Source organism: Urocitellus parryii, chromosome 5 (assembly GCF_045843805.1).
Source record: "Urocitellus parryii isolate mUroPar1 chromosome 5, mUroPar1.hap1, whole genome shotgun sequence".
Lineage (NCBI taxonomy): Eukaryota > Metazoa > Chordata > Mammalia > Rodentia > Sciuridae > Urocitellus > Urocitellus parryii.
In genome coordinates, this window is record NC_135535.1 from 143,181,453 (window position 1) to 144,334,885 (window position 1,153,433).

The window sequence follows — 1,153,433 nt, forward strand, 5'->3', positions numbered from 1 at the left end:
GGGTAATTTTTTCCTCATACTTCTACTTTCATATGGTTATATTCATTTATTTTTTTGTTTTATTCCATTTAAATCCCTCTATCTTTGATGGTTTTATTTATTTGTTTATTTCCTTTATAACAGATGAAAGATTATCATGATTTCAATTTTCATACTGCACCAAAAAAAAAAAATACATTCAGGGAGTACACATCTCCTCCCTCCATTCCTCTACCCTTTATATACCATTCTCATCTATGTTTTGTAGGTAACCAACCTCAGTTTTTATTGCTTTATTCTTCCAGCACTTATTTTTTGCTTAAATAAGCAGGCACTTGATTTTTTAAATTTTTATTTTTCTTATTTTTTAATAAAAGTAGAATATGGATAAATCATCAAAATTTTCTTTTTTTCACTTAATAATACAACATAGCAATTATTCCACATAAGTTTGTAGGGATATGCTTCATTTATATCTGCCTAGTATCCTAATTTTATATTTACCACAATTTATTCCTTAAGTATAGAAATTTAGGTTGTTTCTAATATTTTGCAGTTACATTTAAGGCATGTACATTTTCATAATGTCAATTGTGAGGATTGGGGGCAAAGTTTTAGAAGTAAAATTACAGTCAAAAAACAAGAACATGATACATTTTCTTTTGTCTTCCTTTACAGAGATCTTGTTGTTCCTCTTTAGAAGTAGTGCCAGTTATTCTGCCCAATCTATGCCATATAATAAAGGTTCAGTGCTTATTTGTTGAATTAATACAATTCTTCAATTTTGGGCAAATAAATATGAATCCTGAGATAAAATCTTGGAATGGAGAATTTGTTGTGTGAGAAGCTGATGAGAGAGAAATGTGACATGAACATTACAGAAATAGCCCAGAGGAGGAAAAGTTCTTAAGGTGACTGGACCGAGCTACCAAAGGCAAGTGAGTCTATAAACAAGTTCTGTGCAGAAAAAGAAAATGGGGACGAGGAAGTCACATTTCCATTAGAGCCCATGTAAGTGGAATCAGTAGCAAAGATCTTCAGATCTAAAATTCCACACACAAAATCATCCACCCAACTAAAATGCTTGAAGAAGTTGAACCTAGATATACCATCCAAAAAAAAAAAAAAAGATAATAAAACGCCATGTCACTGAAACTCCCCATTCCAAGCCCAAGAACCCAGCCAAGTTAAGGGAACAATAAGAGAAGGGTTGCACTGAAATGCCAGATAAATACTCTCTTGAAGGACACTCTTTCTTTCTCATGTGTTCTGTAAATAAGGCAAGGTGTATCTATAGGAACTGTTTTTTTTGCATGCACATCCGGACAGATTCTCCTTGAAATGTGGTCAAACAAGGAACAAAGCAGACTAAGCAAAGTTATGATGTCACTGCTTCAGTCCCTTTTCAAGTCCTCTTTCCGTGGTGATGGTCACAGAATTGAGGGCACTGTGAACAGGATATGTGCCACTTGTCCATGATGCTATTTGATGAAGCACCCTGTCACCACTGGTCCTTCCCTGTAAACAGTTTTTAATAAATCTTATGTCTTGCATACTGTCTGTGGGTGTTTTCTTTAGTCTCTGGGCAATTTATCTCACTGCCTTAGCAAGACTCTACTATGGTCCCAACACCAGACTTTAAGAACAGAGAAGCAGCTTGCATCAATTTCTGCCAATTAAGTTGACCAAAAAAAAAAAAAAAAAGAAGAAGAAGAAGAAGAAGAAGAAGAAGAAGAAGAAGAAGAAGAAGAAGAAGAACATTGTGCTTGTTTGAGTAGATTTTGTGCCTCTTTTCTAAGGAAAATAATTAAAGCAGTATGAAAACTAATCTTAAAATTAAGTAAGTCTATTTGCCTCTTTCTCAAAAAAGTCAACAGAATTGTAATGCTTCCATGAACTCACATGATAGCAGTGTGTGAATTACACAAAACTGTCTCCAGCTTTAAAAAAATCTGTTACAAGCTTCTCCTTTTCATCACTTTTCATACTTAGTTCAGATTCAGAAAAAAAATGTGAATAATGCATGAGCTCAACGTTTCTTCTATTATGCTGAATAATACCACAGTGAAGCTGCTCTTATTTTGGCAACTACAAATTGCTAAGAAGTTTCTTTTTGACCTTGAACTATTTCTTTTTAATAAGATTTCCCTCTTTTTACAGTATTTTATTCTTTAATTTGATTTAACAGCTAAGTCTATTATGAAATAATGCACCAATTAGAATAAATCTATTTTTAGATTAACTCAAAGGGTGGAAACTCAAATCGGAAGTTATTAATTAAGGAAAAGAAATTGGTACATCACAGATGGAAGTAGGATTACTGCTGGGTACTCCTCAAATTATTACTATAATAAAAGACATTTTTAAAAAAAACTTTTTTATCATTTATAATTGATGTGCGAAGAATCATACATTATTTAAAGTATACAAGTTGAGGAGTCTAAACTTATACAAACACCTATCATACACTGCCAAAGTCAACATAATAAATATATCCAGTACTTTAAACACTTCTTATGGGCCTTCATGGTTGTTTTTAGATTTTATTATTTGTGAAGAGCTTTTATAAGATGAGGTCTAGCCTCTTCATAACTTGTGAAGGCCTTGCAGAGGTATTGACCAAAAGGGCTATTATGCACAACAGATCCCTCGAATTTTTCACCTAACAGAGCTTAAACTCTGTATCTAGTGAAAAACAACTCCCTATTTTCCCCACCCCCAGGTCTGTTAACCTCTATTATATTCTCTGCATCTATGAATTTGATTACTACAAATATGTGGAAATAGGCAGTAACTGATCTCCTGGATAGGCATATTTCCCTTAGCATAATGTATTCAAGATTCATAAATAATGTTACAAATAACAGAGTATATTCTTATAAGCTTACATTTTATTCCCTATGTACAAATGTACACATATATAATGTGTATAAACATATACATATATATTTTTTAAAATTCATTCCATACTAATTGAAATTTGTGTTATTTCTATAAATCTTGGCTATTGTAACTAATGTTGCAATACATGTGGGATAACAGATATCTTGAAATCTTGATATCAATCATTTTAGATGTGTATCCAATTGTAATTGCTGGATAATATGATAGCTCTATTTTTAATATTTAAGTTATCTCTATACTGTTTTCTTTATAGCTACTGCACCACTTAATATAAGTGTGTAAGGATTCCATATTCTGCATCATTGTTTACTGTTGTTCTCTTTTCTTTTGTTGGTTAGAGCCATCCTAAAAGATGTATATTAGTCAAAGTTGTCTATAAATAAGAGAGAGAGAGAGAGAGAGAGAGAGAGAGAGAGAGAGAGAGAGAGAAATGCCATTGGCTTTTATAACAAGGTATTTTGGTTTATAAACAACAGAAATTTTCTATTCACAAATTTGTGGCTAAGATCAAGGTACTAAGAGTTTGGGTGCCTGGTGGCAACCTAATCTTTGCTACAAAGGTGGAGCTTTACACTGTTTCTTCACATAGCAAGAGGAGAAGAGGTTTCCCTGCAGTCTGTCTTACAAAAACCCTAAACCTACTATGAGGGCAGAGGCCTCAAGACCTAATCATTTATTGAAGGTTTCACATTAGAGATTTAAATCAACACATGAATTAATACAAAATGGATTAAAGTCTTAAATATAAGACTTAAAAATATAAAGCTACTAGGAATGAGCTTCTTGACAATGACCTCTTAGATATGACACCCAAATCACATACAACAAAAGCTAAAATAAGCAAGTGAGTCTACATTAAACTCAGAGCCTTCTGTGCATGAAGGAAACAATAAATGAAATGAAAAGAAAGCTTATAGAACAAGAGGAAATATTTGCAAATTATCTGATGAGTGGATTTTCAAACTATGTGAGGAAATACTATAAGTAAATAGAAAACAAAATGTTTTTAAAATGGACAAAAGACTTAAAAAAACATGTTTCTAAAGAGCATTTTCAAATGGTCAACAGCTACAAGAAAAATGTTCAAACTCATTAATGATAATTAAAATGCAAATCAGAACTACAAAGTTTGTCTCTTTTTAAGGCCAACATCTGAAGTAATGTATTGTGAAATCATAAGTGCTTTATTTTCAAATACTTTAATTTATTAATATTCTCTACTCATAATTCCATAATTTTTATTTGAAGTCTTTTTATACACATATTTATTGGTTCACTTAAGTTATATATGACAGAAGAATCCATTGTGATATAATAATACAAGCATGGAATATACCTTATATAATATATCTAATTGTAGTTAGAGTACAATTATTATAGATGTACGTGGTGGGATTCACTGTGTTATTTTCATATATGTACATGGAAAAACTATGCCAGATTCATTCCACTGTTCTTCATTTTCTTATGGCCTCTTCCCTTTCCTCCATTCCCTATTGTCTAACTTACTGCCCTTTTTATCTTCACTATCCTTATTGTGGTTTGGCTTCCACCTATCAGAGACATTTGACCTTTGGTTTCTTGGAATTGGCTTGCTTCCCTTAGCATGATAGTTTCTGGATCCATCTATTTGTTGGTAAATGTCATAAAGTCATTCCTCTTTATGGCTAAGTAATAATCCATTGTGTAGATAATACCACATTTTCTTTATCCATTCATCTATTGAAGGGCACCTAGACTGGTTCCATAGCTTAGCTATTGTGAATTGAGCTGCTATAAATATTGATGTGACTATGTCACTGTGCCCAATCAAAAATGGGCACAGGAACTGAACAGGCAGTTCACAGAAGAAATGCAAATGATCAACAAATATTTGAAAAAATTGTTCAACAACTCTAGCAGTTAGAGAAATGTCAATTAAAAGTACACTGAGATTCCATCTCAGTTCAGTGAAATGGAAACTATCACGAATACAAGTAACAATAAATGTTAGTGAGAATATGGGGCAAAGGGTACACTCATACATTACTGGTGAGCCTGCAAATTGGTGCAACCACTCTGAAAAGCAGTATGGAGATTACTCAGAAAGATTAGACTGGAACCACCATTTTATCCAGTTATCACACTCCTCGTTATATATCCAAGGAAGTTAAAATCTTTGCAATCTTTTCATAATAACATGTCACATGTACTATCACTCATTTCATTCTTTTACATTCATAGTTATTTCAGCTTGTGCTATCTGCTTTAAATGTATAATCTAATCTGTCCTTTTAAAACCCCTCACATCATTGCTATCATTATCTATATTTTGCAGATGTGGAAATTGAGAAACAGAGATGCTTAGTGGCCACCTCATGATGACAAAGCTAAAAGGTGGCAGAACTGAAATTTCAATGTGACACATGTGTCCATATTTGATACCTGTATAGATTTTCATCATACCTTCTAATTTGATAATGATATTGAACCATTTTTTTCATTTTTCTCTTTTTCTTATTAAGTAAGACTAAGACTCCACACCAAACTAAGCAAATTCTCTCAACTTGCCATGCAGAAATTAAATAACATCTAAGAGCTAGAATTAAATTACATCTAAGAGCTAGAAGGAGCATTCTTATTATAATGATCATTACTAAAATACCAGATTAAGAAAATTCTTATGTATAAATCTTTCTTTGTATCCCATTTTTAAAATATGACACATTTCATAAGTTTATATTTTTTGAGTTCCTAGTGCACATCAAAGAGTGAGATATTCATTATAAAGTATGCCATGTTGTCATAACTGCGTCAAAAATTCACATATATGTGTTAGGCTGCCTGCTTAATGATAACACTGGATACCCTGCAGTCACTTCTGATTGTGCATATGCATACAGGAGGCTTCCCTCATTTCTGAATAGAACATCAACAATTGTCTCAGGGCACTGCCTGGGGTAGGGCTTGAGTCTTTCCTTTCCTCTGTCCTCTACATAAAATTTATTGTTAACTCCTGTCAATTTAACTCTTTAAAATGTGTCTTAAATCCAAGTACTTCTCTTCATCTTTACCGCCCCATCTTAATCCATATTGCATTATCTGTGCTTTTCTTCATTATCAGTTTCTCTTCTTCTAATCTTGACTCCTTTGTCTCAAGGTAGTCTAAGAAGTTCTTCAAAAAATCTTTATCAGATCATATCTATTTCTTGTTTTCATGTCTTTCATTTTTCTTAAATTGAGCCCTACAGTCTTTACCCAAACTCCAGTCTAACTCTCCAATCGTATTTCCCATGACTCTTGGCTTCTGTCCTTTCCCCAACCCAAAATATCCATCTGTTATTTACTTAAATAGTTCAAGATGTTTCTCAGAATGGTACTTTTTATTTTTATCATTATTTTTTAAAAAATTATTTATTTATTTGTTCTAATTTGTTATACATGAAAGCAGAATGCATTTCAATTCATAGTATACAGTGGAGCACAATTTTTCATTTCTCTGCACACAAAGTACAGTCACATCATTCCTGTCTTCATACATGTACCTAGGATAATGATGTCCATCTCATTCCACCATCATTCCTACCTTCAAGCTTCCTCCTTTCCTCTTCCTCCCCTTTTCTCTATTCAAAGTTCCTCCATTCCTCAGCACAGGAACTTTTTATTTGCTATTATTTGGATGTGAAGAAATTTGACTCACAATCTTTTCAACATAGAAGATCTTTTCTTATTCATTCAAACATCACTTCCTCAGAAGCCCTTCCATTATGATGTGTAAACTATCTCCTTTATTTAATCTCTGTGAGATGATACTCACACTATATCCTCATACAAATATGGTCAATTTGCTTTCTGGCTATCACCATAAACTAAAATGAAAGTTATAAAAGAGAAGTTATTACAGCTTCATTTTTGGATTAATAAAATGAAGTCTCAGAACATTATAAAATATTTCCATGTGTTATAAATCTAGTAAATGAAAGAGTGTTGTGGTTCATAAATATCTCTAGAGAATGAAAGTCTCTAATTATTTCATCATGTGTTCTGCTTCAACTTATTCTGTTCCTATGAGAAAGGAGCTGATATACTGTTCCAACATCTCTAAACTGAGCTTATACTTGGTCTGTCAGTCAGATATGGAGGTAGGGACATTCTGCCAATATGGCTTATATTACTTGAGTGTCATTTGGAGTCTGTAGTAAGGCTTAGATTTCACCACCTCTCTTCCAGGAAAAAGTTCTAGAATAGCCAGTTTGTTTCTAGATCATTTTCTGGACTTCTGGGACCTGCAGATAACACTGATAAATCTACTTGTCACAATAATGAGTCACTTTCTTAGTGTAGTGTAAATTAGGGGGAAAGTGTTCTTTGGCTATATCTCTGGAGAAACAATTTCTAGAGAATAGACAATATATCATTTCAGGTTATAATATATTTTAACACTAAAAATACCATAGTATTTGGCTAGCTATGGAATTTCATTTATTCCTACTCTTAACATTTCTATGTCTAATTTTAAACTTCTTGGATAGTTTCTGTAGAAATATTTAAAAAATTATATACATACAGTTATCTCTTAGTATCTGGGAGCCTACTCAGACACTCAAATGTGTGGGTATTCAAGTCCCTTATATAGAATGAGCTATACCTACATAAAACCTACATGATGCTCCTATGTACTTTGATAATCTATACCATCTTCTTATATACTTCAAATCATACCCAGATTAGTTTTAATACTTAATATATTGAAAATTCTATACAAACATTTGTTATGTCGTAGTGTTTTAGAAATAGTGACAAGAAAAAATCATCTGTACATGTTCAGTATCCTTTTTAAACAATTTTTGTTCTACAGTTGGTTGAATCATTAGATGCAGACATTTTTCAATTTCCAGAGAGATATATAGAAAGGCCTCTCAGGAGTCCTAGAATTATTCTCCATTCTGTTGACTCATGGTTTTCTAATCTTGGACAAGTAATAACTAATGTAGGAATGAAGTCCATAAGTTATAAAAGTGGCAGATGAAACATGACTCTTTCACTAATATGCTTTTTCCAGCCATGGCACTGACCCTCCTGAATTGGATAAGACTTCTGTCTGCTCTGACCCTTTGTGTAGTATTGTAATTAAACTTACTGTAAAACATGTTGCATTGTATTAAAATTCCCTATCTCCACTGTATTACACAATAGCTGCTTAGATTCTTGAATGCAAAGGTGTTTCTTTTAAACAATTTAATTCAATTTGACCACTTTAAATATCTGGCACCAGTTGTTCATCATTTGTTAATGAATGGATGAACACTTTCTCACTCTTTGATTCTGACAAATATACATTTGGCAAATAGTCAAATAGTCAGCAAATGTTAATGAATTCAGGTTTCATATAAAAAAGTGTGAAGTGTTGTTGTTTGCAATTACCTGGGCAGACATGATCTCACTGCACTGAGTCTAAATGACAAGGATCGTTTTACCAGATATATGCTAGCTAGTGGCTCATGATAGCCTCCAGTTGCTTATCTCAGAATAGTAAGAACAATTTTATATCTCATGTCTTATGCAAAAGACTAAATATAAGGATGACAAAGAGATCCAGCTTCTTAATCTAGTCATTTTTCTCTTTTACCCAGTAAAAGAGAATCCCAGTCAAGTTTTAGAAGGGCAAGATGTTTTCTCATCATTAAAAGTAGGACTCTGAAAAAAACTTTCTTAATGAGTAAAATCACATGATACAACATCCAATCAGCCAGGCTTAGAAAAGTGTAATATCAAAATAATAATCATATTTGACATTTTAAAATCTATTCCTTAAGAAACTAAATCTGGAAGGTCTGATATTCTGAATGAGAGTAAGTATTAAACAGAAGTGATAGCCCTTCATTTTATAAAGAAACTAATATATTAAAATTGAACAATGAAATTTTATAAATCAAAAGTGTTTCATCACCTCAGCTACAGAAAGAACCATGTAGGTCTTTAGGGAAAAAAAGTCACAGCATCAAAATGACTAAGCTACTCACTGGCAAAAAGGCAATGGCAATTTCTCTTTTTCTTTTACACATCTAAGAGAGAATAGCAAAATATACACTGGAATTTATTTACATATAAATGATTTAAAAAAGGGGTTTTTGAGATATGCTTGTAAAATGATGCTGTTGAAACTTGATGTCTTTTATCCCTGGGAAATGTAAATTTAAACGATAAATTGTGGATCTAAAAAGCAACTATATGTAATGGAAAAAAAAAAAAAAAAAAACATGGGTAGCTGAAGTTCATCTATGAGCCCAGATTATTGATGAGTTTCATCACAACTATGGAGAGAACCCAATATTTGGGAGAGAGGATTGGAGGGTCTCTCTCTCTCTAATTTAAATCTCATTGTTCAATGTAGCACTTGCATATTATGTAGGCACTAAGCACACTGGCCTTATGCCTGCTGCTGGCCTGAGAGGAAGTGTCTGGTGGGAAGCTGGAAGAGCATTTGCATTACCTGCTCATTACCTTCTTCTCCAACAGTAAAGAAATATAGCTAAATTTTGTTTAGTATGACATAATGCTCTTGGTGTTCTGTGTTAATTTTTGTATGTGTATAATTCATATTAAAGGGAAGCCTCATTGCTTCCTATATTTAGACAAGGAAAGCATAATGTTGAAATATCAATATTCAACAGCCCAATTAGTGGCAGAACTACTATTCAAACTCTTGACTAGACAAATCTAGGTGTAAAAATACCACTGTGTATGCACAAGATATTCATATGGCCATAAATCTCAATAGATAACAATCGATGTTGGGTACTTCTCTGACCTCATCAGTAGCAAAATTTAGTGAGGATACCTAAGTAAACCCAGAATTAACTTTCATCTCTTTTAAAATTCACAAATAAAATGAATCATCCAAACATATAAAGAAACTGGAAATTGTTTTTAAAAAAAGTACCACAAAATTAATTATCATGCCTTTGTTTCTTTTCCATGTGCACAAAAAGCACAAATCCTGTCATGCAGATAAAATTATAAATTAACTTAATTGTAATTAATCAGGACTTTATTAATATCCTGAGTTTGTTTCCAAAGTGGGACCAGTATAACTATGAAATGAATTTGAAAAAGTATATTAATGGATACATTTTTTTCTTTTCTAAAGTATCCTCTATGGAACCATATAAGTCTGCTACAGAAGTGAATACTGTCTGAAGCACAGTATAGTATTCAAGGATGCCTTCAGCAATATCCTAGTCAGTCTTAATAATGTTAAAGACTTTCAAGCTCTAAAATAATTTCTGTTTAATTACTCTTCTACAATCATAGGGCATAAAAGTGTTGCCACATCACAAGTACATGAATTTAATTTCAGTATCACCATCAAGGTTTATTTAAAGGACTTTGTACACTGGAACAGTGTCCTTATGTTGTTTATTAGAATACCTTACATTTGAACTGATTAATATCACCCCCGCCAACACACACATTTTTACTTTGTATTATCCCTTTACTATTTCTCTTAAGTTTATTCATAGTTTTCAAATGTGTTGACATTAGTGGCTATTGAAAACACTAATTATGGATAGAATATTTTTCTGTATTTAATTTTCTTTTTTACTGCTTTAATTTAACCAATGATAACTCTTTCATATTATGAAGATAAACTAGGCAATTTGGTCCAGGAGTACTTGGTTTGCATTACTGTGAATATTTTTCTTATTCTAAATTTATACCAACTGTTTCATTTCTTGATTTTATCATCATAGGATGGTGCTCACTTATTACACTATAAATCTCTAAAGACCCGTCTCTTTCCATACTCCATCATGGTTAGAAGCACAAACTCTTTCCATGTCATTTCTGAACATATATGAGGTAATAGAAAAAAAAATATTTCATACGGATTTCATGTTGAATTTCAAATGACCTCACCAGGTAAACTAGATAAACTTTATAATACCACATAATCATGTAGTGTCTAACTACTTCTGAAAATGCCACTACCAGGTGGGGGTGATTTACAACCATGTCCTAACTTTAATGATATTAGGAATAATGGTGGATGTTAGTGCTGTGAGTCTCTGAGTCCACCAATCTACAGTTCTTCTACTTCCCTCACCATGCAGACTATAAATATGATTTGCCCAGTCATGGTCCAGTGGGTTTACCACTACTTCCACTCAATAGATCATACAAAATAAAGGCAAGATATGTTTTCTATACTTTTCTAGGTTTAACATGGACATTTTTAGCTCAGAGACATCAGAATAAGATTGCCTGCCTTTAACTAACTTGAGAACTTGACCTTCCTAGACTTCAGTTTTTTTATTTGAACAATGTACATAATAACGTTATATAATTAATAGTATGTCTGTGATGGTTAAAATTAATAACAAATCTAAAAAAATGTGTATTTTCAGATAGGAGATAAGAACTCAGTATATGAAGCACATGGCTATATTTCTTCCCTTTAAAATAATGTTATCAAACCATATGTGTTCTAAGATGGATTTTGACTTCTTGAATTCCTTCATACATACTTATTGATAACTCACTGGAATGACACAATCACAGATGGTATTGACAAAAATCTCTATTTTACACAACCTTATACTTTTCAAAAGTCTTATTTACATAGTAGCAAGTATTTTGTTTAATAGAAAGGTACAACCTGAATTAAAACAGAAAAAAATAAGTAAGTTATATGTTTGGAAATGAATTTGCATAATTTTTACTTATCAAAGTTTATCTAGAATTCCAGGGTTATGATTATTTGTCTATTTAATTATTTACTATGATAGTTAAAATGACTGCAACCCATGAACAGTTTAAAATTACTAACTGGACAAGAGTCAAGAATTCTATTTTTCAGATTTTCAGATCCGTCATTAACTAGCTGGTGATTTTGTGTGAATTATAAAGCTCATTTATTCTTTAATAGTAATATGGAATTATTTTACTAGATGTGCACTAGCTTAAATGAACTGATGGGACTGGAAGATTCTATTATCAAGTCAGAATAAATAATTTGCAAATTTCAGGTCAAAAGTCATCATATGCTATCAAGACCAAATAAAGAAACTTGGAATTCCTTCAGAACCATGCAAGCAATTAAAATGAAGACAATATAACAACAGTCTCTAATGAAGATAACAAATGAGAATTACCAGTTAGTATTATAGATATAGGAAAAATTATTTTAATTGATAATTGATCAGAGGAAATAAAACCTATGAAAAAGGCCAGCATTTCCTTATCTCTAACTTATTGTTGCCACAAAATCACAAAGCAATTTTCCAAATCTTTTGATGTTCAGATGCCAAGAGATATTCCATGAGATTCTAGAAAGTAATATTTTATTTGAAATCTTCCAAATTTTATATTTTAGACAAGTTTATTTTAATATTATTTCAGATCATGACATTGAATTCTACTTGCAAAACATCTTTTCATCTGCTCAAATTGAGTTTTCCTTTTGATGCTTAAATTCTTCTATAGTAACAATAAGAATTGACAATAATATGCTTAGTATTGTCTTAGTTAACTATTCATTTTTAGAAAGACTTGATAGAATATTATTGATTGAATTATAAAAATACTATCAATAACTGTTTCATATGTACATTTATTTACTTCTCAAAAAACAATGAAAAACATAATCAGCTTATTCTTACAACTATCAAAGAAAATTGTAACAATCCTACCTGTACAAAAATTCTTACATCATTTCCTGTTTTAGCTATTTTACCAAGAGTTGTATTTTCTTTATATTTATGGCTGAAAATGCTAAATTAATAGAATTTCTCTATATTTTTAGGAGCATTTAGGAACCAGCTAAACATTGTAGTAGTTAAAATATGACTAACTAGCCCCATGCCATGAATAATGGGTAGCTTCTAACCACACCACTATAGCAAATAAATACCTCTTTGCTTCTGCTATCACTTTATCAATCTCTAAATATACATCAAAAAAATTCTCATTTATCTTTTGGGGAAATATATGGTTAGATATGCAAATTAAATATTGCAACTATCATATTAATGTCAATGTCCAATTCACTTTTGAATTTTTTTCATTCCACTGAACACAACAATGAAATATCCTCACATTTTTATGTCCAATAAAAATGCTCAAGTCTCAGTCTCAAATAATATGATGAATATATTCTAAAAGGTGAAAAGCTCTTTGTGAAGAGGCTTTGTCTTATAATCTTATGTCTTTAAGTTTATGTGACGAGCTTGTGTCTTATGAGCTTATGTTTTCTTAATGTTTTATTCATTTAATTTGCAATTCTAGTCATAGTCTTGAACAATAATCTAAAATATTATTTTACATTTTTTTATGAGCCCAAAATATTTGTTGCAACAATAAGGATTATACAAAAAATACATTTAACTCCTTAGAAATTTGAGACAGATCACATTTACCTTAAGAAAGATCACAGAGAGGCTGGGTTTGTGGCTCAGTGGTAGAGCACTTGCCTGGCATGCCTGAGGCACTGGGTTTGATATCTAGCACCCACCACGTTAAAAAAAAAAAAAAAAAAAACTAAGCAAAATAAAGGTAGTGTGTCCATCTACAACTAAAAATACTTAAAAAAGTAAAGATCCCAGAGTTTTGAAATCCCAGGTATAAAACTTAGATTAATGCTGAAGTATATCAAAGTCAAGTTCTCTTATTGCTCTAAATTAATGTCAGTCCATGTTTAAGCAAAAGGTTCGGTGATCAATTTGACAACAACCAATTATGTCATTGTCAAGTCTCAATGCTAGTTCCGTCCTAATGGATTTCATTTTATTCTATTTGTATTTTTGTACTTCCTTATACTCTGCATATTTTTAATTTATAGGATGAAATCTATGATTCTCTAAGAGTTCTAGGCTCTATTATCTGATTTACAAATAAGTCATTATGTAAGAGTCTCCAAGGACACAGGGATGCCTGTTTCTTGTCAGGTGGTGAGGTAATGTTGCCCTGCATGAGTCACACAGCAGCCTTCCCAGCCCTAGCAATGCATCAACTGTATCTCCCTTCCATGTCTGGGTTATGGGTCTTAAGGAGGCCATTCAGGGGCATATGGTTTCCCCCACATCTCTGAGTTATTTATCACTCTGACTTCACATCAAAAAGTTTTTCTCATTTATCTATGAGGAAAATACATGGTATGTGAGATTCTCCTGTGAGTAATTTCTAAAAGATTTTAAAATCCTATTTTGGCTCATGGTACAGGGATGAGACAGTGACAAGGATTTGAGGAACTCCTCCTCAGTTTTCTGAAGGACAGGTTGTGAAAGGAAAGATATGAACTTTCCTCTATAACTCCCAAGGACACATTTGTATTGGGAGTGCATTTTAATCTGAAAAACAAAATGAAACAATATTTATTAGTTTACTAGTAGAAATCCCTAGTCTTCTTACCAACTTCCCATTTGAACTGTGGTTCTGGAATCCAGTGCCTCAGGGCCTTCATATTTTTCTTTTTATTCATTATTTGGTTAATAAAATTTGTTATTTTCTATCGTATTTTTCCTGCCAAACTACAACTCAGAAAGAACTTTTTATCTCTTTTCCCTTCTCCTGCTTCTATCCTACTAAATATTTTAGGGTAAAGTTGCATGATTTTAATTACTGGCTTTCTTTAAGTGTGTGATATTTTGACCCTTGTTTATTTAAGACATTTTTGTTTTTCTCATACCCCTGGACAGCTGGGCCCAGTAATTTCAAGTGTCCCAAATTCCTAAACCATTATCCCTTTTTTCTAAAACTTGCCGCACTTTTCTTATTTTGGTTTTGAAGAACATTCTGAGCTATATCTCCTCTGCATTTTCTAGCTGTTATAATGAAAGTTTACTATGTACAATAATAGACTAAACCAAGTAAATGAGCTTTGCATTTTCTCTGTATACTTCTGCAAGTCCACTGGTTACCATAGGTCTTTCTTGAGATTTACTCTGAAGTTAACTTCTTCATTCTTTGCTTTGAATACTGGGTTCTGTTCATTCTATCTACTTCCATCTTGTTGCCCAGTGTTATGTCTCTGTCTACCCCTGTAGATGCCTGCTTCCTCTTAGATTTTCATCTATTATAGGCATCACTGTTTAGTATAATGATCCCACATAATGAGTCATAGGGCCATAGAACTTTCACTTGTGTGCCAATCTGAACATTTCATTGAGTTTCCTCATTTCAAAAATCAAAAGAAACGTAAAATAAAAAGGGCTTTGTTTTCATGAATGTTCTATTGCTGGGCAGCAAGTTTCAAAAAAAAAAAAAAAACCCAGCAGTTTAAAATAACACAAATCTATCATCCACAGTTTCTGTTGTTCAAGTCTGTAGAAGTTAGCAAGGTCCTCAGTTCAAGGGCACATCAGGTTAAAAATAAGGTGTCTACCAGGGCTTCGGGTTCTTCTGACACTTGGAGTCCTCACTGGCTGTAAGCAGAATTCAGTTCCTTGTGGTAGAGTTCCTCGTTTTCTTGTTTACTGTCAAGTGCGAGCCATTCTTAGCTTCTGAATATGCCCGTGATTGCAGGACATAGCACTTTGCTTCTTCAAGGACAGCAGAATTCATCACACTTTGAATTCCATCTCCTCTAATGGTTCACTTAATGGGGCCAAGTCTCCTCTTTGATTTACTTTAATTCTTCTACTAAGGAATGTTAAATACATCTGAAAAAAACATTTTCCATAAAATAGTGTAATCACAAAAGTTATATTACAACTTATTTACTAGTCCTGTTCACACATAAGGAAAGAGTTTACATGCAGTGTGAATGATGGAGGGTGGAAATGATGGGGGGTTTGTTTTAAAACTCTGCCTACTGTAGATATGTAATTCACAATATTATATATTGCACTTCACATAAAATCAGTATTGGTCCCTATGTTCTAGGTCCAATAGTCAAAGAACCAAAAACACACTAAACATAGAATTGTTTTTTGAATTTTATGATATAGGTCTTGATCTGATTAAATCTGTTTTCTTAAAAACAGATGTTTTTGTGCATACTATTCAGATTTAAGTAAAGCTAAGTTTTTGTTACCTGTTGTAATAAAAGATCACTTGAGTAGCTAAAGTAGATGTGCAGAAAGGCAATTATTGACTACAACTGAGGAATTTTCTTTGAGAAGTAGTAAGCACACTGAAAGATGAAAAGTTAAATTTTGTCTTGCTTATGATTACTGAGTGCTTCCTTTGTTTATTTGCAGTTTAATGGCTCTCTTGAAATGCTTTTGGTCAAAAGAAGAAGGCAAATCCATATGATTCATCTGGCCTTCTTGTACTTGTAAATGTAAATTCAAAGGTTCTGGATTTTGAGCTGGACTCCACATTTTTTTTTTCTTGTTCTTTACAGCAGGATAGCTGTAGGTCACAACTGAGTGCTTGCAGGCCACCTTTTGGGCTATGTAATACATTTTATTGATGTATTGTTACTTTCAAATAACTTCTCTTATTTTTATGTTCCAAACAACAAGTGCTGTGATCTACAGACAGGTCTACAGTGGCCTCATCAGTCACACACTGTCCTTGACATCTTCAGAGGGAAATTCACAGAGAAAACAGGTATCTGTCACATGCTATTTCATCCCATGCACTTAGTAAGTTAGGCTTTTCATAATTGGTGATACAAATGACAAGCTGAGCTAATGCTAATGAATTCCTATTCCAAATAGCACAACCATGATTTTCTCTTTGTATTAAGTACTGAACAGGTGGTGTTTTCTAATCATTTGTGTTCAGTTTTATGTTCCATTCCTCTGCTGTCAGGAGCAACAAAGATCAGAGAAATATGCTGTAGCTTGTGCAGTTAAATGATGATGAATAGAACAAGGTTCTCCATACCCTGATCAAAGAAATATTTAATTTGGAATCCATGGCAACAGAAGTGTTTGACATGGGGCTGAGCCCTGATCTCTGTCATCAGAAGTAGTTCAACATGATCTAGCAATCCTTCAGGTTGGTTCTTGTCACTATTGAGAAATGATGCATTGGAGCTAAGAAGTAGAAGTGACAGGTCATTATCTCCAGTTAATGGAACAAAGTTCTTCTCCAGCCATTGGAAATTAAACTTCTAAAAGTGGGATAAATGTTTGTCCTCTGTGTTCATCATCTCATGTTAACCATTCTCAAAACCTTTATTTCCTTATATTAACTGTCTTTTAAAATATTTATCTTCCTCACTAGACTATAGGTTTTTTGAGGGTCATGCTACTTCCACCTGTTTTTCTTTCATCCTGTCTTTTCTTTGTAGCTGGTAGCAGTTCAGCAAATATGTTTTTTTTAATAGAACACACTCAAACATAAACACCAACACTCTCAAATTTTGCTAAAAATTTCCAAAGCTGCAAATCCATACATGATAATATGCTCTGTCATTTCAGTAATTTTTAATGTCTGCCTTTATGATGAGCAGGTCAATAAATTTTAAGATGCCCTGTTATAACTATAATTTTATGTACATTAAATTAATAAAGTAAAGCCGATGACCTTTTGCTGGAACAGCTTTTACTAGTAATAATTTCACTATTCCCTAGAGCTGAACTGATAGATAAATAAAAATGATTTCCTCGTTGTACTGTAGCCACTTCATCCTCCAGTGCTCTTGTTTGGAGGCAAGATTCACCATTTCAGCAATAAATCTAAGAGTATGTACATAACTGTGTTACAATCAGATTGAGACATTAGGTCAATTAGGTAGCAACTGGAAATCCATTCATGATGCACGAAGAGGATTATTTATATAACAGCAGTTTCCTTAAATAAAATTAATATATTCCAGCAACTTGTGTGATATATCAGTCACAATATTAACAGTTAATTGAGACCATGTTTTATTCATGGATATTTCTGACTTATTGCCCATTCTTTGGCAGAGTTATAAACTCATGGATAAGAAAGAACAGTGGACTTCATAGGGAAGAATACCAAAAAAAAAAAAGAAAATCCTCAAAGGCTGAAACATGGTGGCGCATGCCTGTAATACCGGCAGCTTGAAATGCTGAGGCAGGAGAATAGTGAGTTCAAAGCCATCCTTAGCAATTTAGTGTGGCACTAAACAGCTCAGCAAAACCCTGCTCAGATAAAATATAAAAAAGGGTTGGGGATGTGGCTCAGTGGCTAAGCACCCTGGGTTCAATCCTTGGTACCAAAGTGGGGACAGGGAATTCTCAGAGCTCTGAGATGAGATTCTGGAGGAGAACTTGCCAGGTTGTTGAGACAGCAGATAGATGGACTCACTGTGTTTTTTTACCCTATCTGCTGAATCAAAAGTTATCATTTTAGTCCTTAAAGCTCAATAATTTGCCTATTTAGGGAAGTTAAGGAAACACTTTGTTTTCTAAAAATACATGAAAAATCTAAAATGTAAACAAAATGTTAAACTAGAATTCTCTACATGTGTGCTAGTTTATAAGAGAAATCAGTCACCCAAGTATTGATTATACTATATAATAGGCTCTTATGCAAATTAGAGATTATGAAAGAAGAAAGACATCTTTTCTCTCAATGACATGAAAACTTCTATAAGAAAATAGACTGATAATAGCATACATACACAATTCAATATGTGGAAATGAAGTTCAAAAGTTGAGAGGACCTAAATAAGTAACGTGAGTCAGAAGGAACAAGAAAAGACTTTTTAAGAATCCAAGGGCACAAACACACAATGAGAGAAGAAAGGAATCAAAACTGAACCCATTTTGAAAGTCAGGGACAACATGATGGACGATGTTCACTGAGACACTGGCTGGCAGGAGCCCAAGGGCCATTTGAAGGGATAAGGTGACATGAGATTAGTGAACTCTATATGCTGAGGAGGGCTTGACGGAGTCATGTGGTTTTGTAGAAGAGGTACTTTATGTTCTTGAGCAGGTAAGCAAAACATAAAGGCAAGTCCTCAAGATTTTAATAGTAACAGCTAACACTTATTAAAGGTTTATTTTCTAAAATAAATACATGTCTTAAATCACTCCTCATGGCATACCTGTAAGGCAGGAAGGCAGATGCTCTCAGTTCTATTATTAGCACCACTTTATAGGAGAAAAAAGATGCAGATAGTACTTTTGTAACTTCTGAAAAGACCCAAGGTAATAAATGTTACAGTAGCAATTCTAACACAAATATTCTACTACACACTCCATAACAATTGCCATAGCACGGTGAACTTCAATGTAGTTACTCTAGAAGTTGGCATAATCTTGAAAGGAACAGGTCAAGTCTCATTAAAATGAAAGTACCCTAAACCTCAAGACAATTTATTTTCTGTAAAAATAGCCTTCTGAGAAAAAATAAATAAAAATAACTAAAATCTCCTCTTACAGCTTATTGTACCACCATTTCCACCATTATATTGCTGCTGTTTTCTGTGATGGTAGAGAACTATTCATCATATTTAGATCTTGCTAGACTGAAAATACATGAAGTGTGGTCTAGGCAACAGAAGAAAAAAATGCAAGGTGCATGTGCCAGCTAGAAATTCTCCTCAATGTAGTAGCATATATTCTGTCCCCAGACACAGACATATATAACCTGAAACTAGAAATGACAATAAAATATTGCATGCAAAGGGTTGGACATGAGTAACAAAGAGAAGAAAAAGTTCAATGGCTAAGTTTTCTGTAAAGTGTTTTTCACGTCCTAAGTTGAGAACTAAAAGACTAATTAGGTACTGCTAGCCCTACAAATTTTTGAGGAGACAATTAGTTTACTTTAGTCCCTTCTCTGCCATGCCCAACATTTTATTTCAAAGGGAACCACATATTATTTGCCTGATGTATTTAGTCATGTATTTCTCCCTTTCAAGAACCAATAGCAACAACATTTTTAAATGATGTGTTCTTATTTTGAAGATACAATTTTGCTTTTCACTTTGATTTTTTATAACTTTCAAAATAAGACTTTGCTTGCTCTAATCCTGTTTTATGATATAGTGCCTTGATAAAGTATGCCCGCCCCTGCTTCTCCTACTTTATTGGAATAGCTCAAGCAGTATTTTGATTTTTGCATTTTCCATTAATTGTTAATTTCCATTAATTTTTCTTGGTTTTTGATTTGCAAGTCTACAGCTTTTTCTAAATTTCTACACACTATCAGTCTCCAAACTTTTTATTCTATGTTGCTTTTCCTATGCAATTAAATGTGATTAAAGAGGTAACATTTTAATTAATGTAAATGTTTATTATATAACTACCACAGACCTCTTGATACTTACAGGTATACACTATGTCATGAAAACAGTATAGTTACCAGGGGAAAATGTACTCAGTAGAAAAAATGTAGAATTTCAGAGACATGCACAGGGACCCATATGCAGAAGGGCCCCACATGGGGCTAAGTTCTCTGCTGTTGCCAGCTGGAAATTTTTAATGCATTTTGACTGAAGGCTCCAACATTTTCATTTGCAATAAATCCTGCAAATGTTATAGCTGATACTAATAGAACAATAGACTCTTAAACATATGAGAAAGACACTGTAACAGAATATTCTAGAAACAGTTTTTAAAAAGTAGGGTAACAACACTTAACCTAAAACTGATGAAGAAAAGGGTCATGGGGGTAATGCTTAAGCAGAAATATGAGGAGTTAGTGAGAGTTATCAAGTGAATTTGGCAAGAAAGGACATGAGGATGATAGAAATAATTGCATTGTAAACATACAGAAAAGAAATAGGAAGATAGAATTTTCTTTTCCTAGATTTTCATTTCATCATGCAGTATAGAGTCTCTAGTAGGATATTTCATATTACATTAGAATCAATGTCCAAGTCTAGGAAAATATGCTAATTACATGAACATCCTAATTAAGTGATCAGTAATGAATGACAGGTTCCTCTTTATATTCATGGAGTTGAATCAGCCTATTCATAGCAAGCACCCAGTTTACCACATCCAATCTGTATATTGCAGAACTGAAGAAAGAGACAGTTGTTAGCTTGGTGGAGAGTACACCGTTCTTGTTACTATACTTCTCACTGGCAATAGGGAGGGAAAAGTGCCTCTCCAGAATCCTACCCCTAAGGATCACATATCATTGTTTTTTCAAGGTGGATAAATACTAAGTAGCAGATCCAATGAACTTCCACTGCTCCTGAATTTGTTCCTATATTACCCAACCCAAACTATAGGTGAATCTTTAGAAATTCCAGTGTGAATAGAAGGGGCAAAAATAGAAGAGTCAGGGATTTTGTTGTTGTTGTTGTTGTTATTGTTATTTGCATGATAAGAAGTGTTGGTATATTGTTGTTCAAGAGAAATAGCTAATCCTAAATCATCTTTCCAGTTCATTTTCTCATCCCTCACTCCCCACTAAGAACCATGCCTCCATGGAGAGAAGAAACTCCAATGTAAAGAAGTTATGGGGTACATAGTACAGGAGTTGATGGATGAAGAAAAAGATTAAGAGTCAGAGCTGGGTCTGAATGGGCTTTTTCCTTAAGACAGGGCTTAATGGGGCATATCCCAGAGATACTGAAAGACTCACACAATAACTCTATGACAGTTCCAGCATTTGAACTCCTGCCATGCAGTTAATGGTATCTAAAGAACAGTAACAGCAAAGAGAAGATTATAATAGCAATAAACTAAATTATGCAACTCTTACTTCTACTGAACTTCAAAATATCAGAAAAATTCTTAAATGGGCTTGGGGAGGAGGTATTCAGATCCAAACCACCCTGTCCCCTTAGACATGAGTAAGCAGGGTAAATGCACAGTCCCTAACCAGTGGACACTCTAAGCAGTCTATGCTCTCACTTAAATCTTTTCTTGATTAACAGAGGAAAGGATTGAGAGAAGTGAAATTGAGCTCAAATTTGACATCTTGTATCAATAAAAAGTAACCTAACGTTTCAGTAATTTGCACAAAATATGTTTAAGGAATAAAAAAGTGGTTCACAAAAGTGTGCTTGAAAAGATACAGATTGTTAGCCACTAAAAATAGGAAGATTTTTTAAAGACATCACAATGAAAAAAAAATTGGTTTTATTTAAACTATTCTAGGTTTAAAATGTGCATGCTCAGTGAACTCAGAAGTAAATTATAAACTAGGATAAATATGTTTAATATATCACAGACCCATAGACTTAAGGTAATGCTTTGTCTGAGTCTCTATAGCAATCCAGTGGGAAGATAACATTTTATTTTTTAATAGTGGTTCAAGGTACACTAGATATACTATGAAAAAGGAAGCATATCAATACCAACCTAACACTATGCCCCCGAAAGTAGGTATGAATCATACAGTCAAGTTAAGAATAAAATAAGTAGATTTCATCTAAAGTTTTCAGATTTAATCTAAATATTCCTCAGATAAAATTTTTGTAGAATATATGCACTAACTGGAGTTAGAAAAAAATATTTTGAACATAACAATGAAATCCACTATGCAAAAATACAAGTTAGACTAGTTTATATATAAGAATATCTTTTATCAATACATATATATAATAAAGAACTTATATTTAGAATATGTAAAGAATTTCTACAAACCAATAAAAGGCAGGTAATCCAATGGAAAAATGAAGGAAATATGTCAACAGTCACTTCACAAAATACAATAGTCAATTAACTAATTAACTAATTTAAAAGCCAATCATTACCTTTAGTTCTGAGGGAAATATAAATTAAAATCAGTGCAATTTCAGCTTATAACTGTCAGAATGGCTAAAGATTATTATACTTCCGTGTAATGTTAATGATTCGGAGTAATTGGAACTCAACTTCACTTTTGGTGAGGTGGTATATTACTTTAACTGCTTTGGGAAAATGATAACTTTAGAAAACAATCAATATAGGAATACTTTAGAAAACAGTAAACATAGTAATATCCTACACCATACAACTAGCACATAATTATCTACTCTTATAGTCAAGTACCAAAAGAGGTGCTAGCAATGTTCACAACACCATCATTTGTAATAGCAATAGAAACAATGCATGTATATTGTCAACCAATAAATTAGTTGTGGTGTAGTCGTATAATGGATAATATGAAGCAAGGAGAATTAGTGAATTATCACTATATTCCAAAACCTGAATGAGCTCAGAAACATAATGTTTTGAAAGCAAAATTATTTTAACAAATAATACATTTATTGTTTATTTTATATATTTTTATAAATAATATTGTTATCTAATGTGTTTATTTCTACTTCCAAAAGAGAAAAGCAGAAAACAATTAAAATATTTAACCAAAGAGTAATCAATATAAGGGTTTATCCATGCAGAGGAGTATTATGCAGTATTTAAATGATAATATAATACAGAGTCAACCCACTGGCTAAATCTATTCTGATACCAGTTTGTGTAAATCAAATCTTATTGAAACACAGCCACATTTATTCATTTACGTATTGTATATGGCTTCTTTTGCTATACAATGGAAATGTAGTGGAGACCAAAGGGTCCACAAAACCTGAAATATTTACCATCTGGCACTTTACAGAAAAAATTACTTTCCCCCGGTATAGAAGAATAATTAATAATGTAGAAAATGTTATGTATTAATTAAACTTCCAAAATTACATCCAGAATAGTTCTTGCTTTATATACTAGATAAAAATTACTAGTAAAATGTTGAGTTTTTCATTAAGAATAAAACCTGAAAGTATGGATTGTTACTGTGGAGATAAAGTGTAAACTTCAAGAACCATGGAGATAAAAATCTAAACTTTTTTCAATAAATAGTAAATTCCCAGAAGTATTGTATTTTCATAAATAACAATTTCAAAGAAATCCACTAGTAGAATCAAAGGGTCATACATGTAGGAAGTTTGACTTGAGATAAATGTTAAAATGTTTAAAATTATGTGGCAAATTTAGCATTCCTTAAAGATATAAGCCAATGTTCTATTTATAGCCTGGAAAGTAGGAGAATTTAAAATCCACGTCAGTCAAGTACCCATCCTTTGCTCTTATACTCCTATATTACTTCTGAACCAGCTTACCATCAAAACTGGCTTGAATGCCTCAGAAGTCTAGGGAATCATTCTTCCTAAGGCAAATATGTCTTTGGACATATAATTTATGGGAAGTTTTTCCTACTACTGCGGGAAACATGTGTCTTGGTTCTCCTTGTTAGGTAAAGAAAAACCACCAAGTTATCCATTCTATGGCATCCTGTGCTCTGTGCTTTACTATTCCTCATAGCAAAGAAACTCTAGGAGGTTGCCTTTGGTCTTGAGCCCACTGTGACAACTAACCTTGAATTTAAACTTTGAGACATTTATTCCAAACAATATCACTATAAGTTTTATATATAAAAATGTTAATTTCTTTTTGTATCATATACAAAACTATTTTATGATAGTAATTTTATCACTATCATTCACGATTACTTAATTTTTAAAAAATACTTGAGACTCACAGTTCAAAATGATTTGGGCCTTTCTTGCTTTGGAAACCACTTCTCATATCACTATATGAATGATCATTCTGGGGAATATTCTGAAGAGTGTTATAAATCCACAGTTTACACAGATATAACATAGGCACTTGAAAAATATTTTTTTATATAGGATAATCCAATCACTCAACCTATTTCATCACTTGCACAGTTACATATTGATTTAATCAACATATGAATAAGCCTGGTAGTTTAATCAATCAACATAATTCATTGATTTTGTTATGATTTTGAATAATGGGGATATAGATGTGAACAAAAAGACAAAATCCCTGTCCTAGTATATGTTACATTCTAGTATTAGAAAACAGAATGTAAGCCCATAAAAATTATAAAATGATTTAAAAATGAAATTTCAAATATTAATCAAATTTGTACAGAAAATAAAAATAATTTAATGAAATAAAGAATTATGTGTTTGCATACTCAGGGAAGATCCTTCTATAGATGAGACATTTAAATGAGAAGAGAGGGTTTCAGACTTGCAATGCCTCAAGGTAGAGATTTCCCTCAAGAGATCAAAGTATGTCAGCCAAGACCAAAAACCCTGAGGCAGGAATACATTTAACTCATCCAAAGGAGAATCAGAAAGAAGCCAGTATGTTTGGTGATTGTCAGTCACCACATATTATGATGTTAGTAGAGAAAAGGAAGATGCCATTCTAAGTGCAAGGAGAAGACCCTGGGAAAGGAGAGGGATGTGAGTGACCCGAATTCACTAGATACCTTCCGAAATCATTTGCTTCTGTACTTTTAGAGTAATTTGTATGCTCTAGGGATGAAACAGACTCTGTAACGCTTCCCCATGAATACATTTGTGCAAAAAAAAAGGAAAAAGAAGAAAACAAAGAGAAATAGATTATAAAGTTCCTACAAATAAAAGCAGGAAGACTAGTTGTAGGATTTCTATGGTGGTCTGAGCAGAAGTAGTTGGTTTTACATGGATTATGGGAGAAGCTGTGGAGACTGACAAGTGGTCTGATTGAGGATACAGTTTAGAAACAATACATTTTATGTAAAATAAGAGTAGATGAAGGAAGCTTAGAATCAAGGATGACTTTGTAGGCTCAAGTTTCTGGGAGAATGATGATGCCGCTAACTACAATGGCAAAGCTGAGGGAGGTAACAAATGAGCATGCAGGTGGGTGGTGGACTGGCAAAGATAGTTTCTTTTGTTGCATGTAACGTTTCAAATAAACATTATTCATTTAAATAGAGACAAATACTAATGAAATATTTTGGAAAACCAATGGATTATAAAATTAACTTAGTGATAAGTGACCAGAATTTAGAATTTTTAAAGAAATAGGATAGAGTAGAATAGAAAAGATAAGTATTGCCACATGTGATAAATAGTAATTTTGTGCTATAAAGGGTTTTTTTGTTGTTTTAGTTATGAATTCATAGCTATCAGTAAATTGTGTCTTGGTGTAAGTAGTTTTCTTATTCTTATCAGAAAATCTGAAAACTATTGACCTTAAAATATATGAAAATAGTAAAGGAAAAAAAGAAGTCAAATGTGAAATGGTGAGATCTATTACCATTGAAAGGTGAGTTGAGAAGGAGAAATTAGCTGCACATGAGGCAAGGGGTAAACCAAGAGTTTTGAGCTCAGTTTGTGGTATCTATTGTTTGGCACTAAGACAAACTATCTAATATGACCAAAACCATCAAATATTGGTCAGTTCTCCACTCAAATCAAAATACAAGAAAATAGAATAATGGAAGAATAAATTAGCATGATATGAAAATGCTGACTTTTCCCTTACCCCTGCCTCTTGTGATACTAGAGTATCACCATCAATTTTAGGCCTGTTTAGGATGTTTCAAGTTTAGGAAGGAAGCCCAAAGATCACTTTGATATGAAATATTGTAGTGTCAAGGACACATGATTGTATTTTGTGTGAAGAACCAAGTGTAGGAAATTAGTAAAGACACTACTATATTTATATTCCTGTAGCAAATGAAATGTTCTAATGAGAGCAAACTGAAGAATTTAGAGTTTACATGGGAACTATCAGATCTTTAGGGACACATTGTTAGTCTCCTGTGGAACTTGGTAATAATGATATCCATAACCTATGGATAACTGTTTGAAGACTCCTACAGTTTTGTCATTATTATATTGGTGGGGAATTCTCCTGCTATTATATCCTAATTGTTATGGTTTGGATCTAAAGTGCTCTCCAAAAGTCTCATGTGTTAAAGTCTTGGTTCCCAAGGTAGCAATGACCAGAGATGGGGCTTTGAAGAAGTGATTGGATCATGAGGGCATTAATGTTATCAGTGGATTAATTCATCAACAAATTAATAATCTGAGTGAACTAATGGCAAGTGATAGAAATTATAGGAGGTGGAACCTACTTGAATGGAGTGTCCTTGGGGGCATGCCCTTAGGGACTATCACTAGTCCCAAGTCCCTTCATCTTTCTCTGCTTTCTGGCTTCCATAAAGTGAACTACAGTTCCATACCAAAATGAAACTGTAAGCCAAGATAAATCCTCTGCTAAGTTGTTAATGTCAGGTATTTTAGTCAAATGGTAAAAAGCTGATGAGTACACTACTACAGATTATAGTTGTTGGTTTTCATATATGGTTACCCAGTTGGGTTTTTATGGGTCATTTAAATTGGAGGCATCTATATGTCCCTTAAAGAACAGTGGGTTTTCCATTTCTGGGGAAGGAATTTTCTGAAGCTACTTGCCCTTCTTGATCTTTAAAAAGTAAAGAAATTTAGTTAATTTTGAAGTGATATCTATGTCAGAATCTAATAAATATGTAATTAGTTTAGAATATTGTCACTGAAATTCCAAGGTCTTTCTGAATAAATTCTTGATTATTTCAAGAGAATTTTCTTCAATGCCAATTTGATGAATAAATTCTAAATAGTCAGATTCTAAATCAAATCTCTGTGATAATTCATCTAGTTAATGCTCAAATTATCAATTAACTGCTCTTGTTTGAACAGGTTAATTAGGGTTTAGATTTTCTTGTAAACTTAAAAACTGCAACTTGTATCCAAAGGCTTCAAATCAGTCACACTTTTTCCCCAGTGATTCAACTTTCCAATAGTAGTCTAAAAATTTGATAAAAGAAAATCACATCTTTCTTTGTAAATAATAATGGCAATATGAAGGAAGGCATGATAGGAATAACAGATGCCCTGTTGTTCCTCGTTCAATATTTAAACATATTGGAATGTGAATTCCTTAATTCACACCACTAATAATTGCATTTTGTTTGCATATACCAATTCGTTCTATGCTTAGCATAGAAGTATTTATTAGAACATTATTTGATGAATAATTAAATAAATAACTGACTTAAAATGAAATTGTAAGGTATCTACATACAACAACTGCAATTGTTAATTTAATGTGGAAATTTTAAAGGGATGCTGTTATAGTGTGGATATGAGATGTCCCCGAAAGCTCACATGTGACACAGTGCAAGGAGATTCAGAGGAGAAATGATTGGGTTGTTAGATTCTTAACCCAATCAATGTGTGATCTTCTGATAGAGATTAACTGACTGGATAACTAAAGAGATAGGATGTGGCTGAAGAAGGTGGAAACTGGGGTGTGGCTTGGGGTATATATTTGTTTCTGACAAGTAGACTCTCTCTGTGCTTTCTGATCATGATGTGAGCTGCTTCCCTCTGCCACACTCTTCTGCCATGATGTTCAGCCCCAACTCAAGCCCAGACCAATGGAGCCAGCCTTCTATGGACTGAGAGATCTGAAACCTTGAGTCCTCAAGTAAACTTTTCCTTCCCTAAAATTGTTCTGGTCAGATCCTGTAGTAACAGCAGTGGAAAAAGCTGACTAAAACAGATGCCCAAATACTCAACCATTATTTCTGAGTGCCTATAAGGGAATTTCTAGAAGAGAGTAGCACTAAAATTGTCATTCTGTATAAAAATGATCCACCTTCAGCAGTTGGACAGGCATCATCCAATCATTTTATGGCCCAAACAAAACAAAAAGTAAAAGAAAGGATAATTTTTTTCTTCTTCTTGAACTTGGGCATTAGCTCCTGTTTTCAAACTCAAACTGAATTATACCACCAGGTTTCCTGAGTCCCCATCTTGAAGTTAGAAAAACATGAGAATGCTAAGCCACCATGATCCCATGAGCCAATTTTCATCATACATTTTCTTTTATATATTCATATATATCTTAGTTGTTCTTTTCTTAGTACAATCCCTTTCCTTATTGAACTGTAAATTTAAAATGAAAATATTCAATGCTACCTTTGATTGCTAAAAGAATATAAATTTCAATTACTTCGTCTATATCATGAAGGCAAAAATAATACATGTTTTACAATGCTCTTATTGTAATAAGCAGAATAAAATACATTTTCAACTTTAAATTCAAATATCTATAGATTTATTATTCAGTATTAAGTGTATAAGCATGATCAAAACCATACTATATGGTTTGAACATTTTATCTCTTCACCTTCAGGAAAAAACACTTAACCTTTAGAAATGCTAGAGCCTTATAATCTACACAGATTAAGAAACTGAATTTTTTTTCCTATGCTCTTATAACTGGTATGAGGAAATAACTGGAATTCAGACCTAAGTTTTCTAATTTTATGCCACATCATCATCCTGTATAGTTGAATTAATCAAATTAGCTTCTTTTGTGGTTACAAAATGCATATCAGGAAGCAATTTGGAATGGGAGTATGATAGATGTGGAAGGCATCCTTTAATTCATTCAACGACTATTGTGTCTATTATATAAAATATTCTCTTTAGTTGCTGAAGGTAAACATTAAACAAAAGAATATTCTTAAACTCATGGTTATTTCTTTGGATTAAGGCAGATAGCTATTTAGATCTGTCAGCTAGGCTCGTGCATATATATGTAGGGTAAGGGTGCAGAAGAGGTTCTATGATAAACAGGATTGGTCAGGAAAGACTTTGTAAAGCTGGGAAAATTTCACTCACAGCTGAATAATGTACAGAAGTCAGCTGACACAACAGGTCTCTTAATTCAGGTATCAGAGGAGCGGCAATGAGGGGATGAAAAAAAAGACACACAAAAATAGAGAAAAAACTGGCACTGGGTGGATCACTAAACCCTGGTAGGGAGATAGTGACCCAGAACCTCCTTAGCATGTTTATTTTATAGGCTTTAACATCAAAAGGATTTATTGTGAGAATTTTTTTTCAAAGGAAACAGAAACAAGGTTGAATACCAGTGGCCCAATTAAAATTATCAGCCTGCGCACCTAATTCTCATCCCCAGCAGCTGGCATCTGAACTTGTGGTCAAGAACTGATAATTCCGTAGCAGGCAAGGGAACCTTCTTTTGAACAGGGTGTCACTATAGCAACTGAGCAATCAATCAGCACCCTTGTGCTGTTGAAATTTCCCAGAAGAGGCATCACTTCTGTCTCTGGACAACTCAAGGACAATAATTCAGTCATTGCTCCTGACAGTCAGCGGGGTCTACCACTGACTGAGGGAAAGGCTGAAAGACAAACACATCTGATGTACTTGAGAGGTAACAGGAAGTCAATTTTATGGGACTCACTGAGCTTGTAGGCGTGAACTAAATAAACAAGGTGAAATCACATAGGATCCTGCATACCCCTAAAAGGAACTTACTATATTACTGAGGAGTAAAAAGAACATGCTTTATAGGATTGTTCATTTAAACATTTTTTTTACTAAAATAAACTTTTTTCTTCATTTGATTCACAAGTTAAAGTGCAAATGTGTCCATAATAACTAGTAATTATTAAACTCTTACCATGTGCTTGGCTCTGGCCTAAGTATTTTACACTGACTATATAGTATAATTCTTTAAAATTATATTGTGACATAAATAATATATTTATCCTCTGAAGATTTCCTTCAATTTCCTTTAAACTTACATGAGTGGTAAATGATAAAAGGAGGATTTCAAACTTGGATTCTCTTTCAATCTCCAGCTTTGACCACTACTCCAAAACTAAGCATACTGATTATTAGCATATAAAATATCTCATGTGTCAATTGACAAAAGCAAAACTGTCCTCTCTTCATATCCAAAGGGTATTGGTTTCAAGAACTCCTGAAGATGCCAAAATCTAAGGGTACTCAAGTCCATTATATAAAATGAGGTAGTATTTGTATATATCCTACAAATATCCTCCATATAAATTAAAATGATGTATAGGTTACTTATAATATCTAATACAATGTAAGTACTATATAAATAATTATTGTATTTTTAAAGAAATAATGACAAGAAAAATCATGTATGCTGTCATGAGATGAAGAATAATATATAAATTGTCTTTGTTTCTGCTGAACTGTGAAATTTTTAATAACTTAATAAGGCACTGATTGAAGTTGCAGAAGATGTAGCAACTTCATAGATAAAGATTTGGCATTTTAAGTGAAGTTCTGCCCAGAATTTATCTCTCTGTTAGTCTAGCCTGGCCCACATAAATTTTTCTCCAGAGATAGCATCAAGTCACAATCAAGCAGTGATTATTTTCACTTGGTTGCTCATAGACAAAATGAGCACTGAAGTATGATCACCTGGTGGGGTGAGGGTGCTGAATCAGGAGAACTGGCCCACATTCACCCTGACACACCATGAGCACAGCAAACCAAGCATAACAGGGACACTTAGCTCATGGCTTTCTTTAGGAAAAAAGCTCACCGTGCAAAACAGAACATACATAAAAGACAATATAAGCACTCAAACAAATACTTGCAAATGAATAAATTTCAAATGACCTACTATAAACTATGGAAGGTAACTGGTGAGAATAGTCAGAGAGTAAAGAAATAATTTTGACTTTTTAAAATTTTTTTTTAGTTATAGATGGACACAATACCTTTATTTTTTTTCTGTGGTGCTGAGGATCGAACCCAGGGCCGCGTATGTGTTAGGCGAGGGCTCTACCACCGAGCCATAACCCCAGCCCCTAATTTTGACTTTTTGAATGAGTGGCAACCTTCAAAAGCCCTGTATGTGGTCAATTTTAATGTTGACTTTCTTTTCTGATGCTAATACCCCCAAAAAAGTTAATCTATAATATATAATTGTTCTGAGTACATTGACCATAAGTTACTTCTCTGCATGAATGTTCAACTTCATGAATTAAATATATTCTTGAATAAGAGATTTGTACAACTATTCAATGAGCTTAATGAGCACATGGGCCCTGAGGACCTTAGATAACAACCAGCAGCATTGATTGGAACTTGAATTAACTGCCTTTTGCCAAGAGCACAGCATCTCTTCAATGGTCCTTTTGGCAGGCTGCCTCTAAAGCAACCAATACTCACCCCCTGCCATCTTTTGGCCAGTAGTGCACATATATTCTTTTTTTTTAATATTGCACCTTTCTTCTCTAAAAGATTCTGTCAGAGAAAATTGATAATGAAGGCTAATAAATAATACTTGAATCTGAAAAACAAATATTGCATTACAAAGACATTGTATTGCTTTTTAAAATCTTGACAGTATTAAATGTCAGAGATTTTTTTTTAAATAGATAATAGGGAAGCTCTGCAAAGGAGCTCTCAAATTCTATTCTCATATCACACATTCATAAAAGCACATGGATATTCTATTATATCTAATGAAATCAAGATCATTAGTTATACATTGATAGTCACCTTTCTGGCAATCTAAAACAATTTTATTCCAAATGAGTATCCCCTGTATCATCGAAGGAATAAATTCTGCATTGATCAAACTGTGTCCACACATCCATGTAAATTTGTACACTAGTCCAATCAAATTTTATTTCAAAGATCCATTAACTGTTGTACATATTGTACAAGAAATGTGTTAATGCGTTTGCTAGCAAACTGAAATTATTTTTGAAAATTATGGCCCATTTTCTCTCGATTAATGTATTCATTTCATGGGACTGCCATAACAAATTACTGCAAACTATGTTGCTTAACACTACAGAAATTTATTTTCCCTTTTATGGAGGCTAGCAGCCAAAAATCAACATGTCAGCAGGGTTGGTTCCTTCTAGAAATATAAGATATCCATCTCTCTCTCCTAGTTTCTGGTGCCAGTTAGCATCTTTGGTGTCTGGAGACTTTAGTTATATAATTCGAATCTTTCTACTGTCATATTCCTGCATTTCTTCTTTTCTCTCTGTGTCTTTTCCTCTTCTCAGAACACTTGTCATAGATTGTAGGGTCAATCTATCTAATCAAGAATTATTTCATCTTGAGATCTTTAATTATACCGGCAAAGAACCTTCCTCCAAATAAGGTCATTCTCACTGGTAAGAACTGGGAGTTAGGATTCAGACATACCTTTTAGGAATCTACAATTCAATGCACTTCAGTTAACAAAGTACTATCAACATAACTCATATACTAGCTCTAGATAATTTTCTTTTAATGTTCTTTAGAGGAAGATTAGGGGAAAAAATAATTTACCTTGAAGGCTAAGGGATAAACAACAGAGTTTGCTCCCCACCAATGGGTTAAAACTACTAATTGTTCCAATTGGGATAAAAGTACTTTTCAAGGAGTGTCAAATTTATTTAGACATGTCCTGCAAAAAATAGCTCTGTGATGTTCTGTGATTTTTTTTTAACATATAGGTGTCTAAATCCACTGTGTAAACTTTTTGTTGCTGTACAAAAGCACGTCTCAAGAGACATTTAGTCAGCCAGATTTGTTTTTTTAAGAGCACTGGTATATGAATAAGAAAAAACAATATGGGTATGCCCATATCATCAGAATAATTTCAACATTATCAACAGTAAAGTAAAAAGCAAGACAAGAAGAACAATTTGAAATGAGAGACAAGCAAGATATAAAAACGGAAAAAAAGTGATCAATGGTCTCCAGTAATCAGAAAATTTAACAGAGAAGAAAAATAATATCAAACAAAATGCAACTTTGTATTAGAAGCTCCTTGCATTGAATTTTGCTTTTGCTCCTCTTTGAATCCACCTGGTCTCATCTCTTATGCTATCTACCTCTGGCAACTAGCTTACATTGGTTTAAATCAGTTTGGAGCTAGTGTAACCTGCTTCCTGCCCAGAGCTCTCTTTGATGTTCTGGCTGGTGTGTACCTCTGGGAAATCTGTCAACAGTCACTAAACAACAAGCTGGAATTGCTAGATAGTTAATGTCCCAAGAGTAGTACTTGACTAATAGGGAACAGAAATTAATTGATAAACTTTTCTCCCTTTCTTCCATTAAGCAGATACTTCTGAGATACATTTTACAAACTATCCGGGAGTGTCCTTTCAGATTAATAACAGATTAACTATAGCTTTGGAAATCTATTGCCAGATGGCTTAAAAACACATCTGTATATTGTTCATTTCACTTTCCTGGTCTCATCTTTTTTCCTGGCATCAAATTCCCAAACCAATTTCTTAAGAATAAACTTTTGTCCCAGGTTTTGTTTCTAGGGAAACCCAGTCTAAGCCTCATTTGTCTTTCTATCTGGCTTGTGAAAAGAGCTTCCATTATTTTAAAATCTATGAGTAATGTATTAAAATAAACCTAGATTTTAAAAAAATAATTACTCTTCTTATGTATTCAGATAAACTTAAATGATGAAGTTGCTGTCTACCTTAATTTTGGTCCTGAATATTTGATAAAAAGGGACTGTCTTGTGTTGTCAAACTCAAGTTGAAATAATGAAAGTTACATATTTTTCATTAAAGTACTTCCTCACTTTTTTTAACCAATTTGATATTGTTTAATTAGTTATATTTTACTTTGGAGAGTTATTTTTTTATTCTTGGATGACAGGAAAAAGAAATAAGATGGACAAAATGATAAAATGGGACAATCTATAACATAGTGATTTAATAAATATTTTGTAGCAGGTATTGTGCCTGAATTGAGAATGCAGTGAGCATGACACAGCATCTGGCCTCCAGCAACAGTACTGTTCAGCAGAAAGCCAGGTGAACAAGACTCTAGGAACATGGGAAGAGCAACTAAACCATACTTGGGAGTATGATTCATTCTTTGAAGCCATAGCCTCCACACTGGTAGGTAGAATTCTGATGGAATTAATACTCTTTAAAATAATTGAAACGATAAACTAAATATTTATCTTCTTAATAGCTTTTAATATAATCAGAGGTAAGATAATAAACCTGGGCATTTAATTGTATTAAATTAAAATTCTCAGGCATGGGGTTTTAGAAAGATCATTGTCAGATTTCTTATTGAAATCATACCCCAGTAGGAGAGATAAGGTTTGGCATGTTTAATTCTTGGTGAGTTGATTTTTGTCTAATTCTTTTTTCCTTTTTGCGCGTTTAATTGCTTTTTTTGATAACTTCCAACAGTTTGTTTCAAGAAGGATTATACTTGGTGAAGATTGTCACCACAGAACTAAAAAATACTTTAATTTGTATCCCTTTATTTATTAATAGTCTCTTTTTCCATTTTTCAACTTTTTGACTTGAAATAATCATATTACTTTTACAATGTAGTGATGTTACTGTAGAAAATTTAATTTCTATAATAATTGAGTGTAACCTTCCCTTATGAGCTTGATATAAATTTTGCTACTCATATTTAAAATAATTACTTTAATATGACTTTTTTTCCCTAATCAAATTGAAATTTATACTTGAACACTTCCATTGGTATTCTTGTGACCTCATAATTCCAAAGGGACTCATATTTTATTAAATGAGTCTATGCATGTCCATTGAATGAAGGCAGATAATTAAATACTTAGAACTTCCCTTAGCCATGAAGGAAAAAGAAAAGCCTATTTGGTTATTAACATTCTTTCATCTCTTAAACCTCATTTAATTTTCCTTAAGTATATTGGGTCTCAGTGGCAGAAACTACGTTTCTGCCTTGACTTACCACTGATCGACTTCTTCTCTGTTTTTGATATAAACTAGACATCCAGCTTTCTCTCTCTGTCTTTCTTCCTTTTCCTCTACCTCCAAATTTTCCTCACTCTCTCCCAGCTTATTTGCCCAAAAGCAGGAAATCAAATCAGATTTTTTGATGTATTGTCCACCTAGCAAGATCTGAAGTAAGACGTGCAAGTTTAGCCTCAAGCCTTTGCCAGGTTCAATGTCTGTTTTCCATAGACAAATCTTTATTGACATTTAATAGGCAGCTTTTTATCTTTCTTACCTTCAGTTTGTTTCGTATTTCAATAACATTCTTTATTTGACAGAACTCTGGAGAGGATGATAGGTAAGTAGTCCTTGTTTTTTTGTTTTTGTTTGTTTTTACTTTTAAAATCTTTTCTTATTAATTAATTTGTATTTATTTATATTTCACAGCAGAATGCATTACAATTCCTATTATACATGTAGAATTCAATATGATTAAAGAAGTAGACTCACTAATTAGGGAAAGGTGACCTATGACAATAAATCAAAAAATATTTAATGCCTCTGTGTCTACCCCTGTGCTAGGCATAGTGGAGTTAACAAAATTACTATGACAGTTGAAAAGCTGAGGTTTGTGATCTCGTTAGAAAAAAATCAAGGCATATACCTGAGGCACAACAAGAACACATGCAGGTTAAAGCTTAGAAGGGGTTAGTGGGATTTCTTTGGGGCCTCTAAAAAATGATCTGAATAAGTAAGAAGATAATCATTTTGGGGACTTTCTCTTAAAATGCAAATGGACTTTCTCCTTCAAAAGGAAGTTTAATTGATTTTAAAATATTAACTATGTAAGATAAGATCACAAAAAAAGAACTACAGAAAATAACATTGACTTTTTCCATTGGTTAGCATTTAATTGACTCCTTAGGGAAAATATCTTAACGTCCAGAAATCTATTTTACTCTCCTTGCATGCATCAGATATCTCCAATTAAATGCCATTAATTAATCATGAACTAGTTAAAAATTAGTTTGTTCTAGGAATGTAATATAGAACGTTTTTTTGAGAGTGTTTCATTCTTCAATATTTGTAAGAAATTTACAGATAGGAAAGTCTTATTATCTAATGTTTTCTCTAGTGAAAAGCAGATATAAAATTACAACCTAATTTTCTGGGTCAGTGCATGACATTATATGTCTGTCTCAAGCAGCTCAGTTATTTATATGAAGGAAATAAATGTTTCCTTCATCTCATAAATAATCATCATCTCAGATCAAGTGGGAGAAAGAGTCCTATTACACCTGTGTTATAAGAAATAATGTCATAACTAAAAGTAGGTTATGTGAGTCCCACTTGAATTAACACAAAGTTGGGCCAAACACATTACTTTCCAGTTGGTCAAGTTGCTTCATTTGGAGAGCATTTTGGGGCACAGAGGGATAGAAAAAAAAAAAAGAAAGACAAATACCATTCTTTTCAAGGACAAATTGGCTTTTCCAAATGTTTCCATGCAAAAGAAGATGTTTCTCATTATTTCTCTTACTAAGTAACATTTTTCTAGAATTCTGGAAATTATCCCTTTCAGACAGTAGTTCTCAGCATTGGCTTCACATTAGAATCACATGGAGAGATTTTTAAACTAAATAACCATGCTGCACCCTGGAGTAATGAATTCAGAATCTCTGCATAAGGACCAAGATACTAGCACTTTGTAAAGCTCCTGGATGAGTCCAATGCACATCCAGATTTGAAAACTAGTCCTATGAGAATACAAGCACTCCCTCAATTATGTTATTTATAACAGGAATTCTAATGCTATCTCCAAAGGAGTTTTAAAAAGATTCTTTAGCATTTTATTCTTAAAATAGCACACATTTTATACACGCAGGGTAACCTTTGGGGGGGAAATATCCCCATCTCTCTTAAACATAAATTTAAAAGGAGCCATCTTTTCTTAATCTGAGACTGACATTTTCCATACTTTGTTAAGCAAAGCTACCTCACCTGACATTCCATATATTCTGAAGATGATGCTTCTTCTAGTTTCAACCAGAGTAGAGGTTAGTTTTCCTGCTCCTAAAGGGAGGACTTTCAAAAGTGTTAATATGCTAATGTGCTTCACAAAATGGGCTTCAGTGTGAGATATACCCTCACCAAGGTGTCCTTAACTACTTGCTCAGCATGCCTAATCTTCTGATTATAGGTCTTTGACCTCCCTTTTCTTTGAGCATTTACTTTAGAAAACTTAAAATTGTCAATTCTGCCTCTTCTCACTTGGTATATATGTAAATCTATTTCTAGTCTATGTTCAGTTTCACAGCTCTGGAAAATATTGTTTTGTTTTGCTTTTTTCTCAAGGGCCTCGGAACCTTGTTTTGAAATGAAAGCATTAAAGATGTAGTACCGTTATTTAATAATATCTGTAGGAAGGTAGGAAACTAACTTTTATGGACACCAATTAGTAAACACACATGACCCAATCACTAACACAAACATCTGCAGATTCAGGAATACTTCCTTCCCATTGACCTATCTCTCTCTGTCCCTTCTTCAACATCCCCAATACTTTCCCACTGGCTTACATCAACATTTAAGATTCTCCCGCTTTTTATCTCAGCAGAGTTTAGTTCATTTTTTTTCTGCAAGAGTCTTAAATAAAGTCTTCATTGTCTATTCAATTTTGGTGCAAGTTTAACTTTGATAGTTTACATTCATACTTACCTAGTCTATCACTTACTAGTATGGATACCCAAGGGCACAGTGTTTCAACTTTTAAATATACTTGAGTTAAAAAAAAAAATGACACTATCCATGACCTCACTGGATATTCTAAAAAATAAGTTACATCACCTAATGCTGTTAGTGATTTAGTTTAGGTCATGCACTCTTCAAAAACCAAGGCATGTTAGGGCAACAAGATATATTCCCAAAGTAAAATTTGTGTGTAACTCCCAGAAGAAGAAAAATGAAGCATGGGCAGATAAAAACAACATATAATGCTAGTGATTATTGATGTTGTTAGTAGTTTTATTATTTTTACTACTGCTGCTACCAATAGCAATTATGTCCCCAAGCTGAATAAGAATGCTTCTACTCTTCTTCACAAGGATAAGTTAATCACCCAGCTATATGTCCCATATACATGATAGATTTAACTATAGATGACATTTAGGCTATTTAAGGCTCTGATACATGGCAGCAACTAGTTTCAGAGTGACTAAAATTCCTGTTGACGTTCTGTCTCTAAGTTACTTGGTAATATATGAGAGGCAGTCTTATGCACATGTCAGAATCCCTCTGTTCCAACATTGGTTTAATCACTCACTATCCATGTATGCTTAGAGAGGATATTTAAATATTCTTTGTCTCAAAGTCTTCATCTGTGATGAATGATATGGGTATAATCTATTTTGTGTATTAATTATACGTATATTGCTTTAGTGGCTTTGATTCTGTCTTTTCAGTGATCCTGCACATTTTCTAAGAGGGCTCTACATAGAACCATGTTCAACAGCAAACCTGTCTAGTATTTGTAATATAAATTATTCAAGAAAATCAGTTACAGATAAATGTTTTTTGATTATCATGATTACTTTTATCTTAGTTTATAAAAATCATATTATTCTATATATTTGTGGAGAACTGGTTTCTGTATCTCAAAAATCTGGCATGCTGGTCATTTCTTCTATTTCTTTCAGTATACTTCATCTTTTTGATCCTTATTTCCTATGGCTTTCATTAAAGTCACTCAAGTATTTTATGATTACTGAAGTATTTATGGTGGTTCCTTTCAATTTGAGAGTTTGTGCATGTAGTCAAGTGATGAAATAAGCTTACCACCAAGTTGACCATAAACAAATAGATCAAATATTGTTTATTCAAACTGAACATGATAGTTTGCTTATCAAAGTTTACACTGAAGATTGTAGTAGGCCACTTATTTTTAATTTAATAATTATTTGTTCTGTGCATATCGTGTGCCTAGAACTATGCAAAAACACCCATATCATTTTACAGATGAAGACTTTGAGACAAAGAATATTAAAATATCCTCTCTAAGCATACATGGATAGTGAGTGTGATTAAGCCAATGTTGGAACAGAGTGATCCTGACATGTGCAAAAGGCTGCCTCTCATGTATTACCAAGCAACTTGGAGATAGTTGTTATAATCCTGGTTTTTGCAGAATAATGAGGTACAGAGTAAAGAAGAGAAATTTTTTAGGGAATTAATTTTAATTTTAATCAATGATATAGGGATCTGCCTTAGAGTCCAATGAAATTATTTAAAGAAAGTCTTAGCCTGGGCTTGGTGGTACACACATGTAGTCCTAATTACCAGGGAGGTTTGAGACACAAGGATTACAAGTTTAAGGCCAGTGTTGGCAAATTTATGAAACCCTATCTCAAAATAAAATAAAAAAGGGAATTGGAGATGGAGCTCAGTGGTAGAGTACCACTGGGTTCAATCAACAGTACTATACACACATAACCACCACACACAGAAGGCCTTAAACTTATTAAATATAGCACAATGTTTTCTTTGAGGAATTTATATTTAAATTCCAGATCTAGAAAATTATTATTTACACACACACACACACACACACACACACACACACAGGTACACACACACAGGTACATACACACACACCTCATATACACATTGGTATGTTTCATTGATTTTAAATTCAAATGTACCTTGGATTAAGTTTCCATGTCCTTTCAAATATTATAGGTTTTGTGTATCTATTGATTATCTCATAACAAAACAAAGAAAGCCTACCTGAGACATGAATCATTTCAAGACATCTTATTACTGAGTAACAAAAGAGTATAGGCAAGATGTATAATTCATTCTAGAAAGGAGACAATCTAAGAAATGCTGATGACTGCAGACTTTTGGTGGTGGGAAATCAGCTGGATTTTTTTCTTTAATTTTATTATTAAAATTTGTTGTAATTATTTATACATGACAGTATAATATATTTTGACACACATTATACACAAATGGAGCATAACTTCTCAATCTCTGGCTATACATAGTACAGAATCACACTGGCCCTGTAATCATATATGTATATAGGATAATTATGTCTGTCTCATTTAACCATCGTTTCCACCCTGTACCCCCTCCCTTCCCCTCACTCCCCTCTTGCCCAATGGAAAGTTCTACATTCTTACCTACCCTACTCTCATTGTGGATCAGAATCCACTTATCAGATAAAACATTTGGCCTTTGGTTTTTTGGGTTTGGCTTATTTTGCTTAGCATGATATTCTCCATCTCTATCCATTTACCTGCAAATGCCATAATTTCATTCTTTTATTTTTTTTTATTTTTTTTTTATTGTTGGTCGTTCAAAACATTACATAGTTCCTCATACATCATATTTCACAGTTTGATTCAAATGAGTTATGAACTCCCAATTTTATCCCGTATACAGATTGCTGTATCACATCAGTTACCCTTCCATTGATTGACATATTGCCTTTCTAGTGTCTGATGTATTCTGCTGTCTATATTATTCTCTACTATCCCCCCTCCCCTCCCCTCCCCTCCCCTTTTCTCTCTCTACCCCTTCTACTGTAAATCACTTCTTCCATTTGAATTATCTTGTCTTACCCCTCCTTTCCTCTTATATGTCATTTTGTATAACCCTGAGGATCGCCTTCCATTTCCATGCGATTCCCCTTCTCGTTTCCTTTCCCTCCCACCTCTCAACCCTGTTAATGAAAATCTTCGTCTCAAGCTCGTCGTCCCTACCCTGTCCTTGTTTCCTCCCCTTATATCAGAGGAGTCATTTGGTATTTGTTTTTTAAAGATTGACTAGCTTCACTTAGCATAATCTGCTCTAATGCCATCCATTTCCCTCCAAATTCTATGATTTTGTCATTTTTAAATGCAGAGTAATACTCCATTGTGTATAAATGCCACATTTTTTTAATCCATTCATCTATTGAAGGGCATCTAGGCTGATTCCACAATCTTGCTATCGTGAATTGTGCTGCTATGAACATCGATGTAGCAGTGTCCCTGTAGCATGCTCTTATTAGGTCTTTAGGGAATAGACCGAGAAGGGGAATAGCTGGGTCAAATGGTGGTTCCATTCCCAGCTTTCCAAGAAATCTCCATACTGCTTTCCAAATTGGCTGCACCAATTTGCAGTCCCACCAGCAATGAACAAGAGTGCCCTTTTCCCCACATCCTCTCCAGCACTTATTGTTGTTTGACTTCCTAATAGCTGCCAATCTTACTGGAGTGAGATGGTATCTTAGGGTAGTTTTGATTTGCATTTCTCTGACTGCTAGCGATGGTGAGCATTTTTTCATGTACTTATTGATTGATTGTATGTCCTCTTCTGAGAAGTGTCTGTTCAGGTCCTTTGCCCATTTATTGATTGGGTTACTTGTTGTCTTATTGTCTAATTTTTTGAGTTCTTTATATATTCTGGTTATTAGGGCTCTATCTGAAGTGTGTGGAGTAAAGATTTGTTCCCAGGATGTAGGCTCCCTGTTTATCTCTCTTATTGTTTCTTTTGCTGAGAAAAAACTTTTTAGTTTGAGTAAGTCCCATTTGTTGATTCTAGTTGTTAACTCTTGCGCTGTGGGTGTCCTATTGAGGAATTTGGAGCCTGCTCCCACAGTATGTAGATCATAACCAACTTTTTCTTCTATCAGATGCCGTGTCTCTGATTTAATATCAAGCTCCTTGATCCACTTTGAGTTAACTTTTGTGCAAGGCGAGAGATAGGGATTCAGATTCATTTTGATGCAAATGGATTTCCAGTTTTCCCAGCACCATTTGTTGAAGATGCTATCCTTCCTCCATTGCATGTTTTTAGCCCCTTTATCAAATATAAGATAGTTGTAGTTTTGTGGATTGGTTACTGTGTCCTCTATTCTGTACCATTGGTCCACCCGCCTGTTTTGGTACCAGTACCATGCTGTTTTCGTTACTATTGCTCTGTAGTATAGTTTGAAGTCTGGTATCGCTATACCGCCTGATTCACACTTCCTGCTTAGTATTGTTTTTGCTATTCTGGGTCTTTTATTATTCCATATGAATTTCATGATTCTTTTATCTATTTCTACAAGAAATGCAGCTGGGATTTTGATTGGCATTGCATTGAACTTATAGAGAACTTTTGGTAATATCGCCATTTTGATGATGTTGGATCTGCCTATCCATGAGCAGGGTATATTTTTCCATCTTCTAAGGTCTTCTTCTATGTCTTTCTTTAGGGTTTTGTAATTTTCATTGTATAAATCTTTCACCTCTTTTGTTAGGTTGATTCCCAAGTATTTTATTTTTTGGGGGGATATTGTGAATGGAGTAGTTGTCCTCATTTCCGTTTCAGAGGATTTGTCGCTGATATACAGGAATGCCTTTGATTTATGCGTGTTGATCTTATATCCTGCCACTTTGCTGAATTCATTTATTAGCTCTAATAGCTTCTCTGTAGACCCTTTTGGGTCTGCTGGGTATAGAATCATATCATCGGCAAATAGTGATAATTTAAGTTCTTCTTTTCCAATTTTTATCCCTTTAATTTCTTTCGTCTGTCTAATTGCTCTGGCTAGTGTTTCGAGGACTATGTTGAACAGAAGTGGTGAGAGAGGGCATCCCTGTCTTGTACCAGATCTTAGAGGGAATGCCTTCAATTTTTCTCCATTCAGAATGATGCTGGCCTGTGGCTTATCATATATTGCTTTTACAATGTTGAGGTATGATCCTGTTATCCCTAATTTTTCTAGAGTTTTGAACATAAAGGGATGCTGTACTTTGTCGAATGCTTTTTCTGCGTCTATCGAGACTATCATATGGTTCTTATTTTTTAGTCTATTGATGTGGTGGATAACATTTATTGATTTCCGTATATTGAACCAGCCTTGCATCCCATGGATGAATCCTACTTGATCATGGTGTATAATTTTTTTGATATGTATTTGAATCCGGTTCGCCAGAATTTTATTGAGGATTTTTGCGTCAAGGTTCATTAGAGATATTGGTCTGTAGTTTTCTTTCTTTGAAGTGTCTTTGTCTGGTTTCGGAATCAGGGTGATGTTGGCCTCGTAGAATGAATTTGGAAGTTCTCCCTCTTTTTCTATTTCCTGAAATAGCTTGAAAAGTATTGGTGTTAGTTCCTCTTTAAAGGTTTTGTAAAACTCTGCTGTATACCCATCCGGTCCTGGGCTTTTCTTAGTTGGTAGTCTTTTGATGGTTTCTTCTATTTCTTCTATTGTTATTGGTCTGTTTAGGTTGTCTATATCCTCCTGGTTCAATCTGGGCAGATCGTAAGACTTAAGGAATTTATCTATGCCTTCACTATCTTCTATTTTATTGGAGTATAAGGCTTCAAAATAGTCTCTGATTATCTTCTGTATTTCTGAAGTGTCTGTTGTGATATTGCCTTTTTCATCCCGTATGCTAGTAATCTGGGTTCTCTCTCTTCTTCTCTTCGTTAGCATGGCTAAGGGTCTGTCAATTTTATTTATTTTTTCAAAGAACCAGCTTTTAGTTTTGTCAATTTTTTCAATTGTTTCTTTTGTTTCAATTTCATTAATTTCAGCTCTGATTTTAATTATTTCTTGCCTTCTACTTCTTTTGCTGTTGTTTTGCTCCTCTTTTTCTAGGATTTTGAGATGAAGTATGAGATCATTTATTTGTTGGTTTTTTCTTTTTTTGAGGAATGAACTCCAAGCAATGAATTTTCCTCTTAGGACTGCTTTCAATGTGTCCCATAGATTCCGATATGTTGTGTCCGTGTTTTCATTTAACTCTAGGAATTTTTTAATTTCCTCCTTGATGTCTTCAATAACCCATATGTCATTCAGCAACCTGTTGTTCATTCTCCAAGTGATGCTTGATTTTTCCTTTCTTCTTTTATCATTGATTTTCAGTTTCATTCCATTATGATCAGATAAGATGCATGGTATTATCTCTACCCCTTTATATTGTCTAAGAGTTGCCCTGTGACATAATATATGGTCTATTTTTGAGAAGGTTCCATGTGCTGCTGAAAAAAAAGTGTAACTACTTGATGTTGGGTGGTAAAGTCTATATATGTCAATTAAGTCTAGGTTATTAATTGTGTTGTTGAGTTCTATAGTTTCCTTGTTTAACTTTTGTTTGGAAGATCTGTCCAGTGGTGAGAGAGGTGTGTTGAAGTCTCCCATGATGATTGTATGGTGGTCTATCAGACTCTTGAACTTGAGAAGAGTTTGCTTGATGAACACCGCTGCACCATTATTTGGGGCATATATATTTATGATTGTTATGTCTTGTTGGTTTATGGTTCCCTTGAGCAGTATGAAGTGTCCTTCTTTATCCCTTTTGATTAGCTTTGGCTTGAAATCTATTTTATTAGATATGAGTATGGACACGCCTGCTTGTTTCCGCTGTCCATATGAGTGGTATGATTTTTCCCAACCTTTCACCTTCAGTCTATGGATATCTTTTTCTATCAGATGCGTCTCCTGTAGACAGCATATTGTTGGGTCTTGTTTTGTGATCCATTCTACTAGCCTGTGTCTCTTAATTGGTGAGTTTAAGCCATTGACATTTAGGGTTATTATTGAGATATGGTTTGTACTTCTATCCATATTTGTTTGTTGATGTTACTAAACCTGATTTGTTATCCTCTTTGACTACTTTCCCCCCTTTACTGTCCTACCTCCCATTGTTGGTTTTCAATGTTATTTTCCATTTCCTCTTCCTGCAATGTTTTGCCAAGGATTTTTTGAAGAGATGGTTTTCTAGCTGCGAATTCTTTTAACTTTTGTTTATCATGGAAGGTTTTAATTTCATCTTCTAACCTGAAGCTTAATTTTGCTGGATACACGATTCTTGGTTGGAACCCATTTTCTTTCAGTGTTTGAAATATGTTATTCCAGGATCTTCTAGCTTTCAGAGTCTGTGTTGAGAGATCAGCTGTTATCCTGATTGGTTTACCCCTAAATGTAATCTGCTTCCTTTCCCTTGTAGCTTTTAAAATTCTTTCCTTATTCTGTATGTTGGACATCTTCACTATAATGTGTCTAGGTGTGGATCTCTTATGGTTTTGTACATTCGGCGTCCTGTAGGCTTCTAGGATTTGGGATTCTGTCTCATTCTTCAAGTCTGGGAAGTTTTCTCGTATTATTTCATTGAATAGGCTGTGTATTCCTCTGGTTTGGAGCTCTGTGCCTTCCTGTATCCCAATGACTCTTAAATTTGGTCTTTTGATATTGTCCCATATTTCTTGGATGCTCTGTTCATGGTTTCTTAGCAGACTTGCTGAGCTGTCTATGTTCTTTTCCAGTTGAAATACTTTGTCTTCATTGTCTGATGTTCTCTCTTCTAAGTGATCTACTCTGCTGGTAGTATTCTCAATTGAGTTTTTAAGTTGGTTTATTTTTTCCTGCATTTCTAGTATTTCTATTTGTTTGTTTTTTATTTCCTCTATCTCCCTGTGAAATTGATCTTTTACTTCCTGGATTTGTTTGTCAATGTGATCTTTCATTATCTGATTTTGCTGTCTCATGTCTTCCTTGAGACTCCAGATCATCTGAAGCATGTATATCCTGATCTCTCTATCTGACATTCCATCTGTTGCAGCTATTACCTCTTCTAAAGTTGAGTTGACCTGCATTGCCTGTGGTCCTTTCTTTCCTTGTCTTTTCATACTGCTGGCGTTTCTTTCTGCTTGGTGAAACTGTTGTGTTTTGAAATTTTCCCTCTATTTATTTATATTGCTCTTGTATAGTTGAATAATCACCCTTGCAGGGCATGTAGTGGCTGTGATCCTCCTCCAATTGGTGTGATCCGTCTACCACGCTGGCAGGCCCTAGGTCTGCTCTGCTGGTCGGTCAAAGGTCCGCCTACCCAGCAGGCACGAGGGGCACCTCTATCACTCCGCAGGTTGCTGGGCCTAACCTCCCAATGGGTCGAAGGTTCGCCTAGCTTGCAGGGGGCTGCTCCCGGAGCGAGAGCTAGGCCTCCCGGGGGAGCCTGGATGGTGGAGGCCGACTGCCGGTTCAGGCGGGGCGGGCCAAGCCGCACTGGGTGCCGGCGGCTTGCAAACGCGGCTGGTATCAGCAGGACTTAACTCCTGCACCCGCTGCGGGGGCACCTTTATCGCCGAGTAGCTGCGGTCGCGTGGTTGGGACCCGGGCGGGTGGGGCCGCTTCTCCCAGGGCGAGAGCTGGGCCTCCCGGGGGAGCCCGGATGGCGGAGGACTGCCGGTTCAGGCGGGGCGGGCCAAGCCGCTCCGGGATCCCGCGGGTTGCAAAGGTGGCTGGCGTCTGCAGGACTTAACTTCTGCACCCGCTGCCGGTTCGGGCGGGGCGGGCCAAGCCGCTCAGGGATCCCGCTGGTTGCAAAGGCGGTTGGCGTCTGCAGGACTTAACTTCTGCACCCGCCACGTGGGCACCTTTATTGTCGAGTAGCTGTGGCTGCCTGGTTAGGAACCGGGCGGGTGGGGCCGCTTTTCCCTGGGCAAGAGCTAGGCCTCCCGGGGGAGCCCGTATGGTGGAGGACTGCCGGTTCAGGCGGGGCGGGCCAAGCCGCTCAGGGATCCCGCGGGTTGCAAAGGCGGTTGGCATCTGCAGGACTTAACTTCTGCACCCGCCGCCGGTTCCGGCGGGGCGGGCCAAGCCGCTCAGGGATCCCGCGGGTTGCAAAGGTGGCTGGCGTCTGCAGGACTTAACTTCTGCACCCGCCACGAGGGCACCTTTATCACCAAGTAGCTGAGGCCACCTGGTTAGAAACCGGGCGGGTGGGGCCGCTTCTCCCAGGGCGAGAGCTAGGCCTCCCGGGGGAGCCCGTATGGCGGAGGACTGCCGGTTCGGGCGGGGCGGGCCAAGCAGCTCAGGGATCCCGCGGGTTGCAAAGGCGGTTGGCGTCTGCGGGACTTAACTTCTGCACCCGCCGCCGGTTCGGGCGGGGCGGGCCAAGCCGCTCAGGGTTCCCGCGGGTTGCAAAGGTGGCTGGCGTCTGCAGGACTTAACTTCTGCACCCGCCACGTGGGCACCTTTATTGCTGAGTAGCTGTGGCTACCTGGTTAGGAACCGGGTGGGTGGGGCCGCTTTTCCCAGGGCGAGAGCTAGGCCTCCCGGGGGAGCCCGTATGGCGGATGACTGCCGGTTCGGGCGGGGCGGGCCAAGCCACTCAGGGTTCCCGGGGGTTGCAAAGGTGGCTGGCGTCTGCAGGACTTAACTTCTGCACCCGCCACGTGGGCACCTTTATCGCTGAGTAGCTGTGGCCGCCTGTTTAGGAAGCGGGCGGGTGGGGCCGCTTCTCCCAGGGCGAGAGCTAGGCCTCCAGGGGGAGCCGCCTGCCGGAGCGGCTGATGGTTGGGGGACTAGACCTCTGTGCCCGCGTGGCCTTCCAAGATCCACTTCTCTGGGGCAACCTGTCACTTCGAGTAAACCTACCAGTTCACGGCAGCTCTCCTCTTAAGGAAGTTATGCTAGAAGTTCCTCCGTAGCTAGGCTGCAGCTGTTTCGATGAGTCTTTCATATCCCGTTAAAGTGGAGACGTTGGAGTCGCTGCTTCCTCGCTGGCCGCCATGTTGGATCCGCAGTCAATTTCATTCTTTTTTAATGATGAGTAATATTCCATTGTATATACATACCACCTTTTCTTTATCCACTCATGTTTTGAAGGACATCTTCATTGTTTCCATAGTTTAGCTATTGTGAATTGAGCTGCTATAAACACTGATGAAGCTGTGTCACTGTAGTATGCTGATTTTATGTTCTTTGAATACAAACTGAGTAGTGGAATAACTGGATCAAATAGTGGTTCCATAACAAGTTTTCTGAGGACTCTCCATACTGCTTTCCAGAGTGATTGCATAATTTTCAGTCCCACCAGCAATAATAAATGTTGCCAAGAATGTGGAGAAAAAGGTACACTCAACTAGATTTTGATTACTAGGCAAATGATAGAAAAGTTTCCAAGTAGGAGTTATAGATAGAGTAATTGATTTGCATTGAAATCAGCTATAGATAGGATATAGTTTGTAAGGGTTACCAATGTTAACAATTACATTACAAACTTAATAGACCTAGTAATAAATATCAATTTCTGCTTGAATATTTTATGTAAAACTTAATGAATACTTAATCTGTTCTGAAATCATCATTATACAATTTTGTCCCATGTTACAATAAAAATAAAAATCATTGTTGCAGAGAGACCTCATGTGGAAAATGAACAGGAAATGGACTTTCTCAACAGTACGTTCATAGTCCTCTTTTTGGAGAACACATTAAAAATTGATATACAAAAGGGGGGACTATTCATGAGGAATGGCGAGTACTTGTTGAAATAGTATAATTAATTGAATAAATATTGATGAGAGTGGCTGTTTGTACAACTGGGAATACCAGAGCTTCAGACACATTTTAATGTAAAGCTATAATTCATTATTTTATTCAGTTGAATAATTATCTGTATTACTTGGGGATTTTAAGGGAAACTGTCAGTTAAGTATTAGAGCAATTATATTATTTTTATAATAATCAACCTATTTACTATTCTTCTTCCAACACCACAAATCTAGTAATCAAGCAAAATTATCACTTCCACAGTGACATCTATTGGCTTTTTGTAATATAAAAATATGATCTCACTTCAATTGCACTAATTGATTTTGCACTTAATGATCTTCTTAAGAAAACTACAACATAAATACCACAGGTTACATTAACATATTTCCTTGTCTAATTTATTTCTCTGTGTGTATAGAAATAGATATAGGCAGATAAAGATATTAAACTCATCCAGATGTCCATCATGAGATGAAATAAACTGTTGTATTTTCATATAATAAAATGCAACTGAGCAATAAAGAAAGAATACAATATTGATAGACAAATATAAGTTGTATGGAACTCAATACAATTATGAAGTATAAATAAAATTAGAAAAAAAAACATTATATAAATTCTAGAAATACAAACCAATCTATAAAACTTTGTGATAGGTTGTCTATTGAAGTGTGGAAAGCAGAGATTACCAAGGGGCATAAGAAAACTTTGGGGTAAAACACAAGTGTAAATTATTGTTATGTGGATACTTGTTGTGAAAATTTTACATATGCATATGTAAATATACATATGTATGTATAAAATTTATCAAACTGCATAGCCTAAAGATAAAAATGTCCAAACTCATAAATAATATTCATGGAGTAGAGATAAAGTAAATAAACTCACTCTTTATAAAGAAAAGGTAAATTAAGCTGACTGAAATCAAATCTTGTCTTACTTCTTTACTTGAATAGGTGTCCAAGTCCATTCTTAAAGTCGACTCCCAGCCTTAGAGAGGCACTATCCCTTAATTCTTAGAGTTATCTCTTTGTTCCACAAGTGATTCTTCAAATGACAGAATGTTCGTCATATTAAACTTCTCCTGTAATTTATTTCTGGATGGAAATTAACCTGGCAAACATAATTAACATTTATGTGATATTAATTAGCTCTGCAGAGATTATGTGCTCGTTTTAAAAAAACTTGCTTAAAAACACTGAGTTGCTTTAGATGTTAAAATCAAAAAGATCCTAGCAGGAGATTCATTTGTTTAACATGGGTTTGTGAAACTGGATATCATCTCTTCCTTTGAACTTATTTCCCATCTGTGTTTAACAACTTAGAATTCAAAATATTCTTGTGGGGGTTGGGGGTGCAGAGAATGTAATCAACAGTGACCATATCCAAACTAGAATTATATTTAGTAACAGAAGAATTATAATATAGAGGATCTATAAACATAAATATAAATACATCTGAAAAACTATGATTATTATAATGAATACACATGTATATAGCTTTTAAAATGTGAAATAATGATTTTTGTTTGTTTCTTTGTTTATCTCTCCATTAGAGTCACAACATAATTTTTCAGTGAATTAGATTTTGGAAGTTCAGAAAAATTTTTAGGAAATTTTAATTTTAGGAAATTTTATTTTTTTTCCTGTAAAAGAATTTATCAACAACTCATGGATTGACATATCAGTAAGAACTAAGCCCAAGCACTTAGGAAAACATAAAAGTATTTTTGAAAAATTATTCTAATAAAAGGTAACAGGAGCAAAAGAATCAAATTTAAGAATTATCTGGCAATAAATCTTTTGGCAATAATTCAATATTTGTGAAAAATTGTTAGATATCTTCAGTCACTATACTAATGATGATTCAAATGGATAGTAATTTATTTAATTTGGCCAAATTGAAAAGTACTACCTTCTAGGGAAAAAAAAAACTTCTTCAGGAGTATGCATAAAATTAGCTATTACAATTACAATTATTTGTTTGTGGGATGTGCCCACTGATCTGTGAAAAACTGAATTAGAATTTTTGAATTAATAGATTTTACTAAAATCATATTTTGCAATATTATGGAACAAACTCTGAATAAAATAACACTCTACTATGCTCCCACCAAAGATGTATGTCATTTCCTTAAATATAGTTGATGGTGTTTTTTCCTTTCCATTTTTATTATGCTATAATTAAAACATATTAAAATTCACCTTTGGTTGATAGTTCAATAGGTTTTGACAAATGCATATAACCTGATAACCACCCACTGCAGTCAAGAATCAGAAGTGTTGCATCACTCTCCGAACTCCCTGGACCTTTGTCAATCATTGTTACAAGTGTTAGCAGCCAATAGGTATGGAACCTGTGAGTGGCTCTGAAACCATGCAATTAGGATAATAAGTAGTTTCTGAAATATTTCTGGACAAGTACAGAGAACAATTTTTCCAGCCAAAGACTACTTTTAAGCCTCAGTCTTAGCTCTGACTCTCCCTGGTACATTTCTGAACTTTATCATCACCTCTTCTCCCAAATGCCCCCAAAGTGGAGAGAGTTACTACAACAGGCCTCTTCTCAACACAGCCCAGTCTTTTCAACTAACCTAAGATGGTGCTGAGAATGCAACTGCTCTTTCTGAAGGGGCACTCATTTTCCATACTGATAACAGCATTGATTGGATGGGTATTCTGATTTTATGAGTAGAGGGAGAAAAACAGTACAGGAGACTCAATTTTCCATTTTTGCTCTTCTAACTTGCTATTGAATCCAGAGTCTTTCTTTGTTCTCTGTAGCCCTCTGTGTCTAAATGGAAATAAAAGGGTCTCAGAAGTATGGGTCACACAATAATCACAATAGTGTTAAGAAAAAGTTCCCTAGGTTCAGCAAATACCCTTAGCAGTTTATATGCCTAATTATTTCTCCTAATAACTCTGCCAAGAGGGAACTATTGTTTTTATATCAAATACAAAGATATAAAAACAAAACAAAATAGAAACAAATTACTTGCTAAATTTTACACAAGTGAAAAGTGGGAACCAGTTTTTGAACCCAGGTTTACTCTAAAACCATTTACCTTAACTACAACTCTGTGCTGCTGTACTTGAAAATATACTGAGATGTACCTCAGAGATGACAACAAGGAGATTTCAATGCCATCTAAGAAATATATTAAAGCAATCAAATTATATTAGTCACAATATACCAAGATGAACTTTTACTCCAGCACTTGGAGATGAGACATATTCCTGAAGTTAGTACAGGAGCTGGGTTACCATTTCAGTCACTTTGTCCATTAGATCCAGATTCAAGTTTTTTTTATAATATATGCATTGTTTCATACATACTCAGAGATCCTTATAGAATTGCCAAATTGTGCTTTTGAGTCAAATAACATTGTTTAGATTTCACTTCCCAGTTGTAAGGCCACAGGGAAGTTCCATAACTGCACAGAACACCCTCCCACACACGCAATTATTGAAGGGAATAATAAAATGCATTCAGTTACATTACATTGAAAGTTCAGTGATAATTGTGATAGCAATAAACAGGGGCCAAAGTCCCTTACTTCCACAAGTGAAATCCAGAATTTTTAAAATGTAATTTTTAGAAAGACACATTTGTTATAAAAATTGGACATAGGGTGATGCATTTTGTTTTGTTTTGTTTTTGGTACCAGGGATTGAACCCACAGGCACTTAACCACTGAGCCACATCTTTTTTGTTTTGTTTAATAACCACTGAGCCACATCTTTTTTGTTTTGTGGGTGATGCATTTTGATGCTATATAAAATAGATGAAATTCAGATATGTTGGTCAAGTAAGTCTTCTCTGATACATATATAAATATATAATTTTTTCTTTTTCTATGAACAGCTATATAATTTCTATATAAATAGTAATGCTCTCTACAGAAACATTAATGTATTTAGTTATAGAGTTCTGCCCCATATTCTGCATTAAATGCATTTTATGCAATATTATATGTAATGTATTACATGTACTTATAGGGTAATTTCATTACTTTTGTCTTTTCAGTCTTTTGTCCTTTAAGCAGAAATGAAAAGGAGAGCAGTCCAGTCACAGCAGGTCATCTTGGTACATGTGAATTTAGACTAGTCTCTGTAAAATGGGGTAGAGCTCCCAACTCTTCCCAGGCAGTGGTACTCTTCAGACAAAGATACCAAAAAGCAGGAAACCAAGACAATGTAGAGATGCAATTTCATTTTTTGGGCAGGGGTACCAGAGATTGAACTCAGGGGCACTCAATCACTGAGCCACATCCCTAGCTCTGTTTTGTATTTTACTGAGATGCAGGGTCTCACTGAGTAGCTTAGCACCTCAATGTTTCTGAAGCTAACTTTGAACTGGAGATCTTCCTGTTTCAGCCTTCCAGCCGCTGGGATTACAGGCATGCACCACTGTGCCTGGCAGCTTCAAGTAATCTTACTAACATCAATTTGAAATGAAATGGTGAGAAATATGAGCAGAATTCAGAAATTCCACATAAATTCTTTCTGATCTTTACAGATTCCTCTAAATTCTAATTTTACTTGTGATAATTCCTCAGTGAATTTTTTAAAATTAAAACCAGTGTATTCCACTCAGAAATTATTACTATTTTTATTTTTAATCAGATGACATGATCTATGGAATCAAGACATTTTTCTGCCTTTGAGAAACATTGCCAAATTAATATACTAAAAATAAATCAACTAAAAATTTGAACTGTATTAGATTTCTGCTTGTATTTTTTTATTTGTAGTACAATTATTCAATATTATTAATTTTACAGAGTAATGGGTTATACTGGGACATCTCCACAGAAGTACATATCATGCTTTTACTGTACCCACCTTCCTGTTTCCTTCTCTTGCCCTTTCCTCTCCACTCTCCCTGATGCCCCATTTCCCTTCCCTAAGATTCATCTTATCATAGTTTTCAATGAATTTTCACAAAATGAATTTTTTAAATTATAGAGAAAAATTTGTAATTGATAAAAATTTATATACTTAATCATTTTTAATTGGGAAAATAATGCTTCAATTATTTATGCTGTATTGCTAGTGGATCACAGCTGTTCAACTCATAGAATAACAATATTCAAGAAATAAAAAGTGATAAAAGTATTAATTTGGAGGATAGCACAGCTATGAATATCACAAATAAGGCCATTATGTATACTTTACAGTACAATCTAACCACGAGAACGGTTCCATATCCTAAATATAGATTATGATGAAAATTTAGTGCAAATCAGTTAAATGATTAAAATTAGACCTGAAAAAACATCAAAGAGACACAATATCCTGGTAAAAGTGTGTTGCACCTGTGGAAGGAAGGAATCCTGCAAATCAGTGAAACCTAACCCAGTGTTCTCATCTGGACATCTTATTTATTTATTTATTCGTTTGTTTACTTATTTATTTGTTTATTTATTTATAGTTGTAAATAGACACAATACCTCCATTTTAAATTTTATTTTTATGTGGTGCTGAGGATCGAACCCAGTACCTCACACATGCATGGCAAGTGCTCTACAGCTGAGCCACAGCCCTAGCTCCTCATCTGGACATTTTAAAAGAGCTGTACATAATGTGTTCAGAAAACAGTACTTATAGTTCTCAGGTATAGTCCAGAAATCTATAAAAGGGTAGATTTTCAAGTGTACATTAAAAATACTTATGTAATTTAAATTACTAATTCTGAGCAATACTTTTCCTTAGGATACAATTTTATTAATATTTAAAAATGATAATTTGGAAGACAGAAATTAATAATACAGTAGCCTAGTTTATCTGTCTTAACATGAATTGAGTTTTGAAAGTTATTTTGGAAGAAATTTTCATTAATTTAATGTTAATTTGTGATTTGTATCATTTTCTTTGTCTATACACTTTTTACATTTTCTTTGGTAAATGAATACTTATAAGTATTTTAACCACTATTTTCAATGTTTTATTTTGAAAAGCAAAATTGCAAGCTTGTGTGTGTTTGTTATTTATTTTTCAACAGCTTGTTTTTTAAGCCTCCATGAAAATTTTTATGTTTACCAATTGAGAGTTTTTTCTGACATCTGTTACTTAATTAGGCGGTCTATTTCTTTTTTATATTTGTACATAATTTGAAATTAACTTCCACTTGTGGTAATTTACTCAGTAACATATTTTACACTAATTCCTGCATGGAAAGTAGTGCAATAAATCTCAAGTCCAACTACCTGTGCACACCTTATGCATGGACTGATCCTCTGAGGTTTCAAGAAGTCCAGTGCTTGAGGCAGATATGTAGATTACCTGGATGGAAACCAGAAGTTCTTTAATCAGAACATCAAGCTTGAGAACAGAAAAAAAAAAAAAAAGCAGAGAGAGAGGAAAGCTCATCTTTTGCATTAAAAAATATAAGCAAATTTCTTACCCAAGAGGATCACTTGAAACACACTTTTAAATCTAATATTGATTGAACAGAAAGTATTTACTTTTATAGCAAAAAATACATTTTTATGGCAAGTCCTAACCAAAGTAGAATGTCAGATTTTCTCAGAAACCCTACCATGCTATATGCTGAATTTTTAATCTTGCAGAGATGCCAATGACATTACACAAATCATATTTTTACCTTTCCCTAAAAGGTGCTCTGAGCAATTCATTAGTTATTACTTCATGTATTTTTAAGATCTTTTTTAAATGGTTCATTTTAAAGCATGCCTCTCTTTACTGAAACGTAATAAATGATTCTTCTTTTAATAGAACTCACTAAGTTTGTATATTTTTATTGGTACCTGTGGTATGAGTTTGCTATTAGTACAGTAAGCAAATTTTCTTTGTCCTTTTTTTAATTTAAAAAAACCTCAATGGTTTAATATAATAAGAAACATTACAATCTGAATGTAAAAATTGAAAAATCACTTTTAAGAACAAATGTCTATTTTTAAGTTTTGAGATTCTTACATTTTAGGAATAATTTTCTTAAAGTAAAAGAAGCATTTATTCCAAAGTGGTTAGTATTATTTTTAATGGTCTCCACAAATATCCCCAGTAAGACAAATTACTGTCTTGATTTTTTTTCCTCCATGAGTCTATCAGCAATGTGAGTATGAGTCATTACTTATTTTTGAAGTTATACATAAAAATGGGATATTAACTTTGTAGTCAGAACAAGGCCAGTTAAAATGGAAAGTTTAAATAATTATGATGATTCAAGTTTCAAAAGCACACTATATGTATATAGTGTACATTTTGTACAGTTTCTGGAACCAGAAATATGATTATAATTTGCTTTAACAATTATCCAAAATTAATAGCATTAAAATTGACTTTTATTGGATACTTACAGTGAGTGGTCAAGTGCCTTTAGAAAATCATATATAATTTTATAGACCTCTTAAAAGAACCCACAGAGAAGAAGAGCATGTTTTCAACATTCAGCAGATTAAATAATGCCACAAACAAACAAACAAAATCTTTAAGCTCTTAAATTTCCTATGTGCCTTGCCCCAAAATATGTAGGTAGAGAGTAGCTAATTAAGGACTAGAGCTAAGATTGAATTCCATAGAGAAATCTCTTAGATATCCCTAAATAGTTAAGTGTTTGTGTTACCATACATTGTTTTTTTTTTTTAAAAGTTGGATGTGATAACTATTCCACAAAGCAACATCATGTATAACTTTTATTTTAGATTCAGTTCACTCCAGTGTCCTTCCTTCTTGAACTTCATAGAAATATGCTAGATGCAACTGTAATATGACTAAGATTATCTTTGTAAGTCACAAAAAGGGAATTTTTTTTAAAAATCAAGACAGTACATATAATGATCTATTTGTGAGACACTGATGAAGGCTAGCATCACTTGGGGGCCATTTTAAATTATATCTTTTAGTCAACTTAATCAAATATTTTAAAAAATTTACTAAGTTTACAATGCCTCATTTTATGTAATTGCTTGTATTCATTTATTAGGAAACCAAAAACTTCTCTCATAGCATAATTCCATCTGAAAGTTTTGTACTAAAATATAATTTTGTAAAATGTGATCATAAGTCAGGTAAAATATTGAACAATGTGCATGGTGCAATGTACATCATTGACCTACAATCAGTTTTATCAAAAACCTATTAACAATGGTGTATCTGAAATAACAATATTCTTTGAGTCCTCCTAGTTATTCCTGTGGTGGCATGTGTGGACTGGTAGAACTGGAAGTGTCTGTGGGAATATACTCCTGCAGGGGGATCTTTGCCCCGACACTTTTTCAGGACCAAAGGAGTTCAATGTCAAGGGAGCACTATTGCACAACATTTATTACTCAGTCAGAAGAGTTTCATATCAACTTTGTTCATGTTATTGGAGGAGCCCTCTCCCTCTTCTGTCTTCTGTGATCTGAGTCCAGCAAAACTAGGTCATGTCAAGAGCAACAGAAAAAAAAAAAAAAAAGAACTACCCCCTGCTTGTCAGGTTGTCTCACTTTATGTAAAAGAAATTCTTTACAAAACATGTTTTCTTTAAATAGTAAATTATTTAAATTCTCTTACAATAATATCACATTTTTCTTCTGACATTTGTTTTAAATATTAGTACTTCAAGAAGAGTTTGGCCCATCATAGTATGAAAAGTATGGATTTGAAACTACACCAAGATACCATTTCTCACAATCATATCACAAAAACCTATCAATGTTGGGCAGTATACCCAGATTTGAAAATCTCCCACACTGCTGGTAGTTTTATTAAATGATACAACCATTATGAAAGGACTTTGGTAATTTCTAGAAAAATTACTTATTCATTTTCCATTCATTTCAGCAATCCTGCTTCTAGCAATCCATTTAAAAAATATACTAGTAGGTATAAAAAAAGAATATAAAACAAGATATTCTGCAGAAGTAAAGAATGAAAAACTGGAGGAAAAGGTCATTCAAAGTGGATTGCTTGAATATAATATAGTATCTTTACACAATGGAGTAAAAAGTCATAAGTAATACCTCTGTATACTCCTCATGAAACATATAAACTGCTTTTAAGTGTATTAAAATGGAAAAAAATAAAGGCATTGAAAATCCATTTTTTTTCAAGTATACACGGTAAGGGAGACAATAGTTAGGAATAGAAAATAATGTAGAATCCTTTGAGTAAATCTTGGCTTGCATACTTGAATTTGATACCATATAAATATGTTACAAAATTATGGTACAAAAATTAATAAAAAGACTTCTAGAAAATTTGAAATAAAATAGAATAGATTAATTCACCTATGCAATAAATTGTTGGCTTGACAATATTGAGAAGAATTTTTTCAAGGGAATTGAAAACAACGTAAATTAACTTATTTGTCTAGTGTGTGCAGGACAGTTCTTTGGGTAGACTTGGACCAATCATTCCCTACTTCCAAGTTTTCTATATATGGCTCTCAGAATAAGCATAGCCGTGCTGGGAGTATTGAGAAAGCGAGAGCTGCCTGAAGCAGTCCTGGCCTTGTTCCTGCCCCTGTTAGGGAACATTATAAAGAAACTGCCTGGAACAGCCAGGGTTTTCTTCCCTGTCCCCATTGGTTACAGTGGGGCTGGGCTGTATTTCAGGATTTCTCTCCTGTGCTACAAGTGGGGCATGTATGCATAATCAAGAGCCCATCAGCTGGGCAACTGAATCTTCTCAAAATGGAGTCTAGGCTTCTTTTGTTCCTTCTGACTCTCTGTGAGTAATAAGCTCACTTCATATAACTTGTTTATGTGAATATTCTCTATCTTGCTGGACTAAGCCCATTGTTAAAATTAGCAATTGGTGGGAGTGATTTTGGACTCCCATTGGTGGTTGACAAAGTGATGATCTTTGCTATGCTCCATGAAATGGGAGTCCTCCCTCTGGATTAATAATTAGTGGGCATGCTTCACAGTGGGATAAACTATAAAAACAGCCAGAGTTCATAAATAAATAAATAAATCAGAGAAAAAAAATAAAGAGGACAGAGAAGGCAAAAAGGAAGATAATAAGCAACTCAGTGAGATCCTGTTTCTAAATAAAATACAAAATAGGGCTTGGGATGTAGTTCAGTAGCTGAATGCCCCTAAGTTCAATTCAAAGTACACCCCCAAAAAGAGAGACAGAGAGAGAGAAAGAGAGAGAAGAGAGAGAGAGAGGAGAAGAAAAAGGAGGAAAGGATTTAACAACTCTTTATTATTCATGTTGTTATCATTTTATAATTTTTATTATTATGTCTATTTTTATATGAAATGTGTTGGTACTCATATTAATGTAGTTATGAATCAATATTTCAATGTAAGAAAAAATTTAAAAAGGGAGGCTATAAGGGTACGATTCCTCAAATATGATTGTCAATCTTGAAGTATACATAAAGGAAACAAAAAGCAAGGATCCCAGCATACGAAAGTACCTGCAAAGAGAGAAAGCTGAACAAGATTTTATTCAAGTGCTAGAAAACAGGTTGTTTAATTGCTGCTAAGTTAGAGCAATCTGATAAATGCCTCAAATTTACTTTGAAACTCCAGATGAACAACTCACCAGGAATAAGCATCAAAGTCCAGAGTTAAAGAATATGTACTAAAACTAAGAGAAAAATACAAAGTGATAAGACAGGAGCCAATCGAAATGATTTTTCTGTGCTTGGAGTCTCACCTGAGAAGACTTGAGAGCTGAAGGAAACTCAGAATTAGAATTAGAATTAATTAAAATCATCTTTACCCATAGTCCTAGAAATTGACACCGAATTATTGATGAGGCCTGCAATGGGGCTTTTGGTGAGAACACTTACCTGAGGCTCTTCGATATGACTTGTACTTTTTAAGAGCAGAGAATGTCTCAGAGCTATTGGATTACTTACATAATGTCTGATGACTTAAATTATTCTAATAAATAAGATGGAAGCTGACTTGAATTTATGAACTACCAGCAACAAGATTCAAAAGTGAATATCACAGAAAGAAAGTTTGAAGTGTAAACATTTTATTTTTATGACCAAGTTTCTCAGAAGTCAACCATTATCAAATCTGTCATTTTGTATTGGGTAAAAACAAGTAAAACACCCATACTCATAGAAAATATAGGCCACATACTGAGAAGAATCAAGAAATTTAAGGACATTCTAAATTCCAGAAAAGAAACCTCTAGAATTCTCCAGTGGCCCAATACTAATTTTATTATGTACTAAAAACCAACCAAACAACCAAATAATCAACCCAAGATTCTGGTGTCTTTTCAAAATATTTTCTACAATATCCATTATTACAATAAAAATAAGTACACACTTAAGAAAACTAAAATGTGAAGCCATAGTCATGATGAAAAAAAAGATTTTTGGCATTAATATAAACAAATTTTAAATATGAAAATATTTAAGCAACTATAGAACAAAATAGATATATTGAACCAAAAAAAATGAGACAGATTAGGACTTAAATGAAAACCCTAAATGAAGAAAAAAAAATGGAATAAAATTAGAATCGAAAAATATAATATCTGATGTCAAATTTTATCTATTTATGTACAAAATAAATTATACTATACAATGAAAAGATTAGTTGACTTTTAGATACTACAATAAAAAATATTCAAATTGAAGCCCAAGGGGAATAAAAACTTATAAAAGATAGTATCATATGGTCTAAAATATATGAACTTGGTATTCCATAAGATGAGAAGAGAGACAGAATGAGCCAAAAAATTGTAAATAAATGTCTATCACAAATTTTAAAAGTTTGATTCAAATATCAATTTAGAAATTCAAGTACCAACAGAAAATTGAAATAAAATAATTTCTACTTTTAAAAACCACATATCACCATTTCAGAGATAAGGTGCCAAAAACCAAAGATAAAGACTATATTTTAAAAGCATGCTCATACAATGCATGTCAATCATTGATCATACATTCTCACATTCCTATCACCTTTGCTTGAAAATCTGGAACAAATTATTCATGCAATTATCAATATTTTTCTCAATTCTAATAACATGGGAGCATGAACACTAGATCTAAATTGGTGTTAGAGTTTAAAAACAGTAATGATATAAAATTTCATAACAGACTTACTTAAACAAAAATCTCTTCAATTGTCACATAATTTCATATTTCATACTGCCCTGAATGATTTGTCATGATAATTTTCAGTTGGATTTACCCTAAACCCAGGGTTAATGAGACAATTGAGACAAGGAGAAATTGTACTCTTGCATCAGTGGGATTGTTTACAGTAACAGGATCTCCTGGTTCTTGTATATCATGCTCAGTGTTAACAAAGCCTGATCTTATCTAAAGAAAAGAGAGTTTGGAGATTTGGGACTATTTTTTCTTCTAATAGGTGCAGTATCTAGGCCCAAGTCTCCATTATATCGAATTAGGTCCTTACTTCCTTAATGAAGCTCCTATAGTGAAAGAATTAAAATCAAGAATTAATAAATGGGATGGATTCAAACTAAAAAGCTTCTTCTCAGAAAAAGAAACAATCAGTGAGGTGAATAGAGAGCCTACATCTTGGGAGCAATTTTTTTTCAACTCACACATCAGATAGAGCACAAATCTGTAGTATATAAAGAACTCAAAAAGCTAAACACAAAAAAACAAATAGCCCAATAAATAACTGGACCAAGGCATTGAACAGACACCTTTCAGAAGATGATATACAATCAATCAATAAATATATGAAAAAATGTTTAACATCTCTAGCAATTAGAGAAATGCAAATCAAAACCACTCTAATATCTCATCTCACTCCAGTCAGAATGGCAGCTATTAAGAACACAAACAGGGCTGGGGACATAGCTCAGTTGGTAGAGTGCTTGCTTTGCATGCACAAGCCCAGGGTTCAATCTGCAGCACCACAAAAAAAAAAAAAAAAAAAAAAAAAAAAAAAGAACACAAACAATAATAAGTGTTGGCAAGGATTTGAGAAAAAAGGCACACTCATACATTGCTGGTGGGACTCCAAATTGGTGCAGTAAATACGTAAAGCAGTATGGAGAATCCTTGGAAAACTGGGAATGGAACCACCATTTGACCATGCTATTTCACTCCTCAGTCTATACCCAAAGGACTTAAAAGCAGCATACTACAGGGACACAGCCACATCAATGTTTATAGCAGCACAATTCACAATAGCTAAACTGTGGAACCAACCTAGATGCCCTTCAAAAAATGAATGGATAAAGAAAATGTGGCATATATACAAAATGGAATATTACTTAGCATTAAAGGAGAATAAAATCATATCATTTGCAGGTAAATTGGTGGAGTTGGAGACTATAATACTAAGTGAAATAAGCCAATCCCCAAAACCAAATGCTGAAGCAGTATGGAGAATCCATATCAGAATATTTTCTCTGATATAAGGAGGTTGATTCAGAGTGGGGTAGGGAAGAAGAGCATGGGAGGATTAGATGAACTCTAGATAGGGCAAAGAGGTTGGAGGGGAAGGGAAGGTACATAATTACCCTAAATATATGTATGAAGACACAAATGGTATGAGTATACTTTATATACAACCAGAGATGTGAAAAATTTTGCTCTGTATATGTAATATAAATTGTAATGCATTCTGGTGTCATATGTAACAAATTAGAATAAAAAAGAAAGAAAAAAAAGAAAGAGAGTCTGGGTAAGTGAGAACTTAAACAATATTTATGCTTCCAGCTTTGTGGTCCAGGACTTAAGCTGACTGCTCAAATTTGACCCCATATTATTTTCCCTGGGTTGTAGCAGTGCTACATTATTTTCCAATGTCATTCTCACAGAAGCATTTCCCTTACAGCTGCTTCTATACATCCTAAAATCATACAAGACTAAATACTCAAAATTTTAACAGTCTAATTCATATAACTATCCTGGAAATAAATATTATGGACTTTCTCAATAGCAAATTCTATTTGTCCCTGTGTAATTTTGGATTACAATAGTAAGTACCTACTCCAATTATGCTAAGAGACACATTTTAATTTGGAAGTCAATGACAAAAATGTGCAATAAAATTGGTCCTGAATCTAGGAAGGTATAGTGATGCAAGTCAGATGTAAGCTTACATAAGCTCAAATCATTTAAAAAAAAAAAAAAACAACTGAAAGACCATAGAACATGTTCATATAAGGGTTCAATGAAGGTAAAGTAATTAAAGTAACAGATCAGGACAACATAAGGACAGAAGATATGATCTCAATGATGCTGATCCCCCAGGATTTATGTTGAAACTTAACCCCCAGTGCAACAGTACAGATGCTTCATCACTTCAATGAGTTCACATTCTGAAAAACCCCTGTAAGTGAATAAAATATCATATGTCAAAATGCATCTGTAAACTCATCTTACAGTCAAACACTAAAAGAAACCATGATAAATCCAGCTACTACTCAACTTGTGATGGTCTTATGTTCCAATAAATATACCATAAAGTAGAAAATTCCCCAAACAATCCATTAACTTGGAGATTATTTGTATTAAGGGATATGTTCTTTGGGAGGTGATTAAGCCAGGAGGGTACTGTACTGATGAATGGGATTAACACACTTAAAAGGTGCTTGAGTTTAAATGAAGCATTCTTGCCCTTTTGCTTTCTACCAGGTTTCTACCATGCTCTCCTCCAAAGGATGCAACAACAGGAAACTCTCATGGAAACAGAGCAGCCGTCACCAGACACCAATCTTGCTGGCTTTTTGATCTTGAACTTTGCAGCCTCTAAAATCATTAGAAGTGATTTTTTAGAGACTAGAGACAAATACAGAGCTGTTTCAGCCAGATAACTTTATAATACATACAATTGCTTCTTTATTTCATTCTAAAACAGTATTATGTCTTTCATCTTTTTTTCTTTAATTACTCTCTTTCTCAGCACTGACTGCCCAATAATGTTGCCCACTCTAACTAAATGACTAACTGCTCTAGTGGCCATTATCAACATAGGCTTCTCCATTTTGGAAGCCCCATGTGAGGGACACTTATCCTTTACTGAGAGCAATTGATTGCTTCCAGTAGCGTTAAGTATCCATGGACAGTTTATTTAGCTGTTGGCGAATATATCTGAATCCTACTGTAAAATTACAGTTCAGAGAAGTTCTGAAAATGTGCAGACTCCCCTCAAAATTTCCATTACCAGATTAATAGTTCAAAATAGTTGTTTACAAACTGTTTTGAGGGGGCCATGAACAAAACTTGGTGTGAAAAAAAAATGAAAGTGCTGAATGCTAGAGCTTTGGCATAATTTACTCCAAATTTCAGCCAGAGAACACTTCCATTTTTAAACTGTTTCAAACTGCTAAGAAAAAACGAAAGAATTTTGAAACAAAGGTTAAATTGTATGGCTTAAAGTTTATCTGCATCTATGATTCCTTTTCAGCAATATATAAACTCTTGACAGAATAAAGCAAATTTAAAAGTCATATATACTATTTAATAGAAATCTCTTATTTTGGGTTTATAAATCAAATCCTTAAATTATTCCGAGAATACTGGCATCACTGTATATCTGCAGTTTGTCCATATAGACAAACACATTACATCTCATACATAGTCAATAAAATATAACTGCTTTACTTTATTATTAAATGCACATATTTAGGTTTTTTCTCAATGAAATAAAAATTTAAAAAAATAACAAAAGGTGTTATTTATTGAGACCAACTCTCATTTTTAAAAAGGGAAAATGTTATTGTTGAACTCATCCCCAACTTTTTCTCATTAGGAAAAGGTGGCCATTTCAGGATCCCAAGACTTTATTCTTTTAAATAGTTAAAAAGAAAATATGTACAATAAGTCAAATAAAATTAAAGGAATAAGTCTGCATGGAATTCCAAAGAAAATAATTTGATTTCCTAATACAGCCCAGTCATAATGGGGGTAAAATAGGATAAATGAAAGGAAAAAAAGATAAAAATATGACTTGAGTAAATGGGAGAACATTTATAATACTCTTCCCTTTCCTTTGCCTGATTAAATTCCCAGGGTCCTACTGATTTAAATTTAAAAGCAGATAAATTAACCAACATGTCAGAAGTCTAGATAATGATTCTTTTGGGGGAGAGATGGTATAGTAATGGGAGGATGAAGAGGGATGAATTCAGAGATATTTGCAATCCTCTTTTTTTTATTTTTTTAGTCATAACCTTGATGTGTTCACTTTATGATAATAATCTTTCCATTTCTTTGTATAAATGCTATTCCCCCCAAAAAAAAAGTTTGATTAAAAAAATATCAAAAGTTGAATGGAGAGGGGCAGAAGTTTTTATGAAATCCAGGGAGAGAAGAATGCTAGGAAGCAGGGAGCTATCAGTACCTGGACTGACACCCAGAGTCTTCACTGTTGCATTCAAAAGATATTATGTAGTCACCAATTCCGCAAAATACCCTGAGGGAATGTGTGAATAAATGTCAAATGCCCCCGGGGGAAAAAAATAGTGAAATGATGTTTTGTGGCTTCAGATGTGAATGAGGGAATAATTAGACTTTGGAGGCCAAAACAATTTCTAAAGCTTGTCTATGAATAAAGAGAGTGAAATAATAAATTTTTTGGATGCAAGCACTGAGCAGGGAATTCAATGAGGTTCTTTAAAGTTTAATTGTTGGTGTAAATGAATTATGGCTGGTCATTCATTTAGTAACTACCATGCTCCTGATAATTCATGCATGAATGAATCTCACCCTTGACAAAGGAGCAAAGCATCTCACTTTTTTTACTCTTCAAATTTTGAAGAAACTGATCATATTATCTCATTTTTAAAAATGAAAGAAGCAGACTGAGCCTGACAGAATTTATGTAGCTATTCAAAGCTACGGCTTGGAGAAACAAGGGCCTCATATAAAACTTGGCTCACAAGGCATCATCAAAAATAATTGTTAAGTTATGTATAAAAACAATGAGCACAGAAAAAGAGAAAGAGAAACAAAAGAAAGAAACAATGTCTCCTTCCGATGAAGTTCAAATTCTTTTCTATGCCATACTTATGGCATACTTAGAGGTTCTTTGCTAGGGAAAGAAATACCTTGAAATTACAAATACCTATATTAAAGTAAATTTTAAAAATATTATAAAATAGCATTGCTATTATAAATGTTATGGGTGCCCACAAATATGCTAATATATAGTACAGGAGTAGAATTCTCTTTTCCTTGTGTACAGTTTTCTTTGTAATATCACTTAATCTACAGACTATAGCTCCCACCATAAGCTTCAATTACTACACACAAGACTGATTTGATTCTCTCAGCCTGAATCCCACAGTAGAACAACAGGAGTTTAGATTTATAATGAGATAAACAGGTTTGTGAAGAGATAGAAGCTGGGATTATGACAGCTCAGCTCTACTCATTAAATATTATAACGAGCATATGCTGTCTGTGTCTAACAAAGAAAGTAGATAAGAAATAATCATTTTCAGTGCCTATGTATTATTTTATCCTCTTTCATCTTCTATAATTCGTAAAGCTACTTGATAGCATTTTGGAGCTTATAGTCTTAAAATTATAACTGTTGTATAATTTAATTGCAAATAACTGGGCCATCTCATTTAAATTCTCATTACTTTGACATTTTCTAAACTTGTGGAGTCCTCTGAGATTATCTCAGTTTTCCATAAAATTATCAGACATAGTTTGATGCCATTGTAAAAGTTTGAAAATTATTACCTTTGAGACTCTCTTTGTTGTTCAATAAAATCACTGGTGCTGAAAACCGCCAGCTGTCCATTTTGTTTTTGTTTCTTTAACATTTTTGACATACATTTTGACACTATAACCCAGAGCCACAGAATTGTCTGATCCTTGTACTGAACATTTCTCTGAAAGAAACAAAAAAAAAAAAAAAAAGAAGAAGAAAGGAAATAAAAAATGAAAAAAAAAATGTAGTGGGGAATGCATGGTACTTAAATGGTTAATAAAGTTAATTTAAACTAAGGTTTGTTGTTTGATCATTGTTTCCTCTCAGATGTACTCACATTCTCATAATTAACTCAGTGATCATCTCTTTAGAGCAAAGTGGTTCCAATATGTCAACAAGAGGAGAAGTAGACTTGGTATAAGTAGAAGCAAGACCACTCTATTCTCAGCTTCTGTTTCTTGAAATCCAGTTCCAAATACTTTTTTTAAAATTACCTAAGTGTTTTGATATCAGCAGATATGCAATCTAGTCCTTCTTTTATCTGACATATAGAGACTAACTTGCAGGTTTATTCTTTCACTTAAATGTGTCTAACATTGCCAGTGGCTATGGTTCTGTATTGAACATTCTCATGTTAATTACATTTGTCTGCATCTGACCTGAAACAGATGATGGTAAACAGAAGTCCTTGCCAAGAATGAACAGAAACTGTTAAACACCACGGAAGTACTTTTTAATGGTTCTTGAATATTAAAAATAAATTAAGGTGGCCTGGCTTGTTGATTTCAAATAAACTTTGAGTTGGGCCCCCAAGATGGCTATCACATTTTGAAGCATGGGTACCTCCTGCCAAGCACATTTCATTCATTGAAGGGATTGTTATTCTCCTTTGGAAGTTTTAAGAATTATGTGCTGCTTATTAAATAAAGTGTTGAGATTTCCTATTAATGGCTACATTCTGGGCCTGAAATACAAAGTATCCAGACAGATATAAAACCATGATTTCAATTCTGCAAAAAATCTGAAATTATTAAATTTCAACCATATATTTCATAAGATCAGTATAATTTTGGTAAACTAGATAAGAGGATAGGGATAAACAAATTTAAAGATTATTCTTTTGTGAATATAGAGACAAAATAAGACTGGCCAACATCAAGTGTATATTTAAATAGATGTACATATTCACATATGTTGTATATTTTATTCATGTATCTACATACAAACATAAACAAATATATTAAATAAGTTTGGCCCTCTAGTTGTATTCCTTTCTCATTGCTTTTTTAATGTTTTGCATTAAAATTAGGACATTGCAGAATCCCCATCGTATTAGAAGCTGATAAAATTGAACAGAATCTCAGATTCCATATTCCTTGTCAAGTTTAGTGCCACTTTCCATAGCAAACTGTACAGTATCTATTTTTAATAACACTCCTCCATTGAGATGAGCTCTAACCTGAGGCATTATCTTTTTTGTTTTGTTTTGTTTTATTGGAGGAACAGTGATGATTGATTAAAGTTATGAGGCATCTGAGACCCTTCATTTGTTTCTTTTGGACTCCTTTGGGCTAATATAGATTAGAGTTGAGCTTTCCTCAAATATGCACTGCCAGTATATAATGGAAACATTTCCACTGAATGTATAGCTCAAAGTAAGAAGATATATAGCCACTTCAAAATAACCATATTCACATGCTACAATGTAAGTTGAAATATTAGAACAGAGCAAGCCAAATTTAAAATGAGCCCATGTGTTAGTCAGCTTTACATCTCTGTGACAAAATACCTGAGAAAATCAAGGTATAAGTAAGAAAGATTTATTTTGACTTACTGTCTTAGAGATTTTAGTCTATATTTTCTTGGCCTTGTTGTTTTGCACCCCTGATGGCCCAGGACATCCTGGCAAGAGTGAATGGCAGAGGAAGAAAGCCAACAATGAAAGGAAAGGCTCAGGAACCCAATTTTTATTCACTCCAAAGACATACTTTTAATGGCCTAACTTCCTCTAACTAGTTACTACCTCTTAAATGTTCCAACACCTCCCAATTTTGCCACAGACTGGCAGCCAAATGTCTAACATATGGGTTTTTGGAGCACTTTTAAGATACATTTAAGATAACAATTTAGAAAATACACTAATATAATAATTATTATTAATAATAATAAAATTAGCAGTATGATATAAAAAAAGAAAGTATAAAAAAGAAACAAGAAGAAAGATTACAAACAATGGCTGATTTTTAAAGACATGATGGATGAGGAAAATTGAAGTTTGGAAAGTTGCCAAATACAAGAGAAGACTAAGACATTTTCTAGAAAAAAAGAAGAAACAAAGGAATAAGAAAGTTTTCTAGCTAGGCATGGGGGAAAATGCCTGTAATCCCAGGGGTTCAGGAGGTTGAGGAAGGAGGATCACAAGTTCAAAGGTAGCCTCAGTAGCTCAGTGAGGTCCTAATCAAATTCCTGAGATGTTATCTTTAAGTAAAAAATAAAAAGGGGGCTGGGGATGTGACTCAGTGGTTAAGTGGTCCTGAAGTTCAATCCCATATACCATAAAAAAAAGTTTTCTAAATGCTAAAACATAGAAAATAGACAAGTAAAAACAGAAGGGCTAAAAATCTAGAATAATAGGATCTTAGAAAGAAACAAAGGTCAATAGGAGGAAATGTTTATTGAAACAATAGAAAGAAAACTCCCTGAATTAAAATAAATGAGATTAAAATATCAACTTAAATAAATTAATACATTGTAATTATTTGCATGAGAAAAAAGAATACATATTATTAAATATGATTATTTTTCAATGGCATCATTGGGTACAAATAAAAATGGACTAAAATTATATTCATGCAGTCTAGAAGTAGGAGAATTCCTGAATTGGTTACTTTAGCCTCAGTTTAGCACATTCAAAGCCCTAATTTTCTGCTCTGTGCTCCTTACAAATAGTGGCTTGTCTTTGGGGGCTGTTTTCTCTCATAATGTCAAATGATGATTAAAGTTCAAGAAAGCTAAAGTTCAGAGAAAGGTAAGAACAGAGTGGATCTTCCTTCATTATGAGAAAAAGGTTAGAATTTAATAGTCCAATTTTTTCTTCAGATATGAGGACCTAATAATAATATACTCACATGTACAAGAGTTCAGAAAATTTACCACACAAATCCCCATTAAAGCAGTTTTGGAGAAAGTACCTAAATAAAAAGGAGAGGCAAATGCAGAATTTATATATGTGTCATCTACATATATAAATAAAGTTGATCAAAACCTTGGTAAAATCTGCCATAAAAAGCACCTCAGACTTATTGGGAAAACATATAACAGCATAGCACCCCAGAGAAAAACCCCAGCAACCCTCTTTCTCCTCTTTGTTTCTTTAACTGGAGCAAAACTTTCCCGCCGGCGCCAATGTTCAAACCCTACTGGTGGGAAGCCTTAGCCCCAATTAGAATTAACTTCTTGGGCTCCAGAACTGACATATGGAGGAGCTTGCCAATAAACGGGCGACCTCTCTTAGACCTATATAAACACACAGCCTTTGGTAATAAAGTGGAACCTCTTTGGCTGGGGATGTGGCTCAAGTGTAGCGTGCTCGCCTGGCATGCATGTGGCCCGGGTTCGATCCTCAGCACCACATACCAACAAAGATGTTGTGTCCGCTGATAACTAAAAAAAAAAAAAAAAAAAAAAAGTGGAACCTCTTTGGTGATCTGTGTCTTGTGGTGAGGTGTCTTCCAGTCTTACAGTGGTGCTGAAACCCAGGAGACAGTGTGCTCGACAAACCGAGCCCAGTCTCTGCAACCGCCATCACCAATGACACATTTAGCCCTTGTCTGTTTTTATGGGCGCGGGCTTCCTGCACTCACCACTGATTGGTCTAGGTAAGGTTCCCCCTCCCCGGCTCGCCAACTCCCTTCAGGTTAGCAGCTGGAGAATAGACTGTGATCCTCCTGCACTTTCCTGACGCCCAGTAGGGAGGAGGGAATGCACTCCACTTAGTGGGTCTTAGTGGACCCTATGGCGACCCTCTTCCCTTTGGGGAGTGAGGCTTCTGTTACTGCTGTTGACCGGTGACGAGTTCTTGCTTCCCCAATGTTGAAGAATAACACCAAAGAAGCACGCCGAGGCAAGGTCAGAGTAGAAATTAGAAGTTTATTAAAGGACAGCAGAAAAGACTTCTCCCGGAGGAAGAAGGGGACCCAAGAGGTGGAATCCGTGGAAGGGCTGTTGTCTCCCCTTTTTATAGTTCTTTCAGTGATGGAATGTAGGTGGGAAGGCCTGAGGGGTGGGACACAGGTGGGCCAAAGAAGTCTGAGCAGGAAGGACTTCATTAACACTTTTTTGGGATGGGCTATCTCCAAATCTGCTGGGGGCTGTTTATTAATACTTCTTTGAGGTGGACTTTGGCCTAGGGCCTCTTCGGGACTTCATTAACATTCCATGAGTTGTCCTGTGTTTTCCCTGAGTCATTCTCAGCATGGCCTCCATTTTAGATTTCACTCGATATTAGACCCGACTTACCTAACTACACTGACTACCTAATTTTAAATCTGGCTTCACTTCTAGGTTTACACAAGAGAGGCTCCCTGGTCTCTTCCTCCCCCCGCCAGAGCTGTGTTCAGCCCAGAGCTGAACTTCTGCTGGGGCTCTGTCTTTCTTTCCTTGACTTTCTCTCGTTCCGGTGGAAAAATTTTCCTGACGTCAGGTGGCTCTCGGCCTGGACCTTACAGGGTCACACAGACTGCACTTTGTTGGTGACGACCGAGCTGTGTCCTCTGTGCCTACTCGCAGTGGAATGGTCACTTCGGGGATGCCCACGTGACCCTCCGTCTGCTCTTCGCTTCCAGGAAGCTCCTGTGGCCCTGGTTAATTCTTTTTCTCTCTCTTCTGTCCCTTCCTCCACTCTCTAACTATGGGTGCCTCCCCGTCTATACCAGAAACCTCACCACTCAAGTGTCTCCTTAAGAATTTAGCTACTCTCTCTCTCTCCCCAGACCTCAAGCCCAGAATTTTTATTAGATTCTGTACCCAAGATTGGCCCACATATCCGCTAGATAATGACAATCATTGGCCTCCAGAAGGCTCTTTAGATCCAAATTTGCTCCAGGACCTTTTAACTATCGCTGGTGCCTGAAAGGGTAGAAAGAGTTCCCAGGCCTCCCTGTCCTGCCTTCTGTTCTCTGTTCCCAACTTTCCCCTCCATGCCCTGTCTGTGCACTTCCCCCTCCTTTTCCTCCCATCCACATCCCCTCCCTTCCGCCACCGATGACCGCTGACTATGGCTCCGTCTGCGCACTTCTAGTCTGCCTGGCCACCAGACACTTGCGCTGGTGCTCCACCTTCCCAGTGCGTCAGTGCGTCGATCGAAACAGGCTCTTAGTGTGCCCTCAGTGGCTTGGAGAGGCCTCGGGATCCCACCTCAGCCGGGGGGCGAGCCACCGTCCTTCACCTTCCTTGAGCCACAGCAGCTTTCGCGCAAGCCCCCAACTCACGCACCCCTCCCTTTGCCGCCTGGTTCCAATGGGCAGGCAGAATGGGTCCCACCTGGCTGCAATGGGTGGGATCTCCAGATCCCTTCAAGCCTCTCCCCCTCCCCCGACTCTGCTCACTTCTTCTACTGATAAGCCCTTCCCCCTGCCACTCAAGCCTCTCGTCTCCTGTCAGTGCCTCACTGATCCCTCTTATCAGATAACTCACAGTTTCTTTGTTCTGTCAGGGAAGTAGCTGGTGCTGAAGGGATAGTACAAGTGCACGTCCCATAACTGAACATAAATGGGACTATAGGCAAGCAGTTTCTAATAAGGTACTTAACTTTGATAAACTGAAGGACATTACCCAGAACCCTGATAAAAATCCATTCTTATTTCTCAACCACCTTACAGAGGCCCTAACCAAATACATTAAGCTAGATCTTGAGTCTCCCATCAGGGCTACAGTGTTGCAACCCATTTCATTACTCAATCAGCTCATGATATTAGAAAAAGCTCAAATGAGCTGAGAAGGACTATCAGACCCGTCTGAGATCTGGTGAAAATGGCTTTTAAAGCAGGCTCCATTGCAGAAAAGAAGGTAACACCCCAAACTCAGGCCTTGACAGCAGCCCTGAGGCCTACATCTCCAGCAAAATTTCAGAGGGGAACCAGCATTCCTCTCCACCAGAGGCTTGCCTCAAATATGGATGCGAAGGTCACTGGGCTCGCCAATGCCCAAACCCATGGCCTCCTTCTAGGCCATGCCCCACCTGTAAGCATAAAGGACTTTGGAAGATTGATTGCGCCTGGCTGGCCCTTCCTCGTTGCCTCTACATAGGGGGTATGACCAGTCAGTCAGTTCCCTCTCCTGAACTTTTGGGGTTTGCAGAAGACTGAAGAAGCCCAGATTCAAAGACCCCCTCAGCCCTCTCCGAGCCCAGGGTAATGCTCCAGGCAACGGGTAAGTCCATAACCTTCCTTGTGGACACAGGGGCTACCTATTCTGTCTTGCCTGCCCATTCTAGGCCTCTGTTTCCTTCCCAGGTCTCAATAATGGTGATTGATAACAAACCCTTCTCCCCAAACAGAACTGTAAAGCTGGCCTTTGCCCTGGAGGGACACCCATTCACTCACTATTCTGGTCATTCCATCCTGTCAGTTCCTCTTCTAGGCAGAGATGTTCTCCAATTATTAGGAGCCACCCTCCAATTACACCCCAAGAATGCTACCACCCATCTCTTTTGGCCTTTAACTCTTACCCTCTCTAATGACCTGACAGTACCTACTGTGCCATTGCCCCCTGATCCCTAGGTCTGAGACATCTCCATGCTGGTTATTGCCTCCCACCACAAGCCAGTCCATACCCAGCTGAAACACCAAACTAAACTTCCTTGTGTTCCCAATTTCCTATCTCCAAAATCCATAGGGAGGGATTTAAGCCCATTATACACTGGTTGCTGGCCCAGGGACTCCTTATTCCTAATGACTCCCCCTGCAACACCCCCATACTACCTGTGCGCAAACCCTCCGGAGCCTATCACTTAGTCCAGGAACTCTGCCTAATTAATGAGGCAGGTATTCCTATCCACTCGGTTTCCAACCCTCATGCTTTTTTTCCTCATATCCCCCTTTGACCATTCACTTTACTGTCCTGGATCTTAAAGCTGGCTTCTTTACAGTGCCTCTGCATCCTGACTCTTATTACCTCTTTGCCTTCACCTGGGAAGACCTTACATTCTTTAGGTTTCAACAGCTGACATGGACAGGCCTACCCCAAGTGGTAGGGACAGTCCCTACCACTTTGGTCAGGCCTTGACACAGGATTTAACTGTTTGTAATTTGGGGATAGCACTCTCTTACAGTTGGATAGATAAAACTGCTGACACCATCGGAAACTGCTGACACTGTGGCCTCCATCCTCACTGAGCAGATCATTCCTAGGTTCAAACTTCCTGCCTCCATCCAGTCAGACAATGGTCCAGCCTTCACTTCTCAGATTGTTTAACTAGTTTCCAAAGGCCTTAACAGCACTTGGAGGCCCCACATCCCCCACTAACCCCAATCCTTGGGTAAGGTTGAGAGGCCTAATGGCATTCTCAAGGATCTTCTCACTAAACTTGCTTGAACTCAGACTGTCCTGGCCCAATCTTTTACCATTGGCCCTCACCCAAATTCGGGCAACCCCTAGAGCCCCCTCAGGCCTTAGCCCCTTTGAGCTGTTCTGTGGACGCCTTTCTTAATCAACTAAAACTTTCCTGTCACTCCTCCTTGTGTCCCACCTGCCCTATCTCATGCTTCTATACAAACTCCTAAGAGAACATGCACAGTGGTGTCTTCCTGCACCATCTGTTACTTCTGTTCCAGCACAATCAGGAATTAAATCGGACCCTCTTCAACCGGGTGATGCAGTCTTACTTCGAGAGTTACATTCTCAGTCGTTGAAAACCTCACCAAACAGGACCCCATACAGTCATATTTCCACCATGCTGGGACCCACCAAACTCAAAGTTTCTCACCAACCCTCTCCTATTACTAATCATTAATCTCTCTCAAGCTTCTTTCCCAACCCACAGATGGTGCCTCTATATCCAAGCGACATGGCAACAGGATGGCACCATCCGCTTTCAGTCTATGGGCCAAGGCAATTGGCCTTTCACTGACTAATCAGGCCCTTAATGTTACTGGATTCAACTGGGCCACCTCATCCCACTTATGTTCAGCAATGCTATGCTTCAACAGGAATCCTGTTGAAGTCATATCACCAGGAGGCCGCCCCACCTGCTGATGACAAGACTACCCCAGAGGAGCCTTAAGAGTCACCTCCTAGACCTCCCCTTTACTCCTGCTCTCCACATCCTAACTATCCTCTAAAGCTTCGCCTGTCTCGTGTAACTGCCCATACTCCACCATGATACTTGGAAATTCAAAGTCAGAGAGACATATGTCCAAGGCATATGTAATGAGACATATATCCTCGTTAAACTTGCCTAGTATCTTCAGTCGATTTCGCCCCTACGGGATGTAATGCATCTATCTTCCTTCCCCTCTCCTACCAGAATTCTGAACTTTTAAAAATAGCCACTAGGCCTTACCTTTGCTTCTTATATGATCAGACGGAGGATTACTGCAAATGGTGGCCCGAAACCTATGGGGGATGCCCCTACTGGTCATGTAACGTTCATAACCCACATGCATGCATCAGGAATTACTGCGTTGGAAATTTCAGACTGATCTTGGGGGGCTATCAATGTGCTATCACTGACCCTAACCATTCACGCTGGACTTCTGGGGTAAATGCTTCCTTCTACAGTGATATATCCTCTCCCACCCCCTGTGGCTCCATCTCCATCTCCCGAGAGCTTCAACCCTCCCAGCCCTCAGTAGCTATAATCTCTAATGACATAAAGCATTCCGAACAGCAGTTGTTAGACTCCATACAGGATTCATATGAGCCTAATGTCGGGAGTCCACCACAGAATTCATAGCTACGACTACTTACTGAAACTGTAACCTTCTTAAATCTAACCCTCCCTGCCATCACAGCAATTGATTGCTGCTTATGAGCCTCTCTGACTCGACTTTGCTTGCAGTGGTTGCCTTGAATTTCTCTGCTTCTGACCTCTCAAATTTCTCCACTCCATCTGCCTGCCGTTCTCTCCGAACCCTTTCACCCAACGCTCCATTATGGGCGCCCGAGGAGTCTAACCATACTGTGATTCCCTGGCGCTGCCTCCTGGGCTTGGGTGTCTCCCAGTCAAAGTTTTGCCACTCTAACATCACCTTTAACTTCACCCTCTATGGACCACCTGGCTCATCCTTCTGGTGTAATGCTTCTCTCATCACTATCTTATTCACCAACACCTCTACCCCATGTATACTGGTGACGCTTGTCCCACTATTGACTCTCTATACCCCAGCTGGAGTGCAGGCCCTCTTGTCTCCCCCAGTGCAGAATCAGCAGGCTGCTTCCCTTCCAATACTGGTGGGTCTCTCACTGGCTGTATCTGCGGGAGCAGGAATTTCTGGTGGAGCTCTAGGACACTCCTTGTGGGCTGTACAGGACTTAAGTTCTAAACTTGAAGAAGCGCTCACTTCTACGGCAGAATCTCTAGCATCTTTACAAAAGCAGGTCACATCCTTGGCTCAAGTTACTATTCAAAATCGATGAGCTATAGACTTACTCAAAGCGGAAAAAGGTGGAACCTGTCTTTTCTTGAGGGAAGAATGCTGTTACTACATCAAGGAATCAGGCCTTGTGGAAACTAATGTAGTCAAGCTCACCGACTTGGCTACCTCTTTGAAAAATCCACCAAACCAAAACCCATTTGCCACCTTCTTTTTAGCCCACTTCCAGTTTAGGGCCCAAATGTCTTCTTTTCCTGATGTGTCTGTTCCTGCCCTGTCTGCTTCTCTTCCTACAGATCTCTAACCAATTTTTCAACAAGGCTCTGCTTAGGTACTACCGGCCTCTGACCAATGAACCCCCAACATCTTCAAGAGAACAGCTCACTCATTGCTGAAACTCACTACCAGGCGAGATGGAATGCAAAGGACATCGGGCAATGGGAGACAACGAGCCCGGAGAACCTCTTAATCTGCCATCCTGGATTCTTGAGCCTTTATGTCCTTTTAAGCCTCCTCATGGCCCTTGGCCTCTTCTCTGTCAGTCCCCCGACATGGAACTTCTGCCAAAAACTGACATTTGCTTTAATTTTTATGTTCATCCTGTTTTTGTTCACTCTGATCTTCTTCAGGTGCTGGTGATGCCATGTCAAGGCAACGCTTCCAGTATTTCCTGGAGTCTCTGTTACAGGACCAGTGGCTGATACCAACAATCTCCTCCATCCAGGACTGGTTCAATGCCATGGACGACTTGTGGTTTCAGGGAACTTTCATAGACTTCACCCCTATGGAAGTAGCTGTCTATAGCCACTGGGTTTTATTTCTGGTTGCCATGATATCCCCAGACCTGCTCCCGAAACATTCCTCCACTTCCCCTTCTAGGCCCTATGCCGTCCCTGCACAGCTGGAAGCAGCCAGATCTGACCAATGATGCCCCAATTCCTAAGAAAACAAAAAGGGAAGAATGTTGGGAAAACATATAACGGCAGCAGCACCCCAGAGGAAAACCCCAGCATGGCATCTAACGACCCTCTTTCTCCTCTTTGTTTCTTTCACTGGCGAGAAACGTTCCTGCCAGCGCCAATGTTCAAACCCTGCTGGTGGGAAGCCTTAGCCCCAATTAGAATTAACTTCTTGGGCTCCGGAACTGACATATGGAAGAGCTTGCCAATAAACAGGAGACCTGTTATCTACCTCAGCCCTGCGACCTCTCCTTAGACCTATATAAACACACAGCCTTTGGTAATAAAGCGGAAACCTCTTTGGTGATCTGTGTCATGTGGTGCGGTGTCTTCCAGTCTTGCTAGACTCAAGAACCTAAAACTAAACAAAGCAGCCTGAGTCTTGTGTATACCCTGGTTCCTGTGTAATGTCCATGAATTAGAGAATATGATAGTGAAAAACACTTTATATATTATTCCACATGGTACAGGCACACCAATTGATGCACTGATTGTTTATCAATGGGCTATGTCTTCTTTTACTTCCTTGATAGGATTATCCTTCTGAGGTTACATATTATAAATCTTCTGATACTTAACCATACCAATGCAAACCCAAACACACTACACTGCAAAAATGAATTCAAAGCATTTATTCTATATATAACTATCCCTAGGCATACTGATATAACTGCTATATGATGTTTGATTGTTTTAAATTGAAATGTAAGACTGACTTTAAGGAAATTGGAAGCCTCTAGATTAGTTTGGTTCATTTTATTCTATGATCCTCTATTACATGGTACTACTTAATGAAAAATCTGATGTCACATTTTACAAGTTATATGCCAAAGTCACACTCTAATTACAATTTGCATTTTTCATTTTACTTGAGGTTAAAATGTTTTTTTTTCCTACTAACTAATTCTACTTGTCCTAAGTCTAGTGCCCAGTCCTAAGTTTAAAAGATGAAGGTGGTTCCCAGGTTCAACATCATGCCTTGTAGGCAATTACCCACCTGTAAGTAATATCAGTCACACTTATGTGGACACACATACCAATTGGAATTTATGATTATGTCATATTAGGATGTGCCTATCTAAAATTTATAGTCTATCTCTGTCAATAAGATTTAGCAAATTTAGTGAACAATAACTATTCTTCTGACATTTTTCTAGATGTTGAAAGGATAGAGATAACATAGCAGTTAATAAAACCTATTTTTGAAGTGGCTCATGATCTAAAGAAGCTACATAGATGAACACAAAATATATGTGATATCATTATTGTAACTATGTCTATTTTCTTTGATATATTCTCAAAAAAATCTAATCTTTCTTAGAAAGGATAATAGGTCTTATTCATTACTGTATCCATTGCTGTATCTACTTGACAGATGGTATATATTCAATAATATATATTTGATAATAAGTGAAGTAATAAATGATGATTATAAAGTGCTATGAATGTGCAGCTATAGAGATACTCCTGATAGAATTAGTGAAAAAAAATCTGACATAGGAAATGAGGTTTATACTAGAACTGGGAACATAGCCAAAAATTTGCTAGGTTGTAAGACAAAAATGAAAGCAGACTGCTTTAAATTTGAAAAATGGCCAAGTGAAAAGGTATGTCACATGCCTTATATGCACAAATGTGTAAAACACATATATATGTTTATACATAACAAAATCATTTTTTTCAAATACAGCATGTTTCAGTATCATAATCACTAATTTCATTGGGAAATGCTCTTATAGTTCTTCTTCTCATGATTTGGCTTCTTCTTAGTTGGATCCTATGCAGGCACATTCAAGAGTTTCTTAAAGAGTAAATGTGCACCCTCATATAATGAATGACCTGCCAGCTTGTTTCAACAAAATCTGGCATCATTACACACCTGACTACAAAGGATGATGTTCTTGAATAAGAACTGTGATGCTTTCCCCCCAGGCACTTTAAATGTGAACTTTAATCTAACCATTTTATTTTAAATTTAATAGTGAGGCATCATAAAGAAAATCACTTGCCAGCATGAAACCTGCTCTTTACCTCTAGTGAAAAGAATTTGTCTTATGAATACAGGCATAATTATTATTTCTTGGATGCAAATATGAAGACTTTTTTTCCTACAGAATGGAATTTCAACTGATGAATTTGGTAATGGGAATAGGAACTAGCAGGTATTTACTTATTTGTACAAATTTGAATTACATTACAATGATGATGCTAATGTGATTTAAACATATTTATTCTCAACATGGCCTTAAATCTCTAAATAATTAAGCCTATTTAATCAACAGAACCTGTAGTTTCATTAGACACTGTTTAACTCATTCTTCGTGATTATTACGATTTGTTGCAAATGCTGTGAAAGAAAGGGAGAGGCAAATTTCTAAAGTCAAACTGGATCATGTATCTCTTCTACTCTCATACACTGCTATTTTCTTAAAAGGATTTTTTTTCTTTTTAAAAATTTATTTATTTATTTATTTATTTTTGCTTTACAATTCTTAATACACCATTATACCATAATTTATCATATCTCTGATTATATACAAGGTATGTTGACACCAAATCCACATCTTCATATATGTATTTTGTACAAAATAAAAGGATTTTAATATATGCTCAAAGATGTTGGTTGTCTCTTTCATTTAAGGACAATTTCTACATCTTATTTGCTTTGGAAGCAATACAATCTTGCAAAGAGTTCATTTTAAACTAGAAGATGGAATTAAACTAAGAGGGTCTGGTCTAAATATTAAAGAATTCCCTCAAGCTTCATTTTCTTTTCTTAGAACATCATTAAAGATAGCTTTTGTTACTCCATAATGTAATCTAATATAATATTACTTATAAGACAGAGCAAAAGACTAATTTAGGAATCAGAGCATAGCTTAAGTGTGTTTTTAGATTAACCAATTCATTTTCATAAAATTTAGGGATTAAATAAAATAGTACTAAAATTAGATTAGATTTGAGGTGGGCAAGGTGGTGTACACCTGTAATCCCAATGGCTCAGGAGGCTGAGACAGGAGGATCTCAGAGTTCAAAGCCAGCCTCAGCACAGTGAAGAGCTAAGCAATGCAGTGAGACTCTGTCTCTAAATAAAATACAAAATAGGACTGGAGATGTGACTCAGTGGTCAAGTGCCTCTGAATTCAATCCCTGGTACAAAAAAAATTAGATTAGATTTGGACTGAATGGAAAATAATAACAAAACTATGAACAGACTCCTGTGCCTTGAAGGAAATTTATAGTTGAAATTGGCATATTTTTACATAAGTCTTAAAAACATCTGATATGCACATCTATCTCAAAAACTTCTAAAACAACAGCACATTAAAATAGAAATAATTGGAATGAAGAAATAATAAAAACAAGTTCATAAATTATTTTTTTAAATTTTTTTTATTGATTGTTCAAAACATTACAGAGCTCATGATATATCATCTTTCATACATTTGACTCAATTTGGTTTTGAACTCCCTTTTTTACCCCAAATACAGATTGCAGAATCACATCTGTTACATACTCACATTTTTACATGATGGCATATTAGTGACTGTTATATTCAGCTACCTTTCCTATCCCCTACTAACCCCACTCCCCTCCCCTCCCCTCCCATCTTCCCTCTCTACCTCCTCTGCTGTTGTTCAATTCTCTCCCTTTTTCCCCCCTCCCCCTGGCCCCTCATAACCTCTTATAATTTTGTGTATCATTGAAGGTCTCCTACCATTTCCATACGGCCACAGCAATGATTATAGCGGCACAATTGACAATAGCTAGACTGTGGAACCAACCTAGATGCCCTTCAATAGATGAATGGATAAAAAAAAATGTGGCATCTATACACAATGGAGTATTATGCAGCACTAAGAAATGACAAAATCATTGAATTTGCAGGGAAATGGATGGCATTAGAGCAGATTATGCTAAGTGAAGTTAGCCAAGCCCTAAAAACAAATGCCAAATGTCTTCTTTGTTATAAAGAGAGCCACTAAGAACAGAACAGGAAGGAAGAGCATGAGGAAAAGAATGGAAAGCATAAATTATTAAAATAGAAAAAAATAAAACTAGTGTCATCAATTGATTCTTTAATTAAAACCTGGTAAGTGCAATTGGAAAAAAAAAAGGACAGTGCATTTGAAGAAGCAATTGATATAAGCAATAAAAAGAATATTAGAGTTTCTGAAACATTAAAATAACAAAGAAAATAATGAAAATTTCGGTCAGTAAATTTGTAAATTAGAAGAAACAAAATAGTTTGTTATGTAATAAAAATAATTAGAACCTGATGTCATCTCTGAGGATATGTGCACTGTCATAAGAAACACTGCTATGTGTCATTTCTTTGCTTCCAAGTGACAGGAGATGAAATGGCCTTGAAGAATGGTCAGCAGAAGTTCAGCAAACCTGAACAAAAGTGGTAATGAGAACTTATTGTGAAAACATATTATTAGACTGTAGAAGAAAGGAATGCCTTGGACTGTTGTCTTGGAACGTTTATTACAACAATTTCATGCAGTTGCATGGAAGAGAGAAAGTAGGTCTGGATGAACTGATGGATCTGACCAAGGAGATTTCTGGGGAAAATATGCCAACTTATTTCTTATGTAACATAGGATATAAATTAACCATGAGCCAAATAATAAATCATCTTTCCAATAGAATGCAGAGTGAATATAAAGGTGACAGGGCTTTCTGTATTTAATTACAAAACTATTATTCATGCTGTGTCTTTCCAGATGGCAAATGACTCTGGCAAACATAAATTTGAGAGTATTACCAATGTAGAATGGCCTCAGGCTGAAGAATGTAAATTGCCACTTATGGAAAAGAGGACTTGAGTCAAAGGATAGATCAAGAATGGGAGAACAAGCTCCCAGACAATAAGAGTGCTCTTTATTCAAGGAAAATTAATGAAGAAAGGACATTATCTATCTGGATTTGTGATTATCTGTGGACAGTGATTACAAGCTGCTTCTTGTCCAACCCTTTTTGCATGGGACTTCTACTGCAGCTCTGGTATTTCTGCTTCCTCATTACACAGGGAGTATGAAGGACATACAATTTGTCCTTTATTTAACAGATCTTTTGATAGAAAGAAACTGAACTTGAAAAAGTAACATAGAAAAACAATACCAGAGGAAACTCAATTAAACTTAGCTCTGATTTAGATAAAGAGATCCTGGACCTCTGACTTGAAATTAGTACAATGGGTTGAGATTGTTTTAAAGAATCTTTGGATGGAGTGAATGCAGTTTTCATGTTGAAAGACTAGTGATAATTTATGGACAAGAGGCAGAAGGTGAAGTACAAAATTTAAAAATGTTATGAAACTCTTTGATTCTTTCCTATTAAAAAATCTCAGTAAGTTGACATCATAATTTTAAAGTATGCAAATAAGATTATCTGTACTTCTGCAAGTAGGTATAAAAGCAAAGAAAAAAACCAAACTAATGAGCTTGCCCAATGTAACACTCTAGGAGATATTGACCACCAAGAGGCTGTTTTGAGGTAAGCTAGCTAAAGACAAAAAGAAAGGCAACATGCTGACCAGCTGGACCACAGGCTCCGCTGATCCCAGCCAAAACTCTGAGTATGTTTATGAAGAAACTCCAAATGATCCCCACTCCTTCCCATCCAGTTAGCACTCGATTCACAAAACATCTATATTAAGATTTAATGTTTTAAATCTTAAATAATTGTTTTCCTTTTTAAAAAAGTTAAATAAATTTTTGCCACATGAAAGTGAATAAAATTTTATTTATAGAAACTGTCATTTTTCATCTATCTATATCTATCTATCTATCATCTATATAGCTATCTAGTTGTATTTTAAAATTTTCTTCTCTCTTTATATTTTCTTGGTTAAAACTACCTAATTTAAAATTTTTCAATAGGTATTGAAATCTACTATTTAATCTTTTAAATAGTAGATTAGGTCCCAATTTTTTCTTATGCCTTTTATAGAATAAAAATGTAAAATATTTTTCCATATCTTGCTGTGGGATGATTCCTTCAACCAGTGTCCTTTTTTATCTCTTCTGATTAATTTTGGTTTGGAGTCCAATTAGTTTGATATAAGAATAGCTGTCCTTGTTTGTTTTTGTTTACTATTTTCATGATATATCTTTTACCCTCCTTTCATTTTTCAGTCTGTGAATGTCTGTATTTGTGATTCTTTTGCAAATGACATGTTGTTAGGTCTTGTTTTTTAATCCAATTTGCCAATCTGTGTCTTTTATTGAAGAGTTTAGACTATTAATATTCAACATTATATATATTATTATTGTTTCTATTGTTATGGTTTATTTTAATGCTTAATTCAGACTTAATTCTCCTTTAATTGGCCATTCTTCTAGTGAAATTCAACCCTATGCTGGTTTTCTTTTTTATTTTTCTTCATGAAATTTCACTGATCATATTTTATAGTGCAGATTGTGTAGTTAGGAATTCTTTTATTCTTATCATGAAAGGTTTTTTTTTTCCATCTTCAATTCTGAATGAAAATTTTGCTGGGACATTCCATGTTCTTGGATAGGCAGAACTAATATCGTCAAAATGGCAACACTACCAAAGCATTAGAAAGATTCAATGCAATCCCCATCAAAATACCAAAGACATTCTTCACAGAATTAGGAATATCAGTTCCCAAATACATTTAAGAATAAGAGACCCAGAATAGTCAAAATAACTCTAAGCAAAAGGGGCAATGCTGGAAGTATCACAATATCAGACCTCAAATTATACTAGAGAGATATTGTAAGAAAAACAGAATGGTACTGATAGTAGAACAGAATTGAAAGCCAACTGAATAGAATAAAAGACACAGAGACAAACTCACATAAATATAGTTATCTGATACTAGACAAAGGTGCCAAAAATATACATTAGAGAAGATATTTTTAACAAATGGTGTTGGAAAACTGGATATCTATGTGTGAAAGAATGAAGTTGATCCCTATTTCTTCTCTGCATAAAAGTCACTTCACAGGGGATCAAAAACCAAAGAATTACATCAGCAACTCTGGAACTTCTAGAAAAAAAATGTAGGCCCAACTGTCCAACATGTTGGAGGAAACAGCTTTCTTAAATGCGACTCTTAAATCATGAGAAATAAACCCAAAAGTTAACAAAAGGGATGACATCAAATTAAAAAGCTTCTGCATAGCAAAGAAAATGACTAAGAGTGTGAAGAGAAGGACTATACAAAGGGAGAAGGTCTTTGCCACCTGCTTCTCAGACAGGGCATTAATATAAGAATGTATAAAGAGCTCAAAAATCTTAACACCAAGAAAAGAAACACAACAAATAACCTAATGAACAAATGTTTAAACAGGCTAAACAGACACTTCTCCAAAGAAGAAATACAAATGGACAACAAATATATGAAAAAATGTTCAACATCTCTAGCAATCAGGGAAATGGCAAAGCAAAACTCTGTTGGGATTTCATCTTCCTTTACTCAGAATGACAGTTACCAAGACTACAAATAATAACAAGTGTTGGCAAAGATATGGAGGAAAAGGTACACTTCTACATTGTTGGTGAGAGTGCAAGTTAGTACAACCCCTCAGGAAAACAGTGTGGAGTTTCCTTAAAGAACTAGGAAGGGAACCACCATATGACCTAGCTATTGCCCTGCTCAGTATATAACCAAAAGATGTAAAATAAGCATATTTTGGAAATGCAGCACATCAATGTTTATAGTAGCATAATTCATAATAGCAAAGCTAAGGAACCAACGTAGGTGTCCTTTAAAAGACAAATGAATAAAGAAAATGTGGTATATATTCACAATGGAATATTAGTCATAAAGAGGAATGGAATTATGGCATTTATGGCATTTGACGGTAAATGAACAGAACTGAGACAAACATAAGTGAAGTCAACATGACCCAAAAAGTCAATAGTCAAAGGTTTTCTGTGATATGCAAAAGCTAGTCCAAAGTATGGGGGGAAAAGGTAAATAAAAGATAAGAGGGGTATGCCATCATAATACCATAAAGATCAGTGGAATAGAAGAGGATTGGGGAGGAAGGAAGGAGGACATAGAGAGGAATGACTCTGACTTAACTTTCCTATGTACATTAGTTAATATACCATGGTGAATCTCACAATTATGTATCCAAAAGAAAATAATTGAAAAAAAAATATATATATGTAAATAGCAGAAAGATCAGTAGAATAAAGAGATTAGGGGTGGGAGTGGGAGGAGGAGAGGGAAAGGGGAAATACTGGGGACTGAATTAGAGCAAATTGCAGTCCATGTTTTTATAATATGTCAAAATGAACCCAAATGTTACCTGTAACTTTAAAAAATCAATTATAGAAAACCTTTTGTCTCTTCTTCTCCAATTCCATCTATTGAGAAAGGAAACTTTAATTGCGATAGAAGTGTGCCGCAAAGAAAGTATACTGAAAAATTCAAGTTTCATCTCTGTACTTGACATGATTTGCTCTGAACATTTAACATTTGATTGGTATTTAACATTGAAGGAGGACAGGCTTGCACCCTTGGTCTTCATTTAATAAGCTTTGCTTTGCAGAGGTTTTTATGAAAAATGTATAATAGTAATGGTGTAGTATGTTTCTTGTCCACAGGTTTTATAAAAAATGCTTTTTTTTCTATGTGAAATATACTTTAACATACCTAGATGGAATCACTATTAACCTCTAAATCACACCCTGAAGTGAAGTAGTTTATATTATTTTATTTTATCTGCAAACTTATGCAGTTGATTTCCAGAGAATAGAAATGTAACATGAAAAATACAAAAATCTTCATCAAAATACTTTTTTTTAATTGAGTAATGAATGTGTCAGTCATTTATTTAACTTTTTTTTCAGATTCCTTTGCATATGCAAGGTGAATATGACATAATTTATTCCCTGGGAGAGATCAAGGAGACGGACGTATAAACAAATAATCATAATATAATGTGATAAGGTCTATTTCCTCAGGTCAGAGAAGGCTTCCCACTAGTGGTGACACTTTGAAGAATTAGTAGGAGATATAGAAAAGGGGTACTTTCCTGCAAGGTAGAAACGTAAACAAGCACACTTATCAAACCTCTCGCACACAGTGCTGTTCTTTGGAGATGGAGAGCCTAACATAAAAATGAAGGTCAGAGAAGAGCAGGACACATAGAGACTAGTGTCAACAGCAGAAATAGAAAGAAAAAAACAGGAATCAGGAATCTCCAGAAATCGTATTCAACTTAACCAAGAAACAATGTGGAGGAATATCTCATGGTGTATTACAGAGCAGTGAGAAATGCTCACAGAGAAAATTATTGATAGTAAAAACAAAATAAAAACCTCAACATAGATGTCCCAGCAACAGGCATGATAAAGTTGCATTGCCTGCCTTTCTGTCACTATACCTGTGGGTAACTATGGGCATTCTTAAAGAAGAGAAGAAAGAGAAACTTATAAAAATTTCAGTTTTTAAAATTCTCTCAATGTGTAATAGAGAGTCTTGTATATAATCAACCAACAAATACTTTCTATTGTTCATTCAATTTGTTGGTGATATTAGCTTCACTATGCAGCTTGAAATAAAAACAAATCAAGCTCAGCTTGCCTTTCAGTCCATAGGAGACATAGAAGCTCCAAACTTGTCAGAAGTTCTAATAGCTACTATTTTTCCTTTCCTGGACTTGTTCCTGCCAGTTTATATGTGAATGCATAATCTAACATTGTGAATCCCAGTTGCCTCAATGCAATTCGTAAAACTGCTTCACTGAAGAATTACATGCTGATTGCTGTAATCCTACCGACAATGTGTGAAAAGATACATCTAACAAGTCTCCTAATGATGTATACATGCCCAAATATAATAGGAATAGAAACAAAAGTAGGCGATTGCCTTAGTGACATTTCACAAGGTCATCTTGGGTAAAATTAGACTTAGGTCGTCTTTTTCCCAGTCTAGATGAAGTCAGGGGGGACCCACACCAGAAATCAATGAGGATCTCCATTGTTGAGCCAGAGGCACTCAGTTCTGGCATCTGCATCAGACATACCAACTACAAGGCACTGAGGTGCCCCACACTATGGGTTGGAAGAGTAGGACTGTCATAAGATTTTAATTCATTAATATTAAGGAAGAAAACACGTGAGTAAAAAAAATATTAAAAATAATTAAAGAAAAACAAAAAAAAAACCTGGTACAAACCTTACTCATCTGAAAGTTCAAAAAGTTTACAATTATTATTACTATTTTAAAAATGATTAATGGCAATCTAAAGTATTATTTTTAACTGATGAAAGCATGTGCATCAATTCACACACATATAGAAATTTATTGAAGCAGGTACAAAAAAAATAATTTCACACAAATTCTATTATTAGTAAATCTAAAATTTCATTTTTCATAGTGTCTGCAGTCAGTACAAAAATTTGGAACCCACCAATGACCAAGGAATATAGGTCTGGGGTATATGTGATAATCAATCCCTAGCTGATAGCCCATCCACAGTGCAGGAATTGAACTAATAACACAGAAGACTTGAAATACATATTCTCCTAAGGACTAATGTATACGTGAATTTTCCTCTGAGAATACTCCTTCCTCATGCTGATCCAGTACCACGTTTCTGTATTAACAAAACGATTAAATTCATTCTGCAGTCAGAACATGTGTTTCCAAATTCTTGCTTCACCTGTCAGTAAATGTGACATTGAGTGAGAAACCTGACCTTGTGTGCATCTCTTTATCTCACATTTGTAAAGTAGAAATAATAAATTTCCTGTGTGTGGCGTAAGGATTGCATGATTTAATTTATAGTGACTGATAACTTGCATGTCCAATAAGTGATAGCTATTGTTGTTTGTGGTAATTCAGCTTAATGAACAACCCTAGCCACAAATAATCTTGAAGTAGTAGAACCTTAGGGGTCAGAAAGAAAACGAAAGGCCGGACCTGTAACATTCACTTTGAAGTAATAAAAAAGAACCAATAAAAGGTAGTACTTTTCTAGAATGCCCAGGAAGATAGAACACTCTATGAATACACTTATTATCACTAGCGCCACATACTACTGAGTGGAAAAAGAATAAATGAAAGGAGCCATCAGAAGAAGAAAATCATGAAACAGGCAATGTACTATAATAGAAATTGGTAGATACATATTTTGCTTAAAGAAATAAATATGCTTTTGTCCCTGTATTCTATTCAACTTGCAGTCTCCAGGAAGCCACCGGAAGAGCCATCCTATCACCAAAGAGAGGCAATTACCCTGATGAGTACCACTCTCAGAAGTCCACCTTTTCTCTGCTAAACACTTCACTGAATACTCTCCAGGAGACCAGAAGGTTTTAGAGCTATAGTATTTATGATTACAAATGAGCTACCCTCAGCTGTGAATCTATTCTTGCCACCACAATGAAGTATATGGCTCAGAGGTTAGTGAGATTCTCTGTGTGAGAGATAGATCATTCAAAAGTCAATTGCTTATTTTTAAGAAAATATATGTTCAATGGAATTGTTCCCAGCTAAGAAGGCCCGGCACTTCATCAAGCACCCAGCATATAGTTCCCACTTCAGCTATAAATCTATCTATCTGTACCAACTAAGTGATAGATCCTGGTTGATAAATAAGCATGTTATTCAAGTTGAGAAGATTTTGGAGTATGATTGGTGAAGATGAAAACTAGTCAGATAAAAAGATATGAAAGAGAACATAAGCAGAATATCAACTCCTTAAAATTACACAATAAGACCAAAAAAACAGGGCAAAAGGAATTTTTGAACATATTATTGAAAAAGTTCTTTGTCACACCAACTCAATATTAAAATTTTTACATTTTTTTGGAAAGTTATATATATATATATTCACACATAAATATATATAAGTACATATTTTTAACTGAAAGAATCCAACTCAGGGCATCACACATGCTAGGCAAGTACTTGACCACTGAGTAGCATGCCCACCCCTTTCTATTTTGTTTTGAAATAGGGTGTGGCTAAGCTGCCTAAATTGGCCTTGAATTTGGGAATCTCTTGCCTCAACCTCCTGACTAATCGGGAATATAGGTGTGTATTATAGGAGAGGCCACCATACCCCACTAATATATATATATATATATATATATATATATATATATATATATATATATATTTGAGAGAACATTTCTTTTAAAAAATAGAGAATCAATTACTGAAGTTGTTAGAGGCATTTATGTGAAATGTTTGTTTAGAGTATCTCAGTCCAGGGAATTACCGAATATGTAAGATCAAATAATTTATTTGGAAAGAGACTCAGAATATAAAAACAAAGATCAAATATAGCAAAGCTCAGACAGAAGACAATACTGGAAGTCCACTCCAAGGGAATCAGAAATCCCAATTTGAATATCAGAGTCAAGTCAGAAGAGTTTCCTAGCTCTATACTGCTCTTTACCTGATTTCAGAAATTTGTTTACAAAAATCCAGTAATGTGTACACATCAAATTTGCTTTGTAAAATCAGAGCTATAAACCACATTTTTTTAAATGTGAATTCCTCCCTTATGTGCTTTGGATTCCATTCTCTGAGTTCCTATAACACAATGAAATATACCTGATTACTTTATAACCAGCAGCACCTCTAGATTTGCCAGCCCGTAGAAAAGGCAGAATATCTAATCATTTCTTTTCAACCCTATCATAAATGTTGCACTTCTATAAATGTGTAGTCACTATTTTAGTCAAGATGGAGCTTTCAAATGAAAGAATATCATCATGTACCCTCATCTATCTTTTTAATAACTTAACTTGAGGACTTTACATGTGTAAACTTTGAGATCAGAAATGCCCTTAGACATAGGCAAAGTGAGAAGTTTGCTTTTAAATGCTTTCTTCAAAATGTCCTTCCTCTTCCAGCATCTAGGTTTAGTAAAATCTTTCTACAAAGAAAGTCAGAGTCTGAACCAGAATCCCCAGGAAACTCTCAGATCTACATGGGGTTCAACAGAGGGCCCAAGAAGCTCTGGAATGGATAACCAGTGCAGGTCTTCCCCAAGGGCCAGCTTATTCCTTTTGAAGAATCTTATGACATTGGGTAGATAGTAGAGTGACTGACAGGCTTATGTAGGTGGTTAAGATCATTTAGAGATCCAGAATCCCACAATAAATATATTCCTGAAACACTTCCACAAACCTCAGGGAAGGCTCTGTTTGATATAACCTAGATGGAAGGCGTTTTAAAAATAAAGTTACTAAACCAAGGTGCTGAGAAATTAAATATGCCTCCTAAAGTCATACAGCAAAGTCCCTGGTCCCTAGACAACAATTGATATTCTTTTCACTAGCTCACATTGAATCATTAGTACTTCTTTCACTCTTACAGAAAACTGAAGTGACAAGTGGTGACGTCTGTGGAGAAGAAATATGAATCTAATTTTTAAAACTAAAATAATGTTTAATACACAACAATATTAGTTTGATTGTGGGATGGTGGAAATCTTTTGGAACAAAGAGCAAAGAAAGGGAGAAAGTAATCTGTTTAAATATTATGTCTCTTAAATAGCATGGTAAAAGAGACCATAAGAAAATGTAAAAATGTCCTGTGTTATGGTTTGGATATAAGGTTTCCCCCAAAAGCTCATGTGAGACAATGCAAGAAGGTTCATAGGAGAAATGATTGGACTGTGAGTCTTAACCCAATCAGTGAACTAATTCTTATGGGATTAACTGAATGGAAACTAGAGACAGCTGGGGTTGGACTGGAGGCAATAGTTAATTGTGGGCATGCCTATAGGGGTATATATTTTGCATCTGCAGCTGGAGTGTCTCTCTACCCCCCCTCTCCCCCTTTCTCCCCTCCTTCCCCCCTTCCCCTCCTCCCCTTCCTCTTCTTGATCACCAGGACCTGAGCTGCTTTCTTCCACCACCCTCTCCCACTATGATGTTCAGCCTCACTTTGAGCCCAGAGGAATGGAGCCAGCCTTCTCTGGACTAAGACCTCTGAAACTGTGAGACCTCAAATGAATTTTTCCTCCCCTACCATTGTGCTGGTCAGATTCTTTAGTCAGAGCAGTGAAAAAGCTGACTAAAACACACTGTAACTTGAAATAATATTTACAACACAAACCACAAAGATCTAACATTCTTCACATACAAATACAAAAATAATTTTAAAAATAATGAGAAATATAACATAAAAATGGGCAAAATCTATAAGCAGGACAGTCATGGAGTAAGTCAGGCAATTTGCCAGTGAAGATATGATAAAATATTCAATGTCACTAATAAACAGAGAAGTATGAAATAAAACCACAAGATACTATCATTTTCACCCATCACACTGACAAAAGCTTTGAAAGTTGGATAATATAAAATTTTGGAAGGTGTGGGGAATTAGAATTCTTAGACACTATTGATTGGGAGAGGAGTAATGGACTTAGCAAATAAATCAGTCATGTGAATATAAAAATAAATGCATAATTATTTCTACTTTGCTCTGGAAAATAAATCAATCTTTCCAACAACAAGAAAAAGTCATTTACTATTGCAAATACACACACACATACACACACACACATATATATTAATATATATATAACTAAAAACACTATATACATTAGCATCAATTCATAGCATAGCACTTTTCTAGTTTTATTGTTCCTTTTGCTAGTATGTGAACATTATTATCATTTTATTTAAACTGCTTTGACTTTTTGTGCCAAATATGAATTTGTTTTAAATTATTTATATTTTTTGTATGTTATTTCTTGATATTTATCTGTCCCTGATGGTATATGTTGCACTTTTCAAATTAGTCATGCTAGATGTTTCATTAAAATCCAGGTTGTTCTCTCTTCCAGATCATTATTTAGAATATTAGATATGTTCATTTCCAAAATGGTGCTCCCTGGGGCACCTATTAACACCTTTGTTCTGTGAAAATTAAATTATAATGAATAAAATTACAAACAAAAAGCCCTGTTATCATTTTTTTTTTAATTTGGGAGAACAATGACCAAGATAAAAAATCTAGATAATTCCATTTGTTCAACACAGTTAACAAATAAATTACATATATAGAATTATATGTTTGAATTATATAATATACAACACATGTTATGTGCTTATTATATATAATTTATATATTACATAACATGTACATTACATATTACATTCATTTATGTGTGTGTATATATATATATACATAATTTATATATTACATAACATGTACATTACATATTACATTCATTTATGTGTGTTTATATATATATATAAAGTATTTTTATATAAAAAGTATTTTAATATATAAAGTATTTTTATATATAAAACATAAAAGGGCTGTAGGAAAGAGTATTTCCAAAGCAAGTCTTATATTTAAACTACTGTATCATGTGTTCAGTTAGTTCAATTTTATTAAAATGGTATCTTTTTAATATTTAAGATTTTTTTCTGATTATCAAAAACAATGCCAACTATTACAGAAATATTAAAAAGTAATAAATAAATAAATAGCAAATAAAAATGAAACTACCAGAAGTATAAGTAGAATTAAATTCTTATAAATAAATAAATACTGTTTGGATGAAAAACCAATTGGCAGGAATACTATACTATTGTTTACTCTTGCAACACAGTTCAAACAGCAAATACAATATTCAACTACAAATATATTAGAATCAAGTTAGGCCTCATGCTGGTGCCATGCTATCACTATTACTAAGTATAGCAGGTAATCAGAATAAGGAAGAATTGAGGAGTCAAATGTAAAAAAAAAAATAACAACTATCACAGCAGACATAACATATAATACAATAGCACACAAGTCATGTTTTTACAAAATATATGGTAGATACTACCCCTAACACTGAAACAGAGCATCCAAGGAAGACTTTCTCTCCCTGTCACATTGAATAAGGCATGACATTCACTCTGTAATTGACAGAGAAGACGCTATGATGTTGTCCTAATTATATTACTATAAATCTGCCATCTGAAACTTGCTGTCAATCCTAAAAAGCTATTCACAGGGATGTGCCTCATGGGCAGAACTGTGGTATAAAATTATCTTAGGGAAGAAGGGAAATCTGAGGCCTTGGCTGGTCTTTTTTTGGTACAGGGATTAAACTCAGGGTCACTTGATCACTCACTGGGCCATATCCCAGCCCTATTTTATACTTTATTTAGAGACAGGGTCTCATTGAGTTGCTTAATGCCTTGCTCTTGCTGAGGCTGGCTTTGAACTCATGACCCTCTTGCCTCAGCCTCCAGAGGCCTTAGGATTACAGGCATGTGCCATCATGCCCGCTTGACTGCTCTTTCCTGAGCTCATTTTACAGGGTTGGGTTGAGTTATGTTCAGTAACTTTGGTAGATTTCTCTTCTCAACAATCTTTCCTTATGACTGATATGTTCTTGGTCGAATTAAAAAAAAATCACAAAAGAACTAAATAGAAAATAATTTTAAACAGCAATGTGAAACGGAATACGTCTTCTCAAAAGAAGACACACAAATGGCCAATAGGTATATAAAAAGGCATTCAATATCACTAACCAGAAGGAAAATGAAAATCAAGACCCCAATGAGATTCTACCTCATTCTATTAAGAGTTTTTATTACTCCACTAAGAATCTTATTATCAAAAAAGAGAAAAAATAATGAGTTTTAGAAAGGCTCTGAAGGAAAGAGACCCCTTGCATACTATTAGGGGGGATTTGTTACTTTTATGGTAAAAAGTATTGAGGCTCCTCAAAAATCTAAAAATAAAACTATCCTGTGTTAGTTTTGCTGTGGCTGTGACCAAAATACCTGACAATTAACAACCACTTAGAGGAAGAAAAATTTATTGGGCTCCCAGTTTCAGAGGTTCAGTCATGGTTGGTCAGTTCCATAGCCGTGGGCCTGAGTGAGGTAGAGCATCATAGCAGAAGGGCCACAGCAGAAAAAGGATGCTCACCTCATGACAGAAGGGTAGCAGAGAGAGAGAGAGAAGGTGCCATCAATAAAATATAAACTCCAAAGGCATGCCTCCCATGAACTACTACTTCCCTTTCTGCCTAACCTGTCTACAGTTACCAATGAACACAGTAGGCACTTCAAATTATTATTATTATTATTATTATTATTATCATCATCATCATCATCATCATCATTATTTGGTACCAGGATTGAACTCAGGGGCACTCAATCACTGAGCCCCTTCCCAGCCCTTTTTTGTATTATATTTAGAGACAGGGTCTCACTGAGTTGCTTAACACCTCGCTATGGCTGAGGTTGGCTTTGAAATCTCCATCCTCCTGTCTCTGTCTTCTGAGCTGCTGGGATTACAGGCATGTGCCACTCCTGCCTGGAACAAATTATTAATTCATAAAATAAATGAATCCACCAATTAGGGTTACAACTCTCATCATATAACCATTTAACCCCTGAACATTCCATCATTGTCTCACACATGAACTTTCAGGGTACACTTCATAGCCAAAATATAACATATCCTATGATACAGAAATCTCATTAATGGTTATGTAGGAAATGAAATTTGTATGTCTAAGACACGTCTGCATTGTTATGTTCACTGTTAAACTATTTGCAATAGCCAAGAAATGAAAACAACTTAAGTGTCCTTCAACTGATGAATGGATAAAGAACATGTGGTTTTGGGATACTAGTTAGACATTAAAAATAATAAAATTTTGTCATTTCTGACATCATAGATGAAACTGTTATGTTTCATCATTATGAAAAATAAAATAAGGCAGGCATAGAAAGACACCACCTTGCCTCACTCATCTGATATCTAAATAGATTAATTTCATAGAAGTTGAGAGTAGAATGATGGTTACCAAAGGCTTGTGACAGTAGGGAGAAAGGAAGTATGGGGACAAGTTGATGAATGAGTACTAATTTACATTGATTAATTTATTATTGTTAATGAAATAATGATTTTGTTGAACAATTGACTATAGATATAACAGTGTGTTATTTGTTTAAAAAAGAAGAAAGGATTTCCAATGTTTTCAACATAAAGAGATGACAAATGTTTGAGGAAATAGATATGCTTAACCTAGTTTAAAGATTGCACAAAACAATGAATGCATCTATGAAAACATCATATGGTATCCCATAAATATATAAACGTTTTATTTATAAGCTAAAAAATAAATTTAAGAACAAAAGGAAAATTTTTTTTAAAATCACAAGACTATGCCAATCTGTTAGGCATGCTAATGAATCTGACAGAAGCTAGAACTAATACTTAAGTGAGCTACTATCAATCAGGTGAATTCCAAGTATCATGCTGAGGGCTATCCCCAGTTTTGTCTATAATCATGCCCCCTGCCAGCATCCTAGGCTCAGCTGATTGTGAACAAGTCCCACACAGGATCAGGAGGTCCAATTAGTTAGCCAAGAGGTATCATAAGGCCAAGCCATTATCGCATATACAAAGGAATTCAGACTGACCTGCAGATCTTTGGATTGTCAACGATTGTGTTAGTCAGCTTTTACAGTGCTATAATTTTCTGATGAGAATTTTAGAAAAGGAAATCGTTGGAACTCATGGTTTCAGAGGTCTCAGTCCATATGGCCCACACAGTTGCTCTGGGCTACAGGGGAAGTAGAACATCATGGCAGCAGGTTGTAGTAGAGGAAATCAGCTGGGAACATGGTAGTAGAAAGCAGAACTCTCTCTACAAGAACAAAATATATACCCCAAAGATATGCTCCCAATGACCCACCTCATCTAGCTACACCCTACCTGCCTACAGTTACCACCCAGTTAATCCCTATAAGTGGATTAATGTATTTTTTTTTAAATCTCTCCTAACCGAATTATTTTAACTTTAAACTTTCTTGCATTGTCTTACACATAAACTTATAGCAGGAAACATCACACCTAAACTAACAACAAAAATTGAAGGGTTAATAGGTAGTCCCAAAAGAAAAATTGTCCCAAAAGAAAAAAATTATTTGGTGTCCTACACTCTTCCGCAGAAACTCACAACCTAAAAGGACATGAGTAACTCAGTTTTGTTATAAAATTTGATTTGTATTTCCATTACAATTGTTTGGTGATAGAAAGTATCACCAAGAAGTGGTGGATTGATTCATATATAATTTAAGGAATAGCAGAATAAAATTTAGGACCAGCCATGTTCATGTGCATTTTTTTCTATTTTTAGGACAAATGGACAGGATAAAAATCCAGCAACAGGCCAGATTGCCCAATGTAGTTGCAGTTTGATTTAGGCAATGTTGTCCCTATCAGCCCCATTTAACTTTTGGGGTCTGATCCCAAATACTAGGGTTGTTACTCTCCCTCTGCATCATGAAATCAGTGTGTTTCATTTTAGTATGAATACCTTTACATTTTTTCTAGCAATCTATTTTCACCCAGACTTTTTCATACAGAAATCAGGAATAAGAGCAACAAAGGCATTTTTAAGCCATATGTTGAATTATAAATAACACACTTCTTTTAGTCATGATCCCACCCAAAATATATGAAACCAAACTGGCCCAAGTTTACTTTCAGAGAAAAAGCAGAAACACAAAATTCAGGAACTGACAGAATTAAGAGACATCCTAGAGGGGAAAAAGAAAAAAAATGGAATCCTATCATATGCAAGAACATAGATGGAATTGGAGGTCATTTTTATTAAGTGAAATAAGATAGACACAGAAGGACAAATACTAGATGTTCTTATTGCAGAACCATTAAGTCAATCTCTTAGAAGAACCCAATGTAATAGTGGTTTCTAGAGAATAGGAAAGGCAACAGGAGGGATATGGAAAGGTAAATAAGGGACACCCAGTGATAAGGACTCCAGCTAAAAGTAGAGTTGAGGAATTGGTTCTGAGTTTTCTGTAGAATAAGAAGGTGATTGTGGGTCAAAACAATCTCTGATATATTTCAAAATCACTAAAAAAAGGAAGAGTATGAAATTCACAGCACATAAAAATGATTAATGTTTGGAGGGACAGAAATGCTTATTGCCTTGATTTGATTACTACATATTGTATACACTTATCAAATTATCATAACTGCATCCCATAAAGATGTACAGATATTATGTGTCGCAGTAAAAATATGAGAAAAAATATTTAAAAATTCCAAGAATTATCTAGAAAAATTCTAAAATTTAAATAGATTTAAAATAGCCTCCCAAGTTTGTTATGTTCATTACTAGGAAAGTAGCAAAAAGAAGGTGAACTTTTTAGGAGACAGCTACAATTAGTGATCAAAATTAAGGTATGTGAGTCAGAAAAAGGTAAAAGAAATAGAACTAGAAATATTTTTAGACTGGCTTTTGAGAATTCCATTCTAATGCTCATCAATTCCAGACATCTGAGAGTGACAGGAAGCAAGATTGCTAACAGAGTCCTCCACTATTAGGCCATTGTCAGAGAGCTTTTGTCAGAAAAGGTGAAAGATATTCAGACTGTGAATGATTTAGAAAAACAAACAAACATGAAGTGGATTGGTTTCAAGGAGCACAAAGTTTATGTCTTATGGAATAGACTAAATCAGGCTGGAACAGTGACACTATATACTGAAATTGTCAAGAGAGTCCCCATCTGTAGTCACAAGAGAGGATTCAAATATGACTAGTTAATTGGTAAAGGTCAGTGTCATGGAATGCCCCCTTTTTGGCAAGAGAAATAGAGCAACTTTGAGCTTCAGTCATCCAGCCATGGGTTCTATCAGGATACAATCTCAACAGAAAATGAAACTACACTTCCAGTATTTTATATTAGTCAGCCTAAAAACCTGACCAATTCTGTAATTGTTTCCATAACTTGTAGCCCTACATATGGATGTCTTTCATTTTCTAGTCTATAATTTTCCTGCTCAAGAGTCAGTAAAAATGTAACAAGTCCTGCCTTGGGGAATATTGACCAAATGTATGAGAATGATCTTGAGTTCTAACCATTGAACTACATAACCACATTAATTTGCAGTTCTGCATAGCCTGCATTGATATTGAGCAGCTGCAGCAGCCCCAGAGACACTATCAGAACTTAGCATAATGTCAGTGGATCATGCCCACACATTTAGGGGAATCTCAGTGAATTCAGGACCTCACTGAGCCAAGAAATTTGTTTTTCGATGAGGGAGAGGAGGATAATGTTTTTATCAAGGAGGTAATTGCAATACCTTTGTGTAAAAACAAGAAGATAATAAATCATATCAGGCAAATGTGCCATTTTTTTCACTTGTTTAGCAAGGACTATAGGACCCTTTCTTTGCCAGTCCCTAGGTCTGAGTGGGAATATCAGTCCAGGAAGTCACAAGCCTTCACAGAGAGGTATTCAGTTACAAAAAGAAAAGAAAAAAAAAAGGAAGGAAGTGAGAGGATAAAAGAAGAGACAAAGGAAAAGGGGAAGAGCAAGGGAAGGGAATGGGAAATGGAAGGGGGAAGAGAAGGAAGGGAAGATACAGTTGAAACATGAGCCAGGCAAGTGGTACTGTTTTACTGTTAATTAGCCTGGAAATTCCACCAGTACAGCCATCAAGTGCTTCATTAAAGATATTCTTTTCTTTTCTTTTTTTTGTCCTGGGATTCTCACTTGTTTTTTTAGACCATATGAAAAAGAACAGGGATTACCACTCTATAAGGAAATTGAACTAAAATTCTGATTAATTATATAATTGTTTTCATAACTTGTAGCCCTACATAGGGATGTCTTTCCTTTTCTAGTCTATAGTCTTCCTGCATAAGAGTCAGTAAAGATGTAACAAGTCCTGCCTTGGGGAGTATTGACCAAATGTGTGAGAATGATCTTGAGTTATTGAACAAAAGTATCTCCTGATTCTTTGTGGTATTTACAGCAAAATTGTGTAAGAGACCATTAATATCAATTCTTTATTCCTACACAATAACCTATTGAGCTGGGTGAGAGATTCCCATCTACACATCTGTTGGATTTTACATTTTTTTTCCCAAACTGAGGACACTTGTGACACTTGTGACAAGGAGCTAGACTAGCTGCAGAGATACTGTGCTTTCCCCTGGCTTAGTTCGGCAAATATGTATGGGCAGGCACTAGGGGACCGGGGTTGGGGGCAGCCTGAGAAGAGGCTAGGAGCTTGAGAGTCTTTTAGTTTGATTTGTCCCTGGGTGTGTAACTTTTCCCTGATGTTCCAACCCTTTCAAATGTCCTACCTCAGAAGTCTCCTCTGTAACCCTTCCTCTAGATATAAGACTAACTCTTTTGCAGTCTGCATTGCTGCCCCTGTGCCCTTGGTGGCTGTCTGGGTACACAGAAGCTGTGGATATTTCAGATTTTGTCAAATGCAAAGATGAAAGTGAAGGGTGCTTTGATCATTGCATTATCAATTTAATACCACCGAGATATTTATGATCCTGGCCTTCAGGTGTCTTTGGCTAACATGAAAGCTGCTCTGTGCAGCACTCCAGGCGTGAGAAACTTCAATTCTCAGTGAAAACACGACTAGCAAATTCTAACGTGAAGCCCTTTCTAACTATTAGAAATTATTATTTCTCTACTAAAGTTTCAGCCCCAAATCTCCCAGATGTTCTCATCCCTTATCTTCGCTGAGAGGCTGTTGTCTAGTCTTGTGGGAAGAACTCTGCCTGGATATTAAGATGAAGATACTTCTAGAGAGCTGGGTAATCTGTGTCTTAGAAGTTGTTGAATGTTACATGATTTGAATTAAATCTTAGAAGGGATGATAAAACACAGAAAACTACGTTAGATGATAAGCAAAACTATTTCAGATGATACTGTATTTCAAAAGTTATTCTGAGTGAATTAGAGGTTTTTTTAAGAGAGAAAAAGACTAAAATCAAAAATCCTCATTAAGCTCCATTGGAATGGTTTTGAACAGTTATTTTCAGGACATTGGCCAGGGATATAGCTATGCAAACATGGAAAAAACATTTCTTTATGGAGCAAATGTGAAGAAAGATAAACAGGACAAGATGCCTATTATTGGCATAGGGAAGAAAAGAAAGCAGGGGAAACTAGGAAATGAATGAGAAGCAATGTGCTTGATAGGATCAGGGGTGAATTAATAAAATAATTTCTCTTTACAATATGCAGAATTTGAAGCTTCTAGACAACTTAAGATGATATGTCAATAGGCAGAATAAATGCTTAATTTGTCTGCCATTAAAGTGAGTGAGTTTTTGAATGAAATTAATAATTATGCATAGTTATTAATAACAATTGGCATTAAACTCGGACTATTCTGGACCATTCAATAAACATTGAAACCCCTGTACTGGGTAATATACAAGAGCTGATCTCAGAAAAGAGATTAGAGTTGAAATTTTGAATTACAGGAATCAATGTAAAAACATCTCAGAAAAATGTGTGACTATATATTTTTGTGTTGTATTCCTCTTTAATTATAGCAATTGATATACTGCTTCCCAGTTTGCAAAGAACTATTTTGTTCCTCTCCGACGGATAGACAGCTGAAGTAAGCCAGAGGAAGGTCCTACTCTACACTGGTGAAATATATCTAATTGGTCTCTTTTCCTTCCAAAGAGTTAATACAGTAAATTCCCTGAAGATATTTCATGTTCCATGTAGAACTATAACCCAAATATCAAATGCAGTGTTTAACTCTTAAGAGCAATCAATATATACGGAATAAATGGACAAATGAAATTTTCACTGTGAAAGACCCATCATTTTGGAGGCTATCAGGATGCAAATTGTCTATGTGAATCCCAAGAAAACATGTTGTGTCATGTGATTATATCTTTGAATCCATTTTCTGAGATGGGCACTTCTTTGAAGTAGGAAGAAAATGAGTTGGTGAACAAAAGCAGGAATAAACTTGAAATTAGATTGTGTCGTGATATCAGAGAAAATTTAAAAAATTTAAAACATGTATAAGGACCCTTAGAACATTTTAAGACAACAATCCAGTATTTGCAAGTCCTTCAATCTGTTTTATGGAAGCAAATATAATGAAGAACTTATCCTTGACCCTAAGATTCCTATTGCACAAATGTAAAAAAGAAGAAGTGTCTTTACTTTTCTATAGCTCATTTAAACCTTTATCAAACTCCACTATCCAGATGCTCAGAGAGAGAAAAAACTTTCTAATTAACAATATATCAGTGTTTTCTGGTTTAAACAGCCTACCTTTAAATTTATTAATTAAATTTTTAAAATTCTTTTTAGTTATACATGACAGTAGACTGTATTTTGACATATTATACATGGAGTATAACTTCCCATTCTCATGTTTGTACATGATGAGTTACACTCATCACATATTCATGTGTGAACACAGGAAAGTTATGTCCAATTCATTCTACTACTTACTCTACCTTTTCATAAACAATCTTAGATATTCGGCTTTCTTTTTCCCTCCGCTTCCAGTCCAAGATACTGTCTGAAAAACTGTAGAGCTGCTCAAGGAAGCTGCTAATCATTACATGGAAGCAGGATCTTGAATGCAAGTATAGGTATTGCTGCTTTCTGGGTCCTTGCTTGCATCTGATGATATTTCCCTCTGTCCTCTGTTTATAGTTCTGCTTCTGCCTATGGACATGTTATGTTAAAGTCTTCAAATAGTAAATGTGACCTGTTCTCTGGTCTAGATTGTGTGGCTTTCTCTGCTAACTCAGGTCACCTCTTCTTCTCCCACACTTACATATTTATTGGAAGTCCCACTGCAAATTTGTCTTCTACCCTATTCCTCCTTGTAACACTTGAACCTTGCCATACTAACCTACTCAAGCCCTAAAGGCTGTGCTCTGCACCTTCTCAACTTTTCTGTGTCATTGCATAGAATTCTTGAGTACATGTGAATCTCTTCTCTATAGTGTGCAGTTGCAGGAGCTAACCTTGGGCCTCAGACAGTCTTACAGCTGCTGATTTCACTTTGATGAGTCTGGCCATGCAAACATAAAGCATCCAGAAACGGTCTCCAAATTCTCAAACAAGGACTAGGAAAAGCTCTTGTGTTCTAACTTGCTTCACCATTCAGAGACACATCGACAGGGGTGGGCAATAAGAGGCTGTATCAAATTGCAGTTGATACATGTCACTACCTTCTCCTTTTCAAAATCCAGCCACAGGTGGAGTAAGCATGTTTCTTTTTCTCTCTTCCTCCCCAGAAGGGACTTATTCCTTCGCTTACCTTTCGTTTTTGTTGTTGTTGTTTGTTTGTTTATTTTTGTTTTTTGCAGTGTGGGGAGGGTATCAAGAATTGAACTCAGGAGCGCTCAAACACTGAGCCACATCTCCAGCCCTATTTTGTATTATATTTAGAGGCAAAATCTCACTGAGTTGCTTAGCACCTCGCCATTGCTGAGGTTGGCTTTGAACTTGTGATCCTCCTGTCTTAGCCTCTCGAGCCAGTGAGATTACAGTTGTGCATAAATGTACCTGGTTAGTTTATCCTTCTTAAAATGATTTTTCCCTCTACACACTTCCTTTTATTTCATTTATATAGTGTGCATAATATGCAGGATGGCTCTAAACACTTAACAGAAATGATCTAATTTAATCCTCACAACAAACCACAAGATAAATACTATTATTATCCTCACATATAAAAGGTTTAGCTAGTAGTGGCACAGCCAGGATTTGGGCCCATGTGGTCAAGCTTAAATTGAAGTTTAATCACAAGGCTGAACTTCTTTCTGTTAGTTGGTAAGGTGGAATGACAAAAAAAAAATGTGAATTATGTATAAATGGTTCATTACTTTAATATGTTAAAAATATTATTCAACATCCTAACATCCTTTGTTATTAAGGTATTAAAATGAATGAGAGGGTCTGAGAAGACTGTATAAGTCCAGAGTATGATGAGAAATGAAATAGAGAAAAAAGACGAAGGATAATGTTGCTGATTCAAACAGGAAAAAATAAATAAATTCAGTGAATAACATTGAAAAGTGGTCTCTGACTTTAACAAAAGAAAGGTCCAGTAGTATATTCATTAGAACACTGAAGTTTGAAAAGTTAGAATCTATGCCTTCTTATGTTTTCTCCCCTGTGTTGCTTATAACCTTTTTCTTATGAATTCTCTCTTCCATTTTACACATAAAATCTCCTAAGTGATCTCTCCTATTCAGATTTTTAAAGTGATTGCCCAGGCTGTATATATGATATAGTCATGGTCTAATCTACAGAAATAGATTCATGATTGAGTTCTTACCTAACATTAGACCTATATTTCTATTTCCTGACTTTACTGCATTTTATGAAAATGTGAAATTACAATGAGTAATTTTTAGAACAGAATTTAATTCTCTTACATTTATGGCCTTTACACAAAGTTATCTTTTTACTTGACTGGCATCTTCACCTGGGGACTCCTCTTGGCCTCTCCTCTTCCCTAATTATACGAAAAATCTTGTCTTTTTGACCACTGACTATTATCCTTCAGTGATCTGTCCTCTATAAAGACTTTCTTGACTTACAGATTAATTTCTGCTGCACTTTTTTGGGGAAATAAAAGCAGGTTCTATTAATAATTTCACACAAACAGTGAGTTCACACTGGCTTGTGAGATTCAGTTACTAAATTTTAAAGTTTTGGAAGCTGGTTGTTAAGCCATTTACTTGAAATTGACCACAATGTTATATCATACAAATATACAAACATAGCACATCATTTTCTTTTCTTTTTCCTTTTTTTTTTTTTTTTGGAGAGCTAACTATTGTTATTCAGACATGAATATAAAACACTAGTATGCTAGGTAAAGCATTAGGCAAGCATCTAAGATGATGTCATGTTTTTCAACTTTTTACCTATCTTATAGGAAACTGTTTTATTGGACTGAAAAATGTTTCCGAGTACCTAGAATTTCAAGGGGGGAAAACACCCCAATCAAATCTGCATTCTGAAGAATTAAGTTTGTGCTTATGTACTCCATCATCAACAAACCTCACAGTATAGAGCTGTGAAAATTGCAGACCTTTACAACTTGGTTGTTGATTAATGATTTAATTAAAGTAGGATTAATATAAATCTATTGGCAAGAAAGAATGCTACTGAAAGTTGGAAATATTCTGGCAATCTACCCTTCTAGCAGTCACTGTAGAAGGTGATAATAATAGAGTGACAGTCACCAACTTCAACACTTGAAGATCTTCTGGAGGAAAGGCTGATGTTTGCAAGCTCTGCAAGAATAAATTGAGAAGCAAAGGAATAATTTTAATGACTACAATGTATCATATGGTGTGCTTTTTTAATGTGACTCAGGAAAAAATTCTCTCAGATCTTGGCAACATACAAAGTTAAATTCTCTTAAGTAATTTCTTTTTTTAACTTTATATACTCTATGAATGTTGGACCCAATCCTATTTCATTTTTTGATCTGACAGAAGAGAGATCAGAGCTTTATTTGTGTCCTAAATAACTAATGTATGGAAGGATGTACACATAAGTCTGGGTGCTAATCTAAGCCCTCTGTTTACATTTCTCCCATCTTCATTTCTCTTTCATCACACTCTTTTAACCTGATTTCTCCTCCTGTGGACTATGTATTTTAGTAGCATTTTGTTTTGTAATGGGTTACAAATAAATAACACAGACAGGAAATGGCACCAACTTGGTTTTTTAATACAGTTGCACATGGAAATCTTGATTGTTTCAAAGGAATACCATGTTCATCATTTCAGTTTCTGCTAAGAAAAGTTCTAGGACACTTATATTAAAACTAATTTTTGTAGTTATGAAAATTGAAACAGTGTTTGAAATCTCATCAGTGTAATCTAGAAACAAAGGAATTATAAAGCTAAGATTTATTCTCAAGTTTCCACTACAGTTACAAACATTAGGAAAGGAATGAATAATGACCTAGTGATGACTTAGAACCCAAATTATTTCAGCCCTGAATATTTCAGCCCTCGTCAAAATTCTTAGCAAGAATATGGTATTAACTGAATGATCCTATTTAGATACTCATTTCTAGTCTACACTTATTACTCACCAGGTAACTTATGAGAATTATATCCCATTACATGTATTGGTATAAGTAAATCTTTAAAATAATTTAAAAAGGCACTTAGTATGCTTATCTTACTTTTAAAACTCATACTTTTATGGCACCTGGAATATATAATTTTAGGTTCTTCTAACTCAAAAAATTAAAACCTGTCTTAATTTTATATTAATTTATTTATGTAAATGTATATATACCTCTGAAAACAATGCACTATCTTATGTGGGAATAGTATGAATAAAATATGTTAGTATTTACATTATGAATAAAATATGTTAGTATTTACATTATGAATAAAATATGTATTATATGTAAAAACAATATTTTGAGATTAATGCACTATTATATTGATGAATTTAATATATTACTAAAGTAATATAAATGTATGTAGACTTTGGTTTTTATCATTCATTTAAGCCTGCCAAAATTCTCCTTTTTTCCACTCTCATTATACTATAACTGCTATTTTTGTAAGATTAGAGAATTCTGAATTCCTTGTAGGATATGGCAAGGCAAAGAAATCTTACAGGGAATAAAAAGTAAATGGGTTAAAGTCAAAAAGAGTCATGAAGATTTGACATTTCCAAAACTTCTGAATGGGCTCATTTATGCAAATAATGCTGTTGCAATTAGGAAGAAAGAACAGCTCAACATCGGCTAGAGTTTGATAAATATCTTGTCTCTTTCATACCAAACCTCAAAAAAATCTTTGTTAATTTGATACATTATCACCATCATCATCATCATCATCATCATCATCATCATTATTTTTCAGTTCCAGGGACCGAACCCAGGGGTGCCTAAACCACTGAGCCATATCCAAGCCCTTTTTATTTTTATTTTGAGAGATACAGCATCACTACTTTGCATAGGGCTTTACTAAGTTGCTGTGACTATATTTGAACTTACAATCCTCCTTCTCCATCCTCCTGAGCAGCTGGCAGTACAGGCACATACCACCACAACTTTAAAGGTATATTTAAGGTGTTTAAGTTGAAATGTGTCATATCTGATGACAGGTGTCAAAGCATTCTGCTGGATCACAGATACAAAGTCCCCAAACAGTCCTCCTTGTAGCCTACCTTCTCACAGTGCTTTTTAGCAGTGCTTTTCTTATTTTAAATTGATCAGAGGCATAATGAAGAAGGAGGAGGAGGAGGAGGAGGAGGAGGAGGAGGAGGAGGAGGAGGAGGAGGAGGAGGAGGAGGGCAGGGGAAGGGGAATGGGGAAGGGGAGAAGGTAGAAGAGAGGGAGGAGAGGGAGGAGGAGGAAAAAACTATAGGTTCCTTTTATTTCTCTTTAAAGGCATATACCTTTATTAGTCCCATAGAAGAAAAATAATATTTTCTTATAACTTAAATTATCTACTATGTGAATTGGTTAATGAAATCTACATTAGCCATTTAAGTAAAATATAAAAATGTGGGCAAATCTGTGAAAGACAATTCACGGTAAATTTATAACCTTTTCTTTTAATATACCATCAAAGAGCCAGCAAATACATGCTTAGATTAAATATCTGTTTTATTTCTTTGCCTTGGAGATGTCTATATTGCCATTTTCCAATGAGATGAATGTTAAAATGTTTGACACAATAGGACATATTATAAAATGGTAGGGTGAGAACTCATTCACTCTATTTAATAAAATATTTTTGTTAAATTTATTCAAGGAGGTGTGCTGGCATTGGAAATATATGGATAAATAAAATTCTGTTCTACAATAGGTAGAACAAAAGGGTAAAATGGCAAAAATTCTCTTTGTTTAAAATGGTTTAAGATTATTTATTTTAAAAGACAATTGAAATTGTTGTGTCATTAGCAGTATTGGGAAGATAGAAGATAGAGCTGCATGTATCCAGGAAAAGGAGCTCACATTTCAGACAGATATATATATATATATATATATATATATATATATATATATATATATATATATATATCTTCACAGCTTCTTAATACAGTTATGCTCTCATTTGGCATTTCTGTGAACATAATTGACTGAATGTATGCAGTGTTTACTTGATTATAAAATGTTTCTATGAATAAATAGGGTGTTAGAAAGCACATTCTCACTCTTTCTAGAACTTGGGTGGCTTAAGTACATGAGTGAAATGGAAAAAGAATAGAATAGTTAGGAGCTTTAAAATATACTTCTAAACATCATAAGGTAAGAATATCCAGAGAAGGGTTTTCTTTTTATTGTGAAACTGAAACACAAAACAATGGTTACTGATTTTATCCATCTGACACAATAATGAGGAATCATTTTTTTCAAATGCAAATTTATTTTTGAAACATTTTGTGTAATGCATTTTTAACTTAAACTTTCTAATCCATATTCTTTATGTAATAACATAATATTTGTTAAGGAAGAACCGGTGTTTAGATAAAGAAATTGAGGAAGCAGTGGGTAGGCTAATAATTTTTCAAACTATAGACAATGTTCAATTCTTTCATACATGTGCTTAACTTACCATAAACTTAAAATTGGTTATAATGAAAAAAAGTACCAATCCAAAACGAAAGATTGTGATTATAAAGATCAAGGCCAATTAATGAAAAAACACAATTAAAAGGTAAAACAAATTCACATATCATTTGAAAATAGGGAGAAACTATCAATAAAAATAGAGGTCCTCAATACTATTTTGAACCTATCCCTCAGCCTTATCGCTGTGTTATTTGCAGGCACCTATAGGCATCTGCCCTGAGAATAGATTATTAGCACTTTCTGCCTATTTTACTAGTTAATTGAAGTGGTACATAAGACCCACTTATGGTATAAAGTGCAGACATTGAATGAAGAAGAACAAGAGAAAAAGCAAGAATTATGAAATAACAGAAAAAAGTATCTTCCTTCAAGAATCAATATTCAATTATTTCTGACTCTACAATACATAAATATTATTAACAGTTCTTTAATAGTAACTACCATGACCATCTGGAAGAACCTACTTATGGTAAGTAACATGTTTTAACATCCCTGTTACAATTTGGTTTAATAACATGAGCAACACATAACATAAAATTCAAGGCAAACTTTTTTCATGTATTCAACAAAGATGCTTTTGGCCAACCTATAGTTGCAATTCTATGACAGCTGTCAGGGATATTAATTAATAGAAAAGATAAGTCTAGAAACAAGGTCAACAAATATGACTTGATGGTCATTGTGTGACAAATGACTGTGTCACCTTGATCAGATATACTCCTTCTTCCTCACCTATTCTTTAATGCCCATAAGACCTCCTGAAATCAATGGTTTTAGCAATATTGTTCTTATATCAGTCTACTCTCATCAGTGATGATCTGCTATTTCTTTTGCATTATTGAAAGCTGGGCTGATTAAAACTAAAATGAATTCCTATGCCCTTCTAGGAAAAATAACCATAAATTTCCTTATAAATATTTACATAGAAAGGTCATTTATATGAATTATTCTTAAGATTAAACATACTTGATAATTTCCCCTGTGTTCCACAATTTTAATCCTGAGTCAAGGATTTATAAAATAGTGAGAGTTTTATCAAAGTAACTATTCAAATGGTCCAGATTTATTTAGTTAGTATTAATTTTGCTGCCCTCCATCCATTCCCCAAAATATACTGACCAAATATTTTATTTGGTTGATCTGTGTAAATACTGCTTATTTTTGCATTATCTCCAGTAAGGTATAGATTAACTTCATGATCAATTTTACTAAAACGATCATTTCAAAAGTGCTGAAATATTTATGATTAAATAGCATATAATATTTGCCTATTTCCTTGTAAAAAGTATGCCAGAAAATACAATGGCATCTCATTTGTCAGGATATTAGTCTTCTGCCAACATCATATTTCCAGAACAATGTCCAGATTCCAACAGTGATCAAAGAATGCTTCTGAGAATCACACAGCTTTTGCCCAAATCTACATACCTTATCCCTATATCAGACTTAATAAATTTTTAAATAACAGTAAACAAGAATAAAGCACAATATCTCCCACCAGTATATTAGAAATTGCAACTAGAAGAAAATTTTTGAGAAAGGAATAGCAACAAGTTAAATTTTATAGCCAAAATTTGAAGGAAAAAATATGTAAAGCTATATGGAGAGAATATTTGGAATACTGGTTCAGATGACCTTGGAACAGAAAACAAAAAATACTAAGTTATATTCAGTGATCTGATTGGGCTCATAGGGAGACAAGATATGCTTAATCTAACTTCTACATAAACTATTTTATAGTAAAAACAATTGTTTTGGTGATTGAACAAGTAAGCCCTGGAGTTCAATAGTACAGATCATTGGTTCACAAAATTCAATGTGCATTCAAATCACCTTAGGATCTTGTGAAAATGTGGATTCTTGTTTGAGAGGCCTGGGGTGAGGGCATGATTCTATATTTCTAACAAGCTTCTATTAATGTTTATAGTTTTTTCTAACAAGGGTGTAAAAATGCATTGATTTCCAATTAAATTAAATAAATATTACTGTATTTGTCTTCAAATACTTTTGAAAATCTGAAATGAAAGCATACTAGTAATATATGTTGGCACATTTATGTAATACACTTTGGAAATAAGGAAATTGTATTTTAAAGTGTGAAAAATGTAAGAGGGGTATAAATAATAATGTATTATTCAATCCTTCAACCATATACTAAGCATGCATGAAGTAATGTAAATGAAATCTGTGCAAAATTTGAGGTGAGCTATATCTCTATCATACTAAGTCATAGTCAATAGAATTCTGAATTCTCTTAAACTATATTATTTCATCTTTCTACATCTGGAGGGTATGCAACACACAAGGCAAGTTTTTCTAAAAGAATAATTTATTGTAGTTTCTATTAATGGTAAAACTCTGTGCTTTGTTCAGTGGTGAAAAATGAACAACTGTTCTTTGATTAAAAAAAAAATGCCCAGGCAATAATTTTCTGGCTCTGAACTACAGGCACATAAATATGTGCATCAAAATAGTCTATAAATAAACCAGAGCTGGGAGAAGTTAAATATAATAATGCATTTGAAGTTATGGATTTATAGCCTTTGTAGGCATTTCACATATTATATAAATTTGCAACTCTGCCAAATTCTTTTCTGCTGGGTTCATAAAATATTCATGTCCAGTGACATTAATGTGAGACTTTTCTGGCCTTACCATGACTTCCACACTGAAATTGTGGTTCTAGATGCAATATTGCCTATTTGACCTTTGCCACTTCTCAGTAAGCTTTTACTGAGGGTGAGAGACTGTTTTGTTGCTCCAATTATTTAATTTCCAGTAGCTAAACCAAATGATCTCAAAGTATAATATGGATAATGTATTTTTAGGGGGAACCAAGTAAAATTGTAAATTAAATTTTTAAAAAAAGACATGACCTGAAGTGTTCCATGTTTCTTCAAAGGTGTATATGTGTGTGTGTCTGTGTGTGTGCGTGTGTGTGTGTGTAAAAATCTGTAAAACTTTAAAATGGATAATAAGAAAAGTAAACCCATGATTCAGAATAATTTACAGGTGATTTTCACCTTTACTACTTTCATTTAAAAAATAAAAATGGGATAATATAGACAACAATTGTACAAACCTGTTACCTATAAAAATCCTCTAATATTTTCCCCATTTGCCTATAGAAAATAAAATTATATGTACTGAAAAATGTGTTGTGAAATTATAAATGAAGCACAATTTGTGTTAATTAACAAAATATGATTACTTAGTAAATTATGTGTTTATTAAAATGAAAAATAATTCAAAAGCCAACAAAATAGCTAAATGTTTGAATGATGTGTTTTTAGTGAATCGATTCTGTCCAAAAAGATTTTCTGGGAAAAACAATTAATTGATACAAATGTGAGTGCAAATCTGTCTGTTTTTTTTTTTTTAATTTTAAAGCATATTGTTCAAAGTTTTAGCTTGTGTGCATGATATAAATCCCATACATTGTTTTCTCAGTGACAATAAAAAGCACAGTTCATTAAAAACTGAAGTAAAAATTAAAATAACTTTTAAAAAATCAGTCACAGTTTTGTCATTGGTATATGGAGGTTGTTCCAGGGACCCATCCAAAGCTCTTCATCATCTGACTGTGTGTGGTCACTATGGAATTCCAAAGTCTCCTTGATGTTTTTATTGTCAACCATGGACTCCTGTTCCACTGTGCTTTTCAGCCTGTTCCCCAATGACTTTGCTGCTGTACTGTCAGTTACCACAGGGCAAGGGGCAAAGGTAACCAGCGTTGGTCTTTTGTTCATTTTCTCAGTAGAAAATGGCCCTCTGGACAATGTGTTCAGAGGTACACTCTCCTCATGTGTCACTGCCAACTTCTCTAATTTCTTAAAGTGCCTCCCCTGACGGACAGGGGAGGTAACTTTCAAGTTATCAGCGAGGCAGGCACGGCGGGTTCTCACCACAGAACCATTCTGTGCAATATATATATTGCCATTGATATTACTGTGGATCTTAGCATTGTGAAGCCGGTTTCTCTGACATTCCGGAGCACTGTCTTCTCCAGTTGAACTAGTTTCATATTCTCGATCAACAACTAACTTGATCATTCTCTTTCTTGCCCACTGACAAAATAAAAGGAAAAAAAAGTGTTAGTCATTATCAAAGGAGTGAAAGAGACAAAGAACACAATGCCTGTGAAACTTTAAAAAGTGTTATGTAGAAAGTTATCAAATGTAAATAAGTCAAGAGGGGTACAAGGAAGCAACTCTTTATTCACGTCAGTTTAGTTTCACAAATTCTTGATTGGCTTCACAACATGATATATTTGAATAAAGTGTTGCTGAGCTAGGAAGCAGACATTCCAGGAAACACATGCTCTTAGATCAAATTACTATTCTACATGAAAAGAAAACTGTATTATTTATATTTAACTTAGGAACTAATCCATTGTTTTGTAGTTGCCTGACTATTCAGGAAAGTTAAATTGGAAGCATTGAACAGCAGTAGATTATTCCATTCATGTTAAAGTTTCTATTCCCCATATTTGAAAAATGGTTTTTAAATCCAAAGTTGCTAATTTATTCAATGCCTGCTAATTTATTTAATGCCGTTAGCCAAAATTTTGTATGTTTAATGCATTCATTCACTTGAAATGTCCTGGTTTTCTGGGTCATTCCATTCAGATCTTTGTTAACTTAGAAAATATATTCCCAGATTGCATAATTTATTTAGTATTAGTACACAAGTTATTCAATAGTACATAAAACTGAAAGCCAATTATTCTAAACTTTCCTTTGGCAAGCAACGGAAACACAATCGAAATTTTCACCAATTATTTGTCTCTTTCCAATTAACATTAGAAAGGGCAAAGGGCAAAGGTTGAACTGTTCTATATCATTTTCTCAAAGAAGCCTTATTACATTTTTGGACTAGGTGAACTCTCAATACTTGGCACTGAGTCAGTCTATTTCAAAATTATTATGTTTACTTGCTCAGATAAAAAATATTATGACTCCTACAATATGGTTTTAAACAACCCAGTTCAGAATAATGATATTAACATTCGATTTTTCATATGTTATCTTATTTAACTTCTAACATTTGAAAATGGCAGCTACAAACCATCTCTCCATGTAGCTATTTGATCCATTCCAACAGATTATGTATCAATCTATTCTTATCTCTATATAAAATTCATTCCAATAGAGAGGTGTCACTGATAACACCTAATGTCATATTGCATAATAAAAATCCTGCTGAAAAAATAGTAAGCATTGACTAGCTAATTACATGTGTTCCTATTTACTAGTATAGGAAATCTTAGTGGGTTTTAATCTAATATAGTCTAATATACCAATTTCTTTGGATATCATGTATCGCTTTTCTGGCAAGCTTCTGATCTTAAGTCAGATCAAAATCCTGGTCAATTAACTGCCCTTAAAGAGTCGTTTCAGAGAACACACAGAAGGCACTGCACGCAAGAGCACTCATCACTGCAAAAGTCCCACCTACTGTTCTCTCTTCTAAAGGGCTGTGTTGTAACCTTCAGAGTTTGCTCCTGGAGACTTCCTTCGGTTTGCCTTTTTGCTTCTGTCATAGGCTGGCACCTGAAAGCCCCAGGGACCTCCGGACTGACTTTCACTACTACTGCTACTACTACTACTACTGCCTAATTCTGACTCCTCTTCACTCTCTATGCCTCCTTCCACAGAAGCTAATTCTGCACTTCCCTCCTCAGGGACATCCTGAGCGTCAAGGTCTGCAGATTCTTCCACAGGGGCCAGGTCACTTTCTCCTCCTAGGTGTTCCTCCTCCTCTTCTACAGTGGGTTCTTCTTGCTCTTTGGGCTGCTCCTCTCTTCTACCTTTGACTTCCTTGACTTCCTCCACGACAGGCTTCCTTCTTGCAAGCACAATGTTTCTTCTAGCTTTTTCTCCTTCTGACTCTGTGGATTCGGATTCTTCTGATTCTTCAGTGGAACTCTCCTCCTCCTCAGAGGGCGTCTCAGACTCAGATTCTTCTTCTGTGGTCTCGGATTCACTGAACTCAGATTCTTCTTCACTGTACTCAGTGTAATCGCTGGAGGATTCCTCCTCTGATTCTACGGTGCTTTCTGTTGCTTCATCTTGGTCTAGAGTTAGTTTCAGATAATCTTTATCCTCTTCCTCCATGCGTCTTGGCCACTCTTCACCCTCAAGGTCAACGACGCCTCTTTTATCAGCTAGTCCTCTAACTTTCTTAAAGATCATGGGGAATATCCTGGCCCTCTTCCATGTTGTGTATGTGGGCTCTGCTGCAGGTGGCTTTTCAATAGTTACTACCACTTCCTCCTCCTCCTCACTAGGCTCTCTAATTTCAACTTTTGGTTTTGTAATTTTCTTTGGCTTTTCCTGAAAATTGTGAGAATGCAATTGAAATGTCAGTGTGAGAATAGCTATGGTATGATCTTGTTCCATGTCATGTATAAAGTAGTAGGAAAGAATATGCAGGGAGATAACTTCACCCAAGCAAAATTTCAGAAAGCATCACAAAATTCTCTACCATGTATAGATAGAGGTAGATTAAGTGAGTATAAACTGTTTTACTTTTGGCTATCTAGGAAAATCTAGTGATATGTCATTTTTTTAATTCAAAGTTTTTTTTGCATTTAGATCTAGAAAGAAATAGCCACTAGCTCTTTCCTTTCTATCTCTAGATTTTGGCAGTAGCTTCTTGTGTCTTCCTTTAGCTAAAGATATAAAGAGTCTTTTAAAGTCATGAAAATACATTAGTTTATCTAAAAGTTTACATAAAAATTGGCTATTTTCTTAAATTTTGAACAGGTTAGGCCTACTGGGCCATTCATTTGTTATTATTGAGGGGGAGAGGATAAATCTGCCAAATTAATAGTGTAGGCAAAGAATTTGATAAAATTGGTTCATACTAATTTATGCATGATTACATAATTTCCTCAGATATGTAGGTAGAAATAATTTATCCTTTTCCAATGATTGAAAGATGGAGACTATTTTTCATGATTTTTAGATATGTTAGGCAGTGTAGGTACAAAAGTAGCCATTGTGTTGTATATTTTTAAACATATTTGATTATATATTAAGTTCATGGAGCAATATTTACAATTTTAGGAAACAAAATTATTGTAGCTTTTTCCAGATATTTAACACTTTATAGAAGGAAACAGATTAAACTATTAAAATTAATTCCCTCCATAGATAAGGCAATAAAATGACCAGCAATGTTAAATTTCTGTGGAAAACAATTGGTAAATGAATAGGATTTTTTAAAGGTAGAAATAGTCTCTATACTGGTAGACAAATAGAATTTAAAATGTTGTTCTTCAATATTATCCCACATAATGGAATTATGGTAATTTACCTCTTCCTCCTCATATTCCTCCTCAGCTTCACCAACCACCTCACCATATTCCTCCTGTCCAGCAGGTGGTAACAATCGACGTCGACTTCCATATTGAGGCATTTCATACCTGTAAAAGAAACTAAAAACCTAAGTATTTTTTTCCTGTGGTATATGTATAATCTACCATGAATGATCTCTGTTTTCTTCTTTTTCTTCACCATTCAGTCTACAGATATTATATAGCATCTATTAGGCTCCTTTTAAATTAGCTACAAAACTATAGGGTAAGAACTACTACCTGATGACCAAAGATTTTTGCCATAATGATACCCTGGAATAACAATAAAGAGAGTTGAGTTATTTTAGATATAAGTTTTGAGAGAATAGAATGAGAACAAAAGGCATAATGCTCCTTAATGAAGTGAATAATGTAAGACACAAAATATGTTCCTTCTGAAAGTACAATAGCTGATTCAGAACATAAAGTCTACATATTTACACTGAAGGTTTTTTCAAACATGGTTGACAATGGCTATACATTCTTCTGTTGCATTCCTTTAAGCAGTGAAGTGTACATGTGGAGAAATAACCTTTGAAATACTTGTTCTTGGATTCTTAAGTATGTTTTCCACCTTCTAATCATTTTTGATCAAAACTTTACCTAGACTGGTTTAAAAAATGTTAAGCATATCACATGAAGATAAAGGTGAATTTGGGAATTGAGCAAATATGTTTGACTTTTATTTCACATTTAAATAAATATAAATAATTTTAATACATTTCTAAAATTACAATATATGCCAAATAGAAAAATGCTTAAAACTTGATTGAAATTAAAGGTAAATACATTACTCATTTTTCAAACATAAAACTAATGAAATGACTTTGAAATAATAAATGCTAGCAAAAAAATCAATAAATGGCTTCCTATTATTTATAAATACTATATAAGATTCTGAATAAAAAAATCTGAAGATGTACCCATGCTCATAACTGTAATAATCTTGTCCATATTCCTGGCCAGGATCAATTCCAGACTCCATGGATAACTCCTATTGTTCAAAAAGAGAAATTGCATTTGAAAACAAATTCTTATCACAGTTCAGCTCGAAGTAAGATTTCCACACCTAGAATTTGATGATTCTGAAAATATTCCTGCCAAAATAACTATAATTAAAAGTGTTATTTAAACACATTCCTTTTTTGTTTGTTTTCTGGCCACAAGTACTCACAAAAAATAAGATTGTATAATTAGATTTTACTTAAAGGAAGAGGAAGTAACTTTTTCCTAATTAAAAATCTCAATATTTTCAAATGAGTATATTCACTTATTCCTGAATGACTTTTAAAATTACAAAAAGACAGTTAAACTTAATTGTATCTTCAATTACATTATTAATAGCCTTTGGAATTGACAAAAATTATAACATTATCTGTAGCATGTTTTCATCTTTCCACCAATGGTTTTCTACTATTCTCCCATTTATTTAAACTCTTTATGTAAAATTTTTTGATAATAATAATTTATACACTAATAAGAATCTGAGTTACTGTGTGATGTCTCCCAAGGATGTTTACATTTTAAGGCACTTAATGCTACTTCTGGATTTAAGACTTTTTAAAAAGTATTGTTTTACTTTGAGACAGGGTCTTGCTAAGTTGTCCAAGTAGGCCTCACTTTGACCTCCTCTTGTCTCAGCTTCCTGAATGGGAAGCTAGAATTGCAGGTATGCATTATTACACCTGGCGAAGGCCTTCTTTAAATGAAGGGATCCTGTCAACATTTCTACTTCTAAACTCCAGATTATACTGATTTTTTTCAACTATGTTCTTATAAAAATATTTTTCCTGAGGAATATATATTAGAATAATTTTCAACAACAATTAAATGTTAAATGTAATTTCCTTATATTTGCTTTTTAAATTCTGTTTTGACATGTTAAGAAATGACTAATCAAATTAAATTTGCAATAGAATAAGAGGATGAAAAAGCATAGCTATCTACAGGAAAATGGGTTGATATTTATGTAAGATTATATGCTATTCCTAAGAATTAATTTCCTTAATCCAAGTGTACTAATGAGATGGGAAAAAAATTGCCCTTCTCTGATACCACAATTACATCAATTAGGAAGTGTGGAAATTAATAGCCTGCAAGATAAGTATAGATAATGACTTTTATTTTTGCTAAGATTGGCCAAACTGATTTAAAAATATTGAATTATTTGCCATCAACCCTTAGAGAATGCCACCAAAAATATGGGTTTTTATTTTCTCTTGAAAAGCAGAAAGAGGGCAGCACAAATACCATGTTTCTACATGTCAAAGATCTAGATGGTATTATGGTAACCATATTCTCTCTTGGTTACTACACCATGCCCAACCATATTATTCAACCACACTATGCTACAACTATACTCATTATCATCTTAAATCTGCCACCTGCCTTTGTTTTGCATCTAATAAACTGCATTCTCTGGTTCCTATAGTTATTTAAAGTTTGTGACTCTTCTGCTCTACTAATAATCTACATAACAACTTTACAGTTTACAAATACTTTGAGCCAAATGCAGAGATATTCAATTATGATGTTAAAACTAGATCAGTTTGCCCATCAAAATTACAGAAATTACAAATAATAATAATAAGCAATACTATGTGTTGGGAGGAACATGGGATAACTGGGACCTTTATACAATTCTAGAGAGATGATAAATTGGTAAAATCCTCAGGAAAATGTCAATAATAGTAAAATATATGTATCCATCTTTCAAATAAATTCAATTTATAATTATATACCCAAGAGTATTATGTACACTTGTGCACCAAAATGCATTATTCATGACAGCAAAAAAATCAGAACCAATGCAAAAGCCCATGAGCTAAATGCACCACAATACAGGTGAATCTCTCAAACAGAATGATCAGCAAAAGAAGTCACATACACATAAAAAACACTGTATTATTCAGCTTGTATGTTCAAAAACAGACTAAGGTGTGTGCTACAAGCCAGTTGAGTGATTAGGAGAAGGGAAATCAGTATCTGGATGTCAACATAAAGGAGCTTCTAGAGATCTGGTAAAATGTGTTTGGGCATTCTTTATATGTAACCATATGAAAGGATTTGCACTTCTTTGTAGCTACAGGATTTATTTCAACAACAATAGCAACAAAAATAAGAAGCAGGAAATGGGATTGGATTAAGAAAGAACAGTAAGAAATTAAAACAAAGTAATAGTGTAGATTTAAGTTGTTCAAACTAAAAAATTGAAAAAAGATAATGATAACACAATGGTAAACTTACATTTTTGAGTCATCTAACAATGTAATACTTTCATTCTTTTAAAATGCACTAAGACTCAGAATCAATACATTTATACTTCTTGACCAATATGTCTTTAATGTAATATACATAGATTAAGACTTTCAAGTGGTTTTAAAGTAGAATTTTAATAAATTCTGATAATAATATATGGACATGTTCTTTTTTCCTAGAGAGAGAGTAAGGCTAGTTCTCCCTAACTACATTATATATCCAGCATCAATTACTTTGAAAGTGTAATAAAGCAGAGACAGGACTGGCATAGGTGCCCAGGAAACTCAGCAAGAGAGTCTTGACTCAGTCAGTCACTCTGCAGTGACTTAGCTGGAAAAAGAGGATAGAAATTAACAGAAAAGAGTGACTTGAACTATGCCTTTTGAATGCTTATGCAGCTCATGAATGAAGAGTAGAGAAACATCACTTCAAAAAAAGAAACCGAGGACTGTGCGCTGTGGTGCACTCTATTAACACCAGTGAGTCAGAAGGCTGAGGTAGGAGGATCCCAAGTACAAGCATAGACTGGGTAACTTAGCAAGACCCTGTCTTAAAATAAAAATTACAAAATACTAAAGAAGTAGTAGATGTAATAGCATTATCATGCCACTGGGTTTAATCCCTAGTACTGCAAAAACAAAAAGAAGGGGGAGGGGAAGTGAAGGGAAAGAGAGAGAGGAAAAGAGAGGAAATTAAGAAACTGGGGAAGGACCTAGTGACTGGTAAGACCCCTGAATTGACCTAAAAATTCAATGGAATGTTCCTCCTCTTTATGTACCATGCAGTCTCTTTTAGCATCTCTTTAGTTGGGAAATACTGAATTTTAGAAAATCATGCAAAATAATGTACTAAAAAATGATTTTATGGGTAGATCAAACATTTAATTTTATTTTAAAAATTAATATTTGTTGCTGATCAGAGAATATAAAGTTTATTTGGATCTTATTATTATAAACATCTATGTAAACCAAAACAACTATTATAACTATCATTTATTGAATTTCATCCTGCTACATTCCAATTGCTTAACTAGATATCAATATATTGGACATTACTACCAACATTTTTTAGAATATGAAATTGATGTTCAGGAGGATGCATATCTTGCAGGGCTTTTACAGTTAATAATTGGTGTTTAGACTTTAACCTTGAGTTTACTAATTCTATATTCTGGAAATTCTTCTCTTCATGTAAATTTTTGTTAAAAATCTTTAAAACCTGGATATCCCTGCCACCCAATCTCCAGATTATGATGACTAAATTCTAAGCAAGAAATGCCTCTCTTTAGAAAAGGTAGGATTCTGTTCTAAAGGAAAAGGACTAAAATGTTTATAAATGTAGCTTATAAAAAACTAAATTTATCACAAAGAAAAGTATTTTAAAAAAAGCACTACATTATTTTTAATTATGGCAATATATAGGCTGTTATACATAAATAATATGAATTTATTATATAAACTTGAAAATTTTTTTCACATTTCAGAAAAAAAAAAATATCACAGACACTGTGCAATACACATGTGCCCAAAGACAGTATTTTGAATCAGGACAGATGTTAGCATTCTTTCTTTAGGTTTTGCCTAATTTAGGTCTGACTTCAAGCATGGATCTGTTGAATCTCTATATACTTAGGTAAATACTGATCAGATACATGAATTGCTTCATTCAATGATGGCTTATTTTTAATTTTTTTTCAGTTTTTTTATAAACCTTTATTTATTTATATGTGCTGCTGACACTCAACCCCAGTGCCTCACTCATGCTAGGCAAGTATACTATCACTGAGCCCCAGCCCCAGCCAGATGGCTTATTTTTAATACAATATTATTTGCCTAATTTCTAGAGAATGATATTACACATATGGAATTTGAGTTATCAAATATGTTTAGCATTTCTCTGGAAATGAGTTTTTCTTTCTCTTGTAAAATTATACCATACTGGCAGCCACCCACTCTGTCTACATGTAAGATGAACATAAAAGTACTAAAGTCACATAAATATATTGTGAAGGTTTAATAAGGTTGAAAAGAAAATGAAAATTGATACCTCTGGTTTAAGAAGAGAAGGCCTCAGCAGTTGTTGTTGCTGCCAAAGGAAATTAAAAGAAAAAGATTTAGAAAATAATTCAGATGGGAAAAGTAGGTTATGGTTGAGAAGAGAGGGGAAAAAAAGGCTACAGCTTAAAACTGGTTACTTTGGGATTATGGCTCATTATTTATGTGACAGCTATCAAAAACATTAAATAATATTTTGGCTAATTCTCTATATTGGAACACTAAGTAATAAAGGATTCATTTGTTTAATTTCATAATTGTTTTAATTAACACCAAATTTAATAACCGTAACAAAAAAAATCTAGAAAGATTTTTTAAGTTTCAAAGCACAAAGAACTGTTTATGCTTCTAAGAGCACTTTAAGCATGATATAATTATTTTTAACAAGTTTATATTTGTTTTAAATTGTCCCTCTTTTTTTCTCTCCAGTCATATTAAATATAATCAGATTCATTGGGAAGAACAGTAGAACACATAGAATGATACAGTTGTAGTGTATTTGAGATCATATTCAAGACATGATACCCATTCCTTCTACTTTTTATCAAAAGTCAATGGTGTTTTTATACAAAGTCTTTTGTGAATAGGGAAATCATTCACAAATGGTTAGTTTCATGATGATTTAGACTTTAACAGGATGAGACCAAGACATAAAGTTTAAATTTAGGATTATCAACTCTTAGGGGCTTAATAATTATATCACACATCTTAAAGAAAGCACTGGAAAGGTGAGTAGAAGATTCTGGGAGATAATTCCATGAATGAAACATCTGTTGAACATGCACAATAAAGTAAATATTTAATTGAAGATTGGACATCTTATAATACAACTGTTAGTGAGTTAGTCTAGTTATGGTACTCATTTAAAGGTGAGGGAAGTTTTAGTTTGAGATGCTATAATCATGCCTGACACCTGAAATTCATACAGGCATTCAACTTGATTTCTATATAATATAGGATTTATGCATCCTAAAGTATAAGCCATTTAGGTCATATACTTATTTCTCTTGACCAAGAAGCTATATGTTAAATTTAACTGGGTTCTCAATAACTTCATTGTTAACATTAATTATAATATAGGGAGCCAAATGCTATTGATGAAAGTGCCAGGTATGTTCTCTGTAGACTGAGTCACAGTAATGCAGTAGAAAACTTAAATGTAGTAACAATCAGAATTTAAAATAAATAAGTCAAAGTCCATTCCAATATAGTGATAAGAAAAAGTTTTAGATTGGTATAAGACCAAACATTAAGCAATCCCATAATTTCTAAATTAGATTATAATATTAGAAAGATGAATTTAAGGGAGTATGACAATACTGAGCAATTGTAATTCAGGACAAATAAATTTATCCTTGAAAATGTAAGCAATTGATCTTTGTTTATCCATTGAACCATAGTCTTAAAACCTCAAAGAAGAGAAGCAACATTTATAAAAGAAAAGAAGTAGAACAGTTTATTTGCATGCTTTGGTTGAATTGAAGAAGAATAATCTTGCTTCAAAACAATGTATATTAGTCCTGCCTATTACACAAATAATCTCCCAGGAATCTTGATATAATACCATAAATCCCTTACCTCTGGTGCATAACCTCTCCTGAAAGGCAGAAATAAAGAAAGAAGAATTAAACACCCAGATTTTCAGATTAAATTATAGATAAGGGCCATTTAAAAGAATCTGAGTAAAATAGATAACTTTTACTAAACACTGCCTAAGTGGGAAATATATTTTGTGGCATGAACAAGAAAGGAAGACCAAAGTTTCATGCCTGAATTACTAAAAGCAGTTATCACCCCAAGCCCTCATTTTGTATGTACAACAACTATTTTATCTAAAAACTATTTTATCTAAATAGTGTATAGCAACACACATTTTTGACTCCGTTGTGATCAATTGGGATAATAATAATCCAATGTATCTCTGTTCTATATGAGCCTTGATCTATATAAAAAATATTCAGTGGGAGAAAGATGTGTTTTTTATATATGAAGAATATAGTGGGCACAAGATGAAAAATTATCTCCATAACTAGAGTTTCATCTTCCAAATGATGGCAAGGTATATATATTTGTATATGTCAACTTAGTTGTAAGAATAATGAATTCAAAATATTGACTACATTTTAAGGGTCAATTATATCATTACAATAAAGTCAAAATGTTAAATATAATAGCCAAATATTCACTAGTGCATAAATCTTAATAAAGTTCATGGACCACAAATTGGTGTAGTATTTGACCATACTTGAGAAAGAAAAAAGGGCACAGCATATTCAATGTGAATGTAAGTAATTATAAGAAATTTATATTTATTATAAATTGAATGATTAACCTAAATTATTAAATTGATGCTGTTGAACATACTATATGAAGTTAACATACTACTATAGTGAAGATTTATTAGGAATTCCAACCACACAACCTTTGTAAAATATTTTTTAAAAACTCCAAGGTCGTCATCAGATTAAAGTCTATTTATCTGAAAGCATCTTAAGTTTTTAACACACTGTTTGCTGAAACTGTTGGTGATAAAGTTAAGTTAATATATTATAAATACTACTTTTTTAAAGAGTTCTATAGTAAATTTTATAGAGTGCCTATATGTTTCTGCTAATATTTGTGGGAATGATCATCCTTCTAATGCTTTTAAAAATTTAGACATTTTCAACTTCCTTTCAATTTCTTTTAGAGAAAAATTAGAGAAAACTCATAGTCTGGTTTTAATAATAATAAATGAGCCATGAGAATCACACAAAAATACAAAAAAACCTAAACTTTATTTTCTACATATGTCAATTTCTATTCATTATCAATGTTTTCCATGAATAATGGACATAAAAAAATACTGTTTTCATTAATCTTTTTGTTGCCTTTCAGGTAGTTATTTATATGGCTTGGTTTAGCTCAAAGGAAGAAATAAAAGTGTTACAAAATAGAGTCAATGTTTATAATTCCCTGTATGTTTTCAAACCATGACTATTGATAGTTATAAAATCAGTAATATAATATTGATGCATTTTAATTTTAGCATATATTCAATGATATGTATTTTAAATAAGATATCTAATAGCTCCTTATATGATAATTGGACCTCAACAAATATACATAAAAATATTCCCTTTTTAGAGACTGGTTGTCAGGTTGTAGAAATTAGGTTATTGAGCTTGTATACTCAAATAATATTTATAGGTCTCATATTACAGAAGATATTTTAACTGATGTTTATGAGGAACTCAGAGAACTCCAAATGCAATGTGTCAATGAAATACTATTAAATATAAAACAGAATGAATGTTTCATTTGAAAACTATAAAATATTAAAGAATTTAGATTACACAAATATTAAAATATTATAGAAAAAGGCAATATAACAATTTAATAATGCTTAGGTCCTTACACAAAAATATTATTTGAATTTGTTATAATATTTTGTTGGTCACTAGTTAGAAATTTCAATATCAAGGAATTCTAAGTTTCACAAAAAGTTATATAAATTAGCTTAAAAATACACACACTCACATTAAATGCTCACATAATTGTGAAAAATACCTTGTCAGAGTCCGCCAACTAGCACAAGTTCTCATGCATATGACCAGCTGCCAACAAAAACTCCAACTGAAGTTTTTCAGTGAAAGAGAGAAAAAAATCAGGTTCAAGAACCCCAAGCAAGAAATTACTCTTGTTTCAGATGAAAAGAATCTGAAGCAGATGAGCTAATGAAAATAATTAAACTTAGATTTTTTTAAAAAATATAACCTTGTTAATTAGTAATGCCAGATCAAATTCTCAAAGAAATGTCAGATAATATCAGGGCTGAACAAATCTTTAAGATGGCAAAATGTAGGCCCCTCAAACTATGTGAATATATTTAATTAACTATCAAGCTTAACTTGAATGGAAGTTTCTGTTATTTCAAAGAAATAAGAGAATCTATGATAACAATCATAGATTATTTGAAATATTTCTGCTGTTTCTTGGAACATACATATAGAGCTAATTTACAAATGTACCTTTCTCTGGGCAGACATATCTTCTAAAATATTAAAATTCCAGAAATAAAAAAATAATTGTACTTCCATTCAAAAATAGGGATTTCCACTAGATGAAATTCATTCCACATGTTTTATGGGCAAAACAAAGCAATTACTTGATGGTCACATCCTATACATTATATACACATATACAGACATGCATATATATCATTGTATATAATAATATGTATATGCATGTATAAATATGAAATTGGGCTAAAATATGCTCAGTGAAGAATTTAGGAATATTTTCCTTAGTTTAACTAATATTTAGAAATTTAACAAGAATAGAGCTCTAAGATATTAACAACTAATTTATTTCCATAGTATAAATTTTTATCTTCTTGCTGAAAACAAGGAGCAAAAGGCCTAGATAAAACTGGTGATAGTTCACCAAATATAATACCACTTGATTTTGTATTTAAATTTAATATTATTTCATTTATTAAACTGGACATAAATATTTTCTTTGAAGGAGAATCTTTAAAATTATAATTAAAGAGATGATATAATAATGTGACAGAGCAAAATTAAATAGCACTTTAAACACTTGTGGGAACAATGAAATGTCTTACAAAAGTCAACATCTCAAGATTTATTTGCATTATAAAGAAAAGAAGGGAATGCACAATGAGAAATAAATAAGACAGCAATTGAAAAAAGTAAAAGATTTATCAAATTTATGAACATACTAGTAAGACAAAAGCAAGCCAGAGTAAAGGATGTTGTTAAAAGAAAACAGATGACTACATATTATAGCACCTGGGGTTTATTTTGAAACAACTAAGCCTGTTATCCCCTACAGTTATGAGTACATAGCATATTACTTTGGAAGTATTTCTTCCTAGCAAATACATAGGCTTCAAGAGAACAAAACAAAAAAAGAAAAACAGAATATATGGTATGACTTTTAGCTTATTTTTAATAGGCTATCTTTTCCTGGAACATTCATATGAAACAATGATCAAAAAGTAAAATGAAAGCATCAACATAATAAACAATCCTTTTTGTGAGGTTGGGTATCTAACTTTCTTGCCCGTATCTCCCCATCAAAAACAGATTAAAATTACTTACTTTTCAAATAAATGTAGGACAAATAATGCTACTTTGTAGTTAAGAAAATTAAGGTAAATCTACTACATGAGTTAGTAGTGATGAAGTTAATAATCTTTTAAATTAAAACTATGGAAAAAACAGCATTGCATTGAGTTTGGGGTAAAACAGTAGAATCTTCTTTGATGTTCAAATTTGATGTTCAGCTTGAAGTTATGATCAACAAAAGATTCACAGTTAAAATAGGAAAATCAACATTACAGTGCAGTAGATTGACTGTGCGATTGTTTTTCAATTCCCTCCACGGTATTGTTTGAATTCTCCTGGTTTTGTTCAGATGTGATTCCCATATTTGTTATCTCTGAAGTGCAAGAAGTTTGAAGTTTTGAGATGTTTGTGGGTGGACGGTTCTTTTGTATTTGACTGTACATGTTAGCTATTGATTTTTCAAGTTCTGCTAAGTTTTTAATATGTTTGAGGATGCCTTTTGGTTCTTTTTGAGGGTCTGTCTTACACACTGATTTTGATGTGGATAGGTGCATTGTAGCAGCTTTGATTTCCTTGGCAGGAGTTATATATGTAGTGCATTTAATATCTGGTATACAAACACCCTCTGTGGATAGAGCTGAAGCTGAAGGAGGCCGTGGGCATGGAAGAGGAGGAGGTGGTGGAGGTAGAGGAGGAAAGGGGGGTAGAGAAAAAGAAGCAGGGGAAAAAACAGTAGGAACAGAACGAGGAAGAGGTGGAAGAGGAGGAGGATTACAAGGAGGAGGAGGAGGAGGAGGAGGAGGAAAGGAAAAAGAAAAGGGAGTTAGGACAAGAGAAGGAGCAGGGGGAGGAGGAGGAGGAAGAGGAGGAGGAGAAGGAGGGGAAGGAGACAAGACAGAGATGTTACATGGATGGGGAAGATTTTCAAAAACGTTCCTTTTAGTTTCAATATCCAACATACACGGGGGTGTCTGTCTCTTAAAGACTGAAGAATTTGAAACGCAAGAGCTTGCAGGAGAAAGTTCCAAAGAGCATTCAGTAGGAGAAGTGATAACATCAGACTCTGATTTGAGTTCCACACTTCTTGAAATAGTTGGCAAAGTGGAGAAAGAGAGGTGAGACCAAGAAGAAGAAAATGAAGAGTCTGAAGCTAGAGATTTCAATTGTTCTGTTTCTTTCATAGCCAGTGGTTCACCTTGCCTTATTTCTTCTCTCTTGGTCAGATATGTATCTTCAGTTGTAAACAATGGATTACTACTACCATTTTTGTAGGAGTAGGTTCCATTGCTTTTATTTTCAGCTTTTTGCCAGGTGTTCTGCCATTGCATGAGATCTATGGTTTCTGCTCTGTTTGGAACCTTCCTCATCAGTCTCCTAGGTAAGCTGACTGGCTGGTTCCACATCCTCTCAATCTTTTCTCTTGGGCCCCTCAGGGACTGACTCTTGACTTGTGTTTCCACTAAAAATGGGTCTTCAAAATCTGTTCTCAAGGAAATGTCTGAATGTGTTGATATTGGACCTATCTTTTCCTTATAAAGGGGGTTATAAGTACTTAAGCCGTCCTTATCAGATAGAAATGTGAATTTTCTTGGAGACTTCTGTTGGTTGTTTTTAAGTGATCCATCTACATGAGCTGGCTTGTGAGCCTCAATGGTATTGGAAGAAAAGGGCATCACAACTTGCTGATTTGTCCTGTCTTCTGAGAGTGAGTTATTTCCCCTGCTTTGTTGAAAATGGTAGAGAAGGAAAAGACTTGAAAGAAAAGAAGATAATGAAATGTAAGGAAACAATCTGTGACAGCTTTCATGAGAAAGATGTTTTTATGGTTCTCATTACTACTTCAAAATATAAAATGCCAAACAACACTAATTTACTGAAGCAAAACATTACTTTCAAATTCCTATTCTCAAAAAGACAAGGCAGTAAAATCTTGAGAGTTGGGAGTAGCATAAAAAAAAATTATTAAAAAAGATGTCAGTCTCTAGACTGCTTTTTTTCCCCCAACCCAGTTAGTTTGATACAGCAAAGTATCCAGCTCTTCACATAACAGTTCACTCATGGATAAATCACAATGCTCCAAATTAAAGACAAGCAACTTGGCCTTTGATTCTGTATCCTTGTCCTTGTTGAGGATGCTCAGAGCTGACAGTTATGCATAAAAGATCCTTGGCTGTATCTGAATCAGTATATCTCCACTATCCTTCATCTCGATAATTCTGGCCTAGAGCTAAAAGTACTCTGATTTGTGAGAAATTTTGCAAAAGAATACAGAAAGGGATATTTTATTTTTCAGATTATGAGAATAAACAGTCCACAAACACAGAGGGAGACTTCTCACAAAATTCAAAATCACATTTGAATTTATGCTATGATCCTGAAGAGAGATGATTTTCTTGTTTAAATTTTAACTTAATTTTAAAACATTATAAATAATGCCAATTGGCTGAGGAGCTGCTGGTATTTCCTTCATTTAATTTTTAGAAAAGACTTCCCTTATTGAGAATATTTACGTTAAAATTATATGGCTTTAATGTCATTGAAGATTTGCTCCTCTGTAAATGGTGAATCATAGGTAACTTTGAGATATAAACAAATTTGGAAAAGCCAAAGAACACAAATTAAGTGCCTTTATTGAAAGCTTGGGGACCTTCCTCCAGAAAGTTTGGGTAGTAGAGTTTAAATTTGTCTCTAATTAGGGTTTACTCTCCAGTGCAAACAGAATACCAAATTTATTTTAGTAATTGTTTAATATTTACATTCCATTAAAAATGGAAATAAAAGGGGGGATATTTTGAATAAGAACTAAATAGCCACATTGAAAAATCAAGGTAATAGTTTAGGCAATAAAATGATGTATAAAGCTAAAGTTGTTAACATGTCATGTGGCAAAAATACACAAGTTCTAAAAAGAATGCTACGTGATGGACCTAGAGTTTCAGCCCCATCTGAGTGATTCAGAAAGTTCTGACAATTTGGAATAATCTGGCAGCCAACACTTTTATGTTTTCTGATATTGGAGAGACATTTTTAAAGTATGTAAAAATTCATTTAACTGCACATTACTTGGTCATTGCTTTTGTGGACAACTGGTCTTGATTTGCTCTCTCTTGGACAAAATGATCTAAATAATGATATCACATAATTTATAATTTAAGGGAATCTATAAATATTTTTGTATTCAATTAAAAACAAAGATAGCTTGAAAGCCAGGCTTGTCACTGCAAATACTGGTTTTAAGCTCAGGCATTTCAAGACACCAAAAGTAAATTGGATGTGGAAGATAACGTTTTCCTTTTAAAAGAAAATGATTCTGTGGTAAAAGATGAAGATCACTGTAGTTATAGTAAAATACCATTTAATCTATTCTATCACATCTATTTTCTAATGCCCTTGTATTAGAATGATATTATTTACTTACTTATGCCTATGTATCCACAGGTGAGAAAGAGAAAACATGTGATAGAAAAAAGAAAGTTTTAACTATAGTTAATTTGAGATGATTATAAAAATACTAACAGGAATTTCTTTAAACATTTAATACTTATATTCAAGAAAAAAATTCATGAGTTTTTAAATATTTTCTGTGTGTTTATTAAGAATGATATTTAATAATGTCCTAAATAAAATCACATGGTATATATTTGGATGTTTTATCACAAAAATATATCCAGCAATGTATGTATTATATATATATATATATATATATATATATATATATATATATATAATGGCCTGTATGAAACATGAATAATTATTATCCTAAAATAGAAATTTTAAATGAGACTACAAATTGCTATGCCTTAACTCTAACAAATAGATTAATGCACACTAATTTTTAAAGAAGATACATTTTGTTTGGGAGAAAGTGAAGTACCATGATGACTATTATAGAACAAATTTTAAACTATGTGAAGTTATTGATTACTTATTGAAGACATTTACAAAATGAGTTGATATTTTTTATTTTTTAAAATGATTTCAAATAATTCACTTGGAGCCAGTTTATTTTATAGTACCCTATCATTAGAATTCCTATTAAAGTTTTGAATAGATATGTTAAACGTTTCCTAAAGATAATTAAATACAAAGAACTTAAAATATTTTAACACATATAACTACAAAATATTTTACTAAATCTATTATAATTTTTCTAGTAAAAGTAGTTCACAAATGTGGCTTCTTGGAAATCACCATTTTGAAACTACTTTGAATTCAGATGCCTGTCTTTGTTAAAATTCTCACATACCATTCATTCTTATCATATAGAAACACACTTAACTTTACACATGCTGCTTTTTTTTTCTTTCTAAAGTTGTTGCTGGCAGAGGTGGTTAAAGAGATTGAAGAGAATCAAATAATATTGGCTCAATTCCTACATTCACCAGTAGTTCAAAAAAAGACCCTCATTTTCAACTTATGAAAAACAGTGAAAACATGTATTTGAAGCAAATACCTCATATTGTATTATTATTTTAGAGATAGAATGTCACATATTAAACACAATTTTAAATTTGGTTTTAGTCAAAATAGCATTAATAACAATTTTAACATTACTGAAACTAGACAGAATCTAGTATAAAATTATAATATAGCAAACAAATAATAATACCTCTGCTTAAACCATTTTTCTAATTAACAGGTGAATTTCATTATTTTTAAGGCTTGCTTTACTCCTACTAGTAAATGCTACAAATATAGAGATATGTTTCAGTCCCTCTACTTAACCAAATTCTAGTTAATAAAAGGGTTTCTGAATTTAATTTAGCTGTATGCAAACATTTATAAATATGCTTGGTAGTTTTATAGAACATTACAAAGAATTACTCTTGAATCTTAAAAATATAAACAAGTTAAACATAACCAAAAAAATCAGATTATATGAATACAATCATTTGACAGATACAGCTTTTAAGTCTTTTAACACTAAGTTGTCTTTTTTAAAGATATGACTTAATACTGTTTGGAGATTCTAAGTAGTATAGGAGAAATATTGAGCAACCATAGCAATCTATCTGTATTTCACCACACATTGTCATAGTTTCTGCCAAAGTTTTTGCAAAAAGGTGAGATGTGACTATTATGTGAAACTTTTAAGAAAGATTGTGCCAATATTACTCATAAAATCAATATTACTAAACAATGTTTGTTGCAAGATTAGGAATCCCAGAATACTCTTGAATTTATGTTAATGTGGACTGGTGACCATTCTACAGTTACTCAATGAAATAGAAGTAAGAATAATATAATGAAAAGTATTTTCTGTATGTAGTTGGACATTTAATACGTGGATTCATTTTATGCAGATCTTAAGATCTTATATAATGGCACCAAATAGTGTCCTATAAAAGGCTATGATTTTAAACTATAGAATTTAGTTTCAATTACAAATTGGGGGTTGGATTTGATCCCAAATAAGGAATGACTGTTTCAGGATTGTTTAATTTTTCATCTCATGTGTAAAAACTTTTTCCCCAGATTTTTTTAGAGGATGATGTCTGTATGACCATGGCATCAGAGAGAGTCCATATAATTTTAATGTCCTAGGAATACATATATAATTGTTTTCTCAAGTACTACTTTTCTCTTAGATTTTTTTTTCTTTTGCTATTACTTTTAAACTTTGGTTCTGAACTTTTTTTTTCTGTTTATATATAAAAATCAAATAAACGGTCCAATAGACTGAAAATGCATTTCTTCATCTGGTTAGAATTAAACACACCACATCGTATCCAACAAAACCCATTTACTTCTCAAAGTTTCTGAAAGGCTACTTACATTGCGCTGTCTCCAAGTTCTTCATAGAGATGTGCCCCTGGAGGCGGTGGGGGTGGCGGAGGCGCTGCCATTGGAGCGGGCGCTGGTGCTACTGGCTTTGCTGCAGGTAGTGCAGACTGAATTCGTGCTGTCTTGGTGCATTCAGCTTGCCGTCTTGGGTAAAGTAAGATTGTTTTGTAAAATTCTTTTTAGAAATCATATGCTTTTTAGCAAGCTATCTTAATAATGATGTTCAGTTATCAGAGGAGCCCACTTATAATATTTTACATAATTATTTGAACTCATAGAATGATACTGTGACAGAAGCATCCTCATATATATCACTGACTTATACTTGTCCTTCAGTTCTTTAAAATATTTGCTCCTTGAAGAAGGGGGAAAATTAATAGGAGTACTTGCAAGATAAATTAAGTAATAATTTTAAAGTTACAGCTAAAGGAAATAAGTTGTAGTATTGTATGATTGCATAGTAGGGTGACTATAGATAACACTAATGCAGTGTATATTTTGAAAAAGTAGAAAAAAAGGATTTTTAATGTTTTTACACAAATAAACTATATGTATTTGAAGATACAGATAAGCTTACCCTGAATTCAACATTACACAATATATGTATATATAAAAACAATAAATGGAACTCCATCAATATGTACAATTTTATATGTCCATTAAAACTTTAAAAATAATTTTATAACTGTATTGCATAATTAAAAGTTTAATGGATATCTTCATTAAATGGGGCATATAAAAGATAGTTTTTCCTTTATTTTTCATCTATTTTGAGAAAAGTTATTTAAAAACTGTTCAAATACTTTTGACATTACTTCACAGAGGCTATGAGGTGTGCACATACAGAAGGGAGATTTGGTTAGATGTTGTATTTTTTTTTTATTCTTAGGAATACTTGTGATTCTTGTGTTAGAGATGGATCACTGTTTTTTTATTATTATGGGCACATATTGCTAAAGGGTACAAATGATTAGAACACTTTATTTCATATTTACTTCAGTTATATCCAATTCTAAAATCAGCTCAATTCCATATACATCAAACCAAAGAGTGCACAACTATTATAAATGCCAGTCAAATAATTAGAACATAGTTTTGAACAGGATGACCATTTGATCAACATGAGAAAAGTTATTTAAAAACTGTTCAAATACTTTTGACATTACTTCACAGAGGCTATGAGGTGTGCACATACAGAAGGGAGATTTGGTTAGATGTTGTATTTTTTTTTATTCTTAGGAATACTTGTGATTCTTGTGTTAGAGATGGATCACTGTTTTTTTATTATTATGGGCACATATTGCTAAAGGGTACAAATGATTAGAACACTTTATTTCATATTTACTTCAGTTATATCCAATTCTAAAATCAGCTCAATTCCATATACATCAAACCAAAGAGTGCACAACTATTATAAATGCCAGTCAAATAATTAGAACATAGTTTTGAACAGGATGACCATTTGATCAACATGATATATGGTTTCTATTTTTCTGTTACATAAAATCATGTGCAAAATATCCATAATTATACTTACACTTTAAACCTGTTTAGGAAAGCAATGAGTAAGAAAAAAGAGAAAACTACATTAGAGATATTGTGCTCATAATATTTTAACATATAACTTATTCTAAATCATGAATAATTTACTGGTTAAACTCATAGTGACCATTAATGATATAGTAGGGAGACTAAGGATTTCAATTCAAAAAGTGAAAGTGGGAAGCACTTCATTATTACCATTATAGTTATAAAAGGGGCTAAAACATTCATTACAGGAAAATAAATAAATGAGCTAAATGGAATGGGAAAAACTGAATTAAAACACAGTGACGTGAATTTCAATTCTAACAGAAATGAAAAATTGAAGATGATCTGGTCTTTCTAATTGACTTGTTGGTTCACTCAGCTTGAAGAAAATTAAAGGAATGAAGTGAGTCTTACAGGAAGCACTGATTACACTCTTGGCCTTACTTTGAAGCTGAAATTGGAAGGTAGAACTGCAGAGCATCAAATTCATTACAATTTTCATCATATTTGCTTTGTTCTTTTTTATACCTAGCAAATTTCAAAGACACATCATAATATAAAAGAATAGCTAGCCATTTTAATCTTATTTACAGGCAAAATTTGAAGGTACAAACATTAGGTCTTTACATGTTAGAATTTTTCTTTGATATATGAGCAGAGAAAAACTCGTTTTGTGTGATTCTGTTAATCTACAAAAAAAAGTAATAACTGAAATAAATGTGTACTCAAAAGAAAATTAAATAATCATCTATAAAACATTTAAGTATAAGCATCTTAATTTTTTTAATTTCAGACTGCTGATAATATCACATGAATGCTTCAGTTTTGATCACTGCATTGCATGTCAAATATAAGAACTTTTCTCAGTAATTTTCTTTCCTATCAGGATATAAAATTGCTCCTTGGGGAAAAAGATGGATGAAAAAGGACAACTAATGATACAGAATAAACTTGAAAATTAATATTGGATTAGTGGATTAATAATCTAAAATAATTTCCCCAGTATCATTTGTTCAGATTTAGTATATTGATTGACATATTAAGGAAACATTAAGCTCCAATATATCAACCTAAATATTATGTTGGCAACTTCACATTGTTTTTGTGATGAAAATATTCCTCTAATATCTTCATGTAGATCATAATTTTCCAACTTCAGGTTGAAATCACCTTACCATACTCAATTCAGAAGGAAGTTTTCAGTGTTTGAGAGTTTACTTTTTCAGTAAACATTTTACATAATTAATAACAGCTCTACTACTATTTCTTACTACTTGTTACATCAAGTAATTTATATAATTCATGATTTCTGTTATTTATTTTCTCTTTGTAGCACCCTCAGAGTTACCTAACTTCTTGACCAGCTTTCTATTTTTTTTCAGTAGAGATATATTTAAAATGTGTATGCATCAGTCACAAAGTTTCTGATACCTAATATCAAATCAAGGATATTGCTAGTGTGCCTTAACTATATACATTTAAATAGTAATAATTACTTGATTATTTTGAAGGGTCAAATAACTTTTTAAGCACAGATATTATAAATGGAAGAGTTTCACTGTAGGAAATGGAAAATTAAGGCTCTACTCAGTCAAAACATGTTACCAGTTATTATAAGACAGCTTAGATCAAGGAAGGAAGAAACCACATGGAGAATTACATGTGATATGCTATGATTTTATTATGATTTTGTTAACACTATCATCATCTGCATGGAGGTAAATTTAGCCATATGGATGAAAACCTATTATGGCAATATGTGAGGTTTCATACCTTTGTTTGGAACTTTGTAAAATGGGTATATGGATATAAGATTATATTGTTATATTCTCTCGGATACTTATGAGCTTCTCTCAGGAGGGATTTAATCCAAAGAATGAATAAAACCACAGGAAATAAGCTAATCATCCTACTGAATGAGATTATATTAGGAGCACAGGGACCTTGAGCTGTACATGAGAAGCTTGTGGAAAACTTGTAATGTTTTCCTTTTGAGGAAGGTGATTTGGTTCAAAAAAGATAAAGCAATCCCAGGATGGTTGAATTACCAATATTTTTCAACTACAAAGCCACATTACAAGAGATGATTTTCTATAGGTCTTCAAAGAACAATCCATGTTTAGTGTCCTTGAATACTTACTGTCTGTAGCTGACTAAGACCACCAAGATGGCAGGAATACAGCAGAGGATGATGATGAAGGCCAGAGCCAACAAAGCCCCTTCTGTGTATCCTAAACTTTCTCCTCGCTTTTTAATGCTGGTCACTGCCTCTGGAGTCCGGATCTGCAGAATGCGCCCTCCTTCCCCATAATATGGTTGAAAATCTTTATTGATATCAAGCAGCTTGCCATCCAAAAATCTTTATGATTAGATAAATAGTAAAATTAATGACACTAGAAAAGAAAGGGCCATTTTAAAATGAAATAATACTATAAAATATTTTATTATCTTTAATTTTAAAACAAACTGAGAGTGTTATGAATAATAAAGGTATTACACTGTGGAGGAGAATCAAGAAATGGAATAATTATCACTTAATGTATAAGAAGAATCAGCAATAAAGAAGAGTTAAGTATATATCTGTATAAATCAATGCTGTTAATGATAATGTCCCTTACTTTTAATATCACTAAACCTCCAACATCAAAATAATTGACATCATTAAGGTATTCAGATGGAGTATAATATAATATTCCAAAGTAGACAGCACTGTTTAAAATTATATTCATTCATTTTCTCTTGTGTCTTCAAGATGATCTTGAAGACACACAATACTGATGGACTACAGCCCAGATTCTGACACCATTATGGAAATAAGTCTGAGACTCCATCCTAAATCTTGAGATTCACAATAAATGTTTTCTGCCACATCATCTTAAATGCCAACATTCTCAAACCTCAAAGTGAAACAATGTTTTATAGGAAGAACATGAACAAATATTTTTCTGCCTGGGAAAAAAGATTAAATCAATGATACAGGTAGAAATTATTGTAGTCAGGAAGACAAGAAATAGTGGCCAAGTTAATCCAATTATTCTTGAAAATCTTTCCTCTAAATAACACTATGTTAACTATAGATATTACACTGTCGAGGAGAATCAGGGAATAATTATCACTTAATCTTATTATTTGTCTATATATTTTATACTGTGATTAGTAGGCAATATATTTTTTCAAAATTCCTGGGTAACTTCTTTACAGTCTTTTATAAATGTTAAAATCAGTACACTTATATTCTTAATACTACAGAACCAAAGATGTTTAGTTATTCTTAATTCTTTAGGATTTTTTATTTAAAGTCCAATGTTTTAATATTAAAAATTGGAAAAAATGAAATACTTCAAGAAAAAGAAAATTACACAAGCCTCTGTGATGCAAAGCAACTATACTCACTGCTAAGATTTAGGTATACTAAAAAATCATTTTTTAATTAAAAATGTTGTTATAACATTTTGATTATAAAGCATAAAAGAGTAAAAATATTTTAAAATTGTGTTTACTAATACAAAGTTACCATCCTTAAGTTGAAAACCATGGAAAACATAAAGACTTGTGAAAAAAAGCTTTAAATGGCTCTAAATTTTATCAACAAAATATAAAATGGTAGTTACCAAAGGCTAGGGAGAGCAGAAAGGTGAGAAAATGAGGAAAGGTTGACCACTGAGCCATACCCCTATCCTTATTTAGAGACAGAGTCTCAATGAGTTGCTTAGCATCTTGTTTTTGCTCAGACTGGCTGTGAACTCTTGATCCTCCTGCCTCCGCCTCCCAAGAGGCTGGGATTATAGGAGTGTCCCCTGGCATCAGGCACAAGTAAAATATTCTAATTATCTCTTGCATAGTAGGATGACCATAAATATTATGGACTTTATATTTCAAAAAGCTTGAAGAAAGGATTCTGAATATTTTCACTATAAGGAAATGATATGTTTAAGAAAATAGGTACGTTTAACTTGATTTAAGCAACATACCGTACATTATAGGAAAACATCCACAATTCCCCAGAACACACATAATTTTCTCTTGTATCAAATTTAAAAATAGCCAAATGTCATGTTTTTGCACTTTTACAGTGTATTTATGCCTTTTTGAAACTATTTGTTCTAATTTTCAGCCCGACCATGAAAATTTTAAATTTATTTAAAACCCCGTTCAGAACTTTCATATATGAAAACAAGATGCTTGGTATCAGATGAATTCCGATAGCTAGTTTATTAGTCTTCCAGTTTAAGAAACCTAATGGCCCAGATAATTCAATTTTGGTTTTAAAGCTACATACTTTCTTAACTTAAATTTTCATACTGCAATATAATACAATTAGGATGCCTTTTAAAAACATATCTGGTATTTATAGATGAAAAATAAACCTTTTATAACAATTTTCCTAGGTGATTTTTACCTGTAGAACAATATAGTAAAGTTTTAATCATTTTGTTTGATATTTTTATCAGATAAAGAAATATATTCTCAATGAAGTATAGATTAAGAATTGAATCACAAGAAATATATTTTTTAAAACTGGGAAAGATCAGAACCAGAAGATGATCATTACTTGCAGGGATAATCTGCCCCTTTCAAATGGAATTGATTTGACAGATCTCAATTTATTGGACTCTTGTTCAAACCATGTAAGAATTCTTATTCATACAGGTGTTCCCCTTTGAACTGTTATCTAGACTACTGATCTACTTTTTGTACATTTAGAGCAGCTTGACTAGTTAAATATTTTTGAGTCAAAACATTTTTTTTTCTTACAACATGGTGAATTTTGTTTTATTGCTCTTTGGAATTTTATCAGGCAAATGAGATGTATTTTATAAAGCCATAAAAGAAAATGAGAAAAAAATAAGCTAATATTTTGATAAACTAGTATGTGTATATTCGTTGTAAGATTAAAGCAACAGAAACCCACAAATAAAGAGGCATTTTTACTCCCTCTGAAACTCTTTTCCATGGATGTATACAAGAGAGATTAGGAACGAGATAAGAGACAAGAGAAAAATTTCATTCACGGTGCAAGAACAGGAAAGAAAGAATCCGTTAAAGCTGTGGCATGGGCAGAAACACGAGGCCATTTCCCAGAAATGATCTCCTACGCGTAAACCATCCCCTTCTCTAGAGTTCAGGTGAAGGTGTATGTTTTACTTTTGCGTAAACCAAAATTGACTATACCTAAAAGAGGAACAGTAGGTCCCCTGGGCCTAGTATCCTTTGAAATAGTACAAAGTAGAGGTTTCATGCTGGTTGGGGAAATACAAAGGACTCACACTTAGCAAAAAAAAAAAAAAAAAAAAAAAAAAAAAAAAAAAAAAAACCTTATCCAACGCAATGTGTGGCTGTCATAAGATGGAGAGGGCAAAATCTGAAAAACACCAGCCCAATGTCTGAACACAGCTACATAAGGATTAGCTAGATTAGTCTTCCAATATAAGAAATAATGGCCCAGCTAATTCAATTTTGGTTTTGAAAGTACATATATTCTTAACTTAAATTTTCATACTGCAACATAAGGCAATGGGGATGTCTTTTCTGAAACCTATCTGGTTTTTATAGATGATAATCAAAGGAACCCCCATCCCACACCCATCCTTGGATTAAGATTGGAACCAAGCCACATGGAAGAGCAGCATAATACTACTAGAGAGAAAAGAGGAAGGGGAGGACTCTCTCCATGGCAGAGGGCTGCAGGGACCATTAGCAGGGAAGGGTTGAGGAAGGAGTATGAGAACACCCCAGCACTTTAGTCTCTATTCTAAGAATGTGTCAACCACATTCCACCAGGAGAAAATGTGAACTTTGTAACACACTGAAAGTAATGACTGTTCCAAAATATAACTCCTGAATAGATTTACTCAACAGAAAAGGGGATGTGTGCATGTACTGACATACACTCCCCATTAGTTCTTACTGTTTTACATATCTGGTAGTCAACCAAATAAAACACAAATAGACTATAAAAGAAAAGAAGCATACTAGTCAAGTAAGAAAGAAAATAAGAGAACCAGACACAGATAACCTAGATATTGGATACCAGAAAGGAACTTGGATACTACTCTGAAGAATACACAATAGAATTCAGGAGAAAGTGGAAAGCATATGTGAACATGGAGAGATTCTGTACAATGTTGGAAACTATGAAAAATAATCTAATGGGAATGCTAAAGATTTCTATTTAAAACAACATTAAGATGAAGAATTTCTTTAATGAACTCATCAACAGGCTTACATAGATGAATCCATAACTTAAAAATAGGGCAAGAAAAAGTATCTAAACTAAAACACGAAGATAACAGTGGGAGGGGAGGAGCACCAGAATAGAGATCCAAACACCATAAGGAAAACTGGATTCTGATTGCAGTCCCAGAAAGGGAATAAAGAGGAAATGGGGCTTAACCACTATGTGAAGATCCTCAGTATTACTAGCAACATTTATTGAAAACTGTTCTTTCCCCAAGTCTAAATTATTGTCGTCTTTGTCAGGCAGGTGGGTGTAAAGGTGTAGACCTATTTCTGACTGTGTTCTGCTCATTGGTCTATGTGTGTTTTGATGGCAGTAGCATGTTTTACAGTATATTTTGAAGCCAGGTAGTGTACTGAGTTTGTTCATTTTGCTTAACATTACTTTGGCTATTCAGGTCTTTTCTGTTTCCATATGAAATTGGACTCTTTTTTTCCCCCATATCTCTGTGAAGAAGGCTATCACTATTCTGAAACGGATTGTACTCAATCCGCAGGTTGGGGTATTGTAAAGATTTCCACAATACTCATTCTTATCTAAGAGGAGTATTTCAAAAATGGTTCTAGACTGGGCAAATATAATACACAAAAAGTAGATGATGGTTATTTGAGTCCAGTTTGGAGAAATCAGAAATAACAAATAATTTTAATAAATTTTCCTTTTATGTGATAAAATGTTCTCAAATTGATTATGGTAATGGTTGCACAACTCTGAACACTAAGAACTACTGGATTAAACACCACGTTAAGTGGGTAATTACATGGAATTGCATCTCAAAAATGGTTTAAAAGGTAAGTATTTGAAGAGAAAATTTTGAGGAATATTCTAGAAAGAAAAACAATAAAAATACCAAAAATAAAGAAACAAACAAAAATGTGGGTACAATAAGTTCAAAACAAGATAAAAGTGATATATATTTATTACAGAGAATTAATCAACTCACATATCCACAAATACACAAAAATCAAAATACCAATAGACTTGCCAAGCAATATAAATCATTTATATGTCATTAAGAATCATTCCAGTCATCTCCATGTCTGTAAAGTGTTTTATTTTTTATGTTTGATTAACTTAAAGCCATTTTATAATATTAAGGTTAACTTACTAAAGTAATTATTATTGTTGATTTTATTATTATTTGTTTCTAATCATATGACCTGAGAATTCCAACATCTTCAGTTACTTAGATTTAAGGATAAAGAAAAATTGAAAGAATAACCCTATATCCACTGCCCTGGAGATTTGATAACAATTTAACACTCTGGAATACTTGTCCAGTGTTAAAAACTAAATTTTCAGTAACTTTTATTATTAATCATTATTAATGATGATACGTGTACATTAGCAGCCTTGGAAATCTTGTGTGTATAAAATTTTATTGTAAAGTATTTCAAGGAACAATTAAAATGTTAAATGAGACCAGTATTTCTCAGATAGTGGTTCAAGATAAAAACTGGTAAGGCTAAATTTTAATAATTTGTGGCAACTCTACCCTCTTCTCAGCATAAACTATGTTTTTAAAATTCATCAGTATTCTCTACTGTTTTTTCCAAATATTGTATCCCTAACATGTTTGACAGTATAATTCAAATTATAATTCCTATTATTTTTCTTTTTAAAACCAGGTATATGTCCCCAAAAAATAGTCTTTTTACACTTAGGAAAATAATTCTAAACTCAATCTATTATCAAATTTTAAGATAAAACAAGTTTACATAGAAAACACAGAAAAAGGATGAACATTTTTAAAAGAAAAATTCTAATATTTACAACAGAAAGACTTTCTGTAATTTAGCCCCACATAAATTTTTAAAATAATAAAATGCACAAAATTGGCTTTGTAGGTCTAAATGTTACTTCATTTGGAGAGTGATTATATAGCCTGAGGGAGTTACCACTTCAGTCATCTCTATTTCCAAACAGTGGTAAGTGTACTGACTTGCATTAAAATCTCTTAAAATAAATTGTTAAATAACAAACTTAATAACAATGGCTTTTTAAAATTACATTGATATCAAATCATTATGTTCTTGCTAAAATAGAAGCAAAGAATTGTTGTTGATGAACAGACTTAAAACTAAACTAAATTGAGAGTGTATGGATTTTAGTAAAAATGAATAAGTAGGTACTTTCTAAATAAACAAACGTATGTAGACATATATGATACGTGTAAATTTGAACATGAACATGTTTCTAAGCTGGTTGGTATGTATAGACAAATTTAAATTCTGAAACCATGACTTTGGGAATAAATTTTGTGTAAGTATGCGTAAATACACAAATAAATATTTTGAATATATGCATATGACCTCATATTCAACATATATTTTAAATTAAAAATGTTTAAATTGAATTATAGTCCAAGAATCTGTTAGACACTAGATGTCACTAGAGTAAAGCAGAAAAAGATAGTTTTTTTTTTTTGTTTGTTTGTTTTTTAAGATTCGACTGCTAGAATAAAATCCAACGGAAAATATGCAGCAGCATTTTATTAGATTCTGATCTCCATTTTTTAAGGATATTTAACTCAAATATTCAAGTTCACTCTAAGGTTACACTGGGATGAAATACACATAGGTATAGTCTTAAATGGGTGTGATTTTTACCTCTGTTCTCCACCCCTAAATCAAGGCGGGGAAAATATGTACTATAGACATGATTTTTGAGTTGTTGACTCAACAGACTTCTTAGAAAGCTAGATTTCGTCTTAACAGTCAAGTCTACTGAATTGTTGCAGGGAAACTGCTGCTTTAGGAATCTGTATTTTCCTCTCAAACAGGCACGGTCTTAAAGTAAGAGTGAGGCCCTAACATGAAGGGAATGTGCGCTGTCTGTCTGTCTGTCTCTCTCTCTCTCTTTTCTTTTTCTTTCTTCTTCTTTTTTTCTTCTTTTCTGTATTTTGAGGATCAACCCCATTACCTAACACTCTAGGCAAGCACTCTACCATTGAGTTTATGTACCCAGTCCTAAAGTGACCTCAAAGAGTTATTTCTTGCATATAACAGATTCTTTGTTACCCATATATTCTGAAGTCACTGTAGCTCATACTTGGACTTGAAAACTTAGTGGTGAGGAACCTAGATTTTCTCTGTGATTTATTACTTGCACTTCACTTGCAACAACATTTTGGTGTGTTTTAAACTTTAAGTACTTATAATTAAATTACAATTATCCAGGGTGCTATCATAACCAGAATGATGATGAAAAATGATAATAAAATATACTTACTTAAAAAGTTCATTTCTGTCAATGGCTCTGTTGGTTTGGGGATCAATTGCATAGACAGTCAGGTCACATTTGCTGTAATCTTCTAAAGAAAAGGCATCCCCATGCCGGCGAGCACCAATGGATTCTACCACCACCTTGGCACCAGGAATTTGATCCTGAACATAGCGATCCAAAATCCTATAAATCAAACAAAGTAAAAACATGACATTACGATGGGTTTACTAGGGGAAAAAAAAATCACCCTCAACTTGAAATGACATTTGGGAAATAAAAAATGATGGCAGCCTGGTTTTTGCTAATGTTTACTGAACATGAACCCTTGAAGGAAAGAACAACAACAAAATAAAAGACTTTTTTTTCAGCATTTAACTCCCAGTAATGCTGGAAGTCAAATAAGGTAGAAAAAGGTCATCAACCACGTCCTATTTAAGTCTAGATTTTTGAATTTATGATACCATTTAAGCTTTTATGTGGCCCATGGGAAAGGCCAATATGTTGTACAAATAAAGCTGTCTATGCTTTAAAGGAGCCAAGGGGGTCTTTGGACTCTTGACCTCACATAGTCAATGTCATAAATTACACCTCCCACCTATGTCTGAAATACCTGGAAGAGCTACCTGCTAAGGTATAGGATTAGAATACCTGATTTTTTTTAAGGGTACAAAGATCCTGAGGGCATTATAGCAATGAGAAAATGTTGACATATTTTGCGTGGTAAGTTTACAAGATTAAGATAAAAATATGTCATGCAAATATCAGAAGCTATTTAGGTGAACACAGTCAGCTAAGAAATATACCATGTCATATCAGAATAATGATAGAAAAAGCAGATATAATATTAACTAATGGGTGATTTTCTGAAAATTGCAATTCTTCCAATCGTATAACTTGATTTTAATTGAAAATACAATTTACTACCCTATAAGTATTTGTTTTCTATTTTTCTACATATGGCAATTTCTTGTAGATTAATATTGGAATGACATTAATTATTTATGAACATTTCAATGTTCAGTGTTTAACTATATGTGACAAATATGTTTACATTGCCTTTACATTCAGTGCTCCTGGTGGAGTCCAACTGTGAAATATTTTCTTGGGTAGATGACATATTCTAAAATCCTCTAACACATCTGGAAATAACTTTTGCTTAAGATATCAAATTGACCTACTTTCTGCTCTGTTAAAAATAAATTGCCTTAAGAGTTTGGCATGTGCTTGGCTTGCCCTTATTACAAGAACAATCAGGATATTAAACTTTGGAGGAAATGGCTATGTGATTGTATGCCAGGGGACGCTGCCAATGGTAGTGAAATGCTCTGTCCATTTGTTTTCACATTTTATAAATGAGTTCAGTTGAAGGTTGTTCGTTCTCCTTTTCTCTCATCATCCCACACTCATGGCTTCTTCATCTTACAGAATTGTTTCTGATGAGATTCTTGTGAAGAATAAAGATGCAAACAGTAGTAACATAGCACTGAAGAGCACAAAGCTTGGATTCAGTTTTCACCCTTTACACATCAATGACATCATCTTAGACAAATAATTGTAAGCTCTTAAAGTCTCAGTTTCCTTAAATACAAAATGAAAACATCATTCCTTATATAAAGTTTTGTGTGCATTCAGTGAACTAAAGATTTTACAAAAATCTTTAAACATTTTTTTCCAGATAGCAAGGGTTTCACAAATTATAATTATTGATATTATGATTGTAGCTAAAAATTTGGTTCTAGTATTTGCATTAACAGGTTTATTCCTTGAATCTAATTAAAAATATTTAATTAATTTTTAAAACTATTAGTAAAGCATATTACTGGTACAACTGAATCACAAAAAAAATCAAACAAATGTGAGTACATGATTTAAAAAAATGTAGAATGTGGGCTAGCTGTCCCATTCTTTTAGTTTAACAATTTATATCTTCTGCAGATCCTTTTGGCATTATTTGATATCATTGGAGGAAATTCCTCATGTATGTATGGATTAACTGTATGCTGTGCTACAATGAAGAAACATTTCTGGTAAGTCTGTATATTCAACCGTGTTTCAGTGCAATACTGCAGAATCACATTAAGAAAAAATTAGATGTAGAATGAAAAATTGCTGTACTGATTCCTTTAAGATTTCAGAGAATTATAAGTCAATGAAGTCTAAAATAAATGATAACATTTAAAACATGCAATAATGCCTTCTTCCTGAACATTATTTTCTTGGAACTTTTGGGATGAAATATATCTTATGATAAAAAGAATGTATCCTAATTCAAATTCTTTCTAAAGTTTTTTCTTATGGAAACCTGAATTTAATACTTTTTTTTTTTTGTACCAGGGATTGAACTCAGAGGCACTCAACCAAAGAGCCACATCGCCAGCCCTATTTTGTATTTTATTTAGACACAGGGTCTCACTGAGTTGCTAAGTGCCTTGCTATTGTTGAGACTGGCCTTGAATTTGTGATCCTCCTGACTCAGCCTCCCCAGCTCCTGGGATTACAGGTGTGTGCCACAGATCCAACGTAATACTTTTTTATAAAAGCACATTTTGTAAAATCCTATCTTCAACCTACTATCGATATGTATTTATTAAGCATTTTCTACATCTATCTTCATTACATATATTGCATATATATAATTTCATTATGTATGCATGCATTTATTTCACATATACATACATATCTATGTGGATATGTATATATAAATATATGTAAACATATTTAAAGAGAGATAATTTGAAATGATCTCTATCTAATCTATAATATTTATATCTTCAGAAACAAATCAAAAGAGATGTCTATGAAGATGTTTACACAATGTTAATAATGCTTAGGTTAAGGTAGTATAACTTAAACATTTGTGATTTTTCTTATTATTTAGTTTGAATTACTTAGAGTACACATAATAAAAACAATATAGTCATAATTTTAAAAAAATCTTTTAATTCTCCATCTTCTCTCCTTCAATTTCTTTAGGAAAAAATATCCACATGTAAGTCTATATGTTCAGAAATAAAAAAAATTAAAACAATTAAGCTGGGTATACAGTTATATAACAAAATTACAGGAAAACTCAGGTAAGAGTTAAGTGGGAAGATTTTATTTATTTATTTATACATTCATTCAATATATTGTATGTATATATCACATTATTTTACCCACTCATCTTTCTGTGGATGCATTTGTTGATCCTATAATGAGGTTATTGTGAATAAAACTGCAATGAACGTGGGCATGTAGATATTTTTTCAACATCCTGATTTCAGCTCTTTTAGATATATACCTAGAAGTGAGGTGCTAGATCATATGGTAATTATATTTTCTTATTTGGGGGAACCTCCATTCTGTTTTCCACTGTGCTTACATGGCCTGATATTTCAGTGTGTAATTGGTCCATTTTCTCCACAACCTTACCAAAACGTTTCTTTTTTCTCTTATGGTAACATCCATCCTAATAGTTGTAAGGTGATATCTTATTGTGGTTTTGGTTTGTATTCTCACGATAATTAGACATGTTGAGCACTTTTCACATACCTGTTGTCCATTTGCATGTATTCTTTTGAGAAATGTCTAGTCAAGTCCTATGGCCATTTTTGGCAGGGGTAAGGGGATGTTGCCCTATACAAAAAGTAACTAAATATGAATTTAAATAATTGAATATAAGGTCTGAAACCACAAAATCTAGAAAAACACATAGAAGTAAATGTCTTGACCTTGGTTTTAGGGATGCTTTCTTTAGTATGATAACAAAGTCACAGGCAACAAAACCACAAATATCTAAATGGGAATAATACAAGCTATAAAACTTATGTAGCACAAAAGAAAACTCAGCAAAACAAGAAGGTCACCACCACAGTGAGAGAAAATATTTGCAATCCAAATATCTGAAAAGGGACAATTTCCAAAATACATAGAAAGTTCTTATATATCTTTTCTCTTCCTTATCATTGATTTTGCATGATAATTATTTTTGGAAGTATCCCTTAGTTTTATAAAGCTTAATTCAAAGGAACCTAGACTATTTGGGGGGGTTGGGATTGGGGATGGGGCCTATATTTTATAATTTTATAATTACTGAGTAATTTATTATCTGACTCAAAAACACACATATTTTTTGTATCTATAAAAGAATAGTGTTTCCTGGACACAAAGCAAGGAATATAAATTACTCATGGCATTTTCAGGTAAATGGATGGAGTTAGAAAAGATAATGTTAAATGAAGTTAGCCAGTCCCCAAAAAACAAATGCTGAATGTTTTCTCTGATATAAGGAGGCTGATTCATAGTGGGGTAGGGAGAGGGAGCATGGGACAAATAGATGAACTCTAGATAGGGCAGAGGGGTGGGGGGGAGGGAGAGGTCATGGGGTTAGAAATGATGGTGGAATGTGATGGACATTATTATCCACAATACGTATATGAAGACATGAATTAGTGTGAATATACTTTGTATAGAACCAGAGATATGAAAAATCTCTTGTGCTCTATGTATGTAATAAGAATTGTAATCCATTCTGTTGTCATATATAAAATTAAAAAATTAATTTAAAAAATAGCATGCTTATTAATTACATTTCCTGTAAAATACCAAACTTGGATTCAGGCAAAATTTCCTCTTAGAGCTAACTAGTGAATTTTACCTGTGCCTTGTGTTCCTTGAAAACAGTGATAATTAGGAGTCCTCCTACCCTTCTTTGTTCAGAGAAACCACTGCAAAGAATTCAGCCTTCTTACCATGACTTATATAAGACTCAGGGTGGTCCCTGGTTTATTTATAAGAAAGCCAAACACATTTCAATTCTGTATTTTATGAATGATTAGGTGAATTGTTTTATCACTAATGATTGATAAAATCAAATCAATTTTTTCGTTAGCCAAACTTTTTAAAAACTTGGTGACTCAGTAGATTTAATGGGTTAAATTTTCTCTTTCCTTGATCCCCTTAGGCTGACCCTCAACCCCCACTTACCCTGATCCCCCCATTACACCAACACCTCATACAACCTCTTCTTTAGTTCCCTGATAAAATAGGCTGATGTCTGGGTAACACATTCTCTAATATATACTTTATTGTATGGTCATCTTACTTTCCCCACACCCAATTCTTTCTAGCCTCATTTACTCCTCCCTGTAAAAGAAAATCCCTTTCTCCCTTAGCTTTGAGATATTTGCAGACCTCTTGGTCAGAGAATTCACCATTACAACAGTCCTCCTTCCACTAGCACATTCTTTCACCCTTCCTACAATAATCCTTTGGAATACCATCTCTTCTTGCTTAAATCCAAATTTGTCTTTATTTGACATATAATGCAATTATAGAAATTATTACTCCAATTTTCTCTTTATTCTTCCTATATAAGTCTGTGTATCAACAACTAAGACATGTGAAATGCAATGGAGTTTTAGCAAACTCAGTGTGAAGCAAAAAATGTTTATTATTCCCTTTTCTGTCCCAATGTGTTATGGACTTCATGTTTGCATCCGTCTAAACTTTACATGTGAAGGTCCTAATCTCCCACTGTGGCTGTATTTGGATATGAGCTCTCCAGAAAAACAATAAGGTTAAATGAGGTCCTAAGGGTGGAGCCTTGATCTAATGTCTTTAGAAGAAGAGACACTAGGAAGCTCCCTTCTCCCTCCAAAGGAGTACTCAATGAGAGTACTCAACCAAAAGGGAGAGCCCTCACCAGGCATTCACCTTACTGCACCTTGATATTGGACTTCCACAGATCTCTAGAACTGTGAGAAAATAAATATCTGCTGTTAAAGACACCTAGTCTGTAACATTGTCATGGCAGTCTGAGCAGACTAAGATGCAGTGTGAGCCAGCCAAGAGGTCCCCAAATCTCTGATTGTATTTGTCAAATTTCTTTCAGTTAATTTGTGTGAAATCTGGTCAACACTACTTAATTATAATTAAAAACTGTTCAAGCAAACTGTAAAATAATAAGTAATGTCTAAACCATTTCCTTTGCTGCCACTAAAAATAGCAGTAACAAACAAGCCCTAACCAATTGAAGATTTTTGCTCCCTGTTAATGAAATGCCATCCTGTGTACTGGGACTCATGGGAAGATAGAGTCACAGGCTGCTTGAATCAGTTATTTCTATCACACACACAAAAATATGCATAAGACTGTGTTATCTATGACATAGGAATTGCATATAATATTCATTAAAGCCAAAAAGAAGACATTATTTCTTGTCTGACTGGCATTTATTTTCTTTCCCTGAAAACAGTCTGATTTTGATTTGAGAAATTAACCTTGTCTCCAACAGTCACACCTTGCAAGACATAAATCAGGAATCTTGTAGTCCCCTAGTTCCAGGTCAAAACAGACTACATGTGACCAAACCATGTCACTCATTCTTTCAAAGTTGGTTTTAGAATCAAAGAGAAAGAGTTTTATATAATTGAAATTTGTCCTTGTAAGATATGTCTTCACCAGGTGGACACTGCCTATAAACTATTCTTAGAGTTCTTGCTTCTCTAGCCTTTAGAGTTGCCCTTGTTATTAAACATTTTCCACTTCTTTCAATTCTCTTAGTGAATTGAACTACCAACAGTCTTCCAATACATGTCATTTTGTTAAAGTGAGTCTGAATTTATTGTACATTGGAACTAACATTATGCATTTTAAAATATAGCAATACCAAAGCACAAATTATTTTTTAATTGTTTCATGGCAGTAATATGTGTATGTTTGTCCTGGTCTCTAGTTCAATCTGTCTTTGTGATTCTAATGATCACACATTTTGCCTTATGCTTAAAGATGCAATGATTACTACATAATTTGATAGAAAATTGTTTATTTGATTTGCCTTGCATCAAAACTGCCCAAACGTGGAAGCTACAAATAATACTTCAGTAGGTGAATGACAAATAAACTGTGGAGCATCCAGTCAGTAGAATATTATTAAGTGCTAAAAGGAATGAGTAATCCATCACTAAAAATGTGGAGCAATCTAAACAATTACTAAGTGAAAGAAGCAAACTTGAGAAGGCTCCATACTGCATATTTCCAACTAATTTTCCCTCAGTATCCATGGGGGATTGGTTCCAGGATGCCTGTGAACTTCAAAACCTCTGAATGTTCTATAATGCTGTAGAAAATGACCTACTCTTTCCACACAGCTTATCAATACCTTCCTATATACTTTGAAATATATCTAGATTGTTTATGATATATAATATAAGGTAAAGCCCATGTAAATATTTATTTTGCTACATTGTTTAGGGAGTAAACAAGAAGAAAGTCTATACTTATCCAGTAAAGAATAGTTTGGTTTTAGTTTTGATCTGCTATTGGTTGGACCCACCAAATACAAAGAGAAAATTATGTGCATCTTACAAAAGACAAAACTAAGAATAAATTAAAAAGTTGAGTACTTGCTAGGGATTGTGTTGAAGAAGGATGAATAGATAGAGCACAGAGAATTTTTAAGGTAGTGAAAATACTGTGTGATATTTTAAGGGGGCATATGTCATTATACATTGTATAAATCCAGATAACATAGAGTACCAAGTAAGAACCTAATTTAAACTATGACACTTGAATGATTATGTGTTATACAGGTTCAACTGTCACAAATGTACTGCTGTGATGGGAAGATGTTGATAATAAAGAAGGGTATGCATGTGTGGGGCATGAGACATAGGGGAAATTTCTGTATTTTCCTCTTAATTTTATTATGAATGAAAAATTGCTCTAAAACAAGAAAAAACTCTTTAAAAATTCAGTAAAAATGATCTACTGATATTAGAAAATAATAATGTACCAAAAACATTAGATATTCAAAGTCTGGACAAGATAATTTGGAAAATTGTATGTAATAAAATGTTCTAGGCAATGGGAGCTTTGAAATGGAAGAAAAGAGCATTTATTATTCGAAAAAGTTTTTGAAGAAGAAGTCTTCCATTGCACAATGGGTAGAATACATTTAATGAAATGAATTCCATGTGAAAGAAAGAGCATGTTGGAAATATCACTCTTAAAAATATGTTTGGAACAGCCAGGCACAGTTGTGCATGCCTGTAATCCCAGAGACTTGGGAGGCCGAGACGGGAGCACTGCAAGTTCAAGGCTAGACTTGACAACTTGGTGAGACTCTGTCTCGAAATTTAAAAAAAAAAAAAAAAGGAGTTTGTACATACCTCAGTGGTTTAACACCCATGGGTTCAACCCCTAATACCCATCCCCCCAAAAAATTTGGATATGTGAAAAACAGTTGGGTGTGGAAAATCCCTAGAAATAAAAAAGTTCAAATCAGGAACAATGTCATTTAGCCTTATTCATTATTTATGATATATATATATATATATATATATATATATATATATATATATATATATCTATCTATCATATATAAAATATGATACCCACTTTTTATAAGGTACTGGTCTATGTGGTAGGAATGTAGCAATGAACAATAGCAAAATTATCTTGACTTCAAAAAATTTTGTGTAAGCTTTGCCAGTTGTTTGATACCATGAATTATCCAGTGTGGGGTACACAGGACTTTTTTTCTTAGTTCTACTGCTTTTCTTTTATGCACATACAGGAAGAGACTATGGTATATATACTTTTAAAATAAGTGAATTTGTTCAATATAGTAAAAATTCAACAATATTACCTTTTCATCAGCAGGCACAGAGAAATACAGTAGTGTGGACTGTGTAGACTACTACTTATCTAGGTTATTTAAGTATTATGTAGATTCAGGTAGAAACAAAATAAATGACAACATAACCATTATATTTACTATAAAAGAATAAATTAAAGGTGGCTGACCACCAAAATAATTGCCCTGAATTTACATTGTTGATAGCAACTTATCTTTTTAAAACACAAATACTATAGTCAAATATATTACAGAATAGTGTCCAAGTATGGCAAACTTCCTCAGAACAAAAGAACTAGCTTTACTTGATCTCCTAAGAAGTGAAAAACTAGCAAAATAATTAGAATAATTGCAATAATTATTGAATAAAAATCAAATTTTAATTTAGAGTTTCATCATTACACTATGATTTAAAAGATCTACAACATACACAGAACATTTATATAATTATATACTATTTAGAAGCATTTTAAAACTGAAAACTTCTAAGGAACTATGTCAGTATAGATAATATAAGCTTTATTATGGGAACATATTTAGTGTGCTACCATATTCTAAATCATATAAAATATAAAAGTTTAAGCAGCTTTTTAGAATAAACTTTGAAAAACATGTTAACTTTTTTCCTAAGAAAATTCCTTTATTTAAAATCAGAACTAAGGTTTTGAATAAAAACTGGCTCTCTTGTTCTTGAACCAAGTTATTTTAGGTACCTATCCCTGAATTTAAATTTACAGCATCAACTTAATCAGTTTCATATATACATGCATCTTCAATTGGATTCAGCCATATATTGCATTATACAAAACTAAAGTGTAAGGTCTTAATTGAAATAATTGCATAGCTGAGACAGATATTTACTTATGGTTGATTTAACTTTCATTTTTTACCCTAAAATTATTATAACATCCATATTCTAAATTACCCATCAGTACTAATGAAAAATAAAGTGAAAGTATCATTTTCATGAGAATTTATGACCTTGCATGGTCAGCTCACTCTAAAGAAAAACAGGTTAAATTTTAAATCAGATTTACCTCCTGAGAAGTAATGCAGCAAAGAGAACTCAGTTTACTGCTGGTCTATAGATACACATTCAAATTAACTTCCACTCTTATCTATCTGCGTGTTTCTAGAAATTACACAATCTCTCAGTTTTAGGGCATACCTCTGCAGAATGGGAACACTACCCACACATAACTTAAAGAGTGTGTAGAAGGAGCTAATTAGAAAACACCTACTAAATACACATAACCCAACAAATAAAGGGCTATGTTACATTTGTGTTAGCTATAGGAATTTTTAAGGTTCCATGATTGTAAACTCTAATGCTTAGACTTTTGCGGAAGTAAATGGTTTATATTTTAGTAGCACTATCTATCTCCACTCCAGGAACTTGTCAATATTTTTCAAAAGCCTTCCTAAAAGAATCAAGTCACTGGGGACTGCTGGAGGAATACACAATACAGGTTTTACTGTATTCCTAACTTCTTTGCTACGTTATTATAAACCTATAGGGACTTTCCTCAGATTATAACCCAATTACTACTACCCATAGTCCTTAGCATTTGGTTCATTACATTCTATGGTCACCTCTCTACCCTAACCCATACGATAACAATATTTTCTCTTAATTTGAAATCAGACTCAGAAATAATTCTGATTTTCTACCAAAAATGGTAATGTTTTGTTACCTTTGCAAATCATTCTATTCTTTTCTTTGTGTGTGTTTGTTTGCTTGTGTCTTTCACTTTTGTCTAGATAAGGTGAAAGGCAAGTTTGTGACCAATTTGATTAGGCCTGCTTGTTTTAATTTCCTTCTTTTATGTTTGCTTTATTTTTGTGAACTCATTTTCAATGTATTTTATCTTGTTTTACTGCTTGAATCATTGTAAGCCACTTAAATTCTCTTTGGAATTAGGTAGAATATTAAGTAGAATTAAATTTAGCCTCAGATACATGAGACATAAATGAAAACAACTAAAATACATTCATCAAATTAACAATACAAATAAAATTTTCTTATATAAACATGTGGTTGAATTTATTTCTCACATTATAAAACAGCAGCAGTGTCTGAGGTAAATTGCGAATAAATTGGAGAAAGTTAAAAGAAGAATCATAGACATGATTAAGAAAATAGAGGATAAGCACCTTGAGGAACAGCTCAGTGGTAGACCACTCTCTCAGCATGTGTGAGGCCCTGGGTTCAATTTCCAGCACCTCAAAAAGAGGGAGGGGGGTGATACGATTGAATTTTGCTGAGTGGAGTGGCTACCCTAGTAAAAGATATATTTATTTATGTTACACTGTATCTTGATTGAATTGTAAACTAATGAGATGTTCTATTGGGCAAACTTATGGATTATAAAAACAATATAATGCTGTATTACTCATTTCATTTAAAACATGGAGAAAGAGAGAAAATGAGAGAGAGAGAGAAAGAGAGTTTCAAAAGAATTAAAGGCCCCACTGTGTTTTTTGGAAATCTCTATAAAACAACTGTTATTTTAAATGTTGTAATAAAACAATATACAAGAATGCCCTATTTTCATATTATGATTTCCAATTATTTTCTGTTTGGTGAGAGACAAAGCTCTGCAAACTAACCTGAACTGAATGATGTGATATATAAAGACCATAAACAGATAAATGTTAGTTAAGTTTACCCACTCTATATCTTTCTGCTTCTCTCCATAATTTCCAGATTTTTTATTAAAGACAAGTACAGTAGAGAGCTAGAATAGGTCTTTTTTCATTGTTTTATGATTGAATTTTTCTTACAGAATATTAATAACCACTTCCCCTCAAGTCACAGAAAAAAAATATTTCTGTGTAATTTCTTTTGTCAATTAGTAAGATAATTTCTAAATTCTTTTAAAATATCAATTGCAAATCCACAGTTAAATTGAAAATATCAGAGTCAACATATTTACACCTTTAAGTGTTATTTATGTTATTTATTTTTCTCAATCTATCTCAATCTAGCCTTCAATCTTACTGTTTTCTTAAAATATTCTCTTTACTATTTGTTAATTTTTATATGCTAATAACTATTTTTACAGGGCAAATGTGGATAATGCAAGAATATCTTCATTTTACTTAAAACTAAAAAAATAATGTTTTAATTGGATCTTCTATTAAAATATTATTTATATTCTATAATATAAATATATTCAACATAGTAAAATTCTCCTTATCTTTTACTGAAAATAATAGCAATTGTTCAAACATTTTAATTTTTGTTAGAATTAAAGACAAAAACAGAGGGTTCTTGATATAATTATAGGAAATATTTTGTTCATTTATTTTTTAATTTTTTAACTGTTACTGTGTCCAAAGTTTGAATAAAAAATGAAAAATATAGAGTAGAAATAATAGTAATGCTGACAGAATATACCATCTATGTATGCTAGTGAAGCCTCATCCTTTATTTTAATCTATTACATTTTTATGTTATTTTAAAAGCTTGGGAAACAGCACAAATATGATTTTAATTTTTTCCATTATCATATCTTCAGATAGGAAATATTAGTTGAGAAAATTGATTTATTATTCTTCTATACTTTATTTCTCCCAACATAAACCGGTATGGTTTTAATTATAAGCACTCAAAAATTTGTTAATTAATGGACAACGACTATTTTGGACATCAAAATAAGAAACTATCTGAAACAAATAGGACAACCTACAAGACTCTTTACTAAATAAACATACAAAGGAATCTTTGGAAAACTATTTAATGAGTCATTTGCTTTGGTTACTTCACTTATAGGAAAATATGACAAACTTGGAAAATGCAAGTGACGCAAAATAAAAAAGAATTTGTCTTAATGTATATAAAATGTAATATTTATTAATTATTATTATAACTTTCAGCCATTTTAACAGATGACTAATCTTTAACATAAATAATTTATTTATGTTAAATTAAAAACTTAACTCTCAAAAACAACTACTAGAAGTGAAATGTACAGAACATCCTTCTTGAAGCCTCCTTTCATTGATGCTGTTGGTTCAATACTAAAGGATCATGAACAATTAAGATACTTTCATATGATACTGAATACTAAGTAGACATTAAATCTGTACAATTTTTTACATCTCAAAGATTTAAGCATTAAAGATACTACTGCAGGGCTGGGGATATAGCTCAGTGGTAGAGTACTTGATTAGCATATGTGAGGGCTAGATTTAATTCCCAGTACCACCCTAAAAAAATACTACTGCAATGTGCATGATTATTTATATAAAAACATATTTTTAAAATATAATTGGATAGTGGGCTATCTTTTTGTCTAAAAATAATTAGTGTTTCTTATAATGAATTAAAAGTCTTTCTTCTTGCAAGAAGAGATTACTTTTCCTTCTCTACCAAAATAAAACTAAAAGCTAAATATTTCAGAAAAATAAAAAATCAATTACCTTTGTGCTGAAGAATTACCACCGGTTTAGCTAAAATCAAATTGCATTCATCTTTAAAAAAAAGAATAGAGAATTTTATCTTGTATATTAAAATACAGGATTTCATTATATATTAGAATTTGTGTTCTATTTTTATGATTGGCTTTAACATATTTATAACTATTTCATTCCTATTTCAGAAAATATTATTTTTTCACAAATTGTACTATCAAAATGGCTATATTCCATTATTTGATAAAAATTAGGCCATTTCTAGATCAATAGAATAAAAGGAAGGGAACAGGGGGAATAAAAAGGGGAGAGAAAGATGAAATACTGGAAACTGAATTAGAGCAAATATTTCATGCTTGTATAATTATATCAAAGTGAGCCCTAATATTATGCATAAATAAAAAGAACCAATAAAACATAACAAGCAAATAAATAAAAAGTAAATAGTACAGAAAAAGAGGAAAGGAAAAATAATGGTAGAATTGTTATAAAAAATAAAATATAAGCATTCCAATATATTATGCTTAAAATCCTTCAATAAAAATATGATTGAATACTAGAAAAAGTTAGACCATTTGTAATAATTCTCTACTGATCATTTCTTTCAATTATCTTTGTGATAAGTTAACTTAGAGAAAATTTGCATGTTGCTGGTAACTTACTTAGAAAACACAGCTTATAAGACAAGTTATACAACTAAAGAAACCCTTAAGGTGCTGTGGTTACCATATTGGACATACAAGGACTCTCCATATTAAGCTGAATTTGAAGTCTTCCAAGTGACCTATGAGGTTCTATATAACTTATTTTCTACTTTATTATTTGTATTTTGGTTTGCTAAACATACTCTACCTGAGTTTTTATATCTGCAGTTCCCTCTTTCTTTGTGGTTATTTGAATCTAATTGCATAGTCATATGACTTTCTTCCTTAGTTTATTCAGTTATCTGTTCAGATTTAATCTTATCAAATAGGCTTTCCTTAACTACCCTCCTTAAAGTAGTATAACCTACCTGCCACAATTTTATATTTGCAAGTTATATTTACTTGTGTTTGTTGGAATTGAAGTACCTAACATCATATTATATATTAGCTTATTAATAATGCTATTTTATTCACTGTTTCCTTGCAAGAGAAAATAAACTCCATGTAATCTTTGTTTTCTGGTTTATCTGAGTGCTTACAACTCGTAACTAACTTTTTAATGAGTAAATCACTAGCTTTATGTTATGGATATTAGCACACTTAAAGAGGTCAATTATTATCCATGATTTCTTAGCTAATCATTAGTGGGGTGTAGCTTAAGCATAACTCCTTCTAACTCAAACAGAATTTAACCTTTCTCTTCAAGACCAAGTCTTTATTATACTGATTTAAGAAAATGTAAGTAATGAAATTTATCATTTACTGTTTCATGGATTTGCTTGTCAAAAGACATCTGAATTCTTATCCTAGAAATATGTGTTTTGGCTAGATTTCCAAAGTATGTTTTGTAACTTTAATTCCAGGAACTATAAATTGATTACACAGACACATTTCAGGTGCTCTATAAATATTTCATGGAAATGAGGCTCTTGCACATTAAATCAATAACTACTTCAATAAAGTCCTACTAAAATTGAATTTTCATATTGTATTTAGAAAGTAAGAGAAGCACTGGAGCAACTCTGAGACATAAATTACTGCTTCCAATTTGTATAGTATTTCCAAAATATTTTTTATATAATCTTGGGATTTAAGTTTTAGAACCCAAATCATTATTAATTATTATTAATTTTATTAATTTGGGATTTATAGTGAAGAAGAAGAAGAAATGAAGAAGTCAAGAAATAAAAATACATTTTAGTTTCTTTTCTGTATGCTTATTTTTAAGTATTTGTTGATGTTAAATTGTTCCTACTCTTATCCTCCCAGCTGTTGCCCCTATGCCTTAATCTCAAGAACGTTTAAGTAAGAAAAACACAAAGTTCCAAACAGATAAGTTCTAAGATCAACTTGAGACACTGCATTGTGTAAGGCTATCTATAGGAAGACTAGGATAACATACTTACACTGAAATTTGTTGAATGCATTAATCTAATTAAAAATAGATGTTTCACCAGGCATTGTGGTAATCCCAGTGACTTAAAAGCTGAGGCAAGATGATTGCAAATTCAATGTCAATCTCAGCAATTTAGTGAAATCCTGTCTCAAAATAAGAGATAAAAAAGGCTGAGGAGGGCTGGGATCGTGGCTCAGTGGTAGAGCACTCCCTAGCATGGACCGGACCCGGGTTCGATCCTCAGCACCACATAAAAATAAAAAGGCGGGCTCAGCGACCCGTTGGAAAGGTAGTTAGGTATCCCCATTGGGAGTGGGGGCTGTGTAGAACTGCGACCCACCGGCCTAGAGGTCTGCCAGCACGGTAGACTTGTCACACCAATTGGAGTGGGGGCCCAGCTGAGCCGCCACCCACATCCAGATCAGGACCAACGATCTCAGGGCGTGGTAGTTATGTTACCACAATTGGAGTGGGGGCAGAGCAAAGCCACCACCCGTGCCCGCAGCGGGGGCAGACCTGCGACCGATCAGCGGGGTAGACAGACCACCATAATTAGAGGAGGAGCACAGCCAATACCCGCCCTGCAAGGGAGACTTCCCAACTATACAAGAGCAACATAAATAAATAGGGGGTAAATGTCAAAAACACAACAGTGGCACCAAGCAAAAAGAAACGCCAGCAGTATGAAAAGACAAGGAAAGAAAGGACCACAAGCAATGCAGGTCAACTCAACTTTAGAAGAGGTAATAGCTGCAACAGATGGAATGTCAGATAAAGACATCAGGATTTATATGCTTCAGATGATCTGGAGTCTCAAGGAAGACATGAGACAGCAAAATCAGACAATGAAAGATCACATTGACAAACAAATCCAGGAAGTAAAAGATCAATTTCACAGGGAGATAGAGGTAATAAAAAACAAACAAATAGAAATTCTAGAAATGCAGGAAACTATAAACCAACTTAAAAACTCAATTGAGAATACTACCAGCAGAGTAGATCACTTAGAAGAGAGAACATCAGACAATGAAGACAAAGTATTTCAACTGGAAAAGAACATAGACAGCGCAGCAAGTCTGCTAAGAAACCATGAGCAGAACATCCAAGAATTATGGGATAATATCAAAAGACCAAATTTAAGAGTCATTGGGATACAGGAAGGCACAGAGCTCCAAACCAAAGGAATAAAAAGTCTATTCAGTGAAATAATACGAGAAAACTTCCCAGACTTGAAGAATGAGACAGAATCCCAAATCCTAGAAGCCTACAGGACGCCGAATGTGTAAAATCATAAGAGATCCACACCTAGACACATTATAATGAAAATGTCCAACATACAGAATAAGGAGAGAATTTTAAAAGCTACAAGGGAAAGGAAGCAGATTACATTTAGGGGTAAACCAATCAGGATAACAGCTGATCTCTCAACACAGACTCTGAAAGCTAGAAGATCCTGGAATAACATATTTCAAACACTGAAAGAAAATGGGTTCCAACCAAGAATCGTGTATCCGGCGAAATTAAGCTTCAGATTAGAAGATGAAATTAAAACCTTCCACGATAAACAAAAGTTAAAAGAATTCGCAGCTAGAAAACCATCTCTTCAAAAAATCCTTGGCAAAACATTACAGGAAGAGGAAATGGAAAATAACATTGAAAACCAACAATGGGAGATAGGACAGTAAAGGGGGGAAAGTAGTCAAAGAGGATAACAAATCAGAGTTAGTAACATCAATAAACAAATATGGATAGAAGAACAAACCATATCTCAATAATAACCCTAAATGTTAATGGCTTAAACTCACCAATTAAGAGACACAGGCTAGTAGAATGGATCACAAAACAAGACCCAACAATATGCTGTCTACAGGAGACGCATCTGATAGGAAAAGATATTCATAGACTGAAGGTGAAAGGCTGGGAAAAATCATACCACTCATATGGACTGCGGAAACAAGCAGGAGTGTCCATACTCATATCTAATAAAATAGATTTCAAGCCAAAGTTAATCAAAAGGGACAAAGAAGGACACTTCATACTCCTCAAGGGAACCATACACCAACAAGACATAACAATCATAAATATATATGCCCCAAATAATGGTGCAGCTGTGTTCATCAAGCAAACTCTTCTCAAGTTCAAGAGTCTAATAGACCACCATACAATAATCATGGGAGACTTCAACACACCTCTCTCACCACTGGACAGATCTTCCAAACAAAAGTTAAATAAGGAAACTATAGATCTCAATAACACAATTAACAACCTAGACTTAATTGACATATATAGACTATACAACCCAACATCAAGTAGTTACACTTTTTTATCAGCAGCACATGGAACCTTCTCAAAAATAGACCATATATTATGTCACAGGGCAACTCTTAGACAATATAAAGGGGTAGAGATAATACCATGCATCTTATCTGATCATAATGGAATGAAACTGAAAATCAATGATAAAAGAAGGAAGGAAAAATCAAGCATCACTTGGAGAATGAACAATAGGTTGCTGAGTGATCAATGGGTTTTAGAAGACATTAAGGAGGAAATTAAAAACTTCCTGGAGTTAAATGAAAACACAGACACAACATATCGGAATCTATGGGACACATTGAAAGCAGTTCTAAGAGGAAAATTCATTGCTTGGAGTTCATTCCTCAAAAAAAGAAAAAACCAACAAATAAATGATCTCATACTTCATCTCAAAATCCTAGAAAAAGAAGAGCAAAACAACAGCAAAAGAAGTAGAAGGCAAGAAATAATTAAAATCAGAGCTGAAATTAATGAAATTGAAACAAAAGAAACAATTGAAAAAATTGACAAAACTAAAAGCTGGTTCTTTGAAAAAATAAATAAAATTGACAGACCCTTAGCCATGCTAACGAAGAGAAGAAGAGAGAGAACCCAAATTACTAGCATACGGGATGAAAAAGGCAATATCACAACAGACACTTCAGAAATACAGAAGATAATCAGAAATTATTTTGAATCCTTATACTCCAATAAAATAGAAGATAGTGAAGGCATAGATAAATTCCTTAAGTCTTATGATCTGCCCAGATTGAGTCAGGAGGATATTGACAACCTAAACAGACCAATAACAATAGAGGAAATAGAAGAAACCATCAAAAGACTACCAACTAAGAAAAGCCCAGGACCGGATGGGTATACAGCAGAGTTTTACAAAACCTTTAAAGAGGAACTAACACCAATACTTTTCAAGCTATTTCAGGAAATAGAAAAAGAGGGAGAACTTCCAAATTCATTCTACGAGGCCAACATCACCCTGATTCCGAAACCAGACAAAGACACTTCAAAGAAAGAAAACTACAGACCAATTTCTCTAATGAACCTTGACGCAAAAATCCTCAATAAAATTCTGGCGAATCGGATTCAAATACATATCAAAAAAATTATACACCATGATCAAGTATGATTCATCCCTGGGATGCAAGGCTGGTTCAATATACGGAAATCAATAAATGTTATTCACCACATCAATAGACTTAAAAATAAAAACCATATGATCATCTCGATAGATGCAGAAAAAGCATTCGACAAAGTACAGCATCCCTTTATGTTCAAAACTCTAGAAAAATTAGGGATAACAGGATCATACCTCAACATTGTAAAAGCAATCTATGATAAGCCACAGGCCAGCATCATTCTGAATGGAGAAAAATTGAAGGCATTCCCTCTAAGATCTGGTACAAGACAGGGATGCCCTCTCTCACCACTTCTGTTCAACATAGTCCTCGAAACACTGGCCAGAGCAATTAGACAGACGAAAGAAATTAAAGGCATAAAAATAGGAAAAGAAGAACTTAAATTATCACTATTTGCAGATGATATGATTCTATACCTAGCAGATCCAAAAGGGTCTACAAAGAAGCTATTAGAGCTAATAAATGAATTCAGCAAAGTGGCCGGATATAAGATCAACACGCATAAATCAAAGGCATTCCTGTATATCAGCGACAAATCCTCTGAAACGGAAATGAGGAAAACTACTCCGTTCACAATATCCCCCCCAAAAATAAAATACTTGGGAATCAACCTAACAAAAGAGGTGAAAGATTTATACAATGAAAATTACAGAACACTAAAGAAAGATATAGAAGAAGACCTTAGAAGATGGAAAAATATACCCTGCTCATGGATAGGCAGAACTAACATCATCAAAATGGCGATATTACCAAAAGTTCTCTATAAGTTCAATGCAATGCCAATCAAAATCCCAACAGCATTTCTTGTAGAAATAGATAAAAGAATCATGAAATTCATATGGAATAATAAAAGACCCAGAATAGCAAAAACAATGCTAAGCAGGAAGTGTGAATCAGGCGGTATAGCGATACCAGACTTCAAACTATACTACAGAGCAATAGTTACAAAAACAGCATGGTTCTGGTACCAAAACAGGCGGGTGGACCAATGGTACAGAATAGAGGACACAGTAACCAATCCACAAAACTACAACTATCTTATATTTGATAAAGGGGCTAAAAGCATGCAATGGAGGAAGGATAGCATCTTCAACAAATGGTGCTGGGAAAACTGGAAATCCATTTGCATCAAAAAGAAGCTGAATCCCTATCTCTCGCCATGCACAAAAGTTAACTCAAAATGGATCAAGGAGCTTGATATTAAATCAGAGACACGGCATCTGATAGAAAAAAAAGTTGGTTATGATCTACATACTGTGGGATCGGGCCCCAAATTCCTCAATAGGACACCCACAGCGCAAGAGTTAACAACTAGAATCAACAAATGGGACTTACTCAAACTAAAAAGTTTCTTCTCAGCAAAAGAAACAATAAGAGAGATAAACAGGGAGCCTACATCCTGGGAACAAATCTTTACTCCACACACTTCAGATAGAGCCCTAATAACCAGAATATACAAAGAACTCAGAAAATTAGACAATAAGATTACAAATAACCCAATCAATAAATGGGCCAAGGACCTGAACAGACACTTCTCAGAGGAGGACATGCAATCAATCAATAAGTACATGAAAAAATGCTCACCATCTCTAGCAGTCAGAGAAATGCAAATCAAAACTACCCTAAGATACCATCTCACTCCAGTAAGACTGGCAGCCATTAGGAAGTCAAACAACAATAAGTGCTGGAGAGGATGTGGGGGGAAAAGGGCACTCTTGTTCATTGCTGGTGGGACTGCAAAATGGTGCAGCCAATTTGGAAAGCAGTATGGAGATTTCTTGGAAAGCTGGGAATGGAACCACCATTTGATCCAGCTATTCCCCTTCTCGGTCTATTCCCTAAAGACCTAATAAGAGCATGCTACAGGGACACTGCTACATCGATGTTCATAGCAGCACAATTCACGATAGCAAGATTGTGGAATCAGCCTAGATGCCCTTCAATAGATGAATGGATAAAAAAAATGTGGCATTTATACACAATGGAGTATTACTCTGCATTAAAAAATGACAAAATCATAGAATTTGGAGGGAAATGGATGGCATTAGAGCAGATTATGCTAAGTGAAGCTAGTCAATCTTTAAAAAACAAATACCAAATGACCCCTTTGATATAAGGGGAGTAAACAAGGACAGGGTAGGGACGAAGAGCTTGAGAAGAAGATGTACATTAAACAGGGATGAGAGGTGGGAGGGAAAGGGAGTGAGAAGGGAAATCGCATGGAAATGGAAGGCGATCCTCAGGATTATACATAAGGACATATAAGAGGAAAGGAGGGGTAAGACAAGATAATACAAATCGAAGAAATGATTTACAGTAGAAGGGGTAGAGAGAGAAAAGGGGAGGGGAGGGGAGGGGAGGGGGGATAGTAGAGAATAGGACAGACAGCAGAATACATCAGACACTAGAAAGGCAATTTGTCAATCAATGGAAGGGTAACTGATGTGATTCAGCAATCTGTATACGGGGTATAATTGGGAGTTCATAACCCACTTGAATCAAATTGTGAAATATGATGTATTAAGAACTATGTAATGTTTTGAACGACCAACAATAAAAAAAAATAAAATATTTAAAATAAAATAGAAAAAAAAATAAAATAAAAAGGCATTGTGTTGTGTCCATCTACACCAAAAAATAAATATCAAAAAAACAAATATATTTTAAAAAGGCTGAGGATATAGCTCAGTGGTAAAGAATTCCTGGGTTCAAGCCCCAGTACAAAAACAATAACTAAAAAAAAAAAAAAGATGTTTTATTACCAATGGGATTTGACCAGTTGTTTAAGCATGACATAACAAAAATGATTTTAAAATTTATTGAAACAATTTAAGCCCATTTGGGGAAATGTGGAACTAATCATTATCACCATTATAGCAGCCAAGATTTACTCTAAGCATTCTAGTTTCCAGGTGCTATGCTGTTAGCTATCAAACTATAGTAGTCTTGTTTGCAAAAACTTTTTCATCACAAAGTGGATATAAGGTTATTAAGTTTTCCTTTCATCAAGTTTCCTGATTCATCATAATTTTAGACTTTCCAAGGAAACTTTGGATTATGTTTTGGCCTTAAATATGGGTCTACCTAAAGGAAAAAAAAATAAAAGTGATAATCTCATGGAATTCAAAATGTCCACTTCATTTATAACAGGAATGTCTCATGGGAAATACAGAAAGTGGCTTTGATGATGAAATGACTTGTCATCTATGAATGTCCACAGGGAATGAACATGTTAATTAGTCTGGTCACTGGAACAATAAATTTTTATATTTAATTAAACTAATTGGCACTCTGTGGTCTACATGGTTTATGTTTATATTTTATTACTCTTTAGTACTGATAGGATGAACATGTAGGGATTCACACTGCTTAATCAGGTCTAAAAGTTATACTGTTTTCATCAACTAAGGTAACTTTCAAAAAAGTGGTCAATATATTCTTTCTTGAGAAAAATCTAAAATCTGGGGCTAGGGTTGTGGCTCAGCGATACAATGCTTACCTAGTACATGCAGGGCACTGGGTTTGATCCTCAGCACCACATTAAATAAATAAATAAATAAATAAATAAAGGTATTGTGTCCAACTACAACTAAAAAACAATAACAAAAATATTTTTTAAATCTACAAAGAGGAATCAGGAATGGAAAGGACCATCCCTTTAACAATCGGTGATAGAAAAACTGAGTATCTACATATAAAAGAATATACCATATATAAAAACTAACTTTAAATAGATCAAAGACCTACAAGTAAGACCTAAAGCTATAAAACCCCAGTAAAGAATATATAAGTATAGTTACATACTATTACATTTGGTAATGATTTGTTGAATGGGATACCAATACCATAGTCCACAAAAGCAACAACAGACAAATGGGATGACATCAAATTTAAAATCTTGTGTTTATTATAGGACCCAACCAACAGAGCAAAAAGGTAACCTATAGAACCACACAAAAAGCTGCAAATCCGATGTCTGGTGAGAAGTTTATATCAGAATATATGAAGAATTTCCTTCCCCAGCTTAACTACAAAAAATTCGAATAACTCCTGTGAAAATAGTCAAACAACTCAGACATTGCTTCAAAGATTACATACAAACAGCTAATTGCATATAAAACTAAGCTCAATTTTATTACTCACCAGAAAAATTCAAATGCAAACACAACAATGTATGACCTTGAACCCTTTACAATGGTTACTATCAACAAAATTAAGAGAAAAAGAGATATCTTTGATAGGAATGCGAAGTAGTACAAAGCTTTGTGTACTTTTGGTGTAAAAAAATGATACAAATATTATAGAAAAGTATTATGTTCTTTAAAAATATTAATGAAGTAGAACTCCGATATATTCCAAAAATTTCACCTGTGAGCATATATACAGAAACATGAAATCAAGGTCTATACAAGATATTTGTACACCTATGTTCATAGAAGCAGTATTCAAAATACCCATGAAGTAGAAGGAACCCAAATGTTTTTCAAGGGATGAATGGATAAACAAAATATAGTAGGCACATACAATAGAATAAAATTTAGCCTTAAAATAGGACTAGAACTGGTGACATAATACACCATGGATGAATACTGATGCTATTACATTAAGTGAAATAAGCCAATTACAAAAGGAGAGATTGTATTATTCTATTTACATGATATATTTAAAGTCATGAAATTTATATATTCAGAAAGTAAAATGGTGGGATAACGGGAGAGGGAGATATGTTACTTAATGTATATAGAATTTCAGTTCCACAAGATAAAAACATCCTGGAAATATGTTTAAGAGCAATGTATAAAAATTTAACAATAAAAAGTTATAAATTTAAAAATCGCTAAAATGATAAAATTTATTATGTGAAATTTTAGCACAATGAGAAAAGGAATGAAGCAAATATGTGTCTTTTTGTTTAACATACTGGAAAAGGATATTTAATACTTTCAAGATTATTAAAAGAGAGCTGTGGGTGTACCTCAGTGCAGAGTACTTGCTTAGTGTGTGCAAAGTCCTGGGTTTCATCACCAGTATTAAAAAAAATTATCAAAAGATAGATGTCTTTATTCCAGTTTTCAAGATAAGAAAGTATAGCCAGAAGTATTAACTATCTTGCCCATTTACAATAGAATCTCATATGTACTTTTGAATTCATAAACTGTTATTCATTATAGAGTTAAGTTCTTTTTTAAAAATGTTCAAAAACATGATATCATTCTATGTAAAGTTGAACTGTCCTTTATATAAAATCCTCTTTATGTAAAAAATTTAACATTCATTGTATATTCATAATATTCATTGTAAAGGTATATAATTTAGTTCTCAACAATCTTATAGGCTTTATTAGTTCTTATTGACCAAAGGTGAAACTTAGGTCTGAAACAATCAGTTGTTATAGTCTGTGTTACAAACCAGTCATATGAAGTTCAAGCTCCTTTTGCAATCATACATTTATCTGAAGTTGTAAAACAATTTTTTCTTCTTCATATGATCACATCCACCATATCCAATAAGGTCATCATGTCTTCCAAATCTCTACAAAACTGTACTTTTGTTTTGGATTTTCTATTTCAGTTTAATTAAATATAAAGAAAAGGCATCATGATTTTTTGTGCACAAGACACTCATTGAACAGAAGTATCAAGTTCCTAATATATAACTACAGTTAGAGCAATAAAAATAAATTTCCTATCTACATAAAGATTATATTCTAGTGGGAAAATGACATATTTGCCAAAATATTAGATAATGCTTTGAAGAGAAATAAAACAGAATAAAGGGTTAGAGTTTAAAAAGGGTACCATATGAAAGCGCAGAACACACACACACACAAATACAAGATATGATAACAAATAAATACAAGATATGATAATTACAAAATATGTTAGGATAGTTTAGAATGAAATAGTGAAGACATTTTAATACTGTGTGATAGTATAAAATTAGAGAATAGCAGCCTAATAAATAAAGGCAACTATAACTGAGTCAACAACATATTTGACCATGTAATATCCAATGTTAACAAAGAATAAGAACCTGCTACATGTTTTATATAACTAAGAAGACATATTATTCAAAATTAGTTTTAATATGGTTTTATAGAATAATCTCTAGAAACTGAGACATACTATTTTAAAACTAACATTTTCTGGACTAGCTGGATTGCTAACATAATACATTTTATTTTTTATATAATCTAGGACTGCAAATGAAGCATACATTAAACTATGGATGTAATTGCCAAAATATTAGCAATTTGCAGTCTTTTGAAGTTTTGTTGCTGTATCAATAAAAGCATTCAGAATAATAAAATCTTCTCAAACCTTTTATTGATCCTTGAAGGTAGTATCAAAATATTTACATATTTCCAATGAAGCTATATAGAGAAAATAGGAATCTAACTTATCATGAAGAAACTCTTTTAAAAGATAGCTTTAATCTGAATATCATAATGATTAAAATGACTTAATAAAATTAAAATTAGTCATATGAAAATAAATATATAAGTAAACAAAATCCATTACTCTGTAAGATCTTCAATCTTTTTTTCCACTAAAGTAGGTGGCACATTGGAAACAATGACTTGCATATCCAGCTGATTGACCACAGAGACCTGAAAAACAGAAGAAAAATAACTCATTTATTTTTACTCAAAAATTCAACACAATCTATAGAGAGAATAATTTTATATTGCCATCTACTTTTTATATAAGCTCCAACTTCTTGCAAACAATTAAAAACATTTCTAACCATTTTTTAGTCTAATACATCAGGTCTGAAGACTGTATACTAAGCCAGGGATCTGTTGGCTTATCACCTATGCACAACAGTTAACATGGGCAGTGTGACCTCTGTACCTCTAACTCATTATATAACTATCTGGACCCAGATACCTAAGTTTTACTTAAACAGATCAGTCCTGATTCTTTATTTACAAAAATCACGTAACTTCATTCGAAAAATTGATTTTCACAGTTTTTAATGTAACTTTTTCTTTTCTTATTGGTCCTGGATAAAAAGAACAAAGTTATGTAGAAACCTTTTCAAATTACTTTTGAGTATTAGCAGAAAAACACATGAAAAATCTCTAGATGTACATATATAAAACTTATGAAATTCTTTCTTTCCTTCTCTCTCTCTCTCTCTCTCTCTCTCTCTCTCTCTCTCTTAATATTAAACCATGAAAAGTCAGAAAAAAATCTAGTGAAAAAGAAATATCCTGGAAAAATAACAATCATAAGACATTATTTAAACAAGAAATATCTTCACCAGAACCTCCTGAACCTCCTGAACCTCCCATCATATCCTATAACTGCCCTCTCACCTGGACTCAGAAGTTCTGAACTAGTGGCCTCAGGAATGAAGAGCTATCCCAGTGTATTTGAGCGGAAGTACTTCCAACTACTTAGTGGGAGGAAGTTCAGGAGTGATAACATGGTAGTTATTGACAGGCAAAGCAATGAAGAGCATAAGCAGTATATTGAAGGGATGACAGGGATAATCATTCTTTATTTCCTTTAATAGAGGTTAACATCACTATCCGTCCTGTTGGATGTGTCTCTATAGATCTGTCCCTATATCCAAGAAACATGTTTTTCCCTATCAGCATTTGGGCCCTGCATAAAATGCATGCAAGGCATATTTGGTAAATGCATATTTGATAATATGTAATAAGCACTGGTTAACTGTTCACTCAGCTATTTCTGTTTTCCTAGTGGTATCATTGTAAAAATAGATTTCCCAGACTCCCAGATTGGTTATTACAGACATGATCAAGTTCTTGCTAATGTAAAGACAGGAAGGGAAAGAATTAATCATATTAGACTTCTTTTATCTGTGAAATCCACCCCCAATCTACATCAGGATGAAGAAGCCATAAAGAAGGGGAGAAATACAAAAGTCTCTGAACTTTTTTGAATAACTCTAAAGGACACTAGTCAAACATGTATACTCTCTTGTTATGTCATGTGAGAGAAAAAGAAAATTTGTTTTGTTAAAGTACTAAAATTTTGGACTTTTTATTATATATTTACCCCATCAGCTCAAATATCTAAGTTCTATTACCACAGTTATTGGTAGAATCTTAATAATTTTAGAGCAATAAAAATTAGACTGTTAGTTTTATGTGGGTGCAAAGAAGCTATAGACTTTCTGTGCTTGTGTTATGCTATTGAGCAGCAGATTTATAAATAAATATTTAGAATTCAATCAATTTATATAGTAGGGAAGCAAAATTTGGCATTGCAGATATAAGTAACTATCATTGGCCTTTTAAGGACTGTCAATGTTTTTGCTGCATTCCGGAGAAATAACTTATTCAAAAAGATTTTAAATTTATTAGTGAGCTTTGGAACTAAAGTCTGATTGAATAAATGTAAAAAGTAAGTAATATTTTAGGTCCTCAGAAATATGTACAGATTTTTATAATTCTTCAAAAATATTCTTAGATCTTGACAAATTCTGAGATGATTTGTATTCTTAGGATATAAGAGGAATATAATGAATGTGGTGGCACACTCCTATAATCCCAGAGATTCAGGGAGCCTGAGGCAAGAGGATCACAAGTTCAAGACCAACCTCAAAAACTTAGACTCTATCTGAAAAAAAAATAAATAAAGAGCACTTGGGGCCTTAGTGGTTAAGCACCCCTGGCTTCTATCACCAGAACCAAAAAAAGAAAAGAAAGAAAGAAATGAAAAAGTATATATGTCTATTTCTGTTAAATTAATAAAAGTCAGGCTACATTTAACTACAAATATATTGTCTTAGATTACCTCTAAAATTGTTCCTTTCCCATAATAACAATATGAAGATATTTCAGAAATTCAAAAGGTTTAATTACACCATAATTTTATATTTTTATGCTTTTTTTGTGTGGTGCTGGGGATTTAGCCTAGGACCTTGTTCATACTAAGCATGTGCTCCACCTCTGAACTATTAAAAAACCCTATACCATAATTGTAAAAATAGCCTACAAATTTCCTTAATTCAACTCTATAGGTTGGTTATAAGTGAAACTTTTCAAAATATAGATTTATATCATTGTAGGTATTGCTTTTGTAATAGGTTAAAATGACTAGGCACAATAAAAAAGAAAATTTATATTTTTGAATCACAGAGTTCTAAAACAGAGGTTTCTAATTTACATATTTTATTTCTAAGCCCTATTATTTCTTCCTCATGAACATACTATCTTTTTATTTCCCTTTCTTGATCCCATAAAAATTAGAGATTGCCATCTAATACAAATACAACACAACTCATAAACAACTGATATATATAGTACTTTCATTTTTATGGTATCCACATTGACAGATAAAAATTGGCAAAATTATTTCAATAATGCTTTTAACCCAATATTTTAAACTTTAATGTTATCCGAATATATATTCAATATAAAACATCTTATTAAGGAAATATTTTACATTTTTTTCATCTTAAGTCTTTGCAATCCAGTGTGCATTAGATACTTAAAGCACATCCGATGGTGACCAGGTGAATTTCCAGTGATCAGTAGCTACATTTGACTGAAAGCTAGTGTGTTGGACAATCCATTTACAGATACATGCATCACTTCCTGCTTGAACTGGTCATTGTTCCTTTTAAATGAACTCTGCTATACACTCACTTTTCATGAAATGAAAGTAATGGTTTTAAAGCCTTTTCAGATCATCATGTATTTTCTTCTTTGATATTACATTAAAACTCAAGTGATAATTTCTGCAAGGTTAGGTTTGATGTAAAATCTAAAACCACATTTAGAAACATTTTTAGTAACACTGAAGATTCATTTATCTTTATTGCAATTTGAATTTATCTTTTACCCATGAATGAGTTTTCAATGTCTTTTTCAATCATGTGGAAAATTTTAGTTCAGATTTTTGTCAGAGTTTTCAAATGGGACACACTTTGTTATATAATATCAAGAAAAGAAATATTATTTACTATGATCATTGATCTCATAAGTTAATCTTTAAGTAAAGAGAAGCTGTCATTTCTTAGTGGCAGATATAAGCTTTCCAATATCCAATTTGTGCTGAAAATCTTCAATGTTTTCATTAGCAGGAAATACTATCATTTGTTTTCTCAAAATGATGTGATTACAGCACTTACCTTTGTGTAAATATCTACCAAATAGGTTTAAATAGACATATTTTGTCTTTAAGTTAAGGAATTCATGGGAATAAAGCATAGGGAATTAAAAAAAAACTATGAAAGGAAGCAAAGTGTTTTGAATCAGTAAGTCGATTTAGTGGTAGAGTGCTAGTTTTAGCTTTATGAAATAGAATCCTACTCCATTAAATAACAATGAGGATGCAGATAATATACTGGACTATTGGGAACAGATTTTCTAGAATATTGAGAGTGAACACTTCAAGAAATACAGAGTGAATGCTGGAAAATAAAAGTTCATTTAAAATGAAACTAATCATACTACTGTGTTTCTTTTTGGCAGATAAAATCAGCATGGGAAGAGGTATGGAGAAAGTAGAGAGTTGGAATTAACTAGAGTCACAACTTTGCTAAATGCATATATCAGTAAAGGTGGTGTGATTGGCTTTCAACTTCACTGGATTAACAGATGTTTAGATAATTGGTAAAGTGTTACTTCTAAGAGCTTCTGTGAGGATGTTTCTGGAGAAGACTGGAGTGTGGGGTAGTGAACTGAGTGGGTGAGCTGTGCTTTCACTGAAGACTGCACCACACAGTTGGTGGTTGCTCCATAGGTAACAATGTAACCAAGAAAGAAAACATCCTCTCTTTCCTTTTGGCTTTTCCTTTCTAAGTGGTCATATTTTGTCTTCTCCTTGGATATACACTCCAGGGCCTCTGACTTCTGGGAGCTCTAAGCCATCAGTCTTAAATTGCTAGCTACGTCATCAGGCTTCCCAGTTGTCAGGCTTCTGGCTTCTTAGACTGAACCATTCTACCAAGATTCCCTGGTTCTTCAGTTTTCAGATGGATGTTTTGCAATTTTTCAGCCTTATAACTGAACCAGTCTAGTAAATCCACCAATTCTGTTTTTCTGGAGAACCATAAATAATATAGGGAAAAAAGGAAGCTAAATTTTTATAATAACATGTTTATTATAATTGAAAATATGCCATAAAGCTGATAAGCAAGAAAGGAGAACATTAGGAGGTCTCAATAAAAACATGATGGACAGAAAATATATTGTCAGCTAACTGAAATGAAGGTCCTAGTGGTGACAAAGAGTGATAAATTTAGTTAGACACATTCAGCATTATAGTCAAAGAGTAAGAGGTTTGAAATGGAAATAATGGAGGTACTGGCAAAGATAATGGCTCTGAATGGTTGAAATGGGGGAGGGGAGTCATGGGAAAGAAGGCATTCAAGGAATGTGAATTTTGATCACTGAAAAAATCATCATTGCATATAATGAATGATGTTAAAAAATTAAGTCCAGAGAGTTAGCGGAGATAGTGAACAGTAATTCAGGAGCTAAAGTTATATATATGATGGATTATCCATCATATATATGAGAGGTCACAGGGAGTAGTGAGTGACAGATGATGAGAATGAAGACTGGACTCTTAGGAGGAAGGTAGGGTTTAGAAGTGATGAGATTGTACACAGAAGATCCTACTCTACCAGTGGGCAATATGAAGACTGTGACAGACAAAAATGAAAAAGAATCAAACAAAAGCCACCACTAATAAAGCAGCAGTAAAAATGGTGCCATCTCAGGGGAGAACTAGATTCGTACTAAACAAGAAGCCTTCTTCTAAGTTTAATAACCTTCTTTTATCCCAATCTTACTAAAACTTTCCAGTGGCTGCCCACTGTATTTAGGGAAAAGTACCAACATTTTTCATGTGGCTTAAGTCTTTTCTGTGGACCACTTATTTTCATCTCTAGCCTTATTAATTATTCCTGTTCCTTCTCACATTCTTCTCTGCTGAGTAAATAAATTTCTGTGACTTTTCCAAACATGTCATCTTTTCTTTCCCCTTGGTTTTGGCACATATTGTGTCTTGTGCATAGAAGTCATTCCTTTTATATCTTACTTTTTTGAACTATAGGATTATGTAATTTTGCTGAGATGGCTTTCCTGATGCTCTTAGTTTGTGTCAGAATATAATAATATATGATATGCATTATATATATATATATATATATATATATATATATATAATGATTTATTTGAATTTTTCCTTGTAAATATATTTTAGCATATGCTAAAATTTTCATATATTATTTATAAAGTATAAATTTTTAAAAAACATAAATTTCACATTATTTATATATAAATCACATATATACTCTATTTATTTATATATTTTTTTGTATTTATCATATTTTGACTATACTTTGTGTAGTGATCTTATTATTTAGTCTTTAAGGTACCCATTGTGCATAACTGAAAAAACAGAATAAGAAATGGCATTCTTTTATAACATTTATAGATCTTAATTTGATCAAAATTCTATATCAACCTTAGTCTAAACTTCTTGGTTGAGATTGTCCTTTCTTCATCCAGTTATAGTTTTACAGTTACAAAGGAGAGTGTAGCTGGGGGACAATTGGGGCCTTCATACCCACCAGAATCATGGCAATTGGTCCTCACCATTATCTAAGAAGACAAACCTGATCATTTATGACTGCATGCATATGATGGTTAAGTTTGTCCAGATAGCTTAATGAAGAGAACTGTGAGAAATTGAGATTTATTATGACAAGAAGAATAATATACAAACTATGCCTTACTCCATCTTTATGTGACAAATATATTCAAGAATAATTCTAATTTTTATTAGATTTATCATAGAAAAGTCCAAATAACCCACACTTCCAACTCAGTAGCAATTGCACAGGATATGTAAATTAGTTTTAAATATATTCAATAAAAACTAGTATAAAACTATTTTTGGAAATGATCTACCACTGAAGTTGTACACAGATCAAAAGAAAGTCAGAAGAACAATATTACTGATTACAAATTGCTACAAAACATTTTTTGTTGTTTTCTAAATTACAAAAGGCTAGTTGTTAAAAATGTGGATGAAAATTAATGATATTTATGTTTTAGAAACCTGTTTTAAATTATTCCTAAAAATATTCTGAGCTGAAAATACAATCCCCTGATTACTATCGCATGCAATTTCTTTCTTTATTTCTTTTTTGGTGTCAGGGATTGAACCCAGGAGCACTTAATCACTGAGCCACCTTTCCCAATCATTTTTATATCTTATTTTGAGATAAGGTCCACATTGCTTAGGGCCTTGCTAAGTTTCTGAGATCATCCTGGCTCACCCTCCTAAGTTCATGGGATTAAAGGAATGCACCACTTGCCCAGCTGTGTGTAATTTATATATCTGAAGTTTTCTCTACTTACAAGTACATCAGCTTTTCCACTCAATCCCTTCCCATAGTTGTCAGTTGCAATAACTTGAAATTTGAAGTAAGATCTTCTCATATTATGGAAGAGCATAGCAGTCTTGATGAGTCCTGTGTATGTTTCCACCACAAACCCTTCTTTTCCCTCTTTAATTGGTGGTATTATGAGTCTGTATGCCATAGCACTGTAATTACCAGTATCTTTATCAGTAGCCTAGGAGAGAGGAAAAAAATAAGATTATAAATTGACAAGAAAAACTAATCTTTACTGAAGGGACTATTTATGTTTTTAAGGTTGTTGTAATAATACAATAAAGTTGTCCAAAAATTCTTTTTTTTCTGAATATCATGATGTGTATTTATGTACTTTGCATCCATGGTGTTGAATGGTTATTATGAGAATGATTACTGAAATGTGAATACAAAGTACATAGACAATGGAGGAAGAAATAAGTTAATTTTTTAACTGATATGCCTGATAAGTTTAACTCTGAGTTGTGATTCATAATTTGTTGAAGGGTGGGACTGGCTGGTTACCTGAAGATTGTCTTCATGTATTGGGAATACTATATGAGTTTTTAAAAATCTAGCATAGAGCCAGAAGGGGATCAACTTAAAAGACTGCACAAAATATTAAAATGACAGAAAGGTAAATCAAAGTTAGAGTTTTTAACAAATAAATTTAGAAATGTGTAAAATGATCTCATTGAATTTATGCTATAACCATAAATACAGAAGGTATTACTAATCTAATTTCTTTCTTAATCATTTTGTATCCTGATTTACCAGGTTTTGTTATTGGTGGCAGGTGACTTAAAAAAATCTGTTTAAATTTCTTATCATTTATAATTTAAAAGGATTTTAATCATTTGCTTAGATTTTTTTTCTATTTCTTTAAAAATATAGCTGTGACCATAATATATAAGGTTGGTTCTGTGGCTTCTAATTAATGAAAATTTTTCAGAATGTCATTTTCGAAGTTATTTAAAAGTGAAATGTTTGAAAAAATTGTGGCTAGGAGAGTCTTCAAAAACTTACATCATAAGCCTATATATAAAATACTCATGATACTAGATATGTAAGTTGTGTGTTTTCACTTATAATCATCATTATCTTCTATTCTATAGCTAGTCTTATTTTTATTAATTCTATTATTATTACATATCATAATCTGAAGAAGGTACTGCTTTAATTATATAAATTAGTATTGACCAAATGAACTCTGGTAAATAGAAATGTTCTAAATCTACCCCATGACAGTAGATACTAGCAATGTATGACTACAGCATTCTTGAAATGAACCTAAGTGGCTAAGCAACTGAAAGTTTAATTCGATATAATTTTAATTAAATTTCAATAGCCAAGGAATATATAATAAGTGGTAATGTTGGGATATGAATAATGAAAAATAATAATAGCAAATAATAGCAAAAGTTCCTTAAAATACAGCATGAGTTTGACTTAACTCTCAAATTTTGTACACACACATATTTGGATCATTTAAAATATTTCAGCATTTAAAATATTTCAGGATAATCCTATTTACCTGTTAGACAAGATAACAAACTAAGCAACTCAAATATTTCATTCCGTATCAAATATCTTATGAATTTTCTAGAGAGTTAACATTCTCAGCTTTAGAAGAGGGCTCAGATTACTGGCTTATCTCTTTGTGTTCTGTGTGGTTTGCATCATAGCAGAGTTATTTTGGCCTTGGAGTAATGGTTATTAGATTTCCAATCAGTTCACCTTCTCACTTAAAGGGAACTAAAAAGAGCATAGAGAAAAAAAATTGCTAGTTTTTCTTTTTATGCCTTGACCTGTAAGTTGTTTTTGTTTTCAATTTAACTATATAATAAGAAATAAAATCATATTCCCAACTAAAATTAAAGTCTGATTCTAAATCAAGTCGTCCAAGACATTTCCTATACTAATGAGCAAATTTATTACTAATGCCAAAGCAGTTAAAAATTTAGTGGAATATTAACCTTTTAACCTCTGATTAACATAGGAATTATCCCTAGAGCAAACTATTGATAATGTAAATTCTGAGGTATAAAAGCATACCAAAAATTCTGCAAGTTGTGAGTGTACAGCTCAATAGAGTTTTACAAAATATGCATCTGTCCAGCATCTGCATCAGGAGATTGAACATCACCAATGTTCAGTATGTGCTCTGAACCATTCCAGGCCTATCCACCTCCCTTTGGTAAACTGCAAGTCTTTCCTTGGGTCATTGACTAGTTATGCATATTTTTAAAATTTATATTAATGGAACCATAGAATATGCTCTGTTTGATGTTCAAATTCTTTTTTAAAATTTTGTGAGATTCTAAGACATTTTATTTTAAAATAAATGCTGCATAACAATGAAATCACATTTAGAAAAGAAAAGATGGTCACCATAAAATCATGGTGATTGTTTGGCACATTAGGCTACTATATACAGTTCCTACTGATTAACTTCCAGTTTCAATAAACAGATTCGCTTTGATAATATCCCTAATTCATTAAATTTTGATAACTATACTATAGCCATATTTCATCTTAAAAGATTAAAGTGCTTTTTATAACATGCCTTTCTGAAAAAATAATCATTTAATGTAAAAGTTTATATGCAGAATTAGTCATTTTAGTTCAGAAAAATCTAGGAATTTTTAAAATAACTTTTCATAGTATATTTGGAGCAATTAGTAAAAAATGAGACAAAATTTTCAAAATCATGTTTATTAGCCTTTTTAATATATATATATATATATATATATATATATATATATATATATATATCTGCACTATATAGTGCAGCAATAACCTCACTGTAAGTTCTATTTCTTTAAATGGGCATGATACTGGAATATCCATTATTTACTTCCTGAAGATAATTGTTGAGAATAACTTCCAGGATCATTTCTCCTCTCTCTTTCAAGTTTTCATTTTTAAATACCAGTAAGGAAGATGAATCATGGAAATTTCAATGCATGCTCTTCTTATGAGCATTTGAGGGCATTTTCAAGTTTGAGTCAACTCAAATTATAATAAATACATGATTTAGGATCTCAACATCTAACTCTGATAGGAATGTATAGATTATAATTATAAAAAGTTAACAAGATATTCTTTTCATGAAGTAATGACAAGGTGTATGTTAAATACACAATTATCCACATCAAAAATATCAATAAAAAAATTTAGAACACAATTTTAAATTTGGGTTAGGATGTAAAACCTCAGTGAGAGTTTTAGTGTGTATTGTATCAATGTACTTCCTACTTCAATTAAGTTTAAACTAATTTTGTTTGTTTACTTTTGCATTGTGTTTTGGAGTGACATGGGCTTCAAAGTCATATGTAACTTTGAAACAGTTTCTAGTTTCCTTAACTATAAAATGTAAAGAATAATGCTCAAGAAATAACATTTTAATATGTGTGTATCTTTGTTCTCTATTTATCTCTTTCTCTCTCTACATATATAGTATATATGAAGTTATGTCCAAGTAAAGTATTACTAATAATATAAATTTTGATCATATTAGCCAAAAGATTTAATATTTTTCCACATCATGATGTTTTCCCATGAATAAAGAAATTTAATCCTCAACCATTTTAGATTTATTTATGTAGACATATAATCATAAGATTTTTAACTCCCTTAACCACATAACATACTAATCATTTTTTACTTAGAGAGCTTAAAGTCTATACAGTTTTTTTTTATAATCTTATTTTTTTTCTTTTCCAGCTCTCCTTTATTGTTTCTATATCACTTTTGAATCAAAATTGAAAAATCTCTTCCTCAAATAAAATCCAAACATTTATGTAAAATGTACACTCTCCAACCTTGTTATTGTATGAGTGTATTGGTATCTAGCTCTCAGTTTCTCCCTTCCACTTCCAATTCTTATTTCTTTAATAACCTTAGTGTTCATATTGATAACACATCTAGCAAATCATCTTCCAATCTGAGTAATCCTTTCAATTTCATAGTAATTGTGATCTTGTGCCTCATGCTGAAATTGTTTGTAGGGAAATATGCCATCTCTGGACACTTAAACACCAAGGTATAAATTTTTGACCCCACAAATTCCACGATCATGTTCAATTCAGCCTTCTTTATTGTCACTACATTTTCAGTCCCACATCTTTGCATCCATTGCATGAGAGTTCATGAAGTTCCTTTCTGCTCCATCCTAGAAGTTATAGCTGGTTAAACAGTTATCATAATTTTATCCTTCCACAAAACCAGGACCTTTATTCTCTTAGATCAATCTTATATCAATTTATTCTTAGTGACTGAAGAGTGAAAAGATTAAATAATCAGGCAGACTACTAGAGTTGCTGTAGCTCCAAAAAATCTGAAGTGAACTGTGCCTTTCTTCTATTTAGAAAATCTTTGCTATATCTATATGTGGTAACTCTCCCTTCCACCCCTGCCCAATCCTAAAATTCACTCTTTTCTTTTTTTGGTACTGGAGGTTGAACCCAGGGACACTTAGTACTGAGTCACATCCCAGCTCCTTTTATTAATTTTTTTTAATACAAGATCCTGCTGAGTTGATGAGCCTGGCCTTAAACTTGCAATCTTCCTGCCACAGGCTCTGTAGTCACTATGATTACAGGGTTGCACCAGGATAGTTGGCCCTTTTCTTTAATTTTTCTTTCAGTCTCCTCTGGAGATGAGGAAGTTCTAATTTACATAAAAATTGAGGATATTAAGTGTGAAATTTCTTGAATTCTTATCATTTAACTAAAAAACCCTACATCTGTACTTACTCCCACTGCTTTCTTCAAATCCCAAAGAAAGAGCTGACACTCCTCTCCTGCTAAAGGCACTTAGGCCTTGATCTGACTCACTCCTAACATGTGATGCTCTATTTATCTTTGTCCTTTTAACATTTTACTCAGAAGACTATAAAAACACATGATGCCTTTTCTCATTAAAACAAAATGAAACTACTCTGTACCCTTTTCTGATGATATCCCTACAACTTTCATATCTATTTTTCACTGTTCAGTTTCTCAGAAAATCTCTCTACAATCACTATCTCCAATTCCTTTACTCAATGATCATTTTTTTTTAAAAAAAAGCAGCCAGATCTCTGCCTCTCCCCACTACTGAAGGCAGTCCTTGAATCTGGCCCAGTCTCAGATCAACCAGTCTTGTGCTGTTTTACAGTATGTGTATAACATTGCTGCTGCTGTTTCTGTTAACATTCATTGAAAATTTAATTTGCCAACTATCATGTAAAAACTGTACATGCATTATATCATTATCTATTGCATCCTTTCATTTGAGTAGGTTCTATTGTAACTATTTTACAGGTGGAAGCACATTAAGATTAGTAAATTGCTCATAATCACCCAAATGGCTTATAGCTTCCTTGGGTAGGTCTCACTGTAAGCTACCACATTTGTCAGACTAAATACCAAGAATAAAAGTTCAGTGAAAATAGTATCAAATGCTTAATAAACTATTCTAAGAATTCTTCCTAGATTAAATAAGGAGATGATAAGAAAACAGTAAATATGCAGATCAAAAACCAAGTGCTTTAGATTGAATGCTTATGTTCCCCCAAAATTCATATGTTGGATTCTCATCCCAATATAATGTAAAAGGGGTCTACTGTGTGCTTTGAATATAGCCCTTGCTGCTCTGCTACTGCAATTTATTTTTAAAATGGACTTGTTTCTTTCTCTTCATCTCTCTTGAATCCTTCCTAATCTTTTCCCCTCCCTAATCTCAGGGGAAATGTAATTACCTTTCTTCCCCATCCTAGACCAAGTTATCTGTCCTTGAGTACACACCCACCAAAGGAACAAAGTAATCCAGTCTTTGGGGATGGTACCAGAAGATCTCGAAAATGACTTCAAATTAACAACTGAACTACAATGCCAACAGAGAACACATGGAATTTAGCCTTTGAATCACCTCTTTAAAAGCCTCCTGTTCCTGCTAATGGGCAGAATCACAGCTTCAGGGAAAGGAGGCCCCTGTGTTTCTCCTTTGCTAGCAAGCAATAAACTTTCTTTTTCCTTCTTCTCAAAACTGTGTCCTTGTTATTAGATTGGTATTTAGGACAAGGATAGAGCTTTCACCAACAATGTTGTTTAGTGGTTGGCTCTTTTGGAGGTGCTTAGGATATGAGTGAAGAGCTCACATGAATGGTATTAGTGGCCTTATAATTAGGTCCCATAGAGTTTCTTACCTACTTTTTCCATGCAATGACAAAGCAGAAAGACTACCCTATGAATGAAGGAATACAGTAATCTTAATATTGATGGTGGCTTTTACTTGATTTTTTTTTTTTTTTTTTTTTTTTTTTTTTTTTTTTGTGAATTGGATGAACTAGAAGTTGTGTAAGAGGGGTCCGGCGGAGCGTCGGAGGGAGAGACCATACAAGAGACTTACTCCATGCAATTGGCAAAAGGGGATTTATTGGGGATCCATTCCAGGGCGCTGGGACTCTGTGCTCACTCAAGAAGGGAGAGCAGCCCAGAGCCCAGAGCAAAGGTCAAGCAGAGCTTAAGTACACTTTTTGGGGAGGGCGGGAGTCTTTGCATACATCAGAACAAATCATCATGAGGCGCAGGGAAATTGAACAACAACTCTGAGATGTGATTGGCACAATCATTGGCGGGCGAGGGTGATTGGTCATTTGTAAGCGGGTTACACAAACTGATTGGTTCGGGCCCTGTGAGGAACTGCACAGGGCCCTAGGCTAAATGGCCAGTAGGGCGTTGTTTTAACTATCTCAGGAATCTGGGTGTAACAGAGGAACTTAATACCTAATCTTTTACATTCAAGCTTTCCAGCTTAGAAACTTTACCCTTTCAGTTGATGAACTAGAACTAGTTTTGAGGAGGACCAAGATGTAATAGTGGAAATGAATCAAATAAGATTCACTACCCAGAAAACTAAATTCTCAATATAAGGGTGAAAGAGAAATTCATCTCTTTTCCTAACTACTGCTGCTATCATCACCAAACAATTGCAAAGATAGTGGTCTGGCTGAAATCGTTACATTGTGTACAGTGCGAACAAAATTTGCTTGAGATTTCACTATTTGAGTCTAAAGCCTTTAATCATAATGATGAATTTGCCTAACACAGGAAAAAAAAATCATAATATTCTGAGTTTTAAAGTCCAAAGTGTTGGTAAAGATGGCGCCCAGACTGCTTCTCTTCCGGGAGCTCAGGTCCATGACGCACTGAATGGCGTGAGAACCTTCACCTCCAATCCCTGTGAATGGTGCTAACTTTGAACTCCAATCCCTGAAGTGGCTCAACTCTAGGCAAATGAGGAAGTAACAGCCCAGCCCCCTCGCCTTGCTCCTCCTCATCCTCTGTTCAGCCCATACATATCAACACCCTGTTCATGTTCCCTCTCTTACTCTTGCTCTCTTACTCTCTTGCTCTCCCTCTCTCTCTCTCCCCCTCTCCTCTCTCTCTTCCCCCCTCCTCCCTCTCTCCCCCTCCCTCCCTCCGTGTCTCTCTCTCTCTCTCTCTCTCTCTCTCTCTCTCTCTCTCTCTCTCTCTCCCCCCCCCCTTCTCTTCTGCAACTGACCTCTATGGTCCTGCTAATAAAATCTCAGAGAGGTAAATGGTTGTTCTGGTTTGTTGAGTTTACGGAGCTTTTCCATCATCCTTTACACAAAGTTTCCTTTACACAAAGTTTCTGTGTACTATCTGCTTTAGTCAGCTTTTTTGTTGCTCTGAAGAAAAAAACCTGAGAATAACTATTTTCGAGGAAGAAAAGTTTATTTGGGGCTCATGATTTCAGAGCCTTTAGTCCATAGATGGCTAACTCCATTGCTCTGGGCCAGAGATGAGATAGAACATCATGGCAGAAGAGTGTGGTGGAAGAAAGTGCATCAGGACAAGGCTATCAATAAGTAGAGAGAAAGATTGCCCTCACCAAGGATGAAATATATACCCTGAAGGCACACCTCCATTAACTTATCTCCTCTAGATATATCCTATGTGCCTTTTGTTGGGACCCAGTAAATCCCTAGTAGGGGATTAATGAACTGATTAAGTTAAGGCTCTCATAACCCAATCATCTCACCTCTAAACTTTCTTGCACTGTCTCACACATGAGCTTTTGGGGGATGGCTCATATATAAATGATAGCACTATCTGAATGAATGAACAAACCATACTCAGAATTTAAGAAAAATGATCTTTGAATGACAATAGCCCAGTCACTAATAGTAGAAGTACTTTAAAAATAAACATGTAGACATAGATTATGAAGTAAATAAATTTAATGTTTCAGTAAATTTAATAAACATTTTAAAAACATGAATAAATAAAGAGGAAATAGTTGAGAAGCTAGAAGTGTCTTTTAGAAATTAAAAATAATGTATTTTGAGTTAAAAATTCATAAATTGGGATTATTAGCAGATTAGGAAGAGCTGACTAAGGAATTAGAGAACTGAAACATAGAGCAAAGGAATTATCCAGAGCCCCCAAAATGAAAACTCATTTAAAGTTTTTTAGATATGGAATTGAAGTGAGAAAGTTTGGCAAAACATCTGATCATAATGTCAAAAATAGAAGAAAACAAACAGAATTTTCCAGGACTAGATTAAAAACAGCTATCTACAGATTTAAGAATGTAATAACCTTCAGGTAGGACAAACAACTCGCACCTAGAAACTATATAACATATAGAAAGTGTAGAACATCGTATACCACAACCTAGCCCCAAAGTGAAGTTTCCAAGGGTCTTAGAAGTAGATTGATATGTTGACTTTTCCACAGCAACATTTAAGGAAGATGATATGAAAAAAAAATCTTCAACCTTCAGAGGGAAAATAACTATATATTTAGAATTCTAATGAAAATGACTTTAAAGAACAAGGGTAAAATGAACACATTTTCACACATTTAAAGAGTTTGCTATGAAAAGAATCACATGGAAAGGTCTAAATTTTTTATCTGAAATGAAAGGAATGTGATTCCTGATGGAAGAGTTAAGATTTAGAAAAAAATTGTAAAAGCTAAGGAAGTGGTATATCTGTGTAAACATGGTCTCTATAGTACAATAATTATGCTATTGTGTGTGGTCAAAAAATAAAATATTCAAATGCAATAATGGGTAAATGGGAAAGTGAGTAACTAGAGTTAAATGTTCTAACACTCGTAAAAATACTCAGGATAACAGGGACTTTAATATTATTAGGAACAACATTTATGTTAATATTTCTAAGTACCCCTTATTTACTGGGAATAGAGTGTAAAGTCTTGAAACATACAAGGGAAACATGGAGTAAGAAAAAAGATGCAAAATAATATTTTAAAGAGGAGAGAAAAAGAGATATAGGACAAATGATAAAAGAAAATCAAAATAAAATGATAGGGCATAAGATCTACTTATTATGTCTATATTTACAAAAAATGTATCAATCCTCCCGTTAACAACCAGGATAATCATACCTCATAGTCTATACTCTACAGTAAAATACTATCCCTAAAAAAGAAAAGATATTAGATATATAAAGCAAAATTCATTTATATCTTAATTTAGGATTAATTAATTTTCAGGAAAATTTCACCTCTCTGACTCTCAGAGAGAAAATAAAAATGTTACCTAAAATGACATCAGTGAATAAACTTAGGCATGAATAGAGCAAACAGCCATATTTTTTAAAAAAGTTATAGACCATTATGAATATAACCACATTGCTTTATTAAAATTGGGGAAAATTTATAGAGATAGTCTAGTAAAAGCATAGATAAATAAATATAATAAATCGCTTCTATCATTTTTTTAGATAGTGATAAAGGAGCAATTAACAAGCTTGGCTAAATTCATGCTTAAAAATTAAAACTGACTCATCAGGAAAATCAGATGAATCAAATGTACTAAAGAATCAATGCTATTTTATTTATTATATCAGTTTCTTTATAATAAAATAATTAATACTGGGCTCATTAATATCTGGGAGAGGTGATCCCAGAATATTTGATTCACTGACTTTTATGAGTTCCTCCTGGTTAATAAAATCAGGAAAGTTATGTCTATAGTTGTTTAAAAAGAATAAAAACCAAAAGTGAATATTATAATTGTATGTGCTGTAATTATATTTTTAAATGAAAACATATATACAGGCAACCACTTATGAGTTGCTAAGAACTCATCTGGAAATTTTAATGCATACAGGTGCCAAACATTAAGAGGAAATCACCGAATAATTGCCTCTATCATATAGAGGAGTAGGTGAGACCATTAATTTTTTAACAGCCTAAGTAACTGTTCTCCTCTGTTGCCTAAATGAATACTAAGGATGAAGAAATATTAGTGAAATAATTAGTGATGTCCTAAGAACTTCCAAATCCATTAAAACCCAATAATTCTAATGTTAGCTTCTCAATTAGACCCATTTTTAACAGCACTGAAGTTTCACTTTTCTTCAGATAGAATGAAAATGTTTTAGAATGTAGGGGCAAAAATGTTCAGACCTCAGACTTCCACCAACTAATGTCTGTACATCAAGCTGCGTTTGCAAGGAGCAAAAAGAAAAGAGCTCTTTGGCTTCTAAGAGCTACTTTAGCTTTACACTCATTTTTTGAAATCACAAAGATACTTTCATTTTAAAGCCTTTAATGATAATATGCCTAGTCTATGAAAAAAATATGAGTAAGGAAATATCAAGTAGATTTATCTATTTATAAGGTTACTCAAGATTTCTGCTAAAACAAAAGAAGAGATGAAATCAAATAAAAAACTCCAGTGTTTGATTTTGCTTAAGAATGTCAGGAAGGTTACCCCCCATGCAATATTCATACTTCTTAATTTCAGTATATCCATTTACAATTTGTAGAATTAAGTAAAAGTCTAGTATAATTCTGAGGTATTCTAAAAAGTAAAATACAAGTCAGAGTAGAAACAAAGGGATGTACAATTTGAATTACAGATTCTTACAGGGCTATTTATTTATGGAGTTTATCAAAATTTAAACACTGATGCCAAAAATCACAGGACAACATGTGTTTGAAGATTAAAAAAACTGAGCTAAAGAAAAGCAAAATATTTGTTCTTTTAAAATATATGCATACTGCAGTACTCTATATTATATAGGCAGTGGTAGTCTAAAATAGGTAAGACCTGCATTTTAAAGTTTTCTTTTCCTTCCTTGTATAGTATTTTGGAGAATAAATATTAGCTAATTAATTATGGTTTTTGGTTTTCTTCATTATAGCTAATATGAAGACTAATTGTAAATTCCTCCAAGATGCTTTCCAATGTAATCTAAAATCTCTTTTAAATCTAATTTTCAGTCATATCAAAATATAAATTGTGCTGCATTCAATGGATATATTAACAAAAGAAATCACACGTTGAGCCCTCTGTGAGACAGGAGACTAGTTTGAATGTAAATTTTGAATTACAAAATGTCTATTTTTATTGAAAGCTTTGTCTTTCAACTCTGTAGGCAAACTGTACTATTTGCCATAAATTCATAGTTATACATCCATCTTCGGCATCCAAAGCAAGTTAAATAATATACTCATTATTTTCAATTTTCTGCTTTGTAGTTACATTAAGTTCAATCATTGTAAACCAAATTCAGTTTCTCCCCTATCCTGCAATGTCCTCTTCTGTCTACCATAATTGCTCCTCTTTCTATATTTTCTTTACCTGGGAAGAGGATCACCCTCTCAGGATGGAACTGAACTAAAAATTTCAGCATTCTCTTCATTTGTTTAATCCCACCTCATCAGCAAACGTTCAGCCTTTTAACTCTACAGTATCTCTCACTTCTGTTAACTTTCTGCCAAGTTTACACTGCCCAATTCTAGTTCTTCCTGTGTTTCACTAGCAATAGCTTAAAAAAATTGAGAGCTCCAACCTTCTAGAAAATTAATGCTAAGACAATCTCAGGCCAGTATACTATTTCAAATTCTTGCCCTACATTTACTGTATACATATTTCTCCAAAACTACATGATTTATTATACTTTTTCTAACAATGTATTTTCTTTTAAATTTCCAATCCTTGAACACATAGTTTCTTCTACCTTTATAATGAAATATCCCTTGTGTACTAGGCCAAAAGATGTTTGCTCCTGGATATAATATGGAGTAAACACACACACACACACATACACACAAAGAAAATATATACAGTGTTGAATAAAGCAATCAAACCTCAGCTCCAATAACCACTTGAAGGTTTTACTAAAGGCTGCTCCAATTTTCATGTTTCAAGTGGTATATTTTTGGTACATAATTTTTACTACAACATTTTCCATAACATTTTATAATTATGTCTTTATTATACATCAGATTTTTTTCTTTTCATGTTTTTGTCTCTAGTATTTTGTCCAGTAAATGGTTAAATATTAATTGACTTAAATGTCTATAGATGAAAATCAAAGTGTTTTAAATATTAATATTGAAATTTGACAGATGTGTGCTCATTTCTATGAATTACTCGTCATATAAATTTGGGTAAATAACTCTCCAGGGCTTATTTCCTCATCTGTAAAATGGGGAAAGTATTGCAAGCAGGATCAATCAGGTGGCAGTGTGCACTCAGATGTTATAATGCTGAAACAAGTCATCTCAATTAAGATTCGTTATTGTGTTTACTGTGGCATTGATATCTCCATGAAGACTTTATTTCCGGTCACTTAGTATACATTGAAAAACACAGACCACTATTTAGTTTGTGCAGTTGGCTGAAAATTTTTGGACAGTACAAGTTTCTGCTTCATTGTTGTATCTCATCAGTCTCACTGGTTAAAAGATTTCAAACAAAAGGTAATTAGGAAATGATTATTGAATGAGTAAATAAGCTAATAAGAAAATATATTTATCAATGTAGTCTTAATGAATGACATATTATTTAGCAGCAGTAAAGCAAAAGTACCTACATAGGAAAACTTTACTGTGCTATTAATTGCAATATGATGCTGATTCATCAGGCATCAAATTTCTAATTTTGAAAAGTTTTATCAAGAAACTACTGCAATATTTAGAAATGCAAATCAAATAAATGTTTTTTTTGTTACATATAATACAGACTTCACAGTTCACATTTTAAAATAGATATCATAGATTTAACCCAACAGCCCAGAAATCACAAGGATTACTTTAGTATATTAAACAATATAATCATTTGACTTAAGGATAAAATTATTTAATATTTTAAGAACACAAAATTTGTTAAGCAAGTTTGAAACTGAGTTTTTTTTTTATTTTAATTATTCGTAATTTTTTCGTTTTGCATTTTTTCTATCACCATTTTTCTTGACTGATAGGAAAAGCTATTTAAAATTTAAAATTTAAATTTAAAGTAGACTATCTGATATGTTTCAAAAATAAAGATATCTTTTAAACATTAACTCTTTTTAAAGATTAGTTTTATTTTCACTTTCTATCTTTAGATTATGTAATAGTACATTTGCAATTGTTGCAATTGCTTCACAGAATTTGAGTGTTTTTTTTTTATTTTAAATACACATAGTACAAATACATCAGTTATATTTTAAAGCACAGCTAACAATATAAGGAAGCGTAATTTTCATTACTATGAAATATTTTGAAATATGAATAGTGCATAAGAAGTCCATTTATTCTTTAGCTACAGATATGAGAAAAATCAAGGGGAATTGACAGTAGGGAATTTGATATTAAATTTGAATGTTGAATCTTCTATAAATTTTCTGAAAATATTTTATTTCCTCTCTAATAAAAAATTAACAAACACAAACAAAAAGTTTTATTACATAAGAAAAATCTTTATTATAGATTTATAGCTATTAGAGAAAAAGAGTTTGTCAAGACAAATATCTACTTTGAAAAATCAGTGTCGAACTTTCAAAAAACTACTGAGTATAAATTACTATAATAAAACTAACAATAACCAAAGAAATGTCTTTAGTACAGTTAAAATGGTACTAATCATAATGAAGCCTGCATTTACAAACTCAAATGGAGTTATTTATATATGGGGACAATAAAATCTCTCTCCTTATTTATATAGATTGCATTATTTTAATATAAGCCACACATTTATCAAAAACAGTGACTCTCCATAATAAACTTCATTTGAATTGGTGGTATTTTAGAGCTTTTGCTTAAATTGGTGGTATTCTGGAGCTTTTGCTTTCTGTATACAAATTGTGTGTGTGTGTGTGTGTGTGTGTGTAAATATACATACATATATGTGCATATATATTTATTTTTCTGTTTTATAACATAATGTATCTTATATGTTTGAAAACAAATTAATACGATTGCTAAGAAGAAGCAGCTATAATAATAAACTAAAATCACTGTGAAATTGTATTTTGTTTTTTTTTTCTTTTTTGGTTTTCTTTGAGTATTTTATTATAGCAATGAAATGATATTAACACAGATACTCTGTGCTATTAAATAGTCCAGTGGCAATTAAAATATGGGTTCCCAAATTTCCTAGGCAAAAACTTTATGGAAGCCTTTTTTCATAAACAATGAAATACATAACATCTCTGAAATTTAAGAACAACTTAAATTCAATAAGAAAATTTTGTACACAATGCCTGATACTTCTTTCAGTTCAGTTTTGCTGGATAAGTATTTGCTGATCCACCACTATGTTCTTGGAATGTAAAACATTGTGATTTTATGATTATCGTTAGTAACATTTTGTTCAGTGTGAAAACACTACCTGAAATTCTAGAAATTCTTAGCAACATATAATACACTGATAAAAGTTTCTTAGCTTAGGCATCAGAACATCATTGGGTATGACCAAAAATATGTATGCAAATAAATGAAGCAAACTTAAAAAATATAAGTAAGACAGATTTTTTACTTTTAATTTTTTTTGTACTAGGGAGTGAATCTAGGAGTACTTAACCACTGAACACATTCCTAACCCTTTTTCATATTTTATTTAGAGACAAGAGTTGTGCTTAATTGCTTAGGTGCTCTCTAAGTTGCTAAGGCGGGGTTTGAACTCACGATCCTCCTGCTTCAGCCTCCCCAACTGCTGGGATTACAGGCATGCACGACTTATCTTTTGATGTTCACATGTTATTAACTCTATTTTGTCAAATTATTGGACATCCATAACTTTTTTTAATCTTTGGAAAAATAATTAATGAAATATTTATGTTCGTAAGCATAATATTTCTAAAACGTGGATAATAGAGCACTTTTTCTAGATATTATATTTCTTTAAGGTATAAAATATTTTTATGTGAATTGTATTCATAAAGTACACTGGAAGCTAAACAAAATATATAAGAGGAAAATTACAGGGATATAATCAAAATGAGCTTAAAATAGTGTGGCAGCACCCATGATCAAGGGCTACAGGGATTTATCTGAAAAGCATTAAATCACAAACAACTTAGTATAAAGCAGAGTAATGAATGTTAAAATTAAATATTTGTATTCCCACTTGGTGGCTTGTAAGAAATATGGTCACTTCATGTGAAACATCAATGGAATTGTAACTATCTACTAATAGCAAAATTATATGAATAGCTGTTTTCTTTCCTTTTTAAATAATCCTAAATCATGTACATCTAATTCTTTTTGTTCTACATTACTTGTGAAGATGAAATGTTGTAAAATTTTAAATAACCAACACTATTTTACAATGTATCTAACACGTAGCCTTTTATTATTTCCTGAGTAATACCATAAAATGCAATGACCTAAGGTATACTATAAACTCTACAATTTTGTCAATGCAGAGACATTGTTAACATATGATATTTGGGCTTTTATACGTCTTTGATGCACCTACATATATATACATAGCATGCATATGTGTACATGTGTTCTTTTTGTAATCCAGAATCAGACATCCTGAATACTTTGCAGCCTACTATTTTTGGTCATTAACAAACTGTTAAGAATTTCACTTCAACACTTTTCTAAGTCAACCATCACACAACAGAAAGAGTAGTACAAAAATATTATAATCAAGAAAAATAATTTTTTAAAAGCATAACTTTCTGTCATCTTATTGGAATTTTTGTTAAATCTTTTGGTTATTGTTGTTACACTTGTGGGGAGGGCTGCTACTCAATAGATCTTATTGATGGAGTCCCTCTGATATATAGGAAATCCTGACGCAGAATCAGGGCCTCTGTGAATTTTTTGCCCCAGGTTCTCTGCAAACACATGTTGCATGAAGTCCAAAAGAGATATATTTTTCAATGGACACAAAAAAACAAACAGTTGTAAAACCAACCTAGAGAATGTGAAAATTACTATAGTTTGGAAGATAATTTCTACATTACATTAAAAATAAAATGGGTACATTTTAAAAAAAGTTTCAATGTTTTGATTTGGGTCAAAAGAAGCATTGGTTAACTTGTTTTCAACCTAATTGTCTGACCAATGTGCTCTAATTCAAACAATTCTTTAGTCTAATCTTCAGGGCCTGGCATTGACAACAACTAAGGTGACCGAATGCAGGTTGAACATCAGTGATGAAAAGCAGTTAGGGACAGAAGATTCTATGTGAGGAAGATCTGGGAAAACATAAGAAATCTGAGAGTATACTTAGTGGCCTCTACTGGTCTAAATACTTCTTAATAGGGCATCATTTAATTTTTTAACTCCATAGCCATTCTTCATGATGCCATTTCTGAACCACTCAGTAAACCCATACTGCTGATGAGCAGAATATATAATTCTGACTCCAGGGTTCATCCATGGTTTGCTAATAAACTAATTGTATTGACAGGAGTGTGTGGTGGGCTAAAGATTATTACCAAGTTCTTGTTTCAGAGAGAGAAGACATCTGCACTAAATTGATAGATTCCATTAAAAACTGCAATCTAATATTGCTCAATTTCCATTACCACATAGATATTATCAGAGTCCAGGAGGAATTAAAACAAAAAAATAGATTCATCCCTACATGTCTTTTTTAAACACAAAACAGAACACAAACACTGGCAGGAAATGGACCTGCTTATATCCCTATGAGTAATGCTGCTTACATTGAATGGCATATGGAAAGAAAATTCAATGTTTTAATTTCATTTAATGCTAATCAGGCTTCTATCAATATGAGATACAGATTTTCATTGTGTTCTTTTTTCTTTTCTCATTAGATATACCTCATTTTCATGGTTATAATCATAGCATTACATACCATTAATATGCTCAGGGTGTGCCAGAAAAGATTATGTCATGCCATGATTCATTAATGCCAGAGAAAGGACTATTTCATTTCTCATTTTTTAATAGATAATTCATTTTATAATCATGAAAGTCTATTTTCTGATGTTCAGAACTTTCTATTAATACTTTCACTTTGAAAATGGGCAGTTTGGACCATATCTATATATGAGGGAAGATTGAAGAAATCTCGATAAACATTCCTAAATTGGTGGATTTTTCTAGTCTAGGATTATTTTTATATGGATTTAGCTCCTTTCTCATTAAAAAAGTATTTAATAAATTTTAATGTCTTTTTAATTTTTTAATTTTACTTCAAAGAACTTTAACATATTTTTCCACTTATCAGATAAACATTAATTACTATAAAATAATCTTCCTAAATTTTATGGTATTCTATGGTATGATGTGAACAGAGCCAAAAATCTCTAATGTGCCCTTATTTTAAACATTCTTTTTAAAACTCTTCTATGAAAAACGTGGTATATATACACAATGGAATATTATTCAGCATTAAAAGAGAATAAAACCATGGCATTTGCAGGTAAATGGATGGAGCTAGAGAGTGTCATGCTAAGTGAAATTAGCCAATCCCAAAAAACCAAATGCTGAATGATTTCTCTGATTTAAGGATTCGAATTCATATATGCTTGGGGGGGTGGATTGGGTTGGGAGGATTAAATGAACTCTAGAAAGGGCAAAGGGGAAAAGGGGAGGGAGAGGAAGAGAGGGGCATAGGGGTAGGAAGGGCAATTTAATGCAATGGTCATCATTACCCTAAGTACATGTATGAAGACATGAAGGATGTGACTCTATTTGGTGTACAACCAGAGATATGAAAAATTGTGCTCTATGTGTGTAATGTGAATTGTAATGCATTCTGTTGTCATATATAACAAATTAAATTTTTTTTTAATTTTAAAAATTTAATAAATGAAAAACTCTTCTTTGCTATATTAATAAAAATCTACCTGAAGATGAAGAGTTTTCCCAGCTATTCTGTTCAATTTTATTTTAGAACTTTATACCTAATTCATATGGAAATAATTTTTGTACTTAAATTTACCATGGCTTCCTAAATGAAAACTATTAGGCTATGGATAACTATTAAAAAAATCTATACATAAATACTTTATAACATATAGTTAAGATAATAATGCTAGTCATTTGAAACATGTAAATCTTATAAATTCAAATTTCATCACTGTTCATATAAAAGGAGCAAACATTTATAGAAAATATAAAACATTTGGAAATGTTGTATTGATTCTCCCTTAATGAATGTTATTTTAGTGAAAATAGTACATTAACGTGCATCTCAAAGATAAAGCCACCTAATCATGACACACTGGATAAAAATGTTTTATGTTAATTTTCAGATTATAATTATTCATTGTTATCCCTTTAAGATAAAAAAAAAATTAACAGTCCATGTGGATGCTTACAGAGAACTCTAGAAAGATAGGCCCACTATTTGTTTTCAAGGACAATGATAAAGTACCTGAGCATTTAATAGAATTGTGTTTTCAATAACTTTTATGCTCTGTGCATGCTAAATTTAGAATATAAGATTAGTATTATAGGTAAAAAGAACTGCTTTGATATAATAGTTATTAATGACTGTGAATATTAATTGAGAGGCTTCAGGCAGCCAGGCTCTATGCTCAGAATATACATTTTTTTCCTTTTATATTCACAAGAACTTCTTTAGATAACATCATGATCACTTTGCAGACCTGATGCTTACAAAAATGAATAAACTTTCAAAGTTTATAAAACCTATTCATGTTAAAAGGATAAAAGTCCAAATTGTCTCCCTATTTAGGCTTGCAGGGAAGTTATGGACTTGAATATCAAAACATTTTTTATGTTCTTTATGTTTTTAATTCATCTACCTTGTTTTTCATGATTTTGTGGTTTAGCATATTCTTAATAGTTGATTAAACTTTAATCAAAATTGACATAAATTTAAAAAGTTTCCTTATTAATCCCTACCATGACTTCATATCTTGGAGTAAAAACTAATTTTTATTGCAGGCCCACTGGTGTGCCTTTATTCTGTCACCTCTGACCTAAGACACAGTCATCCCATACTCTGATCTTATCTCTAAGCCATAATTCTAAACCCACAAAGACACCTCCTCTATAGAGATTGTTTTAGTAGAACCTGGTCTGGCCCTTTTCACATGCTATTTATCCCTCCAGTGGGTGTGTTCCCAACTCAGCCAGGGCTCCCTGGATCTGGAAAGCACACTGTTTATCCTTCCCTAACACATGATCTCAGCTAAATGCATAAATCCTCCCACTCACCTATTCCCAGATTCACAGTTCCCTTTCCTTGGGTCTTCCCACCCAGTTTGAATTCTTCATCAATATGCTACACCATAAAATATCGTAAGGCCTCTGTCTATGCTCATGCATCTTGCAATAATTTATGGGTCTGTTTCTGACCTGTGGACATCATTAAATAATTTTCAAGTCTACATGTTTACAATCCTGGATTCTGAACCCAAGAACTGGAGTAAATCTATATCTTTTTTTCATACTGACTCTCCTTCCCCCTGGCAGCCCTCATCTTCTAGATCCAATCTACTTTCTAATTATAGGCATCTATCAACCACTGCCACAAATTATAGTGCTTTATTGTCCTAACACTTGCTTTCTTGCTAGAAATCACAAAAGATACTGTGGCTTAATTTCTCCAAGAATTAAAATTGGATATCCTTAATATTAACTAAACAAAGGACAATAATTAAAAGGAAATGGGGTAAACCATGCATATTAAAAAAAGTCTCCTGCTTTATAAAATTCTATTGTTATATCTTCTATAAAGCTGTATTTTAAATCACTAAAAAGTTGAATAATCTTGTTTTTGTCTTTTCTGAATGTTAAACCTTTTACACAATTTTAATTTTTTATTTAAATTTTAAAATTGTGTCTCTGGAGCCTGACTCATCTTTGTTCCCACTATACTGTATTATTATCCTATCAGAGGACCCCAAATTTCTTCTCAGAATTCCTTTGGGTTTATAGACGAAAGTTAAAAAGAGAACACAGGATCTTCAAAAATCAAAAGAGAAATCAAATTCAAGAGAGAGAGAGAGAGAGAGAGAGGGAGAGAGAAAGTCAACACTCCTAATTTCAGATATGCTGAAATCTGAAATAGGCATTCAGAATTTACTATATAAGAGTTGAAGAAAATAAAAGAATAAATATTAAAAACCCATTCTTTTCTCTACCCCAAACTGAATTCAACCCACCCCTTGTAGTTTTTTCTTATGAAACAAAAACATTTAGCTGGATTACATAAATTCAGACAGAAATTGATCTGACTATTCAATATTGTTCAGCATCTTTCTCTCCAATTGGATCTGTTTATTCAGTTAGATTCTAACATACGTATTTAACCTGCGAAAATTGATCAGTTGATTTTAGCTTTATATGATAATGAACATATAGGACCAAAATAAGCCAACACAATCCTATAGCCAAAAATAAAAGCAGGAGACATATACTATCAGATATTTTAAAAGCATCCAGATAATATAAGGTAAGTATAGACAAATTGATCAATGAAACAGAACAAAATGTCCACAAACAAGCCTCCATCCATGCTCATCTGATTCAAAACTCAGGGAACCAATGAGTACAGTGGAAAAAAGATGGTCTCTGCAGTAAATGTAGCTGGGCCCATTCAATATTGAAATGGAAAACTTGTTTAAACACTTGATGCTCCTACCTCCCTTCAAGCCCCCAAAGAATCTCCATATGGATTATAAATCTAAAGATAAAAGATGAAATAAAATGCTAAGAAATAAGCATAGGGAAATATATTCATATTTGTCTGTTAGTCAAAGCATTTTTAAACAGGACACAATATTGTCCAACATGAAGAAAAAAACTCTTATCCATTTTTCTTTATGAAAAAATTGAGTGAAAATACAAGCTCATATGCTGGGAGAAGATATATGCAATACATCTATGAGGCAAAGATCTCCAATTCAGAGTTTATAAAGAAGTCTAACAATGTAATGAGAAAACTAAACAACAGCCATTCCAAGAAAAATCTGGAATGAGACCGAAATGAGCATTGTATATAGAAGATACAAATACTGGCAAAATATATGAAGAGGCATTAGACCTTATTAGCTGCTAGGAGTTGGTAAAAGAAACCACTAAATGTTCATTGGAATGGTTAAAACCAAAAATAAAATACCAAATTTTTGAATAACTGGAACATTCAGATATTGCTAAGGGAGTATAAACTGGTATAAGATTTTGGAAAACTATTTGACATTATCTCTTATGTCTTAACATATGCATACCCTCTTACCAAAAATTTTTACTCTAAGTATTTACCCAACATAAATTAACGTGCATGCATGTGTGTGTGTGTGTGTGTGTGTGTATTTCTTAAAAGACATGTACCAATATGGTTCAGTGGTACAGCACATACCTAGTATGCATGAGGTACTGATTTCAATTCTTAGTACCACATATAAATAAATAAAAAGTCCATCAACAATTAAAAAAAACATTAAAAAGACATGTACCAATAGATTCATAGAAACAATATTTATAATATCAAAACTCCTAAACCAACCTAAATGACAGCAGTACCTAGGATACATTAACTGTAATAAATATTTGTACAGTGACATCCTAGAGAGCAATGAAAATAAATTAATATTGTTACATGTAATCACATGGATGGATCTCACAAACAAATGAATAAAATCTCATAGAAACAAGGCAATCAAATAAAATCAGACAAAAATACACATTTTCTAAGTCCAAACAGAAAAAAAAATAATCTAAGGTGCTAGGAGGCAGAATAATTGTTATCTGTGGGTGGGGGTAGACACAAGGCACAGGAACTGATTCTGCTGCTTCTTTGAGTACTGGTTATGCTGGGGTGTTTACTATGAAGATTTACTGAATTGTGCATGTAGTTATTGTGCAAATCTATATATGCACATTATTTCCTAATATAAAGTTTATATCAAAATATTTTCTTTGAAATTGGCCTACAGCATGTTTTGGGGTCTGTGAACCTTATATAGTAGTAAAGGTTTCAAATTACTATAAACCTTATTAACTTTTGACTTTTTTTTTTTAGATTACTGGGATCCTGAAAGACCATGTATGTCTAGAAGGGGAAAAAATCTGGGAATAAAATGATACACCACAAAATATAGAAATATGTTTACCAAAACTAGTGTAGCCACCACATAAAATTTCAATATCTATTTGATGGGAATTCTAGTTTAGATTTTATTATTACTCTTCATAAGATTGCAATTTTGTGAATCCAGTCTTTTTTTGCCCATTTAAAAAAATTGTAAAAGGCGTGCAAGTTTCAGCTCTACAGTGACTAATGAACTAACGAATGCAAATTATATTATCTTTATGTATAAAATCTCTTCCCAGGCCTGCCGAATTTCACTAGATAAATTAATTAGAACTGCTATGGAAAATCATTATTCCTTAGAACTTATTTGGAACTAAATTTTCTTCAAAACACATTTTAAGGAACTTTTATACTCTACCCATTTTATTGGAGATATTAATAGATGATTCAAATTAAGACATATTTAGAGAAGTATGAATGAAAACTTATAGTCAAAGCTCAATTTTCTAATGTTTACTAAGATTGGTGTTATAGGTCACCTGTGCAGGGTCAGTATGACACAAAGTTAAATGGAGGTTTGAAAAATAATTAGAGATTTTCATACAAAAGAAATACTTCATCAGAATCACACATAGAATTGTGTCTTATAGTGAAGTCTTCAGGTTCAGAAAAAATCTGAGATTTTAAAAGGGGAGAATAAAGTGTTGAAATTCCTGATGGATCTGTGTGAGATGATGGAGGATGTGGTTCTTGAAACATAAGCTAGGAGAGCACACAATTATCATTGCACTGTAACATAAAATCTCCTAAGAGAAAGCCAAGTTTAATTCAAAAAATAACATCCCACCCCCTTCCCCTGGGTTGTTACACATTTAATCATCTGAACAATATGCAGACATTGAATAAATTTCTCATCTCACCCATGTGCACTCAGAAACAGACAAGCTGCCCATGAGGCGGGGAAGCTAATTGACTTGGCTGTTCACTGGATGAACTCCTTTCTCTTCACATATCATGTTCAGTGGCTGAAGAGGCATAAAAGGCTTTCAAACTCTCTACTTTTTAGAAATTTTCCAGTTATAAGAGCTACTTTTCCTCTACTTTCAAATATCCAAGCTTTCTTCATTTTTCAGACAAGCATAGACTGGGAAAATTAGTTTCATTTCTATGTGAGAGAATGAAAACAAAGGCCATTCTGAGTTAAACTACTTTCAAACCAACATGCACAAATTAGGTTTCTGTGAAATGAATGATGATATTAGATTTCCCTTCTGTGGACAATAAGATGATTGACTTGTGTAGAGAGGAGTGAGAGAGCAAAAAAAAAAAGAGTAAAATACACATGCAGAAATATTTTATTGTGGACTTCTTTTCTGTCCACAATGTTAACAGACTTGGTTCTGTCCTCTTGTATTAAAAGCAACATAGCTATAATGTTTTACTTGTTCAGACCATTAAGGAAAAATGCTGTGCATGAGAAAGTGGTGATGGTTTTTCATGGTTCTTATCTTGTACATAGGCAAAATACAGACTTAGAATGCCTGAACTACCAAAAGCAATGCAATATTTAAGTTATATAGCAGGAATAAGTTAAAGTGATCTGTTGTACAACATAATGACTAATGAGAACAATGTTCTTTTAAAGAATACAGTGGAGAAAAAGAATAAATTTTAGTAAATGAACTGTTCATGTAAACTCATAGTATTCTGAAATAAGTAAGATTTATTTTGTTTCTAAAATAAATAAGGTTTACCACGATCCACATAGAGAGAAAGATGATAGAAAATAAAGGAAGAATGTTCAAAGGAAAGCAAAGTGAAATTCAGTATGCTATCACTGGCATTGCACTCATCTTCTAAAACCAGTACCAAGTATTTTCTTTGGAGAATTTAGTACATAAACCAACAGAAATATTATCAACTACAATATGGTCTATGGCCATGTTTTAGTCAGCTTTTTCACTACCGTGATTTGAAGACCCGACCATAACAACTGTAGAGGAAGAAAAGCTTATTTTGGGGCTCAAGATTTCAGAGGTCACAGTCCATAGACAGCAGGCTCTGTTCCTCAGGGATTGAGTTGAGGCAGAAATCATGACTGAAGAGTGCAGTGAGGGGAAGCATCTCACATGATGATGAGAGAGAGAGAGAGAGAGAAAGAGAGAGAGAGAGAGAGAGAGAGAGAGCGAAGAGAGAGATCTCCACTTGCCAAATACAAATACACACCCCAAAGCTACACCCCAAATTCTCCACCTCTTCCATACACACCTTACCTGCCTTCAATTACCACTCAATTAATCCCATCGGGAGATTATTCCACTGATTGGGTTAAGGCTCTCATAACTCAATTATTTTGCCTCTAAACTTTCTTGCATTGTCTCACATATGAGTTTTTGGGAACATCTCATATCCAAACCATAACATTCCATCCTGGTCCCCAAAAGCTTGTGAAGCTTGTGACCATCTTACAATGCAAAGTACATTTGGTTCATTTCCAAAATTTCCCATAGTCTCAACAGTTAGAGGATTGCCCAAATTTCAACTATAAAGTCTCCTCTGAGACTCAGGGCAAGCCCATATCTTGAGTTCTTGTAAAAATCAAAACCTATTTACAAATATCCAGTATATAATGGAATAGAGTAAACATTTCCATTCACAAAAATAGGGTGATAGAAAAAAAGGGATGGGACTTTCTTTCATAAAGACAAAAATATTAGCAAATCTAAATTCCTCATTTTTAATAAGAAGTGAAATACCAGGAAGGTCAAGGGCAATGTTACTCTTTGTGCTGTAATTTTGCTTCAAAACATTTTATGTAAAGTATATTTTGCTAACTCAAAAACCAGTAATTTATCAAAAGGAGTGACTTTAAGTAAAAATGAATGAACAAATAAAAAATCATAAACAAAAGTCAGTTTGAAGGGAGAAGCATAACACCTCCCTAAATGAAATCTGAATTGTAGTAGGGAAAACAGGCACAAAGACAAGTGATGACAAAATAATGTGTTTTTAACTGCTACACCACACACACAGTAATTCAATCACAAGGTAATAGTCAAGAAAGCAAGGTACCATTAGTTACCTATACACATTCACTTTGTTGAAAGTACCAACCGTGAAAAGTCAGATGCTATGGCAAAATGTGAAGGGATACAACCTTAAGATCTCTTTAGGAAACACCTCTCTCTCTTGAAACAATGGGAGGGGTTTGAATATTTCCTTGCTTCTTCAAACATGACAAAAGTGAATTGCAATTAGTATTTTGTGAGACCCTTATTTCAGACTGGCACTGTTTATAATATATTTTGTGCATAACTAGGGAAAAAATTAGAAATCGTTTTAAAATAACCCAATAACCCACTAGCTTACAGTGACATGATCCACAAGTACTGAGAAACCCATGCTGATGAACATTTCAGAATTAAGTGTAATGGTTGTCTTAGGGCACTTGGCATTTTAATGATAAATCGCGTACAAACAAGCAAACAATCAGAAAGAACTAAAGACTTTAATGGATACCTGGTCTTAAAGCAATGTTAGTGAGAGAAGACATCTGCAGTCTAGTGGAGTGGAATATAACGCCTCAAAGAGAGAAAGGAGCAGACACAGAACATAATTCAAGTGATTGGCTGCAGATCCTGGCTTCTCTACTGACCAGCTGTCAAATTTAGGAAGGTGACTTACTATTCCTGTGATGCAGTGTTCACATCTGTAAGTTGAGGAGAAGCTACTTGGGGGAACACACACTAACACTTACAAAGGTACAGGGAATGCTCTCCATCAGACCCAGGTGAAAAGGCACAGAGCAGGAAACCACAAGCTCTCAGAAGCCTCTGTCTAGATAGAGTGTACCAAATGTCTGCATTGCCACCCTTTAACTTCTCTATACCCTTTGCCACTGAGAAGATTTGCATCTTCTGACCATCAATGTGATTTTTTTCCTATCAACAGTGTCATTCTGCTAAAATCCCTCATCACCATTTTCTGCTTATTTAGAAAATAAAATAAACAGTTGGAATGTGAAAACTGCTTTTTCAACATACTTTCTTCTACTCTATAAATTCCTTAAATCTGACATCTTTAATAATTCACAAATGCATTGTTCAAGATCTTTTTGGTTTGAATGGACATGAAATCCACACTGTAATTCATTCTTTTCTGACACTGAGTTTTTCATATTTGTGATTTATAGACAAAGGGATTCTTACTACTTTAGCTTCTAGAAAATATCTTCATAATTGAGATTTTTTAAATTAATCTTCATGATTATTTATCTTTTTCTGTATTTGTGTCATATGAAGATATTGCTAAAGTTTAAACAATCTGCACAAGTAAAAAATTATTTATTTGAAAAGATATTTTTACAATCAGATCTTACTTGTTATCTCTTGTGGTTTAGATATGAGGTGTAGGACAATGAAGATTCTGAAATGACTGGGTTATGAGAACCTTAACCTAATCAGTGCATTAATCCACTTGAATGGATTAACTGGGTGGTAACCCTAGGCAAGTAGGTTGTAGCTGGAGGAGACAACAGGTCACTGGCGGCATGCCTTTTGGGTATACATTTTGTCCCTGGTGAGTGGAGCTCTCTCTGCTTTCTTGTTGCCATGTCCTGATCTGATTTTCTTCTTTTGCTGTGATATTCTGCCTCACCTTCAGTCCAAAACAGTGAAGAACTTTGGCACTAACTTTTTGGTCATCTACGGATGGAGAACTTTGAAACTGTGAGCCACAAATCAACTTTTATTCCTCTAAGATTGTTTTTGTCAGGTCTTTTGGTCATAATAGTAAAAAATCTGACAAAATATTATCTTAATAGAAGGTCACAATTAATAAAGCTTACCTTAACTTTAAAACCAATCAGTAGGCTTGCTAATTACCTTTTAATTTTTTTTGAAGAAAATTAACATGACCTGTTACTATGTGCCAAGATTCTACTTCTCAATTCTCCTGGGAAGCAATATAATGTATAAGTTACAATAAACTAGCTTGAACTAAGGTTGATATAATTTTGAATTCTGACAACTGGAGATTGGTTGAGGGATATTAGAAAATTTATTAAATTTAACTTATCTTCCTTTTTTCCCCTAAATGATACAATAAGGAATAATTGCACCTCACTCCTAGGTAGACATTTTTATTTATTTTAATTGTTGTATTTCAATAAATTTCATTTTATTTATTGCTTGCTTTATCTTACTTATGTATTAAAATGAATTTTATGAATAAAATAAGTAAATAGCTTTTCACAACTATCAGAAAAATAATCAAGGCGAATAAATTGTTATTATTATATACAGAATAGTTATTGTTATTATATACAGAATAGTCAACCATTAATACACAAAATAAAAGTTAATGGTCAAAGCCCTAGCTTAATCATCCCTATTTTGCACAGAAAATAATGACCAATATTTGAAAATATGATTGATTATTGACTGTACAGTAGCATTTTTGAAATTTTTTCTATATCTAGATGTTGCTTCTTTAATTTTTTTTTTCTTTTTGGTACTGGGGATGGAACTCAGGGGCACTTAATCATTCCCAGCCCTCTCTTTTTGAACAAACAAGATCCTGTAGATTCTTGTGTGTGTTCTCTGCTAACTCAGAAGGGGCAGTAGACCCCCACAATGAGCATCACTGGCAGCTATTGCATCTAGTACTGATACTACTGAGGGGGTACATCAGTACAAAATGTTCAGAAACACAGTTACAGAATCAGGAGAAATAAGTTGACTAATACACACTTTTACTTCTGCATCTTAATGTAAGTTCTGCATTCATATCAAATAAAAGGGAATGGATTCTAATTAAGAATAATAGCTTTAAAAAGAATTGTTTTCATATTCTATCAATAAAGGTGATATCTCCTGTCCTTAGGTTATACTTTTCAGTGTAGAAAAATATGTATAACACATTAACACTTTAGCCATTTAGGTGTTCAATTCTGTATCATTAAGCATCTCCTCATATTGCAGACATCATTACCATTCAAATACAGAACTTTTTTTATTCTTTACAAACTGTGATCCTGTAACTACTGGACAGTAGATCCTTATTTTCTCCCTTCCTGACTTATATTCCCTGGCAGCCACCACTGTATTTTCTGACTCTGACTTTTACTATGCTAAGAACCACGTGTAAGTGGAATCTTAATAATGTCTGTCCTCTGTGTCTAGGCTACTTCACCTAGCATAATGTCTTCAGTGTTTATCTACCACTTAGCACATGTCGAATTTACTTTCTTTGAGGCTGAATAATATTCACTTGTATATATAGACTACATGTGGCTATTTATTCATCCATAGATAAACAAAATAACTGTTTCCACTTTTTAGCATCTTAGCTTTTTTTGGGGGGGGGGTGTTGGGGGTCAGGGAGCACTGCTTGGGATTGAACACAGGGCCTCAGTTGTGCCAGGAAAGCACTTTACCACTGAGCTACATACCAGACCACACACTTTAGCTTTTTGAATAACACTTTTATGAACATGTATATACAAATGCCTGCCTTAGTCCTTGCTTTTTATTATTCCATTTATTTGTTAAGGGTATACTTTTAACTGATGTTGACTTCTTGAATTAAAGACTAAAGAATTAAACCATCATAGATGTCAACCTTTCAGGATTGGTCCTTTCATTCTGTGTCTTTCTAACACGATCCAAGAATTATTTGAAAATGACATGAGCATTCAAATGGTTGAGCCCAAAACTGATACTTCATGTTGGTATAAAGTGTCTTTGTCTGAAAACTCCAGAGACCTCCCTTATTGTTCAAAAGTTGTTCAAAGACAAGTCACCTCTCCATGCCCAAGCTCATCATTTACAAGGAAAATAGAATAAGAATCAAAACTGCCTCAAACTGGCCAATTTTCTAAAAATAAGTTTTACCTCCTCTGAAACATATGATCCCCAAGGATAATAGATAGAAGCATAAAATTGGATTTCTCTTAAATAAAAGGGAGGAGAAACAGTCAACTAAGTGTGTCTACCACACTCTAACAACATAAAACCAGGACACTTCACCTAAATTATCCTGATGTTACCAATATTCTAAAACTTACCTTGCCTTAAATTCCAGGTGAAGATCCTATTTTTCACTCACTGTGGTATGAACCTCAACTAAACAACATGAGGTACTTTATCCATTCATATTTAATTATTGCATATGTGCTTTTCCTTTTTCTTTTCCTTTTTTTTTGTGAGGAAAGGGCTCTTGTTTACTAACTCTGCAAGGGCAGAGGCACATTCTGTTTTGTTTGCCTCCATATTTTCAGCACACAGTAGGCTATAGTACGTTTTCTTAAAAAAATTCTAATAAGTCTTTTAACATATTGGATTTGCTCCCTTGAAAGCACTTATATTGGAAAATTCATTTAAATGTGTTAACTTTCCTATAGCCTATGTTGAAAAAAAGTCCTAAGCCCACTATCAATATTGTAAGTTAGTGTAGCTTCCTTCATTGATATTTCAAAGCCTCACTTAACTTTGTCATTCCTATTCTATGCAGTGTTTCCTCTTCCTTTTCTTACACATGGCATATTTTCTTTTAATTTAACTTTTATCATTCTGAATTTTATGGCAGGCTAAAAAATTAGCTTCCATTCATGGTGGAAGAAATCTAATATTACTGTACTAGTTCAAAGCAAATGGTATAAAAAAGCCTCTCTCACAATTCTGGGCTACTTCCACATTTTCAAATCATCTTTCCTTCAAGAACCACAACATAGCTGGCCTTGATTCCATGCTATTTTCAATAACATATTTTACCAAAGTATGAATTAGAAGAACTGCTTAATTCACATTCACCCTGATTGAATTCTGGAGAAGATTTCAGACTTTGAGCTGAAAGGCAGCAATGGAAAATGATATTGATCATGAAAGACTTTTTACTCCCTTCCCCTCTAAATCTCTTGCCTCCTGTTCTTGTTTCACAAAAATGCTCTGCACCTGGCTTCTATTTTGGTTCTTTGTTTCCTCTTGTGTTTCTCTGTGTTTCCTCTGTCCTCCTTACATAAGCTTCACTTTGAGAAAATTTAACCTCCTTTCAGAGCTGGTCTTACTTTCAAGAAAACTTTTTTGTCCTTTCGGTGTTGAACCATTTCTTTCCTTGGAATCCAGAGTGCAATCTGAGCTCTTCTAACTAAATTATTTCATCACAATCTCTCACATTAATTTGTCTCCTTCACCACCACATCCCAATTCCTTTGAAGCAGATGCCATCACTGCTATGGTTTGGATATTTTATTTCCTAAATTTTCATAAACTGGAAGCCTGGTTTCAATGTATTCGTTTAGACCATGGTGGATTCTTAGGAGATGGGGCCTATTGAAAGGTGATTACATCATGAGGGCACCGGCCTAAAAAAGGATTAATGCTTTGTTTTTGATTTTGCAGGAGTAGATCAGGTCTGGATTAAGTCCCATAAGAATGGGTTGTCAACCTTTCCTGGCTGTTTCTCTTATTTCTGCTGTCTTGCATACATGTACCATTTTGAAAGGTAGTCAAAAGGCCCTTGTCACAAGATGAGTAAATGAGGCCACCCATTCTTGGGCTTTCAGCCTCCCAAACTGTGTGCTAAATAAACCTCTTTTCATTATAAAAATTCCCATTCTCAGGTATGTTGTTATAATATCACAAAATGCAGTAATGCTACCACCTGGTAATTTTTCTTAATATAGCCATCTACCACACAATTTAATGGAATATCTTAGCACTTCAATTATTGTTTTCCTTTTCTCTACCACAGTATTCTTCCATTAGCATAAGTGGTGATGTAAAAATACACTGGAACCTTCTAATCACAGTACCAGTTGACAATTGAGCATTGTCTTTTTATCATTCTTTTTCATTACATGGCTCCTTGTGCTTTGCATTTTCCAAGTATACCTACTACCTCATAGAGCAATTTCTCTTCTTTCTGATCTCTAAGTGTCAAATTTCCAGGGTGTAGTCTTTGGATTTTAATGTTAAACAGCATTTTCTAGATGATTGCATCTCAGTCCACAATTTCTTTCTTAACTCTAGATCAGCAACAGGCAATACTCTTGTCAAAATCTTTGCTTTCATATGGAAAAAGCTTTATAAACATAAAGTCTACTCAAAAGAACTCTTGATTTCTGTCATTACAATACCTGAGGGAAGGACAAAGGACTTCTTTAGAACAAAAGGTAAGTTATTCTTTTTATTTATTTATTTATTTATTTATTTATTTATTTATTTATTTTGGTACTGGGGATTGAACTGTGCCAAAGCCTTGTGCATGTGAAGCAAGCACTCTACCAACTGATCCACATCCTCAGCCAAAACTGACTCATTCTTGATTTTCCCTGGGTACTATGTAGAACCTGTTAGCAAATCCTTGTTCTTTTGACTTCCTTCTCAACATCTCCACAGCTCCCACTCATGGTTAAATCCATGCTAATGCTTTATCTGGGCTAGTAATGCATTGGGATCAACTTTTACTTCTCTCTAAAAGCACTGGTGTTTTTTTTTGTGTTTGTTTTGTTTTGTTTTGTTTTGTTTTTTGTTTTTTACAAACTCCCAACCTCAAGGTACCAAGGATAATCCCTTTACATCGGATTAAGTCATAACATTGTTCCAAGTTACTCAAAGACTTTCTTTCCAACATAAACAGAAAAGAAATCCCATCTTCTAGCCCCAAGGAATATATCGCATCTCCACCCAGCCTTTCTCAGTTTTATGGTCTCTTAAGCCCCTACTGGCTTTAGGGGTTTTACATTGGAATTCAGTTCCTTCTCTCAGGTTCCACAAATCTTGCTCTTATCCTTTACTCACATCATCATTTAAGTCCCCCCCCCCTCCCGCAGAGAGCTCTTTTTAAACTTTCTAGCTGAAAACAGCACCATTCTCAAATTTTGATCTTGTTTTAGAATTTATCACTACATGACTTTATATTAAATAGTTCCCGATTTTACTCATCTATTTGTATCTTACACAGTTTATTTGCATTGCTCAGGGAGAAGCGTTTTTTTACTGTTCTTAAATCTAACCTCTAGAATAGTGTTTAGCACACTTTAAACATTCAAAAATATTTGTTAACAAAATAATTGAACCAAATTAATTAATCATTCATTGGAATAAAACAAAAAAAGATAAGAATTGGCTACAGAAGGTTGTTATTCTAATTTATAAGTTGGACATAATGTCCCTTGGGCCGAGCACGGGTTCTCAGAAGGGGAAGGAAGCGGTACAGTCCCATCCCCCACAGCGGACACTCCGCCGAGCCAGTCAGCGGCCACCATCCGGGAAAGCTGAAGGATACACCGCCACTCTCCTTCAGAGTGCAACATCAAAACAGCGGACACTCCATCCAGGCAGTCAGTGGCCACCATCCGGGAAAGCTGAAGAATACACCACCACTCTCCAACAGCTTGTAACATCAAAACAGCCAGCAGCAGGACCCCGGAGATCCAGGCCAACTGATTCGCGCGGCCTGCCCCGCAGCTACAGAAGGCGTGGCGCCTCAGAGAAGCCATTAATTAGCAAGCAGGGAGGTTAGGGACTGCCATTAGGTGGAATCCCACCAGCCAAGCCCACCGCCCACGCCCGGAAGAGGCCCAGCGATCTGCCAGCATTGTAGTCACGACACCCCAATTGTAATAGGGACAGAGCAGAGCCGCCTTCCACTCCCGGAACAGGCCCAGAGAGCCGCCAGCGTGATAGACACGTCACCCCAATTGGAGTAGGGGCACAGCCGCCGCCTGCACCTGCAAGGGAGACTTTTCAAGTATACAAGAGCAACATAAATAAATAGGGGGTAAATTTCAAAACACAACAGTTGCACCAAGCAGAAAGAAACGCGGGCAGTATGAAAAGACAAGGAAAGAAAGGACCACAAGCAATGCAGGTCAACTCAACTTTAGAAGAGGTAATAGCTGCAACAGATGGAATATCAGATAAAGAGTTCAGGATATATATGCTTCAGATGATCTGGAGTCTCAAGGAAGACATGAGACAGCAAAATCAGACAATGAAAGATCACATTGACAAACAAATCCAGGAAGTCAAAGATCAATTTCACAGGGAGATAGAGGTAATAAAAAACAAACAAATTGAAATTCTAGAAATGCAGGAAACAATAAACCAACTTAAAAACTCAATTGAGAATACTACCAGCAGAGTAGATCACTTAGAAGAGAGAACATCAGACAATGAAGACAAAGTATTTCAACTGGAAAAGAACATAGACAGCTCAGCAAGTCTGCTAAGAAACCATGAGCAGAACATCCAAGAATTATGGGACAATATCAAAAGACCAAATTTAAGAGTCATTGGGATACAGGAAGGCACAGAGCTCCATTCCAAAGGAATAAACAGTCTATTCAGTGAAATAATACGAGAAAACTTCCCAGAATTGAAGATTGAGACAGAATCCCAAATCCTAGAAGCCTACAGGACGCCGAATGTGCAAAATCATAAGAGATCCACACCTAGACACATTATAATGAAGATGTCCAACATACAGAATAAGGAGAGAATTTTAAAAGCTGCAAGAGAAAGAAAGCAGATTACATTTAGGGGTAAACCAATCAGGATAACAGCTGATCTCTCAACACAGACTCTGAAAGCTAGAAGATCCTGGAATAACATATTTCAAACACTGAAAGACAATGGGCTCCAACCAAGAATCGTGTATCCGGCGAAATTAAGCTTCAGGTTAGAAGATGAAATTAAAACCTTCCACAATAAACAAAAGTTAAAAGAATTCGCAGCTAGAAAACCATCTCTTCAAAAAATCCTTGGCAAAACATTACAGGAAGAGGAAATGGAAAACAACATTGAAAACCAACAATGGGAGGTAGGACAGTAAAGGGGGGAAAGTAGTCATAGAGGATAACAAATCAGGTTTAGTAACATCAATAAACAAATATGGATAGAAGAACAAACCATATCTCAATAATAACCCTAAATGTTAATGGCTTAAACTCACCAATTAAGAGACACAGGCTAGTAGAATGGATCAAAAAACAAGACCCAACAATATGCTGTCTACAGGAGACGCATTTGATAGGAAAAGATATACATAGACTGAAGGTGAAAGGTTGGGAAAAATCATATCACTCATATGGACCGCGGAAACAAGCAGGAGTGTCCATACTCATATCTAATAAAATAGATTTCAAGCCAAAGCTAATCAAAAGGGATATAGAAGGACACTTCATACTGCTCATGGGAACCATACACCAACAAGACATAACAATCATAAATATATATGCCCCAAATAATGGTGCAGCTGTATTCATCAAGCAAACTCTTCTCAAGTTCAAGAGTCTAATAGACCAACATACAATAATCATGGGAGACTTCAACACACCTCTCTCACCACTGGACAGATCTTCCAAACAAAAGTTAAATAAGGAAACTATAGAACTCAATAACACAATTAACAACCTAGACTTAATTGACATATATAGACTATACCACCCAACATCAAGTAGCTACACTTTTTTCTCAGCAGCACATGGAACCTTCTCAAAAATAGACCATATACTATGTCACAGGGCAACTCTTAGACAATACAAAGGGGTAGAGATAATACCATGCATCTTATCTGATCATAATGGAATGAAACTGAAAATCAATGATAAAAGAAGAAAGGAAAAAGCAAGCATCACCTGGAGAATGAACAATAGGTTGCTGAGTGATCAATGGGTTTTAGAAGACATCAAGGAGGAAATTAAAAAATTCCTAGAGTTAAATGAAAACACAGACACAACATATCGGAATCTATGGGACACATTGAAAGCAGTTCTAAGAGGAAAATTCATTGCTTGGAGTTCATTCCTCAAAAAAAGAAAAAACCAACAAATATATGATCTCATACTTCATCTCAAAATCCTAGAAAAAGAAGAGCAAAACAACAGCAAAAGAAGTAGAAGGCAAGAAATAATTAAAATCAGAGCTGAAATTAATGAAATTGAAACAAAAGAAACAATTGAAAAAATTGACAAAACTAAAAGCTGGTTCTTTGAAAAAATAAATAAAATTGACAGACCCTTAGCCATGCTAACGAAGAGAAGAAGAGAGAGAACCCAAATTACTAGCATACGGGATGAAAAAGGCAATATCACAACAGACACTTCAGAAATACAGAAGATAATCAGAAATTACTTTGAATCCTTATACTCCAATAAAATAGAAGATAGTGAAGGCATAGATAAATTCCTTGAGTCCTATGATCTGCCCAGATTGAGCCAGGAGGATATAGACAACCTAAACAGACCAATAACAATAGAGGAAATAGAAGAAACCATCAAAAGACTACCAACTAAGAAAAGCCCAGGACCGGATGGGTATACAGCAGAGTTTTACAAAACCTTTAAAGAGGAACTAACACCAATACTTTTCAAGCTATTTCAGGAAATAGAAAAAGAGGGAGAACTTCCAAATTCATTCTACGACGCCAACATCACCCTGATTCCGAAACCAGACAAAGACACATCAAAGAAGGAAAACTACAGACCAATATCTCTAATGAACCTTGACGCAAAAATCCTCAATAAAATTCTGGCGAATCGGATTCAAATACATATCAAAAAAATTATACATCATGATCAAGTAGGATTCATCCCTGGGATGCAAGGCTGGTTTAATATACGGAAATCAATAAATGTTATTCACCACATCAATAGACTTAAAAATAAGAACCATATGATCATCTCAATAGATGCAGAAAAAGCATTCGACAAAGTACAGCATCCCTTTATGTTCAAAACGCTAGAAAAACTAGGGATAACAGGATCATACCTCAACATTGTAAAAGCAATCTATGATAAGCCACAGGCCAGCATCATTCTGAATGGAGAAAAATTGAAGGCATTCCCTCTAAGATCTGGTACAAGACAGGGATGCCCTCTCTCACCACTTCTGTTCAACATAGTCCTCGAAACACTGGCCAGAGCAATTAGACAGTCAAAAGAAATTAAAGGCATAAAAATAGGAAAAGAAGAACTTAAATTATCACTATTTGCAGATGATATGATTCTATACCTAGCAGACCCAAAAGGGTCTACAAAGAAGCTATTAGAGCTAATAAATGAATTCAGCAAAGTGGCAGGATATAAGATCAACACGCATAAATCAAAGGCGTTCCTGTATATGAGCGACAAATCCTCTGAAACGGAAATGAGGACAACTACTCCATTCACAATATCCCCCCAAAAAATAAAATACTTGGGAATCAACCTAACAAAGGAGGTGAAAGATTTATACAATGAAAATTACAGAACCCTAAAGAAAGACATAGAAGAAGACCTTAGAAGATGGAAAAACATACCCTGCTCATGGATAGGCAGAACTAACATCATCAAAATGGCGATATTACCAAAAGTTCTCTATAAGTTCAATGCAATGCCAATCAAAATCCCAACAGCATATCTTGTAGAAATAGATAAAAGAATCATGAAATTCATATGGAATAATAAAAGACCCAGAATAGCAAAAACAATACTAAGCAGGAAGTGTGAATCAGGCGGTATAGCGATACCAGACTTCAAGCTATACTACAGAGCAATAGTAACAAAAACAGCATGGTACTGGTACCAAAACAGGCGGGTGGACCAATGGTACAGAATAGAGGACACAGTAACTAATCCACAAAACTACAACTATCTTATTTTTGATAAAGGGGCTAAACGCATGCAATAGAGGAAGGATAGCATCTTCAACAAATGGTGCTGGGAAAACTGGAAATCCATTTGCACCAAAATGAATCTGAATCCCTATCTCTCGCCGTGCACAAAAGTTAACTCAAAATGGATCAAGGAGCTTGATATTAAATCAGAGACACGGCATCTGATAGAAGAAAAAGTTGGTTATGATCTACACGCTGTGGGATCGGGCTCCAAATTCCTCAATAGGACACCCATAGCGCTAGAGTTAACAAATAGAATCAACAAATGGGACTTACTCAAACTAAAAAGTTTTTTCTCAGCAAAAGAAACAATAAGAGAGATAAATAGGGAGCCTACATCCTGGGAACAAATCTTTACTCCACACACTTCAGATAGAGCCCTAATAACCAGAATATACAAAGAACTCAAAAAATTAGACAATAAGATAACAAATAACCCAATCAATAAATGGGCCAAGGACCTGAACAGACACTTCTCAGAGGAGGACATACAATCAATCAATAAGTACATGAAAAAATGCTCACCATCGCTAGCAGTCAGAGAAATGCAAATCAAAACTACCCTAAGATACCATCTCACTCCAGTAAGACTGGCAGCCATTAGGAAGTCAAACAACAATAAGTGCTGGAGAGGATGCGGGGAAAAGGGCACTCTTGTTCATTGCTGGTGGGACTGCAAATTGGTGCAGCCAATTTGGAAAGCAGTATGGAGATTTCTTGGAAAGCTGGGAATGGAACCACCATTTGACCCAGCTATTCCCCTTCTCGGTCTATTCCCTAAAGCCCTAACAAGAGCATGCTACAGGGACACTGCTACATCGATGTTCATAGCAGCTCAATTCACGATAGCAAGACTGTGGAACCAGCCTAGATGCCCTTCAATAGATGAATGGATAAAAAAAATGTGGCATTTATACACTATGGAGTATTACTCTGCATTAAAAAATGACAAAATTATAGAATTTGGAGGGAAATGGATGGCATTAGAGCAGATTATGCTAAGTGAAGCTAGTCAATCTTTAAAAAACAAATACCAAATGACTCCTTTGATATAAGGGGTGTAAACAAGGACAGGGTAGGGACGAAGAGCTTGAGAAGAATATTTACAGTAAACAGGGATGAGAGGTGGGAGGGAAAGGGAGTGAGAAGGGAAATTGCATGGAAATGGAAGGCGATCCTCAGGGTTATACAAAATGTCATATAAGAGGTAAGGAGGGGTAAGTCAAGAGAATACAAATGGAAGACATGATTTACAGTAGAAGGGGTAGAGAGAGAAAAGGGGAGGGGAGGGGAGGGGAGGGGAGGGGGGATAGTAGACAATAGGACAGACAGCAGAATACATCAGACACTAGAAAGGCAATATGTCAATCAATGGAAGGGTAACTGATGTGATACAGCAATTTGTATACGGGGTAAAAGCGGGAGTTCATAATCCACTTGAATCAAACCGTGTAATATGATGTATTAAGAACTATGTAATGTTATGAACGACCAATAAAAAAAAAAAAAAAAAAAAAAAAAAAAAAAAAAAGAAATCATCACCAACAGATTAGACTACTTGGATGACAGAACCTCAAGCAATGAAGACAAAATATATAATCTTGAGTTGACCACAGAAAGAAGATGTTAAGAAACCATGAAAAAAACTTCCAAGAATTGTGGGATAACATGAAAAGATCAAATTTAAGATTTATCAGGATAGATGAAAGCACAGAGATATAAACCAAAGGAATGGACAGTCTTTTCAATGAAATAATGTCAGAAAATTTTCCAAACCTAAAGAATGAAATGGAAAATCAAATACAAGAGGCTTACATGACCCCAAATGTGCAAAATTATAACAGACCCACACCAAGGCACATTCTAATGAAAATGCCTAACATATAGAAGAAGGATAGAATTTTAAAGGCTGCAAAAGAAAAACATCAGATTATATACAGGGGGAAACTATTTGGATCTCACTGATTTCTCAACCCAGACTCCCAAAGCTAGGAGATCCTGGAATAACATATACCAAGCTCTGAAAGAAAATGGATGCCAACAAAGAATCCTATATCCAGCAAAATTAAACTTAATGTTTGAAGATGAAATAAAAACTTTCCACGAGAAATAACAGTCCCAATAATTTGCAACTAGAAAGCCTGTACTACAGAACATCCTCAACAAAATATTCCATGAAGATTAACTGAAAAAAAAAGTGAAAACCAACAAAGGGAGGAACTACACTAAAGGAATAGTCAATCAAAGGAGAAACTAATTCAAATTAAAAACTAGAAATAAGATCAAATGACTGGGAATATAAATCTTACATCAATAACCTTGAATATTAATGGCCTAAACTCATCAATGAAAAGACAGAGAGACTGGAAGATTGGATTCAAAAACAAGACCCAATAACATGCTGTCTTCAAGAGATTCACATCATAGGCAAAGATATTCACAGAACAGAGGTGAAAGGATGGGAAAAACTTATCACAATGCATGGATCATGTAAACAGGCAGGGATTTCTATCCTCATATCAGATAAAGTGGACTTTAAGCCAACATTAATCAAAAGAGATGAAGAAAGCCATTTCATACTGCTTGAGGGAATTATACATCAATAAGACATATCAATCATAAATATTTATGTCCCAAACAATGGAGCATCTACATACATCAAATAAACTATTCTCAATTTTAAGAATCAAATAGAACACAATAATAATGGGTAACTTTAACATGCCTCTGTCACCACGAGACAGATCCTCCAAACAAAAACTAAATGAAGAAGCTATAGAAGTAAAAAATACAATTGATAATTCAGACTTAATAAACATATATAGAATATTTCATCCATCAATGACTACACTTTCTTCTCAACAGCACACGGATCCTTCTCCAATATAGACTATGTTATGTAAGCTATCACATATGTTGGCATACAATTGTACTATTACCTTAATATATTTTTAATATCTGTAAAAAAAAAAAAAAAAAAAAAAAAAAAAAAAAAAAGTTGGACATAATGTGATGGACAAATAGGTGAAACGATTTTAGTTAAAACTGAGGATTCAGATCAGGTACCAGTATTGGCATTGTAGAAGAACTATTTTACGAGCACAACACACATCTTTTTTGCTTGGTTGACATTTCTTTTTCTTTATGAGGATGTTTGATATGTGATACAATTACTTGTAAAAAGAACTATATTCATCGTGTTCCTAGTAGTAGGGAAAAAAGTAAACTATAGATACACAAAAGCTAAATTTACCAGGGATATTTAGGTTTTGTGTTGGTGTATTTTTAGCAATGAAAATGACTATTAAGATACCCCCCCAAAAAAATAAAAACTGTAATTGAGAATAAAAATGAATAGACTTTAAATTTGTTCCCCAATGAAATGCAATGTTTTAACATACATTTTTTGGTAATGAAACTATTGCAACTATTTGTGTTGTCAAACTTTTAAATTATCCTTAAACATTTTGATAAAATTAGAGAAGTATTAAATATCATCAACTTTAGTCTTAAATATTATATTTAAAAATTCTAAATAGGTTAGGCATAATTTTTGAAATAGGAAGATTTTTTTAAATTTCAGTTAAGTATTGACATGAGTAATGTTATTTTCTACATTAATTTAACAAACATTTACATTTCAAAAAATTATTGTAGAACAAAATTATCGAACATTTTAAAAATATTATTTCTTCAAGTGGAAATCAGTGATTTTGTACTTGCCACTTGAAATTATATTTTGAGAATCTGAAGTTATCCTGAATTAAAACTATGAAGGGCATAAAAACATACTAAGAAAACAAACTTTTTAATGTTATTTATCATAAAAAATAAAATAATTTTTCTCACTTATTAGTGAAAATAAAAAGGAAATTGCTTATATAGTCACCTCATATAAATAATCTGTGCCTTACTTTGAATAATTAAACTCATATATCTGCAATCTTCAGGCTTTTGTTCATGCAATTTGAATAAGTACATAATTAATGCAAACCACATGGATATAGTTCATCTGCAGAACGGGAACCCTTTGCTTTCACTTCAGTGCTGTGTCTTAGTATATTGTTTCATACCTTTACTCTGAGCACAGAAGCAAACATTCTTGCATCTTCAGATACTCCTCCAATGTAGAATCTTTTCTGAAACACTGGGGGATGATTATTTTCATCCTGAATCTCAATGTATACTTTAGCTATATTACCTGGGAGACAAGAAATAAAACATTTTTATTAATAGTTATTCATTAGAAAAACAAGTGCATAGAAATAAACACTTATACTTACAATAAAAATCATTCCTAAATGGATGCCCAATTCCCCAAATCCACAGGATATCAATAATGACGCTTTTGTTATAATAATGTAAAATTTCCACTATTTCTTTTGGTTACAATGTCTTTATTTTAATTGATATAATGAATGCTAAAGTACTGTGCACTAAAGTACTGTGTGCGCTGCTATTTTTCCTTTTTTTCTTTTTTGGACTGGGGATTGAACTCAAGGGTAATTTACCACTAATCTACATCACCAGCCTTTTTGTTTTTGTTTTTGTTTTAATTAGTTAAACATGATAGTAGAATGCACTTTGATACATCATATATAATGGAGTATAATTTCTCATTCTTGTGGTTGTGCCTGATGTAGAATCACACTGGTCATATAGTTATATATGTACATAGGGTAAGAATGTCTGATTCACTCTGCTATCCTTCCAAATTTTTTAATTAATTAAATTAAAAAAAAATGAGACGGTGTTCCCTAAGATGATAAGGGCCTTACTTATTAACTTGCTGAAGCTGACCTTGAACTTGCCATTGGCCTGTCTGAGACTATGAGTCACTAGGATTACAGTGTGCAAACGTGCCTGGATTCAATGGTTCAAGTTCACAAACACTTCATACACATTACCAATTACATTAAAGCGGCAGATATATATAAACTCCTTCTGAAATAATAGACATTTCCATAAATCATGTATATCATATATTATTCTTATTTATAAAACTAGCAATAATAATCACCTCGTTTAAAACTACAATATAAGTTTTTTTTTTTTTTATTTGATACTGGGGATTGAACCAGGGTGCTTACCACTGAGACACATCCCCAGCCCTTTTTTATATTTTATTTAGAGACAGGGCCTCACTAAGTTGCTGAGGCTGGCTTTAATCTCCCAATCTTTTTGCCTCAGCTTACCTAAGGTGTTTGATTACAAGCATGTGCCATCACACCCAGCTTATTTTAAAAGTTAGAGACAATTGGGTGAATTGCTTACTGCTATAAAAGGAAAATAAGTTTTATCATGTAATAAGGACTGTTTGCATTAGAAGCTAACATTCAGTGAAAAAATGTAACTTAAAATATAATTATCATATGATTCATAAGTGCTACATTTTGCCATTTAAATCATATAAAGTATACCATAAAGAACACATTTCCTCTCAACTGTTAGAAACAGCCCCACATTATCCCATTAGTGAGAAAATGGCATCGGTCACTAGTCCAAAGGTGATGTTTCTGATACAAAAAGGATTCCAGTGTGTAAAAACAATGCCCAAGCCAGATAAAATGGAAAATAAATATTTATCAATTCTGCAAAAGTAGACTAAAATAAGCATTCCAATATGATGCCTAAGGAAACTATTCTGATGCATTTTAATTATGATCAAATATATGGCAATTGATCTACAAACTATTTATTAGAAATACCTATTTTTAATATTTTATCCTGTAATAAATGCCCTGTCTTAAGCTTTCAGTAATGAATACCAGCTAGTAGCATAGCCATACATAATGGCATACTGGATATCTGAATTGATTGAATAATTAATGAGGAACCTGTCTTAATAACAAAAAAGAAAGAAAGAGCTATTTTTTTCATTACTTTTTTTTAAATAATACAAACCCTAAGCTTTTGCCCATATCCTGTTGCTCCTCTTTTCATTTCCCTCTGCTTCATTTCTTTCTCACAATCCTTGAACTGAAAAAGCTAGAATAAAGAGGAGAAATTTGCTAGGTCGACAAAGAAGGGAAGTAAAGTTTGTGGCTGATTATGCTTCTCTGTTCTTCAGTTCTAGAGTCCTGGCTTGCCCTTCAGTTAGCTACCATCAATCATAGTTTATCCAAAATAAAATCCAATTTTATCTTATCAACATATCATTTTTACCACTAGAATCAAAGAAGTTAACAGCTACAAATTTAATATTTAAAGAAAGGGAGGAATCCTAAACTATATCACTTTTCTGATAACACATTTTTTCTCTGTCATTCACAAATACATAAAATTAAATCTGCTGTGCCTTTTTGGAATTCTGCATAAGATAGAGGTCTCAAAATCTAAACTAATTAAGGGTGTCATTATTCTTCATTAGATGGGTAATTTAAAATGCAAAAAATCACCAGCATGGTACCATATGATTGTAATCCCCAAGGTGTGGGAGGCTGAGGCAGGAGGATCACAAGTTCAAAGCCAGCTTTGGCAATTTTGGGAGGCCCTAGTAATTTAGCGAGACTCTGTCTAAAAATAAAATGTAAAAAGGGCTGGGGTTTTTACTCAGTGGTTGAGCACCCCAGTGTGCTTACGGTAGTGTTTAAGCCCTGGTACCAAAAAAAAATTAGAAAAAAAAAAGGAAAAGTTTACAAACTCAAATTTTATATATCTGCCTCATAAACAAGTAAATATGTTCTTTTTTAATATTTGTTTTTTAATTGTATTTGTACACAATACCTTTATTCACTTATTTATTTTTATGGAGTGCTGAGGATCGAACCAAGGGTCCCACATGTGCATGGCAAGAGCTCTACCTCTGAGCCACAACCCCGGCCCTTAAATATGCTCTTAATAAATATTTCTTGTGTCATTTTTATCACAACCCCTTAGATTCCCATGTATGCAAGTCTTTTGGTGCTTTGTGTGTGTGATTATACATCACCTGCTTCCCTTGTCATCTTTTTCCAATGTGTTCTGCATTCTGACATCACAGTGACTTTACTAAATACAAGTATGACTCTTTAAATCAAATCAAGTATTAAAATTAACAGTCATTCATTTTTTCATTCTATTAATTGATTATTTATTCAATATATCTTTTGAGGGACTGTCTTACATGAGCCACTCTAGATATTACTATGTGGAACAAGAAATAAAAGTTATGATTTTTTTAAATTAAAAACATAAAAAATCCATATCAAAAAGTTAGCATGAAACAGAAGGCTCTTAAAATTCTTACATGGTTATCTGGTTCTATTTGTATTACCCTCTGAACATTTTTACCACTGACAGATAATGTGAGCAATGCTGTGGATATGACTGTGTATGTACATGCACATCCTCCTTCTTCCCCTATGTAGAGATCACCACAAACCTTCCACAAACCACAGTGTGAGCCATTTCTAAGATCCAATAGAGTCTTGAAATCTCTCTGAAATTTTTGAGTTTGAAGGAATAGGGAGCAGGACAGTTTATGTCAATATTCCCCTGCCTTCTCCCAAAGAAATTGAAAAATAAAGAAGGAGAATTTGCTTGTCTTTAGATAGGTAGTAAGTATTTGAGTATGCTTTTCCATCTAAAACCACAAGGATTAACATTTCACTGAGACAATTGCAAAACTTTCTAAATATTTACAAAACTTGGTGTTAAAAATATAGTGATAAAATGGGACTAAGGAATGAAAATCTGCATCCAAACCATATAAAAAAATAGTGGGTAATTTGACTGAAATTAAATTAGTCACATTTAAAAATGGACTAAGGAAGTGTTTTCATATGCCCATAGTTGAAAACATCCCTCACCTTCACCTCATAAAAGCATAAAATATTTAGAAATAGTATGAATGCAATCTGAGAAATTTTATTTCCATATAATTGAATGCTTCTGATACTTGTAAAGCTAACTAGATTTTTACTAGCACAGAAAGAGGTGACTGTGCTCTGATCCACATGTTGGAATTATATATGTTAAGTACATCTAAATTATGTTTCATTCACATGTTGAAATATTACAAAATCATTAAAATAATGTTTTTGAAGAATATTCAATGACAGAAAAATATTTTGGATACAATACCAAGTATAAAGAGTAAGGCCATGATTTTAAACAAAGCACATATTATTAAAATTTGTACATATGTGTGTGAATGCATAGCAATAACTGGGAAACATGGAATTTTTTAAATAGTAAAAATGTACAATTATATATCATCTTAATTTTCTTCATTATACATTTTCTCTAATTTTATTCTTATTACTTTTCTCAATAAGGAAAAAATAATGTAAAGTTGGAAAACTGGAAGTGTAAAGAAAACAAAAGTTATAAAACAATGCATGCAAAAAATTAAAAATATATATATTTAAATAGACTTCATTGGGTTCTTTCTACACTTTTCTAAAATGTCACCATTGTTATCTGAATAGTCTGGGAATACCTACTATATATCTTTATTTTTTCTGAATCAAGAAGCCTGGCTGAAAGCATACATTTTTCCCCCCTGAAATAAATAAGAATTTGCATTCTACTTTGCTTATTTGTAAGAAGACATTTTCTAAGGTACATGTTATTTACTTGTGAAGATTTAACCACAAAACAATGACTAAATAGATAAGTGATTGTGCAAAAGATAACCTAATTATCTGTATATCTTCACTTAGTTCATTAGTCATGTGGCATACAAAGTATTAAATAATTGTATTTTTGCAGAAATTTTAGAAGCAATTTAAAGTGAAGTAATTTAATTATAACTATTTAATGCCATTATCCCCACTTAATGTAGTTTTTGAAAAATATTTAATGAATACTTATCAACTAGGGGTTCATATTTCTTGTAATAGGCCATTCAATCCAAATATTTTGCTGAATCCACTGAACACAATTTTTGAAGCAACAAAGCTTTGTAAATTTTGAAAGCTCAGGTAATCAGCTACTTGTATTTTGGGGGACCAGTCAGTAAAAATAGAAATTAAAACTTTCATTATGATAGAAAGTAAAAATCTAGCACTGTAACTTTTAAATAATAGCCCACTCTTCACACAATTCTCCATATCACCCACCCAAGCTTTCTAGTTAAACACAAGTGAGTCTAAATATTTTTTTTTGAAATGGTAGAGTAGTTTTGTGGTTCTTGTGTGTGTGTTCATGTGTATGGGTATTTTTTATTTATTTGTTTGTTTTCTTTTTTTTTTCTGGCTATTAACATCACTTTCTGCTTTATTTTGGATGTAGATTTCTATTTTCCCTCCAGAATTACTATTATCTTCACACTTCATGGGATATAAGTGGGACTGTAAATTACTGTATGGAAAAAAATTACAAAATTGAGTCACTGGCCTGGTTCAAGTGTACTCTCCAGTTGACCTCCAGCCAAGAGGAAATAATTCAACCTTGGTCATGAAGATTCCCTTCCCTTCAAAGTTTCCACTCTTGAGCTGACTGCCACTTGCTTGTCTTTGACTCCAGCTGTCTTGGTAGAACTGCCTCAAAAAAAATGTCTATTTGGGATTCTAATATTGCTGAATTTTCCCGGTCTTTGTCCTGCCTTAGATCCTATTCAGGTTTTGTTTTGATAACGCAAGCTAAGGAGTGTTCTGGTAAATTCTTCTTGGTATGAAAGTGGGTTAGGTTGTTTCCAACTAAATATCCACTCCAAGAGCCATCAGGAATGACCATACCTGGGAAAGTAGTTCATATCTATGTACAGAAAAGGGTTGGAATTTCCCTCCCAAGTTACTGAAAAACTTAGATGACGGAAATTTCCATTCTGTGTTGCAGCATTTAATCTAGTACTAAATTTTAGTATATTTCTCATTAATACCATGCATAATTGCATTTATCTTGACCACTATTTTGGGGAAAAATATTTGTAATTTTGAATACATAAAATTTGATTATCAATCAAGAAAGTGGAACCCAAATCTAAAGAGCCCAAAAGATAACTTGATTAGTCTCCTAACATTTCACAACCTACAACCATTGGGTATTCACAGAATTCAGAGCAATTATAATAGCTCTTTAAGTGCTTCCTGTGTTCCCATAAGTACTTTGTAAACATTATCACACTTAAAATTCTCAGTTTATGATATATAGACATATTTAGTCTAATAGAAAAGTTACAAATTCTAAAATTTACAAAAATTGAGAAAGATAATAGCTGGAAAAATCAGGAAAATTTCAGGCTTATATAATAGTAAAGTCAGAAATGTTAAACAATTAGTTGAATACAACTTTTTCAGCATCTGCATTTTTTCAGTTGCTGTATTAAGGTAATTTTTAACAGTAACAACTTACTTGTTAAGTTATCTGAGTTATAAAAGTTTTGGTAAAACTGATTTTTAATGATAAAGTCTCTTTACTGCCATCTATATTTAGTATTTATGCACTATCATCTAACATAAACAAAATTGAGTCCCTGGCCTGGTTCAGGCTCCTAACATTTTTATGCATTTTAATAAAGCATAAAACTTAAACACAACAATCTTTGCCTAGGAATCTTGATGGTAAGAATATGCTGTAAATAAAGAACTGAGCACAGCTTACAGAATGGAAAGTGACAGCATTTAAAATAATGATTTTCTTTGAACTGCTTGTCTGTAATTATTTTTTTAAGATATTACATAGGGGACTAATTAGGTACAAGATACGACTAGGGATAAAAACATGAACAAGATTGATTAATTGAGCTTACAAAAGTTACTAGGAATAGAAAAATAAGTTAGATTTGAAAGGATTGACTACTAGATTTGTTTTCTGAATAATGATTAAAAAGAATGACAAGATACATTTATGCTTCTTATCTTTGAATCATAAAATTCTCATTTTCTGCCTTTGTATTGACATAATTTGTGAACTAAATTCAAATACATGTTTCATAAAAATGTAAACATTAATAAAATCAGAAAAGTTTTAAAAATCAAATTAAATTTTAATTTTTTGTCTTTTATGAAGATAAAATCAGGAAATTCTTTATCTAGGCATATTCGTTTCCCTGTTTTCTTGAACTTATCAGCCTTTAAAAAGAAAAAAAATAATAATTGGCATTAACTGTTGTCACTGAGACCCAACTAAGTACCATCCAAAATACTTTCCTTTGTCCTTATATTTTTTGAATATCTGGAATATCTGATGTTCTAGTCATTTTCTGACTTTCTTACTTTTTAAATATTTAGGGATTGAACCCAGAGACTTCGGCATGCAGGTGATTTACCACTAAATTATATCCCCAGTCCCTTTTATTCTTTATTTGATTCTGAAAGAGGGTCTTGCAAAATTCCTGAGCGGCCTTGAACTTTGATCCTCTGCAAAGCCTCCAGAGTAAATGGGATTACACGTGTGTCGTGTGTGCCACTATGGCCTGGTTTCCATTCTCCAGGGATTGAACTCAGGGGCACTGGACCACTGAACCACATCCCCAGCCCTATTTTGTATTTTATTTAGAGACAGGATCTCACTGAGTTTCTCAGTGCCTTGCTTTTGCTGAGGCTGGCTTGAAACTCAAGATCCTCCTGCCTCAGCCTCCCCTGTCTTTGGGATTATAGGAGTGCACCACCATGCTTAGCTCTCTGCCTTTTTTGATCCCCTCCTCTACTGTGGCTGACAGGCCATCATTATACAAATTTTACTTTTCTCCACTGAGCTCTTCAATGACTATTTAGTCATTCAATCTAGTGAGACAAAGCCAGATGGCTCTGGGAACTTGATATTTTTCAACAGTCTATAAGTAAGTCTTTGAATCTGAGTTAACTTAGTGATTGCAAACAGCACTTCATGATTGGCTTCTGCTTTAAGATCATTCATTTACTTGACCAAAAAGATCCCACTGTTAGAAGCACAGTCAGTTTTCCTCTTATTCTTTTTTCCAGATTCCTTCTAAATATGTAAAAGAAGAGTATTTTTTTGTGTGTGTGTCCTGGCTTTGAGCCCTTTTAGGGAAAAAGGGGTGGTAACCAGGGATTGAATTTAAGTGCATAAGTGCTGAGCCACATCTCCAGCCCTTTTGTTAATATTTTATTTTGGTACAGGATCTCACTAAATTCGTTGGGGCTTCACTAAATTTTGAGACTGGTTTCAATCTCGTGATCCTCCTGCCTCAGCTTTCTGACCTGGGATTACAGGTGTGCTCCATCAGGCCTGGAGGTTTTAATCCTTCTTATGGTGTGTTCAGTAGGTCTGTGGAAACTCAATTATTCTCTCTGTGGATTTTAGGTCATATCTTCCAAGATTAAAAGTATAAAAAAGTTCAGATCTAACCTATTCTTTTAGTTTTCATTTTCTCTCTTTCCAAGATATAGCACATGCTGCACTAATTTTTTCATGTTACTGAGAAAAAATATAAAACTAAAATATAAAATGAATGTATCCATTCATTCTCTGTACCAGTATTTCAAATATTTGTAAAGCAACAAAAAAGCAAACGAACAAAAACAGAGGGCACATTTTATTTAGACTTACATTTTCTATTTCTAAATATCTTAATTCAGTTTATGGAAAGAACACAAAAATTATTATTTTAAACAAACATCTATATTGAGTATCATCAAGTAGTTTAAAGATCGTATTTTAAGAATATACTTTATGATGTCTTTTACTCATTTACTTCCCAATTTCTCTTCTTTACTAATTTTTTGTTATATCTATGATACTCACTATTCTCTAGATATCAGAAAAATTCTCTCCCCCAAGGTTTTACTTCTAATAGTCTCCCTAAATTCTTTCTTTCTGCTTCCACCTATCCTAATCAGAATGGAACAACTTATACAAAACCAGTTATTATTTCAAGTTTCCCTCTCCTATCTCAATCAAGAAACTATTTAGTCTACCATGGAAATTCTATGGAAATTCTTCAGTCTCAAATCCTCCATGTCTGTGTCTCTCATATATTAGTTGATCACATGCTTCTTCATGATGCTATATATTTTTCTACTCAAGTATCATAGTATCTCCACTAAAATATGGACTCCTTAAGACAAAGATCTCATTATGTAGATAGTTGAGATAGTACTATGCGTATCAAAAGCTGAACATTTATTAGTAAATTTAACATTCTTCATGACCTGTATGACATGAAAACAATACTTCAGGGGCCACGTGATGGGAAACAAAAATCATATTAGATATGTCCCCCAAATAAAAGTCATGTCTCTTGTATAAATCATTCTGATTGTACATAATTGAAATCAAGGACATTAGTCTTAGTAGAGTAATAAAAATTAGATGACCCCAAAAGCCTTCACCAATCCATGTAATATAACCTAAGATAATGGCAGGAAACCTCATTTTAGGATCAAAAATGCTGAGTCTCAGTCACTCTTGGTGTACATATATTTGCTACTTTTTTCCTGCAATGCCCTACATTTGGTTATTTGACTTTGTAGTTAGGATTTAATTATCACTTCATATGTTTCACTCATTAAATGCCTGTAAATCATATACAATTCATAGTTCACAAGAGGAACTATAAAATTATGATGCTATTAATTATTCCAGGGGGGAAATTATATAAGTTTTGTCCAGTTATTCATAACAAGATATGATTAGATGTAATATGAGCTTTCATATAAATAATAAATGTCAAAAAGATAAGTTTGAAGATCTGCAGGTATGGCTCAGTAGTAGACTATATGCCTAACATATGTGAGGCCCTGTGTTTAATCTCCATCAGCAAAACCAAAACCAAAATGTAAAGCTCAGGAGAGAAATAAATCATTGAGAGCATTTTTTGACAGAAAATATTATCACATGGAATTAATGTCATTTACTAGACAAATTCTGTATTGTGTAGTCAACTGTCCCCTGAAATGTAACTTCTCTTCCATAATGATATTTATATGACCCTCTCTTTTAGGATTCATCTCAAATGTTATCTTTTCTGATCATCCATAGAGCACCTGGGATTCTATGATGAAAACTGGGATAATATAAAATTGAATAATATCACATCCTTGCCTTTGAGAAGAAATCACAGGCGAGATGTATTTTTTCTCGTGTATTTTTTTTTCCCAAGTTACAAAAATTGGATGACTTAAACTGAGTCTTGTAGAATAATTGGGAGTGGAACAGGAAAACAATGAAGGACATTTTCAAAAGAAAGAACAATGCAAGGAAAGACATTAAGGTATAGTAATTCCTTGAAATTAAGTGAAAATAAATCAATATGCAAATTGAGAAAAGTAGTGACCTAGAAGATGTCTAGCAGTATTGAAAGATCCACTAAAGTTGAGACAATGAATCTTCTGAAGATTCATTTCTATTTACATTCCTTTTAAAAATAACTTTTCTTGTACTTCGTTCTCATTATTTAAACATAATGCTGAAATTTAGTTTTGTTTAGATAATGGGAATTTTTTTATTTTTCCTGGAAACAAAGAATCAGTGAGTTCAGCTACTTATTACTACTGCTCAAAATAAAACATTAAGAGAAAGATTTGACTATCCATTTTCCATAATGAGTCAAATAAGTAAAAACAAATATAATAACTACATGCAATATTTAGCAAATTATTAAAAAAAAGAGTTCTTCTTACTTTGCAGTTGAGACAAAATCATGATTAAGTAACAATAGACAAAATGTCCAGTGCTAGAACCCATAAACAATAATAAAGAATTAAGGTGATTTAGCATAAAATTCTGCTAAATTCTCCTGTTATTTTCTATGGGTAAAATTTATTTTATGCATGTGTTGTTCACATAGTTGCTTCAATTTTCTGTGTCTATAAATGACAATATTTAAATGACATATATGATTTAACAGATTTCAGTCCTGTGCTAGTTTCTTGTGCATTAAATAGGGTTTAGTTTGTTTCTATTGAAGTAGGAGTTCTTTGTGAAGCAAGAGATATAGAGTTTCCATTGTGTGGTTCTAGAGCCTCATGATGAATAAAATGATTGCTACTTTAAAAGCAGCATATAAGTTTGCAAAAATATTTCATATTCAATAAATGATCTTGACTTTGAAACTCATTTTAAATTTGGACTAAAGTAGCTTAGGAGAAATTTTAAATTATTGGCCTGGGGTTATAGACAGTGTTAGAGCACTTGCTTGCCTAACAGACACAAGACCCCAGGTTCCATCTCCAGCACTGCAAATGGAAAAAAAAAATAAAGTGTGAAATTTAAGTTCTTAACTATACATTACTTCTATTAATTAGAAAAATATCCTCAAGAAGGAAACAAATTACATCTTCTGATTTTAGAGCTGGGCATAACTAAAGGCATAATTAAAGAGAAATGTTTTATGTACTTCTAACCTCTTATATACTTTAATTTTTACAGAAGCAATATAAAATGCTTTTTTCATGAAACATGATTTTCTTTATATCATATATGCAGAAATATACAATCATAATTTGTCATCTAGTTTAAAAAGGTTGATCAAACATTATTGCTATTGTTTTACAGACCAATTTGGGAGTCAACAAAATAGCATTGTCTCAATGTACTTCGTTTTATAAATGTATTAATAAAATCTTAACCATTTTTAAATCACATTTCTAAGAAAATTTATTCTTGACAATGTAGTGCTTTGGGGGTAAATATTTTTATGCCATGAGTATTCTGAAGTAAATCTTTGTTTCATTAAAATATAATTTTTTCAAATCTATGTTAAATATGATGCATTGAATGTTTGATACAAAAATACGATGACATTAAATTAATCTTTATAAACTGGTTTCCAAGTTTTAAAGTAATAAATTATCAATGAAGTTTCCAGAACTGTGGCCATGCAACTATACCACAAATATAAGGCATGCATCATTCCTGGGAATTTAGGATGAAAAATATATAATGTGACATACTTCAATATTGTTAGTCATATTATATGAAAAATGTTTTTGCAAGTCAGTCAATAACAAGTAAAGAGTCATTAGCATTATTTGTCATAGGCCTTCTGTTTGAAAACAGAAAAGTCAAGTAAATGAAATGTATTACAAGCTTGTACCCTAAAGCTAAAACCATAAAATGAAATCAATGGCATTTGAGTTGTTTTTTATCACCAGTTTAAGCTTTATCTTAATTGTTCTGTCATTTATTCTCAATTGAAAGTCTACTTATTGAATCAAAACACAATGACATATTTATAAGAAGCTTTGCTTTTCTCTTTCACATTTAAAGATAATTATACTTTTACTATGAAACAAAAATTGCTTCTTCAGTTGTGGAATTATATAAATCAATCTAAGTCATAAAGTTGCATTGATTGCATTTTTAGTACATAAAAATTAAAAGCATAGAGGTAGCTTTGTGGTAGAAAAAAAAAATACTGATGTAAGTTTCTATAGAGATTCTCCTCAATTCAGGATCCTTTTTGAGACAAATAACATTTTACTTTGTGAACTCAGTAGACATTGAGGTGGTCTGGAGAGATAAAGCATGTGAACAAAAACAAAATGAATCACATAATTTTGAAGTAATATATTAGAAAGAACAATGCATGTATGTCTATCTTTCCCTGGTAAACTGAAGATAATCATTTAATTGAAATTAGTGGTCATTAAGGCAGCCAAAAAAGTAAATGTGGATACCTGTCAATTGAGACTAAAAAGGAAATAAGAAAGATTAAAACTGGGAACAGGACCAGAGAGTTCATAATGAAGACAAAAGAATGAACACTTTATTTCAGGCTTTATTGGATGCAGAGAGATCCCCAAAGGACTTCAGAGTAGTCCTTACAATATCAAGGACTGTGAGCTTCGAAGCACATTATCTTGTTTGAAACAGTGGACTGACTCTATCTGTAGAAATGACTACCTAAATGACTGTAACAAAAAGGCTACAGATCCAGGTTGATGAGGTGGAGTAGGCAGAGCTGATGTTCAATTAGCAAAGTCAGATATGATATGGATTGCATGATGATACAGTTGCTGCATATTTGCATAACATTAGTCTGATACTAAAACCCTTCACAATCTAGGCTTAATTTTTCAGACTTATTCATAAATTGGACATATCTTCCTGTTTCCTCTTTTTGAATCTCCCTCCTCCTGAGTTCATTGGCAGCTTGGATTTTTTTTTTCCAACCACTCAGACAAGCCATTATCTGACCTCGAAATTGAGGAGGAAGTGTAAGTAAGGTTTACAGAGAAGTTTCTACTTAAATTTTGCAGTTATGAAATGTTTAAATACTCCTGGTCAGCCCTGTGTTTAAAAACAATGTTGTCAAAGGGGGTGCTTTCAGAATCAATGGGCTCCTGCCCCAACTTAATTTTGGCAGTGTAATTCCAGCTTGACATTTTAGGATGAATTCAGAGTTGGTCTCTAGTTTTTGCCTCTAGCAACATTATCACACATTCAGGTGATCCTACTTAACAGGATCTAAGAAAACTAGCATTCACATGTGTCCCAAATCTGGACCTTGGATCATATTTACAGGTTGTCTGTCTACACATTTCTAGGAGTACGACTTATTTAGATGTGGCTGCAATTCCGCTTGACAACAGTCATCATAAAATTATTGCTTCATCTTTTTCCCTCTAGGTTTACCTGGTAGGTCTCAAACATGAATTCATGTTGCCCTGCAAACATAGACAGTGTTTTTACTGTAATATGCAACATTAAACTTCAAATGGAAATGTATATAATATTCCACAATTCTTCTTTTAGGGGGAATGAGTGTGTTGTAGAAAAGAATTTAAGTACAATTTTCCCTCCAAAGAAATATGTCACAGGGTAATTTCTGGATTTCCATTTACTGAGAGACTGACAAGGAGGAGGCTCAGCACGTTTATTATGTAGGTTTAAACATCAAAAGGATTTATTGTGGGAATGCTTCTTCAAGATAAACAAAACCAAAGTGGGTAAAACAGTCCCATTAGGGCTTATCAACTTGCAGCCATAACTCTTTACTTCTGGGCAGCTGGTTTTTGAATCCAAGGCTATTGAACTTATAAATTTTGTAGCTAGCACAGAATCTCCTATGAGCAGGGCATCACCATCAACTGGGCAGTTTTTGATGGGCAGCTTCACACTGAGAAAAAGGGGGGGTGTTGCCTCTGTCTTTGGGCAATTTAAAGTAATGATTCATTCACCATTCCCAGCACAGAATCAATGTACACAGGATCAAAGCACTGGAGGCATGGTTTTCAGGCATATATTTTATATCTGGCAAATAGAGTGTCTATCTATTTTTCATCATGCATCAATACATTCGTGCATTTACATCTTTATTATATTATGTACTACTTCCAAACATGATTAATGATAATGATGAAGCTAGCAGTAAAGAAAGGTAACATATACAGAAGCCCTGGATGAAAAGCCTAAAGCAAGTGAGGGAAAATTTGATTCGCAAACTAGCCCAAGCCCCCTTCAGTAAATGAGGTTTTACAGGAGCACAGACCCACCCTCTATTTTCATGTTGCTTCTCCCCATTTTTAAGCTACAACAGAAATGAGTATTATAGTTGCAAAGAGATGATATGGTCATAAACCAAAAATATGTTATCTCAGGGGTCCTACTTGGAACATGATAGAGAATCAACCCAAATTTTGAAAACCAGTAAATAAGCAAAAAAATTCTGTCTTTCCTATGGGAACTGGACATTAAGTTAACCAAATATTTGAGAAAGAAAAATTTCTCTTTAAAGCAGTATTTTGACTAGTGTATACTGAATAACTGAAATGAAGTAATCAATTGTCTAGGAATGACTATAAGTCACAAAAAGATAACCAAAGAGACTTAATGTCTAAGAAGTAAAAACTATGATTTATTTATTAAAAAAAAGAAAAAGTACCTAGATCAGTCCAGCCTCCAAGTCTAAATACAGATTTACTGAAATAAAGAAGGCAGAGAAAAATATGAAACAATTTCTTCACAATGTAGTCATCAAAATCCAGTTTCCAGAAATCTATTTTCTTAAACAAATAAATATAAGGGATAATAAAAGAAGATCTAAAAGCCTCCACCAGAAGACTGCTAGAATGAATAAATAAATTCAGCAAAGTAGCAGGTTAAAAAAATCAACATACAAAAATCAGTAGTTTTCCTGTACAATAATAGTGAATCTTCCAAGAAAAAAAAATTCAGGAAAATAGTCATATTAAAAATAGCCTTAAAAATAAAGAAAGTGCCTAGGAATAAGTAGAACCAAGAAGACGAATACCTCTGCAATGAAAACTACAGAACACTGAAAAGGAAAGTGAAGAAGACATAAGAAGATGGAAAAACCTCCCATGTTTATGGTCAGGAAGAAATAATATTGCTACAATATCCATATTATCAAAGGCAATATACAGATTCAATGTAATTTACCATCAAAATGCCAATGATAATCTTCACAGACCTAGAAAAAATAGTTCTAAAATTCATTTAGAAATATAAAAGATCCAGAAAAGCCACAGAAATTTTAAGCCAAAAGAGCAATTCTGGAGGCATCACAATACCTGACTTTAAATTATCCTACAGATCTTCTCCTTAACAAAGGAAACAAAAACATACTTTGGATAAAAGACAGTCTGTTTTCCAAATAGTGCTTGGAAAACTGGTTACCCATATGTAGAAGATAAGACTAGATCCTTGCCTACAAAAACATCAACTCAGAATAGATCAAACACCTGGGAATTAGACCAGAAATTCTGCAACCAGAACAATACATGCATACCTATGTTTATAGCAGCACAATTTACAATAGTCAAATTATAAAATAAGTATAGGTATTCATCAACAGATGAATGAAAAAAGAAATTGCTGATATGTACAAACAATGGAGATTGTTTTTTCAGCCATAAAGCAGAATGAAATTATGTCATTTGTAAGAAAATAGATATAACTTGAGAAAATTATGTTTAGCAAAATCAATCAACCTAAAACCTCCAAAATAATCCAACCTCAGAAACTTCAGGGTTGATTATTTTCCTTCATGTGGAAGACAGAAAAAAAGCAAAAAAGAGGTGGTGGTGAGAAATCTCAAAATCAAATGGAGGTTAGTAGAGAAATAAGGGAAAAAGGGAAGGCCAGGGAGGGAAAGCAAGGAAATACTAGAGAATGATACTGGTCAAATTAGATTATTATATCATGTGTATGTATGATATGTAATAACAAGTCCCACCATTATGTATAATTATAATATACAAATAAAATATTTTAAAACTGTATCCTAAAGAAAAATCAAGGAAAATGAAATATCAGTAGCAGTGATGAAGCCTACAGATTAAATGAGACATAAGAGATCTATTGATAGGTCATAATGAGTAGACCATTTTTGAATTTTGTTGAAAATAAATTATTAATATGAATACTGACTACATACATGTTGGCATTGGAAATTTTTTGCTAATTTTGATGAAGTTATCATAAAATTATTAAAATTAAGTTTTAACAGTTCTCATCTTTGAAAGACATATATCAAAATATTTAGAGTGTAATGTTGTATCTCTGAGCAGTTTCAGAATAATGCAGTAGGGAGAAGTTTGGAATGGATGTAGAACTATTTCTCAGCACATGTTAACCTTGAGATGGGTAATTGATACATGAAGATTCATTGTAATTGTCTCTGTAATATGTATATATATGCTTGAAATGTTTCATACTTTGATCCCCTGCACTGAAAACACACATTTCATACTGAAAGGTTAAGATGTTTTAAATATTCCTAGCCTTGAATTTATTAAAGGAGCTTTAAATTTTTCTATTTAAATTATTAATTTTTATTTAAATATTAAATTCAGTTAGAGTACAGTTGTAAAATTTACTTTGAAAATTATGTTGTTATGATAAAGAATTTACACTATAATACTTTTTTAATGAATAAAACTTCTTACTTTTATTGCCTTTGTTCATATGATATATGGTAGAGCTAAAGACCACAGGGTAGCTAATTCTGAAGCAAAGAAGAACCTTCAGACAACTAATTAATTAACCTCAATTTACATAATGCTTAGTATTTGCATAGCTAATGGGCTAGGGATTGATTGCAAGCCATTAACAGTTATTAGTAAATGAAACTATGTTTGAAAAATATGAGTTCGTATTTCAAGTTTTAGGGGCAAAAGTCAGTTATGAGATGTTAACAAAATTCAGAGCATCAGGCATTAAACAAACTAACATTTAGCTTTATAGATTTCATGCATTTCTGAAAGGATAATTCTGAATGTGCTAATTGATCTCACCTCTATGCATACAGAGGCACATACAAATATACATGTGTATGTTAGGTAAACTTTCATTAGCCTTACAATTATATTTAAATTACAGTAATGGGAGCTAGTTTTGTTATATTTAACTCTAAGAACTTCCTATATCTCTATTCCTAAAAATCACAGGTCTTTCTCAAGAAATGCCACATTCTACAACCTAAATATTCAACAAAATTTTTTCTAAAGCTTTTCAACTATTTCAAAGAAACATTACAAAATTTTCAACTAATCTTTTCCATTTATTTGTATGTGCAATATTATATAATTTAGAGCTACCCTATCATTTTGTCAACTTGTTTAAACAATTCAATTTACAAGCTGAAGCATCCTCTGTATTTATATTAAAAAAATACTGCAGTTTAATGATTTTAAAGCTTAAAAAATGTGGTCTGTTATTTTGAAGGAATTTAATTCTGCCAGTATGCATTCTGACTGAAAACAGTTTGAATCCTTTAATTTCAAAGACACATTGTATATAAGCTGTTTATTTTTCAAATGATCAGATAGTACTTTCACAAGCAACTATACAGTTCCCTCCACTTGTTCAATAAATAAGGTTTATAATAAATAAGAAGAATTACCTTTATCCAATTATTTGCAACATCTTTTAAATTTTTTGTCAGTGCCTTTCACAAATGGACTTTCACTTGGTTTACTGTGTGGGTCAACTATATTTCACTGAAATGTTGAGAAAAGATTTTAGCTTCACAAAGCAGTGTTAAACTCCAACTCTTCATTTACTGTCATTTTTTTTTAAGTTCCACTGAAACTTTCTTGTGTTTGCAAGATGGGGTTATAATTTTTTCATTTTATAGAGATGGGTGTGGGTTAAATATGATGTTACATGTAATTCGTGATTATTGTTAGTCACCGATTTAAAAATGTTTTTCCCTTTGCTTTAAGGAAATAAGTAAGTACAAGAAGCCACCTGGTGGGGCTGGGGTTGTGGCTCAGTCATGGAGCTCTTCCCTAGTATGTGTGAGGCACTGGGTTCGATTCGATTCTTAGCACCACATGTAAGTAAATAAAAGAAAGGTTCATTGACAACTAAAAAATATTAAAAAAAGAAGCCATATGGTTCAGGCAATGTCTAGTAAATACACATCCATTATAGTTTATGTTTTATATGCTTATCCAGGGTCTCTCCAATAAATTAAGAAAAAGGTTTATTATTTAATATATATTGATAATAATGGTATTTTAACAATATCACATACATAGTTTGACAACAGTATTTTACTGCCTTGACATTTCAAGAGTATGAAACCTCTCACAGAACTGCCATATACCAGCTATTAAAATGAATGATAATCATTTCCAGGTATTAATGATACTCCTTTGTTCTCCACTGAGAAATTTATTTACATATATATTTAACTAGAATATCAGCAGAAATACTATAAAATTCTTGACAAGCTCTTAAGTAATATAACTCACTTTTTGAAGGAACTCGGAGATTGGCGAGGACCACTTCCAGGGAATCGGCTTGGACGCGAAGCACATAACTTGTTCTTGTTTCGTAATCCAGGGGGGCATTCACATAGATGACACCTGTGATGTTATTGATTCCAAACTTACCTAGAATTTAAAATACAGTTACTAGTCATTTCCTTCGCATTTGCAAGGGAATAATTCTCTTTAAAAGTTAGTCTGGTTTCAAAAACACTTAATTGTAGCAATTATAAAGTGTAAAGTATGAAAGTGATAAGGCACCAGCTTTGGAAACTATATTCCAGCCCTGGAAATAATAGACATCAGTATTTCCCCAAATGATACCTTGAAATTATAATTAATTATGTGTGTTGTTTTGAGATTCTTCTGGATATCAATGCTTCTGTGGTCTTTATGCTTGAAAAGTGGTATATAATACGCTACTCACCACCACAGGTTCAGATGGTCTTCTACAATAGTAAAACATTTTAGATACATCTTTTAAAAAAAACCATTTAATTTTGCTTCACTAAATATTTTCTGGTTTTCCTAATAACTATACTTTCAATAATTTAATGGATCTTACTCTATGGATTAGTGGTCTGCTAAGAACCTCTTAAAGAACAAATGGGTTATTTAATATGTAGGTTATACTTTCAAATTACTTATGATTCTAATTATCTTAAATATTTTCATCTGATTTCTATATTTTAGAAATTTGTATATATGCAAATATATAAATATATTTTTTAAAGTGAAAAACACAGAACATTTTTCAGTTTATAATGCTGCACCTTTTGGATTCTCCACATCCTTTCCTCACTTTTCTCCGTATCATTTATGACCGTCTAAAATATTACATATTTATACATTTGATAATTTTTATTATCCATCACCTCTCATTGGACTGTTAAATCCTATGAGTGTAGGGATCTATTCTGTTTACTGTTCTATCCCTAGAGGCTGAAAGAAAATTAGTCCATAATAGATGTATAATAAATATTTGTTGAATGAAATAACAAATGAATTAAATGTAAAACAGTAACTGCGAGGGATAGATGATAATAAATAGAATCATATTGCTATCTTCAAGGAAAAAGAAAAACAGATGGAAGTAGAGAGGAAAAGTGTTGTAACCAATTGAAGGACTACAGCTTTAGTTAGATGCTGGAAGTCCAATCAATAAATGTAAAAATAAATAAATAGGAAGCTCATTTTTTATCTAGGTGGGAGGCATAATGGCATCATATTAGCAAAAAAAAAAAAAAGAAATGCAATGAGGAAAGTAAGATGTTGAGCACTGGCTGCAGGGGCAACAGTGTCTAGTAATAGTGAGTCACTGGCAATTTCATTGGTTTCTTGTGAAAACACAAGCTAAAAATCAACTCACCTTCTTCATTTCCTGAAACAATGGAGTACACAATACTTTGATTGATGGCTGCAGCAGAAATTACACCAACTGTGGTCCCCCTGGCTGCAAGTTCACTTACTGGAGGAGGTCTGTAAATTTAGAGATAGCAATTTATTTATTTTAAGTTTATTTTTTAAAGTCACTTTAGGTTCACAGAAAAATTGAGGGGAACTTAAAAGATTCCCCCCATATACCTTCTGCTCCTACATGTACATAGCCTCCTCCATTAACCTCATCCCATGTTACAGTGCTACTTTTGAGACAGTTGATGAAACTGGATTACATGTCATATCCACCTCAAATCAATAGTTTACTTTATGTTTTAATTTTGGTGTTACATATTCTGTGGTTTGGACAAGTGTTTAATGAACAATATTCACCATTATAGTATCATACAAAGAATTTTTACTGCCCTAAATACTCTTGGCACTTCACCTATTTGTTCAGTCCCTAACAAACACTTATCTTTTTTTGTAGGTCCAGTTTTGCCTTCTCCAGAAATGTTATAGAGAAATGGACTCAAAGTATAGAGACTTTACAATTGAAATCATACTATACAGCCACTATTCAGATTCATAATATGCACTTAGCCTTCTTCTTCATCTTTTCATGGCTTGCTACCTCATTTATTTTACAGCTGAATAATATTATATGAACTAGAAGCACTGAAGTTTATTTCCATATATGAAGAAGCCTTTGTTGCTTACATGTTTTGACAATTGAGAATAAAGGTGTTATAAATATCAGTTTACAGGGTTTGTATGGCCATAAATTTTCAACCTCTTTGGGTAAACACAGAAGAGTATGACTTCTGGATCATATGGTAAGATTTGGTTTAGTTTTAAAGAAACTGACCAAGTAGATATACAGATTTTTGTTCTTTTCATTAATGAGAGTTACTGTTGCTCCTTATTCTTACCAACATTTGTTGTTGTCAGTGTTCAAGATTATGGCCATTCTAAGAGATGTGTAGGAGTATCTATTTGGAATGATAAGAGTTTTGATTTTAATAATAGAGTGTGTGTAATATTATACATGTGCAAGTTTATTTGAGTAATACCACTATCTGGTGCTTCAGAGAAAATACCATATTAAAACTTCAAATCTAAAAATGATGTTCAAAATTATGCAAATGATCCTGGTTAGAATACCTTATAATATATATTATTTTAATTAAAATAAAACATAATATTATTCTATTATCTGCCATATTACATACAAAATTATTTTCAATTTCCAAAGTAACTTCTGGACTGAAACCAATAGTTACATGCATTTGCTAACTCAAATTTTTGAAATAAAATGTTGCTCTTGTGTTCATATTTGAGCATATGGGCTTCATATTTTTTTTTCTTATCCTAATCCTGATCTACTATATTTTTTAACTATATCAAAGTATTTGAATGGATAGCATAACAAAATTCACATTTCCTTTTAATTCACTTATTTTGCTTAACTGTAGACATATTATTTCTCTAGTAATTTGGTATCTATATGACTTCAAAAATATTCATTAATACCTTATTTAATTTTCAAAATATGATTTTATAAATTGGTTATCATAAGTAGGCTATCATAACTATCTTCATAAATTTATACCAAGCAATCATTCTCTATAATTCACAATAATTTAATGTCATCCATTTTTGATAGATTTAAAAAAGGTTTACGTATAGGTCCTAAGCAACATTTCTTCATCTTTTTTCTATTCCAGTTACTATAACCCATCTGATTTCTGTAAGATTAACCTCTGGCCTCAATCTTTTTTCAATATGACAGTGGAATGCATTACAATTCTTATTACACATATAAAGCACAATATTTCATATCTCTGGTTGTATACAGTATATTCACACCAATTCATGTCTTTATACCTCTACTTTGGAAAATAATGATCATCACATTCCACCATCATTAATAACCCCATGCCCCTCCCTTCCCTTCCAACCCATCTGCCCTATGTAGAGTTCCTCTATTTCTCCCATTTCTCCCTATCCCACTATGAATTAGCCTCCTTATGTCAAAGAAAACATTAGACATTGTTTTTTTGGGATTGGCTAACTTCACTTAGCATTATCTCTCTAACTGCATCCATTTAACTGCAAATGCTATGATTTTATTCTGTTTTATTGCTGAGTAATATTCCATTGTGTATATATACAACATTTTTTTTTTCTATCCATTTATCTTTTGAAGGGCATCTAGGTTGGTCCCACAGTTTAGCTATTGTGAATTGTGCTGCTATAAACATTGACTAATAGTGGGATAGGGAATGGGAGCATGGGAGGAATAGAGTAACTCATAGATAGGCAGAGGGGTTGGAGGGGGAGGGAGGGGGTATGAGGTTATTAAAGATGGTGGAATGTGATGATAATTACTATCTAAAGTACATGTATGAAGACACGAATTGTTGTGAATATACTATGCATACAACCATAGATATTAAAAATTGTGCTCTATATATGTAATAAGAATTGTAATGCATTATGCTGTCATATATATATTAAATTTTTTATATAAATAAAGAAATTGGATGTAAGAAAACTTTTTGAAATCAGATGGGTTATAGTCATAGATTGGAAAATTTTTGAAAAACTGAATTTCTTTCTTGAGGAAGTAGATATTACTTGCCTATTTTGTTAGTGAGATGAGCTAAGTTTGATACATTTTATAGTTAACCTCTTTTTTAGTCTTAATAATATATATACAAATATTTATATATATATAAGATGACTGCTAATAATCTTTTATCTTTAACATAAAATTTCCATCTCATTTTCAAATATTAAAAATAATATTTTGTGTTCATTTTTTTATACTAACTTCAAAATGAGGATGCAAATATTATCATGGGGTAAAGAAACTGGCATAATTTAGAAGGCATTTAAATCCTATGCATACCACTAAGAGCATTTAAATTTCTATTTGTTAGTGAATGTTTAAAACAGATTTACTTCTAGACAAAATATCTTCTCATTAACCTTTGTCTTAATTGTTGCAGCACACTTCTTTTTATGAGAATAAAAACATACTATAAAAACGCAATTTTCTCCTAGCTAGAATTAAATGAACCTCTCTGATAATGAACATTAGATTGCAAAATCTCAATTCTTTTCTATTTATTGCCAGGAAGACCTATTTTATTATTGTTTTATGCCCTGGAAAGTATCACTTACATTATTGGGCAAATTACATACTCTACTTGGAGTCACATATAATTTGAATGTAAAACGAAGGAGTTGGTGTAAATCAGGGCTATAAGGTCAGATGAACAGAGAAGGTAGAATCAAAATCAAATGAAATAATGTGGGCTGGGTATAAATGAATAGGGAGAATGAAACTAAGGAATGGGACACTGCATAAGTACTATGCAATAATTGAAGCCCAGTGTGATCTTTCCAACTGACAAAGGATATTTAAGTATTTTATATGAATTTTATGAACTATCAAATTTTGGCAATTAATGGACATTTACTTTTTAAAGCATCATGGAACAAAATTTGTTTAAAGGCTGGTAGGTTTTTTTTTTTTTTAAATAAATGTATCTACTAACACGTTTTCAGTTCTTCCATTTTTTTTTAATGATAGAATGTGATTTATCATTCTTTCTTTTCTTTCCAGTGAGTATGATCAAAATCTATTGTTTAATTTCAGAAGAAATAATTATGGCCAAATAAGGAGTTTCTCAGAAGACTTAAAAAACAAATATTTCACTATTAATTCATATCCCTGTAATACATTCATTTATAGCATGTGATGTATCAGCAGCCCTCTTCTAATTTAACTGTTTTTTTAATTTTAATTCATTATATATGACAGCAAAATGCATTACAATTCATATTACACATATAGAACACAATTTTTCATATCTTTGGTTGTACACAAAGTAGAGTCACACCATTCATCTCTGCATATATGTACTTAAAGTGATGTCCATCTCATTCCACTGTCTTTTCCTGCCCCCATATCCTCTCTTTTCCCCTCCCTCTGGGAGGATTAGATGAATTCTAATTTAACTTTTTAATGCTTGACTCAAAATGAAAAGTTACTGGGTCTCTGAAATTCAAGAATACCAATTTTCAAAACTAAATTTATTATTGGTAAGACTCACAAAAAGTACACAAAATTAAAGAAGCACTCGAAACAGGGTTCATATGTACTCACTGAATTGGAATAAGATTTAGTTTAGGGAATGTTTTGTCTTTTATTTATATAAGATTAAAACATCACAAAAAATAAAATAAAAAAATAAAAAATCATAAAAAATAATTTTTAATTGTGAAAAATAAGAGAACTATACAGCCAAAGATTCAATATATCAAGTAAATGGTATACCAAAGTAAACTGTATGTCTTTAACAGATATGGACATCCAATACTAGAAAGGCCAATGGTTTCAGGCCTTCAGGAAAGACCTTCATTATAAGGTCTTTCATAAAAACATGCTCTAAATTGGGTGTGATGGCCATGTGCTCTGGAATATCTCGAAGAGAAACATTTCTAACTCCCTAATGGCAACTCTGAATTTTATTGGCTATTTTAAACCAAGTTGACATTTTTTCACAAAAATTCTGAAATCATCTTAATTAATTCTTACAGACAAGCTTAAATAATATTTTTATTATAAAACAAACTATGATAGAAACTAATTTTAAATTTGGTTATCTTGTTCATAATTCTATTTGCATTGTATCGGACTCCCTAAATTTCTATGTAAAACAGCCATATTTTTTTTTTAATTAATAGGCATTATTTTTGTTTTTGTTATTGAGAAAAATATTAGATAATGATAGTTTCATAATGCCTAGCATTTAACTATTTATAGATCCTTCCAGAAAACCTTGATTACTACTGAATTATTTTTTATTTCCTTCTTATTATCATTTATATTTTAAATGACAATTAAAAGCACAGGTATTTATATTGTACAGCATTTGAAATATATACATTGTGTAGTGACCAAATTAAATTAGTTAATATAGGGATAATTTCACATATTTACTTCTGGTGAGAATACTTAAAATCTACTCTAAATAATTTTCAAGCATATAATGCCTTATCATAAACTATAAGTCACCATATTGTACAAAGGATCTCTTTATCTTACTTCTCCTAAGTAAAATGTTGTATCTCTTGACTAAAATCACTGAATCCTCCCTCACCATCCAGTCCTTGATAACAACCATTCCTTTATGATCTTATGAGTTCAACATTTTTTAGGTTCCACTTATAAATGAAATTATGTCTTATTTCTTTCCATGTCTGTACTATTTCATCTAATATAACATATTCCAGGTTTATCTTTGTTGCAAATGGCAGGGTTTCTGTATATTTTAGGGCTGAACAACATTCCACTGTACATGCCAAGTTTGATTTCTCCATTCATCCATTAATGGGAACTTAGGTTGATTCATTTCTTGGCTACTGTGAATTATGCTCCAATGAAAAGGGTGTGAAGATATCCCTCAACTAACAGTCCAAGTATAAAATGGACAAAGGACTTGAATAAATATTCTAAGACAAAATATAAATGGTATGTGACAAATATACAATAAATAATTGTAGAAAAAAGTACTTACTAACATGAACTTGGCAAAGACACGCAAATTAAAACAGCAATGAACCACCACCTCCTACCCATTAGCATAGCTATTAACAAACAATGCTTCATATAAGTTGTTCCACATGGATGTGTTCTGTCTTACCAGGGTCATTCAGCCCAGGATGCAATGGAGAGAAGTCAAGGGACAACTAGGGTGGCATAGTGATGCTCTTTGCTGTCCTCCACGCATGGAAGTCCTCCCTTGGGATTAGTTATTAATGAACCTGCCACAGACTAACCTAAAAATCTACTATTTTTTCTCTGTTTTTTTTTTTTGTGTGTGTGTGTGTTGACTTTATTTTTTAAATACATGATAGTGGAATGGGTTACAATTCTTATTACATATATAGAGCACAATTTTTCATATCTCTGTATATAAAGTATGTTCACATCAATTCATGTCTTTATACATGTAGTTTGGATAATGATGTCTATCACATTCCACCATCATTGATAACCCCCAGCCCCCTCCTTTCCCCTCTCACCTGTCTGCCCTATCTAGAGTTCTTCTATTCCTCCCATGCTCCCACTTCCTATGCCATTATGCGTCAGTCACCTTATATAAGAGAAAACATTCAGCATTTGTTTTTTGGGGATTGGTAACTTCACTTAGCATTATTTTCTCCAAAGCCATCCACTTACCTGCAAATGGATGGCTTTTTATTCTCTTATTGCTGAGTAATATTCCATTGTGTATATACCACATATATCCATTCATCTACTGAGGGGAATCTAGGTTGGTCCTATAGTTTAGCTATTGTGAATTGTGTTGCTATAAATATTGATGTGGCTGTGTCCCTGTAGTATGCTGTTTTTAAGTCCTTTGGGTATAGACTGAGGACAGGGACAGCTGGGTCAAATGGTGGTTCCATTCCCAGTCCAAGAAATCTCCATACTGCTTTCCATATTGTCTGTAATACTTTATATTAGACAAAGGCGACATAAACATTCATTGGAGAAAAGATAGCCTCTTCAACAAATGGTGCTGAGAAAACTGGAAATCCATATGCAACAAAATAAAATTAAACCCCTATTTCTCATCATGCACTAAACTCAACTCAAAGTGGATCAAGGACCTAGGAATTAAACCAGAGACTCTGCATCTAATAGAACAAAAAGTAGGCCCTAATCTTCATCAAGTGGGATTAGGCCCCAACTTCCTTAATAAGACTCCTATAGCACAAGAATTAAAACAAAGAATCAATAAATGGAATGGACACAAACTAAAAAGTTTCTTCTCAGCAAAAGAAACAATCTGTGAGGTGAATAGAGAGCCTACATCTTGGGAGCAAATTTTTACCCCTCACACATCAGAGTACTAATCTCTAGGGTATATAAAGAACTCAAAAAGCTAAGCACCAAAAAAACAAATATCCCAATGAATAAATGGGCCAAGGACATTAACAGACAATTCTTAGAAGCGGATATACAATCAATTAACAAATATATGAAAAAATGTTCATCATCTCTTGCAATTAGAGAAATGCAAATCAAAACTACTCTAAGATATCATCTCACTCCAGTAAGAATGGCAGCTATTATGAAGACAAACAATAATAAATGTTGGTGAGGATGTGGGGGGAAAGGCACACTCATACATTGCTGGTGGGAACTGCAAATTGGTGTAGCCAATATGGAAAATCTACTATTTTTCAGACTACTCCTTCTCTTTTTCTGAACCTCTTGCAATGTCTGTTCACTGTCACTATATTCTTGCATATTCCAGGATGCCATGCAGTTGGAATCACACAGTCTCTTCAGACTAACTTCTTTCCTTATCAATGTTTACATAAATTTTCTCCATGTTTTTATGACATGATATCTCATTTTGCTGTATTGCTGAATAATATTATGTTGTATGTATACATCACAAAGAGCTAGATTTTAGTAAGAAAATTGACCAAAATTAATCAAAACCTCTTGTTTTAAAATACATCTTTGTCACTAAATGCATGAACCATAAAAACTGCTTTATAATTTTTAAGCAAAATATTTCAATTTTCTTTTGAAGACATAAATCGCTCACACTTGTTTAACATTTTAAATTATTACTGAAAACACAGATTTAAAAAAATCTCTTTCAATTAAATACACTTAACTATATCTGTCATCTAATGACTATACTAAAGTAACACAATTTACATTGTCCAAATGTTAGACCCAGATTTACAGTATAAACATAGATAAAACAATTATTATACAATTTAGAGCCTACTTTTATTATTGTGCTCAAGGAGTAAAAATAAAAGTAAATGTTATACACGTTTCATAAAGTTCCTAATTATTTTAAATGCCATGCAGTTTAAGATAGAAAAGTGTTTGTAAATAGATACTATAAAATTTCACTGGGATTCAATCTGGCTCTATTGCTTTCTTTCTACAAAGAGACAAATCTAATTTATTTTGACATGCTTAAATTCAATATATTTGCAAATCAGTACCAATTAAGAAACTGTTTTTGTATCTACTATGAGGGAATTTAATGAAAATGAGAAAAAAATAAACACCCACTGGAACTCTTATTATTTGTAACCTTGGAGTAATTGCATCAGGGTGATCTAAATTCAATATATCTAACTAAAAAAAAAAGTTTTAAAAAGTGATAAATTGGGAGGCTGAGACCAGCTTTATCAGAATTTCTATGATGAATTGTAGATTAGAAAATTAATAAAAACCAAGTGTTTATATGCTGTTTTTTTACATTTTTCCCTAAGTGTGTTCACTATTAAGAGTTTTACTTTTATTCAGATCCATAAAGCATCCTCTTTTTAAAGACATGACATCAGAAATCTAAATAATTTCTTAAACCATTCTAAAAGTAAAACTCTTATCTGTGGGGGTCTGTATCTATGTTTTACTTTATTACTATTCTCATTTCTTGAGTTATTTGAATCCATCATAGTCAATGTCTCTCAAACTGTCAGAATGTGCTGAAGAAATATCTTGAAATTTTCAAAATGTAACACTAAAAATGATCTGATTTCAGAGGCCCATTAGGTCAGGCTCGGGAATATGATCTGCAACAAGTGGCTAGATGGTAAAGAGAGTAGGGGGTTTGAAAATCACACTGGTAAAGAAAAATGGGCTTCCTTTCTCTATCTTTTCCTCCTTCCTATGTCCTCTCTAACTTCCAACTCTCTGAGTGGCTTGCTTTAGTCTTTAAGCTTACAGCCATGGATGATCTTCCAAAACCTAGAGCTAACCAGATAGTGCTGCTTCTGATTCTCATAGATTGCAGTTCTGCCATTGATTAGCTTTATGACCTAATTGCTTGGCTTCTCTTATTTTACTTCTTTTTCTGTTAAGTGGAGACAATACTTATTTCAGAAGTTTGCTGATTGTACTAAAGGACATTATATGTACAAAAAGAAAATTTTTCCTTATGCTGATCACAAATTATGGCTATTAACATCATTATTTTATAATTTCTGCTTCTGGAAGAGTAGCTTGAAGATAAAATTATATGTGTACGTTTTTCTTCTAAACAGTAGGAACATACAAAAGATGAAGTGACTATTTTAATGAGCTAATACTGTAAAATATGTCTTATGCACTGTGATTTTCCCTTTATAGATCTCAGCATACATCAATTGTACATACAAGACAAAGATAATATTTTCCTTTTCTATTTTTATAGTTTTAAATCCATAGATAATTTTTGGCTTCATTCATATACAACTACCATGGGATGATTCTGATAACTATAGTGGGCATTGAAAGTTAAAAACAATAAAAATAAATCACCAAAATCCAATAGTTTTACTCACATAAGCTTACACTTTCATTCATAAATTCTTTACTGAACACATGCTGTGTCCCTATGATGGATCAGACAATGCAGATACAAAGACCTGAGAGAGGAAGTGGGCCCTAGGTCCAGGGAGGTTAGAGCCTTGCCAACAAACCAGTTACAAAAACTCTCGAGGTAAAATTTAGTAAGTGCATTAATATCAGACTCCTAATGAGAAAGATTATATGTTAAGTTCCTAAAGATCTACAAATCTAGCTGTAAATAGAATTAGGGGGCTACAACTTTTGAGGGAATGAGTAGGCCAAGGATGTTCATAACTGAATGACTGATCTACCTACTAAAACAGGCTATGTTGTGGGTCTCTATATACCTAGTGGTGAACTCTGAGAAAACAATTTTGTACTTTAGTTAATTTAATTATATAGTGGGAGCTCTTTTCTCTTTTATGGATGAATTTGTATAGTTGGTCTTTTCTAAAGACAGTTAATACATTTTCAAACCAGTCACTTAATGTTTTTATTTATTAATTTAATAAAGTTTATGCTTCTAGATAAGAAACATAAAAATCATCAATCACTATGGGATCTTAAAGTATATTAGTGTAATCATACAAATAATATTACAATATAAAAATAAATCTAGATTTAGCATCTGATATTTCTATTCATTCTGCATAAATTACTGAATGTACTTCCTCAAAAAACACAATAGTTGGGCTGGGGATGTGGCTCAAGTGGTAGCGTGCTCGCCTGGCATGTGTGGCGCATTGGGTTTGATCCTCAGCACCAAATAAAAATAAAATAAAGATGTTGTGTCCACTGAAAACTAAAAAATAAATATTAAAAGGTTCTCTCTCTCTCTCTCTCTTTAAAAAAAAACACAATAGTCATTTAAGAGTCATGAGAATTTTTGAAAAATTAGAAAAAAATGTTATTTCCTAAATTGTTCATAGCCTAGGAAGATTGTGAATGTTTACAATTATGCCATTTAGGAAAAAATATATATATAATATAATCAGTATATATTATATAATATAATATATATAATATAATCAGTACTCAGTACCTTAAAGTAGACAAATTCATCACTACTTGAGGAAGTTGAGGTACTAAATTTTCTTCTATATTGTTATTAATGAAGTTACAATTAACATATGATGCTTAGATGTAAATTTTAGTATAATTAAGGTAACTATAAACAAATTTCTTCCCTTTTATAATCACTTGCTTTTTAAGCCAATAACAATTATGCCATGAAAGTAATAATTTTCAACATTTCTTTAAATTATTAAAATAATAAAATAACTTCAAGCTTAATTAAAATAAAGAATATGCTCTAATACATACCTGTGCACAGATTTTTGTTTTTGAAATTTTGCTACTAAATAATACATCTATATCATCTCACTTTGTTCTTTCATCCACACTGTGTTCATATTTGTTAAATTTAAAAAACATATTCAAAAATCCTGAGGAATTCGCTTTAACAAACAAGAAATCTTCCCAACAAATATGCTAATTTGTAATTTTGAAATTTTTAGGTTCCAAGTGTCCATTTACTAAAAAACAGATTCATTATTCTTAGTAGGTCTGATTAATAACTCGTTTTTTTTTCTTTTCCTGCCAACTACTTAGTGTACTGAGAAATTAAAATAAAGAAATAAGTTAACAATCTGAAACTTCCTCATCCCTGAAATTCATTTTAATTGCAAATACAGATATTATAAAATTAGAAATATGTACCAAAACTTGAATAGATTTTTTAAGCCCCATCATTTTTATGTCATCATTCTTAGTATACCATTTACTTCCACAGAAATTTAACACATTTTAATTTCCTGATATATTTATTCAGGTTAGAAGGTATTGGCATGGTATGTGAATTAAAAATACAAAGTTTTCTTTGCTGTTTCTCCCGTTCAGAACTGCAGTTTGTTTTTCCTTTCCTTGTATCTAATCCCTGCCATGAACTTGTCCAACAAAACAAGATGATAGTGACATTGTTGCTCTCATGAAAATAAGACCTTGTAACTTTCTTTTGCATGTTGTATAGGTGCTCTGAGATTGCATGTGAAGAATATGAGAACAGTCTTTTTTTTTATTATAAAAAAAAAATAAAAACACGTTGGGGAAAGCTCAACTCCTCTAGTTGACCTAGCATAAGGAGAGTGCCCAGCTGAGATTAGACCTTGCAACACACAGGAGTATCAAAATACATAAATTGTTTTTGTCTTGAGTCACTAAGTTTTGATATAGATAACAGAAATTGTTTCCTGAGAGTGGACTGTTTCCATAGCAAAATATGAAAATATATGGCCCTAGTTGTGAACTGGCTGGCAGGCAGTGGCTGGAAATGAGCAGTGAGGCTGGAGAAAGGGAGAACCATCTGTTAGAGGAAGCTGTAAAGTTGATGAGAAAATAGTTGATCAGGGCTAGAAAATGACAATTCTTGCTTAGTAGTTGTGAACCAACTGGCAAAATTGTCACAGTAACTTGGAGGAGATTGCCTTATGAACTAGTGAATTTGGGGATGTTCTTAAGGGAGTTTCTAAAAGGGTCTACCGATTCCTTCTAGTGAATTTTTTTTCTTTGGTACCAGAAATTGAGCCTAGGGGTACTTAACCACTCAGCAACACTCCCTTCCCCTATTTATGTTTTATTTTGAGATGAGATCTCCCTTAGTCTCTTAGGGCCTCAGTAAGTTGCTGAGGTTGGCTTTGAACTTGTGATCCTCCTGCCCCAGCCTCCCTAGCCACTGGAATTACAGGCGTGCACCACTGCGCCTGAACCTTCTAGTGACTTTTGATGATATATATTAAAAAGGAGAGGGGAGACAAGAACAGTATGTTATGGTTCTGCTGTTCCATCATTGTGGTTTATGTAAATATGTTGTGTAGTTCACAGATATTTGAATCAAGAGGAATAGCACCCAAAGAACCTTGCCCACATTTAGACTTGACTTAAATGTGATATGATTCTGAATTCAAGACTGATTTTTTTAATGGAATAAAACTATTGGAGATCCTAAAGGCCCAAATGTTTGTTTTTCTGTATATTTATTTGTTTGATTATTTTTTTTGGTACCTGGGATTGAACCAAGGGGTGCTTTTCCAATGAACCACATCCCTCGCCCTTGTTTTAAAAAAAAAAATCTAGAGACAGTGTCTTGCTAAGTTTCTCAGGGCCTTGGTAACATGATGAGGCTGGCTTTGAACTCACAATACTCTTGCAAATGTTTCCCTAGTAGCTAGGATTACAGGCATGTGCCAAGAAGCCCAGCTGTTGCTTTGCATATGGCGGAAATGTAAATAACTGAGGACAGAAGATAGACTGTGGTGAATATTTTGAACAATACAATATACACATGCATCAAAAGATCACATAGTATCCTGTAAGTAAGTATGTTTAATTTTTTATGCCAGTTAAAAACATTGTTACAAATATTTCTGTTCATCCTATCAGGAAGGAGAATTTACTTTGCTTCTATTTGAATTTAGGGTGGTCCTGTGTGTTGCTTTGATCAAAATAATTTGGGGTATGTGTGTGGTGGGAGTTTTAGACTGGGGGAAGATTGTGTGACTTTCAGCCTTAAACTCTGAGCCCCAAGGCTTCCACTCAGTCCTGAGTAGCAGGTAAAATCACCCAGTCTACCTTTCTTATGCGTGGAAGATTAAGAGTACAGAGAGAAAGCCAGTCACTTTCTCAAATCGGAACCACCATCCCATCCACAAGCTAAGTATATAGGGACCAAGATAATTTTTAATGTTTTCTCAGCTCCATTACAATTTAAGCAGGTTTCTTCAGCCCCTTTGAGAGGTAAACATTAAAAAAAATAAGTTCTTTCCAGGTTTATAATTGAGCAATGGCTTTGTCAGTAAGCTGTAGGTCATCCCTTTGGTTTCTCTGGAAGTGTAGGGAAATAACTCTGATGGATTCCTTGCTCTAAGTAGAAAAATCACCTACAATCATGAAGGTAGGAGGTCATTTGCCTTTCCTTTGGGGTAAGAAAATTAGCAAAGGTGGATGGCCTCCTTTCTGCTCTTAATACTCCCTAGTCATTTGTTTCAGCTGAGTTAAGTTCAGAATAGCTTTGGTCTCTCTCTCTCTCTAATTGGAATGACCTTTAGTAAATTCTTCCTTGAGGTTTAAATCCGCACCAGGAATACTCAGCCAACTCAGCCATCTCATGAAATTCTAAAAAATAGAAATTTATTGTTTTACATCATTGGGTTTAGAAGGTAATTTATACGGCAATAAGTAACTGATACACATACAGAAAAAGAAATCTCCATTGAATAAGACACAATTCCCAAACATCAAGTCAGTAGGTCACCAAGCAGTTACAAGTTACCTGTCATGAGTCCAGTACTGTATTTAGAGACACCAATGACCATATGGTTCTGTTTATCGATGCTAGTCCTTGCCCATCACTCTAGACAGAGTGTTTACTCTCCAAATGCCTTGCTTTGGCTGATAAATCATAGAATGTTAACTATCCTAGACCATATGGATATAGTAAGAATACTAGTGCTCTCCCTTAAGAAATATACAATCCATTAGGTGAGAGAAAGCATATACATAATCAGAATTCTGTTTTTAATCATTCATTGTTTGACATTAGCATAGTAATTTCTGCTTTCTCTGCAATTGCTTGCATGTCTTCTCCTATCATTCTTTCAATGCGTGTGATTTTTGTTTCAATGTATTGTCTAATAATATAGAAAGAAAATTTTAAAAGATATAAAATGCAGTATTAGAAGATTAATTAAATGGCATTGCAGTTTAAAATTGAGGAGATCGGAGATGAAGAACTTCACCATTGTAAACTGATGATAAAAATGTCATGAGCTGGGCATGGTGGTGCACACCTGTAATCCCAGCAGCTCAGGAGGCTGAGTCAGAAGGATCAGGAGTTCAAAATCAGCCTCAGCAAAATCAAGGTGCTAAGCAAGTCAGTGAGACCCTATCTCTAAATAAAACACAAAAGGCCTGGGAATGTGGCTGAGTGCTTGAGTGCCCCTGAGTTCAATCCCTAGTACCCCCACTCCTCTAAAAAAATCATGATTGTGAATCAACATTTAATATATATGAAAATCTGCTTTTTATACAAACCATGGAAGTGCAGAGTGACCTTCCTTAAAGAGCCTCTGCATATGCATTTTAACTGTTCACACCATTCAGTGTTTCCAAATTTCTCTGTGTCAGTGAACAAAGTCCTCTGAATGGCTCATAAGTACCTTCTACAATCTGGCTTTAACTACTCCTCTAAACTCATTGCCTTAGGACTCTAACTAGTGTGCTATTTTGCCTCAAAAATATGTCTGCATTAATTAGCAATAAAATAAAATCAATGCACCTTATAATGTGTTTCACTTAAAACAAAATATCCATAGATATAATGTAATGAAAGAAGAATGAAATCCTTACAACTATTTATATTAAAACACCAGTCCTAATTTTAAAATGGATTTAAAATGAATTGTTGAAAATTTGCATCCTTTGTTGCTGGAAGACTTACTTTATTCTGAAACATGAGCAAATGTGAAACCATGCACAACCTTGAATTTGTGACGGAAAATTCAATTCCTCGTGGATACTGAGAAAGCCTAATGAAAGCTACAATGAGGATTGTACAGTCATTTTTTGAATAAAGAGGCAACATCTATTATGTTTGTAGAAAGAATTCAACAATGCCATGAAAATACAGGAAAGATCATCTTCAGGTAAAGTCAGCTCTCATATTGGACAATAGTGCTGAATTAAAATAGAGAACAACTTTAGTAATCAAGTGATGGTCTCTGCAAATAAACTTATTTTATTTTATATTAATAATTTGCAGGTAGCTTTCTTTTCTCTTTTACAGTCTTTGCAATCACGATCAATGATTCTATGTACATATTGTCTTAGTTGGTTAAAAATTTTAAAATTCCTATGTCCAAATTTGTCATTTAATAAAAATTAATATAAATTTTATAAAAAATATAAATGTTACAATGTTTCTCAATGTAAGGTAGTTTTAATTCTTTTGAATATTGAGATGATAACTAGAACTGCTTGATTATATTTTCTTGGTGATTGTGATTACACTGTTTTTATTTTTCATACTATATTATGTAAAAATTTACCATACTATATTATACCTCTGGATTACAAATTATACTTTCCTCTGGAATGCCACAGAGGGAGGTATACTATTAATTCTTTTAAAAATCTATTCTAATTTTATTTTTTGGTATAAGGGTTCTAAAGTCTAATTTTAAATATAAATTGCATACCATATTGAATTGTCATTACAAAATTAATTCATATTATTACAAAATTAATTCATATTAATCAACAATATACAAATTTTGGTTTAACTGCAGTATGGAAATTGAAATATTTTTAAAGGGTTTTTGATTTTGGAAAATGTCAAGATGTACATATGTATCATATTCTTGCTTTGGATTTGATGTATTAAATTTGAATACTAGAAATTGAAAAACAACCCAGTATTTTCTCTAGGGTTAGCAAAATATCAACTTGTTCAATAAGTTATCCAGAATGCCTCAGGAATATTTGACCTTTCTCCTATTTATATGTACAATAAAACTTTTGAACTTTTGTATTTACGGAAATTATATTTTTAGATACACGAATCTTGAAAAATGAATATAAATATGACCTTAAATGTAAGAAACGATTAATGATAAAGGCTGCTACATTCTCATTTTGAGTGGATGTCAAAGATATGACTATATAGGTGGCATTTTTTTTTCTTTTTTTGGAATATTTGTAAATGATATCTTTGATTAATTTTTGGATAAATTGTGTAATTGTGGGATAGGATATTGCATTTCCTACCCCAAATCAATATTCACATCTAGACTTCATGATGTATTTCAGACATGTTGACCTTTCCATGATATTTGCTTCTGAAGCTGATGACAAGTAAATTCCAGTGTGTATAAGACTTAGTCTATCATCCCAAGATGAAGGTCAAATGCCGTTCTTCAGAATGCTAACACATTTGACCTACAGGAGTCAATCTATTCTGAGGTAATATTATTTGTTTAACTATTATTAAAATTTTATGTATCTGTATACATTAAAGGAGAGATTTATTAAATAATTTACTCTTAATCATATAACTATTTCCCAGAAGATCCCAAGGGATAAAAGATTGGAGTCTCTCATCAAATACAGACATTTGTTGGCAATGAGTATATGCCTTGTAGATGTTCATCTGCAGGGAGCACAGTTGACCAATATCTTAGTTGCTGTGCTTTGAAATGTGTTGCTGTGTTTGGATAAAACACATATTTGCTATGGGACACTAGCAATTAATAATAGAAAATATAGATGGTAAGACAGGTTCCTTCCTAGAAGAGAAGTAATTATCTGATATTTTTCTATTGCTTGAAGATCACCTTACTGTCTTGTGAAACCACACTTAAATGACACAGTAGTCACTTCAATTACACAGTAGTCAAGGGTGTTTGTGCCTAGTATTTCCTCCTTCTTGGGTTCACAGTATATTCTGGTCTTAAGGTTTTCCTGGTCTTATCTTTCTTCTTTCTCAATTTTCTCAAATGGAGTATCTCCCTAAAGAAATTACTACTTGTCAAATCTCATATTAAAATAACATAGGACATTAAGGAAATTAATACAAGAATTATTTATTTTTCTGTAAAATAATATACATTCTAAAATGAGAAAGAAATTTAATGAACATTAATGTAGAAATTTAACATATATTATAATATCTTTATATATTTATATGTTAAAATAAACATGAATAAATTGATAAATAATGCATATTTATTCATGTATATGTTATAGAATAATGACAGAGATGACTAGGTTTACAAAGTTCTCTTTCTTAAGCCCAGTCCTTGTCAAGATAATTGCTAATAAATGGTTGGAGAGTATTATTTTCCACACTCTCTTAAGGGTTTTACTTAGTTTCAGTCAAATACTTGAAAGAAGAAGTGAATGCTAAAATTTTGGAAGCTCAGAGAAGATGCATAAAGAATACTTCAAAAGAATAAATATAGTAATAGTAATATCAATGTAGGGAACAATTTCCCAGCATCCACATTCATTAGAAGATTGAAAGGAACAAGCTCCTCACAACTGTAAGATAAACAAAAACAACAACAACAAAAAAGGAGCCCAGTCAACTTTGTGTCAAGACTATTTTCTAAATCAAATAGTAAATTATTAGGTCCACCAAAAAATCTACATGATCTGTTCCATCCATTATGTGATATGAGTTTGAAAACAGAATAAGATTAATCTATTTTTCTCAATTTTAAAGGAAAGCCAAATTGTGAAAAATGGTTTAAACAAAGATATAAGGGTAGGGCTGGGGATTTAGTTCAGTTGGTAGAGTGTTTGCCTTACATGCACAAGGCCATGGGTTCATTTTCCAGCACCACAAACAACAACAACAAAAAAGAAACAAGGGTAAATATTTTAAAAACTTCTTCATTATTTTAATGTTAACTCATACCTCTTGACATAGGAGTTATTGCTTGAACTTAATTACTGAAAACATCGAAAAAAGAAAGAAAGAGGAAGAAAGATTTAAGCTGGAGGTGATGTTGAGAAGGACAAAGACAGAGATGTTTGAACAACACAGAATATAAAATGCCATTAACTCTTTAAGACATTTGTTTCAGGCAACAGTAGGAGAGGAAAAATGAAGAGTGATGACATAGGATATAAAAACTTGAAGACAATAATATTATTGGCATGTCCTTGTTTGTCCAAATGAGATACTGAGCTGAGTGAAGTGTCACATGCCTGTAATCCCAGCAGTTTAGGAGACTGTAGAAGGAGGTTCTTGAGTTCAAAGCCAGCCTCAGAAAAAGGAAGGGACTAAGCAACTCAGTGAGACTCTGTCTCTAAATAGGCTGTGGGTCAGTGGTTAAGTGCCCTCGAGTTCAATCCCTGGTATCCCCCCCAACACACACACACACACACACACACACACACACACACATACATAAAAAAGGTAAGATATTAAAGAAGCATAGTTTAAAATATGGATGTCACAAATGACAGGATTTTGTTTTGGTTTATAGGTGAGAGTTATTCCATTGTGTATATGTATCGTACTTTCTTTACTCATCAGTTGAGGGGCATTAAGGTTATTTCCATTCCTTGGCTATTGTACTACAGTGAACATGGGAGGGCAGAGATCTTCAACACACCATTTCTATTTCCTAAGTTTGGATGAACTGGAGATCATTATGTTGAGTGACATAACCAGGCACAGGAAGACAAGTTCCAGGTACCTCACTTATATGTGGAATCTTAAAAGCTGATTTCATAGATGCTGCTTTTAATCAGGTGTTTTTTTTTTTTTTTTCATTGCTGTGCCCAAAAGACCTAAGCAGAACAATTTCAGAGGAGGAAAAGTTTGTTTGGGGCTCACAGTTTCAGAAGTCCCAGGCCATAGATGGCCAATTCCACTGCTCTGTGGGATAAGGCAGAGGGTTAAGGAAGAAGGGCACAACAGAGGAGGAAAGCAGTTTGGGATGTGGCACCAGGAAGCAGAGAGAGCTAACTCTGCTCTCCAGGAACAAAATATATACTCCAAAGGCATTTTCCCAATGACCCATCTGCTCCCACCACAACCTACCTTCCTACCTGCCAACAGTTATCACCCAGTTAATCTCTATCAGCATATTAATGCACTGATTAGGTTACATTGTCTTGCATTGTCTCACACATGAGCTTTGGTGGGGGGAGGGTAGAATGATAGTTACCAGAAGTTGGGAAGATTAGGCAGAATGAAGAAATAAATTGATGAATAGGAAATAAGTAACAGATAGGATAAAAAGTCCTGGTGCACTATTGTCCAGTAGATTGACTATTAATACCAGTGGCGTGTACAATAGGTAGCAATATTTTACTGTACATTTCACAAAGCCAAAAAATGGTTTTGAAAGCTTTTATCATGAATAAGTGCTAAATGCTCTTGAAAATAAATGTTTAATCACTTTCCCTTTTCCTTAATGATGGAAGAAGAATTAGTTTAATTATGTAGCATAGAACAACATTTCTCTGGCCTATTATACTTAAGTGTGGACCTGTGTCTGAAATTTCAAAAGAAATGTGAGCACAAATAAAATGTACAATTCCCAACTTTGTTGAAGAAATTTCTGGATGTGAGCATCTGCCTGTCCCCATATTTCTGCTGACTAAAATCGCAATGATTGACATTATTTTTTAAAGAATGTAAGAGATGATAATCCCTGAGTTGGTGTTGCATGACTGCATGGAGGACTGCATATTTCAACTGCTGCCAATACCAAGTGTTAACCTTGCACTTTACTGGGAAAAAAAAAAAATGCATGCTTTTGATTTAAAGAATCTAGCCACTAGAATTTACAAGTTTCCTTTTACAGTGGTCTAACCTAATGTTACAGTTTGGATAGAAGTTATCCCCCAAAAGCTCCTGTGTACAGGAATACAGAAGTATTCAGAGGTAAAATGATTTGATTATATGAGAACTATAAGCAAATCAGATCAATCTATTTTGAATGGACTATCTGGAATGTAACTGTAGGCAGGTGGGGCATGGCTGGAGTTGCTAGGTCACCTGGGGTGTGCCCTAGAAGAGTGTACCTTGCCTGTGGCCCCTTCTTCTACCTCTCTCTGCTTCCTGTCCACCTTGAGTGGAGCAGTGCTCTTCCAACATGACCTTCTCTGACGAAGTTCTGCCTGATTTTAGCCCAAAAGCAATGAAGTCAGGTGACAATGGACTGAACTTTTGAAACAGTGAGCCAACATAAACTTTTCCTCCTCTGAATTGTTCTCATCAGGTATTTTGGTTACAGTGATAAAAACCTAGTAACACACCTACCCTAACTAAATGAGGATAATTTGATTATCCTGAAATACAATGATTTGATTGGCTCTTCCAATATAAATAAGATCACAGGGTCATTGTGGGAGGTATGTATCAAGAATTCAGCTCAAAATTCTAAGATAATATAAAAATATTTTTTCTAAGGAATTTAAACATCAATACTGGAATGAAGATGTTTCTAAGATATGAAACCCTGAAGACATTATATAATTAAAAATTTTATAGAAATAAGTACCTATATTCCTCTTGTGTGAATCGTGGGATTTCTCCAGGATGTAAGACAAGAATTTTCACTGTGGCACTGCTGGACATCACGGGCTCACCATCATCAAAAGCAACAACCACCAACTTAAAAAAATAAAATTCATGTTAAAAACTATAAACATACAATGATACACATATGATTTTAGTGATTGGGCTGCCTGCTTCTAGGAGAGAAAACTGACCCTTATCTTATGGCCATGAGATACTAGGTACTACATGGAATATGCTACATTTTCATTTTGATTTTTCACAATAATATGTCCAGGTAGATGTTATTTTTATTTGTCTGAAAAAACAATCACAAAGAAATTACTAACTCTATAGGTAAAAAAGTAGCTATCAGGAAAACAGGCATACAATACTCTCTCTCTTTAATTATAAAATCTTTTTTTTCCATTCCTCTGCTGTGTATGGTAAAAGCATGTGCTTTTATAGCACCACCACAACCATTTAAAAAGTGTTAAATTCAGTCACATCAATGGCAAAAAGCTAATTAGCTTGCTTATAAAAAGAAATTAATTTTTCCAGTGAATTAGTTGTCTGCAAGTTTACAGGGCAAAATATTTTACTCTAGAGAATAAAATTGGAAATCTTTATAGTTTAACTCACTTGCTATACAATACTATAAATAAAATCTATAAAACCAAGTTTATACAGTATTGCAGAAATTGTTCAAATAATATGAATTAGATGAAATCATTAGTTTTGTGAATGTGATAACTATATGTTATTTATTAATGCAATACTTTTATAATTGAGTATTTACTTCAATAACCTATACTGCACCAAGAAGAACTTTAATGCTTATCTTAAGACATCTTAAACAATTTCCTACTTATGTTTCCCTGGCATACATATCTCCCTGGAAGCTGCAAGTTACTAAAGTAATTCTACCTAGGTCACAGAAGACCATAACCAAGGATTATCATGAGAACCACAATTTGCTTTCTGAGTTAATACTAGTTTAAAAACAGAGCAATTATTTCAAACAATGATTAAATGATATGAGACAGGGTGCTCATAGATACTCAGATGAGTAACTGAAAAAGTCTTTTATTAGTATAGCTTTAAAGACTATATTCTAAGTGTTATTATCCTCAGTAACTATTAAAAATTGAAATTCCCAAACATTTAAGGAATTCATTACTTATGATAATAGAAAATACATTGCTCAATATTTTCTTGACATGTAGAAACAGGCATTATTTGTTGATTATGTTATAAAAATGTGAAAAAGAAAAGAGGTAATTATATGTTCTATTTCATGAGTATTTCAAGAAGCATAAAATAGAACAAAACCCAAAGAGCTCTAGCAGACATGCAAAGATTAAAAACAATAATATAAAGAGTGAAGTGATCCTATGAAAATGGGTGTTCTTCTAAATGATGGAGAATGTAAAGTGAAGGTAGTTTTCTTTTCAAATTTTCCAGATGCATAAGTTATCAACAATACATGAATTTGATTTAACACTTCTGTTTATGGGTACTTATCTTAAAGAAAAAAGTTAGCAAGTGGTGAATGATTGTCACATAAGTAGTTTCTAAACAGCAGATTTTATTGTTAGAAAATTATTCATAGCAGCCTAATTATCCAAAAACACAGTATTAGATTTAAAAAAACATAATGTCATTGAGCTAAAAAGCAGCATGAACAATATAATTGTTATTTTAAAACATAGCTGTGTATTTGCATTTGTATAGAAAATCATTGTAAGGACAGAGATCAAAATGATAATATCTGCTTACCTCCCAAAAGTAAAATGTCAAGTGATCGTTTTTATTTTTATTTGTTCCCCCCGCCCCCGCTAAGTTTCTATGAGAAAAAAAAAATGTTTTTGATTGAAAAAAAAACAACTAAATTTTTTTTTGGAAAAATATTGATATCTGCTAAGCCAGACTCTTAATCAAAAGTTAAATGTCACATACACAACGTGAAGAATATGACACACTGACCTTAAAAATTGTTGTTGGTTCTTCATTAAGATTGACTCGAGTTATTACTCTTCCAGAATCTTCCTCTACATCAAAAATACTGGCAGGGTAAGGAAACTGCAAATCATCTACTCTGTATCTCACACGACTTGCAGGTAACCCCTGAAATGAAATTACATATTATTCATTTATTGTGTTAAATGAAAACACAGGATAGTGATAAAGTTAAACTGATTTCCAAAATGAATGGCCTTGTAGAAATGAAGAATTATATTTTATGATTTCATACTTTCAGGGATAAAATGTAGCAGAATCATTATTTCTTTAGGATAACTCAATCTGAATCCATGAAGTGTCTTTACTATAGGCTACTTCAGAAGGATTTATAACACAGAAAAACATTAATGGCTGCCTCCAGCATCTTTTCTCCCACATTTATTGTAAGAATCACATTTCTCTCCCCAAATACCCAGTGTCTTCCTAATATTTTAACTTCTGAGACAACCATGTTATTTTTAATCATATATATTTTCAATTATAGGTATTGGAAATTTGTGATACTCAGAGAAAGGTGAAGTGTGGAGAACTGTGTTGAAGTGGAGGAATACGCATTGCAGGGAAAGAAACCAAACTGATTTACCATCTACTCTGTGCTAATTTTCATGATAAATATTTACATAAGTCAGACTAAATCTTGCAACAGTCCATTAAGATAACGTTAATAAGGAATATGACAGTAATAATAGAAAAATAAATGATAGCTAACATTTGTTGAGTTTTAGATGTGCAAAGCCCATCTAAAAGATGTCCTCTACCACCCGTTCTATAGCCAATGAACTTGAGGCTTCGGAGTTGATAAAGATCACAACTTTGTCCCTGATATGAGCCAAGATAAACTAAAGACCAAACCATGCCAAACCAAAACAAAATAAAACATATTTTTTAATGAAAGAAAGTAACATTTGATCAATTTTAAAATGGTATCAAAATAGTCATAATAGGGAACACTCAATATTGTGTTTGATGTCCTTACTTCAATTAGGGCTTAGATCTTTTTTAAAATTTTGAATTATATAGGTTGATAATGGGTTGAACATTATCATCTTTCCAGTGCTTATGGCTTGGAAATCTCTTAAATACTAGAAGTGAGGTAAACAACTCAGGCACCAAATGAGCATGTGGTAGAGTTTGACTTCAGACTCAGACAGAAGGGAACCATTAAGTTCCTTAGGAAGATAGACAATAAAAAAAAATAGGGGGCTGGGTATGGCAGCACATGCTTGTAATGGCAGTAGCTCAGGAGGCTGAAGCAGGAGAACTATGAGTTCAAATTCAGCCTCAGCAACAGCGAGGCACTAAGCAACTCAGTGAGACCCTGTCTCTAAATAAAATACAAAATAAGGCTGGAGATGTGGCTCACTGGCCCCTGAGTTCAATCCCTGGTACCCATCCCCCCCCCCACACACAAAAAAACTGAAAAAGTGGACTTGGCATTATGCTCATATAGAAGAAATAGGATATTACCCTCACAGGCCAATTGGACTTAATGACACTTTAGTATAAAGATGGTTTTGAGAATATTATTATTTATATTACTGATCTTCTTTGTGGCTATATTTAAAATCAAAATTGTTAGTAATTTATGGCCTAAAGAATAGGATACATATAGGATACATATTTTAGCTTAAGGACTTATATAATTCTCCAATTATTACTTGTTCATTCACATACTATACAGCGCAATTGATCACAATCTCCTTGGACACATACTTTAGTTTTTTAATTCTTCTGCATTCTATCTGAGTGTTCTGTTTCAAACCTTTTATTTTCTCCATTTTTTAAGTTTTTCTAATTAGTTATATATGAAAGTAGAATGCATTTTGACAACATCATACATAAATGGAGTATAACTTCTCTTTCTTCTGGTTGTACATGATGCAAGATCACACTGGTCATGTAGTCATATATGCACATAAGATATTAGTGTTCCATTTATTCTACTATTCTTCCTACCTTCATACCCTTTCCACTCCCTTCATTCCCCTCTGCCTTAACCAAAGTACCTCTATTCTTCCCTAGCCACCCGCCCCCCTCCACCCATTGTGAATTAGCATCCACATATCTAAGAAAACATTAGACCTTTGGTTTTTTGGGGATTGGCTTATTTCTCTCAGCATATTATCCAGCTCTGTCCATTTACCTGGAAATGTCATAATTTCATTCTTCTTTAAGACTGAGTAATATTCCATTGGGTATATATACCACATTTTCTTTTCCAAGGTTCTGTCACTATCATTTCTATTTTCTACCTCTACCCTAAGCCTCTAGCATGTCTCTCAGTCCCATGACTTTAAATATTTTCTGTTTACTAACAGTTCCCAAATTTTATTTTTCTGGATAAATTTTCAACCTTTAAGAGACATACTAGTGCATAGAATTGTCAACTATATGGTCCATGTTTAAGTGTGACATAACCAAACCAGAATCCTCATTTCCTTTTCCAAATTTGTTCCTCCTATGCTGTAGGGAAATAGTCCTACCTTTAACCAAATTGTATCATCTTAAAGCTTAGAAATGATCTCTGATCCCTCTCATCCTCCATGACCAAAGCATTGCCATGTCTTTTTCAGATGCATGTATTCCCATCTTCTCTAGTTACCTGTTCCCTATAGTAGTCTGTTCATTGGCTCTCTGCTACCACTGTACTGATATTATCTTTCATTTTTTTTAAACTTTAATGTTTTCTTGCAAAGAAAATTCACATATAAACCATTCTATTTCACTGTAATGATGGGTTATAAAACACTTAATTTTGCAAGAGAACTTGAAAGCCAAATGCAAAAAATCAACATAAACCTATTAATGGGTATGTGATATAAAAATAAACTGTAACATCAGTAACCTAATTCTGAAAAGATATATAAACATACCAAATTTTTTTAATAAACTGAAGCTAGTTTGTTGTTGTCAGTGTAAAATATAGTGTACACTTTAAGTGATCTTTATAAAGTCTCAATATAAATGACAAAATAAATATCCATACACTACATTAAGGGAAGTAGGAGAGGAAACAAAGCAAGTCACTATCAAAATCAATGAATAACAAATTAAACCATTAAGTGGGAAAAACAGCTATATGAAATAAAGTAGGAGTAGTGAGTTCTTCACTTTTACAATATATTTGATTAAAAATGCATTATTATAAAAAACAATCAATACAAAAAGCTTGACTAACAGAATTAAATCTTAAAAAAAATACAACTGTGTGTAATCTACAGGGGACTCTAAATCTAAGGACACAAACAGACTAAAAGTAAAAGGATATGAGTGTTATACACCAAAATGGCAAAATTATTGCATGCAGGACATAGATTAGAGCAAAAATTTATATGGAATAAAATAGATTTTAAATAAAAAACAACTTTGAAAATGGGGCAAAGTGGAATATTATATAAAAATAAAAGGGACATTTCCTTAGGATACGGCAATAAGAGTAGATACACTTGCAACTCACATCATACTTCCCAAATATAGAAAGAAAAGATTAAGAGAATTAAATGAAGAAATAGAAAGCAACACTGTAATACTAGGAGACGCCAATCCCCCCTTATTCTAAAGAAAAATAAGATCAAACAAAATGGTAATCACAAAACAGAAAACTTTGAAAAATATTTGAAGCCAATTAGACTTATATACTCAATTTTCTCAATAGCAATACTGAATAGTATTGACTGAAGGAATAAAACAAAGGCTAATGAACATTAAAATATTTAAATTATTTTGTAAACATAGAATAAAATTTGAAGTCAGAGTGGAAGGGGATGTTCAAAAATCCATAAACATGTGGTGCTTGATTGAATACTCTTAAACATGGTCTTGTTCAAGAATTTAAAGATAAAATTAAAAGGTGTTTGTATACCTTGAAGCTATCTGGAGGCTCCATGTAATATCTTTCAAACTTCCAATCTTATTTTTCTCAGAATTATAATAATCTTATTCTAGAAATTGTATGGAATCTCAACATTGTAAGAATACCTCAAAATATTCAAAATATAAACAAAATTGAAAGAATACTGTTTCCTGACTATTAGAAGCCATAGTATTCAGTTATTAATACTGACATCAAGTTAGACAAAGAGGCATATGGAATTCTGAGAGAGTGTGGTAATAAGCTCTCACATATGTGGCAAATTAAGAAATATTTGCACACCAATATTTGTTATGATATTATTCAACAGAGCCATCATGGAAGCAAACAAAACGTCCATTGTGATGAGTGGATGGAGCAATTTGGAATACAGAAACTAGAATTTTTTAAAGTAATAAAACTTAAGACATTTTGCAAAATGTATAATGACAAATCTTAGACATTATGTTAACTGAAATAAGTCACTAACAAAAGGACAAATACTGTAGAATTCTACTAATATAAGATATGTAAACTTAAAAAAAACCTTCTGAACAGAAAAGTGAATAGTGTTGATGGTGGGAAAGACAGAATTGAGCTCTATATCTTTCAATAACATGAATCATCTCATGAGTTCTGCTTAAAGCCCTCCAAAGCTCTTTAATCACTCATACACAAAATGGCTTAACTTCTTATTATGCACTATCAAATTCTCAGAACATCTTGTTTCTGCTTATCTATTTAACTTTACTTGCTTGCTCATTTCTTGTTCATACATTGTTCCTGCTTCCTCATCTTTTCCTGCTGCACATTTCCAAGATTTTCAGCGACTCAAATTATTCTTCTCTTCTTCAGGTACTCCATAGCACCTGCTTCTAAGCTATTTTTCTCCTGCAACACTACTTGAAATTTTAGTATGCATGTCATCTGTTTACTTTATTCTTTGTCTCCTATGTAATTATACAAGCTTCATAAGGTTAGGAGCTCTATTCGATGATCTTGAATGGTACTTGAACCCTGTAGACACCCAAGGAGCATTTGACTGAACACATGAATTACTGAATGAATTCCCATGTATCAAGTATGCCCAGAAACTCTTAATAAAGTATTTACATATTTCAAGATTTTGAAAATGCAGAATGTTGGGGAATTCTTGATATAATTTTAAGGAACTGTCAGCTCTGAGATAATATTTGTATACGGACCCCAAATTTTACTTAGTGATAGGTGGAGAGTTCAGCCACTGAGGAAATATAGAAAAATAAACATTTATTAAAAAAAAAAACTTTCCCTAGGTACAACAATGTTTCTGTAATAATCATTCAGATGCCAATCATAGGAAGGAAACTTTGCTTGTATTTTAATAACAATATAGACTAGATTTGTAAGCTATCAATTGAAATGCTTTGCTACATACCAGAGTATGTGCATTACATGCATTCCCATATTTATACTTAAAAAGAAATCCAGGAGTTCTCATGAACACCTACATTTTACAAAAAAAAAAAAAAAAAGAAATCAAATCAAAGTTTTAAGAATTAATTCATTTCCTGAAATTTCCCTAGCTAGAAAATGAGAAAGTTGTTACATAATCAGTCTTCCTTCATACTAAAATACAGGTCCTTATGTGTTAAATCAGCTTACTATTTATCTATGCAATAGTTCTTAAGTGAGAACAAAAAGGCAATATGATTGAGAAAATTTATTTGGGAAAGATGCTTTAGAATTTAATGCCCTAGTAAACCTCGCCTTAGTACATTGTCCAAGATGTTATACAGCACATACTCCGTCTCACCTTTAGATGAGGAGGCAAAGTTGAAAGAGAAAAATTATGGCATAAATTGTTTTAAGAACAATTTTTCAGAGTTTCTGTTATCAGTACTTATTCAGACTGCAGTCACTAACATTACTTTTAACAATCACAAATTGACCATCAAGATATTTAAAATGTTATTTATATTTAGTATGTTGTATTTAATAAAGCCAAGGTATTTGTGAAACATTTGGAATTATGCTTTAATTGATAAAATAAAAGAAAAAATGTGCTAGAATTATGGAATATTCTTTCTCCAATGCCTAAAGTATTTGCTGTTAAGAAAATCCTAGAACCAACCTCTATAGCATTTTGAAATTACGATAAATTGCATGTATACATACCTGAACATTAAGTCACATGTTAGCTCTATCAACAAATTTTTCTTCTCTGATTTTAGTTATTTTGTAGATTATCAGCACATTATCAAGGTATAGCTCTTTCAGTATATTTTTGGCTTATAAGACACATTTTAACAACATCCTCTATAACTCATCAAATCACCACACTTCATTTTATATCACACACTATGATACAAAACTCAGCATCTAAAATGATTGCTTCAAGCATATTCAAAAGTTTATTTTTTCTTTTCACTCTCCCTCCCTTACTGCTATCTGCTCTCTCATTCTTTCCTTTGTATTTTTCTTCCCTCACTTCCTTCCTTCCTTTTATTCTGGTTATAGGCTTTTTTTTTTTCAAAAAAGTCACCTTAATAGTTATATTACTAGGCTATATAATAGGTAAAGGTAATTATCTTTGGGAAATAGTTTTAATTAACATTCCTAACATTGTCTCTGGACATGTACAACATGAATCAGGTCGAAACTTTGTTTTTTTGAAAGTCAAAAATATTATGATTTTATTTTTTTTAAATGTCATTTTGAAACCTAGAATTCCAAGCACACTTAACAAACAAGATCATTATAAACCTGATCATGTAAAATTAACATTAGCATTTTTTAAACTTCTTCTAATACTTAATTCCAATTAAAATTGTAATAGACATGATCTAAGCATTATAATGTACAAAACCCTCAATAATTATATCTTCAAAGCTAAAATAAAATGGTCCACTGAGTTTATCTATTACATATTTTAATATTTATGATATATGTGATATAAGTGGTCAAATTATCATTTAGATAAATGTTAATTTAACAAATAGTTGTTTTAATTTTAAACTGTACTAAGAACAGAGACACCCATATTTATTTCTATATATTTCCTATTATTTATATGTCTTCTAGTTGAATACATGTAATAGTTAATGATGTTTGTTTTTTAAAATGAACTAAAATATAAAAATACTTAAATTGAGATAAAATACATAATTACCATTTTCTACTTCTCTTATGATACTAGAGTTAGTATGTTACATAGATCTCTCTTAGAGATTTTCTACCAAAAGAAAAAGTTATCAATGTATTTTTAAAAAATTAAATCTTGTTAATATGGCAATAGATTCTTCCTCTATAGCATTTTGAAATTGTGATAAAATTATTCTACTCCTAACACTAAAATCAGCCCATAGGAATTTATTTCTTGGGGAGTACTGGGGATTAAAATCAGGGGCACTAAACCACTGAGCCACTTCCCTAGCCCTATTTTGCATTTTTTTTTAAATTTAGACACAGGGTCTCACTGAGTTGCTTAGTGCCTGGGTTTTGCTCAGGGTGGATTTGAACTTGAGATCCTCCTGCCTCAGCCTCCTGAGCTGCTGGGATTATAATCATGCACTACCTTGCCTGGTAGCCCAAAGGCACTTTGATAAAGTTATTACTAACTGAAATAAGACCATGGTTTGATTTATAAGTGACAAGTAAATGACTTTTACTGCTTTTTTCTGATGAACCAAATTTATTAGTTTTTATTTAGGTCCAGAAGCAATCTTGAGGTAGACTACAGAATTCAGGTTAAATTTTTAAAGATTTAACAAAAGTAAAACTCATGATCATTTAAGAAGCCCACTGTGCCATTTAAGGACTTTGGCACTAAGGAGACTCTTCTTGGTATCTGAATACTTTACTTGCTTGTAACCAGATCTCTCCCTAAGCAGACACAGAAAACAGTTGTCATTTCTTCAGAGCACTGCAACTTTGCATAGCTATGAATACCAGTCTTTGCCTCTGAGTCCTGCTTTATTAGGATAGCTATTTCCATCTATTTCTGTACCACCCAAGGCATACTTTTCTAGTCTTTGTATCTTTTCTTCATACCCTTTTAACTTACAGTTGTTTTGAAAAATACATTCAAAATCTGGATTCAAGAAAATAAAACAGAGTATTTAATAATTCTATGTCACCATCAATGAAACAAGCAATTAGATATCAATTTTATTCTTTACATTATGGAATCCATTTACATTTTTTTTCTTTAATTAATTGGCCTAATTATAACACCTCTTTCTTGCCATGGTATTTTAATATCATGAGATACAATTTAGTAGCCATTTCAGAGAATGCAAAACTTCAAATGAAGACTAAAAAATATAGTTTGATTCAACTTTATTTATGGGAAGTTAATAGGCAATCTCATAATCTCTATATATCATCATATAAAAAGGTATTATTGAAGCCACAAAGGAATTTTATTTTATTGGCATATCAATCATGAAGAACAATTATCAAAATTAAAAAAACACAGAAAGAATTGACCAAAATATAAACATCAATTTAATAGAAAAGCGGTTAAAATTGTGTGCAAGGATTCTCATTTCAGAACACCATGTTGACTAAAATGGAGTTCCTTATGATTCTGCAGCCTGGATTCTTTTGAAGGCTACTTGCAGTAAATTACTTCTTTAATTTCTATGGAAGGTGAAGAAATGTGAGAAGAGTAGCAGAACAGGTTTTTGAAGCTTACATGACAGCTATTTCTATAACTCTAAATAAACCTATCTAATGGAGTAAATGTTCCCTCAAATAGTCATGTTTTTAAAAGACTGATGGAATGCTGGTACAGCAATCTTTCTTAGTGTCAACTTCCATTTACCAAAACATTCTTTGACATTTTCCTGAAATTTTCAAATAAATGATACACTGTCTTTGGAACAATATATTTTCCTAAATAAAATGTTCAAAATAGAACCATGGTATTAGTGGAAGCTTAATCATTCAAGAAAGACACTATAGATACAACAATTGAAATTAATCACTGTTTACAACAGATCCCAAAGCACAATTTGTTTACCATTATATAAAACATAATTATAGTTTAAAACTAGTAAAAAAACTAAATAATATCATCTATTTCATGTGGAGTATACTTTTAAGATAGAAAGCTAGAACTGTATAAAACATTAGTAACTGAATTTATAAATTATTTACTTTCTACCACTTATTATGCAGCTTGTATATTCATCATATATAAAATTAATTAACTAATTAATTTGTTAATCAATTTAACCCATTTACTGACAAAAAAATGGCTGTGATGTGGGAGTACAGAAATGAAAAAGCTAGTAGAGAAGTGCTCCGGAATAATGTTTGCCAAATTATATTGCTATATTATGTCCATGTACTACTGTGTAACAACAAATCCCACCATTATGTATAATAATAATGCACCAATGAAAATGTGGAAATAAAAAAACTCATAGCTAAACGAGAGACAAAATTAATCTCATATCCCCTCCTTCCTGATTTTTTTAGCAATAATTTACCCATGTTGTCATTATAAAATATCAAGCTCTTTCTTGCCTCAGATCTTTTCCATTTGCTTTTGTCTCTGTATTCAATACTCCTGAATCATTAGTACCATCTAACATTCAGTTCTTAGTTGACACCTGTTCTGCATATACCCATCCATAATCCACTCTGAGTTAATACCTTTTATATTTTCTTTATACTATATATCCTCATATGAATTCATGTTATAGATTTACTTGTTCATGGTTTTTCATTTCATTATATCTGTCCATAGATAATTTATCCTTGTAAATTCACATTCATCTCTCAAGAAAGCAGATGTGACAGACAGGCTCTTATAGGCATCACATCTGGTCATGTTACAGAGAGAAACACAATTAGCAACAACATTTCTGATGCAAGTCATGAGGAATAAGCATGTGGTGCTAATGAAGTTCATAGAGGTTGAGTTCACATCTTAGGATTTATAGTCAATTAGATCCTACATAACCCTGTGCAGACACTCACACGTCCTGAAAGGTATTGACTTCTTTTTGATTCATAGAGATTTCAACAATAGTGAAGTAATAATGTATACAATAGAGTATACATGGATTTTGATCTGATTAATTATTTCGCTATTAAAATCATTTCATGTCAAGAATTTTGGAGATTTTTTCTTAAACTCAGTGGTGATGAAAACATACATGTAATAGTATGAAGTGGCATAAATTAAAATATAATTTTATAATCATTATATTAATTTAAACAAAAACTTACTAATTTTTGGCATGAACTTTGTTAAAATGTGTGCATGTATTTTATTTGTGGAATTTCAAAGTCTTACTAGCATATTTTCATGAAAAAATCTATTCTCAGTATTATAGTTCTATGGATGACACCAGAATTCATTCATGAGTCCAATGATTGATATTTTAAAGTTTAAAATTAAGGATACTATAGGCATTTCACTAAATCAGAGGCCAAGTTAAGCATGTTTGTCATTACCTTAGAAATGAGAAAGAAGAGGAAACATTAACATCTTTGTACTGCAGACTAGCTAAACACTTTCATTATTCAGTAAGCACAGGAACAACCCAGGGAAATCAGTCTTATAAATCGTATATGGAAATGAAGTTTGAAGAGGACAAGTAACTGCTGTATGGTACCCTGTTTCCTAGTTAAAAACAAGGGGCAACAGTGACATTCCTCAATAGGTGGGAGAGACTTTGGAGGTGTCTGACAAGGCATAATGATTCTCAGGAAGGATATGATTTATATGCCTCTTGATAAAGCAATAACTGTGTTTGTTTATGTATTGTGATTTTACTTCTGAGTATGATTTGAGATATTATGTGATTTATTTGTATACTAAAATGTGAAAGAGTTTATGATATCTTTGTGATTTCCTTTCATCAGCTAAACTTGACGCGTTTAACTTAATATGTACTAGTGCAAACATACTTCTAGAATGGCCTTTTATTTAGTATATGCAGAGTGATATGTGATATGGTAAACCAGGATATTGGGGATGTGATAAAAAATGTATGATGATGGTGCTAATATTAGGTTTACAAAATCAAAAAGTGACATAGTTCACAGGAATAATAAATGTAAGAGAAAATTATAAATTTGTATCAAGAGAATACAAACTTAAAATTTAATTGTTTTGTTATTTAGCATGTTTTTTACTTTCCATTTCCACTTATATTGTGTTAAACATGGTGTGTTTTGACTTAATGATGGTGAGAATATCATTAATTACTATAGAAGGTAATTTCAGACCTATTTGAAAGATGTTGCAAACTAGCAAACATAGGAAATTCATTTAGAGTCAAATGCACCAAAATAATTAAGTTCTTAATATCACCTGGTATCTTGACTGAACCAGTTTTCTTTTTTTTTTTTTAAATATTTATTTATTTATTTGTTATTGGCGGACACAACATCTTTGTTTGTATGTGGTGCTGGAGGATCGAACCCGGGCCGCACGCATGCCAGACGAGCGCGCTACCGCTTGAGCCACATCCCCAGCCCCTGAACCAGTTTTCTTAAATACATAATTATCAAAAAATTATTTACTCAGACCCACATAATTTTCTTCATATTAATGGTAATCTTATTACAGCAGGGAATATTAAAACGTGTTATTATCATTAAAACACAAACATTAAGTAATTTCTTCTCAAGTACACAAAGATTCTTCTCCCTGACATGGTTACTAAATTTCTTTCTTCCCACATCTTTGAAAGTAACTTTGATTTATTTTGTAACTGTGTCATTCGCACGAAATCTTCCAAGTCTGATTTGGCACCAGAAATTACTTTAAAGTGGTTTGTATTTTTTTGACATTCATAATGACTCTGTCATTTTCTATTGGCTCTAGCAGGATGCTAATGAATCCTTCAAAGAGACCAGGAAGAACTGTACTGTCTAACTCTCCAAGTAGCCATTGAGAAGATCTGCTGTATGGTACCCTGTTTCCTAGTTAAACACAAGGGGCAACAATAGTGACAAGTAGCCATTGAGAAGAACTGTGCTTTTCTGTCCACCCCTTCTCCTTCCCATGTGTGACACTGGAGGATATAATATTTTGGTAACTTGTGAGTCAGAACTCCTATTTATGAGTTCTGTGTGCCAGATGTCACTCAATATGTGCACAAGGTCAGTGTCTATAGACATGGCAGCAACATAGCTGTTAAAGAAACCAAGAAACATTTGTTTTAGGATTATTTGCCTATAAATTTATGAGGAAATGCATTTTTAAAAGATAAACTTAAATGTGCAAGACATCAAATAATATAATTCTCTAAAACCTCATTTAGATATGTTTCTTACTTCACAAAGATAAAAGGGACACATATTCGACCTTCTCTTACAAACCAACTCACATAATAAAAGGAATTTTAAAATAGGGTGAACTTGCCCAGAGTTAGGAATCAGTGATCATGTGCCTGCTGCTTTAAAATCCTCCCATTTTTTTCTCAGAATAGGAGGACAAGAATTCTAAACACTATCATTGTGATCCACAAGACTCCACAGGATCCAACCCAAGTTTACAACTCTTACACCCTGAAAAAAAGGTGTTCTTTTGTTTATTGCAATTTACTGGTCTCCCTTCAATTTTAGGACCTAATTCTCCATCTTGCCACTTTGAGTTTGCACATCTCTGAACTGTAACTTAGACTCATTTCCTCCAGAAACTTCCTTGAGACTCAAAACAAAATCAGGCTCTCTTTTATCTGGTTATAAGGCACCCCAAACATTTTTTTTTTATTAGAACTTCTTAGGGTTGTCATATTAAACTTGACACACTTCTTATTAACTTGCAAATTTTTTAGTTTGAAATTCTGAAGCTAAGATTCATAATGGTTTTAATTTAGCCCAGTATCTGTTAAGGAATAAATATTCTTCAAATAATATTGAATGTACTCCCATGTATTAAATATTGAGGATTTTCCTTTCTCTTCAGACATAAGGTACAGCTGTTTGAGTTAAATGTAATCTATAGGTTTTGCAACTCTCTTATTGAAGGATCTATAAGATGACTTTATTTACCAATTTCCATATCTCCTCTTATTCTCATACCTCTGACCTATCTCCCTTTTCCACTAAAGGGAATCACTGTGATGCAATTAAAGTGTATCTTTTATATAGGCTTTTGATGAATTGTATTAAAGTTCAGCCAGTGTCCACTCCCCTTTCTCCCACTTTATGTTCCATTGATTTAGGACTAGGCATGTGGCTTGTTCAGGTCCATGGAGAATGAAGGACAGGACCAGAGGATTTACATGGGATCATGTGGTCAGACAAGATTTCTTATGATTCTGTACTTTGCCATGTGATAGAGCAGGCCTGGCTAGAAATGAGTCCCTAAAAGAGAAGATAAAGGGGATAGATGTGAACCCAACCTGCCTCCTGATACCAAGTTTAGCGAACCCCCTAGGTGCTTTACAACCCATAAATAAAAATATCAGTCTATGTTACTGTGAATCAGAGATATTGGTGTTGTTGAACTAAGCAGTATTTTAGTAGAAAAACCTGGGATAATATTGGGTGCATTAAAAAAAACTAAACTTTGTGTAATGGTTTTGCTCTTCTCAGCATTTTTACTGAGTACCTGGTTCTTGCATTTGGACCTTTGTTGTGTTCATCAAATCCTGCTGTGTTAGCAGGTTATAGACTATGTCATCCTAAATAATGTCCACAGCTGTATGGTGTTCTCTCCGATGTGTTATCCCTTAATAGAACAGAAAATGTTCCTGACAAAAATTCTCTTGAATGTTTAGTTTTCTTTCAGTATGCACTAAAGGCAGCTGTGGTGTTGGGGAGAGAACAGGGGAGAAGGGCTCTGTGTTATCACAGTGGGCGAGAGAGCTAGTTAAGAACCCTAGCATATAACTATGGGCAAATAGGGACCTCAACACAGAATACTCAGCCCTGCTACTTATACTTCAAAAACACACTGAGAAGAGATCAAGCAAGGGAAAATACTTGTTGTCATGGTGATGGTTCAGAAGCCCAGCGACTTCCTCATGCCCACAAACCTTGTACCCCACCCCCAGCTCTTGCTGAGGTTAACCAATCACTAATATTTACAGGCTTTTCAAGAATTCAGAGGTAAACACAAAGAGAAGGATCACAAACAATAGATATATTTGACAGATCACAAAAAATAGAAGACAGCTTTCCGGGACACATAGCAGAGAAATATCAGAATAAATATAAAAATGACTATGTGGTAGGTAACAAAGGCTCCGCATAAATGAGATAATTTAATTATTGTGGTAAGAACATGTAACATGAGATCTACCCTGTAAAAAAAGTTAAGTGTGCAAAATTTTGTAATAATTCATTGTTAACTATAAGCAAAATGTTGTCTGTCAGATCTCTAGAATAAGAGCAAAACTCCACCCCTAAATGATTCAACTAAAAATGGGCAAAGGATTTGCATAGATGGTTTCTCAAGTTGTACAAATGTTCAATAGATATATGAAAATATGCTCAACATCATAGTAATCATTAGCGAAATGAAAATCAACAACAATGAGTTATAACACCTATTAGGATGGTCAATATATAAAAAATGATAACTATTAGCAAGGATATGGAAAACTTGGTATACTAGTATACCATTAGTGAACATAAAATAGTGCTACCACTATGGGATATAGTATGGAGGTTACTTAAAAAATTAAAACTTGAACTACCATTTAATACAACACAGTAATTTCAACCTTTATGAATCCATATAAAGCATCAATTTCTAAAAACAATAAATAGGTGGGGGGATTGGAAAGCCAGTGGAATAGAGGAGGGGGAACAGTTTGGGGATAAGGGAAAGGTGGGAAGAGGTGCTTCGCACTGAAATGAAGCAAATTATGTTCCACACATGTGTGATTAGTCAGAATGAACCCCACTATTTTGTATAGTTATAAAGCACTAAAAAGCAAAAAAACAAATAAAACCACTATTTGATACAGCAATGCTGTTTTTGGTAATTTATTCAAAAGATTTTAAGTTGCATCTGAAAGAGATGTTTGGACTGCCATGTAAACTGAAGTATTATCCACAATACCTAAGATGTAGATCACCCTAAAAGCACATATCATGGATGAGTAAAGAAAATGTCTCATGTCTCTCTCTCTCTCTCTCTCTCTCTCACACACACACACACACACACACACACACACACACACACACATTTAATCCTTAAATAAGAAGGAAATCGTGCCATCTGCAATAACATGGATGAACCTGGAGAGCATTATACTGAGTTAAACAAACTATCTTGGAAGGAAAAATACTGCCAAATTCTACTTATACAAGGACTACACAAGAGAATTAGAGAAGTAGAGAATAGAATATGAGCTGGTAGGGACTATGAGAGAGAGAAACTAGAAGCTGCTATTCATGACATGTATATTTCAATTGTGTGTGTGTGTGTTTTTTTCCACTTTCTAAATGCAAGAACTGAAGAGCCAGGTGACTAAGTAAATTGCCTAAGTTAGTTGGTGCGGGTTTTTGGAGTTGACACCAGATTGTCTAGCTCCAAAACCCATACTCTTGAAGCCACTTAAAACTTTCTTGAGATGATTGGTGAATATTTAAGTTTATATCTAAGGGGTTATCATATATCAGGTGTAATTAACATAGAAAATAAGATCTAATTATATGTTAATATTAAATGTAATTTAAAGAAGAGAATCTTGCAATTATATAAATGCAAAATATCTAAAAGTCAAGAAAAATTAATTTGGTTTCAATCTCTATAATGTTACATAACAGAAAAGAGTGTAATATATTATGTATGGTTGTAAAGTACAAAAATTTGTATCCAAGACACTCACATTGTGTCAATTTGAATGTTATATGTGAAAGCAAAATAAAGTTTCCAATATACAATAGTCACAAATAACATCTCCTCAACAAAATAAAAAACAGATGTGACTAAAGCAAGAGATGGAACAAAATGGAGTACACATGCTTTCTTGCCCAGCTTCTCCACCCTTTTAGTCTTGGTCCTTTAAATGAAGCCAGATCATCCTGGCATTAAATTAAAACAACTGTGGCAAGCAGGTATCTACCTCAAGTCCTCCTTGTGACCTTGCTTACCTTTGCAAAAGAGATTATTTCTTTATGTAGCAATTTGCTTCCAGTTTTCTCTCACAGTTAGTTATCATATATTCCTTGGTTTGGGAAACCCGTTAATTCTGGGTAAGAGACAGTCTCTCTACCAGTCCTGCACAGGGGTTCCTGGACAGATCTGTTAGTATTTTTCGCTAGCTATGTTCTGACTTAGATTTCTATTACTCTATAAATACATGCATTTAGATATGCTGAAGTCAATTCAAATTTAATTTGTTCCAAAATTGATGTCATTTATTTCTTCTTAAATTAGGTTCTTGTTCTATATATATTATTTCTGTCAACTGTTGTTCATAACCGTCTTTATTGCTTCATATAAAAATTCTTGATTCACTTAAAAAAAAAACTTTCTTTTTTAGTTGTAGATGGACACAATACCTTTGTTTTGTTTCTTTTTATTTTTATGTTGTGCTAAGGATAGAACCCAGTGCCTCACATGTGCTAGGTAAGTGCTCCACCACTGAGCTACAAGCCCAGGCCTTTGATTCACTTTTGATTTTACTTATGTCTATACTTTTCAACCTTACTTCAAATAGGTATCAATTCTCACACCTGAATGGCTTTGAAGTATTTCCACCTTCTCCATTTTATAGCCAGCTTTCTTTTTTTCAGATGTAGTAAAGGTAAAAGTTGCCAACTTGCTCCTAACTTTATTTATTACTTCATCCAATTAAACCTGCCTATCACAGGAAATAGTTTTTCCAATATTAGCATTGATTGTCATTGATATGTTTAAAAGTCTTTAGTAGTCTTCATTTTCTACAATAAAGTGGGTCTTGCACATTTTATGTCTATTAATTAATTTCTAAAGACAGTGCTAATATATTCTGTTAAACCACTAACATTTTTTGAATTAGATCTATTTCAAATCATATTACACAAACACATGAACATATGATGAATATTTTTGAATCTGCAATTTTTGGATACATTTCCTTTGTCAATTTCTTCTATCCTTAGTCAACTGAATCCACTATATTTTTGTAAATAGAAAAACAACTGTTCAGAGCAGGCTCAGAATGAATGAGAACATATTTTTTTCTCCATTCTCTGAATAACTTCATATTATCTCTCATAAACATTTTCATGGATTTTTCTCTTTCTCTATCTGGTCATATCATTATATCAGTCCAGCTCATAATAAATGTATTTTAACTCATTTATTTATTTATTCATTAACTATTACAAAGTGTCTAGATTGTTCTGGGCCCATGTTTGATTGTAAGTCTACAGCCTAAACACAGCATAACTCCAAAAACCAGAAGAACTGTAGATAACAGTAGGTGCAAGGGTTACCAAAGGTTTATTTTAAAGTGTGTTAAGACCTAGAATCCAAACTAGAAAAAACAAGATACCTTTTCAGTGAGGTCAGTTTCCATTTCTTCTGACAAGAATTTTTAACTAGATCACATCAGTTAATCCAAAAAAGAGAACTATGAGTGAGCTCCAAAAAACTTTATTTCACTCAATTACCAATGGAAACTTGAGTTGCATTGTAACCCTCACTAATCCCATGAAATTTATTCCCATTGGAAAAAAAATGAAAATTCTTAATATGTCATGAGTTACAGAGCAGTGCTCTTGCAAAATTCAAAATGAGCAAACTTCATATACATTTCAATTTATAATAAAAGAAAAATGCACCTTTAACCTTGGTAAGTATGGCAGTTTCTAAATGAGAATAATAATATTTATATCTGAAACAGTTAATTCTCATATTGATTTTCAGTAATATTAACCATGTAATTAATATATGTAGCAATGTAGCAATATATGTTTTGTGGCATGAATTACATAATATAATTATAATGCTATAGAACATGATATATGCTACACAAGGGAAACAAATGACAGATCCTTAAAGTGCATAGATGAGCTTTTTCTAGACACTAACCAAGCTTACATTTTCTCATAAAACCTTCCCTTTTGTACCCATTTACACTTTCAAATCTAATTATAAGCCATTGTCATTTTAAAGATCAAGCCCTAACTGTTTCATGGTGTACTTTCTTTCTAAGTAAGTATTTGAGACCACAGAGACTCAGGTCTGGGGCTATATCATCTCAGTTTTCACAAGCTGACATTCACTGTGAAAACAGTTCCTGATTATTTCCTTGTTTAGCTTTGATGTGAAGGAAAAGAACCACTGAGCTGTGTACATTTCCTTCTCATGTTCCAGGGTCAGTAATCATAGTTAGTAGATGTTGGTCTTAAAACCAGAAGATCTGGTACATTACTAGCAATAACCTGAATCCATACAGCATAACAACACTAGCTGGTCGATGGTGAGTGATGAAAAGTAGGTCAGTTAAGACACCAAAGGAAAACGATGCAGACAAGCCATACTATTGAGAAATGGCAGTGCAGTTTTACAACATTTTGGACCCTGGATAACATCCACTATTTCCCACAAAGCAAGCAAGCAGCAAATTATGGATAAAGATGATTATTGCTTTTCTTGAGCTGTTGTACTCTCTGCCAATAAGTTTTGACAGGATGACTATTTGAAGGGTTAAGCATTCTTGAGATGACTATAATTAACCGGCATTCACTGATGACATCATGACACTTTGATAAAACATAGGTATGCATCATAGAACAAAAACTGGCTATCTTTTTTTCTCTTGGCAAAACTATTCTTGAATGATTGGGATGGGTGTTAAAGACACCTGTGAAAACACATTGCAAATAATTCCTCATGTAGCTTGTCTGAACTCAGAAAGGCTAAGTGTCAGTAACTCAAAAGGTGGAAAGAAAATATCTCACACTTGGAGTTATTTTTTTCTTTATAAACACATATTTTTAAATAGTGATAATACTCATATTTGGGAATGATTTTAAATGCAATTACTATTGAGAACTAACATGATCTATTTTTATGGCATATACATATACTTCATAAGTCAATATCAAAGCCTGAAAAAAGAAGTCCAAAATTCTACATAATTTTTACAATATGATATTATATAAGTAAGAAATTTCAAAGCTTGCTAATATTAAACATGTTTCAATTACTGTCTTACTTAAACAAGAGTCTTAAAATTTATTAAAATGCTTCTATGGAAAGAACAGTCTAACAATGAGAAATACAGTCTTTGTGGTTTTCCTATAGTTCATTTCTGGTTTGTTTGTTTGTTTGTTTGTTTGTTTGTTTTTCTTTTCTTTTCTTTTATTGGTACTAGAGATTAAACCCAAGGATGCTTTATCGCCATGTTCCACCTCCAGTCATTTTTATTTATTTATTTTATTTTTGGATAGAAAAAAGTAAAAGATCTTCCCAATGTTTAGAAATATAGGTGTGCATCACTGCCTGGCCTGTAGTTCCCTCCTTGAAAATGATCGAAAAATGAACTTCATTTTTTTTGAGTATGTCTACATACTCAAAAAAAGACAATAAACTTCAGGGATTTTACCCTGTCCAATAAATGGAACTCTTATGTGGTAAAAGTTTGACCTGAAGTTTCAGAAAGAATTTTAAGAAATTCAAATGGAAATTTCACTTGCAACTCTGTTTTATGATAGTTTAAAGTAAGAAATCTTTTTAAAAATAACTTTATTTTATTATTTTTTTTATGTGGTGCTGAGGATCAAATCCAGATCACATGTGCTAGGCAAGTTCTGTACCACTGAGCCACAACCCCAAGCCTTAAGTGACAACTCACATCTCAAGTGAATTAATGTCCACCCTCTCAAAAAAGCAAGCAAGAAAAAGGAACTCCTAACAGCTTTAGTTCAGTGGGGGAAACAGATCCCTGGAATATTTTGTTTTTCTTCATCTAGATCACTTTTGTTTTGTACAAGATGCATTTTAAAAGGCTTAATTTATATTTAGCAGTAATGCTCTCTCTAACTTTGAGACCATACCTAGTTTTTCCATCTGATACTTCAAAGGGTTTTGTTGTTGCTATTACCTAGTTTTAAATGGGTGGTTCTCATTTTGTTCACAAGAAACAGGAGGCTTTGAAAAAGATGTGGTCAACCTCTAGAAATGAAAATTATTATTTCTGAAGCATTGTGATATCTTAAAATACTTCTTCTGTCTTCCTGCCACAAACATAAAATGAAAAGCATAAAAGTCAATCATAATATTTTTGAAATTATGTAATACATTAGTTATCTTCTGAAAATGTTTTTGGATTTGAATTTTTATTTCAGATTGGTGGGGGTGAAGGCAAATTGTGACTATACCAATTCAAGGGATCCAATTTGCAGAAGTGATTTAAAACCTCAATTTTGAATAATACTTACACTGAAAGATTGTTATTGTTTCAGGGATCTGAACTAAATCTGAGAAATGTATTCTTTGTAAGAAGTACGCTCAATATTCTGATAGAATGACTTGTATCCACCTTTTATCTATTGAAAAGTCAACATCAGATATTAAGTGTAAAGTCTGCCACAGTACTTGGAATGCAAGGATAAACTCTTTCCAGCTTCTTTGACACTGATGGATGTGATCTTGATGGCAAGCCAGGTACAAAAGTAACATGCACCAAAAGGAAAGTAAGGGTTTGTCATCTTTTCTGACTTTGAGATCTGTCCCAAACAGGTGTGTTCTAACTCTATGCCTCCTACTTAATGGTCTGCTATAAAACATTTGAACAATTAAATAGATGAAAAAATTAATTGTTATTTCTATGCTTTCCAGTATTGATAAAATGTTCCAGGTCATCCTAAACTTGGCTTTGTTTTATTCTCAAAACATCTTAGTTTGGCCACTTTAGGGCTGAAAATTAAATGACATTTAATATAAAAAAAAAACCTCACATGGAATCACCCATCAATAGTGCTACTAATTTTAATTCCAACTTAAACTTCAAATTAATAGTAAGTTTTCAGAAATGAACATGTTAAAATAACATGTTTACTTATACTTACTTTGTAATAATCTGTTATATTTTCTATTTGTAGTTCTGTCTTTCCTGCAAGATTGTCAGTTTCTTGAGAACAAAAACTGGTTAGCACAGTGACAAGTATATGGTTCAAAATATGTGTCAAAAGGAACTGAATGCATTTCACTAATTTTTTAAAGTATTCTGCATCGATGACAGTTTGCTTTAAAAGCAGATTAAACACCAATTTCCCATTCACCATCTCTATTGGTGTGTTCAAGACTATGAATTTGTGCCTATCATATTTCTCTAGATGTGATAAATCAGTTTCAAAGACATTTTAGCATTATCTAGCAAAGGAACTTCTGAGTTAAAGGTCATTGCTTTCATGTTAACATTATTTTTCAAGGCCTTATAGTCACAATAGACTTTATAGGGCTTGTCACAATTGAAGATGAAAAATATTATGACTGCCATTCACCTTTTATTAAATAGAAAGCACTACAGAAACACTCTTTATATTAGCAATAGAAAACAAGGTTATAAGTCGTTTCAATAATTCAGGTTTTCAAATATTTTCTTTCCAAATATGGTTAATTTGTTACGTATATTTTTAGAATCAGTTAGACATTAACTTATAGCATGAGCTAACTCAAAGGAAAAATTTAAATCTTCACCATTCTGCTCTTATGAGAACATAAAATATTTATAAAGTACCCTAGGTGTTTATAGAAATCATTCTTATGCAGGCATTATTAATACTTTTATCTTAACCGCCATAAAGAAATGTAATTGAAGAAAATTTATATCACATCTGCTAATAATTCTAATAATATTTTAGTTGAACACCTTCAGTCTTGAATGATAATTTAAAATATCTTAAAAGAGGTAAAGTTCTATATGATAAAAGAATCTATTAAACATGTTCCAAAAGCAATATTGAGATTTTAGCTTACCAAAACAAACACATTCAATATAAGTTTTTGTGTTATACATTGATTTAGAATTTTTTTAACAGAATAGTCATGTAAATATAAATGAAAAAAAATGAGTCTAAAATCTATTCATACTAAACTAAGCATGCACTGTTCTAAATAAAGGATCCAAATGACAGTGATTTCAAATACAGGCAATTCTTTTCACATATATTTTTATTAGTGCTAGACAAATAGAAATATAATTAATTTTAAAAGTTTACAAAAAACTCATATTCCTAATTGTCTATATTCAGTAATAATCATTTGAAATATGGTCTGAAACCATGGATGCAATAAATAAGAGGATATAAATGAATGAAAATGAAGCTCTGTTGGACTGTGTTTGCTGTATTGGGAACCAGATCACTCATGGGTGTTAAGAATTTTCCTCCTAGAGCTCAGAGAATTCATTGATATCTTCTACTTACAGGAGGGTCTCCATCTTCAGCATAAACTGTAGTGATAGGTGTACCCTTGACTGCATCTGGAGCCACCATCCCTTTGTAGATTCGTTTACTAAATACAGGAGGATAATCATTCATATCCTGGAAAACAAAATTAAGAGTTTAGTGCTTCAGTGGATATTGGGTTAGGGGCACAGTGACTAGATTGACTCCAGCTCTTCATATCACATACCTCATTGGCCACTGTCAACCTTCTATCCTCTCAATTCCATTACTCTTTTAAGACTGATACCCCAGAAAAAATAGCCAGAGTTCCTTTGCAATATTAATGTGTGTGATACCCATTGAAGGCCATTCCACTGGAGTAAACAGTCTGTCACCCCCCAAAAATACATCTTTTAGAGGCTAAAATATGCTTGAAATTTTCTTTAAGATACTTTTCAAAATAGGATGTAATGTTTTAATCTTGGATAACAAGACAAAATCTAATTTCTTATAAAGTAACATCCTATGAGACAGTACAAGTAAAAGTGGTTTCTTAGTTTGTTTTGTTGTCGATTTAAAAAAAAATTCTTTATATGTTTCTGTAGCAACTGTTAATTATTTTATATACTTATTGTAATGTTATAATTATAGCATTTCACAAACTGTGAAATATCTTTTGATTCCCCTTATTTCATTCCTATAAATAGAAAATGATATAAAGAAGGTTTTTCCTGTAGCACACTCCAATAATGGCATTTAAAATTACATATACTTACAGAAAGAAAACTGTTTATTAAACATTTTCATAACAATATATATATATATATATAATTTTATTTTCTCAATTTGGTAACATATGGGCCATATTATTCATGTAACATTCTTCATTCAAATATTTATCAAGAGCTTCACACTTTTATAAGCCAGTCCTTGGGATGCTGTGGTAACTCAAGAAAAACTGTCCCTGTATTTGTATCACTTAACTGACATTTGACAGGTAAACACAATGATCCACAGATTAGGTTAGTGACTTTGCCTGAATTAATCTATTCATACATCAGAGCTAAAATAAATAATCAACTCCTGTAAATGGAGCCTGACCATTTTTTTCAGGACCACTTTATCATTTAGAGAGAATTAAATATCATTTTTTTTCTCAATAAATAATGTTTACTAACATGAGTGGTTTATTTTTTAATACTTATTATGCATGTAGTCTTTTGGGTATTTTAGGTCAAACAAATTTAGCCACAAAGCTAAAATTATTAATTACCTATTCTTCCTTTCATTTGTTTGCTATTAAATTAAAAAATAGACACTCTACATTCTACATAGTCTTTGATATGTGTCCAGACACAAAGGTTTTACTGTATAATATAAATTGGAAACAGAAAAAAATAACCAACTGTAAACTTCTTTTTGTGCAAAAAGGTCAAGATAATTATCTCTTACAATCAAACAAGAGATTCCTTTTATGCTCACAACAGAGTCAACTTCTGAGTTGTGAATATGAATAAGCCTGAAGATACTAATAAGAAAGAGATCTTGAATGGTAAGCAAACCTGAAAAATAATAGATATCATTTCCTTTTGACGTGTGGTATTCACAACCTCTTCTATGAAAAAGAAGACTTCCTTTATAAATTATGAAGTATAGAATCTGGGAAAGTAAATGAGCTTAGGAAGCACTGGTTCTCTATAATGAGGATCATATAATGTATTGATCTTGAGTAATACAAGCAGGGGGTAAATATGTAAAATATTTACATTTACATGTTTTTCTTCTTTTTCTAGAGTGCCAATTGATTTAATGAATATATCTTTTAATTAAGGGGTTGGTAATCCTTTTGCACCCCTCAACAATAATTTTTGAAGGTCAGAAAAGAAGGAACCCAACACTGCAAATTTTTCTACCTCAATTTCTAAAGCTCAATAAGCTCAATATGTTACAGTGAATTTTCTTCTTTATCACCCTCCCCCCAAGGAAATTTAAATTTTTAATGTTACAAGGTACTTTTTGTGAAATTTGATTCTTAAAGGGGAAAAGGTGCCATTTCAATTATATCAATACAGTTGTTTAAAATGTGCAGTACAGTGGCCTCCCCCGCTGGCCCACAGGGAAGTATTCACTAGCTTTACCTTCAAACTGAAAGCACTGTGAAAATTTTTACAATCTGTCGTCATAAACTTATTATACATAAACCAAAAGTTGTAAATTATGAAAAAGATTGGATTCCCTTCCCTTTATTTTGCCTGCCATTGAAAGAATGAAGAATAAATCAATACAGTTATATTGTAGCAATATTTCTTTTTATGGCACATTGTACATATTTTGGGGTTCTAATCTTTTATTGTGGCTAAGATGTGCAGGAGTTGCCCATAGTTCTTCCACAATGCATTATTTCAGATAAGAAAATTTATTGAAATGCATTGCCAACTAACATAATCAATAGTTCATTATGTTTATGCTTCAGGGACATCTAATGAAAAAAATATACATAAATCTGCTCCTGTACAAATGTTCTATTATGCAGTAAATTAAGGATGCACCCAACTCCACAAAACCATGCTCTTTTTTGTACCCCATTATTCCACTAGAGGGCAGTATTGACAAAAGGAAACATTTCTTCAATCCTATAGTTAATGTACCATTCAAACACATAAAAGTTTGCTTCCTATGATTATATTTGTTGATTTTAACAAAAATTAGTTTTTATGTTTCAAAAGAGTATTCTGAATGTCACCATGCTTCTCAACTAGAGTAATACCAAGCTTCTCTTTAAAAAATATTTTACCACTAAATTTTGTATTTTTTTCCCAATATTCCCAGCGAATAAAGCTGTATCTGAAGGTATAGTTAGCTTCCAGGAAGAAAATATGAAGTTTGTTTATTTATTTTCTAAATTAAAGTCTAAAATAATCACAGAAACTATTTTCACTTTGGTAGACCACAAAGTAGATTTAAGAAATCATTTTAAGAGCAGGCTAGGAAAACAGGAACTAGCTGGTAGGTTTGCAAATTACAGACAAGTTTGAAGTTTTACAAAAACAATTAGAGAGAGAGATGATAAAAATTTTGATTTTCTGAAGCCATGGATAAAAATGGTTCTGCATGAGAGACAGTTTCTTAATAGAAAAGTACTAACTTTTATAGCTTGATCATATTTTTATTTTACTTTCATTTTTAGGTGTCAGGAATTGAAACCAGGGTCACTTAACCACTGAACCACATCCCTCACTCTTTTTATTTTTATTTTGAGACAGGGTCTTGCTAAATTGCTTAGGGCCTCACTAAGTTGCTGAGATTGGTTTTGAACTTGTGATCCTTCTGCCTCAGCCTCCCAAGTCACTAGGATTACAGGTGTGCCCCACCATGCCTGGCTTTATCATCTTTTAAAAATCTGTAAAATTGCAGCAAATGCCAGCCTCATTTTCTGAACTGTGATGTATATCTAGGGGAGACACAAAGCTATAAAAGTTTCTCTTGCTTTTGTACTGCTGTTCAGTGTCAGCATTACCTGTGCTGGACTGTTGGCTGTCTGTCTTTCAAAACCTGAGCAGCTAATGAAGTTGATATGTATTCTTCTTAGGCAGGCTATGCAACTGATTCCTCTGTGACCAGTATTGTTGTCCGCTACCACATATTAGCTATTTGCTGTCTCATGTATAATCCAACTTCTGCTCTTGCTTTTACCCTTTTGGTTTCTTCATTTATCTTCTTATCTTTTTTCACTTCTATCTCTTTCTTTGTGCTCTCACACATACTCTTAGAAAAAGTTGCACCTCTAGACAGAAAAGTCTTTTTCTGCTTTGCATAGGGCTTAGATATAAATCAACACCTTCTCTCACATTTTACTTTTTTTAAAAAAATCAAACTTTACATTGGACGTTTCTTTCTTACTTGACTAAATTTGTTTTTAAGTGCACTTTCTAATTTTTGAGTTTAGAGTTATGAATTCTTGGGGGTAGTATATCTGAAATGTAGATGTAATTGAAGTTACATGTTGCTAAAAGCAGAAAAGAATATATAATCTCTCTTTAACACAAATACTGAGGAAGTTTCCACTGTGTATTAGGCAGTGTGTAAAAGTTTGAGATATAGTTGCAATCAAGAAACACAAGGTGCCTCCTGGTATTGACCTTTCAGTTTAGTGTGGAAAGCAAAACCTAAACAAATGAGTGTGATGAACATTATGAAATAGGTAGTACAAGGATATGAAGGGAATATATAGCAAATAATTCAACTAAATTTAGCATAAGATGCATCCCAAGACACTTGAGCAATGGTGCAAGTTGCTCATGTACTGTGATTAGGTAGAATAATCCTTCAAGATGGATAGCCAAACAACACTGCATTGATTTAAAATAGACCTTCATTCCACTTGTAGTCCTCCTGTTTGGAACCAGGACACGGGGAACAGGATTTGATAAAATTTTGTACATTTTTTTCCAAGTAATGATATGATTGCCAGTTGGGAAAATATGTGCTTATTTTGAGCATTACCTTCAAGCAATTTCTATGTAAAAATATGAGACCATTTCAGACCTTCTCAAATGGGCATAATAGTTGTGAATGTGTGTTTCTGTGTGTAGTTTGTTTTTGTTTTATTCCAGGCATTTTCTAGGCTTGTAAATTGTATCATATCGATAAATGCGTCTAAAAGTTTGTTCAAAATACATATTGGCAATTTTTGTTTTCAGTACTGGGGATTGAACTCAGGGTTTTCCACGTGCAAAGCAAGCAATCTACCACTGAGTTAAACTCTCAGGCCTTTTTTATTTTATTTTGAGACAGGGTCTTGCTGAGTCATTCAGGTTAGTCACAAACTTGTGATCCTCCTACCAAATGTCTGCTATTATTGGCCTATGCTGGCACCCAGGCCTGTTTGTATTGTTTTTATTATTGTTGTTGTTGCTGCTATTATTATTATTACTATTATTATTCCCGCTTTAAATATATAGAAATTGAAGACTAGAGACCACAGGTTGCTTATGCTTATCCAACCCACAAGGGATAGGGACCTGGCTGAATTCTGGTTAGTAGGGCATAATTCTGGTATCTGGAAGTGAGGAAAAGATGTAATGGAAAAATTACCAGAAAAATGTATGTAAGATAACTTGAATAGGATTTTAATTTAAAAACACACATATAACTCATATAATATCTATTTCCAAAGGAGTCTTTAAAAAGTTTTAAAGCATTCCTCCAACTAGTTACTATACTTTTATCTTGACAAACTGCTTTGCATGAAACAATCATTTTTCCATGGAATTCCATTTTATAATGGAATTATAATTGTTAGTGGTATAGAAAATCACATTTTCTTTTCTTGGGATCCATAATTCACACCAGCATATTTACCATTTTGAAGATACTAATATGGAGGCCTACAGTGTAGAATTTTTTTTTACCTTCAGAAAGCCTAATATTTCCTAAAGTTATTTGTCTATTTTTTATATGACACATTCATTACCATTTTGTAGGACTACTGCTCTCTAAATATATCCTGAGAGTCATGGATCTAATACATGTAGGGCATAATTCATCATTATTTGGAATATGGTATGACTAGTAAATCAAAGTTTTCAGATAACATATTGAAGATTCCAACACATTAAGAGTGTAGCCTGGTGTGCAGCAGTCAGTTCACAGGGGCAGAGGGAGCATCTAGCTGCAGCATTGATGAGACTTGGCCATGACAACAGAGCCTACTGGGAATTGGTGACAGTGCCAGGCAGCAACTGCTATCAATGAGTCTTATCAGTATCCATTGCCCCTGGTCCCTGGGAAGGCAGTAAAACTCTGGAGACTTGTGGCAATAGCAAGTTTGGAATCATGAGCCTTGACATCTGTAGAGAATGTGATAATCAGTGAAAGTTAAAAGAACTTTGTCATGTATAGGAGGAAGGCACTTTCTTAAGACTCCCAGAAGCCTGCAGGTGACATTTAGGAAGCCATAAAAGAGACCCATAGATACAAGAATTGTTAAGGTTTATGAGATGCTATTTTTTTGATCTCTGGTCATGCACATTTTTATTTGTTTCCTCTAGTTTATTTCTTTAAAGGCAATATGTTACATCTTAGAACTAAAATTCTAGAATGGTAGAGCAGGAAGATGTCTTAAGAAAACTGATTCAGTCCCAAGACATTCCTTAAACTTGTTGGTGAATATATTACAAAGAACACATGGCTAAGAACCTGATCATGTAGAATAAAACAGAAGATATATCTGAAGGCCATAGACTAAAAAAATATTGTACTCATGTCAAACAACCCAAGAGAACAATGAATAAGTTTTTAATAATAATGACCAATGTACTGGATCATATTCTACCAGTTAGTACATTGTAATCATCTTTTATTCAAATTCTTCCTTATAGAGAAGGGAAGTATGGATGCTGTAAATCTTGAAACGTTTAGATGTTTTGTAGTATCTGAGTTATATATTACTTCCTCTTCTCTCAAGCTGTGCTGTTTGGACCACATCCAATCCAGGACTGTACCAGCGCTGTGGCAAATGGAGGATCAGTGGCACTCTGACTGTCTCTTGGGATTTCGTGGGTTAGTAAATTCCACCTTGGTAATGACATCCAGTTTCTCCCTGGAAAAGCTACCCACATTCTTGTATGCTACAGGCTACAAACATTACTCTTCTTTCTGGAGGAAGAAATCCCTTTGAAAGATGAAAATGCTAACTTTATCTTCCAAGATCCACTGCATTTGACAACCTCAGGCCTTGTATATCATTTTAGTCAGCTTTTTTGCTGCTATGACTAAAAGACATGACAAGAACAAGTTTAGGGGGAAAACATCCATTCAGGGGCTCACAGTTTCACAGTTCTTGGCCCATAGACAGGGCTCTATTCCTTGGGGCTGAAGGTCAGGTATAACATCAAGGTGGAAAAGTGTGGCAAATGAAGGCAGTTCATATGATGATCAGAAAGCAGAGAAGGAGATCTATACTTGCCAGATAAAAAATATATACCCCAAAGACACACCTCCAATAACCCACCTCTGCCAGCCACACCCTACTTGCCTTCAGTTACCAATCAGTTAATCCCTACCAGGGGATTAATGCACTGATGTTTTAAGCTCTCATAAGCCAATAATCTCACCTCTAAGCATTCTTTCATTGTCTCAAAGTGAATTTTGGGAAGAATCTCACATTCACACCAAAACATGTATGGTATTTCATTTCTGAACCTTTTACTCATCCCTGCCTACAATCACACCTGCATACTATGAGACAGACAAACTCAACCAAGGTGAATGCAATCTTCTTTCACACAACCTCCATTCTCTTTCTCTGTCCTACTCCTATGCAACCATTCTATTCATCTAGGTAATTTATTTTTCTCCCACAAGTCCTTTACTTCCCTTTTAATACTCTCTAGTGTCAAATATACACATATATGTATATATAATATATACACATATATTTACATATTACATTGTTCTGATTTGTGTTTAGTTCTCAGTTTTCCATAGAACAAACCTTTGTATTTTTATATTATGTTACAACTCAGATGTTGAGAACTAATTTATGTGACAACTTCTTCTATAAGGCCAGATTTCACATTGGATGTTACTTTTTAAATTTTTTAGAATTGTGCTTTTATATTCCAGAAATTTTCCTGTATTATCTAATTTGTAATCATCCCCAATTCTGTTGGTATTGACATTCAATAAAAACATACTAAAAGAAAGGCCTAATAATGTTCTACAAAAACTTAGCAACAAAATATGTATTATTTATATGATCAACACTGATTTTCTTTTATATCCTTGAAACTAGACACTAAGAAAACTTTTTTGTAGATTTTTGTGACAAACTTATTTTATTTTTACCGTGCAAATATTCCCCCCATATCTCTTCAATTTTCTCCCAAATATCTCTCTCTAATTTTAAATGTTTGATGAGCTACACGTTAAACACCTGATCTTTTCTTTTTCTTTTTCTTTTCTTCCTCTTCTTTACAAAAGAAATCATGTCTCTGCTCAAAGAGAGATCTTCAGGATGCTTTCCCCATGGTGACTGTTTTGGGTAAAAATATCTCTTTAGAAAATACCATGCCAATTATGTTATCAGCAAAACAGCCTTTTACAATGGTGACAGGACAGACCAATAGCAGAAAATTTACAAGCTTGGGGAAAATCTACGTTTGTGGAAAAATGAGTCTGTGCTTCATTTTTATCTTAAAAACAAATAATGATAACATTTTTATGGGATTCATTGGTATATAACAGAATTTTAAATTTCTGTTTGTTATACCTGACCTTTAGTTATTAGAGAAAAGGTAAGCAACTTTCAATCTGTTATTGGGAAAACTTTCTGAAAACTTTATTTTGCTTAAGTCATTTGGAAAGAAACAAAAATATTATCTTAAACATGCATAGAATTAAATAGATTGTTTTGTTTAAAAGTACAATAAATAAAAATTATCTTTACATGAATTAAGCATCCTGATGATGGGAATAGTTCAATTTCTCTAACATGAAACAACTGACACTATAAAAATCAGACTAGCATTCTACCCTGAAGACATGAGCCCCCTGTGAGTCACTCCTTCACAGAGGCTGAAGTAAGCCTCCAGTGATAGCCTTATGTTAAAATAAAGTGAGGGAGGAGGGTCTGGAAACCTGAAGAAATTAAGAGGCTTGAATTCCAGAGAGAACAAGGCTTATATAATGAATATCTTATCTTTGTAGGTGATATATTTGGATCCAGTTTATTCCATTGATTTTTTTCCATCAAAAACTAATAATAATAATCCAAACAAATGAATGCAAACTGAATTCAGAGTAGCCAACTCAGAATCCAGGAATGTTTACAATTAGCCATTATCAAACATTGTTCTGAGACAGAAGACAAGGCCATTTGAATTTCCTTCTAGGGAGAAACCAAAGGGCAGTAAACACTAACTTTTCTTTTCTTTGCTCCATACCATTAATAAGTAAATATTTTGTCTACTCTTGGTTTTTTAATTGTCCAATTCTACCAAACCATTTTGGTAGACAAGGATGATTTAGAGTGAGAGAGCCTTTGTTTTTTTTCACCTGATTCAGAAGTTGTTTTGGTATCACTGATCTGTTTACATCACTCTTCGTTTTTTTGTTTGTTTGTTTGTTTTGTTTTGTTTTCCCATCTGTTTGCCTATCATGATGAATTCATCACCATGGTTAGCATCATTTCCCTAGATATTTTTTTTGTAAGCAGATTTCTAGATTCTATCACACAACAGTGTGACAAAATAGCATTTCAAAATACAAATTGATCCCCTCCCCACTCTAGGTTCCCTATGATTTTTGGTGTTCCTTGGTTCTTTTGAAAGTTCCTAGAGCGGGGAAAAATCATCATATAGCAAAAAAGGTGCAAAAAGAAAAGCAGACAGTCCAAGGAAAGATTTTGATATTTTGAATTCCCTTTTTCCAAAGAAAACTTGGTTCTAAGTAAAATTTTAACTCTCTGAAATTGATGTTTCCTACTCCTTAAATAGATACAGTGTAAGTAGATACAAAGAGGAAGAAATAAGTATAATACTGTGAACTCCTGAGAAAAAGGAAATCCAGATCCTAAGGAAACTCTCCAGACAGCTTAAGGGTATGTAAGAATGGAGGTGGCTTATGGTGTCCTTTCTAGATTATTTTAGAAGTGGCAGCAATAATTCTAGGAAGAAATGGTGTCAGTGTACATGCCAGCAGATGAGCCTAGGTAAAGTGAAAAGAGGAAAGAGCTAATCCTTGTATCCCACTCTATTATTTCAGAATAATCCTGAAATCATCTAAAAAAAAAAGAAAAAGAAAAAGAAGTTCAAACATGCAGATGTTATGGTCAAGGACATTAACCCACAGGAGTGATGCACTTGTTATAATTCTGTATTGATAAAACCTTCTATGCTTTCATATCCATATTTTATTAAGTAAACTCATTGCATGTCTTCTTTTTAAAAAATCAATTCTAAAAAGCCCAAGAAGGCAATGACTTCTTATTTCATCATATATAAATTTATAGTGCCCTAAAAAATGAGAATTATAGAAAAGTTGCCATTGACTGATTACCTTAGAACCAAGATACATATGCTCTTCTACTGGAATTGCCCTTCAAGAACTGTAGTCATCCTGAGAAACTAACTTTCTCTTATTGTAGGAAAAAATGTATTTGCACATTTCTAGAGCTAGTAAGAAGTAATGAATACAAAATCCCTAGTAATGTATCATAATTAAACCCTACTAAACAGATCACCTTAAAAACTTTATGGACTGTAACTGTAGATACCAAAATAGAACAAATTAAAACCTCAATTCCATCTGACTCTGAAGCTTTCTTTATCCCAGACTCTTGAATTTCCGAATAATAGTGTAATTAGTTCTGGGACCTAAGAACACTTAAATATCCAGACTCTATTTTTTTCACTTTTTACTTTATTTTTTAATGAAAAAAATCTGAAGTAAGTTAATATTCATGGTGCTGTGGAATTTGAACTGAACTGTTTTCTAATTAGATTAGAATTCGTCTAAAGTGATACTACTAATACAGACTCAGAAACTAGTCTTTTAATGCATATTGAGTACCTCTTTCAAATTTATCTTTCAAAGGTTAAAAAAACATGGCAATTTATCAAGTCTTCATAAATACTTTACATAAAAAATATAGCCTATATGCTTGGTTGGCAACATTATGGTTACTATGGTTTACTGACCAAAATATAATAGGTATCATATAAGAATTAGTAGTTACATGTAGAGAGAAAGTAGGCCACTAGAAGTCTCCACAATCCTTACCTTTATAATCACTGTGACAGTAGCAATACCAGGAGGCATTGTTCCATAAATATCAAAGGCCTCCACCAGAAAAGTGATACTTGCTTCCTGGTCTTGAAATGCCTCATAATCCAAACTCCTCAAAAGGGACAGCTCTCCTGTAAATGGATGTAGTGCAAAAAAGTGCTTCACTTCAGGGCTTCTTATCCGATATGACACATTTGCTCCAAGGTCAACATCTTTGGCCTGTAACAAGTTAAGTAAAAGAATGTTTTGTTTTGTTTAATCAGTGGTATTGCCAAAATAGAGGCAAGCAGAATTGATGATAGTCATGTGTCAGTGTCTGGGACAGCAAGAGTTTAATGATGACCAAAAGACATGTCTGCAAAGGCAGGTAATTTGTTAAGTAATTTATCAGGGAAAGGAAGAGGTAGAGTTGGGACAGGGAGAGAGAGGGAAAAGAAGAGTTAGAGTTGGAGAGAGAGAGAGAGAGAGAGAGAGAGAGAGAGAGAGAGAGCGCACTATCTATGGGATTTTACTGTTGATTTTAAGACTATATCTACTTTATTTGGAAGACCACTTGTTAAATGAATCATAGCAAAGTAAAGAAATAAATCATGTCATAAATCATTGTTTTCTGCTGGTTTAATAATCATGAAACTATTATAAATAAAAGTAATTATTGGGTAACTTTCATAAACATAATAGAACACTCACTGTAAGAAAATGAAGGACATAAAAGGAGAAATTTGTTCTCACTGAAATCTTATAATACATTCCTGAAGATCATTCCTTTATAACTTCTTTCCTCTAACCAGTCTCTAGTGGATAGTTATTAGGTACAATGTACTATGGAAAAAGCCAAGATGAATCAACCCCAAAATCCTGCACTCTAGGTTATGGCCTCAAAGAAGAAATAATTATACAAGTACACAAATAGAAGGAAAAAAAAAACAATGTTATCTGAAAAGCACTCAGAATTGGAATTTAGATGAAAAGATAGGATTTTTGTTGAAGTGGGACAGCTATTTCATTCAGTAGAATAGAGTGGGAAAAGCACCTAAGTTAGAGGAAATAAAACAGCAAGAACAAAAATCGGGATAGTTCGAGTTTGTTGAATGTACATTTGTTAATGAAAGTACCTTCTTTTAAGTTTCAGTCTTGTTTTCCTCTAATTACTGGCATCACAACTATAAAGTCATTGTCAAAGCACAGATATTTCCGTGTCATATTCCTGCCTACAATTCTCAATATTCATTTCAATTTGCATTAACCACTTTGTTATTTAAAGTTAGATTACTGTGACAAAGTACCTGAGAAAATCAATTTATAAAGGGGGAAAAGTTATTTTTACTCATATGGTTTCTGTCCTGGGTCACATTTCTATTACTTTGGGCCTATGGCAGCACAGTACATTATGGTGGTAACTCCTGACAGAAGAGACCTATTTGCCTCATGGCAGCCAGGAAGCAAAGTGAGATAGAGAGGGTATGGTTTCTCAGTATCCCCTTTAAGGGCACATCCTCAGTAACCTCACTTTCTCCCCCTAGGCTTCACCTCCTAAAGATTCCACATTTTCCCAACAGTGCTATAAGTTAAGGACCAAACTTAAGATATATGGGCCTTATGAGGGCATTCAACATCCAAGTTATGGGAGCGCCAATCCCCTTAACATGATGAGATAGACCACAACATTTTCTAGTTCTTTAGCCCCTCAAACTTCACCCTGTCCTCCAGGATTTTGAGAAGATTTTTTTCCCATCACCTTAAATAATCTTTTTTTCTCTCTTTGTTTAGAGACTCTGACTTGCTCCTGAGTTAACAATTTAGAAATAACTTTCATGAGAAAACGTTCTTTTGATGCTCAAGTTTCGGAGTTCCACCTCTGATTTTGTCAGCCACTGGTCTTAAGAATCACTATTTTAATTACCAATCTACTTGTCTTTTTAGTAAACCAGACTGAAAATATCAGAAAAGCAGGAACTCTGTCTTGTTAACTTATTCTTGTATTCTTGATGTCTTCAAGAGAAATTGGCATACAATTAGACACTGAAGATATGTGCTTGTTGAATGAAAGGATGGTTGAATAGATGCATAGAGGATAAAATAGAGAGATAATGGTTTTCTATCTGTTCAGTATGTGCCTTAATTAGATTCCTTAATGTTTATTGAATAGTAAAATCTTTGTTGAGTTGAATTATGGAAGAAATACAGATTCTTGAAAAGCATTCTATCAAAATTCAAGTTATTCTTAGCAGGAGGAATGAATGATTACAGTATTTCAAAATGCACTACATAGATCTCCTATATAAATTAACTGGTTGCTAAAAATGCATATTAATGGGTCAATCTTACCTACTGAACCAAAATGTTCAGTTTCTGGGAATGTTACAGTGAAGGTCTTAAAAGAGATTTGGATACAGAGATGAAATTTTAAAAAAGTAAGTTAGAGCTTTAGAAGATGCTTGTTGAACATGTAAAGTGAAAAAGAACGTACAGTATGATGGATGTAACAATATCTGCAAAATACAGGAGAAGCACACAGGTATATCTGTGTATACATATATGTACATACCTGCACACATGCATATTTGTCCTAGGACAAAGATTACTGTGAAAAATTCACACAACAATTGAATATTGAATATTTAAGTAATAATATTTTTTTCTTCATGTTTTCCAGTGTTACACAAATATACAGCTTAACTTTGTAAATTAAAAAAAAATCTGGTAGAAAGTATATTTTTTCTTACAAATTTGCCTTTTTTCCCATTAATTCTGCGGGATCTCCCAATGAGAGGTTGTCACAGAAAATGCAAAATATAATATTTGATATATACTTGTAATATAATTCCTTCATTTTTATGTGAAACTAAAATGTAAGTGGGTTAATTGTATTTTTGCTGCTGCTGATTTTGGATACATCATCCTAATTGCAAATCTAAGAATTCAGAATTAATCAAACTAACGCTTCTTCCATATACCTCTATTTTAAGAAAGGTGGTCCCAGCTGGCAGATTCTCTTCCACAACAACAGTGTATGTTGAATTGGTGAACACTGGACTATTGTCATCAATATCCAAAACCTTGATGGCCAGTGTTAGAGTCGAATGACGAGGGTGTACTGCTCCATCAGTTGCCACCACGACAAGTTCATAGTAGTCCCTGACTTCTCTGTTAAGCTTCACTGCTGTGTAAATGCTCCCATTGGATGTGATGCGGAAAAGATTATTGAAGTTACCCAAACTGTAGTGCACTTGGCCATTTATTCCAGCATCAGGGTCTGTTGCCTAAAAGAAATCAAAAACAAAGAATTCACACAGTAGCTTCTGGTATGTTACTGACATATTATGACATTTTCCTAATCAGATATTCTTTTTATCTCAAATGAGAAAATTTAAAAGATAATGAAGATGAAATGCACAGTCCAAAACATGAAAAGGAATATACATAATTTAGTTAGCATACTCATTCAAAATGAGCATAACTTACACATTGATAACATCATTAGCATTACAATAAGATATTATGACAGAAAATACATATTATAAAAATACTGAATGTTTCATGTATTATTTTTAATAGATTTTGAATGCCAAAGTAGGACAAAAATATATTTTTTAATTAAAACAATTTCCTGCGTAATAACTTAAGTGTCTATGTGTTTGCATTCAAATTCTTTTTATATTCATTTTCATATTTAAATATGTTTTAGCACTATGTGTTTTTAACCTCATTTAATTCTCCTGATGTTTTTAGTGAGTAAATATTGGTCCCATTTTGTAAATGGAAAAATGTGGCTTATGGAATTTAATTGTATTGCCTAGGGTAACACAAGAAATAAATACTTCAGTGTCCCAGTTCTTAGTACAATGTCTCATATATAAAACTACTTAATAAATACTTGTGAAATTAATGAATTTATGTTAAATGAATGTATGGAACTGAGATTTGAAACTAAATGCATTCAAAACCCAAGTGAGAATAAAAATCCAGTAATTGTAAAGTATAAATGCAAGGGGCTACTTTAATATTAGAATATAAATATTCATAATAATAGAGAACAGTTGGAACTATGATAAACCTGGTGAAAATATTTAAGTCCTGAAAGGTATGTTGTATCAAAACAATGAGTAAATTTTAGGTAAATATTCTAAAAGAATATTATGAAAATTAGTCTAATTAATATTATGAAAATTAGTCTAATTCAATAAATTGTTTTCTAAACAATGACTTTGCACTATCAAATACTTAACATTTTGTTTTAAACAATTCTTTGCTATTGTTCTTCAAAAAACACTTGATACATCTAGGAAGAGGTGAAATGTTACAGTTGTACTCAAAGCTATCAGCAAGGAAAGGAGGGAAAACAAGATGCTTGAGTGCTTTCTACATCAAGGACACAATAGTCAGGTGATGAAGGCAGATCCTGGGATATGGTACAATTCACTTTAAAATGTTTTCTAAATTTTTTTTATTATTAGTTATACATAATTAATAAGTAGAATGTATTTTGACATATTATATATATATGAAGTATAACTTCTTATTTTTCTGGTTGAACATGATATAGAATTACATTGGCTGAGTAAATCATATATGCACATAAGATAGTAATGTCCAATTTTTTAGCAGTACACATGCAGTTCCACTTTAAGCTTTATAAACAATGGAGAGGGATGCATAGTTTTGTCAAATCTTGAGTCTGGTTTGAATTGATAAGTCCAATATGTGAAACATGTTTTTAACTGTGCTTCTTCTACAGGTCACAATACCGGACATTTCAACAGTGTTTGTCCCTTAGACTCATCAAAACAAAAGTGCCCTTGGGAGATCACCCTCTCTTGAGGCTTAATCCTGAAAAAAAGACAGCAGAAGAATTATAGTACTGCCTGAGGAGGAAAGAAATACTATGAAAGAAGAGAAGAGTGTCTATAGATGCATTTTCTTCTTTTTTTTTTTTAAGAGAGAGAGAGAGAGAGAGAGAGAGAGAGAGAGAGAGAGAAGAGAGAGAGAAAGAGAGAGAGAGAGAGAGAATTTCAATGTTTCTTTTAGTTTTCGGCAGACACAACATCTTTGTTTGTATGTGGTGCTGAGGATCGAACCCGGGCTGCACGCATGCCAGGCGAGCGCGCTACCTCTTGAGCCACAGCCTCACATTTTCTTCAATTTGTACATTTTGTCTAAACTTTGTCACAAAAATTATTGACAAATTAGTCAAGTTGACCATCTTTGCGGAAAAAACAAACAAACAAACAAACAAAAACAGTGTGTACCACTCCCAAAATAAAACTGTGAATTTTATTTTATTTTTCAAAATAACTGAAGATAAATAAATGCTTTAGTAATATAAGTAGGTTTTACTTCATTACTCTAACAATCTTGCAATTTTCAGTAATTTTTCTGTCTCTGAGACACTTTAGGTCACAAAATCAGTCATTTATGCAATCAGTAATTTAAAATGACATTTGCTTGAGTTATTTTTATTCATCCACATAATTGAAGGTTTATTGATAAAATATTTCAATTTAACTACTATGGCTGATGTGTGTGTATGTGTGTGTGACTGTGTGAGTGGGTGTATATTTGGAGGGGAGAGTGTTGTGTATGTGTTCCTCTATAAATATCCAGCTGATATCTCCATTAGGACTCCCAAATATAACTATACAAATTTTACTTGACTTACTATAGCATTACATCCTGATCAACCTATTGTATATTGAAAATATTGTAAGTAAAAATTCATTTAATACATCTAACCTACTGAACTTCATAGCTTAGCAACACAGTACACAGTAGAGCATTGATTATTTACACTCAAGAAAGCTTGACTAAGTGAGAGCTGTTCCTCTCTTGATGCTGCCCAGCATCTTGAAAGAGTATTATACAACATATTGGTAGCTTTGGAAGAGATCAAAATTAAAATTTTGATGGACAGTTTTTATCGAAGAATATGAATTGCTTTTGCACTATGGCCAAATTGGAAAAAAATAAAAAAGACAAATTGAACCATTATACATCAAGGGACTGCCTATATTGGTTTACTTTTCTTTTTTTTCCCCTGTATTGGTTTTCTAGTCTGTATCAGGTACTGTAACAAATTACCAGCTTATCAGCTTCTGCAAAACAAGTTCATTATTTTAAAGGTCTGCAGGTAAGTTAAATATGGGTCTCACCTGGTTAAAATCAAAGTATAAGAAAGACTATGTTCTATGGAGTCTCTAAGGGAAAACTAATATCCTTACTCACTCAAGTTGTGGACAGAACTCAATTGCTTGAGGTTGTAGGACTGAAATCCCCACTGTTTTAGTGGTTGACATGTGAGGACCAATCCCATCCTTCTAGCTGCCATTCACATCCTGTGACTCCTGGCACACTGCCTCATCTATAAGAGCAGCAGTGGTGGCCAATTCCTCTGGAATTTTTTGAATTGCTCTTCTTCCATCTCATTTCTGACTCGTTCTTCAGTCACCCTATTGCACTTACTGGGCTTACATGATTCAGTAGGCTTACCTTGACAATCCAGGGTAATGTTATCATCTCAAAGTCCTTAGTTTTAATCACACTCGTTGCAAATATATAGCAATCTATACTTTCTGATAAGATGATTTGTTGAGAGAAAATATTCAAACAGATAATTGGTAGGAAGACTGAAAATAAATGTTAGATGGGTCATCCTCACAACAGGCTTTTAAAAATCATTTTTAAATCTCTTAAATTAGCTCAAGTGTAAGTAATATGTCAAGTACACACACACACACACACACACACACACACACAGGAAGACTGAGCAGATCTACTACCACTGAATTTACTGGACATCTGGTCTTCATGACAGGAAGTATATATGATTCTTATAGAACAAAAGACTATATATTCTGCAGGAATTTACTGTAAAAATTGTAAGATTACTCAAATATACAACTAATGAAGACAAATGGTCTAAAATGTTCGCAAAATGCAAAGTTATTCCCCTGTCGTTTTTTTTTTTAATCTCTTGATTAATTGAAGAGTAAAAAATAAGTATAAGTAAAGTGGCATGGGCTACCTAAGCAAGTTTTTTTCACTTACTTGCCATTATATATGAGTATATAGATGTTAGATGAGATAACAAACACAGAATCCCTTATTATCAGCAGCACTGTCAAGAACTTTGCATCCATGTTTAATATCTAGCCAAGCAGCTCGGCATGGGATGCTATAATGAAACCATTTATCTTCTTAGAAATCAATTAAAAGTTAATTAAAATTGTTAATAAGAAAAATCACACATGTCTTCTCCCTTTGTACTACATCAAAGGAATAAACACTATAGCTGCAACTTTATAATTGTCTGTCCATGGTTAACACATTTTTGTAATATCTACCTTACTATGAGGCTTGATTTGTGGCTACTTATTTGTAAATGCATATTGCTGGTAAATTGGCTGATAGTCTGTTGACAAATACAGACTTTAAAAAATAAAAATAAAGACCTCACTAGACAAAACTTTGAATATTTTCCAGGAAAAAAATTGTCAGATCTTAAACAGTAAGGTTAAAAAGTTAGATATATCAAAAACAACCAATTATTTAAGAATGAAATAAAATGAAGTGATTATATGAGACCATTTATTAAGCAAAAGTTTTCTGAACAACTTATGTGCACCAATTTGTTCTCTTGCTGTTTGAAATGGAACAAGATATGATATTGATTAAGCATTGAATTCATCCCCTTTCTTGCTCATTATTACTTTATAGTGATCTACTATACAATTGTTCCTAGAAGAAGAAGGAGGAGGAGGAGGAGGAGGAGGAGGAGGAGGAGGAGGAGGAGGAGGAGGAAATGGAACCTCAACTCTGGAATTCCTATACTGTGGATTCCAAATCCTGTAGAAATCTAGTAGCATGTCTATATCAGTGAGATGAATTGGGATAAAACCCCAAAGGAGAGCCAGATGCTTGTTCCTCTTCTATTAAGAGGTACCTGGGTAGATAATGTGTTCTGTTTGTCAATGTTTAATTTCACTTTAAAATACATTTGTACTGGGGCTGCAGTTGTAACTCAGTGGTAGAGCACTTGCCTAGCATATGTGAGGCACTGGGTTTGTTCCTCAGCACCAGATAAAAATAAATACATAAAATAAAGGTATTGTGTCCTTTTACAACTAAAACATATAAATATTTTTGCATTATTCAGATTATTAGAGAAAAATATTTCTCTTTATTTTAACACAATTTAACTAAAAGACTTATGTAGACAAAAGGAAAATATTAAACTATTAAAAAGTTGTGAACTCTTCTGCACCTCTTAATGAATCCAAGGTGAGTTTGAGCAGGAGCTTCCTCTTCTTTGTGCTTCTCCTTGACAGTAAAGTAAATTAAGAGGCCATGAACTCCCATTCCCTTCTTACCTCCAAGTGGGAACCATAAAAGACATTGAGTGGAAAGGTCAGGTGAAGTTTGGTAGTGATTTTTGACATTATTAAGGGAAACATATTTCTTAAATTTATTATCTGCCAACATCAAAAAATATGAAATAGTTGTTGACTTTAGTTCTTTAAAGAAGTGAATTTATTCAAGCATGGTGTAAAAGGAGAGTAGCAACTAAATGACACAAAATGAGGGTAAGGTTTTCCTCTGTCCACACAAATGTTTCATATTTAATATTGAAGAATGGCAAGTAGACTTATAGACCAAAAGGTAACAAGTTTACTTGAGTTCAAATCACCAAAACATAAGGAAGTAAATAGGTTTCCTCAAACATTTGAGTGCTCCAATAGTGATTCCCTAGGACACCAGAATATAGATGTACAAACTAGTGATTTCTTAAGGGTTTAAGTTCTGATTTTGAAGCACATGTCCTTCCCATACTGCCTCAATGGCCTTGAGAGAGTCAATCTCTGTAAACTTTCATCCTTCATCTGAAAAAAATATGGTGGTAATGAGTACTTATGTATCTTCTAAGAGGACTACATATTAACAACATACTTGTGTCATATTAAGCTACTCATAAAAAATGGTATCCATGTTTGCCAGGCATGGTGGTTCATGCATGTAATCCCAATGATTTGAAAGGCTGATTCAGGAGAATTACAAGTTCAAGGCCAGCCTTAGCAACTTAGTAAGACACTCAGCAAATGAGTGAGAGCTGTCTCAAAACAAAAAATAAAAAAAGACTTGGAATGTAGCCCAACATCCTTGGATTCAATTCCCAGTATAGCAAACAAACAAACAACAACAACAAAAAGAAAAAAAAACTACCCATCTTTATGTTATTGTGGTTTTCAATATCTACTTGGAATGTATTTTAAAAAGATAAATTCTATCCTTCATTTCTGAAAGAATATTTTTGGTGGAACAAATTAGCCTGTTTTTATTAGTTTATTTAGACATTTTTGTTTCCTCTGAGTCATTTTTAATCTTGTATAGAAAATTTCTTTAATTCTATTAATATTATTATTGTCAAGATTTTCTGAGAATATTGGTGTATGTCAATTTAAAAAACTCATATGTGAAAGTTCTGTGTCTACACAGTATTTTCAGTGTAAAAAACAAAAACATAAGAAAACTCATGATTTAATTATAAAGAATAAAAAGAGAAAATTACTTTAGTTATTACAAGAAAGATAAATATTAAAAATTCATGTATTATTAGATCAGATACATGATAGAGACATTTCAATAAAAAAGTTTATTTGATGATTTTATAGATATTGCCATACTGAGGAATATTTGCTATCTGCTCTGAGAAAAAAACAAGACCTGAAAAATGCATTCCATTTGAAAGTAGAAGAAAAGAGATAACTTTAAGTTGCATTTTAAAGTTATTTCATCAAGGTTTGGGAAACAAATGTACCTGTCAGTGGGTGAGTATTTATGGTATTGTCATAAATTGTGAGGTTCTTAAAATCATTACAATTATAACTGAATAAAGCATTAGTGTTATTTAACAGCAGACATTCCCTTGCTTGTTGTCACTACTGCAAGCTGTCTTTCCAAATCTGAAAAAATAAATTCTGCTACAGAAATCAGTAAATAGTATTTCCACACATAAAAGTTTTGTCAGCTGCCCATATTTTTCTCCAAAGCTATGTCTTTTTAGTGTTCTTAAATTCTTTCTATTCTACCATGGAGAAACTGCAATTAAACTGTCTCTAAGCGCTTAGATATTTCTCTGGATTATGTTCCTGGTTCCACCTCTCTGAGATACTATCCTTCCACCCAGGTTCACTGTCATCCTGTATTTATTTGACTCTATGACATGGTGTAATTGCCTGGTTATCTGCTTGTCTCCTACACTATACTTCAAGCAACTTGAGGACAAGAAAACTGCACTTTTTAACATTGACTTTCTAATATCAAATCTTCAGAGATGTTCAATGAATTTTTGTTTAATAAATGTTTAATGAATGATTTATTTTCGCTTTATTCAAATTTGCAGATTTTACCAGTATCCAAAAAATTACTTAGTATTTATTATGTAATAAATTGCACTTTATCCTACATGATCTTGTTGTGGCCTCTCTCTATGCATTTATATTCCACAAATAACTCGCTGACATAAACTGTTTCACTTTTTTTCTTAAATATGTCAGTTTTCAAGCAACTCCTAATCTCAGTGGTTTAAAATCATCAATGTTTATTTATTGTCTCTGCAGAATATATCATGCATTCCTTGCTGCTCTGATCCATGTCTGCCTCACTTGAGAAAGGAGGTTAAGGGTTCAGCTCTTATAGGAACATGTCACTCATGTGACAAATGAAAAATAAGCCACAACACTTAATGCTTCTGCTTGGTAGTGGAACAGATCACCTATATTTCTAGTTCATTGATCAAGGCAAATCACATGACAAGGCTGATGTGGTAGAGAAGTATCATCTCAGAGTCAGACAGCAACAAGTCATAAACAACAGTATAAACTACCATACTCACCTCCCTTGATATTCACCATGTCCTTTCCCATCTTCCCTTAATAGGCTTCTTTGTAACCTAGACTGAATCTTTCAAAACTGGCTCCAGTTCCTTGAATCTGGGAAGTCTTTTCTTTTTATTCAACCTCTGATCCTTTTTGTACTTATCACAAACAACCTTTTACTGCTATTTATATATGTTGGACAATGTATAAGGTTTTTGTCACTGTGACCAAAATACCTGACACAAACTACTTCAGAGAAGAAAAAGTTTACATTGGGTCATGATTTTAGATGTTTAGTCCATGAACAGCCAACTTTATTGCTGGAGCCTAAGGTGATGCCGAACTTCATGGCAGAAGGGCATGGTAAAAGAAAACTTCATCTCATGAGAGCAAGGAAGCAGAGAGTGAGAGGATCCAGAGACTAAAGAATTATAATTTCCAAGGCATTGCTCCATTCTTGTCCCACCCACCTCCAGTTATTACCCAGTTAGTCTAGTCAATTTACTAACCCATCAAATGGATTAATTCACTGACGAGGTAACAGCTCTCATAAGGCTAAAGTGTAATCACTTCACCTCTGAACATTCTTGCATTAACCCAGGAGCTTGTGGGGGACATCTCATATCCAAACAAAAATAGACAACTAAATATTAGCTCTAAAAAGCCACTGCTTATCCATCTATTACATAATGGGAAGTGCCATTAGAGAAAAGAATCTGTAAGTAGTTTAGTGTGGTTTGGAAAATGGGAAGTTGGAGCAAGAATGAAAATATGAAAAATAAGTAAAAGACACAGTAAGAAAATGGAAATAAACTGTCTTCTCAAAAGTGGGTGATATTTAACACATATAAACTGAGGATGTCATAATAAACAAGCACCTTTAAATTGTTACAAGATAACCTGTATATCTCATAATAATAGAATGTAGGTTAACCTCCAATAATTAAAAAGTAAGTATTACAAAAAAGCCATGAAATATTGTAGTAAAAGTCCTTACCTGTTCTTGTGTCAAATAATGACAAACATTCTGAGATTATTACTTTGATGTTTCAGAGAAAGGGCTATCTGGTTCATATTCACGCCACAAACAAGCAAAAAAATGTTAATTAAATATCTTTACATTGTTCTGCAGTAGTTCTTTTTTCTCTCAATTATTTTTAACAATGCTGGTAGAAGAAATGAAGACTTTTTTCTGTGATTTTTGTATTTTCTGTTTCTTGGCATTTGATCATTCTGCACTGTTAGTTTAATGTGTGTTTTCCATTTTGTATGATGGTGGAAACTCAGAGGTTGAAATTTTAATTTGTCTTCACACTTTTTTTTACTTCCATTTCTTCAACTTGAGTCTCATCTTTTTCTTATGGGCAAACATGCTGTAATCTCTAAATCTAAGTACATTTTGCCAAACTAACCAGGCTGTCTTGTGTTTGCTTTGTTCTACCATAAAGTTCTTGTATCACTTCGTAAGATGTGTATTCTTTAGCCCAAGTGTTATCTAAGAAGCCTCAGAGTAAGGAAAAAGTATTATCTCTGTGTTCCTGAAGCTTACTGTCCATTTCTTTACCAAATGCCTTAATACTATCTTCTGTAATTTTTTACAACCTCCATGACATTGAATTTTTAATGGCCAGGTGGCTTATTTATGTATCTTTTCTTTTGTTTGCATTGATATATAGTAATTACACAATATTTTCTGTAAAAATTTCTTCTAAAACTGTTTCCATTTAACAATAACCTATCAATTTTCTCTCAACCACCCAATCACATGCAGAAATGAAGAATGTCATTTACTATTGGCTGTTTTTTCTTAAAAGTTGTTATTTATTTCCATGTATCAGAAAAAAATTAAAATGATTATATACATTTCCATTTTAGATGAAAATTAAGTGAAAAAAATATCAACAGTTATATTTTCTTCAATTTTGTATCTGTTATTATTCTATTATTTTATTATATTTCATTCGTCAACTAGAATCCTTTAAGATGATCTATTTCTTGTTTGTTTTACAATAAATATAGCACATATGCCTACTTCTTATGGAATTAACAAAACTGTAGTTTAATTTTTTAAAACTCCTTTCTAGAGTTTTACCTTATTAACAATAATAATGTTGAACTTTATTAATAATAAAGTTGAACTCTAGAAAGGAGTTCATTATTAATCTTTTTCATTATTAATATCTCTCTCTCTCTCTCTCTCTCTCTCTCTCTCTCTCTCTCTCTCGGCAGTGCTAGGGCTTGAACTCAAGGCCTCAAACATCCTTAATGAGTATTTTTAAAGTTTTTAAATTTGTAAACAAACTCCCAAGAAATTTCATTAACACAGGTATATTGTACTTCTCTGTATGGACATATACATATCTGCCTTTTGTACATAAGAGGAGTAAGAGTTTTTCAGCTATGAAGAAATAACTTTTACCATTTGGTAAATGATATGTTACTGATGAGAATGCAAGCACTAATTAAGAGAGGTTCCTAACACACTGTTCATAAACATCATCACATAAACATTGTTCCTTCAGTACTCCTTATAGTGGCATCACTTTATGAAATATTGACCATATCGCTAGACAAGGTAACTCAGAACATATCCGGAATTATGTTCAATACTCACCACTCTTTCATAATGATGTAAGAGGAAAATACTGTCACTATGGATTGCACTTTATGTGCTAGCACGCTTGGCCTAGGCATTTCTATTTATTTATATTGCTTTTTCTGACACAAATGAGTTTGACACTTATGTTTCACTTTAAAGCAAATATTTTAAATAGTTTACTCTATACTTATATCTGATATAATATTGTCCTTATTAGATGTCTCTGAGATCCTATATACTGTTTAGGTTTTAATTTTATTTTTGTGCAGTGTTCTTTGGTATAAAATATAAACATGTCCATGAATTTCCTAGAGAGCCAACAATCATCTATGTCCCACTTCTTGTCTCCTGTTTCTCACAGAGGTTTTTTGTTTCTCTGCTTTTTAAAAATATCACATTGCTTTAAAAATACTAATAAGAAAAATAATAGCTTGTGACTGTTTTAGAAAAAAATCATAACTGGAAACTTGAAATAATGTGACAGCCAGGCTGGATTCTTTGTGAAATTCTCCATAACTTAATTTCCTTAAGAATATTTATGTATTAGATTAATAAATATGTGTTTAAGACATGAGATATAAATATCATTAGCCATTTAATTAGTGAGAGAAAAAAGTTTCATAATTCCTGAATACTATCAATAATCTTTTTATTAGATATATGCTCACATTCTTTCCCAAATGACAACCATAAAATTAAAATGGCTTGCTAAATTTTATACATAAACTTATCTTCACCTACCTGGATAAAACTTCTGAGCCAGAGCAGGATATAGATTAGGATCCCTTAGTTTTATGTTACCATCACTCATTCCTTGAGCAAAGCCTAAACTATGGTAATCTTCAGCTGTGTTCCAATACCTTCATCTGGAATGTTGCCAAACAGGTGTTATGGTTTAGATAGGAGGTGTCCCAAAAAGCTTATTAAAGCCGGAGCCTAATCAGTGGGTTAATCCCCTGGTAGGGATTAACTGGGTGGTAACTATAGGCAGGCAGCATGTGGCTGGAGGAGGGAAGTCATTGGGGGAGTGACTTTGGGTACATAATTTATCCATGGTGAAGGGAGTTGTTTTCTGACTCCTGGTAATGTCCTTCGCTGCTTTCCTCAAACATACCTTTCTGCCATGATGTTCTGCGTCACTTAACTTCCCCAGGAATGTAGTTCACCATTTATAGACTGAGACTTCTGAAATCCTGAGCTCCCAAATAAACTTTTCTTTCTCTACCTTGTTCTTTTCAGGTCTTTCAGTCGGTCACAGAGGCGAAAAAGCTGACTGAAACAATGGGCTTATTTAAAACTGTGTGTTCTACATTCACAACTTTGCCAACAATTGACTGAGGTAAAGAAGGATCACATTTTCTACTATCTTCTTTAACCTATCCATTGGCATTAGGGAAACAAATAATTGGAAGAAATGATTAATCTTTCCTTATTATTCCCCAGTACTGCATTCAAAGGTAGAGGAAAAGAGCTAGGATGTATGAAATTTAAATGTACTTTTTGAATCAGAAATCACAATTCAGTTCTGTTATGCTCCTCCTTTTCTAGTCACCTTCCTTCCAACATATCTTCCTCTAAGCGACTTTATTGTGCAAAAATCATAACTGATTTATGATATATATATTATATATACATATATATACTAATATGTGTATACTAATATATGTGTTACTAACATATATATATATATATATAATTATATATATAATTTTTTAAGTTGTAGGATTATACAGACTCAGATATTTGATCAACATCCTGAAGCTTTTCTGTTAACTGAGAAATAAACCATGCTAAAAATTTTAAAAAATGGAGGAAAAATTCAACTGGAAATACATTTTGTTTTATTTTCAGCATCTAGTCAATAAGAAGAACATTTTAATGTCCACTGGGCAAATAAAAATCTTCCCTGAGCATAATGAGATTCAGTCTATGAAATGGTATGTTTATGGAACATTATTGCTCCAATGGAAGAGTCTAGTCAGTAGGATTGAATGATATAGAAGAACTGAAGTCTGGAATAAAAGCAAAAGATAGAAATGGTGAGATTGTTTAAAGTGCATTACTCTGAGAAACTGAAACTCTATAATCTGTCTACCAAGAATCTTTGCAGATAATAAAGAAGAAAGTTATTGACTTATTTCAAACTTAAAGTCTGAAGAATCTAAATGGAGATCCAAGCCACCACCCAACATGACAAGTGTGAGCCACTTTGATTTGGACTGCCCAGAGGAGACATTCCTCCTGCTACTTTCATAAAGACTGATTGCTTTTGACAGAAATCTGTCTGTGCAGACTTAGATGAGTATGATCCCGAGGAGTCATAAAACCATTAGAAAAGAATGTGGGCTCAGAGGAGCTGCTCATAAAAATGTTCAGATAGAAGGAAGAAGACAGTGAAAAAGAGGATATATTTGCTACATATCCACGTTGTGAATTATGACACACATAGGGAATATTTCCAGTCCTGGGTTTCAGAAATCCCAATGAAGTAATCTTTCTGAGATATCATAAACTAAATAGTGAGAAAACAGGTCAAAGAAATATTGCCTGTTTCATTTATTTATTTTGCAGACTGCACTTAGATTTAAAAAAAAAAGCCTCCCATTTTTATTCTTGTATAACTTGTAGAAAAGGCTGTATTTTTGTTTTCAGGCTGGGAACTCTGAGAAGTAGTGAGACAGAAATTAATTGCAAGTGCTTCATTGGCATGTGATTTGAAATCAATACCTATGGAAGGCCAAGAGAGCTTGATGGGAGAGGAAAATGTCTGACTGCTACACAGGACCAAATGCAGATTTCCACCAAAGGAGTTCTAGAATTTAAATTGCAGGACAGAATTGATCAAATGGGATCAAAATTGTCAGACATGTAATTTTGAGTGTCTGTCAGAATGTGGACTACACAAATAAGGATATGATCCTGAGCAAGGAAGCCTGGTGACCTGAGGTAATCTTAAAATGGCTGGCAGCTGAAGGACATCTGCCTACATCACTCCCTCAAGCTGAGATACTGAGCTGAGCTCTCCAAGTGGAACCTGGGTGGTGCATATCATCTCAGTCTTCATCATAGGTCTGCATCTGCAGTTCCTTTCCATTAGATTATATACTACTTATTTAACAAAAGATAGCAAATTCTATACATGCAAATGCACACAGAATCATTAAAATATCAATTATTCATTGTTTTCCAATGAAATGACCAGGCTTCTTAGGAGCCCCAAAGTTACAAACATCTAGGACTTGAATTATTTTAGTCATATTAATATTGATCTGTTTCCTTCTTTCTATCCAGAACGATGCCTCATATTTTCTTGAGGTTTTTTTTTTTTCCCATTTGAGAATACAATCCTAGATAAGGAGAGCTTTACATATTTTTGTCTTTCAGCTCTTATAAACCCCCAGCAAGATAGCTATTATTTTCTAAATTTTGCAGGCAGTGATATTATAGAAAAGCTAAGAAGCTCATACAGATCCCTAGAAATATCAAATAAGAGAACATCGATTCAGAGTTAGGACACTAATATGCTATCTATATGTGACCTTTGTGTAGGGAGGGAGGCTGTTTAACTGGAAGAGTGTTGTGACATATTCTGGCTGCATGATAGGTGAAAGCCCAAAGATAAACAAACAAAAAAATGAATAGAAATGATTTAAAATTCACTCTGAAATGGTTTACTTTGCTTAATTATGGAAATTAGCGGTCAAATCACAGAAATAAACACTTTGAAGATTATTATTACATAGCAACTCAGAATTCACATGTATTTATTTGAAAAGTAAAAAGCTAAATTATAGAAAATTAACAGTGTTTCCCTCATGTTTGCTCTTATTCTTGTGGCAAGCTAGTCTAAAATGATGTGGTAGTAGAAAGAAAAATCATGAAATCATGGGAAATACAGTGTGTAATGTACCCAGGCCTCTGAATTTCACTATTCACTATGAAACATGGAGGTAATCATTTCAAAATAAATTCATGAACCATCCAACATCTGTACCTATCATCTCCATTCTCCAGCTACTGAAATTGTGTAGAATTTTTATCAAAGAATTCCATTCTCTTACCATCCACAGGTAATACTCCTAGAACTATATTGCCTAAGTCATGAGCAATAAAAATTGTCACAGTGCTCTTTATTCTCAATATATGAACTGTAATTTCAGTCATTGATTTTGCCAGCATGTCTTAAGCATGGAATATTTTCCAGGTGCCATGATGAGTGCTAGGAATTAGAAGCATAAAATACATTCCCTCAAATATTCACCTAATTGTTCTAAAATGTCATAATTATTTACTTAAAAAAAGGAAACTAAATATGACAAATGGTGTCAATCTTTGCTAAATTTGGTTGCTAAATGACTTCTGTAAATAAAGTTGAATGTAGAGGGCAGATGCTCATGTAGTGCTACATGCCAATTAGACATAATTATGTGTATGTGTATATATACATAGTAACTGATATTTCTTAGTGCCATCTAGTTTAAAAGCTGCTTTTATGTACATTATCTCATTTAATTATCACATCAAAACTGTAAGAAAGTTGTTATGATCACTTTCATTTTACTGATGAGAAAATTGGTATTATAAGAATTTAAATAAATTGATCAGTCTGTATAGTTAGTAACTAGCAGAACTACAACTACAATCAGAACAAGTAATCTTTATGGTGGAAAAATCTGGGTTCCATCAATGCAGATAAATTTTGAATAGGCTTTTGAATCTCATATATATTGAAACAGGAAGGAAATCTATTTAAAGAAGCCTTGAAGTAGAGGTACACACTTAATATCATATATGGTTGAAATCAGAAAATCTGTGCCTAACACACCAAGTTTAAAAAAAAAAAAAGAAATCATGTACTTAAATATATTTGTGAAGGAACAAGCACTGAAAGGATAACAGTATTTCTTTATTCTTTTTGCCTTTCCACAAAGTATGTTATAAAAAATAACATTTTCTCAATGGAGCGCTTGCATAAAACCTGGTTGTGAGAATACCACCAAATGAAACTAAATAAATAAAATTAAACTTAATACAGATATATAAATATATCTACATATCATTTAAAGGTTGAGAGTTAAAATGAATTAATTTCTGTCCTTATCCAATCCCACAACACATTGCACATGACAGCATATCAGTATTTGTGTAATAATTGACATTTATACCTCTGGTATCTATTGAAAGTTCCAAAGGGCAGAAAATGTGGCTTATATAGAACTAGGTTTGTCTCTCCACAAATATCAACTTAATTTTTTGAATAGTGTTATTTTCCCACTTTCATATTAGAAAGGATGTGCCAATGCACAAAAATACGAAGTACATATGTGATGAACTTGATCTGCTTCAGTTCCACAAGGTTTCATTCATTCATTTACTTATTTTCTTTGTGTTGATTTTGATCTGGACAGAATTTAAAGCTAGGGATGCAATGAAAACCAAGAGCAATGTACTCTTAAGTCTCATACCATTTGAAATATAGTGGGAAAAGTAGATATTACATAGTGGTTGCTTTTAAAAAATTACTACAGCAATAACCTCAAGTAATCAGGTAAAGATGCATTGCACAATAAGGGTATACAAGAGGGCTTCTAACCTGCCCTTCCTGAAGTTATCTTCTAATGAGGAAGACAACTATTAAAAACCAAAGAAGTCACACAAACAAACCTGAGTTTTAGTGAGTATTGTGGAAAAAAATAAGTTAGTGAAATGTGCTAGTATATAAATAGATATGTTTTGTGCAGTATTGTGAGGCCCAGAAGAGATAGCATTCTACTGGCATCCATCTATCATTAAATGGTAGCAATTAGTGAGGTCAGGAAGTTTGGAATCCCCATGTTGACTTCTGTTACTTATACTAAGTACAAGTCATTAGGAATTCTGTACTTTTTTTTTAAGCTATAACATTTATAAATCTGAGAAGTCACAATATATATAGTGTATCTTGATTTCAGGAAAATTACTGAGATAAGTTTTCACTAAATTTTAGTGGTTACAATAGAAAAAGTGTTTCCTGGATAATGATTTAGAGTCAACACTGACTGAAGAATCATCCTCAAGTTGAGTGGCAGGCTTGGAGATGTGGATAGCTAGGATAGACTCTTAAAGGGATTAGTCAGATATTTTTATTATAGTTTGAAGGATATGATTTCAAAATATAAAAAAAAATGAAGGTTAACAAAATGGTTCATATTATGATGAAACTGAGATATAAATAAGTCTTAACACAACTCTTCAGTATATAAAATTCAAGTATATAAAATGCTACTACTGCCACCACTATCACACTGGCTACTGGACATCTTATTATGCTTGGAGGATTATGAATTCCATTTAAGCCTTAGGGAACTCTATGAATTAAACTACTGTTGCCATTTCATAGATGAGGAGACTGAATTTTATGTGGATCAGATAATTTGCCCAAAAACAGATTTACTAAGTTTTATACCTAAAATTTGAATGAAGATGATCTCATGCTAACTCAGTGCTCTTATCCAGAATTTTGAGTTACTTCTGATTAAGGCAAATACAATCCTTTAAGATTTAGCAGCTTCATGCAACTGATTCTGTCACTTGCCAGTTATGTGGTCATGAGGAAGTAATTCACTTTTTAGAGCCTGCTATTGTAGAGATAATATTATTATTAAGTATATCAGATTTTGTGAGTATTGAGAAGACTGGCATATAGAAAACACTTGGAACAGGATACAGTAATGACCAACATATATTAGTTAATACTACTAACAGCACTTTTAGATTTTTATAATAAATATCTTCCTACATTGATAGCCAGGACTAAATGTCCACAGACTTGTGTGGATCTAGATAATTCCTAAAAATTTAGGTCTCAGTCATTCATTGTCATTTATTCATTTTTAACAGTTCATAACAGGGTCCTGATATTCTTCTATACTCATCCACTCTTATTTCAAAGGTGACAATAAGTCAAACATAGGGAAAAATCAAATTATGAAAGGCTTGATGCCAAGACTCCAAAATATTTTCTCTAATATTGTTATCTACAACATTGCTTTAAAATAAAAATTGAAAGTACCCAATGATCCACACTGTTTGTGGAAGATTTTATACAATTCTGAATATCCCTTGAGCTCATGGGATCTATGATTTTTAATTGTGGGGCAATCAAAGAGAAAATTATATAAGCAAAGCTGCTTGGAAAGTCAGCTAAATTTATGTAAGAGAGAGAGATTTTGTTGAGCTATGTTAGTTCATTAAATGTTTTTTTCTATGAATAATGTTATTTCAATACACTAATATTGATTTTTACTTTCTCCAGGACTTAGACTACCTGCAATTTTCAATGAGGCCATAAAACTTATTGTAAAATTTCTAGTTATGTGTATTTCTGTCTAATACATGTCCTATCCATCACAGGATGGTACAGTCAAATAATCCAGAATTTCAGAGAGAAAGTTAGCTTTGTCTTGTTTAGGAATTTATTTTAAAATGATAAAGGAGAGTCTCCTCTTTTTAATCTTATTGCCCTCTTATTATATCTGTTTTTCCTTTCTTCCTTCACTCTCAACCTTCCTCTCACCTCTGTGTCTTCTCTTATTCAATCAGCATTAAATTTTTTACTACTTAAAAGTCTTGTAAGACAGCGGTGAGTACAATGGAGTTTGATGAAGGGCTCCATTAACTGAAAGTGAAGCAATATACAAATAACAATGTTTGTGGTGATTTTATTTTACTGTTCAATGTTTAATTTTTATATCTACAATGAAATGGTCAGAAGTACCTGGTGTTGATAGATTTCTCCAAACATCTTTTTAGTAATTCCATGGTTCTGCAGCTTTCCCTTTATTTCATCATTTTTTCCTATTGATTATGTTTCTTTTATATCCCATGCAATGTTCACTGTGTAACTAAATAATAAAGAAAGTCAAAGAAAGAAAAATGTATGATACTCTCATGCGTAGTTCTAGCTACAAAAGTAATAACCAGGTGGTAAACAATCACCACAGATTCTGAGCTTTCACAAAGAAAGGCTAAATTCAGCATTGAAGGAACATAAATTTGAGGCACAGTGGAGTACAAAATATAGCAATGTTTCTTTAATATTTTGGGACTGATGGCTAATTCAAGGTTGCTATAGGACTTCAATTATTTTTAAATGAATTTAATCAGCTTAATTGCTTCAATCTATTTTTAAATTATTATATCAGCAATATTCAAACTTTTTTTTTCTTACCTAGCTCCTTTGGTTCACCTTACAGTACCATCATTTAAATGAACCCTGGTAATTATTTGGTCAATTTGTTTATACGTGCTTAAACATGTTAAGCTTTTTAAAAAATAAACTTTATTAGATATCAAAACCAGGTTGGAGATCCCATGTAAATGATTATAATTTTTTTTCTTTCCAAACATACTAAATTGGTGGGAAAATATATATAAGCAAAATTAGGTATTCATTTTTATGTATGAATATGATCAATGCAATACCTTATTATGATTCTTAGGTACAAAAATAGTATTATTGAAATGTAATTTCATATAATCTGGAAAGGACATAGTCAGATATATAGAAAACAGCATAATATGATAACTCATTCAAAAATTCTTACTGAGAAATGGAATATTGGATATATTCCTGTATATGGTTTAAGTTAAAAGGCCACTAAATTTGGAAGTAAGTTTGAGTACTTCTTAAATATGCTGAGTTTTCGTTCTTAGGCTCCTAATTATTGAAATTAAATGATTATTTATGAGAAATTACTTGTATGGCATATTACATCTTTAAGATTTTATAATTTTATGATTTATTTTAGTTTCTGTATTTATATTATTCTAACCTAATGATGATGGAGTCCTGATAGGAGATTTTATGTATGAAATATACATAGAAATCAATTATACAGCTAAAATTTCTAAAAATTTTATATATATAATCATATTTATATATTATTACATATAATATAGTGTATATGCATATAAAATATGCTATTATGAATGGAATTACTAAAATATGTCTTAATTACCTAGGAAAATCATTAAAGGATTTTTCTCTGAAGTAATCACAGTAAAATATGGTTAAAAAGTGTATCATAAAAAACAGAAATAAAAGTAAATTAAATTTAGTGATCTTATACATACTTTTTGACTTATAGGTGTAGCCATTTATATTTCTTAAAGATGAAAGTTTTAACCTTTAGTAATTTTTTCTTTATTTCCCAAGAATGAGATTAGAAGGTTTTCAATAAAGGCAGTACACTGTGATATAATATAATTGGCTTTAAGAGTAGCAACAACCAAGTTCAAGTAATAGCTTAAAACCAAGTTCAAGTATTAGCTTAATCAAAAAATAGATGTGTAATACTGGGAAAATCATATAAACTTTTCTCAATCCCTTATGTAAAACAGGACAATAATATTGGTGTTACTTCTCCTGCTATACTGTAAGAAAAATGTGCTAATATTCACTTATTAATCTGCATTAATATTTTAAAGATTTTTGCCGATCATTATGCATGGTGCAAATAGATGATGGGTGTAGTAGAAATATAAGTATTTTTACAGTACAAATATTAATTAATTTGCAAAAGTATACCTTAAAATATGTAGAATCCTTAGTTTATATAACTAATGGAAGGGATGTAAAATTATACCCAACATTCAAAAACATATTTTCATGAAAAAAATACTAAACTATCATACAGTTTAAAGAAAAGCTACTTTTTCCTATTTTGAGGCAAGAAAAAGAGGTAAGTGACAGAGAAGAGTCAAAAAGATGGGTTGAGAAAAGGTTTTGTGATATAATTGAGAGGAGAATGAAAAATCTTTAGTGGTAGGATGCACAACAGAATTTGAAGAGGACAGTGGAACAGTGGGAAGCTGTGTACCCTGTCGGTCCCCATCTTTTTCTCCTTTGACTAATATTGTGGACACATTCATGAACTGTTTATATAAATAATGGTAGTGGAAATCAAAAAGGAATGGTTGAGGTTGCATCACTTTGTCTAATTCTCCACTTTATCTCTGTCATTGAAAATTCATCTCTTCCGTTTGCGAGTGACTTGAAGTAGTTTCTATGAGAGAAGACAGTATATATATATATATTTCCCTGCAACATTGATGCTGGGTTTTACCATGCACTTGCTTAGAAAAAGAAATCAGAAGGCAAGGAATGGAAATAGAGACTTTATACATACATGCATATTAGGTATGGACTTTTGTCTTCCTGTCCTTCAAAAAGAAAACACGTTCTGGCACCAAACACAAATTACACTGATTTGAACACTACATGCTGTATACACATATTAAATTATCATACTGTATTTATAATTAAAATAATAAATAATTTACAATAGGTGAAAGAAACCAGGCTCTGCAATAATCGCTGGTGCAAAAGGAATGAGACTTTTCGAGCATTCCTGAAGCAAAGCCACATCCTTGAGTCACACATATCTGAGTGGAATTGGAATGAGCCAAACATCAATGACCCCTTATTATATCCAAAAACTAAAGAGTGAGAAAAAAAGAATATTGATTATTATGTGCTACTAAGTTTGGATGTTGTGGTTTCACAGTGGTATTGCAGCATCTAGTGATTACTATAGGGATTAATCAGTGATGAGGATCTCTAAGGAGGAACTTAGAGATAAAAAATAAATTCACCCAACAGACCAAATGAAAGCAGAAATTTTGGGTCCCAATCAATCATTTTTATATATCAAGAAATCCTAGAATGCCAAAAGTTGAACAATTATATTTTTAAAAAAGCATATTTATATAGAACATTATCTGTGGAAAATAAACCATTTGTTTAAAAAAAAAAGAAAAGGAAGCAAATTTGTGCTTTGTCTTTTCTCAGGGTAAGTCCAGAATTGTCAAAGCGGCGTTTTTTTTTTTGTTTTTTTTTAAATAGATTAACATAGTGAACCAGAAACTTCCCTAGCAAAATGATCAATGGATCATTTTTATAATGCAGAGACTAAAAGTTTAATAGAAGGAATGAAAGAAAGGTATTATGAATCTCTTCAATTACAAATAATCTAGGTAAATTGGAATGTCATAGAGGCCCTGAAAAAGATACTAACTTCTCCAGTAAGGACCTCTGAAAGTTTTCCTGAAGGCTTAACTTCTTGTTGAGAGAGAGAGATATAAAGAGAGAGACTGATAAAGTCACTGGCCCACCAATAATAGAGATCACCTAATGTCACAAAGTAAGTTTAGAGGTTAACTAGCAATAGTAGCAAGGAAGTTCTGAGACAGATTCAAATATTGGTTAAAGAACTTCTGGAAATTCATTCATAGTCCTGACACATCTCCCATGTCAACTGAGTGCAACTGAGTGCTGACAGAGAAAGAGAGCTGGGAAGGGCACATCTGATTCAAAGCACCTTAAAATCTTATAGACTGGAAAATTCACCTTCTATTTATTTCTAGAGGAGAATAGCATCACAGCTGGAGATTTTGCAATAACTTTACTTAAAATAGATGCTATGTGAAATGATGCACACCTTCCATGCATACTCCTTTCCATTGTCTCTGGATAAATAACATAGGTCAAGCTGCAGCATGGTCTAACTGTCCTTGCTATGGAAAGAATGGAATTACTAACCCACAATGGGATATGGCTAACAAATTCTGGCAGAACCTAAAGAACATACCTGAAAGTGGATCTTGATTATGCTGGAAGAAATTAGAAGGAATCAAATTCAGGCCTTAATGTAAGAGAGTTTATTGATATGGAAGTACTTTCTCATGATTGTGGCAATGACAGCTAGAGCTTATCCTAAGGCTCTGCTGGGCCATTATCTGGTAAGCTTATGAAAAACAATGACATGCAACAAGCTGGGAGCAGGCATCGGAAATGTCTTGACAGAACTGAAGGGATCAACAGTTCAGCAAAGTGAACATGTTAGTGTGACTTTATAATACAAGACTTGAGAAACCATCAGCTAACTGTTCCCCAGAAGCATCAGGAAACAGGCTCTTCTTTGAAACAATACAGAATGATGGAACAAGAGGTGCACTGGCAACATCAAGAAGTTCAGTCATGTCTACACTCTCTAGGGCAGGAAGGAGTATTATGCATGCTGTTTTGTCAATGTTCTGTCCATGTTAATCATAGAGTATTGGTTTCTGGAATTGGAATCCAGGTGGAAGTACTCAAGTAACAGAAGCAAAATAAATAAAATATATCACAAGACAATGATAACTTTCTAAAATTCTGGATTATTTAACTATACCATCTTCTGATTAATAGGATATGTATTTGAGAGAAATTCATATATCTATAATTTTATGGCCTCAATGAAAACTGCAGGTAGCCTAAGACTTGGAGAGAATAAAAATCTACATTGACTTATTACAGGAAGCAGTGGCCATTACATAGTGATATGTTCTTGATAAGGAAAACAGATATAAATGATAATTATGGCCTCAAGAAAAGCAACTCTGCTCTTAACATTATCCTGATAGACTCTTTGGGGAAGAGATACTTCCTGTCCTTGCAAATTTGGACTCTGCTGCAAACAGAAGTTCTGGCAGGAGTGATGCTTTACTAAGGGGACAAAGTAAGAATCCCACTAAATCTACATTTATGGTTGATTGTTGGATATTCAGGTCAATCAATCACAGACCCAGAAAGGAGCCACAGGTTCAGAAAGGATACAGAAAAATGTTGATACAAACTAAAAATAACTTGTAGAAAGGGTGAGAACATATTCTATCACATAACAAGTCTTAATGTAAAATCAGTGTAATTAAAATAGTATGCTAAATAGAGTAGTAATTCAATAAAACAGATGGAGAACACAAACAATTCTTTCACATTTAGATGGGCTGTGTAATTAATGTAAATGTGGGTCACTACTTGCTCTTGCATACAGTTCTTGACACAGTTCATATGAAAAACAATTTGGCAATACAAATAAAATTAGATCTACACATATTCATAACATAGAAACTCAGTCACATGCTTATGAAAACAAATAACCCATAAGTATTCACAACTGCCTTGCAGGTAGCATTCTCAAACTGCAGACCACTCAAATACTTATCAGTGGAGTATAAAAATGAATTATGGCATAGTCATGTGCAATAATAGCATGAATTAATAAACAGGCAGATATTTGGATAAATCATAAAAAGATAAAGATGAATGAAAGATGTCAGATACTAAAACACACATAAGTTTTCATTATTTTTATATACATTTCACAAAACAGACACAACTAAACTATATTGTTTATTGATGCTTATTTGGGTTGTAAATCCATGAAAGAAAACAAGGAAGTAGCATAACAATTAACTACAGTGGAGCAGAGTGAGTGTGTCTGAGAAGCAGGCTAGTTCTCCTGAAGAAGCATCATGTACCCACACATACTCTTTTCACATTCATGTTTGTATTTTAATAATTATAATGCTGTGATTTATGCTTATATCACCTTCTGTGTATTACATATTGTTCTTAACACTTACAAGATAGGAGCTGGTCTTAACAGAAGCCTTCAGAAATAATTGAACTCCTTCTTATTAAACCAAAGATTGCTTCCCAATGTTTTTCCCCAGTTAGGCAGTAAAGTCAATGCAAATAATTGTGGTGAGCTACTGCATTTGTAGAGAAGAAAACTGAATACAACTAAGGTGAATAGGCCATAAATTTTCATAAGTCTATAAAACAGAAGTGCAATTTGTATAAAGTGTGTTCTCATAAATATGTAATGTTGCATAAAAATATACAGAGGCACGAATGGAAGAGGACAATGTGAGGTAAAAACAGGTTGATATTTCTTCTTCAACAAATGTTAAATAATTTAAGTAGAGTATGTATTTAAAATAGAAAATACAATTTCAAATAATGAGCAAACAGATTGTTAGTAGGTGTTTTACACTTTTCTTCTACATAATCTTTATACTTGGGAAAATCATTATTATGGCCCTGTCCAAGGATGAACAAATAGATATATTATTTTGTTCTCTACCAACTCTAAATTTTATTTTTTTTTTGCATTAACACTTTCTTTAAATCAATGCTATATATATACATATATATATTATACATGCTTAGTTCTAGAAATAGATATATATCCAATATTAAAACTTCTACTGTATTTGTCATGGAACTTATTTACTTATGGGTGCACTTGTGCAGTATGTCAATTATGTGCATTTAGATGTTGACACACTACTTCCACAAAGTTTATGAATTGTCAGTATGAAACTTTGCTTTTAGATAAGTTTAGTCCATTAAAGATAATTTAAGTTAGCTTCCTTTCAAGAGTGAAACACTAGGATACATAATGAGGTTTCTAAGATCCATATAGAAGAGTTCTGCTTTTAAGAAGTTTGAAACAAATAGATAACATGAATATAACTTAGTACCATCAAAAAATGTGCACAGTATAAAATGTGGTACTATGGGTAAGGGAAAGTTTTATGGAAGAGATTATGTATGACTAGGATTTTCAAGGATAAGTTATCTAAAAAAAAATAGGCAGAAAGAAGAAATTAAAACAGGGGCATGAACAAAGACCTGGGGAGAGCTTTGAGGACCAATATTACTTGAGTGGTAAATCTGTTTAGGTACAAGTTTGGATGACTGGAGATAATGTTCTCGAAGCAATAGTGGGTGGCGAAAGATGTGTCTTGTGTACTGAATGAGGAAAAGGGCAGTCTTCTGGAGATAAACAGTTTGTTAAAGACATCATGCCAGCACTTATATTGAAGATACTCACGAGGAATCAAGACTTGTATCATGATAATCACCCAAGAGCCATAGCAACTGTTCAAGAAAAATAATAAGAGCCTGATGGAGGGTATTATGAGAAAGAAGGGGAGAAGGGGAGAATGATTGGTAACACGTAAAGTGATCAATATTGGTGATTGACTATTTACGGAGGTAAAGGAAGAAAGAGGAAACTCAGATAGTTCCAGTGCACCTGGCTTGGGGGATGATTAATTGAGATGCAGAATTGAGGAGGAGGAAGCCTTCCTGGGGAGGGTGAAAATAAGAGTTCAGTCTTAAACCTGTTGAAATAGAGATGCCTGTAGGGTATTCAAGTGGATTTATTTTACAGGTAAATGTCTCTGTGAGATTGTAGCTTAAAGAAGCAGAGGGGCTTAAGGTACAGATGTGGGAAATATCAGCATCTCAATGTAATCATATCTGTGGGATTTAACATGAGTAGGACTTCCCAGAGGAATGCACAGAGTCACAAGGGCAATCCAGAAGATACTTCCAAAAGCCAAAATTTATGGAGCAAATAGATAAATGAAGGCAGAAACTATCAGACACATTTAAACATAAAGACCAGAATTAAGCACAGATTTGAAATGGATCACTCTATTTGAAATGGATCACAAGAAGGAGAGTGATCCATTTTAAATAGAGCAATGAAACTATTTAGATGAAAATAATGTTTCACACTAAAGAGGCCATTAGTGATCTTGAGTTTAGGGATGGGTGTTATTTATTGTATGTCTAGAACTACACAACTATGACTATACATACATACACACATACACAAATAGTTGGTATTATTGCTAAAATTGGTGACAGAGAGGCTATAAATAATTATTGCAAAAATACACTAACTAAATTTTTAAACCTATTTATAAACTGATAATATATAAAAGATGAAACTTCACAAATTATCAATGTCCATTTAAAAATATTTTCAGGCAGCAGTATTAAAACAGACACCACCAATTTTTCAAATTGTGTGGGTTTTTTTCTTTACCCAGCTGAGTTTCTGTGTTTGCATTATATTGTTTGACTTGACAAGAGAGCCCATAAAATTCCCCACTTGTGGCCCACTTAAAAAAGAAGTATTATAGTTTTAGGCACTGTTGCATGTCATGCTGAGCTACAAAATATAAAGAAAATGCCATAAAGCTGTCCACCTTCATTTCATTTTTAGAACCCCACACAGGGAGACAACAATTATATTAATCAGAGACAGACTGTTGAGGTTTAGATTTATTTTGTTTAATACTGAATTGTATAGCTGAAGGAAACATCAATTTCTTTTTTAAATGACACCATCACTGCCCTTCTAAACACTGCAGATTACTAATGATTTTAAAATTGCCTTAAGGGTTTAGAATGGGATCACTACTACTACATCACAGCTAAGATTTAGCGTGCAGATCTCACACTGGGAATGCATTTGCTTTTCAGGTTAAATAAATTCAGCGTCTTTTATTTGAGAACTGGGAGAATATTTTGTTGATTCAGGGCTCACTGTTTGTAACCTATGGCTAAAAGAAGTCAATTTAACATGAGAATTGCTACAAGTCTTTAATGGGAAGTTTGTTGGGAAGTGCCTTACTCTATACTTCATACCATGCTAAGAACCTTATTTAAACATACTTGTTCCCAAGTAGGCCTTCTCTGATGCATTTGTGCATGCACTTATGCCCAAGATTATTTTGAAAAACAGAGATGAAGTTAGTACTTATTCTGAAGAATTCCGGCACTTAAGAAATTTCTCCATGAAATGCTACTATGAAGCCCAGACACATTTTGTATGAGCTCAAACCTTCCTCCTTCCACTCCCCTCCCCAATCCTCCACTGTGCCTATCCACACAAAGAAATGCACCTGAAGCTCCTAGAGCGGAACATGTGCTCAAGCAAAGGCAATCTCATTCTCCTTTATGTTCAATGTTACCTACATGACATGTGTGTATTAATCCTTCCAGTCACTACAGGAAATTCTGTTATCTAAATTCAAAATTCTATTCTACGTCAATTTGTTGATAAAGAAGTCCAGTCCCAGAGAGGCTGCATTACTTATTCACAAAACAATAATCATTTTGATAACTTAATCCTACTCAGTATGATTCCAGAGCTTGAGATTTAACCTGTTGATCAAGGTCTATGTATTATAGGGCTGGATCTGGAGTCACAAAACAACATGATTTAGTGCAAGGATGAATCAAAACAACAGTATTTTCATCAAAAGTATAAGGAATAATAAGGGGCAGGAGGTAAAATGAGAAGTCTGGTGAATCTAACAGGGGAAGAGTGCTTTCTTTAGAGTCTATCCATCTGAACGCTCAATGGCCCATCACAGAGGTTTCACCATACTCTGCTGTACATTTCACAGAGCAGAAAATATTGGGTCCTTTTAGCAGAGCTCCAAGGGACCTAAGGTCCAGGTTGTAGATTTAACAGCCTATGACTTCACAGAAATATTTAGGGTCTTTTGCTGCTATCTGTTGACTGAGGGATGTGGGGTCATCAAAGTGCTACTGTAGCTAGTATCTAGTATCACCTATTATCTGGGACCATTTCTGAATATAAACCATGGGCTTGCTTGTGATCCAGTCAGGACATGCATACCCTATCTCCTGTGAGATACTGTGAAGGATCCAAAACAAAATAGCAAAATGACAGATTCTGTTATCTATCACTATTTCACTAGGACCCATTGATGCAAATTGTTTAAATCTTCCATTATTGTTGGCTGTTGACTGAGTATCTTCTAAATGCCTCTTCATTTTCATTGTATCTTATATCTTCTCATTTTGCCTGATATCTTAATTTTCTTTTACTTTTTTCCAAACCTAAAATATTACTAATAGGTCAAAAGGAATTGGGATAATGGGATGATTTTCCCATCAATCCTGACCTGGCCACCTCAGTTCAATGTAACAGCTCTGAGTTCTTCTAGGAAATGATTTATATTACCCATTTGACATTTAAAACAATATATTATTACTGTGTTTATTAGGTTGATTCTGCTCACATCATTTCCCACTTACTCTCCTGCTACCACAAGTACTTTGACAATATTAATAAGATTTTCGATTCTGAAGCTGTTATATTATACCTTGTGAGTAGTAAGATCTATATTTGTTGGTTTGGATTCTATTTTTACCTATGCTGAACAACACTTTTTTTGCTACATATAATCTATAAATATTGCTTCAGAAGTACTTCTTGTTAATATGGTTGTAGTAATAACTATGACACTACCTTTAAAAAAGTAGATAAAAAGTTCCTTCAGCTTTTGAATACAAATATTAGATTATTCATATTAACATATCATTAGAACATAAACACAAACCAATAACTCAAATTCAGTAGAGTAATTAACCATACGTAACTTGGCTTTAAGTGGGTCTTAATAGTTTTTGTTGACAATTAAAATTAAATTTTATAAGTGTAGCATGAGTCATTTAGCAAAATTAATGTATTATATAATTATCATTAGATAGCAACAGGAGACCATTATGATGCATCAAAATTCCATTCCAAGAACATTACAACTTCTCCAAAACTGCAGAATCAGTTGGATGTAGGCTGCTTTGCATATTTTTCTCTTCCTTTGAACTTTTGAAATCATTTTAGTTTTATGAAAACACATTTTTGCCTAAAGAACAGGACAACTATACTGTATTAAATTATGAGTGTTTACATTCATATTTCAAGTTTTAAAACTAAAATAAATTACAGAAGCTATTTCTCATCAAATTGAAAAACAAGGCAAGAAGGAGAAATTTTCAGGAACAAAGAATCACCAGGAAAAGTGGCAGAAACAAGAAAAATGAAAATTAAACTAGAAATAATAATTGTATACTTCATATGGTTTTACCTCAATTCCAAGTATTAAGAAAATAAGAAAGTCAATTTTCACAAATTATTTCAATACCTGTAGTTGATATATACAATTAAAAGAATTTGTTCTCAAAATATGATATTGTAGAATAAAAACCACAATGTAATTTAATCACCAGTATGATTAGTTCAGGACTCATATGCATGTACTTTTACCCTTTCGAAATTTAGGATCTTCCACTATAAACTATTCAGAAAACTGATGTTGTCATACCTCAGATTCTTCATGGGAACCCCAGCATCTTCTATAATGTGGCTTAGGGAAATATTTATGATAAGGCATGTCTTATGATATGGTTTGCTTTCATTGCTCTTGCCTTTACTTACACAATTACCTTTGCCTTGATAGTAACTGACCCCTCCCAACTTCACTCTTACCAGTATTCATCCTTTATGAACAAATTTCAGAATTTATCACTTTCTATGATTTCTGCATATGTACCAAATGAAGAATTTATCACTTTAGAGCCAGGATTCCTGACTCAGGCCTAATTCCTGCAGCTGGGGAGGCTGAGGCAGGAGGATTGTGAGTTCAAAGCTAGCCATGCAATTTAGTAAGGCCCTAAACAATTTAACAAGACCCTGTCTCTAAACAAAATATAATAAAAGGGCTGGGGATGTGGCTCAGTATTAAGCATCCCTGAGTTCAATACCCAGCACCAAAAATAAGAAAGAAAAAAAAAGTAAAGAATGTGTCACCTTCTTAGTTTGGTATGGGAGAAATTTTCAAGTGTCCAATGCTATCCTCAGAACATTTGAATACTCTAGCCAACTTTCACCTGCTAGCATCTGTAGCCTAACATACCTCAGAATTTGCCTCCTTCTATCAGTATTATGTCAGTATTTACCTACTTACTGGTGATGAAGAAAGGCAAAAACATTGCCACTTCACCCCAAGCATCTGCAGCCATGCACTCTCATGATTTAGTGTATGAATTTTCCATTTCCATCACTAGTCAGGATAAATAATTCTTATGTACAAGTTTATACCTTTTCTTATATACCCTTTGATACCAAACTCTAGTTCTTCTAGTAATAACTGATTTAAAGGTAATCCCTTTATTGGACGCTGCTCCTTTTCCTTTTATTGCATGTCTCCCTTATCTCTCCTTTAGTGCTATCTGAATTTCTAAAAAAGATTATATACACCTGAATCTTTTGTCTCTATTTTTTTTTCCTGTGGTAAGACATTTGACATCAGAGATATGGCAAGGGAAGTGGATCCTTCTGATGGGTTTGTGGAGTTAAATCCTTCCAGGGCCAGGAAACCAAAAGAACCACCAGGAGATTGTAATGTCACAATGACCCAGATTCTCCCCTGCGGTGAATTAGGGTGGCATACAAATGAAGAGGATGTATGCTTTATACAATCTCTACAGGCTTTGATAATGACAAAGATAATGATAATGACTGTGGAGTTCCTAGTTTTTATATGATAAGGGATAGAATCAAACTAGACAAAATCCCAAAACACAAGAAAGTCTAAAGAAAAATTTCTCCTTTGCTATTGCAGAAGACTGGATATAAAACCAGGTCTGAATTATAGAAATGGCTTACTTCAAAGCACCAATAATCCTGTTCAAAAGTCAGGGCATGAACAGGGAATAAGCAGGACCCTGAAAGCTGGAATTTAGACAACCAGGTGGCTCACATTTTCCTACAGGAGGATTCTTTTCTCCAATAATGGTTTGGTTTAGATGAATGCCCTCCAAAGGTTCATGTGGTAAAGGATTGGTCCTGAGAGTGGCACTATTGAGAGGTGGCAAAACTTTAAAGAGGCTCTAATAGGAAAAAACTACACTTAATGTAGGAACTCAGCCCCTTCCTCTCTCTCTATTCCTGGCACAAGATGCATATAGTTTGCTCCACTAAAAAATCTCTTCAAAATATGCTCTTCATGAAAATTTTATTTTGGAATCATGGCTTAGAGGCTCAGTCCATAGTCAGCTGATTCCATTGCTCTGAGATGGAGGTAAGGCAAAATATCATGGTGGAAGGCCATGGAGGAAGAAATCTGATCAGCTTAGGCTGTCCAGGAAACAGACAGAAAGCAAAAGGCTCCATGGACAATATAAGCCAAGGTGCATAAGTCATACCCTTAGTGATTTTCTTCCTTTAGTTACACCCCACCACCTATAGTTACCACCTAGTGGTCCATTCAAATCAATCCATCCAATGGATCAATACACACTTGAGGTTACAAATCTCATAGTCTAATGATTGTCATCTCTAACCATTGCTACATTGGACATCACATTTCCAACACAAAGTTCTCAGGGGCCCTTCATATCTAAATTATATTTCCTGGAGAACAGCCTAGAAGTGAGTCTTGAGAGTGCTGGCCAAAGAACATGTATGAAATACAGGACCTTTAATCAATACTAAATATTTGTTTACATGCTCAAGTCAATTCACATGTAAATTTATGTATTTTATGCTTTGAATATTTCTATCTGAACCTAATTATACAGTTCTCTAAAAATATCTTATGTCCAAAAAATAGAAATATATTAAATAAGAATAATCTTACATTAGTCAATGTTAAATTACACAACAATCATAAAATGCAATCTACATGCTTAATAAGTTAAATCTAGATGAATAGGATAAGATTTAAAAAAAAAAAAAAACTTGTAGAGTATCCAGCAAAGTCATTTAACAGATTACATTACCTTCATCTCTTTTCCAAAATTAAAGTGTAAGAAACCATGCATTTTTTTAGAAACACATTTAAGATATATACATAATTATTCCACTTACCCTTACTTGACCCACAAAGGCATTGACTTCCTCCTCCACCACAGATAAGTTTCTAGGCAGATATGGATCAAACACTGGAGCATTGTCATTGACATCTGTCACTACCACGTTTACTGTGGCAGTTGAGGTCTTAAGGGAAAAAAAAAAAAGATGATTGAAAGTGAGAGGAGCTATTTTTATTTTACATTGAGCTAAGTTGCCATCCCAGCATTTCTCTATTTGAAAAGCGTCTGATTCCTATTCCTAGTCAGGAAGCAGCAGCCTCAGCCTGAAGTTTTCAGACATCTCAAAACCTGATGGAAAAAGCAAATGATGATATTAAAGGGCAAACGTCTTGAAAATGTCAAGTATTTCCTGGAGGCTTACTTTTCAGGAAATGATTTTACCTTTATCTTGTTCACATTTTATGAGTGGCAAGTATATATACACATATGTAGCTCTTTATCCCTGAAAGTACCATTCCTATGGTTTTAATCACATAATTTTCACTGTTTAAAAATAAAACCTAAGACATTACAAAATAAAGTGATATACAAGGAGATGTTCTCAAGCATGCTAATACTATCACTATATATCACCTTAGTTATTGTCATGATTTATATCTAAATCAAGAATTTGAGTACCATGTACTGTTGTGGAATTATTTCTCTATAATCATATAGCCTATGGGAAGGTGAGGATTAGTATGTGCTACCTAGTTTAAAGGTAAATGTTTCACCTTACAACCACAAAATATTATGTTGGTCAATGACTTGGGCACAATCAAGTTTACTTTGTCATGTGTGGCTTGAGCTGGAAACTGCTGTCTAATCAAATCCTGAGTTCAGCACTTGGCCTCTACCTATCTCTACCACAGTGTGGGATAGTTCACAGAAGGCTAAGGACAAAGTCTAAATTAAAAAGTCAAAAGTCCATTATGCTGCAGTATAAAATATTTAATAACATATAAACAAAATGTAGGGAGAAAAAGCAGGTAAAACAGTCATCAGAGATTTGTTCATCTTTTGTTTAAAAACTACAGACACAATTTCTACCAATCTGTAACTGATCTAAAGCTAGACTAAAAAGCTGAGTATAGATAAAACAACTAAAGGTGAATGAATTTGAAGAGGATTTGTAGTATCCATGGGCTGAGGAGTCAAAAACTGGATTTTCTTGCTGCCAAGAAGAGTGGTAATGATAAATATTTGATGCTTTTTGTCAAGATCATGAAGTTCTGATGCATGATGATTATATGATGATTATATCAGGCTTCAGTGAGACTTATACCTCTCTGAATAGACTAAGCTGAGCTGTCTCTATTTTAACAGAAACCAAAGAAAGACCTCTTTTTAGCAACATGGTTTATTCTAAACCTCTATATTTATAACATATAAAATGTTCAGCAGTTATTAAAAAATCACCGGGCATAGCAGGGAAGTATTGGGTATTAGTAATGGATTATTTCTTTATCTTGTATGTCCATGGGCATATCCATTAAAAATTCATATAGCTACTCTTTATGATTTATACATATTTAAAATTCAATAAAAATTTTATTTAAAGACACATATAAAGATGGTCAGAACAGCATTATAAATACAAAATCTGGAAACCACCCAAAATTCCATCAATAATCAATGTTTATATAGTAAGTTTTATTCAAGCAATGTCATAATCCACGGTAGTAAGAATGAATAAACTACTTCGAGTAATCATTTGAATAAATTTTATGAAAATAAAGTGAAATGAAAAAAGTCAGAGAAGACTGAATATAAACTATATACTCCATTTAAATTATATAATTCCATTTATATAAATTTCAAAACCAGGTAAAATCTCTACATGGTGTAAGAAGTCAAGACAGGGGTCTTTGGGGAAGAAGATAGAATAAGGACTAGTATAATCAAAAGTCTGGGCTTCTGGAGTTCTGATTAATTTCTGTTTCTTAGAATAAGTAGCAGATACATAGGTGTGCTCAATATGTGAATTTATAAATCTGTACAATTATCATTTGCAGGTTCTTCATTTAAGACATGCACACATACAAACATACACATGTGTTGTGAATATATGTGTAAATAAGTTAAAATGTTTATGACTAGATGAATTGCAGATATTTTATTGTCCCCCTCTAACATTTATATTTTTCCCAAGAAAGCTACATGACTTTTATAACAAAACATATTTTAACAAATATTATTTCTTTAAAAGTTAGGTTAGAGTTGAAACCAGGGTAAGAAATGTGTGTTGTACAGTTGAAGTGGTTTCCAGTTTGCCGGGAGGTGAACAAGACATTAAAACTCTGAGAATCACCTTAGCAGTTTGCTGGCTTTTTTTCAAACTACCTGATCTTCCTATAGGGCAGACTATCTGTACTTCCCAATCAATCTAATCTACCCTGTTCTCATCCTATTCTTTTAGAGTCTCATTCTTGATACTAAAAAGCTGTATGTTTTCAGATTGTTCTCTATCCTCCTTCAAAGACTGTGTCCTGTAGTTGGGTAATGTACAAGAGGACTAGATCACTACGAAAACTGAAAAATTAAGTAACAACATCATGAAATTTGGGGCCAATAGGGTCTGATATTTATGGACATTTTGGCACATCTCTCCATGAGTTAAGAATTTTACTGATAATGTAAAAAAATAAATGTATGCATTCTAGAAATGTAAAGTCATAAACATAAATATACTTACAGCTTATATATTTATTGAAAAGTCTGAAGATAGCACTTGCATTAGATTTACTTGGGTAATCAATTTAAACCAAATACTATTTCTTGGCTGTTCTTTAGAACTATTGACTCTATTTTTGAATCTATAAAAATTATTATAGATTGGTTAACTGTAAAACATGGGATATGAATTTTTGTAGATTGGGTCCTAAAGATGGTAACAATGTGCTTCAATATGGTTCCAAGTGGTATAGCATATTAAGGCCCTTTATTAAGGATAGATTTTTTAGATTTTTAAAATAAGATATTAGTAAATTAACATAGACCATTTAAATTAATGATTTAAAGATAATGTCAGTTAACTCATTTTCACAATTTTAAAAATCAATTTATATTATGCTAATTAAATTTTAAAAATACCAAGCTAATAAACCAAATTAATAATTAATTAATAATTAATTCTACCAAGAGAATATCCTTACTGATCATTTTCTCAAATGTTTTGTGAACTTATAATTCTACTAGCTGAAAATATATGTAATTGAGTATTAAACACCAAAATTGATCACTTTTGTGTTTTAAATCATAGACATATCCTCAGAATATACATTCTGTGCTCAACCAAGTCATTTAGATATTTCTGTTGTAGCAGAAAATTTGAATATACACTTATCTTCATAAACTAGTATGGTTATGAAATAAAGACACAGATTAGCATTATTGGTTTAGAATAGCATGTCTTACATAAAGTCATAATAAAAGAAAACAATGTATATTCATCTACATTAAAGTATCTTCTCAAATCATAAGAATTTATTTTAATTAAAAATATTTTATAATTGTCCTATCTTTTATACCATATACTTAATGTAACCTACAATTTTTTAAATTATTAGAAACTAGTTTAAAAGTACAAGATACTTAAGATGTTTAAAATGTATTCATTCTGATTCCTAAGAGAAATTATGATACTTTTCTATTCATATGGATCTAAATGATAATACAATGAATAGAAATACTTATAAGTTCACAATAGAGAACGAAATGATGTACCTGCCTTTTATTTTATTTATTTTTTTGTCAGTGTTGAAGTGTATCCAGAGACACATTTATACAAATGCTTTTTTTTTTTATTTTTGTATAAATCAGTAATATTCAAAATTCAAAAGATCACATCAATTAGATTATAAATTGTGTATGATTATATTAATTGACTAGAGAAGCCTTTAGATTCCATAATATATAGTTATTCTTTTTATGAATAAATTTTAGAGCTCTTTGGAGAGTTTTATAAAATAATTATGGTGTATACATTTTCACACAGAGTGAACACACAAAAACACAGAAATGTATGTGCATATCTGAATACCAAAGCCAAAAACATAATGTTGCCAATGTAAAATTACTGATATAAAAGAATTCATATTTAATTTAGACAATGTCACCCATGTTAGCATTACCAAATGTTGATAAAATTATTCTATTTTGAGTAATGTAATTTATATAATATTTTAAGCCCAATAAAGCAATGACCGGGCCACTTATTTAAGTGAATTTATTATATGCACCCAAAATGAAAATTTCTCTATCTCAATTACTTTATTTAGGAATCTCAGTGGTTTGCCTGTTCCTATATGGAACAGAAAAGCTGCTCCAAGGACCAGGTGAATCCACTGAAAAGACTGCACACTGGAGAAATGCTGATCTGTGGGAAGTTTAAAGTGCTAGGATGGGGCTAGCCCTTCTCTAGGAACATTGTCTTTCTTAACTTCTACCCTGTCTATAAAACACAGAGTTTGAACTTTGTTTTTAGGATCTCTTCCATTCCTAACATTTCACAATTATAAAATTTAAAAAATAATAATGTTGTTTAGTCCAAATTTAACAAATATACACAAAAGTGTTACATCTAACCCATAGAGATAATTAAAGAGGTGAAGACATCATTAGTAATTGATCATTTTGGCAAAAAGTTCCTTTCAAAGCAATAGAGCACATTCTTTTTTCAAAAAAGTATATATAAATTTTGTTTCTTCATACAAATGATGTCATCCTAAAATGAAAGTTATGCCTCAGATAATTTTTTCATCTGTGTAAACAAATAAATATAAAATAAATAAACCAGCTTCTATCAAAAAGGTCATAATAAATGTATATATATAAAAAATATTCCTTCATTTTATTTATAAAGTTGTATAGAAATTCTTAGTGTTTTCTTCATCTATGTATTAATCAGAAATTTTAAGGTAATCAATTTTAGCAGTAGGTTTATTTGTCTCTGAAAGTTATTTATACATTTATGAATGAAAGATACATTTTGCTGCTATTTAAGTTGAGTTCATGACTGAAAAAAAATTATCATACATTTTAAAAGTACATTCTGATTTATTTTATTTAGTATAATGTTTTCTAGGTCCATCCCTATTGTTACAAACAGAATTTCTTACTCTTTTAATGTCAGTAGTATTACATTATTATACATACATACATACCTACATTAAATACATGTGCCACATTTTCTTTATCTATTTATCAGCAGATGGACCCTTACGTTGTCAGCTATTGTGAATAATGCTACAATGAATGAACACAAGAGGGCAGATGTCTCTTTGACAGATTGATTTCAGACCCTTTAGATAGCTACCCAGAAACAGAATTGCTGAATTATAATGTCATTCTAATTTTAGGCTTATGAGGAACTACCATACTGTTTTCCATTTAGTTTTACTAATTTACATTCCCACCAACAATGTACCAGTGTTTCTTTTTCTTCACATTCTCACCAACACTCATTATTACTCATCTTTTGGATAACAGTCATTCTAATAAGTGTAAGGTAGTATTATAGTGTTTTCCCTGATGATATGTAATGCAGAATGAACATTTTCTTTTGCATCACGATGCTAAAAGAGTCCAACTTAGAGAACAAGAATACAATTGTGTTTGTAGGAGCTAGAGGAGGTTGTGAATGAGGAAAAGGCATATGATGATTTAACACTACAATGTTTCAGTTAGACCGGAGGAAAAAAGGTTCAGTGATCTATAGCACAGAATGGTGTTAATATGGCATGATATGGAAGATGAAAAGGAGCAAAGCTTGAAGATGACATGTTTTCTGGTATTTAACTTCTCAGGAAATGACATGCAAGAAAAAAAAAACAACTTAGTTTTCTAAGTTATTATTTCTCATTCCTTCAGTTGATTAGTCACCAAGTTCTGTGAATTCTAGCTTGCAAATAGGTACAGTGTTATGCTATTCTGTAGCAATGAAAACAATAAAATTTTCATGTCCCTGAGTAAATGGTTAGAAGTGGAATCACTAATTTTATAAATAGTAAATGTTTAACTCTGTAAGAAAATAAGAACTGTTTATTTTCAATAATTTAGTGAACTATTTTTAACACTCTTTCCTTTTAGCTTAATGGTCATTTAAGGATAGAGTATAATATTACAAATACAAAAACAATTTTGCAGTTTATGACAGAAAGGAAAAGAGAAGGTGTTTTCATATGTCATCACAAAAAGATCTTTTTCATTTTATATTTTAGCTTTTTGATTTTTATATCTATCTGTTAATATTTGTTAAATATCTCATGGGCAGAAAATGCTTTCTCCACATTTCATGAGCAACTGAAAGCATAATCATTTATTTTGTCCAGTTTACATTAGATGACTTAAATTCAATTGTTTAAATGTATGTATTCTCAGAAATTATCTGAGCGGAGACATATGATCTCTGGGAATCAAACCAGAAGTATTTCCATTCATTTTTGAAGAAAGTAGAGAACAGTATTAGAGAAATGGCAACACTTTGCCTATGAGGCATTTACAATTCATCTCTGTCTTAAAAAAGAAACATGTAGTTTCTCATTTCAAAGGTGCAATTGCTTGTTTGATGGTATCCCACAAATTCCAAAGACAGATAAGCACATTATTTGTAGAAGTCTCCCCAACTATTGTTATAAAAGTGTTTTTCTTAAATTCTGTACTCTAGTAATTCATATATTTTAATGGTCAGTACTTAGGCTTATAATTGTTATATCATTTTGCTGTATCATAATTTTTTATTAATAATATGTGATGTTTGATGTCCTTTGTCCTTTATAAAAGTTTTGGACTTAACCTTCTATTTCTATGGACAGTCCTTTTTTCTTCTCTCCAATTTCAAGCTATTTGTCTTTGGATCTAAAATGAATCTCTATTAGAAAGCTTGTAGTTAGATTATATATTTTTATCCATTTTTGTCTCTTAATTAAATATTATCCATTTATATTTAAAGGAATACTGATAAGGTAAACTTCTCTCATTTTTTTATTTGTTTGCCTCATAATAGGCTTTTGGTTTATCACTCTCTTACATACTATCTTCTGTTTGTGTTTTTATTGATATTTTATAGTGAAAGGTTTAAATTATTTTTTGCCTATTATTACAATTATTTTATTTGTGATAGCCACTGGGATTATATTTAACATCATAAAGTTAAAATATGCTAATATGAATTTGCATCCTCTTCTATAACATACAAAAATTATTCTCCTTTAACAATTTCACACTCACCCATCATTCATTGGTATCATAAAAAATGTCATAGTTGCACACGATCTCCAAAAACATAAATTAATAATTTTTTACTCATTAATCTCTTAAATTATGCAATAGGTAAAATGTGGGCTAAAACTAGTTACCATAATTCTGTATTTCAGATGAACATTATAATTGTTACTCTTTTAAATTATATAATAAAAAGTAAGAGTTTATGCTGTTACAACAATATTAGCTGATATAATTTCCCATGTATTTAACTTCATTGACCTGTTTTATTTAGGTATATGGTTTCAAGTTACTGTGTAGTGTATTTTATTTCCAGTCTGAGATAATCCTTTTGGCATTTCTTAAAGGGAAAGTCCATTGGTAACAAACTTTTTCATATTTTATATTAGATTATCTTAATTTTTCTGTCACTTTTGGAGGACAGTTTTACCAGATACAGAATTTAAACTCTGTCCCATCCTGCCCAGCTCGATCATCCATTGCTTTCAGGCTTCCAGAGTCTCTGATGAGAGATATCTGTTTATACTTTAATTGAGAAACTCTTGTATATAATCAGTTAACTCTATCTTGGTGCATTCAAAGTCCCCTTTTGTCTGTGGCTTTCCATACATAATTTGATTATAATCTATCTTGGATCGGTGTCTTTGAGTTCATCTACTTAGAGACTCCTGAGTTTCTTCAGTGATTATATTCATGTTTTTCATTAAAAATTAAAATATTTCCAGCCATTTTTTTAATATTCTCTGTCCTTTCTAATTTTTCTTATACTTCTGGAACTTCCACAGTGCATATGGTTATCAGCTTGAGGTTGACCTACATATTCCTTGCATTCTGTTCACTTATCTTAAATATTTTTCTTTTCTTCCTGTACTTCAGACTTAATAATTTCTTTGGCCTCCTTTATATTTGCTGATTCATTCTTTGCCTCTTCAAATTTGCCTGTGAATTTCTGCAAAGATTTTTTTTCATTTCAGCCTTCAGAATTTCTTCTGAAAATTCTTTTTTAAATTTGTTTTAAAATTCTTTTTTAAATCTTTTTAGGTTTTCTATTTATATTTCCATTTTATTCAAATATTTTTTTTAACTTTCTCCACATCCTCCTTTCTTTTCACATCCCTCTTTCTTTTCACATCACATTATGTAGTAGATCCATCAGGTCTTTTTTCAGGAACAGTTTTGGTTGGGATTCTGTTCAATTTTTTTTTCCCTTTGTATAGGCCATGCTTTTCTATTTTGGTATGTTTCACAATTTTCTTGTTGAAAATTGGATGTTGGAATATCATTATATGAAAATTCTAAAATCAGATTATTTTCCTTCCCCAGGGTTTCTTGTAGTCTTTTGGTTTTGTTTGTTTCTTTTTATTGTTGTAGATTATTTCTTCACTGAGGTTCAGTCTGTAAAGTATTATGACTTCAGCTCTTCTCAGAATTAATCTACTTATCTATGTACTTATTTATTTTCTTATGGTATTTAGCGGTTTCACAGGATGTCCCCAAACTTGGATTCCTCCCACTTCAGTCTCCCAAGTAGCTGGGATTAATTATCTCAGTTATTTTCTGAACCTACTCTTTCTGGAACCTGGGTGTGTGTGGTATCTTTTTAATTTCTCCCATACACATGGTTGCCTTTCTAGTATTCAATAGTTGGCTCCCAAAAGGGGAAAACGAAAAATAAAAGGAGAGAGGCAGGAGCATTTTAAATTACCTGGAAGTCACTTCAGGTAGAGGAGGGTCTTGTAATCATACAGAGAGGTATAACCATAATGGCCAGACCTCCCTGTTGTACCTCTATGATCAGAGCACATATCTCCAGTATTTGTGAGAGAGAGCTTTTCTTATTCACTCTGACTCTTCAAACAGTGTGAAGACTGTTTCTGAAGCATGTGGATAGCTGTCTACCATGGGGCTGAGGGTCGGGAATGGGTGGCTGCTACTGTGCTAAGAGCTGGAATTGACGAGAATTAAGTGCAACTCACCTGGAATATGCAAGCCATCAGTAGATCTCACAGTTCCAAATGGTTATGTTTAATAGGTTCTCTCAGTGCAGTTATTGTCTAGATGAGGAGAAAGATTTCTTGTTCTTTCTACTCTCCATTATTTTCCCAGAATCCTCTCTTCAATTTCTTTTTTTTCTTTTGGTACAGGAATTGAACCCAGGGGCATTTAACCTCTGAGCAACATCCCCAGCCCTCTTTTTTTTAATATTTTATTTTGAGGCAGGGTCTTGTGAATTACTTAGAGCCTTGCTAAATTGCTGAGGCTGACTTTGAACTTGTGATCCTCCTGCCTCAACCTCCTGGGCCATTAGGATTACAGGCATGCACCACAGTGTGAGGCTCTACAATTTCTGTTTATTTAAAAAAATGCTGAATTGATTATGGTATCATTGCCTGAATTTCTTGTTATTCATGGGCACATTCCTAAAAGTTAATTCTAATACTTATTGATAAAGTATATTCATAAACACATAGCAACATTTATGCAAATTTTCATAAAATGCTTTTTTAGCTTAGGTTAGTTGGACTTTGTTTAGTTTAGAATTAAAGAATATTACATGATGATTTTAAAAAGATAAAGTAAATATTTATTTTTAAGAAAGGTATATTCATGTGGGAACTTTCCTACAAGATATTACTCTAAATAGATTAGGTAACTTGTAATAATTTAAAAAACTAACATACATAAATAAATGTTCAAGCAAAGTATGTTTCAGCAAAACTGAAAATATTTTAAGAAGAACTGTGAAGTTCCCATAAGGAATTTGACAACTTCAAAAATTTGCAATAATTTCAAATAAATAAAAGTATTTATAAAAATGTAAAAAACATGATTTTATCTGTACTTATTTGTGATAGCTAAAGATGTTTAAATATTTATAATATTAAATTATAAAATTATATTTAACTAATAGTTTTTTTCCAACTATTTTTAACAAAGTAAATTTATTAAAGGGGAAAATGTGAGAATGTCAAATCAAATTTTGAAAAAAAAAATTCATAAGGACCTAAAATACAGTGTGTTTTCTTCTCCATTCTAGGGTGAGTGGGGAGAGGTGACTTTTTATGAAAAAAAGAAACAAACAAAACTTCCAAATTTACCCTGAAAAATTTGTTCATGCAAATCTCTGGTATCATTTTGTTTAAAATCCAATGATTTATGGTCTGTGTTCATTAAAACTTTATCTTAAAATTCATGATTATAAAGGTTAGAAGGATTATTTTGCTATAACTCTATGAAGCATACAGTTTAAATTCTTAGTTTAAAAATGCTATCATGAGAATATTATTTTATAATTACTTCTACTTCAGGAACCTATTAAACATGTTCACTTAATAATATGACCCTAAAATTTTATATAAGTGATTAAATCACCTGAAGAAACTTTTTTCTTTGAAATCTACATTTCCTTCTCTGAAATATTCTCAATAATTGTTTTAAGTAAACAAATATTTTTCAAAAAGAATAAAGTTTTAAAGCTAAAATTCTTTGCTTTATGATCATAATTGTTATCAATATTGAGAAATTGTAATGGTCATAAGATTGAGAGATTGGAGGCCTAGAAATGCTAGAATATTTGGCCAAGAAGAATTGAAATATACAAATAAATCAATTTAAAATTCCCTAAAGAGAATGAAATCATTAATTTTAAACCAGTATTTATTTTGTTTTTGAGTGAGCAATTTCATAATTAGTAGATTGTGACTATACCAGACATTGATATATATATATATATATATATTCTAATTCCTATGTTTCTTCTTGTCTAAATTTTATTACTAAGACAAGACTTAAAGTGTCCTAGATAACATATTGCCACTAATTTCTCATTTACTATGTGACATATCTTAAAACTTTGTGTTATCCTTCATTTTTTCATGTAATGGTTGACCTGAATGTTCTTTCTTTACTTCACTTCCTCTAAGTATACTCTATTCCCTATTCAGTACTAAATAATGCCTTGCCATTTTTTTTTCTTTTTTTAATTAATTATTTATATATGACAGCAGAATGCCTTATAATTCTTATTATACACATAGAGCACAATTTTTTATATCTCTGATTGTATATAAGAATATTCACACCAATTCGTGTCTTCATACATGTACTTTGAATAATAATGATCATCACATTCCATCATCATTTCTAACCCCATGCTCGCTCCCTTCTCCTCTCACCCTTCTGCCCTATCTAGAGTTTGTCTATTCCTCCCATGCTCCCTCTTCCTATCCTACTATGAATCATCTTCTTATATCAGAGAAAACATTCAGCATTTGTTTTTTTGGGATTGCCTAACTTCACTTAGCATTATCTTCTCTAACTCCATCTGTTTACCTGCAAATGGCATGATTTTATTCTTTTATTGCTGAGTAATATTCCATTGTGTATATATGCCACATTTTTTTTATCGATTCATCTACTGAAGAGTATCTAGGTTGGTTCCACAGTTTAGCTATCGTGAATTGTGAGGCTATAAACATTGATGTGGCTGTGTCCCTGTAGTATGCTATTTTTATGTACTTTGGGTATAGACCAAGGAGAGGAATAGCTGGGTCAAATGGTGGTTCCATTCCTAGTTTTCCAAGAAATCTCCATACTGCTTTTTCATATTGGCTACATCAATTTGCAGTCCCACCAGCAATGTATGAGTGTACCTTTTTCCCCACATCCTCTCCAACATTTATTGTTGTTTTTTTCTTCATAATGGCTGCCATTCTGACAGGACTGAGTTGAAATCTTAGAGTGGTTTTGATTTGCATTTCTCTAATTGCTAGTGATGATGAACACTTTTTCATATATTTGTTGATTGATTGTATATCATCTTCTGAGAAGTGTCTGTTAAAGGTCCTGGGCCCATTTATTCATTGGGTTATTTTTTTTTTTTTTTTGGTGTTTACCTTTTTGAGTTCTTTATATACCCTAGAGATTAGTGTGCTATCTGATGTGTGAAGGGTAAAGATTTGCTCCCAAGATATAGGCTCTCTATTCACCTCACAAACTGTTTCTTTTGCTGAGAAGAAATATTTTAGTTTGAGTCCATCCCATTTATTGATTCTTGGTTTTAATTCTTTTGCCAAAGGAGTCTTATTAAGGAAGTTGGGGCCTAATCCCACATGATGAAATTAGGGCCTACTTTTTCTTCTATTAGACACAGGGTCTCTGGTTGTATTCCTAAATCCTTGTTCCATTTTGAGTTGAGTTTTCTGTATGGTGAGAGATAGGGGTTTAATTTCATGTTGTAGCATATGGATTTCCAGTTTTCCCATCACCGTTTGTTGAAGAGGCTATTTTTTCTCCAATGCAGGCTTTTGACACCTTTGTTAGTCTCTGTGTCCTGCATTCTGTACCACTGGTATACCAGTCTGTTTTGGTGCCAATACCATGCTGCTTTTCTTTTTAACTATTGCTCTTTAGTATAGTTTAAGGTCTGTTATAGTGATGTCACCTGCTTCACTCTTCCTGCTAAGGATTGCATTAGCTCTTCTGGGTCTCTTATTTTTCCAGATAAATTTTATGACTACTTTTTCTCAATATCTCTAATAAACATAGATACAAAAAATTCTCAATAAAATTCTGGCAAATAGAATACAAAAACATATCAAAAAGATTGTATACCATGATCAAGTGGGATTCATCCCAAGGATGCAAGGTTGCTTCAACATATGGAAATCAATGAACGTAATTCATCACAGCGATAGACTTAAAGATAAGAATCATACGATCATCTCAATAGATGCTGAAAAAGCACTTGACAAAATACAACACCCTTTATGTTCAATACACTAGAAAAAATAGGTATAACAGAAACATATCTCAACATCATAAAGGCTACCTGTGTTAAGCCCCAGGCCAACATCATTCTAAATGGAGAAAAATTGATGGCATTCCCTCTAAAAACTGGGCTAGACAAGGATGCCCTCTTTCACAACTTCTATTTAACATAGTTCTTAAAACACTGGCTATAGTCATTAGACGAAAGAAATTAAAGGGATATACATAGGGAAAATAAAGAACTCAAATTGGCACTATTTGCTGATGATATGATTCTAAACCTAGAAGACCCTAAAAGTTCCACCAGAAAACTTCTAGAACTAGTAAATGAATTCAGCAAAGTGGCAGGATATAAAAATCAACACCCATAAATCAAAGGCATTTCTGCATATCAGTGACAAATCCTCAGAAAGGGAAACCAGGAAAACTACCCCATTTACAATAGCCTCAAAAAAATTACATAAAATATTCCTTATCCTTTTTCTTAGAATTATCCCTCTCTGCTAGAGATCAGCCAAGTTTTCCCTTAAACTTTCATTATAAGTCAAGTTCTTCCCTTCCAGAGACTCTCACTGAGTTTTCTACCTGCATATAATACAGACACTCTATAAAAATCAAGGACATGGCATTTATAGAAATTAATCTTAGGTTTTTATTTTCTTCCAATTTTCTATTATCTACAGCAGTTCTATTATTCCCACTATTTCCTAAAACTGGTCTGTATTTTCTATTTTCTGAAAAATATTGTACCTAACCTCTGAAAATGTCAATTAGTTTGTTATTAGAGATTGTAATTTCCAAACTCAATAAATAATTCCTATTTTTCTCACTTTTAATTAAGATTATAAAACTATCCAAGTATCAAATTTGTATGTTTTTATCATGGTAATATTTCTTACAAATACTCAAGTAAATGTGAGAAGTGCATTCTATTATGCCCCAGCCAAGGAATCATACAAATCCAAGAAGTCATTTCAAGTAAACTGGAGATATGCTGCTATTTCAGTTGTGTGAGCCTTGCTTATTCATTTATATTGGTTTTGAATTATTTCCAGACATCCGTAATGACTTGGCTTATAATTACTTGGCTAAAGAAAATTAAAAAAAAAAAAAAAACAAGCTCATGGTATAAATATGGTGGTGAAGAGCAATTACAATGATGGGAATAGTGTAATGCTTAGAAATCAGTATATGGTATTTGGGAACAGGACCTTCAAAGAACATAGATAAGTGATTTTAAAACATTCCAGTGGACTGGGGATGCATCCCAGTGGTAGAGCACATTCCCAGCATGAGCAAGTTCCTTGATTCAATCACCAGCAAAAACCAATACAGATTTTTATATCCAGAGGAAAGAATTTATGGGGCCCATTAAGCCACTGTGACCTTCATGAATTACTTAGGATTCAGACTGATATTAACAAATGCCTATGAAATCAATCAAATCAATTTTCTTAGAGCTTAACCATATTTTTTCAAAAAATCCATCTCCCAGTTCTCTCTGCAGAACTGATGTTAAGGGACAAAGGTTTCAACATGGAAGAACTATGAGAACACATCTTACAGTGCTGTTCCAGTGATAGACACAATATTTGTTAGTATAAAGGAGATTTCATTTTTCATGTAAGTTGGGGGAAGAATAATGATCACAAGTATCTGTTCTTCCAGGTCAAAGGTTGCAATACCAGAACACGTTTAGAGTATACATGCACTTCTGTTAATTTTAAGATGCTCTAGGTTAAAAAAAAAAGAGTATTAATTCATGAAGGTCACACATATTTTTTTTATTGTAATATGGCAAGACTCTAAATTTCTTTAAAACTATTTTGAAAGACCTTTCCCGCCTAGCATACTTACCCCATCTGGCCTGCCATCTGAAGCTGTGACAATCAGAATGTAGCGATCTGTGCTTTCCCTGTCCAGTGCTTTCCCTAAGGTGAGAATCCCTGTGCTAGTGGCAGAGAAAACAGAAAGACACAGAAAAATATTATGTCACATTGTGTCTTCTTACTACAATGAACCACTTTTCACCATTTCTCCCCCCTCTTGGTAATCATGGTTTGAGTATTTAAGATGTATAATACTAGGATTCATGTTGAAAATTGAAAAAAGGTTTTTAAGGCTGTCAAGTTTCTTAGAAACAATGATAAATTGCAAAATGAATAAGATAAATGAGCTGATTCTCTAGCTCCTAGGGAGAAAATATCAAATAAAGCTAAACTATGCTTAATTCATTCCTGGAAGAAAGATACATATCTTACTTGTGATTATTTCAAAAGTAAAACACTCCATTACTCCTTAGAAGTCTCACAATTCTTTGAGTCAAGAAATGCTTTCTTATAAATAATCTATATAACCTTTCATTCATTGTCACAGATATGTGCTCATTGTGGAATCGCAAAATACTTGAATTTATCTTGACAAATTCTATGGATAAAAGTACATTTTCTCCTTCCTAATTTAAAAATAATGCAAGCTCTTTGTAGGAAACCAGAATAAAAAATTAAAAATTGAGATGTTATTGTTATTTTTTTTAATATTTCTATCATTTTCTTGCTTGACCACATTTAAATACATAATTATTTCCAAAAATAGAATCAGACTGTATATTTTACATTCTTTCTAGTAGAATGTAATTAGTAAATCATTGTCTCATTTTATAATATAAATAAAACTCTTCTGTTGATGTCACAATTTTATTACTTTTACTTTTTAAAATTACGATTCTTAACTTATAAATAATGAAATATGTGCAGCATTTAGTAAATACTTATGTTTTTAAAAAATTTAATACCATTTCTTACTTTTTCTCTGTGCAGAATAAATGCTGTCAAATATTTAATGCTGATTTTTAATGTAATTTCTTAAAAGAGTTTGGTCACTTGCATTGCTTTCTGTAACAAGTTCAGCATGAGTTTCCTAGATTTTACAATCTGATACTTCGCATGACATTTTCATGAATCCCTAACAAGCATCTACTGAAGAAGTTTATTTTAATGTAATAAAACACTAAAATATTTATAAAGTATAAAAGCATAGTTTGTTCCTGATTGATAAAAATGCTTCATTTTAGCATGAGTGATATTAATGTACTAGTAAAATTTCAACAATTCATATCACATGTGGTAAGTGAGTTACAGATAATGAGTCAAAATCAGAGCTTTAGTAACTCCACTTACTTTGTTGTTCTTGAAATGGACTTAAAATAATTCTCAACATATGACTATGAAAAACTGACTTTGCTTCCTGTACATTTAAAAAAATACTTTGTCAAAATAATTGAAAACCAATTCCCAGAGTATGTTCATAAAAATGAGGTTTGTATCAAGTTCTACACTGCAGATAGTTGAGATAATCTCATTCCACAATGGCATTCAAAGAGAAAACAAAGACAATTATTGCTTTTGAGACTTAGTCACATATAACTTAAGAAAGAGGAAATCTGAAAAACATGCAATAGTGTAATGAAAGAAAGAAAACTAGGTTATTGTTATAAGGTCTTTATATCCCTATATTTCTCCTTCTATTAAATTAGAAAACAATTAGACATTTATATAGTGTTCCTATTTAGGACTCTCTGTTTTTACCAAATAGCTAATTTTTCATGGTCTGGTGATTACAATAGAGATAGTTATTTCTTAAGATGATGTCTGCCTCCTTCTGACCCATAATTACATGGAGTTGAAGGGGTGAATGGGACATTTGGGAGATGGAGAAAAAGAAAATATAGGTAGTGTTTTTTTGGTATTCATTTCTGCAAGACTAGTTTATGGGTACAAAGGAGCATCCTTTTTGGAAATTTCAGAAATACCTGGCAAGGGAGAGTCTTACTAAGAACTGGATGGAGGTGGGCCAGGACACATCAGGTTGCTTTTAGGGAAATAACAATTTTTGCAAGTTCATATATTAACAATACTGGTGGTTCTACTCCTGAGTATATACTCCCCAAACCCTAAAACCATGTACTTAAACACATGTATATATGTTCATAACAGCAGCATTCACAATAACCCAAACATATCAAAATAGCCCAAATGTGCATTAATTTACAAATGAATAAACTGTTATTTATACATACAATGGAATATTAGGCAAAAAGGAAAAGCAGTTAAGAACTGAGGCACTCTGCTAAATCAAAGAATCTTGGAAACATTAGATGAAGTGAAAGGGGCTGACAGGTTTGGTCACAAATTCAATTATTCCATTCTATCACTCCTCCGTTTCCAGCCCCATTCTCAGACAAGCCATTGTTTACATTTTGCCTACACACTTTTGCCTATCCTGGACATTCCATATGAAAGAAATCATATAACACATTCTGTTTTGTAATTAACTTATTTTACTTAGCATTATGTTTTCATGGTTCATCCATGTTATAGCATATTTTACTAATCAATTTTCTTTTATCAATGAATAATATTCCATTGTGTGGATATATGACATTTTGTTAATCTGTTTATCTGTAGATGGACATCTGAGTTTCGGGTACTTTTGTCAATATAAATAATTGTTATGAACATTCTGATTCGTAGTTTAATTTAACTGTATGACTTATCTTGAGTACATGTGAGTAGAACTACTGGGTCATGTGGTACCTCCCATTTTTAACATTTGGAGAAAATGCTGAACTTTTCCAAAGTGCACATTTTACAGTCCCATCAGAAATATATGAGGATTCCAGTGTCTCCACATTTTTACCCATTCTGATACTATCTTTGCTTTTCATTCTAAAGTATGTGCAAAGTGGGTTATCTTACAAATTTTTAATTTTAATTTCCATAATGACTAACAACTATGAGCATATTTCTATTTGCTTATTACCCCTACATATATATTTTGCAGAAAACTGTAATCAAATTGTCTCCCATTTTTAATTGAATTTTTACTCTTTTTATTTTTGAGTTATAATAGTTCTTTATGTGTTCGTGATACTTATCATCATAAAGTAATGTATATGATTCTTATATACATTATTTAAAGTTTGTGATGTGTTTGGGTTGTCTTTGACTTCATGATGTTGCCACTTGAAAAAAAAAAGTAAATAGATGAAATGCAATATGTCATCTCAGAAATCATTTATTTCTATTGTCTAATACCTAAAAATTATGGCTAATTCATATAATGAAGATTTCTTTCTGTATCTTCTTGTAGGAGCTAGTATTTTAATCTCTTATATTTAGGCCTGAAATTCACTTTCAGTTAATTATTGTGGATGATGTGAGGCAGAGATCTAACTTCATTCCTTGGCGTGTTGTCCCAGCTTCATTAGTTGAAGATAATTCTTTTCTGATTGGATCAACTTTGGTCCTGTTTTGTCAACCACGTGGACCTAAATGTTAAGGATGCTATATGAATCCTTAAGTCTATCCCAGCTATCTATATGTCTGTTTTCATGTTTCCTTTATGATTCCCTTTGAAATAGTTTTCTTTATTTAATATTAATCATAAAATGTAGCTAATTTATGATTTTGATGTTCCTGTGGGGAAACTTCAAATGGTTAGGACTTTACATTTTTAAAATAGAAACTTATTCATCTTTGGAATCTAAAGTCTAAAAAATACTGTTATTGTCTTCAGTTTCCACAGCATTACTACTTTTTGGTCATAAAATCTTATTCCATGTAAGACTGCAGTTGTTCCTCAAAAGACCTAGGAACTCACACATGGCTTTTTTGATTTGGCCTTATGTACTGAGTGTTCTAGACACCGAAGTAGTAGCTAGATAATTTTTCAAGTTTTTCTTCTTAAAATCATGGGTTAAGTTTGCAGTTCCAGTCTTCCAGTAAGTAAAACACACTCACAAACAAAATGCCAGAGAGGTATCAAGCTCAATTCTTTAACAAACATATAATAAGTCAGAGCACCACCCTGATATTGCAGAAGGGAAGCAAATGATCTCTCTGGAACTCAAAATAGCTTCCTTCTTTCAATGTCACATTGCTCCCAGTTTTCCCAATATTTATGATGATAAATATCTCTGATGTTTTCAAAGTGTTAAATAAAATGATGCTTATCTAAACCTTATCTACATTAATCAGAAATTAAAGAATGAACTCATGTTTCAATTTAAGTGTGTGTGACACAACTTATGAGATTCCCTTTGAATTATCAGTTTAGTGCTAAGTTACTCTTTGTAGAAATGTCCTTGTCATTATGACTAGTTGATGGCTTTAAAGGCATCTAATTAATCCCAGGTTATGCCTGTAAATGGAAATTTCCACCTCAGTGGATTTTACTTAGTAAAAATTTTTAAAATAAATAAATAGTCTCCTGAGCAAGATATCTGAGTTCAGAAATATCCTCCCAGCTCTCATTAACATTCATAGAAAAAAAAGTAAAATAATACTACAAACAGCTGAAAGCATTTGATTAGAAGTCTGTTTTTTTGGTTACAGTACAATATTTAACACTAAACAAAAAAAGATTCAAGTTATAAATCATTTCATTTTGAACTCACGTTTCTGAAAGATTAAAAACTCGCTGAGGATCGCCATTCTCAATAGCATATGTTATTGAGTCTCCCTCTCGATCAGTTGCCTTCAGAAAAAAAAATAATTCAATTATCAACTTATTTATAGAAGATTGAAGCTAACTGCACAAAATATCCATTAGTAATTTTAAAAATAAAGATTAAAGCATAGACTAATAACAAGATGTAGAATAAAGAATTTTATATTTGATCCCAGTATTTCTAAAAGTACACACTATTATAATTCAGGAAAATGCAGTAATGATTTTCTTAAAGTTTATGTATGTAATTCAATTTAACTAATTTATTTTATTTTATAGTCTATCTCTACAATTTTTGTTTAGAGAAGAGAGAGAGAGAGAGAGAGAGACAGAGAGAGACAGAGACAGAGAGAGACAGAGACAGAGAGAGAATTTTAATATTTATTTTTTTAGTTTTCAGCAGACATCTGAAAAAAAACATCTTTGTTTGTATGTGGTGCTGAGGATTGAACCCGGGCCGCATGCATGCCCGGTGAGTGTGCTACTGCTTGAGCTACATCCCCAGCCCTATCTCTACAATTTAAACAAGTATATTAAATGACATGTGAAGATTATAGTGTTAAAATATTTAAGCAATTTTTTTTCTGCTCAAAGTATATCAAGAAAATATTTAAACTGGTAAAACTTGGGTTAAGAATCCTGAATCAGGAATCAGAGAGTCTGATTTCAAAATTAAGTTCCACTTAGGAATTTTAGGATTGTCTCCCAATTGCAACTAGGAGGTCTATAACAATAATAATGTTAATAGATTTTTGAGGGGTTTCATTGAAAAAAAAAAATATATATATATATATATATATATATATATATATATATATGTACACAAACATACAAATATCAAGGCCTACAGACTAACATCTGGCACCTTGTAAACTTTCAATAAACATTGGCTTTTATTTTCTTCTTTTCCTTACTTAAGTTAAAGAAGATAAAACCTATAGCTTTTATCTTGATGTTGAATTTTGTATTTCCACAGCCAAAATATAAACAAACATCCAATTCTGTAGCAATAGAGTTTAGGGTTTGGCCTTCTAAAGCATTCAATAATTTCTTTTTCAAATAAGCCATTGAAGTCACCTTATGCAGTCATGGATGAAGGTAATCTGGATGATATATGAGGGATATGGAAGGGATTTGTCTGAGCATGTCCCTAGGGGGAGGAGAAATATTCAATAAATTCTAGATGAATTTTACATATATGTTATTGACCAGGTGGAGATATCACCTCTCCCCTGAAAGACATTTCCCTGAAGTTGGCAGGAAATTAGACAGGTTGCTGTGGGGAATTCTTTCAAATCGTTTCGTTTCTGCCCCTAACCAGCTTGAAAATGCAAAGCAGAATAACAGATAAACAAGAATTGTTGCTTTCCTTGCTTCATCATCTTGGTAAAGAGCTGCAACTCCATCCTCCTATTTTCTCAGGTTTCCTATTCTCAACCTGAATGCTCCCTCTTATCGTCCAGTTGAACTCATCAGCAAATTCCCTTGGCTCTGTCTAAAATATGTGAATATGGTTGTATCTGAAATTCTTCCCTAATGCCATCCTCCTTGTGGGCTGTAGTAACAGCCACTCTACTAGCAGCCCAGTTTCCCTTTTCCCTTGTACCCTAACTATGCTCAGTTTTTAATCAAGCAAATAAAAAGTAAAAAAAATAATTATTTCTTGGTATAATTAATTTTTTTTCCAAATGCTATTGCATCCTTGTAGACACACACACGACAATTTTTTAAAAAATTTTACTCAGTGGAACTGATAGTAAATTCTTACTATTTCTCTCTTCTTTTCTACTCTTAGCAAAAAAGATAAAGTAGAACTACAAATAATGATACTCAGCCAGATTATTTAAAAAACACTGGACTATGCTATGTCTAGAGACTGTATTTATCACTAAAAAGTTTACACTGAATATTTTTTGTTACTTTTCCCTTTTACACATATTTAGTTGTTCTGTTACAGTTGTTCTTTTTTGCTTGTTAGTGTATAGATATTTTTTCCCTTGAAGAAAAAATTATCATCTTACTTTATATGAAAGTCAGAAGAAACACATTCTGAAACAAGATAGTTTTGTGTACAAAATTACAAGTCCAGATTTATGTTGAATCTTTTAAAGTATAAGATCTATTTAAATAAGAAACTTTTGTAGAATAAAAGTACTGTGAATTTTATATAATTTGTATGTGTGTGTGTGCGTGTGTGTTTATGTCCTTATTTTGTGCTGTTAATGGATTTCAATCCCTGAGGTAAAGTGAAGTGCTTTTTTCAGTTTACCATTAAAGTATCTCAGGCTATTAAGAGTGCATCAACATTATGCATTCTTCATTATTTTTTAAACCTTACAATATAAATGGTCAATTTGTACTATTATTATTATTATTATTATTATTATTATTATTATTTGAACAGGGGATTGAATCTAGAACACTTTAATACTAAGTTACATCCTCAGTTCTTTTATTTTTTTATTTTGAGACAGGTTCTCACTAAGTTTATGAGGGTCTCATTAAATTACAGAGATAGCTTTGAACTTGTTATCTTCCTGTTTCAGTCTCCCAAGTATTTGGGATTACAGGCATGCAGAACTACACCCATCTATTTTTTAATTATCTTAATGTTTCTGTCAGTGCATTATAATTTTTACATACTAGTGAAGTTCACTTTGGCATATTCATGCATGCATGGAATATAATTTGTTCCATTCTAATTTCCAACACTTCTACTTTTCCTTCTCTCCTTCTTCCACTTGTTCCTTTTCTTTTCCTTTACTGATCTTCCTACTATTTATTTATTGTTTATGCATGCTTCATTCTTAAATAAAGTTGGGCCCCTAAAAAACATTTAAAAACCCAGGATTTAGAATAAGATTCTTATTTGATGATTTTCTTCCTTTGACTCTGTCAGCAAGTCCTTTATTTTTATTTCAGGGTCTGAAACAAATGATAAAGTAATTAAGAAGAATACATAATTTCTCTTTCAAAAACCTGAAAAGGAGTGGTAGGATATACATCCGAGTTTGAAATCTATTATGTACATTAGGTGTTGTGTAAACAACATATATCAGTATTTGCTAATATCTGAAGGGGAGAAAAAATTCTTAAAAGGAATAATTGGAAGAGGCCACAGAAGCAATGATGCTTAAAGTACTAAAATTTGATTACTTGCACATACGTACCCCAAATATATTTTTCCAAATATTTCAAAATATTTTATTCAAGCTAACCAGCCATCTCAGAATAAATGCATACTATATACCAAACTATATTAAAATTTTACATGCCTTATCTCATTTGAGCCTCATGGTAACTTCATTGGTAAATAGAAAATGCAGAAGTCTTCAATTACCTCATGATTTCTGCCACCATTTCTTTATAGTTTCTGTAATTTATTTATTTGGATAAAACAGCTTTTGTTAAAACTACAAATAGTAGTAACTGTTTCATCTTCCTTAGTGTAAACACATTTCCTATCTCTACTTTGCTGAGTGAAGTCAAATCTGAGCCCCTTCTTCAAGAACTGAAAAGAGAATAAAAGCACTTGTGTTCTCTGGGCTTATCAGGGAATTTACTGGAGGCTCTGGAGCCAGCTACCCAGGTTCCAGACCTGGTTATACCACCTATTTTTAGGTCAAGTGCCTAACTACAAATGAGTAAAATAACAGTAATATCAGGCAGTATGCAGTCATTACTTCAACAAATATTTGTGAGTATCATCCTGTGTAAAACACTGGGACTTCAGCAATGAAGGGCACATATGAAAAGTCTACCCTAGTGCAGCTCACACTGTAGTGGTGGAGAACATTGAATTAACAAATGAAAAATATAGATCCTTATGTGCTGTTAAAATATACAATGATTCCGGAAGAACATATAATGGAGGGCAGGGCGATGATTTCTCTTTTATATAAAAGTGATCGGAGCAGGTCTATTGAAAATGTGAACTTTTGTTGATCTTTGAAGTAGCTGAGAGAGAAAGTGATAAGGAAAAGAATAGGCAGAGGACCTATCAAGGGCAAAGGCCATGCATCGGGAAAAACTACCTGTGAGTCTGAGGAATTGCACGGCTGGGATGGCTGCAGAATACACCTACTTGATTTTATTTGTCCATTAGCCTCAGGTTAAAGAAGGAGAAATGTTTACTGTGAATCCTTAGAAAGTACTGATAGAGAGCAGGAACATGGGAGGAATAGAGGAACTCTAGATAGGGCAGAGGGGTTGGAGGGGAAGGGAGGGGGCATTGGGTAACTAATGATGGTGGAATGTGATGATCATTACTATCCAATGTACATGTATGAAGACAAGAATTGGTGTGAGTATACTATGTACACAACCAGAGATTTAAAAATTTTGCTCTATATATGTAATAAGAAGTGTAATGCATTCTGTTGTCATATATAAATTAAGAAATTACATTAAAAAAGAGTACTGGAATTTGGCCTTTGGTTTACTGATATATGTTTAAGAACATGATTAGGATAAGTTAGATCTTTCTTTCATTATTGCTTGAAGGTTGAAAAATAACTTTAAAAAGCAAAGCACCTTCTCTTTCTAGTCAACTCCATAAGATCATGTAACGAATGTATCTGAATTTGAGTCACCAATTTATCAGAGGAATCAATAGGGACACAAAAGTCGTTATTTAAATAAGCAAATTTCTTAGATACTTAAAGAAATTTTCAAAGGGAGCAAATCTCTAAACTAATTTTCTGTCCATGTTAAAGACAAACACAATCATCAAATGCCATCTGGTAGAGTGGACTGTATGCACACAGAATGATCCTAAACATTTCATAGGATATTAAGAGAAAGTACTAGCCCTCAGGGATTCCAAAATAGATGAAAACAAACAGATTCAGATTATTTTTCTTTTCTCACTTAGGCAAACAAGTTCTGTTTTATGTCAATAAATTACTAACAATCAAGAACTGAGGCTTTCAATTCAGGACAGTGTTTCCAAAATCATGTGGATGCCCACCTGGTGCTAAACTGTTGGCTCTTTAATAAAATAATAGTATTTATGAATACATATCAGTATGAATTAATATATATTTTCCATTTATGTAAAGTTGTATTATTTTTCATTTATAATTCAATCAAAATTTCTTTTCCCAATAAGGTTAAGTAAAACAGTTTATTTAATATTCAAAAATAGTAAATAATAAGATATGTAATGTGAAAATATGAGACTTGGAAATGCAGCTAAATAGATGGATAAAACGTAAGAATGCTTCAAAATATCAGAATGTTCAGCACTGAGAAAGGCCATTACTCTCAAACACCTCTTTTCCTTTCATATTTGTATTGATTTATGATCTTTTGCTTAGGAGGTCAAATCAAATGCTTTAAGCTAGGAAAACATAGCAGAGTTTCTGCTCACTGTATATGAAATGAAGTTTTAAAAATAAGTATATGTTTAGTTAGAAATGAATGCTGGTTAAAAGTGAATATACATTTACTTGTTCCATCCAGAGAGAGTTCTATAAATTAGGAAATTTTAAAAGGAAAAGTATCTAGATTTTGACCAGATTTGGCAGAATCCATGAAAGGTTAAGTCTCAAAAATTTTTGTCGTACAAAATTGGTAATATAGGAACACCAAGGAATTTAACAAACTCTAAAATGGACCTGCAATTCTAATTTTGTATATGACTCCAGTAAGTTTCAACAAAATAAAATGTAAAAGTACTAGAAATATTTAAAATAACCTATTTGAATGCTAATCGTTCAAATATTTATCTCATAATATATCACAAACATTACATATCTCATCTCCATCCTCAAAATAAATTTATCCATCAAGAATTACAATCTTGCCTTTATAGATTATAAAATCTTAAAAGTTAAAGGAGTTACCAAAGTTTGCAAACTACTAAATATAGAAGCATAGTCCAAATGCTATGCTCTCTGGGGCTCATTTTCTATCTTTAGCACAGACCCCTATATCCTAAACTCCTGTCAATTATTATTTTGTTTAACAAAAACCAAGCTCTTCATGAAAACATAGGTCTGCTATAATTCTTTTAAGTCTTAAGGAAATTGGAATCCAAGAGCACCTGCAAAAGTTCATTTGGCATAAACAAGCAGAATTTATCACAGAGATCTCAAGGAGGCAAAGATGGTTCAACATTCACAAATTAATAAATGTAATATATCACAGCAATAGAATACATGACAAAATTATATCATCATCTAAAAAATGCACAGAAACTATTTGATGAAATTCAGCATCCTTTATGGTAAAATTCCTTAACAAATTAGGTACCAAAGGAAAGCACCTCAACATAACCAATATGACACAAACCTACAACCAATATCATACCATATGTGGTAAACTGAAAGCATTTCTTATAAGATCTGGAACAAGACAGTTGTGTACACTTTTATCACTCTTTTAAACATATAACTAGAAGACTTAACCAGAGCAATTTGCAAGATACAGAAATAAAAGGGATACAAATAGGAAAGTAGGAAGTCAAATTATTCTAGCTTCAATATAATATGATTTTATATAGAGAAAACTAAAGATTACAACAAAAATTATTACAGCTGATTAAAAACTAAATAAAGTTGTAGTACACAAAGTCTACATACACATATCAGTAGCATTTTACATTCTAGCAATGGACTAGCAAGAAAGAAATGAAAAAAGTAGTCCCATTCATAATGGTAACAAAACAAAACAAAAACCCCAAACAACAATGACAACAAAAACCTAGAAATAAATTCACTCAGCAGACAGAGGACCTTTATAATGAAAATTTTAAAAAAACTGATGATATTGAGAAGACAAATAAAATGAAAGACCTCTCTTTGCAGATTGCAAAGTGAAAATGATTATATGTCCTTGCTGCCCAAAGTGATTTACAGATCAATGCGATTGCCATCAAAATAGTTAGACATTTTACTCAGAAATAGAAATGATAATCCTAAAATTGATGTGGAAGCACAAAAGAATCCAAAGAGTCAAAGTAAAGTGAAACAAAAAGAACAAAGCTGGAGGCAATATAATACCTGATTTGAGACATTTTAGAGGGACATAGTAACTAAAACAGCCTAATATTGGCATGAAAAACAACACAGTGACCAGTGGAACAGCATAGAGAGGTTAGAAATAAACACATAGTTCTCTAGTCAACTGTTCCTCGGTAACAGCATCGAAAATACTGAAGAAACATTGAAAAAACATGAAGAAGCCCTCTTCAAAAATTGTTACTGGAAAAACCAAATTTCCAGTCCACTCAAAGTGGATCCAAAACCAAAATATAAGATTGGAAACTATGAAAATACTAGTGAAAATTACAGGGTAAATATTTTATAACACTGGAAGGGGAAACAATTTTTTTTGTTTCTCCCCCCCCATAAAACCTCAAAAGAATATACAACAAAAGTAAAAATAGACAATTGTGATTATATCAAACCAAAAAGCTTTTCACAGCAAAAGAAATAATCAGCAGAGTAGAAGATGATCTACGGAATAGAAGAAAATATTTCAAGAACTATTCATTTGATAAAATATTCATTTCCAGAATGTACAGGATCTCAAAAAACTCAAAAATAGCTCCTTCACAATCGAATTGCTTTAGTGAGCTTTTTTGTGCCAGTGACTAAAGGACTGACCAGAACAACTGTAAAGGAGGAAATATTTATTTAAAGGCTCACAGTTTCAGAGGTCTTAGTCCATAGAAGGCTGGCTCTGTTCATAGAGGCTCAAGGTGAGGTAGAATATCAGTGGAGAAGAGTATGGTGGAGGGATGCAGCTCATATGATGACCAGAAAGCAGAAAGAGATAGATCTCCACTTGCCATATACAAATATATACCCTAAAGCTACGCCCCAATTCCCATCTCCTCCAGCCACACCCTACCACTTCAGTTACCAGTCAATCCCTATCAGGGCATTAATTCACTGATTGGGTTATGACTCTTATAACCCAATTATTTCTCCTCTGAACCTTCTTGCATTTTCTCACACATGAGCTTTTGGGAGATACTTCACATCCAAACCCTAACAAAATTTAAAATGTGCAAATAATCTGAATAGATAGTTTTCAAAATAGCAAGCATATGTACAATAAATATATGAAAAAATGGTGAACATCACTAGTCATCAAGGAAATGAAAAACCAATCTCCAGTAGATAGCAACTCACTACAGTCAGAATGTCTATTATTGCAGGAGTAAAAATAGCAAATGCTGGCAAAGATTTGGAGAAAAGGTTACTCATATATTACTTGTCAAAATGTAAATTAGTACAGCTATTTTGGAGAACACTATGGAAGTTGTTTAGAAAATTAAATATAGGTCAAAATATGTTCCAGCTATTCCAGCTCTTAGTATAAATTCAAAGAAAAAATATATCATCATATCAAATCAATACCTGCATTCCCATGTTTATTATAGTACCATTCACAATAGTCAAGATATGAAAAAAACTCAGTACTCATCTGTGGATGAATAGATATAGAAACCATGATCCATACACACAATAGAACATTATTAAGTCTTAAAAATCTTTGTGGTAAAATGGACAGAACTTGAGGACATTATGCTAAGTAAAATAATTTTTACATAGAAGGCAACTTCATATGTTCTCTCTTAGATATGAAAGTTAAAATTTTGGTCTCAAAGTAGGAGAAAGTGGAGTAATAATTATTAGAGGGAGGGGGGATAGAGGGAGGTTGGATAATAAGTACCAAACACAGTTAAATAGGACGAATAGGTACTAGTGTTCCCCAGCACAGTTAGGTGACTACACATCACAAAAGCCTACTATGTATTTATGAAGAATTAGAAGAGTTTAAAGTTTCCAAAAAAGTCACAATAAGCAGTGTAAATGCTACTTGCTCTGCTTTGAGCAATATACATTTTACACATGTATTGAATTACCAGAAACTACCCCATAAATATGTACAATTATTACATGCCAATTAAAGAGAAAAATACCAAAGATAATTTTGCCATGAAAGAAACATAATACATATTTGTAATTTGGTTCTTGCAAAGTAATAAATCACAATAATTATGTTATAATTGGGAAATAAATTAGAAAAATTTGAAAAATGAAAAAGAAATGTATTTGGGGAATATAAGAACTCTTACTTTTCATTTAAAAACAGCAGTATTCACATTCCATGAAAGAAAGGTACAGGACATATGGATTTCCCCCCTGAATTTCAAGATTCACAGAATAAATGTAAAATTCTCAGTCTTTCTCACTTCTGCAGGTTATGAAAGACCTATCTTGGCACTTCTTGTGATGGGAAGGGCAAACTTAATGCACTGAATGAAGTAAAATATCGCAGATGCAGATTTGTTTGCATTTTAATCAACTGTATTTACACTTAAAAAAGTGCTTTGTTTTGTATCATATCCATTCCATTTGGGTATTACTTTCAAATTTGAAGCAGAAGAGATTGTGTGTGCATATAAATTCTCTTCTACAGTTGAAGGAATCAGAACTTTTTTAGATAAATGGTTAAATCCAAGGCTGCGATAAGAAAAAATAAACATAAAACAAAATGAATCTGAAAAATCTTGTTAAACCAGAGAACAGCAGAGAGCTCAAAGAATGCAGGGAATGTGTTTAGAAGATAAAGAAAAATACTCAAATGGACCAATCCAGAACAATTCTGGGACAATTTAAACACCAAAAAAATTAATGATGTTAATAGTACATCATTGAACACATTTACTAAAAAATTAGACCTGTAAATCTTAGCAATGGGATGGTTTTAGAAGGCAAAGTCTTTGAAAGTTGCCTTAGATAAGGGCATTAGAGTGGAGCCCTGCTGTGGCATTAGTGACCTTAAAGGAAGGGGACCAAACCAGATGGCTTCCTTTCTTGCCTGAGCATGCAGCAAGGTGAGCCCTTGCTGGAACTGACCACTCTGGAAATCGGATCTCAGATACCTCAGACTTAAGTACTCTGAGAAATAACATTTGTTGTTTAAACCACATGTCTACATTTGAAATAGCATTTTGTTTAGATATTTTGTTGAATGTTACAGTATTTTTTTTGTAGCACCCTGAGCTGATTGAGATAAATGACTTGTAATTCTTTGAAGAAAACTGAAATCTGTGCCTTCAGATTGATATCAGTAAAAACAATGAATAAATACATGAGGGAGAAACAAATGTTTATTTTTTTTTCCCTCTACAGTAAAATACCTACCAATAAATGTAGAAGAAATCATGGTGTTATAAAAATCATCATTTGGCTATGCTCATATTAAATCAGTCAAGAAACATTAATAGATGTTAAAAATTAATGGGCAAAATCATTAAGAAAAGAATATTTGCAGTTTCAAAGTATGTCATGATAGTACTTTGAAAATTAACTTTGATTAAGGTGTCAATAATAGCATTAATTGTAATGGAATAAACTAAATTTCTCTACTGCCACATAAGATGCAATAAGTGAAATATAGCTTATCATCAGTTCATAGTCATTCTTACTGAATGACTAATTGTGAGTTTTCAGTAAGAATGGAAATTGGACTTAAATCTTCATAAGTAACAGGGTCACAGAGTAAAGGTAGCATTGTTTCAGACTGAGGAGACTGAAGAAATATAGCAAGTAAATGTAGCATGCAATCCTGGCTTTGATCATCTGGCTGTCAAAGATACTATGAGAGAAACTGGTGAAAGTTCAATGCAATCAGAAGGTTAGATTGAAGTAATGTATCAAAGTTATTTCCTGATTTTAATGGCTAAGTTGTACTTCAATGGGAGACTGCTTTTTAAAAGAATTATAAATTGAAGGATTTGGTGGTCATGGTAACTTATTCTCAAAGATTTTAAATAATTCTGATATCTTTTCTGGAAGTTTTATGGTGTTACACAGGAAAAATTAACATAGAAAAATATCATGCATACTTATGACAATGGTAAAACCTCTTATATGTAAATTGTGTGTATGTGTAGATTACACATAAATATATAAAGATATACATCAATACATATGTATCTCATATTGATTGTATGTGGCCCTGAAAGAAAAAACATGGAAAGACATTTACCAGGAAGTAAATATGGGTCATCTTGAGAAGTAAAGCTGGGGAATTATCTAGGGTAAGCAGACAAGGAGACAGGGAGTGAAACAAAAATGGAAAATAAAAAATAAAACTGTAGGGCTAGGATGTGGCTTGGAGATTGGGAGCTTGCTAATCATGTATGAATACCTGGGTTTAATCCTCAGCACAAGAGAAAGGGAGAAAGAGAGAGAGAGAGAGAGGGGGGAAGGAACCTGCATACTAAAGAAATAATCTGCACGATTATATTTATTAATGTATGAATATTCATTTTAATAATATAACTAAACAAGGAAAAAAGAGCACAACATCTCAGTCTTTTTAGCCTGATACTTTTGGCATTAATCTTTGAATTTTCTATCTTGATTCACAAAGGCAGCTTGTAATTCCAAATCACTTAACACAGGATGGTTAAATTAGGACAATCAAGTTTTGCTGCCCTTTTTAACTATTTGTTTACAAGTCAGAATGAACTATCTTTTATAGATAATTATGTTATACAGTGGAGTCAAACCTTTATTTCTATAGGAATTTTCTTCCATCTCTAAAATTTAAAGTTCCTGAATCGGAAGCTTTAAAGAAATAATCTTTGCTCTTTTGTGTAAGGCACCGTGTGAGTAGAAGGTAGAAAAAAAAAAGAGATGAAAAAGATATCTTTTTTCCCTATTTTCTTTTAAACTACTATTGAATTTTGTGACTCTCCATTTTAATAAAGAATTCAAAATGAGAACAAAAAACATATCATTGAATTCTTCAGTTTTCTTAAGTAACTCTTCTAATGCAAATATCCCCTGTTTATTTTTTTTTAATCTAAAATAAATTGTTTTCTCAGCTGCAAATCAACCAATTCCTGCCAGTCAGCAGTGAAACACCATAGGCGCTCCTCAAGATCAATTGGGTCTCCTGTTGTTTTTGCTAGAAAATGGACACAGATTAGCTGTTGGTTGAGTGTACCTCAGTAACACAGTTTTGTTCTTTTCTATTTATCAAAATCTCAGGGAAACAATGGCATTTGCATAATTTACCTTTAATGAACAAGAAGTGGCAGTATGGGAAGCAATACACAGCTTTAAGACATGAAATCAACTTGAGGTTTATTTTAAAAAACCAACACAGTGAGAATCTTTTATTGCCAAGTTACTAAAGGTAGTATTGATGACTGCTATGGACATATCAGCAGCTATCAGACAGTTGCCTGAACAAACATTTCACATTCAATTCACAATTCAAATTAGTCCTTTTTTTCATTTTACTTTAGAAAGAACACAATCTTCTAATTCTGCTCAATAAAGAGGAAGCCAACAAACAAGACACACCACAACTTCAGAAGTCAAGCAGGTTTACAGATTGTAAGCTTTTCTTTAAATTATACAATACTCTTCTGGCAGGAAGCAAATGAAAGCTCTTACTTTCACTTGTAGTCATAAATTGTTTGAAGATCATTTAAGTCTTTTTATTGATACATATTAATTAAACAGAAAGGTGGGGTTCATTTTGGCATATTTATGCATACATAAACACATAATCTGATCAATTTCACTCCCAATTCCTCCTTCATCCTTTCTTACTCCTTTTTCCTAACCCCCTCTTCTAACCTACTAGACTCATGTAAAAAAAAAAATCATTTTGTAGCAGGGAAATAAGGATCAGGACACAGATCTGGAAGTAACAGTGGCACCTCAGCCCAGAGAGATAATTTCCATAGTCTGAGCCCCAAGCACCTCAGGGCTTTTAGTTAACATAAGAAAATTTGGGGAACAGCAAGGGAAGGGAGTTTGTGAAATTCTATTGGAGGGTCCATTCTACATTCTTTATATGGATATAAGCTTGTCAACAGCCTGGGGTCTATTAGCTTATATAGCTTAGGGACTTTTATTGCACTAAACCTTTAGGGGGATAGTTCTGTTCTGTTATATTGTCTCCTGCTTCTGCTACTGCAGTTTTCTGTTATAGGTACCTGTTAGCTGCTGCAAGCTTCCATGGTTAAATGTCAGTAAGCAGAGCTGCTATATGTCAGCATGCAAAACCATAGCCTGTCAGCTCTTAAACAACTAAAGTTTCCATTTTGTTCTACCACAATTCACAGGAAGGAATGAATAAAACGTTTCCTTAAAGATGGATTCAAAGAGATCAAGAAAAATCTGGTGGATATGGTGGTGCATGCCTGTAAACCCAGCAGCTTAGGATGCTGAGCCAAAAGGATCACAAGTTTGAGGCCAGCCTCAAAAACTTAGCAAGGCCCTAAGTGACTTAATGAGACTGTCTCAAAAAAAAAAAATTAAAAAGTTTGGGATGTGACTTAATTGCCCTGTGTTCAATTTCTAGTACCCACTCCCAACCCAAGTAAAAAGGAAAAATCTGTTGAATACCATCTAGAAAACTGAAAAGAATCACATCTTTTAATATGGACAAAAATTTTTAAACAGCAATAAATAGGGAATAAAAGTCTATTTGAAGTGTCTCATGTCCATACTCCAGAATATGGCTTTATTGCTATTTGCAACCCACCATGAGTTTCCTATAAAATTTTATTAAAGATGAAGATGTTGTAATCCATCTTATTGCTCTAGTGATCACACTCCTTTATCCCAGATTTATCAATGTTGAACTGGAGCAGTTCCTTGCTGTGGGAAATGTCCTGTGTAGGATGTTTAGTGCATCTGTGGCCTTTCTCACTGGTTTTCAGTAGGCTTTATTCCCTTTTTGTGACAAACAAAAATTACAATAGATTTTGCTAGATGTTTCCAGGGGGCCAGAATTGCCCCTGGCTAAAATCCATTGCTTTAAATCAATTTCAAAATTCATTATCTGGCACCTAATCCTATTAAAAACAACAACAACTATATCTATCTATATCTATCTATCTATCTATATAGATAGATAGATATAGATAGATATAGATATATAGTTATATATAATATATAATTATTATATGTAGATATACATTGTTATTATATATATGTATATAAAATACACAAAGTTCTTGAAATTGACTCTTGCCTCTGAGCTATATATTCTCTGTAGTCGGAGTTATTGTAACCAACTATTTTATACTTATTTAAAAATACATTCACTGCTTTCTATAGCTCTCCCTGCTCTGTTGAATTGGTTTTCTAAGTCAATAGAGACAAAAATTCTCTTTAATATCTAATGCATCATTTCCCAAGACTTTCAAAATATTCCCATTACAGGCCACAAATCCTTACATTGCAGAATACTTCAGGTGAAAAAAAAAACTTTCATTTAAAATGAAATGAGTATTTACAGTTAATCTAAACTCAGGATAAGGAAGAATATAAAACCTAGGGTTACAGTTCAGCACAGTTCAGGAAGTCTCTTGTAAGTCTAGAACCTGTAGAAGGAGGGCACCCGTACTTATTAAGTACCAGGCTGAATTTTTCTTTAATCCCTGGAGAAAAGTTTGTGTTTCACAATTTAAAAATAATTTAAGCTTGCTGGGAAGCAGAACAAAACTGAAAATCTTTCCTCACACTCCAAACCCTGATGTCACAGGTTTTACTCGTGATTTTAGCATATTTTGTGCTGCTCGAAGCAGATTTAGGGTTTGCCACTTGCCAGGGAGAGAAATAATTTCAGGGAAATTAGGTTCTTGTAATAGCTAAGAGCTGGTCATGCTCTGGGATTTCTCCAAATTCAAATTCAAACATTTTAGTAATCATAATGTGTTTGTATAAGAATGTACAGATGGAGTGAACTTTACAGTTGGGGAGATACATTTTATTATATTTCTTGTGTAGAGTCAGAAACTGAACTGCTAAGGATGTTTTGCTTGCTCCAGATCAAACAATAATAAATTCAGCAGGCTTAAGCATTCATTTCGAGTCTTCTCACTTTTCAACCACCTCATTCTTTTCTGAGGCCGCAAACGTGCATGCCCATTGGCCCCACTTTGATAGTCTCTGCATCTTAGAAAGTATACATGTGCTTTGAGGAATCTCTATGTGCTGTGGAGAAAGGCTGCCAGAGACTCTTCCCTGATTCACATGCATTCAGAGGCACACTTTGTCAGAGGGAGAGTCCTAGTTTCCCATCAATATCCTCACATATTACTTCACCAAAGGACAGCAATACATTGTAAAGGCATTCAATTACTGGAACATCAAAAACGTCTCTAGAGAAAAATCTTAAATCTTAAAATTGTTCTTTTACTTCTAATTAGACTCAAGAATTTTTTAATTATTGATTTGGACTTTCCAGGGAGTATTTATTATATTTCATTACTTAAGTATATATCTTTCAGAAAACTCTGTGTTCTCTCATTTTCTTTATTTCACCTTGAAGCTGCTCAAGCCCAAATAGCTCATTTCAGAGGTAATCAGGAACAAGATGGTTGATATCATCTTTAGGTCCTTACTTTCAAGTCTTTTTCAGAGTCTACATAGAGCTAAGCATAAGAGTAGGGAAAAAAAAGCCAGAGACTGATGGCATGTTTGAAAGTTAGTTTCAGTTTTCCTTGAAATCAGATCAACCTGACAGTCAACAGATCTTTACTGAGTACATAGTACATGGTTCCAGAATTGCTCTAGTTACTAAAGATGCACTAGCAAATGAAATAGAGACTCTGATTGGAGACAGAAAACAGGAAAAACAGATAAAAGTAAAAGGAGTGTTGCAAAATATTGAAATTGTGGAAATATCCTGGGAACAAACAGATTTGTTGATCAATTAGAAATGAGAGAGAGCCATGGGAAAGAAAAACTCATAAATGACTTGAAAGGCTCCAGTCAGAGAATCTGGAAAGGGGAATTTTCCATTTACTGAATAGGAGGAAATGCCTGAGGACCACTTGTTTTCTTGGGAGAGGGAAAGTGAGCATCAGTGGTAAATATAGGCTAGGTTAATTTTGAGATGCCAAGATAATATTATGAGGCTCATTCTATTATCCTTTTTCAAGAAATGAGGAATGATTTCTTTATATATTGAAAATGTTGCATACTGAGAGACTTCAACTGTCATTTGTATCCAGAGACTGTCTCATTGGAAGAAAATCATCTTGCCCAAGGTCAAAGCACTTTGTGAATCAACCTGCAACTAATGAATCAATGATGCAAGATATATAAAGGACCTGCCTCCTTGTCCTAACCTTATAACTCTGAAGAGTAATCTCAACCATAGAGTTTTACTGGGTTCAGTTAAGGAATTAACTGGGAATACACTGAAGTTCAACTTCTCCCTAAATCAGACCTTCCTTCCTTCTCCCTTCCATAGAAAATGATTCCAAAACTACTCTGTCATGGCTTTGTAGTTTTTTGACCAAAAAAAAAAAAAAAAAACAATAAGAACAAATGAGAGGAGAAACAATATATTTAGGGCTCCCAGTTTCAGAGGTGTCAATCCATAGATGACCAACATAATTGCTCTGGGTTCGAGGTGAGAGAGAATTTTATGGTGGAAGGGCATGGTGGAGGATCACTGCCCCACTCACAGAAGCCAGGAAGCAGTGAGAGTGAGGGCAAAGGAGTCACAGGAAGATTAACCCTACCAAGGCACACATACTGTGATTCACCTCCTTTAATACACCTCACCTGACGAGAGTTGCTACCCTATTAGTCCATTTGAACTAGGATAAGCTCACTAAATTACAGCTCTCACAATTTAATTATTTCACCTCCAAGCATTCCTACATTGACACAGGGGCTTTAGGGGGACACCTCATATGGAAACCAAAACATACCCCTAATAAACATCCTTCAAAGGAACCTTATCTTAAGGCCTGCTTTCCTTAACCCAACCCAAAACCTGTGGTTTCTTAACATCCACAGGGAATTACTAAGCTTACAATTGGACATGAATCTAACGTTTTAGGATGAGAACTAAACTGGAAATACAGATTGTAAGTCATGGATATATAACAATTTGAACCCATTAAATAAGGGTAAATAAATTTAGGAGTGAACTTAAGTGAGAAAGAAGAGGTTACAAAATTGAGAGTAGGGGCTTGTCAACTTGTAAAAGTCAAAAGAACTATCAAAAAAGACTGTTCTAGGGAATCAAGAGAGAATGTGGGAAAATCCCAAAGAAATTGTGATATTCTGAAAGTTAACTAAATAAAATTTTCTCACATCTTGCTTATGGAAAGAGTAAGAAGAAGAATTACCTTAGCAATAATGAATGGGCATTCAGATCACAAAGGGAATAATTCTGGTAAATAAATGTATCTGAGAACCTGGTTACATTAGGGTCAAGAGATAATATTAGGAGGGAGAATCACCAACACTTCTCTAAAATACTATGAAGAATAAATTTAAGAAGATACCACATCGAAAAGAAGCACGAAATTGTGTAAGTGGCTAGGTGGGTTCATGAGATCAAGGAAGATTTTGCCATTGGTCTGCATTAATTGCAAGCTATCATAGCATATTTAAATGCATATGTAAATAAAAAAGAAATTCTTGTGAAGCAAAAGGAAAATGACACTTCTTGAGAAGTAGGCTTGAATAGACAACTGTAGACATGGATAGAATCCAGCAGAGTGTGATCAGGGTCAGCGCTAAGAACCCAGAATTACCCGATGCCACATTTTCCAATTTACCCTGGTCCTCACAAATTAGGTTGCCAGTCTGAGTGTTAATGTTGTCCAGTGTCATTCCACAAATTGGGTATTATAGATCATGATGAGATAAGAAATTACAGTCATGTTTAGAAACAGTGATTTGATAGTGATTTATTATCTGCTGACTCTGATAGCAAAAAAAGAGGTGCTTCATTTTTATATCTTTTTACCCATTTTCCTAGCAATTCAAATAAATGTATCCTTTATCAGAGAGGCTTTGAGAAGCACTGATCTAGTATGCAAATGAAGGGGACAATTTAAATTGGAAAACAATGCTGATTTTTAATTACAGAAGTAAAAGCAAAACACATACAAAACAGGTGCAGAAATTGAGAAATGTAGTGGTGTGAGCATGTAAAAGTATTTACTTAAGTGTGGGAAGAAAATACACAGAAGGAGAAATGCTAAATACAGGTTTTATCTTTTTCCCCCATTTTGAAAATTTTCAAAATGAATGTGAGAACTTGGCTTGCTTCTATACCTCATTTTCTAAGCCACCAGTCCTTTCTGGATGAAAAATAAAATGATCTTCACCTACTTCCTGTGTGCCTCACCTACTTCTTCTTAAAGTATAAATCAGAAACAGAAATGAAGCCTAACTCAATTAAAAGCAATCATATAAGTCATAGCCAGAATCCCTTTTGTGCAAAGTTTAAATATTGTTTAACATCTTTATGTTTTACTTATAGAAAGAAGGATCAAGAACAAATTATTTGGACATAATTATTATTTTTAATTTTTTTAAAGTTGGATACAATATCTTTACTTTGTTTACTATATTCATTTTTTATGTGGTGCTGAGGATTGAACCCAATGCCTCACACATGTGAGGCAAGCGCTGTATCACTGAGCTATAACCCCAGCCCCTGGACATAATTATTTAAATGGACCAAACCTAGGATTTGCTTTTCCTTTCCTAATCTCCCTGACACCTCATGCCTATAAGCACATTGTTGTCTATGGAAGATTTAGGTAGCACTAAATTATTCTTTGGGAAGAGGAAGATACATATATGAATAGAAAATATACCAAAATAGGTTTCCTCACTGTTGATGGCTTTATATGCCCAGAGATGAAAAAGTATCCTTAGATAATACACATGCCATAGTGTCAAGGGGATCAAAAATTTTTGGAAACTTGAATTTACCTTAATATATGCTTTAAAGGAGAAATACAGATCATTATGAATGTGGTAAATTTTTTGCAAGAAGTGCATGCTTCTCATTTTGAGTTGCTCTCTGTAGCCCTCATCATCTTCCTCATATCTATCTATCCACCAATTCAGCTCACATACAAAATATAAATTGTTTACAGTTAGGTAACCAATGTCAGTGTTCAATGTATTTGGCTGTGTCATGTACACACATGACATTATCCTTTAAAAAAGACAACATTAATGATAAAAGTACCATTTGAAATCTATTGCAAAGAAAGATGAAAAAATGAACTTTCCCACATGTAAGCTTGAAAAATAGAGTAAAATGCATGAAACTTCTATTCTATTTCTCTCACTTATCATAATCAGGAGGGTAATCTACTAAACAGGATAAATCCTACATAATGTAATTAAAAGGAAAATGGCCATTTTTTAGTACAACCTGCAATATTCAGCTATACAATACATTAAGAAAAACAGAATGCTCAAAGGAAAACTGTTTTGATTAGAGAAGAGCAAATCCCCAAATAAAGTATCCGAAGTGATCCTCGTAATATAAATGACATTGTAAATTCTGTAGTGCGAGGGCTGTGATTCATGTGCACTGTGCCTGCACCAGCTGCAAAACACTCATGAATCATAAACTCCTGTATCATCTTCAGGGCAAAAATTCATCCTATTTTATAACAAATATTCATAAAAAAAGTGAAGAAAAATAAAGAGTTGAAAGAAACCCTAAAACTTCTATAACACTTCAAAGATGTTAGAAAAACAAATTAGCACCTAGGACAGGACCTGTGAATACAAAGGGGCACACTATAAGACAGTTTGCATTTAATTCAAACTTTTTGGAAAGGGATCAATTTTGTAGTGAGATCAAGGCAGCAGAAATTTTTCTTCAGAACCAAAAAATAATAATTCCTTGAGGCATATAGGTTAAATTACAACTTTTTGAAAATATTTAAAACATGAGATAAATAAATTAAGATGAAAAGAAAATGCATACTGCAAACTAACAAAATATTTTACACTTATACCAAGGCAATGCATGCTTATTCCCTCTGGTAACAAAGGGTGACAACATTCAACTTCTTGGTCTGTTTCTCACTGTTTTCTATTTTCTCCTGCTATTTGTCTCTGAGCCATTTTACCTGCAATTGCTGTTTCTAACAAGGAGAAACCAGAAAAAGGAAAAAGGATCAAACTGTCAGAGTCATTCAGCTTACACATAGATGGAACCACAACCGTAAAGCAGTGGCTAAACTAATTTTTCTTCTGTCAACTGGACATCATCTGTATAATATTTTTCTTCACTGTGGTAAAGAATCATGAATCAAAGAGAAGACACTAAAATCAAGGATGATTAAGCAGATGCTAGAAAGAAAAATAATGACTAGCTGTCTCAAAAGATCTACTCTAATATTGAAGGGATTGTCAGCTAGTCCAAGTAAAGCTTAAGGGACTAGGCAAACCTCAGTCATTAGGAAAGGCAGTTAGCACAGAGACAGTAGGATCAGACAGCTTGCTTTGAAATCCAACCTCTGCAACTGGCTTCTCTTTGACATTGGAAATGCTGCTTCATGCCTTTCCTGGAGTATTAATCCACTCTTTGGTGTATATCCAAAGGATTTAAAAATCATCATACAACAGTGACAGAGCCACATCAATGTCTGTAGCAGCACAATTTCCAATAGCTAAGCTATGGAGCCAACCTAGGTGCCTTTCAACAGATGAATGGATAAAGAAAATGTGTTATATGCACACAGCTGATTATTAGTCATAAAGAATGACTTTATGACATTTGTTGGTAAATGGATGAATCTGGAGACTGTATGATAATTGAAATAAGCTAATCCCCAAAGCCAAGGTCAAATGTTTTCTCTGGTATATGGAAGCTAACCCACAATCAGGGATTGCGAGAGGGGAAGTATAGAAGTTCATCAGATTAGACAAAGGGGAATGTGGAAAGGAAAGACAGTGGAATGAATCTGACATAACTTTCCTATGTTCATGTATGAATATACTTTAGTGAACCTTACCATCATGTTCATCCACAAGAAACTGATTTAAAAAACAGTATGGGCAAATGGCAAAAAGATTAATAGAGGGAAGAGAATAGAGGGTGGGGAAAGGGGAGGGGAAAGAGGGTATTTGGGATTGAACTAGACCAAGATATATCCCATGCTTTTATAATTATGTCAAAATAGATTCTACTGTCATATATAACTGAAAAGAACCAATTAAAATAAAGTTAAGTACCAACTAAATGCTCAGTGTAGTTTCTAGGTAATAGTAGTTGTCAAACAAAATTAGATTTTGATATTGTCATTGATTTCTAGCCATGTGCATCTTTAGCTTCCAAAGTGTCATTTTGTTCTCTAATTACAAGTGATCATTCCTTTTCAGTGGAGGACTTAGAAATCATAAAGGAAATGAACTACTCTTTGGAATATATGTATTCACTCATATTCTTTAACATTTAAATAGCATACCCATTATTCAAAGTACCTAGCATTTTTGGCCCCACTTTTAAAATTTCAACCTTGTATGATAACAACAAAAAAGGTTGCATTTTCCTCTTTGAAAATAAAAAAACAATATTTTCCATTAATAAATCTCTTTTTTTCACTTTTCATTTTAATCCCTATAAAGTTTACATATTATCTTATATAATATCTTCCCTGAACCAAAGACAACAACCTGCCTGTATTTCCTATGCTTTTAAAATTCAGACTTCTCTTACATATCAAGGGATGTTGGCTCCTACAATTTTTTAATAAAAATTTGCTAAATATATAACCTTGGTAACTAATTTTGCTTTTGTTTTTAGATAGCTGATGTGAGACCCATATTCAACACAGTTTAATGATATCTTCATTCAATTTAATATAATACATTAATGCCAAGTTTCAAGCATTACAAGCTTTTATATTTTCTTCTGTTAGAGATGGCCTTGTATTTTATATAAACATAATAGACATTTTTGTTATTAATTTTAAGTACTGCACAATGGTACAGTGAAGAGGTCATTAAATTTTTTCTATAAAACATTTGAGGTAAACATTTTGGGCTTTGAGCTATATACACGGAGTCTACATAGTATTCTTTAGTTTTTATTGTTTCATTTCATATTTTGTTTATGTAAATGTTTTTATTAAACTTCTAATATATAAAAAATAAATAAAATGCTTAGCTTTTCAACTACTTTGCCTGTGAACAGAGGTTGTCATTCTGTGCTATATTTCATCTGTTCTTTGTTTTAATTTTACATCAACACTAATATATGTAATATATTGTTTTAATGGCCTCTTAGATTCAGAAATAAACCTATCAGTAAATGTAAATAGAGAAGTAGCAGCAAAAAAAAAAAAAAAAGTAAAAGCCACAAGAAGAACATTATACATCAAGGAATAATTGCCAGCTCTTATTTTCCTTCTACTCCCAATCCTGAAGGAACATATTGGGTGCATAGAGTACGCTACTTTTACTCTCTGAGACCACTTGAGCTCACTCCTACCTGGATTTTTAGGGAGTATTGTATTGAGAAAAGGGAATTTCTTGAGGAAAGAGCTGAGAATTTAATATTTCCATCAACTGTGCTTTATCTAGGTTATAATCTTTATCCTATTTTACAACCTGTAATAAAGGAAAAGAGTCAATTTGTGTTTGTGTTAAGTGCTTGTTTTTGAGATAACTGATATAAATCATATTATTTCTTTAGTATATTTTACCATTATTTAAAATCATAAAATTAGCTGCTGGAAACAGATAAAATGCAATAGAAAATACTTTCCAAAAATGGGCTGAAGAATAAGATTTATTATTTTTCTACATTCTAGCCATAAATAATAGCATGTAGTGGGCAGATTCATGATTTTGGAGTCAATGAAAAAACAAAACTAGGTAACAAACTTTGGTGTTTCTTAGTTTCTTCATGTTCTAGATCAATAAAGATAAAATCTGTCTGCTTATTAAAGTCAGAGTTATGACAAAATGAAACAATGTATTATACATATATTAAAGGTCATAACTTTGTTTGTTAGCATGCTAATGTGGCCGGCTTTCGGTAATATATCACATCTTATAAGTGAAAACTTGGAAATAGAATAAAATAAATATGCTCAAGACATAAGTATGATAGAGAAAATAAAGCATTTGAACTAAGAAAACTTGTTGAAAACTCTGACTGATCAAATTCTACTAAATCAATTGAATTTTCTAAATTTATAATTTTGTTTGTTATTAGAATATTTTCCTAGATAGAAGAAGCTCCATCATACTGAAGGAAAATGAAAATAAATAAAAAAAAAACAACTGGAATGAATATATGATAGATATGCACTGTAATAAATAAACATTTAAGTTATAAATCACTGAGATTTTGAGTTTGGGTGTATGTCAATAATAAAACCTAGGTCTCCTTAGGAAATAATAAGTAAAGAATTTAAGGTAAGGAACTTAGTGTCTGATTCAGTGTTAAGTACCACAATAAGGGGCTAGCTATTTATATTTTGAGGAGGATAATGACAACATGGAGAATTTTATGTTAAGAAAAGAGGATTATGCTAATGATGCTTGGATGGAGGGAAGAAAATGAAAACTATATGTAGAAGTAATTGGGAGGGAAACAATTGTTCTTGTTAGGAATGTAAGTGACATGTATTTGAATATAACACAAAATATTCCTTGGTAGAATTGCCTTATCTTTATTGTGATTAAAATAGATAAAAAAATCCAGAAGAGGAAGGAATCTGGTATCATTAACACATTTTATTGATTTAATATTTTAATAAATTAGGTCCATATCTGGAAAATTCCTTAAGCAACTCAAGAATGGATTTGTTGCATTGGCCAATTCCTGTGACATAAAAAAATGCCCACCATGGCAAAAGTCAAGCTAAGCGTTGAAAAGAGATGAACAAAACTATCTTCCATGGCTTTGGGGCTCTGGCACAACAATGTATCAGGTTTCACTGTCTGTTCCAAATTATATATACTTGTGCTTATGAGCAATATTTGAAAATCTCTGGAAGAAAAAAAAAATCTTATCTAGCACTAGCCATGGTCAGTGTAAGGTCCTTGCTTAGCATCAGGACAGCCATCTTAAGTGGCATCTTTAAGTGACAGCTGCCATTTTAAAAAATAATAATTTTGCTTTCTTGGCCAATGGCTTTCTGAGAAAGGCTCATCATTCCCTTGTAAAAACCCAACCCTTCACTGCCCACATTAGGACATGCCCAAGGGCGTATCACCATTCCCTCATACCAATCTCACCCTTAACCATGCATTAGGACCCACCTGGATCTAATCCCTGAGCCTGCCCCATAAAAGTTCCAAACCCCAAGCCTGTTTTGCCTCTCTCTGTCTATGGAAAGATGGCCTTTATTTGTCATCTCTGATAAATAAACTCTGGTGTGTATCTCTGCCTGATCTCTGTCTTTCATTTCTTACTCACCTGTCTCCCCGGTTCCTGGCTTTCCTTTCATGGGTGCCAAAGCCCAGAATCGGGTTCCTTGGAGTTCCTGTTCCCCTCTTTGAGAGTCACTGAACATCCCTGGGCCCTGATCTGAATTCTATCATGGGACCAGCCCTTCATTCTGCCAAATGCCCTTTCTGTACCCACCACTGGATATTCTAGGTAAGACCCCTGTCTCTGGTGGAGCTAAATGACCTATAAGTCCTGGGAAGTGACCATTGAATGTCTAGCACTCCCAGGGTTATTGTGTGGACAAAGGCACCCCCAGACACAGCTTTCACTGCTATGGCTGACCCCTACTGTCAACTGGGTCGATAGGTGATCTTTTATTTGGGTCTAGGTTTTGAAAAAAATCACAGAGGATGGTTGGGAGTTGTTCCAGGTGAGACCTCTTGGCCTTGGGTTAATCACCACAGCTTTTGCCCCTAGGTAGACCTGGCCAGGTGCCCAAGTGCCTCTATGGGCCCTGCCCCTGACACTTACCCAGCAGTGGTGATGACCCCCTAAGCATAACCATCTCCCGACTGGATGATAGTGGAGACTGGAGGATGCCCCACCTCTAAACTCACCTCCTGCATCTCATCATGGGTGGCTCCTCATCCATGCCCTCCCACAGTCCTCTAGGCTGCCTCCTCATTAACCTAGGATCTCTCTCTCTCACCCCAGACCTAAACCCCCCAAAACTTATTCATTTGTGCAATCAGACTCTGCCCTCAATATCCTTTGAACTCTAAATGGCCACTTCATGGCATTCTATATTCCAATATTATCAGGGATGTTTTCAACTATTGTGAGCATTGTGGAAAATGGAAAGAGATATATTATGTTCAGGCTTTCTCCTCTCTACATTCTAAGCCCTCTCTCTACAACTCTTGCTCTCCTGCACAAGTCCTTTTAGATCTCACCTCTTCTAGGCCTGCTTAGAAAGGGACATAAGATCCTACCCAGGACTCCTCCTCCTTCAACCCAACTGATGAGTCCCCACCATACCACAATTCTCTTTTTGATGAAGGCACCACAGCAACTGTTGCCTATGCCCCTCTATCCTTCTCTCCTCCTGCTACACGCTCATGAGCTGCTACTGCCCAACCCACATCTCTGTGTCCTCTAAGCAAGATGGCTGGGGTAGATGGTGTAATCTGGGTTCATGTGTCTTTCTCTTTATGAGATCTTTCACAGATAGAAAAGCGGCTTGGGTCCTATACTTCAAGCCCCACCATAAATATCAAAGAGTTTTAATATCTGACACAATCATATGGTTTGACCTTCCATGATGTCCATGTGATCCTGTCTAACACCCTCCTGCCCAAGGAGTACAGCCGAGTGTGGGAGCAAGCTAGAAATTATGCTTATGAGATACATCAGAACTCCCTGCCCATCCGATTGGCACTGAAGCAGTTCCTGATCAGAATCCCAACTGGGATTATAAATCGCCTGGAGGAGTCACTAGTAGAAACCAATTCATTGCTTGCCTCATGGCAGGACTTAAAAAGGCAGCCCATAAGGCTATCAATTATGAAAAGCTCCAGGAAGTCATTTCAAGTTAAAAATGAAAACCCTTCAGCATTTTTAGATTACCTCACCAAGGCTTTATTGCAATATACTTATCTGGACCCTGAGATTCCAGATGGGAGACAACTACTAAAGACCTACTTTTTCTCCCAGAGTTTCCTGATATTAAGGCCAAACTAAGGTGCCTTGAGAGGGGGACCCTAATTCCCCAAGCTGAGGTTCTGGGAGTGGTCGTTAAGGTTGTATAATGGGAGAGACGAGAAGGCCCATAAGCAGAAATATCAGATGCTCGCTGAATCCATCTTTTTGGCCTCCACATCTGTCTCTGGTTCCACTGGCCCATGGAAGGATCCCTCAGAACCACCTGGACCCTGTTTTAAATGTGGTCACATGGGCTCACACATGTCCCAAGCCTCAAAAGCCTCCGGGCCCTTGTCCTAAATGCCATTAGGAAGCACACTGGACCATGGACTGATCCTGAGCCCATAGCAGCTCCCGGCAATCCATTCCTTCTGGTTCCCCTTTCCAACTCTCAGGACTGGCTGCAGAGGACTGAGGAAGCCCAAATCCCCATGACCTGGCCACTACCATCACACTGCCAGAACCCAGGGTAACTCTGCATCATTTAGGTAGGCCTGTCTCCTTCCTCCTAGATACCAAGGCTATATATTCAGTCCTCAAGGAGTTCTGGGGGCCTACTACCAACCCTTACAGACACCTAGCCTTGTTCGCACTTTTGGCTCTCTAGTTTTCACCCACTCCTTTCTGGTCATTCCTCAGCGCCTTGTTCCCTTTATGGGAAGGAACATCCTCACCAAGTTGGGAGCCATGTTTTCCTTCTCCCCTCATTGATGCTTCCACCCAGATTCTCCTGCTACTCCCATGATCTTCACCCTTACCTGAGGACCATCCCCTATTCCATCTGCCAGCACCTTCCCATTACCCCCTTCCAAGGTGGACCCTACTGTCTGGGATGTTTCTAGTCCTTCTATCACCTCACACCAGGAGCCCATTCATATTCGTCTCAAAACCTCCCTCCATTTTCTGGCCCAATCACAAGACTGCTCTCCCTCCTTGCTGCTGCTGTCCCTCTCTTTTGGCAGGAAGCCTGGTCAGGCTCCTGACGGTAAACCTGCTTCTTATCCAGCTGTGTGTGTGATTAGTCCCTCGCCACTTTTCTTTCAGGGATGTCAGTGACTGGTTCACATTTTCCCATTAGCTTTGCTCTTCACTCTGGGATTAGCTCAGCTTTGGCATCCTGGTGTGAGGGCCCAGGACAATTACCACACACCTTCTTCCTTTCACCAAGTGATCTTCTTCCTCATTCACACTCTGGTCTCATTTGCGTAAGTGACTTTGCCCATCCCCTCACCTCCTCCTCATAAGTTTACTCCCTAGAGGCAGCAGTGAAAGTTAACTTAGATCTTGGGCCAGCACCAAGAGTTTTGCTTGACTTTACCATTTCTTCCCCTTGGAAAGTTCACTCTAGGGTTGGTTCTCAGCTCATCAGCAGAGCTCACAAAGGCTCTGGCCAGGCAACCAAGGCTCTCTACAGGAAAAGCCTGGGAATAGGGAAGTAGCAGGTGACACCCTTCTCTGGGTCCCAGACTCTAGCTCACCACAGGGAACTCCCAAATTCCATCTGACTCACCTCTCAGCTGCTTCCTCATCCACTTAGTCCCACTCGGTTTGGCTCCTGGTCTAAAGGCCCATTGACCAATTGAATATTCCAATATTTCTAACTTTTGTGAGCACTCAGGAAAATGGAAGAAAATCCCTTATGTTCAGGCTTTCTCTTTTCTTCATTCTAAGCCTTCTCTTTGCTCTTCTTGCTCCCCTGCCCAGCTTCTACATGCCACTCAAGTTCTGGATTCCTCCAGAGACCCTAGTTCTACACAAACAAGGGACCCAGAACTCCCTTACATTGCAAAGCACTGGCCAAGGCCACACTGAAGCAAACATTGAAATACAAAGGATAGATTCAGCAGGCTTCATAAGAGGTCTAAGGAAGAAAAGGAAAAAAAAATATAGCAATTTAACTTTTCCCTTGGCTCCAACACAGAAGAATGACTGCCAAACTTTTTCTCTATGTATCCATGATCTCACAAGCCCATTTTACCTTTTATGTAGCTGAAAAGCAGGAATTTGCTCTAGGGATCCTCAGACACATGCTGGGGCCGACCTTTGCCCCTGAGGCTTATCTATTGATGGGTCTTGACCCTACTGTTTGGGAATAAGTTGGGGATAAGCCCTTTTCCTAAGAATATTCGCAGCAGCCTTTCATTAACAAGTCAAGGAAACTCACCTTTGGGCCCAACTCACCATCCTGGCTCCCCAGCACCTAAAGGAACTCCTCACCTACAAGAGCTTACATTCTTTACCCCACTGTCACCTTTTATATCTACAGGTTTCCCTGGTAGAAGACCCCAGTCTTAGTTTCCACACATGCTCACCTTTAAATCCTGCTTTTCTCTTCCTGCTCCTTAGGACCCTTCCACCTCTTCTCTTCTTACCCATTCATGCATTGAAACTCTGGAGGAGCTTCTTCCACATCCTTCCCACATACAGGAAGGCCCCTGGCTCCAGGCAACATACACATAGTTCACAGATGACTCCTCCTTCCTTCAGGAGAGAGTTGGTCAGGCAGAGTATGCTACAGTCTCTCTAACCTTGGTTGTGGAAGCAGCTCCCCTTCCCAATAATACTTTCAATCATCAGGCTGAACTTGTTGCCCTCATCAGAGCCTTGACTTTGGCAAAGGGAGTCTCCCTCAATGTCTACACTGTCTCTAAATATACTTTCCACCTACTTCTCTCCCACTCTGCTATTTGGAAGGAGTACAGATTCCGTACCACCAAGGGAACTTCAATTACTAATGCCCTCTTTATCTCTGATCTCCTTCAGTCCTCAGAGCGTTCCACTGTCATTGGAACTGAAGGATGACAGCTAAGTAACCCCCTTCTCTAGTTGGCACTTCCTTTCCTGTCCTCTCTCTTTGTTCTAGGCATTTTGCTAATGCTTGCCCCCATGTCACTAGTTTTATTCATGACCAGATTCAAAGGCTCTCTAATCAAACAGTGAACCAGCTTCTGTTTCAGGACTTCCAACCCCTCACCAAAATTGGGTCATCCAGAGCCAGCATCACTAGCACCTCCTGGCCACCACCATTGCCTCAGTGACACCCTGAATCCCTAACAAGGGTCCAGACGCCATTCCTTTGTAGCAGGAAGAAGCTACGGAAGATTAATCTACACCCTGTCCCTTAAGGGGCTCAATAACAAACAAAACAGGGGGAAAGTAAAGTCCTTGCTTAGCATATGGACAGCCATCTTAAGTGACAGCTGCCATTTTAAGAAAAATTTTGCTTTCCAGGCCAAGAGTGTTTCTGAGAAAGGCTCACCACTCCCTCATACCAACCCAACCCTTCACTGCCCACATTAGGATTGCCTAGCTCTAATCCTTGAGCCTGCCCCATAAAAGTCCCAAACCCCAAGCCTGTTTTAACTCTCTCCGCCTATGGAGAGATGGCCTTTATTTGTCAGCTTTGACAAATAAACTCTCCTGTGTATCTCTGCCTAGTCTCCATCTTTCATTTCTTGCTCACCCCTCTCCCGGTTCCTCACTTTCCTTTCAGTCAGTATGAGAGGTCTGAGAGGCCAGAGGTTTGTTTAGTATTTTCCTGTATTGAATGCCATCAGTTCAGTAATCACCAACACAATATTAACACTGCAGCCTGCCAAACAACTTTTGGACAGAAGAAAAGGAAGGTTCTTAAAAATCAGGTGGGGAGAGAAACAGGGACCGTTATCTGAAAATAAATCACTTTGATCTCAGTCAAAACAAGATTATTTGGGAGCCAGTCCACTGCTGTCTTTCTGAACTGAGCAATGAGTCAGCAAATGTGGTACCACATGTGAGAAGCTGATGAGGGTAGATGGGGGAAAGGCAGTCAGAGAACCTCTAACACATCCCCTTATTGGAAGTCTTTGGAAGAGTAATTTGATGGAAGCTTTTCAAATTTTAGGTCACTCGTTTAAATTCAGTCTCAGTTGATCAGGAACAAAGGTGGGTGGTTGGTGGCCTATGAAAAATACCTTGATGGTGTCACCCTCATTCTTTCTAATAGTGACTGCCAGGGCAATTGGCACCCTTTTTTTTGCTTCCACCAGCAGCACAAAGTGTGAATAGAAATGTCATTGTAAGTATTTTTTCAGCCTTTGTGCCTAAGAAATCTGAGATATGAAAAGGCCAATTCCTTTTCATCTTTAACTCACAGCTAGCATTATTCTCCTATAATATGCTTCCTAGATCTTTCTGGGATTTATTGAATAAAACCTAGGCCACCTTATGAGAAAAATTATGGCTTACCTCATAGAAAGTTAAATTATATAAAGGAACATTGTTATAGAGGATTTAAAGATAAAACATGTAATTTCTGACAAGAAGCTTACAAATCGAAGATTTATTTTATTTTCCTTTTTGTTTCAATAAATGAATCCTCATGAATATAAAGAAACAAATTTTCATTATTTTATTACATTCATGTTTCTTAATATTAGGTTTTCCAATTCTATATCATTGTAATAATTTGACTAGCTGCTTTTTCTATCCTGAAGAAGTGGTATTTTTTTTCCTTTATGCAATTTCATTTCCCTTATGTTCTAATAGTAAGTAGACAATAAAATCAAACTCTTTCTAATCACCTGCAGAATAAAAACAAAATAAATATTTGAGGAGAGCTACAGAGAAGTACCTGGAAAAGCCAACCAAATTGTGACAGCCATGGGTAACCAGAGAGATATAATGGAAAGAGACCTGTTTTAGAAGTGTGGAAAATTCAGTTCACTGATCTTAAGCATCAATTATTTTTTATAAAGTTCACTTTCCACATCTGGAATATAGGCTGGTGTTTTTTTTTTTTTAATTTTCACATTATTTTCAATACTATGGAATAATTCTATAAAATTATTAATTAATCAGGATTGGAGTAAGAACATAACAGTATTCAAATGGATTTGTGCATGATGTAACTGTACTTATGTGACTTCCTAGACTGATGCTAGAACTTTTCTGCTTCTATTCGTATTAAAATCTCTCCTAATCTTAAGGGCCAGCTCCCTAAATTTTCATATTTAAAAATTCTTCTATTTCCATGTAACTCAAGGAAAAGATAAACTCTGTCCTCTGAATACCCATAGGTAAAACAATAGTCATGCTATGGTTCTATGATTGTTGTAGCAAGTGATAGTTATTGACACCATATGTAGCACAAACTGGAGCTGCATATTCAGTCAATGATACACCCTTAACTGGTCAAATGTGCTTTGGTCAGGAATATATAAATAGTAAAAACCAAGATATCATCTTGCACGTAACTCATATGCCCATGATTCTGAGCTGGAAATAGAAACATTAGCTAAATATATACTTCTTATCTAAATGAATACACCAAGGCACATAATTATAAGACTAGCCTGCAACCATAGAATAGAATTTGCTTTAGAGTCAGAATGCCTATCATCAACCTTTGAGTCTAAGGTTATTTCCCTATACAACACAGTAGCAAAAATAAATCCAGCTGGGTAAGGGCACCCAAGACAGAAAATAATAGTCAGCTGCAAACTCTTTAGTTGCAAAGTATAAAATATTCAAGTGCATGTTTCCAATCCCTTCATTTTCTCCTGTAATGATTACAGCTAATCCCTGCCAGCCAAATGTTAGTTCTTCATTGTGGCAATCAATAGAATAGATTAGCTGTGCAAACCCTGCATCCATATTATGCTTGCTTTCCTTTCCAGATGGAATTTTCATTCTCTAGAATACAAGCAGGCATGCAACCCACCCTCTCAACCCCTAAAGAACAAATATAAACTCATTAGTCTCCAGCTTGTCACTTTAGAAGGTGTGTGTGTATATGTGTGTATGTGTGTGTGTGTGTGTGATGTCAAACATACCTGTAGATTTAATAAAACAGCACCAATCCTCATGGCTTCACTGATTTCAAGGCTGTACATCAGCTGTGGAAAGCGGGGAGGGCTTTGATTATTTGGAGGAAGCACTTCAATGTACACTGTGCAGATGGAGTGCCTGCAGAAAATGAGAAGTGAACAAGATGTTTAAAAAGCTACATAGCATTTAAAGATAAACTGAACCTTTTATCATTTTTTGGGTTTTATAGGCCAAAAGCTTTTCAAACTTTATAGAAAATAGTAAAATCAGCTTGAAAGGATAGAAAAATAAAAGCTTCCTCTGGAACATAACACTTCTACAAAATTATCTTACTAAAAAGGAAAGGAATTATTTCTGTATATTTTTAACTTAGGTAAAAGTACAAATTAAAAAGTAATAGCTATACAACAAAGCTAATAAATTAACATGGATGACTTTTGACTTTATTTTTTAATGCTTTTTTAATAGCAAAAAATATTCTATAAACATCTGGTAATAGGAGCTGTCCTTTGAGCTCTCTTCCTATTAAACCAGCAGAGGAAGTATTGATTAAAATACCACACAAAAGCAAATTATGGACTGTTTTGTTAGTTCTGTAGCTGACACGAGTGACTTAATGTAAGTATATGTAGAGTCAAGAACATAAATTAATTCTTACATAAATCAGTTGAAAACAAAACTAAATGGGTTTTACTGTCTTTGTTTAAAGAGTATAATATGAAAAAACTAAAAGATGAGATTTAATTAATGCCTTTCTTGACCCATAATTTTCTTGAAGAATAAGAAAATACTTTGTTATTACAAACATAAAAGAAATAACACTGACAGAAATGTTTTTGACATCTTAAACTCTTTTTTTTCCATAATAAAAACTGAAGAAGCAAAGTTTATAAAGAAACACTGGCAAAAATATATAATTTATAAAATTTTATAAATTACAAAAAGGTCGTCCTCCATCTTGAAATACATATGCATCTTGTGTAAACATACAAACATGGCCTGAAATGTATGCTTTAAACATTATTTTAACAAAATCATGATTTTTAGTTTAAAACATATTAATTATAGTTTCTATTTGTGGCTGAAATGTTCTTGTTTTCTTAAAGTCTTTAATAAGTGTTTCAATTGAAAGACATGATCACCAAACACATTTTTCTCAGATTAAGTATGCCATCCTACTTTTTGAAAAGCTTTTCACTGAAACACAGATCATGAGCACTGAGATTTAGTTTTATATCTTGTCACTTTGTAATATCCTGGAATCTAAGTTGTTTCTGAGCAGATCCTCAGTAGACACATAGCCATAGGATATTAGGCATCACTGAAAAGCTACATGACTTCAGAGAATTTCATTCTTGCATTTATTGTTGCAAAGGAAGTTTATTTCAAATTTTAGACTCTTGTATTCAATTATGATACCTCTATTCATTATTGCATCTGAGTTAACACTTTACTATTAAAATTTCCTAATAAAATTTTACTTTTTTCATATATGAATGTATGAGATAATAAAAATAATTTATTTATATGTACTAATATATAAAATAATTAAAATTGTTAATAATAAGATTAGCCTTTAGGTTCAGAGTGTTTAAAATAGGTTAAAATAAATGAAATGTTGCTTATAAACTTTAATTCATATGAAAATAAAATAATAGAAATTTACAAAATCTATTATACTTTACAGAAACTCCCAATTCTCATATTGTGAGAACAATGGGATTTAATTTGGAGGTAGAATTCATATCCTTCTAGATGGTGAATGGAACCCAACAGCCACACCAAGAGGTACATTCTCCTGGATATTTTTACCCTTGAGAATCTTGGCTTGTTTTAGTGTACTATTTATCAAGTCATTCAGTAATTTTATGTCTCTTCCTTTTTCCTGACTGTGTCTTCTCTATACATATGTTCTGTAACATTGGACTTATTATTCTCTATGCATACTATGTTTTACATAACTAGTGTTGATAACTTTAGGCAAGTGATATTGAGGCCAGGATTTGTGCTCAGACATTTTCAGATTACACTTTTGGTGCTGCCACTGTGTGATCTTGGGCAGAACACAGACCAGCTTTTGTCCAATGTTATTGTTACCTTCATCTACACTTAGTTGTTTGCTTCACCTTCCACTTTCTAAAATAATTTATGCTATATTTACTAATTATGTTATTTTCCTTCTTGGACTTTGATCTTAGAGTTTTGGAAAAATTTCATTTCAAGGTTACTATCATCTTGAACATCCTGTCACTTCCCTTCCACATGTTTAAATAAACACTATCTTGAGAGTTATTGCTTTTTAAAATGATATCTTCTTTTTATTACTGATGTCAACAGAGTGTCAGAGTTAGCTTTTCTAAATTGAAAACCAACAGTATTTACAAGAAAATGATAACATTCATGTTGTAATAAATAGTAGTATTTCAACAGCATCATTTAAACACATAAATGATACACTAAGTAAATAATATTTTATGTATTTCATGTTTACATTTTATTTCCAGTTCTAAATACATAAAACTGAACATTTATATAACCAAATTTTATTTTGTATAAAGCTGGTTTGATGTATATAAATCTCTGTTTCCAAAACCGAAAACCATTATACTCTATTCTTTCATGTTTGGTATTAAAGGTCAAAGAAGAACAAAAGAGGTAATGCATTTCTCAAATAATCTTATGATTTTAAAGACTTTACATCATCAAATTTGGGCAGATAGTTTTATAAAGGTCATTTAAAAATCAGAAATAATAAGTCACTGAATTAAGTTTATAAAGTTAATTAGCAAAAACAGATAAACCAAAAAAGCAAGATTTTAACATTCAGACTTTGCTTGCCCTTTTTCCTTTCATCTCAAAAGAACAAATTTAGGAAATACACTGGAGAATTTTTACTCATCTGATGTGTGTGAATATAAGACATTCTTGGTTTTTAATAAACCATCATGTTTATGTCACATGATGACATAAATTATTTCAAGTCTTGGGTTCAGACTATGAAATCACAATTTTTACTTATTTATACCAGGCATGAAACATCATCAAAAGCAACTATTTTCAAAAAATATTTTAATTGTCAATAGATCTTTTAATTAATTAATTAATTTATTTATTTATTTATATGTGGTGCTGAGGATTGACCCCATGGCCTCACACATGCCAGGCAAGAGCTCCACCATTGAGCCACAACTCCAGCCCCAAACATAACTCTTTTAAGAATAAAATAAATAAAATAAAACATGAATAATGGGGAGGTATAAGGATGGAACTACGTTGCTTTAACTTTGGAAATGGTACAAATTAAAGTCAAACTTTTGCCATATTACAATAATAATCAGTAATGAGAGAATGTTGCTGGCATTTAGAGGATTGTACGATATATGCTATTTTCTATACAATTTTCTATTAAATATGTCAACATGTGTTATGTCTATTTGTAACTCTACATTTCAACCATGTTGTTTCTATGACAAAGTTTACAGGTGTTTATATTGCGTTCCTCAATAGACTTAAAGAAATTACTGTAGTTTTTCCTTTCTCACAAACATGGTCCTAGAAAAGCTATACTTATAGTTCAGTGCTCATTGATTCTGTTCTACTATTTTGAAAGTACAAATAGCAATCCACAGTAGATCTCAGATTTAAAACCAACATAAGAGGTCAAAGATAAACTCTTAAGGAAAATTAAGGGGCAGAATTTTAAAATGTAAAATGTATTTACCTGTAAAAACAGTAGGGCATTACAGACAGGAAAAATATGTGCAAATTCACAGAGAAATAAACTAGAAAACTATAAGTTTTATAAAACTAAAAATATGGTTATACATGGAACAGCAGTTGCAGTTATGATTGGAGATTGCAAATACTGTTAAATCAAACTTCATCTTGGCAATGGGGAATGGTTGACAAATTTTAAGAAGGTCAATGATATGATCAAATGTGTCAAACCATTCCTGTTCCCACAGCATTGCTTTCCTGTGTCTCCAATATCTTGCTCTTTTTTTCCCCTAGATGGATATTCTATTACTACCCCTTTACGTGTGAGTCTGACATTCTCTTCTGCCATCTTCTGAGTGCCAGGAGGGCAGAGGTCTCATGTTACCTCTATTTCCAGTGCCTACCCAAGAGACTAGGACTTGTGCAAACCAAGTAAATTTTTGTTAAAATAAATCAGTATTTATGTATCATGTCTTTATTAATGTTAAATATAACACATAAAGTTATTTAAAGACTATATATTCACAATGGAAAATTATTCAATTGGAGAATAGATTATTTATATATAGTTATTTATATATAGCCTTGGACTCCAAGAATTAAGTGGGGAAAATGATTCATTCTCTATCAAACAATCATTTTACAATAAATATTAGAAGCTGTTTAGGAGCAGGGCCTTTTATTTTTTCTTACATATTCATAAATACCTAGCAGTCGTGAACTTAATACCAGAACTTAATAAATATTTATTCAATTTAACTGGATTATATACTAAGAAGGTGAGTTAGAGACACGATTAGTGTTAATAATACCCCAGAATGTTTTATGACTTCTGTTAGCTTTTACCTTTTGTCTCTACTCATCTTCTCATCAAAGCCTAAAACAAATGAGCACCAAAAAAGTCAATTATAGACTATTTCTTCTCTCACTTTGAATCTTTAGATCCTTTACCAAACTGAAATAACAGACACATAAACAGTAAATTCATCTTGGATATTTTGAGACTCAATGTTATTTAAATTTCTAAATTGAAGTTACCAATCTGAAAGAAAACTAATATGGAAATTTCCTCAAATTTTGAACACTGCTACTATTGTTTTTGATGCTTTTATTTAATTACATTTAGCTAATACTGTGGCTGTCTGGGTCAATCTATGAAGTATATCATAACCTATATTTTTATGTTCATAATTTAAAAATTTAAAAATAGCATCTTCTTCATAAAGCAAACAAAAAGCAAAACCTCACAACACAGTTCATTCATCAACTCAATTTGAAGGATTCATTTCCCTCCAGAGAAACTGCAAGTGTCATTATCCTGCAGTGCACAGGACATTATCCCAGCAAGTGAAATGAAGGTATATGGATTTTACTCTCTGCAGCTCCCACCTGACGTTTGACCACATGCTATATGGTGATTCTTTAGTATCCAACCCATTTTCTTAAAAAAGAAAAAGAGAGGTTAGGTCAACTATGCCTGGTATCAATGAAAAGACATAGCAATTAGATTCTGAAGGAAGCCCTTTGTTTCCCAGAGAGGAATACAATTTTGCTCAGGTACAATCTACTCTTGTACTGATCAATGCAGGTAACAGCTTATTCAGGCAAAGAGGTGATCACAACTTGCAAATAGGAACTGAGCAAGCTGAGGACTATGAAATCTCATTCATTAAATACAGTTGTCCCCCTTATCTGTGGTTTTTTGCTTTCTGTTTTTTTCAGTTGCTCACAGACAACCACAGTCCAAAAATTTTACATGGTAATTCTAGACATAAACAATTCCTAAGATTTAAATCGCAAGCCATTCCGAATAGCATGATGAACTCTTATATCATCCCTTTCCATTGTTTGTGTGACATTAGTCATGCCTTTGTCCAGCATATCCACAGAGTATATGCTCCCTACCCATCAGTTGTTCAGTTGCCATCTCAGTTATCACATGGACATTTGGAACTGCAATGATCGTGTTGAAATAACCTGTATTTTTAAAAAATATCTTTATTTTGTTTACTTACTTTTAAGTGGTTCTGAGGATTGAACCCAGTGCCATACACATGCGAGACCAGCCCTCTACTGCTGAGCCACAACCCCAGCCCAAAATAACCCCTATTTTGATTGATAATGGCCCCAAAGTGTAAGAGTACTGATGCTGAAAATTTTATTTCAGTGTGATATTTTTCTATTTTATTATTTATTATTATTCATATTATTGTTGATATTTTATGTGTTTAAATTACTAATTAAATTTTCTTATAATACATTTTGTATTATAAAAATATGTAATTATGCATATAGTGGAAGGAAAACATAGCATATATAGGATTTGGCACAACCTGAGGTTTCAGGAAGTCACTAGGGAGTTTTGAAACATAATCTTCACAAAAGAGGCCACCTACTCTATTCAAAAAAATATTAATTTAAAACTTTTCATTTAGCCACATGCAGTGGTGTATGTCCCAGTGATGCAAGAGGCTGAAGAAGAAGGATCTCAAGTTTGAGGCCAGCTTAAGCAACTTCCCGAGACTTCTGCATCACAGTAAGACACCTGAATTATTATTATATTATTATTATTCCAAAATAAATAAAATAAAAGGTACTGGGGATGTAGCTCAGTGGTAAAGCACCGCTGAGTTCAACTCCCAATTACAAAACAAACAAAAACATAGTAATCAGTCATAGTAATCATAACATATTGGAATATACAGCTCAGATCAGAAACATTTGACACAGCACTGTGTTTGATGGAGAAAAATTAGAATTTAAAATAAATTGATGAATATGAAAGGACTTTATTGAAGCTTCAAGTAAAATAAAGGTAAACTTGTTCTTTTTATTAGAATTACTTTGTTGCTAATAACCAATTGTAGTATCTTTTCTCTAAAATAATAACCACAGAGTTTATGGATATAGAAGAGAGGGGGAGGAGAAAGTTTTTTAATCCAACATATCTCAGTTCAAGTTCTAGTTCTATTACTTGCTTATTACAGAGCTAGAGGTTGCTAGATGGAGTGTTTAGTAAAGTAAATTATCCTATTTCAATCTCAGATTTCTAGATTCAAAAATAAATATAATTATACAAACATTCACAATGTTATTAAAATTAGAAATTATGTATGTAAAATGATAGCATGTTTAGCCTTACTGCATGCTCAGTGTTATTAATAATCTTTAATTCCTCTTAGAATAACTTATCTTCAATTAAGCTATTATTTGAAATTGATTCAAATTTCATTTTACACTTATTTTAAATTCCATAACTATTCACTATATAAAAATATTACACTTTTTCTTTTAAGAAATAGCATTTAATCATTTTATCATTTTAGGCATCTATACCTATTTGCTTTTCTGGTATATTAACAATGGCTACATCCAAAATGAGTGTGCCCAAAATTGAACTCATGTCCTTAAATCATGTGTGCTATTTTGACAATACCATTGCCAAGTCACCTTAATCAAACACCTGAGGCTTATTTATATTTATGACAATTTCATCTCCGTTCTTGCTAGATGTTTGGGGTAAGTATCAGAAACTTTTTTTCTAAAATCTTCCAATGGTGGTTTTGTATATAAATTCTATGCCTACAGTCCCCTTCAAAACTGTCAATCAGGACAGAAGTGAAGTCTTATATGATGATAGCTCATGAAAAATAAATGAATAATGAAATAGAATAGACCCGAATCCAAATACATAAGGAATATATGTTACAATTATGATATAATCAATGAAACTACAAGTTAGTGAAGAAATGAACTATTCGATATATTGTGTTGGGACAACAGGATAATTGACTGAAAAATTTGGCAGCATCAATACATCTACTGAAAACTAGAATAATTCCCAAATGCAACAAAGGCTTGAAAGCAATTATACCTACAGTAACAACTGTAACCCCCAAAAGCAATATTAGAAAATATAGATTAATTGTAAGCTGGGCTTAACATACCAATAGAAAAACAAACAAAATTTTATGAATCCAGAATTCATAGCAAATGTAATAGAGTTGGCAGTTAAACATTGGAAATATACTCACATGGATAAAAATAGATACTATATATTACCTATTGAATAGGGACAATATGAATAACAAATGTTTAAAAATAAATGCTTAATAACAACTAGAGAAATTGTATAGAATATCATTTTTAGACTTTGTTGTTAAAATTTTAGACTATAAGTTTTATAGCTGGCAACATGGCAGTTATCAAGAAAATTTAAAATTTCCACTGGGAATTTATTTATATACTTGTACATATTCATTAAAGTGATATATGTTCAATTTATTTACTTCTCTATTATCAGTATAAAAGAATGAAACAAAAAATCCATGGAAAGTTGCCTTCTTAAACAGAATCACATACATCTGAAAAAATATAAATAGCTGTGAAAAAATTTGAGGAATTTATCCAGAATTCATATGAAAACACAAACCAAAAACTGACAAATTGTGAAAGATTAATAATCCAGCAAAGTGTAAGATTATATTCATATTCATTAATATTTTTTGAAATGTCTATTGAAAATTTGGAAATAATTCATTATTAAGAGGTATCTCAAGTGGGGAACTAAAAGAATATAGTTGTAGTAGTAAAATTTTAAACTTCTGTGTGTGTGTGTGTGTGTGTGTGTGTGTGCATGTCTGTAGTATGTAATATATATGTAATATATATATATTTACATTTATATTTTACGTATAAATTTTAATAATCACTCACTGAGAGGTGGTTTCAAAATCATGACAATAATGTGCTTCTGACTATCTGTGAAGCTCTTTGAAGAAAAGAGTCTTTCACTGTCAGCAACCTTGTTTTTGAGTAATAAATTGGAAACATGCCTCTGATATCTTCCAGTTCTTCTTTAGAGCAGAGACCTTCCTCCTTCATCTGTGAGATCATAGTTAATAATTCTGTGGTTTAATATTAATTTTAATGTCCTCTTCCCAAAATTTAACCAATAAGAATACGCAGTTCCTGAGAATGCTCTGATATTTTCTGTTCTAATTTAGATGTTTACAGGATAAAAGAATATTTGCCGAGCCTCTTAAATTTAATTATAGGGTTAAACAGGAGCAGCAAAAAGACCGCATTGGCTCTAATATAAATTACCTTCTCTCTGCAGGAGGAGCATTATCCGATGCTTGGACCGTGAGCGCATAAGTCCTCCCGACTATCAATTCCACCCCCGGAGCGATGGTGATAAGCCCTGTTGTTTTATTGATGATGAAGTCTCCCTGAGCCCCAACCAGGATCTCATATGTGATCTCCCCATTTGACCCTTCATCTGCGTCGACTGCAGTGAGCTGGAATTGAAAATCACAACATAAATCCTCTTGGGATTCAACTTTTCACCATTGTGTTATTTTTTTCCTCCCCCAAACCACAAGGAGCTTGTTTTCAAAGACAAAATATAAGTGAAGAAACTTTTCTTGGCATATATGCTCTTGTTTTGTTGATTTGAGGCTCCTGTGTTCTATTAGGATACTGAAAAAAATTGCAAAAATACTGAAAAAAACAGTTGCAAAAAGGTTTTCTTCTTTTTTAAGAGTGATGAGAGAAAACCTTTGAATCTTGAAGACTATTTTTATGTTAAATAAATAAAACAAAGGAAATTCCTAACATAAAATCCAATATCCTGTAGAAAATTTAATATTTTTTCTCACTTCCTGTTGTTGATACATAAATACATATTTCTGAATTCTGAGATCAGGGGAAAAATAGGCAAAGTGCTCTTTATTACTGCATCTTTCCTTTTGCTCTCACTTTTTTCCATCATAATGTATTCCTGCCCTATAATCTTGCTGACACTGATGTGTGAAAGACTGATAAGGTTACCGGAATTGCAGTATAGAAAATAAACTAGTGTTTCTTTAATTGCAGAAAATAAAAGTTAATGCAACTCCAGATATAATTTTTGAGTAAATAAAAATATTCAGACCCCCTGAATTGATATTGTATAAGCATCTAAACACAGGTAGAGCTAATATCCACCTATTTAAAGTCATTTTGAGGCAAAGAGTATCTAATAAAACAGTATATTTGGGTTACTATATGAAAAGAAAATAACTTTTATTAATCCTATAAAACAACGTTAAAGAATAATGATTATTATAGACAAGGATCCTTGATTTCCTGATACATATATACAAACTAAAGAAAGAAAAAGAATAGAAATGGATTCTAGTGGGAAGTATTATAATATGCATTGTACAAACATTCACAGAACTTTATGTTTTCTTCATACCAAAATTTGCATGAGGAGGAAAATAGATGAGATTTAAACATGGAAGAAGACAAAATGTTTCTATTTCTATTTCTGTTTTCTATAAGGAAAACATACACAACTTTAATACATAGTAGAAACCTTTTCCTTATTTAATTACATTTTCTCATGTGACTCTAATCCCATGTTTTACTTCTATAATGTCAGGAGCTTTTTATAGCTCACAGACTCCATTGGGAATCTGACTAGTACTCTGGGGCACACTGCTTTCTTGATACCCTGTGAATGTCCACATGTACCTTGAAACTTCACTTCTATTTCACTTCATAGTAATGAATGGCCCATTTGAAGGTTCAGTTTTAATATTCCCCATAAATGTAAACAAAGTTTTTCTTATACAACACCCCATGAGGATTACATGGATAGGTGGGATATGATCTATTTCTGAATTTACTGCAGTTGCATTTAGCCTGATATTGTACACAGAAATATCAATAACAAAAATACTTGGAAGATAAAAGGAAATTTGAGAAACTGGCATTAATACAGCTAAATCGTGTGGCTGGATACTTTAGGGTAGACAGATGTGGCTGCCAGAAGGAAAGACATTTCATTAAATGATTCTGTGATGTACATGAGAATGACAGACATAGACCTTAAGGCAAAAAAGAAGGAAACTATTCAGAGAAACAGCTAAAATGAATGATGTATATTTATGAAGCACTGTTCAAGTCAGATAAATTCGTTCTCTTTTGTGTGTGGATAAAGTTAGATAATTAGAGGGTGGGGGTAGGAGAGGAGATATCAATTTTGATTATAGTAAATCACTTAAGCAAAATGTCTCAGGAAATCTTAATTAAAATTTAGCTCAAATTGGATTCAATATTAACATTCTTCCTGGGACTTAAATTGGCTAAAGGAATTTAATGATAAATGGCAACACATCAAGTTAAGGAGAGGTGTTGAGGAGTGTGCTTCAGGGACATGGGTATCATGGCTGGTCTTATTTAACATTTTCATAAATGAGGTTGGAAGGGAAGATAAGCTGGATGATAATTAAATTGAGAAAGACACCCATCTGGGAGGTTCTGTAAATACTGCACAAAGCTGTGAAGCACAGGCAAGAGAAATACCCCTAAAATTGCAGAGCCAGTCAACCACAGATAAGGTATCATATTCAGGGAAAACGACTAGCTCCTCAGAAACTATTAGCATGTGGAAAGATTAGGAAAAAAAAAACAATGAATTCTATTTTTAGGTTAGTTAAATAGCTTTATACTATTTTCAGTCTCTTACCGCTAAATAATAAAATATGGGTTAAGAATCAACATACTTTTGAAGAAATCAATGATAGTCCAAGGTTGGAAAAGAGAGCTGAGACTCTGACTTTGAACACCTGACTAATAATAATGTATTTCATGCAAGCCAAGGCACTTCTTTAGTCCTCAATATTACTAAGCAGTAGACTTTTCCTTCTGTATTCTATCGTATGTTGGTAGATAGAGCTTTAGATGCTAGTTTTGCAGCTAAACTATGGTGAGGGTTTAATTCAGCTGCAATTCAATAGCTGACCAATGCCAGTTTCCACTGCTCCTCTTGTCTTCATGTAACTAAATCAAAGGTTCTCATGAAATAAAACAGTGCCAGCAAACAGGAAGAATATAATTGATGACATGGTTTTCATTTATTCCAGAAGCTAAGTTTCTTGATATATATATATGAATCAAAATTTAATTTCAAATGCTAATTTAACTTGAAATTATGTCACTTCAACCACAAAAATACAATTGTAGAAAAAGAATTTAAAGATTGTTTATTCTTCTTATTTTGCTTTATGACTGTTTCTGTAGGGAACATTATGATTTGAGATCTTGGTATTCGGTGCCATGTGATCACTTATATGTCAAACCATCTGTTATAATTTTGATTTGGGATCCCGCGCAAAAAACCCATGGTCCAAAAGCTTGGTCCCCAGTGCAGCAAGGTTCACAGGAGGCGCTTTCAGCAATGATAGGATGATGAGGGCTTTGATCTCACTGATGAATTAATCTATTGATAGCAGAATGGACTACTAGGATGTGGGACCTAGTTTGAGTAAGTAGGTCAATTCAGGTATGTCTTGAAAAGGTATATCTTCCCCCTTACACCTCTCTCTCTCTCTCTCTCTCTCTCTCTCTCTCTCTCTCTCTCTCTCTCTCTCTCTCCTTCCTGGAAGCCATGAGCTGAGGAGAGCTCTCCTCAGCCATGTTCTTCCACCATGATGTTTCTGCCTCGGAGACAATCTGCCATGGACAGAATCCTCTAAAACTTTGAGTCAAAGAAAACTTTTCTTCCTCTAAGTTGTTCTTGTGGGGTATTATCAAAGCTGACTAACATGCCCTCTTTGATCAATGTATGATTATTCATACAATGGGCAAAGATCTTAATATGAAGATAGTGGTGTGGCTTTTGTGTAAAAATCATAATGATGCCTGTTGTCCCAGTAGTTTGGGAGGCTGGTGCAGGAGGATTGCAAGTTCAAAGCCAGTCTCAGCAAAAGTGAGAGGCTAAGCAACTCAGTGAGACTCTGTCTCCATATAAAAGGCAAAATAGGGTTGGGGATGTGCCTCAGTGGTCGAATGCCTCTAAGTTCAATCCCTGGTAGCCCCCCAAATTATAATGAATCATTAAATGAGTGATAATAAAGTAATTAAACATTTCTCTATACCATTTTCTCTGTTTGACTTCTGAATTAAAGAATTATCTATATTTTAAAATCGAGCACTTTTAAAAATACATTTTTAAAACATTTTTTAAAAATCTCTAATTATTCAGGTTGAATATTTGAATCAAAAAGACAGGGGGAAAAACAGCGCCACTTGAGTAGTATTTGACATATTTAGAATAAGATAGGACCATGAATGCTCAAGTTTGATTCTTTTCACAAAGATGTTAAATGTGCAAGATGCACTTTGAATTGATGTTATGCTATAACTTGTAAATCTCAGTTGTAAAAAGCCTGAAAAATATTGCAATCTTTCCAAAGAAAAGTGTTATAGAAGTAAACTACTGAGACCACTTGTTATTAATGCCAGATAACATAATTCTTGGAAAAATATGTAGGAAAACATTTGTTTAAAAATAATTAATGATCATGTACAGTGTTCCCAGGCAACACAGTAGGAGTGAAGTGTAAGCTAAAATTGGTAAATTATACTGGGCTCTGTGGTTTTTTGCAACTTACTGCCAGATGAGAGAGATTTTTCAATAATAAACAAAGAAATCCATATTGACATGTTATGACAAGTGCAATTAAAAAATGAGCCCAAGGAACATTGAGTGGGTGATAGGATAAGCATGAAAGCCTTTCTGGCATAGGTTACAGTTAAGATAGAATTTGGAAAATGAGAATATGACTGAAGAAAATAGATTAAGAGCATTTTATGGGAAAAGGAAGGGCATATGTGAATGAAATACAGCCCTGTGCTATATAACGGCGTCTTGAACAACAACAGATTGCACAGACAGCAGTGCCTTCATGAGATTATAATGGAGCTGAGAAATTCCCATCACCTAGTGAAGTTGTAGGCATTGTAACTTTAAAATGCAATGCATTACTCATATGTTGGGGGCAGTGCTTGTGTAAACAACACTCTGCACTGCCCGCAGTATAAAAGTATAGCATACATGATTGTGCTCAGTTCCTAACACTTGAAAATAGTAATGAGTAACTGTTACTGGATTATGTTTATTTTACATGCTACACTTGTCATCATTGTTTTAGAGTATACTTCATCTACTTATAAAAACATTTACTATAAAACAGTTCATCATGATATGCCAGCAGCAGTAGCTTCAAATGACTTGTTTATGTTGTCTCTGAATGCCACATTGAGTAATGGACCTTTATATCTCAGTTTGCATATGTATGTATGTGTTTGCACAGTGATGAAATCATCAAATGAAGCATTTCTCAAAAAAACATATCCCTGATGTTAAGCAACACAAGGTTCTGCTAAAACATTCTCAGGGATGCCAAACACGATGAACTAGAAAAAGACGAGCACGCAATGAAGTTGCTGAGCTCAGTTGAGACAAGCTGATTAAGAGTTTTTGCTGGTTGTGCTAAGAGAGTTTAGAACACTACAGCAGAGCTAAAAAAAAAAAAGAAAGAATTAACTTATATTTGATACTTACTATGTATGGTTGTCTGTGTTGTTTCCTTTTGTGTTTTTTTTTTCTGTGTGTGCATGTGTGTGAGTCTGTGTTGTGTGTATATTTATGGAGGGCAGGGAAACCTGGGGAGGTTAGTAAAATTTTAGAAAAAAAGGATGTAAGAGAAAAAATTAAAAGTAGAGATCAATTATCATTTTATTGTATTTATCTATCTATCTACTTATATATTTATTTATTTTGAGATAGGGTCTCACTAAGTTGCTTAGGGCCTCAGTAAATTGCTGAAGCTAGCTTTGAACTTTCAATTCTCCTGACTCAGCCTCCTGAACCACTAGGATTACAGGCATGCATCACTGCACCCAGCTGGGTCAGTTATTTTTAATGGTTCTTATATATGATGAAAATTATGGTTAAATTCTGCTGGTATCCAAAATATGAACCACAACATTTCATACCTGATTTAGATGACAAACTGGATGTGGAGACAGAAAAGTTTTCGTCAACAGCATAAATAATAAAATCAAACATTAAAGAATAGAAGCCATATTGTTTTCTGTGGTAAAAATAGGCTACTTTCACATCACAGGTTTCTGCTGGTATGAGATTTTCTGATTTATATAGAAACACATTTTGAACTTTTAATGACAAAACCTCTTTGGTTATAGAAACCTCATACTCTAAATATTTGTTGACTAAGTTGGGTAGTCTGTTAGAATCTAAGCATAAGACAGTCAAAGGAATTTATTTTTGTTCTAACTTCAAGTGCATTTCACCTAGAGAATTTAAGGGGAGTGATAGAGAGCTGGAGTAGGGGTTTTCTGAAGGCATAGTCATTGAGGAAGCACTGTTTGTTCTTCTCAGAATCTCAGATCTTGTCTGGATTTTTTTGATTTGATTTTCTACCACAGAAGGGGGAAAAAAAAAGATTGCACTGTTTGCACAATTCACTTCTATCTGCTTCCAAGTATGTCATGGTGATTCCTATTATTTTGTATTTTACATTTACTAAGGCAGATTTTTCTGGATATTTATTTATTTATTTATTTGTCTGGTCTATTTGTAAAAGTATAAGAAAAAAAGAATTCTTCAAGTTTCGTGTAACAGGTTGCAGAATTGCCTTTACATTAAAAAAATTGTGACATTTAAATTTTCTTAAACAGTAGTTACTTTATTTTAATTCAACAAAGAATTAGTATACCAACATGCTATTTATTATGATTTTATTAGATGTATATTTTATTACTTAATATAAAATTTAGTCATAAAATGAAAACACTAACATAGTAGTTATGCAAAAACTCTATAACTTATAAATGAAACACAAAAGGACTAAGTTAGAATGAGAAAAAACAAACAGTATTTTTGCTCCAATTAATATAGTATATTTATTTTTTGCTTTTTTGTTTTCATCTACTTCATCATAGGATAGTCTAATTTCAAAATTCATAATTCTGTTCCTTCTTTTATACTACATATCTGGACCCACCACTACAACCTCACTAACATCCATTTTTTACAGTGGCAAAGAGAAGCATATTGGAGACAGAACTTTGGCAATGATGATTGGGTATATCACATAAAAATTAGTTAAAATCACTGGCTGTTAAAATTGAGAAAATTTTATCTCTGATAAAGGATTTGTGTTTATAATCTATAAAAAACCCTTTAAAGTCAATACTAAGAAAACAATACAACTTGTTTAAAATAGGCAAAGGATTTGAACAGATATTTACTAGACGACTAATAAGCTCATGAAAATGTTTTAATGTCATTAGTCATTAGGAAAATGCACATTAAAAACATGAGATACTACTAAGCACCAGCTATGGTAGATTTAATATGGAAAGTGAAAATACTAAGTGCCAATGAGTCTATTATTAAAAATTAAAATGGCTTAATGGCAGTAAAAAGTAATCTGGTAGTTTCTTTAAAAAAACTTAAGCATATGACAGGGTTGAAATTCAGTGGTAGAGCACTCGCCTGGCACACACAAGACCTGGGTTTGATGCTTAGCACTTGATGAGAGAGAGAGAGAGAGAGAGAGAGAGAGAGAGAGAGAGAGAGAGAGAGAGAGAGAACACCCTTAAGCAAATATGCTTACAATAAAACCTAGTAAGTCTCCTTCTAGGTATTTATATATACCCATAGGAAAAAAATATATGATCATTACATGATGTATACATGTCAAATTATCACACAGTTTCTTGTAAATATAATTAAAACAATATTTTTTTTAAATTTGTCTATAAAGAGATTTGAACAGAATATTCTTAGCCATATTATTCATACTCTCCCAAACTAGAAACAACTAAATATCTATCAATTGATGAACAGATAACCAAATGTATATTTTTATATAGTGGAATATTATTTCATAATTCAAAGAAACAGAAATGTAGGATTGATTCATGATGGTGCAGTATGTAGATTAGCCATATAAACATTATGGTATGTAAAAAAAATGAGAGAAAAAAAGAAAACTACATGTAATATGTATGATGATTTTTATCTTAGATATTCCCCAAAGGCACATATGCTAAATACTTGGCCACCAGCTATGGTGCTGTTGGGAAATGGGTGAACCTTCACTAGGTAGTGTCTAGTGAAAGAAAGGAAAGTCACTGGGGTGTGCCCTTATGGGGGCTATTGGTGTCTTAGCCCACTGCCTCTCTATTTTTGCTTCTTGTTTGCCACAAGGTGAGCAGAGAGCTCTCTGCCACATGCTGTCCACTATGATGTTATGCCTCATCTCAAGCCCAAAGGCAACAAAGCCAAGTGAACATAGACTGAAACCTCTGAAACTTGGGACCAAAATAAATCTTTCTACTTTTTAAAGTTTATTTTTCTTAGAAATTTGGCACAAGGCAGAAAGCTGAGTAATATAATATGATTTCATATTTTTAAATTTGTAGACAAGAAAAAGTTTTATCAGTGAAATGACTGCCTAGAACTGTAGAGAGAGTATTGAATGCAAGTGGGCATGAACAAACATTTGCAATGATGAAATGAAATGTACAGACCTATGTTGTAATTGTTGTACAACTGCCTAAATTTAGTAAAATAATTCATAGAAGAATACATGTATATTAGCACATAAAAATTATTAACTCAGGAAGGCTCTCAAAAATTACAAAGATAATTTTATCCACACATATGATTACTTTTATTCATCTGTGTCATTATGCCCTTTTTTTGGCATTAATAGGATGTCCTTCGGGCTAATTGTTCATGTTATTTCATTATTTGATTCATTTTTCTCCTTTATTCCTCCTTTTGTAGGCACTTTCCAAACTTTAGTTCAAGGAATATTTGTTTAAGTCTTTGTCTTTTAAACTTTTATAGTTTCCTCTACTCTCTCGATTCTAGGAATTGACAATCAACTTCACACCACTTCTTACCAAATTTTGAAACCTAGATCTTTTTCCTGGGAATGGAAAAGGGAAAAGCCTGGCAAAAAAGAAACAGCAGTACCATAGGTGGAAAAGAGATTAGAATCAACAATCATAACTTTAAAGACTGAATCAGTGTTAAGAATAGTGATAAGTAAATAAGCAGTGCGGAAAATGTAGACTATGGAATAGATAACACATAAACAAGGACTTCAAGAAAATATGATGATATTTTCCTGCGAGAAAATGTTGTAGACCAAAGTATAACTCTCCTAGATGCTCTTTTCAGATGTAGCACCGAGTCATGGTCAATGCTGGAAAAGTGCCCAGATTTGACTTTTCTATAAATGAAGGTACAAGATATACCTGAGAGTTATATTGAGATCATTTATTACCAATATGTCCCTTGATGAGTGCCAGAATACTAGGTTTACATGTACCACATGGATCTTTTTTGCTTGTTTTGTTTATTATTGCATTTGAAGCCTTAAGAGAAATCCTAGCTTGACCTAAGCAGATATATTCTGTGGCAGCAGCTATAGCTTAAATATGCATAATATGTTTCAGAATGACATCACTTAAACATTGTCACTGGTGTCCCGGCACTATAGCTCTTTTAATTCACCAGATGTGGTGGAGGGTGGGATTGAATAGAAACAAATATTAAGAAAATTGAAACCAGGCCCAAGAATGTGCATAAGGAAGTACATCATGATCCCATATCTCAGATGATTTGCTCCTGAAAATTCACCAGGGACATTTATGGGAAGCTCTTGGAACATTCAGGATGAACTTCACCCAGAATTTGAATACACCCAAACTACAAGTTTCTAAGAGACACAATAGTTCTGTGCACACAAAGCCTACTTAAAGTACTTTCATACCATGTGTACTTGGTGATGTACGTGGCCTGCACATCAACTCTGGAAATTAAGAGCTGAGAGGAATCTGGAGGCTTGTGAACTGGAGTTGGTTTGCTCGACCCACTTGTTAACCCAAATAAACAATGTAGGGAGTAATCTTCTTCAGTAAGCTGGCATTACTCAGGAATGACTGATGTAATCTGATGCATTTAAAAGTTTACAGTTTGTTCTACTGGAGAATCAAGTCAGGGAGGAATAGTGTGGAAACAGGCCAGTCTAAATTATAGCAGGATATAATTTTTAAGTATGGTTGCTATCAGTGTTCTCTCACAGGCATAGTTTTATTAATTAGAAAACAAAATTATTTGTCTGAGCATATAGCTCAGTGGTAGAATGCTTGCATAGGCTGTGTGAGGTTCTGAGTTCAATCTCTAGTAATACACAAGAAAAGCAAGTAAAAGAAAACAAACTTATCTTCTCCATGGTACCTCTGGTAAGGTTTGGACAGATTAAAGATGCTCAATGAGTTTCCTCATAAGAAACAACTGGTTGGTATAATGGAATAATACTCCAAAGTTTTTGCTAGTAAACATTTTTACCTGATAAACAGTTGCTAATAACTACTCTGGTAATGGAAAATGTACAGTACATGTGAAAAAGCAGATTTGCTGGGAAAGTTGAGAAAACAACATGGTAATATTAAGTGAAGTATTTGGTGGTAATCCAATTCTCTGCCTCAACTCTATGTGGTAATGAAGAATTTTCAAATTTACTTATGCATTTAGATCAAAATAAAATTTGAGTAGATTGATCTCTAAGAGAGAAAAGTTATTTGGGAAGGCAACCTAAAGCTCTTAAACAAGATCATATCTCTGGAGACAGACTTACCAGCAAAATAATTTAATTTACATTCAAAATACTTATATACACAGTTGAATGTCTCTATCAATGCTTATTAAAAAGTTAAAGTAAGTACTTTAGTTATATTTTAATATAAATACTTCACTTAATATTACCATGTTGTTTTTCTCAACCATTTGTCTCTTATGAGGAAACTCATTGAGCATCTTTAATCTGTCCAAACCTTACCAGAGGTACTATGGAGAAGATAAGTTTGTTTTCTTTTACTTGCTTTGCTTGTGTAATACTGGAGATTGAACTCAGAACCTCACACAGCTTAGGCAAGCATCTGACCACTACGCTACATGCTCAGACAAATAATTTTGTTTTCTAATTAATAAAACTATGCCTGTGAGAGAACCCTTTGAACTCTAGATAGGGCAAAGGGGAGAGAGGGGAAGAAAGGGAGCATGTGGGTAGGAAAGATGGTGGAATAAGATGGACATCATTACTCTAAGTACATGTATGAAGATACCAATTGTGTGACTCTACTTTGTGTACAACCAGAGAAATGAAAATTGTGCTCTATATGTGTAACATGAATTGTAATGCATTCTTCTGTCATATATAACAAATTAAAATTTTTGAAAAATAAGTAAAATAAGACAAAGGAAATAAACAATTTTCAAATGCTAAAGGAATAATAAAAGAAAATTTAGGACAAATTATGATTAATCTGATTTGTTTAGGGAATTTAATTTCCTACTGGATGAAATATACTCTGGGGATTGTCAGTGTTTTAGTAACTCTATTATATGTACTAGATAGAAAAAATATATAGCAAAGAGGTGAGACATTCTGAATTCATATTGTTTAAAGGACATAAAAAGAGATATTCAGAGGTCACAAGATTTTCACTATGTTATTGCTATAAAATTATTCATTGCTTGTACTGTATCCTTGCTTATGGATGAATAAACTTGAAGCTGGATAAGCCCTTTCAAGGACCTCAAGGGTGATAGTCATGCTGAACCAAATACAAGTCTTGCTGGTTAAGCAAATTGAACATTGGAGATTTATTTATTTCAATATTTATTTTCTCTGGAGTTAATGTAAACAACTGATTCTTTAAAATGTATAATAGACTATTGATTAATTCTCTTCTGTTCAGCATATCATAGAATAACTCAGGATGATGGGTGCCTTTGTAGAGTTGGTAGTTGTCAAATTTTTTTCTCAAATGTATAAATAAGAAAGAGTTACAGATACTAGTAACAATAACATCATAATAAATTTCTTATGAACCATCAGAAATGTTTTCACTGAAGATGGATCTGTAAACTAGATGTTCCTCTTCCTCAAAGAAAGCCAAGAATGAAACAAGAAATCTTTAAATATTTCCTAATATTCTGTGAGAATTTTGGAGGACATCTTTGGCAACTTCAGAATCATTTTGTAGAAATACATTCATTCTCATTACTTACACTCTGAAATTGGAAATGGGGACTTAAGTACTCCAATGCTATTGCACTCTGTGATGTTCAACTTCCACTCTCATTATGTCAGTTTATGATTTCCTCAAAATTAGCTTTCATCAATCCCTACCTTATGAGCTTTAATCCATCAATTTTAGGACCTGGTTCTAAATATTTCTCAAGAAATCTCATGTTAATTACAACAGCCAAAGCTATACTACTTTGTAATGAGGGATATTCCTTAAATTAACCGATAAACAAGCTGATTTATGAATAAAGACTTTAATTTGTTCCAGATTTTGAACTCTGAAAAATGCAGAAGGAAAGATACAAATAGAATAATTTCTATCAAACAGGTGCTCTGGGAAAGGTGACAGGAAAGAAAAGAATCTGTAACATAATGGCTATTATACAGGAGCAAGGAGGTATTATACACATATAGGAAAACTTCAAAACGAGGGATTTCAAGGATAAATCAACATGTATTTGACTTAGTAAAAGGAAAGTAAATCTTACATGACTCAGATCCCCCTCTCTCCAATGGCAATCAAATGCATATCCTTAATGTCTCATGAAATCACCATTCTTTTGTCCTTATTATTCCAACCTAATGAAAGCATATATGCTTCACCCTCCTGAGTACTAAATGCCCTGTCAAGAACTCAAGTCCTAACAGACAATCTTTTCCCAATCACTTTTAAATGAACTCAAATAATAGTCTTAGTTTTTTCTATCAAGTTTTACAATTAATAATGGTTTGTCCAAAGACAAACCTAGGAAAGAAAACCTCAGGCAAATATCCCTAAAGATAATGTACTGGAGAGAAAAAATACATAGGAAAGGGGTAACACATTCTTATTTCATATGATTTCAAGGACATAAAATATTGATAAATCACATTCAAAAACACATTAAGAAAGCAATGTACCATGGGGCTGGGGTTGTGGCTCAGAGGTAGAGAGCTCCCCTACCATGCGTGAGGCACTGAGTTTGATCCTCAGCACCACATAAAAATAAAATAATAAAGATATTATGTCCACTTATAACTAAAAAGTAAATATTTTTTAAAAAAGTAATGTATCATGAATCAACAAATGCAATTTACCACATAAAACATAGTTAACAACAATACTCAAATGATTATCTGAAAATAATGCAGAAAACTATTTGAAAACCTTCACTATCCACTCATGTTTACAACACTAGAGAAACAAGGGATAGAAGGAAGTTACCTCAACATTGTAAAGTTATATTAAACAAACCCAATACCAACATCATTCTGAATTGGGGGAGAAATCATTTTCTCTAAAAACAGGAAACAAAAGAGATGCTTATTTTCACCATTCCTATTCCATATAGTCCTTGAAACTCTAGCCAGAGCAATAAGGCAAGAGGAGAAAAAGGAATACAAAATGGGAAAGTAGAGCTCATATTATCTTTGCTTGCTAACAACCTGATCCTATATTTAGAAGAACAAAAAACTCCACAAAAGGTTTCTAGAGCTCATAGATTAATTCAGTAAAATACAGGATACAGGTCAATAATAATAAATCAATTGCATTCTTATACTCCAAGGATGAATCTGCTGAAAAATAAATTAGGAAAACTAACCTATTTACAATAACCTCAAAAAATACTTGGAAATAAATCTAACAAAGCAGGTAAAAGATGTATTCAAAACCAAATAAACAACAACAACAAAAACAAACTATGAAACACTGAAGAAAGAAATTGTGAACCCCTTAGAAGAACTACCTGCCATGTACTTGGATAGGTATGAATATTTCAAAATGACCATACTACCAAAGCATTAGAAAGCATTAGAAAGGTTTAATGCAGTCTTCATCTAAATACCAATGACATTCCTCACAGAACTGGAGAAAAAAAAAACTGTTCTACAATTAATTTGGAAAAATAAGCCAAAGAACACTGAGCAAGAAGTACAATGTTGTAGGCAAAACAATACTGGATTTGAAATTATACTACAGAGCTATAGTAACAAAGCAAAAAACAAATAAGCAAACAAACAAAACATGGTATTGGCACCAAAACCAACATGAAGACCAATGGAATAGAATAGAAAAAATCCACCTAGATACAGTCATCTGATAGTTAACAAAGAGGCCACAAATATACATTGGAGTGAAGACAGCCTTAAACAAATAATGTTGGTCAAACTAGATATTCACATGTAGAAGAATTAAACTTGATCCCTTTCTCTCACTCTGCACAAAAGGTGATTTAAAGTAGACAAATAATTTAGGTATTAGACTAGAAAATCTGCAACAACTAGAAGAAAATGTAGGCCCAACACCTTAGCATGTTTGTACAGGCACCTATTTCCTTAACAAGATTTCCAAAACACAAGAAATAAAATCAAGAATCAAAATGTGGACAGCATCAAATTAAAAAGCTTCTGCACAGCAAAAGAAACAAGAGCATGAAGAGAGAGCCTACAGAATGAAAGATTTTTGTCACCTGCTTCTCAGAGAGGGGATCAATATCCAGAATACATAAAGAACTCAAGAAACTTAACAATAAATAAATAAATAAATAAATAAATAAATAACCAACCTACTAAATAAATGGGCAAAACACTAAATGGGCATTTCTTAAAAAAAAAAAAAAAGAAATACAAGTGTCCAAAAAATAAATGAAAAAAATATTAAATCTCTCCAGCAATCAGCAAAATGCATATTAAAACTACAATGAGATTTAATTTCACCCCATTCAGAATAACAATTATCAAGAATACAAATAATAATAAATGCTGGTGAGGATGTGGGGAAATGTTATATATTTTTGGTTGGACTGCAAATTGGTGTAACCATTCTAGAAAGTAGTACGGATATGTCTCAAAAAGCCAGGAATGGAACCAACATAAGATCCAGCTATCTCACTCCTCTGTATATATCCATAAGATCTAATATCAGCGTACTATAGTGACATAGCCACATCGATGTTTATAAGAGAACAATTCATAAGAGAGATGTTGTGGAATCATCCCAGATGCCCGTCAACATTTGAATGAATGAAGAAAAAAGTGATATATACACAATGAAGTTTTACTAAATCATGAAGAATATTGAAATTATGGCATTTGCTGGTACGCAGATGGAACTGGAGAACATCATACTGAATGAAAAAAAGCTTGACACAGAAAGTAAAAAGTCAAATGTTTTCTCTCATATGTGGAAACTATACAAAAATAAGAAAAAAAGGGGATGAGGTGGATCTCATGAAAATAGATGAGAGATCATTGGAGTAGAAGAATTTGATTGAGGGGAAGGAAGAAGGGACAGGAAAAGGCAAGAATGGTGAAATGAAACTGACCAAACTGTTCTATGTATCTATATAAATATCATACAGTAATCTCACTTTTATACATGTCTATAACATATTAATTTTAAAAAATATATAAATAAAGAGAAGAAAGCCCAGGAGAGTGGAGGAAAGGTAATAGGGAAGAGAGCAGGGGAGTGAAAGAGGAAACAATAAGGACTGAATTGGAGCAAATTATATTCCATATACGTATGATTATGTCAAAATGAATCCCAATATTATGTTTATAATGCACTAATAAAAATATTTCAAAAAATATCTGATTATTCATCAAAAATAAGGATTATGTTTTATAGAATATATCAAATTCCTTATGTGATAGGACTATATTTTATTCAACCCATGTATTTTTCAGAGCACTTAGTTTAGTACAAATTACATTAAAATCCATTTACATTAAATTATAATTTGGCTGAAAATTCATCCATAATATCTCTTGGTAATATGCATTTATATTTGAACATGGTGGTAGTTTTTTTTTTGTCCTTTGTGAAACTGAATGAGCAAGTATATTTTGCATCTAAAATTGCCCACTGCTTTATTGGAATGCTACTGTTTTTTTTTTCTCTAAAATCCTTTCTATTTGAAATATATCCATATCCAACTACTTTTCTTTTGCACAAGTGACTGTAATTTGACATTGGAGCAGAAATTACTACAAAAGGAAATGAAAGGAAAAGATAGCTTGTTTCTTATTTTTTAAATAACAGCCAAAAAATGATAAGTTTGGTGAGATGTTTAGTTTTGTTATTATAGGATGTAAAGGAAAAAAGTCAACATAGTGTTTTTTTAATTTCTTCTAGAGTAGTACCAAATTTCAATTCAATTATCTAGTAAAGCAATAATATCTAGAACTGTAATAATGAGAATACTGTTGAAATTTTAAAATGTCCAAGTTAATATGATTGAAAAAAATGTGTACAAACAAACAAAAACTTCATGAAAATTCAAGCAATTAGGCATTAATGTTTGAAATTTGGCCATGGAAAACTACTATGACAACCTAAAAGTATGCTAGATGATATAAAGGTAGATATTTTTAATTGCATTTATAAATACATTTTCTTTGAAAATAGGTATTTCTAAATATATAAGGGGTATGATATATGAAAATAATATAAAAGACAAATAGTCTCTTTTCCCTCTCTTTCAGTAGTATAGATTCATAATGCAGGTGTTTGTAATCACTATATTGATTTTCATAAATATTTTCACCAATTTTAACAAATGGGAAAGTTCAGTCTGTTAAGGTCTTAGGAGATCCATAGATTTTAAATATTTTATGTTATGAGTAATATTTATTATTTATGGAAAAACTAAAATATTATATATTATATATCTTATTTTTATTATTGCTATTATTATCATGTTACCTTTCTTTGATAATACTCTGGACCTAATACTCTAGAACAGAAATTAAATTTTAGTAGTTTTCTTACACTCTATGATTTGACACAGCTCCCATTATTTTAGATCCCACATACAATAAAGTACTGTAGAATAAACATGTTAATTATTAAAATTTACCTCTATAAAAGCATAGCTGATTGACTTCTCATGAAATGTTTTCACATTGTTTAGTTTCTAAAGTTTCCAAATGGGAAAGGTCTACTGGATAATCAATTTAGGAAGTACAATGTTCTAGAGATCTATATATCTGAAGTTTGATTAAGTTTTTAAAATGCATTAATCTGAAATGTATGCAATTTCCCATTACTCAAATAGAAATCCCAAACTGGAGAACATCCCTAACTGGAGAACATTTATTTTACCTATATCCTTGAATTCCTTCATCCTTTGGTTCATTGAAAAGATATTTATTAAAAACATCTTTGTTCCCAGCATTGTGCAAGATGTTGTGTGTACAATAGTGATGAAAAAAGACAGAAAGTAAAGAAAGAAATTGTCCTAGTGTTTACTTCAACAGAGCCTATAATTTGATGGAGTAAGGATTTTAAAAGTATAATTTAAAAGTTTATAATATGCTATGAAGGAAAAATCAGAATATTCTGAGATGATAAGAGGGTATAAGTTAGAAAGAGCAGTTATGGAAGACTTTCTTGAGGAAGTGACATTTAAACTGAAGCTATAGAGGAAAAGCAGATTAATAGTCATAGTGGGAGCATGAGAATGAGCAAGAAGAAACAAATGATAGAATTTAAATGTGGATACTATCCAGAGAACGGGCCATGCAGGACACAGACAACAGGCTTAATTCCAATAGCAGTCACAGGAGAGTGCATGAGAATTATTTTATGTAATCTTAAATTTAAAATAGCCCTCTTAGTACTAAATGAAGAAGGGAGACAAAAATAAGATGTAAAGAAAGATATTGCAGAGGTATATGTAAAAGTTGGTGGTAACAATAGGAACAGAAAACAGGTAAAAGAGGAAAAATTGGGAGGATTCCATAATAGTTTGGGAGACAGGAATAAACGGGAATGTGTCAAGAATAACAGTTTTACAGTTTGAGTGACTAAATGGAAGATGTTCCTTTTATTAGAGGGGGAACACCATTCATTTGAACAAAATATGGATGTAAGAATATTTCAAATACAATTGAAGTCTGTAGCATGAATGAATAACCTGTATAATTAAAAATTATGCTTTTGTTTATTTTTTATTTTAGTGCAAAAAGGCCAAGATATGAAATTATATGTATATTAGTAAAAACAAATGGTTTAACCTATCAAAAATAAAGTTATGTACAATATATAAAATTATGTAAAAATATATCTACATTTTTGTTGATAAAAAAACAAATTTGCTCTTTTAGTCCACCTAGTGTTTGCAAAAATAATAAACTCTACTAAGATATCAAATAAATATTTCTATCAAATTTTAAATATAACACACACACACATCAGAGGGGAAAAATCATTTTCTTAAATAAATTGACAAAGTTTATTAAATGGTTATATAGGCTTGTCTAATCTTCTTTAGAATTATGGAAATCAAAAAAAAATAATAACCTTAATATATGCTTTAAAATGCTATGATCATGTCTTCTCCACAAAAAAACTAAGTAAAATATGTGACACAAGGAGATTTCACAGATATGGTAGCAAGGAATATTGGCAATCATGAATATTTCACATAGTTAATGAGAATGGTATAATAATAATGAGGTGACATATAAAAGATGTCGTATGCAATGTGAACATGTATAGTAGTTTTTATAACATAGTAATTTAATATTTACAACACTCTTGTGAGATTCAGAAAAGACATGGTAACCCATAAATATATACAATATTGGGTTGTATGCCTAAGGTAAATAATACATTTAAATTTTAAATGAAGAGAAGATTAAACTGTCCAAAGTCATGTTAACAGAGAACAGACAGGCATGAGTGGTGAGAAAATGAACTGAAGGGACTAATTCTATGAAATGGGCCCACTGTGATGATTCCAACATGCTTTATTTTTTACGGCATCTGATAGAAGAAAAAGATGGCTACGACCTACATGCTGTGGGGTCAGGCTCCAAATTCCTCAATAGGACACCCATAGCACAAGAGTTAACATCTAGAATCAACAAATGGGACTTACTTAAACTAAAAAGTTTTTTCTCAGCAAAAGAAACAATAAGAGAGGTAAATAGGGAGCCTACATCATGGGAACAAATCTTTACTCCTCACACTTCAGATAGAGCCCTAATATCCAGAATATATAAAGAACTCAGAAAATTAGACAATAAGATAACAAATAACCCAATCAACAAATGGGCCAAGGACTTAAATAGACACTTCTCAGAGGAGGACATACAATCAATCAATAAGTACATGAAAAAATGCTCACCATCTCTAGCAGTCAGAGAAATGCAAATCAAAACCACCCTAAGATACCATCTCACTCCAGTAAGATTGGCAGCCATTATGAAGTCGAACAACAATAAGTGCTGGCGAGGTTGTGGGGAAAAGGGTACACTTGTACATTGTTGGTGGGACTGCAAATTGGTGCAGCCAATTTGGAAAGCAGTATGGAGATTTCTTGGAAAGCTGGGAATGGAACCACCATTTGACCCAGCCATTCCCCTTCTCAGTCTATTCCCTAAAGACCTAAAAAGAGCATGCTACAGGGACACTGCTACATCGATGTTCATAGCAGCACAATTCACAATAGCAAGACTGTGGAATCAACCTAGATGCCTTTCAATAGACGAATGGATAAAAAAAATGTGGCATTTATACACAATGGAGTATTACTCTGCAGTAAAAAATGACAAAATCATAGAATTTGGTGGGAAATGGATGGCATTAGAGCAGATTATGCTAAGCGAAGCTAGCCAAGCCCTAAAAAACAAATGCCAAATGTCTCCTTTGATATAAGGAGAGTAACTAAGAACAGACTAGGGAAGAAGAGCACGAGAAGAAGACCAACATTAAACAAGGATGAGAGGTGGGAGGGAAAGGGAGAGAGAAGGGAAATTGCATGGAAATGGAAGGAGACCCTCAGGGTTATATAAAATTACATACAAGAGGAAGTGAGGGGAAAGGGAAAAACAGTACAAGGGGGAGGAATGAATTACAGTAGTGGGGGTAGAGAGAGAAGAGGGGAGGGGAGGGGAGGGGAGGGGGGATAGTAGAGGATAGGAAAGGCAGCAGAATACAACAGACATGAGTTTATCAATATGTAAAGCAATGAAGTGTAACTGATGTGATTCTGCAAGCTGTATACGGGGTAAAATGGGAGCTCATAACCCGCTTGAATCAAAATGTGAAATATGATATATCAAGAACTATGTAATGTTTTGAACAACCAACATTAAAAAATAAATTAAAAAAACAAACAAAAAAAAAAACAGTAATTTATCTGTGGCCTGGCTTCAGTTGACATGATTTTTTATATTCCTTAGTAAGTCACCTGTTATCTGCAGGAGAAATGCATGCATGAAATAATTCCAATAAGTATACAAGTTACCATGAAATGGAAATTTTGAGACCCTTTCACAGACCACTTAGCAGCTCAGGGAAATAAGGATAATTCCCTCTTGAATACAAAGTTTGTACAGATTCCAATTAGAATTGGTTACCATGGGCCAGAGTCACCTAAAGTGATCATGGCAATAGGAACTTGAAAGTCTAATATCATCCTGCTGTCAGTCAAAAGTCAAGAGGTTGACCTGGGTGAGAATCTCAGTAAAACTGAAAGACAAAAGAGGCATGCTGTCTCTCTCCTGTCTGAGAGCCCTGCTCCCCCCCCCCCACTTAAGACTGTCCCCTTTTCTTCATCCCATCCTGTGGGAGGCCATCATGCTATGTGACCAGCATTTTCCTTTCTTGATTGGTCAGGTTCTGTCAGTCACTTCTAGTGCTCTGGCCACATCAAAGTGGTCCTAGATGGCTGCCCCGATCTTGGAAGTAGCAAAATGTCACAAAATGTGTCTTCATGTGTAGGCGTATCTTCTTGCAGCCCCATGGGTCCAGCTATGCTCACCTGTTCCTTTGTTCCTTTGTGATGTAACCCCTTGCCCTGTTTGGGATAGAATGTTCCATGGAAATGCCCTTTGTGTGTTCCCTTCTCTTGCTCTGCCCTTGGGTGTGGCCTTCCTAGATGTCAGTCAACTTGCAGACAGCAGACATCAGGAAGCTAGACTCAGCCCCTTAAAACCTGACCCCTTGCCTTATTGGAATGGCTTCTCCTCAATAAAAGGGGTCAGCACTTGCTCCCTTGCTTGCTCTCTCTTTCTGCAGACCCTTAAGGTCAGAAGAGCCTTCACAGGACCCCCCAAAGAAAAAGGTATCTTTGTCTCTTATGTGGTTATTTTGCTCAGCCCAGTTCCCCTGAAGTAACCCTAAGTGTTTTTGTCACAGGGAATGGGACACCATCACTTCTAATAAATTCAGGTCTGTTACTCTGAGTGACGTGTCTGAAATCTTTCTAAAATGATCATAAGAAGTAGGATTGAAAGGGAAGCCCCTCCCTTGCCTCAGTTTTCTAGAAGGCCCCAGCCCTATAACAATGTAAGAGTGCAAAGGACAGCGGGGGACACAATGAGCAAGTCTGGTTCTTAATTCTATTTTCTTAGATTAAATTCAACATAAGTTTCAACATTTATAAACTCTGGAAATCTGAATCAATTATCATCATATACATTCAAGTTTTTCTAAAAAACTAGATTGTGAAAAAAAAATTTCAAAGTATTTCTAGCTCTAATAATCCATGATCCATGATAAATCATAATTAAGGACATATATCAAATATCTATAATTTAAAATATTTATCCATAATAAAAGCAGGAAGATGTACCTTGCCTGAAGATGTGAAATTAGAGATCATTGTAATAAAGAGCCATGTGAGACAATACTTTATGACAGAGCAAATTCTGTCTGAAATAAAAGAGAACACATATCTAGAATGCGGTTCTGTCTAAACTGAAGCTGCTTTGAGGGAATTAAATTAAATTGATATTAGGCAGATCCCTACTATATACAATTTTGCAATTTTATATACTATATACCATTTTATATATTATATACTATTTTGCAAACTACTGGCAATTAGAAGCCTTTAAGAATTCCTGTCCTAAAGAACTTATAGGTCGGTAGAGAACATCATGGTAAATGATATAAGCCAAACTCAGAAAATCAAAGGTCAAATGTTTTCTTTCATTTACACAAGCTAGATTAAAATGAGGAGGAAAGAGAAGAGGGTGGGGTGGAATCCCATGAAAATAGAAAAGAGATTATTGGAGTAGAAGAAAGGAATTGAGGAAGAGGGAGAAGAGACAAAAAATGGAAGAATTGCACAATGAAACTGATCAAATTACCCCATGTCCATATATGAATATACCACAACATGTATAAACTCTGGAAATCTGAATCAATTATCATCATATACATTCAAGTAGTTTGGCCATTTAATTTGGTAACAAGCTGCCAAACTATATTCAAAAGTGTTTGTATCAGGGCTAGGGATTTAGCTCAGTTGGTAGAGTGCTTAGGTCATATGCATAAGGCCCTAGGTTCAATCCCCAGCACCAGGAAAATAAGAAGACTTTATGTATATCTATAGTAAACTAATTTTAAAAAAACTACATATAAAGAGAAGAAAAAAACAGTAGAGAAAGGAGAAAGGAGGTAGGGAAGGGAGGACAGAAAAGGGAAGTAATGGGGACTGATTGGAACGAATTATATTCTGTGCCTGCAAAGTTAGGTCAAAATGAATTTTCCAAAATTATGTAAAACTGTATTGCACAAATTAAAAAAAAAAGATTTATTGTACTATAAGGTAAATGGGTATGTGAAAGTTAACAATTTAATAAAACATATGAGAGATATAGTTGGAAGAAATAACAGTAAAACTTTAATAATACATTAAAACATGAGCAAGATGTCAATAGTTATACAAAATGAAAGATATTCCATTATAAAACAAAACAAAACTCTATATGCTCTTAAATTCAATAACATGGAGAAGTACAGAAGGAGTTGGAAAAAATGTTTGACTATTCTTGGCTGATGTTCTTGGATGTTATGTGTGGAATTTGAACCATACATTTATCAGAGTTTCCAGAAGGATGGGGATCTGCTCTGGTTTAGTTTCAGAATAATCATTTGGAGTAATGCAATGTAGAATACTGTGAAATAAACTTACTGTCTATCAGAGTACCATTAAAATTTATGACAGTCATGGACTTAGAAAAAAATTATGATATATATGCAAAATGGCACAAATACTTTTATTTTCCTGGTGCTGGGGATTGAACCCAGGGCCTTATGCATATGAGGTAAGCACTCTACCAACTGAGCTAAATCCCTAGCCCTGATACAAACACTTTTGAATATAGTTTGCAGCTTGTTACCAAATTAAATGGCCAAACTACCAAAAGTGCTATACTGTTCAATGAAAATTTCTATTAAATTTCCAATGACTTTTTTCACAGAAATAGAAAAATCAGTTATGAAATTCATTTGGAAAAGTAAGAGACCCAAAATAGTTAAAGCAATCTTTAATGAGAAAGCAAAGTAGAAAACATCACACTACTAGACCTCAAATTATACTATAGGGCTGTGATAACAAAACAGAATGGTACTGGCATCAAAATAAGCATGAAGATCATTGGAACAGAATAGAAGAAGCAGATACAAACCCACATAGATACAAGTTATCTGAAACTAGACAAAGTTGCCGAAAATGTTGGAGAAAAATTGCCTTTTAACAAATGGTGCTGGGAAAACTCAAAATCCATATGTAATAGATTGAAATTTAACTCCATGACTCACCCTGCAGAAAACTCAACTCACAGTAGACCAAAGACCTAGAAATTAGATCAGAAACCCTGCAACTACTAGAAGAAATTGTAGGCCCAACACTCCAACATATTAGCTCAGGAACTGCCTTTCTTACAAGACTCTAAAGTACAAGACATAAAATTAGAAATAAATAAATGAATGGCACCAAAATAAAAAACTTCTTCACAGCAAAGGAAACAATTAGGAGCATGAAGAAGGAGCCTAAAGAATGGAAGAAAAATCTTTGCACCTGTCTCTCAGATTGGATGTTAATATCTAGGATATATAAAGGACTCAAACAACTTAACATCAAAAAATGATTCAACTAATAAATGAGCAAAGGAAATAAACAATTCTCAAAAGAAGAAATGCAAAGGATCAACAAATATATGAAAAGTGTTCAACATATCTAGCAATTAAAAAAATGCAAATTATAACGACATTGAGATTTCATCTCACTCCAGTCAGAATGACAATTATCAAGAATATCAGTAAAAATAGATATTGGTGAGAATGTGGGAGGAAGGGTACACTGATACATTGTTTGTGGGACTGCAAATTGGTGCAACTACTCTGGAAAACAGTATGACGTGTCCTCAGAAAAACTAGAACTAAACCCACCATATGACCTGGTATATATCCAAAGAATTTGAAATCAGCATACAACAGTGATACATCAATGTTTATAATAGCTCAATTCACAATAGCTCTTCTATGGAGTCAATATAGGTGTCCTTCAACAGATGAATGGACAAAGAAATTGTGGTACATATGCAAAATGGATTATTACTCAGATATCAGGAAGAATGACTTTAGGACATTTGCCAGTAAATTAATGGATTGGAGACTATCATGCTAAATGAAATAAGTCAATCCCCCCCCAAAACAATGGTCAAATATTTTCTCTGATATGTGGAGGCTAACCCACAATAAAGTGGGGGGAGATAAGAGAAGTTTTTTGGATAAGACAAAGGGGAATGAAGGGAAGGGAGAAGGAATGGGATAGGGAACAATAGTAGAATGAATTGGACCTAACATTCCTGTATATATGTATATGCATATAGCACAGTGAATCTCACCATTATGTACAACCACAAGACATTAATTTTTTAATATTTATTTTTTTAATTTTAGGTGGACACAATATCTTTATTTTATTTTTATGTGGTGCTGAGAACCCAACCCAGTGCCTCATGCATTATAGGAGAGCATGCTACCACTTGAGCCACAACCTCAGCCTAACATTAATTTTTTAAAAAGTATAATTAAATAGAAAGATGAGTAGAGTAGATGGAAGGGAATAGAACGTGAGAGGAAAGGAGGGAAAGAGAGACCCTGGAGACTGAATTAGAACAAATTATAATCCATGCTTTTATAATTATATCAAAATAAATTTTATTATCATGTAAAACCAAAAAGAACCAATAAAAAATTAGAAATAAACACTAAATAAACATGGTCTTAGCATACATTTCAGAAATCCTACTCCATGTTATTTACAGAAGGGAATTGATAATATTACTGCTTAAAAACTGCATAAGACATTTATAGTAGGTTTATTGATAATTGATAAAAAAGTGAAAGTTACAAAGATATTCTTCAGTAAGAGAAGGAATAGACATTCTGTGATATTATTAAGATAATGTATTTCATTCACCATTAAAATAAATAGGTTATCAAGCCATGAAAAGACATGGAGAAAGCTTTAATGCATATTATAAAGTGAAAGAAGTCAATCTGGAAAGGGTACCTGCTGTATCTTGTTCTGAAAAAGGCAAAACCATACAGACAGTAAAAAAAAATCAGTTGTTGTCAAGAAGTGGTGGGGGAGGACTGAAAATGGAAAGCACAGAATTTTTAGGGCAGTGCAACTACTTTGTATGATACTATAATGTTATATGCACATTAGGATGCATTAGTAAAAACATAGAAACTGCAAAATACCCAGAGTAAATACTAATCTAAACTGCAGAATTCGAAAGATTAAAAAATATCAGTGTAAGCTCATCAGTTGTGTCAAATGAACCACTCTGGTAGAGGGTGTGGATAACAGGGGAGGCAGGGAATGTATCAGAAAACTCTCTACCTTCCATAACTTTTGTTGTGAACTCAAAGTTTCTCTAAAAATAAAGTCCTTTATAAATAAAATAAAAGAAAATGATGACAGATATATTTTGAAGTAGAATCGCACGATGGATCAGGTGGGAAGAAAAGGTATTTCTCTCTCTATATATATATATAGTAGCAGACAGGTAGAATGGGAGTCTAAGATTTAATGCACAACATGAGTACTATAACTAGTGTAATACTGCCTTAGGGTTAAAAGAAGATAGAAATTTCATAATCTGAAAAATAATAAGAAGGTATGCAGTAGGTGAAGGATGCAAATACAACTACATCTCCTAAGGACTAGAGGGGTGCTTCATAATATAATCACCTCCAAAGAAGGCCAGAAAGATAATGGATTAGTTAACTTCTCTTGGGTATATACAGTGTGAAGTGCTTGTCAAAACTCTGCATGGTCAAGTTCAACAGACTTCTGTGATGTCAGCTCAATGCTCAGGACAGGGTTACCAGAGGGAATGTCACTTTGAGTGACATGGGTATATACAGAGGTACTACATGAAAATTTTGGAGTAGAGGAAAGAGAGAGCTAGAAGCAGATTTTAAAGGAATATTAACATTCAAAGCATGAGAATTGAACAACAACAATAACATGGCTCAGCCTGCAGAGGTGTAGCTTGAGAACTAAGGGAGTTTTCGATAAATTTGAGAATCCACATAAGTTTCAAATAGATTAATGAATGAGAAATGCCTTTGAGTTTGATACATACAGAATAGACAAACATTATATATGATTTTATATGACATTAGTGGTGTGATATGAGTGAAATCCAGATTAGATAGATAGACACAGACAGAAGAGACAGACAACAAAGAGACAACTACAGATATGTTGGCACTGGGATTGATTGACAAATTTAGATAATTTTGTTATTGAGGTGAAGAATCAGTGATAGTTTCATTCCAGAGCTTCATCTGTGAGAAATGTTTATACAAAGGCTAATAATCCAGTTACAGTTTCAGATATGGGAGTAAAGGTGCTGCTTTAAGATAATGTTTATCTTAGTTTCAATTCCTCACATATAAAAATCAGAATCACTTTGGTCCTTTTCACAATAATCGAGCATAAGAGATATACAAAAACTCAGTGGTATAATTTATAGCTTATAGTTTTCAACAAGGACCTGGTAACATGTTTGTGACAAATCTATCCACTTCCTATGGACAATAACAGTTTTTTTGTAGTAAGAAAATAGTGGACTACAGGAATTTAGTGTGCACTCACATCAGGCCAAAATAATCTCATGCATATGTTGAGAATGACATTACAATAATTAAAACATGTTATCCAACCCTCTTTTTTTTGTAGAGTGCTCATTATCACCCTCGTTTCTAATATTTTCACTCTTTTGGATTTTAAGATTACTAACCAAAAAGAAAACTAATTGATCTTCTTTGGGGTCAGTGAGGTTAATGAGCAGAAGGGAGTGTAGCATAGCAACCAATGTCATGACCCTAAAAGGGCTTTTGCCAATCACAGTTCTAAACCATTGTGCTTTGTTTTAATTTTTTCTCTCAATGGGAAATCCATTTCATTTTATTTCTGGGCTCCTGCAGGATGATTGATAGCCAAACATTCATTTACCTCATACCAGGAATAACATTAAAAATACTAATTATAAAGTTTAATTTCTTGACTTTTAAATATTTTTTTTTAAATGCAGGCAGACAGAAACAAACAACAATTTATATCTGCATAATTCAGGAAAATGTATAAAATGTAAATCTTTAAATGCAAAGCAAGATCTGTTTTATAAAGTAATCCATAAGGGAAATTAACTTTTGTAGCCTTCAAATATCAGAAAAAAGCTTTTGATCCCTTAAGGCAAACGTTTTTGAGATACAGTTCCACCACATAATTATGATCGTTTTCTTAGTTACATTTTCTAGTTCCCTGCTGGCTGTTTTTCTATATAAACTTAGTTTTATTTCCAATTATATCATTATAGAGAAGAGTATCAGGTTTAATTAAATAAGAACACGAAAATAATTGTCATTCCTTTATTTGTATAGACTATAATTTGGCTACCTAAGGTAGATTATCTCATAAAGAAAAATGTAATTCTCTTAGTCCATCAATTAACTACAAATAAAGCCCAGTGCATTTATAAATTCTCACTCATTCATATTTTCTTTCACTTATTTCTTGATTGTATGTTGGCCTTCCTTTCTTTCATTTTCAAATAAAGATTTATTAATCATTCATTATATAAATCATTTGATATGTGAGAGGATTATGGATATAGTTTCTATTGACATAAAAATGAATTAATTACAATCCTGCCCTTAAAATAAATGTGTAAAACAGTTAAATTATTTCAAATCAAATACAAACAAGTCAAATAGCTGTTTATAATAATGACTTCATTCTACTTTAGAGTCCATGTAGACATATATATGTATATTTACTTGAAAAGTGAGCATCAATTTAAAGTCATTTTAGCTAAATTAAGCCACATAAGTCTGAAATTCATTTTTATTTCTTTCTAATTTTTTTTTGTTTTAGATGGACAGAATGCCCTTATTTTATTTTATTATTATTATTTTTTAATGTGGTGCTGAGGATTGAACCCAGCACCTCAATGCATACTAGGCAAGTGCTCTGCCACTAAGCTACAGCCCCAGCCCTCATTTTTATTTCTTAAGTGATTTCTTAATACAGTGGGCAATGATCGTGGAAATAACTGCTTTGTGCATATCCTTACATCATATGGGTACTTACCTGTATGACACTGTCTCCCGCTCTCATGTCTGTGTATACATAGACATCATAGGATATTTCTGGGAAGGTTGGAGTATTGTCATTTGCATCCATCACTCGAATATTGACAATAACTGGCTCGCTTTCTTGTACTCCATCAAATGCTGTTATCTTTAGAGGAAGAAAAATACACTTAATGGAGAACTCATGCAAGTATAAATAGTACAGAATCCACTCTTACAACTTAATGAGTTTTTAATAAGTGATTTACAATTTTAAAAGGGTGCTAAGATGTTTTGTTGATGAAAGGAAGTAATAAAAATATATACGCATATATTCAAGTGTTTTAATGTACTAAAAAGAAATTATTAAGGATCCTGTTCTACTTTTAACACATTCCACTGCAAGCACATTTTAAATAAGGGGATATGCATAATATCTTGGAGCCTTAAAGTGAACCAATAACATTACTGATTCCTTAGAGCTAAATAGAAAATAATCCTTAAAAATTAATTGGAAATATTCTTCATGTTTAGGTATTTTAAATATAATATTGTGTAATATTACAATATAATACCTACTTTTTTACTGGAGCATTTTAATTATACAGAACAATGAGTTTCTCTGCAGCATATCTGTACATGAAAATAACATAGTTGGCTCATATCCCTGCCCCCATTCTTCCTCCTTGCTCTCCCTCTTACTCCTCCACCCTTCCCTCTTATCTAATAGTCTCTACTATTTTCATATTGTCTTTTTTTCCCGTTAGATACAATAGTTACTTTCTTAGTTAACCTGTTTTTATCAGACAAGAAAATTTGGTACATTAGATATGTTACATTATATTCTAGAGATTCACAAAATGATAATTTTAAAAGGCTCATTAACATTTGTTACTAGTGATAATTACATTATTAAAAATTTGAAAACTCAATAATTGTTAATGTGTTATTGGATTAATTTAGTTTCTCTGATAGTGTCTTTTTCAAGGACCTACTGTATATTTATTTCTTTCATTTGTACTGTGGTGGGGTAGTGGTTGCAGAACACTTTGGTAACAGAAAACAAGTTTGGAAAGACTGTAAGCATGATGGAAAAAGGAATTCAAAATATAATATACCAAAAATTTTAAAAATTGATCCATTGTTAATAACTATAGTATATATATATTAGTGTTCTATAAATGTGTAATAAAGGGGTTCTCCTTGATTTTTCTCCACTTAAAATAATTGAGAGTGCGTGACAATCAAAATCAATTCTATAAGTATCAGACATCCATTCTTGTGAGAATGGCTTCTGGAATCAACTATGTGTCTAATAAGGTTTAGACACATAACTAATTGTTAAATAAGATTTTCTAGAAGTTCCAGTCTTTTGATGTGTAGGCCTGTCCAGAAAGAAATCCCAAGTTCAATAACTTGCATCTGTTATCTGTTCATCTTTTCTTACACTTTTTTGAAGGATCTGACATAGTTTTTAGATCTGTATTTATCTCTTAACCTTATTATACTAGTCCGTGTGTGTGTGTGTGTGTGTGTGTGTGTTTCTACTTCATAATAAATATGTGCAATCACAACTTTAATAATATTCACTCCCAAACCTTGATTAATCAACCCCAACCCATGATTTCTCCATGCTATTGACATTTGGGCTGGATAGTTTTTGGTAAGGGGTGTTCGGTGTGTCAGAAGATTTTCAGAGCCATATTTTTGTATCTACCCATTAGAGGCCAGTAGCACTCCCTTCCGTTGTGACAACCAGAAATGCCTCCATATGTTACAAAACATTCTCTGAATGTAAAAAAAAATATCCTCAGTTGAGAATTACTAGCCTAACCCTATGACAAAATTGAAAATACCACAAAAAGTTTATGACAGGATTATTTGGTGAATTCTAGTTTATATTATTAATTTTTAGTGTATGGTGAAGACTGAAGAAGTGTTTTCCTTTTGTGGGGAAAATATTAATGTAGCTACACAAATTTACATACTGAAAAAGGTGAGATACATATGAAGAATTTTTTGCAATTGATATTTTCTTCAACATTACCTGAAATATTGAGGTTTTCTCTTCAAATCATAGACCCTGTCAATTTTAACCAGACATCTCTTTCCATTTCAAACTGACAGAAGACATTTACATGCATATATATGAAATTTTTTACCGAAAATGTGTAAGTTTGCTGTTCTTCCCTGTCCACTGGTTGCAGCAGGGTGAGGTAGCGAGTGACACCAGTCTGCGTGACAGTGAAGACTGATGTGTAATCATTCAGAAAAAGGTGAAGCTCTGGGTCTTTTGTCTTAAAAAAAAAAAGTTCATTGTTGAAAAGTTGATTACATAATGTGGCTATTAGTTTAATTACCTAAAAATTAATTTTTAATGTTTGTTACAAAAATATATGTACAAATGTATTAAGATTTACTAAGAAAAAAAGAGATGTTAGTAGATATTTACTCATGAATAATCTAAGGTGGTCAAAAAAATGGTGACCTGTAGTGTGAAATGCAGAATATTTTAAAATATGTACTAGAAGACTGGAGACGTAGCGGAGAGGTACAGAGGTTGCCTAGCATGCACAGGAACAAAAGTTCAAGCCCTCGTATTGAAAAACTATTTTGTAAAAGAAAAATATTGCTGTAATTAATATCAAAAAAACAAGGAAAAGAATAAAAAGAATAGAAAGCAATCCAATTGAATATATTCTTACTTACTACTTAATATCAATATTTTCCATAACTATATTGGATCCAAGAAATAAGAAATAAATGTAAGAAAAGGAAATTGGAGCCCAGAAGTTTAGTTATAAGATTTTACAGTTACTTCATTTGTAGTAATAAACTGCTCATATCTTGTTCAAGGTTTAATGTAAAATAGCAATAAAATCAGTTATGTATTATTCATTATCCATAAATATCATGCTTTCTCCTAATTTTACTATTGCAAAGGTTTTTCAAAGGGAAATATAACACTTATTTTAATTAAAATATTTCAGATTATTTTTTTAAAAAAATATGAATTTAACACAGGTATCTATTAAGAGAGCCTGGAAAAAGTGATAATGCATATTGATGTTCAAGCATATTCAAAGGTTCAAGAATAAGAGATAATTAACTTGGCACAGAAAATTCTTCACAATTTTATTGCCAACACTGAATGATAATTATTCTCTGCAATTCAGAGAAAAAAACAGATATAAAACAAGGACACTTGGATTGGTATATGTGTAGTGGGAAGGGAAAGCAGTTGGGGCAAACAAAAGGTGAATATTGAGAGAGTGCAATATGAGGAAGACTATGAAAAATAAAAATATATAATACAGGGAGCTAAGGTATCTTTATGGATATGATACCTTTTAAAATACTATGAATAGTATGATGTGAAACACAGTTTCATAAGAAAGAACTTTTTTTCTAAGTCTAGTATCAAGGACATAGGACAGAGCAGAAAGTAACGGATTGTTAAAAAAATGTTCGTTTGGAAATAAAACCAGGATTCACATTTTTAAATTTTCTATGTGAAAAAAGAAAGTTGTAAAACCCATTAATACAATTAAAAGTGGGCACACTTTAAACCACAGTATACTTTAACTTGTAAAAAATTTCAAAACTGAAATCTGTATTTCTTTAAAAAATTTAAAATGAATAATTTCATTTGAACATGAAGTTATGCATTCATAATATCTCATTTTGTGGTAATTTCTGTGTTCATGATTTTGATTTAAGATTTATCTCCAAATAATGCAAAAATTAATGCTAAAGGTAATAGCTTCCATTGGTCTGCATATTACAAAGTAGTCACATACATTAAAATACAATGGGCAAGTGATCTTACAATCTGATATTTTCAAACAGGTATTTCAGACATTTGCATTTTAATGTCATGAGATCAATTTAACATATGGATAGAAAGTGGGTTATTTTCAATAATCAAATATGATACTCAATTTTTAAAATAGAATTATTTATTTATAAAAGTAACATTTTGAACCACATTCTAGAAGATTCTCATTATTTTGTTACACTTTACTGTCAGGATGAAATTCATTTATTACTTCAAAGATGATCAAAAATATTAGCATTCATCAATATCAAAATAAATAGCATGTATTTTTTCTCAATTTTCTTAACGTCACAACAATGCATCTAATACACTTCATATTACTAATAACTTTAAGGTACAGTAATATGTAGTAGCAAGTTTTGCTATGTGGCTTGTTTACTATTTCTTTTTTTCTTTTTGTACAAATCCTTTAATATTTCTTTATTTACTTAATAGTTTAGTTATCTTTTAATTTCTTTTCTTCCATTCAACTGTAGCCCTTACCAAATTAGCTAGATATATTCCTTCCTATACTCATGAGCTTTTTAAACATTTTAATGTGTCAGGTGTTATAATATTATAATACTTCACTGAGTTGTAAGCAACTGTGTGTATGTGTGTGGCTATAGTCTATTGCAGTATGTCACAAAGGGAATCATTTTGTTTTATCAATTATCTGAAAATCCTAAGATTTCATTGTCAAATGTTTCTATTTAAAATGATACACAAATTTGATAATCTATAAAGTGTCTCATATTGCATAACAAAGATATTAAATCTTTTGATAATTTATTTCTCAACTTCTTGACTTCTCTTATAGTAACTAGCAAGACACCAATAAATACATCCTCTAAGATTACAGATTGTTATTTCTTAAAAAAGAGATAATGTAATATATAAAATTAGAAGTATACATGACCTTTCATAAATCATTTTAATTTATTTTACACAGTTAATCTATGATTGAAATAGAACTCTTTGATATTTATATTTACTTAAAATAGTAGATTTTATATGTATGTATGTATGTGTACATACATACACACATAGATGTATATATCATACACAGATGCTATTGGTGAGTATCTTGATGTTTAAGTACAAAAACTTAAGACATATTTGGAAATTTTCAGCAAAATATAATTCAAAGTTTAATATTTTAGCTTGATTTTTTAAAATAATACCACTTTCAAGAGTGATATGAGTGTTTAAGAAAGTATATTATGTTTTTATGCATTTTGTGAAAATTTTATGTAATATTAATATCAATCTTCAGTGTTCATGCATTGACATCAACAAAACTATTGTTTTGATTGACAGTATTTACAGCGGTTTTGCTGATCTTGACAAGTTCAGTAATGTAAAAAATTTAGTAAGGAACAATGTATATATGAAGTCAAATATCCTTCTTTCAAACCCTTTATAACTTTAAATCTTTCTTTGACAAACTGCATCATAATATTCAGTTTGTATTTCATTAACATATTAGAACTTTATATTCCTATAATAAATGTGCTAAGTTCAGTCAACATTTCTATTTATATAACACATTTCAATTCATAGTTTTAAGTTTCATAAACTAGGATACAAGTAGAAAAATAATGATAGAGAATACATATTTTGTAGTAGTTGTGTCTGTTGGATTATTTAAAATGAATGGTAGTATTCTAAATCAATATATAAACAGATAATTGATTAAAATCATTTTCTTCTGTGACATAAGGAAATATTTACTATAGAATATGCATTTGGTATATACTAAAAGCATGACTTATTACTACATTGACTTATATATTATTATTTGAGAGTAAAATAAATTCTGACACACACTCAAAATGACATAAAAATGAATATAAATTTAAATACATGTATAAAACCATAGTAAACAAATACATGAATGTAAAATAAGCAAAGGTATCCCATTATTTAGAATTCAAATATGACATTAGTGAATTTTAAACCAATTTAGAGTACATAAGGGTATCAAGACACTTCATCACACACACAAGAATATATGCATGTTTTTACATGTGCACATAAAACTTCTTCACATATGTACATATGTGCATATGTATGTATACTTACCTAGGTACATGCATATATAGGTATGACAAAGCATAACAGGAAATGACAAAAAATTTCATCTAATATGAAATTTTAATTAATTAACAAGTAGTTGCTGAGGTACCTAGTTCCGAAAAGTTCAATTTAAAATTTAGTCTTTTAGAAAGAATGCTGTAATGAATTATTAATGTCTGTAATAGACAAAATAAATAAATAATCTTTATCAAAATTCACAATGAAATTACAAACTACAAAATTTCATTGTGAACTACAAATTTTCATGGTATAATAATCAATAATCAATAATATGATGTAAATGTACTTAAACTTTCATAAAGCTTTTTTTAGATATCTTTATAAATGATAGTGAAGTTATACTAGAAAAAAGAAAAAAACACAAAGAAATGAACCACAGCAATGAACAGTCACAAAATCAGCGCCTAATACCTACAGGAACTCCACCAGGTGGAACCTATATACAAATTAGACATGAAAAAAATGTAAATGTAAATAATTACAATTACAACATGATACATAAAATGTACACTAGTAAGAGAGAAAAATCAATTTTTCCAATCTCTAAATTAACAACTTTTCTCAAAATACATGTAACATTTTTCTTATTATTGTGACATACATATTATGTAACAATGATATTTATTATAAGTATTTATTTAAAGTACCTAATATCTTTAAGAATATATTGAGTTTATTTCTAAGTAAGATATCTGTGTCTTGAAACACTAACACTTTATGGAAATTAACTTACATAAATGGATGAATGGTAAGTAAACAATTCTCTTTTTACCAGTCAAATGGGTGATCTCTACACTATTATTTTCTAAATGGAATTCAATAATCAGTTTTTAGTTGTTCTGACATTATAAACATGGCAGTCTCAGATCTCCTTTTTACACACCTTGTACATTACCTAGTACTAGTTTGAAACTATAATGTGGTCAGAGTCCTTTAAAAATCATAAATGTAAGTGATTCATAAATATTGTGCAAATAAATATAAATCTGTATATGTCTATATGCATTTATACAAAAAAAACACTGGCATAAGTATTTTTTTTCTGTACTTTGCTCTTTTCAGTTTTACTATGACTCTTAGGATTCTTTCTAAGACAAAATCTCCACTGTGAAGAACATCATAACTCTTCAATCCCTAACAACATTTCTTAAACCTTTGTGCTCATTTTCTAATTAATTGAAGAAAGAAGTCCAACTTGATTTTTGGACCTATTAATTCAAATTTGTCACTCCTTAGTATCTGCCCTGTTAGAGCTATTCTTAAAATAATTCATGGGAGCCTAGCCCTGCAGTGACCAATTCTGTTTTTACATTTGAGCTTAATTTACAATTTTATTGGTGATACTGGTCTAAGGTGACATGTCTCTTTATTCTTAAACAGTTTATCCCTGTGCTGACTATTTTCACTAATTCTAGCTTTCATTAATGTCAAGATTTCACCATGAAGCAAATTTTTTATTGTAAAGAAAAACCACCTTGAAATATTCTTGTTAATGCAGATTTTTAAAGATCCTAGCAATGAACTCATATATGTCATAAAAATAATGAATGTTTGGTCAGCAAAAAGAGATGATGCAGAAGAATGTAAATTCATCTTCAAACACATTAGTGACTATTTCACAGATTTATTCTATGCTCTGGTAAATTGAAATTTTAAAGAAAATAAGTGAGTTCCAAGTAGGTTGGTTTCATAGCAATATAAGGAAGAACTGTCTCAGAATTGAATTGGCTAACCATGGAATGGGCCATATTCCAAATTATGGAATTAACTAACTTAATATCATTATAATTTTTGAATCATATATTAGATATTATCATTTCTTCAATCATGTCTGAATTTATCATTAAATTGAAGAACTATTAAAATCTATCAAGTGCTGAGATCTGGTAGTGTTCAGGATACATATGTTATTAACATATAGGACATTTTCCCAAGAAATTTAAACTCCATGAGGGAGAAAGACCCACATTACAAAGTTGGATGAGTCATAGAGAGATGTACTGTGAGAGTGTTTGCAATGCAACTTGGGCAATGAATGCCCTGAAAGATTGTTGTGTAAGGAAATGCCTAAGCTGAATTATAAAATCATACATTAAATATAAGCTATCCATGCTGCTCTGGATAAAAGAAGATGAAAGTTTTCAAAACATAAAAATATGTAACAAAATTAGGTAAAACATAGCTTGGTGAATGCAGGGAACTACAAGTGATTGATAAATGTAGTGAGTAAAGCAGAAATGTCAGAAATTGAGGATGAAGAAATGTTCAGGATAGCAAATATAGAATGTTTTGTACCTGAACTAGAAGCTTTTTCTGTAAGGAAATATGTGTCATGAAGGTATATTTGAGGAAAACTCTGGTATAGATTTTCTGTCAAGTCCACACATAAAATGACTCTCACTAAGGCAGTAAAGTACTCTGATTTGTCCAACCTGGACCACTTTCCACTCATGCAGATAGGGTCAGTTCCACAAAACCAGAAGACAACGATGGAGGAGTGGTCATGTCAATAGCCACTACCAGACTTGAGTCCATCAGTTGTCCCCAAATGTGTTTTCTTTAAGAGAGTACCAACAGATGGCATAAACTCCCCCTAATCACACTCTTGGTCCACTGTCATGATTTTCATTTTCACTCTGTAACAGCATTATTTTTTCCCTATCAGTAATTATGTAAAACAGTTTTTAATTTATATTAATACAAAAGATTGCCCTGGTGACTTAGCAAACCCCAAGTGAAACATTTCCTGTTCTATTGTATACTGAACTGCTGCAAACTGAAAAAGAACAGTTGATGAATTCAAACACAGTTTTAAAAAACATCTTTAGTATGGAATTAAATCATTATAATGATTTTAAATATCCTGTATTCTATAGTTTATGTAGCCATATCTTTGTAACATTTTTATTAAAACAACATAAATATAAGAATAAGTATTAACAAAACAAAAGGAAAAAATGCATATTTCACTTACATCTTCTATGTCTTTGTCCAGAGCTACAATTCTTAGAGGAGTGGTTAAATCTATATTGTCAGAAATGGTTGCTCCCACTGGGGCAGATTCAAGGATGTAGCCTTGATAGCTTGGCATTGTGAAATAGGGGCTCTGGTTGTTCTCGTCCAGTATTTCAATGTGTAAACTGGCAAAGGCAGGGAGGGGATGGCCATTGTCTTGCTCAGCCTTAAGTAAAAACCAAAACATTTAAAAAATTGTGTTAGGATACCCTTCTTGTGTGACGTTTTTCTTGCTGTACATATGGATTTTTTTTAAACTAGTATCATTACAAAAAAAAAGAAATACATTAAAGATCCATTATAGATCCTCTATTTTCAAATCCAGAATAAATATATATATATATATATTTTAAAAATACTGCAATTAATTATTATAATTATTATCACATAAAGAGTGATGACTGTTTAAACACAGGTTCACAGAACATAAGAAGAAGGCATTTGAGTGACTTGCTGATGAAATATTTAAATAAAAGGGAAAAAAGACTATAACCTTAACAAAATACCACACCTATTTTTGTCTTTTCCAAGTCTTCTTGTTTCACACTCTAGTCAGAATGTTTCTGTAACCTCAAAATTCAGCTATTGAAACCTTAACACCCAAGGTAAAAACATCAATAGTTGGAGGTTTTAGGAAGTGATAATAGCAGAATCTTCATTAATGAAATTGTTGCCCTCAATAAAGAGGTGCCAGAAAACTCCTCTTTTCTCCTACCATGTGAGACACAGCAAGAAGGCCCTTTGTGAAGAATGGGAAGTCACCAAACATCAAATCTGCCAGTGCCTTGATCTTTGCAGCCTCCAGAACTGTGAGAAATAACTGTCCATCTTTTACAAGCCTCACAGGTTATATAATTTTGTTATACCAGCCACAACAGACTAAGATGAGCCCCAATTTATAATTTTATGTGAAATTAATAGATTAAAGATATATTTATTACCAACTGAAAGTTCTTAAAAGCATCCTATAAAGAGATAATTTCATCATAATATTTTAATAGCTATAAAATTTCAAATATTATTACCAGAATTAAGTCATTCAATTATACCTAAGAAAATTATATTAATGTGTATGTATAAGTTTGCTTTCTTTTTAAATTTAAGAAATTGACAAAAATTTCATTTCTAATAATTTTTCTTAGGAAGTCTCTATATGACCATTCTTTGAATGAGGAATCATCAAACCTAGACTCTGCTTTTCTGAAAAGGTGTGTTTTACTACGTAGGAATCTAAATGTTTGTTATGATCCCCTGGGTTCCCATATCTGCAAGCTGAATTGCAGCCTCCTCAAAAAAGGCTCCCTGCCTCAATTCTCTGCTTACCAATTGGAAAATTCAGGGCACTTTTCAAACACCAGCTTGCTGTGCAACCTCTGGATCGATTTAAGTTTAGGATGTTTTTCTGATCTATGGGTTTTTACATGACACACATTCTGTTGTTTCTCTATTTATGTTATCCCTCACAGCTGCATTGAACTAGTGCTGTTGCCACTACTACTGACACTACCATAGAGCCTTGGCTCCACTGTAGTTTCCTGTCCTTTGTTTGGTGCACCAGATTTCTGAGTCTGTAAGAGACTTGAATCCACAAAGCAACTAGAAATGTAGACTTTCTATAATCTGCCCTCTTGAATCTCTGATTACCTTATTTTTAACACATCTTCCAACTGGAATTCCTAATGCACTTTGCTATTTTATATCACTTAGGAACTTCTAAAACATCACAAATATTTTTATTATATTTGTCACTTATTGTTAGTCCTTACACTAGAATAAAACCTTCAAGAAATAAAAAATGTGCTACTATTTGCTAACGTTAGTTTGCTGAGCTTATAACAGTACTTATATAGAGTAGACCTGAGTCTTGAATACTGAGTGAAGAATTCACTTTGCATACGGAAATAACATTACTTCAGTAAAAACAATGCTGTAATGGTAAAGTGGATTACACAGAGTGGTGTTTGTCCTTCAGGCTATATCCAATGAATTTCATGACTTCAGTTAGATCTCTAATATTCTTGAGCCACACATTAAGTCACAATAAGCAACAACTTATAAGACATATTGTTAAATATGTGACTACTATATAACATAATGTATTCAAGATATTTATAAACACATCTTGCAAGAAAATCTCCTACTTAAATACTATTAGTATTATTACTGCTATTTAAATATAGTTTAGAAAAAAATTCTTCAGTTGATACATATGAAAAAACTGAACAGCAATTTTTAAGTTAACAATTTTAGTTTCCACCTTTTTTGGGTGGGAGGGGTATACCAGGGATTGAACTCAGGGGCACTCGACCACTGAGCTACATTCCCATCCTATATGGTATTATTTTTCTTAAGAGACAGTGTCCCACTGAGTTGCTTAGCACCTCACTATTACTGAGGCTACTTTTGATCTCCAGATCCTCCTGCTTCAGCCTCCCAAGGCATGTGCCACACACCTGTATCTACATTATCTTTAATTACACATAATTGATGGATTTCACATGCCAAGAAATACTTCATGTCATTGAATTTAAAATGAAAATAAGTATTATATTAATAAAACAGCAGATTGAGAGAGATACAGAAATAATTATTTAATCTTCACAAGAATACTAACATGTACTGGAAGAAAAAAAAGTTATTTATAGAATTTTCACTAAAAGTAGATGTTAAAAAAGTTCTGAGTCATCGTACATTGGTGTTGCTGCTGTCCTTCAACATAAGCTATAAAGCTACTGTGTGATTGAAATTCTTTTTTTCTCCTGTGTTCCCTTCCTGGACACCACACCCCCTTGCTTAAATCTCATGCAGTAAAGCTTTCAATTTACAAAGAATGCAATGTTTCAAACCTTCTTCTCCTAACACAGTATAGGCTGCATGTTTCCAATCATAGAAAGCTGACTAAAAAACTGGCAAGTTCATCAAGCTATCAATGGTTTATGCATATCTCTTCATCTTTTTTATTTCCAACTTAAAATTCAACTCTCAAACAACAGAGTGTTTGCTTTCATGAATTTAACTGGATTGTTGAATTATACTTTAACTCTTTCGTTCTTATTAGAAGTAAATTACATTTGTTGAACATTTTAATTTATCAGAATAGATTGTTAAAATGTACTTAAATTTTCAACCAACTTATTTATTAACTGTATAACCAACTTATTTATTAACTGAATAACTTTAAAATAGGCAGACATTTAGAAAAGTTTGCCTTGAGGTTCAAATATGGATTACTGCTACTTTTACTTTGAAATAAAATGTTTATAATCATCCTCCCAAATTTCCATGTACAAATATAATACATTTTTGTTGAGTTGTTACACAAGTAGAAAGTGTATGATAACTCCTATGTTGACCATAGTAATAAAAAAGTGGATATGTAGAGGACTTTAAATTTAAGATTAAAAACATGAAACTTTAATCCAATTATAAAATGTCCCCTTCAAAGGAAAGGACAATTCTCTGCTGTTAGAATCCTGTAGTAGGATTTCTTGATTTGTTGGGTGAACAGGAGTGGGTAGAGCAAGCATATGGGATGTTTGTAGGGTGTTTTCATTTTTTAAAATCTGGATCCTGATTACATGATAATTTTACTTTGTGAAAACTCATCAACATGTACATTTTTTCTATGTTCAGTAGGATTTAAATTAAAAATGTTGCAATAAAATTCTTTTCACAAAAAGGGCATATAGTCCATCCATCCCTCTTTCACCATAGTAGATTAGTCTATGGTAATACAAGTCTGAATGGTATGGTGTAGTTAAATAAAATCTGCTATAGGATATGACTTGAAAAATATTATTAAAATTTAGCATTGCTAGGCTCAGTGGTGCACATTTGTAATCCCAAGTGACTTAGGAGGCTAAGGTAGGAGGATCATAAGTTCAGAAGAGTCTCAGCAATTTAGTGAGATCCTGCTCAAAATTTTAAAAAATAAAATAAAAAGGGCTGCCTCTAGATGTAGCAAAGTGGTAGAGTGCTCCAAGGTACAATCTGCAGTACCACAAATACAATGACAACAACAACAAAATTCTTAGCATTAGAGAGGCTTATCTTTTACATGTGTATTGATTATAATCAGATTCCCTAAATAACTCAGTTTTTTTGGGCATTTTTCCTCTTTTTTTTCCACACTATCATGTCCAAAATCCAGCTTTAAAACCATTTGCAATAATTATTAAAGAATATTCTTGTAAACTCAATCCATATACCTGATATGTCTTGTTGCTTACTTGTTTAATTATTATTTTAATTATATTTTGTCTTCCCAACTCCTCAAATTCAATATGTAGTTTACTCTCAAACTATATATTATATCCTGAAAACACATGGAAATCTTTTTTTATTAGTTGCTCATAACCATACAATGATCTTGACATATCATACATTTGAATCATATGGGGTATATTTCTCACTTTTCCAAGTGTACAGGTTGCAGAATCATATTGGTTATACAGCCACGTATATGCATACAGCAATACTAGTGTCTATTTTATTCTGCTGCCCTTCCTATCCCCCCTTACTCTCCCCTCCCCTCCCATCACCTCTCTCTACCCAATCTAATGTGACATATTTCTTTTTTTTTCCCTCACATCATCATACATGTATTTTGTATAATGATGAGGATTGATGTGCTGCATGGAACCCTTAATTCTGCCTTTCAAAAACAAGCACATCACATCATCCACTCATCAGTCTTGGATGTTTCAGTTGGATCTGGCAATTTAGCTTATCTTACCTGGAATGCAGGTTGCTGTTACACTAAAAAGTTCCCCAGAGTGAGCTAATTATTCTTGCATTTCTTATGCAAGTGGTTATCACTTTTTACTCTAAGCCTTAAATTTCAATTTGGACTTGAAGGTTTGAAGTAGAGTGGAAGACCTCCATTTATGTAATGAAATTATCTATAGAGTTCTATCTTGCTCCCTAAAGTTCAACAGTGGCTTTGGAGCCAAAGCTCTAATACTGGCCAAAGGTTACACTTTCTTTTTTCTAAATTCATGCTTAGGGAGAGATGGCTTCTACTTCCTTGATCAAAGTTCACATTAATATGCGTTACTAATGGATAATTTTAAATATATTCCATTGTTTCTTGCCTCCTTGTAAATTATACTGACTTAAAAGCTCTATATCATCCTCTATTTAAACTTTAATACTCTAAAAATTGAAGTTTACATAAAGAGTTTGACAGTATCTTATGAAAAATACTTTAAAACTTACAAAGCCATATGATAATTTGTCAAATAAAATACAAAGAATTATTCTGTATGTAATACAATTTGTTTGTTTGCAAGATCATAAATGCAGTAGAAGACCACTTTCCTAATAGAAAATAGTACATTTTCTGTTTGATCAAAAGGAAAAGATATGTATACTAGACAGATTAGGGGAGGCCTTATTAAATGACAACAAAATAAAACTAAGACATTTCCCAGTTAGGGAATATTTTTAATAAAATGAAATATATTTTGTCTTCACTTAAATTAGAATATGCCCATTTGGTTTATAATGTTATATAATGAAAAAAGAAATCTTCAAAGCTCTTGTATACCTTTGAATAATAAAAATCTCTCTTTGTTTAAAGATGGAGATATAAACTGAAACTAGAATGAGTATAGCCATGTCCAATGATTCACAGAAGAAAAACTGTCTCTCTGGGGAAGACCACAGCTTCAAAAAACTTCCATTAATCACAGGTATGTATATCATCCTGTTTGGCTAGTTTTTAAAAAATGAGAATTATCTTAGTTATACCTAGTCATCCCAACCAGAGACAAAATTATGATAATAATGATATAATGCTATTCTCTTCTAACTAAGCTATGTTCCCTTTATTTCTCTCTGCCCTTTTCCTCCCCATCCAGCAAAGCAGCCCCGTCCTATTTTGCGTTTTGATACTATTTCCACAGTTTTCTCTCAACCAAAAAGAATCTCACCAAAATGCTTTCTGTGAATTGAGCAACTGAAATTATCCATTATATATTATCTGAATTTAAAAAAATAGTCATCAACGTAAAAAATTTAAGATCTCCAAATGGATTGTTTTTCAGAGCCCATAAGGCACTGAGGAGAAGGTTAATATTTTTCCTATATGTACCAGACTGTTCTCGAGAAATAAAATAACCAACAGTCCTATTTAGTCCACAGATTTCCCAATATTATTTTTATATTTCTATGCAATAACCCAGAAGTTCGTGAAAAAAAAATATTTTTCCTATATGTACCAGACTGTTCTCGAGAAATAAAATAACCAACAGTCCTATTTAGTCCACAGATTTCCCAATATTATTTTTATATTTCTATGCAATAACCCAGAAGTTCGTGAAAAAAAAAAGTTTTCTTGGGAAAAATTGTGTAGGATGGCTGAGGGAATTTATATGTGGGAGCAGGTGTGGAGTGTTGAGATACAGCAAGGATTGCTCAGGAAGCAGCTTTATTTGAACATTTTACAATATGTGATCTTGCTGTGGTACTCCTGTAATGACCTTTGCAGACAAGAGGACCTTGCCAAAATCTAGGTACTGCAACTGGAAAAATTGCCTTTTTTTCTTCCAAGTAGTTGGAGTTTACCTGCAAAGAAGCCAAGTAAAATATCACCTCTGTGTCTTGTCAGCTTGCACACTTGGAAAGCCAGTGTATTCATCTACTATATTCGACTTCTGTTCTAACTAACCCTGCAGAATAGATAATTGTATGAGACATGAGGTCTCCATACAGTTTTTTTCTTGTTATTAATTCCCATAATTGGCATAACAATAATTAACTTTGCCTTAATATTTATAATTTTTAGAAATTTTTCAGGAGGAAATAAAATGACGCAGTACTATTGCTGAAGAAACAAAAATAAGGTTTTATGTGGTAATCTACTACAATAAAAAAAATTAAAACAAAAATTTTAAAATTTGAATATTTACCACTGTATGAAATTGGTCAAGAAGTTTTAGAATATGCATTACTTATCCATGAAAAGACTGCTATTTTATTACTAATAGCAATATTGCCTGAAATTTGTATGGGATGATTTTCTCTAAAATGTAAAAAGGATCTTCACTTTTGCTCACCTTGGGGACCTTGCTATTGGAAAAACGATATGAAATTATTCTTTACTAACCTGCTTAACTAAGATTAGGTATGCAATAGAATAAATGTGTCCCCAGAATTCATGTCTTGAAACCTCATCCCTGATAAAATGTTATTAAGAGATGGTGGCTTTGTGAGGTTGATTAGGTTGAGGGTCAAAGATTTATGAATGGGATTAATGGCCTTATAAAAACCTCTTTAGATGGCTCCCTTGCACTTTTTCTTCTATATAAGGATACAAGAGTTTGGCACCTGCAACCCAGAAGAGGCACCTCACCACAACCCAATCTTGCTGATCACAAATCACCTGATCTCATTTTTCCTACCACCAGAACAGTGTGAAACAAGTTTCTGCTGAGTATAAATCAGTGTACACCATTTTGTTATAGTTGATCACACTGACTGACAGATGAGAACATGTTGTATGTGTATTTCATTCTTTCAAGAATCTATACGACTAAGAGTACATGGCCAGAATATATCCAGAGATCTGAAGGTGTGTCATTCATAGCATTTGCCTTGCTTCCTGTGGCTGGTCAAAAGCAGCCCTGATTGTGTGTGTGTTGGGGGTGAGGGGGCCTGAACCCTAGGTCACTGATGGCTTCTATTCCATCTCTCCCAAAGGGAGAATTTGTGGTCTTCTGTTCTCCTCTTTTGTGTTTATGTAAATAAACTTATAATGCACACATCATAGAGGAAAACAAAACACAGTAACTTGTATTTCACATTCAATGAGTTTTGGTAGTTCCTTCATTTCCAAAGGAGATTTCATCATTTTTATTTGAAGAAGTGATGCCTGATAATCTGTGACTCCACATTCTGTCTGAATCTGACACCTGTGATCTTTTAACATGACAAAAATCTCTGGTGGAGATTCATGCAGGTGGCAAAATGTAAAGTGACATGAAGGCAATATGCAGCAGCCTGATATATTTTCATTATTATTGGTTCATTGATACTCTATTGGTGATGTGGGAACATGGTTCACATACTAGGAAAAGAAGCTAAGGCTTGAGAGATGATTTGTGTGGGAGGAAAAACTAAAGACCATAAAAACAGAGACCACACATCTAATAAAGGGAATAGTAGGCCCAAATCTTCATCATATTGGATTAGGCCCCAATTTCCTTAACACGATTCTTAAAGTGCAAGAAATAAAATCAAGAATTAATAATGGGATGGATTCAAACTAAAAACCTTCTTCTCAGCAAAATAAGCAATCAACGAAGTGAATAGAGAGCCTACCTACATTTTGGGAGCGAATTATTGCCAAAAGCACATCAGATAGTGCACTAACCTCCAGGATATATAAAGAACCCCCAAAACACCAAAGAAACAAACAACCTAATTAATAAATGGGATAAGGAGCTGAACAGATACTTCTCAGAAGAAGATATATCATCGATCAACAAATATATGAAAAAATATTCAACATGTCTAGTAATTAGAGAAATGTAAATCAAAAGTACCCTAAGATTTTATCTCACACCAGTCAGAATGGCAGCTATTATGCATACAAACAACAATAAGTGTTGGCAAGGATGTAAAGGAAGAGGCACACTCATACATTGCTGGTGGGACTGCAAATTGGTGCAACCATTATGGAAAACATTATGGAGATTCCTCATAAAACTTGGAATAGAACCACCAATTGACCCAGCTATCCCACTCCTTGGTTTATACCCAAAAGGACTTAAAATCAGTATGTTACAGTGAAGGGATGTCTAGAGTACTAATATATTGACAATAATGCCTTTAAGATACTGCACTTTTAAAAATGAAAGTGTATTTTTGTGATTTGTTTTAGCTCCACACACGAACTAAATTCACCTAGTATATAAAATATGCTTTCATATTCTACTTTATAGGATTTTTTAAACTCTGTGAATATAGTGATCATATATCTTATCATCCAAATTGGAACAACTCTTTGAATGAAACACGTGCTACAGACATTAATTCAAGGACAAAAGGCACAAACATGAACTATTCTGGGCAACCCAATGCATGCTTCACAGAATGTGTTCCTTTTCTAAATATCCTTAAACAAATGTAATTATTTGAAGTTTAAGATAGAATTTTGAAATAGAATAACCTTCTCTCTTTCAGTTGGACATGTTTCAATGCTTTAATGTGCTCAAGTTTGTGAACTACTCCATTTTCTCTTTCCAGCTTCACCTTTACATTTTTACTTGTCAGTATACTGATTAAATCAGTGGCAGAAATAGAAAAAAATGAGGATGATAAATCTCTAATTTGTGTCCCTCACCAGCTGTTAAATGCTCACATGTTTTTTTAAAGCACAATTCTTCAAAGTCTAAGAGAAGATACTTCATTTCTTTTATTTTTCTTAGCTTCCAAAACAGAAATTGGGATCTAGTCCAACAAAATCTTTCACAGCCAAGAAAAATGAGGCATTATTAAAATAAAAAAGGGGAAATGTTCAAAGGCATACTACAGGGAAGTGCCAGACTGTAGAGTTTCAATGGATTCCTGAACAATGCCACAAAACTCAGCTATTATTCAAGCAGGAGGCACATTATTATTCTTACAGATTGATACCTTTGCTTATTATCCCCTTGATTGCACACAAAACACAGCAATTTGAGTCTAATAACGTCTGTAAAAACTTCTATTAAAATATAAAATGGTATTAAAACATAAAGGAATTATCTATGACCAGTTCTAATTGATTTTTTTTTCCTATAATTGATGGGCTAAGTTATACAGTACTCAGGACAGCTGACTTTGATTTCTGATTTCAAATGCACCAGTTTGTTTTGTCAAGTTTCTTAACTTCCACAGAGAGCAGCACCACAATACTCCAGGTAGATGACAGTAGATCATGGGTACATGTTTCTTAGTTTTATATAGTTCCATGATAATTAAAATCATCAATGAAAGTTTAATCACATGTGTAGCCAATTTATATAAGTGGTAAAAGTAGTGTTTCTTGGTTGAATGACTCCTACTGCCTTACTGAGTGAAATCCAAGGAAACTGTATCCATCCATAAGATTCTCTCCATGGTCTGAAACTACAGCTCATTTCTATGTTAACTGCTTGTAGCCAGCTATGTTTGCCTCCAAGCTTTTACTTTTGTTTTCCTTAGGTTCAGACACATTTCCCACTTTCACTCATTGGCCAAACTTTTTCAATCTAGCAATATTTAGCATGGGGTAATATTCAGAAATTTTTTTTCTGGGTCCACAGATTAACTTAAATGTATTTTTTTCTGTGCTCTGTTATTTTTATTTATGTGACTTCTTATTAGCACTAGACATTTTATTTTTGATTTACCTGTGTCTGGAATGTAAGTTCTTCCAGGCAAGGAATTACTTAATAAACAGTTTCCAGCTCGTATACTAAAATGGGTGCAAAGGATATATCACCTAATTTGAATTAAAATTAAATGTCCGTATACAAAATATTTTGCAGTTAGATGTATGGATAGTTAAACCATATAGCCATTTCTAAGAAACAATAATTCTGTACTATGAAAAGAAAATTCTTGTAACTTAGGTAAAACTAAATTTGAATCTCATTTTTACCTGATCAGTCATGTAATCCTGAGCTTTAGTTTCCCTACCTGAGCTTTAGTTTCCACAGTTTGTATAAATGAACATACAATTAAAACTATGGCAACAATCCAATGAAAAGTGTACAGAGATAAGTATGTATAACATGTATGCTCCATAAATTTCTATATTTTACTTCCTTTTTCTTTAATTATTTTAAATTTAAATAAAGAAGAAAAATATTTACTTTCTTAGGAGCAAAAAGTAAAGGGGAGCCTTTTGGTAGCTAATTATTTTGTATGCATAAATATACAAATTCACACGATATAAACTAGAGTTACTCTGTGTCTTTGCTGCTAGCCATTCATTCACTACAGTTCCCTTCTCTCAGTCCCCATCTCTGTTTGGCAAATCCCTACTCTTCCTTCAATGCTCAATTTAAATCTCACCGTCTCAATGAAGTCCATGGAAATCAATTGGAAAATCATCCAGGTTTCTACAGTACCTCTTTTCTGATTTCATGTCACATATTATTGAATCAAAATTGTAGTGCAAATTACCCTAGCTTTCAAACATATTTCAATCTAGGATGAGCTTTCAACATAAAGAGTAAAATGGAGCATCTATTAAAAGAATCTGTTGTTGAGCAAGACATTTCATTCTTATATAAGGATTAAAATGCAACATTAAAATATTATTAAAATAAAAATACAAATCAAGTACATTTTAGGTATACTCATTGATTATTCTTTTGTAGTCCAAAGTTAATTCCTTTTAGTAAAAAAATGTTGCAAGACATAATAAATTATATTATGTAGAAATATGTATATATTTAACTAAAAATTTTATTATATATTAAAATATTAAGTATTTTATTATATAGAATTATAAAGTTGCTTTAGAGAAAAGCAGTATAGTATATTAAAAATGTACCTAATGTTCTTTTTTAATCAAAAAGTTGGTTAGTTGCTATTCACATTCATTTTAATATTTAAAACATAAAAGTGCCTACATTAGCCTCTGCTTTTCTTTGATTAGCATTTCATAAATACAAGGAAATTAGACATTAGTTTAATTTACCTTAATAACCAAATCAAATTTCTGATGAAAGTCTCTGTTTACAGGCTCCAGCAGACTAAGTTCTGCAGTCCTAGGATGCATATGGAAAAACCGTGGGTAATCCTCAGGAGTCCCTGGAAAACATTGACATTTCAGCACATAACTGAGAACAAAAAGTAATATGTGTATCTGCTTTGTCTATTTTCCTTCATTAACTGAGCAACAGAATTACAATTTCATTAGTAATTTAAGTTTCAAAATTATGCAGTCTAGGGAAAGCAGACACAAATGTGGTATATAATTAATTAGTTTATGAGTAAGAAAATGGAAAATATTTGTTTGAATGATTTTCCAATTTTTTTTATTAAGAGAGCTCTTTAATTAATTTGGAACCTCATCACATGAAAAGAGATATTAAGTAGAAGAAAAGCAAATTTTGGATTATAAGATTACATTTTAATGGTGCATAAATCTTAATTATAGCCTGCCTGGTCTCTCTACATATCTGGTAATAAATAATGACTAGTAATTTAAACCAAATATCATAATGCCTGGAAACTAATATGAACATGCTCTGTTTCATCTCAGTATTTTTTTTTTACAAATAAGTATTTAGTTTATTATGTGAACCACATAATTTAGAATGTAGGTTTTGATGATACTTTTAATGACTAGGGTGAATATTTCTTAAACATTGATATTTTAGTAGAGTTGAAATACCCTTCTTGCAGAAATTCCCTTCAACTGTATATCTTACACTGTGTAAATACAACATTTTTTTGTTCTAAAGTAAAGAAAATGTTAAAGTCAAATCTTGGATGTCAAATGTAGAAGTCAAATCAAATTATACTGATGATTACTTAAACAGCCAATCATAATCACCCCATAAACCATTTCCATATTACTGATAAGAATTTATGTAAGTAATCATCAATAACTCTGTAATTTCTATTTTATAGACAAGGATATGGGGAAATTGAGAGTATAATAAATTGTCCACATTAAAGAGTTACACTTATATTTCTGTATTCATATCCAAATGTATGATTATTAAACTACTCCTCTGTTTAGACAAAAGAAAGAAAGAAAGAAAGAAAGAAAGAAAGAAAGAAAGAAAGAAAGAAAGAAAGAAAGAAAGAAAGAAAAGAAAGAAAGAAAGAAAGAAAGAAAGAAAGAAAGAAAGAAAGAAAGAAAGAAGGAAGGAAAGAAAGAAAGAAAGAAAGAAAAGAAAAGAAAAAATTCCCTGGACATTATATGAGAAAATAGAAAAAAAAATCACTAAAACTGACTTGAAAGTCCAGAAATAGTAAAATATAGAAGAAATTTACTGTATGATACAGGATTACCTCTCCTAGTAGGAGAGTCATACAAAAAATGATAGGATGTACTCAATTATTCACAGAATTTATTAGAATAAATCCAAAATGGAGAAAATATTCATGTATAATCAATAATAAAATAACATATAATATAAGCACTAATAATAGGTAAAAAAATATGGATACATTTTACTCTAATTTAAGAGTAGGCAAATCTTTGCTACTATGGTTCAAAGTCAGGAAGCAATAAGAGAAAAGAGAAATTAAATTATACTACAAAATTTCATGGCAAGAAAAATAACCAATATAAAGTCATGTGACAAACTGGGAAAAAGATTCCAGTTTACATCAGAGACTAACGTTTATATCCCTGATATATACAAATTTATCACTTAGACAAGAACAGAAACTAACAATGCATTAAAAATAATTGGCATTTAAGTATGCACAAAAATTCAAAGGAGAAAAACAAATGATTTTTTGTTATATTTAAAGATACTTTTCTCTATACTTAAAAAGATAAATACAAATTAAAACTACACTAAGGTTCCATTTCTCACTTGTCACATTAGCAATAGTCCTACTTGAATATTATACTCGACTGGTGAGCCTGCAAGAAAATAGGTAGTTTTAGAGAGCTGTGGTGTTATCACAAAAGTGCTGCCACACCTAAGAAGGAGAACTAGAAATAATGTATAAAATCATATTGTTTACTTTCTTTCTTTTATTTTTTTAATTTGGCAGTGCTGGAGATAGAACCCAGGACCTCACATTTGATAAAGGCTCAACAACTGAGTCATGAGTCCCCAGCTCAATGTTTATTTTCTCACTCACACATCCTACTTCTTTACATTTTTGGATTATAATAAAAGATAAATACCCAACTAAACTTACATCAGTAGTGCTCTGAATGAATAAATGGTGATACATCTTTTAATGGATGAGAATTCAAATGTAAAAATGAATAGTGAATATCTTTACCTACTACTGTATTACCAATATATTAAGTGAAAAGGGCATTTGGGAAAAAATAACTTGTATTTTTCTGATTTTTTTAAAGAAAGAACACACACTTAAAAATATATAGTATATATAAAATTCAAAGATAAATCATAACACTATAAATTGTTAACATATAGGAGAGAGGGAGGGAGAGAATAAGGCATAGATATTGAAACTAGACTTCATTAACTATATTAACCATTTTTTAAAAAACTTGGATCCATGTAAATATTACATATTATTATGAAACAAATTAAATTTTAAAACATCTCAAACTTTAAAATATAAAATAAAAAATCAATCTGTGTTTTCAGTTGGTGGCATAAGTACAAATAGAAAAGAACTACCCAAATAACTTTAAAAGATACTAACTTACTGGCATCATCACTGTAAAATAGTTTAAGAGTATGAGAAATTACAAAAAAAATTACACTGTCTACCGTAATAATTTTGTAGATGGTAGTGTTGATATTCTTATGCTAAGATTATTGTGAGAGTATTTTATAATAAATTAAATGAGTAATTATGTGGAATTTTAATTCTAGCATTCTCAGCTTTGAAAACTAGTGTTAACAGTGAGATCTAAATACACAATTAAAGAAAGTAAATAAAAATGCCTAGGGGATGGGGTTGTAGCTCAGTGGTAGAGTACTAGTCTCACACATGTGAGGCACTAGGTTCGATCCTCAGCACCATATAATAAACAAATAAATAACATAAATAACATAAAAAAAACAAAACAAATAAATAAATAAATAAATTGTCCATCTACAATTAAATTATTTTTTAAAATGCCTACAGTTACATACTGGATTGACAGTAAGTTTAAACTCACATTTTAGTTCTTAAGGAATATAACACATATTCCATAGCATGGAACCCAAAACAAAGAACTAAAAACAATGGCCAACTTAGAAACCATGAACTTCCCAGTGCTTTATGGTTTTGAAACAGTATTTTGAAATACCACCAAAAATAATTAAGGTTTTTGTAAAAGATCATTGATTCCATATCCAAGGGAGGAAATCAAGATCAATGTGAAGCACCTTCTTGTACCAGGTAGCAAGAAAGATATCAAAGAAAACTGGGTTTATGTCAAAAGATTTCAAGAGTCAATAAGTAAGGGTTTTCTCTGGCTAAGGATGGGACAAATTGAGCAACAATATGGGTAATGTCCATAATGATTTGAAAGAAATATTTAACTTTGTAAGTTCATAATTTTGAAAAGAAAAACACTTTGTTGATCATCGATGGATGACACTTAGAAAGCATTTTGAAACCTACAAAATAAGAAACAATATTCATTTTCTGCTTTTTCCAGCAAATCATTGACTGTCTTTGTAAACAAATAATTGATGAACTTGTTATTTATGAAATTATTCCAGCTAGTAATGAAAGAAATGATAAAATTAGCATAAAGATTTTATAGATCCTCAGAAATAGATGGATTAAATAATTGAACATTAGCTGTTGCTACAAAACAGTGACAACCAGATATTTTTGACTGCTGATAGGAAAGTTAATTCAATATTATTTGTTTGGGATTGGATTTTGCTTATCCTCCAAAATTATATGTGAAACTTGAATCACTTGACTGTATGTAAAGAAGTAACCTTTGAGGTGATTCAGGTTAAAAGAGGTCATATGAATGAGTCCTAAATCCATTGGCTTATGAGAAGGGGAAGACATGAGGTCATATGAGTGAGTCCTTAATCAACTGGCTTATGAGAAGGTGAAGACACAAAGACACATTGGAGTGTGCACAGGTGCTTGATCTCACACACACACACACACACACACACACACACACTCTCTCTCTCTCTCTCTCTCTCTCTGTGTGTGTAAGAGTACAAAGAAAAACCGGCCAACTGAGGACATGGCAAGAAAATGGCCATTTACAAGTCAGGAGAATAACCCTCACCAGAAACCAATCATGGAGACACCATGACCTTGAGCTTCTAAGCCTCCAAAACTGTGAGAAAAGTTTGCATTGTTTGAGGTATGTAGTCTGTGCTGCTTTGTAATGCCAACCAAAAAGACTTGCACACCAAATGTGGAATAGTTTTGAGGGACACACACACAAACACACAAAAAAGAAATCTTTAGTAGTGATTTATAGGAAATACAAAGGATGGGGCAATATGTAAAATTATACCAAGGAGAGCACAATGCACACTGCTGAAAAATTCCATAAAATAAATAACTTGATTTTTCTAATAAATACAACATAAGGAAAAAAAATAATGGAAAGAGAACCAGCACAGATTTTAAAGTGGCTTAAGAAAAATATCAATCACTATATGTGAACATTATACAAATTCCCTGCCAACCCCCATTCTAAAAGAAAAAAAAAGGAACTGTTAAAATTATAACATTTGTGAGAAAAGCACAGTAACAAACAAAAGGATATTATATGATATTTTTAAAAGGTTGTTCAATATTTTAGATATAATATGATTTTGCAACACTGTTTTAAGTGGTTTTATTTTATAGACACATATAGTAAATATTTTGGGGTTGGAATATTACATTGAGATTTTCAAACTGACATGAGGGGACAGGTGAATAAGAATATAGATATATATTCTTATATATAATATAGATATATATTCTTATAATATAGAACAAAAATTTCACCATGTGAAATTTACTATTTCTTGAACTAAGAGGTATAAATGGTTATTTTATTTTAATATTTTCTCTAACTCTTTCTCTCTCTTTTTATTTTTTTTTTTACTTATTTCTAATCAAAGTTTTTTTTTAAGGCAATAAATTTTAGAGTTGGCTTTGGTTGTATCTTATCACAGCTCTTATCACAGCAGAATGTAGCATTGCATAGAAAAAGATGAGACCAACACACTACACCTAAATGAATAACAGCAGCTGCTCTGGGAAAAAAAGGTGTTTAACTTCAAGGGAGTGATACTTACTAGCAGGTAACTCCAAAGTTACTGTAGAGAAAACATTGTAATCTCTTTATTTATTAATGTTCTTCTTCATATAAAAGTCAAAACAGCCCTATGGGGAAGATATTATTTGATCTCTGAAGAAACTAACACTTAATTTAGGCAAAATGTTATGAATTGTCATAGCTAGTAAATGACTGAGCCAGGATTCAATTTTAAGGTATCTATTCTGGAGTCCAAACTGTTTGCTATTATGCTATATAGTCTAGGTCCAATGAATTTCACACTGGCCCTGTGTGTGTAGAACGTTGATATTAAGACATCATTATAGAATATTAACTTAGCAAAAGTATAAATAGTAATTGAAAAAATACATCTCCTAGGGCACAGACTAAGGGCTAATACAGTTTAATTTCCTATATTCCTTCAAAATATCATACTTTAAAAAATGAAAATAAGCTGTTCCATAGAATTGACTTTGATAGCACAAATTTAGGTGTAAAATTGAGAATTGTATCTTCCACCCTCAAAATTATACATAGTATAGCAAATTTCAGGATTGTAACTCATATAGTCAACAGAATTACTGGGTTTCAAAACCCTTATTGTTATGTATTCTAAGAAAATCTTATATTTTCAATCAAAGATAAATGGATAAAAATAGCAATCTAAAGCTCTTAGTGAAAAATTTACAATTTGGGATATTTTATATTATCTATGGGTTTGAGATGTAATTGTTAAACAATAAAATTCACATATATAAAAAGTATAATTTTGTGTTGGTCAAGAATCATCACTGCAATTAAGATAATGTACCTATCTAACATTGCCCAAGATTTTTCCTGACTCTACTCTTTCTCATCTCCATATCCAAATGCACCACCCTCATGCAAATACTGATCATTTTCTGCCAGTACAGATGAATTTGTACTTCTAGAAATCTATTGAATAATTTGTAAGTATTTAGTATACTTTTGAGAGGTAAGGGCTGGCATCCTTTACTTGCCCTGATGATTTTGTGATCCATGTTTTCTTGTATATCAATAGTTTATTTTTTATCTTAGTATTATTTTATCATTTTGTTATACAAAATTTATCTATTTATATGTTGATGTGTATTTGAACTTTGTGTCTAATTACAAATTGGGTATATTAATTTATTTGTCTCAAGATAAATATCTAGGAGTGGAATGGCTAAGTCATATGATAGGTGTGTGTCTAAGCATTTTATTAACTTTTCTGGGGGTTACAGTCCTATAAATTTACATATATATTTCCACAACACAACACAACAACAATACATAAATTTTCTCTGATTTCCTTTGTGTTCAAATATTTTATTTTCCGGGATCAGCAGTGGAAGAGAGTTCTAGTTCCTCCATCTATACTTGAAATGTTCAGACTTTTAAGTGTTAGCCATTCCAGGTTATATATTGATATTCACTTTACCTTTAGTTAGCTTTTCTTAAAGGCAAAAGAGGTAGAGTAACTTTACACACACGTATTTGTGATTTACTATTTTCTATGATAAAGCATTTGCTAAAACTTTTGTCCAATTTATAATTAAATTACCTCATTCTTATTAAATTGTTTTTACATATTCCCAGTAGAAGTCCTTCATTAGGCTCATGGTTTGTAAATATACGCTCTTTTCTGTCACTTGTCTTTTCAATTAGTCATCCATGTCTTTTGAAGAACAAATGAATTTATATTTTGATAACATCAAATTTTTAAATTTTTTTATTTGTCTACTTTTGCAATATTTAAGAAATTGTTGCCAGTCCTAAGGTCACTTAAATTCTGAGAAGGTTTATAGTTTAGCTCTTATATTTAAGAATAGAAAGGCTTTCAAGTTACTTTTTATACATTGTTTGAAGTATAGTTTAAGGTTAATTGGGTTATATATGATTATTCAATTGTTCCAGCATCATTGGTTGCAAATATTAATTTTTCCTCTATTGAATTATTTTGTGTCTTTTATTATTTTTCAAATCTTCTCTTATTATTTTCTAAGATGTTTATATATGCATCCTTTATGGGCATAGTACATCTGACCCTATAGGCACAGCTTATTAAAGTGGAGGTTAATAACCTAAAATAGTAATTATTTGTTCCTGTTTCAACAATTTTCACTTAGAAAAAAAAATCATAAGACAGACATGGCAGCTGAACCACTATAATAGCAAACACCTGTAGTAAAGTCCTTTAATTCCTCTTGTTGAAATTCATCCTTCTGCGATATGTTAAAAGATTGCCTTGGATTCTGGCAGAAACTAAAGCTCTTTTAAAAAATTGACTTTACTGTCAAGACAAAATCAAGTTCACTTGTCTAATTAACAAAGTCATATCCAAGAGAGCATAGATTTTAATATTTGATGTATGGGAACATGAGCATGAAACTGTTGCAGAGGGGCACTTAAGCAATACTGTGTGAAATGTTTCTCTTTCTCCTCTAAGAATATCAATTTTCATATATAGCACTTAACTAGCAATGTGATGCACATATAAATCTAAGAATCCGTCTACCAGTTGCCATGGAGACATATGGAAATATGTGATTATTCTCTAAATTTTAAATATGTTCATATGTAGGGAATAATAATTAGTCAAATGTCACTAATGAATACACCCACGATTTCCTTTGCTGGAATAAAAGCAATCATAATATGTAACTTATCTCCATATTATCTTTTATGAAAACATATTAGTGATTCCTGAATGCTGAGTATCTGGCAGAAGCTAAGGTATTAGTATATAAAATCATGTTCCAAAAACAAAAGTCTAACTTCAAATTCTCATTATATTCACTTAATTTATGTCATTTGGAAAAATGAGGCAAAACTTAATTTATCAAAAATGTTATTATCCCCAAATATCTCCACAATTCTGTGTTTTCTCCACATGAACCTTCATTACTTAATCTTGGAGTCATATTGAGAATATGTCATTTCTCTGATATTCAATGCATATGCCACTTCTTTCAGATAACTAAAACTATATTGATAATTTTAATATTATTTTTCTCCAGGCTTTAAAATCACAGTTCTTTTTGTATTAACTTATTGATATGTGCAAGTCCATATGCCCAACATAACTTCTAATTTCTTGCTAATCTATTTCATTAGTCAACATTCTAGAGAATGGAAATGCATGAGGGAAATGTAACTCAGGAACTATGTGCAAGGTGATGCAGCATTTGAATGACCAGCACATAGAGAAGTCCCTTGTGTACTTTGTAATACCAGGGGAAAACACACACACACACACACACACACTCACACAAATACACACACACGCACACCACACACACACACCAACACACAAATGTAATAAGCTATAACAAGCAGAAAACACTCTGAGTTTTCTCTGCTAATTGTAGTATCTGAAAGATACAGTAGGAAAAGTTTAGTGTCTTCGAACATTTTTTTCCTTTGATCAATTTGATATAAGCATTGAAATCCATATCTTCCTTCTGACTTTTCCAATATTAGTATTCTGTACATTAGACCATAATCATGATAATTAAAACTGAAAATACTTCATGAAGGTTTATAAAACATCTTGAGGATAAAAAAAAAATTTTATTTATTCATTTTTATGTGGTGCTGAGGATAGAACCCAGTGCCTCACACATGCGAGGCAAGGGCTCTACCACTGAACTACAACCCCAGTCCAATAAAATAATTTTGAATAATGGATTTGCCCTATATAGAATTATTAGCTGACATATTTTTTTCTTTCAGCACTTTGAATGTACTACCTTATTGCAGTCTGGCATCCATGCTAATGAGAAACCCTGCTGATCTTATTGAGGATGAATTGTTATGAAAAATTGTTCTTTTTTTTAAATGGCTTTCAAGATTGTTTTGAGGGTTGGGGTCATAGCTCAGTGGTAGAGCCCTTGCCTAGCATATGCAAGGTCCTGCCTTTGATTCCCAGTGCTACAAATAAAAAAATAAATAAATAATTGAAAAATAAAGATTTCTCCTTGTGTGACTTGACATTTTCATTAGGATGTACCTATGCATTTGGTTACAATCCCTTTCAATATACCCTAATTTAAGTTTATACAGCTTCTAGGATGTGTAGATAAACATTATTCCCAAATCCATGAAGTTTTGGGCCATTATTTATCCATACATTCTTTCTCTCTACTCTTTACAAAACTCTTACTTTCCATATTTGTTATAACAAATGCTGTCCCACAAGCTTCTGAGGTTACTTTCAGTTTTCTTCATTCTTTTTTCTTTCTGCTTCTTAGATTTCATAATGTCAGTTGATCTTTCCTCACATTTCCTGGTTGTTTCTTCTTACTACTTAGGTTTGCTACTTAGTGTCTCTAGTGAAACATTTATTTCAGAAATAATTTTTATTTTATTTAGTTCCTTTTAATAATTAAATTTATTTTTGCCATTTCCTCTTTGACAAGACATTGTTCTCATGCTTTTATTTAGTTATTTGCACAATGTGTAGTAGTTGGTGGTGTTATTATCATCAGAAAGAAAAGTAAAGCATATTTAGCTAAAAGTAAAGTTATTTAGCTCTCTTCTTGCATTTAAAATCAGAGATTGAAATTTTTGTCTAATGAGTTCAGAGTCTGGCTTCATCAAGAACATATTCCATTGATATTTCTTTTTCTGTATTGGCCATTGTATTATTTTTTTTTCTGGTTTTATAATTTTGTTTATACTTAGACTTTACAAATAGTATTCTGTAACAACTCTAGAAATCATATTAATACTCCACAGAGTTTACTAATTTAAGTTTACTATAGTTGTGCTTATTTTAATTCTGATATTTTCATATTAACATTCTAAAGTCTATATTCTTGGGATATATGACTATTGAAGTTAGACAATAATTATTACTTTAAAAATATTATTGGTACAGTAATTATTATTTTAATTGTTAAAAATAATATCTTTTACACAAATGGAGCAAATGAATTTCTTAAATTTTGCTCAGGAGCTCTTTATGCATGTTGGATCACATGTTTATTTTTCCTCAAGTTTTCCATATGAAACCCCATTTTAACATTTACATATTACTTTTTTTGGAGTCTCGAGGTTGGCCAGAAATGATAGAATGTAGAGCCTTTTCAAGAGTATGATTCTTGTTATTATTTTTCTGAATTCCCAGAAATGTGCTGAATCCTTTAAAAATCCCCTATGGACACAATTCTTTACCTTTTCCTACAAAGTTTTTTTTGTTTTGTTTTAATTAGTTACACATGACAGTACAATGACCTTGACATATCATACATTTGAATCAGATGGGATATAATATCTCATTTTTCTGAGTATACAGGTTGCAGAATCACATTGGTCATGCATTCACATATATACACACAGTAATAATAATGTACAAAGCTTTTTGATTGGTCTATTGTTTCCCTTAACTACGATCTATCATTTTAGGCAGCCACAAAAATAAAACACTTTTCTGTAATTGTTTTTGGTAAATACCCCTCTGGGAGAAGGCATTTTTCCCTGGGTGATCTAAAACAAGCTTCCAGTGAACCAACAGATAATTTTCATTGTATAAATCTTTCACCTCTTTTGTTAGGTTGATTTCCAAGTATTTTATTTATTTTTTTTTTTTGAGGATATTGTGAATGGGGTGGTTGTCCTCTCCTGCTGAAATGCCTTCTTCTGCGCTGGTCGCCAGGCAGCAGTGGCCCGGACCTCCGAGCAGGGTGGCCGAGATTCACCCGTCCGGGGAAAGCTGTCACCTCAAATAATCCCAAATTCCCTAGCTAGGTCTCACTTCAGCGGAATTTTGCTGGGAGTTTCTCAGCAGGTAGAATCCGAACGTTCGGATGTGTCTCTCTGTCTGCATGGCTGAGGAGGTACTGAAAGCACTGCCTCCCCGCCTGCCGCCAAGTTGAGTCTCCGAAAGGAAATAACTTTAGCTTACAATTTCAGAGGTTTAAGTCCAAGGTTGGATGACCCCAGGTTTAGGCCCCTAATGAGGATAGTAGATGATAGTGTTGCCTGTCCAAGTCAGAGCTAGTGCTCAGATCTTGATCCAGGAAGCAGAAAGAGGAAGAAATTGGTGGCAACAGTAACTTTGAAGGACATGCTAATGGCCTAGGAACAACCCTATGAAGTTTTTAGGAGTCCACAGAACCTCCAAAACTACAACACAAGGGACCAAGTCTATACGTAGGGATGTTTGTAGAACATTCATTCAAATGGTAGTGAGCAGTAAATTTTCAGAGATCTTTACTTGACTATTTATGCTGAATATATATGAAATATATCCTTAAATGACTAAAAATTATCATCCAATATCATAACCATAGTGACTTTAATGTATAGTACTGAGTAAAACAATAGTGAGGAATTTTCTTAAATTTATAATTTGATGTTTTTGAAATCATAAGTACCCAAAGAAAACCAGTCCAGCCCATCTAAATTTATGATTGCTTTATGGAAATTTATAGTTCATTCAGAAAAGGTGTATTTATCATTAGAGTTTGTTTTGTTTTGTTTTTTGTAAAATTTCTTCCTGCAGTATATATTCCAATCATCCTAATAGTTAGGCTGGATAAGGCCATTGATTGGGTGTCAATCAGAGTTTCACTTACCCCTTTATAAATTCACCTTATTAGGAGAAAAATTTTTTAAGACCCAATTTTTAAAGCAAGGAGTAATTATAAATTATTATTCTAATATCTGTCACTTTGATTAGCCCTACGAATCACATCCCTGCATTGTTTATTTTGCACAAAATGTCATTAAACACACCATAGGAAATAACAAATCAAGGTGGCAAAGTTGACTTAGATTGCAGTGATCAATTTCAGTGGTAATAATTCCACCATTGATTTTAATGGTAGTAAGGCCAGCAATTATTCTTACATGACCTTATCAGATGTCAACATCTGTATCTTCACATCTAGTATACAGAAACTATCTATAAGGTCTTGCCATGAGGAAGATATATGCTCACAATAATTTGAAAGGACTTAAGAAAAATCAAGGGTTTTGACATACTAAATGAAAGTAGACCTAAGGAAATACTCTTTGATCATGTAAGTGTTTTTTGTTTGTGTGCTTCTATTCATGAGTTTGATGTGATTTAGGCAATATGCTTTACTTTTCTTTCTGATGATAATAACACCACCAACTAATACAAATTGAGCATTAACTTTTTTCTCTATTGTGTATTGTGCTCTATCGTGTATTTCTATGTGTTTTGTATATCGAACTGCCTTACTTCATAGACTGGATGCTGATTTTCTGAAACACAAAACAAATGTAATTTTTTAAACTGAAAAAAATCTTTGAATGCCATTCAATGATACTCCACTTTAAATAGAATTGTTCTCTTAGTCTATTTGTAAAATTTGTCCTTTGTCTTTTGCATATGCTAAATAATTTACCTAGATATATTTTTTTTCCATTTTCAACTGGAAACCAAAATTTTCCTGCTGAAATGACTTTTCCAAAACAATCCTTTTAGAAATGTTCAATGCTACCTTCTCATGAAACCACAGGATATGTGGTTCAAATTATATTTATATTACCATGAGGCAATGTGTTTTAATTTACTTTTTGACATCTTCCTATCCTCAAATTCCTCCTCTTCCTAACCTAGAACATTTTATCTCTCATCTCTGAGTGTACTGCATTTAGCATATTGATCACTATATTACCAAGCCTTCAATTAATGAAATAAACATTATTTCCTGTTATCTATATAAAAACCTCTATAAACTTAAAAGAGTTTTACATTCATAAGAAATAAATACTAAAAGCTTTTAACAGAATTACTTGAATTTATTTACAAATAGAATTTTTAAGCACAACATGGTACAATAGTATAGAATCTGTCTAAATTCTACTGGTCGTTGTGCATGAACATAAGCACACATGCTGTGAGTCCAGGGGACAATAAAATTTAAAGGGAGTATTGAACTCCACTGAAGTTATTTTCCAAGCACAATTTAAAAGCAGGCCTTCTTAAGAGATGTGTGGTTCATCTTTAATGCATCTTTCCCTCTAAAACCTAAAAACCATGTAAATCAGCAACATGCATAGTTTATCAAAAGCAGTTTAAGAATAGCATAATCAAATTATCATTATATATATATATATATATATATATATATATATATATATATATATATATATTGAATTAGGACACCTTTTGTGGAATCTTTCCAAGAAAAATTGTCAAGCATATAATGCATTGTGAACCCTTAGGCTACTCATGATCTTTTTCCTTCTCCCATATGTCTCCAAAATTGACATTATTTAATTCAGTTATATTTTATCAGAATCCTGTATAGTGTCCAACCAATGGCAAGATATAAGTAGAACAAAAAATGTTTTCCTTTGATTTTCAAAAAATTTTCCTAAAGAACGCTTTATGAGATGTGATGGATAAAACTACTAATGTGTTAATTACTTATTTTGCTCTATTTGTAAAAGTATTTTAAATTGTTTTATATATTTTGCTAAAACTATGAAGAAGAAAGACTTTATATTATTACATCTAAATTTTTATATATAAATGCGACAGTCAATTTCAATATAAGAAACTTTATCATTAAAAGGATTTTCTTTGGTTTGAAAGTATTTCATCATAATTCTACAGTGATTACTGATAATATAAAACTTTAGAAATACGCACCAACAAGGATGGAATAGAGGATGCCGGGCCTATCTGATGGTGGCTGAATATTCCGGTCCTGATCAATGGCTTGGATTGGTGGAGTAACAACAATGGGGTTCAGTTCTTCCTAGAAAAAAATTCAGAAATTAGTTCAGCTGCATTCTAATACTTTCAAAAGAATTGACATTGATATATCTTAGTCTGGCCACCTATAGAGCATCTGATCTAGTAGTTAAAATAAATGTTAGGACTCATGGTTTTAGACCTTACAATACTTAACTTTGAATGTGAAGAGGAAGCAAGGTGCCTGAAAATTAAAAATGAAAAGACATAGTAATCTGTACATAGAATTTGATATGGGGAAAATGAGGAAAGATGATTATAATACATCCTTAAATTTTCTAGAGGTTGTGTTTTTTAAGATGAAGGCTATAAAATGTTCTGATATGAAGTTTTTCTTTCTGCTTTAGAAAATACTTGAAATGTTTATATTGTCTCCATCCTAAATATTTCTTTACATTTTTATATAAATTACATTAATTTGATAAACTTCAAAAATATGCATTAATTAGTTCAGCTGCATTCTAATAGTTTCAAAAGACTGACATTGATAGGTATCAAAGTCACATTATTTGAGTTTTATATTATTAAAATTAGTTAATAGCAGGTATAGACATCAAAGTAGATTTTAGACCAATGGTACAGAATAGATTACACAAAGATAAACCCACATAGAAACATTTACCTCATTCTAGACAAAGGTACCAAAAATATATATTGGAGAGAAGATTTTCTCTTCAACAAATGGTGCTGGGAAAACTGGAAATCCATATGCAGCAAAATAAAACTAATTCCCTATCTCTCACCATGCACAAAACTCAACTCAAAGTGTATCAAGGACCTAGAAATTAGACAAGAGAGCCTACATCTACTAGAAGAAAAAGTAGGCCCAAATCTTCATCATGTTGGATCAGGCCCTCAACTTCCTTAATAAGACTCATAAAGTGCAAGAAATAAAATCAAGGATCAATGAGTGGAATGGATTCAAACTAAAAAGCTTGTTCTCAGCAAAAGAGAGAGCCTACGTTTTGGGAGATATAAAACCAATCAACAAACATAAAAATATATGAAAAAAATGTTCAACATCTCTAGTAATTAGAGAAATGCAAAACTACTCTAAGATTTCATCTCATTCTGGTCAGAATGGCAGTTATCAATATAAGCAACAATAAGTGTTGGTGAGTATATAGAGAAAAAGTAACTTATACATTGGTGGTAGGACTGCAAATTGGTGCAACCAGTATGGAAATCAGTATGGAGAGTCCTGCTGGGAATGGAACCAATATTTGACCCAGCTATCCCACTCCTCTGTCTATACCCTAAGGACTTAAAAATTCACTATTGCTAAACTGTGGAAGCAATCTAGATGCACTTCAATAGATGAATGGATAAAGAAACTGTAGTACATATACACAATGGAATATTACTCAACATTAAAATAGAATAAAATTATGGCATTTGCAGATGGAGTTGGAAAATATCATGCTAAGCAATGTAAGCCAATCCCAAAAAACCAAAGCCTGGATATTCTCTCTGAAAAGTGGATGTTGACACATAATGACGGAGTGGGCAGTGGCATGGGGAGAATGGAGAATCTTTCATAGGGCAAAGGGGAGGGAGGGAAGGGGAGGGGATATGGGGGTAGGAAGATGGTGGAATAAGATAAATATCATTACCTAGATATGTATATGACTGCACATGTGGTGCGACTTTACATCATGTACAACAAGAGCAATGAAAAGTTGTGCTCCATTTGTGGACAACGAATTGAAATGCATTCTGCTATCATGTATAATTAGAACAAATTTAAAAATAAATAAAAAACAATGAAAAAATAGTTATATATTATGTAGTTATAAGTGCTTAATCTATAATGGTCTTCAAAATTTATAATAGATATTTTAAGCTGGTGTTTCCCAATTTGATGTCCAGTGGTATTTTATTTTGCTATCAACACTTGTAAAAAGTTTTTCCTATTGGAAAAGAACCAGATAAGCAATATATATATACTTTGTCAGCCATAAGTTTATGTTGCAGTCTCTCATCTCCTCCATTATGGCATAAGAGCCACAAGTAGACATAAATGTTTCAATAAAACTTTATTTTAAAAAGGAAGTAAGTGACACATAATTTACTAACTCCTATATGAATAATCTGTATGCTGGAAAAAAATGAAGAATGAAAAAGCAATAATATATATGTTGGATAAATGAAAATATTTTTGTACAGATCAATTTGGGAATCATGGTAATAAATAAAGTGTTAAAAAGTTGATCTACAGCAAGGAAGAGCTTCTCAGAGACTTAAGTATGCTAATTTGTGTAATGACTCCCTAAAGACATGGCATTGTGTGTACAATTGCTAGAAACATTTATTAACATCTCTTTGAACTAATATCTTTAGAACATATTTTGGGAAACACCACTTTAAATTTTTGCAACCCTGGGCCCCAATATGTAAGTGGTAATTCTAAAGGGAAATAAAAATCTCTCTTAGTATCTGACAACTTCACATTCTGAGGAAATACTTCAATGATATTTCATATTATTTCTTTTCAAGTGAATGTATTTTTATCAGCCAAAGTCAATTTATAGTTAAACTCCTTTATTCCCGGTTCAGCTAATGAAATATATGGCATCTTTTCAAAAGTGTGGCACTACTCAGACCCTGAGAAAGGATTTCAATTCTGAGTATTTTCTGTAGTCCTAATCTGCTTCCTATGGTCAGAGAAATATACCCAGAAATCCCAAATAGTTTCTGACTATTTGAAATACCTAAGTTTCCTATTTGCAATTTTAAAAAGTAAAATGTGAGGTTTTCTATAGAGTGGTAAGTGTGAAAAAAAAATCTACAATATTGAGGTGTCCCATCTGACCATCTTTGCTCTCCTTGTTTCTGTAGAGCTGCCAAGTTACTAATCCATGAAAGTTTTAGTTTTGATAATTAGCCATGTAAATTAAAATCCTCTCCAAATAACATCTACAGTTGATGAAATAAGCAGTGGAGCTTTAATTGTCTTACTTAAAGTTAAATAAACAAAAGGAAAACCAAAAATAACAGCAAAGTCAAGAGGGAAGGAAAGGAGAAGTGTTAATTACATTTCTCAACTATATTGTTTCTTGTTAATAAATGTCATATGGTAAGAAGTGAAGAAAGAAAAAGAAAAAAATACAACATGTCTAATTATATTAATAATCATCAGAAGTAAAAATTGGAAATAGCAAAGTATGAATATATTTGGATACTAGGTCTGGAAGTGAGAGTAGATGGGAGGAAGATATTTTACCTAAAATCATTAAGTATTGTTTGATTATGTCATTAACATGGCTGCACTATTTTTAATTTTATAAATAAATGAATAAATTTACAGTAAGGAAAATAAAGAAATTTTCTAGGTAAATTTTTCTATATTTCTGGAAATTTGGGAGAAATAATGTTTTAAAATAACTTATTATGATTCATAGTTTGCCTTAACTTACAGGAACTAGCAACTTACCCTAATAGATTTTTTTCCTCTGTTACCATTAATAAGTTTGTTAAAAAAATGAGGTTTAAAGATGAAAAAAATGCATTCTCAAACATAAATAATGTCCAAGATTACCTCCCAAATGAGTGGTGATCATTGAATCCTGAGAATTTTTACAATTACTAATATATACATTAAGATATACTGAAAATTGTGTATTGTTTAAGATGAAGCTGAAGAATTGACAGTAAATGAGCAAATTATTCAGCTTAAGTATTTTTAAGAAGAACAATGTAAACCCTGCCCCCAAAAGAATTGAGAAAAAAAATAGAGTGAAAAAATAATAAAATTGAGAGGAAAACAGAATATTCAGAAATGTCTTCAATTTCCTAAAACTATAATATCCTTATAATAAAAAATACCTTTTCTCCAAGTTACTTTTGAGGCAGAATCTCTAGGACACTGAGCTTAGAATATCAATCTATATCATTGGGTCAAGAATAGAGTGTAGATAGTGGTATATTGGCTTGCTTAGAAATAATACAAATTCTCTGCTTCTTTTCCAGTCTGCTAAATCAGAAACTTTAGGTGTTGAGTTTTAACAATTGTACCAGATGTTTTGATACAAGCTAAAATTTAGAACCTCTGGTTTAGCGTAGGAGAACCCCAGCTTCTGTACACATAGGTGCACAATTGCATATCCTTGCAGTTCTTGGGAGAGGGAGCAGGGAGAAAGAGGTGTCACAAGGTGATAGTGGGATTCAGAAAGAGATCTGCCTGTCCTATAGGAAAACTTCAGCTTGAATAACTGAAATTTAGATCATTATAACCCTCTGGAAGAAAAAAAAAGCAGAAAGAGACATATTTTTTAAACAATAGAGAAAATAATTTTGAATTTATTTTATAATTATCAATTGATATCCTTTAGGTATTCTTTTTTCATATTCCTTTCACCTTTGGTTCAGAGAGAGGCAGAATGTTGTCAGATTTTGGAACCAGCCACCTCTGATTTCAAATTCTAGTTCCCTTACTTTACTAGCTGTAAAATATGAGCATGTTAACCTCTCTTAATTTCTGTCATCTATAAAATTGGAAATATAATCATTGGGTCTCTTTCATTAGACTAGTGCATGGGTTAAATAAGTTCAATTATGTAAAACACTTAGAAATACTTTACTTGCTTCCCTTTTATTTTCTAAATTCTGTCCTGTGAAGTGAACAGAATTCTTCTTGCTGGCAAATGCAATTCATGCAATCAGAGAATTTGGCCAATAGTTGATTGAATGCATTTGTGTCAATTTATATTCTAATGAATTATTCAAGGTGGTAAGAGATCACCATTCTCTAATAAGTTTCAGAGTACCCACAACCAAGGAGAGTGTTACTACTACTGCCAGAAAAATTTTCAGAGCTCTTGGGTAAAGGCAATCGTTTCAGAGATTTGTTTCCTCTGAAGAACAGATTCTTTGCAAATAGATAGTAATTACTGTTGTTTATTCTTCTCCTGTCCTCCTCATTTATTTCAGCTTCTGATTTTACTGTCTAGATTATAGAGGAAGTATATGTTAAAGAGGTTAAAAAATCCACCCATAGATTGAATGCACTTCAGTATAATTTACGGAGAGGATCAAAATGTTCCTCTATTATGATATAATAGCTATAACCACTACTTTACCAAACCCTTGTTAGCAGAAAGTATATTTAGTTTTATAAACATCACACTAGTGCCTCACAGATTTCAACAAATTTTCATAATCAGGTTGAATTCCAGAAAATACCTAAAAAGGCCACTCAAACCCTGGAAGCCTCTGTCGTACTTTGCCTCAGAAGTGAAGCTGCTTTATAGCCTCATTTGTCTTTGAGCAGTCCTGTCTCTTGAATTCTATGTGGGCTGATAGGTTGTTGGGAGTACATAGGAGAGCAGATTTGTATTTCACTGTTTAAACCATTCAGAATTACATTCCCTGATCTTATCTTTACATGGATTAGGTCCACATAAAGAGATTCATAATGTGAATGTAAGAATAGAAACTAATAGCAATGAAATGATTATCACCTGTAAAATTACTGTATAATTCAATGATTATAGAGCTCATTATTATTAGCTGGGCATGGTGGCACATGCTTGTAATCTCAGCAGCTCAGGGGACAGGCAGAAGGTCCGCAAGTGCAAAGGCAGTCTCAGCAATTTAGAGAGGTGCTAAGCAACTCAGTGAAATGCCATCTCTAAATAAAATACAAGAATGGGCTGGGGATGCATCTCAGTGGTTACCTGGTTACGTGCCCCTGAGTTTAATCCCGGGTACCAAAAATAAAAAAAAGATCAATATTATCCCATTGGTAGTACATATTTCATGTTCATGAGTCTGTCTGGAGAGAGAGAGGTCTTGTTTTTGAATTGGTCTAAAACAATGTGCTCATGAACAATTATTGTATTCTACTGAGAAGACAAAGTTTTGAGGTGAATGTGGTTTCACTACTTCTCACACAACCTCATTACCAGATTGAAAAAAATTCCAGTCCAAATTTTATCATATAAACAATAGAGAAAATAATCTTAGCAAGTAATCACAAAAAAAGTATTCTGAAAACTTTTCTGCAGGTTTAAGAAAATTTCTACTCTCTTTACTCATAGGTGTTCAAGCTATTCCCTTTTATAAAACGTATATTTAAAGGTAACATGGAGATTCCAGATTGAATACTTGGACCATTTTAACTTGTATCAGGTAGACAGAAGTAATGATCCACAGAACTCTGCCATATCACTCATATCATATCATTTCTATGTTAAAAGGCCACATAACTCATTTGATTTTTAATTCTGTTTTATGCCAATCTTTTTTATTTAGGCAATCTTTATGTATTAAATATTTTTTTCCATTTTACTTATGTTAATTAATATCTATCACTGTACAAGTCTATAGGTCTATATATTTTGAAAATGAGAACCCATATTTGATATAAGACTCATTATTAAAGCCTTTGGTACTGGTTGAGATACCGATAAAAGAAACCCTGTATAAATGCTAAAAATGTCTTTCATCTTTACATTGAAAAAAATTCTTTTGAGTAAAATATACCTAAGAGTATACTGAACTTGCCAAAATATGTTAAAATCAATGACAAAATAATAACAATCTAATCCCCAAAACATTATTCAAATCCCTAAGGAAGAATATATTTGGATACATCTCTGAAAATGAAGCTAAACTCCTATTATCACACATTTCTATTGCATAATAATCTTACTTGACTATTATTTCCAATTATTAGAATTTTTAGTATTATGTGTTTGAAATATCAAGCCTATTTTTGTAATATTAGGCATATAATTTTATTATTATCTTGATGTTCGCTCTGTATTTAGTATGTGAAAAGAGGATATATGCAAAATATAAAAAATGCCAGGCCATAAGTTTTCTAACACTGACAAAAATAATTTAAAATTTCAGTAAATTTTATAGTTTAATATCAAAATGATTGAAAATATTATTTATTATTAAATTGATTTTATTGATTTTATGTTCTTTATATTTATGTAGACATTTCTCTTTAAATATCCACTCAAACTTAATATTTAATTTATATTTTAAATTGTTATAGAGTCCCATTAACAAAAGATTTAAAGTGCTTGTAAGAAATATCAGTGGATAGTATTATTCTCATCTAACATTATTTTACAAGTATACTGTTTTCTAGAAGTTTTTGAAAGCACTCACTCAGATTCTTGCTTGTTTCTATGTATTAACAAACAATAGAAAAGAATAACAAATCAAATATATTCTTAATCATTCAAATACACTTAAAATATTTCCTTAAGAGGCCAATCATTTCTGCTTTTATTTGCTTAGTTTTGCCTTTTTAAGTTGCAGAAATATCATATTAGCTGGAAAAGTTCTCAGAAATTTCAGACCTTCTCCAAACTGTGAATATTTCAAAAGGGTAACTAATTAAGGTGAGTGGTATGGGAACTTTAAAGTTTATATGGCACATAAAAACGATGTCTGGGTCATATTAAAGTCTTCAAAACAGTCTTGCTATTTACCATTCCTATAAGAGGATGGAAAAGTCCACAGGTGGAATACTCACATAGCAATGATTCATGAAAATACCATTAGATCCTATCTACTAATTTGAATGTTATATATTAAAGAGAAAACTCAATAAGTTAACAAAAAGCACCATCATTTTATTATTTTCATAGCTAACTTTATGACCCTTCAATATTATACTCTTTTTTATTCCATTGTGCATACACAGTTTTTAGATATATATTAAGCTTTCTATACTGTGACTGAATATATTTTCAAAATATGTATTTGAATATCCTTTCAACTGAGTATTTGAACACTTTTGCTGATACTGCCCACGTTTTCAAACTGCTTATTTGAATCTCTCTTTGCTTCTTAAATCAGAAAACTCTGGAGTAAGTTTCTCCTATATCTTGGATCTTCAAATAAATCCCAGAAGGGTAAGAAAATACTTAGCTATGAGTTAACCCCCTTGTTACTTCTTAGGATTTATCCTAGGAATAAAAACCTACAGGAAAAACTGCAAGCCTATGGACTTGTTTTACACTATCCAAGCAACATAGACTCAAAGCAATATTGCAATCAGAGACACTGGATTCAGCTACAGAAATTAGTTTCAAAAACCCTCAAATTTAAGGGCTTGCGTCTATTTGATAGATATTTGCAAAGAGGGTATATAGAGCATAAAAATATTCCTTATAGCCCTTTTTTGGTATTCTTAACCATTTCTTTAAGAGGTTCTTCTGTTCTAGTCCTCACATTGCCTCAAACCTGAGATATTCTTGTTCTTTGCCTTCCATTCATTAACACATTGCTTACTGGAAATCTTCAAGTCAGGACACTGTAAGTCAGTAGTACATAAGAAACTAAGTGGGTAGAATGGCTCTATTATGAAGAGGAAGAGACAATCTTGGGAGAACTTTGTTTACAATTTTAGTCTCATCACACTTGCATGAGTATTTCAATTACAAAAATGATATGATGCCCACTGTGTACCTCCATGTGTCATCATGATGACTTCAATTCATCATCAAATCATAATTAAAATTCAGAACTTCTCTCTCAGTCTCTCTAGTTTAGAGGTATGTACATACAATATAATATAATATATAATTAATAAATATTATATTATACAATATGTAGTATATAATGTACATTTTATTATAAGATATAATGATATTTAATATCATATAGCATAATATATGTATATATTCTCAATGTATAACAAATTTATAACAAAGCAGTCTTTTTTATTGATTTCATTTTGGAGAAAACAAAGTCTAAAGTTATCAGATGCAGTATGACTTAGTGGGAGAAGAAGCATGTTTTTACATCAGTGAAGCCGAGTAATGTGCACACTATTTTCCCAAGTGATTTTATTAGTTTATGTTCCCACTGAGTATATATGTGATAAACATGAATGTGCAAGTCAGTAGGAGAAATACTGAATTTTTTTTCATAAAGACTGATTAAATATTGCTTAACAACTTCTTTTGTTTGGTGAGGGATTGAACTCAGGGACACTCAACCACTGAGCCTTATCCCCAACCCTATTTTGTAGTTAATTTAAAGACAGGGTCTCACTGAGTTGCTTAGATGGTTGCTTTTGCTGAGGCTGGCTTTGAACTCGCAATTTTTCTGTCTCAGCCTCCCACAGCCGCTGGGATTACAGGCATGTAATTAGCCAACCACACTTGGCTAATTAACAACTTTTATGATAAAATTATATTAGATATTGACTCCATACTTTATGTAAAATAAATCTTAGTGGATCAAAAATAAAAATAAGAGAAAATCACAAATGGGTTAGACAATAACATAAGTGAAAATGAGGAAATGGTTTATTAAAAAATGCAAGTATTTTCATATCAAATAAATCATCAGTGATCACAAACAAATCTGGTAATTAGAACATTTAAAGGCCTAGGAGAAAAATGGTCTGAAAAATTTATAATAGAAAATAAGTAGGTTAAATTCTGGGGGAAAAATAATGATATCTGTTAAGAGGTTAGAAAGTACTTGTAGCTTTGAAAGTACTTAATGATTGTACTCTGAGTTGTTTATCTTACATAAATATTCAGAAATGTTGCTAAGAGAAATATTCACAAGCAAATATATTGTATAATACACAATTTACTTTATAAGCAAACTTTTTATGAAAGTTCAATAATATGATACCTTAATAAATTATTAGTTTCCATTCTGTTTTTACATTTCTATTTCATTCATGTAATCACTACTGAGATTAAAAAATAGAATATAGTCTCAGTAGCCCATTTTAAAATATTCTATGCCAAATACTACTCTTCCTTCCATCTTAGAGATGACATGACTTCTCATATCACAGATGTCATACTTGTTTTGAATTTTATGTAAATTGAAGTATAGAGTATATCTTCTAGGGCTTTTTTATTCTTATTTCTCGCAAGATATGCTTGCATCTGAGATCCATGCACATTGTTAAGTAGAATACACTTGTTTTAATGATTGTAGACTATACAACTAATATCCCAACGTTTTAAAATTATTTTTTAAAAGAAATGATAGATTTTAAATTATTTCTACTACATGCTGATATGAATAATGCTGATATAAGCATTTGTGACTGTCTTATACATATTCACATGCTTCTGTAAACATTAAGAATAAAGTTGGAGAATGTGCTGGATTGCTGCCAATTTTTTAAAGTGGTTTCATAGGTTAAAATATTAGATAGGGTGGGAGAATTTGAATTAATTCAAACATTTGCCACAGTTTGTAATTTTATTCTCTTTTAAAATGTTAGCAATTCCGGTAGGTGTGAATTTTTATCTCAATTTGTATGTTCTTGATGACAAATGAAATTAAACAACTATTTATGATATTGGACATTTCTGAAGCATTGATTTATGTGTTTTGGGTATTTTTCATTGAATTATGTATCTTTTTCTCCATGTTTCATAATAGTTCTCTGTTTGATGGAATGTAAGGCTTTTGTCAACTTAAGAATTTATAAGTTTCATATCCCTTATGGCTTATGTTTGACCCCTATTAGTATTGTCATATAGAAGAAAATTCCTAATTTACCTTATTTTAATAAAGTCCTATCTTTCTTTTTCTCTTTTCTTTTCATTTATACTTGGCTATATCCTCTCTCTCTCTCTCTCTCTCTCTCTCTCTCTCTCTATATATATATATATATATATATATATATATAATATATATATATATATATATATATATATAATACCCTCTGAGGTATATAGCTCATAAATTTTCTAAACTATTTATTTTAATAAAATAATTTTCTCATCCACTTCAGAATTTTTCACATATTCTTGTTTTTCCTGTTTTAGTTGCTTTGAATATAACTTTCTTGAGGGCAGGGTTAAGTCCTATTTGTTTTTGTATCTATGGCATTGGATAACACATGTAGCACATAGGAATTCAAAACTGTGAATAAAGGGATTGCCAGTTTTCGATTTATTTAGAGAATTCTTAAGGTTTATGACCCTAGCCTGGCTCACGGGGCTTCTGCAGGACATCCATGTACAAATATTGATGGCTTTTGAGACTCTCCTTATAATGTTGAGATATTTAAGCTATCAAGTTGCTACACTTAACAAGAGGCAAAAATAATGAGGCCAGGAATGTGGATTAAAAGAGATAAGAACTTACAAGCTTCCCTGAGAAGGACTTCTCAGGTAGTGTAAGTAGTCTTACAAACATATCTATTACTGCTATTAAATTTTAAGCCAAGTGTTAGATATAAAACCTACAAAATAAATTATTTAGTGATTACACATAAATATAATTTAAGATAATGTGCCAGAGAATTAAATATTTATATAAAGTCTACATTTCCTTTTATTAAAAGGAAGCTTCAGTCACATTTTCTGTAGACTCAGATGCATTGCACTTTTAGAATCAATTTATTCCCCATATTTTCATTATAAATGTTTCAGTGACATTTCTTAATTATTGATATCTAGATAAGCTACATAAATGTATTAAGAAAATGTTGTTTGCAAAAATATCTATAAATTGTTCAAGCAGGATAAAATAAATTCTATATGAGTTTTATATGAAGGAGCTAATGGTAAGAAGTATGGCATCTTAAAGTTATGTACCAGAAGTCAAATTACAAAATGTTTTGTAATGATATTTATCAATAAACAGTCATAGAAACTCCATTAGAAAATTTACAAGTTTAAATATCATGGGTGAAATTGTGCAAAATACCAAATATCAGAGATATTTAAGCATGAACAGATTGAATAAAATAAATTTTTATCCAGGTGTTAAAGGCAATATTGGTGTAGATTAAATATTGGTATAGATTTTTTATGTGTTTGTTTCTGATAAGGGCTGGATAGGGGAGTAAAAGAGAAATAGGCAGATAGATCAATAGATTAATTAATAGTCCTATAAGGCTATTTTGAGGGGAGTTGTTAAAATGCCTTAAAACAGTACAGCTTTTCATATACTAGCCAATGGAAAACATCTATAGGCAAATAGGAAAAAAAAATTATTTTCTTTCTGAATAAAGAAAGCATTATCTAGATTATCTTGTAAGAAGGAGTAGTAAGTAGGCATGTAGGCCCACATGCTCGGGCGCGCACACACACACATATTGTTCAACAGCTCAGCAATTTAGTATTCAGAAATTGAACTCAGTTTCACTTTACCACTGAGCCACATCCCAGCCCTTTTTATTTTTTGTATATTGAGACATGGACTCTCTAAGTTGCTCAGGACCTTGCTAAATTGCTGAGGCTGGCCTTGAACTTATGATTCCCTTGTCTCAGCCTCCTGTACCACCATGCCAGCTATGAGGTAGTGTCTCCCTGTGTTTTTCATTTGTCTTTATCTACCTATTTACCAATATATTTCACTGCATTACATTGTGGTTGATTATTTTTGTCTTATATGTAACATCATGATTCCAAGCAAATAAATATGATTTGAAACCACAATTTCCAATAATGTACAACATTCACAAATGTTATCAATAATTAGTTTTCAGAGTTAGATATTTGTTTCTTATATTACTTTGGCAACATAAATGATATATTCATTACTGTTCAATGTCATTAGTTATAATCTTAGATGTGCAGTTTCTTATTGAGGAATAAGAATGTGTTGAACTCCTCAGCACAAATTGCCAGATGGCTTTCCAAATAGATTTCAATGATTTATTTCTTTCTCAGTATTGTATGAGTGGTTATAATTGCATCTACTTATCAATATTGACAATGATATATATCTAGAATATTGCTAAATAAGTATAAAGCTTAATTTTAAATTTTCTTCCTAGCATGATTTATTTGATAGATTTATTTCTGTTTCTTCTGTTTATTTACTTAGTTTATATTCTTTTTAATTCTGGCATCTAAAAATTTTATTTCCATGGCAAATATTTCTAGACTTGTAAATACATTGTTTATTGTTTGCCTTTTGGTGTTATTTTCACTTTTATGTATGCAAATGTACCTTCTTTTAGATTTGTTTACCTAGTTTTTCACCTCTGAATTTTATATTTATGTAATATTTTAAATTTATTATTAGAGTGTATAAGGAAAATTGAATAGTAAAGATTTATTTTCCATCAATTTATATTTTCAATTTACTTTTTCAAAAGAAGTAAAACCAGTTTGAAAATCTCTGCTTTCTCCCTTTGTCTTAAATGGGAATCTACTAAACTTCATTCTTTAAAAATTTAATGATGGCTTGCTTCTATTCCATTGTATCATTTAAAAAATCTTAGCTTGATTATAATCCCTTAAAATAAAAAGATTTTTTTTTCTGTCATATGAGAGCAATAAAGTTTAGGACTCTGTATGTGTGTGTTTGTGTGTGTGTGTGTGTGTGTGTGTGTGTGTTTAGGAAAACGAAGTATTGGAATTTTGACTTACAATGTGGAATTGGAAATCTAAACATAAAATTAATGGACATAAGGACAATGGAATGTCAAGCAGAAATGATCATCTAATTGCACTTATTAATATCTCTAATTTGTTATACATCTGATCCCCAAGGATGTATATACAGACACACACACACACACATACACACACACATACACACACACACACACACACACACACACACACATACATGGATATACCACAACTGCTTCCATTATTAATAACATTTGAGAATTGGAAACCAGATTATAATTTTTATACTGTATCTTTACTTTAAGCATTGTTTCAGATTCCCATATTCAATGACAATACATTTATATTAATGCATTGGTTTGTATTTATATTGTTTCCATTGGTTTTAATGCTCCCATACAGTTGTTACAATACTTGAATTATTTATTTGTCTTCAACAGTCAACTAGTATATTACCTTGAATAATGTAATAAAATATAATAAAATGAGTAATAAAATAAGTTCTATCTATGCAAATTTTAATTATTTCAGTCTTAAGTATAATTTTGACCAAATTTTGGGTTCTCTAAGCATAAATTTTTCTTTGGAATCACTAAAATTTCTATGTAATATTTGATTTTGTTGATTTTAGTCCAACTATCCAGTTTAAATTTGTTTTTGTCTTCAAATAAACACAGTGTACCAGGCATTGTAAGTTGTGATCTCTTTGACTTTAGTTTATCTCATACTTTGCACACCTTCCATTTGCAATTGCATGTTATTTATAAATCTCATTTTTTCTATGCCATCTTTTTTTAAAACTTATTTTATTTGTTCATTTTAGATATACATGACAGTAGAGTACATTTTGACATATTATACAAACATGAAGTATGAATTATTCTAATTAGGATCCCAGAATTGTGGGTGTACACAATGGTGAGATTCACTGTGCTATATTTATATATGTACACAGGAACATGTTAGGTACATTCCACTGTCTTTCCTAAACCTATCTCCCTTCATTCCCCTTTGTCTAATCCACTGAATTTCTATTCTAGTCCCCCCTCTTTTGTGTTAGCATCCAGATATCAGAGAGAATATTCAACCTTTGGTTTTTTAGGGATTGGTTTATTTCATTTAGTATGATAGTCACCAAAGCCACCCATTTATTGGCAAAATGCATAAAGTCATTTTTTTAATGACTGAGCAATACTCAGTTATGTATGTACCATATTTTCTTTATCCATTAAGCTGTTGAAGTGCACATAGATTGGCTCCCTAGCTTAGTTAGTGTGAATTGAGCTGCTATAAACATTGATGTGGCTCTGTCATTATAGTATGCTGATTTTAAGTCCTTTGGGTATATACTGAAGAGAGGGATAACTGAGTCAAATGGTGATTTCATTCCTAAGTTTTAAAGGAATCTCTACACGCTCTCCAGAGTGATTGCAGCAATTTGCATTTTCACCAAAAGTATATGAGTGTACCTTGTCCCCTGTGTAGATATTTATTGTTAGTTATATTCTTGATAGTTGCCATTCTGAGGTGAAATCTCACTGTAGTTGAAACTGGAATTTCTGTAATTGCTAGAGATGCTAAACATTTCTTCAAATATTTGTTGATGATTCGTATTACTTCTTTTGAGAAGTGTTTGTTTAGTTCTTTGCCTATTTATCTTTCTTTTGATATAAGTTTTTTGAGTTCTTTGTTTATTCTGGAAATGAATGCCCTATCTACAATGCAAGTGGCAAAGATTTTTTTTTCCATTCTGTAGACTCTCTCTTTATGCTTTTGATGGATGCCTTTGCTATGAAGAAACTTTTTAGTTTGATGCCATTCCAATCATTAATTCTTGATTTTGCTTCTTGTGCTATAGGAGTCTTGTCAGAAATCAGTTTCTGAGTTAATATGTTGGAGTGTTGGGCTTATATTTTCTTCTAGTATGTGCAAGGTTTCTGGTCTAAATCCTAAGTCTTTGATACACTTTGAGTTTTGTGCAGGGTGAGAGCTAGAGGTTAAATTTCATTTTACTGCATAATGGATTTCCAATTTTTCTAGCACCATTTGTAGAAGAGGCTATCTTTTCTCCAATGTATATTTTGGGTGCCTTTGCCTAGTATGAGATAACTATATTTATGTGGTTTTCTCTCTTTGTCTTATATCCTATTCAATTAGTCCTCATAACTGTTCTGGTACCAATACCATACTGTTTTTGTTTCTATATCTCTGCAGTATAATTTTAGCTTTGGTATTGTGATGCCTCCTACTTTGCTTTTCTCAATAATAATTGTTTTGGTTATGCTGAATCTCTTATTTTTTCAAATAAGTTTCATGATTGTCTTTACTATTTCTATGAAAAATATAGTTAGAATTTTAATGCAAATTGCATTAAATCTGTATAAAGTTCTTAAAAAAATTATGGCAAATTCCATACATAAACACATCAAAAAGATATTGCACCATGATCAAGTGGGTGTCACCCCAGAATGCAAGCTTGGTTCAACATACAGAAATCAATAAATGCAATTAATCATGTAAATAGACTGAATGACACAAACCCCATGGTTATCTCAATAGACACAGAAATTCAGCATTAATTTATAATTAAAACACTAGAAAAATAGGGATAGAAGGACCATACCTCAACATTGTAAAAGCTACTTATGAAAAACCGAAGGCCCACACCATTCCAAAGGGAGAAAAAAATGAAAGCATTCCCTCTAAAAACAGGGACAAGACAAGGATGCCTATAACTTTTATTTAATAGTCCTAACCAGAGCAATTTGGCAAAAGAAAGAAATTAAAGAGATATGAAGAGAAAAAGAAGAGCTCAAACGTTCTGTTTGCCAATGATATGATCCTATATTTAGAAGACCCAAAATATTCCACCATAAAACTTCTAAAATTCATAAATTCAGCCAGTAGCAGGACACAAAACTAACACCAATAAATCAATTTAATTCTTACACTGCAAATATGAATCAGCTGAAAGAGAAATTAAGAAACCAATTCCATTCATAATAGCATCAAAGAAATCAATATTTTGGAATCAATCTCACAAAAAGAAGTGAAGGGCCACTTCAATGAAAACTACAGAACATGAATGAAAGAAATTGAGGAAGACCTTACAAAATGGAAAGACCTCTTATATTCTTGGATAAGCAGAATTAATATTATCAAAATGGCCTTTGATTTTCAAAATATCATAAAAATATTATCAAATATTATCAAAATGCCACCTACCATTTATATATATATATATATATATATATATATATATACACATACACATATATATGTATATATATACATACACACATATATATATGTATATATGTATATATATATGAGCAGAAACGTGACAAAAGAGTGACTAGATATAGCTATGTTTTCACTTATGAACAAGATTAGCACATTGTGGGAAAGTCTTCACCTCTAATTTTGCCACATTGAAGAATAATTCACGTCAATTAAATCACAGAGCTTTTCTCAAGATTAAATGTAACTGTTTAGAGGGTCTTGCTGAGCCATCCAACAAATATTAGTTTATAAATTTCTTATAATTTTATTAATTGGTAAATTTAATTTTGTTCTGGAACATAACTACACGAAAGAGTATGAGCATTATTATTTCCTTCAAGGATAGTGATTTACTTGCTGTTTTACATATTGTAGACACATGATCACCATTAAACAAATTAGAAAACCAAGTATTGGGCTATTGAATAAATTCTGAGCATAAAATAATCACAGCATGATACAACTAGAAGATAAGAAAATCCAAAAGAATGGGGTATCTAAAAAATACGTTTTGTTGGAGATTGGGTTTACTGTGAAAAAAATGAATTTTAGATTCATACCTCAGAAAGGGAGAAAATTATAATGAATAAATAATAGAAAATAAGTTAATCTAATCTTGTGTTTAATATTAACTTTTGATATTAATTAGACACTCACTGTGTCTGAGAATATCAAAGTTACTGCATTTTTCTTATAATTTTTGAATATATATTATAATACCAAATACATAGTATACTTTACTATAAAGATACTCAAACATCACTACAAATAGTAATAAAAACAAAATTGGCTCTAAAATCCACTGCCTGATGATATTGTTGTTGTTTCATAAGAATGAGATTATTGATAATTCTGTGGCAGTACTAACCATATTTTTATAGACTTCTTTTGTTTTATAATAATCACTTCACCAAATACACTCTTATTGTATGAAGTAATGACTTCTCACAGTGGCATCTTCTGAAGTTAGGGACAAATACAAACTATGTTATATGGCAGCCTTTAATTTTTTAAATTTCTTCCCCCATCTTCAAATTCTGCTAAAGATGGTAATCGTGAATTTGGAGTTCTATAGGAAATTCAATATCAATCAAAAAATATTCAAAATTGCATGATTCTAAGTGGATGAATATGTTTGCAGATTTTTTCTTATGTGCTTTTAAATACTGAGTAATAAATTAGAGGATTATTTATACATTTGGATATATTTCTTGATATAAGCCAGGACCAAATTAAACTTTCTAAAGAACTTTAAAAAATGTTTTATTAATACAAACATAAATAGTAATTAGTTGGTTTTTCTTATCTTCCAAATATGGACAAATGAAGAAGAGACATTAGTGATTAGTGGTTTGTTTTTACACATGAAATTTAAACTTTAATAATTTTTTTAAATCATTATCATTTTTCTATTATTAAAATGTGCATGCATTAGTGTATGCTATAACTTTAATTATATAAATTAATTTTCTCTTTAATAACTGGTTTGAAGCACATTATTTAGTGTTCTTTAACTTGGATTTTCAATATCAAATTCCATATTTTAAATTAATAAACCAAATAGATATTCAATAACAGAGGAAGAAATGTTAATGTCACTTTCTAGTTACATTTAGTCTGATGTATTGAAATTTGAACATAGCAACCATTTGTGCATCATCACTATGAATAATATAATAACAGTGATAATATCCTTTGCAGAAAGATTCCTGAAATTAACAAAATTTGAGGTACAAATAAGCCTTTTGCATTTCTAGTTTCATTATTTGTATTATATCCCAGACAATAAAAAGACTCAACCTATCATATTGGATGATGATTTGGTACACAAAGTAACTTAAACTTTTTATGTGTCTCTTGTTATTGAAAGCTGGGTGATGAAGGAGAAGTATCCCCTTGTTACCCAACAGACCTACTGTTTCACCCTAAGGTTTCTCTACATTTAAAAAGCAAGAATAAGAATTTGAGGAGATCATGTAAGCCTCCCTTTGACAAGTAGAACATTTATAAAACAACACTAAAATGAAAATGCACACCAGGATACCCTGGCAAGATAAAGTTTGAAAGCTTTGCAGATCTCACATAACCTGAATTTCCAGAGGATACAAGGGTAGCAAAAATAAAGGCCATTTTTTGATAGAAAAACTTGGTGGGATTATGTCTGCCTCACTGAACAGAATAAAACATTTGGAAAAGCATATGAAATAACTTCATATAGCATGGCTCCCCATGCACTCCTACCCAACTCCCATAGCTGGCTTTGGACTCACAAGCATAATAGCAACTTCCCTCAAACTAAACTGTTTGCAACATTTAAATTCCCCAGATTACTGAAGAATCCTAGGAGATCTGACTTTTTTCTGGAGAAGGGCAAACTGAAACACTTGGTTTCATGTTTGAAAGAATTATTTTGTTTTCAGACTTCCAGTTTGTCCTTGCAACAGAGGCTACTACTTTAAACCACAACAGGGGAGCTGTTGGTAACTTTGGATGCTGATGCCTTCAGGGCACTGATAGATGCTTCTTAAATCTTTTCCAAATCACATTCTTGATATTTGCCAACAGGGTCTCTGGATGCATGCACTAAACTTCTCAATTTTTCTTTAGAATTTAATGATAATAGTTTTTCTTTTCTCCTGCCTGCATTGGTACCAATTATGCCTTCCACATTAAATGTACTTATTTCTCACTATATTGACATTTTTCAAGTATAGGTGCCATTATGTTTGCATGAGAAACATTTGTTTAAAACATCCTAACTTTTAGGCTTGACTCCTGAAACAAAAACAATCATATTACCTGAGGACAGCTTTAGGTAATTTGTATTTTGTACAAAAACCTTGAGAAAATTTTATATACAATAAAGATTTATACAAATTATTTTATACACTTTAACCCTTTCTGATAGTCTCTGGAACTTTCTGACTTTTATTTCTCAAGTTTATTTATTTTTCCAAACTTCTTGAAAAGAGAGGAGATGACAGTGTTAGGAAGGGTATAGTCTGTGCATAACACTTTTCTTGTAAACTTGTTGAGACAGCATTATATATTGTATTTGAATTTACACTATATTGGGTAACTCTCTCAACTTTAGAATTTCTTCATTTGTTCTTTGAATTCTTATTATTTAAAAAACAATATTGTGCTTTTTATGAACTATTTCTAAAATACAAAAAAAATTGAATAACTAGGCACCCCACTTATAGACTTCTATTGCAAAGTTTATATCAAGAAAAATCAAATGATAGCAAATCAGTTAATCTAGTAGAAAGTTATCAAACATACAACATTCATGGACCCCAAAATTTCAATGAATGGATACATTATATTTCATATGAATTCAGTTAATGGTGAACAGTCACAGCAACAATTGGATTAGTAATTAAATATGGGAGAAAGTGGAGTTTCAAATGGAAGAGTTTAAGCTTTCTCAGAGTAACCTAAAAAAGAACAAGAACAATAGGATTTTCAGCTTTATTTATTTAGAAAATATTTGAGACAGGGTTTCTTAATCAATTAATCAACAACCACTTATTGAAAGGAAGTGAAAAGACAGCAAGTAGAATAACATTGGATATTCTACTTATATCTGTTCTATAGGTTTAATCTTCACAGACCATTGTTATGAAACCTGCCCAAAGCCTTGAATAGCAAGTAGTAAGTTTTAAATCAGAATCTGACTTTCAACCTTGCACTTTTTGGGTCCTCTGTCTTTCCATCCGTGTGGGTGAGGCTTCAGTTTCCTGTCCTACCTGAATGCACCTCCCATGCTGTTTCTCATTTCCTGCATTCTGGCATCTCTAATTTTTTGTTTGTTTGGTTTGGTTTGGTTGTTGTTGTTGTTGTTTTTTAATTTGTCTGCCAATTTATTTCTAAAGGATTTTGCATTTGCTATTTTTCTAATCCTTCCTTCTCCTAAGAAAGATCTCAACACAAATGCCTGTTCCTCAGAGATGATTTCCCTGGCCAGTGTAACCCACACAACCCCTTCACTTATAGTACTTCCTATACGTTGTCCTCTTCATGGCTGTTATCAGTGTCTGATGTTCTTATTTATTGAAATTTTCATTTTACTTCTCCTCATACTGCAATGTAATTTCTCTTAAGGCAGAGAATCACAATCTAGCATTTAAACACTGTTCTGTTTTGCAATTAAAAAATCTCTCTCTCTCTCTCTCTCTCTCTCACACACACACACACACACACACACACACACACATTCTAGATATATTGATGCTGAATTGGAAATAGAAGTATAGTATGCATGTATCTATAACAAATGGTTTGATTCCTTTTAAGGTTATTTTCCTAGTTGGGCTTAAAATATATAATTATAAAACAAGATTATTGAATGTATAATAGAACTTATAATTTATAACAATGCATAATATGTGGAACTAACTTTCTACAGAATTATACAGAGTCAGAGGGTTGAGTGATCAGGGAGACCAGAGTAATATACATATATTAGAGATTTCTACAGGGTTTTTCTCTCATGTATTTTATTTCATTTGACACTTAAGGAACAGTGTAAAGTAACGACCTCCCTCTTTTTTTTAAATAGGTTAAATTATATCTCAATGCACAATTTCAATACTAGGAGAAGGCTTCCTAAAGGAAAAAGGATTTGTGAAAAATGCTACTCTCTTTTGAAGTTTTTATTGTAGAAATATGAAACAATTTAATTGGGAAAAATAGGCCAAGTGAAAAGATTAAAAAATCTGCAAGAGTGAATACTGTTATAATATTTATCTTACTAAAAGCATCATAGATAAACTTGTTAAAATAATAAAATTGTATGAATTTATGTCAGGTGGAAAGTGCATGTATATAATTCCAGAATATTCTAGCAATTCAATGGCACTAAAGAAAAGCTGTCAGACAAATGCATTTAGCCCTGATTTAAAAATAAAATCATATGATGTAAACAGTTATTTTTAAACAATATACTTGCCCAACTGACTCCATGTGGGAATAAACGCTTATAAACACATTTTATATGTGCTGGTAATTTAAAAAAATGCAGGATACAACTGTTACATGCATAATCCTCTGAGTGAGGACTGGCCCTGTACACTTTAAACTGACTCATAAAGTAATACATGTTCATTATTGACAGCCTAGAAATTAAAATTATCTCAAATACCTCATAAGTAAAGGGAAGATGATAAATTAGTAAATTTAGTCTCTCAGTGATTCTCCTCCCTTTTTGGAACATTCTCTATGCACTGATTTTTACCCAGTGTTCCAGAGTCATTTCTGCTGGTGATGAAAAACTGGAGATACAGCAAATACTGTAGAGTCAAGGGTAAGTCGAAGGTCAAAGAGTGAATTAGATTGATGTCTGGTTGTTCTTTACAAACAGAAAGTATTTATTTTGCTGACAGAATAGAAAAATATGGACAGGTAAGGAAAGGAGGACGTTATTTTTCTACAGAACAGCTTCATGAAGAGATAAATGTATAAGAACAAGGAACTGCACAGTGAAGATTATTTTAGAAATAACCCAATTAAACTATGAACCCAAATATTTGCTGAATCTTTCTACTGGAAAGGATCACATGCTTGTTTCAACTAGAGGAAAATTCCAACCTTATCTTAATATAAATTTCTTGATAGAGGGCAAGAAAAATTAATTATGACACTGGTTTAAGGGCAGATCCTACCGTACCTGAAGCTAAGTCCTCCCTGAGCTGTCTATATAAAAACAAACATTTGGTATAAGATGAAAAGCACAAATATCTCTTTCAATTGAAACATTAATTTCAGTGCTTACCTGTTTTCTAACAAATAAACAAATAAGATATTGTGATAAAAATACATAAATGCAATGCAATAACCAGCATGACTAACGTCCTAACACTCAAAGGAAAAATATTTTATAATAATGTAACCCTATTTCTCAAAAAATCTTATTTAACAAAAATACTAATGGACAAAAATTTTTATGATATAGCTGAAAATATAAAATCTTGACATAAAACATAATATACCTCTTCATTTTCCATTTAGTAGTTTTCTTATCTCATTAAGAAATAAGAAATCTGTGCTCTCTTATATGAAAAAATTAAAATTACATTTATCCCTTTATCATCTATCCTTTAAAACATTTTAGTCACTTTCAATCTTATAAAATGTGTGCATTATAGAAAAGCTTCAGGAAAAATTATAGAACTTTTGCATTTGAGGAGACAGTGACCTAGAATCACTTTAAAAGTAATGTTCACCATCATGGAATATTACAGGAGACCTCAAAGTTTCACTTTTAGAAAATAACAGATTGCATGATATTTAACAGGCCTAGACTAAAGAGGTAACAGACTTGGAAAGAAAATTGCTTTCAACACTGGTCCTCTTGCCAATATATTGAATTCCATTATTAGCAAACACCAACTTGCCCCTGTCATAAGTTGCCTTAGGTCTAGCTGGAACTGTATCCTGAGAGCTCTAAGTGGATTCACAATCAGAATGCATGTTTGTGGTGGGAGAGATGAGAATACATTATCATAATTGAAAATACAAGAAAGTAAAAAATCAACATAAGGTGCAATGAATGTAACTAGATCAACAATCCCAAAGGTATTAAGTAAAGTCAAATGAGCCCCTTTTTTTGTGTGTGCCACAGATTGAACCTCTGGGTGCTTAACCATTGAAGTACATCCCCAGTACATGAGAGGAAGATAAAGAGGAGATTAAAAAAACAGGAGCCAAGCTGAAGGAAAGTAACACAGAACAGTCATTGAGTAAAATTCATCCACACATTATTATAATTCTTCTGATTATTTTCATTAATGTGATGTGCCAACACATACCAAAGTGAAACAGACCAAGGGGCATTGCTATGGATCTCTCTCTCTCTCTCTCTCTCTCTCTCTCTCTCTCTCTCTCTCTCTCTCTGTGTTTCCTATAACTTACAGAAATCTATAAGGCACAGACTCAATTTTGACTAATAAACTAATTTTATTCTGTTCCAGTTTTGTAAATTCTACCACTTTCTAGAATTCCTGGTCTGAGGCAGTTGAATTCATGACAAATTAGCCTTAGGCAATTTCATAAGAGTGATCCAAAAACAAAAATGGAAGTGATTATTTCAAGTTGAAAGATAAATGACTTTAATGTAAACTAAAATAAAAATTTTCCTAAAAATTGTAAGAATCTAGATAGATTTTCTTAGTATTTTCAGGAGTGTTGCTACTACATTCAAATCAATAGAAGCAAGGAAGTTTACATACAGGAAAGACAAAGCCACCAATTTTGATATATTTGGGGGAATAATTACTAATCTAATGACATTAGAGATTTTTTGTTAAGGGCAAAATAAAATTATAATCATTTAAATTTTTTTTGAAAAGTAAAATAATTTTATAAAATACAATCAACATGAGATTGACATAACTTGACATGTTGAAAATTATTAGATTTTTCACTATTCTGACTAGGAAATTTATGCACATGTTCATTTTTAGGAAAGACAGTAGAGAAAAGTCTATAAAATTTTTTTAAATAGTGTTTAAGTGGGATATACTCAAGAATTACCAAATTACACTCATTGCACTCATTAATACTTTTGGACTTATAAATAACATATCATTGTCAAAACTTACTCTTTTGCTTGATATTTTAAAATATTATTTTCATTTTATCAACTTAGCAAATTCACATGAAAATATTCTTACCAATGTTCTTACTGAGCATGTCCATAATGATTCCTTGTTTTACATACAGATTTGGGTTTCTCTGTTTAGGATGATGTTTGTTGGGTTTTTTGTTTTATTTTGTTTTGTTTAAATCAATATGAGCTATTTTGTATCATTAAACACATTGTTGCTTAGTGACATTTTGTTCTTGCATGATTTATTTTTTCTCTTGTGTTTATTTAAATTTTGGGAAAAATCACCATATATTATAGTATATACATATATTAGTATTATACATAAATACTGAGGCTTAATTAAGTCTTCATTTTATAAATGACAATTGGTTCCTCACAAGAACCAAGTAGATATTAAAGGCAAAAGTAAATAATGATGTGAAAACCAGCAGTGCCTCTGAAGCAGGAATCCAAACAATCTGTATATTCCCAGGCAAAAATCCCATAGCCCTCTGAAAATCTATCTAAAATTAATGCACACTTGATATGTGCCGGACACTGTTATGGGTCAGTGTGACAGAACATGCATATGGCATGATTCTTGCTCCAAAGCTCCTGATAGTCTACTAGAGGATCCCTCAACCGTTGCTTTTTCCACTCCGATTGAACTTCCTACCAATACATCGACCGGTGATATATTTATGATCCAGACTTTAAAAGAGACTTCTGCTGCTGCATCTACTTTCTCATATATTTGTATGTCATTTTTAGTAGAGTACAATGATTGGGCATAATCAGTTTTCTTTATGGGGTTTTAGGACAATACTTAGGGCAGGTATTTCAGTCAGCCAGAGCCTATTTAAGCACTGATGGCTATATGGATCCTAGTTCACCCTCTGATTCTTTGGGGATATTTCAATATCTTAGGTGATCTATTTTCCATCTGTATGGTGACATATTCACACTTCCCTTATTCTGAACAACAGATTTTCTGAAATTATTGAACATTGTGATAGCTGTGGAATGCTGTATTTTACTGCATAATTATCACAGATTTTATGCCTTTTTTGCCCCCAAATGGGATATGACCATTATGTGAAGCTCTTTTTTAAAAAATGTGCCAGTATCACTTAAAAACTATTTTTTACCAAACTGTCATTGGTGCAAGAATAGGATGCATGGAATACTCACAAATATACATTAATGCAGTTGCAATGATTATGCAGTGAAATTTATTGTGTTCTATCACCTGAATGTTTGTATCCTTCCCAAATTCATATGTTGAAATACTAATCCTCAAGGCAATAATGTTAGGAGGTGGCGCTTTTGGGAAATGATTAGGTCATGAAGGCTCTGTAAGGACATAAGAGAAAAAGGCACCCTTCTGTGAACCAAGAGGATGGCACACACCTCTGCTTTTTTCTTTTTCTTTTCTTTTTGTGGGGCTGGGGTTTGAACCCAGGGCCTTGTGCTTGCAAGGCAAGCACTTTACCAATTTAGTCATATCCCTAGCCCTCTCTAGAGGTTTTTACAGTTAGCTTTTGTATTGCTTCAGAACTTATTTTATTCATGAACATAATTTTTTCTTGAGTACTGAAATTATTGTGGTCTTAGGCACATAGAGATGAAAATATTATAAAACATTTAGAAGCTATTTAAATTAGAGAGAAACATAAAATATAAAATTTTAGAAGGAAATATAAATGACTGCATAAGAAATGTAAAGTCTGTGAGATGTTCTTGGAAGGATAATTACTATATATTTAAAAGATTTTAAATTACATAAAAATTTAAACATTGGGAAAAAATCATTAATGGAATAAAAAAATAAACAAAAGAACATGGAAAAATATTTTTTCATTTATCAGAATAAAAGCAGATACTTATAATAATATAAATTAATAATAAATTTTCAAATACATAAGAAAAAAGTAAATAATTCATCGTTAAAATAGAAACATATATAAATAGACAAATCAAAGTTAAGTAAATACATATGGCATATGATATGGAAAAAAAATTTTTCAGGCTTATTGGACTTTTGGTTATAATGAATGAATTTAAAGTAAGTGTATTGGCTTTATACCAATAGAATTGTTGGAATTGCTGAGTAATTTTTTTAAAAGAAAAATAAGATTCATCTTATGAATATTAATACAACTATTCTATCATTAAAAAACACAGATACATTCATTAAATTGTTTGTTTTTTATCATATGCATACATGTTGAGTGCCCCTTATCTGAAATGCTGGGAACCAGAAGTATTTCAGATTTGAGATTTGTTTTATTTGGGAATGTTTGCATATTCATAGTGTATTATCTTGATGATGTGATCCAAATCTAAATAAATCATTCATTTATATGTAATATATGAATAATACACATAACCTGAGGGTATATATATATATATATATATATATATATATACACACACACACACATATATATATATGTATATTTAATTTAATATATATAATATATTTAAGTGCATCTAAATTTTGACTGCAGTTCATCAGATGAGCTCAGGTATGGAATTTTCCACTATGGCATCATATCAATCCTCAGAAAGCTTCAGATTTCGGAGAATTTTGGATTTTAGATTTCATTCTAAAATACAAAAAAAAACCCAAAATACGAAATATTTCTGGTTCCAAATATTTTAAATAGGGGACACTCAAATAATATTAAGAACTGAATGTCAGAGTTTGTATCAAACAATGTTTGAGGAAGAAATGGGGAAGCAGAAAACAAAAGGAAAAATATGTACTTAAAAGTTTTTCATGAATAAAGCAGCAGGTAAGATTATGTGAGAAATTTGCTAATGCTTATTACATGGGAAATGACCTAGTAATATTTTTCAGAAGTACAGAAATTAAAAATATTGATAAGTATTAGGATTTCAAGAATTTTATTTATGGTAAAACATACAATTAACAGCAAGAAATATCATGACATTGAAATACTTTGCATGCAAGATCAATTATTTAAGTTGTCTAAGTTAAAGTCATTTAACAAATGGATCAAAGTCATTTACCTACTCACCTCTTTATGGGGCTTAGGAATCCATATGCCAAAGATAACCAAATATCTCTTACCCTTTCCATTACCAAAAACCTTTGGGTGAAACAGGAGCTGAAGAAAAGGTCTTCTCTTGTTTTATAGACAAGAGAGAAAGGTAGATACTTTGAATAATTAGGGCATTAGAAACAGACTGAGACTTTTTTATGCTGATTAGAATGTATACAGAATGCCATTCAACCTGTCAGGCTGTTGGATACTTATCTGAGAACAATTTCTACATTCGTCCTGTTAGGATTTTGGATGTTGAACTCAGAGCAAGACGTACTCAACTGAGGCACAAGCTAGGTGAGACCTACTGAGCCATTTCTGTCACTGTTGCCAATTGCTAAAAATCAAAGAAGATTAATGCTACTAGGGAATTTATGGTTTTCCTGTCTTCTCTTTTCATTGCACCAGAAAACAACCCTGTATTTGTTCATGTTTACTGCCCAAAGAGGTCAACATTCAAATATTTTTTGTTCTTTATAATAGATGCTTATTTCTCATTCAAAGGTTAATATCTCACTTAGTATTCCAGGCTAATGGAATCTTTCCCATTTTCCATGCATGACCTCCATGGCTATCCCAAGCATAGTACAATATTTTATAGGAGATTGATCATGAGACAGAGAACTTAGTTCCTAGTAACTTGGTTCCTAACTTACTCATTGAATAATCATTTGTTGAAATCTAGCATACTAATCACCAAGCTACATATTGGGACACGTGAAAAATCATTTAAAACATGTCAGATACTTATCCATAATGTCTTTTTGAGTGAAAGGATTAAGAAATCTACTAATTACAAGTGTAAACATGAATAATATTTCAAGAAAACACAAAAGAGAAAATAAGACAATTTTGTCCAGTGTTGAGAAACACTTTATTAATTTAAGATATTCTTTGATGGATAGAATTTTTCAAAGTCTATCAGAGGAAGAATGTCTATGACTAATTTGAAAAAGCATTTCCTCATGTAACTTGCAAATCTGATACTTTCATCTCTTCTCTGCCTTGGAAATAATATAACACCTCATATTTTCTTTATTTCCAAAGATCCTTAAGATATCCTGCATAAAGTTTTACTGTCTCTCAGTAATTTTTCTGCTACCAGCAACTGTTGCCACATCCTCTCAATATCATAATCATGAAAAAGTGAGCAACTGGAAATTTAATTTGTAGAATATGTAGGAAACATATTCAATTACTACAAATTGTTGTTAAGTAGCATATGTTCAGCTTTCAGTGAAGGTGACAAAAATGAGGATTAATGAGAAACTGAAAGAAAACAAACCAGTAAAAGTTAAGAAGCAATATTATTAAAGAGCACGTGTTTTCAAATGTACTAAAGCAACCAAACTTTTCCTCAAATTGATAGGTAGTGAGGTATATCAAACAACATTGTAAAGAACAATGAATACAATTTAATGAATCAGTGTGAAAAGAGAATAACACAAGATATTATAGCAATAAAATCCTAGGCATTGAAAGTTTAAAAGAATACCAAGAAGAAATGAGATAGGTATTTGATCATGGTGTTTACTAAATGGCTTTTGCTATATCTGACAAGATTTACTGAAATGTCTCCAACAGAATAACTGGGTTGAGAGCCAAATGAAATGCATTATGAAATATGATTCTTCACTTAGTATGCAGGTATAATCTTATGTGCAATTCAGGCAAAAGTTAGGAATTCAATTTGAATGTTCCATTTGTTACAACTTGATGATTGTGATTAAAGAACCATAAAAATTTTCTCTTTGACATTTCATTTTTCCTTCACAAAAGTAAACTATAGCAATTTGCTCTTTGTTCCTCTTCACTATGATGTCACCTATGGATTTGAATTTCTCTTCATTAAGGATGATAAACTGTTTCTAGAGAAACTCTTCATCCATAAATATTTTAAACATTCAAAACATTTTACAGACATTTTTAAATGATGCACATGGTAAATACTAATGATTATTATTATGCTAAAAATATGCCAGTGATGCTACAATATGCCACCTGAAGTGAATCATTGCACATTTTATTTTGGAAGTTCTTATTGTGAACAGCTTTAACATATAGTACTATGTGTTTCAGTACATTACAGAAGTAAATAAGAATTAGTAATATTTATCAGTAAATTCCATGAAATAAATTTTTATTTTTTCAAGAAACTCAGGCATTTAGTTCATTGACAGATAACTGATTTTAATTTGATCTTCTATTATAACTGCAGGCATAATCTGTATTTAATATAAAATTTAGAATAGTTTATACTTCAATCACGTTAATAAGCAATGCTTGTATAACAAAATATGAGACATTGATAATATTACCATCTCCTTACCACAAACATATTTTGTGCCTTTCCATAGACATAAGATTTTGTTTCATGTAAGTACTTTTTAAGGTTTGGATATGAGGTGTCCCCAAAAAATTCATGTGTGATACAGTGCAAGAATGTTTAAAGGACAATGATTGGGTAATGAGAGCCTTAACACAATCATTGAATTAATCCCCTGACAAGATTAACTGAGTGGTAAGTAAAGGTGGGTAGGGTGTGGCTGAAGAAGGTGGATCACTGAGGGCTTGACTTTGGGGTATATATTTTGTATCTGGCGAGTGGAGTCTCTCTGCCTGATCATCATGTGAGACACTTCCCTTCACCACATTCTTCTACCAAGATGTTCAGCCTCATCTCAAGCTCCAAGTAATGGAGTCTGCTGTCTGTGGACTCAGACCTCTGAAACCTTGAACCCTCACATAAACTTTTCCTCCTCTAAAGTTGTTCTTGTCAGCTCTTTTAGTCATAGCAGAGAAAAAGCTTACTGAAACAGTGTTGGACTTAGCAAATGTTATTTAGTAGTTAATTAAATTTGCACACTTAACCAATAGAGGGTGTATACAAGATATTATTGAGTAAAATGAATTGATTTCCATACTATTTATTCATATATGATGTAAGAGTTCAAACATCTATAGTGTTTACATCCCCAGAGCTTAATTATAAGGGGCAGCTGAAGGAGATTATGTTGAGATATATGTATGTGTATATGTATATATATATATATATATATATATATATATATATATATATATAAACATACGACTATATTTTAAACTATATTTTAGACTATTCTGGGGCCACAGACCACTAGAAATAACAATCTTTTGCTCTGGTAAGTTACCATCATATAATCTGCTTATCATCCTTACATCCAGATTGTACCATTCTTATTTCTATATAATAAAGAAAACATGCTAGTGGACCTCCTACACAGTAGCAAAGAAATATGCATCATCATTTAAAATCATGCCTGCTGTTGTTCATGGCATTTAAAGAACCAGAGACACCAAGGATACAATTTTAATTTTGTTTACAGCTATCCACAGATATACACTCTATTTTTAGTGCACTTAGATTCAATTTGGTAGCCTGTTATTTGATTAGTTATAAAGCTATCAAATCATTCAGGACTCACACTGTTTCAACAACAACAGTGAAAATATTATTTCATCCATGTTTATATGCAGCACTTTGTGTTCTAAATTAATATTATGGCAATTGATACTGAAATTACAATAATCTCTATCAGATATGGCAAATCAACATCAACAGAAGAGGAAGAAAGTGAGAGAATATTTTGTGAAGAGTGATTAGGTTTTGATAATTAATTATCATTCAAAGGGATATTATCAAGTAAAATCTGTAGATCTATAGAGAAAGTGGAATCTAAAATTAAAATATAATAATGGAGTAGATGAAGCCAGTTTTTAAAAGTGTGATGTTTTCTAAAACAGTACACATAGCTAATTCTTATTGTTTTGCTGTCTAAACCATACTAAGCTCTTCCCTTGACTGCCTTACCATGACGGGAATTTCTGCACTCCAGGAGAGTACCTGTCAATTTCAATTTATATGCTATTCATGATATCATACTTAATAAAGCAGTACATACAGTCAGATGTAAAGTCACTGAGCACTTTTAATTTTTAAAAAAGCATTAACAAAAGTATTCATGAAAATTACTTTTTGAGAATATTAGCCAGAAAAAAATAAATTGTACTACATGAGGAAAAAATCTTGACTAGTAAATTATTTATTAAAGTTTGTTAAATTAGTAAATTTAGCAATACACTTGCAGACTAAAAATATCTTTTTATACTGACCATGTTTTCTGTCCCAAATGTAAGACAGAAGCCAATAAGAGAAAACTAGATAATGTTTGTGAATTTAAATAGATATTCACATTCACTTTACAGTTCAAACAGTTCATTGGAAACCATACTATTCTTATAATTTAATTACAGTGAAAATAATATTTAGAAAAGTTGAATATAGCAAAAATTGAAATTATGTAAGAAATATAAACACATAAAGTAAGTGGACATAATAATTTAGAGGAAGAAATAGTTGAAAGAAAAGATAATATGGTTAAAAAAAGGAGAGAATTCTCTAAGAACTTTTGTTCAATAGACAAACTTTTAGCCAGATTGATGATCAAGAAAACATAAAGCAAAGACAAATACATTTGGACACAATATGATGATGATGAGGGTCAAAACTATTGGAGTATCTAAGATTTAATAAAATAACAGAAAATTATTTTTTTAAAGAGAGAGTGAGAGAGGAAGAGAGAGAAAGAGAGAGAGAGAATTTTAATATTTTATTTTTTAGTTATTGGCAGACACAACATCTTTGTATGTGGTGCTGAGAATCGAACCCGGGCCGCACACATGCCAGGCGAGCGCGCTACCGCTTGAGCCACATCCCCAGCCCCAACAGAAAATTATTTTAATCAGAAATTCTGGTGCTGAAATAAATATAATGAACGCAATTTTAAAACAGAGAGAGCATGAACAGCAGAATCGACTATGCAATGTAAAGAGTCTGTCAACCTGAAGACAGGTTATTGAAAATATATTGTCAGAATAGAAATAATACAAAAAGAATATAAATAAATGAAGAAAATTTACTGAGTTATGTGACAGCAGAAGAAGAGCAAATTTTCAAGTGGTAGGAATAAACGAAGAGGAAACTAAAGACAATGGGGTAGAAGTTATATTTTTAAAAAATAGACACTTCCCAAACCTGGAGAACAATGCAAATATCCAAAAACAGAAAGGCCATGGGTCTCTAATCAGATTCCATACAACAAAATTACTTTTAGACATATTGTAACTATACTTTCAAAAATCAAAGACAAATAGAGGCTCTTGAAAGCAATAAGAGAAAAGTAGCAAATAAATAATCAGTTATAAGGGAGTGCCACTAGCATCAGATTTCTCAGTAGAAACCTTACAGGCAAGAACAGAATGAAATGTTATATTCAAGTGCTAACAGGAAAAATATAAACCAATACAATCCGTCCAAGCAAGATTATTGTGCCTAGTAAAGCTGTCCTTCAAAAATAGAGACAGACTTTCCCAGACAAATAAAAGTTGAAGGATTCATCACCAATAGACCTGTTTAATAGGAAATACTAAAGGGAGGTCTCCTCTGTGAAGGAAAAGATGCCGATGAATAACATGAAAACATTGGAATGTAGAAAACTCAACTGGTAAATGACAGAACACAGTTAAACACACTCTCTAACAATGTAATGTTGGTGTGTAAAGTATTTATATATTTAGTATGAAGGTTAAATGTCCCACCTGGGAAAACTTGGCAAAAGAAAGAAATAGAAACTATACAAGTTAGAAAGGAAAAATAAAACTATTCATGTTTGCAGGTGATATGATCTCATATATAGAATAAGCTAAAGCCTCCAACAAAAATGTCAGAACTCATGAATGAATCTGGGAAAGTTGCAGGATTCAAAATCAATATGCAAACATCCATAGGCTATCTATGTACTACCAGTCAACTTTCTGAAAAAGACACAGAAAATACCATCAATAATGCCTACAATAAAATGAAATAGTTTAGTAAATTTAACTTGGGAGGTGAAAGATCTCTATACTCAAAACTATAAAATATTGACAAAATGAATTGAATAACACAAAAATAAATAAAAGATAGCCCCTTTCATAGGTTGGAAATATTAATAGTGTTAAGATGTCATCTTACCCAAAGTGATCTACAAATTCAATGACATTCTTCACAGAAATAGTAGAAAATAAATAAGCATCTCTAAAATTCCTTTGGAACCAGAAATGTCCCTAAACAGTAAAAGCAATCTTGAGCAGGAAAAGCAAAATTAGAGGCATCACACTACCTGGCTTCAAAGTATACTACAAAATTTCCGTAAATAAAGCACTCTGGTACTGGCATAAATACAGTTAGAGCAATGAAGTGGGATAGAAAACCCAGAGATGAATGCACACATTTACAAGTTTACAGCCAACTGATTTTTGGCAAAGGAGTAAGGAGTACCAAATAGGAAAAGAATAGTTTCTTCAGTAAATGGTGTTGTGCAAACTGAAAATCCACATGCAGAAGAATGAAAATAGGTCCTTAGTTCATTCTATATAATAAGGTCAACCCAGGAAGGATTAAAGACTAAAATATAATACCTAAATCTATGAAACTAGTAGAAGAAAACACAGGGTAAAATCTCTATCACAGTAGTCTCAGTGAAGCATCTTGGGATAATGACTTCAAAAGTATAGGCAACAAATAAAAAATAAACAAATTGCATGAAACTAAATAGCTTCTATAGCAAAGGAAATAACAGAGTGAAGATACAACCTAGCAGAGAGAAGAAACTATTTAAAATTACATATCAGAATAGGAGTTAATAGCCAAAACATATTTTAAAAAAAACTTCAAACATCAGTGGAGAAAACAGTGGACACAGTTAATTGGAGATGCTCATTAGACATTCAACTGGGAATATGCAGAATTGGATATGTAGGTCTTTGGGTCAGGGGAGAGTTTCAATAAAAGATAAATATTAATATTTCTCAGCATATAGATATGAAATGAAGATGATATAAAGATAAAATAATAACAAAAGATAATGTTAGCTTCTCAAGAGTAAGTCCATGGTGTAAATATTTTTTGTCCTACAACAGTGTAGACTTGTCTCCATTATTATTACACTATTCAAAATACAATTTTAAAAGGAGAGGTTTAACAAACTACACCTCTTAAACGTGTAGTAACTGGCCTGATTTCAAAATAATTTTTGGTAATTTTCTAGTCAGTGAACCCTGCCATCATCCCTAGAAGTATAACTTTATTTTATTTTATCCACGGACTTTAATAATATTAAAGCATTTCAGACTTAGCACCTATAGTGTGATAAATATTAAAACAACCTTATCACAGTTTAACATATGGGAAGGGGAAAATTAGCTATTCTCTCTCCTATATCATTATTAACACAAGGGTGAATTAGCAGCCTGAGAATCTGTGGTCCTTAAAAGTCTAGGGAAAAAAATGGAGTGACATAACTTGATTATTAGAGAGATACTAGAGACATCTTCATCCTCGGCACCTCTGAAGAGGTATTTGGATGAAGGGAAGTTGAGATTATTTTGTCAATTACAGCACTATATTTTGGGAATGAATATTCAAGTACTTTCTTCTCTCTATATAGCCTATGGAGTCTCATGACATGCAGTGTATACATTTTAGAACTAATTAAATTCCATGAATGTGTCTTTCCTAATATCATTCTATTTGGTCGGCACACGCCAAGATCTGTTTCCTATTTCTGCAAAATCTGTACTTTAATTCTTCCTAATTTGAGACGTCCTTCAACCTACTTCATCCTTCATTTTCTGCACTTATTTGTTATACCTCCAGAATTCTCCATTTATGTATTATATACATAGTGTATGATTTTGTACCTGCTTCTAAGCTTTCTCATTTATATACTTGCTATCATCTCATTGCTAATGACTATATAGTGCATGACAAAGTGAACAAAAAATGAGTATTAGAAATATTAACATTAAGTAGAAAGAATAAATATAAATAACATAAGTAGATAAATATTGATACATTTGGGCATTCTAGGTGAAAAATATGTTCTTTGGGTAAAATCACAATTGCATCTTTAAATTGTACAATATGTTCTGCTGGTAAAATGGTTTCCTATTTACATGATGAAAATAAATATATTGATATTCATATGGCTCCAAAGTCTAAAAATGTTCAAATATAATGAAAGCATTTCTCATATTTCCCAATAAAACACAAAATACACAGTTATGTTATGTATAAATAATTTAAAAAGTGGAAATTCTCACTTTTCAAAAAAAATGGTGCTAGTTTTGAGAAGGCTCTACGGTGGAAAAGGGTATGGGAAGGGTATCAGTTTAATATAATAAGAAAACTACTTTACTTTGTGTCAACACTCTATTAATTTGACATCCAAATATGAGAGAAGATAGGTCTCATTCCTCATAACTCTTTCCAGATACCACATTTTTAAAAACGGAATGTGGTACTGACTGCCCTCTCAAATCTCATTCACTTTGCCATTACAATTAGCAGCAGTTTCTTTTAATTATCTCTGCCCTTCTTAGAGCAGTCTTAGATATATAAAAATTAATTACCTGGAACTTCTTTATAATTTTAACCTTTTTATGCCTCAGTTGTTTACAGTGACATTTATTTAAAACACTTATCAGATGACTGCATATAGTAGATATTTGATTTATCAGGAAAGGTGGGAAGAAAAATAAATATTGGACATTTAGCTTTCTAGAGTACTCTGAGACTTTCTAGGAAGTGATTAACCCATCAAAACTTGTTTTGATGTTGGTAAAAGGCATGTCCCATTAAAATGATGCAAATATAAGATCAATGTTGTCATTAAGCCATCACATTAGATATTTCATATTTACTCTGAAAATGTGTTCAAATTTCTCATTCCCTTACCTTTTAATTATCATAAGGAATTTTACACATTAGAGTCAGCTAACTCAAAATAAGGAAATCAAGGTCACCGGATCTATTATAAACCTGCTACCTATTTCCTTCTAAATATCTTTGCATTTTTGAAATGAATGAAGACTGCCCATTTATGGTGATATTGTTTTTGTTGTTGTTGTTGCTTTGTTGTTATTTGTTTTGGTTTTGGTTTGGTTTGGAAATTGATCAGCAAACATTCCAGCTTTCTTTCCTCTTACAGCAGCTCAGTGGAAGAAAAGGCCCTTTTTAAGTCAGGCCTCTAACCACAAATGGGTACCTCTACCTTAAAAGACGTCCTCTACACCATTTTTAGAACCCCCACCAGGCTCTGATATCTGACAGTGACCTCAGTTCTTCACTTTGATCCTTAAACTTCTTTCATTGTTAATTTTTGGAATGATTATTACTTTGGGGTCTATGATAATGCCATTTTCTACTCCACTTTTTGCTTTTAGCTCATAATATACTGTCTTGCTTTGAAATTTTAATCTCACTAGCCATATATATGTCCTGCCTCTCTAAGAAGTCCTTGTTCTTTTCCCTCCTTCATTGTGAATTCCTATATATTTGTATTTTCTAGTCCTCAGCTCTATGATTGTAGATGTTCCTGCTGATCTTGCATACCAGCATTTTAAATCACATAATTGTCCTGTCTCTCAACTCGGCTGGTCTATAGATACAACAAACACAAAATTAACCACGGCAGGTAAAGGAAATTCTGTGTCTATAAAACCATAGTGTTTGCCTAACTGAATGTTAATACAACCCAAAAATTTGCATAAAACTTAAAAAAACTATTAAAATTGTACCTTTGCTTACAACAAGAGCTATTGATTTTCTAGCTCTAAAAAACATTATGCAAATTTTTACCTTATTAATATTCCCTGAAATTTGACTTGAAATCGATGAGATGAAGGAACACAGTCTTATTTTTAATTAGGCAGAGGAATGTTCAACCTGCTTAAATGAACTATTCCCAATTTGAGAAAGGGGTTTTAAATTTCCTGCACTTGCACCAGGTTTGTAACCTTTAAGGAAATTGGCTATAACATCTACTTGTGTTCACCATGATATAAAAAGTTAGAAAATAAAAATTTTTGAAAAGCCCACAGTTAACAAATTACATACCGACTCTTTGCTCCATATGTTTTACGAGAAACATAGAAAAGGTTTTATGGATAAGTCAACAATTCTACTTACTTCCCATTTTGGGCAAAGTTCATTAAATGAAAACATCATCATTAATATTATTAGCAGTCTTAAAAATCTTACGTGCTCTTTGTCCCTACCCTGTCCTTGTTTACTCCCCTTATATCAAAGGAGTCATTTGGTATTTGTTTTTTAAAGATTGACTGGCTTCACTTAGCATAATCTGCTCTAATGCCATCCATTTCCCTCCAAATTCTATGATTTTGTCATTTTTTACTGCAGAATAATACTCCATTGTGTATAAATGCCACATTTTTTTTATCCACTCATCTATTGAAGGGCATCTAGGCTGATTCCACAGAAGAAGATGTACATTAAACAGGGATGAGAGGTGGGTGGGAAAGGGAGTGAGAAGGGAAATTGCATGGAAATAGAAGGCAATCCTCAGGGTTATACAAAATGACATATAAGAGGAAAGGAGGGGTAAGACAAGATAATACAAAGGGAAGAAATGATTTACAGTAGAAGGGGTAGAGAGAGAAAAGGGGAGGGGAGGGGAGGGGAGGGGGGATAGTAGAGAATAGGACAGACAGCAGAATACATCAGACACGAGAAAGGCAATATGTCTATCAATGGAAGGGTAACTGATGTGATACAGCAATCTGTATACGGGGTAAAATTGGGAGTTCATAACCCACCTGAATCAAACTGTGAAATATGATGTATTAAGAACTATGTAATGTTTTGAACGACCAACAATAAAAAAAAATAAAAAATAAAAATAAAAAAAAAAGAAAATAAAAAAATATTTCAATAAAAAAAAAATCTTAAGTGCTATTTTAGAGTAAAATTATCTTTGGAATCTTCTCCAAAATGAACTTTGTATGATCAATAGTGGTAGAATTCCTAAGTAAATGTGTTCAGGGTACACCATGCAGATAGATTCTACTGTTAGGAAAAATGGAATTTTTAATTTTGTAATTGATTTCCCAATTTCTTCTGTTTAGTATTTTTAAGTCGTATTTAAAGTTGTCAAGATAACTATATACCAGGATGGATAATTTTGGTAATATCATCTATAAATGAGACTAATAAATTTGGAAATAAGGTACTTTATACTAAACTGTAATTCTTGCTATGCCAGCATAACATAAATATTATGTAATTGCATATAAAAATGAGGTCCTTAATTTAAAGTCTATTACAGGTATTAAAGAAACAAGACATCCAATAACTCATTAAATATATATCTTCCACCAAGGTAATAAAAGAAATAACACTTGCATACGTCAGTACCAAGAGATCTTAATTCAGTTCTTTAAAGATGTTGGGAACACAATCTTAAATTGAAGTTTAATTACTGGAGCCTATGTAGCAATTGATTTTGTGTACATGCAGAGTGCTTTCTAACATTTGATACTGAAAAATCTCTGTTAATAAAATTTTAATAAAATTCTTGCATAGCCAGGCATAATGATGCACAGCTGAGGCAAGAGGACTGCAAGTTCCAATTCTGACTCACCAACTTATGAAGCAAATTAGTGAGACCCTGTCTCCAATAAAAAATAAGAATGGCTGGGATGTGTCTCAATAGTTGAGTACCTGGGATTCAATCTCCAGTACCAAAAAGGAAAACAAAAACTCTTTCATTTACTTAATCTATCAATGGTGGAAATGACCTATGTAGTTTTTTGGGACTACAGCAGTCATTCTCAGTTTGATTTCAGCATCACTTGTAAATTTGCACATTTTCAGGGTATACCCAGATCAAAGGAATCAGAAATTCTTTAACCCCATTACTGAAGTTTTAACAAGTTTGTGTAATTCTGATGCATATAAAAGTTTTTAAATCCCTGAAAGAGAGAAATATTGAGAGAGGGTGGTGGGGGAATAAGGAGAAAGAGGAGGTGGCAGAGGAGGAGGAGGGGTAGGGGAGGAGAAGAGAGAGAGAGAGAAAGAGAGAAAGAGAGAGAGAGAGAGACAGAGAGACAGAGAGACAGAGAGACAGAGAGACACTGATAACTTCTTTATCATACCATACACTGGAGCAGAAATAGCTAGAACTTTAAAGTAGGCTTAGAAATTTAAAGATTAATAATATCCAAGATATGCACATAAAGAAAAGGAACACAAAAGTTTAAAAAGTGTCTTTTTACTTTCACTTATATATTATTCAAAAGGTACATTTAATCTTGTAATCCTTTTCTAATACCAAGTAAAGCTAAACAAATTTTAAAATGCATTCTTTGGTCGTTTTAATTTTTTTAGTTGTAGAAAGACACATGACTTTATTTTATTTATTATTTTTATGTGGTGCTGAGGATGAAACCCCCATGCCTCACATGTGCCAGGCAAGCGCCCTACCACTGAGTAACAACCCCAGCACCTCTTCTTTAGTCTTGCATGTTCATGGGATTTAAACTAACCTAGACATGGCTCAATTTACAATTCAGGTGATGAGTTTATATTTGAAGTCAAAATAAATAATTCGTTAGACTTGTGTTAAATTATAGAGTATGGGATCCTACTAAAATGATTTCGAAAGTTTAAATCACTGTTGACCATAGGTAGTCCCAAATATCTATATTGTGGATTAAAATATTAATAATATTTGGGAATTTTATCAAGTTGTACCATGCTTGAGCTCATAATTTTTGTAAATTACCAGTAGTCAATGCCTTTGGGAAGATAATGTGAAAAAGGTTTACAAATAAAATTAGAAAGAAAAATTTTATGATAATTTCAAAATGGATAAGAGGAAAAATCCACTGGATAAAGTTAGAAGAGGTAGCCAACACTAAAAGGCACGAAATAGAGTCATCACCTGAATCAGCGCAAAAAGCTAGCAATATCAGAATTCTACAGGTAATATACATGCTTCAGTCTCTTCCTGCAGAAACTGAAGGAAGAGAAATAGGATAATATTTATCTAGTATTTTAGAAGACTGCAAGTCTATTCCATTATTACACGATGATATTTCAGCAAATTTGGATTCTACAGTATTCTCATTTTATTTAAAAAGGAATAAGAGAAAGAGCATTTCTTACCCCTATTTCACCTTCAATTTTCTCATCCATTCTTCTTTTATGATCCTTAGAAAATAACTAAACCGAACTTACAGTCATTAACAAGGAGAATTTAGTCATACTTTCTATTTAAATAATGCCATCACCTGTCACATTGTATAAAAATTACAGGTACTGGTACTATTATAAAAATGAACTCAGTATCAGTAAGAGGCAAGTCTTACCAGAGCACAAGAATTTCCAGTCTATTTTCTGGGAAATGGCTATATGTGTTGATATTTCTCCATAACAATAAATGCAAACATTTATTTTGTTTTTAATAGTCATTCTCATGTCAAAATGTTGACTAGCGAAAAATAAAGAAAGGAAAAATAGTAACAATCAAAAAAATCGTATGTACTCTACTTCCTGGAGTATTTTAAAATAAAACTAGGAATCTAGCATTTTGGATGAAATAAAATAGATGAAATGACTTGCCTCACTTGATGTTTTAGACCTGAGGAGGGCTGGGAGGTTATATGGATTAAGTGAAGAAATGCCAACATTTAAATTACAATAAAGATTTTAGATGATTTTTAATAAGATGGATTAAAGTCAACAAGAAAGTAAGACCAGTAACCCCAAAGCTTACAGGAATGGGATATTTGTTAAATCATTAGTTTTCCTTCTTAATCAGGGAAGAAAATTTTAAAATATTATTTCAAAGTAGCTACCACTTAAGTGTAATTACATTTATAAATAGCAGAGTCTAGTTGTTTAATTTTTTTAAAAAACATGTATTTATACTCAAGGCATTATTCTGGTGACAAAAGTCCTGTGGCACATAATATGGGTTTTCTACAGCATATCATAAATATATTAATAAAGTGCTATTTTAAAAATCCTAGCAGGAATGAAAAAAATATGAGGAATTAATTAGCTTATCTCAGAGATACTTCTTTGATACACAAGTCATTCATTTTTTATAAAGGTTGAAGTCTTCACGGGAAAAGTAATAATGATTTTTCAGATGTAGTGTAGACTCCTCTGGGTGGGCTGGATTTTCTGTCCTTATAGAGTTTCCCACTTTGGTCAAATTGGCCGCAATAAATTCCTGGTACACAGTTACACCTCTAATAGTAGGTTTCCTCATTCCACCCTAGACATTTCATTCTATTATATCTTTCTGCCATGAAAGAGAGAGTATGTAATTAATCTAGAGGAGAGCTTCTAGCAGACCCAGTTCCCTGCTTCAGGGGTAAGATGGCCTCTTTACCATCTCTACACTATAGTCTACTCAACAGGCTGAAAAACCAAACAAAAGGATTGATTCATCATATTCATCAACAGAATATGAATAAGGTACAGTTTTATGTTGATTATGACAGTATTGTATGAAAGAAAGTGTTCCCAATACATTTTATTTAATACAATTTTAAAGGTTAATATTTTTCAGCTAATTTTATTTAATAAATACTTGCTAAGAACCTATTGGTCATGCCTGTTTGGACTTCATTTGACAGTAAATTATCTATAATTAAAGTATCTTTTGGTTCCTAGATCCATACTTTTTTTTTGTTTGTTTTTAATGCTTTAGCAATAGTCAGGTTCTAAACACTAAACAAAGCAAATTTAGTTGCCATCTTTCAAAATACCACATTTCAATAGCATCTGTAAACTGATAGGATGAACACGATAAAAACATGAGCAGTGTAAATATTTTATACGAGAAATTTGCACTTCTATCTGAAAAATGTGAGTTTTCTTGATATTTTAGATGTGAACTTCTGATTATCATCATATGTTCAAATTCCTTTTGCTACACTTAGATAACAGTTGTCTTTGCATCATCATGTAGATGGTATATGAGAAGAGTAAACACAAATAATAGGGTAAGGTATGACATAGATCAATATGTTAAACATTAAATATTTTACTTAATTTATTCACAAGACCTCTAATACTTGCTAAACCTTTATTCATTGTACATTTTCAAAATTATATTATACTTTTCTTTCAATTTGCTGACATCTTAAACTGTTATTGTCAAGTTTTATGAATTATACATCCACCAATGTATAATGGAGGAAAACAGTTTAGAAAATTGTCACCAAAACATGAGTTTTGCATTCAAAAACAACAATCAGTCTTCCCACTGACCATTAATCAGGGATTTTATGACATGCATCAATTTTACTGTTTTTTTATTTGCTTCATTTGTAGTAAAGATATTATATTAAAAATATTAAAGTTCTGCATGGAGTAGCATATTTCTTGAAAAAAACATATTAAAATGTCATTTTTTTCTGCATACCTGAATTTCAGAACCTAATTTTTATGGTTGTTAATTTCTGATTTCAGCCTAGGTGAGTATTAATGTTTTTTTTCTTCTCAAGAATTATTGATAATTTCAGGAATTCAATATAGCCTCTGCATAAACTTTTTCAATTAAATTCATTTTTGCCTATTTTTCTTGCTCTGGAGCTAGTCAAGACATGGCTACTTAAAGGGTGCGAGAGAGTTGTATAGGTATTCCCTCTGTTGATCTAGTCATGTGATTCTGACAAGTTGCATATACTAATTTCTGTCATTGGTTTAATTAAGAGATATTAACTCTATCTGAATATAAATGTTAAATTAATAGAAATTTGAGATTCAGTTCTCTTTAAGATAATTGAACTTCTCTCTGTATTCATAGTTGTAGTGACATATATACCATCTACTCTGGTTAGAAATGGATTCTGGACAATAGATAAAATATCTAGGATTTTAAAAGTCTGTAGGACTCAATATCGTTATATATACTTCTCCAAATTATGTAGGGAACCATATACTCAGGATCACTATTTTTGAGTAGTTTGTGATAATGATGGGAGAAGAAAAAAAGAGGGAGGAAGGAGAGACAGAAAAGAGAAAGAAAGAATAGAGAAAGAGGAGGAAAGGAAAAGAGAAGAGAGGAAAAGATAGATGGATATCCTTGTACCAGTTCATAGAAGGTAAGGTTTACTGTCATTATAATGTAAAGGTATTGACAGCACTGATAACAAATGAAGCAGATGAAATTGGCCTATCCTAATATTTTCTGGTTTAGAGGCTATTACACTTTCTCAAAATATCTTTTTATTTATAATTTATTAAGAAGAAATAATCAAAATAGCAAAATTCATAAATCCAATAGATTAAAGGTACCAAATATTAGTATGCAATTGATGATTTTAGTACATGACAAAGTACATACTTGTCCTAATTCAAAGATGATTACCTAAAAGATATAACACACACACACACACACACACACACACACACACACACACAAATCCTCCACCAAAATTTTTTGTATAGCAAGACTATAACTCATCAAAATTATGTCTCAATACCTCTAGATGAAATTATTTTGACAGATTTAAAATACAAAATCCTATTTGTGTTAGTGGCATTTTGGAATGACACAGTTTCAAGATACTCACTAAAACACATTTAGATGAAATGAGATGATATCTGAGACAAGCTTCAAATTGTTATGGAGAGAAGGATAAGAAGAGATAGAGTTGAGTCATGTTGCCCATAAATTGAAAACTGCTGAGCCTGAGTAATGAGTTTGTAGGTGTTCATGATACTCTTGTCTCTGTATTTGTAGATACTTAAGCATTCCTATATTAATTTTTTTTCAAAATATAAATTCTGTAGGCCATATCTTAGACATACTGAGTCGCAATCCCCAGGGGTTGAAACTCAATTCTCAGGTCATATCCAAAACAAGGAATTAGAGAGTTTGAAGAAGGCTCAGATGCTTCAACATGCTTATTACATAAGTCTTACATTTCTTGTAAAGTGATTATCAATCATATCCAGAATACAAGTCTTCTATCATTCTTCTACATAAAACACAATAACTCTTTAGGGCTTCCTTTGGGATATATGTAAAATAATGTTCTCTATTAGGTTGGTTTCCTGGAAAACAGACTCAGATTTGCCTATAGGAAGCTTATAGGGGGAATAAATTCATACAGAAGCAAAGGAAGTAGGACTGGACAGAGGAAGGAATTGAAAAGATACAGTTCAGACAGACAAGCCAAACCACAAAAGATACGAAAGGGTAACTTGCAGAATGTGCATATTTGAAGGCAAGATGACCAGGCCTTTCTATACTCTCCCAGCCCATTTGAGAATCGCAGAAATAGGTTGCAAGATTAGAAGAGTTTCCCTAAGAAGATCAATTTTTCAGAGGGACCTGAGTAACCTCCATCACCCAGTTACACCCTAGGCACAGAGGGACAGAGTTATTTGGGAAAATGGGTTGCCTCAGTCCTGAAGAGATTCACTCAGGTGATACATTATATTATCACTTTCTCTAACAGAAATGATAGACTTTCACTAGACTTTCTTTCTGGTACTTTTTCCTTATATGCCCCTTTCAAATTTTCACAGAACTGTTGGAATGATATTTAAAATGGTCACATTGTGTTTTTTTTACTTTTTCAAAGCTAAATGAATTAAATACTATTACTCTTTGTAGTAAAATATAAAACTTTTTAAAAAAATTTCCTGTAAAATCAACACAGCATTCCTGTATTCATATTTTTAGCTGTTCGGATAATGATAATAAAAATGAATTTTCAAAGATTTCACTCTTTTTTAATTTCAAGTTTTTAACACATGAAAAGAAATCCCTACTCATCCACTTCCTAGAAATGTGTTTGGTCCCTTTACTTATAGATAATAAAATCAGGTTGATAACTTATGCTAGATCCTGAGATATGAGTCAACATACAGAGAAAATGCGCATATATAAAGCATGTATGAGACACTTCCCTTTTGTTACTATAGATTCTGAATTCCAACTGTACTGTATTCTGATGCTGATGACCCTTTAATATGCACATGTGTGCTAGTAGTTGACTCTTCCTCTGATCTCAGGTCTCTTTTGCAGAATTTTACAACTTTCCTTCACAATGCTTTCTCCTCACTTTTAAAAGTTAAAATGAAGAGGAAAGAAAGAAAGAAAGGAGGTGGAAGAGAAAGAAAATCCAGAAGTATTCCCTGCTTACTTTTTTAGCTCAATTCAATCTGGGAATAAGAAAAAAAAGGTTTATTCAATAATGTGTTATTTCTATGTACTTAAAGCTAGCTTCTTCCATTGTTATCTTTAAGCTTTAAGAATTGGAACAGTCCTTGACTCAAAGTGGCTCCCACCATACAGCAGATAGAGGAGCATAGTACAATGCTAGTACCAGAGAACTACTGAGAAGGTAAGATTACTGTCATCATTCCAGGCTGGATCTCTTTGTATATTATTTTCTCAAAGAAAAATGCCTTTATATTTCTAAAGAATGAAAAAAAAACATGTAAAACAGATGTTTATATGTTTTGAGGGGATTTCCTTAATTAACATCATTTCCAAGAAAATCTGTTCCATATGCCAAACAACTAATTAATGGACAACTTTTGGAGCACAATTATTTTGAAAGTAGGTGATGGTCTTTCCTCTTTTGTCTTCCATATGCATACATACCTAAATTGCTCTGCAGATTCCAATACATGGAAATATATAGCTGTTTTACAGTGGCAATAATTAGAACTCAACCTAGAGAAACACAACTCAAGGTCATATCACACATGCTTCATAGATGAGATATTTTGAAATGTATAAAAGAAAGCATATTTTTATAGCCAAATGTGAGTTACCAATCTGGTATGTACTGTCCTTAAATACTGTGTAGCATAAAAGTGCTTCTGAACATAGAAAATATTTATAACCTAAGTATATATGATTCAATCAGTTCTTTATTTGTGACACTTTTTATCAAAGCAAACAGACTGAGAAACGAGCCTTCTGAGTAGATTGTAGTGTTTTAAATAACTCTTGAACCCAGTGCATACATGCCATGTTGATAAATGCAAAGTGTTTTATAGGACCCTCAAATCACGTTAAGGAGACACTTTCTGGCAGAGATATACCTAAATCATTTACATTTTCTCCTTTTCCTCTTGTATGAAAATGTCACCTTAAGAGTAATATTTTTAGGAATAAGTGTTTTTTTCATTTCATATGTCTTCAGATAAATTGTCTGCCAAGGGTTTAATGATTGGGAATTTAAAGTTCCTTGGGTGTTTATTACAACTTTGATGTTATTCATATAAATATTTATAGTACCTATAGTAATTATTCTTTGATTATCTTGACATGGCAGATTTTCTCAATTTCATTAGGATGAAAATAGCTGTCTTGCATATTATTTATTGCCCTATATCATTGTTTCATCTTAAATAATCAACTTACCACAAACTCACTGCAAGCTCAAGGAAATCTCAATGAAATGACAACAGGGCTGATTTAATTTTTATTCACCTTTAAAAACTAATAAAACATTTCAATTATTCTATATGATTTTTTTCATTATTTTTTTAAAGAAGGTTAGGAAGGGTTGTTAGGAAAATGAGAACGTGATATTATATTCTGAACCCCAGATTTGATTGTTGAGAATAAACCAACCATTAGAAGGACTCAGAAGAGTTTTACAGTAGAATGAACAGGAAAGGCTTTGATGATGAGCAAACTTGGAAGGTCCTTTAAAAAAGGGTAAAAGTTAAAGCATAAAAGCACCAGATGTACAAGAATTAAATCATGTGTATCATGGCAAGCCATATTTAGGTGTTGGGACTTTATTCTTAACATAATTGGAAACTACTGGAGTATTTTAACCAGGAAGAGTAACTTGAACTGATTTATGCTTTTAAACTATCACTCTGTCTGCTGTGTGAAAAATGGGCTATGAAAAGGAAAAGTAGAATACAGAACAAGAGGTGCCAGTGGCTTCTATATAATATTCCCTCTAAAGATTTTAAAGGCATCACGAACTTCCATAATTGAAAGTAAACAAGTCAAGTTGCTTCATCCATTTTCTATTTGTTTCCCATCTTCCTGAGATATTTTTGAGAATATATTAGTAAACAAAGTGCAAAGCAGAAGGATTACTAGGCTGACTGCAAATCAAATTTAGAACTATCATAGAAGAGAAATAAAATAATTTAAAAAATAAAGCTTTACCAGCAAACCAACTCTAGATATTATGGTTTCTAAAAGATGAGGCTGTACATGAAATAATCTTGCAAGCTCTACTTATCACTTTCTCTAGTATTATTTCTGTAATTGCTTTTCTGATTATACCTCTGTGTTCAAAACCATCTTCTGGCCACACAAAAGCATCAACATAGTTAAAACTATTTAAATGAATTATATGTCCTTCATTATTCATTTTAATCAAGAACTAAGCAAAGGCATATATGTAACTTAAGTTTGATTTTGCTAACAAGAAATATCAGTTAAAATATATATCTGCTATCAAAGATTAAATTTTATATAGATTTTTTTACACAGTGGGATGTTTTTTTTTTCAAGTAACACTTTACACAGAATCACAAAATATAAAATAGGAAAATAAATTAAGATGCATTCATAAAAGTCATAGTATGCAGCTAGTCTAAAATGTAAGATATATATGCATTGAGAAGGAAAATTTTCACTATTTAAAATGAATACATCCTTTTTGAGCATCCTATATCTGAAGCATTGTTCTAAGATATTGTGATAAAACAACAAGTGACACAGGCAAATTTCCTGTTTGTGGTGTTTATATTCCTGAGTAGGTAGACAGGCATTAATCAATTAACAAAATGAATGTGCAAGAAACTTCCACACAGCCAAGTAACATGCAGAAAATAAAACTAACTCATATATTACCTAATTACCAGGAAAAGCTGGCAACTATTGATTGTAGGACCACAGGGAAGTCCTCTATAAGAAGGTGACATTTTAATTGAAACATAAGCACTTGAAGGGTCCAGGAAGAGGAAAATAACCAAAGTGAATACTCCAGAATAAAAGCATCCAAGGACTCACATCTTCAGTTAAAATGCTGTTGCATATTAAAGGACAGAAAGAAGGCCAGGGAGTAGGTAGGGGAGGGGAAAGGGATGAGGGTAGTAATACAGGACTGTGTTGGACCTTATTGATTCTGATAAAGGTAGATACTTAAATATGGTTATTAAATAAAACATGACAATAATGTTGGACCAGGAAGTGACATGATCTGATATCTATGGTGCAACACCATTCTGACTCCATTTCAGGCAGATCTGTTAGACAGCTAGAGCAGGACTGAAGAATTTGTGATGTTTGATTAAACATTTGCCTTAGATGTTTGAGTTTTCAGTTGCTTATCATTCATTTCCTATTAACAGTATCTCAGATTTTTAGAAAACTACCTTTTCCCAGAAAAGGACAGGGGGAGAATTTGTATTAAGAAATTAATTCATGTGATTGTAGGGTCTAGCAAGTCCAAATAGGGGGACCTAGAGAAGAACTGATGTCACAGTTGAAGTCCTCAGGTGATCTTCTGGCAGAACACCCTCTCTTTGGACAAAGGTCAGGCTTTTCTCTTGAAATCTTCACCTGATTTGATGGGGTCCACTCACATTAGAGAGTGTAACCTGCTATACTCAGATTTCACCAATTTCAGTGTTAATCTCATCTAAAAATATGTTCACAGCACCATTCACAAGTAGTTGACCAAACACCCAAGTATTTTGTTCTAATCATATTAATGAATAATCAACACTGATTCCATCTCCTCTAGTCAAAGAGTGAGCATGTGATTCAAAATAGGTCAATCAGATGCCCTCTTCCCCAATTCACATTTCTATCCAAAGACAAAAAGATACATCCCCTTGGTTACATACAGATCCCATGATCTTCCTCCAGTACCCAAAAGAACATAGTTGTGGCTTGTACTTTCCAATCTTAACCTCCCAATCTCTTTAAAGTTGTCAGTAGTAAATTTTATGACACTACAGTGAACTCCTAATACTTCATTTTTACATAATCCCGAGTCATTTGTTTTATTTGAAAATTTAAAAATAAAATTTTAAAAAATGTCACTATTTCAGGCATGCTTCAGATATTTCAAAAGACATGTATCAAATTAATAATGGTTATCCAGCAGACTGGGCTTTAAGGATTAAGCGTTTCCAATTTTAATATGTATAATTTAAAAAAAATATATTCGTATAATATACAATTAGTACCCAGTCCTTTCAAAATTCAAGTAAATCATAAAAAACTTTTGAGGATTATAGGTGGGGAATATAGCAGAATTTCAATGTTATAGGGAGTGGAAGTCCTACTTCTACCTGCAGCAGAAGCCCTGAGGCAATTCTGCAATATGGGGCTCTCTGTGGGACAATTTGCAAAACTAAACCAAAAACACTTTTATACTTATTTTTAAAAGAATAAAGGATATTTATCATGCTTTCCAGACAACATTTAAAATGTGATTCATTGATATTTTTGGCTCACAATATTATCTTGTGTCATTTTCTATCAAATGCTGCCTATCTTCAAAATGATAACACAGTGCATAGTTAATTCAGCACAAGCAGTGCCAAATCAGTTTGTTTAAAAATATTAATACTGTTCTTCTGTAAAAAGGTATTGCATTCTTTGAAAAGGCCAAAATCATGCTGAACGAATAAGGAATAATACAGCCAGAAAAAAACAACCAGTATTAGTATTGAGTGGTTTCAATACTGTCCCAGGGAGGAAGAGGTTAGGCTATAATGCCCACTGTTTCCAAATCATTCAGAGCCAAATTGGTAAGAAAATAGCTTATACCCAAAGCTAGCTATGAGGGAAGGTAGAAGAAATCTTTTGTTTCAAATGTTCCATCTTTGAAATCCCTGAAGGTGAGCAGAACTTGTAAAGAAGAGGCAGGGCAGAAGAGGTGAGGCAGAGAAGTGAGACAAGAACAAACTCAGTCATCCTTGCTAGACAGGCCTGGGCAGTGTTCATTCTTGCTCTCTGGTTTCTTGGCATCCCTCTGACATGCCACGGAGGCAGCCCCTTGCTTACTCTCAGCTTGAGGTACTTGTTCCCACCTCAGGGCAGGGGCAATTCAGTCTGTTTCAGCATCAACACACACACACACACACACACACACACACACACTCAGTTTTGAAACGGTAATTTCAATTAAGTATCCTAGATACTTTGAAAGTAAATTTGAATGAAGTACACCTTCTCATATGTCACAATAAACACCCAACAAGATGATGATGATACTTGTACATCAACAACAATAACAACTAGTACTATTGAACTAGGAAGTAGTTACATTACAAAAACCTTTTATAGTACTTATGGAAAGTGTATATATTCAGAGCATTGATCAATATTCCCAAGGACACACATAATTTCAAATAAGACCGAGTTCTTACAAATTATCCTATATTTTGATAGAAAATGCCTTTGTAAAATATTTTCACATAGTTTGATAAGTCATCAGAAAGTTTTAGGATATAAGGTTAAGAAAAAAATTAAAACATTATCATGATTTAATTGACTTATCTTTCCCCATTATGTGTGTTTCATAGAAAAGCACAGTCCAAATGTTCACGTAAAATAATACTTTGAGTTACACTTCAAGGGAAAAAAAAAGTAGACCGATTTTGCTATTCAGGAGAGTGGTTACTTTGTTTCTTCAACTGATCTTAAAAAAAAAAAAACTGAATTTTTCCTATTGTTTATCATGCCTTAACTATGCATGAAAGTTGCAAATATCTTCACAGTATTTAAAAATGGAGATGGGATATAGTTGAATTGTTCAAATATATTTTGACAAATGATGAAAAGAACAAAAGATTCTCTGCTCTCATATAATTTCATGAACACCACTGTCAGAATTACAATGCAGTTTGACACTCTAGACAATACATGCTGAACTCTAGTTCTTTTTTGTTGTTGCTGCAACTGTTTAGCTATTGTTTCCCCAACTTGAATCTGAAGTTTCTTTGATCATTTGTTTCTGACTAATGTGTATTTGTGACTGCTGGGGCAAAGAAAAAATTACGGCCATGCCATATGTTGATTGTAGATGTTATTATTTATCATTTGTCCCTTCCATGTATTTTAGCAAACAATCCTTTTATTAAAAGAAGGCTGTGGGTGTTTGGGGAGCTGCCAATTTTATCTTTCTTAATTTTATCCTTCTTCGCTTATGACTTCACTGACCCCAATAGAGCTCCACAGGAAACATTTTGAAAATAACTGACCAAAAGACTGAGAATTTAACATTTGGAATATTGTTGAAAAGAAAAGCAGACATTATGAACAATGTTCCAGGACAACAATGATGAACTAACTATCTATGGAAACAGGGAAATATACTTCCTACATAAGACTACCTGTTAGACCCTCGATTAGACAATGACCAGGTGTGGTAGTTAGTGCTATCATATTCTGAGTTGAAAACACTTAAAATAATTGCATGTATAAGTATATACATACTCTTTGAAAATTCCTGTTTATGAAAAATACCCTCTTATTTCAAGTGAAAAGACAAGAGAGATGGGTATATATAGTTATGTTCACTGTTTTGGTATACAATATGTATTTGTTATAATTTAATTGAATTTATTCATTTTAAAATTTAATGAACATCTACTATGCGAAGTCAGTGGGGTTTCAATATAGAGCAAATAGGAACTTAAATAACAGTGAAATAGAAATTTATTCTAGTGAAAGAGAAACAGGTAAATGACTGATACACTGAAGACTTCAACATTTGTCATAGGAATATGTGGGTTGCATGGAAAAAAAAAACTCTTAATTTTGAGGACCTATCAATTTAGGTTAATCCAAAGGAATCCTGAAGAATACATATTGTTTTAACACATGAAACAATGTAGAGAGAAAGACAGGTAATTCTCAGAAGTTCAGGGTCATATGCAAATTATTCTGACTAGATAAGTCACACCATATAAGTTAGAAGAGATGAAACTGGAAAAAGACAGACACAATGTTACTTTGAATGAAATGCTACAAGTTTGGGGATTTATTCAATACAAAATAGAAAATATCAAAGTTTTTTTTAAAAATTTTAAACAACAAAATATCAGACCAGAACTGTAGCTCATAAACATTAACTTGCTTTGTGAGAGTGGTCAGCAGAGACTGGAGGCTGGTAGTTGAGAATGTGTCTTTAAATGGGCATTTTGGCATTGGAAGTAGAAGAGTTTCAAGCATATTTGAGTAACATTGAAAACATAATGCAGAGATTGTCTCTGAACATTTACTTAGATAAAAATGGGGGTTATTAAATTCTCCATTCAAATCAACATTGGCCTATAGGTGGGTAACATGTCACTGTGTATATTGGAATTAGTTAGAAATGATAAAAAGGAATCTCTGTGAAAAATCAGGAAAAAAATGTCCAGAAAATGTAAGAAATGTAATTGTGGGACTTAGGAGATATTTCAAGTCAGACAACATTCCTACAACCTATGAATAATCATTCTTATTTGAGGAAAAATGATTCATTAATGTAGGTTTGCTCAATTCAATCTTAGTAAACCCATACTGGGGGTGGGGAATTACATAAGAGGGAAGTTTGGAAAATCCCTAAAATTTAAGAATAAAAGGGGAAAAAAGCAAGCAGGAAGATTCAGTTAAAAAAAAAATAAAAGTAAACTCAAATAAACTCAGGGTCATTGGGAGAAGAAGAAAAATAAAAATCAAGTAACATAAAAACCAAGAGAGGGGAGTTTCCAGATAGTAACACATTTAATTAGCATATAAGCCAAGATGAACTTTTAAATGCTGTAGGTCACTGCAGTTGTCACCACTCTTCTAATAACTGAGACAGCTTTCCTGGAGGGACAAAGCACCATAAATAAAGCAGAAGAACCATCTTTGACAGAGATATGAAAATTAGACCTCTTTATGACTCTACTGGAGGTATTTGTGCCTAGAAATTATTGGGATCCAAGGCTTTAAACAGAGGAAGGGAAAAAGATGTCTATGTCTGGTGGGCAACTAATATTTAAATGGTGAAAAATACAATGTGTAATAATTCACATAAACAGTAAACAACTAATAAGCCAATATGTCATCGTGTGTGTTCATTCATTCATTCATCTATTTATTTCTTGGTAGTGGGGATTGAACCCAGGGATGAGCCACATTCCCAGCAATGTGCTCCTTTTTAAATTTTGAAAGAGGTCTCACTAAGTTGCTTAGGCCTTTGCTCAGTTTCTGAGGCTAGCTCTGGACTTGCAATCCTGCTGCCTCAGTCTCCTGAGTTTTTGCGATTACTGGCATATACCACCCTGCCCAGCTTCAATGGTGTTTCAGTGGTGTTTTGTTTGGTTTTTGCTGCATAATAGGGATAAATTATGCAGCAAAAAACAAACAAAAAACAGCCAACCAACAAACACCCAAATTTATACTACCATTCAATTCCAAAGAAGTGTGTAAGTATTTACCATGTCTTGTTTTTGCTTCCTTAGAAAACACAGAAAATGGAGCCATGAATTCTGTACTCTACATTCTTCAGCTTATTTATTTATTTATTTATTTATTCATTCTAGTAAAACTTAAATTTTATAGGCATATAAACAAATTTCAAAGAGTCAGAAATTAGAATAAATTACATAATAATATTTTTTGGCAAGATTGTATTTTATTCTTATTGGGCAATAAGAATCTCTGTGTTACCAATTCTAAATAGGCTACTAAATTAGCACAGAGTTTAGCAAATGTTGGAGCCCAGTAGATATTTATCAAACTAACAATAAATAACCAGAAGGGAACTACCCATTTTTTAGTACCTTTGGGATACCAGATTTATATATTGATATTCTTAGTAAATTATTAACCTACGTGTCTATGAAGACATTACTTTTCACTGGAGGCAGTTTTCTGTAGTAGAAAAAAAATGTAATCTATATTTATAAAATAAGTTTATCATTGAACATGTTTATAAAATTATAATATAAAACAGATATTTTGCTTTAATTATATCCTAGTTCATGAATTAAACACTAAACTAGACTATATTTTTAAAGGTGTTTTTCTAAGCTGATGAATTCTACATGTATTATAGTGGGATTAAGAATACCACTGAGGTAATTGGTGGAAATTTTCGCATCAACATAGAAGGTGAGCAGGTGTCAAAGCTTTCAAAATTTGAAGAATTAGTTCGAGAAAAGATCAGCAAGTATGTAATTAGAGTCAACATGTCCTGTTTAGCTGACGTAAATGGTTAGTTTTCTCACTTTGAATAGCAAGATCTTACTTACTGAAATATCCTTAAATTTAATCAGCCCACATAAAGGCAAATAGAAAAGAAGAAAATTAAAAAAATTCTGAAAGTATACTACAAACACAGCAATCTGAATGTGAAATTCAAAAACTAAGTTCAGTTTGTACCTTTACTGATTCATAATGGATTCAAAACAAAGATCTAGAGGAGTCCATGACAACATGATGGCAGCACTAGGGCTGATTTCATTTTTCAAAGATTGCCACAATAAAATTTCCTTCTCATATGTACTTAGTGTTACGTAACCTGGATGCTCCCTCCATAGGGAAAAGGAATGTTTCTACCCCTTGAACCTGGCAGAGGTTTGACTCTAGCAGAAGTGACACTGCAAATTCCAAAGCTAGTTTGTAAGAAGTTCTACCTATTTGTATTAGGAAGCTTGTTTTCTGAACCCACTATCTCACTGTGTTAGCAAGCCACACAAACAACCTCTAAGAGGCTCGTGCCACAGACCTCACTGGGCCCAAGTAGCCAGAATCAGCTCCTTAACCATGATAAGAGGTTATCAAGTCTCCAAAATACTTGTCAGCATCCTGAAAGTGGTGCCCACCTCTCAGTTAGGGGGGCTCTGATGGAGCAAAGATATTCCTTCAACTCCTGCCCTAACTTGCAGCTTTATGAAAACATTAAATGATTATATTTTGAAGCATTAAGGTCTGGTCGATAACTATGCTGCAATTGATAATCACAGTTATGTGTCTAGTTTAACAAGTAAACACACTGTTTCTTCCTATATGGCAATAAAAAATACTCCTTAACGCATAAATCTTCACCATATCTATGTAAATGTGTAAAGCTAAAATTTTCTTTGTAAAATTCAAATTCTTTTTGTTTCACCGGATGTTAAGGAAAGACTTACTCTGTTAAAAATGATGACAAAGTATGAAAATTGATCATTCTGGAACTCAGGATGACATTGATTTCAAAAAACATGATTTAAAAGGCTAATCAGGATACTTGTTTGTGAAACCATTTATTAATCATGGCTTGAAAACCTCTTTTTCAGGGGAGGGGTGTACCAGGGATTGAACTCAGGAACACTCAAACACTGAGCCACATCTCCAGCCCTATTTTGTATTTTATTTAGAGACAGGGTCTCAATGAGTTGCTTAGAGCTTCCCTGTTGCTGAGTCTGGCTTGGAACTCATGATTTTCCTGCCTCAGCCTCCCGAGATGCTGGAATTAAAGGTATGCACCACCATGCCCATGGAAACCTCTTTTTCTAATCCACATAAGTTCACCATGTCCAGGATCCTTTATGCTTCTAGTTTAAACACCATTTTCCAAGAGATTCAGGGCATAAGGTATTTCTTTTTCTTCTTCTTTTAGTTGTAGATTGTCACAATATCTTTATTTTTCTGTGGTGTTAATATCGAACCCAGGGCCTCACACGTGTGAGGCAAGCATTCTACTACTGAATTACAATCCCAGCCCCATAAGGTATTTCTTGACTGGGCACCATCATTACTTTGATGTTAGAAATGTTAATTCTTGCTATTGAAATGGCTTCGTCAACTAAAGACTTAATAGTTTTTGTCATTGACTATTATTTGTCAACTGAAGACTGAGTAATATTTATTATTGGCTAGCTCTCCCTTGGGTACTGATACACAATATGAATATTAAAGTGCAACAATAGAGAGGATAAATCAAAGGCATTTAGTGTCCAATCTACAGAAGGAAGCTCCCACATAACTCAGCTGCAAGAATCAGAATAAGGCTATTATCTAGTTTAGAGATAGGACTCAAATGTATATTAATTTTATTTAGTCTTTTTAAATCTGATTTAAATTATATATTATATGTATATGCATATATACTGTATATATGTCCAATATACATATGCCATATATGTATATTGGACATATAATGTATGTTGGACATATATACAGTATATATGTATATATTTAGTTATTAGCTATATGATCATGGGAAGTTACATAAACTCTACTTTCAAGAACTCATCTTTAAAATGAACTTAATGGTGGGCAAATCTGCAAAAGATCCTAGTATATAGTCAACCAGTTAGTATTTGTGCAGAGTTTAGCACATTTAATGTCAAACTCAATATCTGTATCACTGTTATTCATTATTATCATTTATATTACTATCCCAAATCCCATAAGAATGAGAAAATGCTCTGTCAGTAATCTGGAATAGAGAGGAAAGAAAGCTCCGTGACACTTTATAAAATTAATTCAGTATATTCCATTTCTCATGCAGCAACATCAATCCTTCTTTACTTTCTTCAGTGCACTAAGTACTGTTAAGCAGTCATCTGACTAATTCACTGAATTTAATTACTGTGATTATACTACATCCTCTTTCTTGGGGTCTCATTGGTACACTAGCTACATAAATTACCTCAGAAACATAAATTAATATTAAAATATATTTTTTACCCTTTCCATTAAGCCACACAAAATTTAACATTTACTATCCTTAATAATTGTTTTCTTACTTAGATTCAACAAAATAAATCACAATGTATAAATTTAGGTAATATGCATGCATTTGTTCAGACAAGTTCTGATTAGCAGCTTTGTCTTCAAAATTATTTCAGCTAGCTGAAAATTTTGCCTTACATTGTGATGATGTTTTCTCCAAGTTTTTAAATTTTTGTCAAGTCAATTTCACCAGTGATCACTTATGCTATTAGGTACAAAATGATTTTTAGATATTTAAGATCTATGAATCAAGCCTACAGATATAACATGGGACAAGGACTTGTGAATTGAATAAAGTGCTATAATGTTTATTGTACATTCTCCTGTTCTATTCTTCAAAATCTCAAATGTAAAGAGGATACCAAAAACTTCAGCTTTCTTATATGTTGAGAAAAAAATTCCCGATGTAAATTTTCACATTGGGAATTATGTTGCAAAGCCACAGAGCTGAATATTTCCCAGTGCAGTAGCAAAAGCATTAGTCAAGTAGTTGATTGCCAGGAATTTGACTTTTCTGAAACAGAATAAGAATATACATACACATAATATATATACTGATATATTCCAACTTTAGAGCAGAATTGCTATTTTAGTCTCAACATGGTATCTGTTTGTCTTATAATTCATTTTTTTCTCATATATGTACATTTATCAACTGTGGTCTGAATTCCAAATTGACTGAGATTCATAGCTCTCTTAGCATTTTTTTAAATTCAGAATTGAGTGCAGAAAATATGCATTCAGGATTTACTTTTTTGCTTTCTTAAATTATGTCTTTAAGTGGTAGATACTTGTATTCAGAATTTCTCATCTCTTACTTTAAATGCTCAAGCATAATCTCCAACAACATTTCTGAACTCTTATAAGCTAGAAGGGCATCCTGTTGGCCTGTGTCCTGTGATTTAGGACTGCACATTTAAATGTGAATTTAAGGAAATGCTGGAGTTGCTTCTTGGAATTTCCCAGAATATGTTGGCAACGAGCTCTGCTGTGATTTATGCACAGAAAAAAATAAAACTATCAATGTCAGAGGGCTTGCTGCTCCATGATATACTTTCTACCTTGTAAATGGTGTAATTATGCATTGTGACAAAAATTTACCCATATTGTCTGAAAATAGTTTTAGACATAAATATTTTTAAATACTTGTCTATTTTGTTATTATCAATCAATATATGTGAAAAATGCTTCAATAGCATTCCACTGCATTTAGAGAGATGGAAATGAAGGGAAATGAGTAAGAGTTTGTTTACCGGAGTTCTCAGCTCAGGTATGGCAGCTTGATAGGTGAGTGGTCGGCAATCTCGAGTGTTTGGCACAAGGACACAAGGAAGAAACATGGGACCTAAATCATCTCCATCCAGGATATCCACGGTGAGTGTGGTGGTGGTGGTCCGCCTTTCATTCAGATTTTGTGCACGGTCCTGTGAGAGGGAAAATAAACAAATGAGTAGCTTAAAAGTATTGGGGATAATGTGACTTGTTAAATTTCCTTTTCCTTTTGCTTAAAGGATTGATAAGCAACTTGTTTAAACCAACAGTTTGAAGTGGTGAAGTTGAGATGTAAACTGAAATCCAGTTATCTTCAAATCAACTGTCTCCAAAAGCTTGCTATAGTAGCTAAACTTTCATAGGTCCAGTCTTTTCACAGCATTAGGAGGGTAATAATATAATATTGTGATGAGTTCATTGTGTCCTTGGGAATTTGCTTCATTGAGTCCCTTTTGAAAATAAAAAGAAATCTCATTTAGAGTTGTATAATTCATTGGGAAAGCTGATCTGGAAATGAAAGGAAACTTTCCATTATCCAAGTTGAATAAGAAGGAAGAAGGAAGGAGGTGATCATCAAGATCCATAGGTGTGGAGTGTGGTTACTTTTAAATACTTTAAATAATTTTGAAGCAGTTTTAGATTTAGGAAAATATTGATAAGATAGTATAAAGAGTTCCCATAATGTGCAAGCTGGCACATGTCTGTAATCTCAGCAACTCAGCAATTTGGGAGGCTGAGGCAGGAGTTCAAAGGCAGCCTCAGCAATGGCAAGGTGCTAAGCAACTCAGTGAGAACCTGTCTCCATATAAAATACAAAATAGATCTGGAGATGTTGCTCAGTGAGTGGTTAAGTGCCCCTGAGTTCAATCCCTGGTACCAAACACACACACACACACACACACACACACACACACACACACACACACACACAAGAGTTCCCATGTACCGCAAGCCCAGTTTTCCCTATTCTTAATACTTTGCATTAATATGGTACATTTGTTACAATCAAAGAGACAATAGTGATACTGACCAAAATAACCTGAGAGTTTCCCTCAAGCAGGCCAAACTTCATAAGGACTTCTTCCTTCCTCTGGGCCCCTTATCTCCACCCACCCAAGTCCTGACAGAATCTACATAGCCTTGGGCTCCTTTCTCCCTCTTCTTAGAGTATTCACCTTAGATAGCTTATGATTGTAAATTTCTTTGCTCCTTTGAGATTAAAAAAAAAAAAACCTTTATAAACTTCTTGTCAGTTTTATAACCCAGACCTGTCTTTTTCAATGACCTGGGAGTCATGCCTTGGGAATGTAATAGTCAAGAAAGATAGGACTCCTTCCTACTGAGTCTCTGTGGGAAGGTGGGTGCCTCACTTTAAAGGAGGCTTGCTCCAAGTTCCAAAACTTATGCCCTGCCATAAATATAAGAGAGTTTACTTTTCCTTTGAAAAGGCCAAGTAGTAAATATTGATGAACTGTGGTTCTCTACCTTCTCTCCCATCCTCTCACACACAAACTCAATTTTGCTCCTAATTACTCACAAGCCCTTCCTCTGGTTGCTTTTTCTTATCAAGATAGCCCAGAACAGAGTATCCCTTACCCATTTAATTTGTCCAGTGCAATTTTTCTTTGATCATACACTGTTAATAACTGACATGTGATTTTTTTTTAGTGTCTATTAATTCTTTCTGCTCCAATATTCCAACTAGGATGACTTTTACATTTAGTCATAATGTCTCTTTAGGTTCCTTTTGCCATTGACAATTTCTCAGACTTCTTATTTTTTAACAATTTTGATTATGTTATTATCGGAAGTACATAGAGGCAGTGGTGGTATAATATTGAGGATGTATCAAATGCCACTGAATTGTTCACTTCAATTGGTTAATGTATCTTATGTTAATTTACCTCAATTAAGTTTCAAAAGTTGATTAGACTGACTTATTTTACTTTGCTTCAAAATCATCTTTCTGTTACCAGATATTAATATAAGCCTACTTTCTTAACTTTAGATATACTACATTCCAGTCATCTTTCTCAACTTGGTTGATCCAGAAGAGTTTTAGAGAAGTGATTGAAGGCAAATCAGAGAAAGCAAAAATCTCTGTTGGAGGAATTTTACAAGTGCTATCATACTGTAAAGTAGTAACCTTCTGATTCTAGTATTCTTTTATGTTTTTATTTTTTATTTTTTGTAGTTGTAGATGGACAGAATGCCTTTACATTATTTGTTTATTTTTATGTGGTGCTGAGGATCGAACCTAGTGCCTCATGCATGCTAGGCAAGTGCTCTACCACTGAGCTATAGTCCCAGCCTTCTTTTAGGTTTTGATCAATTATAAGATGGATTATGATCAAATCACAGCAAAAATAAATGTTTACATTTTCAAAATATTTAGATGCATTCAAACCACAGGGTTGATAAAATGATTGTTTTAAAAACAAGTCATTTTGAAATTCAACAGAAAAATTCCTGTGAGCTTTCTTTATCTTGGAGAGCAATAGTGTCATGAATCCCCTCTCCCTGGGTTCCTATGGTCATAAAGAAAAATACAGAGAAGATAATTCCTACCTACATAAACTAATATCACAATGATTTTTTTTCATTTGTATGTTCCCCTAGAATCCCACCTGTTATTCCCAATCCATTATGCTACATACATAACTCTGCTTTATTAGCTGTTTTGAAGAGCCATTTCATTTGTTTGCTATCAGCAGCTGGTCTGTTGAAAGTATAGCAAAAATAGCTATAACGAAGTAAATACTATTCTAAATTGGGAATGGTACAAATAAAATATAATTATTGGCATAAACATCCGATATGATGTTTATTGCTTGTGTTTTTACTCATTGCAATGTATCGATGCAGTGTATGTAAAAGCTACCAAGAAATTTCCTTCTGTCCATTTTTTCATGTTCCCTTTTCATTTCTCATTCTCTTTCCTTTGTTAAAAAAATCTCTTAAAATAAGATAATATTTTATTAACTTAGAAAAGTGATTGTAATTGGTCAGCAATGATATCTCTTTATAACTTTTTTCACAGTTCAACTGCTGTATGAAATAAATTATGTTCCCCCCAAATTCATATAATGTAGCTTTAATCCCCAGTGCAGTTATATAAGTAGATTATTTAAGGTTAAGTGCTATCATAAGGATGGGTCCCTTATATTATAGGAGTAGTATGATAATAAGAGCTCTACCAGCCTGCACCATGGGAGCACAGGAAAAGGAATGAGGCACACTGAGAGAAGATGGACATCTACCAGCCAAGAAGACAGTTCTCCCCAGAAACAAATCCTACCAGACTTTGTCTGTGGTTTCTGGACTCCAAACTGGTGAGAAGATTTCTGTTGAATAAGACAACCAGTCTATGGTATTTTATTATGGCAAAACAAGCAGACTAATATAACTACTTAATGTAGATTTTCTGAAAATGTGCTGTTATTTCCTATATCATTTATATATTTCCTAACACTGAACATTTAGTAACACAAAAGCCTTAATTACCTTCCTTAAGAATGAGTCACTATTTCTTTTAAAGTTATTACTTTAGATAAATGTAAGGAATTGGAGGTTACACAAATAATAATCCAGCAGGAAAGCTGACATATGGGATTTTAAAAGTATAACCATATCTTCAATACAGAATCAAGAAAACAATGAGGACTGTTCAGTGGAGTGTAGGATTTGACAGAACTGGAGCATTCTGTCATTGTCTTACAGAGAGGAATGTTGTACTGAATGCTTAGCATCTTCATGCAAGTCTTTCAATATTCTAGCTCCATACGATGGCAATACAATGCACAACTTTTCAAAAGCATACCGCAACATAAGGACTCACATATCAAAGATACCACATTGATTTTGAATAAATTGTTTACTGAATAGGTTGAAATTTTCATCAATACATTACATGGAAGAACTAACGTTTCATAAAACAGGGTTCATGCCTAGTAACACTTAAATAAAAGTCACTACTTTTATAAATGGCTCAGATATACCTAATTTATTGTTCTAACACTCTCTTTTTAAAACATAATTTTATAAAATTACAAATATTTAAATTGTAATAATATTAAAGCAAAGAAACACGTTTAATTTTAGATGGTGAGACTTTAAGTCCTCCTTCCCAAATGAAAGTGTTTCTTATAAAATAGTTTAATTTCTAACTATTCCTTGATCAAAATTGGGACAAATGTCAGTTTATAATATTTGTTTGTTTGGTTTTTGCCTGTTCTATATTTACATTAAGTAAAATTTGGTTGTGGTAAATGGGGCCAAGAAAGATTTAGACTCTAACAACATGTAAAATCATATGAAATCTGAAGCCTGGTTTTAAAATGACTTTGGGACAGACATGCTTATTTTTTGGTTTATTTTTGAGGAAATGTCACAGAATCCTTGGAAGAGATTTCTAGAATTTAAATATGCAGTATTAGTTTGTAGTTTAACAAATGGCTAGCAGCACCTAACAGACTCATTCATAGATACATATATTAAATACTATTTCATTACCTTATCAGGTATTTGCAGTAGAGAAAGAAAAATATATGCAACATAATTAGAGTTGCCTTGAGTATTTTGACCCTAAGTCTGTTACCTAAGACCACAGAGCTATTTGTCTTGCTTCTGCTCACCGGTGATAGATGCAATATTACTGACTGAAAATTTAAAAATTAATCCTGGTAACTTCATTCTGTTTCTTTATTTTAAAAAAGAATAATAGCAACCAAATTATCTTAGTCTACTTAATTTTAGAAGTGGGCCTTTTTTATTGAAGGTTTTTTTGCTTGTTTGTTTGAAGTGTTTACCTGATTTTTCTTCAATTGTTTGCATGCCAGTACATGGAATAGTATGTTTTATAGACTCATGTGCTCATGTATCTTTATTATTCTAATAATCTATGAATATTTGTTCCTTAAGCCATAAATCACATTCCACCCATTTTACTTCCATACTTTAGAAAAAAACTGGTAGAGTTAAAAAATAATGGTTTAAAATTAATACTTATTCCACAAATTGATAGAGAGCAGAAGTGAGGGAAGGTCAGGGTGAGAGTATTTTGAAAAGATTTTTACATAGGTTGAAATCTGAAAGTATTAATTTTGTGTGTGTGTGTATCCAATAAAAATGTAGATATTTTTACATACACATATACTTCTGACTTCCATCCCCTGAAATTTTTGTGGAGCTTCTGAGGTAGAATCCAGGAATCTACATACTGAATATGGCTCCACGTTGATATTGATGTGGTTGTTTGGTAAATCATACTTTGGGAAATATTTCAGTTTGGGCTAAAAAGCAAATTATTGGCATGCAGTTCATACATTAGAGGGAGATTTAGATGAAAAAGAATAGTCAGTGGAAGCAACACCTCCAATTCTATTCCATCACTTTCCCCAAGTTGAATAATATAAATTCCACCAAGGGCAGTGTTGCCCTGTTGAGAAAGTTTATCATGCCAAGCACTCTAAGAACATTGAATGCATTGTTTACTTCATAAGTTCATAGAAAAAAGATAAGAAATTAAATACTCACATTAGCTTGGATGATGACGAAGTATCGAGTCTTGTCTTCATAATTGAGTCTCTTCCTTAACACTACATTTCCAGTCAACATAAGGGGAATTTCAAAGGTGTCATTGGATGTCTGCAAATATTAAGCACACAAGGTTCAGATCAGTTGAATATATGATGAAACAAGATAGTTTATATTGTGAATTAGTCCTCTTGAAAGGTAGATGGTTTGCTTATTATCTGAGAATTCAATGTGAGTATAAACCTTATACTGAATATTCTTATAATTTCTCAAAATATTTTATTTTGATCAAAAGGTTTCACCAGAGATAATGATAACTGTAATGCAGTACACTTGTCATAGTTTTTCATATATTATTAAGGTTATTCATCCATGGCTCTGGAATAGTCCTGAGTCAAAGTCCAGAAACCTGAAAATCTTCCCTGTTATCTTTTGACCTGTTGTTTTAACATCAAAGAGTTCAGATTTTGCAATTTGTTATTTCTATTTAATTTCACTGTTTTTACATTTGTGAAAATGTCATTTTCCAAGAATTTTCTGACATTAAATACAATATGATCATGAAACATATAATTTAAAGGTTATTTTTTTCAAGGCTCATAATTTAACACATTAGTTAAGCTCGCTAACCTCATTGCTTCCTGGTAACATGCAAGTCATAAGGACAATCTTTAAAGTGCCTTCCAGATAACATGCAGGTCATAAGGACAATCTTTGAAGTGTCTCCTCTTACAAGTATCCCTCAGTTTAAGTGTATTCACTCCTTAAGAGGACAATTTACAAGATTAGTGTCTTCCCATAGACCTTAAATGACTTCTGTACTTTATTGTAATTGTGAAAAATGATAAAATAATGTTTGCAAATTCTATTCTGAAATCTTCTGTCTTCCAATTTCAATTAAGTCTTTGATATGATGTTGATTTTTTTCATATATATTTTTGTGTATTTTCTATTTCCCTTCACAGATTCTTCAGGAGCCTCAGTCCATGACACAGAGATACTTACCTTTCTATCTCTATCAAAACAACTTGAGGGATATTTTCAAAATTTTGTTGTTGTTCTTAACAATTTTCATTAAAAATATGAAGAACTATTACAAACAACTATGTTAATGATAATAACAAGTAACTTTATTGATAATAACAAGTAATGTTATTGCTCTTCTGAGAATTTTTAATCTTATTTCTTATTAGCTAAAGCTATATTTTACATAAATCTGATATTTTCATGTTTTAATTGTTTCATAAATACTTTGAAAAATAAAGGGACAATATGTGCTTCATCATCAGCACTACTTTTTAAATGTTGGCAAGCCTATGTACTAAAATTAAATAATTTCTTGATTAAACAAGTATTTTGGAGTTTCCATTCTTTCTCTAAAACTTATAGATTAATAATTAAATAAATCAATAGAAGAAAATGTACAAAAAAGAGAAGCATAATGTAGATAAAAGTTTAGGAGTTGGGCAAGCATAATGTAGATAAAGATTTAGGAGCTGGGTATGGTGGCACACGCATATGATCCCAGAAGCTCAGGATGCTGAGGCAGGGGGATCTGAAGTTCAAAGTCAGCCTCAGCAAAAGTGAGGCACTAAGCAACTTAGTGAGACCCTATTTTTAAATAAAACACAAAAAAGGGCTGGGGATGTTACTTAGTGGTCAAGTGCCCCTGAGGTCAATCCCGGGTACTGAAAAAAAAAAAAAAAAAGATTTAGAAAACTTTCTCTAGTAAAATGAATATTGGTTAAGATCAACTCTAATTAAATGCCCTATTTTAGTGGAATTCCAAAGCTTAACATAAAAAGTAAAAAGAAAGCAAGATTTTATAGAAAAATCATTGTTTGTTTGCTTTATTTTTAATTATTATAGTATAGGGCCATGGGGAAATGGGACAGTTCACTCAAAATTTATAATAAATAACATATATGTATTGTTCAGATACATCTCTGTTCCCCCTTATTCAGAAATTCACAGTAGTCTACATTTCTATCAGACTTACTGCATGATTCTGATGCAGGCAGTTAAGATTTTACTTTGAAAAAGTAGAGTAGGAATGTGTCTGCATTTTGCCTTTCTGCTATTTATGGCTCTTTCCTTTCATAATTAGAGCTTTGATCCACAATGAAGAAGAGCATGAGAATAGCCATATCCATTTGCTTCAATGATTTGTGAAGCAAAGCCATTGCCCTCTTTCTGATAGTTTTGGACATTCTGTAAGACACAAACTTGGCACCCTTTTCTTTAGGTGATGGAAATTTAAATGTTGACCTCTACCTACACCATCTTAACAAAAGAAATCCAATTATGGCTCAATCTTTTGACATCCACTGGCTCTAAACACCTGGCCTCCATTAAGAAAGGTCCACTCACAATTTCCAAGTGGTTCAGTGACCTGACAACTGTCAGAGAAGGGGCAATCCTCCATTTAGTAAAGTGAGGGTATGAGACAGGTTGAACAGTTTTATGACTATCCAAAGGACGGAAACTAAGGTAGAAGGCAGGTGTAACTCCCACACCACACACTTATGCACCCACAAAGGACGGAGGTAGAGGGAATATTGACACTGTTTCCCGCAAGATGATTTAAATCTCCCATAAACTTCTTTATTAATATGTGTGAAGGCGAGTTAGTAATAGTTTAGATAAAAAGTTGTTTCTCTGAGGGTCCTGCTAGCAGTTATTATGCCCTTAGAGATATGTTATTATGCCCTTGGAGATATGTTCACTTTGAGTAAGACTGATTTTCCCTTAACTTAGGATAAATAGCATCAATTTTTTCCTAACATTCTCTATTCGACCCTTAGCTTGTGTCTTATTAAGCCAGGCCCCCATGGCATCAGTTAATGATCAGTCTATAGGCTGGTTGTCATTGATAGGCCATTTCCCCTAATCTAATTACTGACAGAAAAAAACAGATGACTAAGCAAGAATACATTATCCTTATTTCCCAAACAGACTGTGATTTGTACAGGAAGCATAGACTCTGCCCATACTACCAGTCTGATAATATTTTACTGTTTAATACAAAGTTATCCCAAACAAATATATTTGCATTTTACCTTGTTCTAACCTATTTCCCATCAAACTGTATTTAGAAGTGCTTAATTGAGTGTACAAGTATTTATATTGCAAAGTTAAAAGGTTACAGATATGTACTGAAAAGACCTAGTTTCCACGTTTTACAAATATATGACTTTTAGATGACTTAAACAAGAAAAAAAACGAGAATATTAAACATGATAGGGATTTGAGACAGTCATGATATAATATACCAGGTATGATATTCTTGAAGTATAACATATTTCTCCTATTTAGCTGCCTAGAGACTATTTTTGCTTAGCTTGGAATATTTTAATAAGATCTGAAATTCGACATTGACTTAAATACAGAAACTACTAAAGGATGGTAATTTGTTAAAAACCTTTTACACTTGAACTGTGCTTTTAGCTTCCTGACTCAGGAAATTCAAATGTATTACATGCTTACATGTTAAAAAATAAATTGTGGTTTATTTTTTCTCAATTCCTTCAAAGCTATAGGGAGTCAAGTGTACTATACAAGAGGGCAATCTACTCAGGAGGCATTGATAAAAGATATTATCACTCTCTGAAACACTGTTCTACTACCTCCAAAACAGAAGCTGTGTATGCGCACTATTACCTTGGTGCTTTTCTGATAGCAGTGGTTCATAATAGAAAAGGTATGTTGTAGCCTTAGTTTACTGGAGTCTGTGACACAGGATCTGTCATCCCTTTCCTCTTATCACTTTAGATCAAAATACTTAAAGTGGAGAATAAAAATAATTCCAGTTTTATATTTAAAAAGATTAAGAGAGGGCTGGGGATGTGGCTCAAGCGGTAGCGCTCTCGCCTGGCATGCGTGCGGCCCGGGTTCAATCCTCAGCACCACAAAGATGTTGTGTCTGCCGAGAACTAAAAAATAAATATTAAAAAAAAATTCTCTCTCTCTCTCTCTCTCTCTCTCTCTCTCCTCTCTCAGTCTCTCTTTAAAAAAAAAGATTAAGAGAACTAATACAATAATACTTATAGAAAGTTTTTTCAATCTTGCTAACAATGGAATTTAAAATATCAGAATGATACCTCTTATATATTTGCATTTTCTCATTTAATATATAATATAGACATAAAAATGCAAGATTTGTGGAGCATATGATAAATTCAAAAGAGTATTTTTTTTCTTTTCTTTCTTTTTTTGTAAACAATTAAATTAGTCAATGTATTCATTATGGTGAAGGCATCAAAAACAATATTTTACAACAATTGTGATGAGTATAGTATAAATGTCAAAGACATTAAAGGCCCCTAATTTAAATGTTGGTAGCTCTCTTCGCCCAGCAAATATCCTGTAGTACCATGTTCTAACAAATAATCCAAATGTTCCTTAATGAACAATGGGTGACAGAATGAGAAAATGCACTTATAAAGAATAATGTCTCTTCTTCCCTTGGATAAGAAAGAACTATAATTTTTTTGTTCTGCCAAACTTTATTCAGGTTTTTAAATTTTTTTTCAAGCCCATCCATATACTTCCTTATAAAATCCAATGTTAGCAAATAACCTTGCTAACTCAGTTGGGCAAGAATCCCCTCAGTCTAGATATCTGATCACCCTCCATATCTGATATTTGATCAGGTACCCAATTTTCCATCATCCTCCAGGTGATGTGTGATCACTTCTGCCTGGCTCTAGCAAAAATCCTGGTAAGTGTGTCTAACTTTCCCCCCTTCCCCTGATAATCTCTCCCAGAAAAACTTATTACATGGATCACCACTCTGTTCCTTGCCTACAAATTCCCACTTGCTCATGTCTTATTTGGAGTTGAGTTCAATCTCTCTCCACTGTAAGATCTGGTTGCAGTGATTCTATATCTATTGCAATTTTCCTGAATTAAGTTTTTTTCATCATGCTTTAACAGGACATTGAGTAATTGTTTTCTTTAACAAATGTTTAAAGGATTTTATAATGAGACAGTTACTAACATTTTTTTTCTAAATAAATCAGCTAAGAAAGAATAGGTTATGCTACAGAAACAAAGGTCCTTATTTTCATTTCTTACCTAATCCACATATTTACACATCTAGCACTTCAGCAGATAGACTTTGTTTCTTGACATTCAGAATTCAGGCTAATAGATGGCTTAACTTGTAACAGTGGTCCACTTCACCTTTTGAATATGAGCTCTGAATATATGCTCTGAGGCTTTTTTTAAAGATGTGTTCTTTTCCCTGTCTCCTTCTCCAGCTTCCTAATCCTGGGGCTGGGAACAGTATTACTTTGAGTTATCTGTGCTCCACAGAAAGGAGATGTCTGCCAGGGGATCTAGAAAGTGAATATCTCCCAAATTAACAAGTGAATGCTAACACACTATCAGGGGACCCTGGGACCCCCTGTCAGGGCACAGGTGGAAGGTAGCCTTTGAAGAGCTCCTTTAAAATGCCCCTGTTCCTCCTGATGGGGAGAATCACAGCCTTTGGGACAGGAGTCCCCTGTTTTTTCTCCTTTGCTAGTAAAGCAATAAAACAACATTTTCCTTTTTTCTCAAAATTCTGTCCTCATTATTAAATTGGCATTAATTGGCATTGGGGACAAGGACAGAGCTTTCAGTTACAACCTTAATTTGTTTTTCTCTAATTCCTATAGTAGTGGGAGGAGATATGACTTGTACTTTGGTTGTCTGAGCTCACATTTTATTAGTCAAGGCAAGTAATTTCCTCCAAGCAAGAAAAGTACATTCTTGGCATATCTCCAAAGAAAGAAAAATCAGGAGTTTTTGGTAAATAGCACAAGTGCTTTTGCTTCAAATTGGGTCAGTCAGTTCAGCAGCACTTTATACCCAAATTTGTTCTTTCTTTATTTTAAGAAATCATTTGAATTTCAATAAAAAGAAAGACAAAAGAAAAGAAAAGCTCAAGTTTAGCTATTCTTATTTTATTCAGGGATTAAATAAAAGAACTTTGTTGTGGTGAAGAATTTGCAACATTTGGCTAGATTTGAAATTTTATGATTTTGAATAATAAAAATGCCTCCTCTTTCCTTACATCACATTTTCTACTAAATTGTCTATCCTGTCATAAAGAAAAAAATAGGTAGGATAAGAAAGACCCTAATAATTACCTTTTTCTAATACCAGAATAGAACCTTCATGCTTTCTAGTTTGTAGTTTAAAAATAAAAAAGTCAAAAATGTTTTTTCAAAGTAGATTCTGTTTACATGTTATGCAAAAAAATGAAAATAACATTTGCATTATACTATATGTGACAATCATATCTGACTCCTGATAAGCAATTCACACCTTTGCATGATATCTTCCTCTTAAGTGTGGGCAAGATCTCTGACTTGCTTCTAGTCTTTAGAATATAGCATAGGAGATGACTTGTCAGTCTCATGATTACATTGTGTTAGATGAAGTTCTGTCTTGTAATTAGACTTGCTCTAGATACTTTCCTTGCAGACTTGAAGCACTAGCAGTTATGCAGGCACAGACCCTATGGCAAGCCTGTAATAGTCCATACCAGCCTTCAGTAAAGAGGAGCAAGAAGGTGAGGACCTGTGTTGTACAGCCATGAATAAATTCTGACAGCAAACTGAGTTTCCTTGGAAATGGATTTTTCTCTAGTTGAGCCTCACTATGAGTATTAATCTTACCAGCACCTTGATTATAATCTTATGAGAGCCTAAGAAGAAGGCACAGCTAAGCTATTGAACCACAGAAACTATAAGGAAATAAATATGTTGTTTTAAATTATTGAATTTTTGATAATTTGTTATATAGCAAACCAATACATCATACTGTTCCCTAGGACTCATCTGAAGGATTCATGGTGACACACAGTACTCATTATTGATAGCTATAACCTTTGATGAATCTCCAACTTAACAATTCTGTAGTGATACTGTATTTTCCCTTCTCTGATACTTTATACAATGAACACATTGGCATGAGTGTACCCTCCCATATTCTTGTGATAGGGGACAGACAGAAGTGAGCTGTGGGAACACAAAGTTAGGGAATAATTCTATACAAGAGGCCCACTGTGCTTACACCACATGCTTTCTTTTCCAAGAAGCAATATACCTGCAACCATGGCTGGCTTAAGTGGACAGGCTATATGACATTCCTCAGCAAACTGCCTATTATCTGCAGAAGCAATGCAGGCCCAAACTAATGTCAACAAGAAAAATCCCCGTTAACCTAAAGGGAGAGACTTTTGTGACTTCACAGACCAGATCCTGAAACTCAGGGAGATAAGAACAATTCCTCTTAACCATAAAAATTTTAAGAATTTATTGTTAAGAATCCAATTAGAACCAGTCAGCATGGGCCAAAGTGACCCAGAGCTGTCATGGCAGTGGGGACTTGAAAATCTGATGTCATTCTGTTATCAGTCAAAAGTTAAGAGATGAACCTGGGCGGGACTCTCTGGAAACTTCTCTAGGACTCCAGATAAAACTGGAGAGCAGGAGAGGCACACTGTCCTTTTCCTTCTCTGAGAGTGTCCCCTTTCCCTTTTCTTATCCCTTCAGTAAACTCATGCCGCTACTTTGAGCAACATGTCTGAAATCTTCCTGACTTGACTGTAAAATTGAGCTTTAAAGCAGGACGAGGGACATCTTCACACTGTCTCAATGTCCCAAAAGGCTCCAGCCCTGTTACACTTGTATTGAAAAGCATTATCTCCTACATTAGTCTTTTTTTTTTTAATAAAAAGATTAATAGACATGTTGGGATCTAATACTTTCTTTAATTTTGCCTTTACTATAGAGAATACAGACTAAAATAGACTTGAAATTTCAGTGTTTGTGGTTATGCAGTAGTAGGTATGCTAAATCAGCTCACAGCATATCACTGCAGATCCAGTTATAGGTGGAATGGATGCATGTTCCCTTTTGTTATTCAGATTTGGAAATGCTACTATCATTGTTGCTATTGTGCTATTTAGGAAAGCCAAAATAGTTCAAAGGCAAAAATGAGTAAAAACACTAGGTTTTCTAAAAATATATTGAAGAGAGAAACTCATTGGGAATTAATCATTCTACTCCTATATAACTAACTCCTACTTGACCAAATAATTCAACAAAAAGCACAAGTATACAGAATATAAAAATCAATCAACCACTCAAAACAAAACAAAACAGAACAAAAAGCTAGTATCTTCAGAGAGAAAACCAAAGCAGATATTTTTTGAAGGAAGTAGATACTTGAAAAAAGAGATGACATGAGTTAAGTTTCCTGTTTTATGGCAGTTACCCAGAGAGAAGGCCAAGTTCAGAACCATGTTGAGACACATAAAAGTCTGATAGGAAGCCTGAAGTCTTATGGACTGAAGCATCAGGTGATGCACCAAGGTTGACTATAATTGAGTAGGGAAATACTGGAAAGGAGAAAGCTAGCAAAGGATAGAATAAAATTCCATTGATAAGCTATGTCACAATCTCTAGCTGTTCTCTAAACTATAGCTTCGAAGGGCAGATTACAAGCAGATCAACTATAAAAAACATAATACTTGCTGAATGAAGATTTGAGCTGCACTCAAGTAAAAGAGCTTCCAGTTTGAGTTCAACCAAGTTGTCCCTTAATGAACACAAATGAAATACAAAAATAAACAAACAACATTGAAATAATCACAATCCTCAGAGAAACTAAATAGATTCAACTATTTCTCCACTGCATAACATTCACAATATCCATGACAGAGTCCCCAAACAAGTCAGTGTGATGAAGAAGAAAATGTATTCCATTTTCAAGAGGGAGACAAGACAATACTACAAAACCCAGACAAGGGTATTCAAGCAATTATTATAACTCTACCTGTGTAAAAAAATATGCAAAAATGATATACACTATAAATTTAAAAAAAAGAAAATCTTATAGCTTGTGAAGAAATGAAGATTCTAAGAATGTGGAAAATTTAGAACAAAAGAACACAATATCTTAAATTTAAAAACAAAAAAATAAAAAGACCATTGCATATATTTGACAACAGGATGGAGATGGCAGACAAGGTGTGACTTTGAAAACAGATCAATAGAAAACATCCAGTTTGTAGAAAAAAGATTAAAAATATATTGAAAATAATTAAACAGAGCCCTGGGAAGCTGTGAAACAATATCAAAATATCTACCTTTCCTGTAATTAGAGTCTTAGAGGTAAAGCAGTCAGGGGGAAGGGAGAAAGAGGGAAAAGGGCATAAAAATATTACACAAAAATGATTGATAATTAATTTATAAAAAATAGAGATTAAAAACTTAAGTAAGTCTGAAACCCTCTTCCAAAAAATAATTATTAAAAAAGTACACCTTAGCATGCAAAAGTCAAGTTGCTAAGCACACACAATTAAATGAAAAAATTAAAAGTAGAAAAAAATGATGCATTATGTACAGGAAATATTAAATTTCCACTGAACTCTCATTAGAAGCACTGATTAAAATGATGGTAAAATTTAATTAATGTTTTGCATTGTTATGTGACAGGAGGCGCATTTGCGACTATCTACAAGGATGAAGCAGATAATATGAGGGAAGCAACTGGGGTATGGGTGTATACATATATATTGGCTCAGTGATAGGTGCCGAAAGCCACGTGCCAATGTCTCGGCTTGGCACTTGGCTTTCGGCATTTGGTGGCCCGTACGGGGAACGAACCCGCAACCTTGGCGTTATCAGCACCAAGTTGCCGATGTCTTGGGGGGCACCAGAATCAGGAGGCACCACACAGCTTTGTATGTTCAAACAGCAATTCTTTATTCCCGATCTCACACCAGCCTCCACACACGTTCAGGGGCAATTCCAATATGTCCGATCCCAAATCCTACTCCACGAGGCTTTTTCCAAATCCCATTTTAATCTCACGAGAACTCAACGAGAACAAGCAACAAGAACACCCTAATCCCAGCAGCAAAAATCTTCAACCTCAACTTCCCTAAAACTGCTATTGTCACGCCCTAAACCCAAGGATGGAGATACTTCCTGCAGGAATACACCCTAATCCTGGATCCACCCTGGTGATTGAGCAGGGTCACCTTTCTCAAACACACAAGCAAGGTCGCAGCAAATTTCCAAGGCAAGTCCATTTAACATGGGGTACACTGGCAAGGATTACGATGCGTCATACCTACTTGGTAATGGCCCTCAGCAGATAGGAGTGATGGAAGTTCAACAATGGCAGCTTACTCTGTTATTGGAAATCAAGGGCAGTGTCAACATGTTTGTGTTTCTCAAAGGAAGGAAACAAGCCACCCTTGAATGTAAATTTCATGATGTTTAGATATTGACTTCAAGAATAGTTTACAGTATTTTGTGCCCAAACAAAACAATTGTGAGATGAATGAAACAGAGGGTAGGTAATATGTGACTTTAAGTAATGAACAACAAAGCATCAGATGAAAGAAAATGACCAGAATTTTAAATAAGACAGACTGATCTACACTTTCTACCATTTATCATACAGTATGAGACTACTTTAAAAGAAATTATATCAGTGCTTACCAAAGCCAGAGATGATCACATTCAGGTTAAATAGTTTGTTCATTATACATGCACTTTTGCTTTTTATATTAAGAAGTTAGGAGAGCATTATTCTAGTTTTTTTTCAAGGACGGAGTATAGGGATTGAACTCAGGGAAACTCAACCACTGAACCAAATCCTCAACCCTGTTTTGTGTTTTATTTAGAGACAGGGTCTCACTGAATTGCTTAGCATCTTGATTTTGCAGAGGCTGGCTTTGAACTCCCAATCCCCCTGCCTCAGCCTCCTGAGCTGCTGAGATTACAGGCGAGTACCACCATCCCCAGCCATTATGCAACTTTTAATATAAAGAAAATTACTATAGATTTATGAGAATATGAAATATAAAAATAATAAGTGTTTCTCTTGCAGATATTAGAAGAAAAAAGTCTGGTACTGAATTTACAGTAAATATCTAGGACAGCTGAAGGTTGTCTAAAAATGTGCCTTGATTAATGCTTTCTCCTCCAATAGAACCCACGTGAAATGTTTCCATGATGTCTTACTCTTTTGTAGCATGGAAGTAAGACCATGCCCAGAGAACTTTATTTATTCGACAGTACTGGTAGCTTGCTAAAATTTATTTTTTCTTTCTTGTAATTTTAAAACTGCATGAGGCTGATTGGTTATCTATTCTGTAGGTAGTAAAAGATACATAATTTTGTTTGATTTCAAGCCCGGAGATTCCTGAAAGGGGGAAGCATTCAGAAGAAACTACTGCACAGCTAAAAAGGAATTTCAGCTTCACAAAACTAGAAGACAGTTTCTAAGTTTTTTTTTTTTTTTTTTTTTAGTTTAAACTATAACTTAAGCTTTAAATATTTTTTTTTCAATGCAAAAAAACATTTCCCTCCAATACATGGAATGACCATTCTATGACCATTCTATATTTTCTGGCTTCATTTTCATATAGCTTAAGGAATAAGAATTAAGGAATGACCATCATATAATGTAAGCTGGAAAAAATGGCACACATGGGCACTATTAATTATAAAAGAAGAAAATCTGAAGAGTAAACAAGATGAATGGTTCAGACAGAAGGTGCAATCACTGTCTTTTGTACTGTTAATGGAAAAGTGTTTCTCTTGCCCTCTGCTCCTCTGCTGTTTCTGCAGCCCTTTCCACTCCATTTCTTGTATAACCCTTCATACTTAAGGTTCTCTGTCGAATTCTCATCACATCCCCAGATCTTGGTTTCCTTTCAAACATGCTGAGAAGTTCCCTTTAAGGGAAACAAAATCTCTGAAACCTGCCCTTTGCCTTACTATGCCCATCCCACACCCCTTTTATTTCATTCTTATTTTCAAATGTTTTGAGAATTTTTAACAACAATACTACATCTATTTCAATTCAGTAGAGGAAGAGTGGAGTGCATTCTCCTCTAAAATTGGGCTTTGAGACTTAGAAATGGCGGTGTAATACCAGGCAAATCACTTCACCTGTGAGCCTGGTTGTTTCTCCAAAGCAATGGAGAAAAGTTGCTACTACAACTTGCTTTTGAGAATACAAGAAGATGCATTTGTGTTTTACCTTATTCTGACAATAAATTTGTGAGGTAGACATGTTTGGTGAGTTATTAAACTCTACCTGCTCAACAGTGTTTTTGTTCATTGATGTGTGCTGTGTGTGTTTAGTTAAACCTTATGAAAAAACATAAAGGGTAAAAAAATAATGTTAACCTCAAAACATTTTATATTCCTAGTAGTAAACAAAAGAAAGAAACATGAAATAGCAAACCACTTAGGAAGTGGTTTTAACTCTGCTTTGGGGAATTCGTGATAATCTGAGAAGATGCCATAGGAAGAGGAAAGACAGAGGGCAGGCAAGACTTCCAGCTATAGTCTCATTTGAAGATTTTACATTTTGTCTAGTTTTGCTTAATATGTCATTTGAGTAAGTGATTCCATGACCTAAAAAACAATATAAATCCCAAAACAAGAAAGATCTATAGCTAGAGACTTTGTTTTCTGCTCTGAGATTTCACTGTTGGCTGGACTAGGATTTTAAGGTCTTCTCAAAACTGACAATGTATCTGGTGTGTGTTTGTGGTTTGTGGTGGCAAACCACAAACACTTGCAAACCTAACATAGGAGTTTTTATCTATTGTCATTAATTTTCAAATTGCATAAAGCCTATGCATCACATTGGTTATACCATATGCAATGGTTTGTTTAGAATGCTTAGACTGATCATGAGTCTACAAATATAAAATACATTTAGTAAAGATGGTGGCATATTATGCCTATGAATGCATTTTGCTCTTATGTTCAGTTACTGCCAAAGATAAAATACAACAAAAATATTGGAACTAAGTCAATTTTTATATTAATAATAGTTAATTTAAGTGGTTCTATTAACTAATAGAAAAATAGAACAAATATCAACTGGGATAAAAGTTAATTTTATTCCTTATAGTGAAATCTCATCATGCATGGCTGTTTACATACCGGATCTTCTGGATTGTATTGAATAACATATTCTATCTGTCCATTTGGGCCATCATCTATGTCAGTAGCTCCATTGTCTCCTGAAAATCCTGTAAATACCGTGGTGCCAACTGGAGTGAGCTGAAAGGAAAAGAAAGGAAAAACTCAATTCTCATTTCGCCAGTTGAACATCTAGTATATAGCACAAAAACCAGCCTTTAGTTACACAAAGGAAGAGAATAGACATCTGCCTACAACCACAGAAATAAAATATTTTTAAAAAACACACTTGCAAACCTAACATAGGAGTTCTTACAATGTCCGAAATTTCCAAATTCCTGATCCTTCCTTCAGGTAAAGAAATAGAAGGATTCAGAATAAAGCACATTTGGCCCAATTTATACCCGTTAGCATCTTAATACCTGTGGAGAAAATGCATCTGTTTTTTCTTGAAAAACCTTGAAGCATTAAGTTATCTACATGATAGAATTTCAATCGTACAAGTGAGTTTCTTTATTTTAGTTTCAAAGGCCTTTTCAGAGACAGCCCAAAATCCAGGTTAAGTATATGCACATGGCAAGTTTGGGGAAGATAAATTGTAATAATGACTGCCCTTTTAGAAGAAGAAGCTATGAATTTCTTCTGGGCTTCTAATATTGGTTGTATAAGAAACAATTTTATGACAGGAGTTGGAGACAGTCACATCTTTTTATCTATTTTTTTAATTAAAAGAATAACAGTAAAACAATGTATTTTTGGCATGTAAAACCATGTAAGGCATTTGGCCTATTAATGTGGAGATCCTAGACTCTCCACAGAACATCACTGTTATTTTCTCTTACAAATTGTCTTTATACAAATTGTCTTTGTACAATATATTTTTGTCAATTCTCCTTTCCCATTCCTCATGTTTTAGCTCATTAATTACTCGTTAAGTATGTTTTAACTTAGTTTGATATCACTTACTACAATACCATTCCTAATATAGCCTTTGCCACTGAGTAAAATTATAGTGACCTTTTTTTTTGTTTGTTTGTTTATGCATTTTACACTTCTGTATACATTATGCTGTCCCAGTTGATGAACACATTTTAGCAATAAACATAAGCTCTGTACTTCTACAGCGCAGAGACCTAAATTTTTTAGGTTTGTTGTGTTAATTATTGAATGGGATTCCCTCATGGAAAAATACTTTAAGAAGGAAAAAAGAGATCATCTAATTTACTAACATTTTTTAGGGGTTATAAATTCAAATGTCTACAGAGATCAATCAGGGGATGAAAATGTGGAAAGAAAGTCTGATGGGAAAAGTGAACAAATTCCCTGTCTAATTTGATAGCTGCTACTCAGCCCTACAAAATTCTTACCATAATGGAATATGGAGCTAAAATTACTAGGTCATCTAAAATTCTAATTTTATAGGAAAATTATTGATTCTCAAGTTGGCGCTAGATTTTATAAAATTAAACTATGAATGGACCAAACACATTTTTATTGGTCTAATAACTACACTAGTCTGTAAATTTTTATTTATAAAAACAACATAACTATGATTAAAGAACTAAACCATAACTATAAGGAAATAGGATATTTATAATGTTATTCTAAGTTAACTAAATGGCTTCCAAATTGTCATTTTTATTTATTTTTAAATGCATAAAATGTCAGAAAAGATACCATTCTCTTTTATAAAAAAATTACTCATTCTTATGTAGCTATGCTTTTAGGATTTTTTGCTTCTATTTATTTGACAAATGAAAATTCTGTGAGTATGTATACACACACACACATACACACATATATATGCATATATACGTACTTATGTACAACATATTTTAAAATGTGTATGCATTGTGTATTGTTTAAACAACGCTAATTAACATATCTATACTTCAAATACTTTTCATCATTTTGTGGTGACAACAATTAAAACCTGTTGATCAGCAATTTTTAAAAATCTATTAAACTGTAGTCAGTCACTATGTTGTACAGCAGACCTCTTAAACTTATTTCTTCTCCTTACTTAACTGGAATTTTGTATCATAGTCATCATTATACTCAATGTCTATGAATTCAATTTTTTAGATTCCACACATGAGTGCTATTTCTCTTTCCATGCCTGAATTATTTCACATCACATAATATCTCCCAGGTTCATCCAGATTTTTAAAATTATGAAAATTAAAATGATTGCTACCAGATGTTTAATAAAATATTAAATCAAAGATTTTGTTGCCAAAGCAAAAAAACAACATCATGAGGTTGAACTAAATAAAAACAAATCAAAAAATGCTAAATCAAAGAACAAATAAAATAAGAAACCAAAAAATTGAACAATATTGTGTCTGGAAATTCTGAAAACAAGTGTGCCTATATCCTTCAATCTACTTACTGAGCCTTCAGGTACCATTAGACCACTTTCACATTAGAGCCAGATTCTGGAGTCAAACACTCAGTGATACAGTGGGTATCATAGGGAAGGAACAGGAGATCCTGGAGGAACTCAAGTCACATTCAAGAATATTAAAGGTCCTGGGTCCACAGGTGGACTGGAGTCAGGGAAGCAACTGCTTTTCAACAAAAAGTGAGCAAAAGGGTTCCAAAGTCAACAGAGGTCATTTTCCCAATTTAATAAATTCTGCTAGCCTGTTTAGTATTACCTTAAATGACAATTTGCTATAAGATTGATATTTTTTATATCTACTCACTATTACTAAAATCACTTTTTTTCCTGTTTTTCTTACTTTAAACAATATTTATGATTAGGAAAAAAAAAAGATTTCAGTGGAAAGCTTTCAGGGCATCTCTGCCAGGCAGATGACCAGTTTCTCTGTTCCTTAATGTTTTGGTAAGTCTCAGGTTTAAATTATATTTTCTGAAATGCCTTCTCTGTGAGGAATGATGATCAGCTTGCCTGATTCTGTTACTTATTTAGTTGATGTGTTTTGCCACAAATAATTGTATACAGCTATACAGCTATTGGAAGTACATAAACTTCACTGATGAATTCAAAAACAAAAATTTTAAAAAATCAAAATGAAAAATTATGTCCTTTAAGAAGAAGCCAGTAATAAGATTTTTTACCATGAAGAAATGATAAATATTTGAGGAGATGTTTAGCCTTACTTAAATATTATGCCATGTAAACATATATCTAAACATCACATAATTTTCCATAAATATGTACAATTTTATGTTTTATATATTATTTTAAAATGTTTAATTTTAAAAAATTGTTTATATTTCTAGATTTGATGAGAGATTTAGTTTTGATTTACAATACTGAATTGATATATTTTGTCTCAAAATTAAACAATTTCTCTTTTTTATAAAAAAGTAAGAGAAGTTAGAATGCAAACATGCAAGATGGTGACAATTTCTGAGTTTACTTTTCAGGTATTTTGTGAAGAACAGTTCCTTAATACAACTCAAAAATTATGAGAATATTCCAAAAGAGAGTACTTCAATCTTACACATAAAAATTCCTCACAGAATTATTGTATTCATTGTTTGATATGAATCCAGGTTATTTGTTATCTTATTAGATGTAGTGGTTAAGTTACATAACATCAACACAAACATTGAATTAGTGAGTACTAAACCTAGGATCCTTGAGAAATATAGAAATAGATTCTGTAAATGTCTAGTTTGAAAATTTTTGTCAACTGATCAATGCATAACCTTGTTTTTTTAAAAGACATTCAATACATATTTTGGATTCATTAACTTCCATCTCTGAGCTATCAGCACTATAATTCATGCCTGAATGAAGCTTATCTAACCCATGTATTTTCTGCTTGAAGCCTATTACAGTCTTGTGTTAGGAACACTTGACAACCCATCAGCAGTACTTTAAGGGGCCATTTCAAACAACACGATCATGACCACTACCACCAACAGCAACAATAAAGACCACAAAAATGTAGAAAGATGGCACTACTAAATTACAAATAGTATAACTTCATGAAGCATGAAATTTGAAGAGATGGCAGAACATAGATTTATTTCACTTTAAGTAGAAATGTGTGCAATTGTTGAGAAAATTCTCACCAGTCTGTGCATATCTGTAAATGACTGCAAAAGTTTGGCAAGAATTGATTTTGTAGTTACAAATAAATTTTTGTTAGTAGGACAATTTGCATATAAGGAGTCTGAACAATGAGAATTGGCTATATGTAATAGACAAAACTAGGTTTTTATTTGAATTCTGGCTAAAAAATGCAATAAACTAGAAATTATCAGACTTAAGTTTGACTTTTGTCCTGTCTGTGCTTAGCTATAACGCCTGTTTTCAATTTTTTTACATTGATAGATAAAATTGTATGTATTTATCATGTAAAATATAATATTTTGGGGCAGTTCAACATTTTGCAAGGATTAAATCTATCTAATAACAAATGTAATAACTTACATGCTTATAATTTTGTAGCAAAACATTAAATAACTATATTCTTTGAATTTTTCAACAACACAACATACTCTCACTAACTATGGTTCCAAACTTTATAATAGATGGGTCCCTTAAACATATTCCTCCCATCTAAATGTAAATACAGGGGGAATCTCTAAGAAATCAGTCTTGGCAATGAGTTTTTGGATATGATCCATGAGTGTTAGCAACTTAAAGAAAATATACAGATGGGATTAGAATATACTAAAATGTTTCTGTACAATAAAAAAACTGAGTAATGAAACAAGTTACAGAATGTGGAAGGATCTGTAAATAAATATACTCACAGTACAATAGATCTTGCCCAGAAACAATCCCACAGATAGAATCACCTGATTCAGAAAACAACAATTCAGTGTAATAGGAATCTAATGGTTATTTGACTAAATGATGCTGGGCTAATTACATATCCCTAAGGGAATTAAAAAAAAAACACCTCATTGTTGATTTCTACTTTACAGCATAAATAAAACTAAATTTCAGTAGACTGTAGATAAAAATGGAAATTACAAAATATTTTTTCAAGAAGAGTCATTAGATAATATCTTTACAACATTACAAACATTATAATCAGCTGGGAGATTCATTCAATAGGACATACAGAGCATAAACCATGAAAATGAGATGGACTACATTAAAAATAAAATATTGCAAAAATGCTAGATACAAAATCAGTAGAGATAGTTAGAGAAGATATGTTCGCCAATAAATTTTGTCCAGAATATATAAAGAATTCCTATAATGCAATTAGTAAAATACCAGATCCTTGAAAAATAAATTTGTTGAAAACCATATAGCTTAATGGTCAATGAACATGTAAGAAATGTACCTTTTCTCCTTTTTCTCTTTCCTTTTTTTTATAATGGGGATTGAACCCAAGGATGCTTAACCACTGAGTCACATTCCAAGTCCTTTTTTATATTTTATTTATAGACAGGGTCTCACTAAGTTGTTGAGACTGGCTTTGAACTTGCAATCCTCCTGCCTCAGCCTCCTGAGCCACTGGAATTTCAAGAATGGACCATGGCACCCAGCCAAGAAATGCTACTTTTTAATAAACATTAGAAAATTCTAATTAAAATCCAATAGAATATTTCTATGTCTCCATTAGACTAACTAAAAACTAATTATAAGGAAAACCCTATGGTAGAACAAATGTAACTCTGTTATACTACAAGCATGAATCAATTTACCTAGCTACTTTAGAAAAGTCTTTGGTGATATCTACTATTCTAAAAGGACACATATCTTTTGAATTAAAATTTTCTCTTAAAATTATTTTTGTATTCATCAAACAAGAATATGTACATGTGAACTGAAAAGTTCTATAGAAGATTATACCTAGACATATGTTCTTAATATCCCAAATATACAAATAACTGAAATGTTTATCAACAATTGAGTAGCTCTATACAAGGTGAAGATTATTTATACTATTGATCATTATATTGCTACAGTATCAGTGTATAGTCATGAACATAATGATGAAAAATAATACTGACATAAAAAGAATTCATGCTGCATGATTGCATTTATACTAGTGTTCACAACTAGCAAAACTAATAATAGGGTGAGACATGAGGCTGTCCTTTGTAAGGGTTCAGTGACTGTAGAAGGTATCCTTCCTAAGATCTGACAGTAGCTACATTTGTGAGTAGATTTGTGGTAATACTTAGGAGTTTACTTTGGAGAATTCACTGAGGTAAATAATTATGATGTCTTTAATTTTTGCTACTATGCTATATTTCCACTAGTCTTTAATTGAAAGACTTAATATGAGTACTTATAATTTGAATATAAATACTGAAATGTTTTTACATGAAATGATATGTCTAAGGTTTGCTTCAAAATCTTACTGGGTAGGGGTTATGAATAAAACAAGTTTGTCCAGAGCTGATAATTCTTGAAGCTGAATAATGAGCATTAACCTTTGTGTATGCTTAAAATTTTCTTTAACAAAAAGTTAAGCAAACAACAAAATACTGTAGTCAACATTTTTTTTTGTTTGTTTTTCTAGTACATGTTTCCTCTTCCTTTGTTTGTACGACCCAATTTTGTTCTCGATTTTCTAATGTCCATGTGGGAAAATTAAAAATAAAATATAGGTAAATGATCTAGCACAATATATGCCATAGTGCATTCTAAATGTGTTGTATACCTGATATAGTTTTAGTGTTGAAATTTCTATTCCTCTTATCTATCAAAATGAATTTTTTTCTAGTCTGTCTTAAATTTTTAAGCAAAATTTTGGACATAAAAATAGTGATTTTTAAGGAACTTTAAAAAATGCATTTGATTCAACCAGACATAGCAAGAAATATAGAAAATATTTTTGAAATGACAAATATGCTATTTATTTATTTATTTATTTATTTTAAAGAGAGAGTGAGAGAGGGGAGAGAGAGAGAGAATTTTTAATATTTATTTTTTAGTTCTCGGCGGACACAACATCATTGTTGGTATGTGGTGCTGAGGATCGAACCCGGGCCGCACGCATGCCAGGCGAGCACGCTACCGCTGAGCCACATCTCCAGCCCCACAAATATGCTATTTAATCACGAAGGTACAACATCCCTGAACTTCCCACTTATTATGAAACAAATGCAAAAAATAAAAATAAAAACCAAGAACATTATATATATATATATATATATATATACATATATATATATATATATATATATATATATATATATCTCCTTATGAATTTCTTTGAAAACCACAAAATGTAGAAAAAATTCCAAGGAATAGTATGCCAGTATAAAATAAACATGAAATTGGTATCACAGTAGGGCATTGTTTATAAGAGCATTCCCTTTAACACAAAGAGTTTTCATTACAGCAACTAGTAAAGAAAAATGAAATTAGGTGAGATGGTATAGACTAGTAGTTAAATATGGAATGTTCTTACTAATAAAGTCATATTAAGTATTTTTCTTTGCCATATTTTCTTCACACTAAACTTCTGAAAGAAGGCAATTGACTAGCAATAATTGAAAGGAGTTCTCTCTATCAATGTGTTATTCATATCTTTCAGATCTACTTTCTACTGTAAGAAAACTGCACAACAAGACCTACCCCATGTCTAATAGGTAACATCTCCTAAGTGCTATATCTCAAAACTGCTAACTAACATGACAGCAAAAAAAAAATACATTAAAAGAAGTGACAGAAAGCACATAGCTAAATGGACATACACCAGGACAATTTTTACATAACTAACAAAGTATTAAATAAAGAAAAATAAAAAAGAATCTGTCCACAGAGACTGCTATCTGTACACCACAACTCTTTAACTTTAGACAATATTTTATTTTTTCTTTTATCTCTCTTAGCAATTAACATAGAAACTGGCTTAACAATAGAAACTCAATTTTTTTTCACACTTGTATGTCGTATTTCATTTTTGAGACTGAAAATTATCATCATTTCTTCACATTTTAATACAATAAACCCATCATAAGGTCATGATATCAGAACATTGTTTCATATCCCCTGTTTGGCTTTTCTCAGCACCTTGATAAACCTCTTTTTAAAAGAAACTCCTACCCATTCATTAAGTTTTAGTCTGCAATAGGCTGAGCTGGGGTCTGGCAGCTCAGTTCCAACAAAATTTATGCTTATTTCCCTGTTTCCACGGAGAAAATCCTGCAGAGCCCACTATGAAGATAGTTTTTCCTGTGTTCTTGCTACTTTTCTTTGAAGAAAATGTGTAGAATTTTAGTAAATAAAATATAAGAGGATATAGTAGCAAGCACATTCAAATAGAACAACTTTGTATTTAGCAAATAAATGTTATATTGCTCAGTTTAAATAAAATATTAAGAATAAATGATAGAAAACACTTTAAAAATCATCATACTGTGTTAAAAGTATATACGTGCTGATTCAATAATGTCTGTGTCATCAAGACCACTGTATAGGTGGGTAGTAATGATCTTCTGACATTTCTATCTGTTGTAGAATTTCTGGTAGTAAATCTGCAAAGTTGATCTTCTTACATATGCTTGCTATAATATTTGAAGAGTGTTTTTATGTAATAAGGTAATTTAAATAATATCATTTCAACTAGAAAAAAATTCATAAAAAATAACATTATCTAGTTTTGGAAACTTACTTAAGAAAAAGCTATCCTGAAAGGATTATTTAAAATGCAATTGATGAGATGCTAGTTACTAATATGTTTCTTCAAGAATCCAAGTGTTCTCGTCCTCTTCCCTTCCACACAAAAAGAGAGAGAACATCTGAAGGGTCATGGGTATTTAAATAAACTGAAATAGAACTAAGCATTATATGATGTTTATCATATAATAATGATTTAATGACAGATTGTTATCAAGACAGCAGGTACTATATTTTTACTGATAGACATTATCAAATGAGAGTGATACCTTAAGTGAAACAAGATTATTTGTCAAATGCTCATTAGTTTTTCAATTTTCAATATTATTTATATAATTTATAGTATTACATAGCCATTTCATGCCAATCTCTCAAGAAAATCCAACAGATGATGATATGTACTTCCAGAAAATTGACCCATTTTTCAAATGATTAGACATTGTTTTCTTTTCTCCTCTCCACATACCTTTAGGGTCTTCTCAATTACATTGCATGGTATGATGATCATTACCATAATAATTATCTTTTCAAGTCTGAAAAGACTCATCCTCAACTATACTTCACACCTTGACTTCACCCTCCAATAAAATAACTTTATGAATTCTTACTTACAAATCATCCCTGACTTAAAAATATGCATCAGAAACATTGACAAATTTGAAATCCAGGGAATTTCTACCACTGAAATTCAGAATTGAATTTTTAAACGGGCAGTAATTAGCAGGAAATGACTGAACTTTAATTTTTCTCACAATAATTAAATTATATCATCTCTGATTCTATGATAATTTATAGGCCAAATCAATGTTTTATGATCATAATGTTGGTTTCACATTAACTCTTCAATACAATGTTTGTTTTACTCAAGCCTTTGTACAAATTAACTCCAATTGAATTTGGTTTTAAATCTTCTAGAATTGATCATTAATAATACTCACCATTGAATTCACATTCAGTAGAAGTTATCTTGTAGTAATTTAATGAAATCAAAATGAAAACAAAAAAAGAGTGGTACTTTAGTCAAGGTAATACTAAGTCATTGAAATAAAATTTACGTAAAATGAAACATATTTTATATATTCAGATTGTTTAAGGTGGTCTTTACATTACACACACCCATGTAAAAACCACCTTAAACAAAATGAATAATATTTCTCTCACTCCATAAAGTTCCCTCTGTCTTTCAGAGACAATCATCCTAGATACAACCACTTTTTTTTCCAATGTATCTATTTTTTCCTGTACTTGGTCTGCCATAATTTGTACTATTTTGTATCTAGCTTTATTTTCTTGCTTTGTTTATATTTTTAAATTTTCATTTGCAATTATTTATTGAAAATATCAACATATTATCTATTTTTATTCAGATAATATTTGTATATATCTATTCTGTAGAGTATGATAATTTGATACAATGCAAAATGATTGAGTCAGTATAATGGTACTTTCATTTCCTCAAAAGTTAATCATTTCTATGTGTTGGGAGCTTTAATATTCTTCTACTTATTTTGAAATATATAATATATTAATAAAAGCAATACTTACCCTGGTTACCCTACTGCACTTAGAGACCAGAATGGACTCATTTCCAGCAGTTTTTTTTTTTTTGGAGCCTGTTCTTTAACTTTTATCCATCACCCCTCCCTCTGCCTTTCCATATCTCTCCTGTGTGAGGACCCCTTTTTAATTTGTGAAAATTTTGAGTAAGAATATTCTATTTTACTTTTCATTTCTGGTTTCTTTGCAGTTTCAATTTCTTCCCTGTTTTTTAATTTCCTTTACAACAAGGTCAATCATTATTGGTATATAAAATACTGCTAATTTTTGTATGTTGATTTTTTAGCAACTCAACTGAATTCATCAGTTCTAATAGCAGATATGTCCTATTTCTTCTTCCTTGAGATGCTTTTCTAAGCTGTAAATTAAATACCAAAACTGTCCATTCAAGGAAATTCTGTGAATGGGAAATGCCCTTAAGTTCCAGTAAATTCCATGGGCTATGTTTCTAAAAAGTGTATATAATTTATGTGGAAAATTACTAATTCTACCCTTAATTTATAAATGTCTAAGAATTATAAATACTGGATATTTAATGAAAACATTTGCAAAACATATAAAAATACTTAAAATCTTGTCTGAAATCACATTGTTATGCTCCCTTTTCTGCCAGAATGACTTTGATAAGAACAAATGTTCAAAAATACATAATAAATGGAAGATGACACAATATTGATGAAATGTGAAACAAAGACACCAAACTGAGAGAACTAGGTAGGAAAAGTAAAAAAAAAAAAAAAGATACATAAGAGAGAATAAAATTTCATCATTGTGAGAAAAAGCTGGACTCTCAATCTTGAATTTGCTATGTGGGGACTATTTGTTTTTCAGATACATAACTGTTTTTAAAGAATATTTCCAAGGCTGGGGTAACCTGCAAGAAAAGTTGGTCAGTTCCTATACTAAGTACCTTAAAAGCATTATCTCTTATCATCCTTAATATAAGTTTATATCATTTGTTATTATTATATTAACTTTAGTTAAGAAATAATGAGCTATGACAGCTTAGGCCTAATCTCATAAGTCTAATGATTAGTGAGTAGGTCTATGGCACAGATTATCTGATATCAAAGGATTCCTTCTTAAACACTGTGAAATATATTATTGAAAACTCACAATAATTAAATTATAGCATCTCTTAATCTATGATAATTTATGGGCCAAATTAATTAATAAAATTTTTAAGATAAGGGGAAGGAAAGAAGAAACAAAATTTGCATATAACAGCATATGTTTTACAGCTAATCTGAATTGATGCAATTTGGAATATATTCTATCAAAGATAAACTATTATCCAGAAAGAATGGTGCATGCTTTTAACCACAGGGTTTAGGAAACTGAAGTAGAAAGCTTACAAGTTTGAGGGCAGCCTTGGCAACTTAGTGAGGTCCTAAGTAACATATCAAGAATCTGTCTCAAAATTAAAAAGAAATTTAAAAAGGGGACTGGGGATGTGGCTTAGTGGTTAAGTGCCTCTGGGTTTAATACCCAGCATCATAAGTAAGTAAATAAATAAATAAACAAATTTATTGGCCTAAGGGATTAATACTTTTGAGATAGTTTAGAGAAAGAGAACCTCAACTACTATCAACATTTTAGAAATATAATTTGAAATAATTATCACTACTGAAAACAACTTGTTTCTCAAAAAGTAAATTATTTCATAAATTCTAAATTCACTCTGATTTCATTATTTTAATATTTCTATTAATAGTCACATATTTACTGGTAGAACATTGCATAAAGCCTGAAAATGTATTAAATCAATGAATACAGCAGAAGCAAAAATAAAGAACGCATGTACAATCACTATGATTTATATTTTCTTCAGTTACTTTTTAATAAATTAATATTTTGTAAATCCTTAATAAAAATAATAGTCATGAGTTTGATGAGAAACAAGATATTTATAGATCCTTAAAATGTTTTCCCACAGAATAGCTTCAACACTCATTAATTATTAAGTACAATTTTTAGTAATGTTAGTGGTGGATCAATTTGGAGAACACCATCCTATCAAAATGATAAAGGCTATATTTACTAACTGTTATGCTTTGGATGTGAGGTGTCCTTCAAAAGCTCACATGTGAGACAATGCAAGAAGATTCCGAGGAGAAATGATTAGGTGATTAATTCCTGATGGGATTAATTGAGTGGTAACTGGACATAGGTGGGGTGTGACTAGAGGATTGTGGTTCACTGGGTGGGTGGCTGTGGGATATACATTTCACATCATCTTTCTGATCTTCATGTGAACTGTTTTCCTCTGCCTTAGTCTTCTGCCATGATGTCCTGCCGCAACCTGAGGAATGGAGTCAGCCTTCTCTGGATTAAGACATCACATCTGAAACTGTGAGACTGTGAGCTCCTAAAGAAATCTTTTCTTCCACTACATTTGTTCTGGTTGGATCTTTTAGTCACAGTGTCACAAGCTGACTAAAACACTAACAATGGAACAAATTGGCATTGTGTCTTGTGTGTTACATATAGTGAAGATTGGTCATGGCATCACTTTTTGTAGCAACAGGTGAACCCACAGTTAGATATAGTCCATAATCTTTCCTTTCCCTAAAAAAATTTAAGGTCATGAAAGCCAAGAAAATACTGAGGAACAGCTAAGATTGATACTAGAACTACTAAAATTGAATTTAGAAAGTCATGACAACTAAATGTAACCTGTGATCCCAAATTGAATCTTTGACCTACATATGATATTATCTGAAAATTCAGCACATTTGAATGGCATCTGTAGGTAGTAATATTGTATTAATTAATGTAATTTACTGATTGCATACAATGGATATGTAGAAGAGTGCTCTCATTTTTAGTAAATACATACTAAAGTGCTAAGACTACAAGGGGTTTCAATTATTCAATTCACAGCTCATTGGTAAAAGAATAAGTAATTATGTATTTATACTAAATATTTATTATAAATGTTCATACACTTAGGCAATAAAAAGTACAAAATATGTATATGTTATATATTTAATATATATATACACATTTACATGTATATTAGAAGGAAAGCTTATCTGACCAATATGCCTCAAAACTGTCAAAATCATTAAAAACAAACAAAATAAAGACTATTATGATCTAGAACATTAAAAGAAAGAAACAAACAAACAAACAAACAAACATGGTGATTAAATGTAATATGGCATTCCAGATGGGATCCTAGAAAAATAAAAGTATGTAAGTTAAAAATTAAGGAAATCTGAATGAACTATGGATTTAAGTTAATCAGAATGCATAAATTTTGCTTTATTTAAAAACGAACCACACAAATATGTTAACAATGGGGAAACTTGATGGGGAATAGAGGATAACGCTATCATTCTTTAAAAATATTGCTTAGCTATAAATACTTCTGATATTATTCAAATATATTATTGAAAATATAATAGTAAAGAAACCATTTTCATTAAAATTTTTATTATTACAAAGTTCAGGGCTTTAACATATCCTTTATAAAAATGTATATAATATTTTTAATGATCAAAAAGCTTTTATTCTATGAACATTTTATTTCTATGAACCTAATGTTCAGTGAACCAACTCTTCATTAACAAAATTAAAGTATCTTAACAATAAACCTGCTGAAAAATAACTCAGGAAAACAATCCCATTCATAATAGCCTCAAAAAACCAACCAACCAACCAACCCTAGGAATAAACCTAACCAAGAAAGTGAAATCCCTCAATAGTAAAAACTATAGAAATCTGAAAAATGAGGGGCTGGGGATGTGGCTCAAGTGGTAGCACGCTTGCCTAGCATGCATGAGGCACTGGGTTCGATTCTCAGCACCACATAAAAACAAAAAGTAAAGATATTGTGTCCAACTAAAGCTAAAAAATAAATATTTAAAAAAGAATACTGAAGAATGCAATTAAAGATGACCTCAGAAGATGGAAAGAATTTCCATGTTAATGAATAGGCAGATTTAATATTTTTAAAGTGGACATACTACCAAAAACAATATACAGATTCAATGCTAACCCCAACAAAATACCGATGACATTTTTCACAAAACTAGAAAAAATAGTCCTCTAAAATGTATTTGGACTAATATACCCAAAATGTAGCAAACAATTTTAAGTCCAAAAAGCAATGCTAGAAGCAACACAATACCTGACTTCAAACTATACTAAGGAGCTATAGTAACAAATAATGCATGGTACTGGCATAAAAACACATACATAAATAAGTGGCATAGAATAGAAAACACAGAGACAAACCCACACAGATACAGTCATCTGACCTTGGCAAATGTAACAAAAACATACATTGTAGAAAAGATGGCCTTTTAAAAAATTGGTATTAGGACAACTGATTATCCATATGGAGAAAAATGAAACTAGATCCTCATCTCTCACCCTGCACAAAAATTAACTCAAAATCAAAGACCAGAAACTATGCAACTCCTAGAAGAAAACAGAGGGTCAATATTTCACCTTTTAGGCGCAGGCAATAATTTTCTAAACAGAACACCTAAAGCTCAGGAAATAATGCCAAGAGTTCATAAATGGCACAGCAAATGAAACAAGTAGGAATGTGAAGAGAGAACCTACAGAATAAGAGAAAATTGTTGCTTGCTACTCTTTGGATGGAGGGTTAATATCTAGAATATATACAGAGCTAAAAAAACTTTAAACCAAAAATCAAATGACCCAATATTAATGGGAAAATAAGCAGACAACTCTCGAAAGAACAAATACAAATGGCCAACAAAAAATATTCAACATCATTAGCAATTAGGAAAATGAAATAAAAACTACACCAAGATTTCATCTCATACTAGTCAAAATGGCAGTCATAAAGAAAACAAATAATAATAAATGCTGGAGAGGATGTGAAGAAAAAGCAACACTTTTTGTACACTGATGGTAGGACTGTATATTACTACAACTACTATGAAAATCAGTATGGAATCTCCTCAAAAGATTAAGCCTTCATCCACCATATAACTCAACTATAGCATTCTTGGTATGTACTCTTTTTTTTTTTTTTTTTTTTTTTAGTTTGTTTATTTATTTATTTATTTATTTATTTTTTTTAAAGTCATTTTTTTTTTGCTTTTTATAGTAATAATATTTTTTTTTAATTTTTTTTTTTAATTGTTGGTCGTTCAAAACATTACATAGTTCCTCATACATCATATTTCACAGTTTGATTCAAATGAGTTATGAACTCCCAATTTTATCCCGTATACAGATTGCTGCATCACATCAGTTACCCTTCCATTGATTGACATATTGCCTTTCTAGTGTCTGATGTATTCTGCTGTCTATATTATTCTCTACTATCCCCCCTCCCCTCCCCTCCCCTCCCCTTTTCTCTCTCTACCCCTTCTACTGTAAATCACTTCTTCCATGTGAATTATCTTGTCTTACCCCTCCTTTCCTCTTATATGTCATTTTGTATAACCCTGAGGATCGCCTTCCATTTCCATGCGATTCCCCTTCTCGTTTCCTTTCCCTCCCACCTCTCAACCCTGTTAATGAAAATCTTCGTCTCAAGCTCTTCGTCCCTACCCTGTCCTTGTTTCCTCCCCTTATATCAGAGGAGTCATTTGGTATTTGTTTTTTAAAGATTGACTAGCTTCACTTAGCATAATCTGCTCTAATGCCATCCATTTCCCTCCAAATTCTATGATTTTGTCATTTTTAAATGCAGAGTAATACTCCATTGTGTATAAATGCCACATTTTTTTAATCCATTCATCTATTGAAGGGCATCTAGGCTGATTCCACAATCTTGCTATCGTGAATTGTGCTGCTATGAACATCGATGTAGCAGTGTCCCTGTAGCATGCTCTTATTAGGTCTTTAGGGAATAGACCGAGAAGGGGAATAGCTGGGTCAAATGGTGGTTCCATTCCCAGCTTTCCAAGAAATCTCCATACTGCTTTCCAAATTGGCTGCACCAATTTGCAGTCCCACCAGCAATGAACAAGAGTGCCCTTTTCCCCACATCCTCTCCAGCACTTATTGTTGTTTGACTTCCTAATGGCTGCCAATCTTACTGGAGTGAGATGGTATCTTAGGGTAGTTTTGATTTGCATTTCTCTGACTGCTAGCGATGGTGAGCATTTTTTCATGTACTTATTGATTGATTGTATGTCCTCTTCTGAGAAGTGTCTGTTCAGGTCCTTTGCCCATTTATTGATTGGGTTACTTGTTGTCTTATTGTCTAATTTTTTGAGTTCTTTATATATTCTGGTTATTAGGGCTCTATCTGAAGTGTGTGGAGTAAAGATTTGTTCCCAGGATGTAGGCTCCCTGTTTATCTCTCTTATTGTTTCTTTTGCTGAGAAAAAACTTTTTAGTTTGAGTAAGTCCCATTTGTTGATTCTAGTTGTTAACTCTTGCGCTATGGGTGTCCTATTGAAGGCATTCCCTCTAAGATCTGGTACAAGACAGGGATGCCCTCTCTCACCACTTCTGTTCAACATAGTCCTCGAAACACTGGCAAGAGCAATTAGACAGACGAAAGACATTAAAGGGATAAAAATTGGAAAAGAAGAACTTAAATTATCACTATTTGCAGATGATATGATTCTATACCTAGCAGACCCAAAAGGGTCTACAGAGAAGCTATTAGAGCTAATAAATGAATTCAGCAAAGTGGCAGGATATAAAATCAACACGCATAAATCAAAGGCATTCCTGTATATCAGCGACAAATCCTCTGAAACGGAAATGAGGACAACTACTCCATTCACAATATCCCCCCAAAAAATAAAATACTTGGGAATCAACCTAACAAAAGAGGTGAAAGATTTATACAATGAAAATTACAAAACCCTAAAGAAAGACATAGAAGAAGACCTTAGAAGATGGAAAAATATACCCTGCTCATGGATAGGCAGATCCAACATCATCAAAATGGCGATATTACCAAAAGTTCTCTATAAGTTCAATGCAATGCCATTCAAAATCCCAGCTGCATTTCTTGTAGAAATAGATAAAAGAATCATGAAATTCATATGGAATAATAAAAGACCCAGAATAGCAAAAACAATGCTAAGCAGGAAGTGTGAATCAGGCGGTATAGCGATACCAGACTTCAAACTATACTACAGAGCAATAGTAACGAAAACAGCATGGTACTGGTACCAAAACAGGCGGGTGGACCAATGGTATAGAATAGAGGACACAGTAACCAATCCACAAAACTACAACTATCTTATATTTGATAAAGGGGCTAAAAGCATGCAATGGAGGAAGGATAGCATCTTCAACAAATGGTGTTGGGAAAACTGGAAATCCATTTGCATCAAAATGAGTCTGAATCCCTATCTCTCGCCTTGCACAAAAGTTAACTCAAAATGGATCAAGGAGCTTGATATTAAATCAGAGACACGGCATCTGATAGAAGAAAAAGTTGGTTATGATCTACATACTGTACTCTTAAGAATTAAAGTCATCATACTATAGGATACATGAATACTCATATTTATAGGAACACAATTCACAATGGCCATCCTAGATGGCCATCAGTGGATGAATGGATAAAGAAACTGTGGTAAATATACACAATGGAGCTTTATTCAGCCATAAAGTTGGGTTCTGTGTTTTGTCTCCTATGTAAAGCTATGGAAGAAAAAGAAAAACAAAGGTGGTGGTGGAACTCCTAAAAATCAAAGGGAGATCTCTAGAGGGAAGAGGACTAAGGGGTAGGAGGCAGGAAGAGAGGAGTAAATGCTGGGGAGTGATGTTGGCCAAAGTGTGTTGTTATATTGTGTGCTTGTAAATATGTAACAAAAAAATACCATCAATACATACATCTATAATGCAGCAATAAAAATGGGGGGGAAATTAAGGTATCTTAAATAGAGAAAGCAAAAGAGAAAGATTCTTATGCAGTTTTGTGTTTTAATTTGACTGAAATTCAACTTTTAGTTCCTACAGATTGATAAGATCATTAAAATATTTTAACCATTATTTTAAAATTTAAAAATAAATCTAAAAGATTTTAGAGCCCAGTAGTTTTTTGAATTAAGCACAGTATAATAAGATACTTTTGCAGGACATGTTTAGAACATGTCAGGAGAAATAAGCATAATAGCATTTAAAGCAGAGTAAAATTAAATTCCTAATTACATCAGCACATGATTCTTACAAATATAAAATACCCCCTATGGAATGCCATCTTGAGATGCGCATAATTTCATTACATAATAGATATCTTTATGAACTTTTGAAAAATTTATACAGAAGTTATTAAAGGTTTTATATGTATTTAAAACATATATAACAACTTCTTATATTTTTAAAATCTTGTTTTATTATCCATCCAGATTTGATGCTATGAGCATCCTATAATCTACTCTGTATTCCATAGTCATTATGTCATATATAAAAATCATTTTATAGTATTCCCTCCTGAGCATCAAAGAGAGTTTTCTGGTTATTAATCTCACAAAGTCTAAAGAGAATGAAAAACAGAACATTTGTTGATTTATTAAAGTTTTTAGGTGCCCATATGTTGTGTGTGTGTGTGTGTGTGTGTGTGTAGGATTTAACTTTTTCATTTTATCATATGCTTATCATTTTAAAAATGCTTTTAAAAATTGAATTGCTAGCAGTGATAGTTTAATGATCTTGTGCCATACAGTTATCATAAAAAAGAAGGTAGAAGAAATAAAAATAAAATTGAATAAATAATTTCATCAGAAATAAATGCTTCATGAGTAAAAATATTCAGGTACATTTAATTTGAGAATTAATATGCTGGGAAGCATAGTTGGGTGAAAGTGGAAATTGCTCAATAGAAGATGAAATTTTTGTTACCATTTAATACCGGCCAAGGTATATTACTTTGCCTTCTCTATATGTTTTAATTTTCAATTATCCTACAAACAAGATTATTAATTTTTTTGTAGGGGAAATTAAGGCTAGTATAAATTAATGATTTTTTCATGATTATATAGATGAGAAACAATCATTCTAATATCAGAACCTAGGTCACAAGGATTTAAAGACTGTTCTCTTTTCTTATAAAGACTCTACCCAGTGCTTGGCTAGTTTAGTAAACTGTGAATCAAGGTAAAATTTAGACCAAGTGAACAACTTCAACTTGTTTTTGAATTTAGCATTAATATGTACTCATATAAATGACCTTAATTATTTACTCTTTCAGAAAACATTATTTTAAGACATGGGGGCAGAAACATAAATTTTTAAAATTTCATGGAATTTTCTCCATGTATCTTATTTCTATCATTCTCTTGCCTAATATGTTTATACAATGTGGTGATAAGGCTCCTGGTTTTAAAATGAGTCTCCCTTGATTTCTGGCTTAGATTTGTTCCTTATTAACAATGAAATCTTAAGTAAATTAATCAATTCTTCACTATACCTACACTTACTCATCTGTAATATGAAAACAATAAACACACATAGTTTAAGTGTATTTATAATTTGTGTAAGTTTTAAATGAGCTATTTCAGAAAAAAACACAATTTGACTTTGCTTGCCACACAATGCCCTTAAGTAGTGATAATAACTAAAATTAAATGATCATGATAGTCTCCTTTATTTCTTCTAATATTAGGACAGATGATGCCACTAAATTTGACAAGAACATTTATACAACAATCTTACAATAAACAGATTTTGGACAAAAAAAGTGAAAAAATTGGTCTGGTATGTAGTTCAGGCCTTATGATTATTTCTAATCCCTAAGGAGTATGAAAATAAATACTAAAATTATTATACATAAAAAAAGTTTGCAACATAATTGTAATGTCAATATCTACTAACCCAATTTTATTATTCTGAAACCCAAGGCTACTTCATCTGCTAACAATCACCTTTCTAAATTGTAAATGGCATTTTAAATTTAGATTTATGAGGCATCCTTTAACGTTTCATGTTGTTAAGAACTAAAAGAAATAGAACTTGATGAAACACAGATTTACTAAACTCACTGTGAAGCTCTCAGGACCATTTGTATTGAGTCTCATAAAGCTGTTTGTGTAGAAAAATTTCATAAAGAAAACAAAAGGGACATTTGGTCAAAGGGGACTCATATTAATGTTGCTTAATCAATATGATCTTAGTTTTTCTGGGACATGAAAAGTAGGGTAAAAATTCTCAAGTGGTATAATAGTTCTATCATAAATAAATATATAATTTCCCCCCAGGAGTTATGTAAAAGGGCCATAATTCATATAGTTCATATTTACCAAATATCGAAAAAGTTTCTTTTTGTTTGTCACCACAGTTGTTTTGAACTGTGTATTACAATGATCCAAAAGGCATTTATTTATTTATTTAAAAATTTTACCACATATGAACTTCATTCAGAATTTAACTTAAAACAAACTTATTTTCTCTCTCACTCTTTCTCAGACACCATCAGACTAAATAAGAATGTTAAGTAATACTTTTCTGTTTCAAGATTGTGCCATTCGTAATTCCCTGGTAATTATATTATAGAACTTCTACAATGTGTCACATACTCTTTTACTCAATGAAAACATTGCAAGCTTTACTGTAGATTTGATTCTAAAGAGATAGACATTATGAAGGAAGCAAATACATATATTATATCAGATGTAGATATGTGGTGTAAAGAAAAACATCTTCAGATGTCCATTGAAATAATTACAAGACATGCAAGTCTTCTACACTAGAAAACTATGGGATTATTTTACTTTTTATTTAATAGATATAGTCAATAAAACCTATGAGGTAAGTATTTTAATAGTCTCATTATCACATGAGAAATTGAGCACAGAGAAGACAAAATAAAATGTTTGTTTTTTTTTTTAAAGATAAATGCAACTAACAAATGGTAAACTGACTTGAGTATCATTGGACATTTGGATTGTGTTTTAGTCAGCTTTTTCACCACTGTGACTAAAAGATCTGATAAGAACAATCATAGAGGAAGAAAAGTTTATTGGAGGGCTCATAGTTTCAGAGGTCTTAATCTATAGAAGTCCAGCTCTATTCCTCAGGGCTCAAGTGAGGTAGAATATCATGGCAGAAGCAAGTAGCTCACATGAGGTTCAGGAAGCAGAGAGACTCCACTCTCTAGATGCAAAATATAGGCCCCATAGCTACTCTCCCAATGAAGCACTTCCTCCAGCCACACCCAACCTCCCTCTAGTTATTCCCATCAGGGATTAATTCACTGATTAGGGGGATCCAACATGGCGGCCGGCGAGCAAGCAGCATTTTCTATACCTCCGCAGTAACAGGATCAGAGAGACACATAAATACACTTGCATGGGACCTGCTGAAGATCTTCTAACAATATTCCACGGGAAGGAGACCTGCCGATAACTAGTAAGTCTGTGTGAGGGGTCAGTTTGTCCCAGGCGACTGAATCTCGGCAACGCGGATCAGGGACACAATCCCGCTGGTCACGGCGGCGGCTGATCTGGGCACTGCAGGGCGGAGTCTGGGATCGGCCTCAGGCGGTTCAGCGCTAGGATCCACACTCCTACCACCCCATCCCCCTCCAGCTGGTTCGAAGCAAGGCGGAGCAGGGACACAATCCCGCCAGCCACGGAGGCGGCTGGACTGGGCCCCGCAGGCCTGAGTCTGTGAACGGCCTCTAGCGGTTTGGCGCTAGGACTTTGGCAGCGCTTAGGGCTGAGTTTCAGCTTTGAGACAGAGGAGAGAAGCGGTCCAGTTTGGTTCCAGACACTGGTCGGACCACAGAGGAGGACAGCAGCCGCCATTTCAAAGAGATGATGTAATCATCCCCATGTTCTACTGATCACAGCTCATTCAGTTACGGAAGAGGTGATTTCAGGCTAGTAAATTTCAAAAACACAACAGTTGCACCAAGCAGAAAGAAGCGCGTGCAGTATGAAAAGACAAGGAAAGAAAGGATCACAAGCAATGCAGGTCAACTCAACTTTAGAAGAGGTAATAGCTGCAACAGATGGAATATCAGATAAAGAGTTCAAGATATATATGCTTCAGATGATCTGGAGTCTCAAGGAAGACATGAGACAGCAAAATCAGACAATGAAAGATCACATTGACAAACAAATCCAGGAAGTAAAAGATCAATTTCACAGGGAGATAGAGGTAATAAAAAACAAACAAATAGAAATACTAGAAATGCAGGAAACAATAAACCAACTTAAAAACTCAATTGAGAATACTACCAGCAGAGTGGATCACTTAGAAGATAGAACATCAGACAATGAAGACAAAGTATTTCAACTTGAAAAGAACATAGATAGCTCAGCAAGTCTACTAAGAAACCATGAGCAGAACATTCAAGAGCTATGGGATAATATCAAAAGACCAAACTTAAGAGTCATTGGGATACAGGAAGGCACAGAGCTCCAAACCAAAGGATTAAGCAATCTATTCAGTGAAATAATACAAGAAAACTTCCCAGACATGAAGAATGTGACAGAATCCCAAATCCTAGAAGCCTACAGGACGCCGATGGTGCAAAATCATAAGAGATCCACACCTAGACACATTATAATGAAGATGTCCAACATACAGAATAAGGAGAGAATTTTAAAAGCTGCAAGAGAAAGAAAGCAGATTACATTTAGGGGTAAACCAATCAGGATAACAGCTGATCTCTCAACACAGACTCTGAAAGCTAGAAGATCTGGGCCCTGCAGATCTGAAAGAAAATGGGTTCCAACCAAGAATCGTGTATCCAGTGAAATTAAGCTTCAGGATAGAAGATGAATTTAAAACCTTCCATGATAAACAAAAGTTAAAAGAATTCGCAGCTAGAAAACCATCTCTTCAAAAAATCCTTGGCAAAACATTACAGGAAGAAGAAATGGAAAATAACATTGAAAACAAACAATGGGAGGTAGGACAGTAAAGGGGGGAAAGTAGTCAAAGAGGATAACAAATCAGGTTTAGTAACATCAATAAACAAATATGGCTGGAAGAACAAATCATATCTCAATAATAACCTTAAATGTTAATGGCTTAAACTCACCAATTAAGAGACACAGGCTAGTAGAATGGATCACAAAACAAGACCCAACAATATGCTGCCTACAGGAGACGCATCTGATAGGAAAAGATATTCATAGACTGAAGGTGAAAGGGTGGGAAAAATCATACCACTCATATGGACTGCGGAAACAAGCAGGAGTGTCCATACTCATATCTAATAAAATAGATTTCAAGCCAAAGTTAATCAAAAGGGATAAAGAAGGACACTTCATACTGCTCAAGGGAACCATACACCAACAAGACATAACAATCATAAATATATATGCCCCAAACAACGGTGCTGCTATGTTCATCAAGCAAACACTTCTCAAGTTCAAGAGTCTAATAGACCAACATACAATAATCATGGGAGACTTTAATACACATCTCTCACCACTGGACAGATCTTCCAAACAAAAGTTAAATAAGGAAACTATAGAACTCAATAACATAATTAATAACCTAGACTTAATTGACATATATAGACTATACCACCCAACATCAAGTAATTACACTTTTTTCTCAGCAGCACATGGAACCTTCTCAAAAATAGACCATATATTATGTCACAGGGCAACTCTTAGACAATATAAAGGGGTAGAGATAATACCATGCATCTTATCTGATCATAATGGAATGAAACTGAAAATCAATGATAAAAGAAGGAAGGAAAAATCAAGCATCACCTGGAGAATGAACAATAGGTTGCTTAATGATCAATGGGTTCTAGAAGACATTAAGGAGGAAATTAAAAAATTCCTAGAGTCAAATGAAACACAGACACAACATATCGGAATCTATGGGACACATTGAAAGCAGTTCTAAGAGGAAAATTCATTGCTTGGAGTTCATTCCTCAAAAAAAGAAAAAACCAACAAATAAATGATCTCATACTTCATCTCAAAATCCTAGAAAAAGAAGAGCAAAACAACAGCAAAAGAAGTAGAAGGCAAGAAATAATTAAAATCAGAGCTGAAATTAATGAAATTGAAATAAAAGAAACAATTGAAAAAATCGACAAAACTAAAAGTTGGTTCTTTGAAAAAATAAATAAAATTGACAGACCCTTAGCCATGCTAACGAAGAGAAGAAGAGAGAGAACCCAAATTACTAGCATAAGGGATGAAAAAGGCAATATCACAACAGACACTTCAGAAATACAGATGATAATGAGAAATTATTTTGAATCCTTATACTCCAATAAAATAGAAGATAGTGAAGGCATAGATAAATTCCTTAAGTCTTATGATCTGCCCAGATTGAGTCAGAAGGACATAGACAACCTAAGCAGACCAATAACAATAGAGGAAATAGAAGAAACCATCAAAAGACTACCAACTAAGAAAAGCCCAGGACCGGATGGGTATACAGCAGAGTTTTACAAAACCTTTAAAGAGGAACTAACACCAATACTTTTCAAGCTATTTCAGGAAATAGAAAAAGAGGGAGAACTTCCAAATTCGTTCTACGAGGCCAACATCACCCTGATTCTGAAACCAGACAAAGACACTTCAAAGAAAGAAAACTACAGACCAATATCTCTAATGAACCTTGATGCAAAAATCCTCAATAAAATTCTGGCGAATCGGATTCAAATACATATCAAAAAAATTATACACCATGATCAAGTAGGATTCATCCCAGGTATGCAAGGTTGGTTCAATATACGGAAATCAATAAATGTTATCCACCACATCAATAGACTTAAAAATAAGAACCATATGATCATCTCGATAGATGCAGAAAAAGCTTTCAACAAAGTACAGCATCCCTTTATGTTCAAAACTCTAGAAAAATTAGGGATAACTGGATCATACCTCAACATTGTAAAAGCAATCTATGATAAGCCACAGGCCAGCATCATTCTGAATGGAGAAAAATTGAAGGCATTCCCTCTAAGATCTGGTACAAGACAGGGATGCCCTCTCTCACCACTTCTGTTCAACATAGTCCTCGAAACACTGGCCAGAGCAATTAGGCAGACGAAAGAAATTAAAGGCATAAAAATAGGAAAAGAAGAACTTAAATTATCACTATTTGCAGATGATATGATTCTATACCTAGCAGACCCAAAAGGGTCTACAAAGAAGCTATTAGAGCTAATAAATGAATTCAGCAAAGTGGCAGGATATAAGATCAACACGCATAAATCAAAGGCATTCCTGTATATCAGCGACAAATCCTCTGAAACGGAAATGAGGACAACTACTCCATTCACAATATCCCCCCAAAAAATAAAATACTTGGGAATCAACCTAACAAAAGAGGTGAAAGATTTATACAATGAAAATTACAGAACCCTAAAGAAAGACATAGAAGAAGACCTTAGAAGATGGAAAAATATACCCTGCTCATGGATAGGCAGAACTAACATCATCAAAATGGCAATATTACCAAAAGTCCTATATAAGTTCAATGCAATGCCAATCAAAATCCCAACAGCATATCTTGTAGAAATAGATAAAAGAATCATGAAATTCATATGGAATAATAAAAGACCCAGAATAGCAAAAACAATACTAAGCAGGAAGTGTGAATCAGGCGGTATAGCGATACCAGACTTCAAACTATACTACAGAGCAATAGTAACAAAAACAGCATGGTACTGGTACCAAAACAGGCGGGTGGACCAATGGTACAGAATAGAGGACACAGTAACCAATCCACAAAACTACAACTATCTTATTTTTGATAAAGGGGCTAAAAGCATGCAATGGAGGAAGGATAGCATCTTCAACAAATGGTGCTGGGAAAACTGGAAATCCATTTGCACCAAAATGAATCTGAATCCCTATCTCTCGCCGTGCACAAAAGTTAACTCAAAATGGATCAAGGAGCTTGATATTAAATCAGAGACATGGCATCTGATAGAAGAAAAAGTTGGTTATGATCTACACGCTGTGGGATCGGGCTCCAAATTCCTCAATAGGACACCCATAGCGCTAGAGTTAACAAATGGAATCAACAAATGGGACTTACTCAAACTAAAAAGTTTTTTCTCAGCAAAAGAAACAATAAGAGAGATAAACAGGGAGCCTACATCCTGGGAACAAATCTTTACTCCACACACTTCAGATAGAGCCCTAATAACCAGAATATACAAAGAACTCAAAAAATTAGACAATAAGATAACAAATAACCCAATCAATGAATGGGCAAAGGACCTGAACAGACACTTCTCAGAGGAGGACATACAATCAATCAATAAGTACATGAAAAAATGCTCACCGTCGCTAGCAGTCAGAGAAATGCAAATCAAAACTACCCTAAGATACCATCTCACTCCAGTAAGACTGGCAGCCATTAGGAAGTCAAACAACAATAAGTGCTGGAGAGGATGCGGGGAAAAGGGCACTCTTGTTCATTGCTGGTGGGACTGCAAATTGGTGCAGCCAATTTGGAAAGCAGTATGGAGATTTCTTGGAAAGCTGGGAATGGAACCACCATTTGACCCAGCTATTCCCCTTCTCGGTCTATTCCCTAAAGCCCTAACAAGAGCATGCTACAGGGACACTGCTACATCGATGTTCATAGCAGCTCAATTCACGATAGCAAGACTGTGGAACCAGCCTAGATGCCCTTCAATAGATGAATGGATAAAAAAAATGTGGCATTTATATACTATGGAGTATTACTCTGCATTAAAAAATGACAAAATCATAGAATTTGGAGGGAAATGGATGGCATTAGAGCAGATTATGCTAAGTGAAGCTAGTCAATCTTTAAAAAACAAATACCAAATGACTCTTTTGATATAAGGGGAGTAAACAAGGACAGGGTAGGGACGAAGAGCTTGAGAAGAAGATTTACATTAAATAGGGATGAGAGGTGGGAGGGAAAGGGAGTGAGAAGGGAAATTATATGGAAATCGAAGGCGATCCTCAGGGTTATACAAAATGTCATATAAGAGGAAAGGAGGGGCAAGACAAGATAATACAAATGGAAGAAATGATTTACAGTAGAAGGGGTAGAGAGAGAAAAGGGGAGGGGAGGGGAGGGGAGGGGAGGGGAGGGGGGATAGTAGAGAATAGGACAGACAGCGGAATACATCAGACACTAGAAAGGCAATATGTCAATCAATGGAAGGGAAACTGATGTGATACAGCAATTTGTATACGGGGTAAAAGCGGGAGTTCATAATCCACGTGAATCAACCGTGTAATATGATGTATTAAGAACTATGTAATGTTATGAAAGACCAATAAAAAAAAATAATTCACTGATTAGGTTAAGGCTATAACCCAATAATTTCTCCTCCAAATCCTCTTGTATTGTATAATATGTGAGATTTGGGGGATACCTCATATCTAAACCATAATAGATTGTGTCCAGTTTGTGGCTACCACGTTATATCCTCAATGCATCTTTCTATACATTTATAGTAGGTACAGAAGAGTAGAATTTGTGAGTCATAGGACCTGTACTTGATCATTTTATTGTAGATACTATAAACGTATGTTTACAAAGTAATTGGGCTAATTTACTCAACTACTACAATGTATCAATGTTGTGGGAACTCCACATATTGACCAAAATATGAAAGTATTATTTTTCTTTCAACTAAATTTAAAATAAATAGATATAATTAAAACTCCATTTTGATAAAAACTATGATCAGTGGTTCACTTTGAAAATTCATGTTCTGTTGGTTGCTGGTTTATTAATTTTTTTTAAATCCCTTAAAATATATTGTCTTTGTTTCCAGCATACTTGGTGAACTCACTTTAAATTGTAATACCTTTTCTCTAAATACTGTGGGTTTCTACAGATACAGTGACACCATTTGTAAATAATGTATTCTATATATCCTTTCCTAAATATATGGGAAGTTTTATGTGTTTTCTTTTTTTATTTTAAACTTAGCTATATGGTGTTTATAAAATATCTTTGGTATAATTTCAACCCTTCAGGATACGTTTCTCAAGAGGTCTTTTTGAATGAATTGTTGTAAATAGTCCATGTACTTAAAAAGAATGAACTCTTTAGTTCTTGGGTACAAATCAATTTTACTAATTTCATTGTTCCAATCTTTCATTTTCTTACAGTTATTTTTTTTGCTGTTTTATCTGTTACTGAGAGAACATTTACATTCATTTCTGTTATTGCCATTAGAAAATAATATAATTTAAGTGACTTAATTTGCTGTCATACATTTCAGTCAGAAGTCATTGGTAGCTCTCAACAAACTGAAATCAAGGAGTGTACTGTTCTGTTTCCAAGCTCACTGCAATTATGGCTTGAAATAATTAATTAATTAGCCATTAATGACTAAGAGAACTGAGCCTTGGATAGGGCCCCAGTGAAGTTTCTTCTCAGACTGTTTTGTTGGTTGCACTCCCAAGCTTATAGCTCCATTCATCTTCAAAGCCCACAACCATGGCTGTCTTTCTCATTCTTCAGTTCTTTTTAATTTCTCCTTCTGCCTCAGTTTTTACCTTGTCTCTCTCTGACCCTAACCAGAGAAACTTACTTCCTTTGTTTTGATTGACATATAACTGTACATGTTCATGAGGTACAATGTGATAATCTAATACATGCACACAGTGTGGAAAGTCAAATCAGGGTAATTAGCCCTTTCATCTCCTTAAACACTTATCACTTCCTTGTGGCGGGAACTTTTAAAAGTCCTCTCTTCTAATTACTCATAAAACAGACACTACATTCTTGTGAACTGTAGAACACAGTAGCTGGATTTTGGTACCTGTTTTCCAACTTATCTCTCTCTTCTCCCCACTATCCTTCCAGAATTTAACTACCAGCATCCTACTTGCAATTATTATAAAATCAGCTTTGTAATCTTCTACATATGAGTGAGAACACATGGTATTTGTCTCTCTGTGCCAGGTTTGTTTCACTTAACATAATGTCTTCTAGTTCTGTCCATTTGCTATGAATTATAGAATTCCATTATTGTAAGAGTCAATAATAATGAGAGAGTGTATTATACCATATTTTCTTTATCAATTCATCCATGTATAGACACATTAGTCTATTCCATATAGTCTGCTGGCTATAGTGAATAGTGCTGCAACAAACATGGCAGCATAGGCAAATATTTGGTATATTGATTTTATTTCTGTTGGATCTATACCCAGTAGTGAGACAGCTAGATCATAAAGTAGTTTTGTTTATAATTTATCCAAAGTGACTATACTAATCCACATTTCCACTAGCAGTGTGTGGATTTTTCATTTCTCCACATCCTTGTTCTTGTTGTCATTATTATTATTATTTTCTTTTATACTATAGCTATTCTAAGTAGAAAAAAAATATTCTCATTAAGGTTTGAATTGTTCCCTGTTGAATATTTTTCTTATACATTATTTTGAGAAATGGCTGTTCCTGTTATTTCCCAAATTTTGAATTAATTTGTTCTTTTATCTTTTGATTTTGAGTGTTTTGCAGTTCTTGTATATTCTACAAATAATACCTTGACAGATAGTTTTCAAATATTTTACCACATCATGTTAGTTGTCTCTTCACTGTGTTTTTTATTTTGCTGTGTAGAAGATTCTTAGTTTGATATAGTCTCATATATCAATTTTTGCTTTTATTGCCTGTGATTTGGGGATATTATAAAAAAAATCATTGCTTATACTGACATCTTTAATTCTTTCCCTTATGTTTTCTTCTTGTAATTTGATATTGTGTGTTACCTTTAGGCCTTTGCCCACTTGTAGTTGAATTTTTTTTTTATAATAAGAGACGAGGTCTAGTTTAATTCTTCTATGTATGGATTTCTGTTTCCCCCAGAACCATCTATTAAAGAGATCATACTTTCTTCAAGGTATATTTTGGATTTATTCCAGGTTCTCTATTCTCTATCCTTATGCTACATGTCAGTTTTAATGCCAATACAATGTTTTTTGGTTTGTAGTATTTTTGAGGCCCTATATTATGACATCTGCATTGTTGTTCTCTTTGGTCAAGATTGCTCATGGTACTCAGATTTGTTTATGGTTTCATATTATTTACAAAATATAAAAAATACTGTGAGGGAGATTATTCATATTTTATAATTGTATTGACTCTTTGTATTGCTTGAGTATTATGGACATTTTGAAAATATTAATACCTCTAATCAATGAGAATATAAGGTTCTTCCATTCTCTTTGTGTTCTCTTTAATTATTTTCATTGAGGTGTTAAAATTTTAATTTCCTTGAATTTATGTCTAGATATTGTATTACTTTGTGTCTATTTTAAATGATATTAATTTCTTCCTCAACAAGTTTATCATGTTGTATAAAAATGCTATAAGATTTTGTATTTTCATTTTTTACCTTTCAAACCTACTGGATTTGTTGGTCAGTTCTAACAGGGTTTTTTGGTAGTATCATTAGGTTTTTCTATGTATAAAATCATGTCATCTGAAAACAGAAATAATATTATCTCTTCCTTTCTTATTCAGAGGCCCTTTATTCCTTTCTCTTGCATTATTTTTCTGGCTAAAATTTCCAATTCTATGTTAAATTTAAGAGTGGTAAAAGTGGATAATCTTGTTTTGTTTGTAGTCTTAGAAAATTATTTCAGTTGATTCCCATTGATTATGAGGCTAGCTGTATCTTTGTCATTTATAGTCTCTATTGCATTGAAGTACTTTCCTTACATATATAATTTCATATGAAATAATGTTAAACAAGTCAACATTTGATTTTTAGGAATGTTAATTTTTGGTTGAGAAGGGTACCAGGAATTGAATTTAGGGACACTTAACTAGTGAGCCACTTCCCTAGTCCTTTTTTTGTATTTTACTCAGATAGGTTCTCACTGAGTTGCTTAGCACCTTCCTTGTGCTGAGGCTGGCTTTGAACATGCAATCCTCCTGCCTCAGCCTCCTGAGGTGCTGGGATTACAGGCTTGCACCATTGCACCTGGAAGAAATGTTCATTTTTATGTGTTACTTGGCCTGTATTAAAATATCCTCTATTCTCTTCTTCCTTTAAATTCTTACTTGAGCCTCATTTCATCTCCTGGCTACCACTCAATTTCTCCTTCTCCTTTTAGTTAAACATCTTGAAAGGCAGCTAATATTGACTATCTCTATCTCTTCATTTTCAGTATACTTCTTAATTTAATAAAATCTGATGTTTACTATAAATTATTTACTGAACTGGTGCTTGAATTTTTACTTGTTTATATTTATTATTATGTAAAAATAATTTTTTGGGGGGTGGGTTGTATGCATTATTAAAGGCATCACTGTCAGGAAAGATTTATCTTCCACAAATGGCTTAAGAATGATCAGAATTTTACTGTGTAATTTGTTCTTCAAAACAGTCAGTCTAATTACTTAATGATACAATAGTCCAAAATTAATTGAGAGTCTTCAATTACCCAGAGAGATAAAAATACTTATAATGTCTTACATCTTTCTCATAAATAAGGAATTATGAACCTTGTTATAATCCTTACTTGACATTTAGATAAAGGAATTAATAATGTTTTGGTGAATTCTTGACATACTAATAAAATAATATGTTTACAAACAGTGTAAGAGGGTAGAATTTAATGTGCTTATAAAAGTACTGATTGTAATTTTGATATGCTATAATACCATATAATACCATAAATGCCAACTCTGATATTTATTTTTAATATCAGGTACATAAAAGTAGCTATGCTAGCCTACTAAGATGCTTATTAATGAATAGCGAAGGGATGACTGAACAAAGGATTTGCATTATCCCCAATTTTCTGACCAATTTACTAACAGTCAATTGATGCTAGTACTCCACAATTTTCTCCTACAGACTGAAGTGAAATGACTAATCAGGAATTTAAGTTTGGAAGCTTCTTTGATAAATCTGTGATAATGACTTTATACCTGTCTTCTTTTGTATTTTAATAAAGTGTGAAATATTTTGACACCAACAATCTATCAAACTGGGAAGTGTTTTTTTTTTTTTCCCTTCCCTTTAATTTTGAACTTTCTAGTCTTAACTGAATTAACTACATAGCTTGAACTAAATGAGAAAATATAAAAAATATCTTGCAATTTTGCAAAATGTAAATCCAATTCATTTAATTTTATTTTACAGACAATATTATTGGCAGATTGTAAAAACTGAAGTTAATTAAACTAACAACTATCACTATGGAAGAACTGCTGGTGGGAAGCCTTGGCCCCAATTAGAATTAACTTCTTGGGCTCCGGAACTGACATATGGAAGAGCTTGCCAATAAACGGGCGACCTGTTATCTACCTCAGCCCTGCGACCTCTCCTTAGACCTATATAAACACACAGCCTTTTGTAATAAAGTGGAAAAACTCTTTGGTAATCTGTGTCGTGTGGTGTGGCGTTTTCCAGTCTTACAAGAACAACTCAACTAAATATGAGAGAAATTGAATTTTATTTTTTCTTGTGATTGTTTTCAGGTTTAAATACAGTTTTGATTTTTTTTCAAAAATAGATATGAGACAATATGGGCAAAATCTTAGAAGTTGTAATTGTGGTATGCATGGGATAATATTGCTTCAGATGGCTATAGGGAAATGCATTGCAAGGAACATATGGGTTCAACCACATAGAAACAGCTTTGGAAAGGAAACTGGGCTTTTCAAAATACTAAGATAATGCTTAACTTGTTCATGAATTTTACTGTTCTGTCATTTATCCAGATATGGTAGAAATTTGGAGGCATTGAAGAGTGATAATTATGAAAAGTCAGGGAGGGATAATTTCTGGAAAATAGGTCCTAAGTTAAATTATAAAAGATGAATGGGAGAATTGAAAGGTAGGGAAGATCTCAATGAACAGTGTGAGCAAAGCCCAAGAAATGGAAACTTGGGATATGAGGAAGTCTTTCTGAGATGCATAGAATATTATCAGAGAGAATGTGAAATTAAGAACATATTGATAATGGTGATATTATTCAAGAACTTGAAGGTATGCCAAAAAAGTGGTATTTTTCCTGAGAAAGTACACAATTACTGAAGAGTACAGTGACATGATTAGAATGGTATTTGAGAAAGTTATTTTTCAACAAGGTACTGAAAAGGTTGAAGAGGGGAGTGAGAATAATCTAATAACATATGATGCTTTAAAATTTAAATTAAGCATTATAAGTTTCTGTAAGAAAAAATGAACTATAGTCAAAGATCCAGAAGCAATCAAAGTGATGTAAGAACAGCTTTTCCAATGAGTTGCCTAACATACTTCACCTGTCAATTTATATTCAAATGAAGTTAACCCTCAAGCAGACAAAGCCAAATCTAATTCAAAGGCTGCAATTCAAATGCTAAAAGGAACCATTTATAAGTATCTAAAACCAATTACAGGGTAATCAATTAGCAACTGTCATTACCATAGAAATCTGTTCAAAGTGTCTTTAATATATTCAGTATTTACTAACCTGAAGTTTGTCCTGATCAAGCCACTTAAAATAGGAGTTTTTAGTTTGTTAAGTAATATAATTTGAAAAATATTGAACTAAAATATATTTAATTAATTTCAAAGGGAATGAAAAGATTAAAGGCTTTATAGTATGTTTAATGACCGAATTATACTGATTTTTCTCCTATAAAGTAGGCATGTATTTTTTTAAATAAAAAAAAACAGAGATAAAAGTGACCTGCTAAAATATGGATTATCATATTAATTCCATTTATTTTTCTACGTGTCTAAAGTAAAAATAATAAATGAAATTAGAAGTACTTTAAAAATATTTTCTGGTTTATTGAACTAAACAAAACTTAATAGATTAATAACAGTTTTTTGTTTGTTTGTTTGTTTTAAAGTTAAGACACATCTTGGCTCATGGATTTTAGTCAAAGGGGAAAACAAACAGACAACCCAAACAACACATAACAATAATAAAAGTCCTCTCTAATAAAAGCAAGAAGATTGCTTTTAAGGTGTTTGCTAATTTGGTCAGGTTTTTTGTAGAAGAATTCAGTAGTGATTTATATTAGTACCTTCAAATTAACAGAATCTCAGATATTTCCTTCCAGTTTAGCCACCTCAGCCACCTTGAATCCAGAGTCAGAGGCAGAACACTACAAAACATTTCTTTCTTTTAAGCTTAAAAATTTGTCTCTCTAAATAATTAGACCACTGCCATACAATGAGAATAAATAAATCCTATTTTGCTTCAGTAAGTATATAGTAGATTCAGGCACCAAATTTTCTAAGATGATCAAAAATGAAAAATTTGGGGGTCAGTTGAACCTTTCCTATAGCAATGTGAATCACATCAGAAGTCACCCATAATACATTTCTTCTAAATACCATTCCTAAAAATGTTTTCTTAGTATTTCTAAACAGGCCTATTATTATGAAGAAATAGCTTATTAAAAACAAAACTTACAGTATATAGTTAGTTTGACCTATCAACAAAAAATGATACAAAGAGCAGGCAGGAACTGACCTCATTCACAGTGGCATAGTAGCTTTCATGTTTGAAGGTGGGTGAGTTGTCATTCCTATCCCTCACCACAATTCTCACTTCATGGTAGATGACGGTGCCCACTTTTTTGTTGATGCATTGGACTTGCACCACAATGGAGTGGATGTTCATTGGTGGCTGTAATGTAGATGGTACAGTTTGTGAAAACCAACTGAAATCAAAACTTCTCTTCATTATCAAAACATGTTCATTCAATACAATTTTTATACTTGATAATTTTCAAATTAGAATAATCTAAAAACGTGACAGGCTTTCTATTATTCAAAAGACTAGAGAGGACAATTGTAATAACTTCATTGCTTACTTTTGTATCTCACATATAGGGCTTCAAGTAGTGCTACACTTCAAGTTTTACTGGTGCTTAAAACCATAAAACTAATGCTGAGATGTGATAAAACAATTTTTTTTCCCTAGAAAAGTTAAAGAAGCAATGATATAAACTAATTTTAATAAAAAATGCACTAATAAATAAAGCCTTGAACAAAAGAGTTTGTGTGAATATTAGTGTTCATGTAAATTTTTATTATAATATATGCTCTTTACTGATAAATATTAAAATACAGTCAAAAGAAGAAACATCACTCACAACCCAACCAAACTTTCCCACTCAACACAGTTACACACTCATTTTATTCATCTTTTCCTTTTCCAAATATATACCTATCACACACACACACACACACACACACACACACACACACACACACACAAATATCTCCTTTGTTAATAGAGATTTACTAAAGCAGTTTTATGTAATGCTACTATAAAGTTATGTTATACAATTTAACAGTACTTCATTATAAGTTTGTGGCTTAATTTATGTTATTTAAAATAATAGAATGAGAAATTTAAAACTACCCATTTTGTCATTATAAATAATATTACAACATTTCAATACATAGTACATATAAATATATGCTCACTTGCCTAATTACTTTTTATGATAAAGTTTTTGAAGGAAGAAAGTGTCATTAAAATGGAACTTGTTGATTCAGGTCCTTGTGGGGCTGGGATGAACACCTGCCATGTTTGAATCCAGAGTCAGAGACAGAACATTATAAAATATTTCTTTCTTTGTGATTGCAAATGTCTTTTAAGCTTAAAAAAAACTGTCTCTAAATAATTCAGTTTTATCAGGATAGCATTATCACCCCTGGGTTCTATCCCTCATACAATAATAATAATAATAATAATAGTAATAATAAAAATAATAATAATAATAACAACAACAACAACAAAAACAGCAATAATATATCTGGACTGTACCATCTTAAATACTGTGTCTCCAGCCTGCCTTTTCCTTTCAACTACCTCTGCCATTATTTACTTTTCCACATTGCATTTCTCATCCACAAGTTGGAGTATTATATACTTTATATATTTAGTTCAGTTTGTGTCCTTTGTCTCATAAAACCTTAGGCTTTGTTCTACCAATAGCTGTCACTATGTCCAGTAACTAGCATTGTTCCTAGGACAGATGAGTGGATGTTATCAAAATCATTTGAGTTGGCTTCTCATTCCAATTCCAGAAACTACTAACTGTATGATCCATGGAAAATTGAAAAACCAATCTGTGATGAGTTTGTTGAACTCTAAAAATAGGGATATTAATTACACTAATATGATGGAACTGTAAAAATTACATGGTATTATACCAACTGAGCACATAAAAGCCTATGATGAATACAAACTACATTTTTATATCTAAAAAGATAAATTTTCAATATCTTTATATTATCATTTCTTTAGGTGAGTACATTCAAATCCCTTGTAACTATGTTGAGATATACAATGCATTATTGTTCAATAAATTTACCCTTCTGTGCCGTGGAATACCAAAACTCATTCCTCCTATTAAACAATAACATTGTACCTATTGATCAATCATTCTATTTCTTTATTTTCCACTAGTCTTCAAAGTCTAGGATAATTTTTATGAACTGATAACTACAAAACATATACATGAATCCAAATATCAGATTGTACTTCACAAATATGAAAAAACATTATGTGTTTGTCAAAAAAATTTAAAAAATTAAATCTCCAAAAACACAAAAAACAAAATGTATAAAATAGGAGATAATAATTTTGGAATATAAGATAAATTATTAGATATTTGAATTAAACCAAATTAAAAATATACCAGTGACCACTGGGATATGTTCATTAAAAATATCACGTGCAACATTTGCAAATGAGAAGAATACTGTAGAAACTGCACCTAAATTTAAGAAATGCATTGTTTAATTTCAAGATATTTTATGTTCACTAAAAAGATAGTTTATTTGTACATGCCTGAATTACTGTATTTAGAAATAATAAATTGAGGCATAATTAATATATAGAGGACTATCTCTAGATACCACAGAGTTCTGTTCTGATATCTACCTCATTTCAGTTTTAAAAATTAAATATAATGTTATGTATAAAATCTGTGAAAATCACAAAGCTTAAAAGAATACATATGTGTACATATATGTAAACATCAATAACAAAAGGCAAGGCTCAAAGTTATCTTAGTAATTAAAAGTATTAGGTTAAAATGATAATTTTTTATATTAGTAAACATAAATCCTCTAATTTGTTATAGAAGTAATGTAATCTCTCAAATATAATAAATGACTATGAATATTAATATAAACATGTAATAAAATTTTGATGTTTAAAAGCTGATTTTATATATCAGCACCTTAACTGGCTGCTGAATCCTAACACAAATATAGGTGCAAATATGGTGGCTCACTAGAGGAAGTGAAGTTTGAACACTGAGCATATATTATAAAATTTGAGAATGATGAAAAAAAATTCCAGATAACTAGATGGTATTATTAAAAAAAAATAATAGTTTCTTTATTATAGTTTCAGGGAACAGAAATAAGAACAATGAATATAATGCATTCAAAGCATATGCTTTCAATACGATTAGAGGTTTTCTCTTAATCCAACGTAGCACAGAATAGAATGAACTAGCCTATCAAGCAAGCTTCATCACTGAAAATATGCAACCTAAAGGATAAAAGACCATTTAAAAAGACTAGATCTTAAAAGATTTTGGGAAATAATTTGAATGAAATGATCTCTATCTTTACTAATAGTTTAAAAACATTTGCACTAACATGTTTTTTAAAAGGTTCTATATATTTTAATTGTAAAGTAAAACAGAATAAATATTTGTGCTGTTAGCCCCTAGCACAACACTTGGAAACAATCAAGTGAATTATGTTCTTCTAAACACTTCAAGAGAGATATATAAAACCATTCCATCTCTACTTCTAATTCTACATTGAGTGGTTGCACTGGGACAGAAAGGTCACAGTCTTTTCAAACTGGATCAACTGCAGTATGCACTGATTCCCCCTTAGTCATGCTAAGTACCTATAAATTAGACATAACTAGGTCACCTAGAGTTGTTGACACTCTCAACTTTAGCTCCCTGTGCAACTCTTAGTAGCATAGATGGAACATAGCAGGCAATAAATACTAGCCACAAAGGATTATACTGCAGTCAAGAATTCCCTGTGGCTAATATAGAGCACAGTGTAATTTTACATTGGAATAGATTCTATTCTGCTGTATAAGAAGATCATAAATACAGCAAGTACAGTTCTCCTAAGTCAATCAGAGTTTAGAGATGCCAAAGTGCTTAGGAATGTGTTGGGGGAAATTTTAGTTTATTTTTCATAAGTGGAAAAGGTCACAGTCATTTTATATTTTTAAATTCTTTTAAATTTCTTCATTCATGAAACAAAGAGAGAAAAAATATATATATATGAATCACCACATTCAGGTAAACATTTTAAAACCATAACCATTCATATATATGTAGAAATGCACATTGTCCTGCTAATTTCAAAATAAATGCTAAACATAAAACTCTGAAAGTAAACTAGCATATTCAAACATTAGTGTATGTATGTGTAATGGTTTTGATATATGTATCAGGAATGACACATCAATGGCTAATGAAAGTTATCTTTAAAAAGTGGTTCTGGGAGGGTAAAGTTAGGAAGACATTTTCCAAAAATACATGTAAATTTTGTAATATAAAAGAACAAAAAAAGTTATGTTTCTCAGACTATTTAATATACGAAGTGAGATAGTTTGTTCTGAATAATGTAGATTATAACACTTTTCTGCAATTTAAAGTGAGTTGAGTTTTTCATAGAAATCACATTATTTAGGAGGCTTAATGAATTGGAAGCTAATTATTTGGAGGAGGATAATTTTTGAGCAAACCAATAAGAATTCATTTTTTATAAAAACCAGGCAAAGTATGTTGTATCTTCATACAAGTGGTTTCATCATGATTTTTCATTGTATTTACTAGCTTTACAAAATGAAGAACCTTCATTATTTTACATATGGAAGAAAGTAAAAGAATTTGAGACACAGTATTAGCTAAAAATGTTTTCAATGAAAAAGTAAACTTAAATAACTGGACAGAAATGTGAACATCCTTAACAAATTAAATTTCACATTGAATAACAGGTTATTTTCAGAAGATTCCTAGAGAAGAACGTATTGATTACAGAATATAATTAGCTATATTGAAATATGTAGAAAAAACTTGTAGTTTTTTTCATAATAAATTAAAAAGATATTCAGTTTGTTTCATTCTTTAGTAGTAGGTATTTGTTATGTGCAAAGTTCCATATAGGTTGGGATTAGATTAATACAACCTAGTCCTTGGACACTAAAAGCAGATCCTAAAAATTGATATTAAATGAGTATAAAAAATTATGTTGAAGGTACAATAAAAGACTATTAAAGGTTATGGAATATAGACCAAGAGATGACATATCAATGTTACTATTAGGGAGTAGGTTTTTATATAAAATACCCTTTAAGATATGCCTTGAGAGTAGATAACTTTTAACTTACTTTACTACACAAAGGTAATTTCAAAGCTTAAGTTCAAAAGAAAGCAAAATCCTAGATTGTACTTAGGAGAAAGCACTTAAATTCAGTTTTCTTAGTGTAATGTATACATTTTTAAGTAAAAGAAATGATAAAGACTGGAATATGACTTGACTATAGGAAACTCTGAGGGCGAAATAAAACAGTTTGCAATGAAAAGTTAGTTCTTGACAAGGTCAGAACTCTTTTTGCGTGGACTGCATCTAGAACAGACTAAATCGAGAATGATGGTCGAGTTAATAATTAAGAGATTATCCCAAACTCCAAGTGAGACCTAAAGGAACTTATACTAAATTTATGCTAATAAATGCAGGGAGATAAGCCTACTAAACTTAGTCATTAAATAGTGGACTGGGGAGACTGGTCAAAGCTCTTTATGCAGCTATCAGCTTAGTGTCTGAAAGACAACAGGTTAAAAGGTTTGGTACGATCATGAATTCAATTTTTGAATGTTCAAGTTTTTTTTTTTAATTTTGCACAGAGTTTGATATAGCTATTAAAATACTGTACTGGAATCACATTTTTATTGCTATTATTTTAATTGTTGATAGTATCTTAAGTAGACTTATTTTATGCCCAGTTAGTGATTAAAGAATATTCACCATAAGAGAAAATTTGGTATTTTAAAGATTCTTATGTAATGCTCCTTTATTACAAAGACTATTCATTTCCCCAGTGTACATCATATTTTGGTTGTTTTATCATTTTTGACTATTGATTTTATAGGCTTTCTTTTTTATGTAAAATAAATTTATGTAACTTTACTGAACAGAAATAAAAATAAAGAACAAAATACAGCCATAATGGCAAGATTTATGGACCAAACTTGAAAATTCCCAAACAGTTCATAGTCATGAAACTTCATAAAATGTTTTATAATTAAATAAAATATTTGAAGTTTGATATTTTTATGTCTTAATTTTATCCTCAGAAATTCTCATGAAAATATTTATCATTTTATTTTTTAACATTTAATGCTAAAATATTTTGGTTTATATTAAGTTTGTTTATATTTGCAGCCATAATTGTGCAAATGATAGATCATTTATGGCCTCAATGAATAAATTATCGAAAACATAATTTGGATGTCTTCCCTTGAAAATAAAGTCCCACTAAGAGTTCCTCAAACGGCAGTTTCAATTAAGTATAGAGCTACCCTGTGACTTCCCTCCTCCTTCTTTGGCTATGATTGTATCTAGCCAATAACTATTTAGTTGGTGTTTCCTTCCCTGGCTAAAAAAAGAAAAAAAAGAAAACAAATGGTCATAGTCAGTCTGTAAACTAGATATTCATAGAAGTGGAAAACTTGAGCCTTCTCAACCTATACAAAGGTAAATCAAAATGGATATGTCAAGAGCCGTGTAAGGTTTTGAACAACCAATAAAATAAATAAATAAATAAATAAATAAAAATAAAAGACAAAAAAAAAATGGATCAAAGACTGCAAGGCAAAACCTGATATTAAAACTACCAGAAGAAAACACTGGGGAAACATATTGAGCCATAAATGTAGGCAACACTTTTCTTTGGATAACACTCCAAAAGTAAAAGAAATAGAAACAAAAACAAACAAATGGAATTATGTTAAACTAAAAGGTTTTCCTCGGTAAAGAAAACCATCAAAAGAGTGAAAAGACAGCACAATTAAAATAGACAGAGGATACAGATACTTCTAAAAGGAAAAAATTCCAATGGCTAACAAATTTATGAAAAAGTGCTTAATTTCAATACTTGTCTGGGGATTGCAAGTCAAAACCACTATGAGCCAAGTACAGTGGCACTTGCCTGTAATCCCAGAGGTGGGGGAGTCTAAGGCAGGAGGACAGCAGTTTCAAAGCCAGCCTTAGCAACTTAGAGAAACCCTAAGCAACTGAGCAAGACCCTGTCTAAAAAGGACTGGGGATGTGGCTAAGTGGATAAGTGCCCTGAGGTTCAGTCCCCAGTACCAAAACAAAACAAAAACAAACAAACACACAATAAGGTATCACTTAACCTAGTTGCACTGGCTTTTATCAAAAAGCCAAAAAGAAACAAATGCATGCAAGAATGAGAAGAGAAAATTCTCCTCATTCTTGTTACAACACCTAAGAAGAAGAACATATGTTTCTCAAAAAACTAAAAATAGATCTATCATATGATCCAACTATACCATTTTTAGGGATCTATCCAAAGAGAAATATTCTAGTATAATGAAGAAAAATACATAATCGATATTTGTTATTACAATAGCTGGAGTCAAAATATGCTCATCAACAGATGAATGGTAGGGAGAACATGGCATATACACCAATGGAATATTATTCAGCCATACAAAAACATGTTATCCCACCATATGTAGCAAAATGAATGGAATTGTGGAACATTATGGTAAGTCAGACAAAGACAAATACCACGTTTTCCTCAAATGAGGGTGTTTAAATAAAAGTCAATGAGAATGTAGAATAGGGATTATGAGAGGCTGGGAAATAAGGAGGATAGAGGGCATTCTGGGAAGTTGGGTACCAGGTATCCATGTGCAATTAAAGAGAAGTAATAAGTTCTGCAGAAAATGAGATGGCTATATTTTACAATACCCTTCTATGTATTTTATGAAAAACTAAAAGAGAGAAGCTCCAAAGTCTCCCACTGAAGCAATGATAAGAAGATGGAAAAATTAATTAGGGTTAGTTATCTTGATTTGATCATTACACACTGCATACATGTATGAAAATGTCACACTGTACCCCATATTTGTACAAAGTAACAATCTAAAACCAAAAAGTTAGTGATCTGGGGTACAGTGATCATCAAAAAGAGCTAAAGTCAAATCCAAAACAAGGAAATGACAGAGAAAATAATAAGTTCAAAAATTATAAGTGTAATCTGGTCACAGGAAGAAGAATAGAGGATACACACAAAACAGCGATTCTACTTTTTGCAGTCTAAGATCGAGTAGTTTTCTTCTGTCCCTGGTAAACTTCAATCCTCCTGAAAACACATTGACTTTCTTTCTATTGTGTTGATATTTTAATATTCTCAGCCTATAAAACTTGAGTTCATCTTAAGGCATTTTATGCTTTCCTTATAAGCTAAAAATCTTTGATTAAAATAATATTTTTACAAAAGAATCACTGTATGTCAAGGACTCAGTGGAACACTTTACACTAAACAATTTCTGGAACAGTTTTCAAAATCAAAATGTTAAAAGAATTTCTAATTTGGTGATAATAATATGGAGCCTAGGCTGTTGTTCATAGGGTTAAACCCTGATTTTTGGTTCTGTTTGGCTATTCAGAGCATTCATATTTTTATTATGATTCATTACAGTCCTTAAAATGAACAGTCCAAAGAATATGGGCCACAATCCAAAGGATTATATTTCAGGTAAATGCCCTATATTTTAAAAGAAACTATAATAGTTTGGTATTAATTCATAATAATATAATTTATAATGTGTTAATATTTAGCCTTCAAATTAAATGAATTAATTATTTATATTTTAAATTAAATAAAATTTAACACATGTAAATATATGTATGTAAATATTACATTATTGATATATTATGCTCATACTGGAGAGCACTATTTATAAATGAAGTCTATAGAAGAGAAAAAGGCACTCATACTTTTCTCAAATGAATTACATGCTAGTTGTTTTTTGTTTTTTTGTTTTTGTTTTCTTAGAAAGCATTGTGACCTAGGATCATTGAGGTAAATAACCAAGAAAGAAACACCTTATTTCAACTCAATACAATAAAGTAAAAACAACAGCTCTTCAAGAAGAGCGAATTTTCACATGCTTAAACAATATTATTATTTCATTTCATACATTATAGTAAGTTAGCAGTGTTGATGTGTAAGTGTGTAGATATAATTAGTTAGCAGTTAGTCAACTGCATGTAAGTAACTATACCAGTAATTTAATGAAGGTAAGTGAGCTTATCTTCATTTTTTTTAAAAGTGAAAAAGTATACAAAGATGCTTGTACAAAAATTCTCATTGTGGCATTTTTGTAATCACAAAAACTGCAAACAAACTTGATGTTAAAATAAAAGATTGGTTTAAGAAATATAGCCAGGGTGGTAGATCCGGCTTCCTGGTACAGCATATTTCTATCACATGAAAGGTACTTGGTTCAATCTCTAGCACATGCGTGCACGCGCACACACACACACACACACACACACACACACACACACACTATACCTAATTTTTCTCTCCACAAAAACTATCTAACTATTAAAATGTTGATGGAAATATACATTCATTCACATGGAAGTATGTGTATCATGAGTTACATGAAAATCAGGCTGAAAGTGTATGATCCAATTGTAATTAGTTAGTATTAAATATATGAACATGTATGCTTAAAATAAGATGTGTGGTAGGATAAATACTAAATGTTATTGTCCCTAGTTGGCAAAAAAAAAAAAAATCACACATAAGCTTTTTATTTTCTCGTATGTTTTCCATATGCTTATATTATTTTAAAATTGTATAAAATAAAAATTTCCAGTTGCAATTAGATTTGCAATAAAAGCACTAATTTACCTCACTAACTGTCTAGCAGCAGTGGTCTAAATTTGAACCAAATTTTCAGGAAACACATGTGCATTGGGTTAAGGATTTTCTGAATAAAAGGTCTTGCACTTTGATGATTGATGTGCTGACAGCACTGTGGCTACAGATTCCGAAATTCACAAAAATTCAGAGTAGTAAAGGACATAGTAATCCACACTAAAATAAGGGGTAAATTGACGTTTATTAAAGAGTCCACATTTTAGACATGAAGATTAAGGATTCATCTTCTTCAGACCTTCTGTAAAGTGGATTGTAAATCTTGACCAATGATGTGAGGTAATTCAGGCTCATTAAACTGAAAACCTGATGTTTAGGTTCCATAAACTGGGAATTTAGGGGTAGGCATGTTTAGACATACTCCTGAATTGTCTAGATCCCTATCCATTAATTACTGGTCATGATCCACTCACCCTCACTTCCCTTCTCTGCCCACAAGAAAGCTGGGCATGCATATGAAAACAGAGTAATATATAGGAGCTACTTAAATCTACTCAAGTTTTTTCCATCTTTTTCAAAAGTGAGTCATTGAGCAACTTTGATAATTTAGCTGTTCTTAAGAACAAAATACTTAAGTCATGCTGCTAGAGAAGGACTCGATTAGGACAGCACAGGAAATTTGTTCACTTTCTTTTGCTCTTCTGACAGCCACGTAAGCACATTGCCAAATTCTTTTACCAAGGTTTAGAACTTGCAAGACAGTAACTATGAGGGCACCCTCCAAACTTCTGTCCTCAGTGCCACAGCTGTGTGGCATTCTTGTATTTTGCCATTGTTACAGAGATGGATTAAAGCCATGCCTGTCCTAGTCTGCCGTTACCACCTCCATATTACATGCATTCTATTCTCTTCTTGTTCAGAAATCTGACAAGCTTCCAGGATATTAAAAGGGAAATTTAATGGTTCTCTCAGACACAGATGCTTCTTTCCTTTCTCATGGTTCTTTCAAGTAGTTAATTTTTTTTTGTTCAAATATGCAGGAAATAAACTTAATTTACATAAAGAAAAGCAAAATTGTATCAACAAACATATGTAGACAATTGAATGATAATAAAGTTATAACACAGGGACAAAATTAAAAAAAAAACAAATAAACAAACAGACACTAACATCTCTGTCCAGAACTCTGCCTGTGCTGTTCAGGAAAAGCATTTGTTTAACAGGATCCAACAACACCCAGTAATCCACGTTGTCCTTTAAAGAGAGTTCTATGGTGGGGTCTGGTCCTCCAGCAGTCCCTTTTATCAGCATGTTGTCCACCAGAATCGTACCTGCAAACCAAAGAAAGTTATTTGAAACCACATTCTATGCATATGCATTCTTTAGCAAAGATTATGTTTTTAAACCGCAGCTGACTTATTAAAGCATAAAATATTCAACTGTACATCTAACATAGAAAACTTTCTACTGTCAAAAAGGCAAAAAATACCTTCATTATACTATTTATAAATGATTTTGTGGGGAGATGAAGATGGGAGGAAGAGATTCAAACACTTGGTGAGTTTCATCATCTACTTCTTGTTTCCTTTTAACATGAATCTCATCTCTTCTCTGTCTATCGCTTCTCACGGGAGTTATCATTAAATTTTATCCTGAACAAAAGGAAATGCCTGTAATAACAGTCTGATACTTCAATTCACTCAGTAAGACTTCTGATATGAAAAGAGATATCGTGAAAATAAGATAGAGGAAGAGAACAGAAGAGATAAAGCAGCAGCAGTGTCTCCCAGGGTGAGAATGGCATCTTTTTCTTTTATCTTAAAGCAAATCCATAAAACATAAATCTTAATGTGAAAGACAAAACTAGTGTGCAGACACACAATAGAGGCCATTCTTCTTGAAGACATGTCTGGGGTACTCGAGTAGAACAACAGGCTATTCCAAGGTAACATTTTGATGCTTGCTTCCTTATTATATTTTCAGCAGGCTGAATTGTAGACACTTCTTGAATAAGAGTTGAAAAGAGAATAAGTCTCTGATCTTTCCTACTTGTTAAGGATTCCAAGCATTTTACAAGTTGAATGTAAATGGCATTGATGTAACTAAAATCTCATCCCCCTCACCCACAACCCCACCCCCAGCAATGATCTCTTTCCCAAACAATAATGTACTATGGCTTATGGCAATCATTTTCAACTGATCCATTTTATTAAACTTATGGCTATAGAAAGCATGTGGCTATGCAAATAAAAATGTACTCTCCATATCGCAAATATCTATAAAACTCCTTGCCTTAGAATAGCAAACAAGGATATATAGATAATCCATAAATATGAATCTGGCTTAAAGAATATGATGGAAAATCTAAGAGCCTTGTTTTTTTAGGCATAAATTTGTTCAAATGTTATTTGGTTACATAGCTACCAAAAAGAAAGGGAATTTCTTTGAAAGATATTCCAAGTAATTAAATAAAAATAACTGTCTATTGTACTTCTGGGAAATTTTCTAAGAAATTTGATAAGAAGACATTCTTTTTTTTAATCGATCAACCAACCTAAATAATATTTAAACTCTAACTCTCTCTCACACACACATATACACATATACCTTTCTAAATGACAGAAATTTTTCTTTTAGTTTTTATTTGCTGGCATGTAAAAATGTAAATATTGAGTGAAACCTGTCTTACTAGCTTATGACTTACCTGGTAAATGAATAACCTTCAGACAATACACCCCAAAGTACAAGTCAGATGTTGATGTCATTTTCTGACCTACTGTAAGTCTGTCCAAATGTATGCTCAGGGCCCCAGTACACACATATTTGCAAATATTTTATACAATTCATCTTTGAAAAATTATTCAGTCAACTTCCAGATGTAATTAAGAAAAGAAAAGGAACTCTATTTTCTGATTTTAAAAAAAGAAACACATAGTAGGCAAAACAACTAATGTTAATTTTTATGCCTTGACTCAGTGAGTAAGAATAGCAGCAGCAAGCTTCTCTGTAATGTACACGTATACCAAATGGGAACGCCAAGGCACAGGCATTGAACTCTCCTTTGTAAACAAAGATAGAAAAGATTGTAATACAAATCTTCACTTCTACTAAAGCAATGAAACAAAAACATTCTATCTGGACTTACAATTTATTTAATTATGGTTGAAAATTTCAGGGAGATTTAAATATTTATCTTGCTCTCCAAACTCCACTATGTCCTTCAATGATTGAAACTCAGCAGTGTTTCTACTGCTACTAAGCTAAAAAGAAAAACATTATGTGATTTTTGTTTTTATTCTCACCATTCATACTGACAAAAATCTCTCGAGACTTTCATATGCCATACTGCCCTAGATCAATAGTCGAAGAAAAGAAGAAACACCAGGATCATTCACGCTTAATGCAAGGATCAATGTTTCTATTTTAAGATTAACCTAGGTGTCCACCCACTGGCCTAGACAACCCTGTTCTTCTGCCTATTTACCCCTGTGATTAGAAAAACAGGTAGCATCCAAGCTGAATTTAATCGTAAACCAGAAATTTGTTACCCTCTTCCACCCTAGGATGGGGAATGTTTCTTCCCAGAGGTTTCCAAATGTCTAGATTTGGGCAGCTCATGTTATAACCCAGTGCAGGTGAGTAGCTGACCAGCAGTATAACCTAGGCATATTGGGAGAATGTGGTCCCTTCATTCCTCTCTTGCTTGCAAGCTTCCCTCTAAACAAAACCTCTTATTTATTCCCTCACATGTGATATTTAAATTACATTCCCAGCCTTAACTTCAGTCTAAATATGAAGACAGATAGGATACACAGTGCAACACAAATAAGACAGCTGAGTGTTTCTAATATTATAGGGATAAAATGGCATATTCTGTGACCATAAGGCAATCCACTGAAACGAGAGTTGAAATGAGGAAAAACAGGACTCGGGACAATAATTAATTTTATAGAGTAGGACTTCTGTAATAAAAAAAAAAAATTCTTGGAGAACTGGAATAAAGAGGAAAGCTTCAATTAGTACATAGAAGGAAATACTGGACTTGAACCAGAACAGCCACAGATGCTCCTTCAGGTGTCATTCATTTGCCCAGAATCTCCCAAATAGGCTTTCTACACTCAATAAAGGGACAATTTGTCAAATAGTAACAGCTATGTAATGGCTGGGCATTGTGGCCTGCCTTCCACATAGAAAGGGGATTAAAATAAATCTAATGGGATCCTCTTCCTCTCTCCTCAGTTATATCTATATAACTTGCAAACAGATTAATTCTGAATTCATCTAACCTTCTTATTACCTTATTATTAACTTCCTTATCACCCAATTATTTAATTTTTTTTCTTTCATTTGATAAATACATTCTCAGAAATAGATAAATAAATAAATAATAGAAGCAATTAGTGCTGACCTTGAAGAAACCTGCCTTGAAGAATAGGTGATACCGAAGATTGGACTCCCTTTACGTGGAGATTTTCTTTCATCATAACAAAAGTGTTGGTTATTAGGACAAAGAAATTTAATTAACTTGTATTTATATCACATGAGTTAAGACAGCTAACTCTAGAATTGATATGCTTAGAATCCATCCTTGCTGTTCACTTCAAGCTATGTGAAAAACGATAGATTATCCACAATTCTCTCATTATATGAAATCAGTACCATAACTGAAAAGGTCTCCCTACTATAATAGCATATATACGTTCCTGGGAAGGACCTGTATTCTTATATCTAGAATAGTAACAAAAACTAAAATAATCATAATTGCAATAAAAATGTTAGCACTGTTATATGTTTTAGTGGTATTTTAGGCATGTATCACAGTTATTGAAATGTGTGTTTCTATTTCAAATAATGGAGAATAACTTGCTATTAATTAGATATGTTTAACCCGATTTAAACTTTATAGAATACATACATGTACTAAACATTATATGGTAATGCAATTACCACTAACATGTACATTTTTATATTTTTCTGAGTCATTTAAAAGTTAATTTAAATTTAAAAAAGAAAAAGAAAAAAAATGAAAACTTCATATGTCATTAATCTTTATTAGTCTGTTATTTTATTTCGGACAAATAAACCTGCAGCTCAGTGATCTGTACTCCCAGACTCTCTAGAGAGTTTAACCTATCATCAATGATACTTGTTCATGTAGCCGATCAGGAAGACTTTACTTTCACTAAACAAAGGTGCACCAATAGATTTTCACATTTTTCCCTTTAAGATCTTCTCACATAGCAAAATTTGTCTTTTTAATTAGGAAAAACAGCATTTCCAGATTGTGTCAAAACATAAATTTAATGGAAAATAGGTTAAGAATCAATACAGCTTCCTCATAATTCCAACTTCCTTTTCCTACTTACCAACTATATATAAGGTAATTTGTATCAAAAAAGAATTGGTGAGATTTTGCTGAATACTAAAAGTGATAACTCATACAAAGTGATGATTGTAGTCTCTGATACAGAAAAGAACTTTAAAAATGTGAGTAATGGTTATTGTTGTTGATTTCATAACTCCATTTGGGAAACAAAAAATATCAAAAGCTAAAGCAAAATAAGTCACAGAAGTCTTTACACACCAAATCTACTGTTCCTGTCACAAAGCTATGGTTAACATGTTTGGTCACCACTTAGGTGTGGCAAACAGGAAAAATTTATATGGACTTAAAATATTTGAATCCAAAATAATTATTATTGGAAGTTAGGAGGGAGGGAAGGATTACTCCCTCTAGATATACTTGTAAAGAGAACCCTCTTTCAAGGTCTTCCTGCATTATACGCCCATGGCCATGCAGTTCATCCAAGATTGCAGATATCAGAGAGTGACTTCATTCTTTCAATTCTAATCTCAGGCAACTTTGAATTTTTTCATCAAATCTCAAACTAGATTTAAGTTTTAGCTAGAAAGGATCATAGTCAACAACTACACATTGATACTAGAAGATAACTTTATACTGAATACTTTTTACTCATCCCAGGAGTATTTGATTCTGTTAGGATACATGTATGTGTGTATGTATGTTTGCCATACACAAGTACACACATATATACACACATAACACACAATATACATATGATGTATATTATAAAACAAAATATATGTGCGTGTGGTATAAATTATAATTTCATACTCAGTATTTTCCTGCAGAAATTATTTGCTTCTTTAAATAACAGGCACTTTAATCTCTAAAAATATTGTGAAAGTGGCTTTGGGGAGGAAGGTCCATTGCCTTTCTAATTAACCTAATTCAATGAAGCTGAAATAGTCTGTTCTATGGAGAGAGCAAGTAATTGATTGGATTCATTCCAAATTCTTAATTTTTTTTCTCTGCCTAGAGCCCACTAGATGATCCTCTAAACAATTAATTATTCAAAAGTCTATAGCCAATATGGATTCCATTAATTGTCAACTGTTTCTCCATTTACAGCCACATGGAAGAAGGTAACTTACATTACATAACCAAAAGCATCTATTGCTTTTTCTTACTCCCTGCCAACAAAAACAAAGTTTCCAAATGTACTTATTTGATCAAAACAAAACAAAATTTTAAAAAGTGAAAATGTAGGTAATATGTAGTTTTTCAGTGAGATTAATCTGAGAAGAACATTATGTAGTTGGTATTGAGTGATATTTAGATTCAAAGGTCATCAGGCTTAAACAAGAATATTCTCATGCTTAGATCCTTGTTTTTATTGAAACTTCTCAGGATCATTCTGGAACTGTGTAGTGTGGTTATGCACATGCACTTATTATAAATAGATTTCTTAGAAAACTTTTGGCAGGGGATTTATCATGCCTCTTTCATGGAGGAAATAAACACACATTTTGGTTGGATTATAATTTGAATGCTAGAAATATACTAATAACATGTAATTCTTGCTAAAGGTGAAAAATTATAAATCATCAAGTCAATAGCTTAAATGAAAGTTCACAAATATTGTAAGCATGCTGCTTTGCAAAATTATGGTTTTCCTTAAAATTAAAATTAAAATGAGAGGCTTTGTTAATGTGAACTTCACTCATATTTCTTAGGTGAAATATTCTTTTTAAAATTTTATTTATTTATTTATTTATTTATTTATTTATGGGCTGGGGGTCAAACCCAGAGCCTCACACATGCTACAAAATGAGTCCTCTATCACATGCCCATAACCCACTCAACAATATTTTTAGATTTATTTTTTCGTAATGATAAAATTGATCATATATATATATATAAAGCATTTCATAAATTTCCAAGTATAAAGCTTCAGAAATAGAGGATTTTCTTATACTTTTGTTTTTTTCTTTTTTCCTTTAGGAACTGATATAAATACCTTGATGTTTATTCAGTTCCTAATATCTATTTCATAATGTGAATTAAGCAAAATGTGTACACTATGCATATTGGTAAAGAGGTTATATTTCTTTGCTTATATGTAATGTATCCAATGAAAACTAAATCAAAAGCATAGAGTTATTAGAATCTCTGTACAACATTATTGTATGTGTTTGTGTATGTGTGTGAGAGAGAGAGAGAGAGAGAAAGAGAGAGAGAAATATAAAACTAATCCTCCACCTCTTTCCATCCCTAGAGTTAAAATGACCTGACCAAGATTTTCTAGTTAGTAAAAGAAGATACATAAATAAAATTGTGTTCTACTTTCTTCCCTATTTAGATCTTTTTTCTTCACATCTTGCTATTTCATTGGAAAGGTGCAAACATATTCTTAAAAACAAAAACCTTATTAGTTATGCATTTAGTTCTTTGGAAACTTATACAAAAATCCTGTAGATATGCAAATTGACTGTTTAGAATACTATCCCATATAATTTTTCTGAACAAAAGTTAAATGGATTCACATGGAAATGATTCTAAAGTAAAATAAGGAAGAATAATACAATGTAATTACAAATGACCTAACCCTAGAACTAACATCCCAATAAAATAAATAAATAGAGATATAGATAAAGATATAACCTCTGACATTATAGTTTCCCACTCATAAAAGAGGATAGTGAGTACTAAAGGTAGACATGCTACATAATAAGCCCTCTATAATAATGGAGATCATCTTAGGGAGATGATCATCTCTTAGAAAATCATCAATTAAAAATGTGAATACACTGAGCTGATGTCTCATGGAAAAACCACACTACCTTCTTCCACTGTGCAGAGAAAAGAATCCTAAACACAAAACCTGGGTCATGAGTTTAAAAAACTCAAAAAGTGTTTATGGTGAACAACCTCTTAAGATATACATATGATGTGCAACTCCTGGCTTTATGCTATGTGTGATTTTCTTCCCTTGACAATGATAGAACTTATGGCTTTCTTTTCCCAAAAGCATATGGCACAGATGATGGGAAGTCTGTGTTTCTTTTTAAGTGATTACATAGTTACATTACATGAGATGCTCTTAGCTCTGTTGTTGAGTCTGTCTCTCTGTCTCTGTCTGTCTGTCTATCTCTCTTCCTTGATGACTTTGACAAAGCAATCAATGAAATTGGGAGGCACATATGTCAAGGAACTGTGAGCTGCCTTCAGGGGTTCAGGATAACTAATCTTCAACAGATCTGTTCCTACAACCTAAATGACTTAAAACTGGATATTTAGTCATGTTTCACATTAGGCTACAACCCTGTCAACACCTTCATCATAATCTTGTGAAGCTCAGAGGAAGACCGGGAGATTTTTGCCTGAACTCTTGACCAGAAGAAACTATGAGATAATAAATGTATGTTGACTGAAGGAACTAAGTTTTCATAATATTGCTATGTAGCAATAGAGAATTAGTACAGGCTTTAAAGTCAAAGATCTATGTTCAAAATCTTGGCGCCACAACATAATCTTGGGCAAGTTTCCCAGATTCTTATAGCCAGCAATGTGGGCTATTATGAGGAATAAATAATGTATGTTAAGTAGAGCCACATAGTTACTCAATGAATAACACTTTCCATCCTACTGCCACTGGTCATTTATATAGATTAAAGCATATATAGGAATTATTAATTATTTTTCATTAAATTATAAACATCATACACAGTATTTTATATGTAATATGACTTTCTTTACAACTAAAAATAAATTCAAAACATACATAAAATCTGACAAAAATATAAGACTGTGCACCTGAAAAACACTAAACAGAAAGGGACAACTGGTTATTCTTAGCTATCACTGAAAATTTGCCATGAAGCAAAAGGCCATTTTTTTCCAGACAAAGCAAAAGTGAACAGCCTAATATCAAAGATGGTCATATTATAGAGGTCTAAATTCTTATTAGTATTTGCTTACTGTATCAGCTGGACCAACCAATAATGTTAGACAATTAAGTGAACAACAACATATCCAATTCATAGGCACATGAAAATGACAAAGGTTCATGTCCTCAGAAGATCACAAGATTTTATTATTTTCATACCATCAAATTGATGCAGAGGAAAAATTTTAAAATGACCTCACCATTTTTTTCCTACTTGATGACTATAGAAAGGTGGTTTAAGAAGGTTTTTGACCCTCAATTCTCCTCCATCATTGGAAATAGGCCAGTAATGTAACAAAACAAAACAAACGAACAAACAAAAAACAAATCTCAGGATGAAATAAAAGAAAACATTGTTGAAGGAACTATTTTAAGATGTGTATATGATATTGATTGATTCCAAAATATGGAAGTCAAAAACCCTACTGGATGAAGAGGCTCAACCTCTTAATCTTTGTCTCCATTAGAATTAATTAGAAACTTCAAATGCTGGCTACTTTAGTTCTGGAATCAATAAACTAAAATCTCTAGCAAGATCCCAACTTTTTTTCACTGAAAATCTGTTCACTGAAAAACTTCACTTGTAAGTGTGAATTCACATTCTTTAGTGAAAAATCACCTGAAGGAAGTTGTTGTTGTTTTTAGAAATGTGATTTAAAATACAGGATTTGATTTAACTTCTAGACAGTATTTCATTTGGGCATGGTAATGGCTAGCCTATATTCCCAGCTTTTTGGGAACTTGTAGAAGGAGGACCATAAATTTGAAGCCAACCTGGGCAACACAGTGAGACACTTGTCTCAAACTAAAAAGGACTGGGTAGCTCAGAGGTAGAACACATGCCTATTATGCTACCTAGAATGCACAAAGCCCTAGGTTTAATCCCTAATATTGCAATAATGAAAAAAAAAAGTAAACTGACAAACAAACAACAGACTATTTCAAAGTTTTAAAAAATTTAATTTAGCAAGTTGATAAATGTGATTGATTAAATTGAAAGTGGTGGTCAAATATTACAAACTTTGGATCAGAGCTAAGCCAAAATAAATTTCTTTTCCATATAACTTTAACCAAAAAAAAAAAAAGGGATAGTGAAATAAGTCTGTTAAGTATGTTAGTGTACCTTTTCAGAATTTTGAAGAGTTTGTAATTTAAACTGTTTACAGGAGTCTAATTATTAAAAATTGTACATAGAGTAAACAGAGTAGAAGAATTAAATTTGTTTAATTTATGAGTTAATAGAACATTAATCACAGAACAAATATAAGTGTTTTTTCTTATTTTAAAATTTTTTATTTGTTTTAATTAGCTAGACATGACAATAGAATGCATTTATGCACATTGATATACATAGATGGGATATAATTTCTCATTTTTCTGAGTATACATGTTGCAGGATCATATTGGTCATGCAGTCTCATATATACGTACAGTAATAATGTCTGTTTCATTCTACTATCTTTCCTATTCCCACATCCCATCTCCTCCCCTCCCATCACTTCCCGCTTCCTAATCTATGGTAGTGCTATTCATCCCTAGTACCTCCCCCTTGCCTGCTGCCTTATTGTGAATTAGCATCTGAATATTAGAGAAAACATTCAGGCTTTGATTTTGTGGGATTGGCTTATTTCGCTTAGCATGATATTCTTAAACTCCAACCAATTATGGAAAATGCCATAATTTCACTTTTCTTTAAAGCTGAGTAGTATTCCACTGAGTATATACACCACATTTTCTTTATCCATTCATCTATTGTGGAATATCTAGGTTGGCTCCATAGTCTAACTATTGTGAATTGAGCTGCTATAAACATTGTTGTATAGTACACTGATTTTAAGTCCTTTGGGGTATAAACCAAGAAGTGGGATAGCTGGGTCAAATGGTGGTTCCATTCCCAATTTTCTGAGGAATCTACATACCACTTTCTGTACTGGTTGCACCAACTTGCAGTCCCACCAGCAATGTATGAGTGTATCTTTTTCACCACATCCTCACCAACATTTATTGTTGCCTGAATTCGAACAAGATGATTGCCATTCTGACAGGAGTGAGATGAAATTTTAGAGTAGTTTTGATTTGCTTTTCTCTAATTGCTAGAGATGTTGAACAGTTTTTCATATATTTGTGGATCAATTGCATTTCTTCTTCTGTGAAGTGTCTGTTCAGTTCTTTAGCCCATTTATTGATTGGGTCATTTTCTTTTTTGGTGTTAAGTTTTTTGAGTTCTTTACATATCCTAGAGATTAATGCTTTATCAGAAGTGCATGTGGTAAAGATTTTCTCCTAATCTGTAGGCTCTCTCCTCACTTTATTGTTTCCTTGGCTCAGAAAAAGCTTTTTAATTTGAATTCATCCCATTTATTAATTCTTGATTTTACTTCTTGAGCTTTAGGAATCTTAAGGACCTTTTCTTTATTTTTCAAATTTCCTACATTTACAACAAGAATGACAAGATTTATACCTTGAACTTCCTGTCAATCATAATTTTGATTTTAATTGTATTACTAAAATATTTTTAATATTAGTTAAAACACAAGCAACATTCCAAGCACACACATACACATGTTAAGAAAATAAATAAAAGCACCTCACTTTGCTTTAGGATTACTAAAGAATGAAATCAGAGAAGGAATGTAAAAATCAAGCAGTTGAAGAGACATCTGCATCCTGTGTTATTTCAGTCCTAGTCACAATAACAAAGAAACAGACACAAACTAAGTTCTCATCATATGATGAATGGTTCAGGAAGAGATGTGATTTATTCACCAGGGGATACTACTCAGCCATAAAAACCTAATAGAGTTCTGTCACTTACAACAACATGCATGAAACTAGAGATCACTATGTTAAGAGAATAAGCCAGGTGCAGAATGGCAAGTATCTATGATCTCATTCATATGTGAAATCTAAAGGAGTTGATCTTATAGGAATTGAGAGCAGAATGGAAGTAACCAGAGGCTGGGGAGAGGTGTGAGGGTGTGGAGATAGATAGAAAGATGTGAAAAAGCTGATCAATGAGTACTAATTTATGGTTAGATAGAAGCAAGAATTTTTTGGTGTGCTATTTCACAGTAGAGTAACTAGAGATACCTAAAAATAATGTACTATATATTTTAAAAAGTTAGAAGGATTAAAAAGAGAGGAGAAAGGAAAAAAAAAGACTACAAAATATTTGATTAAATGACTGATTTGAAACTTTATATTCTAAAAACCTCTCTGGTAACTTAGTCTTTATCTTGTTGGTTGACATTATAAAACATAAAAGTGTATTTTTAACCTGTTTAATTCTACCAAAGTTAGATTGTTAAGTAGTGAAACTGACAATTCAGCTTTTGTATTCTGAAATTAAAAAAAAATTATCTAAATATTTTGTTTTCTGAAATCATTTTCTGATGATTAAAAAGCAAATCCAAATCTGGAATTAAAAATGGTGGTTCCTATAAAGTAACTATAAGCAACTTTTACATGTCATGTCAGAGCTTTTTGTTGGTGATGGTGTTTTTTTTTTTTTTTTTAATGTGTTCTGGGGATTGAATCAGTGCCTTATGCATGTGAGACAAGTACTCTATCAACTGAGCTATATCCCCAGACCCTGTTGTTTTATGTTTGGAGAAAATACTTGGTACTTCTTGAAGTATGTGCTGTATGATACTATATGGCATGGGTGAGCATTTGAGCTTGAAAAGGAAAAGAAAAAACAAAATGTGAGTTCTCACAGTATTGTTTATCACACTGTATTTTCCAGTATGTAACAGTAGAAGGCATTTATTTATTTATTTATTTGTTTATTTATTTATTTATTTTACACCTATGAAAGAGTCCAAGAAATCTCCATTAGTTTCAGGGTGTTAGGGTACTGGTAAGTTATCTACTCAGAGGGAAGAGAGTTTCAGGGATTGGTTGCTGTCACTCATCTATCCCCAGGTTATCTCTGCTGGAGCTACACACTTCTCTAGCCCAGGGAGCCTGATCCTTCTATTTCATCCTGTACTTTGTCTGCCACTGAGATAAAGTTGCATCTCTCATAGTCCACAACTCTGATGCTCCTTCACTGTTGCCTTCATAGAACCTACAGCTACAAGATGTGATTCATGGCAGGAAATAATCTTCCTCCATATTGCTCTATCTCTAGGGGCCTTGGAAATCCCTGATTCATAGTAGACTCTCAAATGTTGGGAAAGTAAGTAAATCATATACTATTTACTAACTTCATAAAAATTGGGATGGATTTATCTTTTAGCGTTAGATCTATGAGCATATCTTGCAACACTCAAGATTTTTGAGTTTCTCCTTGAACTAACACTAAGTTTATATTCTAGGAAGCAGGATAGGACATAATGTAGTCCTATCAATTTTTCTTTAATTTCATGTTTAATTTGTATATAAGGTTCTTAAAACATTTTACTCTCTACAGTATACTGAAGCAATGTACTTTTTCAGTACCTTTAGAATCTTATTGGTCATAAATCTAAAATTAAATCTAATTTCTCACCTCTAAAATTAGTCAAAGAAACAAATACTCTAAGCAATAAGACAATGTTCTTTAAAAAAAAAAATTAGGTCAATGATAAAGTATGAGAGACTTGTGACTATCATAAATGTCATCTGGAAAAACATTGTAAAACATATTTTATTGCAATAGCTAATTTGCCTCTGGAAATAATTAACTGAAGGACATTCTGAATAACTATTTTGTGCTTAAACAGTGTTTGCTTCTTTATATAAAATGGATAAGTATTAAGACAGCAAATTTTGTCATTTTTCTCTCACAGTGTCTGTAATAGAAAAATAGATAGGCTTAAATGTGATCATTAAGAAGCATAATAAACACAAATGATAAGTTTTCTAATAGGCTCATCATAGAAGTTGAAACACCTAACTGAATTTCACTAATTGAAGTTTACAAATGAAATAAACTTTCTAAATCTTATTCCTTTTCCATAGTACAGGTAATTCCTTTTAAAAAAATCAAATTAAATAAGCTTATTCAAGATATTTTTTAGAAATTATTTTATTCACTTGATTTCTAAAGTGATGAAAGTGAAAAATTTTTTATACATTGAAGAACCTAATTTAAGGACCTAACACAGAGCACTTTTCCAGAAATGTTTTATTATCTTCACTGTGCAAGTCTTTCATTTCCCTGGTTAAATTAATTGGTAAGTATTTTATTTGTTTTGATGTTTTTGCAAATTGAGTTGTTTACATATTTTTTCAATTGTTCATTATTAGTGTATAGAACTTCATCTTATTTTTATATTTTGGTGCTATAATCTGCTTTTTTTTTTGTCTCTGTGACCAAAAGACTTGACAAGAACAATTAGATGAAGAAAAGATTTTGGTTTCAGGGATCTCAGTCTATAGATAGCTCACTCCATTCCCCAGAGCCTGAGGTGAGGCAGAACATCATGTTAGAAAGTTGTGGCAGAGGAAAACACCTGGGAACTTTGAACCAGGAAGCAAAGAAAAGCTGCACTCAACAAAACAGATATATCTCAAAGGCATGCTCCAGGGACCCACCTCTTCCAGCCACCTCCTACCTGTCTACAATTACCACCTAGTTAATTCTTATCAGGGGATTAATACACTGATTAAGTTAAAACTCTCATAACCTAATAATGTCACCTCTCTACTTTCTTGTATTGTTTCACACATGAGATTTTGGGGGATACCTCATATCTAAACCATAATAGTTGGCTTTGTATGCTTTCACTGTGCTGAACTCAGTTATTAGTTCTAAGAGATTTGTGTGTGTGTGTGTGTGTGTGTGTGTGTGCAGAATCTTTATGGTTTTCTAAATATATTGCATTTAAGGGAGAGAGAGAGGTTATTCAACTTTATCCAATATTGATAGATAATTTAGTGAGTATTCTTATCAACTTTATAGAATATTAATTCAATATTAGAAAACTACCGGAAAATAATTGTCTACTTTCTACATATGGGTTATTACCACTATGATTTTGACATCGGTTTCTAAAACATACAGAGAATTCCTAAAACTCAATAATAAGGAACATAATCTGATTCAAAAATGAATAAAGCACTTGAATAGACATTCTCCAAAAGAGATACACAAATGGCTAATAAACACAAGAAAAGATATTGAATGTTACTACTCATTAGAAAAAATTAATAAAAATTGCAATTAGATATCATCTCACACCCATTAGAATGAATATTACAAGAGAAAATAGAAAATAGAAAATGCCAAGTGTGGATGAGGATGTGGAAAAGTTGGAAATTTTTATACTGTCAGTGGGAACACAAAATGATGTGACCTAAAATTATAGTTAGATGTGAAGTATAAAATCAAGAGATCTGTTGTACAATATGGTGAATATTGTTAATAACAATATATGAGGGGGCTGGGGCTGGGGCTGAAGCTCAATGGTAGAGCACTTGTCTGGTTTTTTTGAGGCACTGGGTTCCATCCTTAGCATTACAATAACAGCAACAATTACATATGACACACTTGAAACTTACCAAGAGAATGGATTTTAAGTGTTTTTAACCACACACAAAAAGTATTCAATGTAATTCAATTGTTAATTAGCTTGATTTAGCTATTACCATTTGTATTCAATAAAAAATCATGTTGTACACCATGAATTACACGATTTTTATCAAGTGGCATTTAAAAATAAAAACTAAAATTAAGTAAAAGTGTAAATCATTGTGGAAAATTGTATGCCACTTCCTTTAACAATTAAAAATAGAATTACATACAATTTCATTTCTGTACAAATATACACACACACATAAACACACACACAAAATACTTGAGTTCAGAATCTTAAAGAGGTATTTATACACTCATCTTTGTAGAAGCATCATTCACAATAGCTAAAATGCAGAAACAACTGAAGCATCCCCTCAAGGATAAGTGGATAAGCAAAATGTAATATATACATATAGAGAAGTAATGAAACCCTGACCTATGGTACAACATGGATGAAGTTATGCTGAGTTAAATAATCTTGTCACACACACACACACACACACACACACACACATACACACACAGAAAATACTGTACTGTTCCTCTTATGTGAGGTACATACTGTAGTCAGAATCAGAGAGAAACAAAGTAAAACAGTGGTTTCCAATGTCTCAGCAAAGGAATAATGGAAAATTACTGTTTAACAGGTAAAGACTTTTTTTCAAGGTGGAGAGAGTTATGGATATGGATAGTGGTAACGGTTGCTCAACAATATGATTATACACGAAGGCTCTGAATGTCACACCCACAATATTTACGATAATAAACTATATGCTATGTATATTTTATCATTGTTTTGCCTTAAAATAAATCCTTGCATTGGAAATAATGTTGTCATCCATATAATGCTAAGAAGCACCAGAAAAGACACTCTCAGCACATGAATGTTGAATAAGATAGAAGCTGTGAAGATAGCTTCCATACAGAAACATATCTATCCCTATGAGGACAATGTACTTTTCCTCCATGATAAAGGACAGTCTAAAGCCACTGGGCAGCCAGCTGGTTCCCATGGGAACAATACAATCTTAGTGATTCAAATTTGGTCTCTGTTGCTGACATAGTGAGTAGTCAGAAACAGGTAGTAAGGTCAATGTTAGTAAGGCATTCTTGTTCAGCCTAAAAATTATGCCCATCCCTGTCACTACAATCACTTTATATATAATGTCATTTCCTTATTCCTATTGGGATCAGGATAGCCATTCCATTATAGTATCCCTCACTACCATGCCTAATCTACAGAGAACAGCATAAATTTGAAGAACTCTGCATGAAAATGGGATGCTTCCGTTACCAAAATACTTGCTAAATCTTGTTGCAGTATGTGTCCTCTGGCCACCCTTGAAGGTATGATAGGAAATGGTTTATCAGATTATACATAAAAAGAAACCCATTCCACATTTCCATCACCCTGAGCCTTCAAACTTCTGTAAAGTAGTGCTTCTACACTTTAACATATGAATCACCTAGGGGTCTTTTTAGAATTACAAATTCTGCTTTAGTAAATATAGATGGAGCCTTCCTGTTGATGACATTGACATTGCTTCTAGTTGACACTGCTTCTCTGCACACTTCATGCAATTAGGCTTTATAGCAATATCTCTAATAAATGTGGTCCCTAGACAGAAGAAACAGCTTCATTTGGGAGCTTGTTAGAAATTCATATTTTTTGGTTTTGTTTACCTTATAATACTGAATTAGAAACTCATAGGGTGGGGTCCAGAAACCTGGTTTAACAAGTCATCTATGTGATTCTGATGCTTGCTAAAGTTTGAGAACCTTATTTTGTAACATGCTGGGAAAGCTCAGGCAGTCTTGACCTCATTAACCATAAGCTACTATGAAGACCTAGGTTCAATTAGCTAATCTAGCAGGCTATGAATACCATTGTTCAGTGTGTTATCAACATATTACACTCTGAATCCAGGGTAAATGCACTCATGAAAAGAAATTCAGCCTAAGCAAGTTTTGTATTTCATTTTCTACTATAATTCATTCCTGTACCTATACTCAAGCTCAGTTCCAACAGAGTTTAACATCTTATATTTATATTGGTATACAGGCTATCATGTTTTGAAACAGCTTATATTTCCACCTGGGCTGGGAGCTAACATTTGTTATGGGACTATATGGCAATAAGGGATGGTAAAGAGGAGGCACCATAAGCTTGTGAGCAAATTGTCTGAGTTCAGTTAGTTTAAGATTCTTAAGCAGAGGTGTATTATTTACAGCCTAGAGAAAGAGGGAAGTCTACCTTTAGTGGCCAGAGAGGTTCACAATGTTCTTTTTCTATCTCCTATCTCAATGTCTTCCTCTTTCCCAATACTATTTTTCAATGCCATTTATTTGGCTTAAGAGACCTGAAAATGTTGAGAATTCACATGGCCCTGCATCTCTGAAACTACAATTACAGAAAGATGCAGGATTCCTTCAATGCTACCATGGAAACTTTGGACTCTCCATGTGCATTCTTATTGTATTTTGCAGCTGCTAATTTCAGAATTTCCTTATGTACATTTTCTAGGGTTGTCAGGGGAAACCAAATATAATCATAATTACTACAGTTGTCATAGTGATTAAATACTTCACCCATTTGATCGTCCAATACTCTACACCTGCACTTCATCTCATGTTACCACAGGCACTAATTTGAGTAATTGTGAGCTCTGCTTGGCACAGATTAGCTGTATGCCATTTGGATTACCTACGCTCAGGAAAGAAGGTTGTCTCTGGCTTCTCAAATATATTCACAATACAATCCAAGAATCTCATTGTGAATTTTTCTTTCTTTTCTCCCCACTTTTGGAGACAAGTCAAGCACCAATTATAGTAGTAATGTTGTGTGAGCAAGAAAGTATTAACCTCAAATTAGGGTAATCTTATATAGTTTTAGCAAATCAATGCTTAACAGAAATGTGGGTAGGGTATAGAAAAATGATGTGTAGTAATGTAACCACAATGAAAAAAAACAAGGAATACATAAGAAAATGGTCTTTGGGAAAAACTAAACAGAATACTAAAGGACATCACATAATAACAGCCACATTTATAGAACAAGGTGGCCATCTTGAAGAGAACCTATGGAGAAGGGCCAAGGCCCTACAGGTCTAGTTCGAACTCTCCTTTCTCTCTTCATCTTATTCTTACTTTGCCCTTTGGTGGAAGTCAACAAAAAGACAGAAATGTCAAGAGCTTACTAATACAACACAGGGCAGATAGAGATATGATACTCAGGACAAACAGACTGCATCTACACACTGATCTACCTCATATCGACATAATCCCTAGTGACTTGGTCTTGGTAATAAATTATGGAACATGAGTGCAGATGTGAAGGAGGAGAAATTTAGGAAAAAAAATTGAGTGATTGGTTTAGGACAATAAGAGTCATAGAGGATGAGGCATGGTAATGTGGTATTTGATATCATTTAGTTGTTCTTTGGTCTGTGTAAAGTAAGATTATTGTCTAATTTGCAATATAATGTAGGTACTTGATTTCTATCTCTCTTTATCCTCTTTATCATATCTGCAAACATATTTAAACCTAGTTTAAGAAAAATAATTAGTTTCTATAAATAAAAATTCAACACACTGAGCTACAAAAGGCTAGACTTACATGTCTGGGTTATTGAAAGTATTTGAAAAATGCAATCTTATATTCTAACATGCCTTAAACATCATATACCTCAGATTATTTCATAAAAAATATACAACAGTGCATCAAATTGCACTGCTGTTCAATATTTAAATATTCACAAATTACTCATGGGCTACTGTTAAAATAACCTGTTTGTTCCCCTGTGAATGACATTGAGCATCTTAAACTGACTAACAATAAGAACTATTCCAGATGACGATAGCCTCAGAATTCTATAAACTGATCTTTTTAAAGAATAAGTTAATTATAGCCTACTTTGGACCAAATTAGATTGGCCTATTACTTGTAGGATGCTCCTCAACTTAGGAAAAGTTTTCTCTCAGCTCTTAAATCCCTACAAATCTTTGTGTGGCACATCTTTGTGTGTAAAGGTCTCTTGCTCTATAGAGGTGATGAGGAAGGACATGAATCAAATGAAAACACATTCAAAACAGAATGTTCATTAGATGCCATGACAATATTAGTCATTGGGACAAAACTCCCTTCACAGAGAAAACTCATCAAAATAATTGCTCATATTGTTCTCCACTTCCTCACCTTCCTGTCCAATATGTGCTATTGAACACATCCTGGTGAGGCTTTCACATCAACAGCCCACCAAAAAATCTTTTGTCTGGGTTACAAATTATCTCTGTGTTGAGAAACTCTGCAGCTAGTTCTTCATTTACAACTTTATCCATCAGCCACATTTCATTAATCACTCTCTTCTTCATAAATCTCTGCTCACTTTGCAAAAAAACCATACACTTTGGCCTTACTTCTACTTTATAATATGCTTCCTTTATGCTTCCATAATTTACTTTTTTGTATATTATCTTTCCTTTTGATTTTCTTATTCAGTCTCATTTATGCTCTTGAGTTATAATTCCCAAATTTAAATCTCCCATCTAGTACTTATCTTGGACAGAAACCTCACATCCTGTCTCCTCCACATCTCCACTCATTTATCTAGTAAACAAATTAAATTGAGATTTGATTAAAATTACCTGAATTTTTAGATTTCTCTGTATATTTCTATATCTCTTCCTTTTGTTTTATCCTCATAGCAATTAAATGAATCTCCATGTTTCCAATTTCACAGGTAGAAATATTTTTATTCATAATTGACTCACTTTCTCTAAAGTCATATATAAACTGAGAGATAATCATATACAGGATGTATTCTGAATTATATTTTTTCCCACTATTTTTATTGTTAACAAGTTGGTCTTTGCAAACATTATATTTTGCCTGCTCTATTTCAATAAATTTCTAAATGGTCCTCCTGTTTAGGAACTTACTCTGACCTGGTCCATTTTCAACACAACAGTTTATTATTCTACTGAAATAGAAATCAGCTCAAAATTCTAGAATGCCTCCCAATCTTAAAAAAAAAAAATGGACAAATCCTTATATTGTTTCAAAATGCCTAGTGTTTGTTTCAATTTGCCTAGCATTTTGATTTGACTCTTGTAGTCACTAGCCAACAGTTATGACTTGAACACATGAACCACTTTCCCTATTTTGCCCCTATATCTTGTGTCTTATATGATAAAACTTTGCTCCCCTTAGCACCTTCTGGTTTGTACCCTAATATGATTTTCTTGATGAAGACTTCTCTAACCATAATTTAATTATCTACCACACTATATACAACATCTTGATTTTTTTTTCACTTACTCCAACAGGTAAGCCACCTCCAAAATAAATACCTGTGATAAATTCCTTTATGATCCATTGTGTTAGGTTATTTTTTTTTTTTTTTTTTTTTTTTTTTATTGTTGGTCATTCAAAACATTACATAGTTCCTCATACATCATATTTCACAGTTTGATTCAAATGAGTTATGAACTCCCAATTTTATCCCGTATACAGATTGCTGTATCACATCAGTTACCCTTCCATTGATTGACATATTGCCTTTCTAGTGTCTGATGTATTCTGCTGTCTGTATTATTCTCTACTATCCCCCCTCCCCTCCCCTCCCCTCCCCTTTTCTCTCTCTACCCCTTCTACTGTAAATCACTTCTTCCATTTGAATTATCTTGTCTTACCCCTCCTTTCCTCTTATATGTCATTTTGTATAACCCTGAGGATCGCCTTCCATTTCCATGCGATTCCCCTTCTCGTTTCCTTTCCCTCCCACCTCTCAACCCTGTTAATGAAAATCTTCGTCTCAAGCTCTTCGTCCCTACCCTGTCCTTGTTTCCTCCCCTTATATCAGAGGAGTCATTTGGTATTTGTTTTTTAAAGATTGACTAGCTTCACTTAGCATAATCTGCTCTAATGCCATCCATTTCCCTCCAAATTCTATGATTTTATCATTTTTAAATGCAGAGTAATACTCCATTGTGTATAAATGCCACATTTTTTTAATCCATTCATCTATTGAAGGGCATCTAGGCTGATTCCACAATCTTGCTATCGTGAATTGTGCTGCTATGAACATCGATGTAGCAGTGTCCCTGTAGCATGCTCTTATTAGGTCTTTAGGGAATAGACCGAGAAGGGGAATAGCTGGATCAAATGGTGGTTCCATTCCCAGCTTTCCAAGAAATCTCCATACTGCTTTCCAAATTGGCTGCACCAATTTGCAGTCCCACCAGCAATGAACAAGAGTGCCCTTTTCCCCACATCCTCTCCAGCACTTATTGTTGTTTGACTTCCTAATGGCTGCCAATCTTACTGGAGTGAGATGGTATCTTAGGGTAGTTTTGATTTGCATTTCTCTGACTGCTAGCGATGGTGAGCATTTTTTCATGTACTTATTGATTGATTGTATGTCCTCTTCTGAGAAGTGTCTGTTCAGGTCCTTTGCCCATTTATTGATTGGGTTACTTGTTGTCTTATTGTCTAATTTTTTGAGTTCTTTGTATATTCTGGTTATTAGGGCTCTATCTGAAGTGTGTGGAGTAAAGATTTGTTCCCAGGATGTAGGCTCCCTGTTTATCTCTCTTATTGTTTCTTTTGCTGAGAAAAAACTTTTTAGTTTGAGTAAGTCCCATTTGTTGATTCTAGTTGTTAACTCTTGCGCTATGGGTGTCCTATTGAGGAATTTGGAGCCTGCTCCCACAGTATGTAGATCATAACCAACTTTTTCTTCTATCAGATGCCGTGTCTCTGATTTAATATCAAGCTCCTTGATCCATTTTGAGTTAACTTTTGTGCAAGGCGAGAGATAGGGATTCAGATTCATTTTGATGCAAATGGATTTCCAGTTTTCCCAGCACCATTTGTTGAAGATGCTATCCTTCCTCCATTGCATGCTTTTAGCCCCTTTATCAAATATAAGATAGTTGTAGTTTTGTGGATTGGTTACTGTGTCCTCTATTCTATACCATTGGTCCACCCGCCTGTTTTGGTACCAGTACCATGCTGTTTTCGTTACTATTGCTCTGTAGTATAGTTTGAAGTCTGGTATCGCTATACCGCCTGATTCACACTTCCTGCTTAGTATTGTTTTTGCTATTCTGGGTCTTTTATTATTCCATATGAATTTCATGATTCTTTTATCTATTTCTACAAGAAATGCAGCTGGGATTTTGATTGGCATTGCATTGAACTTATAGAGAACTTTTGGTAATATCGCCATTTTGATGATGTTGGATCTGCCTATCCATGAGCAGGGTATATTTTTCCATCTTCTAAGGTCTTCTTCTATGTCTTTCTTTAGGGTTTTGTAATTTTCATTGTATAAATCTTTCACCTCTTTTGTTAGGTTGATTCCCAAGTATTTTATTTTTTGGGGGGATATTGTGAATGGAGTAGTTGTCCTCATTTCCGTTTCAGAGGATTTGTCGCTGATATACAGGAATGCCTTTGATTTATGCGTGTTGATTTTATATCCTGCCACTTTGCTGAATTCATTTATTAGCTCTAATAGCTTCTCTGTAGACCCTTTTGGGTCTGCTAGGTATAGAATCATATCATCTGCAAATAGTGATAATTTAAGTTCTTCTTTTCCAATTTTTATCCCTTTAATTTCTTTCGTCTGTCTAATTGCTCTTGCCAGTGTTTCGAGGACTATGTTGAACAGAAGTGGTGAGAGAGGGCATCCCTGTCTTGTACCAGATCTTAGAGGGAATGCCTTCAATTTTTCTCCATTCAGAATGATGCTGGCCTGTGGCTTATCATATATTGCTTTTACAATGTTGAGGTATGATCCTGTTATCCCTAGTTTTTCTAGAGTTTTGAACATAAAGGGATGCTGTACTTTGTCGAATGCTTTTTCTGCGTCTATCGAGACTATCATATGGTTCTTATTTTTTAGTCTATTGATGTGGTGGATAACATTTATTGATTTCCGTATATTGAACCAGCCTTGCATCCCATGGATGAATCCTACTTGATCATGGTGTATAATTTTTTTGATATGTATTTGAATCCGGTTCGCCAGAATTTTATTGAGAATTTTTGCGTCAAGGTTCATTAGAGATATTGGTCTGTAGTTTTCTTTCTTTGAAGTGTCTTTGTCTGGTTTCGGAATCAGGGTGATGTTGGCCTCGTAGAATGAATTTGGAAGTTCTCCCTCTTTTTCTATTTCCTGAAATAGCTTGAAAAGTATTGGTGTTAGTTCCTCTTTAAAGGTTTTGTAAAACTCTGCTGTATACCCATCCGGTCCTGGGCTTTTCTTAGTTGGTAGTCTTTTGATGGTTTCTTCTATTTCTTCTATTGTTATTGGTCTGTTTAGGTTGTCTATATCCTCCTGGTTCAATCTGGGCAGATCGTAAGACTTAAGGAATTTATCTATGCCTTCACTATCTTCTATTTTATTGGAGTATAAGGCTTCAAAATAGTCTCTGATTATCTTCTGTATTTCTGAAGTGTCTGTTGTGATATTGCCTTTTTCATCCCGTATGCTAGTAATCTGGGTTCTCTCTCTTCTTCTCTTCGTTAGCATGGCTAAGGGTCTGTCAATTTTATTTATTTTTTCAAAGAACCAGCTTTTAGTTTTGTCAATTTTTTCAATTGTTTCTTTTGTTTCAATTTCATTAATTTCAGCTCTGATTTTGATTATTTCTTGCCTTCTACTTCTTTTGCTGTTGTTTTGCTCCTCTTTTTCTAGGATTTTGAGATGAAGTATGAGATCATTTATTTGTTGGTTTTTTCTTTTTTTGAGGAATGAACTCCAAGCAATGAATTTTCCTCTTAGGACTGCTTTCAATGTGTCCCATAGATTCCGATATGTTGTGTCCGTGTTTTCATTTAACTCTAGGAATTTTTTAATTTCCTCCTTGATGTCTTCAATAACCCATATGTCACTCAGCAACCTGTTGTTCATTCTCCAAGTGATGCTTGATTTTTCCTTTCTTCTTTTATCATTGATTTTCAGTTTCATTCCATTATGATCAGATAAGATGCATGGTATTATCTCTACCCCTTTATATTGTCTAAGAGTTGCCCTGTGACATAATATATGGTCTATTTTTGAGAAGGTTCCATGTGCTGCTGAAAAAAAAGTGTAACTACTTGATGTTGGGTGGTAAAGTCTATATATGTCAATTAAGTCTAGGTTATTAATTGTGTTGTTGAGTTCTATAGTTTCCTTGTTTAACTTTTGTTTGGAAGATCTGTCCAGTGGTGAGAGAGGTGTGTTGAAGTCTCCCATGATGATTGTATGGTGGTCTATCAGACTCTTGAACTTGAGAAGAGTTTGCTGGATGAACACCGCTGCACCATTATTTGGGGCATATATATTTATGATTGTTATGTCTTGTTGGTTTATGGTTCCCTTGAGCAGTATGAAGTGTCCTTCTTTATCCCTTTTGATTAGCTTTGGCTTGAAATCTATTTTATTAGATATGAGTATGGACACGCCTGCTTGTTTCCGCTGTCCATATGAGTGGTATGATTTTTCCCAACCTTTCACCTTCAGTCTATGGATATCTTTTTCTATCAGATGCGTCTCCTGTAGACAGCATATTGTTGGGTCTTGTTTTGTGATCCATTCTACTAGCCTGTGTCTCTTAATTGGTGAGTTTAAGCCATTGACATTTAGGGTTATTATTGAGATATGGTTTGTACTTCTATCCATATTTGTTTGTTAATGTTACTAAACCTGATTTGTTATCCTCTTTGACTACTTTCCCCCCTTTACTGTCCTACCTCCCATTGTTGGTTTTCAATGTTATTTTCCATTTCCTCTTCCTGCAATGTTTTGCCAAGGATTTTTTGAAGAGATGGTTTTCTAGCTGCGAATTCTTTTAACTTTTGTTTATCATGGAAGGTTTTAATTTCATCTTCTAACCTGAAGCTTAATTTTGCCGGATACACGATTCTTGGTTGGAACCCATTTTCTTTCAGTGTTTGAAATATGTTATTCCAGGATCTTCTACCTTTCAGAGTCTGTGTTGAGAGATCAGCTGTGATCCTGATTGGTTTACCCCTAAATGTAATCTGCTTCCTTTCCCTTGTAGCTTTTAAAATTCTTTCCTTATTCTGTATGTTGGACATCTTCACTATAATGTGTCTAGGTGTGGATCTCTTATGGTTTTGTACATTCGGCGTCCTGTAGGCTTCTAGGATTTGGGATTCTGTCTCATTCTTCAAGTCTGGGAAGTTTTCTCGTATTATTTCATTGAATAGGCTGTGTATTCCTCTGGTTTGGAGCTCTGTGCCTTCCTGTATCCCAATGACTCTTAAATTTGGTCTTTTGATATTGTCCCATATTTCTTGGATGTTCTGTTCATGGTTTCTTAGCAGACTTGCTGAGCTGTCTATGTTCTTTTCCAGTTGAAATACTTTGTCTTCATTGTCTGATGTTCTCTCTTCTAAGTGATCTACTCTGCTGGTAGTATTCTTAATTGAGTTTTTAAGTTGGTTTATTTTTTCCTGCAATTCTAGTATTTCTATTTGTTTGTTTTTTATTTCCTCTATCTCCCTGTGAAATTGATCTTTTACTTCCTGGATTTGTTTGTCAATGTGATCTTTCATTATCTGATTTTGCTGTCTCATGTCTTCCTTGAGACTCCAGATCATCTGAAGCATGTATATCCTGATCTCTCTATCTGACATTCCATCTGTTGCACCTATTACCTCTTCTAAAGTTGAGTTGACCTGCATTGCCTGTGGTCCTTTCTTTCCTTGTCTCTTCATACTGCTGGCGTTTCTTTCTGCTTGGTGAAACTGTTGTGTTTTGAAATTTTCCCTCTATTTATTTATATTGCTCTTGTATAGTTGAATAATCACCCTTGCAGGGCATGTAGTGGCTGTGATCCTCCTCCAATTGGTGTGATCCGTCTACCACGCTGGGAGGCCCTAGGTCTGCTCTGCTGGTCGGTCAAAGGTCCGCCTACCCAGCAGGTACGAGGGGCACCTCTATCACTCCGCAGGTTGCTGGGCCTAACCTCCCGATGGGTCAAAGGTTCCCCTAGCTTGCAGGGGGCTGCTCCCGGAGCGAGAGCTAGGCCTCCCGGGGGAGCCCGGATGGTGGAGGCCGACTGCCGGTTCAGGCGGGGTGGGCCAAGCCGCACTGGGTGCCGGCGGCTTGCAAACGCGGCTGGTATCAGCAGGACTTAACTCCTGCACCCGCTGCGGGGGCACCTTTATCGCCGAGTAGCTGCGGTCGCGTGGTTGGGACCCGGGCGGGTGGGGCCGCTTCTCCCAGGGCGAGAGCTGGGCCTCCCGGGGGAGCCCAGATGGCGGAGGACTGCTGGTTCAGGCGGGGCGGGCCAAGCCGCTCCGGGATCCCGCGGGTTGCAAAGGTAGCTGGCGTCTGCAGGACTTAACTTCTGCACCCGCCGCCGGTTCGGGCGGGGCGGGCCAAGCCGCTCAGGGTTCCCGCGAGTTGCAAAGGTGGCTGGCGTCTGCAGGACTTAACTTCTGCACCCACCACGAGGGCACCTTTATTGCCGAGTAGCTGTGGCTGCCTGGTTAGGAACCGGGCGGGTGGGGCCGCTTTTCCCTGGGCGACAGCTAGGCCTCCCGGGGGAGCCCGTATGGTGGAGGACTGCCGGTTCGGGCGGGGCTGGCCAAGCCGCTCAGGGATCCCGCGGGTTGCAAAGGCGGTTGGCGTCTGCAGGACTTAACTTCTGCACCCGCTGCCGCTTGGGCAGGGCGGGCCAAGCCGCTCAGGGTTCCCGCGGGTTGCAAAGGCGGCTGGCGTCTGCAGGATTTAACTTCTGCACCCGCCACGTGGGCACCTTTATTGCCGAGTAGCTGTGGCTGCCTGGTTAGGAACCGGGCGGGTGGGGCCGCTTTTCCCAGGGCGAGAGTTAGGCCTCCCGGGGGAGCCTGTATGTCGGAGGACTGCCGGTTCCGGCGGGGCAGGCCAAGCCACTCAGGGATCCCGCGGGTTGCAAAGGTGGCTGGCGTCTGCAGGACTTAACTTCTGCACCCACCAGGAGGGCACCTTTATCTCCAAGTAGCTGAGGCCACCTGGTTAGAAACTGGGCGGGTGGGGCCGCTTCTCCCGGGGCGAAAGCTAGGCCTCCCGGGGGAGCCCGTATGGCGGAGGACTGCCGGTTCCGGCGGGGCGGGCCAAGCCGCCCAGGGATCCCGCGGGTTGCAAAGGTGGCTGGCGTCTGCAGGACTTAACTTCTGCACCCGCCACGTGGGCACCTTTATTGCCGAGTAGCTGTGGCTGCCTGGTTAGGAACCGGGCGGGTGGGGCCGCTTTTCCCAGGGCGAGAGCTAGGCCTCCCGGGGGAGCCTGTATATCGGAGGACTGCCGGTTCCGGCGGGGCGGGCCAAGCCACTCAGGGATCCCGCGGGTTGCAAAGGCGGCTGGCGTCTGCAGGATTTAACTTCTGCACCCGCCACGTGGGCACCTTTATTGCCGAGTAGCTGTGGCTGCCTGGTTAGGAACCGGGCGGGTGGGGCCGCTTTTCCCAGGGCGAGAGTTAGGCCTCCCGGGGGAGCCTGTATGTCGGAGGACTGCCGGTTCCGGCGGGGCAGGCCAAGCCACTCAGGGATCCCGCGGGTTGCAAAGGTGGCTGGCGTCTGCAGGACTTAACTTCTGCACCCACCAGGAGGGCACCTTTATCTCCAAGTAGCTGAGGCCACCTGGTTAGAAACTGGGCGGGTGGGGCCGCTTCTCCCGGGGCGAAAGCTAGGCCTCCCGGGGGAGCCCGTATGGCGGAGGACTGCCGGTTCCGGCGGGGCGGGCCAAGCCGCCCAGGGATCCCGCGGGTTGCAAAGGCGGTTGGCGTCCGCAGGACTTAACTTCTGCACCCGCCGGTTCGGGCGGGGCGGGCTAAGCCGCTCAGGGTTCCCGCGGGTTGCAAAGGCGGCTGGCGTCTACAGGACTTAACTTCTGCACCCGCCACGTGGGCACATTTATTGCCGAGTAGCTGTGGCTGCCTGGTTAGGAACCGGGCGGGTGGGGCCGCTTCTCCCAGGGCGAGAGCTAGGCCTCCCGGGGGATCCCGTATGGCGGAGGACTGCCGGTTCGGGCGGGGCGGGCCAAGCCACTCAGGGTTCCCGGGGGTTGCAAAGGTGGCTGGCGTCTACAGGACTTAACTTCTGCACCCGCCACGTGGGCACCTTTATCGCTGAGTAGCTGTGGCTGCCAGGTTAGGAAGCGGGCGGGTGGGGCCGCTTCTCCCAGGGCGAGAGCTAGGCCTCCAGGGGGAGCCGCCTGCCAGAGCGGCTGATGGTTGGGGGACTAGACCTCTGTGCCCGCGTGGCCTTCCAAGATCCACTTCTCTGGGGCAACCTGTCACTTCGAGTAAACCTACCAGTTCACGGCAGCTCTCCTCTTAAGGAAGTTATGGTAGAAGTTCCTCCGTAGCTAGGCTGCAGCTGTTTCGATGAGTCTTTCATATCCCGTTAAAGTGGAGACGTTGGAGACGCTGCTTCCTCGCCGGCCGCCATGTTGGATCTAAATGATATCCTTTTTAGGCAACAGAAAATATCCTGGCATGCGTGCGGCCCGGGTTGGATTCTCAGCACCACATACAAACAAAGATGTAGAGAGATGACTAGGCCCAGGACTAGGGCCAGGAATGCTTGGTGGTGTTACCGCTGTTGACCGGTGGTGACGAGTTCTTGCTTCCCCAATGTTGAAGAATAACACCAGAAAAGCACACGCTGAGGCAAGGTCAGAGTAGAAATTAGAAGTTTATTAAAGGACAGCAGAAAAGACTTCTCCCGGAGGAAGAAGGGGACTCAAGAGAGGTTATTTTTTTTAAATTGCTGTAACCAAATACTAAAATACCTTACAATTTAGAGGAATAAAGATTTATTTTGGTTCAGGGCTTCAGAGGTTTCAGTCCATGGTCAGTTGGTTCCAAGGCAGAAACATCATGATAGAAGCATATGGCAGAGGAAAACTTACCATATGGCTGCCAGGATACACACATACATACTTAGAGAAATGGGTAGAGAGAGAGGAAGGGAAAGGAGCTATCAACAAGATATATTTCCCAAAGGCATGCCTCAGGGACACAATCATTTTCACCAGGTCCCAATTTCTACAACTTCTGACACCTTCCAGTGTTCCATTTAGCTAAAAGTGGGTTAATCCACTGATGAGGTCAGAATCCACATGATTCAAACCCTTCATTAGAGCCTCACCTTTGAACACTGTTGCATGGGTGAACCAAGCCTTAAACACATGAGCCTTTATGGTGGCTTCCCACATCCAAACCATAAGATCCATGAAAAAACTATAGTTCTCTTAAGTGAGAGATTTATTTTGAATTCATAAACATTTTGAAATTTTTGGCTGAAAATGTCTTTTTCTTTTTACTGGCTAATATAAAACAGATTTTAGAACATATCTCATTGCTACTGAGAGAACAGTTACCATAACATGAATGTAAACCTCAGGTACTACCCATGTGAGCCCCTATTTAGTTCTTTTTATATCACAGCTTTTATGTATTCTATTATAAAACATTTTACACATAAAAAATTATCCAGAAGATTAGGTATGATATGAATACACAAGTACAATTACATATACATTTCTTACTATTGTTTTGTTGTTGTTCTTGTGCTTGATTTTGACATCAGATATGTAAGTAGACTTGACAGAAAATCAAAATCATGAGGCTAGGAATATAGCTTAGCAGTAGAGCACCTACTAGAACGTGTGAAGCCCCTGATAGATTGAAGCCCAAGTACCAAGGGGAAAAAAAGAAGCAGAACTACTCAAAAATGAAAAGAGCTGTTCAACAATTTTTCCCAACCAGCTGACACAATCTAATATCTAGGTTCAGACTGACACAATCTAATATCTAGGTTCAGACTGAAGAAAAATTCTTGAACTTGTGTATCAGAAGTCATAAATATGAGAGTGTATGTGTGTGTGTGTGTATATGTGCACACATATATGGGGAAACCATTATGAGTTTTGAAAAAATTAATGTGCAGATACATAAGCTATATGCACATATTATTAGAAACACATTCATATGCATGTTATGTTTTGGATCTGAATTGTCTCTGAAGGCTCATTCTTGAGAGCTCAATATCTGATACAGCAGTATTCAGAAATGGGCTTTTGGGAAGTGACTGGATCATGAAATCTCTGTCCTCATCAGTAGATTGATCCAGACAGCTGAATGGGAGAACAAGCCTAGCTGAAGGGAATGGTTCCTCAGGGAATTTTACATTTTAACCAATCACTTGCATTTCTTTCTTTCTTTCTCTCTCTCTCTTTCTTCCTCCCTCCCTGTCCTTCCATCTCTCTCAGCTTCCCAGCTTCCTTAGCTGTGTAGCTTTCCTATGTACTGCCCTTCTGCCATGATGTTCTGTCTCATCTCAATTCCAAAGCAATGAATCTGGATGACCATAGGCTAAAGCTTCTGAAACTAAGCCACAACAAAATTTTCCTCTTTTAAGTAGTTTCCCTCAGTTATTTGGTCACAGAGATGCAAAAATGACTACTACAATACCCAAATAGTTTTTCTTGTATAAAATGCAGAATTCACAATGGTCTAAGTTTACTAATGAGTAATGGTTGTATCCCACATTTTCACAGTTGTCCAGCAGCTGCCATTTTATCCAGCCTGTTTCAATAATTGTGGAATCATCTAGGCACATAGCCCAGCATGTAGCCAGAGGGGCAGAGCAGAGCCGCCACCCGTGCCCGGAAAAGGCCCAGCAACCCGCAGGCATGGTAGTCATGTCACCCAATTGGAGTAGGGGCTGAGCAGAGCCACTGCCCGCACCCACAAGGTAGGCAGACCTTCGACCAACTGACAGAACAGGCCCAGTGGCCAGTCAGCGTGGTAGACAGATCACCCCAATTGAAGGAGGAGCACAACCGCCGCCCGCCCCTGTAAGGGAGACTTTTCAACTATACAAGAGCAATATAAATATATAGGGGGAAAATGTCAAAAACACAACAGTTTCACCAAGCAGAAAGAAATGTGACCAGTATGAAAAGACAAGGAAAGAAAGGACCACAAGCAATGCAGGTCAACTCAACTTTAGAAGAGGTAATAGCTGCAGCAGATGGAATGTCAGATAAAGAATTCAGGATATACATGCTTCAGATGATCTGGAGTCTCAAGGAAGACATTAGACAGCAAAATCTGACAATGAAAGATCACTTTGACAATGAATTACATAAACAAATCCAAGAAGCAAAAGATTTACAGGGAGATAGAAGTTATAAAAAACAAACAAGCAGAAATCCTAGAAATGCATGAAGCAATAAACCAACTTAAAAACTCAATTGAGAATACTACCAACAGAGTAGAACACTTAGAAGATAGAACATCAGACAATGAAGACAAAGTATTTCAACTTGAAAAGAACATAGACAGCTCAGCAAGACTGTTAAGAAACCACCAGCAGAACATCCAAGAAATATGGGATAACATAAAGAGACCAAACTTAAGAGTCATTGGGATACAGGAAAGTATAGAGGTCCAAACAAAAGGAATGAGCAATCTATTCACTGAAATAATACGAGAAAACTTCCCAGACTTGAAGAATGAGACAGAATCCCAAATCCTAGAAGCCTACAGGACACCAAATGTGCAAAATCATAAGAGATCTACACCTAGACACATTATAATGAAGATGCCCAACATACAGAATAAGGAGAGAATTTTAAAAGCTACAAGAGAAAGGAAGCAGATTACATTTAGGGGTAAATCAATCAGGATAACAGCTGATCTTTCAACATAGACTCTGAAAGCTAGAAGATCCTGGAATAACATATTTCAAACACTGAAAGAAAATGGGTTCCAACCAAGAATCGTGTATCCAGTGATATTAAGCTTCAGGATGGAAGATGAAATTAAAACCTTCCATGATAAACAAAAGTTAAAAGAATTTGCAGCTAGAAAATCATCTCTTCAAAACATCCTCGGCAAAACATTACAGGAAGAGAAAATGGAAAATAACAATGAAAACCAACAGTGGGAGGTAGGACAGTAAAGGGGGGGAAATAATCAAAGAGGAAAATAAACCATGTTTAGTAATATCAATAAACAAATATGGCTAGAAGAACAACCCTTATCTCAATAATAACCCTAAATGTTAATGGCTTAAACTCATCAATTAAGAGACACAGGCTAGTAGAATGGATCACAAAACAAGACCCAACAATATGCTGCCTACAGGAGATGCATTTGATAGGAAAAGACATACATAGACTGAAGGTGAAAGGTTGGGAAAAATCATATCACTCATATGGACTTCGGAAACAAGCAGGAATGTCCATACTCACATCAAATAAAATAGATTTCAAGCCAAAGTTAATCAAAAGGGATAAAGAGGGACACGACATACTGCTCAAGGGAACCATACACCAACAAGACATAACAATCATAAATATATATGCTCCAAACAATGGTGCAGCTATGTTCATCAAACAAACTCTTCTCAAGTTCAAGAGTCTAATAGACCATCATACAATAATCATGGGAGGCTTCAACACACCTCTCTCACCACTGGACAGATCTTCCAAACAAAACTTGAATAAGGAAATCATAGAACTCAATAACACAATTAATAACCTAGACTTAATTGACACATATAGAATATACCACCCAACATCAAGCAGTTACACTTTTTTCTCAGCATCACATGGATCCTTCTCAAAAATAGATCATATATTATGTCACAGGGCAACTCTTAGACAATATAAAGGAGTAGAGATAATACCATGCATCTTATCTGATCATAATGGAATGAAACTGAAAATCCATGATAAAAGAAGGAAGGAAAAATCATGCATCACTTGGAGAATGAACAATAGGTTACTGAATGATCAATGGGTTTTAGAAGACATCAAGGAGGAAATTAAAAAATTCTTAGAGTTAAATGAAAACACAGACACAACATATCGGAATCTATGGGACACATTGAAAGCAGTTCTAAGAGGAAAATTCATTGCTTGGAGTTCATTCCTTAAAAAAAGAAAAAAATAACAAATAAATGATCTCATACTTCATCTCAAAATCCTAGAAAAAGAAGAGCAAAACAACAGCAAAAGAAGTAGAAGGCAAGAAATAATTAAAATCAGAGCTGAAATTAATAAAATCGAAACAAAAGAAACAATTGAAAAAATCGACAAAACTAAAAGTTGGTTCTTTGAAAAAATAAATAAAATCGACAGACCCTTAGCCATGTTAGCGAAGAGAAGAAGAGAGAGAACTCAAATTACTAGCATAAGGGATGAAAAAGGCAAGATCACAACAGACACTTCAGAAATACAGAAGATAATCAGAAATTATTTTGAATCCTTATACTCCAATAAAATAGAAGATAGTGAAGGCATCAATAAATTTCTTAAGTCATATGATCTGCCCAGATTGAGTCAGGAGGATATAGACAACCTAAACAGACCAATATCAATTGAGGAAATAGAAGAAACTATCAAAAGACTACCAACTAAGAAAAGCCCAGGACCGGATGTGTATACAGCAGAGTTTTACAAAACCTTTAAAGAGGAAATAATACCAATACTTTTCAAGCTATTTCAGGAAATAGAAAAAGAGGGAGAACTTCCAAATTCATTCTACGAAGCCAACATCACCCTGATTCCTAAACCACTCAAAGACACTTCAAAGAAAGAAAACTACAGACCAATATGTCTAATGAACCTAGATGCAAAAATCCTCAATAAAATTCTGGTGAATTGGATTCAAAAACATATCAAAAAAAATTGTGCACCATGATCAAGTAGGATTCATCCCTGGTATGCAAGGCTTGTTCAATATACGGAAATCAATAAATGTTATTCACCACATCAATAGACTTAAAAATAAGAACCATATGATCATCTCGATAGATGGGGAAAAAGCATTCGACAAAGTAAAGCATCCCTTTATGTTCAAAACTCTTGAAAAACTAGAGATAACAGGAACATACCTCAACATTGTAAAAGCAATCTATGGCTAAGCCTCAGGCTAGCATCATTCTGAATGGAGAAAAATTGAAGGCATTCCCTATAAAATCTGGAACAAGACAGGGATTCTCTCTCTCACCACTTCTGTTCAACATAGTTCTGGAAACACTGGCCAGAGCAATTAGACAGACAAAAGAAATTAAAGGCATAAAAATAGGAAAAGAAGAACTTAAATTATCACTATTTGCAGATGACATGATTCTATACCTAGCAGACCCAAAACGGTCTACAAAGAAACTATTAGAGCTAATAAATGAATTCAGCAAAGTGGCAGGATATAAAATCATATGCATAAATCAAAGGCATTCCCGTATATCAGCAACAAATCCTCTGAAATGGAAATGAGTACAACCACTCCATTCACAATATCCTCAAAAAAAAAAAAAAATGCTTGGGAATCAACCTAACAAAAGAGGTGAAAGACTTATACAATGAAAACTATAGAACCCTAAAGAGAGAAATCGAAGAAGATCTTAGAAGATGGAAAAATATACCCTGTTCATGGATAGGCAGAACTAACATCATCAAAATGGCGATATTACCAAAAGTTCTCTATAGGTTTAATGCAATGCCAATCAAAATCCCCATGGCATTTCTTGTAGAAATAGAGAAAGCAATCATGAAATTCATATGGAAAAATAAAAGACCCAGAATAGAAAAACAATTCTAAGCAGGAAGTATGAATCAGGCGGTATAGCAATACCAGACTTCAAACTATACTACAGAGCAATAGTAACAAAAATAGCATGGTACTGGTACCAAAACAGGCAGGTGGACCAATGGTACAGAATAGAGGACACAGAAACCAATCCACAAAATTACAACTATTTTATATTTGATAAAGGGGCTAAAAGCATGCAATGGAGGAAGGATAGTATCTTCAACAAATTGTGCTGGGAAAACTGGAAATCCATATGCAACAAAATGAAACTGAATCCCTTTCTCTTGCCTTGCACAAAAGTTAACTCAAAATGGATCAAGGAGCTTGATATTAAATCAGAGACATAGCGTCTGATAGAATAAAATTTGGCTACAATCTACATACTGTGGGGTCGGGCTCCAAATTCCTCAATAGGACACCCATAGCACAAGAGTTAATAACTAGAATCAACAAATGGGACTTACTCAAACTAAAAAGTTTTTCTCAGCAAAAGAAACAATAAGAGAGGTAAATAGGGAGCCTACATCCTGGGAACAAATCTTTACACCTCACACTTCAGATAGAGCCCTAATATCCAGAGTATACAAAGAACTCAAAAAATTAGACAATAAGATAACAAATAACCCAATCAACAAATGGGCCAAGGACCTGAACAGACACTTCTCAGAGGAGGACATATAATCAATCAACAAGTACATGAAAAAATGCTCACCATCTCTAGCAGTCAGAGAAATGCAAATCAAAACCACCCTAAGATACCATCTCACTCCAGTAAGATTGGCAGCCATTAGGAAGTCAAACAACAACAAGTGCTGGCGAGGATGTGGGGAAAATGGTACACTTGTACGTTGCTGGTGGGACTGCAAATTGGTGCAGCCAATTTGGAAAGCAGTATGGAGATTTCTTGAAAAGCTGGGAATGGAACCACCATTTGACCCAGCTATTCCCCTTCTCAGTCTATTCCCTAAAGACCTAAAAAGAGTATGCCACAGGGACACTGCTACATCGATGTTCATAGCAGCACAATTCACAATAGCAAGACTGTGGAACCAACCTAGATGCCCTTCAATAGACAAATGGATTAAAAAAAATGTGGCATTTATACACAATGGATTATTACTCTGCATTAAAAAATGACAAAATCATGGAATTCGCAGGGAAATGGATGGCATTAGAGCAGATTATGCTAAGTGAAGCTAGCCAATCCCTAAAAAACAAATGCCAAATGTCTTCTTTGATATAAGGAGAGTAACTAAGAACAGAGTAGGGAAGAAGAGCATGAGAAGAAGATTAACATTAAACAGAGATGAGAGGTGGGAGGGAAAGGGAGAGAGAAGGGAAATTGCTGTTTTGAATAGCACCCGTGTCAAACCAGTGACTTTGGGTCAATTCACCAGTTGGCTATCCTCTGCTTTTTCCTTTTTTAAGGAATGGGTGGGAATAGGCATTTTTGGTGCAATGTGTTGCTTTGGTATGTTTCTCTGTTTGTGGTTTCTCTGTCGCCTCAAGGCCCGCAGTGCTCACGATAAGGCTATGATCATACAAGCTCTTGCTGCTTTAGAAAATGGCAACTCACCTCAGGTCTGGCTTGCGCATCTTAAACAGTGAACCTTTGACATGGTCGTTGCACCCCAAGTTATTATAACATTGCACTGGGATCGACATGTCCTTCTTTTGTTACTCTTCTAATGCTGGAACTTCTACCTTATCTTTCCTCTGTACATACCTCTCCTCCCTACCTTTCTGCACTAGGATCTTTGCTAGCTAATCCTACGGTCCAACTACACCTGCCATTTGATGGTGACGGTCATGGGTCCTGTTTATGGAGGCGGTTACCATAACAATGTCCTGTTGGCCACAACATGCTGAGCTGATCTTGTAGTACCCAGTGACGGGCAACTTCCACGCTTGCACTGCAACCTAAGACAGGGGAATGGGGCCTCCCCAGAGACGGGTAAGCAGTGCAGGGGCGGTGGACGACCTAAGACAGGGGCTACTTGATTCCCTTTGACATGCAATAAACAAAAGAGGGGAACTTGCTGATAGCAGGCCTTCCCTGGCCCCCGGGGGCCCAGCCCCCAATTCTTTGTTCTGCATGTCGAAGTGGCCAGCTCACTAGGCCTCCTGTTTTTCCGCCTGAGACACATGTATTCCACGGGAACGTCATGGCCTTTATCTAACAATGGCAGATGTCACGACCGAATTTCTCCCGCTTTCTGCTGTCCGTGCCTTTCTTTCAGGGTGTTGCCAACTTGTTTGTCGTCGTATTTCTAAACAGTCACAGTTCAGCCTCAGCTGTCCCCCTTTGTCCACCATCGTCACGATACAGGATGCGAGGCAAGGCACTGCACTTGAGTGATCCTTGAAGTGGACCTCAAGGAGAGCATGTCCTATTGCATGCGGGTTGGATGTCCACGCCCCGCCCCATGAAAAAAGGCGTTGGCTGATATGGCCTCAGGTTTGGGGAAGGGCCCTCCTTAAGGCTGGACCATATGCAGTCACTTCTGCACAGTGGGATAGGACCTCTACTCTCGCCTGTATTGTCTTAGTAAAACTAAAAAGGGGGAACTGTAGTGAGCCGTTTCTGTGTACTGTGGCCGCCATTACAAGATGGCGCTGATAAGCGCCGTGGCCTGTGATAAACAACTCCTTATTTTGGGAGAGTTGGCACGTAGCTGTAAAACACCCTATGAGAAAGATCCACGTGGCAGTTGTGCATTGGGGCTTTATCTGCTTTATTAGGGCTGGGGCACGTAGTAGGAGTAGTAGTAGTAGGAGTAGCAGTAGGAGTAGCAGTAGGAGTAGTAGTAGGAGTAGCAGTAGCAGTAGCAGTAGCAGTAGTAGTAGGAGTAGCAGTAGGAGTAGTAGTAGTAGAAAGAGAAACAAGCTAAAAGACATGTCTAAACAAAGGCCTGAATAAACTGCTGAAGGAAGAATCCTGTGTCGTGTTTCCTTTGCTGGCGAGGGGACGCAGCACAAGGGGGAGAAATGAATTACAGTAGAGGGGCAAGAGAGAAAATAGGAGAGGGGAGGGGAGGGGAGAGGTGATAGTAGACGATAGGAAAGGCAGCAGAATACAACAGACCCTAGTATGGCAATATGTAAATCAATGGAAGTGTAACTGATGTGATTCTGCAATCTGTTTATGGGGTAAAAATGGGAGTTCATAACCCACTTGAATCAAAGTGTGAAATATGATATATCAAGAACTATGTAATGTTTTGAACAACAAACAATAAAAATTAAAAAAAAGATATATTAATGAGTCATAGCCTGCCATTTGTTTTTCCTCTAATTGCTGACCCCTCCTTTTTTTTTTTTTTTTGTAACTTCTCTAAAATTGTCCCGTTCTTGTTAAAGACGCTAACTACGCTAGATTTCAAACGTTCCTCTTAGAGAAAAACTCATTCCCTTGGTGTCTTCCATATATAACCAAAATATTCTTTTTTAATTAGTTTTTTTTCGGTTATTAATGACAATAGAATTCATTTTGACATCACTATAAAAGTACAGAATATAATGTACTCTAATTCAGATCCTAATACTTCCACTTCCCCTCATTTCCTTCCCTTTCTTTGACTCTACTGATCTTTCTGCTATTTATTTATTGTTTTCTTATTTTTTTTTATTTTTATTTTTTAAGTTAGTATCTTGTGAATGTACATGATGGTGAGATTCACTGGGTTATATCCATATATATGCATAGGAAAGTTAGATCAGATTCATTTTACTGTCTTTCCCTATCCCACCCCTCTCTTCCTTTCCCCTTAGTTCCCTTTGTCTGCTCTACTGATCTTCTATTTTTTTTAAGCACCGCCCCCCAACACACACTTATTTGGAATGGCATCCACATATCAAAGAAAACAATCTACTTTCAAATTTTTGAGACTAGATTATATTCTCAAGTTCCATTAATTTATTAGCAAATGCCATTCTTTTATTATTTTTTATGGCTGAGTACTATTCCATTGTGAATATGTACTACGTTTTCTTTATTTATTCATCTGTTAAGGGGTACATAGATTGGCTGCATACCTTAGCTGTAATTATTAAATCCAAATGATTTTAAAATCATCAAACACAAGTATATTTTCCAATGCATTTTCTTCTAGTAGGGTATGTGGTCTGATTCCTAGGTCTTTGATCCACTTTTGTGGATCAGAGTTTTGTGAAGAATGAGAGATGAAGGTTAAACGTCATTCTCCTGCATATGGATTTCCAATTTTCCCTGCAATATTTATTAAAAGGCTATCTTTTCTCCAATGTATGTTTTTGGCACCTTTAACTTATATGAGATAATTATATTTATGTGGGATTGTCTTTGTGTCTTCTATTCTATTCTATTGGTCTTCCTACCTGTTTTGGTGCCACTACCATGCTGGTTTTGTTATTATTACTCCATAGTATAATTTAAGGTCTGGTATTGTGATATCTCCTACTTTGATTTTCTCACTAAGGACTGTTTTGGCCATTCTGGGCATATTATTTTTCCAAATAAATTTCATGACAGATTTTTCTGTTTCTGTAAAGAATGCCATTGGAAATTCAATAAGAATTTCATTGAATCTATATAGCACTTTTTGTACTATGGCCATTTTGGCAATATTAATTCTGTCTATCCAAGAATATAGAAGGTCTTTCCATCATCTAAGGTCTTCTTCAATTTATTTCTTCAGTTTTCATTGTAGAGGTCTTTTACCTTTTTTGTTAGATTGATACCCAAGAATTTTAATTTTTTGAGGTTATTATGAATGGGATACTTTTCCTAATTTCTTTTTCAGCAGATGAATTATTGAAGTATAGAAATGCAATTAATTTATGGGTATTGATTTTTGTATCCTGCTACTTTACTGAATTCATTTATGACCTTCAGAAATCTTCTGGTAGAGTATTTTTGGGTCTTCTACATATAACATCATACCATCAGCCAACAGAGATTCTTTTCACATTTATATCTCTTTAATTTTCTTCTCTTGCTTGATTGTTTTGGCTAGAGTTTCAAGGGCTATGTTGAATAGGAGTGGTTAAAAAAAAAGTGGTAAAAACTTTCAGTTTTTCACCATTGAGAATAATGTTGGTCTTGGGTTTATAATATAAAGTCTTTACAATTTTTGAAGTGAATTACTTCTATTCCTGGGTTTTCTTGTATTTTAAACATGAATTGGTGCTGTACTTTGTCAAATACTTTTTCTCCATCTATTGAGATAATTATGTGATTCTTGTCTTTAAGTCTTTTAGTGGTGGATTATATTTATTGATTTCTATATATTGTACCAAGTTTGCATACCTGGGATGAAATCCATTTGATCATGGTGCATTATCTTTTTAATGAGTTTCATGTGTTATTTGCCAATATTATGTTAAGAATGTTTGCACCTATGTTCATCAAGGATATTACTCTCAAGTTTTCTTTCCTTGATGTGTCTTTGTCTGGTTTTTGGTGTCAGGGTGATACTGTCATCATACAATGAGTTTAGCAGAGTTCCCTCATTTTCTTTTTCATGGAATAATTTGAGGATTATTAAGATTAATTATTATTATTCATTAAAGTCCTGCTAAATTATTTATTAATTTAATTATTATTATTCATTAAAGTCCTGCTAAAACTCAGCTGAGAATCCACCTGGTCTTACAATTTTCTTTGTTGTAAGTTTTTGATGGTTGCTTCAATTTTATTACTGGAAATTGATTTGTTTAAGTTTCTTATATACTCCTGATTAAATCTGGGTAGGTCATATGTCTTTAGGAATTTTCCTATATCTTCAAGACTTTCTAGTTTATGGGGTATACATTTTCAAAATAAATTCTGATGATCCTCTGATTTTCAATACTGTGTCTGGTGCTCTTTTATTTTTCATCTTGGATTTTGATAATTGAAAGGGTTTTTTTCCCTTTTTTAAGTTAATTTGGCTAAGGGTTTAATCATAGTTTTTATTATTATTCTTTTAAAAAACTCTTTGTCTTATTGATCTTTTGTTTTTCTAATCTAAACATTTTTTCTTAGCTCTCATTTTAATTATTTCTGTCTTCTGATTTTGGTGTTGGTTTCTTCTTCTTTTCTTAGAGTCTTGAGATATAATAATATTAGGTGATTTACTTGGTATCTTTCCCTTCTTTTAATGTATGAGCTCAGTGCTGTGAACTTTCCATTTAGAATTTTCTTCATACTGTCTGAGCAATTTTGATATGTTGTATAAGTATTCTCATTAACTTGTAAGATTTTTTAAGTTTCTCCCCTGATTTCTTCTACTATCCATTCATCATTCAAATGTATAGTATTTAATCTATAGTGTTAGAATGGTTTCTGTTTTTTTATTTATTGTTGATTTCTCATTACATTTCATTATGAACTGATAGAATACAAGGTATTATTTTTGTTTTTCATGTATTTGCTAAGAGTTGCTTTGTGACCTAAAATATTGTCTATTTTAGGAAATTCTCCATGTGCTGCTGAGAAGAAAGTGAATTCAGTCATTGATAAGTGAAATATTCTATTGATGTCTCTTAGGTCCATATTGTTAATTATATTTTTTTCATTATGTAGAATCTTTACTTAGTTTTGGTTTGGATTATCTATCCAATGGTAAAAGTGACAAGTTAAAGTCACCCAGTAATATGGTATTGTAGTCTATTTGATTCTTAATATTGAGTAGGTTTTTTTGATGTACATAGATGCTCCATTGTTTGGGGAATACTTATTTGTGATCATTATGATCATTATATCTTGTTGATGTATGATTCCCCTAAGCAGTATGAAATGACATTCTTTGTCTCTTCTGATTGATTTTGTCTTGAAATCCACTTTTTCTGATGGAAGATTAAAAACTCCTGCTTGTTTACAAGATCTGTTGAAAGTCTACTTTTTCCCATCCTTTTACCTTCAGTCTGTGAATGGCTTTGCCTGTAAGGTGTATCTCTTGCAGAGAGTATTGTTGGACCATGTTTTTTAATCCAATCTGCCAACCTATGTCTTTTGAATGAACAGTTTAGAGACCATTTATATTCAATGTTATTATTGAGTGATGATTTTTTTAATACCTGCTATTTTGATTTATATCTATTGTTTAAAGTGGATTTTATTCTCCTTTGATTGACTGTTCTCCTACTGTAATTCCTTTCTATGCTGGTTTTAATTTTAATTTTTCATTTTCCTTCATGAAATATTTTATTGAGTATGTTTTATAATGTAGGGTTTCTAGTTATGAATTCTTTTAGCTTTGTTGATTACTCATTTCATCTTCAAGTCTGATATTTAATTTTTCTGTGTATAGTATTCTTTGCTGGCATTTATTTCCTTTCAGAGCTTGGAAAATATTATTCCAAGACCTACTAACTTTTAGGGTCTGGGTTGAGAAATAAATTGAAATACAGATTGGTTTGCTTCTAAATGTGTTTAGTCACTTGTTCTGATAAAAATTAAAATTTAATGTTTATTTTATATGTTAGGCATTTTTATAATAATATGTCTTGGGTTGGATCTGTCATGATTTTGTATACTTGGAGTCCTATATGCTCCTGTACTGGAATTTCAATTTTTTCTCACATAGGGCCCTGTAATCTTAGAGACTGACCCTAGGCTTCCCAAGGTGAGTCCTCCTAGTGTCAGCAATGGTAGTTTCAGCATAGTGAATCCATTTTCTTTTGATGGGGGACAAAATGGCTTTGGTGTCTATGAGTCAAGCAAACAGATTCTGCACAGAGCTTCATGCCCTTTCCTGAGTCACAGAGCTAGGTTTACGTCCTGGCACAGGTTCCCACCATCCCATTCATTCACTTTGTTCATGGTGAAGGGGAGGGAGAAGAGATTTTGGTGATTTGTGGCTACAAGTTGTTCTTCTAGAAGTCCTTTCTGGCTGGATTCATAAGAGGTCTCATTGCAGGGGACTTCTATCTGATATAAATTGCAACTGTCTGGTATGGGGAGACATATTGCTAATTTAAGGGGGTAACTAATCCATCGAGGGCTCTCCAAGATGGCTGCAGACCCCCATAAAGTTTTCTTATTAAAATTCAGTTTTAAGATTTTGCACTGTTTTAAAGTCTCTTTTATGATCTTCCTACGGAGGCTAGCAAGTTGTTAGCAGCTTGGTGATCTTCATGATAGCTTTACCCTCCAGACCTTTAAGATGTTCTGAGCTTTCATCAGTAGTACTAAAGATATGGGAACATGTGGATTGAATTAACACAGGCCAAAAAAAAAAAAAAAGCAGAATAGTGTGAGGTAGCATTTCTCTTTGCTCAGCTACACAGAACTCAAACAACTGGAATACCATGTCTCCTTGAGGCTTAGTGTGAAAAATCCTGAGACACTTGCGGGGTAGTCTGCCCTAGCTATACCACAGATGGCCTGATTCATTAATTGGATATAAAACACAAAACATACCAACAATAAAATACCTCTCCACTAGACTTTATCAACTGTCCACAATCCAGGAGTCATCTCATGCTATACAAAGGCACCAAAAAAAGACACTGGAGAAAAGATACCCTCTTTAACAAAGGGTGCTAAGAAAACTGGGAATCCATACATAGAAAATTGAAATGAAGCATTTATCTCTCACCCTGCATTAAATTCAACTCAAAGTGGATCAAGGACTTATACCCTAGAACAGAAACCGTGCATCTACTAGAAGGAAAATTAGACTCAAATGTTTACCATGTCAGCTTAGGAACTGACTTCCTCAACAAGATTCCTAAAACACAAGAAAAATCAAGAAGCAATAAATGGGATGGATTCAAACTAAAAAGATTCCTTTCAGCAAAGGAAATAATAATATAAAGAGAGTGCTACAAAATGGGAGAAAATCTTTACCACACAGGACTCAAATAGAGCATTAATCTCCAGAATTTATAAAGAACTCAAAAAACTTTACACCAAAAAAATGCACAAATAACACATTTAATAAATGGGCTAAGGAACTGAACAGACCTTTCACAGAAGAAGAACTACAATCAGTCAACAAATATATATGAAAAAATGCTCAACATCACTAGCAATTAGAGATACGTAAATCAAAACTTATATTATTAAGAATATAAGCAACAATAAATGTTGGAGAGTATGTGGTAAAAAATGTACACATTCCTTGTGGGACTGCAATTGGTGCAACCATTATGGAAAGCAGTATGAATATTCCTCAGAAAACTTGGAATGGAACTACCATTTGATCCAGCTATCCCACACTTCTTGGTTTGCACCCAAAAGTCTTAAAATCAGCATCCTACAGTGACACAGTCACATCAATGTTTACAGCAACTAAACTCACAATAGTTAAATTTTGGAACCAACCCAAGTGCTCTTCAACAGATGAATGAATAAAGAAAATATGTTCTATGTACACTATGAAATATCACCGAGCTTTAAAGAAGAATGAAATTATTGCATTTGCTTTTAAATTGTTGGGGCTGGAGAATATCATGCTAAGAGAAATTAGCCAACCCTAAAGAACCAAAGGCCAAATGTTTTCTCTGAGATGTGGATGCTAATTTATAATGGAGGCAGCTAGAGAAGGTACAGGTACTTCAGATTGAGTGGAGGGGAGTAAAAGGAGGGGAGGTGGTATGGGAATAGGAAGGACAGTAGAATGAATCAGACATTATTACCCTATGTGCACATATGACTATATGACTCCTGTGATTCTACATTATGTACAACCTTAAGAATGAAAATGTATAATCCATTTATGTATGATGTGTCAAAATGTATTCTGTCATGTATAACTAATTAGAACAATTTTTTTATTAAAAAGAAATCTCTTTTGTTACTGTAGCACTTTAAATTTTATCTGTCTTTCCAACAGTTTTTATGTGCTTCATCTCAAAAAAATGTCTGCCCCTCCCTTTATCTCTTTGTTTCCTTTACCTCTTCTCATCCACAGGGTCAGGTATAGGGTTAAGGCACTCTGAGTTTGCTTCCTACTCTGGCAACGTATCTTCCAGTCTCTCCAAGTCTCAAACAATGTACTATGAGACTTAGAGCATTTATTTTGTCAGCTGCTTCTCAATTCTGCTTTTTCTTTGCTGTCTCCTTTCTGTGTTGTGAGGAGATCTGGTCTTCTGCCTAGCTTGCTTCTGCCATCTTTCTCTTCTCTTCTAAATAAAATACTGTGGCTAATAGATTTCTAATCATCTACTTTCCTGTCTTTTGTTACATGAGTCCATTCCAACTAAGAACTTATAAAGATTGTGAAAGACAAAAAAATCCCTCCCCAGCATGTCTGTTTAGTATTTTCCTGCATTTCTTTTTCTTTTCTTTTCTTTCTTTTTTTTTTTTTTTTTTGGTAGGGGGTTGGTGGTACCAGGGATTGAATTCAGGGGCACTCGATCACTGAGTCACATCCCCAGCCCTATTTTGTATTTTATTTAAAGACAGAGTCTCCCTGAATTGCTTAGCACCTTGCTTTTGCTGAGGCTGGCTTGGAACTTGTGCTCTTCCTACCTCAGCCTCCTGAGTCACTGGGATTATAGGCATGTACCACCTCACCTGGTTTCACATGTTTTTATATATATTTTAATTATAGGTCTTAAGAATAAGTATTCCTGTTACAAGGTGTTATGACATATACAGGAAAAGATTCATTCTTTAATTTTGAATTAAATGAGCTAATGGAAATTAGGAAAAAAGAAAGGATACACATTGAATTAATTTCATGTTGAATATAGACATAACTGAATAAAACATAAGCATGAAGGAATCATTAACTGGCATAATAATAGTATGCAGAATTCAAAGTATGCTTTTAAATAGAAGAGTATGTGAAATACAGTATGATATAATAAGCCTCTATTCCAGTGTGTTCTTTTCAAATATTCTCATAATAGAAAATACCCAGATAAAAATTAAAGGAGAACTTATACCTTATTATATTTTGTCTCATTACTTTTCTTATGTAGTTTAATGTTTACTCTGCAATATTGGGTTATCTTTGCCTTTCTCAGTAAATGCTTGTGAATTACAGAGAAAAGTCATGCAGAGCAAGATGCTTTAATACTCTCTCAGCTGGACTAAACTTCAGACAGGTTACATCCTTACTGAAGACCTCTAATTTCCCTTTTCTTAGAGCATTTACTTTAGAAATGCTTTTATATATTGTAATTTTTTCTCTGATATTTTAGATATAAATATTTTCTCAGCTTCTTGCCAGGTTTAAAACTCAGGAATGTCTGTCTTAGGGATATCGGCACCATCACTTTGAAACATAATGATAATGATGGATAGTTCCTCTGTTTCCCAGTTGGTATGGAAGGATAAGAACCTAACTTCCAAAAGAAACAACTAGCAAACATAGATGATCTGTAATCACAAGGACCATCTGGCCCTAACATCCTCAGGAACTTTTGACTTCTTCACTCCAGCTTCTAAATGCCCCCTTGCCTTTTAGTTCCAAAGAGTAGAGTTCAGTTTCTTTCCACTATTGCAATAACTTTGAATAAAATCTTCTTTGACTATTTAATCATCCCTAGAAATTGTTCTTTGAAAGAACCTTGCTTAGTCAAGACTAGTTTTGGAATTGGGATTCACTTTGGAACCTGTTTCCATTTTATAAAATTAGCTGAATTATTGCACAAAAAATACGCTTACATTCAAAATAAATATTATTACCAAAATTAAATAATCAAATCAGAAACTTAATATCAAAGATACACTAACAAGAACAATACATTTTTTTTTGCATTCGGAGAGTTTTTACTGGAAGTGTTGTGAAAATTATAAAATCTATAAAATTAAAAAAAATATAGATTGTCCTGAAGCTATATCTGCAAGAGATAAGTTTTGATCATTATTAGAAAGATTGTAGATTTTTCAAAATTAATATGCTCAGTTTGAATGCTAATGTATAAGTTATTCAGGGGCTGGTTTTTCATGTGACTGTGGTCTGTTGCTCCTTCTATTTAACCCCTCAGCTGAGTCAGGTGTCAGTGTATTTGGTTTAATAAACCAGTTGGTTGTAAATATGAGTTTTGATATTATTGAAAATATCTTACTCAATCTTTACTAGAAATATCCCAGGAAGAAATTAAATAGTTAAAGTTTAAAAATAATTGCATAAATATCACACTGTATGCCTTTCCTTTATTTTGACCACTATTTAACTAGATTTTATACAGAAAGTAATCAAATCTAGGCTTTATTTGTTCCCAAGATAGGAAAAAAGGCTGCTCATAATTTATAAAAATTATTTTTATTACAATCTCAACAAAGAAACACTATTAATGAGAATAAGTCTTCAAGGTAATTTTTTATTATCTTGATGAAGTTAAGACACGTAAATTAACCCAAAATTAGAGAAAAACAGTACCATTACTCTCTATTAAAAACTTACAGGGATCAAAATATACAACCAATAATGCAAAGAACAATGGCTATTGGTCTCTGGGAATTGTGCACACAATCAACAAATTAGTCAATAGGGATAGCCAATATATTATGGTTTAAGATGCAAAATAAAAATATAATAAAATCTATTGTACAGGTAAGTTTGAGAAAAGGGAACACTTAGGTGATAGTAGTTTTAATTTTAAACCAAGAAAAAGGTACATGTGAAAGTTTAGCCTCCAAAAAGCTTTTTGGTTTTTTTCTCCATAGAAACTTATCCTTCCTATGTAGCCTGACACACACACACACACACACACACACACACACACACACACATGTGCACATGCACAAGAAACCTGATGCTGGAAATGGCCTTACTTTATTTGCTGGTGATTCATTTGATTGTTTGTTTTAAATTAGAAAACAACAAGTCTTCTTATAGCCTAGATTTGTAATGAATCAAGAATCAGTGTTACAGTATGAACTGAACAGAAGATAGAATTAAACTGATTCTGCTAGAATAAATGGACAATTTTAAAATGTTGTTATACAAAGCCTATAATTAAAGTATTTTAAATTACATACCTTGAAAACATTTCTTAAACTGCAGAATTTTATACCAGTGTATTTGGATATAGTATTATGTTTCTACCTTTCTAAAATATTGCTAGTGATTTATTTTAGACTACAAATTATTTTGGCATATGTATTTGGTATACACACATATTCTTTTCTTTCTGAATTTTTTAGCAATTCTCTTAGAAGGAAAGCATTTTCTTTAAAATAGACATTATGTTTGCATAATCACATCTATTTTCTCAACATATAAGAGGAAAAAAAAGAAAAAGAAAAGGAAAAAAAAACTGTTTTAATTGAAACTGTGTTATTTACTTTCACAGTGAAGGAGTGCCAATTTTTGTAGGACACCAAGAAAAAAAGTGACTGGAATTCAGTGTGTAATATTAAAGCCCTCAACTAGTTAACAGGATAAAAAGATTAATAAGGGAAGATGCAAAGAGCTCAGAAACTGAGGATTTGAGAGGAAAGGGATATTAAAATGTGATGAGAGCAGCCTGCCATGAAAGAGGCATCAGATTATTTGCATTTCTCCATAAGCTTAATGAGAAAAACTTCAAGGTTATCTGAAAAAAAATAAAAAACTAGGTTTATGAAAGTTTAGCGATATTAGTTAACTGGTGTCTGGTACATAACAATATTAAAAAATGAAAGTCTAAATAAAGGACTTTTGCAGGACATAAAAAAAACTGTAGTCAGTACGTAATGCTCTTCCAACTAGAGACAGGTCTGCAGTAAATATTTTATGGCACCAGATGTGGTCCATATAAGAAACTAAGCAAAAAAGAAATAATCAGAATTTAGATTAAGAGAATCACCCGAAGAGTTAGGAGATCTCAGCAGTGAGATGTTAAGCTGTACAGTCACATCCACAGCAATAGTAAAAATACTTGTTTAGATGGAGAGTGCTCTGCCAGTCCAGAAAAAGACATGTAAAAGCTACCCAAAGTTGGCAGTCTCCAAGGAATGTCCCAAGTGGTCCACCAACTTAGTTGCCCAAACCAGCCCAAAACAGGATGGCAGATAGACCTTTTCTCCTTTTTGCCTCTCTTGCCTGTCCCAGTATCAAATTTGGAAAGTCTGGAAAATTGTTCTCAGCAAGTGGAAGGAGCAGACAAGAATAAGGCATTAAGAAAAGAAAGATATCACCCCCGCCAAAATCCAAGGCAATCAAAGAAGAATGCACATGAGGATTGACGTTCATGGGGGAAAATAAAATTGATTTCCATCAAACCTTGCAAAGTGTACATGTTTAATGTATTTCAATGTAAGAGATAAATTATTTATTGAATCAAAGTATTAAGAAGTAAATCTAGAGGGAGGAATCCATATGCAATGGCCAACAAAAGCCTGTAATTAATTCTCCAATCCATCAGATAAAATGAACATTAATTCTCACCATGGACAAATACATTATTTTTCAATAACAAGTACATGGGAAAGGCCTTTTTTCTGTGTTTTTCATTTAGTTTATTTTTTGGTATACTATCTCTAATCATTCCATTCTAAATTCACCACCAATTGCTACTTATAAAATGCATAACTTTCCAACATGTGTATCATATGTATTGCAAAAGATAATTATAAAAATTGTTATTAAATTTTTTAATATACAATTGTATTAGGCTATAAATATGCATCAGATATTAATTTTGGATTAATATGTACTCTTCCAGTTCCCTCAATAAGTCTGCAGTAGGAGTCTGGAATAAATTCCTATTTTTACATAGCAAAATTTAATCAAAATTATTTATTCATCATTAAATTATTATTTCCATGACAAAGAACAGAGGAAAACAAATTGTCTCTGAGTTCATTTCTTCCAGGTATCTGTCATCAGAAAGATCACAACTAATCAACTAAATAAATAAATAAATAAAAATGAGAGTGAATATTCTACAACCCTAAAGGAGAGCTGAATTCTTTAGTTTATTTTATAGCAATTGTGTCTTATTTATTTAATTTGTAGTGAAAGAACATGGCTATACATAGGGAGCTGCCATTAATGAGAATTTGGTGATTAAAAGTATTCAATTACTTTCAATGCAGGACATGTACTTCTTAAACAATAACCAGAGATTAAAAATATTTTGTTCACATTTGTGAAAAATGAACAGCAAATACTAGAGTGCCTTTAATTCTCACAGATACCGCCTGGCTTTTATAGATTCCTTTCAAATCTATACCATGCTAAATCTTTGTTATATCTGTAGTTGGAAGCACTACATATGAACTTTTGGGGGAAATGAGAGATTTATGGAAAACAAAGTAAGATGTTGTAGATTTAAAAAATTCATAAAAATCACATAATCACAAATAAAGATAAAATAAGCCTAATCAAATTAACTCCACATCCTAATAGCAAACAGGAAAAAAGGTAATACTGAAACTTATACTTTTCATAATAGTATCAAAGTCACTAGTGCCAGATATAATTCTCAAGTTTACCTTCAATAACTCTGAACAAAGAGGAAAAATATGAATAAAAAATGAATAAGATAAATTAACATAATCTAAAAAATGGTTCAATGATCTTATTTATGGATTGGAAAACTATTATTTTTATTTTTCTTATTTCTCATTTTCTTTCTCTCTCTTTTTCTGCCTTTCTTTCTTGCTTTTTGTGGCTCTGAGACTCAATAGCATTAAAACATTAAAATCATCATAAATTGATCAATTTGTCCAACACAATACTAATGAAAGTATTAGCAATTTTGAAGACATTTAGGAGTGGATTATAAAAAATACATAGAATTCAAAATCCTAGGTACATTTAAGATGAGTTTGAAGAGAAGAAATACATTTGGGGACTCAGAAATATCTTTGCCTAAAAATGGAAATCAGTAATATAGAAAATGAACAAGAGACAAAACATAATACTATATTATCATTAAAAGAATGATACTTTTGACAAGCCCCTGGTAAGGCAAATAAGAAATAACGCAAAGAAAATCCAAATTACCAACATCCTAAAAGAAAGAGGAAATTTTATAGAGATGATGGGAATATTTGAATAAATAATAAAATAATAAAATACTCTCATGAACAACATCCTCCAATACATTTAACTTAGACAAAAATATTATTAAAAGAGACAAAGGTAAAATAGAAAATCTGAATGGTTCTATATCTATAATAATTATTTTTTTAAGCTAAAACTATTCCACAAAGAAAACTCCAAGGCTACTTTGGTGACTGGATAATTCTATCAAACATTAAGAAGCAAGCTTTAACAAACTCTATTAACAAAATGAAGAAAAAACATAACTTCATTATCATAAAAATTTGTTTGCCAAAATTAAATACCCATTTATGATCAAAACTTTCAGCATGATGGTAATAGAATATAAATTTCTCCATCTCTTAAGCAACAACTCTATATTAAATATATGAAATTAAACAAAATAAAACCCCAAAGCTAGCATTTAGTAAAAGGTAAGAGTATCAGATTTATAATTTCTATTCAGCATGGTTACTAAAAATCCTAGTCACTCCAAGGGAACATATAAAAGACATATACATTAACAACAAAAAAGGAAATGCTCTTATTTATAGAAATCATGACGGTTTATAAAATCTTAAATAACTACTAAAGTGATAAGTAGATGAATCAGTAAATTTACCAATGCCAAAAACACAAAGGTAAATATATTTAAAAATGAGCAACAGGTTATAAGTGGAAAACATTGAAATATAAAATACTTAAATTTTTTGTTAATAATAGCACCAAAATACATAATAGTTAGAAATGTGTTTAACAAAGGTTGTGCAGAACTAGAACACTAAAAACTATAAAATACTGTTTGTATAAAGTAAAAAACATGTAGAGCAACATCTCATGTTTATGGATTAGGAAATTCCATACTGTTAAGAGGACAATTTTACCTATTCATTTTTACATTCAATGGAATATCAATTATAATCCTAAGATATTTATGGCAGTAAGTAAACCGATGCAAAATTTATGTGAGTATGCAAATGACCTAGAATACACAAAATATTCTTGAAAAAAATAGATGGAAAGTAGAAGGACTTACACTATCTGATTTTAAAATGTAACATAAAACTAAAAACATAAATATAGATTAACAGTAATGTACTGCACACTCAAAAGCTAGAAGAAAGGTTTTTGAAGATTTTACCATAAATCATAAGTACTTGAGAAGATAAATGCATTTAACTTGATTTAAACAGTGAACAACATATAGATGTATTGAAGGTAGAATACCATCCATTAATATGAAGACTTTATGTATCAGTTTCAAAATACAAAATATAAATTAATTTCACATAAAAGTAAAATAAAACTATGCTAAGAAAAAAAAACTTGCTGTTTTTGTTTTAAAAGCAATGCTTATAATAAAACTGGAAAATTCGTATCTCCTGATGACACCATAACTGTCTTAATGTCATTGCTTAACTCGTGACTCACATTTTTTAGTGATGCTGGTGAAAATATATTGCGATATCTATAGTATAAAAATCACACACAATCATGTACATAGATAATGCTTCATAATAATAATAGATGATTATATTCCTGGTCTATGTAAAAAAGAAAGAAGGAAATATTGGCAAAGGAAAAGACTAATCAATGAAATACAATAGATTAGGGATTGGGCAACTTTATCTGTAAAGAAACAGATATTGATTATTTTATGATTTATGGGGCACATATAAGTGTCTGATATTTTCCCTCTTCTTGCTCTTATTTCTGATAATACTTTAAACATACAACAATCATTATTATGCCAGTCACAATGGCACATGCTTGTAATTCCAACAAATTGGGAGCCTGAGTCAGGAAGATTTTAAAGCAAGTTTGAGGCCAGCCAGGGAAATTTATAGAGACGTGGTCTCAAAATTGAAAAAAAGAAAAAAAAAAGAAAGAAAATTCTGGGGATATAGGTCAGTGGTAGAGTGCCTCTGGGTTCAGTTCCAAGTACTGCTTTAAAAAATATTATTAATTTGTAGGCCATACAAAACAAACCATAAATCATAATTTGGCATTTTCTAGAAGACACTAAAGAAGTAGGAATGTCTCTTTCACAAAATGTCAAAGGAATTCAATGAATCAATGGAAATATTTTCAACAAATGATGCTTGTATTACTGGGTGTCCATAAAAAATATAAAATTTAATGTAAACCCCTACCACATAACAAACACAAAAATTAAATCCAAAAGCATTCAAGGAGGCATATGTTTTAAATGCCAAAACTCCAAAGAATTTAGAGGAAAACAGAAGAGAAACTTGGTAGATTGACAAGAGATAACAATTTTCTGTCCAGGCACAATAAGAAAAAACAATAAAGGGAAATGTATGTGATAAATTGGACTTTCATCAAAATTTAAAATTTTTGTTCTTCAAAAGACACCTCTTTGAGAATCATGAGAGAAATACTTACAAATAGATCTAAAAACAAATGTGAGTCTAGACAACATTGAACTATCCTGAAACTCAGTACTGTGATAAAACTGTTAAAATGGGCAAAAGATTAGAAAGAAACTTCATGAAGAAAGATGTATAAATCATGAAGAGCCACATGAAGTGCTCAACATCTCAACATTCATCAAAAACCAAAATTTTTTTTCAGTACTGAAGCTTGAACCCAGGGAATCACATGCTAGGCAAGTGCTCTACAACTGAGCTACAATTTCAGCCATGTTATAAAATTTTTAAAGAGGCAAAGTTAATCTATGATGATAAAAACTAGTTACTTGGGGAAAAGACTGACTGAAAAAGGATACATAGAAATTCTTTAGAATAGATTAAATGTTTTACATCTTCATTAAGTAGTTCCATGTATGTGTTCATTTGTAAAAATTACATAGTTGATGTTGGTGTTTCAATCAAAGTGAAGTTATTCTGAAATACTAATTAAAATAAGAATCATCTTATTCCCAATAAGTGAAAGTTTAGTTAAAAAATAGAAGAAAATTGATCATTTTTAATCTGGTAATATATAGATGGTGATTTATTTTTATTAATCTATATAATACATATTTAAAAATAAGACTCCTCAACCAAAAATGAATTTGTTCATAATTTTGCTGAAATATTGATTCTTTGTAATCTTCTTTAATATATATATATATATATATATATATATATATATATATATATATATTATAGATGGACACAATATCTTTATTTTTAGTTATTTATTTTTATGTGATGCTGAGAATCTAACCCAAGGCCTCACATATATGAGGCAAGCATTCTGCCACCAAGCTACAACCCCAGCTCCTGTAATCTTCTTACTTAATTAAAAAAAAAAAAAAAAAAAACACTTGTAAAAGTGATTATTTTTTCTCCAAGAAAAACATGACTACTCTTCTTTGCTATGAAAGTATAAGAAACAAGTAATCCAGGAGAATCTGAATATATCATATATATACACACAGAGATTTATATAAATATATACATATATTATACATATATACAGATTAATATATGCAATTTATACATAAGTGCATATATATGTAAATTACTAAACTTTAAAATAGCTTTTTAAAAATGCTCAGATACATGGTAGACTTTTATTAAAAGAGTACAAAAGTGATTTTCAAGATGGTGGAATAGAAAGGGTCACTTTTTTGGTTGCCTCCTGACATAAAATGGAGAAAGAAGAGAGGCAGCTTCTTAGCAAGGTGTGTGAAAAAAATAAAAAGGGGGACATTTTACTGGAACTTAACACTGGACAGTCAAAGCAGATCAGAGACTCAGGCAGATGAATATAATAAAATAACAAAGAAATTCCCCAGATCACAGTTGCTTCAGTGGCCAGAGGCACTAGCCAGAGCATTCCTTTAAGAAGAAAAGTGAAAGGATAAGGGAATTAAAGGAACTGACACTTTTAGGAGGCCTGAGGTATGTTTTGGTACAGAGAGTTTGGAGACCAACTAAACTGAAAGGCATGGCACACAATATGCTACATAGGGAGGACAGAATAAGGAACTATTTTGTAGCCATGGTATGGAGGCTAGCAACTAGGGAAACTGATTCCTGGCATACCCACACTGAAAGACATTTCTCTTAAGTGACCAGGAGAAATTCAAACAGATAGAGAAATTTACCCAGGGGACTACTGGTCATGGAAACCTACCCAGATCTCCCTTTCCCTTCCAATTTGACTACTTAAACAACTGGCTGGAAGACACATGCCTGGCTGCAAATTCAAAAGTTTGAGGTCCAGAGAAATTGAGTTTGGAGACTGAACCTGAGACCAAGAAACATGGGGTCTGCAGATGACAGAGTAGACTAAGAATTGTCTCATTGACCATGCAAGTGGATGCCAGTGGAAATCCCTGGGGCAGAGTTTTTCAACATAAATTGTCAATTTCTGTGCCCTGGGAATGCAAACCAATTGACATTCAGCAAAGAACCTGGAGCATACCTAATGCTAAATCTCAACTCCAGGGTAACTGCCTACATGGTTAGCTCTCTCACTCTAACACACCCACCCTGAGAGTGAAGCAAATATCCCACCCTGAGAGTGAAGAAACCATCCCACTCTGCATAACACAACCTGTCACATTTGTGCTCCCCCTGTCCACCATTTGAAATTATAAACCCTTTTGCAAACTTACAGTTTTTATTGTAGACAATAATTGAACATATTATTTCTGTATATTGTGACAATTAACAATGTAGATATCATAGCAGGTGTTATTTAGTTTAATGGTTTATATTGTTTGCTTCAGTTATTGTTATAATTTGTCTCCCCCTAAATGGTGAGATACTGCAAACCTTCAGGGATATTATATATCTATAAGGTAGAAACTCTGCTGTTTCAGATCCATACTGTTATATGGGTAGACCCACAAACAACATGAAAAGTTAAGGACAACTATCAGCCCAAACAAACCAACATACTTCAATAACAGAATTCATTGCCACCACAGTGAAAGAAATGTCAGAGAAGAAGTTTAGAATGTACATAGTTAAACTCATTTGCAATGTAAAGGATAATATAAGAAGGTATATCAGAGAGACAACATAGGAAGTGAAAGATCACATCCAGAAGATGATAGATATTCTGAAAAAAATTAAGCAGAAATCCTCAAAATGAAGGAATCAATAAACCAAATTGAAAATTCAATAGAAAGTATCAGCAACAGACTAGACCACTTGGAAGGAAGAGTTTCAGACAATGAGAACAAAATATATAATCTTGAAAATAAAGTTGACCAAGAACAGAGCTTCCAAAAAATATGGCATAATCTGAAAAGACAAAATTGAAGATATATTGGGATAGATAAAGGCTCAGAGATACAAACCAAAGGCATGCACAATCTTTTCAATGAAATAATATTAGAAAATTTCTGAAACCTAAAAAAAATTGAAAAGAAAAAAATCAAATACTGGAAACTTACAGAACCCCATGTATACAAAATACCCATACCAAGTCACATTATTATGAAAATGCTTAACTTACAAAATAAGGATAGAATTTTAAAGGCTTCCAGAAAAAAAATAAAAAAACAGGTCACCTTTAGAGGGAAATCAATCTGAATTGCAGCTATTTTTTCAACCTAGAACTTCAAAGCTAGGAGGTCCTGAAATAATACATATCAAGCTCTGAAAAAAATGGATGCCAGCCAAGAATGTTATATTATACTCAGCAAAATTAAATTTCAGAATTGATGATGAAATAAAAACCTTCCATGATAAAAGTTAAAAGAATTCAAAACTAGAAAGCCTGAACCACAGAACATACTCAACAAAATATTTTATAAAGAAGAAATGAAAAATAAAGTTGAAAACTAGCAAGGGATGAAACTGTACTAGAAGAATAGACAATCAAAGAAGAAACTAATTTAAATTAAAAAACAGAAATAAATAAAAAGGGAATAAAAATGATTTCTCAATAATAACATTGAATGTAAATGGCCTAAAATAACCAATCTAAATTCATAGACTGGCAGATTGGATTTTAAAAAAGACCCAACAATATGCTATCTTCAATAGATTCACCTTGTAGGCAAAGACATTCTACAGACTGAAAGTAAAAGGATCAAAAGGATCGGAAAAAATATATCATTCACATGGATGTTGTAAATAAGTAGGGGTTTCTATCCTCATATCACATAAAGTGGACCTCAAGCCAAAGTTAATCAGAAGGGACAACGAAGGATATTTCATACTGCTTAAGGGAATTAGACATCAACAAGACATAATAATCATAAATATTTATGTCCCCCCAAAATTGAGCATCTACATATATCAAACAAACCCTTCTCAATTTCAGGAATCAAATGGAACACAACACAATAACACTGGGTGACTTTATTACACCTCTCTCATTGTGGGATAGATCCTCCAAACAAAAACTAAACAAAGAAACTATAAAACTATATAATACAATCAATAATTTAGACATAACAGACATACATAGAGTATTTTATCCATTAAGTTTGGATGTGAGCTGTTGCCCAAAAGCTCACATGTGAGACAATGCAGGAAGTTTCAGAGAAGAAATGATTGGGTTTTGAGAGCTTTAACCCAATAATTGAAATAATCCCCTAAGGGGATCAGCTGAGGGGTAAATGGAGGAGATGGAGCATTGGGGATGTGGTTTTGGAGTATATATTTGTATCTGTTGAGTGTAGCCTCTCTCTCTCTCTGCTTTCTTATCATCATGTGAGCTGTTTCCCCTGTCACATTCTTCCACCATGTTTTTCTGTCTTACCTGGAGACTTGAGGAATAAAGCCAGCTGTCAATAGACTGGGACCTTTGAAACTGTGAGCCATCAAATAAACATGTTCTGTTAGGCTCTTTTACTCACAGCAGTAAAAAAAGCTTACTAAAAATATGTTTGAATATACCTTTTCTCTCCACAGCACATGATCCTTCTATAAAATAGACCATATATTATGCCACAAAGCAACTCTTAGCAAATTAAAAAAAGAGATAATTCCTTGCATTCTATTAGATCATAATGGAATGAAGTTAGAAATCAATGATAAAATAAAACATAGAAGCTACTTTCACACCCCGAGACTAAATAATATACTATTGAATGATGAATAGATAGTGGAAGAAATCAGGGATAAAATAAAAAATTATGTGGAAGTAAATGAGGATAGTGACACAACACATGAAAATCTCTGGGACAGTATGAAGGCAATCTTATGAGGAAAGTTTATTACATTGAGCTCATTCATTAAATAGAAGATAATCTAATATTACATCTCAAAGCCCAAGAAAAAGGAGAACAAATTAGCACCAAAAGTTGAAGACAGAAAATCCTTAAAATAGAGCTGAAATCAGTTTAATTGAAACAATACCAAAAGCAAACTATGCAAAAATCAGTGAAACAAAAAGTTGGTTCTCTGAAAAAAATAAATAAAACTGATAAACGCTTAGCCAAGCTAACAAGGAGAAAAAGAGAGAAAGCTCAATTTACTAAAATTTGTGATGAAAAAGGAAATATGATGGATACAGATGATAATCAGAAATTATTTTGAAAGTTAATACTCTAATAAAATAGAAAATCTTAATGACATTGACAAATTTCTAGAGACAGATGCTCTACCCAAATTGAATCAGAAGAACATAGAAAATTTAAACAGTTGAATTTCAAATGATAAAATTGAAGACACCATCAAAAACCTCCTAAGAAAGAAAAGCCCAGGACAAGGCATACTCTCAGCTAAGTTCTACCAGACCTTCAAAGAAAAACCAACACTAGCACTCCTCAAATTATTTCTTGAAATAAAAAAGGAGAGAACCTTTCTAAATTCATTCTGTGATGCTAGTATCAACCTTACAACGAAACCAGACAAATACACATCAAGGAAATAAAAATTCAGACCAGTATCCTTGATGAACATAGATACAAATCTTCTCAATAAAATATTGCCAAATAGCATACAAAAAAATGTTAAAAAGATAGTGCACCAGGATCAAATGGGTTTATCCCAGGGATGCAAGGTTAGTTCAACATATATAAATCAATAAATATAATTCTTAAATCAATAAACTTAAACACAAGAGCCACATGATTATCTAAGAAGATACAGAAAAAGTCATTGACAAAATTCAGCATCCATCCATATTGAAAACATTAGGAAAACTAGGGATAGTAGGAACATTGTAAAAGTTATATATGCTAAACCAAAGGCCAACATCATTCTGAATGGAGGAAAATTGAAAGCATTCCCCCTAAAAACTGGAACAAGACAAGGATGCCCTCTTTAACTACTTACATTAAACATAGTCTTTAAAAGCTAGCCAGAGCCACTAAGAAAAAGAAAGAAATTAAAGGGATATGAATAGAGGAAAAAGAGCTCAAACTCTCCCTATTTTTAGAAGACTCTCCCATAAAACCTACCAGAAAGCTTCTAGAATTCATTAATGAATTCAGGAAAGTTGCAGGATATAAAATTAACACCCATCAATCATTTGCACTCCAGTACATCAGTGATGAATCAACTGAAAGAGAAATTAGGTAAACTATCCCATTCATAATAGCCTCAAAAAAATATTTGGGAATCAATCTAACAAACGAATTGAAAAATGTCTATAATTAAAATTTAAAATTAAAGAACACTAAAGAAAGAAATTGAAGAAGACCTTAGAAGATGGAAGGATCTCCCAGGTTCTTGTATATACAGAATTAAAATTGTCAACATAGCCATATTACTAAAAGTGGTATACAGATTTAATTCAATTCTTTTTAAAATTCCAACGGTGGTCTTCATAAGAATAGAAAAAGCAGTCGTGAAATTCATTTGCAAAAATAAGAGGCCCCAAATAGCCAAAGCAATACATAACAAGAAAAGTGACATAGAAGGCATCGAAATACCAGACCTTAAGTTATACTACAGAGCTATAGTAACAAATATGGCATGGTATTGGCTCAAAAACAGTCATGGAGACCAATGGAACATATTAGAAGACACAGAGTCACATCTACATAAATACAGTTATGGCATACTAGACAAAGTTGCCACAAACTTAACATTGGAAAAAGATAGCTTCTTAAAGAGATCGTGCTAAGAAAACTGGAAATCCATATGTAGCAAATTGAAACTAAACCCCTAAAATCCATTATTTTTGTAGAACAATTTGGAGTTTCATTACGTTCCAATCACTGTTTTAGGTAGTACTGGTGTCTACCTTTCTTAAAATAGAAAGTCTGACTACAATAGCTTCTACATTCTTTTGCTAAGAAGACGAAGGAGAAAAGAGACAAAGAATAGAAAACTGACTTTTTGGAGGTTAACTCTCACTATTGTTTTCTGTACGGTAACTCTCACTATTGTTTTCTGTACTTTAATTTTCTATTATTCCTTCAATGTATTTAGGAACAAAACTAGCTCTGTTTAAAAATATCTCACACGTGCTTTTTCCCTTAACATATGGAAGTGCATCAGGTACAAGTTTTAATAAATTTTACAAGATGATGATATTATAATATACTTTATCATACCCTTTCCTCTATTAAAAGTACTATCACAAAGATGATCATCCAATAATATGTAAATATATAGTGATAAATGCATATCTCACTACAAATAATAAGAATGTTTCTTCTGTTTCCCTAAAAAAACAGTTTTCAATTTTTGTAAAAACAAATATTTTAAAGTAAATGTCAATAATTTCCTATATTTTACAGGCTACAATGATGTAGAAAAGGAAATCTGTTTGTTACCATGAATTTTAGCACTCCACTGGGTATCACTGAGACTCTATTTCAGTCACCATAGATGAGTCAGATCACAACATGTCAACATGTGACAGGCATAGCAGATGCTGTGGATCAGTTCAGAGAATATTTATTTCAACTACCTACTTTCCATAGGTTCCTAAACTGCAGAACCAGGGAAGCTAAAACTATATTTAAAAATTTTGAGTGCAGCTCAGTTTCTATGTATGATTTAGATTACTATAAACAGGAAGCTTTTACATGAGACATTGTTCAGAATGCACTGCAAGGGTAAAAGCCAGTGATATTCATTTCTTGCAAGCATGAATCATGGTTAAAAGTGATGTGATTCTGGAGCTGGGGCCTTTGGCAGGAGTTACCTAACTTCTGACTTCTGGATTATGACCAAGACAGCATTTCCTGTGACATATGACAGGTATCTTATGCTGCAGTTTTGCAACTTAAGAGGTCAAAATAGAATCCATCTCTTCAGTCCTTTTAACAATATATGAGATGTTTGTACCACTTAATAAACCCTTTTTGCTTAAAGAAGTTAGACTGGATTTTGTTTTTTTGTAACTAACATTCCTGGTATATTATATTATATTGAATAAGCCACATAAAAACATTCTACTGAAGAAATATCTAGAAGTAGAAGTAAATTTCTGCCATTTACATATAACTGAAATAAAGTCAGCAATTTTGTAAATAATTTGATGTCCAAAAGTAGTCTGCCAAACTGAATTCATTATCAACTATTTACCCAAAATATCATAGCAGTATTTATTTCTGTAACCACTTAAAATATATGCAACAATTTTTTATAGACTTAGGTAAGTTATCTTCCCATTGCACAAATAATTTTATCTATACTTTGTGAGAATCTCACAATGGTAATCCTTCTGCACAACCCATCTACTAAAATAAAATCTAGACAAAATTTTAGCCATTCCAGTCATGAGAACAGAACTGTATTCATAATAAGGCCATGATCTTTGCTGCCTCTGAGAGGATGGAAAGGAGTGGGTTTGGAAATGTTTTTTGTTTGTTTGCCTGTCTAGATATTGTTCATTTACACAGAAACTTGAGGAGAAAAACTTGGGTTCTTCTGCTTTTTAAAAGTATTTAAAAACATAGCACATCCCTCTGACATATATTACTTAACAAAATAACTCAGGATGCAGAATGATTATGGTTTTGAATTAAGTCATAACTTTTCAATTATTTTTTTTAGCCTTTGCTTGACTGTGAAGTTCTGGAAGCCAGAGTTCAAAAGCAATCATGTGTTCAAAGAAAACTCTTAGCTGGGAATATTTCTCAGAAACCAATGGGCTTAATAATTATTGTACCTACAAAAGCTTTTGAAATGTTAGCATTTATGTAAATAATTGGAAAGAAATGCCCTTCTTTTGAAATAAATTACTCAGAAATCTTTTTTAATCTATTTCCAAATAATCTCTTTCACTTTTTTGATGAAACTTGCAATATACAAGTTTTGAGGGAAATGAAAACAGGAAGCTCCCTGAAGATACAATAAAGTGATTACTTTTACTTTCAACCTTGAAGGCAGGCTCCTGAAGTTAGGCTAAAATGTAAATTTTATCAAGAGTCCTATTTGAAATGCAAAGGCAACAGTCACTTTCAAAAATGACAGACCCACTGTGAGCAATGGAGAGAAGATAATGAGACTGACTGAGCTGACATTGTTGAAACAGGGCTCTGATTTGCTGCTCACCAGTTGACTCGGCAGGCTTCAATTATAGGAAAGCGGGGACAGTATTGCTCTACAAAATTATGGTAAAACTTGCAAAGAAATGTTATATAGTGAGGGCACGTGTGCGCGCACATGCGAGCACATGCACGCATGCACAGGAATTATGGAAAGATCAAAGGAAAAGCACCTGGTCTTATCACGAAGTGCATTATAATTTGAGGCATGCTGTTTGTGGGAGTAGGGGGCCATTAATGATAAAATATTTGACTATCTGCATGCTTCTCTTCTGGTTATATAGAGAACCCATTTTATGTGTTCAGGTTTTAAACACTGGTTTCCAAAATATGTAGCGACACTTTATAAGCACATAATTAGAAATTGATAGAATTGCAAATGACATCTATAATATCCTTGTGCTAATCTGTGCACTTAAGTGGTATAAATATGATCAAAAAAGAAGGGAACAATTGATCATATTTACACATGCCAATATTTTCTCTTTGAGATATTGAAGTAATCAATGTGTTTTGTTTTTATTTTGAAAAGTATTTTTAGAATTAGTATGTTATGTAGCCAGTTGAAAAGCAAACCCTGAAAAATGTGCACTTTCTAATATCTCAAAAAATTTTAATTAGAAAATAAAATTGGAAAAGAACCCACTCATAATAGCGACAATAACAAATCTCACCCAAACCTATGCATAAAATTATCCATTATAAAAGATGGCTTGAATACACTGAGACACATGATAATTTTCAATTAGATTGAATATTGTCAGAGGTAAGTTTAATCAATAAACTTAACTGTAATCTACAAATTTAACATGATTCAGATCAAAACACTTTTAGGACATTTTGGAATTGATAAAGCATTTCTTATGTTCATATATCAGAATAAACGTGTAAAGAAACCAAGCAATTCTGTAAAATAATAAGTATTAAGATAGATTTTCCTGTAATGAATTATGAACATATTATAAGAGTGGGCTATAGAACCGAAGTAGATATTTCGTATGGAAACAAATAAGGAATCTTGACATATAGTTTACATTATAATTTGAAATTATATTTTGGTACAGTTAACATTTTAAATCACAAGATACTTGATACTTTTTTATTTAAAACATTTTGGCAAAGTGTTAACACATCCCAGGCTATATAAAAATATTGACTTACTTCAAACTCTTTATCAATCCTGCTAGATAACATTGTATAGAATGCAGAAAACTGAAACACACAGGTATATAAACTTCAATAGTAGGTAATGTGGCAGGTTATCTGTGTTCTTCATTACTCTGTATAGGATTTCATCTAGCCAACTAAGAAAAAATAATCAAAATATCACTAGAACATTTATTCAAAAAGTAGATTTCAAATGGAATTTCATTTCACTAATAAAAATATTAGGAAAAAGAATAAATATGTAGGCCAGGTGTGGTATACGCCTGTAATCCCAGCAGCTTGGGAGGCTGAGTCAGGAAAACTATGAGTTTAAAGCCAGCCTCAGCAAAATAGCGAGGCACTAAGCAACTCAGTGAGACCTTGTCTCTAAACAAAATACAAAAAAATAGGGCTGAGGATTTGGCTCAGTGGTTGAGTGCCCCTGAGTTCAATCCCAATCTCTGATACCCACCCCCCAAAAAAGAATAAATATGTACATTACTTGAGGTAGAAAACCATGAAGAATGATATAAAAAAACTATAGAGAAAAAGAAAATATTTTCTAGATAGAAATTTTAAAAGTTATACATAACAAAATATCTATGAAAAATTCTAAAGTAAAACAAAAATGAATTTTACTTTTTTATGAGGTATAAAAATGCTTTGTGATTACACCTGCATAATTATAAATATAATTTAATTTGTTCACAAAAATGTTCTAATCTGTACAAAAATAAATTATTTGGTCACTCTAGTTACTGACAAAGGTTATTATCCTTATTAGAGATTAAAATCAGTAGAAAAATATAAAAATATTGATCATACAACAGAAAGGGAAAAGATAATGATAGAATAGGAAATATATATACAAACACATACATATATATATGAATATGTATATTATATATATATATATATGTGTGTGTGTGTGTGTGTGTGTATACATATATTTAAAATAAATAATTACCTGGATCTTTCACTTTGTCATACATGCTAGTTATAGATTCTGTTGTCACCAAATAATAATTCCTTTTTTTATATGATACAATGAAATTTAGCAATGCTTACTATTTCTCATGATGAGAAAAAAAGAATTGAATAATAAAGTCATTTTACAGATTAGAGTGAGACAACATATTAAGAAATATTAAGAAATGAACCATCAAATCCTTAAGCAGAATTTTACTCATAAGAGTTCCATTCTGCTGGGAATTATCAGCAAAAGTGGCAGTATGAGAATTAATAAAAAATAAATAAAAATAAAAACAATCTGAAAGTAGATGGCAGAACAGGAGTGCAGATTTTTTTCCCCACAAAGTTTAGAAGAAAAAGAGGGTCTTGGGTAGAATAAATGTAGAAAAGCCCTTCTGGGCCAATTTAGAGAGAGGAAGAAGAGGTGCCCTTAGATTCTGCTACATGCCTGACTCTTTGCCATTATTTCTCTAGAACCTTAAGAGAAAGAGGCACAGGTCAACCACTTAGGAGTACAAAAGGTATTAAATACAATTCATTACAGAGAAATAGACTCATTTAATATGTATATTGATTAAATGGAAATCTTAAGGAGCTTTCAGAAGACAACAGTTGGTAGGTACATAGAAAATAATTATAGAAAGGAGTAAAATTGAGATGTGTAGTTTTTCCTTTGTATTTTATTACCCTAATATGATTCCCATATTGCTTTATTTCAGAGAATGCAAAATATTTGAAGCAAATATTATTGATGTTTTGAATGTTAATTTTACATGCAAACAAAATTCTTGCTTGCTTTTTGTCCTTTAAAAAATGAAATCACTATTATAAAAAATAGCTAAAACTATAATTAAATGATTTAAATTGTATGAAAAAAATGCAATATATTTAGAAAAAAAATTTCTGACTTTGTAGTTTTCCATTATTACAATGTGAAATCAATATTATGATCCTGGCTGGAGTTTGCAGCTAAAAATTATAAAAACAAAGAAACTCATTAATGTACACTAAATACTGCACTATTATATATATACATATATATATATATAATGTAATATATATATATATAATAAAAATAAAATACAATTTAGTATCTGATTTTATATTATGATATTTAAAAATAGGTAAGAAAACTTTACAAAAAAAGAGACAAAAATATAAGATTATTAATGTAAAATGTCAACAAACACACCAGCCTAAAATTTTGACTGTTGAACTTTGAATTTTAATGACTTGGGCTATGAATTTTATTTTCTCTTTTAATTTTATTCTTTATCAATCTGTGTTGATCCAGAATTGGAATGGGGGAAGAAATTACTTCTTTTTAGGTTAAATTAAGTATTAATTTTGCAGAAAAATTACTATACGTATGGTGGAACATTGCATAAAGTATAAAATCTTTTTTTTCTGAGGAACTCTCAAAGCAGGAAATATTCTACAGCTTGAAAATTTCAGAGGTGCTTTTCTCAGAGTTGTAAGACCATGGGAGGAAATGAAGGGAAAATTTCCTTTCCCATAGTGCTGGGATTCTGAAGCTACATTGCATGACTGGGAATTCTGGGACCATCATATATGAACTATATGACTATGGGCCAATTACCTATTCTGTAATTCAATTTCCTTATCTGCAAAATGGGAATTACAGCAAGGCTGTTTTTATAGTATAGTGAGGATGAACTGAATCAATGCATGCATGTAAAACTCTTAGAATAGGATTTGACACAATACTCCATAAAGTATGGTTTACTATTAGTGGTGTGATAGTATTTCACAAATAATAATGAATAATTAAAGAAGTAAGAAGAGTTTAAAGCACAGCTTCTCAAGATGACCACTGCTGATATTTTGAAGCCAGATTTCTTCAATGCAGGAGGAACTGTCTTATTTATTGCAGGATATTTAATAGCACCTCTGGTCACTTACCCACTAGAGGCCAGTAGTTTACCCCTTGTCATCAATTTGTGGCAATTAAAAATGAGTAGGGGGCTGGGGATGTGGCTCAAGCGGTAGCGCGCTCGCCTGGCATGCGTGCGGCCCGGGTTCGATCCTCAGCACCACATACCAACAAAGATGTTGTGTCCGCCGAGAACTAAAAAATAAATATTAAAAATTCTCTCTCTCTCTCTCTCCTCTCTCACTCTCTCTTTAAAAAAAAATGAGTAGGAACGTTGCCAAATATCTCCTACAAGGTAAAATTGCCAAAGATATAGACAAACCATTCAAATATTACATCAAACATTTTCTTTGAATTTAGCTAGCACTATTAAATAAGCATAAGCTTAAGCTTCTGCACCTGATTTTGCACTTCCATTTAGGGATGTGGATTCTAAATTCTGTAGTCCTGCACATGTATTGACAGTCAACAGTATGCTTATGTGTATCATACTTCTAAAATACTGAAAAATTTATTAAGCAGCAACATGGAAGAATAGCCAGAGATTTTCGTACAGATCACATTGCCTATTTTTTTTTTATTTTGCAGTCTTATTGCACTGTCTTCTGTCTTTGACTTTACAGCTAGTTAGTCATTTTTTCCTCTAAGCCCAAGGTTTCTTCTCAAATTTATGGTGGCTTTCACATTTCTCTAAAGCTTTCTCAACCAACAGAAGGTTGACCTTTATTGATGTTGTCTTACTTACCAGGTGATATTTACAAATTTAAAGTTTGATTCACCCATACCAGGTATAACCAGACCAATAAGAGATGTGTCCTTCATTTTTCTTGGTTACTAAGTAAACAAGGATTCTCAGGTAGAGAAGAGATCAGGATAGAATATCTTATTATATACCTAATATAATTCCCTTATTCTTTACCCGTTTCATGAACTATGGATTGGACATGAATATATTTGGAATGATGTAAGGAACTGTGTGGAGAAGAGGCAGAAGAGGAGTTGCATTAGGGTAGGTAGGTGTGCAAACATACTATAGAAATTAATCATTCATAATGATTTGGACACAGTGAATCTGAAGTTATTGGAACCCCAATCAGAAGTAAATGCAATACAGTACTCCATCAGTTTATACATTGATTTTTGCCCAAAGCAAACATTCTCAATCAAACCTTTATTTCCTTAGATGATTCAGGTTTGGTAGTGTTGATGCAAGTTGAGAGACAGAATGAGAAGGCTTGAGTGAGTGATGAGCTGGTTTATCCTCAGACAGGCTGAAAATATCCAATAGCACTCAGGATATCAAATTTTAAAAAAGATGAAAGTTCCAAATTTATATTCTTTGTTAACTATGTTTATCCATTTAGCCGTAGCACATATGTACATTGTTTTAAAATGATTTTGTTTTGAATTTTATAATGAATTTTTCAGCTTGTGTAATGTCTAAATGTCTTAATCTGTCATTGTGATAAGGCAGAGTTCTAAGAGTTTAAAGTCCTATTCATGCCACGTGATCATACTTTCTGGTTACAGCTCACTAAAATAGGAAATGATGCCTGATTCAAGGAGGAGAAAATGGTAGACAAGAGCTTTTCTCAAAATTTTGATTTAGAAGACTGGATTGATTTTTTTTAGTGTGTTATTGGCATTTCAACTGGATGGTCCAGCAACATCAGGCCACGAGTGTTGCCACAGCAACCCTAAGGCAGTAGTAAACATAAGATGAGCAAATACAAAGCCTTGCCCATGAATCTGGTCTCAAAGGATGATAGAAAAGATAAATGGAGACTAGAAACCATGTAGACCAAGAAATAGCAATAAAGCAAACAGCTATCTAATGATTTTTCCATTTCCTAGGCATATAAGGAATTATTTCATCATCCCAGTTTAAGCTCTGTTTTACTAAAGCAATTTTAAATAATTTCCATCTCTTACATGAAGATGTCATCTCAGATATCATCGTCTCTCAATATGGCTCTAACTGTAATATTACATTATAAAATTTCCACACTGGTCATGATATTGGCTTTCAGACCTATTGCTTTGCTTCCAAGTATAGCTATTTGAGAAGGAGATTATTAATTTTTTTAAATGAATTAGAATATCTTTTTGTGAAGCACATAGCTTTTACTTCATGGTTATCCCTATTGTCTTCTTTTGTATCTGTCTAGCTCTGGAGAATATTGACTTTGTATTCACTCCTCCTCAGTTAAAACAATAGTTTCATTCTCATTTATCAAAACATTTTTACTTTTAGGTAATCTGATACAACAGTAAGCAATTAGAGAATATTTGAATCAGCAGTTTTTCCATATGAGTATAATAAAAATATTAGAACAACAAAAACAATTTACTGAAATACTTAAAACTTACTGAAATAATTTAAAAACAACTTACTGAAATCTTTAAAAGCACTAGGCACTGAGAAAAATGCTTTTTGCTTAAACAAATGTTTAATAAAATAAAAGATCTATTTTTAAAAGTTCCACTCTTTACAGTTAATAATCATGTAAAGACATATTTGGATTTTATATCATATTAGAAGTTTTATGAAAATAAGCTTTTGTTGTCATAGATAATCTTATCAAAACTGAGGCTTCACATTCTGTATTGTTTAGAACATCCCATAGCTACCTAGTATTCTTTTTTCTCTCTCAAGTGAGCTAACCCTCATTCCTTTATTTCTTCAAGTTCTGTCATTTGTAGGGGTATGTGCAATTAATCCTTTAATGCAAATAGAGTCAGATCACTTATGTAATTATTTTATAACAAATATTTCTATGCATAGAACTATTGAATTTTATTTATCTTCTCTTTCACAGAAGAAAGGTGATAGCTAAAACTCCTTTAACTTTCACACACACACACAACAAACTCAACAAATTGTATAAAAGTATACATTCAACTAAATATTCCTTTGGAAACATACATGAGAGAAACGCAGAAGAGAAGACACTTTGGTTCACTACACATCGCCCCCTTCATGAATGAGAATACATCCACCACACAATCATGGAGAACATCAACATCTGTGTGCTTTGTTTAAACTTACCCTAAAGGAAACTAAAAGGAACTATTCTAACAAGGTAGTTAAACCCTTCAGGGGGCAGCCAGTGGCTGACTCATGTGGACTTAGAAAGATACATCCCTTGGCAACAATTTGAGATAACCCTGAAGGCCTCCCAGTGGAATATTCTGAAGTCTCAGTAACACATAACATTTCTAGCTGGTTCTCTTAGTATAATTATGTATGTTCCATGAACTACGTACTAATGCATTTAAAGTCATTCATTAACTAAAATTTTTAATTCAACTAGACATTCTGTATTTTTATTTGCTAAAGCTGACATTATCTTGATTAAAACTACATCAAACGTAAACATCTCTTTCTGCCCCGATCTGTCCTTCCTCAGTTCCATCCCAGAATCTATTTCAAGGGGACACAATAGAAGACAGGAATGTTTTCCAGTACATCTTCGGTGAAGACAATTTTATATATTTATTTTCATTAAGCTAACATCAGTTCTTATGCTTACATTTAAATAACATCATTACACATTATAATAATATTAAACTGTAGCACAAATGTGAATGTACCAGGTTTACTTATCATATTGTATGTCTTCTTAAAAGTGGAGTAAGAATAGACTAATAAAAACAATGCTGAATTTGGTTGCAACACACCTACCCCTAACACAAATATATCAGACCACCTTACTTACTCAAGGTCAGTCCTCTGACAATTTCACCCTCTAGAACAAAGTCAGAGGGTGAAAAGACAACACAAAAAGCACATCACAACTTCTTTTCACATGTAGAGAACACATGTTTTTCTCATTGACCACAACAATGAATTGGTATTACTTGATGTACAAAGCCAAGAGTCTGGATGTCTCTCTGTTTCATGGAAAAATTGATGTGAATAATTGAAAATACTTGCAGCAAAAGCATTGGAAATAGGAAAGGGATTCAGGAAATAGAGCATGTGTATTGATTTGCTTTCCTTCTACTCTTAAAAGTATGCATGAGTTTATTTCTCTCTTTGTGAAAGTCAAAATAAGATTTCTCAGTGACTTCAGGATTAAGTATAAACTCTTGACCATGGATCACAAATCATTGATTAATTTATGTAGTTTCTCTCTTACCACCTCTTCAGCTCATCTCAACAGCATGTTAAGTCCCACACCAGCTTTTCTTAGGGGTCTTATCCATCACAAAGTCATTATTCCTAGGCTTATGATCTCCTAGAATGTGCTCTCCCCACTTTTCTTTTATTTTCACCCACTGATGCTCTTCTTTTTTATATTTCAGTATAATATCCCTTCTTGAAGGTAGCTGCACTCTGTGATCTACAATAGCTGGGTCTCCAACACCTCTATGATCTCCCAGCATTGTGACTGACCATGAGTCTCTGGTCTGTTTCCTGAACTGCCTTGTCCACAAGTTTCCAAATGTAACTTTCCAACAAATATATGCTGAAGGAATAAAGGACTCTTTATTGTGGAGCTCTGCTGTGTGCCTCATTAACCCTGAGTTACACACAATTTTTTTAGGTTTATTAATTTGATTCTTCAACCCGAAGCAAATAAGAAGCAACAAATAGACACAAAATAGAAAGGAAATACGGGAATTAGGTCCAGTGATGGAAAAGAAAGTCATAAAAATGAATTAGAATGCAATCTTAAAAAGAGCAAACATCCTGATTTAATGACGATTTTGTTTTCTTCTTTAAAAAATTAAATTTAATTGAAGAAAGTAAAGTCACTGTGAATTATCATAAAACTATTACAAATAAAGCCAAGGCAGTGACCTTTATGTGCAATATGTTTTGGTTTACTAGTCAGATAAAATATTTTATTAATGAACAAAATAGAAATCTAAATGTAAAGGAGCATATAGAAAAGCTTATAGCTTAACAGCATGGTTCTCTGTAATATTCATAAGTTAAGAAATATAAGCCAATATAAAGTGATTGAAAAGTTTTACTCCAAGGGCCATTATAACTTTGGAAATTCTTAAAAGATTGATTAAGATTCCAAGCATATAAAGTATCTCAATTAATTGATTTATATGTATGATTTTCATCTTTTAGGCTAGTTCTGACTTTTCTTAACTTTCACACCAAACATGCTACAATAAAGATGGGCAAGTGCATGCATTGCCCTCCTTAAATACACCAAAAATGTATTTATTAAGTGCCATACTATCAAGGCCAATTGCATTTGTGGCACTTGACACGTGTCATTATGATTAAATAGATAACCCTTTTCAAGCCTAATTAAATATCTTTCATCATGTTTTAGAAAGTATAATAGTCTAATCACTTAAGACAAAAAAGGAAATGTACCCTTCAATCTCCGCTTTACCTATCCCAAAACCTGATTGGCACTACCTGAACCACAGAGAATGGTTATTACAAATGCACCTCCAAAACAATTATGACACAACAAAATGAAATCTTGATTTGTGTTAGGAGAAATTTGAAAGAGACTACATTTGTTTTCCCAGTTAGACAGCATGGATTCCAAACTGAAGTGGGAAGTCCTAAAAAGAAATTTTGTTTCAACTGTATAAATCGATGTCCTTTACCAGCAATCACAAACACGCACAATCTTCATTTCAAAACATTCCTACTCTTACAGCAGGACACTGAACATTATTACATATATCCTGCTGAGCAATGTTCCTCCTCCATACCCTTCTGTCATTTTTTTTTCCCCTAACCAGGGTCCTAGAGCAATGGAACCAGCCAATCATAGACTGAAACTGAAACTATTTGAAAGTTTTTACTACAGCCTACAGAGAAGCTGCTTAATGCTTTAGGGAGAATGCACATTTTCTAAAGAAGAATGGTAAGTGTTGAGGGCAGATGTTGAAAAGGGAGAGGTTCTTCATACTGTGTATCTTAAAGATTAAAACTTCAACATGTTTTAATGATTTTTTTTACTGAGAAGATGAAGAAATAATTTACTGGTAACACTTAACAAAATACAGAGTGAGAAATTATGATATTAGTCACACCAAGGCAATGTGAAATGCCAAGCTCTTGATTGAAGAATGTGTGTGGGTCCACTTATTTTTTTGCCCCTCTTCCAGGAAATATCATGTTGGCTCCAATTACAAATGAAGAAATATCTCTATAGTGCAAATACAAATACCAGTGGTAAAACTGTCAGGGTGCTTAATAAAGAGGGGCCATAATAAAATTTTAAAAATATATGAGGGGATGGAGTGGATTATATGAAAATATTGTGGCATTTTGTATATAAGAGACTTGGGCATGCAAAGTTTGGTCTCTTTGTGTGTGAAGGGGTTGGGGGTGTCGGTTAATCAATCTCCCATGGATACAAAAGATGATTATAATGCATTCTTTAACAATTTGTTCGATAATAACTTCAAGCAGTAAATTTGCCATTTCACTATGAAAACAATCCCCAAAACGAATACATTGACTGGTAAATGAAACAAAAAAAATCCCTCTTCAAAAATACTTAAGAATTTATTATCTGGAAATACACTGACTGAAGGACTGACTCTCATCTTCTATTGTGTGGTGAGGGGGTCATCTCAGCTTTGTGGACCATAGAGATATTAGTAGCTAATAGATTACAAGACAGTTAAAATTGTCTGCTTGTTCTATAAAACAGCCCATTCAAGGAAAAATAAAGATCACATAGTTATTCAGAACTGAACCATAACAAAAATTCTAAGATCTAATATAAAGCAAATTTTACTATTTCTTCTTTCATTGTCTAAGTTACTGTGGTTGTGAAAAGCATTATGTAAAGATCTTTCTTTCTTTCTTTCTTTCTTTCTTTCTTTCTTTCTTTCTCTTTCTTTCTTTCTTTCTTTCTTTCTTTCTTTCTTTCTTTCTTTCTTCCTTCCTTCCTTCCTTCCTTCCTTCCTTCCTTCCTTCCTCTCTTTCTTTCTTTCTTTCTTTCTTTCTTTCTTTCTTTCTTTCTTTCTTTCTTTCTTTCTTTCTTTCTTTCTTTCTTTCTTTCTTTCTTTCTTTTTGCTTGATTTCTCAAGTGATCTGCCCCAGCATGCCTTTTCAATTTTAATTTACTGCTCTAGTTTCTGTGTATATTACCTACACGGTTTTGCCTCTAATAGACATCCTAAAATGGGTCTTCAATAAAGATTATAAAGAGAGGAACTTGACAGGGAGAGGCTGCGGTATGAGTGAAAAGTGAAGGGGAAAACAACTTACATTTTAGAAGAATTTTAAAATCACAATATCATACATTCATTATGTCAATTAAATTTTTCAATGATTTTGGAACTCCAAGAAATCATTTTTTTTAGATAAAACAAGTAGATTACCTTTAAGTCACTGAGTGTAGAAGATGGAGTGAGAAATACTATTTTATAGATTAGTGTTTGTTCTTTTTTCTTTGTCAACTTCTGGGGACAACTAATGAGCATTGAAAAGATATAACTTTATTGTACTTATTGGAGGTGGGAGGATGTATTCATTTTGTCCTACTGAAAATTAAAAAGTCTACTCTGACTTGTTTTTTCTCTTGCCTCAAAAACCCAACTGCTGCTCTCCAGTGACAATTTTGATTTTCCCATCAATTAGCCTTCTGCTCTACACACCTCAAGTTTCATTGTGATTCTATATATACATATCTATTTTATAATCCTTTTGGGGCAAATCCTAGGATAGTTAGTCAATGAAGAAGCAACAGAGGAAAGAAAGATTAATAAATTATAGAGATTTACATCTCGACCTTCATTAATATAATTGGGACATACTTGTAATTAACATATTTCCACATCTAACACAGAAGCAAGTTTTAATTTATTTTTTTAATTACTGTCTTCTCTATAATTAATTTAAACAATAATCAGCAGTTTCTTTATTTATCTCCTTTATTCAATAGAATAACTAAATTTTATACATATCTTTAGGGGGACTTAATTCTCGAAGCACAAGTTAGTTCTATAAACTATAATACTACCATAGCAGCAAAACCTTCAAACTTGCTCTCAGATTTTCAACAAAATTGAATATTATGCCATAAATTTAATTTTTGTAGCCCTGATTTATTTTCATATTTTAAAAAGTCCAGTTAAATATTAATCAAAATTATAATCTTGCAACCAAATTCAAATAATCTCGCTGTCTGCTCCTCATCTGTAGCTCAAAACAGGTAACGGAAAGAACTGTGTTCAGTTTTACCAGTTTTTCTTGCTTATCTAGCTCTATCTATCCATTGTTGTTTATAGATCCATCAGAATTATAACAGAGAAAGCAGAAAAATTATAGGAGGAAAATAATTTTCTTAAATAGAAGCAGGAAAAAAATGTATAATATGAACTTTCTCTGGAGAGACAGGCACTCATAGGCTTGTTCTAATCACAAAATGGATTTGCAAGTTCTTGTAACTCTTCCCTTACAAATTCTCTGAACTGGGTAATTTATTCTCCTCCTAACTTCTTGAAGTTTCCTGAGTTTCAAGAAGCCAGAACCAGTTTGATGCAACTGCAAAGAAAAAAATTAGGGAGGGAATAATATCATGAGGATAATTAATAAAGGTAATCACACTGCAAGAATAATCAAGCTTGTTATATTTTACAGGTTGCACCCAGTTGGTGAGGTATTTCAATGAGGCAGGGTATGTGTTCTATTATAAATGTGTTTGCTTTTGTGTGCTCCTCTGAATTTTCATATACCATAATATGGTGGGAGTTATAAAAATCTGTGACTACTGCTATTTTGAAGATCTAGGGTTAAAAGAGGGCCATTTGGAAACAATGAGGAAAATTGTTATGTCAGCTTTTGAATTTTTTGGATGCTCTAGCCATACTCTAACACATCTACTTGGTCTTTACTTGCTAATTCAAAATGTGGACAGGTCATCTGACAGTTTTTCTGTTAATATCAATTTTGAGATAACATTGAGCTGGGAATGAGAGACAATAAATGTAATGTGTCTAGGAATTTGATGTAATCTCAACTCAAAACAAAGGTATTAATAAACTTAAAGTTTAAGAATGATAAGTGAAGAATAAAAAGAAAGTTTGGTATAATTCTTACATGTTTTCTGTTAGTTTATAAGTGCACAGGTGATCAGCAGTTTGATGTGGCTGCTAATAATAAAAAAGTGTCCATGATGTTGTGTGGCATTATTGATAAAGGCTATTAAAACCCAATAAGAATTAGTCTTGTTATAGTTTACAGTTGTGCCCAGTTGATGAGGTTATTTCAATGAGGTGTGGCTATATGTTCCATTACAAAACAAGTGTGTGCTCTACTGAATTGTCAGATAACATAGTTAAGGTGGGAGTTCCAAAAGTCTGTGACTATAGAAAAATGCTTTAAAGATTTAGGATAAGGAGAGTGAATTCCACCTAAAAGTAGGGGGAAAAAGTGGAAGGTGATGTTAGCTTTTAAATTTTATGAATGCTGTAGCTGTTATTCACTTTTCAATTAAATAAACTTTTAAAATGCCATACTATGTACCTATTGTGTTGAAACTGCCTTCATTCTTATTGTCCGGCAAAAAAAGTATTAAGATTTCTCCTCAGGTAGATTTTAGATTCTTTATAAAACTAATAATTTTGCAGTAAGTTTCTGAAAATGTAATAGAAATTGCTTCTCAATATACGTGTTACTTTATGATATTGTAAAATTTCTATGGCTGTAGTAACTATTTGAAACTTTAGTGTATAATTAGATATTGTGAGAAGATTTAGTATACAAACTACCAAGTAGATTTATCTTTAGAGTATCTAATAAATGTTTTCCATTCTGCACTATAAAACCTGATCTGTTTTTAAATTCTTTGTTCTGAAAGATGAAATGCAATTATAGTAAATGGAAATTTGATTGGGGGAAATTTTCCTCATTTTTTAAAAATAATGGATGTTGGCAATTGAATGTCTACTGTTTATTCAAAGCTTATAGATCAACAGCCAGATGTAGCAAAAAGTTGGCTGGTTCTACACTTACAACAAGAAGGATGCTGTGCTTCATGAACAGAGGTTTGTTATATCAGTATAAGTAAAAGGGAGATGAAGGCCCTTGTGCTTTATCCACATGCAAATAAGATATTTGCAGGTGGCTTTTAGACAGGAGGTAAAATATCATTAAAAATCTGGGTCAGGTTTTTTATGCTTAAATTTAGCAGCTTTAAAAAAAAAAAAACTCCTTAAAGTTTATTATGCTATTTCCAAAGAAAAATGAATACCAAGTCACATTCTTTTATAGTTCAATTTCATATGAAAATTCTTCCTTTTATTGCTGGATCAATAATTTAGCACATTCTGTAGGATTCTAGATATATTTCTTTAGCATCTATTTATTTAATGTTATCTCAAATTTATGTACATTCCTTTATTTACTTAGAGAATCAAATAATAAAATGACACTGAATAGTCCATTGAAAATACCTTTCTTGACCATGCTTTGTTTTGCTGAAATTTCTTTTATCTACCTTGTCTATTTTTTTTAAATCCTCACATTTTTATAATTGGGAGTCAAGATTAGTTAAGATCATTTTGAGCCCATACATTTTTTGATTAGCCTATTAAAAAAACAATAAAAGAATACACTTTGAGGGTAAAAATTACCTAGTCTAATATTCTTCTATGTAAGGATCAAACAAATGAATTAAGAGATGTCTATATTTTAAAAAAGAAACGAAACACACAATGACAAGAATCACAAAACCATCATTGAATTTCCAGCTATGACATTTATCCTCCATTGTCGCCCTAGGTATCTTACTGCTTTGATTTAAACTCTTTCATTACCTGTAAAAACAATTTGTTACTAAGGAGACTTCTAGCTCTAGTCACTATAAGTGTATGATTCAGGAAATGTGTTTCAGTTTGACTGGAAACAGTGAAACATGAATTAATCTTTTAGCAATATATGACCGTCTAATCTTTTTCTGAGAGTGCTGCATTCTTCGTCTGCAATCACTTATCTGTCTTTTCCAAGACTCACAGAGGCGAGGGGATAAGCAAAGGATATTAATGTATAGTTTTTCAGGTTTGCTTTTTTATTAATCACATCAGCAAGGCAAAGGACACTACAACAAAATGGGAATTGCATGGCAATAAATTCTTCCATTCTATGTTTCTCATCACTGTTACTAAAATATCAAACAAGAACAATTTTAGAGGGAATGTTTATTCGGCTCTCACAGTTTCAGAAGTCTCAGTCAATAGACAGCTCTGGCCTGAGGTGAGGCAGAACACCTCAGGAAGCTTGTGGCAGAGGAAAGTAGCTCAGGAATTTGCAATCAGGAAGCAGAGAACTCTTGCTCAGGAGGGACAAAATACAAACCCCAAAGACATACCCTGAGCGACCTTCCTCCTTCAGCCACATCCTACCTGTCCAGTTACCACTCAGTTAATCAGTTCAAGTGGATTCATTCACTGATTGGGTTGGATTTCTCATAACCTAATCATTCCACTTCCAAACTTTCATGCACTGTCTCACACACGAGCTTTGACGGGGAGGGGGGGGGATATCTCATATATAAATCACAACACTACTCAATTAACAATGAAACCATCTAAATCGTGACAATACCAGCACTAATGTATTTTAGTTAAGTAAACACAGAAGACCTATTGTTAAAATCAAGGAAGAATCTACAAGGAGAATATATATGAGTCAGCTCTTGTCACTCTCTGTCCACTCTCCTGGAGTCTCTGATTCCATACTTTCTGATGGACTCCAGCTGGGGTGAACCACTGGAGTACAGTTTAAGTCTTGCCAGCATGATTATGATTCACTAGCTATGACACTGACAACATGTTATTAACACAGAGAATTGTGGCCACATAATTCAGTAAGAGAAACTAAGTCTTCAGGTTTGGATATAGTGTGTCTCCTGGGGGTTCAGAAGCTTGGTTGCCAGTGTTGGGATGTTGAGAGGTAGTGAAACCTTGGAGAGGTAGAGTCTAGTGGGAGGTCTTTTGGGGTGCTGTGTTTTAGGAAGAGAGGTTCATGTAGCCCTCGGGCAGCCCAGATAGTTTTCTAGAGACAAAAGAACATCAGTGTTCCCTCCTATTTTTTCTGACTTCCTGTCTTGTGAAATTATTTTCCTCTTGCATGCATTCCTACCATGATGCCATCACCAATAAGACATAACCAAGGGTATCCTCACTAGAGCTGAGTTTATGATAGCATGATGTCCCAGATCAGCCCAAACTGTGAGCCAATAAAACCTCTTTTCCTTACAAAATTCCCAAACCTGGGTCATTTTGTTATAGTAATAGGAGATGGACTAAAACTCTTAGGTTAAAAAAGGCCTTGTATCAATATATGTTTGCTAAATTAGAATTATTAAACAATTCTAATATCTAAAAAATGAAAAAAAACTTCTTTCCTCATGATACATTTATTAAGAAATTCTAGGTTAAATTTTAGTGAGGAAACATCAGTGCAGGCTTCCAGTATTATAGTGATAAGAAAAGTAATAGTTACTAAGAGGCAGAGAAAGGCAAGGAGACCTAGAAACACAGAAACAGCAGCAGATTAACTGGTGAAGAAATAAACTGATAAAATAAACATAAGGCAAAGAAGGAATAAAGATTACACATAAGACATTCAACAGAGAGAAACACATTCTTCTCCATCTGTTCTGACCATCAAGGGAACTGATAGCATGTTCTATGATTAATTTCTGAGGAAAAAAAAAATAGTCTATCATTTGAAAATCTATTAAATTAACTCTTCCACAGGGGACATCAAAATTATTCAAAATAAAAACAAGTAGGAGGTTTTTCCATAAGTTTTGGCATTGCATTTTTCTGCATGTCTCTTCAGGAGGAATCCCATTTCATGACTGCATACTCAGGTGATTGTTCTTCTGATAGAAGCATCTAGGGCATGGTTTTTGGTAGGATGTGGTAGGAAAAGAAAGGAGTAAAAGAAAGTGCAAGTACTTTGGTCTGGGCCTTAACCATATTGACTTGGAATCTTAGAAATCTTGGGGAAACAATATACTCTACACTTTAGAAAAGCTTGATTGTACAATAGGTAGAAGCCAAAACATGGGTTTACAGGGATGGTCCTCTGTGATTTTTTTTAAATATAAAAATACTTCAATGATATTTTCTATTGGAAGAGAATTACAAAAAGTAAATTCTAATTGTGGAATCATAAAATTTTTACATAATTATGCAAATAGTTGTATTCCTTCAGATTTTTTCAATCTGCAGATTGTAGTTTTTAGGAAAACAAAACCTTGTTCTTTTTTTCCCCCCTAATTAAGTGTCAAATGCCTAAAACTGATGAAAAATACAGACTTGGTCTCTGTCTTCAAGAGTTTCAAGGTGTGGTAAGAGATTTGGGTGTTGAGCAAAAAATAAACAATTAGTGACTTAATTGTAGCTGTTGTAGATACCTAGAAGTACAATTTCTTGATTTACTGTGGTTAAAAAAAAATTCTGGTAAAGAAATACTATTTTTTATTATGGTTAATAAAGTTTCATCCTGCATGGAGTTTCCTATTATATACCTCTCTCTTTAAACTTCTTAAATATTCCTTAAATTACAAAGGATAAATCTGTGTACTACTTTTTCTAGGATCCCTTGATAACAGAATTCCAGGTGAATATATACTAAAGAGGGGCCCCTTAGTGACATGAGTACAGATTAGAGAAAAGATATAGAAAATTTTTCCAGTAATCTCTTGTTTAGTTTTGGCAGGCACATGAAGATAATGATAGCAACTTCCTCACAATTCCCGAATTCTCTGGTTTTTGTGGAAATAGTAGCATTTTTTCTTCTTTACCCACATACAATATTATCTGATGTATGTCCTAGTCCTTATGTTAAATACCTTTTTAACTGAAATCCATAGACGGGGTTGTTTTTCTGACCTCTTTCTGGATGATATATTATCCAAGTGTGAGTTCATACTCATCTTCCAAAGTCCTTTGGGAAATGGCTTTTTTAAAAAAAATTCAGATTTAACTTTGGATCAGATACAGAACTACATTTAATGTACATCTGTGTGCTGGGAAATGTACTAGGTATTGGCATACATTATTCATATAATCCACACAAATGCATCTCAACAACACAGCAAAATCCAATGAAATAATTATCATACCCTTTTATGGAAGAGGAAATAGATTCAGAGAAGAGGATGAAATAGCCCTTGCAAATAGAGGACCCAAGAATGGAACCTCCATCTGTTTGACTACAAAGCTCTTTCAATAAGAGGCTAATTTCTTTCCTGCTTTTATTTTTTGATCAAAATTTTTCCTCTAATGTTATTGGTTCTATGGTTTCTGTTTTAATAATTCCTTGGATTACCTTCTTATTTATTTTGATTCAAGTGTATTTTAAAGAGTTCCAATTATCCTGGTTCCTCTGTTTTCCATTAGCTCATCATGTCTCTGTCCCCAGCTCAGAATTTTCTTTTCCAGAGCACTAGGCTCTGTTATAGCTTCTTTACATAAGAGTGACTCATATCTTCCAAGAACACGCTCATGTTAAAACCTTCTCATTGAGCCTATACACAGTCTTCCTGTGTCTTCCTTCCTGAAATAATAGCATTCTGAGGGGGGGAAAAAAGGAAAAATGAATTTCATATGTTCAGTCTGTCTAAAAAGTTCATTACAACTTGCAAAAATGCTGGAAGTGGAGTAGCATCTATTTGAATAATTCTCTCAATATTTTTCTCCCTCATGCTAAAAGCTATACCTGAATAAATACTTACTGTAGAAATAAAAAGAAAAAATAGAGAGAATGCAAAGAAAAAATTTGCCTCAACTTCATAACCATTACCCATCACACTGCTGAAAGGGTTGTTGGACAGTGCATTATTCCTGTGAGCATCATTCACATAGACTGTGGTATGTGTGCACAACATATGCAAATTCCCTTGGTCCTCTTAGCCTTCCTTTCTGTGGACATATGCACCAATGGTCCCTGCCCCCTTACCAAGAGAAGCCAAATAAATAAGTAGTATTAAGTTAATATCTCTTCCCCAGGCCATTTTCTAGATATTTTCACTGTATATTATTTCAGATAAAAGGATTTTAATTTTATAACTGAGTTTAGACTATACATATTTTTTGTGATATCTGTTTATTTTAATTTCATACAATATCATCTTTGAAAGCCTCTGACAGAATGATCTCTCTCTAGGCTAAAGTACTGTAAAACAAACACAGAATCTTATAAAGTTGTCAGCTACTTCTCCAAATCATATATCTGTTGTTTCCATGAACATCTCTTAATCCCATATTTATTTGAGATGACTGAGCTTACTAAGTGCTGGTGACAGCCTGAGACCCTGGTTGGACTTCTGCATAGCATATCATATGGCCATTTGCTTTCTTAAATGTATACAGCCAGGTTAGCTTCTGACATATTTTTAATAGTTAAAACTTCCATGTTGAGCAACATTAAAAATGAAATCCTCTCTCATACAAGATTATATGTCTTCATATGACCATAGATATTTACACTTGGTCTGTCAAAATGTAAATAGCTTTCTGTGAGGTCAAGGAAAAAATCTTCCTCTTTTGTTTCCATAGAAATGTTTTTTTTTCTTTTTCCAACCATCATTTATCTACTCTGTGCCCTGGGTTCCATCTTTTCATACTTCAGGAGGATTCTCATTCCAGCATTGGCCTTTTCTGACTCAAGCCTTGGCCTTTTCCTTACCAATTATTTTGTTTATAGGTTTTCTGTTTTTGTTTTTTTGTGGGTTTTTTTCCTTTTCTTTATTTTTTGTACCTCATACAAGTTTTGAGAGTCTAAGAGAAAACAGGCCACCTATTATTTCATATTTACTTTCATGCTTTATTCAGATACTAAACCAGAAAATGAATAAAACCCAGTTTCACTTAATAGGAAACTTTTGTTTAGAATGAAAATAGGAAAAGTGAATCAAATTAGAGTCAATATCACCAGTTTGCTCCTGAATGTCCAAAGTGTTGAAGGTAAGCTCCAAGTTTCTTCTATTTATAAACTTGCTGTTACAACACAGGGACCTAAAGGCAGTGGTGGCTGGTGCACTAGATGACTTATAGAAATATATTGTCATCACTCTGCCACCACAGCATCCCATTTGAAATCTAATGTGCCTTAGTTATTAAAGTTGGTCAGGAGAAGGCTTCTTTCCATTCTATGGTTTTTCTAATAAAACACTCACAAATGAAAGCCCTAATATTTTTCCTGTGAAATATAACCATAAAATATTTTGGGTTATCTACATGTATATTTCTTATCTTTCTAGGATCTCATTCTTAATTATTTCCTTATGCTTTTCTTTCACCCAAGTCTTAAAACCCATGAAGCCAGTGTCCATTATTTAAATTCTGGTTTGATTTTATCTTACTTTATTTGTTTTCTTATACTTTTTGTTAAAACACTCATAACTTCTTCAACTCTTCCCTGTTTTCTACCTTAAATAGCAGGTTTTATTGCAGTTTCTTCAGTGTTTTACTAGATAATATCACCTACTACTTATTCCTTCACGTTTTAAATAAGGAGGTAATCATATATCTCTCATTTTCTGGAATTCTGCTTCCTTGGGACCCCCACGGAAGCCAAAGACCTTATTTTTAACTGGTTTAGCCAAACAGCCTTTATTTATTTCTTCTCTGACTCTCTTAGTCCCAGAATTTCAATACATAAACTAGTTCACAAAGTATCATGGTGATACTTCACAAGGTTCAAATACAAATTTTATTCACTATTTTTTTTTTGAAAACTTGTCAATTGTTACAGGTTTAATTATTTACTACAAGTTAATACTTTCCAAGTCAAGTTTCTAAACTGATATTTAGGTTCAAATATATCCTGAAAAGTTTTCTGTTTCATCTCCAAATTAATATTTGAAAAGCTGAATTATTCATTTGTTTTCATAATTTTTCTATGCCTACTTTTAAGATTCTATCAAAAAGGTTTCATTGTTTATTCAATTATTATGTTTAATTATTTGAAACCACATTGACGTTTTTCTTTTTTTCACTATTTCTTATATTTTTGTAATTCTCCCCATTCACCTTTATTATATTTTAAAACTATTTATTAAATTGTTAAGTAAAAACTTTGTGTATATCACAATGTTTATAAGTATATAAATTACTTATAGTATGGAATGACTAAACCAAGCTTTTTACATAAGTATTTCCTCACATATCATTATTTTGTGGTAGAATCTACCTTATGGAAATTTTCAAAAAATAATATATTATTAGTTATAATCAATATGATGTTCAATAGATAGCCTGATATTCCTCCTAACCAAAATATACCATTTGATCAATATCTGCCCAATCTCATGCCTCCTCCTCAGCCCTGGTTAACTACCATTTTTCTCTCTGTTCCCATGAGTTTGACTTCTTATGCTCCACATATAAGTGAGATCATGTGATATCTTTTTGTACCTATTTTACACCACTTGACATAATATCCTCCATGTTCATCTATATTTTGTAAATGACTGGATTTTCTTCATTTAAATGACCTATCAACTTTTAGAGATCTGTTACTGTGTCCAAACTCATTGAACAAAGTATACACTGTTTGAATAAATTAAACAGGACATGGCATAAAGGGTCAAATGTAGTATATAATAGCTAGAAATCATATTTGGAACATAAAAATTAAATATGTCTTAGCATTAAGGATACAGATGATATTGCCCAGTCACTCAGGTTTAACCCCTTGGTTATTTGGATTTCATCAAGTAAATTTAGTAAATAAATATTTTACATGACTATTGAAATGAAATTTTATTTACCAGCATTGTAAAAACAAAACCACCAGTATCTGTGAACCATATGGTGTGGAAAGACATATTTTCTGATAAAATCTTGAAAACATGCATTATTCATTTTTGTCTGTAGATATCCCATATATAACTAATTATCACATTAACTTGATTACCAAATCTCCTTGGAAATACAGAGTTTTATTCAGTTTTGCAAAGTTAAAGCACCTCTTTTCCAATACAGACAGAATTTATCTAACCTTCAAAGAGCATTGTCTTGTCCATTTTTCATGATAATTGGGCCACATGCAAAGCATGAATAATCGAAATATAACATTTATAATTTTTCCAAAGAATGGCATATGCCTAGCTAAATTAACATTAGCCTATGGATGGAAATAATAAAATATTTCAAAACATTATTATAATTAATGGTCTTACCTATAATCTCTGTTGAGCATAAACTACGACATGCTCAGAATAAGGTAATCAGAGGAGGGAATAGAAGAAGCCAAATTCTGAAGCATCTATTAATCATACATTGAAGCTTCATCATTTTTTTTTCTTAAGCAAATTGAGGGTTGCCAATATTAAAGGGTGATTAACATGCCAGTATTCAAACATTTAATTTTTAAATTTGGGGGTGGGGAGAGACATGTTTTAGAATAGATTAATGGAAACAGCCCCATCTGCCCCTAATATCTATAAATAATAACTTAGTGGAAAACATCCAATTTTAAGGTTTTAGAAGGAAAAAATAATAAGAATCTTAGAAACTCTCTTACCTGAATAAAAAAGTAAATTTTAGTAACAGAATTCATTGCTTAAAACTGGAAGTTACAACAACATTATCTCTGCATGCTGACTATAATCCTCTGTAATCTACAAAGGCAAACAGGGATAGTAACAATCTTTTTTTTTTTTAATGCACTCCAAATCTCTGTTCTGAATCACTATAAAATGTCTTATGTGTGGCATTGATATTATCATTTAACCAAATCCAATTTCCATTTTTCTTTAAGTTCTCAATGAATGAATGCTTAGTCTTTTTGGCTCCATGTGAAATTCTTAAGGTCTAGACTACACCTCTTATACCTCTTATTTCTACCTTTTGGATTTTTTTCTCAAATTGTAATATTCTTCCCTCATCATTGATGCTAACTGCTGACAACTTCAGCCCCCACACACACCTAAGCAAGCAGAAAGAAAACTCAGGATTTCCTTCCCTTGGCTGAGGTGAAAGAGATCAATCCATGCAAATCCTAGCTTTTTTTATTTGAGGATGGTTATGGAGACTCACCTAGAACCAGTCCTTTTCCACACTTTTTAGAAGCAAGTTGGAAGTAACAGATGACCAAAACCAAGAACTATTCAACTTTCCTTTACATCTACTTCTTATTGAACCTGAGCCCTTTGTCATTGGAAATCCTTTTGCTGCTTGCTATATAATAGTGCTGTGTAAGTAATAACTTCATTTCACTTAATTGTTTTATGCTATCCATGAATTCCTAGGCATAGCATAGGATGGTGTTGTCCAATATCTAGCAAATAAAGTGAATATAGCACACAAATGTTGAAAGAAAAACTTAGATAAATATTCCCCTATTGCCACATGCTTTTTCTTGCTTTCTCATGGTAAATGTGTGGAGTCTAGAAAAGTACATTACTTGCTTAAACAATTATTTGACTTAAGGAAGATTATACACTATAAATTTGGTATGGAGAGTCTTGAAAACTGTGGTCTTTCCAAAGTCTGAATAGGTGTTAAAAATAGATAGCTTGGGGGCTGCTTTTGTAGCTCAGTGGTAGAGCACTTGCTTAGCATTTGTGAGGCACAGGGTTCTATTCTCAGCACCACATTAAAAATGCAAATAAAAAATATAATAATAAAATAAAATAAAGGTATTGTGACTATCTACAACTATAAAAAATTTTTAAAAATAAAAAGATGCAAGAACTCCAATAAAAATAGTAGGAAATGTCTAGGGATAAAACCTTATTTTTAGAAGCAAGTTGGAAGTGATAGATGACTATTCTTTTCTCTACTCAAAATATTTTCTTGGCTTCCTGTCAGGTAATGTTAGTTGATGGGAGGAACTGAAGTGTAGATGAAATAGTGATATAGCACCATAAAATAAGACTATTATTTGTAAATTTATTTATGGGTTCTTGCTTTTTTTTCCTTTTTTGTTTTGTTTTTAACTTACATGAGATGTCTTCCACTGTAAGTTTGTCATTAAGATAAACTTTGTTTGTAGCCCAACATATCATTCTATGGCTTCCTGAATTTAAGAAAATAATGAAATCTCAGAAGCAGACTGATCTTAGGCATTCTTGAACTAATCATGCCTCTTTAAGAATCATAGTTGCTAAGACACACATGGGTGATCACAAATAATTTAGGAAGTTATAAATAAAAACTTTGCTCAGATAGATACAGATATTCATAAATGAAGGAATCTTACTAGCTTCAATGAAAAAATTCTCCCCCATATAAAAAAGAAAACAAAATAAATTCAAATCATCCACATATTTAATCAGATGTTTTCATTTAATAATTCTCTGTGAGCAAAATAGTTTTCAGATATTATGTTCAATATTATACCATTAAACAATAGGAATTCAGGTCTGCCAAAAGGTATATTCCAAACTTATCACCTGGATTTTCTGATGAATATTGAAAGATAAGCAATCAAACATGATGCTTGCCTTCAGCAAGTACATAAAGGCTTGTCAAATTTATATGCCAAAGACACCTAAAGTCATCTAGTAACTAGAAAACCTAGAATTCTTACATTCCTTATCTGCATATGTTCACATACAAACACATAATTTAAATTTTATTTTTAATGATGTAAAATTTGTTCCCATCTATCTTTTTCATTGCCAATACCCCACTGCTTTTGTTGATATATAAAAGAAAAACAGCATTAAATCAGGTGTGATAAAGATCACTTTTTTCTGTTTATCTCCACCATTGGCATTTATTGGCACTTTGAAACTATTTATAACCTCATATTCTTATTGCTAACATCAATTATTATGCAAATACTTGAAAATTTTAGTGACTTTATAAATAATGCATGAAAGTCTATAGACTTCATCATCCAGTGAGCATTATCTTTTGTGGTTTATAAAAATGGAATGTAGAATAAGGTATAGCTTGGATGAGTCTGAACAACAGATGTTTCTGTTTTATGGATTCTGGTAAAATTATTTGGATAGAGTCTTATTTATACAATTAGCATATGTGTTTTGGAAAGCTAAAGGAGAAATTATTTTGCCATTCCCCCTCCAAATAGCTCAAGAAGAAGGTAACTATATTCAATTGACTTCCAATAGAACTGTTTAGGATACTAATTATATTCAAAATAAGATTGGATAGTTTTTTCCTACAGGTTGACTTTTAACCTGTCCTTACAAATGCTTAAAAGTTATGAACTAATTTTAATAGAAATTATAAAGCTATTCCAACTCTAAAGCTCTGTGATACAAATACATCATTTAGATGTTATCTTTATGCTGCATAAAACTCTTCAATATGTTTCAGAAGTGACTGTAATAAGCATATGCCCATTCTCAGCTGAACACTGATTCTGCAACTTATATGTCCAGAGAATGTTGAAGAAATAAAATGACTAGGTTCAATTTTGAGTCATGATTGAGTAATGATTTGGACCACATGAATACTTTCAGACGGTGCCATTGGTAAAATATTGTCTTCCCCAAATTCAAATCTACCTTGTGATCTTGTTCAGAAATAGGCATTTTATAAGGTGAGAATGGAGTGATGTAGTCACAAGATAAGGAATGCCAAGGATTTCTAAGAGTCATAAGAAGAAGCTTAGAAGAGGTAAGAAGATTCCTACCCCTAAATCCCTGAAAACACTTAGACTTTCAGACTTCCTGTCTAAAGAGTTAATAATAAGAGTAATAATAAAAACTTTGAGATATTGTTTCTATTATTTTAAGCCAATAAGTATTTGGTAATATGTTATAATAGCAGCCCTAGGAAACTATTCATAATTATTCTGTACTTTTCAAAGATTTTATGTTAAGGAGATGTATTTGCATGTGTGTGTGTGTGTGTGTGTGTGTGTGTGTGTGTGTGTCTGTGTGTCTGTGTAGTATACACACTTATATGATGTATAATATGTAAAATTAGAGAGTAATAGACCTATAAAATATGTTTTATAAGTATAAATATATGTAGTCATACACCACATAACAACAGGAATACATTCTCAGAAATGCATTAGGGAATTTCACTGTTGTGCAAACATCACAGCATGTACTTAAACTAAGAAGGTTACAACATCACAGTGTGTTATAATCTTAGAGGACCCACTGTATACGTGGTCCTTCCAAAATGTTCTTATGCAGTACATGACTGTACAAACACCTTTAATTTTTAAATTACCTAAAGGTTTCAGATAGATTTGCAATTAATGAGCAAACAACAGCCCAGATCCATCCACACAAATCTGCATGGGTCCCAGGGGCACAACAGGCTCAGCCCACCCCTCCCAGGCAGGGCAGACACCTACCAGAGCCTACCCTCTTGGTGCAGGACTGCCCCTTCCAACCAGCAGACTACAGCAGGAGGTCAAGCCCTGTAGACCAGATCCACCCTCACCAGCCTGTGCGGGTCCCAGATGCACAGCAGGCTTGGTCCACTGTTCCCCAGATAGGGAAGATACCACAGAGCCTAGCCTCTGGTGAAGGACCGCCCCTTCCAGCCAGCAAACCACCTAGGGAGGTCAAGCCCAAAGGCCCACATCCACTTGCACCAACTTGTGCAGGACCCAGATCCAGGATGCAAGAGCATTCACTGAGGGACACGGGCAGGGTCTGGAAGCTCAACATCAAGGTGAAGTACAGACAATCTGCAAGGGTATTGTAAGAATATAGGGAAGAAACTGTAATATCTCAGATCCACACTGCAAGAAAGGAGATACATAGACAACATTAAAAAAAAAAAAAAAAAAAAAAAAAAAAAAAAAAAAAAACAAGGAAGGAAAATGCCCTGAGCAAACCAGGACACTATAATGACAGAACCCACCAACAGTGAAGTTGATGAAATGTCAGAGAAGGAATTCAGAAGGTTAATAAGTAAAATGATCTGTGCACTAAAGAATGACATAAATGAGCAAATAATGGCAAAAATTGATCACTCCAACAATGAGATAAGAGAACAAATACAGGTAGCAATAGATTACTTCAAGAGAGAGATAAAGACTCTGAAAAAACAGTCGGAAATCCTTGATATGAAGGATAAAATAAATCAAATGAAAAACTCAATACAAAGCATAATCAACAGACTAGATCACTTGGAAGAAAGAACGGCAGATAATGAAGACAAAGTATACAATCTGGAAAATAAAGTTTATCACCCAGTGAAGATAGTTAGATAGAAAACATGAACAGAACATCTAAGAATTATGTAACAACATCAAAAGACCAAGTCTAAGAGTTACTAGGATAGAGGAAGGCACAGAGTTTCAAACCAAAGGAATGCACAATCTTTTCAATGAGATAATATCAGAAAATTTCCCAAGCATGAAAAACGAATTAGAAAACCAAATACAAGAGGCTTACAAGATGCCAAATGTACAAAATGACAACACATCTACACCAAGGCACATTATAATGAAAATTTTTAGCATACAGAAAAAGATAGAATCTTAAAAGCCACAAGAGAGAAAAATCAGTTCACTTGTAAGGGGAGTCCAATTTGGATCTCACCAGATTTTTCAACCCATACCCTCAAAGTGAGGAGATCATGAAACAACATATACCAAACTCTGAAAGATGCCAACCAAAAATCTTATATCCAGTAAAACTAGCTTTAGATTTGATGATGAAATAAAAACCTCCCATGATAAACAAAAGTTAAAGAATTTACAACTAGAAATCCTGCACTACAGAATATCCTCAGCAAAATATTCCAAGAAGAGGAAATAAAAAAACAATGATGAAAATCAGCAGAGGGAGGAATTACACTAAAGAAAAATCTAATCAGAGAAGAAACCAAGTCACGTTAAATATTAAAAATAAACAAAAAAAATGTCTGGGAATAAAAATAGTGTCTCCATAATAACCCTGAATGTTAGTGGCCTAAACTCACCAATCAAAAGACATAGACTAGCAGATTGGATCAAAAAAAAAAAAAAGAAGAAGAAAGAAAAAGACCCAACAATATGCTCCCTCCAAGAGACTCACTCATCTTATAGGAAAAGACATCCACAAATTGAAGGTGAAGCCTTGGAAAAAACCATACCACTCAAATGGACTGGGGAAGCAAGCAGAGTTTCCATCCTCATAGCAAATAAATCAGACTTCAAACCAAAGTCAATCAAAAAGGATAAAGAAGGACACTACATGCTGCTCAAGGGAAATGTACACCAACAAGACTTAACAATTATAAATATATATGCTCAAACAATGGAGCATTTATGTTCATCAAACAAACTCTTCTCAAGTTCAAGAGTCAAATAGACCACAACACAATAATTTGGGGTGACTTTAACACACCTTTTTCATCACTAGATAGATCTTCCAAACAAAAGGTTAAGAAACAATTGAACTCAATAATGCAATCAATAACTTAGACTTGACTGATAATATATAGAATATTTCATCCTTCAATGAGAGAACACACTTTCTTTTCAGCAGCTCATGGATCCTTCTCTAAAATAAACCATATACTATTCACAAAGCAACTCTTAGCAAATATAAAAAAGTAGAGATACTACCCTGCATTCTATCAGATCATAATGGAATGAAATTAGAAATCAATGATAAAATAAAAAATAAATTCCACTCCAACACATGGAGACTAAATAATATGCTACTGAATGAACAATGGGTTACAAAAGACATCAAGGAGAAGATTAAAAAAAGTTTTAGAGGTGAGTGAGAACACAGATACAACATACTGAAATCTCTGAGAAACTATGAAAGTTGTTCTAAGAGGAAAGTTCATTGCATGGAGTTCATGCCTTAAAGAAGAAAATGTCAACAAATCAATGACTTAACATTACATCTCAAAGCCCTAGAAAAGGAAGAACAAATCAACATCAAAAGCAGCAGAAGACAGGAAATAATTAAAATCAGAGCTGAAATCAATGAAATTGAAACAAAAAAAATAATTGAAAAAATTGACAAAACAAAATTTGGTTCTTTGAAAAAAAATAAATAAAATTGACAGACCCTTAGCCTTGCTAACAAGGAGAAGAAGAGAGAAAATTAAATCACCAACATACATGATGAAAAAGGAAGTATCACAACAGACACCATAGAAATATAAAACGTAAGTAAAAATTATTTTGAAAAAAAATGTACTCCAATAAAATAGAAAATATTGAAGGCATCTATAAATTTCTAGAGTCATATAATTTGCCCAATTTGAATCAGGATGATATACAAAATTTAAACAGATCTATGTCAAGTGATGATATAGCAGACACCATCAAAAGTCTACAAACCAAGAAAATCCCAGGAGCAAGCACATAAACAGCTGAGTTCTACAAGACCTTTAAAGAACTAATACCAATACTCTTCAATTTATTTCAGGGAATAGAAAAAGAGGCAGCACTTCCAAACTCATTCTATGAGGCCAATATCACTCTTATTCCAAAACCAGGCAAAGAAACATCAAAAAAAAAAAGAAAAAAAAAAGAAAAAGAAAAGGAAAACTTCACACCAATATCTCTAATGAATATAGATGCAAAAATTCTCAATAAATTCTGGCAAATCAAATACGAAAACATATCAAAAAGATTGTGCACCATAATCAAGTGGGATTCATCCCAGGGATGCAAGATTTGTTCAATATATGAAAATCAATAAGTGTAATTCATAAAATCAAAACACTTAAAGATAAGAATCATATGATCATCTCAATAGATGCAGAAAAAGCATTTGACAAAATACAGTACCCCTTTATGTTCAAAACTCTAAAAACTAGGGATAACAAGAACATATCTCAATATCATAAAGACTATCTATGCTAAGCCCCAGGCCAACATCATTTTAAATGGAGAAAAATTAAAGGCATATTTAACATAGTTCTTGAAACACTGGCCAGAGCAATTAGATAACAAAAGAAATTAAAAGGATATACATAGGAATAGAAGAACTCAAATTGGCACTATTTGCTGATGATATGATTGTATACCTAGAAGACTCTAAATATTCCACCAGAAAAAGTTCTAGAATTAGTAAATGAATTCATCAAAGTTGCAGGATATAAAATCAACACCTATATGTCAAAGGTATTTATGTATATCAGTGGCAAACCCTCAGAAAGGAAAATGAGGAAAACTGCACAATTTTTAATAGCCTCAAAAATATGTGGGAATCAACTTAATGAAAGAGTTGAAAGATCTATATAATGAAAATTACAGAACCCTAAAGAAAGAAATCAAAGAAGACCTTAGAAGATGGAAAGATCTACCTTGCTCTTGGATAGGCAGAATTATTATTATCAAAATGACCATATTACTAAAAGCACTATACAGATTTAATGCAATTCCAATCAAAATTCCAATGACATTTCTCATAGAAAAAGAAAAAGCAATCATGAAATTCATCTGGAAAAATAAGTGACCCAGAATAGCTAAAGCAATCCTTAGCAGGAAGAGTGAAGCAGGTGGCATCACTATATCAGAAGTTAAACTATACTACAGAGCAATAGTAACAAAAGCAGCATGGTATTGGCACCAAAACAGACAGGTAGACCAATGATGCAGAATAGAGGACACAGAGACTAACCCACAAAATTACAATTATCTTATATTAGACAAAGTAAAATAAAGATAGCCTCTTCAACAAATGGTGCTGGGAAAACTGGAAATCCATATGCAACAAAAGGAGATTAAACCCCTATATCTCACCATGCACAAAACTCAACTTATAATGGACCAAAGAATTAGGAATAGGACCAGAGACTCTGTGTCTAATAGAAAAAAAAATTAGGCCCTAATTTCTATCATGTGGGATTAGGCCCCAACTTCCTTAATAAGATTCCTGTGGTGCAAAAATTAAAATCAAGAATCAATAAATGGAATGGACTCAAACTAAATACATTATTTTCAGCAAAAGAAACAATCTGTGAGGTGAATACAGAGCCTACATCTTGGGAGCAAATCTTTACTCCTCACACATCAGATAGAGCACTAAACTCTAGGGCACATAAAGAACTCAAAAAACTAAGCACCAAAAAAAAAAAAAAAAAAAAGAAAAGAAAAAGAAAGAAAGAAAAAGAAAAGAAAAGAAATGAAAAGAAAAAGAAAAAAACAAAGCAAATAACCCAACCAATAAATGGGCCAAGGACCTGAACAGACATTACTCAGAAGATGATGTAAAATCAGTTAACAAATATATAAAAAAAATGTTGATCATCACTAGCAATTAGAGAAATGCAAATCAAAACCACTCTTAAGATTTCATATCACTCCAGTCAGAGTGGCAGCTATTATGCATACAAACAACAATAAGTACTGGCAAGGATGTGGGGGAAAAGGTATACTCATACACTGGTGGTGGAACAGCAAATTGGTGGAGCCAATATGGAAAGCTGTATAGAGATTTCTTGGAAAATTGGGAATGGAAAATTGGGAATTTGACCCAGCTATCCCTCTCCTCAGTTTATACCCAAAGGACTTAAAAACAGCATACTACAAGGACACAGCCACATCAACATTAATAGCAACACAATTCACAATAAATTCACAATAGCTATACTGTGGAACCAGCCTAGATGTTCTTCAATGGATGAATGGATACAAAAAAAAATGTGGTATATATACACAATGGAATATTACTCAGCAATAAAAGAGAATTAAATCATGGCATTTGCAAGTAAATGGATGGAGTTAGAGAAGATAATGCTAAGTGAAGTTAGCCAATGCCAAAAAAACAAATGCCGAATGTTTTCTTAGATATAAGAAGGCTGACTCATAGTGGGAGAGGGAGAGGGAACATGGAAGGAATAGATGAACTGTAGATAGGGCAGAGGGGTGGGAGGGAAAGAGAGGGGGAATGGGGTTATTAATGATGGTGGAATGTGAGGATCATTATTATCCAAAGTACAGGTATGAAGTCACAAATTGGTGTGGATATACTTTGTATACAACTAGATCTATAAAAAATTGTGCTCTATATGTTTAATAAGAATTATAATGCATTCTGCTGTCATATATAATTAAAAATAGATAAAAAATAAGCAAACATCAACCAAACAAAATAATACTTATTTTTTAGTATTGTGAAATAATATCATTGATTTTCATTTATATCTTATAAAGAGGATCTGTGGGTAATTAAACATATTTTTTAAATGCCATGTACTACATGTATAACATCAAATATATTAATATGTGATATTTCTTGTTTGAATGTATTCATCTTATAATTTATATAAAATGTAGGATTTTATTGTAACACTTCAATATGCTAAACATTTAGTCTCTGTACTCTTCATTATGTAAATCTAGCTTTTTATTTAAATAGATATTTTCATCTGTATGTGAAAAAATAAAAATTCATATTAGAGATATAGAATCTCAAATTATAAAGCATGAAACACAGAAAAGACAACAGCACATAATCATATTTTAAAGTGTTTAAAAGCAGTCTTTCTTATTTAATATATTCAGAATCTTATTCACTAAGGTTAAGATATTCCTATGAATGATTGCTTGAAGTAACTTTTTAAGTGTGTACATTCATAGACATACTTGGACATATATGGTTAAATGTTGTGTTTTATTACTAGCCTATCCTTTCACAGTAAAAAAAAATACATATTTATGTCAAAACTATACCTTCTTGCTTTTTACACAGAAAGCACTCAAGCATAATTCTAACTGAACAGTGAGCCATTTACAATCCATTTGCTTTTCTTTTGTCTTCTGACCCTTTCAAGTAATACTTTGCAAGGATATCTAGGCTGCATTTCATTATTTTGAAACATTTCAGTATGTTTTGACAATTTTTGTTCATATCTTTTTCAGCTTTTATTTCATAGTGATGCAATTCAAGTCAAGGTAAGAATAATAAAGTGTAAATCAGCCTGGCAAAGACTTATATAAATCATGAATCTAGCAGCTAATTCAGACCATGACATTGTGCACAGTACAAAACAATCTATTGCAGATGACTAATTTCAACTCCAGCTGTCAAAGTGACAAGAAAACAAGCTATCAAAGTCAGCCTTCCTCACAAATACATGCGCTATTTTACTGACAAACAGTAACAACTAAACAATCAGTAATATTAGGAAGATTGAAACCCATAATATAGTGTAATGGGTGTTGGCCGAGGACTTAATGCTGTCCTGTTCTTTCTCATACCTTTGGATATTTTATTCTTCAGCTAACTTTGTGTCTTTTTTTTCTTTTCAGAAACAGATGAACTTGAAAGTTGAAAATCATAGTTCTCCTAATCCTTCAAGTACCATTCTTCCTGCTGCACCATTTCAGAATTTCCTGTCTCACAGTTAGAATGTTATCAGATATTCCCCAGTGTTTGGACCACCTGCTATTGCTAGCAGCTTCTGTTTAAAGAAAAATGGTTTATCTAAAATTTTATTTTTTCATCTGCTAAATGAAAACTAATTTGCAATGTGTTTCCATGGAAAAATTCTAGGCATGGAAATTATATAACCGAATCTAAGAATGCTAAACAGCATTTAAAAAATATACTTAAAATTTAATGATAAATCATAGTTGTAAGCACATAAAATGAAGTAGTATCAAAATGATAATTATAAACATGAAAGTATATGCTACAGGGAAAAAAGCAATACAAAAGTTCTCAAATACCCAACAAAGTCTATAAAACCTATGTATCGTGTTTCTACAATGCATTCAGCACTGTTTTATGCACAAACATAATACAATATTCCTGTCCCAATGCACATAGTCTGGGCTGTATACAGGATGTTGTTACCATATATCAATGGCCACTGAATAACAATGAAACTCACATTCTGCTTTCATGAAAGCATGCATATGGTAGTTACTGCCAAATGACACTTTAGTTTGAGAATACCATGTGCACTTCTTATATGTGTTTATATGTACTTCTGTTATTTAAAGGATGTGTCTTCCCATATGTTTTTCTTTTATTGGAGTTGCAGACTCTGTTCCCTTTTACTTTTAGATACCTAATCTTGATGTTTACTCTCTAGACTCTCTCCATTTGTTTCCTTGTAATTAATGACAGACATGAAGTTAGGTCCAACAGCAGTGCTTAGTTCATGGAGAATTCCTTCCTTCCATGCTACCATAAGAATTATCTTCTTTAAAAATTCCAAACATGCAAATGTAGTGCTTAGAAAACTTAAATAATACCATTCTGCCTTTAGCATTAACATTAAATATCTGGCTTGATATAAAGAGCCATTCACAATCTAACCTAACACAAGTTCTCTTCTTCATATATAGTTCACTCAGTCTCAAAACCTAATACTTAAGATCCATTCAATATCCATTTATGGCTCTTTTTGTCTTTTCCTCCACCTGTTAGGCTCTCTAACTTCTATTTAGCTTCAGACAGTTTGTTCAAATGGCATCTTTTTTATAACATCCTCTCTAATGTTTACAGAGTGAATCTTCTCTACTTCTTGGAAAGCTGGGAATGGAATCACCATTTGACCCAGCTATTCCCCTTTTGGGACTATACCCAAAAGACCTTAAAAGAGCATACTACAGGGACACAGCTACATCAATGTTCATAGCTGCACAATTCACAATAGCTAGATTATGGAACCAATCCGGATGTATTTCAATAGATGAATGGATTTAAAAATGTGGCATTTATACACAATGGAATATTACTCAGCACTAAAAAATAACAAAATCATGGCATTTGCAGGGAAATGGGTGGCATTAGAGCAGATTATGCTGAATGAAGCTAGCCAATCCCTAAAAAACAAATGCTGAATGTCTTCTTTGTTATAAGGGTGGGGGGCGACTCAAAACAGAGCAGGGAGGAAGAGCATGAGAAGAAGATTACCATTAAATAGGGACAAGAGGTGCGTGGGAATGGGAGAGAGAAGGGGAATCACATGGAAGTAATGCGATCCTTGTAATGTTTTGAGCAACTAATAAAAAAATTTTAAAAAATAAAGTATATACTAATTACATAGAAGAAAAACACCTGTAAGAGAATATCTCATGCTTTTAATTGCTTAAAATTATAGGCATGACCTTGCTCTAGGATGGCAGATATGCACCATACATGCCCCTCTTCAAAACATAGTTTAGTACTTGAACTCAATAAATAGTGTGATCAAAAGGTTAAGAATACTTTTTTTTCTTTTTTTTTCCTTTTTAGTACTAGGGATTAAAACAAGGTGCCCTCAAAATTGAGCCACATTTCCAACCCTTTATTTTATTTTATTATTTTTTTTTAAACAGCATCTTTCTGAGTTGCTTAGGGCCACATTAAGTTGCTGAGGCTGGCTTTGAATTTATGATTCTCCTGTCTCAGCCTTCAGAGTTATTGAGATTACAGGGGTATCTCACAGTTCCCAGCAAAAACAATTTCTGAAGCAAAATTTCCTGCTCTTAAAAATATTATTTTCTCATAGGAAGTATTTTTGCTATAATTCATTCCCTAATTTCTATCCTGTCCCCCACCACATCCCTAGTAATAATGTTGTTCAATAGTATAGAAGTCATAGAAATATAAAAAATTTCCTAAGAATAATTTTTATATTTAATCATAAATAAACAAAATAAAGGTATTGTGTACAACTAAAAAATAAATATTAAAAAAATCATGATTTTAGTATTAGATGGAACTCATAAAATCTACTCCAATATTAGATGAAAAACTGAGATTCTATAATGTTACATAAGCACTACAAAAGCAGATTTAGGACTAAATTCTTTCTTCAGTGATATTCTCATACAGAAAGTTTTGAATTATCCCTAATTGATAGTTACAATACATTTTATGTAGATAAAATACTGTTAATACTTTTAGACATTTTACGACCATTATTGACCATGGGTTTAGCTATCTTCATTTACTTTTATTTTGTGTATTATAAGCATTAAAAACAAAGAAGAAATAACGTAGTCCAATCTCAATATTGAGGCAGTTAAAATAAAACAGAGAAATAAACAGGGATATGAAGTAGCCCAGTAAGAAATTCATAATTCCACAGTGAATTGTTAGGGAATTGTGACTTTTTAGACTAGATTCATTCATTCATGTCTTCAAGAGATGTTTGCTGAACAATTCCTGTATACCTGGTTTCAGTTGTTGGGTTGTAAATAAGATGTGGTTATCATACTAATGAGCTTAATAGTTTGTTAGAGAGTTCAAATAATAATTGTTAAAAATATTTTTTAAAAAACTTTGAATTGGGGCAATGGACCATTGAAGTACTTGAAAAGTAATTAAAATATTAAATTTCAGGTTTTAAACATCACTCTAGAAACAATTTTAGGAGAGTTAGGAGGAAAGTAGAAAACTATCTTTCCTTGGTATTCATGGATATTGGTCCCAAGACTACTCTTAGATATCACTGATGCTGTGTCCGGGTTTTTGGCCCCGGTTCCCTCCTGACCTGTGGGAGAGATTGGAGGAACAGGCCCCGACCAGGACGAACCAAGAAAGGTAAATGTCGCAGCCCACACCCAGCAGGAGGACAATCAGATCGCCAGGGAGAATAGTCAAAGCAGGATCTTGTTTAATGAGAAAACACACACAGCTAATATAATGTACAGGAACCAATCAGGGTAAAGGTCAGCAGGATGGGGAGAATTTACAGTAATGGGAGACACAAGCTGTCCAGCTGTCTATGAGGGCAGAAGGGTTCTAAGCCTATCCTAGAGGTGGTCCGATTCTTCATCACAACCCATGGCAATGCCTTCTGGCTAATCACTAGGTGCTCTCTTAGCCACTGTGTCCCCAGGACTGGGAAGCGGGTAGCAGCCAGCAAGTTAAGTTTCCTCTTTTCTGATGCAACACGCCCCACGTTACATCATGCCCTGCAATGCTGAAGTCTTTCATTCAAAATAGTGTAATATTTTAAGAAAACTTACACACATTCTCTTGTATACTTTAAATCTTCTCTAGGTTCTTAAAATACCTAATAAGATATGTTATGTAAATAATTGTTTTAGTTTTTCTTTGCACATTTTAAATTGGTGCATTTTAGTTGTACATAATGATGGGATTGGTTGTTACATATTCATACATGCAAACAATATAATAATATAATTTGGGCAATATCACTCGCCAGCACTTCCCCCTTCTAGCCCCTAAATAATTGTTTTAATGTATTGGTTAGAGAACAATGACAAGAAAAAGTCTGTACTTCTTTAGTGCGAATGCAAGTTGTACATATTTTCAACCTGTGGTTGGTTGAATCTGCAGATGTAGAGCCGACAGTTAAAATAACAGCACTCCTTATATATATGCAAGGAGACAGATGAAGATGCTAATACAGGAGAATACAAAAGTGCCAGAAAGAAGCAAACGAAAGCATAGTGCTTGAATCCTTGTTGTGGCAGAGGATTAACAAAGAAGCACAGGGATACACATAGTGATAATAGTAAACAATATGTCGTTATGCTTTTAATGTAGGGAATGAGGAAATGGGAGATATCAGAAATGACTGCCATCTGTCTGACTTGAGGAACTAGGTAGATGATAGTGACATTTAATGAAATAAGGAAACCGGAGGAAAATCAATTTTTTACTTAGGGAATAGGTTGAAAAATGATGTGAATTTTGAACAACTGAGCTTTAAGTGCACTTGAGAAAGCCAAGGGGGGCCTACTAAATAGGTTTCACACACATTTCTAGCCAAATATAATCATCAACATTTACTGGAAAACACATTTCTAAGAGAAAATGTATACTTAAATCATAGAGGAACATATTTTGAATCAATACCAGGTATAGCAGTACCTGAATAACAGATACAAAATGCCTAAATGACTTCTTTTATAAATTATTAATTCATTACTTACATGATGTTATAACATGAAATTGCTACTTAACATCACCTGTTGTAAGAATGACAAAATAATAGCCAGTGGCATTCATGCTCAGCTATGCATTTCAGAAGCAATATTGAAAAAAACATTTTCAATTCTATTCATAAACTGCGAAATGAATAAATAAAAAGATAAAATGTAATGCCTGGCAGTATCTTCTAGCAATTATCCTTCTACAGAGAATTAGTACATATTTAGGCTACTTTAACACTAAATGCTACCTAATTAACTCGGGAAAGAATTTGTATGTGATAGCCTATATTTGGGGGATACCAGATCACATCTATTTTTTCTCTATCTTTTTGAGGATTTTTGCACATTAGCAAAAAAGGGAGTGGAAGTTCATAGCACCACTACTAATCACATCCATATGGCTTTCTCCATGTGAGGTTTAAGTTCCAGGTTTTAATTTAAATTGTGATCAGACCATCTCTTGGGTTTATGACATTAAAGCTAGACTATTAAAACCGTCTGATGGCTTTATAAACATACATAGGAACAAAAGTCAAAGAAACATATTGAATAGATGGGGGACTGTGTGATTATCCTACCCTTATGCAATGTTAGATACTGGTTAAGAGTTGAGCAAGATTTTTAAACTCTGTGAATTTATGTCTTCATGGTAAAATAAAACCAATAAAAACTCAGAACCTTCCTCAGAGGACTATGGTAAGAATTAATCAATTTAGCCAATGTAAAATTCATAGTCTACTGACTGATGTATAATAACTTTAAAAAATGGCAGCAGTCTTGTGTGGTGGCACACACATGTAATCCCAGTGGCTCGGGAGGCTGGGGCAGGAGGATTGCAAGTTCAAAGCCAGTTTCAGCAAAAGCGAGGTTCTAAGCAATTCGGTGAGACCCTGTCTCTAAATAAAATACAAAATAGTGTTGAGGATGTGGCTCAGAGGTTGAGTGAACCTGAGTTCAATTCCTGGAACTCCTCCCCCCCTCAGAAAAATGGTAACTATTCTGTTACACAGTAGATTGCTTAATAGATAAACATGGAACATAAATTGAGTAGAATAATCTTATCTAGATGTCTCTTAATATAAGAGACAACTCAATATAAATTGGTTTTTAAGGAGCTAAACTACTGCAGTTAGATTTTGTCATATATATCTAGTAGTTAATTTTCAGAATCTTAGAAATCTCAGTATGTGTAACATTTCATAGCAAAGTTGGCAAGTGTCAGAACTTTCTATGAAGTTGGTTTTTAATGAGCTAAACTACTGCAGTTAGAATTTACATCCTACTTTCTGGAAGAAAACATAAACATACATAATGAGATCCTATCTAATCCAAATTGAAACTGCACATTGGCTGCATATTAGGTATATGTTTATTGAGCTTTGGTAATGCCCATTTTCCCTCCATCTGAATACATGTCTTTTAGAAACCTCTTTGCACCTATGTTACTCAGCTCCTATTTGTAAATCCTGGTAGTGCTATATATTGGATGCTTATATTAACTCATGCTCTTCATCTTCTTATACTTCAGTGCATGTTGAATTTTTATCTTTCTCATAAAGCATTAAAATGATTTTAGAGCATTTTAAAACTCATATCAAACATAAAATAATCCTAAATATCTTCCAAATATATTGAGTATTAATAGAAAATCAACTAAAATTGTTAAAAGATCAGCTAGCCATATCAGAACATACATAGAATGAGATCCTATTTTATCGAAGCTGAAACTGCACATCAAATGCTTATTGGGTGTATGTTCAATAAACAGGAAGAGACACATGTTCAACTCTATTCATCCACTAAAGAGAATTACAAAAACATATTGCAAAGAAAGGATTTAGAGATGAAAGTTTACTACATTGAATATAAATCATAAATGTTCATGCAGAAATGTATTGAAATATTGATTTGATCTTACTAATTTCATTTTACATTTTATAATGACTTCCATTTACTACTAGGGCAAATTTTAATCCCTATAATCTAACACTAAATGTTGTTTACAATTCAAACTCATATTAATAATATTCACCTTGTACCAATTTTAATAGTAAGACAGGAAAAGAATAGCTACTACCTATTAGTGAGAAACCTGAGACACAGGGATGATAGGTAGGTTAGAAAGTCTGGAGTTGAACCGGGCTGGTCTGACCACAGAATCTTTGCTTTAAAAAGCCTCTGAATTTGTTTACAAACTACATGCCAAATTCTTGCCAGGAAAGTGTTGCTATCTTCTAGTGGAGAACCAAGTAAACACAGTCTTTCAATAAAACTGACTATTGTAAGGGAGGCATAAACACTTACACCAGATAATAAGCTTTTCGCCATACTGGGAGAATGTCAAGGTCAAGGACTATATCTTATTTGACTTTTTATTCCAAGCACCTCCCAAACTATTGCTTACCTAATGGGCTTTGCTGTTTTATGGCAAAGTGCTGAGAAAACACTGAACTGGAGAAGGAAGGCTTTATAAATGAAGAGACATTCAAACTCTGTCTTGCAGTTATGGAAGGACCAGATTCTGGGTGAAGAATATTTAAGGCAGAAAATAATAGTAAGTGATACCAGAATGTGTCAAGAAAGCCCTTGACATACCTAGGTAATGGGTGTTTGGATGTAAGGGAAACTATAGACAGTGTGGGAGGAGATTCTGGACAAGGAATGGTGACAGAGTAGAAAACGTAGCCTTTTGCCAGGTGATGGCCCCATGTGCCCTGCCTAGTATCCACAGGTACTGATCACACTGGGTTCAGAGTACAGCGAGTCTGTGGAAGCTTTTGCAAAGTTCTCTGAGATCTGAGTACAACCAGAAGTCTATCTCAGTTGTATCTGAATATTACTGAAATTTACTCTCTTTCTTACTTGCAAACTGAATGAAGTGCAATAAAGGCACAGCTGGGTGGAGATGGAAATGACTGCCATAAAAGGGAGATTTTAATAGTGAAGAGTGCCAAATTACATTTTCAAGGAGTTCCAAACAGGTGCTTATGTAAATATAAAATGAATCTATGTGACTGATTGTTGGGTTCAGTGCCTGGGAAACCTGTAGTTATACCTAATAAGAAAAGGAGAATCAAAACAATGTGATAAGAGAGGAAATGGAGGGTGTTGGGGGAGCTGGCCACTCCTTTATCTTTAGGTGAGACTCAAACCAGAATGAGGATGGTTTTAAAGTAAAAGAATGTAGTCTTAAAATACCTGAAGAAGTCCACTTGCACAATGGGAATGCAACTTTTCCTATCTATTCCCTTTGTTTCCCTCCATTGTACAGTGAGGAATAAAATATCTAAACCTCTCTGGTGAGTTCTCCAAGTTCTTTCTTTGGGATCAGAAAACAGTATATGGGGGGTTTCGGCCTTGAGATTGAACACTGATTTGTTAACTAATTAATAAAATTAAGTAGTAAGATGATGTATCTGGTTATTTTACTTCAAAAGCATTTAGAAGAACTGGATCTTAATGTGTACTTTTTAAGTAAACATATCAAGATATCTGAATGAAACACAATTTCATATAAAATTTTATGAATAGTAATTACAACAACCTATTGGATTATTGTCTCAATTGGACAGAAACCTATAAGTAAATATTAATTTACATATACATTTAGTACCTGGGCTGTAATCAAATACTAAGTGGCTACACACAGGTACATTATCCCATATGTTCAATAATCCTTTTACAAGCCTCTTAAGTCATGCCCCAGTATATTAAAAGATCATGTCATCCTTCTAGCTTGACCTTATTTTCAAGGTTAAATATCTATCTATCTATCATCTATCTATCTATCTATCTATCTATCTATCTATTTTAAATGGAAGTAACCTAATTCACTTTTGCTTAGACAGGATTATATTTGTCACAAAAAGACAGACAAAAATAGTTAAAAGAAATGTTTTACTATTTTAAGTGAGAGAGGTGGCCCTACATTTATTTTGGAGGGGGGCTACTGAGATTACCATACAAGGTTTACGGGTTAATATGCTCTGATTTAGGCCACAAAAGCCTACTTTTTCTTTTGTTGCCTCTGTACCCCTAGAGCTGATGAAACTGTATTTTTCCATAATATTCTTTGCTTACCTCTTTATTTATTTATCATATATTACATTTCTCCTACAAAGAACCCCCAGTGTATTCCAATTTAAATAGTTCTTTTGTTCAACTAATATGGCAATCATTTCCCATATATTTATTGAACAATTATGCAATGCCATATGACATTTTTCTTTATGTGAGCAGCTATTCAAATCTACTTTTTTAAAAATTTGAAACATTTGATGAAAAATTTTATACTTTTGGCACACAGTAGGCATTTAACAAGTGGCTGATTTATTAAAGTAAGAGCTAAAACTATTATTTTAAAGTTTATTTTTCTTTTAGAAATAAATTTGTTGGCTATAAAATATGTATGCCACATGTTAATGAGAAAAAATGAGGTACAATAAAATAATGGACAGTTATATTTATAATTCATGTTGGAAATAATAAATCGAATGCGATTGAAGATTTCCTAGATTCATAAATTTAAAATATTTAATTTTATAAAACAATAAGATGTGTTATGGAAAATTTGCAAAATATTTCTTTTTAAGTAAGATGGCATGTATTACTAAACATTTGTTTTCAAAGAGACACTCATTTTGTTTCTTACTTAAAAAAAATCATTCAACTGCAGCACAGAAAATAAAACACGATTTTTACAAAACAACCAAATTCATAATATACCAAATTATTTTTCAGTATTAAGCCAGTGAAATCATGCACACAACTTTCCAAATCTAATGACAGAGAGAAAAAGAAGAATCACTCACAAAAGTATGAAGTTATACTTATCTCTTGAAAAATGTCATAAAATTCTCAGGCATGAAGGCACACCCCTGTAATTACAATGATTCTGGAGGCTGAGGCAGGAGGATTGCCAGTTCAAAGCCAGACTCTGCAACTTGGTGAGACCTTGTCCCAAAATATAAAACAAAAAGCGCTGGAGATATTGTTCCGTGCTTAAGCACTGATACCAAAAGGAATTAAAAAAAATGTGAACTATTTTTTAAAAAACCCAGAATATATTTAGGTCAGATTCTATAAAATGTTTTACATTAACATGTGTTTCCTGAGCTATATAACCTGAAACTAAAAAAAAAAAAAATGGCATTTGGTTGCTGTTATAAAAAAAAATCATGTCAAAAAATCAATTTAGGAAATCGGTTACTTCAGTTACCTGATGTTAGGGCTATTAAAATTTTTCACTTAATTTTTATTATGTTTAATAGTTGTAATTTTAGCTGTGAAGAAAATTTGCCAAGATATCAAAGGTTATATATTCTTTCAACTTATGTACCCTCAAGCACTAGCCAAAAAAGCCACTATGTTAAAAAAAAAAGTCTGTGCAAGAAACAGAAAGTAATTGTAATATGTATCACCCAGTGCCTTAGGAATACAAACTCTCAAGAAGTTCATAATAAATAAGATCTACACAAACCCAGAAAAATAAAAAACAAAACATACATATCAGTGATAGCAATAATCACAGTGTGTTATAATCAGGAAGACACAGTTCAAGAGAATCTTCCAGGAAGAGGGGAGACCTAGACACAATTTTAGAGGATGAGTGGGAGGCTGGAGAGCAGTGGACAGGTGTTCATGCAGAGGAGCACATAGGCAGAGGCAGAGGAGGAGAAGAATGGCCAGATGGTAAATTCATCGTAGTATAAATAAGTGCATAAATTCTTTGTACACTTTAAAGACTAAGTTCTAAAATAAACTGCATAACCCTCTCTTGAACTGTTTTAGAATGAATAAAATTATTGATTAAGAAATATGGGGAAATAAGACTACTGCATAATTGTGTAGAACTGAGTTTCACTGGAATGCTGGGGACAGGTAGACCGAGTGAAGTGGCTTTCTTTGCATTATGCAGAATTTGTATGCATGAGTTTTAGGTAATGGTCGTGAAGTGATTAAAAGCCAGCAAATGATAAGTAAAGAAAGGACTGACATAAAGTGAGTGCAAAGGAAAATGCTTTTTGAGATGTGCTCAGATAGATGTCAAACATACCTTTAACTGGAGAGTGCTAAGAAAATAAAATCATAATAGTGGAAATTTCTTTTTAAGGGGATATTTAGAACCATATCAAACAAAATATTGCCAAACAAAAACAAACCAAACACCCTATGCCTGAGAAGAGAAAAGCTTCAAAAACTGTGTTAGGACTGAAAAACATTTGGTTAAAAAATGAAGAAAGAATTGGAGAGAAAATGGAAAGATTTCTGGGATTCTTTTTCTGTTCTTTTGCATTTGTTCATTTGTTCTCTCTCTCTCAAAACAATAACAATTAAATGCAAGTTCTCCAACTAAATTTCAAAATTTTACTTTCTTTTATTGTTAATACTTCAGTTCTCCCTAATGTACTTTGTAAAATAAGTGTTTTAATTATTTGCCTGCACATTTAATATTAGACTACCATCCTGTCTTCAGTTCATTAGAAGTCTCTCAAATTCTCAAGATAATATAGAAAATAATATCACAAGTTATTGAAAGGATATCTTTAAATAGTTTGTCATTATATTATCATTTTATTATCTCCAAGTAAACAAGGAACACATAAATATTGTCATATATGAAAATATGACTATAAATTTACAGGAAATCTACAAACAGAAATTCTAAGTAATAAATTTGTGTATATATATATATATGATTATCAGATGTCACAATTGATTTTATAAGGTATTATGTATTTAGCTATTTTAAATGTAACTGTAGAGTTGCTTTGATCAAATAATTAAGCAGTTATGATAATTTGAAAGCTAGCAAGAAAATATACTTAATTATAAACTGCTTTCAAACAACTACTCTGAACAGAGATTTTTGACAAAGAAAACATATTGTTATCAGAAATACAAAGAAATGGAAATTTATTCAGATTGAAAAAAATTGGCAATAACAAATATGCTATTTGTACTGCTCATGGAATAGTATGGTAAAAAATACCTACTAAACATATCTCTTTACAATGATATCCTGATTTTTCAAATACAAGAAATCTTAGGAATAAAGGTCTAAACAGGCACCAAAGCTTGTATTCTTAGAAGTGAAGAAAACAGTGGACTGAAATCAATCCCTTTTTCACAGAAAGGAAAAATTGGCTCCAAAAAGATTGAGTGATTTGCCTGAGGAGACTCAGGAATATCAGGGTCAGAACAAAAACTGGTGTTTCCTGTGTGAAATCCTGTGCTAATACCACCAATTCAGTGTCTTTCAGATCATTGAGTCACCTATATGAAGGTATTTTGCCCGGTTGTTCATGTGATGACCACACATTTAAAATCTAACCAACTAATAAAAATCCCCAAGGCAGCAGTGAGCACACTGCAGATTCTCCAGACAGGTCATGATGAACATGGTAAGACCTTAAAGCATATAAAAAGAACATTGTACATTTAGATATTGATGAACCAAATATAATCTATAGGTATTTCTTTGATACCTTGGAAATATATCATTTATAAGCAAACCAGAAAACAATATATAAATATTTCTAAAGATACAAATATCAGAATACTAAGTCCTGTAATATTCTAATAGATCACAGAACTGTCAACTAAATATTGAATGTTGACAGTTTCTAGCTTTTTGTTAATGAAACAAATTCTTAAAAAAAATTGAAAATGCAGCTGAATTTCTTTGAATGGTTTATACAATATGTCTAACCTTGTCATATGTAAAACAATAAAAAATTAACTTATTCTAATATTTCCGTAACTTTAAAAAAAATCTACAAATTATTATCTTGGAAAAGTTTTTTAAAAATATTAGGCACATTTGGGATTGGGCTACTAAAAGAACAGAATGTCTTATGATACTTGTTTTTCAATTATTTGGTATAAGAGTAAGTTTATTATGCAGAATTCAAGCTGTTTTGTAGCAATTAAGTCATCATTGAACTATTTATGCTATTTATTTAATTAATATTTCATTAACATTTAATGCCAACAATTACAATTCTGCACAAAAGTTGAAAAATTTAATTATAATTGTAACCTAAACTTCATTTAGAAGCATGACAGATCATCTAATTTCATCATTGTTTTAACTGTATATGTTTGGACAACTAACATAACATTTTAAGCCTCAATATATTTATTTATAAAATTCTGATAACTGTCTTATCTTACAATCTCCTGACATGTAATACAGATGATGCATGTGCAGCACAAGCAAGGTGGTTAGTACTCAAAATCTTGTTTTACTTGCCTTTCATTATGCTGTCCCTATGGTGGTATTTATAAATCATACCAATTATAATTATAAAATATTTATTCTGAAATGTATCTTATTTATAAATACTTTCTCAGATAGGCAAAATGAAAGTCAATTAGCAAGGACAAAAATTAGTATAATTTATTATAATTCCTTCTTTGCCTCAGAGGAGAAGAGTCTTCTCATAAAAAACTGGTTTCTGAAATATTTGTATGTCGAGCTACAGGTAAAGACTGTAATGTGTTATCATCAAAGAATGCCATGGGAATCATTTCCAAAATGGTAATAAACTTGCATGGATCTGTGTGCATGTAAACTTTCAACAAATTCCCTCAAGGCCAGGCTTTAGCACAGTATATATGGTGCTAACATTTATAACATGGTGATAGCATTTATAACACACTTCTAGAACTTGTGCTAAATGCTTTAACACTTTCACTCATACGTATTATATGGCTTCTTTTATAACACTAGGAAGAAAGCTATTTTACCTACTTTATAAGTAAAGAAGTTAAGTACCTGGTTCAAAATAATCTATAGCATATTTCAGGCACTGGCATTCTGACTCAATAGTATATTCACTTGACTGCCCCTCATGCTGCCTCCTGCAGCTGACATAGAAAGGAAACAGGTAAATAGAAACCATGGAGATGGACTGTGTCTCTTGTTCTTTTTTCTCTGTATTTTGAAATCAACAAATTGTCTAAGGGATCAAGAGAACATATATTTCTTTCCTGGTTAGACTTCAAAGATTTTGTGCACTCTGTATTAATTCCACAGTTTTGTACACTTGTCTGTAGTTCTGTGGTCATCTATGAATGAACAAGCCTGCAGATCCATAATGGTGCCAAAACTGTAACCATGACTGACAGTCTTGGTGTCTACCATCTTCACTTTACTATAAATTACTATATACATATTGAGTTTGCCTACTCCTTTTTACCCTTTAACTGTCATTATTTTAAATCAGATAACAGTTCTCTTTCCCTTGCTTTTCTAGCTTCTGTGGTAGGCTGACTTGCATCCTTGCCTCCAGTCTATCTTGTTGAATCTCTTTAATGTTAAGTGAGCCCTATAATTCACAAATAAAATCATTTTGTACATTTGATAAACTCTTTTGAGGACCTTATCCTTTTATAATGAAGTTAGGCTCTTCTTGGCTCAATTCTCACTTATCTCTGCAGCCTCATCTCTCACACATTATACTTAAATAAAGAAACCCTCATGTAATAAAGGGCTGGTTCCAGGACCCAGCAGATAGCAAAATGTACATAAGCACAAGACTTTCATATAAAATTATATAGTATTTGCATAAAATGTATGCACATTTCCCATATACATTACATCATCACTAGATTACTTATAATTTTCAATGAAATGTAAATGCTATGCAAGAAGTTGTAACTCTGTATTGTTCAGGGAATAAAATTGGAAGTCTATATGTTCAGAACTGACACTCTCTCTTTAAAATGATTGTTTATTTGTGGTTGATTGAATTCAAGGATTTGGAACTTATGAATATAGAAGGTGAATTCTACTACAAGGGAGTTTACTGAACACCCTACATTTTTCTCAAAGCACTTTCTGTATCCTTTTATTGAAAACATTCATCTTTTTCAACCCTTTAAAAACATTCATTGCTAACTCCTCCATGTTCTTTATTCTCAAGCTGAGGAATCACCTTTCTCTAGAAGCCTTCCTGGTTTGTTCAAATGTGCATTGAACACCCCTTTAGTGTCCATTTTTATAATTGTCTCTTTAACGACACTCATTACAATGTGTTAACATCATCTCTACATATCTGTGTGCATCACCAAATTGTAAGTTCTATGAGATCAGTGACTATAGAGACCAGAGACCAGTCATTATACCAGAGTATAGCACAGAGCCTGTTGTACACAAGATGCACATAAAATACCTGTATTAAATGAACAGATGAAAGCAAATGAAATATTCCCTTGACAGGGACAACTTATTACTGTGCAATCTTGATCTCTTCCTTAAAACCAAAGAATATTTTTGTTTTAAACAAATTAGTTTTGAGTGTATACTTATTGTACAAATTAATGGGTTTCATTGTGATATTTGCATACATGCATATAACATGCTTTGGTTGAATCCACCCTCCTTATAACCTTCTTAATTTTGGCTATCCAAGTTTATTTTTATATAGTTCTTTCTTTGCATTTTTTATGGGCTCTGAGAGATAATTAAGTTCCAAGAGCCCAAACAGTCACCCAGATACTATTTCTAGTACTTCACTACTGTAGCCTATGCCTATTTACCATTTATGACCACTGTACACTGAACACTGCTCACCAAACTTTTGTTAGTCTGTATCAGAGATCATCCAGAATCTCTGCTAGTAGTAAGACTTGTCTTTTTTCCTTGAGAAATTCTGACTGATGTGGAATTTGTAGTTTTGAATTTGTTTTTGGAAGAAAATAAGATATTTTAAGTACAGGGTTTACAAATAAAAAACTAATTAAAGTGTTTCCTAAGAAAAAAGAGTTTGAAACTAGTAGCATAGCTAAGTCGCAAAAGTTAAATATCCTAAAATTATAATTATAGCTTGTTGTACCAAAATTCATTCTATTTATGTTTCAGTAGTTTACATTTTATTTTTTCAATGAAGGAAAAATGTTACAAGTATACATTGCCATGTGCGAAATATAATAATCTAATCTTTTTGCTTGAAGCCAAAGCTTTAAAAGAAAAAGGAATTTTAGCTTCAGAAAAAAAAAATAATGAAAGCAAACATTTAACACAGAAATAAGTAGTTAAGTCACTAGTATATGTGACTCTTTTTCTTGCATTTTGTCTCTTCATATCTAAGAGGAAATCTAACAAGCCATTTTAAAATAACTGAAGAATTAATTCCTCATTGATGGCATCATGTTCCTTTTTTGCCTCTCTTCAACAGACTTATTCTAGCAGTTACTTTATTTATAACTGTTGTTTAAAAAAAAAGAAAAAGAAAAGAAACTGCTGTGCAAATAGCTTATTATAAAATTAAATGGTAACATATTGTGTTGCCTGGGATCACAGTCAAGACTAGAGGCAAAATAGAAATAACAGATGCAATATAAATGCAGAGTTATCGTGTGTGTCATAGTGGAATCCAGTCTCACAAAATTATCACAATATGCTCTACCTGAGGAAAAGATAAGAGAGGGAGAGAGAAGAGGAATATTGTGCCAGCAAGATAAATGAAGACACAGGAATATTTTAACCTTGGTTCAGTAATAAATTTTGCAAGGAAATTGTACACTAATTGGATTTCTTATTAAAATTTCAGTCAAAGAGAAAATTCTTCTATATTAATATGGGCATACAAAATGTTTTTTGGATCATGAGATTTCTAAGATTCCTTTTTAATTCAGTAATTTTACTAGTTTGAATAGGCCTAATTATATTCTACCCTAAAGCTATTCACACATGTACTTCCTGATTTTATTAGTCCCCTAGTGGTGTTACCTTTCTGGTTTGAGGAACAACCTAAGACAAAATGCATTACATTTGTGGTTAAAATTTAAATGCATATATACAAGAAATTGAATAAATTATTCTATGTAATATAGCTAATACTGCAGTTTATTTATTATCTAATTTATATGTGACACATCATATAATACAGTATTTGCCTGGGTTAGGTTTGAATTATACTGCAAAATAAATATTTTTTTTATTTCTATAAAGAAAATATTTACACCAAAATAAAAGATTTCTTTTCTCTAGAGAAGAAAACAAAAAACTGAAAAAGAAAATATACCAGCCGCACATTTTTTCTTGGCAGAGTTACTGGACCCATTTATTCATCCTAAAACTAATGTCTTTTGCCATGTAAGTTTGAAGTTTCCTTCACTAAAATTTCCCTCTACTTCTCTTCCTGAACAACATAAAAGACCTTACTTCTCATTAACAGAAAGGATAATTTTGAAAAAAAAATTATTAAATTATTTAAACATAGAATATTAATGCACAGGTAAATGCTACTATGGAGGGAAAAAAAATGAAACATTCTATTTAGGACTCCAAGTCTCCTGCATTATCAGAAAGGTCACCATTGCCCTGTTTAAACAAACCCTTTCCAGGCAAAACACATTTCTTACAACTGTGGTTATAAATGATATCCTACTATGCTTGCTGTCCATAATTTGCTCCCTCAGCTCTTAGTGCTGGCATAACCAATACAACTGTCTCCACAAACACTCTCTTGGGTATCTGTCTTTAATGATTTGTTTTACATATAATGTGACTTTTTTTACTCAGAACATAACAGTGAAATAAAATTCATTATTAAAATCATCTCTATGGGTTGAGGGGTGAGTTTGTGTTAAAGTATGTATGTAGTATTCACCAGGATATGGGTTCAAAAAAAAAAAAAAGAGAAGAGAAAAAAAGTCAGCTCTAAGATGACAAGTCCATAAATTGTTTATAAAGTGCAGTATTTTTTTTCTAGCCAGTTATAGACCAGGCATCAAATAACATGATGATATATTCTATATAGCAGATTAGATAATATCTAATAAGTAAATTAAATGTGAATAGAGATTATGAATATATAGGCAAACTATACTAATATTAAGATCACAGAATGCAATGCATAATTGTTTCAGACACAGAATACATACAGTACAATGTCCATGGAATTCCAGATGTTATAAAACACTGATGTGAACTTATCACTACTCCATCCAAAAGCTTATTTAAAATAATAAAAAAGATCTAATTTAATTTAAAAAAAGAGGCTTGGGAAGAGATAGTAGAATTTGAGAGATGTCAACACAATTCAGGAAGACAGAGAGATAATAAAGACAGTTTAAACAATATAGAGTAGAATTGACAGGAAAGGGATGGAGTCATCAAGAAGCTACACTATTCACAGCTTAATTTCTGTGAAAGGTCTCAGAGACAGAAGGTACCAGGTATTTCAGCTAATAATGTGCATAAAGTTGGAATAAAAAAAAGTGAGGGTAGCTTAAATACTGTTACATCCATCTTTCCTAACTGCTCACATATTGCCCTTAACACACAAAGACTAGAAACCTGTTTAAATGCTTGAGGAGAGAGATATAGATATTGAAATAATGAGGTGAAAATAGACCTAGGCAAAAGGTAATTGTTAAATATCTACTTATGTGTCATAAATTAAAAAAAAAAGTTGCATTGCAATCCATGATTAACAGATGAAATATCAGGGAGGTTAAATAATGAGATCACATACATAATGTGCAGTGGACCCTCAACCTGTGATTCTGCAAAATTACAATATTTTCTAATATGCTTGCCATCTACGAACTGAAATATATGGCTCCCCATTTGTTAATTGAGTAGAAACAAAATGGTGAGTTCATTGAAAAATTTAAAAGGAGTGAACACAAAGATTCATTTGAAGCAGAAGAGCTCAGTTTCCATGGGACAGTAAGAATTTTTATAGAACAAAATAACTTCACATGTACTCATTTAGTTCTTCAAACATTTGTGGCCCTGCATCAGAAAATCAGGAAGTGGACCAGAAAATAAAGCCTGCTTGCTGGCTGGCAGGGAGACTGCATGAAAGTGTGATATGAATGGTGAGGAGCATACCAGAATAGCAATGATGATCAGCAGATATATGTTTACCAGCTGGAAGGAATATGCATGGCAGATATTCAAAGTAGAAAGACAGGTAGATTAATAAAAGACATCAAAAATCAAATAGAGGGAGATTATAATAATAACAAATTTCTGAATGTTGCTTTTTTTAAATCATCTTTTAGTTTCCAACCTGTTAATAAAATATCTTAAAGGAAAGAAAATAATATGGGAATTATAATCAAAATTGATTCTAACTCTAAAATATAGTTAACAGGAATGTAAGGTATGGACAAGAATTATAGCGCACCATCCACAGAATCCAGAGTCAAGGGAGCCAGGCATGGTGGTGCGGTCCTATAATTCCAGCTACCTGGGAATTAGAAGATGGCAAATTTGAGGCCAGCATCAGCAATCTAGCAAGACTGTGTCTCAAAATATAAAATTTAAAAGGCTGGCAATATAGCTCAGTGGTAGAGAACCCCTGTGTTCAATCCCCCAGTACTGAAAAAAAAAAAAAAGATTCAAGGGAATTTGGACCTGGAATATGTAGAAGGTATGAAATGCCTAGAGATGATCATGAACAAAGAACAGGTTAGATTGGTGTGGGATTTTTAGTAAAATTACACTAATTTTACTAAATAAAAATGTCTATATCAAAATTCAGTTGAGTTGGTTTTTTTTTTTTTAACTTTTCCAGGAATTTATGGGTTTCATTTTAAGCAGCTTACATCAGGCCCTATCAGCTCTTAATAACCTCCATTCTTTGGTGAGATTGTTTTTTAATTGAATTCTTGGGTGAGTAGAAAAATGAGGAAGGTCAAGAGTTCTGTATTAGCCTTTGCATGACTGAGAAATAAACTTTTAAGACATTAATAAAAAAATTCACAAGTGACACCACAACTGGGGGTCTCACTAAGTCATAATGTAGTGGAGACAGAATTTTTCCACAAGAAAATTACAGTGTGTTTCCCAGAAGATCATCAGACTGAAGTTGATAGGAACAACAACAACAACAACAACAACAACAAAATCCAAAATGGAGTCAATGCTGCACTTTGCTTCTTTCCATTATTTCCCCCAGTTTTTCTTTTGAAACATGACTTTCTAATTCCAAAAAGGTCATATACTGTAAATTTGGTTTCAGTTTTAGGCAAAGTCCTTGAAAGACATTTTCTATTTTGATCCTACACCTACTTTATGAAATTAATATTACAAATTATTTTCAACATAGAAAAGAAATAGCATTTCAATAAAGTTCAGTGATATAGTTTTTAAGGGAAAGAGCTAGTACCCAAGTTTCAGTCTGACACATTTATAAAACATATGCAATTTCTTACATGATATGTTAGGTTATAAATGCTTTCAACTACTGTCCACAGTCTGGTATTTTTTTATGTCCTCCATAATCTTCAGAAATGTTTCTTTGGTCCTTTAAGAAAGGGAAAAAAATGCCCTATATAACCCAAAATTGTGATTTTTCTGTTGTAATGGAACCCAACAAGTGATGTTATTCCTTTGAACAAAACAGAAAGGCAGTGATGATTTTTTTAAAGAGCAAAAAAATTACCTTCCTGTATTATGTGAACAGAGCATAACTAGTGGCATTTTGCAAATTTGATGCTTGACAGTATGTCCATGAAGTACGAAAGAATCCTTTTTTTTTTTTTTGTTCATGAAGCAAGGAGATTGCTTTTTCTTCTTACACTCTCAAGGGACTCACTCAAACACCTAATAGTGCTTTTTAACCTTTAATGGAATTCCCCAGTTAGAGTGTTTTCACTTGCCTGGGTAGAGACTCCAGCTGCAGCCTCTATAAATACTTTTTTTAAAAAACACATTTTTCATATAAATTGCAAAAATCTTCAAAGAAAAGCTAAAATACCTCAAATGGGAAATTCACAAGTAGCAAGATAGGAAGCAGGAGAGTAGATGGTAGCTATAAATCATATACAAGTCACATTAATGAATAGAGATAGGAAGTGTGAGGTAAAATCAACACTAACTCCTCAGAAGAAAAGCGGAGATTCTTTAAATATAGGCATGAATTTAAAATCAATAAAAGTGGGTAATGTATACATAAACAGAAATCATATGGTAATTCGGGGAGTTAGAAAACAATAAAAGACAAGAAGATGCTTACTTCATTACTTAAACCATCTTTGAGTACCACAAAGCCTTATTTGATAGTGTTCTCTACACCCACACTAAGCATGTCCATGAAGATTTTAAAAATATCCCATCTAGCACTGCATAGGTTGCATGTGGACCCTCCAATTGTATTTGGTGATAGTTAAAAAAAAAAGTTGTATAAATAATTACATCAAGGCAGCTGTGAAAGTGAGATTCTTCTCTAGGAAGAGATTCCTAATTGTAACAGTAATTATACCATGTTCAAACTAGGCAGGGATCCTGAGTTTCCATAATAGAACAGTTTTTATTTTTCTCTTAAATTTCATTCACAATATCCATTTCTGGAATCAAGCAGAAGTAATTCCTTCCAATAGAACTCACAATATGTTAGAATTTTTGAGTAACAAAGTTCTTCTAAATTTTTGTATGGCAGAAATTTTCTCTTTGGCCTAAGAAATCAAAAGAATCCATTAACTAAAAATGGATTCCTAGAATGGGTTTCCAAAATATCCTGTGGAAGTCTAGCTTTATGGCCAAGCAATTGAACCCTTTTTCCTTCTGTAAACAGAATATTGAAGTAAGGCCAAATTTGGATACTGAGAAAGGAATAGAATCAATTATGTCCAATGTTAAGGAAAATAAAACTATGACAACTGCATACTTCTTGCTATGTTTCATATTTGTCTCCTCCTAGAAATATTTTGTCCCTGCTCCTTAAAAAATAAAAACTGTAGGCCAATTTTTTTTCTATTTTTCAAGAATATATATGTTAGTTGCTAGATTTCTACTGATATGTATTCATGAGGTAAACAAGATGGAGAATTTCAGCCTCAAGTAAATAAAACAGATGGAGTTGCTTTTTACCTTTAACAGACCATGAGTTTTTAGTCATTTATTTTTCAAAAACCCACTCCTCAGCAGGGAGCATCCATAACAATGTGTGCAGTTCAAATTTAGCTCTGAAATATGCCTGCTTGTTTGTCCATAAATTTGGCAAAAAAAAAAAAAATATTGAGGCATGCTATGGTATCCAAGAGTTTGAAAAATTCCTTTAAAGCTTAATTAAACTAGAATAACATAAGAGATCTAGAGATTAGGACAAAGATAAAAACCATGAGAGGTACAGGGGTATGGGAAAATATTTAAATATCTTGATTTATCCATTGTAAAATCTATTCAGTGATGTAGTATTGAGAGTGGAGTCTATTGACTGTAGTACTCTATGAGTACTCAGACAAATCAGGGAGGCTTAATAATTTGAATCTAGGCAGTATAGACTGTGAATACCCACTGACTTAGTAACAATGAATGGGGCCCAGTGAGTCTCACCCTTTTCACAAAGAACAGTCCAGTTGGCACCATGGTCACGGCCTGACTGGTTCTTAGGAACTGTATCACACTGAGAAAGCAACTGCAAACATTACCCAAGGAGGTAATGAGGAAACTCTTTGCATAAGGCAAAACGGTTTCCTTAATACATACTCATTCGTTTACCCTGGAAAGTTTCAAAATAACGTACTTTTAAGGGATATTCAGGAAAACATGTTAGTGTGAACTATATAAGACTCTCTCCATATTTATTTTATCTTCTTAAAATATTAAGATATTTTGATCTTTTTAAGTCAAATCTCAACTTTGTGATGACTAATTGATTTATACTTATGTTAAATTAAGATCTACTAATCTCAGGTAGTAGAAGGTACTAGTTACTACCAAATGTCCATTTTTTCTTTTTCTTTAACAGTAGAAATCCTGGTTTTCAGTTGTAAGTTTAAAAGACTATAAAACTCTCCACTCACTTACTTTAATGTAGAAACTAGTTTTTCCCCCACAGTGGCTTAATTTTTAAATTAATTTTATTTTTTTAAAAAATGACAGCAGAATCTATTTCAATTCTTATTACACATATAGGGCACAATTTTTCATATCTCTGGTTGTATGTAAAGTATGTTGACACCAATTCATGTCTTCATACGTGTATGATAATGATGTCCATCACATTCCAACATCATTGCTGACCCCGTCCCCTCTCTTGCCCTCCCACCCCTCTGCCCTAACTCGAGTTAATCTATTCCTCTCATGCTCCCCCTCCCTACCACTTTTGACTGCTTAGTAAGAATCGTGTTGTGTAAACTTTCAGAAAACATCTTTGGGGGAATGGGAGTTTTGTATACCTCCTTTTCTCCATTTTTTTTTCTTTGGAACTTGAATTGTCTCCATTGTAGATCATGAGGATAAAGGTGAAAATTTACTAAACAGGAAGAATGGCAACATGGAGGAACCTGGGTTAGTACGAGCTTCTGGCATTTTAAATCTAGACTTCATTATAGGAAGTAAACTGCCATTCTTACTGAAGTCATTATTATTTGGGTTTTTCTGTTCCATGAAGCTAAGTCATATGTTAAATTAGTTTGTAATTGAAATACTCCAAAGGTCTTAAAAATCACCACAATGACAACTTTCACTTTACTAGTTTTATAAGGATTAACTTAAGTATACATGAGTGATATCTTTCAGTTAGATTTTGTGTGTGTGTCTGTGTGTGTATGTTGTATGTGTGTGTGCTTGTGACAGTCTATACATATACCTTAAACAAAGATGACAGTTTCCAAATTTCACTGTAAAAAGTTAAAGAGGAAGAACTCAGAGGTAAATATTAGATTATAGTTTCCATTTTACTTCTAAAGAAGGTTGAGAAATTCAGAAGGAGAGTCTGGAGTCAGCTGAAATCTCTAGGGTCAATATTCTCCTTCTGCCTCCTCGTAGGAATATGATCTTGGGCATCAATCAAGGATCCTCAGCTCTCCTAGATTCATTTTCCATGAGTATCAGATGAGGAAAATAATATTTACCAGATAATCTTGATGAAATATTATGTTCAATAACTAGGATGTGATGATGATTTAAAAATTATATTTCTGGTCCTTAATTACAACATCAAAATTGGAGAGCAAAAAATTGTATCTCAGCCTTTCCAGCATGTCTACTTTTCTTTACACTTAATGACAAAGAAACATTGAGTGATTTAAAGCAAGAGAAACAAACCTGTTAAAAATCAAAGAATTAGTATCTACAAGTTTTTATTTTATAATTCCTCATGCAAGAAGTTCAAAAGTCATTGTATAACATGTTCTCAATCTTATGTTAAAGCTATAAACTTAGAAGTTTTTAAAACTCTGACATATACTAGAATCAGCTGTGAAATTTCAAAAGCAGGCATGCACTACACCATTCAAGTCTGCTGAATGAGAATGTCTGATGTATTTTCAAAATCTTTCCTGAAAAATTCAGTGGGTAATAAAGTTGAAAGATTGACACATTTAATGAAGATCTTGTATGAAAGGCTCTTTGCCAATTTACTTATTTTCTAGAATTACTGAACAAATGAGTTTGTGAGACATAAAATCAAGAGAGAATATTTTACCTAGGTTCTGAAGAGTGGAACTTTTCCCAAAGATAGACAGTGAAGTAAAGGCCCAGAACCTGAGAGTTGTATGAGACTCCAGATGGTTTGCCTTCAGCCACATTGGGTTTTACTTTTAGCTCCCCCAGGGTCAGCACATATTTCCTCAGTGACAACAGTATGGTCTTCAGCAAAGTGTAAACTTTAAGAAGCTCATATACATGTAAAAGGACAGTAGCTTTCATCAATCAAATTTTTCTGGAAGTAGGCATTACAAGAAAGTGTAGGAAATTAAGCGAGAGGTGATAGAACTCTATCATAGATGTCCACATCCATCACTTAAAAGTCATCAGGGGAAAAAAAGGCATCAGTAGGACAAGTACAAAACTGAAGATTGAATTTCAAAAATTATTTTGTATTTAGTGTCAGGTTCTCTGTGTATCTTAAACTTCTTTTAAAAATTCACTGGCACAATATTATCCCTATGGTGGGGGAAATATAACTAAGATATTTTGCTCATATAGTTGGCCATAGAAAAATTACAGACTTAAATTTAGCTCTTTTTGTTGTTGTTGTTGTTGTTCCTAATTTTTTCCTTAACAATCCACCTGACCTCAAGAATTCTAAACTATTAACAGGTAATCTTCCCAAGAATTCACACATAAAGTTGATTCTTACCAAATAGTAAGTTTTTAAGAGGTGAGGAAAAGAAATCTATCACATTCATTTTTTACTGCCAGGGGAAAATATAAGGAAGCGGTGATGATAATTTCTTGTAGTTGTAATGAGCCACAATATTTTTCTTTCATCTTTATCAAAAACAATACAGAGAAAATTTAACATTCGACATTTTGGTCATGGTTACTTTTTACCACTTTGAAACCCATTATCTAAAATTTTAAAAATTTAAAAAGAAAGAAAGAGAGAGAGAGAGAGAGAGAGAGAGAGGAAAAAGAAAAGCAGGCAAGTGGGAGGAAGTGAATGAAATAAAGGGCCCTTTCTTAAAACTTTCAATTCTCCAATTATTAATTTAGAAGTGATTATTTTAGAAGTGATTTAGAATGTGATTAAATTCATCTTGAAAATCAAAATGAGAGTAACTCAGTTTCTGTGATATTTTCTAAAAAGTCAAAATTCTAGTTTTTGTTATTACTTTTGTTATTACCTTTAAAAGTTTTCTGTTTGCTCATTACTAACTTATTTTTTAAATGGTGACTAAAAATAGTCTTGAAAAATCCAGGTAAACAATTGAAAATCTAATATTACATGTTTGAAAAGTTTAGTTATAAAATACATGTTATAATCCAAATCTACATTAAGTATGTCCTGATTTTCAAATTTAAATAATTATGCCATTTGTTACTTTCTGGTAGCTTATCTTACAACTCTTTAATAACTACTTTTTTATTTCCCACCAGTAGGGTAGTTGCAATAACAGCAAAGCTATACATGTTAAATGCAATATAAGACTTCAAGTTGAACCCCAATTCAAGCAGTAGCTTAAAATGACAATACCAGGCTGGGGTTGTGGCTCAGTGGTAGAGCGCTTGCCTAGCATGCATGAGGTACTGGGTTTGATTCCCCAGCACCACATTTAAAAAATAAATAAATAAACAAACAAACAAACAAATAAATAAATAAATAAAATAAGAGTATTGTGTCCATTTACAACTAAAAAAAAAAAAATTGTAAAAAAAAATGTCACCACCACACAGAGCCCTTTGAAAAATAGAAGAAAAAATGTGTCAACATGAACACACATTTATCTCTATGCACTGAAGAGAGCACTAACTATCACTCATAGTAGAGAAATATGCTGAGGCATTCAAGTGCCAGAAGTATTAAGCTGTTTGAGGCATGTACTGTTAAGAGTCTTCAGGTCTTAGTAAAGTATTGTCTACCTATGCATGATTAAAAGTGAAATACCTAGGACAATCATAAAGAAATAAGGTGTGGTATAATAGAGTGGCTATTGTCTTTAACTGGCCAGCATAATTTATTTATTTTCTAGTTCTAGTAACTGTGTTTTCTCTTTGGGAAAAGAAATCGAACAAAGGATGGATTTTAGTGCCTCCCCACTGAACCATGTGGAATAACATTGTTTATCACTGTTTCTTATTTTAACTCAATACAGATGTTGGCATAGGGAATCTCAGTCTCACAGTGTAGAACTTTCCAAAAGTTAAGGATGGATAGATATCTCTTGCTTTTTAGTTGCTAACGTTAAAAGTGTATACATAGGGGAGAACCACCACAAAAATAAAACATCCATTTAGTAGGAGATGACAATGTGGATTTACCCAAGTCTTGTGAGCTTGGGAAAACAGCAGTCAAGAAATTCTCTCATCTTTACACAGATACTCCAAATGTGCATTCTTTGTTCTATAAATGGTAAACTGGGCTGTTTTATTACTACTGACAAATTTGGAGAAAATACTTGGTCAACTTTTTCTCCTTTCCCTTGTATCCCTGAACTTTGACCCATTTCAGCCTAAAGCAGAAAAATGGCAGAGCTCAGAACAAAACTTTTTCTATTATCCTCTACCCAATCATTCTGGCTCTTGGTCCTACTTCTAACCTTGCTTAATTCTCCCCAAAAGAAAAATCTTTTTACCTAATCCTTGTAAGGCTTGCATATGTGTGGTCAGAGCTCTCTCTGCATTGTAGCAGTCCTATTCTCCTTGAAATAATCATTTTTGAAAAAAAACTATTAAATCCAAAAAAAGTGTTTTTGTTTTTGTTTGGGGGTGGGTGGGATAAACACCAAGGAAAAGTAGAGGTGAAGAGAGAAGTAAAAGGAACGGAAGTTTTGGTGGCACTGACTCGTAGTTGCACTCCTGAAGACCTAATTTCTGAAGCCCTCTGTAGAAAGTCTGTGCTCCTATAGCATTCATTCCTAACAGTCATACTGTCCTATTACCAGATCTCTACTCTCTCTAGGAATACTGACAATATCTTGTATTTGAGATCTGAAAATTTTCAGAATTCAAATGTCATCAATTGAAACTCCTTTCTTTCCAGCACAGAGAGTTCAACAGTGGGACAAAGTGTTATTAGATGTCTAAGATGCCTATTAAGGAATTTCCCTCCCAATGTCATCCCCACATCCATATTAAAATATAGAAATGCTTTTTTGTTTAATAGCTCATCTACAAAAATGCAATTAAATGAAAATATGAGTAATAATCTGTGGAAATCAGTATAATAAAGAAAGAAGGATATCTCTTTCATCTTTTGTAGCAAGGCAAAATTGAGTATAAATCCCAGTGGTGTGATCTTTCCTAAATAACTTCTACATCTGTGAAAGGAAATAGATCTCTTTTATTATTAGATTGTTATAATTATTAAGTAAAATAACATTGGAATATTTTGCATGGAATTTGACTCATACTAAGCAGTGACTAATGAAAATATTTGCTATTTTCCAATGATATTCTTTGTAAAGTAAAGTGTCACATTCAGAAGTAAGAGATTGTATTGTTTTTTCACTGAAAAGGATTATAATATTTGTAATATTATAATATCTACTCCTTCCATGGAGAAAATATAAATTTTGGAGAGAACATATATAGAGCTTTCCTTTCTATGTACATCACAAGTTTAAGTTTTGGTATTATCTTTGATCTCTCTCTTGCTCACCCATCTCTATCTAATCTTCTCCCATCAATGCAACCATCTGCTGAGGTCTATGTCCAAATTTTTCTTTAATTTTCTTGACTACCTAACTGTATCTCAAATGGATTTACCAATATCCACTTACTTGCTACTTTTCAAGTCATATTTTTTCCACATACACCATTTAATGTGTTTCCTCTTAATAAAAAATCTGCAGGAATTCCTACTACTTTAACAAAAAAATATTGCAGAAATCTCAACAACAGAGTCTGTTCTAGACAAAGGTATACTTGGGAACCAGGTAAAAACTAGATTTTATTTCAGACCTTTGTTCCTCATAAGGAGGCAGGTGGGGATGCTTGTGCTCTATGTTTTTGAGGAGGTTTGACTAAAAACGTTTTATAAGCCAGTAGACCCCAATAGGTACTTTTAGCAACCTGTCCAATGTACATTTTTTATTTCCTTCCTCACTAGTCTTACTAGTATTATTTTTCTAACTTGAAATTTTATTTCCTAGATTCCTTTTTAGCTAATGGTTCCTTCGTGTCCCAATGCTACACAAGAAGCTTGAAAAGAAAGAGAGTTTTGCCTTCCCTCTGTGGTCACTGCTCTTTTGTAATGTTTCCTTCTGCTTAATGCTTGCAATCAGGTTCTAGGGTTTTAGATACAGGAACAATCTTGTGCCCAGAAAAACAAAGATCACAAGTTAAGGACAGCAGAGTAGAAGGAGTGATTATAGGGCATTTGTGATAGGATCTGCCTACTGTACTCCCTTGAGCTGCTCACCTCTAGACTTCTTTCACCGATGATAAAGAAACACTTACTTGATCAAGCTACAGTTGCTGGAGGCTTTCTGTTTATCCATTTATCCAAATAAAGAGGGATACCCTAAGAAATCATTTCAGTCTTACTCCAGCATTTATACTAAACTTAACTCTGAAAACTGTGGTGGTGGAAATTTAAATTTGAAAGGGCTTATCTCAGTTTTTCAATACTTACAGCTCTTTCCCCTTTTAACTCAAAGAAATATTTCAAGCATATAAAACAGTAGCAAATACTAAAATACACTGGATTCATCCATTACCAATCCTCCTGATTATCAACTTATGAAGTTACTTGTTTTGTTCATAATTTTATCCACTCTTTATTATTTTATCCATTATTGTACTTTGAGAGGGTCATGCACATATGAACACATTAGCAAGGGACCCTTAAAACAATCAACCCCCAAATAATTTACTCTCCTTAGGAGACTATCGAAATCTAGCATAAGATGACTCTTCAAAAAATATCCAGGGGCATAGACAAAAATTAAAGCAAGAGTAGTTTTAACGGAAGAATTACATGTTGGGTTTTTAAGGGATTAACATGAAAAATACTTGATACTAGTGGGAAATTACAAAAGGAGTGATATTCACAAGAGATTTGAAACATCTCTCTATGTACCTTAAGTGGTCTTCAAAGTAAGAGTGTTTTGCTAGCAATTCACAACTAATAAGACAAATATCACATTATTCTATCTAAAGTTACAACTGATTTCCACAGTGTTTAACTTATAGCCTTGAAGGGTCTCATAGTTTACTTTAAGTCCAGAATCCTTTTGCTTCTTTCCACTTTCCAATCAGCAACAATTTTGTAAGGATATCCATTGACAGACAAACAGAAGTCACTGTTTGCTTTTCTTTCTCCCTTTCACTATTTTTTCCTATTTTTAATTTCTTTTCTTTTGTTTCTAATTATTCATTGCTGGGAATGTGTCCTAGGCAAGCACTCTACCACTGAGCTGCTGCCCTGAAACATTTTTTCTTCAACTCCCTCTCTAGAGGTATCCAATTTTATTAAAACTTAATATATATTTATTTATCGTAACATTAATAAGTAATTGGTTTTGTTTTATTTTTAAATACACAAAATAGTTATACATATTACTGTATTACTTTTTCACATTGGATCATGCCCAAGGGTAAGCAAATACTTATATTTTCCAATGTCTCCATGTGCGAATATCCATGTATAGTTTTGCATGAATCAGAGTGTATATTGCATGCTAAATTTGTTTTTTCTTCCTGAAATCTTTTTCTTCCCTTTTCCTACTCCCACTATATTCTCTCATGTTTTATTTTCCCCTTATTTTTTTCATCTTTGTCTTCATCTTCTTTAATTGGACCACTCCTCCTTCTGGCAAATGATATCAGTTTTAGAATATGAATGCTTAAATTCAAATATTTTGTACACTGGATATGTAGCCTAGATCAAGATATCAGTTCCTCACATGTAAAATGCAGATAATAATAGCAGTTTGCACATCCATTGGGTTATCCTAGTAAGAGAAAATTTTCATAGATGGAAGGTATTTCATGTAATATCTAGCACATGAATTGAAGCCATGGGAACATTTGTAAGTGTTCCCTGCTTGTCTTTCCAGACTTCATGTCAATTTTCACCTAATGTAGTGTTCCAGCCTCAATGGCCTTCTCTCCACTCTTAAACAAGCCAAGGTATACTTACTTTAGGGCATTTGCCCTTGTTTCAAAATTTGATATTTACTCTCAATTTATTTGTGTACCTCTCCTTCCCAGTTTGTCCACTAGAATATCAAGCTCTGTATGGTTTGTTGCTACACTGTTTCTACAAGCTAATATTATATATAGAACAGCATTTCTGGTTTACTATGTAATCATTAAATGATTGAATAACTTCCGGTGATATTTAACCTCAGAGTACCTAAAAGCCAGGTATTATTTTATCAGGCTGTATAAGTAATGTAATTGAAGCTAAATGCTTTCTTGAAAGATTTAATAAGCTGTTGAATTAGGCTTGGGTTCAGTTTTCTTTCTGTATGTTGTTTTTTTCCCCATGATTTCTAAATGTTATTTGTCTTTTTAATATAAAGAGTTTTTTCAATGAGACTATAAATCCCCTCAAATAATGCACTTTACTGTCATTAGTTTATATAACTATGCTAAACATAAACTAAGTACCCTGTAAGTAGTCCTTGTTGCAAACAATTCTCTCTCTGTTGCAGATTTAAGCTTTTGCCTCCTATAATATATGTAGAATGACTTTTCTAGCTTATTATAAAAATTCTTACTTAGGTAGATGTTGGTTATTAAAGTTAATTTGGAACAGGCTTGCAAACATGTCTATAACACTCTTGGGAGACATTGATGGCATTTGAACCTCAGTTTGCATAGCAGATCAAATGTGAATCTCAGGCAAGGAATGTAAGACAAACACAACAGGAAGAGATGATGGTTAGTACTACAGCAATTCTAGAGCACGAAACAGTTGTCGCTTCTTTTGAATTAAGGGAAACTAGGGCAGCTGCTGTCTTGCGCCATGAAGACCAAGTAAGCTGAAGTGTGATATTTTAGCCAGAAATAGACAAGGATGAAAACAGAGGAGAGAGAATATTAAAGACAAAAGCAAACAAAACCGCCCATAAAGTTGTTCTTACAATCAGGTTGACACTAATAGCTGTGTTGAAATGAATTAAACCAAACCTTCCCTGCAACTTTTCTTCTGAGACCCACAGGAATATGGTTAGTTATTCAGAGCATGCAACACTTAAATCATCAGACTGGTAGAGCTGTGATTTGTGTAATATTTGACATTTAAAGTTAACTCTGTATTTTTAAAGCTAAAGAAAATTCAATGAGTACGGTGCAGAATGTGAGACAATAAGAGTTTCTTTGCACATATCTTTCAATACGTAAAGGATTGGCATATCTGGCCCCATCTCTCCATTTGAACCAACTCTTCATCATTTATACTTTCAATTAAAACAGCATCCTGATAACTTGTCTGACTCTAGAAGTCATTCTACAGTCTGTAAAATTATTCTCTTAAGTAAGAAATGACAAAGGTGATCCACTGTAATCTCAGTACATGCTTCCAATGAAATGGAGTTAGGTCCTTGTTCCCATCAAATTTCTGATCTAGTTCACAAATTCGTAGTTGTCTTCTAACCTTAACATGCATGTTTTAGTCAGTTTTTTTTTTTTTTTTTTTTTTTTTGCTGCTGTGACCAAAGGTCCTGGCAAGAACAATTAGAGGAAGAAAATTGTATTTGGTACTCAGGGTTTCAGAGGTACCAGTCCATAAATAATCATTTCCATTCCTTGGGGCTGAAGATGCGGCAGGACATCATGGCGAAAAGTGTGATGGAAAGCAGCCAGAGTCATGGCACCCAGGAAGAAGAGAGATTCTATTTGTGAGATACAAAACGTGTATACCAAAGACATGCCCCCTGTGACATACCTCCAGTCACACCCTATCTGCCTTCATTTACCACCCTGTTAATTCCTATCAGGAGATGACTGATCACATTGACTCTCACAACACAATTATTTCAATGTTAAACCTTGTATTGTCTGACATATGAGTTATGTGGGAACACTTAATATGGAAACAATAACAATGCATATGACCACTTAGTGAATTGTTAAAATGTACATATTTGGATTTTAAATATTAAGATTCCAATTCCATAGTTCTAGGATAGGACTAGGCAATTTAATTTTTAACACATGCCCCAGGATGTGTTATAAATTACTAAATAGCTATGCAGAACTACTCAGTTCCTCCAAACAACATTCTATATCATGACTATTTACCTAAAACATTTTTTTCTTTCCACTCAATTTTTTTGTATGGGAAAGTTGCTCTAAATTCTTTAAAACCCTGCTCAGATATGGCTCAGGTGTCAATTCCTTCTCCAAGCCCTCTTTATTCTCTCCTTTCTCTACCAAATAGTTATTCAATTTTTTCTCTGTATTAATTAGGTGACTTGTATATACTTAATGCTTATTTCATATTATATCTTTATTGTTATATTCACAAACCATAAGAACTTAAGATAGACTGATTTATAGGGGCTGCTATGGAGTTCAGTGATAAGAGTGTGTGCCAAGTATGCATGAGGCCTGAATTCTGTCACTAGAACCACAAGAAAAAAGAAGACTGACTGATTCATAATTTATAGTAAATTATTAACTTATACTATGGACTATTTCAAATTAGAAAGTTGACTTGGGAGTTAAAAAAATTCAGGCTAAATGGTGAGTTATGGAATTATAGAAATAAACATGCCTTTAAAATAAAATAAAATCTAATTTTGCCCCTTGGTTTTTGTAAATCTCCATACCTCCTTTTTGTCATTTGCTTAAAACAATAAGATTATGAATGACAGCCAGTAGCTTCAGGTTGAGATTTTTAGCCACATTCTAATATGAAATGTTAAAAAAAAATCCCTTCTTTCTTCCTTTCCCCCATCATATACCCTTTATCAAGGGAACTATACCTTTACTCCAAAGTTCCTTTCAGTTTCTCTAATGCATGTCAGTTTATAGCCAGGTTACTATATATGCCTAAAAGCATATTCAGGAAAATAATGAAAGGGAAGAAGAGGTATTACATCACTTGTTTCTAAATACAAAACCTCATTTGCCTGTGAGTGATATGCAAATCTTGACATACTCTCTAGACAGATTTTCATCATTTGCAAATATATTTCTCTTCTAAGTTCTGTTTGATTTGGTTGTGGAAATGTAATTCAAATAATTTTCACCAATTTCTATGCATAATAAAAAGGGAACATATTCTGTGTGTTTAAATTATTATTTTAAGGCGTTACAAATTAAACCATAAAACTTGATCTGACACAGCTATAAAAAAATAGAATTCCCAGATCTTCCAGTGATGTAAGAGTTGCCCTCCATATATAGCAGTGGTATTATTATTTAACATGATCATTATTTTGTGATAGTTACAATTATTTATAAGAACATTTGGATTGCCACTTAGCAGGATTTTTCTGACACTCTTAACACATATTGTAAACTGTCAGACATTTTACACCTTACAATGTCTATCACACTATTTAGTATGTCAAATGTAGAACTCATGGCTAAAATAAGCCCTTTTAAATAACCAATAACTTATCATTCATTAAATCTGAGACATTTGCATTGAAGAATTATATGCAAGCAACTCAGAAAGTTGAAAAAATTCTTCAACATATTGATTATTCCCTGAATCCAAATAAAGAGTTTTAGAAATATACAGACCAGACTAAATATCATTTGTTTAATGAATTTCTATAAAGTCATCATACTGTTGGGTAATTGAAACAAACTTCACCTTATACATTGTGTTAACTGAAGATCAGGGGAGAAAATATGATAAAATTCAGTATCTCAACTTGACCATTTTTGAAAGGAGTTGTTCTTTGAAATGTTAAATAGATATTAAAACATTTCCAGGTTTCATGAAAATTTATGTGCTTGGGTGATTTTTTAAAAATTGAGCAACATATCATAAAATATAAAGAATGCTTGACCTTACAACTAGCAAGTAATCTTTAACACAGAGTTTTAATACAGTAATAAATGACTATTCCTCTGCCCTAAAGATTAAAATTTGAATGTCATTACCTTTGGATCTACTAGATTAACAAAGTAGAAACACTCCTACAACACTTTTTTCAATTGACTAACAGCAAGTTGACAGTGAATCACCTACAAAAGCTGTACTAGAAAAGCAATTTTTGCATGTGAGCAAAGTGAATATAAGATATACAGCCAATTAGTACCTTATCAGTGTTCTGTAGCATTATTTTCAAAGAGTAGAAGATAAAAGATGAAATAAAGAAGATATAGAAGTTTCTGTTTCATTCTAATACTTGTCTATAAATGCCTGGACGTTGACAAAGAAATGACTATGTGGTCCTAAATTTAGTAGGCCGAATTTTTAAAGTTAAAACATGTTTTTTTATTATCTGACCTAAAAAAAAGTAAAGCAAAACCATGGTTATTTTGGAATACGCATAGGCTTTTTCTTAACAAGGATATAATTCTAATGTATGCCTTTAGGATTCCTTTAATAATTACATGACTAATAAACTATTGTCTTTCCTTATATACATATAAAAATATTGAGTTGTTTCTTATGAGATCATTTCAGTGTATTATTGGAAGCATTTGTTTTGCACATTACATGTATACTTTAATGATCTTATGTTTCAAATTTCAGTGTGCTTTTGAGGTAAGTCTCCTTGATTTCTCACTTAACAGGTTTCCATTTTAATAAGAACAAAAAAAAAACTTTTTTTCTGTATAGAGCACAATATATATATACACATGTAGGATATATCTGCATATCATATGTATGTAATTTAATACCTCTATTTTTTCTTAATAAAACTTTATATAAAATCACTGCTTCATCAAAAGATACTTTGAAAGCTATGGTTCCTTCAGCTAGTCAGAATATGATAAGGCACATGGAATAGAAAATGAAAATCTTGCTATTATCTATTTTGTTCTTTTGGTTTCACAAAGTATATTACAAATTTATATGCATTTTACTCATATGAACCCTTTAATCAACATCTTAAAGTAGGTATATTATTGTTCCTATTTTACAGATGAGGACACAGAGGTACCAAGAAGTTAAATAGAAGAGCCAAGATTTAAAATGCAACAATATGCTTCTAGAGTCTTGTTTTTTTTAAGCACTAGGTTAATTATCTTACAGTACTAGTTTGGTAATAAATTGTCATTTTGACCTTCAAAAGTCACTTCCTCTCTCTGAATCTCATGTTCTTTATATGACAACTAAGGCGTATTGTAACTTTTAGGACACTGATAATAAAAACACTCAAGCAATTTCTTAGGGCAGAAATACATTTCATGAGTTAGTGACTGATGACAGTGAACTCTGTTCCTGCTACATTTCCTTTTCTGTTTCTATTGGCTTCTGTGGCCTCATGGGGAATTCCTTTTGAACAATTGACAGGGGAAGAAAAGAATTTCCTTCTTCTTTTTTTTTTTTTTTGAGATAATTCTGTGTGGTATTCTTGGACCACCTAGAAGTGAGCAAGTATAGCACAATAGATCCATTACCCTCAGGAGAGTAGTGAAGGTGAAATCCTTGATGTCAACAGAACTTTGAGCAGTATAACTGGTTTGTAAATTTCGCTAAAAGGAGAGACAGCCAAACTATATATCAATCCAGATATGTGGGGCATAGCAAATGGTTTGGCTGAACAGTACTTAAAATGAACAGGAGCATTTGTAATAAGGACCTCCAAAAAAGATGGTTGTGGTTAATTTTCTCCAATCAGATATGGAATTTGAATATTTGTGTCTCCTACAGATGCTAACCTAATAATACAACCCATCTTGGAGATATTGGTCAATCTATTTCCTCATGCACTATTTTCTCAAATTGTAGGTGATCCCCTGGGGTCTTTTTAATACTCCTTTATTCTGTGACCGATATTAAAGAAAGCTCCCATAATCTAACAGAAGTAGGACTCTTAATTCCCAGCTTCTCCAGAAATGAAGTCTTAGGTCACTCTATCCGGCAAGGTTCCTAATGTCCTTGTTGAAGATTAAAAATGGAATGAGTAGTAGAAGAAAGGAGCTATAAATCAGATATGACCATAAGCCTGGTTGCAGAAATAAGGATAGCAATAATAATGAGGAATTTTTTTTCTGGTACGGCTATGAATACATTGGTAAAAGATCAGTGTTTCACTTTTTGTATTTTCCTATCATCTGAGATGTGCTAATACTAGTTAATCTTATATCTCTGCAATTAAATTATGTTACCTTAAGAAGGTGCCTCAGAAAAGTAATATAATAAATGTCGCTAAAACAGGAATAAGTAACTTATGATAGTACATGTCCAATTAGGGGAGAGAAAGAGAGAATGATTTCATTTGTTAGAGAGACAGATATATTAGGAACAATCATGGTTTTGCAGTTGTGTTTTTTTTTTAATGTAAAACTTATATAAAATCAACATATTGATGTTTTGAGGGGTTGGCAGGAAAGTGGAAAACTTTTTTTTTTTTCTTTTTGTACTGGGGATTGAACCCAGGCTGAGTACTTTAGCTGAGAACATTCCCCAGGCAGGGTTTAAAATTGAGGCAGGGTCCCATTATGTTACCTTGGTTGGTATGGAAACAAATCCTTTTGCCTCAACCTCCTGAGTAACTAGAATTTCAGGCTTACATTACCTATGGAACATTTTTAAGAATTACTTTTGCTGTTAAAATGATATGCAGTTAGTGTACCTAAATGTTTATGTACCATATCTTGATGCAACTTATGCTTCCTCTGGCTGATCTACTAATTTACCTTATCATCATAAGGTAGTTGACAATTTAAAGGTTAAAGGTGGTGACAAATGTGGATTCCAACTTTTATTTGCCTGAATTCCACTTTGTCTCCATGGGTACCAGAATATCCTCATTTTCCTCTGCTTCATACCTGTTGTTTTCCCAAATGTCAGTCGAGATGCAGCTTCTTCATGCTTACCACCAGATGCAGAGGTCTTTCATAGATTTCTTTATCAGATCTCATGGTTTTGTAAAGATTCTTCCCCCATATTGTCTATTATGGTTTTGTTTCATATAAAAGTCCAACCGACATATACACTTTACATGATAAACTATATGTTCACTTTATATATAAATCATATCAGGTGATCATAGCAAATTTTAAAGGAACTTTAAATGCTTTAGATCTTCAACTATCAGCCTCAAACCAAGCATGTATTTAGGCTCAATATCTAAGATGATTGAAATATACTTGCACTGTTATATTCTCTGGTGCTCAATTATCTATCTGTAATAGAAATATATGATAGAAATCTCTGAATATGTTTATAATGATTATAAAATCATTGTTTAAAAATTATGAGAGTATTTGAATATACATTTTGGGAGAATGCATGCATTGATCAAGTCCAGCCTTCCTTTAGCTGCCTTCACTCCTAACAGCCTTTCAACCTCTATTAATCACTATTTTATGTTTAGATACATGTTTTTAACTTCCATATGAGAAAGAAGATGCACTATTTAACTTTCTGTGTCTGCTTTACTTCACTTAATATAATGTCCTCCAGTTCCTATGATTCTTATTTGCAAATAATAGATTTAATTGTTCTTTATGCTTGAATGGTATTCCATTGTGTATATATTCCCATTTCTTTATCCACCTATCTGTCAATAGCCAACTAGATTGATTCCGTATCTAAGATATTGTGAAGTCATGCCACAATGAATATGACTACTCAGGTTTCACTTTGGTGTGCTGATTTATTTTCCTTTGGATATATACTCAGAAATGGGAGAGCTGAATCATAAAGTAAATCTATTTGTTAGAATTTAGAGGAAGCTTCATAATGTTCTCTTTAATGACTGTACTGATTTACATTTCTACCAAAACACAAATAGTTTCTTTTATCCACATCCTCATCAGCATTTTTATTTTTAGTTTTTAAAATATTACACATCTAACTGGGGTTATATGGTTTCCCATCATAGTTTTGACTTGCAATTACCTGACATCTATTGAAGTTGAACATTTTTTCATAAATTTGTGGGTCATTTGAATTTTTCTTTGAAGGATTATCTACTCTGATTATTTGTCTATTTTTAAAATTGGGTTACTTGGTTTTCTGTTATTAAATTTTTATGTTTTATATGTATTATGGGTATTAATCTTTTGTAAGATCAATAGTTAGCAAATATTTTCTCCCATTCCAGAAGTTGTCTCTTTACTCTGTTGAATGTTTCCTTTGCTGGGCAGAAGCACTATGGTATAAAATAAGCTCATTTGTAAATTTTTGGTTTTGCTTTTTGTGCTTCTGGAGTCCTGCCCCGGAAAATCATTGCCTATACCAATTTTTGAAGTGTTTTCCTTGAGTAGTGTCACTTTTAGATCTTTCATTTCTGTCTTCAATCCATTTTGAGTTGATATTTGTACAGGCTAAGAGATTGATCTCAAGTTTTAATCTTTTCCATGAGGATATCTAGTTTTCCCAGCACCATTTATTGAAGAGACAGTCTGTTCTCCAATATATATTTTTCGTACATTTGTTATGAATCAGTTTGCTAAGTAATTTTAAACTTTGTTTATCTTTAATGTGGTACATATATTTCTGGCATCCTGCATTTGTCTATGTGCATGTACATACAAGATATTATTTGTAGGTTGTGTGTATACATACTATTCCTGTACATACCAGATATTTCTATTCTACAAAAATATAATGAATTTTATTTTATTTCATTTTATTGAAGAAAGGATTATCAAAAATCAGTTACTGTTTCTGAAGTTTTAAATTTAATTTTAAAAAAGAAATGTCAAATTGCAAAAGATTTTTTCATTTATGAAATTAAAATTCACATGTTCAGCGTGTTTCAAACATTTTGCAGTTTCTTAAAGAGTTAGTCAATAAATACTCACTTATTCAGAATAGCTATATTTTTAAATTACTAACATATGGAGAGTACACAGCAAATCACCAACAAAATTATCATCAGTTAACTTTTCATCATTTTCTAATTAAAAAACATTATGTTTTACCTAGTTATACTTTTTAAAAATGTCACTTATGGCAAACACATTTAATTGATCCCTTATGGGCTAATAAATCTAAGTTTTTTTTAGATCATTACTTATTAAAAATCAAACATAACTTGTTATATAAGCAGACCATATTTTAGACACTTTAATAATTTATAAAATCACTATGTTGATAAGTTTCACCTTAAAAAAATATGTAACACCCCAAAGACAAATAAAATAAAATATTATTTTGTGAATTTAGCTGATTATTTAAATAATTAGATGTTCTATATTATGAAACACTTTTCAATATGCATAAAGTAGGAAAGTATGGATCTGTGTATCTTTCACACTTCAGATGGCAAGAAAATAATTGACTTTTAAAAATTTCTAAATTATATAGTCTTTAGATTTAGATAATATTCAATATAATTATATAAACATATATGCACACACATACATAATAGCATCTCTTTGTGTTTGATATTATCATAATTCTTTCCTACTACTGCAGATAAAAATCTGAACCAAAAAGAAATGTGTCTGAGCATTGTAGATGTGGTCTTGCAAACAAAATCATTAAAAAGGGATACAATATATATATTTATATTTGCACAGTGAATTTTGATTAAGGGTTGATTATGTTGAAATTCTTAATAACACTACAAACTAGCCTAAATAGGTTACGAGTCATTTAATTATAAAGATAGCTAGTGAGTGTGGAATTCATGTCAATGTTAATGATTCAGAAAAAAAAAAAAGTTTTAAAATGCTTTCTATGTACCAGGAATATTCTGGGATTATAGCAATAAGTGGAAGCAGATTCAGATTTTGTTCTAATAGAAATTGTAATCTAATAAATATAAGTTCCCAATATTCTCCATTTAAGGTTAAAGGCAAGTATAGCTACTTGTTTGTCGAAAAATGTTAGGCTACTGTGTGCCTTCAATTCTGGCTTTCCTGGAGAGCATGGCTTTACATTTATATGCTAACTAAATTCTTTATGTTTCCAATATAAAAAAAAAGTGTTTCTCCTTGTTTGTCAACCATTGTTAAAATAAGTACAATTATATGCTTTATTCATATGAGATTCACAAAATACCCTTCTTTCTTATATACATTATCTGGGCCCTCTCTAAAATCTGTGTCATCAAATGAAGAAACCACATCCTCCTCTATCCTTTGTTTTAACTAATAGTTATTCATTTTAAAAATTAAAATTTAAGTCAAGACAGACATATCATGAAGGAGAATGCTAAATCCACATTACTGTGTGAAATAGAACATAATACCTCATCACTGTTAATTTAAACAGCATGCTTTCATGAAACTAGATTCAAAGGATGATCTCTGAAGTCTGTTAAGTTGCAAGAATGCTTGCACAGTTTCCATCCGTGTTTCATCTGTCAACTATAACAGAAATTTCTATACATAACAGCTTTTTCTAATCAGAGAAACATGTAAGGTTGACAGGTTAATTAGTCTTGTGTGAAAGATGATAATTATTTCTTATTTAATTTCAAATTTCTGGCCATTTAGTCTCTTCAAAATCAATCATGAATTTTAGTTGATTTTGAATAAAAAAAGAAAGAAAGCAAGAAATAGCTATGGTTATTAAAGTTTTAATAAAAAAATGAAGGAGAATGATATTTGTAAGCTTAGTAGGCATATTGAAACAAGCTGAAATAAAAAATAAAATTGTTGCTTTTCTCCTGGGATGCATAATAGATTCAAAAAACAAACTCTATCAACAGACAAGAAACTATTCTCTGTGGAACATCATTTTAAAGAGATCAAAATTTAAATTTTAAAAAGGAATGTTTAAATAACACAAAGAAAACATTAACTTTCATATCTGTTACACATTACATGATGGAATTTCTAATAAAGGTATTAATTGATCATCAGTAGTACAAAATTAGAGAAAAAATTGCTTTTAAGAGTGTTCTATGAAGCCTATGCACTGCAAAGAAAATTTAAACTTAATGTATCTAAGATTCAGGATAGATTTTGAGAATCTATTTAATTGTTTCATTTGTAACCTTTAGTCTGACTTTTGTCAATAAGGGTCCTCATATATCTAAAGAAATACTTTCAAGGGTAGTAAATGAACCCAGTAGTGATTATTGATAGGGTACTGTTTCTTAACTAATAATTCCTTCACCTTGTATGTCCTAAAATATTAAAATAAAACTAAGTTCATTAATCAACATTTTCCCCAAAACATGCTTCTATAAAAATGTTCATTTTATCAAGAAGAGTGAATGTGTCTAAGGATTCTTCTGAAGTGTGACATTATTAGTACTGAATCTTCCCTCTTTACTAATGATACTTCAAGAACAATATAACAACAAAAAAGTGATTAATTTTGATAGCACCACACCATTTAATTTTCAGCATTCAGTATTAATTTATGATTGAAAATGATCATGTTCCCATTGACCTTTGGGATGACTGAAGTAATCCTCCATTATGTATTAAATGAGGCAGTGATACCTCCAAGCCAAATAAAATGACTTAATATATTTTATGACCTTTGTTTTTAGTGGATCATATTTTTTCCAAAGGAAAAAAAATTGGTATGAGATTATTTACAAATATACATACACCCATGGTTTTGTATCTGATTTTTGAATTACACAAAGACACAGAACAACAAATGGAAACAAGAATTATCCCTTGTAAACTATAGGTTGCTAGATAAATGCAACATCATCTGATTTGCTGGCAAATCCATAAATGTGTTCAAAGCATTTGTGGCTGATCTACTTCTATCAATGTTCATCTCCACTTCTTGAAATATTGGTTAATTCTCATCTTTTCCAGTTGACTTTTTACTATTTCTTAACTTCACCAGTCTTATTCATCCTTGGAGCCTTTGAATTTGTTATTCCCGCCTATAATACAAATTTCATAGTTAAATATGTGCCTCATATCTTCAGTCTTTGTACAGGGATTTACTTAAATCTGATATTTTCAAAGAAGAAATTTAACTAAAATAGCACCCACTGCCTCCCTACCTGTCCAATGCTCCCTGTTGTCTTCTGCTCTGCTTTACATTTTCTCTGTGGTTACTGATCTCAGTCTGTATGTGGAAGGTGATTTTGCCTATTTTCTTCGCTGAAGCATCTCCAATAAAGCCTCACAGAACTGAGAGTTAGGAAATACCAGTAACTGTATCTTGAGGAAATGGCTAAATAAATGAATGTTTCAACAAATGAGTGAGCAATTGAAATAAAAACAATAGTTATTCTCTTGACATTTGGTAGAAGTTGTTCTATTATAATAGGGAAGAGAAAATTGCAAGCAAGTGGTCTGCTTCACTTACTTTCTATTGCAGTCACTTTCTTGTAAAGTTGAAGACAGAGAAACTTGGGGGTGGGTAATTTTAACAATATCTTTTGAATGGTAGCTATTCCTTTCTTATCCAAAACCATCTCAAGAAGTAACCTTTTCAACTGCACACTGATTTGAGAGTTCAAATCACTGTTCCAGTATATTTGTGAATTTTCCAAAGAAAATAATAAAAAGAAAAATGCCAAGAAGAGCAGCAAAAAGATTTTGAATGCTCTTGTGGTAGAAAGAGACATTTCCAAAATGTCTTGAGTTAAATAAGGAAAGTTTAGTGCTAAGCAGCCCAGCACTCAAGACTGAGGGGGAAAAAAAAGTACTCTAATAGCAAAATGCAGGATATGAAAAATAAAACCAAAGATTGATTCTAAAAAAGTAAACAATAACTAAAAAACCTTGCTTCTGGTCATGAATAACGTGTAATTTTGGTGGATTAAAATATACCATAAAAATAAAGTAACATATTAACGTATTTCTACATTCTATTTAATAAACCCATTGGCAGAGAGTACTGCCATGTTACAGTCTACAATTCCAAAAATTTTCCTTAAATATAATTAAGAGATTCATTTTTATTTCTTCTAAGAAATAATTATACACTATATGCTTAAACTGCACCATCTAATAGGAATCTAAAATAAATGCTAGCTTTAATACATAATCCAAAGTTTTATGAAGTAGTTACAGATGAAATGATATGATGTACTTTTATATTCCTTATTCTAAATAGTATACTTAAATTTAATTGAATTACCTTAGCAGTTCCACTTAGGAATATTTGGCACTTAAACATCTGTTTTGAAAATTGAAGGTGTTTAAAAAAATAGAAGGTGTTTTAAATCAACAAAGTGTTTCAAATCATTTTGGAATTTCTATTTTCTTCCTATGATTGCGAGAACCTTTACACTGTTGATTACTGTACTCGAAAGGTGAGGGTCATGACCAATTTCAGAGTTTCTGTTTCCTAACAAAGAACAAAGCTCGCAGACCAATTGCCTGAGAAACACCCATCAGTAATCTTGTAGTCCATATTTGATTGTGAGGAACAGAAGTAGTGATAGAACTGTATATGGCTAAGGAAAATTTTGAAAAGATAAGTCTTACGGGGCAGGGAAAGGTGCAATGTAAAGCTTCCAGAGAGTGTACTTGAGGAAGACCAGATGGACACACAATGCTTAAAATGTTTGTGTTCAGAGAAAACCCCCATTCTAAAGCCTGAAGTTGACTTTCAGTGCTTTCTGCACCACCAAGTTCCTTGGTGATTTCCATCAGAGATTCACTCCTTACACAACCTCCAAAAATCACATAATCTAAATATAAACATTGAGCTGGATGTGCAAAAGCTAAAAGGGAATTCTCCTCACTCCCGTCTCATAAAAATGCAACCCTGTGGATACTCCTTTCTCCCTCTACAATAATCTCTGCCTTTTATTTATACTGTTCTAATTCACTTCTTTCATCTCTGTGGCCTGGATTATTTCCCCAAAACTGGTGACTGTGGGCTACCTGAGGCACACAGATATGTTTTCTTTAGCTTAAAAAAAAGAAAAGAAAAATTTACATTAGGATGACATATTTTTAAAATGAAGAATTTACTATTGTAGTGGGGAAAAAAAACCTTAGAAAATTTGCCTTCCTACCAGTTTAAAAGTGGATAGAAACTTCCTTCCTTATACAACAAAGTCCATTTTTTTTTGCTTGCTAAGACCCACGTTTCAGCTACTTATGTAACTAAAATCAATAATAGCTTTAGTCATTTGCCTTAAGGACCTGCTATTTAAAATCTGCATTTATAGAAAAATTGCCCATTATAATAGCATCATTTGAAATAAAGTTTATGTTTGTGTGACATGATTTAATTTTATATAATCAAGCTTTATTCCTTTTAAACATAGATTAAAATAAGTGTTTGAAATGAAAAGGAAAAAAATAAAATTAGAATATTTTTCCTTAAATGTGATGTTTATTTCCTGAGAAACCGAGAATTCCTTGCCAATATTTCATCATATTTAATAACATTAGCATCCTGAAGTTTAAACAGTAATTGAGGTGTCACTAATTCTACAGTTAGTTTGCTGGTTAGTTTTCCCTAGTTTGCTGGTCTTTCTGACTTCTGTCTGCTTCGCATACTTCTGTTCCTTGTTTTATTGTCCTTCCCTTAGCTCCAGCTATCCCACCCCATACTTAGTGCTATTTAGTTAATGAGCAAGAAAAGTCATATGACATGATGAAATTTCTATAAAATTGTACATAATTTGAGGAGATAAATATCAACCTATTTTCTTAATTCTTATAAAGTTTTCTGTTTATTTTTGCTACACATTCAGAAGGTTTATAGCTGCTGACACTTTAGGAAATGATCCATTGGCACAAATAAAAAAAAGCAGAATGCATTATTGCAGATGTAGCTTCACCAAAAATGACCAGAGTCAAATTGTTTTCTATTAAAACAGTTATAAGAAGATTAAAATACCCAAGAAAATGGACATGAATACTTTTTCATGATTTATGAAAAACCCCTATTTCTTCATCACTGTGTACAGCTTTTACTGTCAATAACTCAGAATGACTTAATGAGTTGGAAAAGGAAATGCAGTAATGATAATAAATGAGTTTGAAATCATAACCTTGGTGCTATGCAACCTCTACAAGCAATTTAGCCAGAGGATAACTAATGTTTTATAAAAATATTTAATTTTTCTGTAGTTAAAATTAAATTAGTATACTAAAAATTATATAACAAAAGGAAATATTTTTCCTATTTATCCAGAAAAATAGAACTACCATATTTTGCTAAAGGTCTTTGGCTTGATGTCAACATTTACAATTCCATGTAACCCTGTAAATATATTAGACTCGTTTTAATATCTTATAAGATGATTCAGTCATTGCTAATTAGCTGAAATCTTTATAGAACTACTTTTCTCATGAAAACCATTCAGTTTCATTAGTCAATAGTTTGTTATACAAAATTATATTTTCTTCTATTCATTTAAAGTTGCCTTCTACTTTTGCTGTATTCTGGAGGTAATGATCTTTTGCTCAAAGATAATTCTGGGATTTGATAATGAATACTATCAAATAAAGTCTGTTTACCTTCACTATAATGCAATCATGCAAAACAGCAGTGAGACAAAAATACATACAAGAGAAACTGCTTAAAAACAGAACTATCCCTTACAAGGACATTTGCATTTCAACCCTCTTTTTCTCAGCAAAAAGTTTATGCATCTTTAAAAGCTTGATTTCTATAATCAGTATAATATTCTTATTTTATTTAAATGTAGAAATTATATAGCAAAACTGACATTATGTACCTTTTTGAAATAACCAAAGTAACTATCACAGAACTAAGGGAGAAACAGAGAAGGGATGATAATGAAAGTCAGAAATGTCTCATACAAGTATCTTCATTGTCACACATTGAAAGAAAGAAGAACAAAGGCGAGGTCCAGGTAAGGATTTTTAATATTTAGTAATATCTTTCCAAAACCTACTGGAGCATCTTTTAATCCCCTATGAATTCCTAGACTTACAACATCTTGGTAACATTTTGCTTTCCCCAACACTGTTGCCCAGGCTGCCTGCTCTCTGAATCTTGGTTTCTCAGTTCCTTTTCTTCTTAATATTATGCTGTTTCTCATTGAGGTTTTAGTTGTGTCATATCTCTGACTTTTGAGCTGTGAATAAAGAATCCATACTTCTTTCACTATGCTTTTCTTCCAAAAATTTCTGGTAGTTTTAATCTTTCTGGAGAACTTAGGAGAAGAATAAAGATAAACCCATCAAAAACGGAGGCTTATAAATACCTAGTGCCCAAAACTATTTTTCCTATATACACTTTACTTAATATTTGGGAATTTTTACAAAGACTTGTTTTATTATTCTGTTCATAAGTCCAAAGCCTCTTGTACGAGATGCATGTGAAATTTCCACTGCATTTTTGGATGTGCACATGGCAAGTTTTGTCTAACTTCTTGATAATCTAATGGTCTTAAAATTGACAACCACAAAATAGAGAAAAATACCAACAAAACATTTTAAAAATTTTATCTAGGCCTACTGATTTTGACAATGGAAGGAAAAGATCCTATAGGGCAACACCTAAATTTTCCCTAACACCATAATTGTTTCAAATAGATGAACAACCTTCATGCCCAGGTCCCTTCTCTTCTAACCACATACTTAGGCAAGAGAAACTTCAGGAACAGAGTGACTGGATACATTTAGTGTTCCTTAACAGGACTTCCTCCATCTTTCTGAGGCAAGTGTGTCTTTGACGCTGTAACTCAATCATACTCCAACTGGGGAATAGGTGTCCTAACAGTTAATCATAACTTCATTAGTCAGCTGTGACACCCTTTCCTTTAGAGATGTTGCTTCAAAATTATAGAGACACCTCAGTATCATCTTTTATTTCCCAAATGTACATAAAATGACACAGGTTGTTTAGCATTAGACAGCAATAAAGTTAGCCAATGACAAGTTGATTCACAATGAATTTACCAGTTTTGCTTAATATAGCATTTGCTATATACCATTTTTTTTTTTTGGTATCAGGGATTGAACTCAGGAGTACTCAATCACTGAGCCCCAGCCCCAGCCCTATTTTGTATTTTATTTAGAGACAAGGTCTCCCTGAGTTGCTTAGTACCCTCGCAGTTGCTAGAGTTGGCTTTGAACTCACAATTGTCCTGTCTCAGCCTCCAGAGCTGCTGGGGGATTATAGGTGTATGCCACTGCACCTAGCTGACTTTCTTTTAAGAAGCCCCAAACCCTTAAAAAATGAGAGTTCATCTTACTGGCAAAATAGGATATACAAGTATTTATTCTTACCAATTAAAAGATGCAGGAAAGGAGAAAATTAAGAAAGTTTAAGAGCACAGTTTTAAATAATCTTATTATTGAGAAGTTTTTTGGATTGCCTAAAGAAAAAAATATGAAAACTTTTTCATGAATTGTTTCCTTAGACTTTTAAGACAAGAATGATTTTACACACTACATTGAATTTTCTGGCAGGAGTTTGACCATATTTATTTTTAAAAACTTAATGCAAAAGAAAAAAGCAAAACATTTATTCTGTAGGTCGATATTTATATTACTTGTGATAGCACTCCAACAACTTTGGCAGCATTCTCAGTAGTTGGCAGTTTCTACAAATATGCCAAGTAAGGAGCACAACATTACTACGCTGTATCATGTCACATTTTTCCAAAACACAAATATTGAACTTTCGCCACATGTTCTTGTACAGAACTGCTACGGCAACACCTTTGTAGCATTCCCAAGCTCCTTTGAAAAGTAGTAATATAATCAGTGCAGAAGAAGGTAAAACATCATCATTACTGTGGCTATAATTACCTGGTTGGCAAAATTCTGTACAGAATCACATATTAAAACAAAATTTATTTAGTAAAATAAATGTCTTATTTCAGCTCAGCTTTTATGTTTGCGGGCATTAGTTAATCTATTAAAAATGTACATAGATCATTTGTCATATTTATAGGCTTTTTATTCTTTGGTTGCAAATTTAAACTTTATCATTGTAGAACATTTAGAAAATATAGGTTACTTCGGAATAAAAGTAGGTAATCATAAATAAATGCAATTAAACATGTGAGAAAGAATATTTTCCAATCATAGTATTTTCTTATATTTTGGGCAAATGCTTTTAGAATTCATTTCCAACTTACTTAAATGAGTTATGATAACTAAGTTCATATGTTTTTATTATCAATATGGTTTTTTAAAAATAGAATATTGTCTTTATGTGATTTTTTAATACAAGAAAAATTTAGGGTAGATACATAAATTCACTTAAATGGAAGATAGCAATACTGAAGACATTTTGAATGATTACAAAGAATGTTCAAAAACATAAAATTGTACCAATTTTTCAAATAAGTAAAATAAATCTGTGATGAAATGAACTATTGAAGGTATTATATGTATATATTATAAAATTTTTCTAAGTGTGTATAGGCTAAGTTACAGAAAAATCTCACTTTCTAATAAACCACTTTAATTTAATTTCCTTTTAAAAATGTTAATCTGGAAGAACACTTTTTAAAGTAGAGAAGAAGTAGAAATCAAACAAACCCGATGGAAGGTCTACCACAGAATCAGCAGACAAAATGAGCAGACATCATTCACATAGAGAATAGTTTGAAATAGCAGAGCCCCACAGATATCCATTTTACTTCTACCTAATAAAGGAGACAACTTTATTCATACATTACAGTTCAAAGATGCAATGAGAATGCTACAAAACAAAATCTTGAATATTTATTTTTATTTTGATAAGAAAAATTATCCTTGAAGCTTTAGATATGTTCAATCTTAGTTGTTAATTACTGTAGACTACACATGAAAATTGGGACTTTCTCAGGTTTCAACTTTTGTCATGTTCACTCCTTCAAGCAAGTTCAACTCACCCCTTCACTGATTATATCACTATGTCTAATTAGATTTGAATCTTAGTCTTCAACAGATTTCAGACAATTTAAGTTTGTAGTATAAGGCTTACCTGTGGATCACTTTTAAGGAATATATTGTGTTTCAGCTAGAGAAGTATATGCATGATTGTCAACTCTACATATTGACAAAGAAATATCCCAGCCCATAGGTATGTGCATTCTTGTGCTGACTCAGAATCACCTCCTCTCAATCAGAACTAAACACTTGAGTTCACTGAAAGAAGCTCTCAAATAAAGCACTTCCAGAAATGGCATAATTTAAATGCATACTATAGAAAAATTAGAAGGGAATTATTTATTAATTTGGATTTGGATTTAACATTTCATATTATATCAAATCAGGAGTTTAATTTTGATAAACCCTTCTTAGATAAGACAATGATAAAACAACTCACTCACCATTCCGACTCTCTTCATCAATAGCAACTATGGTGGCTGGTGGTCCTCCCCTAGCTAGTTTGCAATCTAAAGAGAGAGAATGATCAAAGGTAAGAATAACAACTCTAGGAGAACTCACTCCAAGATCAAATACATTGAGATATACATTGATATTTACAAAGACAAATCATACAACCAAATTAACATGTATCATTATTTAAAATATTTTATTATTTAAAAAATATTTCCTAAGAACCACAGATTCCTTACCACATCACGACATAGTCACTTTGTACACCAAAACACTATTCAAATCTTACTGAGAAAACACCAGCAGAGATCACTGGAGAGAAGAAGTCCTTCAGGACAGAGATAATGAGATGATAATTTAACCCAAAGAAATAACATAAAGGAATGATTAACAAGGATAAATGGTAATTAAAGCTTCACAACAGAAACAAACATAATTGGACTTTAATTGTGATAAAGGGTCTAATTAAAGAGAGTGAATAGAATTTTAATAATGTTCTAAAAAGAATAAAACAAAGACAGACAAGCAATGCGCATGAGGTTGTTTGGGGTTTTTATTTTTGTCATCTTACCCTCATATTGCCAGTCTGCAGTCAAAAGTATAGAGTCATCAATGGAAGCAGATCAGAAAAATGGAAGAAAGAAAGGAAGAAAGAATATATGTATATATTTAGCAAGAGATTCACGATATAAAAACCACTATATAATAACAGATACATTGCCTAATGATTCATGGAAATGGAAGATATAAAATCTATCAGATGTTATAATTCTGATAATATTAACACATTAACGTGATAATATACATAATTAGCATTGTAGAAACTATTATAGACAATAAAATATCATAAAACATTGTAATTTTTTACAAAAATACAAATTACTTGTGCACAGTCTATTACCTGCAATGTTGAAAAAACTTTCTGTGTATTGCATATCAATCAGTAGTGGTAACTAATTCATAATTTCAAACACTGCTAATACCTTGCTGGGTATCACATGGTATGAACATAAAAATAGTATCATGTGCTATAATATAGATGGCAGTTACAATGTGAAAGATTTGCCTGAAAGATGTGAAATGTACATATCTGAGACAAAAAACATTCTTTTAGGAGATACAAAGTCAGGGTGATAGAGCTGTGTCATATATATTTGACATACTGACATATGTATGTGTAAGTATTTGACATATTCCTGTACAGATATCAGATTAACTTTGCATAAAGACTTCCAACTTTATGTTTTTGAAATATGATTTCGAGATTTATTTACTTTTTTTTCCATTTTTATGAATATGTGTATGAATAACAAGGTCTTTAGCAAGCACTGTTCTGCATTGTAAGGTGTGAATTCTCTCATGTGAATCAAAGAAGCTGAGAGGTGTATGATTTTGCTCTCGTCATCCTTGTCAGTGTTCTGGGAGTTTGAAGTCACAGTGCTTTTAGACCTATGATAACCCATGCTCATCCCACTTCCTCCTGTCTTCCCCAGGTGTCCTAACATTCAGCTCCTCATGTTTGTCACCTGTACTCTTGCAAGGTTTTTATCACTACTCTCCCAGAAGCTTTATTCTCATCCCAAATCAAAGCTAAATTATGACACAAAACATCTTATATGCTTCCTTTGGAATAAGGAGAACACTTCTTTGAACAATATAAGAAAATAGCCATCAAGGTTCATAGGATGAAAGCTTGGTCCTTGGTGTGGCAATGTTGAGAGGCAGTACAGAGGGAGGTTTTGGGTCAAAGGGGGTGTTTCCCACAGAAGGGATTAATGTGGTTCTCTTGGGACCCTGGTTCATTCCCATAAAATTAAGTTAATATGAAAGATCAAAGTCTAGTCCTAAAACCCCTAAATCTCTCTGGTGTTGTATGCAACAGTGTATCTCTATCTTTCTCTCTCTCTCTCTCTCTCTCTCTCTCTCTCTCTCTCTCTCTCTCTCTCTCTCTCACACACACACACACACACACACACACACACACACATAAATCCCTGTCCTTTCAATGTTATCTGTGACCAAGAGGCCCTTATTTGAGGCCAAACAGATGTAGTTATCCAATCTTGAGTTTACAGCCTTTATCTGTGAGTTAAAAAAAAACTCTTTATTTGATTCATTTCCAGTTTCAAGAATTTTGTTATAGCAACATAAAAAGACATATACGAGCCCAAACATCTTTTACTTAGATTTAAGCAGCTTGCCTTTCTATCACAAGAAAACACTTACTCTAGTTTCATCATATCTTTTAATTATAGGAACATTTTGTTACTTAGTTTTGTTTTTGTCTGTATTTTGCCTGTATCTCTGCTTAACAGATGTTTCCTTCCCTTTAGAATTACAAATTTCACCTATTCCATATCTCTGACTCATAATTATCTTTTATTCCCATGTTCTCATAAGTTATATTTGTTTCATTTTCCTTCCTTTATATATTCAATATTTAGTCAAACTTATCAGTTAATTGCTATGTACTAGTATATAGATTATTACCATATATTGCATGGAAATTAAAAGAAAAAAGTAATCAAGAGCGCTTTTCTTCAAGGATTTTAGGTGGAAGTGGTAGAGACCAGAAGAAACACATCAACACCCACACGGGTATGTAGAATGTTGTATATGTGAAGTCAGTTCTTTAATAAATTTTCTAATAACATATGACTGAAAAAATAGATAATGCATGTAGAGAGAAGGAATAGGAGAGCAAGAAGGTGGAGGCAATTTGTGAAGGATATAAAAGATAAAACCCGATCAGTTCTAAAAGAAGATATTCAACTACCAACTCTCTCATCTGTTGCATGGTGGACAATAGGTATTTTTCAAGATCATTCCCCCATATATACATAGTCCCTGCCTTAGTTAAGGTCATTATAGCTACAGAGAGTAGAAAAGAATATATTTTAATAAATATCAGTAGAGGAATAGCTATTTAAACAAAAAAATTACTTTATGTGTAGGTAGCCTGAAGGGAAAGGGAAAAACTGGTGAGTGAGTTGAATATTTACAAGTTTTTCATCAATTTGTAACTATTATCTTTAAGGGTAAACTTTCTTTATATGGATAAGCGAAATGATACTGGCCAAATCCCAGCTCTGCCTAATTCTCCCACTCTTTCCATTCTCATAGTTCACTCTCCATCTTACCAACACAAATTTATATTTTACATATGCCAAAGTATATTTTTCTCCTCATTTTTCCCTAGCTAATTTTACTCCTCTCTCAAGAAACAGTCAAGGCATCACTACTAGTAGAAAACTTTCTATGCTGCCATTCTGGATAAAATGCTTCTTTTCCATATTCCTGAAGTACATGTTGTTTTCCACCAGATTAATTACAACACTCTCTCTCACATAGGTTCATTAAAACCAAGTATGTGTCATATTCATCCAGTAACTCTAAAAATCTGACAAGGGTTCATCCTGAAAGAATATTTGCTGAATTTTTCTGAACTGTGGTCTGCCCTGCCCATTGAACCTCCTTCCATGAGAGCAGTCCATAAGTCTCTATCTTCATTTTCTCTTGCTAGCAGAAACTGCCCAGGAGTAAGACTCTACTATAATTCCTCAAAGTCAGATCCTTTTAGATAACTCCCACTAAGTTTGATTCTTGCAATTTCCAGATGCCCCCAGTAAGATGTTATCATGTATAGAAGGTCAACAGATACTTTAGATTTTGCTGGCTTCCGGATCAGTGTGTGTATATGTATATGTATGCGTGTGTGTGTGTGTGTGTGTGTGTGTATGTATGTATATGTATCTATATAGATATGTATATATCTTCATATATAAATAGATAGAAATATATTAAAATAAAGATATAAATATACAAAATATCAATATAATATATATATTGATTATAAAAATACATATAATATATAAGCATAAATTTATACATATATTAATGTACATATATTTACTTCTTTAAACTCACAACACTAATGAAGAGAGATTGATTAGGCATATGAACTTAATCTGTTAATAAGCTTATTCATAACAGCCAAAGTGTTTGTTTTTAAATGTTGCATTAATGAAAGGATAATTAGTTAGTTTTGATATGTACCAAACATTTTAATAACAATAAGCATATTGAGAATTATCTTGAACAGAAAATAATTTTGGCTGGAATAGCAAAAATGTATCATAAATGTAAAACGTCATAATCAAGATCAGAGTGAGGACTAGAAAGCAATTTGGAGGATTGAATCCTGTTCTTTCTGGTCTATGAATAATCTGTCTGCCACAGGGAGACAGTTTAGCTGCTGACCCTGTATCTTGGAAATGGTCTTTTGTAATCTATTTAATTTCACCCTTGGCTGTTCTGGTTAAGTCACAAAATCATTGTTTTTCATGCCTAAAATTTCTAACCTCTTAGGCCTCTATCTGTTTCTAATATCCAATTTGTCAAGAAGCGTAGGATATGAATACTAATACCTGAATGCTCAGTGTGACTGATTTATGCAAATGTGTCATCAAGCTAAAAATAAGCTATATATTTTTAAAAATCTTACATAACAGGATGGATTTAAAACCCAAAAAGTTATACTAAAAACATATGTAAAGACTGGTTTTAAAGATACCAAACCTATGATATTCTATCCTTATTGTAGAATGAAGCCTAAGACCATTGTAGTGATAGATTAGACAGAAGCAATAATCCACAACTGTCAAATGTTCTCCTTACCAAAAGAGGGTGCATTCAGGAATTATAATCCTAATCTCAAAACTGCATTTTATGACCAAGCGATGTTTTTGCAAAAACTTCAACACTTCTCACTCCAAGGAAATAGAAAGTTACCTTTGACCCTGTTCATTTCCTATTTTTTCTATATCACATTCGTCACTAAGTCTTGAATTTAATTCCTGAAGAAAAACTGTTCCTAGAAACTACTGTCTTTAATCTCTAGTAGCACCAAGATCACCTAATCTCTTAGATCACCTACTAGGTTTTCCTAACTAATTGTCTTAAAAGAAATCTTGTCCCAATGTTTCATTTTAAGTTTCTATCTAACCAGAGTGATTTTTGACAAGTACATGCTTGCTTACTTTTTAATTATTTACCATCTCTTTTAGGTTAAAAACTAAAATATTTTATGGCCCACCACCCATTGCATAATATAATTTTAGAACAAAAGTTAAAAATATTTTATATGGTATACAGGGTTCTCTCCTTCCTTTACCATCTCACCTACTTCCATGCTCCATTTTGCTTCCACCATTTCCAACAGATACTTCTGTTCTTTCATTACTTTATTTTCCATTCTGAATCACCTCAAGATTCTCCAATATTGCATTTATTTCTCATTCCTAATCTTTAAGACAAATCTGTCTTTCACTTAACCATACTAGTCCCCAGACTAGGTAAGTTTCCCTAATATGTAACTTTCATAACTCTCTGCCCCATGGAATCAATTTAAGATCATCTGATTTTAGAAGACAGAAAACTCAGTATCAATCCAGACTTTCTCTCTACTCCTCATGCCTATGTCCTTTCAGTGCATTTCATGACACATAATTGATTCCTAGCAACTATTTGTTAAATCAAGAGTGAATGAAGCCTGCCACAGTGGCACATGCCTGAAATCCCAGAGGTTTGGGAGGCTGAGACAGGAGGATCGTGAGTTCAAAGCCAGCCTCAGCAATAGCAAGGTGCTAAGCAACTCAGTGAGACTCTGTCTCTAAATAAAATACAAATAGGGCTGGGAATAAGGCTCTGTGGTTGAGTGCCCCTGAGTTCAATCCCCAGTAGACCCCCCCCAAAAAAAATGAGTGTCTTCAATCAAATTTATAGTGATGAAAATACTTCTCAAATTTATAATGATCAAAATTTTGACATACTCTATAACTTAATTTTCCATTGTTTTTATTTTTTTATTATTTAAAATGTCCTCAAGTAGAAATAATGGGGGAAAAATGGGAAACAAACTTGCTGTGTAAAAGTAGAACCATGAGTGCTTTGTTAGCAAACACAAAAGTCTTCCTTTAAATTAAAGAAAAGTATGGCAAATTCTGCAGAAAGTGGAATGATTTGGAACTTGTTATGACAGATGATAGAGAACTCACAATAATAGAAAAGTAATGAGAAGAGAAAGAGGGAGAAAATGTTCACTTCCTCCAATTTTCTGTAGTTTATATTGGAATTCACACTCTGATGAGCCAATGGCATGGACTGAAGAAATGATATGGAGAAAATTTGCTTAAATATCCTATAAATAGTAAAATGTATTATAAGTGATAGCATATTCCCTTAAATTGTAACTGAAATAAATGAAACTCAATGTCCTCACATACTAAAGATTGTTTGATATTTGTGGTCAAAAAACTGTATCCTTGTAATTTCTATTCATCTGTTTTTTTACCAGCTGCCTATAATTGAAAATGGATTGTTCCAGCACCTAGAAAATTACTTGATTTAGAATTACTCTATATTTGTCAAATTAAGGAATTTCCTCCTCTGTGGCAAATGAATAAAACAAATAACTCATCAAATCCTGGGCCTTTGCATAACTGTTTCATAAAGGAATTGATTCCTTAGTGTAGTGGTTAAGAACTAGTGATTTGAAATTTGGAAATATAAGTTCAAATTCTAAAATTGGCTTTTAATAGTTTTATAATATTGGACAAATTACTAACATATTGTACTCCATTTGTATAAGTGAGAATGATAGTAAGCAAAACTATCCCATTTATGCTTTTATAATAAGGATGAAAAGAGATAATCTCCAGTAATTTCTGAGCTTTGTGCCTAACAAAATGTCTAGGCATAATTGTTATACCTTTACATCTTTATAGTATAATTATTTTAAGAAATAAAATCGGTAAGCCTTCCTACCTTTTTTTCCCTTGATCCAAGAACAGATAGTACAGATTCTCTAAATATTCATGGAGGGCTGATCTTATTATGTATGGGATGGTAGAGTACATTCTTATTAAGAATTAAAGGGATCACATGAAATGTCAGTGATGATCTGTATGGAGAGAAATCTGATGGAACTTCTATCTCAAATACCAACCACAATACACTACCCCAGGTTGAATTTACTAGAATAAAAGACAACTCATTGACCTGAGGTTTAAAAAAAAAAAAAACATTAGAATGGGGCATTTACTGTCCCTACTGGTCTCATTTTAGTCCTGCAAAGTGCTGGCTTTTGGTCCTATGTAATCAAACAGAAAAATCAAAGAGGAATCACAAATTATCTGAAATTTTTGTATCTGTCAACATTCCTCTCCTATCAGTTTGCAAATTCACTGTCATCTGATATCTCTTGCTCAGGCCTTTGCAATTTTATACACACATGCACACATACATTCACTAAATCAGTTGCTTAGTTCAAAGCAATCTGGCCTTTCACTCACAGAAGCAATGAGCTCTCTTTAAATTTCATGCTACACAAACATTTTATTTTCAATTTGTGTCACAAGAAGCAGCAGAGGGACTGTTCACATTTTTTCCTGTTGATCTTTGATATATTCATTTCCAGGAAAAATACACACAGGAGTGGAATCTTAAGACAGGGACTCCTTGTTTTACATCTTGACTGTCTCACCCAAAAGAAAAGGAGTTTGATCTTGAAGTTTATAGGATCAAGCTGCATGCAACAAAGACATGGAATTTAACTAGAATGAATGAAAGCAAAATGAACTGAGTAAACTAAAGGATAGAAAAAGGAAGTCATTTTCAATTTAAGATTGGGATATGCTACTGATGATTACTCTTTTCACATTAGCATTTATATATTTCATTTTTTTCACAGAGGAAACAAGGTATTTATGATCCCTCACTGTCACCATTAATTGGATTATGTGATGGAATTAAGATATTCCAATAACATGATCTAGTCAGACGTACCAAGGTAATTAATGATTATTGCTCTACACACTATGTTCCTCACTACATTTACTGTAGAGGCCGTGGCTCACTCAGTATATACTTAAAAAATCTTATTTACTTCATTTTATTCTATTTTGGTCTATCAACAGCAGTAGACTGATAAACAGACAATAAAAAAATTGAAGGATCTAAGTAATAGAAAGAAAGGTTAGTCAGGGACTGAAGTAAGAAAGCAGGATAGGAAGTACATTGTCAGGTGAAGGCTGACTGAGAAAATCAAGTAAATATTTTCAGGTTATTTTTGTTCACTAGGAATAAACATTACTACATTGTATTATTTTGTGATTTCATATAAATGCAATGTCAAAAGGTGTAAATCCTCAAACTCCTATTATAATCCTTTTATATGTAATTCTTAAATATAATACTGTTTGAGTTGGAAGTTCTTTGCATTTTCCTTCCATTGATGGTTACAATTTTTCCTTATTTGCTGAAACTTCCAGAAAATAACCACGCTTACATTTGATGAGTCAAAAAAAGGATGGAATAACTGTTGGTCCAATGTCACCACCAACAACAGAAGAGACAACACAGTGCTGTGGCTTAAAACTCAACCTTCAGAGTCTACTCAGGTTCAATACTAGCTACATATAACCACTTCCTGGATCTTGGAATGTATATTAAATCTGCCATAGCTCAGTTGCATTAATTGTAAAAGTCATTTTGTTTTTCAGAATAATACTGGACTTTAAAAATGCTTACTAAGTTATTGTTAGGGAAATTTTTATTCTAACCCTTGAGAAAGTGATACACAAATATCTTTTCATTTTAAAAACAGTGATATATATTTTTGAATATTTCAGCAGCAGTTTCTTATACTTACATTAAAAACGTCATATTTTATTAGCTCATCAATTTAAGCTTGGAATAGTTTGCATTTTTATGTTCATTTAATGTACTAGAATAGTAACTTAATACATGTAATTTTATGGCCTCAGATCATTCAGAATATGTAGGGATAACCAAATAATGCAAAATATCTTTTTTCTTATGTCATCAGAGCATAAATAAATAAATAAATAAATAAATAAATAACTTTTATAATAATCTAATATAAAATAGATGGCTTCTCTCTTCTAAAAGCTTATAACACTGTAGTTTTAGAATGTCTCCCCAAAGGGTCATGTGTGGAAGGCTTGGTCCCCAGCTAATGGCGCTACCAGAAATTGGTGGAATCTTTACAAGGTAAGGCCTGTTAGTTGGAGAAAGCAGGTCTTTGTGGCTTTTGAAGCATTTACTGTGTTCCCTGTCCCCTGCTCTTTTAAGGTGAGCAGCTTTTCTCCTACGTTTCCACCATGAGTTTCTGTGTACCCACAGCCTTTAGGATAGAGCAAACCAATCACAGACTGAAATCATGAACCAAGTTAAATCTGTCATCCTTTGAATTATTTTCCTCTGGTAGTTTATCATAGGGATTAAAAAAAAAAAAAAAACAACCTGCTAACTGTTCTTCATAAGATCTTATTCTCGATTATTCTAAAATCTCCCTAAATGTGTTTTTGTGTTATTTTTTTGCACATTAACCAACTTTTCTTTATGTAACATAATGAAAAAAAAAGGCAGTAAGAAAGGGATATATTTTTGTGTCCATGAGAAAAACAAAATTATTCAAGAAACACTTTATGTAAGCAGTTAAAGAGTTTACATCTACATTGTTTCTGAAAACTAATTTGTTATTTTATTTTCTAATTATTCTTAATGAGAGGCTCAGAGGAAATTCTCAATCTTGATTTTTTTACTAGGACACTCAATAAGGTCAAAAGATAAAAGCTGCAGCATCAACAGCACTATTAAAAATTACATTCTTCAAACAGAGGTATTCTTAAGAAGTCTTTGTTTACAGGCTTCTTTGCCTACTTAAATAGAATTCTTTTCCACAAGTCAATTATGTATACCTAAGCTTTCATTAAAAGAAAAAAAATTATCAGCATTTACTTGAAAGATATATTCATGAAAATTTCACATTGTACATTATATGACATACTTCAATATGAAACAATTCTGATAGATTTAGAGCGACAGTGTATTGAAGGAATTTTCCTATTGAAATGAAATAATATAGGTTTACAATCCTGTGATCTTGAAAGAATGTGTTAATATCTAGCGTGTTAATTAACTTTTTGCTTACATATGACTCAGGGTAGTTATTACAGAGAGCAGGAAAAAATTACAGGGTTGTCCTTGCCTAGCATGAGGCCTTGAGCTTGATCACAGCCCAGAAAAAAAAAAAAATTAAAAGGAAGAGTTATCATTGTCTGGCAGAGAAAATTAATATATTTGAATATATACAAGAAACAGACACTTAGCAATGTTTCTTCAGTGCCCTACTTTTTAAAATTCTTTTAATGTCATGGAGTTTTTTGTAGTTCATTTAACAGAAAGGGAAAAGTCTAAAGCAAAAACAGACATGGGTTGGGTCTGAAAGTTATGGAACTAGCAGAACCTAAAAACAAACAAACAAACAAACAAAACAATCATTTGCTACTTTCTCCATCTGTGTCATTTTGCTTTCTCGGAGCTTTTTTTGCTATAACTATCTAGTAACAGGTTATTCAGAGTTACACAGGTAGAAGTCATTCTGCAGGAAATCTGAATGTAGAATGACTGGCTCTAAATTAATCTATGTTCTTACCACATTTTCATAATGAAAATGAGATGACAGAGAGTAGTGTGTGCATGTGCCAACTGCATCAAAAATATATTATTTAATGAATAATCTCTTTCTGCATCATAAACCTTACAGAGAGTAAAATCTAAGCCAACTCAAGTTGGTAATATGATCTCAGCTATTGTTGACAAAAAGAAAACTTTTGGATAAGTTTGACAGAGATACTTTTATGGCCTTAGGTTGCAATATGAAATTGTGTAAATTAAGTCCTTCAAGAAAAGTGTGGTAGGATAACAGCTTTGCTATTGGCCATAAGAATAAAGCAGATTATTGATATATTGAATTTTTTGGAGGCTTGAAAATTTTCTTTAGAGTTCTTAAAAACTGAAAATACTGAAGACAAGTATTTTGCCACCCATGGCATTTAGAGATGATATTTTCAACAGTTTGTTATCCACATGTACAATATATGAAGAGAGCTTTATCTCCTGCCAGGTTTTTCCAGTCATTTTTGACAATCCTCTATATGTGGATACCAACAGTTCTGAAGATCTGCTGCTATTTACAAGACCTCTCAAGGACAGGATTCTACATTTTCTTTCTTTGTTTTGGCTCAGATAATACCTTTGCCAACCAACAGTAAGTCCAAAACACACACACACACACACACACACACACACACACACATTTTATGGTTGGTCATTGCTTTTTCCATAGCTTTCTAAGCTACATGGTTTCTAATTATAATTATTAAAATCAACCTTTTATTCTTAATATTATGTGTCTGTGTGCATGCAGTAATTTTCTCAAAAATATTCAACAAGTGAGCACCATTCCAATGAGTGAAAAATCAAACTTTTCAGAATTTCTGTTGCATTAACAGCATTTTATTATTTCTTTCCTAAATAGATTTACTTCAATATGGTGCTGGAATTATTTTTTTGTGAATTATTTTTACCCCATAAACGGTAATATTTCTATCATCAGAAGTTTGTCTCTTAGAAAATTTAAATTATCATAACTAGAAGAAGAAAATAGGAAATGATATAAATATTATCCCCAAGATTCCAAAAGTCTGTACTGCTAAGCTTATAAATTTGACACTTATGGAGAGACCCAAAATAGATTAGAAAACACTAACCAAATTAGAAAATGTGTGGGAAAAAAAGGTTTAAGAAGGCAGAGATTTTATTATGCATGAAATAATAAAAGAGTAAAAATTATTAGATTAGATAGAAGAACTCACAAAGCATAATTGTCTGGAGTAAAAAACTTCATTCTCTAACTAAAATAGCTCCAATACTGCTTTATGAAACACTTTACTAAATAAAACCTATGTTAATCTTAACTAATAACATAATATTTAATTTATAACAATTCTTTGAATAATAGAAAATATATAATATATTTTAGAAAAATATAAGTCATAAGGCTTATTATGAAAACAAATGTTAATTAAAATGCAGTGATATTTTGTTTTTCAAAATATCAAACATTTGATTAAAAGAATAATATCAAGGATTTGTTAGAAAATAAGAAAACAATTTTTAGATGATCTTTGTGGGGTTATGATTTATATCTTTAAAAGGAAGAAAGAAATTTAAAAGGAAATATAGCAATACTTTCAGAAAGGACCCTTTAACTCAGAAATTTAATACAAGGACTATTCCATTAATAAAATAATCAAACAAGAATACATTGATACAAAAAGTGCTTATAAAAGTCAACACTATATACTTTTATTAAACATTATAATTTGAAATACTTTGCAAATAGAACAGATACCATACATTAGACCATAGAGTCTAATGTCTGTATTTTTTTATAATGTCAAATCAAGAAAACATAAAACTATACTTCCCAGAGCCATTTGCAGATGACATTTATTTTGTAATCTGCCAAGCAGAATACATTTTCATGACCTTTGGAAGAAAAAATATCAACAAGTGAGCCAAAGGGGAATCAGATACAGCAAAAGAAGTGTGTGGTTCTATGGGGTCAACTCTGGTAAAGAAATGTTGCACCACTGGGATTTGTGCTAGAAAATCCAGTATTGTAGTTAGGCATTTTTCTGGCTCTCTGTATCTTACCTATGTAGCTTCCAAGCTCAGTTCCTGCTCCTAAGTCACCTGTCACATGTTAATAGATCCACTTCAAATGAAAGAGGCCACTTGGAGTTTATCATGGGTGCTATGAAATGATGAGTTAATCAGCCATTACAAATGTCTACTTATGTTGAAGAAATTCTGATACAATGTTCATCAATCCAATGAGAGATAAAAAAGTTAAAAAGCAAATTTTAAAGCTTCTGAACTTATTTTAAGTTTATATGAGTAAAAGCTTTCCATAGTTTTAGACATGTTATATAAATTCTTATTTTTAAGTTTTTATCTGTAAAACTTTTCATATTAAAAGTTAAAAAAATTATACTCATTTTAATTTTTTAAATTTATATGATAGTAATGCATAACAATTCATATTACACATATAGAGCATAATTTTTCCTATTTCTGGTTGTATACAAAGTATATTCACATCAATTCATGTCTTTATACATGTACTTTGGAAATAATGTCCATCACATTCCACCACCCTTGCTAATCCCCTGCCCCCTCTGTTCCCCTCCCACCCCTCTTCCCTATCTAGAGTTTATCTATTCCTCCCATGCTCCCCCTTCCTACCCCATTACGAGTCAGCCTCCTTATATCAAATAAACATTTGGCATTTGGTTTTTGGGAATTGGCTAACTTCACTTGGCATTATTTTCTCTAACTCCATCCATTTACCTGCAAATGCCATGGTTTTATTCTTTTTATTGCTGAGTAATATTCCATTGTGTATATATGCCACTTTTTTTATCCATTCATCTATTGAAGGGCATCTAGGCTGGTTCCACAGTTTAGGTATTTTGAATTGTGCTGCTATAAACATTGATGTGGCTGTGTCCCATAGTATGCTTTGGAAAAAAAAAAAAGGAGTTTCACTTACTGAGGAAAATATTTATAGTAATAATCACATTGACTTTAAATATAGAAACCCAGAGAATTTGTATAGTAAAAGAGTGAGAGAAACTGTTTCAGCACCTATAGCCTGCTGCATGGCAGGAAGAACAGGAGTATCACTTTGGCAGGGCTATAGAAGAAATATAGAAAGACCTAGTTAGGTTCAATACCAAAAAATTGGCACCATACAGATATATAGTTTAAACAGATAAGCAATCTAAAATTTGCATGGTGAGCTGGCTCTGGAGAAGTTCTCTATACTTCCCAGCATATTTTTTTGGTACTGTATCTGAGGGCCACATTCAGAAGTGTAATATTGTCTGAAATTACTCTTCTGGGAGCCAAATACCCTTGCATTTTCCTATCTCAGCCCCACTGAGGAGGTATAGCTGCACTGGCTTAGTGGACAACCACAAAGAGAGTCACTATGACTCAAAGAAAAGATTATAACACAAATTTGCAGAGAAACGTATGTGGTAGGAAATGGTACTGAAATATAAAGGGAGAAGAAGACAATTTCACTTTAAAATTGGTAGTTCAGTAGTCCATCAGAGTCCAAAGGAGTAAATTTTTGTGCATAATTTCACTTGGACACCAAATATGGAAGCATCAAAACCCTAAACAGTGGGTTGGGATGGTCTTGCCATCCCTATCCAATTGTAATTCTTTTGAGACTCCAAGGGGGCGTTTGAACTTGAGGCAGTTAAAAAAGTTTGTGAACCAGGCATAGTGGTGCATACCTGTAATCCTGGTGGCTCAGGAAGCCCAGACCAGAGGATAATAAGTTCAAAGCCAGCCTCAGCAAAAGCAAGGTGCTAAGCAACTCAGTGAGACCCTGTCTTTAAATAAAATACAAAATAGGACTGGGGATGTGGCTCAGTGGTCAAGTGCCCCTGAGTTCATCTCTGGTACAAAAAAAAAAAAAAAAAAAAAAATCTGTGAACCAAAAGGCTTGGGACTAGATGAATTCTCTTTTAAATTTTATCAGAAATTTAGTGAAAAACAAATGCCAGTATTCCTTGAACTATTCCATTAAATAAAATTGGAAGGAGTCCTTCCAAACTCATTCTATGAAGCCAGTATTGCTCTGCTACCAAAACCTTTAAAAAAAAATAACATAAAAGAAAACTACAGACCAATATTCTTGGTGAAAATAGATGAAATTTTTTTCAATAAAATATATGTGAATCAAATTCAACTGTATATTTAAAAAATCATACATCATCATAAAGGTGGTTTTGTTATAGGGATTTAGAAAGATTCAACACATGTAATCAATAAATGTAATTTACCACATAATTAAAGATTAAAATCATATTATCTTCCCAATAGATGCAGAAAAAGTCTTTGATGAAATTTAGTATTTCTTCATCATTAAATTCCTGAATAAATTGAAGAAGGATCATACCTTAACATAATAAAAGTTATATGAGACAAATTCCACACCTAATATTACACTGAATTAGAAACAAAACAAAGATATTCACTCTCACCAATCTTTTTCAGTATAGTGATAGAAATTTTACCATAGATATAAGACAAGTGAATGAAATAAAATGGACACAACAGGAAGGAAGAAGTCAAAAGAAAGAGGAAGAAAACTCTAAACACTAACTAACTGGGTGTGGTGGTACATGCCTATAATCCCAAGTGACTCTGGAGGCTGAGGCAGGAGGATAGCAAGTTCAAGGCCAGCCTCAGCAACATAGTTAGATCCTAAGCAATGTGGTGAGAACCTGTCTCAAAATAAAATTTTCAAAATGGGGTTGGGGTACATCTCAGTGATTAAACCTTCCTAAGGAGGTAAAAGATCTCTACAAAGAAAATTATGAAACACTAAAGAAAGAAATTGAAGAAGACACTAAAAAATGGAAAGATTTCCTATGTTCATAGATTATAAGACCTAATATTCTTAAAATGGTCATAATCCCTAAAGTAATGCATAGATTTAATGAAATCCCCATCAAAATACTAAGGACTTTCTTCACTTAAAAAAAAAAATCCTGAATTTCATATGGAAGCACAAAGAATCCTGAATATCCAGTGCAATTTTGAGTAAAAATAACAAGCCTGGAGGTATCACAATATCTGATTTCAAATCATATTATAAAGCCTTAATAACAAAACAGCATGGCATTAGCCAAAAAAAAAAACCAGACACTAGACCAATTTAGCACAATAGGCAACACAGAAACAAATCCATGCATCTAGAGCCTACTTATTATCAACCAAAGTGCCAACACACACAGATTTTAAAAAAAGAAAGTCTCTGACAAATGGTGCCAGGAAAATGGGAAAATGTAGAGGAAATGCTTCAAGATATTGGCACAGCAGGAATTTTATAATAGGACTCTAATAGTTTAAAAACAAAAGCAACATTGACAAACTGGATTATAACAAATAAAAAACTTCCACACAGGAAAGAAAGCTATCTACAGAACAAAGAGGCAACCTACTGAATGGTATAAAATCTTTTTCATTAATGCGTCTGACAGAGAATTAATATCTAGAATTACAAAGAACTCAAAAACTTAGCAAAAGAACAAGCAAGCCAATCAAAACAAGGAAAAACTATCTAAACAGACACTTCTCAAAGAAGAAATGCAAATACCCCAAAATATATGAAAAATCTTAATATCTTTAACAGTCAAAGTAAAGCAAATAAAAACCACATTGAGATTCCATCTCTCTCCAGTAAGAATGACTATTTAAAAAAAATAAGAATAACAAATGCTGGCAAGGATATGGAAGGGAGAGGAAGGGAATATAGATTAGTGTAGGAATTTATATTTATAATAATATATATTTGTTTCTGGGAATATAAATTAGTGTAGCTACTATATAAAGCAGTAAGGGGTTTCCCAAAAAATTAAAATCCTGACTATCATATGATCCAACATCACTACTTCTGGGTATCTACCCAAAAGAAATATATTCAGCATACAAAAGAGATAACTTAGGTACTATTCACATTATCTAAGATATGAAATCAGCATAGGTACCTGGGAACAGATGAACAGATAAATAAAATATGGTGTGCATGTGTACATGTGTGTGTGTGTCTATGTGTGTGTGTTTATCCATAGACTGGATTATTATTGAACCCAAAAGAAGATTGAAATCCTGTCATCTGCAGGGACATTGATGGAACTGGAAGATATTATATTAATTTAAATAAGCTAGAAACAGAAATACAAATATAATATTTTCTCTCATATATGGAAACTAAAAAGAAAAACAACAAAGATGACCTGAAAGTAGAAGGGGGCTTAAGAAGATGGAGGCTGTGCTGGTACATGGAGGAAAGTGGGAAGAGAAAGAGTGGTAGAAAGGAAAGTTCACATGGTCAAGACATGCAATATGCACGTATGGAAATGTCACAGGGAAACCTATTATCTTGCACAATTAACAATAAGTTAATAAAAATGAAATATAAAAGAAGGAACTCATGTCCACAATTCAGTAACTGACTCTTCCTTTTAGATCCAAATGATTTTGTTTTTTACCTTAATGGACTTGTCAAGAGTCCAATAAAATAAAAGATAACATCCTTTTATTCTGATTATGAAAATAAGTATTATATTGATTTATTATTAAATATCATGGTGTTTTTGGCTTTTATAAAATTTATTTTGATTGACACATAATATTTATACAAATTTGTAAGATATAACATGATGTTTTTTTGATCAATGTATACATATAATGATCAAGTCACTGCAAATAGCATAGCTATCACCTTAAAACATTGTTCTTTATGGTGAGTATATTCAAATTCACTCTTTTTATTGTTTTTTAGATATACAATTTATTATTTTAAACTATATTTACTAAGTCACAGAGCACCAAAACTTTTTCCTTTTAAGTGTAAAATTTTACCTATTGACCAACTTGTACATCTTTCCCCTCCCAGAGAGTGCATGTATTTTTTGAGTAATGATTAAATTATTTTAAACACATTACTATAACTACTAATATAAACAATGCCTTTTTTCTCTTTATTAAGTGAATATGATAAATTATGGTAATAGAATGTTTTATAATGAAATGACTTGTGCTCCCAAAATAAATCAAATTTGGTCTATAATGCATTGTTAATGTCTTTTCATTGCTCCACTCAGTTTTAATGATGTATTAGAAAAATTTCTATCACTAATTGTGTGAGCCTCATCTGTGATTCTTCCTTTTCATAGTTCCAAACTGGCTTTGGTAGCAGAATTTTCCTGTGATATTTAGAGTTAGTCTCACATTATAATTTTTAGATATTTCTTGCATTGCTTCTATAAAATCATTTGAGCCTGAAGTTTTCTGTTCAGGGCAATAGTAATTGCTGTTTCCAGAATTTGGATTTTTTTATTTTGTTATACTTGATATTTCAAATTAATGCTTTTCAGGAAGTGTGTCATTTCACCAACATTTTCACCTAATTTTCATATATTACTAAATTATCTTTAGAAACCACTAATTAATTTATAATATGTCCCATATGAGTTTTAATATTGTTTATTTTACTATTTCTATTTTCATTGATCATTTTTTTAACAAATTGATCAAAGAACTAATCATTGTCTTTGTTGCTGTGTTATTTCAGTATTTTATGCTCTTCATCATTTATTTGATCTTCTTTAGACATATTCTTCTTTATACACAAACCCACATACAAAAGCACATTCCCATTATTTTACATGGATGCATAGTTAATTGATTTTTCAGGCTTTCTTTTTTTAAAATATAAGCATTTAGGATTATAAATTGTCCTTCAAGAAGTTTAGAAGCAGATCTCAAAATTTTGAATTTTTATTATTTTTATTTAATCACAATTTTCCTCTGATTATGATTTTTTTCTTTATCTCTGGATTATTTAGAAGGTACTATTACAAATTTACAAATAGGACATTGACAATATTCATTACTATAGATGCCTAACAATGTTACCTCCTCATGCAAAAAAAAAAAAAAAACAGGATAAGGAACAAAGAAAAACAAATACCTATTAAACTGGAATGTCTGAAGCAGTGTTGGAATGCAATGGGAATATAGTAGAGACATCTTGGAGCATGGAGATACACAAGACTTTATAAAGAGGGGAATTAAGCACACAATATCTACCCACTTGTCTCAACCCTGAACCAAGATGGACTCTGCTCACTGGAGAGAGATAAAGATGGAGGCCTCCAGAGGTCCCTACTAATGCCACAAATCCCTGGAGTACTTATAGCTAGAGAAGCCCCCGGCTCTCATAGGCTCTAAGCATAATTTAGGGAGCTGCAAGGCTACCAGTAGTATGAATTGGTGAGAGTCCAGCTCACCTTTGTACCTTTACCAACAGTGGGGAAGGCCCCAAATGACTATAGTTAGGCTCTTTCAGCAAGGTTTCTGATGGGCTATGTTTTTATTGTGTAGCCAAGGTCATAAACACTCTGATTCAGTACATGTACTCAAGGTCATAAACATTTACTTGTGGGCATGAGCCCACTGATTTATCTGTTGGCAATGTGCCTTCTTTATCTGGCCTGCTTATAATAAAAGGCCTCTGGAAGGGGTTTGAGGGCTAAATGGAACTGGCTGGGGCTATTGCATTTTCCCAATAAAGAATTACTACCATCTCAACAGTGCCTCTTATTTTCTTTCACCTACAGAGACCTGAACCCTGCATCCTGAGCTTGAACCCAGCACCATCTTGAGACCTTGCCTGCCTGGAGTTCTATGGATCTGCAAGGGGGGGCTGCCAGAATAGTCCACTCTCCGGGTACCCATAAAAACAGATAGGTCCCCAATCTGACATGTATGTATAATATTCCTGGAGATGCCAGCCAACTCGCCCCATCTAAGAGAAAAACATCCCTGATATTGATGGAACCCCAGAACACTGAAACATCCATGGACTACCCCAACATGGATTATAGATTCCCACTGACATTACACAAAACTATAAATTACAAAGACCCTACACAAAAGTACCTACCTGAACCAAAGCCAACACAATCTACATAACCCTCACCCTTGGAGATATCTCCAGGAGAAACCCTTTTGCTATGAAAACCACTCTATAAAATTAGTACAGGCGATTGATATGCCATATGTACATATACAAGTGTAGGGACATAAAAAAACATAAAAAACTCATATGTGACATATTATAAAATAATTAGTGGTTTATAAAGATAATTTAGTAAGGTAACATACTCCCTACAAAGGGACACAATAACACTAGCAACATACCCCCAAGAAAAAGAAATCATTTTTTTTCCTGAAAAAAAATCACAATTTTGAGTTTAAGGAAATTTAATGATACACTTATAGATGGCCATGTATATACTACAACTAGACACTATCCTAAATTTAGTCATGTAATTAAAGGATAGATTGCTTGCTTCATCAACTTCCTATGACATTATATTTAATAATGGAGAGCTGAATCTTCATAGAGTTTCTTTCAGTAAATATCAGCAATTTTTTTCAAATAGATGATTTTTAATAAAGGATATTGGTATTTGTGTTTTTTAATAGATGGTATAATTACATTCATAGTATAAAAGAAAATTGAAAATATCTGTTTACGTAAAGCTCATGTTAATCTTCAAAATTGTTTTATTTATATTATTTTAAATTTTTGTGATATTGGAGATCAAACCCAGAGGCTTTCACATGCTAAGCACACATTCCATCATGGAGCTGTAATACCAGTCCTCTAAAGTTGTTTTCTTTTCTCTTTTTTTAATATTAATTTTTAGTTTTAAGTGGGCACAATATCTTTATTTTACATTTATGTGGTTCTGAGGATCGAACTCAGTGCTTCATGCATGCTAGGTGAGCACACTACCATTGAGCCACAATCCCAGCACTAAAGTTTTTTCAACAAATGTAGTAAAACACTAAATTCTCTGAATGCTAAAGGAGAAAAAAAACATTACATGCACAAAAACTTAAACAGTCAGCAGGAATAAATTTGAATCCATATTGAATTAAGGAATATGTATTGCCTCTGAACAAAAACAAGATACACTAAATCAAATCAAAGGAATGTTAATCTAGAAATTAAAAGTGTTATAGCAGCTGCTTTTAATATATGTGTGCTTTGGGCATTATGGGATTAAATAAGCATTTATGAATTATAACAGGAAAGAAACACATTAAAAACAAACAAACTAACCAGCTGGAAAATGACTTAAAAGAATAATTTTGGGTCAAAATGTAATAAAAATAAATACCTAGATATTAAACTGTCTTACATCAAAATTTAATTTTCTCTTTGGTATACTACAACATCTCAACATTTTAAGTAACATATTCTCTTATCCTGCTTGGAGAAATACACATATATTAATTGACTTTGAAATATAATGAACCATCATTTTGACTACTGTATACACTTCAAGCAGATTTCTAAAATATCTGTATTTTTAAGAATCTCGAGGCCCAGCAACCTGCTGAGTGACAGAGCTGCCACACGCGCCTGCGGGGAACACGGACCTGTGACCCACCAGCAGGACAGGTCCAGCAGCCTGCTGAGGGGCAGGCCCGCCCCCTCCCCCAGTGCCTGCAAGGTAGGCAGGACTGTGACCATTGGCAGATCAGGCCCAGAGGCCTGCTGAGGGGCAGAGCCGCCCCCTCCCCCAGCACCTGCAAGGTAGGTGGACCTGCGACCCATAGGGAGGTTAGGCCCAGCAACCTGCGGAGTGACAGAGGTGCCCCTCACGCCTGCTGGGTAGGCGGACCTTCCACTGGCCAGCAGAACAGACCTAGGGCCCTCCAGCGTGGTAGACGGATCACACCAATTGGAGGAGGATCACAGCCACTACCTGCCCTGCAAGGGAGATTTTTCAACTATACAAGAGCAATATAAATAAATAGAGGGAAAATTTCAAAAACACAACAGTTTCACCAAGCAGAAAGAAACGCCAGCAGTATGAAAAGACAAGGAAAGAAAGGACCACAGGCAATGCAGGTCAACTCAACTTTCGAAGAGGCAATAGCTGCAACAGATGGAATGTCAGATAGAGAGGTCAGGGGATACATGCTTCAGATGATCTGGAGTCTCAAGGAAGACATGAGACAGCAAAATCAGACAATGAAAGATCACATTGACAAGGAACTACATAAACAAATCCAGGAAGTAAAAGATCAATTTCACAGGGAGATAGAGGTAATAAAAAACAAACAAATAGAAATCCTAGAAATGCAGGAAGCAATAAACCAACTTAAAAACTCAATTGAGAATACTACCAGCAGAGTGGATCACTTAGAAGATAGAACATCAGACAATGAAGACAGAGTATTTCAACTTGAAAAGAACATAGACAGCTCAGCAAGTCTGCTAAGAAACCATGAGCAGAACATCCAAGAAATATGGGATAATATCAAAAGACCAAACTTAAGAGTCATTGGGATACAGTAAGGCACAGAGCTCCAAACCAAAGGAATAAACAATCTATTCAGTGAAATAATACAAGAAAACTTCCCAGACTTGAAGAATGAGACAGAATCCCAAATCCTAGAAGCCTACAGGATGCCGAATGTGCAACATCATAAGAGATCCAAACCTAGACACATTATAATGAAGATGTCCAACATACAGAATAAGGAGAGAATTTTAAAAGCTACAAGAGAAAGGAAGCAGATTACATTTAGGGGTAAACCAATCGGGATAACAGCTGATCTCTCAACACAGACTCTAAAAGCTAGAAGATCCTGGAATAACATATTTCAAACGCTAAAAGAAAATGGGTTCCAACCAAGAATCACGTATCCAGTGAAATTAAGCTTCAGGATGGAAGATGAAATTAACACATTCCATGATAAACAAAAGCTAAAAGAATTTGCAGCTAGAAAACCATCTCTTCAAAAAATCCTTGGCAAAACACTACAGGAAGAGGAAATGGAAAACAACAATGAAAACCAACAGTGGGAGGAAGGACAGTAAAGGGGGGAAAATAATCAAAGAGGAAAACAAATCAGGTTTAGTAGCATTAATAAACAAATATGGCTGGAAGAACAAACCATATCTCAATAATAACCCTAAATGTTAATGGCTTAAACTCACCAATTAAGAGACACAGGCTAGTTGAATGGATCACAAAACAAGACCCAACAATATGCTGCCTACAGGAGACGCATTTGATAGGAAAAGATATATATAGACTGAAGGTGAAAGGTTGGGAAAAATCATATCACTCATATGGACCGCGGAAACAAGCAGGAGTGTCCATACTCATATCAAATAAAATAGATTTCAAGCCAAAGTTAATCAAAAGGGATAAAGAGGGACACTACATACTGCTCAAGGGAACCATACACCAACAAGACATAACAATCATAAATATATATGCCCCAAACAACGGTGCTGCTATGTTCATCAAGCAAACTCTTCTCAAGTTCAAGAGTCTAATAGACCACCATACAATAATCATGGGAGACTTCAACACACCTCTCTCACCACTGGACAGATCCTCCAAACAAAAGTTGAATAAGGAAACTATAGAACTCAATAACACAATTAACAACCTAGACTTAATTGACATATATAGAATATACCACCCAACATCAAGCAGCTACACTTTATTCTCAGCAGCACATGGATCCTTCTCAAAAATAGATCATATATTATGTCACAGGGCAACTCTTAGACAATATAAAGGAGTAGAGATAATACCATGCATCTTATCTGATCATAATGGAATGAAACTGAAAATCAATGATAAAAGAAGGAAGGAAAAATCATGCATCACTTGGAGAATGAACAATAGGTTACTGAATGATCAATGGGTTTTAGAAGACATCAAGGAGGAAATTAAAAAATTCTTAGAGTTAAATGAAAACACAGACACAACATATCGGAATCTATGGGACACATTGAAAGCAGTTCTAAGAGGAAAATTCATTGCTTGGAGTTCATTCCTTAAAAAAAGAAAAAACCAACAAATAAATGATCTCATACTTCATCTCAAAATCCTAGAAAAAGAAGAGCAAAACAACAGCAAAAGAAGTAGAAGGCAAGAAATAATTAAAATCAGAGCTGAAATTAATAAAATCGAAACAAAAGAAACAATTGAAAAAATTGACAAAACTAAAAGTTGGTTCTTGGAAAAAATAAATAAAATCGACAGACCCTTAGCCATGTTAGCGAAGAGAAGAAGAGAGAGAACTCAAATTACTGGCATACGGGATGAAAAAGGCAAGATCACAACAGACACTTCAGAAATACAGAAGATAATCAGAAATTATTTTGAATCCTTATACTCCAATAAATTAGAAGATAGTGAAGGCATCAATAAATTTCTTAAGTCATATGATCTGCCCAGATTGAGTCAGGAGGATATAGACAACCTAAACAGACCAATATCAATTGAGGAAATAGAAGAAACCATCAAAAGATTACCATCTAAGAAAAGCCCAGGACTGGATGGGTATACAGCAGAGTTTTACAAAACCTTTAAAGAGGAAATAATACCAATACTTTTCAAGCTATTTCAGGAAATAGAAAAAGAGGGAGAACTTCCAAATTCATTCTACGAGGCCAACATCACCCTGATTCCGAAACCAGACAAAGACACTTCAAAGAAAGAAAACTACAGACCAATATCTCTAATGAACCTAGATGCAAAAATCCTCAATAAAATTCTGGCGAATCGGATACAAAAACATATCAAAAAATTGTGCACCATGATCAAGTAGGATTCATCCCTGGTATGCAAGGCTGGTTCAATATACGGAAATCAATAAATGTTATCCACCACATCAATAGACTTAAAAATAAGAACCATATGATCATCTCGATAGATGGGGAAAAAGCATTCGACAAAGTACAGCATCCCTTTATGTTCAAAACTCTAGAAAAACTAGGGATAACAGGAACATACCTCAACATTGTAAAAGCAATTTATGCTAAGCCTCAGGCTAGCATCATTCTGAATGGAGAAAAATTGAAGGCATTCCCTCTAAAATCTGGAACAAGACAGGGATGCCCTCTCTCACCACTTCTGTTCAACATAATTCTGGAAACACTGGCCAGAGCAATTAGACAGACTAAAGAAATTAAAGGCATAAAAATAGGAAAAGAAGAACTTAAATTATCACTATTTGCAGATGACATGATTCTATACCTAGCAGACCCAAAAGGGTCTACAAAGAAACTATTAGAGCTAATAAATGAATTCAGCAAAGTGGCAGGTTATAAAATCAACATGTATAAGTCAAAGGCATTCCTGTATATCAGCGACAAATCCTCTGAAATGGAAACGAGGACATCCAATTCGTTCACAATATCCTCAAAAAAAATAAAATACTTGGGAATCAACCTAACAAAAGAGGTGAAAGACTTATACAATGAAAACTACAGAACCCTAAAGAGAGAAATTGAAGAAGACCTTAGAAGATGGAAAAATATACCCTATTCATGGATAGGCAGAACTAACATCATCAAAATGGCGATATTACCAAAAGTTCTCTATAGGTTTAATGCAATGCCAATCAAAATCCCAATGGCATTTCTTGTAGAAATAGAGAAAGCAATCATGAAATTCATATGGAAGAATAAAAGACCCAGAATAGCAAAAACAATACTAAGCAGGAAGTGTGAATCAGGTGGTATAGCGATACCAGATTTCAAACTATACTACAGAGCAATAGTAACAAAAACAGCATGGTACTGGTACCAAAACAGGCGGGTGACCCAATGGTACAGAATAGAGGACACAGAAACCAACCCACAAAACTACAACTTTCTTATATTTGATAAAGGGGCTAAAAGCATGCAATGGAGGAAGGATAGCATCTTCAACAAATGGTGCTGGGAAAACTGGAAATCCATATGCAACAAAATGAAACTGAATCCCTTTCTCTCGCCATGCACAAAAGTTAACTCAAAATGGATCAAGGAGCTTGATATCAAATCAGAGACATGGCATCTGATAGAAGAGAAAGTTGGCTACGACCTACATGCTGTGGGGTCGGGCTCCAAATTCCTCAATAGGACACCCATAGCACAAGAGTTAACATCTAGAATCAACAAATGGGACTTACTCAAACTAAAAAGTTTTTTCTCAGCAAAAGAAACAATAAGAGAGGTAAATAGGGAGCCTACATCATGGGAACAAATCTTTACTCCTCACACTTCAGATAGAGCCCTAATATCCAGAGTATATAAAGAACTCAGAAAATTAGACAATAAGATAACAAATAACCCAATCAACAAATGGGCCAAGGACTTGAACAGACACTTCTCAGAAGAGGACATACAATCAATCAACAAGTACATGAAAAAATGCTCACCATCTCTAGCAGTCAGAGAAATGCAAATCAAAACCACCCTAAGATACCATCTCACTCCAATAAGATTGGCAGCCATTATGAAGTCAAACAACAACAAGTGCTGGCGAGGATGTGGGGAAAAGGGTACACTTGTACATTGTTGGTGGGACTGCAAATTGGTGCAGCCAATTTGGAAAGCAGTATGGAGATTTCTTGGAAAGCTGGGAATGGAACCACCATTTGACCCAGCTATTCCCCTTCTTGGTCTATTCCCTAAAGACCTAAAAAGAGCATGCTACAGGGACACTGCTACATCGATGTTCATAGTAGCACAATTCACAATAGCAAGACTGTGGAACCAACCTAGATGCCCTTCAATCGATGAATGGATAAAAAATTGTGGCATTTATACACAATGGATTATTACTCTGCATTAAAAAATGACAAAATCATAGAATTTGGTGGGAAATGGATGGCATTAGAGCAGATTATGCTAAGAGAAGCTAGCCAATCCCTAAAAAACAAATGCCAAATGTCTTCTTTGATATAAGGAGAGTAACTAAGAACAAACTAGGGAAGAAGAGCACGAGAAGAAGACCAACATTAAACATGGAGGAGAGGTGGGAGGAAAAGGGAGAGAGAAGGGAAATTGCATGGAAATGGAAGGAGACCCTCAGGGTTATACAAAATTACATACAAGAGGAAGTGAGGGGAAAGGGAAAAATAATACAAGGGGGAGGAATGAATTACAGTAGTGGGGGTAGAGAGAGAAGAGGGGAGGGGAGGGGAGGGGGGATAGTAGAGGATAGGAAAGGCAGCAGAATACAACAGAAATGAGTATATCAATATGTAAATCAATGGAAGTGTAACTGATATGATTCTGCAAGCTGTATACGGGGTAAAATGGGAATTCATAACCCACTTGAATCAAAATGTGAAATATCATATATCAAGAACTATGTAATGTTTTGAACAACCAACAATTAAAAAAAAGAATCTCTTTTTTTCAATATTCTTTATTTGCAGTCACCTAAAACATACTAGTATTTCTCACAACAATATAGTACAATTTTTTTTCAGACCTCAAAAATGTATTTGAACTGCCCTGTAGCTCACAAATAGAGATTAGAGATATGTTTAATTTCTGTAAATTATTGTTCAATTGTATAAAGCACATTATTAAAATAAATAAAATATGCCAACATAATTTTCAGTAAGAGGCAATGATGAAAATATCATTTGCATTTTCCCTGTAATCCACATCAATTAGAGTTTCAACTAAATCATTTCAAGACTCTTGTTAACTGGACTACTCCGACACCTGCAATTACTCCCAAATGGATGCCACATAGTGTATAGTAACTGTCATGTGAGTATTAACTCTTACTAATTTTATGGAAGATTATGATAGTGGAAATGAGCTGATTGGCAAATCAATATTGATTCAGGTTAAAGTTCATGACATAATATAGTTATTGATTCCATTAAACTTTTATCTACTATTTTTTTGTAAATAATTTTCCCATGAATTTCATACAAATAAATTCATCAGAGACAATAGCATGTTCATCTGAACAAACAGTTCATTTATGAAATGATCATTTATTTCTTTAATCTATTTACCTCACTATATCCACCAATTTTAAACTATTATATCACGAACTTTTCCCAATCCCACTTATCTCCTGGCTTTGAAAAATGTACTTTAAATATTTGAGTTCAGAACCTAAAGCTCTATAAATGTCCTACTCTGATCCCTATGAAACACCATTAAAGTTCAAAGTGGTGTGCTCACTTGTAATGTATTATAATAGGCTCGGGAGTGCTTTATGAATAGACTATCTGATGAAGAGATCAATAAATTATAAGCATTACTGAGTTCTACTTGACTCTCCCCTCTGATATGGCCTAAGATTTGGAAACATTATGCTCTACTAGGGAATCCCTAGGGATTCCAGAATCTTTTTAACTGAAATGAAAAGCATTGAGTTGAACCTGAACTATGATACATTTTTTTCAAGTTTCTAAGTGCTAATTTTATTCTGTCTTCTAGTAAATAAGATCTATTTTAAAATAGATATACTCTTGGTTACTTTTTAAAATTTTAATGTTTGATGGAAATCTGTCTTATTACTAAATTGGTCATTGACTCTGTCCTTATAATTTATGAGTGTGGAGGAAGATGTTTTAAAAGCTTTAATTGTTCCTGAGGAATTGATTCCTAGAGCGAACCAGCCCGAAGGCAAGTGAGTTTAGAAATTTCCCCTTCAGACTGGTATCACTAACCTTTTTTTAGCTTTGTCTATGAGCATCTTATTCTATAAGATGCCTTCTATGAGAAAAGTTTATGTGTGGTGCTTTAGATATGTTCCCAGAAAAGCTCATGTGAGGCAACACAAGAAAGTTAGAGGTGAAATGATTGGGTTATGAGAAGTTTAACATAATCAGTGAATTCATTCCCTGCTAAGGATTAACTGGGTGGTACATGAAAGCAGGTAGGATGTGACTGAAGGAAGTGTGTCCTTGGGAGCATGTGTTTGGGGTTTACAGGCTTCTGCAGTGATGTCCTGCCTCACCTTGTGCCCAGAGCTATGGAGTCACAGTTTATTGACTGAGACCTCAGAAACCATGAGTCAAGTAAACTTTTCCACCTCTAAAATTGTTCCTGTCAGGTCGTTTTGTCATTGCAGTGAAATAAATAAAATAAATAAATAAAACAGTGTGTTTAAACAAGAATATCAGATTGTTGACTTGGAGATTTTAAAAAGTTGGCCATTCATTTGAAAGCTTGAGAAATAATCTGTAAATAGCAAGACTTACTGCCAGCTGCTGCTATATTCTCATGCTTTCATTCTAAATCTACATTTATGTCTTTCACAGGCTGGAACCCTACCTCCTGTATGTGTTTTCATTATCAATCTAGTCACATGACTGTCTTTCAAAAGGACATTATCTCACCATGAATAACTTAAGATTACAGGGACTTCATTATGAAGTTTTCATATAAACAAAATTATTATTTTGAGATGAATCATAGAGTAGAAAGGAAGTGAAATTCCTACTACAACTTGAACTCAATGGCCATTTACCCTGTCCTTAAATTTCCCCTATTGTTTGTTCAGTACTCTCAGCCTTTAACACATTTTTCTTTTTCTTTTTTTTTTTTTTTGGTTCTGGAGATTGAACTCACAGGCACTCAACCACTGAGCCACATTCCCAGCTCTATGTTATATTTTATTTAGAGACAGGGTCTCACTGAGTTGCTTAGTGCCTTGCTACTGCTGAAGCTAGCTTTTATCTCAAGATCCTCCTGCCTCAACCTCCCAAGATGATGGGATTACAGGCATGTAACATGCCTAGATTTAACCCCTTTTTCTGACATGTTTTTCTTAACTCTTGTCCAGCCTGAAATTTAGAAATCTTAATTGCCTATAAAAGTTAAATATCTTTCAGAAATAAACAAGCTTCTTATTTTTTGTCCACATCTTAGTTTGAACTAACAATCATTGTGATAAACCATCCAAAGTCTATACAAGGGGCATAGGCATTTGCAGAGGAATGCAGGATATTTCTAACAATATATATATATTCTACATTCCCAGGTCTATATAAATGCTCATGAGTTAGCAAAATAATTAGATGCTAAAAATATTGATAGAGTCAGGATAATCCAGAGGTGACTGCGAGATCCTAAATTTTCTCCAAATCCAAAGATTTCAGGAAATCTGTACACAGGGAGGACAGAATATTTTGGAGGCTACACATAAAAGATTTCTTATGAAAACTGAATGGATTCTTATCCAATTCTAAAACAACAACAACAAAGAGAATCTATTGCAAATTCTAGGAACCATCTCTTGAGCAAAAGTATTTAGTAGTAGACTTTGAAAGAAAGAGGAACTGAATTCTCATCATAAAAGGTCCTGAGCCAAAATTATTATAGTAATACCTAAAAAAAGAATGAAAAATAGCCTCTTTGCCAGACAAAACTCAGTTTTTATTGAAATATTTGAAAAAAAAGTATTGAAACAAAAACAGAACAAAACTCAAATAAATAGCCTTACAGATGAAAAAATGGGATATTTCCATGCAATCCATCAAGCACTGGAGACAGAAGTTTCTTGAATAAAAATGTTGGTTGACAACTGTAAGGAGAGTGAGAAAACTAATCCTGAAAGTCATTGGAAAATCATTCTGTACTGTGGAAGAAAAGAAGGATGTATTGGGAAAATTAATTCTGATATCAGCGTAATTATGTGTTCTATTTTCCATTTTATCCTTAAAGTTTAAAGGAAAAAAAACCCCTCTAAATATGAAAAGACAAAATTGAGTGCTTTGACTCAGTTATAGTAATATAATTCACAAACCTCAACACAGTCATGCAATCTCTCCCTCAGAGTCAATTGATCCCTCTTTAGAGACAGTAAACCATTCAAAACTTTTCCTGACTTGTGAAGAAAAGATATTTTATAAAGTACTTTTTTGGGGCGGGGGGGGGGAGAGTAATCAATCATAAGTAACTTTTTCAGTAAATTTCTAACATTTCTGCACATTTAAGACCTAAGTTAAACTTTTAAGTAACTCAATCTATTTCCTGGATTTGTGGTGTGTGTGTGTGTATGTGTATGGGTGATGTGTGTGTGTGTGTGTGTGTGTGTGTGTGTGTGTGAGAGAGAGAGAGAGAGAGAGAGAGAGAGATATTGAGATTTAAAATGAACTTGACCTTCTTAATTATTTTAAATCTTCTACTAATTTATACACAGGTAATCTGGACAAGCCATTTGGGTTCTGACTTAATATTAGTGAAATTTTTAAAGACCAAATGTCTGCTATAGTTTTTCTATAAACATGTTGACAAAAGTTTGCTCAGCTTCCCTAGGGGCAAGAGTAACATCAACCACTATAGTGAAGTCTACTACGACTTTTCTCTTCCTGTACAATCTTTGCTTTTAAAAAAATAAGTTATATATATTTATTGGCATTCTGAGTTACCTTCTATGAACTCTTACTGATTTACCCATAATCGTTGCTGTAATGTCTTAAATCTTGCTATTTCCATTTAAAGAGAATTCCATGATTATCTCTTTCTTGTCCAAACATCAACTTTGCCTTGAATATGTATATTATAATTCTTACCCTTGAAATTCCAGTTTTAGTCTTTGTCACATTTCAAGATTGATGAGGAAAAATAACAAGTGAAATATATCATAATGAGCACCAATCTCTCTTAGAATGTCCCTTAATCATGGTTAAAATCACCTGAGGTGGCAGGATTTACAGCTTACCTGAACTTGTCAATTTGCAGGTGCTAAGAGATTATATAGCTAATATCACTGGAATAGTCCTGGACATAAGACTGTTATAGGAACTACAGTATTTTGAACTCAGCAGAAATCCCAATTAAAAAGTAATTACTTTACTGGACTTCTTAAGGAGATGAGTATTAGATAGGTTGAATCTCATACAAGAAGTGATACATGCCCTAGAAGCTTGGGAGGCTGAGGCAGGAGTATCACATGTTCAAAGCCAGCCTCAGAAATTTAGCAAGGCCCTAAGCAATTCAGCTAGACCCTGCCTCTAAATGAAATATATATATATATATATATAATATATAATAATTATATATCTATAATCTACCTATCTTCTATCTCAAGGGCTGGGATGTGGCTCAGTGATTAAGCACTCCTGGGTTCAATTCCTAGGACCCCTTCAAAAAAACAAAGTGCTAAAAGAAGGCTGAAAGAAATGCCTACCTAATATTTATGTGAAACATATAGCTCTGAAAGGCTCTTATTCTCACTACACTGTGTTACACATCTAATTTGTAAATAGCTTAACCTTGATATAACTGTACAGATGAGAGATGAACACAATCTGCTAGGTTAATTTGAATGCTTCCTACTTGCATGCAATTGGCACTTGCTTTGAGTTTTCAATATCCTGAAGGATTTGGGGTTATTTTCAAGATATATTAATATTTTTCTTTGCTAGAGAGTTACGGATTTGGTAATAGCAAAAATTTTATTCAACTGTGTTTGACAAAATTGGACATTTTAACTTGTCACTTCATTGATAGAAGTACCCATTTTTATTGTTCCTCTTTTCAAAATGTTTGAAATGTCTTGCTATTTCTGTCCTGCCCCCTTAATCATTAGTAAAAAGAGAAAGAGTCCATGGAGTTTTTAAACACAAACTAGTAAAATTATCAGAACACTCTTAGGTATCCTTGGACAAGAATATTTCCATGTCCAATTAGTTCTACATTTCTGACATTCACCAACTTCCATCCTATAGGCTTTGTAGTTGTATGGTGTTGAGTATCTCTTCACGGTGAGTTCTTCCTTATAAAGTGAGCATGGCAATGTCTTAGAAGGGCCTCAAGCAATACTCAGTCTAAACACCAAGATACAAGTTGTTTGTTCATTATGTGCTCCCTTGTTCTTCTGTGGTATCAAGATAATTTAGATTAATTTCATAAGTTTTGCCACTCCATACAATGCTAAACTTGTCCTCTTATATTTTAATAATGTCTTATTATATATTTAAGATATATAAAATCAATCTCTCTTCCTCCCTCTCTCTCTCTCTCTCTCTCTCTCTCTCTCTCACACACACACACACACCTTCCCCCACCCCAAGAAAAAAGACCTTCTGCATTAAAGTTGGACATTGACTGTCTTGAATTTAGAATTTGGGCTTACTCATCATGTGAATCTGTTTTAGAAATGACATTCTTTGGGCCTCAGCTTATATTTTTCTGCCAATGGTCCTAATGTGGTTCATAAAATATTTCTTGCACATTATGACTTTAGGGTTAATCTTTTTCAGAAACCACTCAAATCACCATGATAATTTCCTCTCCAAAATTTTAAGTATGATTAATGTTGTTTATATTTCTTGGCTTAGATGGGGATTTCTAACAGTGAGTGTTCCTGAGAGTACTTTAGATGATACTTTGCAAGTACATAGACATGAAACTAATTCTTTAAAATTATTGCATAATGTTGCATAACAATAAACTATATTCTAATTGAGTGATATTTAATATGCTTCCTATAATTCACTAAAAAAATGCTGCAAGAAATATTTTCATGTACACTAGTCTATGACTTAATACAAGACATTCTGTAATAACTAGAATTAGACTTTTCATATCAAAGAATATACAGAAATAAAATTTTGTTTAAGATTATCAATTTGTAAATATTCAATTTTTCATTAGTCATGTGTAAAGGTATACCCTACATTTTCATAGGCTTAAATGAAAGAAATTGCTTGCTCTATAGTTTTCATGGGATAAGTAAATTACTCCAGCATGGCTAGAAGTAATATAGCTTGCATACTTAATAAAAATTTTAAATCATAGGATACTAATGAAACTTACTCCACCCTTTATTTACCACATAATCAAGGGTGTTGAATTTTTCAAAAATGATTCACATGAGCGAATTTCATCAATGCCTTAAGATGGATTACCTATGTCTTCTTGTCAACTAGTAAATGCATTATAAAATCTGTAAATCTATTACCTTCTCTACCTGATTTTTTTTATTTCGTACATACATGACAATAGTGGAATTCATTGCAATCATAATATCCATTCAAAACAGCATTTTTAAATTTTGAATAAGCAAATATATGAATTATTTTCTTCTTCACTGATTTAGAAACTCTAGTAATTTGAACAAAGCAAATGAAATTGAAGATATAGTCAAATGTTAGGAGATATTAGAAAATAATCTGTGAAAATAAACAGGCAAATCATGAGAAAAGAAATAAAACCTACATAACATTCCTAACTAAAATTCTAACATCATATAGCTGCTCATCTTGTGTCTTTATGGAAATAATCCAGAAAATAATCACTGAGGACACTCACAACAAAGCAAGCACCCAGAGATTATATTTATAAAATCTGATGCAAGATTAATGGCACCATTTGAGAAAGAAATTAAAGAGGTCCTGAAACAGATTTTCCAAGTGAAGGCTTACAACTTGAAAATATGTATACAAAAATGTTAATTACAGAAATGCAAGGGTCAAAAGTAAGTAGGGGGTAAAACCAGCTCAGGCACGATATTTAATGCAGGATATGTAATCTTCATCAACAAAAGTGTCATCTAGTGAAAAGACTATGATGTGTTGTACATTGGGCTTAAGAAAGCAATTTTTCCTCTTTGCCTCCACCCATGATGGCACCAGTGAAAAAGGTGTAGTGAAAGGAAGACACTAAAAAGAAACAGGTTCTTAAGGTCAACCTCAATTGTACCTGTAGAAGATGGAATCATGGACTCTGCTGATGTTGAGCAGTTACTCCAAGAATCAAAATGAAGAGAAAAGTTGGGAATCTTATTGGAAGGGTTATGACCATCAAAAGGAGCAATAGCAAGATTACTGTAACATCCAAAAGGTATTTAAAATATGTCACCAAAAATATTTGAAGAATCATTTACATGATTGGTTTTGAGTAGTCACAAAGAGCAAAGAAAGGTAAAAATTATGTCATTTCCAGATTAATAGATTAACCAGGATAAAGAGGAGGAGGAAGATGAGTATTAAAACTATTTTATTTGGAATATTTTCTATGAGTTCTTGAAGAAAAATTGGGAAGCCGCCCCAAAATAATAAAAATAAACAGCAGAAAAAATATGTACAATAGAGGGAAGGGAAAAGAGGGTTAGAGGAAGGGAGGGGAGAGGAAAGTATTGGGGACTGAACCAGAACAAATTATATTCTGTCCTTTTATAATTACATAAAAATGAATTCTACTGTCATGTATTACTAAAAATAGAACAATTAAAATGTCCAAAAATCTTTTTTTTAAACAAGGAAGCAACTGATCATATCAAATCAGGCTCATGAGAATCTAATTGTAGTTTTTCTTTTGTTTATTTTCCATATATATGTACCAATTACAAGTGATTATGGTAAAATATTTAGTAAAATGAACTGATGCCATGTGAAATTTCTCTTCAAATGTAATATTTCATTTTCTAGGTTACATTATCTCTGTAAAAGTAGTCCTAACTTAAATAGGTAAAGTTACTGTGTATTTTACTTATGCAATAAATTAAGTACAAAAGCATATGATTATTGAGTATATACTATTTAGTATGTGTTAATCTTTGTATATATGTAACTGAAGAACTGAAATTGAATAATTGCAAGTTAAAAAAAAACTATTAAGTAAGGACTTCTTTAAGCCCAGATAGGTCAATTATTTTTTTCATACTTATCTTTCTATAATGACTTTGTCTTCATGAATTTTTGTCTGTGGATTTCAGAAAAGTAGTACCTGACTCAAAATAAAAATAAATCAATAAAAAGGGCTGGGGATGTGGGTCTGTGCTTAAGCGTCCCTGGGTTCAATCCCTAATAAAAAGAAAAGTGATACTTGAAACCCTACCACAGATTTTAAAACAATTTGCATTCTAATTACTATTTTGATGTACTTTATCATTGGTACATTTCTTTTTTAAAAATAAATCTACATTACTGTCAAGGTTTTGAAATATACACAGTTATTGCTAATGCCATCATCCTAAAACTGGGTCTACTGTGACCACAAAACCACAGACCATCAGTCTGATGGCCTGCAATATTTCTGCTTTTGCAACTCTTTTTCTCTGGTGTGTTTGTATTTGTATTTGAATAAAGCCACTGCTCTACATGTGTAATTGTGTCAGCATCTGGATTTTCCAGGTATAACTGACAACAGATTGAAATGCAAATCCACCTCAATACAATGTTACCTTTTCAGTCAAAATAAATGCACAGGAGATATCAAGCTGTCAGGTAGTATCCAAATTACTATCTGCTCAGTTGACAAAAGAGTAACAAGTGCATTGAAGAGTATAAGCAAAGTTGCAGACAAAGTTTCTTGATAAATAATTGTGGCAAGAAGTCATTACATCTGTGGGATGTAGCTCAATTAACAATACCTTTAACAGGAAGATCATCAGCTTGCCTCACCAAGGGACAGTATCTTGTCAAACTAGGGTTTTAGCTTCAGGTTTAATAATGTGGCAGCTACTGGATTCATCCTCTGTTCTGTTTGTGTGTGTTGTGGTAATAATAATAATAATAAAAAAAACTCAGTCCATCCATAACAAAATACTTTAAAAAAAAATACAACCATCATTCTGAGAAATTAAATGTATAACAGATCTTGTTATCTGTTCCATGTTGAAGGAAATTAAATATCTGGATGGTTATTTCATAAGAAAAAAAAATTAAAGAGACAAATTAATAACCCCAAGAGATGCTAATTGGCTTATTCCCAAGAACACAGAGAGAAAATAGTAGAGAGAACAAGAGTGCTGTTTCCTAATTACAAATTAATTAATTAATGCTGAGTCACCCGAAATAAAACACTAATTCACAGCAGTTTTTATGGATTCCCCATTTTCCCCACATGCTACTGAATCCACCAAAATCTTAAATTTTGTAAATTGTTTTATCTATTCATTCCAAATGATTACATATCAGAAATGATTCCTTGCAAGATGCTAAAGTAAGTTATATATTTAGACTAGAGTGAATGAGCATGTCTAATTTAAGGCAAAACTGAATTTTGCCTTTCCTCATTGAGAAGGTTCAGAAATATGGCTAAATTTAGAGAAAAGTTGGCATTATCTTCTCACTAATAGAAATCATACATGTTAAAAAATAGCAGAGAGAGCCTTTTGAACCCTATTTCCAGATTTACCTTTAGTGTAACAGATAGTTTATTTCAAATAAAATGTTCAGGCTAAAATCACAGCAAATTTTAACTAATTAACTTCAGAAAATAATACCATATAATTTGCTACTTGAATTTACTCAGTTTCATATGAAGAATATCTCCTGTTACAAATTAGGGGGCCAACTAGAAAAAAAATATTTTTGTTTTAATGAGAAAGCCAGATGTGAATATAACCTCCCAAATGACTATTTGGTACCTCTTAAGGAGAGACTGAAAAATAGTGTATTTGTTATCTCATCAACAAAATAGGAATATAATTCTATCTCTAGATTTTTATGAAGATTAAATTCAAAACACAAGAGATTCTTATCATAGAACCTAGCATAAGACGGAGCAAAACTCTATAAATTGTTGATTTCAACATTATAGCCATTCATTAATGTCTACAACATTTAGAAAATATGATATTATGTATTAAGAAATATGCCACATTTTTAGGGGAAAGTGAACCATGAAAATTGGAGAGAAAGAATATGCTGCTTTCTCTTCAGCACTGCCAAAGGAAAGGGTGCTTTAAATCAAACACTTCAGCCACCCATTCCTGCTACCTAAATGGAATCATGTGTCTAGGAAAACTGGTGGGACCCAAACCATTACCATCCATTAATTCCTTTTATTTAGTTTAATCCTGATTGTACTTTTTGAATTGAAGCTTGGCTTCCAATTTCTGTGTTCCTGCAGGTAGAAAACATTACTATCTATCAAATTCATACATTCCAGTTCCTTTGCCAATTACATTTCTTTTTATACATAAACACATTTGCATTTTGTCAAGCGGTTGTCATACATGGCTTTGGTTATTGTGATCTTTCCTCCTGAGTTCAGTCACATCCAGATTTGCTGCCAAAGACCTGTGTTTCCAGATCTGTGGACCAGCCTCCGGACCTTCCTTTCCCCAGCTAGGTGCTTGTACCTACTGAAGCTTGACCTAAATGGCCAGCTGGCCTCTCTAGAGAGTAGCCATAACCAGTTTTTCTCTAATTAGAGCACTGTGGCTATAAGTTAAAAAAATGTTAAAAAAAAAGAGACTGGATATCAACAAGGATGTGTAACATGTTTCTAAATATTATTATTATGATGGTGGTGAAGATAACAATGGGCAAATAAATAAATAATGACTGAAGAAGAGAATTATACTTTCCAAACTGATGTTTGTTATGTGCTGGGGATAGCATCTACACAGGGGTAGGTAATTGTCAAAACTCATGTAACTAAAATTTTGATTTCTTGTGCTTTATCTTATTCAAATTTACCTCAATATTTTTTATTCAGCAGGAATGAGTACAAGATTTCTTGTGCATAAATAAAATGAATCATAACCATTTATATACAATGTAATATATACAATGAATTTGTGGCATTTTTATATTTAAAAGATTATTTTAAGGGAAGTTTTAGGTTCGCAACCAAATTAAGAGGAAGGTACAACAATATACTATATACTTCTTGACCCACATATACCACATATCTGGTATATGCCTAACTTCTCCCATTACCAATATTCCTCTGCAGAGTGGTACATTTGTTACAACTGATAAAACTGTGATGACTTGTCTTTATAACCTGAAGATCATAATTTACATTAGGGTTCACACTTGGTATTGGTTCTTTACGACATCAAAAAATGCATAAGGACATGTAGTCATCATTATACTATAATGAAAAGCATTTTCACTGCTATAAAAATCCTCCATGATCCCCACTACCACCCAGCCCCTAGGAACACTGGTCTTTCACCCTGTTTCCCAAGTTTTGCCTTCTCCATGATTGTCAGATGGAATTAAATGTATGTATCCTTTTCAGATTGGTTTGTTTCACCTAATAATTTGCATTTATGGCTCCTGGATGTCTTCATGATTTGATGGCTCATTTATTGTAGTGTGGAATAATATTTCACTGCCTGGATTTACACACTACAGTTTACCCATTCACCTACAGAAGGATGTCTTGGTTTTAGTCTTAAATTTGGCAATTAGCTCCTCTATATATTCGGGTACTGATTTTTTGTTTTTAAGTTTTCAACTTCTTGTAAACACCAGTTTGACATGGCTACGTTGTTTTGCATTGCATCAGCAAGGAATGTGTTCCATTTTCCACATCTTAACCAGCATCTGGTACTGTTAGTGTTCCAGATATTGGCCTAGATTCTAATAGTTGATTAGTGATATCAGTATTTTAATTCATAATTTACTGATGCAATGTGAGATATCTTTTCATATGTTTATTTTTCATCTGTATATCTTGTTTGTTTAGGTGTCTCGTTAAGGCTTTTGGCACATTCTTCAATTGTGTTGTTTTATTACTATTGAGTTTGAGAGTTCCTGGGTGTATTTTGGATAATAAACTTTTATCTGATGTATCTTTTACATATATTTTCTCCCAGTCGATAGTTCTTCTTCTCATGCTTCTTATGTTAATTACACTGTGAAGATTTTAATTTTAATGGAGTCTAGCTTGTCAATTATTTCTTGCATAGATCATGTCCTTGATGTTGTATTTGAAAATTCATCATCATATACAAGTTCACATAGATTTTTTTCCTATATATTTTTTAGTAAAAAGAATACTTTTGAAAGATAAATACAATAAAATTGTATTATAATATTTCATTTTCTCTTCTTTTAATTATTTCAATCTTATTGGATATATTTTTATTGTGTCATAAAATCTAATTATGATTTATCTTTTAAAATGGCAAGGCTAAAACATTCCTACAATAAAGTAGCATAATCTTTTGATTCTACTGTAATAGCTGAAGGACACTATGCTTTACAATTAAACATTATGTTGAAACTGTTTTGCTGCCTGAAACATTTTCTAATTAACTCAAAGAGAATTTTTGGTACCTGGAATTCAACCCGGGCCACTTAACTACTGAGCTACATCCCCAGCCCCATTTTCATATTTTAGTTAGAGACAGGGTCTTGCTGAGATACTGAGGCTGGCTTTGAACTTGGGATCCTTCTACCTCAGCCTCCCGAGTTGCCGGGATTACAGGTGTGGGCCACTGCACCCGGCTCAAAGAGACTCTTATAATTTACCTATAAATATATTTCTAGATATAGTAAGAATGAAATCAAAATGGATCAAAATATAAAACTTTATTGAGATTTTGAGAGGCAATCAGCAAAAAGTAAAGAAGGTATAGAATTATAGCATAGAAGAATTTCCCGCTGCACTGTCTCCAACCTGTGAAGCTTCTAGTATCTCATGAAACTCCCTAGAGTGATTCTGTGTTGTAAAAGCTGTCTCTGTTACATGCACTTATCTCATCACCTAAGTGTGCTTATAAGAATTAGATCTTTGCACCTACTTAAAAAGCTAAATTATATTTAATTAGGAGGCAACTAATTTTGTACAGTTTGGGTCATGAGATAATTGTGCTACATGGAAAAACATTTTCAAAACTTAGCTTTTTTTTATTATTATTCTTTCCTGTCACTCAGTTGGCTTTAGCCATTTGCTATAATTTAAACATTGCAGGCATTTTCACTTCACGGTCTGATGGCTGAATTGTTCTTCACCTGAGATGCTCTTCTCCCAGACACCTTCATGGCTCAAAGCCTCATTTACTCTCTGTCTCTATTCAGGTACAGGCTTCTCTTCTCTAAGAAGCCTATTTTTCCACTCTGCCTGAAATAGTTTACTTTGCACTCTCTCAGGTTTTATGTTTCTCCAATTTTAAAACAATACATATCACAACTTGATATGTTGCATATTTGTTTTTCAAGAAATGGCCTTTAGGGGCTGGGTTTGTGGCTCAGTGGTTGAGTGCTTGCCTGGCATGTGTGAGGCACAAGGTTTGATCTTCGGCACCACATAAAAATAAATAAATAAATAAACAAATAAATAAAGTTTTTTTTTTTTTTTAAAGAAATTGACTTTGTAGATCTAAAAGTATCATTAGAATATAGTTTTCAATGAAGAGTGTTTTTCTTATTCATTTGTGTGTGTATCTGTGTGTGTGTAGATTATGTTGACCTTAATGCAGTATCTGACAACAGACAATACTGTTGTGCACATCAGGGAACCCAACCTCCAGGACAGACCCAAAGCCTATCCAGCATTCTGGAAGCTTCTCTTCTGTCTCTTCCCAGCAACAGCTCCTCCTGCTTACAAAGGCCTATCACTAGTTTAGTGTTTTTTCACTACAGAGTATTTTTATTATCTTACTAAATTATGAACACAATTGACCCCAAAATTAAAATCTTAGTAAACATCAACCATCATTTTCTTTTTAAATTCCATACTGTAATTTTACAGTCTGTGATGCTATTTTTTCTTCAGGTAAAACTCAGATTTGAAATCTCATTTCAAATATAATCTGAAAAAAAAAACAGATGTCATTTTAAATTACTGTTTATATTGGAAAAATCATAATGTTTGTGCGAAATAGAATTTTAGCACAGTATCCTGTAATTAAAAATAAACAGACAAAAACCATAAATACTGAGACAGAGTTAGCATACCATCATGGAGTCAGATAATTAGGTCTGAGTTTTTAAATTTTCACAAAATTAAAATATACTAAATATCAGAAAATATACTAAAATTATATTGTAAAGAAGATCTGTAAGGCATTATTCATACATAAGAGACCATTTATTGTTTCCAGGTTTTAATCTCATTTTTATTTTATCTTGATTTTTGGTCATAGATATTTTCATACAAAAATGCTGTAATACAAAATCTTGCTAGTATTAACATGTCTTACCTATTTGTAAGGAAAAATCAATATTTTTTTTCCAAAATAGTATTAATAGTATACAATAATGATTCTTCATTTAGTTCATTTATAGTGTTCCAGTCCACTAAGCAGATACTGAATAAATTAAAATTGGGTTAACATAATTATGCCAGAATAAATTTTTAGTGGGTTTACATAAAAGAAAACAGAAAGTATTCCATCCCTGAGGAGGATTTGGGGATTTGGAGACCATGTTGGTTTGGACAATATATCAAACCAGAATCATTTATATGTCCTGAATCACCAGTATTCTGGCAATGGTTAAATAAGGAAGTTTTTAAAAGTATATATGAGAATTGTGCTCTGAAACAGTCTGTTACATATACAAAAAATTCTTTTAGAGTTTCTTGCTCAAGACTTTAAGATACACAAAAATCTTGCTCTAAGATTTGTTATAGTTGGTGCTCTCAATATATACCAGGAGTCAAAGATTATGTTGGATTTTTAACAAAGAGGAATTTTTAGATAATGTCTAGAATTCAAAGTTTTTAATACAGACTTCTAAATGAAGTCACGGTCTAATTTTTCATAAGAAATAAAATCTCTTTGCAATCCTACTGGATATTTTGTGTTTATCTCACTCTTCCAAAGAGTGGGCAGTTGTGTGACAGGTGGGAATTCAGAGACAGAATGGAACACTTGCAAGGTGTTATTGGTAATGTCATGTGGGACCATCTCAGAGTCTTGGGCAAAAGAAAAACATATGTCTTGCTAAATACACATTTTCCTGTGTTTGTTAAGATACTTAAAAAAAAGAACTAATGAAAAATGGAATAGTAGGATATTAAAATGTAGAGCAATTTTTCTGTTTAAATATTTAGTGTGTACCAAAGCCAGAAAATATTATAAATTTATTTTTCTAGCTCTAGTTTATGCAAATTTATCAATAATGCTTCAGAACTTATTCAAATCCACTTTTATTTTAAGCTGAATGTATTGTTATGTTTAATGATTTCTCTTGATTAAAATTTAAGTATTTTTTATTTAACTTCATCTTACTGATTCTATATTTAAGATTTGATAAACCTTTTCTTATGGAATTTTTGTATTACCTTAAAAGATTTTTAAATTATTGCACTAAGATATAATTTGTTTTGATGATTTTTTATTAAAATTCTTTAAATTTTGCATCCAAAATAAGGGCCTTCCCTGCACCACTCTAATCTCAACCCTCAAGATGAGTTCTAAGGTTTAACATTAGATTGTGAGTATCCAAGGTTTGGTGAAGGCCATCAGCTATGAAATCAAAGAAAGTAGAGCACAGTACCTTGAATAGATTACCCATGTCAATTGTATGGATATTAGCATGGGAAAACTGTAGATAGAAAAGCTTTGAGCAGAACTTTGGATGAGTAAGAACTGACAGGAATTTGGTAGAAGCAACCAAGCCACAACAATGTACAGGAGAATGTGGATTCAAAAGAAAAGTGTTCTAGCAATTGGGTGGAGAAGGTAGTCATCAAAGCTGCCCCTGACACCTCCTCACTCTGAGGTACAAGAAGCAGGGAATAGCAAAAATTGAAATACTTCAATGAAATGATTTGGGGGGGGGGGATGGTGGAAGCTCTATTGTATTAAATACAGAGAACTTTCTATTAAATATTTCAGGGTCTGTTAAATTTCATCATTAGATACAATGCAGAGGATTAATATATTACCTTCATACTGTCCTCATTAAAACACAATTATAACACCTGGAAAAGCAATATCCTACCCATTATGACTTCCTTAACTCATCAGTGTGGTTTAGTGAGCTAGACTGAGCTTTAAATAGACTGAAAAGGGAAATAGCAGAAGTTCTGAAAGCTAAGCTCTTCAGAGGTTGAAACATAAAATGGGTTTCATGAACAAAAATGTGAAAAGACATGGGGGTAAGCTTGGCACCAAATGAGAAGAAACAGTCTTACCAATACATATTCTTTTTTCAAATTTTATTAGGTCTCATCTCAAAAGAGGCTTTAAATTATCATTTTAAATTCTTCAGATCTGGACCCATACAAACATTTACGAACCAAATTTCTAAAGTTTTGAGAGTGAAGGATGGGAGGATTTCTTTATGTCTAGGAAAATGGAGGATATGAAGTGATAAACAGAGATTAAGGATAAAAGCTTCATAATGAGAACTCAGAAACTACTACAGACTACAAGTCTCATGGTTCACCTTTTAGAAACAGAAGAGTACAATTAATCCTAATTTCTATGGCATAGATGAAGAGATTAAATTTGCTACTTCGTTTACAAATGAAATAATTTGAAAGGAAGGAAAAAAAAAACATTTAAAAGGGAGGTTATTCCGTGTAAAAATATCTCATGTTGTCAAGTTCTCTGTAAATTTGCCTGAAGGCAGACTTCTGGAGATCAAGCACTCTGGAAACTTATGAAATATTTTGGATGATAATGACAATGATCATAGAGGGCACTTCCAAAAGGAATCCAGATGAAATTCATTGTGCTACTGATTTGAGTATCCTGACAATGAATTCCTTCAAAATTTAATAAATTAGTAAGTATTATACTCTGGTACATGAGAAACACTTTGAAAATTCATAATAAAGAAGTGCAAACAGAGAGACAAAGAAGTAAAAACGAAAAATAATTTTCACTTCTCTGTTATAATTAGTGTCTCTTGTATGTGGGATTAGACCCAAGTTAGAAGAGACAAATAAAACAACTCTAATGCTAATTTTGAATCACTAAATAAATCAAATATCTGTAAAACTTTTAATTCTTTATCTGAATGTCAAAACTTGTTGCTTCACATTTCAATTTACTATATTTACATATTGCTATTTTATTTCTTAATTTTCTTTAAATTTTATCATGCCTTGTTTCTCCTGGATTTACATAAACATAAACACACAAAAATTTATATATATGTATATAAATATATACATACAAATGTATAAATATATACGCATATCATTTTACCCCTAATTTAAGAAGTGGATTTATGATGGCTTTGAACCATATTTTTTTTCCAAATCTTCTTCTAATAGAAATATAATTCCATGTATTCCAAATGTGAAAGTCATAGGATTAAGGTGTTTAAGAAGGAATCCTATTTCTCCTTTATTTTCATGACCTTGAAATATAAAATTTCATAGCAATATTAAGAATAAGGTTATAATAGTTATTTTTTTCTATTTTTTCTCTACCATCAAAAATTTACAAAGAAAAAATACGACTGGGTAACACAAATTTAGTATGTAATATTCAGCTAGGTATGTTGGCACATCCATGTACTTACAGCAACTAGGAAGCTGATGCTGCAGTATCATAAGTTGGAGGCCAGCCTCAGCAACTTACTAAGTCCCTGTCTCATAATAAAAAATGAAAATAGTTGAAGATGTAGCTAAGTGGTATAGTGGCCCTGAGTTCAACCCTAGTGCTGCAAAAAAAGGAAAAAGAAAAGGTAATATTTTATATTGATATTTTCTAATTTGTGGGAGAGGGATGGTACCAGGGATGGAACTCAGGGACATTTGACCACTGACCACATTCCCAGCCTTATGTTGTATTTTATTTAAAGACAGGGTCTCACTGAGTTGTGTGGTGCCTCGCTCTTGCTGAGGCTTGCTTTGAACTCGGGATTCTCCTACCTCAGCTTCCTGAGCCACTGGGATAACAGGCGTGCACCACCATGGGCAGATTAAATTTAAAATTTTTAAATTCATACTTATTTAGGAGGTATTCAGTGATGCTTTGAATGATGAATACATTTGATAAAAAATCAATTCACAGTAATTTGCATATCTAGCATCCTAAATTCTGATGATTTCTCATGGTAAGTAGGTTTAGAATTCTCTCTTCTATTTCAAGCTATACAGTGGTATGCTCTAGGATCCAGAAGTTATTCCTCCTAACTGTAACTGGCCACCCTCTCCCTTTGGTCCTTCTTGCTCCTGTCCCCAATTTCCCTGTTCTACCTTTAACTTCCATGTAATCAACTTTTTTAGATTCCATATGAATGAGATCAGGCAGTGTTCATATTTCTGTGCCTACAATTTCCCTTATTTACCGGAAGGCAAATTCTAATTTTTGAGCCTTTTGCCCCAAAAGAGTTTCTAACTGCGTCTTGTAATGATTTTTCCCAAGTCAAAAGACACATAAAATATTCTAGAAACAATTATGTACCTTTAACTAATACAGGGAACAGAGAAGTTGTCCTTCTCTTTACAGCTTTCTCTAACTCCAGGTTTGAAAAGCCACATCTTACTTGTCCTCACTGGATTACAGTCCTAAATTATAGAATGGAGACAGTATTATTCTACTACTGACAGCACCATCCCTCATAGTCATCACTAAACTCCACATTTACTCTGTATATACATTCTGGTCTTATATTGAATCTCTATCTATACAAGTAGTCTAAATCTCCAAGGCTAATTTTACCTAATAGCTGCTTCAAAAAGATCATTGTATATCATCAGTCTATATAATTAATATATCATTAGTAATAACTCAGTATATAATCCTTTGACTAAAATAATCTAAATTAGCCTGTATATTATTCTTTTCAATTTCTTATCAAATGATAGTATAATAAAATAATATGACCAATGATGTTTGCATTCAATATTTGCCCATAATTTTAGAATATGAATATAAGGAAATTGCATTATATTTAAGCTATTCCTGGGAAAATGAAATATTTTCCAACTGCATCTGAATAATATACAATGTTATATTTCCCCTCATCTTTTAGAGGTTCACCTTAAATGCCTTACTGGATTGTGGTTCCTCTCCAGTGTCTTGGGAGTAATCATATGGAATCTAAAAAAGTTTATTACATGGAAGTTAAAGGTAGAACAGAGAAACTGGGGAGAGGACCAAGAAGGACCAGAGGGAGAGGGTGGTCAGTTACAGTTAGATACCACTGTATAGGCTGACATAGAAGAGAGAATTATGAATTTACTACCATGAAAAATCATCAAAGTTTAAAATGCTTGATATGCAAACTACTGTGAATTGATTTTTACCAAATGTTTGCATGAATCAAAGCATCACTGAACACCTCCTAAATAATCATAAATTTAAAAGTTTTAAGTTGAGTTTATTGATAATCCCCAAATAGAAAAGAGAGAAGACAATGAAAAGAAAAACCAAAGAAAAGACCAAATATGTAGTAATAAAGAAGTCATCCGCTTCCTTACTGCTAGAATTCTAAAGATGTTCTCAGATTCATCCTCAGGAGACTCACATGAAACTTGTTAGATTTAACAGAGAAGCCTGGCCCTGAAGCAGTGACACATGCTTTTGTGCCACATTCAATTCTATACAACATTTATTTTAATGGGACTTACTAAGGAGTAACTATACAGTGATGCCCACGGCCATCAAAGGCACTACAGCATTTCTGCAGAAGCCAAATAGTCAGTTCATTGCCCTGGCCAATGGCAGATTTGTAAGTTAGATTAAAAAAAAAACAATTATCTCATTATTTAAAGTAAATAGTTCTATTCTAAGTGAGTTGTTTAAATTTAAAGGTATGTATCTGATTACCTATTATTTGTTTGTTTGCCTGATTATTGCTGATTTAGAACTGTTTTTCTATTTGCTTCTAAGGAAAGTTGTATGACAACACAATGATACTTTTTAAGCCGCTATTAGGTAAAAAAAAAAAAAAACTATAAAAATATGCATTGGAGGGCTGGGGTTATGGCTCAGCAGTAGAGCGTTTTTCTAACATGAGTGAGACTCTGGGTTCAATCCTCAGCACCACATATAAATAAATTAAAGGCATTGTGTCCAACTACAACTAAAAAAAATAAATATTAAAAAATTAGCATTGGAGATTTAGATTACTTGTATAGATTCAATATAAGAACAAAATGTGGAGAAATAAATATTGAATAAGGGTGATATCCTCCATCAAATGTGAGACTGTGTCTTATACAACAATTATTGATAGTTTAAAAATAGCATGTTTGAAATGAAAGAGGAATAAAGCCACATATTGCCAGGCTTCAGGGCTTTGACTATTATCTACCTTGTATGTGTGGGGAAACCTTATACTAATGTTGTGAAGTTATCAAAGAGTAAAGAAAGAAAAAAAAAACCTATAAATTACATTGTTTTTTAAGTAATTGATTTAAGTTCCATGAATTCCATCAAACTCAGTCTTGAAAGATGATAAATCTTTGGAGGCAGAATCAGATCTGGGAGCACTCTGGACTTTGACTGTCACAGTATAAGCCACATTATTGACCCTCAAAATTATAGTGTGGCTGTATATCAGAACATTTGTCAGGAATGTTCACTGATTTTAGTTCTATTAGTGATCATCATGTCTAGGCCACCTTCCCCAGTGCATTCTCTCAAATCAACATTTTAAAGATATATATCTATATCTATATTCCTTTATCCTGAGATGTTATGCATAGAAAGTACTTAGTGTAATCCAGGATTTGTACTTCATTGTAATGAGTGAATTCATTCTTTTTTGTCAAGCATGAATTGATAGTTCTAGATTCAAGGAGCAGTCTGTTAAGGTTAATCAAATTATTGCCCCACTGAAAAATCTTCATGAAAACAAAGAAAAATGTATATAGATTGATGGCTAAAAAACTAAGGAACTGAGAGGCAGGAAAGACAGAATGAGGCTCAGAAAGCAGACCCAAATATGTAAAGAAAACATTCAATTTTCTTGACTCTCTTATTATTCAGTGCCCTCTACTCTATACTTTGAAGATGGGCATGGAGGTCAGCAAACATGCAGTTTCTATTGACACTCATGTTGATAATTCAGGGTTATATTTGGAGATAATACAGAAGACAAAACTATCATGTCATGATTAATTGATTATAATTTAGTGGTTTCATAAACAAGTGTTGGCGAGGATGTGGGGGAAAAAGTACACTCATACACTGCTAGTGGGACTGCAAATTAGTGCAGCCAATATGGAAAGCAGTATGGAGATTCCTTGGAAAATTAGGAATGGAACCATCACTTGACCCAGCTATCCCTCTCCTCAGTCTATACTCAAAGGACTTAAAAACAGCATTCTACAGGGACAGAGTCACATCAATGTTTAAAGCAGCACAATTCACAATAGCTCAATTGTGGATCCAACCTAGATGCCCTTCAATAGATGAATGGATAAAAAAATGTGGCATTTATACACAATGGAATATTACTTAACAATAGAGAATAAAATCATGGCATTTGCAGGAAAATGGATAGAGTGGAAGGAGATAATGCTAAGTGAAGTTAGCCAATCTCTCAAAAATCAAATGCTGATTTTTTTTTTATAAGGAGGCTGATTCATAGTGGGGTAGGGACGGGGAGCATGGGAGGAATAGATGAACTTTAGATAGGGCAGAGGGGTGGGAAGGGAAGGAAGAGGAAATAGGGTTAGAAATGATAATGGAATGTAATGGTTAACATTATCTAAAGTACATGTATAATGACACGATTTGGTGTGAATATACTTTGTATATGACTAGAAATATGAAAGATTTTGCTCTACATGTGTTATATTAATTGTAATGCATTCCGCTGTTAAATATAAATTTTAAAAATAAGAAAATAATATAGTGGTTTCACTTCATTAACCAAGAAATCTCAAATTGTAGAGATAAAGTTGAATGTCACTTATTCCTATAATGGTTTCTTATCATACTCAATTTACTGGTTATGTCCCCTCCAGATGTCAATAAACAAATTAGATTGCATAGCCAGTCTGACAGTCTATGCCTAAGTCCCTTCCCCCAGCATCTGTCCTTATGCATAATTTCAGTGGGTGAAAGGATTAACTGACTTCCAGTCTTAATAACAGTAGCTCTTCCATAGAGCCTCCAGTAATTTACTCAACTAACCCAATGAGTCCTTCTAAAGAGCATGTCATAATTAAATTAAGCCAAAGTAAATTAAGATCAAATTTTACAACATTGATTGATGTATTACCCTGATTTATAAACACATTGGGAAGTTTTGTAATTGATCACCACAGTTTTCAACTTCTAGTGTATGTCAGAATTGTCTATGAAACCTTTACAAATATTGAGAATTTTTACCTTGAACTTCCTGAAGTCCTAGAATAAGCTAGGGCATATATTTCTTTTAAAATCTCTATTGGAAGTTTTTATGTCTGTTAAAGTCTGAGAACCACTAGTTTAGTGCATATAAGTGAAATGACTTGTTTTTTTTCTGGGTGATGTAATGCTGCCAATTATTTCTTTATAGTGAGTAACAAACCCTTGATTGGCAAAGAATTTGCTAATTATAACATTCTGATATTTGAAAATTGTACTTAACACTCTGTGTTGTATTGTAAAGGAGCTTTACCTGAACTGTTTACCTTATACAAAAATGCCAAACAAAATAATTTATGCAGATATTTTTCATGTATCATCCCAGATACTTAAGAAATAGCCTTCATGTATAAAAAATAACAACAACAACAATAATAATAATAATAAACACTGCAAATTGAAACCAAGAACCAAGAAACAATCTTATTTTGGTCTTCGAAACATGTTAATTGGTGTTAATTTTGTGGTCCAAAAGATGAATAGGTATAATAGGAATGAACATTTCCCTTGGCTGTTGAAAAACCAATGTAGAACAATTAAACTATTATATAAGAACTAATAAAACCTATTTTTAAATCCTATTTAAGCCAAATCCTGTCCAATACAAACTTGGAATGAGATAAATGATTTAGAAGTGCTTAAATCAGAATAACTGGCATCAAAAGTTTAATGGCCATAATAAACATATTTGTGTAGTGAATTCCATGCCTATTATAGAGAATACATTGATTTACTTTCTGTTGACCAATGATCTTAATCAGGAAATAAACAAGAGTCTATAATTATTTGAAATTTTAATGATTTTTGATTCTGCCTCAAGTACAAGCTTTTCAAATAAGTAGCCACCAAAATCCATGCCAAGAAGTTAGTAAATCTACATAAAATCAATTTGTATCATTTTTAATTTCAAAGAGCTACATATTACAATTTGTACAATTTCTACAAGTACCACAGTACTTGCAAAAACTCTCATCATCATAATTATGAGCCTAGAGAAGACCTGGCTCAGAACCAGCTCTTATTTGGAAGTAGTCAGAAGTGCCTTCTTCAAGCTTTTCCATGTGGCATAAATGACTTGAACTATAATAGATATAGATTTCTTTGAAGAAGAAGAATACATTACCACTCATATTTTTATGAATTATTTATACAGGTGAATCAACAAAAATGTTCCACTGTGCAATATGTTTTGGCACTACACTGGTTATACCCATACAAATGTATGGGTATAATGACTTTGAAATTGTAAGGTTATTTAAATTTATTTTAACTGATATATAGAAACATAAATATTGTAAATATTTATGGGAGTACCATGCAATATCTTTTTTTTAATGACATGAAATAAGTTAGTGATTTTTTTTCACTTTTTAATATCTGATAGTAGAATGTATTTTGACATATTATACATGAGTGTAACTTCTCCTTATTCTGGTTGTACCTGATGTAGAATTACATTGGTCATGTAATCATATACGCACATAGTCTGGTAGTCTGATTCATTCTACTATCTTTCCTATTCCCATCTCACTTTCCCTTCATTCTCCTTTGTCTAATCCAAAGTACTTCTATTCAATAGAAGTAAATAAAGTTAACTCTTTTTCTGGGGGGGAGGGGGGCAATTCCCAGCCCTTTCTGTGTTTTATTTTGAGACAGGGTCTCACTAAATTGCTTAGGCCTCCCTAAGTTGCTGAGGCTGGCCTCAAATTCACAATCCTCCTCTTCATTCTCTCTAGTGGCTGGGGTAACAGACATTGACCACTGCAACAGGCAAAATGAGCTTTTATTGTCAATAAACATGCAACATAACCAAAGAGGCAAATATCAGAAACTAGGGGGCAGCACATATGCTCCCAAATATATCAAATTGTGTCTGCCGGCTCCTGAGGCTAGTTTTGCTGCTATTGCATTAGATTGTACAGTCTAGGCTTCTATTATGCAGTTTAAAATATTTTAACTGCTCTTGTAATATAATGAAAATAATTATAGTATTGCTGATCTTCTTGAAAAATATAGGAGAAAATCATACAAAACAAAACAAACCTCTTAACACCTATTCCAGTCATTTCAGCATAGGTACCAAGGGATTTTTGACCTATATAGCAGTCACACTTTTCCATAAACTTGGTTTGGTAGTATGAAAATACTAAGCAACAATTATGGCATAAAATGAATTTAGAGCTGAATTAAGTGCTCTAAATATTTTTTAAAAAAATAATAACTAGGTGCAAATACTCATGATCTCACTTATGCATGATGTACACTGTGTTTCTTATAAGTGCATCATGAACATCTAAGACATAAAGAAAAAGGGGAAATGTATAGTGTCATTCATACAATTTGATCAAAATACAGAAAAATACATTTGAAAAACAAATGTAAAATTATTTTATTTTGAGCTACTCCCTGCTTAGAAAGAGAAATGTTCAAGAAAATTTTTTTGAATTGTCTATTAAAAGAAACTGATTGGTTGTTTTTCATTTATGGTTTTGCCTCAGAAAATAAATAAACAACAACAAAAGTTCTAATAAATGAAGGTACATTGTTTCTGTGACCCTAAGTTCTTATTCGCAACTGACCCATATCTCCATATAACCTGAGTATAGTTTTTTGAAGCTTAACTTAGGAAAGTGAGTACAATCACCTGGATAATGTGACTTAAATAAAATATCTTTAAACTTCACAAATTCACATATTTTTTCTTTTTGGTGTTGTGCTAGGGGTTAAACCAGGGCCTTATGCATGCTAGGCAATCCCAGCTATAAGCTTTATAAATTTATGAAAACCTAGAATTAAATGCATCTCCAGAAATTTAATCTCATTCTTAGAACTATTAATTAATTCAATGCATATTTATTGAGCCCATTATGAATAAAATTTTTGAAAAAACCCCGACTTTCTTAAATTTATATTTGAACATGATCTAAACATTGAAATGCTTTGAGAGTAATTTTCACTGCCATAATTTTTTCTCTATTTTTTATCTTACTTTTTTCTAATATTTTCAATTGTTTTGAAAATTAGAGGTAATAAAATAAATAAATAAAGTCAAATAGACTACAACATACTTAAGTAGTGCACTTATGTTAAAAATACATAAATTAATATTTTGCAAGATGATATTGAAAGATTCATAGTTTGATATTAAGACTTTTTTAGTCTTGAGTCCTTGGAATAAAATAAACACAACTAAAACTAGAACAGAAATTTCTCCAAAAGATTTATCAAGGTCTATTTATATCCATGAAGTATTTCAACATTGTTTTTTAAAGAAAAATGTATTCTTCTTATAAAAATCAGGATCTTTGACAATATTGTGAAATCTAATATCTAAATTTTGAAATTAGGTAAATTCATAGACGGATATTAGCTGGGAAGGTATAAGGAGTTTATAATTGAAAATTGTATCTCTATGTTCTATTAAAAAGTATTTTTTTCATTTTAGATATAAGGAGATAACAATCTAGCAAGCAGTAGTTTTGTTATGAAATAGGCAAAAAAATTACTTGTATAATTATACTTTTATCTTTGCTTTCTAAAGACTTGAAATTAGGGTATTCTTGCTTATATTCATATAATGTTATTTACATATGTAATTGACTTTGTCTGGGTTCTGTCATTTGTTCCATGGGGGATTAAAATGTTTATCTATATATGATGCGCTACGTTAACCTAAGCATTAATAACATATTCATATACACATTCATAGAGATGATTGGATAAACAATACACCACAAAAATACTTAACTTATTATGTGTAGTGTTTTCCAACTGCCCATAATTTTCTACAATATTGCACTATTTACATCATTTGTTAATCATTTCTTAAAAAGTTTTTTTCTTTTCAAAAATATAAATACTTTCACTCAACATTTATAAAGAATAAGATTTATTAATATATAGTTTTATACTTTTCATCTCAATCACAAAAGTAACTACTTCCACTTCCATAAATATTATTAAATTCCATTTGATCATTTGATTATTTCACTGAGTCTGTGATTAGAGAGAGGTGAACATACAGTGACCTCACATGTGAAGTGAGGGAATGACATGCTGACCAGGGTATAATCAAAAAAACCACTTTGTCTATGGAAATGGATGGAGACCCTCATTGTTACACAAAATTACATATAAGAGTTTGTGAGGGGAAAGGGGAAAAAAAACAAGGGAGAGAATTAAACAACAGCAGATGGGGTAGAGAGGGAAAATGAGAGGGAAGGGGAGGGGGGATAATAGGGGATAGGAAAGGTAGCAAAATACAACAGTCATTAATATGGTATTATGTAAAAATGTGGATGTGTAACCGATGTGATTCTGCAACTTGTATTTGGGGTAAAAAATGGGAGTTCATAACCCACTTGAATCAAGTGTATGGAAGATGATATGTCATGAGCTCTGTAATGTTTTGAACAACCAATAAAAAAAAATACGTAAACTCTTTTCATCATGCTTTTTCTTATGGTAAAAATACATGTGTATCCCCCTAAAACATATGTATTTCTATTTACTATTTTAGAAAAAATCAAATGGAGAAAATGCAGGTCCAATAGCAGCCAATAAGAAAGAGAACATCACTGGTACCTTAGAGTCTCTTGCATACCTTTTCCTACACTCTCCTGAATTTCTTGCTGCTTATTATTTGCTGTCGTTGACAGATATGCTGTAATGTATGTCTCCCTAAATAATACATAGAGAAGATTTGCCTTTATTGACCTTATAGAGATGAAATCACACATATGATAGATGAAACAGATCAAATTTCTGAGATATAATGAGAGCAACTATGAACAGAGCAGGGAGGAAGAGCAGGAAGAAAAGATTAACATTAAACAGAGAAATGAGAAGGGAGGGAAAGGGAGAGAAAAGGGAAATTGCATGGAAATGAAGGGAGACCCTCATTGCTATATAAAATTACACATAAGAGATTGTGAGGGGAATGGGAAAATAAACAAGGAGAGAAAGTAATTACAGTAGATGGGGTAGAGAGAGAAGATGGGAGGGGAGGGGTGGGGGGATAGTAGGGGATAGGAAAGGTAGCAGAATACAACAATTACTAATTAGGCATTATGTAAAATTGTGGATGTGTAACCGACGTGATTCTGCAATCTGCATTTGGGGTAAAATTGGGAGTTCATAACCCACTTCAATCTAATGTATGAAATATGATATGTCAAGAGCTTTGTAATGTTGTGAACAACCAATAAAAAAATAAAAAATATAAAACCCAGCATTCTATTTCTGAAAAAAAAATTCTGAGATGAAATATTTGATGCATTCAATTAAAAACTTGATTCAATGAGTTTAATATGTGGATTATTCTGCTAAACAATTGAGAAATTTAAAGATTTTCTAGTGTTTCTTTCGTTTATTTTTACTTGTGCTACTTGGGTAATTGCTCTTTTATCCATTTTACTTTACTAAGTGTAGGACTTGTTGATGTTGACTTTTCTCATTGAGGTCAAAATTAAAGACACCGCTAAGCAAGGCTGAAGGATTGGATATGTAGACAATACTAAAAAGAACATAAGGAAAGTTATATACTAATAAGGATATTATAATTGGCATATGCTCTTATTGTTTGACCTACAGATGGGAAGGGACACGTAGAACTATACACTAAAGTTATTCAAGCATATGGCATTTCCAAAATGCAAACATACATTAGTTGAGATCATCAGCTCTTAAGTTCTGCCAAAAAGAAATCTTCATATGCTAATCAACCACATCACTTGCTTAAATTGCAAACCTCATTTACAAGTCTGGAAGGAAAAGGGCTTGATTTTGTTTTCTGCTATCATAGTGGAAATGTGTGAAAATAGACTCTCTAAAGTACATTCAACACCTGCATAAAACCCTTCAAATGTAGATCTATTTAGCTACAAACTGTTTACTTGAAGTGAAAATGGCATACACACATACACACACACACACACACACACACACATACACACACACAAAACCCTATTGCCTAAATGCACAAATTTTATCATTTAAAATGAAATACAGGGGCTGGGGATGTGGCTCAAGCGGTAGCGCGCTCGCCTGGCATGCGTGCGGCCCGGGTTCGATACTCAGCACCACATACCAACAAAGATGTTGTGTCTGCCAAAAACTAAAAAATAAATATTAAAAATATTAAAAAATAAAAAAAAATAAAAAAAATAAAATAAAATGAAATACAGAAATAAAAGGTTAAAAGGGAAATATTTGATCTGAAAATAGAAATAATTTCTTTATTTAGGGTATAAAATTAGAAAATTAAAACAATAAAGATACACAAATTTCAGAATCAAGAAAAGGCTTCTGCTTTTAATGGTAGACTATATCAATCACCTCATTATTACACAAGAAATGATTATTTTAAAAACAAACTTGCTTCTGATAAAAAGGTTGTAAAAACTAGATATATATCTAAAAACTATATATATAGTTTCCCTGGAAGAAAGTGCCTGCTCTAAAGGTTTATTTAAATAAACAACTTAGTGTGCACTCAACCACAAGCTGAACTTCTTTAATTGAGATATCAATCCTGTGAGAATTTCCAGTACTTCATTTTGGTATTTCAAAATAGCAGTTTTCTATAAACTATCAATTCCCTTAATAAAAATGCCAAAATTCCCAGTTTCTTTAGGAAGCTGAATATTTTAAAAATTAGCTTTTCTTAAAGTTTTGAATAAAATTTCTCATCAATCTGTTCTTCATTAAATGGCTTACCCCCTACTTAGAATAAGAAGAGATTTGTTGCAATGATTAAAGCTAACTCTCAGAGAAGTTGTTAATAACCAGAATAAGAAAAACACTGTTTTTTGACAGTTGTAGATCAACCAATAGCTTCATTCTCTTTTTATCAGTACCATCAGTCCTTTGAGCAATATGTAATTTTTTAAAAGAAGTTTTAAAATCTGGTGGGACTAATCATGTCCAATTGCTAGCCAGTGTTTTCCCACCCACTGGTACTATTAGCTTAAGAGATAACACTACAGATAAGAACCACAATCAACTTCAGCAGGTTCCCAGAGGCAAACTCTTGCTTTTTAGCTGATTAGCCTCATTCATTTATGTCTTCTTAATTGTTCGTGTGCTAAAGCTCATTAAAAGAAAAATAATATTGCTTTCCTGTGGGTAGGGCACTTGAGATTTGAAAAATAGACACTTCATCTTCTGCCTCAAAGGTACAAGTGAGTTAATCTGATGGTATCTAGAAAAGCTCAATTGATTTGGGCAGATAGTCCTGCCCCCAAAAAGGCTTAAAAATAACCTATTAAATCAAGTCAGAAAATAAATGACCCCCATTTTTTTTCTTTCAGACTAATTTTCAGGAAAAATATACTCAGTATTGTACTATTTGATTATGCTCACACACATCATAAAATTTTCATTTTTTAAAAGAGCAATTATTACCACTTCATTATAAATTAGACAAATGGGAGGGAAAGGGTGATAAATCTTAAATTTTCCCGGGAAATAAATGTTGACAGGTTAAGAGAAATTATGTGTCCTCAGTTCAATTTATTTATCAGTTGTTCCAATAGAGGAGAAATTAATGTTCATTCATTTAAAAATAGCTTCGTCCCAAACTCAGAAATTCGAGGGGAGTATGCTTTCTTTCATCTGGGAAATATAGAGAAGAAAAGGGAAAAGAAAGTTTGTATGGGGTGATCCTATGAAACTCAAGTAAAGCAGAGGAAAGTAAAAGGAGATCAGTAAAGCAGAGGAAAGGGACAATGAGAAAGAAAGAAAGGAGGGAAAGGAAAATAACGAAAATGACATTAACCAAATTGTATTGTTGCATTCTGTGCCACAATCCCACCATTACATTCAACTCTAATGCATCAATAAAAAAAATATTTAAAAAAGAACTTGATTGGTAATATGTTCTAGCCTTAGGCTAAGTACTAAGAGTACAGAAATATCTGACTTCCAGAGGCTTATGATCTTGTGGTGTAGAAAAATAATCCATCAGTTCTTAGAGACAGGAGAGTTAGAAACAAGCCCCTTGGTGGTAACAAAAAAAAAAAAAAAAAAAAAAAATTAGTTGCAAAATGTGCAGTCAAACATCTTCCAGGCTGGACTGCTGTTGAGAGCCATCCATGGGCTCTGTGTGTACTGTGTTGCACATCATAGCCTAGTGAATAGGATAATCTGGTGTCTAAACTTCCAATGGACATTTCCTCTGGTTGACTGCCCAGAGATATTGTGAACTTGTATTCTACGCTAATATGTCCTACATGGCACCGGAAATGGGCTGACCTGCTGGGTGTACCTGCCAAGATGCCAATCAACCTGCTGACTGACTGCAAGACATCACTAATCGAGACTTCACTGCTGAAACCTTATCCCTCCTTTGAGGTACCCCCTTAAATAAACCATAGGAGCCATTTTCTAATGGTCTAGCTCCAACTCCTGTGTGGACTGAACTATCAGGTCTCCATCTTTAAAACTATCCTTTGTGACTCTTTGTCTTTTGTTCTTTGCTAATTATTCTAGACTTTAATTTCTTAGGTGGCTTATGCCCTTCTTGGCAGGAAGAAGAACCCCCTAAGGAGGTGCTAGCTGCCTCACCATAGACTGCTGCTTTATTTGTCACTGGAATGAGCAAGAAGGAGGAGCAGTGGGACTTCCCCCCAGAACTCTGCTTTTGTTCTCTTCAGCCCTGGGGAGCTAGTGAATCATTGCTAGGCCAGATCCCAGAAATGACAAAGTTAGAAACCAGACTTTAGCAGCTGGATAAGGTGGGGTGCTGAATTTATATTCTATCTTTGTCCTTGGAGAATCTGAAAATTCAGTTTATCATGTTTATCACTGAAACTAACTGATGTGGGCAGTGGGTGGAGAAGCAATGAGAGAATCTGTATTTTTGAGAATTTATTTTTAACATACACTTTGCAGGAGCTGGTCAGAGTGGTGCTAATTTTAATTCCTGACAGGTAAAAACTGCTGCCCCCAAATAACTCTCATGAATGAAGACAGAGGAAGATAAACTAAGGACTCTAAAAGCAACTACCAGAAATTCTTCATAGAAAACAAAATTATACTTGCTTTTAAGATACAGGAGAATAATTACAACTCTCTTGGGCAGTCCTCATATACTGCTTAGAAATGCTTTTCTAGTCAGGATCTCTCTAGTTATCAAGGAGGCAGAATGAAATTAAAGAAACTAAAAGTTTTCAACCCGCATTCTGCCTTAGAAATGGAAGCAATAGTTCAGAATTAAGATTGTAGTGAACAAAGTATTGTCCAATTCCAGAAAAATGAGGATTGTCCTCAAGTATAATAATCAATGAAGATATTAAAAATGTGTAGGGTATAAGTACGTAGGGGTAACAGAAATCAGAGAAGTAGCAAAATCATGTTAAGACTTGTTCTGAAAGGACATGAAAGTGAACATGGATTGGTAAAAAGATGTTCAAAATTCATGGCAAATTCACCCTGAGGCCATTAGACACAAAGGATAGTAGAATTACAATGTGTAAACAAATTGCAAGATCATATTCTTCCCCATTAATATGTTCAATTTTTATGTATCAGTTAAAATGAATTTAATTAAAAAATAATTCCTAAGGGAAGGATGAGCGAGGAACAGATTTATGCATGAATGGCCTTAAAAATCTCTGTCTTATGTTTCATACAGTCTGATGAGTCTAAACCTTTTCATGAATAATTCCTGAGTGTTTTCAACCTAAAGCCAAATGAATGGCAGTAGCAAATACCTTTAAAAAGAGTGAATTTAAAAAAGAAGAAAAAAATACCAATCTGAGGTAACAAGAAAGATTTATTAAGATCAGTAAGAGGTCTTTTAGCTGTTGAGTGCTTTGCTATGCACTCATATTCACAAAAATAAATGTAGAGTGAAGATAAAAGTTGGGCACAGTGGCACAGGCCTGTAATTCCAGTAGCTCTGGAGGCTGAGGCAGGAGGATCACAAGTTCAAAGCCAGCCTCAGCAATTTAGCTAGGCCTATGAATCTTAGTGAGACCCTGCCTCAAAATAAAAATTTAAAAAAGGGCTGAGGATGTAGCTCAATGGTAAGCTTGCCTGGGTTAAATCCCTGGTCCCCTGCCCCCCCCCAAAAAAAATCCCTAAAATTGTGAAATGATGATAAAGTTTACATTTAATTAATATCTTTTACATGTGGCAAATTATGAAATATGATTCAAAATAATTGAATCAATCACAAGGTAATAGAATATAAAAATCTAATTTATGTGTACTGTATATGGTATGTATTGATAATAAGACATAATGCTATAAAATTTGTTTAAAATTTGTTTAAATATTGTTTAAATTTGTAAATTTGTTTAAATTTGATAATTTTAGAGGGTTCTGATCTGTCTGTAACTTCCAAACCCAATATATGATCGTCTATAATACTATTAAATATAAAAAAATATTGGGATAATGGTATAAATGGTATGGGAAGAAAAGATAGTGGGAAGCGTACATAAAATGCAGTTTCTTGCTCTCAGGGATCTCTCAGAACCTAGCATATATTTATTTTCTGCATATTATGCCAAATTGTCTACAAGCCAAATTATTCTAGTTTCAGGTTAACAGTATAAAATAACCTGTGGTCCTTAGCTTTAAATTGCCTTAGCATAAAAGCTACTGGTTCAGTAACAAAGTATACTGATCTAGAGGACAAGGGAGACTTTCAAATTCATATTAACTTACTGTATTTATTAGAATGAATATTATATCATCCAAGTCAATCAACAGTATCTTTTAAAAGTTCTTACTGTCTAGAAGAAATCCTTACAATCTGAGAAATAGGAATAGCAGTGGGTGAATTTATTGCTTCAAGGCTTACTGAGAGGTAAGACATTACTAACCATGCTTCTACCTCTGCCCTCTATAGTTTTCATTTGAGAGGCTTTGCCTATAAAATTGTGGTATTTGTGAGAAGACTTGTATAAATAATGAATTTATAAATATAAATTTTTAAACTTAAAATGCATTTCTTGGAGGGTCATGCATACCTCTGGCCTCTGGAGGGACTCTCTATGTAAAAGTTTTATACAAAATTTAAAAAAAAGAAAATTATTAAATTAAAAATATGATGTCATCTGGTTGGGTGATAGGAAGGCAGGCATTTAAGTCCTCTTAAAAATTCAACTTTCATGTGGAATTAAATTAAATATGTCCTATTTAGTTGTCCAGTCAAATATAACCATTTGTTTTCTATGATTATTTACCTCTAGGAGGGAAAAAAAGGTTGGAAGGAAGTGGGGAGGGAAGGAGGGATGGGGAAGAGAGATAAAGAAAGACTTAAATACTTAGGTAGAGATTTTGAAAGTGAATAATGTTTGGGAAATAAAAATGTATTCTGAAGTAATTTAGTCATACCCAAACTTTTAGACTCTGTACTTAATCCACAAGACTTATGTGAACAAAATATTATTTAGAAGCAAAATGAATGATAATCATGTATTACAAGCCCATGAATAATGTTAACCCCAAAGGTACAATAAATAGCTATTTTCTATGGGAAACAAAACATTCAAGGCAACAATTATTAACACTCTCACCACTGAACTTTAAGTACATTAAACATTAAAACATTTGGAAAGTATAAATGAATGCTTCTATTTTTCTTCATTTAAAAAAATGACAATTGTTGATAATGTCTGACCTGAAGGCAGGTATTCATTATAAGAGTCAAACATTGTAAAGTAAATTTCAAGTGTCACATATTCTACATAAATTACTGAGGAGTTACAAGTAGGCTCATAAACGTGCACACAAGCAGAGAGATATTTCTTAGGGAAAAATTATATGTTGAAGACATTCCACATGAATGTCCTAGGAAAAGGCATTTGTGGCATACTGTTCCATTACCTATGCTTCATAAAGAATGCAGCTTTCTAATTTAATTTAGCTGTGAACAGATTTCTTAGCAGCATAGTTTGTATTTTGAGAACATCTCGTAAGAATCATAGCTTGCAATGTATGGCAGTTCAGTGAAGAATAATCTGTAAACAAAATCTCCATCTATCAACAAAGGCCATTAAAGACCATAAAATAACCCATCCTTGACTGATTAATGCTGCTACTGAAAGGAATTTCAAGCCATTAACATCCAGAAAATATACTGCGGCTGTGGTTGCATTTATTATATAAATTACATAGTTATGTGTGTTGGTATAGAGCAATGTTTTCTTAACCACCTCCCCACCCACATTAATTTAACATTTTTATAAAAAAGACATTCTGAAGAACACTGCATACCAACAGAAAGTAAATAACTCTATTTGCTCCCCAGAGGAAATGTGTGTGAAGGCAGGACTATTTATAATATATTAGGTGGCTAAATATTGGCTTAACACTTCTTATGTGTAACTCTATTATTTGCATATATTTATGCCACTAAAATAATTTCTCTAAATGTTGTAAAAATAACATTTTGTATATTTTAGTAGTTCTATCAATGATACTGAGGCAGTTTCATGGGAAAAACAGGCACTGGAAAATGTTAGTTGCTATTTTTCATCCTTTTCTACCAGTTATATTGTCACTGACTCCTCCTCTTAGGTTTATGAATAACACCTCATCAGATCACAGCATTATAGAGTGAAGAGGCTTCATTCATCCTGATTATTTAAAAAACTTTTGTTTATAAATACTATGTATCAACTCTTGAGCCCTGAAAACTACTGGCTTTTATTTGTCTAATGGCCTTAATTCTATAATATGTCTTTAATATACCTCATATTTCAAAAATATTTTGAGTCTTGATGCAAGACACTATCTAAACATTTAAACTAGATTATCTCATTCTACCTATGATATAGGTAGGTATTAAGCATTTTACAGTAGAAAAACTCAGATTCAGGAGGTTAACTGTATCTTCTAAGGTCTCATCAACAATTATTATACACTGTTCTATTTACATTTTTTCATTGCCTTTATCCTTTCTCTGTTAAACATTCTGGCCTATCCTAATTATCAATCAATAATTATCAATTATCAATTATTTTTCTGCTGAGTACAATTCTGTTTTGCTGTACTATTTCTTTGGTATAACTTAGGTATAAAGAAGATAATAATAAGAAGAAGAATGAGAGACATGGAATCCAGGGGGAAGTCTTTCCTGAAGATTTGAAGAGAATGAGTTAGGAAATCAGCTTTTGTATCTGAAGCCAAATAATGGTCGACAAATGAAACAGGTATACATTAGGACAATGGATTTGCTTGTAATTTTTTAGTCTGTTGGTGTTATTGCTATTGTGATTATATATGTGTGTGTATATATATATATATATATATATATATATATATATATATAGAGAGAGAGAGAGAGAGAGAGAGAGACACTATACAACACAACACTTCTCTAGTTTGGAACAATATCATTTCTATAGATTTTTTAAAATATCAAAAGTAAAACTGAAATAGGACATGGAGTACTAGATGATGCAGCATAAAAACCTATGTAAATATATTCTATGAGTTAGAATAAAGCATTTATATTAAAAAACAAAGTGGAATAAAAAATTAGAAAAGAAATCAGTAAGCAATATTTGGCAACACACACATACACAAGTGTACACACACAAATACGTGTACACTAGAACTATGTATAAAATTATAGCTACATACCAGTATAGTAGAAAATCTTGAAATATTTTAAATGTGACAATAATAATCCTGAGGTAACACAAAGGTAGAGGAGCTGAGAGGTCAGAAAAGTTCTAATGTTGAATCATTTAGGTCTATCATGATGCCCTGCCAGGACCAAATCTATAATATTTTGCTTTTTCTAAGAAGTTGTAAAATAGGTAATATATGCAAAATCCAGTGGAAATGTTGAAAACTTCATTTTTAAAGGATTATTTTTAAGGCAATATTGCTCTTTAAAGGAATGTTAATAGCTTAAAAATTAATGCTTTTTGAAAGTTAAGAATTTTATCTTTTTGAAATTTTGAAGTAACTTGAATTGAAATAATTTTAATGTTCAAAATAACCACTAACCTATGATTTTAAATTAACATTTATTTGCACTAACTGACCTAAACAATAAAGGCTTCAAGGAAGTAAGTGCAGATGAGTACTTGGTCACTGCAAATAAAGGTCTTGTCAGGGAACTGTTGTCATTCCTGAACCTTCTCCTTACACTTTCTTAACTCTTCCATGCTTGTCTACTAATTTCCCCACCTGGAGGCAGGAACTGGGTTTAGGATCAAAGAGTCCACCTTTCCATTCTGAGTTCTGCTTGTTACTGCCTCTTCCTTGTAACTTTGTTTTCTCATCATAAAGAACAAAGATAGTGTCTATCTAAGAACTGCAGTGAAAATAAAATGAGGTAATGTGCAGGATTTTCTTAGTTTAGTGCCTAACATATAATAAATATTCAGTAAATGATTATTATTTTCTCTGTTTCTCATTTGGGCTTGCATTTTAACTCATTTACTTTTCATAGAGTGCTGAGTGAGTATTTATTCATTCACACAATGTATTCTAAATGTTCATCATGCTTGTTAAACATTAAAAGCACAGTGGAAAGTAGCATATTATCTAAAAGAATAAACATCAATTTAGTGATGGATTACATAATGAGAATTAACTTAGAATAAACATTCACTACAAAAGTACTTAAGTGATAAGAATTGAGTATATATGGTAGAAGATGGGAAGGTTGATTTCTATCAGAAACCATATGGCTGGAGTCTGTTGGGACTTGAGATAAATCTCTTGTACTAGATATGAAGTGCCATAGAGGAGTATGTTCAATAGATTCCACTCTGAGTTTCTTTTAACACCTCCCTCCACTGAAAAGAAAAAAAAAGGGATCATATGGAAAGAGAAAAACATTTTAACGACAATCTAAAGGACAACAGAATAATAAAATAATTTGAATTGTATAATTTATAATGTTGATAAAAATCTGAAAAGCAATCATATTAATCAGTGAAACACACATATGTGAATTTATTCTAAGTCAATTACTTTACATTTAGCTTGGTGCTTAGGATACAGGCATGAATAAGACATCATTTATATCTGCACAAAGACCATGGATTTTCATTTTAATCATAGAGACAAAAATCAAATAAATGAGGGATTGCAGAATCACATACCTACAAATAACAAAGTGTGTGAATCATTTTAGGTTTTTTAAATAAATGCATAAAATATTATCCCTTTTGTAAAGATTGCTCCCTCATTTATACTGAAGCATACAATTTTGTAATCTCTGACTTTCTATATAAATATGATTATAGAAAATAATTTCTCAAAAATAAAACTATTCCCATTGAGAAATGGTCATGTACACTTGAACATGCTCCTGATGTCAGTGAGATTACTGAGAGAGGTAGAGATGATGATAAACTAAAATTATCATACTTTATCTAAATCAGATAAATCTACCCAGAAATCCAGAACTTATACAAGTCTAGGTTCAAATTTATAAATTTATTTCATATTTTTCAGGTAAGATATATATTTAGCTAGAAACAGTGGCAAAGGCCTGTAATCCCAGCAACTAGGGAGGCTGACACAGGAGGATTGAAAGTTCAAAGCCAGCCTCAGCAACTTAGCAAGGCCCTAAACAAATTAGCAAATTAGCAAGATCCTGTCTCAATCAATCAATCAATCAATAAATAAAAATTTTTAAAAGTGGGGGCTGGGCTCAGTGGTTAAGCATCCCTAGATTCAATCCCTGGTTCAAAATAAATAAATAGATAGATAGATAGATAGATAGATAGATAGATAAATGAAAATCTAGATTTTTAATATGCAAAGGCTACAATGGAAGTTTCAATTCAAATATAGCAAATATCTAAAAAAATAAAAATTAAATTAAAAATTCAATACTATGTCTGTGGTGGAATCATCCTTCAGTTTCCCAGTGTTTGCTCCTATGTTAAAGGAATTATGACACAAAAGAAAAGCAGGAAGGACAGCTCTGTTGGACTACAGAAAGTCTGAAAGTAAAGAAAGAACACTGAAACAAACTCTCCTTAAATTGTCCATGAAAGTTAGATCAGAAATAAAGAAAATATTCCTAGATGGATAAATTTATGTGAAATCATAGAATTGTTCTCTTGGAGACCTTGAATTTTGCTGTGCTTATGTTTCTTGAAATGAAGACTTTTCAAGTATATTTTGTTTATCAGCATATGTTTTCTGGACTTATAGTACTGTAATCACCTGGGGTGCTTGATAAAATTCATGTTCCAGTAAATCAAATATTTTTGGTTGAATGCAGTAATCCAAATTTTTAAATAAATGCCTCTAATTAATTTTAATGTAATATTTAGCTAGGAACAGTGGCATAGGCCTTTAATCCCAGCAACTAGGGAGACTAAGGCAGGAGGATTGAAAGTTCAAAGTACATGTTGAGAATTATACCGGTGAATTTACAGCAATTCAGGACCCTTTCTTAGTGAGAAACCTTGAGCTGCACTTAAAAGTTATAGGAACCTCCAGGGACTAGAACTCATGAGATCTATATTTATACCAAATTTATCTAGGTGATATTAATATGTGTTCAGATATATTAATACTATATTATATTGCTTTAAACTATTTAATTTATAATTTTTATCCCCATTTTTACTACTAATACTTGAAAATTTGAAAATATATCAGTTTTTTTAAATGGTATTTCAAGCCCTATAAAGAGCTAGTCTTTAAACTTGTTTAAATCCAGCAGGAAAATAGAATTTTGTAAGCCATTATATTACATTAAGTCATATAAGTACATATAGTACATATAAGTCATTATAGTACATTCATATTTATAATAAATTTCATTTCCTCTTTAAAACATGAATATTTGATAAAAATCATGAATGATCTAAGATTATAGCTGAGATTACTTCCAGTGAGATGGTCACTTATCAAATCATGGATAAAATATCAGATTTTCAAAATGATATAGTTAACAAGCTTTAATTACCTAACCTCTCTGGGACTCTTTCTTTGAATGATAGCAAAATCATATTTTAGAAATAGTCTTACTGAGGACTAATTAACTTAAGATGAAGAGAATATATACTTTCACTGTATGTATGGAATATGACTACATCATAGGGTCTCCCATACAGTAAGATTTTGTGAATTGCGTACGTGGATTTAAACTAAGTTAAAAAAAAAAAAAGGTAAGAAACCTATAGCATTGAGGAATAACAAAATCCATAACATTACTTCTCATGACTAAAGAACATAAAATAGACTGAACAGAAAAGACAGAGAATAAGAATAGGGAGGAGATGGGAGGTGCTGAGGAGTAGAAAGGCCATATATCATTCAAATAAGCTTCTGAAATGAGTTTTTGGCCCAAATATACTTTCAGTTTTCAGGAGGTATCAGAAGGATAGTAGTTTTACATTTTATATATGTATGTCCCAGTTTAACATGATCTGAAGTCCAATTTTCTGAAGAATGCTATGAGGAAAGGTAATATATATTTTGCTATCTCTAATTTCTTACAAGCAAATTATGCATATTGCCTAAACTCATGAATTGAGGTAGAAATGTATCCATCAAAATGACAAGATAGGCTTTTTTTTTTTTTTGGAGGAATGAACATACACATCCTTCCTTCCTAAGGGGATACTGGAGCCACAACAAAGTCCCCATCAATTTCTGCTCCTTCCTAATTTGATACATTTCCAATATACAAGCATTTTTGTGACTAATGAGTCTCGTGTTGGGATAGGCATTGTGAGGTAAAACCGTGGGAATGTTTTGAGTTAACTAATTCCTAACAATGATGGATAATTATGAAGCTATGATTGATAAGAAATCAACCTAGCTTGAATGATAAGAAAATGCAAGTAGCTTGCCTAACATTAAAGTCTGCTACAGAGAACAACTTAACAAATCAGAGCTACTACTATTATGATTACTATTTCATTAGTCATCTTTGAGTAAATAGACACACTGAACAACCTATATTTGTATTATCTACTTGAGCACGTGTGTCCGCACTCTGTTGTAGACTGGGAGAAATAATGAAAGGTATACATTATCTATTTCTACCATCAGAAGAAACGATTACGCTGAAATATCGTTCTAAGAGTAAATGTTAGTGAAATTTTCAAAAGATTGTTTTGCCAACATAATCTTCTCTAAAGCAACTGTAAGGCTTTCCCGCCGCCACCCGCCCTCCCTGGCTTGCGCTCACTGCCCCGCGCTCGCTGCCCCCTGCCCCCTTGCGGTCCCAGCCTGCTGCTGGCAGTTGGTCCTCTCTCATGAGTCAGCCGTTGCCTCTGGAGATAATCTGCCCGGTCTCTGACCTTGCGACTCATGGACAGGCGTTCTCTGAGCAAAGAGGCCAGACTCGAGTCACTGTCTGAACTTTTCATCTGGGAAATTCAAGGTATTTTCTACAACTTCTGTCACCTAGGCCACGCCTTTTGCAGAATATGTGTAAGCTATGGCTGCCATCAAGAAGAAGCTGGTGAGTGTTGGTGATGGAGCAAGTGGCAAGACGTGCTTGCTCATAGTTTTCAGCAAGGACCAGTTCCCAGAAGTATACGTGCCCACAGTGTTTGAGAACTATGTGGCAGATATCGAAGTGGATGGAAAGCAGGTGGAGTTGGCTTTGTGGGACACAGCTGGGCAGGAAGCGTATGATCGCCTGAGACCCCTCTCCTACCCAGACACTGATGTTATACTGATGTGTTTCTCCATCGACAATCCTGATAGTTTAGACAACATCATAAAAAAATGGACCCCAGAAGTCAAGCATTTCTGTCCCAGTGTACCCATCCTCCTGGTTGGGAATAAGAATGATCTTCGGAATGATGAGCACACAAGGCAGAAGTTAGCCAAGATGAAGCAGGAGCCAGTGAAACCTGAAGAAGGCAAAGATATGGCTAACGGGATTGGCGCCTTTGGGTACATGGAGTGCTCAGCAAAGATTAAAGACGGAGTGAGGGCAGTTTTTGAAATGGCCACAAGAGCTGCTCTGCAACCCAGATGTTGGAAGAAAAAACCTAAGTGCCTTGTCTTGTGAAACCTTGCTGCAAGTACAGCCCTCAAGCGATTCATTTTGAAGTGCATGATTAATCTTAGTGCATGATTACTGGCCTTTTTCATTTATCTATAATTTACCTAAGATTACAAACCAGAAGTCATCTTGCTACTGTTTAGAAGACTTAAGATTACAAATCAGAAGTCATCTTGCTACCATTTAGCTACTATTTAGAAGCCAACCATCATTATTAATGATGACCAACTCGCCTGTCCTGCCAGGGTCCTTCTGACACTGATCTAACAGCCCTCTCTTCACTCTACCTGACACGCCAGGACTAATTCAAGGAATGTTTAAACTTCTTGTTGCTTTCTAGAAAGAGAAATTGTAAATTGTTGTGAATTGGGCTATAACTACTTTACAACTAACATGTCCTGCCTATCATCTGTCAGCTGCAAGGAACACTGGTGACTCATCATGTCGGAGCTTTACTCCTCAGCAGATTTCATTGGCAGTGCTCTGGGTGGGCATCCAGTTTTTTGAAAATGTACTCATCTGGAAAAACCCAAATCCAAGCAGCTGTGGCAGAGTGACAGTTCTTCAGTTTCATGTTAGTTACCTTATAGTACTGTGTAATTAGTGCCACTTAATATATGTAACCAAAAATAAATATATTTATCCCAGAGTAGATGTAATACTTTTTTCTATAATTGGATCTCCTAATAATGATATTCATTATCCACAGAAAAGTGTTTTTTTTTAAAAGAAAGTGTATTTAGAAATAAATTCAGATGGAAATTTTTTAAAAAAATATACACAAAGACACACAGAGAAGGCTATTCATAAAGACGTAAGCAGCATACTCTTCTGTATGAAAATAAAAACATATCTATACCCCATGATGATATCAAAGTATGTTTTCATTAAATTATACATCTTTATTAAAAGGAAATTTTTCATATGAATTATTTCCTTTTTATTTTTGGTATATGCTCTTAATTATTATTCCTACTTTTTTATTATGCAATGCTTCCTTTTACTTAGGAAAAAAAAAGAAACCAAGAATTTATCTTCAGTATTTATAGTTAAGAGCCTAGAAATAGTTCACATGTTATCCTACAGGCTTAATCCAACATAAAAAGTAGTTATGGTAACAATTGAAAACCAGTCCCCCAGCTGTGGGTACTGGGCCACACCTGTAACTTCAGCTGCTCTAGGAGCCAAGGCAGGAGAATCACAAGGTCTAGGCTAGCCTACACAACTTTGCAAGACACTGACTCAAAAAAAAAAAAAAAAAAGCCCTGGAGATCTGGAGATGTATTTCAATAGAGCCCTTATTTGGCATGTGTGATGTACTGGGTTTAATTCCCAGTACTGGAAACAAAAACATGAAAAACATGAGGCTTCCTACCCCCAATACTAAATGATGATACTAAAATGAGCCCTCCCTCTCAGAATCAATGCCTTTAAAGAGATTAAAGATAGTACAACATCACCTTTCTTGGATAGCAGACTATGAAAATGCCTGTATCAGAGGTGTTTTTTACTTTTAAAAAGGGTTTTGAATGAGAGTTGATAATTCATTGTGTTTGGCAGAGGAAATGATGAGAAAACCAAAGATAATTTCTTAATGGCATCAAGATAATCTTGAAAGCTGAGGAAAGAATTTAATTCAGGTATTACATGTATTAAAACTGATGGGAAAATTTATTTTTCCTTTCCTGTGTACTCTTGTAGCAAATTGCTCATGCTTTAACTAAATTCTAAATTGGGAGTGGGCAAGAGTGGGGGCCAGGCAAGAGCCCCAAAACACAAAAAGTCAACTTATGACCGAAGTAAATGAGATGTAATTGCTTTGCAAAGTGACATTCAGACAAACACCTGCTTCCATTACCACTATAAATACACTTACACCTAATGATTATCATCATTATTAACAGATGACCACACCTAAGTTCTTAAACCTAAAAATTCTGGAAAATGCCAGAGAGTGGACCAAGTTTACAATATTGTTCTAGCTCATATTTGTACTTTTCTAAAGTTCTCAATTCTTTTCCTTCTAAAATTGTGACTGTTCTAAAGATAGGTTAGAAGGTATTGTCTAGAGCAGGAATTGGCAAACTATGGCCCACGGGATAAATCCAATTTATCATCTGATTTTTATACAGCTGATAGGTTAAGAATGGATTTTATATTTTACATAGTTGTAAAAGTACCAAGGAATAAGTATTTTTTGATTTATGAAAATTATGTACAATTTAAATTTCAATGTCCATGATCTTACACTTTTATATATTGTTGATGGTTTTCATGCTACAGTAGCAGAGCTAAGTATTTACAAAAGAGACCATCTGGCTCACAAAGCATTAAATATTTACCTTTTGGTCTTTACAGAAGCTCTTGGTGACAGTACCCTGAGTTAGGGCATTATTATTAATATAAATAGATTTTTCATATGCTATGAGGAAAATCATACACATGGACCATAAAGAGTAATGTAAGTTATTTAGGCAAAGTTTGATGAAATGTTTTTCTTTTGTTTTACAGTCACATCACATTGGAAAAATCTGATACAATGAATGAATCATTGAAGATCTATCATGGATCTATCATGAAGTAGGAGTAGTGAAATAAATGAAACCGAGTCTAAATGAAGCATGGTGGGGGGATGATCACGAAAACAATTTAAATGGGTTTGTTTCTGAAATTCAATTATTTCCACTCCTCACTGAAGGACAAGCATAATGAATGTGCCAGTGCATAGTCACAAGAAAACAATGCATCAGCATATTTAAAATTCTGAATGTCATCACTGTCTGCTTTTTTTTTTTTTTGTGAAAGCTAGGTACCACATTTTATAACAGACGCCAATGAGGAACTAAGGCAAAACTGTCATTAGAAGTAGGTAATTACAATAATAATAAGAGGATGGTTTTATTTTCAAATTCTAATATCTAATCTTTTCTACACTTTCTGTAAGATTATCTGGATTTTGCAAAAGAATTCTGTTTGCAAGGGCAATATGAACACCTTTTCCATATGTTCCCTCCATCATCCTCTCTACAGAGAGTGGGTGCATAAGACACTGTACCATACCCTCCAAAAACTGAAAAAAAATCTAATTCTGCTTATACTGAAAATGTAAGAGTTAAAATATTCACTATCCTATTAGTCAATAAAGACAAAATACATTCTTTCTTTGTAGGACACCAAAAGAGTAGGCTTACAAATGTGTGTTCCCTAAGGTTTATTATGTAGATAGAGAAAATTATTTTCATTTAATATTGTACACTTACAGTGCATTTTAAGTAAGCCCTGTGGACATAAATCTGATTCACTCATAAAAGCTAAAATTGGTTGTAATTATTTGATTAACAAAAGCAACATGTATCTAAAATATATTAATGTTAGGACTTTTATTTCAAGTAAATGAACATCTATTGATTAGTGACCTTCCAAACCTGTGTTAGTAGCAATAATTACTATAATTAATAAAATAAATCCCCTAGTGCATACTTGTTGGGGTTTAAGTGTGCAGAGTTTAGCTCCCTCAGCCTGACACTTTGCAAGAAGCTGTGGCTGTGATTTAGGTCAGCTGAAGGCATGCCTCGCTAGGAGAAGGAAAGGTCCTTTTCCCCTTATCACAAGACACAAGCTTCTGCATGGTTTGGCCTAGAGGAAGAAGCTTCCTGCATACTGGACCTGGGAACAGTACATTCGGGGATTAGATAATGTCTACAAAGAACTTTGGGAGGGTACTTATCAAATGAACAGGAACAATTTGGATTTAGCTCTGTGTACCCACTGAGGCATGATATTTGGGCAATGTAGATGAAGTGTTACTGAAGAATTGCTTGCTTTGTTAGAAGAAGAATATAAAAGAAACTTACAAATAAACCTCAGCATGCAGTTGCAATTGCTGCCTTGGCTCTGCATCCCCTGTGTCCCGGTGATTTCGCCACCCTTACCCAGGGACCCGAACGCACTAGACGTTCACACATACTAAACAGTTTGATTTATTAAATATACTGATATCCACATACTCCTCCAAGATTATTTTGCCAGGAGCATTTACTTTATGTAATCCTGTAAATGTGTATGTTTATTATCTGTTGATTAAAAATGATCACATTTTAAAAGGAAAAGACAAATGTTATGGTGTGTGTGAACACCAAATTTACTAGAACTTCAAACAATATGAAATTTATAAGAGGTTCATTTTCCTGCATTCTCTAACTTTCCTATAACAGATATTTTAAGCAAATAACCCAGTCTTTTCTCTGCCTAGGAATACCCAGTCTCTTACTCATTTTCCCATATAAAAAAAATCTGAAAAGAAGATTACCTTATTTTTTTCCTTTTAAATAGTACAGTTCTCCAGCATTGGTTTTTATATAATTTGTCACCTTGTTCCTCAAATCACAAACTTCTCTGTACAATATCATCTTTTCTTAGCTGGAACCACAGATGAATAAATAAAGAATCACATAGAAAATATAATAAAAACTAAAACAGAGAGATGAAAAAAGATGCCTTCAAGAACAGGCAGCCAAGGACAGAAAAAATTAGATAAAGAGGAATGGATTGGCAATGTTGAATGTTTTAAGAAAAGGAAAAAAAAAAAGGTCTTGTCTTTTTTGTTTGTTTATATTATTTTTCTATTTTAAGTTTTTTATTTATAATTCATACAGAATAATTTCACATGTTCATAGGATATCTTGTGATATTTCAAACATGTATTATTATGTAATGATCATATCATGATAATTAGTGTATTTGTTACCTTAAACATTTAGCATTTCTTTGGGATAAGAACATTCAGAATCTCCTTTTCTAGCTTTCTTAAAATATGTGATATCCCATTATTTGTTACAATCAGCATATGGCATATGCTGGTCTTCAGCACATGGTCTTCCTACTTAAAAGTAACTTTGTAAACATTGACCAATCTCTGCTCATGCTCCTCTCCTCCCTACCCTTCTCAGTCTCTGGTGACCATAATATAACTTTTTATTTCTATAAGATCAACTTCTTGTATATTTCACAAATGAGATCAGACAGTATTTGTCTTTCTTGACACAGTGTCCTCCAGTTTACGATCTATATTGTCATAAATGACATGATTTCATTTATAATAGCTAAAGAGTATCCCAGTGTACACAGATATGGATATATATATATAATTTTTTATTTATGCATTCATGTATTAATGGAAATTTAATTTGATACCATGTATTGGCTATCATGAATAGTCCTTCAATAAACATGGGAATGTAGATCTTTAATTTCCTCTGGACATGTACCCTTAAACTAGACTGCTTTATATAGTAATTCTAATTATATAGTAATTCTATTCTTAATTTTGTTTTAGGAAGGTCCATATTATTTTGTGTGATAGAAGCATTTTGTAGTAGTACTCTCTTCTCCAACCAACACTTATTATTTTTGTCTCATATATCATAGCTATTACAACAGGTGTAAAGTCATATCACATTGTGACTTTAATTGCATTTTCCAGAGGATTTCATCATTTCTAAACAAATAGCTGTTGACCATTTGTACGTTTTTTGTTTTTATGTTGTTGTTCGTTTTTTCTTTGAGAAATCTATTTTGGTAATTTGCCCATTTTAAAAATTGTGCTATTTGTCTTCTTGTTATTTTGTTATTTGACTTAATTGTATTCATTATATATTTTGGTAACCACAATGTTCATTGCTTACCAGATATATAGTTTGCACATATTTTTCCTACTGTATAAGTTGTTTCTTTTCTCAGTGAATTTATTTTGTTGTTTTTCAGCTTAACATAATCCTATTCATTTATTTATTTTGTTTTTGTTGTCCAGGTTTGTGCTATCATACATAAAATGTTATTGCCCAGATCAATGTAATGGAGGTTTTACTCTTTTTTTTTCCCGTATTTTCACAGTACCAGATATACCTTTAAGTCTTTAATCAATTTTGCACTGGTTGTTGTGAATTATGTGAGATAACAGTCTACTTTTATTCTGCATGAGGATATTCACTTTTCCAAGGGCCATTTATTGAAGAGACTACCCTTTCCCTGTTGTATGTACTTGGAGACTTTGTCTAAATTTAGTTGGCATTTTTGAAATTTTAAAGCATGTTCTTTTTTTCTTAATTTACTTTTCACATAGCTTGCTGTTAGTGTATAAACATAGTATTGATATTTTATCCTGAAAACTTAACGAATTGACTTACAAGTTCTAACAAGTTTTTGGTCGAATTTTTAGGGTTTTCTTTACATTAAATTATATTTATCTAAAAACAGGGATAATTTAAAATTCTTTTCCAACTCAATAACCTATTATTTTTTTCTGTTGCTTAACTGCTCTCCCTAGGACCTACATTGTAAAGAATTGATCAGAATAGAATCCTTGTATTGTTACAGACCTTAGAGAAAAAGCTTTTAACTTTTTCACATTGGATTTGTTAGCAGCAGATTTGTCAGAATTGCCCTATATAGCGTTGAGTTAGATTCTTTTAATATTTAATTTGTTGATAATTTATCATGAAAAGATATTGAATTTTGTTCATTCTTCTGCATGTAGTATTTTTTTTGTCCTGTATTCTGTTAAAATGATGGATTTCATTTATCGATTTATACATGTTGAACCATCCTTGCATCACTGGATTGAATCCTATCTGACTGTGGTGAGTGTGCTATTTAATTCATTTTTCTAATATTTTATCAAGAATTTCTGAGCTATGCTTCGGAGGGATATTGGTGAGATGACTTTTAATAATATCATGTTTTTTCAGCATGATTTCCATTTTACATAATTTCATATTTAAGTGATCATCATATATTCTTTCTCTGAGAACTCTGAAAACTCACGATTTGGGGGGATCTGATTTTATCAGTTGCTTTTTCTACTAACTCACATCTATGGTAGATGAAGTTTAAAGAATTGTGAATTCATATTCTGAAAGTCTTTATCTGAGGAATTCTTAGGCATTGATTAATTATACACATCCCTTTCAAAAAATTTCTCTTTTTAAAATAATTATTTTTTGTCATATAAGAGGAAAGGAGGGGTAAGACAAGATAATACAAATGGAAGAAAGGATGTACAGTAGAAGGGGTAGAGAGAGAAAAGGGGAGGGGAGGGGAGGGGAGGGGAGGGGAGGGGGGACAGTAGAGAATAGGACAGACAGCAGAATACATCAGGCACTAGAAAGGCAATATGTCAATTAATGGAAGGGAAACTGGTGTGATACAGCAATCTGTATATGGGGTAAAAGCGGGAGTTCATAATCCACTTGAATCAAACCGTGTAATATGATGTATTAAGAACCATGTAGTGTTATGAACGACCAATAAAAAAAAAAAAAAAAAAAAAAAATAATAATAAAATAATTATTTTAATTGATGAATAAAAATGTGTATATATTCATGAAGCACAACATGATGTTTTGATGTATATGTATATATTGCAAAATCACCAAATTAAGTTAGCATATCCATTATATCACTTCTAAATTTTTGTGGTGAGAATATTTAAACTATAATAACTTAGTAATTCTCAAGTACATTATATTGCTACTAGCTGTAGTCTAGTTCTATCAACTCTATGAGAAAAACACCAATTTGTCTACACTCAGACATACACACATTTACACACACATGTAGTATGACAAATATAGGATAGAAAACAGATTGGTTTAGTATTTCTTAATAATTATTGAGACTTATTTATAATTATATTAGTAACTATTTAAGCTAAGTTTAAGTGAAAGCTTTAAATAGGATGGCGATCATTTAGTGCCACATCTTAGCAACTTCTTTATTAGTATTGTTCTTATGAGAAAAAAGTTAATTCTAAATTACATTAAGATTATTAACTGCTATATCTCTATATCTTATTTGTCAAATAATTCAGCTTTCCTAAATATTTTTTAGAGTTTAATATTTTTGAGTTTAATGGAACTTCAGCATATGTGTTGGAAAAAGATGTTAGTTGGAACAGAATATAAGTTTCTCTAACATATAAGGAATACAATGTGGGGTAGTTTCTGAATAAATGGTTTTTGTCATTTTTAACCTACTTACCTTCTTTTATATGGCAATATCCATACTGACTATAGGCTATTACCTATTCTATGTTTTGCTCAGAAACCCACACACAACTTAGATGGAAAAGTTGACTTCAATGGCAACAGATGTGAGAATTTTTTCTTTTATTTCTTCCTTTTTATTTATATATGACAGTGGATGCATTACAATTCTTATTACACATATAGAGCACATTTTTTCATCTCTGGTTATATACAAAGTATACTCACACCAATTCGTGTCTTAATATATGTACTTTGAATAATAATGATCACCATATTCCATCATCATTTATAACACCCCCTTCCCCTCCAACCCTTCTGCCCTATCTAGCGTTCAACATCCATTCCTCCCATGCTCCCTATCCTATCCCACTATGAATCAGCCTCTTTTATCAAAGAAAACATTCAGCATTTTTTTGGTATTGGCTAACTTCACTTAATATTATCTTCTCTAACTCCACCCATTTACCTGCAAATGCCATGATTTAATTCTCTTTTGTTACTGAGTAATATTCCATTGTGCATATATGCCACATTTTTTAATCCATTCATCTATTGAAGGGCATCTAGCTCCACAGTTTAGCTATTGTGAATTATGCTGCTATAAACATTGATGTGGCTGTGCCCCTGTAGTATGCTGTAGTCTTTTGGGTATAGACTGAGAAGAGGGATAGCTGGGTCAAACAGTGGTTTCATTCCCAATTTTCCAAGAAATCTCCATACTGCTTGCCATATTGGCTGCACCAATTTGCAGTCCCACTAGCAGTGTATGAGTGTACCTTTTTCCCCACACCCTTGTCAACACATATTTTTGTTTGTCTACATAATAACTGCTATTCTTACTGGAGGGAGATGAAATCTTAGAGTGGTTTTGATTTGTATTTCTCTAATTGCTAGTGATGATGAATATTTTTTCATATATTTGTTGATTGATTTTATATCGTCTTCCAAGAGGTGGCTGTTTAGGTCCTTGGCCCATTTATTGGTTGGGTTATTTTATTTTATTTTATTTTATTTTATTTTATTTATTTATTTGGTGTTTAGCTTTCTGAGTTCTTTAAATACCCTAAAGATTGGTGTTCTATCTGATGTGTGAGGAGTAAAGATTTTCTCCCAAGATGTAGGCTGTCTATTCACCTCATAGATTGTTTCTTTTTCTGAGAAGAAACTTTTTAGTTTGAGTTCATTCCATTTATTGATTTTTGGGTTTAATTCTTGTGCTATAGGAGTCTTATTAAGGAAGTTGGGGCCTAATCCCACATGATGGAGATTAGGATCTACTTTTTCTTCTATTAGACACAGGGTCTCTGGTTGTATTCCTAAGTCCTTGATCCATTTTAAGTTGAGTTTTGAGCATTTCTACGGATATAAAGAGCAAGGGATTGCTTTTCATTAAATTGTGTGCATTTTTTTCCCTCTTCCAATTAGCAATAGAGGTATTCGTTCTTCCTGAGAGGATGAGAGAGGCAGATGGCTAGGACATTAAATCAAATGGAGGAGGACTTCCCATTGGCAAGGTCAAAATTGCTTTTTTTTTTTTTTTTGGTCAACTTCACAGTGAATTCTTAGTTAAGCACAAAGCACCATCATTTATCTCTTTGAATATTAGTACTTTGCAAAAAAAAATAATCAATTATGGTAACCTAAAGTTTTAATTTTTTTAATTTTAATTTTTGTAAAAATTATCTGTATTTGGATATTTTTTCCAGTGCTGTCAATGAGTGACAAAAGGATAAAGAAAAACAAGTCAGTGGAAATATAATGATAATGTCCTAGAATTTAATATTCTAGGACTTTGTCATTTGTGGATTAAAGAAACTATCAAAGTCTGGGTAAAAATCAACATATTAAAAAGTGTAAAGCAAAAATATACTAAGGGATATATTTAATCTTCTAATAGCCATATAGCAACATTCTAATTTTTAAAGAACATTTACTATGCCATTTTCCTCGCAGATAATATTTCAGAAAACTAAAATAAAATTTGATTAACTGTCAGTTATCTGTAATAATTTTTGGAATGTCATAAGTTGTAGCTAAAAAATATTATTAGGAATTTGATCGTTTTGTAACTTTTCCTCAAAGAAATTAATGTAAATGTATACTTTTAGAATTTATATGATTTGTACTTTTTCATATATTAAGGATTTTTTAATAATAAAAAATAATTTATTAATGATTTAAATAAGTATTATGGAGTTGAGATATTTTTAACATTCATATTTTCACATGACCATCAGATTAATTAACACAAATTTGTTGATATACTTGTAGATATGCAACTTGCACATTTAGCAATGTGATGAGACTCAGGCTCAATTTTATCTAGGTGTAAAATTGAAGTGCATGGTCACATTGGGAAGCTAAATACTAACAGGTTCAAGAAACAAAGAGGTTATAAACAGTTCTATCAAAGAGGGCACACCAGAAATAAAAACTGAATCCATGTTAAAGGATTCAAATAGACAGGTTCAAAAACAGCAAGCAGTTACTTTCAGAACTTGACAATGGAAATTCACTGAAACAGATGGAGAAAATCTTAACAGAAGGCTGACAACCCAGTTCACAGGCCAAAAAAAAAAAAAGAAAGCAAAACAGTGGTCCTTAATGGCAAACTACCAGGGTATTAGAGAAAGAATATCATAGGAAAACTCTTCATAAAGACAACAAAACTGGGTTCTTACTTTTAAGTTCTGATCAAAGGCAAAAGCAAGTAATTCAGCATGGTAAGTGTCATGCTTTGTGCAAGGTAGGCATAGCAGAGAGGGAATAACTACATGAGATAAAGATGAATTGAAGCTTCTAGGGGAAGATGTCTGAGCTGGCTCTTAAAAGGATGTTTACGGGGCTGGGGTTGTGGCTCAGTTGTAAAGCGCTTGCCTAACACATGCAAGGCCCTGGGTTCAATCCTCAGCACCACATAAAAATAAATTTTAAAAAAGGTATTTTGTCCAATTACAAATAAACAAATAAAAGATTTATGGGAATTGTCCAGGTGAGATGATAGACTAGCTTCATGAAAGGTACCAAGACATGACATGCATGTTCTCTTTGAGTAACTCTATGTTGTTTAGGATATTTGGTAATCAGGTAAAAATTGATAGTAGGTAAGTTTGAGTAAGAAATCAGGGTGTATTATGAAGTGCTTATTGCCTAGGGTAGAATGTTTATGTTTGAGTTACGTTTTAAATTACTATTTGTTTTTTTCAAAAAGAGTACTATAGAAAAAATAATGCAGTTTGATGAGGCAGCGAAATCATGTAGGAGACTACTATCTTTGACAGAACAATAGAAAATGAGAATCTTAGCTAATGAAATAGCAAGACATATCAGATGCCTAATAAAATATATAAGTAATAAGTAGAATCAGAGTTACTGCAGAAAGAAAACCAGTTTGCACCCTAAAAGTTTGGCTCCAGTAATCCGGTAGAATGTGAATGTATAAAGGAGTGTGGGAAGAATAATGATTATCTAATTTTAGACATCAGTTGAATGTCTATAGGATAAACAATTTCAAAATGTCAAAAGCAACCTGAAATAATTTCACATTAAAAGTCAACTCATTCACTTAAATCACACAGGAGTTTAGTGTACTGTCTGTCAATTTCTATTAAAGTTTTTCAATTTGATATATCTTGTATCTTCTCATATTTTTTTTATTTTGACTTAAAGGAGTTTAATCTCTCACAATGAATAAATATTACCATTATGGGTTCTAAGACAACTATAATCAAATTGACATATATGTCCTGAGAACAGTATTATTTTATTCATTCCTTACATGCACATTCAATCCTGGAAACATTAGAAGTTCAATAGTTACCCAAAAGTTATCCCATACAGTTAAATGTTAACATTGTAAAATAATTACAAAGGGCACCCATGGACATTGAAGTTCTGAAAGGAATAACATTTCTTAGGTCCTTATGTTTTTCTAGTAATGGTCATCAAAATTATTATTGCTTTTCCCCACTCCATCAAAGCCTTATGTATCATCCATGGGCACTAGAAAATGACTGCTTCTGATCCCAGCAACTGCACTACCCACACTTACCTTAAAGCAGGGATTTAAGACTGCACATTTACATAAGTAAAAATAGTAAGTGGAAATTACTTTTTGAATTCACATATATTTTCTTCTTTTGCAATTATAAATTCATTTGACAGGAATTTGGCTAAAATGTATTTTTTTCATTTCTTTTAATATTTATTTCTTCTAATTATCACAAGTAGCAGGTTCAGAATAAAGCCATGATTTTTTCTTCAGAATTTGGATGTGTAATGAGTCTTAGATAATACTGTACAATATTTTGTTTTTTTAATTAGCATGAAAAAATGTCAAGTTGTCTTTTTGGTGAGAAAGAAACAGTGTCATATTTTGGTCTTTTAATACCAAGACTTTAGGGCTGGAGACAGCTCAGTGGTAGAGCACTTGCCTAGCATGCATGAGGTCCTAGGTTTCAACCTACCACTGCATTAAAAAAAAAAGACAGAAAGTTCATCTTATTAAGGACAGTAAGCTATATGAGCTTATTTCTATTAATTGAAATGTGAGTCATCTTAGAAATCCAATTTCTTAATAGGAAGAAGCTGAGATACTTCGGGTTTTCAAACATTAAGATTTGTGAACAATTATTTGTAAATGTATTTATTGTTTATTCTTGATTAATAGTTACACATTAAGCTCCATGAGGTACCTGATACTTTTTGTTACTATCATGGGAAGATTTGGAAATTGTTCACGGTTTATATGGTGACTATACAAAGTAGGATCTCATGAAGTTAAATCACAGGTATTAATTTAGGAGAACAGATTATAGTGATTTCTAGGAAGGAATCATGGATGCATGTTTGAGATGCTTAAAAATCTTTTTAAAAGCCCACAAAATATCATATGTTTAAATTATAAAGAGTCATAAGGCAATAAAACATTTTTTGTTCAGGCTTGAGGTCTATTGTTAATTCTATATACCTTTTCTCTGTATATATATTTTTATTTATTTATTTTTATTATATATGATAGAATATATTAAAATTCTCATTACCTATATAGAGCACAATTTTTTATATCTCTGGTTGTATACATAGTATACTCACACCAATTTATGTCTCATACATGTACTTTGGATAATAACAATCATTACATTCCACCATCATTAATTACCCCATGCCCTCTCCCTTTCCAAATATTTACATATACATTAGACTAGTTAAATAAATTATAATGCCATAGTGGATTTGGCTTACACCATTTTTTTAAACTCATGGTTTATAATGGAAGGATAAAAGAGAAAAGAAATATGTGGTTAAAAGATTTAGAGTTCACTAGGTATTTTACAAGAATGAACATTAAAAATATTACAAAACATAAAAGTGCTGATGTTTTTGGTGAATTCCTGACTGATTTCCATCTAGCTACTCTATTTAGTTTTAGTCTGGGAAAAAAAAAGTGTACTTGTCTGAACAAAAAAATGAGTATAAATTTGCCAGGTGGCACTTTTGGAAAAACAACATAATTTTTTATATTTGGCAGACCATTACCTATAAATTTTAATTAATATTTGCATGTGTAAAAACATTAAGAGTATTTTGAAATTAGAGTAATTTGTAGAAGTATATTAAAGTTGAAGAAATGCAATATCCATTATGAAGTAGAAGACTCATAAGATATAGTTTGAGGATAAGAGCAACTTTATTTTTTCTTCTATTCTGTGGAAGACTATAAAACATAAGAATTTGAGACTGCTCCAAGATTTGATAAAAGAAATAGCAGATTGGTCCATTAATCACTTTTCTGAAATCTCCCAATCTAGAAATATTCCATAGATGCCAAAATCAATCTGGATCCTGTTTCAAAAGGATTTGGACAGTAAGTTTTGAGGAAAAGATATTAAGGAAGATTTTGGGGGACAGATTCCTACTTTATAAATTAACTAGGATAAGAATGAGATAATCTGCATTCTACTAATTAGAACATGGGGAAAAATCAGGGAATGAAAAGTATGTACCTGTCTGTACAAATAAAATCATAACCCCATGAAAACTCCTGGTTACCAGACTATACTCTGATTCTTGATTCTAAATTGCATTTGGCCCAATACCATGGTGGAGTACAGAGATTGAAACACTTCCAGTAAATGAGATAAATTTCTGTAAAAGGAGTTAGACCTGCATTTATTTATTTGTTTGTTTGTTTGTTTATAGAATTACCTAAATAAGGGAGTCTATGTGAATCTGAAAGTCACAGAGACAAAAAAAAGTAAAAGGGCATCCATAGGAGATTTTCTTCTGAATGCCTGTCTTTGGGAACATTCTTTAGGAAAATGCAAACAGATATTGCACTGTGAATAGAACTTGTACTTTTCTTTACCATCTAAGTTTTTAATTATTTTATTATTACTCTAAATATTCAATAGACAAATTTGCATGATCTTGAAAGTTTGATGAAGTTATTTTGCAAAATTAAGGAGCAGTGGCATCATCAAAGGGTAAACAAAGAAGGTTGGCTCTTTTACCATATTACTTCTCAGCTCAGACAAATAAATAGTCAATTGTGTGGACTAAGTCTGAATTCATGTAGGAGCTACGGGCTATACTGAGCAATGTAGAGTCAAGAACTCTTTGATTCTAGAGGAAGAAGTTTGTGTGAGGACAGAGGCAAAAGGCAAAAGGATGAAATGAAAGAGAATAAATTCTCCTTCACCATGCAAATATTTCCTTGTGAAGGAAATGAGTCTCTATGATCTCTGTTATTACAAGATGCTCATACACCAGTCCTGCATCTGCTTCCTGTTCTGGGAGCCATTCCTCAACTTCACACATTGCTTGCATACTTTTAATTTCTTGCATCCATAGCCGATGGACTAAGTTGAATTCTCATACATGTTTATCAGCAGCAACCTTATTTTCTTTCCCTTATCATTGTGTATTTATTTCTAATTGATTTTTATTGGTGCATTATAATTCTACATATTAAAGGGATATATTATGTGATATTTATATACCTATATAACAACTTGATCTACCTCATTACTTTATTCTTATCAAGAACAAAAAGAACATTGCCTTTCAAGCAAATAGAACATTTAAAAATTGAAATTATAAGATGCTGACATTGCTTTCTATATTTAGGAATGCTATTTTATAGTCTATCAATATAACAAAAAAATTAGAAACAAAGTCTCAAATATTTTTTCATTGACCTCCCCAGCTGTTGTAATTTGTCATAACTATGGAAAAATGAATAATATTTTATGTATTTTAATTCTTGAAGGTCATATAAATTCTTGGACATATTATATTAAAATTATATACAGTTTAATTTGTAAAATAAAGAATTATTTGTTGTTCTAAGAGGTGGTTGTGCTCTTCGTATATGAATAAGGGACTTGTTAATTTTCTTATAAAAGGCCAAGGAGAATAAAAGGCAAATTAAGCAATAGAAAAACCAAGTGTCATTTCTGTTTCACTGAGTTTCAAATGTCTGTTTTACTACATCTACAGCAGAAGCGGTTGGAAGATAATATATGTGCACAGGAATCTTTAGAATTACTCTCTTGAATACCAAAGTAAAATTAAGTAAATAATTTGTTTTTCTAAGTTTGGCTTCTTTATGACAATAGAACTGCAACTTATTCTTATCTTTGCTCCTTCAATGCCATGCAATATCTGATGTCACTTCCTTGGATAACAAGCCCCAAATGGACGAATATTTTTTTGAAGTGTGCCCCTAAGTGTTTGTGGCCTATCTGGGCAAATGCAACATGGTTTATGTATCTGATTTATAGAGCAGAGGTTTCCAATCATGAACTTCTTAATGAGCCTATAGGCAGATGTAATTTTGCTCCTGAGTTTTATGATTATTATTCTTTCCTTGCTTTCTGAAAAAAAATCACAAGTAAGTATGCCTAAAACTTACATTGCATACTTTTTGCTTGTTTTTGAAATGTAGATGAATTGTCTCATACTATGAATAAATAAATTATTCTGGGACTTCCTTTCCTGACTTGTAATCCAGGAAAGGGTGGAATAAAAACAGTTATTTAAGAAATACCTACAAATCATATCAAATTTAGCTGATTTGTTTTATTTTAAAAACTCTAGTAATACTACATAATTCTAGGCAAAAAATGTTGACAGAATTTGTGTTTAACACTTCTCAATTTATAATTTTTATATACATTTGCATATATTAGATAACTTTCTTAACATTTTATCAAAAATTTGTCACCAAAATTTACCCATTTTGTCTGGCATTCTGTGAGAGTTTTGTTATATTAAAAAGGTGAAATTTACAGTGATATAACTACTATTAATCATTAATCACATATGGTTTGCTAATTATTATATTGGGTGATCCACTTTTTAATCTCATTTATTAAAAAGTTTTGCTAGGATAAACAAAGATATACTATGATAAAAAATAAAACAGTGGAAAAAATCACACATATATATACATATATATATACATATATATATACACTAAATGCTTTATTGATTCATGACTTAAGGAATGTTTAATTTTTTATTATTCATCAATAAAATGGAATAAAATAATGGCATTTGAAGGTAAATAGATGGAGTTAGAGAAGATAATCCTAAGTAAATTTAGCCAATCCCCCAAAAACAAATGCTAAATGTTTTCTTTGAAAGGAGGCTGATGAATAGTGGGATAGCAAAAGGGAGTATGAGAGGAGTAGAAAATTTTTTTAAAAACATTTTTTGTTCATTCTTAATTTCCAAGCATCTTCTTTTATATTTGCTCAAGGAAATACATAGGTTGGCAGAAGTTAATAATCACACACACACAACAGAGAAAAAGAAATATGGTCAATAAGACCCTGGTTCTTTTGTTATGGTTTGGGCATGAGATGTCCTGTTAATGCAGGTAAACTCAGACATAAAATGAATACATTATGAAAGCTCTAGCTTAATCAGTATTATCCTAGTTCGAATGGATTGACTGGGTGGTAACTGTAGGTAGGTGAATTGTGGCTGGAAGAGGTAGGTTTGTAGGGGCATGTGTTGGAAGGGTTCATCTTCTTTGCAACCACTCCCTACCTTCTGCTTTGCTTCGTGGCCACTAGATGCTCCAACATGATGTTCTGCTCCACTGTGGGCCTTGAGCAATGGAGTTTAGTTCATCATCAACTAAAATTCTGAAACCATGAGCCAAAATAAACTTTCCCTCCTCTAAGCTATTCTTGTCAGGTGTTTTGGTTACAGAGACAAAATTTACCAACACAGTCTTTACAAGTTTTCATTTAGAAGTGACTTGCATAAATTCTCTTTTACTCACAAATATCATGGTTATTTATCACTTAAAATAAAACCAAATACAAACAAAAACACCTATGGAAATTTAATCCTGCAACATGCCTGCAATGAGAACCAGAAATATTTCATACAAGGACTAATGACTAAATTTTTCCTGCTTCAAAATAACATAAGTGAGTCATTTTTCAAATAAGAAAACTGAAGCTCAAAAGGATGAAGTAAGGTTAATTGATGTGAAGTTATTCATCCAAGAATCAAATACTGATCTGTTTCCAAATCATTTTTTTCATCATTAACATTTTTAATTGGATCTTAAATCATAAACAGCTTTGATATGTGACCATCATTAATAAAGCAATGGTAATTTTCTTAAATATATTTATTTATATAACACAATAAACATTGCAAACTTCTACAAAGAACTACAGCATCACCAACTTCTATGCCATTGTCATTCCACTCTGCCATCCCCATCTTTCCATCTCCAGAGGCCATCAGTCTTTCTCCCAGATATTTATATTAGGGTCAACCTTGCAAGTCAAGTTTTCTAAGGTTGGAAATCTTAGGTCTCAATTCTACATGCTGTATAACTAAATTATATTTAATTTGGATGTATTCCAATTTCCTTCCTGATATGAAATTTATAAATGTCATGATGCATGTTGAAATGGCATGAAGGTACTTCATATAAATACATTTTCTAGAAGGCACATATGATAACAATGGAGTGGGCTATAAGACTCTAGGTCTTTAAACAAACAAAACAGAAAGAAAGGAGAAAAACAGCAGATCTAATAGAAGAACAAAATAAAGATATTAAAGAGTCCATCATTACTATTTAACTTTCTAGAGTTAATAATCGATATGCTAGGAGGAGACAAAGAGTCCCAAGTCTCTGAAATATAATTGTTTATTAATTTTTAAAAAAAATTTATAGATAAGTAACTATTCTGATATAAATATAGCCACATTGTTTTTCAATACTAGAAATTTTAGATTAATCCCCCTAAATCATGACAAGGTAAAACATATTTATGAGACATACTCTTGTGCAATTGAGTGAGATTTCCAGTGAGTTGACATATTTTTCAACATACAGAAGTCTTTCAGGTTTTATGCTATCACATATGTTATTTCTTTGTTTGAGCTAATCTTTTATACCTTTACCACTACCTCTGTTTCTCTGCAAATCTTTCTTTTAGTCAAGATTCAAATTAGAATCATTCTTGTAAAGAGAGAGAAGAATTTGATGGCTCTAACTTAAGAATGATTGTTTCTTCTTTTGAAATTTTATAACATCCTATGAATTTTATTTTAACAGACATGAGTTTTCTTGTCAGTATCCCCAACAAAAATATAAGACAGTTTATTATAAGATAATAATTTTATATATTATTTTTATAAAATATATTAACTATGATTATTAACATATATTAATTGCACATATTAATGAGATTCACTGTGATATTTTAGTACATGCATACATCACTCATTGATTGTGTCTATTCAAGCATCTACTATCTTTTCCCTTCCTCTCTGTTATTCCCTCATCTCCAGCCCCCAGTTCCCAATTACTCCTCTTATACTTCTGTGTTATTTTTTAAAACATATATTTTTTAGGTTCCATACAAGAGAGATGAAAACTTTCTATTGTCTTCCTGTGTTTGGTATATTTTGTTTAAGATGATATTCTCTGGTTCTATCCATTTTCCTGCAAATGATAGGATATCATTCTTTTGTATGGCTCAACAAAACTCTATTGTGTACATATTCTACATGTTCTTTTTCCTTCATCTGTTGATGAATCTATAATGTTGTGTAATCTATACTGATTACACATCTTTGCTATTGTGAATAGTGCCCCAATAAACATAGGTATGTAGCTATCTTTTTTGTATACTAACTTAATTTCTTTGTGTATATACCCATATACCCATAAGTTGTATGTTTAGATCAATTTTTAGTTCTGTTTTTAGTATTTTGAGGAACCTCCATGATTCTTTTTATATTTCCATGAATAGCGTATATAAGAATTTCATTATTTCTACTTTCTTGCTAGCATCTGTTACTTTTTTTGTAATAGCTCTACTAACAGGGGTAATATGCAATCTTATTATAGTTTTAATTTATTTTTCTTTCTCATGGCACATCACATTGAGCATTTCTTCGTACATTCATTGCCATTTGTATTTCTTCATTTGAGTAGTGTCTATTAAGATCATTTGCCCAGTTTTAATTGGATCACTTTTGTTGATTTTTTTTAGTTCTTCATGTTTTCTGGTATTAATCCTCTGTAAGATGAATAGCTGGAAAATTATTTCTCTTATTATCTAGGTAGTCTCTTCACTCTTATAATGATTTCTTTGCTGTAAAAAAGCTTTTGAATTTGCTATAATACTATTTGTCAATTCTTGGTTTTGCTTCCTGCATTTTTAGAGTCTTAACCAAGAATTGACCCTATGTCAATATTTTGAAGTTGTTTCCCTATGTTTTCATCTTGTATTTTTATAGTTCTAGGTCTTACACTGAAGTCTCTGATCCCCTTTTAGTTCATTTTTGTATGATGTGAGAGATAGTGGTCAGGTTTGAATATTCTATTTAAATATTCAGTTTTTTCCACTCCATTACTTAAAGATTTTATTATTTCTCCAGTAAATATTTTCTGAACCTTTGTCAAGAATCCATTAACTGAAGATACATGGATTTATTTCTGGATCCTTTATTTAGTTCCCTTGGCCTACATGTCTGTTTTTATGCCAGTACCATGCTATCTTTGCTACTATGCCTTTGTAGTATGTCTTGAATGTAGGTATCATGATGGCTTCAGCTTTGCTCTGTTAGATTGCTTTGGTTTGGGGGTCTTTTGGGTTCCCATGAGAGATTAGAAATTTTTGTACTTCTAAGATGAACATCATTGGCATTTTGATAAGGACTGCATGGAATCTGTACATTGCATTGCCTGTTATGAACATCCCAACAATATTAATTCTCCCAGTCTCAATGCCTTGCAACTATTTTGTAGAATTAAAAGGAATTGAAGCCTTCCAAATTTCTTCATGAAGCCAGCATTCCAAAACACGACAAACATACAAACAAAAAGAGAACACCACAGAACAATAACCCTTATATAACTAAAAGAAAAAATGTTCTCAGCAAAATATTAGCAATTTAAATTCAAAAGCACATTTAAAAGTTCATGAACCATGATCAATTTGGTTTCATTTCAGTGACGCAAGGATGGTTTCACAAAGGTAACTCGATAAACTATGTCACACAAGTAGGACCAAGGATAAAATTCAGATGATCATCTTGATAGCTGCAGAAAATATACTTTCATTAAATTCAACATCCCTCTATGATAACATCTCTGAACAAATTAGATATAGAAAAATAATACCTCAATATAATAATGGCTATATATGACCAACCCATTTCCAACACCATACTGAATTAGGGAAAATTGAATGCATTTTCTGGGCATCAAGAATAAGAAAAACAAGGTGTTCATATTTACCATTACTATACAATACAGGACTAGAAATTTTAGCCAGAGCAAATAAGACAAAAATGATATAAAAGGCACACAAATAGGAAAGAATGAATCAAAATTCTATGTGTTGGTAGGCAATATAATACCACACATAGAAAAATTTAAAGACTTTAGGAAAGACTATTAGAGTTGATAAAAAATTCAGTAAAGTAGCAGTATTAAATATCAACAAAATTCTATAGTTTTTTGTTTGTTTTTGTTTTGTATTTTTAAATACAACTATGATGACTGTACTGAGAAAGAGATCAGGAAAGCCATCTCAGTCACAATAGACCCACCCCACACATGTCTGGAAATAAGCCTAAAATGCTGAAAGATCTCTACAATAAAAATGGCAAAACACTGAAGAAAGAAATTGAAGAAGACACTAAAAATTTTAAAGGCCTCCTATGTTCATGGACTGAAGAAATAATCAACAGTAAAATTTTAAGATATTGTTTAGTTTTCTATTACTATTGTGACATTCAATATTACATGATTTAAGATAACATAAACTGGAGGATCAATATTACAACATATTACATGATTTAAAATAACATAAATTGGAGGATCAAGATTGTGGAATAGAGGAGGTCACATTCCTGGCTGCCCATGGCATGAAACCAAGAAGGCATACAGAGAGAAAAAGAGAGAGAGAGAGAGAGAGAGAGAGAGAGACAGACAGACAGACAGACAGACAGACAGACAGACAGACTTTACTGGAATTCAAAACAGAATATTCAAAGCAGATCAGCAGATCAGGGACACAGGAGGTTGGATATATCAAAATAAGGAAAAAATCCCCAGGGGCAGAGCTACTGCCATGGCCAGGCCAGAAGCACCATCCAGAGTGGTCCCTCCATGAGCATAGTTGAGAGCTAAAGGAATTAAAGAGACCCACATTTTGGGGAGGCTGATGAGTGTCTGGGTATGGAGCATTTAGAGATCAAGGACATTTCCAAGCAACCCTAAAAGACATGCTGCACAACATCCATGTGCCAGGAAAGAAGCCACCACCTCTTTGGGTGGTTTGTGAAGGAAAAAGGAAGGAACCATTTTTGCAGACTTTGTGAAGGGCTGGCAGCTGAGGAAGCCAATTTCTGGCAAACCCAAGTTTGACCCCAAATACAGGCCCACTAAGCACAGCACAACATAAAGTGTGTTTAAGTGACCAGGAGAAAAACAAAGGTGGAGAGAGGTTCACATATGGAACAACTTGTCACAGAATCCCACCAGGCTCTACTTCTCCCTCTCAAATCTGGCTACTTGCAGGATCTGCTGGGAGGGACTTATATTTCCATGAACTCAAATGGGTGGGAGCAAGAGAGATTATTTAGAGACTGAACCCAAGACCAGGAAATGTGGGGTTTGCAGGTGGCACAGGGCATTAAGAATTGGCTCCCCTACACATGAGTGGAATCCTTGGGGTATAGACTTCCAGTGTGTACCAGCAAATATTGGGTGCAGGAGGTGTGATGATTTAAAATCTCTAGATAAATTGGAATTCAGCAAAGAGCCTGGAGCCCGCTTAACCCAGTCTCCAGGAATTCTGCCTGTGGGATTACCTGTCTCACTCCAGAAATCCATAGTGTGGAGCATCCTGCTTCACACACCACTACCTAAAACAGCTGAGAAGAGAGGCAGAGACTATTTTGAACTGCCGTGGAAAGAATTCTTTAACTTTTCATCAAGATTATTTTTTCTTTTTCATTTTCTTTTTGTTTCTTATTCTTTTTTCTCTGTTTAATTGTGATCTTGACGGTACAAGAACATTTATACATTTTCATATTGCACTTTTTTCCTCACTTCTAGCACTTTTGAAGACAATTATTTTCCAAGGATTATTTTTTTGTGAACTAGGATATTTGATTGATATATTTTAATTTTTTTGTATTCTTTTATCTTAGTTTTTTAAAAATTTAATATATATATGTGTGTGTGTGTGTGTTTGTCCTGTTTCCCTTGATTTTCTTTTTTCTTCTGCTAACAACCAATATCTATCATTCTTTCACTTTTCTTTTAATATTTTACTTTTGTCTTCTCTCCTCCTGCCTCATAATCATCACATCCTATACCACTTCTGTTCTTTCCCTTTCTACTATTTGAAATTGTAAACGCTTTTGCAAACTTTCTGTTTTTATTGTAGGCAATGACTGATCATATGATTTCTGATTACTATGATAGTAATAATTAACATTGTAGACTTTGTAGTATGAACTATTTGGCTTAATGCTATATATTGTTTACATTGGGTTTTGTTATTATTTGTTTCCCCCTAAAGAGTGAGGTATTGGAAACCTTCAGGGACACAATAGAGGGTAAAAACTCTATTGACTCACATCCATACTGTTAGATGGGTGGGCACACAAGAAAAAAAGCACCCCAAGCAAAGCAAGGTACTCCAATAAGAGAATCCATCCACAACAAAGTGGAAGAAATGTCAGAGAAGGAGTTTAGAATGTACATACTTAAACTGATCTGTGAAGTATCTGTGAAGTAAAGAATGATAAAAGGAATGAAGTCAGAGAGAAAATATAGGAAGTAAATATCACTCAATAAAGAGGCAGAGATTCTGGGGGGGAAAGCAGAAATCTTCAAAATGATGAAACCAATAAACCAAATTAAAAATTCAACAGAATGTATCATTAACAGACTAGACCAATTGGAAGAGAGAACCTCAGGCAATGAGGACAAAATATATAATCTAGAAAATAGAGTTGACCACTGAGAGAAGATTCAAGAATTACAGGAAACATGAAAAGATCAAATTTAAGATTTATTGGGATAGATGAAGACTCAGAGACACAAACCAAAGGAATGTACCATGTTTTCAATGAAATAATATTAGAAAATTTCCCAAATCTAAAGAATGAAATAGAAAATCAAATACATGAGGCTTATAGAAATCCAAATATACAAAATTACAATAGACCCACAAAAAGGCACATTATAATGAAAATGCCTAACATACAGAATAAGGATAGAATTTCAAGACTATAAGAAAAAAATATATCAGATTATGTATAGGGGTAAAACAATTTGGATCTCAGCTGATTTCCCAACCCAGATGCTCAAAGCTAGGAGGTCTTGGAAAGAAAGAAAATGGATGCCAACCAAGAAGCGTGTATCCAGCAAAATTAAGCTTCAGATGTGAAGATAGAATAAAAACCTTCCATGAGGGGCTGGGGCTATGGCTCAGTGGTAGAGTGCTTGCCTCGCACATGTGAGGTACTGGGTTCAATTTTCAACACCACATAAAAATAAATAAACAAAATAAATGTATTGTGTTCAACTACAACAAAAAAATTAAAACAACATAAAAAACCTTCCATTATAAAAGTTAAAAGAATCCATAACTAGAAATCCTGCACTACAGAATATTCTCAATAAAATATTTTGTGAACACGAAATAAAAAAAAAAATGGAAACCAGCAAAGGAAGGAACTACACTAAATGAATAATCAATCAAAGGAGAAACTGATTCAAATTAAAAACTAGAAATAAACCAACCTGACTGGGAACAAAAGTCAAGTTTCAATAATAACTTTGAAAGTTAATGGACTGAACTCATCAATCAAAAACAAAAAATGAAACAAATAAATTATAAAACTAAATAACAGAATCAATAATTTATACTTAACAGACATATAAAGGATATTTCATCCATCAATGAGTGAACTTTCTTCTCAGCAGCATATGGATCCTTCTCTAAAATAAACCATATTTTATGCCACAAAGCAACTCTTAGCAAACACAAAAAAAAACTGAGATAATACCCTGCATTTGATCAGACCACAATGGAATGAAATTAGAAATCAACAATAGAATAAAAAGCTGAAGATATTCTAACACCTGGAGTCTAAGTAACATGCCATTGAATGTATACCAGAAGAAATCAGGGATGAAATAAAAAAAAATACTTAGGGGTGAATGAGAATACTGATACCATATACCAAAATCTCTTGAAACACTATGACAGCAGTGCTAAGAGGAAAGTTCCTTGCACTGAGCTCATTCAATTAAAAATTAGAAAGTCACTGAATAAATGACCTAACATTACATCTCAAAGCTCTAAGGAAAAGAATAGATAAACACCAAAAGCAGTAGAAAACCGGAAATAATTAAAATCACAGCTGAAATGGATGAAATCAAAACAAAAGAAACAATTCAAAAACATGACAAAACAAAAAGTTGGTTCTTTAAAAAAATAAATAAAATTGATAAATCTTTAGCCACACTAATGAAGATAAAGAGAGAGAAAAGTCAAATTACTAAAATTTGTGATGAAAAATGAAATATCATGATGGATACTACTGAAATACTGAAGATAATCATAAACTATTTTGAAAATATATACTCTGATAAAATAGAAAATCTTGAAGACATTGACAAATTTCTAGAGACATTTGACCTACTCAAACTTAATTAGGAGGACATACATGATTTAAACAGATCAATTTCAAGCAGTGAAATAGAAGATACCATCAAAAGCCAACCAAAAAAGAAAAGCCCAGAACCAGATTCTCAGCTGAGTTCTATAAGACCTTCAAAGAAGAATTAACACTGATACTTCTCAAATTATTCCATGAAATAGAAAAAGAGGGATCCCTTCCAAACTCAAACTATAAAACTTATATCACCCTGATACCAAAACCAAACAAAGACATATCAAGAAAAGAAAACTTCAGACCAATATCCCTGAAAAGCGTAGATGCAAAAATTCTCAATATGATTATGGCAAATCACATACAAAAGCATGTTAAAAAGAGATTCCACCATGATCGAGTGGGGTTCATCCAAGGAATAAAAGATTGGCTCAACATCCAAACACCAAAAAATATTATTCATCACATCTATAGATTAAGGACAAGATATTCTTATCTCAATATATGCAGAAAAAGCATTTGACAAAATACAGAACCCCTTCATGTTCAAACACTATTATATTTTCAAATTATATTTGCTTTGGAGTCTGGACTCACTTTCTTTTCTCTTTTACTTTTGAGGTGCTTTGTGATTATATTGGATCCTCCTTGGTATTTCTAGGAAAAATTTAAGTTATGATGATTGGCTGACTTAATTTTATCTTTAATATTATTTGTTCTTTGGTATATAATATTATATATTCACAGGTTCTGGAGAAGAAGACTGAGACATTGGTAAGGAGATATTATTTGGACTATACTATGAGGCAGAACAAATAATCTGATGTGTGTCAAGAACTTAATAAATACTACATTGAAGTAATAATGATACAGGATAAAATTGGCTGTTTCTATTCAGCATCATTCTGAATACTTGTGTGTCATCTTGTAGTGAAGAGATTAGTGTCCCTTTAGTTTTTCTTCTGTATCACTTAAAAGAGATTCACTAAGATGTGTAGCAGTCCTAAAATTCCAAATTAATAGGCTGGCTTGACATATTCATATAAAATTTAAAATTAATCCATAAAATAATGTATGATGTTATATAACTTTTAAAACTTGCAAAACTCTGAATAAATGACAAATTCAAATGTGTCATATGCATAGTTATTGCAAAGTTTATATTATTTTCAACTTCTATTGTTTGTAATATGATTTGAAGGTATTTGTACAAATATGAATTCAGAAGAATCTATGAGAAGAAATACATATTCCTTGACTCTATATTCTTAAAATCTTTAATTCATCATAAAGTTAAGATTTAAATGATATGTCTCAAAACAGTCTAAAATTCTTTAAAGCTTCAAAAAAGCCCGAGCTCTCTATATTTGGGGGAGAAAATTTTCTGTATTCTATAATTCTAGCTTAAGTATTCTTTATTTCTCTATAATTTGATTCAAGAATTTACTTCAAAAATAACTATATATAACAATATATTAATATTATATTATAAGGCAATAGACCAATTATACAAAGGAAAAACCTACAAAAAATCCAATTCATTGAATTTTAATATAACAGTGAGTAAAGGACCCAGTAATATATCATTTGCAGGGGGTTCTGTGAGAGTATGTCACATTCTAAATAATCTGCAAAACTAATAAGGGAAAGCATTCCCAAAAGAGAGAATCAATTACTTACGATTTGAAGTTTTAAAGATATATTAATACAGTACTTCACTCATCAAACTATACTCTCACCCTGTAACCTAAAACTATCACAAATTAACAAAGGAAACATGGATTCCTACCAGTGAAGAAATTACATTTTTTGTGTCAAGTTAATTATCAGAAATATTAGAAAACATCTATGCAAAGTAAGAAAAAATTATAGTTAGTGCTGCTGATGTCATCCGAAGATATAATATTATAATAAAATGTTATTTGTGAAAAAAAAAATTTCTTTCAAGAAAACAATGAAGTTGGAGTAAAAGTAAAAATTTTAGGTCCCTGCCTTACTGATGATGTTTTTAAAATAATATCCTTCTATGTGAAATTTACTCCTTACCCCAGAATCTTTCATAGTGCCTAGCATATAGAAAGGAAACTATAAAAATATGTTGTGTGAAAAAAATAATTAAATTAAGGAATAATGATCAAAATCAATTGGTAGATCTAACATATTATCTATACATTATCAAGGATGCAATGAGTTATAGAGAAATCATTCATTAATATATATGCAGTAATTTATTGAAAAATCTCTTTCTCTGACAGAAGTAATTGTTACTATATCATCAACTAGACTAATCAAAGTAGGTTAATTTTGAGGCAACAGTACAATTTTATTTATCTGTTTGTTTATAGTTTTAACCTTATATTTTTTTAAAAAAAAATGTTTTTTAGTTGTAGATGGACACAATACCTTTATTTTATTTATTTATAAATAAAATGTGGTTCTGAGGATGGAACCCAGTGCCTCATATATGCTAGGCAAGCACTCTACCACTGAGCCACAACCCAAGGCTTATTTTTTAAAAAAATGTCTTGAAAATAGATGAAAAGTCAAAAGTTAATTTTGGCAATACATGCCCCAAATATTTTTTTATGTAAAAAGTATAAGTCTTTACTAATTGACTTTGACCCAAGTTCATTCTTTGTAAACAACTGTTACAACCTTCCAATGTAAAGGAGAATAATGATTGGTGATTAGATTTGATAAACTTATTTGGACAAGTGTTTTTTCATTTATTTTAGAAGCATCTTTTCAAATAACTTTTTTATATCAAACATGTTCAAAATGATTTCCAAAGCTTAAATTAGAAAGGATTATCATCAAGTACTTAAATGCACTCAGAAGTGCTAGCAAGGATAATTTCCATTTTTCCTACTAATATTAATTCCACCATAGAATCCGTTTGTTGACTACAATTTGCAAATACATTGAAAATATCTACTGATAAACTTGGTGTGTGTGTGTGTGTGTGTGTGTGTGTGTAATTGTGATAATAAATTATATTTTTGTGATTCCCTGGGTTATCATTTTGCATTTGTAAATACTTTTTAAATTCACCTGGTGTTTTACATCTTCATTTAGTGTCACATATGTACATATTTTTAAAATTACAGACTTTTGTTTTATGTTAGAGTAATATCTTCAGAATATGATGTATATAAAAAATAAGAAAAAGTTCTATTTGTAATTTGGGCATGGGAAACACAAACGCATGTAATTTTGAAGAAGATTCAGTTATTTTCAAAACTTACTGAATGTTTTTCATTTTTGAAGCTATTGATTTTTAAAAAATCCATCCATTACTTGCTTACTCTGGTAAAATATGCTAGCAATCTCTAAATTGTGGCTTCTCATATCACAATCCATTTGTCCAAGGTCAACCAGGAACAGGAGCAAGTATCAACTAGTAGTTGATACCTCCCTGTCTATGGGAGAAAGCTGAATATTTTTCCATTGTTGGAGCACTTTCTCTTAAGTTTCCACTTATTTTATCAGTAATTTCATCATTTGTCAGTTGTTTATTTCTATAAATCTTCTCTTGTAATGGGATAGGACTAATAGAAAGTCCAGAATTACAGGGTTTTGTGTTTTTGTGTTGTTTTGTTTTGTTATGTTTTGTTTTGTTTTGCAACAATACTTTCATAATGTATGTTCTAAAATTAGTATGAACATTACTTTCAGAAAAGTCTTAAAGAACTTTCAGTAAATAAAGGCTATTTTTTGCTATCTGGAACACATAAGCAAGCATTCCTATGGATTTTTGCTTATACTAGGAAATGAAGCAGTTACTATTATGTGACACAACAAAACACATTATAATTGTTTTCAAATGTCACTTTTTAGGGGACCTGCTCTCAAATACTACACTTTAACTCACTAGAGAAAGGTACTGCTGCCATCAGCTTTAATGGATACCTTGAGCGCTCAGTGATAAATACATACCTCAGGCAGTGGTTCATTTCCAGTGTCAGTAGTTCCTTGGACAATATTCCTTTTAATCTTCTTTTTCTGAGAATATGTTCCATTTTATATTTTTAAATGAACTCCCATGGAATTAATATTTGAGAAATGCAGTTTGACAAAAGATACTAGCTTGAATTTTAAATCTTAAAAATTTGAAGAATAAATTGAAAATCTTTTCAAATGTCACATTGGAAAAGAAATTGGATGGTATATTATTTAAAATGCTCCTCATCTTATGATAAAAGGAAGCTTCTGATTTTTTGAAATATGTATGCGTGCACTTCTGCAAATTTATAATACTAGAATGCACTCTGGGAATTTCTGTTCTCTTTTTCTAACATGTTATCCTAAATCCTTTGTGTAACAAGGGAAATTAATAGTCCAAAGAAGATTACCTTTGAAAATAGACCCAGGAGTTAGAATATAAAGTGAGTGGAGCCTAGAAAATACTTATCATATGTTCTAAAACTTAAATTAGCTAGGGGGAAGAAGAATGATAAGAATTGGACAAGGGTGGGGAGAAAAGGAGAGGGAGTGAAGACAGAAAAATGGAAATGAGAGTTGAGTGAAACATATAAAAAGAAATGCAAGTAACAAAGAGATAGCAAAAACTTCCATATAGGAGTGAGTGAAGATTAGTAAAAGAAGCTTTTATTAAAAGGAATTAGAGACAAAAATTTGAAGGAGGTGGAGAAAATAAAATATAGGAAAGAATGAAAAAAATACAGATACCAAAAGGTTATTGAGTTCCTCCTTTTCTCAGGTACCTTAATAAGCAGTTGAGAAGTGTGGAAATAGGCAGAAATTTATGAAAAATAATTATAGCACACAGAATGATGCATAAAGAAGGTAGAGTGACTCTGCTAAGTTCAATTTCACATGTAGTGTTTGTGTGTGTGTGTGTGTGTGTATGTGTGTGTGTGTTAGTGTAAATGTTCTTGCCAAAAGAAAAATAAATGAATACTGATTCTTGATAAGGAAACATTGCATAGATCTTATGCAATTATAAATCAATAATTGTTATATAAGATATATAACAATTATTGCTATATGCTAGAAAAAATGCTGAACAATTTACTTGTATAATGTTAGTTAATCTAACAAAAAACTAATCGAAGATTTATTATTAGCCTTGTTTATAGACCAGAACTGTATTCTTACACAGAGTATATAATTTATCAAAATTTTCAAAATTTATTTTTCCAGGTTTTGAAAAGGATCTATTAGATTTCAAAGTTCCTGTTCTCAAGTAATGACATAATTAATATTTCATATCATATAATACTAATATTTTACCATATTTTAAACCTACATGTTTCCTTTTTCAATAATATCTAGTAGTGCATGAAGTGTGAATCATAGCTCATCATTTCATTTTCCTCGTAACTCTAAGGTATCTATCTCAAGATCTTTCTGCAATGAACTGCAGCTGACCGACTATTAACACTTCAAGCAGGCCACATGAATGTGATCCTTTTAACTCCAACCTTTCACACCCTACAGTACAGTTGGTTCTCCACATTGTGACAGAGCTGTGACGGTTCTCAGAATGAAAATTAATTCTTTTGTGTCAACCTTAATCAAATATAAATTAAGCAAGCCAGAAGGTTATGAAGGACAGGGAATGGTATTTTTTTTTTGCATAATTCCATGATAGTGACTATCACAAAAGGCTGCCAGAATCACAAGCTTGCAGAGGCCACTGCAGCCTTCTATTAGAAGTACTTTTACAAGCACATCTGCCCAGCAACTGTCTGTTCAGCCTCAGACTGACACCAATCTTGGTACTAATCATTGCTGTCAAGGATTAAAAATATCATATGTAATCCTCCTCATTTTTGCCTTTGAAAACCTTCTTCCTCAACCTCTTTGAATGTGCCCATAATTTACCATGGCATACATATTTCCACTGCACTGCTAGGGTAGTCCTATAGTAAAGCAATAATCGTTCTATAAATGTATCATTATTCTTTAGAGAATCAATTTCTCTCTCTCTCTCTCTCTCTCTCTCTCTCTCTCTCTCTCTCTCTCTCTTACTTTTTAATTTAGGTTGACAGTATCTGTGGGATCTGCAACAATAGATTCAAATACCTGTGATTTGAAAATATTCGAAAAATAAATTGCATCTGTACTAAACATGCATAGACTTTTTTCTTGCCATTGTTCCTCAAATAAGACAACAAATTTCACAACATTTAAACTGTATTATGGACTGTAAGTAACTAGAGATAATTTAAAATGTACAGGAGGATGTGAACAGTATGCATGCAAATACTTTGCCTTTTATATAAGGGACATGGGCATCTATGTATTTGGTATTTTCATGGGATCCTGGAACCAATTCCTATCAGATACTGAGAGATGATTGTAGTGATTTACACTTGTATCCTATATTTGTCAATTTTATTTCATATGAGCTAGGTAGTAATGTTCATGAGATCAATGTATGTATCTTTTCCACATTTACATCTTTAGAACTTAGCATAAAACTGGTGCATAGTATATATTAATAAATATTTTTTAATAAATGTAGATACAGCAGGAAATAATCACAGCCTTCATCTTTCTCTTCAGGATCTATGGGGCAAGGATGTACTTTAATGAGTTCTATAGAACTTCGTACTAAGGCTGCAAAACATGCTAGGTCAGAATGCAACAGCATGATAGGGATTTAAATGAATGTGCAGCTCATATCAGGATATACGGACTTAATAATAAGGAGTCTTCCAATATATGAACAAGCATGCTATGTTTCCATTTGTTTATGTTTTATTCAGTTTCTTTGACAAATAGTTGGTAGTTTGCAGAGTATAAGTTATCATGGTAGAGCAAGTCAAAACCACAATGTTATCACTTTGAACTTATGAAGATGGCTAGCATAAAAAAAAAAAAGGTATAAAGTAGAGAACTAGGAAACACTGTACACTATTAGCAGAATACAAAATGCTGTAGAAACTATGAAAAACAGTGTGGATGTCCCTCTACAGAGTTAAAAATTGATCTACCATGTGATCCTGACATTTCATTTGTGGATATTTATTCAACATAACTGAAATCAGGATTTCTAAGACATATTAGTACTGCCGTCTTTACTGCAACACTATTCAAAAAACCCAAGACATGGAGATGATGTAAGTGTCCATCAACAGATTCATGGATAAAGAAAATAAGGAATGTACATACAATAGAACATTATTCACACAACAGAAGAAAATTTGACAACATGTGAACTTTGAGGACACAATGGTAATTATGTCAGTTACAGAAAAACAAAAATTGCATGAAACCACTTACATGGAGTATAAAAAAATAGTGAAATGCACAGAAATAAATACAGTGGTGGGTCAGAGGCTGGTAAGATACAGGAGTACAGAGTTACACTAACAAACATGCACAAACTTTCAGATATGAGAAATAAATGAGTTTATAAGTCTGATGTATGACATTTAGACAACATAATACTGTCAAGAACTTACAAATATTTTAAGAAGTTATGTTTCATGTTGTGTTCTTACAAAAATAATATATAAATAAAAAGAGTGTGACAGCTTGGGCTGGGCTGCACTTGTAATGTGCTCTTAGATGAAGGAGCTGTGTGAACTTAGCAAGATAGCTTCAATCTTTAAACTTTCCATTTCATCATCCAGAAAACATAAATAATAATAGAATTTACCCCATGGAAGTACTTGATGAAGATTAAATAAGGTAATATGTACTTTGCTATACCTTCCTTTCTTTCTCTTGCTGTACTAGAATTGAATCTTCCCAGAAGATGCTATTCTTCTCTAGCCCTCTCAGTGGTGGTGTCTATTTTAGTATATTTCTACATCACAAAGATCTGAATTGGATAAATGATCTTGCCCTTTATTTCCTGATTCGTGTCTGGTTTCACTGCCCACTGAATAAAACAAAACAAAAAAACATTTTGTATCTTTGTATTTCAACTGCCTATATTTCTTTTAGTTACATTTTCAATTGAACCCAACTACAAACTTTCACATTCAAAATTTCATCAAGCCATTTTTGTACAGGTCAAAATTGTCACAATACTAATTTGATGTATTGTCCTTGTAGGACACCTTGCTCAATAATACTAGACTCAGCCAATCTCTTTGTGATGCCATCTTCATTTGACTTCTGATAAACCATTTTCTGCTGGTTTTCCTCTCTTTAACTGTCTCTTTATATCAATATCCTTGCTGATTCTTCCTTATGTTGCTGGACTTCTAAAATCTACCTTCTCATGGCTAACTTCTTTAATAAGGCGGGTCATTCAGCTTTTCTGGATATTCAAACCAAATACAGTAAAATCAAACTTTAAATCCTAGCATTTTTGTCTTCTCTATATCCAACACACCAACTAAACTGGGAGGTTTTATCTTCAAAATACTTTCAGTAAACTGTTTTTCCCAACCTTGTCATGAATACTTGACATATATTAATACCCTGGCATGAATATATATTGTTATATATATACACACTCAGTGTGATTAAAGAATGTGTTCCTAATGTATATGGCACATATAAGTCACAAAAGCAATGCTAGCTATTATTATTAAAAGCATGATATGCACATAATCAATTTGTCAGAAATGCATGCTATACTTAATTGAACAAATTAGTGACAATGGTGAGATTAAAACATTATTATTGGGGCTGGGGATATGGCTCAAGTGGTAACGCACTCGCCTGGCATGCATGGGGTGCTGGGTTCGATCCTCAGCACCACATAAAATAAAATAAAGATGTTGTGTCCACCAAAAACTGAAAAATAAATATTAAAAAATATTCTCTCTCTGTCTCTCTCTCTGTCTCTCTCTGTCTGTCTTATCTATCTCTTTTTATAAAAACACATTATTATTATTTTTTAGTATGCTATATAGTTTTCCTTATGGTGATATTATCAAAAACACCAGCAGACCAAGTGCACATGAATTCTGATACACCCTCATAAAATATTGATGACTGTTAGCAATTTTCTTTTTAAACATTTTCTAAGTCTAAGCCTGAAGAACTGTCATCAGTATTCTAGTTGTTCAATAAAAACACTTAATAAACTCAAACTAGCTGAACAGTCTTCGCTGAGCAGTCTAATTGGGCGGCCCTGAGGGGCAGAATAGGATCCTACAAGAAGAGCAAGAATGGGGAATATTAGTAGCATGAACTGAGCCACTGATCTCAGGAAAAACTACAGCAGTGCAATCCACCAGCATTATGAATAAATAACAGGAATAGCAGTTCATAATCATAGAAGACCAAGCAATACAGGAAACACACCTCAGGAAAGCATGGATTCAGAGTTTGAATTTCCTATACACTTTTCTAAATTACATGCCACCATTGTATAAATAGTAACTGGTGTGTGTGTGTGTGTGTGTGTGTGTGTGTGTGTGTGTGTATACATATACCATATAGGGATAGATATAGATAGAGACTCCATTTTCTGAACAGGAAACAAAAACGTATACTATAGGTAACATCTTTCACACTATTCATAAGTTATTGATTGCTTTTGTTCCTATATCATTGTTGAGCAGTATCTAAAAACCAAACTTCCATTAAACAGGTTTCTAAATTGCTGCTTGAACTACAGCAACTATCCTGAAAACTCACCAGCTTGTTACTATATTGTTAAAAGAAGTAGTTCATCTCTCAGTCTGTTTTTTTCTTCAATGCTTATTTATTTCAATAAGAAAATTGAACCCTTCTAATAGGTGCTGAGGGAAATAAAAGAAAATAAGATAGTCTCTTATTTTATAATCTAAACATGAGAAACATCATATGGCATGGTATAAAGGGAACAATGAACATTAACTTTGACTGGATGTCATTAGCAATGATACTGAATGATAATCAATAATTATCAAGCAGTAGCTAAAATGAAGTAAAATCTGAAAGAATAGGATATTGTTGGGATTTTGACATCATAATATAATAGCATATGGAGCAGATGATAAAAGATTTGGTGTTAGTATTGCCATTCAATAGTTGTACTACACTAGGAAAGCAGCTGAACTTCTTTGTGTCCTCATAGCATCCTGATCTATAAAGCAGACATACTATTAATAAAATATTAGACCTGGATAGTGGAACCTAATTCAACTTCACTGATGATCTTATATGGAGATTGAGACATGAACAGAGACAAAAGACGTGTGCCTGAATACAAGGAGGACCATGTGAAGATGCAGCAACAGGGTGACCCTCTATATACCAAGAGGAAATCAACACTGCTGATAAATTGATCCTGGGCAATTAATAAAATAGTGCATGATTATTGTTCTAATAACAAATACTTCATGGGAAACTTATCATGATTAAATAAAATTACCTACATGGATGTCTTAATTAATAAGTGCAAAATAAATGCCAATGGTTATTATTAGCATATAGTGTTTATGCATAAAATAAATATTGGCATGCTTCAAGAAGCTTATTAAACAGAAAGGAATGACCTGATAGGTAAGAATACTACTAAAGTGTTTGTGAGATGACACTAAATATAATTACTAAATCTGAGAACTACACTGGAGAAGGAGAAAAAAAAAGAGGGGGAAGGACATGAGACAGGATGGGTACCTCAGACAAGAGAAAAAGAAAATGAGAAACACACAACAGGGGTATAAATACGATGCAGGAGAAATAGGACTGGGAGTGAGAATGGGGACATGGAAAGGGAAATAGAAAAAAAAGATAGGTGGAGAGGGAGAGGGCAAAGATTGAAGGAACCATAAGAAAACAAAAAGACTTTAAAATAATACAAAGAGAAGGGAAAGGAAATTTAACATCCTAATAATGGGAAAAATTCAATGTGAGTACATGTTTGTTATTTCTTGAAAAATCCTGGGAAAGAATATAAATAGGTAAAGTGAGAATAGATTGTAATGGGCCAAGAATACTAGAATATTACCTAATTTAGTAGTTAGTTAATGACCTTTGGGAAGAAGTTTGGGAAAAAATAACGTATTAAGAAATTCAGAGTAAGGAAGACTGTTTCGTTTTACTGACTGCAAGAAAAAAGTTGAATAGCTTTGGATAGCTGAGCTGCAGTTGCAATTTAGCCCTTAAATTCAAGAGATGAATGCATTTTCTTCTTCTGGTGGTTATTCTTCATGGGTGAGTGGGAGTAGGGCAAGAAGAGATGGAGTGACTCAGATGAGAGGGCTAATGGAGATATCTCCTTTTATAACTTCCATCTATAACATATAGCTTCATTAGTTGTTTTGCAAAAAAAGAGACTAAAGAACTGAACAAGATATTTTTGTGATATAAGCCCAACAATAATGCATCATTCTTTCACACATTTCACTGCCCAGAGATAGATACATAGTCCTGTCTAATAGCTAAAGGTCTAAACAATTGAGCAGAACAAATTGAGTATTTACCAAGTATACTGCTTCTTATAGATGAATGGAACAAGCATAAGAGAATTTCATTTATCTATTTCAAAAATGCATACTGAGAGACAAATATAAACTAGAACATACAATTTAAATAATAAACAAGAAGCAGAAGGCCCTGGCCTTTCTAGCTCCTGTATTCAGAGTTAATGCCTAATTGTAATTTTCACTGAAGAATCCAGAATTAAGCTGTCCTTACTCCCAAGGACTAATCCTATAAGGAGAACGGTGAAGATTGGCAAAAAATGCAAAAAGGAGCTGATAGGCATTTTGGCTAACATATTCCCTTAATGTTGCCCCATATCTCATCTATCACTATACTTTCAACTGCTTCTCTGGTCACTTTTTACCTTCTGCTTACACCTGATGCCCTCAGGACCTTTCTTTCTTTCCTCATTTCTGTGGATTTCAGAGGCTCTGGCTTCTGTCTCTGTCTTCTGTGTTCATTCTTGGTTCCAATTCTGCCCAATGGAAGTCTCAGAGATTTTGCATATGAACAATATACATTGCTTACCATCTGGAGCAACTGAATGAGGGCAAAGACACCAGGGATAGTTTTGTTCTTAATAGCAGGTGAAGTCTGATAAAAGCCATAAACTTAGAAAACGGTGCAGTATTGAAGAGTAAGAACTAAAACTCCTGGGTACACTTTATTGGGATCTATCTCTATGTCATTATTTGAGGCTGGACTATGTCTCCAAGAATTCATGCTTTGATTCTTTACTGTGCCTTCACTGAAAATGTGACTGTATTTGGAGATTCAGGCTTTGAAGAAGGATTTAAAATTAGACCTGGATGGTGAAACCTAATCCAACTTCACTGATGATCTTATATAGAGATTAAAACACAAACAGAGACAATAGGGGTGTGCCTATACACAAGGAGAACCATGTGAAGACGCAGCAACAGGGTGACCATCTATATACCAAGAGGAAATCAATACTGCTGAGACCTTGATCCTGGGCCATTCCAGACTGTTAAACTGTGAAAAAGTCAATTTCTCTTATGCAAGCTGCACAGTTTGAAGTATTTGGTTATGGTAACTCTAGCAAACTGATTGGTTTTGTATCTGTCCCTGGTTAACGTTTGAAATTCATGGTAAGACATTAGCAAATAATCTGCCTAATTTTTGCCATCTCCCACAAAGAATCTTTATTTTATTTAAAATATGAATTAAATGAATTTTTATGCATTTATTATAATAATATTATTAATGACATTCTTATTATACTGGTAACAATAAACACACACACACAATCTCATACACATAACTTAACATATATATAAAACATAATTCACCTTCTTTTGTACCTGGAAATGACACAAATGCATCTTATGCTTTGCCTCATCTGAACTCACAATAATCTCATGAGATAAGCAGTATCATTTACTCCATTTTACAGATAAGCAAAGATGGCATAATAAGATTAAGTAATTGGAACTTGGTTATTCAAGTAACTATAAATAAAAAGGGGAGCTCACAAATTGACTACCAAGTTACTTTAGATGACTATGATGATGAAAGCCACTGACAGAAGGATCAATGTGACCATTATTTATCTCAACCCCTTACATAAAGTAATTCTTTACAATATTTCTCTAAGGCAAATACTCTCACTAGTTACATGTTATTCATAAAGAAGTTTAAGAAAGAAAGATTAAAGAATTAACTGTAGCCACATAACTACAGAGTTTTTTAAGCTAGAATTCAGATCTAGGCAGTCTGGCTCCCTCTGAGGTACATACTTTCAATCCCCATGTCACATTGCTTCTCAAAGGTGGGTACATATATAAGGATATGCTGGTGGCTGCTGATGGGTGTTTATAAAATGTGGGTAATGTCCTCTGCTATTGCATATTTTTGAAAAAGGGATAATGATCATGGGCATTGATTTTGTTATTTTGTAATCTCTTGTTATCTGCTATTTTGTTATCTCTTGATTATTTACTATCTAACCTTATATGACTGAGATTATAAAACAGCATGTACAGGGATGGGGTTGTGGCTCAGTGGTAAAGCACTTGCCCAGCACATGTGAGACACTGTGTACATTCCCCAGCACCATTAAAAAAAAAACTACACTAAATAAACAAAGTAACAGTATATTTTTAAAAACCCAGCATGTGCCAACTTCTATATTGCAAAGAAATAACTATGTACATCTCAAATCAGAATATCATCCCAATATTTTTCACAGCTTTTCTTAAATCTCTTTATGCTTCTCAAGACTTTTAAAATGAAAATTCAAAATTCTTCCTGTAAGAATTGTCTGATTATCTTTTCTCCAAATTCTTCAAAAAAATTTTGATGTGTTTTCTCCCCATACACACATACTGTACATAATTATATTATTATATAAATTGTGATTATCTCCCTTGTTATACAGGAATGTAGGAACTGAATTGTTTTCTAATACTCTTCTTGGAGTTTGATTTTCAATCACATGATAGCTAAATATATGTTCCACAGAGCGTCCAAATTGTGGAGAAGAGGTAAAATAAGAATATATGCCCTGGACACATAGCTAGAGAAAGGGAAGTTGGAGGGAATAGAAGTTAGCAAAGAAAAGGATTTTGTTTCATTTTCAGAAAATACATAAATTTGTTTATTATAAAATCTTTTTGCTTATGGAAAGAAAACAAGAATGAAAAATTTTTAAAATTACAGACCAGAAAAAGGTAGTACATTCACCAGAAGATGGAGTAGAAGTCCAATAGGCAGACACTCAGAAAAGGTCAGCACAAAGAACCTTTGAGAGATATAAAGTTGCAGGAAAGGTAGATCAATAATGCTTTTTACTGAAATACTAGAAAATGATGGGATTTGCCCAAGGAAGTAGTCATTGGAGACCCTAGAGAGTGCAGTTTCAGTAGAGTTGTGAGAAAAAACAAATTGCAGAGCTTAAGGGAATTGATGAAGAAGTGGTTGTAACAGGTACAGAGAATTGACAGGGAAAGATCCAAGGAAGAAAAGCCCCTCTTATTATGAGATGTACAAAGAGCTGATGACTCCCAGCCAAGAAAGTTTATAATTGCAGTTTTGTTCAATTTCAATTTCTATTCAGAATATTTAAAATTAGTTCTGCCTTTTTAAATGATTAGGATGTGATTTTTTTCCAATGACTTCAAATTTTTAATATTGTACAGCCACAAAGGGAAGAATCTGCCTTATAATTATTAATTTTTCTTCATTGCTTAACTATGAAATTAGACTTCTAATTCATTTCCCTGAGTCAACAGGGCAAAGAAGAGTATGAAGTATTGATATCTGGCTATCTATTTTCAGTTACCTAGAAAATAACATGTGTGTGTATATGCATGTGTATGCACATGTGTGTGTGTGGGGGGGGAGAGATAGAGAGAGACACTACATGAGACAGAGAGGACAGCATAACTGAGAGGAGAAAATTGACATATAATCATTAGTCTTCTAATTATAAGAGATCTACTTTATTCTATCTCTTTAGGTCCCTTGCCTTCTGGAATATATATATATATATATATATATATATATATATATATATATATATATATATATATAAAATATACGTATTATATATATATATATATATATATTTACGAAAGTCTGCTACTCAAATATATAAAGGTTATTAAAGTATTCTTCTTAGGAGGTTAGAACTTAAGAGAAGTTACAGATTGAACCTGATTTTTAAAAATTATTGCTAAAAAAAAAAGACATATACTTTCAAACCTTAACTTTTAAAATGAATCTGTTTGGGGCAGGGAAAAAGTTTCCACACAAGAGTCCTAACCTTTAGAAAAGAGGAAGAACAAATTGCAAGGGTGAGTACAATCTAAAAAACAGACAAAGCAGGCTTACATCCATAAATGAAATTAAGATTTGCTTATGAAAGTTTTTACTAGACCCTACTTTGAAAGTAACAATATTCACATAGGGAAATTAAAAAGTTACTCACAAAATTTGAATTTAAGTTCTCAGAATAAAAATATACATTTTAATATGGAATAAGTGAAGGGGTAAATAAGGAAAGACATCTAAACTGTATTTAGATGAACAAATCTGCACAGCAATATGTTATATTTGGTTTTATTTTTGAAAAAAATATATTACTTGTGTATTAAGTGTGCATGATTTTATATATACATATAATGAAACATATATGTTTGCTCAGTATTTATTTATTGTGCATTAAGAATCAAATTTAAATGAGTGATTAAGACATTTCAGGGGCAAACAAGCTCACTGAAAAGTTCTTAGATGGTCTCCAACATCATCTTTAATTTTATAACTGAAACAAACTCAAGAGAAATTATTATATTGCACTATATTTACAGAAAAATAATGTAAACAAGAGAAAGACAATCTTTGTTAATCTTAAGATAGGGAGCTCAAACAATGAGGAATTTTAAAAATATTTCAAACATAATCCAGGGGACAGACAGAGTGAATGACTCGCAAACAACAGCACAACATTCCCTGATAGAGAGTATTGGTGTAACAGTGTCCTCTCTGATGGTGCATAAACACCTGGACACATGAACCATCAACACCTCTTGCAGTAGGACCCTGTTTGTGGATTCTTCTTGCTCAAAAAACATTAGTATTTTGACTCATTGGGTAGCATTTTTCCCTTATGATTCTATCATTAGCATGTGATTTATTATTAATTTAATTAATTATAATTAAACTTTTAAGTATAATTAGTATAAGTTAGTAGCACTCAACTTCATGACCCCTGGATCCATTGATAAAGATGAAGTTTCTGGGAATTTCTTACAACAAGGTGAAATTCTTAACTGATTGGTATTTCTATCTCATCACTTACCTTCCATAGATTACATAAGGACAAGCATCAACCTAGAGCTTGTCCTCAAAGTTCAGTTTAAGTGTCATGTGAATATATACATGAATATTTATGTGTGTGTGTGTGTGTGTGTGTGTGTGTGTGTGTGTATATATATATATATATATGAATATATACATGAGCACAATTTTATAAATAAATGTGCAGTTTCTAAAAAGAAGAATAAATAATTCTTTATAAAAATAATAAAAATAATAAATGTAAAAATTTTAGTTGAACATTGGTCATATGCCAGATTCTATGTAAAATGGAATAAAATTGAGTTGGGGAGGATTATTTTTATTTATAACCACACTGAGACCCAGGAAGTGTTTTGACTGTTTCAGGGTTTAAATATGATCCCTTTATATAGTTGTTCATGTTGTCCATTATATAAAAGTTCCATATACAGTTGTTCATGTTTCCGTTATATAAAGGTCCCATTGTCATCATTTACATCATAGGAATATGCTAACTTATGTAACAGGTGAAAGACAAAATGGAAGATTTTTGGCTTCCAGGTTAACTGCTTGAGCTGGGAGAATCCCTTCTCAAGAGATTGTTTTTATTCATCAAGGACATTCACTGTCTCTCTTTCTATCTCTCTGCCCCATCTCTCAAACGCACCTCCAGCACACAAGCATATCCACTCCCACTGGCAAATACATATTTTAAAAACCCTCCAATGCTTTGGTTCAGACTTTCTCATAATGTATTTGTAAACAAACACTTCTCTGAGTTTGGCAGTAATATATTTTACTTATTTACTTTTATTATTGTGGTACTGGGGATTTCACCCAGAGGTGATTTACCACTGAGTTACATCCCCTGCTATTTTTATTGATTTATTTATTTTGAGACAAACTCTCACTAAGTTCCCCAGGCTAGCCTCAAACTTGCAGTCCTCCTGCCTCAACCTCAAGAATACCAGAGATTACAGGTATCTGCCACCTCCTTGGCAGTAGTGTATTTTAAGTATGAAAAACATAAAAATATAGAGGAAACATTAAAAATGAAAAAAACATTCATTATCCATGTATGATCTTCCTTTTATCCTTTCCCTACATTCCTTTTATTGGCCATTTCTGTGTTCAAAACCAAATGCTTAAATAAGGATTATATTATAAAAAGGTTTTATTCACTATAACCTAAAATGTAGCCCATAACCTTTCTTTCTCTGCTTCCCAAAGGTTCCTCCTTTCTAGACTGTGAAAACCCAGTTTGGGATCAGGGCATATATTCCAATATTGTCAGGATCAGTAATGCATTAAAAGATAAGATGAAACATTATCAAATTTAATGTTCTATTTATGGAAAAGAATAAGACTTTTATCAATACATTATAAACTACAAATCTATTCATTTCTCTAATTTTCTAAATATACCAGTTAGAGTCTGACTTTTAAATTAAATATAATAATATGAACTTAATTTATATTATTAATGCAGGCTAAGACATAGAGTCATATACCAAATGAAATGACCATTATGGAGTAGATTATCAACAAATTTTATGACTGCATCTAAGAATTTATCCCAACAATTTGAATGAGAAATAATAAAAGACTTAAAACATGACTAAATTTTTCTAGTAAAAATATTATAAATTTTTGACAATGATCATTATACAATATCTCTTTCTTAGAAGCAATTTTAGACATTTGGATAACACTAGAATATTCCATTTCATGATAAAATATTTATTAAATAAACAGTAACTTTTTATTTCCTCCAAACACTTTAAGTAAATAAATGCATAAAAAAAAACATGAGAAATCATTCTTATCTGAAAGCCTGGGTACTATTCTGGCAACAAAGACCTGCACTGCCTTATTAGTTGTCCCAGGATAACTTAACATTTTTTTCCTTCATTCTTCTCTGAAGCTCCTAAATGTGTATGTAAATTTGTTGTCAACTATCATAATGGTTAATCCAACAAGTGGATTATCTATGCCAAAAGCATTATTTTCATTAAACTTTTCATTTTTTTTCCAATCCTGTTTATGATCATCACCATCTTTCTTCAACAGAGTCACATACCCACAACCCAAACATTTGAGTAAAAATATTGCTTTAATATTTCCATATTACATATTCCAATCTAGTCAAATGTTGTGTTAGTCACGATTTGCCTGGTTCTGATTTCCTCCTTGCATATTATATGCTCATAATTTTATAGGCATTTTTTAAAGAAATATCTATGGAAACCATGTTAGTCACACATAACTGAATAACAGAAGAAACCTAATATCAAAGAGTCTGAAATGGAGATCTGAAAGAAGTAAACAGTTTGGTTTGGTAAGGAAGAAGAATGTATTATTACTTCAGGGGCACACTGAAGGATGCATATAAAGAGGAAATATTGAAATGCATATGCAATTAGGAAATCTCCAGAGAACACAATATAGAGCTTAAGTTCATCTGCTATAGTTGAAATACTTTCAATCTTTCTAAGAGTGAGTCACACCTTTGGAGGAGTGACTTGAGAAGCCATTCTAACTGTGAGTGTAAGTAAGTAATCTAAGTGTGTAGGGCTTAAAGGGCCACCTACTATACTATCAGTGGTCGGGTGAGAAGGTACACTTTGCTTCAAAAAGTTGAGTATATGATGACCAACAGTGACCTGACAAGCTTATACTGGAAGCTAAGTGAGTAGTTTAACAGAAGATCAACAGCTACAGTGAGATTATGAATCTATAGCATTATAGGTGAAAATAGGAGGGATTTCCTCTGATAACACCAGTCACATTGCTAAAATGTACATGGTTTGAGAATGTCTAATGTGAAAAATGATAGTGAATATTTCCTTGCTCAGTATGAATACTAAATATGGATAAAAGTAGAATTACTTATTAAAAAACCCACATCACACTGATTTTTCATCTATACCCAGAGTGCAATTAAAATGCATTCCTTTAATATAAAGTCATACTATTTCCATCTCATTGTTTCTTTTTGCTTCAAAGTAGCAGTTATTTATTTTTTGCTAATTTTTTAAAATTTGTTTTTAGACTGGAGATTCACAATTTTTAAAAATGACAAAGATGAGAACCACAAATTTAGATGTAAAGTAAACCTTGTGCTAATTAGTATGACTATTCAGGGGATTAAGCTGTTGATTTCATGAAAACAGTTAGTAATGTGAATTATTCTTCAAATCCCAAGAAATCTACTGTAGAGCCATCCATGGGCTGTGTGTGGACTGCTGTGCATAATAGCCTAATTAGGGGATAGGCTGGTATTGCAAACTCCCTGTAGCCCCCCCTCAGGGATTGATCACCTGATGCAGGTGAACCTCCCCCTCAAGTTCTGCCTAAGATCCCACACAGCACCTGAAATGGATGACCTGCAAATATGTCAAACAATCTGTTGACCAAAAGACATCAGGAGGCAAGATTCCACCCTTGAAACCTTACCCCTGCCTTTGATGTACCCTCTTAAGTAATCCATCAGAGCCTTTTGTCTCTGTCTAATTCAATAACCCATGTGAACTAGATCTATCAGGGGCTTAACTTTTGTAAATATATTTCTGAATGTTTGTTTTTATTATTTGTTAATTATTTGAGATATTAAGATTTAGGGTGGCCATTTAGGGTGGCTGGGATTCCTCTGGGTAGAAAAACCCCCCAATGAGATGCTGGCCGTCCTCCCCTCAAAAATCTACCTCTCAAACAATTGAAGACTGATAATGTTTTAATATGTGCACAACTTGAATGCTATTTGGGTAAATCAAACTAATTTACCTATCCTAAGATTAATCACTTTAGCCAAGCAAAGCACATAAGAAATTCACAGTATTTGCTACTACTGAGATCAACTAGATAACAGGACCATATTCATGAGATAGTTAAGTATGTTCCTTGAATGCTGAACAAATATTGAGTAAACACATGAAAAGTTAAACAAAAGAATGAAATAGTTTTTCTGAAACTGCAAAATTTTAGGAGAGAATTTTGTTCATTTTTTTCCCCCCTTTAAACTGAAAGAATTCCACAGAGAGAGACATGTTCTCACTCTCCTTATGTGGTATCATTGTGTTTATAATATGCCTGATCTCCCTAAAGAGCCTGCAGACATATATCTTTCTAAAATGACTGACTTACTATCAGGGAATGACTGAAGAAGCCAAACACCAATTCTATTATCCTTAGCCACTCATTTCAGATGAAAATAGTGGTGGGTATAATAATGCAATTTTCAATTAAAATACTAACACTGAAACAACTCGTGGCTTTTACTTCGACCCTTGGAGATCTTGTCTAAAAGGAAATTTTGCTATCTTTGTATTGCTAGATTTGTGTTTATTCAAGAGTTTAGAAATAGAATTAAATAGAATTCAAATCTTATGTTGGATTTTCAACCACAATGCAATGCAATTATTAAACAGCAAAGTGTATCCAATGCCACTTCTCTAAGCTTATTTTAGTTAAGGTAACTTATTGTTCATAGCTACTAACCTTTAAAACTTAACTACAAATTAACACTATTCATTTCTCTGGTGTGTTTCATTTTTAATTTAATAACAGAAATTCCTGCCAGCTCTAAAGGTCAGACTAATAGCAGCCTTACCGTCATCGTATTGGCCAAAGCAAGCTGCAAAGAGAGAGCCAATGATGATCCCCGAAGCTAAACATTTCCAGAGAAAAAACTGTTGCAACATCTTCCGTCAAAATCCACTCAAGGTTAATCTAAAATAACAAGAGGGAGAAAGATCATTTGATATGTTCATTAATCTGTTATAGGTAAACAAAACTGTCACAGCACTGAAAAGCCTTAATGACTTCATAGTTAATTACCTGTGCCACACTATCTATTAACAAAGTAACACATTTGTTTAATGCACTGGAACCTTTTATCAACATGAATTTGCAGACAAGAAATCTCTAAGGAAAGATCTTTTCTGTTACTTAATTTGCAAGCAAATAGTTTGAAAAATTAACATACAAATGACATTAGAAACAGACCCTCTCTAAAATTGAGACCTTACAGATAAATCAAATGTTAATCAGTTTAAGTTGCTAAACTTACATTGTCTATAACATAATTCAGCTATAAATTGTAAGTTGCTCTACAACAATTTAAGATAGTAAATTAGCTGATAGTTTTTTACATGAAAATTTCAATGAAAATTTATCTTACATGATTAAATAGAAAAAATCATCAAAATGCTAATTCCTTTCTGGTGCAATGATCAGAGATTGATTTAACTATGCCAAGAAATACTAAGGACAAACAGTCAATTTTTAATACAATTGTCCTTTGTAGCATTTTTGAGGAATTTAATTTTAATTTTCTTTTTTTTTTTGTCCATGGCAAATTCTAAGTTAAAAAACAAAAAAGCTGATTGAGAAATCAGTAGCCAGTTAACACACCAGAAAATCTTATTGAAATAATTATGTGCTCAGTTTCTTCATAAATTTAGAAAATTATTCACACAGAATTGGACAAAATACTCCTGATTATAGAATGTAGAAGAACAGGAACATGAACTCTGTTTCTCTGATTCAGAGGTTCCAAACTCAAATGCCTACAGAGGAGTGCAAACAAAGGGAAAACATGAATTGGCCCACACGGACAATAGGGTTGGTAGAGGCTGTGATAAAGGGGAATAAAGGGTTTGTCTAAAGAGACCAGCTGGTGTTCAACTTCTGTCAATGGTTGTCATGGGGGAATGCAAACCAGTGTTGCCAGGTCTACTGATTTTCCAGGAAAAGACAGACATCCAAATTTTTATGTGATTGCCCAGTATTTAGATGATTGTGCAATGCTCTTTATAAGACTAAATGTTTCTGGCAGATCACATTGGTGTCTGAGTTTCTCCAGCTCCTACTTTTGCACAGGATTCTCCCTTCGCTAGACTAGTGTGGATAGAGTTCATCAGAGGACACAAAGGAACAATTTTAATTTTGTTTCTATCTTGTCTTTTATTTTTGTTTATTTATGCTAGTTTTATAATGCTTATTTATACAACACACATACAATTTATATATGAATCTATATAACAGATTAAATCATATTAAATGCACAAGTTGTAAGGGTTTTAATTCACAGGAAGCACAATTCTTGAATTGCACAAATCACAACACTAGATCATGCACATTTAATACAGAACCTATTTTGTGTGTGTGTGTTTTACCAAAAAGGGAAACAGGTCTTCTTTAACCTGCCCACCCCTACCACACACCTTTTTTCATAACTGATGAAGTGCTCTGCCCCTGATAACTCCTAAGCCCAGACAGTCTAAAGAATAATTCATTAGATGTCAATAGAAAACAACATTTCACACTTTCCTGTTAAAAAAAGGAGAGAAAGAAGAAAACAACAACAACAACAAAATTGACCAATGCTAGTGGTTAAAGCAAGGAGAGGGTAAGAATATGGCTTCTTTTTAAGTCCAAGCTCTTCAAGTTAACTATTTAAGACCCTGAAGAAGTTAAATAGCATGTCTCTCACTTTAATCATATTTCAAGTGGAGATAAAATAGTACATAATTCATAAGAGTGTTTTGAGACTTAAACAAATAAGCATATATGAATGTATGATTAGGAAAGTGCCTCAGAGTGTGCACACCACAATAGCTAATAGGAGTCATTTTTGACTCAGCATTTCCCCACTCTTGAAAGTGTTCAAATATATATTTTCTCTGTCTTTAGCAAAGTCTCTAAGGTAGATACCATCCATCTTCTTGGTGAAGAAAAGCCATGCTCTTAGAGGATGTCATGGCTCAAAGTTTTAAACTGACAGGTGCTGAAAAGGCTGGAAAGTTGGTGAGTCTGAAACCTTGGTCCATTCCATCACAGAAAAGGACTGGAGACTTTCCCAGAGGATACTGGCCCAGAATGTTTACAAGGGTATGAGAGGTCTAGAATGGAAGCTGTACAGTTCCCTGGAATTCTAACGGAGACTTATTTCATATCCTTTTCTAAAGGATTATACCCTTACCAAGAACTATGCAATTAATTGCTTCAACTCTTTTTTTCCCTTCCAAAAATGGCACCATTAAGGAACAACAAAAAATAAAAGGTGTGTCAATACTAAAAAAGGAAATACTGTCATGATATCTATTAGAAAAAAAATAGAGAAATACAGTCTTGGCAAAGGACAAAAGGACGGAGTCATGTTCCTTTGTGGGTTCTAATTCTACTGACTTGACTTCCATTTAATTACTCTATTTTGAATGTTATGTTCTCACAGATGATGGTTTGTTTTATTTCAGACTCGCACCAATTTGGTTTCATTTCAAAGCCACAAGATTGAAACAACTGTATAGGTCATCATTTTAAAATCACTGATGTCACTGATGTTAGTTTGCCTCCAAGAACAAAACCACCAGATTTGAGATTCTGCACATTTTTAATAGAAGATTATTTATACTTTGGAAAACAGCACTTAAAAAGCTCCTACATAAAATACCTTTTCCAAAAGAAAACACTGACTATACACTTATAGAATTAGTGAATACCTTGAGGAATAAGATAACTCAGGAGATTATGACACACTTGTTTTGAATAATACAAATATAATACTTTTATACATTTTTATTGTTATATTTTATAGACTTTAACTCTAAAGCAATTTGAATCACTTCAATAGGCTCAACATGTATAACAATTTTAAAGAAAGCCATAACTCATAATGTCAACCAACCTAATACCCAAAAACATAAAGAAAACCCCATTTTCTACATGAGGATAAAAATGCAAAGGTACTTCCTAGAAAGAGGCTGTGTTTCTCCAGTCAAAATAATATGTAATCAATGTGCCAATCAGATGGCAGTTCATTTTACAATGTTACTTCTGCCATGAAGAAAGTTGGAATAGGTCAAATCCTTTAGAGGAGAGACTGTTTTAATTAATAGCTTTACTATTCCTAGAACTGTATAAAAATGTTCTACAAGAAATTAAACTCAGTCTCTTAGTGTATTGATACAAATCAAAGACATTGCAAACAACACTTCTAACCTAGTGTTATACCTAATTTTTAGGTATAGGCTATACCAATTTTTATAAATCCCATGTCAAATTGTTTCCATGTTCTCTAAATACAGATTTTTCCTCCTGATCTCTGTAAAAAACACTGTTAAGTTCTCGAAATCACTGTTAAGTTCTCAAAATCAAAAGCATGCCCAGTTCCAAAAAAGAATGTGGGTGGGTAACCTATAAAAATGTTAACTGTATTTTGTTTTTATGAAGCAATTGGAATATTCAAAACTCTGGTATAGAAAATAGACATGACTTTTAAATACTGATATGCAAATAATATTTATAAATATCAATATATTGAGATAAAGTAGCTTTCTCAGTTATAATCTTATAGGTAAGAGGTTGAGTTTCACATTTAACTTATATGTTTTCCTTACTCTAAAAAATATTTTGCTACAATTACTCAACACAGAATACAATAGTTTGAATTTCACATATTTTGTATTCCCTAGATGATAAAGTTTATTATTATTTATTAGGTATTTTATATGCTAAGAAATGTATTTACCCAATAGGGTCCACAAAGTAGCATTTGGTCTTCTAGACAGCTGGAAATATCAATGAACAAAGTGACTAATTTCTCTGTTCTAATGGATCTAATATTCTAGCAAAATGAAAATAGAACACAATAAACATAAGTTATATCAAATGTGTACAAAGGTAATAAGTGACATGAATACACTTGCTAGCATTTTCAAAACATTTATATTATTATGTTACACTTAATTATCATTCAATAAAGAAAGTTCAGACTACCCAAAACAATCAAAATGTTTTCTGATAGTGTAACTCAAGGAGAATCTTTTAAGGAAAGCATAACTGTACTAATAACTCAGTGAGAGTATTCTCCACAGAATCTGCTGTCCAAAGGTGAGATTCCTGTTTGTTTCTTGGAGAAAGAATAAAGGTCTTTCACTATCTTTCACTTTTAAGTATAAACCCAAAGCCTGGCAGTACAGAAAGCTCTGCTTTTGTACTTTCGTCCTTGTTCTCTGCGTCTGGGGTGGCCATGGTGACATATGACAAAAGTAGCCAAGGCTGACACCTCAGCAGTCTTCCTTCAAATATGTTTTCAGCAATGTTAACTATCATTTTAGCCTCTGTCCCTGAGAGCTATGTGAAGCACCACTAATTTTCTCTGAAGATAGTGAGCTTGGAGCCCACTGCCATTATCTTGTTGAGAAATCCCATACCAGCAAGCAGAAGTCTCAGCCAAGTGGGAGCTGTCCCTAGGCAGTCTGCCCTTCAGCAGTCTGCTCAGTCAAACCCCAGCTACTTCTGATCTCTGACAAAATCAAGATAGAGCTATAAAAATAAAACTTGTCACTGCTCTGTAGGTCTTGTGAGAAATATATGCTATCCACATGACAGAATAAAGTGAAGGTCCTTTCAATGCAACTTCAACTATCAAAAAACTGAAAACATGAAGCTTTCCAAAGTTACCATATCTCACCAGACCAAACATGAATTTCCTGAACTGACTGCCTGGAAATCTGCTTTGTACTTCAGCATGGAGGGAAACATCAATAATGGCTCCATGGCTTCAGGGATACTTATCACTCTTCAGCCTGACCCAATGAATCATCTTTTTTTTTTCTTTTACAATATAAACTTCAGGAAAGTAAACTTTGAGAAATTCTTTCAGACATATTCCCTCCTTCTAGATCATTTTATATCTTTCCATTACTGTATATTTATGTATAAATTTATATTATTTATTCACCTATAAATATATATTAAATACTATTGTATATTTGTTTTCTGCATAATAAAATATAGGTATATTTGTGTACTACTTTCTATTATATATTTACACAATCTATGTAAAGAATGTATTTATAACTTATTTATCTATATTATTTCCCACTATGGTTTTATTTTATTATTTCGGGTAGGAGTTCAAGTTCAAGCACAGAAATGGTCAGGCTGTACCTGAGTTGAGGTAAAACTAGACAATGAAGTATGCTATTGCTATGGTTGGCAAGTTTCCTGTCTCCCAGAGATTTATGTGTTGGAAATCTGGTTCTCAGTATGGTAGTGTGCGATGGTGGAACTTTATGGGGAAGAGCCTAGGGGAATTCCTTAGCTCCCAGTGATGTGCACTCAGAAGGGCTGAGCTGACAGCTCATGCTAGCAATCCATGCAACTCCAGATGTTGAGGCAGGGGGAACTTAGGATTGCAAGTTCAAACCCAACCTCAGCAATTTAGCAAGGCCCTAAGAAACTTAGCAAGACCCTATATCAAAAAATAAAAAGTGAGGGGATAGATATTAAGCACCCCTAGGCTTAATCCCCAGTATAAAAAAAAATGGATTAGAAGAGCTCTCATGGGGCCCCTGAGCTATCTTGAGAGGAATTACAAAAGCTGAGCCTAACAATTGAATCCCTCAGTCTTCCTGCACCACATTGTTATCCTCTGCTCTTACCATATCATGAGGTCCTAAACAGAGCTGAACAGATGCCAGATATATGTATAGCTCACAGTTCTAGTGAGCTATACATACACCTCTTTTCTTTATAAAGTTACCTTGCTTCAGGTATATTGTTATGGTAACACAAAACATATTAATGCAATTTTCAGGGGACACTGTGAGGTCTAAGTCTAGCAAAATCAGGGTTACCTCATCATTGCTGAGGCTGAAGCCTATTGTCATATTATAATATGTAAATGTGCCTTAGGCAATAAGTTTAAAATGTGAGTTAATTAGCTTTTTTTGTGTGCTTTCTTGGATGCATACATACCCTGAGTATGTTAGAATAAAAAACGATGGATAAAAATAATTTCAAAAACAAGGAAAAAATCCTTTAAAAAAAACTAACCTTGCTATTTCCAAAATCATTGACAATGTATTACAATCTAGTTCATAATATTTTGTATAGTCAACAGATGAAGACATTAAATAAATCTAATTTAATTTAAATATTTTCTGAAACAACATAAAATACATGAGCAAGTCCAAGCTTAGAATTTCTTCTGTCAAACTTTGGTGAACTCCTAGAAAATTCAAACACATTAACACATCTGTAGGTCGTCTAACCTTTTTTAAAATATTATTTTTAATCATAAAATTCTAAGTAAATGAAGAATGGATATTGGCTTTCTTTTGGGGTAATGCTTCTCAAAAACATAAATAGGTTTCTCACAATTTTTTTGAAAAATAATCACAGGAAAAATCTGAGTTTATAAGTAGGAAGCATGCTGAAATGGAAAACTAAAACCATGCATTATTTCATCTGTGATGTGTTTAACTTAAAAATATAGCCAACTAAGCTCAAAACTGATTTTAAAAGGGTGCTTGAAAGAGAGTGTTGTGTAATTTCATTCTCTGTCACAGGAAGCAGATTTTGATAATATTCTTGCTTGATTAAGGCTATACATCCCAAGAACAATAAAGTAATGAATGATAATTCTCTTAGGGCATATCTAATAGCAAAATATCAAAGTATTCAGAAAGATGAAATTTTAAAATGTGAGAACTGAAGATGATTTTTCTGATGTATTATAATATATATGCTGACTGGAATGAGACAGTCTCCTGCTGCATTCCTAACTTGATCACTACCTTTTTTCCCCCTGGTTCTATAATGGTAAACTGGTGAAACTTGTGACATTTAGTTTAAATCAATTTTAATATTTAGTTTAAAATGAAGACAATGAAAGGATGACTCTGGCCTTTTATTCTGCTGTAATTGACTGGTGAAGAATTGAAAAATAAAAAGCACAGAAGCAGTTAGAATATCCATTTGTTTTATCTACTCCAAAGTGTTTATTCAATATAAATTCTGAGTAATAGACTTGAAAAGATATAGAGGCTACAGCATTGAGAAAAAAAAAACTGAATTGATAACACATGGCTCATTGATAGTTTCTCTGGAGTTTTCTAATAGGGTATGACATTAACACCCTTAAGTGCCCCTCAGTGAATCAAGCCATTTTATAATCTCTTCCTAGAGTGTGCAGGTGGGATCAGTACTTTGCTTCTAACTCATAGAATATGAAAAGGTAAAGAGTTGTCACTCTCTTAAGTCGGGTAATTTATATAAGACTCACACTTAACACCTTGGAGAGAGAGAAAGATTCCCTTGCTGGTCTTGAAGTTCTTGAAAAAGAGAGACATATGCCAGGATACTTCAGATGGCCTCTTGGGACTGTGGGATGCACCCAGACAACTGTCCCCAGTCATGAAATAGAAAGGAAATGAGCTTAGCAGAGGAGTGCTATCTAATTTATCTTATAGATGAGAATGCAGACCAGCCTGCATCTTGATTGCAGCCTTCTAAGATCCTGAGCCAAGCACCCAGAGAAGTGCTATATGGAGTCTTTACCTGGGAAAACTGTGAGATAATCAATGCATGTGATTTAAAAAAAAAGATTTTTTAGTTATACGTGGACACAATATCTGTATTTTGTTTATGTTTATATGGTGCTGACAATTGAACCCAGTGCCTCATATGTGCAAGGCAAGCGCTCTGCCACAGAGCCACAATCCCAGCCCAATGCATGATTTTTAAGCCAACAAATTTGTGGTAATTTAATTGCAGCAATAAAAATTTAATAAATGTGAATATCTGGTGAAATTGAGTGAGTAAAATGCTGATTGGCATGCACTAAAACCATGGAAAATGAATTAATAAAATAAGCCATTTTTGTTACATATAGTTGGTGACAATAGAAAATAATTTATGATACATGTTTAAATATTAATATGTGTGCAATGGATAATAAAGGAAATGCCAATTGGGAAATGGGAATTCTAGTTAATGAAATAATTCATTTGCTATATAGCTTCAAAGCATATCTTGTAAAATTTATTTAAAGCTCATTCAGTAAGAACAGAAAATGTGTATTTTCTACACTTTATTGACATGTAAGCAGAACAAATAAAACTAAAGTTCATCCTCTATTTCTCTCTCTCATTATTATAATTGACTCACTGATCACAGGTAAAATTTCTAAGCTGATTCTAAGCTGCAAAAGCCTGAGTTAAAGTGTAAAAGACTGGACATTGTAAAGTCTCTAAATTGCAAGGCCTCTGCTAAAGAGTAAAAGACCAGGTATTGTTAAAATTCCTCTGCTACCCCCGGAACCTGTAATCCCTGTAGCTGTTAGGACAATACCTTAACTGCCCAGTAAATATTTCTCCTGGTTCCCTGGTTGTTTAATAGCTAAGGGCTCCAAGTAGCTGGGCACGTAAGCATCCAGGTCCCAAAACCAATCAGTTTAAATGTGTACCCCTCTTAGAAGTGACCAATCACCCCTGCCCAGACTGCCAATGAATGTACTAATCCTGTCTCAGAGTTGTTGTTCAATTTTCCCGTGCCTCATGATGATTTGTTCTGATGTATGCAAAGCCCCCCGCCCACTCCAAAAAGTGTACTTAAGCTCTGCTTGACCTCTGCTCTGGGCTCTGGGCTGCTCTTTCTTCCTGAGTGAGCCTGGAACCTCAGCATGCTGAATTAATTAATCCCCTTTTGCCAATTGCATGGAGCCAGTCTCTTGTGTGGTCTCTTTCTCTGACGCTCCGCCAGACCCATACATATAGATATATATTATATATATAATTGTTCAGTCTTTAGTGTTTTCTATACATAATAAGACCATATATCTGCAAACATTGACAATTTTAGTTCCTATTTTCCAAGTTAGATACAAATTTCTTTCTCTGGTTTGATTGCTCTATCTAGGACTATGTTGAATAGAAGTGATAAAACAGGCATCCTTGTTGTGTTCTAAATCTTAAAGACAAAGATTTCCTCATTCAGTATGGTGTTAACTCTTTCCTAACATGCATGGCCTTTATCATATTAGGGTATATTCCTTCTATACCTAATTGGCTCAGTTTTTATTTTTATCATGATGCAATGTTGAATTTTACCAAGTACTTTTCTGCTTCCCTTGAAATGAGTATATGGTTTTGTTGTTCATTCTATTGATGTGCTGTATCATATTTATCGATACACATATATTGAACAATCTGTGAATCCTGGGGATGAATCTCCTTGACCATGGTGAATAATCATTATAATGCACTGTTGGATTTGGTTTGATAGAATTTCGTTAAGGATTTTTACTAGTATGTTCATCAAATACATTGACCTGTAGATTTTTTTGTTGTTGTGTCAATGTCTTTTTTTTGGTATCAGGAAAATGCTGACCTTGTAGAATGACTTAGGAAGAATTCTCTCCTTTTGGATTTTTTTTTGAGTAATTTAAGAATTGTATTGGGATTAATTCATCTTTAAAAAAATGAATGTTACAACTCAGCAATGAAGCGGCCTGGTATTGAGATTTTCTTTGAAGGAAGGCTTTTTGTTATTGACTCAATCTCATTACTTGTTTATGTCTTTAGAAATTTATTTTCTTAAATGGACATATAAATTATACCATTTTTTCCTGTACAATGTGATGTTTTGAAGTATATATTCATTGTGGATTGACAACATCTAGATAATTAATATATGCATTACTTTACAGTTATATTTGTGGTAAGAACACTTTACATTGCACTCTCTCAACAAAATTCAAGAATATATACTACATAAATTTAATTTTAGGTATTTCTTCCTAGGCATTCCTCATTTATATTTCAATGTAAGAATCTCTTCCTCATTTAAGACTTCTCAAAAAAAAATTCTCCTTCTCCATTAACTATATATAGGACAGCTTCATTTATTATAATCTTTCTAAGTCTTTTCCTTTCATTCAGAAATCACATTTCAATTTATAATTACATTTTTCACAGGGTGCCTTGGCAATGTTTAGTTTTTATCTTGTGCACCTGAGGAGAAGAATCATTATTACACAAATGCTTATTGTAGCTTTTTATATCAAAGCCTAACACAGTGTTTGGTTCAGATTAGCATTTTATCAGTTTATGCTGAATGAATTTTTAAAAAAATTTAGCACTTTTATGAAATGACTTATCATATTATTTAGTATATTAACTAAAGCTAATTTGTTCTGATCACATCTGTATATATGTGTGGAATTTAAATTTATCAAATATTTCCACAACATTGGCCCAATAGACTAGGACAATTAATGGATAGACTCCAGAGAACTTATGTTTTCTTAGAGATAGGTATAATGCATTGTTGGAGAAATGGTAATGAATGTTGTTAATCCTCACAAAGAATATAAAATTGTTTTATATTATCATATATTAATCACTTAAGAATATTCAGAATTGTCAAACTTAGATTGAATATAGGCTCTTAAAAGAAGAATAAAATACAATTGGCAAATTACTACTAAATCCTAATTTCTAAATAGAAATTTATAGTACTTCCATTTTAGTGAGAGCAGTTAGGCAAGAGAAGGAAATAAAAGGCATAAAAATAAGAAATGAAAAACTCAAATCATCACTGTTTGCAGATTATATGATGCTACACTTAGAAGACCTAAAAACGCTCTACCGAATATGCCTCTAGAGTTGGTAACACACTCTACAAAGTAACAAGATACAATATCAACATACAAATATCAAGTTTTTCTGTACTGAAATAAGGAATCTAATGAAAAAAGATTAGAAAAACAATTCCATTCACAATACCTCAAAAAATAATAACCTAGAAATGTGTGTGTGTGTGTGTATAAAAATACTAAGGAGATAAAAGACCTCTACAATGAAAATTATAGAAGACTGCAAAAAGAAATTGAAGACAAGATTAGAAGATGGAAAGACTTCCATGTTCTTGTATAGGCAGAATTAACACTGTTAAAATGGCCATGTTACCCAAAGTAGTCTAGAGAATCAAAGTGGTCTCTATCAAAACTCCAATAACATTATTCACAGAATCTAAATTCATATGGTTTATATATAATAGAAGCTATTTGGGTCATTTTTGTTTCTGTGAGTCCATAAGATAAATTTCTCAAATTTTCCTTATGTCTCAATACACTTACTTATATTGGCAAACCCTCTGTAACCTAAAATGATCTCTATTTTTAATATGCAGCTTTGTATAAAATCATTGAAAAGAAGTGAATGTAAGCCACAAACTATAATTTTATTATTTTTGTTGAAATTAAGAAAGTAATAGAAAGTTACAATAAGGTTCTTTATGATTTTTTCTGAAAACAAAAACAAAACCTTGAAGAAAGCTTATAAGGAAATTTAAAGTATAAGGAACTTTAAATTATAGTTTTTCCCACTTAATTAGCACTCTTGACTAATTAAGCAATAATCACTTTCTAAAAGTAACACTTTTACCCTTGGAATTATTGCTGAAGTTCAAAGGTTTAAGTTTTTAATTACCACTCACAAAGTATCCGGTATAACTTTCAAAATGATGAAAAGTCCACTATTTCACGATTCAGCAAGATATTACTCTCAGAAAAAAAATATCATTAAAGAGTACTAAATTCTATATAGATTAGTAGCTAGAAAATTTCCCCCTCTACTTTTCAGTTTCAGAGACAGATGGATAAATCAGGATCTGGGATCTTTTGTGGATGAAAAGAAGCAGAAGTCTTAAGATTAGAAACTTGCTAATATGATGTTCACAGGCAAAGATGAAATCAGATATTAGGGATGATTTTGAAGTTGCAGTTTTAGTAAGGATAAAGATAAAGTAAAAGGGAGAATTAAAGAATCTGATTTTATCCCTCAGTTCATATCCATCAAGGCATCATCCTGCATTTCAAAAGCATATTCTGTTAAGACCTTGTAAGCAAGGGTGTTTGAGGATTTTTAAAATTCAGATATAATTGTGGTGGGATGTATGTGTGTTTGCATGTGTATGTGCTTGTGTGTGTTTATTAGAGGGTTCGATCCTCAGCACCACATAAAAATAAACAAAGATATTCTGTCCATTTACAATTACAACAAAAAAGTTTTTTTAAAAGCTTAAGGCTTAGGAAGATATTGTAAGTAAGTGATGATGGCTGAGGAAAAATCAAGGAATTTTGGAGAATTTCTTGCTTGTGTTGTCCAGGTCATGGTGTAATGTTTCCAGGTCAAAGACCTCAGGCTTTGAGGTCTTTCAGTGGGTAGCCAATTGCAAATCACAGCTCTCCATATATATATTTAGGACCCCAGTACTAACATATGCCTCAAAACCTCTGCCCATAGTCATGTTCTTTGAGAACTATTAACAATTTAAAGTGTTTCTGCTTGGAAAAAAATTAGGAATAGACACAATAGCTATAAAGATGATGTGTCAAGATGCCTAAGATAGCGTACCTGCAAATTTTTGTGCTGTTGCTATGCATGGTTTTCTTGAAGAAGAATTTTCAGAAATTCCATGTAGGTATTTTTAAAAGTAATACAAATGTATAATGCATGTGTATATCCACAAATGTTGTCTTGGATGCACCTCTACCTCTTAAGTAAGAATGCATTTCAGGCACAATCACCATCTCTATAAATTTCATTCCTGTGTGAAGTATTGATTTATACTCTAAATTTTGCAATCAAGTGAACAATTTTTAAAATGGTAACAAATTTCTAGGTTAAACTCATACTGATGACATACCTATGCTTTTTTTTTTTATAATTTTGAGGTTTAGGAATGATTCTAGACAATATGTTCAAGAAGCTCCTGGTAAGTGCTGTTTATCTTTTTGTGAGCATCACTAAAATTGACATTTCTATTGCCATTCATTGAAATTCCTTATAAGAGTCTTAGATTATTGTTCCTGTGCACACACACATGAAGAAATAAAAAGGGAAAAAAATAAAAGAAAGCCAATTAAATGATTGTGATCAGAAGATTTATTCTCTACAGGTATTTTCTAATTTTCAATAATTTGGATTGAAAAGAAGACTTCTTAAATGAGTTTCAGACAGTTGTAAGTGCTACCTTAAAGGCTATTACATATGAAGTCACAATAATGAAAGGAGAAGACATATATACTTATCAGGAGGAAATATGATTTTTTAAAAGTAAGATAATATGTAAATATGGGACAAAATAATACTTACATAGAGCTGAAAAAACAATAAAGCCCTGATGGCATAGTCAGAGTTCTAGAAATATTTGCATATGATTTATATTATCAATGTGAATTTAAAACATAATAGATTATAAATTATGTGATACAGTGAAATTTACAATAATTTTTTAGTATAACCTAAGAATATTGCCCTGGAGCTTACTGTATTGAAGAGAAAAAAATAATTACTATCTAACAATACTTACCCAAAGAGGCTTTAGGAAAAAAAAAATTTAAAAGCACCAGGAAAACATACTCTGTTTCATGAGGCATTGCTAATTAAAGTGGGAAATACTGTTTATTGAGATTAGCCTCTAAAAATCACTTCTTGAAAACACATGAGAAGTAGAATAATATTAATACTTTGAATTAAAACTAAAATTGTATCATGCATTATCTCACACCAGCCAAGTAATACATACCAAGTGAAAGCTATTCCAACTGTCATATTAAACAACTTTAAGTGTGGCTTATGTCTATAATTTTCTTGTAATCTCATTTTGAATGGAACTTTTTTAAGCTACAGTAATTACAGAGGAGGTAAGAGTCTGGAAATAGTGATTTGTTTATAGACAAAACAAAAAAAAATAAGAGAATGAAAGTACTCTGATAAGGAAAGCTTTGTTTAAACTTCTTCCTAGAAGTAAAATACTGCTATAAATTGAAATGAAAGCTTGTTAATTTTGAAATACTGTTACTTTAGTTTCTTAAAAACAAATTTAGCAGACAATTATCTTCCAATAATTGCTAAATTTAGGGAATAATTTTAATTTGGGTGGAAGGACTGGAGGGGTAGTATATATTTGATAGCTTAAGAACATTCTGTTCTCTGTGTAGATTAGTACCTGCTACATTAATAAATGTATAAACTGCCAAGATATGATATATATGATTAAAACATATATTAGTAAGCAGATTAAATGTATTAGCTTCTTTATAGATTTTGCTCACGTACGAGAGGTGATTAGGGTTTCTTCCCCAGATTAATAGTTATGATTTTATCTTTCTCTGGGATTAATCCAGTATGGTAAATGTAGTGAGAGAGGGGCATGTAAATTACTGTGAAAACAAATCTGAAGTATGTATTTGTCTTTCATGAGAGTTGTATTCCTTCCTATATAAGGTATTAAGATACAATGATTAGACATATTTTTAAATAATCTCTTCATCTTATTTGAAAAGTATTATTTAATGAGGTCCTTAGGGAGCTTGTATTTTTGTGAGAAAACAAAAAAAATACAGTTATAGTATAGGTAGTGCCAGTGCTTGAAGAACGATGTAAGAGGCAAGTAAGATGGTTGGGGTAGGAAAGGTTTGATAATTACTGAGGTTATTCAGGGATGGCTCTCTGATAAGTGATTTGAAATGAAAGCTGAATGGATATTATAGAGAATCTATAATTGGAATGTATGCATGCCAGTTTCAAAGGCTTTGCATTGACAGTGTACCAGAAATTAGCTGAAAAGGGGTATATGGTCCAGACTAATGAGAATGAGAGGGTAGTATATGAGATAAGAGAAGTAGGCAACTCAGGAATGAAGACTCCACTTACTAGAATGTGTTATGTAGGGATAAGAAACAAATTTGGAGTAGAAATCCTCAGTTTGGCTTGAAAATTGGTTTGAAATATTTATTAAACTGCCAAATATGAATAGATAGTTATCAATAAATCTGGAAGTTAGAGGGTGATATAAAAGCTGCCAATCATGAAAAAAATATCATAGTGATTACTTATGAAGTGAATATAAATGGGGATCAACAGGACTGACAAATGTTTGGAGGTCTCAAAGATAAATTAATCTAGAAAGACTGAGAAGGAGTGAAAGGGAGTGGCTGAGGTTAAGTAAAGAAAGGGTTTCAAAGGGAAGAGGATGAGAGAGTGTTGATGTTACAGGTGAGGACTGAGAAATGACCATACTGGATCTAGCAAAGCAGATGTCACTGGTGACCCCAAGAGAAGTGGTTTAAGTGAATCAGTGGGAGTGACCAGAATTTCACTTTTATATCATACGTAGGCTTTAAATAGACATCTTCAAAGTGATTATTACTTGAAAAACGTGGATAGTGGCAAATAACGAAACTTTTTTGCATTTGTTTATAAACCCCCACTTTGTTCTGAATACACAAAGTATAACTAGATCTTGGAAAATTTGGATGAATCATTTATCTAAAACTATTGCTTCCCTCCACTAGGACAAGACACTAGAAATTCTGAAAGTGTTCATTTGTACAGTAATATTGATTGCATACTTACTAGGGGCAAGGTGCTTGACAGAATTTTAAAAAAATGGATGCAGAGGATGGAGAATGGGGGTAGAAGAAGGGAAAGGAAGGTGGGAATGGGAATTGAGATAAAATTGTATGGTTTTGTCAAAATGAACACGGAAAGGAACACAAATACTGTATTGATATAATGGTCAATAAAATCTGAAGTCAAGTTTAAGATACAGTTATTGAGCATCTTCATTTTGCTCTTAGACACCTTTGGTAGGTAGGTTATTTAATTAAATGTGATTTTTAAGTTTCATATCAGCATGATATATATTATTTGCTTTTCTCTGAGACCAAGAAAGAAGTGTACACAGAAGTTAAGGTACCTTCCAAAGCTCACAAAATAGAGTCAAGACTAGATACAGGGTCTTCACATCTTTGTCCTCTGTCTTGTCACAATATACCAAGGCCCAAGATGCCTCCATCACTGTCATGTATAGCCAGTTTAGGTTAGAAGTGTCAGCTAACATGAGTTGAATCCTGACTTTGCCCCTTGCAGGCTATATCATTATTTCTTATGACGATAGTTACTATTGGAATGCATTGAAATATAAAATAATATTTATAAAAGAAGAATATATGTATATAATAAATAAAGCACAGTTTAAATTTATTTACTATAGTATTTTAGGTTATATTTTCCCCTCTAGTTTACGGATTTTTTTAATGTTTGCATTGGTTTTGAATAGTCACCTCCCAAATATGTCTGAGTCCCTTATGACATGAGAACATGAGTTTTATCTAGAAAAATGTTCTTTGCAGATGTAAATAAGGCCCTCCAGATGAAATCACCTTACTTATTAGGATTTGAAAGTTATATGTCCTTTTGAGAGACAGAAAGGAACAAAGGACAGCAGGAGATACTGGAAGTCATGTGAAGAGTGAGGCAGAGGTTCAAACTGAGGTTCCAGGAGCTGAGGAATGCTAGAGACGCCAGGAGTCAAGGAGAAAAGACAGGGTTGTTTTCTAGAACCTTCAGGGGTGTTTAGCCCTGCTGATAACTTGTTTCAACTTTTGACCTCAAAAATTATGCACAATAAATGTCTCTTGTTAAACGTGATTAAGATTTTATTGATTTATTATGGCCACTCTAGGAAACTAATACAGTGAGTGAATATAATCATTGTATTGTATTTGATGCTCCAGAAATTATGTAAATCAAGAGAAAATGTTATATTAAGGCATAAGGTAGGTTTTGCTATCTAATAGCAATTAGGATGCCATTTTATGCTATGAGATACTTTTGATTTTTTTCAGAATGACTATTATAAATTTCTGTTGATAGGTGTAAAAGAAAGCTACCCTATTATTAGAAATATGGACATCTATCTTAGGTGAAAACAGGTATAGCTTAAGTTGAAAAATATAAAAGGGAAAAATATGACAAAAAATTTGGTACCCATATGTGAATGTGATGGTATAGATGTCTAATTCTCACAAAGCAAGTTCTAAAGCAATGGAGGCATGGGACCACAGAAATGGAGTGATTATATTGTATATATTTATCTTGACAATAAGTTAGGCAGTGTTTTGGATGAGAAAGATTATTTTGAAAATGTTTTAAACATTCTAAAATATGGTTGTTTCACATCATTAAGCTTAATTCTGAAGTATCATAAAATCTATTAAAGTGAAATGATATTGATAAAGTATCACAGCAGGAAATGTTCCAAAAATTGTTACATTATCAAATACAAAGAAAGTCCCTTTACTCAGCAATACATTAACAGAAGTGAGAAGTTTTGTGAGAAGCCTGTGAAAGTGGAAGAACCATTGTGTGAAAGCTCATATGATTTTGTTTCTCTGAAAAAATAAATTCCATGTCATGTGAAGTTTGATTTTCTATTGACCTCATGATCCCTACCAACTACCCAATCTTTGAAAGTGTGCTTAGTCTTTCCTCACAGACATGAAGAGCAGGACAAGTGCTCTGAATCACTACATTGTCAAGAGGTTTCAATGGGCAGAGAGAATGGATGATGGCACTTTACAACTACCCAGGAGTTCACCGACTTTTTGGAGGGAGTTTTAAAACAAAAATTCTCTAAATTTCAAGAACTTAAAGTTAATTGATAGGGTGGAAGACATACAGAGAAAGCCTCTCTTGGGAGAATTTGATAAAATGTATTAATTCCATGAGACACTTTCTGATGTGGATTTTGTTAGAAGAATGAACTTCTTTGACCAAGTAGACATGAGTTTTAGGTTTCAGTGACAGAGGAAGGGCTTCGTCAGGGAGATATCTCTGAGATAATCTCCTTGAGAGTGCTTCTTTTATTTTTTTAATTTTTATTTATTGACTTATTTGGTACTGATATTGGAGATTGAACCCAAATGCTTTTAACCAGTGAGATACATCCTAGCCCATTTTTAAATTTTTAAAATATTTTTATTATTATTATTTTCATTTTAAGAGACAGGCTTTCACTAAGTTGCTTAGGGCCTCATTAAGTTTCTGAGGCTGACTTGGAAGTTGCGATCCTCCTGCCTTAGCCTCCAGAGTCACTAGGATTACAAGTGTGCACCACCACACCTGGCGAGTACACTTCTTTTTCGATGACAGATTTTAAGAATAAAACAATGATGATGATGATGATTTTGGAGAAGAGGGTATTGAGGTGTTCACTATGTAGTCCAAAGAAAATAATATAACCAAATGAAACTGGAGAATGCTAATTTATTTTGAAAAAAAAAATGAGTGTCTTTTGCTGGAGGAAATTAAAGGAAAATGGATTCCTTATACACAAATTTTGTTGAATTTATGATTTTGGTCACATGCTGCCAAATAAAGAGGAAATAATTTTTAAAATCATGATACATAAATGCATGAAAGTGAACAATTAGTATACCAAAGAATATTGCAAAAGTTTAATTTCTTTTTTTTTAAATTTATTTATTTTTTCTAATCAGTTATAGATGACAACAGAATTATTTTCGATTCTTTATACACAAATAGAGCAATTTTTCACTTCTCTGGTTGTACCCAAAATAGGGTCACACCATTCATGCAATCATACATGTACCTAGGGTAATGATATCTGTCTCAGTCCTCCATATTTCCTACCCTCATGTCCCCTCCCTCCTTCCCCTTTTCCCATCCAAAGTTCCTCCATTCATTCTAAGCCAATGTCACATTATGGATTAGAATCCACTTAAAATATTCAGCATTTGGTTTTCTGGGAGTGGCTTACTCCCTTAGCATGATATTCTCTAACTCCCTCCATCCCCTAACCTGCAAATGCCATAATTTTATTCTCTTTTATCGCTGAGTAATATTCCACTGTGAATATGTACCACACTTTCTTAATTCATTCATCCATTGAAGGGCATCTAGTTTGATTCCACAGTTTGGCTATAGTGAATTGTGTTGCTATGAACATTGATGTGGCTGCATCACTGTAGTATGCTGTTTTTAAGTCTTTTGGGTATAGACCAAGGGATGTGATAGCTAGATCAAATGGTGGTTTCATTTCAAATTTTCTAAGGAATCTCCATACTGCTTTCCAGATTGGCTGCACCAATTTGCAGTCCCACCAGCAATGTATACGTGTAACTTTTCCCAAAAATTGTTATCAACACTTATTATTATTTGTATTCTTGATAACTCGTATTCTGACTGGTGTAAGATGAAATCTCAAAGTAGTTTTCATTTGCATTCCTCTAATTACTAGAGATGTTGAACAAATTTTCATATTTTTGTTGATTGATTATATATCTTCTGAGGAGTGTCTGTTCAGCTCCTTAGTCCATTTATTGTTTTTTTTTTTTAATTTGGTGTTAACTTTTTTGAGTTCTTTATATATTCTGGAGATTAGTGCTCTATCTGATGTACATATGGCAAAATTTTTCTCCCCAAATGTAGGCTTTCTGTACACTTCACTGATTGTTTCTTTTGCTCAGAAGAATATTTTTAGATTGAATCCATGCCGTATATTGATTCTTGACTTTATTTCTTGTGCTTAGGAGTCTTTTTAAGAAGTTGGACCTAATCCAATGTGGTGAAGATTTGGGCCTGCTTTTTCTTCTCTTAGGTGCAGGGTCTCTGGTCTAATTCCTAGGTCCTTGATCCACTTTGAATTAATTTTTGTGCACGGTGAAAGATAGGAAATTGGTTTCATTTTGCTGTATATGGATTTCCAGTTTTCCCTCTATGTTGAAGAGGCTGTCTTTTCTCCAATGTGTTTTTGGCACTTTTGTCTAGTATGAGATAACAATATTTATGTAGATTTGTCTCTGTGTCTTCTATTCTGTAGCATTGGTGTACATGTCTATTTTGATGCTAATACCATGCTGTTTTTGCTACTATAGCTTTGTAGTATAGTTTAAGGTTTGGTATTGTGATGCCTCCTGTTTCATTCTTTCTACTAAGGTTTGCTTTGGCTATTTGGGTCTCTTATTTTTCCAAATGAATTTCATGATTCCCTTTACTATTTCTATAGGAATAACATTGGAATTTTACCTGGAATTGCATATGCATTCAATGTATTATTATTGAAATATTTTCTGTGTTTTGGTCATTTGGGTTTGTTTTTACTTTTTACTTGACTTTGTTTCTTTTTTATTGGCCTTTCCTTTAATGTTTAATGTCCTCTCTCTCTCTCCTCTCTCCTCTCTCTCCTCTCTCTTCTCTCTCTCTCCCTCTCTCTCTTCTCTGTCCTCTCTATTCTCTCTCTCTCTCCTCTCTCTCTCTCTCCTCTCTCTCTCTCTCTCCTCTCTCTTCTCTCTCTCTTCTCTCTCTCCTCTCTCTCCTCTCCCTCTCCACTCTATCTCTCCTCTCTCCTCTCTCTCTCTCCTCTCTCTCTCTCTCCTCTCTCTCCTCTCTTTTTTCCCTCTCTCTCCTCTCTCTCTCTCCTCTCTCTCTCCTATCTCCTCCTTTTGCAGATTTTGATTGTTGTTTTTCATGAAATATGTTGCCAAAAATTTCCGTTTGCCAAGAAATTTGACAAGAATTTTTGCCAAGAATTTCTTGCTGTAAATCATTTTAACTTTTGTTTTTCATGGAAGGTTTTTATTTTATCATCAAATCTGAAGCTTAATTTTGCTGGATATAAGATTCTTGGTTGGCATCCATTTTCTTTCAGAGCTTGGTATATGTTTTTCCAGGATCTCCTGGCTTTGAGGGTGTGTGTTGAAAAATGTGCTGAGATACGAATTTGTCTCCCTCTATATGTGATCTGATTCCTCTCTCTTTGTCCTTTAAGATTCTGTTCTTATTCTGTATGCTAGTCATCTTTATTATAATGTGACTTGGTGTAGATTTGTTGTAATTTTGTACATTTGGTATCCTGTAAGCCTCTTTTATTTTATTTTTCAATTCATTCTTCATTTTTGGGAAATTTTCTGAAATTATTTCTTCAAATAAATTGTGCATTCCTCTGGTTTAAAACTCTGCACCTTCCTCTGTCCAGGTAAATCTTAGATTTGGTTTTTTGATGCTATTCCATAATTTGGGGTTTTTTTTTTCATGGTTTCTTACCATCTTCACTGTGTGGTCAACTTTATTTTCCAGGTTGTATATTTTGCCTTCATTGTCTGAAGTTCTGTCTTCCAAGTGGTCTAGTATGTTTGTGATGCTTTCTATTGATTTTTTTATTTGGTTTATTTTTTCCTTCATTTCAACGATTTCTGTCTTTTTTTTTTTCCCAAACTCTCTTTCACTTTCTTGAAGTAATCTTTTGCAACCTGTATTTTCTCTCTTATCTCTCTGTTGGTGTCATCAATAGTTTCCTGTATTTGCTCACTTAGGTCATTCTTTAATTCTCAGATCATTTTAATTTTGTACATTCTGAACTCCTTCTTGTCATTTCATCTACTGCGCTGTCAATGAATTCTATTGTTACAGTATCTTGGTTTGTTTGGGGCATTTTCTTCCCTTGGTTTTTTTATGTTGTCCATGTGTCTTCCTCTCTTGCAGTGCAGAGCTGAGGTATTGCAGTTTTTACCCTATGGTCTTGTAGTATCCCTGCAGGTTATGAATATCTCCCCTTTAAGGGGTAGATCCATTTACAGCACCCAATGCAACTCATATGCAGCCATAAATCAGTTAGCTTCTATTTAGATATCTATAGTTTTACCGCTATAAAAAGAAATGATGAGTATGGTTATCTTCTACCATATAGCCAGTAGGTTTGTATGAGGGTTTATAGTTTCTAGTGGTGGACAGACAGACACGGGTGTAAGGTAGCATGTGATGTTAATAAGGTAGGATGTGAAAATATAGAGGTATTGGATTATAAGATGACTGAAAGGGGAATCAACAGAGTTTGGCTGTTATCAGGAGAAAAAAAGAGAGAGAGAGAGACAGGAAACCCCCTGCAAGGCTTCTTGTTACCTCTGCAACAGGATGGGGACAGCACACCTACTAGGGATACCTCTGGTGCAACTGGGCCCACAGTGACCTTGGTGATGGTCTTCTAGGTCCTGGTTGTTTTTCCTAAATAGAAGCAGCCATATCCCTAGTTGGTGATGACAGTATCATCAAGCCCATAGATATCTTGTTGTTGAGCTTCCAGACCTCAGTCAATGTCCCAAGACCAAATTTTCCCCAACTAAAAATGGTGGAAGTGGCAGCTGAGGTAACTCAAGATGGTGGTGGAGGTGTCTCAAGATGGAGGCAACTTCTTTCAGTGATGGGGCTGGAAGGATGAGCTGTGTGATGGCATTATGCAGGCAGCCTGTTCTGCAATGGCACACTGTGGCGTGAGGTGCTAGAAAGGGCAGCTGCCTGACCCTGCCTGTTGTTCCACAGTGGAGATTACCGCGTGGAAAGGATTACAGTGGTGGCTGCAGGGTCCCAAGATGAAGGTGGTTTGGGTGCAGCCACACATTGTTTGGGGGCAGACTCTCTGGTATGTTTCATGGTTCCCTGCAAGGTTGCTCTAGGTCGGTTCCAATCTGGGCTTTGGGTGAAATGGGGTACCTAAAGTTCAATTTCTTATTCAAACAAACATAGTTACAAAAAATGTTTTTCAATTAACAAATTTTTGTTGACAGAAATTGGATATATTTATAAGGTACAACATAATGTTTTGAAATATGTTTACATTTTATAATGAGTAAATCAATTAAATGTGTATTATCTCCCATACTGATAATTTTATGGTGAGAAAATTATTTTTAACCAAAATAAATATTTATAGGCTAGGCCTGGTGGCACAGGCCTATAATCCCAGCAGCTCAGAAACCTGAGGCTGGAGGATTGTGAGTTCAAAGCCAGCCTCAGCAATTTAGCGAGGTCCTTAGAAACTTGGCCAGACCTTATCTCTCTTAATGTTAAGTTGTTCAACAAAAACAACTGAATACAGAGGAAAAAAAGTGTTTGTTATCTAAAATTTGATTACCATGTTCATCTTCTGGAATGTACACTCATGTTCCCGTATTTGGTGCTCCATCTACCTCCTTGAATCTGACTTTCCATCCTACATTCAAATATAAAGTTCTTGGTTTCTATAATTATATCACACCTTGCCCTCATCTGCACTCCACATCCAAATATGCCACCATTTATATATTTACAGAGATAGCTACACAGGCGTTTTTTTATTTGTTTTTGGTACCAGGGATTGAACTCAAGGGCACTCAACCACTGAGCCACATCCCCAGCCCTATTTTGTATTTCATTTAGAAACAGGGTCTCACTGAGTTGCTTAGCACCTTGCCTTTGCTGATACTGCTTTGAATATCAGTATCTTCCTACCTCAGCCTCCAGAACCACTGGGATCACAGACTGATATAACTGCACTCAGCTACATAGGCACTCTTACAAATGCATACATATGTGTGTGTGTGTGTATGAATTTAACTATATGTATATGTGTATTTTCTGATTCTTTTATGAAAATTCAAATCCAGGAGAATAATTTTGAATTATTAATTTTAGTGATGACTCAGACTGATAATTTTTCAAAAGTTAAAATTATATAGTATTACCCATACTACTTTCATAAAAATACAGAGGATTTTCTAGGAAAAAAAAGTTCAAAAGTTAATTATTCAATATGTGGGATGATTTTGAGGGATTCATATTTATATATAATAAGTTGTGGTTAGTTTATTTTTTTAAGAAAATATAAATAGGGTTTGCTTTATTGGGTTATTTGGGATTTTTTAATTAGCAAAAAGCAGTCTTCATGATTTTTGTTTTTATTGCTTGTGCTTTTAATGTCATAGCTAAGAAATGAGTGACAAGACCAAGATCATGAAGTCTTTTCTAAAAGGATTTTTATATTTTTGGATTCTATGTGTAAGTTTTTAATCCATTTTGAATTTATATTTGTGTGTGATATAAAGTAACAATCCAATTTTTATTCTTTTGCATATGGATATCCAGTTTCCCAGCATCATTTGTTCAAGAAAGGAAATACTCAGCAGAGTAAAAAGGCAACCTATTGAAATGAGGGAAAAAAATTTGCAAACCATATAACTGATAAGAGATTAATTACCAAAATCTGTAAAAAAAAACACTACAGATTCAATATTTAAAGCAAAACATATAATCTGATATTAAAAATGAGTTATTTTCATAGATAACTCTCCAAAGAAGACATACAAATAGCCACTAGATATATGGAAAAAAATTCTGTCCTTAATTATCAGAAAATACTAATCCAAAGCACAATGAGATATCATCTCATATTGGTCAGTAGAGTATTACAAAACACAAACTGACAAAACAAAAACACACAGGAAAAAAAACAAATGTTGTTGAGGATACTGAGAAATTGGAACGCTTGCATATTCTTGGCAGGAATATAAAATGATGCAGTCACTAAAGAAAACAACTTGAAGTTTCTTCATAAAATTAAAAGTATCACTGTATGATTCATTAATTTCCCTTCTGGGTATTTATCCAATAGAATTAAACCAGGATCTAAAATATAATCAGATATTAATCCTCCTATGTTTATTGCAACACCAACAGACAACATATGAAAATAACCTCAATGCCTAGCCACAAATGAATGGTTAAGAAAATGTAGTATATATTCGCAAAGACTTTCTCCTTTGACCAAAACTTTATTTTACTTCCTCTAAAGCATTGGTTGACTAGTCCCAATTGTGGGCTTTCCTCACTGCCCTTTTTAAATCCTGTCATTTTAGGAAAAACTCCCCCACCCTCCATATCTTATTACTCTGTCCTGCCTTCACTAATAATGTGATCAAGTCATTTTAATCAGAAAAAATGCCTTTATCATAGAGGTTTCCTCATAGCAATTTTCCATCCATGGACCCCCATCCTCTTTGGTTCTAATTCTCTATTTTTGTTGGAGCTGAGTCTAATCTGCCTCCTCCACTTAGAGACCCCTTTGGAGAGGTTCCTATAATTATATGCAGTGGTTGAATAAATTTTGTCTTTAACAGTACACACAGTGAAATATCATTCACCTTTAAAAAGTTACATAAAAAAAGGAAAAAATTTTCAATATGAAACCACATGGATTGGATGAACATTAAGGGCATTATCTTAAGGAACATGAGCCAGTCAGAGAAAGACAAATGCTGCATAATTCCACATATGAGGCATTGATAATATTCAAAGTAATACAATCAAAAAGAGTGGAATGGTGGTTGCTAGGAGCTATGAGGAAGACAAAATAAGGAGTTACTAATCAATGGACATAACTTTCAATCAAGTAAGATGATTATGTCCTAGATAACTTCTATACAGCATTACCTGTATAGTCAACAATAATACTCTTAAAACTTTGTGAAAAAGAAGTGGTTCTCATGCTATGCTCTTGCTACAATAAGATGAGAATTAAAATTAAATCTAGCATTAATATAATTAATTTTAAGTTTATTTCATAACTTTTCTCAACTAAATTTAAAAAGAAAACTTTCAGCTCTATAAAGACATTAACTTAAAAATGAGGATAAATATAGAGCAAGTAAAATAATGGGAAAGATAGAATTTCAGATTATAAAACCCTTTGAAATTTAGCAAATCTGTTAGATATATTTGCCTGAGTCATATAATTTTTTAAGCCTCAAGTTTACTCCTTTAGAGTTGGGCTGATCACACTAGACCAATTGGATTATTTTGATGCTCAAACAGTAATTAACAAGTAGCAGTTCAATCTGTTTCTAAGTAAAAATATGTTGCATAAAATGCTTAATAAATTTTAATCATTCTCACACAAGTAGAATTAGAGCATAAATATTAAATTTCAGAGTCTTCATTTTAGCAGATGTAGAGGTTAAAGGTAAATATTGTATCATCCGAATATGAATATTATACATTTATGAAAAACACATAGTGGCTTTATTGGAAATGTCAGAATGTGCTGAAATAAGCATGCTTGCATTGTTTTTCATTTTCCAGTTAGTTTTGAAAATCCAGGCATATAAAATTAAGAATTGCTAGTTAGTGATGATGCAGAGATAAGTTTGCCTCATTATAATTTCTTCCAGAAACCAAGAATTTTGTAGAAGTTAAACTCGAAAAGAAATATCTGTAAATCAAGTCTGAAAGGCAATTACTTTTTCATTAAGAAAAATTCAGTAGTTAATTCTGCTATAGCAGTAGTAAGTTGTCACTATCCAGACTAAAGAACCACACTCACTTTTTATTTGGCCATTGATTACTTTAAAAATACCAGTGCCTATAGAGGAATTTATATGCTTTTCAATAACATTTGCAATTTTTTTTAATCACATTCAATTTGACTATGACTAGTTAACCAAGCTAACCAACATCTCAGAAGAGAATGCCACATAATATTAATAATTTAGATATATTGAAGATAGATTAAAAAGGATATGAAACAGGTCATTCTTAAAGTATATGAGCTAAATGATGGTAACAAAGGGATTCAACAAAAGCATATGGAAAATATATTATTCATTGAAAACAAGCAAATACAAAGCATTATTTTGGAATATGGTAACTACAGAACTCACAGAAGCAAAGAACTTAAATATTATATGAAGTGTTCATAGAAAATACTGGTCTCCAAACTAGTAATTTATCACCAACTACCAAATGTCATATACAACAACAGGAGAAAAATTCTCAATAAAAAGCTACAGTTCTCCTCTTATTCTTTTCCTCATTAACTTACTGAACATTGAAAGCACTTTATATAAGTTTGCAATTAAAGAATGAAGATTTAAAGAGGTAAATGCATCATATTTGGTTTTCTCTAATATTTTAAACATTGTTCATCACTTTATTAAATAATGACAACAAAAATGTCATACATCCCTAAACCCAAATTCAAATACTGTTTGTGTAACTATGTCAAGCCCAGATTAAATACCTGTGAAGATAGATTTGACATGTTCTTCACCCATATGGAGACAACACAAGAATGAGTTAGAGTATAATGTAATATATTTCATATGCCAAATAGGAGTCAAATTCCATTGGTGCTGGAGAAAATGAAAATAATTATTTTGGAGGAAAACAAAAGAGTACATAGAAATTTCAGAGTGCACATGGTATTGGAGAAGATTTTCGAAAGATGAGTGGGAAGTCATGAGACAGGAATATTATTGGCCCAGGTTATAAGCAATAAAAAAAATGAAGGTACAAAGAACACAGTATCACATGGAAAAAGTACATGTTTCAGTGGAAGTTAGGGTATTGGCTTTTAAGTGTTGGAACAACATGGTAAGGGTAAGACAGTTTGAAGCTAGATCATGAATATGAAACAGTATATCGATACTGGGAATTTTATTGAAACACTAAATTCATTTTTGAAACTGTGTTCTAAGGTCAGCTGCCATCAGATGAGACATTCTAGCATAATGGCTCACATAACAAAGACCAAAAGCCTGCCTGAAGCTAGGGAGGGAGCTTGGAAGTAGATTTTCTGAAGCTTTCCAACAGCCATGTGAGTGAGCTTGGAAGTAGAGCTTATTCCAGTGACACAACTAACAGCTGGACTTCAACATTACCAGAAACTCAGAGCCAAACCAGTTTGTTTGCTTCTGGAATTCTTGTCCTTGGGATTTTTGAGGGAATATGTGTTTGTTTTTTTAGACTGCTGTGATTGGGTAATCAATAAATAACTAATACACAGTTACTATGAAAAGCAAAGTCAAAAGCAGCTATGAAGTAGTTTTGTTTATTCCTGGTATTATTAGATATGTGTGTGTTTGTGTGTGTGTGTGAGTGTGTGTGTGTGTAGCTAGGGTTAGGGGGAACAGCACAGAAGGTGATGATGGTGTCTAATATCAATGGTTTCAGGTATTAAATTAGATATTTGAATTTTACACTTTTTTTAAAGAGAGAGAGAGAGAGAGAGAGAGGATTTTTTAATATTTATTTTTTAGTTTTTGGTGGACACAACATCTTTATTTTATTTTTATGTGGTGCTGAGGATCTAACCCAGTGCCCCGTGCATGCGAGGCAAGCGTGTTACCGTTTCAGCCAAATCCCAAGCCCCAATTTTACACTATTTGCTATTGAAAGTGCCTAAACTAGTGATGATGTACCAACTAACGTTCTTCTGGTCTGTTAACATCATCCACCGATTTTGGCTTGTTATGTGTGAATCTGTTTATTATCTCAAGTTTTAGGGAATTGAGGACCAGTGGGAAAAATTCCAGGCTTTTCCTTCAGGCTTCTGACCCTGGGAGAAAAAAGATCCTCTGAACAGGTGAGATGGGGCCTATTCTCATGTCCTGCAAATAGACCCAAGGGAGTTGGTAGAAGAGTGTGGCAAAATGAAAGTAAAAATAATTTGTGAAAGTGAATAGCAGAAAAATAGAGGAAAACCTGTTTTAATATCAATTTTATTAATAAAATATCCCTAATCTAAATTTCAAATATTATAGCCCACAAATAATTGCATCTTTTTTCAAACATGTCATTTCAGAGTCCAGATTTGTAGATTTATCCGTACAAACTCCATATCCATTGGATTTTTTTGTTTGTTTGTTTGTTTATTGGTATTTGAGAGCAGCCTACTCATAATCCTGTCACTAAAGTCAGTTTCTTGATGAGTGGCCATGCCCCACGTATTTCCTTGTTGCATTACTGTTTAGATGGAACTACATACCAAAAACTCACAAATCATGAAATTCTCCTGATACAACTTCAACTGTAAAATACCTCAGCTAGAAACATGTTGGGCTCCTATAATGTTTCTTTAGTAGAGACATAGCTTTAGATTAAACAAAAATGAGCCTCGTGAGTGATAAATTTTGAGCTAAGAATGATCTGGTGCACCAATTTATTAATTGTGAAAGCTTTCTGCTTCAAGACCTGGGAAAGTACTCTGACTATAGTCCTAAAAGCATTCAAATGGCAAAAAATGGCATTATTAAACTTTTCAACTACACTAACATCTACATTTTTGTATTTTCTGGACTCGAGGTGTGAACGTCATCCTTCAAGGAAATTGGCTTTCTAAATAAGAATTTTCTTTACACCATGCCTATGATTCTTTCATGATGTTTAGAGAAACAATTTGACAGTTTTGGAGAGAATACTTCCTGTAGGCTTTTACTTAGGAAGTTTAAATTGCACAGAAATTTGGCTTCACTCCCTATATAGTCTCTCTATAAAAAAACAACAACATAAGTTTAGGAAATAGAAAATGTGTTGTCCTTTACACATCAAGTGCACAAAAGCAATTTTTCATCCATTTTACAGGTAAAAAAGGATATATTTTAAATTCATATGAAATTTAAGGTACTTTTTAATATTTGTCTTGATAATTTAAAATTCATCTACAAATTTATGTTTACAAATTATTTCTACAGAGAGAGAAATAATAATACATAATTTGAAATCATGGTTCATGGTGTGTCTTGGCTTTATTTATAACATACATCTGAATACATTAGATGAAATTGTAGGCTGCTTCCTTCCGATAGACTTATTTGTAAAAGAGATATATTTCTAATTATTCTCTGTGCATCTTTATATAGAGCTAAATATATTCACTGTGCATATATATACTATACATTTATATTCACTATAGTTATAGAAGCAGTGATATAGTCACTGATTTTTAGTACTTAAACTAATATACATTTCTTGCCAGCAGTGTTTTAAGTTTACTAAAATTCAGAGATTCAAATTATCTTTCTTCTTAAACTTTAAAAATCAAAGTAATTTCTCAGACATTTAAGTTTTGATTTCTTCTCAAGCCAGATGCTTTTTAGATGAAATCTAATTGGGTTAAACATTCCTCTTGTTCTCTCTGATTTAGTCTTCCCTATAACAGCTTATGCATAGAAAATAGTCTGCAAAAAAGAATTGGTTAAAGCTTTTGATTTCATTTTACATAAGATCTAGAAGTATAAGCTCCATAATTTTTAAGCTAAGCCATACTTAAACTTCTCTTAAACTGAAAGCTTAGTAATTTCAAATATCGCTGATTGAAGAATTTAAAATAAGAAACATCAAGCTTATAGGAGCTGTCAATGTCAGCCACAACAGCAACAAAATGGAAATAGTGTGGTAAAGATTAAATAAGGTAAAGGTGTTACATGCTTAGCATAAACACAGGCACAAAGTAACTACTCAAGTGAGATTCATGCTGACTATGACATTCACCTTAGCTTTCACGTTTACACTGGGAAGAATTATAACCTTGACAATTGAGGTTTTTTTCATCCCCTTTATTCTATTATAGTTCAATTTATATAGGCAAAGAAGCTCTTGATATGAAGCAAAATTCAAATTCCAGAGGATTCCCACCATGTAACAATACTGTGGGTTAGTTTATCTTGATACATTAAGAAATTTCATTAGTGCCAGTTATCACATTTTAAATTGATGACTTTTTCTGAGATATGGGTTTCTAAACCTTTTGATTAGAAATGAATCTGTCATTATAGAACTAGGGTAGTGGAAAATTCAGAGCTTTATTGGATTGCTGATTGCTTTCTAAGGGAAAAATAGACTTTAAAAGCATTTGCTTTTCCAATGACTGAATTTTCAGTGAAGTATATGTTTTTATATCACTTAAAGAGGAAGTACTTTCCCTAAAGTGGATGAGCTACATCCTTATTAAGTACAGATTTTAAATCTAGATTTGGAAAGATAAGAGTCTTGGATGGAAAGTGAGTAGTCCATCAAGTACAAAAGTTAATGCTAAGTTAATTACTAGGAACAATTCATACACTTCAACAATTATTAGTTTGTCTGCATCATTTACTGAGTGAAATGTCTATGGTTATCAGAGATGGGATTATATAAAATAAAAAATAAAAACGATCATTCTTTTTTTCTAAGAAATATGTTGAAGAGCATGAATATAGATCCAGCCTGGCCTGGGCATGTGCCCATGATTGTGCATTGTAACTATTGTCTCACCTATATATAGGGAATTACTTTAGGAATTCAAAGATTAAGATAGAAGGACACACACAACTATACTACTACATAATAAATTCTTAATGATAATTTACTTTTTGTGAATATTACAATATGCTTTGAGGTTACTACTAAAGAATGAACTAAGTAAAAGCAGAAACAGCATTATCAGAATTAGAAGGGTTTACACTGGTTAAAAGAAGGGAAGAAAGTATGAACATGATCAAATACATGTCAAAATACATTTTTAAAAGTGACCAATAAAAATTGCAAAGCATACCATTCAACTTGCTGCTGTTAGAATGGGTAGAAAAAATATTATTTTTTACTCAAATTTTAAGAAAATTTTTGTTGAATTCTAAAATTAAATCAATAAACCTATTATGCTTCATGAGCTAAGCATTATGTAAGACACAGCTTTTGTTCCAAAGTAAATAGAAAACTTGGAATGGAACCACCAATTGACCCAGTTATCCCACTCCCCTGCCTATACCCAAAGGACTTAAAATCAGCATACTATAGTGACAAAGCCATATCAATGTTCATAGCATCTCAATTCACAATAGCTGAACTGTGGAACCAAACTAGATGCCCATCAACAGATGAATGGATAAGGAGACTGTGGTACATATACACAATGGAATATTACTCAGCAATAAAAGAGAATAAAATCATGGCATGTGCAGGTAAATGGAAGGAGTAGGAGCATATCATGCTAAGCGAAGTAAGCCAGTTCCAAAAAAACAAAGGCCAAATGTTCTCTCTGATAAGTGGATGCTGATTCAAAATAGGGGTATGGGAAGAATAGAGGAACTTTGATTGGGCAAAGGGGAGGGAAAGAAAGGGAAGGACATGGATGCAGAAATGCTGGTGGAATGAGATGAACATCATTACCCTAGGTACATGTATGACTGCTCGTGTGGTGCAACTACATCATGTACAACCAGAGAAATGAAAAGTTCTGCTCCATTTGTGTACAATGAATCAAAATGCATTCTGCTATCAAGAATAAGTAATTAGAACAAATTTAAAAATTAAAAAAAAAAAACAAAGTAAAGAAAATATACTGGGAAAAATGTTTAAATCTAACAAACTAAAAAGAAGTTAATTAAGTAAATCATGAAAAAAAAGAGTATCATAGAGAATGTGTTTAAATCCCAAATAGATTATATTAACAGTGAATGTGTATTGCTTTTAAACTAAAGTAAGTTAAAGGAACCTATTCTTTGTTAATTAACTATAAAACATCTGATCTTTAAATATATAATTAAAATCTACTATTGGTGTCAGAAAAAAAAAGACTAGTGTTGGCAGCTGAAAGCAATTAACTTCCCATTCGTACTTCTGCTCTGAGACTATTTCAAATTAAAAACAAACAAAATTACTACTTTTTGCATTTTAAACTCAAATTACATTTAGCATAGCCATTCTATAGGTTTTATCTCATTTAATTTTGACTTCTGTAGCTATTAAAAAAAAACTTTGTTACTTTAAGTAGAAAAACATGGTCATTTCAGGATTGTTTTCACCTGTGTCTTTTTCCCCAATATTTTCCCTGTCCCTACAGCTATTGCCTTTTATTATGCAGGGTAAACTTTGTTGACATTATTGTTTGCAAAGCCAATTTCTTTTTTATTTATTTGTAGTTAGTTCATAAGTAATGTTTTTTTGATAGTTAAGAATAAGTAACCACAAATTTTCAAGTACAGTGAAAAGAATAAGTCATCTCAAATTTCAGTAATAATTTCTGATTGTTGTCTGTGCATTCCTAAGTATTTTTTAAAAAGTCTTTATCCTCAAAATAGTTGACTATATTTCAACTATCAAATGTTTCCATTCACATCTCCTGTAAGGTTCCATAACCACAGATATATCAGCCTATGAATTTATATCTTTATTGATATTGAAAATAAATTATTATCCAGACAATACAGTTAGATTTATTTAATTAATTATAATACATGAGGGTTTTATGTTGCTCCTAATTTTCCACCATGTACATTGCTATTAATGATGAAATGTAATTATATACATCATTATACACTTACAATTTTCATCCTCCACAGAAATGGTTATGCTTATTTCTGTCCCTTCCATTTATACTCTCTCATGGATATATTTTAAAAGAAACATAATCAATAGGTAAATGATATACAGATTCTGTGGGTAGAAAATTATAGAAGGAGTGTGTTGCTTTACAGAAACAAAAGCTATGGATTATTTGCTGTATCTTTGGGGAAAAAGGAAAGAAATAATATATTTGTAATCCAGGGGGTACTGTGAAAATCTTCAATGTTACAAAACTTGTTTTAAGTATATTCTAAGTCATTTAAAAGCTTTATAGAGTTGATCAATTACCCATCTCCTTTAATTTTCTCTTCCTGAAATTTTGTTTGTTTTTGTTCTGGGGATTAAACCCACGGGGTGCTTAACCACTGGCCACATCCTCAGCCCTGTTCTATATTTTGAGACAACATCTAGCTAAGTTACTTAGGGCCTCACAAAATTGCTGAGGCTGGCTTTGAACTCAAAATCTTCCTGCCCCAGTTTACCTAATCACTGGGATTATAGGCGTGTACCACCACACTAGGCTAATCCTGATTTTATAACTGTAAAATTAAGATAGTAGTAATAATCCTGATTAACTACAGTGAATTTAGAAATCATAGATAAATAAATAGTCTAACATAGATTCTGGCACATAAGAGCCAACACTTCCCTAGTGGCTTCATTATCATTTCTTTTCTGACATTAGTGCTATATTTCATTTTGCCTTTTGCTTTAAAATGCATTCTCTGTTAACTGTTACCATTTGTATGAAAGTTTCTTACTTTCTTTTGGTGCTGAGGACTGAACCCAGGGGCCTGTTACGTCTGAGCTAATTATCAGTCCTTTTAATTTATTTATTTTTTAATTTTGAGATAGGTTCTTGCTAAATTGCTGAGGCTGGCTTTGAACTTGAGGTCCTCCTGCCTCAACCCCAGAGACACTGGGATTACAGGGTGCACCACCATGCCTGATTTCTTTTTCTTTCTTTCTTTTTTTTTTTTTTTCTCTTTGGCATTGAGGATCAAACTCAGCCAGGGCCTTGCACATGCTAGGCAAGTGCTCTACCACTAAACTACATAATCAACCTAATTGGTGTCAATTTTTCTTACTGAAGCGAACTCATAATGACTGATTTTTCAGTGCCCTCAAGAAAGGGCTCCTTGACTTACACAGTAAATCCCTCTTCCTCCCTCACATTTAAGAAAGAAAGTCAATATTAATAAAGTGAATGTGTTCATTAAAGTAATATTCTCTTCCTCAGGAGGGAAAAAAGCATAAAATCACCCAAAACCTGCTCCTGCGCTTAAGGCAAAGAGCTGATATATAAAGTAGTAATGGTATTTTGACAAAGGATTAAAAACAAATAAATTGCAGACAATATAATACATGATGTTTCAAAGTCTTTATCAATGCTGTTTCCACGTTTAAAAGATGAGAGGTCTTCAACATGATTTAACAACCCCAAAATACAAATTTCATGTAAAAGAAAAATCAGTCATAGGTATCTTCCTTAATTATCAGTTCACTTATGTTACGGAAGAGTTAGGCACATTTCCAAATAAAATTCTATCTTAAGTGACTGTAACTAGAAGTAACAAAAAGCTCTGGAGGAAAGTATCTGCACATTTTCCATGTGGTGGCTAAATAATTTTTTTCTGCAAATGATGATAAAGGTGACTCTGCAATCCCACCTCAGTTCTGAGACTAGACAAGTAGTTCTCTGCGTACTGTAGAGTGGAAGAGTCAGTGAGGAAAGTGTTATCCTTAGAGACAAAAACTGCTGGATATAACTCTCACCTCACTATAATTTTACATAGGATTCTCTAGATCAAAGTTAGGGAAATGTATATGTATGTGTACAATTGTACAGTTTACCATCCTAATGGACAAATGGAATCATCTTAATAGAGATATATCTTAAGTTCTTTGTCCTTTTATCATTTTGTAAAAGGAAGAGATTTCACTGGTACTATATATTTGGAAACAAATGAATTGAATAAATATATAAAAAGCAGCTATGTCTTGATGATCCTTTTGTATATATTTTTATTTTTAATTGTCACTTCTAAGCCAGGCATGGTGGTGCACACCTGTAATCCCAGTGGCTCAGGAGGCTGAGACAGGAGGATTGTGATTTCAAAGTCAGCCTCAGCAATTTAGCAATGCACTAAGCAACTCAGTGAGACCCTATCTCTCTATAAATATATTTTACAAAAGAAAAAGGAGGGCTGAGATGTGGCTCTTTGGTTAAGCACCACTGGGTTCAATCCTCAGTACCCCCAAAAAATACTTCTAAATATTTTCTTATAATAGATATTCAGTAAAACCTATGCCTTCAATAATAACACTAGAAACTCCAACTTGATTTAGAATAAACATTGATTCATTTTCTGTGTGAAGAAATTTTTATCTTGAATACAGTTTTTAATGGCTATAGAATGCCTCTTCTAATACTTCAAAAGTTGCACATTTACATTTTTATAAACATGTTTTATTCCATGGTTCTGACAATGATCACACATTAAAGAACAAGTGAATCCAATGTCCTTCTTCTCATAAGCTTACATTCTATTGCCAAAATAGAAACTGAGTTGGAAAATAAATAAAAATTCAGATAATAATTCTTCTTTGGAAAAGAACAATGCTATGATTGAATGTCTACTGAATTGGTTTATATCATAGCTCCTTCCTTTTGCATAGAGTTCTATGTAGGAGGCTAATAGAATTGGACATATCTTTTTATACATTGATAAAACTGGTTTTGAAAATAGATTTTAGGATATCCAAGATGGCTGGCCGGAGGGAGGCAGCATTCTGTGTCCATCCATGACTTGAGACTCAAGTGTGAGAATACTGCTTCTCTGTGAGCAATATTCCTGCTCCCATGCAGGAATCATGGCCACTGTGCCTGTCCAGGGCTCTAGCTTCCACATCAAAGTAGGCTCCCAACTACTCGCCCACTGCTGGGTGCCTGAACTGGATCATTGGCCACCCACTCAAGCAGAAATCATGGACTCAGCTCCCACACAGGACACCCAACAGCTTCCCATGCATAGGCCCCCTGGCTGCCACTCCTATGTGGACCCCCATCTACCAATGTGGGACTGCCCTAGGCACCTCCATCTTGGGACTCTGCTGTAACAGAGATAGTCCCCTATTGTTAGTAGCCTGCCTGCACATGAGAACTTCACACATGAAGTCAGCAGACAGCCACACATTGAATGATACAGGGCTTGTCTCTGAACTCATTCTCTAACACCATCACCCGTCTCCCTCCACCTGACCTGACATCCCATCACTGAAAGCAACCACCTTCATCTTGGGTCACCTTCATCACCATCTTTAGTGGGAGCAACTTCCAGTTTGTAACTACAGCTGGCCAGGTACCCAGTTTCTAATCCCCCCTCTCCCCAGCAGCCACTAACCCAACACAGTGAGTGCACAACACAAAACAGCTCTCAGGGGGGCAGGTGTGCAGCATGCCCAAGGCACCATGCTCAAGAGTCCTGGAGAAAAGTGTCACTCATTAGAAAGTGGGAAGGAAGATGATGAGTGTGATACAGTTAAGGGACTAACACAGAGACCAGGAACTGGGAATCTTCAGGAGAGATAAGAAGAAAGACCAGGTGCTCACATCACACTAGTGGGCCCAAAAAGAGATCCTTGAGTTGCAGTCTCCCACACCCCACTTCCAGGTGCCCTCCCATCAGGACCAACCCTCTTACCCTGGTTACCTTCACCATCCTAAGATCAGAGATACCAGTTAACAACTATTGGATGAGAAGGTAAGCAGGAAAGACACTGATCTCCAACCAAACCAATCCCTGTTTCTTCCTTCGAGTTTTGTTTTTCTTTTCTTTCTTTCTATTCTCCCACCCTTACATCCCTAACATGTGAAACCTAGTACTATGCATGGATTATGATTTTGAGGACTAAGATATCTGAATAGTATATTACAGTTGTGTTGTATATTCTTTTTTCCCACCAATTTTTACTAGTTTAACATTTTTTTTATTTTTCTTAATAAAAAAGAAGTCTTCCCTCTTACTTGTCTACCCAAAATTATTTCTTCTCTCTTCTCCTGCTACTAATCTTCCTCTTTAGTTTCTCTTTCACACTTCTTAAGATACAATAACTCTATATCCTCATCTCAAACCTCATCAGCATATCATTCTACTCCTCACCTCTGTTCTTTGTCCACCATCAGAAACTATAAACCCTCTTACAAACCAATAAAGTATATTGTAGATAATAATTGAATTCACCATTTTTGTACATTGTGACCAAACTATAAACATCTTACTAGCAAGTATTTGTTTTTACGGTGTATATTGTTTATATTGGGATCTATTAACATTGCTCTTCACCTCAAAGGAGAGGTGTTAGAAAGCTATAGGGGAACTACAACCTATAGGGTAAAAATGGGAATGCCTCAGATCCACAGTGCTAGAAGGAAAGACACACAAGCAATAAGAAAAGACAAAGAAGAAAGTGCCTCAAACAAATCAAGATAGCACATTACTAGAATCCATGGCCAGCACAGAAAAAAAAAATGATAAGAAGGAGTTCAGGATATACATGAATAAAATGTTCCGTGAATTAAAGGATGATATAAGAGAGCAAATACAGGCAGCAAAATATCATTTGACAAAGAGCTACATAAACAAATACAGGAATTACTTCAATAGGGAGATAGATGTTCTTAAAAAAAAAAACCAGAAATTCTTGAAATGACAGAAACAATAAACCAAATTAAAAGTTCAATTGAAAGCATCACCAACATATTAGAGCACTTGGAAGAAAGGATCTCAGACAATGAAGACAAAACATATAATCTGAAAATAATGCAGATCACACAGTGAAAATGGTAAGAATCCATTCAAGAAATATAGAATAGCATAAAAAGACCAAATTTAAGAGTTATTGAGATAGCGGAAGGCATAGAGATCCAAACCAAAGGAATGAGCAATCTATTCAGTGAAATAATATGAGAAAATTTCCAAAACATGAAGAATGAATTGGAAAACCAAATTCAAGAGGCTTACAGGATACCAAATGCATAAAATCACAACAGATCCAAACCAACTCACAATATAATGAAAATACCTAACATACAGAATAAAAAGAGAATATTAAAAGCCATGAGAGAAAGAAATCAGATTACAGGGGGAAATCATTTAGATTACGTGCAGATTTTTCTGGACCTAGAAAGCTAGAAGATCCTGGAACAACACACACAAAACTATGAAAAAAATGGATGTCAACCAAGAATCTCATATCCAGCAAAATAAACTTCATATTTAATGATGAAATAAACATCTTCTATTTCAAACAAAAGTTAAAAGTATTTATAGCTAGAAAGCCTGCACTATAGAAAATCCTTGGCAAAATATTCCATGAAGAGGAATTGAAAAACAATGAAAATCAGCAAAGGGAGTTATTATACTAAAGGAAAAACAAATCAAAGGAGAACAAGTCAAGTTAAATACCAAAAATAAGCAAAACTGTTTGAAATACAAATCATGTCTCAATAATAACCCTGAATGTTAATAGCATAAACTTACCAAGCAGGCTACAAGTGTCTACATTCATCAAACTCTTCTTCTCAAGTTCAAGAGTCAAATAGACTACAACATGATATTTCTTGGTGACTTTAACACACCTCTTTCATCACTGGATAGAATATCCAAACAAAAGCTGAACAAAGAAACTGTAGAACTCAAGAATACAATCAATAACTTAGACTTAACTGTCATATACTGAGTATTTCATCCTTTAATGAATGAATATACTTTCTTATCAGCACATGTATCCTTCTCTATGCCACAAAGCAACTCTTAGCAAATATAAAAAAGTAGAGATATTGGGTTGGGGATGTGGCTCAAGCAGTAGCGCTCTCACCTGGCATGCGTGCAGCCCGGGTTCGATCCACAGCACCACATACAAACAAAGATGTTGTGTCTGCCAAAAACTAAAAAATAAATATTAAAAATTCTCTCTCTCCCCCTCCCTCCCTCCCTCCCTCCCTCTCTCCCTCTCTCTCTCTCTCTCTCTCTCTCTCTCTCTCTCTCTCTCTCTCCCTCTCTCTCTCTCTCTCCCTCTCTCTCTCTCCTTAAAAAATAAAGTAGAGATACTATCTTGCATTTTATCAGATCACAATGGAATGAAATTAGAAATCAATGATAAAATTAAAAAAAAAAGCTACTCCAACACCTGGAGAATAAATAATATGCTACTGAATGAACAATGGGTTGCAAAAGACATAAGGAGGAGATTAAAAAATTCTTAGAGGTGAATGAGAACACAGATACAACATGTTGAAATCTCTGGGACACTATGAAGGCAGTACTAAGAGAAAATTTTATTGCATAGGATTCATTCCTTAAAAGAAGGAAAAGTCAACAAATAAATGACTTAACATTACATCTCAAAGTGCTAGAAAAAGAACAAATCAAAACCACCAAAAGCAGAAGATAGAAAATAATTAAAATCAGAACTGAAATCAATAAAATCAAAACAAAAAAAAAACAATTGAAAAATTGACAAAAAGATAGTTTGTTGAAATAAATAAATAAAATTGACATCACCTTAGCCATGCTAATGAACAAAAGGAGGAGTTCATTAGTTAATGAGTTCATTTTCATCACTAACATCCTTGATGAAAAAGGAAATATCACAACAGACACTACAGAAATGCAGAAGATAATTAGAAATTATTTTGAAAACTTGTTCTCCAATAAAATAGAAAATATTGAAGGCATTGACAAATTTCTAGAGTCATATAATTTTTTCAAATTGAATCAGGATGATATACACAATTTAAACAGATCAATTTCAAGTGACAAAATAGAAGATGCCATCAGAAGTCTATCAACCAAGAAAAGACCAGGACAGGATGGATACACAGCCAAGTTCTACCAGACCTTTAAAGAAGAACTAATACCATACTCTTTAGTATATTCCAGGAAATAGAAAAAGAGGCAGCACTTCCAAACTCATCAGATAAGGCCAATATTACCCTGATTCCAAAACCATGAAAAGACACATCAAAGAAGAAAACTTTAGACCAATATCTCTAGTGAACACCTTACTTGTGTATCCCAAATTACTTCTTCTCTCTTTTCCTGCTACTAATTTTCCTCTTTAGATTTCTCTTTCACACTTCCTAAGATATTATAACTCTATATCCTCACCTCCTACCTCCTCAGCATGTTGTTTTTGAAAGTGGTTTCAAATGTTTATACTAGAAGCAATCTGCAAATCCTGGGTGATTCCCATCCTGTAACTCCTTGGTCTTGCTGATCTTTCAGTGTTAACTCTTTTCATTGGTGTGTTGTGGTTCTAATTTGCAGTTTTAAAATGCAGTTTCCTGTTGAAGTTGAGCATCTTTTAATAAGTTTACTGCTCATTGTAACAGCCTAATTGTTAATATTAGTTGGAGCCTCTTGCCCACTCTTTTCCAAGTATAGTTTTTTATCATTGTTTATTTTTTTCCTTATTTATAGGCATTTTCTATGTACCTTTTGTATGTGCTGTTTTCTGTTATCTGTGTTATAGACATCTCTCTTCACTAGATGAATTACTTTTTCACTCTTTCAATTATGTATTTTTATGAGCATACTTTCTTTAATATAGAACAATTTTCCCATCTTTTTCTCTTGGTTATTCCTTTTGATTGGAACTTAAACATATCATTCTTTATACAAATTTATGATGCTACTCCCCTGTGATACTTCTAAAAGTCTTACTAAGTCTAAAATTCACTGTGAACTTTATTTCTGTCTAAGGTGTAAGAGGGGCCACTAAAGGTAAGAAATACTCTACAGTGTAAATGAATTTTCATGCAAACGTGAACAGCTTACATGAAATCCCAGAGACTTCAGGAAAATGGTTTATTTGAAGAATTTGAAGAATTTTTTATTCATGATTAAAAGACAGTTTGATGCAGGAATTTAGGGTGATTAAATCAATGAGAGACTGGTGGTCAGATTAAGACATAAAGTCAGGTAGAAGTCTAGAATTTATTCTAAGAGAAAGTGCAAGCATTCATTGATCTAAGGCTGGGTGGTGACTTAATCAGATATAAGTTTTTAAAAGATCATTTCCTCAATAGAAAGATTGTGCTGGGGGAAGCATACTAAAATGAGTGATGTCTGTGAAACACTGTACTTTACTTCAGGTGTGGATAACCGGGTCTTGAGCTAGTCAGAGGTCTTGAGAATTGAGATATCTAGAAATGTAACATGTGAAAAATATTTAGGCCATAGATTCAAGACATTTTTTTTAACTTTCATACTTTGCTTTAATATTTTTTGAAATAATATCATTTTTTAGAGATAAATTAGTGTAGAATTGGCTGGCTCTATTTTTACACCATTACAAGAAACTTTTTAAGAACATTTCTTAACAATAATTTTATCATCAGAATTAGCAATTTTGGCAAAGAGTTATTTTTTTAAAAATTACAAGACAATGTGTTTAGCTTTTGTTCATTTTCGAGATTCCTTCTCATTTAAACATTTCTTTCATTGTTAAATTTTGAGAGTTTGCTAGTTTTAGTGCATGAATTAGGCTTTTCCCTAATTGGTTGATATTTTGGGAAATGTGTTTTTAATAGAAGTTAAGTGTCATTGTCAGATCATCTTCCCTTTGAAGTTACTTAATAATACCTAAATATTCCTAATATATTCACCTCTTCTATTTGCATATTGACCTTTTGGTAAATATTGCATTTATTTTTTCTGGAAATAGTTTATTTCATTCAGATGTTCAAATTTTTAGTCTCATAACAATATAAAATATTATCCAATATGAACATAAACCATGATCATTGTTAATGAAGAAATAATACTGAAATTATAGTGTTAATTTAATATGAACAAATTAATTTATATATTTGTTATTAAAGTGATAATCATTACTATGTTACATGAAATATTTAAAATTAATTCATTAATCTCACAGCGATCACATTTTATATTTTACAAATGAAGATTTTGAGGCATAGTAAAATTAGATAATCAACATAGAATCACAAAACCTGCAAAAAAATGAGCCTGGTTTAGAAATAATGCTTACTTTAATCCAAACTCCATTGCTGACTAAATGTGTTTTTTCCATACACTAAAATGAGACTTAGCTGAAAAATTTTTATTTATTTGTGACTAGGTAATATTTCTAAGATTCTTCCAGTTTTTGCAATATATATTTCGGTGTTTTGCTGTTTTATTCTTTTTTTTGCCAAAATTGGAAAATGATTTTTTAATTTGTTCTAATTAGTTACACATGATAGTAGAATGCACTTTGAAACATCATACATAAATGGAGTATAATTTCTTATTCTTTGGGTTGTACATGATATAGGATCACACTGGCCATGTAGTCATATATCTACATAGGGTAATAATGTGTGATTTATTCTACTACCCTTTGTACCCTCATATCCCTTCCCTTCCCTTCACTTCTCTCTACATAACTCAAAGTGCCTTTATTCTTCCCTAGAACCCTCCCTTATTGGGAATTAGCATTTGCATTTCAGAGAAAACATTTGGCCTTTGATTCTTTGACTTTGGCTTATTTCATTTAGCATGATAGTCTCCAGTTCCATCCATTTACTGGCAAATACCATAATTTTCATTTTTATTGCTGAGTAATATTCCATTCTGTACACCACATTTTCTTTATCCATTCATCTGTTTAAAGGTACCTAGATTGGTTCCCTACTTCAGCTATTGTGAATTGAACTGCTATAAACATTGATGTGGCTGTGTCAATGTAGTATTCTACTTTTAAGTCTTTTGAGAATAAACTGAGGAGTTGGATAACTAGGTCAAATGGTACTTCCATTCCAAGGTTTCTGAGATACTATTCTGAGATAGTCTTACACACCTATGCCATTAAAGAAAATGTGGTGTACACAATGGAATATTAGTGCCACTTCATAAGAGTTGCATGAATTTGCAGTCCCACCAGCAATATCTGAATGTACCTTTCCACCACATCCTCTCCAACATTTATTGTTGCTTGTATTCTTGATAATTGCCCTTCTGACTGGAGTGAAATGAAATATTACAGTAGATTTGATTTGCATTTCTCTGTTTGCTAGAGGTGTTGAACATTTTTTCATATATTTGTTGATCAATTGTATTTTTTCTGTGAAGTGTTTGTTCAGTGCTGATTCTTAAAAATCCTTTATTATTCTATTTCCTGTTTAATCTAATTTTTCAGGTATTATTTTACTATCTTATTTTGCCTCATATAATATTAATAATTTGATTATATTTTATATCTTTCCTCCACTAATAACCTGTCCCTTACAAGTGTGACAGCATCTTTGTCCTTTGATGACAATTTATCTTTTAACTTTCTCATGACCTATTTAAATACAATTAAAAAGAAGGAAGCTCTTGGGAGTTTCTTTGAGAATAGTTGAGGCTTCACTGCTCATAGAGATAGTAATAACTAATGAACTAAGGAGAGAAATTTAAATTGAACCCACAATTAAAATGCAGAAATTATATTTAAACAAAATTTCATAAATATTCTTAATTAATTCATTCTAGGTAGCAATGTTTTCTCAAGTAATTATAATTAATTTCTGAACTGGGCACCAAGCGTTGATACTGGAAGATTTTTTATAATTTTATTTTTATATTTTTCATCTAATATGAACAAATTATGAATTTGTTATTTAAGTGACATTTAGGTAGCTACATAACTTTTTTTCAGGGGGTTACTGGGGATTAAACCCAGGGGTGCTTAAACACTAAGTCACATCCCCAGCCCTATTTTATGTTTGATTTCCAGACAGGGTTTCACTAAGTTGCTTAGGGCCTTGCTAAATTGTTAAGGCTGACTTTGAACTCATGATCCTCCTGACTCAGCCTCTCAAGCCACTGGGATTACTGGCATGAGCCACTGCTCAGGCAGCTACATACATTTGAATGGAAGTCAATAAAAAATTTTACTGCAGAGAAATGAAGGGTACATAATTATACCAAGCTTACTTCCTGCCCTCAAGGAACTAGTAGTCTAATCGAAAAATATAAGATTTATAAAAATAAAATGAAAATATTTATCTACACATTGCTCAGAGTCAGTACTAAAATTTAGGTTATTCTGATATTATGCAGGAATGTAAAATATGCAAAGATGATTCCAATAGAGTAAATGGCATAGATGTGTTAGACTAAATAAGATAAAATAATGGAAATATTACATTATTTAATTCTTAATTCTTCAACCTCCACACCTGGGGAGTACACAGGTATCCTCAGGGATAGAAACAGAGGATATATTTCAGACCTTAGAAAACAGGAAATCCTGCTAAGAACACAGAACTGAAGTATTTTAGGTTGTATAGAACTACTCCTCTGAAGCAGTTCTAAAACAGTTCTAAAAGTTTAACATGTCTATACTAAGAGACATGCAGTTTAACAGGTGCACTTCACACAGTCCAGGTGCTGACTCCTGTGTGTATGTGATGAATGGATTCCACTGTGAGCTGTCGACCGAAGCAGCTGACCTAAAAACTGTTAGAGGTGACAGTCAAGCCTGGTCAACCCCAAAGCTGCAAAAAAAGTTAAGTAAGACTCAACTAATAAACTTTGTTGCAAGCAATCTCTGGGGAGAGTAGCTTCCCTCAGGAGAAAAGAATGCACAACAGAAAGCAGTAACTTAGTGGTGTACATACCATTTTTTCTTGCTCATGTCCATACAGACATCAGAAAGAAAGAGGGTTAAATAAATTATATTTTGGTGGGTTTCCTATTAGAAGTGAATTGCTGGTATAGCAATGGGTCACAGTTTGAAACAACTACACATACAAAGAACTTATCCCCAGGAACTACAAAAATATAAAGAACAACACTTAATAAATACAATAATTATCTAAAACAGTAAAGAAAGCAGAGCAGGGCATGAATTTAAGATTACTAGAAAGATGCAGTCTTTCTTCCTCCTTTATGTATATTTCTATTTCAAAATTAACACAAATTTTTTCTGTGAATGAGCAAACTAGCTTAAGATTGTAGTCTGACTCTCATTTAAGGACAATTTGGCTATTTCATTTCAACAAATAAGCATGACCTAAATTTGCCAGACTTAGCACTCATTGATGAGTACACAATGAGAAAAACTATGGCTATATTATTAAATAAATTTTAATTTAAAGGGATAAAGTCCATAAGCAGATTATCTTGATAAGGGAAAAAGTTGACAATATGTGGACTCAAGGCGGAGGACACCTAGCTTGCTCACTAGATCAGGAGTGTCTTGGTGGAGGACAGAATGTCTAAGGTAATCCTTAATTGTAGGTGATAAGTAAATAAGTCAGAGGCTATTATGTTTTAACAACAGGAAAAGCAGGAGCATATACAGACAATCGTGAAAGGACATAGATGTGTTGGATGAACTCGAAACAATCACGTAATATTGTGATGAATGTGAAGTTGGAAAGAGAGTGGTGAATAAAGCTCGGGCAGCAGGACCAGGATCCAGAGGACATCAATGTCACATGGATCATTGCAAAAGAGCCACAGTCCATCTAAATAGAAGGAGGAAAAAGCGAGTTTCTTCTTGTAGACAAATCACTATGGCAACAACGCAGAAGGTGGATTTCAGGGTTATGAGATGTTAAAGCAAAGAGACCTAGGTTACATTTGATGTTCAATTTACATCCAGTAAAGAAGACAAGTTTGGGTTGGAATACAGCAAATACACTGAATCTTACGGAGTTGCTGAGCTTTTTATTGAGATGACTAAACATCATAAACTCTATCTATGTAAATGTATATAAAGTGCAGAAAAGTTTCAGTATTGAAGTTTAAAAACACCTTACAATAAATGAGTCTATAAGTACAGAAAAAAAGATGAATGCCCCGAATGGTTGTGTTTCCACCAAATTGCTAGTTTAATTCCACTCATATAACTGATTAGAATAAAATATGTGAGTCCACATGTGAGTGCATATGCATTTGTGTGTGCACACATGCATCTGTTTTGTATTGTCTTTATTCTTGGAGTAAAGTTTTCTAAGGCAAGGAAGTTTCATGGGAAAGAAGTCTACTTGCATCAAAAGCACTGCTTATTGTGGGCCAATACCTAAGTACATCAGAGACAATTAATCCAAACCATAAAAATTAAAATTTTCCTGCAAATAAATTCAAGTGTACAAAATAAGGTTTACGATAATATGAATTTGGAACTATCGGCAGTGTTGGGATGAAGTACTTTGATAATATTTCAGTAAATTGATTTCCATAATTGATTTTATAAGGATAATAAAATAACAGGCACAGTATTTTTTTATATTTAACCAAATTCAAGAAGCATCCACATTGCAAAAATGCTGATCTAAAACATTTTGAGGAAAGTTTCCAATGTAGAACCACTTATCCTTCCCATTATTAATCTATGTGTTGATCATTCTTAGTTCCTTTTCTCTGACATTCCATTAGCTTTGTGAATTTTGGTGTTAATTTGTTTTACTGTTTCTTTTCTTTTTGTTTCACCATAATCAGGATTTATGAGAGTATCCAGATTGTCTCTCAGGTCTTAGTTTGCTAATTCTCATAGCATTAGCATTCTTCAAGGCCCTATATTTGTATATTCCAAACATCTTACTTTTGACCCTTACAATAGCATAACTGTCTGTGAGAATAAAATGTGTGTTGCCTGTGTGTTGGAGGGGTCACCTTCATTGTTGGTATGTGCAAATAGATTCAAACACATTTTTATAATTGTTCCTTCATATAATGAGCTGTTATAATTCTAATGATAACTGAAAAAAAAACAAGGGCAACATATCTAAAGCAAACACTTATTTTTAATTAAGATAATTAATTCAGATAAATTTTAAATCTTTGCTTCTCCATCTAGTTATCAGTTGTGGAAGACCCTTCTACGGGAGGAAATCATTCTGCATAGAACATTAAAGCATGATTCTGGGGAGGGTTGGAGAAAGGATGGGTAATGTGATCAGGGATGTGGTTGTATAAAAGGAATACCTTCTAATGTTCTATAGCTTAGTGGGATCACTATGATTGATAAAGATGAATTGAATATTTTAAAATAGTGAGTACAGAGATTTTAAATATTCTCTAAACAAATAAATGATGTGTCTATGGTAATAGACACACTAATTACCCTAATCTAATCACTACACAGTTTATACTTACATGGAATGTCACACTATGTCCTACAAATATCTACAATTATGTGTCACTTTCTTAAAAATGATTATGACTACTTGCTTTAATTTTCAAAAATACTGATTATCTTCCTTAATTCTAAAGAAAAAGAAAATCAAACTATGTTTTGTATGAAGTTATTATTTTCTCTGATTAGAAATCAGCAAGATCTTTTACAAATACGTGCCTCATAGTGTCTCAGATTTAATATCATTCTATACAGATTCTTTCTTTCTTTCTTTTATTTTCCTCTTTTTTAAGTAATGAAGCATGCTGTACTTGCTTCCAATAGTTTTCACTTACTCTAGGATGGATTAAACTTAGCATGAAATAAACACACTACATACATAATTATACATTAGTGTATAAACTAATTTCCTTCAAAAGTATACTACTCAAATAATTTAATCCTGTTTTTTTAAAAATGGAGATAGGATTATAATATTATGCTAATTATAATAATAGAAGTATCTGCCTTCTATTATTGCAAAGATTAAATGACAAGGATCCTTTTGTAATATGCCTGGTAAAAGAAAAAACTCAATAAATCTTAGCAATTACTGATAATTTATAAAAATAGTGATTGACAATGATGTTAACATAGTCCTCCTACATAAAAGTCTGGGCAGTCTTTCTGCCTGTAATGAACTAATTCAGATGGATGTTGTCAGTCGTATTCCAGAGCAAGATCATGAGGTGATTCTTTATAAACCAGTAAAGGAAACATCAGTTTTCCCAGTGACAAGAGCTAACCTCTAGGGGTCACAAATACAAAGAAACCAATAAACAGTACTGAAAAGTTTTATAATGGATACAGCTAGCTTCAAAATTAATCATGTTTATTTTAATATTATGAATAATAAGAGTGATGCTTTGATTCTTACGTATGGTTCAATTTCTGACTAAAACATTCCTCTATCAAGACTGTATTACTCAACAGTGAGAGTTTTTGAACAGCAATACATTATTTTATTATTAGTTTGTTCATTATTTATTGGTTACTGCAGAAAATATCAGCCTCTATAATGACCATAGAATAGATTTAAGTCTGTCTGGGTCAAAAGTATTTTGAATTGGACTTTTTTTTAAACTCCTATGCCCACCCCTTCGCACCAAGTGGAAAAGGTAGAACAAAGTGCTTCCCTAATTTGCATTGCCATAATTAGTCCAGAATAAAGCAAAGCCTACATTTAAATGGGTAGAAAAAAAATGAAACAATTCAAAACACATAGAGTGAAATTGTTTAATCTTCTCATTTCTCTTATTGCTTGTACTTAGTGACCTACTTTTCAAAAGGTTTTCTGGAAACATTATCTAATTATTTTCATTGTAAATTTTATGATTAGCAATAGGATGCACTATGTAATTTATGGTTCAAAGAAGAATGTTTTTAAGTATGAAAGAAGTACTGATAGTAATAACATAGCAGGCATAAACTGGAACTGAATTGAGAAAACTAAGATACATAGTCATTTGTATATAAGAAAATGTAATTCAGTACTTGACAATGTTCCAGCAACGTATTTAGAAATGCCTTAGTTCTCCGTGATCATTCATTTCCTTTTCTATTTGATTATTTTGTCTGAAAAAAGGATAAGAGTCTGGCTTTTGTAACTCAGGCTGTCCACATATTGTATGGACCTGCACAAATAGAAGAGTTTCATTGAATAGTCATAAAATACCACTGAAATAATCTATTTATACTCCAAAGAAAGAAAACACCTTTTATCTGGTATTTCAAGTCATTGAAAAATATTTTTAAACAGTATTAAGGAGACCCTAAATCCATATCTTTTGAATAATAATAATATAACTGGAACTAGTTGGCATCCCCTTTCAGACATTAAGTCCAATAAATGTGCACATTCAAGAATTGAAAGCAAATCAACTTTCTTATTGGTATTCAGAAAATCATTAGTAAAAGTTTCTTCAAGGCACAGATGTCCATGCTCAGGGTTAAACAATAAAGAAAACATAAATAACTGAAAACAATAAACATATTACGTGGATGAAAAGTAAAGAACTTTAAAATTTGGTGTAAGTCTAATCTAAATGTCCATTATATAATACAACATATCAATAGGAACATCACCTCTTTAATGTCCACAAATTATGGTTAGCATTTTTCTGCTTTTAAATATGCAGAAATGTCAGGTTTCTTCATTAAAAGTTTAAAAGCCTAGATAAAAATACATAGGTATTTGTTCACCATATAATTTAACCTTGAAAACCTAATAGATGTTGTTTTTTTCTTAAAGTTTAGTTTTAATGTTTTTATGCAGTTGAGTTTACTTAATTATAAAATTTTAATTTTTAAGTACTGGAAATAACTAAATTTGTAATATTTTTCATGTGTAGCACTCTCTTTTTCAATTAATCATCACAGTTAATTTCCACATTTTTCATTGTTAATGCTATTTAGATTTGTATGATGTTTAACTTTCTCTGACTTTGATTATGAGAATAAATATTAAACATTGTTGAATTTTGCAATACCATAAATATCCCCTTTATATACTGTTGGGGTAATTGTATCTTAAGATATCCTCCAACTTTGAATGTGTATAGAAAGAAATGTATTTACAAAGAAGATGTATTTTTTTAACAAGATATCATATTTTCCTCACTCAGTCTTCAGCCTTAATACAAATGTCTTGGAGAAGACATAAAATTCCATTGTGTATTTATAACCCAGACCTGTCAGTAGGATAGTGGAAAAGAAAAAAAAAATAGTAACCTTTTTTTGGTAGATATCTGATTAAGAAGAATGATCTGTTCTCCAAAATTCAAACACAATCTTTGTCCCTCATTGTTTTAAGCATGGAGATGAATGAACTTTAAAACAGATTTAAAAGTTTAGAAGACCTGAGACATGATCAGCAGTAGAAAATGTAATATAAAGAAATACTACACATATAGGAGGGCAATAATTGAGAAAATGCATATTTTAAGTAAGAATGTGATAAGTAAGCATCATATTTTGAAAAAAAAAGCATGAGTACTAGACAATATCTCAGAAAATAACTCATATTTAAAATAGAAGCTAGAAATAATACCATATGTCAATGCAAATAAGAGAGGTAAAAGGTTGATGGTTGAAGGCTGTTCTATAGCTGCAAAAGACTCCATTGGGGCTTTGGAAGTACACTACTGAGGGAACAGTAACTTAGCTCATATAGTTGTGGAAAATATCATCTTGAACTAGAACTGGAGTCAGCATTTAGAACCTAATAAGATGGTCAGAACACAAAGAAGTTGTTAATGAATTAAAATGAGAATTATTATATGCTTAAACTAAAAAATTTAGAGCTAATCATTTTGTGAGTTGTATTGAGATTCACAGCCTTAATTGTACTTATTATAAGAATTGTAAGATATTTTAGATGAAGTTTGAACTTCACTATGCAGTAAACAAATTTTATTATTATTCTGTGTGTAAAATAGACACGTAATAGATGATAGAAGATGTTGATATTTCAAAAATATCTTAGTTTTTACATCAAACTTTAAAGTCTTTCTAATGCTTAATGTTTCTAGGTTGTAGGCATCATAAATCACTGTTTACAAAAACAGATAAGTGTGAGCATTGCCTCAACACTTTCAAGTAAATCTAGAATGCTTCTTTGTATACATTTTATACAATTCATTCATTTTGGTGTGCGTTTCTAGTCAGAATTATTTATAACTGAATAAAGTTTCAAAAGAAAAGGAGTGATTTATAGCTTTGTGCATTTTTTTAGTCCACATTAAAGAAAAAAATGCTTTAATACAATTAAATTTCAAAGCTAGCTACATGTGCCATTTTTGAACTGAATACCATGGACAGAATCAGAAAAGAAGTATATTTAGGTAAATAAAACAGTGGAACACAATATTCTATTTTTAATATCTGCATATTGAATATTATTCAAATTGGTGATATGAGCTATTTTTTCCATTTTTGCTGTTGTTCCTTTCTTAAAATTGAAGTGACAGTTTAAAATAAAATCTGGATCAACAAGCTAGTCAGTATTATGCAGACTATGAAAGATTTTTGAACCCAGTACATATTTTAACTCATTAATGTAATCATTGTCTTTGCAAAACATCAATTTGCCTAAAAAAATCTTCTATGCAAAAACCATCTAAGTATTTCTTGATATGTTCTAGGAACATTTTAACATATCAGGCCATATATCTATCAGGTCATATTCTATTCCATAAGTATCTTACTTATTTATATTCAGAAATTATTATTAAAAATTACCACATTTCTTCCTTTAGACCTGAGTGAACAAAACATTCTAACTTTACCAAAAAGTTTAAACTCTTTCTGTATCAACTCAATTTTTGACTTTTAACTTGAAAAACATCTAATAAGATGAATAAACGCACGCACACACACACACACACACACACACACACATATATATTGCAGAAGCACCAGATAGCTTATCTTAATTCTTGGTCTCAAGCTTATAAATAAAGCAACATGTTAGAATTGAGGTTTTGAAGTAGAAAATATCTCTGAGTGAAGTTTCTTAACCTCTCTGAGACAATTTTCTCATCAGAAACCTTGAGCACTTAGCGGCACTTCTAATCTTCAGTTACATTTGCTTTCACAACTTCACAGCTCTATATGACTTGGAAAGAACAATGTCAGACAGACTAAAGTGGGACACAGCACTGTAATCAGAGAGGAAGATCTCTTTTTGAGAAAGGTGTCAGATGTCCCGTGAGGTGAACCATCTATCTCCAACATCACTGGTGTCTGGAAATGGCTGCACCAGTAAAAACCAAAGGGCAGCCTTATTTCAGTCACGGAGGAATTGATAGGTAACTAAAACAACAGAACTTGAAGCACACTATCAGACTGTGTTCGTGTATAGGTTTAGACATGAACATATGAACATATCAGGTGCATTCATACTGTAAAACAATCATCTTCACTGACTTCATAAACTTGTTGTCAAAAGGCTTTAAATACTGAATAAATAACTTTATGATCTACTTCCAGTGTAGCAGTCATGACTTTCAAAAAAGGATACAGTAGACTAATTAATTTTTATAAACCAGGTAATAAAACTATGTTCTTTTCCTCTTAAATATTTTTTAAAATTCTTTATAGACATTAGGAATGGTTTATGCCCCAAACAGTTAATATTTAAGGTCATAATTTGATATCATATTCATAGATTCACTGAACTGAGGATTGAAAAAATATTTTAATTATGTCTTTTGAATGTATGTAGACTTTTTTCTTATAATAATTATAATATATGTATTCCCTAAAAATACATATATTACAATTATTATATTGTATTAGGTATTTAAGTAAGAATGGGAGGATTTAAGGTACATAGGAGATGTGTATAGGTTATAGGAAAATACTATACCATTTCACATAGGGACTTGAGCATCCATAGACTTTAGTGGGGGTGCCTGGAACCAATCCACTACAGATTCTGAGGCTCTGCATGTGTGTATATATACATGTATCCATATACATGTGTGTGTGTGTGTGTGTGTGTGTATTTGTTTGAAAGTATGTTTCTGCTACTTGAAAACTAATTCATTCTACAAAAATGAATCTTATGAGTTTTGGATGCCAAAATGAGACATAATATGTCAAGTTGTGAGATATTCTGACTCATGGGATTCATGAGTCATTTTGAAAAAAAAATAAGATGCTAATAATGGATATCACTATTTTGAACATATCTAATAAAATCTCCTATGAATGAAGATGATTTATTTGTAAATATTTATTCAAATTTTAGCAGTCCAGGGGACACTCCTAAGTTGAAAATCATTGAAGAGAATACCCATGTTCTTAGACAATGAACAGAGGTTTGAATTATAATGTAATGAGCTGTGACTTTGAGAAAGGCATGGATTTAAATTTGATTGATTCAAAATTACAATTTAACATCTCATCATGTAATGTCAGCTGGAATGTAATTAAGAAGGTAACTCATTGTTCATAAATAATCTAAAACTTCTTTCTCAAATATTTGTTAACAACAAATATATTAAGGGGATTGAAAATTCCATTTTTATAGCTTTTCCTCAGCATAAGAAGAATAGGTTCAAATTGAAACTGAGGAAATAGGAATAACTGCATCCATGTGAATTGCTGTGGTTGGTAATAGTTGGCAATAAAAATGAGCATAAAAGCTTGGTACTAGAATTCCCAGGACACTGCAGTCCATGAAAGATTTGCATTTCAGACTTCATTCTTGGTGCAGATATTACTGATAAACAGTGACTCTGCTGTCACAGGTCAGCATGTGCATTAAAGAAGATGAAAATATAATATAAAATGATAGCTGTCTGAATGCATGTAGGCAGTAGTGATACATGTATACTCCTGCAAATTTCAAGGCATAACTTTCTTGTTTCTCTTCTAACAAGGATTTGTTCAAGAGCAGGCTGCAAGCAGAGTAAGAGCTTCCTAGTTTATCTACATTTTTAACTTTCCTTTTTTTTTAATTTTGAGATTACTATTGAGTGGTAGTACTACAGCTTTTGCATAGCTTTGTAAAAAAAAAGTCAAGTGTTTTTTTACTAAAATCTATGAAAATGGACAGAAATCACTAATAAGAAAGCAAATTCCACAAAGTAACTTAATTTAATTCCTCCTAAAGTAAGCATTATTGTAGGGAAACAAAGCTCCCAAATTGGAAGGAAGCAATGATAACCACTATACCATCAATGCCTTCAAAGCTCCCAAATTGTAACAGAAGACTATGAAATAAACTCTATTAAAATGAAACATGAGCTACTTCCCCTAATCAAAATATGAGTGAAACTTAACAAGTTACTAGTAAGCATAATCTAGTAATATATGCATAGCCTAATCTATCACAGAAAAAATCCATTCAAGTACTATAAACTTTTCAGTATCAGAAATTTAATTTATATAATTCTTGATATTATGAGAATACGAAGAAAAATATAGTAATAAAAAGAGGATTTGACAAAATTCAACATTCCTTCATGGCAAAACCTTCAGAAAACTAAGAGTACATCCTTAACCTGATAGTACATCCTTAATCTGTTATCTGTAATGAACAAAAGATAATATTATAATAGTGAAAGACTGACAAAGCAATCTTTTCTCACCATTAATACTGTATTGGCACAACTAATGCTGCACAGAAGAAGCTGGACACCAGAGGAATTTTCAGGAAGTGGGTTTATTGGCTTTAGGTTCCAGAGGGACTATTACCTAAAATTCTCTGAATGATGAGCCTGGAAATTCTTGGAACTTTATACCAAAGGCGCAGGGTAGCTTGGATGTTTACATTTTTTGTAGAAGGCTATATAAAGTTTTTTTTTTTCCTTAAGTTCACAGAAAGTGCATTTATTCCATTTTTTAGATTAGTCAGAGGTTTTCCAACAAAAGCAGAAGTGACATCATCAAGTCTGTAGTCAAACATAGTTTTTGCAGAGTAACTTAGTTCTTACAAAAAAATAGGAACTCCTATTCTACATTGAGTATTTTTGTAGACATGTTTGCTGATATTCTGTTATAAAGCTTTCTGACAAGAGAAGGAACTTATATGTTACAAAGATGGTGGGGGTTTCTTCTTCTATGTAAGGGTCTTCTGAGCGGGAGTCTCTGGTCTGCTTCACAAGAGTAAAAAGAAAAGAAAAAGAGAGACAAGAAAAAAGTAAAGCTCCCAAATTGGAAGGCAGCTATGAAAATCGCTATAACACTAATGCCTCTAAAGCTTCCAAATTGAAACAGAAGACAGAGAAATAAACATGGTCTATTAAAATGGACCATAATTGGCTATGTAGAAAAAACCCTGGAACCTCAAAACCAAAACTAAACACAAACCAAACCAAAACCTCTAAGAATAATGAAATTTAGTTCATCACAGTAACAAAACTCAATTGCATCTCTATAGGAAAATGATGAACATCTATAAATCAAAGATGATAAATTTATACCATGTATCAAATTTTTAATAAATAAATTATTTAGAAAATACAACAAAATATATGCATGATCTATCTGCTGAAAAACAAGGCAGACCTTGTTCTACCTACTATTACAGCAAGAGAAATTGTAGTGAACAGCACAGTGTTTACTGACAAAAAGCTAGATCCAAAAATGAAAGGCACAAAATAGGAGTAGAAACGCATAAATGTTTATTTTTGTGAAAAATGCTTTAAAAGCAAACAATAAGAATTGATTTTCGATAAATGGTGACAGAAAATTAGACATTCATATGCAAAAAAAGTGACGTGACCTTTCACTTTTTTCTACCTAATCAACTCTAAAATGATATTAGATCTGAATATGAAATGTAAAACTATACAATTTTAGAAGAAAATATCATACAAAATGTGTTAACTAAGAATAGGCAACCAGTTCGTAGAAAGAAGGAAAAAAAGAGACTATAACCAACAGAAAAATTACAAAATTGACTTTAATGAATAGTATAAAATTTTTCAGAAAAATGAATTATTTATTAAAAAAATATATAACATTTGGTAATCATCAATATGACAAAATATAGGCATCCAGAATAGGTAAAGAACTATCATAATTCACTAAAAATAATAAGAAAAAAAAAGTGGGCAAAGTATTGAACAGATATTTCGCCAGAGTAAATACAAATAACAACTAAGTAAATAAGAAGATGCTCAATAACTACAGTCATTAGGGAGATGCTAATTCAAACCACAATGTGACAATATCACACATCTATTAAAAACATTAAAATTACAAACAGCTCCTGGAAACACCAAGAACTGGTGAGGAAGTACAGCAGGTGACATTCATGCCTTGCTGGTAAGAATGCAGAGTGACACAGCAATTTTGACAATTAGTCTGGAAATTTGTATAAAGATAATCACTTAATTACCAAATGAACTTGCATTCCCACTTATTAATATTTACCCAAATTAAATGAAAACTTACGTTTACTCAGAACTCTATGCAAGTGGCTATAACCTTTATTTGTGATAGTAAAAAAATGGATACAATTTTAAAAGTCCATCAACTAGAAAACAGAAAAAAATTAAAAAAAAAAACTATGACCATGTGTACAATGGAGTACCACTCTGCAATAAAAAAGAAACATGATATCTACATAGAGGTTATTAATAATAAATGCAACATTCTAAGGTAAAAATGTCAGATTCAAAGTGTATTACTATGTGATGCCATTTATATTATGTTCAGGAAAGACAAATTTATGAGTAAAGAGCTGGCTACAAGCAACGGTCTGGAAGTTTCTCAGGGGTTATGAAACTGTTTCTCTATCTCTTCAATAATGATGGTATGAGACTCTGTGTTTTTCCAAGTCTCATCACACACCATACTCAAAAATGGGAGTTTAATGTATGAAATTAAAAATAAAAATACTTAAAATCATCAAATTGTACATCTAAAAAGAATAATTTTTGTCATATATAAATTATAACAATACAACCGACTTTTAAATTTTTTCTAATATATTGTTAGCTACTTTCTTCCTCTAGATGAATTTTTATGTTAAAAATATATATTTTTGTGTTGTAGAAAATTTAGAAGAAGAACTTTTAAAACCATGTCTAAGACTCAGTATACAGTGTGTCACTCAGTATGTTCAACCCTGGAATCAAAAGAAAGAAAAAAGAAAAAGAAAAAAATAATAAGCCAGCATGCTTATGTAGGAGACTTTGCTTTAAACTGATTAACTTAAAAATTCTATCCTACATGCCCCCTATGTTGTTTTGAGGGTGAAGTTCTAAGAGAATGTCTGAGAAAAATAAATCATAATCAAAAATATACATTAAAAGAAAAATATTTATAATAATGTATTACAGCCACACATATGATTTTGAGAAAAATGCATGAATTTGAAAATAATGCTAAACACAGTAAATAGATTTATGCTCCTAATTCTGGAATTTTTAAAACTTATATTTTGGCAAACATTATGGTTCATTTCTATTTTCTTTGCAATAGTCGAAAGGTTCAGTTTAAATGATATGTATTGAACATTCCAGAGTATTTCCTTCCATTATTAATTCCTCCAATTTTGAAACTTTAAAACTCTACTATTCTAAATACAGTGTTGTACTTAGAATACAATATTGCTATTTTTTACAATTTTTTTTTTGGTAGTGGGGATTGAACCCAGGAGTGCTTAACCACTGAGCAACATCCCCAGCCCTTTTTTGTATTTTATTTAGAGAAAAGGTCTCACTGAGTTGCTTAGGGCCTGGCTTAATCACTAAAGTTGCATTTGAACTCAAAATCCTCCTATCTCAGTCTCCCAAGAGGCTGGGATTACAGGTGTGTATCACCATGCCCGGCTACATGGTTTTAATATGTCCCCCAAAAGTCTATATGGGTTTGGTCCACAGAGTGGAGGTATTGGGAAGTAATATGGGCACTTAGTGTTAAGGTCTTTAGATCATTGAATGTGTACTCTCAAAGGAGATTGTAGGGCTTTGTTCTCTCATTCTCTCCTTTCAGGGTCACAATGTAAGTGGTTCACTCTGCCACATGCTCCCACTCTTGCCAGATAGCACCTCACCAGTGACAAAGCACAGGATCAGCCTGATCTTTGACTACACCCTCTAGAACCATAGGGTAAATAAAATTTTTTATAAGTTAATTTTCTCAGGAATTTCATTATAGTAACATGAAGCTGACTAATATATTTAAAGTTGAATAATGTAAAAGTTAAGAGACTGACATAACAAAAAGATCTGAAATTGCTGTGATCCATAAACAACATAAGCATAAATGAGAATCAACTTAGCAAATTACTCTGTCTCTTAAGAAAATATCAATATTCCTATGTCTTTTTTAAAAATATTTAATTGAGAAAATTTACTTGCCTCTCCAAGTAGAATAATTCATTTATCAGCTTTCAGATTTATTAAAATCAGTTCTTGATTTAGGTTTGTCAGTCACTAGAAGATGTGAGAGTGGTAATCAGCCAGTTTTAATTAGAGTTCATTATTGGGCCTATCTGATTTAGCAGCTATTAAATGTTATTATATTACTTTTCCTGCTTTTATTTTTTAATCTATTTGAAACACTGAATATATAATTATTGTAGCCATCATGGACAAGAGATTTAAAATCATGTGTTCTGAATATTGGGATCTTGCTTTCCATTTTTCACATTAAACTCTGATTTAAGATTATCCCCCTTGAACTCATGGAAGTCAGGACAATCTTGACAGGAGCTGACTAAAGACTGAATTTAGCTCTCTAGTATGTAACCATATAAAACATTATAAACCACATGGTTTTTCTAAAGTACGATCACTTGTACTCTGGGGTAAATATTATAGTTCCTATTTGAGTAGATGATAATTTCAGTAAGGCTTATAATTTGGTTTTATTAATCAGAAGTTTCAAATAATAATTCACTGTAAGTATTTTAGAGAAAGTAGATTTTCAAAGATAATTTTAACACATTTCTCCAACACACACACACACACACACACACACACAATCACACACTCATGCATGCTCATCCCACAGTGTTTGTAAAATATGATTAATCCCTGGACATGGTAAGATCATCACAAGCACTGTAGATGCTGTGGTTATTGCTCATCTCCCTTTCTAGCAAAATTTTACTCATTATTTACTACTTACTGAAAATCATGTTCTGAATAGAACCTTTTTAACCTCGGGGATGGGGGGGGGCAAAAAAGAAAGAAAACAGTAACTCCCTTTCCTCTAAACGTGGATAGTATTTTGTAAATGTTTAGTAAGATATTATTGTGCCTTGGATCTAAATGCTAATCAAAAGCTGATGTGTTGGAAGCTTGTTCTCTAGCTTATGGTGGCACAGGGTAGTGGCAGAGACTCTAGGAGGTAGGGACTAGTTGGAAGAAGTAGGTCACTGGGCAGGCCTTTGAAGTTTATGCTCTGTCTCCAGTTTGTGGCTCTCTCTTTGCTTCCTGGCTGCCATGCAGTAAGTAACATCCTCCACCCCAGGCTCCTGCCATCCTTATTTTCTGTCTTGCCTCAGCTCCAAAACAGTGGAGCCAGCCAGTCCTGGACTAAAACTTCTGAAACTATGAGGCAAAATAATTCTTTCCTTTTTGAAGTTAATTTTCTTAGGCATTTTGTTAGTGACAGAAAGCTGACAAGACACATGTAGTATATTACATAATACTTTGTAGCAGTCTGAATATAACTCCTCTTACTAGGTTTAAGGTCCTTGAAGTATTCTCAGTATTCCCCAGAGAGCAAAACCTTAGGCAAGAGCTCATGTCCCATAAGTCTGTTAAGGACTACAACCCCAAAGAATCAGAGTGAGGTAAAATGAGTGAAGCAGTGAAGAAGGCAGAGCCAATGTGACAAGGTGTTACAAGTGAGTCACTCCCAGCATCAAGTATAATGGGTGACTTAGTTTTGAAGGACTGTTTTCCAAAAGATCAAATAAGCTCTTTCCAGGGGAACAAAATCGTAGGCCAACTCCTGTTTCCTAATGATCTGAGGTTTAGCCAATAGAGTATTAACTCTCTGAGAAAATGAGCTTCATATCCATGGGTACTAAGAGGGTCCCAGAACATCACTGGCATCTGAGAATCAAAGAAGCACAGCAAGTTCCTGAGATAAGACTCTGTCAGCTTCTAAACCTGTGAAATTGGTCAGAAATGACTCAGTGGCTGCTCAGTGACTGGGGCAAAACTGTGGCCATCTGCCTAGACAGAGGTGAGATTGAAAGGATCTGCAATGGTACATAACAGATGATTGGCTGGTATATAGAGATATGTGTGTGTGTGTGTGTGTGTGTGCGCACGCGCGCACGCACCAAGACTATAGTCATATAAAAAAATTCTATCTCTGAAATATTCACTATGCTACAAAGGTGTTTTTTACACAACAGTTATTACAAATATTTGAAAAATAAATGACTATATTGAGAAAGTTTAGTGGAAGGTAAGAAGGAATGTTGACTTCATAAATAAAAAGCTTTCTTAAAAGAAAGACAACAGGGTGGAAATTTCTAAAGGTTTAAAATTGGAAAGTGTGCAAGCTGCTATTAGTGTAAACACAAAGTCATATATTGACTTGTACTCAGTTTTGTTTACTAAAAAATAAAAGTTTCCTTATTGAACACTTGGTGAAAGTAGCTATGTGATTTCTCCTGGAGCCTGTTTGTTTATTTATTTATTCTTTTCATACATGAAGTCAAAAGAATGAATTTGATGATATATTGTTTTATTAGGACTTTAAAACTGATAAGTTTAAGCTATTGCATCAATGCCAAATAAATAAAAAAGTATTAATTTAATAAATATCAATGAGCACAAGCCGTATACTAGGCACTTATCTAGTTAATAGACACAGTCATGGAAAAAGGAAACATGAATAGTGCCCATTCGTGTAAAATCCTAGTGAGGGAAGTCAAAAAGCAAAATATGTATACAGTATTTTAGAACTGAGAGAAGTGGGTGCCTGGGGTGGGCTTCACTGAAAAGCTTGGTAACAGATCTAGCCAAGTGGGTCCTAGGGAGGAATATCCCAGGTAGAGTAAATGGTGTCAGAATTCTGAGCAGAGAATGGACTTCACGTGTTGAAACATTGAATCACTGTGAGCTTGAGTCACAAGACAGAAGTGGGGACTATTAGGGCAATCATGCCACAGTGTTAAGCAGAAGTCAGATCATAGAGTACCTTAGGACATTTAAAGGGCTCAGAATGAGACAGAGCTTTTGAGCAGGGAAACTATATGGTTTGAAATAGGATTTGAAAAGAATCAGGAACATTTTGGTTGCTATGTTGACAATAGATTATACTGATGCAAGTGTTTACAGAGATATGGAAGTAAATGGCATCCAAAAAAATACACATTAGTGCACTTTCTGTAAAACTAAGAATTCAGCTAAAGTGATAATAATAACCTGGTGAATTTTAATTTAGGTGTTTTGGTAGTTTTATGTTTGTTTTGTTTTTTATGTTATGGTCATCAGAGTGGCTAAAAGGCTTTATCTAGCTTCAACTAGACACCAAAGTCATTCTATCCAGAAAAACAGAGTTAAACCACCACAGTCATACATACAAGATATTTGGGTCTAAGTAATGCGATTTTAAAGATTAAAAAGAGAGACATAGAAATATATATTTTAGTGATATATAAAGCTAAATTTACACTATATTGCCGCAGTCTGGCTGGGCACAAATCACAAGCCACTCAAGCAGAAACAAACTTTATTTCTGAACTCTACCAGCACACTCCACACACACTCCCGGGAACTCTCCCAAACGCCGTCCCTGTTAAGATGAGTGCTGTGGAGATTTTATCCCAGGGTTAAGTCAAGACATCTTTTCTTAAAGACTTGTATTCAAAGTCTGCATTCTAAATAAGAGAGACATGTTCCAAAGCACTTTACTAATGGAGTAGTATACTAGATCCTATGCCCGTGTGCCAGCCTGGAGTAAGTCAACTCTTTAACAAGTAATAATATATTACAGGGTAGGAGACCACCAAAGAGATTTATGAACTTATGTTCTTTAAGAACAGTCATATCAATACTGTCTCAAATATCTTTGCATTATAATTTAATCACTATTTTTTTAATCTTCACCATAATTTTGTTAAAATTTATAGACTAGATTTATCTCACTATATTTGCAAAAATGGTGGATAGGCGTCTATGAACATGAGTATGAAGAAGGCCAGAAGTGAGTAACTAGCAGAAAAAAGGGGTTAAAAGTAATGATCTGGAGCCAGCTGTCAAATAAAGTTAGCAACTAAAACCAAGAAAGAGTTTGAAACACATGCATGTCCTTGGAAAACTATGGACACCAGGTAAGTGATTAAATTCTTACATATCATCAAATAGGAATAGAAAATTAGGATTTCTTTCCCCCAGGTTTGAGGACATTGTCATTTTAAGGACTTGTGATATCTGAGACGTTCATTCTGGGTATACGGAAAGGTCTTGTGTTTAAGCCAATCCTTCTCCCTCCCTTTAACTATATGATTGCTTCATAGTGGCATGGTCACTCTCTGTTCACATTTACAAAGATTTCTATTTCAAAATCTACATTTAGTTCATGCAGATACAAAAATATGACACAATAAGGAAAAATTGGAGATTATGAAAATGCATGCAGGACTACTTAGTCATACTTTAACAAGCTTATACTAATACCCTAATGTACAGTTTTAATTTGGTTTCTAAGTTTACTTTAGCCATTATAATTTTTCACCACTTGAGAGAAAAAAAGAGAGAGCAAGGGATGAATATATCTTTCCAACATAATAAAAGGTAATAGTAGCATCCTTGATGTGAGGAATTATGCTGTGCCCCTAAATATCACTCTTAAATATTGAGAGTGACATGCTATGTTCCAAATCTGTCTTTACCCTCATGCTTTAGGTTCCAAACTATTTGATATATAGTAAAAATTTTAAAAAGTAAGATCAGATGATTATAAAAGAAAAAAATCTATTGTCATAACATACACATAATTAAAGGCAGTTTCTAAAAGGGCTGTCAGTGATCCCTTCTGACATCCATACCCTGGCCTATATTTTTGATGGTGAGCTTGAAATTAATTATACCTCACAAATAATCGCTTCCAAGTTTATATTACAAAGGACTGTGGCTTTTTATTTATATTTTTTCACTATTCTTGCCTTCTTTTTGCTAGTTTTGTTGACATGACTTCCAAATTGTGAGCTGCTTAATGGAGAGGATACATGTGATCAGAGAGTTGGATTTCTTAACCAAAGTTTCTATTTGATCATTAACTGACTCTTATAAGAATTTTCCCATTGTAAAAAATTATGTGAAATTTTGAATATAGTTTTTTTTTTCATTTTGTTATAAGTACTTCATAAGAGGAGGAAAAAAATCAAAAGTTGTCCAAAGGCAACCCTATCTCAATAATTTAAATCAATTCTCCAGGCTTATCACTGTGGTAGATGATAAAAAATTAAATTGTCCTTCCACAGTTAAGTTGATTACTGTGTAGTACCTACCTGTGTTCTTCTAAGATTTTATAAATTGCATGTGATTGGAGCTCTGATGGAATTTAGATTGCTGATTGCCTTTAACTGTAGGAAATACGATTCAAAGAAAAGGTGAAAGGAAAACCTAATTCTTTCATATACATGTATACCAAAGAAAGGACAAAAGGGATATAATCAGAAGTATTACACAGAATGGACAAGAAGAATCAATAGGTATATAATCTCTCTCATAATGGCAAATGAGTTCTGTCTTTAAGTAGGCATGTATCTATTGATGTACGCTACATGAATGTGTTTTTCTTTCACAACCTACTGAATTGGACATTGAACTTGCAATCAGCAAAACAATTAGGATGTTACTAGGTGGATTCCACAGAATGCTATTATTTTATGGAATTTTCGTGCTCTTGGAAAGTTTAAAAACTTTGTAAAAGCAACAGTAAATATAAGATTGATTCCAAGTATCTGGGAGGCATAACAATAATTTATACTATTGTAGAGTGTTCCAGGAATTATAGGAAGAAATAAATATTTACACTGTATTTTTTTGAAATTATGATAATCTAGCAAAGACTACCACAATCCACCTACTGTCAGATATAAGGAATATGATCAGTTTGAATACTAGTAAAAGCATTCTCTCCCCTCAACAGTGGGATTAAATATCTCAAATTCAATGTACACTTCTCTTTAGACTCTTTACTCTCATGTCATTTATTCATATTTATTTTTGAAAAGTTTATTTCAATATATAAAATTTTTGTATATATTTATCATATATAAAATATTTTGGAAATATGTACACATTGTGGAATTTGATTCAGCTAATTAACATACTGCATTACCTCACACACTTCTTTTGTGTGTGTGATTAAAATTTACTTAAAATTTACTATTGTAGCATTTTCAAAAATGCAACACATTATTATTAGACATAGTCACGACGACATAGACTAATCTCTTTAATTTTTTCTAGCTAACTAAAATGTTGTGTACTTTGACCATCCTCCCCCAAAGCCACACTTCAGTCCCTTGCAATCACAACTCTCCTTCCTATTTCTATGACTTCAGCTTTTCAAATTTCACACATAAAAGTGATATCATGTGGTATTTGCACTACTCAGCTCGGCTTGTGCCACTTAACATAATGCCCCCCAGGTTCACTCATGTTGCCACAAAGTTCAGAATTTCCTTATTTTCACAAATGAATGCTATTCCACTGTGCATATATTCCGAAGTTTCTTTAAGTTGTTGAAGACATTTGGTACAAAAATTGTGTTTTTCAGTGATTAAAAGCATCACAGTCCTCTTCATGTTTGGGAATTAAGAACTCCAGAAAATTTCCCTGGAATACAACATTCTTTAATGTACCATAGAAAGAGCAAATTTATAGGTTGAGGTTACAGTGATAAAATACCAATTTAACTATGAAATGTGGAAGAATCTGAAGTGGGCAGATTGGACATGTTTTGAAAAATGTTGAAAAGTAAATATGTCTTATTTTGAGATATGTCTATTCAAGTTCTTTACCCATTTTTTAAAATTTTTTTCTTGTTAGTGACTTTTTCTTGAATTCCATATGCATTCCATATCCATATTCCATATTCCATATGGATAGTAACTCATTATCATTCAAATGGTCAAGAAGTATATGAAAATGTGCAACATCACTAGGCCTCAGCAAAATGCAAATTAAAATGAAAAATGATATGTCAACTCACCCCAGTAACAATGGCTATTAATAGGTGCTGGCAATAAGGTGGTGAAAAAGGAATCCTTTTATACTATTGGTGGGAATATAAAAAATTGCAACTGTTATGTAAAATAGTGCTGACATTCTCAAAAAGTTAAAATAGAACTATTATATTATACTGCAGTCCCACTACTGGGTATATATCCAAAGGAAATGAAGTCAGTATGTGAAGGGGCATCTGCACTCATATATACATTAGCTGATATGTCTGATTTACTCTCTCTAAACATGCCCACAGATATTATACATAAACAGTTATTTAGCATCAATAGTCCAAAGTATTCCCATTCCTCCTAGTACCTTAAGATATTCCAACTCAGCATAATAACAAAGACCTTAACCTAAATTCTCATTAAACTGGAAACACATGAAGTGTTACCTCATTTTCTTACCCTTTTCAACTTGCATTATCAATATACTAAGAATAACTTCAGTTTGTGGGTACAGTTGAAATTTAAATGATGCTTATTTTTTTGAACATAATGTTTTGCCATTATTGTTTATATTATTTTTGTATAAACATGTACGATGTTACTTTTAGAAATGAAGAAGCAAAAATTTATAATTTTAATTAATAAGATTGCTAATTAACACAAGCAGGATAATTTACATAACCACTGTCAGAATTCCAATAGAGAGAGAAAGAGTCTGTTTCCAAATGAATTTCCTGGTAATGGCAATAGAACATATAAATAATATTTATGTAACATACATGTATATAAGAATCATATAAATCTTGTAATAAAGGAATTAAGGAAATATGTTGTTATTCCTATTGAAAAAAAAGTCATAGTCTAAAGAGGAGAGAAGTTTGCCGATTAGAGAAAGGACACACTTCCAAATAGCTCCTCAACATCAGATTTACAAAGTGGGAAGATGGCTTCTCAGTGAGGTGGGTAACTAAGGGAACTGACTGAAACGTAAATGCTGAACTGCTTAAAAAAATAAAAGAAGATGATATATACATATATACATATATATATATATATATATATCATATTCTTTTTTTGTACAGATATCTGTACATATGTGTGTGTGTGTGTGTGTGTGTGTGTGTGTGTGTCAGAAGTCAGAAATTGAACATAAGAAACAATACTTTAGAGAAGTACCAGTTTAGGACCAGCATGGCTGCCATCTGCAGCACTAATGGGGAGGGCAAGTGTAGGGAAACAAAGGAAACAGTGTGGTCAGTTAATTTAAAAAAATGTAAAAAAATAGAAGAATTGTCTTGTAACCTGTGGATTAGAGAGGAAGGTTAATTATAATAGGCACAGAATTGACAGGGGAAGTGAATCAGTGAAAGCAAATCTAAAAATATCTTCCCTAAGTGGAAACTTTCTGGGCACAGAAAATGGTCACTGGGTTCTCAGGAAAAGCAGCTTCCTGTTTAGCTCCCATGTCTAGGGGAAGTACACACTCATGCCACCTGAAAAAGCAGCCCCCTGCCACACTCCCACCACCTGCAAAAGCACCCTCCCTGCTGCTCTGCCCAGCAGAAGGTACCTGAAAGAGAGAGATGGAAACAGGCACAAAGTATATTTTGCCTCGATCATTCATGCAAAATATTGTTGGTGCTACCTTGGCCACACAGGGATATCTGTACTTCGGTGCCTATACCCAGGATTTCATATTTACAGTGATACAGGTGGAAACTGTGAAGGTTTTATCCCTATACCCTAAAAGTGAATTTTACAAGGGAACAGAGATCCCAGTGTCTTGCAGAGACTGGGGTCTCTCTAGCAAAACCAATTCTTAAAAACACACAGATAGTCTCAAAATTCAGTCTAGACTAAACCCCAATTTTCAAAATCTCTGATGTTGAACTCTGCAGCAACCCCACCACAGAAATACATAAGCTGTCAACAACAAAACTGTGATACTCCACTGTATACTGGGAAACTGAGAGTTGAGATCTACTATAATAAGCTATGCCTCCTAGCCACAAGCTGGAAGCTAAGAGAGGAACACAAAGGCATTGGGCTTCAACCCATAACCACTGAACCAAGGGTTACAAAACAAACAAACAACAACAACAACAACAAAAAATACAAAGAATGAAACACTATCCCTTCCAAGAGTTTTGACCACCTCAGTAGAAATAAAACCTTTATTTCTCAGCAAATTTTTTTCTTTTTCTTCATCATATTTTTCTTTTCTTCATACTCCCAGTTTTAATCTGGTTTATTCTTATTTTTTAAATTTTATATTTCTTGAAATTTTTTCAAATTCACTTAATCATATTGTATTACTTAAACTTTTCAGTATGTATGATTTTGTGAAAATGCATGTGGGTGTGAATGTGAGGGGTATGTACTCAATATGTGGATAGGTTTGAAAAATAGAATTATATTCATGTAATTTTAATTTTACATTAATTTCTTCATTCTGCACCTATTTATTATTTAGCCTTGAGTTATCATAGATAGGGTTCAGTTGGGTTTTAGTTGTTTTGATCATACAGTTGTTGGTTTATTCGTATCTTAATTCTTGTCCTTCTTATCTCCACTTGATCACTGTCTTCCCCCACTAACTACCAAATTTTCCTGTTCACACATCCTTGCTTTCTTTATGAATTTCTGTAAATCTTTTATACTGTCTCCTTTACAGCTGACATGTGCAATCTACCACATGCCTCTCCTCTGATCATTTTTTAAAATATTTCAAAATTTCTCTCACCTTCTAACCCCATTTTCATTTTATTTAACAAACTATAATCCCACTAAATAGAATTATATGGTTTATGTAATTCATACTCCATTCATGTTGTGATTATTAACATAGTAGATGGCATTCAGCTAGTAGCATTCAGCTAATCCTCTATACAGTTTTGTATTGCTGGTACTGTTGTTAAAAGCTGACTCCATCATCCCTATATAGGTGGAAATTAGAGTTATAGATGTCAAAATAGACACAAAATATTTATCTCAAAACTATCTATCAGTTGCTGATTATTAGTACTACTCCTGGCTTCCCGCTCCCTTTATGAGGGGCTAAAAAGTAACTGCATGAACACAGAGTAGAGACCCTGATGCTGAGAAACACAACTCAGACAAGCAAGAGTGAATCTCTTCCCATGCATGATCTATGCCCACTTGAGCCTAAACAGTACTGTGGATCATAGAATTGGAGATATAAAAACCTCAAACCAAAAGCCAAGTTCCAAACAGAAACAACCTGAGGAAAACTTCTGGTCCCACCCTTTGTCATCTACTCCTATATCAAAAACAGAGAAATCTTAGAATAAAAAAGAACTACACATTTAAAGACATTCATGTAAAATAGGAAGGAGAATTCATTTCAAATGATGTGCAAATCCAGAATCTCTGAATACATGAAGCAAAAGGAAAAAAAAACTCACCAACTACCCCTACAAAGGATCCCACATATATGGAAGAGGATGGATTCCAGAGAAGGATTGCAAAAAATCTGATAATTAAAATGTTTAATGAACTAAATGAATATCTAAGGAATAAATTAAGAGACCAAATGTGGAAGAGAAAATATCATTTCTAAAAAGAAATACTGAAAGGAAACCAGAACTCCTAGAAATGAAATATACAATGAATCAAATGAAATATCACTTGAAAACATCACCAACATATTAGATTGTGTGGAAAACAGAACTTCAGCACTGAAGACAGGATATATGAATTTAAGTACACAGAATATAATAAAGAGAAAAAACAACAGAACACAGCACAGGAAGTCTGGGACAACATCAAGAGACCAAACCTGAGAATCACTGGGACAGAAGAGAATATAGAGATACAAGCCAAAGGCATAAAGAACATTTCAAAGAGATAGTCACCCAATAATTTCCCCATATCAGAAAGGAGATAGACATCTACATACAGGAGACATAAAGGACCCCAAATAGACCTGATCAGAAGAGAAGTTCTCTAAGACACATCATAATCAAAATGCTTAGCACAGATACACACACACACACACACACACACACACATACACATACACATACACAAGAAAAACCCAAACCCAAAAACAAACAAACAAACAAACAAAAAACAAGGAAAGAATATTAAAAGCTATGAGAAAGAAATATCAGGTCACATTTGGAAGTAAACCAATATGGCTCACTTCTGACTTCCCATGCCACATCTTAAAATCAAGGAGGGTCTAGAAAGAGATTCCAAGCTCTAAAAAAAAGACAATTGTCAACCCAGATCACAATACTCAGCAAAGTTCTCTTTCATATTTGATGGGACAGTCCCAATGACACAGATAAATGAAAAAATACATGAAAACCAAGCCAGCACTACAAAGAATCTGAAATATAAAGTGCACAAAGAAAAAAACAAAACAAAATTAAAGTCCCCAAATTTCCAAATATATGAAGATCAATAGAAGACTGATAATCTAAATGAGAATCAAGACAGAATTAATCATAAAAAATCAAAATAGTAGCAAACCACACACACACATACCCATTATAACCTTGAATATAAGTGGTCTCAACTGCTCAATTAAAAGACATAGATTAGTAGAATGAATCAAAAAAAAGAACCAACTATATGCTGTTGGCAGGAGATTCATCTCATAAGCAAAGACATTCATAGGCTAAAGGTAGAAGGATGAAAATAAAATTTTACACAAATGGAATCTCTAATGAAGCCAGAGTAACCACTCTCATATCTGACACTGTTGATATTAAGCAAAAATAATCAGAGACAAAAAAGGCCATCACATCCTGGTAAAGAGAACAAGCCAACCAGAAGATATGATAGTAAATATATATGTCCCAAATGTCAGCATACACAATTACATTAAAAAAAAACTCCTTTACATTAAATCCCAGAGAAATTTCAATACATTAGTACTGATTAACTTCCACATACTCTTATCACCCACAGATAGATCATCAAAACAAAAAATCAATAAATTTAACATAAATAATACTATGAATGAAATGAATCTAATAGATTCACCCCCAAAACAGCTGAATTTACTTTTTTTTTTTTACAAGCTGTTCCAAAATGGAACATCTTCTAGGGCAAAATGTAAGTCCTTGCAAATAAAAAAAAATCCATATACTACCATGCATCCTATTGGAATATAATGGAATACAACTAGAAATTAACAGCAATAAAATAATAGAAATTATATAAATGTAGACATTAAACAATAACCTCTTCAGTGAAGAATGGATCAAAGAAGAAATGAGAGAAGAATTCAAGAAGTTTTTATAAAACAAAGATATGACATATTAAAATCTCTCAGATAATATGATAGAGTACTAAGAGGAAAATCTATTGCATTGAGTGCTTACTATAAACAGAGAGATCCCAAATAAATAAGCTTATGTTCCACCTCAAGACCTTAGAAACTGAAGAACAAAATGAATCCAAAATCTCTAGAAGATAAAGAAATAATAAAGATCGGAGTCAAAATTAATAATTTTGAGAATAAAAAACATCATACAGGATCAATACAACAAAGTGCTGGTTAATTGAAAATACAAACGCTTAGCCAAACTTATCAAAAGAAAGAGAATATGCAAATCAACAGAATTAGAGATGAAAAAGTAGGTATCACTATAGACACTTCTGATATCCAGGAGATCAGTGGAGACTATTTTGAAAATGTATACTTCAATAAACTACAAAATCTAGAAGACACTGACAAATTTCTAACCACAAATGGCATGCTCAAATTGAAGATATAGAAAAACCATTCAGACCAATATTAATTAATGAAATTGAAACAGCAGTTAAAAGTCTACCAACAGGGGCTGGGGTTGTGCCTCAGTGGTAGAGCACTTGCCTAGCATGTGTGAGGCACTGGGATCAATTCTCAGCACCACATAAAAATAAATATAAGGCCACCAACAACTAATAAAATATCTTAAGTCTACCAACAAAGAAAAGACCATGACCAACTGGACTCTCAAATGAGTTCTACCAGAATTTACAGAATAACTAATACCAGTCATTCTCAAATTATTCCATGAAATTTAAAAGGAGGGAACATTCCCAAACACATTTTGTGAAGCCAGTATAAGTCTAATAACCAAACCAGACAAACAAAACATCTAGAAAACTACAGACCTGATGAACACAGATGCAAAAATTCTTAATGAGATATAGTAAACTATATTCAAAAACATATTAAGAATATAGTACGTCAATTACTAAGTTGTAATCCCACAGACATAAGGTTGATTCAATAAACATAAATCAATCAATATAATTCACCACTTAAATAGAATTAAGAACAATAATAATGATTCTCTCAATAGATGTAGAAAATGCTTTTGATAAAATACAACAACCATTCCTGTTAAAAACAATAGAGAAAAAGATAGAAGAAATTTACCTTAACATTATAAAGGCTATAAACACTAAACCCAAAGCCAATATACTGAATGGAGAAAAACTGAAAGCTTTTCCTGTAAAATCAGGAATAAGAGAAAGACATCTGCTCATACCGCTTTCATTCAATATAGTTCTTAAAACTCTAACCAGATGAGAGGAGGGAAATAGAAAAAGTGGAATTCAAACTGTCACTGTTTGCTGAAGAAATGAGCCTATCTCTAGATGACACAAAAAATTCCACCATAGCTAATAAATTAATTGAGTAAAGTAGCAGGATATAGGATCAACACTCGTAAATCAATAGTCTTTCTATAATTGAACAGCAATTCAACTGGAAAAAATTCAAGAAAACCATTCCTTTCACAAAATACTAAAAAAAATTGAAATTAATTTTAACAAGAAGGTGAAAGACCTCTACAATGAAAACTATAGAACACTGATGAAAGAAATTAAAGATGATCTTGGAAGACTTCCCATGTTCTTGGATACAAAGAATTAATATTTTCAAAATATCCATACTACCGAAAGCCATACTACTACACAGATTCAATCAAAATATCACAGCCATTCTTTACTGAAATAGAAAAAAATCTTTAAATTAATTTGAAATAATAAGAGACCCAGAATAGTCAAAGTGATCCTGAATAAGAAAAGTGATGCCGGAGGCATCATAATTCCCAATCTCCAGTTATACTACAGAGGTAAGAGTAGCAAAATCAGCATGGTATTAGCATTAAAATAGACATGAAGATCAATGGAATAGAGTAGATGAAACTGGACAAACCCAAATACTTACAGACATCTATTACTTGACAAAGGTGCCAAAAATATGTGTTGAAGAAAACACACACTTTTTCACAAATTATTCAGGATAAAATGGAGATATATATGAGAGAGAGAGAGAGAGAGAGAGAGAAGAATAAAATTAGATCCATCTTTCACTCTACAGTAAAAGTCAATCAAAATAGATCAAAGACATAGCAATTAGAGCAGAATCCTTGCAACTGCCAGAATAAAACTCAGGGTCAACACCCCATCATACAGGTGCAAGAATCAACTTTCTGAGCAAAACCCCTAATGCTCAGGAAATAAAACAAAGAACCAATAAGTGGGATGCTATCAAATTAAAAACTTCTACACAGCCAAAAAAAAATGATTAAGAGAGTGAAGAGACAGTCTGTAGAATGAGGAAAAAAAATCTCCTCCAGCTACTCCTTTGGGGATTAATATCACCAATATAAAAATAACTCAAAAACTCAATGCCAAAAGAATAACCCAATCAATAATCCAATACAATCCAAAGAACTAAATAGAAATGTCTCAAAAGAAGAAATACAGTAGGGAATAGGAAAGGTAACAGAATACAACAGTTACTAATAGGGCATTATGTAAAATTGTGGATGTGTAACCAACGTGATTCTGCAATCTGCATTTGGGGTAAAAATTGGGAGTTCATAACCCACTTCAATCTAATGTATGAAATACGATATGTCAAGAGCTTTGTAATGTTGTGAACAACCAATAAAAAAAATTAAAAAAATAAAAAGACAAAAAAAAGAAGAAATACAAATGACCAGCAAATGCATGAAAAAAAAAGTTCAACATCTCTACCAATAAGAGATATGAAAATCACAATTAATTTAAGATTTCATCTCACTCCAGTCAGAATGTGAATTATGAAGAAAATGAAAAATAAATTCTGGTGAAGATGTTGGGGAAAAGATACACTCATATTTTGATGATGGAGACATGCCTCCCCAGCTCCCAATCCATGCAGCTGGCCTGCTGGTTTCTGTTGAGTAGTAGCAGATGAGAGATGGAGTGATGGAACAGCAGAGTGTCACAGGAGAGGGTTGGACCATGTGTTCTTGTGGAGCCCTCCTTACAGGCACGAGATGCAGTGAGCCAGTGCCTAGGAGAGCCAAAATGTGCTGAACCAAGCCTTAATTACCATAAACTTAGACAAATGGCATTAGAATATTTCCAAACCCCAATTAACACAATTTCGGGCAAATAGAAGTCAGCCAAGTACAATAAAAACCACACTTGTGGTTGTAGACAACCACATTTGTATTGGTCCCGTCTTGCACTCAACTGTTCTACTCCTGTTCTTCAATAAATCCTACCATTCCACTCATCATCCTGACCTGTGAACTTCATTCTTCAAATTCACTAAGAACCCAGGAAGCATAAGAAGAAATTGATATTGAGATGGTGGGTTCTGCTGCAACACTGGAAGGGGAAACTCACCAATGACAGCTGCAATAGTTTTCAGCTGGAGGGATCTGTACTTTAGGCAAACCTCACCTGCCAGCCGAAGCAGAGAAACTGAGTCTCACCTGCTAGCAGAAGCAGATACTTGAGTTTCATTTCCAACTCTAGTTTCAGTGGTAATACAAATTAGTACAACCATTTGGGAGAGCAGTTTGAAGATTCCTCAAAACAGTAGGAATGGAACCACTATGTGACCAGCTAACTCAATTCTTGGTATTTATCCAAAGTAACTAAAATCATCATGCTACAATGATACATCCACTACAATATATATAGCAGCACAATTCATGATAGCTAAATTATGGAATCATTGCAGATGCCCATGTGGGTCAAGAAAATGTGACTTATATAAACACTGGAGTTTTAATCAGCTATAAAAAATGAAATAATGGCATTTGCTGGTAAATAGATAGAAATGGAGAAAACCATACTAGTTGAAATAATCTCAAATGTTTTCTATCACATGTGAAATCTAGACCAAAATAAGTAAAAAAGGTGGTGGAGGAGGGTATTTGATACCATAAAGATATAAAGAATATCAATGGAGTAGAAGAATGAAAGGGAGGAGGAAAGGAAAGGAAAGGAAACAAATATGGAATGAAGTTTACAGAATCATGATAAAAACATATAAATGTAGCAAACAAAATGTCACTGTAATGCATACATAGAAGTACCAATCAGAAAGAAAGAAAGAAAGAAAGAAAGAAAGAAAGAAAGAAAGAAAGAAAGAAAGAAAGAAAGAAAGGAGTGAAAGCAGATCAGTAAAATAGAGTACAGAGAAAAGTAGAAGAGAAAACGGGAGGAACATGGGAAGAAGTTGGAAATTGTAATCAAATTCCTTGTATGTATAATTTTGTCAAAATGAACCCATATACCATGTATAATTACAATACTCTAATAACAAAGGAAAATTTTGTCTATATTTTAAAAATATCTATTCCTGAAACATAGAGAACCATGTAGATATACAAATAACATGGGAAGGATATGAATATTGAGACCTAGAATTTCATACAAATTCTAAGAATTTTTAGGTTTGGCAACACTTTCTAGCTTTTGCTTGTTTAGTTTGTACTTCAAAGTAAGTAATTTACTTTTAGTATATTTTGCCTTAGTAATTTTGATATGTGATTAAATATTATCTTTTATTCTTGCCTAAGATAGAGCTCCTCAAGTACAGCATTATGGATATTTTGGGCCAGATATTAGCTTGTTTGGGGGCATGTCCTACCCATTGTAATGATGGTAACTGGCATTCACTGGATTACTCCCCTCTGCCTTTTACAACATTCAAAGTATCTCCATAGATGGCAAAATGTCCCCTGGAGAGGCAAAATCACTGTCAGTTGAGAATCACTATTCCAAGAGGTTTTGTTTATATGACTTATGTACAAATGGGATTACAATTTTAGAGTTCATGAGCATAACATATATTTATTGCCCTTTATATATCAAGTTTCCCTAAGGTCACATTTTGGTTTGGTGATATGCTAGAAAAATGCATGCAATTCAATACATACGCATATTCACAACTATGGTCTATTTCTACAGTCTACAAAGCAAACCAGCAAAGGCAAAAAGCTCAAACTTTTAATAGCTCCCATTCATTTGAGTTCACAGATGCAAGTAATTCTGCTAGCAATAAGTTGTAACAATGATTATCAAATGTCCACCAGAAAAGTTCATTAGAAACTGTTTAACACATCAAAATATCAAACTCCCAGATGCAAAGAAGGATTTTAGCAATAAAACAAACAAATAGCAAACAAAAAGTCCTCATTGTACAAACAGTTTAGATACTGTGCACCATTCCTATGAGGATAGGAAATCCACATTTCCAGATATTAATCAAGGGTTAATATCACAGGCAAATATTCCAAGGATAGCAATGTTAATGATATGCAATGTTAACTCTTTCACCATAGTTATTCTTGGTATCTGAGGGAGATTGCTTCCAGGTATCTCCATCCCCATCAATATCACATGTCTGTGGATGCTCAAATTCTTAATATAAAGTGGCATAGTAATATTTATATGCAACCCACACATATTAACCTCTACATTTGAGAACTTGACTACATTATTCATAATATCTAATGCACTGTAAATGTTATAAGAATAGTTATTATACAGTATTGCTAATGAAATAATGGAGATAAAAATCTGTACATATTCCTTGCAGACATGTTTATTTTCTTAATATTTTTGAACCTTGGTTGAATTCACAGATATGGAACCTGAGGATACAGAGGGCCACCTGTATTTCTCTATAAAAAGTTTTGTTATATGACTGCTATATTTAGGCATCTGAAGATTTATGGAGTAAATAAATACATGGATGAATCAGTCAATCATATTTTTAGGAAGATTCATCAAATTTTTTCTGTTTACATTTTTTTAAAGAGAGAGAGAGAATTTTAATATTTATTTATTTATTTTTTTTTTTTTTAGTTTTCAGAGGACACAACATCTTTGTATGTGGTGCTGAGGATCAAACCCAGGCCGCACACATGCCAGGCGAGCGTGCTACCACTTGAGCCACATCCCCAGCCCCTCTGTTTACATTTTAATTCCTGATGAATCTTATTTCTCAATTAAAAGAAAATGTTATAGGCAACAATATCAATATAATTAAAGTTTAATAATTAAATACAGAAATATTTCAGTGAATTCAAGTATATCAGTCTTGATTTGCTTTTTCAGAAAATCTCCAACTAATTTAATATCCAATTCTGGAGCCCATTTTTAGTCAAAAGGAAATGGTGTGTGGTAAGGTTTTGGTCAATGCTAATCTCCAAATACAACCACTGAAAGAATGAGGAATTCACATTTCTTGAACCCAAGACTTCATGAACAATACCTTTGTACCAATGAGCCATCATTTATATCAATTTTCAAGATAAAATTCACTCAGTGGTAATAGTTCTAACTTGAGATATGGAGTTTTCTACTGTTCTTTGCTCCAGACAAGATGCTCTAAATTAATAGGATGGATGGAAGAAATGAGAATCATCCTTGTTTTTTTGTTATTGTTGTTGTTTAGAAAATATAAGGCACCTTCTTAACATATGACCCTCCTTTAAAGCACCTGTTATCTTAGTGAGTTCAAATTTTATTATTGGAATATTGTTTGGTTGCTATCATTTTGCCATTCCTGAATAAAATATTTAATGATAGCAGGACCCTTGCACTTTGTTCACCTTGGTCTCTAAAGTACCTTGCACACAAAAAATAGAAAAAATTTCATAATATCTCACGAATAATAGGCTATATTTTATGTGTCTCTATGGGATTTTAGATGTTCAATGGCAAACCCAATATTATAAAACTATGTGTTATAACAAAGAAAAACAGTATGACTTAAAAAATGTGTTTCCTTGATGCTCAGGTTTACCAAGAATGTGTTTTAAGTGTACTTGACACCATTCAAAAAATGCTAATCTGGATCTGGGAGGGTCTATAGGTTGCCAAAACACTGCACCAGATACTTCTGATAACCAGGCTTAAATGTTTATACAGGGTGCCCTACAAATATTATCATCTTCTGTGTTTGAAATTTTTGAGTATATTATTGAAAATTAAATGGAACATTTCGCTTTAAAATGCTGTTTTATTTCTTTGAATGCACCATTGTTCCTGCTAAGACAAATAAGATGTTTTGACCTCATGCCTCTTGGCAGTGAGTTTGTATATTACTCTTTCTAACTCTCTTTCTCTGTAGATCTACTTTTTTTTCTTTGTGTACAATTGTACCTTAAGGGAAGCATTCTGTGCCCATTTTTTTTCTAAATGGTAAAAGGTCTCCATAAATGCTGATGTTTGCATTAGTACCTTGACAGAGATCAAAAAGTTAACAACATAAACTTGAGAGTGCTCCTTGAAGCAAGAGATAGTTAGGAGTGTTAATGAAACGCAGCCTCTAATTCCCAGACAAGAGTATTACCACTGTGTGCACAGCTGCATCAGAACCTGCAAAAATGACAGCTTTTAATTTATGTATTTTATGAAACATAATACATTTATCATAATATAAACATAATTAATAATTAGAAGAAATTGTTATTTGCACACCTAAGAATAAGTTTAAAGTAACTGGCATTAAATAAACTGTTTCCTGAATCCTTATGGATAATAAAAGTTCACCCCATTAACATTTAGAAACACATTAGAAGAATCCAAATTCTAGCTGTTCTTTGGCTTGCTAAAAGCTACTAAAGGTAATTTGTATTTGAAATATTATAATATAGTATCTCCAGTTCCTGTTGTAAAATACAGAAATTCAATTTACTCATTTTAATGGCTATCACTTTTTGGAAGCTTTTCAAATTAGTGCCATACATTCTTCTTAGACATAAACTGAAATTAGCCAGAGTAATATAGTTTTGTCATCAATACTGCACTGAAAATACCAATTGTATAGTTACTTCCTTCTAACTGCTTTTGCATATTTTTCAAATTAATTTTACCAGAAAGCAATGTTACAAAGACAAATGCAATTGGCAAAGCATGATAGAAGGCTTTGAGGTTAAAAAAAATAAAATTAAAATAAATTTATGTTTGTTTTGGTTTTGTTTTTCTTGAGTAATTGTTTACTAATCATCTTTCTCCATATAGTTAAAAGCATGCACTCAGGAGTAACAGACCTAGATTTGAATTTTATTTTTGCCACTGTCTAAATCTTTAAGTTTAACTTCTCTAATTTAACTTTTCATACACATTAAAGAGATTCATGTGTAGGTGTGTGGTGGGGGTAGTGCTCTCATTAGTAATAAATAATATCATTATTACAGAAAAAATAACATTATTATTACATAGAAAAATATTAAGATAAGAAGATTAAGATTTAAATTTTAATATGCTCTGCAAGCTACATCTATATTTCCAAGTATATATATAAGCACTAAAAGTGGCTTCAGGATTTGTCAAAGGTTAATATTTTCAAGGTTTTCACTACCCAGATAGTTGCAGTGCCCACACTTTTCTATTTTTTCTTATTTGAAGATAGGTTAAAATACAATTGGAGAAATTTATTCCATTGTTCTGAAAAAATTCATTTTTACATTTCAAAAAATCTTATTCTGTTGATAATTTGAGACAGGTACTTCATAATGTTAGTGTGAAATTGACAGCATTTACAGAAGATTTAAAACTAAAGTAAGCAATTTACCATCATAGCTATAGTTTTTCCTTTTTAAGAACTATAGTCAACCAACAAAAGAAAACATTCTTCTCAATGAAAGACAGGTCACTTAGAACACAGATTTAGTGGTAAAGGCTCAATTTCTACTGTGATGAATAAAATTATAAATAATTTAAATTCACTATTCTATACAATCAATTTTTCAGTTGTTCAGAATAATAATTTTTCTTTATAATTTTAACTTCAAATTCTATGAAAACAATAATTTTTGGAGACAATTTAAATATATTTTATTACGAATTTCCTTCATTATAGGGCAATTTTAAATCAATAAAAATTTATTTTTCTGTGCTTAAGGCAAATTACACATCAATAAATTCAGGATAAAGGGCAAATACATTAGAAACAAATGTATGGTAAAAATATGACAGGCCTATATTTGTTTCATAGCCAAAAATTTCTACATTTTTTTCAATTAACATAATAAAAGTATGTGAAAAAATTGCCAAGAACAATATCACAGAATTAAATTCAAAACTTTCTTCCTAACTCAAACATAATTACCAATATTAAAGTTTAGAAATTTATTGATTTTTTTTTACTGGTGACTATATATTATTTATATTTATTTAGAGCAGTTCCACAATGCATTGGCAACAGTGATAGATAATTTGCATCTTTATATTAATCAGACATGAGTTAAAAACAAATTGAAAAGAAATAGCAAACTGATAACATTTAAATAAACATAATCTCTATTACATAGTATATTATATACTTTCTTAAACAAGAATATTGATACTAATATTAAATATTTTACATATGTGTTTGATAGATTACTATTATCCCTACTATCCTGAGGAATTAAAACTGAGAATCAGTGTGGTTAAAAATTTTCCTGGCCAGGAATTTATGATTAAGTTTGTATAATTCTAAGTCCATGATTGTTCCATTGTATCTTGCTGAAGCTCAAACAGGTGTGCTTTTAAAATTGCTTATAAAATATGAACAAACAGATGGTGCCTGCTAAACATATAACTGACAATAATATTCTAATATTTTCAAATACTCAAGAGTATGCATCATAAACAAGGAGTTTTGAAATTGGCAACATAATATATTGCACCTAGAAAGAACAGTCTAGTTCAACACTCTGTGTTAGAGAAAATTTAGATAAAGAGACACTAAAAATTTAGCCAATTTACTGTTTTAAAAATTTCAAAATTTACACCCAAAAGCACTTCTCATAAATTCCTTTCTAGAATTTTCTCTATTACATCAGGAGAGTACACTTTTCATATTTTATGTTTCTTTATCCCCTCTAAATTGTGAAAGATGCTCTCTCAAACAAGAAGGAAACCTTAAGAATGATACAAGTTGTTACCACTTCCCATCATATTTCCAGAGATGTTTAAAGAGTAATAATATTGGCTGGGGCTGGGTAGGATGGCACACACCTGTAATCCAAGTGGCTGGTGGTGGGGCAAGGGAGAGTAAGCTGAGACAGGAGGATTGCGAGTTCAAAGCCAGCCTCAGCAAAAGTGAGGTGCTAAGCAACTCAATGAGACCCTGTCTCTAAATAAAAACCAAATGGGTCTGGGGTGTGGCTCAGGAGTTGAGTGTCCCTGACTTCAATTCCCCCCCCCAAAAAAAAATGAGTAATAATATTTAGTTATAAAACTCTTTTGCCTAAAAATATTTCCAATATTATAAGAAAGATATGAAATATTTCTAGTTAATACAATAAAAAAACTCTCATGAATAATTTTTTTTCAAAATTGATTATAATTAATAAAAAATGCCTTGAGAGGGCATTTTTCATTGTGAACGTATTATTCAAAATATTTTATTCAGAGAAATGGATATTAAAAATTTATAATTCTTTTAATTTTCTTTGCAAGCTTCATTTGTATTTCCAGAAATATATATAAACACTAAAAATTGTTGCAGAAGTTGTCTAAAGCTAATGTCATTTTAAACACCTAAAAGAATAAAACAGTCTTTCCTATGTGTCATACAAATACCTTTTGCTTTATAGTCTTTATGGAGTCTATAAATCCCTCAATGAATACTTCCTACTGGATGACTCTATTACATTTTTTGATATTTTCTATGTTCCTATAAAACTAGATGTGGAGTATATCTTTAGAATTTGTAAGCAATAAAATCGTTATGTAGCCAACTGACAGGAAAGCACTTGTATCTTATTGGTTTATCAGCAGGCCTGAGGGATTCACACTCATTCAAATTCTCCCAGTTATTTTCCCTGATAATCAGTGCCATATGCAGTTGAAGTACGTCAGAGATAATGTGTAGACCAATCCCTAAAATAGTGATTTATATAGAAATAAACTACCATTTTGGCCCAAATAATTAACAACAGAGTTATTTACATGGACTAAGAAGAATCTTTGAAAACCTATGATCTAAACATATGAAAACATAATTTTATGTAAAAGATTCATTATTAATTCAGCAGTATGTATTGACTGCTTACTATTTTTCACACAGTAGAGATACAAAGAAGTAAAGTGTTTCACACATAAATTTTCTATAAATGCAGTTTAACTTATAGGGTATGCATTATGTAGATGTATCTATCACCATAGAATGTTGGTTGGGATGGAGTATTAATACATAGGCATGGATTAAAACAAGAAACTATTTGAATTACATTCTCATACTATGATTCTATCCAGTTATATAATTTCTTGCTCTTCTTTTTCTTTTTTTAAATTGCAATATAAGAACATTTGCCTTTCCTTTTCACTACACTTATAAGAATGAAATACCATTATATATTTTTAAATTCTGTGAAATTTAGGAAAGACAATTCCCATATATTTCAGACTAAAACAGGCTAGAGTGGTTTCCCTTGATGGCAAGTTCCTAAGCACAGGAAGGTGATCTTGGTTCTGTAGAGTTCTGGCTCACTTCCCTAATTTGGATTGTTCCTGTAGTTTATTACCAGGATCTTACTGCCAAGGAAAGTAGCAGGTTGAATAACTTCCTGCCTAATAGTTTGAGACAATTTAGCAATCAAATATACCAAATCACTCAATTTTGAGCATTTCCTTATATAACGAATTTTTCTTTTTTACCCTGTAATTGTTAGTGCTCTTCTTGGGTGTGGGAAGGAGGCAGAATACTCAATGAGAATATTCAGTTGATTCTGATTATAAAGAAGCTTGAATGATTTAAAGCTTGGATCCTTAAAAGGAAATCCAAATAAAAACCTAACCAATTGAACTTTTGGCTTGTCCTTTGAACAGTCTCTTTTTGATTAAGAAATATATTTGATATGCTTTTTTTTTTTAATCTGGTAAGTCTTCAGCAAAGGCTTTCCTGGTTCCACTATTTCTCTGTATTATTTTATCCTTCCAAGGTTCCTGACTTGGGCCTGTATATCTTTCATCCCAGCCTCCTCTAGGTCTGGCTTTCTCTGCCCTCTCATATTCTGGTCTCCCACTGATTCTCCTCTTCTCTTATCTCCACAGCATGTGCCTGTAGTCATTTCTTTCTGTGCCTCTCACTATCATTTTACTTCTGTCCCTGTCCATGTCTTCCCTCTCTCTAAACCTATTTTATTGCTGACCAAAATCCTTATATAAGAACAGAATAAATGTCACTTGATAAAATCAATTTGATGTCAAGTAGACATTTAAAAGGTGTTGCATTATTTTCTTTACAAATAAAGAATATTAGATGTACTCAAAACAAATCATTTTTAGAAGTGTGCAATTCCACTAGAACACCTACATTTTCCTTTGTTCAGGTTGCAAAATGTGAGTTTTCTATATTTGCTGTGAACTCAACAAGAAAGCAGCACATAATTTTCAGAGTATGAATGGACAATTTTATAAAAAGAAATATGCATTAGTTTCAGAAAAAAATGATATATTAAAGAATAAAAAAATCCATTATTTCATAAAATATAAAATCATAATGAGATTTCCATTAAAATAATTCTTTTTAATCATCTGTTTTCTCCATTCTTGTATAGCAATACAGTTCGACTTGTTAAATATATATAGCACCTCATCTGAATTTAAAAAATTAAGGATATATTTATATTCCTGGGAGCAGAATTAGATACTACTTGTGTTTTACTGGGGATTTAAACCAAGGGCTCTTTACCACTGAGACACATCCCCAGCCCTTTTTATTTTGAGACAGGGTCTCACTAAGTTGTTGAGTCTGGTCTTTCATTTGCAATCTTCCTGACTCAGCCTCCTGAGTCACTAGGATTACAGGTGTGTACCATTATACATGGTAGCAGTGCAATTTTTTTCTCTCCATGAATGAATAAGTGAACATTATCCTATCTAAAGAGATGTACATTCATCTTTAAGCAAATAATGCAAATATTCAAAGAGATAAAATCTTCCACAACTTTTTTGGGAAATCCTAAAGGTTTCTATAAGTAATAAATTTATGCTTAGGCTTTCTTACCTGCCTTGTATTTATTTCATTTTTGGGGGTGGGGTGGGGTGGGTAGGTGTTGAATTTGTGGTATTTATTGGTGCCTCTGTACAGTTTTATCCCAGAATAATCCTTTAACTGCTAAACCTCAAGCAAAGTAGTCTTGAGTTATAGGAATAAATGAACACTTTCACCTAAGCCCTGCTTTTCATTGCATGACCTACTCACATACATGGGGTAAGGAAGAGAAGTCAATTTACAGTGAACTTAGCAGATAGTAAGACAAACAAACACTTGGTTCTCAAAGCATAATTTCTATTTTTAAAAAGTGGTCAATTATTCAATGTTTTCCTAGATTTATTTTCAGAAGTTTTAATGAGCACCTGCTCATCAAATAGTTGTAAAACTCAATGGTACCTTGTGAAGAAGGAAGCACTAATATACAGTTTATCAGTGGAAGACTACTTTGATCTGTTTTCTCAAAATAATTCAAAAATTATCAAAGTAGTTAACTGACAACATTTCTCTGTTAGTTTGCAATGCTTGTTCTTTAAAGTTCTATCCATTACGTGTGTGTGTGTGTGTGTGTGTGTGTGTGTATTTTTTTTTCCTACCAAGAACCTCACTGATGTAAGGAACATCTCCCGCACACATCACCAGGTACCTCATCTAATGTGTTAACACTTTGGATAATGAGAACAGCAGAAACAGCTACCAGAAATCTTATTTAAATTAACTGAGATTCAAGTGTAAATGTGGAAGTATCCATGCAGTTCATGAACTGCTGCCTGAGCCTGCGATTTTAATAGCAGTGTTTGATGATATTGGCATTCTTGATCATTTTCTGTCTTTGAAGTTACTGAGTTCAATGATCCGTCCTTTCTATTTGTTTGTCAAGACTGAGTATCATAAACATTAAGATGTTTAAAATTAAATGCTGATTTTAGATGGCAGAAAAATGCGAAGTTAGGCAAAATTTAATTCTCTATGATCTCTTTGTCAATATTCTTCTTTCACAGAAGTCCTACAGGAGTGAGTAGGGTAAGGTGGGAACTCAGTTCATATTGATGAATGCTAACATAGAAAAAAAAGTTTTATGTTTTGTGCATAAATTCAATGCCAATTTAGTTCATAAAATATAATGAAGATACTGGCTCAAATAATTGGTAGCCCAAGAAACTGATAATTCAAAAAAGAAATGATGGGGTTTCTCTAAAAGTTTAGTATATGTGCTGACGAAGTAAATTGTCCTTGTTGGCTTAATTGTCAGCTTAACTTTCCCAGTAATGCCGGCCAATATGATGACCACAAGCTCTCACTTCCTATACCCCCTCCACCCGTACACCAACTTTCCCCAAAGAGAATTTCCATAAGGAATTTCCTACTAAATTCTTAGGATTATCTCTAATTTTGTTTGGCTCGATTCACCTTTATGTCATATTAACTAGTTAAAGGTGCCAGGAAACAAATTACCTAGGTAGTAAGCCAAACTCAGAAGTATAGTGTGAAGTTTTGAAATCAATGAACTGAAAATAGCAAAAGGCAAAGGAATATTAGCACTTTTTTTGCAAAAATAAAGAAGTAAGGATTCTAGTCAGGAAAAACCAACTGGTGCCTATAATCAAAATGCACTTCACAGAAAAACAAAACAAAACAAAAACGTTTTGTGCAGAACTGAAGCTTTCTTTTTGAGAAAATGGAACATTCCAGGGACTAGATGTTAGTAAAATTTATGGAGATAGAAACTCAAGCAATGATAACAGTATGTGCATATTCTGACATTAGTCCATAGAGATCACACAAGTTCACAGCAGGCCTTGAACGTGGTGAATTTTTTTTAAGAGACCAATTTTCTTATGATAAATGAAGACTCAGATAAACTCTCCAACTAATTTAAACTTAAATCACATTTTACCTATATCTGAGTTAACAGCAAAAGTCAGCAACATATATAATTACAATCATGTGAAAAGAATATTACAGAGAAAAGTTACATAGCTTATTTTTCTGACCTTGCAGAAAGGTTAAATGAGTAAAAAAAAAATCCACATTTTAGAAGTATTTACATGTAAATAACTTCAAGAAAAATAATTTATATAGGTGTTAGCAGATGTTTTACACTCTTACCCCTTTCTCTCTCTCTCTCTCACACACACACACACACACACACACACACACAAAATGTGTAAGGATCTGGTCTAGGGTGGGTAATAGAATATGGTCATAAGTAGGGTAGTCCTTTGAAAGAAATGGTAGTTAAAAATATCTCCAGAATATTTCCAGTAATATCCAGTAACAATGAAGATAATAAGGTGTTCTCATAAAACTGAAGTGATGTTTATAATTATTAGGACACAGCTGATGGATCATATCATTATATCATCATTTGTATCATCATCATCTTATATCATTAATAAAACTAAAGTAAACAAAATCCTTCAGACTCAAATCAAACACATACTCTTGAATTTGTGGCTACTAATTTGTCTTTTTTTTTTAAATACAATCCTTTAAAAAAATCATTGTTTAAAATTAAATTAAAAAGTTAAAATATTCATCTTAGAATAAACATTTATCTAAAGCTCAAATCTTGTAATAAAGAGCTTTAAAAGTACAATTGTGAGAACCAATGTGTTTATATCATAAAGGGAGTATTTCTCAATTGCATTCACACATTTGAGCTGTTTAGACATGTTGCAGAAAAATGAAATGCAATCATCAAACACATCTTATAGAGAAGGTAGTTGTCAAAGGTGTTGTCATCTTGAAATAATCTTTTTTTGCTCCATACTTTTGAAGCATAAGTTTGTGTCACAATTTAAGTTGATTCTAGCAACTTTCCATTAATCCTTGACTACTTGTCATGATTAGATATTCAACTAAGGTTTACACTGCAGACCATCTGTGAGAGGACATTATTTCATTCGTCTCTCAGGGAATAGGGAGACTCATTTTGAAGATGGTCCCACCCAGGCTTTTTGTGATTGCAGAAGTGTACCAGGTGGTCTGCACAGATAAACACAAAGAATAATACTGGAGGGAAAAAACCCCAGGGCTTTGCCTGTAAACCTTCGCAATATTGCTGTGGACTACAACAGGTGGTAAATACTGAGATCCCTGTGTCTTCTATGTATACAAAGACAGAATATAATTCACATTCTGAAGCTCAGATTCCATGAGACTCTAAGAACAGATGTTAGGAAGTTTCAAAGTTCAATAAGGGTAGAATTTAATACCACTTGAAATCCCCCTTTTCTCAAAGTGTCTGCACTGAAATTGCTAGCTACAGAAAAGAGTTCTGGGAATAAACATGGGATTGGGTGACATTTAAGTTAAAAATGTTAATACAGAATATTTTACCTTTTTTAAAGTTACAAGAGAAATCAGAAAACTTCCTAGAAATCTTGATGGCCATGTAAATATATTCAGTTAGGTCTAATAAAAAAATCTAAAAAAGAGATATTTTAATCAATCTGAAGAAGAGAAACAAACTTTGCTAATATTTTCTTTTTTAGGTTCAATATATAATGATTAAAGAGAACTAGAATAGAAAAAAATGAGGCAAATAAGGCAAAGCAATATATATATGTAGTTTTAAAATGGTCCCTAATTATCTTAGGAACTTTGTCATTCTTTGTGTCTAACTTTGTTACAGATACAAACTGATTAAAAAGTGGTTCATTTGGTTGGGGATGTGGCTCAAGCGGTAGCAGGCTCACCTGGCATGCATGCGGCCCGGGTTCGATCCTCAGCACCACATACAGAACTAAGATGTTGTGTCTGCCAATAACTAAAAAATAAATATTAAAAAATTCTCTCTCTCTCTCTCTCCCTCTCTCACTCTCTCTTTAAAAAAAAAAAAAAGTGGTTCATTCCATGAGTTTGTCATGCAAGATACAGAATTTTAGAAATTTTCTAAAGCAAGATAAGAAAACAGTAGGTAGTAAGAAAAGAGGCAGGACCGTGGGTAAGCTTTTCTTTTCATACATTTTTAATCTTAGAATTTAGTGTATACTCTAGAGAAACAGAATACTGTGAACCACTGTAATGTACTGAGAATGTGTGTGGCTCTCTCATCATGTTTAGGGCAGAATACATAGCTTGGAGCAAGGAAATGAAAAAATAAAACATTCTTCAAGGTAGAGTCTTAGCGAGTTTTCAGGAAAAGTTGGAGCTAAATAAAGGATGTATTTTCAAATTTTGATTGATATATGAAACATCTTTTTGAAACAACACAATTCACATTTAACCTCAATGTTGACTGCTAAAGAACTATTAAACTGAACATTTCATGTGGCCTGGGTTAAACCTCATGACTTCACATAGTAGAAAACCCATCCATATAGTAGTCCAAGTAAAAATATGCCATGAGCAAGAAGTAAACATGTAAGGTCAACTCAAAATGATCCCAAAGGAAGACACCTTGGAGTATATAAATCTGAACAGAGGGCAATGGACAAATTCTATGTAGGCAATTGTAGTGAGAAAGGGCAATGTGAAAAGATTAAAATATAAATATAAATATATACAGATAAATAGATATCTGTGCCCTTTAGGAGCCTAATAGAATGATTTTTTCATAGGTTTTCTTGTTCATAATAAAAAAAATTAAAGACAGCTTTTTAAATTATTCATGAAAAAATAGTTATATAGCCCACTATGAATGAGAAAACAGACAAAAGCCCAAATTCTATGAAATGCTCCATTATTTAAGGTTTGTGTGAAGTTTATGATTTACAAGAAATCATCTGCCTTCAAGTTGGGGATGAGAATCTGTGTGGCTCCACTTTTCTAGGGATATGCACTAATTTCAACTGCCCCACGTAAAACTTCACACAGGGCACTAGCTTATTATTTTTACATTGTCAGTATAACTTACACAATAATTATTTATGACATACCTGTTTATTTTCTCTATCGAAGTATGTGAAGTTTTACCACAAAAATTTGTGTGTATTGAAATCTGAATATTAACATGTAATGGGAAAATGAAATCACTTGTTATATAGTTCTCATTTGTTTAGCAAAAAGGAATTTAAAAGATGAAAAAATAAAATGATTGGAGATAATCAGCCAAAGAAAGAGAAAATGTTTCACTTAGTGAAAGATTTTACACAAAAAATTTCAACAATATACTAAATTGTATTATGTTCTGACTTGATTCTGCTTTAAATTATTTTGAGGCTTAATTGCCTTTTAACATGTGTTGCTAATTAATTTATAAATCCTTGCTAGTGTTAACATCTTGTCAGACATAAAAGCTAAGTATAAATTTATATTCTCAGGTCAATGTGGTTAATGCAAACTAAGGACATTATTAATCAGGGTAAAAACAGTGACCCTTTTTACAAATGAATTACACAATAACACAACCTTATATACCTTAAAAATAGGCTGAGTCAGAAGTTAATGAAAGTAGTTTGCTTTGGGAGGGAATTCTAAATTAATGTTTTCATTAAGAAAACAAAAAAGTTGTATTCACTGAAATTTAGAATATGATGAATCTGAACATTTTCTCTGTTAAATTTGTAGTAAACAATAAATTGGCAGTGAGTGATAAGAGACTTTCTGTATTTTATTATTTATAAGTATATTTTAGTATTGTTATATAAATTTATTCCACATGATTCTATAACCAGCTGCTTTTATCTGCTTAAGGATATTGCTTCCTCTCTCAAGGATTGTAGAATGTGCCCCCTCTACTCCCTAAGCTACTTATCCCCTGTTTCATCCTATGGAAAGTCAGGATTTATTTACTGCAACTACTACAATATTTTTTAAAAGATCTATTTTTCTTAAATTCTGCAGTCTCATTCACACTCAAACCTTTTCTTAATCATTCTATTTTTACATCTCCTACACCCCTGAAACTGTACTATGAGTGACTAGATTATTAAATCCAATTCAGTCCAATTATTAAGTCCAAGTCAGTTCTCCAGGTTCATCTTGGTTGAACTATTAGCAGTATTTGATAGGCTGCTTACTCTATCTGTAACAATGGTCCACTTTATGCTTTGAATATAGCCCTTGCTGCTCTAATACTGCAACTTATTTTTTAAATGGACATGTTTTTTTCTCTTCCTCTCTCCCTCCTCCTCCCTCCTTAATCTCAGGGGAAACAGATTACCTTTCTTTCCCATTTTAGGCAAATTTATCTTTCCTTGAGTACACACCCACCATAGGAAAGAAGTAATCCAGACTTTGGGAATGGTACCAGAAAATCTCAGAAATGACTATCTCCCAAATTAACAAGTGAATTCTATGGAGAAGTGAAATGTAGCCTTTGAATTATCTCTTTAAGAGCCCCCTGTTCCTGCTGATGGGCAAAATCATAGCCTTTGGGACAGGAGTCCCCTGTGTTTCTCCTTTGCTAGCAAAGCAATAAACCTCTTTTTTCCCTTTTCTCAAAACCGTGTCCTTGTTAATGGATTGGCATCAGGAATAAGGACCCAGCTTTCAGCAACCTCTCCTTATTCAAAAATTATGAAATTATGTCTTCATTGTATTTTCAAGTATCAACACTTTTTAGGTTTCCCTTTTATCTAATTTCTTAGTCTTCTTTGCTGATACTTCCTCCTCTTCTTTGCTGTATTCTATCTATAATGATATCACATCTCATAATTTTTCACCTAAATTTACCATTGTAGCCCAAACTTATGACTTTTTTCTTTTTAAGTTTTTGGTGTTTGTTTGTTTTTTTTTTTTTTTTTTTTTTCCATTTCCACTCACAGAGCTTTTTCACAACATCGTTATCTCCATAGTAATTCTATTGAAAACAAATCAGGTCACATCTCCATCTCAGGGAAGCCAACAGGTTTGTCCTGACAAATTCGTGACCTCTCCAAACTTAACTCACTCTGATTCAGGAGCATTGTCTTTATGAGATGTTTTTAGGTGTGCCATGTGCGCTCCTGCCTCAGGATTTCTGCAGTATTCTGGAAAGATCTTACTCTAGATGGCCACAAGGATCCATCACTTACCTTCATTAGGCTTCTGCTCAAATGTCAACTCACCTGTGAAGCCTCATCTAACTTCCATGTTTTAAGTAGCACCTTTACCATAAGCTATTTCATCTATCTGCTTTGCCTTTTCTTTTGTACCATCTATTACCATATAGATGGTTTATCTATCACTTTCCACTAGACTCAGACTCGGCTGAATATAAACTCACTCCAAGTAAGTTATTTCTTACATACTTTTTCATTGTCATATGTTCAAACACACGCTAGAATCTATAATAAAGTAGATGATGAAGAAAGATGTTTTTAAATAAAAACATTAATTTCTTTTTCTTTTTCTAAAGCTGTTCATCACATTCAAGAAGGAGAGAGGGAGAGTGTGAGAGGGAAATGGGAAGAGAGAGAATTAATTTATTTTTAAAAGAATGTTTATGAAACAAGAACTACTTGGCATTATACTATTTCTATTAAAGGCATAATTAATTTAAAACAGAATTATTTAGCACATATTGCATCATAATTAGTATTTAAAATATTCGATTTTACTTTTCTATTGTTTAATATATAGAAAAACATCACCAGACCCAAGATTACATTAACAAAACATAAAACTGAACCAAATAGTGCTAAAAAGCATCAACAGTGTCAAACACTTCTACTGATCAGTTGGGTTAATGTAGTTTTCTTAATTTTACTGAGCCTTATTGGTAAGTAGAGAAAATAATATTATTTCTTTTATGGTCTTATTAAGAGTCTTAAATGTAAAGCACTGAGCATATTTCTTAAAGTATTATAAATTTAAATAATGCTATTATTATTATTGATTATGTATGACAAATTATATGAAAAGGCCTTAAAATTAACTAGATAAAATGAAAAAGAAAGGTGTGAAATCAGTTACTTTTCTTCAGGAAAATAAAGAAATTAATGAAGAACTGCCATGAAATCAGGATTCAATTTTTAAAGTGCTTCTATTATTATGGAATACTAATTGTACAAGAATTGCAATTCTGTGAATGAAAAGAATGTAATGATTACCTTAAATTAATAAATCAATTAATCGGTTTGTCAAATATTTTCCGCTTAGATATATAATTTTAAAAGAAGACTAAAATAGTTAAAAACCATTAACTTTCAATACCTATAATCTATTACTTATTATTCTCAGACTAAATTAGCTGACAAGAGATCATTAAGTAATTTTTATTTAAGAGTTTTGAAAATTTATTTTATTTGTTCATAGACTTAATTTTTCTCTTCCCTACTTCCTATTATACAAATGAAATAACCCTATATATATATGTATCTTATAATTATTAATATAATTCTTGCAGTGGAATATTTAAAAGGATTGACTATATCTTGATTTAATGGCAATAGAAATGTTGGCATTAAATTGCATTTTTTTCTTTTCATCCCAGCTTTATTAAGATATAATTGATGAATGAGAATTAGTATATATTTGTTGTATACAACTTGATGTTTTGATATATGTTTTCACTATTAAATGATTAGTGCAAAAGCTAAATAATATATCTGTCACCTCACATAGTTTCTATGCTTTTTTGTGTGGTGGGAATCTTTAAGATCTACCCATAGCAATATTTAAGTATAGAATATGTTATTATAAACTAAAGCCACCAAGCCATACACCAGAGCTCCAGTATGTATACATACTTGTACTAGGTTCATATTGCTGCTGTAACTAATTAACAAAAAAAAATAGCTTAAAACAACACCTTGTTTATTATATCAGAGTTCTGTGGGTCAGATGTTTGGGTTGAATTTGTTCACTTCTCTCCTCCAGGTTCCACAAATCCTAAACTTAGGTCTTACCCAACCAGGACCCTAGGAGGAGCTTTGAGAGCATGAGCTTTCAAGCTCCTTCAGGTTGTTGGCAGAATTCGGAACCGCTGTTTAGAGCAGGGGTCTCTGTGTCCTTGGTAGCTGTCAAGGGCATATGCCGATCCCTAGAGATCCCTCTCAGGTCCTTATGCATGTCCTCCCACATCTCAGAGCTGCCAGAATGTTCAACCCTCCTGATACTTGAAATCACTCTGGCTTCTCCTTCTGCCACATGTCTCTTCCTTAGGGGAAGAAATTTTTCTTTGCTCTTAAAGGCTCATGTGATTAGACTGAGTAAACCCTGGTAGTGCAGGATAATCTTTCTATCTCAAAGCCGATAACCTTAATTACACCTGCCAAATTCCTTTTGGCCTTGTAAGATACTCACAGGTTATAGGGTTTCAGATGGGGATATCTATAGGGGGCTATGATTCAGCCTATTTCACTGCTGTAGTTAACCTTGGTTATTTAGGAAATTTGCTAATAGTAACAGACTTTATATCAATTGAAAAAAACATTAAAACAAAATCAAGAATAAACATTGAATTATTCATTCTATCATTAACATTTTCTTCTCCTTTTGATCTTTGTATGCATATTAATCCAAAATATCTTAAAAATGACTCTCCCCTGGGGCTAGGGTTGTGGCTCAGTAGTAGACCAATTGCCTACAATGTGTGAGGCACTGGGTTCAATTCAGCACTGCATACAAATAAGTGAACAAAATAAAGGTTCATCAAAATCTTTAAAAATCTAAAAAACAATAACTCTTCCCAGGTGATTCATAGTTGTTGACTGTAGCGATATGTACATTTGAGTTGATCATTTTGTTACATCAAGAAAAAATACCATAATAAATCAGAGCATTAAGACTGATTTTCCAGTCATTTTCATTTTGGTGATGCATACAGTGAAAATCACACTGAATGACAAAAAATAGAATTCACCAATAGAATCTATTTTTTTCTCAGTAGTTAAATATAATTATTCACTTTTCCAGAAGGATAAAGTGAAACATTTTATGAAAATATAAATTTTTAAGAAAAGTAAAATTTATTAAATATATGTGAAAGTTATATAACTGATTAAAAATAATTTCAATTACTCTCTGTATCACTATTTCATGAACTTTATTTTAAATATGAATTAGCAGTATAAAACTTGAATCAATTTATTTCAAAGGTAGAGTTCATGTAATCTTTCTCTGCATCAATCTATTATGGTAGTTTTACATTCCAGTTTTTACTAAATACACTGCAGTTTGTTGTGTTTTATGTAAGCAAGAAATTATTGGAAAAAACTCCCAAAGGAGAGATAGCTTATCAAGCATTTTGGAGAGCATAAACTTTCTCAGAACAGCCTTAAAAAGAATGTATTCAGTTTCTACTATGAAATAATCACATTATCTATAAAAATATTATATAATATTCTCTTTCAAAACCTAAAAAGTCTAAATAAATCTTTAATCATATTTTAAAATGTTATAGCAAAAACATTTTTGCTATTTTGTTCAATGCATCATTTTCTTACATAATTAAAAGTTACTTTACAATACCAGATTCCAGAGAATTTTGTGTAATGTTTCAGAAGTTACTACTATAAGAGTAATAAGTGCTGATCCTCTATATAAGCAGGAACATACTTAGACTCCTTGTCTTTTAGAATTTTTCAACCACTCCATGAACAATTTTGTTGCTTTTATCTTTATGTTAAATTTCTTGAAATTTCTGTATCTCACTAAGCATTAAGTATACATTTAAAATAAATACTATCAGGAATGCTTTGGTCTGGTTTCTGTTGCTACTTCATGGTTACCAGATTTGTCAGGACACATTAATAATAGAGACTACATTTTGCCGCAGTCTGGCTGGGCACAATTCAGGAGCCACTTGTCAAAAGAAACTAACTTTATTTTTAGAACTACAAACGCCAAACAAAACAGCTCCTCAGGAAAAAACCCTCAGAGCCCAACTGCCACCACCGGCTTCCACAAGCCTCTCTCCCACACCAACCTCTCCACCTCCCACAATCCTCCTGTTCTTGAGGCCGATTGACTGGGTTGCGTGGGCGGAGCCAAAGAAGTCCCCCAATGAGCAGCTCCGTGGTCTGAAAGGGCAGGGAAACAGCCCAATGAGCAGCTCCGTGGAGGAGCCAATCAGCTAGATGTTGCTGGGGCCGCTGTGAGCCAATCAGCAGCTGGCAGTCTGAAGGGCAGGGAAACAGCCCAATGAGCAGCTCTGCAGAGGAGCCAATCAGCTAGATGTTGCTGGGGCCACTGTGAGCCAATCATCAGCTGGCAGCTGGAAGTTTGCTGGCAGCTGGAAGTTTTCTGGGGCCCCTTTGGCTGTGGCTCTCAACATCTCCCCCTTTCTGTTTAAACAACAAGCATGTGGCTTGGGGACCGTTCCTGCCTTAGGTTGTCCAATACTACATATGGTCCTTACCCATCTTCGGATGAGCTGACCTCAGGGTGTCAGCCTCCTGTCTTAGGTTGGTACCATTGTAATTGGATCTTACCCGTCATTGACTACCGGTCCAGTATACAGCCACACCTGTGGAGAGGTCTTTGTACCAGTTGGGGGGTGAGGTTCTTTGCCTCACCTCTCTTGGCCCCCAAATTTTAGCTGAACGATCATGACAAGCAGAAGGGAGGAAGATATACCAAGCAGAAGGGAGGAAGATATACCAAGGCCTTATCCAATTTATGTCTCCTAATAACTTTTGAAAGTCATTAAGTGATTTGAGTTGATCTACTCATATTTGAATTTTTGGTGGACGGACCATGGTTGAGGATAATAGAACTCCTAAATAATTAATTGGAAAATTTAATTGTAGTTTATCTATTGCTATCTCTAGATTATAATTTTTTAATAAGTTTGTAAGTGTGGCATAACATTCTAGCAATGTGTTTTTAGCTTTGTGTGCTAATAATACATCATCCATATAATGAAATATTTGTAGTTCAGGATTTTGATTTCTAAGTGGCTGGATTACTTTGTTAACATAAATTTGACACATAGTTGGGCTGTTAGCCATCCCTTGAGGGAATACTTTCCATTCATATCTCTGATCAGGACCTTCATGATTTAGTGCAGGGATAGTAAATGCAAAACGTGGACTATCCTCAGGATGAATTGGAATTGAAAAAAAAAAACAATCTTTAATATCTATAACTAAAACATACCAAGTTTTTGGCAAAGCAGACAATTGAGGAATCCCCAATTGAGCAGGTCCCATAATGACCATTTCATTATTAATGGCTCTTAAATCTTGCAATAATCTCCATTTACCAGATTTCTTTTTGATGACAAAAATGGGAGTATTATGGGGAGATATAGAAGGTTATATATGTCCTTCCGCTAATTGTTGTTTGACCAGATCATGGGCTACTTGTATATTTTCTTTAGTCAAGGGCCACTGAGGAACCCATACTGGTCTTTCTGATTTCCATGTAATTTTTATTGACTCAGTGGCCCTTTGTGAAAATCCAACCCATGTCTGTCTGTTCCTTGATCTATTTGTATTGGTGCTGCTATACCTTGTTCTTGTTTTTCTAATCTTTTTCCTTTCCTAAAACCTTGTCTAGCCATAATAGTGGGTGCATTTTGATTGATATTATTTGTTAATGTCAAACCTAATTGATCTAAGACATCTCGTCCCCATAAATTTACGGGAAGATGATCCAATACATATGGCTGTATAGTTCCTTCACATCCTTCAGGATCCTTCCAATCTAATACCATTGCACTTCTATCGGGATTAGTTGCCACTCCTAGGCCTCGAAGTGTTTGAGTGGCTTGTTGTAATGGCCAATGTTTTGGCCATTCTTGAGGAGAGATGATGCTAAGGTCTGCACCTGTATCCAGTAGCCCATTAAATTCATGTCCTTGAATATTTAGTTTTAGCATGGGGCAAGAATCTAAATTTAAAGAAAGCATAGCCCAATCTACACCTGTGGAGCCTAATCCCTTGGAACCTCTTTCTGCAGCATGACTGGAAAATTTATCATGTAGGCTTGGTATTATTAGTAACTGTGCTATTCTATCTCCTGGTGAAATTACTGATATACCCTTTGGAGAACTGGCTATAATTTTTATTTCACCTTCATAATTGGGATCAATTACCCCAGGACTTATCAAAAGTCCTTTTAGAGTAGAAGAGCTGCGTCCCAATAATAAGCCTACTGTTCCTTTGGGAAGAGGTCCTTTTACCCCTGTGGGAATGATTTGAACTCCCATCTCTGGAGTTAGTACTGATCTGGCGGAGGCACAGATGTCCAACCCTGCGCTCCCTCTGGTTTGTCTGATGAGGGATCTGATGGACAATGTGTCTTGGTCACTACCCTGATGGGGTTGCTGGGGTTGCTGGGTTTCTCCAGTGCTCCGTATATTTGTGGTTTGGGGCCCTGGAGCATTGGGGCCCCCTGTCCATTTTTTGGCAACGGAGCCCGATGCCTTTCTCCACGATATCATGGATAAACATTTGGTCCTTGTTCGTTTTTTGATAATGGAGTACCCTCTATGGTAGTTTGAGAACGGCATTCATTAGCCCAATGTAATGGAGTGCCCTCTATGGTGGTTTGAGAACGGCATTCATTAGCCCAATGTCTCCCTTTACGGCATCGTGGGCAAATACCCGGTATTCTACTCCTTTGATACCTAGTTTTGTTAAACCCTTCTCCTATGGGGCAATTCCTTTTAAAATGTCCTGTTTGTTGACAATTGTAGCATGTTCTTGGCCTGGCATATAAAGCCTGTTTTACTACAGCTGCCATGACTTGCTCTCGTTCATTAATGTCTCTACGTAACTTAATATATGTGTTTAAATCTTCCTGTTTCCATGGTCTAATGATATCTCTGCACCAACGATTCCCTTGGTCATAAGCCAGTTGTTTTATTAATGGCATTGCTTGTTCTGTATTCCCAAAAACTCTGGTAGCTATTTGAATAAGCCTATCTACAAATTCAGCGTAAGGTTCATTAGCTCCTTGTATTATCTTAGATAACTGACCTTGTAAACTTCCATGTCCTTGTAAAGTCTTCCATGCCTTAACTCATCTACAGCAATTTGTAAATATACACCAGGATCATATGCAATTTGTTGCTGCTGATCCTCATAAGGTCCCTTTCCTAACAACATATCTAGATTTCTCTGAGGATAAACAGCTGCTGCATTTCGCCTAGCAAAATTCCTCATTGGCAACCTTCTATAACAGGTATTGTCCTCTATTTAGCACAGCTTTACACATATTAGCCCAATCTGCTGGAGTCATGCTTAAGTTGGTAATGGTTTCGACCAAGCTTACAGTGAAGGGTGCTTGAGGACCATAGGTTGTTACAGCCTCTTTTAGCTCCTTCACTGTTTTGAAATTTAAACCCTGGTAAATTCGCTGCCCTCCTACCTCAAATACAGGGCATGTTAATACTTGAGATCCTGTCTCAGGATCCCAACTATCAACTGCGGAGGTTGGGAGCCTCCTAGTATATGGAGGCGGTGCTGTTGATTGGACACTTATGCCCTCTGGTGATAGAATGCTGTTAGTAGCAGTGTCCTGTAGAGGTGGTGCTGTTGGTTGGACACTTACGCTTTCTGATAGAAAGGTGTTATTAGCCTCTACCTTTGTCTGAATTGAAGGCTTTGGACTAAGCAAACAAGATACCAACGTCCAGAATGGCAATGTGCCAACTGGCAGAGTCCCTGGGCTTTTCTTTTCTATTCTTTTTAAATCTTCACCATGATGGTCCCACTGTGATATATTCAACAACTCCTCCTTAAAAAGCCATGGGCTACATTTTTGTATTGTATCAACGTATGCCCTGACTGCTCTTGATTTTACTGGGATGCCTCCTTCCTCTAACAATTTACTTTTGTTGTTTTTTACTAATTTCTGATCCCATATTTCTACTATAATACAACCCAACAAGATAACACCAAACAAAACTGAGATAGAATGAAATAAAAATGGAACAACAAAAAATCATTATAACCTTTTTCCCTATCTGTTCCTCAGATGGAAATAGTTTTTCCTCAGATGTGAGCGGTTTTTCTTCCATCTCACTCATCTCCAGGGACAGGCAACTTAAAACAAAAGTGAAGCAAAACAAAAGAGGAATCTTAAAATGGCTACCCATCCTGTCGCCCTGCCCTCAAGGGCGAGCAGTTTACTTACCCTCAGTCACTCCCCGTGCGAGCCACCAAATGCCACAGTCTGGCTGGGCACAATTCAGGAGCCACTTGTCAAAAGAAACTAACTTTATTTTTAGAACTACAAACGCCAAACAAAACAGCTCCTCAGGAAAAAACCCTCAGAGCCCAACTGCCACCACCAGCTTCCACAAGCCTCTCACCCACACCAACCTCTCCACCTCCCACAATCCTCCTGTTCTTGAGGCCGATTGGCTAGGTCGCGTGGGCGGAGCCAGAGAAGTCCCCCAATGAGCAGCTCCGTGGTCTGAAAGGGCAGGGAAACAGCCCAATGAGCAGCTCCGTGGAGGAGCCAATCAGCTAGATGTTGCTGGGGCCACTGTGAGCCAATCAGCAGCTGGCAGTCTGAAGGGCAGGGAAACAGCCCAGTGAGCAGCTCTGCAGAGGAGCCAATCAGCTAGATGTTGCTGGGGCCACTGTGAGCCAATCATCAGCTGGCAGCTGGAAGTTTGCTGGCAGCTGGAAGTTTTCTGGGGCCCCTTTGGCTGTGGCTCTCAACAACATTTGGCTTTTATTTTAGGACTATATGGGAGATTTATTTTATTATTACACTTGGGTTTATTTGTTCACCCAATAAAAATTTTAAAAAGCTTAAATCAAATAAGAACTAGTTAGTGTTGTGAGAATTAATTTCTAAGAGCTGCTCGTACTCTTTAGTCACTTTTGTTTTGTTGTAGCTAAATAAAGAAATAATGTATTGCAATTCAAGTTAAATTTAAATCAGAAAAGAAAAAATGGTAAATTCATATGAATGCTTCAAATCCTTAAACATAGTGTTTCCTCTGGTTGAATGTAAGAATATTTTACATAAGGTTGAATAGAAAACACTCTTAGCAATTCTTCATCTTTTTCATTTAAAAATTTGTATTTATAGTATACTACTAGATCCCATTACTTCTACTCAAAAAGTTAATATTAGGTACAAGATAAAAATTATATAATTTGAAATAAAATGGAAAATGCTAACTTGAATATACAGAAATAATGTATGTAATTATGAACTCAAAGAATCATAATTTACAAAGATTTGGGGGTCTAATAGAATTTACATCCCAGAAATTATTTTATCTAAGAACTTGGATCCCATCTTGATAAAAATAAAAGGAGCATTTTATTCATTTGTTTTGTCAGAAGGACATGTATATATTACCAAATTTTTGGTTTTTTTAAATTGCCAAAATTTTAAACAGTAAGTATTGTTGAATAAACGGAGGGGGGTTGATTATTAATGTAACATGAAAAAATAAACTTCCTTAACAATGGAAATGAGAAAAATTCTCTCCTACCAGCATGAAGAAATTTTAGTATTGGGGAATTTTTGGAAAATAAAGTCCATAATAGCAGACATGGAAATCTTGATCTGGAAAATTAATAATTTTGCTGGGCACTATGGTGCATGCCTATAATCCATCAGTGGAGGCTGAGACAAGGGGATCTGGAGTTCAAACCAGCCTCAGCAAAAGCAAGGTGCTAAGCAACTCAGTGAGACCCTGTCTCTAAATAAAATTACAAAATAGGGCTGGGGATGTGGCTCAGTGATCAAGTGCCCAAGAGTTCAATCCCTAGTACTGCCACATTCACACACTCCCCCACACACACACCACACAAAAGGATTATACTGTTACCATTCTTGTATTCTAAGGTAAGATTTTGTACTACTAGAGGAAATCCACCAAGCTATCCATCATTTAAAGCATTTGCAGGGAAGAGACATAATATTCTTAGCTCTTAAACAGTATTCAATATTCAAACAGTATAAATGAAATATTTAAAATAAGGTTTTTATTATTAATTATTTGATCTTGATCTTTAATCAATCCAAAAAATTCACATAGGAAAACTTGAGAATTTCACTTTTTTATATGATCTCATACAATTAAGTTCCAGAATCACTTCCATTCTTTGACTCCAATACCTGATGATGGCATTCTTTTAAATTTGGCCTTAGTATCTGATTTCTTTTGATTTGACTTTGTACCTAGACAAAATATAGATTTCAATCACAATTTTGACAAATAATAACTAAGTGAGCTTAAGCAAGTTGCTTAATGTATCAGTGGAGCCTCTCTGAGGCTTTTTTCTCATGTGGAAACTAACAGTAAGAGTAGTCATTAGCATTATTGGACCTAACAGGCAATCATTTGTTTTAATCTTCTACCTCCCCATTTAGGAGGTAAAAAAGTTGAAACACTGAAAGTCAGTTATGACTAGTGAATCAAAATACCAGTACTCCAATTTCTCTTTTCTTAGGGCTAATGCATCCAACTTATCAATAAGGCTATTAGGAGTACAGATAATAGATAATGAGCATGAGGACACTATCACATTGCCTTAAAAACTCTCAGTAAAAATCAGTATCTAGTAGTAAAAATTTCTCAGAGTATACAAATTGTGTATTCCTGTTATTGCTATGACAATGATTAACATTAAAGCAATAACATTATTCCATTTCTACCATTGGAATTTAAACCATGATTCTGGAATGCTTGATTTCTCCTTGAACTACCCAACTTTGATTTTGGACACCAACCCTGTGCCTGTTGTGGCTCTGAATTAGCCATGTGAGAGAGGGAGCTTAAATGAATATTTGTATTAAGCAAGGAAATTCTTTAGGCCTTCCAGAGAATAATCTCAACCCTACAACTTAGGTTTTAAAAAAAAAAGTTAATAGAAATCTGGTACCCACACATATTATTGGAATTTCAAACATCTTACTTAAACCTCAAACTGAACTTAATCCCACAATCACATAGGGAAATGATCCATAATGCCATGTCTCAAAGTAATTAGGATGACATCACCTTGCTATTTTTAAAGGAGATTTCACAAAGCACATAATCCTATGTGGGATCTGCTCTGGTGAATCAGAAAGCATGAATAACAAGGGCTGGTTCATTTTATCTCTAAAATGATGTAATTCTGCTTCAGTCAGGCATGCTGATACACATTAATTCACATACTAAAATTTCATATATGCATTTTTGTTTTAAATCTAATGCAAAGCATTCTTGTTTAGTTTTGGTGCAATTTTGATTAAAATGATGGAAAGACATTTGAAGTTATAAAATCTCACCATTATATTTTACATTATTCTATTAAACAGTTAATTTTGAGAAATAGGAGTTCCATTCAGCTATTATTGGTTTATTGACACAAGATAAAATTATAAATTCTCTTAGAGCCTCTTATTCTCTCAACTTATCCTGTATGTTATCATTTATGTATGTGGTTGTAATCAAAGTTAAAAATTATGGCTCAACATTATATCTTTATTTTAATGAGGACTATAAAGATTAGATCCTCTCATGTAGGAGAATTTGAATAATTAATGGATAATGCTTTAATTAAGTGATCTTGGGTAATTTTTTAAAATAGCAAAACAATCAAACCACATAAGTTAGATAGGGAAAAAAATCCAGTTAACAATTACATAAGCACTAGTATACTCTTCAGCTGATTGCCTATTATTCTCTGGCACCACATTTTTAACTGTAGCTAAAAGAGATGGCATATAATTGCCATCCATTTATCTATTCATTAATGAAGAAATTAATTTCTTGAATAATAATCAACTATCTAAAGCATACTATTTTCTAGCTAGAAAAAATAGCAAAAACAACAGACCTTTTGTTTTAATAAAAATAATTATTAAACTTTTGTAAAATCTTATCTTCTTAATACACATTCCATTCAGATTAAAGAAATAAAAATATTTTTAACAAGGATTTTTTATCATTCTATTGAAGTGCTTATCACATTGTAAAAAGTTATTCACAATATTTAAGGTTTACTATACTTATGGGCTCTTTAAAGGATCAATATGTGTATTATATTGATCAATATTAGTTTATTTTTAAGCTTATAAAAACATATTTGAAAGTCTGTCCATTATCATAATGCTTTGTGATTAGTATAAACTTCTCAATAAAACCACAATCATATTTACTAATATTTGCAACTATAAGCTACATTTTAACATTACAGATGTAAGAGTATTGTCACTGAAATTGGATCTTTAATATGAAAACATCTTTTTGGGTTCCTGCAAAATAAATTTCTTGGCTCAGAATTCATTCTTATGCTGAAAGTATTCTAGAATACTGAAATTTAGAATATTTATAATACTGAGAAATTATTTTAAAATATTAAAGATGACTGAAGAAAATGCCAGTGATCCTAAGGATGAAATAAAAGAAGAACCTACCAGTATTGGGTTATAATGCAAAATATAAAAGAGGACTGTCAGATGTGGTAGGGCACCCCTGTAATCGAGTGGTTCATAAGGGTGAGGCAAGAGGATTGCAGGTTTGAGGCCAGCCAGCAACTTAGTGAGGTTGTAAGCAAGCTAGTAAAACCCTGTCTCAAAATTAAAAAAAAAAAAAAAAATTAAAAGGTTTAGGAATGTGGCCCAGTGGTTAAGTGCTTCTGGGTTCCATGTGCAGTATTAAAAAGAGAAAGAGAGAGAATTCATGAGATGATATTACTATGAATAAATGAAAGAATAAATTATTATTAAGTGGTAGGGCAGCGGGAAAACCTCTTATGAGGTAAAATTTCTATTCTTAAGTGTGGGCTATGGTAGTGGCTTCCATCCAAAGAATACAGTTTGGAAGAGAAAAAGGAAGAGTGCCCTCACAGTGGAGGAGGCAGACTAACCCATTTCATCCAGGTGATCAAAGTCAACATCTACAGTCATAAAACATATGGATAGTATGTATTCTCAATTCCTCCCAAACACAAAAACTAATATTATCATGAGAAAACAAATCAGACAAATTCCCACACAATAGTATCTTATAATACCCAACTGGCAAGCCTCAAAACTGTCACTGTCATCAAAAATACAAGAAGTTGAAGAAATTGTCACAGTCATAAGGAACCTTAGGAGCTAGGACAAATATAACATGGTATTCTGGAATTCTGGAATAAAGAACATTATATAAAAAGGAATCAAATATGAGTGAATTACTAATTTGTGTAAACATGTATCAATATCGGTGATCTAATTGTAACATATGATCCATATCAATGCAAATTTTTTAACACTAGTAAACATGCATCCTGAGGATTATAAGAGTTCATTGTACAATCTGTTCTATTTTTCTCTAAAATCTATTTTCTTTCTATAAAATATCTAAACTACAAAAAAATAAACAGAGGACTCCAAATATGCCTGAATAATGATGAGATGGATGACAGCATGGAGGTACGGAACAAATATAAACTGCACACTTTAGAGCTCCTGGCACTCACACATTCTCTTCTTGCTCTGCCACAAGTTGTTTGAGTCCATAAGCCATTTAACCCATCCTTTCCCCCATTTAGCTTGAAATGAGTGAACAGGATTAGAAGAGTTGTAAAGCCTCAGCAGTGCCATTGATTTATTTACAAAATGATGTCACACTCAGGGAGCTTACAATCTATGTGAGAAAGTACACTTGCCACCATTGAAATAAAGCAGATCATATTTAGGAATAGAGGTGAAGACTGGGATCTTCATCTTTGTGATTATATTCCAAGGACTTCAGAGAAAAAGAGCAGTTTCATGAAATAATTAAAAAGCAAGTGAGATCAAATGACTATTTGAAAAATGTGATAGAGATGAATGAAACAAAATCATGTGTACCCTTTTTCAGAAATAACTGGAATCTCATGTGCTACTCTGTCATTGTACTTCAGTTTCAGGTTTAGACAAGAACGTCATTCTTTTAAATCTCTCAATACCTCGTTATCATCTATAGCACCAAACCCCGATTGCTTGGAATGACATATCCAGCCTTCCCTGACTGGCCCTTCTCAGCTCTCCAAACCCTTAAACCAATGAAGTGCACTAGAGCAATCCTGAAAAGTATTGTCCTCTGCTCAAACTGTACTCTCAGATACTCTTGTAATCCTGAAAATGCTTTTCCATCCTCTGTAATTTCTTTCGTTATCCTTATTCTTCTCATTTCTTCCTCCCACAGCCTCAGCTCAGATGTCATTGTATTCTTACTCTTCCCAAACCATTCCCACTAGTAGGACATTTAGCTTTTCACAGTTCTTAGAGAAATTGTTTATCACTGTACTTGATATTGCAAACACTGGCTACCTCCCTCTCCCTATTCAATGTACAAGGCCACATCATATTCATCTTTGCATTTAGATCAATACCAAGCAAATGATAATGATGATGGTGGTGGTGGTGGTGATGGTAGTGATGATTGACCAAGTCGTTACTTTGTTATTGGGTGCCTGCCTTTGTGTCACTCACAGAATTTGAGGTTTGAATGAAACTAGGTTGACCCTAAGTCTATTTTGTTACTTGACTATGCAATACATATACTTGCACAGTAAACATTTGTTATAGTTGAATTGAGAAAGTTCATTATACAATTTCTTGTTTAAATAATGGAGAAGCTAATGAGCATTTAATACAAATAAGCAGAAAGGTCAGAATAGGGTGGTCTTGTTCAGCAGAACTAGATAATCATGCAGGTTTTCCCACTGCATGATGCTGTGATTAGTTCAGGATATTATTTTTCTGAAGTTCTGTTTCTTTCAACTATCCACATTATTCAGCATTCTTGAATCATACTATATAGAAATTAGCAAACGCCAGAAAAGTTACATAAATATCTATTTTTGTTTTCTCTCTTGCCTTATTGTTCCTCAAAATCATTCACAAGAGAGACCTTAGGGCTAACCTTCTGCAAATCTCCTACTTGTTAGAAAAGAAAGAAACAAATAGAAGATGGATTCAAAACTGAAGCCTGTAAGTGACAATTTCTGTTTCTCACATCTCTGCTTTCCTGTTTGCCGGAACCACCCACCATTTTCCAAGAGTTGGTTATAATATCAGTTTTCCCAGAGGTTAAGAGTCATCTGCTACTTCTTTCCCCCATCCTGTCTTTCCTGAGATTTCCCAAGGGCTCTTGTTCATTTGTCATGTTAAAAATGGTTAGCACAAACATATGGTTTTGTGAGAGTATTCCAAATCTGGTTTCACATTCACACCCCAATAGCAATATAAAACCACATGGAACCTCCCTATGTGATTAAAAAAAAAAAAAAGATTAGGCTTTCATTTAACTTGTCTATCCTATGACCTATGGGCTAGATACCACTATCTTGGATTTTATGTCACAAAGATCTTTTTAATAGTGGTATTTGAAGAGTTAGTGAGAGAGATTAGTTGAAAGCCAAAGCTTATCCTTAAGTTAACAAAACATATTTTCTTTATGTGCCAAAGAAAGAAATGTCCTTGGTAATATTTCTTACACTGATTTTAGGGAAATAATACTCCTCAGCTTAATTCAGGGAGCAATCCATCGCAAATTATTATAGAGATATCAGAGTTGATTTGCTATCAACTCTTTATTTTTTTGCTTTGAAATTCTTCAAAGTTCCTCTCAACTACTCAAACACAATATAGTTTTCTAAAACAAATTTGCATTCATGGAAAATACATATTTCAAATAACAGATTTTTTTCTGATTAAGTGAATGTGCATATAATGACCCAAGACAAACTGTAAATGCAGAATGTAAATTGTATTCTTTGCAATTTGCATTTTCTTTCCCCCTTTACTCATTGGCATTATAATGTTTATGAATGGAAATAATATACAATTTCAGCCAAATAATCTTGAAATTGATGCCTGCAAGGTTTATTCCAATGTAACTATATTTTGAAATGTACCAACTTGGACTTTATCTCTCTTAATGCTAAAATTAATCATTTATATAAATCTATCTCCTGAGAATTATTAGAAAAGTTGAACAAAACATTTTAACCATATGCAGATTAAAATAAGTTCACTCTGGAGGTAGATACTATCATCTCAAGCCTAAAACTAGGTTCACAACTAGTCTCTCTCTCCCCTGCCTCCCCATAGACCCTACACCCATCATCATCATCATCATCATCATCATCATCATCATCATCATCATCGGTATTGAGGAGATAAGACCAAAAAAAACAAAACCAAGCAGAAATAGTTAAGTAGACATAGACCAACAAATATTGATCCTGGAAACATTTCCTAATGCATATCCTGCCAAATAGCCTCCATTTCAAAGTCTGCTTTACAGGGAACCCCAACATCCACTATTGGTGCCACAAATGACATTAGAAAATTGACATGAAGATGGAACTAAGGAACTGTGATGCTTTCTGCCTGGCAGGAAATGTGGATCCCATCACTTCACTGTGGTGGGTTACAGAAAAACCATTTAATAGTGGTCTTATAATTATAAAAATTTCCAAGTGATAGTGAAGTGGAATAGGTCACTGGTAAACAGAAATGCTCCAAAGGTGAGATGTGTCAAATATGTAGGTCTTATGTGAATAATTATAAAAATAATAAAATGAATGATTCCTGCTAGGGGCACCTCTTGTTTTGAGGTAGCAAGCACTTCCTAGAGATGATTAACCATCCATTGAATACTAAAGACAAAGTATAATATCTTCCTGGTAATATATAAACAAGAATTCATCTTCTAAAGCTAAAAGGCAGAGAAAGTTAAGACCCAGTATTAGTATTTGCTCTTAACACTCCAGAAACTCCAAAGGATAAATTTGAAAACTAGGTAGACCACAACGCCAAGGACAGGACCTTTAATTTTGTAAAGATGAAACTTTGTGACTTGTTATGGAAACACATTTTATTTCCCTAGTTTTTCCATATATTCTGGTCCTTAAAAAGTGATGCATCTATCATTTCTTCTTTTTTTATTTTTTTTCCTTTGTTGTTTTTAGATATGCAGGATGTATTTTGACATATTATGTATACATGGGGTACTACTCCTTTCAATTTTGAGCCCATTCTTGTGGTTAAACATGATGGGATGCATTCATCATTTCTTTCAAATTTTTTGAACACAAATGAAATTTATGTGTATATGTATGTATGCATGTGTGTGTATGTGTGTGTGTGTGTGTGTGTGTGTGTATGTGTATATATATTTAGACTTTGATGAGTATTTAGGTCCTGATTGGTAGGTAAGTGATATATAAATACATGTTTTTAAATGCTAATATTAATCAAGGTTGCAAAATACTTCATATTGAAATTACAAAAACTGCCTTACTTAAAGATAACAGGGGGATTTCTATCACTGGTCATTGCAGGGCATAAATTTATTTGAACCAAATGACAGGACATTTGCCAGCAAAATATGCAATCTCCAATAACATTTTCTTTTTTTCTTTAAACCAAGCATTTATAACTTAACTTTTGTAATTTACAAGATGCTTAAAACTTTTGCAGGAATATTTCTCATAATATGGTGTCTGAGACTATAATGTAGTTTAATGTATTCTCATATTTTTGGGACTAATAACTTTGGGGAACCCAGCACCCTTTATAAATGTACTTTGTAAGTCTAGGCATATTCAAGATGGGCCACAGAGATTCAATAAGCTACATTTCCTAATGAATAAGACATCGACATGCAAATTGTGATCCACAAATGTGACACATTCACAGGAGACAGCAACACAAAATGGCATAAGAAAATAGGTTCTGTACAGCACCTATTCTGCTGAAGGTGACATCAGAAGCATCCACCCTTGGGAGACAGTTGTGACAAAATTCCTATATTCAGTGCTCAAGAGTCAGCAGGCAAGCTGTGGTAGCTGTATGCCTGAGCAATGTGTGTGTGTGTGTGTGTGTGTGTGTGTGTGTGTGTGTGCGCGCGCAGGGGTGTATGTGTTTCTTTTTTTCTGCATAAACTAGTCAGTATGAAATAATTATTTGCAACTCAGAGCACTGATAGACATAAACCTTCTCTTACACTGGGAATATGTTTCTTAAATTCTGTAGCAAATAAGTTTGTCTTTTTGTCTTTCATTTTTAATTTATTCCTCAGATGAAAGTAAATACATGAAGACTCTGCTGTCCAATATTTTAATCAATAATCATTTGTGACTATGTAAATTAAATTATATCAAGTTCAATAAAATTAAAACTCATTTCTTCAATCCTACTAGACACATTTTAATAGCCGCATGTGACCAAAAGCTACCACATCAAGCAACACAGACACAGAACATGTCTATCTTTTAAAAAAGTTCTTGCAGCCAGAAGGCATGGAAAACTTGAATAGGACATATGTGTCACATTTACTGTGGAGAATTTTTCTTAATGAATCAGTAGATACTGCTAGAAATTTTGTGGCATGACCTTGATACCATGTGGCATTATATGCAGGCTTCACTCCATTATTCTATTTGAATACATTAACAAGGCTACAAGTGATCAAATTAGATACAGAGCTCACTTCATTTTAAAGTAAAAAAAAAAATCAAATCTTATTAGCACTCATTAACAACTACTGATGTCTTCCTCACAGTTACCTCTTTACAAATGATATTAAACTCCATTAGTAAAGTCTAAAGGCTGACAAGAATCATCTCTTCCAGAAAATACAGTCAGTGTAATGCTCAAATGTTCACTGTAATGCTCAAATGTTCACTGTAGTTCAGTGATGCATGAAATGCAGTCTGTGAGAAGAATACTTATCTTTTGAACCTGCTTAGCATACATTTCCTCTCTTTTTGGAAAGGATATTCTAGTTTATGCTCTGCCCCCCAAATATGTACTCTTAGTATTTTATCCATCAATTTGATCTGCCTACCCTCGCCTTGGCCTTGTACTTGACAAGTTAATCAATTGGGTTATTCTGTATGAATTTATCACAAAGACCAAAATGTAATGGAGTGAATTCACTACGATAGCAGTTACCTAAAACAGACCCATTAGTTTCTCTAGAGCCTTCCTCATTTAGTATTTTCTGAAATTTGATGATTAAACCTTTCTTTTAGCCCTCCTGATTTTCTTTTAAATGTTTACTTTAAGATAGCCACTTGGTGTATGGCAAAGTATTTAGGGTTAGGGGAGAATAGCCATATATGTCCATTTTGTAATCACTTATAGGTTTTTAAACTACACTTTGATACCCTGAAATGCTTTTCTTACTCACTTGTCTTCTGCTTTGGTGTCTTCAAATGCAACTGATGCACCCATCATGGCCCAGATGGCTACTTTGAATTCCTCATACTAGGAAAGATTAAATCATCATGATTTTCCTTATTTCTGCCAGAATATTATTTTATATCCCCCACAATTTTTAACTTTATATGAAGTTAAGTGTCCATCTGTTCATGCTATGAGAGATGTTGGCAAAGAAAAAGGAGGAAAAGAAATTACCATTTTACATAGGTTTAACCTTGTCAAATCTGTTGGAGAGTACAGAACCCATGTTGTCAAAGTAAGAAATTTGGAAGAAAATACACTTTGCTTTGATTTTCTATTTCAGGATGCTACTTAACGAATTTACATTAGACATTGGATAATAGTATTTATTTTTCCCAAACATCTATTTTCAAGATTATCATAGGATTAATCTCTCCAAAACCTAGTGGATTAAGTCAGTTAGGATTGAATAATGACATTATAGACCTTCTTTGTAAGTAAATTTTACTAGTATGCTTGTATTGGTTCAGATATTATGAAAAATTTAGAGTATTAAGAGTAATTGTACAAGCTCAAAAGAGCTTAGAGCTTAACACATTGCTACCATGAACAAACACCAAGCAAAGAGAATTTTTTTGGTAAATACAAATAAGGCATAATTATAAATATTTGTGATACTGACATTTAAACTCAGCAAACAGAAGATAGGTTTATATTTGTTTTAAATTCACAAATCCATTTTTAAAGGTTTTCAAAGTATACTTTCAATTTACTTATATATGTAAAATGGTCAGTATTACCAATCAAAAATAAATTAATAAGTGAATATTCTTGTATATGTAAATTCGGGTAACTTTCATGTCTAAAAAATGTTTGCTATTGCACCACATTGCACAATAAAGAAGATTAAATTTTGTAGATTAAATATCTGGTGGAATTAAGCCTTATTTGTAAATCCTGATGTTAATTTCAGTCATTAAATGTAAAACATCTACCAGGAAAAGTTACACATAAATCCTACTAAGATAACAGGCTTTTCCTGTTTTTTTTTTACAATATATTTGAAGATAGAAAAATAATAAACTTCTAAGAACTTGAAATAAGTGAAATGTATAGTGTGTTTTTGCGGCAATTTAATATTATATAAATTTAAGTACTTTTTAATTTTTATTTATTTATTAATTTATTTGTGGCGCTGAGGATTGAACCCAGCATCTTTCAAGCACTAGGCAAGCACTCTCCACTGAGCCATAACCCCAGCTCCAATACTTTATTTTTAATTGACATAATGTTTTTGAATATTCACAGAGAACCATATAGTTTGATGTGTATATACAATTCACACTCCAAAGTTTTAACAATTTTATTTAGACATTAAATGAATATTCTCAAGTACATTACTCTTTGTGATAATCCTGTTCCAGCCAATTTTCCTATAATTAAAGATTTACTCCCTGAAATAAATAATTCAAGCATTCCTTGTGTTATAACTACATTCAGGATGTATAAAGCAATTAAATCTTGGAAATAGTATCTGAAAATGTTATTTTAAGGGAAGAAACAAGATCTAAAGGAGTCATGGGTTATAAATGAAATACAAATGTATATGGGTACTTAATTCTTTTAACCTGTAAGGTTTTGTCATTAGTAAATTAGAATTTTGGTCATCAGCACATGTAGACTATTGAAAAATATGAATGAAAAATCTCAATTTTCCTTCCTCAAAAATCAGGTACAGTTTGCATCCATGTTCCTTACCCTTGGCTGATAGTACCACAGTAGGCTTTATCTTAATCACTCACATCTGTAGATGCTAAAGACTTTCAGTGTTCTTCTGGGGAGAAAAGATCTGGCCAAATCTTCTAACTATGACAGCTTAGGATGGAAGACAGACAATCATCATCTTATCATATGTGCTGCTTCCAGTATTTCTTGATTCTTCTATAAACATGTTAAAAATTACTAACAACATGCTGAGAACTTGCCCTTCTCAACCACTGCTACACTGACTCATTTTAAGAATTTGTCATTGATTTTTTTTTTAGCTGACTTTGTTTTCCTGACTTTAAAAATACTGAGAATAGTAATCTAAGGAAAAAGCCTAGCAACATCATATAATGATAATAAAATAATTTTAATGAAGTCAGTTTCACAATTGTGAGAGACCCAATTCTTATCTCTGGCCATCTGTTACTTAATGTCTGCTGCTTGACACTTTGTAAAAGACAGGGTTAGATGAATTGGAATTATTCATAGTCTTTTAAATAAATTTCTGTTTTAATCATTAAAGGCAGTAAAACAATCAGGGGTTACTAAAAGTTGACAGATTCAAATCTAAAAGGAATGGAATCAAATGCCTCTATTTTATCCTGAAAGGAAAAACAATGGAAAAACAAATGTCACAAATTTAAATATATATTTCACCAAGAATAAGCAGACTCACAGAGCCACATTTTACATCCATATATAAATTAATATTAAATAAAACTATGCATATCAAACCTTATATACTTAAATTCACCAGTGGTAAATTATTCCAGACAGTATTACCTACTAAGCCTCTGAGACCATTATTTTCATTAAAATTCTACTAGTAGGCAAAATCTAAATGTCAAAACTTAGCACAGTGTTTAATGAGTGGATAAATATTAGAAACCACTGCTCTTGAAATCTTAGGTAAGTCATTATTAGGGGCTTACTACTTTTCGTACCTGACATTTACTTCCTTTGTTTTCATATTAGTTTTATTTCTTATTAAATATCCTCTTGCTTTGAAGATAATCTGTTTAATAAAGAAGGGGAAAAAGTGTTTTTTTTTTCCTTTTAGGTTTACTTGATCAAAAGCATCATATTTGTAATATGTTTTCTAAGGCTGTTGGACTATATTATATCAACGTATTACTAAACCCTGATTGCAACTGAGCAAGAAAAATGTGTAATCTAAATATGGAGGGAATTTATAGGTTGTTACAGTCTACTAAAGAATACATAATTTACAATTGAGAATGTAAGGGAGATAAATGCCTCAAAAACTTGATAATACTACTGTAAGTCTTATATTAAATAGTAATATTAGAAATAATTTGATTTAATATGATTTTCATATATTTATCCTAATAAGATTAAGGATTGAGAGTTTTTTATTGTAATTTCAGGCAATCAGATCCCAATATAATGAAACTATTTGATCAACTGACATTTTAATTCAAGAGGCTAATTTGTCTAACTGGTTCATAAAACAAACCAAGTTATCTGTGATCTAGAAGCACAGTCCACTTATTTATTGTAATCATCATTTTAAAAAATTATCCAACATGTACAAAAAATAAATTTCAATAGAAGTTCATACCTATAGACCCCAGACTTCAATTTCCTATCTATGGAAATATAAGGGCAATTATTTTTAACAAATATTTTATATAGCATTTCATGAAGGTGAATACCCATGGTAATGTGAATGTGAGTGGAAAGATAACTTTTAGTCTTGGCAATCCATAAGAACTCACGGAAAGCTTCAGTTTTCAGTTCAAGATAAAAGGAATACCAAAAAACATTTTTAAATTAAAAAAAAAACTTCTAAAAGCAGCATGTTTTTCTGAAAAGATGGCTTGATTTTGATATGCAATATGCTTCATTTTTAGGACCTATTATTTGTTTTCTATGCTCTTGCAGATGGGGAGGTATAATTGAGGCTACTAGGTGCATAATGAGATAATGAGCAACAAGGGACAGTTGGTATAACAATGGAGACAATGTGAATCAATAGCTGGTCTATAGGAAGAAAGAAGTAGTTTGGGGTACAGAAGCTATATTTTAAATATAATTATTTCATTTTTAAAAATGTATATACTATATAGATTATAAATCATCCTCTCCATCTTTTTGTCAAGCTTCATTAAATATCAATTTTTGATTAACATGTTATATTTAATTTTTCTGATACCATGAACAATGACAGGTTGGTTGACCTGGAGACAACCACTAAGATGGGCATGCAATGATTTCCAAATCAGCACCTTTGAGCTGTCCTATCTTAATTCGATTTTTACAGACCTTTATATAATTCCCTCCATATCAGCCCAACAACAAGAACAAACTAATCACTGTACTGCTCTGTTTGTTACTTGGTAGTCAAGCTGGCAGCTTGGTAGGGTATAGATATAATCTTGATCACAGTGGCTCCTCTTAGCTGAAGATATTTCCCAGACTGAGAATGAACTGAGAGTTGGCAGCAGTCACTGTGGACAGCTCAGGAAATAAGCAAGCAATACTGGTGTTATCCATTAAAAAAAAAAAATGAGGCAAGTCCTCAAGAAGGAATAGGGTCAAGAGTCAAGATTGTATAGAAAAGGCTCACTTCACCTGAGTTAGAGGAGGATTTCAAGGATATGGGGAGGTCTTCTCATAATGAAGTAGACATTTCCCAAGGAGTAATAAAAGCAGACAAATGGGAGGTAATGCAGACTTATACAAGTCTTGCTGTGCTTCACTATGACCATCCATCTGATTTAAGACACATATTCTTCTTTAGTTTCAATGGTCTCTCTTTCCTCTAGTAGTGTTCATTTCCACATAAAAGTAAGAATGCTAAATGAGTGTTTAGTAATTCCTGTCACACTCTTTTGTACTTATTCAAAGAATAATTGAAATGGAAAAAATGGGGGTGGGTAAATACAGATTTCTTTTTGCTAAAAGAAAGGATTGATAAATAATAGAGAGGCAGAAAATGAGGGACTCTTAAGAGTTTTCCATCTAGTAGCATGAGTTTTTAGATCTTTGTTTATTGCAAAAAAATATTCTGAAAATAAGAACCAAGTCAGTATAATTAAGCTAGCAAAAGAATAAGATTCCTAAAAGGAGTTATTAGTTATGTGCACACTGAGTACAGACAAATTAGAAGAGAACGGTACTGTGAATCAAGAAAGTTGTCATTAGAAATTTTGAATTTCCAGATACAAGTTCACTTTACCAGATTTTGCCATTAATACCAGATTAGTTATGAAAATATTGTTAAAATTTTGTTGAACTACAGATATCATATATTTGCACTGATTAAGTTTAACATAAGTTAATTGAGTTTAACATTGAGTTTAATCAGATATCAGTGTGACATACTAGTAGATTCCCTTTGTTCTAACAGTGAAAGTTTCTGGTATTGACAGACACTGTTTTCTACAGATTCTCTATACTACATTACCCAAGTATTTGAGGATATGAGGGTTTTGCTCAATGTCAGCTACAAAACCCATAGTTCCATGGAAGTTTAGTAGATATGTTTCTCTGAATAAGTGTCATTAAACATCATTGTTTCAGAAGAAAAATGGAACAAAGAAACTCAAAATATACTCTTGCATAGTTTTCAAAGCTTGTGAGGTCAGGTTTCATCTTATTTATACTTTAGTTTCTGATTGGCATTTTTGCTGTAATTTTGGAATAATATTTGGTTGGTAAATCATTGTGAACAGATTAAATTTTCCTTGAAATTAGGATATACTCAGGTGTATTAATTATGTCAGATTTCATTAAATATAATACTATGTGAAATTTTGTTTAATATTTCTCTAATTTTTTAAAATATTTCACTGGTTATGTTAAATCTCACATTAATTATTAAAATAAATGTACAAGCCCTTGATAACTGCAGACAAAATATGTAGTCAGAATTACTTTTGTTAATAAAGAGATTCAAGTCTTTAACATTTGATTTACATTAATTGAAATACCAGAACAAAAACCTGTATTAAAAAAGGTATTGGGCAACACTTGCCAAAGGTTGATTTCAGTTTCACCCTCCCCATATTCGCAGAGTGTTTTTATGGACTTTAAAGGAATTAGCTGCAGCTCCCATGTGGAGGGATTTCTCCTCTTATCTATATAAAACCTCCAGAGAGAGAGAGAGAGAGAGAGAGAGAACTGTAATACCTTTTAAGTAGCAATATTGTAGAGAAAAATAGGCTCCATTGCACCCTCCCAAAGCCAGATTACAAGAAAAACAACTGCTTTCATGAGCTAAACTTCCCTGCAAGGCAGTAAGAAACTTAGCCTGGTAAATAAAACTCTGCTTTGAGATTAAATCTACATTCTTTATAACCTAAACTGTCATGTTGGTAGCAACCAGTACCAAGATTCAGTCATAAGTATGTTCCATTGTAGGTGACCTTTTTTTTTTTTTTTCCTTTTCTAACCCCAGCATTTCTTCCACTTTCTGTGCTATCCCTGATCCTCTCCCTTTATATGATGGTCCAACTGGAATGTACATAGCCAAAAGACAGGCACAGCAGAGTGAGCAGAATGTAAGTGAATACCACTCTCATTCTCTGTAATTTGAATTGAGTGTAATGACATGAGAATGAGAAAGATGAATGGACTTCATTCATTCAACTGGAGGTGCTCTGTCAACATTGATAATTTACTTTTGCTACTGAGACCTGGAGGCATTTTTCTATAGTAGCCTATTGTCAAACTTTCTCATCAATTCTATGGACTAAAGTCCTTCAGGTAAGTTCCCTTTTTGATTAAATTGTTCAGAATTGTTTTTTGTTACTGCACCCAAAAATCCACAGAACATATCGAGTCTATGAGAAATATGTGCACTTATTCTCATATAGAACACTAAAGTTTTTTAGTACTCTGCTATGTTTTGTTTTATTTCAATAATAAAATTACAATGTGTTCCCCACAGCATTTCTCAAGTAATGTTTACAGTTATCCATGTAAGATAAGCAAGTCCTTAGTCCAAGGTGGCACAAACTAGTTCTAGGAAATACTTTTGAACAAGGCCAACAAGAAACAAAGCACTAAAACAAAGATAATACACTTAAAATAGAAACACGAGTCTTGTAATAATTTATATGCAATACGAAATTATCAATTTTAGATCTAATGTAAATATGGGAATCATTGACACATAGTGAGATTTCACCATCAACTAGCTGTGGGTTAATTTCTATTGCAAAATCTGTAATGTTTGGAAAGCAAGAGAATTATTTGTTCTCAAAAAGACATATGAAACCAGAAATATGTCCCTTGGGAATGGGGATTTTAAAGGCATTATTCTTTATGCTCTTGGCTCATGAACTGTGATATTTCATTTCATAATCAACATAAACTGACAAAGAAGAGCTGTTCTCATAACATCAAGACATTCTTGGAAATATTTTGAGGAAGGAAAAGTGCTATCAAATTTCTAGCCAAGGAGAGGGACACAAAGCACCAGGAATTAAGTTATAAACAAAAACGAGGCTTCTTTTATACTCATCAAGTGACCAGGAAAATTTGAAAAAGATGAATCAAAATTTGGGCATATAAATTATTTTTAAAAAGTGAAAATAAGCCATTCTAGAGATATGTGGTAGCTGGTTATTCACAGTACTACAGAAAGATAAGACATAGGTGTTTGATTCGCAACATAATTCAGTGGTTATAAATCAGAAACTTAAAATCCTCCAGAAAAATGGAAATTTCCTTAGGAAACCAGCAATTTTCAAAACGACTCAAACTTACCAATGGAGAAGATAACACCTGGTCATGTGCTGTCTATGGCAAAAGATAATGACAGCTGCAATACGGAAAACTAGCCTCCAATCCTACTTTATCACCTCTAACTAAGCCTCTTTTTAAACAAATATTATAAGTAGTCTACATGATACACTTAGGATCTAGGCCAAATGGGAAATGTCAAACATATGTTATATGACATTCCTGTCACTCACAAAAACTAACACACCTAAGCAGATAGGTGTTCACTACAGAAAGAAACATCATATTTCTTTGAATGAATGTACCTTTTTCATGTTTTTAATTCTGTGAGACAAGGATGTAATCAAAGCACACATAAATTTAAGTTTATATTTCCCTAAACGTAATTATTAAATTGCTGCTGTATTTTACAACCAATGATCATTTTTTATGGAATAATTGTACTGAAATGTTTTTCAGTGAATATGCTTGGAATTACTGAGTCCAGGAGAAAATATACATTAAACAAAAAGTATTGGTATTTTTAAAATAAACTTTATTTTTCTGTGTTTGAAGAATTGGATATCAGTTCTTTGAATTTGTATAGTTCCCACTGGATTTAAATATGGTATCTCACTAAATATCTTTACCATCTGCTTCCCTAAAGACAACCTTTCTTCTGGAAGTAGGTTGGTGCTTTCAAAGAATATTACCCATATGAAGAAGTGTTTCAAACACAGTTTTCTTCTTTAAATTACCTCAACAGCTGGCACGGTGTGTTTACATTTAGACAGAAGAAACTTACAAAGATGTACTATGCTACTTCAAGTAATTTAGATTTGTCATAATGCAGGGAAAACACATTTGCAAATAATTGAAATAGTCTTATAAGTCTCAGAGACAAGGGACATTAAAAAAAAGTTCAGTCGTTAATCAGTGCAGTTATGGAAATATCTATAAAACAAAATCAACCAACCTTTAGAAGTATTATATAAAGGATGGATTATTTAGTCACATGCTATGAAAATAAAATATTGACACTTATTCTCATAGGAACAGTAATATGTATCATCAGTGGAAAGGTGAATTTTGAGTATGCAATATGGATGCATGATCTATAAACATGACACTGTGAAAATACATGGACTCTTGTAGCCAGATATATCTCAGTTCTCATCCCGAAGCTGTAACTAATCAATATGCTTCACTTTCTGAAACTCTGATTAATTTCAGTTTGTCTTTAAAATTAAGCTAATAAGGCCTATTTAAGTGTTAGGAAATGCTGGAAAGTCAGACTTCAAAAGGACACCCTTGTTTTATCTAGCAAGGAATGTTGCTCAATTTGTTGTATGTCAAAATAAAATAAAAAAGTATTAACCTATCAAATTGATTCCATTTTTAATTGATTACAGAATAATCCACTAAGCATAGTAGAAAGGGGCCTAGTATTTTTAGTTGGCATCTCCCTTCTCATTGAATTTTTTCTTATCTATTTACTGCTCAGAATTTACAAAAGATGATCAGCCTGATTTCTACACCCAAATAGGGAGTACACTATAATCTGATAAAATGATGCTAGCCGACTGTGAAATGATGCTTGAGTTAACTAATTCCCTTGGTGGGGCGGGGGGGGGGGGGCCACAGGTAGAAAACTTGCTGTTTACTCTAAAAGTGATTCTTATTTTACTGTGTAGTTAAGAAAATCTTGGTGCTGCTCTTGTAGACACTTCATTCTCAGTCCTCCCCAAGTACATAGAAAGCATCAAGAGATTTCTAAAAAAGTCTAGTTCCAACACTATGAATTCAGACTCATATTCTTCTTGTGGTCATGTACAGAAAAAAAGTAAAATTAATGTTTACATTTATCAAACACATATTAAATTTACAACATTGACCTTAGTTGCATTATATCTGTCTAATGAATTTAATTCTGCACATGAGCATTCTAAGTAAATAATTATGCACAGAAAATATACTTATTATTCTGCAAACATGACATATGTGGGGATGTGTACTTATATTCTAGTTGAAATATAGTAGCAATATGCCAAGTGCTATAGACAAATTCCTGATGCGGATAGACATATGCTCTACTTGGCCTGAATCAGGGCACATTTTCTAAGCTGACCACCCACTGTGCTTCGGATTCATCATACCTATTCCTAGGTCCAGAAGTGGGGGGTTGGGATAGGATATTACCAACAAACCTGAACAAATTAGAATTAATGATGAGAAGAAGAATCTTTCACAGAATATTTTGATACTATCACCAAAACAGGGGAATGAAGACAGGGCAAAAGACAACACAAACTTACATGTATAAATATGTCTAAACATACAGTCAAGTATGCAACTACTTCTTGTTTTGTTTGCATCCCTATACATTACTGGTTCCAGTCTAAAATTATAAGACAATGAATGTGGGTAAATTAATTAATTTTGTGTGAGATAATACTTTAATTTTTCTGCCTCTGCCTTCACCCAGCTCCTTATCCTCACTTGACCACCATACTCAGTCTTTGAATGGCTTTCCATCTGCCACATTATCTTAAGTCATTGTTAAAGCCCTAAGACAATTCAGACTGGGACAAAAATTCTATCTGCAATATAGAATAGAACAAATTATTATATTATTATCATCTTTATGACCCCAAAATCAGTTCTGAAGACACAGAGGAGAAAAACATAAACAAAAAACAGAGGCAACCTGAAGTCAGTTCCACCATATGAAAATGTCTCCTCTTTTTATTTCCTTTGGGAAAAAAATGGCTTTTGTGCAAACTTGGTGCTTTATAAAATAACCATTCACTTTCCCCCCTTGTACACAGAAGCCTGTCTCAACCTTTTCCTCCCTATTCTACCTGGTTCTGTAACTCTGAAATAATATGTGAATAAAGTGTATGTGTTGGTAAGCTTCTCATGGCTGTGACCAAAATGCCTGACAAGAGTAATTTAGGGGAAGATAGTTTATTTTTTTTAATTTTTATATTTTTTATTGGTTGTTCAAAACATTACAAAGCTCATGATATATCATCTTTCATACATTTGACTCAATTGGGTTATGTTTATTATGGGCTGATGGTTTCAGAGGTTTCAGTACATGGCTGGCTGACTCTGTTGCTCTGGCCCCAAGATGAGGCATAGCATCATGGCAGAAGAGCATGGCAGAGGAAAGCAGCTCAGGACATGGATGCAAGTAAGGAGGAAGGGAGAGAGGGAGGAAAAGATGAAGGGTGGGTAGGAGCAAGAAGAAGAGGAGGAGGAGGAGAAGGAAAGGAGAAAGGAGAGAGGGAAAGTGGCCATAGGAAAGATGTACCCTTTTAGGATATGTACCCAGTGATCATTTCAAGCCTCACCCCATCTACCTACAGTTATGACCCAGTTAGTCTTCTCAAACTAGGATGAACTGATTCAGTTATAGCTCTCATAACCCAATCATGTCATTAATCTGAATGTTTCTGCATTAACACAGGAAATTATGGGGAGCACCTCACATCCAAACCATAACAATGGTTTGTATCGATTTTCTCCCACAACCCCCTCCCCCTCTTTCCTAAGCTTGATTTTCTAGTACTCAAATAAGCTCCCATATCGAGTAATACTTAATAAGCATATTTTCTGAGAGTCTTTTTATGAAACAACTGACAGAGTTCTTCCTTGCTTACCTGTGAAGCATGCCCTGGGTTCCTCCTTTGTCTAAACACACATTAAAACAACAACAACAACAACAACAAAACCACCGATTTATCAACATTCTTCATCTTTCAAGTCAAAAATCTCCCAATTCTTCTGTGGAATAAGCTTGAAAACCAACACAAATGTCTATAACCCCTCATCTTCAAGTCCTTCTATTCCAGTCTTTGGTAGACTCAGGCTGAGACGAGGAAGGGGAATGTACATTTTGTTCCCTGAATAAATATTGCATTCCAGAGGGAGAGTGAAGATTAACCTCCATTTGTCTCTGTAGGGACAGACTCTTTGAAAGACATATCATAGGCTTGAATCTCCATCTTCTTTTTATCACAATCTAGAGTGGAGACAGCAGAAATCTGACTAAGGATGTAGGAGCTGAACTGGAATCAGCATGGGAGAAAACCCTGAAGGAATCCTATATTCTCTACCTAAAATGTAACCTCTAATATGACCATTCCCCCCACCCCTATTCCTTTGTTGAGTCAAGAAATTTCCTATGTGACTTATCATTCTTCCACTTAAATTACCACCAGAAAATAAAATAAAAAAATAAAAATCCCAGTCAATTTAGCTCCCTCATCTCTCAGGGTTTAAAACCAAATTTCTCATTTAATTTCCGAATCTGGTGTTAGAGCCACAATGAATGAGACATTTCAATTTCTCTACATTTCTTAGCAGAAACAGATATCATGACACAATAGTTCTCCAATTCCCATAGCTACTGGAATGCAACTTTATGCTCCACTACTGAAACTAATGTATAAGTCCCTAAAACAATTTTCTGATATTCTATTAGTGGGATGATCTTGAGGTAAACAGATAATACTCTCTTTAAGATGTAAAGCAAAAGTTCAAAATGGCCCATACTCTTCATTTACCTTATATCTTCTCTTTTACCATATAACCATAATAGCTTCTTCCTACTAGGACTCTTGATTTCCACCACATGATTTGGTTTAAAATATGAAAAGTTTAAAAAGTATCTAAGTGTTTGGGTTTGCCCTGACTTATGTGTCTTTTTTCATCAATATAATAACATGTCTTCATAGTCTGCAGTTTATGTGACATATGAAGCACACACACATAGCCTCAGTATTCTCAGCTAAGGTCAGTGTGGATCAACAACAGAAGGCCAGCATCCAGATGTGAGTGAGCCAGTCATGTCAACAGAGATGTCAGAATATTGCTTATAATTTTCTTCCAAATGAGGTTTAGAAGTCATTAGTTACATAGCGTTAGCATAGGAATAGAGGACTAATGAATGAATGTACAATGATTTTTAAATATCTGATTGATTACACATCCCACTTCAGTACCCATTTTCCAAAAAATAACAGCTGATTACTATATCAGGTCTGAATCTCCAAAAATTAGTTGAAAAAATAAAGAGCCAACTACTGAGTAAATTATTCATCTAATTATATTAATATACATTAAGAGTATGCTATCATGATAAAATCCTAAAGATGAAAGTAATTGTAACTGAAATCACTATCTACAATATTTGTAGGTTAATTACTTCATGCACCATTCCAGATAAATAAATCAAATTAAGAGGGTCTTTTTATGGCACGGTGTTTACATTTTTTTCCATTATATTTATATGATAATACTAATATAAAAATCAAAATGCAATAGATAATGTAAAATGGTTTCTTACTATAATTCAATTACTTTATTCAATAGATGTGTATTATTCATATCTATTTTTCTTATACCAACAAATTAATCATTAAGAGAGTATAAATAGCAAATCTACTTTTTCTTTTGAGAATTTTCACCACCTAAGTTTTATTTGGGGGTGGGAAAATTTGCTATAATTTTAATGAGTAAAATAGAAAAACATAGAAATATATAAAATAGAAAAAAATGTGCTGTCTATGGTTTTGTGAGATGAAAAGGATTGGATGTATTCAGTTAGAATCCCTAGAATATTCAGTAAAAGTGTGTGTGTGTGTGTGTGTATGTATTTGATGGACATTTATTTAACCAATTAATTTATATGTGGTGCTGAGAATTGAACCCAGTGACTCACATATACCAAGCAAGTGCTCTAACACTGAACTACAATCCCAGCTCCCTATATATTTTAAACACCCCTCTAAGTGATGTTCATGAGTTTCCTTTCTTAAAGAGCCATTGCATAATGACACCTTACCTTAGGTATTTGCATATATTCAGTATCTGTAAAGACACCAATGCAAAAAATATTCTAACTTTTCCCCAAAAAAATATGGAAAGTTTTTAAATTATCTATCTGTATCTATATTTACATCTGTATCTATCTATATCTAATTGATTCACTTAAACTGGGAAGATTATGTTTCTAATATTGAGAATTATTGGCTATATATACTCAAAGTGTATTACTTTAAACATTTTTTTTGTATTTGTAGATGGACAGAATACCTTTATGTTATTTGTTTATTTTTATGTGATGCTAAGGATTGATCCCAGTGACTCCTGTGTGCTAGGCAAGTGCTCTGCCACTGAGCTACAGCCCTAGCCCAATCAAACTGTAATCAAAGTGAAAAAATAACTGAAATTTATGTAAGAAAGAACATTACTGCTAGAGATTTTTTAAAATTTGCTTTCTTTTTCTTTTTAAATGCTGAGTTCCTAGAGCATAATAGTATAAAAAATTACGTGTATTCTACATTCATTCATTCAACAAATATACTGAGTGGCCACTTTTAAACTATAATATGCTCTTTCACTTCTCCATGTAAAGTAACACAGAATATTTAACTAGTTTGTGGTATTACTGAAAATAAAAATTCTTATAATGATCATAGGTTATCATTATGTGATTTTTAAATATATGGAACAAAAATGGAAAATATCAGAGTGTGATATTCATGTTCTCATCAGTCTGTCAGTGCTGAGAGACATTCTAAGAGGATCACATCCCCTTGGGAGTCCACAGTTCAACCCACAATGCAGCTTTTGAACCAATTACATATGACACACATGCTCACCAAGCATAGGCACTTATCATATCCTTCACCACTGTCACCAATTAAAGTAGGAGCTTCTAAAAAAAAATCTTCCATATGTAACTCTTCAAAAACACCTGATCAAAATATATACAAAATATATTCGACAATGTTTTCAGAGAACCAAAGGAAATCAGATTTCAAATGTCTTTAATAATGCTATTTATAGAAATCAGAGATATGAAGAATAGACTATTCACAAAAAAAAATAATTATCAAGAGAAACCAATCTGATTTATTTATTTAGTGAATATTTGTTGACATCAAAATGGTCACTGCCATCAGGAATGAGAAAATGTTTTTTAATGGCAAATTTCTAATGAAGAGGATGTTTACTGGAATATGTTTATATAGATCCTTGAACCTATATGAATACAATGAAATGACAAACCATAGTATTTTATCATCTATTCTTTACTTTGAGTATTCTTGACTCAGTTTTCCTCCCTCAAGCTTGTGTTGTTTACTAAAATAACAATTCTTCTTACTTTAAAACAATGAAAATAAAATAAAACATGGTATGGCAAGTCCTCACATTCTTTTTCCACTACAATTGTGCTTGCTAATTCCTTTCAAGGTTAACTATATAAAAACATTTATGTTGCTATATACTATTGCTGGAGTTATAGATTTTTGCTTGTCTAGTCTAGAAGATTAACCTAAAAAAAATAGTTACTGATGGGCAGAGATATATAGTTTAGTGAGAGAGGATGTATTTAGCACACATGAGGACTGGGGTCCAATCCTCAGCATCAAATGCATACACACACACACCAAAAGAAAAAAAAAATAGTGGGTCAAAATTAGTTATCATTGAAGATTTAAGTTTCACATAGAATTTCACTTTTGATGTAAAAAAATTATCTCCCTTTATTAGTGAATCATATCATACAATTAATTATTCCATGACCCTGATTATTTTGAAACCAAGGAAAGCATCTTAAAGAATGCATGACAAATATAGGTTAAAACGTACAAGATTTTTAAAATATTTATTATATATGAAGATGAAAAGACAAAAACACATTGTATAAGAATCTGAATGAATGACCAAGTATCTTTTCCTTTTCCTTTTCCTACTTTTCAGGTCTGGGGATTGAACCCAGGGTCAATCAGATGCTAGCCACGCACTATACCACTGAGGTACATCACTTGCCCTTTTTATTTTTATTATTAATATTTATTTATTTATTATTTTGAGATCTCACTACACTGCCCAGATTGGCCTCAAACTTATGATCCCCTTGCCCCAGCCTCCCTCAAACTTATGATCCCCTTGCCCCAGCCTCCCGAGTATCTGGGATAACAGGCGTGCACCACTATACCTAACTGTAACATACTTTGGGAGTTTTGTTCTGGTAGTACTGGAGACTGAACCCAGGGCACTATACCCCTGAACTATATTCCCAGGACTTTATTGTTTATTCTGTGACAGAGTCTTGCTAAATTGTCAAGGCTTGAATTTATAATCCTCCTGCCGCAGGCTCCTGAGCTGCTAGGATTACAGACATACTGCTAAATGTTTATTCTCTGTGACTGATCTACAGATACATATGTTATATAGATAAGTCTTTTAATTAAAAAGTACATATTTTTGAAGTGTTAAATTTTGAATTTTAGAAAACATGCCTAGGGGTGCATACATCAGTAATGATGGTCAATATCAACATCAAAAATCTAAATAATTTGGTTCAATGTAAGAAGCTGTAAAATTATTTACCACTTCAGTTACTTTCAAGTGCTCTCTTTTGCAAATCTAGTCATACTATGTCTACTTTATTGGAAATTTCTCTTCTCCCAGAACCAGACTTAGGATGAGTCTTACACTGTGCTTTTCACTCTCTTTTCATAGGTTAGATTTACTGATGCACGTAAATCTGAGTTAAGCAGAATCAATATATAGATTTTGGGCAGAATCATCAGGGCATGAACCTTCTTAGTTTTTCTTATACTGGGTGCTTCCATGGTGTGAGCTTAACATCAGTGTTACTCAACATTCAGATTTTGCGAACTGATTCACCTAACAAAGAAAGTCAATAAACAGGCACATACTAGCATCATGTTCGATCTTTAAATCAAGCGATGCTTAGAGCAAACCAGCTCTGTGTCTCTGGAATTTCCATGATTTAGAACAATAAATTTTTCTTTTCTTTTCTTTTGAATAAACTTTATTAAGCAGAAAGAGAGAGAAGACTAAACAAGGAAGAGTCTGGACACATAGAATGAGAAAAGCAGCAGTATTTTAATGAGGCAATGGCATGATAAGACTGGCAGCAGTGTAGAGAAGAGCAGAAGCAAGAGGTGGGGGAAGGGGGTACAGGGGGGAAAGAAAGGGAAAGCAGGTGAGGTGATTTGGGTATCAGGTGAGAAATGATGATGACTTTACAAAAAAATGGAAGGGGGGTCTAACTCTAAAGCTATTTAAGGAAAAACTAACAGGAAAATTATGGCATTCAAAATATTAGCAGAACAGATGAGGGAGAAATCATGGATGATATACATGTTTGAACTTGAAATTTGATGTTAGCTGTTATCAGTCATTGAAATAAGAATGTAAGAAAGAAGGAAAGTATAGGAAGCAGAGATAAGGGGATGACAGCAAGTGCTTACTTTCACTCTTAGTGAATTTGAAATACCCACAGGATAATTCAAAGGAATTTTCAAGAGGCAATGGTGTTGCATGTCTGATCTCTGGAATGAAACTTGGAGATGTTAAAATTTTACCTTCCATATGCAGATACAAATTAGCCAACAGTACCAGCTGACATACAATAGAATTAATATGGAAAAATGAAACAGAAAAAATTGTGGGGGATATCTGATAATATTTATTAATAAGACATACTAAGAGAATGGATGGCCTGAAAGTGAACCTGAAATTTGTCACAAGAAATAAGAGTTAAAAAAGAAACAACAAAATCTGAATTTATAAAAGGAAAAACCTGTGCTATGAAAGATGAGAGAAGAGACAGCTATTCAGGCATATCAAATACTGAAGGCAAGACAAGACCCGAACTCTTGCACTGAATTTAGCAAAAGGGAGGTCATTGGTACATTGTATGAGGATTTCAGAGAAATAAAGTTGGAAACCAGATTGAAATGAAGACAGTGAAACTGCTTTAATAATTCACTCAATGAGTCACTGAATTTGAAGTTGAATTTGAACTTATGGATCTAAATCCTTATCTAATTAAGGTCCCTTGGAAACTTGAGCATTGTGTGTGTGAGATTCCTAAGAAAGACATTTATCTCCCTGATGAGAATAACCCTAACCATTCAAGCACAGAGGCAGCATGAAAGATCACAGAAATTCTGATAATATTTCCCACAAGACAACAGAAACACTTTTAACATTCTGGATGACTTCAAAACCATTTATAACTTAATATTGATTTTACAATCAAGATACTCTATAACATTTGCATGAGTCTCTTTGATAATAAGAAACCAACAAAAACCCTATGACATACTATCTGTGTGAATGCTGAATACTGTACTTTATCCATACATCTTGTTTCTGTTTTGTCCCTTGCCTTGTTCCTGTGATTTGCTGAAAAACTGTCACATAGAGAATTTCCTGATGAGTTGTATAGTGGCTTATTTCTTCCTCCCATTATGTTCTTCACATCCATGTTCAATTTTAAATTGCACTGTAGCAAAGAAGAATATGGTGGTAAACCTGGCCAGGTGTGTGTGTGTGTATGTATGTATGTATGTGTGTGTGTGTGTGTGTGTGTGTGTGTGTGTGTATAATAAGGTATGTTTAAGCAATAGATAGAGCCTTGAGATGACTCAATAGCTGCAAATATACTTCACTAGCAAGGAATTCACCTATACTTAAGTTTAAAACTAAATCTTCCCAAAGAATCAACAATTATAACTACCATTTTACAAAGAACAATTTGTATATTTGTGATCTGTTGTCTAAGACATTCAAAGAACACTTTTGAATTTTAGATTCTGTGCATAAGTTAACTATTTATAAGACAATCACTCCTCAAAACAGTGTTTCTTAATTTTGAAATACAAATTTGTGAGTTTAAGATCTTGGAGGGACCAAACATACTTATTTGTCATTGTCTACATATTCAACTCAGAAAATGAATTAAAAGAATTAAACCATGAGGATAAAAAAAGTGCTAAAAGCAAATATGTGAATTCTGTAAGTTCACTGAAGTTTGAAAGTGGGTGAAAGACCAGTAATCTGTTTAGTATAGAAAATTATATTGCAAATGGCAAAATTGGGAGAATATTGATAAGATAAACCAGTCAACAGGTTCTGTAAAACCTGAAAGAAGCTTAGCAAATGGGAACACTGTGAAAAACAAAAGAGGATAGTGGTATCAGGTGAGATAATTTCTGTTAAGAATATCAGTTAAATTACCAGGATCTCCCTCAAGTTCCGAGCAATCTTCCCCAAATAACTTTTTTTTCCCCCATAGCTCTTACTCTTTTTTTCTGAAGAAATTGCCCCCAGAGTCACTTTAAGTGATGGGAGCACACCTCTGCTTTATCACAGCTCAGTAATGCCCACCTATGGACAAGGGCAGCTCATGCACAAAGCTCCTCCAGAGAGCTCTTTAGTACCTTGTCATGAGTGATAAAGTCACCATTATGTTAATAAAAATCCATTTCCCTTGTCTCTCTGCCACAGAGAAAAATTACATGTCTCAAACTTTCTTCATAGTGATAAGCCGGCCATGTGTCTAAGATTTAGACAAAGAAATGTGAAAAGTTGCATGTGCCCTGTTGGTCCATTTTGATCCATTAAACCTCCTTTTCAAGGTTCTGTCTTGTTATTGATCCAAGAAGGATGTCTAGGAACACAAAGCCTCAGAGAAAATTTGGAAGCTATGAGTTGAAAATCATTCACAAATCTCCAACATACTGTTGAAATTTAAAAAAGCCTGAAGATAGTTAAATGAACAAAAAATAAACATTAAGCAATTAAATGTGAGGCTATATTTGTTTCCATAGCCTACATTTCCTAAGGAATAAATTTTTACATGTAAGTAGAGAGGCATGAATAATCAATTAATCAGTCTCTTTGAGGAAAACTTGAAGCCTGGGAAAATGGGGGGGAAAAATCAACACACATAATAAAAGGTGGGAACAGAGAGAGAAAATATTGTAAAAGATGCCAAATAAGACTTCATTAAAATGAACATAACTATAATTAATACTCTCATGAAGATATGAGACTATCTTTATAAAAAGCACACGAAGTAACAAAAAACAAGAGCAAGCTCTTGAAAGTGTAAATATTAGAACAAATCAAAATAATAACCACCAATATAATTCCAAGCCAATTATTTTTCAGTACTAATACAGCACCTGCACTGCTTATCATGATTGCTAATGACCTCCAGTTGTTGAAAACAATGTTTGTTTCTTAGTTCTTGTTTTTCAGCAACAATCTACAGAATTTGATACATCTTCTAAACTTAGCAGGACCTCAGAGCTGGATTCACTGTCTACTTTTCTTAAAATCTGTATACAGAACAAATTCTTTTCTGAGTTATAAACCTGCAGAGTAATGTAACTTGTATATACTATATCCATCTCAAATATAACATGTTCAAAATTCAAATCTTACTTTCCTTTTAAAGCACATCAATTCTCCCTATCTCAGTAACAACTTCAAAAATCTTGGAGTTATCCCATATCTTTTGTGTTCATACCCACATTCAAGCCATCAATATACTCGTTAAGTTTAATAAACTATATCCAGAATAAAAGTCACTTCTGATCACCTGCACTACAAATATCTTAGTTAGTGCCACCATTTTCTCTTATTGTTTTGGCCTCTTCAATCCTTGCTTCTGTTCTCACCTACTTGTCAGTTATCTCCAAAGAATAGGTAGAACAACCTTTTTACAAAGTAGATTATGAGGACTTCTGCTTCCACTGTAAAGGTTAAATTTAAGTTTTTCTCTCCTGTTAAGTTTAAGTTTTGCTTTTCTGTAAGCTTAAGTTCTGTTTTCCTGGAACCCAAAACTTATGTTAAAAACAGTTACTTATGTCAAAATGTACCCTGACCCAACACCCCCTGACAAAACGCATGATTATTCTGTAATGGTTATTTTGTAACAATCCCACCCTAATTGCCATATAAACTTCCCTGTTTAAACACTGTATAAAAACTCTGCTTAAGCTGTACTCGGGGCTTCAGTTTCTCTCAGGAGAACTCTGAGCCCCAGCATGCTGGTTCCCCCCACCCCAATAAACTCTTTGCTTTTGCATGAGACAAGTCTCTTGGTGGTCTCTTCCTCCGACATTTGCCTGACCCCAACACCACCAAGATGGAGTAGCTACATTCCTGCCTTATGTTTCTTATTATAACCGACAAACTCTGGGCACAACACAATCAACAAGAATGAAAAGTGGAAAGAAAAAGACTGGCTTCAGACCTAGGGATTTAAGCAACATGGCAGGGAACTTTTGTTTCCTTATTGTGTTCCATATATCTGGGACTTTTGATCTTTGATCAAAATAAACAAACTCTTAAGAAACTGCTTAAGAATGTGTATGATTTTAGGTGTGTTTGTTTATGTGTGTGTGTGGGGGGGGTCTGTGAGTATGTGTATATAAATGTTGAAGGGAAAATAAATCTATATCTAAATGATAACTATTTATTATACCCCATGAGCACTCAGAAATGCTTTCTTTTAGCATTTTTCAATTATATAATATCTCCCACTGAAGTTACTATCATTTGCAAAATTATTTGAAAATATAATAAAGTGAAGACTTGTTATCTGTTTGTTGAATTTTATTCTACTCTTAACTCTGGTTTTTGATTACAGAATAGAAACTCATATAATGTATGTTATTCAGAACCCTAGGTAACCAGAGTAAAAATTTTTCAATGAACTTTGTAAAGATGCCTGTATTTTTTGGTATTATTTTCTATAAAATGTTATCACACCAATGTAGCAGCAGGTAGTGTTTCAAACAGCATTCTATTTCATGCTTACAATATAAATTAGGAAGTAAGATTGTTTTACAGACTCTCAAAACCTAAAGATATTAAAAAATAAAATTAATCTGGAAGGGCACATCTAGACATTCTATACCACATACTTCACTGAGGTTCAAGGGATGACATTTAAAAGCACCACACACAGTTCCTAGCACACAGTGGTCTCAACATTTCTTCATTAATTTATCAAGCAAATTTAACAACACATCAACAAAAAGGAAAGAAAAAGCTTTCAAATCAAACTATCACATATATTTTTCAGTTGCTATAAACTATATCCATATATATGATAAATCCTTTATTTAGTGATGACAGTTCAGTATTTAAAAATATAAGAATGTTTTTAAAGTTAAAAAAAAGAAACTGACATTTAAATTTTGGATTCTTTGGTTATTTTGTGCCAAAGTACTTAATTTTCTCATAATCTACCTTAAAGCTAGAAAAACCTTTAGCACTTTCATAATATACATTTTCATTTGCAATCCATACACATCCTTTTTGATCATATTTTCGCTCACCCTTTCATGTTTATCTTATTTAAAAAGAAAACAAAAAACAAAAAACAGCTGTGTATGGTGGCACATGCCTGTAAGCCCAGTAGTTGGAGAGGCTGAGGCAGGAGGATCTTGAGTTCAAAGCCCAACTCAGCAACTTAGCTGAGGCCCTCAGCAAGTTAGCAATATACTGTCTCTAACTAAAATACAAAAAAGGGTTGGGAAGTGGTTCAGTGGTTCCTGTGTTCAAACCATGGTTAAACAATCAAGCAAACAAACAACAACAACAACAACAAAAAAAAACTTCTTACCTCTCACTTTTATGCCTTTTCCAATATAATTATTCCTAGTCAAACTTCATCCTTGTTACTACAAGAAATCATTCACTTTTTCCAAAAATCCTACCCCCTCTCTCTTCCACAGTCATTGTATCAAACAATTAAATACAAATTATCAACATCCCTAGCAGGATAAGACAAATGTTCACAGCCAAAGCTACTATTATCATTTCAAATATGAAAGTAGTAGAGAGGGCAAAGAGAAATCTGCTCTGGTACTTCTGAAAATCAATACCACCCTTATCTGAAAAGCAGACAAGGGGAAATTAACCATTTTAACACAATGTTTTGTATTAAAATACCAAAACATCATTTCAGCTTTCCTTCATGAAAACTAATATTCAGAGCAAATATGCATTCATTTATTAAATATTTATTTAGTACTCACTAAATTCTCAACACTGAGCTAAAATAGTAGAATAGCTAAAATACACATTGTGCAAAGCCCCAAATGAAATATGTTTTCTTTCAATGCACAAAGCAAGATTATGAGGTAGAAAATAACAGCAGAGTTTTACAGTTGAAATAACTGTAGCTTATCAATATTAAATGGTTGACTATATTATATGCAAACCAAGGTAAAAGGATCTGACTTAAGCTCTGTCTCCAAAGCTTCTGCTTTCAAGGATTCTACCTAGAGGAGGGGGAGGGGGAGGGGGAACAGGTGGAGGAGGAGGAGGAAGAGTCCTTGTCCTCCAAGTCATCCATGTTATCCTAGTCCCCCCCCCCACTTTCACTGACACATTCCTTTGTTTCAGGTCCTGTACTAAGATGTTTTATATGTGTTATGTATACTTTTTATCACCCTTTCCAGACATAAACCAGGGCTCATGGAGATTAAATAACTTGTTCATTGCTAAAAAGAGACTGGAGTAGAATTAAGGCTCAGTTCCATTTAGTTCAGCATTCTTTCATTTACCATCGTTTCTCTGTTACAACAATTCAAAAATGAGAAAACTTGGGCAGGGGATGTGGCTCAAGCGGTAGCGCGCTCACCTGGCATGCGTGCGGCCCGGGTTCGATCCTCAGCACCACATACCAACAAAGATGTTGTGTCCGCCGAGAACTAAAAAATAAATATTAAAAATTCTTTCTATGTTCCTCCCTCACTCTCTCTTTAAAAAAAAAAATAAAATAAAATTCTAAAAAAAAAAAATGAGAAAACTCACCTCACACCCTTTCTCATACACATATTTTTTACACACACACACACACACACACACACACACACAAAATCTGTCTGTTTCTCCATTCCTGAATCACAAGCTCTTTTGTTTCCTAGTCTCTTCTTTCTTGCCCTCTCCCCTCTCACCTCCTTTCCTTCCTTCATGTTCCTTTCTGTGTCTGTCTGCCTCTTAGGCCTTCTGACTATATGCCCTTCCCCCATCTATGATTTTGTTGTTGTTATTGTTTTGTTTATTTATCATTTGTTTTCTTGTAGTCTGTTTATCTTTGCCTTGTCACTCTACCCCTGCTTCTCTTTGAACCTCTCTTTTTGTTCTTTTCTCACTGCATCAGTTTCTCTCTCTGCCCATCTTTCACTGTTATGCTCATCTTTCACTCTGATTCATTCATTCTCTATTTCTCTTTTGCTTTGTATGATTATCTCTGTATCTTTCTTTGTGTATCTCTGTGTCTTTCTGTGACTTCTCTGTGTCTCTGCCTTTCAGACTGAAATGTAAGATTCTCAAGAAATAGCAACCTCCCATCCAGTTTTAATGACCCTTCTCTGGATTCCAGTGATGTGCTGCAAAGTTGAAGAAATCAGTCCCTTAAATGATAAAGCAAAAAGGAAAGTCACTGTCCTTGATAAACAATTTGCATTTCCATAAGGATTCAGTGATGCAGAATCAAAAAAGGCTCATTCTGACACCTCCATGAAAACAACAGGGAGAGCATTCATTAGCCGGGCTCCATTTGAATGATGCACTTCATTGCAATCACTGCTGTCCTCCCCCACTCAGGAAACAGTGCTTAATTCTGTCTGAAACCCGCCCTTTCACTAGGCATTAGAATGAATGACTTTTCAAAGTAATGGGAACTACACATCTGCCATGGCCTGAGAATGCTTACACTCTAAAAAGCCATACAGAAAGCTCCACCTCCTGTCAATATCATATCCATCAAGGACCAGAATAAGCAAGCTTTGAATTTTTCCATTTACCAGCCTGAAGAAGAGAAATGCTTTATTTTCCTTAGTTTCTTGAAATAATGACTACTTTCGACTTTTTCATTTGTAGCCTCAATAGCCATGATCTGATCTTTAAGGCTGAGTGCAACCTTTAAACAACTTGTAAGATAAAAAGTAAATTTGTACATCGCAGAGCTCAGGAAGAAACTTTTATTCTTTATAGGGGAAATTATTTTGTTGCTGTTATTGTTGATACACACACAAAATCATCCTTAGAAGTGATTGCTACACGATTGAAACCATTATATTTTAACTTATTTAGCAATTTGCAAATATCTTATTTCTTATCCTGGTTATCTTCCAAAGATTCAGAAACGCTGAGTCATAAATGTCAACTCTTGTTAAACAATGTTTAGGGGATGTGCTGATGTTTCCAAGGAAAATCATTTTTATCCTTGAACAGAATCTGAGGTTTCTATGCTTCTTAGGTAAAATAATAAATTGTATGTGTGTGTCTATGAGTGTGTGTGTGTGTGTGTGTGTGTGCGCGCGCGTGTTTAACACATTAGCATGTGGTGTATTTTCAGACTGAGATAAAGTCACATTAGTCTTCATATTCCCCTAAGTCTGGCACTTCTGTTGACACATCACAGGAAATGATTCTACTTCAAGGCCATTCTATTCATACCCACATCAAAATTAACTACCACCCTACCTGGAAGAAGGCAATGGTTGCATTTCTAATTTCTGTGTATATTTTCTGGTCTTTTGCCATTTCAACCTAAGTGACTCCAGTATTTAATTTAAAAGAAATTTACATATTAATTCAGTTTCTGAGTGATTTTAACCTTTGGAATTTATACAAAGACTCTACCAAGAGAACATAATCTTGCTATAAATTACAGTATTTTTTCCTCACTCAAAATTGACTAGGAGCAGTGATGAATTCCCAGTTTCTTCCAGTATCTTTGCATGCAATTCAGTTATATATGAGCATGAAACTTAATATGTGAAGCCCCATAGATCACTGTTAGTTTTGAGTCTGTAGTCTGTCACATTATAATGTAATAACACATAAAAATCCCATTACAAGAGAAAATATCTATAACCAAACACTTTTTTATTTTTATGAGAATGATGAAAATAGTTTTGGAAGATCAACTTTGCCTAAAATAATTATTTCAATATTATAATTGTGTCACCTCATTATGCATGTGAAAGCCAAGGAGACACAGAAACACAAATTGTTTCAAGTATACCTGTGATCCTGTGATCCCAGTAAGAATAACACACTAATATATATATATATATATATATAAACACATTAGCATTTATATAAAGGAAAAAAAGAGACAATTAACAAAATCTATTATTAGTATAGAATCACAAGTAAAATAAAAATTTTAGACAGTAAACATACCCACTCCATTAAATAGCAGTATGGTCTCTTTGTTTATATTATCATTGCCACCAACTTTAATTATTCAAAGGTTGAAACCCTGAGTGAAACTTAAAATCATATATTTCTCCCAGGTTTACTACCACAGTAAAATGTAAATATCCAGAATGGAGTTTCTATGATAGAAAAATGTTAAGATAACAGCTGAATTATGAAATCTCTACATTATTTTACACTATATAAACAGGAACAAAAGTTTCTGTGGTCAGAAATTCTACCTGCACATTCATTAACAAGATGAGCAAACTAATCTACTCTTATAAACCATTCACACTTGAGGGATTACTTCTTTTTTTTTTTTTAAACTTTGTACTATTATTATAGAGGCTCATTATTTACTCATAAAGCAAAAGTTCTTATGATCAGGAATAATTAATTACTCAACATTTATTTGCTTGATATAAATTTTGTGATCAAAGTAGTGATTTCCTTTGATAAGAAAAATAATAATTACCTTTTGCATGATTTCAAAATTAGGCTATGTACCAAAATACTGAGGGATTGTTGCAAATGGCAAAAAAGAGAAATTTTAAAAAAAGAGGGAAAAATAGAAAAAAGTTTTTAAAGCTTGTCTTGCTAATCTAAAAAATGTTGGATAAAATCAACAACAAAAATGCAATGCCTATTATGCAGAATTTAAAGATGGAAAGATTAAGAAACTGAATTGTAATAAATATTCCACTTTAACTCTGAGGTTACTTTTGTTAGAACTAATATTTTTGATATTTCTTAAACTAATTTTATAGCTCACACACTAATTTCATCAAATAATAGCAATAAAATATATCATGTGTTTTTAAAAATCCAGAAAATGAAAGGTTTTTATTAAAATCTCTTCATAAATGATTTTCAATATCACTCCATAATACTGTAGAGAGACAGCTCATAGGGAGATAGCACTAACTCTGACATGGTAAGGTCCCTTAAGAGTTAATGCTTAGGGATAATTTTCGTAGCAAAGTTTTGAGGATTCACAGTCCCTGCTTAATACATCATTGCAACAACTGAGAGGTTAGGAGGTCACCACTCAGTGGAACTGGGCACACATTAAATTGCACTTTATTTCATAGGAGAATGAGTCCAGAGTGAAGGGGATCAAGTTGCTGAAACCTGAAGACTCACATGTACAGATAAATGCACTGACTTACACTTAGCACAAGTTAAGCAAACTAACAAAACTAATAATAGAGCCATTTTGCAGAGAAAAGCAAGTTCACATGAACATGTATAGAAAAGCTTCTGACTGGCAAAAATCTGTTTTAAAATATGCCTTTTTAAACCAATACTTTGCTTCTGTAATGCTAAGCAACACAATAACTTCAGTATTTGGTTACTGTATTTGACAACTGGCTCTTCTGTGAAAGTAAACGAATATGACTTGGAGTTAACCTTACACGAGGGCTTTGTATTATGCTCTAGTTAACAATGGCTTTGTGCATGTTTGCTACAATTCCATCAACTCGATGACCATCTGCATGTACAAGAGTCACAAATTAGAGTTCCAGCAGGCTGAGTAGAAACTTGTTATTTGGGCCCGCCTACCCTCTCCCTACCAAAGTGTGTTTGTATCAAAGATGCCATAGTACAAAGTAGGAGAGACGTTAAGATTGTCCAGTATTAATTTTGTATTAAAATGATAAAGTCGACCTAGATTCAGATTCTAAATGGTTAATGCTCCTGGATACTTTCAAAACATGAGAGATATTCTAATGCACTGAAATGCTTATAGTGAAGACATCAGGATTCTGTATGTTATAACCAAACACAAAACATAACATTTCACATTGGGATACAGTTAGGAGCTTTAACTTACCTATTACCTGTTTAAAACCTTGAGAAACTACCCCTCAGAAAACATCAGTATTTACACACACAATAACAAAACACAGCATGTCAATTCTTAATTTAGGGACAAAGAAGTAGAGAAAGTGGTTGACGAACTTTTTAAAAGGCAAACAGGTATAATTCAAAAGCATGTGTCTTTGTAAACATATTGGCATCAACACAATTACAAGCCACTCAGTAATCCATAAGAACAGGAGAACACGCAGCTGTGCTTACTCTTTAAGCAAATAATTACTTGCACATCGCTACTACTTTGCTCTTTGAACAAGCAGGACAGAAAGTCATATCATGACAGAGATGCATTGTACTGAAACAAGGTCTATAACTTTCTCTGTAGTTTATTGCTATCTTAAATTTGAAAGTAAAATGAAAAAGATTGAGGGGAAAAAACTTACTTGCAGTTTAAAGTTTCATCTTTAGTCCATGGAAGATTATGAAGTAAGTTTTCTTGCCAAGGCTGCCTCTTGCACATCCCTTTAAAAAACAACAAATACTCATAATCTAGTTTCAAAACAATTCATTCACTCCAACACTTCTTGTTCCCTGAGGCATTAATTTCCACTGTTGTATCATCATAAAAATGTTACCAGAGATTTAAAAATTTTTAAAAAAGCGAAACCTTAATATATTAACCTAGAAGGCATACCATCATTCTCCACATTCTGAGGTGTATGCCAACTGCCTTAGTTATCGCAAGCACCTAACTCTTAAGCTGCTAGCAGGAATCTGTCTGCCCTCTATCTGTGGCTATTAGCTCAGCACGTTAATTCACTGGCACGGAAGCAGCAGCAATTAGCTATCCTGCTCCTCACAGCATATTCAAGAGACAGCTGAGTGTGCTGTGCCTCATAGTGACTGGTGAGCTCTTCGCACCAATTAGTAGCAGGTGCTACAGTCCAAAGGACAAATTGATGTCCCACTGATCATCACTGCTGGCTGCTTTATTGTACTGTGTCCTGTCAGCTCCTCTGGAGATTCTCCCTGCTCTGCTATATGGTTGTTTTTACTGTTTTACCTTAGCAGTACTAAGAAGTTTAGCAGCTTACATTCAATAACAATCTTATTGATGAGTCCAAATAATCTCTTAAGCTCCTTTTGCCATTCTCTCTCCTCCCACAGCCTTCTTTTCTCTCCCTCTTACCCCATCCCTTATATTAAGCCTATCTTCTTATATCAAGCCCACCCCTCTCACTTTTGGGGCATAAAGAAACTTCACACATCTTATAGAAGACATAGGTAGACGTTTAGGTTTTTGTAAGCACATATATGTAAACACCTATATAAGGGGGTCATAAGGAAATTTATTAGAAAAATAATTATAGAATATTTCTTAAGCATTGGAACATATAAGATGCCAACACATTCTTATAGATAGGAAGAATTATACAATAGTTATTGTATAATCTAGTCAGTGATGTGTGTATATATATGTTTAAATTTCTAATATTTAAATATTTAACATATTATATAAAATATATTTAAATATATAACACATTTTATATAAATATATTTAAATATTATAGTATATATTTATATATACATCTAAATCTATATATAATAAATATATAAAAATATAAATATATATTTGTATATATATATATATATATATATTTAAAGGATTCTATCTGGCTTAGTATTTATATAAGCCCAGATCAAATTTTTCCCATATATTCACCTTAGTATTAGAGAAGGAAGGGTCTAGGAAATGAAAGCTTTTTCAGAGCATATTATAGTAATGCCTGAGCCAGCAAATATTCTGAGGTTGGCTGAAAATAACAAGGTGAAGAGTATCATAGTTCAAATCCCCCAGGAAAGGTGTTTTCCTCATGAGCAAGGTAGATTATTCACCATGATGGTGTACACACCTTCTTTAAGGGGGGAAAAAAAACAGGCAATGCTTCTAGAAGTATTGCCATATTTATTCATATATAATTTTGGTGAGAGTAGCATCTTACATAACATAAAATTTACTTGCAGGTTGCGTTTTCTAAAGAAGAGGTAAAAGTCTTTTCAAATGGGGAAATAATCTGAGGTCGCCAAATGTGTCATAAGTTTCAAGCAGCAAAATGTGTAGAGGTGAATAATAATCATAGCTGAGCCCCTACAGCCCTCAGGCAGAACCTGTTTGTTTTTATTTTATGTGCAACTCAAACACAGAGCTGTTTGCTCTCTTCAAATCACAGAAGATGGAGAGAGTGTTGATAAGGACTTGAAAGAAGCAGACACATCATATGGGTGTGAGAAGTGATGTTTTGAAAGTTTTAAAAATTGATGTTTTTACTGAAGACATTTTTGCCAGTAAATGTTTAAACAAGGTTCCTAATGTTTTGAGATGTTTTCCATTTCACCAAAATATTGTATATGTGGTATGATATGTACGTTGATATTGCTGATTAAGCTGAACAGTTGGTAATATGAGATTGTTCCTGTAATCATTGAAATTATTAAATAATTTATTTTAATGAAAAAGTCACCCTTATGTCTGGTGATGTTCAGTAATAACTAAAATGACTTCAGAAATGCATCCATGACAGAAAATTTCATGTCTTCTGTGTAAAATCAGATCATTATCAGTTGATTCTTATTTATGAAAATAGCTGAGGTTTTTATTTAGAAAAATCACCATAACTATATATTAGATATAGTTAATATGATACGAAATATATGATATTTAGTACAGAATGAAAAAAAATAAATTTTAGGAAATCAATTTAAAAACAAATCAGCAAAAAAAAAAAGCTCACTGAAAATTCAGTACCCAGAGATATTTCTGTTAAAAACATGATGATTAATATTCTAGACTTCTCTCCCTTTTCCTGTTTCTCCCTTTCATTTTAAGTCTAATTGAACCCAACCCAACTCTACGTATTATATTTCACTCTTTTCTTCTCTTAAAAAATGTCATGATTTTGCTTCTGTTAATAAATCTAGATTAAAATTATTATTGATATATTATTATATGCATATGTATGTGAATCTGTATTTTCTTAGCAAAATATTTTTTCACCTTTAGGTGTCTTCTAATTTTAGAATTTTTATAGAATCCTGGTTTAAGCCATTTAACTTCCAAACTTCCCTTTTTCTACCTTTGACCAAAGTTTGGGGTTCAAGTATCTGAGAAGGAGTAGAACTGATCTCCAAGGTACTCATCTTGGCTTGGGAATATGTCTATCCAAAGAAAGAGGCATCTTTTTCTCCCCATGAAGAAAACACAGTACAACTCACAGTCCACATTGGTATAAAGATATCTAAAGATTGTCTAAACCTCACAGAGATGCAAGTGGCAAGATATACTACCTAAAACAGAGTGGTCTGTTATATAAGATATGCATGCTGCCGAGCACGTGAAATGCTCATCAATGTATAGCAGTCAATACCAAACATGTGAAATTCAGTTCAGTTTATTTAAGAAGAAGCTATATTAGATTCATTAGAAAGATTTTAAAGACTGGAAACATTTTAACGTTGGAAATATTTAAACATTGAAAATTTGTATTTTGTTTATTTTAGAAAATGAAAAATTTCATATATACAGTTAAGAATGAATCATTGACTATAAAGTAAATTGACCATGGAGAAATGAACATGTAGATTCTATTACTTCAAAGACAGTAGTCTAGTCTTTAAAGTACTAATCATAAAATGTATAAAAAATGTACAGAAAGTAAACTACCAAAATTTTAAAGTGGAAAAGAAATAATATAAAATAGTTTTTGTCTAAAAATGTATTCCAGCATGTACATATACACACACAGTCATTAGTAGTATCATGATGAATTATAAATTTAGTTATAGTTGAAGAAAAGTTATGGTAAATTTTCATTCCATCATTCCTCTCCCCTCCTTTTTTTCTTTTTCCCCCCAGTGCCAGGGATTAAGCCTCAGAGCCTGTCTACAGCTAGGGAAGCCCTCTACCACAGAGCTACACCCCAACACCTCCATCTTTTTTTTATGAATTTTTATTTCTTAAATTTCTTTTAGTACTCTTGCTGTCATTCATCTTCCTTTCTAAAACTAACCAATCAAATATACTTAACATGTTTTTGCTTGTGTGCATGGTTGCAAAATGTGTATTTTATGTGTTATTCTAAAAACTTATAAATCTAATTGTATTTGCATTTGTGAGAATTGTCCATATAAATGTACTGCTACACATTACATTTTACAGAGCAATGAAACAGAAACACATAGTGCTCTAACTGTATGTCAAAAATTAAAGCCATCCTACATACAGCTGTGAAGATTACCATAAACTTTTGTATTCATGCCAGTTCATCTGTGCACTGATATTTAATGAACAATAAAAAGCAAATTATTAGTCAGAGATAGTAACTTTGTTTCTGTATTTAATATTTTAAAACCTTGATTTATTTTAACAGTAGGTTTACATAGCAATAGTTTGATATGCAAAACTATTTTTCTTGTTGCAAAAAGAATTGAAATACAGTTTACTGACTAACTCGGAGAAAATTTCTGTATCAACTAAATAAATTACTTCAGGTGGGCATTTGACTTCAGTCTTCTGGTGGGGAATATTTCAGTGTGGTCTGATGAAAGTACAGAAACCAATACTAACTTATATGTTATTCTCAAATATATCTGATTGAGAAAGCAAGACATAAGAGGATTTGTCTATCCTTCCAGAATGTGGACTGAGTCCTTGAGTCAATAGGAACTGCAAAGTAAAGAGAAAAAGAGAAAGCATTTTTTTTAAAAAATCCAGATTAAAGTTTTATTGAACAAAAGCTTCCACAGTATTATCAAAATAGCCCTGCTCATTACAAGCAGTGTCTCACCAAGTTGCCTGGGATCAAGCCATTCTAGGCTTGTTACTGTCAGCAGTCATTTAGATTTGAGATTCAAAGCTGTTGGATGTTAACCTTAACCAGGGACTTGCAGCTGCTACATCATCTGTAGTCCTAACAATAAGTCTCAAGATTTCCTGGTGTATTTTTTATTATGTCACCTCTTTATTGTTGGGAATTAAAGTAACTACATTAACTTAATGTTTCTTTCTAGCACTATCTATATTCACTTTTTATTTTTAACTCAGCACTTGCATGTTTTATAGTGACAACTTGAGGGATAAGGAACAATATAATCTTCATTTAATACTTAACTCTGCTGAGGTTTCTAACAGGCAGTAAAGTAAATCTGAAGTCATAATACAGTAGTTAAATGGTAATGCTCAAAGGAAAAACGAACTTCAAAAAATATTGTTGTGCATGTATAACATGACAGTAAAATATGTGAACGTGTGAATCATTCACATTATCTTTAAAAATTCAACTCTTAAAAAGTATTAATTTTAGAGTGAGAAATAGATTTTCATGTACCTCTGATTGGCTTTCAAATATAGAAACTATTTTGAATCGCATTTGACATCACAAAGTGGAAATATTTCACAATTTTATATAATATAAAAATCCTTTGAAAACAAACAAACAAATAAATAAATAAGGAGGAGGACAGATAATATTGTTGTCAAAAATTTCTTAAATACCATGTTTAGGTTTTAGCTATTTTGTACTTGTCTTAGGGGCCTTTTCTCCCTAAGAAGAGAAATTTAGACAAAATAAACTAATTAGTATAAACAGGTAGAAAAAAAAAACATTACTTATGCTACCTATTTACAGCTCTAGCTCTTACATGCTAGGTATATTATTATGGATTATTATATAACTAATTTCCCAAATTTAGCAGCTTAGCACAACACTAATGAAGAATTTGGCTGGGCTAAAGTCTGTTGTAGAGGCTCAACTATAGAAGGACTTGTTTCTAAGTTCATTCAAGTTGTTTAGTAGAAATCATTTGGTTGTGACTTTAAAAAAAATTAGTTGGCAATATTTATTTATTTATTTATTTATTTATTTAAATGTGGTGCTGAGAATTGAACCCAGTGCCTCACACTTGCTAGCAAGCACTCTATCTCTGAGCTTCAACCCAGCCCCCAGTTGCGACATTTTGACTGATGGCTCAGGCTTGACTTTTTACTGACTCTTTGCTAGAAATTATCTTTAGGTGCTAGAGGCTACTCCCCATTCCCTCTGTCATATGCTCCTTTTCATTAACAATTTACAACACAGCTGTTTACATCATCAGTGCTACTAGAGGAAGCCATGTGAACTAACAAGGGGAAACCTTACATGGAAATCACAATGTATCATGAATGACATTACATCACCTTTGCCATCTTCTATTGATAATAAGCAAGCTACGATTTCTTCTCTACAGAGAACACAATGATTATGAGGACATCTTAACCTTCTGCCTGCCACACTGAGTTGACTCTATATTCAGTTAGATAGCAAATTTTGTCTACATATGCATACATAACATTTTTATAAAACAAAAAATTTGCAGATTTTGAGCAGATTTGCTTTCCGTGGTTTAAAAACCTTTCAAATGTAAAATTATACATTTTTTATTGGAGTTAAAAAATGATACAGTCTTCACTAAACTACAGGCATTTTCAGCAATTTAATTGACATATTTCAAACCAGGGTTGTTTGGGAGAACATTTCCAAATAAAATAAAAACATACACATACAAAAAGGTAAACCAATCTCAGTATAACCTTAACTCACATGCAATAGAAATATTCTACACATTGTAGGATAAATTGTACTTCTTATGTAATTTAGTAAGGACTGAGAATTTTTTAAATTAGTAAGTAATCAAGAACTTTAACCCGGTTTTGTGTTCTTTGCCTGCCTTTAACAGAAAATTCTAGAGAAGACTACCATAATAACCTCTTAGATTTCTTGAGCCAAAAGTCTATTATTACACACAGATTTTATTTATATACATATATCTAAGTATAAAAATTATACACATAAATACACTATGATATTTAGTAGGTAATAAGTGATATTCTTATCATTTATAGCTTTTATTGTTAGATTTTAAGTGAAAATAAAAGTAAAATAATTCTAAGAATTCCCTTTATCCCTTTTGCTACATTGGAGCTTCTAAAGTCATCCTCAGCATAGTAGTTTGCTGACTATATAAAGGTCTTAGTCATCTCAAATGCAAAAGTCTAATTTTGAATTTTATACAGGTTTTATAGCCCTGCAAAGATCCCAGTCTCAGCAATATTACTTGAGCACTTTCTAAACCTAATCCAACTTTAAAAACATTTAAATAAATATTTTAAAAATATGAAAAATCAACAATTCACCAATTTGTATTGTAATGAGGCACATATTATTTCATTTTTTAATTTACTTTAGTTTCTCTTTGACTCAATAATCACTGTTTTCACCTATTTCAAAGAATAAAATATAGGGAAACAGTTCTGAAGCAAATTTAAATAAATTTATTTAGCCTTTCTTCTCTTCTCTGTTTCTTGCACTCTCTTGTAAAAGCAGCCATAGATAAGTGTGTTGAAAGAAAAATGCTATTCACTCAAAAGCTGAGAACACATGTACCAGCCATTCCCAATCCAAGTCCCACATACAGAAAGAACACAGAATCCCAGTGATTTGTGAATCTAGGGAGATTCTTTGCATGGCAGAACATACTGAAATGAGCTAAGAATGTGGACTTGATGAAATTATTTTATTACTTGCATTGTTGTATCAAGTGAGTCAATAACCCAGACAGTCCCGTATTTTTAGCTCCTACTGCCACTATTTAAAGATAGTGCCAGTACCTGAGACTTAGAAGTTAATGGAAGTTGATTTGTTTCTTAGCAATTAATCAGATATCTCCATAATGTATAAAATAGTCTTCCTTCAAATTTATGTCTTGCTGAAGTGAAGAATTTGTGACTACATTGTGGCTTCATTTACGACTTTCATTAATTCCACTGCAACAGATAAGCATGTCACATATTTTGGAACAAGGTCAAATTCCACCCCATACCCAAAAGCAATGTGACAGAATAGTTCTGCAGTTAATGGGAACAGTTAGAAATGTAGAAGCAGGGATATTTTCCAAGGCACATATACCTGTAACTACTCTAAATTTTATTTTTTATGTTGATTCAGCTTTAAAGAGACTTTAAGTGTTTAAGTGCACACACGCACACACACACAGGCACACTCACACCATTAAGGATAGATAGCAACATTAAGAGCCTGAGAAACATTCCTTTCTTGATCCTGGTGATGAAAACTGACATAAGTATGGCCATTGTAAGAGAACATAAATTACACTTGGGGAATACTGTTTGCATATTGTTAAGGTGTGAATATTATTTTCAAGTTAACTACAGAGTCTCTTGCTCTATCATGTTAGACAAGTTGTTAGAGCCTAAAATTCTTATAAATTTCTACCATTTTAATCCACTACTTAGATTTTTATCAACTCTTTGTTATTGATAAATCTTCCTAGATTTGGGCTTCACTTAAATTTATATGTGTAAAAAAAGGAAATATAAAATCCAATCTATTATCATCACTGATTCCCTTTATAATTCCTATACAATCCTGACAGGATGAATAGATATTGATAATGCAGGGAAGTTCAAAAGGGATGTTCTTTAAGAAACAATGAAAACACAAGTGCTACAATATTTAGCATTTCTATAATAAATGCCATCAGAGTAAGAAATGATGAGCTCAGCAAACATTTCAATACAATAATGAGAATTCTTTCATCTTCCTATAGAAGAATGCTTTTTTACATACTATATTTACATTGCATTATCATTTCATTTGAAAAGTCTCTCATCTCAGTTCATCAATGCAATATGGGAAGAAGCAGGGCTGCATGTTTATTCACTCAATACTGAGTGTCAACAATATGCCAGGCGAAGCTGTAGGGATTAGGAACACAGCAGCAAACAGACCAGCATGGGCACAGCATGTAAAAGAGCATATATTTCTCGAAATGAGTCTGGTTTATTGAAGGAGAAAAGAAAAGAAAGGAGTTTGGGGGACAAGAAAATTGTCACTATTATCAGTGTATTCAAGCCAGAATTTTCCAACTGTAATCCCTTTGAATAGATAGAACAAATTTAGATAATTTCCCAGTCATCTCTGCTGTTAGAATGCATTATTCTAACCAGTAGTAGTTGTAAGACTTGAAATAACAATTTTGGGAAAACAATTCTTACATTTGTTACATTTACTGAAAAGCAATATTTTTTAAATGATATGTGCACTTTTAAATACATTACCAAAAAAATGGTCAATTAGGAACTTCAATTCAATTTTCAAAAATCAATAATAAACATAAAACTGATTTCCCTTCATTGTCACTCCTTGGGCCTCTTGTAACAAGGAGGTCTGTCTGCAGTGTTCAAGCGATAATAAGTCTCAGATTCCTATTCTTTTTCTCAGAAATATTAACTTATTTTTATTTTTCCCTTCATGTGTAAGAAAATAATTTCATCTACTGTTACAACTTTGAAAAGTGGTCTAGAATTTTCCTTGTGTGAGTAGTGGGAGGCCTGTTGCAGTGTCCTTGCCATGTTGTCACTTGCTGATTTGGCTACTCATCCACAAAACATGGATATCTTCTGTATTCCTCCTGGACATACACTTCACAGACTTCAGATCAGTTTAAAACCATTATCACTATACATCATTATTTAAAGACGCCAATAAATATACATGTTCAGCAAATTCCCTCTTCTGAAATATGAACATGTATCTATATTATATGATACTCACATTTTAATATAACACAAGAAATCATATGATTTAACCTCTTCAGTGATCTAGATATCTTGCATTGATCCTGACTTTTTCTATTTTATATTTCACCCTAAAATGTTTCACACATTATAAAAGAATATAAATCAAGGGTCAGCCACCACAGTGTACAGTAAATACGCTCTGCTTATTTGTATTAAATTTGGATCCCTGATTTAAAAAATATGCACAGAAGCTGATTTTTTCTTGAAACAAAGGGATTAGAATTGTAATGATAATAGTACTAGAATATGTATTTTCAGCTAAACTCAATCTTAAATAGATTGTTTTTAAAAAATAAGATGATTTTTTAGAAAGTAGACCTGATTAAAGTAAAAAATAAGCTATGGAAGACTTTTTAAATCTAAGGGCTATATTAAAATAGTTTAGCAATCTTAATAAGATTAGAACTTTGTCAAATAAGGCAAAAGGTATAGAACAGCAAAAAGTATCTGTAGAAACACATAAGTAAGATTATTCCATTATGCATCTATTATTATAACTTTGTAGACTATTTTTCTTTTTCTTTTTTTTTTTAGAGAGAGATCTTTTTTTAGAGAGAGAGAGAGAAAATTTTAATATTTTATTTTTTAGTTCTCGGCGGACACAAAATCTTTGTTGGTATGTGGTGCTGAGGATCCAACCCGGGACGCATGCACGCGGGGCAAGCACACTACCACTTGAGTCACATCCCCAGCCCAAAGAAGACTATTTTTCCATAAAATTTTTCTTCATATTTCTTCTTTATCATTATTTAACAAATGGAGTTTCTGAAATACATTTGGACCATTCAATATTTCATATGTACACACATAAGTGAAACATCATCATGGTAAAATTTTAAAATGTAGACATTTTCTTCAAGTCATTTATTTTTAATAGCAATTCACAGAATCAAATTAAATATATATAAATATTATATATTGCTCAAAAGAACACCTAGAAGAAAATAAGTTCTTGCAAATTTTCCAGGGTTCAAGCAATAGTGGAATATTTTATTTAGTTGATTTTGTGGTATATTCCAATTCTGAGATCCTTGAACTTTGCCTTTCTGTTTTAACCTTGCTAGTTTGTCAATTTTTATGAAACAATACATTCAGCAATACTTGGTGACAGCTAAATGATTAACATTTTTAAAATCTCAAAAAAGGTAACTAAACCTAATAGTTATACAAGTTAAAAGAGATGAATGCTGCCAGTGATTCTAAAAGTGGCAGTTTTTAAAAATCTTTGGAATAGGATAATTTTTAGTTTTTGCAAAACTTCACCTTAAATCCTATCTAGCATTTATAAATAGGCTTTAATAAGTCCCAAGTGCTAAAGAAGCTTAACTATAAGTCTTCTTCTAAGATTAAGTGTTTCTTCATCATTCTTAATTCATCAGGGTAGTAAGATAAAAAGTAAAGCACAGAAATTATGAAAATGTTATGAGAATATTGATTACAAGACATTTTCATATGACAATCCAGATATCAGAAAGTACTAGTTTCTCCTACAGATCAACAACTTATCATCATATACTTCTCAGAAAAACAAATAGGTATCTTTAAAATATAATCATTGAATCCTTCCATATATCACTTTCTCCTTCTTCTTAAATATCAACACATTTTTTGCATATCAGAGATGCATTTTAATTTTTAATTGTAAATAACTTAAACTTTTGGACAATTGATTTTAGCATATAAATATAATTTTGTTTTTTTTTTCAGAATATAAGGATTTTCCTCACAAATCTTCCATGTGAAGGGTTTTCCAAACTGGAAGGAAAACCTGTTCTGCATGCAAATGTGTATTTTATGTTTGCTGAATTAGAAATAAATGGTGTACTTCTACACATAAATTAGATCGAGTGACACTACACATTAAAGGAATGGGTATGAAGATATTCTAGTTAATCAGATTAAAGAAACAAACTTGACACAAAAACTGCAAAGAAGACCCAATCAATAACTTTAGTTAGGATACTGCAGATTATGAGGGAAGACTTGTGAGGTTAGAATGTACATCACATTAAAACAGCAAAGAAGAGCTACTTAAATAGAAAAGTTGGAATGAGGAGTTTTCACTAAAGCAAATTAACTTCTTGTCAACTGCCTAAAAACAAAACAAAACAAAATGGAGCATATGAGTATATTTTTTTAACCAGTTTTCATGCAGCATCTAAGTTATTTAGAACTTCTTCACTGATACATATAAATAATTGTCACCTTTTGCCTCTTCTCACCAATTTTCAGGCATGTCTTATTTTAGATGGAGTGTAAGTTTTATCTGTCCTTTCATCCTGTAAAAACATGCGAAGGCAATATTCATTCATTGCCAGAGAATGGTTGGTGACTTTGTTTATAAACTGCTCCAGTCCTTGCTCTCTTTAATCACTTCACAGCCATTCAAAGTCACTATTTCCTAATGGTAGATTCATCCAGCATGAAAATATGAACATGTGTCTTGAACCTAATTTCCTAGGTGGTAAATTGACCTTGCTGAACCCCACTGTACATGTCTTGCTCTTGGGGATTGGCCATGGTGTCTGCCAAAGTCTGTGCCATTTCACTTCCAAGCATCAAACTCTGAAACTCCTTTCACAAAGATTGCCTTACTTTCCTACTTATTTTTGGACACTTAAGTGTGGAATGTACCACGTGGAAAAACCAATTTGCTGGTTCTCATAAATGCTTCCCTCTCAGATTCTTCCTCACCTAGGCTTTTCCACACCTTTTGGAACTGCTGGCCATTTTTCCTGTTGGATTGCCAAGAACCACACTCTCCAGATTTTCTCCTCTGCCTGTATTTATTCCTTCTCAGTTTCTTAGTGACTCCTCTTTTTCTAGTTTTCCTTAAAATTTTAAAACAGATTCTATCCCAGGCACTCTTCTTAGTACTATATGTTAAATCTTGTCTCCTTCCATAGGTTTTTATCCTCTATCTCCAATAACTGAATTTTCCAGTTAGGTAGGTGACGCCCTGGTTTTCATCTCTAGAGCAGAACTGTATTTTAATATCATTTGCTTATTAGTTGTTGTCTTCATTTGGATATGCCAAACACTCAGATACAATTTCCATAACATTTTACACTGTCTTCTATATTGCTCCTGTGGTCCAGTGTTCTCTCTCTCTACAAAAGATACCTTAATCTGTTCGGGTGCTTGACCCAAAAATCTGTGAGCTGCTCCTTTTTCTTAGATGGGTGGGAAGCTGCTTTTGATTCCTAATACACTTTAGCCTCATTTTCAATCAGATATACACCAATGCTGTGAATCAAATCTCCTAAACATCTCAAATCTATTCCTTATTCTCTACCCTCTCCATAGCAATCATTGTTCTTTACCACTAAAGAATGGTCTCTTAACTCTTCATTTCTATTCCTGCCTCCCTTCAATCTTTTCTGCATGTCACAATCAGTATTCCATCTCCAAAACATTTCTGATTAAGTCACATTCCTTTTAGAATATAGTAATGTTTTCTGAAGTCTTTCAAAATGTTCATAATTTTTACATGATTTTCAATATCCATTTTTACTTGATGTTATTCTTTTTTTCAGATTTACTTCATTTCTTACTCCTTTTGCAAAACCTACACTTCAGTGATTCGTAATTTTTTTTTTTTTTTTTTTGGTGGTTCTAGGAACTGAACCAAGGGTCTTGCTTGGCAGGCATTTTACCCCTATTTTTTGGCCCTACCTGCAACAGAGCCTTAAGTAATACAGCATGTCATAGTTAATTCAGACTTGTGTCCTACCCACATACTAACTGATATTTCTACTGGAAAAAGATTATTTCTACCTTCATCCCACCATGCATACATGTATTAAGTGCAGCTACTTCTTAAATGTACCTGAAATCTCAAATATAATATACTTTTGAAAAATTAAAGTAGCTTATATTAAGAGCAAATTCATATATCTCTGTAACATTGTGCAGCCTATCCTTTATCACTGTATTTTTTTGTTGTTGTTCAGTGTTGATCTTCTCTGTAGGACCATATGTTTAGTGGTGAAAGTGACCAGGTCTCCTTTGTACCATATCCCAGCATCTAGCATAATAACTGACTCATAGAAAATGACTGATGTGTCTGTTTATTTTAATTAATATTAGGTAATAGTTTCACTTGCTGAAAACATACAAAAATGCCAACCTAAAGAGAAATTAAATGTGTATCTAACATCCAAAGCCTTGTGCCAAAAACACTTGTGTGTGATTTTCATTCAATCCTCACAATAACTTGTTCAATGTAATGATTATTATTCCCATGTTATAGAAGAACACTGAGTCCAGAAAAGTTAATTAATCTTGCAATAATTTACTTCTAATGAATGGCAAAGTCTTCGTAAAAACACAAAGGATCCTTTCTGATCAGTTACAATTTCTTCAGTAGAATAATCTGTTTTTACCTTTAGAGTATGGAGATAGCTATAGTCCATCACTGAAATTCTCCCCCATTTAAAGTGTTCACACTTCAAAGTCTTTTTCTCTTTCTTCTTAATCTGATGTGGGCACTTTTTTCTCTCTTGACCTTTATACCAACTCCCAAACATTAGAAATTTTGTTCATCATTTGTATCTTTTGCATCTCTGCTACAGTTAACATTATGACCGAGATTTTTTTGTTTGTTTATTTTGCATACTAGGGATTGAACTCAGGGGCACTTGATACTGAGTCACATCCCCAGCCCTATTTTGTATTTTATTTAGAGACAGTCTCACTGATTTGCTTAGGGTCTCTCTAAGTTGTTGAGGCTGGCTTTGAACTTGTGATCCTCCTGCCTAAGCCCCCAAAGTCACTGGGATTAGTTAAATATCTGCTCTATGCTCCAGCATCACCAATGTTTACCTTTGTGCTAGTGTACAGCACTGCATAGTAAATGTTGCTTAGCTTCTCCATAAACTACAAGCTCCTAGCAATCAGAGTACATGTATTCCTCAACATTTTATTTCTGATACCTAAGAATATGGGTGACATATGGAAGATGCCTAATATACATTTATATAGTGTTAGAAAAATGGATGCAAGAGCTTGGATTTGTTTCTTTGAAATTACATGACTTTGAAGTATATGAAGAAATTTTGCCATGGTTATACTAAATAAAATCTAATGGATTATTTAAGGAACTACAAGATGCTGACTGGAGAGGAAAGCCACAATTATTAAGTTAGAAGCACTTCAAGGTACTTTATTAGCTGTTTAGGAAACAACTATTTCATAGCACCAGAAGGCTAACATAAATCAGTGTCAGAACATAAGCCATGCTTGTGGACATCTTTTTCCAAAGGGAAATGAAAGACTAAGTTATTTTTTTCCTTTTTGCCCTTTGATTTCTGCAGGCAGATAAAAAATAAGAGTTTCCAACAAAACCATCTATTTAGTCATTTTTTAAGACTAAGCAAAAACTAAAGGGATTCACTTTGGTTAATTCTGAAATTAATAAGGTTAATGATCGGTACATTTTAATGCCTTACCACAAAATAGATTGTAGCTGACTCACTGTAGATCCAATGCTACCAACAGAAAATAAATCATAGACATGTAACTGTCAAGAACTATTCCTTATAGAGTTACAGGATGAATCTTAAGAAATGATGCCCCCACTACTACCTGACTCAATTATCTAATGAGATAAATATGATTTCAGAGTTGTGGTTGAACACTGACCTCCTTGAGCTACTTAATGAACTATAGCATACCCCTATAAGGAAAGCTCATAGGTTTACTTTTACTTTAATAAAGTTAAATTTATTATTCTATATATTCTTTGATGAACTTGTTGGTTGCTCTGTAGCTAACTGAAATGAAACTAACTTAACCTTAGTTGTCATTGATGATTCAACTTTGTTGTGGTTTACTCATTTAAATAACATTTGATATACCATGAATCACATTAAATTCAAATATTAAATGTATAGTATATTAAATTTTTTCTAAAGGTTCTGAGAAACTGATTTGCTATTAATTTTCTGTGTGAAAGTATGCATGATATAATAAATTTGAAGTATAGTCCTAGACACTAAAACAATAATAGCATAGCTTTCTTGCATAGAATAATCATCATGATTTTTTTTAAAACTTATCTCATCCTGAGAAGGAGGAAATTGAGGTTTAATGATGGTAAGTTAAGTTTCTAGGGTCACCCAACTACCAAAAGTGAGAGAAAGATAATCAATCTGCCTCTCTCTAAAATCCACATTCTTAATCAACTGGCTCAATAGCATCAATGTGAAAGGAACTGAAATGAGGGCTCATTCATCAAGAAAGGAGCGGTAAACACTGTGACCTACAGCATAGCACTTCAACATCGCTGCCCTAGATCTTTGCCACAGAGTTTATTCCACTGATAAAACTACAAGTGAAATAGTACAATAATGAAAAGTTTATGGTAATTGCAACTCAAGTCATTTGCATGGAAACTGTCTTACAGTGAATTATATACTGCAGAGTTGGGCTCATTATAAGGCCTTTGTATATCATTAACACACTATATTCTTATAAAACAAGCTCATCATCCCTTTCCATAAGTGCCATTGCTCAAGTTACCAAAAGAGTTACAAGACTCACAATGGCAACAACACCTACAAGTTCATTCACTTAAGTAGACTGTTTGCTACTCATGTTACAATCCTCCATGTATTCATACATATGATAATAGTATACATTCCATGCTTTGTTGTAGTATAATTAATTATTTATAAGCCTAAATATTTCAGAGGGCATTAAACTGTTTAAGGGAAAGGGCAAATTTTCTTTCTTATTTATTCCTAAATTCTATCCTAAAATTTAGTACATAATAGCTAATAAAATTTGGTCTGTTAAACTCTTCAATTCACAATGCATCACCCCATTTTCTTCTTTTTTGTTCCTCTATTTGTCTATTCCTTCCATGCAGTCTAGATTATTATTAAAGAAGCAATTCAATCTTACTATCTCTTCTGGTTTCTGTGGGTCAAGACATTTGGAAAGTGCTCAGGTAAGCATTCTGCCTCAGGGTCTCTGTTGCAATCAGATAGTTGGTGGAGGCAAAACATCAGGAGGATGCAGCAAGGAAATGATAGGTTAATATATCAACTTGACAAATATCCATTTGGAACAGAACACATTTATTGGAAAGCTTTTTGTTTATTTAGAGAAAAGGTTTCAATGATTGATTATTAAAGTCTATTCACTATAATTATTTAGTGATTGTTCCCATCATAAATGTTCCTCTTACCTTATCTTTGACACTCTTCCTATTAAGAAGCAGAATGTGAGGTCTCTTCTGTGCACCTATGCTGGTTTTTTCACTTTGTCTCTGTGGAAGTGACATTGTGATTTCTGAAACATGGTGATTAGAGGCTATATACTTTCTAGCTACTTCTTTTCAGATGCTCAGTCAAAACACTGAACTACCATGTAATCAATCTGACTATTTCCCTGCTAGGAAGAAGCCCAAATTAGGACAAGTAGATACTCTATATAAAGAGCTCTGAGATTGCATGAAGAATACGATATGATGGAATGTTTCTCAGATGCTGCATCCTTCTGATGTTTTACTTCCACCAACTAGTTGACTGCAAATGTATTAGAGACCCTGAGCCAGAATGTTAGCTATGAACTTCCCAAATTCCTTGGCCCACAGAAATCAGGAGAAATAACAACATTTTTATGGTTTACTTAAGCAACTAAATTTTGGGGTAATTTTATACATCTGTAATAACTGGAACACTGATCTTCTTAGCACATAAACTATTTCAGAACAGCATCTAGGGACACAATTAAGTACCTGCAAGTACTAAATAAAAACTTGCTGATGACTTGATCAGATACATACCATTTGGAACCTGCAGGGTCCTTAATATTGCATTTTAAATATTCATGATAACTAATATAATAAAGAAATGCCAAGTCTCCAACTAGTACATGCAAAAAAATATTCAATTAATGTATCTTATCTCCCTTGCTCATATTTTGAGTCTTTAACTCATAATGCTTGTTCATATTCAGTCATGACCAAATAGTTTAAATTTAAAAATGGTAATGACTTTTTCATTCTTACAAATGACTTTCATTTCACATCCTTTGTTGAAAAAATTCAAAGCCTAGTTTTCTCTTGTTTCAAAAACCACGTTAGTTATATCCATGATTTTGGATACCATCTTATTATGTAAAGTCAGTTACATTATAGAATTCATTAAGTAAGGTGTTAGCCTTATTTAATCATGAAATACAATAATGTTTTTATGGTTATATGTATATTTTTAGCATCCTCATTTTCACTAATGTTTTCTTGTAAATTTTACTCTCAGTGTAGCACCAAAAATAAAGAGTAAAAAGAGACTATCTTAAAGAGTAAAAAGAGACTATCTGTGGTAAGAAACCTTTGCCAAGACATTACCACACAAGACAAGAGAATCACTTCCATTTATTGCATGGCATCTTTGTGCCTTGAAAAGTAGTAAGTTTAGTATATTTAAATTGCAAGTGCATATGATTAGATCAATTATTCTCTTTTTTTTCCTCTCAGAAAAGATAGTAATACAAACTTTTCCATGATGCTTTTTCCCCCCCTCTTTATTTTATCTTTTGTAATTCAAATGAGCATTCTCCAACCTTGTGAGAAACCATTCTTTGGCTGAAGTAATAGCCACTGCTACAAAAGAAAGTTTTCTGGAAAAAAATTTTCAAGTAATGGTCAGGAATTATCCTTGAGGTCTATGATTGTATTTGATGTGTGAAAGTTTTGTTATCTTCCCCATAGAAATCTTCCCATCAGTAACAAGGAAAATAATCTCAGCAAGGCAAGAGAAACTTCCTCAAGGGTCCCCCCTATTGCGGGAGATCTATGTGACAAAGCCAGTGTAGATGCCTAGATACATATTCATTCACACGCTAACTCATCATTTTCGCTTCCCTTGGGACATTCTGGTTTTTTTTTTTTTTAATCGCTGTATTCTGTGTGAAATGATTCACATGCTAGAATAAAGAAGTCTTTTTTCTTAGAGTACATTGATATGACTTTCACTGCCAACCTTACTTCATATATACAATCTCATTCAATCATCTAGGGTGCAAAAATTGCCTTCGTTTACTCAGTTCTTTCAATCTTTCTTTTTTAAAGTTTTTCTTAAAGTTGACAGAATAATGTTGAACTATTTTAAAGGCTTTCAAGATATATAGATTTTAACAAGTTTTCTATATTGACTTTGTAAGCTCATTTTTTCTTTATTAAATAGATTTTCCCCTTTGGTATCTAGGATTAAATTCAGGGGCACACAAAAACAAGAAATTAAAGCATGAATAGTTACATATTTTTATCATTGTCATATAACACAAGTACAACAATAACCAGTACTTTTTAAAATAGATTACCATTCATGATACAGATGTGAAATACTTAATTTCCATTATGTCTTGGCAAAATCTTCTTGGTCTTGTCATAGAACAATTACAGCAATTTTGTAATATGAATAGCTCTAGTGAGAGTTGAAAGATATTTCAATCTTAAGCCTACCATGTTTTCCTAGTTATTGTTATTATTTATAACTTAGAAGTGTCCTTAGATTTGCAACTATAAATTATTAATATTGTTTTAGAATTTACAATTTACATTTAAGTTTATTTTTCTTCCTTTACTTTTTTAAAAAATTTTTTTGCATCATGAATAATTTTAAACATTCTTTGAATTATTGGCATTGGTCTATTACTTCTCCAAAGTTCTCCCCAAGGACTTGGGAGGACCCATGAGAACAAGGCCAGGATTAGCTGAAGGAAATGAGGAATTTACCTTAATCACAAAATTTTAGTAAGCCTCAGAAATAATTGCATGTAAATAATAAGATAAATAACACTTTAATATAATATTTAAAAAGCAAAGGCAGGTGCACACACATAGAGAGACACACCCACAGAAGCATACATTTTCATTTTGCTCAGACTGTAATATGGTTTTGCATTGTGCCAAGTGAGGGAAACCTGCTCTTTAACATCAACTTGGATAGCTTCCTGTTAAGCTTACCTCAATACACATAATTTCACTATTCTTATTTTATAGCAAAGGATATCAATTCAGAGGGGTGAAGTAAGGCTAGGAGCTAGTAATGCTGGTAACTTTGTAGCATTGTCCTAAGGTAGTCACAGTCCTTTTATACTTACTCCCCACAACAAGCCTGAAAAGTAGATACCTTTTATATTCATCCTTTTCACCCTAAATTAAGTGAGGCATAAAGGGGGTGGAATCGCAAGTAGAAAGTGTCAGTCTTGAATCTAGTTCCTTTTGATCCTAAAATCAAAAATGACTAATGGCTATTCAAAACTGATGTCTAATTATAATTTCATCTTTCTACCAAAAAATAAGCTAAGAGATAACAACTCTGATACAAAACTGTGCTACTCAATCTCATGTTATGTAATGGAAGTTTATTACCTTGTGTCATTTTAAAATTAGATAAACCTAATAAGAATTGTTTATGCTGCAGAAAGAAAAAAAGATTAAACATAGTTGTTCTTGAAAAGCGTTATACAACTCAAGAAAGAATACGTGTTTTAGATTTTTGTAAAAGCTTCTTTGAACTGTCTATGCAATATTTACCCTAGCGTTCCCAAGGTTATAGCAAAAAAGATACAATAACTTACTTTCAATGCTTATAAATCTACCACTTGTCTAGCATTGTATCAAATAATGCTATATTACTGCTATCAAAGTACATTAGCACTCTCTCTTTATTGTTCCCATGTTTCTAAGGAAAGTCTTCCATCTTCTGCCTGAATACCACAGGGGTGCTGCCATAAAACTCAAAAGATTTTGTTTCCTTTCTCCGGTTCCTTTTATTCCTGTACAAATTTTCCTCTAGTTTATGGATTTCAAAGTACTAGTACAGGATTTAAATGTGTGTTTATAGATATATGAATTAAAGCATACTCTTAGAATGATTGTTAAATTGTAATTTATATAATGAGCAAGAAGCCAAAAGTGAAAGTCCTAGCTTGACACATGTTACTCTCATTTCTCCTGATTCATCAAGGGAGGAAAAAGGGTAACAGCTACAACTGCAGGAAAAACCTTAAGCATCTAGATGCTCAGAAGGATTAGCCTTGGGCCTTTCTCTACCTAATTGCTTGAAGAAAAGGCCACAGTAATCTGGCCCTATGTGTATATCAGGAAGCACTCTGGATTTGCTACGATGATGTCTGAAAAAACAAGTCCCCGAAGGCCACCACTGTATTCTATCATGTTTTCCAGTCAATTATTTTTGGAATAAGAAGAAATGAAAGAGAAACTATGGGAATAAAGAAGGTAGGCCATGTGGCTGTACCTTGTTTATCTGACCTATAGACATGCAAGGGACTGACCAGTAGTCAGGATGGTTATTATTTGTCTTCAAGGGAAATAAACAGTACATCTTCACATAACCCAAAAGCTCAGAGAAAATTTATAGGGAGGGATGATATGGATCCAAATATAAATATCACACCTTTTATAATTAAGATGTAAAAATGTTGTTTTGACCACTTTTTTTTTTAACTTTGAAAATAAATAAATAAAACACTATTATACAGTTTAAATCTTCATGTTTGGTAAGATCTTAACCTAAGCTGTCTTGACTAATTAGCACATATCACTTAATATATGTCCTTTTTAATGTAACATGTTTTTAAATATAGAAATAAATGTTGTCATATATTGAATTTCCAAACTTCCCCAGACAATGGTATAGGCTTTTAAAAATATTATTTTTTAAATTGATAAATAATAGTTATTTATATTTATGGGGTGCAATGAGATATTTTCATATATATGTATGCATTTTCATACATATATATGAAAACAAATATTTAGTCAAATTAATTAACATTAATTTATCACCTAACCAATTTATCTTTTTTGTATATGTGTGGTGACGACGTCAATTTATAATTTTTAGCAACTTTGAAATGTATGTTATACTGGTATTCAATGGATTCAACAAGTAATATTATGGGCCTGGTCCATAGAACACTAAACATCCAGGCCACAATGCAAGGACAAGTTCTCCATGGAATATTCACTGTAATTATATCCACTATTGAATACATTCTGTATAAAAGCACAGGACCTTTAGCATTGGTTCCGTTCTTATAAGCAGTAATCTTGAGCAATTTCTTGAATATGTAAATTCATTACTGTATCAGTTGAAAACTTCTCAGTGAATTCTCAGTGCTTTCACATGAAAATTTTAATTCTGTGGCAGAACATTTTTTAGTGAAGCATTGCCTGATATTTTCAGATGGAGTTATTCTATCTATGGAATATGCAATTGTTTAAAATCTTTGCTCCTTCCATAGTAGAAACCTTATCTTTCTTGTATTTGTATCACAGGAATTTAGCAAAGTCCCTAATGTCCTTGCTAGGGAATTGATAGATGTTTTTGATTGAGTAAGCTAATTAATCTCTAGGTCTGATATCTGGGATCTCTCAAAGCTAAGATTGCTTTGTGTAAAAATTCCTCTCTATATTAAGATAGTTTAATAAAATAACATTTAGTCACTTCAAAGTAAACTATATTCAACCTGGACTTAAAATATTAGATATGTACAGAGATTATAGAATCAGAAAATCTGAAATGAGATTAGCGCAATTTCAAAAAAAATAATTAGTGGAACATAATATGGGGAAAAGGAGTTGGAAAATCTAATTTGGCTTAAAAATTGCTGTGTTGGGATAAAAATTTTAAATGAGCAATAAGTGATTTTTATTTTTCCCATACAAATGACCTATAATATTTTAAGTATAGAAAGATTTATCTTTATAGAAAATCCCCAGTAAAATATAACTTTGAAGCATTAGGAAGCATTTGCTAAGTAATAAAGACAAATACTCTATACCAAGGAAGACAAACAGAAAGCAAGAAAGTGAATGACCAGGCCTCTCTGTGGAAGGTATCACTAATCAATCCTAGGCTTCTTTGTTACTGAATCTGGATGCAGACATAGGATTTTGAACATAGTACACCCTATAACCACAAGCACTCACTAGGAGTTGTCTCTTGAGATGAAAAAATGTTTGTTTTTCCTACCAAATACACACTAAGATCGTGGTTTGACTTCAGTCCATGCTGGGAGCCTGGTTCCAAGTGCACATATGGGAATACATGTGTTGTAGTAAATGGAAGCCAGAAAATGTCTTGTGGTAGCAGATGGCCAGATAGCCAGTTCACCTCTGGATGACAGTGGCTTCTCTACCAGGAGAATGATGTCAACACTAGCAATGTCATTGTTATGCCACAAGTGCCTTCCAAAAGAAATGCTATTCAGTATGAAAGTCCTGCAGTCACTTGAGTCCACTCGTCAGAACACAAATATTTATAATATTTTTCCCAATGTTTGCTCAAGAAATACCGGAGCAAACACTTCATTTTTCATAAACTATCAAACAAACAACACATGGTAAGGTACAATCATCCTAAACTGGGTAGAGTTTGAACCAGTGACTAGAAGATGATCTACTTAAAAATCTTTTCTACTGGGCTGCTGAGTCTTAATCTTAAAAGTAGCTCCATTTTGCTAAATTTGCCATATTGTATGTTTTAATTTTAATTATTTTTTTCCATACGTTTGCAAGATAGATAGTGAGAGGAAAAGCAATTTTCAATACGTAGTCTTTTAAATCAACTATGTTTTATTCATTTTCTCTCCATTGGGAGCAGAGTCCTGATTTTCAACACAGAGGACCTGGCAGAAAACAACTGCATCTTATTAAATTGCCTGCTGGGCTTATTGAAACTTTTAAAATTATTGTAGAGCTAATCACCATTTTCATTTAGCTAGCAAAGACAACAAATATTTATTTTATCTACCATGTTCTAAGTTCTCTGAACATGATGTCCAACTCTGTAAGAGATATTTGATTTTTAATATGTGTAACTTGGCTCTGGAATGTCTGCCCCTCTCCCTCTAAAGCTCATGTTAGGCAACAAAACATTGCTCAGAGGTAAAAGACTGGATTATGAGGACCTTGACTTCATCAGTGGTTGAGTCTAGTTGATGGATTGATAATCAGAATGGATTTACTGGGATGCATTTGTCAGTTTTTCATCACTGTGAACAAAATATTAGACAAGAGCAACTTATAGGAGGAAAATGATTTTTTTGGCTCATGAATTCAGAGGTCTACTCCACAGTTGACTGGCTCCCCGGCAGAAACATCATACTGCAAAAGCATGGTGGAGGAAAGCTGCTTAATTTACGGCAACCAGGAGGAGAGGGAGAGGGAGAGAGGGAAAGAGGGAGAGAGAGAGAGAGAGGGAGAGAGAGAGAGAGAGAGGGAGGGAGAGAGAGAGAGAGGGAGAGAGGGAGAAAGACAGGGAGAGAGGGACAGGGAAAGAGAGAGTGCACCCCAAGAGAAGAGGGACAAAATATAAACTCCAAGGGCATGCCACAAGTGACCTATTCCTTTCAGCCTACTCCATCTACTTACACTTACTACCCAATAATATATTGAAATTGTTAATTCATTAAGAATATTAATCCACTGATGAGGATCCTTGCTGTATTGGTGACCTTGTTTCCAACCCATGAGCTTTTCAGGGAACATATCCAGGTCAAAACCACAACCTGGAAGGTGAATAAAATGATAGGCAGGTGCTTGAGTCTCTTATATAAAATGATGCAGTATTTGCATATAACCTATGCACACTCTCCCTTACACATTCAATTGTCTTTAATTATTTAATAAAGCTAATACAATGTAAATGTGAAGTCAGTAATTGTTATATTATAATGTTTAGGGAATAGTGAAAGAAAATGAATACACATATTCAATACATATTAAATTTTTTTCTAAATATATTCAATCTTTGTTAGTTGGATCTGCTGAATAGAAACTTGTGTATGTGTGTGTGTGTATCTTTATGCATTTGTATGAGTTGTATATATGTAAACTTATATTGTATATGTGGGGACAAGTGCATGGAGTACAGCATACGTGACATAAGTTAAGGGTGCCTGAGTGGCAAACCACTCCCATTATGCTAAGTGCGTGAGCCACCAACCACTTACCCTGTAAGCACAGCCCTGGGTGTTGTTAGGCCATAGTGTTGCAGTCCCTGTGCTTGCTCCACGGCCCACTCCTGCATTGGTGGCTGCAAGACCAGTTGGCAAGAAATTGTATTGGTGGCTGCTTGTAATCTGCTTAGCTTCTGCCTGAGTATATATATATGGTAACTGTGCAATAAAATCAGACCTGCTTCTTGCTTGGTCTCTGGAGGTCTTGAATAGTGACTCCACAGCCATACTCTCCTCTACCCTGTTTTGTGGACAAGAGAGAGCCCATGCATATGTACATATATTTAATACTATTTTGTACACACGTATCACTATGTAAACTGAATAGCTTATTTGAAAAACTCTTTTACTTTTGGATATTTCAGATGAGGTATGGCTTATATGATCGGTTATTCTTGGTACTGATGCCTTGGATCAAACACAACTAGTTTACAGGGAAGCAGATGTTTTAGATAAGTTTCAATAAATATTTCATTATAATGGAGCAATTAAAATTTCTTACTTGGACACATAATTCCCATTCATAGAATATAGGAGAGATCATAAAAGCTAATGATATTATTGTGTAATTGAAGAGACACGGCCAGAGAAAGAGCAGTAACCTTAGAGTCATTGAAAACAGGTACATGGTATGCATCAACTAGAATTTAGAAGATTGCTAATTGGGAAGATCTAACCTGGCCTGAGACCTTAAGAGATTACAGAAGAAAAAAAAAAAAAGTACAGGGTAATATATTAAGAGTTGACCATGGAAAAGAGGGATAGGAAATTAGGTTTTTAAGGCTAGTTTTGTATACAAGCCTTGTAGGCAAAGACTAAAAACTCAGGTTTTACTTCAAATATTATTAATAGGCACTGAAAGGTATTAAAGGAATTACTCTGGCTGTTTTGTACAGCCTAGCTTTTCATTGTCATTCAGTTTATGACTTTCATAAATTTTATTGCATTTGACCTACATTCTAACCTTTTGATAGCCATTGCTTGAATTATACTTATAACTACAGGTTCTAGTTGAAAAAGAAAAACTATTACTTTTCAAACTTGAGCTTAACTACCTCTTTAAACTTGCTTATGGATACACCAGATGTGTGTGCATCATTTTTTTCCTCAGAAAATTAATCTATTCGTTAATTAAGTTTTTTAATGCATTTTTGTGACATGTTCATTTGGTTTTTTGCAATATGAACTCTTCTGTGAACACATTCATTCAATCAATGATTTAATTCATCATTCCCATGTACTCTTCAAACCAATACTTATTTTAAATAGCACCTATGTGCTAATCATGGTTCCATGTACTGAGATACAACAAAAAGCATGTATGACATATTCATACTTGCATTCTAATAGTGGAGACAAAAGATAAACAGACACATAATATGGGTAGTGGCCTGAATCATAAAAAGAAGAGGCCAGATAAAGAAACAGAGTTGCAAGTATTATTATAGATAAAGGGGTCAAGAAAGCCTTTTCTCAGATGAAGACTGAAATAAAAACATGAATGTAGTGAACAGTGCGGGAATCTGATAAAGACAGTCTCTGTTTCAGGAGACTTCTTGTTCAATGACATTGAAAGTCCTAGGAACTTAGCATATTACAAAACCACAATAGGAGAATGTATTAGGTGCATGTTTTGCACTGAAAAAGGGGATAGGAAACTTGATTTCCTGAGTGTGTATTTGTATGTAAGCCCTGTAGGTAAAGACTAAAGACTTAGATTTGACCTCTGACATGATGAATAGGCTTTGAAAGTTTTGAAAATAATTACCTTTGTTACTTTGTAATGAAGACAAAAGCATAATAAATAATACTGAAGAAATAAAGGTGATAAAAATGGAAGCAGAGAGAATAAATAGAAGATCAGATAAGAGCCCAGAGTCTCATTCTACAGCTATACTTAGAGAACTATAATAAATACTAACAATAGTAACAACAAAAAGAAAATCCATGCTCATAGAATACCATGTTTTTCCTGAATGGTCTAAAGAAAAGAAGGCAATATGGACCACTTGGACAGTTCTAACTTATTCCTATTGTTCTAGTGTCATTATTAACAAAACTCCTCTCTTAATTCCCAAAATATCTAACCTAATACTAAACTGTTACCATTAGCCTGCCATGGGTCTTTCTCTTCCTTTTATTGTATACTGTCCCATCAATAAGTGTAATACACCAATGAATAATGCTGCCAATGAGAAATCTCCCCATATATTTCAAATATGATTTTTCCTTTGATCTGATATCTATGCACAGGTCATCCAGTTCTATTATCTCAACAATGAAACACCAAAATCTACTTTACTCTCAGAGAATGATAATGCTTATTACTTTAGAAAAGAATGTTCAAAGCAAACCTTATGCTTTGCCTTATGTATCAACACAGAACAAAAATATACTTAATAAAAAATCTCTACATATAAATAGTCTGATTTCCATCAACTTCTATTATCTCACAAAATTAACAAGTGAGGGCCTCAAAATGGAAGTTGCCAATGAAATCAGTGCAATTATCTCCAAATAACAAAACTTTCTCAAGAATAATATGTATAACTTAGCAGAGGGCAATTTTCCTTATGGAAAGTTAATTTACTATTGGAAGAAGTAGGTCAATACTACACATATACACCCTACACTTAATTTGATAAAGTCTAATAAATGAAATAATTCAGAGTGAAACTTCTGTGTAATCCCTGAAAACAGAACTTGTGATTTAAAATACTGGTAATGTAGGGTTGTGTTTTTTTTTTCTTTTTATTTTTTTGCATTCCAGAGTTGACAAATAATTATTTTTTGGCATTTTTTATATGCTTAAAAATTATGAGGTTTATAGAAACATACAATAAAATGAAAAGGTTATAGAGTTGTGGTAAAAATACATTTTCAACATTTGAAATCATTCATGCAGCTTAGATGCCAGATATATTTCAAAAGAAACTCTAATATCATTACAATTCCAAAAAGGAATATTATGATTTCCAGTCACCTTTTTCCCCCATTTGACCAATTTTTAACAATGCAGTGTTTGATAGCTTGCAAGATATTCTGAGTTGGGGATTTGGTTTACTCGCAACTCAAAATTTTCAGTGCTTATTTTAACCATACACTGTAGTTTTGGGAAACAGAATAGCTGGTTAAGAAACAAACCCAAATTCTGGGAATAGAACATTGTTACCAAAAGCTGAATCACACAAGAGAAAAATTATTCTGAACTCTACATGTCAGTATACATATTGAAATGTAGGTACACAGATTACTTTTGAGAGAAGATAAATATAACTAAATACTCTTTCAGTTGAAGAAAATAGGGGCTGTGTTATCATAAAACACTTATTAAGTGATCAACTGGATAGAGAACCTCACTGGACCCCATTAAGAGACATATGTCAAGAATAAGGACAATCCTGGGGGGACTCCTGATTTAAGACAGAGACATTGGCTTACATTAACTGGGCCAAGCGAACAAAACAAAGCAGTATCTTAATGCACAATCTGAGTACTGGACATTTCTGTGCTCACTTGTGTGTATTTTCCTCAGACGTAAATACTTGTGATTCAGGAAATATGAACTTGTTTACAGATTTTTTACTGCCACTGAAGTATCTACATTTCTAACAGCTCTTTTATGTTCCAATTCTCTATGATGATGCCAAGGTGGCTCATGAAAAAGCTAGTTGCACAGCTGATGTCCCTGTTGGCTGTTGACATAAAGAGACTGATTTGGAACAGGCCAAGGAAACCTGGGAGAAGCTTTGACAATGAGATTCCATTACTGCCCATCTGAATCAGTCACAGCAGACTGGTCAGACCTGAATTAACTCTGAGCACAAATAATCAATGGAATATGTAAATGGGGAATATGTAAATGTTAGTAGCATATCTGTTTTAAGTGCCAATTTTTAGTTAGATTTGTGAAAATAGAGATGGTATAAATGTGTTCTAATCAGCATATCACAAGACATGTGTTACACACTTGCATTTTCAGTATAAATCACCTATAAAAGATGGAAGTTACTCTCCTGTAATTCATGCACTTCTGTGCCAAGGTGAGCCCCATCCTGAGGTGCTAATACACCACTTAGTCCTAACTGTGGTATGTTTGCACAGAAATAAAACTTGTGATTCCCCAGTACTGACTTCTTTTCCTACAAATGACTTTGGTCACCAGAGCAACCAGAGAAGAAAAGGTGTTGGTTCAGCACATGACTGTTACCACCAGTAAAAAACTGAGAGTCTTCTATGGTTCAATAGTTAGCTCAATATGACAGCAACCCTCTTTCTGACAATAGATGAAAGCAGGGGTCAGTTAGGTGTTTTGTGAATGGTGCAATAAAAAGATCATTGAAGTGATGACCCTGTAGATGTTCAAACACTCCAGCTAGAGGAGAGTTCAGGAATTTCTAATCCTTATGCTACATTTTTCAGATGAGAAAATGGAGGACTAATAAGGGAGAAACTATAAGAATTGTTCAGAAAATAAATGGCAGATCCATATTTAGGGATGAAAAAGGGAAAGGAAAGAAAGAAATCAGACATATATCTATATGTATAGACACACAAAAAAACACAGATACACATATATTTTATTTATTATTTATACTCTAAGATCAAATGTTATCTCATTTAATTCTCCCAACAACCTGTGATTCACGTGTTATTACAAATGTGTTCCTGATGAGAAATAATTTCAAATAAGTTCAGAAAAGTTAAAGAATATACTGCCTTTAAGGCAAGAATATTACAAAATTTGATGATTTTTTTATTAAGTTGTCTAGGAAATGCTTCCTGTTTGTTTGGTCAAAACACCACTCTAGATATTGTTGTGAAAATATTTTTTCACAGGTGATTGATATTTAAAAGCAGTGAAACAAATTGCCTAGCAAATCTGACATCTTCACCCAATCAGTTGAAAGCATTAAGAAAAATAACTGAGGTTTCCAAAAGAAAAGCAATTGTGCTTCAAGAGCACAAATAAATCCTGCCTGAGCTTCTCACCTGTTAGTCTGCACTGTGGGTATCAGACTGAGGACTGCAGCAACAGTTCCTGTCTGAACTCTCAACTACTGACCTGCCCTGCAGATTTCAGGATTTTGACTTGTCAGCCGATTCCTAAAATCAGTCAACTATCTCCCTGCCGTCTGTCTATCCTATTTGCTTTTTGGATATTTCATGAGGATGAAACAAAATGTTAACACTCAATATATTGTGTACACCACTGATCCAAGTGTATGCCAGCCCTATTCATGGGACTCCTGAAGGTCTCCTTCTATGCCAGGAGTTCTACCTTCAGTGTTTCATTCGGGGCAGACTGGGTTTTCTTGGAATTCTGGGGAATTAACTGTTCATTAACTACTCCTGAAAAGCCTTTATATTTTAAACATTAATATTATCAAATTGTTTGGCTCCTTGGCTTGAGAATGAGAAAAACCTTTGATTCTTTGGATCACATATTTGTCAGAATATGTGATCTCTTAGAGTCTTAATTTTTCATCTATATAATAGTGATCTTATTAACAATCATGTTAAATACTGCCATTGATAGCCAGTGTTTAGCAGAGTTCCTACTATCCATCAAATAATAAAATATACATAATATTATTATTGCCAGAATTCAAACTCAGATTTTCAAGAATTTACAAAACTTGTGTCTTTACAATATGCAACTATTGGGTAGGAAGGAAGGAATAAAGGAAAGGAGGAGGCAAAGTTAGTAAGTTTAGGTGAAATCTAAGAACTTCAATGTGCTTTCTATCCTCACTTGTTCTTAGAGAGTATTTAGTGTTTAAGGTATGATATTGATACAAAGGCTATTTACTGAAGTTTCTAACTCTCATATGATGCCTCAGCCCATTTAGTAAACCATAAGGATTGAAACCTGAAAATCACTACTATTGCAACTGGCTGCCCTATTCCTGGAAATTAACTTATTTTTTTAAGCTTCAACTTTGATTCAAAAAAGTGTTCATTTTTCTTCTCTAGCATGTTTTGTGTTAATCTCTAACCCTTATAGGCTTAAACTGATAGAGCACCCGTTGTATTTTCAACTTTTAAAAAATCTGCTGAGGACCTTTATTTCATGCAGCACATGAATTGAGAGTTAAAGGTCAATTAATTGCATCGTTCATGCGCTTAGTTTCCTAGTGACGAATGCTAATATACAACTGGGAGTTGAATAAGTATCTTTGTGAAGATCCGTGTTTACATTTTAAAGAGCAAAAGAATGATAGCTTGGTCACCTACTGAATTATAATATTATGTTGTAAAGAGACAATATCATATGAAGAATTTCAAAGAATACATCTGTAGCCTTAAGCTGGAAAATGAATACAAGAATATCTACACAATCACAATTCTAAAACTTATCTCCAAACCCAGAATTTCTGTATTTAGCATATTAAATCACCTCTTGACATTCTGCTGCTTTTGCCAAATTTAGAAACTTCCATTCACTCCAAAATTCTCTCATTCTCACACACAGACTCACAAACAAATAGTCCTTCATACACATATACCATATATCATATACATTAGTTCATCAAACATATATAGATATAGATTGATATAGATATATGTACATATATATGTACACCTATAGATATATACATATATCTCCTCCTACACACATAGAACAACTCCCGTACATATACTCACTAATGCACACAATACTAATACATGTCTTCCCTCAACATGTACATCAAAACCAACACTCACATGCATATCTAAACCAACACACACAAGCATATCTCAAAACAGACACAGCCCCATGCACACATGTTAATTTTCAGCTCCAGTATAATCTTATGGAACCACTGTCATATATAAAACTTCATTATGTAGAACTGGAACCATATATCCTTGAGCAACCAGAAGAACTAAGAAAAAATGAAGTAGTATCTTGAGATGAACAAAAATGGAAGCAATATACCAAAATATATAGGATAAAGTTGTATCTAAGAGAGTGGTTTATAGTGATGTGACTATTGTAGGTAAAAAGACAGATCCTAAGTGACGTGGTAAAGATTTGAGCCTACTTTTTTTTCTCTGAGACTCAGGGTCTAGGGTCTAGTGCCTAAGTCTTTGATCTACTCTGAGTTCAGTTTCATGCAGGGTGAGAGATAGGGGTTTAATTTCATTTTGCTACATATGGAATTCCATTTTTCCCAGCACCATTTATTAAATAGGCTATCTTTTCTCCAGTGAATGTTTTTGATGCCTTTGTCTAGTGTTAGATAACTGTATTTATGTGGGTTTGTCTCTGTGTCTTCTATTTATAACATTGGTCTATGTGTCTATTTTGGTGCCAATACCATGCTGTTTTTGTTACTATGGCTCTGAAATATGGTTTAAGTTCTGGTTTTGTGATGCCTCCTTCTTCACTCGTCTTGCTAAGGATTGTTTTGGCTATTCTGATTTTTTTTCTTTTTCCAAATGAATTTCATGATTCCTTTTTCTAGTTCTATGAAGAATGCTATTGGGATTTTAATTGGAATTGCATTAAATCTGTATAATGCTTTTGGTAGTATGGCCATTTTGACAATATTAATTAACAAGACTCCTAAAGTGCAAGGAAGTAAAATCAATAATCAATAAATGGCATGAATTCAAACTAGGGAAGCTTCTTCTCAGCAAAGGAAACAATAACATGAAGAGAGAGCCCACAGAATGTGAGAAAATGCACCTCATATAGAACATTAATCTCCAGGATATATAAAGAACTCAAAAAACTTAACACTAAAAAAACAAAAAAACTAATCAATAAATGGGCAAAGGAACTGAACAGACACTTTACAGAAGAAATACCATCAATCAACAAATATATGAAAAAATGTTCAACATCTTTAGCAATTAGAAAAATTCAAATCAAAACTACTCTAAGATTTCATCTCATCCCAGTCAGAATGGAAACAGCAATAAATGTTGGCAAGGATGTGAGGCAAGGGTACATTCATACGTTGCTGGTGGGAATGCAAGTTGGTACAACCATTATGGAAAGTGGTATGGAGATTCCTCAGAAAACTTGGAATACTCTATTATATATGATATATAAAAGTGCATTCTACTGTCATGTATAACTAATTAAAAAAAGAAAGATCTCAAACAATCTAACTATATATGTCAAGGAATTATGGGAAAAAAACCTAAGGTCTAAGTTCACAGAAGGAATGAAATGATAAACACTGAAGCAAAAAATAGAAATCGATACTAAAAAGGTAAGATCAGAAACGAAAAGCCAATTTTGTACAACCACAAGACTGGGATCCTAATTAGAATAAGATACACTTCATGCATGTATAAATATATCAAAATATAGTCTACTCTCATGTTTATCTATAATGAACAAATAAAATAAAAAGTGACAAATCTGTAATGAGACTAAGCAGTAAAGAGAGAGAAAAAGACACACATACAAATAGGTAAATATGTAAATGAAAGAGGAGACATTACAACTTATACCACAAAAAAAAATACAAAGGATCATTTATAAATCTTGTGAAAAACTACATGCCAACAAATTCAGTAATCTGGAAGGAAGAGTAAATTCCTAGAAACACAGCCCCTTGCCCCAGACTTAATCATTAAGACAGAAAAGCTGTACAGCAGATAAGTGAGAAATAAGATCAAAGAAACAGTTGAAAGTATTCCAATGAAGCAAAGATTTTATTGGATCAGGATCATATGTCTTTAGCATTAAATTCTACTAAGGATTTAAAGAATTAATGCAAATACTTATCAAATTCTTTCAAAAAAATCAAAGTACAGGGAACATATCCAAGTTCATTTTACAAATCCAGAATTACCCTTATGTTATAGTCAAGATAGACACACACAAAAAGACAACTGCAAGACAGCATCCTTAATGAACATTGTTCTAAAAACCCTACAATCCACAATACTAGCAAGTCAAACAATTATGCTCCATGACCAAATGGGATTTACATCAAGGATTTTATGATGGTTAAACATATATACAAATAAATGTGATATGCCACACTGACAGGATGAAGGACAGAAAGCCAGATATAGTCTCAATAGTTGCAGAAAGGTATTTGAATGAATTGAATATCCTTCCCCTGACAAAAAATTCTAAAAATCTGGTAGAGAAGGAATGTGTTTTAATATAATAATTGTCACATAATAAGCCCACAACTGACATCATACTCAGTGGCAAAATGTATAAAGACCTTTCTTCTAAGATCAAAAACAAGGTCATACTAAGAGAAATAAATCAGTTCCAAAACAATCAAAAGTTGAATGTTTTTTTTCTGATATGCAGAAGCTAATCCAATATAAGGGGAGGATTAAAAAAAAAGAAGAAAAATCAGTGGAATAGACAAAGGAGAATGAAAGGAAGGGAAGAGTATGGGATAAGGAAATTCAGTAGAAGGAATCTGACCTAATATTCCTATGTACATATATGAATACATCATAGTAAATCTTATCATCATGTACAATGATAAAACACTAATTTTAAAAAAAAACTCTTAAGAGCAGGAAGATCAGTAGAGTAGGGAAGTAGGAAATCGAGAAGGGAATGGGGAGGAAGGGTGGGGTGGAAGGACAGAAGAGGAAGGGCAAGTACCAAGGACAGAATTAGAACAAATTACATTCCATGCTTTTACAATTATGTCACAATATATTCTATTATTGTGTATAAAAAAACTAACAAAAAAAATTTTTAAAAAAGAGTACCCATTTTCATCATTTCTATTGAATTCAGGAGTACTAGAGGAGATAGAGCACTTGGGTAAAAAAATAAGTGTAAATTGAAAAAGAAAAAGTTCCATTGTATTTAATCTCAGATGGAATGATTATATATGTAAAAACTCTGCAGACTACCAAAAAGAAAAAAAATCCTTTTAGATTTTATAAGCAAATTCAATAAATTTGCAGATATTAATCAACATATTAAAATGTTATGTATAATAAATAATAAAATATTTTAAAAAGAATCTCACAATAGCAACAAAAATATGAACAAATTTAATTAAGTGAAATTTTATAGAGAGAGAGAGAGAGAGAGAGAGAGATAACTATAAAGCAATGATGTGAAAAACTGAAGAAGACAAATAAAAATGGGAATTTCCTGTGTTGATTGGAGAAAAAAATATTGTTAAAATATGCTTGCAAGCCAAAGTGATCTAAAGGTACAACAATATCCATATCAAAATTCCAGTGGCACATTGTGTGTAAATAGAAAAATCAACCTAAAATTGACATAGAAAGCCCAAATCCCCCTCCCAAAATAAAAGGAAAATAAATTTTAAAATCCTGAAAATCCAAAACATTCATAATAGGGAAGAATGAGATGGATGTATAGCACTATTTAATTCCAAACTGTATTTTAAAGCTATAATAATCAGCACAGTGTGTCAGGCACACAGACCAATGGATCAGAATAGAGAACCCCCAAAGAAATTCATGCACATATTGTCAACTAATATTTGGAAAGAATACCAAAAATACACATTAGAGAAGGGATAAACTCTTCACTAATTGGTGTTGGGAAACTGGGTACTTACATGCAACTGAATGAAATTGGACCCCTCTCTTATACACAAAATATATTACAAAATGAATTAAACAATCACTGTAAGTGTTAGGGTCCGTAAACAAGTCAAGATGGCGCCTGGCATTTTGCCAGGGGGAGTGGTTTGAGAAGTAATGCCAGCGAGCCATTAAGATGATACAGATTCCTTAATGACTTACTGCTGTGTCTAGATTATGTCAATTAAATTAAGCTGTGTGTAATCATTAAGATGAGGATTCCTTATTGGTTGACTGCTGTATCTAGTTTATGTTAATTAAGTTAAGCTGTGTATTCAGTTATGTATATATACCACTCTGTCCCATAATGAAGTGGCTCCCACTCCTGCTGTATCAACCTTCACAAGTTCCTTGTCACTCGCCCCCTGGTTAGTTTGCCCAGCCAGCCAGGCTGCGGCAGTAAGACCCCAAATTGTATGAAATCTAAAAGAAAAATGTAGGTAAAACTGTTATGACATTTTTCTTGGCAAATATTTTTTGAATATGACCACAAAAGCAAAAGTAATAAAAAGGATTGCATAAAACTAAAATTACCTCACATCTAAAGATTAACAAAATAAAAAGTCAACTTTTGGAGTAGAGAAAATATTTGCAAATCATGAATCCAATAAAGATTCATATCCAAAATATGTAAGATATGCTTATAAGTCAATATCAATCAAAATAGTAGCTGTTAAAACGGATAAAAACCTGAATTGATTTTTTTCCTAAGATATAAAAATGGCAGCAGATCCATAAAAAGATCCTTAATATTATTAATCATCAGGGAAATCTAAATCAAAATTGCCTTATACCCATTGTGATGGCTGCTATCAAAAACTCAAGTATTGTCAAGGAAATAGAGAAGAGCCCTTGTAAATGGTTTGTATAAATTATTAAATGTAATGTAAATTGGTATAGCCATTGTGAAAAACAATCTGGAAGTTACCAATGAATTAAAATCAGGTAGAACTACAGTATGATTCATAATCCCACTTCTAGGTATACATATAGAGGAAATGAAATTGGTACATCAAAGAGATATATCCAATCCCATATTTAGCTTAGCAATTGTCATTATTGTCAATAAATGGAAGCAACCTAAGGGGCTATTGATAGATGGACGAATAAAGAAATCATAACTATGTGTACACACACACTCACACATTGAAATATCATTCAGATATGATAAAGAAAATTCTGCCATTTTCAATAGCACTTATGAACTAGAAGAACATTATGCTAAATGAAAGAAACCATACATAGAAAGTAAAATACCATATAATCACTCTTACATGTGGACTCAAGTCAAACTCTTAAAAAAAGAATGGAATTTTTGTTGTTAGTGGTTCATGGGTGGGGGAAATGGAGATGTTTGTCGAAGAATATAGACTTTTGATTATAATATGAATATATTCTGGGTACTTATGTGTAGCATGGAGGATATATTTAATAATACTGCATTGCATATTTGAAATTTACAAAAAAAATCTAAGTGTTCTTACTACATGCATATATACATGATGGTAATTATGTGAGGTGAAAAATGTCTTAACAGGCTTGTGGCCATCATGTCACAATGTGTATGTATATCACATCATCAACTGTACATCTTAAAAATGTACAATATTTTTTGTCAATTATACATCAAATGTGAAAAACTTAAATCAAAATGTTTTCAAATTCCATAATATGTTTAATTTTGCAATATTTTCTCAGTCTTCACATTAATATTACCTGAAAACAAATAATATTATCTGAAATTGATCAATTTTCACTTTTCAGTTTATTATTTTACTTAAATAAAAATGGAATTATTTAATAATTTTAATCAAATATAGCATATTTGCTCAAATTTTCATGAATGCATTTGCCACTCTAATTAATTAACTATGTCTGTAGCTATCTCTTATCTGTTTGCATGTATTCCTACAAAGATGTCTAGACTGATTCTTATCTGATGTACCCAATGTTTATTTTGATATGACAATACACTAATTCTATATTGCTTGACCTCACTTTAATGTGAATACATCATTTTTACCACAGGGGAAAGAAGGTCAATATTAAGAGAATAAATAATATCATAAGTGGTAAAGAGCTTTAATTATATTAAGGTATGTGGACTTACTGTTTTAAATATCTATAAAATTCATGGATATTCATGATCATTTAAAATTTGTCAAGCAACAGAAAAGGTAAAGGGAAACTGTGTGTGGACGGGGTGGGGAGAACAAAAACAAATGAGAATGATTTAATTGCTAGAGTTCTTATGATTTTAAAGTTTCTTTCCAACCAATCCTACTGCTAAAAATTTTAGCTATTAGCTTCTATTCCTGCTACAAGACATGGCAGTCCCAAAATATGCAGTGTATTTATTATGTTCTAAGATCACCAGGAGATTCCACAAACTGTGATGGTACAGTTATATATATATATATATATATACTGTGTTTTTTTCTATACATCCATATCTATGAAAAATTTCATTTGTAAGTAGTACACAATAAGAGATAAACAGAAATAATAAAACAGAACAATGAAAATAATTTGCTGTAATAAAAGCATTGTAAATGTGGTCTCTCTCCAAACATCTCATTGTACTCATCTGAGTTCTTATTATGGCCTGTGATATGCAGGGCCTATGTGATGAGGTGAATTAAGGGGAATGACAGGCATTGTGACATAGCAATTACCTACGGGCTACTTGAACAAAGCACTGTGCTAAAGGACAGTCAATCTGATAATAGATAAGGTTCCTGAATAATGGGCAGGTGAGTCTATCACAGTGTGGATGCTATGGAAAAAGGGATGATTCACACCCAAGGCAGGATGGAGGAGATGGCAGGAGATTTCATCACACTACTCAATCTGGTATGCAATTTAAAGTTTATCAGGTTTCTTTCTTTCTTTCTTTCTTTCTTTCTTTCTTTCTTTCTTTCTTTCTTTCTTTCTTTCTTTCTTTCTTTCTTTTTTGTGTGTGTGTGTGTGTGTGTGTGTGTGTGTGTGTGTATAAGTCTGCATTTAACTTTTTCTGATCATTGTTGACTGCAGGTAAATAAAATCTTTTTGGAAATACAAACTGTGGACAAGGTGGGGACTGGTGTATCTTTTGTTCAGATGCCCTTCAAATTATTTCTCTAATTCTAATAAATCATCGGGATGAGTGATCTGTCATTTTTTTTTCCATTTCTACCCATTAAATTTTTTTCTACCCATTAAAATTCAAACCCCAGGAGAAAACTATGTCATTAAATCCTATAAGGAATCATGTAACACTCTAATTTTAAAATATATGCTATGGAATTCTAAGACATCTCTTCAGATTTGTAAGGTAAGTATGAATTAGGCATACTGTAAAATGTTCTAAGTGTAATATGAAGTGAAACTGATAATGTATTTGTGAACTTTGCAGTTTTTAGCCTGCTTACCATCTTGATCCAATTTATCAAAGATTCTTACTTATATCAACAATTCTTATTACATTTGTATAGAATCAGTAAATTTAAACTGTATCTCAAATGATATTATCTCATCTAATCAAATCTTAGAGACACAGGTTGAAACCTGTTTGGATTAAAAAAAAATCTACTTTCCTACTACAGATTGAAACCAAAGGATGTAAAATATTTCAGGTGTTTAATAGAAAATAATTTTAACTCAGAAATTCCCGAGTAAATCAACTTTGATATTGCCAAATAAAAAGGAAGGGATACAGTTTCAATAAACAAGTCCCATCTCAGGAGCATGTAATGAAAGCTGTTGATTGGTAAGAGGAACAGAGAGAGCATAGATGAAATATGTAGTGCATTACTAGTTTATGTCATCCTTAAAAGTCAGGAAAATCTAATATGTATTTCAAATAGCTTTCGAAATTTAATACTGAGAGCCCATCTCTTCAGCAGTATCCAGAAAGTTCTAAAAAAATCAATTTAAAGAAAACTGATTTTCCTTTCATTGCTTTTGTATCATTTGGCTTCATGAACTTCAGGGAGAACTGAACAAGCAGAACTATGCCCTAGCAGTTGAAAAACTGGCATTGTTCTTCCAAGGAGATAGATCTGAGTCAAACAAAGGCATATCCTCTATTAATATGTAAGCTTAACAAGCAGGCAAATCTAATGCTGCCAGACCTCAGGGTCAGAATATTAAAGTTTCTTCCTGACATCCTAGAGCTGGAGTTGAATGCCAATTGATGAATTTATAATTAGAAAACAACTTAATTGTGATTTATAGGTGTCCGACAGGCTGACACCTGATCTTCACTTACTCTTACTAGCTATCATTCTTTTTATGTCCAAAGAGAGATAACTCAAATAAAAGGTTTTGCTTATGAACTTTATATTCTAATCATTATTTAGTATTTCTATTGCGCACCTTACTCAATTCTTAAATTATATCATTTCTATGACAAAAACTTAATTGCATCAAAACAATTTGATGATTCTTGAAATGACAAAGGTTATCAAACAAGTTTGTTTCAAGAAACACAGTAAAAGTACTAGATAAACAATTGACATTGCAGAAGAATTACCTTATGCATCTCATAGAGTTATCAGTGCCCAATTTAAAAATGCACATAAAGTCGGACTAAATAGTCAGAAAATATGATTCAACATGCCATGTGACTGTGCGTAAAAAGAGGAAAAGCACTGTAGTACAGAAGCTTGTTTCATACAGAGCATGGCAGGAATATCCGTTAATACACATTTAGTGCTACATCACTAAGAGAAACATGATATGAAGGAAAAACACATAATATACACATAATGATTGTAGCCTAAGAAAAGGTGAGGAAGTATTGGTGATAAAATTTAGATGTCTTGCAAAAGTACAACAATACTGTCAAAATTTTATTTTAAATATCTGTGTGCATGCAAGTGTAGAAAAATAGTTCAGTGGTTAAGCACCTCTGGGTTCAATCCATATTACCTCCCCCCACCAAAAAAAAGAGAAATGTGCCAATAAAGTTCAATCTCATTGCATAATGATTAATTATCAAAACATCCAATAAAATTAATAAACTTTGGAGGACTTTTTGTTAAATATGAATCTGATGAGAATCACTTAATTCATATGATGTGTTCTAGAAATTTGTATCTATAATTAATTTTTTAAAATCTTAGCATAATTTCAATGTTAGAGCAATTATTTTGTTTTAGGCTCAAAAAGCAGGATTAAGAGCAGGGATCACATTAATATTTTTTTTTCTACATTGTCTGCTAGTATGTATTTTTTTATTTTTAGTCAGTTTTTGTTTTCCTGCTGTGACTTAAAGACGTGGCCAGAACAATGGTAGAAAAGGAAAAGTTTATTTGAGAACTCAGGGTTTTAGAGTTCTCAGTTCACAGAGAGCTGGCTCCATTCCTCAGGTAAAGCAAAACAACATGGCAGAAGAGCATGGCAGAGGGAAGCAGCTCACATGCTAGTCAGAAAGCAGAGAGAAGCTCCAGTCTCCAAATACAAAATACATACCCTAAAGCCACACCCACAGTAAATCACTTCATCCAGCCTCACTTCACCTGCCTCCAGTTACCATTCAGTTAATACCATCAGGGATTAATTCACTGATATGTTAAGGCTATCATAACCCAGTAATTTCTTCTCCAAACCTTGAATTGTCTGACACATGAGCTTTTAGGGGATACCACATCCAAAAAATAATAGTATTCTTTTTAACTAATAAACAGTTTTGATTGAGATCTATACTTTGAATTTGAAATGACATCAAATAACATTTTTGATGCTTTTATTAGTGCATTATAGTTATACATGATATTTGGGTATAATTTGCTCTACTTCATTCCTTAGCACTTCCTCTTTTCCTCCTCTCCTCCTTCCTCCTGTCCCCCTTTTTCCCCTATTCAACTCATCTTCCTGCTATCCATTTATAGTTTTTTTTCAAATTAACACACACTCAAATATATGTACATATAGACATATATATGAAATTCACTGTGTTATGTTCATATGTATACATAACATAATTAGGTCATTTTCATTCCACTGTTCCTCCCTTTTCCCATCCCTCCTTTCCCCCTTTCAGACTTCTTCCTCTACTCCACTTACCTCCCTTCCATTTTTATTAAACCAGCCTCCCCTTTTGTGTTCCTTATTTTGGACTAGTTTCAGCATATGAGAGAAAATATTCAACTCTTGGATTTTTAATTTGTCTTGTTTCAATTAGATTCATGTTCTCTAGATCCAGCCATTTACCAGCAAAAGCCATAATTTCATTCTTGTTTAGGCTGGGTAAAACTCCATTGTATATATACCACATTTTCTTTATCCATTTGTCTCACATTTTTAAATTATTCTTCGAATCAAATCTTTTGGAAAAGAGGAATAGCCCTCCCTCCCTCCCTCCCTCTCTCTCTCTCTCTCTCTCTCTCTCTCTCTCTCTCTCTCTCTTGCAGTGCACTTAATCACTTTTTTGAATGTATTTTCTGTTAATTTTATAATAGGAAATGATACCTAACTCATTGTAGCAAGAAAATAGAAAATGTTTTTCTGGAATGGTCACGATATGAATGACTCTGGCTAAGAAGATGCATGGAATCTGAAATCTAGATGAAATCCACTCCTTAATGCTTGCTCCCTGACTCAAGTATGGATCAAATGAAAAAAAAAATGGACCTTTCTGTATTATTGTCCTCTCAAAAGTATTCGTTTTGGTGATTTAACCAAAAGTGCTACTGATGCTAACTACTGTACTAAAGATATGATCAAAATTCTGCATCTGAAGTTAGTGAATATCCAGGGCTTTCTAAGTGTAGTTATTGTCTGTGATAATATTCTTTATGAAGTCTTAAAGTAATTGAGGATTTACTGTGGCTGCCCATGATACAATTGTGAATAGACTGAGAAGGATTCTTACTTTGCTGAAATTTGCATTCAGGCAGAGGTGTCTGAATGTAATACAAATGGTGAGAAAGGTAAAATGTAATACACACCACACACACACACACACACACACACACACAGAGTAAAAAAATAACTGGAAATTGACATGAAATAGTTGAAATTCTAAATATAAACACTTCCAAGGCCCATGTGCTAAGACATTCTTGAAAACACAGAAGTTTTTCTCTTATTTTAAAGATGTTATTTTAAATGGGTTTTGAAGCTAGTGACTGTGTAAAAGTTACATTAAAAAATCAATCATATGAGATCCAACATGGCGGCCGGCGAGGAAGCAGCGACTCCAACGTCTCCACTTTAACGGGATATGAAAGACTCATCGAAACAGCTGCAGCCTAGCTACGGAGGAACTTCTAGCATAACTTCCTTAAGAGGAGAGCTGCCGTGAACTGGTAGGTTTACTCGAAGTGACAGGTTGCCCCAGAGAAGTGGATCTTGGAAGACCACGCGGGCACAGAGGTCTAGTCCCCCAACCATCAGCCGCTCCGGCAGGCGGCTCCCCCTGGAGGCCTAGCTCTCGCCCTGGGAGAAGCGGCCCCACCCGCCCGCTTCCTAACCAGGCGGCCACAGCTACTCGGCGATAAAGGTGCCCACGTGGCGGGTGCAGAAGTTAAGTCCTGCAGACGCCAGCCGCCTTTGCAACCCGCGGGAACCCTGAGCGGCTTAGCCCGCCCCGCCCGAACCGGCGGCAGGTGCAGAAGTTAAGTCCTGCAGACGCCAACCGCCTTTGCAACCCGCGGGATCCCTGAGCTGCTTGGCCGGCCCCGCCCGAACCGGCAGTCCTCCGCCATACGGGCTCCCCCGGGAGGCCTAGCTCTTGCCCTGGGAGAAGCGACCCCACCCGCCCGGTTTCTAACCAGGTGGCCTCAGCTACTTGGAGATAAAGGTGCCCTCCTGGCGGGTGCAGAAGTTAAGTCCTGCAGACGCCAGCCACCTTTGCAACCCGCGGGATCCCTGAGCGGCTTGGCCCGCCCCGCCGGAACCGGCAGTCCTCCACCATACGGGCTCCCCCGGGAGGCCTAGCTCTCGCCCTGGGAAAAGCGGCCCCACCCGCCCGGTTCCTAACCAGGCAGCCACAGCTACTCGACAATAAAGGTGCCCACGTGGCGGGTGCAGAAGTTAAGTCCTGCAGACGCCAGCCACCTTTGCAACTCGCGGGAACCCTGAGCGGCTTGGCCCGCCCTGCCCGAACCGGCGGCGGGTGCAGAAGTTAAGTCCTGCAGACGCCAACCGCCTTTGCAACCAGCGGGATCCCTGAGCGGCTTGGCCCGCCCCGCCCGAACCGGCAGCGGGTGCAGAAGTTAAGTCCTGCAGACGCCAGCCACCTTTGCAACCCGCGGGATCCCAGAGCGGCTTGGCCCGCCCTGCCTGAACCGGCAGTCCTTCGCCATCCGGGCTCCCCCGGGAGGCCCAGCTCTCGCCCTGGGAGAAGCGGCCCCACCTGCCCGGTTCCCAACCACGCGACCGCAGCTACTCGGCGATAAAGGTGCCCCCGCAGCGGGTGCAGGAGTTAAGTCCTGCTGATACCAGCCGCGTTTGCAAGCCGCCGGCACCCAGTGCGGCTTGGCCCGCCCCGCCTGAACCGGCAGTCGGCCTCCACCATCCGGGCTCCCCCGGGAGGCCTAGCTCTCGCTCCGGGAGCAGCCCCCTGCAAGCTAGGCGAACCTTCGACCCATCGGGAGGTTAGGCCCAGCAACCTGCGGAGTGATAGAGGTGCCCCTCGTGCCTGCTGGGTAGGCGGACCTTTGACCGACCAGCAGAGCAGACCTAGGGCCTGCCAGCCAGCGTGGTAGACGGATCACACCAATTGGAGGAGGATCACAGCCACTACATGCCCTGCAAGGGTGATTATTCAACTATACAAGAGCAATATAAATAAATAGAGGGAAAATTTCAAAACACAACAGTTTCACCAAGCAGAAAGAAACGCCAGCAGTATGAAAAGACAAGGAAAGAAAGGACCACAGGCAATGCAGGTCAACTCAACTTTAGAAGAGGTAATAGGTGCAACAGATGGAATGTCAGATAGAGAGATCAGGATATACATGCTTCAGATGATCTGGAGTCTCAAGGAAGACATGAGACAGCAAAATCAGATAATGAAAGATCACATTGACAAACAAATCCAGGAAGTAAAAGATCAATTTCACAGGGAGATAGAGGAAATAAAAAACAAACAAATAGAAATACTAGAAATGCAGGAAAAAATAAACCAACTTAAAAACTCAATTGAGAATACTACCAGCAGAGTAGATCACTTAGAAGAGAGAACATCAGACAATGAAGACAAAGTATTTCAACTGGAAAAGAACATAGACAGCTCAGCAAGTCTGCTAAGAAACCATGAACAGAACATCCAAGAAATATGGGACAATATCAAAAGACCAAATTTAAGAGTCATGGGGATACAGGAAGGCACAGAGCTCCACGCCAGAGGAATACACAGCCTATTCAATGAAATAATACGAGAAAACTTCCCAGACTTGAAGAATGAGACAGAATCCCAAATCCTAGAAGCCTACAGGACGCCGAATGTACAAAACCATAAGAGATCCACACCTAGACACATTATAGTGAAGATGTCCAACATACAGAATAAGGAAAGAATTTTAAAAGCTACAAGGGAAAGGAAGCAGATTACATTTAGGGGTAAACCAATCAGGATAACAGCTGATCTCTCAACACAGACTCTGAAAGCTAGAAGATCCTGGAATAACATATTTCAAACACTGAAAGAAAATGGGTTCCAACCAAGAATCGTGTATCCGGCAAAATTAAGCTTCAGGTTAGAAGATGAAATTAAAACCTTCCATGATAAACAAAAGTTAAAAGAATTCGCAGCTAGAAAACCATCTCTTCAAAAAATCCTTGGCAAAACATTGCAGGAAGAGGAAATGGAAAATAACATTGAAAACCAACAATGGGAGGTAGGACAGTAAAGGGGGGAAAGTAGTCAAAGAGGATAACAAATCAGGTTTAGTAACATCAACAAACAAATATGGATAGAAGTACAAACCATATCTCAATAATAACCCTAAATGTCAATGGCTTAAACTCACCAATTAAGAGACACAGGCTAGTAGAATGGATCACAAAACAAGACCCAACAATATGCTGTCTACAGGAGACGCATCTGATAGAAAAAGATATCCATAGACTGAAGGTGAAAGGTTGGGAAAAATCATACCACTCATATGGACAGCGGAAACAAGCAGGCGTGTCCATACTCATATCTAATAAAATAGATTTAAAGCCAAAGCTAATCAAAAGGGATAAAGAAGGACACTTCATACTGCTCAAGGGAACCATAAACCAACAAGACATAACAATCATAAATATATATGCCCCAAATAATGGTGCAGCGGTGTTCATCAAGCAAACTCTTCTCAAGTTCAAGAGTCTGATAGACCACCATACAATCATCATGGGAGACTTCAACACACCTCTCTCACCACTGGACAGATCTTCCAAACAAAAGTTAAACAAGGAAACTATAGAACTCAACAACACAATTAATAACCTAGACTTAATTGACATATATAGACTTTACCACCCAACATCAAGTAGTTACACTTTTTTTTCAGCAGCACATGGAACCTTCTCAAAAATAGACCATATATTATGTCACAGGGCAACTCTTAGACAATATAAAGGGGTAGAGATAATACCATGCATCTTATCTGATCATAATGGAATGAAACTGAAAATCAATGATAAAAGAAGAAAGGAAAAATCAAGCATCACTTGGAGAATGAACAACAGGTTGCTGAATGACATATGGGTTATTGAAGACATCAAGGAGGAAATTAAAAAATTCCTAGAGTTAAATGAAAACACGGACACAACATATCGGAATCTATGGGACACATTGAAAGCAGTCCTAAGAGGAAAATTCATTGCTTGGAGTTCATTCCTCAAAAAAAGAAAAAACCAACAAATAAATGATCTCATACATCATCTCAAAATCCTAGAAAAAGAGGAGCAAAACAATAGCAAAAGAAGTAGAAGGCAAGAAATAATCAAAATCAGAGCTGAAATTAATGAAATTGAAACAAAAGAAACAATTGAAAAAATTGACAAAACTAAAAGCTGGTTCTTTGAAAAAATAAATAAAATTGACAGACCCTTAGCCATGCTAACGAAGAGAAGAAGAGAGAGAACCCAGATTACTAGCATACGGGATGAAAAAGGCAATATCACAACAGACACTTCAGAAATACAGAAGATAATCAGAGACTATTTTGAAGCCTTATACTCCAATAAAATAGAAGATAGTGAAGGCATAGATAAATTCCTTAAGTCTTACGATCTGCCCAGATTGAACCAGGAGGATATAGACAACCTAAACAGACCAATAACAATAGAAGAAATAGAAGAAACCATCAAAAGACTACCAACTAAGAAAAGCCCAGGACCGGATGGGTATACAGCAGAGTTTTACAAAACCTTTAAAGAGGAACTAACACCAATACTTTTCAAGCTATTTCAGGAAATAGAAAAAGAGGGAGAACTTCCAAATTCATTCTACGAGGCCAACATCACCCTGATTCCGAAACCAGACAAAGACACTTCAAAGAAAGAAAACTACAGACCAATATCTCTAATGAACCTTGACGCAAAAATCCTCAATAAAATTCTGGCGAACCGGATTCAAATACATATCAAAAAAATTATACACCATGATCAAGTAGGATTCATCCATGGGATGCAAGGCTGGTTCAATATACGGAAATCAATAAATGTTATCCACCACATCAATAGACTAAAAAATAAGAACCATATGATAGTCTCGATAGACGCAGAAAAAGCATTCGACAAAGTACAGCATCCCTTTATGTTCAAAACTCTAGAAAAATTAGGGATAACAGGATCATACCTCAACATTGTAAAAGCAATATATGATAAGCCACAGGCCAGCATCATTCTGAATGGAGAAAAATTGAAGGCATTCCCTCTAAGATCTGGTACAAGACAGGGATGCCCTCTCTCACCACTTCTGTTCAACATAGTCCTCGAAACACTGGCCAGAGCAATTAGACAGACAAAAGAAATTAAAGGGATAAAAATTGGAAAAGAAGAACTTAAATTATCACTATTTGCAGATGATATGATTCTATACCTAGCAGACCCAAAAGGGTCTACAGAGAAGCTATTAGAGCTAATAAATGAATTCAGCAAAGTGGCAGGATATAAGATCAACACGCATAAATCAAAGGCATTCCTGTATATCAGCGACAAATCCTCTGAAACGGAAATGAGGACAACTACTCCATTCACAATATCCCCCCAAAAAATAAAATACTTGGGAATCAACCTAACAAAAGAGGTGAAAGATTTATACAATGAAAATTACAAAACCCTAAAGAAAGACATAGAAGAAGACCTTAGAAGATGGAAAAATATACCCTGCTCATGGATAGGCAGATCCAACATCATCAAAATGGCGATATTACCAAAAGTTCTCTATAAGTTCAATGCAATGCCAATCAAAATCCCAGCTGCATTTCTTGTAGAAATAGATAAAAGAATCATGAAATTCATATGGAATAATAAAAGACCCAGAATAGCAAAAACAATACTAAGCAGGAAGTGTGAATCAGGCGGTATAGCGATACCAGACTTCAAACTATACTACAGAGCAATAGTAACGAAAACAGCATGGTACTGGTACCAAAACAGGCGGGTGGACCAATGGTACAGAATAGAGGATACAGTAACCAATCCACAAAACTACAACTATCTTATATTTGATAAAGGGGCTAAAAGCATGCAATGGAGGAAGGATAGCATCTTCAACAAATGGTGCTGGGAAAACTGGAAATCCATTTGCATCAAAATGAATCTGAATCCCTATCTCTCGCCTTGCACAAAAGTTAACTCAAAATGGATCAAGGAGCTTGATATTAAATCAGAGACACGGCATCTGATAGAAGAAAAAGTTGGTTATGATCTACATACTGTGGGAGCAGGCTCCAAATTCCTCAATAGGACACCCATAGCGCAAGAGTTAACAACTAGAATCAACAAATGGGACTTACTCAAACTAAAAAGTTTTTTCTCAGCAAAAGAAACAATAAGAGAGATAAACAGGGAGCCTACATCCTGGGAACAAATCTTTACTCCACACACTTCAGATAGAGCCCTAATAACCAGAATATATAAAGAACTCAAAAAATTAGACAATAAGACAACAAGTAACCCAATCAATAAATGGGCAAAGGACCTGAACAGACACTTCTCAGAAGAGGACATACAATCAATCAATAAGTACATGAAAAAATGCTCACCATCGCTAGCAGTCAGAGAAATGCAAATCAAAACTACCCTAAGATACCATCTCACTCCAGTAAGATTGGCAGCCATTAGGAAGTCAAACAACAATAAGTGCTGGAGAGGATGTGGGGAAAAGGGCACTCTTGTTCATTGCTGGTGGGACTGCAAATTGGTGCAGCCAATTTGGAAAGCAGTATGGAGATTTCTTGGAAAGCTGGGAATGGAACCACCATTTGACCCAGCTATTCCCCTTCTCGGTCTATTCCCTAAAGACCTAATAAGAGCATGCTACAGGGACACTGCTACATCGATGTTCATAGCAGCACAATTCACGATAGCAAGATTGTGGAATCAGCCTAGATGCCCTTCAATAGATGAATGGATTAAAAAATGTGGCATTTATACACAATGGAGTATTACTCTGCATTAAAAAATGACAAAATCATAGAATTTGGAGGGAAATGGATGGCATTAGAGCAGATTATGCTAAGTGAAGCTAGTCAATCTTTAAAAAACAAATACCAAATGACTCCTCTGATATAAGGGGAGGAAACAAGGACAGGGTAGGGACGAAGAGCTTGAGACGAAGATTTTCATTAACAGGGTTGAGAGGTGGGAGGGAAAGGAAACGAGAAGGGGAATCGCATGGAAATGGAAGGCGATCCTCAGGGTTATACAAAATGACATATAAGAGGAAAGGAGGGGTAAGACAAGATAATTCAAATGGAAGAAGTGATTTACAGTAGAAGGGGTAGAGAGAGAAAAGGGGAGGGGAGGGGGGATAGTAGAGAATAATACAGACAGCAGAATACATCAGACACTAGAAAGGCAATATGTCAATCAATGGAAGGGTAACTGATGTGATACAGCAATCTGTATACGGGATAAAATTGGGAGTTCATAACTCATTTGAATCAAACTGTGAAATATGATGTATGAGGAACTACGTAATGTTTTGAACGACCAACAATAAAAAAAAAATTATTTTTCTTTAAAAAAAAAAAATCAATCATATAAAGTATCTTCTAAACTAAACATCCTATATGGTTTTATATTATTGTATTTAATATTTAGTTTTACTGCATATTAAATGTTGTGCCAAAGAACATCTATTAATGGTATAAAATGCTCTTTTCCCTAATTTGATTTTTCATGTTGTTGCTATAAAATTTCATCACTAATACCACTTCAAACTCACCATGACATATTGTAAAACAAGTTTTGATATAATTAAATTCAAATTATCATAAATGTTAGCATTAGTCTTTTTTTCTCATTACTCAAATATTGAGAGGAATAGATACTATTCAACTAGAAAAAAACTGCAAGGTCAAGTATTTAAATGTGTGTTTATCTCTGTGTGTGTCCAATTCAATCACAAGTTACTTGGGGTTTGATAAGTTGATGCTGAATAAGTGAATAATGAACACAAAAATATAGTAACACCTTGAAGAAATCTGTATGCCTCACTTACATTCTGTCCTGATTTTTCTATAATTCAGGAAATTATTTGTGGGAGGAAAAATGATTGAAACAGGAGGAGAGGGACAAAGATACTAACAAAATAATATGCAACAATTTGACACCTGTCAATTATGCCAAATTTAGTTCCTCTTCAGAATATAAAAACTTTGCTTTTACTTTTCATTTGGTTTTGAATGGCACAGCTCTCTTTCTTTCTTTTAATAAGGGTTGCAAGAAAGAAAAGCTGTGCAAGGATGTATTGCTCATGGTGATGAATTTAACTTGGCATGACTTACCTTCCACCTGTATCCAATTATTAAACCCAAACGATTCCCTGACAATATCCTAATTGATTAGATGACAGATCTGTGAAGGTATTCCTGCCTACCAATTCAGAAAACCTGACTACCAATTCAAAGAAAAAAATAATAAAAATGTTAGAAGATTAAGAGATAGCAGGACAGATGTGGATGCTGCATAGTATTCCTGTATAACAGAATATAACAGTGTGCTTTTACCCACACTCTGTGTATTACTTTGTTTATGTTATTACACACAACACATCCCTCTCCACATCAAAGCTTACTATCAGAATATCATCTGTGTAATGTGTAGTGCTTAGAATTCATCTCTCCAGTTTTAAATTAGTGAGTACCTCTAAAAACTTTTGCCATTGATGAATCTTTTCAGGAATTTACTAACTGCTCCTTCCCCCATCTGGTTCTTCTTAAATATGTGGAAAATGCACAGACTTTGTTTTTCATGATTAAAACCTATGAAACTAAATCAATTTGCTGCCTCCTGCTATACTTTTTATTCTAAGTAATACTATGTTAAAAGGCAGGAATCAAAACATCAATCTTTAAATGCGATCTTATGAAAAGACTTGCAATATTGGAATTTAAAGTAACTTTGATGTATTTTTTTTCATGTATATTCTACTACTAATATGTATCTTTGCATTTCATATTTAATTTATATTTATAGAATTATATCGATTTTTAGTGAACATATTATCTTCTTTTTCTCCTTAAGACCAATTTTTTCTTTTGTAGTTTAACTCTTTATATTCAGTTATCCTATATCCAAATTCAGCCCCACTACCTAGAATCTGAGGAGTGGATTATAATTTACGTGGAATTAAATTGAATTTTTAAAGTCTTTACAACATTAAATACCACCCAGTATACTGGAAGACATTCTTCTTTAACAAATTACATCTGATTTAAGCATATGTAGAAAGGGTTAGAAGAAGGGTATGATTGAATAAATATTTATTGAACATCCACATATTTGCCTGCAATTTTAAGCCTTGTAGAGTTGGTCATCCTTTTCTTACCTACTTTATGGATGAGGGCACTGATATTTAGAATTTTCAAGAACATTTTCTGATGACAGACTGTTAATCTATGGCAGTGTCAGGATATCAGTATATTGTTGCCTGATAACCAAACCCATAAACTACATATGGTAATATTCAGACCCTCATAAATATATGACTACTAATAGTTGCTTATAATACTTAACCATGTGTCTGCATAATCTTTCAAACTTCATATACATTCACCTCATTCAGTCTTCAGCCATCTTTTCTAAAACTGAGGCTTCAGGAGATTAGAAGACATCTTTCTTAAAAAGAAATATTTATCAGGATCCTAAAGCATCTTTAGAATTTAGCCAAAAGAAGAACCAAGAAAATTCAAAGAAGTATATTCTAGTGAGAAAATGCTATAAATGATATAAAATTATGTAATGATCCATTGATATCAATGTGGCCATAGCATAAACATCTTTATTGCTCTGTGTAGTCTATCTTGTTATCTATTTCTTTTTAATCAAGCCAATTTTTCTAGGGTAGCTTTATTTTTGAGCGATCACACATTTATTCTGTTTATTTATATGTATATTAAGGATTATCTTGCTTAACAAGACTATCAGTGAAGTTTGTAGTAAAGCTTGATAAACTTCACCTTTTCTTTTTTTTTTTTTTTTTTTTTAACATTTTATTTATTTTATTTTTTTTATTTTATTATTGGTCGTTCAAAAATGGAAGAAATGATTTACAGTAGAAGGGGTAGAGAGAGAAAAAGGGAGGGGAGGGGAGGGGAGGGGAGATAGTAGAGAATAGGACAGACAGCAGAATACATCAGACACTAGAAAGGCAATTTGTCAATCAATGGAAGGGTAAACTTCACCTTTTCTAATGAGAAAAAACTCTACTTGCTGAATTTCTGACTAACTTGGTCTTTAGCAAGCTGGTAAATCCTCACAAAACCTTTCTGTATCTCCTCCTGCTTATTTTTGAGCCCTGGGATCTAACAATTTGAGTCAAGACTTTTAAGAAATGATGGCTTAATTATCTTACTTGCTTTCTTTTTATCTTCCTCAAACCCTCTCCAAGTCACCTGGCTGTTACTCTTGTTTCTTGGTGTCTAAGTGGGATCTTTCATTTAGGCTGTCAGTAATATCCAATGCACCCACTGCTAAGTTGCTAAAGATATCTCCAGGTTGTTTTCTCCTTTCTCCACTCAGCTACTTTTCAAAAAGCCTGAGCAGTTTAGCTGGTACCTGAGTCAGTGGCCATCCATCCATACAACACTGAAAGTAAAATAATTTTCTAATCATCGCTTTGATCAGGAATATACTGGCTTTCCCTTGTCATACACCCCTAAAATCATGTTAGATTGGAGTCAAAATGAAGTGTAAGTTCCCCCTCCAAAAAAATTATAATATTTAGCAAATATTTCTATGGTGGTTGAGCTGATTTTTTTGTTGTTGTTAATTTCTGTTCATACCATTTGACATCCATAATAACTAAGTGATTCAATGACTGATTTGTGGGGTACTTCATGTATCATGATGTGTTAGGATAAAAGGAAATGTAGCAGTAGGAAAGGTATCAAATACTGAAGGAGAAAAAAAGATGTAACTAAGAATTCTAAAACAAAACACAGAATGATTTTGTGAGGATGTGCCAGCTTGCTGAACACCAATTTGGGCAAAAATTCAGCAAGCAGTTTTACTCATTTAAAAAAAAAGGCGAAGTCGAGCAATACTACAATTGAGCAAATTGAGCTTTACTACAAATCTCACTGATTATCTTGTCAAGCAAAGTAATTCTTAATATACATATTCATAAGCAGAATGACAAAATATGTAATTTTGCAAAAAAATAAAGTAATTTGGGGAAGTTTTGGGGCAAGTAATTCTCATATACTTCAAAATTTACCAAGTTTCCTAAAATTATATTTTAATTACTTATAAATATAAAGCAATTCCTATGGCCCAAGATGGTTTCTGGAACTTTTCAAAGCATATACCAATTTTAATTGATAAAAGTTTATTTGGTCATTTTGTAGCATATGCATGAACATTCTGTTGGTGGAATAATATGAATCAAAAGGTGATTTAGTCTTATGAATATGTTTAATTTTAGTAATGTACATTTTCTAATATATGTAAAACCTAAATTATAGCATAAGATTGCCACCCCATATTTGATATACTCATAAATATAAAATTGAAAAGAAAGGTTCCAACATAGCACATCAAATTGGTTGCTGCTAAGAGTACAAAATGTAAGTCAGATATGGTGTTTAAGGATCTGACAAATTACAATGTAAGTACATTTGGATTGTAAAAGTGATATTCAAAATCATCTAAAAAAATCAGTAGTGGCCAAAATAACTCTAAATGATATAAAATGCTAAAATGTTGATGTCTAACAAGGAACAGTTGGTATATATTGCTTTGGTAGCGACTATAGAAAGTTTTAGTATGAAAGGCAAGATAATGTTAAAAAAAGAGAAGGAAAGAAACTCTGGAAAATATTACACAGTAAACAGTGATTAATAACTTTTATATCAACCATAAATAGGCCTCATGACAAAAATGGTACAAAATTAAGTAGTAAAAACATGATGAAAAAACTAAACACCAAGAAAGTAAAATGAATTGTCAACATTACAAAAGAATATCAAATAAATTTTGAGTACAATTTACAATAAATGATGAGTTAATGGTATAAGCTGCGTAAGAAGTTACCAAAGGAATCCTTAGAATAACAAAGACATACAAAAATGCATTATAGAAACTGTCTCTGGAGATAAATATCAATAAAAACCGATGTATTCTCTGACAACATGTTGAAATATATATTACTCATTACAAAATATGTTTTGATCACTCAAATTTGTATATTTCAAAGAACACATTTTGTGGAAAACTGGCAAATTGGCATTTTTTGAAATGGTCTCTTCTCATACCCATGTAATCGTACTTTTGTGGCAGCATATAACAAGAGCTGACCTGGAATACATGCATTATTGCTAACCAAGGTGGTCACAGAGGGTTTGCTTTTTCCCAGTCTATGTCGTATTGTAGATATAGAACAACAAGCACCATAAGTCAGCTGTCACAATTGACAAAGACAAATGATCACTATACTGATTTTGTTTTTAGTGAGATCACCAAGTATGAATGAAAGAGCATAACATTTGTATTAAGTAAATTGTTTCTAATAATTTACCTATTGCTAAGTAGTTTTCATAAAAAAAAAAAAAATCTGTTAACTGATTGACATGGAAGTTGCTTACTCCTATTCTGGACTTCGCCTCTTGAGGAAGAGACATATTGGAGTAACACAAAGATAAAGAGGTTGCTTCAATAGAAGGTGTAAAGTGCCTAAAAGAGAGTTTAGGAGAACACAGAGAAAGTGAAATTAGTTCAGGTTAGACTCTGGAGAGTGTTGGGATCGTTTCCCTGAAAAAAGGATTCCTTAACTTCCTATGAAAAATCTATTATGGAAAAATGTGAAAAAAAAATCTGTTCCAAAGAATTCAGAGTAAATTTTTAAAGTTGTACTTATTTTAGGTAACTTAATATAGAGACTGTTAAATAAAAATGTTAAGATGCTACTATAAAAATAGTATCACTAAAAATTGCTCCTATTTTGAACAGAAATTACTTTTGATCCCACCTAAATTGGATCTCATATTCATATTTAATTCCTAAAAGTACAATGGATTTCTTCTTGATGCAAAAATCAATGACCAGCAACTTTTAAAATGCACTTTTATCTTTTCCTACAGGACCTAAGAAATAGAAGAGGAAAAACTTTCTTAATAGTCTTACATTGACCATTACCATAAATAAGGTACTTTTGGAAAACATTAAGAGAACAGTTGCTTTAGGTTTCCAAATTGGAAAGCAGATGAAATTATGAAGCTCTGGTTCTGTTCAGCATTGGACCAACAAGAATAGATGGTCAGAAGCTCTATGGAGATGTTGCAAATTAATTTTTCTAGCAATGATGGAAGCAGCCCCAAAACAAAGATGATCTTCTAGGATAATGCCACTTTGACCTTCCTGGTCATTTGCAAATTAAAATAACATTCTCCATCACTGGTTAATACACATGTGATTTTTATTGATTAAACAAACTTTGATTGCTTTCTTGATTAAGAAAAAGAAATGATATATTGAATTTATGAAACATCATAAAAGTTACTAGCCAATTATTAGATACATATGTTCCCCCCAAAAATCCAAAATACCTTGCTTGTATTCCTATAATATACAAACTCTATGCAGTTTATTAAAAATATATATTAAAATCTCCAAAAAATACAAACTCTGAGAAAATCAAATATTCTTCTATTTCCCACTAACTCTGGTTTAAATGCATTTGGCAGCAAAATCTGACTGAAATAGACATAACTGCCATACAAATATTAGTTTTTGTTTTGGAATATATGTCTAGACCCCACCAGGGGTATTATACAATTTATTGTGTATGCATCAACTTATTTTTATAAATGCTTAAGTCCAAAATTTGAAACAAAACAGTAAGTGTTTATGATAAGAGATAGTAGGCTTGTAAGATACCACGGCATCACACTTCAAATCACATTTAGTCATTTTTATCTTCTACCAACACATTTTCTCAAATGTGATGAAGCATGATAGGCTCAACAAGTAACCCGTTCACAGAATTCTTAGTTACACTGAGACTAATTCAAATAAAATATTACAAATATTACTATCTATGGATCTTTTTACTGAAAATAATTAGCCCTGAGTTGTGACTGTTGCAGTAAGAAATATAAAAGAGAATTGAAAACTCTATTCTAAGAATAAATCTTCCACTCTGAGACATTTTCTTAACCTAAAAGATCCAAAACATTAATGTAGAAATTTTAAAAAGTTGTTTAGTATCTTCCTCTAACTTACTGAAAAGCCTGGCATAGGCTACACCGAATATTTCTCTCAATCAGAATTCATTCGTGAATCTTAGAAGAACAGACATGAGCCTTGGATATGCTTTATGTACTTGTCTTAAAATCAATTAATAGCTATTTTCTGGGAAAAGTATATTGGTCTCGTATAAAAATGATGTATTTTAATAGCAAAAATTTCTATTCCTGCTACAGGAATAGAAATACTATCAACTGTCCACCCTCTCTTTTCATATTAGGATAATTAACACACAGTGATTTTCATACATTGCTGCTCTGATGGAAGCAGTCCCAAACAAAGATGATCTCCAAGGGTAATGCTGATTTGAAGCAAAGGGGACCTCTGATATCAACACAATGACAGCAGACCTCTAACTTAGGAAACTGTAGGACAAAATAGCATACAAGGATGTTTCCATGAGATTTAATTTAAAATATCATTACTGTATAACTGTTGAAAAAAATCAATGAGAGACATTTCCCAATCATTCAGATTAAAATTGGACTTTATGGTTTCAAAATATGCAAACCATAATATGGTCCTAAGTGGCATTTTTAGAAATACCAACCCTTGGCACTTTGTAGGTAAAGAACCTACAGAGAATGAGTGGCTCACCCAGTGTGTCTCCGTGGCTAGAGTTGGTAGAACAGAGTTGACTATGTTTTCATTTAGCCTTGCTGCCTCCTCCCCAGCCCCTGGGTATCTTTACTTCCTAGGCCAGCTCATCAGGGCAGCTGAAAGAACAAATCTAACTTGGATCTTTGACAAGCAACTGATTCACTTTAGATGACCCCACGGTTGGCTGAACTATGAATAGTGAAGATTCTTTTGGTTCCTTTTTATATTCCTATTTTTTACGTTCCTGGTGGGAGGGATAATAAATATATTTTTTACACTGGAAAAAAATATAAAAGAAATACCTACCCTTTGTTTATAGTTTTTTTAAGTCAAATCTCACAGTGTATGCCCAGATTTTTCTACTGTCTGTGCACATTGGACCATCAACCTCAGCTAGTTCCTTTTGTTATTTCATTTTCCTAACAAATCTACATTATTTTGATTTCAGAATTCCTATTTCAATTGCTACAACTGATACAAACTTCATAAATGCCCATCTGGTAAAAAATTAAAAAAAAAAAAACGTGTTTTCATGAATACATCAGTGTCTGAAAGTGATGTTTGGAGTTTTGTGATGTGTCTTGACCTCTAGGAACCTCCATCACGTGAATAATCAAACATCACAAGAAATTCTTACCAATGATAAGAACTGCTGTGGCAGATCCTGGACTTCATCCTAATGGCTTTGAATGGCATATTCCCTTAAAGTGTCTTTTTCTAATGCAGAATGTTACTTTTCTCACCCCTTGAATCTAAAGAAAAGTGCTGACAGAAACCTCTGAGGATTTCACTGGGGGAGGATGTCGGAACTAATCTGAAGCTCTAAAGTGTGCATTTTCTGCTCAGTGCTTGTCATGCACTCACTGACTCTGCACTGTGGGTTGGGGGATGCTGAGTTCACCTCTGCTTTCCTATGGTTACTTTAGCATCTGTCAAAGAAGCACTCAGATATTTGCTAGTGACAGAGGACTTGTAAAACTATATTTTAGAATCATGAACTATTGAAATGAAATGAAATCGGAGATATAAACTCATTCAAATCCTGAATTTCACAGACAATAAAATAGCCAAATACCTCCTAAAGGATTTGCTGATGTTCTAACATTTAATAATGGCTGAATTCAAGTTAGAAGCTGGAATCTGTAAATCTAGTGATTTCTCATAAAACATTAATTCATTATGTTATCTGATTCAAATGTTCTATGAATAATTCTTCACTCTCAGAACATACTACTCTTCATTTGTTGTTTAATTTATATATTATATATACATATATATGTATATATACATATATATTTTTTAACTTATTTTATAGAACTCTCCCCTCATCTTCCTAGCCATACCCTCCCCATCCTCTAATAACCACCCTTGTACTCTCAACTCTCATGAGATCAATTTTTTAGATTCCATGTATACATGAGATCAAGAGGTACTTGTCTTCCTTTGCCTGACTTCTTTCATTTAACATAATAATGCCCATTTATATTCATATTGTTGCAAATTCAAGGATTTCATTCTGTTTATCACTAAAAAAAAAATCCCATTGTGTATGTGTGTACTACATTTTTTTATCCATTTGTCAGTCAAGGGACACTTAGGCTGTTTCATTTCTTGTCTGTTGTTAACAGTGCTGCAGTGAACATGGGAGTGCAGATGTCTCTTTGACATACTGATGTATTTTCCTTTAGATATGCATCCAATGGTGGGATTTCTAGGTAATGTGACCAATCTAGTTCTCTTTTTTTGAAGAACTTCATGTCTTCCTGTTGACTGTACTAATTAACATATCCACCAAACATGGATAAAGGTTCCCTTTTTTCCACATTCTTGCCAGCATTTTTTCTCTTCAGGATTTTTATTCTAGCCACTGTTACTAGAGGAAAGTGATATCTCATTGTGGTTTTGACTTGAAATTCCCTCCTGATTACTGATGTTGAACATTTTTATTTTCAAATAATTGATGACCATTCGTATTTCTTCTTATGAGAAATGGCTTACTTCAGTCTATTGTTCATTTATTAATTGGACTGTTTGTCAAATTTTGTTATTAAGCTATTTTATATCTTAAAATATTCTGAATATTAATCCCTTGTCAGGTATATTGTTTGGAAATATTTTATCTCTTTTTATAAGTTATCTATTTACTCCTTCTATAAGTTATTATTTCCTTTTCTCTGCAGAAGCTTTGAGTTTGATGTAATTCCCCTTGACTATGTTTACTTTTATTTCCTCTGTTTTTCTGTTTCTTATTCAAAATACCCTTGCCCAATTCAAATGTCCTGAAAAGTTTCCCATGTTTTCTTCTAGTAGTTTCATAGTTTAATCCAATTTGAGTGGATTTTTTTTAGTTCTTGAAAGATATGAATCTAGTTTGCTCTTCATATGAATATCTAATTTTCCCATCACCATTTACTGAAAATACTCTTCCTCCTGATGATTGTTCTTAGAAACTTTGTTGAAAATCAGTTGCCTGTAGACATGTGGCATTACCTCTAGGCTCTTTATTCTTTTTCCTTTGTGTGTCTATTTTTATGTTCATACTGTGCTGATTGATTTCTGTAGCTTTATAGTCTATTTTCAAGGCAGGTGATATAATACCTCCTGCTTTCTTCTTTTAGTCCAAGATTGCTGTGGCTATTCAGTATGTCAGGGACTCCATACTGATCTTAGAATTGTTCTTCTAGTCCTGTGAAGAATGTCATTGGCATTTTCATAGTGATTGCATTAAATCTATAGATCATTTTTGGACATTTGAACTTTTAAACAATATTAATTCTTCAGTCCATGGAAACCAGATATATTTCAACTTTTTGTGCCCTCTTCATTTCTTTCATGAATGTTTTATAGTTTTCATAGCAGCAATATTTCACAACTTTGGGCTTATTTATTCCTAAGTATTTTTTGGTATTTACTGTAAATGGAATTGCTTTCTTGATGTATTTTTCAGGTAATTTATTTTGATGTATAGCAATACTCCTGAATTTTCTAAATTTGTTAAATTCTTTTATTAGTTCCAAAAGTTTGTTGTCAGATTCTTTGGGATTATCTTTATAAGATCATGCCATTTGTCAATCATAACAATTTGACTTATATTTTCCTAATTTGGATGCATTTCATTTCTTTCTCTTGCTTGATTGCTTTTGACTAGGATTTTTATTACTATAAATACAGGTGGTAAAACATAGAAAGTAAATTTTCAGCTTTTCCTCATTCAGTATAATGTTAGCTATTAGCTTATCATGTATGCCTATCATTATTATTTATTTATTTTAGAGCATTATAATTATACATAATATTTGGGTTCATTTTGACAAACCAACACATAAGAGGAATTTTATTTCAATCCCCATTTTCCCCATCATCTTTTAATTCTTTGGCTCATTTATTAATTGAGTTATTTGGATTCTTGGCATTAAATTTTTAAGTTATTTATATGTTCTGAATATTAATCCCCTGTCAAAGAGTAGCTAGAATATATATATATATATATATATATATATATATATATTCATTTTCTCAGCTCTCTCTTTACTCTCTTAATCATTTCTTTGATGTGCAGAAGATTTTTACTTTGATGGCATCCCATGTATTGATTATTGGTTTTATTTCTTTAACTTCAGTGGTTTTGTTGAAGAAGACATTGCCTGTATGGATATGATGAATTGTTGACCCTGTTTTCTTCTAACATTTGCAAGGTTTCTGTTCTAATTCCCCAGTCTTTGATCCATTTTGATTCAGGCAACTTTATCAAGAATCAGATGGCTATATATTTGAGATTGTCTCATTGTCATCTTCATTGGTCTTCATGTCTGTTTTGATGCCAGTACCATGCTGTTTTTGTTACTATAGCTCAGTATATTCCTTCTATACATAATTTGTTCAGGATTTTTATCATGAAGAGATATTGAACTTTACCCAATGCCTTGTCTACACTTATTGAGTTGATCATATGATTTTTGCCCTTCATTTTATTTATCTGGTATGTTACATTTCTTCATCTGTGTATATTGAACCATCATTATATTGCTGGGATTAATAACACTTTTTTAGGTTTTAAATGTAAGTTTAATAAGTGGTGTCTCTATTTTGGCATCATGGTAATACTGGTCTCAAAGATATATTTTAAATAATTCTTAGTTCTTCTATTTTTTGATAAAATTTTAAGAAGATTTGGTACTAACTCTTCTTTACTTGTTTGGTAGAATTCAGCAGAGAAGTCATTTGGTTCTGAGCTTTTCTTCAATGGGAGTCTTTTTGTTACTGATTCAATCTCATTGCTTGTTATTCATCTGTTCAAGTTTTCTATTTTCTCACGATTCAATCTTGCATTTCTTCCAGCCTATCAAATTGTTGGTGTACAGTTGTTTATAATAATTTCTAATGATCATTCATATTTCTGTGATGTCAATTTGGATATGTCTCTTTTCACATCTGAATTTATTTGAATCTCTCTTTTCTAATACTTTAGATGAGGATTTGTCCATTAAAAAAATTCTTTATTTAGTTGATGTTTTGTATTACCTTTTAGTCTCTATTTCATTTATTTCTGTTCAGATATAATACATTTTCTAATCTAATTCTTTTCTTCTAATAATTTGGGATTTTTTTTCATGAGATATAGTGATAGGTTGTTTATGTGAGATCTTTCTGCTTTTGTGATGTGGGCACTAAATATGGTGTAAACAGTCCTCTTAGTACTTTTCTTTCAATTTCTCTATAGCTTATGTTATTTTAATTGATTTAAAAGTTAAATATCTTTCAAATTTAATTTTTTAAATATTTTAATTTTTTATATCTTTATTTTATTTACTTTTAAGCGGTGCTGAGGATCGAACCTAGGGCCTCACACATGCTAGGTGAGTACTATACCACTGAGCCACAGCCCCAGCCCCTCAAATTTAAATTTTGCAAATAAGTGTTCTGCTCATAGAGACACTTGGTATTCCTTATTCATTGTTAATTTTCGTGTTTGTAATTTATAAAAATTGAATATATTTATGGAGAAAATATGATGTTTGGATATATGTATACAATGTGGAGTGATTTAACCAAACTAACATACCTGTTACCTCACTTACTATTATTATTTTTGTGGTGAGATATTTGAAATTTCATCTCATCAATTTTGAAATATACAAAATTATTAACTTAGTTATAGTCACCGTGTTGTTCGTGCAATACTCAAAAACATTTTCCTCTTATCTAAATGAAACTTTGTAAACTTTGCCTATTCTCTCTCCATTCTATCTCAACTCCAATGCATGGTAATCACCATTATAGTATCTAATTATAAGTTAGCCTTTTATAGGTTTTAAATGTAAGTTTAATATTTTTGTCTTTCTATGCCTGGCTTCACTTATGTCGTCCAGGTTCATCCATGCTGTAAATGACTGAATTTCTTTCTATATTAGTAAATTTGTGTTTCTGTGACCAAAAGACTTCATAAGAAAAATTTAGAGAAGCAAAACTTTGTTTTAGTTTAGTTTTAGAGGTTAAGTCTGTGTCAGCCAACTTCACAGCTTTGGGCCCCATGTGAGGAAGAACATCAAGGAGAAAGTCATGGCAGAGAAGAGCAGGCCAGAACAGGGCAAGCAGCAACCGAGAGAGCTTTCTGCTCACCAGGGCCAAAGTTTAAATCTCAAAGTTCCATTCCCAGTGTATCCCCTCCTCCCCTCACATCCTACCTATCTACAGTAACCACAGAATTAATTCCTGTCAGTATTTTAATCCACTGATGGGGTTATGGAGCTTACAATCTAATAATTTACTCCAAACATTCTTGTATTATCTCACACAAAAGCTTTTGGGAGATGCCACATATCCAAACCATAAACCTTCCTTTAAAGAATAAATGTAGGGTTGACGCTGTAACTCAGTGGCAGAGCACTTGCCTAGCATGTATGAGGTGCTGGATCCTTAGTACCACATAAAAATAAACAAATAAAATAAAGGCATTCTATCTACCTAAAACTACATTTTTTAAAGAATAAATACTATTTTATTGTGTACATATACTACATTATCTATTCATCTGTTGGTGGACATGTTGATTCTATATCTTGGCTATTTTAAGTAATACTGCAATGAATGTTGGTGGCACTCCTTATTATTACTGTAAAACTGTTTTGAATTCATTACTTATCTCCTCTTTTTGTGTCTCAATTGACAGATTTGGGCCTAGGACCTGGTAAGGAGGAAGCCCAATGAATTGCAAACATTTTCCTAAGCTCCAGTACAATTTTGCTGCTGACTTTTTGGTATTCTGTAGGATTCCAGCACCCATGAGTGCATGGGAACTGTTCTCTGAAAGTCAGCATGGGACTGGGACAGCAATGGATAAACATGTGATCTTCACATTGTTATTCTTTTACAAAGTATACTAGACTTTATGGTTAAATAATCACAATTTAATTCTATCAAGTTTAGCTTTTAACTCTTTTGATTATAAATATATGTGTGTTTTGTGTGTTAATAAGTAATTTTCAATGGGTAACAACAAATGTATTCTGAAAAATATGCTATAGGTCCATGTCTTTAGATTCAAAATAGAACAGTATACTTGAAGTCAATAACCACTGGATGATCTCACATACACTGAATTAGAGAAGAAAACAATAGGACCATAGTAGTTTCTCCAAGATTTTGCTCTGACTTTTAAAAGAGATATGCTTGTAACTTTACATATTATATTAATATGCTAGTTAAATCAACCTGGGTAAAAGTTCAGAGTGCCACTACTCCTAAAGGTAAATCCTCTGTGTTATCTTCTGGCTATGTCTCAAATGAATTCATATTACCACATTTTCTTTTTATGAATTTCTCTTGCTTTCTCTAATTTTTTTCATGGGAAGAAATATGAAGCACCTTCTGTTTATAAAGACATCTTAATAACTCTCATTTTTATTCTTACTTTAACCCAAATTAATATTCATAAATCCCCAATATAACTAGTACTAGATAATTTCCATAACAAAAAGCATGACCCTTTTATATTTGTCCTTCTAATGCACACTTTCTGTATGTTCACTTTTCTCCTCATTTCCTCTGTATATTTGTCCCTGGAAACAGTGCTTAAATTGCTTCTTATAAGACTTTTGTTTTCTTTCTGAAAACTTTTTTCAGAAATTTTTTTTTCTCTAAATTTTTTTAGTTAACATTCATTTCACTTTGTGCATGAACTTCACTAAAAAATAATTTAAATACTATATTATAGCTTTGCAACTCATCTCCCTCAAGTTCTCAAATAGTTTTATTTTTTCAGGGAAATACGGAAAATTAACATTTATTGAACATTAACAATGGCCTTCATGTAGTTTTCTTGTAAGTATTTCCATTTTCAAAAAAAGGTTAAGGTTTAAATTCTCATAAATGTTCAGTAATTTGTTCAATTTCAAATCTCATCTTTTTTTTCTGTTCTGATAAATGTTATTTTCTTGTCATTTCTAACCGGTTCTATTCTTCAGCATATATTTTCATTAGTCCATCTGTTTTATAAACTATGTAAGTTCAGACTTAATTAATGACTCTGACAATAATCTTATCAGTGCAAAGCAGGTATACATTGTTTTTTTACTTGTTTTGGAGAATACACATTTATTAGTATATTTCCTTTTTCTTTTTTTTCTTGCTGTATTGAAGATTTGAAGTGAATTTTCTTTGTTTTATTTAATATATTAATTATTTGTGGAAAGACTTGTGATCATCTTGCTTCAGCCTCTCAAGTTTATGGCATTACAGGTGAGTACCAGCATGCACAGCCAGAATTATTTTTCTTTAATAGTACACATTAAGTGTTATATGTTTCAACAACAAGCCAATTCAATCAATCTTATTCATTTATTTTATAATATTCTGTGTTTTGATTCCCCTTTATCCAGAGAAAAAAAAACCACTGAAATATAAGCAACTCTATGCTATCAAATTGGAAACCCTAAAAGAAATGAATAAATTTCTGGTCACATATATCTTACCAAAACTGAACAATGAAGACAAAAACAACTTGAATTATCAAAAATAAGGAATATGATTGAGTCAGTAAATAAAGTCTCCATAAATAAAATGTTGGAAACAAGTGGCTTAATTTTACTAGACTTTCAAAGAAGAAATAATATAAATTATTCTCAAACTATTCCAAAAAATTGCAAGGGAGAAAGTACTTCTAAACTCATTCTACAAGGTCAGTATTACTCTGATACTAAAAACCATACAAGGACATAATTTAAAACAAAAACAAACAAAAAAAGAAAACTACACCCAATATCTCTGATGAAACTGATGCAAAATTTTTCAACTAAATACTAGGAAACTAAAGCCAATAACACCACCAAAATAAGTAGGATTCACTCCAAGGGTGAAAGGATAGTTTAATGAATACAAATCAGTATATGTAAAACATGACATCACAGAATGAGAACAGAAACCATATGATTATCTCAAAAGATGCAGAAAATGCATCTGATAAAATTCATCATCCCTGATAAGGAAAAAAATCCTCAGCAAGTAATGTATAGAAATGAACCTCAGCAAAATAGACTGTATATGACCAACACACAGGCAATATGGTACTGAATGGAAACAATTGAAATCATATTCTCAAGGATCAGAAACAAGATAAGAATGTTTGTTTTCACCATTCTTTGCTCAAATAGCATAGAAATCTTAGCCAGAGAGGAATAAAGAAAATTCCAGTAGGTAGGAAGGAAATCAAATTATCTTTGCTTTCAGGCAAAATGATTTTATAAAAAGAAAATTTAAGACTGGCAAAAATTTAACTAACAAATGAATTCACTTAAGTTGCAGAATGTGAAGTTAGCAAACAAAATCAATAGTACATTTAGACATCAATAAGATTGATGAGAAATAAATAAATAAATCCCATTTGCAATAGCTACAAAAAATAAAGTACAATTATGGAAATAAATTTAAGCAAAGAAATTAATTATCTATATAAAACACTGAAGGATATTGAAAAATACTCCCCACCCAAAGACCTCCCATATTTATGGACTGAAATATTTACTGGTATTTTTAGCTATAATAGCCACACTACCCAAAGTGTTTTATAGATTCTATGTAATCCTCATTAAAAAATTACTATTGGTCTTCAAAGAAATAGAGAAAATAACTGATTCAAATGAAATTTTAAAAGATCCATGAATAGTCAAAACAATCTTGAACAAAAGGAACAAACCCGAGGCTATGACAATACCTGATCTCACAAAACTTATAAAACTATAATAACCAAAGCAGCATGATACTGAAAATAAAAAGGGTAAACTGACCAAAGGAACAGAGGAGTAGAGAATGCAGACATAAATTCCAACATCTATAGCCACTACAGATGTACCCAAAACATATAATTGAGAAAGAACAGTCTTTTTCAGTAAACCATGCAAGGAAAATTGGATATCCACAGGTAGAAGAATAAAATTAACTAGACCCTTTTTTTAATTTTATATATAAAATACTTGTGTGGTAAGAATCTTAACCCAATCAGTAATTTAATCCCCTAATGGGGATTAAAGGAGTTGTAACTGAAGTGGTAGAGTGTGGCTGGAGGAGGTGGGAATTAGGGAGTGGCTTTGGGGTACATATTTATATTTGGCAAGTGGAGTTCTCTCTCTCTCCCTCTCTCTCTCTCTCTCTCTCTCTCTCTCTCTCTCTCTCTCACACACACACACACACACACACACACACACACCTCTCTGATCACCCTGATGTGAGCTGCTTCCCTCTGTCACACTTTCCCATCATGATATTCAGCCCCACCTAGAGCCCTGAGGAATGGAGCTGGCCTTTTATGGACTAAGAGCTATGAAAATGTGAGCAGTTAAATAAAGCTTTCCTCCTCTAGAGTTGTTCTTATCAGCTCCTTTAGTCAAAACAACATATGTGTCAAAATGGATAAAAATTCTAAATGCAAGATCCCAAACAATTGAAGTATTAGAAAAGAAACATGAGGAAATACACTTCAAGAAATTAGTATAGACAATTAGTTTCTTGATAAGACTCCCAAAACATAAGTGACCAAAACAGAAATAGACCGATAAGATTGCTTCTCCATAGCAAAAGAAAAAAATCAAAATAGAGAAAAGACAACTTGAAGAATTGAAGAAAATATCTACAAGCCATTTATCTCACAATGGATTAGTATGCAGAATATACAAGGAACACAGAAGACTCAACAACATTGATAACAGCAGCAGCAATAACAAAGATAATAGTCATTTCAAAATTTGGCAAATGATTTGAATTGATAGTTCTAAAAAGATAGAGTCAATGAATGTATGTTCAACATCATTAATCATTAGGGGAATGCAGATCCAAACTATAGTAAGAGAGATCATTTCATCCCAGTTAGAATGGCTAATCAAAAGACAAGAGACTAAAAAGAGAATGTGGAGGAAGCCGAACTTTTATATACAATGTGGGAATGTAAATTAGTATAGCCATTATGGAAAACAGTATGAAAATATCTCAAAATACTAAAATTAGAACTGCCAAGTGATCCAAGGGTCCTAAGGAAATGAAATCTGTATATTGGAGATATCTGCACTCCTGAGTTCACTGCTATACCACACATACTGCCAAATGTGGAATTAACTGAGATAATCACCAATGAATAAATAAGATGTAGTGTGAATTTACATACACATGTAAACACACATACACACAATGGAATATTATTCAGTCTCAAATAAGAATAAAATGTTTGCATATGGTAACACAGATGGAATTAGAGGGCATTATGTCAGGAAATAAGGAAATAAGCCAGAAAAGGAAATACAAGACCTCATGTTCTTGCTCATCTGTGAAAACAAAGAAGTTGTTTTCTTTGAAGTAGAGATTAGAATAGTAGTCAATAGAAATTAGGAAGGATGGGGGAGAAGGAATAGAGGGAGGCTGAATCATAAGTACCAAATACAATGATACAGAAAAAAATGTTATAATGTTCTATAGCACAGTAGGGAGACTATACTTCACAGCAAATTTATAAAATTTATAGCACATGTTGGCAAAAGGTTGAAAACAATATACAAAGTACAATAGAAATTTCATGCTCAATTACCTGTAAATAGAAAAAGGAGAGGAATTCATGGGAAGACTTATTTTAGCTAAGGAGGTATAAGCTATTTTTGTGTTCATTTGATTATAGCCAGTGATTTTTTAAAAGGGTGGAAATAAAATATTCTCAATTATACATGACTATAAACATAATGGAAATATTTTAAGTATTTCAATTAATTTATTTGAAAATTTCTCATGTTATTTGCATTAATATTCATGAAAATATGCTTATACTACATTTTCAATAAAATCTTTCGTCTTGTTTTAACCTATAAAGCAGGATTGAAATTATAATAATGTTTCTTTCATTAATTTTAAGTTGTTAGAATTTTAATATAAATGATCAATAGCTGGTTTTGAAAGAAGTTTCTTAATTTAAAATTTCATTTTTATAAATATATCATAGGGCTGGGAGCATAGCTCAGTGCTAGTGTGCATCCTAGCATGGAGAAAGGTCTGAGTTTATTCCCCAGTATCCTTCTACCTTATCCCATATGCACTAAAAATATATAGTTGTGTGTGTGTATGTGTGTGTGTGTGTCACAGTTGATTGAATATGATTATATAAAACATGCAAATGATCCAACTTCTTTTCTTAATCAGAATATAAGAACTAAAACAGATCATAGCTGCTGTTTATGTCTAGAAGGGACAGAAGTATTAGAAATGCAAACACTGTGGGAGGAGCAAAGGGAAATTTAAAGCTGCACTTGTCAAGCTTCATTATTTTTATATCAGAGGCAGAGTTAGAGTTCATACTAAACCTCCAACTGAACTTCTAAGCCAAAAAAAAAAAAAGTAATTAAGTTGTATAGAGAAGCTGTGCTTTAGGATGTAACTAAATTTGGGGTGATGATAATTACTTGGCTATAATAATTTTAATAATGTAAAAAATGTAGTAAATATGTTTGAATACATTCCTGATTGGACTTAATCAGTTAAATATGCTTTCATATTTAAAGTTTTTTTTAATCTGTCATGTCACAATTAGGTAAGTACAAATCTAGAGATGAATTTCCAGAGGAATTAGCATCTGCTACAAAGTCCAAAACCTGAAGGTTTTATAGATTCCTTAATATATCTCATGATGTTTAGAATAATACAGAAATGGTCTGCCCATGATATCTGCATAACAGATGGTTTCTTTGGCTTATAGAGGTAAATACTATAGAGCAAAACCTGATTGTCCATAGAACTAGTGAACATGTAAGCAAGGACAAGATATAGGTGACAGTGAAGAGTGTGAAGAGAAAATTAAGAGAATATAGACAAGGGGAAAAAAGGAGTAAAATCCTAAATAGTTGTTTTTTTCTAAAAATATTTTATATGAAATGTCATACATGAAATTTTTGAAAGGAGCTATATTATTCTGTGCAAGAATGATCTAGGTAGAAATGAAAGAAATGGATTAAAAGATGATGAAATGGCAAAAGACAAGGGAATTATATCAAGGGATAGATGTCTATTTTTATTGAAATATTTTAATATGAAATGTCCCCCAAAGCTTCATGTGCTAAAGATTTGGTCCCATATGTGGTGATACAGGAAGTTGGTTGAACTTAGACAAAGGAAGTCAGTTCTTTGGGGTACACTTTAGAAGGAGATGTTGGGACTCAACTCCTTTCTTCTTTCTCTTTGTTTCCAGGTCATCATGAGGTCAACAGTCCTTCTCTACCACATTCTCCTGTCAGGATACATAGTGGGGCTACAAGTCCAAAGCAACAGAACCAAGCAACCCTGTACTGAAACCCTGAGCCAAATGAATCTTCGCTCCTTTTAAGTGGATTGCCTTGGGTATATTTGTCACAGTAATGGAAAGTTGACTAACACAGCTTTATAGCACATTTTTTCCCAAATTTAGTGGCAATGACAAACATTTATTACTCACAGTTTCTCTGAGTTAGGAATTCTTTGTTGGTGAATTGGCACCAAGTTTTCTCAGGAGGTTATAAACAATTGACTTATACCACAGTTTCATCTGAAGACTGGTGGTAGTGGTGGAAAGGAAGCATCTAAACCCATTCATGTGATTAGTTTTAACCCCATTGCATGGCTTCATATATAAACTGACTTTGCCAAGTATGAGCAATTTGAAAAAGAACAAGAGTGAGAACCTGAGGCATATGCCACAGTGTTTTCATAAAATAGTTTCAGAAAGAATATCTCATTACTTTAGTTGTTTTTTGTTCTTTATAATCAATACAACAAGTTTAACCCATTATCAAAGCAGAAGAAATTAAGCAAGGTGTGAGTACTGAGAGGCAGCAATCCAAGAGGACTATTGTTGGGACTTATTTTCAATATTTCAAATTATTCAGTATTTTTAATTTGTGCTATAGGCAATATAATCACTTAAACTAAGAGGAGAATGAATGTTAGATTAAGGAAAAGAACACGTTAAATCGGGTAACACAAGAAAGAATAATAAATGTTCAATTTAAAAAATAAATAGAAAACAAACTAGATTCACTTCAATATTGTAATGGTATGGGCAATTAGGAAAAAGAAAGTAGAGAATCTGAGCTATTCTGAAGTAATCAACAAGGGGCAATTTCATTGTATATGTTAGTGATATCAGGATAAAGATTTTCAGAAGAACAATAATACTTCAGTCTTGTGAAAACAAGGCTTGAAAATAGAAGATAGTAAATAAAAACTAGAGCCATTAAACTGGTCATGATCAAGACGTTTGCGAAGGCTCTGATAAATAAGCAACTTAGCCCCAAGATGAGATTTTTAAAAAGCATAGGATTTTGTCACTGGATATGAATTTAAAGAATTACAGAATAATTCAAAGACTACTAATCACTAAGCCATGATGTTCCAGGCACAAGTATCGAATATGTCATGTTTCTCATTTAATTAGAACATTAATACAAGGAATGTTGTTAAGGAAGTCATTGTGTTTACATTCCCCAAACAAGTGGCAACCCCTGTAGATTAATTTAAATCAATAATTATAACTCCAACCCCTTTACTGATGGCCTATTGAGGACTGGTAATATGGTCCATTGTGAAGAAGAATCTATGAGAAGATGTCTATTGTGGGCATCTGGAATAGATTTTTCTTTCCAAATAATGTCAGTGAGAAAGATAAGGTGTCTGTTTTCCTATTGGAATTCATCATGTTTACATATAATACTTTAGAACTGCTATAAATATCTTGCTATTAGCTCAAAGATGAAATCTACATTAAAGATGACAGAATTTACCTAATTATATTAATGCTGCAGTGATACATTTTAGAATAAATACCAAAATGAAAATATCTCATATATTCTCAATTTGACAAATCCAGATTTTTTAAAAATTACTATTTTTTTGCTTAACTTTTTCACTAATTTGAAAATGAAGAAGACTGAATGAAATCTCAGATGTATTAGCAGTTTTTTTTCTTATAAGAGAAAATATGTGTTGCATCCCTATAATTTCTAAATAGAAGAAATGCAAAAGTGGAAAGACAGTAGGTTGGTTTATGAAATTAACCACTTGGCATCTGTAGCAGATATTTACTTACTGCCAACTATTTACCACAATAAACAACAGTCTTTGCTGTCAAATTTTATTACAGCTTGCATTGAGGAAGGAAAGTTCCCTTAGGAACAGTTCTTGTTTGACAAAAATGAACACAGTGTCATTTTGCTTTCTGTTTATGGAAAGACAAAAATAAACACTTATTTCGGTAATTGTAACATCTTCAGAGTTACCAATCAAAAATGAATTGTGGGAGACTATATAACATCAAATAACAACTCTGGCTACCCACTGCTAATTCCCTGGTATTATTATAAAAAGCAAAATACTGAGCTGAGGAAAATCAGACAGCCAATTTTCATTGCAGTATGGTTTGGGAATGAAAATAAACAGTGTGATTTCTGTAGACTTCTCAGAACATTCATGGTACAGTGGTTGTGCACTGGGGGTCAGCCCCTGGATGATTTGAACTGTGGTGTGTCAAGATGCTATAACTAGTGGACCCATGTTTGCTATTTGTGGGTGATTAATTTTGATTTACTTTTTATCTTTTAACAAATTAGCATTAGATATATACTGTATGAAAATAGTTTCAATAAATTTATCCTAATTGTATTATTTTACATTTTTCTCTTCTATATTTTACTTCTTTGATTTGACATTTCCTAATAGGCATACTTTTGACAATGACAATGCGCAAATATAACAAGGATAGAAGAGAATTTAAATTTTAATATTTTATTTCCAAGATTATATGGATTCTAGCACACACTCACCCTCTACCAGGAATAAAGATAACAGTAATTAATAATACTATGCCAAATATTTTGATATATCATAATATTGTGTTAATTCTTTCTTCCTAAACCTTCTTGACCAAGCATACTAGCCTTGGAAAAGGGTCCAAAACAACTAAACAATATTATTCTATAGTTTGCACTCTTGACAGCTGTAAACCAAAAGCTACTATAATACCCTTGTCCTCTAAGTCAAGAGTGTGATGATGGGTACACATTTTAATTTATATAGGATGAATGAGTTCTATAGAACCGTGGCACAGCATTGTGACTACAATTAACAAAAATGTATTATATACTTGGAGATTGCTAAGGGAGTCAATATTAAATGCTCTCATCACAAAAATAAGCAAACGTAAGTATGTGAGGTGATGTTTACATTAATTATATTGCTACCATAAATTTACAGTGTAAACATATGTAAAAACATTGACTTGTATGTTGCAATTATAAGCTATTTTTGTTTGCCAATTGCATATTTTAAAAGCTGGAGAAAAGATGGGTACCACATATTAATGAATCAAAATTGAAACAAATAGGGGCTGGGGATGTGGCTCAAGCGGTAGCACGCTCGCCTGGCATGCATGCAGCCCGGGTTCGATCCTCAGCACCACATACAAACAAAGATGTTGTGTCTGCCGATAACCAAAATAAATAAATAAATATTAAAATTATCTCTCTCTCTCTCTCTCTCTCTCACTCTCTCACTCTCTCTAAAAAAAAATTGAAACAAATAATAAGATGTACACTGCAAAAGGCTGTCTTTTCCCATGCTTTCAAAGGCTCACCATGCCCAAATTTTAAGTTATCTTAAAAATTTTCCAGTGTATCTGTCAACCTGGCATCACTAAAATCCATTTGCAATTCTCAGATGTTGAAGACAATGCATGAGCATCTTCTTTCCTAAAGCCGCCCAGGGTATTTTTCTTGAGTAAATAGTATATTTGGAAAAATTATCTAATTTTATCTTATTTCAATTTCCTTCCATTCCCTGTTCTCTGTCCAGCTACCACCACCTGCTTTTCTTCCTTGTCCTATAAATGGACTACAACCTTTCTACCCCTTGTCTTCTTAGTTAAAACTCAAGGTGTTTCATCGGATCAGAATGCACATTTTTAGATGCACTCTGAAAAATGTGGATGCTTTCCCTTCCTCTTTTATTCCATCATCTTTCTGTTCAATATCCCAAACTACAAATTGAGCCTTTTTTCCTTCCATTTATACAGAAAATCAGGTGCTTTAGTCGGCCTTCTTCTGCTGTGACCAAAAGATCAAACAAGAACAATTTTAGAGAAGGGAATGTTTATTTGGGGGCTCACACTTTCAGAGGTCTCAGTCCATAGGTGACTGATTCCATTCCTCAGGGCCTGAGGTATGGCAGGACATCATGGCAGAAGAATATGGCAGAGGAAAACGGCTCAGGACATCACACCAGGAAATAGAAAGGTACTCTTCTCATCACCAACAAAACACAAACCCCAAGGGCACGACCCATCAATCCAGCCCCTCCAGCCATAGACTACCTGATTACAGTTAACATCTAGTTAATTTTAATCAGGGGATTAATACACTGACTAGTTAAAATTCTCATGCCTGAATCATTTCACCTCTAAATTTTCTGATATCTATATCCATAACATTGAGATATCCATTTTTTGAGAAGGGGGTCTCAATTTATTGCTGAGGCTGATCTTGAACTCCTGGGCTCAAGTGATCCTCTCTCCTCAGCTTGTCAAGTAGCTAGAACTGCAGGCATGTGCCACCCCACCCAGCAAATTAAGACTTTGTGGGTCTGAGTGTGGTGTGGTTTGGGGATGGAAATCAATGCCTCACACATGCTGGGCATAGCCCTGACTATCCTCATCAATATCAATAAATCATATAGGAAGCATGAACCAGTGAAAGATCTTGAACATGGATTTTATAAACTACTATACTGGGACCAATGTATAATTACTGCCTGTACTATTTATTAGAACTGATAACAAAAGTCTGTCATACAGAAATGTTCTATGTTGGTAAAGCTAAAGACATAGAAATAATTTAGATTCTAATGTATGGAGAATATTTCCCACTTTTCTTCTTGAAATGTCACAGAAATCACAGGTAACAATGGCATGGGGAAAAAAATAACATTTCAGTGGAAATGTGAGATTAGAGCTATGTGTAAGTTGGGGAAATGAAATCCCCTTTTACAGTGACTGCGGAGTTTCCACAAATCATTTGCAAAGGTTCTGTTGACTTAAATAGTGGATTAGAGTGGTCCCTAAACCTATGACTCGTGTTCTTAAGAGGAAAGCTTGACACAAAGAAACAGGGAAATATCATGTGAGAGAAGCTATGCAGCTATAAATTAAGGAATGATAAATACTGCTTACATATCACAAGTATCTGGAAAAATTCAAAGAAGGATCCTATCCCAGAGGATACAGAGATAGCACAGCCATGCCAACACCTTGATTCTAAAATTCTACCCCGCAGACCACTGAGGGATACATTCTATTTAATGCGGTCTAGTTTGCTATAGCTTAAGAAACTAATACAAGTGTCACAAAATAGCCTACACTGAAGAATATGTAAAGGGTAAGTGTTCACATTCTAAAACCAAAATGTGGCCTTTCAGTACATTTTGTCACTTAATAATCTGACTTTGGATGAGTTATCCAGTTCAAATCTTGATTTTTTTTTCATGTGGAAAGCAGAATTAAAACTACCTTTCTCATAAAGAAATAAGATGATTGGGCTGGGGATGTGGCTCAAGCAGTAGCACACTCGCCTGGCATGCGTGGGGCACTGGGTTCGATCCTCAGCACCACATAAAATAAAATAAAGATATTGTGTCCACCGAAAACTGAAAAATAAATATTAAAAAATCCTCTCTCTCTCTCTCTCTCTCTCTCTCTCTCTCTCTCTCTCTCTCTCTTCTCTCTGTCTCTCTCTCTTCTCTCTCTCTCTCTCTCTCTCTCTCTCTTAAAAAAATCTTATAAGAAATAAGATGATAGGTATGTAGTGTTCATCATAGTGACTGGCATATAGTAAGAGCTCTGTAACCATTGCCCATATATTTATTTTTTTAAATGTCCCCATAAGAAATAACCTACACCAGTGAAGTAACATTTTTAATATAAAACATAATCATTCTGTCTCTTTGTTTACCCCCTTGGAACATCTATCAATTTTCATTTAAACAAACTATCCAAGGCATTGAAGCATTTTCACATGGAGTCCAATTAACAGCCAGTAGTTTAGCAGAGCCTCAGTGGGCAAAAGTCTCTCTAGCAATACTCCATCCTCTTGAGCACTGAAAGTCTCATAAAATACGATGTATGAAAGGCTTGGGATGTAAGTAAATAATACCACCATTGACTGAGACTTGTATACCTTCCTGACATACGAATCTGACCTGTGAGAACATAGCCATGCAAGTAGTTGACCCTTGGTAAGTTGTCAGACGGGTAGAAAAATCCATGTAAAATTATGTAGGACCTATAGGCTACTATTGCTCAAGAGAAAGTTTTTAAGAAACAGGAAGAGCTCTTCAGAGGGCATTAGAATTATGGTTGACATCAGGTAAAGGTGTCTGCTAATGGCCTGGAAGCCTCATGGAATGGAAACTCTTCACTTTCCACCCTCCAGAAGGTGATTATAATTCATAAGGCCACAGTCAGGACCCCAGAAATTTAACATTTTTGGGGGGGCGGGGCACCGGGGATTGAACCACAAGGGCACTCGGCCACTGAGCCACATTCCCAGCCCTGTTTTGTACTTTATTTAGAGACGGTGTCTCACTGATTTGCTTAGCACCCCACCTTTGCTGAGGCTGGCTTTGAACTTGTAATCCTCCTTCCTCAGTTCCCAAACTGCTGGGATTACAGGTGTGCACCACTGCACCCTGCATAAGAAATTTAACATTTTAACAGATGCCTTAGATGATGCTGATTCAGGTGTTCTAGAATTCACATTTTGAGAAACATTGGCTTGTATAATAGGGAGCAAGTAAGGTCCAATAATTTTGTTTTAGTAATATTTTTGAGATTATGTAAAGATATTATCATCCCTGCACTCCAGATTGAACTCAGGGACACTTAGCCACTGAGCCACATCCCCAGCCCTAATTTTAGTTTTATTTAGAGACAGGGTCTCACTGAGTTGCTTAGTACCTTGCCTTTGCTGAGGTTGGCTTTGAACTCACTATCCTCCTGCCTCAGTCTCCCTAGCTGCTGGAACTACAGGCATGTACCACCATGCCTGGCTAGATACCATCATCTAAAATCCCTCATTTTGACTTCAAATTCTTTGATCAAAATTCCACAGAAAAATATCTTACCATTCTTTCATTACATTGTTTCATTTCACTAAACTAGAATAGATGGAAAGAAAGATTCTTATATTGTTATTCACACACTGTGCTGAAAGTATAATTTGGGGAATAAGCCTTTGAGTTCAGGTTAAAATACAAGAACTTAGCTCTAACTTCTGAAAACTTATTTTAAGAGTAGCTCTCAACCATTGCTGCATTAGAGTAATATGTGGAGCCCTAACATATATACCCCTCAGACCAATTAAATCAGAATTTCTGGTTATAGTCACAGGGCACAGGGATTCCCAAATTAATTCTAGTATGCAACCAAGGCTGAGAACCATTGCTTGAATGGAATACACTTATTGAAAGCTACATGACCAAGGCCTTTGCCTAATAATAAGAAAACTCTGCTTCTTAATACTCTGGTCCTCTGGAAACTACATATACCCTCAAGATTCATCATAAAATATTTGTATATGCACAAGACTTTACATAATGAAGTTGGTGAATATTGTGCATTCTAAATTTTAGAAATAAAAGACTGGGGGTGCTTATTACAGAAAAAAAAGTCTACGAGATAGAAACACTATAACCTGCATGTCATTAGCTGAGCATCTGACAAGTTTGGGTGCATAAAGAAAGAAAAAACAGTTTCATTAGAAACCAAGTCTACCCAAGTCCCCACCTCTAAAGAACACAGTTAACAAGCAGGAAGGTTTCTTCAAAAGACAACATATTCCATGTTTTGATTTACATGAAGAGTATGTTTGGGCTTTGATTATGTTGTTATTAAATGAATCAAAATTATACTTATAAGTGGGACCCAGACTTATAAATTACATTTGTTTTTAAGTTAATATTGTTATCCTCAGAGTAAATAATTAAACTCATTGTGATTGAAACGATATCCTCTGTACCCAGGAACACAAATCTACCATACTTTCTCTCCAAGTGGAACCAAACAGAAAACAAGTTAATGATAAATAAACAACTCTGAGTGTTACACTTTCAAGCAAGGAAAAGAAGACAATTGATTTTGCTCCAACAAATGGGAGTAAGCAAGATGTAGGCACATATATGTGCCAAGAATTGGAAATGTGAGCCCTGCAGTCAACTTGGGCTCCTAAAATCTAGTCAAGCTTGTTTAAGAAAGATTGAAATAAAATTTCTTCATCTCCTTTATCTTTTGTAGAAGTTGCTCTTCTCACATAATTTTAACTTTACCCAGAATTTTATGTCATTTTAATAAATAAACAGAATGGAGACAAATCATAAATGTTTGTTACAAATGGTGAAAATTTATTTGCCTGATGACATATTAATCTATTCCTTCTATTTCCAAGGAAAAGAAACCTATTTGATAGACTTCAGAAAGTTCTAGAACTGGATGACTGCATAGAAACTTTCGAAAGAAGTGGTAGAGGGTAAAGTTGTCAAAAAAGATCTACATATGTACTCTATATTTTTTAAGCAATGTTATGTCTACTTGTCACCATAAATGTACTAGATAATAAGCTACTTGGGAATAATTATAAATTTTATATGGAATAATTTGACATAATTAAATTTGTACATTAATATCTCTCCATATATTAGTTGAAGGTTATTTCCCTGGCTGATGGTGATATTTTGCCTTATTATCTGATATTTTATGGGATACTACAAAGCAATTCCTGGGAATGTTTTTAGCCCTCTGATAAGACAGTACAAATTATGATTTCCTCATCACTGAATATCCTTGGATCATATGAATTGTATTTAGATGGAGAGTTTTTTTCTTAATTACCATTTCCAAGAGTCACTAAATGTCTGAAACTACTGAAATTAGAAAATATTTATGAAAGCAAGTTATCAATCTCTGATAGGTCAGGAACCCCAAGAAAGTGTAATCTGTTGTCAGGACGCTCTGGACAGGAGCTTGAACACACTTTTAAATTCTGAGTAAAGAGGTACTGAACAGGTATTGCACCCCACAATAGAATTTGGATTTTACCTCCACTTGGATAAAGAGGTGCAGCTCCAGGAGCAGGAGTCACCCACTTGTTTGTTGTAACCCTATCCCTTGCCTCATTTGAATGGCTTCTCCCAAATAAAACCTGGATTCCAGGCGTGCCCCTCCTCTTTCTTGCCTGCCCTGTCCCCCTTGTGGGAGCTGTGGCTGAGGAGGGATCACTGAACCCTAATAGGTACTTTCTGTGTCTGTGTCTTCTTTAGTCAGCCAAAATTCACTTGGAGTGATCCTGACTGGTTTAGTCATGTTTCGCATTGTGACAGTCTATAACATTGAATCATTGGTACCTCACTGTAAAGAGCTGTATAGAAGAGAAACAATTGAGTATTCATTTGTGAGCTCAGCGAGCAGAGCTCACAGAGATGAGGCACCAAACCAAGGTCTCAAAGGACAAGCTTGTCACCTTTGAAATGGTTCTAGGACCACTCTACAGATTCTAAAATCACTGACTATCAAAGAAAAAAATGAACCAATTTTTCTAAAGGTGAGGAATTCCATAAGTTATACCAATTTTCTGGGCAGCTTTGTCTCAAACAAATGGTAAATTTGACCTTTGGTGTATTGCAAATGAGGCAAATTCCGAAATGAATTGAAACACTTTTTTTAAAAAGGTACACTTTTTTTTCTATAAATCTGCAAATTTTTGTATATTTTGCAGATATTTTAGTAGTATCTAAAACCATAATATATTCATAGTATTATCTCCTAACAAGATTTAGTATTTATAAAGTTAAAATGGGAATAACAAATTGATGAGATCTATCCAAATAAAGATTATCTCATAAAACACATTTTGGTAAAATTTTGGAAAGGACTAAATGTAATTGGGTGAGCAGCTTCTACGAAATGTACAAAATTCTTGTATGTCCACTGCTAATTACCTTGAGGTGATGGTTGTTGTCATGGAAATATAAGCCAGTTTCTCTCTTTGTTAATATAAAGGAGCCCTCCTGATTTATGGAAAAGAGGAATTAATCAAGTAGACATGCTATGTATTAGCCAAGTGAATATCTACACATTTCAAGCAATAAATAGAAATGAAAGCATTTTGTTAATGAATAATTTAAATTTCACTGCTTTAATATCTCTTCAAATAAACTGTATAGGTGAAAAGATATAAAAAGGAAATAAAAATTTACCTGAAGTCCAGGTATGGTAGCACACACCTGTAAACCCTGGATTTCAGGAGGCTGAGTTAAGAGGATTTCATGTTTGGAAGGTCAGTCTCAGCAACTTAAAATACTCTGTCTCAAAATAAATAAAAAAGGACTGTAGATATAGTGCAGTGGTAAAGCACCCCTCAGTTTGATTCCCAGTAACAAATAAAAAATACTTCGTATATGAAATTTTGTTTAAATTTAGAATGTGGGTCAAGTTATTTTAGAATATAAAATTATTATCCAATTATAGAAATAATGATCATCCTAACATCCAATGTATTGTTTCTTACTTGAACAAATTACTTGCAAACTTAGGCACTCGTCAATTGATGTTTTACAGTTTAAAATTTTATATATGATTTATGTTTTATTGTACTACTGAAACCATAGCTATGAGAAATCTCATTGTTTATTGGAAGAGGCTTGAACATTCCAGGTTATATACTTGATGTTATACTGTAGTCAGATTTCCAAATAGCTAATTGATAATAAGCTTGGTGGATAGTCAATTTTTTTTTCAAATTAAATGCCTGATGGAATTAGCTACTTGCTGATTAAAGTTACAGTTATCCAATTTCCATAATACAAATTCAAAATATAAGCTCTATTATACTGTTCCATAGACACGAAGCATATTTTTTTAACTGGCTTATCTGCTGCTCAGGAAAATCTACCAGATGAATTCTGAAGCCAATACAACATTACAATTTTTAATAACACAATTTCTGGTACTATTAATAATTAGGAATCAAAAAAACATAAATGTATTATTAATTATTAAATATGATTATATATTCACATACTATTCAGGCAACATATTTGTATTTTTTAATTCAATCATTTAGAGTTTGGGAAAGATGTATGGAAGAGGACATTTATATTTTGCCAAATAGACCCTAATTTTTATATCTTTTTCATCCCTAGCCCATTCTTCAATGGCAACCCCTGTTAATAGTTTATTATAAATTATAATAACAATTTTATTAACTTTACAATATAAACAGAACATATTGAGGACGAACATATCTGTTCTGTGAGAGATAAGATAATAAAATAAGATATGGAATATTTCCTTCAAAGAACTAATAAAACAATTTAGGGAAAAATGATTTATGAAGTGTTTACCATGTAAAGATACTTTAGTCTGTGCATTGTACTGAGGTCATTTAGACACTTAGAATGCCCATCAAAACCTACATGACTTGATCTATCTAGGACAGTTTTCCATTACTATTTGTCCAAGTGGATCTCATCATCAGCCCATTATTGGAGGACTTAAGATACCTTCATGCATTTGAAACCACAGTTAGGATTTGCCGGAAATTATTCAAACTTTCTTGTTTTTAGGATTTTCTTTAATATTTGTTAGAATAATATCTAGAGGATAGATGTATTAGATATTAGAGATTCTGTGAGCCACAGTAAAATTATCTATTTATATGCTTGATTATATCCAGAATCAATATAAATAGATTTTGATTATGCAATTATACCTTGGCATCAAAATACCAAAAGATGATGAGATAAAGCAAACATATTACAATATTACAAATTACAAAAAAAAAAAAGAGTCTCTGAATAAAAACTTTGAATTCAAATGTAGCTACTTTAACAACCTCCATTAATACAGATGTTAAGGTACAAAGCAAATGGCAGACCAAATATGTATGTGTGTATGTATGTGTTTAGTCTGCATTTAGGTATAATGGAATAATTTCTTAGAGGTAATGAATCTTTGTTAGAAAAATGAATCTTCATTTTTCAAGATACGACATGTATTTCCTTTATTCACAATATGTCACAAAGAGTCCAACAAAAGTTCTTTGTAAATATTACTGCACTTCATCTTAAACCTTTTGAAAGAACTGAAATTCAACAAATTTAATTTTTTTAATGACACATACTTAAAAAGTGACAAAGTTTGAACTTTATTCAAGAAACATGAAAATAGTTAACTATAAAAAGTCATTTAGTAAAATAAATTATAGCACAACAATGCGATTACAGTACAGAAGCCAATAATAATCATATTATTATATAATAATCTTATAAAAATAAGATAATTTGAAAATCTTTTCTAAGTGCTGTAAAAAATAAATGTGGGCTTATTTTCTTGATATAAAATATTTAATTTAGATTACATGTATATTAACATATAATGTAAAATTAAAATCAAAATAAAATGCAGATTCCCACTTGATTACATATAATCAACATAACAAACATTTTTATAAAGCCATTAGTAAACATTAATACATTAATTTTAATTTTATTGCTGTAGTATGTACAATCACCCTGAAGAAAGTTTGCCAGTTAATATAATTACCATGATTTCTTGACACTGACATTTTTCAATATTAGCTTTAGACATCATTAAAAATGAAAAAAAAAAGATTAAAAGAAAACATGAGATTTTTAGCTGAAATTTTACTTCTACCCCATTTTCACTAGTGGTTACCACTTTCCTGAAGTTTCATGTATAAAATCATAAATCCTGAGTCAATAATTTGAGCTCAAGATTCTCTATAAAATATCATATGTACCAGATTACTCATTACCATACACAATAGCTAAGATAGAAGGTACAGTGAAAGATTCCCTGTTTTACTATTTCCAGGACCACCTGGAGCCAGTCTCTGAGATCAGGCTACTAACTCACTAATCAAAATTCCCAGGGAATTAGAACCAACCTTAGTATCTACAGCCCTTCCAGATTTGACCCAGTGAATTACAAATCTGCCTGCATAAAATAATCTTCAAAGAGCATGTAAGCAATACAGATGCTTTCTTATTCCATTCCCATAAATAGGGGGTAAGGGTGGTGGTGGTTAGTAAAATATGCCTTCCAAAAAACTACAGTAAATATTATTCCTAATGTAGAAATTTAGACACCTTCTTTTACAGCTGAGAAAAATGCAAGAATGGTCAATAATTAACCCTTTCTTTAAACTGTAAAGTTGGTCTTAGCCAAAGTAGCAAAACAAGAAGTAGGAAGAAAAGCAATACCATTTCAAAAAGAAAGAACAAACTTTAATTTTTGCTGAAGTTAACATAAAACAATGTTCAAAACCATATATTGTTAATCGAAATGGAAACTACCTTGTCTTTTCTTATATCACGTCTTTAAACTTGATTCAATAATCAAAATTTGTATTTTTTACCTAAATCAGGGGGGAAAATTAGTTTGTACATCTTCATACAAGAAATCAGAAAGAAACATACTAGGTTTTAGAAATTGGTTGAAAATGACATATGTAGAAGGAAAATTTTAGTCTGTGATAGATTAAATAGATTCATTTAAAAAAATATTTATATATTTGCTTGACTTCCTGTTGATACTGAACAAATTACACTTTAATGTAAATACACTTAGGAAATTGTATCTACAGGAAAAAGTAATAACCTAGGATCTCTTCAAGAATATTTTACAACTGAGATCCATTTTTTTTTGAGATTGCAGAAAAATATACACAGTCAGGTTTGAATTTAAATACCACTTTGACTCCAGCATCTTTTCCAACTTTTAAAAGGCACTTGAAAAATAAGGAAGGAAGGTCTCAGCGATTTGTGATGATTTTAAGTGTCTTTGATACTTTCAGTTTTTCTCCAGGGTAAAAAATGAGAACATAGTTGGATGCCATGCATGCTCAGCAGCTTCATAGCAGGGGCCCTTTGAGGAATAACTCAGCAGGGTCAGTAAGAATTAAAGAGGAGTGACAAATAGGCCTGCACACCCCTCTGGGAGGATGAATGTAAGGAAGTCGTTTTGCCTATTCTATGCCTTAAGGCATGTGACTAAGGTTTGTACAGTCTTTCAGAAGCAATGTTTAATTTATTTTCTGTCTGATTTCAGAGATGTGGGTAGAGTTACTCAGTTAATATTCTGAACTCTGTGCTTTTCTTTTTTCCATTAATAAAATAATTGCAAAGCTTTATACACATTAAGGTGTAAAAATAGGACAAACTTCCTTACTTATGGTTTAACAAAAGAACCTTTTTAAAAAATGTTGATGCTTAATTGCATTCGCTCTCTTATCTCTTGTCTCTTTGCCTTCCAAATTTGGATTCCTGACGTAAAGGCTTCCAAGATAATCCACTAATTCATACTGTGAATCATATGTGGTTACAGAGAGAGGAAGATCTTTCTGGTTTCTCAAAACACCAGTGTAACAGGGAGCTTAATACCCAATAGCATAAATGGATTAGGCTCCACATCCATCCTTAAAGATGACTTTGAATTATGAGATAACTGGAAATCATGGTCATTGATGCTGTTATTATTATTATTATTATTTTACATATCTTTGTCCGAAAGCCAATATTTTGAACATAAAACATCATTCTGCATGTTGTCTTTGGAAAATTGTTTTGAAGTATTAATGTGGATATTGCCTCAACGTAAGGCTTTGTTTCTGTTTTGTTAATAGCCATATCAATAGCATTTGGAAGACTGCCTTGTCCATACTAGTAATTATTTGTCGAATGACTGAATTTTCCTTATTTAATAGCACCCAAATGATAAAATTTTATTTGAGCATCAACAAAAGGTATTTAAAAACTATCAAAGTTCTAATATCTTAGTAATAATAGACTTCAGAAATGGAGTTTTAATAGTATCAATTTTTTAGTGTTTTAAATAGATATGGTAGCCAATAATTTTTATTTTTTAAAGAAATAAAATTTGCTTCATCTAACCCTATATAATGTCTCACTTTTACCTTTAAAAACAATATTACAGGAGGTATTTCTTCAATGTTGAATTTTTCCCTGTAGTCTCATAAAATCAGAACATACCTACTTCCTCACAGTTAAGCTCTTACTGATGTTTTTAAAGAGCCAGGAAAGCATGGGGAAAAAATCTCTTTATTGAAATAATAAAAAAGCTGCAAAATTTAATTAAAATTTTCCATAGGTCCTCAAGAGGTCAGTGAATAAAAGAATATTCATCACTACCAGTCCCCACAATGAACTTCCACATAAGCAATCCAATAAAGTAGAAATCATGTTCTCTCTGATGTTATCTTCATATTTTAAAAACTTTCATTTAAATATTTTACATGAAAAAATGGGTGTAAAATGGGTTTGAGAATCCATTATTCAGTGATTGCACTTAGTTTTGCATTCTATTATTTGAGTCAGAATTTTTTAAAAAATTTCAAAAACTAATGCTGTTTAGAATATTGATATTGTCATGGAAATAGTTAAAAATGAGCAACCAAAAGATGCAGCTGTGGCAGTTAGCACCATAAGAAGACAAAGGAATTCAATAGTGAATTAGTGTGATGTGATGTCATCATTGCCATGAACCCAACATTGACATTGTTATCCAGAGTCTGAGTTTGAGAATACCACTGGCCTCAGAATAAATGTACTCCAGGCTCAACTTATTTTACTTGTGACCTAGCTCAACAAGATACAAGCCAATCCATATAAACCCAGCTGCAAATGATGCTGTCCAGAGAATTTCCTCTTTGATTCATTTTATCTTTCCAAGTTGGATATTAATGACTCAAAGGGAGTGTTTTCCTCTCTGGCCCCAACCTTATCTACTTCTCATGTAACTTCTATGGAAAACTGAGGCAAATAGCTATGCTCTTGAATTTATTCTGATTTATATTCCAAAACTAAACTGTGGCCCTTTGAAAATATTTAAGCTTCATTTGATTAAATTTTTTTAGGTAAAATAAATATGTATTTCCAAATTATATTTACAAACAGAAATAACAACCTTCAGAATTTCTAGAATGTACATTTTATTACTATTACAAAGAAAGGGAATTTAAGATACCTTTGAACTGAATCTTTTTATTGAATGAGTACCTTAAATGTATATTTTCCTAGATTTTGGTCTAAGTATCCTGAAATCCAATTTAGTTAAATCTAAAGAGTGTTCTCTAAGGTGATATGAAAGAAATAAAAAATATTTCCAATCCAAGCTTCATACTTGGATATTTGGATGACAGGCAGTATCTTAAAGTAAATATGACTCTCTAAGAGGCATTCACCTGCACATTTTTATATCTTACCAGATACATACCAGTGGAAAAAAACTGTTCCAGGGAAAAGAAAAGTGTATAAAGTATAGGTTTTAGCAATTTTTGTTTTGAAACTTTATTATACCATAGAAATTCATTACAGTTTTACAATCTAGGAAGGGAATGATTTTAATATACAATATTATAAGCTCTTGTTGGTGGGTCCCTACATATGAGCCTTAGGATTTGTATTCTTGGGGCTCTACCTTGCTCAGACAGGGGAAGGCTCAGTGGATTGTTGAAGTGAGTAGGAATATCGAACTCCCTCCTCAGGCACTGGGACTCAGGCTATGTTGCTGATCATGGCATCATAGCTCAGCTTTAGTGCTCATATGTTTTACATATTCTACAATCCCACACAGAAGAAGGAAAAAAAATGGTGGATCAGAGGTACCCACAATATCTTCACAATTCCCCAAGAGTGAATTAAATAAGCAGCTATGCAGTGGCATACTCTGGTATGAAGACTGGGAAAACATTAGTAGGCAACCTAGAAAATTATCAATCAGATGACAACTACAAGTGTCAATTTCTATAATGAAAAGAGACTTAATAAAAGAAACAGATGGGGGCAGTGTCCAGAGAGCATTGACTCGGGAAGGGGGAAGAGAGAGATTCCTCTCCAATGCGGAAAGTTGAAAAAAAAAATCATGAAAACAATTCCATTTACCATAGCCTCAAAAGACAAACAAATAAAAAGTACTGAAGAATAAATCTAACTAATCTAACTTTTTATAGAATAAAAATTGTAAAGCACTGAAGGAAGAAATTGAAGAAAATATTAGAAAATGTAAAAACCTCCCATGTTCTTATATAGACAGAATTAATATTGCTTAAATGGCTATACTGCCAAAAAACAATCTATAGATTCAATATGATCCCCATCAAAATACCAATGAGATTTTTCACAGAACTAGCAAAGACATATAATCAGTATAGATGTAGATATCAGTATAGAGGTTCCTCAAAAGAATAGAAATGGAAGTTCCATGTGACTCAATGTATGACTCTGAAACTTATTTAAAACGATTAAAATCAGCATTAATAAAAATACATGTGTAAGGTGGTTAGTCAATTTTTCATTGCTGTGAGAGAAATATGTGATAAGACAGGAGACAAGAGTCTCAGTCCACTGTTACCTTTCTCCAAAGCAGAAAAATCATGAAGGAAGTATGTAGTGAAGGAAAGTTGCTCAGCTCACAGCAGTCTGGAGTATGCAGAGACATACGATGGGGCCTGGAACAGGTATAATCCCCAAAGCCACATCTCCAATGACCTGCTTCCTCCAGGTGTACCCCACCTGCCTCTAGGTACCACCCAATAGTCCATTCAAAAAATTAGTAATCCATTAAATAGCTGCTTACACTGATGAGGTCATAACCCCCCAACAATCTAATCATTTCACCCCTGAGTATCGCCTAATACATGAACTTTCTGAGAGATGTTCTAGATCCAAATCATGAATTTCCGCCCCTGGACTCCATTGTGATATGAATTTGTGCCCATATTGAACTGTTGATCTGCAAGAGTCTGGATAGTCTTAACAGTTCCAGCATGGCTCAAAAACCTAAGTCTAAAGTCTCCAAGACTCAAGGCAAGCTCTTATTTGTGAGTCCTCATCAAATTCAAAATGAATTGTGTATATACAATATATCATGACACAGTAAACATTTCAATTTCAAACTGGAAGAATGGAAGCATAAAATGAAGGGACACAATCAAAGCAAGATGAAATCCCAGCTGGGAAAACAGGTCCTGTAGCTACACATCTAAGATCTACAGCATGTGGTGGCAGAAGGTGGGCCCCAAAGTGGTGGGCAATCCCACCCTCTACCTCGCTCACTGAAACCCACATGATCTATACTTTGGCCCTTTTTGCTTGCTTCCTTACATTCTTAGAGGATGTCTCATGTTCCTGGAATCTCTTAATTGGTGTCCATTGCTGCTTTTGTTTCGCTCTCACAGCTTCACACATCACTGTCTCGGGGTGCCTGCAAAAATTCTCACCCTGCCACACTTCTAAAACATGACTTTCCTAGAAATACCATTGAAAACCGGTACAACCTTCTAACTGCAGCATCCTGCAGTCTTGAAGAACGAGCACCATGTAGGCAATGCCATTATCTACAGTAGACAGACCTCCTTGGACCATGAATACAGCAGCCTCTGAGTGCCAAGCTGGCTAAACATGATAAAATGAATCCCGGGGAAACAACTTCCTAGGCATGTCTGTGTGAGCAGCATGTCTCCCCATGGTCTCTTAAATGAATTTTCACTTTTACCACTTGAGCCTGGAAGGGTAGGGTCTTGTTAATCCCTGAGATGCCCACAAGTCATCTTTCCTATTGTTGCTATAGAAATTACTTAGTTTCTCTTTAATGGAGCCAATCTTTCAGCAACCATAGTTTTCTTGGCCCCAATTTTACACATGATTTTCTGGTCAAACTGAAACTTTTTTGAAATTTTCTGCTCTGTTTGTTACCAATTCTCACAGTAAACCTAACTAAAACTGCCAGTAATACCCACACTGCCACCTAAATGTTGTGCTGCCTTGAAATTTCCTCCATTGGATTCATCACTTTTAAATTTAGCCTCATATAAAGTCTCAGGACATGAACATGATGTGAGCAAGTGATTCACCAGATTATTATATGTATAGTCAAATCCCCAGAGAGTTCTCATTTCCATCTAAAACTTCATGAGCACTCTGTTTACTGTCTGCATGCCTATTAGAATTATGGTTTCCTTAACTCACACTAGAATTACCCATTGAGTTATGCCTACAATCTTCTAAGTCTTATCTAACTTGCATCTCCAAAACTTTCCAAACTCCTACCTCAAATTAGTTCCAAATGCTTCTGAATAGCATGGTGAGGTATAATCACAGCAACAAACTCATTTTTGGTATCAACTTTTGGTTGCTCTGACTAAAACACACAAAAAGAACAACTAAAGGAGGAAAGATTTTATTTTGGCTCAGTTTCAGAGGTTCAGTACATTGTCAGTGGGCTCCAAGGTTGAAATATAGAAGGTCATGGCAGAAGAAATTTGCTCAATTCATGATATCCAGGGAGGAGGAGGAAAAGAAGGTTGAGGGTGGAAAGAAAGGAAGGGTTCAGAGACTGTAGATATAGTCTACAGTCTACCATGCCCCCACTGAACTATCTGCTTCAGTCATATTCTATCAGCTAACAGTTGTCACTCAGTAGTCCGTTCAAATTATGAACCCACCAATGGATTCATCTATCAATGAGGTCATAGTCCTTATAATCTCATCACTTCAACTCTGAGCATTGCTGCATTGCATAACACATGAACTTTTGGGAAGACATTGTAAATCCCTATCATATCACATACTCATGTTTATATCAGCACTAATCACAAGAGCCATTTTGTGGAACCAGCCCAGGTATTCAATAACAGATCAAAAGATTATATATAAATTTACATATATATTTTTGTATACATACACACACACACACATATATATATACACACACACACATACACACATACACACACACACATACACACATACACACACACACACACACACACACACACACACATACACAATGGAGTTCTGGTAAGCCATAAAGAAGAATGAAATTATATCCTTTTAAAAAACATGTTTGGAACTATAGAACCTCATAAAAAGTGAAATGAGTCAGATTCACAATGTCAGACATAGTTTGTTTTCTCCCATTCCTGGACAGTTATAGGAGAAATAAAGGGAAAAAGCCACTTTATGAAAGCATAAGAGAAACTATTAGAGTCGACAATGGGATTTGGGAGAGGGAGTTGGGAATGGAAAGGATAGGAATGGGTGAAATAAATACACCAGATTATACTATGCTCAGGTATGGATATATCACACTGAAGCCTACTATTATGTAAAATTATAATTGTCCCCTAAAGTACTTATAAAAATATAACAAAGTATAATGTTACATATAATAAAAAATAAGTAAATTTCAAGTTACTTTTTGAGCCATGATTGTCATCAGGTATCAGTCAATAAAATTGCTGTTTTTCATAGTCATGAATTATAAAAGGAAAACTGTTAAAATTATCAATATGATTTTATCATGTAATGATTTTATATAAGAAAATGATATGTAAGAAGTCCTTATTAGTGGATTTTTTGTTATATTTCAGCTTGATTTATTGTCTGGAAATAACTTATTTTTAACTTAGGAGAAAAATATTGATTAAGTAATTTGTTTGACCTATTATTTTGAGGAAAATTGGGTAATATTATGAGATTTATTATCTTGTATGGCTCAAAACAATGATTGCAAACTCAAATGGCTTTTGTTACTATGATCAGAGGTTGAACTTTGGCATCCTAAACCTTTTTACTTACACCAGAACAGTGGGAAAGGATGCTCTAAAAATATTCTATTTTGTGTGTGTGTGGAGGGGGCATGGGGGCAGGGAAATATTTACATATATATATATATATATATATATATATATATATATATATATATGTAACTGTGCTGAAATATTAAGTAGTTTAGTTAGCAGATAAGTCCAGTGCCTAGCATGAAAGGATAAATGATAATCTCAAAAGAAAAGGCTATTGATACTAATTGTAAATGGAAATGTGTTAAATCAAATAAATACACAAATTCACATTGTACCTTATAATAGAGTTTGAAGGAAGAAAGTCAAAACCAATCAGTGTCATTGATTTTTACAACTTTGTTTAAAATAAAAAGTAAAGTGAACACAAAATCATAAAGCATCATCACCAACTGAATACTAAAATGAGCTCTTGTATGTGTGTGCATGTTCATGCCTTTTATCAAGTAGTTCTTAGACATATTTAATCCTTCAAGACTAGAATCTCAAGAGTATAAATCCTTCTATAGCTCCAAATCAGCATTGAGCCATGCTTTAAAAGCTCCTGTTTCAAACATTTTGAAGGGAGAAACAAATTTTAATGAGTGGTTCTGGGAGTACAGAGATTCACTGAAGTAATGAGCCAACTTTCTTGAAATGTCCTGAGCCAAATTATTTGAAATGTCCTAAAAGTAATAGTTTTCTCATTGCAATATAAAGTATTTTGAAGTACTGGAGATTGAACCTAGACTTTCCTGGCATATGCTGGGCATGCCCTCCACCACAGAGTTACATCCCAAGTCTTTTTCAATTTTATTTTGAGACAAATTCTTGCTAAGTTGCCCAGAATAATCTTGAACTGTGATCCTTCTATGTTATCTTTCTGAGTCAGAGGGATTACAGGCAGAACTGTGCCACCAAGCCCAGTTTATAATATGAATTTAAGATAAATATGATTCTGCTGGGAATGGTGGTGCATGCCCATACACACACAAACACACTTGTTCTCTCTCACTCTCTCCCTCTTTCCTACCTCCCTCCTAGCTAAAGTTAATAAGAAGTTTTCCTTTTCCCAGAAATAAACAGTTAAATGACTGTCTTCACAATTACTGTTTTTATATATTGCAAAAAAATAAGGACAGGTCACATTACATTGAAAGCTAAATAAAACTCAAAAAATGTTGCAAATATGACAATACTTTTACAGTTAATGGGAAAATATTTATTTTTTCATAGCAAAAGATTGGTCGTCCATTTTGCTTTTTTAAAATTATAATAGTTTTCCTTCATCCATGAAAAAGTCATTTATAAGCTTATTGAACTTAAATTCACTTTTAAACCTATAGAACTAAAATATTTTTTAAAAATTTTCTCACTAAATATCCAATATGTGACTTAAATAAACTACCAAACATTTGTTTTTAGAGCTCTGCACCAGAAACAATACTCAAGAATTATTACCTATTTTTCAATTACTTCTTTTAGTAACCTACTTGCAAGAATAATCCACAAGAATAATCCACAATAGACTAAAAAAAATAAAATATTTGGGAATAAATCTAACAAAAAAGGTGAAAGACCTCTACAAGAAAAACTTTAGTACACTAAAGAGAGAAATTGAAGAAAACCTCAGAATATGGAAAGATCTCACATGCTATTGAATAGGCAGAATTAATATCATCAGAACGGCCGTGCTACCTAAATTGCTATACAAATTCAATGCAATTCCAATTAAAATCCCACTGTCATTCCTTATACAAATAGAAGACTAAATCATGAAATTTATTTGGAAAAAATAAGAGACCCAGTATAGTCAAAGCAAACTTTAGCAAGAAGAGTGAAACCAGAGGAATCCTAATACCAGACCTTAAACTATACTACAAAAATGGCATAATATTGGCACCAAAATAGATATGTTTACCTATGGCACAGAAGAGAAGAAACAGAGACAAACCCACATAAATACAGTTATTTCATACTAGACACAGGTGCCAAAAACATACTTAGAGAAAAGATAGCCTTTTCAACATATAGTGCTGAGAAAACTGGAAATCCATATGCATCAAAATGAAACTAAACCCCCATCTCTCACCATGCATAAAACTCAACTCAGAGTAGACCAAGGTCCTAGGAGTTAGACCAGAGACCCTGTGCCTAATAGAAGAAAAAGTAAGCCCAAATCTTTATCACATTGAATTAGGCCCTGACTTCCTTAACAAGACTCCTAAAGCATAATAAATAAAATCAAGAATCAATAAATGGGATGGATTCAAACTAAAAAGCTTCTTTTCAGCAAAAGAAATAATCAATGAGGTGAGGATAGAGCTAACATTTTTGTCATATGCACTTCAGATAGACAGTAATATAAAAATAACTCAAAAAACTTAACACCAAAAAAATTAATAAATGGACTAAAGAACTGAATAGACACTGCTCAGAAGAAGATATACTATTAATCAACAAAGTTATGAAAAAATGTTCAACTTCTCTAGTTATTGGAGAAATGAAAATCAAAACTACTCTGAGATTTCATCTCATGCCAGTCAGAAAGGCGGTTATCAAGAATACAAGCAACAATAAGTTTTGAAAAGGATATGCAGAAAATGGCACATTTATACAGAGTTGGTGGGACTACAAATTGGTGCAATCAATCTAGAAAGCAGTATGGAGATTCCTTAGAAAACTTGTAATGAAACCACCATTTGACCCAGCTATTCCATTCCTCAGACTGCACCCAAAGGACATAAAAACAGCATACAACAGTGTCACAACCACTTTAATGTTTATAGCAGCAAAATTCACACTTGCTAAACTGTGCAACCAACCTTGATGCCCTTCAGTAGATGAATGAAACTGTGGCATATATACACAATGGAATAATACCCAGCATTATAACAGAATGAATTTCTGGTACTTGTAGGTAAATGGTGGAGTTGGAGAACATTATGCTAAGTGAAATAAGCCAATCCCCCCAAAATAGGGGCCAAATGTTTTCTCTGATAAGTGGATTCTAATCTATAATGGGGGGAGGGGCATAGGGTGAGTAGAGGAACTTTGAATGGGGCAAAGGGGGTAGGAAAGATGGTGGAATGAGATAGACTTCATTACCCTAGGTACATGTATGATTACATGAGTGGTGTGATTCTACTTCATGTACAACCATAGAAGCAAAAACTTCTACTCCATTTGTGTACAATGACTCAGAGAGCTTTCTACTGTCATGTATAACTGATTAGAGCTAATTTAAAAAAAAAATGATCAAGGTATAATGTTCATTTGTTTTTCTTTCTCTGTTCTTTTTGTTCTGGAAAAGTATCTTCACAGGCAATAAACAAAGATCTTTGTAATTCCTTAATCTTTGTTATTTCTGACTGATTTTTCAATGGGAAATTACTGTGTGTTATTAATTTATGAATCTGTGTGTACAAACATGTAATTATAATTTATATAATTTAAATTCTAAAATGCAGTGATATATTTATTAATCTCCCTAATCAGTCTTCTTTTTAAAATTTCCTCTTTTTAAAATTACAGATGAACTTTGTACTGCATGTATTAGTGTCAAGCCACTAATGGCATTCCCAAGAGGATATTTTGATAGTGGATAGAGCAGATTCCAGTCAAGAGCATTTCCTATCTTTCTATTTGACTGAGGAATAAAACAACTAGAGTTAGACAGCAAGTCAGTTAGGACACCACTTCATTTGCACTTCTGGAGTAAATCCAGTTCTGCTGAAACATCTGAAACTGATAAATCAAAATCCCTGTATTTGTTCTAATTTCCTTTGGGACCTTTTGGACATATCATCAAAAGGTCTGTATAGTTCTTAATGCAATCACATGAAATTTGTATGATGAAATGGTTTTTAAAATATTCAAGAGGGTTTTCAAGATGGTATAATATGAGGTTGCTTTCCCAGTTGCTCCATGGAGTGAAACCAAGAGAGCAGACAGGCAGCTCCTGGGCAAGATGAGGGGAAAAGGGGAAGGGGGAGACTTTGTTGTAACTTAAAACTTGACATTCGAAGCAGATCAGAGATTCAGGAGGTTGACTATAATAAGGAATAAATCCCCAGCAGCACAGCAGCAGGTGTGGCAAGGCGGAAAGCACCATCCAGAGCAGTCCCTCCAAAAGTAAATATAGGGATAAGGGAGTTTAAGGAACTCCCTTTTTTAGGAGGCCTCAGCCATGTCTGCTGTCTGCATCCTGAGTGTACTGAGCATTTAGCAATCAAAGAAAATGCCTGACTAAACTTAAAGGTGCCCTGCATAATATCCTTTTGTGGAAAAGAAGCTATCACCTCTCCAGGAGGTGTGGGAGGACAAAGGAAGGAACCATTTTGCAACCATGGCACAGGAGCCACCAGCTGAGGGGGCTGATTCCTAGAAAACCTGAATTTAGCATAAAATACAGGCCCAATAAATACACTGCATGACATGGAGTGAGTTTAAGTGACTAGGATAAAATAAAGCATGGAGACAATTGGTCATGGAAACCTACCCAGCTCTAACCCTGCCACTCCAATTGTCTGCTTGAAGGACCAACTAGGAGAAATGTATCTGGCTGGGAATTTGGAAGGAGTAGAGCAGGAAAGATTGAGTTGGAGACTGAACCCTAGACTGGGACATATAAGGCCACAGGTGATGTAGAGGACCAAGAATTGCTTCCTCCACCATATAAGTGAAACTTAGAAGAGGTCCCTGGGGTGCAGTCTCCCAGCAGAGACTGGCAATTACTGGGCCCTGAAGGTTTGCTGATATAAAATATCCTGACCCATTGGCATTTGGTGAGGAGTCTGGAGCCCACCTAGACCTAAAACCTGCATCCAGGAATTCTGCCTATGGAATTACCTTTTTCAATTCAGCAACCTGGAGGGGGAGGCATTATACTCCAGACAATGACACCTAAAACTGCAGAAAAGAGAAGCTTTTGAACTCCAACACAAAGAATACTGTAACTTTTTATTGAGATTTTTTTTCTCCTTTTTTTCCTATTTATTTATTTATTTATTTATTTATTGTTTTCTCTGTTTACTTGTGATGGTAATGGTATATGAACATTTATACATACTAATATTTGATTTCTTTTTATTTCTAGAATTTTTAAAGCCAGTTGTTTTTCATAATTTAGTTTCTAGATGACTAATATGTTTAACTAGTATATTTTACTTTGGTTTTGTATTCTTTTTTACTTTTAATTTTTAAGATTTTTACTTTATATAAATATTTTTTCTCTTACTTGTTTCTCTTAATTCTCTTTCTTTTCTTCCACTAACAGCCAATCTCTATTGCTCTCTCTTTTACTTTCTTTAACTTTTTACTTCTATCTTCTCTCCTCCTCTCTCATAATCATTACATCCTATGCCACATCTGTTCTCTCCCTGTCCACCATTTGAAATTGTAAACCCTTTTGCACACTTGCTCTTTTTTATTGTAGACAATGACTGATCATATAATTTCTGATTATTCTGATAATTAACTTTGTAGACATTATCATAGGAAGTATGTGATTTAATGCATTGGTTTTTGTTATTATTTGTCTCCCCCTAAATAGTAAGGTACTGGAAAACTTCAAGGACAATATAAGGCCAAAGGGTACTACTGCTTCAGATCTATACTGGTAGAGGTGCATACACAAACAACATGAAAAAGCAAGTGAAAATATCTTCCCAAACAAATCAAGATACTTCAATAACAGAATCCATCAACACCACAGTAGAAGAAATGCCAGAGAAGGAGTTTAGAATACACAGAGTTAAACTGATATGCAAAGTAAATCGTGGTATAAGGAGTGAAATCAGAGAAAAAGTGCAGGATGTGGAAAAATCACTTCAATAAAGAGATAAGAGATTCGGGGCAGGGAGCAGAAATCCTCAAAATGAAGGAATCAATAAATCAAATTAAAAATTCAATTGAAAGCATCACCAACTGACTAGATCACTGGGAACATAGTGTTTCTGGCAATAAAGACAAAATATATAATCCTGAAAACAAAGTTAACCATGGAGAAAAGTTGTTAAGAGACCATGAACAGAACATCCAAGAAAAATGAATTAAATTGAAAATACCAACTTTAAGATTTATTGGGATTGATGAAGGCTCAGAGATTTAAAAAAATGCACAAGATTTTTAATGAAATAATATCAGGACATTTCCCAAACCTAAAGAATGAAATGAAAAATTATATACAGGAGGCTTACAGAGCCCCAAAATACAAAATTACAACAAAGCCACGCAAAGTCACATTATTATGAAATGCCTAGCTTAAAGAGTAAGGATAGAATTTCAAAGACTACCATTGAAAAATAGCAGGTAACATTTAGAGGAAACTTGTCTGATATGTCCACCCAGGCCCTCAAAACTAGGGTGTCTTTAAAAAATATATTCTAAATACCGAAAGAAAATGGATGCTAGCCAAGAATATTATACCTAGCAAAATTAAGCTTCAGCATTCATGATGAAATAAAAAAACTTTCATGATAGACAAAAGTTAAAAGAATTCACAACTAGAAAGCCTGCACTTTAGAACATACTCAGTAAGATATTTTATGAAGAAAATAAATTAAAAATAAAAGTGAAAACCAGCAAAGGGAAGAACTACAGTAAAGAAACAGTGAATCAATGGGGAAAGAAATTCAAATTAAAAATAAAAATAAATCAAAATGATAGGGAATAAATGAAAATCATATCTTAGTAGCAACATTAAATGTAAATGGCCTAAACTCATCAATGAAAAGACATAGACAAGCAGATTAGATTAAAAAACAAGACCAAACAATATGTTGTCTCCCAGAGACTCAACTCATAGGCAAAGAAATCTACAGACTTAATGTTAAAGGATGGGAAAAAATATATCATTCACATGGGTTTTGTAAACAAGTGGGATTTTAATCTTAATATCATATGAAGTGGGCTTAAAGCCAAAGTTAATCAGAAGAGACAAAGAAAGACATTATATACTGCTTGAGAAAATTATAAATCTCAAAATGTAGCAATTGTAAATATTTATGCCAAACAATGGAGCATCTATGTACGTAAAACAAACTCTTCTCAATTTCAAGAAGCAAATAGACCACAATATGATAATACTTAATACACTTCTCACACCACTAGATAGATCCTCCAAACAAAAACTAAATAAAAAGCTATAGAACTAAAAAATAAAATTAATAATTTAGACTTAACAGACATATGTATAATATTTTATCCACTAATGAATGAATACACTTTCATCTTAGCAGAACATAGATCCTTCTTTAAAACATCATATCTTAGGCAACAAGGAAACTCACAGAAAACACACACACAAAAAAAATAGAGTTAATGCTTTGCATTTTATCAGATTATAATGGAATGATTCTGCAAATAAATGATAAAAAATAGAAGCTACTTTAACAATTGGAGGCTAAATAATATGCTATTGAATGATTAATGGATAGCATAAGATATCAGGAATAAAATTTAAAAGTATTTAGAGGTCAATGAGAATAACAATGCAACATATGAAATTCTCAGACACGTGGGTTGTGTGGTGCACACCTATAATGTGAGCATCTGGAGAGACTGAGGCAGGAAGATTGTGAGTTCAAAGCCATCCTCAGAAATGGTGAGGATGTAATAAACTCTGTGAGACCCTAACTCTAAATAAAATAAAAAATAGGGATGGGGATGTGGCTCAGTGCTTGAATGCCCCTGAGTTCAATCCCTGATGAATCCCCCCACCACCAAAATAAGTAAATAAATAAATAATTTCAGGACACTATGAAGACTGTGCTAAGAGGAAAGTTCATTAATTGCATTAAGCTCATTCATTAAAAGAATAGAAAGTCCAAAAATAAGTGACCTAACATTAAATATCTAGGCTCTTGTAAAAGAAAAAAAAAAAAGTCGATGTTGATCCAAAGCAGAAGACAAGAAATAATCAAAATCAGAGTTGAAATCAATAAAATTGAAACAAAAGAAATAACCCTAAATCTGATAAAACAAATAGTTGGCTCTTTGGAAAAAATCATGAAAATTGATAAAACTTTAGCTAAGGCAAGTAACAAGAGAGAGAGAAAACTCAAATTACTGAAATTTGTGACAAAAATAGGAAATATCACAAGAGATACTACTGACATACGGGTGATAATCAGAACCTATTTTGAAATTTTATACTCTAGTAAAATGAAAGATCTTGAAGACTTTGACAAATTTTTGGAGACATATGACCTACACAAATTGAATCAGGATGATATATAAATTTTAAATAGATCAATTTCAAGCAATAAATTTGAAGACACCATCAAAAGCCTTCCAAGAAAGAAAAGTCCAGAATAAGATGGATTCTCAGCTGAGTTCTACTAGACCTTCAAAGAATAATGATGCCTTCTTTCACCACTTTTATTCAACCTAGTCCTGGAAACTCTACCAGAGCAATTACAAGAAAGAAATTAAAGGTTTGCAAATAGAAAAAGAAGAACTCAAGCTATCTTTATTTGCTGATAATATGAGTATTTAGAATACTCACAAAACTTCACCAGAATATTTTAAGAACTCAACAAATGAATTCAGTACAGTAGCAGGATATAAAATTAACACTCATACATCAATTGAGTTCCTATCTATCAGTGATGAATCAACTGAAAGAGAAATTCGAAAAACTATTCCATTCACAGTAGCCTCAAAAAAAACAATATATTCGGGAATCAATCTAACAAAAGTAGTGAAATACCTCTACAACAAAAACTACAGAACACTAAAGAAAGAAGTTGAAGAAAACCTTAGAAGATGAAAAGGTCTCACGTGCTCTTGGATAGGCCAAATTAATATCATCAAAATGACCATACTACCAAAAGCACTATACAGATTTAATGCGATTCTTATTAAGGTTCTGATGACATTCTTCATAGAAATAGAAAAAGCAGTCATGGAATTTATTTGCAAAAATAAAAGGCCCAGAATAGACAAAGCAATCCTCCACGAGAAAAGTAAAGCAGGTACCATTATAATACAAGACCTTAAATTATATTAAAGAGCTATAGTAAGAAAAAAATGGCATGGTATTAGCACCAAAACAGACAGCAAGACCAATGCTACAACATAGAAGGCACAGTGATAAGTCCACATAAGTACAGTTTTCTCATCCAAGACAAAGGCACTATAAACATATATTGGAGATATATGATAGTTTCTTTAACTAATGGTGGTGGGAAAACTGGAAATCCTTATATAATAGAATGAAATTGAGCCTCTATCTCTCCCTCTGCACGAAACTCAACTCTAAGGGAATCAAGGATTTAGTCATTAGATTAGAGACCCTACACTTACTAGAAGAAAAAATTCAGTCCAAATCTCCATCCTGTCAGCTTAGGAACCAACTTACTCAATAAGATTCCTAAAGTGCAAGAAGTAAAATCAAGAATCAATAAATGGGATGGTATCAAAGCAAAAAGCTTCTTCACAGGAAAGGAAAGAATCAAGAACATGAAAAGAGATCCTACAGAATGGGAGAAAATCTTTACCACCTATATTTCAGATAAGACATTGATTTCCAGGATATACAAAGAACTCAAAAAAAAATTAACATCAAAAAAAAAAACAAATAACTCAATCAACAAATGGGCAAAAGAACTGAACAGGCACTACACAGAAGAAGAAATATTAATGGTCAAAAAATGTTCAACATCTCTAGTAATTAGAGAAATGCAAATTAAAAATGCAGTGAGATTTTATCTCACTCTGGTCAGAATGGCAACTATCAAGAATACAAGTGACAGTAAATGTTGGCAAGAATGTAAGGAACAAGATACACTCATATGTTGCTGGAGGAACTGCAAATTGGTATAACCACTCGGGAAAGCGATATGGATTTCTCAGAAAACTTGGAACAAAACACCATTTGACCCAGTTATCCTAATACTTGGCATATACGAAGGGACTTTAAATCAGTATACCATAATGATGGGGACACATCAGTGCTTATAGCAGCTCAACTCACAATAGCTAAACTATGAAACCAAACCAGATGCCCTTCAACAGATGAATGGATAAAGAAAATGTGAGACATATACACAATGGGATATCACTCAGCCATAAAGAAGAATGAAATTATGACATTTGCTAATAAATGGATGGAACTGGAAACTATCATGCTAAGTGAAATAGCATGAAATATGCAGAAAATCAAAGGTAGAATGTTGTCTCTGATATGCAGAAGTGGACTCAAGAGGTGGAAAGAGGCGAGGGAGGAGTGGGAATTCACCAGATTGGACGTGGGGGAATGAGGGGAAGAGAAGGGGGATGGAAATGTGAAAAGACAGTAGAAGGAGTTGAACATAATTTTCTCTGTCATATATGAATACATGACCACTGGAATCCCACAACATGTACAACCACAATAATGAGAAGTTACACTCCATCGTACTTTCATGTGTAATTAAAAGAACAAATAAGAAAAATTCTTTAAAAAATTAGTTCTGAGGTTTCCCCAAGATAAATTTAAAAGCTCTAGCTTCGTCGGTGTTTATCAAAATACAAAATAAAAAAGTAGATGTTGTCTTTTTATTTTATTTTATTTTTTACTTGTTCTTTTTAATATATATGACACCAGAAGAGGTAGCTTTCTCCATGACAAACTGGATCCTTACAGGCTGAGGGAGGAAGCTATACACATGGAGATGAGGGTGCTCCAGGGCCTGCGGGTCTAGAGTGGACCAACACTCCCAATTACACCCACTCATGCTGATGAGACCCAGACCTCCTGCCAGTGTGTTGAGTGGGTGCAAAAGTGAGCTGGTGCTGGGAACATGGGATGCTGCTTTGGACATAAGCCAAACAAGGGCGAGGCTGGACTCTGTGTTTCACACAATGGCTCTTCCAGTCCATCCCCAGATGACCGTGTGAGCACAAGTACAAGCACAATGCTATGGAAAGCAGGTGACCCCCAAAACTGGTGAATCATGGGGTCTCTAGTGGGGCCATGCAGTGGATGGCAGTTTGTGTCACTGTCTTGTGTTTCCGGAGGAGAATGGCTGATCTGATGGACTAGCATTCAGGCTGTACACTAGGCATCATCTCCCTTGTGTGTGTTCAGGTGTTCTCCTTATCTTGTTTTTTTTTTTATTTTTTTAACTACTTTTAAAAATGCACTGAGTATGGGTTAGAAACCAACCCCCAAATTGATCTCATCTACAGCCCAGGAGGACAGGAGCCCACATGCTTAAATTCCTTCTCAGTGTTGACAGGGAGCTAATTCTCTTTGTACAATATGAAACGCTGAGTAGTATTACATAGGAGTACCAGGACAAAAGTAAAATATTGATATTTAGAATACTCATTTATAGATTTACACACAAAAATATACAGTTACAATTTTTGAGTAATTTTTTTAAGTTGTGATTTCAATTAACATTCTTCTGTTGCCTCCAATTAAATGACTATTATACAGATGTATTTAAAATCAAATCTGATCATTCCCTTGTCAACACCATTTTAACAGTTTATAAAGAGAACTTAATAAAGATAATCAGGAAAATTCAAAGCTAGGTCAAAAGAGTAATGTGATATAATTTTTTTAATTAAGTGTGAATAAATTATAAGATGTTCTCCAAATATTAAACATAACTAAGAAGAAATTCATTTCTTGGAAATTAATAGTTTCATTTGAATATTCATAATGTTTATCATGCAAATCGGTGGAATTCATGTATAAGAATAGAGGGCTGCCCTTATCTCATTTGGGTTTCATGGTCTTATATCTTGAGAGCTTTAACTTAATCAGTGCATTAATCCACTGGTAGTGATTAACTGTGTTGTAGCTGTGGGCAGGTAAGTTGTGGCTGGAGGGATGGGGTCAATGGGGGCACAGTCTTTGGGATATATATTTTCTCATTGTTGAAAGGATCTCTCTGCTTCTTGGTGGCCAAGGCCTGACCTGCTTTCCTGTACCAAACTCTTCCACCATGATGTTCTGCCTCATCTCTAGCCCTGAGGAATACAGTGGCTGTCTGTGGAATAAAACCTCCAAAACTCTAGGTCCCAAAATAAACTTTTCTTCCATTAATTGGTCTTGTCAGTTCTTTTGGTCACAGAAGTAAAAAAAGCCAACTACAACAAATTCTCTATTGGAATTTTTGCCTGTTTTTTTAAAAAAATTGTTCTTTTAAATAGACACTTATATCATGTAGATATACATGATTATAGAGTGTATTTTGACATATTATACCTACGTGGAGTATAACTTATTCTAGTAAGGATCCCGTTCTTATGGTTGGACACTGCACATGTATTCATATATGAATACAGGAAAGTATGTCCAATTCATTCTGCTGTCTTTCCTATTCCCATCCACCTCCCCCACTTTATTCTCCTTTGTGTAAATCAATGAACCTTCCCTGCCCCTCATTGTGTGTTAGCATCCACATATCAGAGAGAACATTTGGCCTTTAGTTTTTTTGTTGTACATGTTTTTAAAAAGAGTATACAATGAAGATTTTTTTAAACAGCTTTGTTGAGTTCCAATTGGCATACAACACATCCATCGTCTATAAAGTGTACGATTTGACCTGTTTAACAAACATAAGCACCATAAAACTATCATGACCATCAAGGTAAAGAACATACCCATCTCTCCCAGATGGTGTTTCCTGTCCCTGAATACCTCTTCCTCTTCCTGCTCCTCCTTCACACACTGTTCCCTTCATTTCTAGACACTCGCCGATCTTGTTTTTGTCATTCAGTTTTCAGAATTACATATTGCTGGGATTATATAGTATGTGCTATTATTTTTGTCTATTTACTCAGTGTGATTATTCTGAGATTTATTCATTTTAGTGAGTGTATCAATATTTTATTTCCCTTTATTGTTGAATAATATTCTTGTGAATTGATATGCCACCATTAGTTTATCGATGTTTATCTCCTGAAGGGTATTTGAATTATTGCTATTTTGATTTCATTTCAAATAAAAGTGATGTGAACAGTCATGTACATAAGTCTTTGCATAAATACATGATTTTATTTCTTGTAGGTAAATACTTAGGAGGAACAACAGGGTCATATGATGGGTGTATATTTAATAATTTTTAAAAACTGCCAAACTTCCAAAAACTGTTGTGCCACTTTAATTCTTTATTATTATTATTATTTATATATGACAGCAGAATGCATTACAATTCTGATTACACATATAGAGCACAATTTTTCATATCTCTGGTTGTATACAAAGTATATTCACACCAATTCATGTCTTCATACCTGTATTTTGGATAATAATGATCATCACATTCCACCGCCCCTTCCCTTCCCCTCTGATCCCTTTGTCCTATCTAGAGTTCATCCAATCCTCCCATGCTCCCTCTCCCTATCCCATTATGAATCAGCCTCCTTATATCAAAGAAAACATTTGACACTTGGTTTTTTGAGATTGTGCCACTTTAATTCTAATAAAGATACAAAATATAATAGATTTTTTGTGGGATTGCCTTATAGATTTAATTCACATTTTCCTAATAATATTGAACATATTTTTATGTTCTAATTTTGAATAATTTACTTTCTTGACTTCAGTGCTTAGTCAGATCTTTTCCTTTTTAAAAAGATTGTATTATTTTATTATTGTGTTTTGACAACTCTTTATATATTCTGAATATATATGCCTTATCTGATGTGTTATTTGGAAATAATGTCTCACAAATTCTGGTATAACTTGAATTCTTCTAATTGTATTGTGAGATACGATAACAATATGGACTATATTGCTCCATGCTCCATGAGATTCACTTGACATGATGTGTTATTAATGATGTTTTCACTGAGCCATGTATATTAACATAATGATATTATAGAAAAAATCCATTATGTGCCATGTGTATCAGTGACCTGGCTCATTGAAAAATTGATGACTCTCAAAATTTAAGAACTCCCATATTTTTACTACTAGCACAGCTCATTGACAGCAACGTAAAATTGAGGAGTAATAATTCTTGTTGTAAGGCAGATATTTGTGCAATATCAGTTTTTCTAATAACACTGTGTATTTTCCTCACATGGATTGTTAAGATGTTTGGTTATTGTAATCTATGAATAAGTACTCACCATGTGCCTGGTTCTTTCTTATAATCAATAACATAATGATGATGAAATAGACAATTCAATCTTTTTTCAAATATGCACACTCAAAAAAATAATTTGAATCAAATGTATTAAATATGATATGTCAAGAGCTTTGCAATGTTTTGAACAACTAATAATATAAATAAATAAATAAATAATTTACATCAGAAATTAAAGTCACACAAATGTGAATTATTAAATATTTTGAATAGTTAATTGTAGCAATCAGTCATGACCTAGATATAATGAATCAGGTTAGCAAAGAGATGTCTAACTCTCTTTTCCTATGTCTAACACAGACCCATGATAGATCAATATACAGAAAAGTCAATGACATAAAATGTGATTGCTTAGAAACTCTCAAGGACTCTAAAAATTTTGAAATGGTATATCATATGTCATAATGTAGAATAAGATAAAATGACCTTGATAATTTTGAGAGAGTGACAGGATAAACCATTAGGTAAGATTTGAACACATTAAATATTTCCAATCACTAGTTCTTACTATTTTTTAAAGAGACTACAGTATGAATGATCAGTTTCATTTCCTGGGAGGAGAAAAAGTCTAACATTTCAAAGCACCATTTATACATGGGAGGGCAAAGCACTTCTTAGCTCAACTTCACAGCACCCATAGCATCTTGAAATAAAATGAAAGATTAACATTCAGCAAAAGCCATATAACATTCACTCCTTAATTTACTGAATGATTGAAGTGATAAAAGCTTGTTATAAACATTTTACCCTTTGCAATACAGTTTAGAGTGAATACACATACTCAGAATAAGGGGCCATATTCAGACATTGCTCTAACAATAGCTCAACATAGTTTATGCTCCCTGGAATGGAAAGATCACTAAAACGAATTTAGAGGATTTAAATTTAATGTGATTATAAATCCTTCTTTAAAATTTTTAAAATATAAATAATATTATTCATTGTGTACTTATTTGGAATCAGATATGACGTTACGTAAATACAGCTCAAAAAAGGAAAGCTAATTTGTTTATTATAAACATATTTGCATAAATAACCTGATTCTGCCTGTAGCAATAGAAAAATATCCAAGAACTCTGAAATATATTATTGAGCTTAAGCCTAGTTTGGAAACTAGACTTAAAACAAAACAAAACTGGAAGAAAACACATATGTATATTCAATAAAGAATAAAACTACAATCATGCTTAAATATATTAATGGAATTATCCACTTAGGAAATCTATGAAAATTTTGCTGAATGAAATGTTATAAGAATGAGAAAAACATTAGAGGAATATTTCAGGGCCCTGAGTGTTATAAGCTTATTAAGAAAACATTGCTCTTAGGCTTCAGGGCTGACCTTTACAGATGCTTATGAATTTAAGGACAAAAGGATCAAACACCTCAAGAGACCATGAGATGGATGGGATAGTAAACCACCTGGGATGCTATTTGTCTTTATCAAAAATATTAATAATCTCCTAATATTGTATGGAGTATACAGTAATTGTCCTAGCATATGTGATTATCCAAACTGATTGCATGTTTTTATTTAGTTTTATTTTTGTTTGTTTTGGCTTTGGAGCTTGTAACCATCCAAGTAAGATATGTTGCAACTTGTCTAGACCTAAAATGTTCTGTCTCTGAAGAATTACCACTACAAAAATACAATCTTAGATAAAACATAACTTACCAACTGCTTAATTATATACAAATAATATGAATTTGCCTCATACTCAAAATGATGAGCAAGACAACAAAAGAAAGAGAGCATCTTAGTAAAAATGATGTCAGAAAAAGGGAACTTCATCCTGTATCAGAAATGGGTAGTCCTTTCTTTTTAAAAATATATATATATATTTATTTTTATTTATTTATTTATATGTGGTGCTGAGGATCAAACCCAGTTCCTCACACATTGTAGGCAAGCACTCTACCACTGAGCCCCAGCCCCAGTCCTGGATAGTCCTTTCGACACAGAAATAGAGGAGCTGATTTAAAAGTACATCATGAACCATACTAAAAAATCCATTGAAAAGGAGTACTAGTTCACTATTTTTGGTCAACTCTAAACACTAGTTTAACTAGAGAAGATTATGTATATTTGGGGGGAATGTTATCTGAAGCAAACTTAGTTTCTTTCATACAAAACAATTTAATGCATGAGCTAGTAGTCTTGTGAGCCATTTATTTTACCGGGACAGAATTTTCTGGTCTTCACACCTGATTTGGGTAAAAGCAGCAGAGCCTGGAACATTCAGATATAGCAGTCTCCTTTCAGATTAGGACAGCTCCTATGTTCAACAGATTGGGGATGGGAATAAAACTTTCACCACTCTCCATACATACAGCACACAATATTCACAAGAAGAAAAACCCAGAAGACAGAATAGTGATTCAAACATACTTGGGGAAAGGGGATTTGTTCCATAAAAGAGTGTTATGCCAAAGGCAGAGCCTGGTTCTCATACACCTCTAAGAACTCTGGAAGCCTCTGCAGAGTAAACTTGGTAGTTTAGTACTCTCAGGGAGAGGGACACCAAATTTTAGTTTCTCATAGAAGTCACTGATTCTGGCCTTTCATACACATCATCTTAGTTTAGAATCTACCTGATGAGTGCACCAGGACAGTTATCTTTAACAGGAACAGGCAGAAGCCTTGAAGAAGGCTATGAAGTGTGCTACATTCACACTTCACTGACTACAGCCATGAGGGCTGAGTTAGATTTTATTAAAGAATAAGGTGAAGGTCATTACTGTGTCCTTACCACACCACCAATCATATAGAGACTTTGACTTCAAATGAAATGTCCTGCAAGGACAGGGAATATCCTATCAAACAATACAGGAGACAGAGGGCATAATGCTTAAAGTCACACTTTAAAAAAAAAATATATATATATATATATATTCCTGAGATCTTCTCAGTTACACTATATCTGACTCTTTACGCAAACTTTCTTGTCTCCCCACCCACAGGCCAATATCACTTTAGGGAGAAAAGTGGAAGGAAGGATTGGCATCACTCAACGACTGAGTATGTTTTATCTAAGAGAGACTGAATAATAAACAGGTGAGCTAATTGAATAATTTGATGATATATTCATTTATTTCTCCTCTTTAGGTAACAAGATTATGGAGACTTGGGATGTAGGTTGGATTTGTTATTGTCTGAATAGAAGAAACGTCATATTCTCTGCAGATCTGAGGATTAATTTTGGCAGTAAACTACTGTGATCTAGCTATACAAATAATGTGAACTCCTAAAGGACAGTGTGACTAAGGGGGAAAAATTGTGAAATTAATGGTCAAGGGAAAAAACAGAGAAGTCCAAAGAAGGAATACAATAGCCAAGTAAGTAGAAGAGAACACACAGAATCTGCAGAAGTCAAAATATAAAGTGTAGAATAAACTATTGAAGATAAGAGTGGAGAATACATAAAGGAAAACCATTGAGATGCATGGAGCGTTGATCTGGGATGGCCCACCTATGAATTAGATTAAAGGAAAAGGGTAAAAGACTGGGAATGGAAAAATCAAATAATTAAAAGATATATTTTTCCTCATTTAAAGTAGATCACATTTTAAAAATTGAATTTCCAGACAAACTTAATGAGAAATGCTATATAAGACATCTCCTCCTGGAATTTTCAAATGTTAATGACCAAGAAATATAGGAGCTTACAAGGGAAAATCACCCAAAGATATAAGAATTAGATTGGCCTCTAAACTGCCGACATCATTAAACTCTGGAATATATTAAACAACCATCTGCTGAGTTCATAAGAGGGAAAAGTTTCAGCTTCAAAATTCTATCCTAGAAAATATGTTAAATTTAATCATATGAGAAAGAAACTTTGAAACATATAAGGACTCAGAAAATAAAATAACAAATATCTTTTCTAAATAATCCATAGGAATTCAAAAAGGATAATCAATACTGATGACTTTTGTATAAAGTTAGGGAAGGTATGTGTTATAATGTACTGAAAATGAGAAATTTGATAATAAATATTACTGTGATTACTATTTATGAAATCTAGTATTTATTAAGCATCATCTTAGGTTTTTTTAATTGTATTAAGGTACTTAATCTACAAATAATTTGTGTAAGGGAAACCATACAATAATTCCTATTTTAGTAGTCTTACTTTACAAAGAATAAAAATTCAATCAATTATGTAAAACATAACTATCTATATTTATAACAGGTAAAATGTTATGGAATTTCTAAATATGAATACAGGTCCAAACAAATAGTGATATCAAAGCTTATTCTTGAAGTTAGAATGGAACTTCATGGAGAAGAAAACCAGTTCAAAATGCTAGAAGAGTGACTTTGTTTTGCTATGACAAACATTAACATTTGTCCTCTCATTTTAGCCTTGAATATCTGATCTCTGGAAAAGTAATTTTATAGTATTCTCAAATCTGTTGTTTGCTTTTCATCAGAAAGCATGTATTGCAAGGCCTTAAGCAATTCAGCAAAACCTTGTATCTAAATAAAATATGAAAAAGGGTTAGGGATGTGGCTCAATGGTTTATTGCTCCTGAGTTCAATCTCTAGTACCTAACCAATAAATTAATAAATAAAATAATAATGATAATAATAACAAAATTAAAACATTTGTTTTAGTAAATTACCAATTTGTTTCTTCCTCATTATTTTTGGCTAAGCATATAAAATGACCTGGTCATTTTGATTATTTGGATTCAGACTCTTTTTTTTTTTTTTCATTTCTTCTCAGAAATGTGGCACCTCTTACCAGAAACAAGCCAGCTAGCAGGAGAGGTAATATTAATACAATGCAAAGTCAATGGAAAATCAAAGGCATTCATAAAGTAATATATTGTTTGATGCAATTAGAAGAAAAGAGGCTTATAAAGTGTGGTCCTTAACGCAGCATATGTAATAGGGGTCTAAACATTAAGGTTGTCAAGCTATAATGTATAGAGAAGAATTTATAGGAACCTGGCTTGATCTCAGCCTTAAGTCATGATCAGTGTAGATAGAGAAGAATCAAGAAGCTACTTTATAAAGGTGAAGGTAATATAGTCTAGGCAGAATTAAAAGTGAAGGACATAACACAAGAAGAATAACATTTGGAACCAAGAGATAATCCAGATTGATCTGAAAGTTTAACTTGAAATTCAAAACAATGGGCAGTTCAAAAACCTACATTTGATTGTATCGCAACCTGTAACTAACAGGACACTGAAAGTGGTTTTAATTTCTGTGTTAAAAGCCCCGTTATCTATTCAATGCTCAACCAGAAACCAAGATCTGTAATGAAATAAAAGTGACATCTGAATGAAGGAGGACTATATAATAAAGCATTACAAAAGTGGTAGAGATGAAATTAGGCAAAGCAGGCATCTTTTGCTTCATTAATGTCCTTTGGGCTTGCTTGTAAGAAATAGTAAATGTTAAATATTCTAAAAAGCCCTGTAAGCTCATCTTACAAGCACTGATTAAAAGAACTGAATACCAAATGTAACCATCAGATTTCCTTTGCATTTATCTGCTACCAAGAATACTAAGTATTTTCTTATCTCCATCACTCTCAGAAGTTTTCTTGCAATGTGCCTATCTATACATATTCATCACCCTGACAGCAGAATCAAGAATAAAAATTCAGATAAGAAAACATGATGTGTATTCCTTTATCTTTTAAATATGGGACATACATAAAAATAGATATATGAAGACTGCTTCTTAGAATGAACAATGAAAATAAGCAGAGTATAATCTCCATTTTATCCTGATAAAGGTAGAGAAGTGGCACATTCTGATTATTTGGATGTGGTTATTTGTAACTCCTCTTTATTCTCCTAAAGTCAATAATAAAGGGGCCATCTATAAAAACTCCTAGATTTATTGGCTTCATGATTATCCATACCACAAAGCACTCAGGCAATGGAAAGATGAGTCTAAGCACATAGCATAGTTTTGAAGTCGTAACAATTTTAGGGCAGACTAGGTAAGCTTGCATTGTACACTTGAAGTGCTCAAAGACAAGGGGCAAGTTCAACATTTGAGTAATTTCTCCAGCAGTGTACTTTTAAAACTCACATTCTCTGAATTACACAGAGAAGAGTGTTTTGCCACTTTGCATTGCTTTATTTTGTCAGGGACTAATAAACCTTTTTTTTGGCAATTTACCTATATTATACCAATTAGTAACATTCCTAAAGTAAGCAAGACATTTTTGCTAAAGTTTTATATTGGTTAATTTGGTATTTTTATTGCAAGATATTTTTTCTATTTTTGCTATTAATTATTTCAATTAACAAAAGGGAATGATTAGTTTTTATTATTTTGAGGTACACAGCACTATGAAAAAAACAAGCTAAATCAATGAAGGGATTTTTTTTTTTTTTTAAATCACACATATTGCTCTGTACTCTTGAAATTTATACAACCGTTAGTGATAAATCAACTGAAAATAACTAAGGGTATCTTAGAGTATTTTTTAAGGAAACATAACAGTTTACATGAATGCAAATCAGTTAGTTTCATTTAACCTTCAAGTTTATTTTGCAATATTCAATTAGAACTCTGCATTTAAAAGTAAAATTAAAAGATATTCATATCTAATCTTGCCTCCTTCTAAAACCACAGGAGAAACAGCTGAGAAATTCAATTCTTGAAAGAATTCCAAATTCATCTGCCCAGCTGTTGACTTTTTTGAAAATTCTGATGAGAACTTAAGAACAAAAACATGACTAAAATAATAAATTACAATGCGTGTTCCTAAATTTATTTCTGAAACTAAGACACTACTAGCTTTTCTTGCAAAAAGAAGCTCAACTCCTTAAACTAGATTCTTATTTGTAATTCAAACCCCAAGTCACTCCAATAGGACCTTTAAAAAAAAAATGTTTCCTATCACTCTTCTTTCCTAAAAGCCAGGTCTTAAAGGTTGGCATTTACTTTTCAGATTTCAACACCTCTGCCCTTCCTTCCTCCCTTTAACAAGCACTCTACTCTGGCACAAGAACATAAGCAATAGGAATCTCTTCAGAGAAGAAAAAGCCCCCCAAAATATGTGGTTTTGCATATCAATATGCTTTGTTCTTAAAGCATTCCCCTCAAAATATTCAAAGTAATAAACAATATTTCTATTATCAATTTATATTCTCAGGGAATGACTGAATTTAATTTAATATTAGTCTCTATTTCATGACTCAGATAAGCAATTACATATAATAATGAAGAGCTATACATACATGAAAAATTGACAGTTTCATTCTGCATTATGTTCCCCACTTCCATCCATTTTCCAGTAAACCAACAGAAAAATTAAAGCAATAGCTTTCTCTCAGACTTTTAATATTCTGCACACCTTGATTTTAGGTTTTATGTTTCTCTTAGAATTGATAAATTCATATTTTCCTGTCTTCTATTACCTATGGCAATAGGATTTGGAAAAATATTCCTATATAAGGTCCTTTTGTTGAAACAATTGCTGTGTCTACATTTCCATATGACTTTTGGAAAAAAAAAATCTCTGTTGGATGACAAAGAAACTGATGCAAACACTTTCATTTTACTGCAAAGAACTGATACTTGAGAAAACCAGTAAATAGACATCTTTATGTAAGCAGGATTTCAATGACATGAGAATAATTCTGAATAATTGACAACATATAGATGATGGTTGTAAGTTAGATCTCTAAACCCACAATCTACTTATAATTTTCTTCATGAGCTATAGCTCTTGATTATTAAAATGTTAACATGAAGTTTTAAACATTTACTTAAATGTAAAATAAAACACACTATACCTTATTTGTAGATCTTGGGCATACTATTCAGAAAGGTGACCACCCAAATTCCTGCAAATACAAAGAACTGATTAAGTCAAAGTCATTTTCAAATTTGAACTGGAACAATAAATATGTAATTAAGAAAAACTGCTCACACTCTTATATTTCTTCGTAATTTCTGGTGCTAACATATGAATTAATTATCCTATGATTTCTTAAGATATAAAAAAATATAATACATATGTCTGTGGGTACCATTAAAAAATCACATCATTTTAGAAGCAAATTCTTCCAATTTCACAAAATGTATGCAGATAATGGGCAAAGTATGAAGATATGCATATTGTTGAAAGGCATGTTGCATCAGAAAAGAGGAAAGTTAACTTGCTGGCCGTTACCCGCTTCCCAGTCCTGGGGCCACATGTGGCTAAGTAGAGCACCTATCGATTAGCCAAAAGGCATTGCCATGGGTTGTGATGAAGAATGGACCACCTCTAGGCAGGGACAGCTGGTGTTTCCCATTACTGCCTATAGGAGGGGTGTAAATATAAATTCTCCCCACCTGCCGACCTTTACCCTGATTGGCTCCTGTACATTATATTGGCTGTGTGTGTTTTCTCAATAAAAGAGATCCTGCTTTGACTGTTCTCCCTGGTGCATCTGATTGTCCTCCAGGGAGGGAGGGCTGGGTGTGGGTGGCCAGTCGACCTTTACCTTTCTTGGTTCATCCTGGTCGGGGCGTGCTCCCCCAATCTCTCCCTCTCTCCCGCAGGTCAGGAGGGAAAAGGGGGCTAAAACCCCTGACATATTGTCAGTAAATTTGATAAACTACATTTTTAAATTAAAAGTGATTGACAAATATACTTGGATATATATGATATCTATACTTGAGTAATAAAATCATTTACAGAAAAATAGCCTTCTTTTTATACATATACTTTGTGTGTGTTCATTTATTCAGACATGCAAAATAATATATTTCACATTGCAATCTTTTCACAAAAATTGAAATAAAGTTTGAGTAAAATAATTGATACAGTCATAACTTGTTTAGGATTATTTTTCACATCTTAAAAATCTAACTTGTGTTGGCTTCAGGGTGAGATATCTAAGTTAATATTTGGAAGAAGATAATGAAACTGTTATTTGGAAAAACATTAACATTATGTTTTCTTTATATTTGCCAGATTTCTTTGCAAATCATGCTCTCCTATCTTTAAAGTATCAATTATAAACACTATAAGACATTCTAATTCTGAAACCAACCATAGCTTCAGGACAACATGTTCACTTTAAAAAATATTAAAATGGTAAATTAAAAGGGTAGATCAGATGTATTTGTTAACATGAATATAAAAGCAAAAACAAAATCACATATGGTGAAAGAAGGAGACACAGTCACAGAGTCACAGAGGTGGAAGGAAACTTGGTGATCATGGAGTTTGAACCCCATATTTGGGGGCTAGAAAATATTCCCCAAAAGACAATGTTTTATTTAAATTCATGCAGCACCTTTATAACAGGACTGGAATTATAAGCTATCATAAAAAGAACTACTGTGTTTCAAAAAAAATTATTATTACATGAAAAGAAATTCAACTCTATGAAGTTCCTGTAAATAATTCACTCGCTGGATTTAGAATATTTATTTGTGAAAATGAGATGAATATAAAGTGGATCTAAAACATATCCTAATACATTAAGGTGATGCCAAGATGTTGTGATTAAATTATTTGCTCTTAAGACACTTTAAAAGAATTCAACTTCATTTTTAATTTTTTGAACTTTATTCTTCCATGTTTGTATTTCTTTTGTAATTTTTCATCAAAGGATTGAAATATTTTCCAAATATATATTTCATTTAAAAATGTACAAATTTCAGAGTTCCTTAAAATTTACTCTTCATCCTTTAATAAAGTTTTTTTTTAAATAAAACAAAGGCATTTAATTAAAGTCTCCCATGACTGTTTCTCAATTTTTAAGTTAGTATTCCTTAACTTTTACCTACATATAAAATTTATTATAAGCAAAAAATTAAAACACATGCCCAAAAGGATTTGCTGTAGTTTGCTAATTATTTGACTGTTTTAGATATAGTTATTTAACACATATTTATCAATCACAATATAGCAGGTATATTTGGCATTTTTCATCCCACTTGGAATATATCAGTAAAGAACATCTCAAAAATCTTCCACTCTGTCACTTAAAATGCAGCAGTATGGGGGTGGGGGGTGGGGGGGATAGGGGGGTGGGAATGTTTATCAATTAAAAATAAGTAAATTATGTATAATGCTAAAACGTGATTCATTTTAAGGGAGAAAACTTTTTTTTTTCCTTTTTGGTGATGGAACAGTCTAGATGTAGGGTGGGATCAACTTGCGATATTGAACAGGGCAAACCAGGGAGAGATTTGAGCAATCTTACATAATCATGATCTATTTTACATAAAAAGCCTATGATAAAAGTTATTAGGTTTTAGTAATTGTTCTAACTTTGTTAGTGATAAATGTTAAACTTGCTCAAATTTCAAAAGGAGCAAAGGAATTTCATATCATTATTTTTACATTGAAAATATCCAGGTTCTTTGCATTCTGCAGATTTCTACGGGATTGCCTTTTACATTAAAAGCACTGCTATCATAAAAAAAAAAAAAAAAACAAAAAACACATCACCAAAATGTATTCTAACTCACTTTACAAAATGTGCACATACAGCAATGACAATGCATGAAACATCAACAGAAAGTTTCTCTATTTTTTAATATTTTTAATTATTTTTTAATAATTATTTACATTTAAATAATTGTTGGTTGCACTATTCTATATGAACATAGTACGTAAAGTCACCTAAAATGACTTGCTTTATGTCTCATTCCCAATGTACTATAATTACTGTCAGAAAACATTTGAATTTTAGGAAAACCAAGTCATACTACCTAAAGGCATTTCCCTTTTCTTTATAATTAGTGAAATACAATGGTGTTGGTCATCATAATGAAGCCGGAATTAGACAGGCAGTCTGTATAGAGAGACAAATCAAGTCTGGTCAATCAAGGAGGACAATTTGAGTGAGTTCAGGAAGTTGGAGAGGGATTGAAATGCTAATGCCTTTCAGAGTCCTTCCTCCATCCTTATCAGGATCACCTGCCCATGCTCCAACCAGTTGCTAAGGTAAACTGTCCCAGGGATTGTCCCTGCAGGGAGTTGCTAATTATACCCCTTTCCTGCTTAGCTCCTCCAGCCCAGCTGCTTCTTACCTTTAAGAGAAGAACAAAGAAAAACAAAGGAAGCCTAGGACAAATAAAAAAGGCAGAATGCCCTCACTTCTTGGGATACCAGAATACCAGCTATTACCTGCTTCTCCCTCCCAGGAGAAGTCTATGTTACCCTTTTGTAAAGTAACCCTGCTTTATGCTCGCCTCCTTGTTATTCTCTAATGTTATACTTCAACATGTGCGGAAGGAGAACTTATCACCTGTAACCTGCAGTATCAATATCACTTTCTAATTGTTTCTGGAACTAATTATTAAAGATACAACACTAGATTTTAGCATCTGCTAAAATATCATTTGTGCTCCTGACCTTGTTATATCAATGACCAAGTAGTCAAGTAGATTAAAAAAATGATCAAAGCAGGTGCATTAAGGTTAAAAGATTTTTTAATAATTATTTACATTTAAATTTTATTACAGAGGCTCATCAGCACTGTCTCTATGGAGTGTCTCTAGTACTCTTTCTTTTTTAAAAAAAATATATTTTTTAGATGTTGATGGACCCTTTACTTTATTCATTTATTTATATGTGGTGCTGAGAATCAAACCCAGTGCCTCACACATGCTAAGCAAGTGCTCTACCACTGTGCCACAACCCCAGCCCTCTAGTACTATTTCTGAATGTAGATTTTGGTATTAATGAAGGGGTCAGTGGGGGAAGGTCAAGATGACTGAATAGAGGTGCTCACCACTCACCTAGTCCTCCACAAAGATGAACCAATGCAACAGTGTATAGCTCATTTTGAGGTGAATGATTATGGGAGAACACTGGAAAATAGTAGGAGAAAGATAAAAATCTTTTAAGATTCAGAGACCTGGCATAGAGCATAGAAAGAGAAATGAAATACCATAATATTTTTGGCTCCAGTTTTAGGCTGGAGGAAAAAGAATCTCCTCTTTGCAAGAGTAAAGGTGAGAGAGAATTTCAGCAAACTTTATCAGTGTGGATGCTGGTAACTTTAGCTATTAAAGAGTTTCACAATCCTTACAGACTTGCAGCCAAATTAGAAAAGAAACCTACAATCTGCACAGTAGCCTTATTTTGGAAAAGGACCTCTCACCTCACTTCCCAGAAAACCCCTTAGTGTTCTGTAGTTAGCGCCCATCCTGAAAACGCCCATCCCTACTGTCTGAATTTCAACCATTCTGGGGTCAGAAACCTTGAATGTTTCCATTTCTGGAACCTCCATAGACATTTCACTGCACTGGATCACTAAATAAATAAATAAATAAATAAATAAATAAATAAGGCCCAGTAGAATTACTCTGACTCTAACCTGCCGAATGCCCCACTGTTGAGGATGGGTTTTCTGAGATGGAGGATAATGGAGGGTGCCACTGATGAACTGGGAGGTGGAGGATCCTGTTCTCTGAGCCCAGGAGTGTGGCCAATTGCCAGAACTGAAGACAGTCACCTAATGGTCCCTACCACCCCTCTACCTGGTGCCTTGCTCAGGTACCTATCACTGACAGAGCAGGGGAAAAAAACCCTGTGGATTATCTGCTTCCCCACTCCCAGGAGATACTGTAGAGGCTTTGCTCAATGCCATGCTCCTGTCTATTGTACCACCTATCCATGGTACATAGAGGAATTTTCTGAACAGTAACCATGTTCTGTTCTTGCTTACTCCCACTTGCTCTGAAGGGCAGCAGTTCAGCTAAGGTGTGTGTGGGGGGGTGGCAGGTGGCCATCACATCTTCCACAGGAGCACCTGACTCAGGGATGGATAGAGAAACCCAGGCACATCTATGTGATTTCTATCATGGGCTGACCTTACAACGTGTCTTATCACTCACTGCTGATGGAACTGGGTATGAGTGTCATAGAGGGATAGTGTGATCCTTAATCCCCCTTCACTCCATGAAACACTTGTGTCTATACCACTATCTGGTCAGAGGATACTGGATTCAGGTTTCTCAGGGCTCCTGGCACAGCAAGTTCCAGAGATCCTTCCAAGTAGCAGAGCTAGCATCAACAATGCTTGGGGAAATCCTCATCACTTGATAGGGGATGACATTCCCATTGTAGAAGTAGCCATACAGTAAGCATTTCACACACTCTGATTTCTATACCATACCTGCCTGAACTGCTAGAGTATTCCCATTTTTTTTCATGACCCACAGAGGCATTGGATTTTTCTAACTTTGTCATAGTATGCACTGTGCCAAAACTCACTAATTAAAGCCAAACAATATTCAGGTTCTACATTATGGTGCCTAGATGGAAATAAAGCTAGCACTGCACAAAGCAACAACAAACAAACAAACAAACAAACAAAAACTATTAATCTAATACTCATCTTCAGAAAAATGTCTCTTACTAAGAAGACTATGCCACTAAAGTGGTGGAGATATTCAATTCACTAGATGTGCAAATGTAGGAAAATCTACAGATGCCAAGAATTCAAAATGGATGAAATACCTGATAAAGAATATAAAAGAATGATTTTTTTAAAAAGGCCAATAGGATACAAGAAAATGTAAACAGTTAAATTAAGAAGACAATGAGGAATATGAATGACAAATTCAGAAAAAAGAAAATTTAACAAATGATTGAGAAATGTTAGAAATCAAGAGCTAAATAATTCAGATAAAATTATTTATTTGAAATTCTTAACAAAAGACTATAATAAGTGGAAGAAAGAATATCAGAGCTTGAAGACAGGTCTTTCTAATATCACACTCAGACCAAAAAAAATAAATAAAAACTGAGTGAAGAAATCTTCACACAAGATCTTTAGAAAACCATTAAATGATCAAACATCTGCATTACTGGTATATCCAAAAGTGAAGGTATAAAGGTAAAGTACAAAGAAAACCTATTTAAAAATAAGAGCAGAAAACTTTACTCATCTTAAAAGCTACATTGACATCCTTATACATGAAGTTAGTAGAACTCCAAATAAACATGGCCAGAAAATATAATAATATCTTCATTATAGCATTATTATTATAGTCAAATTGTCAAAAGTATGGGACAAAGAACGGATTTTTAAAATTTGCAAGAGAAAAGTTCCAAGTCACATTTAATGATAACCCTATTAGACTAACTAGATTTCTCAATGGAAACTCTGAAGGCTAGGAAGTAATACAATGACATATTCTAAATCTCAAAAGAAAAAAGTGCCATTCAAGATTACTGTACCCAACAGGATTATTACTCAGAAATAAAGAAGAAATAAAGACTTTTTAACATGACCCCTACATCAGCCTTACCATGCTTAAGGGAGTCATATAACCAGGTTTGTTGGACATAATCAATGCACAATATATGCATATATAAAAATATCACACAGAATCCCATCAATATTTACAGTTAACACATGTCAATTAAAAACATCTAAAAGAGAATGTCATCATCTAGTGGCAATATATATGTTGATAGTTTGACTTACTCAAGAAAAATTACAATACAAAAATCTTAATTTTGGCAATTGACACAGACAAGTATTTATTTCCTGAGTATATAATCTTAGAGCTTTGATAACAACTTAAATAAATGTCATTTTTCTGATTATCTAGTCAATATGATTTACCTGGCACTTACATAGAAATTTTCCTAAAATCACTACATGACTGATATCATTCATGTCTCATTACTTCTATGGGAAAATTCTACTGAAAATGACTTGACAATGCTTCCCAAATTATAAATAAGATCCTTCCTGCTTCTTCTAGTGAATGGATTTGAGTAAGGAAAAGTAAAATATTTGCAGTCATTTGTTATCAAAGTCTGTAGAAAAATTACATAAAACATTTTGAAAATAATTAAGCATTAGGTGAAAGAGAAATTAATTTTTTTCTCATTCAAGTCATAATTTTACAATTATACATTGAAAGCTCTTCAATATAAATATTTATTAGTACCATTTAACAAATATTCTTGTTGATAAAATCCAGCTGAAACTCAAATATTTTTTGATAACATAATCATACGTATTCTCCAAAAAGCTCATAAAAATCACAGCTGTATATTCACCAACAAAAGTTTAATGCAACTGAAACAAAGAAATATTGCCTCTTTCATTTACACCCCAGGAAGGGATTATGTATTACAGGTTAATATTGAACTATTTGACTAGAACCATAAACTTCAAATCTACTTTCGTATATATTGTATAGAGTAAAACAAAGAAATGTGGGTAAAGTTTGTTATCCTAATTAAAGGAGTTGATAAGATGCTACCACAAACCAGGAGATGTGGCATTTCTTACTGATGTACTATATACCATTATTGGAGAATAGTTCCCCTGACCAAAAAAAAAAAATTAATGCTAGTGTTGCAGCTCAGTGGTTGAGCATTTGCCTCACACATTTGAGGCACTGGGTTTGAACCTCAGCACCACATAAAAAGTAAATAAATAAATAAAGACATTGGGTCCATCTTCAATTAAAAAAAAAGATTTAAAAAATTATTTGTAATCTTCTCTTTATATATACACTCATTGAATATCTACACTTTCTGATTAACCATTTATTTCCACAATATTAGAAAAGGAATGGAAAGAGTACAGGCTCTACAAGAACATAGATAGGTGATTTAGTGTTGTACCTGGGAATTTTCACTGAGACATCCATAAAATGAATTTAGTCCATTCAACGAAGTGTGACTTTTATTTATCTTTAAGCCTTCAAATTATACTCGCCAGATGTTATTGAGTAATTCCAATGCTCTTTCCTTGCTGATAGATATATAAAGTGTTATTCAAAAGGATAGTTTGGGGAGTGGCATGATGGAGAAGCAAATGTGAAAGACAAGAGGTACCATCATAGTAAAATGAACATTAGAGTGAATCTTGTGGGAAGGATCATCACCAAACAACTTGTTGGGAAAAATATAAATGGCAGCCGTACCCCAGAGAAAAAACCCCAACATGGCGCATAAGGACTTCTTTTTCCTACCTTTTTCTTCTCTGCAGTGGCGTGAAAAGTTCCCGCCCTTGTGAATTCTCCCGCCAGCGCCAATTTCAAACCTCGCTGGCGGGGAACCTTAGCCCCAATGAGAACTAATTCCTGGGCGCGGGAGCTGATATCTGGAAGAACTTGCCAATTAAATGGTGGCCTGCCATTTATCTAAGCCCTACCATCTCCCCTTTAGTTCTATATAAGCACACAGCTTTTTGCAATAAAATTGGAATTCTCCCGGCGAAGTGTCTTTGCGTGGGGGATTCTTTCACAACTGGATATGAATCTTATAAGAGAAAAATTTCAATTTTGTAAGTGTTTAAAATAGCGGTTGTAAAGCATTACTCATTTTCTCTAAGTTAAGTTGCAGCTTATTTTTATTTATTCACTGGTTAATAAAGATACATCAGATTTGTGAACATTTAGACTTCCAAAATACTACAAAAAAAAGGGGAAAAAAGAAAAAATACAGATTTTGTGCAAAATATTTTATTTTTTTGCATAAATAGTTTTATGTACCTCTTCATTTTATGACAGTGTTTCAGCAATTTTTTAAGTAACATAATTAATTTTTCAGAAGCACATTTGAAGCTTGGGCCCTCCCACAACAAGCTCCCAAGATGTGTAATTGGCAATGATGTAGTCACTTTAGCCACTTATTCCAGATGCACTCTAGCCAATGAAAAAGCATGACTATTATGGAACAAGTAATAACTGCCTTTTTTTTTTTTTTTAGTACGTGGTTTGCCCGGTTTTTATTATGACATGGTTCTATTACTTTTAACAAGATATCAAGGTCCTCAGTTTATTGCTTTTATTGAATTTGATATATGTCAAGGAAGTAATTTCATGCTCTGAAATTAAAAAAGGATAAAAGCAAAGTGAAACTAGAAATCCTTGCCCTTTGGGGCTTTTCCCCCCCTCTTATTTTTAACTTGAGATTTGTAACATTATTAGATGTTCTGCTGTGGAACTATATTTAATGTTATTTTCTTCTTAATATATTTAAAAAATTTTTAATCTTAAGCTTGAACTTACTGTGCAATGAAACACTAGGTAATTCATTTCTACCCATTTATATAATGTTATACTTTAAACAATAAATGCAACTGAATTTTATTCCATCTAAATATGAAGAGAAGGGCTACAACTTGTATATTAATGTGGTTGTCAAAATTTTATTTATGCCTGGTCTAAATATTTCCACTTCTTATGTTAACCTAGTTCGAGTTTAATGATATGGTGTATTTTTTTAAAAAGCCTCAGGTCTAAATAAAATCTACAAAACAGGGTACTAAATAGTTTTATAATTATTTCAATTATAGATTCTGTTAAGATACACTTACAATGACACAATGGATAGCAATATAAAGAGAGAGGTTTGTTGTTGTCCTAAGTTAGCTAATGGAACTTCAGTGCCTTGAAGTAAGGAAAAAAAAAAAAAACCTAAAAACTAAAAATGAAATCTTAATTAGGCAAATAGGAAAACAAAAACAATTATTTTATTTTTTTTTCTTCCTGTCTCCACATTTTATCACAACTCTCAAGCACACTCCAGTTTCCTGCTTTGGCAAATTTTTAGATGCCATTTTGGGCACAATGGTTTATTAGCATGGGCAAGAAGCAGTGTGGAGACAGGGTGGCAGGGTAGCTATAAAGAAAAGCATGCAAAAAGGGTAATGGTAAAATATGAGGGAAATAAAAGTTACATTATAAAATTAGCTTTTGTAATAACAAACACTCAACATTGACTAAATATTAGGCACTTTGTATTACCTAATTTGGTTTCAGGTACACACTACTACACTATAAATTACTATCACCTTTTCAAACTCTTGAAAGCAAACCAACATTCAGGAAGGCTGACTAAGATCCACATTTTATAAATAAATGGCAGGGCAAAGATTTGTCTGTAAAGTCCATTTTTTTTTCAATTGTACAATCACCTTGTAAAGATGTTGAAACACTGAAAAAAATAATTATCAAATACATTTCTTTATCTTTTCTCTCCAGCAAAGAGTTTTTAAAAATAATATCATAAATGAAGAAAGGCTTTAATTCCTTCAGTTCTTTTAGGTTATTTTTTTTGTTGCTGTTGTTATTATAAACACACACAAACAATATTGCATTCCTTTCATTGAAATGCATAAAATTCTGGAAGACCCAGTGAGTTGATGAAAAAATATGAAGCAAAGTTAGCTAATGGAACTTCCAAACATTTTATCAAAGAAATAAAATCATGTATCTATAATGTGTCCACATATTTCTTCATTTCTCATGCAAAAAATTATTTAACGGAACTTTTGATCATTTCTGAAGTTTTACAATAAATAGACAATGATCGATTATTGGCAAACAATAGAAGAACTGTCAGGTTCTGGGAGAGTTAGAGGGAAGTCTGAGAACACAAGGCTTTTAATAAAAACTAGGTCAAAAAAGAGCTTTGCTATAATCCTCACAAAGCTGGTTAGAGTTGTCTTTTCGTAAACAAATATGAACTCAATTTTTCCCTATGTGAAGGAACAGGTATGATCTCTGGGTCATGTAAAACTATTCTTTTGAAACTATACTGATATGTGTCATGATTACAGAATTTTGCTCCTTCAACTTCATTCTTAATATAATAAGCACTTTTAATGTAGGAGATTAACTGATTTACTTTCTAAATATGTTCAGATTTACTTTCTAAATATATTCAGATTAAGCTAAATTGGCTAATCCAATTTGACTTCACATCTGGTAATAATGTACAATCCAAAGTTTTACCCAGAGAGGAGTCTGTAGCAAAGATGAAGAGGCAAAAAATTTCTTTCACCCTAAGTTCAATTAAGTTTTGTTCTTGCATTAAACTTCAAATGAATTAAACCTCATATTCCCTGAACAGAGGGCAGAGAAATCAAAAAAGCAAAAGCTATTGGTTCAGAACTTTTTAGGTGTTAAAAAGAACCCAGTGTCCAATTCATACACAAATAGTGCCAGAATATTATCCACATTTTTGAGATTTCGCACAATAATCAACAGAGGACCTATTTTTACTGTAATATGCTTTTCAAAATATAACCCTGTACAAAGGAGACAGAAATTAATTAGGTTATTTTTACTTTATTAATACTTTTTCTTAAATGGCAAAAGTCAAAATATATTTTCATTCTGAATAAGCCAGTGATTTTACCGAGATGAAATTAAAATAAATAAATCAATATGTACCTACATAAAGGCCTATATATGTGCATAAAATAGAAATTGAGGATTTCAAATTTTATATTTTTATTTATAAAATTTAAGAATTAAGAATAGAGGGTTTGTACAAGAATTTCCTGACATAATATAGATAATAGAATATTTAGCACAGGGCTAGGCCCTTAGTTCATTCTCAGAAATGATCTTCCTCCGATAATTCCTTGTGAGTTTGTTGAAGACTACTGACTTATAAATACCACATTGTGGCATATAATGTCAGATAGCAAGAACATAATAATCCATGTCCATGACTCTATGTTGCATATTATGCTATCACATATGTTGAGAAATGTTCTAAATCATAACATAAGTCCTTCCTAGTCTGAAGCAGCATTTTGATTCCTATTACCAGGAAAGAATGCAGTAAGTTATAGCAGTGTCTGTTTCTTCATAAAATTCTTAGGATTTAATGTGCAGGGGGCATGCTCTACTGATTGTCTCCTCAGAAGCTGGCACATGGTCTGGAAAATTGGAAGCATCCAATAAAAGTCAGTACAATTGCAATATCTAGGCCAAAAACTCTGTGGATCCACCCAAGACCATGTAACCTTTCATTTTCTTCTTTGGGTAGGTACACCATCATTCTTCCTTCCTTTTTATGTCAAAAATAGGAGAGAGAAAAAATAGATCATTCTTTTTTTGAGTGCATGTTGGTAAGTCATTAGCTACTCAACTATAACTGAAGCGCATATTATTCTCTTGGGAAAACAGGATGCAATTATCAAACAAGAAGGCAAAAATGGATTAAAATAACAAATATGTAACATACCAAATATATTTCAAGTGTTTTCAGCAGGTCTCTAACATTGGACATGTTTAATTATGCAGTTTTTTTTATTTCCAAAATACATTGATAAGAAGAAGAGTAACAAAATGAACCTTCAACCACACAAACTAAATCATCCCTCCAAACTCTTGAGCATTTTTATTTTTGCCAATTATTATATCCATAATGAATGGTCATGTGACACAGTGTTTTCTTGTCTTCTTCCTTGACCTCTGCCCGTTGGTCCACCTGAATCCTTACTATGATGGTGGTGGTGACTGGTGTTGTTACAGTACCCTGGGAACACTCATTTCTGTAAAGTTGGTAATATCTCAGATATTTACAATCTTTATTTACCAAATTGTCCCTTAAGTTTGCTTATGTCTGTAAATACAGTATTCAACCAAATGATATATATGTATGATCTTGTAATATTATGGCTTAGGCACAATTACTTTTCATATTACATTTTTTTTTAGATTCCTAATGATATAATTTTAAGGAATCACTGAGAAATCACTGAGAATATGATAAATCATCTTCCATGAAAGCCAGGTATTCTCAGTAAAAGGAAAGACTATTTCATTACCCACAGAAGTCCAGGGCCATGCCCTCTTTCTGGAGAAGATAGATGAATGTCTCTGAGAGACTTGTATTTCTCTGACTGGGTGAGGCTAATCCAAGATTTATCAAGAATTTGAAGATTTGCAGAGACTTCATCTATACATGCTTCTCTTACTGGTATCAGTTCTTCTGCTTCTAGTGGGGATATTTATATATTCTGGGCTTGGTTCCAGCAGATATTTCTGAAGGTCAGGAGAGGAGGGTGTCATTATGAGTAACTTTTATTTTCCTTATTTTTCAGTGCCTAGGTTCTCTTTTTAATTACCTACTTAAAAATATATATATTTTCTTACTTTCATCATTAAAAGTAAAAAATCACTTTTTTCATCAAACTGGAATAGATGTCACCTTTGAAAATCTATCCTTTACCCTTAGGATTGAGGTTGGCAGGCTATCTCTTTGGTTTCTGTGAACAATATTTTTTATCCCCATCAGATCAACTAATCACAATGAATACTTACCTATCACCCTAATTTACCAAAATTCCCTAGATAATAGGCACCATGCCATTTTCTGCTGATTTTATCCATAGTATTCAGAATAGGACATATGAAAGCACAGATTTCTATTAAATAAATACCTATTGAATAAGTGAATGAATGGACAAATAATAAACTCATAACAATAGAGAAAGAATCTCAGTAATGGATAGGACTGCATTACATGATTAGGGTCCACCAGACTACAAAGTGCAGGGGTTATTGGCACAGGTCGGTGGCACTGTGATTATTACACAGTGAATGAGAGTCGTGAGAAAGAAGATAACACAAAGATACACTGTAGGTGGGATCAGTGCTTAGGTGGCAGAACAGAACTGGTTGAGTGGCATGAAATGAAAATAATGAATTAATCTGGGAATAATGACTCTGAATTAGATCTAATAATGCAACTTTAGTTTTTACTTCTTCAGTATTCTCTGGCAGCCCTGTTCTGGTTCAGAACACTCCATTCAGACAATATCATTGGATAAATTCAGATCTCAAAGAAGAAATTTATGTCTCACCAAGATTACTTTAGGGGTAAGAGAAATTTCCTTTCACAAAGCTAAAACTCATTTGAACTTGTATTAAGTAGAAATAATTTTTTATATGTGATAGAAATCCTAAAATGATACCAATTGGAAAATGATTGGTATATATAAATGGAGAGCTGAACACAGCTGGATATACAGGTTAAAATGCAGATTTGTAGGTGGGGATGTGGCTCAAGCTGTAGCACGCATGTGTGCGGCCCGGGTTCTATCCTCAGCACCACATACAAACAAAGATGTTGTGTCTGCCAAAAACTAAAAAATAAATATTAAAAAATTCTCTCTCTCTCACTCTCTCTTTAAATAAATAAATAAATAGATAGATAGATAAATAAATAAATAAATAAAATGCGTATTTGGTCACTCTCATTAGAGAAAATACTAACAGTATAGAAGATTAAAAATTTTTAACTTATCAGGCATGAACTTTAAAATCTTCTTATAAAATATGAACTACTCATATTGGTATTCCCACTTTGCAGATGGAGAAAAATTAGATGCAGAAAAATATTTTTTAACTAATATAACTAAGTTACACAGCTGAAATTATTGTGCTATTCTAACAATAACTAGACCCGCAAGAATTAAATTGTAGATTTTAAACATCACTATTCATTCTCTCTTCATATCACTTGAAGCTTATTAATTTATTACAGAAAGACAGTAGAGAAAAATAATAGTCATAGAAATTAAGACAAAGAAAAAATGTGGGTATAGAAAAGAAAACACAAGAATTGTCATTCCTTACACAGAGGGACGTTTACCTGCAGACATCACCTTCTATATCCTCTAATGAGAGAACTTTCACTCCTTCCTCTGCACTGCTTCTCTCAGCTGCACAGCTTACCCGAAAACTCTCTAAGGTTGATTATATGTATTTTCTAATGGGAAAAAGGCAGGTTTATAGGAAAAAAATAACCCAACTCATAATATCCAAAATGAGGTTTCCAAAATAAACATAAGCAATCAACCATGGGACTTGAGGAAGCTGTTGACAATGAAAGTCATAGAACAAGAAACAGTTTGAAAACAATCACCAGAGACAAATAAGGAAAAGCCAGATTAAATATCAGAAGTCAAAGCTTAAATAAGGCTTCAGCATATTCAATATATAAGGTCTCAAAAAATGTAGGCAGAGCATCTTAAGAATGTCCAAAAGCCAATAAACTATGAAATATAAATCTATACCATAGGCATGAATAGCATGATTTACAAACAATGAATAAAAGAGTACAGTACTTAGAGAGATACAATGGAATCTTCTTATGTGATAATTGAAATGTATAAGAACAATGAGTGTAATTAAAAATATATTTAACTCTTTTCCAAGTTTTGCCAGATTTGGTTTGTTATATATCCATTGGCCTTTAACTGTAGCAAACCATGTTTTCCTCCCTGTTATTATTAATTCCATTAGAGCCGAATGTGCAGAGAGTATGTAAGATATATTCATTATATAACATCAGTGTCTTTCCATTTTTATCCTGGACTTTTTAATGTCCTGTTTTGTTTTGTTTTGATTCTGTCATGACACTTTGAGTACCATAGGAAATTACCAGTATTTTAAGGATTTTATAATATATGTAATCATTACAACAGAAATCCTCATTTAATAAAATTAAACTTCATGATTTGACAATGATACAAAGTTAAAAGTTTTAAAGAAATTGTTGTATAGGAATTATTCTGTATTATTAGAGAAAAAGAATTGCTGTTTATAAAAGTAAATATATGCAATTCAATAATTTTACAGACACAGAAAAATGTTCATTTTTTATGATTTTTTAAAAAATATCCCATTCAAGGAGATTAAAGACATTAGATCTCTAATACATGAAGAGTGGCATGGGATGAATTGAGGGTACCAGCTTAGCCTGCTGACCAGCACACTCTTGCCTTCCGGTGTTTCAATCAATTGAGCTCTTATGTTCCTGATATTATGCAACATTTGAAACTAATCTTTTCTCTGTTATGAATTCTGCTTTATTTTGTTTGTGCACAGTGATACGTGAAGGTCAGTGTGTTTGTGGGTGTGAGTGTGGGAGAGGAAAGATGAGAAAGCAAGTGACAAAAAAAAACATAGAGACATAGATAACAACAAGCAGAGACAAAGAGAGCATGGGTGTACACACACAAATAATACAAGACAGCTGAGTAGAGACCCTGACTGGACAGGCTCCTACAATCCTTCACAAGATTCCTAATTATACAGGGTTGATCAGTTTAGTATTGAAAGATCTAAGTTGTAACTGTCACTCGAAAAACTTTGATTTAATTAAGCATTTGGGGGAAAAGATTTGCAGCTAAAATTTTAAAACTAGTTGAGAAAATATAATGCTATATAAAGGATGAAACTGATTGTTGGTCCTGTTTTAATTTTGTTTAATGAATTCTGCTTATAATATTTTCTGCATTTCATCATCCTTAAATTGACTGTCTCAATAAGTCAACTCTGTAATCATTTTGCTCTGGGGCAGAGTCTGGGTGGGAGAAGTGCAAATGATTGGAGATAAAGGCTGCATATCCCCATCTTTTACAATAGTTTCATATTTGAGTACCAGAAATTAAAGGAGAAAATTGAAGAGGTAGGAGTCTCATGCTGTTCACAGCAGCTTTAAATTAGGGAGTTGAAAAAAAAAAAAAACTATTAAATAGCAACTGTTCAATGCCAGTTCTCTAAAGGACTCACGCCATCACAGTTGAGAATATGTTTCAAAAAAAAAGGGAGGATTTTCCAAAATTTTGCAACAGTCCACCTGAGCATCTTTTCAAAATACTGAGTATAATATTTGATTGTTATGAAAATACATTCAAACTTGAATCAGTTCTACAGTTATAATCAAAACCATAGCATATTTAGGAAATTCAATTTCAATAAATGAAATAATTGTGAACAATTTCAATAAAGTGAAGCTTTTTCTAAAAGGCATTCTATGTGCAACAGTAATTGTTGATTGACACATGGATGGATATAAAATCAGCTTTCTACACAATTTTTCTCTGTAAATCTGACTCTAAAATAGATTAAAAATAGATTTTATAACAGAAATTCAAATTTCATAATGAAATATTTTAGAAAAACTATGTGGTAGAATTAAGGAAATCAATGCTATTCAATTTTGAAAGATATTTACTGCTCAATACTTTGACCAGGCTATCATAGCTTGAGAAATATTTATGTTAAAAGAAGCAGAAATATTTTATTCTACCATAATTGGCATCTGAGCCAATCATGGGCTACAAATGATAGGATTAAATTTTAGATTTCCTCAGTGAATATGTATAATCAAAACCCAAATTGCTTATTTTGGTTGAAATTTCTCAATGTTCATAACATACCTGAAATAATGGGTCTTATTGTGAAAATTTTAATCTTGTTCTTTAGCTTTCTACTCTGGATATTAAGAAATGTGTTATACCTTTCTGAGTCTCAGTACCTCTTTGAACAATGATAACAACTGAATCTGTCATGGTCTATGCTGAAGGAAGCATTAGGTAATACACATGAAGCATCTATTAAAATATTCACACAATACTCTGCTCTCCCAAGTTTGGTTGAAATTACCAAAACCCATCAAATTTAAGTGGTTTATGAAAACAGGATTTACTGTCATTCATGTTAATTGTAGACTGAAAGTAACTGCTATTCTTTTCCTTTTAAGGTCTTTGTTTTAGGAGTTTAGCTGAAGAAGCAGTGCTTATCTGAGACAGCCACTCTCTGGCAGAGGAAAAGAAGTAACAAAAGGAACTTTATGATGGCTTCCTGGAACATGGTGTATGTTACCTTAAACCTCATATTACTGGCCCAAACCAGTCATTTGTATATTTACATGGTTATCAATTAATACCAAACGATCACAATCTATCACATTTATCAATTACTTATTATCAATATTACTGCTAATAAGTATTATGTGCATAAAAAGAATGATCAATATATCTAACATTCTGGAAATCATGGCAAAAAGGTAAAAGAAAGAATGCTATCTTAAACAGAGTTTTGAAGATACCTGTAGCATACTATCTTGTTTAAATTATTCAATTACTAACTCTACAATGCCATTTTTCAAAAGCCTTTTGTGGGATTATTAAGTGAAACTTAATTTTCTTTGCATGAGTAACACCTTTTTTCCTACCTACTTCTTACTCTGAAGTGCGAAGTGTAATGGTAGAACCTGCAATCGTCACCTTGTATCATGAAATAAAAGCCGAGCAAATCCAGCAAGCTTTGGCACTGTATAATTCAGTTGTTGAAAATGCCAGCAACAGTTTAAGTATGAAATTCTTAAGGCACTATAGCTATTTATTTATTTGTTTCTTTTACATTGAACTATTCATAAAGTATAAAAATTGGGAAATAGTCAATTCTTTTATTATCTTTATATATAAACATGAACAAATTATTGTTTATCTTCTTGGAGAATAGTCTGATATGTTTAAAGTCTTGATATGTCATTGAAACCAATGGTTAAAGCACTGGGAATACTATGGTTCATGAGAAGAATAATCTGAAAATTCAGAAAAGATGTTTACAAATATATATAATATTGTCACAATAAAACTTACTTTGTATCACTCTTTAAAAGAGACTATTATACCATGCACTCAATTTAAATTAATTATAAGGATAAAGCATTTTAGCAGACATGCTCAAAATAGAATTGCCTGCTTTGTAAAGCTGTCTAATATATAATGCCAAAATTAATAGAGCCAATACTAAAAAAAAAAAAAACATATATTAGTATTTCTGAAGAAATGACATCTGTGTTTTTAATAATGATGGATTTGATAACACTTTCATCTCAATGTGTCACCCAGTCTGTATTTTCATAACATAATTACTTAAAAATAATCATTAGACATTTCTCCTATTATTTCACATATTAGTTTTAATTAATTAAGTTAGCAATCTTTTGTGGATCCAGATTCTATTTCAGATATGAATAATGGAAATAATTTTTAAAAAGTCTTCAAATTTTAAGGGAATAAAAATGTTTGTGAGACAGAAGAAAGTATCTGTAGATATGGAATTATGTGAAGCTCTGAGTTTTTGTATTGGGGGGAATAAGAAAATCAGGCACTCATTAGTTAATTAATGTATCTTATACAAAGTGAAAACTCATACTGTTTAAGAAAAGGAAAAAATATCTTCATGGGGGTGATGACCAGTTTGAATGCTCAGTAGCTAGAGTTTCCATAAAGTATAAACGTTGAAAGAATATTTTATATAGAAAATGTGGAATTTGAATGTGTTTGGAAAATCATAAGCATTTGAAAAAAAGCTGATTCAAAATCCAACAGGAAACATTCTTCCTTTACCTTTACCTGAAGTAATGTGTATTATTTATATTTCTTTTTCTTTTTCTCTTTTGCTGGTACAGTGAATTGAACCCATAACAATGAGCTACAACCCAGTATGTTTTTATTTATTATTATTTTTATTTTGAGGCAGCGTCTCTCTAAGGTGCTTAGGATGGCCTTGATCTTGCAAATATTCTGCTTCCATTTCCCAAGTTGTTGGGATTATAAGAATGAACCACTGCCCCTGGCTGCATTATCAATAATTCCTTCCCATCCTGAAAATCACTAAGTCATCATTTTCTTTAAAATGCTGAAATTCTTTTGTTTTCTCCCCAAAGTTGTACTTACACAGTCACTAAGCATTTTTGTCTCAGTGTAGTCCTCAATTTAAGAATGTTTTATGTATAGAAAAGAAGACTTCTATTTAATAACATAGTATACGGACAAGGTATCATATCAGACATATCTAACAAATCTACTATTTGCCATTAGTACATAACAAGTTTATTAGAATTTCTTAAAAATACAATAGAAAAATTGTTTTTTTTAAATTTTCAAATCTGTATATTATGAGGAAAGAATAAGTCATACTTTTTCACATGTTCTTCCATCCCCAGGTGCAGAAATCATCACAATGTATTTTGAGATCTGAGATCACTTTGTAAGTCATATCTCCTCTCCTTCAAAGATGTAACTGATTTTTCATGTCCAGAAACAGGGGTTAAACTTCTTTGTCAATTTGGATAAAGATTTAAATTGGTAACTTGAGTTGAGTAGAGGACATCACAACCCATAATTTATGTTATTTCCAGAAACAGGGACGGAGATGATTCTTGGTTTTTTGGTTTTTTTTTTTTTTTCTTTTGGGACTGACAGGAATGGTAGATATTTGCTTCCTGGCATACACTGCTTGCCACACATCAATGAGCCTGAATGGGAAGATAACTATATTCACAGGAAGTGAAAGGCAGAAAAGAAGAGAGAATAAATGCAGAGTGTCTTTTTTTTCCTTGTGGGTTACAAAATTTAGAAGATTCATGCCACAGATGGAAGCATGTTAATAGCATTGATCAGCAAATGAGCCGGTTGCACTAAACAATTATAAATTATTAGTATTTAAAATGCATTTGGTAAGGAAAAATGTAAGAGATAATGAAGACTTGCATGGTGGAGAATATTTTCTGTGTTTTGCAGCCATAAAATTATCAATTGTTAGGATTTAGCAAATAGTCTCTTTGTCAGCAGATATGAGGTGAGATGAAGTGAGCTTCTAATTCCTGAAACCACACACACAAAAAAAAAAAAATTAGGAAAAAGAACAGTACTGAAATCTAAACAACTTTTGAGTTGTTCTTTGAGAGCAATTTCAAGCCATACTTCTATCTGCCTTTAAGGCACTTTCTTTAAAAACCCAAATATGAACTCAGTCATTATAATATCTCCTCACATATTAAAGAGTACTCCATGTGTATATCCTTTGATTTTATTACACTGAAATACATTCTGTATTTAATTTTCTGTTTTTATCTAGGTCTGCGTTATTTTGATACACAGAAAGTTCTGAAAAAATACTTGCTGAATAGGTTGGACGTAACTTGAAATTTAGACTGTAGACTTGTTTAAATTTTACTTCTTGTTTGTCCCCAAGTATGTGTATCCCAATAGTTTAGGGTTTAAACATAACTTTGTTACAAAATAATGAGTTAATATTTTTCTTCCATGAAACCAAGCAAGATTATATGTTTTGAACTACATTCCCAGTTGGAGACACCATGAAATGTTCATAAATTCTATATACTTCAGGAAGAAAATAATGACCTGAAACACTTTATGGTTTACTCTGCCTGTGATCATTACTAGGACTACTTTCTTAAATGGGTAAAGGAACCCTAGCTCTTCAAAAGCATAACAAGGGGGAAAATTATTCATTCCTCTCTACTTAATCCATAATTAGTAAACATCCTTATTCCCTTCATTTTCGAAATGGATAATTAAACTACTCATCTCTTTCCTATTTTTTCTATGCTGTTCCAATTTTTAAGTCATTAATTACAGGAGAACATGTCAATGCAAAATAAGGTAAATTTTTTTTCACTTTTTTACATAATAGACAATTGGGTATGTGTGACTTTGGAGTTAATAAAAATTAATAAAAATTATCATCAGGTTTGGATTTCTCAAAGCATTTCTTCTCCAAAACTTTTCTTTTACAACCAAAGTAAGTACAAAATCTGCTGAATCCATTAACAAGTCATCATTAACAATTGTAAGTTGATAACTATGAATTTTCACTTTTAACCCAAGTTTGAATAGTCATCATGAACATAGGTTTTCTAGTAGGCTGCAGTTTTACCAAAATGGAACAGGCAGAACTATTTTCCAAACCTAAGGCAGTTGAAAATTGCCTAAAAGGTCTGAGGCTTTGTCTGTGCCTTATCAATTCAATGCTGAACCATTTCATTTTTAAAAGAAAAAATTATTAATTTGTTTTAGTTATATATGACAGTGCAATGCACTTTGATACATTATATATATAATGGAGTATAATTTCTCATTCATCTAGTTATAAACAATGTGGAATCCTGGTCATATAATAGAATGTCTATTATAGACATCTATTATAATAGATAATATTATATGTCTGATTCATTCTATTATCTTTCCTACCCCCATACCTTCTCCGCTCCCTTCAATCCCCTCTACCTAATATAAAGTAATTCTGTTGTTATCAACAGCTCATAATCTTTTGCATGATACTGTCCTATCATCAGTAGTAAAATATAAATATCTTAAAAGCATGGTGTCTGCCATTGAAGCTTCATTCTTCTCATAAATCTATATGTGGTATTTTCTCTTTTGTTATAGCCCTCATTTTATTTGTCTATGTGTAATTTAAACCTTGTGTTGGGATTCATGCTGCAAACGATTTTCTCTTCTACATTTCTAAGACTCTTATTCATAACTTAGAATACTTTATTGTTTGTAACTTACCTTTCTTCATTTTCTTTGCTATTTTTAGTTAAATATTTTTAAGTTCACATGGAAGCTTACTGATATTTCAAATCCTCTACTTCACTTTTATATTTTTGGGTACTATACACCAATTATATACCCTTATGTAGTTTTATTCTTACATGCATTTTTGTTTGTTTACAGAAATTTGAGAGAGATTTTGATATAGAGATGAGTCATAGTCAGATAATTGCTGAAGAGGTTATGATGGGGCTTAGATAATTTCAAACCTTTTGACTCTTCTTGTTTTACAATATCTCTTGACTACACCAGAGAATGAAAATTGTGGCCAATGGGCCCAATTTTGCCAGTTGGTAGGTGTTATTTGGCCCTTTTAAAATTATAAGCACAACAATTAGAATAGTTGCCAATAATTTAAAAGGAAATATCACACAAATTATGAATTTCTGCCTTTTGTGGTAAACATTGGCCATATGTGATATCAGTGGGCCTACAATAGTCTCACATAGCAAAGGCCAATCTGAACTGCAAGAAGAATCCACTGTTCAGTTCACTGGTTCCTAACACTTCTACTTTCCAATATGTGTTCTGCTGTACTCACTTGTTCATAGTATCTTGCTTGCTCAAAAGGAGACTATTTTGTCTTTTTTTTTTTTTTTTTTTTTTTTGCCTCCTTTCATTTGTACTTCTCAGATAAGTAAAGCTGTTGATCTTGGCAAGTCTGCTTTGACTCCCTCATCTGGCAGAAATGTCCTTTTAATGACTCAACCATTCTCATATAAACTATAAGCTTTACATATTTTATGATTATTACATTATCTTATACATAAGTTATTATGTTAACCTTAACATCATGAGTAAAAATTCTCTTGAGTTCGTAATCCTTGTTCTTATTTTTACTCCAAATAACTGACAGAGAGTAGGAATTCAATTAATAGTTGTTATTTGATTTGATAAATGAGTTCTCTAATAAAATAAAACATTTATCAAGACATGTCATCAATTGCATATGGATTCCTTAATTGAGTAATTAAGGATTTTGGCAATTTTTGTTCCTTATGAATATCTTGTTATTTGTTAGTGTCAGAATTATGAACTATCAATAATACTGGGAAGATTGATAGATTATGTATTTACTGAGTCTCCTTTGTAATTGCATTCCATTTTTCTAGAGCATTTTATTGCAAACTATACTTTAGGACCTCTTTATCAAACCACAGTTTAATTTTTATTTTAGATACATTAAATTATTTCAAAATCACATTTATGAAAATTTGAAAAGTGGTCTGAAGTGTGACAGTGATGAGCGATGTTGTTCTCTGACTTCAATCTTTATGATAGATTTCTGCTTGTATTTTGCAAATGTTTTCTGGAAGATATTCTGTTGAGCAGAAACAAATAATTTATTTCAAATGAATCATTGTGTGACTTTGCAGTTACTTTAAAAATAATTACCAAAACTCAAATATGGAATAAATATCTGTACTCCACAGGAAATGTTACCATAATAATAATGATGATGACAGTATCATAACAGTGTCTTCTTGTATGTTAGCTCAAACTTTTTTTCTTGATCTTGACCAAGACACCAAGAAAGACTATAATCATTCACATTAAAATAGTCAAAGAAGCTAAGATAATAGCAGGCTATTTGATTTTCCTAGGGCCATGGAAATTTACACAACTGAGAAGTAAACTAAATCTTCTGACATAAAATGTGCCTTGCATTTTGCCATATCAATCTAAATTAATTCTGGCAAATGACTATTCACAACTCTAATTAGTTTGGGACTCATTTCTCAGTTGGCTTCTAAAAAAAGGGTCATATTCTTTACTATTGAGTAGAAGCAATTAAATCAGCACATACATCCCTTCGAAGTATGTATTAAACCCCTTATTGTAACTATTAAAAGGTAGGCTTCTTGGGTCTTACCTCAAACCTATGAAACTAGGATTCTTCATGTATTCTTTTATACAGTGAATTTCTGACTCACACTATTGGACCACTGCTGGATTCTGCTTGTGCTGAATCATAGACTCCCTCCATTCCCTAGAGTCCACAGACACCCTATAGTATAAACAGCCTTTTCCACTTACTTCAGTTTCCCTTACAAACAGCATCATTTCTATGTGTTCTGAAATCTGCAAGTGAGTGAGAATCACTGCTATTCACCCTGAATTTTAAGAAGCACTGAAACTGAGACAGAAATAAAGATACAGCTGCTAAGACAATCCTCATTATTTGTGATCACATTGCCTTTTGCACTTTTTGCATCATAATAACCCCAAAATGCATATCATGCTTTGTGGTTTTAGAAGGTATTCATGTCTCCAGTCTCATTTGTTTTCTCTAGTTTAGAAAGGCTTAGTACAGCACCCAGAAATCATTTAATAAGAGCAAATGAGGAGTTGCAATTGAACTCTTGAGACAGGGAATGTGGCACCATCTAAAGGACCATAGTCCATTCACACCCAAAATAGACTCTACATAATTAATTACCTTCCCAAAACTGAGTAATTGCAAATAGTCACGCATCAGAGTTTTTGATGGGTTTTCAGGTAGTGAGGATTTTAGAAGCACTTTGTTGCTTCTGGGATTTAACTGTCTCCTTTCCCTGACCAGTTGCTAAGAGCAGCAGGTATGAAATAGAAAACCTGGTTATTCCTGAGATATAGATGAGGAAAATTCAAGTTCATCCTCCACACACTTAGCCAAATATATGGGGGCAAAAGAACAAAAGAGAAGTTATCACCATTCTTCTATCTTCAAAAAATTATCTGATGTAGGAAATTCATTGGTGTCAAGCCGATTGCTAGCCTGAGACTACTAAATTTGCATGTTTGTCTTAATTAGTACCTTTTTCCTTTCAAGAAAACCCTGATAAAATCCCCACAAAGCTGCCCTCTTTTAAACCCGTGTATCATAGTTGAGTAATATTAACTGAAGATTTTAATTATGGATTCTATGTGCAAACTTCATCAATGCCATTATATCATAACTCTCTTACTTTAAATTGACTCTGTAATAACTCTGAAAGCTGTGTAAAGTAAAATTAAATCCTTATCCATAGACAATTGCTTTAGGACTTGTTCCTGTGTTCAGAAAGTATCAAGGTTACGTTGATATTACTCATCATGAATATAAATTTAAAGGTCCATTTATTTGCCTTCTTACTCCAATGTACCCTGAACACAGAGAATTGAGATATAGAACCTCTATCAAAATATATTTCTAGCAGCAAATATCAGCAATTCACTTCCTAAAATAGCATTTTATACATAAACTGAAAATCAGATTTTACAGTAGATCATTTTGCTATTGGTAAATAAACTTGTGATTTGATATCCATTTTTTTTAACTGTTAATCTGTTCTTTATTCTTTCCTCATTTATCTGTTACTAAGGACTAAGGACACAGGGATTCTTTGACTTTTTTCTTTCTTCCTTTTGTTGTTGTAGTGCCAGAGATTGACCCAAGGCCCAGGACACACTAGGTAAGCTTTCTGCCACTAAGCTCAATCACCACCCCCTTTACATGACATTAATCTTATCTCCAAATTTAAAGCAATTCTAAAGAATTGCTAAGAGAGATAACTATAGAATACAGGTAGGAATACAATCAGATACTCTATTAGCAGTTACACATAATTTACAGGATGAGTATAAAGTCAGAAATTGGAATTGTAGAAATTTTTTGTTGAACTTTTATCATTTCTCTTGGGATATGCTAAACCTGCTGTGTATTCAGCCAAAATCAGAGACAAACATTGTGTGAAACAAAACAACACAGATGTTTGTAACTGAGAGAAAAAAAAATCATTTAAATCAGTGTGTCACAGATGTTATACAGAGATAGATGAAAATTCCACAACCATACTATAGGTTCCCTGCAACTCTTGAGCTAGCTAGCAATGAACTATACATTCATGTCAATGGACAATGCATCAACTGAATATTTCACTGTGAACCCTTTACTTGATATTTTTGCCTATGTTTCCAGACATTAAAATTATGTTGTATAAAGTATTTTAGAAATTTGATTGCTTAAAATATACTTTTCAAATGCATTAGAAATTGTTAAAATTGAATTGAATTCTAAATGATATAGTATTTCCTATGCTATCTGCATTTTTCTGACTTCAGAAACCTTTGCTTTGTGCAACTTTTGCACAAAATGTGTATAAAATCTCTCACTTTGGCAGTTTTACCTTCTAAATTATACTCCCATACTGAAATATTGGATTTATATTCCGTTATTTTCCTTCAAGCCCCCTACATTCCTTCATCAGTATTAGATACTATTTCCTATGTAATCTCTTTCATTATTGTATGTGCATTTTTTCTTGCATTATTTAATTTAGATGGAATTAAATGTATTTGATTAAATTAAGAGATTGTTAAATTCTATAGCAGTGATAAATGCCCCAAAATAATAAGATTACATTTTTCATATCTTCACAGCATTGCAATAGGTTTATTGATACATAATTTACATACCATATGATTCACAAATTGACACTATTTAATTAAATGGTTGTTAGTAAAAAACATTTCACAAATGTTTGCAACCATCACCACAATCAATTCTATATAAATTTGTTCATAAAGAAACATCATATCTGTCATCTCTCATTTCTTATTCCCTTCACCTCCACTAATCATAGGCAACCATGAATCGCCTTCCTATGTCTCTAAAATTTGCCCACTCAATATATAGCATATGAGTGGACTCAAGTAATGTGGCTTCTTTCAACTAGCATAATGTTTTCAAGATTTATCCACTTTGTGGCAGATATATTTTCAATTATTTCATTGTTCTATTATTTTTATTATGTGGGTATATTACACTGTGTGTTTCCATTTATGAATTGATAAACATTTAGCTTGTGGATAATAATGCTTGATCGGTGTATATAATAAGTTTGTGTGTGGCCAGATGTTTTCTTTTCTCTTAAAAATATACCTAAGAGTGGAATTACAATGCCATAACCATGTTATTTAAAAATTTGTATAATTGCTAAACTTGTTTTTAGAGTGTCCTGCAGAATTTCCAATTCTAACAAACAACAGGATTCTAATCTTCACATCCTCAGTGATACTTGTTGTTAATATGTCATTTATATAACAACATTTTTAGTGGATGTGAAGAAATGTTTTATTGTAGTTTTGATTTGTCGTTCCCTAATGGCTAATGATAAGCATATTTCCACCCATTTATTAATGATTTTAATTTTTTTTCTAGTTGTTGGCTATTGTTGTTGACTATTTTTATGATGAAAGGGTATTAGAATTTATGAAATGTTTTTCTTTGTCTCTTGAGTTAGTCTTATTGCATTCCTGGCTAGGATAAATCACATTTGGTCATATAAACTTTGCTGGTATTCACTGATATTTGTGTCGGTATTCATAATAGATATTGCTTTATAGTCTTATTTCCCTGTAATATGTGTGTCAGGGTTTGGAATTCCAGTAGTATTGGCCTCATGAAATGTGATGGGATGGGATATGTTCTCTTTTATTTTTTAAAAGCATTTGAAGAATTGATTGACAATTAGTTTTTCCTTAAAATATTTGCCATGGGATAAGGGATTCAGCTAAGTGGTAGATCACTTGCCCATCATGTATGAGGTCCTGAGTTCAATTTCTAGCATATGAAGGAGAAGAAGAAAAAGAGGAGGAAGAATAAAAATAGCCATAATTTGGCACCGAAGCTGGGATTTATTATGTGAAAAGTTTTAAAATTACTATTTTAACCTTTATTTTTTATAGAGATTGTGGTAGGCAGATGATCATTCCCTAAAGATTTCTTCTGCCTAATCCCAGAAACTGTGTATATTATTAAATTTTAGTGAAAAAGCACTTTGAAAATATGATTCTAGTAAAAGCCTATATAAATAGAGATCATTCTGGATTATCTGGGTAAGCCCAGTCTAAATACATGGTTATATAAACTGGAGAACTTTTTTTAGCTGTAATCAAAGGAAAATCTGACTATGGAAATAAGCCACAAGAAGTTGTAAAGTTTTAGTCTTTGAATATGGAGTAAGAGGCCATGAGTCCAGGATTAGGCCTTTAGAAACTGGAATCACGGAAATAAATTCTAGAGATCTGATGAAATGGAAGTCAACATTGCCAAAGTCTTCATAGTATCCTATTAAGACCTCTATTAGATTTCTGACCTACAAAAATGCAAAGAAATACCTATGTATTGCTTTAAGTCACTAACTTTTTTACATCAGTATTAATAAATGAATATTTTGGTGTATTCTGATTTTTTGTTTCTTCTTGAGTCAGTTGCAGTGTTTGTGTCTTTCTTGATAAGATTTCATTTCATCAAACCTGTGTTTTTAAGAAATTTGGCTGTTCACAGTAGTTACTCATGATCCTGTCTTATTTCTTTTTTATAGTCCATTCTCTCATCTCTGAATCAGCTATTTAAATGTACTCTCTTTCTGATTCAGTGTAGGAAATATTTTACAAATATTTATTGCCCACAGTTATGAAGGCAGGAGCAGTTCCTGGTAAGGGACTGCTCTCTGACTTGTGCACATTCTGTCTCCTTACAAGATGGATGTGATAAATTGGTCCCCCCTCCTTTTTTTTGTGCCAACTATGCAAATACTTTACCAATGACACACATACATTATTTTGAGACAGATTCTCACTAAGTTGCCCAACTGTTCTTAGATTACAATCCTTCTGCCTCAGCCTCCCAAGTTCCTGGGACTACAGGAGTATGTGGACACATTGAGCTCTTCAAGCTTCTTTTATAAGATTTTTATCAGATAACTGGCATACATAATTGTCTGTAAAATTTATTTCCACTTTCTGCATAAGGTAGCACTGGCAGATTCCAGGATTAGGGCAAATACATTTTTTGCTAGCTATCACAGTCACCTCTGGTACTCATGTTGTATTTCTATGTTGAATTTGGTTTTCAAAATTTACATGTTTAAAAGTAAGTGAAATGTAATTTCCCTTACATGCTGGATGCTGAATTTGCTTATTTTATTAAATAGCATTATAATTAAGCTTTTCTTAATATGAATTCAGTTAAATATTATATTTGTCCTAAGATTTTTACAAGAATCTGTAATTAATCTGTAATTCAATAGTCTAGAGTTCCTCATATACTTTAGCTTCAGAATTTTAAATTTGCTTTAGTGAACACTGCCAAATGAACACACATGTAAGACATCTTAGAAAGTCATCTTTCCATTTTTCAGAATCTTATAAAGTTGGAATATTTATAAATTGTTCTTCATTATTTATTAAACCCCTTTATGGAATGTGACTTTTCTGGAATTACCTTTTTAAAGCTTCCTACTAAAGCTCAACATCTGAACAAGTTTAACAGGGTTTGTGTTACAATTGCTTTCCCATCTGTATCACCACCATTCACTACTATTCACTGCTAGGTCATTTTTTATTGAAAAATATATGCCAAGAAATATGGTTAAGTTTTTGCAAAAATTGTATCATTTAATCTTTATACAAATGATAGGAAGTAGGTACTATTTTTATAACCACTTAAGCCTTAGCAAAATTGTGGCTCAGATATATGTAATGATTAGCTCCAGGACAATAAAACTCACACACATATGCTTTTAATCCAGTGATGAATCAGACATCAAGTGCCACTGGGAATATTGCCAGTATACAACTATATAGTGTGTGAAAAAGCATTGTAATGGGTATAATGCATTTGATATATAAAGCCAATATATTTTTGATTTCCTGTAAATCTGTTGCTCTGTGACTCAATATCCTTTGTACAAATGTCATTCATCTCTTCGTAGACAGAGCAAGCACAACTTAGAATAAAAAAGTCATTGCTCAAGTTGAAATTTTTTTTTTTTTTTAAAGAGAGAGTGAGAGAGGAGAGAGAGAGAGAGAGAGAGAGAGAGAATTTTTAATATTTATTTTTTAGTTCTCGGTGGACACAACATCTTTGTTGGTATGTGGTGCTGAGGATCGAACCCGGGCCGCACGCATGCCAGGCGAGCGCGCTACCGCTGAGCCACATCTCCAGCCCTCAAGTTGAAATTTAAATTGGACTATTTGAATCTTAGGAAAGATTACAAGGGTGAGAGCCAGGTTTTTCTGAGAATAAAAGAATTTTATTTAAATTTCAAAGAGTTTTACTTGGGTGGAAATAAAAGAGAGTATGGCAGTCTGAGCAAAAATCTGGCAGAGTATAAAAGACATGATATAAAGGAAGCCTCTATTCCACTTTAAGAAGTGAAGCCTTTCTCAAGAGTGATGAGTTGAGCCCAGAGTAAAGACCCAAAGGTATAAGGCCTTGATTAAAATTCTGTCTATATTCCTGATAATACTCAACCCCCATTTCTTAATTAAGCCAACACCCAAAGAATAAGCCAAGAGGATTTAAATTCCATATAAGTGAATGGGGTAGGTGACAAAAAAATAAATAAATAAAAATATAGATGCTTCATGATTAAAGGAAGTAAGAATGGCAGATTACAAATGTGGTACTATGTATTCAGGTTAAGAAAGGGCTTATTCCCCTATAGATTGCAAATGAGAATGAAACTAACATCCCAGTGTCTCTTTGTGTCCTGTGAAAACAAATCTCTCTGTCAATTTCAAGTCAGCAAACTTCCTAGGTATCTTCCATTCTGAGAGATAAACTGACAACAAGACCAAAGAAATATCTAAATAAAAAGGAGGGGGCTTAGCTTTGTTGAGAAGCACAGGATTAACAGAACCAGCTAATGACCAGTTACAGGAACTTTTTTAGCTTTCTGGGAGAAATAGGAAAATGTTATCTAGGTAGAGAATATACTGTTTATACAAGCTGTGTTTTTAGCAGCTAACCTATGAAACAGAAGTTGTTGACTAAAAGATCAGTCTACATTTCAAACAGAGATTAGCACAAGCCTGTGAGCACATTAGCATAAATCTCTGTTTTCCAAACTCAGAATGTTATTTGACCTTCCCTTTTATCCATTTACCGTCATGGAAGTTTATATGGAACTAAGGTAAGTGTGTGTGTGTGTGTGTGTGTGTGTGTGTGTGTGAGAGAGAGAGAGAGAGAGAGAGAGAGAGAGAGAGAGAGAAAGAGAGATATATTCTGGAGGAGGTAACTGAGTGGGAAAACTTTGAAAACCTTATTATTTATCTAAAAGAGACTGAATTGACCTTAAAGACACCATGTTAAACTAGAAAAGACTGACTTAACTTGAATGGACAAAGTTTACTTTTTGAATTCTGTGTGTTTGATTTTACATTGTTAAGCTGTCCTAAGGACAGTGGTAGAAGAGAGAAGACCAGACAGAAAAAAATAATGATGCTACTTGTTTTTATTTATCTTTTTAATTTCTGTATATTGTTTGTAAAGTTTGATTTCTGCTGCACAAGACATAATCCTTTGAACATATTGTGCATCAATAGAACCTTCCTCCTTCCTTAATTTTATTGCAGCACCAAGTTTTACTATATCTTTCTTGAAAAACATATAGAAAAAAATACATGACACACTTCTCCACTACCATAGAAATGTGATAATAGCATTGAAAGTGTTTCAAAAGGTAAAAAGAGACTGAAAAACTGTGCTGAAACAAAACATTTACTTGATCCAATTGAGGGTGGCTGCTTTCTTTGTTCTTAGAAATTTTAGATAGATGATAATGACAATAATGATAGAAAAATCATATCAGATAAGACATGACAATATAAGATAGGAACAGAAATAAATATAAATAGACAACAGGACAATCTATTTCCAACCTGCAAAAACATGAAATTTACTGTGTGATTTTTAAATATGCTTCAGCTTTTCTTTTACCTGATAAATTGGTATAAGAAATTTCTATTTATTTCTATTTGACAAAAATATAAATATATAATGCTGCAACCACTATGGTCAAACTAACAGGTTCTGAAGAAGGGCAATGGGAGATTGGAAGAATAAAGACTCACGTATGAAAATCTTGAAGAAAAAAGCTGGGGTTGGGTGGAGTGCTGCTCTCTGATGGCGAAGCATGTCTAAAGAATTACACCAGCAATCTTTATCATATATGTCTCATTAATCAAATTAAAGACTATGCAAGCATTATTCTTTATTATTTTTTTATCATTATTCATGAAAGTTACAGAGTTTGCATGATGCTTATTCCTCAGTTACATTCTACAGTTGCATTGTGCAATGTTAGGAGCATTGTGTAGCTCTCAAGAAAGTCCAATGTTTAAAGTTACTGTTATGCAGGTAGTTTCAGGAGCATCAGAGCTGGTGAAACATTGTGGGTATCTTAGCAAGAAAATTCCTTCATTCCCAGGAGCTGTGTGCCTGAGAGCAAGGTCCAGGCTGATTAGAACAGAGCCTCCCCATGAAGGGCATTACCATAACAACTGAGCATCCTGCACCTTTGCAGAGAAACTTTCCCCGGCACCAAGCATGCCACAGCCATGAAGTCATCAGGAACTACAATCTCAGACACTGGCCTCCCAATCACTGTCACCATCCTCCACAATATAATCTTAATAAATATTCACAAATTGAGGTCGTGAACAATTACAAGATGATATTTTATTGCTGATAATTGCTTTTTCTTTTTCTTTTTCCTACTCTAAGCCTTAGTCTTTCTAAAAAATATCATCTAGTAGCCACTGGAGTGTGTCTAGCTGACAAAATCACCCGTATTTTTCCATTTTTTTAGGGCCCACTTTTGCTTTATTCAGTGACTGCATTAGATTCACATAGAGGAAACTGAAATCATTAGCATTTATCAGCTCTGTAGGTTCATTTTAAAGAATAGATAAGCTTAGTTTTTTGTCTTAAATGTGACTCCTTTCTTGAAATGTTTGATTTCTGCCTTCTAAATAAATATGTTTTGATTTCCTCATTTCATGAATGAGAGACACTGAGTTAACAGCAGAATGTGGTTTATTAATTTGCCTTGAGAAATACACTAGCCGTATCTTCTATATTTGTCTGATTTCCTCTCAAAGAAAACTATCTGGGATGTCAATGTTATTACTGGAAAATTTTGGGCAAGTTTAGAATCATGAAAAATTTGTTGTACAAATAAAATGACTAACACCTCATAAACAAAGAAAAATGAATTTGTCATTCGAAATTCTGACATCAGTCTTTATAAACCAGAGATGACCCTTAGGTTATGGGTTTTCTTCCTCTGGAGGATCCAGGTACTTGCTCTCAAGTTTCACTTCCCTAGTTCTTTCCTTAATGTTTTACTAATGTACTAATTTTGCCTCATGAAAACAATGATGCTAAGGTAGGATTTTTCCCTCTGCTTTATGGTACTCCTTGGAGCAATTAACATTGGGAAAGAATGAATTTTAACACTGCATTTTTACATTTGTGACAAATAGACACACACACACACACACACACACACACACACACACAAAGTTACCCAAATAACTTTGATCTTTGGGTTCTTTTATAGAAACACAGCTGTGACCAACCATTAGAAACACTAGTTTGTTCCCCCACACAAATTTAAACTGCTGGTTTTCAGGATTATTGCCTGAATACAAAACTTTCTTAAATTTAAAGAGTAAGACCATACAAAGTACCTTAAAATCACTACTAAATTTAAGCATTTAATAGGTGATTTTTATTACTTGATGGGATAATTGCATTAGATAAATTGTTCAAGCTGATGTTAGAAATCATGGTTAATTGATAATCACATATAACCTCAGATTTTTTTGTGCTCCCCTAATAGAATCAAAGAAGAAAACAATTATAATTTATTTTGCAAATAAGTTGAATGAAACACAATATTTTTAGAATCATATCTGCTATCCATAATAAGATACACTGGTGCCAAACTCTCTTCTAAAACACAAATAAGTAAAATATTAATTCAATTACTGTGTTTTATTAGTTTGGGGGATTAAGTAATTTTAAATGCAGTACTATAGGTATTGCTTGTTTGCTAATCAATTACTAAATAAAGATATGAGGAGAAAATAATTAGTGATAAAACATAACACTACTTAACATTTCTAGAGTGTTTACTATAACTCAGTACTGTGCTAAAAAAATTTACATGGACTAAACTCAGTTCATCCCTTCAGAAGCTTATAAAAATTGGTCTTGGCAACACTCCCCATTAACACCAAATTAAAATGGCAACACAAAAACTTTAAACTCATGTGAATGTATATTCCGGTTTTGGTCAGTTTTTGTATCTGGTTTATGTTTATTATTCCCATGCAATTGTAATATAAACTCCTCTGCCTTTCAAAAATATCTCTGGAAAAATAAGTGATATATTTATCCTATTTAAGTAATTTGCCCAAGGTCACATAGCTATGTAGTGACAAAATTGCTGCATGATCCCGATTTTTCTGAATCCAACTCTAAACCCATACTATCCTCCATAAGAATGAGGTTGTCTATTTTAATTTGTGTGTGTGTGTGTGTGTGTGTGTACACTATTATGTATCATCTTCCAAATCCAGTATGTTCAAATGAACCTCATCAGCTTTTTTCAAAAACTAGTTTATTTTTCTTATGTTTACTATACCTCAGAATGGCATGAACTATGGACATGAATCAAATTAAACTCTCCTCTTTATTCATATTAAAGAGTGTCATCAAGTTTTATCAATTTCTTTCTTGTAAATAGTCTATCAAATTCCTCTTTTATTCTGCAGCATCAAAACTTCTTCCTTAAGTCAGGTATTAAATACTGCAAATAAGAGGAACCACTGTTCTTTTGGTGATTTTAATTTTATCTCCCTTCCCAGGAACTCTCATTAATTATTTGATATAGTATTTATTCTTCTTACACTATTAGTGCACTTGAATATTTATGCACATACACACACATAAAGTCATACATTCGTCAAAGAAAGTGATGTAAAATGCATCATTAGGTGATTTCATCATTTTGTGAATATCATAGAGTATGCTCTTACAATAACCTAAATAGTAGTCTATAATTCACCTTATATATATATTGTGTGTATGAAATATGTTTATATACACATAGTAAATATATATTATTATATATGTATATATGCATAAAATAAGTGTGTATGCATTCTATACACACACACATGCATGTGCATGCGCGCACTCACACACACATACACCCTATATAGTCTGTTTGTTTACTGCTCCTGAGGCCATGATGAACTAAACAATACAAGATTAAATCAAGTACAAGAGAGAATAATACAACCAAGGGTCTTCATAAACACAAGATGTATGAGACATACATTTGGCATTATAAATGTGGTCCATCATTGAAATACATGAAGAGATGTTTTATTTTTTAACTTATTTTCTAGGACTTCCAGTAAAATGTAAAATATGTGTTGTGAGAGGGGACCATCTTTGCTATGTTCCCCATCTTAGTATGAAAGCACCTCATTTCTTTATATTAAGTACATTAAATACAGTGATGGATCTAGTTGGGTTTTATTTTCTGCTTTTTATTTGTTTGATTGTTTTGTAGACAGTCTCAATCAACTTGTGGAAATTCCTCTATTTGTAATTTGCTGAGAAGTTTGTACCATGAATTGCTGTTGGTTTTGCCAAGGGCTTTCCCTCCCTTCCTTGGTATGATTGTATGCTTTTTGTTTAGTCTGTTATTATAATGGATTACATTAATTCATTTGTGAATATTGATAAATATTGAACATCTAGAATAAACCTCATTTGGTTATGGTATTTACTTCTTTTTATACATTGTTGGAATTATTTTGATAATATTTTGTTGAGATTAGAAAGGAATTTTTAGATGTTTTATGTATTTTCTGATTAACACAGATATTTGTACATTTTTATGAAGTGCAATATGATGCTACAACTTGTCATTTCTCCTTTTGTCCTTTTGTGTGTGTGTGTGTGGGGGGTGGTAACCAGGGATTGAACCACAAGGCACTTAACCACTGCACCCATCTACAACCTATTTTTATTTTTTTATTGTGAGGCAGGTTCTTACTAAGTTTCCCAGGGCTTCGCTAAATTTTGGTCTCAAACTTGCAATCCTTCTGCCTCATCTTCTCAAATGACTATGATTACAGGTATGCAACACCATGCCTAAAAATGTGTCATTTTTTAAGGGTAAGAACATTAAAAATTCTTTCTCCTAAATATTTTGAATTATACAATGCATTGCTGTTAACTGTATTAACCCTACAGTGCAATAGAAAACTAGAACTTGTTCCTTATATCCAAGTGTAGCATTGCACCTATTAACCAGCTTCTTCCTATATCCTCTCCCCTCTGCTGTCTCTAGCCTCTAGTAGAACCTCTATTCTTCTACTTCTCAATTCTATGAGATCTACTCTTTTAGATTTCACCTATTACTAAGACCATGTATTGGTTTTTTTTGTGTGTGTGACATTCTTACTTTATACAACATAATGTCTTACAGTTCCATTCATGTCCTTACAAATTTTCAGTATTTCATGTCTTTTAATGAATGAATAGTATTCCATCATATATACAATATTTATATGTGTGTATATTAACATATATGTGTGTGTGTGTGTGTGTGCCTATTTTATTCATTCCTTCATACACATTCAGTTTGATTCCATATCCTGGCTATTGGAATAGCGCTGCAGTGATAGCACAAGACTCATATATGATTGCTGGATTCCAGAGTACTTTTTATTTTTAATTTTTTTGAGGAACCTCCATACGGTTTTCCATAATGGCTCTACTAATTTACATTTCCAATAGGAATTGTTTTTCTAACTTAAGAATCTCTGACAATTTTTTTTTTTAGCTTCAGATTATATCATTACCATACACTAAATGTATTGTCATGGTTGGTTATTTCGACTCTCCAATTAGAAGTTATCATTTACTCATGTCTTATTGCTGTAGCTTCATAATCTTCTTTGCTATATATTAATTCACTTTTTATATTCCAAAATTGTGCTAATTTTATGTGTACATATTCTTTAAAAGGAAAATTTTAGAGTCAGTTTATATTAGGATGTTGAGAAATTACTGCATAAACTATCACTCATCTTAACTAAGCAGTTTAATTTCTTGTCCTCTCCATCATTTAGTTTAACTGATTATATTCTCTCAAACCTCCATAACATCTCAAATAGAGTTTCATCTATCAGGAAAAGATCCTTTCTCCCTGGACTCTTTGTAATCAAAGCATTCATCAGTGCTATTTAAAATAAAAAATCTTAATACCCTTTTATGGGGTCAATTCATTTTACCTTTGATCTATTCTGAATGCTTCTCAGCATTACCTTACATGGAATTTCCTTACATTCCTTGTTACACAGTTCTTAAAACATTTTCTTTTCCTGAAAATTCTTCTAAAATTAGTTAGTTAACTGTCCTACTAACTTTTTCATGGCAGAAACTTGCATTTCCCTCCCAGTCCTCCAAACCCACCAATATTAGTAGTTCATTAAGTAAAGCAGCAGTTCATAAAGTCTGCTTTACATTTCAGTGCGCTGCTCTTAGCTCTCTAGGTAATGTCTAAATAGATCTCCTGCTCTGTAAGTTGCATTTTCTAACACAAAAATATTTATATTAGTTTTAGCCCTGTTAGGATTTTATACTTTTATAATCACTGAATATATTAACTAGTTTGCTTTAATGGTTTTATCACATTTTATCTAAGTAATTTTAGACTAAAAGGAGGAAAGTTGATTAGGGTAGATTAAGATCTAAAATAATTTTCATGTTTCATGATATTATCTTTAGAAAAAAAGAGAGAAAATAGATATGATTAGTGAACATGTTTCAAACACACATAAAAACATATGATCCTTCTTATCTTAAGGACATGTTTGGAAGATATGCTATAAAAATCATTTGGATTCTTGGTTTAAGAACATTTTTAATTATAAACTATTAACATCATTCATTCAACTCTTTATTATTCTATAATGAATTTTCTGAATTAATTAGTTTCAGAAGCTTTCTTGGCAACAAAAACTAAATCAAACTCTGGCACAATAGCTGTTTGAATTGATTAAAATGATATTTAACAAATTACTGGGAAGCATGAAGAGTGAAACAGGGAAGGATAATTAACATATCAAAGAATTCTCTTGCTCCACAATTTATAAAATAAAGAAAAAAAAAAGATTGTTTTTTTATTGTTTTTCTTTTCCCTTATCAGTACAGTATACCAATATTTTCTAGCAATTTTTATCTCAAGCTTAGAAATAAACTGAAAAATGTTTGTAATCATTTCTCCAAATGGTGATTGTTTTGCTTACATACTATTTAATTTTTTAATTGATATTCACATTGTTCTAGTGAAGAAAAATAGGCAAAACCATATAAATAACAAGGTCTCTTAGTATTACATTCACTTCTTATATCTGTAGAACAAATTTCATTTTCTCTTTTTTATAGGCAAACAATTAAATAAAACTCCAAAATACATTTCTGTAGATCAATTATGAAATAATATGATTTTTTAATTCTGTAGACACATGTCTTTAAACCAGACTTGTAGCTGTGGAAGATGTATAGATACTTAACATTTGTACTTCCACAATGAATTTATGACCTTGATTACATTAGTAACATTCTTTAAATGAATGACAGGTCAAGCAAAAGCCAGCAAATTTACTCTGATTTTTTGGAAAATGTTTACGCATTCATAAGCACATTCAGTTCCACTCCATCACATCACCAAAAGTGTGTATATATATATATATATATATATATATATATATATATATATATATCCACTGAAATCAGATCTCCTTTTCAAATATCTGTTCTCCAGTGCTCATTCTGTCATAAGGCATCATATGCATAGTACCTACCTATGCATATCTTCACTTCTTAGCTTCACAGTCTGCACATTCATTGCTGACATCTTTATCAGGTCTCATCCAAACAGATGTAAATTACTCTTAGGGGTCTAAAAGCTATGAATTTCATGCCAAATCTGGCTCATTAATTGTTTTAATAAATAAACAGCCAGTCTCATTTTAAATATAGTCAGAAGATGTGTTTGCTCTACAAAAAAGCATGACAGAAGCTATATGCCCCTCCCAAACCTAAAATATTGACTATTTATCATTTACAGGAAAAGTTTTTCTTGCTATTTTCTGAGTAATTTTTTATGTATCTTTCATATGTATGTTTACCTAATATGATAGAAAATGAATTCTAATAGACAGACCTCCAATGTACATTTATTTTTGTAACCAAGAAAGAAAAGGCTAGAAAAAGGAAGAAAATATATTTTATATAGACCTATGTTCTGAAAAAAAAAAATCAACACTATATTTTGAGTTAATATTAACTTCTTTCCATTATATGTTTAAATTGAGAATTAGGCTTTAAAGGGTATTAGTACATATTATCATTATAATAATCAAAAATATGATATCTAACCCCTTCCAATAAGCAGATGACCATGGGACATCAAGCCTAGTGGCCCAGATCCACCCACACCAGCCCACACTGGATCCAGGCTCTCAGTAGCCCTGGTTCATCCCTCCCTCCAACAGGGAAGACACCACTAGAGCCTAGCCTTTGGTGCAGGACCACCCCTTTTAACCAGCAGACTACCATGGGAGGATAAACCCAGCAGCCCAGACCCACCCATACCAGCCACACTGGGGCCCAAGTGCACAGCAAGCCTGGTCCACCTTTTTCCCTGGGTCAGACATTGCTAGAGCCTATCCTTTAGCTCAGGACACCCCTTCTAACCAGGAGACTACCACAGGAGGTCAAGCCCAGCAGCCCAGATCCACCCACATCAGGCCACTTGGGATCAAGGCTCTCAATAGGACAGGTTCATGCCTCCCCTGGCAGGGCAGACAGCTCCAGAGCCTAGCCTTTGGTGCAGGACCACTCCTTCTGACCAGCAATCTACCTACCAGGGGAGGTCGAGCCCAGCAGCCAAGAACTACCCACCCCACTTATGCAGGAACCAGACCCAGGATGCAGTAGCATTCATTGAGGGACACCAGCAGGGTCTGGAAGCCCTACAGCAAGGTGAGGTACAGACAATCTTCATGGGTAATAAAAGAATATAGGGAAGAAACTGTAATACCTCAGATTCACACTGCAAGAAAGGAAGACACATAGACAACATGAAAAAAAAAAAAGGGGAGGAAAGTGGCCCCCCAAAACCAGGACATTATAATAATAGAACCCATGGACAGTGAAGTTGATGAAATGTCAGAGAAGGAGTTCAGAAGGTTCATAATTAAAATGATCTGTGAATTAAAGGATGACTTAAATGAGGCAAAAATTGATCACTCCAACAATGAGATAAGAGAGCAAATACAGGTAGCAAAAGATTACTTCAAGAGAGAGACAGAAATTCTGAAAAAAAAATTCAGAAATTCTTGAAATGAAAAATACAAAAAATCAAATTAAAAAATCTCAATAGAAAGCATAATCGATTGGAAGAAAGATCATCAGATAATGATGACAAAGTATACAATCTGGAAAATAAAGTTGATCACACAGTGAAGAAAGTTAGAAACCATGAACAGAACATCAAAGAATTATGGGACAGCATCAAAAGACCAAATATAAGAGTCATTGGGATACACAAAGGCACAGAGTTTCAAACCAAAGGAATGCACAATCTCTTCAATGAGATCATAATAGAAAATTTCCCAAGCATGAAGAACAAATTGGAAAATCAAATACAAGAAGCTTACAGGACACCAAATGTACAAAATTACCACAGATCTACACCAAGGCACATTATAATGAAAATGCCTGGCATACAGAATAAGAATAGAATCTTAAAAGCTACAAGAGAGAGGAATCAGATCACATATAGGGGAGACCATTTCATATCTCAGCAGATTTTTCAACCCAGACCCTCAAAGCCAGGAAATCATACAACAACATATACCAAGCTCTGAAACAAAAAGGATGCCAACCAAGAATCATGTATACAGCAAAAAAAACTTTAGAGTTGGTGATAAAATAAAAACCTTCGGGGCTGGAGATGTGGCTCAGCGGTAGCGCGCTCGCCTGGCATGCGTGCGGCCCGGGTTCGATCCTCAGCACCACATACCAACAAAGATGTTGTGTCCACCGAGAACTAAAAAATAAATATTAAAAAAATTCTCTCTCTCTCTCTCTCTCTCTCACTCTCTCTTAAAAAAAAAAAAAGACCTTCTATGATAAACAAAAGTTAAAAGAATTTACAACAAGAATGCCTGCACTAAAGAACATTCTCAGCAAAATATTCCAAGAAGAGGAAATGAAAAACAATGATGAAAATCTACAGAGAAAGGGATTACACTAAAGGAAAATCTAATCAGAGAAGAAACCAAGTCACGTTAAATACCAAAAATAAACAAAAATGGCTGGGAATTCAAATCATTTCTCAATAATAACCCTGAATGTTAATAGCCTAAACTCACCAATCAAAAGAAATAGACTAGCAGATTGAATTAAAAAAAAAAAAAAAAAAGACCCAACAATATGCTGCCTCCAAGAGACTCATCTCATAGAAAAAGACATTAACAGACTGAAGGTAAAGTGTTGGGAAAAACCATACCACTCACATGGACTGTGGAAGCAAGCAGGGGTTTCCATCCTCATATCAAATAAAGTAGACTTCAGACTAAAGTCAATCAAAAAGGATAAAGAAGGGCACTACATACTGCTCAAGGGAACCCATACACCAACAAGACTTAACAATTATAATATATATGTCCCAAACAATGGAGCAACTATGTTCATCAAACAAACTCTTCTCAAGTTCAAGAGTCAAATAGACCACAACACAATAATTTTGGGTGACTTTAATACACCTTTTTTTATTACTAGATAGATCTTCCAAACAAAAGCTGAACAAAGAAACTATTAAACTCAATAATACAATCAATAACTTCGACTTAACTGGCATGTATAGAATATTCCATCCTTCAATGACAGCACATACTTTCTTCTCAGCAGCACATGGATCCTTCTCTAAAATAGACCATATACTATGCCACAAAGCATATTTTAGCAAATATAAAAAAGTAGAGATTCTACCCTGCATTCTATTAGATCATAATGGAGTGAAATTAGAAATCAATGATAAAATAAGAAATAAAATCCATTCCAAAACCTGGAGACTAAACAATATGCTACAGAATGAATAATGGGTTACAAAAGACATCAAGGAGGAGATTAAAAAGTTTTCAGAAGTGAATGAGAACACAGATACAACATATCGTATCTCTGGGACACTATGAAAGCAGTTCTAACAGGAAAGTTCATTGCATGGAGTTCATTCCTTGGAAGAATAAGAAGTCAACAAATAAATGACTTAACACTACATCTCAAAACCCTACAAAAGGAAGAACAAATCAATACCAAAAGCAGCAGAAGACAGGAAATAATTAAAATCAGAGCTGAAATCAATGAAATTGAAGCAAAAGAATTTTAAAAATTGACAGGACAAAAAGTTGGTTCTTTGAAAAAATAAATAAAACTGACCAACCCTTAGCCATGCTAACGAAGAGAAGGAGATGGAAAACTCAAATCACTAACATGCGTGATGAAAAAGTAAATATCTCAATAGACACTACAAAAAATACAGAAGATAATTTGAAATTATTTTGAAAATCTGTACTCCAATAAAATAGAAAATATCGAAGGCATTGACAAATTTCTAGAGATCTATAATTTACCCAAGTTGAATCAGGATGATATACACAATTTAAACAGATCAATTTCAAGTGACAAAATAGAAGATGCCATCAAAAGTCTACCAACAAAGAAAAGTCCAGGACTGGATGGATACACAGCTGAGTTCTACAAGACCTTTAAAAAAGAACTATACCAATACTCTCCACTTTATTTCAGGCAATAGAAAAGGAGGCAGCACTTCAGAACTCATTCTATGAGGACAATATCACTTTGATTCCAAAATCAAGCAAAGACACATCAAAAACAAAACAAAACTTCAAACTAATATCTCTAATGAACATAGTTGCAAAAATTCTCAATAAATTTCTTGCAAATCGAATACAAAAACATATCAAAAAGATCATGCACTATGATCAAGTGGGATTCATTCCAGGGATGCAAGGTTGGTTCAACATAAGAAAATCAATAAATGTAATTCATCACATCAATAGATTTAAGATAAGAATCATATGATCATCTCATTAGACATAGAAAAAAATTTTGACAAAAATACAGTACCCCTCTATGTTCAAAATACTAGAAAAACTTGGAATAACAGAAACATATCTCAAATCATAATGCTATCTATGCTAAGCCCCAGGCCAACATCATTCTAAATGAAGAAAAATTGAAGGCATTCCTTCTAAAAACTGGAACAAGACAGAGATCCCCTCTTGCACCACTTCTCTTTAACAAGGTTCTTGAAGCACTGGCCAGAGCAATTAGACAAGCAAAAGAAAAGGATATACATAGGAATAGAAGAACTCAAATTGGCACTATTTGCTGATGATATGATTCTATACTTAGACGACCCTAAAAGTTCCACCAGAAAACTTCTAGAACTAGGAAATGAATTTAGCAAAGTAGCAGGATATAAAATCAACACCCATAAATGAAGGACGTTTCTGTATATCAGTGACAAATTCACAGAAATGAAAACGAGGAAAACTAACACATTTTCAATAGCCTCAAAAAAAAAAAAAAACCCGAATAAAACACTTTTTTTTTTTTTTCTCAGCAAAAGAAACAATCTGTGAGGTGAATAGAGAGCCTACATCTTGGAAGCAAATCTTTACTCCTGACACATCAGATAGAGAACTAATTTCTAGGGTATATAAAAAACTCAAAAAGCTAAACACCAAAAAACACCACAAATAACCAATCAATAAATGAGCCAAGGACCTGATGAGACACTTCTCAGAAGATGATGTACAATCAACAACGAACAAATATATGAAAAAAAAAAATGTTCATCATCACTAGCAATTAGAGAAATGCAAATCAAAACCACTTTAAGATTTCATTTCACTCCAGTCAGAATGGCAGCTATTGTGCATACAAACAATAATAAGTATTGGCGAGAATGGTGGGGGGGTACACTCATACACTGCTGGTAGGATTGCAAATTGGTGTAGCCAATATGGAAAGCAGTATGGAGATTCCTTGGAAATCTGGGGATGGAACCACCATTTGACCCAGCTATCCCTTTCCTCTGTCTACCCAAAAGTCTTAAAATCAGTATATTACAGGGACATAGCCACATCAATGTTGATAGCAACACAATTCACAATAGCTAAACTGTGGAGCCAATCTAGGTACCTTTCAATAGATGAATGGAATAAAAAAAGTGGTATATATACATAATGGAATTTTACTCAGCAATAAAAGGGAATAAAATCCTGGCATTTGCAGGTAAATGGATGGAATTAGAGAAGATAATACTAAGTGAATTTAGCCATTCCTAAAAGAACAAATGCCGAATGTTTTCTTTGATATAAGGAGGCTGATTCATAGTGTAATAGGGAGCAGGAGCATGGGAGGAATAGAGAAACTCCAAATAGGGCAGAGGGGTGGGAGGGAAAGGGAGGGGGCATGGGGTTATTAATGATGGTGGATTATGATGATCATTATTATCCAAAGTACAGTTATGAAGACAAGAATTTGTGTGAATATACTGTATATACAACCAGAAATATGAAAAATTGTGCTCTGTATTGTGTAATAAGAATTGTAATGCATTCTGCTGTCATAAATAAATAAATAAAAATATGAAATCCAGAACCCAGAACTGTTTCATTCACAAGAGAATATTGAATGTTTTTCCAAAGACATCCTTGAATTACTACTTTCATTTTCCAAAGTAAGGAGTTGGGACCTGTTTTCACAGTTTTGAGTTCTATGACAATATTAATTCATAGATGATGCCAGAAAATGAATACCATTCTAGATTCTAATGTATGTAGCCATATTCCTTATTCAGAGTAGATACTATTCAAATTTATAACATATTTTAAGCTGTTCTTTGACAAAAAAATTTCTATTTCTTTTTTGTTTTGTTTTGTTTTGTTTTGTTGTTGAAATCTGCACACACATCATGGGAAGATAGTAAATGGTAAGCCTTGAATTATACAAACTAATGACATTTCTCAGTGTGTGAAAACTTCATTTTCATTAATTAATTATTTAAGAAATAGTGTTGCCTTCCAAATTTGCAAATTCAAATCAACTTAAATGGATTTAAATACATGAAATATTAAAAGAACCAATAATGCTGATAATTTTCAAAAATTTATTTTCTTTTATAAATGGTAAAAGGGCATTTGATTTTGCTAAAGAAGATATTGTCTTAAAGAGCAAAGAATGAGATGTACTTAACAATGATATATAAAAAATAATGTTATTTCATAATACTTTTTCTTATTTATTTAAGTGATGGGAATACTCTTAAAAGTTATTATGTTGGCATATTCTTATTGAACAATGATCAAGGATCACTTGATAACAATAAAACATATTGAACATTTAATACACAAATATATATTTATATGATAGGACAAAAACAGTTGACTTTCAGAAAATTTCTATGGTTCAAACTAATGATTTCAGTGATTATTTACATTAAAATACTTTTATAATAATATTACAGATAAGGAGACTGAGATATCATTGAATGTATAATGATGATTAGTGGAGCCAGATAGAGATCATAAGTTCATCCAAAGCTTAATCACTGCTTTATATTAATTAGATGAAGCAGTTTGGTGTTGTAGAAAAAAAATCCATACTGAGAATCAAAAGAGCAGAATTTTGGTTATAGTTCTGCTCCTGGCCAAGTTGTCATTAACAAATCATTTCACCTTTGTAACTTTTAGTTCCCTCCACTATGGTGTGGGGATAATTACACCTATACTCTCTACTTCACAGACATGAAAATGCAGTGAAAACTTCAAAGTTCAGTGTATGCCTGTGGAGGTAGAGTAGATGTTCTGAAAGAAAGGAGATAATTTGGACAGAAAGCGAATCAGTACTAAAGGGACAAGGGTGGCATTTGGAGGTTAGAAGAAACTCTCTGAAAAAAATACAAGCAGAAATTGAAAGAGTGGTATTCATATAACACTCAATTTATTTGAGATTTGGAGGGCACAAGGCTTGAACTCTTCCTTGAGTTCAATATGAAAGAGAGTATTTCAAAGAAGTGTGTTTGGAAGGATAAAAGGTTTTTTCCCTCCACTTCAACAGAACAGCTTTAGAGCGGCAAAGAAGTGGCTGAGTAGCAAGCATTTCAGGGAGAAATAAACAGGAGAAAACCCTGAAAGAACCATCAGTAATTGCAAAACTGAGTTCTCAAGAAGGGCATCATTAAAAACGGGAGTAAGAAAAAAATATTTCAGCTGTTATACACAGGTCAAGTGCATAGCAATGGGATAGCAGGTGGAGGAGAAAGGCCAGCAAAATGCAAAGATCTAAATGAGGAAATGTATTGAACTTAGTTGGAGTTGCCATAGATTCAATTACCAGAAACCACTCTAAGTTCACATAACTAATAAGAGAAATATATTATTAATATACTCTAGAAAACCATAATATGCCACTCCAAAATATGCCACTTGGCATGAGGATTATTTTGATCTGCAGGCAAATAAGAAGACAAAATTTCTGACTTTCCTCTGACTAAAACCAGAATATGAGTTTACATAAGCAAAAGTGTTCCTCCTCTTTCCTCTACCAGAAAGAAAAATGGATGACCACTAAGACAACTTACAATTTCTATCTCATATAAACCAAAGGAATCTACATAGACAAATTTTATTTTCTACCACTGATTTGCCTTCCTATACTTTACTGCATCTGATGACTCAAAGTTCTTTCCTTTTTCCTTGTCACTTCTCTAAAACTTTATTGTTTTCTGTTGAAAATGCCTCACAAACTGAAATTCAAAGCCTCTTTGAAAATGGTTAACTTCACATGTATATATGACACACATACCTGCCAATAAACATTTGAGTTTCTTTTTTACTCATTAAGATATATTTGTTTCAAAGGTTCTTCTGAGTTAAGAAGCAAAAGGCAGAATTTTTTTTTCCTCTCCTACAATACCATGATATTTCAAAGAATTCAAGGAAAAACAGAATAAATAAATACAATCCGGTAAAATAAATGCATTCAAATTTTCTTTAATAAGAGAAGAGAAAATAAAAAACTACCATTTGGCAAGACAAAAGATATCCCCAACAAGAAAAACTGTGACAAGACACACCTACATTCATTAATAGAGTTATAAAAGCATTTTCAGATTTGAGTCAAGCAGTTAAATATTAAAGATATAAATTAATTAACAGCAGGAAAATTAGAAGTAGGGGACAAATTCTGAGGTAAATGAAGAAAACAAAACATCAACTAAAATTTATGACTAACAGTAAAGTTGTCAAAAGTAGTATAACTGGCTATGTAACAGGGACTTCAATCTTGCTTTTGCTAAAAGCCTCTTCCCTTGGGCTCTCAGCTTCCTCATACATAACTGAAAAACAGGATAAAAGCTAGACATTTCTCTCTTTACATTGTGTCTGTTTCCTTTTACTATCTAAACTTTGGGTCAATACCACATATAGACATGTTCATTATTTAAGGGGTGATTTAATTTCTCTCTTCCCCCTTCAAGTTTGCAGAAAATAGTAACTAAGATATTTTCAAGATTTGTAGGGATACTATAATCAATAGATTGTCAATCACCTGCTTTTAACAGTGTCTTATTCTAGACCAGTGATGTGGCATCTAGAAATCTCTAATCATTGTCCTAAACTTTGAAATGATTAACCTAACACCACCTGGCCTTTCTGACATGTTCTTTTTCTGAGTCACTCTTTCCCAAAGTCATTTTGTGTTCCAAGAAGACTAGGTCTGATCAATAGACCTATATGACAAAACTTAAAACCCCCTGACAAGAAGCAGCAATATACTTATCACTGCCTGTCCAATCCTGACATAAAAATCAACCAGACCACAGCCTGACCAAAATTTCTATAACTGCAAGCCCCAGCTAGTGCCTTTGTTTCTTCTCTATGTAACCCCAAAGCTCTTGTCAATACCATGAAGACAGAGCTTAGGACATTGGCCACTTGTTCCTTCTGAGTATGGCCATTTTGAATAAATCTCTTTCCTGCTTTTACCACCACTTGTCTTTTTTTTTTTTTGTAAATTAGGGTGAGCGGTTGAATCTGCCTCACCCTGCCCAGAGTTAGGCCTCTGGCTTAGGACTCTGGTACCAAATATACAAAAGAGTGATATAATATAGGAAGCAACAGAACAAAGATCATGGAAATGACGTACAAAAGATATAATTCAGGGACAAGAAGAGAAAAAGAAAATTCCCTATCTCTGGAAGGACCAGAATATTTAAAACAAAATTTCTGGGTAATATTTATGAACAAAGAAATGTTCTAAATCATTCATAATTAAAGTGGCACACTTCATGGTAAAATGGGCCCAAATAGTTCATACCTTCTGAACTATTAAAGCTTCAAATGAGTAGTAATAAGAGGATATACTATACACATATGTCCATTTAAGGAGTCTAATAAAGACCACATTTTATTCCATGAACAATTGTTTGAGACAACAAACAAAATAATAAATACAAGTGAGTCTAAAGCACTGGATGAATAAAAACCCACAATTTCATTGCAGTAGTATAAAAACGTAGCAGAGGAGGGTAAGAAGAGGTGGAAGAGAAAGGAAAAATGTCAGATTTGCCACAATTAAAGATTGCTACTATTCTCACCATTTAGCATAAAATTAAATAATCAAAGAAAAAAATAAACATTCCCTATTTTTTTAGGAAGAATTATATTATACTTAGGAATATAATAATTATAACACCATGGAGGATTTATCAGAAGAACACCAACTAATATTGTTAAAAGGAATGACAGAAAAAAATCAATATTTTGCAAATTTTAAACAAATATTTGTTTCAAAAAAGAAACTCTAATGATGTTACATATATTAAATTGTTGGAAAAGAACAATTTTAAGTGCCAAAGTAAAGCAACACAGACTACTATATTATGTCACAGACTACTTGGCTAAAATCTATGGAAAAAGTAATCTTTGAATTGGACACATCTAATAATCATTAATCAAGTAATGAAAATTAAGTTCAATAATAGTGGGACAATATGTTATGTGTTCATTAATGAGATGAATCATTAAGTACATACTATGATATATGAAACAATGCCAACAAAAATGTTTCATATGAATGTAGTCTAGCTTTTAGATCTATCTTCCAATTTATAGAAAAAAAGAGTGCAAAGAGAAACACAGTAAAAGTTATTAAGAAGAAATAATCAGACAAATCAAATATGCACAATAAAAAAGTTGTGTGGATGTCTTGAGAAAAATGCCATTTAATAATAAAATGAAAAGATTGTTTTAGAACAAAAGGAGGCTAAAGAAAACAATACCATGTCAATTTGTTGATTTCCATCCTGGTGAGCATGAGGTCAGACTATAGGTGAGGTGATAATGCTTGGAAACAATGCACACAAATAGGCTGAGAAGGATCAAGGTAGTGGCAACAGCATTTTTATCTTTAAAAATTGGCTGTTTTCTTCCATTGACATAAATTCTTAAGTACCAGGTCCTGTGAACTTTGCTTTCTTTCATTCCACTTCCCCTGGAAAATACTCTATTTTTATATCTAATTGATTGTTTGAATATGAATGACTTTCCATTCTGTGTTTTTATGCCTGACCTCTCACCTGAGCATCATTAAATTCTAATATTGTCTCTGGCAAGTGATTCTGTAGGCAAACTCTTCCCACTAATTTAATTCAGACCTTAGTCCTGTTACCTATAATGTTGGAATATGTTGGAATAAAAGCACCAAGCTGGCCAATCTAACGAGTCTAGTCTAATAAACTAATAAGGAAATAAATGAAAGATTCTAACAGAAGTGAAATGTTATACATAAGAGAATTTACTGTGTGTGGTCCTCAAGCATATAGACACATAGATTCCTTCATTCAAGTGGACACTATTTTACAAAGATGTCAATAAGCAAAAGACCTAAAGAGGGCCAAGAAACAAAATTAAAACTATTAAACTTTCTACTTATGTTACTCTGTTACTTTATTGAGTTCCCTTGCAATTTGTAGTTCTGGTTTTAAACAGTATTTTTTAAACCAAAGAAAGTTAAGTAATTTTTAGAATTTAATTTATTTTTTTGTCTATAAGCAAATTATATAAATTTTTTTAAAAATGCCTTTTGGCAACCCATTATTAGGAAGAAATTATTGACAAGGGCAAAATAGCTTTAGAAAAGTAGCCATATGGTTTCGGTTTTGTATCTGTAGCAGAAATGTATAACAATGTATTTTTAAAACCTTTGCTTCTTACAGGAAATTTAGTTATTATAAATATTAAGAAGGATTGTGGAGTCTATTCTCCTGGGTGTGGTAAAGAAATATGGCACTATATCTCTAACTCTACCCTGTAGGCTGGTATACTCCAGAGTGACAGAATGTCCATTTAGCCATTCAGATACTGAAGGAGAAAAGTGGGAAGGACTGACCACCTTTAACCCAATATGCTAGCTAAGACAAAAGTAGACACAGAATGATTACAGAATTCTAATGTTATAATTCATTCAAGGTGTTTGAGTGAAGAGTTTAGGATGAAGGGTTTGTTGAACTCTGAAGCATGATATACTATGTAAAAGTGAATATTAAGCACTTCTATTTAAAAGTCCTTTAGATGCCACCAGTCTGCTAAATCCTATATCTCTGATATTCCCCTCTTCAACTTAAACCTCTTTCATCTTCCTACAAAAATCCCTCTACCTCTTCCCACTGTACTTTTTTTAGATGTAAACCTTCATGAATGTGTTTGTAAAAATAAAGCATCTGCAATAGGAGGTCTAAACATCTAGTAGCATAGAAAAGGCAAAAATGTTGAAAATGTTAACGCAGCTTTGACCATGAGTCCCTGAATACTTAGAAACTAACAGCAACTTTAATAATTCTTTTATAAGACAATTTTTTTCCATTTTATCATTATAACATGTTATCATTATAATATCTCATGCCAACTTTACAGAAGAAAACCATATTGGTCTGGAACAGTATGGTAGGTTTTCAAGTGGTCCTTCTGATTCCCAAAGTTCCTTATTAAAAACAAGTTTCAAAAAGTTTTTAAAATGTGACTTTATTATGTTCTCAACAAGATCCAGACAAAAAGAGGAACTGTTCCCTTTTCAATCCATGTACTGTGAATATGCAAAAACCTTTAAGATACATCAACATATTTAGAAGAGAAAATCATGGTAATGATATCATTGACAGAGTATGCAAGAAAACTCTGGGATGTGGGAGGCTATTTACTTTGGGGCTAAAATTACATTATTTTTTTCTAGAAAGGTGAAGTTCAAAAAGGCAACAAAATTTTAATTTCAATTTCCCTGAACTATGGTGTGGAAAAAGTAATGGCAACCCCACAGACCACTACAAAGCCCTGATGAATGATAATTATTTTCAGCAGTCAGAAAGAAATGCCAACCCTGAGACAGGTGTTATAACTTCTGTAGCTTTGCTAACACAAAGGAAAGGTGTTATTAATTTATAGATAAGGAATAGCTAAAGCAACATTTGATTATATTTGGTAAGACTCAAGTTATCCTGGAAGCCTAGCACAAGAGAACATCAAATATAGCACTCATATTAAATGTACACATATAAATAGAGGTATTTTCAATGTAGGTCATGGCCCATTAATACTCAGGGTTAATTACTGCATTTTTGAACAAAATATTATATATCAATATAGAAATCTTACCTATTACATAGTATATTTTTGTGAAACTACTTCATTTATATGTGCCTGTGTAGATGTGCATTTTCTTACTGTGTCTTTTGAGAAGTGTCATGATTTACAGAAAGTTCAGAGGCAACATGATGGGGTTATCCCAATTGGTGGTAACCTAGCCAAGTAGGGTGTGACTGGATAGATAAATCACTTGAGGCATTCCTTTGTGATGTATATTTTGTCCCTGGTGAGTAGAGCTTTCTCTCTGCTTCTAGATTACCATATTCTGTGCTGCTTTTTTCCTCCATAACTTTCCTCTTTAGTTCTGCCTCCCCTTGGGTCCAGAGCAAGGAATAAGACCTCTGAAATTGTGAGTGGCAAATAAACTTTTTCTCTTCTAAAATTGTTCTTTTCAGATCTTTTGTTTACTGCAGTGAAACAGCTGATTAAAAAAGAAAATGGTGCTAAAAAAGTGGGACCATTACTTTGAATAACTGAGAAACCAGCCTCTACCACAGAGCAAAGCCTGTCCAAGGAAGGGTGCATGACCTTGTCCTTGGAAAAACTCACAGAGCACTCCTAGGCAATAATCCACCCTGCTGAGTTGTTTTTCTACAAATAACAGGAGAGATCTGCAGCACCAGGTGTCTCTGACTCAGTCAGGCTAGGGGAGGATCCATAGAAACCCCCTAGCAACCACCAATCAGTATGAGACAGGGAAAATACCTGGGATGTCAGATGACCCTCCCAGTAGTTTATGGTGGTTGATAACATGTTGGGAAACCATGTAGTTCACACCCCTCTTGGCCTAAACCAATCAGTTCAAAGGAATCCCCCTCTTGGATTAACCAATCACCCCTACCCAACTTGTAAGGGTGTATGTGCTAATCATGTTTTAGAGTTGTTCTATGATTTTCCCTCGGTGTATGATGATTTGCTAAGAGATGTTATGATGTATGTGAAGTCCCTGCCTTCCCCCAAAGAGTGTATAAAACTGCTGCAAACCCTGGGCTCAGGTCCTCTCAGTGTCACCAGTTGCTGTGTGCACGCGGAGGACCTAGCTAGCTGGCAATAAACACCTCTTTGCTTCTTACATGGATCTTGGTGTCTGGTGGTCTTTTGGGGGTCTTGAATTTGAGCATAACATAACCTGACCATGTGGCTCAGAAGCCTTTGGAAATGGTTTGAAGCAAGAGAAATATCGAAACATTTAAAGATGCAAGCTGGAAAAGCTTTAGAAGGTTATAAACACAGCTTAATGGGTGATTTGAATGGGAGTTCAAAAGACCAGAATGGTGTGAAGAATAAATACTTGACTCATGAGGTTTCAAAGTAGAAGAAACATTATTTTGGAATTTGGACAAGAGACCATTCATGTTATGTTCCTGTAGGCAGAAGAAATTTCAAGGTAGTATAGCATACAGGGGTTGGCAAAACATTGCTAGAGGCAATGTAAGAACACAGCATCCATCCAGATCTTCTGACACCTTGATCTTGAACCGCTAACCTCCAGAAGTGTGAGAAATAAATTCCTATTTCTTATAATTTTTAAATCTAAGATATTTTTTTATAGGAGCATCAATGCACTAAGATAAGAATACAATAAAAAGCTTTCATATCATTCCATGAAATCATCAGGGAAATTATCCATCAATAAAAATTGCTGAAGATTAATATATTTGGTGAGACACAGTCATTCTTAGTCATGTTTCACTTACTAGAATATAAATTAATACTTCAAATTATATCTTATATATCCTTATAACTCACAATCGTATTTGGCACATTGTAAACATGTATTAAATAATTGCATAATAAAAAGACAACTAAGGCTAAGAACTAAATATGCCCCTTCAGCTATATAAACCTAAATTTTCAGGTTAGAATAGATTTCTAAATTAAATTCTAATTAAATTCTCTAGTTTAGAATAATTAAGAAACTGTCAAATTCCTTCTTACGTACATGTATTGTATCTATATAGCTATACTCATCCTACTCTTCACTCATTCATTCATGATACTGCTAGTTCCCTGACATCACTAACTACAGGTGAAAACATAATCATGGAGAACTTTATAGACCATCTGAGGTATTGTTTTAATCTCAGATTGTTAGAACCATTTTCACACAGGGATTCAGGCATGGAAAATCTTCTTATGTTGTTGTTGTTGTTATTATTATTATTATTTTGGTGGGGGAAGATTAATGGGAATTGAACTCAGGGGCACTCAGCTACTGAGCCACATCCCCAGCCCTATTTTAGTATTTTATTTAGAGACAGGGTCCCACTGAGTTGCTTAGCCCCTCACTTTTGTTGAGGCTGGCTTTGAATTTGCCATTCTCCCACCTCAGCCTCTGGAACCACTGGGATTACAGGCTTGTGCCAACAAGTCCCACCTTCTTATATTCTTTTAAGCTACTCAGGGATAGTACCTCAAGATACAGCAAATTAAAAATTTTATGATTTTGTGAAATCTCAAGTTACAATATTGTCATTTATAAAGCCATTTTAATATAAATATAAGCCAAACTCAAAAAGATAGGTATTCTGTGTTCTCTTTCATATGTGTTAATTAAAAAAAAAAAAAAAAAAAAAAGCCAAATCAATGTAGAATAATAGGAATTGGGGGCAGGGGGCAGAGTTTGGACAAAGGGATAATGGATTTGATCACTTATACAGCATAAGTGTATTGAAATGTCATACTAAATCCCAATAAATACATAAAATGAACATGCTAATCAAATTTTTCTAATTTTTTTAATTACTAATATGTTTACACCTAATAAACATAGTCCTTGGAATTGTTTTCAGAGAAAAAATACATGATATTAAGTTTGGAATATTTAATAAATAAAAAATTAAATTACAGCAATTAATGAGAAAATATTATTCATTCAATAATATTATAAATGTGAATACTTGTAGCTTCATAGAAAATGTTTTGATTAATAAAGTAAGAATATACATAAAACAAGAATGAATCTATCATTTTATGTTAAAGTTTGTGTGCCTGTAAATAAGAATTTGAGAAGAATGCAGTATAATGAAAACAGCTAATTTGTTAATGTTAATAGAATATGAACAATTCTTTATAAGCAAATTAACAGATAATTCTAGCTTACATATCAAGAATGTATATTTAAGGCAATGTTTAATTAGCATCATATTTATAGATATGAAAAATCAGTTTCCATTCCTTGAAATCTTTCAGTTGATGTGCTTATATAAAACATTAAGGATTACAAATTGGTTTAGGTTGGCTAAATCTATACATATTTGTAACCTAAGGGTATTTTAATTTGCATCTTTGATCCTGGCAGAATCAACATAGATAATTTGCTACTATTTTTGTGTAGTTATGTCTTGAAGACTTTGAAATTTTTGTTTTATCCTTCAATTTCAGTATGTGCTAATGTTTTCTGGTAATAGTTTTAGAATTGGCTCAATGTGAATGGTAGAAAACAAGGGTGACTGGCCAACCTTCATTATTGCTTACCAAGCAGACTGCAGAAGTGACAGAATTAGGACTAATTTAAAAGGAATGTATATGCCTTGTCTCTTGGGAAGGAAAGAAATGTAAACTCTACTGACATCATGACAGTTACAATTATCTAAGGGAATAACTATGCTTAGATTGCCAAGCTATCTCTGAAATAAAGAAGCAATTTCTTTCATAGAATAAATAGCCTAAACAGGTAAATGTACACATACACACTCATAGAAACACACAGAAATATAAACCTGTCTATCTATTTATAAGAAAATAAAAATTCCTAGTGACAAACTAATGTATCTAAAAATCTAAAATTAAAAACCTTTACCAAATTTTCAAGTACTTAAATAATTATGTCACTTTGCATTTATTTTCTAAACCAGAAACATAAAGCAAATAGAAGAACTGATAATAACTGGGGAAATTCCTAAATTTCACACACATTCACGCACACTTGAAAATAACAAGGAGATAATGGCATAACCTAGGTAAGTAACTAAAACAAATATCTTTCCGATTAAGATTGAGATAAGGATTTAAGATAAGAAGATTTACTGAGTCTGGAAGGAAAAATCCATGAGTCATTGAGATGCAGGAAGTGCTCAGGAACAATTACAAGTCTTCAGGGACATATCTTTGGCCCTTGCCCTTGTATAATGAGGGGAATTCACAAGTGGGGAAAAGCTGGAGCAGGACTGTGCAGCTTCACACTGGCTCCACCTCTTGTTTCACCCTTAACTACTGTCACTCCATAAATATTGCACCCTGACCCAGGAGAGGCTTCTTAATTTTGAAACAGCCCACATTCTCCCTTAAATGTCTATCTGCTTCCTAAAAAAATCTTCTGTTTATGCTTTTGTCTGGCACATGCCAAAATACTTTTTTGTCACATATGTCAAGAACACTTCTTATCCTGAGTCAAATTCCGCCTCCCTCTAGCACCTCTCTAGACTCCTCTCTAGAGACATCTCTTCTTTCTTGATAAGATCATACATGTTTCTGGGTGCAGTGACCCAGGGCTATAATCCAGTGATTTGGAAGGTTGAGGCAGGAGTATTACAAGTTCTAGGCCAGCCTGGGCAACTTAGTGAGACCCTGTCTCTGAACTAAAAAACAAAAAAGGGCTAGGGTAAAGTGCTCCTGGGTTTGGTCCCCAATACAAGGGAAAAAAAAATTAAAAATGAAGCATTTGACAAAACTCAGTACAATCTCCCTAATGAGTAATATACAATTTAGCAAGGTGTATTTCATTAAGACAATTTCATTGATATTGATATTTTATTCTGCAAATATTAAAAATATCTTAATGGTAAATATGTATATGTATACGTTATATAAACATATACATGCGTGTATGTGAAGAAATGTAAACCCTGAAAAAAATTTACATTTAAAGGGTGCCTTAAAAAGTTCCCATCCGCCCTTTTTCTTTCATAACATCAAAATCCCCTGATCTTCTGTTCCTAATAAAATCATTCTTTTGAACTCAGAAATATAAATACATACTTCAGTCAAAATTCTTGTAAAAGGCTGAGTAAGTTTGTCACAGTGGCTGCTACTTTAGGACTTGTCTTTCCTAGTTACTTCCTCTTTCTTTGTGTGGCATTCTAAATTCTAAAGAAGCTGCACCTAAAAGATTAAGATGTTAACTGATGAATAATGTTTCTCTAGATTTATAGACTCCAGACAGTCTGGTGACCTTCAGATAAAATCAGAATATGATAAAGCCCCTCTCTACTTTTTAGTCCTGTGCATGAACACAAAACCTACCAATTGCACTTAGGTTTAACTTGGAGAAAAGTAATATATTTGTTTAAAGAATTATAGGAACTAGTTTCAGGAGGCCAAGGTCAATTCTTAAGTTTTGGGTGAGGGGAATGACACACTTGCCTTGGGTAATGGAGACCCAGCTGAGATTTATTGCCCATTCACCCTGGCACTTCCTCTGGCTCCCAATGGAAGTCTTGTTGCATACCTGAGCTTCTTAAGATTTCTTTTTTGGGGTTCTTAAGAGAACACAGAATACTTATCTTTTTGAGTTTGGCTTATATTTATATTAAAATGGCTTTATAAATGACACACCACATCTTCACTGACCCTTGAATAAACATTATTTCCTTGAATAAACATTATTTCCTTCCCATCAACTCTTGTCTTCCAAGAGTTAGCTTTCAACTGTCAAGTAGATGGACTTGGGTCAGGTAAAAAGTTCAGAATGTTAAGTGTTCATTTTATTCTCACCACCTAATAAAGACTTTTACAAATAATAATGTACTCTTGTTAGGCATGGTGATATACAACATAATCCCATCCACTTGGAGAGAGACTTACAAGAAAATTGCAAGTTCCAGGCTAGCCTCAGCAACTTTTTAAGGCCCTAATAATTTAATGAGATCTTGTCTCAAAATTTAAAAAAAAAAAAAAAATTTAAATATTTGGGAATAAAGCTCAGTGGTAAGGCACCCTTAAATTCAATACTCTGTACCTCCCTAAGAGCTAATACATATATATTAATGTGGATTTAAGATTTTTTTGTATATTTATTTGCTTTAAATTAATCATATTTCTTATTTTAAAAGAAGATTTGCAAATTGCTGAATTTTCATAAAACATATAAAGGTGTGTATCATCATAAATAAAGTCAAAGGAAACTTCAGGTCAGACCTCACAAGTCAAGCAAAACATGAATCCTCTTAGGCATAAGCTTTCCTAAAAAATGACTAATTCTATCAAAACGAATTGAGCACCTTTATGTACTGAACATTTTTATCTGGGCAAACTAGTTTTTACATGTAAATTAGGAAATGTTACTATGATATTTTCACATGGTTTGTCTTTTATTCAGAAAATAAAGACATAAGGTACAATACTTTTCATTTTAGAATTTTAAACACATTAATTTAGTCATTAGGCACAAAGAGCACAGCATTCTTAAGGTTACTCCTTGATAGCTTTCTATGATATCACATAAGTTATGTAAGCCTGTGTTTCAGTTGCCTAATTTGTAAAATAGAGATATCCAGAAAAGCTAAAAGAGTAGGTGGCACATAATAAACACAGTAAATAATATTATTTTTCTTATTGTTAGTAATAACTGGTGGAATTATAGATGTATGAACCAGATGTGGAATGTATGAACCATCCAGAGAACTGTGGAAGTTGCTAGAAGTGACGCCTAACAATGAGACAAGTTGAATGGAGAGATAGGAGGTGGTGTTGTCAAAGAGGGATTCCCAGAGAAAGGAACGTATGAAATCAACATTAAAAGTGACTAAAAGCTAATAAGTCAGTTGAGGGCATGGAGAAAGGGAGGAAGAGGGAGAAGGAGGAGAGAAAGAAAAGGAGGGAAAAAGAAGTCTAAAAAAGAACAATGTAATAAATGCTCTTAGTATGTGAGATATGATACATCATGGTATCCCTGGGATAATTGAACTGAAAGTTTAGAATGACTTGGAAAATACTGTGCAGGTAATAAAAGAGCAAAATATGTAGGAAAAAATAAGGCTATATAATGAATCACTTTGAAATTTCTGGCAATTGGAAATTAGCACACAATGAAATCCCTAAATGACCAAAATTAGTTCTGTTGTCACTTGTGGGTGTTATAAATCAAGTTTTCCAGAATTTTTTTGTTCTGAAGTTGAAGTGTGATGTCTATAATAGTTCTGCATGCCCCCAACTGTTATTTCCAACCCTAAAACACAGTGGAAGTCTAAAAGTATATCAAACCTGTGGTTGCTGAGAACCTTAGTTCTTAAGCACTCTCCCAAGCAGGCTTAATTTTTTCAAATTTCTGAGAAAATTATGCTCAGAGTTCACTGAATCACTAATTTTGACATTGAAGGAATTACAATAAAAGTGCTAGAAGACTAGAAAATGTAAAATATCACGTTCACAGTGAGAAACCCCCATATTGGATATATTATTGAAATAAACTTCAAGATTAGTTATAAAATGTTTGCTTAAAGAATATCAAGCTACTCTTCAGAAAAAAAAAGTTTTCACAGGGAATTGAAATATTATATGAAGAAAATACTGTAACACATTGAATTCTATTACTTCTTAAGAGTAAGAGAATGTGCAATGGTACTTTTATAAGGAATTCATAAAAGTATATTTATCATAAATATATTAAAAACATTATTACAGAAATATAATAATTATTCAGGTACATCTTGGCTAATATCAGACATTTAGAATTAATTATTATGACAAGGAGAGTATCTAAAATTACCTAAGATATGTGTAGTTTTAAGTTGATTTATCTCCTTAACCATGTACTACTTAACATTTTTACATAAGAGCTGAATGAAAGTTTAAAAAGCATATTAAACATATATATGAATGCATCTGGATGACGAAATACATTTTTAAAAACTTAAATGCATTCAATGTTAAAGTCATGTTGTAATCAAACCTGATAAGGTGAACAATCATTTGAATAGATGTGATATACAGTGTCAAGTCTATAGATGTGATATTCAGTGTCAAGGCTCAGAAAATAATATCCTAAAGTATGGCATTTCAGCATACTGAGCATTTCAAACTAATGGATATCAAAAGGCCTAAGAAGCTGTCTCAGAACCAAGGACACTCTGACCTTCTTTTGTTCCTTCCCCAACCCCAAAACCACAAGTGCCCCTGTGCCAGACATGAAGCTAGAGAATTTAATGTTTGCTTTGCTGGGTTTCATTTTTGCTTTGATCCGATCAGAGCAGATTATGCTAAGTGAAGCTAGCCAATCCCTAAAAAACAAATGCCAAATGTCTTCTTTGATATAAGGAGAGTAACTAAGAACAGAGTAGGGACAAAGAGCACAAGAAGAAGATTAACATTAAACAGGGATGAGAGGTGGGAGAGAAAGGGAGAGAGAAGGGAAATTGCATGGAAATGGAAGGAGACCCTCAGAGTTATACAAAATTACATACAAGAGGAAGTGAGGGGTAAGGGTAAAATAATACAAGGGGGAGAAATGAATTACAGTAGAGGGGGTAGAGAGAGAAGAGGGGAGGGGAGGGGAGGGGAGGGGGGATAGTAGAGGATAGGAAAGGCAACAGAATACAACAGACACTAGTATGGCAATATGTAAATCAATGGAAGTGTAACTGATGTGATTCTGCAATCTGTATAGGGGTAAAAATGGGAGTTCATAACCCACTTGAATCAAAGTGTGAAATATGATATATCAAGAACTATGTGATGTTTTGAACAACCAACAATAAAAAAAAGAAAAAAAAAGAGATTCAAAAACCATGAAAAAAAAAAAAAAAAGAACTGTGTAATGTTTTGAACAACCAACAATAAAAATAAATGCTTTAAAAAAAAATCACCCTCCTTTCAGCTTGGGAATATTTACCCCATGCCATTGTATGTTGGAAGTATATTACTTATTTTTGATTTTTAGTGGACTCAATACTAAGAATTGCCTTGAATATCAGAGAAAACTTTGGAATTGGACTTTTGAGCAATGCTAGTAATGTTGAGATTCTGGGTATTCTTTGAGATGGACTAAATGTATATTTTGCATTATGATGGGTATGAATATTTGAATGTCAGGGGCAGGATATTATGGTTTGGTTATGAAATATTGATTTGGTCTCCAAAGAAGCAACATTCACAGGTGCAATTTGTGGGAAGTTATTGAATGACAGGAGCTCTGATTTCTTCATTGGGTTAATCCATTGACAGGTTCATAATTAAATGGACTATTGGGAGGTGGTAAAATCTACAGGACATAGGACCTAGTTCAAGGAAGTTGGTCACTGGGTGCATGCTGCAAAAGTATACCTGTGTCTGACCCCTTCCTGGCTGATTTCTGTTTCTTGGCTGCCGTGAGGTGACCATTCTCTTCCACCACACACTTCATTGCCATCATATTCTGCCTCTCCTCAGATCCAAAGCAATGCAGCCAACTGACTATGGATTAAAACTTCTAAAATTGTGAGCCAAAATAAACCTTTTCTTTTATAAGTTTTGTTTGTTTGTTCAGGTATTTTGTCACAATGACAGAAAGCTGACTAACACATCATATTTACATGTTCTGAAAACACTATCATGTTTTCATGAACACCCTTCTCTTTTTGTTTCAGGTAAGGATGCTATCTAAGCCTCAATTTAAAGCCACCTTTTTGAGATTTACTTATTGAGAGCTTTCTCTCATGTATTAATGTGGGATATACTTCTATTCATTTCTCTTTTGTTAATCTTTGTTATGGGGCATTCCATCTAAAAGAGAATAGGAAAAATTGGACTTTTAAGTACTATTACAAAATTAAGTTAATTTTTACATATAATACTCTCATTAGATAAATATATTATCTTCATTCTACAGTTGAGGAAACAAACAGAGAAAGCTTAAATAATTGCCCAAGGTCTTATAACTAATAAGGGACAGAATAATAGGACTTGAATGTTACTATTTAAAAGAAAGACATAATACTTTTAACAGGCAAAAGAAGCATTTAGAAATGATTGGTTATGGTGATAGCAATGTCATATGAAGAGTTTGTACTTAAAATTGGGAGAAAAACTTGACAAAGATATGACCAACATACATGATAATTGACTTCAAACCCTTTGACTATCTCCCTTGGAAAAGAGGGTGGACTTGCTTCTAAAATTCAAAAGAAATACTTGGGTACAAAAGAGTTATATTTGTAACCCATTTAAAAATACTTTATGATGTAATAACTGCCTAAAATGAATTTTGGTAAATTATAAATACAATTGCAGGATTACAGAGTTCAAGGGATAAAGTGTAGAAAACTGCAGCTTCAATAATTGTGACAGATTTTGTACTATATTTAATGTTTGTGAACATCTGTAATTGCTCCACTTACCCTCTAAATGGGTCATGATTGGTGGCTATCCATTATGGCTTTGAAACTTTAATACCAAATGGCAGTCCATTTCAAAAAGGACATTATGTGCTCAAAAAGCAAATTAGCAAGCTCCAAGGGTAACATTTGCATATATCTACATCTAGTTTTTCTTGATATACTTTCAGTTTAGGTAATGAAGATAGAGAGTATATGTGCTCTGTCTTTTTATTCCCCTTAAAAATATTACCAGGCAGAGCACTCATTATTCTAATTTATATTTCATGTTATTGAGTTGACATCAACTTATTTCCCTAAACAAATTATTATATCTGCATTTTCTTTTTTTTTTTATTAAGTACTCTGTATTTTGAATCACATTTGGGCTACTTATTTTATTTTAAATATCTGGATAATTAACTACCAATTTTCTACTTGATCATTGGTTTTGATTTAACATAAATGTTACCAAACTCACCAATTAATCTCATTGTGTCTGTTATTCTTGATATTTTCTTGGATGTGCTTCTCTACATTTGTTCCCATTGAGAGTTTTCTATTACATTTACTTAAATAAATTTCAAATTGATTTTTTTATTTTAGCAGAATTATTCTAATATGCAATTTAGGCAATTTATACATATTTAAAAATTCTACTATGGTATACTATAAAGGTTCTGAATTTGCTTTTCCAGAATAAGGAACTAGAGTATTCAAATGACTGAGAATCTGCCTGGTTCCTTGTAGAAACCAAGTAAGTTTTCTTAAAATATGAAATAAAGCCTACATCGCTTATTGTAACCAAAGTCTACTTAGGTCATTTGCAAATATGTTTATTAAAGTTTCAAAAATAAATAATTATTTCTAACACATTTAAATTAGAGTCTAAAAGTCAAAAAGAAAAATAAATGCACATTTTGGTTCTCCTAAATGAGGAACATAAATGAAATTTATAAGATTCATCAAACAAAAGTTTCATATTCTTTAGATATATTTTTCTCTTGCAAAGTTACCAAAGTTACTAAAATCTCCAATTCCTCCCTCATTTGTGATTATAAAAATAAGATTCCAAAAGTTTGAAGGTTTGATCCTAAATTACACAGCTACTTTATTGTAGAATTAGGATGTAATAAGCCAGTTCATATTCTGATCATTATTAATTAAGCTTCCCTGAGGAGTTATTAGCCAGGCTCACTAGGAGAAACAAAATGCTACCAATAAAGAGCCTACATAAATATTTGTTAAAACTGAAGTAGTATAAATACTAATACTTGATCAAACCTGTTTAAAATTGTAGGCTAATTTTATTGCAACTGTTACTTTAGGAATTTCTCATCATAGAATGATCAAAAAAAACTAAAGGAATAACAAACAACTGAGATATTTATCAACAAACAAATATAAAAACAAAATGTAGTGTATCAATATAATTGAATCTTATTCAGTCATAAAAGTAATTAAGTATTGATAATATTATAATGTGAAATAACATTGAAAATATTATAGTACTTGAAAGAAGCCAGAAACTAAAGGTCATATATTACATGATTATGTTCATATGAAATATAAAAACAAGCAAATGAATAGAAATGGCAGGTTGGTGGTTGTCAGGATTTATGTCAGGATTTGGGGTAAAGGAGATGGGGTGGGGAGTGATTGTTATGGATATGGAGTTTCCTTTGAGGTAAAATGTCCCTAAACAATGATGATGGTTCCAAAGCACCATGAATGCGCTGAGTACAACTGAACTGTACACTTAGAAATTAGTGAAATGGAGAAATTTATGTGATGTAGATTTTGTCAGGAAAAAAAAAAGGAGTCATCAGGCAGTTCATAGAATTATTTCTAAACAGCATGAGGGTTCGGTCAGTTCTGTGTCAAGATTGAAATAATATGAAGATTGATTAATAAAGTGAGAAAGTAGTCCTAGTTATCAAAGAATGAACAATGTGCTAATGTGATTGGGGAAATGCTGTTAATGCAGACCGATATTGATCATCTGGAGTGATTCCATGTAAGAGGATGCTGCTTCTTTTGGTTACATGAAATCCCTTTGGTGACCAGTTTGGTTATAAATGATGAAAATGTGAGTTTGTTCTCACTCTGTATGTTTCTATGACTCTCTACCTGCTCCCCATAGCCTAATTAAAACTGAGAGAAACTATTCTAAAAAGCTCCTTGTAAGAAAGTTGTAGAAATGCTTTATATGTCTGAATTTCTTGATGTCTGGATTGAGAAAGTGGGGGCAAAGTACCTAGAAAGTGGAAAAGAATTATGAGAAGGGGATTGCAATGGAATTCTTAGAGCTTGCCTAGACATCAACTGCCATAAAGGGGCTTTAACTAAAAATAAAATACCTAGATATTTGGTTGAACCATATAAAATTACAGATATTAGAATTTTTGGCCTAAAAAATTGGCAATTTATATGATTTGCTCTTAAAAAGTGATGTTGACTATTTGACTTGCTACAACCATCTGCATGTTTTTAATTTTTAATTATGACAACTATATACAATTTATGAATTTTAATGACCTTTCACAAAATTGAAAAGAGGCAGGGGCTTCCAATAAGTAGTGATGAAAGATGATATATACATATAAACACCTACACATATGTATGCCCATATACACACATAAATTTATGTGTGTGTGTGTATATGTGTATATATATATATATACATATATATATATATATATATATATATATTATACACTTAGTGTGAGAAAGATTTGACCTGCACACATAAATTTACATTTGAAAATAATAATAAAGTGGATACACTTTTACCATTTTGTATCTTAAGAAGCAGAAAAAACAACATATTTAGTCATTAACTAAAAGGTGTCCCTAGATAGCATTAGACCTTAGGAGCATGTGATTTTAAAAAATATAAAGCAAAATGCAATCTGTGGTCTCTTTAAAAAAAAAAAACCAAAAATTATCTGGGAATTTCTTTGCCTCAGCACTTTACAGATGGGAAAAAGAGATTTGGAAGAATATCTTTCTGTCCTATACTCACATGCAATACTCTATTATTTTTAAAGGAGGACAACCTGGGAAATGTGCTTTAGTTACACCCTAGCTGAAGGAAGGCACCAAGGAAACTTGTTGTAGGGAGAAGCTTTGTCCTTGGGGACTCAAGAGATGTGCTGCTGCTTTCAGTCAAGTCACATAAGCAAACAGGCAAAACTTGAAATGTGTATGTATTACACAAGAATGAAGCACAGCCCCAAATTTATCTGGCACAAATTATTGAGAAAAGAAATATGAAGTGTGTTCTGAAAAGTCTAATTTCTGAGGGAATATGTGCAAATTGACATCCTAGTTTCATACCTCTGTTTCTCTACTGAAAGCTGTGAAATTCAAAATATATTTAGATGTGAATTGTTTAAGAAGAGCAAGTCAGTGCTTTCATATCATTGTTGGAATGAAAAATTAGCAATTAATAGATAGTGAATTGGTGCTATAATTATCTTCATTATACAGGTGCTATAGTTTGGATGTGGGATGACATCAATCGCCCATGTGTTAGAGGTTTGGTCAGCAGTCTGGGGCTCTATTGGGATGCTGTGGAACCTTTGAAAAGTGGGACCTAGTGGAAGGAAATTAGGTCACTAAGGGTGTGCTATTGTGGAAGTGCAGAGACCCTAACCTAATCCTGTCTATTTTCTTCCTGGCTGCCCTGTGGTAAACAAAGCTCTTCTATTACCTGCTTCTGCCATAATGTACTGTGCTGCTACAGTACCTAAACAATAACACCAAATAACTGCAGACCCAAAACTATGAAATCATGAGCCAAAATAAATCTTTTCTCTTATTAAGTGGGTTATCTAAGGTATTTTATTAGAATAACAAAAGGCTTACATAATAGGTAAGGAAGCTGAAACTCACAATACTTTATGCAAAGTACAAGAATAATAAGTGGTAAATCTAGGTTTCTAGCCCAAAAAATTGAACTCCAGAGTTGTGCTTACTGCTATGTAATATGTTATGGTGATTGTCACGTTGGTGCATCTGTAAAATGTACCATAATTTTCTCATATGTGTGTGTGTAATTCAAGTAGTAAAACTTAATGTTCCTAGAGCTCATGAGAAATAGCCTATACCCAAAGGGGCATATACCAAAACACATAAGTGTGCATGTATGTATACTGATGTACAACACGTGCACCCAATATGCATATGTATATTCAATTCAATAAAGATAAATAAGTGCATATCTAAAAAGACAAAAATCTAACTTTTTTGAAGGTTTTAAAAATTGCTTCTGTATTCCTAGAAATGTAGAACCTATTTTTCATTCACAATTAAACATGGTAGGTTTTGTATGTGTTTGTGTGTGTTTGCAAAAGTTTTTACCACATTTAATTTTCAGTATCCAAGGATGATCTATACTTAATTATATCTCTGTATTTGTATTGCCTATATAGCAATACACAACTTTTTCACTATTTTAGAATGATTGTTTTCACAATTGTACTTCTCCCATTGATGTTGTTTTGTTTAATTTTTATGGTATTAGTGACAAAACCCAGTACCTCTCACATACTAGGCATTGTTCTTTGTTGTAAACCATAACAAAGAACATCATAATTATTTAAAACTTGAGTAATATCAAAGTTTTAATATTTGGAAATTTCCTCAAATGAATTTGACTTCACCAATTGTCAAGTAATTTCAATATACATGGTTAGTGTATAAATAAATAAAAATAACTTTAGCAATGCATTTTAAAGGGCCAACTAAACTTTCACAGTACCCAAAATTTTGCTCTTGAAATATGTCCAAAATGGAGAATATCCTCTTATAATGTCTAACAGAAAAGCAATGTACATTCAATTAAAAGAAACAAAAGTAATGAGGTGTCCATTATGTCACTGTGTTCTAATGGTGAAAGAGATAGGAAGCTAAACAAAACACAATATGTGCACTTCTGTTAATTTTTTTACTTATGTACTCATGTCCTTTAATGAACCCTCTCATAGATACATGAAATCTCATGTCTGGTCTTCAATCCTCTCTGTCTTCCTATCTTTGCTTTTCCATTATTCAGAGATGTTCCTGGTTTATTATTTGTGAAACAATATGCTAATTTCTTAAAAAGCTGAAATTAATAAGCTCATTAATTGGTAGAAAAGATAATAAGCAAAAATTAAACAAAAAATAGAGAAAGATGTAATATGAGTAATGTTTTCTCATTTTGATTGTGAGGAATTAAAATATAGCTTCTGTTTCCATAAAAGCAAATTTCCCATTCAAAATTAATGCTGATCCAGGCAGCATTTAGATTACCATAACAAAAAAGGAAGCCTCAAATCATTAAGATTATATCATACATATCAATTTTATTATGATGATTTTTTTATTTATTAACATAATATGTGATGTAGGAGTCTAACTCACTTGAGAGAAAAGATTAAATGAATTACTAAAGCAGCTACCTGAAAGGTAGTTTTCAAACATATAAATATGCTGCAAGCTACTGCTTCTTGAAAAAAAAATAGATTAAAGAAAAATGTTCTTCAATTCAGTTAAATTACAAAATACAGTTTGAATGATATGTTCATGAGCTTTCAAATTTCCATAACAAAGTATTTCTTTGAAGTAGGGTGTATCATGCTTGTTCTTAAAATAAAAATTTTATCCATGTTTTACCTTCTTCTCTATCACAATAATGACATAACTCATTAGTGATCAAGTTTTCATGAAAAAAACAGGATTTAAGAACTCCTTTCTTCTAGGACATGGTCCTATCTTGTAAAAATAGTGAGCATCAAGCAATCTACTTCCTAATATTTAGTAACTGACATGATATCAAGGAAGATTTAAACATCAGAATAACACTGACCCACTAGTCTTAGTGTGGACTAAACATGGGAGATTGACAGATAATGTACAAACATTTGAAATGTTGTATAAACAGACTTAATCCCCTTATGACCTGTTTACATATTATAAAATATATATCCATAATATGTATATATATATATATGTGTGTGTGTGTGTGTGTGTGAATATATATACATATTCAAATAAAACATATATGAGTTTGAAATTGAAATATTCAATGATTAATAAAACAAATCTAATCTCTCAGAAGTTTTACAATAATAGATAGGTCAGAGGAATGCTTAAGCATAATGTTTTACAGTTTTATTTCTTTAAAAGGTATGATAATAAAGGAGAAAAAACAGAGTATGAATTCACAATTCACTGTTGTTTATATTATCTTCTGAATTGGGAAAATATTCCATACAATATGGTACAATTCCCTGAAATACAGTTCTAAATGATTTTAAGCAGTGCACAACTAGATATATTTTTTCAGACCATGTGGTGCTTCTTATTAAATTTGTCATTTGCATTTATTTTAGATTTATTGTGGGGTTTTGTTGAAGAGAAGTTATATTCATGCAAATGCTACAGGAAACATATTTACATAAATATTTTGCATTTGCTATAGAGTTATAGACCAAAGGTTTTGAAATTTTTGTTTTAAAATTAATATCAAAACCCCTTAAAAATAATAAAACATGAATCAGTTGTCATGGCAAACACGTAAATGTCAGAGAATCAATAAGGGGAGCAAATTGAATTCTATTCTCATCACTCTTATTGCATTACCCCTACCAAATTTTAAAAGTATGAGCAATGGAAATGGCATTTGTAGAACATTTACTATCTACAATTATGTTTTATATATGCTATTCTTTTTTATCCTCATGAAAACATTATAAAGCATGTTTGAAATTCCCAATTTAGAGTGAAAATTCATGATATGAAAGGTTAAGTAATTTGCACAAGCAAGTGACAAGTAATGCATAGAGTTAGCTTTTTGCATAGTAGTGAAAAGAATATAAAGTAGTATGCCTAAACTTATAATTTCATATTATTTAAAATGTGTTTTAGAATATATCTTGATTATGGTCTCCTGGATATTTTATTACTGTTTTCATGTTACCAAAATATTCCTCAAATCTTTAATATCTACTTTCTCAAAAAACTTGAAATTGACATACAAATTTTAGTTAATTAATTACATTTTGTATCCATTTGCCAATTCTGTTCTTTCATTCACTGTAATTTTCCTTGGTCTGATGTCTTAATTCACTAGAGATATTAGAAAAGAGGAACCCAATCACCTTCTTTGCTTTTTTAAATTCTATGTAACTAGAAAACTCAATTTAAATATCAGGACACCTAAACCACCTGGTAAAATAAGTACTCAATCGAGATCCATGCAGCAAAAATATAACACAAACTAAGTTTCTGAAATAGCAATTTTTGTTTCTTTGTTCAAAGAAATTGGATTGGTGATAACAAAGAAGCTGGGTTCTTGTGCATAATAGTGGCTTGTTCAAGCGTTTTCCTCTTCCCAGAAGCTTCTCCTTCCAATCTAACTGGCTGAAGCCACATTGCATTCAAGTGTTTTAAGAGCTGTCTTACATGAAGACTGTTTTCTCTCTCAACACCTCATTGCCTGCATGTCAATACACAGAGTCAGAAGTGACAATTCCCTTTTTTCATGCATTGTGCTTCAGCAGGTATAGCAGCAGAAATGGTTGTAGTATTTGTAAACATGTTTACTTCTACTAAGAATTCTGTATTTATTTTCCTGACCAGTTTCCTGCATTGTTTTTTTTGTTTGTTAGTGATAGTCTTGCGTTTTCCTGTCATTACTTGGTTACTTATTTTCGCATATGTTCCCAAGTTAACAGTTATTTTAATGAGTATTTGCATTTTTATCATTGTCTTTTCATTTGACTTCCACCAAGACAACTGAGCTATCAATATCCTCTCTAGTTTGTTGAGATCTATTTGTTTTTTTCTATTTTGCTGTGTTTCTGGGTGGGTATGTATTTATACTTATTGACTTCAAAATTAATTGTGTCTCTTGAATCTGAATATTTCTTTCATCAGGATTTAGATATTCTCTTCTATTTATCTCTTTCCTTTTATACATCATGAATTCAGTATGTTCTCTAATTCTAGAATCCTGAGCGAACATTGGAAACATTTTAAACTCATTTCTCATATTTGAGTCCCAGAATAAAGTATATCATTATAGCTTAAAGTCCCAAGTCACATGTAGTTCTGACAGGCAGATTAGGTTTGATGACTTTAGGAGGGGATTCTATCTGTCACTTGGGTTAAACCTTAAACTGCAAGATGAAATTTGTGTGCAGATATGTGGTGGTGGTGGACAGATTTTTAGGTTGACTTCTCAAAATGCACACATTTAAATCACTTTCTGTTTTTCATTCTTCACCATTTCATTCCATTTTGCAGCACTTAGTGCCTTCAAATCCTTGGATTCTCAGGTTCTATGTATTATGGATTTACTATCCATCTGTCCTGGTCATGACTTCCTCCATCCTGATAACTTGCAATTACTCCATCTACCTTCCATATTTTAAGAATGGATAATTGCAGTGATTTTATTATTTTCTTGGTCTAAAGGGAGGCTTAACTTGCTGAGAGCCATAGCCAAGTAGGACGCATGGCATTTTGGTTTGAAAGGTGACCCTGCTCAGGGATTAGGGCGGCTCCAGGTTTAGGGTGGATCCTGCTGGGAATAGGGCGGCTCAGGGATTAGGGCGTATCCTGCTGCCTCAGGCGCCTGCTCCTTTAGATTTCCCTTGGAGTTCTTGCGGGGGTTCTGAGAGAATTGGTGCACAGAGCCGGGTAGAGGCAGTGTGTTCACGGGAAGTGTGGGCAGAGTGCCGGTGAGAGTTCGAGGAATAAAGAGTTGCTGTTTGAATCTACAGTGCTTTGCGGTGGCTTGGTTATTTTGTGTCCAGCCAGACTGCGCAGTAAGTAACTGGTATTGTATGTGGGCATTACTTATTTGAACATAGCACACATACATACATACATACCTTCTGTGTTAATAGATACTGTTCAAGAATGCAGTTATTTAACATAATACTTGTGTATGAAATGCAGATTGGATTAAGATGGAGCCAGTGTTAGGAAATATTAGAAAAAGAGATGGTAAAAATGAATTAGGTAGGAAAAACTGTTTCCAAAGTGAAGAACTAGGTATCAAGAATTCCTTTGGAGAATGTAGTTTTTCTAAGAGATGGGTTTGAATAGAAATCAAAATCTAAGAATACATGGTAGTGATGAAGAGAACAGAATGTTTCAGTAATAAGTAGATGTGGTAGAGACAGCAATGGAATAAAAATTTAAGGCCCCTAATAATGTTGACTTAATATGTGACAATTTCTATTCTAACGTGGTTATATAGGTTATATGGATTCTTTTACTGAATATTTTCTCAAATTCTCAAGAGTCATACATTTTTGTATGATATTTTTATAAAGTGAAACAAAATTAAAATTCTCATAACATGGTGAAAAAGAGGTTAAACATATACATTTTGTGAAAGATCTATCTTTAACTGTCTTAATACCTTTGAATAAAAAGTTTATAAAGTATTGAATGTTTTTATGAAAACTAGCCTAAATTAACCAAAAGCAATACAGACATATTAGAAAAAATCTATAAGAAATAAGTATTTGTTAAATTTGAAAAAAGATAAATGTAAAAGTATTATGAAACTTTGCTTTTAATATATTTTCCAGTAGAAGTATAATCTACTGTCATGTATATCTAAAAAGAACCAATTAAAAAATGGAAAAAATGGAGCTGTGTAATCTTATGTATATCATTTAGCATTTTCTAAAATGATTAAAGTGGGAAACTTTTTAAAAAATGAATCATCATGCTTTTATAATAGTGATTAAAGGGTGTTAATTGGTGTCTGGGTTCAGAAAAGTCCCCAATTATTAATTTAAAGTTCATCTAACATCTACTAAGAGGATTTGACAAATGGGCATCTTGGTGGGATCCAAATTGTTCCCCAAAGCCCACATGTAAGAGGCTTAGGCCCCAGCTTGGTGAATTTGGGCCTGCTGGAAATTTTAAGATGTGAGGCCTAGTAGGAGGTCATCAGTCATTGAAGGTGTGTAGTTGGATGGGTTAATCATAATCCACACAATTCCTCTTTATCTCTTTTGCTTTTGTGCCATGAGATGAGTGGTTTTGTTCAACTATGCACTCCTTGTGATATTGTGTTCCTCACCACAGGCTCAAAATCAATAGTGTTGATCAATCATGGACTGAAACCTCTACAACAGTGAGTTAAAATAAAACCCCCTCTTCATAAATTGATTAGCTCAGGCATTTAGTTACAGTAACAGAAAGCTGATTAACAGACCACAAAGTAGTATTTAACAGGCTTATCTAAATTTATCCAGTTATCTTGCTACTCCCAACTTGGCAAAGCATGAGAGGGAAATAAATGTATTCATTCAAAATTAGTTACTAATTTTTAAAATTCTTTTTCAAGTTCTACTTTGTGTTATTTGTGCAAAGATTTTTAAAAATTAGGTTAAATATACTATATGTTTTTATAAACTTTCATTTCTATTTAGAAATTAGAAATTTGTTACATGTATATGTTCCAGTGTCTTGTCATTTTAGTCAATTGTTTAAGGTTCCTAGAAAGTTCAAAACTCTTTTTTTTCCTGTTAGTGTTATAGAGGATTGGTCTCCACTCAGGTGAATGAGAAATGATTAGATCTGAATGCTAAATAGAAAAGAAAACAAATCCCCTCGGGATAACAGTGTTGTTCTAGTTCTCTTGTAGTAATTTAAGAAAGAACATTAGGTAGTTCCAGTTGCTTGCTCCAAACTATTATGGCAATTCAAAGCTTCCTGAATAAAATTTAGAAAGGAAAAAAAATTCAATTCCTAGCAATAATCATTTGTGAAATAACAAAGCTTCACAATATTTGTTGTAAGTTTCTATTTCTTACCTTAAATTCCCAATTTGTTTTCATTATCTTGCATTTTGAATGCTATTGAACATTATTTGAAAAGACACTTTGTACTGAATGCATGTTCAGCAAGGATGATTATTTGTGAATGTGTTGTTTAATCAATATTATTGATCATTCTCTTTTTAAGAATTCTAATTTTTTGCACAAAAGGCATTATTATCAACAAATGGGTGTAATTTGTCTTCAACAACATTAATTTAATGTAACAATGATAACTAGATTCATAAAAATATATTATTCCACTCATTGAGTACATAGATAGAATTATGTACTATGTAAGGAAAAATTCTTTTTTAGAATTAGAGCTCATTGAAAAGGAAAAAAAATAGAAAATAGGCATATATAGTATAAAATTCAAATCTCTAAAAAATACTAAAATAAAAATACTAAAAAAAATCAAAGCAAAAAACTGTGCCTCATTCAAATATATTCTATCTGAAAAGCAAACAGGGCATGCTGTCTCTAAACAATGGTTTCTATAATTTGTTAAATAAATAATTTATTTAGAGCACCAAAATTATACTTAAAATACTTTACAATCAAATGAGTCCCTAACATTTCATATAATATGTTCTTCATACTAATTACTCAAGAGTTCATATGCCTACTTGCTTAATGAAATGTTTCTGTGGTTTTCTATGTTTATGATTATTAATAAATCTGTACTTAAATAGAAAAAACTAAATAATATTTGAAAATTAGCTTATAATATAAATCTCTTAAAGAGGAACTCTATGATTAAGCTTGCAATAATTCTTTCTGAGAAGATGGTCTTCCTTTTTTTGAAAAGTTGATTTTCCACTGGTCTGGCCTTTAATCAAAATGAAAACTGGCCATTTGCTTAAATGGCTCTGTGACCACCATTACTGGTCAAAATGTGAACACTGGATTCAAGCTGTGGTAATACTGTTTCTTGACAGCCAAGGCTATAGGGATGGGCAGGTGGCTCAAGTTAGTTCGGTTCCAGAAATGTTCTACTAGAGCTGAATAAAGAGATTCTCTTCTCTTGAGGTTTTCAGGAAAGCAAGCCAAAACTGCCTTCAACAAAGTTCTTTTATACATAAGAAACCAGTATAAAAATGTGAAACCAACATGTAGATGGATAAAAATATCAGATGGACAGAGTATTCTTATAGCTTTGATGTCTCTGGTTTTCTTAATTTTAAGACAAGCTACACCTGTTCCAAACTATTATGGTGATTCAAAGCCACAATAACCATTCCAGGTTAAAATGTTGTTAGTCTATAAATACTACAAAATGCCTTTCCCCACACACATATACATACATGCTGAAAATTTCTGTTTTTAAGCCAATTTAAGTTGAGTTTATTTAATTTGTCACTGTATTGTTTATTGATTTTAGTTGATTATTTTCTCCAAGGCATAAATGAGAACCTAGTCTTATTCTGCTTTTATGACTGATGCAGGTTTTCTGTTCTTGAGATAATTTAAGACACAGAGTGGTTGTTGGATATACAAAAGAGAAGACCTTTTTGAGTCATTGTTCTTTATATTACTTTATATTACTTCAAAATTTGTTCCCATTTCTATTTCTGTCATATATGGTCAGTGCTTTGCTGCATAATCTCATCTAAATTTAAGACAGCCTGGGAATTTTTAGTTTTATACCTGGATTAGTTATTATAGTAAGACTGGATAAAATGGAGATTATATTTCTAAAGACAAAAGGGGCAATGCAAAAGTATTATTGAATGTTTATAGTACAGGGTTAAGATAAAATTACTTCCACATCTGGAACAAAAAGAGACAAAGCAAAAGAGAGATTAAGAAAATTGAAAATGAAAAATATTGTCAGATTGACAAATTTCTTTCTGTGTTAAAGAATAAGATTTTGTGACAATATGGACATTGAAATGCTAAGTTCTTTTTTTTTTATCATTTCTTGTCATTGTGCTTAGACTTTCTTTTTTTTTTTTATTTTTCCTGAAATCAGGCCCTTCAAAATTAAACTGTTTTTATAACATTTTTTAAAAATAATTCATTGCTGGATTTAGGGTTCATATTTTGGTACAAAATGAATGCTACATAAAACTGACTGTAAATTTTTTAAGAGAAACCACTGGACAGTAGCCCCAACATTTTAACATAAAATCAATACTCACATGATTTCTTAAAGTAATCACAAGCAAATAAGGACAATGACACAATTTGCCTCAAACTGTAAAATTACTATTACATTTAAACACATGCTAATTTATTGATTCATTTAACAAATATTTAATATGTTTTCAAGCATTAGACTAGAAAAGAACTACAATAGTAGTTAATTCAGGCACAGTTCCAACTGCCAAGTTGCTTTAAGTTCTGGTACCAAAAAATATATGCAAAGGTATATGCAAGATGTTGTACATGTTGATCCAAGTATTTCCTTAAAGGCAATAAGCAGAAATTTGCAAAAGAGAGTTCTTGGAGCATGCACTTTGAAAAGGGTCAGAAAAGTTATGAAAAGCTTTAATTTAAATTGAGATTTCATGTGGGAGAACAGCCTTCCTAGCAGTGCTTGCAGCAGTAACCATGGCCAAGGTTGGGGAAAATGGCTTGAGTGTTTCAAAGAAGAGGCTACTATGATATAATTCATTTGAATGAGGAGAACAGTATGTAAAACATGCAGAAAATGGACAAGAGCCAGATTACATAGCAACTTGTGGACTACAGTGGACAATTTTTAAAAATTTATTTTAAAACAGTAAAAAGACAGAAGGAATTTAAACAAATCACTTGACCTTGTTATTTTTAATGTTAAAAGAAAATGATTTGCTCTTTACAAAACAGGTTGAAAAGCTTCAAGAACAGAAATGAGAGTGATAGAAATTCTATTAGGTTCACTACTGTAGTAGTAATTCTAAGAAAAAAAATATGGTTTCTTAGCAGATTGTGGAGATGCAGAATTTTTAAAAACCATTAGAGACCTCAGAGTCAGAGCTTAGTTAATTAAAGCTGAATTTGATCATCATAAATCTGTGGGATTGGGTTTGAGACCCCACATAGGTCATATGGTGCATGCAGTATAAGAGCTGGAACCAAAAATAATTAATTAATTAATTAATTAAGTCACAAGTAATGATAGCTGATGGTTTATGTCCACTGTGAAGTAGAATGAGGAAACACCATCCTACTGACTCAGGAAAACATCAGGATATCTTGTAGGAAAAGAGAACTCTTTCATTTAGAATATTTGTAACTTGTTCTCTGAAGCCTACCATATTTGATAATATGAAAACAATTGCAATAATGATAGTGGACACCAAATGTGAATAACAGAAGAATGAACTAGAGGTAGGAAAGTGGTAATAAATGACATATTTAAAGAATTTTCTTGAAAATGAGAAGTGAGGTTGGGCTTTCTTTTTTCCTCGATCTGGGGATCAATTGAACCCCTTCTTCATACAGAGTTGAAAATGCTCTAGCACTAAGCCATACCCCTAGCCCTTGAGAAAGGAGCCTCTTTAAGATGTCAGATATGAAAATATGTGAGAATGTATGTGGATGGAAAGAGGGAGAGGGAGAGAAAGAAAGGGAGGGAGAAGTTAGTAAAACAAAAATGAGTGCATTTATTTTGAAAATGTATGAATTTTTTTGTTATTGAATAAGATAAATTTTATCTTAATGTCATGAAAACATCATCCAACAGAGTTTCTAACTTAAGCACCAACAAGTAAATACTTATTATTTATATTTATTTTAAAATAGAGAAACTTTTTTTCAAATCCTTTCCATCTAAAATAAAGCTGGACTTTAGTATATAATTTTGCTGTTGTTAAAATTCATACTCACTTGAAAGAAGCAGTTTTAAGACCAATGTCAAAAACATGACACTAAATCCCAAAGGGAATCCACAGATAGAGTGCATCTTAAAAATTTAAAAACATGTAGTCTTTTAAAAAATCAGTTTTCTCTTTATTCACAAGAACTTTTTTTTAACCATAACTTTGTTTCACCTTACTCTGTCATTCCCAATTAATGTGAAAATATACACAACAAATTTCATTTTTACAAAGGCAAACAACAAAAGCAAATGCATTTCTCTAAATTGTGAACTTGGGACGTTTTCTTCAGATGTCAAAAATAGCATCCTAGCATTAGCAAAGCAGCTACGTGAAACAAATAATTTTTTAAAGATGGATTTTTTTTCTATGATAATATTAGAAAACACAAAAATATAAAGTATAAATATTCTTTACAGTTTATAAATATGGTGATCTTAGTGATCTCATAACTTTTAGAAATTTTATCCCCATTTTTAGATTGTGAAAAATAGAATTTATTACAATCCAAGTTTTATTACAACTGGCATTTAAAAGTCTAGTGTCCAAATAAAACAATCCTAGTAGAAAAATGAGAAATTATATCCCATTTGATTCAAATGTACGATATGTCAAGATCATTGTACTGTCATGTGTAACTAATTAAAACAAATTAAAAAAGAAATCATGAGCATTTATAAAATGCATGTGTCTATGAAATATATACATAATAATGTATAATTAACATTTTCACATGTATACACTTTCATATATATGCTATTGTATATGTACATACACATATATACATATACACATATATGTGTATGTATATACACATATATGTGTATATACATGTGTATATACATATATGTGTGTGTGTGTGTGTGTGTGTGTATGTATGTGTGTGTGTTTGCTACTGGGATTGAACCCAGCACCTTGTACATGATGATGCTAGGCAAGCACTGTACACTGAGCTATATCTTAACACTTGGTATGTATTTTGTAGGAAGAAAAATAATATAAGCTAAAACCACTAGAGTTTTGTTTTGTTATTTTTGCAAATAGGGACTCTCATGTGGTATTTCCCACCTGCTTTCTCAGATTAATTTTCCACAGATTATTTTTGATGACTGCTAATTCAACATGTTGGTATAAGTTAGTCATGTAGAGAAAAAGTAATTTTATACAATCAATTAAAGCTCACATCCTCTTTCAAAGAACTAAGAAAACCTAAGTAAGGTTAAATGATTATTTAATGACTTAATATCTGAAAATGTAAGGATTTTAGATAATTGACAATTGGTTTTATGATTCTGACAGATTCTTTGGAAAGAATTTAGGAATTATCTATAGGACATCATAAAATTTTTGTAAAAATATTAGGATTTTTTGTCTGATATTTTATGAATCTCATGATTTAAGAAAGTTCATTTAGCCCATAAATCCTTATAACACTGTGTTTTTAAATGGCATCAGTCATAATTTTTATTATCTGTTTTGCTAGGGACAGTATAGTTGGAGTTAGAGTAATGGAATAGGTTTAAATGTTTTCTAAAAATTCTGAGAAAAAGAAATGTAAATTTGAATGGTAATTTTCTGAGTGTGTTACTTTTCACAAAGTATATACTGGTGTATCAGTACTAGTAAAACTTCTGAGATCACATAAATGCTGGAATTATCAAATTTTATAAGAAAACAGTGAGAACATTAACTGTTGAAACCAATTTTAGTCTACATCAATAATAATGAATAGCGCCTTGTAGCAGAACTGTATTTCTACCCGCTATGTAACTTAGGTATGTAACTTAGTGGCCAAG

At 33.0% G+C, this 1,153,433-nt stretch overlaps 2 protein-coding genes across 20 annotated transcripts; one reads left to right on the plus strand and one right to left on the minus strand.

Annotated features, from left to right (window-relative positions):
* Positions 1 to 110,394: 110,394 nt before the first annotated feature.
* Pcdh15 (protocadherin related 15) lies at positions 110,395 to 826,922 on the minus strand. 17 transcript variants are annotated; one of them, XM_077799357.1, is made up of 37 exons: positions 826,832 to 826,922; positions 712,606 to 712,671; positions 568,853 to 569,013; positions 558,230 to 558,385; positions 523,808 to 523,927; positions 510,837 to 510,947; positions 505,283 to 505,453; positions 447,062 to 447,170; positions 433,216 to 433,328; positions 421,501 to 421,707; positions 414,772 to 414,906; positions 412,629 to 412,778; positions 384,368 to 384,561; positions 375,550 to 375,682; positions 343,803 to 343,882; positions 339,203 to 339,296; positions 324,369 to 324,497; positions 292,506 to 292,811; positions 289,543 to 289,767; positions 278,800 to 278,916; positions 256,587 to 256,727; positions 254,605 to 254,717; positions 234,137 to 234,246; positions 232,753 to 232,893; positions 214,273 to 214,400; positions 173,277 to 173,492; positions 166,444 to 166,532; positions 141,407 to 141,583; positions 134,078 to 134,296; positions 131,945 to 131,953; positions 130,399 to 130,551; positions 123,101 to 123,166; positions 121,130 to 121,148; positions 119,544 to 119,582; positions 115,163 to 115,233; positions 114,200 to 114,308; positions 110,395 to 110,946 (listed from the first exon to the last, which is right to left on the minus strand). In XM_077799357.1, the coding sequence occupies exons 1-37, from the start codon at positions 826,920 to 826,922 to the stop codon at positions 110,395 to 110,397; spliced, it is 5,220 nt and encodes a 1,739-aa protein (XP_077655483.1). The 17 variants fall into 17 exon arrangements, with proteins under 17 accessions (XP_077655483.1, XP_077655484.1, XP_077655487.1 ...); XM_077799358.1 differs by lacking the exon at positions 123,101 to 123,166; XM_077799356.1 differs by lacking the exons at positions 110,395 to 110,946; positions 115,163 to 115,233; positions 119,544 to 119,582; positions 121,130 to 121,148; positions 123,101 to 123,166 and adding exons at positions 112,348 to 113,214; positions 128,042 to 128,047; positions 418,942 to 418,962; positions 713,187 to 713,201.
* Positions 780,272 to 780,853, plus strand: LOC113177404 (transforming protein RhoA-like). Of its 3 annotated transcripts, none has more exons than XM_026381932.1 (2): positions 780,272 to 780,427; positions 780,680 to 780,853. In XM_026381932.1, exons 1-2 carry the CDS (start codon positions 780,272 to 780,274, stop codon positions 780,851 to 780,853), a joined length of 330 nt encoding a protein of 109 aa, XP_026237717.1. The 3 variants fall into 3 exon arrangements, with proteins under 3 accessions (XP_026237717.1, XP_026237716.1, XP_026237715.1); XM_026381931.1 differs by having other exon boundaries at positions 780,272 to 780,400; positions 780,461 to 780,853; XM_026381930.1 differs by having other exon boundaries at positions 780,272 to 780,853.
* Positions 826,923 to 1,153,433: the final 326,511 nt, after the last annotated feature.

Bases quoted from the DNA above. Each gene is read 5' to 3' on its own strand.
- LOC113177404 (XM_026381930.1), top strand. From the start codon at position 780,272: ATGGCTGCCATCAAGAAGAAGCTGGTGAGTGTTGGTGATGGAGCAAGT.
- Pcdh15 (XM_077799349.1), bottom strand. From the start codon at position 826,922: ATGTTGCAACAGTTTTTTCTCTGGAAATGTTTAGCTTCGGGGATCATC. The intron at 421,708-433,215 runs GTAAATTAAACT...TTTTTACTTAAG, and splicing joins AATTTGATTTGGTTATTAAG to GCTGAGCAAGACAATGGCCA. The intron at 292,812-324,368 runs GTAAGTGGAATA...GATTTCTTTTAG, and splicing joins CCTTTGTGGGTCAAGTAAGG to GCAACAGACCCTGATGCTGG.